The sequence below is a fragment of the Homo sapiens genome, chromosome 4, assembly GCF_000001405.40.
Source record: "Homo sapiens chromosome 4, GRCh38.p14 Primary Assembly".
NCBI classification, from domain to species: Eukaryota; Metazoa; Chordata; class Mammalia; order Primates; family Hominidae; genus Homo; species Homo sapiens.
Genome location: NC_000004.12, coordinates 80,231,963 through 81,385,395, shown reverse-complemented (window position 1 = coordinate 81,385,395; position 1,153,433 = coordinate 80,231,963). Strand labels below are relative to the sequence as shown.

At 36.6% G+C, this 1,153,433-nt stretch overlaps 4 protein-coding genes, 4 long non-coding RNA genes and 3 pseudogenes across 28 annotated transcripts, besides 16 other annotated features; 3 read left to right on the top strand and 8 right to left on the bottom strand.

The window, feature by feature from the left end:
• Positions 9,608-10,107: an enhancer, noted in NCBI's record as "H3K27ac hESC enhancer chr4:82296443-82296942 (GRCh37/hg19 assembly coordinates)". NCBI's record gives its function as "activates a minimal SCP1, AML or CMV promoter by ChIP-STARR-seq in naive H9 embryonic stem cells {active_cell/tissue: H9 hESC(naive)}" and the evidence as "EXISTENCE:reporter gene assay evidence [ECO:0000049][PMID:30033119]".
• On the bottom strand, positions 50,978-51,093 carry RNU5A-2P (RNA, U5A small nuclear 2, pseudogene; annotated as a pseudogene).
• PRKG2 (protein kinase cGMP-dependent 2) lies at positions 167,560-298,026 on the top strand. 11 transcript variants are annotated; one of them, XM_017008415.2, is made up of 19 exons: positions 167,560-167,582; positions 180,336-180,809; positions 210,437-210,603; positions 213,592-213,705; positions 215,628-215,733; positions 218,172-218,235; positions 231,675-231,752; positions 233,342-233,436; positions 236,444-236,512; positions 241,066-241,164; positions 242,449-242,602; positions 244,727-244,863; positions 247,914-248,003; positions 250,100-250,241; positions 274,785-274,948; positions 279,461-279,583; positions 280,964-281,026; positions 292,944-293,010; positions 295,593-298,026. In XM_017008415.2, the coding sequence occupies exons 2-19, from the start codon at positions 180,349-180,351 to the stop codon at positions 295,686-295,688; spliced, it is 2,289 nt and encodes a 762-aa protein (XP_016863904.2). In that variant the 5' UTR covers positions 167,560-167,582; positions 180,336-180,348; the 3' UTR covers positions 295,689-298,026. The 11 variants fall into 11 exon arrangements, with proteins under 11 accessions (XP_016863904.2, XP_016863905.2, NP_001269414.1 ...); XM_017008416.2 differs by lacking the exon at positions 167,560-167,582 and adding an exon at positions 169,745-169,766; NM_001282485.2 differs by lacking the exon at positions 167,560-167,582 and adding an exon at positions 170,174-170,460 and having other exon boundaries at positions 242,449-242,515; positions 295,593-298,021.
• On the bottom strand, positions 169,172-170,510 carry LOC124900726 (uncharacterized). Its single transcript, XR_007058162.1, has 2 exons — positions 170,438-170,510; positions 169,172-169,831 (listed from the first exon to the last, which is right to left on the bottom strand). It is a non-coding gene; the product is annotated as an uncharacterized LOC124900726 (long non-coding RNA).
• Positions 170,141-170,641: an enhancer, noted in NCBI's record as "H3K4me1 hESC enhancer chr4:82135909-82136409 (GRCh37/hg19 assembly coordinates)". NCBI's record gives its function as "activates a minimal SCP1, AML or CMV promoter by ChIP-STARR-seq in naive H9 embryonic stem cells {active_cell/tissue: H9 hESC(naive)}" and the evidence as "EXISTENCE:reporter gene assay evidence [ECO:0000049][PMID:30033119]".
• Positions 170,642-171,142: an enhancer, noted in NCBI's record as "H3K4me1 hESC enhancer chr4:82135408-82135908 (GRCh37/hg19 assembly coordinates)". NCBI's record gives its function as "activates a minimal SCP1, AML or CMV promoter by ChIP-STARR-seq in naive H9 embryonic stem cells {active_cell/tissue: H9 hESC(naive)}" and the evidence as "EXISTENCE:reporter gene assay evidence [ECO:0000049][PMID:30033119]".
• PRKG2-AS1 (PRKG2 antisense RNA 1) lies at positions 192,001-220,456 on the bottom strand. The gene is made up of 5 exons (NR_125908.1): positions 220,398-220,456; positions 211,466-211,637; positions 209,805-209,952; positions 193,150-193,216; positions 192,001-192,336 (listed from the first exon to the last, which is right to left on the bottom strand). It is a non-coding gene; the product is annotated as a PRKG2 antisense RNA 1 (long non-coding RNA).
• Positions 220,086-221,285: an enhancer, noted in NCBI's record as "P300/CBP strongly-dependent group 1 enhancer chr4:82085265-82086464 (GRCh37/hg19 assembly coordinates)". NCBI's record gives its function as "activates an origin of replication core promoter dependent on BRD2, BRD4, P300/CBP, MED14 and CDK7 cofactors, with strong dependence on P300/CBP, by STARR-seq in HCT116 cells {active_cell/tissue: HCT116}" and the evidence as "EXISTENCE:reporter gene assay evidence [ECO:0000049][PMID:35650434]".
• Positions 230,904-231,417: an enhancer, noted in NCBI's record as "H3K27ac-H3K4me1 hESC enhancer chr4:82075133-82075646 (GRCh37/hg19 assembly coordinates)". NCBI's record gives its function as "activates a minimal SCP1, AML or CMV promoter by ChIP-STARR-seq in primed H9 embryonic stem cells {active_cell/tissue: H9 hESC(primed)}" and the evidence as "EXISTENCE:reporter gene assay evidence [ECO:0000049][PMID:30033119]".
• Positions 231,418-231,932: an enhancer, noted in NCBI's record as "H3K27ac-H3K4me1 hESC enhancer chr4:82074618-82075132 (GRCh37/hg19 assembly coordinates)". NCBI's record gives its function as "activates a minimal SCP1, AML or CMV promoter by ChIP-STARR-seq in primed H9 embryonic stem cells {active_cell/tissue: H9 hESC(primed)}" and the evidence as "EXISTENCE:reporter gene assay evidence [ECO:0000049][PMID:30033119]".
• Positions 298,027-327,768: 29,742 nt separating the features above from the next.
• On the bottom strand, positions 327,769-354,688 carry BMP3 (bone morphogenetic protein 3). Of its 2 annotated transcripts, none has more exons than NM_001201.5 (3): positions 353,796-354,688; positions 338,748-339,658; positions 327,769-332,051 (listed from the first exon to the last, which is right to left on the bottom strand). In NM_001201.5, exons 1-3 carry the CDS (start codon positions 354,109-354,111, stop codon positions 331,860-331,862), a joined length of 1,419 nt encoding a protein of 472 aa, NP_001192.4. In that variant the 5' UTR covers positions 354,112-354,688; the 3' UTR covers positions 327,769-331,859. The 2 variants fall into 2 exon arrangements, with proteins under 2 accessions (NP_001192.4, XP_006714354.1); XM_006714291.4 differs by having other exon boundaries at positions 338,847-339,658.
• Positions 333,069-333,118: a silencer, noted in NCBI's record as "silent region_15523". NCBI's record gives its function as "represses an Ori minimal core promoter by ATAC-STARR-seq in GM12878 lymphoblastoid cells {active_cell/tissue: GM12878}" and the evidence as "EXISTENCE:reporter gene assay evidence [ECO:0000049][PMID:35858748]".
• Positions 381,475-381,524: an enhancer, noted in NCBI's record as "active region_21656". NCBI's record gives its function as "activates an Ori minimal core promoter by ATAC-STARR-seq in GM12878 lymphoblastoid cells {active_cell/tissue: GM12878}" and the evidence as "EXISTENCE:reporter gene assay evidence [ECO:0000049][PMID:35858748]".
• Positions 421,646-1,064,131, bottom strand: CFAP299 (cilia and flagella associated protein 299). Of its 8 annotated transcripts, XM_047449975.1 has the most exons (8): positions 1,063,933-1,064,123; positions 1,049,517-1,049,652; positions 1,022,512-1,022,642; positions 802,213-802,303; positions 777,013-777,063; positions 515,261-515,403; positions 440,457-440,586; positions 421,646-421,879 (listed from the first exon to the last, which is right to left on the bottom strand). In XM_047449975.1, the coding sequence occupies exons 1-8, from the start codon at positions 1,063,959-1,063,961 to the stop codon at positions 421,784-421,786; spliced, it is 807 nt and encodes a 268-aa protein (XP_047305931.1). In that variant the 5' UTR covers positions 1,063,962-1,064,123; the 3' UTR covers positions 421,646-421,783. The 8 variants fall into 8 exon arrangements, with proteins under 8 accessions (XP_047305931.1, NP_001193926.1, NP_689983.2 ...); NM_001206997.2 differs by lacking the exon at positions 1,063,933-1,064,123 and having other exon boundaries at positions 1,049,517-1,049,666; NM_152770.3 differs by lacking the exons at positions 777,013-777,063; positions 1,063,933-1,064,123 and having other exon boundaries at positions 1,049,517-1,049,666.
• Positions 487,601-487,740: an enhancer, noted in NCBI's record as "active region_21655". NCBI's record gives its function as "activates an Ori minimal core promoter by ATAC-STARR-seq in GM12878 lymphoblastoid cells {active_cell/tissue: GM12878}" and the evidence as "EXISTENCE:reporter gene assay evidence [ECO:0000049][PMID:35858748]".
• Positions 825,466-825,658: a silencer, noted in NCBI's record as "fragment chr4:81480892-81481084 (GRCh37/hg19 assembly coordinates)". NCBI's record gives its function as "represses an EF-1alpha promoter that drives an FKBP-Casp9 reporter gene in an ReSE screen in phorbol 12-myristate 13-acetate-treated (for megakaryocytic differentiation) K562 erythroleukemia cells {active_cell/tissue: K562(+PMA)}" and the evidence as "EXISTENCE:reporter gene assay evidence [ECO:0000049][PMID:32094911]".
• Positions 888,710-889,615: an enhancer, noted in NCBI's record as "OCT4-NANOG hESC enhancer chr4:81416935-81417840 (GRCh37/hg19 assembly coordinates)". NCBI's record gives its function as "activates a minimal SCP1, AML or CMV promoter by ChIP-STARR-seq in naive and primed H9 embryonic stem cells {active_cell/tissue: H9 hESC(naive and primed)}" and the evidence as "EXISTENCE:reporter gene assay evidence [ECO:0000049][PMID:30033119]".
• Positions 893,846-896,524, top strand: LOC105377305 (uncharacterized). The gene is made up of 3 exons (XR_938931.3): positions 893,846-893,925; positions 894,381-894,438; positions 896,389-896,524. It is a non-coding gene; the product is annotated as an uncharacterized LOC105377305 (long non-coding RNA).
• Positions 944,640-945,422: an enhancer, noted in NCBI's record as "H3K27ac-H3K4me1 hESC enhancer chr4:81361128-81361910 (GRCh37/hg19 assembly coordinates)". NCBI's record gives its function as "activates a minimal SCP1, AML or CMV promoter by ChIP-STARR-seq in primed H9 embryonic stem cells {active_cell/tissue: H9 hESC(primed)}" and the evidence as "EXISTENCE:reporter gene assay evidence [ECO:0000049][PMID:30033119]".
• On the top strand, positions 996,671-999,812 carry LOC100419739 (zinc finger protein 341 pseudogene; annotated as a pseudogene).
• Positions 1,049,525-1,049,674: an enhancer, noted in NCBI's record as "active region_21654". NCBI's record gives its function as "activates an Ori minimal core promoter by ATAC-STARR-seq in GM12878 lymphoblastoid cells {active_cell/tissue: GM12878}" and the evidence as "EXISTENCE:reporter gene assay evidence [ECO:0000049][PMID:35858748]".
• Positions 1,063,337-1,063,856, bottom strand: MRPS25P1 (mitochondrial ribosomal protein S25 pseudogene 1; annotated as a pseudogene).
• On the bottom strand, positions 1,094,379-1,118,808 carry FGF5 (fibroblast growth factor 5). Of its 3 annotated transcripts, none has more exons than NM_004464.4 (3): positions 1,118,217-1,118,732; positions 1,110,384-1,110,487; positions 1,094,379-1,099,071 (listed from the first exon to the last, which is right to left on the bottom strand). In NM_004464.4, the coding sequence occupies exons 1-3, from the start codon at positions 1,118,569-1,118,571 to the stop codon at positions 1,098,724-1,098,726; spliced, it is 807 nt and encodes a 268-aa protein (NP_004455.2). In that variant the 5' UTR covers positions 1,118,572-1,118,732; the 3' UTR covers positions 1,094,379-1,098,723. The 3 variants fall into 3 exon arrangements, with proteins under 3 accessions (NP_004455.2, NP_001278741.1, NP_149134.1); NM_001291812.2 differs by lacking the exon at positions 1,118,217-1,118,732 and adding an exon at positions 1,116,828-1,117,128; NM_033143.2 differs by lacking the exon at positions 1,110,384-1,110,487 and having other exon boundaries at positions 1,118,217-1,118,808.
• Positions 1,116,193-1,116,763: an enhancer, noted in NCBI's record as "H3K4me1 hESC enhancer chr4:81189787-81190357 (GRCh37/hg19 assembly coordinates)". NCBI's record gives its function as "activates a minimal SCP1, AML or CMV promoter by ChIP-STARR-seq in naive H9 embryonic stem cells {active_cell/tissue: H9 hESC(naive)}" and the evidence as "EXISTENCE:reporter gene assay evidence [ECO:0000049][PMID:30033119]".
• Positions 1,118,506-1,119,037: an enhancer, noted in NCBI's record as "H3K4me1 hESC enhancer chr4:81187513-81188044 (GRCh37/hg19 assembly coordinates)". NCBI's record gives its function as "activates a minimal SCP1, AML or CMV promoter by ChIP-STARR-seq in naive H9 embryonic stem cells {active_cell/tissue: H9 hESC(naive)}" and the evidence as "EXISTENCE:reporter gene assay evidence [ECO:0000049][PMID:30033119]".
• Positions 1,121,554-1,122,055: an enhancer, noted in NCBI's record as "H3K4me1 hESC enhancer chr4:81184495-81184996 (GRCh37/hg19 assembly coordinates)". NCBI's record gives its function as "activates a minimal SCP1, AML or CMV promoter by ChIP-STARR-seq in primed H9 embryonic stem cells {active_cell/tissue: H9 hESC(primed)}" and the evidence as "EXISTENCE:reporter gene assay evidence [ECO:0000049][PMID:30033119]".
• On the bottom strand, positions 1,129,875-1,153,189 carry LOC124900725 (uncharacterized). The gene is made up of 2 exons (XR_007058161.1): positions 1,153,110-1,153,189; positions 1,129,875-1,130,031 (listed from the first exon to the last, which is right to left on the bottom strand). It is a non-coding gene; the product is annotated as an uncharacterized LOC124900725 (long non-coding RNA).
• Between the last annotated feature and the right edge of the window lie 244 nt (positions 1,153,190-1,153,433).

Genomic DNA, 1,153,433 nt, shown 5'->3' with positions numbered 1-1,153,433 from the left:
AAAGAACATCTTTATTTCTGCCTTCATTTCGTTATTTACCCAGTAGTCATTCAGGAGCAGGTTGTTCAATTTCCATGTAGTTGTGCAGTTTTGAGTGAGTTTCTAATCCTGAGTTCTAATTTGATTGCACCATGGTCTGAGAGACAGTGTGTTGTGATTTCTGTTGTTTTACATTTGCTGAGGAGTGCTTTGCTTCCAACTATGTGGTCAATTTTGGAATAAGTGTGATGTGGTGCTGAGAAGAATGTATATTCTGTTGATTTGGGGTGGAGAGTTCTGTAGATGTCTATTAGATCCACTTGGTGCAGAGCTGAGTTCAAGTCCTGGATATCCTTGATAACCTTCTGTCTCATTGATCTGTCTAATATTGACAGTGGGGTGTTAAAATCTCCCATTATTATAGTATGGGAGTCTATGTCTCTTTTTAGGTCTCTCAGGACTTGCTTTATGAATCTGGTGCTCCTGTATTGGGTGCATACATATTTAGGATAGTTAGCTCTTCTTGTTGAATTGATCCCTTTCCCATTATGTAATGGTCTTCTTTGTCTCTTTTGATCTTTCTTGGTTTAAAGTCTGTTTTATCAGAGACTAGGATTACAACCCCTGCTTTTTTTTGCTTTCCATTTGCTTGGTAGATCTTCGTCCATCCCTTTATTTTGAGCCTATGTGTGTCTCTGCACTTGAGATGGGTCTCCTGAATACAGCACACTGATGGGTCTTCACTCTTTATCCAATTTGCCAGTCTGTTAGACACCATATTCTTTATGGGGCTAATAAGAATATGTCCCTGCTGGGGAAAAAGAAATTCTGACTAAATCCGCTGTCTCTGATTAACTGTGTCTATTGTTTGTACACTAGGATGAGATTTGGTCTCAGGGTGGAACATTTGTAAAATATTTATATTCCATTAGCTTTTAAATCCAAGGTTATCTTCATAGAAAAATTACAAATTTCCATCAATAGGTAACATTTACATATTTTTCAAATATTTAAAATAAACTTGAAGTGAATAGCGCTTAAATGATAATGACTTATTAATTTGTTTCAGAAACTTGCAGAAGTAGATCTGCAATAATGAAGGAAAAAACAATCAGTAAGAACCAAAACTATATGAACTATAGCATGGGATTTTTAACCTAAGGAAAAAACTGTTAAAAAAGCAACTGTAATTTATTTCTGTGCTAACAAGTTCTTGACAGGTTAACTTTAGATAATTTAGATAACGGCAAGAACATTACCTTTTTTGTACACTGTGTTATAAAGTTTGGAAGGAGAAAATGTAAAGATGGATTTTTGGAAGATGTAGTTCAGTACTTCTAAAATATAACTGTCTATTATAATCACCTGGAAAGTTTTTGTTAAATTCAGAAATTCTATTTTAATTGGGGTGGGGGTGATTTTTAAAAAACTCCCCAAGTGATTCTAGTGTACAGTCAGCTTTAGTTGAATCTAAAGACAGGCCAAAAACCCTACTGAGGGATCATCCACTCTAGGCCTGGACCCCAGTGCTCAAGTCTAAACCAGAGAGACCAATTATGATATTTCATTGATTTTAAGATGTGCGCCATAGCTTCTGCCCACCTCTGCCAAATGCATCTCTGAAACTGGGACATGCTCAGCCGAGGCAGGCACTCAGACAGCCTGAGCAGGTGCAGCATCACCTGCAGCCAGAGTGGCAGCAGGTTGGAGGAAATTGCTTGGGCTAGGGTTTTTCTCCTTTAAGAAATGCAGCATCACTCTCACTTACCATACATAGATATGCACAAGAGTAATATATGAGCAAATCTGTCAAATAAATCTAGAAGGACTTTCAAAAAATGTGAATAATTCTAAGTGAGAAGAAAACTTTGATTGATAGTTTAATTGGTAACAATTTTGTCTCCTTTCTTTGTAGTATACAATGTAATCAGTAGTATCTTAGATTTGATGAAATATGGTAACAATCATCTAGTGTTACAATAAATGTATTTTTGAAAGAAAGAAACCACTATTGATCATAAATAGGCAACAATGACAACAAATCCTTACTTTTTCTCACCTTTCTCCCTGTGATAACTAGATACTTAGTCATTTGAAAATCAGCTTCTTCCTTCTCCCATGACAAAGTTATCTATGCATTCCAATCAACAGTGAGGACTCTAGTCAGCTAGTTGTTTTTTCCAATCCTGCTTTTAATATCCGTTGTGAACATTGATTTTAAGCAGAGTCATTAGCTGCCTTTATGGTATGACATGAAGGGTGCTGAGAAGCTTGTCCTGGAAAAACACACTATTTTTCATCAATGCCCAGACTTTAATTGATAGAAATTTTTTTTACTTTGGGTTATTATCATTAGATACTGTTCAATACATGCCTGATAGAGGTAGTACATTAAACACCTCTTTCCCCACTAATAACTTAGTAAATTAGTTTATCACAACATTTTAAGTGTGTCGTTATGGGAGGACAGTATTTGATACAGAAGGGAAAAGAAGAAAGAGTAGAGAGATATGTCCAAGGCAGTGGTATGTTGGTATGTGATTAACAATGGGCTGGACTCCAGGAAGGAAAAAGCCCTGATGTGTAGCACTTGCCAATTTCCATGGTGTAAATATCTCCACTATTACTGATTTCAAGCTACGAACCTCTGGTTACTGAATGTGAAGTTGAGAAGTTGAGAGCAGAAACAAAGGAAAACCTGGGCAAATTCTTTGAGCAAATAAAGATAGTAGAGGGCAGATGAGAGGAGAAAAGACCCTGTGGCTTCCTCAGGTCTGTGGAGGGTAGCAATGTTAAAAGGATGTGCCTGCTGATTAAGGATGGATCCTTAATCTACTCCTATTTCCCAGTTTTTCAAGTATAATGGAACAGAATTGTAGTCCCACTCTTCTTTATTATTTTTAATTAAAAATTTATTGGGTGATTTTATGACTTTATAGTTCAATCAAGAGTGGTTTATTTCTCCAACAAATATCGGTAGAATCAAGCTGTAAATCTGTGTATCTTGGGTGTTTAGCTACCTCTACACACATGGAAGACATACACGTTTTTGGCTTTTGATTTAATAAATTAGAAGATTCTCATATTTGTGGTCTTCTTGAATATGTGTATAAACACACACATATTATTATTTGTGGAAAAATTATTATTTTCCACATATTATTAGTGGAAAAAAGGAAGATGCCCAATTAAAATTACATGCAAAGAAAACATTTTGTCATTTTAATTTTATTATTGGTTATTTTTTAAAACAGAAAATCTGTCATGATGTGCTCTCTGAAAAAGAATCATTGGGAGCCTTATGTGGTTCTAAACATTTCACACTTTTGAGAAAAATAATGAAATAGTAATTTAAATAGGCATTTTAGACTTTAAAGAAAGAACAAACTTTTCCTAGAAAGAGACACAGGTTAAAGGCTTCCTTTGAGAATTTTTTTCCCTTCTAATTAGTTATGTATTGATGTTATGTGTCTCATGTTAATTACCTAATTTCTCCCCAGAGATCAAGAACTCAGCCATGAAAAATCAGGATGCTTTGCTCAGGAAGAAGCTGAAACAATTTTGTTTATAATGATATGGTGGATATAAAAGATGTAATGAAATGGAAATCTTAAGTAGGAGATGTAGAGAAATATAATATAATCTCTTTATCATTTTTAAGCAAAAAAGGAATTTTTCAATCTATAAATGTATAATTCTACAGGAAACTCACATATGGGCTCAGATTCAGAAAAGTAATTGTCAGGTTTTTCTTACTTAATACTTTTCCCCATCTTACTTACTCTCCTCCTCTTTCCCAGTCCGTAAGGACCTCTGTCTCAGGAGAGGCTCATGGATGGACAGTAAATGAATGCTCTTCTGAACTTTTGCTTTAACTATATGGATGTGTTTATGGAACTCTCATTTGGTGATGGTAGCCTATAAAATGTTTGTTGAACTTGGAACAGTGTCAAGATTTTTCGATGGGTCTCAAAAATAATTGTAATAGTTTCCCCTACCCCCTTGTTTTTTGTTTTTTAAACAAAAATCTCATGCCCCTACAGCTATTTAAAGGAAAAAAACACAGAAGGAAACAAAACCCAGATTTGGTACCTGAAATATAAATTCTGGAAGAATTTCTAATTTGCAGGTTGTATATCTTGGTTGAGCAAATCTTTGCTTAGCTAATCAAGTGCAGAAAATTGGACTAGGAATTTTCTGAAGATAGTTTATAAATAAATAACACTGATAGTATCAGAGACAGATGGCTATCTTTCTCTAAATATATCCTCTAAGGATAAATTTAAATATATATATACACATGTATATTTCCAGTCATATGAGTATTTTTCTATGAAATATTCTCATTGATTAGTTTTTAGCAAGCATTCCATAGCCTCGATTTACAAACAGGATGACTTCCTTGTCCTCCATTTGGTATTTTTTGCCATTTTTTTCTAAATTTAAATAAGTTATTTGTAACTATATGAATATGCATGCTTTATGACAATGAAGCAAAACCTTCCACATGCTGGCTGACTTCTAAATTCCCAAGGTTTCATGGCACTATGGTGGGTGAGAAATACACAAACTTCACAAGAAGGGCAAAGTTGAACATTCCGGTTTACTTTTTTGAGCTGGGGTTGGTGTTTTATATTTTTCTTTCTTCCCAGGCCACCTCTTACTGTTTTGTGTAGTTAATAGCCAGCTCAGCCACAAGGTCCATATGCCTCCAAAGTGTTTATGGGGCACCTGCACCTGAGAATTTGATAAGGAATTCCTGCTGTGATAAAAAGTGCTCTTAGGTCAAATGCGTAGTGGTAAAATTAATTGTTTTGAGACTGTGTGTCTCAAGCCATCTATAAAAGTTGTATTATTTACTGCCTAGGATACCACCTGTGTAATGCAGCTGTCTCAACCATTTTATGCACCCATACACACTCCCCCACATGCATACACAGAAAGAAAGAGAAAGGGAGGAAGAGAGAAATTATATTCAAGGGGTGATTTTATTTGGGTTAAAGCCGTACTCTCTAGAGGTTTTGTTTTTCACCTAATTGAAAACATCTACAATACTCCTGCCAAAGAACCCCGAACACAGGCCAACCTGGAGATGGCGGCCTTCCCGTCTCCAAACTATGAATCATTGATGATCTTGCCTCAAATCTAGGCCCAAGTATAAGGTTCTGCTTATCAAACAAAAATAGTAGCAAACAGCAGAATCATTGAAGTGACAGCTACTTGATTCTCAGCCAAAGAATTGTCATTAGGCTTTTAGTCCTCAAATGTTTCATGGAAATAGCTGAAGTGAGGCTAATTTTAAATATCTCAGGGAGCTCAGTGAAAGGTCTTTCCTACTTGTACTCTCTGGTGCATGCTTTATATGGCCATTTGACATTTTCTTGCCCTCTAGACCCCACCTCCATTTGTTAAAATAGATTCAACAGTGACAAAGCCCTGTTTGGTTAATGTATCACTGTTAATTTATCAGTCTCAGTTAATTTACCTCTGAGGTCAAGTTTCTTTCACAGGACACAAATAAGGAGAGCAAAGATCATTCTGAGGCTAAAAGAAAGGAGACTGAGGGGCCTGGCACGGTGGCTCATGCCTGTAATGCTAGCACTTTGGGAAGCTGAGGTGGGCAGATCACTTGAGGTCAGGAGTTCGAGACCAGCCTGGCCAACATGGTGAAACCCCGTCTCTACTAAAAATACACACATAAAAAAATTAGCTAAGTGTGGCACCTGTAATCCCAACTACTTGGGAGGCTGAGGTAGGAGAATTGCTTGAACCCGGGAGGCCGAGGTTGCAGTGAGGCGAGATCACTGCACTCCAGCCTGGGCAACAGAGTGAGTGACTCAAAAACAAAAAAAGAAAAAAGAAAAAAAGAAAAAAGGGAATAGGCTGCTGATTTTTTAGCTTAGATCAGGGAGGGCTTGGTGAACTACAGCCCACAGGACAAATCCTATTCTTTGCCTATTTTTCTAAATAAAGTTTTATTGGAAGACAGCCATGCTCACTTAGTAAAATAGTGCCTATAGCTGGTTTCACACTATAACACTATAAGAGCAGAGTTGAGAAATCATGGCAGAGCTAATGCAGTTCACAAAACCAAAGATATTTACTTTCTGTGCCACTATACAAAGTGCCAACCCCTGATCACTAGAGGTTAGTGTTTAAGGACTTTCCTGGGTTTTGCTATCAAGCAAGTAAGTGCCCAAGACCCCTGAGCCTGTGGAATGAAGCATGAAACAAAGCTCCTGGAAATGATGGCAACAGGGCAAATTTGGCTTTTGCACACATCAGTGGTGAGCTGTCTGTCAGAACTCACAAACCTGGATGTACAGCTGACCCTTGAACGACACAGGTTTGAACTACACAGGTCCACCTGTATGTGAATTTTTTTCAAGAAATATACTGAGAAAATTTTTGGAGATTTGTGAGAATTTGAAAAAACTTGCAAACCACGTAATGTAGAAATATTGAAAACACTAAGAAAAAGGTATGTTATAAATGCATGAAATATATATATAGATACTAGTCTCTTTATGATTTACTACCATAAAATATACATGAATCTATTATAAAAAGTTAAAATGTATCAAAATGTGTGCACACAAACATGAACCATACATGGCACCATTTTCAGTTGCGAGAAATGCAAACAAAAGTTAAAATGCACTAGGAAATCATAACTGCATAAAAGTTACTGTAGTACACACTGTACCACTGTAATAATTTCCTAGCCACCTCCTGTTGCTATTGCAGTGAGCTCAAGTGTTACAAGTATCTGCTTACAACATCATGTGATTCTAATTATCTCTGAGTGAGCAGTTCATCTCTTCAGTAAATTGCATATCACAGTAAAAAATGATTTTTCAAGGTTCTTGCCTATTTTTCACTGGGTTTAGTGCAATACCATAAACATTGAATAACACTATGAGACCCATATGAAGTGCCTCTAGTGATGCTGGAAGTGCTCCCAGGAAGCAGAGAAAAGTCATAGCATTACAAGAAAAAGTTGAATTGCTTGATATGTACTGTAGATTGAGGACTGCAGCTGCGGTTGCCTGCCATTTCAGACGTGATTAAACTTTCAGACACGACTTAAACTTTCCATAACAATAGACACCATACAGTACTGTAAAGCTATTTTCTCTTCTTTATGACTTTTTAAGTAACACTTTCTTTTCCCTAACCTACTTTAAGAATACAATGCATAGTATGGTGTTATAAAATATAACATGCAAAATATATGTAAATTGGTTGTGTATGTTATGGTAAGGCTTTTTGTCAGCAGTAGGCTATTAGTAGTTAAGTTTTTGGAGAGCCAAAAGGTATACACAGTTTTTTTTTCTTTTAGATGGAGTCTCGGTCTGTCACCCAGGCTGGAGTGCAGTGGTGCGATCTCGGCTCACTGCAGCCTCTGCCTCCCAGGTTCAAGCGATATACACAGATTTTTTTATTGTGCATGTGGTCAGTGTCCCTAATCCCAGAGGTTTTTAAGGTTCAACTGTATCTAAATGTGGAGACGATAATTTTGGTGAAATTTCCTAAACGTCATTGCAAAGAACATTAGTGCCATACAAAAGATTGATAATTTCATGAAAAAGTGACTACCTAGGGGAAATAAATGTATTATATGCTTGGGCTAAGCAAAGTTGGAGAGTTTTCTTCACTCTAAGTCTTATCATTCACTAATGTATAATTATAGTTATTCGCTGATATATAATTATAATTTACTAATGTGGAACATAAGAGGAGTGTAATGTGCATGTTACAGTATTTCTCAATCTTACTTAGCAATAGAAACATATTCTTTTGGATCATCTAGAAATATCTTATGGGCTACATCTTGTCATGGAATACTATCTAGAAATCCTCTCCAGGGTCTCAGCACGCCTGAAATCTGTTTCCATTTTTCAATATTAATTGCTCCAGTTCTCTTTCCAGCTGGCAATGCTGATATTTGCTGGGTACACAACAGTACAGTCTGTCCAGTTGTTAAATGTCTTGAAATACTTCTTTACCAGCTGGCAAACAATAACTTCTCTGAACCATTAAATACACCCTATATCCCTGGCTAGCCTGGTTTCTCTGCTGAGATCTTCCAGACATCTGCACATTCTAATGAATAAAGGTTATCACTTGGCAGGGGTGTGGAGATGGGAGGAGGGGGTTCAGGATTATTCTCCAGCACTATCAGAGCCTGTGTCCTGTCTGGTCACTGCTCATACCCTACAGGTTTTTAACTATTTTGGATAAAACTCTCCAAATTCTAGGATGAGTGCATGTATTTTCTAGCCCACTATAAGTGTCTTGCCTGTAATGATACAGATGCCACAGCATCACTGAAGCCAAACAGATTATGTGGCACAACAAGTTTAGAAACATCAGGACTATTGTGCAAGTGCAAATGGGGAATTACAAGTTTAGAGCAAAGGCCTAAATTCTCACATAAGCACCTTATCTCTCCCAGCTGAGTAAATATAGCTTAATGCAAGTGACTAGTGATGACATCAGATATACCTTGAGTATTCTCTAAAAGGCAATAAAAAAGAGAAAAGATTGGTATTTCAATGACGATTAGCAACAAATTTGCGATGCATTTGAGAAGTGTTTGATCCATATTAATAAGTCAAGAAGTGTTGGTCTAATGGAGGACTCAGATAAATAAATAGTCATGGTAATATGATAGATAAATGCTGTGATGGGGAGAAGCACAGGGCTGAGCACCTCAACTGGACTTGGGCAGGGCAAATTAACCATGAAATATTTTTTGGAGGAGGAGACATGTGAGCCAAGTCGGAAAGTATGAGACGTTAGGATGAGAAGCAGAATGGAAGAGAGCATTTCCAATAGAGGGAACAGGGTATTCTGACTTCAGCTTTGCTTCTCATGTTTTTTCCTCTTCAATTCCTGTCTCAGAACTCAGTTCAAATTATTATATTTGTATATTTGTCTTATCTCTTCTATTACAGACACTATGACTTTTTGAGGGCAGAGTCTTGATCATCTTTTTATACACTCACTTTGTCCATTATATAAGCTTAAAATAAATTTGTAAAATTAAGTTGGGAAAAGTGTACATTTGTATTACTTAGGGTTGTCCCGAGAAACAGAATAGGAAGATGCCTGAATAGAAGCCATCATCGGTAGTCCCTCGCAACATGAACACTAATTGAATAACTACCAGCACAAAAAAACACACCTTCATAAGAACCAAAAAACCAGGTAAGCAATCACAGTACCCAATTTTAACTTCATATCACTGAAAGAGGCAGTGAAGTGGGTGGGAAAAGCAGTCTTTGATCACCAGTGCCATTCCTCTCACATCCCCTGGCAGTGGCTGCATGTCATGGTGAATCTGTGTGCTTGAGGCGGGGAGGGCACAGCGATTGTGGGACCCTGCATTGAATCCAGTGCTGCCCTGTCACAGTGGAAAACAAAACTGCACTAAACTCAACCCACACCCACCCACAGAGGGAGCACTTTGACCAGCCCTAGCCGGAGGGAAGTTGCACATCCTAGTGGTCAGAACTTGAGTTCCAGCAAGCTTTGCCAGGGTGGGCTAACATGCTCTGGGGTCCTAAATAAACTTGAAAGGTGGTATGGCTACAAGCACGGCAATTCCTAGGCAAGTCCTAGTACTGTGCTGGGCTCAAAGACAGTGGATGTGGACAACAACTGGGGTGGCCAAGGAAGTGCTTATGTCACCTTCCCTCAACCTCCTTCTGTTTAAGGAGAGGAGAGGGAAGAGGAAAGAGGATTTTGTCTTGCTTCTTGGATACAAGATCAGCCACAGCAGGATAGGGCACTGGGAAGAGTTTTGAGGACCCCATCCCGGTTCCTAGCTCTGAGGTAACATATCTAGAACACCCTGGGCGAAAACAGAACCTGCTGCCTTGAAAGGAGGGCTCCAGTCCTGGCAGTGTTCATCACCTGCTGACTAAAGAGCCCTTGGGCCCTGAAAAGCCATCACCAATCACAAGGTAATATGCTATGGGCCTTGGTTGGCACTCTGAGATGTGCTGGCTCCAGGTACCAGCTCAGCCACAATGCAGTAGGGCACCAAATGGGCTCTTGGGGTCCCTGATTCCAGGCCTTGGCTATTGGACAGCATTTCTGGACCTTCCCTGGGCCCAGAGAATGCCCACTACGCTGAAGGATGAGTCCCAGGCCTGGCAGCATTCACCATAAGCTGACTAAAGAGCCCTTGGGCATTAAGGGAACATCAGCAGTAGCCTGGCAGTACCCGCTGTGGGTCTGTGGTGGTGGTGATGGCCATGGTGGGGGGCCCCTCTGCCTATGAAAAAGGGAGGGAAGAGTGGGAAGGACCTTGTCTCATGGCTTGAGTGCCAGCTTCACTGCAATAGAATAGAGTACCAGGTAGATTCCTGGGGTTTTTGACTCCAGTCTCTGGCTCCTGGATGGCATCTTTGGACCTGTCCAGGGCTTGGGGAATCTTGACATTCTGAAGGGAAGAACACAGCCTGGCTGGCTCAGCCACCTACCGATTATAGAGCCCAAGGGCTTTAAGCGAACATAGGTGGTAGCCAGGTAGCGGTTACACTGGGCCTTGGGTGAGACCCGGTGCTATGCTGGCTTCAGGTCTGACTCAGTGCATTCCCAGTGCTGGTGGACACAGGAGTGCTTGTGTCCTCCTAGTCCCAGCTCCAGGTGGCTCAGTGCAGAGAGACTCTGCTTGTTTGCAAGAAATTAAGGGAAGAGAACAAGAGTCTCTGCCTGGTAAACCAAAGAATTCTCTTGTATCTTATCCAAGACCACCAAGATGGTACCTATATAAGTCTGCAGAAACCACAGCATTACTAGGCTTGGAGTTCCTCTAATGCAGATACAGGTTAGATCACAACACCTAAGACTCTTTGAATACCTGGAAAGCCTTCCCAAGAAAGATGGGTACAAACAAGCCCAGACTGTGAAGACTGCAATGAATTCCTAACTTTTCAATGTCCAGACACTGAGGAACATCTACAAGCATTAATAACATCCAGGAAAACATGACCTCACCAAATGAACTAAATAAGGCACAAGGGATCAATACTGGAGAAACAGAGATATGTGAGCTTTCAGGCAGAGAATTCGAAACACCTGCTTTGAGGAAACTCAAGGAAATTCAAGATAACAGAGAAGGAATTCAGAATTCTATCAAGTAAATTTAACAAGGAGATTGAAATAATTAAAAAGAATCAAGCAGAAACTCTGGACTTGAAAAATGGAGTGAACATACTGAAGAATGCATCAGAGTCTCCTAATAGTAGAATTAAAAAGCAGAAGAAAGGATTAGTGAGATTGAAGATAAACTATTTGAAAATACACAGTCAGAGGAGACAAAAAAATTAAAAAGAATAGAAAAGAATGAAGCATGCCTACAAGATCTAGAAACAGCCTCAAAAGGGCAAATCTAAGAGTTATTAACCTTAAAGAGGAAGTAGAGAAAGATATAGGGGTAGAAAGTTTATTCAATTGATAATAACAGAGAACTTCCCAAACCTAGAGAAATATATCAATATTGAAGTACAAGAAGGTTATAGAACACCAGGAGATTTAACCCAAAGAAGACTATTTCAAATCATTTAATAATCAAACTCCCAAAGGTCAAAGGTAAAGAAAGGAACCTAAAAGTAGTAAGAGAAAATAAATAAATAACATACAATGGAGCTCCAATACATCAGGCAGGAGACTTTTCACCGGAAACCTTACAGGCCAGAAGAGAGTAGCATGACATATTTAAAGTGCTGAAGAAAAAAAAGCTTACCCTAGAACAGTATACCTAGTGAAAAAGCTAGTGAAAAATATCCTTCAAACCTGAAGGAGAAATACTTTCCAAACAAACAGAAGTTGAGGGATTTCATTAACACCAGGCCTATCTTGCAATAAATTCTAAAGTGAGTACTTCAATCAAAAAGAAAAGGATGTTAATGAACAACAAGAAAGCATCTGAAAGTGCAAAACTCACTGGTAATAGTATGTACCCATAAAAACACAGAATATTATAACATTGTAACTGTGGTGTGTAAACTACCCTTATCTTAAATAGAAAGACTAAACAATGAACCAATCAGAAATATAAGTACAACTGTTCAAGACATAGTATATTAAGAAATAAATAGAAACAACAAAAAGTTCAAAAATGAGGGGATGAGGTTAACATGTACAGTTTTTATTAGTTTTCTCTTTGCTTGTTTATTCGGTGTTTTCTTCAGTTTCAAATAATGAGCTATAAGATAGTATTTGCAAGCCTCATAGTAACTTCACATCAGAAAACATACAACAAATACACAAAAAGTAAAAAGCAAGAAATTAAATTATACCACCAGAGAAAATCACCTTTGCTAAAAGAAAGATAGAAGGGAAGGAAAAGAATACCACAGAATAATCAGAAAACAAATAACAAAATGGCAGGAGTAAGTCCATACTTATCAATAATAACATTGAATGCAAATGGACTAAATTCTCCAATAAAAATACAGTAAAGTGATTGAATGGATAAATAAACAAGACCCAGTGATCTGGGTCTAAGATCACAAGCACAGGTGACCAAAGCAAAAATAGACAAGTGGTATCACATCAAGTTAAAAAGCTTCTGCACAGCAAAGGAGACAATCAACAAAAGGAAGAGATGACCCACTGAATGGGAGAAAATATTTGCAAACTACCCATCTTACAAGGGATTAATAATTAGAATATATAAGGAGCTCAAACAACTATATAGACATGTATCTAATAATCTGATTTTAAAACGGGTGAAAGATATGAATAGATATTTTCCAAAAGAAGACACACCAATGGACAGCGGTTATATGAAAAGGAGCTCAACATTACTGATCATCAGAGAAATGCAAATCTAAAACTACCACAAGATGTCATCTCACTCCAGTTAGAATGGCTTTTATGTAAGAAACACACTTCACCTACAAAGACATGCGTAGAATGAAAGTAAAGGGATGGAAAAAGATACTCCATGTCAATGGAAACCAAAAAAGAATAGGAGTCACTATACTCATACCAAAAGAGATTTCAAGATAACAACTATGAAAAGAGACAAAGAGGTTATTGTATAATGATAAAGGGGTCAATTTGGAAGGAAGATAGAACAATTGTAAATATATATGCACCCAATTCTGGTGCATCAAGATATATAAAGAAAATATTATTAGAGCTAAAGAGAGAGACAAGTCCCAATACAATAATAGCTGAAGACTTCAAGAGCCCACTTTTAGCATTGGAAATATCTTTCAGATAGAAAATCAACAAAAAATCAGACTTAATCTGCACTATAGACCAAATGGACCTAATAAATATGACAGAATATTTCATGCAATGGCTGCAGAAAACACATTCTTTATCTCAGTGCATGAAGCATTCTCAAGGACACACCATATTTTAGGTCACAAAACAAATTTTAAAACATTAAAAAAATTAAAATAATATCAAACATCTTCTCTGACCACAGTGGAACAAAACTAGAAGTCAATAACAGGAGGAATTTTTGAAACTATACAAACACATGGAAATTAAACAATATGCACCTGAATGACCAGTAGGTCAATGAAGAAATTATAAAGGAAATTGAAAAATTTCTTGAAACAAATGATAATGGAAACACAACATACCAAAACCTATGGGATACAATGAAGGCAATACTAAGACAGAAGTTTATAGCTATAAGCACCTACATCAAAAAAGAAGAAAAACTTTGAATAAATAGCTTATCAATATTTCTTAAAGAACTGGAAAAGCAAGAGCAAACCAAACCAAAACTTAGTAGATTTAAATAAGTAATAAAGATCAGAGCAGAAATAAATGAATTTGAAATGAAGAAAACAGTACAAAAATCAACAAAATGAAAAGTTGGTTTCTTAAAAAGGTGAACAAAATTGACAAACCTTTAGCCAGACTAACAAAGAAAAAAAGAGAGAAAACCCAAAACAAAATTAGAGATGAAAAAGGAGACATTACAACTGATACCACAGAAATTCAAAGGATCATTCATTAGTGGCTACTATAAGCAACTGTATGCCAATAAATTGGAAAATCTAGAAGCAATAGATGAATTCCTAGACACATATAACCTACCGATATTGAGCCATGATGAAATCCAAATCCTGAACTGACCAATAACAGGTAATGAAATGGAAGCTGTATTAAAAAGTCTACCAGCTAAGGAAAGCCAAGGATCTGATGGCATCACTGCTGAATTCTGCCACACATTTAAAGAAGAATTAATACCAATTATACTAAAACTATTCAAAAAAATAGAGGAGGGGTAATACTTCAAAACTCATCCTATGAGGGTAGTATTACTCTGATACAAAAAAACAAAGAAACATCAGAAAAAGAAAACTACAGGCCAATACCCCTAAAGAATATTGATGCAAAAATACTCAACAAAGTACTAGCAAACAAATTCAATAACACATTAAAAAGATCATTCATCATGACCAAGTGGGATTCATCCCAGGGATGCAAGGATGGTTCAACATATGCTAATCAATTAATGTGATAAATTTTGTCAACAGAATGAAGGACAAAAACCATATGATCATTTTAGTTGATGCTGAAAAGGCATTTGATAAAATTCAACATTCCTTCATGATAACAATTCTCAAAAAACTGCATATAGAAGGAATATAACTCAACATTATAAAAACCATATATGATAGACCCATAGCTAGTATCATACTGAATGGGGGAAAACTGAAAGCATTTCCTCTAAAATCTGGAACATAACAAAGATACTCACTTTCATCAGTACTGTGTTTTTTAACACAATACTGGAAATCCTAGCTAGAGAAATCAGACAGGAGAAAGAAACAAAGGGCATCCAAACTGGAAGGAAGAAGTCAAATTATCCTTGTTTGCAGATGACATGATTTTATATTTGGAAAAACCCAAAGACTCCACCAATAAAACTATTAGAACTGATAAACAAATTCAGTAAAGTTGTAGGACATTGGACTGGGCAAAGATTTCTTGAATTTACTTCACAAGCACAGGCGACCAAAGCAAAAGTAAACAAGTGGTATCACATCAAGTTAAAAAGCTTCTGCACAGCAAAGGAGACAATCAACAAAAGGAAGAGATGGCCCACTGAATGGGAGAAAATATTTGCAAACTACCCATCTTACAAGGGATTAATAACTAGAATATATAAGGAGCTCAAACAACTGTATAGACATGTATCTAATAATCTGATTTAAAACGGGCGAAAGATATGAATAGATATTTTCCAAAAGAAGACATACAAATGGCCAACGGTTATATGAATAGGAGCTCAACATTACTGATCATCAGAGAAATGCAAATCCAAAACTACCACAAGATGTCATCTCACTCCAGTTAGAATGGCTTTTATCTAAAAGACAGGCAATAAAAAATGCTGGTGAGGATATGGAGAAAAGGGAACCCTTGTACACTGTTGGTGGGAACGTAAATTAGTACAACCACTGTGGAGATCAGTTTGGAGGTTCCTCAAAAAATGAAAAATAGAGCTATCATAATATTCAGCAATCCCACTTCCAGGTAGATACCACAAAGAAAGGAAATCAGCATATCAAAGAGGTATCTGCACTCCCATGTTTATTGCAGCACTATTCACAATATCCAAGATTTGGAACCAACTCAAGTGTTCACCAACAAACATAATATGGTACATACACACAATGGAATATTATTCAGCCATAAAAACAATGAAATCTTGTCATGTGCAACAACATGGATGGAACTGGGGATCACTATGTTCAGTGAAATAAGCCAGGCACGGAAAGACAAACTTAGCATGTTTTCACTTATCTGTGGGTGCTAAAAATTTAAACAATTGAACGCATGGAGATAGAGAGTAGAAGGATGGTTACCAGAGGCGAGGAAGGGTAATTGGGAGGTTGGGAGGAAGTGGGGATGGTTAATGGGTACAAAAAATAATTAGAAAGAATAAGTAAAAACTAATATTTGGTAGTACAACAGGGTGACTATAGTCAATAATAATTTAATTGTAAATTTAAACATTATGGAAAGAGTATAATTGGATTGTTTTTAACACAAAGGATAAGTGCTTGAGGTGATGGATACTCCATTTACCCTCATGTGATTATTGTGTATTGCATGCTTTTATCAAAACATCTCATGTACTCCGTAAATATGTATATCTACTATGTATCCATGAAAATTTTAAAAAGAATAAGATTTATTTATTTATTTAGAGACAGAGTCTTGCTCTGTCATCCAGGCTGGAGTGCAGTGGTGCCATCATGGCTCACTGCAGCCTCAACCTCCAGGCTCATTCAATCCACCCACCTCAGCCTCCTGAGTAGCTGAGACTACAGGCTTGCACCACCATGCCCCATTAATTTTTGTGTGTGCGTGGGATTTTTTTTTTTTCTTTTTTTGTAGAAATGGGATTTCACCATGTTGCTGAGACTGGTCTTGAACTTCTGGGCTCAAGTGATCTGCCTACCTTGGCCTCCCAAAGTTCTGGGATTACATGCATGAGCCACCATGCCTGGCCTGATTTTATTGTATTTATTTATCACTTGAAAAAAATATCTCTATCCATTGCTTTGGGAGACCCACCTTATACCAGTAAAAATGAGGCTTTAAAAATACCCATTTTAAAATCAGATTATTAGATACAGTAAAATGGAGGTTTCAGTTCTTTTTTTAGGGCTTCCTAAGAATCTCCTTAAAGGTGTCCAAAGACTTCATACTTGAAGCATATAAAGTGGCTACCAAAAGAGTATATTACTGTGTTAGTTGCTGGCCTATGGGCATTAAGGTATGATTTTAGTTAAATCTCTTATGATTACCAAGTGAAAAAATCCATTTCCAACCATTTCATGCATCAAAGAAATTCAGTGTAAGTCCACTGAATTAACTCACGGATACACACCCAAGAAGTTAGGTAAATGTCATGAACAGGGCCTAGGTACTGGCCAGCTGTCAGGAACCCTGGTAAGGAGTTATCTCCTTCTTTCTTTGATTTTGTTTGGCTGTGTCTCCACCCAATTCTCATCTTGAATTGTAACGCCCATGTGTCAAGGCGGGGAGGGGGGGACCTGTAGTCCCCACGTGTTGGGGGAGGGAGGCGATTGGATCATGGGGGTAGTATCCCCCATGCTGTTCTCGTGATAGTGAGTTCTCATGAGATCTGATGGTTTTATAAGTGTTTGACAGTTCCTCCTTCACATACTCGCTCTCTCGCTCTCTCACGCTCTCTTCTCTCTCTCGCTCTCTTCTCTCTCTCCCGCTCTTGCTCCCTCTCGCTCCCACCTGCTGCCCTGTGAGATGTGCCTGCTTCCCCTTCCGCCATGATTGTAAACCTCCTCAGCCATGCGGCACTATGAGTCAATTAAACTTCTTTCCTTTGTAAATTATCCAGTCTTGGGCAATTCTTTATAGCAGTGCAAAAATGGACTAATACATTCTTCTTCAGTCTTTCCCTCTTTCTCTTCCTCTTCAGGCAGCATTTCTCGCTTTGGCAATCATATGGCTAAATACTACCACCCACATTTCCAGCTCATCAAGTTGCCCACTTGGATTGCTGGGTGTTTCTTAGTTCTAGGCCAAGATTGTGGAAAGATTTGTTTGGATCGTTTGCTTTCTATTCAGTAATGGATGTGGGAGAATGTCACACAGTATAGACATTGCTACTTTGATTTTCTTTGCTCCTCCGTGTCGATGGAATTGTCAGAGAAGCACAAAACTTAACTATTATGTTTGTGCCATTTGGTGTTAACAGCAATCTTTGCAGGCAGGAATTAGTATTTCCATTTTTTTCACCAGGCAACTGAGGTTCAGAGGGAAATAATTCCTGTAGATCATAAAGTTAAGACCCCAAATTGAGACTGTCTGACTCCAAAGCCTGTGACCTGTTCTTCTTATCTATTTCTTCTCAGTTTCTGGCTAGAAAACGATTTGCTGCAGAGGGGAGGTGACAACATATGTGGACAAAGTAGATCAACTACTTGCCTGAGATTGTAGGAGTTGTGATGGGTTGATTGCCATTCCCTACCTAAAGTGAACCAGAGGAAAACATTTTAGTGGGACTTGTCTTAAAGGGAGGTGGCAGAGCCCTTGGTTCAAAGTGGCATGGACTTGGATAATACTTCTGAGGTATCCACAGCACCTTCTCATTTCAGAATCTGCTTGCACCTCTGAGAGACCGGCTTAATCGTGTGTGTGTGTGTGTGTGTGTGTGTGTGTGTGTGTATGTGTGTGTAAATTTAAAAAGGCATTAGCTAGAAGTCAAGGTTAAGAAATCATCCTGATTTTTTTATTTTCCACTTTTAACAGAAATATCTTCATATATAAAGTAGAACTGCTTTATATTATTGACCAGTGCAAATCAGCTCCTAAGATTGTCTGCGTGGTATATTCACTATTCAGTCCCTGAAAAGCCTGAAAAACAGGGAAGCATATGGTCTTAATTATGGATTTCACTCATTCCAAGGTTTTGCTCTTTTTCACATAAGCAGGATTTTTTAGCAGGTTTATGACACTCAGTTAGACAAAGAACTACACTGCCTTGCCTGACTGCACCTCGCACTCAGTTCTCTCACCTTTCCTGCGTTTCCCCGAGGAACTTCTAATTATTTTTTCTCTCAACAGGCAGTTTTCTCCTCAGTCTGTTTCTCATCTTTTCAATGTTTTGTTCTTCATCCTTTCTTAATTCAAGGGGTACTAATGCATTAGCTTCCCTATAAATGTTACACATATTTATTTACCCTCATTTAATCTGAGTTTGTATGAAACGATTCGGGGATGTGCTTTGGCGGCACTGTTGTCAGGCACGTTTCTGCTGTTCCTCCCACTAAGCTCCTAGCCTTTCTCCTGAGGTATTTTTTTTAGCATATGTCCCGAAGTTGACATTGGTAAATCCTCCAATGAACCCCCACCATTTCTGTGACACTTCCAGACACCTCATCTGTCTTTTGCAAAGCAAGCAGGCAGCAAATAAAAGCTACCCAACTATTGCAAAATGCAAATTTTTTATCTGTGGGATCTGGGAATTATCAGTCAACACTTATCTGGGAATTATTGATTAAGCACTTATCTACACTGTCCTCAGCACTGTGTGGACAGTCCCAAATGTCCCCCGCCCCCATAAAATGAGAAAACACAATTCTTGTTCTGGCAAAAATTATAATCTAATAACGGCACTGTCACGAGAAGACAATGAACACTAAAAGAAGACAGAGCAAGTGCCAAAAGAAAGTATGGGTCATGAGGCACTTTTTGAGCCCAGAGGAGGAGGAGAACGTGTCTGCTCTGGATGGGCTGTGCCAGCCAGCCGGGGAAGGAATCAGTAAGGGTAAAGATAAGAAAATCTTGGGCATTGTTTAATACAACATGCTAAATGCTTTATCTAAGATGGAGGGATTTGGGAGAGGCTAGTGGGAGGTAAGGCTACAACAGGATTCAGGGCAATTTGGAAATAGGACTTAGATTAAAAAGAATAAAATCAAGATTTATCCTAAAGGCAACCCTAAGTTTAAATTCATTCAAATTTATAGTATGACCTCTCATTCTCCCTCTCTCTCCACTTATTTTATATATCTAGAGAATGAGATCTGGAAAATATTAGAAATTTCTTTATAGTATTTACCTTGATATTTAATATTTAAATATTTTTCTAATATATTTCTAATCAAATATTAGATATGTATCTAATCAAATATTAGATATATATAGATATATCAAATATAGACATATCAAAATAGATATATCAAAATAGACATATATCTAATCAAATATATTTAGGTGGTAAGATTTGGGATCATGCGTGGTTTTCTTTTTTGTATTTTTCTTTATTGCTTAACTTTATTTTTTTTTTTGAGATGGAGTTTCATTTTTGTTGCCCAGGCTGGAGTGCAATGGTATGGTCTCGGCTCACTGCAACCTCCACCTCCAGGGTTCAAGTAATTCTCCTGCCTCAGCCTCCCAAGTAGGTGGGATTACAGGCATGTGCCACCATGCCCGGCTAATTTTTTTTTGTGTGTGTGTGTTTTTAGTAGAGACGGGATTTTACCATGTCGGCCAGGCTAGTCTCGAACTCCTGACCTCAGGTGATCCTCCTGCCCTGGCCTCCCAAAATGTTGGGATTACAGATGTGAACCACCACACCCGGCCTATTGCTTAACTTTTTAAAATATTGAATGTGTACCATTTTTATGAAAACAATGAAGTCATCAGTGTAAAAAAATCGTAAATGTGAGGTCACTTGGAAGGAAGTTGCAAAATGATGTTCTAAGTCATATTGCCACATAGAGGGCAGGTCACAGACAGGCGGTACACCCTTTCATTACCCACAGTGACGTGATGAGAGGAGAAAAAAGTCTTCCCATTGAATTCTTTGTAAGGACCAAAATGGCTGAAAAGTTAAAACTGAAGTCTAATTTTTTAACATCATGGAAGTCAAGCAGGTGTCAATTGTTATATGAATTTTCTAACTTTTTAAAAAGAGGTCCTGGGTTTACACACCCAACAACTTTCTACTTAGCTGGCATTTTTCTATCAAAGAAGAAAAATAGGAAATAGCCAAACATAAAACAAGCACATTTAAGACACTTTTTAGCCACATCACTTTATTTGGGATTTCTCCATTTACTCACCCACATTCCAGAGGTCCTGGAAGCCTTGCCAGTGTGGTCCAAGCAGACGTTGAGTGCATGCCTAACTTTAGGGGTAGTGGACAACTGTAATATCATTCATCCCAAAACTAATGGTTACTGAAGTCCTTATACTGTTCACTGACAGTTTCAGGTCAAAGAAAGAGTTAACATAGACTCATATATATTTTAAGTCAGAAGAAGTCTTAGGATTTTGTTGTAATTATAAGGCATTTGATTGATTTTTTAGAAAATATTTGAGAAATTGATTTTTGAGAAAATATTTATTGGTTTATAACAATTCCATTAATTGCAGTTTCAGCTACATTGTCAGTCAAACATTTCACCAAAACATGCCTTCATAGATTACTACATAAATAAAGCCTGATACACATATCACTGTCAGCCTGTAAGGCTAGTGGCTATACCCCACTGCCAGCATTTTGTGGTGAGATAGAAATTTTAACAGTGGAGATTTGTTCTGCTTTTTGACAATATTTAAATTTGTATTAGTAAAACAGCACTTAAATGATTACATGATTGAGAAAGGATAAAAACTGACACACTTCTGGAAAACACACAAGATCGTAAAATTTAAATCCCAAAGGATCAATATATAGAATGTTGAGTGAGTGAAAACAGTATTACATAAGCCTCATAAGGACATTGTTCACTCACTGAAGAATTAATACAAAGAAAAACTCTACTAAATTTTTAAATAATTATCTGGATAGTAGTTTCAATTCTTTGGTTTGCTTTTTTAGTGAAAATTGTCCTATTTATAGAATAATTGCATTCTGGAGCTAGAAAGACCTTAGAAATTATTTCATCCAACTTTGCAAGGACTAGAGCAAATGACAAATCATCTATGAAGGTTTTTCAAATTCTCCAGTTAGAATTAATTTTTTAGAAAACTCATTTATGATGATAAAATTTATTAGATATTCACTAAAAAATTTAATGAATATAGACAAAAATCTCATTTCAATCTGTTCTATTTTTTCCAGAATTTCCCCACATATCTATTACATAAAGTTTTATCACAAAAAAATTTAAAAAATTGTAATGGAAGTATAGCATTTTATCATGTGGATGAACCATAATGAATGTAACAGTTTCACTATATTTTTGGAAATTTAGATTTTTTTTCTTAATTTTTATTATGACAAATGAAGCTATGATGCCCTCTTTGTATGCATTTCTGATTATATTTTAGGATTAATGTTTAAAGGTGAATTATTGTTAAATGGTAGGGATTGTTAATCTGCTTTCCAGAAAATATCCCCCATAGCGGCGTATGAAAATGGCAATTTGTCTTTCTTGACTATAGCACTTTATACTTTCATGAACAAACTAATCATGTTATTTCTGATGCTATAATTAGCTGGGACATGTCTACATCATTAGAGAGATAAGGAAACCAAAATTCAGACCATGTAGTTGAATTGCCTACGTTCACATAATTAGTGGCAGAGTTAAAGTTAGAACCAGGCTATCTTGACTTCCAATCTGGTGCTCTTTTGTTATAATTTCTTATGCACTCCTTAACTATGTGTATTATCATTATGGCTCTAACTATATTTTCAAATCCATTTTCTTTTAAGACATTTCTAGGTGGCTACTTAGATGCCAGAGTGCTTAGGGTTTTATGCAGTACCTTCTCATTGATTTAGGACCTTTCTGTGTTTTTTTTTTCTTCCCAATTCAAGTACCAGGAATTCTAATATCTTGCAACATCAGCATCATCTTTTGTGTTTGTTAGAAATGCAGAATCTCAGCTCTACTCAAGCCTACTGAGTCAGAATCTGCATTTTAATAAGATCCCTAGGTAATTTATAGACACATTAAAATTTGAAAAGTGTAGTTCTAATACATTTTGGTGGGTCATCTTTCCTGCAACATGGTAGCCGATTAAAAAAAAAGTAATGGTAATAGAAAAAATAAAGATATACATTAATACCTTGAATTGATGAATGATAATACCTTTCCCCAAAATATGACTAAATAGTTTCTATATAGTCATTACAAGTTAGGCCATAATAAGTAAGACTCTTATTTCTTATGTCACAATAATAAAAGATTTTATGCCTGGAAACCCATTTTTATCACAAAAGTAGCCAATTTTGATCATAAATTGAAAGATCATGCTATAAAATGGAAATAAAATATAAACTATTAGGAAAAACAATTATTTGGTAAAACCAAGCATTTTTTTTGTCTTTAGAGGATATTTCTGTAGGGACCAAATTGAAGGTTCCTTCATAAAACACACATCCAGTGGAGTCAGGAATAAATACAGATTATTTTCTTCTGGCAAAGCTTTGTGTTGCAAATGAAGGTATTTGTTGTTGCTCCCAACTTCTACATTTTATTCCAAACTCTGATACTCTCTCCTTAAAATGTTGTTACTAATTTGATGCATGTGAATGTTGGGTAAAGTCTTCACAGGGTGCATGCGAAGATTTAGGGAAGCCGTGGTATTCTTGGTTTACTTGTGTAGCCTCCTTCACTCTACTCCTTGGTGATTACAGCTGAGTTTTGCCTTTCCTTTGAAAGGCTTACGTGTGATAGGAAAAGTTGTAAATGGTTCGTAGGGTTTTAACAGATCCAGATCTATATTTTGACCCACCTCTCAGGGAGGTACAATGCCCATTGACTTCAAAGGAAGTTCTCTGAGAAGACTGATCTGGTGTCTGTGATGGAGGGAGTGGGAGCAGCTGTAGAGAGTACACATCCATGGACTGAGGTCTTCTCAGGACTTTCAAGGAATCAGAAAAATATGCCACGTACAAAGCTTTAGTCTTTCAAAGAGTTAGGGTAAAAAGACCCTTGAAATTTCAGGAAGAAAAGAGGAAACACTAGTAATTTAAAAATTATAGCAACTCCTAACATTTTAAAGTTACTTTACAGAATTTTTTTTTTTAAGTTACTTTACGGAATTTAATGAAAACTTGCTGTATGAGACAAAAAATATCTTTAGTTTCCAAAGACAAGATTCGTTAATTTGGACTCTATGAAATCAAATAACTCATTTGACTGTGAGCAGATTCCACACCCCTCAATAAAAATGTACCCCTGGACATTGATTCAACTTTAGTTGCCCTTCTAGAGGAAAGCAAGTTTCACTGCTTACTCACAAAACCTGTATCTTTTACATTGCAGCCCAAACTTCTTTAACTTATGGAATAATATTGCTACTTTTCAAAATGCTCTCAGAAAGGAAAAGAATAATTATAACATAAAAAATTTTAGCCAAAGGGGATTTTCTTCTTCAAACACTCTTTGTAAAAATTGATTTCTTCTTTATAATGTTAATAATCAATAAAAGCCTTTACTCAAACTCCCCAAAGTGCCCGTGGTAACCCAGCCCTTCGATAAATCTAGGGACTCTCCCAGGGGTTTCCAGCCCAAACCACCCCACCACTTTTATGATGATATATGAGGGTCATATACAAGGACTTACCCAACATCCTCTGAATTAAAAGTCATTGGAGCAGGTAGTTTAAGGAACAGATTTATAACAGGTTTCAAATGAAACAAAGGTATTCCTTACAGCTGTGAGCCATCTGCAACCAATTTTCTCATACTCAGGGTATATCGAAGATAAATATTCTCCCCGTACCCACCCACCCGCTCAGTACACTTAGAGACTCGTATAATATGCCACCCAGAGGAACCTTAACATTTCCAAAGCATACAGCTGCTCAACCTTACTTTGGCCTTTCTCTTGTAGTTCATATCGATTTCAAATCATTGCTACACTCACTGCCTAGATCCTTACATTGTTGTTTAATCTGAAAACGCTGGTTAGAAGAGTCAGGATCATTTTAATTGCCATAAGTTTCACAGCTATGACTGATTATTCACTGTGGTTGTGAGTAATATTAGAATCATAGTATGAATAATTTCCCATAAGAGTGCATAGAAAGATATGAATATACAGCGGTATATCCTAGTGGTCCATAGAAGGCTTGGATCTGACAGACATGAGTTTAAGGCTTTCTACTAGCTATGTGATCTTGGCTTCCATTTTTTTCAGCTGTAACCTAGGAATATAAATAGTATCTACCTCATAGGATTCTTGGGAAGATTAAATATGATAATGCATGTAAAATGCTTAGGAAGATATCCAGAAGGAATGTAGTACCAATAAAGATTAGTTATTTTTTAAAATAAGTAATAATACATTCAAAGTTACTTTTATTAACCATGATGATAAATATTAATCATAATAACAAGATACTAAGATTAGAATACAACAGGTAATCTCTTTGATCAATCACCTCATAATATTGCATCCTATACTACACAACACAAACTATTGTTTGTGTTTATCCCTGCATTTATTTACCAAACTGTCCTTCATAGAACATTAGCATTCCAAAAGATACAATAGGACACATATACACACACACACACACCCATACACACACAGTGGATAAAGAAGGTAGAAGAATCCTGGGTTGAATATAGTTAAATAGTCTTTCCTGCAGAACTTCCCAGAGTGCCTAGTATACTGATTGTCATTGCCGTTTTCAATATGATGGTGGTAGTGGTGGCAGGGACTATAGATTACATTGTTTCCTAATCTATTTATTTATTTAGAGATGGCAGAATCTTGCTCTGTCGCCCAGGCTGGAGTGCAGTGGCACTATCTCCACTCACTGCAAGCTCCACCACCTGGGTTCATGCCATTCTCCTGCCTCAGCCTCCCGAGTAGCTGGGACTACAGGTGCCCGCCACCACACCCGGCTAATTTTTTGTATTTTTTAGTAGTAACGGGGTTTCACCATGTTAGCCAGGGTAGTCTCGATCTCCTGACCTCGTGATCCGCCTGCCTTGGCCTCCCAAAGTGCTGGGATTACAGGTGTGAGCCATGGCACCCAGCCTCCTAATCTTGTTTTATGAGAGAAGACCCCACTCCACCACCCAGAATACCTATATATGTGGTTTATTTAATGGTCTGGACTTGGTGTGGTATAAACATGAAATACTTATTTTTTTCCATTATTGCCTTCAACTGCCCACTGGTGTCATAATGATATGACTGGATCTCACAGCTTTCTGGTCATTGTAGTGAAACAGTCCAGTTAACAGCTTCAGTCTCCATTCCTATGTAGTACTGTAGGCCGTTCTCTTCCCCAGCACAGGCATTCACAGTAGGGAGGGAACTTGGCCTGATCCTTTGCCTTTTCTCTCCTCCTTCTTCTGGGTTCTCTTTTATTTGTGTTGGGATAGGAAAGAAGCATTAATGGTTAGAAAGAGTAAATGTCCTTTTTAAAAAATAGATGGGAGTGCATGTTAATATACTATTGTATGTCATGACTATTTCTGGAAAACTAGTTAGCTGTGGAGCCCTATGTGTGATTTGGCATGACCGACATCCAAATGCCAATTCTCTCAGAGGGCCTTTGCTTACATTCTGTGGGAAGTGAATCATCACTACATAATCCCCTGATGATCTCCTGGATTGATCTCTTCCAACATCTCTCAGTTCCCACCTGCATGGTCCTCTTGCTTCTGGGGACCCCTCACTAGCTGGCTGCCCTCTTAGGTGCAGTACTGGTACCATGGCTCAAATCCAGCAGTCTTCCATGGGAGCCTATGTTGTTCACTGTCAAGCCTTGCCACCTTGCCTTATCTTCCTGATTCTCTTCAACTCAACTCAGATAGCCACAGGTGATAGACTAGCAAGTCCACTGCATGAATAAGCATTTAAGTACGGAATTAGATATCCATTGCCCCTTCTTAAAGTCGCTGCCAATTTCTAAGGGAATCTCTACTAGCACTTTCTTTACTTGATATTTGGAGTGAGGAAGCTACTTCTGTCTTCACAGGGAGGAGAAGGTAGAGCCACGGTCCTATCCACTTCAGGCCCCAAACTCTCGAACTTATGTGTTTTTTTTTTCTTCCTCCATCTCCCTCCTTATTCTTTATGCCTAAAAGATGGGGTTAGGCTTGTGTGATGATGGCAGTTATTGGAGGTAGTTTAGCTGCCACTTACTAAGCCTGAGAGATAGTGAGCATCTGGTCTCCAGTTGCAACAATTCTCTTTACTCTTCAGAATGCAGATTGTTCCTGGTTTGGGTCTAGTTAGCAGAAAATTCTGCTCAACATTTTGTAACAACTGTTAAGGTCTTGCAGGGCACTGATTTCAGTGCAAGCCAGTTCAGCAAATGCTGGATTGGAAGTTTCATGAAAACAGGAACTGTAATTGTATTGTTAAATTTTGTTTCCTTCAGTTCTTAACAGGAGCTCAGTGAATATTTGTTGAATGAACAAATAAATGAATGAATGACCTAACCTATTCATTAAACTGTAGCATGGATAAGAATCACTTTGGGAACTTGTTTTTAAATACAGATGCCCAGACTTCAATGGCAGATATTCTCACTTAGTAGATCTGGGGAGGGGTGGAATATGCTCTGAGAAATATTGCCTAGTCCATGGATAGATTAACCTTGTATGATTGAGTAACTGCTGGTTAATGATTGCTTAAATACACATTTCAAATGCATTTTTTCAGCAATTCTCTTTCGCCTGCATATAAATAAATATCAACAGACGTATTCAGGCACAAACACACACATGCCCTTTAGGAAAGAGTGAAGAGGAAATAAGGCATAGGATTGATAGTTGAATCAATGCTTTGGGACTCATGAATATATAGCTTCATGGAAAATGTCTCTGGGAAACCCTATAACCATTTCTGACTTTTACATGTAGGTGAAAGTTCCTTTCTTTATTATGATTAAATCATATGTTTATATGCTACAAATCAAGATTCCTTAGTTCCCTAGGTCCTTGTCTGTGGCAAAATCCAGGAAGGAGCCATGAATGGGAACTGTGGTGCTTCCATTTAGCAGGTGCTACCTGTTATGAGAATAAATTATAGATTTGATTCTCTAGAGTTTTCAGTGCAATGGATTTTACAAGAACAGAATACAAATTGTAACCCCAGTACTTCCCCATAATGGTCATCCTCATTGCAGGTGAAGAAAATACTTTTAAACTATACACCTGGGGTATGTGAACTCATAGAACTTGATTTAATTAGGAAAGATTTGAATAGACAAGGATAATATTTTTAACAGAAATGAACTCAAATAGCCACAGCTTACTCTATTTCATATATTTCTTTAAAATCTTTTTATTGAAATAAACATATACGTAGAAAAATGCATTTCACATCTTTGTGTTTACTCTCAGTTGCACAACTTCAGTTCTTTTAGAAACATAGAATACTTTAAAATATATTTCTTACTTGTAATGAAGTTTCAATGTGACCATGTAATAAACAGTTATAGAGGTCAGGTTGTATTTTGTAGATCATGCCATTTCCTTTTTTCTTTTTTTTAAATTTTAGATTCAGGGGGTACATGTGCAGGTTTGTTACATGGATGTATTGCATGATGCTGGGGTTTGAGCTTCAATTGAACTCATCATCCAAATACTGAACACAGTACCCAATAGGTATTATAGTTTTCCAACCCATGCCTCCCTCCCTGCTTCTCCTGTTGTGGGGTCCACAGTGTCTATTGTTCCCATCTTTATGTCTGCGCGTACCCAGTGTTTAGCTCCCACTTACAATAAAGAACATGTGGTATTTGGTTTTCCGTTTCTGCATTAATTTGCTTAGGATAATGGCCTTCTGCTGCATCCATGTTGCTGCAAAAAACAGGGGACAGGATTTCATTCTATTTTTACAGCTGCGTAGTATTCCGTCGTGCATAGGTACCACATTTTCTTTATCCAATCCACCGTGGATGGGCACCTGGGTTGATTCCACGTCTTTGCTACTGTGATAGTGCTGCAATAAAATGTGAGAGCAGGTATCTTTTTGGTAGAATGATTTATTTTCCTTTGGGCATATATGCAGTAATGGGATTGCTGAGTCAAATAGTAATTCTATTTTTAGTTCTTTGAGAAATATTCAGACTGTTTTTCCCAGAGGCTGATCTGATTTGCAACCCCCCTAGCAGGATATAAGCATTCTCCGCAACCTCACTAACATCTGTTATTTTGGACTTTTTAATAGCCATTATGACTGGTGTGATATGGTATCTCATTGTGGTTTTGATTTGCATTTCTCTGATGATTAGTGATGTTGAGCATTTTTTCATATATTTATTGGCCACCAGTCATGCCATTTACTGGTATTTTCTAGAAAGGTAGAGCACATTATTTGGCATTTTGCTATCTGATAAAGCTCCGAGAACAATCAGGCAAAATGTAAGTGAAGGAGGTCACAATTTTGAGGGTTCGAAGTGATAAACTTCTCAGGGCGAAAGTCAGGAAGAGCCCACAGGTTTCAAATTTATAAGTGATGAATAGGGCTGCAACAGCTCCTTTACCTCAAAGCTAAGCCTTAGAATGAGATCTATGACTATAAGACAGAAATCCAGGGTGATCCATGCCAAAGTGTTCTTAAATAAAAAGTAGAGACTCAAAGACTCATGGCATATGTAAACTGCAGGATTAATAAACATGTCTTCTCAACAAGAAATAAGTCAGCAAAATTGAAACCTTCTATCATGAAATGCAGCAAGTCACTTGGAGTTGAATAGTTGGCTGTGCCCCCCTCCTTTCCTTTCCTCCCATTCCCTTCCTGCCTTTCTTTCCGTCTTTCTTTCCTTCCTTGTTTTTCTCTCCCCTCTTCTCTCCTGTCTCCTCCACCCTTTCCTTCCCTTTTTTTTCAGCTCAGATTATTAATTTCTATGTGAACAACCTTAAACCACTTATATGGGAGAGACTATAGTCTAGATAAGCAAAGTAAGCCACTATTTAATCCTGAAATCCTATTGGAGAGGTCTTTTTAGAGCCTACATTATTTCTGGCCCCTCAGGGATATGTGTGAGAGTGAGAGAGGTTACAGGAGAGAGGTAACTTGGGAAAAGGATGAGGCCAGGCATTTTTAATCATCTTATGATGTCTACTGAGAGCTGGCTTATTTACCTGTCCTAAGGGTTCCCAAAGTTTTTATTCCTTTTGGCACTGAGCTCTACATACATCCAGAGTAATCGTAGAAGACCTGATTTGATCTAGATTCCAAGGATAGCCTTCAGACATCAACAGGAAATCTACACAAACTCTGTAATGCTTCAGAGCTGGTGCTGGGGCAAAAGACAGGTGTAGGAATCTACACAGGGGAGGACATGAATTCTCAGGTCACTTAACTCTGACTATAAACCCCAGTGGCTCACTGGTATTATCCAAAGCATTGCATTGTTTATTGGCTGTAAGGGGGTGGGACTTGGGACACTTATATATGGCATATTTCGATTTAACCACTTCCCAAACATGTTATGATAAAAATTGTTTTTTTTTTTTCAAAAAAAAAAAAGAGAAAAGATATCTAAGTGTTGTTCATCTCAAAACAGCCATCTCTCTGCCTGGACATAATTTCTGACACTGAAGCTAGACCTATTCCCCATTCACCAACCAAGCATTACCTTACACTGTGTTCTAATCCCCACCAGGACTCCAGCTGGTGCAGCAGAAAGGGATTAGCTTACTGACTAAGGGAAAAAAAAATAACCTTCTGTGGGACATAAAGCCATAGGTTTCAAACCTAGAGGATTCTTATATAATGCTGAGTGATTTGTGGATACGAAGGGGAAATTTTAAAATGTATTCCATCTTTAGTGCTCCTCATAACTGTTATGAATGAAAAAAATTCAGGCGCCCAGTGAAATGTTTTAAAATGTTCTCACTGGTTTCTTTGCTTTGATTACTTAATGGAAGTACTCATGCAACAGAATAAAAACACATAATAATGCAAGACATAATTATGACTTATAATTGCAATTATGAATCACTATTATGCATACATTTATGTGTCCCATATGCAGCTAATGGCTCTCTTTCAATGATACCCAGATACTTTTCTGCTGAATTAACACAAAGACATCTTGTATTTTTGTGGCTGAATTTCTTTTTAAAGTGTATTAACCCAATGGATTCTTTTAAAAATGTACATTAATTCACAGTTGTTAGGTGAGTTCCTAAAGGTCAGCTGCAGACTGATGATTTTATGACTATTCACAACCTGTGCTATTCCTCCTCATGATTCCTCAGATGAGTCTATGTCTTTAGGAACAAGTGGAGCTAGAAATAGTCTGGACACTAAAATGAATGTGGTACATTTAAGTGTCTATGTCATGTGTGTCCTTTTAAAACTGATAACATCTCTGAAGTTGCTAAATATATTTTTTGATTATTCACAATCTGAATCCAACAAGTATAAAAAGTTAAATATTATAAATTCAATAATTAAATGAAGCTTTTTATCAAACTGTTTTCTATCTCTTTAAGTGGGCCTAGCCTAGTAAGAGAAATTTTACAAAATTTTCAAATGTGTCAAATGCTAACCTTTGATTCTTGGCCCCAAGAATAGCTTTACCAATGTGTTTGCTCTGCATATTAGGACGGATTAGATAGCTTTGCATATGTTAAGTAAAAACACAGGGAAGTTAGGGGAATATTGGTAAACTCATAAAACTTATATGTTGATTTGTAGATGTATCTGCATCATCGGCTGAAAGTTTGTATTTCCCCAAATCCCTATGTTGTTCCCACTGTGATGTTATTAGGAGATGGTGCTTTTTGGAGGGAATTAGGTTTAGATGAGGTCATTAGGATGGGATCTTCATGATGGGATTAGTGACCTAAGAAGAAGAGGAAAGGGGGAGAGCTCTTTCTCCACAAGCCCACACTGAGGAAAGGCCATATGAGCATACAGTGAGTAAGCAGCTGTCTTCAAGCCAGGAAGAGAGCCCTCACCAGGAACAGAATATGCTGGTACCTTGATCTTGGACTTCTAGACTGCAGAAATGTGAGAAATACGTTTCTGTTGTTTAAGCCACCCAATCTGGTATTTTGTTATAGCAGCCTGAGCTCAAACAATCTGTTAAGAATATATTCAGTTATAAATAACAGAAAACTCTATGACAGTAGATCCAACATTAGGATTTACTTGTATTAGTTCGTTCTCACACTGTTATAAAGAACTGCCTGAGACTGGGTAATTTATGAAGAAAAGAGGTTTAACTGACTGTACAGTTCTGCAAGCTGTACAGGAAGCATGGCTAGGAGGCCTTAGGAAACTTACAATCATGGCGGAAGGCAAAGGGGAAGCAAGTACATCTTGTCATGGCAGAGCAAGGGAGAGCGAGCGAAGGGGGGAGGTACCACACACTTTCAAACAACCAGATCTCATGAGAATTCACTATCACAAGAACATCAAGGGGGAAGTCCGTCCCCATGATTCAATCACCTCCCACCAGGCCCCTCCCATGTCACAGGGGGTTACAAGTCGAGATGAGATTTGGTTGGGGACACAGAACCAAACCATATTGCTTGTCTCACAAAAATATTCAGAGATGAGTAGCCAGTGCAAAACATGTGTGGTCGCTCAGCAATGCCATTGTGACCCACTCCGCCATCTTTAACACTCAGGCCATTATTTCCATGCCTCTTGCTTTATAGTCACAGAATGGTGGCAGCACTTCCACACCTCCCCTCTGTGTTCCAAGTGTGCGCAAGAAAGTTGAAGTCTGTCCAGTTTTACCAATGAGACCTTGTCTTTTTACTTGGGAAATGTTGCTTTCACTAGGGATTTCTGTCTCTCATTGGCTAGAACTATGTCATATGATCACTTTGAGCTGCAAAAAACCAAACAAATAAAAAAGCAAAAACTGCATCCATCTATAGGTTCAGGGATCTTTTAGTTGAGAAAAAATATCAGAAACCTTGTACCTCTTGGACCACCCAGGATCCGTTCACATCTTCCTTTACATAAATATTCTTTATGTGGAATGCATTTATACCCTCTTCAAGAGAAGCAACCCCCAATTCCCAGGTACTGCTTTCTACTTGAATTCCAGGATTTCTGGCTGATATGTAGATCTCCCCATGAGACCTGAGTGTGGCTCCATTCTCCTGGGAGATTCATTACCCACGTGGGCTGATTTGGATGTGACTTGGGGGTGAATATGTGAGGCATCAGCAAACAACATCTAGCGTTTGTATCCTTCATGTCCTCTATAACTTGTGCACTGTTGTTTGCTGCTTTGGTAATAAAACTGAAATGAAAGGAACCTGGAACTGAGTCCAAGTCAGAATTCTTGCAAGCTTAGTTTCTACAAACTTTGTGGTCTGGCCTAATTCATTGGGCTAGTTGTGCCATGTCTACAAATCATCAAAACAACTGGTGGACTCAATGAAGAACAACAGAATCATGGGTTAATCCAGTCAGTATGGTCAATCTTGTAGCTTTATGTAGACACAGCTTCCAAGTTTTTGTTTTCTCATACACAAGCTCTTAAAAACGGTCACAACCAACAAACAAACAAATCTTAGATAGACTTACAACTTTCACCTCTACCTCCTTATAACATTTGGCAATTTAGAGAGTTATTACCAGCTTCTCCAGTCTTCCTGCAAAATCCCTACTTCTTCCTTAAATTTAGAAGAAAATGTCAGAATTCCGAAGGAGACTGCATTCCACATTCCATTTCATTGTAAAAACAGCAGTGCCATCTGATTTATGCTCCCTCTGTGACATGTAAAAGGAAGGCACTGCTCATAGAGCAACACATTAATTACCACCGCTGTCTTCTCTATGCACATTAGAGCTTTCTCTTAGTTTCTGATCAAAGGAAAAAGGAACAATAAGAAATGATTTGGAACCTGAAGCCCAGGAAATGAAGAATGTTTCGTTTGGAAATATCTCGCACAGTCGTTTTGAATCTATATCCCAGTCCTGGATTACTGGGGACTGATAGACCGTGGTTGTTCCTGTGTCATTCAATAAATGCAAGCAAATATTTAAAAGAATCCACTGTGACTGAATGTTGATTTGGCCTTAAATGTGGATATCGGGGAGCCTTTTAAGAACATGTAGCTTCTGGGCTCTTAAGATGTAAACGAGGCTTGAGCTGAAGCCGCATTTACTTTAGCCACTAGAGGGCAGCACGGCCCAGAAAGTGTAAGCAGGTAGATGTCACTTCTCTGCTTTAAAGGGTGTGTGAATGGTTTCTGGGGCTACAGCAGGTGGGAGGGAGCCCTGAAAAAGCAGACAACTAAAAAATAACCCTTACAATGACCCCCATGGAAAAGTTAAACAGATATGCAAAGATCGCTACATTTCTTTAGAAATCATGGTGACTAAGCAGAGAAAATTAGATGAATATACAGTACTTAGATATTTATCCCCCACACCAATAATGGAAGAAAAGGGAATCAGGTACTCGGCTAACCTGAGAGCAAGGTACCAAAGACAAGAAGAAAGGTCAAAGTAGAGTTTTACTCTTTTGAAGGTAATGACGCTTAAAAGCATTTAGAAGCTGACTGGCCTGGGTTTATATGCCAGTTCTAGCATTTACTCGGCTTTGTGATACTGAGCAGGTTATTTAATTCTCTCAGCTTCAGTTTGCTCATCTGAGAAATGTGGATAACCACAGTCGCTACCTCCTGGAGGGGTGGTGAGGCTTAAGTGGAGTAAGGCATATGAAGAACTCAGCTTATTAGCCCTTAGTAAATACAGGCCAGGACTATGGGTAAGGTGACTTCACAGTTCATTGTTGGGAATACATGTTGCCCTTCCATAGCCTTTTAAGCCTGAGTCTCAGGTTCCTGAGTGGGAGACAAAGGCCAGGAATACGTGGCCCTGGCAGAAGGAGGAAGAGGTGCCAGTGCAAACACTGTGGCTAACATGCTGGTCCTCCCAGGGTCTTACACAACCTGACATGTTCCAGGCAGGACACTGTGGCTGGCCAGGTGGCTGCATCCTCCAGCCTTCTCACAGAGAATAAGCAGGCTGGGAACCCAGCATAAAGGTGGGCTGAAGTGAGCAATAATGGCTGATCCCTGTCCCTCATCTTTTTACCTTTAAAATGCTCTGCCGCATTGGCAGGAGAGATAACAGAGTGGGTGGTTGAGCAGGACTGTCTGGCGGAGAAGGACAGCCCCTGGCTCCTGTTTTTGTTCTTTCTACTATTTTGGACTCTTCTTCTTAGCTCCTTCCTTTCTTACTTCTTTTAGTCTTGCTTCTAAAATGATCAAACTCTTCGTTCTTTTCTGCTTACAAGCATTTTTTTCTTTATTCGTCCTTTCCAACAGGTATTTATTGAGAACTTACTTGATGCCACATACTGGGAACACACTGGCAAATTGAGACCAGGGTTCTGCTCTAAGGAAACATTTTCTAGTGCAGAAAACAGACAGTAAACAAGTGAACGAATCTCTTTTGGTGAGATTTCTGTCCAAAAATTAAATTAAATCCAATATTCTTTATTAGTTGAGCAGTACTAATAGCATAAGGGTTGCATGAGAGAGACTGGGGGAGAAATCTGGGCTTCCTGGCATCTGGAGCCATACCAATCACTTGCTCAAATCTCAAGTGGTTGCATTTTTTAAATAAGGTACAGAAGGTCACTTTCCCCTCATTAATAATGTAATATGTGATGTGGAAGGGGGGACAGTTCTGGGAGTCTCAATAAACTCAGCCCGCTGCCACTTTGGTCACTCCGTCCTGTAACCCCTCAGCATGCTGCTGGTAACTTTGGCCCAGAGCCAAGGCAGTGGTTGAAGAGTAAGCAAAATTACTGGCAATTGGGACATAAAATTCTACCATGCTGGAAGAAATATAATTTTTATAACCAAGTATCTTTTCTTGCTAAAGACTCAATTTATCCTTCCTTTCATTCATTTATCTTATTCGTTAAGGACTTACTATATGATTGGTACTGGATGAACAAGGATAGACAAACATATATTCTGTCCTGTAACTTTCATTATATATAGAACCAGAATTTCCAATCATTCAGAGGCTAGGCCACTCATGCAAACACATGAATGTAGTTGAGTACTATTGCAAGCACAGTGGTTACTAACATTAGGACTTAGTGTTGGGTAGACAGCAGAGAGTAATGAGGTCAGCGGCAATCTAGAGCGTACTCTCCCAATCTAAAGGAGCCGATGTTAATAACTCTAGCATATCATTGCTATGTAGGAATGAGGGCCCAGTGTTGCTTAATCTTTAGCTTTTTGAAAGAAGTAGGAAATCTACACTGTTATATAAAATATACTATTTAAAAAATGTACTCATTTAAATTTTTGTGAGGAACAAAGTGCAATTATTTTAATTAAATGCCTATATTAACAATTAATATATTAACTAATACAGATTTCTTATTTATATTTATATAGATAACTCAGATTTTTGTTAGAATCACACCAAACATATCTATATATGTGCACTCTGATTATGGTGTACACATATATGTATAGACAGATATACAGATTTATAAAAATTTTGATTTTATGTATCTTTAAATCTGTCTATATCTAGATATCTATATCTATACAGTAAATTTGGCCAGTAAGAGTCTAGCTAGCATTCTCTATTTAGAGTAATAAAATTTAATATCATTATCTACTTCCATGAAAACATAGTCTATCTTTGACTTATTGACAGCTTGTATGAACTTAAAGGGCTTAAATTCAAAGGGCAAGGCAAATTGTGGCAGAGCAAGGGAAGAACAGATAAACAGACACATTCATAAGAAGGCTGTGTGAAGTGTCTCTAGTGTAAAAATGCCATAAGGAGAAATAAAATTCCACCTCGTTAGGTGTCATTATGTCCGTGGGATCTTCACAAATATGAATCTTAATTCCATGGCTTTACCTTCCTTAAACAGAAGTGGTCTAGAAAGAAAACAGTGTTCTTGTTGGGGAAGAAAATGATACATACTTAGTAAGCTGGATAAATTTATGAACCAAAGAAATGTAACTGAAATCATTGGGACCTCCTCACATGCCACCTCCTGAGTGAATAATGATTAGATAATTGCTTTTCACTCTAGGCAGAAGCCTTGTCATTAAAACTCATTAGCTGTCTTGCAATTTGCTTGCCTTCTGAAGAGAATTACTGTGAATATAGTACCTGAAGGGTCAGCTGGGCAGCACAGGGGCTGGCTTAGATACATGGTGGAACAACGGGAAAGAATATTAGGAAATGCAAAGCCAGCACATGTGTTATCACTGGCAATTTAGAACATAGCCTTCCAAACAATAATCCCAAATACTACCTAAAAGAGCAAAACCAGCTGAGAGAAATAGCCCAGATGTTTTCCTCTGCTTGTAAAAGAAAACACCACACAATAAATTGGGAGAGATGACATCAAAGTAGTCCAGGGTCTTAATGAAGTGAAAGATATCCATACGGCTTTTGTGCATTTTCTGCTGTACCATGGCATGAGCTCCTCTGGATCTGGCCAGCTCATATTGGAAAATACACATCTGGAAACAGTGTCACAAATGCTCCAAAAGCTAATTCTTTCATTGATAAGTAGTTGCTTCTTTAGGAAAAATGAAATAGCACAAGATTCTCAGTTAGGCAGATTATTTACCTCCAAGAAAAGTAAGGAGTTCCATGTATAATCTAAAATAACAGAACAGAGAGTAATCAAAGCAGACCTTTACCCTTTTGAGGGTAATGACACCTAAAAGCATTTAGAAGCAGACTGGCCTAGGTTTATATGCCAGTTCTAGCATTTACTCAGCTTTGTGATGTTGAGCAGGTTAAAGAACCAGTTAGAACATTGGATACGTCAGAGTCCTTGGTCTGACTTGTTTCAGTGAAGCCAGAGCGCTGATGTTGGATCTTCTGACATTTTGTGGATGTGTTCTGCTTAGATCCTCTTAGATCTCTAACCATTTCCATGCACACCAGCCGCGTTTACAATGGCCAATACCTGCTCTTGGGCTGCTGGGATCCACTTTGCCAATTGAAATACCTAGGAATTACCTATCCCCTAGGAGCATCATTACAGATTACTTAAGAGGGTAGGAATATGAATACCCCAGCTCTGCTTCCCCTTAGCAGGATAACTTGGATGTGTGTGTTTTATTCCATTTCCCAGAGCTTCCCAGTTGGATTAAACTCCAGCTGCCCACTGAAGGTAGCTGGCTTAATAATGTGCCTGTATTGACTGCCTTATTTTCTCCATCTCGTCTGTCCCTGGATCTCCCAAATAAACTATGTGTATTCAGTTCTTATTTCGGGGTCTGCTTCTCAAGGGAACCCCACTAACATACACCCCGACTGAAATAATTCCCCCTCTTTAACCTTCATATGGAAAGGAAACACATCTCAAAAGTGAGGGGTACTGCAGATAAACATCAGTGGAAGCTTTTTTGTTTTTTTTTTAAATCAGAATGCAGCTTCTTACTGGATGCATATCGTGATGACTTCAGAATTATTAACCCTTCACTTGCTCAGTGTCTCCCACATTTTCCTGTGCTCTGCTCTGTATGTAGTGTGGGAGGAATTCAAGTTCAGAATAAACTACTTGGCACTATCCCCTCCCCTCAAACAGAACATGGTGATTGTGGGATATCACAAGACACTCTTGGCTAAAGCAATTAAATATAGGGAAGATGAAACTTTTATGTTAAATAGGAGGTTCTAAGATGATATGTAAATCAAATTTTGGTCTAAGAAAAATTTAAGATTATTTATTAAAACTACATTTCCAGCCACAAGCCTCAGAAAAACAGATTAATAGGTCTAAGGTGTAAAACCCAAGTATTTGCATTTTAAATAAGTGTATCAGTTTTAAAACCTGGTCCCCAAATTCGTTGATGCTCCTTGTATGGAGAGCTGGATTCTGTCTCCTCTCCTTGACTCTGGGTAAAGTCACTCTTTAACCAAGAGAATATAGTGGAAGGGATGCTGTGCAGGTTTCTGGGCCTAGAATTTGAACAGTAGGTTCCACCTTTTGTCTCTTGGGATACTTATTGTTGGAACCAAGCCACAGTGCTATAAGGAAGCCAAGCAGCCATATGGTGAGGCCCTATGTAGGTTCCGGCCAACCACCCAGCTAACACCCAGCAACAAGCCCAAGACACATGAGTGAGAGAGTGGGCCTGCTGAGGATTCCAGCCCCTGGATGTTAATCACCTTCAAGCAGCACCTGCTGACTATGTGGAGCAGAGATAAGCCAAGCTTACCAATCCCTGCCCAGATTGATGAATGAATGACTCTTGTTTTAAGCCACTGAGTTTTGGTCTGGTTTGTTAAACAGTAATAATAACCAGAATAACAACTTATTCAGGTAACTCGCAAGTTTATGGCCCATGTACTTTGAAAAATACTCTTTCTGATAATCAAATGTCAGGAGATTATGCAAAAGGTACGGGGTAAAAACTATTAAAGAAACTAATGTGTTTTTTTCAAGATGGCTGACTTAGTGACATCAGGTGCCAGTTCTACTCGGAAAGAAGATCAAAGTTACTGGTGAATGGACAAGTTTCAAATGGAAAACTGAGGGAAGAGAACCAGAACGTGTCAGAGAGCACAAAGGAAGAAGCTGGGCTGCAGAAAAGGAAAGCAGCAAGAATACGGCAGAGATCAGCCCCTGAGGAATGTGGAGCCCTGCAGAAAGAGTAGGTGGGAGTGCTTCTCTGCTTCCCTCACCCCTCTGACAATCTGCTGACCACCAACTGTTGGGGAGCCCCTCTCCCCTGGTGACCCTGAGCAATGCTGTTAGTGGCAATTTGGGAACTTTCCAGGGACAGAGACCTGGGTGGCCAGCTCGTGTAGGTGTGCCCACACTCTCTCATACCTGAACTGAGACAGCAGGTGCCATACTGGTTGTGCACCATAGTGGGCCACCGCCCTGGCCAGGGATTCTCTGCCGTCGAGTCGCCACGCCACCATACCTAACAACCTGCTTGGACTTTGGCAAGCACAGGGGACAGTGGGTCCCCAGGAAACTGCAGAATCCCTGGAAATCTAATGGTCTGCATGGGCCCCCCTAAGGGAGGGGGGAGTACAGCCCACCAGGGCCTCCCTTGGGACAAAGGAAACAGAGGTGTGATGGCAATCAATGAAGGGGACAGCACTGATGCCTGGAAATGGAAGTGGAGAGGGGGACTTGTCCTGCCCACTGCCCCACTCCCGTCCTCTGTTGCAGACACAGCAGTAGCTCTTCTCACTGGGGGTGAGTGTGTGGACATGCGGAGAAAGCATTTTTTGTGCTTTTCATGCCAGCTCCACCCCCCACTGAAATTGACCCTATGCCACTTGGATGCCAAAGGACTGGACCCAGCTACTCCTCCCTTTGCAGAGCGGCAATGTCTTGGCAACAGAGGACAGAAAAATTATGGAGCTGCCTGCACTGGACTGCGGGAAGGGGCAAAGCCTCTTCAACTCATTTTGGCGGTAGCCATCAGAGGGGCATATCCGTGTCCTGCAGTCACACTGTGGTCAGGAATCAAAGGTCACAGTCTTTATGAATTGAAGTTCATAAGTCCTCTGACAGGAGCATGATAGGGAAGTGGGTTGCATTCCTGCCTGCTCTGGATGAGGAGCTGGTGAATCCCTCCTGCTCCTTCCTCCAAGACCTTGGCACACCTCAACACAATCTCTTCCTACCCCACTACCCTGCATCAGAGAAGGTGTATTCTTTTTTATTTAATTATTTTTATTTTTTTATTTTTTATTTTTTTTATTATACTTTAAGTTCTAGGGTACATGTGCACAACATGCAGGTTTGTTACATACGTATACATGTGCCATGTTGGTGTGCTGCACTCATTAACTCGTCATTTACATTAGGTATTTCTCCTAATCGTATCCCTCCCCCCTACCCCCACCCCATGACAGGCCCCACTGTGTGATGTTCCCCACCCTGTGTCCATGTGTTCTTATTGTTCAATTCCCACCTATGAGTGAGAACATGGGGTGTTTGGTTTTCTGTCCTTGTGATAGTTTGCTCAGAATGATGGTTTCGAGCTTCATCCATGTCCCTACAAAGGACATGAACTCATCCTTCTTTATGGCTGCATAGTATTCCATAGTGTATATGTGTCACATTTTCTTAATCCAGTCTATCATTGATGGACATTTGGGTTGGTTCCAAGTCTTTGCTATTGTGAATAGTGCCGCAGTAAACATACATGTGCATGTGTCTTTATAGCAGCATGATTTATAATCCTTTGGGTACATACCCAGTAATGGGATGGCTGGATCAAATGGTATTTCTAGTTCTAGATCCTTGAGGAATTGCCACACTGTCTTCCACAATGGTTGAACTAGTTTATGGTCCCACCAACAGTGTAAAAGTGTTCCTATTTCTCCACATCCTCTCCAGCACCTGTTGTTTCCTGACTTTTTACTGATTGCCATTCTAACTGGTGTGAGATGTTATCTCGTTGTGGTTTTGATTTGCATTTCTCTGATGGCCAGTGATGATGAGCATTTTTTCATATGTCTGTTGGCTGCATAAATGTCTTCTTTTGAGAAGTGTCTGCTCATATCCTTTTCCCACTTTTTGAGGGGGTTGTTTGATTTTTTCTTGTAAGTTTGTTTAAGTTCTTTGTAGATTCTGGATGTTAGCCCTTTGTCAGATGGGTAGATTGTAAAAATTTTCTCCCATTCTGTAGGTTGCCTGTTCACTCTGATGGTAGTTTCTTTTGCTGTGCAGAAGCTCTTTAGTTTAATTAGATCCTATTTGTCAATTTTGGCTTTTGTTGCCATTGCTTTTGGTGTTTTAGACATGAAGTCCTTACTCATGCCTATGTCCTGAATGGTATTGCCTAAGTTTTCTTCTAGGGTTTTTATGGTTTTAGGTCTAACATTTAAGCATCATGCTACCTGACTTCAAACTATACTACAAGGTTACAGTAACCAAAACATCATGGTACTGGTACCAAATCAGAGATATAGACAATGGAACACAATAGAGCCCTCAGATATAATAGCACAGAACTACAACCATCTGATCTTTGACAAACCTGACAAAAACAAGAAATGGGGAAAGGATTCCCTATTTAATGAATGGTGCTGGGAAAACTGGCTAGCCTTATGTAGAAAGCTGAAACTGGATCCCTTCCTTACACCTTATATAAAAATTAATTCAAGATGGATCAGAGCAGGCTGTTTTCAATCTTCATCAGCCCACCTGAGGATGAGCTGGCTTTTACTCTTAAGCACCTCCAATGTGGCTGCGGGCCATGGATATTGCTTCAGTTCAATAAGCCTGAACTGCACTACCAAATAAAAATCCTGCTGTCAGAAGGGCTTAGTGCTAGTCCAGAGATAAGCTTCTTGAATCCTCCACACCCTCAGCCCTGCGGGAGATAGTGTGTAAGCTCATACAATACATAACTACAACAAACAGCATCTGAGAAAGCACACAGAAGCTATCCACAACCGAGGAACCCAAACAGAGCCTTAGGCCTCTGAAAGTACCCACAAACAAAGCCAAATAATCATACACAACATACTCCATGGTCATACCCTCAAGGAAAAAAAGAATAAAAAAATTTAGAAGTCTCATCCAAATGATTGCAAATTCAAAAATAAGAAGGAGCAGCTCCCTCAGATGGAAAGAATCAGTGCAAGAACTCCGACAATACAAAAAGCCAGAGTGTCTTGACACCTAGGATTGCACTATCTCTCTAGCAATGAATCTTAATTAAATTGAAAGTCTAGAATGACAAAGAATTCAAAATATGGATTTCAAAGTAACTGAATGAGATCCAAGAGAAAGTTGAAATTCAACACACACAAAAAAAACAGAAAAATGACTCAGCACATGAAAGATGAGACAGTTATATTAAGAAAAAATGAAATAAACCATCTGGAATTGAAAAATTTACTACAGGAATTTCAAAATACAATTGGAAGCTTTAAACAATAGACTAGATAAAGACTAGAAGGAACAATTTAAGAGCTTGAAGACCAGTCTTTTGCATTAACAAAAACAAAAAGACTGAGAAAATGAACAAAGCCCTCAAGAAATAGGGGATTACGTAAAGTGACCAAACCTACACTTTACTGACATTTTTGAGAGAGAAGATGAAAAAGTAAGAAATGTGGATTATGTAATCAAAGGAATACTTCAGGAAAATGTCCCTAATCTTGCTAGATTGATCAACATTCAGATACGAGAAATTCAGAAAATACCTGCAAGATGCTATAAAAGACAACCATTCCCAAGCATATAGTCATCTGACTGTCCAAGGTCAATGTAAAAGAAAAAATCTTAAAGGCCACTGAAGAAAAGGATCACATTACCTGTAAAGGAAATCCCATCAGACTGACAATAGAATTCTCAGCAGAAACCTTACAAACCAGAAGAGATTGGGGGCCTAATTTTAGCCTTTGTAAAGAAAAAAAAATGCCAGCCAAAAATTTCATATCCTGCTAAACTAAGTTTCATAAATGAAGGAGAAATAAAGTATTTATCAGGCAAACAAATGCTAAGGGAATTAATCATCACCAGACTAGGCCTACAAGAGATGCTCAAAGAAGTTCGAAACATGGAAACAAAAGAACTATACTTGGTATCATAAAAGCACACATAAGTACAAAGCTAACAGATCCTATAAAGCAATTACACAATTCAGACTACAAAGAAACTAGGTAACAAAAATATGACAGGAACAAAACCTCACATATCAATATTAACCTTAAACATAAGTGGCCTAAATGCTTAAAAGTGGCAAGTGGGATAAAACAACAACAGCAACAACAAGGTCCAACCTTCTGCTGCCTTCAAGAGATACATCTCCATGTGTAATAACACCCATGGGCTCAAAGTAAAGGGATGGAGAAATATCTATCACGCAAACAAAAACAAAAAAGAGCAGGAGTTGCTATTCTTGTATCAGATAAAACATACTCCAAAGCAACAACAGTAAAAAGAAGGCCATTATATAATGATAAAGGGTTCAATTCAACAGGATTTTACTATCCTCAACATATATGCACCCAACATTGGAGCATCCAGATTCATAAAACAAATGCTGCTAGACCTCAGAAAAGAGATAGACAGCCATACAATAATAGTGGGAGACATCAACATACCACTGATAGCACTAGATAGATCATCAAGGCAGAAAACTAACAAAGAAACTCTGTACTTAAATTGAACTCTTAACCGAGTAGTCCTAATAGACATATACAGAATACACCACCCAACAACCACAGCATACACATTTTTTTCTCATCTGAGCATGGGACATTCTCCAAAATTAACTACATGCTCAGTCATAAAACAAGTCTCAATAAATTTAAAAAATCAAAATCATGTCAAGCATTTTCTCAGACCACAGTAGAATACAATCAGAAATCAATAGGAAGAGGAACTCTCAAAACCACACAAGTATGTGTAAAATAAGCAAATTGCTCCTGAATGACTTTTGGGTAAATAACAAAATTAAGGCAGAAGTCAACAAAAATGAAACTAATGAAAATAGAGACACAACATACCAAAACCTCTGGGATACAGCAAAAGCCATGCTAAAAAGGAAGTTTATAATGCTAAATGCCTACCTAAAAAAGATAGAAAAATCTCAAATTAACAACCTAATGTCACACCTAAAGGAACTAGAAAAATAAGAACAAACCAAACCCAAAGCTAGCAGAAGAAAAGAAATAAAAAAGGCCAGAGAAGAACCAAATGAAATTGAGATTAAAAAAACCCACACAAAATGAAAAGTTGGTTTTTGAAAGAACAAACAAAATGGGTAGATCACCAGCTAGATTAACAGAAAAAAGAAAGGAGATTCAAATAAGCATAATCAGAAATGACAAAGTATAATGAGGTGACATTAGGACTGATACCACAGAAATACAAAAAAATCCTCAGAGACTGTTATGAACATCTCTATGCATACAAACTAGAAAACCTAGAGGAAATGGATAAGTTCCTGGAAATACACAACCTCCCAAGATTGAAGTAGAAAGAAATTGAAATCTAGAGCAGATCAACAGCAAGTTATGGAATTGAATCAGTAATGAAAAAAATCTTCCCACCAAAAAACTACAAAAAGCCCTGGACCAGATGGATTTGCAGCCACACTCCACCAGATGTACAAAAAAGGGCTGGTACCAATCTTACTGAAACCATTCCAAAAAAATCAAAGAGGAGGGCTTCCTCCCTAACTCATTCTACAAAACCAGTATCATACTGATACCAAAATCTGGCAAGGACACAACAACAAAAGAAAACTACAGGCCAATATTCCTGATGAATATAGATGCAAAAATCCTCAACAAAATACTAGCAAAACAAATTCAGCAGCACATCAAAGGGATAATTCATCATGATCAAGTGGGTTTTATTCCTGAGATGCAAGGATGGTTGAACAAATGCAAATCAATAAATGTGATTCACCATATAAACAGAATTAAAAACAAAAACCGTATGATCATCTCAATAGAGGCAGAAAAAGCACTTGTTAAAATCCAACATCCCTTCATGATAAAAATTTTCAACAAAATGAAATCATATCCTCTGCAGCAACATGAATGCAGCTGGAGGCCATTATCATAAGCAAATTAATGCAGAAACAGAAAACCAAATACCACTTGTTCTCACTTATAAGTAAGACCTAAATATTGGGTACTCATGGAGATAAAGATGGCAACCATAGACACTGGGGACTACTGGAAGGGGGAGAGTGGGGAGGGGGCAAGAGTTGAAAAACTGTTGTGTACCATGCTCAGTACCTGGGTGACAGGATCATTTGTACCCGAAACCTCAGCATCATGCAATACACCCAGGTAACAAACCTGCACATGTACTCCCTGAATTTACAATAAAAGTAGAAAACAAATCTTCAACAAACTAGGCCTTGAAGGAACATACCTCAAAATAGTAAGAGCTATATGTGACAGTCTCAGACAACATCATTCTGAATGAGCAAAAGTTGAAAGCATCCCCCTAAGAACTGGAAAAAGACAGGGATGTCCACTGTTACCACTTCTATTCAACATAGTACTGGAAGTGCTAGCCAGAGCCATCAGGCATGAGAAAGAAATAAAAGGTATCCAAATAGGAAAAGAGGAAATCAAATTATCTGTCTTCACTGAAGACATAATCCTATACCTAGAAAACTGTAAAGATTCCTCCAAAAGACTCCCAGACCTGATAAATGACTTCAGTAAAGTTTCCGGATACAAAGTCAACATACAAAAGTCAGTAACATTTCTATGTACCAATAATGGTCAAGCTGAGAAACAAATCAGGAACTAATCCTATTTACAATAGCCACACACACACAAAAAAACTACCAAGCAATACATTTAACCAAGAAGGTGAAAGATCTCTGCAAGGAGATCTTCAAAACACTGATGAAAGAAATAATAGATGAACAAGCTAATGGAGAAACATTCTGTGGTCATGGATCGAAAGAATCAGTATCATTAAAATGACCATACTCTGCAAAGCCATCTACAGATTCAATGCTAATCCTATCAAATTACCAACATAATGTTTTACAGAATAAGAAAAAAAAATAAAACTCATATGAACCAAAAAAGAGCCCAACTAGTCAAAGTAATCTTAAGCAAAAAGAACAAAGCCAAAGGCATTATGTTATCCAATTCCAAACTATACTACAAGTCTATAGTAACCAAAACAATATGGTGCTGGTATTAAAAACAGACACATAGATCAATGAAGCAGAATGGAGAACTCAGAAATAAAGCCACACATCTACAAACAACTGATCTTTGACAAAGTCAACAAAAATAAACTATGGGTAAAGGACATCCTATTCAGTAAATGGTGCTGGGAATACTGACTAGCCATATGCAGAAGAATGAAACTGGACCCTATCTCTTAGCATGTACAAGAATTAGCTCAAGATAGATTAAGACTTAAATGGAAGACTGAAACTATAAAAGTCCTGGAAAAGGCATAGGAAAAATTCTTCTGGACATTGGCCTCCACAAAGAATTTATGACTTAAGACCTTAAAAGCAAATGCAACAAAAACAAGAACAGACAAATGTGACTTAATTAAATTATAAAGCCTCCACACAGCCAAAGAACTATCAATAAACAACCTATAGAACTGGAGAAAATTTTTGCAATCTACCCATCTGACAAAGGTCTACTATCCAGCATTTATACAGAACTTAAATTTATAAGAAAAACACAACCCAGTTAGAAAGTGGGCAAAGGACATGAACAGATACTTTTCAAAAGAAGACATACAGATGGCCACAAGCATATGAAAAAATGCTCAACATCACTGATCATTAGAGAAATGCAAATCAAAATTACAGTGAGGTACCATCTCACACCAGTCAGAATGGTTACTATGTAAAAGTAAACAGCAACAACAACAACAACAACAACAACAAACACATGCTGGCGAGGTTGCAGAGAAAAAGGAACGCTTGCTAATACATTGTTGTTGGGAGTGTAAATCAGTTCAACCATTGTGGAAGACAGTGGCAATTCCTCAAAGACCTAAAAACAGAACTGCCATTTGACCCAGCATACCATCACTGGGAATATACCCAAGGGAATATAAATTGTTCTGTTATAAAGACGCATGCATGCATATGTTCACCGCAGCACTATTCACAATAGCAAAGACATAGTATCAATCTTAATGCCCATCAATGGTAGACTGGAAAAAGAAAATGTGGTACATATACAAAATGGAATAATATGGTGCCATAAATAATAACAAGATCAAGATCATGTCCTTTGTAGGAACAGGGATGGAACTGTAGGCCATTATCCTTAGCAAACTAATGCAGGAACAGAAAACCAAATATTGCATTGTATTACTCCATTCTCATGCTGCTATAAAGAAATACCCGAGACTGGGTAATTTATAAAGAAAAGAGGTTTAATTGACTCATAGTTCTGCATGGCTTGGGAGGGCTCAGGAAACTTGCAATCATGGCAGAAGGCACCCCTTCAAAAGGGCAGCAGGAGAGAGAATGAGTGCAAGCGGGGGGAATGCCAGATGCTTATAAAACCATCAGATCTCATGAGACTCATTATCATGAGAACAGCCTGAGGGGAGAAACTGCCCCCATGATCCAATTACATGCCCTTGGCATGTGGGGATTATTACAATTCAAGGTGAGATTTGGGTGGGGACACAGAGCCAAACCATATCATGCATGTTCTCACTTATAAGTGGGAGCTAAATGATAAGAACATGTGGACACATAAAGGGGAACAACACACACTGGGGCCTATAGGAGGGTGAAGGGTTGCAGTAGTAAGAGTATCAGAAAAACTAACTAATTGGACTAGGCTTAATACTTGGTGACAAAATAATCTGTACAACAAACCCCCATGACACAAGTTTACCTATACAACAAATCTGCACATGTACCCTGGAACTTAAAGGTTAAGTTAAAAACAAAGAGGACAAACATGCAGCCAACAAACATATGAAAAAATATTCAATGTCACTAATCATCAGAGAAATGCAAATTAAAACCACAATGAGATACTATCTCACACCAATCAGAATGGCTATTATTAAAAAGTAAAAAAAAACAACAGATGATGGCAAGTTTGCAGAGAAAAGGGAATGCTTTACACTGTTGGTAGGAATGCAAATTAGTTCCAACTATGTGGCAAACAGTCTGGAGATTTCTCAAAGAACTAAAAGCAGAACTACCATTCAACCCAGCAATCCCTCTATTGGATATCTACCCGAAGGAAAAGAAACCATTTAATCAAAAAGACAGCTTGCATTTTTATGTTTATTGCAGCTATTCACAATAGCAAAGTCATGGAATCAACCTAAGTGTCAATCAAGAGTAGACTGGATAAAGAAAATGTGGTGTTTAATTTTTTTTAAAATGTGATGTTTAATGTTTAAAAGAAAATGTGGTATTAATATATACCATGGACTACCATACAACCATAAAAAAGAATGAAATCATGTCTTTTGCAGTAACATAGATGTAGGTGGAGGCCATTATCTTAAGTGAAATAACTCAGAAACAGAAAATAAAATATCATGCATTCTGCCTTAGAAGTGGGAGCTGAACAATGGGTACTCTTGGACATTAAGATTGCAACAGTAGACACTGAGGACTCCAAAAGTGGGAGGTTAAGAGGGGGGCGAGGTTAAAAGTCTACCTATTGGGTGCTATGTTCACTACTTGGGTGATAGGTTCACTACAAGTCCAAACCCCATCATTATGCAATATACTCGTGTAACAAACATATGCATGTATCCCCTGAACCTATAATTTAAAAAAATAATAAGAAAAAGAGAAAATAATGTGATCAGTGGTTATATGCAGGGAAAAAAGTATTTTAATATGAGGTCTCAATCAATAATATGGAGAGCATGAATCTCAGTCTACACATTCAGATATATAGAAGAAATAATTTTTTAAATTTTGACAAGGTAACATAATTTTTTTTTTCCTCATTCCATTTTTCTGCAATGCTGAGGCACTGGGAGTTTCTGATCTTGGCTACCGTTTATTCACCCCGTGGCAACTACTGACATTTCCTTGGTCCCATGTCCACTGATGGATCACTGCTTAGGGTTTCTAGTCCCTGACTCCAAGAACAAGGCTCTTTGAAGTCCAGCTTTCTGAGCTGCTTCTGTCCCTGGTCAGCACAACAGGACAACATGCTGGTGCAGGGCAGTCCATGGGCTGCCCAAGGCCCAGTGGTCACACTTTGCAGTTGTTTCTACTCCGCATCATGCTGCCTTCTTGGGGTCTCAAGTGGAAGAGTGAAGTGGGTAAATGAGTGAAGTGTACCAGTTGTAAGATAAAAGGTGCTGTCGCTATTTAGCTCTATCTAATTGTTGCCATAAAGGAATTTGGGTTCAGGGTGCCAGATAGTCTGATATTTCAAGAAAATCCTGAAGTGGTCATTGTTATGTGGTATCTCCTGATATTAACTGCATATAACAAAGACAAAATTTTAAAATATATTAAGGTGAAATGAAACATATCTGTCGGCCAGCTTTACAGCCTGCCAGTTTGTAAGCTCTGACTTAGTTAATTTTATGTGTGTGTGGGTTGAGGGGGAGGGGATATAAAGAGCAAAGCAGAACAAAGAATAAAAAGAAATATTGGAAACAAAGCTCGATCCAGGAGTTTTTCAAAAATATTATCCCAGTGAAAAAGAGGGAATAAAGGATAATGTAAAACTTAAAAAGACATTTTTCAATCTAGCTTCAAATGAGGGCAGTTTCTATGTGTCAAATCATCAGCCAGTTAATAAATAGTGCCTTGCCTAGAATTCAGAGCCCAGAGCCCAGGACGACCTAGGGTATTACAATTGAAAAGGAGATGGGAATGGAAAGAGAGCTCAATAGGAGAGGGCCATGAGGCTCCGAGAAGTCAGTTTACAGAGATGCAAGCAAGCAGGCTTTCTTCTCTGTCTGATGGCAATTTTGAATGTTAGGTTTATCTTCTGACTGCAAAGGAAGAGCAATTGAAATTCACAAGCATTTCTTTACTTATTTTGAATATGATACCATTCAGAGAGTAATCACGAACCCTCCCACTCAGACATAATCACTGCTCTCTGAGTTTAGCTCCTAAAATGTTAATTAAAACAATATGTTAAACTTAGGGTCTAAAAAATGAGCAAGGGACCGAGGAATGCAAAGCTTGCTAAATGAATATAGGTCACTGGGGAGCCAATGAAGAAGGAGATTTCTACACAGCTGTCCCTTGTGCTGTCAGTCAGCCTTCTAGAGCAATGCTAGAAAGGGCCAGATTCAAGATCATATACACTTTAGGAGATAGGCCAGGGAGTTGGTCTGAAGTTCTCCATACTATGAGATCTACATTTCCTTTTGCATGGCATGCAAGAGGGCATTTGGGGAATGCACAAGAGTGAAGAAGTATTTATAGTTAAGGCTCTTGTTGAAGGCGAGAAAAACAAAACAAAGCAAAAAACCACCTCTAACAGATCTAAAGCAAGAGTAGAAATATTTGCTCACATAACTGTCAAGGATAGGATTGTTGTAGCTCTCTCCAGGGTCTCAAATGATCTTATCAGGACTTAGTTACTCTTCTCTCTTGACCCTAACTAGACACCAGCCCAGAAGTTCCAGGTTAACACTGAAGTTTCAGGTTCAAATTCAATGGAAAAGAGAGCATCACATCCCAGTGGTTCAAAACTAAGCTCCAAAATTAGCTCTGATTGCACCAAAACAAATTACATGCCAACTCTTGATTCAATCCTGTGACTAAGGGAATATTGGCACTTTGACTGGCTGGGACTAGGTCAGGCCACACAATTCAACGTTGGAACTTTTCTACATTTTTTTTTAAATCCTACCAGTTCTTTTTCTCTTTATACTTTAATTTGAGTCCTTTGCATTGATCTGTCTTTCAGTTAATGGAAATTGTGTCCCATCTGCTGTTAAACCAATCTGTTACATTCTTACTTTCATATATTACATTGTAAAATTTTAGAATGTCCATTTGATTATTTTGTTACAGATTCACCCCTGACATGTACAAGCATTTTCAAAGAAGCATTATTCAGAATAGATAAAACTGGAACCTAAATACTTTTTAAAAATTATTATGTTAATAATCTTAATTATTCTTTTATATATAAAATAATATATAGAGACCCTTGCCAAAATAAGGCCTCAAAAATTGATTTAAGACTCAGAGTTGTTCCTCTTCATGAAAATCATTAGTAAAAGGAGAAAAATTTATCTGATCTGAAAAGAAACTGGAGAATCAAAATAGTTTCTATAAAAAGTAGAATAGATAAATTATCTGTTATATTCATAGAATGAGATACCATATAGTAATGAAAATGAATGCACTATAACTATATCCAACATCATGGATGAAAGTTAAAAACTTAAGACACAGCAGTCAAGTTATTCACTGTGTGGCAACTACTGACATTTCCTTGGTCCTATGTCCACTAACGGATCACTGCTTAGGGTTTCTAGTCCCTGACTGCAAGAACAAAGCTCTTTGAAGTCCAGCATTCTGAGCTGCTTCTGTCCCTGGTGAGAACAACAGGACAACACGCTGGTGCAGGGCAGTCCATGGACTGCCCAAGGCCCAGTGGTCATACTTTGCAGCTGTTGCTACTCTGCATCATGCTGCCTTCTTGGGGCCCCAAGTAGAAGAGTGAAGTGGAATCATAAAATAATGTGTGATTACATTTATGTGAAGTTCAAAAACAGACTAAAATAGCTAGGGACCAATATTAAGTTAGCAAAAATATAAAAAAAGCAAGGAAACAATTATGAATAAAGCCAGCATATATACTTTTGGATAGCTATAGTATATTTTGCAATAAAGAAAGTATAAAATAAAGGAAAGAGGTAATCATGGGTTTTGGCAAACCCATGAGAACATAAGCAGTTTACTTCTGCCTTTTACCTCTATAGTGTCTTCTGTTGCCTCTTTTCAGCACTATCACAAACTTTCCACAGTGATGTTCTCTCTTTGTGGCCTGAACTCTCCACTTCTGTCCTAGAAAAGTGGTAAGTAATGGTATCTCCTGCAGCCCTCTGTCACTGGACAGAAAAGTCAGTGTGTACTCTAGAAAGAGTTACTCACATGTTTCTATAATCAGTATGATAGATAGGTTCCAGGAGCAAATATGAGATAAACCACAGCTGCAAGGAAGTTGGAAATAAGACAAATGAGATTGTGCCCTGGGAGTCACACTATAAAATCGGATAATGAATTTAAACAGATTTGTAAATTCCCGCTAAATAATAGGTAAGTTTTTTTAGTATTTACAATGGCTAATTTGTGAAAAATATTACATATGTAATCCTTATGACAATTTTGCAAATTAAATGAGGTTATATTCTTAATATTGCAATGGAGGAAACTGATGTTTAGGACATTTTCAATGAAGTCCTCAAGGTCACACGGCCAGAAAGTGGCAGAACTGAGATCGTCTAGCTCTCAAGCCCTTGTCCTGAACTCTCACATTATAATATCCTTATGAAAGAGGTGCAGTGGCTCCCAGGCCTGAGCAAGACTGGAGAATTTCATCATCCATGATATAATTTAGCAACAGAAGTGTGGCACATCAGAGTGACTTGGGAGGGCCAATCTGGGCATACTTCAGGAAGAGAAGGTCCTGCCAATCGACTGTTTCTCATGATCCTTTAGGTTTAAGGATATTTCTACAGTGAGGTCAGATAGATCAGGCTTTCTTAGCCTCATGATACTAGACATTTTAATTAGGCAGATAATCTCTTGTCCTCTGAATTCTTGTTTAGCAAGCAGCTTTCTGATTATAAGCTGACTTTCCAAGAAGAACACATTAGAATTTGGAGTCTGTGTCAATGTGAATATCCTCGTGTGTGAGAGAGCTTTTATTTATCATTGTCTACAAATGTATTGGCATTCTTATTTGCACAAAAGTTTTGTGAGCTATGTAAATGTGAATTTTCTCATTAGAGGTTGGATTCTGAAAGCTGGATCTACAAAAATCTGATTTCTGAGTCTGGAAGACTGAAGACCAATCTCTGAATATTGGCAAATTCATTAAAGTAAAGTTATTATGTAAAACCTTTTGCACAATAAGCCATTGACCCTTTTGTATTCAGACTTTAAACCTGATGTGGGGTTTAACTTTTCTACTTAACTTCCATAAGTGTATCAGTTCACTTTATCTGGTGACTGTCACACTATAAAGCAGAATAAACCATGAAGCCATTAAATTTCAGTAAAGTGATATGGTAGGGAGAGGTTTAGAGGAGTGCTATAGACTGAATTGTTTTCTACCCCAAATTCCCATGGTAAAGCTCTAACCTCCAACTTGATGATATTTAGAGGTGGAACATTTTGGGAGGTAATAGGTTATGAGGAAGTCATGAGTCTTGATGAGATTAGTGACCTTATAAGAAGAGACATCAGAGAGAGCTTGCTTCCGTTCTCTATGTATGCGCAAAGAGGTCACAAGACCACACTGGGAGATGGTGGACATAGAGAAGCAAGGACATCTATAATGCCCTCACTAGAACTTGACCATGCTGACACCCGATCATGGGTTTCTAGCCTCAACAACTGTGAGAAAATAAATTTCTGTGGTTTAAGCCACCCAGGCTATAATATTTTGTTATGGCAGCCCTAGCAGACTAATATAAGGGGTCAATAGAAGAAAAGGAGGCAATATTCCTTTGAGTGACTGAGATGCTATGGCAGGGGTAGGACAGGCTCAAGAAACCTGAAAGGCCAGCCCAGGAACATAAAGAACCCAGAGAACATCATCTTAAAAAGAAGAAATTTGAAAAACTCCCTTTGCTTCATTTAGGACTGTCTTATATTTGGTATTCTGCACCAGGCCTCTCCTCTTAGATTTTTCTGTTTTCTGCATCTGTTTTATTCAGTGGAAGAGTTGCACTAGTGTCATCAACACTCAGAGCACTTTTAGAAAGTAAAAAATTTGACTCACTAAAAATGCTTCATTACATAGTATTCCTTTCACAGATCATTCTTTCCTTTCTGGAAAAGAATCAGGTTATAAAACCCAGGGAATGCAGTTACCAGGACTTTTAAATGGTGTTTGATTTTTTAAAAGCCTAAGCATCCGACCATGGTTTTTCCAAGTCAAACAGCAGTTTTAAAACTAAGAGGCTTTGAAGTCAGAGGTCTGTAATGCTGTGAGCTACTCTCTCTCCTGAAATAGTAGGTGAGATCAGATGAGAAAATTCATACAGATACTGTTTGTGTTTCTCCACATAGAAGGTCATTTCTTAAGCGTCTGCCCTATAAACCTTACTTAGGTTCTATAATGCATTGAGACATTTTTTTGAAATATGTAAGAAAAAATTTCAGTGGGCTGAGAAAAACTTATGTAACCACACTGTTATTACTTTTAAACATGAAAAATGTCATTTTCCCTTTACTTTTCAAATAATGAACAGAAAGACCCAGGTTTTCTGAAGGTTACCTAGCAAGCCAAGACCAATACTGATTTTAAGCTCACAAAGATAGAGGCCTCTTTAAAGAATGCAAAGGCCCCAATAATAATAGCTATCTTTTATGTTGTACCTACAACATACCAATTACTTTGCTTGCTGTCTTGCTTTATTTTTCATGGTTGCAGGACACCCTCAATGAGATATTTATAATGGATAAAGAAAGTGAATTTCAGAGTGGTTAAGTAACTGGACCAAGACACATTACTCATAAGAGGCTGTGTCAGAATATCAAACCAACTCTCTGATTCTGAAATCCACCTTCTCTCCACTATGCCATGTGAGATCAATAATAATATCTTTATTTCTGGACACACTCAGTAAATCTGTTAATAACTACATTTTAATTTTAGAATAGTAGAGAACTTTCAGTGAGAGTAACAATGGTCCAATGACTTGAATGTTTTTTATAACCATAGACATTTTTTTTTTTCCAAGCAAAGCTGATTTTTTAAAACAGTAGTATGTGTTTGCCAGGAAGGCAGAAAAGCTAGAGTCATTGAGGACTGTGTTTTACCAGAAGGTTCTAATCATTCCATGGTAACCAAGCATTAAGGTATTGACCTGCATAACTAACAGTGATCATAATAATTCAAACTTGTAGAGTACTTTTCAAGTTGGAGATAAGTTGTTTGGAAGAAGACAAGACAACTGGATCAGAAAAGAAGCCACACCATATAGTGAGATTAGCTTTCTCTGGGAAATGCTTAGATCAAAGTTTCTATAGAGACCGTAAGGAATTCTATGTCACAAATTGTCACCAGGAAAGCAGTCTACTGAAAAATGCAATAAATACAAAAGGAGTTGGAAATTGGGAATTGGCTTGTTATAACAATGTGTCAAATGAAGAGTGCTGAAGTGGAGGTAGTTATACATAATCAGAGTGGGAGGAATATTACCTGGAAAAATAGAGGTGTAAGGGTGGATTTATGAGCAGTCTACTGCATTAAAGAAAGAAGGATGTTTGGTCTGTTTGACAGATTTATCCCCACAGGGGAGGAAAGTGATCCATTAGTTTGCTTTATCTTCATAATGCTCCCAGGATAATCCAGCTCCTTGGCCCTGATTTTACACTGTCTAAGCAACCTTCTGATGGTAATTGGGTTTCCCAAATAGATTTCTTTCCTTGGAAGGAACTGAGTAGAGAGACTGACATGATTTGATCTGCTTGGCAGTGTGATTTCTCACCGTAGATTAAGATTTTGGCTCGGGTGATGGGTGCACCAAAATCTCACAAATCACCACTGAAGAACTTACTCATGCAAGCAAATATCACCTGTATCCCAATAACTTATGGGAAAAAATATTTTGGCTCCTGAATTTGGTATAATTGAGTGATTCAAGTCAGGTCTCTTTGGGCCTGACTTCTCAAGACCCCGAGTCTATAGAACTGACAATAGCAACCACTTACATTTGTATAGTAATTTACAGTTGATAAGCCTTCTGACCAATGTCGTATCATTTAGTTACAATATGTCTGTGAGTTAGTTATTATGATCTCTGTCTAATAAGACTTGGAAAAGTTAAGTGAGTTTCTCAATGCCATCTAGTAAGAGGAATACAAGACACAAAACCTAGTGCTTCTGAGGCTAAATTCAGAGCTTCTGCACTACCAGGGACAGGTGAGTACACAAATGTGTAAGAACTCATGAGATTGAGTTTGAAACAACTTGCAGGCTTACCAATATCTTGCTACAAGAGATATTGTAGCAATATCATTTATCTGTTTCTAGATAAAGGAGGTATTTTTTTAAAGCTTATTTAGCTGTCACCCCCAATCTCCTCATTCCCCATCCAGCCGTAGGAAACCCACTAACCAGAAACCTACTTTCTGACTCTATAGATTTACCTATTTTTGACATTCCACATAAATGGAATCATACAATGTGTGGTCCTTTGTGTCTGGCTTCTTTCACTTAGTATAATGTTTTCAAGGTTCATCCAAGTTGCAGCATATATCAGTGTTTTAATTCTTTTTTTATTGTCAAATAATATTCCATTGTATGGATCTACCACAGTTGGTTATCCAGTCATCAGTTGGTGGACATTTTTGTTGTTTCCACTTTTTGACTATTGTGAATAGTGCTGCTATAAACATTCATGTACAAGTTGTCTTGTGAACATGTGTTTTCATTTCTTTTGGGTATATAACTAGGAGTGGAATTGCTGGATTGTATAACTGTAAGTTTAACCATTTGAGAACTGCCATATTGTTTTCCAAAGTGGCTATTCATATTATATTCCTACCAACAGTATATGAGAGCTCCAATTTTCCATAGGCTTACCAATACATGTTGTTATCTGACTTTCTGATTATAGCTATCCTAGTGGGTATGAAGTGGTGTCTCATTATGATTTTGATTTATATTTCCCTGATGGCTAATGATGCTGAACATCTTTTTATATGCTTACTGGTCCTTTGTGTATCTTCTTTGGTGAAATATGTATCCAAATCCTTGGTCCATTTTTAAATGGGGTTATTTGTCTTTTTATTATTGAGTTGTACTAGTTATTTGTATATCCTGGATACAAGTCCCTTATCAAATACATAATTTGAAAAAACCTTTGTCTCATTTTATAGGTTGTCTTTCCTCTCTTGACTTTGTCCTTTGTATTACAATAGTTTTTAATTTTGCTGATAACCAATTTATCTATATTTTTCTTTTATTGTGCTTTTGGTGTAAGGAGGGTATTTTTGAATAAAGAAAAAAGTTGATTACATGTCTAAATGGCATTAATTATTACTTCAAGGTAAAGTATAAAAGAAAGCACAGTTTCTGAGGATAAGTGTCTGTTTTTATAGAGTTTGCATTGTGATGAAAGAAAAAGTAAAGAAAGAAAAAAGATAGAACACAATAAGGAAAGGATAGATAAAATGTTAAGAGTAAATATTAAAACAAATTTCAACCATATCTTATTACTAGCAATGTTTATTATTGTCCCACTTCTTTGTAGAGCAAACATCATATCAGCAGAGTAAATCTATCAAATATTGACATTTGGATTTTTTCACATTTTTCTAGACACGGAAACAACCATGACTATATTGTACATTTTTCTTTAGAACTAGTATAGGTCAGATGAGTTGTCCAAATATGTTGGTATATGATTTAATGGTTGATTTTAAATTACTTTATGTATATATCATTACTAAAATAGCACCTTGCTTTACATAGAGGTCTTAAAACTTCTTCTGAACATTATATAGTCTCTTTTTAGAAAACAAGATATATGTACCTTCTACCCTTTACACAATTAGATTTCTTTCCTCATCTGTTGACAGGTATTTTATGAGTCACATCTGCAATATCCAGTAATCTGCTGCAAGAAATAGTGCTGATTTCATTAGAAAATAATTTGTCTTTCAAAACACTTCTTCAATACTCTAAACAATCTCTAATAATATAACTTAATAATATATAATCAAGGAAAATGCTAGGTACAGCAAAGGAAAAATAAGCAAATTCAGCTCAGTGTTAAATGAAGACACTTTTCCTGAGATTCTCCTTAACTCAAGTGAAGGAATGGATAAACAATTTTAATCTTTGAATTTTCACATATAAATACATGTGTGTGTAATTATGATGTTTATGATTGCTCTGTACCTAGGTTTATATCTAGGTTTAGTTTTATTTACTCATCAGAATTCTGAAGTGTTGATGGGGTACATATTCTAGGAGTACTAGGATGGTTACAGAATTCAAACAGTAAGGCTTAAGCTCTTAATCAAAGTTGTAACTAAACTGTTATTTTTTGGGGGAAATATCTATCAAATGATTTAAACCTAAACATGCAAACACTATATTTAAGATGGTAATTTAGACATAAACTCAAGTTATGATTTCTGACCTCCCTGTTTATTTTCTTTTTTGAGAAGGAGTCTCGCTCTGTCACCCAGGCTGGAGCGCAATGGCGCGATCTTGGCTCACTGCAAGCTCAGCCTCCCGGGTTCAAGTGATTCTCCTGCCTCAGCCTCCTGAGTAGCTGGGATTACAGGCACCCACCACCATGTCCAGCCAATTTTTGTATTTTTAGTAGAGATGGGGTTTCACCATGTTGGTCAGGCTGGTCTCGAAATCCTGACCTCAGGTGATCCACCTGCCTCGGCGTCCCAAAGTACTGGGATTACAGACGTGAGCCACCATGCTTGGCCCTCCCTGTTTATTTTCAATTTTTCTATTTCAACTAATTCCAACCTTTTTTTCTATGCACACTTTTTTACTAGAAAGTTCTTCTGTGGCTGATGCTGCTTGTCTAACATGAAGTCCAAATCTTCCTAGGTTTTGGGCTAGTTTCCCAGAATGTGGGATATTTTTGTAACAAAGTGACTAGAAGTTTTTTTCCCTCTTACATCTAATTGATTTGTTTTTCCAAAATTTAACTCTTTCAGTTGCCAGAAACACACACAAACACACACACACACACACACACACAAATGATCTGAGCTCTTATTTCTTCTGTTTAGTTTAGTTTCTTCCATTTCTTGTTTTTCAGCCATTTCATTTTGCTTCCAAAAAGCAAGAGCAAATGCTCATAATGCACAGGTGCTCGTGCTCTCAAAAGAATCCTGTAGGCAAAGCAGGTGACCTGATGCAAGCAAGTCAGAGCTCTTTTAACTGAACTCCGCTTTGCTTACTTGCTCCAGTTTTTCAAAAACAATAACCCACACAAATGTCCCTTGGATGCTGGACCATTACTGCCCTTGTGCCACTTTCTAGTTCACTCCCTCACTTCTGCCACCACTGAGGCATATACTCCCCAATAGTCTGCTGTTTGGAAACTTAGCCTGTTCATGCCAGTTGAACTCGTTATTAGAACTATGTAATTTAATAGAATACTGGGGAAACCAAAGAAGAAATGATTACACAAAGAAAAGGGTATTGTTTTATGAAAATAAAATTAAATGTTTTGGAAAGAGTTTAAATTTTGCTTAAAATTAGTATGGAAAATGAACCGATAAGCTTGGGGAAAAGGCAACAAAAGTAGAGTTATTTAACTAAGTCTGAATTTTAAAATGACCTAGTTGCATTTACTCATAAATGTGTATTATCTTATCCTACAAACATTTACTGAGCATTTACTATGTGTACTAAATAGCTGAGTAGGTAGGAATATAAAAACAAGTAAATCACAGATGTTAAGATAATAAAGTCTAGCGGGGAAAGAAGTTGTGTGAACATGCATATTGCAAGAAAATGTCATGGCTATATTAAAGGAGTGTTTTTTAAAGCCTGGAAATGTTTAAATAAACGTGTTATTGGCTCCCAAGGGACATTTAAAAATAATGATTTGTCTCCTCTGATGATATGCAAAGTTTTATAAATATAAAACATTTGAAAAACAGAAAAATGTAAAGAAGAAAATAAAAACCATCTCCAGTTCGACTACCCAGATAATTACTATAATTTTTTGGTGGATTTTCTCTCAATCTTCTTTTTCTCCTTCTTTAAACATTGTGTGTGTGTGTGTGTGTGTGTGTGTGTGTGCATGTGTGTAACATGCTATATTAATTATATCATTTTATTGTATTATATTATTTAACACTAAAATTATATAATTATTTATAAGTTCTCATACATAAATCATTTTCTTTTTACAATATTGGGATAATTTTGTCTCCCTTTAACAGGTTTTAAAACATATTAATGACAACATAGTATTTAAACACAATTTTTAAAATTATTAAATATCTATATTGAGAACAATTACATAAATAAACAATATTAGACTTAAAGGTGTCAGCCCAGGAGAAATTTCTTTTTAATTTTTATTTTAAGTTCCGGGTACATGTACAGGATGTGCAGCTTTGTTACATATGTAAACATGTGCCATGGTGGTTTGCTGCACCTATCAACCCATTGCCTAAGCCCAGCATGCATTAGTTATCTTTCCTAATGCTCTTCCTCCCCCACCCCACCCCCTGACAGGCCCCAGTGTGTATTGTTCCCCTTCCTGTGTCCATATGTTCTCATTGTTCAGCTTCCACTTGTAAGTGAGAATAATGTGGGGTTTGGTTTCTGTTCCTGCGTTAGTTTGCTGAGCGTAATGGCTTCCAGCACCCATCCATGTCCCTGCAAAAAGCATGATCTTGTTCCTTTTTATGGCTGCGTAGTATTCCATGGTGTATATGTATCACATTTTCTTCATTCAGTCTAACTGATGGGCATTTGGGTCGATTCCATGTCTTTGCTATTGTGGATAGTGCTGCAATGAACACACGTGTGCATGTATCTTTGTAATAGAATGATTTATATTCCTTTGGGTATATACTCAATAATAGAATTGCTGAGTCAGATGGTATTTCTGGTTCTAGATCTTTCAGGAATCACTACACTGTCTTCCACAATGGTTGAACTAGTTTACATTCCCACCAACAGTGTAAAAGCATTCCTATTTCTCCAGAACTTTGCCAGCATCTGTCATTTCTTGACTTTTTAATAAATGCCATTCTGAATGAAGTGAGATGGTATCTCATTGGGGTTTAGGTTTGCATTTATCTAATGATCAGTGATGTTGAGCTTTTGTTTAAATGTTTGTTGGCCACATGAATGTCTTCTTTTGAGAAGTGTCTATTCATGTCCTTTGCCCACTTTTTAATGGGGCCATTTGTTTTTTTCTTGTAAATTTGTTTAAGTTCCTTGTAGATTCTGGATATTAGACCTTTGTCAGATAGATAGATTGCAAAAATTTTCTCCCTCTCTGAAGGTTACCTGTTTGCTCTGATGGTAGTTTCTTTTACTGTGCAGAAGCTCTTTCGTTTAATTAGATCCTAATTGTCAATTTTTGCTTTTGTTGCAATTGCTTTTGGCGATTTTGTCATGAAATCTTTGCCAGTGCCTATGTCCTGAATGGTATTGTCTAGACTTTCTTCTAGGGTTTTTGTTTTTATCATTTTGGGTTTTAAATTTAAGTCTTAATCGATTTTGAGCTAATTTTTGTGTAATGTGTAAGGAAGGGGTCCAGTTTTAATTTTCTGCATGTGGCTAGCCAGTTTTCCCAGCACCATTTATTAAATAGGGAATCCTTTCCCCGTTGCTTGTTTTTGTCAGGTTTGTCGAAGATCAGATGGTTGTAGATGTGTGGTCTTATTTATGAGTTCTCTATTCTGTTCCATTGGTCTATGTGTCTGTATTTGTACCAGCACCATGCTGTTTTGGTTACTGTAGCCTTGTAGCATAGTTTGAAGTCCAGTAGCATGATGCCTCCAGCTTTGTTCTTTATGCTAATGTTCTTTATGCTTAGGATGGTCTTGGCAATACAAGTTCTTTATTGGTTCCATATGAATTTTAAATAGTTTTTTCTAATTCTGTGAAGAATGTCAATGGTAGTTTAATGGGAATATCATTGGATCTATAAATTACTTTGGGCAGTATGACCATTTCCATGATATTAATTCTTCCTATCCATGAGCATGGAATGTATTTCCATTTGTTTGTGTCCTCTCTGATTTATTTGAGCAATGGTTTTTAGTTCTCCTTGAAGAGGTACTTCACTTCCCTTGTTAGCTGTATCCTAGGTATTTTATTCTACTTGTAGCAATTGTGAATGGGAGTTTATTCATGATTTGGCTCTCTGCTTGCCTGTTGTTGGTGTATAGGAATGCTTGTGACTTTTGCACATTGATTTTGTATCCTGAGACTGCTGAAGTTGCTTATCAGCTTAAGAAGCTTTTGGGCTGAGACGATGGGGTTTTCCAGATATAGGATCATGTCATCTGCAAACAAAGATAATTTGACTTCCTCTCTTCCTATTCAAATACGCTTTATTTCTTTCTCTTGCCTGATTGCCCTGGCCAGAACTTCCAAATACCTATGTTGAATAGGAGTGGTGAGAGAGGGCATCCTTGTCATTTACCGGTTTTCAATGGGAATGCTTTCAGCTTTTGCCCATTCAGTATAATATTGGCTGTGGGTTTGTCATAAATGGCTCTTATTATTTTGAGGTATGTTCCTTCAATGCCTAGTTTATTGAGAGTTTTTAACATGAAGGGTTGTTGGCTTTTATTGAAGACCTTTTTTTTTTGCATCTATTGAGATAATCATGTGGTTTTTGTCTTTAGATTTGTTTATGTGATGGATTATGTTTATTGATTTGCATATGTTGAACCAGCCTTGCATCCCAGGGATGAAGCCAACTTGATTGCGGCAGATAAGCTTTTTGATGTGCTGCTGTATTCAGTTTGCCAGTATTTTGTGGAGAATTTTTGCATTGATGTTGATCAGGGATATTGACTTGAAGTTTTCTTTTTTTGTTGTAGCTCTGCAAGCTTTTGGTATCAGGATGATGCTGGCTTCATATAACGAGTTAGGGAAGAGTCTGTTCTTTTCAATTGTTTAGAATAGTTTCAGAAGAAAGGATATCAGCTCCTCTTTGTACTTCTGGTAGAATTCAGCTATAAATTCATCTGGTCCTGGGCTTTTATTGGTTGGTAGGCTATTTATTACTGCCTCAATTTCAGAACTTGCTATTGGTCTCTTCAGGGATTCAACTTCTTCAAGGTTCTGTCTTGGGAGGGTGTATGTGTCCAGGAATTGATCAATTTCTTCTAGACTTTCTACTTTATTTGCATAGAGCTGTTTATAATATTCTCTGCTGGTTGTCTGTATTTCTGTGGGGTCAGTGGTGATATCCTTTTTATCATTTTTATTGTATCTATTTGATTCCTTTTTCTTTTCCTCTTTATTAGTCTAGCTCATAGTCCATTTTAATTTTTTCAAAAACCCTGCTCCTGGATTCATTGATTTTTTTGGAAGGGTTTTTCATGTCTCTGTCTCCTTCAGTTCTGCTCTGAGCTTGGTTATTTCTTGTCTTCTGCTAGGTTTGGGGTTTGTTTGCTCTTGGTTCTCTAGTTCTTTTAGTTGAGATGTTAGGTTGTTAGCTTGAGATTTTTCTAGCTTTTTGATGTTGGCATTTAGTGCTATAAATTTCCCTCTTAACTCTGCTATAGCTGTGTCCCAGAGATGCTGGTACATGGTCTCTTTGTTCTCATTGGTTTCAAAGAACTTGATTTCTGCCAACATTTTTTTATTTACCCATGAGTCATTCAGGAGCAGATTGTTCAATTTTCATGTAGTTGTGTGGTTTAGAGTGAGTTTCTTAACCTTGAGTTCTAATTTGATTGTGCTGTGGTCTGAGAGATTGTTTGTTATGATTTCAGTTCTTTTGCATTTGGTCAGGAGTGATTTACTTCCAATTATGTGATCAATTATAGAGCAAGTACCATGTGGCCTTGAAAATAATGTATATTCTGTTGTTTTGGGGTGGAGAGTTCAGTGATGGTGGCCACCCCTCCCCCCGAACTCGGTCTTCTTAGGCAGTCTCCAGCCTGCTGCGCTGGCCAGAGGGGATTCCAAGCCAGTGGGTTTAGCTTGTGGGGTTCTTTGGGAGTGAGGCCCGCTCAGAGAGGCAACTTGGCTCCCTGGCTTCAGCCTCCTTCCCACCGCAGTGGACGGATCTCCTGCATCACCGGAGTTCCCAGAGCCTGAGTATGCAAAAACTCCTGTCTCAGTGCCTACTGAGCTGCTGCCCACCCGAGCAGCTGCTGTGAGTCTGCATAGCTCTGTGCTTGGGACCCAAGGCCCTGGTGGTGTGGACTCACGAGGGGACATCCTAATCTGTGGGTTGCACGATCCATGGGAAAGCATGGTTTTCAGGGAGGAGTAGCACAATCCCTCACCTCCTCCCTTGGCTTGGGGAGGGAGCTCCGTTTGCCCCATGCAGCTACTGGGTGGGCCCTTGCTCCACCCTGCTTTTCCTTACTCTCTGTGAATCATGCCATCTCCCCAATCAGTCCCAATGAGAGAACCTTGGTACCTCAATTGAAGATGCAGAATTCACTCGCCCTTTTCATCCTTCTTGGTGGGAGCCACAGAGGGGAGCTGTTTCTGTTTGGCCATTTTGGCTGCTCCCTAGGAGAAATTAAAAACAAAAAAAGAAAAAAAGGAGTTACAGGCCAGGTGCAGTGGCTCACATCTGTAATCCCAGCACTTTGGGAGGCTGAGGCGGGTGAATAACTTGAGGTCAGGAGTTCGAGACCAGCCTGGTCAATATGGTGAAACCCTGTCTCTACAAAAAATACAAAAATTAGCCAGGTGTGGTGGTACACACCTGTAATCCCAGCTACTCAGGAGGCTAAGGTGAGAGAATTGCTTGAAAACCCAGAAGGTGGAGGTTGCAGTGAGCTTAGATCGCACCACTGCACTCCAGCCTGGGTGACAGAGTGAGACTCTATCTTAACAAAAAAAAAAAATTGTTATAAGTGACAAGTATTTGGATTACATTGTAGAGAAGCCATTGATTTTTTTTTTTTTCACATCAGTTGACCGTTTTGAAGTAATCTTAGCCACAGTGACATGGCAGGACATTGCAGATCAAAACAACTCACATACAGCATTTTAGTATTTAGGCAGGCATTTTCACTTCTACGAAATAGCTGACATCTACTGTTGAGAGAAGGGTCTCACTAATCTTGCAGATTAATGTCCATCCCCTTCCTTGCACTTTCTCTTCCTGGCTAAGAAATAGTATCAAGGAGAGGGAAACCAAGCTGTGGTGAAGCTGAAGGTCAGTGGTTAGACAACTGCCAGGTGCCCACAGGGCAGAGTGGGGCCCAGAGCTGATTCAAAGCTCAAGGAGGTTGTGGCGGCCAATGGCCAGTCTTCCTACATTTTGTCTCTCAGAAAGAGGGCTCTGATGCGCTCATCTACCAGATGTGTTTTCACTGAAACTCAGCCTTGTGATTCTATGGGCACAGATATTATGTCCATGAAACAATGGATGCAGACTTGCTTTGGAAGTCTGAAGTTCAATGCATTATGATCTGCTGACTATTCTTAAGGAGTTGGTACATCTGGGACCTTTCTTTCTGTACTGCTTCATCAGTCTTTCACCACTGAACATTGTCTTCTCCCACAAGAAAATTTGCTGGGGCTTTGATGAGGGACCCTGATCGGAGACGCTGTGCTCACGGGGAAATAGAGGCAGGGCTCCTGGGCCGGGTCTAGAGGAAAGCTGCCCCTCACTCTGTGCACTGGTAGCTTGCAGAGCTTTGTGCAGGTGTCTCACCCAGGCACTCTGCACACTGGTGTAGATAACATCACAAGTTTGTGGCTTATGAACTAGCCAGCGCCATCAGGTCTCTTTCTGGGAATCCTTCAGCCTCTTCTTGAATCACCTACTTATATTGTTCCAGCTCTGGACTTTGCTCTTAGTCTCCACTCCTGCCTGGAAACAGAACCCTAATTCTTCACTTGATTTCCTGTCACACATTCTCCTGGATTTGTTTAATGATTAGAGATGATTCTCTCTAACTATGGGTACAGTTCAGAGGCATGTGACCTGTCCAGAGCTTGGCTTAATGCTCTCCTGTCACTGCCTTAAAATTCCTAATAATTTTTGAACAAGGATCCTGAATTTTCATTTTGCAAATGACTCCACAAATTATGTAGCCTGTCCTGTCTGTGACACCTAGCCACAACAAGCCACTCAGCCCATTGCCATGGCTACCCCCAAATACCAGCCTGGCTAAGGCCCTGGGCAGAGGGGAGTCAGACTGATGAGGCTGAGGTCCCTACTCTTTCTCTCCTTGCCAAAATGGGTAAAACAGTACCCATAGCTAGAGGGAATCAGTGATGCCCGCTGAGGCTGCCATGGGGAAGTCAGGAGTTGAGAGCTAATTTAATAACATTTGAATTGAGATGTTGGGAGCTAACACTGGCTCAATCTTTCCTTCTTGCTGTCAGGCTTTAATGAAAAACAAAGAAAGGAAATAAAGCAGCAGCCAGCGGCCATTCTCCACCTCCACAGCTTGGAAACCTGAAGGAGACCTGAGCTGGTGTGAGGGAGATTTAAACGGAATAAGTTTAGACTTATGTGATTTTGGGATAACATTAGGTTTTTACTTATTTATTAGTGCCTTATTACTTAATAGTAATCATGTGAACTATGAGTTCTGTCCAATATTCACTCAGAGGTAGAGAAAGAACAAGTTGAGAGTGTAGGTTCGAAGAGACAGTGGCAAGAGGAAAAAAGTTGTATTTTGCTTGCACCCTATTGAATCCAGCTTATTTAATAAACTAGATTCAAGAGCCTTACTTCCTGAAGACCAGTGGGAGGATGAGCAAGCGGATCATGAGGGCGTAACTCAAATTAGACTGCAAAGCCTACTCTTGTTATTCATGAGGCTAGCCCCAAAATAATGCAAGGATTTATCTAGTTCCTACTAAAATAACAACTACCATTTTAAGGTGTTTACTATGTTTTATGAATTACATAATTGCCACCTCACAATGAGATATTTCAATAAATTGTGTGTGAGAAAGACTAAAGTCACTAAGTCATAGAGTGGGTAAGTGTAGAAGCCAGCACTGAAAGCCAGGCTTGTCAAACTCTGGAGCTTATGCTCTCAACCATTACCTTATTCTGTCCTTACAGGAGCTAAAAAACTGAGTTCTTCTGATTTTTCAGCATGCCTTTTTAGGCAGTCTTTTTTGCAATACTCATATATAATAACGAGTAAAATAGCATCATTTCCAACCAAACAAAAGCAATGAAATATCTTTCTCACTTACTTTCCCCTATTCTCTTGCTCTTTCATATTTATACATAAAAACCACAAAACAAATAACAAACAACTCACTCAAACTGATTACAATAAAGTTAAAATTTGAGCATATGTATAGTTTTTGAAAATCCCATTCAGCTGGAAAAACAAAAGAAAGAAAAAATGTTTTAACCTAGTCTGTTGTCTGTATCAAGTTTCAGATGGTGAAGGAAACCATGAAGAGAATTACTGTTCTAGAGAAAATTTGATCAGCAAGGAAGAAGTTCTTGGTAAAGTAGGACAGGACCATATTGTCCCTTGTCAGATGTAACCCCAGAGTTCCAGGAAATAGCATAAAGCTAAGAGAATAGAATTAGGATCTCAGAACTGCAAATGACCATGAGAAAAAGAGGACTGTATCTGAGAAACAGACATAGCTACCCAGAGCTCTCTCCATCAATCTTGGTTTACATAAGAACAGGCACATTACGTGAAAGAATAAATACTTGAACCAGGAATTACATGGACCTGGACGAATGGTATGAAATAGGCTGATATTCAGAATAAACACAGGTTTATACAGTCTCTCCCTAATCCCAGCTCAAGCACCTTACACACTCAACATTTTCAAAAATGAGGACGTTCTTCTCAACCCTGGATGAAGCTTGGAGAAAGGCTATTGATTTTTGAGAATGGAAGAGGCCAGGCTCAATTTCCCAGTCTCATGGATGATAGGGACAGCAGAAAGACCAGCTGATTCAATAACTGTCCCCTACTCAGGGAACCTTGATTTGGTTCTTTGGTGATCCTCCTGCAAATTTCAGGTTGTCTGAACCAGAGAAAGGAAGCACATTCAGAACACAGAATAGGATTTTAATAATAATTTTTAATAGAGAAGCCCATTTCCCTCCACCCCACTCCTATCCTTTATGATATGTGGTGGAAAAGAGTTGTAATGATCAAAATTATTTTCTAGCAGAAGAATGTGATTTTGAGGGGAAATCTTTAGCCCATTTGGAGAAGGTGAGACCCTAAGTAAGGAAGTTGCACAGCGAGAAGCTCAGACATACCTACCTCAGAAGGCCATTGCGGGCGTGAAATGCTAAGATCTGTAAAGCACAGGGAACAATGCCTGGCATGCAGTAGAATATCACAATTTTCTATTGTTGTCTTCTATAGGATCTTGCTCAGAATGAATCTCAAGATAAGAAGTCTTTTGTCTGCTATAACTATATTCTTTACTTTTTAAAAATGAAAACAGCATTTGCCCATCTGTAGACTTTTCATATCTGTCCTCTTTGTCTATCTCTAAAAACCAGAAAACAAAAACCCAGCTCTCCTGTAGGTACTCCATGCTCTTTGCAAGCAGGAGAATATAATTCATGAGGACCAGGAGAGTTGCATAAAATTTACAATTCCCCTCTCTATTTTTGAACTTCAGTTGTTTTCCTCTCAAATTTGGACTTTGCACCATTAATATCACTTTCATTGATAGATAAACTTGAGTGGAATGGACATTTGGTAGTTTATTCTTTATATTATCCATTCCCCAAAACTAAGTATATGCTTTTCTTGCTCTTGTTCCTTCTTCAGAGTTTAAATGACATTTTAATAGCTCTTAACGTCTTATATAAAGGTGTCTAGGGATGCACTGCTCTGCCTGCCATGCCATTCCAACCTCTCACCCCTTGGGCGAGTGAGGACTTCTGAGAGGTGGCGTGGAGGGTGAGTTTGGGCAATAGCCCTTCATACTCATCCTGAAAGGCAGCCCCATTCGCTAAAACAAGGAGGTGGAGAGAGAACACAGGAAGAGTTGAAGGAAGATCTTCCTCAGCTCAGATCCTAATGCCCGCCAGTTCCTTCCTCACACACCCCTCTGCCTCTTTAGAACCTGAGTCTTCTCCTCTAGTAGAAGGTTAGAGACATCACATGATGGCTTAACTCAGTCCAATCATGGATGAAACACTGAAATCCACCAAGGAAAGGAAATTTGTGAAAATCGTATAGAATCTGTAAAAGTAAAAGTTATATGAATATTGAACACATAAAGTCAAAGCTTACTTGAATATATGTGGAGAAAATTCCCTGAGAACATACCCTGTGATAGCACAAATCCAACTAACACAGAGTTGGCAACTGGTACTTGTTCTGGGCTAACATTTCTCACGTGCTGTCACAACTCGTTGCTGGGAGAATTAAGCCCATCCTATGTGGCTCCTCTGGAAGAAGACTCTTGAAAGCCTGCTCCTCGTTTCCTCCGGACTTTGCCGCTTGAATCTTTTTCCCGGGTTGATTAGGCTTAGTGTCTTTTACCTGTAATAAGTCATGACTACGAGGATCACTATAGGTTGAGTCCTGTGAGTCCTCGTAGGGAATCATCAAACCTGAGGGTGGTCTTGGGAACCCCAACTCAGTATCCTTGAAATGTTTTCTATTCCCTGTGTCTTTTCAGGGGCTAGTTCACTACAGAAATATTTCTAGTAGGGACAGAGAACTGTTTCCATACTATGTATCAATTTCTGGCCCTGCATAGACTAAATGAGAGGGGAGGCCATGTTAATTCACCCAAGGTGTAAAATTAATGATTTTTTATCCAAGTCTTCTCCTGAACATACATATTATAGAAGAATGACTTTTGAACTTAATTATTCAGCTATGGGATCCTTTATATGTAGAAAAACCTTATGGAAAGGCCAATACATGAAATATTTCAAAGTAAGGCTGCTCTGGTTGGGGAAGCCCTCAGAACCTTACCTGTTCATGTTCCTTCCCCCTTTCTGACATCAAGCTGGAAAATTCAACTTGGAGCTTACTTTAAAAAAAAACTGTATACCATAAATGAGAGCATTATGCAAGTTTATGTCCTCACAGAGGGAAATAGATGGTAAAGTAATTGCAATATTTACTAGTTAACTTATAAACAGAATACCAAAATTAGGTTATGACAACATCGTGTTCATTTCTTTAATCAGAAAGGAAACTCTGAACAAGAGAAAGTCATAGATGGCATAGCTAAGGGCATAACTGAAGTCCCACTTCTATATCTGACTGTTTTCCCTTAGCACATAAAGAAGAAAGTAGAGAACTAATTGTTTTTAAAGTATCTGTTATGAGCACACTATGTATTATTTCTTATAATGTTTAGATAGCCATGAGAGCTACTTTCTCTCCATTTTAATGACCGGGAGGCAAATCCTCACATTGTTGCAGAGTTGGGATTTGAATCCAGCTCTGACTCATTGCCACAACATACTGAACCTCTCAGTGTCAGTCTGTCAGATCATTCACTGTTTGACCCAACTATCTGGCTTACTAACCTCATGTGCTATGTTTCTTTCTCTTCTAGCTGCTAAAGTCTTTTTATCTGCCTAAAGAATGGCTGGAAGGCCCTACTTCTGTATGCCCTGCAAAACAGATAGATTAGGGGAAAGACATCTGATCATCCCTCTTCAAATAGAAGGCATTGAAATCTGGATGAGCATGTAGCCAAAAATATCCTCAATGGTTCGGCAGTCCTTGCTAAACTGAGCACACAGGAAATGTGCTTTAATTACCACTGGCCACGTCTATCTGAAAGATATTTTGCTGTTTGTGACTGTTTCTTAGCCTGATGCTTTTGTTTAAAAAGTTGGTTCCTGATAGCTGCTTGTCATCCTGAGTTTCCTAATTGGCTCCAGTTTTTCTGTGTTTCTTGAAGTTGTGCTTCAGTGAATCCTGAAAGCATTTCCTCTTTCCTCCCAGCTCATGATTATCTCACTTCAGCTAGTCACACAACAGCTGTCTGGGATCCAGCTGTCACCCTCCAATGCACGTGAGCAGTCCAGCAGAACGACATTACTGTGTACCCTGGCTTCACTCCAAGACTGGGGGGGTGACATTACTCCTCTTGGATGATGGAGGATTGACGAATGAAGGAAGTTAGGACAAAGTTCATAGCTGTAAACACCCTATCCATCAGCAAGGTGTAGTTCCAACAGGTGACAGATATTTGAACAGCAGAGATAACATGTACTTTTATTTTTATTTATTCACTCCCTCAAGGCTTAAAGACAACAGTGAGATAGTATATACTTCTCAACACTGGCTATGAAACATGCTGGGAATAAGGAGATTCAACTCTAGACAGAAAAAAGGCGGGGCACCAGGAAACCAGCCAGCTTGGCATAAAGGTCAGAGTAGTCAACAGAAAGAAGTGCACCACTCATTAGCAAAGACCAAGACCAAGAAGAGAAGCAAAATAGATTCAGTTTGGGTCCACACTGGACTCAAGAGGTTTTTTTTTTTTTTGAGATGGAGTTTCGCTCTCGTTGCCCAGGCTGGAGTGCAATGGCATGATCTCAGCTCACCATAACCTCCACCTCCAGGTTCAAGCAATTCTCCTGCCTCAGCCTCCCGAGTAGCTAGGATTACAGGCATGCACCACCATGCCTGGATAATTTTTGTATTTTTAGTAGAGATGGTGTTTCTCCATGTTGGCCAGGCTGGTCTCGAACTCCCGACCTCAGGTGATCTGCCTGCCTCAGCCTCTGAAAGTGCTGGGATTACAGGCGTGAGCCACTGCACCTGGCCAAGAGGTTATTTTAAAGGATTATTAAAAGGATTATCAATTTAGCTAGTATTGTACATTTTAATCCTTGAAACCTAAGAAGTATGTATCATTAATTCTGTTTTATAGATGAGAAAATCATGGCTCTGAGAATTTAAGAACTTTGCCCATGGTAATGTCATTAGTAAGTGGTAGAGCCAGGATATGAACCTGGTTCAGCTTAACTGAAAGCAGGTGCCAGTCAACTATGCCACACTGTGATCAAAACCAAGGCAGCAGTATCAAGGTACAATTCTAAAACGGAACTCTTTATGGTCTCCCAGAAATGAGTCTTCCTTTGTTCTTTCTTTATCTTAGTTACTGGCACCAGGATTCATGCATGCCAAGTCTGAAAGCTGGGACCCATCTTGATGCCTGCTTCTCTCTCACTCTTCAAGATTCATCTCATACATTGCCTCCTTTACAAGTCTTCTTTTACCTCCAGGTTAAATACTTCCTCCATTATAAGCCCATACAATCTACAGCATCCTGTTAACATATTATGTGCATATTTTCCTCTTCCACTTTAACTGGGCATCTCTAGAGGTTAGAGATGCATTCCACACATCTTTGTATCTCCATCACACAGCAAATGACTGTCACATAGTTCGTAGTTTAAACGAATAATTGAAATAATAGAAAGGACGGATGAATGAATGAGTGCATACCAGAATATAAAGAAAAGTGTGTTTCCTTGCCATTTTTTTTTTCCTTTTAGCATTAACTAGAAGAGAATTTTTCACCCAAGAATGTTGAATATTATAGTGGACCTTGTCTTTGGTGGCAGTTTTACAAGATGTGTGGGAGGGAAATAACAAGTACACAATATGTTTACAGTTTTAATAATCACTAATTAAGCACTTTGGATGGGCATAGGCCACCAGATATTTTTAAGGAAAACAATGGCTTCTCCAGGATACTTAATAAACATTCAGTTACGGAAAGCTACTTTGGGCATTAAGGATGCCAAAATTCATGTTGAAGATTCTTCAAGGGGTGCATTTTTTTTTCCTGGTGTAGACACTGGATACATGTGCTTTCTGGATCCTCTCCCTTCAATTGTACAAAGCTTAGCAGAAGTCACTTGGCAAGTCTAAGACTAACTGTGGCTGATCACCTGCACCTATTTGTCTCAATGTGATGCCTGAGCCCTGTGGAATTGTTTCTACTTGCTTCATAGATCTGGGGAAAAACTATGGTTGCACTTCTTGTATTTTTCCAAATAATTGTTCGAGAGGACCACTTTTCTTATTAACAGAAAGTCCAGAATCACTGTTAATTCCTTTTCCACAACACTAATTTTCCACAACCTTGAGGGTTTGATTAATTTGGGAAGGGGGGCTGGGGTTAGCACTGCTTCCAAATGCCAAGTACAAAGCAAACCAGAATAGTGGTTGAGTCCACCGCTGCCCTTGCTTCTTGCTGCTGCATTCAGTTGTCAGATGGTTGGTGAATGGACCACTGTCTGTCCAGGGCTCACTAGTGCCCTCTTAGAATCCTAGGCTGAAACTCTTCATTTCACACCCATGTGGCCAGAGGCTTTTCTAAAAGGACAACCACTGAGCTAAGATATATGGTGATTCTGGCTTCAGTTACCCTCTGTGCTGGAACCAGCCCTCCCCCTCCCACCAATTCTTAAGACCTTGTATAGAATGAAGATCATCAAAACTGACTCCCCTTGAACAATGTGGAGTTTTTGATGATCTTTCCTGCCAGTGAAGTCTTGTCAAAGCCACTTGGCCCACTGGATTCTCTATCTTACAGTCTCAGAGAAGTAGGGGTTAAGTCTGCCTTCTTGCCTCCAAATCCTCAGGTTCCTATACAAATAAGTCCTCTTTTCCTCAGAAATCACTGCTTTTCAGAATATTTTGAGGAATAACTTGCCTCTCTCCCTTCATCTGGAGCAGGGAGTATTATACAATGAGAAGGTCCGCTCCAGTGCTCTATGTTCCGCTCTGTCTTTGTCTCCATATCGCTATGTTCATCTGTATCTCTATCTCACTCTATCTACCTCTTTCTATAGAGATAACAATTGTTCATTACCCACAGGGAGAATCATCAGATTTTCATTAATACTTATTTTTGTCACAGTATCAGCAGTATCATTGGCCACAAAATGAATGGTTATAGAGCCTAAGGGTAGACTAACCCATGCTATGTAATTACTAGAGAAGCCTATAAACTGATTGAACTTCAGATTGTCTTATGATGAGCTGAACGTCCGTGAGAAGACTATCTCTCAAATATTTATATTTACTAAAAACTGTACTTTTTCTTAACTGGGTATTGTTTATCTTAAAAACACTGTGAATGTAACATTTGATTGATTTCTTCTTGGCTAAAAAATTCAGAATTAAATGAACAGAACCTCACAGTAAGCATGTATTTATTCTAATATTTACCCTGATTTATCAAAAATTGTTTTTTATTTTATTGAGTGGATACATTTTCTTAATATATCTTTAAGATGTTAAATTTTAAATATTTTTGGATAAAAATTATGTCACAAAAACCAGGAGGGGTTTTCTAGTATCTTCTTTGTATAAAAGCAACAATTTTTTTTCTTTCCAACTTTTATTTTAGGTTCAAGGGGTACATGTGCAGCTCTGTTACACGGGTAAATTGCATGTCATGGGGGTTTGCTGTACAAATAATTTTACCACCCCCGTAATCAGCATAATATCCAATATGTAGTTTTTCAATCTTTCCTCCTTCACCCTCAAAAAACTCCATTGTCTATCATTCCCTTCTTTGTGTCCATGTGTACTCAATGCGTAGCTTAAAGGTGAAAACGTGTCGTATTACGTTTTCTGTTCCTGAATTATTTTGCTTAGGCTAATGGTCTCCAGCTCCATCCATGTTTCTGCAAAGGAGATGATTTTATTCTTTTTTTATAGCTGCATAGTATTCCACGGTGTATATGTACCACACATTCTTTATTCAGTCCACCACTGATGAGCATCTAGGTTGATTCCATGTTTTGTTGTTGTTAATAGTGCTGCAGTGAACATATGTGTGCATGTGTCTTTATGACAGAAGGATTTATATCCCTTTGAGTATATACTCAGTAATGGGATTGCTAGGTTGAATGGTAGTTCTATTTTAGGTTTTTTGAGAAATCTCCAGACTGCTTTCTGCAATGGCTGAACTAACATACATTGCCACCAGTAGTGTAAAAGCATTCCCTTTTCTCTGCAATCTAACTAGCATCTGTTATTTTTTGACTTTTTAATAATAGCCATTCTGACTGGTGTGAGATGGTATCTCATTGTAGTTTTCATTTTCATTTTCCTAATAATTAGTCATATTGAACATTTTTTTCATATGCTTATTGGCTGCATGTATGACTTCTTTTGAGAAGCGTCTGTTCATGTCCTTTGCCCATTTTTTAATGGGGTCATTTGTTTTTTGCTTGTTGATTTGTATAAATTCCTTATAGAGTCTGGATTTTAGACCTTTGTCAGATGCATAGTTTGCAAATATTTTCTCTCACTCTGTAGATTGTCTGTTTACTCTGTTGGTAGTTTCTTTTCCTGTACAAGAGCTCTTTAGTTTAGTTAGTTCTCACTTTTAATTTTTATTTTCATTATAATTGCTTTTGGAGTCTTCATCATGAAGTCTTTGCCAGGACTGATATCCAGAATGGTATTTCCTAGGTTTTCTTCCAGACTTTTTATAGTTATGGATTTTATATTAAAGTCTTTAATTCATCTTGAGTTGATTTTTGTATATGGCATAAAGAAGGGGTCCAGTTTCAATCTTCTGCATATGGCTAGCCAGCTATTCCAGCACCATGTATTTAATAGGGAATCCTTTCCCCATTGCTTGTTATTGTCAACTTTGTCAAAGAACAGATGGTTGTAAGTGTGCGGCTTTTTTTCCGAGTTCTCTAACTTATTCTATTGGTCTATGTGTCTGTTTTTGTACTAGTTCAATGCTGTTTTAATTACTGTGGCCTTGTAGTATAGTTTCAAGTCGGGTAGTGTGATGCCTCCAGTTTTGTTCTTTTTGCTTAGGATTGCTTTGACTATTCAGGCTTTTTATTTTTATTTTTTTGTTCCAAATGGAGTTCAGAATAGTTATTTCTAGCAGCATGATTTATAGTCCTTTGGGTATATACCCAGTAATGGGATGGCACATGCTCACGTATGTTTATTGCGGCATTATTCACAATAGCAAAGACTTGGAACCAACCCAAATGTCCAACAATGATAGACTGGATTAAGAAAATGTGGCACATATACACCATGGAATACTATGCAGCCATAAAAAGTGATGAGTTCATGTCCTTTGTAGGGACATGGATGAAATTGGAAAACATCATTCTCAGTAAACTATCGCAAGAACAAAAACACAAACACCGCATATTCTCACTCATAGGTGGGAATTGAACAATGAGATCACATGGACACAGGAAGGGGAATATCACACTCTGGGGACTGTGGTGGGGTGGGGGGAGGGGGGAGGGATAGCATTGGGAGATATACCTAATGCTAGATGACGAGTTAGTGGGTGCAGTGCACCAGCATGGCACATGTATACATATGTAACTAACCTGCACAATGTGCACATGTACCCTAAAACTTGAAGTATAATAATAATTAAAAAAAAAGAATAGTTATTTCTAGTTCTGTGAAAAATGTCGTTGATATTTTGATAGGAATAACATTTAATCTGTAAATTGCTTAGGGCAATATGGAAGGAACAATTGTTAGCATTATCTAGAGTAGGTGCATTTCAGAAAAAAAATCAGTGTGATTTACAGCCTATGCTGCTTTTAATTATATATGGTGTAATAATATACCTTTATGGGAAAAATTTCATTAATAAGACAATAAACTTTATTTACATGTTTTAGGGAAGCAGATAATGTCAATGGATTTTAATATAAAAACTCTTTTGCACTCACTAAATAATGTATTTTTAGGATATTTAAAATGTATTAATGCATTCATCAGAAACGATACCTAGTATATAATGAAGTTATTTGCCAAAGCATTTTCTTGAAGAGGTCATGAAGTCATCTTTATGGACAGTCAAAATTAAGAGTAATTTTTCTTCTAGATGACATCTCTTACATGCCATATTTGGATCCTGTCTTGTACCACTAAAGGAATGTTACCTAACTAGTGAAAGGGATGAAAGGGCCCTTGATATTCTCTCTGCTACTATTAAGTTAAGCAATGTTAAATAAAGAATCAAGAAATTGCCCCAATAATTCAACACAAATTTTCCTCCCAATCCAAATATTAAATTCTGGTTGGCTGATTTGGTTAGAATACATTTCATTTAATATTAAAAATCAGGTTCATTCACAGATGGTCAGATAACCATCTGGAAAGAAATGTTTAGTGCCACAGCCACAGACTACATCCTCAAAGCCAACAAGCAATCTCACAAATAACTTCCCAGGATATGAAACAGATAACATGTGAGAAAGATAGGCTCCAAGCTCTTTGGCACAGGCATGTGTTAACCAGATCATATTTGAAGGACAGAATGTTCGCTGTGTTCATTGCTTAAGTGCACACCCAAGCATCAGAGTCTGCTTATATCATGTCTAAACTTCACCTTGCTTTTGGGAGGAGCTCATCTTATCATCCCAAGTGGTCTTCTGTTCTTCTTTTGGGTGTGTTATTTTTCACTCCCAACTTTGTGCCATCCAAAAATCTGATAAGCAAATGTCTTGCATCTTCTCTTATGTCAGATGGCTAAGCAGCCTAGGGCCAAGTAGAAAGACATATGCCTGGCACTAGAGACCTCCATCTGGATTGACTGAGACCCTTTTTATCACAGATTCCTGGCACCTTTTCCCCTTAGTAATAAATCCTCCTTAATGTACTCTCCTTATGTTCACGTCTCTTCATCTGCTTCACAGACACATCTTGCCTGGAAAGAACGTATGAGGCCTTCTCACATTCCACATTGCCCCTATCCCAGCCTAAACTGCTAACATACATTGCATTTGTGCTTTACTGTAGTATTTGCCACTTTATTTTCATTTCATTTTTATTATATGATTTTGTGGTGTACAACATATTTTGATACATATATTCATAGTAAAATGATTACTGTAATCAAGCAAATAAACATGTTCATCTCCTCACATAGTTGCCTTCATTTCATAGCAAGAACACCTGAAATCCACTCTCTAAGCAAATTTTCAGAATGCAATACAATATTATTAACTGTAGTCATGTTGCACATTAGCTCTGTAGACTCGCTTTTCTTTTTCTTCTTCTTCTTCCTTTTTTTTTTTTTTTTTTTGAGACAGGGTCTCACTCTCGACCAAGCTGCAGTGCAGTGGCACAATCTCATCTCACTGCAGCCTCGAACTCCTGGGCTCAAGAAACCCTCCCACCTCAGCCTCCTGAGTAGCTGGGACTATAAATGCGCACCATCACACCTGGCTAATATTTTTGTATTTTTTGTAGAGACAGAGTTTCACCATGTTATCCAAGCAGGCTGGTCTCAAATTCCTGGGCTCAAGCGATCCTCCTGTCTCGGCCTTCCAAAGTGCTGGAATTACAGGTGTGAGCCTCCACTGTGCCTGGCCAGAACTTTAGGCTTGTTCATGCTACATATCTGCTACTTTATACCCTTTAACCAACATCTCCCCATTTCTCCCTATCTGCACCCTTGTCAACCCTCATTTCACTCTCTGTTTCCATGTATTTGGCTTTTTAAGATTTCACATATTAGGGACATCATGCATTATTTTTATTTCTGTGTCTGGCTCATTTATGTAGCATAATATCCCTGAGGTTCATCCATGTGTTACCAAATGGCTGGATCCCCTTCTTTTTAAAGGATTAATAATATTCCATCATGTGTAGTATACATATACCACATCTTCTTTATCCTTTCAGCTGTCAATGGACACTTAGATTGTTTCCATGTCTTAGCTATTGTGAATAGTGCTACAATAAACATGGGCATGCAGATATCTCTTTGATATAATGATTTCATTTCCATTGTGTGTTTTCCCATCAGTGGGATTGCTGGATTGTATGGTAGTTCTATTTTTAATGTTTTGAGAAACCTACATATTGTTTTCTATAATGGTTTGTACCAATTTATATTTTCTCCAGCATTGTACAAGTGTTCCCTTTCCTCCACATCCTTGCCGACACGTTATCATTCATCTTCTTAATCATGGCTATCCTAACAAGTGTGAGAGCACATGTCATTGTGGCTTTGATTTGCATTTCCCTTATGGTTTGTGATGTTGAGCACTTTTTCATGTACCCGTTGGCCATTTTTATGTCTTCTTTGGAAGAATATCTATTCAAGTCCTTTGCCCATTTAAAAATCAGGTTATCACATGTTCTCACTCATAAGTGGGAACTGAACAATGAGAACACATGGTCACAGGGAGGGGAACATCACACACCAGGGCCTGTCGGGGGTGGGGGGTTAGGGGAGGGAGAACATCAGGACAAATACCTAATGTAGATGATGGGTTGATGGGTGCAGCAAACCACAATAGCATGTGTATATCTATGTAACAAACCTGCACATTCTGCACATGTATCCCAGAACTTAAAGTATAATAAAAAAGACAAAAATAAAAATCAGGTTATTCGTCTTATTGAGATTCAGTTGTATGAGTTCCTTACGTATTTTGACTATTAATCCCTTATCAAATATATAGTTTGCAAATATTTTCTCCCAATTAATAGGCTGACTTTTAAAAAATTATCTTTGCTATGCAGAAGCTTTTTAGTTTGACGTAGTCCCACTTGTTTATTTCTGCCTTGTTGCCTGAGTTTTTGGTGTGATATCCAAAAACATCATTTCCAAGACCAATGTCAAGCAGCTTTTCCCCTGTTTTCTTCTAGGAGTTTTAGTTTCAGGTCTTACTTAGTTTAAGCCTTTAATTCATTCTGAGTTGATTTTTTGGGTATGGTGTAGACTAAGGGTCCAATTTTATTCTTTTGCTTGTGGATATCCAGTTTTCTCAGAACCATTTCGACTTTATTTTCAACTATGTTTCTTGACAAGAAAATTCTGTGGAACAGTGTGTGTGTGTAGGACGGGGCATCTTTATGGGGATCAGAGTCCCAGTGCAAGACCAGGATCCAGTCTAAATATAGTTAGGGACATTAAATAAAAGAGAGCATCAGAAAATCAGGGTATATATTGTTCCACATTAATTGCATCTTCAGGCTTCCTTTTTCTCACAGGGAATCTTCTGGGAGGACAGCTATTCACCTGAGGAAAGAGGGCTGATCAGGAGGACTGTTGTTTTCCAACCTCAGCCCAACAAAGGCCAAGGACCAGGTCCCAAAGATATTTCTGTTTATTAAAACTATAATCATAATGACTATTGAGTATCATCTTATGTGCCAAGCACTATACTAGGAGCTTTAGGTACATTATCTTATTTATTCATGAACTCAGTAGAGAACTAGGAAAGAGACTTGAGGTCAGGTTAGTACAATGTAAACTACAGGAATCTTTGTAACTTCCTCATGTGCTTGTTTAATTCTTTTACCTCTGTAATAGCTTCAATTTCCTTAAAATGATATGATCATCATTTTAAGAGTCACAAGAAAATGTAGGACGCCCTCCTTTTACTCCAAATCCTGCTTTTAGGGAAAACAGAGCCACAGGCTGGAGAAGATTAGTGTCAGCAACAACAAGAGTGAAACACAGGAGAGTCCCTGAGTGGTGTACTGGTAAATGCTTAAAAAATGGTCCTGGGGTGGGGGAAAGCTCTGATTTGTAGTGTTGCTGATTTCCTTAGTGTAAATATTCATACCACTGCCAGTTTCAGTATACCAACATAATGTCACTGAACACGGAATTGGGAAGAGATGACGCAAGTGGCTTTTGTGAGCTGGTTGAAGGCCAGCTCCAGGACACCCCTTCGAAGAAAATTGACAGGATTTCCCTTGGGCCTAGAGACTGAAGCCAGCTGGGGTTTATTTAATGTCCCTGACTCAGCTTTGAGCTGTGTAAAGCTAGAATTGTTACTATCCATCTTGACATCCACAACTTCTAGCACAGGTTGCGATACAGAGCATGCTTATAAATGGTTTGAGAGAAAAGAGCCCAGATTTCAAGTTTGCTCTTTATTACTATGTGACAGTTTCACCTTGAAGATGTCACTTAACTTCTCTGAGCCTCAAGTTTCTCATTAGAATTACTGGAGTTTGAAGTAGTTCTTCTCCTATGTCATTTGTCTCTGAGATGCCATAAAAAGTGTATTATTTGGCCGGGTGCAGTGGCTCACATCTGTAAACCCAGCACTTTGGGAGGCAGAGGCAGGTGGATCACAAGATCAGGAGTTCAAGACCAGCCTGGCCAAGATGGTGAAACCCCGTTTCTACTAAAAATACAAAAATTAGCCAGGTATGGTGGCAGGTGCCTGTAATCCTAGTTACTTGGGAGGCTGAGGCAGCAGAATCGCTTGAACCTGGGAAGTGGACGTTGCAGTGAGCTGAGATTGCGCCACTGCACTCCAGCCTGGGTGATACAGTGAGACTCCATCTCAAAAAAAAAAAAAAAATCAGTATTTTTCTTCAGTCAAGATGCAGGTTTATAGTTTTTCTTTGATTTCTCAAATTAAAAAAAAAACATGTGTGGTTAGTTAATGAGTACAAAATAACATACAGTTGGATAGAATAAGTAAGTTCTAATCTTAGAAGAGTAAGATGGCTGTAGTTAACAATGATTTATACTTTTAAAATAGCTAGAAGAGAGGACTTGAAATGTACCCAACACATAGAAATGATAAATACTCAGATGATACCCTAAATACCCTTACTTGATCATTATTCTATGCACATAAGAAAATTTCACATGTACCCCATAAATATGTACAAATATAAGTACCCGAAAAAGCAGTGGTTAGTTTAGTGAGCCTTATTGTTTGCAAGCCCATGTGGGCCGTTAGTGATAAATGCCTCCTTTACTTAATGCTTAAAAGACAGTGTTATATTGATCAGGTATGAATTTTATAGGCTACAAGCTTAGTTGTGCAAAAATAGGGCTTTTTTAAAAACTAAGCTTGACTTTATTCTTGAACCTTCATTCTGCTCCCTAGTGGACAGTGTAATCTTCCAAAATCAAAGAAAACCATTGCATTCTGCTGTTTCTCAGGCAATTCAGGCCATTTGTACTCATGTTGGAACACCAAAATTTGTGCCTTGTAATTTTAACCTCTGCATATGGCAGATCATTGCAAATTCATAGGAGCAGCATAAATCTGCTGTGACGGCTGTTTATAAACACAAACTGAACTGGAGCAGGTTGTCTTGAAGCAATTGAGTTTGCAACTGATGTGGCCTCTTGGGAAAGAGAGCCTGGACCTTTGGTTTGTATCAGGCTGAAGTTGATTTCCAAGACACCAGTGGCAGCCAACTCACTCCATGTAGACCCATGAGGCTGCTATTGGAGGGGGCTGTGTCCATTGTACCCTAGAGGACCTTCTGTGGATGTGGAGCAGGAGGTTCACACAGGATATAGGCAGAAAGAGCAAACTCAAAATGAAATCAGCTCCCTCTGTACCAGGAGGAGAGACAATGTGGGCATTTCTTATAATATATGCCCCTCTCTGGAGCTTAGAATCAACCTCATGGAGGAAAGGGAGAGGAAAAAACCCTCAGAGAGGGTTTTAACCCCTTTCTGAATTATAAACTTGAATAATTGAGACAATGATGGAGTTTAATAGAATTTAGATTATTTTTTGTCAGATAAAATTGGGGCTGGGAGCCAGAAATCAGATTTGACTATAATGAGTTGTTGATTGTGGAATTCCTAACTGAGAAAATCATAATATATTTTAACATTTTGTTAGAAATTGACTCCAAGATTTTTGGTCTTGTGTTTTTCAAATACATTTCTCTCCTCTTCTTTGGAATGGGCAACTATTCCATTTTGATATTCTCAACATCTCCTCTGTTTTCTGTAATTATGCAAAAGTTATGAAAGTGAGCAATGTTCACATTTGCAGATTCTTTCAGTACTTTGAGAGGGAAATCATCTCTGTCTGGAGATTTTAGTTTATTTAAAGTAACGAAGAGCTTTTTTTCTCCCCAACTGCTTTCCACTTAATCCTGGGTTTCCGTTCCCTTGCCATCATGTTCATTCAAACCTTTCCAGCTTGAAGATTGCTCCTCTTTGTTTATTATGATGTACTTTTTATACTGAATAGAAAGATAAGGCTTATTTACCGGTAACATCAGTGATGGTTGATAAATAAGGGTTTGTGCTATAATTAAATGCAGCGTTTAAATTACATAATCCAAGTGAAGTGGAGAACTAATATAAACATGCAAATGAAGTTAGTCAAGAACATTTTTAATTGATCTAAATGAAGTGGTTTTGCATCTTAAATTATTTGGAAACTCTAGGTGCCTCATTTTGCCCCTTTACAGCCCAGCAGTTTTCTTGGCATTTCTCTGGCAAAGAAAAGACACTGTGGGAAAACCCTTAGACAATTAGCATTTGACTCTCTCTTGGCTAATTAAAGAAAGTCAGAGTCAAAAAAGCAATGGAAGCTTTTGAGCTCCTAATAAATTTTAAATCTTTCTGCAAGACTCTTCTCTATCACTCTTTTTCAGGAAGACAGAGATGGTTCACTGTGACACCAGTGAAGCTTAAACTTCAAGGTCCCTCCCCGGGACAGGCTCCTTCCAGTGCCCTGGAGCATGGTTCAGGCAATGTTTTCCCATGGACATAGGTTTTTGTAAAATTTGCAACACTACAGTATCTAACTGCAACCTCTTTGGGCCCTAGTTTTGTTACTCTTTGATTTCCTCTCAGTCATATTTACTCTCCAGTCAGGTGGCCTTTGAGGGTCTGTGAACATTTTTGGGAATCTTTTTCCCAAATAATGTATGTATTTATGGTTTACAGTCAGTTAAATTGTTGCCAGTATTTTCTTTGTGAGAGTGGTTTTCAGGTGGCAGTGTGCCACAGAAGGTACAGGGCCAGTGGTGGCTGGTGATACACCAGTGCCCAGTACTGGAAGCATGTGGATAGTGGAGGAGAAACAAGGCTTGAAGTGCAGAGATTCAAAAGCCAATTGGTGAAAAACTGTTCCAGTCGTTGGATGCATACAATTGTAAGCACTGTAGAGGACTTGGTTCTTCTTGTTTCCTAGTCAAAATGGACATTCTCTCATGTCGGGAATATAATCAACAATGCAACATATACAATTATCAACCCCCCATACACTGGACAGGAACTGGCAAAATAGAACATATCCGAGTTCCTGTGTTTGTAGGACATAAACTGGTAGCAATTGATGAACAGCGAGGTCTATGTGTGAGGTCATGGGCTTAAGTCTTCTCAATTTCCAATAATAAAAGACAAACTTTAATCATATTAGAAGAAAGAATGAATTAGCTTTTTGATCTCTTTTCATAATATATTAAAAATCATTGTCATAGGAAGAGGTCATATGGGAGTATGCAACCAAAAATGTAGGGAAAAGCTATTGCCAAACCATGTTAGCAGTTATTTCGTAAAACTCCTTTTGCTATTTTCAAGACTTATGCAGTATTAGAGATATTTTCAGCTTTTAAAAATTTGTAATTTATGATGACTCATTTTCTCAATCTGAACACATTTTGTAATTGTAATTTTGTATTCTTTTCCATAAATGGTCCACCAAAAACCAAAATGTGTTTTTTCAAGAGGTACCATATTTTCAAGTGATACATTCTTTGTCTTTCTCACAGATGAACACATTTCAAGTCTTATTTATTGAGAAGCTGTGATATACAAACGTGTTTCATACCTATGGTTTTCCTTGGGGAAATTTGCTCAGCCTCCCAGAGCTGATAAGCCTTTATCTGTAAAATAGAAAGAACAGGCTGGCTCACAGGGATACTTTCGGGATTCAAAGAGGACAAAGGATGCATGTGGAAGTATGTTTTGAATTATTGGGTGCTATTTAGACAGTCACCTTGGCACATAGGCATTGAAAATAGGCTACCTCTGTTTTATTCCTGTTCCACCTTATGAGTAATATATCTCTGGGCCGATTCATTTCCTCACCTTTAAAAAGAGGGGAAAGATAACCAACTCATAAGATTGCTGAAAGCATTAAATGGGTGATGGCTCTTATTATTACTGAATTATGACTGTTAGTCATTACTAAGACCGGTGTCAAATAATACCTTTGAAGAACTACAGGGAGTTACGGGGACTTCTTAAAAATTAACTTATTGGCTGGGCATGGTGGCTCATGACTGTAATCCTAGCACTTTGGGAGGCTGAGGTGGGTGGATCACCTGAGGCCAGGAGTTCAAGAGCAGCCTGGCCAACATGGTGAATCCCTGTCTCTACTAAAATACAAAAATTAGCTGGGCATGATGGCAGGTGCCTGTAATCCCAGCTACTCAGGAGATGGGAGAATCGCTTGAACCTGGAAGACAGTGGTTGCGGTGAGCCGAGATCACGCCACTGCATCCCAGCCTGGGTGGCTGAGTGAGACTCTGTTTCAAAAAAAAAAAAATTATTGCTTTTTATTAAAATGTATTATTATTTTTGTACATTCATTTGTGTGAGATTCACTTATTTCACAGCCATGAAAATTATACTGTCTTTTAGTTTTGTAATTGATGGTATTTTGACATTTTAGCTTGAGGATTATGAAAAAGAAATACCTCATATAGCTAAGTCTTAATGATTTTGTCACATTTATAGTGTGAAGGCACATCAGGTCAAAGAAGCAATAACAGGCACTAATAAATGTCCAGTACCTTGTAGACATCATAAGATTTTGAGCATGATTTGGTAAGATGAATTAATAAAGTATCTTTCTTTTCTACCAGGTTTTTTAAAAAGTCTATGGTATTTCTTATTATTTAATACCTTATTATTTATCCCCAAAGAATAGGGACAGATAATAACCTTTGGAAAAAGTCTTTCCCAAACTCGTGCTCTTTTACTTTCTTACCTCAGCAGGAGACATTTCTCCTTTTCTCGTATTTGAAAAATTTCTTCCCTTGCATAGCTGCATTTCACATAGAGTTAATCAGGGAAATTGCCTTGAAGCCTATATTTTGGTGGTACTTGGCATAGCTTCAGAGATCAGGCAACAGGATAGAGGCTGGGAATTAGTAAGAAAATGACAACATTCACTGGTACTAAAAAAAAAAAAGATAGGAGATGCTATATATATATGTACAGTGAACACTTGAGTCTAGTTTCCTGGCAACAATGTCCTTTCCTGCACATCTCAGTGTTTCCTGTTTTCTGTGAATTTCCATCTCAATGGCTTTCCTTGTGGTTCATGTTAAATGTTCCAATTACCAGTGGTGCATAACAAACTATTTCTAATTTAGTGGTAAAGAACAACCACCATTTTATTATGATCACAGATTCTGGGGGTCAGAAATTTTGACAGAGCACATTAGGGACTCCTTTTCTCTGCTTCATGTGTGGGGACTTAGCCGGCAATAATGGAACAGCTAGTGGATGGTAACTTGAATGGCTGAAGGCTGGAGTCATCTGGAGGTTACTCCACTTGCATATCTGACTTCTGGATTGGAATGACTTAAATTTGTCTTGCCTTGGAACTATAGACCAGACGCTCTACTTGTGGTCATACAGTTTGGGCTTCCTCTTAATATGGCATGCCCATAGCAGTTGAGTACTTCAAGAGCAAGTGCTGTAGTGAACAAGGTGGAAGATGCACAGCCTTTTGTGACACAGCCTCAGAAGTAACAGTGACACTTCTGTCATACTCTACTGATCGAAGCAATTACAAGCTTATATAGATTCCAGAAAGGGAACATAGATCTCACTTCTCAATTTAAGAGATGCCTTTATTAGTTCATTCTCACAATGCTTTGAAGAAATACCTGAGACTGGGTAGTTTATAAAGGAAAGAGGTTTAATTGAGTCACAATACCACATTGCTGGGGAAGCTTCAGGAAACTTACAATCATGGTGGAAGGCAAAGGAGAAGCAAGGCAACTTCTTCACAGGGCAGCAGGCATGGAGTGAGTGAGTGCAAACAGGGGAAATGCCAGATGCCCATAAAACCATTAGATCTGGTGAGAACTCAGTTATTATCACGAGAACAACATGGGGGATACCACCCCTATGATCCAATTACCTCCACCTGGTCCTGCCCTTGACATGTGGGATTATGGGGATTACAATTCGAGGTGAGATTTGGGTGGGGACACAGCCAAACCATATCATTCTGCCCCTGGCTCCTCCCAAATCTCATGTCTTTTCGCATTTCAAAACCAATTATGCCTTCCCAACAGTCCCCCAAAGTCTTAACTCATTTCAGCATTAACTCAAAAGTCCACAGTCCAAAGTCTCATCTGAGATAAGGGAAGTTCCTTCTTCCTAAGAGCCTATAAAATCAAAAGCAAGCTAATTACTTCCTAGTTAAAATAGGGGTACAGGCATTGTATAAATGCTCCCATTTCATATGGGAAAAACTGGCCGGAACAGAGGGGCTACAAGCCCCATGCAAGTCTGAAATTCAACAGGTCAGTCATTAAATCTTAAAGTTCCAAAATAATCTCCTTTGACTCCATGCCCCACATCCACATCATGCTGATGCAAAAGGTAGACTCCCAAGCCCTTGGGCAGCTCTGCTCCTGCAGCTTTGCAGGGTATAGCACGCCCCCTGCTCCCAGCTGTTTTCATGGGCTGGTGTTGAGTGCTTTTGGTTTTTCCAGGTGCATAGTGAAAGCTGTTGGTGGATCTACCATTCTGGAGTCTGGAGGATGGTGGCTCTCTTCTCACAGCTCCACTAGGCAGTGCCCCAGTGGGGACCCTGTGTGGGGGCTCCAACCCCCAATTTCCCTTCCACGTTGCCATAGCAGAGGTTCTCTGTGAGGGCTCCACCCCTGCACCCCTGGACATCCAGGCATTTCCATACATGCTCTGAAATCTAGGCAGAGGCTCTCAAGCCTCAATTCTTGGTATCTGTGCACCCACAGGCCCAACACCATGTATAAACTGCCAATGCTTGGTGCTTGCACCCCCTGAAGCAACAGTTTGAGCTGTATGTTAGACACTTTTAGCCATGGCTGGGTTGCAGGGCACCAAGTCCTGAGACTGCACAAAGCAGCAAGGCCCTGGAGCCAACACAGGAAACCATTTTTTCCTCCTAGACCTCCTGGGCCTGTGATGGGAGGGGCTGCCATGAAGACCTCTGATGTGCCCTGGAGACATTTTCCCCATTGTCTTGGTAATCAACATTTGGCTCCTTGTTACTTATGCAAATTTCTGCAGCTGGCTTGAATTTCTCCTCAGAAAATGGGTTTTTCTTTTCTGTTGCATTGTCAGGCTGCAAATTCTCCAAACTTTATGCTCTGCTTCCCTTTTAAACATAAGTTCCAATTCCAAGTGTATGGAATATATTTGTGAGTGCATCAAATCGTATGCTTTTAAGAGCACCCAAGTCACATCTTTAATGCTTTGCTGCTTAGAAAGTTCTTCTGCCTGATACCCTAAATCTTTTCTCTCAAGTTCAAAGTTCCACAAATCTCTAGAGTAGGGGCAAAATGCTGACAATCTCTTTGCTAAAGCACAGCAAGAGTCACCTTTATTCTGGTTCCTAACAACTTCCTCATCTCCATCTGAGACTGCCTCAGCCTGGACTTCATTGTCTATATCACTAGTAGCATTTTGGTTAAAACCATTCAACAAGCCTCTAGGAAGTTCCAAATTTCCCATGTCTTCCTGTCTTCTTCTGAGCCCTCTAAATGGTTCCAACCTCTACCTGTTACCGAGTTCCAAAGTCACTTCCACATTCTCAGGTATCTTATAGCAAGGCCCCACTACCTCGGTATCAATTTACGTATTAGTCTGTTCTTACATTGCTATAAGGAAATACCTGAGATGGGTAATTTATAAAAGAAAGAGGCTTAATTGATTCACAGTTCAACATGGCTGGGGAGGTCTCAGGAAACTTTCAATTATGGTGGAAGGTGAAGGGGAAGCAAGGCACCTTCTTCCCATGTCAGCAGGACAGAGTGAGTGAGCGCAAGCAGAGGAAATGCCAGATGCTCATAAAAACATCAGATCTGGTGAGAACTCACTCACTATCATGACAACAGCATGGGGGATACCATGCCCATGACCCAATTACCTCCACCTTGTCCAACGCTTGACACGTGGGTTTATGGGAATTAAAATTTGGGGTGAGATTTGGGTGGGGACACAGAGCCAAACCATATCAATGTCAAAGGATTTTCAGCTATGTTTTAAACTTGCCTCAGTACACAACTTTACGTTAACAACTGAGGATCAGGAATGAACACATATAATTGATTTCCCTGGATGGCACATCTCAAGAAAGAAATCTTGGTAAGAAAAGTGAGATGAGATATGCAATCTTTAAGAGTCAGTATTCTGTCTTAGAAAGGACTTTACATAGTGGGAATCGATGGGTCAATATCCTGTATTCTCTGCTTGAGACTTTTGACTTTGAGAATCAGTTTTCCTGTGAGGACTAATAAAAAACCTGTCAACCTTCATGGTTGGCATGAAATCCAATGAGATAACCTGAAGACCAATATACCAGCTTCTATTAACATGCCATATCATCAAGGCAAACCTAAGGCAATAAAAAATCAAAAGTCAATAGTCAACTGATACTCAGTCTTGATTTAGCTCAATGAATCACAGGTTCCCTTTCTAGAAGGGAAACTATGACAATCTGATGGCATTGTGAAGTTCAATTTTGTGAGAAGCCCTGTGATGCGCAATTGCATGTGTGTCACTGTTTTAAAGACCTACGTCACTCTTCAGGCAAATCATATATTATGACTACATTTCAGGTTTATCTATAACATAAAGGATAGCAATATAATAGCAAACATTTATTAAGAGCTTACTGTGTGCCAGGTATTACACTAAGCACTTTATATGGATTTAATCCTTAACAACCATATTATTATCTACTTGTTAGGATGGGGAAACTGAGGTTTACAGAGATTATGTACTTGATGAAGATCTGGAAGCTTATAAGAAATAGAGCTGGAATTTGAATCCACCTTGAATACATTATACTGCCTAATGACACAAAACTTTGATAGCCTTTTTAGGATTATGCTAATATGGCATCAAATTAAATTCTGATCCATTCTAATTAACTTAATTCCATAAATATGTATTGGACAGCTTTTCAATCTAACCGAACTAATATTTAGTGAGCGGTTAATATAAACTAGGCACTGGTATATACATTTAACAAGATGAAAATTTCACCTTCAAAGAAAACACACAGTTAATCAGAAGAGAAAAACACATAAATGACTGTAATATTGGGTGGTAAATTCCAACATAATTTTAAACATTGTATTGGTGCAAGTTAGAAAAACAAACCAGACACAAAATCTGTCTGCAAATACTTGTAATTTACTTGAAGAACTTAATTCTTATACAGTTTCATCAGGTAATTTAGATAAATAGCTACTCTATGCCCAGATTTATGGTGACTGATAATTATTGATAATTTCTTTAGATTTGAAGATGGTACTACTTGATAAAATAGTCAGATTTTCTTTTATGTGAATGTGGCCAAAACTGTCATAAAATAACCAGTGGTGCTTTTTATAAAAGAATTACTAGCAACACTTGACTAAAGCCACTACACAGAGCGACTGTCATTGTGGGTACATGGTTTTTAATTTTGAAGTATTAATCACAGAAGAGGAAATTCATCCCTGAGAATGGTCTGTTGGATAGTTAATCATTTCTGTTAGTTACATTTTGACCCATCATCCATCCATCCATCCATCCACCCATCCATCCACCCATCCATCCACCCACCCATCCATCCTATCCATCTAATATCCATCCCACTCCATAGGTGTATAATGGGCATGTTAAAGTTAGCTGTCAGCTATGTGCTGAAGCTGGCTCATACAGGCTTGTGAGTAATAATTGTTAAATTTCTAAGCATTTTACATACTTTCCATACAACCATTAAAAAATCAACTTTTATAAACTTAAAATTAAATAAATTATATTAAAAATAAAGTTAATAGATACTCAAAACTCATCAGTTCCTAATTATTTTACTACATTTTAGTGTTGTCTGTGCTCTTAAGGTTATTTACATTTACTCTGTCTGTATGATGCAGATACTACGTAATAGTGTGTTACTTTGCATCTCTTCTCAACTCCACATTCAGTGATATTATGTTAACAGCTTGAAATCAACTGCAGTGGGAATATTTACACCGTGGGAATTAGCACTAACACACTTTGGTATATGTCATGGAGTAAAAATGGCTGGAATGAGTGTTTTAAGTAATGGAGATCTTTGAAAGTACCACTTTGTTCTTTATTTTGTAATGCATATCTTTTACTTTACTAAACATTTTAAATAAACCAAGTACATTTGATAATTTTAAAAAGTAAATTATCTCTGGAGGCTTTATAATTTTAAAAAATCTAGTCTGATACACGGTCATACTCTGTGTGGCAACCCCTTTAACTCTTAACTTCTTCCGGTAGTTGTTTTAGCATTTAGAAAGAATATTCCTACATTGCTTTTATCTGAATTACCTGTTATGGACATTATATATTAACTTTCTATTATGATAGATGAAAACATTGCTTTTTCAAATTCCATTATTTTCTCCATACACTCTTCCTAAGTCAGTGACATCAGCATTTTTAGTTAAATCTATCATTGCTTATCTTATTATTACTATATGTATCTGGGTAACTATAGATACAATAGTATGCCGATTTTTTCCCTTTTTATAAAGCATTTTTCCCTAAATTTAATAATTGAGTACTTGTTTAATGTTTTTAGTTGCATAATTCTCTTTATCCCCATAAAATGTAGTTCACTGTATATTAGCCATTATCACTGTTGTTGATTCTCGTATTGTTCTCCATATATACTTAGTTATTTAAAATGTTTTATCACATCATCTATTTTAACAATTCTTGAAGTCCTCTCTCCTGAAGTCTTCCACCCTTCTCCAACTGCTACTGATTTCTCTCTAGGCTTGCTGCATAGGTGTCATCCTAGGACATAGTTAGGCTTTGTGGTTGGAGCTATTGTTGGGAAAACATGTCTTCCTCTTTCTTAGTTTAAGCCATTTTTTATTGTATTACACCTACCAGTAGCTTTCTAAGAAAGGGTATATAGTAGATAGATTTTATGACACATCAAAATACTTCATTCTACCACATTTGATTCTAGAAATTGAAATTGAAATTATTTTCTCTTGGAATTTTGAAGGCATTTCTTTGTATTCTAGTAGCCCATGTTGCTATTGGGATATCTGTGGTCCAGTACGTTTGTATTTGACCTTTTTTTAGTCTCTGGAAACTTTGTGGATTTTCTGCTTTTTCCTGATATTATAACATTTAAAAATAATATTCCTGTGTGTTTGTGTGTGTGTGTATTATAATTCAATGAGCTGGGCATTTATTGAGCATTTTCATTTTCCTCTAGTTTTACCATGGAAGAGTTCCTGGACTTTATCTTCCAACTATGTTATTAATTATTATTATTTTTTTAATTTCACTCACCATATTTTTAAATGGTCTAAAAGGTCTTTACAAATCACTTGGTTGTAAATGTCTCATATGCTACATTTATTTATATTTTACTCTATTTCCATTCTTAGAGTCTTTGTGTTATAATAGGTGATTTCTATACCATTTATTTATTACTATAACATATATGGATAATTAAATTTACTTTTTTAATTTTATATTATACTCTTTACTTTTCATTCATTTTGCTAAGTACTTCATGGGATTCTTCAATCTGCACATGATGCCTCTAAAAATACAGCATGATATTCAAGTTTGTTAATTTCATAATCTAAGGATTCAATCATCTTTTATTTTCCCATACTTCTTCCACCAACCCTACAGTCTTAGAATAATACTAAATTTATATTGTATGTTTAGTAAATATTGTTTATTAGACATTCCACTGTGCACTTGCTATATAGAGACTGTCAGGAACCTAATTTATTTAATTTCCTCCAGTACATGGTGGTGTTAGATATTATAAAAATATTTACTGAATGAATCAATGGCAGGATTAGCTCATCCAGAGAATAGCTTTAAAAAATAACTTATTGCTCCAAATTAATTTTTACTTGTGCAGTAGATGGTGGAAACACATTAGGAAACCCTTCCTCTTAGGCTGTAACATTATGATCTTGGAGAAAGGTAGTTGTAAGCAAGCACTTCTTTAGTTATATTTTTTTGAAAGGAGATGCTATTTTCACTTACCACTGTACTATTATTTTTCTCTGGGAATATTTCTCCAATTTATAATAGATGTCAGTGGGGGAAAATAGTATTTCCTTCATAGAAATTTATTTTATGATCAAAATCGATAGAGCCTATCTGTTCAATAAAAACAAGTTGCCTACAAAAAGACGATAACAAAAATATCTATTACACAATTTTCATTCTTCTTATTACATTTCTTTTAAACAAGAGATGGTTAAATAACACAGCTTAATTTAGTCCTATTTTGCTTTTTTTTTTTTTCAGGCTCCCTTTAATTAGCCTGATGAAGTGAGTTTTAGATCATAAGTCTCATAGGAGTCTGAGCCAAGTTCCCAGCTCATCAATGTCTCAGTCTTTCCAAATTTCTCATAATGTTATTTAAATGTAATACAGGTCTGTATATCAAGCTTTTTAGAAAGAAGAGATCTAAGACAGTTCAGATTTAGAATTTATGGATCCAAAATCATGTGCAGAGTTTATTAAGTCTTTTTATGTGAAAGTGATTAGCACTTGTAACTAGGCAGATACTTGGCAAAGTTCTACACAATTATCTCCAGGATTGATCTAGAGAATTATTTCACTTGTCTATCTCTTATTTTCTTCTTTCACATCTCCTTCCTTCATGTTTAAATGAGAAGTGACAAATTAACCCCTAACTCAGTCGTTGACAAAGTTTCCATCACTTTTCCTGGTTTTCCTGAGACTGGGTGTAGTTTGACTGAGTAATACGGCAAGATAGAGAAGTAGGCAAGGAGGTAAGAATAAGGTGAATGGGTTGCATGTATGCTGGTCCTCAAAAGGATCATCAATAGCCTGTGCCACTCCTGGCCTACTGTTTATTATGGATTTAAATAGACATTATCGTCTTGGGATTGCCATCTGGTTCTAACACTAGACTATAAGGGCTTTGAGAAGATCACATTGCCCATCACCCTGTCTGCTTTCCTTTCTTCCCTGCAAACATCACTGTGTACCAGACACCATTCTCGTGAACAAAACAGATAGGAGGATACTGACAGAGACAACATACACATTAGATAATTTATATGTCTAATATCTTAGAAAGTGACAGGTACTGTGAAGGAAAGTAAAGCTGAGAAGGGCATAGAGAATCCTGGAAACAGGGAGTGAGACCACAGGTTTTATCCAAACCTACTGAATCAGAACATCCAAGGATGTGAGGAGCAGGTATCTAAATTACAAATGAGCTCCCCAAGGGATTATGACACCTTCCAAAGTTTGAGAATCACTGATATAAATAAAATTCCTTGTGCTGCACTGCATCTCAGAAGTAGAGAAAGAGCATTCTTCTCCAAAAGCTTCATATTTTTTTTTGTTCATTGAGGCTGTTTTTTTCTGTTTGAGTTTCCTTTGAGCATATATTGAAGGCTTCTTAGAATCCACATGCTCATTTCCATGGCTCCCGTGCTGATAGCTGAAGGGTGCTTTTCAGAGGAGATGGGGAAGTCAAGAATACCAGAAATCTCAGTCTGTAGGAAAGACACACTGGTTGGTTTCAGTAAAATAAATCAGAGAAGATACTTAAACAATGAGTTATAACAAAATAATTAACTGTCATATTACTTTATTGAATTACACAGGAGTGCTTTCATTTGACATGAGGATGCAATTCAATTTCCTTTTGCTAAAAGACATGCAGAGTTATAAATTTTTATTATCTTTATCTGTGGAAACAGACTACTCTGCATGGCTCTAACATCATACAACCAGTTGACTAAACTTTTGGACATGGCAATAAATCTTGATGAACTTTGTCCAGTGGTCTTACTAGTGAAAGATTAAAAACTAACATATAAAGCAAATGACTTAATAAGTAACCCCTGCTCTTCAGAGGCAGAATGATTGGGGCTTTAGGCAAAAACAATGGAAGCACAAATTTTTCCTTTTAGCTTCTCTTAGCAACCTTGGGTTTCTGTCTTAGTGGATTCTGTAGTCCTCCCGTGAGCTAGATGTGTGTGCAGGGACATAAGAAAATGCTTTTTCTGCTGACCTCTATGTGAGCCATGGGAAACAGGATTGAAATGAAGGCAGGAAATAAATAAGACATTTCCCTTTAGTTTTATATAAGAGTAGTTTATTAATTTACTCTTAAAAAATTACTATAGGCCAACACTGTTTTTATATTTTAAGCATATAAGTTGAACACACTCCAATTTAACTTTGGCTCCAAACAAAAGGGCATCCTGGGTTTTAAACTGATGAAGCAAATACATTCTCATTTTGCTCTAGAGAGCCTGGTCCTTTTTGAACGATCTCTTAACTTTGAAATTGCTGGTATTTTGTTATAGATGTTGAGGAGCTAAATAAATAAGTGAGAAGCATCTTGACATTACGAAAAAAAGTTCTGAAGTTGGGTTCCTGAGTTTGAATTATTAATTACTTGTATAGTCTTTTGGGGTCTCCATTTTTCATTGGCAAAAACTGGAGTAATACATAAGTCCAAGGACTGTTGGAAGAATGAAATAAAACAACATGCAAAATCCTCTGGCACAGTATCTAGCACATATAATGTACTCAAGGGATGCTAGTTCATATAATATGGCATGACATGGTGTTATGCTTCATCCAAGGATCAGTGTACATTATTCCAGTTGGTGAAGAGTTCTACGTCTGTAGCAGGAGTTTCATATGAGAGAATTTATTATCAATGATTTTGGTAGAAATTTTACACTAACTGGGAACTTTGGATACTGTACTTGCTGCATATAATTATACCAACAAAATCCCAAGACCCCTGGAGCAATATACCTCAAGAGAGTATCAACACATTTTAATAATTTTCTTCATAAAGTGAAGATCTGCTTCAAAAGATAACATCAAGACTGTATTTTTCATTCTGTTACTTCCTAAGATAAAAGAAAATACTGATCAGCGTGTATGGGTAGGTAGCAGAAGAGGCTGATGTGTGTGTGTGGGAAGGGACGGAACATTTCTCAGGATTCTAGTTTTAAAGGTTTATCGACGATGTGAAGAACCAAAGTATAACAAATTTATACTTTGTAAGTATAAACTTACAAAGATCACAAGGCTGACTGTGAGAGTAAGTATAAACTTACAAAGATCACAAGGCTGACTGTGAGAATACAATTGTTCTATGTGGACTTACTTTTTTAAGCCTGAGAGGCTGTTAACAACTTGGGGATCTGTCCTGGACAGCAGCAGGTTTACTGTTATGAGATCCTGTTGGTCTCTGGCTGCCAGAGTCTGTGTGATAGCAGACTGAAATTGATCTCCATCCTTGCAGACAAAGAATAGCCTTATTGGCTCGAGCCAGGACCTCTCAAGAACATGGGACGGCCGGGCAAGGTGGCTCATGCCTGTAATCCTAGCACTTTGGGAGGCCAAGGCGGGCAGATTGCCTGAGCTCAGGAGTTCGAGACCAGCCTGGGCAACAACAGTGAAACCCTGTCTCTACTAAAATACAAAAAATTAGCTGGGTATGGTGGCATGAGCCTGTAGTCTCAGCTACTCAGGAGGCTGAGGCAAGAGAATTGCTTGAACCCAGGAGGCAGAGGTTGCAGTGAGCCGAGATTGCGCCACTGCACTCCAGCCTGGACAACAGAGTGAGACTCCGTCTCAAAAAAAAAAAAAAAAAAAAAAAAAGAACATGGGATGGGATGGACATACTCTCTTGCTCCTTCTGATAATTGAGGAAATATACTTGTCCCTGGGGCAGAACATTGGCTTAATTGTGGGACAAGAATATGAAACGTTCGCCTTCCAAACCAGCAGAACCTTCGTGTGATTGTGACTATCCAGCTACAACACTTGCCTTTCCATGCTACAAATCACTAAGCTTGGCACCCACATGTCAGACTAAGAAGACAAAGAGTTATAATGTGAGGGTAATTTACAAATTGTTTCTTTGACAAAAAAGAGTCTCAGAGGGTATCTCATAAAATATTGTATTATTCCCTTTTCTTACATGCTCTTTTTACATAGAATTGAGCCAGCAAAGCTCTTTTAAAATTAATCTTTATTTATTAAACATTTCATTAACCCTTTTTCACACTAAATGATTAGAAGTGGGAAATGAATTAGCACAATTCTAAAACAATACATTATTCCTGAATCTGCTAATTTCACAAGTGTCACTACTGTACTTTCCACAGTCCATTAATAAGACAGTATTGTCCATTCAGATTTGGTTTTTAATCACTCCTTGGGAGAAATGTTTATTACAGTTGGATCTTTTTTTTGAAAAACTTCCCTATGGGGCTAAAATATAAACTTACAAAGAGTCACAGAACCAATTCGTCTTAAGGCATTTTTTTTCCTATAAAGGATGATAGTCCTATTCGGTAAAGCAATTTACTCAAAATGTATACAAGGTAGAGCACTGTGGGAGGGGTGAAGGGAAGGAGAGGGAAGACCAGCAACATAAACTGAGTCTGACTTCACATTTAACAGGCCCCCAGACTCCCTGAGGAGGGTCACGCATGAACAGAACATAATTACATGATAAAGCAAGGCAGCGTTAGAGGATTTCCTTTCAGACAAATCGTGTTGGCAGAAAGAGTTCTAGGAATGGATGCCAGCCAGCTAGATCAGTCTCTTGGTGTAAGTGGAGTTAAAAATACTTTTTCCTGAGGCCTTTGGGCATGGCTGAAAACTAAAGGTGAATGGACTCAAACAGGTGGAAAATGATGTGAGTTTTATGGACTTGAACTTGGCATAGCAACACTTCTAAGGACTTGTAGATCCTAAGTGCCACGGTGGAGGTTTTCCTCAAACTGTGCTTAACGATGTTGTCTCTTAGGAGACTGACACAGTCCCTTCATATACCTAAGTGGGAATCTTTTTCTCTGTAACTAAAGCCAAGTTTGTATCAATGATGAACTGAATAGTACGGTGACTTTGTTTCTCTGCTGTATACTACTAATAGGGAACAGTGAATAACTCTAACTCATGAAAGCAAGCATTCTGGGAGATACCAGAGTGAGATAACAGGACTGATTCTCATTTTCTTTCATCCTATGCCTAACGGCAAATGTGCAAATCCCTACCTGGCAATAAAATATGTGCTCTTTAAAAATAACCTGAATTACTCTGAAAGTCAAATTGAAACCTCACTGACTTCACCTCTTATTAAAAGAAGTTCCTAGACCAAATCTGGAAAAAATGCTTCATTTTCCTTGACTCTGGAGTCAGTAAAAGAAGACCTTTTCAGAGATTGTTAGAAGTTAAAAAAATCTATAGAGCACAATAATATCTCAACAAATTCAAGATTCGGTGGTTCTAACACCTGTGGGTCTTAGAATATTGCTACTGAGCATACACTTTAACAAGGCAAGAGACAAAAACTTATTTTTTAAGTTATGGAAAGTTCATTCCTCTTGGCATGCCTGTCTATATCTCAGAGCTCAGTGATAAAAACCAATGAACCAGAACATATTTTCAGCTGGAGTCATATGTAGGGCTCCCTGACACCATGTGAAGCTCTGTGTCTATTAGCAACTAAAACTATGTGTCCTTGTGTGACTTAGCCATGTCCTATAGAGGTTGATATCATTTCAAGACACTATGGAAGCATGGCACACAGCCCAGCCTGAATGATGTAGAGAGGTACCATCAATGCCTTCTTGGCTCTTCCTTGTCACTAGCTCTCAGGGCAGAGCCTGGTGTTCCATTAGAGAGCTAGGCCACCTTGCCTGATGTTTTTGATTACAGTGTTTATTTATTATTTATATCCCGTCACTTGAAAAAATTTTGAGATGGTTTTGAGACTCTTTAGGTCCTTATAAAGATGGTTTTTGCTTGAAGGAGGAGGCAGTAACACTTTTCCTTTCAAACCTTGACCCTGACTCTGAAAAAAGGCCAGAGATTTTTGTTAATATAAGGGAACATGCGGCAACATCATTCTGAAATAACAAAATAAGGTGATAATGCTCATAGTCATTAACAACTAAAACTAATAGAGAATCCTTTCAATAAGGTACCCCTTACATTAACATAAAACTTTTAACAGAAAATTTATTAATATATGCTTTGTTATTGTTTGGAATTTGGAAGTTTCTTTTAAGCTTTTTTTCTTAGACATGATTTCTACTATTAAGAAAATAGCCCTCTCCAATTTGCATTCATGTAGTACTTTCTACAGCATATAGTAAAAAATGTAGAACTTACCTGTATTTAAATAAAAATTTCTTCATTTCTCTAAATGAAGAAAACTAAAGGGAATTCACTGTTTTCTTATTGAAATGAAAATATATATTGAAGTTTAGGAAAAGTTTATCCTCAAGTAAGTTTCATTGCAAAGTTCTAGACATTTTATTTTGCTCACAAAATTTTGTGTCACCATAAGAGGTTTAAAAGACATAAAAGCAAAGCAAAGAGGAGAGAGAGAAAATATATGTCAGTAAATTACTGAAAGAAAAATCCACATTTCACATCTGGTTATGTGAGGAAACACCTATTCTCCCCTGTGGACCATTGAAACAAATTGTTGAGAACAGAACCTTGTCTTGGTAAGAGGAAAATATATATTCCACACTTTAGGTATAAGTTGAAAATGATAAACAATGTAACTGGGGAAGAAATGGGAGAAATTTTGTTGCTTCCATATGAAAGGACTGCATGTCCATGCCATACAGATTGGGGGCCTTGGGGGAGGCACAGAAGGAAAGAAATTCATCTAGTAACAGAGGCATGACAGCACCCAGGGTCAGAGCCAAGGTCTTCCTCTAAAGACACACATGATGATGAATATGTTGACTTTATCACTCTGCTTTTTGGGAAGCATGACAAATGCAGTATTTCTCTGTGTATTCATCCCTCAGTTTCTGGAAATTTTACTTCCAGAGATTAATGATCCATCACCTAATTTATCAGGCCAATGGATTTATTTTTGAAAGACTTGCTAGATGATCCTGATTTAAGTCATCCACTTAAAAGTCCAATTCACAGCCTCAGTTTCATTATTAAGCTATAACCACTGCATCCCCAAATGGGTTTGCTGGTCATCTCCATAGTGAAGGCCAGTGAGATTCTTTCCCTTTTATTGCTTTCATGTCTAGCAATACCTATGCCTGTCCCAACCACGCCCACGAGAAGCCTACCTCTGGCAATGATGCTCAGTCAACAAACTCAAAGGGATGTATGTCTTCCATGGAACCCTGTGACACTTCAAATGCTTACCTGTCTATATTAGATTAGTACTATTTTAGAAGATTAGACTTAGAAGTAATTTTTAGTATATTAGGATTATTAATAGTATATTATTTTCATAGTATATTAGATTATAAATTCAGCAATATTTGAATACTTACTATTTGCCAGACACTTTTTTAGTCCTATGAACAATACCATTAACAAAACAGACACAAATCTTTGTGATTGTAGAAGGTTATATTCTACTGGGGGAAAACAAAATAAACCATAACCATAATAAATAAGTAAGTTAACTAGGTGCTAAGTGCTATGAGCAGAAAAAGGAGAACAGGACAAGTAAATCAGTAGTGCTGGAGGGGGTGGTTATAGGAGGTAGGTGACAGTTTAAAATAAGGTAATTGACCAGGCATGGTGGCTCACGCCTGTAATCCCAGCACTTTTGGGAGGCTGAGGCGGGTGGATCACGAAGTCAGGAGATCGAGACCATCCTGGCTAACATGGTGAAACCCTGTTTCTACTAAAAATACAAAAAATGAGCCAGGTATGGTGGCACGCAGCTGTAGTCCCAGCTACTCGGGAGGCCTAGGCATGAGAATCACTTGAACCCAGGAGGCTGAGGTTGCAGTTAGCCGAGATCACGCCACTGCACTCCAGCCTGAGTGACACAGTGAGACTCCATCTCAAAATAAATAAATAAAATAAGGTAATCATCATTGAGAAGTTGAGTTTTGAGCAAAACTTGAAGAAGATAAGGGAGTTACCTGGGGGACGAAAGATCCAAGTAGAGGGAACAACCCGTACAAAGATCTTAAGGCAAAGAGCTATTTGGCACGTTCAACAAACAGCCAGGATGCTCTGCGGCTGGAGCAGAGGGAGCTGGGGGAGACTGATGAAAGATAAGGTCAGCAACTAGAAGAGGCGCAAGATGCAGGGAGCTGATCATGAGTGTCTGGTAGGACATAGTAAGGATAGGGGCTCTTACTGTAAGTGAAATTGGAAGCTATGGTCGGGTTTTAATCAGGAGAATGGCATGATTTGTGTTGTCATCTGAATGTGTGCCTCCAAAATTCATGTTGTAATTGAATCCCCATTTTGCTGGTATTAAGATGTGGAGTCTTTTAAGACGGGCTCCAGCCTTATGAGTAGAATTAGTATCCTTATAAAAGAAATTGAAGGGGGCTGCCTTCTCCTTCTGCCGTGTGAGGACACAGAGAAGGTGCCATTGGTGAGGAACAAGCCCTCACCAGACACCCAATCTGTTGGATCCTTAATCTTAGACTTCCCAGCCTTCAAAATTTCTATTGTTTTGATTATTTATAAATGCACCCAGTTTAAGATTTTTTTTTGTAGCAGCCTGAACAGACTAAGGCAATCTCACAGTTTAAAAGAATCACTCTACCTATGTAAGAATAGAGCACAAAGTGGGAAGGGGAGAGGCTGAAAATAGTCAAGAGACGACTTCAGTAACCCAGCTACCAGATGATGTACCCTGGACCTGGCAATAACAGTGGTGGTAGCAAGAGCTATTCTAAAGTTTCTGCCCAAAGGATTTCCTAATGGATTTGATTACATAGACCCTGCAGGGCTCCAAGCCACACCCTTTGGGCAGTAATGCTCTAATACTTTTTGCCTTTGGTTATGTCTGTTTGTAGTTCAGATTAGATAAGCCTACAGTCCCATTCCTTCACTTTTTTTTGTTCATTTATTTCTAATTACGTATTTGTTGTACATTTTATTTCTTGTTAATGATCTTCTTATTCTGACACTTAGAGAAAAAAGAATGAAAAATACTATTTGTTACAATTATACAAACCATTTCCTGTGCTGGGTATTTAAATGCATATAATGGATTAACTAATATTTATTAAATACTTACTACATGTCAGGTTCTGTGTTAAATACTTTTATACAAATCATCTTTTTTAATCTTCTCAACAATCATGTGAAGCTACTATTACCTCTTCTTACAGATGAAGATGCTGAGGCTTAATAAAAGGTAAATCAGCTGCCTAAGATTATCTCATAAGCAGAAAAGCAGGGAATCAAACTCAAGTTTATCTGGAGCCCTTAAGTATTTTGCTTTTCATTTAATCTTCATTCCTGATGACCCAAAATGCTGTGAGGTTAAGAATTATTGTCTTCATGTAAGTTAAACAACTTTCTAGTAAATTATTGTTATTTTCTCTTGCAAATCATCTATTTGTATGTGTGTGCAGACTCTCTCCAATTGGATTATTAGTTCCATGAATCTAGAAAATCTAGAATCTAGAATAGCATATGGTGTATGCTATTGAACATACACCATAGTTAGGGTTGAGTATAGTTAGGGTTGAGTAAATATGAGTTGATTGATTTTGTGCTGCGTTTTTTCATGGGATCACCTTACACCATATGCAGGGGTCAGATTCTACCTCTTTGAGTTCCCCAGAGTACACATTGCATAGTTTGTGTTCCAGAAATGTTATTCACAGCATATGTTTCTTACTTAATCTATCTCTGTTATTCTACAATGACTCTTTCAGCTCTCACCCAGCTATTTTGTCTGCTATGTCTCTTATGAAAAGAAACAAACACTATTTTTTAATAGAACATTTTTATTGTACTCCCACTTGGGAAGATAAAAATGAATCTGACATCAGACCTCAAACAACAGCAGTGTTCACATGGACTTAGTTTTGCTATCTTGGCCAATCTCATGAGATCTGTAAATTTATAGTATTCTTAACCCCTTCAACAGGTTCCTTCAGGGGAGTCAGTGAGAACTAGATAGTAATTCTAGCCGGGTCAAGAAAACATGGACAGGTGTCATGGCTGATAGAAGAGGCATAAGCCTATCTGCTAAATGGGGAGTTGGAGGCTCAGGTTTGGTTCCTGAAGAGCATAGAAAGAGCTTGTAAAGAATTATATGGCATTTACACACTAGCTTCTTGCCCTTTTTTTTGAATATTTTCTTTATTCATGGACCATAGTGGAAATCTCCACTTCTGCAAAACAAAGAAACAAGCAAATAATAACTGCAAGAAGACACTAAAAAGTACACTCCTCTTTTACTTAATGGATTATTCTTCTTCCATTTTCCTATCTTAATATTGATTTCCTTTGTATTGATTTCCATTTGTATTAGCCCACATGGCTGCCAAAACAAAATAGCACAGGCTGTATGCTTTAAAGAACAAAATGTATTTCTTACAGTTCCAGAGGCTGAAGTCTAAGATCAAGGGGCCGGCCAATTCAGTTGCAGGTGAGGGCTCTCTTCCTGGCTTGCAGATAGCTGTCTTCTCACTGTGTTCTCATGTGGTCATTCCTTGTTCTGTTGAAGTGGAAAGAGAAGGAGAAAACTCTGGTCTCGCTTTCTCTTCTTACAAGGACACAAAGCCTGTCTGATTAGGGCTTCACCCTATGACCTCATTTACCTCTAATTACTTCAGTAATTGTCCTCGGTCCAAATGAAGTCACACTGGAAGTCAGGGCTTCAATCTATGAATTTTGTGGTGGTGAGGGGTCAGGGAGAACAGGCAGAATTTAGTCTATGGCAGGGTCTATTTTTGTGGTTTATCTTGAAACTGGGATATGTCTATTTATTGAATTATTGAGTATAAATTTTCTTTATCTGTAATATAATGCTCTGACTAGTAATTATTTAGGAGTGATAGATCTATTTCTGGAATAGCTGAGTGCTGTATTACTCCCATTTTAAGATGAAATAAACAATAACTTTAATGATGAAAGCAGATGTTTAAAATTAGCCTTGGGGGACTGACTGCTTCTGTTCAGGGTGTCATCAGCAAATCTTATTAACAATTTAGGAGGTGCTTAAAATAATAAGTTAAATCTATTCTATTATTAGCTCTAGAATAGAGACAATTGTTTTCAAGTATACTAATTTCCTTTATTGAACACATATTATACAATACTAATATTCCAAACTAGCTTATAATAACAATTTAATCAAATTATCATATTCCTTGCTTTATAATGTAGTCAAAATAAAGTCATGTTACTAAGCCAGCAATGTTAGGAGGAAAAAGAGTATTGTTGATCCCTATTTAGACATTAACTTACTAAAACCATCTTCACCTCATCTAATCTATGTCTATATGACTTTCTAAATAACAGATTGGTTTTAGTCAATTTAAGGAAGTAGCTGGCTAGTACAATAAGCGGGAAAATAAGAGTAAATAGTTTTTTGATTAAATACATGTGGTAATGACTGTACTATTTATTATTCTACTTGAGTCAGACACATAAATTGTAATTTTCAAGGTACATTTGGAATTTGAGCTGCCAAAATCAGAGGCTTTTGATAGAATCCTGGAAAAGGAAGGAACTATAGAATCTTCAGGCTCAACCCTTTCTTGGTGATCATGGCCATTACTCCAGAGGGACAGTAGGAATGTAGGAGCTCATGCCTAGCAGAATCTGGACTAGAATCTGAGTCTAGGTCTTTTCAAGTTATATCAAGCTTCTCACCTATATCACCCCACTGTAGATTTGGATTATATCCAAAATATACTGCAATGTTCTCTACCTAATGAAACATTGCTAAACAAGGGTTACCTGAGATATTTCTTGACTAAAAGGGTCTAAATATGCATGGAAATATTCTTCAAAGAATATGAGAACTAGCCTTTCTTTGTTGTCCTGAGAATTGTGTAGGCGCAATGCCTAAAAATTGCTATATTAATTTTTTTAGAAAATTATAATTACAAAAAGTTATAATTTTTAAGTTTAAAGAATTTTCTGGAAATAGTATCTTATGTTTTATTTACTAGGTCAATTCCTACATCTTAACTATTTTGCTTTACATTTCTTTCTTGAATTTGTGAAATTTCCCTTCCTTCTCTCACTAGTCATAAAGAGTTTACTCTTGCTAACCAGGTACCACGATTAGTGCAGGTAAGAAAGCCACGTGTGCTTTTGCACATGTCTTCAGCAAGGAATTGGTGAATTGTCATCATTTTCTTTTGAAGTCTATGGAAATACTACAAGAATATACCTGCATATTATATTTTTAAAATCATACTGCGACGATTTCCTACTTGTATGTAGCATGTGATGTGAAACAGCTGAAGTGTTTCAAAAATGGGGCAGATATATTAGAAAACACATGTACGTGAAATGCTTAAATTTTGTATTGAGTTTGATAAATAGCATGAGACCTTGGGAAAGTCAGAATGTTTACTAATCTGTGGTATGTCAAGAGTGTTGTCATATTTATGTGGTTGCACTGTCAAATTTGAGCATGAGAAATGGCTTGGTTTTCTCATAGAGAGTGGTAGAGTCAAAACATTGTGTTATTGAAGAATTAGAATTAAGACATGGTATATACTAAATGTATGTATATATACACACATATACATATATACATACACACAACTGTACATATATATATATACACAAATCCACATACATATATAAATATATATAACCTATTATGCATAAACAAGAATACTAAATTCTGTGAGAGCTACAAAAAAGAATAAGGCTGTCCTGGGGAACATGGGATGTAAATATTTAAATAACATTGGTTAGAAAATGTTCAGGCCTTGGTCAGGTTTGTCGAAGATCAGATGGATGTAGATGTGTGGTGTTATTTCTGAGGCCAAAACAAGCAATGGGGAAAGGATTCCCTATTTAATAAATGGTGTTGGGAAAACTGGTTAGGCATATGCAGAAAACTGAAACTGAATCCCTTCCTTACACTTTATACAAAAATTAACTCAAGATGGATTAAAGACTTCAATGTAAAACGTAAAATCATAAAAATCCTAGAAGAAAACCTAGCCAATAACATTCAGGACATAGGCGTGGGCAAAGACTTCATGACTAAAACACCAAAAGCAATTGCAACAAAAGCCAAAATTGACAAGTGGAATCTAATAAACTAAAGAGCTTCTGCACAGCAAAAGAAACTACCATCAGAGTGAACAGGCAACCTACAGAATGGAAGAAAATTTTGCAATCTAGCCATCTGACAAAGATTTAATATCCAGAATCTACAAGGAGCTTAAACGAATTTACAAGAAAAAAAAAACCATCAAAAAGTGGGCAAAGGATATGAATAGATACTTCTCAAAAGAAGACATTTACATGGCCAAACATTTGAAAAAAGCTCATCATCACTGGTCATTGTAGAAATGCAAATCAAAACCACAATGAAATACCATCTCACACCAGTTAGAATGGTGATCATTAAAAAGTCAGGAAACAACAGATGCTGGAAAGGATGCGGAAAAATAGGAATGCTTTTACACTGTTGGTGGGAATGTAAGTTAATTCAACTATTATGGAAGACAGTGTGGTTGGTGGTTCCTCAAGGATTTACAACCAGAAATACCATTTGACCCAGCAATCTCGTTACTGGGTATATACCCAAAGGATTGTAAATCATTCTACTATAAAGACACGTGCACATGTATGTTTATTGCAGCACTATTCACAATAGCAAAGACTTGGAACCAACCCAAATGCCCATCAATGATAGACTGGAAAAAGAAAATGTGGCACATATACACCATGGAATACTATGCAGCCATAAAAAAGAATGAGTTCATATCCTTTGCAGGGACATGGATGAAGGTGGAAACCATCATTCTCGACAAACTAACAAGGGAACAGAAAACCAAACACTGCATGTTCTCACTCATAAGTGGGAGGTGAACAATGAGAACACATGGACACAGGGAGGGGAATATCACACACCAGGGCCTGTCAGGGGGTGGGGGGCAAAGGGAGGGAGAGCATTAGGACAAATATCTAATGCATGTGGGGCTTAAAACCTAGATGTTGAGTGGGTGGGTGCAGCAGACCACCATGACACATGTATACCTGTGTAACAAACCTACATGTTCTGCACATGTATCCCAGAACTTAAAGTAAAATTAAAAAAAAAAAAAGAAAAGAAAATGTTCAGGCCTGTGATAAGAGGCCAGGAGACTTTAGATGATGGTAAGGAAGTTCTGGAAAGGGTAAGGAGACATAAAGATCAATGTTGTCAAACAACAAACAAATCCTTCAAACCAAACAAAGGAAACCCAAATCCACTGCGCCTCCTGGAGACAATTCCTAGGATTCCTGATCACAAACTATAGAACAGGGCTGCCTGAAATCAAATTTCTGCTCTACTCTTACTACCTATGAGACCAGAAAAAAGTCCTTTACTTCACTCTGCTGGTTTCTTTATTTATACAATGAAGTTGATGGCAGCGCATACTTAACAGGATTGTCGCGTGGACTAAGTGGATAAATATACACAAAATACTCCAAAGCACGGAAGTGACACAACTCAGAAGCTCAGCCTAGGCCTTGATACAGGGAAGGGGATAATTTGGTGTAAGCCGAGGGAAAGGAAGTGCTTTCTCTTGCTATCCCTAAGGACAGTATATTTTTCAGCTTTAAAGTCTGTAAAAAATAAAGCGAGAAATACTAAATTGGTTAAACATCAAGCTTGCAACTTCAAAATTTAAAAGTCCTAGGAAATTTGAGCTCAATGAGTCTCGTAATAGTTTTTTCACAGAGGCTCCCTGTGTGCTTTATTGGAGTTAATAATAACAATTTAATCATTTTTCCAAATCAAATTATGGGGAACAGATGAGTTAACATTGTTTTGTAGACTTTTTCACTTCCCGATATTTGGGTCAGAAAAAAGAAAACACCCTGGCTTTATGTTGTGTTACTGTCTCCCCAATTGAACCCAGCCCCTATCTGAGGACAGCAATGTTCCTTCTTAAGTTAGTTGCGATCTCTGAGTGTACAAACTGTTTCCTGGGCTGCTGGGTACTTTCAGAAGCAGCATTTAGGTTATTATAGCAAAACACAGTGAGTTTTTTTTTTTTTAACTGATGTACTTTGTAAGTAACTGTCAGAAAAATTATATAAAAATTCTATTCTTTTAAGTCGTAAATTAGACATCTGAGAGTGCTTTCCTTTCAAGATTTATCTACAGAGTACTTTGAAAAAATATGACAAAAACAACAACAAAATCCTTTCAATGATTTCCAGATAAATACTACCAGTAATGTTTGTGTTTAGGTCTTTGAGGCTGCGTCACTAAACTGGAAATTCTTTTCTCCTTCAAAGATGCTAGAGTTGTTTGTTGTTCATTTGTGTTTTTTGTTTTTAATCCCTCTCTCTCCTCAACTTGTCAGACTGAAACAATAGATAGGTATGCCTTTATGATATTAAAAAAGACATAAATCATTTCTTTCCCTGGTGGACATATCTTGTTTTCATTGATTGATATTTCCCTGGGAAGTCCAATGGGTGTAGGAAAGGACTGTAGAGGGACTGACCAGGCCTAAGGAATAGTGCAGGTAAGTTTACCTGAAAGATCAAGTTGACTAGTGAGCCTCACATAAGAATTAGGAGATGGGCCTTTGCATTTTTGAAAGAGTGAGTCACCTGAAAAGACCGAAATCAACTTTTGTAGTAAAGTTACTCTCTTTCTTTTCTTTTTTCTTTTTTTGAAACGGAGTCTCACTTTGTTGCCCAGGCTGGAATGCAATAGTGTGATCTCGGCTCACTGCAACCTCTGCCTCCCGGGTTCAAGCAATTCTCCTGCCTCAGCCTGCAGAGTAGCTGGGATTACAGGTGCCCAACACCATTCCTGGCTAATTTTTGTATTTTTAGTAGAGACAGGGTTTCACCATGCTGGCCAGGCTGGTCTTGAACTCCTGACCTCAGGTGATCCACACACCTCAGACTCCCAAAGTACTGGGATTATAGGCGTGAGCCACTGAGCCTAGCCAACAAGTTACCGTTTCTATGCACCTAGGTCGACTGCAAACTTTTAGCAACTTTGGTTTTTTTTTTTTTTTTGTCTGAAGTATTTTTGACTGCTAGGGAAGCTGGAAGTAAAGGGAAATTACTACTCTCCAGAAAAGGAAAATTATTTTCCTCAGTCACTGATGTGGGTTGGTGAAAACATGCCCACCTAACTCAACTCTTGAGTAGTAACACTGAGGTGAGTGGTCTACACCAATTCCTGGAGCTCCAATTGCCTATGGTGGAAACTGGCATGATCATGCCCTCTTAATTGGCTTCCTTCTCTTCCTTGCCTCTCTTCTCTACACCCCTACCAGGGTTTTCCTGTATCACCTCCCAAGTAAACTATTTGCACATGAATCTTGTCTCAGGGCTGGTTTCTGGAGGAACCCAGGTGAAGGCAGCTCGATCCACCAACATACTTGGAGAAAAAGAAAGCATTTTATGTCAGAAGATAGAAAATGACAATGTTCCCAGGCTTCCTTCTTTCTCTCCAAAAAGACCACCTATGGGTACGGATGGGAGAAAATTGATAGCATAAAATTCTTCTATTTTTTCCAGTGTTATTGAAGAATAATTGAAAAATTAAAATTGTATACATTTATGGTATACAATGTGATAATTTAATATACATGTGCATTGTGAAATCATCATCACAAGCTAATTCACATATCCATTAACTCATACAGTTGCCCCCCCTTTTCATGTTGATAACACTTAAGATCTACTTTCTTAGCAAATTTCAATTATACATTACTATTAACTATAGTCACCATGCTGTACATTAGATCTCTAGAACTTATTCATCTTATAACTAAAAGTTTGTACCCTTAGACCAACATCTCTCCATTTCCCACACTCCTAGTCTCTGATAACCATCATCCTAACCACATGTAAGTGAGATCATGAAGTATATGTCTTTCTGCATGTGGCTGTTTCACTCAGCATAATGGCCTTCAGATTCATCCATGTTGTCTCAGTTGGCAAGATCTCCTTCTTTTTAAGGTGGAATAATATTCCATTATATATATATATTTATATAAATATATATATAATATATATATTTATATAATATATATATAATATATATATTTATATAATATATATAATATATATTTATTAATATATATTATATAATATATAATATATATATTTATATGTGTATATATGTGTGTGTATATATATGTGTGTGTGTATACATATATATATGTGTGTGTGTATATACACCACCCATTCATCTGTCAACAGACACTTAGGTTGATTCCATATCTTGATTATTGTGTATAATGCTGCAATGAACATGGGAGTACAGACATTTCTTCAACACACTGATTTCACTTCCTTTGGGCATATACCCAATAGTGGAATGGCTGGATCCTATGATATTTCTATTTTTAGTTTTCTGAGAAACCTTTATACTGTTTTCTGCAATGGCTACACCAATTTACATTGCCACCGACAGTGTGGAAGGGCTCCTTTTTCTCCATATCCTTCCCAACACTTGTCTTTTGACTTTTTGATAATAGCCAACTTAAAAGGTGTGAGGTAATATCTTATTGTGGTTTTGACTTGCATTTCTCTGATGATTAGTGATGTTAATCATTGTTTCATACACCTTTTTGCCATTAGTATGTCTTCTTTGGGAATATGTCTATTCAAGTTCTTTGCCCATTTTTGAACTGGGTTGTTTTATTGGTATAGAGTTGCATGAATTCCTAATATATTTTGGATGTTAATTACTTATCAGATATATGATGTGCAAATATTTCTCTCATTCCATATGTCTTTTCATTTTGTTGGTTGTTTTCTTTGCTGTGCAGAAACTTTTTAGTTGGATGCAGTCCCACTTATTTTTGCTTTTGTTGCCTGTGATTTTGGTGTCATATCCAAAAAAGTCATTGCTAAGACAAATGTCAAGAGTTTTTCTCATGTTTTCTTCAAGGAGTTTTATGGTTTCAGGTCTTAAACTTTTCTTTAATCCATTTTGAATTGGTTTTCGTGTATGGTGTAGCATAAAGATCTAATTTCATTTCTTTGCATATGGATATCCAGTTGTCCCACTATTTATTGAAAACACTATCCTTGCCCTATTGGATGTTCTTGGTACCTTTGTCAAAAATTTGCTACTATAGGTGGGATTATTTCTGGGCGCTCTGTTTTGTTGTATTGGTCTATGTTTATGCTATTGCCACACTGTTTTGATCATTATAGCTTTGTAATATAATTTGAAATCAGGAAGTGTGATGCCTCCAGTTTTGTTCTTGATTTTCAATATTGTTTTAGCTATACAGGGTCTTTTGTGGTTTCATATGAATTTTAGAAATTTTTTTTAAATTTCAGTGAAAAATGCAATTAGAACTCTGATAGGGATTACATTGACTCTGTAGATCACTTTGGGTAGTAGGAACATTTTAATAATATTAATTCTTCCAATCCATGAACAGAGTATATCTTTCTTTTTTTTGTATCTCAGAATTTTTTTTTTACTGTTTAAAGTAAACCATTTATTGGTTTTGTTTTTGTTTGCTTGCTTATATTCAGGGAGTACAGGTGCAGGTTTGTTACATAAATATGTTGCATAATGTTGAGGTTTGGGCTTAGTATCCTGTCACACAAATAGTGAATATAGTACCCAATAGGTAGTTTTTCAACCCTTGATCCCCATCCCTTAACCCTTTTGGAGTCCCAATTGTCTATTGTTTTCACGTTTAACTCCCATTTATAAGCGAGAACATGTGGTATTTGGTTTTCTGTTTCTGCATTAATTCACATAGGATAATGCCCTCCAACTTCACCCACATTGCTGTAAAGGTCATGATTTTGTCATGAACACAGTATATCTTTCCTCTTGTCTTCTTCAATTTTTAAAAATTAATATTTTATAGTTTTCAGTTTACAGTCCTTTTAGTTACTTGGTTAAATATATTCACAATTGTAAATGGGATTTATTTTGAGCTGTAACCCTTCTAATTCTCTCCCTTTGGAAGAAAAGGCCTGATAGAGTCATTCAACTTTTTCCTCCTGTGTCTAGTTGGTTGAGGTATGCTTCAGGCTGCCTGCCCTGCCATCATCTAGGGAACTCATTTTGTGGTCTCTGTCCCTGCTACTGTGTCTATTGCCTTGAATGACAGCTCGGCATTAGCAGTACCCTCAAGTGTTTGTGTGGCCAGGAGAACAGGTTGCTGCATACGTCCACTTTAGGCAGATTATTGTGTGCTGTCACACCTGCATGAGGTTATGTGGCTCCCATTCTCTGTAGCCAGGCTCACCACTCCTCAGGAAATTGTTGCTGATGCTGTGGAAACTAGAGATGTCTTCCTCTGCTCCCAAGTCAAGTAGTCAAGGGTCTCACAGTCCTCTCCTTCTCTCACAAATCTGAGAAGACTGGTATATGTCAGGCAGAGTATCACCTGGGTGTTTTTAGTTTGAGGTTGGCTGTAGTATCATCATAGGCCTGTATAAATTTCACTTCTTCTCTCTCTCCCTGAGGTTCCTGCTCTTTGGCCTTAAGCATAGCATAAAAACATTGTTTGAAAAGCACTGATGGCTTCATATGATGGTGGTTGGTCATATGGCTTCGCTAGTTATTGATACTGTTATAGCACAGAGAGAATTGTGACATTTCACTATTATATACTTGATGTCATTTAATCTGACAATTTTGTCTTCTTTCAAGTAGATAGAGAAAAAATATATCTTTCCTTTGGAACTATGGGTGGGTGGGAATCAGGAGGTGTATGCTCTTCTCTCCCCATTATAGTTAAGTTACAGCCACTCCTTGTACTCTTTTACCTCACATCCCCCGGGAAACTTTATAGACTGCTCCACATCCATACAGACTTCCCCTTTTGGAGTTCTAGGCAAGGAATCAATCTCCTAGCCCTGCCTAATACTCAGGATTTTGAGTGTTAGCAGGAGATGAGCAGATAGCCAAGGGCATGACAGAAGCCACAGGGTTGCTTTAGGGACCTATAGGGGAGTGGAGGGTGGAGTAAAGTAGGCAGACTGAAGCCCTGCAGGGGCTGGGGAGATAAGGATATGGGTGCAGTAGGGCACCAAGTAAGGCAGGGCCCCAAGCTGGAAGACTCTTCAGGAATGAAAGGAAAGTTATTTTGAAATGTTGAGACTACAAGTCACCCTAGCCAATAGCAGCTCTATTTCCTGCCCAGGTCCTAAACAATTCAATAAATAAAAGAAATGAGAAAGGCCAACAATATCACTTTTGTTTCTGATAGAATTAGATGCCCACCTTCCCTGCCATATTAGAAGTCTGGCTACCCTGAAGACTCCATGCTGGAAAGCCCATATAGAGAGACCACACACGGATAGAGAGAGAGGCTGCAGGTGCCCCGTTCAGACATGTGAGTGAGTGAGACTGCAGATGATTTCAGTCCTGGACACTATTTGACTGCATCCAGAACCACCTAGCCAAACTCTTTTCATAATTTTAACCTGCAGAGATTATATCATGTTAAATAATTGTTTTAAGCCATTGAATTTTGTTACACAGAAATGGGTAACTGAAATCCTATTTTCTCATTTTGAAAAAAATTGGTTATCATTTATTGGATAAAACCTTATGCAATTACCATTAGGAAGCTCTATTTTTGTGTGTGTGTGCCTGTGTGTAGGTGTGTCTTTAAATATTTTTCAGTTTAATGCATCTTTATGAATTATTATTATTATATGTTTTATAGGCCAGCTAATAAATAACATCTACAAAAGGCTTGAAATCCTGCATTTCTAACATGCTGCCAGGAGATGCTGATGCTACCAGACCAGGGATGACACTTTGAGCAGTAGGACACTAAACTGTATTGTTTTGAATACCAGCTGGTAAGCTGGATGTCTCCTAGTAGATTGCAGGTTGTGGTACTTTTGGGATAATGAACTCTTGCTGCCTCACTATAATGCATCACAAGATTTAAAATTGGATCAGAACTTCCTGTAACAAAATGCCAGCCCAAATGCACTAGTGGGCTTTTCAGGCCTTTCTTCCTCCAGGTCTATCTGTTTTACTGTTGTCAACCCTTGTGCAAGGCCTCATTATAAAGAATGTCTTTCCAATGTAACATGGCTTTGCATTGTGACCAATATGTTCTCCTGTTCTTGTAGGTGGGATAGATTTAAAATAAGTAGAAGGGTTCATGTTTATTGGAGTTTATTTTAAGGCCTTGTAGTAATTAATAGAAATTTCCACAGGATAAATGATTTTAAGAAACTATAATTAAGTTTTCCATAATGCTTATTACTTGGAGAAGCAGTACGTTATCAATATTCAAGTAGTTAATAAGCACAATGTTAGGTTTACGTCCATTTTATTCCTGTTTTGATATTTATTCCTGTTTGGATTTTGATTTTTTCTTTTTTTTGAGATGGAATCTCACTGTATTGCCCTCACTAGAGTGCCGTGGCATGATCTCAGCCCACTGCAGCCTCCACCTACTGAGTTCAAGCAATTCTCATGCCTCAGCCCCTCAACTAGCTGGGATTACAGGTGTGTGCCACCATGCCTGGCTAATTTTTGTATTTTTAGTAGAGATGGGGTTTTATCATGTTGCCTAGGCTGGTCTTGAACTCCTGACCTCAGGTGATCCACCCACCTTGGCCTGTAAAAGTGCTGGGATTACAGGCATGAACTACCTTGCCTGGCCTTTTTGTTTGTTTTCTTAAAGCTAACATCTAAATAGTCATGCATCCTGGATTTAGGTGTCAGCTGGATAGTAGAGAGAAGCTAGGCAAGGGTTAAAAAATATGGTAGCGTGGCAGGCCAGGTCTCACTAATGCAGGCCTCCATAACAACTGTTTCAGTACTGACTGAATTGTTAAGCTAAATATTAAAAGCTGAAAGAGCCAGGGTCCTTATACAAAGGCTAGAATATTAATAAAAGCGCACCAAGAGTTTTGCCCAAGCATGACAAGATAACAAAGGAATTCTTGGCAGGGCCCATTTAGGATTAAACAAGTTTTATTGGGGATCTGAAGAAACTCCCCAGGCCTCCACAAACAAGTTTAGTGGGAGTCTGAAAGAACTCCCTAAACCTCCATGATTTAGCAGCAGACAAAATAAGGGTAATCACCCCAGCACCTGGACCCATTTAGATTAAGTAAATTTACTGAGGCTCCAGAGGAAGCTCTTCAAGACTCAGACCTTAGTTATAGATTAAAATAAGTTAATCACTTATGTCTTTAGATGAATGCACAGTTACATATAGACATATAGTGTAGAAGGTATATGAGCTCTGGAAAACTTTGTAATTTTGAGTTAGTCTGGTGATAATTTCCAGGCCTTCTCCCTGTAACTGGTTATAAAAATAAAAACTCTTTTCCTCACCAGTTCATCTGCATCTCGTTATTGGGCCATGAGAAATAGCAGCCCGACCCTCAGTTTGGTCTGGGAAGAGTAGCAATTTAATGCTTGAAAAATGACTCCCCTATACACCCATGTTTGGAAACGGATTATAATCAGAAAGCAGGCAGGGCAAACTTCTAGGACCCTAGGCTAGGCAGGGCTGTAGCTAATAACTTAAATTTACAAAAGAACCAATACTCCAGTTCATCTCTGTTAGTCCAACATAGATGATGTTTGCAAACCTCACAATTTTAGCAGCTTTATTAATTGACATTCTTGAAGTCTCCCATACTATGAGAATAGTTATTATTCAATAATGAATAAAAATTGAAAAGGAAATAAAAGGTAATTGACTAGGCCACTGAAGCGCACACAGTTATTACTGATGCTGAATGCAGCTAAAGAAGTCTGGAAACAGAGTCACCAATCAGCACACTAAAATGCAAATATAGGTGAAAGTCATTCTCTATGAAAGCCACTTTAGACAGTTTGGAAGAGGTGATTGTCTCACCAGATGCATAGACATCAATGCAGGGATACAAGAAATATGAAAAAGCAAGGGAATATGATGCCACCAAAAGAACATAATAATTCTTTAGTAACAGATCCCAAATGAAAAGAAAATCAATTCATTTCCAGAAAAGAAAAGCAAAATAATGATCTTAAGGAAACTCAATGAAATAGAAGAAAATATTGACAATTCAACAAAATCAGGAAAACAAGTTATGATATGAGCAAGCAATTAACAAAGAGAAATCAAAAGAAAGGAATCAAAAGGAAATCCTGCAGCTGAATAACTCAATGAATGAAATAAAAAATACAATGGAGAGCTTCAGTAGCAGCCTTGATTAAGCAGATGAAATAATCTTTGAACTTGAAGATAGGTCATTTGAAATTACCCAATAAGAGAAAAAAAAAAAGAAATAAGAATGAAAAAGAGTAAAGAAATCTTGTAAAACTTACGGGACACAATTAAGCAAATAAGTATTTGGGTATGGGAATTCCAGAAGAAGAGAAGGGAAAAGCATGGAAAAACCTATTACATGAAATAATAACTGAAAACTTTCCAAGTCTGGAGAGAGATATGGACATCAAGATTCATAGAGCTCAAAGATTTCCAAATAGTTTCACCCAAAATGTCCTTCATAAGGCACATTATAGTCAAATTGTCAAAAATAAAAGACAAAAAGAATTTTTAAAACAGCAGGGGAAAAGTATCAAGTTACATATAAGGGAATTCCCATCAAATTAATAGCAGATTTCTCCACAGAAATCTTACAGTCAAGGAGAGAATGGGATGACATATTCAAAGTGCTGAAAGAAATTAATATGCAGTCAAGAACACAATACCCAGCAAAGCTATCCTTCACAAATGAGGGAGAAATAATTTTTTTTCCAGATAAACAAAAACTGAGGGAATTTATCACCACTTATACTGGCCTTACAAGACATGTTCAAGTAAGTCCTACATCTGGAAGTGAAAAGATAGAAATCACTATTATGGAAACATGCCAAAATATGAAACTCAGTGGTAGAGAAGACACACAAAGGAGAAAGAGAAAATATCAAGCCTTATTACTACAGAAAACCACCAAGTCTCAATGATAAACAGTAATAGAGGAAAAAAAGAACAAAGTATACACAAAAACTTAGAAAACAATTAACAAAATGGTAGAAGTCCTCACCTTTCAATAATAACCTTGAACGTGAACAAATTACTGACTTAAAAGATAAAGACTGACCCAATGGATTAAAAAAATGACATATCCTGCCTACAAAAACTCACTTTATCTGTACAGACACATATAGACTGAAAGTGAAGGTATGGAAAAAGATATTTCATGCAAATGACTACCAGAAGTATGCAGGAGTAGCTAGACTTGTATCAGATAAAATTGACTTTAAAAATTTTAAAAAAAGAAGAAAAAGAAGGTCATTATATAATGAAAAAGGGATCAATTCAGAAAGCAGAAAAATAATTGTAAATATATATCCACTCAATACCAGAACACTCAGATCAACAAAGCAAATATTTTTAGATCTGAAAGGAGAGGTGGATCCAATACAATAATAGTTCAGCACCCCACACTCAACATTGAATAGCTCATCTGGGCAGAAAATCAACAAATAAACACAAGACTTAAACTGTGCTTCAGATAAAATAAACCTAACAAATGTTTAGAGAACATTTTATACAATGCCTTCAGAAAACATTCTTTTCATCAGCTCATTGAAAATTCTCTAAGATAGATCACATATTAGACCACAAAACAAGTCTTAACAAATTTAAAAGAATTGAAATCAAATCAACTATCTTATAGGATTGCAATAAAATAAAACTAGAAGGCAGTAACAAGAAGAATTTTTGAAATTGTGTAAATACATAGAAATTTAAAAACATGCTCCTGAATGACTGCATCAGTGAAGAAATTGAGAAGAAAAAAATATAAAATTTATTAAATTAAAATAGAACCACAACATAACAAAACCTATGAGATACAGCAAGAGCAGTACTAAAATGGACGATTACAGCAATAAACACCTATATCAAAAAAAGTAGAAAGATTTCAGATAAAAAACCTAATGATGCATCTCAAGGAACTATCAATGCAGGAACAAACCAAATGCAAAATTAGTAGAATAAAAGAAATAATAGTTTACCTATGTAACTACCTGCACATCCTGCACATATATCCCAGAACTTAAATTAATTTTAAAAAAAGACCAAAGCAGAAGTAAATGACATTGAGACTAAAAAGAGAGAGAAGATCAACAAACAAGATGGATTTTTAAAAACATAAAAGATTGACAAACTTTTAAGTAGGCTGAGAAAAAAACAGAGAAAACCCAAATAAGTAAAATCAGAAATGAAAAAAGGGTCCTAACAATTGAGGCAACAGAAACAGAATCATTAGAGACTATTATGAAAAGCTATATACCAAGAAATTAGAAAACCTAGAAGAAATGAATAAATTCCTGGACACATAAAACCTACCAAAATGGAACCATGAAGAAACAGAAAATCTCAACAAGCCAATAATGAGAAATGAGATCAACACCACAGTAAAAAGTATCCCATCATAGAAAGGTCCAGGACATGATGGCTTCAATGCTGCATTCTACCAAATATTTAAAGAACTAATACTAATTCTGCTCAAACTCTTACAAAAAATTGAAGAAAAGGAAATTCTTCCAAATAGATTCTATTAGGCCAGCATTACCCTGATGCCAAAACCAGATAAGGACACAACAACAACAATAAAACTATAGACGAGTATCCCTGATGAACATAAAATGCAGAAATCCTCAACAAAATACTAGCCAACTGATTCTAGCAGCATATTAAAAGGTCATTTACCATAAACAAGTTGGGTTTATCCCAGGAATGCAAGGATGTTTCCATATATGAAAACCAATAAACATTACATATCACATCAACAGAATGAAGGATTAAAAACATATTATCACCTTAATATACACATGTAAAAAATTGATATTTTAAACAATTCTTCATGAGAAAAACTCTGAACAAGTTAGGTGTAGAAGGAACGTACCTCAACATGATAAAGACTATATATGACAAACTCAAAGTCCACATCATACTAAACAGGGAAAAGTTGAAAGCTTTTCTTCTAAGATCTTGAACAAGACAAAACGTCTACTTTCACCACTTTTATTTTACATAGTACTGAAAGTCCTAGCTAGAGCAATTGGCAAGAGAAAGAAGTAAAGAGCATCCAATCCAAATTGGAAAGAAGGAAGTCAAATCGGCTCTGCTTGCACACAACATAATCTTATTTATAGAAAACCCTAAAAGCCCTTCCAAAACCTCTTAGAACTGACAAACAAATTCAGTAAAGTTTCATGATACAAAATTAGCATACAAAAAAGTAATCAAGAAAGCTGTTTCATCTACAATATCTATTAAAAAAAACCTAGGAATAAATTTAACAAAGGAGGTGAAAGGTTTTTCAAGGACAACTTTAAAACATTAATAAAAAAAATTGAAGAGGACACACAAAAAATGAAAAGACATCCCATGTCCATGGATTGGAAGAAGTAACATTGTGAAAATAACCACACTATCAGAAGTGATCTACAGATTCAATACAATTCTTATCAAAATACCAATGACATTCTTCATAGAAATAGAAAGAAAATCCTAAAATTTGTGTGGAACCACAAATGACCCGGAATAGTTAAAGAAATTCTCAGCAAAAAGAATAAAGCTGAAGGCATCAAACTACCTTACCTCAAAATATATTACAAAGTGTTATTAACCAAAGCAGCATGGCACTAGGATAAGAAGAGACACATATGACCAATGGAGCAGAATAGAGAATCTATAAATAAATCCATGAATTTACAGTCAACTGATTTTCAGCAAAGATTCCAAGAACACTAATTGGGGAAGGGACAGTCTCTTTAATAAATAGTATTGGGAAAATTGAATATTCATACACAGAAAAATGAAACTACATCTCTCTCACCATACAAAAGCCAACTCAAAGTGGATTAAAGACTTAAGTGTAAGACCTGAAACTATGAAACTACTAGAAGAAAACACATGGGAAACCCTTAAGGACATTGGTCTGGGCAAAAATTTTATGAAGAAAATCTGAAAAGTGTAAGCAAAATATAGAGTGCAATTAACATCTTCACAATGTAAAAATAGACAAGTAGGATTATACCAAACTAAAAAGCTTCTGCACAGCAGGAGAAATAATCAACAGAATAAAGAGACAACCTGAAGAATGGGGGAAAATCTTTGCAAACTGCTCATTTGACAAGGGATTAATGTCCAGAATATACAAAGCACTCAAACAAGTCAACAACAAAGAAACAAGTAATGGGATCAAAAGATGGGCCAATGAGCTAAATAGACATTTTTAAAATAAGACATACAAATGGCCAGCTGGTATAAAAAAAAATTCTCAACATCACTAATTATCAGGGAAAAGCAAATTAAAACTATAATGAGATATAATCTTATGCCATTTAAAATGGCTGTTATCAAGAAGACAAAAAAGAAATGCTGGTGAGGATGTGGAAAAAAAGGAAACTTTACATGCTGTTTGTGGGACTGTAAATTAGTACAACCATTATGGAAAACAATATGAAGTTTCCTCAAAAAACTAAAAAGACAACTACCATATGATCCAGCAATCCCACTACTGGGTATACAATCAAAGGAAAGGAAATCAGTGTATCAAAGAGATACCCGCATTCCCATGTTTATTGCAGCACTATTCATAATGGTCCAGACGTGGTATCAACCTAAGTGTCTATCAGCAGATGAATGGATAAAGAAAATGTGGTATACATACACAATGGAATACTATTTAGCCATAAAAGAACTAAATTCTGTCATTTGCAGCAACATGGATAATCTTGAAGAACATTGTGAAATAAGTCAAGCACGGAAAGATAAACACTGCAAGTTCCTACTCATATGTAGAAGCTAAACAATTTATTCACAGAAGTAGAGAGTAGAATAATGGTTACTAGAGGCAAGAAAAGGTAGGGGGAGGGGGACTAGCCAAAGGCTAGTTAACACCTAGAAAAGTAGAGTTAGATAGGAGAGGGAAGTTCTAGTGTTTTATAGCACTATAGGGTGAATATAATTAACAATAAATTTTCTGTGTATTTTCAAAAGCTAGAAGAGTGAGTTTCGAATGTTCTCAACACAAAGAAATGATACATATTTGAGCTGATTTGATCATTACACATGTATACATTTGTCAGAATTTCACACTGTACCCCATAAATATACATAGTTATTATGTGTCAACTAAAAAATAAAAATAAAGAGTGCAATTAGGCCGGGCGCGGTGGCTGACACCTGTAATCCCAGCACTTTGGCAGGCCGAGGCGGGAGGATCACGAGGTCAGGAGATCAAGACCATCCTCCCTAACACAGTGAAATCCCGTCTCTACTAAAAATACAAAAAAATTAGCCGGGAGTGGTGGCTGGCGCCTCTACTCCCAGCTACTCGGGAGGCTGAGGCAGGAGAATGGCGTGAACCTGGGAGGCGGAGCTTGCAGTGAGCCGAGATCGCGCCACTGCAGTCCAGCCTGGGCGACAGAGCGACACTCCGTCTCAAAAAAAAAAAAAAAAAAAAAAAAAAAAAAAAAAAAAAGAGTGCAATTAAAGATCTTCCAAATGCAATAGTTTTAGACATATTATTTCCTTAACACATGTTTTTAGAGGTAAAATTGCTTTATACTGCCATCATGAATGAAATGCTATCTCCTCTGAGAGGCCTTCCCTAACATGTCCAAAATAGACTCCTCTTCTGTCACTGTTTATCCAATTACCTTATTTTACTTTTTGTAGGATTATCACTGTCTGAACTTAGTTTAATAATTTATTTATAACTATAGAATGTAAGGTCCACGAAGACAAAGATTTTGCTTGATTTGATCTTTACTATATTTCTAGCATCTGGAATAGTGCCTGGCATATGGTATATGCTCAATAAATATTAAATAAATAAATGTATATGAATCTCTGTTTTCCTACCATCTCCCTAGCACTGGCTATTATCATTTAAAAAGGCTTCAAATAGGTAAAAATTGGTATCTTGTTAATGGTGTAATTTTATGTCTGTTCAATATTTAGATTGTACTTCCTTTTCATATATTTACTGACTACTGTAGATTTACTTTAAGAAACCTGTAACAGTTCTTTATATTTTGACTCATTGCCTGCTATGTATATTACTGACAAATTATTCCAAATGAATTTCTCTATCTAGATCACATCACTTGCATGTAGACTTTTCAATCCCAAGAAGACAGTGACAGAGACGGATAGTTTGAATAAGCATGGCAGAAAGACTTCATTCTGTTCTTGGAAGTGTGGTTGCAGCTGCTATTTGCAGCATTGGAGCCTTTTGCTTGCTCTGAGTTTCCTGAGTCAGCCTAAGGTCTTTAAAAGCATAGCCTCATCATGCCAATGTGACAAAGCTGGGCCTCATCATTTGAAGTTGTGCTTCAGGGAATCCTTAAAATAGTCCTTCTGTCCCATTCTGCTTGTGGCTGCCCTACTTAGCTCACAATTTTGAAAGTTCCTTGAGTGTTTGGTGGTCAACTGTTTTCCAAATGGGGCCAGTTCTTTAAAGCCATGCTAAGATGAATGTCACTTTACTGCTGGAGTCTCTGGCTGGCCATTTCCTGTTCAATAGGTTCATTGAGAATGCTGTTGGAAATGCTCAAGCAAGAAGTGACTTCTGAGGTAGGCATCACTCTCACCATGTTCAGACGGGCTTTAACCTCTGAAATCACATTCTGCCTGCTGTCATCTCAAAGACGTTAGCCTTCTTGGTTAGGTGTTCTTCTTTGTCCATCTGTGCAATATTGGTTTGACGATTTTCTGACACATTACAGGGATTGCTTCTCCCTCTGCATGACTGAAGAAACTCTTTACATATGGAAAGATTCCCCTGAAGCAGTATAGCACACTTTCATCTCTTTCTCTCTTTCTCTCTCTCTCTTTCTTTCTTTTTTCTCTCTCTCTTTCTGTCATGACAAAAAAGAGAACGGATTATGACAAGTGAAAAATGTGAGTACATATGGTACTGTAACTTTGGCCTATCCATTTGGTGATGAGGATCTATATTATATTACATATACCTAGAACTGGTTTAAAATAAAACCATTATACCAACCTCCTCCTCTATTTAATATATTAGAGAAAGAGGAAGACCTCTAAATTTCAGCTTTATATTAAGATTTTAGTTATTATAAAATGAGGTGATTGGAGCTGGACAGGAATGGACCTGGGAGTGAAAGGTCTTCCTGCTGCCATTTAATTGGGTTGATTTCATGCTGCTCACTGAGCTTTATAAAGGCATAATTGGAGTGTGTAAATGTAGCACATCAAAATCAAAGTGAGCCTTCTGTAATAGTTCTGTGTGATAATTCAGAAACTCTTTGCTATGCTTTTTTTTTTTTTATGAACCTGGCCTTAGTTCAACATGTAATTGAATTGGGCCAGTGATAGAATCTTCTACTCACAGATGATTGCAAAATTGCTCTTCTTAAATTGTTAACATGGATGTGAAATTGAGGCCATGCTGTTAAGTATTTTTTGTTTTTGTTTGAAAACAGTATAACTTTTTGGTGTTTTCCTCTAAGAAAGGGCAGTGCTAGAAGTCACAGTCTTTTTATTTATTTTCTGAGGGTGCACCTTAATGATCATTTTTATCTCCACTTGGCTACAGCTGAGGATCTGAATGTATGCAGAATAACTTCAGAGGTCCCAGTGGAAACCTTATTTCAGAAACCACCAGCTATAAACAATCTCTGGGCTTCTTTGGCATGCCACTGGTATACCCTTCCATCAGGTTAGGACAACACCTTCTTCTTTAGAAAAAAAACCTCTACCAACTTTTTTACTCTGGTCTTCTGTCCTTTGCAGAGGTGTAAAGAATTGTGCTTCCTTGTGTGGCTGATAAGCTTACTTCCCATACAAAGGAAGAGCAAGTTCCATGAATACCCCATACTCTCTAGGTACTTTATAAGCCACAGTCAGCAAACCCACTCAATAGCCCTATGCTTTAAGATATGCTACAGTAGGGGTCAATATGGCATGAATCTAAAACTGGGGGACTATTGTTTTGTCTTATTAAAAGCATGATTTTTATCTACCACGTTGTGAACAATTAGCTACTTCATGAAGACCTCTCTGAAAAATGACATTTTTCATTTTCTCTATTTTCTTTTCCTTTTTCTTGTTTGTATTTGGTTTCCATATTTGTTCTTTCAGTGCCATTTGGAATTGTTTGAGGAAGGGCATATAGCACAAAATAAAAAGTAATACTTCAACAATGGTTTTAAGTGAAGTGATGGATGCTGAAGATGGAGTGGATCTTACGATCACACTTCAGGTCACTGGTGTGCTAGAGACGGTTTGCCCTGACTCTTGAGAGCAGACTGTGCTCACCTCTTCCTAACTTCACATTTAGTGGGGTTACAGTGGTAGCTTGAAGTTAGCTGTGGTGCGAGTAATTTTACCACAGAAACTGGCAATCTTTACACATCTGGTGTGATTTTTCTCCCAAAAGACCCCGTTATGAAACATTTCTCAACGTGTCACTGCCTGTGGTCAATGAACGGAGAGTAGGAGGGCAAAAGTTAATCAAGAGAATTCACCTTTAGAAGCATTCCTGGTTGGTGAGAATAGCAGAGCTACTTCAGTTATATAACAATACATGTAAATGGAGACTATGAAGTACGGAGAGAAATTATTTTGAACAAATGCAAGAAAATAGGTACATCTAAATGGATTTTCTTTCAAAATTACCACAATGAAAAATGATGCACCCATTCCACTTAGTTGTCTTTACTCAAATCCATTTTGAAGACTCTTCTTGAAAATAGTTTCAGAGAAATATTCATGAAGCACATACATGTTTTACGACTTCAGTCTGATATGTAGTGATACGTAAAAGCTAAAATATCTTCATTCTTACCACATTCTAATATGTAGCTGATGGCATTACCTAGTATTTCTCTAAGAAGTTATCTTTGCCGCCACGTTGCTGTGGTTCCCGGCAAGACTGCTTGCCCTGTGCACCCTCTGCAGCTCCCACCTCTGGGATCTATCCCCTATGATATCTCAGGGGCAAGGCTCTGGTGGATGAGGACAGATACTAGGACTGGCTCCCTCCATTAGGCCTCCCCACCACAGCACCTTCCCCAGTGTCTCATGTCTGGACTGGAGTAGCGTTGGGCAGACAAATTAGCCCAGTTCCTCCGCAGGACTGTAACTAGGGAATGAAACATCAGTCTCCACTTCCTGCCGTCACCCTAAATCCTACCAGAAATCTTGTGGGGCTACCCACAAGATTGAGGGAGGAAAAAATCCCCTTTTTCCAGTAGGGGGAGCTGCAGGGAGGAAATAGTTTCTTTTTATTAAAAAACCCACTGTACTCCCCTAAAAGCGAACTCTATCTGGCTCCTATTTCTCATCTCATAGTGTTGCCGGATGGGAGGAGAGAAGTAGAAATGCCTTGTACTAACACCACAAGCCCTGGAAAGGTGTCTGGACTCCACTTCTCACGGTTCTTTCAGGAACTTAGCACTCTTTTCCCACTTGGCTATCGCCATAGTTGTTTTACAAGACAGAGCCTGATCCGGCACCTAATATCAGAAATTCTATTGCAAAAATAGATTTTTTAAAAAAGCTTTTATGCTTAGGAATTCAGTGTGTGAAAAATGGAGGCAATGCAACACATGAGACTTTTAAATGCTGTGTGAGAAGAGTAAATGGTAAATTTGTGGGTGGGTTTGTGCATGAAGAAGCTTGTACATAGGGAAGTCACGACTCTTCTCTTTTTTCAGCAGCGCACAGAGGTCTCTTCAGCGCTGCTTCATCACTATTCGTTTTTATCTTTACTCCCTAATCTTTTGAGGAATACTCTATCATATTTTGAAACCTTATCTTTTAGTACTCCTCTTGCTACTTGGAAAGAAAATGTAGAAGGTCAAGAAGAGAAGAAAAGCTTTGAAAAATTGTGTGATAGGTAACATCTACTCATTTTTATCCTGTTGGAAGAATCACATTCGCTTAATACATGACACTGATTCAAAACAGGTGGACATAGTTTCAGAAAAGTGGTAGGAATGTTTGAAATTTGATTCCTATCGTAATTTCTTCCTCTCTGTGAGGTCAGTACTGGTATCTGAGGGGATAGGTACATTTTACTTAGAGCTGGCTTAACACTGGGGCTGGGGTTCAAGCTTCACTGTAGAAAGATTGGAAAGAAAAAGACTAGGAAAGCAGGGAGGTAGGACTGAAGTGGTTTCTGAGGATGGCTGTGGTAAAAGGAAGGGCAGAGGAGATGGCATTTGAGAGTCACCTGGATTAAAAGGCAGGTTGAGTGGGAGAGAGGACATTGCTGAAAGGAAGGTAGTTAATTAAGCTGAATTCTGCTGTAGCAAGTCCCTGGGAAGTGCTGACATAGACTGAAGGATGATTGACTCTGGGACACAAACCACTGTATAAATTATATGAAATGAATAACACATGGGAAAGGTCTTAGACACATATGTAACATATAATGGAAATTCAATTAGTGTTGGTTTTCCTTCCCTTCCTGCTCTTGATGGTGCTACCAGGTGACACATAAAAACAGATTGTGTGAGTTTGGGTCAAAGTGTCACTGTGACAATATTGTCTCAATAGCACTTTCAATGCAGGTAAAAGTTCAATTCAATGTGTGAAATGGCTGAGTGAGAAAAATAGCAAAGTCACAGATCAGGATAGAAATAAAGCTATACCCTTACCTGGCATTGAGAATGAAATAATAGGGGTCTAGCTTCTCTTGGGAAAGTAGGAGTAAATGGAAGCCCAAACCTAGCATCTCCAGGAGCTAATCCATGAGCTAGTGACCATGACTATGAGAGGAAAACTAAGCCCAGGGAAGAATGTTGGGAAGTTGTAAAAAAAAGTCATATGATGTGGAAGTCCATGGATAATGAACCTTGACATTTGGAACATGTTCAGGTGTTAAATCCAATTTCTATCTAAGGAGGTCAGAATGCATAGGGCAATTAAAAGGGTAGTGGTAGGCAACTGCCTGCTTCTGTGTGTCCTCTGGGTATGGGCTCTTGGAATCTCTGGCTAGCTAACCTGAATCTACAGTGTCTTGATTGTTTACAATGCCTTTTTATGGTTCCTTCCTACTATGAAATGTACAACTGCTAGTGAGAGAAATGCTCAAAATGAAACTTTCCTCTTTACTAATTAATCCACTCTTCAATCTTTATTTAGATACTCAACACACATGTGCGTGAGCATGTGTGCACACACACATACAGACACAGAGTGCCAATTAAGACATGAATTTTCCACTACCTAGAAAGACCTTCATATTTCTTTGATCCTTCAGACTGAGATCAGATGTCTTTTTCTGAAGCATTCCCTGACTCCTTGCCTTAGGGTAGTTAAGCTTTCATAATGTATTGTAATATTTCAGGACTTCAGAAAACTTTGCTTTGTGTAATGGGCCTACAAGACACCCTGAAAATGATGTTGATTAATTATCTTTGTATTTATTTACAGGATGGTTGGTTGTTATTTTCTGCCACTCACAGTCAATTTTCCCTTTTATTTTGATAAGAGCATCTTATTTTCTTCTGGGAAATTTTCCCTCTTCCGTTGTGTGTACTTGATGGGGTTGCCAATCTTGGTGGGGCTGCCAATCAGCCCCACCAAGGGGTAGGCATATGAGCCATGATGGCCAATTGGACTAAAATGGAACTATTTACCTGTTTAAGCAGAAGGGGATTTATTACAGAGAATGGAGTATCCAGTAATTATTTGCAGAAAAAAATAATTGTTATATAACAAGTAACAGTCTGCAAAGAGAACTGTTAACATCAGGAAGCCACGGAAGTGGGAACCACGATGCCAACTTCTGATTGTCGTTGTAATCATTGGTACCAGAAATATGCATGTTAGCTGTGACTGACAGATAAGAAACCATGGCCACAATTGTTGGCCCCAGAGCCATGACATGCCTGCTGGGACTGCACCAACAAAATGGATGACCCATGCCATCCTCTCAATATCTAACAAGTGGCTAGCTACTGGGATTTCAGCTAAAGCTGTTGCAGAAAAATCAACCACCTTGCCATTTATGTTCTGCACCAGAAATTGCAGAAGCAGCACAAATGTGGCCTCCACCTCACTTCTGCCTTTCTGATCTCACATGAACACATGTGACTAGCTGAATATTATTAAGTACCTTCTGGAACACTGTCTGCAAACTAGACTATGGAATATAATGTTTAGCTTTCTGGCCTTAACGATGACTGAAGGGACTCTAGATGAGGGCAGAATGGATATTGAATATCAATCCACTATATAAACAATGGACTATCCCCCCAGGCTCTTGAGCCCAGTGGTTAAAGAGCAGAAGAAAAATGGTTGGAGCCAGTGGGTCCTCTTGCAATATCCTGAAGACTAGCTACCTAGATCCTCCAAATGCCCTGATTCCTGTCCTTTTAGGTTTCTGCTTTTGTAGATTTCCCTTTGGGTCTGGGAGCCCCCACCAGGACCTTATAATTATTTCCCTTTTACCTGTAGTTAGTCAGATTTGAGTTTTGACATTTGTAATCAAACCACCTCAATGGATACATTTAGGAACTTAATTGTCAGTGTTGGCATCCTCAATTCTTGCAGAATGAATTTGGTTGGCCTTAACTCTGCATCTAGAGAGCTGGCTGCTACCGATGTGAATAGCACCCTTGGAATTCTAGTTTCTAGAATCAAAAGTCAAAGAAGTCCTTGGATGTCATCCAATCCAAACTCTACTTTTTTTTTTTTTTTTTGGTTATCAGACACATTCCTTTATTATTGACATAGAAATTCTTAAGATAGTTCATGTAGACAAAAAGTACAATTATTTTAACAGCATAGAAATACCTTTGAAAGAAGAAAAGGTATATAAACAACTCTTGAAAAAAAATTTTAGATTTTAAATCGTTGCCATTATTAACTAAGAGTTTTATTGTAGAATTCATAGCCAGACTTGTCAAAATCTGTAAATATCTTATAGAAAGTTCTGTGATAAGGAAATTCATACTCAGTGGAAATGCTTTGGGGATTTTTAATGCGGAGATTGATCTTAATTTTTCAAATTACAACAGGCTTATCTATCAAAGCTTAATGAAATACAAACTTTGCGAATGATCCAGCCACAATCTTACATGCTATGCAGATTTCCAAATGCATTCCATGTCCTTCCACAAAAACACTTCCTGATGAATAATGTTTAACTTGGTCTTTTATAGTAGTGGTCCAAAGACTTTGAAAAATATTCTTAAGAAGCTACTACAGGAGCTTCCAATTTAATGAATTTTAACAGCTGTTTCTGCCACTAGGCCTATAAGTGGAACTTGATTTCCCTTGAGTCAATTCCATTAATTTGTTTTTATTATTTTAGGATAGCGAATATGCTTCAGCTGGCTGCGTTCAGAAACTAGAATTGGTGTGGGTGGCACAGCAACTCTGGTTTCAATCAGTCTTCCTCTGAGGGCTTCCCCTGAAGACCACCCAGATGGATGGGTGGTGCAAGAGCAAGCAGGGCCACAGTGTGAGTCGGGGGCACATGGCTCCATTCTGCACTCACGGGTGGGGCATTTCTGCTAAACACTTGGGAGAATTTCTCAGGAGATCAGGGCACTCAACAGTTTTCTGAAGTGGTAGAGCAATATTATTTCCTCTCAGCTTGCAAAGTGCACAGACCATCCCTCGGGTGTTTAAGCCCACACCTGCTGGAATGCACTTGGAATACAAGGTCAAAAGGACAGTGCTCAAAATGCAGCTAGGCTTCAAGGGGACGGAAGGTGACTTCAGATTCTATCTTAGTAAATTAGGGATAATAATATCTGCCCTACCAATTTCTCAGGGCTATTATATGTATAATATACAGATATAAAGACAAATATATTTTAAAAATAAATATTGCTAAGCATTTCAAATAATTTTAGACAGAGGCTAATACTAAGCTTACCTAAAAATGTTGTGCCTTACAGACCATCCCTCTCTCCCTGTGGTGAGGTTGAAGTGAGGTTTATTTTTTCCAATTATTTTATTGCCAAAGGTGAATTTCTAAAGGAGAAAAGTTAGGATATTTCCTTGAGAAATCTGAGCAATTGGGTCAGCACAGATTCTCTGAATTACTTATTTCTGATCATCAGTGCCCTTTGTCATCAGGTCATGGGCTCTATGGGAGTGCTAAGGAAAGAATCAAGTTGTACAATCATCTTGGCTCCACATGGTTTGTATTTGGTTACATCTTTATCATAACAGCTTAGTGCTTGGGTTTGCCTGACTCATAAGCTCAAGCTTTCAGAAGCTGATTACTCTGTAATGGATTGAATTGTAAATGGCATCTCAATGAGTAAAATAACTGTTATTTTCATTTTTATTTCCCCGTATCCAAACCTAATTTTTTTGTTTGATTACTGTTGCTGATTTTTGGTGTAGGCAGAGCTGGAAGATGTGGATGTGGCTAGAGGATTAAAAATATTGTTTTTTCCTGGTTTCAAATATTATATATATTTACTGTAGAAAACATGGAAAAAGCTAACAAATTATGATGAAGTTAATAGAAACATCCAAAAATGTCACCACTCAGAGTCATTCATTTGTAAGATTCTTGTTTAATTTTTTTCTTTTATTTACTATATAACTATATACTTCTTTTTTATTTAAAAAAAGTACTATTCTGTGACCTGTTTTATTGCTTGTGTTAAGCATATTTGTTCATCTGTTAAGTATTTATTGAGTGCTTTCAACTATACATTTCTAAGTCACTACAAGATATTCACCATGGTTCATGTTTTACTAACTTGTGATCAACAAAGGATGGGAGGGATATAGCTTTTTTTTTCTTTTGTATGTGTGTCACTGATTCAGCTCAATCATACATCTGAGTTATCCCTAATTGGGTTTCTAAAGACTCTTAAATTTGAAGAATTCATAAAAATCAGCAGGTATGATCATTGTTTTTGTCAGTGAGTATGTGAGTCACTTTTATATTAATTTTTTTCAACTTAAAGAATGACTAGCCATCACTACTGAGTATGTAAAGAATCTGTAGTACAATAGATAAATACCTCATGGCAACAAACTCTCTTTTCTACAACTTTAATACTTTTAAATCATACAATATTTTTATAAAAAATTATCAGAAAAACCATTATGTCCACTTTTTCCTTTATAGTCAATACATTCAACAAACATTTTAAAGAACCTTTAACATACAAGACACTGAGCAGGAGAATACATGATTCTTAATCATTGAGAGTTTACATTCTAGTTGGGGACTGTATTAGTCTGCCCAGGCTGCCATAACTAACAGAACACCACAGACTGAGTGGCTTAAAGAACAGAAATTCATTTCTCACAATTCTAAAAGCTAGAAGTCCCAGATCAAGGTGTTGGCGGATTCAGTTTCTGGTGAGGCCTCTCTTTCTGGCTTGTAGATGGCCTCCTTCTTGCTGTGTCCTTTTCTCTGGGTACACAGGGACAGGAAGGGAGAGGGAGGCGGGAGAGAGAGAGAGAGAGAGAGACAGAGATCTCTGGTGTCTCTTCTTCTTTTAAGAACACTAGTCATATCAGATTAAGGTCCCATGCTTATGACCTCATTTAATCTTAAGTACTTCCCTAAAAGTCTTATATCCAAATACAATCATTGGGGGTTAGGACAACATATGAATTTTAGGGGGACACAGTTCACAGGGAACCAGTCATGAATATAATTGTCTAACTTTTAAATGGTGCCATATGAAGATATAAATGAAGTGCTATACTTAATTTTGATTGGGGACTGAGGTTCCCAATCAAAGCTTCACAGATGAATTAGCATTTTAGTTTGTCTTAGACACAGACCCTGATATGAAGATTCATGTGCAAGCGAAGAAGTGCTCCCAGAAGAAACTAGTAAGGAAAGGGGTGAAGCAGAACAGGGAACAGAAAGAAGCCAAGCATAAGGGTGAGATTTCAGGCAAAGTCCTGGAGAGGCAGTTTTAGCCTGATATTGCAGGAGGACCCTAGAGTTTTGAGTTTTACCTTAGGGTTGGCCTGAGTCAAAGGAAAGTGAGCTTGATTTTTATGCTCCTGTACCAGTCAGTCAGGGGCTAAGGGCTGCCCTGGGGTGAGGCTGGGGAGAGGGGGCAGGACATAAACTCCCAGGCCCTCTGAGCTCTGCTTCTATGAGCACAATGGCTCCAGCAGTTTCAGGACAGTCCTGTGAAGTGAGTTATAGGTACAAGCTATTAGAAGCACAAGCTGAGAGGCCAGGAGAAACACAAACAGCAGTGGTAAAAGAGATCTGAGAGGCTATGGGTGAAACATTGACTGCGTTCTCTACAGTGATGGGCATTGAAAGGAAAGAGTAGAATTTCAACAGATTTGAAAATAGGAAAGAAGATTCTAGACCTGTGCTGTCCAATATATTAGTCTCCAGTCATATATGACTAGTGGCTTCTGTATTGGACCATGTAGATATAGAACATGTCCCTCAACAGAAAATGTTCTATTAGACAACACTCTATCTAGACTAAGGATAGTATGAATAAAATTACAGAAAGGTGAAGGAGGAAGTAGTTTACTAGGAATATATGACCAAGATAGTTGACCAAAACATAGACTGTGATCAAATTACAAAAAGCTTTAGAAGCATTGATCCATTAATTGTAGCATTTAAAAAATAGACATTGTTCAATGGGAACTTACTATTTTAAGGGCTCACCCTAAAAGTATATGTAAAAGTTGGAGTACCTCGTTTGCAATCCTGTATGGCCTCCATACCTGGCCTTATACTAGGTTTCTTTGTACCTTTAGTTGAAGACATTGTCTCTTATTTGGTCTTCTGACCACTCTTTTCCTTTACCTGGCCTCTTCTTCAGCCATTACTCCATCACTCGTTCCATTGCCTCCTCTCTTAGATCTAGGCTTGAATCTTTAATCCTGATTCTGCAGAGTTTAGATTTCCTACCTAGCGTTTTGAATTTCCTACTCTTTCTTATCAACTTTCTCCCACTTAGTCCCAATTGCATATAAATCCCCACTTGTATGTATAAAAGACTAGAAAATGTTAGGAGGTAGAATGAGGCAAAATCAGGTTAATGGATTCTGGAGTCCTGAGCATGTAGATAGACTATGGGCAAACAGTCAGAGGAGATAGAGAAATGAATGAAACAAAATAGAGGGGAGATAATAAATGGAATAAGAAAACGTTAGAGAGCAAGCTTTTCTGTATTGTTGAAAATAATCTCTGCCTTGATTTCTAGGGGAAAGATTGTATTCCCCATCTACACTGTCTGCATTAAAAGGGAAACCAAGGCTACTGGATTATTACGTCCTTGTTGTTCCCATGCTTCTTGTAGAGTAAAATCTCAATAAACTTCATCCCTTTATCAATCTACATTTTTTTCTGTACGGAAATTTATGAGAAGGAAGTGACAGACTTGCAAGCTTAAATCATGGGCTTTTTAAATTAAAAATTATATTACTTGAACAATCCTAAAATTTATATGGAACCAAGAATGAACCCAAGTAGCCAAAGCAATCCTAAGCAAAAAGAACAAAGCTGGAGGCATCACATTACCTGACTTCAAATTATACCACAATGCTATAGTAACCAAAACAGCATGTTATAAAAATACACACAGTTCAATGGAAGAGAATAGAGAACTGAGAAATAAAGCCACATATCTATAGCCAATTGATCTTTGATAAAGTCGACAAGAGTATACACTGGGGAAAGGACACCCTTTTCAATAAATGGTGCTGGGAAAAGTGGGTTGCTATATGCAGCAGGATGAAACATGACCCCTATCTCTCACTATATATAAAAATCAAGGAGCTCAAACAACTAAATTGGAAAAAAATCTGATATTCCAATTTAAAAATGGGCAAAAGACTTGAATAGATATTTCTCGAAAGAAGATATACAAATGGGAAACAGAGTTATGTGAAAAGGTGTTCAATATCATTGATCACCAAAGACATGCAAATCAAAACTATAATGAGATATCATCTCATCCCAGTTTAAATCACTTTCATTCAAAAGACAGGCAATAATGAATACTGGTGAGGATGTGGAAAAAAGGGAAAGCTTGTACACTGTTTGTGGGAGTGTAAATTAGTACAGTCACTATGGAGAACGTATGGAGGTTCCTCCAAAAACTAAAAATAGAACTACCATATGATCCAGCAATTCCACTGCTAGGTATATATCCAAAAGAAATGAAATCAGTATATCAAAGAGATATCCACACTCCGATATATACGGCAGCACTATTCCCAACAGCCAAGATTTGGAAGCAACTTTAGTGTCCATCGACAGCCAAATGATAAAGAAGATGTGGCACATATATACAATGTAGTACTATTCAGTCTTAAAAAACAATGAGATCCTGTCATTGCAACAATGTGGATGGAACTGAAGGACATTATGTTAAGTGAAATAAGCCAGGCCCAGAAACACAAACTTTGCATGTTCTAACTCATTTGTGGGAGCTAAAAATGAAAAAAAAAAATTGAACTATTGGAGAGAGAGAGTAGAATGGTGGTCACCAGAGGCTGGAAAGGATAGGGGGTTTGGGGGGAGAAGTGGAGGTGGTTAATGGCTATAAAAATATAGTTAGAAATAATAAATAAAATAATAAATAAAATCTAGTATGTGATAACACAAGGTGACTACAGTCAACAATAATTTATTGTACATTTAAAAATAACTGAAAGAATATAATTGGTATGTTTGTAACACAAAGAAATAATAAATGCTTGAGGTGATGGATACCCCATTTATCCTAATGGGATTATTACACATTGTATGCCTATATCAAAATATCTCAGCTATCCCATAAATATATACACCCATGTATCCATAAAAGTAAAAACATCTTTAAAAATCAACTCAAGATGAATTAAAGCCTTAAAATTAAGAGTTGAAACTATAAAAGTACTAGAAGAAAACCTAGAGAAAACTCTTAGACATTGGTGTAGGCAATGAATTCATGACTAAGAACTCAAAAGCACAAGCAATAAAAATGAAAATAGACAAATGGGACTTAATTAAACTAAAAATCTTCAGCACAGTCAAAGAAATAATCAGCAGACTGAACAGACCACCTGCAGAATGGGAGAAACTGTTTACAAACTATGCAAGGACTAATATCCAGAACATACAAGGAACTCAGCCCAACTACAACAACGACAAAAACACAAATAACCCCATTAAAAAGTGGGCAGGGTACATGAATAGATATTTTTGGAAAGAAGACATACAAATGGCCATTTAGTACATGCAAAAATGTTCAACCTCACTAATCATCAGATAAATGCAAATTAAACCACAATGAGATATCATCTTACACCAATCAGAATGGCTATTATAAAAAAGATAAAAAATAACAGATGTTGGCAAGGATGTGGGGAAAAGGGAACTCTTATACACTGTTAGTGGGAATGTAAATTAGTACAGCCTCTATGGAAAACAGTATGGACAGTTCTTGAAGAACTAAAAATAGATCTACCATTTGATCCAGCAATCCTACTACTGTATATCTATGCAAAGGAAAATAAATTATCATATTAAAAAGATTCCTGCACTTGCATGTTTTTCGCAGTGCTGTTCACAATTGCAAAGATATGGAATCAATCTAAGTGTCTATCAACAGATGATTGGATAAAGAAAATGTAGCATATATACATAATGGAATACTACTCAGCCATTAAAAGAAAGAAATCGTCTTTTCCAGCAAGATGGATGGAAATGGAAGCCATCATTGTAAGTGAAACAACTCAGAAAGAGAAAGTCAAATAACGCATGTTCTCCCATAAGTGGGAGCGAAATTTTGTATACACATGGACATAGAGTATGGAATAATAGGCATTGAAGACTTGGGAAAGTGGGGGGGAGTGAAACGGGGGAGTTAAACAGGGGAGATAATGAGAAATTTCTTAATGGGTATAATATAAATTATTCAGCTGATGAATACACTAAAAGCCCAGATTTTGCCACTGCTCAATATATCCATGTAACAAAATTACACTTGTACTCTTTAAATTTATACAAATTAAAAAAATTAATCATAGTAAAATATATATAACATCAAAACATCTTGACCATTTTTAGGTGTACATAAACTTTAGTGTTAAGAATGTTTACACTGTTGCACAACCGATCTCTGGAACCTTTTCATCTTGAAAAACTGAAACTCTATACCCATTAAACAATTTCGTATGCCCCCCAGCCCCTGGCAACCATTGTTCTATTTTCTCTTTCTATGAATTCAATTACTCTAAGTACCTCATATTTAGAATCATACAGTATTTCTTTTTTTGTGACTGGCTTATTTCACTTAACTTAATCTCCTCATGATTCATCCATGTTGTAGTATAGGTCATAATTTCCTTCATTTTAAAGGCTGAATAATATTTCCTCATGTATATATACACATTTTGCTTATCCATTTGTTAATCAATGGACACCTGGGTTGGTTCCACCTTTTAGCTATTGTGAATAATGCTTCTGTGAATACAAATCATGTAATTTTTACGAATAATCATTGAGAATAGATCTTTAGTTGGTAAATCAACATCTTTTTTAACATCACTTAGGTTTAATAATCACAATGGTAACCTGAAAGCACACCAAGATATTTTAAGCCATTGAAAATATTTGTTTGAAGGCAGAATTTCTTGTTAAGATATTTCATTATTTGTGTTCTTTGTCCTGGGCCATAGAGTCATAGTGATCACAGTTCAGAAGACTATTTTTTTTTAATGTCACAAACCTGCACATTGTGCACATGTACCCTAGAACTTAAAGTATAATAATAAAAAAAAACCAGAAGACTATTTTTAAGATATTTATTATCTTTCTCTGCTGTCAGGTTACCATTATTTAAGAAGTATTAAATTACATTCTGTGCACTATACTTTTTAAAGCAGAAAACTAGTCTAACACATAATAGCATGACTTTCAATAAACATTGAAAGAAAAATTGATTATGGATAACATTTAATCTAACCAGAAAATTCTCTTCATCAGAACATAATAAGCCTTCCAATGCTTATTGACCATATTAAAACTATAAAGTATTGTGCTTCAAAGGGTGCAAACCCTTGATTTAATCACATGTTGAAAGGCTAAAAATGGCATTTGCGTGTAGTTAATTTGGGGTAGTTTGTCCTCAACCAGATGCAAGAACAACATGATTTCAAATAGGTCCTTTCAGAGCTGAACTTAACCCCAATACATGAAGCGAATCTTTTTAGAAAGATGATTTTCTCAGCCAGTTCAGCCAACTTTCACCAACCATAATTTTTACTGTCATGAATGCCTTCTCTTAAGATTTTTATTCCTTTTTTTGGAATCTGCTAAATTGCATGGTGAGGTCTTTTTTCACCACATACTCACTTGTGGTCCCAAGCCCACTGAAGGCCTTGCAGCGTGTCTGTGCAGCTGATAAACAAGCTCACAAAACAGTTACAGTGAACAACAAAAATCCCTGATTTTCTAAGTTCAGTGGTCTCTTCAGTGTGGGAGAAGGAATGTGTGATACTGGGCGAAATAGCAAATATTCAGGCTTTTAAATGTATCATTCTGGGAAAAAATGTTTTAAAAAATACAGTCAAACCTGTTCGTTTTATTAACTCAAAGTGGATCTCAGTATAGCTTGATTCACAATTTTATTTCTTCAGTCCTTTTAGCCTTGTCAAGGTATTTATATTTGACCTGTAACTACTCCCCTTCAAGGAGTGACTATTATAATATCCTGACCTTCTGCCTGTTTAAACTTCTCAATGTGAAAATCAGCAGGGCTAGCTTCCTAGATAAAAGTACTTGCTTTTATATTTTCTATATCTCAGCAGCCTTGAAAAGGGACTGTGACAGATACAAGAGACCAAGATGCAAATATCTGAGCCTGCAGGCAGAGCTTGTGTCATGGCCATGGTTTCCTACATTAAATCCCATCCATGAGTGGGTAATATCTGTTCTCTCTCATTCCAGTTCCTTTCAGAGGGATATAATTTTGTCACATGGGCACTGTCCACTAAACCAGCCAGAACAGACAGTGAGTTGTATGATTGTGTATATGGGCAAGGGACTTGGGAGGAATTTGAGGCTGTGGTACATGGTGATCCCCAAATGGGGAGAGATTTCCTGGAAACTGAACTTCAGCCGAAACCCAGAAGTTTAAAAAAGGTAAGAAAGTAAATGTCAGTTTATACCACTGGAATAAGTTATTGACAGTGGATTAGGGCAAAAAAAATTATAGTAATTATCTCCATATCCCTATCAACTATTTTTTTAATAACTTAATAATATCACTATTAGGTTTTAGAATAGTTTATCAATGTTTATATTTGAGAGTGCATGGAAATAGAATATTTTAAAAAGTGAAAACATACAATATAAACCATTTGGTTGTCTGCCTAGTTAGTTTATTTTCCTGCCTACCTTTTTTGGGTTCACTAATCTCAGTGGGAACTCTGTAAACTTGTCACATGATTCTTACTGACTTGAGAACTGCAAATGAAAAATATTTGCAGAAGATGAGGCTTATCATCTTGTCTCTTTTCTCTTTTTATCTACTTTAAAACTGGGTATTTGCTTTTTTTTTTTTTTTGCTTCACTCTGGCTACTGTAACATATGATAGGTGCATGTATGATTCCTTTCCTACATATCCTCAAATATTTCTTTCTCCTGAGAACATTCAGAAGGTAGGAAAACATGAAAAATGATTATAGAAGTCTTAATTCAGAAGATCTGGATTCAAGTTCTAACTCTATTACTTATCAACTTTGCGATTTTTGATAAATTTCTCCACCTTTCTCTGCAACCTAAGAGTAATACCTGTCTCAAAAGTTATTTTATGGATTAAATGATATGATGGATGTCAAACACTGGGGAAGTTGTAACAAACCACACAAGTCCAAGACATTATCAAGGTTGGGCGTGGTGGCTCACATCTACAATCCCAGCACTTTGGGAGGCTGAAGCTAGAAGATGGCTTGAGGTCAGGAGTTCAAAACCAGCCTGGGTGACAAAGTGAGACCCCATGTCAAAAAAATAAATAAATAAAGATGATATTATCAATATAAGATTTAGGGTTGGTAAACTCAAAAGACACTAAACAAATAATTTCCTATTCTGGGATTAAAATAATTAAAATTAAATAATTAATTTCCTATTCTGGGATTAAAATAATATGATAGTATTAAAATAATAATGATATGGTGAATATATTAACAGATAATTGATCATGAGTCTCTAGATACTCTTCAAGGCATGATTTTATTAATCTTAACTATAATTCTGTGAGTTAGTTACTATTCTTCTATTTTACAGATATGGAAAACACGAGGCTGGGCAACCCTGTTTATATTTCTAGTAGGAACAAGTGGCTTGATGGTCTGCAGTTTTAACCACTATTCTATACTGGTTCTCTGCTACTAACAGATTATTATATATATATAATAGAGATTATGCTCCCAAGAACTCTGTGATATATCTTGGGAACTTCAAAGACAATATCATGATACTACCATTGGTTCTGATGGCTAATGTTTGTGACAGAGATTTATAATATTTTTGAGATTTAGCGCATAAGTTAATAAGAGGAAGCATGTTTTAAGTGCTTACTGTAAGCCAGACAGACACTACTCTAAATAACATTTACATATTGCACATTGAATCCTTTTAGGCCAGCAAGGTAAGCTATTCTTTAAAACCACACTCATTTTACAGATGAGGAAACTATTGCACAAAGAGGCTAAGTAACTTGCTCAGAGTTATACAGTCAATAAGAGGAAGAACAGGGACTTGACATGTCCAGCCTGGCTCTAGAGGCCCGTGTTCTTTTTGTTACCTTTTATTTTTACTTGTCACATAATTGTACATATTTATGAGAGACAGAGTAATATTTCAATACATGTATACAACGTGTGATGATCAAATCAGGGTAATCAGTGTACCTTTCATCTCAAACATTAATCCTTCCTTGTGTTGGGAACATTCAAAATCCTCTCTTCTAGCTTTTTGAAAATATACAAGAAATTGTTGTCGTCTGTATTCCCTGAACAGTGGTATAGAACTCTAGAATTTATGGCTGCTCTCTAGCTGTAATTTTGTATCCATTAATCAAGCTGTCCCTATCCTGCCCTCCTCCTCTCCACCTCCAACAGCCCATGTTTTAAACCATTACACTAAGTCCCTGATCATCTGTGAATATGAAGACATATCCATAGAGTACCTGATTCATTTTATTTGATCCTAAATAACAGACTTCAGTGTTGATGTCAGTCTTTTCAGTCATCAGTTACATATGCAGAAAACATACATATTCATTATTTCCACATTCATGAGATGCTGTCTCACACAACATTTACATTATTTCCCTAAGCTTCTTGTATATGGGGAAAATAAATCATTTAGAAAATGCGACTAAGATGAATAAATCCTATCACCTTGCCTTTTCTTTTTAATTCTGCTTCTTAGGAAGCCAGATGATTAGAGGGCAATAAGCTTAGTCTTTATAATCCTGGCTCTAGCCTACTAGCCAGAGAGGAGTGTGACCTCACACAGGATACTTAATGTCTCCAAGTCTTAGTTTTTTTTGTTCATAAAATACAGATTCAGTGCTTAAAGGATTCTTGTGAAGAATAGAGAGACCATTATGTCAAGTGTCTCCTTACAGTATAAACCTAATAAATATTGATTCCTACCTTTTTTTGCTTCTACCGGAATTCACTTGTTGTCTAAGCACTTTAACATTCTGCTTTTAAAACTCCTAAAACCACCAATTCATCTGAATTTCTCAGAATATCTGATATCTAGAAAAGTTTTTAAGGACATTCAAAACATTAGTGATTTTCACATACCTAGCAATACAGACAGTCGCAGGGGGTATCTGATGCCCTAAAGGGTGGCCTCATGATAAAATCTATGTGAAGAATATTCTAGCCATCTCAATGGCTGATTACTTTAGCTCATATGAGTTACATTTATCATGAAAACCATCAAAATAATTTGTTTGGAATAATGTTATATGTCCTGGCCCTTACAGTCATAGTGATCACAAGTTCAGAGGCTATTTTTCAAATAGAGAAGCAGGGAATGTTAAGGAACAATTCTGGCTGCTGTAACTGGCTGTATATTTAATTTGGTTTTGTTTGTTAGGAACTGATATTCCTGAACAGAGAAAGATTATCAAAATTTTGTTGAATAAGGAAGAGTACTTCCCAAACAGGAGAGGCTCCTGGAAACTTTAAGAAAGGGGATTCTAAAGGTTATTTTCTCAAGAATATAGACATCAATGTGTCTTCAATTTTAAAAGGTTTTTGGGGAAAATTTTCTAATATGGTCTGACACACAGACTTGCTGCTCAAGAGAGACTATAACAAAAAGTACTTTCTTGTTGGATCTGGCAAAATCAAAGAAATTAGATTATGGAAGGGACCCCTGAGGGAGCTAGAGCATCTCCAGAGAGAAGAGAAAAACAAAGAAAAATTGGAGAATGCTTTTCAACATTCAAAGATTAAAAAATAATTTGAAAAGAAAGAAAACTACAGTGATCTTATTGCATTACCAGGGAGGAAAGAAAGAAAAAGACCCCCAGCTAAAGAAGTGATGATTATATGCCAAACCAACTTTGTCCAGCTACAGACTACTAAAATAAAAGGTCAAAGCACAAAAGGCTTTCTGGACAACCTCATACGGAGGTTAAGGCTGTTATCTGAAAGGGACAATTTGCAAACATAGAAGAAATTATCTACGAATCAATCTATTTCTATAAACAAGATAAACTTTACATATTAACAAACTGACTTAGAGCCAAGCCAAACCATCAGGCTTCCTGAAAACATAGGAAATGGCAGAAACTCAGTTAAAGCCAATGCACAAAGGAAAGTAGTGTGAAAATCAAGCAGTGGAAAGCCCTGTCCAATCTCCAGACAACCACAACAGAAAAATGTTGACACTTGGAAGCAAGACAGTAATAGGCCCTTAGTACAGTGAGAAACTGTGGTGGTGGTGGTGGTAGTGGATGGTATGGGTACAGTAACATTTTTGAGAGTAGAATTGTCCATGATTTTTGGTCAATTATTCCCAATAAACTAAATTTTTACAAAAATGTCTTTAAAAGAAAAATATAACTACATAAACCATTGACTTACGTCTAAATATTGCTCTAAGGTATGAGTAGTTATCCTTTAAAAGCAGAAAACATCTTAATTCACAGCATTTTAAATAGTTACTAAATTATTCATGAAGTTGGGTAATGCCATAGTTTGAAAATTTGTCCCCTCCAAATTTCATGTTACAATGTGATCCCCAGTGTTGAAGGTGGGCCTAGTGGGAGGCGTTTGGGTCATAGGGGACGGATCCCTCATAAATGAGTTGGTGCTATCCTTGTGGTTATGAGTTCTTGCTCTATTAGTTCACACAATAGCTGGTTGTTTAAAAGAGTGTTACACTTCCTCCCCTCTCTCTTGCTCCCTCTCTTGCCATGTGACATGTCTGCTCCCTCTTTGCCTTCCATCATGATTGAAAGCTTCCTGAGGTCTCACCAGAAGCAAATGCTGGTGCCATGCTTTCTGTATTATCTGAAGAACAATGAGCCAAATACACCTCTTTTCTTTATAAATTACCCAGTCTCAGGTTTTCCTTTAGAGCAATACATAATGGACTAACATAGGTAATAAGATGTGTAATATGCAGGATAGGATTTTGAATGAGACTAATCCATTGTGAATGGATTGGAATTGTGAATTATCAGTTTCCCGATAAGGGAACCATAAGTCCACTTAACCAGGTAGGACTTTGCAATGCATCTGTTGGTCACAAGCCTAACTGTATTTAAGTATACAGGAAAAATTGAAAAGGGAAAATATAGGACTTGAAGTAAAGGTTAATTAACTAGAAAAACTTCCTGCCAGGTGAAGAAATTGCCCATCAAAGCAATGGTTGGCTGGGAGATTCATAAGAGCTTTGAGACTGCCAAAAATATTTGGATACTCTTTGGAATACTAAGTTAAATTTGATGATCAAACACTTGAACACTTTCTGTCAAAAAGTAGAATTGCTCCTCTCAATATTTACTCAGTTGAAATACTTCTGACATGCATGAAATTTAACTTCACAGGACTGTTTATTTTGGTGAAAATATTGGTATTTAGAGATGCAGCATTATACATAAAAATAAATAAACCGTGGTTTCTATCTGAGTGAGGGTGCTGTGAGGTGCACTTGATTTGATTTTTTTTTAGAAAATAGGTCATGTTAAACTTGGACAAGAACACACTTTGATGAACATATTTTTGGCAGAGGTATTGAGTGAAATATATTAACTTTAAGTTTAAGGTGATAGTGTGATCCGTGCTATTGAACTTCCCAAGGGACAACCTGAAAGAAAAAATGAAATATTTATGTGAAATTATAGCTAGCTCATCCTTGGAGTGCTAGAGAGACTATATTGTCAGGGAATGTTGATCTCAGCATTTCCCATGTAACCAGCACAGTTCTGGCAACTCACTTAGTAATATCCAGAAAGTCTTACAGTTTTAAAACCAAATAATAAATATACCAAAATTCAATAAATATGGCTGTAATCAGTTAACTTTTGCTGTGTAACAAACTACCTTAAAACTTAGCAACTTAAAATAACAGTCATTTACCGGGCTTTCTTCATGGGCCGCTATTCTGGGCTAGGCTCAGCTGGGCAGTTCTCATCTTGCTGGTCTTTGCTAGTGTTACGGGCTGAATTACATCTCTTCCTTTTCAAAAATATGTATATGCTGGAGTCTTAATCCCCAGTACCTCAGATTGATACAGTATTTGAGATAGGATCTCTACAGAAGAAATTAAGTGAAAATAAAGTCATTACGGTGAACACTAATCCAATATGACTGATGTTCTTCTAAAAAGAGGAAACTTGAGCACAGACTTGTACAGAGGAAGATAATGTGAACAAATGGGGAAAATGCCATTTGAACCTGAAGACAGGTGTCTACAAGCCCAGGAGAGAGAACTGGAACAGATTCTTCTTTCATAGCCCTCAAAAACAAACAAAAAAACCAAAAAGACACACAAAACACAATACTGCCTAATCTTGATTTCAGACTTCTAACTTCCAGAACCGTGAGAAAGTAAGTTTACGTTGGTTGAGCTCCCCTGTGTGTGGTGTTACAGGCTTTGTTACAGCAGCCCTCTCAAACAAATACAGCAGGGCTCTTTCATGCATCTGCAGGTGCTGGTGGGTTGGCCAGCCTGGCTGGTTGTGATGGCATCAGCTGGGATATCTGAAAGAATTGGGGCCTCTCTCCATGTGGTCTCTCTAATCCTTCAGCAGGCTAGCCAAGCTCATTCATATAGCATTTTCAAATTTCTTTTTTTTTTATTATACTTTTAAGTTCTGGGTTACATGTGGAGAATGTGCAGGTTTGTTACATAGGTATACATGTGCCATGGTGGTTTGCTGCACCCATCAACCCATCACCTACATTAGGTGTTTCTCCTAATGTTATCCCTTCCCTAGCTCCCCATCCTTCATAGGCCCCAGTGTATGATGTTCCCCTCCCTGTGTCCATGTGTTCTCATTGTTCAGCTCCCACTTATGAGTGAGAACATGTGGTGTTTGGTTTTCTATTCTTGTGATAGTTTGCTGAGAATGATGGTTTCCAGCTTCATCCATGTCCCTGCAAAGGACATGAACTCATCCTTTTTTATGTCCGTGGTATATATGTGCCACATTTTCTTAATCCAGTCTATCATTGATGTACATTTGTGTTGGTTCCAAGTTTTTGCTATTGCGAATAGTGCTGCAATAAACATACGTGTGCCTGTGTCTTTATAGTAGAATGATTTATAATCCTTTGGGTATAGGCCCAGGAATGGGATGGCTGGGTCAAATGGTATTTCTGATTCCAGATCCTTGAGGGATTGCCATACTGTCTTCCACAATGGTTGAACCAATTTACACTCCCACCAACAGTGTAAAAGCATTCATATTTTTCCACAACCTCCCCAGCATCTGTTGTTTCCTGACTTTTTAATGATCGCCATTCTAACTGGCATGAGATGGTATCTCATTGTGGTTTTGATTTGCATTTCTGTAATGTCCAGTGATGATGAGCATTTTTTCGTATGTCTGTTGGGTGTATAAATGTCTTCTTTTGAGAAGTGTCTGTTCATCTTCTTTGCCCACTTTTTGATGGGGTTGTTTGCTTTTTTCTTGTAAATTTGTTTAAGTTCTTTGTAGATTCTGGATATTAGCCCTTTGTCTGATGGATGGATTGCAAAAATTTTCTCCCCTTCTGTAGGTTGCCTGTTCACTCTGATGATAGTTTCTTTTGCTGTGCAGAAGCTCTTTAGTTTAATTAGATCCCATTTGTCAATTTTGGCTTTTGTTGCCATTGCTTTTGGTGTTTTAGACATGAAGTCTTTGCCCATGCCTATGTCCTGAATGGTATTGCCTAGGTTTTCTTCTAGGATTTTTATGGTCCTAGGTCTTACATTTAAGTCTTTGATCCATCTTGAGTTGATTTTTGTATAAGGTGTATGGAAGGGGTCCAGTTTCAGTTTTCTGCATATGGCTAGCCAGTTTTCCCAACACCATTTATTAAATAGGGAATCTTTTCCCCATTGTGTGTGTCAAGTTTGTCAAAGATCAGATGGTGGTAGATGTGTGGTGTTGTTTCTGAGGGCTCTGTTCTGTTCCATTGGTCTATATATCTGTTTGGTACCAGTACCATGCTGTTTTGGTTACTGTAGCCTTGTAGTAAAGTTTGAAGTCAGGTAGCGTGATGCCTCCAGCTTTGTTCTTCTTGTCCAGGATTCTGTTGGCTATGCGGGCTCTTTTTTGGTTCCATATGAAGTTTAAAGTACTTTTTTCCAATTCTGTAAAGAAAGTCAATGGTATTTTGATGGGGATAGCATTGAATCTATAAATTACTTTGGGCAGTAAGGCCATTTTCATGATATTGATCCTTCCTATCCATGAGCATGGAATATTTTTCCATTTGTTTGTGTCCTCTCTTATTTCCTTGAACAGTGGTTTGTAGTTCTCATTGAAGAGATCCTTCACATCCCTTGTAAGTTGTATTCCTAGGTATTTTATTCTCTTAGTAGCAATTGTGAATGGGAGTTCACTCATGATTTGGCTCTCTGTTTGTCTGTTATTCGTGTATAGGAATGCTTGTGATTTTTGCACATTGATTTTGTATCCTGAGACTTTGCTGAAGTTGCTTATCAGCTTAAGGAGATTTTGGACTGAGATGACGGGGTTTTCTAAATATACAGTCATGTCATCTGCAGAGAGAATTTGACTTCCTCTCTTCCTATTTGAGTACCCTTTATTGCTTTCTCCTGCCTGATTGCCCTGGCCAGAACTTCCAGTGCTATGTTGAATAGGAGTGGTGAGAGAGGGCATCCTTGTCTTGTGCCTGTTTTCAAAGGGAATGCTTTCAGATTTTGCCCATTCAGTATGATATTCGCTGTGGGTTTGTCATAAATAACTCTTATTTTGAGATACACTCCATGGATACCTAGTTTATTGAGAGTTTTTAGCATGAAATGCTGTTGAATATTGTCGAAGGCGTTTTCTGCATCTATTGAGATAATCATGTGTTTTTTGTCGTTGGTTCTGTTTATGTGATGGATTATCTTTATTGATTTGCATATGTTGAACCAGCCTTGCATCCCAGGGATGAAGCCAACTTGATTGTGGTGGATAAGCTTTTTTATGTGCTGCTGGATTTGGTTTGGCATTTCCAAGTATGTAAGAAAGCAAGAGCAAAAGGTGTAAGGCCTCTTAAGTCTTATAACTGGCACAACATCACTCTTACGGTAATTCATTGATCAAAGCAAGTCCCAGGGTATGTACAGCAATGGCTGGGAAAATAGACTCCACCTCTTGTTGGAAGACACAAGGTGTTGTAGAGATTTTTGCCAGTTACCATAATGCCCATTTAACATTATAGCACTGAACCTTTTCCAGAGATCAGAAATATGGGACTACATTATGCTCCAATATCAATTCTGGAAATCTCTTAAAGGGAACTTTCTGTCAAAATTATCCTGAGGCTAAGCTGGGCATGGGGATGCATTCCTGTAGTTCCAGCTACTCTGGAGGCTGAGGAGGGAGGAGGATCCCTCAAGTCCAAGAGTTCCAGGCCAGCTCAGACCACATAGTGAGACCCCCCTTCTATCAAAAAAAAAATTATACTGAAGCCAATATCTAAGTAACACAGACTAGGTTGTTGAACATCATAGGTGATTTTAAGTGTATTCCATTTCCATAAACAACTAGTATTTCAAGCATATACTAACATAAAAGGACTGAATCACTATATTAAGAAAAGGCAACATCTCTACTTGACAGGCTTATTAGATACAAGTTTTATGGACAGAACTAAGGGCATAGTAAATTATAATAATTGTTTACTTAGTGGTAAGTAATTATTTACTATAATTATTATTATAATTTACTATGCCTTTAATTGTTTAATTCTGTCCATAAATTATTTATATTATTTATTCTGTCCATTAATTTATTTATAAATTAAACAATTAAAGGCATAGTAAATTTATTATTTTAAAAATAGTAAATTATTACTTGTTGAAACTGCCTTTCCCAAGTTCAGATCATTAAAAGTAGAGTTCAGCTACTTTGCTTGAACACAAAAGACTGTCTAGAATCACCAATATTACCTTTTAAAATATCTCCCTTTGATTGATAACTATTTAATTCACTTATTGAATAAATATTATGGTGAGGGACTTATTACTTGCAAGGTCCTAGTAACATAGCAGTGAATAAAATGGACCTGATCCCTACTCTCATAGAACTTTAGCAAAGAAAATATTAAGTCAATAAGAGCACACATAAAAATATAATTAAAATTGTAAAAAGTTCTGACTATTACATAAAGTATGCAATAAAATCTCATTCATTCAATAAGCATATATTGAAGAGCTTATTATGAGGTAATGTGCTAGGCACTGGGAATGCCAAGGTGAATGAGTCAGACCCATCCCTTTATTTTAGAATGAGAGACAGATGAAAAACCAATTAGTTAACTAATTAAAAATAAACAAACACTTATCATTGTTATAACTTGTGGTAAGTGCTATGAGAAAACAAACAAGAAAAGGACAAAGTGGGGCTGTCTTTAGAGGCTGTGATCTGATGAGAACTGGCAGAGAAGGTGATATCTAAGCTGAAATCTACAGATGAAGGGTAGGCAATTCCCAGGCAGAAGAAACAGAAAATGCAAAGGCCAGAGAGGTGAATGATTTTGATATGATGCAGCAGGAATCTTAACTGAAGACCAGTGATCACCACGGTTGGAGGGTAGTGAGGCAGGTGGGGCAGGAGCCAGATCACGTTTGGATTTTATTCAAACGAAGTGAGAAGGAACTGAAAGAATTTTTTTTTTTTTTTCTTTTTGTGACGGAGTCTTTCTCTGTGGCCAGGCTGGAGTACAGTGGCAATCTCGGCTCACTGCAACCTGCGCCTCCCGGGTTCAAGCGATTCTCCTGCCTCAGACTCCCAAGTAGCTGGGACTACAGGCACGTGCCACCACGCCCAGCTAATTTTTGTATTTTTAGTAGAGACGGGCTTTCACCATGTTGGCCCGGATGGTCTCGATCTCCTGACCTCGTGATCTGTCCGCCTCGGCCTCCCAAAGTGCTGAGATTACAGGCGTGAGCCACTGCGCACGGCCAACTGAAGGATTTTAAGCAGAAAGTGACATGACCCATTGTAAGAACAATCTGCTGCTGTGTACTTACTAGACTGAGAAAATTAGGAACAGCAGTAGTGAGACCACTTTTAAAGTTGCTGCAGTAGTTGAAGTGAAGAAGGACGGTAGCCTAGCCTAGGGCCATGGGATGGAGGAATAGACAGACAAGTGCGGGCTTATAATGAGAAGGCATGATGTGGAGTAGAAAGGTAAGGGAAGGCCTCTCTAAATAAATTTTATTTAAGGCGAGAACCGTTAGTGGAGGAATAAGAGAAAAGCCTTCATTCACATTGTAACAGCAGGACTGAATTAAGACGGAAAGAAGCCTTAAGTTCTGAAAAGATACTGCTCTTCCTTTTCCCCAGAAACATACACATCCTTAGGTAATTCAAAATTAAAACTGTGCTAAACCACTAAGTAGGTGTAAGCAGGTTCCACAAGATTCAGATTTTTTCCCATCACAACCATGTTCACGCTTTCACTTTTAAAATGTCACATATCAAATTATCTCAAGACAGTTTTGTTATGAAATCCTCAGCATCTGCTGAGTCTGTTTGTTTAAATCTGGCGTTTCACAAAGTCCCTGAAAAGGGAAAGTGTTTGAAGTGTTTGAAGCTGAAAGCATTATAGGAGTGCTGGGAAGGGAAGAGTGTGGTCCCTTTAAATGATATGGGAGTGTGGACAGGGAAGTGCTGGCTAGAGAAAGGCGCGTGGTCCCAGGCTAGGGCTCTACCCACACCGACCTAGGTGAGGACAGGCACTTCTGCCTTCGCTCGCAAATGTTGCATTTTCCAAGACCACCCTGGCCCGCCAAGCCCCCAATTCTGGGCCTATAAAAACCCGAGACCCTAGCAAGGCAGAGACTGAAGCTGCTGGACAGCGAGAGGAATACATCCGCGGAAGAAGACAAGCGGCTGGACATCTAGCGGGTGTTGAGGGGAGGACGTCGGTGAAACACCAACGTGTTTCACACACAACGTCGCTCAAACACTAGCGGGTGTTGAGGGGAGCACACCAACAGATGCCAGCACGCTGGCAGGCCATTGACCCGCAGAACAAGGCGGACTTTGGCCAGGGCAGTCTGAGAAGAGCCGGGCCATTGAGCCATCTGACTCCAGGGGAAAGCCATCTCCCTTCTGGCTCCCCCATCTGCTGAGAGCTACTTCTACTCAATAAAACCTTGCACACAATCTCCATGCCCATGTGTGATCCAGTTCTTCTGGTACACTAAGGCAAGAAAGCCTGGGATACAGAAAGCCCTCTGTCCTTGTGATAAGAAAGGGGATCTAATTGAGCGAACACAAGCCTTCCACAGACGGCTAAACCAAAAGATTACACTGTAACACATGCCCATGGGTTCTTCAGGAGCTGTAAAGATTCACCCCTAGACACTGCCGTGGGGTCCGAGCCCCACAGCCTGCCTGTCTGTGTGCTCCCCTAGACATTTGAGCAGCGGGGAACTGAAGAAGCAAGACACACACCCCCATCACATGCGCTGTGAGGGGGCAAGGGAACTTTTCCCATTTCAAAAGTAGGCTGCATCCCAGACATAGGCATGGGCAGACTATGCAGGGATCTGCAAATTAAATAGGGGACTGGACCTTAAAAACAAAGAAGGAGATATGATAGGATGTTCAAGAGCAAGAGAGATTAGGGAAGTTCAGGGAGGACATAACTGCAATAACTCAGGCGGGAAAATGGTGTGGTTTCTAACACAGGTGTTGGTGGCCATGGAGGAAAGTTTCCCTCAGAAGCCAGGTCAGATGTTTCTGGAGGTCAGTTCTCAGCAGAAATGAAGAGCTTACCTACTCTGGTTTTTAGAAAATATATTTATTTTTATACCATGTCTACATTTTGAATGGAGAAAAGCAGAGTCGAGAGTTACTTTAATTGGTACAAAGAAAACGTCAAAGACAATGTATTGGTCTACTGATTTCTTCCTTGAAAAAGCTAAAAAATGTCATTTCACATTTGGAAATGAACTCTCACTTTGTTCTGTTTTGATCGTATGGCTTGCTTTAAAGAATATACTGTAGCTACTCTGGTTTGTATGTCTTACAGTGGCTTTTAATATTCTGACCTTACCTATTATTCAGTTTTGACTGTACCAATGTAGTTTTTTCTTTTAATATTTTCATTTTCCTTGACTTTCCTATTAAGCTAAATTTGTTTCTGATATTTGAATTATCTAATTTTTTAGTCAACAGGTTATATAAACTTGAGACAAGTAACACATTCATCTTCATATCTTGAGCAAAAACATAGTGCATGAAACAAAATAGCTGCTCAGTTTGCTGCAGAATGGAATTTAGACAATCCCTGCCCTCAAGGAGCTTGCCGATGACTTAGGGAGTCAGCTGTATTAAAAACGACACACAGTGTTATAAGTGTAACAGGGGAAGTATGTCAATACAGAATTAAAAGAGAAAATTAGAGGGTTAGTTGTGCACAGCAGCATCAGGGAGAGCATTAAAGCAGAGGTCATTCCAGTGGAGCAGGTACGAAAGGACAATTCAGGTGGAGGAAACACCATGCAAAGAAGAAGCAAGGACCACAATCCTTAAATGTACTGGAGTGTACTGGGAAAGTAGCACTATAGAAGCAGACTAAGCTTAGAAACAAGCAGATGCAAAAACATATAGGGTTTGCAGGCCAGGTTATGCAGTTTGAACTTTTTTTGACAGGCAGTCAGGCAGGGGACAGTGAAAGGTTTTGGCGTGGAAGCAATATGATCAGACTTGCCTTCTGCAAAGAGCACTTTGGCTGTAATGTTGAAATGAGGGCAAGTGCAGTGGCAGATTGACTTGTTAAGGTGCTATGGCAATAGAGCAGGGTAGAGAAGGCTATGACCTTAAGTAAAGCAGGGGCAATGGAAATGGAGAGATGGGGTAGATTTAAGAGATTCATAAGATGAAATAGACAAGACTTGATGACTAGATATGAGGGTTCAATAATAGGGAAGCACTGAAGAAGTTTCCAGTTTTATAGCTTTAGAGATAAGTAAATGGTGGTGCTACCCATCAGGGTAGAAAATACAGGACTGGTTGTAGGGGAGTGGAGAAAGTTGACAGCAGAAAGGGAAAATGAGCCCTTTGGAACATTTTGAGTGTGGAGTGACTGCAGGCCTTTTTATTAGAGAACACTGCAGTGCAATGTCCTTGTATGACTTCCCCAGGCAAAGGTAGTTTTTCATAAAACTCATGCCTTTGTGATCCCTGTTTAACATCTTGTATATTATTATTCTCTCTATCCCATAGAAAATCTGCATTTTCTCCTGTGCTTTCTGTCCCAGTTAATGGTGACACGTCCCATCCACTTACCTAAGCCCATCAATTCAGAGTCAATATCAATTCTTCTGACTTTCTTAAAAGTCACATCTGATAGGTCACTCAGAATATTCTCTAACCTTTCCCCTCCCCTTCTCTTTATGGTCACCGTTTCAACCAGCATACCCACCCACTGCTATATACACACATATCTCAGCCCTCCGCCACTAATTTATCTCTCCAAGACCTTGTAGAGATTTCCTAATTGCTATTTCTGCCTCTACTCTTTTCCCTGAACTATGTGTTATTCACACTATTGCTGGAACAATTTTTCTATAACATGCTTGATCACATCGTTTTGGTACTTAGAAACATCAATAGCTCCTCAATGCCTAAATGGTCAGGAACAAAAACCTTGGTTTTTCATCATGTGTACGAAACCTATTTTTTTGACAGAGCAAATTACTCCTCACTTCATTAATGATAACTCAATTGACTTTAAATATTCAAAGGCACTCTGATAGGTTAGTTTTGTGACTCTGTATCATTTCAGGTAGGTTTTGGACAGGTGAAAAGAGCCATCTGTCTCACTCCCACCACCACCACCACCACCACCACACACTGTTAGATTCAGTTCCACAATTAATTAAGGATTGCTAAGGATTGATTTGTTTTCCCCTAAAAGGTGTGTTGGAGTCCTGATTGTCAGTGCTTGTGAATGTGACCTTATTTGGAAATGGATCTTTGCAGATGTAATCAAGTTGAGTCCGTTAGGGTGGGCCCTAATCTAACATGGCTGGTGACCTTATGAAACGTGGAAATTTGAACATTGTCTCATATAGAATGCCATGTAATGACAATGGCAGAGATTGAGGTGCTATAGCTACAAGCAAAGGAATGCCAAGGATTGACAGCCACCACCAGAAGCTAGGAATAGGCAAAAGGATTCTTCCCTACAGGTTTTACACGGAGCAGGGGACTGCTGACATCTTGATTTCAGACTTCTAGCTTCCAGAACTGTGAGACAGTATATTTCTGTCTTTTAAAGCAAAAGTACTTTGTTATAGCAGCCCTAGGAAACTAATACAGATACCATATTCCACGGGATGCAAAATAACCACACAGCCTATCTTCTCTCAGCCTCCAACCTTTCTAGTGGGGGCAGTTGCTTGCAGCACTGTCACTACATGGCAATGATGCTTCAAATTTAGAAAAAGTGCCATCATTGTACTTCCATGTGGAGCTTATATCACCATTCCTGAAGAATGTATAATCTGTGGGATTCTGTTCAACAGAATGTATACAAATGCACTTTTCTGATTCTTGATTCAAATTCAATGTTGGCAAAACCAAGCATGGAGAGAAACTACAGTGAGTGCTCAGGTGTCTCCAAATCATATCTGTGCCTCTAACTCACTGGAAAGCCCATTTCCATGCAGACTCACTTTTGGATAAAAGCAGTACAGTGTTACCTAGAGTAATAGTCCGTATTCACAACGCTATAACGATACTACCTGAGACTGGGTAATTTATAAAGGAAAGAGGTTTAATTGACTCACAGTTCACATGGCTGGGGGTACGGGGCACTCAGGAATTTACAATCATGGAGGAAGATGAAGAAGCCAGCACCTTCTTTACAAGGTGGCAGGAGAGAGAACGAACACAGGGGAAATTGCCACTTTTAAAAACATCAGATCTCATAAGAATTCCCTCACTATCAGGAGAACACCCCCATGATCCAGTCACTTCCCACCAGGTCCCTCCCTCAACACCTGGGGATTACAATTCCAGATGAGATTTGGGTGGGTACACAGAGCCAAACCATATCATTCTGCCCCAGGCCCCTCCTAAATCTCATGTCCTTTATACATATCAAAACCAATCATGCCTTCCCAACCATCCCCCAAAGTCTTAACTCATTTCAGCATTAACCCATGAGTCCAAGTCCAAAGTCTCATCTGAAGAAAGTAAGTCCCTTCCACCTATGAGCCTGTTAAATCAAAAGCAACGTACTTACTTCCAAGATACAATGGGGAACAGGCATTGGGTAAATGTTCCTCTTCCAAATGGGAGAAATTGGCAAAAACAAAGTGGCCCTATCCAAGTCTTAAACCCAACCGGGCAGTCATTAAACCTTAATGCTCCAAAATCTCCTTTGACTCCATATCTCACATCTAGGGTATGCTGATGCAACGGGTGGGCTCCCATGACCTTGGGCAGATCCACCCTTGTGGCTCTGTGGGGTACAGCTCCTGTGACTTCTTTTACAAGCTGGCATTGGGTGCCTGCAGCTTCTACAGGGGCATGGCACAAGCTGTCAGTGGATCTACCTTTCTGAGGCCTGGAGGATGGTGGCCCTCTTCTTACAGCTCCACTAGGCAGTGCCCCCATGGGGACTTCGTGTGGGGTTCCAACCCCACATTTCCCTTCCACAGCACCCTAGCAGAGGTTCTCTATGAGGGCTCTGACCCTGCAGCAGACTTCTGCCTGGACATCCAGGCATTTCCATACATGCTCTGAAATCTAGGCGGAGGTTCCTAAATCTCATATCTTCTCTTCTGTGCACCCTTAGGGCCAACACCATGTGGATGCTGCCAAGGCTTGGGGCTTGCACTCTCTGAAGCAATGGCCCAACCTGTACCTCAGCCCCTTTTAGCCATTGCTGGAGCTGGCGTGGTGGGGACACAAAGCACCAAGTCCTGAAGCTGCACAGAGCAGTGCAGCCCTGGGCCCCGCTCATGAAGTCGTTTTTCTCTCCTAGGCCTCTGGGCCTGTGATGGGAGGGGCTACCGTGAAGGTCTCTGACATGCATGGGAGACATTTTCCCAATTGTCTTGGCTATTAACATTCAGCTCCTCATTACTTATGCAAATTTCTGCAGCCAGCTTGAATTCCTCCTCAGAAAATGGGTTTTTCTTTTCTACCATATGTTCAGGCTGCAAAATTTCCAAACCTTCATGCTCTGCTTCCCTTTTAAACATAGCTTCCAATTTCAAACCATCTCTTTGTGAACGCATATAACTGAACACTTTCAGAATAAGCCACGTCACATCTTGAATGCTTTGCTGCTTAGAAATTTCTTCCACCCAATACCCTAAATCATCTCTCTCAAGTTCAAAGTTCCACAGATCTCTAGGGCAGGGACAAAATGCCACTTTGCTAAAGCATTAGTCTCTTTGCTAAAGCATAGCATGAGTGACTTTTACTCTAGTTCCCAATAAGTTCCTCATCTCCATCTGCGACCACCTCAGCCTGGACTTCATTGTCCATATCACTATCAGAATTTTGGTTACAACGATTCAACAAGTCTCTAGGAGGTTCCAAACTTTCCCACATCTTCCTCTCTTCTTCTAAGCTCTCCAAACTGTTCCAACCTCTGCCAGTTACCCAGTTCTAAAGTCATATCCACATTTTCAGGTTATCATTATAGCAGTGCCCCACCCCCAGTACAAATTCTCTTTATTAGTCCATTTTCACACTGCTATAAAGATACTACCTGAGACTGGGTAATTTATAAAGGAAAGAGGTTTAATTGATTCATAGTCCCTCATGACTGGGTAGGCCCCAGGAGACTTACAATCATGGCCAGAGGTGAAGGAGAAGCCAGCACCTTCTCCACAAGGCAGCGGGAGAGAGAGAGAGTACAGGGGAAACTGCCACTTTTAAAACCATCAGATCTCATGAGAACTCCCTCATTATCAGGAGAACAGCATGGGGGAACGGCCCCCACGATCCAGTCACCTCCTACCAGGTCCCTCCCTCAACTCATGGGGATTACAATTCGAGATGAGATGTGGGTGGGGACACAGAGCCAAACCATATCACCTAGTTTTAAATGCAGAAACTCAGTCCTCTTTGTCTATTCCCCCCAGCATTGTGATATACCCTATTAAAGGCTTTCTATCTTGGTTACTTTTTTCTCTGTAGGTGTTTCAGAGCGTGACATTTAAACAAAAGAAATGAAATTCTGATTTTACCTCAATAAGGATTTTGTGGTATTTTACTATATACACTTTATCAAGTTTACTTTATTTCATTTGTTTCCTGGATATGCTATGCTCTTTCAAGTCTCTACTAGGTTAAGTTACGCATGAAATGTTTCTTTTTTTGCATTTGCTTTAGTAATGGCACATAGTAGGTGCCTAATAAATATGTGTTGAAAGGATTAGTGTATGCTGAATAAATGCATGCATGGATTATAGAATTAAAATAGCATTTTGTATTACATTGTGAAATGCTGGGAGACCTTGCCTTTTTCAATTTCTACTCCACAGTGTTGAATAAAAGTCTGCTGGTTGAATGAATAATTTGGTTAGTGAATGAATACTTAAATGAAGGATTACAGCAGGCTAGAAGCCCTGCATGTGGCAGTTTTCCTTTTGTCTTTTACAAGGGTTGGGAGCAAGAGATAAAAACTCATACAAGGGCCCAAAAGTTTGTCTCATCTCTTTTAACTGAAGACTGAATGGAGCTAATCTAATTATAAGATCAAAGAAATGAAAATATTAAAATCTAGGAAGAATTTCATTGTATCATTTATTTATTCATTCATTCACTTGCTCACTTACACTTACAAATTGACAAAGCATCTGACAGCTGAGTAATGACTCCACTTTTTTTATTTTTTTAATTATTGGAAGTCTGATCTCGGGGAAGCCAATTGGGCCATTGGTTGAATCTCAGAGACAGCCAGCATAGTAATTGCCTTCGGGACCATCCATGACATAGGACGTACTATGTGACTCATAAATTAGAGACGTGGTTCACAAAATGTGGTCCAGGGACACATAGGAGTCCCTAAAACCTTTTCAGAGAGTCTCGCTTCAGAATAATTATTATGACAGTACCAAGACCTCATTCGCCTTTTTGGTTTTCATTAAGTAGAGTTTCCCAGACACTATGGATGTAACAACAGATTGAATGCAGACATCAGTATGCAAATCCAGCTATCATCTATTAACCCAAATATTAAAGAAATTTGGAAAAAATATAAAACAATGTTTCTCTTCACTTTTTTTTTTGGGAAAAAGTTATTTTTATAAAATCATGTCATTTGTGCTAATATGTAATGGTTTTATAATAGTTATTTTAGAATGAATAAATGTTTATAAAAATTTCTCAGTTTCAATTTAGAAAATGATAAATATTGATAGATATAACCCACATAAACAAAAGTATGTTGAGGTCCTCAATAATTTTATGACTATAAAACTCTTCTGAGACCAAAAATGTGAGAACCACTAAATTAGATAAATATGGACTCATGAGAAGTTTCAAAACACACTGTCCTTTCAGAAAGTATCGCCTAGAGAATGTTTCGTTCTTGCTGGTGTGTAGGTTGGGCACAAAGGCAGAAGATGAATCATTTACATAGTTTAGGATGTCCACCTTTTTCTCTGCTTTATTGCTCTTAACCTACTCCCTCTATAAGAGTAACCGTAGTGTTTTCCCAGGAATCTGCAAATAGAATTGAATGTATACTTACTTATTTATTTTCGAGACGGGAGACCTGTCACTCTGTCACCCCGGCTGGAGTGCAGTGGCACAATCACGGCTCACTGCAGTCTCGACCTTCTGGGCTCAAGTGATCCTCCCACCTCAGCCTCCTGAGTAGCCAGGACTACAGCTGCGTGCCACCATGCCTGGCTAATTTTAAATTTTTTTGTAGAGACAGGTTCTCGCTATGTTGCTTAGGCTGGTCTCAAACTCCTGGGCTCAAGCAATCCTCCCATCTAAGCTTCCCGAAGTGCTGGGATTATAGGTGTGAGCCACCACGCCCAGCCTAGAATTGAATATTTAATCTATGGCCTGAGGCCAAACTCTAGGGTCCGTTCTTTCTAATGCAAATCCCTCAAAGTGTTTTTCTCCCAACACCATGAGGCCTCAGCTCCTTCACAAAATCGTTCAAGGGCAAGTGATTATAATCATTATAATCATTATATTGGAAGGTGTGCTAATTATGTAGTTTCTGAAATGTTCTCTCAATAAAGTAGCCATTCAGTAATGGGGAAAAATAAAATAACTCTTAATCACAACAACAGAATTTTTAATAGGAATCCATAATTTAAAAAATTGATCTACAAATATTTTCACTTTTGTTAAATTGCCAAAAAAATTAAGATGTTTACCTCTGGTCTTATAGCTAAGTAGCCTAGCACATGCCTACATCCATTTAAGAAATGTTTATTGACCACCCATGATGTGTTAGGTACACTGAGAATATACGTAAATACCCAGCCTAGGAGCTGGTGTGTAGCCTGTGACTGGCCTCTGATAAATAGTCATTGAACTTTGCCTTTTATAAAATGAAATAATTAAAGACCCGGACAAACTATGCATGATATTTTTATTATACTTCATTAACATGGGAGCCTGTTTTAAATAACCACACTGGACAACTAAATTGGTAGTTTATTCCCAATTAGGGCCTCTTAAAGGAAGTGAGATGTGTAAATTGAGATGTCAGTAACAAATAAAATAGAGGAGAGCCTCATGTAGCTCAGGCTAATCTGTAGTTATTCCCATTGGCAAGATCACAAAATGGAAATAAATAGTGGCATGTGACAATGTGCTAAGATAGAAGATTATGTAGTCGTGTCAGAGGCTTCCTCATGCAGCATGCTGGCTAAATACAGGTCCAGAGATGATTTATTATTCGCTGTCTTTGAGCAGTTGGTTCTGCTTGGTGTTATGGTGTCAAATGAGCTCACTTAGTGGTACACTGTTTACGCAAACCAAACAAAATCCGAAAAACAATTTGACCCAATGAAGAACTGAAACTAAACAGTATTCTCAATTACCTTTATTTCAGGGAAATATTATTGCTAACTGATTAAATGAAACCTTTGGTGTCTGGAGGACTTTCTGTGAGGAAGGATCAGTTATAGACAATCTGGGTTTGGGAAATTCGACTGTATCTCCAGTGAGGTCCTAATAGATTTAGCTCCTCTTGAATGGTTATGTGAAAAGATAAATAAAACATAGTTCAAGCCAGGTTTCTGCTATTTAAATGCCATGATGGGCAGATAATAGCCCATATCTTCATGGTATAATACTTGAATCTAAAAAAAGCCTAGTGAAAAAAGTAACACCTAAGTTATTTTCATTTATCTTCCATTGCTTTGAAGGTAAAGGTGTCACTGTTGCTAATATAAATTGGTATATAACAACAATGTGAACAACAAATAACACAAACCAAGGAGCAAAAATTAGCCACTAGTAAAAAAGCAGCTTATGCTACCCTAGTTGTTGCTAGCTAGGCATGGATTTTTTTAAAAACAATTATAGATAGGGCTGCCATTTATAGACCTCTTGCTATGTGCTATATCCATTTGTTGGGACACACAGCATCTGCATGCCAAAATGGCTAACCCATCTCTGGTTACTTGATGTGAGGTGGTGCTGTCAGATGGAATTATTTCCCAGCATTCCAGAGCTATATTGCATTCTGGCTGGAAGTTATACTTGAGTAGGCTTTTAACATCATTCTTTTATTCATTGATCTTCACTAAGTGATTACCATGAAGAAGACATTGTCTTGGCTGCACTGGAGATTACAGCTTAATTCTAAAATGGCACATGAACATATAATTATAAAACTGCTTGATAAAAGTGGTGATACCACCAAAGTCACCACCAGGTTCTGGCATTGGAGAAATAGTGTGTACACACACACACACACACACACAGAATCACACACACACCGGAATTGCTAGTTGGCATAATACTATTTTGTAGATAATTAAGCATTTTATAATTTCAATTTTGTAATGTTCTTTTTTTGTAGCATGGAAGCCCCATGCAATCCTACAGGTTCTCGATAACCTATCGTCCTAAGCACTGTGGCTATATGTCTGCTAGATTAAGAGACTTGCAGCAGGGGAGTAACAAAGGCAGCTTTGAGTTCTAAAAAGATCACTTTGACAGCAGTGTTGGAGTGGGCATAGGAGTGGCTACAGGAAGATGGTGAAGAGACTTTTTCGGCATCCCAGCAAGAAATGCTGCTGATGTTGATGTTGAAGAGATGCCTAGAAATATTACAGATATATTTGGGGCAGAATTGCCAGGACTTTGTGATGGATTCTTTATGGAGGGTGAGGAAGAGAAGGAGACAAAGATAACTTTTCTAAATTTAAAAATAAAAAATCTAATTGGAGGATGGCTTATTTGTATAAGACACCAGAGGAAGAACTAGTTCTTAGGGAAAAGATGTTCCTTTACTTTTGGACTTGTCGATATGTTGAGGAGGTAAGCATTTTACTTCTAGAGTGGAAATATTGAAAAGGCAGCCAAATAATCTGTTCTTGATCACAGAAGTCAGAAATGGAAATACAGATTTGGGAATCATGAATATATAGATGATAATTAAAACAAGGATGTTTCTAGGCTTCTCTTTCTTTACAGCAACTGAAAAAGGGTACTACTTTGAAAAGGATGGCCAACCACAGAGAGGAAAGACAACCTTGCTCAACACTGCACGGATTTTTAATGTTTATGGCTCGAGGCAAAGTCATTTGCAAGGGAGCCTGAGAAGGAGCAGCCAGTGAAGAAAGAGAAACTGGAGATTATGCAGTCACTGCAACTACTCCTATGAGAAGAAGTGAGGTAACTGCACTCAATGCTGCTGAGTGGCCAAGTAAAACAGATATTTCTCATGAAACTAGAAAGATGGAGGACATTAGTCACCTTAGGAAAAGTGTTTTTGGTAGGATGGTGGGAAGCCAAATCATTGAGTCTAGTAGACAAAATAATAGCTCCCCTAAGATCCCCAGGTCCTAATCCTCAGAACCTATGAAGATATGACCTTACATGGCAGAGAACTCTGCAGATGTGATTAAGGATCTCGAAATGGGGAGATCATACTGGATTATCTGGGTGTGTCAAGTGTAATCACAGCAGTCCTTAGGTGTGAAAGAGGGAGGCAAGAGAGACAGAGTCAAAGAGCTTCGAAGATGCTAAGCTGTTGGCTTTGAAGATGGAGGAAGGGGAGGGGCCACAACCTAAGGAATGTGGATGGCATCTAGAAGTTGGAAAAAGCAAGGCAATGGATTCTTCTCTAGAGTCCCCATAAGGAAAGCAGCCCTGAAACAATTTTTTTTTTTTTTTTGAGACAGTCTCACTCTATCACCCAGGCTGGAGTGTAGTGGTGCAGTTTGGGCTCACTGTAACCTCCGCCTCCTGGGTTCAAGCGATTCTCTCATCTCAGCCTCCGAATAGCTGGGATTACAGGTGCGCACCACCATGCCTGGCTCATTTTTGTATTTTTAATAGAGACGGGGTTTCAACATGTTGACCAGGCTGGTCTCAAACTCCTGACCTCAAGTGATCCACCCACCTCAGCCACCCAAAGTGCTGGGATTACAGGTGTGAGCCACCGTGCCTGGTCTGTAATACCATATTGATTTTAGCTCAGTGAGACCCATTTCAGAGTTCTGACTTTATGAACTGTAAGAAAATAAATTTGTGTTGCTTTAAGACACCAAATTTGTGATAATTTGTTATAGCAGCATTAGGAAACTGATATACCATAGGTCAAAGGAATGACAGAGGAAATGAAGACAGCGAGTGTGGATGTTGGGAAATTTGCGAAGGAGCAGTTATTACAAGATATAATGGAAGAAGCTCCTGCTTAATGTGGGAGAAACTTAAGGAACCAAAGTTCTTTAAGGACAGACAGGTGATCAAGAGCACAGGTAGAAGCACTGAAGTTAGACAGAATAATGGACGCCTCATCCTAAGGGGAAATGAGGGAGAAAAGGGTATATCTTGTGCAGACAGGCTTCTAGATTTTATGTAGGGACACTGAGGAAGTTCTTATTGATGAGTTGTACTTAATCTCTCTGTGCCTCAGTTTCCTTATTTAATAAATGGCTATAATAATAGTATCTCATAGGGTCTTCCTGAGGATTAACTGCATTAATGCATGTCAAGTGCAGTGCTCACATTCATTGTAAGGGCTCAACACAAATTATTGTAATTGTATGAGTTTGCTAGGGCTGCTGTAACAAAGTTTCATAGACCAAGTGTTTTAATGACAAATTTTATTGTCTCACAGTTCTAGAGGCTAGATGTCCACAATCAAAGTGTTGACAGCATTGGTTCCTTCTAAGGACTGTGAGGAAAGAATTTGTTCCAAACCTTTCTCCTCAACTTGTAGGTGGTTGTCTTCACATTATCCTTCCCATATGACTGTCTGTCTCCGTGTCCAAATTTCTCCTTTTTAATAAAGACACCAATCATGTCAGATTAATGTCCTTCCTAATGTCCTCATCTTAATTAATTAAATCTGTAATAATCCTGTATCCAAATAGGTCACATTCTGAGGTTCAGGGAGTTGTGATTTTGACATATGAATTTCAGGAGGGACACAATTCAATCCATAACAATTATTTGCTGTGAAGAGTCAGTGAGACCAATGACCATGAGTAAGAATGGTTAGATGAAGGTTTGAAGAAAGAGGAAAAGGTTTACCACATTCATTGTGGTAGAGAGAAATATAGCTGACCAGGTAAATTCAGCAAGATTACCAGGGAGCATTCAGTGCCCAGAGGAGATTGATATGAAGAATTCAGAGTGGTGTAAAACCCAAACTGCTTACCATTGCCTACAGGGCCTCATGTAATCTGGCCTCACTGTACCCTCTCTGAACTACATGGTATCACACTCCTCCATGTTCTTAGGTTCCAGCCCTGAAACTCACCAAGTTCTTTTGGCCTCGATATAGTTTGGCTGTGTCCCCACCCAAATCTCATCGTGAATTATAATCCTGGTAATCCCCACATGTCTAGGGAGAGACCTGGTTGGAGGTGATTGGATCATGAGGGCGTTTCCTCCATTCTATTCTCATGACAGTGAGTGAGTTCTCATGAGATCCTATGATTTTATAAGGGGCTTTTCCCTCTTTGCTCCTCCCAATCTGTCTCCTGCCACCATGTGAAAAGGTCCAAGTTTGCTTCCCCTTCACCTTCTGAAATGATTATAAGTTTCCTGAGGCCTCCCTAGCCATATGGAACTGCGAGTCAATTAAAACTCTTATTTATAAATTACCCAGTCTCAAGGAAGTTATTTATAGCAGTGTGAGAACCAACTAATATAGGCCTGTTGGCCATTGCACATGCTTTTCCTTCTGTCTGGCATATTCCTTCCTAGATCATCTTGTGGTAGGCTTTGTTTCATCATTTGGTCTTCACTCAAATGCTCCCTCTTAAGAGAGGTCTTCTGAAGACCACTTCTCAGAAGTAGTTTTCCATTCCCTTTTCTAGTTTTTCCTTTTCTCTTCTGTTATTTCTTTTATTAAAATACTCTACTCCCTAACGTTCTAATGTGTTTTTTGTATCTTTTTATTTTATGTGTTTATGCAAAATGAATAATGTATTTTGTGCATATTATCTTTAATTTATGCAAAGAATATTGTGTTTTATATCTATATATATCTCATTGTACTTCTATTTTCTACTAGATACTCTTATTTTTAAGGTATATCACTTTGCTTTGGGAACATCTAACTTGTTTCTAAGTATTGTTTAACATCCTATGGCATATAGCCATAGGAACTTACCTATTTACCCTCCCAGAGATGCATACCCAGGTGCCCTCTAGCCTCTAATCATAACAATAAAAAGGAAGTTGCAATAAACATCCTATGGCATATAGCCATAGGAACTTACCTATTTACCCTCCCAGAGATGCATACCCAGGTGCCCTCTAGCCTCTAATCATAACAATAAAAAGGAAGTTGCAATAAACATCCTAGTACATGCTCCCTTATGGACTCATATGGGAATTCCTCTAGGATATATGGTATACTCAGAAGTGGAATTGCTAATGGGCTGTATGTATTCTTAATTTGAGTAAATCATTCCAGATGGTTCTCTAGAATGGCTTTACCAGTCGAATCTCCTACTATTGACCCAGAATTTAAGTTTATGAGAACAGGACCTATATCTACCTTGTTTCACTAGTTTTTATTGTTTAAGTACAAGAGGAAGAAGTGGAATTCCTTCCTAATGGGGGCTTCTCCTGGCTATTGTAAGACGTAAGGCTGGGGCAAGGTACCAGTAGCATGAGATAATGCATTCCATACCCAACTGTGTAAGGAGCATAGTAAAGACAGTGAGGAAGTAAATAGAGGATCAAGGAACTAGAGGTCACTATAGGGCCAGAAACACATGAAGAGAATGTAATTGAACAATTAAGCTTGAAGGATGGAAAGTTGTTGTCACAGAGTATAATGCCTTATTTTAGTTTGGTTTCTCTAGAAAACAGAACCTAAGGTAAAGCTCACATGTGACACTCTATTTAGAATATTATCCTAGGGAAGCAAGAATGAGCAGAAACACAGAAATAAAAGAGAGAAGGAGAAAAAGCAGATTCAAAGTTGTGCATTACCAATTTGTCTACAGCTTCTCTAGAAAACAAAGCTGGTTGCTGAGTCATGCCAGAGTAGCCAGAAATACAGAACCATTGCATCTTTGAACAGCTCCTGGGTGGGCAGGAAGGGTGAACAATTTATTTGTTGTCTTCATCCTGGCTCCTGTCTCTCAGTGGTCAAAGTCGGCTCCACAGGTCATTAATTCCACTATATTTCTGGGTTGTGTTTTGGGCCCCTCCAGGCAGCAGTGAGGGAAGCCAGAGTTTCTGTGGGTTCAGTCAGGTCAGCCCAGGGGCCTGGAGCTGCTGATGCTCCCTCTACAGTGGGTGTTATGAAGGTCATGCTGGTCTGGCCCTGGATCCAAGGGAGGCCGAGGTCAGTGACAGCATTAAACTGGGCTTTAGGACCATGGGGACAACACCAGCCATTGCTTGGGCCACTCTGGCTGAGAAGCAAGGCAAAGGGCTGAAGCCCTGGAGGCAGGCAGGACTGTGCAGATCTGGGGTGCATATGCACTCACAGAATTGGTGATTTTAGAGGGATTTCCAGGTGTGACTATGGGAGTGATGGCTGAAGCTGAGATGGAGCTATTAGATATGGGAAGACTAACGAGTTGAGACGTTAAGTGTTGGATGGGTAGTCCAGGTTGACTCTGAAATAGCACAGGATGGTGGGATGCTAAATACTGTGAACCTAGTGCATAGTTAGTGTACACTGGCTATATTATTTGATGACTACCTATACCTAGAAAAAAAAATCACTATTTAGGAAAGTCAGTGTACCCTGGGCTGAAACTTATTATGTATAGATAAAACCAGAAGACCAAATTTATTTATATTTTGTACTTTTAAAGTAAATTTTACTATTACTTGATTGTCAATTGGACAGACTATTAATTTCTAATTTATATCATTATTTTAAACAATTGTCTATTCCAGAAGGAAAATCAAGAACATGTTCCAAATTCTTTCTACGGAACTTCAGAAACATAAGCAAAATTCTTCTGGATAACAAATCATGGCTTCCTATCAACTCTAGGATTGGACCTGCTGTGTGTGGTACTGGGAGAGATACAGCAAAGATAATCAAATGTGAACCATGCCCTCCAAGAGTTTACAGCTCTGTAGGAGAGATAAATGTAGTTAGGCACCAATAATACAAAGTAGAAAGTGATAAATACCACAAGAAGGGCTGAGACAAAGTACAGTGCTGGCAAGTTCTGGAAAAGGGGTGGACACCTAGAAATAATCAGTGAAGCTATGAGATGAGAGACAGAGAGAGAGAGAAAGGGAGAGAGAGAGAAAGAGAGAGAGAGAGAAAAAGAGAGAGAGAAAGAGAGAGAGAAGAAAGGGCTAAAGCCAGAATCCTGGGAAAATTTGGACTGGGTGGGAGTGGAAACAGATGATGGGGGACATTCAGAGAAAGCATGGGCAAGAGACTGTTCAATTCTAGATTGGGATCACACGAAGGCTCGGCTGCTGCTTGGAGGAGCTTGGAAATAGCCCAGATGTACCAGGAGTTAATGCCCATAACACTCTCATCCCCAACCGGGATCACTGGGAAGGCATTGGTAAATGACAGGCTACTGTCCCTTTGGAAAGAGGAGTAGAAAGAAGACTGATGCTTCCAATGCTAGGCCTGGAAGATTGTATGACATTATTGATGAGCTTCCACAGAGGAAGTAGAGGCACCACATATGGGGTTCACTTTCAAGTCTCTAGTATCTTAATAGACAGTTTTTTTTTTTTTAAAGAAGATAGTAGATTAAAGAGTGAAAATTTTAAATTATTTTTTAAATAATGAAGAGACTTGAGCTGGGTATGTTCTGGAGATATAAGCATTGATACAACAAAGTCCCTGCTCTGAAGTCTAATAAGGGAGATTGGCAAGTTAACAAGGATTTGTAACTTGGAGCACCATGTTGCTGTGGGGTCATGGGAGAGAAGCACTATCCTTCATGGTCAGCAAGACTTCATGGAAGAGGTATTGAGGTAAATAAAGGGATTGTGGGCTGCACGGAGCTTAGATAACATGAAAATTTGGGTGGATCCAATTGGCCCAGTTTTATAACCATATTGAGTGATGCTGGAACCTGGACAACAAAAGCATCAAAGGCAAATGGGATTTTCTCTTGGCTAGGGTTTGGCAAAACCAATCAGAAAGGAGGGCACTATGACTTGAGGTTCTAGCCTTAGCAACTGAAATGGCTGCTCATGGAGTTAGTGTGGTAGGATAAGGAAGCCTGAAGATAAATGAAAGAATAAAAGAGGGAAGGAAAGAAAACCAAAGACATGGTGAGAAAATGGAGTGTGAATCACCAGCATGGGAGTTTTGTCCCTCTTATGTCCCCAGGAGATTTTCTGCTGATCCATAGAAGGGACCTCAGTTGGGCCTTGGAGGGCTCCAAGCTGGAATTAAAGATTATGAGCACAAGGCTGATCTGATGGGGTGCCCTGACAGGAGTCTGTGTGCAAAGGTAACTATAGAGCCTCCTGTGTGGAAATTTATCCCAAGAAAATAAGATTGGCATGGGATGATCCTGAACTCAAATTGAGTCATCCAGGGGCTTGGGAGTCTGAATTAAGTATGGAAACATTACTGGATCTCTTCCTAGCTCAGCCTCTTGGATGCAGGTCCCTGCAAGAAACAGAAAGTGGGCAAAACCGGGAGGTTTCTGTGAAACACTTGGGCTGCTTGGGGACTTTTCTGTGTATAAAACAAGGGAAGACAGGCCTTTTATCATCCCCATTTCCATAGGCTACCTCTGAACTTTGACAATGTGAGAACTCTGGTGCTCTGGTGACAGTGCTTAGCAGAGACCAGGAGACCTAGTGGAGCAGAGGCTTACCTAGTAGGAGGAGGATTAGTCATGAGTATGTCCCACATCGCCCATGTGCTTAGATTAACATTGCAGACGGGCCTCTGAGGGGCCTGTGTTCTTCAGTCAATGGCAAAGAAAGGCCAGTGGATTTTAATTTCTCGTTGTCTTTGTACAGGTAGAAGAAGTCAAGATTTTAGGGTCTGGAATTATATAGACTGGCTCTGCAACTTATTAGCTCTGTGAATTTGATCAAAGTTACTTAACTCTCTGAGTTTCCTTCCTCAGGTGTGCTTACCTCCTCAGGTCAAAGGAGTAAATGAGAAATTACATGGAAGCCTTTAACTCATGACACAGAGTCCAACATCACAGGCCAGATTCCTTCAGCCTGAAGGTGCTTCCTCCTCACTCCCTGTCTCACTCTTACTCATCTTAAGTTTAAATGCCCTCCACTTTTTTTTTTTCCAGAGAGACATTATTCTTGAGCCCCTGTAGCAGACTCTAGATTGCCTACCCAGCATCCATTGCCACCCTCTCCTTTTTATTCGGGTATGCACTTCTCAAAGAATGCAATCGGGAAGAGTTAGGAACCAGTCCTGCAGAGCCTAAGAGGCTGGGAATGGTGATTCTCCCCTCCACCTCCAGCATTTAGGTGTGAGCACATGCTTAGTTTGGATTAATGACAGGTGAGAAGTCTCCTGGAAGCTTCCAAGAACGATTTCCCGACTCTGGAAAAGAGAATCTCTGTGACCTTTGGGCACTGTTGGGATTGCCCATAATAAATGGAGTTGTTCCAGTCATCCTGGGGCCATGGGTGGAGCAGCCCCAGGGGACAAAGCTGCCATACTGGGAATGGCAGGGGGAATAACGGGAACAGGCCAGGGCCTTCCCAGACACAACTGTGTTCCTGAATTCACCAACTAGAGCCTCCTGACCTTGGAACTTCTTGCCTTGTGAAACAGTAAGTTTCCTTATAATTTAAGCCATTCTAAATTGGGTTAATTATTAATTGCAGCCTCCCACATCTAAATTATAACCCCATATTTTTTTCTCTCATTTTCCTTCACAGTATTTCTCCCACATATGCTTACTTTTGTGTTTACTTATTTAATGTCTGTTTCTCTCACTGGATTGTACACTCTAAGTTGGCAGAGATCACAAGTTAATTTTGTTCACCATTGAATTCTAAGTATTTAGCACTGGGCCTGAGATGCAGGAGCTGCTGAAAGCACATTTGTTGAAAGACTGAATTAAAAGCTCAAAAAGTGGTCACTTTCCTTCTCTTCCTCCGTTTCCTTGTTCAGCATGGTAGAGTTGTAGATTTGACAGAGCATAGGATTGCTGGGAGGGAACTTAGGTTCCCCCTCAAACTCTTCCTAGCTGGGTGACCCTGGGCAACAGCCTGCACTGCATCGACAGCTTTCAAGCTTTTACCTCAATGAACGGTAAGAAAGTACATATGACCCAGTTGACCCAGTGTGCGTGCATACTCTGCTATTTTTTATTCTATTTGGTATCATTTTAAAAATGCTGGCTTTGACCCAGTACATCAATTTTATAATCCATTAATTAGCAACCCATTGTTTAAAAAAGCCCAGGACTCAATGAAATGTAAGGACTTTGCAGCATTATTCACAATAGCAAAATCATGGAGTCAACCTACGTGTCCATTAAGGGGTGATTGGATTTATAAATGTGGTTTTATATTATATATATACACATATATATATATATATATATATACAAAATATATACACACACACTATGGTGGTATACACACACATACACTGTGTACCTATCACCTGAAAAACTGGGAAAATTTTTTTTTGATTCAGGGGTACTACACACACACACACACACACACACACACACACACACACACAATGGAATACTACCCAGCCACAAAAACAATGAAATCATATCTTTTGCAGCAACATGGATGGAACTAGAGGCCATTATCCTAAGTGAAATTACTCAGAAACAAAGTCAAAAACTGCAGAATCTCTTATAAGTGGCAGCTAAACAATGGGCAGGCATGAGTATCCAGAATGGAATAACAGACACTGGGGACTCCAATAGGTGGGAGGGTGGGAGGTGGGTGAGGTAGGAATTACAACTTATTAGGTACAGTGCACATTATTAGGGTAATAGGTGCGCTAAAAGCCCAGACCTCACCACTATGTGTTATGTCCGTGTAATGCGACTGCACTTGTACCCCTGAATCTGAAATTTTTTTTTAAAGTGAAGACTTTGAAAATCTGTTTTTCTCCTTTTTGTCATTAAATCGCTAATAAAAATTCAGCCCATCAACTTAAAAGTCCATTATTACAGTGACATACAATTACTTATTTTCTCTTTTCTTGTGGAATTCTTCCTCACTCCTTTCTCCTCTAATTTTTTTTTTTTTGAGGTCTTTATAAAATGTACAGACTCTGGGATAGCTTCATGAAAAGGTACTTTGTGTACTTTCGCGATTTTCCTCCAGTTAGCACAAAAACAAACAGGACTATATTCCTCCTCCTCTGAAACTTAATGGTCTCATTCAACATATTTTACATGGGCCTCATTTTTAATATAAGTTTATGTATGTAACAGTGTATACAAATGTTACATGAGCCCCACTGCCACCATGTGGTTTAAAAACCCAAGAGAGTTGGTTGTAACATTCTCTAGATGCACAGTGAGGAATAGACCCTCACTATACTTTCCATCTCTCAACACAGAAACTGCCCTTGTCCTCCGTGAATTTGCTGGTGAAATTCCTCTGGGGGCAGAAGGAAAGGGAAAAAGCCACATGGAGATCTCACAACTCCAGAGCACAGCAAATAATGCGGTGGGGTGTACATATATATTTAGGAAACCATATTGCACCCTTCAGGAAAAAAAAATGTACTCAAAAGGTGACGAGAGAGCATTATCTTCTTGGGTGATCAAGAAAGCTCCCTTCCCAAAGACCTGCAGATTCGGAAGGTATAATCTCTGTCCCTCGAAACTCGATTCAACCCCTGCCCCCAGCATCACGTGAACTGGCAAACTAGATGTAAGTTATGGCCCCAGAGTCCGGGAGGGGCGCGTCGACGAGCTGCTTCGGGGTCACATGTCTTCGTAGAAAGGCATTGGTGTGACAGAGGAGGGCATGTCCAGGGTACGTGCGCCTGTTTGAGCTCTGGGAGGGAAGGCGAAGTGGAGAGAGCCTGCAGTGAAAACAGACTGGAAGGATGGAGGAAAGGGAGGGGAAGGAAAAAATGAACACCTCCCTGAACTTTCCTCTCCCCTCGTCCCACACACTTGAAATAGAAATAATAACATGAACAAAAATGCTTACAACCACGATGTTATCGCCCTACTTAAGTTGCCTCACTATGGAGGGTATGGGGTATAAAGTGCAGACTGCGGCTGTGTCGGGAGTAAAGGTTCGGGCTAGTGTGCGTGCGGGCGCGGGTGACCCCACCTTTAGGGAAGCCGGCGCCCAACTATCCAGGCAGTAGCCCCGGCTGACCCCCTCCCTCCTCCTTCCCTCCTCTCTTCCCTCCCTCCCTGCGTGTCTCCTCTGCACCGGCCCCCGCCGCGGAGCCAGGCGGCAGCACCGACGCCGCCGCAGCTCCTGCCCGCATCGCGCTAACCCGCGCCCCCGGCTCACACGTAGCCGGAGCGACTGAGCCGGCAGCCCCGGGCCCACGCTGCGCACCGTGTGCACGGCGGGGCTGGCTGAGCTGACCTGCGCTGGGCTCCGGCGCCGCAGGCGGCTGGGGAGGGCGGCGTGGGAGAGGACGCTGAGACGCAGGGGCGGCCGCGCCGAGGTGACAAGCTGCGCACCTGGAAAGTTACCCGGCTGTCTGGTGAGGTTCGTGGGCCGGGGGTCTTGGGCGCCGGGGTGTGAGGGCGCGCGGGGAGGGACGGGGTCGGGGTGCGCGCGTGTGCATGCTGTGAATGCGTTGCGCGATGTGCGCCTCTATTCCACACCCAGCCGGTCTCTTGCTTGTGCTGTTCGAGTGTGGACGTGTGTACGCGTTGCATTCGCTCGGTGTGGCAGCGTTTCGTGAGCTCCTGGAGGCAGGGAAAGGCTACTTGTGTTTAGAGGTTCTGTTGAGGGCGGGAGGGGCTCAGCCCCAGTGGGGAGTCCTCAGGGTTCTCTAGGTTTAGCGAGGAGAAGCGGTGGAGGCTGTTGCTCCGAGCTAGGGGCTTGGCGGTGCTGTCAGGGCTTGCGCTCCCGGCTTTGCTTCGTCGAGCTCTGGGTAGTTGCTAGGGGACAGTCCTCAGGCAAGGACTTTTAGGAGTCCTGGTAAACTTGTGTGGGTGTCCTTTTGTCACTCTGGGCACCGTGAGGCGCTTTCATATTTCTGTATTTCTCGGTGATGAAGAAACAAGAGCAAACAAAGCCCAGAAACCAGCCACTTTGGGGATGAGAAAAAAAGAAATAGGTTCAGTTCTGAGAAGAACTACGGTGCAACTACGAAGCAGCTGAGGCCAGAGCTGACAATAAAAGCAACGCATGCAGAATTAGTAGGTAGGAAGGGTGACGCTGGGACAAATGCCTTGATTTCCTGATCTTCATCTTGTTCCCCAAGTTCCCAGGGGCTTTTTCCTTCTTCTTCTTCTCCTTCTTTTTTTTTTTTTTTTTAAGGAAGAGAGCAACATACACCTGCCCCCACCCCACCACACCCCCATATTTAGAGTTTCTTAGAAATTGTCTCTTTTCTTTGCAAGTTTCTATTTAACTCATGAAGAAGGCGATCATCCCACATAACATACACTAGCTGTTTTCAGTACTCCTGTTTAGTTTTGCACAGGAGGGTATGAGCTAATATGGTAGAGAATTCTCTATGGAGAATTAGAGTGCATCCTCTCCGTTGGAACGCTGTATGACTAAGAATAAACGACCTGAAAAGATGATGCCCAGGGATCTTTCTCTTTTACGTGAAATCCTTAACTCCAGTTCTATGAAGTCATTACAAGTGAGGCTAATGAGAATTCACCTCACAGTGAAGGCATATGTTGCCTGGCTGTTGCCCAAGTCCTGTGATCCCTTATTGTCTTGCTTCCTCTAGGCTATTTTTCCTATGAATTATCTCTTCTTCTCCCATGTTTTCGTTTTTCATATCTCCTGTGCTTCATTATCCTGGAGCTACAGACATTTTCAAATTTTCATTATTTTAAAAATCCCTCACATGAATCATGATATCGTCTTGCAGGCTCTACTCTTAGTGTCAGCTCTTTCCATGGTCCCTTGTAGTTGAGTGTCTATCCCCACTCTTTGACAAATCAGATTCAGCACTTTTCTCTCTGATCTCATTTGCTGTGACAGGCCTGTGGGATGTGAGGTACAGCCTGCTCACCTCTTAAGGATCTTATCTGCATGGCCTTTCTGATGCTTCTCCTAAATCTCTTATTGGTACACGTGTTCCTTCTCCTTTGTGGTTTGCTTCTCCTCCTCTTCTCCCACAAATAATATCCACAGATATTACCTATATGTTCATAGGTAACAATAGAGACATTCCTTTCTTACCTCCCTTAGTGATCTCATCTACAAATGGTACTTCAAGTCTTCTATGGAGCAATCTCTTCCCTTGAGTTTTCTTTTTTGCTTCTACCTGCTAGACATTTGCATCATGATGACCCACAAGCATCTCAAACTCAATATATGTAAATCCAGACTCATTACTGTCTTTTCAAAGCATGCTCATTCTCCTGACTTCTGTCAGTGCCACAGTGTCTAGCCCATACACGGTGCCCTATGTGTTCTTTTTGAATGACTGAATGAATGAAGAGTAGATAGTAATACTTTCCTTCAAGCCTCCTAAGATCAAAACATTGAAATCATTTTGATTGCCCTCCCATGCACATCCATTTAATTACTACATTAGAGATGCTATCCTGCAGTGTTCCTCCTACTCACCCTCTTCTAATATTAATCTCTTCACATCCTCTCTCACTTTAACCAAAGCAGTACCTTCTTACCATATCTTACAGTTTTCTTTCCAACCTCATATAGACCTAGACACTCTCCTCTCCTCATCGCTAATATCCTGGGCACTTGCCTCCAATTCATCAACTTCAGCCTCTATTTATGTATCAATAACTGCTTAATATTTTCAGCTTTCCTCTTTCTTTAGCTTTTCTTGTCCCTCATTTCTTACTGCTCACTAAACTTCTCTACTTAAAGTTTCCACTGGTGCTTCAAACTGAGTATATCCAAAATTAAACTCACTGTCCTATCCCTCAAATCTGCTCCTCATTTTGGTCAATGACATTACCTTTTACCCAGTTGCCACAGTATAAACTTTCAAATCCTCATCGTCTTTCTTCTTGCCACCACTCAAAAATTCTGTCAGCTATAATCTTCTGACCTAGACTTACAGACCTACATTTCTGTGTGTTTGCTTGTTTATCTGTTAATGTAGCCCCCCAAATAGCTGAATTTGGCAGTCAAATATAGGATAGTGGCATTCATAAAATTCACCGCGAACATTCTGCTGGGGGGGTGGGAGGGAGGCACTTTAAAGAGATAACCAACCTCCAGAGTAGCTGCAACTTTGGTACAACAAGGTCATATGATTTCCTGTCAAGAGAAAGTTTTTCTCCAGCCAGGATGCTGTGGACAGAGAAAACAAGCAGTAGATTCCAAACTGAGCCCCGGGTCAACAGTCACAAGGTTGGATGGACAGATGCTTTTAATTGTGGCATTAATGTGAAAGTGAGCTGTTTCTCACAAGGACAACAACTCTGTGTGGTTTGCTTCAGGGAGAAGAATCAGGGATTTATATATTCAATTATTTTCTAAAGGAACTTTAGAGAGACAAGCTAATGGTAACATCAAATGTATCAGTTTCCTATCCACCTAGAATATTATCTGTAGAAGTCTGTATAATTCACTCCTCTGATTTCCAGCTGAACTGCCCATTATCATTAAAAAATCAATTCTGGTTTCCATGATTTATTGAAGGGAAGGACATTGCAGTGTTACATATAGCTGTAACTTTTATTGAATCTCATATGGCAATGTTTTTCTCTCTGGCTACCACGGAGATGGTCAATTTTTTTCTTGAGTTCAAGAAGTTCAAGTCATTAAATAGTGTTGGGACTCTGAGCTTTAATCCTTAAACTATCACCTCCTATTTGGATTGGTGCAATAGTATCTTCCCTTGTCTTACTTCCTCTAAGCTCTTTTTACTCCATTCCTTATTTATGAGAATATTATTTTCCTAAAGGACAAATCTGACCACATAACTAGAGAACTTAGTGTATCTTAAGATTCAGATACCATAATGTGGCGTAGGAAATTTTTCAGTATCTTACTTTTTCAGTTTCATTATTCATTACTCTCCTTCCATCCATCACACATTTCAGCCTGTCCCTTGACTGTGCTATCAGCTTTCTTGCATTCATTTCTTAATACATAATTCTTTTCTTAAACTAATAGACTTTCTATATTGTAGAAATTTTAGGTTTATAGAAAAATTGAGTAAAAAGCACAGAGTTCCTATATACCCACCTCTTAGCACTTTCCCCTGCTCTTAACATCTTTCATCAGTATGGTACATGTGTTACAAGTGATGGAACAAATATTGATGCATTATTATTAAAGTCCATAGTTTACATTGGGGTTCATTCCTTTTGTATATTCCATGGGTTTTGACAAATATATAATGAAATGTGTATATCATTACAGTATCATATTGAATAGTTTTACTGCCCTATAAATGTTCTTTCCCACCTATTCCTTTCTGTCTTTCCCCAAGCTCCTGGCAACCACTGATCTTTCTATGGTCTCCAAGTTTTGTCTTTTCCAGAATGCTATACAGTTGAAATCATACAATGTATAGGCTTTTCAGATTGGCTTCTTTCACCCAGCAATATGCATTTAAAGTTCCTTCATGTCTTCTTGTTGGCTGATATTGCTTTTATTATTGAATAATATTCTATTATATGGATGTGCCACAGTTTGTTTATCCGTTTACCTACTGAGGGACTTCTTGGTTGCTTTCAGGTTTTGGGAATTATAAACAAAGCTGCCATAAACATTCATGTGCAGATTTTAGTGAAAACATATGTCTCATATCAGTTGGGTAGATACCAAGAAGCATGACTGCTGGCTTGTAGAGTAAGAGTATATTTAGCTTTGTAAGAAGCTGCCAAATTGTCCCCTAATGTAACTATATCATTTTGTATTCCCACTAGCAATGAATGAGCATTCCTGTTGCTCCATATTCACACCAGCATTTGGTGTTGTCAGTGTCTTGGATTGTAGTCATTGTAATAGGTGTGTAGTGGTATCTCATTATTGTTTAAATTTGAGATTCCCTAATGACCTATGATGTTGAGTTTCTTTTTATATGCTTATTTATCAACTGAGTGCCTTGTTTGGTGAGGTGTCTGCTCAGATCTTTTGCCCATTTTTCAGTTGGGTTGTTTGTTTTCCTATTATTGAGTGTTCAGAATTAGACATATGTTTTAGAAGTACGTTCTCTCAGTCTATGGCTTGTTTTTTCATTTTCTTCTTTTTTTTTTCAGAGCAGAAGTTTTAAATTTTAATCAAGTCAAAATTGTCAATTTTTTCTGTCTATGAATCAGGCTTTTTGGTCTTTTATCTAAAAAGTCATCACAAAACCCAAGATCACCTAGAATTTCTCCTATGTTGTCTTTTGGGGGTTTTGTAATTTTGTTTCTTACATCTAGGTCTGTGATCCATTTTAAGCTAATTTTTGTGAAAGTTATAAGATCGGTATCTAGATTCTATTTTTTTAAAAATTAATGCCTAGTTGTTCCGGTACAATTTGTTAAAAAGACTATCCTTTCTCCATTGACTTGTCTTTGCTCTCTTTTGTATTCTTTGATCTTTGGATCAGTTGACTGTACTGTTTAGGTCTACCTCTGGGATCTCTGTTCTGTTCCATTGATCTACTTGTCTATTTTTTCACCAATACAACACTATATTGATTACCGTTACTTTATTAGTAAGCCTTAAAGTTGGACAGTATCAGTTCTCCTTCAATATTGTGTTGGTTTAGTACATGTTTTCAGTTCAATAAGTTTTTCCTCTAAGATAAATTCTCTTGTTGGATAAATAATGTTAAATGTAATAATAATAGTAATATTTAATATTTCTTAAACAAATACTATATGCTAATACCTGTGCTAAATTTTCATCATGATTTATCTCATTTAATCCTCTAAAAACTGTAAATGACAGGCAGCATTGTTTTGTCTATCTCTCTATGTTTCTATCTTTTTCTTCCATTATTGACACTCAAGTATCTTGCCTGAGGGAATATAGACCACTAAATGAAAGTGCTTCCACTGGGACTCTGGATCCATAACCTTAGCCAGCACCATACCATCTCCCATATTGACAGATATACATGTAGCTATACACACACATCTATATATGTGTGTGTGTGTTTGTCTGTGTATATTTATAACAGACTCCAGATGGGTAGAGAGAGAAATAGATATTATCTAGACCAGAGCCAAGATTCTGGTTTCAAACTGCTATAGGGCTGGAGGAAAAACAGAAAACAAAGCTTAATTCCTCCCACATTGACTGCCAGGTGTTAATCCGCCTGCAAGCGCCTTCACAGTCACTTTTGCTTTTCTTATGTCTCTTCTAATTACCCTTGGTGGACAGCAATTTCTAAATGGCGATTACATTAATATAATAATTTGTAGTCTTATGTAGTTTCCTCTCTTCTAGCGAAATGCCACTACTCATTCGATTGCTGTCTCCTATACCTAACTGCAGAAGAGTATTGCCTCCAGAGTGAACTATGGTTTTTGGTTGCCTTCAAAGATAATTAGGTGGGCCTCCATGTTTTAAGCATTTCATTGCAGTGTGTGAAAATAAATAGGGGCTACATGAGGGAATTACAGAGCTTCAATTATTAAGTCCTTGTAGTTATGAACTGGCTCCGTGTCATTCATAATTCTTTTTTTGTCTCCATCTTTTGGTGGGGAACTTGTTTTCCAGGCTGTTTGTTTCCAAATGACTTCTTTTCTCAATGGAAGATAGAATCCAGGCAAAGTAAGAGTCCCTTACTCCCGGCCACCACCTCCCAAAGGAATAATGTGCATCTTTAAAGAGTTTTGTCATTTGAGAGGCTGAGGCAGAAGGGTGGTTTGAGCCCAGGATTTCGAGACCAGTTTGAGCAACATAGTGCAAGACCCCATCTCAACAAGAAAATAAAAAAAATCAGTCAAGCATGGTGGTGTGCCTCTGTAGTCCTAGCTACTCTGAAGGCTGAGGCAAGAGGGTCACTTGAGCCCAGGAGTTTCAGGTTATAGTGATTGCACCACTGGCCACTGCATCTCATGGCTGCAGAATGAGACCCTGTCACAAACAAACAAACAAAAACCCACAAAAGACTCTTGTGGAAGACATCCAGTTTACTAGACTTCTGTCCTACCCAGAAATGATCCTCTCTGGGTTTTCTTCACACCTAGACATTAATTGCCTGTTTCTAGTTACATACTATAATAAGAGCTGCTTACCTACTTCATGTCTGATACCTGCCAGGCATCATATGGGGTACTTTACAAACGTAATAATCATAGTAACCCTACGAGATGGATATAAATATATTCCCTTTTGTAGATGAGAAAGTAAGACTCAAAGATTTTTAGGAATATATAGAAGGTTGAGAAAGAGCAGATTGTTTTATAACCCTAATTGGCCTGACTCTATTGCTCATGTTAAATTCTGATCTTTATCTCCAGACTCATTTCTTATTGCATCATGTGCTGCCCTCTGACTGTAAGAATGATTTTAATAACCTGCAGTTGCCAGACTGATGGAGCAACATCCTATGGTTCATTTCTCCTTGTGGCTAGCAATACATATTTGAGAAATAGCTTATCTTAGTGACTGATACAGGAAACAGAGTGAATCTAATTAGGTTTTATGAAGCCAGAGACTTGAAACCTTGGCTTCAGGGACAGCAATATTTAAATGGATGAACTAAGTAAGAAATCAGACTAGTATTGAGCCATTTAGTAACTTACTTACGTATCTTAAATTAGTGACTTGAAAGATGAGTTAGTTACTCTCATTTTACCCCTCTTTGAAATTCTAAATAGCTTGAAAGATTTACATAGCTTCCAACTAAACCAGAGGATAATTGGTGTTTTGGGAGAATTTAACATCCTCTACCTAACTGTGCTTCAAGTTTGTAAAATTATTGGATTGGTACAGAATTTTTTGAATACCATCCATAGAGCAAAAATGATTCTAAGCCTTTTCATATTTGTAATGCTAAAACTGTTTTCTGTGTCAAATTTGACTGCAAATCCATGATGGGATATGCCTCTGATATGGTATATGATACTTTGGTCTTAGTAAACAATTTTTCCATGAACAAAAATGAGTTAGTTGTTAGTTTAATATTAGATTTGAAAGTTTTTATGCGTGCTTTTTTATTTATAAGGCAAATCCTTTTCCTCCTACCATCACATCTCCCTTCTTTCTCTACTGACCTAAGAATACTTCTCCATGAACCAAGAAGGCTGTCTAGAAAATGGGTCACTGATGCGTGTTAAAAACGTGTGTACACATTAATTTCAGATTTTTTGGAGCACCTTTCTTATGCTTGTAATTCATAATCTCATTCAGGTTTATTCTCAGATTTCAATATAACATATTCTGAATTGCTTATTCAAGGTACAAGTATGTCCAGGGCTACTTCTTTGAATTCTAGTCTCTTCATCCTTCTTATACATTCATAATATATAAGATCAGTAAATGCTGCCAAGTCAACAGAAACTTAAAGGTTAAACCTGCCACATCTCTGCAACATATTAAGGCAATTCTCCAAAGGCTAATGTTTATTAATGACCACTTTGAACCTGAATTCTATGAGAAATAAGTAGGTGTTTCAAGATTGCTTTTATAAATGCATTTGTTTTTTGCACCATCCATTGTAGGCAATCTGCATTGACTATTTGGTCACATCTGTTTGAAATCTAGATGCTGTGTTACATCTTTGCATCTGTGCCTTTGTTGTTGTAGAGGTCACAGTTATTCTGGTAGAACTAGTGAAAAAACTCTAAGTATTTCACTTCTATTTAAGTTTGAAGTTTGGAGGGCGAGAGGGGCAGATGTGTGGGTTATAAAACTGTTTCATTTCTTCTGATTTGAGATAATCAGAACTAATTCAAGCTTAGTTTACAAGTGTTATAATGCTTTTTGGGTTATGGCTGTTGTATTAGTCTGTTCTCATGTTGCTATTATAATAAAGACATACCTGAGACTGGGTAATTTGTAAAGGAAAGGGGTTTAATGGACTCACAGTTCTACATGGCTGGGGAAGCCTCATAATCATGGCGGAAGGCAAAGGAAAAGCAAAGGCAAACTCCCCTTTATAAAACCATCAGATCTCATGAGACCTATTCACTATCACGAGAACAGCATGGGAAAGATCCGCCCCCATGATTCAGTTAGCTCCCATTGGGTCCCTCCCACAACATGGGGATTTATGGGAGCTACAGTTCAAGATGAGATTTGGGTGGGGACACAGCCAAATGATATCAGCTGTCAAAAACTGCATGTGCAAAAATATGAAGTTTAAATAGGTAGTCTAAAAAGCCTTAAAACATTATAATAATTAATTAGAGCAGTATTTCCCAAAGTTCACACATTCAAGTTCTACTTTTGTGAGTCTGCTCGTGTGTGCTTATTATCTGCAGATGATTTATTTTTATTTTCATCGAATTGACTCAGTAAACCTGAATACCTAGTTTAGTCTTCACTGAAGCAATAATAACAATGAGATCACAACTTTGTGGTGATAGTTATTTATATTTCAAATACATGTTAAAATAAATACATAGCTATTAGACTAAAACAAGTTCTGAATAAACTAAATCATCCCTTATAACCCCTGATCTGCATACCACATCCAGAGACTCACTAGATTCATGATTACTTTGGGGCCTGAACTGAAGATATTCATTTTTTTAATTTTTGAAATTTTCATAACTTCCCACACTACACCAATGTTAGGAGGACATTCTTAATAGGAAAAGAATAGAGCCTTGCAGCATGGGTCGTACATTTTGGAGATCCTCCACTTTGGACATAAAGTAGAGGATGCAGAACAATTTTAAAACTCTTCTTGTTGGTGACCACAGTTCAGAAGTGTTTTAGCAGTGAGTGTTATCAGAAATGCAAAACTTAATAGATACATACAGCAGGAGGAAAGTGCTAATCAACCATCACCAACTCTGCTTCCGTCTTCTGAGAAATGCAGATGTGTAATTTTCTAAATCTGGGGAAGGTTTCTTACTGTTGCCGCATGGGGAGCTATGAAAGTTGTGACATTTCCATGCCTCTGTTGTTGTAGCTGCTCATTTGCATTTTATCTTTGCCATGCTGACATCCAAATCACAGTTTTGATGTGATGCTTTTGGCAGCTGTTCAGAGAGACTGTCCAGAGAAAACAGCAGGTAACTCAGACCATTTGTGAAAAATGTTAGGTGTGATACTTATGCTCTCAAAGGGACAGGTAAGAATGAACCCAAATGCCAACTCCTCTTCATGGAGGGAAAAAAGAAATCAATAGATAGCTTTTTTTTTTTTTCTGGAAACTTCGGGAAGTTTATTGCTTTTCAAACAATGAAGATTACTGTGTTCCTATTTATGAAACAAGATAGGAATGAGAGGAATGGTGGGGACTGTTGGGAAGTGAAACTCCACTTGATACTTCCCAATTCTGTGCCTTCTCAGGTCCCTGAGCAAAATGGGAAATGGTTCAGTGAAACCTAAACATTCTAAGCACCCAGATGGACACTCTGGGAACCTCACCACTGATGCTCTGCGGAACAAGGTGACAGAGCTGGAGAGAGAGTTGAGGAGGAAGGATGCTGAGATCCAGGAGCGGGAGTACCATTTGAAGGAGCTGCGGGAGCAGCTGTCGAAGCAGACTGTGGCCATTGCTGAACTCACAGAGGAGCTCCAGAACAAGTGCATCCAGCTGAACAAGCTGCAGGATGTGGTGCATATGCAGGGAGGAAGCCCGCTTCAGGCCTCTCCAGATAAAGTGCCTCTTGAGGTCCACCGGAAGACCTCTGGATTGGTCTCTCTCCATAGCAGGAGGGGAGCAAAGGCTGGCGTGTCTGCTGAGCCAACAACCCGGACCTATGACCTGAACAAACCCCCTGAATTTTCCTTTGAGAAAGCAAGAGTCAGAAAAGACTCCAGGTAAGAAATTTCCGCATCCTTTAAACTCAGATGGGCTTAATATTGTGAAATATGAGAGTGACATTTATTAAGCCTCCTTAATGATAAAGAACATATTGACCCTTTCAGATTTTGGGGTAGAGGGGTTTTTGAAATGATTTTGTTTTGCAAAAAAATCTCCCATTGGGCAGAAGTTTAAAGTAGAAATTGTACTATATATATCTCTCATGAGGAGCTCAGTTTACTGACAATTATTTCTATTACCTTGAAAACCCTAGGGGTGTGAAATAGTATTAGAAAGTGTACACTTCTTTTTCTAGAGGAGTGAACTTAAAAATGTACACACATCACAGTGAATTGTGACTATGTTAGCCAAAAAAAAAAAAAAGAGAGTCACATTTTAGTAGTCTTCAAGTGTCATGGAAAAGGAACATGCTGGAGCCTCAAAGATGAATTCATTCATTCATTCCAGTTTATGGTGGTCTCTACTCTCTGCCAGCCACTGTGTTAGATGCTAAGTATGCCTCAGTGAATAGAAACAGAGCCTTTCTAGCAGGGGCGGTAAACAGTATACACAGAAACAAGTCAGCAATGTGTAATTATTAATTGGAATCAATAATATGATAAAAGCCAATACTATAGCAGGTGGTATCTGGAGTGAAGGGAAAGGAGGTCAGGGAGACAACAGAAGCAGGCTTGTCATGAAGGCCTGGCTGAGGAAGTGACCTTTAACAGACTTCAAGGAGCATGAACCAGGCAGGAAGAGGATTTCAGGCAGAGGGAACAATTAAAAGCTAGAATTACTTTTAAAAATTTGAGTTTTTAAAAGAACATATAAATACTTGCCTCTGCATTCATGTATAGGGGTGTGTGTGTGTGTGCGCACACATGTGTGTGTATGCATTTCTTTATGGGCGAAAGTTTGATTTTCTGGGTCAGGGAAGACTCATTAGAAACATCATTAGTTAGGGTTCCCTTCCCTTACTATTTTTAACTGAGTATTTATTAATTGAAATTAAATCTTTTGCCTCGATAATGCCTTGGTCGAGCCTGAATCTCTATTGCAAAATGCAAGATTTGTGAAATTAAAACAAATTTTAACATTCACAAATGTAAGTATTATAAATTAAGATAAAACATCTGACCCAGACAAACAAATGATCAATTTTAACAACAGAATTATAAAGGGAGGTTTAATTAATCAATTTGTTGACAGTACTGGAAGCATAGTGAATGATCAATAAATATTTGTGAAGGAAGTTAGTGATGCCAGATTATTAATTATAATATCCTGTGACTGAAAGAAATTTGATTAATATTGGATTTCAGCAGTTTTATTAAGTCAAAATTTTTATTAGTCTAAAAATTTCTCATCTATTTCCTTTCAAAAGTAATAATCATTTTTAATGGTATGAATTCTGAAATTATAGATGGCACAAACTTATATTTGTTTTAAAAAACTGAACATCATCCAGTGTTCTCTTCTGTTAGAGATATATGAACTCTACATAGTATATGTATATATATACATATATAATAATATTACAGAATGTGCATTACATTACTATATATGTACACGTAAGTATAATCTATTATTTACTCACAAAAATGTTACAAATAGCAATGTACTTTTTTATGCAGAATGACATGTAAGAGAATTTAGTAGCAATTCATCTCCTTTGACCTTCTCCCTATATATGACACCAGATGTATTCTCTTGAACCAAGATTATGTTCAATTACTTTGTTCAAAGACTTATGCTCATCTTGAGGCAAAACACCATGCTCCTGGTGCTGAAAAATCTGAGATAAGCGTATTTCCTTGCTTTTATTTAAGGATAAATTATTAGCTCTGCTATAATCAGGCAAAAAAAAAATCAGTAGTTATATACACTTTCTGTGCCAAACCAGACTTCTTTCTGTCTGTCTATAGTGAATGGGACACAGGAAGGATATTGTATCTCCTGAATAAGGATTATTGATTATTCTCCTCACCATAAAGGCAAGCCAAGTGGATACAAGTCTGTGTTGTGGTCAGGATAAAGAAATGGGCTAATTGATTTCTTAATGATTAAGTCCTAAAGAGACAAAAACTGTATCATCCATGCCCTAACAATCCTCATCTGCTTTCACAGAGCCTTGTGGTTCTAAATTGAATAATTAAATAAAAAATGGAAACATTCTTTTTTAGTTGACTGGTTTGTACCTCAGTTTCCCTTGCAAAAAGTACAGATACCTCCTTAAGTCTGAAATAACTAGCTAAACACAAATAGTTAACTTTATAAATTCAGAAATTTAAAATTTTTCAATTTTTCAAAAGTGCTCAATATTACAATTCATTTTCCATTTGCAAATCATTTCAGTATTGGATAAAAGCCAAAAGTAAACTTTGGATATTTTTATATCTCTTTTATATTATACAGCCTGTCAAAAATTTGTAAGAAACAATTTTCCAGAAGTTAGAGCATTAAAAGGATAGACATGTCCTTCACTGATGAAAGGATGATGTACAGTATACATTAGTTTGTCTACTTTTCCAAGCAGTTCCTGCTAGATATCAGAGATTTTAAGATCATCAGTCATAATGGCTCTTCTGTTTATTTTTTGGTTCTCCTAATTTATTTGTTGGACTTTTATAAAGTATCCTGGCTGAATTTATGGCTAAATCTGTTTCTATTAATATACACATCAACTACATTTTGGACAATGTTCACCCTTCCATACTGGATCAGAAAGCCACTGAATGTCTCTTCAGTTTTTTTGTCTAAGAGAGTATTTCTGATGAACACTTAACAGTGAGCAAGAAACTGAGGGGAGACTCCTAGCTCTCCTTCAGTCAACAATATTAGGGAGATATGAAGCACCCATAGAAGCCAGAGAATAAAATTTGATGGCATGATAGATTCTGAATTTGAATATTCAGTTCCTATAATTCATGACACAGTATTCTATGATTTTGCTAAGGTACCTGTGCTTAGATATATCATAAGTGGTGAGTGAGCCTCTTCAATTGCTAGGCACCACCAGCTCATGCCAGCTTTATTGTCCTGTACCCATCAAATATACTTTTATGGTCTGAAGGTGTAACTTAATTTGTCTAATTGTACCTCCCTACTTTATATGGAGGAGCTCATAATGAAACTCTACTGGCATTAGGGAATTCTGGAAATTTGTTTCTTTCTAATTTCAAGGATCTGCATTTTAATTTCAGGTTCTAGATTCAGTGCTGTCCAGTAGAACTTTCTTCAGTGATGGAAGTATTCTATAATCCATGCTTTACGATATGGTAGCCAATAGCCAAATATGGCTATTGAGCACTTGAAATGCAGCTAGTGCCACTAAGAAACTGGATTTTTAACTTATTTTCTTACAAAGAAGCTTGAATCTGATGGATTTTTATTTTTAATTAATTTAAACATTGAATAGTCACATGTCTATTGCCTACTCTACTGAATACTGCAGTTCTAATGGTTTTGACTGTAACTGCTATTGCCTAAGATGGGAATTATGACTTAGTTTGGGAACCCTTTGTAGACAAAGTGAGACCTATGTTCAGTTTTAGGACAACGCCACAGAAAATGAGTCTATGCCTGTGAGATTGAGGTGGGCACAATGTGGAGTCACTCGTCAGCTGCACCCAACCTGCAGTATATCATAGCTCTTTGTAGGGACCTGGCTTTGTGCCTACTGACCATTTTAGATCATCAAAACCATGCAGCATGCAGTGGGCATGTAGCCTGTTTCTATAACAGGCACTCAGCTTTATTGAAGTATTATAAATTTCATGATGAATCAGGGTACTACAATGTGTCAAATACTCTGATCTCTGACTTAAATTTAATATGTTGAACATCAGAAGACCTTGGAGCCATAGGAACCTTACAGATTGTTTGATGCTACCCCCCTTACTAGAGAAGTAAGGACACAGGTACTGGGGAGTTATGGAATATACCGTGGTTGGTGGCAGAGCTAAGATTAGAATCCAAGACTCTTGAAATCAGGATCAGTTCTTTTCGTCTTAAGTCCTACTCTAGTGTTGTAAGAACTACCCACAAATGTGAAAGGCCTTGATTAGACCAGCCTGGGCACCAGTCTGCCTTATTACAGTGTGCCCCATTGATTGATAGTAAGAGTGGTGGTGCTTCCTGGAGCTTCCTAGCTTCATCCATGTGGAGTTGAGCAGAGGTGGCCCATTGCATCGATGCCTACTAAGTTCTGGATCCTTAGAGCTGAGGTCTGTGAGAAAAGGACATTGCGAATGGGTTTGATCCACCTGATGGCAGCAACTGTGGCATATATGGAGGGTCACATATGGGTTCCTGAATAATTACAGTGCTTCTCAAGGCTGAGAACTGAATATCACTGGCAGAGAGGGCAGGGAAGAGCTCACATAGCATTTCTGCCCATGTCTGGTCTGCCTTGAGCACCAAGACAACCATGCATTCAGATGTCAGACCTTTTACTGAGATTAAGTTTTTCTTTTCTGTTTATGTAGATATTGTTTAGAAAACTTCATCAGAGCAAAAATAGGAGCTCATGCTGAATGTCTGGTGGAACACAGGCAAATTAATCAGAGACATCTGGCAAGTTGCTGGTATGACTGCATTTTGCTAGGGATGCTTAAACTATCATTTGAAACTATTGTTCTTTCATGAAAAGGAAAGATAAAACAAAGACTTGCCATCTGACTTCAGATTTGACTCCAGTTTTAGGAAGGACAATTCATTTTATCTGTCACTCCCACCACAGGAGCAGAATAGGTAAAAGAAGAAAATGCTAGTGAGTCATACGTTTAAATAAGATGTGGAAAAGGACTGTGGAAGAATATGTTTGTTTTTATTTGCTTCCTTTCCAAAGCAGTACTGAGCATTTGAGGATGTGCACTACAGAACATGTTTTCTTTATTGAAGAGGAATGTTTCCATGGGAAAAAATATTTATATACCACTAATTATGTGCCAGTCACCACTCTGAATGCCTCGCAAATACTGAATCATTTAATCCTCACAATAAACCTATAAGATAGATATTATTAATCACTCCCATTTTATATATGAGAAAACTGAGGCACACAGAATTATATAACCTGCCAAAGGTTATGTAGAGTGTAATATAGGAAACAGAATTCAAAATCAGAAAACCCGCTGTCCAGATTCTGCTCTATTCATTCCTATAGATAATTTTTTCAAGATAACAATCAGAGGTGGACTCTTGACCTTTTTATTGGAAGGCCTTATTTAAAAATTACATATATAATCAGAAATAATTTTTTTTAAATGCAATGATTAGAAAAATCTCCCTGCTATTGTTATTTTTCCCTGAAAATGATTCTTCCAGAAAGTGCTACTCTATTAGCAGTTTGCAGGAGTGGGAACTTTTGCTGGGGAGGAAACATCCCTTTTTTCCCTTCCATGAAATACTGACTTACATGTTGCCATATGAGAGGCTCTATACCTAGATTTTACATAGATAATTAAAGATTTTTAAGAGTGTATATACAGGCTTTTACCAGTTGGACAGTTACAAAATTGGTATATATTCTCATAAATACTATTGTCTTAACCCGGGTCTTTAGAAAAGCAAAAATTGAAGCTGTCTATATAGGATAAGGCATGGAAGAAGAAAAATAATCCAGTTTTGTGGTGATCTGATACCAAGAATCTATGGTGAAGGTAACTGGGTGATATATCTGGTGAAAGTTGTCAGTATGCTTGAAAACAAAAGGTTATATTTCATAGTGATAGACAATGTGCATGTAGACACTCAGATCAAAACTAGCTACTCAGCGATGGGATGAAAAAACTAAGTTATTGGTTGGCTATTACATATCTGTCATTCTCCATAATTAACTCATGAAGGCCTCAGACTTGCCTAATGAGGCATCAGTTTTTTGTTTTACTGAAGGTGAAATTAAAGCTTGGGGTCATTCAACTTGCTCCAGGTTGTAATGTTTATATATTTTTGGAAACAGTTTTCCAGTTTGAGTCTGCTTGATGTCAAATGTGTATTCTCTACCACAATGTGCACAACATTTATAGCCTGTGCAGCCTACAGTGTGAGTGGCTTCCCTTGGGGTTGTATAACCAGGCTGGGGGCTATTTTTGTGGGGGTGAGGTAGGGTGGGTGGTACCGTTAAGCTCCAAAAAAAGGAAGAGGTAAAAAGCATGGAGGAATTTAGGAGCCTGACTGGAATTAAGTGGCAGCTGCCTTGACATCTAGATGAAGTTAAATAAGCTTTGGCAGCCGGTTTGAGTCCTGGCACCCAGCCAGTCTCCCTTTGTGCCTCTGTCTTTTCTTTTCTCTAGGAGCCAATGAGCTCTGGGCTCTGCTCACTCTGCTTCCCCACCTCAGCCCTCTCAGCCTCTCAAATGGTCTTCTTCTTAGTTGATATCTGCCCTTTAGTCCTTCTCACTTTATCCTTAAAACTTCTAGTCTTAGTTGCTAGGCGTTAGGAAAAATATTTAATGAAGCCTTGGAAAACACTGAGGATTTGAAGGCTAATTGTTTTGAGTAGTCAAAGGTCTAAGAGCTCACTGTTAGCACTGTGCTGACTCTGAGGAGCCTACCCTCGCCTTGTGGGCTACATTCCTAAGGGGATGCACAATGCTATTTTTACACTACACAAAAACCATGGCACTTTTGGACCCAGTACCTAGCCTTGGCTGAGCAGCTTTAATGTCCAAGTTTCCCTTTACTCCTTCAGATTAATACATCCAATGCAATAAATATTTATTGAATATTGAATCAATGAATCCAATTCTTTAATATTTTCTTCCACGTTTGCTTCCCTTTTCCTTATTTCATGTTGTCTTCCCTCCTTCATTTTTTTTTCACTAATTCTTTAATTTGGTTTCTTCCTAATCTTCTCTCATTCTCAATATCTGACTAGTCAATGGCCAATACTACCAATTTTGAGTATCTTATTTGGTACACTCTGCTATGACCTATCTATAGTTATCTCACTTATTTTCACAGTTAACCTATCTGGTAAGTATTATTATATGAGGCTTATTAAGAGTAAGTAACTAGCCCATGGTTATCACTAGTAGTGGCTAAGGCTTCTATAAACTCACCTAGATGTTAAAACATCTGCCTCTTAATCACAACAACTCTGAAATCTATTCTCATTTTATTTCGCTTGCTATTGTTTTAATTTATGTAGGATATTTATAGCAGTTTCTGGATCTGCTTGGTTCCAAATTGGTTATTCCAGGTGAGTTTGAGCAGTGCTGGCTTTTAACAAGGGTCCTGGTTGCCTGGGCAGGAGCCTTCACCTCTTCTCCCTTACATTTTCTAAATGTCCTCTGAAATGGGTGGCTCCTTTTGACCCTTTTTTTTTCTTTTCTCAAAAACATTCTGGACACTGCCCATTCCTTGCTAGATACCCAGGAAGGACTGTAGTAGAAATAGCGTCATTGAGAAGACAGTGGACAGTGGTCTTTCTTTTTCTTGCTTGCTGGATAAGAGAGAAACATCACCACTGGCCTTTGCCTCCTAGTGAGCAGCATTCAGTTTCCACAGAACCTCCCTTTTCTTTCCATAAGCCTGAGCAGCTCAGCTCCTGTCGCCTCTTTCTAGAGTTTAAATTGCAATACAATTCTCAAGAAGGGGAACAGATCTGAAGACAAGGATGAAACGTTTCGATTTTCAGACACTTTGGAAGTCCGTTCTTTGTGAAAGGTACATTTCTTGTATCTATCCTTTAACTAAAAGTGTTTCTTTTCATTAAAGTCTCACTTTAAAATGATTTGTCTTCTTTCTGCTGACTCTCCCTAGAGGTATTTGTTAGTTGTAGATTTTAAAGTGCAGTTATGTGTGACAGGTTTCTTTCTTTCTTTCTTTCTTTTTTGAGATCTATAGCCAGGAATGGCCAGAGAATATTTTATATTTTATATATATTTTATAATAAAATGCGAGTCATCAGGGTCCCCCAACATCTGTTTAATCCTTCTTGGGTTATTTGTGATGCCAAATCAATTTTAATTGGTAAATTTCAAGCAGGTGTTTAAATGGTCTTTTTGGGGCTTACAGATTAAGCTCTGGGAAATATGAGAGAAAGAAAGACCTAGAGCTTCCAGTTCCCTCTTTCCAGGTGAGATGAGGAAAGAGGAAGTACAAGTGAGAAGAACAAGATACAACTTGAAATTTCTTGTCAACAGAAACTCAGGAAATGCAAGCATATTGGTTTTCTATTGCTGTGCAATAAATTACCACAAACTTAGTAGCTTAAACAACACATATTTGCTATCTCAGTTTGCAGTGGGCCAAGAGTCCAGGTGTGACTTATTTAAGTCATCTTCTCTGACGTCAGCCACAAGGCTGCAGTCAAAGGGTCAACTGGCCGTGTTCATTTCTAGAGCTTTCTACAGGAAGAGGTCCTCTTCCCAGCTTACGTGATTGTTGGCCAAATTCAATTCCTTGTGGTTGTAGGGCTGAGGTCCCCATTTTCTTGCTAGCTGTCAGCTGGGGCTGCTCTCAGCTCCTAGAGGCTGCCTAGAGTTCCTGCCTTGCGTCCCTCTCACAGGCCCTCTCATAGCATGGCAGCTTACTTCTTCAGACTCAGCTGGATAAGCCCTTTACAGTTAACTAAGATGAAGTCTTATATAACCTACCCAGGAATGGCCTTCCGTCATCATTGCTGTGTTTTGTTGATGAGGAGCAAGTCACAGGTCCTCACTCCTCATTCACCAAGCCTTTTGCTTCTCTGGTGTGAGATTCCTGTTTAGGAATATTGGCTATGCCGGGTAGGTAAAGCCATGCATAAAAAATCTTGTACATCCATGCTTATAGCAGTGTTATTCATAGTAGCCAAAAAGCAGAAACAACCCCGTGTCCGTCAACAGATGAATGGAGAAACAAAATGTAGTATATACATGCAATGGGATATTATTCAGCCTTACAGAGGAACTCTGACACATACTACAGCAGGAATGAAGCTTGCAGACATTAGCCAGACTTAAAAAGACAAATGCAGGATTCCATTTATATGAGGTACCTCGAATCGTCAAATTCATCGAGACAGAAATTAGAATGGAGATTGCCAGGAGCAGGAGGGGTGAGGAGACCCAGGGAATATATAATAGGTACAGAGTTCCAGTTTGGGAAGATTCTGGAGATAGATGGTGGTGATGGTTGTAAAACAATGAGAATATACTTATTGCTACTAAACTGTTCACTTATAAATGGTTAAAATGATACATTTTATGTTATGTATATTTTATTAAAATTAAAAAAAAGTTCACACACTGAGGCTAACTTGACAGCATGTTTCTAGGTGCCAGGCCACGTTTCAGGTTCCAGACAGAATGCTGGGAGGAGGGAGAGGAGAGTAGGGATTTTCTCACTTGTGTATTATATTGCAGAAGAGAACAAGCTATGTCAAATTCTTGTAACAAACATTAATTGATCATTGTTAATCAATACTTGTTAATTACCTAATTGATTGATTAATTGATGAGCCTTCAGTAGAGCATGTTCCTAGTGCTGTGGAAATATAGAGGGAAGGGACAACTTCAACTCTCTTCCATGTTGTTGTTTACAGCTGTAATCCTTAATCTTAAGTTTACATTGTAATCACCTGTAATAAGAAGTACTGATGCCTGGGTCTAACCCCCAGGTATTCTAACTAAATTGATTTGAGGCAAGAGCCCTGGGCATATGGATTATAGGTGCGTATATATATATATGTATATTAAAAGCTCCCCTGCTGATTCTCATATGAAGCCACCATTGAGGAGCATTGTGTTATAGGAGCAGGTTTCCCTGCCGCTGACTCCTCAACTACTTGGTTTGAAGATTTAAGAGCAGTACTAATTAGAGACATTTAAAGGAACTGTTTGCCTTTTATACCTAATTACCATGCAACACAATGATAATTATGCCTGTCATTGAGTGTGTCAGATAAACTTCTTTGTAAGTTTTGATTGTTTTCAACATTTCATTGTTAAACCCTGCTCTTTGATGCTCATGGGAATAAAATCATCTACACAAACTTAAGGAAGAGAGAGAGAGAAATGTTTTGTTGTGAGCATGAAATAACAGCCAACAGAATTAAATTACAACTGTATTTAATTATATGGGCAATAAGTAAAAGAATTGAGAGAAGAAAGTCATGCTTATTTTATGACATCCATGGGATGACCTCATTTTTGTCACGCTAGTTTCTCAAATTATAAACTTGTGCATTTATTAGGTTTTTTTTTTTTTGGTTCATCACTCAAAAACAATTATCTGGGGATGGGGAAGAAAATAGAGATGCGTATCCTGTTTATTAAATGTGCCTTGTTTATTAGGGTGACTGACGTTTTCCAACTCCACTCTTGTCCCTGTACCCATAATTTTTAAATTGGGAGAAAGAATTTGAATGTCCTTTGGGTTTCTTAATTTTGTCAAGTTTCTAATATGTGCAAAATACAGTTCTAGGTATTAAGTAATAAGAAAAACACAGTCATACCCTTGAAGATCAGTGTCTCTTTGGGGAAATTATAATTTATGGGATTAATATTCTAAGAGATAGGCATGCAAAGGAAAGCGGGCACATTCTTTACTTGGTAGGGTAGAAGAGAAAATCTCTAGCTGGGTTTTTAAGGAGGAATAGATTATAGGAGACAAAGAGGCCTGGCACTGTGTGGTTTGGTGGGTCTGGGGTACCCTAAGTATGGGGAACCTAGACAGGAAAGGAGCATTACCATTTTGAAGTGGCCTCCTTCAATAAGTAAAGGTAGGTCTTAAATATACAGTTTTTGTTTGTTTGTTAATTTATTTTTGAGATGGAGTTTTGCTCTGTCTGTTGCCTAGGCTGGAGTGCCGTAGTGTGATCTCAGCTCACTGCAACCTCTGCCTTGTGGGCTCAAGCGATTCTCCTGCCTCTGCCTCCTGAGTAACTGGGATTACGGGCGCCCACCACCACACCCTGCTAATTTTTGTATTTTTAGTAGAGATGGGGTTGCACCATGTTGGCCAGGCTGGTCTAGAACTCCTGACCTCAGGTGATCTGCCCACCTTGGCCTCCCAAAGTGCTGGGATTACAGGTGTGAGCCATCGCGCCTGGCCAGCATAGAGTTTTTAGATTTGTTCTAACTCAGCGTTTAAGGTGTTGGTAACTTGCCTACTTATTGTGGTGATAGCTAACCCTCATGCAGTATATTTTATGTACCAGGCACAGTTCTTAGTGCTTTATTTTGTTAACTAATTTAATTCTCATAGAAATCTGTGACCTGTAGACTCTGTTTATTATTGTTTTACAGCTGAGGAAACTTAGGGGTTCAGTGACTTGCCTAAGGTTCCGCAGTTAGTAAGTGGCAGAAGTTGGAATCAAATCCTGGCATTCCAGCTCTACTAGATTTTGTGACCTTCACAAATATGCCTTACCATATGTTTTCTAATTGCATGTAGATATAATTAAGCTATGAAATGAAATACAAGTAAAGTTGCTGCCTCTTATGCTCACAAAAAATCCTTGATAGATAGGGATGAAGGAAGGTCAAGGTCACTGGCCCCAGCTTTGCACTGAGCCTTATTCAAAGAAGGTTGCAAGATACATGCTTTGACCTGGAAAAAACAAAAAACAAAAAACAAAAAACAACAGTGAGAACACGGACCTCTAATATATGAGCCCAGAGAAGAAAGATTGAGAGCCTAATACAACTGTAGGTGAACTTTGCCAAGTTAAACTTCCTGAAGCAACTTAGAGGATGAAAATTTATTGCTTCAAGAAATGTTGACTGTGTAAGTTGGGGGTATAAAGTGATTACAAAAGGATTACTGCTGCCACCTCAAATGGGCATGAATTCAACATCCAGCCCCATTGGAGGAACTTTGAACTGAGCAGAGGGTCTCGTCAGTGCCTCCTTGTTCTATGGTTTTCATAACTTTTCTCATTCCACTCTTTCCCCCAGAAAGACTTCTACCATTTCCAGCTACTATGACTACCATTTATTAAGTTACTGGCACGTTATTTAAGTTAATGTGCATAATATTCCTATGAAGTAGGCATAATTACTATGCCTATTCATAGATGAGAGATCTGAGATTCAGAAAGCCTAAGTTACTTGTCCAATATAATGAAGCAAGGAAGGTGCTGGCAGCATGTATGCTAAAATTGAAGCTAGGTAGTGCCAGACCTGATATTTCAACCTAAGATTTTCTGATTCCAAAGTCATACATATTTTTTAAAATGAATTTTTAATTGAAGTACACAAAAAGTAAAGTGAACATACCCATGTGACCACCAAAATGATCAGAAAATAAACATTACTAGCACCTTGGAAGCCCCTCATGCCCTCTTTCAATTTCTACCCATTATCTTCCCTTTTAAAGGGAGCTACTATTTGCACTACTTTTATCAGACATAGTACTTTTTACCTGTTGTTGAAATTTATTTAATGGAAGTACGGAGTGTGTACTCTAAAGACTCTGGCTTCTTTTGTTCCTAGAGTGAGATTCATTTATGTTATTGTATGTAACAGAGGTTCACTAATTGTCATTGCTATATAGTATTTCCTGTATGACTATATACAATTTAATCATTCTATGATTTATAGGCATTTGGTTAATTCTGGTATTTAGCATTTATGAATAATGCTGCCATGAACATTTTTGTACATGTCTTGTATATGAATTATGATGGGTATAAACCTAGGAGTGAAGTTACTGGGTAGTACATTATATCCAAGTTTAATATAGATGGCCAAATAACTTTCCAAAATGATTAAACAAATATATACTCCCACCAACACATATGTGTATTAAATGACTTCATGCATTCAACAGCATTCAGTCAGTCTTTTTCATTTTGGCCATTCTGCTGGACATTTTGTGGTGTCTCAGTGTCCTTTTAGTTTTCTTTTCCTTGATAATTAACAATGGTGAGCCCTTTTCGATGTGTATATTTTCTGTTGAGGTCTGTTTATCTCCCATAGCTCTGTAGTACAACTGTTGTCATAAATCAGGAATCTATGAATGTGTAGGTCAATTTTTGAATTTTCTTTTCTGTCCCAGAATTCTTTTTTTATTTTTATTATTAATATTATCCTTTAAGTTCTGGGATACACGTGCAGAAGGTGCAGGTTTGTTACATAGGTATACACGTGCCATGCTGGTTTTGCTGCACCCATCAACCCCTCATCTACATTAGGTATTTCTCCTAATACTATCCCTTCTCCAGCCCCCAACCCCCTGACAGGCCCCAGTGTATGATGTTCCCCTCCCTGAGTCCATGTGCTCTCATTGTTCATCTCCCACTTATGAGTGAGAACATGTGGTGTTTTGTTTTCTGTTCCTGTGTTAGTTTGCTGAGAATGATGGTTTCCAGCTTCATCCATGTCCCTCCAAGGGACATGAACTCATCCTTTTTTATGGCTGCATAGTATTCCGTGGTGTATATGTGCCACATTTTCTTTATCCAGTTTATCACTGATGGGCATTTGGATTGGTTCCAAGTCTTTGCTATTGCTAACAGTGCTGCAATAAACATACGTGTGTGTGTATCTTTATAGTAGAATGATTTATAATCCTGTGGGTATATACCAAGTAATGGGTGTGCTGGGTCAAATGGTATTTCTGGTTCTAGATCCTTGAGGAATCGCCACACTGTCTTCCACAATGGTTGAATTAATTTACACTCCCACCAACAGTGTAGAAGTGTTCCTGTTTCTCCACATCCTCTCCAGCATCTGTTGTTTCCTGACTTTTTAATGATCACCATTCTACCTGGCATGAGATGGCATCTCATTGTGGTTTTGATTTGCATTTTTCTAATGACCAGTGATGTTGAGCTTTTTTTCATGTCTGTTGGCTGCATAAATGTCTTCTTTTCAGAAGTGTCTATTCATATTCTTCACCCACTTTTTGATGGAGTTATTTTTTTTCTCGTAGATTTGTTTCAGTTATTTGGGGATTCTGGATATTAGCCCTTTGTCAAATAGAAAGATTGCAAACTTTTTCTCCCATTCTGTAGGTTGCCTGTTCATTCTGATGACATTTTCTTTTGCTGTGCAGAAGCTCTTTAGTTTAATTAGATCCCATTTGTCAATTTTGGCTTTTGTTACCATTGCTTTTGGTGTTTTAGTCATGAAGTCTTTGCCCATGCCTATGTCCTGAATGGGGTATTGCCTCTTCTAGGGTTTTTATGGTTTTAGGTCTTATATTTAAGTCTTTAATGCATCTTGAGTTACTTTTTGTATAAGTTTTAAGGAAGGGGTCCAGTTTCAGTTTTCTGCATATGGCTAGCCAGTTTTCCCAACACCATTTATTAAGTAGGGAATCCTTTCTTGATTGCTTGTTTGTGTCAAAGATCAGATTGCTTGTTTGTCAAAGATCAGATGGTTGTAGATGTGTGGCACTATTTCTGAGGCCTCTGTTCTGTTCCATTGGTCTACATATCTGTTTTGGTACCAGTACCATGCTGTTTTGGTTACTATAGCCATGTCCAATAGTTTGAAGTCAGGTAGCATGATGCCTCCAGTTTTGTTCTTTTTGCTTAGGATTGTCTTGGCTATCCCGGCTCTTTTTTGGTTTCATATGAAATTTAAAGTAGGTTTTTCTAATTCTGTGATGGAAATCAATGGTAGCTTGATGGGGATAGCATTGAATCTATAAATTACTTTGGGCAGTATGGCCATTTTCACAATACTGATTCTTCCTATCCATAAGCATGGAATGTTTTTCCATTTGTTTGTGTTCTCTCTTATTTCCTTGCAGAGTGGTTTGTAGTTCTCCATGAAGAGGTCCTTCACATCCCTTGTAAGTTGTATTCCTTGGTATTTTATTCTCTTTGTAGCAATTGTGAATGGGAGTTCACTCATGATTTGGCTCTCTGTCTGTTTTTTTTCTTTTTATTATTATTCTTATTATACTTTAAGTTTTAGGGTACATGTGCACAACGTGCAGGTTAGTTACATATGTATACATGTGCCAGGCTGGTGTGCTGCACCCATTAACTCGTCATTTAGCATTAGGTATATCTCCTAAAGCTATCCCTCCCCACTCCCTCTACCCCACAACAGTCCCCAGAGTGTGATGTTCCCCTTCCTGTGTCCATGTGTTCTCATTGTTCAATTCCCACCTATGAGTGAGAATACGCGGTGTTTGGTTTTTTGTTCTTGCGATAGTTTACTGAGAATGATGATTTCCAGTTTCATCCATGTCCCTACAAAGGACATGAACTCATCATTTTTTATGGCTGCATAGTATTCCATGGTGTATATGTGCCACATTTTCTTTTTTTTTGTGTGTGTTGACATTTTTATTATTTCTGAAGATGTAGCAATAATAAAATAAGACAAAAAGATTAAATAAGACAAAATCTTTCTCTTCAGAAAGAACTCATTCTAGGGATGGGGCCAGAACATACAGAAACGACATTTTAAATGCTTTATGCTACAGGATAAAAATTTAGATGGCAAAACAATAAGACAGATATGTAATTAGAAATAGAAGTATTTGAATTGTCACTTTAAGGTAAAAACCTGTATTTTTCCTTGGTGCTCTACTGAAACATTGTGCAATTGCTAGCTTCTTTTTTTTTTTTTTTTTTTTTTTTTTATTATTTTTTTTAATCTTTTTTTTTTCTTTTTTTATTATTATTATTATACTTTAAGTTTTAGGGTACATGTGCACATTGTGCAGGTTAGTTACATATGTATACATGTGCCATGCTGGTGCGCTGCACCCACTAACGTGTCATCTAGCATTAGGTATATCTCCCAATGCTATCCCTCCCCCCTCCCCCGACCCCACCACAGTCCCCAGAGTGTGATATTCCCCTTCCTGTGTCCATGTGATCTCATTGTTCAATTCCCACCTATGAGTGAGAATATGCGGTGTTTCGTTTTTTGTTCTTGCGATAGTTTACTGAGAATGATGGTTTCCAATTTCATCCATGTCCCTACAAAGGACATGAACTCATCATTTTTTATGGCTGCATAGTATTCCATGGTGTATATGTGCCACATTTTCTTAATCCAGTCTATCATTGTTGGACATTTGGGTTGGTTCCACGTCTTTGCTATTGTGAATAGTGCCGCAATAAACATACATGTGCATGTGTCTTTATAGCAGCATGATTTATAGTCCTTTGGGTATATACCCAGTAATGGGATGGCTGGGTCAAATGGTATTTCTAGTTCTAGATCCCTAAGGAATCACCACACTGACTTCCACAGGGGTTGAACTAGTTTACAGTCCCACCAACAGTGTCAAAGTGTTCCTATTTCTCCACATCCTCTCCAGCACCTGTTGTTTCCTGACTTTTTAATGATTGCCATTCTAACTGATGTGAGATGGTATCTCATTGTGGTTTTGATTTGCATTTCTCTGATGGCCAGTGATGGTGAGCATTTTTTCATGTGTTTTTTGGCTGCATAAATGTCTTCTTTTGAGAAGTGTCTGTTCATGTCCTTCACCCACTGTTTGATGGGGTTGTTTGTTTTTTTCTTGTAAATTTGTTTGAGTTCATTGTAGATTCTGGAAATTAGCCCTTTGTCAGATGAGTAGGTTGCAAAAATTTTCTCCCATTTTGTAGGTTGCCTGTTCACTCTGATGGTAGTTTCTTTTGCTATGCAGAAGCTCTTTAGTTTAATGAGATCCCATTTATCAATTTTGGCTTTTGTTGCCATTGCTTTTGGTGTTTTAGACATGAAGTCCTTGCCCATGCCTATGTCCTGAATGGTAATGCCTAGGTTTTCTTCTAGGGTTTTTATGGTTTTAGGTCTAACGTTTAAGTCTTTAATCCATCTTGAATTGATTTTTGTATAAGGTGTAAGGAAGGGATCCAGTTCTGTTTGTCTGTTATTGGTGTATAGGAATGCTTGTGATTTTTGCACATTGATTTAGGATCCTGAGATTTGATGAAGTTGCTTATCAGCTTAAGGTGATTTTGGGCTGAGACGATGGGGTTTGCGAAATATACAATCATGTCATCTGCAAACAGAGACAATTTGACTTCCTCTTTTCCTATTTGAATACCCTTTATTTTTTTTCTCTTGCCTGATTGCCCTGGCCAGAACTTCCAATACTATGTTGAATAGGAGTGGTGAGAGGACAGCCTTGACTTGTACCAGATTTTAAAGGGAATGCTTCCAGATTTTGCCCATTCAGTATGATATTAGCTGTGGGTTTGTCATAAATAGCTCTTATTATTCTGAGATACGCTCGTAGTTCATTGAGAGTTTTTAGCACATAGGGGTGTTGAATTTTGTTGAAGTCCTTTTCTGCATCTATTGAGATAATCATGTGGTTTTTGTCATTGGTTCTGTTTATGTGATGGATTACATTTTTTGATTTGCATATGTTGAACCAGCCTTGCATCCCAAGGATGAAGCCGACTTTATCCTAGTGGATAAGCTTTTTGATGTGCTGCTGGATTCGGTTTCCCAGTATTTTATTGAGGATTTTTGCATCAATGTTCATTGGGGATATTGGCCTGAAATTTTCTTTTTTTGTTGTGTCTCTGCCAGGTTTTGGTATCAGGATGATGCTGGCCTCATAAAATGAGTTAGGGAGGAGTCCCTCTTTTTCTATTGTTTGGAATAGTTTCAGAAGGAATGGTATCAGCTCCTCTTTGTATATCTGGTAGAATTTCGCTGTGAATCTGTCTGGTTTTGGGCTTTTTTTGATTGGTAGGCTATTAATTACTGCCTCAATTTCTGAACTTGTTATTGGTCTGTTGAGGCATTTGACTTGTTCCTGGTCTAATCTTGGGAGGGTTTATGTGTCCAGGTATTTATCCATTTCTTCTAGATTTTCTAGTTTATTTGAGTAGAGGTGTTTATAGTATTCTCTGATGGTAGTTTGTATTTATGTGGGATCAGTGTTGATATCCCCTTTATCGTTTGTTATTGTGTCTGTTGGACTCTTCTCTCTTTTCTTCTTTATTAGTCTGGCTAGGGGTCTATCTATTTTGTTAATCTTTTCCAAAAACCAGCTTCTGGATTCATTGATTTTTTTTGAAGGGTTTTTCATGTCTCTTTCTCCTTCAGTTCTGTTCTGATCTTAGTTATTTCTTGTCTTCTGCTAGCTTTTGAGTTTGTTTGCTCTTGCTTCTCTAGATCTTTTAATTGTGATGTTAGGGTGTCAATTTTAGATCTTTCCCACTTTCTCCTGTGGGCATTGAGTGGTATAAATTTCCCTCTAAACACTGCTTTAGCTGTGTCCCAGAAATTCTGGTACATTGTGTCTTTGTTCTCATTGGTTTCAAAGAACTTATTTATTTCTGCCTTAATTTTGTTATTTACCCAGTAGTCATTCAGGAGCAGGTTGTTCAGTTTCCATATAGTTGTGCAGTTTTGAGTGAGTTTCTTAATCTTGAGTTCTAATTTCATTGCACTGTGGTCTGAGAGTTTGTTTTTTATGATTTCCATTCTTTTGCATTTGCTGAGGAGTGTTTTATTTCCAATTATGTGGTCGATTTTAGAATAAGTGTGGTGTGGCGCTGAGAAGAATGTATATTCTGTTGATTTGGGGTGGAGAGTTCTGTAGGGATCTGTTAGGTCTGCTTGGTCCAGAGCTGAATCAAGTCCTGAATATCCTTGTTATTTTTCTGTCTTGTTGATCTGTCTAATATTGACAGTGGGGCGTTGAAGTCTCCCGCTACTATTGTGTGGGAGGCTAAGTCTCTTTGTAGGTTTCTAATAACTTGCTTTATTGATCTGCGTGCTCCTTTATTGGGTGCATATGTATTTAGGATAATTAGCTCTTCTTGTTGCATTGATTCCTTTACCATTATGTAATGCTCTTCTTTGTCTTTTTTGATCTTTGTAGGTTTAAAGTCTGTTTTATCAGAGACTATGATTGCAACTTTTGCTTTTTGTTGCTTTCCATTTGCTTGGTAAATATTCCACCATCCCTTTTTTTGAGCCTGTGTTTGTGTTTGCATGTGAGATGGATCTCCTGAACACAGCACCCCGAGGGGTCTTGACTCTATCCAGTTTGCCAAGTCTGTGTCTTTTAAGTGGGGCATTTAGCCCATTTACATTTAAGGTTAATATTATTATGTGTAAATTTGATCCAGTCATGATGCTAGCTGGTTATTTTGCCCATTAGTTGATGTGGTTTCTTCATAGTGTTGATGGTCTTTACAATTTGGTATGTTTTTGCAGTGGCTGGTACTGGTTTCTCCTTTCCATATTTAGTGCTTCCTTCAGGAGCTCTTGTAAGGCAGGCCTGGTGGTGACAAAATCTCTCAGCATTTGCTTGTTTGTAAAGGATTTTATTTCTCCTTTGCTTATAAAGCTTAGTTTGGCTGGATATGAAAGTCTGGGTTGAAAATTCTTTTCTTTAAGAATGTTGAATATTGGCCCCCACTCTCTACTGGCTTGTACGGTTTCTACACAGAGATCCACTGTTAGTCTGATGGGCTTCTCTTTGTGAGTAACCCGACCTTTCTCTCTGGCTGCCCTTAACATTTTTTCTCCATTTCAACCTTGGTGAATCTGATGATTATGTTTCTTGGGGTTGCTCTTCTTGAGGACTATCTTTGTGGTGTTCTCTATATTTCCTGAATTTGATTGTTGCCCTGTCTTGCTAGGTTGGGGAAGTTCTCCTGGATAATATCCTGCAGAGTGTTTTCCAACTTGGTTCCATTCTCCCCATCACTTTCAGGTATACCACTCAAATGTAAGTTTGGTCTTTTCACATATTAGGCTTTGTTCATTCCTTTTCATTCTTTTTTCTCTTACTTTGTATTCACTCTTTATTTCATTAAGTTGATCTTCAATCTCTGATATCCTTTCTTTCGCTTGATTGATTCAACTATCAATACTTGTATATGCTTCTCAAAGTTCTCTTGCTGTGTTTTTAAGCTTCATCAGGTCATTTATGTTCTTCTCTAAACTGGTTATTCTAGTTAGCAATTCCTCTAACCCTTTTTCAACATTCTTAGTTTCCTTGCATTGGGTTAGAACATGCTCCCTTATCTCAGAGGATTTTGTTATTACCCTCCTTCTGAAGCCTACTTCTGTCAATTCATCAAACTCATTTTCTGTCCAGGTTTGTCCCCCTGGCTGGTGAGGAGCTGTGGTCCTTTGGAGGGGAGGCATTCTGGTTTTTGGAATTTTCAGCCTTTTTGTACTGGTTTTTCCTCATCTTCATGGATTTATCTACTTTGGTCTTTGATGTTGGTGACCTTCAGATGGGGTTTCTGTGTGGGCATCCATTTTGTTGATGTTGATGCTATTCCTTTCTGTTTGTTAGTTTTCCTTCTAATAGGCCCCTCTGCTGCAGGTCTGCTGGAGTTTGCTGGAAGTCCACTCCAGATCCTGTTTGCATGGGTATCACCAGCAGAGTCTACAGAACAGCAAAGATTGCTGCCTGTTCTTCTTCTGGAAGCTTCATCCCAGAGGGGTACCTGACAGATGCCAGCTGGAGCTCTCCTGTATGAGGTGTCTGTCGACCCCTGCTGGGAGGTGTCTCCCAGTCAGTACGCATGGCAGTTCAGGGACCCACTTGAGGAGGCAGTCTGTCCCTTAGCAGAGCTCGAGCTCTGTGCTGGGAGATACGCTGCTCTCTTCAGAGCCAGCAGGCAGGATCATTTAAGTCTGCTGAAGCTGCACTTACTGCTGCCCTTTCCCCCAGGTGCTCTGTTCCAGGGAGATGGGAGTTTTATCTATTAACCCCTTCCTGGGGCTGCTGCCTTTCTCTCAGAGATGCTCTGCCCAGAGAGGGGGAATCTAGAGAGGCAGTCAGGCCGCAGCATCTTTGCAGAGCTGTGGTGGGCTCCACCTAGTTTGAACTTCCCTGCAGCTTTGTTTTCACTATGAGGGGAAAACCGCCTACTGAAGCCTTAATAATGGCAGACACCCCTTCCCCCACTAAGCTCGAGTGTTCCAGGTTGACTTCAGACTGCTGTACTGGCAGTGAGAATTTCAAGCTAGTGGATCTTAGCTTGCTGGTCTCTGTGGGGGTGGGATCCGCTGAGCTAGACTGCTTGGCTCCCTGGCTTCAGCCCCCTTTTCAGGGGAGTGAACGATTCTGTCTTTCTGGCATTCCAGGCACCACGGGGGTATGAAAAAAAAAAATTCCTGCAGCTAGCTCAGTGTCTGTCCAAATGGCCGCCCAGTTTTGTGCTTGAAACCCAGGGCCCTGGTGTCATAGGCACCCAAGGGAATCTCCTGGTCTGCAGGTTGTGAAGACCATGGGAAAAGCGTACTATCTGGGCCTGAGTACACCATTCCTCATGGTGCAGTCCCTCATGGCTTCCCTTGGCTAGGGGAGGGAGTTCCTCGACCCCTTGTCCTTCTGGGTGAGGCGATGCCTCACCCTGCTCAGCTTGCCCTCCGTGGGCTGCACCCACTCTCTAACCAGTCCCAGTGAGATGAGCTGGGTACCTCAGCTGGAAATGTAGAGATCACTCACCTTCTGCATTGATCTCGCTGGAAGCTGCAGACTGGAGCTGTTCCTATTTGGCCATCTTGCCAGCCACTCCCCAAAAGTCTTTTTATCCATTGTTGTGCCAGTAGTATATATTCTCTTAATTATTTTCATTCATCATAATTTTTGATATCCATTACTTTAAGTGTTGTAATTTTTATTCTTCAATGTTGTGAAGCTAGTCTTGGGCCTTTTTATGACTATAAGAATTTAATATCAGCTTCTCAATTTTCATAAATTTTTAAATTTAGAGCATTGATTGGGATTTCATTGAACCTGATCAACCTGAATATAATTAACATAATTAAAAATATAGTCTTCTAATCTATGACCATGGTATATTCCTCCATTTAGTTAGGTTTTCTCTCATTCTTTTAATAATATTTTGTATTCTTCTGTGTAGACATCTTACTTATCTTTGTTAGATATAATCCTTCATAGTTGATACTGTTTTGAATTATTTAAAATTTTTTAATGTTAATTGTTTAATACTAGAATATAGAAATACAATTAAATTTGTATATTGACTTTATATCAAGTGAGATTGTTGAAATCACCTGTTGATATTGGTGGTTTACCTGTACTTTCTTTTGAATTTTTCACATACATAATCATATCTTTTGGAAAGAATACAGTTTACTTTTTTCTTTTCCTATGTTTACATATTTTATTTTTGTTCTTTTTGTTTCTTTTCTTTCTCCCTTTATTAAATTTGCTCAGACTTCTGATTCAGGATTAAAGTGTCCCATTTCTGATGTCTGTAGGAAAGCTTTCAATGTTTCACGATATAATATGATGTGTTTTTGTTTTTGTTTGTTTTATAGATGTATTTTATCAGATTAAGGAGATTTTCCTCTATACTTAATTTGCCAAAAGTATTTCTTAATTCAAAAATTATTACAGGTGTTTAATTTTACCAAATACTCTTTCTGCATCCCATTATATTTGCTACATTTTTCTCCTTTATTCTTTTCATGTTGATAATTATGTTAATGTTCAATCTAATCTAGAATATTTATTTTTTATACTTTGTTTTGTTTTTTACTTTTGTCCCTCTATTCATTAGGGATATTATATTTTATTTTTCTTTTTTGTAGTATAACTCCTTATCAGGCTATTCTGGCACTATAAAATGAATCGGGAAAAATTCGTCTTTCCTGTTTTCTGGAAAATATTACATAAATTTAATATTAATTTTCCTTTAAATATCTATAAGGCTTAATAATAAGGTCATCTGGGTTTAGACTTTTTTGGGTGGGATAGTTTTTATATTTGATTTAGTTTCTTTATTGCTAATCAGATTTTCTATTTCCTCTTGGCTCAGGTTTGGTAGTTTATTTTTCTAGAAATTTTTTTCATTTCATCACAATTTTCCATACTTGATGTTTTTGAAACTATTTTAAATGATGTCATTTTAAAAATTTTATTTTGAATTTTTTGATGCTGGACTACATAGTATGAACAACTATTTTGGCAAGAATGCAGTTTAATTTTTAACTATAAAGTTGTTCATACTACTCATTTCTTTTTTTATAACTGTAATATCCATAGTGATGTCTTCTTCTTATTTCTAGTAATAGTAATTATACCTCCTCCCTCTCTTACTCAAGTCCTGTCTTGTTGTGAATTATCATTTTATTATTTTTTTCAAAGAAATTATTTTGGGCTGTGTTGATTCTCTTCATTATATTTCTTTTTTCCTGTTTTATTATTTTCTGCTGTCATTGTGTTATTTTCTTCCTTCCTTTTTTGAGTTCAACTTACTTTTTCTAGTCTTTTGAGATGGACGCTTAGGACGCTCATTTATAATATTTATTTTATTATATAATTTGACATCATAAATTTTCTTCTATGCATCATTTTAACTGCATCTTACAAGTTTTATGTCATATTTTATTATTTATTTCAAAATATGATTTGGCTTTTCTTATAACTTAATTTTTGACCAATGGGTTGTTTAGAAATGTATTGTTCAATTCTCAAACATTTGAGGATTTTATGATTTTTCTGTTATTAATTTCTAGCTTTATTCTATTAATACTATATTTAAAGAATATACTCTGTATTACTTCAGTCTTATGAAATGTGTTGAAATGATTTGTGGTTTGCCATGTGGTCAGTTTTTATGATTGTTTAATGTGCACTAGAAATGAATGTGTATCTGCATGTTCTCACTCATAGGTGGGACTTGAACATTGAGAACACATGGACACAGGAAGGGGAACATCACACTCCGGGGACTGCTGTGGGGTGGGGGGAGGGGGGAGGGATAGCTAGGAGATATACCTAATGCTAAATGATGAGTTAATTAGGGTGCAGCACACCAACATGGCACATGTATACATATGTAACAAACCTGCACATTGTGCACATGTACCCTAAAACTTAAAGTACAATAATAATAATAAAAAAAGTAATGAATGTGTATTCTGAATTTATTGAAGAGATATTTAAAATATCAGTGAGTTCAAGAGATTCAATAAAGTTCAATAATCAAATATTCAGATCTATTTACTAATTTTTGTTGGCTTATTCTATTAATTAGAGAGATGTGTTAAAATCTCCCAGAATCAATGTGGGACACTTGTCTATTTTTTCTTTTAATTTTGCCAATTTTGCTCCATATATTTTGATACTGTCATATTAAGTGGATACATATTTGGAATATTTAGATATTCTTGATGATATAAATATGAAATATTCCTCTGTATTTCTAGAAATATGTTTTTTATTAAGGTCTACTTTCCTGTATCAGAGAAAAATTTATTTTTAATTGATGTTTACATAGTATATCTTTTTCCACTTTTTTATTTTCAGCCTTTCCATACATTATCTTTAAGGCATGTATCTTATTAGCAATATACACTTGGTATTTCCTCTTAAATTTTATTTCATTTGTCTGACAAGCTTGTCTTTTAATTGGGGTATTTGGTATATTTACCTCCAATGTAAATAAAAAATATTTGGGCTTAAATCTAATATCTAATATTATTCAATTTCTCTTTTTGTTTGCCATGTTTTGAGGATTAATGAAGTATATATTTTAATTCTATTTTATCCTTGTTAGCTTTCATTCATTCATTTATTTATTTATTTAATTTTATTTTTTTGAGATGGAGTTTCACTCTTGTTGCCCAGGCTGGAGTGCAATGGTGCGATCTCAGCTCACTGCAACCTCCGACTCCCGGGTTCAAGCAATTCTCCTGCCTCAGCCTCCCGAGTAGCTGGGATTACAGGTGGCTGCTACCATGCCTGGCTAATTTTTGTGTTTTTAGTAGAGATGGGGTTGGCCAAGCTGGTCTCAAACTCCTGACCTCAGGTGATCCATTTGCCTTCAGCCTCCTAAAGTGCTGGGATTACAAGCATGAGCTACTGCGCCCGGCCTATCCTTGTTAGCTTTCTAGTTAAACATTCTTTGACTGATCTTGTAGGCCTCACTATAAATTATGGCATGCATCCTTAACTTACTAAACTTTTAACATAGATTAGTACTTTTATCAATTGCTGGACCTTAAATTGTGTTAACTCCATTTATTGTTCCCTCCCCTGCAGTTTTGGCTGTTTTCTACATTTATTTCTTACATATTTTACACCGCACAAGGTATTATTATTGCTTTTTAATAAATACAAGCTTTCTTTAATCACCCATAGATTTATATTTTCCATTGCTCTTTCTTCCTTCTAACATCTGCCAGTTTCCATCTGAGATCATATTTCTTCTGTCTGGAGCTCTTCACGGTTACAAGTCTGTTGCCAATGGAAAAACATTTTGAAAATATCTTCTTTTTGCCTTCATTTTTGAAGGTGATTTTCACTGGGTAAAGATATTGAAATAGGCTCTTTGAAGCGCTTTTAAGATATGCTACTGTGTTCTGGCTTCTGTTATTTCTGTTGAAGAGTAAGTTAGTCATTTGAAAGTAATGCCTTTTTTTTCTAGCTGCTTTTTAGAGTTTTCTCATTGTATTTGGTTTTTCAGCAATTTGACTATGGTAGGCCTAGATATGGTTTTCTTTGTATTTATTTTATGCAGAGTTTATAATGCATCTTGTCTGTGCTTGACATTTTTTAATTGATTTAAGCTAACTCTTTTTTCTTTTCTTTTTTTTTTTGTTTGTTTTTGGGACAGAGTCTCACTCTGCTGCCAGGCTGGAGTGCAAGTGGCACAATCTCGGCTCACTGCAACCTCTGCCTCCCGGGTTCAAGCAATTCTCCTGCCTCAGCCTCCAAAGTAGCTGGGACTACAGGCGCCTGCCACCACGACCAGCTATTTTTTGTATTTTTAGTAGAGATGGAGTTTCACCATATTGGCCAGGATGGTCTCTATCTCTTGACTTTGTAATCTGCCCACCTCAGCCTCCCAGAGTACTGAGATTACAGGCGTGAGGCACTGCACTCTGCCTGATTTAAGCTAACTCTTAAATATGATTCCTTCATATATTGTTTCAGCTCAATTATTTCTCTTTCTTCAGGGTCCCAGATTATACGTATGTTCAACTTCTCTATTATGCCTCATATATCTCTTATGTTTTGATTTTTAGTTTTTTGTTTTGCTTTGTTTTGCATCCTAGATTCTCTCCAATCTTCTATAAATATATTCTAGCTGCCTATAATTAGTTTCTAATTATTATCAGCTGCATTTTATCGGATTGCAAACTGATCTTTTGCGTGTCAAGCTTCAGATATTGTGTTTTTCAGTTTTAGAATTTCCATTTGATTTCTTTAAATATTCACGTTTTCTACTGACATCTCCATTTGTCCTGAAAGCATATTGCTTACAGTTAAAGTTGTACCTGATAGCTGCAATATATTGATCTACTATGGTTCTGTTTCTATTGTCTTTTTTTCTCTCTGTCCTTAGTCATTTGGGCTTTTCTCTTAGTATGCCTGGTAACTTCTGATGTCATGACAAATATTTCCTATTTAAAAAACTGTGGAGAAAATTTGAGTGTCTAGATTTTATGAACTTCCAATGGAGAATGCTTACTTTTACTTCTGGCAGGCAGTTAAGCTAGTGGCTGATAGTTGTAACCAAAATAGGGTTTTGTTGGTTTGGTAGCTGGTTTTCAGTGTTTTTGAGAGCTAGCCTATTTTGCTTTGTTCTTACTCCTAGGCTGCAGCCCTTCAGGTGTCCCATCTGAAATCCTGGGTGGTTACCAGGACCCCAGGTAGACACCCAGGATTTCAGATGGGACACCTGAAGGGCTGCAGCCTAGGAGTAAGAACTAAGCATCCTATCATCCCACTTCATGGTGTGCTTTAAACCTGAACTTTTGTCTTTGAGATAGCCAAGACTGTGTTCAGTAGCTGCCTGAAAAGCAGCAACTGCCTTGTAGGAAATGCTGAGGAGACTGTCAGCCTCATGTTCTCTTGTAGATCATGACTCTAAGTTGTTGCTATGTTGATAGATCTTCAATACTTCCAATAGATTATCTATCTATCTAATCAGCTTTTATAGTTGTTTTGTGGGAGCAGGAAGAGTTATGCTGGTAATAGCTGGTCTGTCATAGTTGTAGAAAGAGTTGCAAAGTTTATATTCTTTTTTTTGAGATGGAGTCTTGCTCTGCCACTCAGGCTGGAGTGCAGTGGCGCGAGCTCGGCTCACTACAACTTCCGCCTTCTGGGTTCACGCCATTCTCCTGCCTCAGCCTCCACAGCTGGGACTACAGGCACCCACCACCATGCCCGGCTAATTTTTTTGTATTAGTAGAGACGGGGTTTCACTGTGTTAGCCAGGATGGTCTCGATCTCCTGACCTCGTGATCTGCCCGCCTCGGCCTCCCAAAGTGCTGGGATTACAGGCGTGAGCCACCGCGCCTGGCCGAAACTTACCAGATTTTTAAAATAAGTTGTTTTAAATTTATAATCTACTTTTGAGAAAAATTCATAGAGATAATTTCACTAATTAGAGACTATTACAATATGTCTATACACCAAGTTATAAAAGTTTGGAAACTTTTTGAGGCCATGGGTCATGTTTAATTAATTTTTATGTCCTAAGTAAGTGCTTAATGACATTTTAAAAGCAGAATAGATATGAATATAAGTACTCTAGGAATTCACAGGAGAAAGAAAGGATGGTGTAAACTGCAGCATCCATTTAAAATCATCCAATTTAAAATCATGAGGGGTTTCTTGGTGAATGTATAAGGTTTGGAAAGGTTGAGGGGTAAAAAGTAAGTTAAGTCACAAAAGAAAACATGTTCCATCTCTTAAGGCAAAGATATAGGGGATGATAAGGATACCAGCTTATCTATAATAAAAAATTTGTTTTAGGGAGTAAGTACTAGATGGATAGATTGGAGCCATGTTGTAGAAAATAGTAAATACTGGGTTGTAGGATATTGATTTTTTTTTTCTATGGACAAAAGAGTCTTTTTGAGTACTTCCATGGAATGTTGGATGTTGAATGAATGAAGTTAAACCAAAAAGAAATGAAGAACCAAAAGAAAGAAGTTAAACCAAAAAAGAAAGAAATAAAGAGGACATTGAAGCTCCAGAAATACTGGTTTAAAGAGATTTGTTTACAGCAAGACTTCTTTGAAGTGTGCATTTTAAATTTCCAAAGTTGCTTAAACTTAGCACACTTTTGCTTATAAAGAAACAGTGTTCTTGGAACATACTTTGGAAAATTAGTATATGTGGGCATTGAGGAAACACTGACTGGAATATTATACTAACATATAAAGTCTGCGAAAGCTGGAGCTTCTTGATATTGTTCACAGTTCTACCAGTTGTACTAAGAGAATTACCTAGCAAAGATATGTTCTCAATATATATTAAGTGAGTTGGCTTTAGTGGATAAAAATGAATTGGATGAACATGAAATCCATTTTTAAATTTTTTTTTAGCAAGAATAATCTGATGATATAATACAGTTGGATTTTAGGGAAAATCGGCTAGAAGCTTAAGTCCAAGAAAATAAAATTTTAAAGTTGTCCAGACCTAAGATTTGTTCTTGGACTGTGGTGCCATCCTTGAAAATGGGAAATAAAATGGATAACAGTGATACTTTTTAAAACAAATTGATACGATTTAGTAATAGATTAGATGGAACTTCTCAAGGCACTCAAATAATTTGAATAGCTTTGAGTCACTGTAGGGAAGAAGAAATTTCTTTGTACAAGACTTCATTCTGTTTTCTTCATGTAGCCTAAAGATATGATGGATAGAGTCATGAAAGAATTATTTAATTTCATGAAGTCTTACCTTTTGTTTGAAAACTTTTTGTGTAGAAAAAGATCACCAGCTTCCAAACAGTAATTGGGAGAGAGTTTGAATGAAAGATACAGAAAAAAGTACTTAAAAAATCATGCTGAGTTTTATGATCGAGAGTAAATATATTGTGCAGATCTGACTTAGCCCATAGAGCATCTTTTCTTGCAGCACAATAATTTTATGATATCTACATATGAATAATTTTCATTAAAACATTTTAAATTTATGTTAATGAAGATTGGGTAGCTATCTTGAGCTACATCTTTTCCAAAATAAAGCAGAGCATTATAGGATTATCAGCAAGTAGAACTTGGATTTGAGGAAAGAATGGACTGTGAGATTGGAAATGTCAGTTCTGTCTAGTCCACCCATATCTAGAGTAAAACCTAGTCAAACCTAGACTATCACTGTCACCATCTATGTCTGATCAAACTTACCAAGCCCCAAAGGCTTTCTCCCTTAGAAGCTTTCTCCCTCAGAAGAGACAATGGGATGGAATGGAAGCAGCGCAGACTTCAGATTCACCTACTTAGTTTCAAATCCCATGAAAAATTAGTTGCTTCTTACCTCTTAGTCTACTTCTTCCTAAAATAGGAATAGTAATTATCTCATAATATGATAATGAGGATTAAATAAAATATAAAATAACTACAACTGTAGGCACTATGCATACATGAATACATCAGTGAGTGAAGACTGTATTGTAGTCCCTTAAATACAACTCCTTTGTATCCATGAGATTTGCTTTCCATCTAAAAAATCATGTGTCCATTAGTAGTGCATCTATGGATCTTGAGAAATGCTACATTTGTGGTGATGGCAATTAGGAATGATAATATTGGTGTCATGATGACTATCAGAATAATATTCAAAAACATTTTCTTAGGTTTTTCATGTAAGCTATGGTAGTTATAAGGGTGAAATGTTTGGTGGGGTTAGAAAAAGGTTGTTCTTGCTAGAAAGTTATAAGTTTGTAGATAATATTATTGAGAATCAGAATAAAGTGAATCTAAATAGTAAAACATGATTTTCATTAATTGTAACTAACATCTCTTTTCCATTATACCAGTGAGAAGAAGCTCATTACAGATGCCCTTAATAAAAATCAGTTTCTGAAAAGACTGGATCCTCAGCAGATCAAAGACATGGTGGAATGCATGTATGGGAGAAACTATCAGCAAGGGAGTTACATTATTAAGCAAGGAGAACCAGGAAACCATATCTTTGTGCTGGCAGGTGGGTTTCACAGATTTTTCCAGATATATAATAAATATTTTGCCTGTTATGATTTTCTGCAAACATTTATAAAAACATAAAACTGGTTGCTCTATTTGTAGAAAACATAACATATTGAATCATGAAATAGCAAAATTGTTGATCTAATCATGATGATGGTAATGTTTAATTGATGGTAATATTTAATATGTGCTGAATAATTTCTATATATCAGGCATCCTATTGAGCAGTTGATAGAGAGATCACATTTTATCTTCTCACCAACCCTGTAAGGCAAGTTCTATTTTCTCCATGTTACTAACATGGACTATGTCTCAGAGAGGGTAACGCCACATAGATCATAAGCAGTGGAGGTAAAATGCACACTTAGGCAATTTGACTTAAGAATCTGCACTTCTAATCACAATACCATGTGCTCAAAAAGTGTTTTTATTCAAATACTGCTGCTGAAGTTAACATTTTAAGAAATGCACCAGGAGAAAAGAAAACAATTATTATTGTGGTTCTGGAAGATGTTTTGGTTTTATACCAATGATTTAAAAAGATAATTTAGGTACTTTTGACCAACACACAAATCAAATGACATATCTTACAATTAAAACCGGTGTTTTTAGAATTATTTAAATGGTTTCCTTCATCTGTGGTAATTTGAACATGCTTACAAGTTGGGAAGATTATAATGGTTAGATAGGCAAATGATTTATTTTTGTAATGTATAGATCTTATAATGACTACTCAATTTTTTTCTCTTTTGTATATAGAAGCAAAAAATTATCTAAACAGGGATTAAAGTTATAGAACGTTTTGTCACATTCTGGCACAACTTTTTGAGTTTTAGGGAAAAAAGTTAAAACTGGCTTACCCAGAAGGAGTGATGAATGGAGGAATGCTTTCTATTTGTTGATGTTGTTGACATGTTGTTGACAACAATGATGGTTGTCATTCCTTCATTGGCATTGTAGTTCCTGATAATCTAAGTATTGCTTTTATTCTTGTTCCTTTGGGGCCTTAAGTGTGAGGCAGAAGTTGTCTATCTAAACAAATTAATAAACATGTATTATTCTATTTATAGTATATAAAAGATTGTTTTATATACGTTGATTATTTGAACATGCCAATTTTATGATTATTATTTGCCGTATATATCTTTGTAGGCACCTTTAAAATTATACAGTCATTCCCAAGGAATCATTCTACTTAATTAATGAGTTATAGTCTTAATTTAGCCAGCCTTCAAGTTTTTAGGGACAACTTTTCCCTCTTGCAACTTTTCTCTTAGCCATTTTAACTTCTGCTTTAGCAACACTAGAGTATTGCAGCAAGAGAAGATAGGTCATTAAGTCAACAAATATTTATGAAACCTCCTAGGAGAGGATGAGAAACTGATGTAAGCCTATCTCGTTCCTTCCCAAGTAGTTCTGATGAAAGGCTCAGGGAGAGAAGAGGTTGAACAGAAGTCAGTATCAAAACAGCTATTGAGATCAGAGTTATGGCACACATGGAAATGAAAATTGGATGGTTTCTTATTTGAATTAATTGTAGTGTCACCCAAGGACTGAATTGCCTGGTTTAATTATCTGGTTGAGCAAATTAATTTGATAATTAAAAATATTCCCTTTATGAAACATAGCATGAATAGCAAATAGTAAAAGCATATTTAGCTTTAACTTTTGATATTCCATATAATTCTTCAGCATTGCTCAGGCACAATGAGCCATAACCAATTTCAAGATAAAAACTTGAAATGCATTAAGATTCATGATATCAACTGGACACTACCACTAAGTGGCTTTGATAGAATAGAATTTAGCTAATGAGAAATTTTAAATTGCATGTCTAACCTCTAGGATTTGGAGCCAGAACTGAGTGTTTTTTTTCCTTGCTAGTATAAATTCTATCAGGCTAAGGATATCTTCTCTTTTGTCCTCTCTATGGCTCTGGCACTTGGAACAGTTCCCAGCACAACATAGGTACTCGGATCAGTTTTGCTGAATGAAGGGATGGACAGAGATGATACAGAGCTACTTAGCAGTGAATTAGGAAAAGGAAAGACTAATTCTTTAAGGAAAGGAGATATTACCCCATCACTTTTTTTTCCTCTAAGAACTTAGATCTTTTTTGCTTATGCTTTTAGTTGGTTAAGGTTTTGTTTGTATTTGTTCAAAGCAAAAGAAGAGTAAAGCTGCCAAGGCAAAAAAAGAAAAATAGTGAAGGGGATGCAAACTTCTGCCTCTCCCTTCCTCCAGTCTTTGCCCAGGTAATAAGTGCCAAACACTCTTCTTAGTGATTTTCATTTGTAACTAATATGTATTACATTTAAATAAATTAGAGGTTAGATAACAATTGAGGCACCATGAAGTAACTTGCCCAAGGTCACATAGGCAAAAATGAGTTGAATCAGGACACAGCCAGGCAGTCTGATTCCAGGGCTGATCTACTTACTGGTTATGACGGGTTGTCATTCCATCATTGTGAACAATTTCTCTGTGTTTTTATGACATACAGTGATTGTTGAGCTCCTCATAAAAGAGAAATAGTTTCATGTATTACATTTCTCATAGGTTATAATGAATTTTAAACAAAACACTTGCCATCCACTGCTTCAGGAAAATAACATTGTAAAAATAATAATATTAATAATAGCTAACACACAGCATTTACTATGCACTAGCCATTGTTCTAAATTCCTTACCTAGATTAACTTATTTCATTCTTGCCACTGTAAAATAATAATAATAATTATTATTATCCTCATCGTTGATGAGGAACTTCAGACAGATAGCGTAAGTTTCTCAAGGCAACCCAGCTAATAGTAAGTGGCAGAGGTGATTTCAGTCTACACTTTTAACTGGTGTATTATAATGAGAATCATAAAATATCTTACCTGTATACTTTGTGTGCTTTATGATTGTTTTATTTTACTAATTTATAGTATCTACACGGATTTCGATTATTTGTGTGTGTGTTTTTTAAAATTCTGCTTGATAGAGGGTCGACTAGAGGTGTTCCAAGGGGAGAAATTGCTGTCCTCCATCCCTATGTGGACCACATTTGGGGAGCTTGCCATTTTATACAATTGTACAAGGACTGCCTCTGTGAAAGGTAATAAAAGAGGAAATGCTCCATCTTTGAATTGTTGTGGCATGTTAAAGATAATCTAGTCCAGTCACATTTGCACCCTGATCCACAGTCTGTTTCCCATTTTACCCTATATGTTCTTATAATAGAAATGCTATGCCTATTAAGGGATTTATACTGAAGCACTTACCTATATAATTTAAGCTAAAAAGAACTTTTCTGGATACCTGTGTATAAAATGTAAAATGGCTTTTAACTATTCACAACGGTAAAGACATGGAATCAATCCAAATGACCATCAGTGATAGACTGGGTAAAGAAAATGTGGTATGTATACATTATGGAATGCTACACAGCCATAAAAAGGAACAAGATTATGTCCTTTGCAGGGACATAGATGGAGCTGGAAGCCATTATCCTCAGCAAACTAACACAGGAACAGAAAAGCAAACACTGCATGTTCTTACTTATAAGTGGGCGTTGGACAATGAGAACACATGGACACAGGGAGGGGAACAACACACACTGGAGCCCAATGGGGAGGGGTGGGGGAGGGAGAGCATCAGGATAAATAGCTGATGTATGCGGGGCTAAATACCTAGGTGTTAAGTTGATAGTTGCAGCAAAGCACCACAGCACACGTTTATCTATGAAACAAACCTGCATGTCTTGCATGTGTATCCTGGAAATTAAAATTAAATTAAATTAAAAATAAAAATAAAAATAAAAAGGTTTGTTCTGCCAAAAACAATGGCTTTAAGCTGACTGATTCCATATTTGCTTTAATTGCCACTTTACTTTTTACTACATAGACACATGCCTTTGGCTCATCTAGAATGTTTGCTTTCTAGCTAGTCTCAACGAGGTTCTGACCATATTATAAGCCAGAGAAATTAATTAAACCAATGAAAATGTATCTATATCAAAAGGAATATGAATTAGAGTAATTAGAGTATTCATGAATGACTTTTGGGATTACTTTACTTGCTTTTCTTTAGATTTGTTTTATTGACTTTATGGCAATCTTGGGTTTCCTTCTGAATTACATAGATATGATGTTTTTCAGTGTTTGGGACTAGTTTATATGTGTTAGCCTTGCTGAGGTATTTGATAAAAATGCAGATTTTGGGTCTCTACTCCCAACCTGAATCAGAGTCTCTGGCAATGGAGCCCAGGGATCTTGTATTTCTAACAAGAATATCAAGATGATTCCAATGTAAAGTTTGGTAATCCAGAGCTTTGGGTTTTGATCAATTTTAGAGGCTTTGTTACTCGTTTTTAAAAAATTGTACAACCACAATTTCATCTAGATTTTTTAGAGCCACCACTTCTGGCCCACTTTCTTTTTAAATTTTATACTTGCCCTTAAGTCTTTACTGTAAAAAAAAATTATCTCAAAAACTTTCTTTCATAGTCTCTTTCAAATAATTTGTAGGCATTTTACACAAAAGTAACTGTAGAGATTCTTAAATAATATGTAGCTTCTTTAGCAACAGTGTCAGAACAACATAAAAAGACACATAAAAACACACACATACACACAGATAGCTTTAACTTTCAATTATCTGTTTGTGACTTCACTCTCCAGATTAGCTACAAATTGACTGCCTTTCTCTTGTATTACAGCAGAAATCTAGAGCACATCCTGATGATCTAGTGCATAATTGGGAATTGCAAACTAATTTGAATATCATCCTAACTGTAACATAATTAGAAAGGAAATTTTTTGCTAGTCATTTCCAAATAATAGTGTATTTCAAAGCCAAAATGATTTATAAAATTGCTCACTATTTATTTTTCTGTCTCCTTCATTTGTATGTTTAAATAATACATTTTCCAAGAAGTACCATTTTATAAGAACATATAACAAATCCATCGATTTATATTTTGGAATGTTTTCACAATGTTGTACTAAGTGTTTTATTGTTTTCTTGAATTTTCTAAAGCTATTACCAATGTTAAAACATGGGCACTAGATCGAGAGGTATTCCAGAATATAATGAGGAGGACAGCCCAAGCTAGAGATGAACAATACAGAAACTTCCTCAGAAGGTAAGAATAATACATTGGGAGACAGTGAAGACAGTGGAGTCGCCATATTGTGAATATATTGGTTTTATCAGAATAATTATTCAACTATAGCTACTTCCATTTAAGCATTTTCCACATGACTAAACCAAAGGAACATTGCTTGCAGTAAATGCCAGTACATACCAAAAACTGTATTTAATTTCTATTATCCTTGTATACTCATTTATTTCTCCTGCTAGTTTTTGCCCTTGTATTGATAGAGTGATAGTGCACAGCATAGAAAAATGTGCAAAAAACCTAAATTATTAATTGGGTTGCTCAGTTGGCTTTGAAAGGCATTTGAAATTTGAAAGTGGTTAGCCAAAAGACAAGCTTTCTAAAAGTACTTTGCTTAGAATGGTATTAAAATTAATTAAATTTACTATGCTTATTTGCTTTACCTGAGACTTTCTTATTTGCATAGTCACGCCATCTTCCAAATTACTATTATTTGTAGCAAATTGACTTGCTAAAAATGTTACTATACTTGTCATGATGACAGGGACTTGGAACACACTCATTTTGTGAACTATTCTGTACCTCAACACCTTGGATGAATCAATTTATAAGGAAATAAATGTCTGTGTAAGTGAAAAAAACTAGTCTCACATTAAAACTTTATTTGGAAGTATAAGTTATTTATTTAAACAATTTCTGTATCTTTAATGGGAGTTTTGCAAGTTTCTGAAGCTGCAATACATTCTATAATGAAATGTTATCTATGATATGTAATAATAATATTAATAATAATATATCACATTATTTCCAAAAATAAATTATAAGTTCTTATGGTAATTTTTTCTAGCATGAGAATCCTTCAAAGCTAATGATTTTAGGGCCATATAGTGCTTAGCTTATAGTGTAGGCTCAATAAACATTGAATGAGATTTCTCATCTAGAATCTTACTGATTTGTCCTCCCAGAGACAATAATGTCTCCTGGCAGAGAGCTGCAATAATGACAAGCAGGTTCTCTATCTATATGCCAGCCAATGCATTAGCTATCATATTGTGGGGCCCACTTGAATCTAGGTGATCTCAAAATCCACCAACTGAGCAACATAGGTTAGCATTTAAAGCTGATAAGCCACACTTACGTAAGGGCCAAAAAGAGGTACCTAAAAAAACCAGTGTGCCTGGGTTGTATTTGAATGTCTGAGATAAAACGTGAACTAGGCATAGCAGTTAATTACCTTGGAGTCTAGTATGTTCTTAGTGGAAAAAGCTCGGATAATCTACTAGTGAATATTCATTCTTTCCTTCCCTCCTTTTGTTGTTTCCTTCATTCAACTAATACTTATTAGCAGGCACTAAATATTGTTGATTTAGTGGTTAACAAGATAAACCTGATTCTTGCCTTCAGAGAGGGGAGACAGAGAAAATATTTTTTCTTATATCTCTTTTGCCACCAACCTCCAAAGGTGCTAGGTTTATAACAGTTAATTTTCACTAATGTTATAGATGCCTGTTTGGACCAGAAGTAAAACTTTCATGATAGCCTGTGTTAATAACAAGTTCTGATGACTCTTTTACCATTTCATCTATAGTGAGATATATTAGGGGAATACATTTCTCTTTGTTTCATAATATACAGTATTTTTTTTATTTACATTTTTTATTATGAAGTATGTGATATTCTATGTGATATATAGTACATATGTAAGTTATAAGACATCATAACAAAATGAACACCCGTGAAGCTACTGCCCAACCTAGGGAAGAGAAAGCAGTTGTTGAAGTTCTTATGTATTTCCCCATGTTCTTTCCAGCCTCTTCCTCCTCTTCTCCTTGAGAGTATCTGCGTTCTGAAGTTTAGTGATCATTCCCTTGGTGTTGTTTATAATTTTGCCTGTAGCTTGATTTAGTTATTTTTGAAGTTCATCCATGCCTCTGGCTATCATTAATTTTAAAAGACAGTACAGTATGACTAATAATCAGAGATCATTTCAATGTCAATTCCCATGTTCCCTCCCAACCCCGGATTCAGTCCTTACTTAATTATAAGGATTTAGACAAAAATCTGATTCTCCACTGGAAGCAGAGCTCCTCGCACAAACTAATAAAACAGATATTGAGAAGTAGAGAGGAACAAACTTCCAAATGCGATTCACTGTGAAAACCAACAACAAATGTAAATTTATTTTTACCAAATAGACAAAATGTGATTTTTTTCCCCCTGTCTGGTATCTTACTATTTTCATTTGTTTGCCTGTGGCACATGTCTGTGATTATATATCTATAATTTCCAGTGTATATGAAATTCAGTTATTGATGTGTTTTCAGTTATTTGGACATTTACTTTGGAAGAATCAAAGTGCATTATATTTTTTAAAATGTATGTAAAGATTTTAGAATCTGCATATGTGTATATTTATAGTTTAATTCAGGAAGGTAATTGAAGGTTTCTTTTTAATTTTGAAGTGTATCCTTGCTGAAGAATTTACCTGAAGATAAATTAACCAAGATCATTGACTGCTTGGAAGTGGTAAGAAATTTTGAAGTAAAAAATAAATTTCATTAGAAGATATTAGAATGTACTTATATTATTAACACCATAAATAAATAAAAAGATGTCAGAGCACCAGTCTACAGAGACCAAGAGCCTTTTTCTATGGTGAAAAATCTTAAGCCAACTCATGCTGTGTTAAGGGGTGGAGAAAGGTTTAAACTCTTCAGATGTATAAAAGGAAATTGGATTTGCATGTGTAAAGTGAAATTTGATTTACATATTTTAATCTTTTTAGTATATCTTATAAAACAAACCTGCCTTACTCAAGAAGCATTTGATTTTCTACAATTAACATCACAATCCCCTACAGAGTTTTCATAGTATAAAGGAGTCACTGATGTATAATTAAGAAATGGAGCAGAGAAAGGGTATGTTGGTCCTTTTGGTGGCAAGCCTCTGAGTCAGGCTGTGAAACACTTTCTACTTGAACACTCTAGGCCACAAAAAACACATTTTAAAAACTGTATTTAAGAAGCACTTTATCTATTTTAACATCTAGGGGGAAACGGCATATTGGAATGTGTTCAAAAACTCATTTTAGGCATCACCCAGATGGTTGGTTCTAGTCCAAGACGAGTCAAGTCTTTTCATGAATAATGCTTTTACGACATGTACCTTGGATTCTAACGATATGCATTTTGTGAAAACGTCTTCAGATTTCAGAGAATTAAAATTCAAAGCAAATACGTTCTTTAACTTTTTGGGGGGTCAATTTCATTGAAACCCAGATGGCTTTATGGAATTTAAAGGAGGTAAGGAATAGTAAAGGAGTCACATATAGAATTTAAGCTTTTATAAAGCTGTTCTCAGTGGGAGGAAAAAAAACCCCCAAAACCCTGCAAGGCTGATTGTTGACAGATTCATGCCTCTGTCAATCACAATATACAATGTAACTAATATCTGTCAAGCAGGGAGTAGGGACCATTTTATCCTTAAGTGTAAGTGACACCAGCAGTGTTTCCATTTACAATTCATGCAACCCATCCAGCAGTTTATCAAGGACAGACCATGATGACACAGTGCCTGGCCGTGTGGCCCCAGGGGGTTCAGATATGAAGTCATTTTCAAGAAGATTGCTTAGCCTGCATCTCTGGAGAGTCTCCCATTGTAACATAACCCAGTCACAGATGTTACAAATTAATAATTCATCCTAATTTCTAAGGGTGTTTTTTTTTTTACTTAAAGCTGGAGAGGCCCTAGTTTTTTTTGTTAACCAAGGAAATCTGTTTTTAATATAATACTAATAGAGTAGATTCACCAGAGGGGATTTCTATGTTGACAGCAAATATGAAAATTTAGTATCATTAAAAATAAATGGTAAATTAGACGTATTTATAGCAGCCACAGGCAATTGCTACAGAATATATAGATGGGGGCTCAAATCCAGTAATAATTAACACACAATTCAAATTTGAAAAACTCATCTTTTCAAACACCCTGGAAAGGATTTGCTGTATCTCAGCATTTGCAGACAGCAGCACAGTTTATAAAGGACTCTTTATTCATACCTGGCAAACAAATGTGTCTCTGTGATGTGTGAAAATTCTCAAATGTGAAAGTGATTAACGAGAGTAATGGGATCTATTTAGCGCTAAGAAATGCATGTGATTTACCAGCATAGCTTGGACTAATGACCCATCAACTTGGTCCTGACAACAGCCAATCACTACTGCATCATTTTTGACAGTGTCCAGAGTTCTAGGACCAGCTGTCCCACAAACTGTCCCCATAATCTTTGAAAAAAACAGGCTAAATCTGTCATGCAGTTTAGGAGTTGATTTGGGAGTTTTGCATGTAGCAGGGGGTAAGGAAGGGAGAATCAGAATTTCCCATCACCAAGTAATTGATCTGATGTATTTGTTGAAACTTAGACGGTTGAACTCCTAGAACAAATGGCCCTGATTGTGCAATGTTCCAATGGCATTTCTTGCTTTAGCTTAAATCACTCAGAACATTTATAGAGGCAGCCATTGCCTTTAAGCCTCTTCTTGTGTTCTGATAAGAAAACGAGGGTGGGAATAACACCAACATACTAGAGTTCATTAAGAGTTAACTAATGAGAACTGTAAAGCATGATATAGATTCAGAACGGAGTGTACAGATTAACGACAATGAAAATAATAATATGACTTACGTACCTGGCAGTTATGCAGTATGGAAGGTAAGAGTGGAAGTAGTTTCTGCCCCCACACATGGTGATGAATCCACTAAGCATGAGATTTGACTGTGACATCCTCCTGAACTACAAACATTGTGATTCATCATAAAGTCACCTGTTAGTCACAGTGCTTTGGTATTTGATCCAGTGGCCTTTTGCACTGTGACTCTAACCTGCCATCTTTCACAAAGCTGAGGTGTTTGAGGCTGGGATGAGGGTGTAGTGTGGAGCACCTTTGCCCTTAGTCAGATTGCCTGTGGTGCCGATGAGAAGGCATATTCCCAGGCACCACCCCACACTTACTGAATCGGAAACTCAAGTTGGGGCCCCCAGATCCACACCTAACACTCTAATGGTGGGATTTTTATGCTTATTAAAGTCTAAGAAGCACTGGTTTAGTTATGAATGTTTAGAGTTTGCAACCGTCTGCCTCTTTCTTTGGGAATTTTCCATTTTAATCACTTTTTTCAAGTCTAGTCTTTCTTGTAGTCCTTACCAACACTCGCATAAACCAGGATTTTTTTTTTTCCTGTCATCCTAACGGTTAAATCCAGAGCCATAAGAAAGTTGAAATAATTGTAGATTTCGCTACAGTTTATGAACCATTGAGCTAAAGGTGGGGCAGCCAGGTGTTGTACAAAGTTCACTAGTCCAAAGTCTGGAGATTAGGGCTTGTGGTTCTGCCTCTGTCACTCTACCAGCTGTCAATGAATTGTGGTAGGCTTTAGCATATCATCTCTTCATCTACAAAATAATGGAGTGGTGGGCCATATCTCTATGAGCTCTTTCAACATTTAAATCATAGAATTCTATATGATTGGCTCACCCAAATAGAAATAACTTCTGTTGTTTTTCATTTTGTAGTATCTGGTTCTTTGAAAATAACCAATCAGGTGCTACATGCCCGAATGGCTGACTGGGCCCACCTGATCCAGGTGTGCTTGCCTTAAAACTTCTGAGGTGTTCTAAACTCTTGTACTTGGAAAACAAAGATTAACTAGTAACAACATAAATAACTAACTGTAAACAATTTTTTAACCGACACACTTGGTACATAGTCACATAATGCACAGAGGTGTGTGTGTGTGTGTGTGTGTGTGTGTGTGTGTGTGTGTACTATACATCTGGTTGTATATCATCAGTACTTCCAATACTTCTTTTTAATGAGGATTTCATTTGCTTTTTGCAAGATACTTATAAAGAAGATTTGTAGCTGCAAATTAAAGGCTCTAAGGAAGTCATTGCCTTCCTTCATTTTCTTTGTCCTCTGTCACTTTGGAATTTCCTTCTGGTTTTATATATTGTATTTACAGGTACTCAGGCTCTAGCATTTTGCTAGATTATCACAGAATGAACATTTTGTTTACAGTAAAAATGGGCTACAACTCATTACCAGGTTATGAAACCAATTTAGAGGAACATTTAAAAAATCAGAATAGTAAGTATAAGTATTATTTTGAAAAATGTTTCAATTTTGTATAAATATGTGTACCTGCTCTTGTGTGTGTATTGGGAGTACATGCAGAATGTATTTCTTACTGTTGGTCAGAATTAAAACATGCTTGAAAACCATTGCTCTGCAGGATAGGGTCTATGGCTTCTTGGTCCTCTAAGGGACACCTTTGCAATGTAACCACAAGGACAATAACCACACTATTTGCATTTCTCTTTTTGGTCTCAGTGACCACCCTGGCTTGACTGGTTGCACTCCCCAGTTGGCAAACACTGGGCAGTCTAGCATCACAGTCAGTACTTACCACTATATATTTTTGGTCTGACCTATTTCCACAGCCTTTTCTGATCTATGAAGTTACTGTCAACACACTGGGAGGTATTATTTATCTTCCTCCCATGGTTTTGGGTGACAAAGAATCATCCGTGGAGAAAAATACCACTAGGAAGGTTGTCCCTTAAAAAATAACAAAGGTCTTCCTCAGTATCCCCTTTCAAGCTTTTCCCCCTTTGAAGTTATTCGGTTGTTAGGAATTAAAGCCACACCTCTGCACACATCAAAGGCTTCATAATAACTGAAGAACAGCCTAACAGCACTTCAGAAATTCTCTGTGTTTCTTCTGCTCCATGTGGGTAATGAGGACTGAAATTGTGATGGGAACAGGAGAGCTTGAAGAGCAGACTGTCTGAAATAGGAACTTCGAACACAATCCCCGCAGCTATAGCAAAGAACATTGAATGTTAGCTATGTGGTGAAGACAGCTGGACTGTGTGGGGGATCAGGATCATCCTATAAGGGTCATAGTCATCTCCACTGCAAAATCACACTGCATATAGTCAAGGTTTGTGATAAAGCTAAAATTGGGAAGGGATGAAGGGTTTGAGTAAGCAAACTATGAGGCAAAGACACGCCAAATATCATTGCTTAAATAAAACAGAAGTTTGTCACTCGTTAACATAACTGTCCAGGAAAGATAGTCCCAATTGGCTCCACACAGTCATTTGGGAATCCAAGCTGATGTCTACTCTGCCATTTTCAACATGTGGTTTTCCAGGTTTGTGTGGGCCATGCCATTATAATTGGGGAAAAAGTATAAAGACACATGCATGAAAGCATGCATGGGCTTGGTGTGGAATTGTCACAGATCACTTCCACTCAGATTATTTTAGATAAAAGTTCATCACATGGCCATAGCTAACAGCAGGAAGGCTGGCAAGTGTAACTTACCTGGACAATCATATATTCCTCTGGAAGACTTTCGTGACCAGCTTACAGCCTCTTTCGTAAGATTAACAGTCACCGGGTACCTGGTGTGCACTAAACATTCCATCAGGTACTTTAGATACACCGTCTTAACTAGTCCTCAAACAACATTAGGTGTAGTAGTAAATATAATCTTAATTTTACAGAAAATGAAACAGAGGTCCAGAAGATGTAGGAAACAGCTGAGCAAATCATTATCATCCTCCTTCTTAGCATGGCAACAATTAATTGTGCATTTACTATATTTTAGATGCTCCTACTATTTCAGGCAACATTGCCTTTCATTGGCTTATTGTGGTAGGCAGAATGGTCCCCTGCCCCACCCCCCCTTCCAGATATCCAGATTCTAATCCCTGGAATGTATGAATATGTTATATTACATGGCAAAAGGGACTTTAATGGTATGCTTAAAGTTTGGGACTTTAAAATAGATTATCATTAATTGGCTAGGTGAATGAACTATTGAATATAGTTGCATGAGCATAGAATTATTTCTGGTTGGGGTCAGAGAGATGCAGCAGAAGTGAAATCCAGAGAGACTCTGAGGGTAAGAAATGAACATGCCATCACTGGTTCTGAGATGGAGGGGGCTCTCTGCAGGGATGGGAGAGACCTCATGAGCAGTTCCCACTGTCAGTCAGTAAGGAAATGGGATCTTATCCTGCAGGTGAATCCTTCCAGCAACCTGAATGACCTTGAAAATGAATTTTCCCCTGAGCTTCCAGAATGACATAAGCCCTATTGATACCTTGAGCTCCATCCTGAGAGACCCTAACTGAGAAACCTAATTGAGCAACACTGTGCCTAGGCTTTCTGACTCACGGAAACTGTAAATAATAAAAGGATGTGGCTCTAAGCCACCAAGTTTTTGGTTGTTACAGCAGCAATAGAGAACTAATGCGCTTTCCTAAATCTTTGAAGATATGGGTTGTTACTTTAATTTTATGGGTTGAGGAAAGTAAATTTCTTGTAAACTGGGATTTGAATATAGACCTGTCTGGCTTCAAAGAACTTTTTAACTCCAAAAATATTATGCTTCCTTCCATGAGATATTGACATATCTTATAAAATGTACATAGTGTTATGAAAATAAAACGCATGTTTGTTAGTATTAGGAGTAACATTTATTCCAGAAAAGTAAATAGGTTTTAAGAATAAATGATCAAGAAAGTATTGAAAAACAACAGATAAAAAAGTAGTTTAGTTTGGAATTTATTTTCAAGTCTAAAAGAAAAACAAGAGAGAGCAATTATGTGGTTAGTTATGCCTTTTTAAAAATTAAAGAAGCCACTTTTGTTTGTATAAATAATTAAGAGATCCATCTTAGTTCTGTGACTTTAAGACAAGATCAAATTAAAGCAAAGTAGAGGTGGACAGTTTAATCTATCCTTTGTTTTCTGAGATATTTAGTCGCTCTTTTGGTCTGACAGGTGGATAGATTACTTTTCCCTCCTCAAGAATTTTCTAATCACATAAATATTTACAAGAGAAACAGATGTTAATAAATAAAAAGAAATATGCAATAATTTAAGATTTCATGAGGATAGATCTAAATTAAATAATAGAATTTACACATAAAAATTTCCAATGTCAATGTTTTATGATGACAAATCTTTGGATATTGCATTATGACAGCACTACCTACTGTGAATGTAGAATCTTCCAAGAGGTTGCTTTTCAAGGAATTAGAAATTAAGGGTAATTTTCCTAATATCCATTGGGGATATTATATAATCACTTGTTCTTTTTCTAGAGCCCAGACTCAATTTTTAGAATGTTGCTGATCACCAAACAGTTTATATTTAGATTATGCAGGTGAAAGCTGGTGATTGTTGCCTGGCTCTCATTTCTCTTTATATCTTTGGACCCCATGCCTGAAATTCAGTATTCCAGGTGAATTTACTCTGTGAAAGAAGAAAACATAAGTGCAGATAATAAAGCAAAAGTCTCCTTACTTTTCTACAGTTTATGACTGCAATGTAAGAAAAGCTTACAGTTTCAATAGGCAAAAACAACAACCAAACAAATGCTAAAACAGGTGTGTAATACTCATTTCAAAGACAAAAGGAGTTCTGCTTTCTTTATGTCTTCAATTATGTGTCTCCACTTGATCTTACATTATCTTTTTATTTATTTATTTATTTTTTATTATTATTATACTTTAAGTTTTAGGGTACATGTGCACAATGTGCAGGTCAGTTACATATGTATACATGTGCCATGCTGGTGCGCTGCACCCACTAATTCGTCATCTAGCATTAGGTATATCTCCCAATGCTCTCCCTCCCCCCTCCCCCCACCCCACAATGGTCCCCAGAGTGTGATGTTCCCCTTCCTGTGTCCATGTGTTCTCATTGTTCAATTCCCATCTATGAGTGAGAATATGCGGTGTTTAGTTTTTTGTTCTTGCAATAGTTTACTGAGAATGATGATTTCCAATTTCATCCATGTCCCTACAAAGGACATGAACTCATCATTTTTTATGGCTGCATAGTATTCCATGGTGTATATGTGCCACATTTTCTTAATCCAGTCTATCATTGTTGGACATTTGGGTTGGTTCTAAGTCTTTGCTATTGTGAATAGTGCCACAATAAACATACGTGTGCATGTGTCTTTATAGCAGCATGATTTATAGTCCTTTGGGTATATACACAGTAATAGGATGGCTGGGTCAAATGGTATTTCTAGTTCTAGATCCCTGAGGAATCGCCACACTGACTTCCACAATGGTTGAACTAGTTTACAGTCCCACCAACAGTGTAAAAGTGTTCCTATTTCTCCACATCCTCTCCAGCACCTGTTGTTTCTTGACTTTTTAATGATTGCCATTCTAACTGGTGTGAAATGGTATCTCATTGTGGTTTTGATTTGCATTTCTCTGATGGCCAGTGATGATGAGCATTTTTTCATGTGTCTTTTGGCTGCATAAATGTCTTCTTTTGAGAAGTGTCTGTTCATATCCGTTGCCCACTTTTTGATGGGGTTGTTTTTTTTTCTTGTAAATTTGTTTGAGTTCATTGTAGATTCTGGAAATTAGCCCTGTGTCAGATGAGTAGGTTGCAAAAATTTTCTCCCATTTTGTAGGTTGCCTGTTCACCCTGATGGTAGTTTCTTTTGCTATGCAGAAGCTCTTTAGTTGAATTAGATCCCATTTGTCAATTTTGGCTTTTGTTGCCATTGCTTTTGGTGTTTTAGACATGAAGTCCTTGCCCATGCCTATGTCCCGAATGGTAATGCCTAGGTTTTCTTCTAGGGTTTTTATGGTTTTAGGTCTAACGTTTAAGTCTTTAATCCATCTTGAATTGATTTTTGTATAAGGTGTAAGGAAGGGATTAAGGAAGGGATCCAGTTTCAGCTTTCTACATATGGCTAGCCAGTTTTCCCAGCACCATTTAGTAAATAGGGAATCCTTTCCCCATTGCTTGTTTTTCTCAGGTTTCTCAAAGATCAGATGGTTGTAGATATGTGACGTTATTTCTGAGGGCTCTATTCTGTTCCATTGATCTATATCTCTGTTTTGGTACCAGCACCATGCTGTTTTGGTTACTATAGCCTTGTAGTATAGTTTGAAGTCAGGTAGTGTGATGCCTCCAGCTTTGTTCTTTTGGCTCAGGATTGACTTGGTGATGCGGGCTCTTTTTTGGTTCCATATGAAGTTTAAAGTAGTTTTTTCCAAATCTGTGAAGAAAGTCATTGGTAGCTTGATGGGGATGGCATTGAATCTGCAAATTACCTTGGGCAGTATGGCCATTTTCACGATATTGATTCTTCCTACCCATGAGCATGGAATGTTCCATTTGTTTGTATCCTCTTTTATTTCCTTGAGCAGTGGTTTGTAGTTCTCCTTGAAGGTTTGTAGTTCTCCTTGAAGAGGTCCTTCACATGCCTTGTAAGTTGGATTCCTAGGTATTTTATTCTCTTTGAAGCAATTGTGAATGGGAGTTCACTCATAATTTGGCTCTCTGTTTGTCTGTTGTTGGTGTATAAGAATGCTTGTGATTTTTGTACATTGATTTTGTATCCTGAGACTTTGCTGAAGTTGCTTATCAGCTTAAGGAGATTTTGGGCTGAGACAATGGGGTTTTCTAGATATACAATCATATCGTCTGCAAACAGGGACAATTTGACTTCCTCTTTTCCTAATTGAATACCCTTTATTTCCTTCTCCTGCCTAATTGCCCTGGCCAGAACTTCCAACACTATGTTGAATAGGAGTGGTGAGAGAGGGCATCCGTGTCTTGTGCCAGTTTTCAAAGGGAATGCTTCCAGTTTTTGCCCATTCAGTATGATATTGGCTGTGGGTTTGTCATAGATAGCTCTTATTATTTTGAGATACGTCCCATCAATACCTAATTTATTGAGAGTTTTTAGCGTGAAGCGTTGTTGAATTTTGTCAAAGGCCTTTTCTGCATCTATTGAGATAATCATGTGGTTTTTGTCTTTGGTTCTGTTTATATGCTGGATTACATCTATTGATTTGTGTATATTGAACCAGCCTTGCATCCCAGGGATGAAGCCCAGTTGATCATGTGGATAAGCTTTTTGATGTGCTGCTGGATTCGGTTTGCCAGTATTTTATTGAGGATTTTTGCATCAATGTTCTTCAAGGATATTGGTCTAAAATTCTCTTTTTTGGTTGTGTCTCTGCCCGGCTTTGGTATCAGGATGATGCTGGCCTCATAAAATGAGTTAGGGAGGATTCCCTCTTTTTCTATGGACTGGAATAGTTTCAGAAGGAATGGTACCAGTTCCTCCTTGTACCTCTGGTAGAATTCGGCTGTGAATCCATCTGGTCCTGGACTCTTTTTTGTTGGTAAGCTGTTGATTATTGCCACAATTTCAGCTCCTGTTATTGGTCTATTCAGAGATTCAACTTCTTCCTGGTTTAGTCTTGGGAGAGTGTATGTATTGAGGAATTTATCCATTTCTTCTAGATTTTCTAGTTTATTTGCGTAGAGGTGTTTGTAGTATTCTCTGATGGTAGTTTGTATTTCTGTGGGATCGGTGGTGATATCCCCTTTATCATTTTTTATTGCATCTATTTGATTCTTCTCTCTTTTTTTCTTTATTAATCTTGCTAGTGGTCTATCAATTTTGTTGATCCTTTCAAAAAACCAGCTCCTGGATTCGTTAATTTTTGGAAGGGTTTTTTGTATCTCTATTTCCTTCAGTTCTGCTCTGATTTTAGTTATTTTTTGCCTTCTGCTAGCCTTTGAATGTGTTTGCTCTTGCTTTTCTAGTTCTTTTAATTGTGATGTTAGGGTGTCAATTTTGGATCTTTCCTGCTTTCTCTTGTGGGCATTTAGTGCTATAAATTTCCCTCTACACACTGCTTTGAATGCATCCCAGAGATTCTGGTATGCTGTGTCTTTGTTCTTGTTGGTTTCAAAGAACATCTTTATTTCTGCCTTCATTTCGTTATGTACCCAGTAGTCATTCAGGAGCAGGTTGTTCAGTTTCCATGTAGTTGGCGGTTTTGAGTGAGATTCTTAATCCTGAGTTCTAGTTTGATTGCACTGTGGTCTGAGAGATAGTTTGTTATAATTTCTGTTCTTTTACATTTGCTGAGGAGAGCTTTACTTCCAAGTATGTGGTCAATTTTGGAGTAGGTGTGGCGTGGTGCTGAAAAAAATGTATATTCTGTTGATTTGGGGTGGAGAGTTCTGTAGATGTCTATTAGGTCAGCTTGGTGCAGAGCTGAGTTCAATTCCTGGGTATTCTTGTTGACTTTCTGTCTCGTTGATCTGTCTAATGTTGACGGTGGGGTGTTAAAGTCTCCCATTATTAATGTGTGGGAGTCTAAGTCTCTTTGCAGGTCATTCAGGACTTGCTTTATGAATCTGGGTGCTCCTGTATTGGGTGCATATATATTTAGGATAGTTAGCTCTTCTTGCTGAATTGATCCCTTTACCATTAAATAATGGCCTTCTTTGTCTCTTTTGATCTTTGTCGGTTTAAAGTCTGTTTTATCAGAGACTAGGATTGCAACCCCTGCCTTTTTTTGTTTTCCATTTGCTTGGTAGATCTTCCTCCATCCTTTTATTTTGAGCCTATGTGTGTCTCTGCCTGTGAGATGGGTTTCCTGAATACAGCACACTAATGGGTCTTGACTCTTTATCCAATTTGCCAGTCTGTGTCTTTTAATTGGAGCATTTAGTCCATTTACGTTTAAAGTTAACATTGTTATGTGTGAATTTGATCCTGTCATTATGATGTTAGCTGGTTATTTTGCTCGTTAGTTGATACAGTTTCTTCCTAGTCTCGATGGTCTTTACATTTTGGCATGATTTTGCAGTGGCTGGTACCGGTTGTTCCTTTCCATGTTTAGTGCTTCCTTCAGGAGCTCTTTTAGGGCAGGCCTGGTGGTGATGAAATCTCTCAGCATTTGCTTGTCTGTAAAGGATTTTATTTCTCCTTCACTTATGAAGCTTAGTTTGGCTGGATATGAAATTCTGGGTTGAAAATTCTTTTCTTTAAGAATGTTGAATATTGGCCCCCACTCTCTTCTGGCTTGTAGAGTTTCTGCCGAGAGATCTGCTGTTAGTCTGATGGGCTTCCCTTTGAGGGTAACCCGACCTTTCTCTCTGGCTGCCCTTAACATTTTTTCCTTCATTTCAACTTTGGTGAATCTGACAATTATGTGTCTTGGTGTTGCTCTTCTCGAGGAGTATCTTTGTGGCGTTCTCTGTATTTCCTGAATCTGAATGTTGGCCTGCCTTGCTAGATTGGGGAAGTTCTCCTGGATAATATCCTGCAGAGTGTTTTCCAACTTGGTTCCGTTCTCCCCATCACTTTCAGGTACACCAATCAGACGTAGATTTGGTCTTTTCACATAGTCCCATATTTCTTGGAGGCTTTGCTCGTTTCTTTTTATCTTTTTTCTCTAAACTTCCCTTCTCGCTTCATTTCATTCATTTCATCTTCCATTGCTGATACCCTTTCTTCCAGCTGATCGCATCGGCTCCTGAGGCTTCTGCATTCTTCACGTAGTTCTCGAGCCTTGGTTTTCAGCTCCATCAGCTCCTTTAAGCACTTTTCTGTATTGGTTATCCTAGTTATACATTCTTCTTTTTTTTTTTTTTGAGACGGAGTCTCGCTCTGTCGCCCAGGCTGGAGTGCAGTGGCGGGATCTCGGCTCACTGCAAGCTCCGCCTCCCGGGTTCACGCCATTCTCCTGCCTCAGCCTCCCAAGTAGCTGGGACTACAGGCGCCCGCCACTACGCCCGGCTAATTTTTTTTTTGTATTTTTAGTAGAGACGGGGTTTCACCGTGTTAGCCGGGATGGTCTCGATCTCCTGACCTCGTGATCTGCCCGCCTCGGCCTCCCAAAGTGCTGGGATTACAGGCGTGAGCCACCGCGCCCGGCCTATACATTCTTCTAAATTTTTTTCAAAGTTTTCAACTTCTTTGCCTTTGGTTTAAATGTCCTCCCGTAGCTCAGAGTAATTTGATCGTCTGAAGCCTTCTTCTCGCAGCTCGTCAAAGTCATTCTCCGTCCAGCTTTGTTCTGTTGCTAGTGAGGAACTGCGTTCCTTTGGAGGAGGAGAGGCGCTCTGCTTTTTAGAGTTTCTAGTTTTTCTGCTCTGTTTTTTCCCCATCTTTGTGGTTTTATGTACTTTTGGTCTTTGATGATGGTGATGTACAGATGGGTTTTTGCTGTGGATGTCCTTTCTGTTTGTTAGTTTTCCTTCTAACAGACAGGACCCTCAGCTGCAGGTCTGTTGGAGTACCCTGCCGTGTGAGGTGTCAGTGTGCCCCTGCTGGGGGGTGCCTCCCAGTTAGGCTGCTCGGGGGTCAGGGTCAGGGACCCACTTGAGGAGGCAGTCTGCCCGTTCTCAGATCTCCAGCTGCGTGCTGGGAGAACCACTGCTCTCTTCAAAGCTGTCAGACAGGGACATTTAAATCTGCAGAGGTTACTGCTGTCTTTTTGTTTGTCTGTGCCCTGCCCCCAGAGGTGGAGCCTACAGAGGCAGGCAGGCCTCCTTGAGCTGTGGCGGGCTCCACCCAGTTTGAGCTTCCTGGCTGCTTTGTTTACCTAAGCAAGCCTGGGCAATGGCGGGCGCCCCTCCCCGAGCCTCGCTGCTGCCTTGCAGTTTGATCTCAGACTGCTGTGCTAGCAATCAGCAAGACTCCGTGGGCGTAGGACCCTCCGAGCCAGGTGCGGGGATATAATCTCGTGGTGCGCCGTTTTTTTAAGGCCGTCCCAAAAGCGCGATATTCGGGTGAGAGTGACCCGATTTTCCAGGTGCTGTCCATCACCCCTTTCTTTGACTAGGAAAGGGAACTCCCTGACCCCTTGTGCTTGCTGAGTGAGGCAATGCCTCGCCCTGCTTCGGCTCGCGCACGGTGCGCGCACCCACTGACCTGTGCCCACTGTCTGGCACTCCCTAGTGAGATGAACCCGGTACCTCAGATGGAAATACAGAAATCACCCGTCTTCTGCGCCGCTCACGCTGGGAGCTGTATACTGGAGCTGTTCCTATTAGGCCATCTTGGCTCCACCCGCTCTTACATTTTCTTTCTCTCTCATCCCAACAGGAATACTATGACAAAGGAGATTACATCATTAGAGAGGGCGAGGAAGGAAGTACCTTTTTCATTTTGGCAAAAGGAAAGGTAACTATTAATTAAAACTTACTAAATAAAAAAGATTATTTTAAATCAGTTTGCCATAAACTCAACTATGCTTTGCATTGCAACATAGGTCCTCCACTTTGGACAGATAAAGGAGCTTCTACCAGTAGAGTCCCATGCAATTCTGTTTGAACACTGGCTTTGGAGTGGAGGCCACAGGACCCCCTAAGAAATAATAACTTCTTAGTGATGTTATGTAGGTCACTTGATTTTTTGGGGAGAGACCTAGCTTAATTGTATATGAGATGGCTGGATTATTTATAAGGTCCCTTCTGGCTATGACTATGTGATTCTCAATCATCCCCAGATTCCAAGATCAGTACTAGAATATTTTCTTATCCAATAGATATGACAAGTAGCAGGTGGAGAATGAATTCAGCAATTGAAGACAGTCATGATTAGGTATCAGGCTTATAGAACCAATATGGCTCAGAATTTCAATTGATACAAAACAGCTCAAGTGAATTTAGATGCTGATGCAAAATTTATACTAACATGTACAATAAGTCTTTTTCTTTACCTAGATATTGAATGGATAACATGTTGCCAGTTGTTCCAATGTTGACTCAACAGTATTACTCAGAGATGAAAAGCATTTGTGAAATATTGAAGGGAAGGGCCAATTCTTGAGCACCTGTGTGTATAAACTGTCAGATTTTTACATATGTTATATGGAAGGGTTTACCATCAGGGAGTCAGGCACTGCCATTTGTAAACTGGATTGTGGTTGAACTTTGAATTTGGCCCCAAGTGAAGGAAAAACATGAACAAAATAGTTTCAAACCTCTGAAACTCTTCAACACTAGGAACTACTTCTTGTCATTTTTTCCCAACCTAGACCCCATACTTTGAAATAATTCTTGGTGATAAAAAATTGCATTTTTTATTTTTAAAATTTTAATTCATTGTGACATACATAAATGCCAAACAGAATTTCTATTCAGCCTGAATCAGCACTTGTTACCATGTTGAATTGGAATAACTCTAGCCACAAACAGGGCTTTTTCTGTTTGGCCCTGCTGGGTGGGGGGTTCTTAAGCCTTTCTGGGCAACAGATTGCTTTGAGATGCCCATGAAAGTTGTAGACCCTTCTTCAATCAACATTTTGCATTCAGTTTTAGGAGGTGCACAGGATTCGGCCAGTCAATCTATTGATACCAGACTCAGAACTACTGATACTCAACCTTATTTTTGATTAATTTGTCAACTATATTAGGCTTTTTAAAATAGAAAAAGTTCCCACAAGACCATTATTATTTGCTTTGTGGATCTCTCAGAAGGAATCACTGGATTCACATTTAAAATTTAACTTTAGGAGGTGGAGTTTAGATGGTGAATTTTCCTCTTACAGTGGGTAGTTATTTGATAATATTAGACCATAGGACTTCCCACATCCATCAAAATGGGCTGAATGTAGGTAATTGTCCTAATTACCATAAAATTAAAACAAAGTATTGTCTTTTTCCTTGTCCAAGTTTATATAGGTCTAGAGGGTTTGGTTGAATGAATGTGTGTTCAGATTCTCCTTTTTCTTCAGTCTCTTTCTGTTTGTATTGCTTAACATTGTTTAGGTAAAAGTAACACAGAGCACAGAAGGCCATGATCAACCACAGCTGATAAAAACACTGCAGAAAGGAGAATACTTTGGAGAAAAAGCTCTTATCAGGTGAATTCATGAATTATATGCCATACTTTGGATAAAATGCTTCGACTATTTTTTATATAAAATCATTTAGAGTTGTTAAATTGAGCTACCAAGTTAATGGCAACAAATATCCTAATATTAAATATTTTGAAGTGATTTCTTAAATTTTTATGCGGGAAATGAGTATGCTAATTTGCAGAGGAAATAATTGGAAAATCTTAAGTTTGCTAGTGAAAATGAAATTGGTGTTCTATTAAACTTTTTAGTTTCAAAAAAGGGTCTGAGAAAAGGTTAAAAATGGAAAAATTACACTTGTATACAGATCTTTATATTCCCAACATTTGAAATATTGCCTACTTTAGAGTTTTCACCTTTTTAAAAATTACGAAATAATTTTATATATTTTGTGTGCTTTTAAATCATCAGGTCAAAAGTATTTTTCTTAAGAATTTTTATCAGCTCGTTTTGCAAGTTTTAAAAACAACTCAAAATAGTATATTTGCAATTTTTACCACAACCTTCAGTCTTGAGGTATGAGTTTATTTACTGTTGATCTAATTTATGGAAGAAATATTTTTAAAAGTTAATTAAATGGCTCGAGGGACACTTTGCATTTCCTGGAACTCATAAAACCTCAAGTCTGATCAAATGCATTTTCCTAAATATAAATAACTTTATAAAATATTAAGTTAAAGTTAGAGCAACACACTTTATTGGAATTATCTATGTTTTCAAGTTAATACTTGGAATTATTTAAGAAATCAGTTAAAATTTACATATGATTAAATGCATTTGTTTCAACTGTATGCTTTTGGAAAAGGAATAGTATTCCTGTTCATTTATCTTCTTAACCTTTGCCTATGAAACCCCAATTCTGCTGATTTGTAGATCAGGTTTACATAAGTACAGAGCAAAGAAAAAGTGTTCAGATATTACCTGAAGACAAATTTGAGTCTTTAAAAATCACAAATCTCTTAGTTTTTAAAGAAAACCAAAAAAATAAAGTTTTAGCTATTATGTAGCAATTTAAAAGTGGGATTTAAAGATAAGCTGAATTCTTCTTTACCACTTTATAGCCGGTAATGAACTTGTTTCAATATTAGGAAAATTAATATTCTTTGTGTTTATTTGTAACAGAATATAAATACATTCATGCAATATAATAATGTAATATCATTATCCAGGGCTTCAGTGTCTTTGTTCTTAACGCTTACAGATTTTCTCATACTTTCAAGCAAAACAACGGAAGCTTGAAAGTGCACAGCACTTTATAAATGCAGTATAGAGTCAAAATAGCTCTTGAAAGAAAATATGTTATTCAGTTTTGCTGGGCCTGAAATAATTTATGCTATATGTTGTGGCTAGCCAATTATAGTGTTTTCCAATAAAAAAAGCATGGGAATTTATGTTTAAGATAGACACTCAACTCCTAAAGGTGTTTGAAAGCATTAAGCTAAAATCAATGAGAAGGAAAGTTGGAGACAAATATTTTTATATTTTTGTGCCTTTTAATGCTATCACATTTTAGGGCCACTGACCGTGATTCAGTAATCCTTATATTCTGTATATTTCCATGACTTGACATTAAATAGTCCCTGGAGTTCTTTCAGAATTTTATGTGCAAAAATAAATCTATGGCACTTACACAGTTACTATGGAAGAAACATAAGTGTATTTGCATACATCTAATACTTGTAAAATGTTTGCAGAGAATATTCTCAGTCAAAATCATGATACTGACATGCAAAAGGAATACCATATGCCTTTCCTTTCTCTAAGCTCACAGATCAAATGGTTGGCCTACAATCAAGATCATGTCTGTGTCTATGTCTATGTCTATGCTTATGTCTATTTCTAGATCTGTCTGGCTCTACATCCACCATCTCTATCTCTATCTCTACCTCTACATATACAAGCACAAATTTTCCTGCTGCTGTCTCAAAGGTCCATGAAACTGAAGTGTTTTCACTGATATCTTCTAACAAGGACCCTGTAAACTTGGGAGGGACAGTGAGTTATGTCAGAAGGTCTCAGAATGTGAGCTAGGTAGATAGGGGTCTTTGAAATAGTAGAGATGGGCTGCCAGTGTTTTTCCTGTCCCATTACTAAGAGAAGGCAAAGGAAATACACTTTGTGCGATAACATTTTTGATGAAGTTGCCTAGAAGAGTCCCAAAGCATACTCCAGGGTATGCTTAGTACTCCCAAGTCATCTTAAATGAATCTCAGAGCACTGGGTGCCTTGTGGATGTACCTTTTGTGTGTGTGTCTTTTAGTTTATAACTAATAGAGGGAGGAAGCTAATATAAGTAAAGGTCTGTAAAGAAGTACTTTACCTGATACCCACTGGCATTCATTAGGTAATTAAATTTGCTACCATTGGATCATATATAATTGCAAGATGTCAATTATAAGATGCACTGCTATATTATATACACCTAAGAAAAAGAAAATGCTGCTAATTACACTACAATTTATCAATTTTAAGACATGCTCTAATTTCAGAGATTTTAATGGAAAAATATACACTTTACACTTTGAAATGAAAGTATTTTAGTATTTAATTAATTGGGTGATATGGCACTGAAACTACTTTTTTATTTTATTAATGATTGGTTGATCTTATGCTAATTACTTGACTGTTTTTCCAATACATTTCTCTGATAAGTTAATTTCAGTTTTGCCTTCTTGTTAGTGAATAGTTCTCCTTTGATCAGAGGAGAGCTATTTTATTTTGACTTTCACAAAGCTCAGAATGAGATTCCATAAACATTTGTAGTCACTTATTCTTCTCTGTTCCCAGTGCAATTATCTTCTTCTCCTCTGAATTCTTTGTGTACATAACCTCTACTGGGGCACATTTCAAATCTTTTTTTGGGGGGATATAAATTATGATGTTTAAAAGCAGCAGTTTTTGGGAGGTGTAAGTGATGGTGGTGTTTTCATACAAAGTTAGTACATTCCCTAATAAAAGTGGATGTTTAATTTCTAATTATAGTGAAAATTGACTTTCCTATTTTTGTTTGCAGTGATGATGTCAGGTCAGCTAACATTATTGCTGAAGAAAATGATGTTGCATGCCTGGTTATAGATCGAGAGTGAGTATACTGATGTTGGAGGAGGCAGGCCACTGCCACCTTTGAAGACTTGGCCTTCTGTTACTTCAAGGCCGATCTGTTTTCTCATTCATCACCACTTGGAAATACTGGCCGATCTCAGCTGCAAGTACATTCTATTAAAATTCATGGGAAGGAACAGGGCCTTCTGATCTGAATCGGTCTGTGGCAGGGGCAGATGCTGGAAGGCTAAATATTTTGTGTACAGAGTTTATACATAAATATCAGCAATAGGCTGATTTAAATTCTGCATCTTCTAGGGAAGTAAGTTGATTCGTTCGCTTATGGATTTCTTCCATACAATATAGTGAACAATTACATAATTTATTTCTAAAATGCCTTTAGTGGTCAATTTTTGAACAAAACCTTCTCTCAAAGCATAAAATATATATTAGCTACATATTTTTCCAGAGTGGCTTTAATTGAACATTTGTTGTAATTTGTAAGTGATGTGTGTCAATATTAATCTCTAAATGTCTTAGGTTATTCTTCAAAATAAGTCTCATTTTATATGCATCACTCATTTGAAATAATGTTTGAATCTGCCCCCCTGGGTTTCTCATTAATCAACTCAATATTTCTGGTTATCTACTTGACAAAATGAAGGAAATTCAGTGATACCAAAGGCAGGCCATTGTCAGAAAAGTCATAGTGTAGTCAAAGAAATAGAGCATACGCATATGAAATATTAACAAAGATTATAAAATGACAACAGATATCACAAGGTAGTATATAGTTGACTGTTAAATACAACATTTATTGAAAATAGAGTCTAGAGATATAGAGCTGGAAAAAACTTTAGAGCATTTAAAAATATATTTTTATTATAGAAAATTTTAAACATATCAAAAAATAGAATGGTATCATGAACCCATAATGCAAGTTAAACAATGATCAATTTATGCCTTATCTATACCCCTTTACCACTTCCTGCTATCTCCACACTATTTTTAAGCAAATTCCCAACATAAAATTATTTTATCTATACATTTTAGTTGCATTTCTAAAAGCTAAGTATTACATGTAATGCATGACCACAATAAGGCTAACATGCCTGAAATGTTAACAATAATTCTTAATATCACTTAGAGTTATTTTAATTCTCTCCTCTACAGATACAAAATGAGTCCCAGGTAGGTTACATAATTTCCCCAGCAGTGCTCCCTGTGTTGGAGCCGTCCCTGTCCAGGCTTTCTAACTCATTTCCCCATGCTTCCCACCATGCCAGTTGGCTCCCAAGCATGTGTTCAAAAAGAGGAGCAATCACTATGCAGTAAAGTGGTCAAGGTTTTATTTTAATTTTTAGGTGTGGAAAAGGGATTTAAAGTATTAACAGGACTTTTCTAGGCAAAGAGGAAATGTCAAAGTCACCCTAGGTGAAATAAAACCCTCAAGCAAAAACATAGGACTAGAAAAGTGTGAAGTGTGTTCAGATAAAGGTAATCTTTGGATGCCAACTCTCAAATGGAAAATATATTGGTACAGTATTGTATCAATAATGCATTGTTTTCTATATATGTTCCTTAAAATATGTGCAAGCACTGAGTGGCATTAGCTGTGTGGTAAAATATTATAAATGGATGCAAAATGCTAGGACTACAAATAGGATAGAAAGGAGGAGCTCATTTCTTTTTTCTTCATTGTAATCACATACACCACATATTTATACAATGTCTCATGTATTCATAATCCATAAAGAGGATGCAATAATTTTATATGGCTTACAAGTTACTTGCCAGTTTATAATTTTAAAATGTTTAGTTCATGTGTGTATAATTTAGAGTCTGCAATATACAAAGTATTGCATTAGGCACAATGAGACATAAAAATTACGTGAATATTTTCTGTGGATAAGACAAACTGATTATCAGATATAACTAGGTTTACTTACATCTTGGATTTACTGAGACAGTTCAGATTACACCAGCATATTTAATATTGACACATCATTTCACTCAGAAATATATTCCAGCTTGGATGATAAATTATATGATCATCCTAGCTATGACTTATAGACTAGAATAAGATCCCACAATAATGCTCTCATAGCAGCCTTTATACCCTTGTCATATCATTATAATACCTTGATTGTTTTATTTAACATCTGTCTCTCCATGCTTCTGTAAGCTTCATAAATACAGAAACATGTAACTTGTTCACTGTGGTTGCAGTGCCAGCCTTTGACATAGTCCTTGGCATATGGGAAGTGCTCACCAGATGGTGGCTGAATACAGGGCACCATCCTTGCAATGAAATATAGTGACTGAAAGCCAATGACTTTTTATTTCTTCTTTCTTAATTCATGATTTTAACAAAGGCTTAGATTGCTTACAGTGCAAGAAGGAGAGTTAAACTTTGAGTTATATTTCCTATTTTTAAATGTGATAAAATATGAAATAACCCTTTTGTATGGCAAGAGCTCTAAACAAATGGGAAATGCTATTTGTCACATCTCTATCACTGACTGTTGGGACAAATTTCAAAAAAAAAGTTCATTAGTTATTGCTCAGGCTATAGCATCTGAATTAATGTAGGCTATTTGAATATCACAGCAACAATTTTGTAGCTGTTTAAACTTGACTTTAGGATTAGTTAGTGGAGAATTTCTAGAGACCTATAGCACCCATCTCACCTCTATTTAGAAAATAAGATTTGTTTACAGTAATACTGCAGTTAGTTTAATAGCCAGCAAAATAATGGTGAAGTATAGAATAAATAAAAGTAAAACAAAGTAAGAGTGTTTCCTTTTTAACAGAAAATTTCAACTATTGGAGATTAGAAAATTCATAGCCATCCTGTTTTATGTCTCACTACTCTTCAGTCGACAAAGGTCAGTCCATAGAACAGGCTAGAAAAGAGTAGAGAATAGATCTGGAGGGGAAAGGAAAAATACCCTGCACAGTAGGTAATATGTGCTTAATAAAGTAAATATAGATTGGTTGTCAAGTAAATGGGTAGAGGCAGTAAGTTGAGACAGCACAATATTGAGGTGGCTCTGGCTTATTAATTTTAGGTATTTTGAGGTAAACTCACTCTTTTCATTCTACTGTGTACTAGGTACTTAAAATGTTACAAAGATGATTAAAGCATGGTCTTTACTTTTAAGAAGGATACTATTTTGTAGTAGGGAAAAGAAGTACCCTAATAATTACCAGTCAAGATGGATTGTTGGAGTTAGAAGCAGGGAAGCATTGGAAGTAATCAAGAAAGTTGACCTTTCACTGGTGAGGAAAAGGATTATTTTTTCTCAAGGGCATAGGACTATGTTAGAATTCCCAGTGATCATGGACAGGAGACAGAGTGATTAGATCAGGCCTATGAGAAACCTGTGATCCAGGAAGGGTGAGAAAGGTAATGAGATGTTGGCTGATCCTCAGAGAACTACTAAAGTAAGGTAAAATGATTTGGATTTAATTATGAAGGAATGTGAAATGGAGAGAGTTATCTTGAGACAAGAGATAAATTTTATTCTTGATTTAAAATATATATAGCTTAACTTTATTAAGCAAAGTTAAAAGAATCTGTAACCCCTGTAACCTGTTGATTCAGTAAACACATCATGTAAGGCTGTTCCCTTCCCACTATCTTCTCTAAAAAATTGTTGTTAAACCTTGTGGAGGAATAGGAACACTTTTACACCGTTGGTGGGACTGTAAACTAGTTCAGCCATTGTGGAAGACAGTGTGGCGATTCCTCAGGGATCTAGAACTAGAAATACCATTTGACCCAGCCATCCCATTACTGGGTATATACCCAAAGGAATATAAATCATACTGCTATAAAGACTCATGCACATGTATGTTTATTGCGGCACTACTCACAATAGCAAAGACTTGGAACCAACCCAAATGTCCAACAATGATAGACTGGATTAAGAAAATGTGGCACATATACACCACGGAATACTGTGCAGCCATAAAAAATGATGAGTTCATGTCCTTTGTAGGGACATGGATGAAGCTGGAAACCATCATTCTCAGCAAACTATCGCAAGGACAAAAAACCAAACGCTGCATGTTCTCACTCATAGGTGGGAACTGAACAATGAGAACACTTGGACACAGGAAGGGGAACATGACACACCGGGGCCTGTCATGGGGTGGGGGGAGGGGGGAGGGATAGCATTAGGAGATATACTTAATGTAAATGACGAGTTAATGGGTGCAGCACACCAGCATGGCACATGTATACATATGTAACTAACCTGCACATTGTGCACATGTACCCTAGAACTTAAAGTATAATAAAAAAAAAATATATATATATATATAACCTTAAATACAAGGCAGAAAACTATAAAAAAGTTTCCTGTTCTCATTAATAGCCCCTTTGCTTTTATAAAATCAAAGGATCAATTATATATAGCTTTTAATAACCCTTGTACATATTACATCAACTTCAATATTTCATAAATTATTTAAAAAATGATTTATAAAGTCAGGAATAACCAGCTTGTGTTTTATGAGCTTAGAAGAATGTCAAGTTGCCTTGGTAACTATCAGCACGGAGCATTTTACTTTATTCTATCTATTTAGAACATTCAACCAAACTGTCGGTACATTTGAAGAGCTGCAAAAATACCTTGAAGGATATGTGGCAAACCTGAACCGTGATGATGAAAAAAGACATGCGAAGTAAGTGGAGGAATGTTTTCCTGAGCCGGAGCTGACTTCTGGCAGCCAATAAATAAAGAAGGGGACAGAGGGTGTGACTTGCTGTGTGGTAACTTTTAATGTGCCTTCACTAGAAAATTCTGGAGAGTTCTTTTGAATTGTTCTTCCACAAAGACAACACCACTTCCACTAGAATGGATATTATCTATTAGAAATAGTCTGCTCCTTTATTTTGGATGATGAGTAGGAATGTTAGGGAGAGGTGTTCTAATCCAGGGCCTTACAAAAGGGATATTTTATGTTGCCTGGTGACTTAGCTCAAAAAGACATTAATATTTGATTAGAGGTAAAGAGCAGGGTTATAGTTAGAATTTTTTCAAAATGTAAGGAATCTATTGCCCAGGGATATGTGGAGGAGGGGGTTGGGTAGGTCTCTAAATGTAGTAATAGTGATTAATTTTTTGTGTGTACTAGAAAACTCTACTTTTGTTAAATGAAAATTATTTGAAAGTTGTTTGCTGAAACATTTTTTTAGAGTGAATGCTTAAGCACATGTTCACTAGATAGTGCTATCAAAGCCATATAGTCAAAATTCTTAGAAAACTTAAATTTGAATTAAATTAGAATATTCAATCAGTACTTCATATGTTTTTGCAATTTTTACGCTGAAGGCCTTTTGTGGTAATAATTTATGAATATGTAACCCAGACCGGTAAACCTTAATTAAAAGAGAAAAAAATGGATATTACTTAGACATAAAGTAAGAAATGTACTTTTCATATTTCACAAAGCAGTTATTTTGGTTCAGCCATGCAAAGCTTCAAGATCTGATAAAACTAGCAAAACGTGGGAAAGATTGTCAATGTGGCATTCTCCTGTACATGCAGCAAAGGAAGTGGCTTCCTTGTTTCATTCCCATTCATTGACTGCTTTTCATGGTTGTTTTTTAACAGCTTTTTTGAGGTATATATATTTTTAGTTAAAAAAAATTTCCACACTGAGAAGAAACCTAAGAGGTACATTTTAAGTACCACAAACTATACCCATTTTACCTCTCATTGATTCAACTTGGCATTCGTCTATTTCCTGGTATATGCATATGTGTGAGTTTTATGTTTGTATATTCTATTGTTTTCTCGCTGCGTGGGACTGAATCTGATCCATAAAAGTTGGGATAGCCTTTGTGGCAACTATAAATCATAGTTACAGCAGAAATTAGACTGTCGTAGGAGTGAAATTTATGTATGGCATGACACCTTCTTAATTATGGGTGTGTGTGTGTAAAGTTTCACTTCTCTTGTACAGGCGGTCCATGTCTAACTGGAAGCTGTCCAAAGCACTCTCTCTGGAAATGATTCAGCTGAAGGAGAAGGTGGCCAGATTTTCCTCATCATCCCCATTCCAGAACCTTGAGATTATTGCAACACTGGGCGTTGGTGGGTTCGGAAGAGTTGAGCTTGTAAGGGGTTTACGTTTCAAGCATCTGAGAGAAGCCTTTTGACTTTTTTTTTGTTTTATATTCCAGCATATCTTGGAGGAATATATGAATTGTTACTGCTATCTTAAATGTTGCTTTGAACTGAAATTGAGAAAGTAAACTTTTCACTCTGTATATTGTATAGTAGCAGGTCTGTGCTAGTAAGTAACTTGTAATAATCAACTGCTAGTTCAAGCTTACATCACGTCTTTTGTGAATTTTCTTCTCGATGATTATCAATATACTAAGTAAGCACGTCCAAAAGGAAACATAAAATAATGTATTTTCTAACAGCAAATGCGTGTCTATATACATTCATGACACATTTAGTCTCTATACACTAAAGAAAAGAAGAATGTGTCAAGTGAAAATGCCATAGAGGTGAAATATTCAATGTTATAGTTGTGTTCTTTAAACAACTCCAGTACCATGTCTGTATTTCACCTTCATTATTTTGTTTTTGGGTTGCTCAAAATTTCGTATTGTGAGAAAAGAAAAGAAGATGAATGAAAGGGAATATTTGAAGAGAAGCCTTCTGTAGTGTTGATCAGGATATCTGGGAACTTACAGCCTGATTTTAGTTGTGCCTTCCACATCACCCTCTTTCTGAGCTATCAGCTTCCAAGGAGTAGCAAAAGTGGTACTGTCAAACAAGTATTCTAAGGAAAATGTGGAATAGAGATCTGTGGCCTTACTGGGTACAGATGGCTCTGAGGCCTTGGCAATTACCGAGTCCTTCTTTGCCCATCAGATTTTTAAGGATTCACCATACCTTATCTTCTGGGAACTCTGCTGACCTGTTGGTCTGCTGGCTGGCTTTGGGCATGAGCAGATTTGAAATGCTGTCAGGGGAGTCTGGACAGTACACTTCAGACCCAGTCCTTGCTTCATCTCTGATGGGGGCAGGGACAGATGTTCCTTAGGATAAATAATGTGTGTAATGTCTCTTATACCTTATGGAGAGATAAAGATAATACCTGTCTGCAGTGGTATTTTTCGTCAAAGTTTGTGGCAAAAGGATTCAATTAACAAAGCTGAGATCTGTTTTCTAATAATAATTGAAGCAGTAAATCCACCATTGATTTAAAAGTCATGGGCAGCACTAATGGCAAACATGAGCAAAATATGGAGTGCAGCCATTTCTGCACAATGTAGTTACTTATCTAGCATAGTCTGCTTATGGAGTTTTAAATCTATCAAAAAATTATTTTAAAATGTTTATTTCCTTTTTAGGAAATACTTGATCGTGCATCTAGAGTAGTACTGTTTAATAGAACTGTGCTGAGGGAAATGTCTTATATCTGTGCTATTTAATAGGGTAGCCACTAACTAGATATGACTGTTGAGCCTTTGAAAAGTGGCTAGTATAACTCAGGAACTGAATTTTTAATTTTATTTAATTTAAATTTACATAACCTCATGTGATTTGCAGTTACCATATTGGATGGTACAGATATAGAGCTTAGGCTGGGTGCGGTGGCTCATGCTTATAATCCCAGCACTTTGGGAAGCCAAGGTGGAAGGATTGCTTGGGCTCAGGAGTTTGAAATTAGCCTGAGCAACATAGTGAGGCCCCACCTTTATAAAAAATACAAAAATTAGCTGGGTGTGGTGGTTTATACCTGTAGTCCCAGCTACTCAGGAAGCTGAGATGGGAGGATAGCTTGAGCCCAGGAGGTCAAGGCTGCAATGAGCCCTGATTGCACCACTGCATTCTGGGCGACAGAGTGAGACCCTGTCTTAAAATAATAATAATAATAATAATAAATCTTGCTTTGAAAGCAAAGTGAATAATAAAAAAAGGCAATTCTAGTCAAAGTTTTTAATGTCACCCAATTAAAAATAGAATAGCTATCTAAATATTAAGTCTAACAGAATTTTATTTTGCTTTAATACAAAAATTTTAGAGCCACATCCCAGATAGATGAACTATTCTAGAAATAGTGATGAAAGGGAAGTGTGTACACTTGAATGAAAGTTCTCAAAGGGATAAGTGGCTAAGGGCTTCCATACTAATTAAACATGAAACAGTTTTAACTCTCATTGATTAGTGTGTTTTATATAGATATAAGTTAATTTTGAGGTATCTTTCCATTTCTTACATAGGTTAAAGTAAAAAATGAGAATGTTGCTTTTGCTATGAAGTGTATAAGGAAGAAGCACATAGTTGACACCAAGCAGCAGGAGCATGTCTACTCAGAGAAGAGGATCCTAGAGGAGCTGTGCTCTCCATTCATTGTGAAGTAAGTGACCACTTGGCTTCCAAGGAGTTAGGATTTTCAGGCTCTTTATTTATGTATTTACTTAAATTATTTTTATTTTTATTTTTAATTTTTGTGGGTACATAGTAGGCATATATATTTATGGGGTACATGAAATGTTTTGATACAGGCATGCAATGCATAATTACAGCATGGAAAATGGGGTATCCATCCCCTTGAGCATTTATCCTTTGTGTTACAAACAATCTACTTATACTATTTTAGTTATTTTACAATGTCCAATTAAATTGTTACTATGATGCCCCTGTTGTGCTATCAATTGCTAGATCTTATTCTTTCTTTCTATTTTATTTTGTACCCATTAACCATCTCCCCTTCCTGCATGTCTCCCCACTACCTTTCCCAGGCTCTGGTAACCACTCCTCTATTCTCTATCTCCATGAATTCAATTGCTTTGATTTCTAGATCCCACAAATAAGTGAGAACGTGTGATGTTTGTCTTTCTCTGTCTGGCTTATTTCACATAACATAACGACCTCCAGTTCCATCCATGTTGTTACAAATGACAGAATCTCATTTTTTTTGTATGGTTGAGTAGTACTCGGCTCTTGTTTTAAACTTTCCATGCAAGATGACAGAAAGAAGAGGTGGAGGAGGCCCCACTCTGGATTCTCCAACCCAGTCACAGCAACAGTACTAAAAATGTTAGAAGTTTGAGATCTGGGGTCAGATGTTTTCCAGTTGTTTTGATTCTTTTTTTTTTTTTTTTTTTGTCTTTTGAGACGGAATCTAGCTGTGTCACCCAGGCTTCAGTGCAGTGGCGTGATCTTTGCTCACTGCAAGCTCCGCCTCTGGGGTTCACGCCATTCTCCTGCCTCAGCCTCCAGAGTAGCTGGAACTACAGGCACCCACCACCATGCCTGGCTAATTTTTTTTTTTTTTCTATTTTTAGTAGAGACGGGGTTTCACCGTGTTAGCCAGGACGGTCTCGATCTCCTGACCTCGTGATCTGCCAACCTCGGCCTCCCAAAGTGCTGGGATTACAGGCGTGAGCCACTGCGCCCAGCCTGTTTTTATTCTTGAGTAAACATCACAAAAATGTGTGTGCGTATATATATATGTGTGTTTGAGTATGTGTGTATATGTATATATGAATATAAAATTATTGAGGAATAGTTTGAACTGGTTATTTTATTCAGACTTAATGCAGAATTGGGGACTAGGGAAGCAAGGATTTGTGTGAAACTCCTCAGAGAGCATCCTGATCTTGAATTTCTGCAGAAGGCAGCATTTGGGCACATGTGGGAAGCCAAGGGGGAATGTACCCTGGTCCTAGTAGTAGCTAGGTACCAAAACATCCATCTTCTAATAGTTATTCTTTCTGTAGCTGTCACAAGAGTTTGCAGAAGAAATATTAATTATTATAGACCACAGCTTTCTATCCTTGTGAATTCATGGGTAGGGGTGTAAGCCATCTTATGCTTTCATATATGTTATAATGCCCCAGAGTGTAGTTTTAGTGATTTCTGGGTAATGTAAAATATCCCTGCAATGACTAGAATTTATGCTTTTTGATCAAATGCTTTAAAAGACTCTTTCTCCCTATCCATCTTTCCAGACCCACTTTTTTCCCCAAGATCAACAAAGAAGTTTGAACCCAGGCAGTGCTGGCAATAGAGAGTCATCCAATTATCTTTATATTACGTTCCCAGAATGGATGCACTTTTAAAATTAATATTTTGTTAACAAGCTATGATGAGCAGCTTCAGGGCATGGATTAGATTGCATTCATTGTCTTATTTTCAACTCTTTCCAAAGTGCCTGGCATGTAGTCAGGCAATAATATGAAGAATAAATATTAATGACAACATTTATTGAGAAATTAACATACACCAGGTGCTGTTCTAAGCTATATCTATATGTATAGATAATCAACACATTTATCTCACTGGTCAATTAGAATAAAATGGATATTTTTTTTTCAATGAATATATATCAATAATATACATAATAATATGTAATCTGTATAGAGTAAAATGAATATATATGTTCATTGAGAAACAATGAGAAGACAGAAGTTGCATAGCTAATAAATGTCTGATCTGGATTCAAGCCTTGGCAGCTTGGTTCAGAGCCCACCCTTTGAACCACTTTACCTGATTGCTTCTTCTATCTGTGTATGATACGGCTGTTCTACTGTCTGCTTTGGTCTGGATGTGGTGCTAGGGAGAAAAGGGGGTCTCTTGATGATTAAGGCCCCAAAACTGCTTTTACACAAGGTTGAAATGTGATGCCCTGCCTACGTCCCGCTTCGGAACTGAGGCCCCCATTCCCCCAGCTTCAAGGAGTGTGGTTGTCAGCTGAGGACTAGCTCAGTCCCTCTCTGGGCATTGGTTTTTGTTTTTATTTGGTGAAGAGAACCACCTTGCTCAAGATCATACTCTCTCTTTGGGGACATGCATCCAACAACTGCAGAGCCTCTTGAAGCTGAGGCTTTTGTCGAAACTAAAACATAGCCCAATTCTACTTCCTCCCTTCCCCACAGGTGTTGTTTCCAATTGCACTCCCCACTAATCTGATTGCTTGCAAATTTCAGTCTCAGAGTCTATTTCCAGGGGAATCCAACATCAATTAACCAACTAGGGGATATAAGACATTGACATGAATAACTACTATGCAAGGCAAATCTTAAAGGTGACATATTCAGAGGTCTCTAAGGTTTTGGAAAAAGGAGAGGACATATTTGGTAGGTGGGATAATGAGATGTTTTGTTAAAAAGATGGCCTTGGAGGTTGGCCCTGAAGAATGGATAACATTTTTACGGTAAAACTGAGATTAAGAAGTTCAGTCTGTGGTTAGAGAAAGGCCAATCTAAGTGAGATCCACAGGAGCAGAAGCAAGGCAGTGGGGAAATCAAAGAGGATTTGGCGAGAAGCCCAGTGTAGTTGTGGGGTATTTATATGGAGATGAGTATCATTGTTCCTAATGTTATGATGATAGTTCTAAGCAACTTTAAAAAGGTTTTTAAACTAGATTTCCAATAATAACCATGTTTTTATCTGTCTTCACAGATTATATCGTACTTTCAAGGACAATAAGTATGTATACATGCTTCTGGAGGCCTGCTTAGGTGGGGAGCTCTGGAGTATATTAAGGGACAGGTAATGAAAAAGTTTGTATACTCACATCTGGCCTAAGGGCTATATTTATAATCATTAAAAAAGGCATAGAGGAAATCATTAGGAAATTATTATAACAAAATATCCCTTGATAAAATAAAGTAGTAATAGTGATATTGTCTTGGCTAATGCTACAATAGTGCCGTAACACCACGTAAGGTAGTTGTTGTCATCTCTGTTTTAGGAAGTAAAGAATCCCAGACTAGAGAGGAGGTGAACTATCCCAGGTTACATGACTAGTATAAAGCAGAGTCAGGGTAAAAACCCAGGTGTTTCTGATTCCAAATCTCCTAGCAGAAGCAGTGTGATAAACAAAGGTGGGGGTGGGGAGTGGGTAAGCCCTCACTGAAAAGCAGAGCAAGATGCCTGCGAAGATTCAGTTTTACACAAGGGGGTGATTTTTGCACAATTAAAATCATAGATATTTACTAAGCACCACCTATGTAAAAGGCTTCATAGTGCACGGTGGGGGTCAGGAGGAGACGCTCTAGACAGTGTGTACTTTTCTAACCAAAAGAGTAAAAAGTAGAAACTTTACCTCTAATGAGTTTAGAGTTTCCTTGGGAGATTAGGTATACAGTTTTAAAACATTTCATTGTTTAGTGAGAAAACTAAGTGATGACAAAGAAGTTGGAAATTTGTAGTTAAATGCCAAATAGTGTCGTAGATGGTGAGCTCCGAGGAGGGGAGAGAGAGAGAATGTGATGATAGAGGAAGGATTCGAATTAAACTCTAAACATGACCCAAATTTGGAAAGGCAGAGAGGCAGGGAAACTGCTTTAAGACAAAGCAGGGAAGTTGGGGTAGTATTATGTCTCTCTGTGGATGGTGAACAGAAGAATTTGGGTAGAAGTTAAGGGCAACAGAAGACATGAGAACGTGGGTTGGCGTTAGATTGTGGGAGTTGATGCAAGGCCACATATTTACAGTCAGACCTGTGCCAGTGTTTTTCAAAGTTGGCCACACATTGCATTCACGTGGAAAGCTTTTACAAAGTAAAAATGCTGGGCCCTAATGCCAGAGGTTATGATTCATTTAATCTGGGATGGGGTCCAGTAAACGATTTTTTAAATGCTTCTCAGGCAATTTTAATGTGCATTTATGGTTCAGAATCACTGACTTAGGCAAGGAAAGAACATTGAGCATCTGAGTAGAAGATGAATGTGTTGTATCATGAACATTTCATTGGACAGATTTGAATGGGGAGAACCTGGAAGGGTGAGGAGACTTTTGTGATACCTGCAAATGCATTAGCGTCTTCTATCTTTGCTTCAATAGGCAAATTTGTTGAGAAAATCTAAATCATTTTAGAAAAGGGAGTTACTGCTACCTGTTAGGCACTGTGCTTAATCCTGAAAATGCTTTTAAGTGAGTATCAAACCTTTTTTACTGATATGGATTCTGAGCCTCAGAACAGTTAAACAACTTTCTCAAGGATATAGTGAGTGAAAGAAACAGGAGTCAAACCCAGTTTCTGTCACTCCAAAGCCATGTTTCTCTGTGAGATCATGTGGCAAATCACCACTGCATTAAAAAAAAAAAATCCAGTCTGTAAAACTACACACAGTGCTGACAGAGGGGACTTTAATAAAAGATCAAGGGGCCCCAAACAGAAAAGACTTATGATTCCATTTTTACGGGGGTTACTCTGACGTGCTATGCAAACAGGAAATGAAAATAATCACTTGAGTCATTTTTAAGTCAAGCAATAAGTTGCAAAAGTCTGGTTCAAGCTCTCCACTATAGTAGCATTTTCTCCAGAGTTTGTGATGGGTGTCTAAAGAAAATCTTTGTTTTTGGATTTTTCTCTTTTACATGTCCATGTGTGATTACCAAAAACAGTTGTTGATATTTTAATTTTAGTGAAGTAGTTCTTGTTTGTATCACATATCTCCCTGAATTGCTTTATGATCTGCAAACAGCTTAATTCATGGGTAGTATAAAATACATTTTATTGTTGATACCCTGCAAAATATTTATATTGCATAAACCTGCCAATCCAATAATTGATTTGACACGTAGAACAGCACCAAAGATGTGTATCCAAAGTATTAAGAGGGAAAATGATTTCGTTGCAGAGGCAGCTTTGATGAACCCACCTCCAAATTCTGCGTTGCTTGTGTGACAGAAGCATTTGATTACCTGCATCGACTAGGTATTATCTACAGAGACTTGAAACCAGAAAACTTAATTCTAGATGCTGAGGGTTACCTTAAATTGGTAAGACAACTTTTCTCACTTACAGTCTCATATGAGATATTTCCCCTGGCAAAAGTTGTGTTCTAGTTGCAATTTTCTTTTTAATTTTAGTGCAGCTGTTATTCTCTCTTTGGCAGTATGGCCTTTGACATTTCCCGACAATACTGGGAGCAATGTTATGAGTACATTATTTTTGACCTAAGGATTTAATGTTTAACCATATTTGTGACTCCTACTGAAGGTTCACATAATAGAATGCCTTTAAAATTGGATTTTATCAGTATTTTTGTTTAATTTTTAATAATTTTAACTATTTTTAAATTGATTCTTGCTATACATAGGGAGTGGCTATAAGGAATAATAAAAGAAGATAATATGATTTCTACCCCAAGATATCCACTGTGTATATATAAAGAGAAGATAAACATAGAGACTTTAGTAGTTTTCTTGAAATATTTTGAGGTGATGATACTGGGGCCCCAGGGTTTAACATCACAATCCTAGAGTACAGGTTTCTTGAGGACACAGACTTTCCTGGCTGTCCATCTTTGTAATCTGCTGGTCCCTAATATGACTCCTTTGCATGCTACACTAAAGAAAAAATTACTATTAGTCACATAAACTGCTTTCAGTGAGAAGCTATAATAGACTGGACAGTCACAACTGAGGAGAAAGCAAGGCGCCTTGGGCCTCGGGAAGGAACCCCATTAGAATGGGGAACCCAAGCTTTTACCTGAGTCCATTTTTACTTCAAGGACGTTAAACCATTTCTGAACTTAACATTTACAAAGATATTAAAAGTTTCTCACTTCAGAATTTTTATAAAAGGAAATAAAAATAGCTCGCATTTAATGGGCAGTTACTATATTTAAAGCTACTATGCTAAACCTTTTACAATTAACCTATTTAACAATCTGTAAGATAGGTTAGATAGGTTTCATCACCCACATGTTATAGTTGTATAATTCAGCCACATGAATTAAATTTATTATGTGTAAATGCTAAGATATTTTTCTCTGTGGTAAAAGAGTAAAATAAAAGCCCTTTCATGTGAAATCTGGCTAACTTCCAAGAAACACTTTTAATCATTCAAGCTTTATTTTATCCATGAAAGATAGCTTTGAGAACTGGTGAGGTACTAACACAGGACCCCAATCACTTCTGTTCTTCACAATTCCTTCATTGGTTATGCCTCCTACATCTCTTTACAGAAACTCTTTGGAATATTGTAAAAGTAGAACCAACATGAGGGATGCAGACAATTCAGTAGCTCCATCTCTTTTTTCTCATAACTGATTTTTCTTAAAAAGCTATTTTTAAAAAAAAATAGCTATATATTTCACATGTATAGGCATAGAGATGCTTTTTTTTAAAAAAAACATATTTCACATGTGTAGGCATAGAGGTCAATAAATAACTGCTGTTATCCATTCTGCTAATTCATTTGCCAATCAGCTAAACAAAGAGTAAGAACTATAGCCTTCAGTGATTAAAAAGTGAATATTAAATATTTCAATTTCTAGCTATGAATTAAACTATGTACCTTGAAATCCTCTTACTACAAAATGTCTACTGGATGAAACATGAGAAGCAGTATTAAATATATGGCTGAGTTTATAAGACAACATGAGAATTCCTCTGGGGTTTGAAATCAAACTTGAGCAGCAGTATCTGGTGGAAATCACACATTGAAGCTGCCATCTTACATGCACCTAGCAATCCTAGGTGGTCTAGAGGTTTGATTTTAGTAGCTGTGCCCTCTGGGAACAGGAGACCAAGCGTTGGACTTATGTAGTGTGGGTAGGTGAATCAGAGAACATTGCATGAAACCAGGAATCACATACATTAAACTGCTGGAGAAATAGGAAACAAGAAAAAAATATCAAATTTGTAATGACAGATTACATGCAAAGAAACATGCTTTTCTCATTATTGGCTCTTGGTAGAGGAATAGAAACCTATCCCTAAGAATTCTTGGCCACAGGTTGGTCTTAGTGGAGGTTGGGTGCCCAGTCTTCAAGGATGGAAAAATCTAAGCAAGAATTTAAATGAAATGAATCTATGTTGGTGGCATGCCCAAGTTCCCAAGAATCAATGTATATTCTTTCTGGAAGAATATACTCTCAACTCAGGACACAAAGAACTACTGGATCTAAAGTTCTAGGGAACATAAGCCAGCATTAAAAAACATGAATGTATGAGGAAAAAAGCTACCATAGGCATTCATTTCCAGAAACAAAAAGAGCAGAAGCAGACACATAAGTGCCTCATTTATTGGAGTAATCAGATACAGACTATAAAATAAATACATCTAATATGTTTTAAAACTAAGAGAGGGTTAAAAAATGAGCAAGGATCAGAAACTCAAAAAAGATCTAACAGATATGGAAGGAAACTAACAAAGCATCTAATAAGAAATTAAGAGTATAATGATTGAAATTATATATGCAATGAAAGCTGTCATTAATGGCGGAGTAGCTTGCATTGGACTACCCTCTTGATAAGATTAATCATAATTGAAGGCATTGAAAAGAAACAAAGAGTAGATATTCAAGCTCTGTAAAAAGAAAACCGTGCTGGGTGAGATCCACATTAAAACAGCTGTAATACAGCTGTTCACTTCAGGACATTCTTCAGTGTATAAGGAATGGGGAATAAACCTCTAGTTAAAATTGTACCTCATGGTAAGGTAGTGAGCATTTTTTATCAGGTTGTGAACAGGACAAAAATATCTCCTCTTATCACTTGTATTTAACATTGTAATAGAGGTCTTAGCAAATTAGACTAAGAAAGATAAATGAAACCCCTAAATATTATAAAGGAAGAAGTTACCTATTTTTATTTGCAATGTGAATTTTTATTTAGAAAAGTCTGAAGACTCTACCAAAGAGGTACTTGAAACAAGAGGTAAGTATGATTATAGGTACAAAGTAATACACAAATATAAATTCTGCATTTATATACTAGCAATAAAAATTTATAAGTGAAACAAAATAATCTTCATAACACTAACAATTATAAAATAATTTTGAGTAAATTTCATATGTAAAAAGTATGAGACCTTTACATTAAAACCCACAAAATATCACTGAAAAAAAACCTAAATGGCAAGATATACTATATTCATGGATTAGATAATTCAATATTTGATAAGCTACTCTCTAAGATTCAATATTACTGCATTAAAAATTTGAGCAGCCATTTTTTTAGAAATGGAGATGTTTATTCTAAAATTTACATAGAAATGCAAAATGATTAGAAGGGTCGATAAACACTTTGAAAAAGAACAAAATTAAAGAATGTGTACTATCAATATCAAGACAATAAAGCTACAGTAATCAAGGCAGTATGATATGGGTATAGGAAAAGACAAATAACTCAGTCTAATAGAATAAAGTCCAGAAATAAACATGTACAGTCAGCAAAAGAATCTTTTCAAAAAACATTGCTGAAACAACTGGATATCCATATGTGGAAAAAAATTAACCTAAATCCCACCACAAACCATATACAAAAATTAATTCTAGATGAATCCTAGACCTGTAAATCACCTAGACGTAAACATAGGGTAATATTTTCACAATTTGAGGTGGGCCAATATTTCTTAGAATACAAATATTTGCAATATATATTTACATTACAAAAGGCTTGTATCTAGAATATGTAAAGAACTCCTACAAATCACTAATAAAAAGACAAATCAATTTTTTAAAATGGTCAGCATCTTAAAAAACCACTTCATGGTGGCTGGCAAGATGGCCAAATAGGAACAGCTCTGGTCTGCAGCTCACAGCGAGATCAATGCAGAAGGCAGGTGATTTCTGCATTTCTAACTGAGATACCCAGCTTATCTCATTAGGACTGGTTAGACAGTGGGTGAGCTGAAGCAGGGTGGAATGTCACCTCACCTGGGAACCACAAGGGGTTGGGGAACTCCCTCCCCTAGCCAAGGGAAGCCATGAGGGACTGTGCTGTGAGGAATGGTGAATTCCGGCCCCAGATACTAAGCTTTTCCCATGGTCCTTGCAACCCACAGACCAGGAGATTCCCTCGGGTGCCTACATCATCAGGGCCCTGGGTTTCAAACACAAAACTGGGTGGCCGTTTGGGCAGACACTGAGCTAGCTGCAGAAGTTTTTTTCTCATACCCCAGTGGCACTTGGAATGCAAGTGAGACAGAACCATTCATTCCCCTGGAAAGGGGGCTGAAGCCAGGGAGCCAAGTGGTCTAGCTCAGTGGATCCCACCCCCATGGGGACAAGCAAGCTAAGATTCACTGGTTTGAAATTCTCCCTGCCAGCACAGCAGTCTGAAGTCGACCTGGGATGCTCGAGCTTGGTGGGGGGAGGGGCATCAACTATTACCGAGGCTTGAGTAGGCAGTTTTACCCTTACAGTGTAAACAAAGCCGCGGGGAAGTTGGTGGAGGCTGCTGCAGCTCAGCAAAACCACCGTAGCCAGACTGCCTCTCTAGATTCCTCCATTTTGGACAGGGCATCTGTGAAAGAAAGGCAGCAGTCCCACTCAGGGGCTCATAGATAAAACTACTCTATCCCTGGGAGAGAGCACCTGGGGGAAGGCGTGGCTGTGGGTGCAGCTTCAGCAGGCTTAAACATTCCTGCCTGCCAGCTCTGAAGAGAGGAGGGGATCTCCCAGAACAGAGCTCGAGCTCTGCTAAGGGACAGACTGCCTCCTCAAGTGGGTCCCTGACCCTTGTTCCTCCTGCCGGGGAGACACCTCCCAGCAGGTATCAACAGATATCTCATACAGGAGAGCTCCAGCTGGCATCTGGCAGGTGCCCCTCTGGGATGAAGCTTCCAGAGGAAGGAAAAGGCAGCAATCTTTGCTGTTCTGCAGCCTCACCTGGTAATACAAAGGCATACGGGGTCTGGAGTGAACCTCCAGCAGACCTGCAACAGAGGGGCCTGACTGTTAGAAGGAAAACTAACAAACAGAAAGGAATAGCATCAACATCAACAAAAAGGACTTCCACCCAAAAACCCCATCTGAAGGTCACCAACATCTAATACCAAAGGTAGATAAATCCATGTAAGTGAGGAAAAAACAGCACAAAAAGGCTGAAAATTCCCAAAACGAGGAAAAATAAAATCCTTTACAGAGAAGCAAATGCCGAAAGATTTTGTCACTACGAGGACTGCCTTACAAGAACTTCTGAAGGAAGCACTAAATATGGGAAGGAAAAACTGGTACCAGCCACTGCAAAAACATTGCAAATTGTAAAGAACATCGACACTATGAAGAAACCGCATCAACTAATGGGCAAAATAAGCAGCTATCATCATAATGACAGGATCAAATTCACACATAATAATATTAACCTTAAGTGTAAACAAGCTAAATGCCCCAATTAAAAGACACAGAGTGGCAAATTGGATAGAGTCAAGATGCATCGGTGTGCTGTTTTCAGGAGAACCGTCTCATGTGCAAAGACACACATAGGCTCAAAATGCAGGGATGGAGGAATATTTACCAAGCAAATGGAAAGCAAAAGAATTCAGGGGTTGCAATCCTAGTCTCTGATAAAACAAACTTTAAACCAACAAAGATAAAAAAAGACAAAGAAGGGCATTACATAGTGGTAAAGGGATCAATGCAACCAGAAGAGCTAACTATCCTGAATATGTATGCACCCAATACAGGAGAACCCAGATTCATAAAGCAAGTTCTTACAGACCTACAAAGAGACTTAGATTCCTACACAATAATAGTGGGAGACATTAACACTCCACTGTCAACATTAGACAGATCAATGGACAGAAAATTAACAGGAATTTTAAATATTCCTGGAATATTTAATATTCAGGAATTGCTGTCAGCTCTGGACCAAGCAGACCTAGTAGCTGTCTACAGAACTCTCCACTGCAAGTCAACAGAATATTTATTCTTCTCAGCACCACATCACACTTATTCTAAAATCGACCACATAATTGGAAATAAAACACTCCTCAGCAAATGCAAAAGAACGGAAATCCTAAGTCTCTCAGACAACAGGGCAATCAAATTAGAACTCAGGATTAAGAAACTCACTCAAAACTGCACAACTACATGGCAACTGAACAACCTGCTCCTGAATGACTACTGGGTAAATAACAAAATTAAGGCAGAAATAAATAAGCTGTTTGAAACCAATGAGAACAAAGACACAACATACCAGAATTTCTGGGACACAGCTAAAGAGGGAAATTTATAGCACTAAATGCCCACAGGAGAAAGTGGGAAAGATCTAAAATCAACACCCTAACATCACAATTAAAAGAACTAGAGAAGCAAGAGCAAACAAATTCAAAAGCTAGTAGAAAACAAGAAATAACTAAGATCAGAACAGAACTGAAGAAGATAGAGACATGAAAAACCCTTCAAAAAATCAATGAATCTAGGAGCTGGTTTCTTGAAAAGATTTACAAAATAGACCACTAGCCAGACTAATAAAGAAGAAAAGAGAGAAGAATCCAATAGACACAGTAAAAAATGATAAAGGGGATATCACCCCTGATCCCACAGAAATACAAACTACCATCAGAGAATGCTATAAACACTTCTACGCAAATAAACTAGAAAATCTAGCAGTGGATAAATTATTGGACACATACACCCTCCCAAGGCTAAACCGGGAAGAAGTCGAATCCCTGAATAGATGAATAACAAGTTCTGAAATTGAGGCAGTAATTAATAGCCTACCAACAAAAAAAAGCCCAAGACCAGATGGATTCACAGCCGAATTCTAACAGAGGTACAAAGAGGAGCTGGTACCACTCCTTCTGAAACTATTCCAAACAATAGAAAAAGAGGAACTCCTCCCTAACTCATTTTATGAGGCCAGCATCATCCTGATACCAAAGTCTAGCAGAGACACAACAAAAACAGAAAATTTCAGGCTAATATCCCTGATGAACATCGATGTGAAAATCTTCAATAAGGTACTGGCAAACCGAATCCAGCAGCACATAAAAAAGTTTATCCACCACGATCAAGTCAGCTTCATCCCTGGGATGCAAGGCTGGCTCAACATATGCAAATAAATAAATGTAATTCATTAGATAAAGAGAATGAATGACAAAAACCACATGATTATCTCAATAGATGCAGAAAAGGCCTTTGATAAAATTCAACACCCCTTTATGCTAAAAACTCTCAATAAACTAGGCATTAATGGAACGTATCTCAAAATAATAACAGCTATTTATGACAAACCCACAGCCTATATCATACTGAATGGACAAAAGCTGGAAGCATTCCCTTTGAAAACCAGCAGAAGACAAGGATGCCTTCTGTCACCACTCCTATTCAACATAGTATTGGAAGTTCTGGCCAGGGCAATCAGCCAAGAGAAAGAAATAAAGCATATTCAAATAGGAAGAAAGGAAGTCAAATTGTCTCTGTTTGCAGATGACATGATTGTATATTTAGAAAACCCCATCATCTCAGCCCAAAATCTCCTAAAGCTGATAAGCAACTTCAGCAAAGTCTCAGGATACAAAATCTATGTGTCAAAATTAGAAGCATTCTTATACACCAGTAATACACAGAGAGCTGAATCATGAGTGAACTCCTTTTCACAATTGCTACAAAGAGAATAAAAAACCTAGGAATACAACTTACAAGGGATGTGAAGGACCTCTTCAAGGAGGACTACAAACCACTGCTCAAGGAAATAAGAGAGGACACAAACGAATAGAAAAACATTCCATGCTCATGGATAGGAAGAATCATTTATAGATTCAATGCTATCCCCATCAAGCTACCACTGACTTTCTTCACAGAATTAGAAAAAATTACTTTAAAGTTCATATGGAACCAAAAAAGAGCCTGTATAGCCAAGACATTTCTAATCAAAAAGAACAAAGCTGGAGGCATCATGCTACCTGACTTCAAACTATTCTGCAAGACTGCAGTAACCAAAACAGCATGGTACTGGTCCCAAAACAGATATATAGACCAATGGAAATGAACAGAGGCCTCAGAAATAATGCCACACGTCTACAACCATCTGATCTTTGACAAACCTGACAAAAACAAGCAATGGGGAAAGGATTCCCTAATCAATAAATGGTGTCGGGAAAAACTGGCTAGTCATATGCAGAAAACTGAAACTGGACCCCTTCCTTACATCTTATACAAAAATTAACTCAAGATAAAGACTTAAATGTAAGGCCTAAAACCATAAAAACCCTAGAAGGAAACCTAGGCGGTACCATTCAGGGCATAGGCATGGGCAAAGACTTTGTGACTAAAACACCAAAAGCAATGGCAACCAAAGCCAAAATTGACAAATGGGATCTAATTTAACTAAGGAGCTTCTGCACAGCAAAACAAACTGTCATCAGAGTGAACAGGCAACCTACAGAATGGGAGAAAATTTTTGCAATCTACCCATCTGACAAAGGGCTAATATCCAGAATCTACAAGAAACTTAAAAAAATTTACAAGAAAAAAAAACCATCAAAAAGTGGGCAAAGGAGAGGAACAGACGCTTCTCAAAAGAAGACATTTATGTGTGCAAAAAACATATGAAAGAAAGCTCATCATCACTGGTCATTAGGGAAATGCAAATCAAAACCACAATGAGATACCAGCTCACGCCAGTTAGAAGGGCAATCATTAAGAAGTCTGGAAATAACAGATGATGGAGAGAATATGGAGAAATAGGGATGCTTTTACACTGTTGATGGGAGTGTAAATTAGTTCAACCATTGTGGAAGACAGTATGGCGATTCCTCAAGGATCTAGAACCAGAAATACTATTTGACCCAGCAATCCCATTACTGGGTATATACCCAAAGTATTATAAATCGTTCTACTATAAAGACACATGCACATGTATGTTTATTGCAGCAGTATTCACAATAGCAAGGGTTGGAACCAATTCAAATGCCCATCAGTGATAGACTAGATAAAGAAAATGTGGCACATATACACCATGGAATACTATGCAGCCATAAAAATGGATGAGTTCATGTCTTTTGCAGGGACATGGATGAAGCTGGAAACCGTCATTCTCAGCAAATTAACACAGGAACAGAAAACCAAACACTGCATGTTCTCCCTCTAAGTGGGAGTAGAACGATGAGAGCACATGGACCCAGGGAGGGGAACATCACACACCGGGGCCTGTTGGCGGCTGGGGGGTCTGGGAGAGGGATAGCATTAGGAGAAATACCTAATGTAGATGACAGGTTGATGGGTGCAGCAAACTACCATGGCACGTGTATACCTATGTAACAAACTTGCACATTCTGCACATGTATCCCAGAACTTAAAGTGTATCTATTAAAAAAAACACTTCACAAAAGAAAATATAGAAATCGTCAGTAAGTCACGTCAGTAGGCATCAAGGAAATGCAGATTAAAACCACAGATTTACCATTTCATACCTACTTAAAAAGATTTATAATACCAAGTTTTAGTGAGGCTGTTCCCCTACATTTCTAGTAGAAAAAGAAATTTGTAAACCATTTCAAAGAATAGCTAGTCAGTTTTTCATTGAGTCAAACGTATACCTATTCCGTGACAAGAAATTCCACTTTTTTGGTATTTACCCAGGTAAACTGAAATCATGTCTTCAAATATCTTGGCCACAAATTTTATAACAACTTTATTCCTAATAGCCCCCAAATTCGAAACAGCCAAAATACCCATCATCAACTGAATGTATAAACATATAGTAGTCTACTCAGCAATGGAATGCTGCTCACCAATAAAAAGGAACAACATGAATGCATTTTTTAAACTGACAATCAAAGGAAGCCACACACAGAAGAGTATCTTCTGCATGATTCCTTGTATCAAAGTTCTGGAACAGGTGGCAGACATAAATACAATGGTCGTCTCTGAGAAAAACATTTGACTGGAAAGGAGCTTGAGGGAATTTTTTGAAATAACGGGAATGCCTCTATCTTGACAGTATAGTGGTTGCAGCTACATCAGTATAATATGCACTAAAATTCAATGAACTGTACACCAAAAATATATGGATTTTATTTCTTATAAATCAATTTAAAAAATTGTAGCATAAAGGTTAAATAGCATATGATTGACCCAACAAAGAAAAAAATCTGTGAACTGAAAGATACATTTAAGTAATTTACATAGAATAGAGACATAAAAACATGGAACATAAGAAAGAGAAATGAAAAGAGTTGGAGAATAGAGTGGAGTCGTAGACAAAAATCATATAGAGAATGTGGGAAAAGCAATATTTAAGAAATAGAAACTAAAAAATTTCCAGAAATTAAAAATGACACCAATCATCAGGTAAAGGGACCCCCACAATTCTAAACTGGGATAAACAAAGTTCCCATTTTACATAACAAACCACTCCAAAATATAATGGCTTAAAACAACAATAATCATTTATGATCTCAGGTTTCTGTGGGTCAGGAATTTGGAAGTGATTTTGCTTGAGGTCTCTCGGGAAGTTACAGTCAGATGGTGTCGGGGGCTGCAGTCACCTGGAGGCTCAGAGACCCATTAGACTAGAGGAACCGAATCCAAGGTGACTCCCTCATGTGCTGCAAGCTGATGCTGGCTGTTAGTTGGGTGCCTTAATTCTTCTCCAGGTGGGCCTCTTCCTGGGACTGATTGAATAACTCATGGCAGCTGGCTTCCCTCTGGGTGGGTCATCCAAAAGACAATGAAAAAGCTACAAAGCTTTTGGAAGACCTGCTCTTGAAAGTCACACACTAGCACTTGCAGTGTATTCTGTTGGCTACACAGGGCCTGCTCTAATTCATTGTGGGATGAGACGCTTCAGAATAGCAAAAGGATATCACAGATGTTTGCTATTGTAGTAGTGAAAGTACAAAACAAAAACAAACATAAAGTCTTAAGAGTTATCCCAAGGAGAAAAGATAGTTTATATATAAAGGAATAAAAATTAAGCTTTCAGCTGACACCTCAACAGCAACAATAGAAGCTAGAATGCAGTAGAATTTAAAGTTCTGAAAAAAAGTAAATGAAAAACTCCATGTCCAGGGAAACTGTCTTTCAGAAAGGGTGAAAGAAAGACATTTTCAGACAAAGATAAAGGGTGTTTACTTCTACATACAAAGGATATGCTTAAGAGAGAAGAAAAATGATCCCTGATGAAGGATCTGATATGCCACAAGGAGTGGTGACCACAAAGAAATGGTAAACATGTTACCATGTTAAAAAATTATGGCATAAAGTAATAATTATTCCAATAGATAATATTAAAATGTAAAAAAGGTGAAATAACTGAACAACAGTAGCATGCAAACTGAGAGTGGGTATAATGGGAATTAAAATAGAAGGATCAAATTCTTTTTTTGAGAAAATGTTATTTTAAAAGAAGGCCGCAAAGGAAACAGAAAATCCAAAAATAATCAAAGAGAAAGCATAAATTAAGGAAACAGAAAAGAGATCCAGTATATGTAAATGGACTTAACTCTTCAGGCAAAAAACTATTGTCAAATACATTTAAAAAATAAAAATTGGCCAGGTGCAATGGCTCAAGCCTGTAATCCCAGCAGTTTGGGAGGCTGAGGCGAGCGGATCATGAGGTCAGGAGATCGAGACCATCCTGTCTAACATGGTGAAACCCCATCTCTACTAAAAATACAAAAAATTAGCCAGGCATGGTGGCAGGCACCTGTAGTCCCAGCTCCTTGGGAGGCTGAGGCAGGAGAATGGCGTGAACCTGGGAGGCAGAGCTTACAGTGAGCCGAGATCGTGCCACTGCACTCCAGCCTGGGCAACAGAGCAAGACTCTGTCTCAAAACAAACAAACAAACAAACAAAAATCACCTATGTGATGTTTACAGGAGATATGCTTAAAATATGAGGATGCACAAAGGTTAGAATTAAAAGGGTGGAATTCCTAGAGATAAATGGGGTTACCACATGATCATGAAAGGCCAATTTCACCAAAGTGATATGAAAATCCTAATATTCTATTTACCTAATAAAATTCTTCAAAAATAAAAATAATAGGAATTTGGCAGATAAGGACATATGAGCAATTGCAGAAATTTTAATATATGTTCCTCAGGAACTGGTAGAACATTTAGATCCAAAATCACTAAAGCTTTAGAAGATGTATAAAACACAAATAATACACTTCATCTAATGGGCTTGTAGAATATTGTTCCCAATAGGTGGAGAATACACATTAACAAAATTTGATCATATACTGGGACATTAAGCAAGTTTCATCAAGTAGCAAAAATGGGAACTGATTGGGCTGGCAGCCCAGCCAGAGCTGTTTTAGCTGAGGCTTCTGAGCGGACTGCAGTGGGATGGAGTCTGGAAAGGGTGGCCTAGGGTGGGGTGCGCCCTGTGGCAGTACAACAGGACTTCCATCTGGGTGATGGACACTGTGGGCAGTCCAGTTTTGGACACAATGTCTTATAAGAATGACTTTGGTCTCATTCTGCAAATTCCTATAAGTGGCATTTTCATCCTCCTTCATCAATTCTTGGCAATATCTATGAGGGGTCAGATACCTAAGGGAGGCAAGTAAGGGAAAGTTTGCTGGTCTGTTTGTTTTTTCAGCAGAGGAAAACCAGGGAAAGCCCAGGAAAAAAAAGGCCTAAATAAGAGGAGAAAAGTCTGGGTTTGGAAGTGTGTCTTTGGAGTCTGTAATGGTGTGTCCTTTCTTAATAATTATAGATGATGAGTTTGTGGTGAGGGATTAAGACCTCATTCTACTCTTATTCCTTAGTCATGATTGAGATTGTCAGCCTGATTTTTTCCAAAATGAATCTCACCTGGGTTCGAGCTGTTTTTATCAGAAATCACACTGAGTGGAGATTAAAGAACTAAAGGATCATGGAAACTCTCACATCATTATATCTTTCCTGCCCATCCCAGAGTTTCCTATATCTTACTGCACTTTTCAGGCCAAGAAGAGCTGATGAAGGTTAAGAACCTTTCTTCTGGTTGTAGTGAATGAATCAATAACAATATTAAGATTATGACAATACTTAAAGAATTTAAAAGAAAGCCCACTTTGTTCTCAACCTATGCAGCATTTATATAATAGCTAGCCTTTTTTGCAATTCTTCAGGAGAAAACTTGGTTTTACTCTAACAAATAATAATCCAATAAATCTCAGCTGCTGCTCATCAATAAATGTCCTATATGAATGTATTAACTCATGTGAGTAATGCACCTCAGCTAAAATTCAGAGCCTGCCCACATGCTTTTGCACAGGATGTGTTAACAGAGCAACTTAATCTTACTTATATTGAGTATAAGAAAATATAATACAAGACATATTAAACGTTGATATTATTGCCTGTCATCTATCTGCCTGTCTATACTGATAGCCCTATAATGGCAAACTATGCTAGGGTGTTTACTGTTGAACTTAGCATGTTGCTTAGCATATAAGAATGAATGAAACCAAAAGTTATTTGAAAAGATCAATAAAATCAATGTCTCTATCCAGATTAACTAAGAAAAAAAAAGAGTGAAAGAGTGAAGATATAAATTACTAATATCAGAAATGAAAGAGGGCACATGAATTCCATATATTTCATGGATATGGATTCTACATATTCCATGGATATTAAGTTAATAATAAAAGAATACTGTGAACTGTGAAGAGCTCTGTGTCTACAAATTTGATAATCTAGATGAAATGGACTAATTCCTTGAAAGACACAATCTGTCAAAAGTCACACAAGAGGAATAGGCAATCTGAATAGGCCTATATCTATTAAAGAAGTTAAATCAATAATTAATAACCTTCTAGAGCACAAAGAACCAGGCTTAGATGGGTTTATTGGTGAATTCCAGTCAACATTTACATAAGAAATTATACTGATTCTCTACCATGTCTTTCAGAAGATAAAGCAGAAGGAATACTCCATAACTGATTTTATGAGGCCATTATTACTCTAATACCAAAAGCAGACATAGACATTCCAGGAAAAAAAATAAAAAACTACAGACCAATATCTCCCATGAATATAGATGCAGAAGCTCCCAGCAAAATATTGGCAAACAGAATCCAACAATGTATACAAAGGATTATATACCACAACCAAGTAAAATTTATTCCAGGTATTCAAGACTGGTTCAATATTTGAAAATCAATGAATATAATCCATTACACCAGCAGGCTGAAAAAAAAGCATTATATTATCATATCAATAAATGCAGAAAAGCCATTTGACAAAGTCAAATACTCATCCATGATAAAAACTCTCAGTAAACTAGGAACAGAGGAGAACTTTCTCGACATGATAAAGAATATCTACAAAAAGCCTACAGCTCACATCATACTTAATGGTGAGAAACCAGAAACTTTTCCACTAAGATCAGGAATAAGGCAAAGATGTCTTCTCTTACCACTCCTTTTCAATATCACACTGGAAGTCCTAGTTAATGCAGCAAGACAAGGAAATACAGGGCATATGGATTTGGAAGAAAGAAATAAAAGTCTTTGCTCACAAATGATATGATTATCTATGTAGAAAATCTTAAAGAATCAACAACAACAACAAATTTCATGGAACTAAAAAGCACTTACAGCAAGGTTGCAGGATACAAGGCTAACATGCAAAAATCAATCACTTTCCTATATACTAGCAATGAACAAGTAGAATTTGAAGTTAAAAACACTATACCATTTGCATTAGTACTCACAAAAATGAAATAGGTTTAAATATAACAAAATATATGTAAGATCTATGAGGAAAACTACAAAATTTTGATGAAAGAAATGAAAAAAAACTAAAATGGAGAGTATTCCATGTTCATCGATTGAAAGACTCAGTATTGTTCAAAGAAAAACTTCAGCTGAATTAAATGTAAAGGAATTTAACTGATCAATGAGTGATTCATGAATTGGGCAGCCCCAGAATCACAGCAGATTCAGGGAGACTCCCGGGGTGCCTCATGGTCAGAACAAATGTACAGACAAAAAAAGGGAAGTGACGTACAGAAATCGGAAGGTGTAGAAACAGCTGGATTGGTTACAGGTCTTCCTTATTTGAACACAGTTTGAACATTCAGCAGCGTATGAGTAGTTGAAGTATGGCTTCTGGGATTGACTAAGACTCAGCTGTTGTTACAAGTGCATACTCCTAAGTTAGGTTTTCAATCTTGTCTACCTACTAGGTTAGGTTGCAGTTCATCCACAAGGACTCAAATATAGAAATATGGAGTCCTTCTCAGGCCATATTTAGTTCTCTTTAACAGTATCCGTAAGATATCAGTTCTTCCCAACTTGATCTATAAATTCAATTCAATTTGTTTGGGAGGCTGAGGTGGGCGGATCACAAGGTCAGGAGATCAAGACCATCCTGGCTAACACAGTGAAACGCCGTCTCTACTAAAAATACAAAAAATTAGCCGGGCATGGTGGCGGGTGCCTGTAGCCCCAGCTACTCGGGAGGCTGAGGCAGGAGAATGGTGTGAACCCGGGAGGTGGAGCTTGCAGTGAGCCGAGATCTCACCACTGCACTCCAGCCTGGGCAACAGAGCAAGACTCCGCCTAAAAAAAAAAAAAAATTCAATTCAGTTTCAATCAAAATCTCAGCAGGTTATTTTGTGTACAGTGAGAAACTCATTCTAAAATTTATATATGGAGGCAAGAGACCCAGAATAGCCAATGTAACATTGAAGGAAAACAAAGTTGGAGGACTGACACTTCCCAATGTCAAGACATACTATAAAGCTACCATACTGAAGACAGTGTGGAATTGACAAAAGGAAAGACAAATAGATCAATGGAACAAAATATAGAGCCCAGAAATAGATCCATGTAAACATAGTCAATTGATGTTTGACAAATAAGCAAAGCAATACATGGAGCAAAGATAGTCTTTTCAGCAAATACTGCTGGAACAATGCGACATCCAGACGCTAAAAAGTAAATCTAGATACAGACCATGTACCCTTCATGAAAATTAACTCAAAATGGATCAAAGACCTAAATGTATAATGCAAAACAATAAAACTCCTAGAAGATAACATAGGAGGAAATCTAGAGGACTATGAATATGGCAATGACTTTTTAGATACAACACCAAAGGCAAGATCCATGAGAGAAATAATTGATAAACTGGACTTCATTAAAATTAAAAGCTTCTTGACTGGGCCCAGTGGCACATATCTGTAATCCTAGCACTTTGAGAAGCCAAGTTAGGTGGATCACTTGAGCTCAGGAGTTTGAGAGCAGCCTGACCAACATGGTGAAACCTCATCTCTACAAAAAACACAAAAAAATTAGCTGGGCGTGGTGGCTCACACCTGCAGTCCCAGCTACTTGGGAGCCTGAGGTGGGAGGATTGCCTGAGACCAGGAGGTTGCGGCTGCATTGAGCAGAGATCATGCCACTGCACTCCAGCCTGGGTGACAGAGTGAGACCCTGTCTCAAAACAAACAAACAAACAAACAAACCAAACGAAAACTTCTGCTCTGTGAAAGACTGTTAAGAGAATTAGAAGACAAGCCACTGACTGGGAGAAAATATTTGTAAAAAACATACTTGATAAAGGATTATTATAAAAATATATAAAATGCTTTAAACCATAAGAAAACAAACAACTTGATTAAATAATGGGCAAAAGACCTGAAGAGACACCTCACCACAGAAGATATACAGATCTCAAATAAGCATATGAAAGATGTTCAAAATCATGAGTCTTTCGGGAATTGCAAATCAAAGCAATGAGATACCACTACACACCTATTAGAGTGGCTAAATTCTAGAACAATGGCAACACCAAACGCTGATAGGAATGCAAATGGTTCAGCCACTTTGACAGGCAGTTTGGAAGTTTCTTGCATAACGACTCATACCTTTACCATATGATCCAACAATCACGTTTCTTGATATTCATGGAAAGCAGTTGAAAACTTCTGTTTACACAAAAAACTATACACAGAAGTTTATAGCAGCTTTAGTCATAACTGCCAAAACTTGGAAGCAGCCACAGTATCCGTCAGTAGGTGAATGGGTAAACAGTGCTAAATCCAGACAATGGAGTATTTTTCAGTGCTAAAAAGAAATGAGTTATCAAGCCGCGAAAAGATGCGAAAAAACAAAATGCATATTATTAAGTGAAAAAAGCCAATCCACAAAGCTTACATACTTCATTATTCCAACTAAATGACATTTTGTAAAAGGCAAAACTATTGGAGACAGCAAAAAGATTAGTGGTTGGTGGGGTTTGGGGCAGGGGAGTAGAAATGAATAGGCAGGACACAGAGGATTTTTAGGGCAGTGAAAATACTCTGTATGATACTGCAGCGGTGGATACCTGTCCATATACATGTGTCCAAATCCATAAAATATGCATCACTAAGAGTGAATCTTTATGTAACAGGTGGACTTTGGGTGTTCATGATGTATCAATATAGGTTCCTTGATTGTAACAAGTGCTTCTCTCTGGCGAGGGATGTTGATAATGGGGAAAGCTATTTATATATGGGAGCAGGAATTATATAGGAAATCTCTGTGTCATTCCTTTCAGTTTCACTGATTGCTCTAAAAAAGTGAAGTCTTAAAAATTTTACTAAATCGCCACTTTACCAGATTAAATGAGAAAAACATTATATAACTACCTTAATAGACGCTGAGAGAATTTTAACGTATTTCTACATTCAGTGCTTAGTTTGCTAAGATATTTTATCTTAGTGTATTAATAAGAAAAAAATTTTATTAACCTAATGAATGATACCTTAGAAAATTTAGGGCAAACACTGTACATAATTATGAGACATTGGAAGTATACCACTAACTCTCAAAAGTCAGTGGTATAAGTACTTCTATTTGGTATTTTACAGGAGGTCCCAATGCAGAAAACTATGAATAAAATTAAAAGATGGATTGAAAAGTGAACAATAAAACCTTCCAGGTGATATGATTAAATCTATGGAAATCCCAAATGTAACAAGAGGCCAGGCACAGTGCCCGTAATCCCAGCGCTTTGGGACACCCGAGGAGGGAGGATTGCTTGAGTTCAGGAGTTCAAGATCAGCCTGGGCAACATGGTGAAACCCCGTCTCTACAAAAAATATAAAAATTAGCTGGGTGTGGTTGTTCACGCTTGTAGTTTTGCCTACTTGGGAGGCTGAGATGGGAGGATTGCTTTAGCCCAGGAGGTTGAGGCTGCAGTGAGCCAAGATCATGCCACTGCACTCCAGCCTGGGTGACTGAGTGAGACCCTGTCTCAAAAAAAAAAAAAAAAAAAAAAAAAGTAACAACAGGGTAAATAGATAACCTACAGATGGGAGAAAATTTTTGCAAACTAGGCATCTGACACAAGTCTAACATCCAGGATCTATAAGAAACTTAAACAAATTGACAAGAAGAAAAGCAATCCCATTTAAAAATTGGCAAGGGACATGAACAGACACGTCTCAAAGAAGACATACATGTGGCCAACAAGCATATGAAAAAAATGCTCAACATCACTAATCATGGGAGAAGTGCAAATAAAAACCACAGTGAGATACTATCTCACACCAGTCATAATGGCTAACATTACAAAATCAAAAAATAACATACTGGCAGGGTTGCAGAGAAAAGAGAACACTTACACTGCTGAGGGGATTGTAAATTAGTTCAGCTATTGTGGAAAGCAGTGTGGCAATTTCTTAAAGAACTTAAAATTACCATGCAACCCAACAGTCTCATTATTGGGTATATACCCAAAGGTATATAAATCATTCTACCATAAAGACACATGCACACATATGTTCATTACAGCACTATTCCCAAGAGCAAAAACATGGAATCAACCTAAATCCCCAACAACAGTAAAGAAAATGTTGTACATATATAACATGGAATACTACACAAACATAAAAAGTAATGAAATCATGTACTTCGCAGCAACATGGTTGGAGCTGGAGGGCATTATTCTAAGAGAACTAACACAGGAACAGAAAACCAAATACTGCATGTTCTCACTTATAAGTGGGAGCTAAATATTGAGTATATATGGACACAAAGAAGGGAATAATAGGCACCAGGACCTACTTGAGGGTGGAGGATAGCAGGAGGGAGAGGATCAAAAAACTACCTATCAGGTACTATGCTTATTACCTGGATGATGAGATAATCTGTACACCAAACCCCTGTGACTCACAATTTACTTATATAACAAACCTGCACATGTATACATGGACCTAAAATAAAAGTTAAAAAAAAGATTCAAATAGAGAGTTTAGTATAGTTGTGGATGTAAGATTAATAATACAATAACTTAGTGTATTTTTAAATACCAGAAACATAGTTGATACATAGGCATAAAAATGCCATTTACAAAAAGCACGGAAATATGTATCTAGAGCTAACTCTAACAAAAGTGTATAAAAGCTTTATTGAGAAACGTAAAAATTTATGGAAAGATGTTTAAAAGACCTAAATTAATAGGTAATATGGCTTTTTATCTCTTCTGGTTACAGAGCTAGACAGTATATCTCAGACTTCTTTCTGGTTAGTTGTGACCTTGTGGCATAGTTCTAGATAGTGAAATGTGAGCAAAAGTGATGTTTACCACTATCAGACCTGAACTGTAAAAATTGTTTGCAGCTGATCTTTATGCACTCTTTCTGGCTTGTTAATGAACATAGCCAATTGGAAGTTGACACAGCCCTAAGATGGAAGAAACCTGCATTTCTGAATCACTCCTCAGCTACAAATTAAATACACTTCCAATGGAAATTCCAGCAGAACTTTTTGTGAAGCTTGGCAAACTGATTCTAAAACTTATGTAGAGTAACCAAGGGCCAAAAATAGACAACACATTTCTGAAGATAAACAAGGAGAACAGTGTGGGAATAAATTGCTCCCTCAGATATGAGAACTAATTATAATGCTATAACTCAAACTATTAGTGGAGGAAAGGCAAGTTAAGACCACAGTGATTTTATACTCACAGGTGGCAAAAAATATAAAGTTTATATTACTAAATGATGGTGAAGATGTAGAGCGGTCAGAACTCTTATACAAAGGGGTGGCAATATCATACAATCCCTTTGGAAAATTTTGGCAATATCTAGTAAAGTTGGAGAAACCGTGTCTTTGACCCAGCATTTTTACTCTTGTATACATTTCTACTGCGTAACCTAGAAAATGATGTTAATAGAAGCATTTTTGCAATAATACACGATTGGAAATAACACACATCTTTCAACAGCAAAATGGACAAAAATTCATGCTATGTTAATCCAATGGTGTTATAATACAGCAGTGAAAATAGTGGACTATATAGAGTATAGATTAAATTGACAAATATAATTTTTCAGTAAAAAAGACATTTGCCCAAGATCAAATATGTTAAGATTTATCTAAAATTTAAAAAAACTATAAAGTATTTAAGGATACTAGATTTGTGGATAAATTAGAAATCAATGCAAGCAAACGGTGAACACAAAAGTCAGGGTAGTGGGACCTCTGGGCAGTGAGCAAGAGGGCACTGTGGGAGGAAGACAGAAGGCTTCTGTGTTGGTTCTGTTTAGTTATTAAACTGTTGGTAGGTGCAGGGGTGTTTTTATTCTCATGCTTTATAACTTGTTTATGTGTCACATTATTTTGTATGTATCAATTATTTTTTAAATTGAAAATTAAAAATAATCACCAACTCAAACCATATTTGTATTGCCAGACCATTATTAGCCAGACCATTATTAGCTGTACTTGACAGTTAAGTTTCTCTCACCAATGTGCTTAACACATGCTGTTGCTTCTCACTTAAACACCTTCTACTTCCTCATCAATTTATATAAGAAGATTCCCTTTGAACCTGGTTCAAATTTTACTATAGACAAGTATCCATGACCTTCCTAAACCTCATTATGTCTTACTAAAACTGACGTTAATGATTATCTCTTCATTCAATTCTTTTTTTTTTTTCACCAAACACAGGTTGAACATCTGTGTTGCAAATGCTATAGGGGTACAAAATGTATAGGATACATTGCCTTTTCGAAGGAGCTAGATTTATTCACAACTAGACACCACTGGCACCAGGGTTGTAATTCTGGAATATAAAAAGTGTTACAGAACCTCACAGGAGAAGGGAATTGGTTCTGTAAATTCAAGTAAGACTTCAAATAAGTGGTGGCATATGAGATGAGCCTCAAAAAATATTTCCTGTTTGTCCTGGGGTATGCAAGTCTTCCCTTCATCTCGCCCACCTTCTACTAAATACTCTTAGGTATTTCAGCTGAATCTGTACACCAAACATAAAGAGTGGGTCATTACTTGGAAAGACTCATTCATCCCATATCTTAGCCTCTTTCACTTTCACTTCCACTCAATCAAAACCATCCATTGTTGCCTCTTTTAGTGGATGGACGTTAGTAGCAGAAAGACATTAAATCAACTTTGGTTGTTGGTGGACAGGTTAAACAGATTCCATTTTACCCTTGTCTAGACTTGGGTAAAGGAAGTACACTAAAAATGCCACATAAATATTTTTTTGGAATGGCATGTCACCGTGAATCATCTGGTTTAATTAGACTGGCCATTTTGTGTCCATTTTTATGTGACCAAGAGAACCAATATCTGACAAATTTACTGACCCAGAGAGAAATTTCTGGGAAAGAGTTCATACTTACTGGATACCAGCTCCAGCAAGCCACAATGCAAATTTTTCTATTTCTGAATGATACAATCATCAGTGCAGATTTAGAATCATTTTAAAACCTTCTAGTTTATTAAAATCTTTGGAGATGATGTTTTCAGCATGATGTACGCCATCGTTAATAATGAGAATTTAATAGAGACAAGGGCAAACCTGTGTACAACTTCCTCAGGTACTCGTCTTGAAACCTCAGTTTTGCTAGTAGAATTTGAAAAAAAAGGGGGGGTGCTCTTCTTGAAACCTCAGTTTTGTTAGTAGAATTTGAAAAAAAAGGGGAGGGTGTCTATTTTCTTGTCTCCTAGATTGATCCCTTTAAAACATGTCAGGCCATGCCATACCCCTTCTGTTAATCTTACTGTGATTTCTTAGAAAAGAAAAAAATCTGAAGTTATTTCTGTGGTTTACAAACCCACAATGCTCTCACTTCTTGCCTCTCTTCCCCTCATCCATTTTTGCCCAGCCACGCTGGCCTTCTTGCCAGTTCTTGATCCTGCCATGCATAATTCCATCTCAGGCCTTTTCACTGGCTCTTCCTTTTGGTGGCACGACTGCCGCTCGGATGCTTACAGAGCTCTCTTACTTACCTCACTGAGATTTCTACTCAAATCTGCTCAAATGCTACCGCCTCAGTGAGTCTTTTTGGTATATAGTGGTACTCAATAAATATTCATTGAGTTATTTATTAACTTTCTGTTGTCTAGAAGAGCTGGGGTGAAAAAAGACTGAGACTTTCTGGTAGTATCCATGGTGGTACAAGACAGACATAGCGTGATTTTTATAGAAAATATACAAAACTTGATGTAGAAGATTTGGGGCCTTCTATATTAGGCACTTGTCTTAAATAGGTCTGAGTGTCCAGTTTCCGCTGACGAAATGGATTAGACCAAAGTTGATATGATCAAAGGAGATAAAGAAAGCGATACATTTACATCAGTCTTGAAATTTTAATATAAGTATTGCCATCTCTTTAGGCCAATATGCAAATATTACAAAAGCTAAACCAGCAATTCAAATGGAAATATACCACTTTCAGAGCTAGAGAAATTCTCCTAAATAGCTGGTAAGCTTCCAGTGATCCTTATGAGGAGAACTTAAATGCAATTAATAAAGAAATGCGTCAAAAGTCTGTTATAAACCAACAAAACAATATTTTCATATTTGTGTGCATACAAATGCAGTTATAAACATTACTTTCTTGCCTTTTAAATTTCAGTCTTTATAAAATTAGCTAGGATTTTCATATTGGTTCTTTCTCTGAGGAATACGTTGATGTGCTAGTCTCAGCTGATTACAAATTTTAATTTTGTAATATTCCCAACCACACAGTAGATATAATCACTGTGAGTCATTCTGTGTGGATGAAAAAATCAGCAAAAGCCCACTTCAAATTAGATTGTTTAAATTCCTTTTTTCCAATAGGAAAATCCTTGCTGTTGTGTGATAAATACTAAAAGCAATCAGTAAAATGGTAAATTTCTAAGGGGTTTATTTAAGGTAAATTAAGATTTTAAATACCAATATTTGAATAAATAAATAGGGGCTGGATTTTATAGTTCAATGACTCATACTTTTTTTAGATGAGGGCTTATTTTGTTATGTGAACCTTGTTTATTTATTTTTTAGCCAAGATTGTTGCTGTATTATTGAGAAAGGCTATGTGAAATGTGAAATGCTGAAGCCCAGAAACAATTTGTGACTGTTTGTTTGAGGAAGGTGGAGGATAGTTTTATTAGAATAATATCTGTATATATTGGAGATGAAAAGTATTTGCTAAATACCCCTGTGAAAGAAAACCAACTGTGTGTTTTGCAGGGAAGGATTTTGATCATATACACTGCTTCGATTCAATGAGGGGCCCTTCTGTAGCTCCAGCTTTTTTTCTGTCTATTCTGTGCACGGAGTTCTTTGAATAGGGCCTCAGAGAAGAGGAAAGGTCTATTTTGCGAAAACGGAGGACGGTAGCACTGATTCATTACCCTGGGAGAGTTCCTAATCCTCAGTCAGGGCCAAGCTCAGATGTCACCTGCTAATAACATCTTCCCCAACCATCATCTCCCTAATGTTCTTGACATATATGATTTTTGCCCTATGAATTTATACTTTCTTCAATTATATCATGTATTACATGATATAATATTAATCATGTATAACATGATATAATATTAATCATGTATAACATGATATAATATTAATCATGTTTGTGTACATTTTGCTAATGCACTGAAGTCTGAGAGTTAACTTTGTATCTATAGGCCTAGCAGAAAGCCTGACCTTGACTGGGTGCTGAATGTATGTTTTCCGAATAAGTAAGTTAACGTAGATACTGCCCACCACTCACCTTCCTGAGAGACAAGAAGTGTATAGAGCCCAGACAAAGTTGGCATGATATTACCCTGACTTTGCTTTCGACTGCCAAAATGTGTAGGGTGCAGACATTGTGTATGATGGTTTTTAAAGACTGTCCAGAGTATTAAGCCCCCCTTCTCAGCATTAGTCCATTTCCCAAACTCTCAATTTTGTTTTTATTTTTACATTCATGACGGAGCTTTACTTGCTCAGGTGTCCATCATTTCTTCCTTGTCTCTTCTTCCCAAATAATACCACTTTTGAATTAAACATCTGTTTAGTCCTGCTTGCCCTGAGCTTCAAAGTTGTTGTTATGGATCCCCTTTGCTAAGCCATTCCTCCATATCCTCTAGGGGTCGTGGGCAGAGAGGTATGTGCATGGAACTTTCCGCAGTGCAACTAGATACACACCTGACCCTGCAAAGGAATACACGAGGTGGTCTCTCTGTCTCTTTGTCTGTCTGTCCGTCTGTCTGTCTCTCTCTCTCTCTCTTTGTGTGTGTGTGTGTGTGTGTGCATGGTATAAAAAGAAGGGTGGGGTGTAGAAAGCAGATTTCAGAGGTAAGAGGGAGGCTTAAAGAGGAGCATGAGTTTTATGGTTTCTGCACAATTTCTTTGCTATTCTTTACCAGGTTGACTTTGGATTTGCGAAGAAAATAGGGTCTGGACAGAAAACATGGACATTCTGTGGGACTCCAGAATATGTAGCTCCTGAAGTCATTCTCAACAAGGGACATGACTTCAGTGTGGATTTCTGGTCACTGGGAATTCTAGTGTATGAGCTCCTAACGGGCAAGTATGTACCTTCAAGTTTTATGCAGCCACCTCTTCAGAGAAATGCAAAAATAACCTAACTAGTGATAAAGTGTATATACTTTAAGAGCGTAACATTTTGAAAATGTTTTCGATTAAGTATGATACCTTTTTCTCATGACATTGTTTCACATACAGTGAACTTGCTGGTTTATAACATAAAGAAAAGATTCAGGAAGGCAAAGGAAAGGAATATAGAATTGCTGTGGTTTACCTAACGTGGCAAGACCTATTACTGTAGATAACAAATTAAGTATGAAGGCTTTAATAATTCAGCATAATAATAAGAGAAGGAATGAAAGTTCTGGGCTGTGTTATTATTTCCTCTTTTTTGTGTAATGGAGAAAACAGCAATCTGAGTTCAGTTAAATCCATTGATCAATTAAACTGAAATTATCCATCTTCCCAACATATCATTAACCAGAAATGCTAGAACAAAGCACCATTTCTGGATTTAAATTTTAATCCTCTTGTCAGCTGCTTTCTAGAGGTGCTAATGAACAGAGACAAGACACTGCAGGGGTTTTAGCAGTGAAAATTGAATTGTCATTCCCAAAGAGATTAAAGGACTGTGTTAGTGAATCCAGGATCTCAAATATTTAAATGCACATACACACATTACACACCTACGCAAACACACATACACAGGCTATATGTGATATTACCTCACATTTGTAAAGTACTTTACATTTTACAAAGCACTTACATGTGTATTATGTAGTTTAGTTCTGACAAGCTTGTGTGGAAGATAAGTTAGGAATTTTTATTATGATTATTTTATGATTTACATTTTTATTATGATTATTTTATGATTTACATTTTATAGATTAGAAAACCAGGTGAGAGAGCTACCTGTCCAAGATCAGTAACATAATACTAGATCTTCTGACTAAATGTGACGCACCTTCCTTCTATATGTGTTTATGATACAATGCATGGGCATACACACACAGAATTCAAATCAATTTTCTTTCTGGTTTTCTAGCTCCATTTCTGGTTAACTGATTTGATCATCCTTATAACCCTTTATAACCAAATATTCTCAGTCTTAATTTCAGAGAGGATTTGCATTTGGAATGGTTTAAGAAATACTAGAACGAGTCTATTGGTGAAGATACAAGTCTTAACACATACTTTATGAAAAGAGTTTCATAGAATCTTCTTGAACTTTCTACGCTACAAATTTCAGTGTTAGACTATCTGTGGCTACATTTTACACCTTGCATTGAGCAAACAAATATGAAAGACCATTTTATATTGTCTGTAATTATTTTCAAATATTCATTGCTTAAGATTCTGAAGGAAGGAAGAGAAAATATTCAGTCATTCAGAGAAAAGTTGTTTAAGGGCTTGGGCACAACGAATTCTATTTCAAAAATTTGTTTCTCTGGGAAATTTGTCAGCTGCATTTGTAAGAGATACATGCTGGCTTCTATAGGTAATCAGATATGTATGTCAGTTTTCACCAGCTGGAATAACATATTAGAAGGAGTAGGTCATAAAGAAGTTGAGAAATTGTTTTGTTTTGTTTGTTGAGACACGGTGTCACTCTGTCACCCAGGCTGCAATGAAGTGGTGTGATCACTGGTCACTGCAGCCTCCACCTTCTGGGCCCAAGCAATCCTCTTGCTTCAGCCTCCAGAGTAGATGGGACTACAGGCACATGCCACCATGCCCAGCTAATTTTTAAAATTTTTTTGCAGAAATGGTATCTTACTGTGTTACCCAGGCTGGGCTCAAGCTCCTGGGCTCAAGCAGTCCACTCATCTCAGCTTCCAAAAGTGCTGAGATTACAAGTGTGAGCCATCACACTAGGCCAAGAAACTGTTTTTGTAACAATTGTTTTGTTTGACCTGTAAATGATTTTCTGGGTAGGGCATGAGAAAGGTTAACTTTAAATGCCCTGAACTCCAGAGCATAGGAGGGAAATGAAAATTAAAAAAAAAAAAAAAACCAATAGTGTTAATATATAAATAAGTTGAATATATCATAACAATGTTTTTGGTTTCCTGCCTCATTTTCTTTACAAGTGAAATATAGTTTAGTAAAAAGTTGGTACACTGACTGTCTCGTTTATTATCTAGAGTGGGAAAGCTCAGTAACACAAGGTCTCCAGTGTGACTAATATATAGCAAAAGTAGTTCATGGAAAGTCATCTTTAATTTTCAAAAATTAAATGGCATAATAGAATAAATATGAAAGTGTTTTTATTATTTATTTATTTTTGAGATGGAGTCTTGCTGTGTTGCCCAGGCTGGAGTGCAGTGAGGCAGTCTCAGCTCACTGCAACCTCTGCCTCCCGAGTTCAAGCGATTCTCCTGCCTCAGCTTCCTGAGTAGCTGGGATTATAGGTGCCCACCACTATGCCCAGCTGATTTTTGTATTTTTAGTAGAGACAGGGTTTTGTCATGTTGGCCAGGCTGGTCTCGAACTTCTAACCTCAGGTAATCTTCCCGCCTCATTCTCTCAAAGTGCTAGGATTACAGGCGTGAGCCACCATGCCCGGCCTCGAAAGTGTTTTTGAAAGCAAAGTATATGAGTTAAAATGTTATCCAAATTCAGTGGCCAATTCTCAGTCTTTGTTTACTGATCTTAGCAGTACTTTTTAAAAAATACTCTCGGGTGGGTGTTGTGACTCGTGCCTGTAATCCCAGCACTTTGGGAGGCTGAGGCGGGCGGATCACGAGGTCAAGAAATTGAGACCATCCTGGCCAACATGGTGAAACTCCGTCTCCACTAAAAATACAAAAATTAGCTGGGCATGGTGGCGTGCACCTGTAGTCCCAGCTACCTGGGAGGCTGAGGCAGGAGAATCACTTGAACCCAGGAGGTGGAGGTTGCAGTGAGCCGAGATTGCACCACTGCACTCCAGCCTGATGACAGAGTGAGACTCCCTCTAAAATAAATAGATAAATAAATAAATAAATACTCTCTTCACTTGGCTTCTAGAATTTTCTTCCCTGTTCTTTTCCCACATTGGTGGCTCCTTCTCAGTCTCCATTGCTAGATTCTTTTCATCTTCCTACCTCTCAACATTGGACCAATTCAGTTCTTGACCTCTATTCTCTCTTTTTACCCACTCACTCTCTTGATGATACCATCAATTCTCATAGCCATAAATACTGTCTGATGACTCCGCAAGTCACACTTTGAGCCTTAACCCCTTTCCTAAATGCCTATGTCATAAATCTACCTTCCTGCTTAGCATTTCCATTTGGATGTTTAAAACATAACTCTTGATTCCCTTCCCCATAACCCGCTCTGCACACCACCCCAACTCCGTCTTTCTCCTCTTAGGAAATAACTGCAACAAGGCCAAAACACTTTAGCATCATTCTTGAATTCTTTGTTTCTCCCACATGCCTTATTCACCCCATTAGCAAACTTTGATGGCTTTACTATGTGTCTTAGTCAGCTTGGGCTGCTATAGCAAAATACTATAAACTGGGTGGCTTAAGCAGCAAACATTTATTTTTCACAGCTGCAGGTTGGAAGTCCCAGATCAGGTTACCAGGGTGGTTGTGTTATGGTGAGCATCCTAATCTGAGTTACTGCTGACTTCTCCTTGTATCCTCACATGGCCAAAAGCCAGGCAACTAGCTCCCTAGCTTTTCCTTAGAATGGCACCAGTCCCATTCATGAGGGCTTCACCCTTCTGATTTAATTACCTCCCACAGGCCTCACCTCCAAATACCATCACACTGGGATTAGGGTTTCAACAAATGAATTTGGTGGAACACAGACATTCAGCCTATTGCACAGTCTAAGTAGATGTAGAATCCAGCCATATCTCACTACTTTCAACATTACTATGCTAGGCAAGGTTACTGGGGCTCCTTGCCCCTGACTTTCTCACTACCATCATCATAGTTTATCCTCTACACATTAGGAAAACCTTACTCTGGCTGCTCTAATTTAGATCATCCTGCTCAGAATGTATCCCCAGGTCCTTCTGATAGCCCACTTCATCTATGCGATATTGTCCTCATCTATGTACTCCCCTCTTGCTTCCTCACTCCACCAGCCACACTGCCCACTTCACTATGCAGGACCTCCCAGGCCCACTCCTGACTCATGGCCTTTGTGCTTCCTGTCTTAGAACTGTCTGCCATAGGTAGTGGTGCGGTGCATTCACTTCCTTCCCTCTCTTTATTCATACGTCTGCACAATTGTCAGCCTATGAGAGGCTTTTCTTATTTACTGTATCTCAAAAAATCACACCTTCTCTGTCCCTTTCTTTATTTTATTATTAGTGATTATCGACACATGACCAATTACCTGTATGTGCATGTGTGTGTGTATTGTGTGCTAAGCGATATTAAATTAGTGAGATGATATTCTAGGATATATCTAAATTTGTTGTAAAACAACTGAGACAGAGAGAGGAAGAAATGAAAGAAGGGAGGGAAGGAAAGAAGGAAGAAAGAAAATTCATTCCAAATGTGATCTCAGACCCTGTTATTAATGTGTCCTGTTCTGGATTTTCTCTATCTAGCCCACCCTTTTCTGGGGTTGACCAAATGATGACCTACAATTTGATTCTCAAAGGAATTGAAAAAATGGATTTTCCCAGGAAGATAACACGACGACCTGAGGATTTGATTCGGAGGCTTTGCAGGTGAGAATGACAGTCAGTAACCCCTTGTCTTGAAGAAAGTCTAAAGGCTTCGGTTTCTGTTTCTACACATTTTAAAATTAGGTGCATATTTACTTTTTGTGCTGTTTTTATATAGGCAAATTATATTTGAAGGAAGTCATTTTCTGTTTTGCAGTGTAGGGGGTTTTAGTTGACCTCACATTACAGAATCACAGTACCTACTTATGAAGTAGTTTAAAAAAAGATCTAAATTTTTCAGACAACCTTTGGGTATCATCTTTATCTGTTAGAGAGCAAAATAAACCATAAACCTTAGGCTAAAAAAGGAGTAATTTACTATTTCAGCAATGAAAAAGAATGAAGTCATATCATTTTCAGCAACATGGAAGGAACTGAAGGTCATTATCTTAAGTGAAATAAGCCAGACACAAAAAGACAAATATTCAATGTTCTTGTTTCTATGTAAGAGCTAAAAAATTTGAACACATGGAGATAGAAAACGGAAATGTAGATATCAGGGACTCGGAAGGGAGAGGGGAGGCTGAAGGGAAGTGGGTTAAATAGGTAATTATACAGTAAGATAAAAGGAATAAATTCAATGTTCAAAGAGGACAATTGAATACTTAACAAAAATGTATTATACTCAGGCAACGGACATCCTTAATACCCTGAGTTGATCACTAGGCATTATATACGCGTAACGAATTTTCTCATGTGCCACATAAATTTTCACAATATAAAATAGGAGTAATTTATTTATAATAATCTTGTTATTTTGAAAGAAAATTAGTCGTGATAATGAAGTGTTATTATATGACCTCTTTCCATCTTCATTTTTTAAAAAGTGCTCCTCTGTTCTTATTTTAAATTACCCCAACTTCTACTTACCATTAAAAATAATTTATCAGAGAATAGGAGACTTCTGGATTTTTTTTGTTTAAAATTCATTTTGCTGTTTTTTTCCTATTTGAACTTTTAAAAAAGCATTACAATTTAGTATAATTTAGAACTAAAAACGTAGCTATGGGTTGCCAGTATGCTTCTAAGATTTCAGCTTAGATGTAAATGATTCTCTAAAGCTTGCCCCGGTTTTCTCAGCACAGTTGGCAAGATAGTGCCTGCTTGTTCTTTAAAGTATTTATTCATACCTTATACACACATATATATATATACACTCCGAAGTCTAATTTAACTGTGGCTCCTCCAGGGAGGAGGTCGTGTCTTTTCACCTCCCTAAACTCAGATGTCTGGTCTACAGTAGCAACTTCATGCATGTTTTTTAATGAATGAATGAATTAATTAATTAACAAATAGATGTTAAGTTTTAATTTAAAATTTTCTGAATTATAATTATTATAAATATAATTATTATAAATTGCCTTTTACAAATTATTGTTTTAGGCAAAATCCAACAGAAAGGCTGGGAAATCTGAAGAATGGAATAAATGACATTAAGAAACACAGGTACATAATTATTTCTTTGCCCAGAAAAATATAGAAATTTAGAGAACAATGTGGTACTTGCAAAAGCTTCTCTCAGGAGGCCACAAAGGTCCCTTTCCAGACTTTCAAATTTTTCTTTATAGTGCTTTGCTTTTTATCTGTGTTTTAGTAGATGTAGTTATAATAATCAATCTCAAAGTGATTTGTCTCATGCTGGAAATTCGTATCAAGAATGACTGAAGTTACAAAAGAAGTTACAAAATCACATCTTCAAGTCATAGCAAATTAACTTTTTATCCACTTCTGTCTTTATTATTCTTTAGGTTTTTTTGTTTGTTTGTTTGTTTGTTTGTTTTTCTTATGACAGAGTCTCACCCTGTTGCCCAGGCTGGAGTGCAATGCCACGATCTTGGCTCATTGCAATCTCCACCTCCTGGGTTCAAATGAGTCTCCTGCCTCAGCCTCCGGAGGAGCTGGGATTACAGGCACCTGCCACCACACCCAGCTGATTTTTGTATTTTTAGTAGAGACAGGGTTTCACCATGTTGGCCAGGCTGGTCTCAAACTCCTGACCTCATGATCCACCTGCCTCAGCCTCCCAAAGTGCTGGGATTATAGGCACAAGCCACCATGCCTGATCCTAGTATGTATTTTTGTTGATCTATACTAGCTGTACATATTTATTATACTTTGAAATATCAACTTGGAATCTGTGAAGGAATTACATTCTAATTTGGGCATTTAACTTGTAAGTAAAAGAAGATAACATTGTTGTTGCCAGTATTCAAGAGGATGGTTCACCTAAATCAACTGTGAAAAAGTATTCTATTTCAGGTTTAATTAATATATATTTATTTTAAATATAATTTTCCTTTGAATATCCTCAAATTCTTAACCCTCATATTATATTTTACTTTTTGGGTAATGGACATTGATTTCACTGGTTTCCACAGAACCTCAAACCATGCTTTATCCTTTTGCAGTAATCTGACATGTACTTTTTCAGTTCTGTGAATTTTTAAAGCTGGCCTTTAGAGCCATTGATAACCTTCATAAGACGGCCTGTTGTGGGGTGGGGGGAGCGGGGAGGGATAGCATTAGGAGATATGCCTAATGTAAATGATGAGTTAATGGGTGCAGCACACCAACATGGCACATGTATAGATACGTAACACACCTGCACGTTGTGCACATGTACCCTAGAACTTAAAGTATAATAATAAAAAAAAGACATCCTCTCTGATGTATTAAATATTCAAATGTGGCGGTTCAAACCTTCAGGTTTTGGCTTGTTAAATCAGTGCTTGGATAACTACTGCCATCTTTAAGATGTTTTCATTTTGCTCATGATTCACAGATAAAAAAATTACTTTTAAGAATATGTAGATAGTGCAAAATACATTTGAGACTTTTATTATTGAAATCCTTTGACTACACAGATATGTTCACTTTTAGAAATGAAAACACCTCATTCCTTTATAGATCTTTTCACTGAAGAAATAGGGGCACATCAACATGGTATGAACATAAAGGGAGAAGGGCTGTTGCTGAATAGAAATGCTATTCATGTTTCTTAACAGTAGCAGTACAGCTTCAAAACAAAAACAAAAAATCAACCTGCCAATTTTACTGTATGTGTTAATGAACTTACTCGACATAAAGCCATGTATTCAATACTGTAAATTCATATTGAGCTCTGCCTTAAGGATGTTTTTAGTAAGAAAGGGAGGGAGGAAACATAGGAAGGAAAGAAAGATAAAGACACATGTAGATTTTATAGAATCAAAATGCTTGTACTATTCTAATGTTCTGTGCTATCCTTTGGATTGCCTTCAGCTGTAAAGCTCATTATTTGTCTTAGATTCTAATTTATTTTCTTCCAGCGCTCCATGCTGTTATCACAATTTCTTTTCTCATCATGAAATGACACAGAAACACACTATTCATATTGAGGAAACAAGTGCTCTGTCAATTAAAGCCATTCTTCCAATATACATTCTTCCTTTCTCTCATTATGGAAGGTTCTTCATGTTATGCTTTGGCATAGCTGGGAAATAGAAGTGATATATCTGTTAACAGGCTCCAGCTTAGCTTTTACTTCTTTACCTGAGGCTCATTTAAATGTAGCTGTCAAATTGTCATTAGATGCACATGCAAATTGCTGCTAAAGGATTTTCTCACCTCAGCATAGCAATAAAGAATTTTGAATTTCCTTCCCTGTAGGGATTAATTTGTCTATTCCTTCTTAATAGGCAACATTGTCTTTGCTATATGTAATATAGACTCTGAGTGCAGAGTATAGAGTTGATTAATAAGATATACCAAATTTACGGTGTCTTCGGTTGTGTAGATGCTCAGAAGCATTTTTTCATTCTATTTTCATAGTGCTTTTTAAGCTATAAAGCTGAAGGTGGGGAACATCAGAAAACTTGATCTTTCTCTCCAAATGGGAGTGTTTAAAAACCTTCCACAAGTCTTTAAGCTGCGTAGCTTCTCTACTCAGTATATTCTTAGAGTTAAAAACAAACAAACAAACAAAAAAGCTTCTTTCTAAAGTTTGGCATCAGATTTTCTCAGTCTCTTCTAAAGTAAAACTTTTTTTTTCTTAGAGAACCAGTCACTTTAATTTTGTTTTTTTTTTCTTTTTTCTATTTGTCTCTCTTTCTTTTTTTTTATTATATTTTAAGTTTTAGGGTACATGTGCACAACGTGCATGTTAGTTACATATGTATACATGTGCCATGTTGGTGTGCTGCACTCAGTAACTCGTCATTTAACATTAGGTATATCACCAAATGCCATACCTCCCCCCTCCCCCCACCCCACAACAGGCCCCGGTGTGTGATGTTCCCATTCCTGGGTCCATGTGTTCTCATTGTTCAATTCCCATCTATGAGTGAGAACATGAAGTATTTGGTTTTTTGTCCTTGCAATAGTTTGCTGAGAATGATGGTTTCCAGCTTCATCCACGTCCCTACAAAGGACATGAACTCATCATTTTTTATGGCTGCATAGTGTTCCATGGTATATATGTGCCACATTTTCTTAATCCAGTCTATCATTGTTGGACATTTGGGTTGGTTCCATGTCTTTGCTATTGTGAATAGTGCCCCAATAAACGTACGTGTGCATGTGTTTTTATAGCAGCATGATTTATAATCCTTTGGGTATATACCCAGTAATGGGATGGCTGGGTCAAATGGTATTTCTAGTTCTAGATCCCTGAGGAATCACCACACTGACTTCCACAATGGTTGAACTAGTTTACAGTCCCACCAACAGTGTAAAAGTGTTCCTATTTCTCCACATCCTCTCCAGCACCTGTTGTTTCCTGACTTTTTAATGATCGCCATTCTAACTGGTGTGAGATGGTATCTCATTGTGGCTTTGATTTGCATTTCTCTGATGGCCAGTGATGATGAGCATTTTTTCATATGTCTTTTGGCTGCATAAATGTCTTCTTTTGAGAAGTGTCTGTTCATATCCTTCGCCCACTTGTTGATGGGCTTGTTTGTTTTTTCTTGTAAATTTGTTTGAGTTCATTGTAGATTCTGGATATTAGCCCTTTGTCAGATGAGTAGATTGCAGAAATGTTCTCCCATTCTGTAGGTTGCCTGTTCACTCTGATGGTAGTTTCTTTTGCTGTGCAGAAGCTCTTTAGTTTAATTAGATCTCATTTGTCAATTTTGGCTTTTGTTGCCATTGCTTTTGGTGTTTTAGACATGAAGTCCTTGCCCACGCCTATGTCCTGAATGGTATTGCCTAGAATTTTTCTTCTAGGGTTTTTATGGTTCTAGGTCTAACGTTTAAGTCTTTAATCCATCTTGAATTAATTTTTGTATAAGGTGTAAGGAAGGGATCCAGTTTCAGCTTTCTACATATGGCTAGCCAGTTTTCCCAGCACCATTTATTAAATAGAGAATCGTTTCCCCATTTCTTGTTTTTGTCAGGTTTGTCAAAGATCAGATGGTTGTAGATGTGCGGCATTATTTCTGAGGGCTCTGTTCTGTTCCATTGGTCTGCATCTCTGTTTTGGTACCAGTAACATGCTGTTTTTGTTACTGTAGCCTTGTAGTATAGTTTGAAGTCAGGTAGCGTGATGCCTCCACCTTTGTTCTTTTGGCTTAGGATTGACTTGGCAATCCGGGCTCTTTTTTGGTTCCATATGAACTTTAAAGTAGTTTTTTCCAATTTTGTGAAGAAAGTCATTGGTAGCTTGATGGAGATGGCATTGAATCTATAAATTACCTTGGGCAGTATGGCCATTTTCACGATATTGATTCTTCCTACCAATGAGCATGGAATGTTCTTCCATTTGTTTGTATCCTCTTTTATTTCATCGAGCAGTGGTTTGTAGTTCTCCTTGAAGAGGTTCTTCACATGCCTTGTAAGTTGGATTCCTGGGTATTTTATTCTCTTTGAAGCAATTGTGAATGGGAGTTCACTCATGATTTGGCTCTCTTTTTGTCTGTTATTGGTGTTTAAGAATGCTTGTGATTTTTGCACATTGATTTTGTATCCTGAGACTTTGCTGAAGTTGCCTATGAGCTTAAGGAGATTTTGGGCTGAGACAGTGGGGTTTCCTAGATACACAATCATGTCATCTGCAAACAGGGACAATTTGACTTCCTCTTTTCCTAATTGAATACCCTTTATTTCCTTCTCCTGCCTGATTGCCCTGGCCAGAACTTCCAACACTATGTTGAATAGGAGTGGTGAGAGAGGGCATCCCTGTCTTGTGCCAGTTTTCAGAGGGAATGCTTCCAGTTTTTGCCCATTCAGTATGATATTGGCTGTGGGTTTGTCATAGATAGCTCTTATTATTTTGAGATACGTCCCATCAATACCTCATTTATTGAGAGTTTTTAGCATGAAGCGTTGTTGAATTTTGTCAAAGGCCTTTTCTGCATCTATTGAGATAATCAAGTGGTTTTTGTCCTTGGTTCTGTTTATATGCTGGATTATGTTTATTGATTTGCGTATATTGAACCAGCCTTGCATCCCAGGGATGAAGCCCACTTGATCATGGTGGATAAGCTTTTTGATGTGCTGCTGGATTCGGTTTGCCAGTATTTTATTGAGGATTTTTGCATCAATGTTCATCAAGGATATTGGTCTAAAATTCTCTTTTTTGTTGTTGTGTCTCTGCCAGGCTTTGGTATTTTAAAACAATACAGTTGTATCTATCTGTCCATTCTATATTAAATAATCTTTCTCAGAAATAGCTACAGAGCTCTGCTATCTTGTGTCTAAGAGCTAATTTAAAACTAGGCACCAGTCATGTCTCCCAACACCTATCTCAAAAGAAGGCTGATATACTTGTAAGGTACAATGACATCTTTCCTGACAGGAAGAGGAAACATTTGTTTCAGGTTCAGGCATACCTTGTTTTATCCCACTTTGCTTTACTTACTGCACCTTGCAGATATTTTATTTTTTACCAATTGAAGGTTTGTGATAACCCTGCATCAAGCAAGTCTATCAGGGCCATTTTTCCAACAACATTTGCTCACTTTGTGTGTCTGTGTTACATTTTGGTAATTCTTACAATATTTTACACTTTTCATTATTTTTATATCTATTATAGTGATCTGTGATCATTGATCTTTGATGTTAGTATTGTAATTTTGATGGCACCACAAACCGCAGCCATATAAGATGCCAAACTTCATCGATATATGTTGTGTGTTCTGATGACTTTATCGATGGCCCATTTTCCCATCTCTCCCTCTACTCAGACCTCCCTATTTCCTGAGACACAACAGTATTGAAATCAGGCCAATTAATAACCCTACAATGGCCTCTAAGTATTGAAGTAAAAGAAACAGTCTCAAGTCTCTCACTTTAAATAAAAAGCTAGAAATTATTAAGCTTAGTGAAGAAGGCATATCAAAAGCTGAGATAGACTGAAAGCTAGGCCTCCTGTGCCAATTAGTCAAGTTTTGAATCCAAAGGAAAGTTTCTTGAAGGAAATTAAAGGTGTTACTCCAGTGAACACACATGTATTATTCAGGGTTCTATAGAGGTATAGAACTAATGGAATAGATATATAAAAGGGAGTTTATTAACTCACACGATCACAAGGTCCCACAATAGGCTGCAGGCTGAGGAGCAAGGAGAGCAGTCTGAGTTCCAAAACTGAAGAACTTCGAGTCCGATGTTCGAGGGCAAGAAGCATCCAGTACAGGAGAAAGATGTAGACTGGGAGGCTAGGCCAGTCTCTCTTTTCACATTTTTCTGCCTGCTTATATTCTAGCCGCACTGGCAGCTAATTAGGTTGTGCCCACTGAGATTACGGGTGGGTCTGCCTTTCCCAGCCCACTAACACAAATGTTAATCTCTTTTGGCAACACCTTCACAAACACACCCAAGATCAGTACTTCAATCCAATCAACTTGCCTCTCATTATTAACCATCACAATGCACATGGTAAGAAAGCAAAACTGGCTTATTGCTGATATGGAACAAATTTTAGTAGTCTTTACAGAGATCAAACCAGACACAACATTTCTTTAACCCAAAGTCTAATCCAGAGCAAAATTCTAACCCTAGTCAACTCTATGAAGGCTGAGAGAGGTGAGGTAGCTGAAGAAGAAAAGTCAGAAGCTGTCAGAAATTGGTTCATGAAGTTTAAGAAAAAAAGCCATCTCCATAACTTAAAAGGGCAAGGTGAAGAAGCAAGTGCTGATATAGAAGCTCCAGCAAGTTATCCAGAAGATTCAGCTAAGATCACTGATGAAAGTGTCTACATAAACAACAGATTTTCAGTGAAGAATAAATTGCCTTACATTGAAAGAAGATACTGTCTAGGATTTTCCTAGCTAGAGAGGAGAAGCTAATATCTAGCTTCAAAGCTCCGAAGAACAGATTAACTCTCTTATTAGGAATACAGCTGGTGACTTGAAGTCAATGCTCATTTGCCATTCTAAAAATCCTAAGGCCCTTAAGAATGATGCTAAATCTACTCTGCCGGTGCTTTATAAATTGAACAAAGCCTGAATGACACCATATCTGTTTACAGAATGGTTTACTGAATATTTTAAGCCTACTCTTGAGACCTCCTGCTCGGAATAAAATATTTCTTTCAAATATTACTGTTCATTGACAATGCACCTAGTCACCAAAGAGCTCTGATGGAAATGTACAAGGAGATTAATATATTTTCATGGCTGTTAACATCCATTCTGCAGCCCAGGAACCAAGGAGTATTTATTTTTAATTTTAATGTTTTTGAGGGTCTCATTCTGTTACCCAGGCTGGAGTGCAGTGGCACAAACATGGCTCACTGCAGCCTAAACCTCAAGGAATAATTTTGATGAATTTAAAGTCTTGTTATTGAGAAATACATTTTGTAAGGCTATAGCTGCCATAGTGATTCCTTTGATGGCTCTGGGCAAAGTGAGTTGAAAACCTTCTGTAAAGAATTCACCATTCTAAATGCCATTATAAACATTTGTGATTTATCAGAGGAGGTTAAAATAGCAACATCAATAGGAGTCTGGAAAAAGTTGATCCTAACGCTCATAAATGGCTTTGGGAAGTTGAAGACTTAATTGGAGAAAGTAAATGCAGATGTGTTAGAAATATCAATAGAACTAGAATTTGAATTGAAGCCTGAACATACAACTGAATGTTGCAATCTAATGATGAAACTTGAACAGATGAGGAGTTGCTTCTTATGGATGAGCAAAGAAAGTGGTTTCTTGAAATCTAATCTACTTCTGGCAAAGATGCTGTGAATATTGTTGAAATGACAACAAAGGATTTAAATATTACATAAACTTACTTAGTTGATAATGTAGTAGCAGGGTTTGAAAGAATTGACCTCAATTTATTTATTTATTTGATTATTTATTTATTTTAGAGTCTCACTGTCACCCAGGCTGGAGTGCAGTGGTGTGATTAGGGCTTACTGCAGCCTTGAATTCCTGGGCTCAAGTGATCTTCCTGCCTTAGCCTCCTGAGTAGCTGGAACTATGGGTGCATGCCACCATGTCTGGATAATTTTTTAACATTTTTTTTGTAGAGATGGGTGTCTTGCCATGTTACCCAAACTCCTGGCCTCAAGAGATCCTCCCACATTAGCCTCCCAAAGTGCTAGGATTGTAGGCATGAGCCACTATGCCCAGCCTAACCTCAGTTTTAAAAGAAGTTCTACTCTGCATAAAATGCTATCAAACAGTATCACATACTATAGAGAACTTTTATGAAATGAAAAGTTAATCAATACAGCAAACTTTATCATTGTCTTATTTTAAGAAATTACCACAGCCTCTCCAACCTTCAGCGACCCCTGCCCTTGTCAGTCAGCAGCCATCAACACCAAGGCATGACCTTCCACCTTTTTGACCATAGCAAAAAGACTATGATTCATTGAAGGCTCAGATGATTGTTAGCATTTTTAGCAATAAAGTATTTTAAAATTATGTACATTTTTAGACATAATGCGGTTGTACACTTAATACACTGCAGTTTAGTTTAAACATAACTTTTATATGCACTGGGAACTCCAAAATTTGTGTGACTTGCCTTATTACAGTGGTTTGGATCTGAACCTTCAATATCTCCAAGGTATGCCTGTATTTTAACATTGTTTTTGATATTTCTAGTCTTTGAAATTACTTTCAAGAATAGACTCTATGAGTCTTCTGAAATGAAGAAGCAGTTTATGTGCTGTTGCTGCTAATATTTCTCTGGTGAATATTTTTTACACACCACTGCATGCTGGCGCTTGCATTACTTAAAATGTGGTTAGTGTCAAAAGGCCATGTGTTAAGTGAATAGCCATGCATGTTAAGTAAGTACTGTGATAAGTCAGATTGTAACAAGTACTCTGTAAGCAACACATGGGCTGTTTGATTCAGTAGAGTGATGGTAATGATTTTTATTAATATTTATGAGGCACCTCGGGGTAGAGAGCATTGTAAAATATGTTAAAAGGAATTGTTGCCATATTTGGTGACAAAAGAAAAGAATCCATAGAACTGTGTACCTAGAAATCCCTAAAAGTGGAGGCTCAGTCTATGCAAAAAAGCAATGGGTAGAACAAAGAGAGGACTTCTGTGGTTTTACAGCAAGGGCAGAGGAGGGATATAAAACAGCTGGGTTGCTGTCTGACTCTCACTTTTTGACTGGAGTTTCAGCAGCTTATGGCAAAATGATATTTTGGTTTAGAATAGCATCTGAAATGGAATGCACTAGTGTCTGCTCTCTGTTTTTCGTTCCTTTTCTATTGCTAAGCTTAGACTTGTAATAGGAAATCCAGTCAAGCACTAAACCAAACCCAAGTCTGGGGATGAGAAGAGAGTGAGAAAGGTGGAAGATCCTAACTTCTGGTATGGCCAACAGACAGAGCAATGTGACAGCCTTCTGAAAGTCTCCCTGCCTTTAATCACAGGGACGCATCACCATCCCATTCTGGCCCCTGTGGTCTTTCTTTATCTCTAAAGCAGCCAGAAGTATCTTTTGAAAAGTAGCTGGTGTCATTTACTTAGAGCTTTCTGATTCTTTCACTACACGTAGAAATCTTGATTCCTTACTGTGCCTGCAAAGCTGTACGTGATCTAGCCTCTGGCTCTTTCTCAGACATCATTTTTTTTTTCTAGTTTCCTCTGCATTCACTACACTTCAGCTCATTCCTTCCATCTGGAAGGGCTTTGCCACAGATCCTCCCATGGTTCCCCCTTCTCTTCATTCTGGCTCTTTCAAATATCACTTTTTCAAATACTTCCCTAGCTATAAGCAGCCCTTCCCAACCTGTTCCTATTCCCGACATCATCTACCACTTTATTCTCTTTTATCTTCCTTGTACTTACTACTGTCTGAAATTAATTTAATAATTTATATTGTTTACTTGACTTTTTTCTGTCACCTCCCAGCAAAACAAAAACATCTTAAAACCTTCCACAAGTCTTTAAGCTGTGTAGCTTCTCTACTCAGTATATTCTTAGAATTAAAAAACAAACAAACAAACAAACAAATTTCTTCTAAAGTTTGGCATCAGATTTTCTTAGTCCCTTCTAAAGTAAAACTTTTTTTTTTCTTAGAGAACTAGTCACTTTAATTTTGTATTTAAAAACAATACAGTTGTATGTATCTGTCCATTCTATATTAAATAATCTTTCCCAAAAATAGCTACAGAGCTCTGGTATCTTGTATGTAAGAGCTAATTTAAAACTAGGCACCAGTCATGTCTCCCAACACCTACCTTAAAAGAAGGCTGATATACTTGTAGGGTACAACTAAATCTTTCCTGACAGGAAGAGGAAACATTTGTTTCAGTTACAGGCATACCTTATTTGATCGCACTTTGCTTTACTTACTGCACCTTGCAGATATTTTATCTTTTACAAATTGAAGGTTTGTGATAACCCTGCATCAAGCAAGTCTATCAGGGCCATTTTTTGATGCCTGAGACCAAGCTGACTTTCCATAAATATCGGTTGGCTGGCTGAGCTGACCTCAGTGTGCCAGTAGAAAAGATCAGTGGCTATAGAACAGCATGATTTCATGTTCTTATTATAAGATCCTGAGAGACAGAGTAGATTGTTTCTATTCAAGAGAAATGAGGCCTCCTGACTCCTGGTGTTATATTTCTAGACCATCAAGCTTGAAATATATACTTGAAATATATGAAGATCAGATCAGCCCTTTTAGATGAGTGATGCATAAGCAATGATGAAAGAACTTCCTCTTAATCCCATATTTTCACAGATTACTGTAAAATACTTTTTCTGCTTAAGTGTGTTTCTTTGCAGAGTCATTCAATCACTCAACAAAAATTTATTGAGCCCCTGTCCCATATCAAGCACTACTCCAAGTGCTGGGGCACAGAGAAAAGGAAATAGATAAAAATCTCTGCCCTCATGGAGCTTGCTTTCTAGTGGGGAGATAGAAAGTAAACATGATAACTAAGTCAAGTAGTATGTTAGATAGCTATAGATGCTAAGGGGGTAAGATAAAGTAGGGAAGGAGGATAAGAAGCTTGTGTGTGTGTGTGTGTGTGTGTGTGTGTGTGTGTGTGTGTGTGTTGGTGGGGGAGAGTTTCAATTTTAGATTGGATGGCCAAGGAAGATCTCACTGAGATGAACTTTGAGAAAAGACATGAAGGTGTTGAGAGAATAAGACATGGAAATCTAGAGAAAGAACAATCCAGCCTTGAGTACAAAGGCCTTAAAGTGGGAACAACCCTAGTTGGTTAGGAGAATAGTGAGAAGATAAATGAGTTAAGGGAGAAAGAAAGAGAAAAGTAATACAGTGGTAAGGTAATGGAAGGATGGTGGTAGAAACAATGATTCTATAAAGCCTTATAGGTTACAGCAAAGACATGGAACAGACTTTGCCTTTTACACTGAGTAAGATGGAAAAGGTGGGGAAGTATTGAACCGAGGCATGTTGTGACCTGACTTATGCTATAAACGACCAGTCTTGCTGCTAAGTTATCTCCAGCACAAAAGTACGGCTGGTTCCTTGCTAGTAGAGTGAAGGTATTGAAGACTGGCCAGATACTGAATATAGATAGAATGTGAAGCTAGCACTGACAGGATTTGATCATGGACTCAGATAGGATATAAGGCAAAGAACAACTACAAGAGCTTTGGTTTGAGCAACTGGAAGAATTGAGATGAGGTTGGTGGAGAACATTTTAAGCTTCTGTTCAGACATGATACATGCCAGATGCCTATTAGACATCTAATAGTGAGAAGATGAATAAGAATTGTAGACCTTAGCCTGTAAGCTGATGGAGGGGTCTTGGTTGGAAATAGAAATTTGGGAATAATTAGCATATAAGTGCTATTTAAAGCCATGACAGATAACTTGACATGCTAATAGTTTATCATCCAAGTAATATTCCTTTTTGTCGTCTCTTTCTTTCTCCCTTCCTTCCTTCCTTCCTTCCTTCCTTCCTTCCTTCCTTCCTTCCTTTCTCATTTCTCAGGTGGTTAAATGGTTTTAATTGGGAGGGACTGAAAGCACGGAGCCTTCCATCACCTTTGCAAAGAGAGGTATTGTATTTATTATATTACTTTTTTATTTTTTTCCCAGGGATTTGTTTTTGTACACAGATTTTAGATGTGTGTATGTATATGCCCATAACAGATTTTGGGTGTTTTTTTTTAAAGCAGTTTTTATTTTAATTTAAGTGAGTTTGTCTTATAATTGTGATTATAGGGACTAAATAGTACTGCCTAGCTGATGGATATTAACTTACCTGTCAAGAACCAAATACATGTCAGTGCCACTTAAGTCCCAAAGTAGTCAGTGTTGTTCAGGCTGACAAATGACTGTATAAATTTGATGTGAACAATGTATGTAACTTAAGATTTTCTAATAGCCATTTTAAAAAGGTGAAAAAAAAGGTGAAAATAATTTTAATTATCATAATACCTCCAAAATATTATTTCAATATGTAATCAATATAAAATATTAGTGAGATAGGTTATGTTTATTTTTCCATAATAAATTTTCTAAATCCCAAGTGAATTTTACTGTTACAGCACATCTCAGTTCAGAAGAGCGACATTTCAAGTGCTCAGTCACTTCGTGTTGCTAATGGTTTTGTTATTGGATAGTGCAGCTCTAGAGGCAGCAGAACTTCAGCTAACATGGGAGGAAGAATGACTCAGGAATGATCTAGGTCAACATACTACTAAGTTTATGTTAGTGTTTTTTCCAAAAGATTGCAAAGATCTATATTTCCTCTTATACATTGGTAGATTGCTATCTGACTTTTTTTCATCAAAGTGTAGTTGTGGAGAATATGATTTCCAGTATGTTGTAAATATTGACATTTTAAAATAAAACACTAGGCCAGGCATGGTGGCTCACGCCTGTAATCCTAGCACTTTAGGAGGCCGAGGCGGGCGGATCACGAGGTCAGGAGATCGAGACCATCCTGGCTAACATGGTGAAACCCTGTCTCTACTAAAAATAAAAAAAAATTAGCCGGGCATGGTGGCGGGCACCTGTCATCCCAGCTACTCAGGAGGCTGAGGCAGGAGAATGGCGTGAACTCAGGAGGTGGAGCTTGCAGTGAGCCGAGATCACGCCACTGCACTCCAGCCTGGATGACAGAGCAAGACTCCGTCTCAAAAAATAATAATAATAATAATAATAAAAACACTACTGTTACTTCATTCCTTTAAACATGTCTACTATAATCTAAATACCATTGAGATTTAATACCTATCTGCCACTTATAAAGTTTGGGCAGAAATATTGTATCACTCCTTTTCATCATATCATCATATTTTCATTCTATGTTCCCTATAAGATTTCATCCTAATGTAAAATGCTTCTATGCTTGACAATCTTTCTTGATCATTCTTTAAATGCCTTCGAATTTTAGATTTAAAATTTGTGATAACACCAGTATTTCTTCTGAATTCTGTTATAATTACATTTTTATGGCATGCAGTGTCAAATGGCATAAATATATTATGAATATCTAATGGTAATTATTAAATAAACATTTTTTGAGAAGAAATTATTTCATGTATCTATGGATAGATATTATTTATTAGAAGAATGGGATCAGATTCAGCATCAATTCTATTCCTTTTTAAAATGATTGTTATGCAGATACAAATTCTAAGAATTGTGTTCTCACATATATAAGTGGGAATGGAAGGTTTTATTACAGCGATGTCACTTTGAGCTCCTTCTGAATGATCTCTAGCTCTGTTCCTCCACCACATTATGATCTATCATAAATAATATTTTTAATGATTTTTCAGCTGATCATTCAGTTAGGCATTACTTACATTTGTTTGAAAGCAGAGTTAGAAATCATTTTATTTGTGAAATAATTTAATACCAGCATAATTTCACTCTCTCAACAGGGTCACTAATATTTTGAATTGTTCCTTTTTTGGCATTCTGAATACTTTATATGGATCAATTAACCATAAAAATTTCAGGATTGGTGAGAAACTTATATAATGGAAGAAGAACGCTAGCAGATTTTGATTTTAAAAGAGTTTTCAATTAAAAAAATAAATAGACATCATTTCTGTCACTTATTTTTTTTTTTTGAGAGAAAGTCTCACTCTGTTACCCAGGCTGGAGTGCAGTGGTGTGATCTCAGCTCACTGCAACCTTCACCTCTCAGGTTCAAGTGATTCTCCTGCCTCAGCCTCCAAAGTAGATGGGATCACAGGTGTGTGCCACCATGCCAAACTAATTTTTGTATTTTTAATAGAGATGGAGTTTCACCACATTGGCCAGGCTGGTCTCGAACTCCTGACTTCAGGTGATCTGCTTGTCTTGGCCTCCCAAAGTGCTGGGATTACAGGCGTGAGCCACAGCGCCTGGCCTATTTCTGAACTTTTTCTTTAGGAAAACTCTTCATGCCAGGTAGTTACTATTGAATGTTATCTGGTGACCAAATCTATTTGGTTGTAAAGAGAAGATCTCATGAGGCTGAGACTAGGACTCAAGAATGATAATTGGTCATTTTTTTCTTGTATGTAACTTCCAAGTGGCTGCAGTATGAAATCAGTGTTCTGAAATAAAAAACATTACCCATATGTGATAGCATGCTTGGTCAACATTATTCTTCCTTTTGTTTTAATTATTTCTATATTAGCTCAAGGGACCCATAGATCACAGCTACTTTGACAAATATCCTCCTGAAAAGGGAATGCCTCCAGATGAGCTATCAGGCTGGGATAAAGACTTCTGACAGAAGAAAAGTTGATTACTGCCTGTACTCTACAGAAGAGGACCTCAAGGATCAATAATCCAACACATTATTTTCTTTTCAGAGTATTATAATATCTTTGGAAGACCATTAGGGAAAAGAAATTCCTGCACAATGGGAAGAGGAGAATGGTGTGGATATGGTTCTGAGTTATAGTGTCTTATTTAGATGCTGTGAATTATTGATGTATTACATTATTTGCTTTTCTCAACTGCTAGAGGCTACCCCATTTTCCTTTCCACAATCAGAGCCATTTTTGTTAAAGTGGCAGTTTTTTCTGCAATCTATTGTTCCATTCCAATCATATCCTTCTCGTTTGAGTACTACTAACGTTTAAAAAGGGTCTTGCCCTTGAATAACTAAGTCATACAAATAGAAGGAAAAACAATGGTGAATTTTGGAGAGCTCCCCAGCTCTCAGCAACTTCATATAAGCATGGTGGTATCTTAAAATGGTGGTTTGCAGAAACCATGGTAGCCAACAGAACCTCCTGACTTTCACCTGCTTTTAACCTGAAAATATATTAATACGCCTCTGACATGAGTCCAGGGAGAGGCAAGATTGAGCAATAGTCAGTGGCACCATTTCCTAAAGTAACTGAATCAATCAATCCAGTCAGGTAATTATTTTCTATTGGGGAACTTAGAAAAAAAAGTAAAGCAAGAAATATTTTCTCTCCTTTATGATCAGTGATACCTTAGAGACTTTTCGAAAGTCCTTGTTAAAGATAGTTACAATGTGTGGTTAAATGATGCTAAAATATTTTCACAACCAGAGTAGAAAACGTGCTGGAACAAAATTGCGAAGGCTTTTGCCTCCCAGTAAATAGAAAGGAAAATATATTCTAGTAGGTAAGACTGCTGACTCTTTGAAAATCTGAGGTATTTTGAAAAATTCTGTGATAGTTGCTATTAATAAACCAAAATTGTATAGAATCATCGTTAATTTTTAATATAAATCCCATTGACAAATGTTGATGCACTGTAGTCACTGCTGAGTTAATAGCGCTTTTTAAAGACATCTGAGTCATGGATGTGTTTATAAATTTAGATTGTTAAGACAGGCAAGCCACCAGAAAAGTGATAGGATTTCAGAAGTAAAAGGGACAACAGCATCCCTCCTATCCCTTCCTTGCACTCTCCCAAATAATAAGTAGGATAGTTTCAATAGCATGGGACCTAGTACCTAAGAACTTCACTGGTGAATGGTTGTATGTATTGACCATGATCATTCCCTTACCCTCCTTCCAAAATGAATGAGAAGCAGAGACTTTTCTGTATTTTTTAAATCTAGCAGAGTAAAAATACTGTATAAGTTCCGGGATTATTCAAGCTTCTGGTTATATTTTCATATGTTAATGTTCTATGTCAAAAGGAACCTCTACCCAGTCCCCACTCATAATTTCATCATCCAGAAAAAAGCCAGCTATATGCTTCCTTAATGAGTTAAGCTAGATAAGTGAAGCCCAATCCAGAAAGGTGCATCCTTAACAAATTAGATTTCCACATTTATAATCCTTTTGCTGAACCAAAGAGTTTTTGTTTCCTGGAGCTGTATTTTTAAAGATTATGTATTGTACATAGAATAATCATTTTTAATAGGATTGACATAACCTGCTTAAAGAATTTCTAAGAGTTTTTAAAGATTTTTATTTGAATTTGGTTGGTTTGTACTGTATGTTTTTCCATGTATATATTTTTAAATTTCCAACCTATAAAGATAGAAAATTTATGTATTGGGTGGATATTAGAACTATACAGTTATAATAGGAATGATATTCTCAAAGCAGATCAATAGTTGTAATTTTTAAAACCCTACATATATAGAAATAACCAAGTTAGAGTACTACAGGTTTATTTTTCCTGTGATTGACCATGTCAATGTGTTATCCTCCCATGTGATTTTTTATTGTTTCCTTAGAGTACTTTAAAAGATGAAGAAATGAGAGACTGAACCATTGAATAATCCCAACTCCACCATTTCCTAACTGAGTGACTCTGGGAAAGTGATTTAGCTTTTTTGAGTACTAGCTTTCTCATTCATAGAAAAAGGCAGAGTAAAGTAATATTTACTTAGAGGTTTGTTTCAGGGATTAAGTTATGTAGAGAGTCTTTTGCCCGGTATCTGTGAAATAACCATTGCTGCATAGACGGGAGCTACTGTTACTGTCTCTATTAAAATTAAAGGGGCCTTAATAACCATTTAGTCCTGAATCTTATGTATCATTGGTATCTGTATGCAGAATTGTACTTATCAAATCCAGTATCTGTCTTTTTTTTCTTTTAAATCATGAAGTAAAAATGATTGACCAAAAACTTCGGTGTATGAGATGAAGGGTTAACCTTCACTAAAGTGAAGTGCTTCGTTAAGTTAACCTAAATTTTAATTTTTATGAATTAAAGATACACACATACAGGGAAATATGGAAAATTACCCTCATATATGCATACCTATCATTTTCCTAATCATTAAATCATTCCCAATCTCTCTAGTTAGGATGTAAACTTAATTTTTCATCCTTGAGCTTCTTCCAAGTGGGACCAACTTTTCATAATTATAGGTTCTTAATGCCTTCTTTAAATATAAACACATCTGAAGAAAAGACAGTGTAGTAGTGAAAAGTAAGAGATTTAGAGAAGAACAAGAAAAAAAAAAAACCTGGGCTTGAATTCCAGCTCTGCCCAGATTTGTGTAACCTTGAACATTAAACCTCAGCTTTACTCTTCTGGAACTTGGAGATATACATTTAAAGCTTTGAAATCTTGCGCCAGAATATTATTACTAGTAGGTCATTCGTAATAAACATTTGAAAATAAGTATATATCTATATTTCTTTGGGCACAATAACAAATCCTTGTTCTTTATTGCTAGGCATTGTACTAGGAGTATTTATATCTATTAAGTCATTCACACAAGATACTAAAATAATTATAAATACACAGATAGTTGACTTTATTCAAAATTTTTTTATTTATTGGCCTTAAATATGCATTTTTTTTACAAAGAGATGCTCATTTTATTTTATTTTTAAATTACCTGAGGGTTCCAATATGATGATGATGATGATGATGATGATTATTATTATTATTATTATTACTATTTTATATCTTTCTCATGTTTAAAAATTCTACATTCAGGGCACACATGCATGTTTGTTACTTGGGTATATTGCATAATGGTGGTGATTTGGTTTTCAGTGTATCCATCACCCAAATTTAAATATACATTTTATTCACAATTTAGCTCTGATGGTTTTGCATGGCTTAGTCCCAGTTGTTATAACTGTTAACAAATTACCCCAAAACTTAGTTGCTTAGAACAACCATTTTGTTACTCTCCTAGATTTCGTGGGTCAGGAATTCAGACAACACATGACAAGGATGTCTTGTCTCTGCACCACAATATCTGGGGAACCAGGTGGAAAGACTCAAAGATTAACGGTGACTCAGTGGCTAGGAGCTAGAATTACCTGAAGCCTTGTTCACTCACATATCTGCTACCTGGCTGGGACTTCTCAAAGACAGGACTTAGGACCAGGTTGCCTACACATACCTTTTCCATAGCTTGGATTCCTCACATAATGGCATCCTTAAACTAGTCAGACTTCTCTTGTGGCAGCACGGGGCTCCTACAGTGATTATTCTAGCTAACAAAGCAGAAGCTATACTATCCTTTATGAATTAGCTTTGGAAGTCAAATAACATCACTTCTCCCACACTCTGCTGGTGGAAACAAAAGCCCACCCAGATTTGAGGGGAGAGAACATAGACTTAACTTCCTAATGAAGAGAATTTTAAAGAATTTGTGGACAAATTTTAAAACTGCCGCAATTCACTTTCTGGCCACACATTACTTATATTACTCCCATATGAAAAACAAATTTATTCCTTCCCAAGAGCCTCCCTAAAAATATTATCAGGCTCTGGCTCATGGTCCTGGGTCATGTCATCTAAATCCAATTTAAGTGTAGAAGACACTCTTCAGGTATAATTCCTTCCATACATTATTTTAAGTCTAAAATCCTGTGAAATAAGTAAATAAGTAATCTGCCTGGACAGTCACACATTGAGAGGTAAAAAGCAAAGGCCGACCACACCAGATACTTGGATTAGGAGGAGAGAATGGAAGGCACAAAGTAATAACTAGTCTATGGTAATCCTGAAATTTGGCCAGACACGTGAGCTTTTCTTGGCTTAGGACTCACTCCTACTCCCTGTGAGTCATTCTTCATAGCTCATGGTGGCACCATTTAGAATCTTGGTTCTGCCTTCTGAGCCATCCTTCCTCTTCCATAAGATATAGCTGATTTTTCAACTGAGTAGGCATCTTAGCCACTTTGATGCCGGTGAAAATTTGATGGTAGAAATGCCTCTTTTCAGCTTGTTTCTGCCTCTTTATTTCAAGCTGATACATTTCTTTTAAAAACTTCATGATTTTTCAAATACGAATTCATAATCCAGTCCACTAGACAATAGCCAGTCACAAATCTTTCCTCTAAAGATGCTCTGAGAAAATGCACTTAAGATTCTTAGAAGTTTTACTTTTTATGAGAGAAGTTCTGTACAACACATGCAAGATGCCTCAGAGGATTGTTTGAAGGGGTGTGGTGGGCACCTTCAAAGATAGCTTCCAGCAATCCCTGCTTGTGGTAGTCATGGCCTTTTATAATCCCCTCCTCTCCAGTACTGGCTGAACCTAGTGACTTCCTTCTAACAAACAGAATATAAACAAAGTGAAGGGATGTCACTTCTGAGATTGGGTTACAAGGGGACTCCGCGTATATTCTCCTGAGCCTCTCTCCCTCTCATTTGCTTGCTCTGATGGAAGCCAGCTGCTGCAATTTGAGTAAACGTGGCAAATAACTGAGGGAGGCTCTGGCTAACAGTCAGTGAGCAAATGAGGCCCTCAGTCCAGCAACCTATGATGAGCCAACTCCAGTCAACAATCACATGCCTGAACTTAGAGCAGATCCTCCACTGAGTTGAGCCTTTAGATGGAACTGCTGCCCCAGCCAATATTTTGCAGCCTAGTGACAGCCCATGCACCAGAGGACTCAGACAAATGATTCTGGAGTTCCTGGTCCACAGAATGTGTGAGATAATAATTGTGCATTGTTTTAAACTACTAATTTGGGAAGGGAAGATTGACATAAAATGGAGGAAGAAGGATAAAATGGACAGAAGAGAAAAAAGTTGAATCCTTGAGGAAAAAACAAATTTGTAGTGACAAACTGGAACACATGAGGACAAACTGGAACTTGCATCTGTCTTTCCTGGTTGCCAGCCTTGGTCATTTAGGTGACCTACAGGATAAGCTGATACCTTTAAAATATTCCTGCTTTAGGATTTGAAGATGCTGAAGGAACAGTCTAGCTGGAACTGGAAAGACCATAGGCCTGGCTGTGCTCTGTACCAACAAGGTGAGTCAACAGATGAGACAATGTGTATGAGCTGCAGCAGTACTTGGACTTATACTGTCCCCTGGAGTGCAAATATAGCTGCTTCTCATGTCTGCCTTTCAGATCTTATGTAAATTTCTCTTGTGAAAAGGCCTAACTCAGAACCATACTGAAAAGGGAATTCTGGGAAACATATTTCTGGCTTAGCTAAATTGACACAGTACAAAGTCACTCAGTTTTAAAACTAGTAAAACATATTATGTATTATTATTATTATGTAATTTATTCAGTTTGATTTAGTAATGAGATTTGCTTTACCTCTTTCTACCCAATAATCTTTGAAATATATTTAGGGCATGGGACACGTGACTCAATCAAAATCAGTGATAACAATTTGTCTCAAGTGATTTACAAGCAAGCTATAAACTGAATTAGAGCTGGAGCATTTTCAATTCTGAAAGACATAAAACCAGGATATTTTTGTTTATTTAATTGTTGGTTGCTAAATTAAAAGTGGTACAATGAAAAGTAACATGAAATTTGTTTTGATAAGTATAAACTTCCTCAGTAAGGGAAACACAAATAGACATGCATTTTGGGGGAAGAAGCAGAAGATGATGTGATAATAGAACAAATGGGGCTTACTCTTCAGGCAGATGAAAGCAAGCTAGGAGTCACACTGGAACACAAGCTGATATGAGCCAACCACCCAATCCTGCTGCTTAAAATTCAGGAGGATCCTCAGATTGCTAAGTGGATCATAACATGCAAAAGCTCTACGCGCTTCTGAATTCTGTTTGTGCAGCCTCTTTTCCTTTGATGCAGGGTCTTGCTCTGTGTTCCAGGCTGGAGTGCGGTGGCACAATCACAGCTCACTGCAGCCTTGACCTCCCCGGCTCAAGCAATCCTCCCACCTCAGCCTCCCTCGTAGCTGGGACTACAAGTGCGCACCACGACCAAAAAAAAAACCAAACCAAAACAACAACAACAAAAACCCAAAACACAATTTTATTTTGTATTTTTTGTAGAGATTGAGTTTCACCATGTTGTTCAGGCTGGTCTTGAACTCCTAGGCTCAAGCAATGCACCCACCTTGGCCTCCCAAAGTGTTGGGACTACAGGCATGAGCCACTGCACCTGGGCTTAGTCAGCCTCTCTTAAGGTCTTGTGCTCGGTTTTGCTTTTGGGAAAGATAGTCAAAATATTAAAGTGTGCCTTTTCTCTTTGAGGGCTCATAAGGATTAATGAGAGTAAGGGAGACCTCTTATTCAAATGGGTGGTGAATGCAAAGAAAATTATTACATACATGTCTTAACTGATTCACTCAACAATTATGAATTTGAGCACTTATGTTCCAGGCATTGTTCTAGGTGTTGAGGACACAGCAGGATAAAATTATAGTTCTAAAAAATGCTTATATTTATTATATAACTGTGTTAACAGTAACGATCTCCAGGTGGTATAATCATGTATACTTTTTCTTTTATCTATATTTTCTTTGTTCTATACATTGAAATTATATTTTATAATAAGAAAAAACTTCATTTAGAAAAAGAAATTTGAATCAAATGTAGGCTAGATATCAGAAAGATTATTTTTAAAAAAGGGGGGACTGTTGAACGTTTATAAATTTTACTACATCACATCAGTTTTATTGGCAGCAGACTGGCATAGCCTTTCTCAGGCCTCAACAGCTTTCAGCACCTTTATTCACTTGAATCTTTGAGTTAAACTTTTACAGACTTCCTGGTGGTGCTCTGTATTAGTCCTTTTTCATGCTGCTGACAAAGACATACCCAAGACTGGGTAATTTAAACAGGAAAAAGCATTTAATGGACCTATAGTTCCACGTGGCTGGGGAGGCCTCACAATCATGGCAGAAGGCAAGGAGGAGTAAGTCATGTCTTACATGGATGGCAGCAGGCAAAGAGAGAGCTTGTGCAGGGAAACTCCACCTTATAAAGCCATCAGATCTCATGAGACTTATTCACTATCATGAGAACATCACGGAAAAGACCTGCCCCCATGATTCAACTGCCTCCCACCAGGACCTTACCACATGTGGGAGTCAAGATGAGATTTGGGTGGGGACAGAGCCAAACCATATGATTCCACCCCTGGCCCCTCCCAAGTCTCATGTCCTCACATTTCAAAACCAATCATGCCTTCCCAACAGTCCCCCAAAATCTTATTTCAGCATTAACTCAATAATCCACACTCCAATGTCTCATCTGAGACAAGGCAAGTCCCTTCTGCCTGTGAGCTTGTAAAATTAAAAGCAAATTAGTTACTTCCCAGATACAATGGGGGTACAAGCATTGGGTAAATATAGCCATTTCAAATGGGAAAATTAACCAAAACAAAGGGGCTATAGGCCCCATGGAAGTCTGAAATCCAGCAGGGCAGTCAAATCTTAAAGCTCCAAAATGATCTCCTTTGATTCTATGTTTCACATCCAAGTCACGCTGATGCAAGAGGTGGGTTCCCATGATCTTCAGTAGCTCTACCCCTGTGGCTTTGCAGGGCACAGCTTCCCTCCCAGCTGTCTTCATGGGCTGGTGTTGAGTGTCTGCAGCTTTTCCAGACACATGGTGCAAGCTGTCAGTGGATCTTGGATCTGCCATTCTGGGGTCTGGAGGATGGTGGCCCTCTTCTCATAGCTCCACTAGGTGGTGCCCCAGTAGGGACTCTGTGTGGAGGCTCTGACCCCACGTTTGCCTTCTGCACTGCCCTAGCAGAGGTTCTCCATGAGAGCCCCGCCCCTGCAGCAAACTTCTGCCTGGACACCCAGGCGTTCCTATATATCCTCAGAAATCTAGGTGGAGGTTCCCGAACCTCAATTCTTGACTTCTGTGCACTTGCAGGCTGAACACCATGTGGAAGCTGCCAAGGCTTGAGCCTTGCACCCTCTTAAGCCATGGCCTGGGCTGTACCTTGGCCCCTATTAGTCACTGCTGGAGTGGCTAGGATGCAAGGCACCAAGTCCCTAGACTGCACACAGCATGGGAACCCTGCACCAAGCCCATGAAACCATCTTTTCTTCCTCGGCCTCCAGGCCTGTGATGGGAGGGCCTGCCGTGAAGACCTCTGACATGCCCTGGAGACATTTTCCCCATTGTCTTGGGGGTTAACATTCAGTTCCTCGTTACTTATGTAAATTTCTACAGCCACTTGAATTTTTTTCTCAGAAAATAGAATTTTCTTTTCTATCACTTTGTCAGGCTGCAAATTTTCCAAACTTTTATGCTCTGTTTCCCTTTTAAAACTGAATGCCTTTAACAGCACCCACATCTCCTCTTGAATGCTTTGCTGCTTTGAAATTTTTTTTCACAAGATACCCTAAATTATCTCTCTCTAGTTCAAAGTTCCACAAATCTCTAGAGCAGGGTCAAAATGCTGCCAGTCTCTGCTAAAACATAACAAGAGTCACCTTTGCTCCAGTTCCCAACAAGTTCCTCATGTCCATCTGAAACCACCTCAGCCAGGACTTTATTGTCCATATTGCTGTTAGCATTTTGGGCAAAGCCATTCAACATGTCTCTAGGAAGTTCCATACTTTCCCACATTTTCCTGTCTTCTTCTGAGCCCTCCAAACTGTTCCAACCTCTGCCTGTTACCCAGTTCCAAAGTCACTTTTGGGTATCTTTTCAGCAGTGCCACACTCTACTGTTACCAATTTAATGTATTTAGTCTGTTTTCATGCTGCTGTTAAAGACATACCCAAGACTGGGTAATGTATACAGGAAAAAAGCATTTAATGTACTTACAGTTCCATGTGGCTGGGGAGGTCTCACAATCGTGGTAGAAAACAAGGAGGAGCAAGTCACATCTTATATGGATGGCAGCAGGAAAAGAGAAAGCTTGTTCAGGGAAACTCCACCTTATAAAGACATCAGATCTGCTGAGCCTTATTCACTATCTTGAAAACAGCATAGGAAAAACCTGCCCCCATGATTCAATTGCCTCCCACCGAGTCCCTCCGACAACATGTGGGAATTCTCCAGTATTTATTTTTCTGTTTCCACCTTAATTTACTCAGGATAATGGCCTTTGTTTCCATCCATGTTACTGCAAACACGAATGGACATGATCCCGCTCTTTCTTATGGCTACATAGCATTCCATTATGTATAGGTACCACATTTCCTTTATCCAGTCCATCATTGCTGGGAATTTAGGGTGATTCCATGTCTTTGCTGTTGTAAACAATGCAGTGATTAACATATGCCTGCATGTGTCTTTATGGTAGAGTGATTTGTATTCCTTTGGGTATATACCGCATAATGAGATTGCTGGATCAAATAGTAACTCTGTTTTAAGTTCTTTGAGAAATCTCTAAACTGCTTTACATAGTGGCTGAACTAATTTATGTTCCCACCAACAGTGTATAAGTGTTCCCTTTTCTCCTCAACTTCACCTGTATGTTATTTTTTGCCTTTTTAATAATAGCTATTCTGGCTGGTGTGAGATGGTATCACACTGTGGTTTTGATTTGTAGTTCTCTAATGATTAGTGATGTTGAGCATTTTTTCATATGCTTTTTGGCTGTTTGTATGTCTTCTTTTGAGAAGTGTGTGTTCATGTTCTTTGCCCATTAAAAAAAAAATCTTTTTTCTTCTGGACATAGGGTCTCACTCTGTCACCCAGGCTGGAGGGCAGTGATGCAATCTCAGCTCACTGCAACTTCGGCCTGCCAGGCTCAAATGATTCTCCTACCTTAGCCTCCTGAACATTTTTTTGAAACAGCCAAAAATTTAACTAGAGAGCTTCTGCACGGCAAAATAAACTATCAAAAAAGTAAACAGCTTACACAGTAGGAGAAGACATCTGGAAACTATGCAACTGACAAAGGTCTATAAATATCCAGAATCTATAAGGAACTTAAACAGGGGACTACAGGCATATGCCACCACGCCTGGCTTATTTTTATATTTTTAGTAGAGATGGGGGTTTCACCATGTTGGCCAGGCTGGTCTCGAACTCCTGACCTCAAGTGTTCCACCCTTCTTGGCCTCCCAAAGTGTAGGGATTACAAGTGTGAACCACCGTGACCAGCCTACCCATTTTTTAATAGGTTTGTTTGTTTTTCACTTCTTAATTTGTTTAAGTTCCTTATAGATTCTGGATATTTATAGACCTTTGTCAGTTGCATAGTTTCCAGATGTCTTCTCCTATTGTGTAGGCTGTTCACTTTTTTGATAGTTTATTTTGCTGTGCAGAAGCTCTTCAGTTAAATTTTTGGCTGTTTCAAAAAAATGTTTAGTTCTACTTCTACCAGACTTCCTGTGCCTTGTTCCCTCACCTTTTCCCTCACCACCAGGCAGAGTATCTCCTGACAATAAATTCTCTGTGCCGAATGGATACATATTAATTAATTAATTACTTGACTGATAGATTCCCTCAACTAACATTTGTGTGACTACTCTGTGCCAGGCACAATTCCAGCACTGGTGTTCAGCAATAAACAATATACACTTTCATCATAAAACACATATTCTAATTGCATGACAATAACAGTAAATAATTAAAAACAGAAGGTATTACAAAATTTAACTCAACATACAGCTTGTGCATAAAAAATTTAAAAGTAGTGTCTGTAGCTTATCTCATCTCTTTGTAACTTTCACCTACTAGTTAGCGGGTAGGGAGGAGAAATGAAAAGTCTCATTCGGTTTAAAGTTGATCTAATCAAATACTTTAAGCAGTCCCTCTAGGGCAGTGGTTCTCAGATTTTGGAGTGGAAGTTGATACATGCATTAAGACTCAGGCCACACCTTTTAAGGAGCCTGGTTCTCTCTGAGCTTTCTTAACAACCCAGGTGGATCTGACAAACAGCAAAGTATGAGAATCTTTGCTTTATGAAAATTTCAGTCTCTCTTAAACAAAAATGCTCAGATTATCATTTAGCATCTCTTCTAAATATGTTCCTTACCAAGATGGGGCCAATGTCAGTGCTCTAAGGCAGGATATCTACTTGGTTGCTGTTTGGCTGATACTCATGGTCAAAGTCTATGGCTAGGGAAGCCCATCATTTGTCTCTCCGGGCTGGGACAGGGCCCAAAGCCTCCTTCATTGACTCAGATTCCGATTGGTTATGCTAGCACTAGAGTCCTTCAGGGTTTGACTACGGTCTCTTGCGATTCTAGGCAAGATTTGCTCTGGAGAATTCACTACAAACCTACCTGCTCACTACTAAGGGAATCCCCTCTGATCAGCTCCGTAGCTGGACATTCAGGGTTATAGATTCTGTTTTCACAATGTAGAAGCCAAAAGGATTCATGATAATTATAGCTCAGGGCCTCTTGCTGCCCAGTTATGCTGCACCCTCAATATTACTATGCTACAGTCCACCCCAGGGAAGACTGTGAGGAGCCACAAACACAGGAAAGGGGGGATTTTTTTCCCTTTCTCTTTCCATAGTTTCCCAAGGGCAGAAAAATGCAGGCTTTCTCCTCTTTCTGTTATGTCTGGACTTCCCTTACATACATAAAACTCTTGTCTCTTCCACAAAGCCTGATCCTATATAAGCTGAAGGAGGAGATACAGGAATTTAGATAATCCTTTCTGAGGGCCAAAGCTTGTCCTTTGAATTTTAAAAGCTAAATATTTCCTAGGACTTTCTCAGCACAATCCTACTGGAAGTAATCCTGTCGGCAGGTGGATGATTCCAGAAAAGAGCCAAGATTTATTTTTGGTAAGCAAAGGCAAGATCACATTCATAATTTAAAAAGAGAATTATTTCCCCTTTGCAAAAATAAATAAAGCAGAAACTTTCATCACTGTGATAAATGCTATTAATACAATTAAACAGGATCATGGGACAGAATGCTGCTGAGAAGAGGTGAGAACGGCTTTGAATAAGTGGTAAGGAAATGCCATCCTGAGTCGGTGACATTTGAGCTGAAACCTGAATGATGAAAAAGAAACAGGCTTGAGACAGTCTAGGATAAAGTGTTCCAGGCAGAGAAATCAAATGCAAAAGGTGTGGGGTATTAACGAATTTGGCATGTTTCAGAAACAGAAAGCAGTCCTGTAAGTTTCCAGAATTGTGAGAGCTCAGAGAGGTAGACAGGCCCAGATTGTGAGTCTCATAGGCCACAGTAAAGTGTTTGGTTTTATCCCAAATGAAATATGAAGACATTTGATCTTTTTTTTTTTCTTTTGGAGCAGAGGAGGGATCTGTTTTACGGTTTTGAATGATCACTCTGGTGGCTATGCTAGGATGAAACATAGATTGAAGAATAAAGGAAGCAGGCAGTTGAATTACTTAATTCAGGGGAAAACTGATGGGGACTGGCTCACACTAGAGTGTCAAGTGGGTCATGGACAAAGAATACTGGGTAGACTGGAACTGTTTGGAGAGAGAGGTGACGAGATTGGATGTGAGAGTGAGGGAGAGAGAGGAAATAAGCAAGGATGATCCTTGGGGTTTTCAAAGTTCTAAGTTGGTAATTGAATGTACACAAGTATGTATGTATGTATATATGTGGGTGGGTGTGTGCCTGTGTATGTGTGTGTAAAATATCCTTTCTTCTAGTAATGTTTGCGGACTGTGGTCTCAGTTATTTTTCAAGTAGAGTTGCAGATATTGGTGATTACAACTGTATGAGGTAAAATAAAAAGAAAGGAGAATCACATTTTAAGTACTTCTGTGACACAGTGTGCTAAGTACTTTATATATGTTATCTCACTTGAAATTTTTGCCTCCATTTTATGTAGTTATTATTATTACCACATATTGGGTTGGTGCAAAACTAATTGCGGTTTTTTGTCATTACTTTCAATGGCAAAAACTGCAATTACTTTTGCAGCAACTTAATAATAGATGTGGAAGTTTGACCCAGGTTGGAAAATAAATTAGCACACTTCAAAGACTTATTCAACTAATATTTTTAAAGGACCTACTGTGTGCATGATATTTATTGTTGTTACTCAGAATGGGTAACATCATTTCCATCACTATGACCATTTATGGGGAATAAAAGAGTTTTAAATTCCCATTTTTGTGTGGTATATTTTCGGAGTCAAAACTGCTTTAAACAAAAGACCTTGCATTTCATGCACTAACTATAATATGTAATAGCTATGGTCAAAAATATTCTCCAGTATGCATCATACTGGGGTATCAGTCAAAATACCTATATTATGTACAAGCAGTGCTGTTAAGATTTTAGGTGATGGAATGTGATCAGAGTGGGAGAGTTTTGAACTTACTTAGCTTTTTATCTCTCTTCATTCAAAGTTCAATTTCTGCTACCTTTCAAGTTTAACAGAATTGGGAATACTAGCTCTTTCTTTTTGTCCTTTAGCCTATTTTTATTTAATTTTTTCTTACATTGAAATTCAACATTCACTCAATAAACATGTTTGAGCACCTATAGTACATACAATAATCCATAGAGCAACTGAAATCAAATACCACAAATAATTTCTTGGTTATGGTTGTGATTTCATATTACATATCAATGACTTGGCCTTGGTTCAGTACACTTTTTATATTACAGGGGAATATTGGATATCATATAAAAAGAATCATTGTTTAATATTAAGGGGAATATAACAAAATTTAAACTTCATGGTTGCTACAAATGTTAAATATATTTGCATACAAAAAGAGAGAAAAGACCAAAAGAAAATAACAAAAAAAAATGTTGACCTCTGAGTTGCGGAATAATAGATTCTTTTCCATGCTTCCTACCTTCTCAATATTTCTCTAAATTTTTGAAAACATATGCAATAAAAATTTTGGTCATGAACAATATTTCTTTTTTTTTTTTTGTGGTAAGAACACTTAACCTGAGATCTACCCTCTCAAGTTGTTAAGTGCATAATACAGCAATGTTAACTATAGGCACCTTGTTGCACAGCAGATCTCTAGAAGGTATTCATCTTGCAAAACTGAGACTTTATATTTGTTGAATAACAACTACTCATTTCCCCCTTGCCCCAGCCCATGTAACCACCATTCTACTGTTTCTTTGAGTTCGACTATTTTAGATACTTCCTATGAGTGGAACCATGCAGTTTTTGTCCATCTGTGACTGTCTTATTTAACTTACCATACTGTCTTCCAGATTCATCAGTGTTGTCACATGTAGCAAACTTTTCTTCTTTTATAAGGCTGAATAATTTTCCATTATATGTACATACCACATTTTCTTCATCCATGCATTCCTCAATAGAAATTTAGGTTGTTTCCCTATCTTGGCTATTGTGAATAATGCTGCAAGGAACATGGAAATGGAGATATCTCTTTCAGATCCTGATTTTAATTCTTTTGGATACATATCTGGAAGGGGGATTGCTGGATCATATAGTAGTTCTATTTTTATTTTTATTTTAGAAAACTCTATACTGTTTTTCATAGCAATGGCACCATTTTACATTCCCAACAACAGTATACAAAGGTTCAAATTTCTCCACATCCTCAGCAACAATGGTTATTATTATTTTTTGATAATAGCCATCCTAACAGGTATGAGGTGATTTCTCATTGTGGTTTTGACTTGCATTTCTCTGATGATTAGTGATGCTGAGCATCTTTTCATATACCTGTTAGCCATTTGTACATCTTCCTTAGAGAAATATCTATTCCAGTCTTGCCCACTTTTCATTGTTTTTTTTTTCCTATTGAGTTGTAGGATTCAAATAAACAAAATCAGAAATAAAAAAAGTGGACATTACAATTCATGACACAGAAATAAAAAGGTCCATAAAAACTACTATAAACAATTATGCACCAACAAACTGGTAATCTAGAAGAAACAGATAAATTCCTAGACTCATACAGCTTACCGGGACTGAACCATGAAGAAACAGAAAATATGAACAGACTAATAAGCAAGGAGATTGAATCAGCAATCAAAACTTCCAAGCAAAGAAAAACACAGAACCACATGTCTTCACTGGTGATTCTACCACACATTTAAAGAAGAGCAAACACCAATCTTTTCCAACTACTCCAAAATGATTGAAGAAAAGTGAACATTTACAAACGTATTTTGAGTCCATCTGATACCAAAGCCACACAAAAATCTCACAAGAAAAGATAATTACAGGCACAAATGTCCTTGATTAACAAAAATCCTCAACAGACTACTAGCACATCAAATTCGACAGTACTTTAAAAGGACCATACAGCATGACTAGGACAATACATCATGTACCACACATCATGGGATTCATCTTTGGGGTGCAAGGATGGCATGACATGTGAATCAATTAATGTGAAACATTACATTAACAGAATGAAGAATAAAAATCACATGATCATTTTAATGATGCAGAAAAAGCGTTTGACAAAACGTAATAGTCTTTCAGTATAAAAACTCAAAAAACTAGAGGTAAAAGGAATTTACCTCTACATAATAAAGGTCACATATGATAAACTCACAGCTCACATTATAGCAGATGATTAAAAAACTGAAAGTTTTCCTCTAAGATTAGGAAAAAGATGAAGAGTCTCACCTTCACCACTTCTATTCAATATAGTATTGGAAGTACTAGCCAGATCATTTAGGCAAGAAAAATAAATGAAAGGCACCTAAATTGAAATGGAATAAGTAAAATTGTCTCTGTACATGACTTGATCTCATATAGAAAAGCTTAAAGACTCTACAAAACAAACAAAACAAAACAAAAAACCAAAAAACCTGTTAGAAGTAATTTAAAAAGTAAGTATAATTGTAATATACAAAATCAAGATATAAAAATCAGTTGTGTGTTTATACACTAATAACAAACTCTCTGAAAAGGCAATTAAGAAAACAATCTTATTTATAAAAGCATTGAAAAGATAAAAATATTTAGGAATACATTTCACCAATGAGATGAAAGATTTGTACACTGAAAAAATATAAAACATTGATGAAAGAAATGGAAGAAGATATAAATGAATAGAAAGGCATTCGACGTAAATGGATTAGAAGATTTAATAGTGTCAAAATGTCCATACTAGCCAAAACAATCTACAGATTCGATGTAGTCCCTATCAAAATCCAATGGCATTATTTGCAGAAATAGAAAAAAAAATTCTAAAATTTATATGTAACTACAAAAGATCTTGAATAGCCAAAGTAATCTTGAGAAAGAAAAGCAAACCTAAAGGCATCACACTTTCTGATTTCAAGATCTATTACAATGCTACAATGATTAAAACAGTACAATATTAACATAAAACAGACATATTGACCAATGGAACAGAACAAAGAGCCCACAAATAAAACCATACGTAAAAGATTAACTGATTTCTGACATGCTTGACAAGGGTACCAAGCATGAACAATGGGGAAGAATAGTCTCCTCAACAAATGATGTTGAGAAAACTGGATATCCACATTGAAAAGAATAAAACCGGATATACGGAAACAAATTAGATATCCATATAAGCCATTCTGAGAAATCAGACTACTAGGAAAATCCTATTAAATGTAAGCCAGACAATCATATCACTTCTCTCTACAAAATCCTGTGATGACTTCCCATCTCACTCAAGAGGAAAAGCCAAAATAATTCATAACCAATAGCCTAACCCATTCCATTTCCATCTCTGTTACCTGTCTGACTTGATGTCCTACTTTTCTCTCTCACTCACTCCATTCCAATCACATTGGCCCCCTTGCTCTTCCTCAAACATGGCAGGTATACTCTCAACCCAGGGTCTTTGCACGCACTTCTTTCTCTTCCAGGAATTTAAGTATTTACCTGCATGTATTTACCTCTCTTTATGTTTTGACTCAAATCTAACCGTCTTAGTGTGTTTTTTCTTGATGACTTATTTAAAATTGCAACCCCTCTAGTACTCTTTATCCTTCTTCTCCTTGTTACTTTTTTGATAGCATGTTTGACTCTCTAATATAATATAATGTACATTTTATATATTTATCTACACATTTTTCTTATTTTCTGTCTCCCTCCAGTAGAGTATTACTTTGATAAGGACAGGGTGCTGTCTCCCTGGTGTGTAGAAAAATGCTTCACATATCTTGGGCAATTAACAAATATTCTTGGATGAATGAATGAATTTTAGGTGAGGTAACTGAACCTAGAAGAGTTAAACAACTTCACCCAGTGTTAGCAAACTTCATCGTAGCCTCCATCTTCTGATTCTATTGCCCAATATATCTTTTCAGCATGCTGCTTTACTCTTATAATATCTACATACTAAATTAAATTTGAAATTTTTTTGGTTGTCTGCTACTTATAAATGCTTATAAATAAATAGATTTGTTTTCTTATACAAAGACCACAGAATTCAGAGTATGGCTTTGACTTGTTGATTTCTCGAATAATCCCTTTGTAGGATTTGACTGTTTTCTTTTTTAAAATAAATCAATGCTAGAACCTAACATAGGCCGTAAAATTTTCAAATTAGCATGTTAAGCAGAAGAGCACATTAGACCAAGTTGTGCACACATATACAAAACTTCACTTTCTGGTTTTTAATGTAAATATTCAATTTACAGCAAATTTAGGGGATGTTTGATAAAATTTTTCAATGAGACCAGTAACATTATCTAACATTCTGACTTTCACTTCAAGCTGCAAGGTCCAACCTGTCCTTATACAATTTTGCCTGAGAATTTTAGTGTTTATCAGGGAATTAGGGAGAGAGAAAGCGTTAGACTATTTTCCTACCTGAACTGTGTATGTCAAGATGAAACCTATAGGGGTAGGCAACATTATATAATTTTACAAGTATCAAAAATATACAAGGTGATTTAACCTGTGAGCTTACTGTTTTGTAGGTCACACTTATGGGACCCTATAAGTTTGGTTGGTTAAATAATTGGTTAAATGATGGGTTATTTCCCCAAACCTGTGTTTTAAATATCTCAATCATTCTCAAGTGAACTGATGAACCAATGTGAATATTGATTCAGGGGAGCCCTGTAACATTTGTTACAAACTTGAGCTGTTTAAAGTAGACAATATTTAGACATATTAGTATATATCTACAAGATATTTTCTCTGTTTCTAAATGAGAATTAGGGTTACTTGACTGACAGTGAGCATCCTGGTGAAGCTTGGCAATTCATTTTTTTGTGCAAGTGATAAGGAATGAATTCAATTTAAAAAAGTGAGTGCTCAGCAATTTTAAAATTATAAAATGCTATTCCCTGTTCTCTCTTACTTTCAGCCACGTCTCACTCACGTTTATACTTGATGAATTTGCATGGGTTTGTCTTTCTCTTTGCTGTGAATGAATTATCTGTTTGTGAAGCTCTTCAGTGGAATTTTGAAGCTGTGCTTAGATATTGATGGAATCTCTCTCTCTCTCTCTGTCTCTTTCTCCTTTATCTGTATTGCTTTTAAGCAGAAAGAGTGTTCTAAACATTCCTGTCCTCAGTCAAATATTTCTAGATTCAAAGGGTTTGATGGGTTTGTTACAAGCTGTGTAAATTCAAGAAGTATTCAAAGCATAGAAAAAGATGACAAATGCTAAATTTCCTATGTCCTCTGTGACTGAACAACAAATAATGTGACAAAAGGTACCTCTGAATCTATTTCCTGAAAAAGTTTTAATCGAACATAAGATCAAAAGGAACTCCATTCTAGAACCATTTGGCATTTAATACTTTATATTAGATTAAAGAGTAAAGCTATTTCTTTTTTTTTTTTTTTTTTTTTTTTTTTGAGACGGAGTCTCGCTCTGTCGCCCAGGCTGGAGTGCAGTGGCGCGATCTCGGCTCACTGCAAGCTCCGCCTCCCGGGTTCACGCCATTCTCCTGCCTCAGCCTCCCGAGTAGCTGGGACTACAGGCGCCCGCTACCACGCCCGGCTAATTTTTTGTATTTTTAGTAGAGACGGGGTTTCACCGTGTTAGCCAGAATGGTCTCGATCTCCTGACCTCGTGATCCGCCCGCCTCGGCCTCCCAAAGTGCTGGGATTACAGGCGTGAGCCACCGCGCCCGGCCGTAAAGCTATTTCTTGATGTTTCCTATTTCAGTGTAGCAACAGCCGTCACCAGACAAATGCAATCGTTCAGAATTCTTTTTGGGCAGGAATAAATGACGCTGAGAACAGGGATGTGCAGATTATTTTCTCTTAGAGAACAATAAAGAGGAGGAGAGAGAAAGAGAGAGAGATTATGTGAACATCTAAATGTAACTTCAAAATTCCACTGAAGAGCCTCACTAATGGATAATTAGTTCACAGTAAAGAGAAAGACAAAACTCTATGGTCTTCAACCTTCTCTGGAATCACTGGAAGAGAGGGCTGCCTAAAAACTATTTCTGCACAGTAGCAAGGTCACATTCTGGTTAACCTGGGAGGGGTCACTGGCTCCACGCAGTAGCTAGGATGCAATAAGCAAGCAGTCTTGTCTCTTCAGGCTAATAGCTGCGCTCCCTCTAGTGGTCACAGTAGTGAACTGAAATCTAGCGGCTTGAAGACTTTAAACCAAAGTAAATAGACTGACACTGTTCTCTACATGTGGCTGCTGCTTCAGGCAAAGCATCTGGGAGTGGCTAAACACAGAGCCTCTGAGCCTCTCTATATCAGATGCTTTGATACACCTCCCGTTTTGCCAAGCAGGAGTCTGTTGTGGCTGAGGCCTTTGTAGGCAAGGAGTGCTTTGGCTCATTTTAAGCCAGCCTCACACTGATGTCTGCTGTATGGTGCATTTTATTATTAATGTTATTTGAAACAAGAGAAGATAGTGGAAAGTGTACTGAGTGGAGTGTCGGGAAAATTGCCTCTGCTCTGTGAGCTCGGGCAGATCCATGAGACTCAACCTCTGTGTGACAGTTTTTTTCACATCTAAGACCCCAGGGTGAAATGCGAAGCTTTTCTCCATTCGTTTATTTAATACTAACCAGGTGCTAGGCTGGGCGCTTTGTGGGGCTCAAAGGGTGTCAAGATCAAAAGAAAAGATAAAATTTTAATGTAAATATCTAAAATACATCATAGGAAGTACTAAATTTCATACCAGAAGGCCACAAGAGAGTTACACATAGAATACTGAGGGTTAGATAAGTACCTGGAGGAGGTAGGCCTGAGGAGGTGTCATGAATATTGGTCTGTATCAATGTGAGTATTGTCTCTCTGTCTGTTCTCTGTCTGTGTATACATGTTTAAACACAATATATAAATATATTAATGTATGCATATATACTATATGCATGTATAGTCAATAAAATGAAACCCATAATCGATAAAAAGATAGATGACCACTTGGGGGAAGAGGTTTGCAACGTGAACAGCAGATAAAGCTTCTATATTGTGGGAGGCAGAGCTTGCAGTGGGCCGAGATTGTGCCACTGCACTCCAGCCTGGGCGACAGAGCCAGACTCTGTCTCAAAAAAAACAAAAAACAAAAAACTTCTATATTGTTAATGTATAAGGAACTCTTACAAATGAATAAAAAAATTCAAACGTTTTAGTGACAAAATGGGAAATGGATATAAACATGCCCTTCTCAAAAAAAGAACATACAGATTTCCAAAAATATGTGACAAATACATCTAAGCATACTAGCAAATAGACAATTTAAATTAAATTTTAATTAGTTAAATTATTTTTAAATATTACTTATTCAATTGAATAAATTTAATTGTAACTAACAATACAATTAAAAATTCTGATTAAAGCAGTCATATTTGAAAAGTTTGAGGATCACTAGTATTGGTGAGGCCATGGAGTAAACAGGGTTTTAGACACTGATGAAGAGAGTATATATTGCTACTCCATCTGGAGAAAAGGCTGGTGATGAGTCAAAATGTAAAAGATTTGATTTTTAGGGGTATATCTTAAAAAAAAAAAAAAAAAAAACCTGAATGAACAACTACACAGAACTGTCTGAGTAATAATCTTCATTTTAGCATTTTGTGTAGTAGCAACAGAAACAAAAACCAACCAACCAACCCTAAATAACTTGCTCTTTGGGCGTGGTTAAATAATTGGGGAAGAGCCACATGATAGAGCATTTCACCATAAAAGGAAACTTCTTAGATCTGCATTTATAACATAAAAATACTTATAATATGTTATGGAGAAAATAGCTTATAAAAGAATATGTATAATATGCCACAGTTTTATTAAAATAGCAAACTACTTGTACATGTGAATTAGCATGGAAAAACATCCAGAAAATATAAATTAAAACATTATTATGGTGATCACTCAGTGCTGAGATTACAGGCAATTTTTATTTTCTTTTTATACCTTTCTCTCTTGTCTGTATTATCTACAATTATGAAAAATTACTTTTATTACTAAGCAAACCAATTAAGCAAGTTTTACTGAGGATGAGAAAGCCTGAGCAACTGGGGCAAATTCCCATGAAAATCCCTAACTACATCTTCCACAGTGTTTCCTAATCTGAAAGTACAATTTCCTGCTTCAGTTTATAGTACTGCAGAGGTAAATAAAGGGACTAACGAAAGAGATGCATCTTTTCACAGACCATAAAAGTTCCATTTCACTGGTGAAAAATTCTCTTTTCATGGCCCTTAGGCACTATATTAAGCCTCCATATGGATGAAGGTAGAAAGGACACTTGCAAAGACGTAAAGACCCTCTCTGAAGGAAGTATAATGACAGAGCGCTTACATGGTCAGGACACATCACCCTCTGCAAGTAGTCAGCCCCCTGTGAGCCTGGTGTGTGTGTTGTCGTCAGCATCAACGTGTGAGAGCTGAAGAAATGGCCAGTGAGAGTTAAGCCTAGGGGAAGTGGGTATGACTGATGACTGTGCAGGCCTTTCAGTGAGCTCAATGATGGTCATGACTGCTTATCTTAGAGCTCACGTCCTGATGTCTCCCCACTGGGCAGGTAGCACATTATCCACGGCCCCTTTAAGGATGCCCTTCTCTACTCTTGAATGTTGTTGTCAAACTTAATCTATATGCTGCCACAGTGGAGGAGCCAGACAGCCTTGTAGCTGAATCCTAGCATTACCATTTAGCGTTTATGTGATCCTTGGGCAAGAAACTGAACTCTCTAAAACCTCAGTTTCCTCATCTACAGAGCAGAGATAATCCCACTGCATTTACTTCTTGTGAAGATGAGGGGACACAAGTATAGTGCCTAGCACACAGTGTTCCAGAAATGAAAATTAAGCCATTTCCTGTATATTAAAACAAAGTGGTTATTAACTTCCATTAGTCAAAAGTTGGGTGAACAAATAATTTATTAAACAAATGAGATCACTTGTGACAGTGAAAAGGCGTGCTTTGGTTATGCCGAGGCAAAGTGTAATCTGAAGCTGGCGTGGGCAACTTGAGATGGATGGTCATCCTAGTTATAAGTTTCTTCATTTGATTTTCTGAAATTGTACAACGTTTACAGCAGTTGGTGCTTTATTATCAGCACTGAGTCTACGTGACTTCTCTAGGGGACATAGGTTGTGAGAATGTGAGAATTCCCTGAGCACGTATCCACAGTGTACTTTGTTGCTTTACTGTTCTTTGCAAGCACAGCAGTGTTTTCTTGGTATGTTATTTGACTTTATGTCTCAGGTGCCTAGCATACTGTACACACTAAATAAATGTTTAGTGAATTCATGACCAGATGCCATGGAAATATTAGGCTCAGATGCCAGGAAATGGCCCCAGCACTTTCCAGGTGGTTCGTAGCAGTGAGCCCAACTTTCTGGCGGCTGGATGATTGTACTCTTATGATCAGCCTAAGGCAGCAACAACCATCGCTGCTGTCTCTTGCGTGAAGAATAGTGGTTGCTGATTGCTGCCCTTCATAAGATGTTCTGGGGATTTCTGAAGGGGCTGGGACACCACCTGGCTTCCTTGACATCCTGTGGTATCACTCTACGTTGCTTGTTGAATCACGTTGTGTGTACTGGGCTGTCAGTTCTTTGAGAGCAAGAACCAAAATTGTTTTGTTTATGCTTGTGTTCACAGCCCAGAGAGCATACCGAACACAGCGCTTAATAAATGTTTGTGGAAAAAAATAAATAAAAATGGTAATAATGAAATAATTATGAAATAAATCAAAAAATAAATGGGAAGAGCGTTATAATTTTTCCTATAAATTCACTTATCTTTAGGCCTCATTTTCTTATCTATAAAATAGGAATAATAAGCTCACAGAATAACATAATGCATGCCCATCATCATGAGTCATTAGCACTATTAATAGTGGCTATGCTATTAGCTTTGGATTCAGAAGATCGGAGTTTGAATATAACTTTAATTAACTGCTAGATCTTGAAAGTTACTTAGCTTTTCTAAGTCTCAGTTTCTGCTACTGTAAAGATTAAACTAGATGTTGTGAAAAAGTTAGTATTATCTATTGCTCAATAAGTGGAAGATATCAATATTGTTATCCATGTCTAAAGTTGTTTTAAGGTCTCATAATTGCATATTTTTGTTTCTATTATTTACATAACATCTATAAAATAAAAGAGTATCATTAACATTCTTATTTACAATTAGAAAGCCAGGAAGATTTATTAAGTTTGGATCATTGGGAATTTAGAGTGAATTGATAGATATGATGTGTAGAAACGAACAGTAACTAAAAGTTGTATAGTATTTTATGGTGCACAAAATATTTTCACAACCACAAGCTTCACAACACAGGAATAAATTATGCGATGTTGGTATGTTTGTATGCATGACTGTGGATTGCATTTGTTCCTCATCACGTTATTAGGGAGCGCCCATGAACACTAAAAGCCATGTGTAACTCATTTACCTGGCTGACGTAAGAGGAATTTGATAGCTTCCAAAAGTTTCCACTCTCTTCCCTAGCCAGGAAATCAGAATGCAGGTGCATCAGAGAGACTGAAGAAAGTTTAATGTAGATTTGTCAGGTGTAGGGGGGAATATTTGAAGAGAAAATTCCTGTAACCATGTGTGTGTGTGCATGCATACACACAGGCATGTCTGTCTACACAACACACATGAGGAAGAGGTAATAGAAAGAGAAATGCTCTTTCTGCATTCAATGGAGAGAGAGAGAGAGTGGAGAAAAAAAATTGTAATGACTCATTCTGAGCCATGGAAGAATTTCAAAGCAAGTGCTAGAACTCTTTACTCTCCCGTCTTTAGAAGTCTCTCATTTACTTATTTACTGGTTTCTCAAATAGAATTTCTGAACACTTGTCAACTCTAACACTTTGTGTATCATCTTCTTGATTACTTATTGCTCACAGTTTCCATTTCAAACATCTTATTTCAGTTATTAAGTTTCTACTTAAAACTAGGTTGGAAGCAAGAATGAATAATTCAGTACTCATTTTCTTTATCCATTTCTTTCTGTACATAAGATATTGAGAAGAAAATTCTAAAGCATCCTACACATTTTGAAAAACATAACTAAGATATATTTCATGCATATGATCTGTGAGTTCCATTGTAAGTGCCAGAGACATTAGCACTTCTGGTCAGTTGGCAGAAACTTCTGTACCTTGAAAGGCTAAAAAAAAATTTTTTTTAACTGTTTTAGAGGAACACAAGTTCTTCAGAATACGGAAAGCAAGTATATTCTGTGAGCAATAGAGACTAAATATTTCCCCTTTAAAACTGAAGCTTTTCCAGTCAAACATTTATCAAACAGAGAAGTAGCTGGAGAGGCTAAAACTGACTGCTTTTGTCCAGTTTATACCCACAACTTCCTACGTTAGCCTTGAAAATGGTGACCTTTCTGACATAATCATCTTTAAATGTTTATTACTTATTTTAATAACAATCTACTTATCTCAAAGAATGTTTACTTTGTGCTATGAACATTTATTATCTCAAAGGAAGGTAGACTGATAAGAAATTTGGGGGAAAATTTTACATTTTAGAATATATAAATATATGATACAATTTAAATCAAACCTCTTTAAAGTAATTGTGATGTTTCTCTATGACATTGTACATGGCTGTAAATGATTTTGATTTGTGAAGTGATTTGCCTGTATAGGAGAATTATTAAACTGAGTTATTGTCAAACAGAAATTGAAATAGTTGATGAAAAGGTTAAAATAGTTTAATACTGTTTGACCTTATCTATCTATCTATCCTTCCATCTATCATCTGTCTATCTGTCTATCTATCTATCCATCTATCTATCTATCTATCATCTACCTACCTGCATATCTACCTAGATTCTAAATGTTCAGAAAGAGCGAAAGATCAGTTTCTTGCAAAAGTGGACCTGAATGACTGAATTAGAAATAACTGTGGGCAGATTTAATGTCATCAAAATACGTTGTTTAGAATGAAAGGAAAGATGTGTTAGGAAAGCTTTCTTCATAGTGTAATGCTGGCATAAGTAGCACAGCTGTGTTTGAATGGTAATTAATATCTGTAATGTAAATCTCAGTTGAGTAAATACTGGACTGAATACCAGAAGAAATGACCTGAGGGAACTTATATGTCAGGGAGTGATTAGTATATACTCTCAAAGAAATATGAGTTATAAATTTGTAATTATTTTTCAATTTTTAGTCAGCCATGAGGACACTGAGTCCTTTAGTGCTTTTCTGACCAAGTATCTCCCTATTTGACAGTGTCTCTTATTCAGTTGAGGGAAACACAACAGGCAACATTTTTTTCTGAAGGGTCAAAATCTATCTGTTTCCTATTTATCCCTTAGTAGATCCACGCCATCCAAGAGAACTGTCTGTGGTAATGGAAATGTTTGACATCTAGCTGATCCAGTAAAGGTAACCATTAGTCACACGTGGCTATTGAGCACTTAAAATGTGATTAGTTGGACTGAGAAACTGAATTTTAAAATTTTATTCAATTTTAATTAATTTAAAGTTAAATAGCCACCTATGGCTAGTGGCTGTGGTTTAGCACAGCCTCAGATTCACACTCTCCCAACTCTTTCGTCTACTAAGGGAATTTTTCTGAGTGGTTTAATTTTTTGCTAGACCTTTAAATCTTAGGCCAAAATGAAATTCCAGTCTGCCTGTCATTCAAACTACTGAACAATTGCTTTTATTCAGAGTCTTTCCACTGTCAGCCACTGCTATTTATGTCAATTAATAGACAAATTACTATTCGGGACCTCTTGTCTCTGATGATGGTCATGGTAACACTCTTCAAATTCCCAGTGGTTCAAAGCAAACATTATTTTTTAAGTAAGAGGTTTTATAGTCCAAATAATTACTTTTCATCAATTATGAAAGTCTAGGATTTGGCTTCGTCATTTTTCCATAAATTCAGTAAACAAAAGAATTCAAAAAATACTTGATCAATAAGTAGCTTTAATCATTCCATTTTTAAAACTTTCTTTAGTTTTACTTTGTATACCAATTCAGATTTGTAGGCCATCATCTATATGTGCCTGACAACCATTCTAGAGGCTACTGAGCCTTCTCTCAAATTCGAATTTTATTCCAGAAAGCTGCAAAAGAAATAATACTAACAAAGTCCAAGATTCTTTAAGATTTTTTATGTAAGTAAAATATGACATTTTAATCTAAATCAATATACTCATGTTTAGACGATTTCTTCCTTATTCTCAAAGCTTGAGGTTATTTTCTCATAGGCAGTTCAAAAAAATGTTGCAGAGGAGTCTGCTTGCTACAAGACAGAAATCTCATTCATCTAATGTTAAATTATAGATCTCAGTTCTGTAACTAGTTCAAGTGGGATAGAATTTAAAGTCTACCCCATTACACTGTGAAAGAAGAAATGGGAACTGCTGATGACATTAGAAGCAAAGGGACTTTGAAATGCTCTCAGCCTATCCTATCACACCTGAAGCCTCTCTTTATAATATGCTGCTATTCCTTGGATGTGTTAGAAGGTGGCTTTCAAATCAAATGAAGCAGAAAGCAGAGCTCCAAGGGGCCGGTTTTGACACACACACTCCCTAGCTAGGCAGGTCATCTACCTCTGCATTACAAAATCATCTGAAGATTACTAACAGTTCCAAGCTTCCATGTATTATCACCAGCCTATGGGCACTGGCTTCCATTCAGTATTTGTCTATGTGACTGTTTCAGCTGCCAAATTTTTGATATTATACCATTAATTTTTTCATTTCTAATAAATGAGATAATTTAGTGAAATCACATATTCTAGGCCCATTTTAAAAAACCCACTTATGTTCATGTGTGTATATGTCAGTGTTTATAGTGATGGAAAATCTCCAGAAAACAGGGCTGAAGTCCTGTAAACACCAAATGTTTTCCTTAAGTGAGTTCGTTTTGGGGAATGCTCTTTCACATGATTCTTGCACATAATTGCCTCACCTCTGGACTGCTGCATTCACATCTGGCCTGAGCCCCCATGAAGTGGGGGTTGGTTTTCATTGCAACTTGGTGGTAGTTTGCCTATGTGCTGAATCTGAAAAGGTTCAGCATAATATTTTGAGCAAAGGGTTGGATCATGACCATATTTCTCTCCCTGCTTCTGTGATGTTCTAGTAGAGCTAGGCATTTCTCTCTCGGTTTCTTTCCCTTTCTTCCTCCCTCCTTCCCCCATCCCCAGTTCCCAGTTGTGAGCAGGTTGGAATGAAGGGAACATGAGGAAGAAACACCTGCTACCCGCTGATTTAACTTTTTCTAGGACATGTGTGTGTATGTGTGTGTGTATGCGGTGTGTGTGTCTGAGTATAGGGCTGGGATCAAGGGAATAAGGGGAAGAAAACACCTGCTACTCTCTGATTTAACATTTTCTGGGATTGGATTTTTTTTATTGCCCTCAAGGCAGTATTTTGATGAAACAAAAAGAAATGAGGAATAAACTCAAATCAAGTTGCCACCAACTAAAATTGAGCAGGCAGGGTAAAAATAATGCTTCTCAGGTATTCTGACCTTGTTAATTATCAACAGAGTAGCCTCCAACTGTCTTGCAAAATAGAGTTCTCTTTCTCTATGGGAGGTATCTCAAATACTCAGACAACTATGGCCTTGGACTTGAAGCAAACCAAAGATGGATTTTCTTTCCACATCCTCTGATGGACCTAGAGAAAATAGGCATGGTACACAAGGCAGGGAAATTCATACCAAAAAATGAAAATAAAACAAATCCCAACTACCTAAAATGATTACTGTATATAGTGTTTGCTTAAGTTTCATAACTTATGTTTATTTTAATTTTAAAAAGATAAGAGACAGTTCATATCACAAGATATGTTAGGCAAGTCACTTTTACCCCATTTCTCATTTTCCTCTAAAGGGCGCTCAACTTCCACCCCACTGGCTAAGAGAAAACAGTGCTGGGAGATACTTCTTGTTTTTTTCTTCCTCCTCTCATGGCTCTTCCCCATGGGAGAAGGAGCAATGATCCTACCGATGACAGGGTAAAAGCTGGTGGTTTGACCATTGGTTCATATTTTTAGTGGGGCCATGTTAAGATTTAAAGTTTAAGTCACCTGTGCTGTTGTTCTTTTGGCGTGTAGGGAAGGCCAGAATTTCCTGTTTAGTGGCATTGTGGAGATGAAGGGGAGGCTCTTATTAGTATACTACCTCTATTCTCCTTAGACAGGAACAGGAATTCCTTTGTACTCTCTGGGTGGAAACGGTGTTGAAGTAATATTTTCTGCTCTTGTCCCTATCCTTTCTCTTTAAGGGGAGAGACATATCTGATTGACGATGAGAAGAAATGGGAACTGAGAGTACACAGTTCAGCCTCACTTTGACTTTCCCTTTTTCAGAATTTATTTACTCAAAATGCACATTTTTCCATTTTCCAAAAATTCAACTCACTGAGACCATCTCTGTACCACCCGGGTTGACCTGAAATTGGGTGGGGAAGTTCAACTCAGGGGAAAGTTCTCAGATCCCAACACTAATCAAACATTACCCCATTATTAAAACTTTTTTTTGCTTTCTTTATGATGCGATAGTCTATTTTCCTCAAATTTCTCAGGACTCCAAGGAAAGATGGGTGAAATTACTCTGGCAGCTTTCTTTAAGTAGAGGCAACTGAGGTGAAGTGCAAAAGAATAGGACAATTGGGGTGAGATTATCGCTGCTGGAATCCCAGCCCTGATGCTACTAGCATGGTTCTGACCTAAGGTGTGTCAGTTATTCTCCTGGGTCAGTAAAGTGAGGATAATACGCACCAATACTTCTCAGGGTCAAATGAGGACTCATTCATGGAAGTGTATAAAATGCATTTAAAAAAATCAAAAAGCAAATTTCGAAGAATATTTACTTTGTGCTATGAACATTTATAAGTGTTTCATGTATAAAGGCTCAAGTAATTTTCACAGCCCTGTAAGGCAGGCTCTGTGTTTTGTTCTCATTTTACACATGAGGACATGGAAACAGAAAGAAGCTTAATAACTTGTCCAAGGTCCTACAGTAAGTGACAGAGTTGAGATTCTAACGTAAATTGTCTGCCTGTAAGCCTGTATCTATGAAATACAATATGCATAAAAATAAACTTTCATATACCAGAAATACACATATATAATATTTTAGTCTATTTTCTACAATTCATTTGGCTTTGTTTTTCGTTAAGGTATTAGATGCCTTAGTTATTTGTTAAAATATAGTAAGACAAATAATATCACCTACTTTTTATTATTAAAGTAAGAGGAAGAATGCTGTAAATAAAATGTAGGTATGAAAAGTAGAAGAGTCTCACAAACCCCATCACATGATAGAAGTGAGATAGAATCAACAATCTCCTAAGTTGAGGGACGGATGATCTATTACCCTGGTCCTTTCTTGTGTTCTCTCTTTCCCTTCCATCGTGACTTTTGTTGTTGCTTTTTTTCCCAAGACATGATCAGGAGAAAAATATTTATAAGTTGTGATTTAATATGGATGTTTGACTCATGGATTCTGGTATACTAGAGCAAAAAGGAATTTTTAACCACCACCTGGAGAAAATTAGGACATGTAAGAGGTGAAGGAACTTAGGAAAGTGCTCAAGCCCAGAGCTTAGCATTGCCATAGATTCTGATGTTGCTTCAAATGCAATTGAAAAAAACAAATATAACCCAAATTAAAATTTAAATATCATATTGTGAGAACATCCACTTTTTGTGAACAAAAGAGTATGAAGGGAAGGCTCACGGGGTTCTCACATTTTGTATGTTGTGGATGTAAATATATATAACTCTGTAACATTGTGCTTTTCCTATGTGAATATATTTTCATTTTACTGGTTGATATTCACTTGTTAATAGTTACATATAGCTAACTTCCAGTTCTGAGACTGCAGACAATGTAGGCATTAATGCTTTATATCATCAAGCACATCTCTACCCACTAAAATAGAGTTTTGTATGATGTGAGCAATCCTTGGTAATACTAAGTGGATGTGTGCTCAACGTTCTTATTCTTAACCTTAATTCCCACCATACCTTCTAATAGCTACAAAGATCAATTCTAAGTGGTATTTCAAGACAATCCTCTGGCATGAGAACTGAGGCAACTCTTTTGAAAGTATTCATTAGTCACAAAACTGGCTACCCTGAAAGTATGATGATTCCATCAATATTCCTCAAAGGCATACATCACTCTGCTACTAACTGAAAGAACCAGAATTCAAACTCAAGGTGGTATTATCTCAAGGAAGATGCTCTCTCCATAATGTTACAAAGAATTCTAATACCAGTTTTTCCAGTTGCTAGTCTTATGCAATTGGGCATACTTACTCCAGTATATCATAGTCAATACTGTTTGGTTGCAAGTTACAGATATTGGCTTAAACCAGCATAAGTACAAGTGAGTAATTGTTGAGTTTTCAGGGATAGCCAGTGCAAACCAAGGACACAAAGTTCGATTTATGAGAAAAAGATACAGGAACTAAAATATCATCAGGAAACAGAGCAGCCACTCTTTTTACTATGCAAGGCCCAATGCTCTATCCCTGGCCAATTTATTCTTCTCTCTTCACAACTAGCTTTTACAACGTTTCCACATGCCTGCTAAAAATCACTGGAAGCCTCCATTGCCAGCCATGCTGCTAAATAACCTCTCAGCTTTACCAGCATTGGTCCAATTTTGTCATGTGTCAAGGAACCATTCCTGTTGGTGGGGGCCAGTTCCAAAGGGAGGCATGATGGGTAGACATCCAAACTTACAGTATAGCATGTCTACATTTCCTCACTGGAAAATGGGAAGACTACATTAGATAATAGTAAAAATAATAACAATTGATATTTACTAAGTCTTTATTCTGTTTTAGACACTTGGCTAAGTCATTCACATGTATTATCTCATTAAACCTTGTAACAACCCTAAGAAGCAGAAAGTTTATTGTCCCATTTTATAAGTAAGATAAATGAGGCACTGAGAAGTTAAGGAACTTGTTCAAGATGATCTTTAAAATTTCCTTGTAGTTCCAAAATGCAAACATACACAGTGTTACAAAGATGGATTAAAATAATAAAAATAATATAAAAGCATATTTTATTTCTTAATTTCAGGTCATTTTTTTTCCTTAAAGAAAAAACTATGGCCTAAACAAAAAATGGCTAGAATATATCTCAATGATAAGATTAATTAAATTTAGATAGTTATCATTCTAAAAGAACAGGACATGGTAAGAATGATAGATGAAATAAAGTTATTGTCAAAATAGTGAGTCAGACATCCAGAAAGAAACAAAAGTCTCCAACTATAAAATGTGGAGTTTTTGGTTAAAAAAGAAAAGAAAATATGAAACAATTTAAGTTGAGTTTCTCAAGCTTGAAAGATATATTTTTCCTGATGGGTATATTTCAATCTTGTTTTACAACGATAATCATGTTATGTTAAGAGTAAGTTACGATGCTCCATTTAGAATACCATTTGAAAATGTTCAACTCTATGCTTAAGCTTTATTACCTCTTTTAAATGCAGCACACTTGAAAATGTCTGGAAATATAGTATTTCCCAATAAGTAAAAATGAATGGTCAATGAAGCAATTTTTATTTCCATACTGTATAATGAATAGCTTTTCATTACTGAAAGAAAATGATACAAATTCAACAAAGCTTATACATTGGTAGTGAAGTATCCTTCACAGTTTCACTGCAATATACCCTCTAAGTGGATTTGACTAAAGAACCAAACTGCATTTTGCATCTAAAAACTGTAGTAAAAAGGAATTTTTCTTGCTAAAAGTATTATCATAATTAAGGATGAAAATTATTATTATAGGAAGGCAATAGTCATTAAATAAATTAAAAGCATCTTTGAACCTTTTCCATATACATATATTATATATATATATATATTTAAAATTGCCATTGACTGTACAAGTATTAAACATTTACAGAAACTGTGGAAAGCTGAAGGGAAGGACTGGCTTTTAGAAAACAAGGATCATTTTATCACTTATAAACTACATTAAAATACAACTCAGAGGAAAAAAGAGCTATACAGAAAAGTCCAACTTACCCAAGATTTCTTATTTAATCTCTTCTTTAATCTTACACATCAGGTGTGCATAGCTATGCCTAACCCAACTTTGATTCAATAAGAAGTCAATGCCCAGACATTAGTTACTTGTTAGCACAGAGAAAAGTGAAAGCAGAAAGACTAAACTGAAAAACTAAACTGAATGAATTATACAAATATTTTTAATAAATCAGACTCTTAGCAGTATTACTCACATTTGATTGCCTATGAAAATATTAAATGGGCAATAAGAGTTTTATTCAGAAATATTAAGGTAAAAAATCTTAACATATAAATGATCATCAGTTAATATACAGCAAAGGGAATGTAAAAATTTATCTGGAATGTTATAGTCCTGAGATCTGAGGAATCCAGTCTTCCAGTTTAAGTTCTACAATCCCAAATCCTGTAAATTGTATATTATTTACACAGGTTACAACAAAGTATTTTTAAAATATTCTAATTGACTTTGGCAGTCCCTTAATTTGAATTCAAGAGAACAGTTATTGAGAAAAAGAATTCTTTTTATCAAATAAAAAAATTAGCCAGGCATGGTGGCGGACACCTGTAATCCCAGCTACTCAGGAGGCTGAGGCAGGAGAACTGCTTGAACCTGGGAGGTGGAGGTTGCAGTGGGCCGAGATCACGCCACTGCACTCCAGCCTGGGCGACAAGAGTGAAACTCCATTTAAAAAAAAAAAGAAAAAGAATTATTTTTTTCAGTAACTGACTGTGTGTGTGTGTGTGTGCACACTGCATGGGGTAGAGAGATTACTTGTGGGGGAAGAGAGAGAGAGAGTATTATGCATGATTTAGCAAATGGAGTTTATAATTGTAGCTTCTCTTTTCATGAATGCCAATTTAATAATTTAATATCAGGAGATTTCTAAAGCTTCTGTGTAGGAATTATACAGAAACTAGTACCTAACAATTTGTAAAACAGGCACTTACTAAATTTTCTAACTACTCTTAGTAAATCTGTATTAATTAAAATATTAATACATTTACTTCAATCTCTACTACTGAAAGATAATCTTGCTTTATTCTTTGGGAATAAAACTCTTCCAATTTAAACCATAATACATCCTCAATTCATTAGTAAAATGATAGTTACAAAGCACCCAGAAAAACTGCTGGTTAAAACCTATTTCCATTGCTAAGAGATTACCCAAGTTCTTTCATTGTGTTGTAATTTTATATCAATTGCTACTTAAAATATAATCTTAACTAGTTAGTACCTGTAAATTTTATTATGTAGTGGGTTTTTGGCCATTGTGGGGTGCAATCTGTAATAACTAGGCATTGATTCAAATTAAGAAAGGTAATAAACAGGCATTTGGATATAAGAAGGCTAAGAAGTGATACTGGGAATTGCCAGAAGTTTTGGTTGATACAGCTCTAGAAAAAAACCTAAATTTAGAATTTCACCAAATCTACCAATGAAAAAGTTTTCTTTATTGAAAAACAGTACGATCAGGATGGTGGCCACACTCTGGCCCCCTTCTATCATATACTTTTATTTTCAAATGTTTGAGAACATGTATTAAAAAGTAATTTTATCCTCCATCTCACTTTGAATCTTTAATTTTATGCTACTGTAAGAACTAGAAGAAAGCATGGTAACTCAGGCACCAGAACTTCACTCATTTTTTTTAGAACTGGTGTGTCTCACTCACAGAATTAACACACACCCACACCAACATTTGTGTACCCCAAGGTGTCAAAGAGCTTCTTTTCATGAGTTATTCTTTTAATGGGTTTGCAATAAAATACCACTTAAACCAAAGCGAATGCCATACTAATTTACAAACAGCGAAGTATAGGATGTTCTTTCATTTAGTTTATTAAAAGAGGGACTTACAGTGTTTTTATATCTATCACTATCATTCCTTCAAGGAAGACGGGTGTGAAATAGCTGGAATTATAAACTTAACCCTTCCAGCTCATGGCCAGCCTCTTCATTTTACCAGTGAGGACACTAAAGACACACAGGTAACACAGTGCCTTTCACAAAATAGATGCTCAAAACATATTTATTAAATGACTGAACCACCATAATTAGCTACAGGCAGAGACAGAACAAACTCCACGTCTTCTGATACTGCACAGCCTCCAAAATGGCTGAGATATTTCTAAGTATCAGATAAGACGGAACTAAAATGAGGATTAACCACAGATTAACACCAACAATGATCTACGGCCTGAAAGCATTTCCATCACACAAATAAATATAGTGAGAAGAAGGATATTGAAATAATTTTGAAGACTAAAGTTATAAGAGGACACATATATGTATGTGACACATAGAAATGGAAAGCAAAGACAAACAAGTGTCTATATTTGATTCCCATACCTGACGAATAATGTTTTGTAAGCTTTGCTAACTTGTAGATTTCGTGACTGAGCCAAAAGCCCTGATCTATGTGAAAAAGTGCCTGACTTAGATGTGACTGAAGAATGATATTCAATATTTGGTTATGGTTAAATTGGTCATTTAAGAAGATCTTCAATATTCTACCAGTTTTTGGGCCTCAACATCTACCAATAACTTCATAGGAAGTAAAGGCATATCAGGAGAATTAAAGAGTTAATGGCTTTAGGAAGGATTTTTAAATTCAATTTAGAATAAATAAAAGCATTTGTGAAAAAGAAGTACAAAAGAGGAATTACACTTGTGTTTTCAAAAACTAGGTTTCTGATTCCTTTTTCTGGTAGGAAATGAAATGAAAACAACTGTATTTGCAATTAAATAGCTGGGTCAAGTGGTAACTCTCTGTATATGCTCTTGAATTATTCTATCATATTTGGCAAAGTTCTTATAACTGAATGGTGTTTGCCAAAATACAAAATTAAAAAAAATAAAGAATCCTGTGTAAACTGAATTATAAAACCATATTAAGCAAACCATCCTACAGAGGGCACAGGCACCTGGCGCATGTACGCACATACATACACACTAACGCTCAGCATAAACTTTCCATTACACTTAGACAATGACTTGTGGAGGAAAAACAAGGATAAACAAGAGTCTCAAGAACTTAAGAAAAACATCAGAGTTGATTATTTAGCACTTTCTCAGGATTCTAAGGCAATAAGCCTAATTCAAAACGCGAAATTGTTCTCTATTTCCCATTAGTCATTAAATGAGATAAATGACAAGCTATTGCTGCTTCTCCATTCTGTTTTCAAAGAACATTACAAAAATAAACCAGTGTGTTCTCTAACAGTTCTAAAAACAGTTTGATAAGTTGTTGTGTTTGATTACAAAAAGAGAAATAGATGTCCATATTTACTAAAAATCTTGCTTTAAGTTACATTCAGAAACAAATACAGTTCTTTTCCTTGGTGGCAATCTTCAGTCTATTTGCTCATTCCCCTCTGACTATAGAAATAATCTTTTGAAACAAAATGCATTGGCAGTGCAAAAAAAAAAAAAAAAAAAACAGGAAGAAGTCCATAAAAATAAACTAATGATTGAATTAAGCATTCAAATGAGTTCTTTGCCAGGTTATCTGCAAGCGCAAGACTCTACTGTCATGTTAGGGTATACTTTAAGCACTACATTCTTATTTTCATCAAAGAATAAAATACTGAGTGAGGACATCTTTTCTGGTACACAGCAAGGCTCAGGAATCCCAGGAACGACCCCCACAGCTCTCACTATACTCTGGATGGTAGCATGATTTGATGGCTTCAAAGACTAGAGAAAGAAATGAAAGAAGAACACATATGTTAGGTGGAACTGCGTTTCCACTCCTCAGTCCTCATTACACAAAATGCTTATCTAATGAATTTGTTTCAACAATTTAATAAAACCTCTGGCATCATTATACATTAAGCCCAATCGCCTATCCCACCACTACCAAAATGGTTATTATTTATTAAGTGCCTGCTGCATTCCAGGCATATTATATGTAGTATCTCTAATTCTCACAACAAAGCTAACATTTCTTACATTTTACAAAGGCTCAAAAAGCTTAAACGACTTATCTAAGTTCAAATAGCTTGTAAATGGTAGAGGATTTAAACCAAGTTATCTCAGCAAGAATCATTTAATTACAAACAACTTAGCCCCCAAACATGGAATTAATACACTCTACGGTGTTTTCAATAACAGGATTGAAACAAAAAATGATTCGTTATTGACCCTACATTAATCAAAATCCTAACAAGCACTCTATTTAACAGAGATACATTATTGCCACTGCTATATTGATATTTAGGCATTGTTGTTAAAATAAAACCAAGCAGGTCAGAGGGGTATTGATTTATTTAATTTAATAGTTGCCAAGATGGATTGGATGGTTACTATTCCACTATGTAATTATTCAACTCTCCTTAGAAGTACAAACTGGGGGGTAAGAAGACCACACCATTGGCCACTGGGGGTCACTGTTGCTCCACTGGTTTAGAATTAGGCATGGAGTTGTGTTCTAAGAGTGGGCCACGTCCTCTGGGAATTCCCTCTGGGAATTATGAGGGCCTAAAGTTATCCTATGGATACCAGAACTTTCACCAAAGAAGCCTGAGTAAGAATCTTTTCCCTGAGAAAATGCCAAATGGGACCACTAACATTCATGTGAAGCATGTGGTTTTATTTAGAGAACCCCATACAGCTCTGCTCTAGCTAAAAGTACTAAAGGAACAGTCATTTTTGCAAGTCCAGAATGTTAGGTATTGCCAGAGTGGTAAGAACTTCCTAAGAGATGCCCCACTGTGCAACACCTGTGTTTCTCGATTCCTCTTTTAGGCAGGTGAAAGTAGTTTTGTTTTAAACACATTGAGAAACAGAAGTTTGGTAACTTGCCAGAGACCAATTCAGGAGTAGGACTTTGACCAAAACTTTCGCTTTTTAATTTCAGAACTTTGAGCCATGTTTCTCATGGCTCAGAGGAACCCCGCCCCAGTGGATTGGTATTTTAATTTCAAACTCCTAAAGCTCCCAGCATGGGAAACTGGAACAAGTTAAAACTTTAAGGGTATATACAAACCAAGGGAGAAGACAATAATATAGAAAGCAGGCATACTCTTAAAAAAAAAAAGAAAAAAAGGATTATTTTTGGCAGAGAAAGGTTAAATCTCATCCCATCTTTTAATATCAATGAAATAAAATCCATACATCAGACTTCAACTTTATTGTGATTAGGCATAAGTAACTAAATAATTAGACTTAATGATGGGCAACTGTTCTTACTTTTTTTTCCTAGAGATTTTCAGTATATGTTAAAAAGACTGGTTAACTTTGAATTAATTAGCTTTAATTCATTACAAAGCAAGTTATTCCTCCCTTGAGGAGAGGAAGTCCATGCTGTTTTATTTTGCACATTGTATGCCCTGCATCACCAATAATATCTGTGTAACTTACACAAACTACAATCAGTATTGTACAACAAATGTCAGTAGCCATTGCTTGTTATTGCTATTGGTAATTTCTAAAGAAAGCTTTTGCAGCCATCCACTTTTCTCTACTGATTTAAAGTTATTTTTATGACTCAATAATCTAAATAGCTTGTCATAAAGCGAAAACTTTTAAACTAGATTTTCCAAAATTATTCTGTTATTTTAATGTTTAATGACTCCTATAATATTTGAATTTTATACAAAGTGGATCAACTTAATTAGATGAGACCTTGGGTGCTAAATTCTCCTGTGCATTGCTGTTCCTGAGCACCTAGTATAATCTAGGCATGGAACAAATGCTTGTTAAATGGATGAAATACTTAAAAGAAACAACATACCCTCCATTTTTATCCATTTCTGTGGAAATAGTTCCTATCAACACAAATACAAGTTTCTGTGCAAATGACCTGGTGTAGATATGGATAATATTCATGGGTGTTTCCTAGGAAAATTCCTGTCCTTTTTTTTACAGCTTCAAGTAACAAATGATAGATTCAGAAACTATGAGTATATGAGTAGTCTCTAGTGGGCTCACTGGAATTTGGACAGAAGCCCCTGATTCTGCATTGGTGTATCTTATCAGGAACCTCTCAGATTACTAGGAAGTTTCCCCTGCTTTTTTTTTTCTCACTATGAAATCCTCTGATCAACCTGCCATTAACAGAAATAATTACATCGTGCACAAAAGATCCATCCGGTAATTTGCTGGTGTAAAGCATATTGCCAGTCCGGAATTTCTGTTTGTTTCTGAGTTCAGGTCATGTTTCTCATGACTCTTTATTAAACAAGTTAAAAAATTAATATATCAATTACTAATGCATATCTGTGGTATTTGCCTTACCAGCTCTTTCTAATGAGGGTGAAGCACGACTTCAATAGCAGTTAGGTAATTTTTTGCTTAAGTAACTTAGCACATCAAGATTTAATGTTTTTGGAGTTCATTTTTATGACCAGAGATTAGAATTGGAAGATTCAGGAAATTAATTGAGGTTGTATCATTTTGAACGCATTAAATGTGAATTTCTTCTTTGTATGGAATACTTGGTTCAAAGTGTTTAGATTCTTTGCTGCCTAATTCTATGTGTTTGCTATTTATAGCTTTTGCAAAATTCCTTGAAAAAAAAAAAGCAAAACTAACTTCTCTTGGATCTTTGTCAGTGACAACAGCTCAATCACTTTCATTTGAAATTTCTGTTTTCCATCTCTTCTAAGGTGATGAGGAGAGGCAAAGGTATAGAACTTGGCATTAACTGTATGGGTATTTTTCATCTCATGGCAGAATTCCAAGAATCTCTCTCTGGGAGAACAGATTGGCTGTAAGGGCTAGAAATCAGAAAAATCCAAACTGCCGTGTCTGTGAATGAAATCTACAATGGTCAGGCCTGCACCTGCCAAGCCGTGTATGATGTCCTCGAGTTGAATTTGATTACAAATGCATTAGCAGGGGAGAGCATGTCATCAGCTAAGAGCCTTCATTCCTGACCTGGGCCATGGAGTTTTACTCCACAATTCTTCCAGTCCAGCCCACATGGGTGTGATAGCCCAGAAACTATCTAATTGGAATCAGTGAAAGGGCAAAGCCTGGAATTTGGGAAAGGCAGAAAGAACACAGCTGTTCTGAATTAGAGAACAGGTTGTCAACTTTTGCAGACAAAAAGCCCTGCCATATAGAACACTCTTTGGCTCAGGAGGCCAAAAGAAAGGAGGGCCAACAAAGCAGTCTAGCCTGGGGGAACTTTCTCTGGGGCAAAAACTATATCTAAAGTCTGAAAGGTCTTTGGCACCTCAGTTATTCCACATGTTTTGTACTGATCTGACCAGTGGCCTTGATTCTCCTCTGTTGCTTAGACTATATTTTTATTTACAAAGTTCACTCTGGTTGCAGTATTGGACACGGTGCAGATAACAGGGATGTTTATTAATTACCCCTAATGTAGCAGCTTCATTTGGCTGCATGTTTCCCATCTTTTTGGTCACCGTACCACTTGAAAGACACAAGGCGTGGAAGGCTTAAAGGGAACCACTAGAAAGCTTTAAAAGTTAAACAGATACACACAAGGTGATGAGAGATTGAGAACTCTATGTAACAGCCAAACTTCCACTCTCAACTTGGCAAAAGGAAATCTGAAGCTCAGAGAGAAAGCTCCACACTTATCCCTGTTATGTCTCCCTGGAGTTCTGATGCCCTTCCAAGTTTTGACAAATATTATGATGAGTTCAGTTGCTGCAACTGATGCTCTCCTGATTCTCTTACTCTCCAAATAAACCTCCCTGGAAGAGCTCACGGGCGGTTGAATGCAAAGGGAGAAACCTATTTTCAGCTTTGTGATGTTTGAAAAGGGACTAGAAACATTTAGAAAACATTTTCCTGCCTTACAACTTTTATTCTCTTGATCTCGTTTCCTATGTAGTCTTTCTTCAGAGTCCTACGTTTGCTTTTCTTTCTCCTCAGTCTCAGAAATGGCCGTGAATAATAATGCCAATAACAGGTATTTATTGATAACCTACTATGTGCAAGGTGCTCTACTGTCTCATTTTTCCACTGTTTTTGTTATATAGAAACTATTATTTTTACTATTTACTATTTGACCCATTTCAGACTGTAAAAATAACTTGTAGAGAGTCTGAATAACTTCTCCAAAGAGTCATAGCAGGTAAGTGGTAGAATCAAGATTCAAGTTAAAAGGATTTGACTTTTATTTTTGCTACTCAAAGTGCAATTTGTGAATCAGCAGCATCTGCATCACCTAGGAACTTGTTAGATATGCAGAATCTTAGGCTCTACTCCTATATCCACTGGATCAGAACCTACATATTAACTAAATCCAGGGCAATTTGCCAGGACATTAAGGTTTAAGATGCCCTGCTATGACCAAGCGTGTACATTTAATTATTCTTCTGCACTAACATACTTCTCTCCTTAAATTTATTTCTGCTATTTTTACCTTATTCCTCATCAATTCTTAAATTATTATTCTTTAGATCACTGAGAAACATGATGGAGCTCTTCTGAAGTAACAGCAGGTTTCGGAACAGTAAAAGCAGGTAGAACCAATAAATGAGAGGGACAAATTGGAAGTAATTGTGGTGGGGTGGATACCAAATCAATTCTCCAGAGCTAGAGGTTCAAAAGCAAACTAACAGAGTATCTCTGCATTATCATGGCTTCCTGAGTCCTGAAGATTGTAGTCAGGAGAAAAGGGAAAAACTACTTCCCCAGGCTACCCAGAATATATTACCCTTTATAAGTGAGAGGGATTATTTGGAAAACTTCGAGACCCAACTAAAGTCAGTCATCCTGGGTTTAAAGACAGATATTGAAACCATTCTTGCCTCTCAATGCCACAAGGCAAGCCACACTGTAAAATAAAGACTCATCACTGCTTGTTACATTTGTCATCTTTGTTGTGTGTGTGTTTTTTCATGTTATCTCATTTGAACAACTTTGTTTGATCAGTAAAATATCCTTTATGAATATTTAGACAAGATAAGGCTCTTTATATAATTGCAAGTGTATAGAATTCGTACTTTGTGTTTGGGTTTATGAAACATAAAATGATCAAAAATCCTTGGGAAAGAAGGGGTCTTAGAGAAGTATTATTACAAGAAAATAAAATTTCAATCAAGTTTGTGGCCCTGAAAAGGCTAACCCAGCCTTGTGCTGTCAGCCCTTTGCTTTTTTTTTTTTTTTTTTTTTCTCTTCAGAGTCAGGGTCTCGCTGTCTCACTCTGTCACCCAGGCTGGAGTGCAGTAGTGCAATCAGAGCTTACTCCAACTCTTGGACTCAAGTGATCCTCCTGCCTCAGCCTCCAGAGTAGCTGGAACTACAGGGGCATGCCACTGTGCCAGACTAAAGCCCTTTGCATTTATGTTTGTTATGCTTGTCATCCCAATGATTATAACCAAGTGCTACACTTGGCTAGAACATGAAAACGCTATTTTAGAGATGCATAAGCAGAAGTTGGTCATTTGTTGAGACAAAGGATTTTTTCTTCATTATCATACAATAGCAAAAATGGACTTGTTTCAAATTTTGAAAGAAAAAACTGTATTCTTCCTCTGAATTCTGTTCCTTCAGCAACTTTTTTTTTTTTTGGTATAACAGAGATATAAACTGCTACAAGCTGAGAATGGAAGTGCACCAATAAGCTTAACTGAAGGCTGAAGAGTGCCACTATATTTTACTATAGAGGGTACTACTTAAACTGTAAATTCAAAGAGAACAGTCACTTGAACTTGCCGTGCAAGTTGGAGGTGGGGGTTGGAGAGACTTCTGCAAATATATTTGTCAGGAGACTGAGAACTGATATGATGAAGTTCAGACCTTATGGATTTTCGAGGAGATACAGGTAAGCTCCGAAAGGTTGAAATTAGTCTTGGCAAAAGTTTACAGAGTCATCATATTCTATGTTGCTTTCCTTTTCTGATGTTTAGCAATGAAGCAAATGAAATAAGCACGTAGTGGATTTCATGAGGCCAGTTTACCTGAGTCAATCCTGATCCTGACCTCTGTGGGGACAACTTAGCTCACAAGAGGGTATTTATTAAAACATGTTCTGCATTAGGGCATCAATCCCATCAGCTCTTCTCTGTGCTCCCATGACATTCACTTATTCCTTGAATACTCTTCCAAGGTCAGCCTTCTACCATTTGGGGCTTGCTTACATGGACAGGTGCAGGTTCACACACAACCATGTGGCTGAATATGCACCATGTTGAGAAGCAACACAACAAGTATGTTTCACACATGTTTTTTTCTCATATCCTTCTTTATACCAATACTGACTTCATATGACTTTAACAACCATTAAAGAGAAACCAAGAATAACCATATTACCTATTATGGTTTAGAATGTAGTAAATAAGGGTCCCAATGGATTTTGCAAATGGAAACACAAACACTTACACAAACCCCCTATATGCACACTAACTTAGTCAATGTGTCTTTCTACTAATGGAAATAGGAAGTAAGTACAGGACAGAGAACAATGGCTACCTTTGGCATGGGGAACTGGCATGCTCCAGAGCAATAATAGGCATCAAAGGACTTGGGGGAGATAATCCATTCACTCCAGCCAATATCTGCAAAGTCTACCTTGAGGTATCTCCTGGCGCAATTCCGAGGTTCAATCCACTGCTTTCTCCTTGCCTTTTTCAGGGTCTGCTCATCAAATTGGAGCGTCTGGCTCTTCCGATGAGGCCCCTTTCTCTGTTTCTTTTTATTCTTACTCTTTTCAGGGGCCTGAGCCTGAAGGGTCTTGTAAGGCTTTCTCTCCTCCCACACCTCATCCTTTTTATACTGGTATTCTGCCCCAGGAAGCTCGTTGTTCTGCAGAGGCAGCAAGACCCCAGTAGAGCGCTTCTTCCTCCGCTCAATGGAAAGGGCAGCTCTGATGTGGCTATCCCATTTGGGAACAGTTCCAGTGGGAAAATTCCGGTGTCCCTGTAAGCTTGATACCACACTTTCTGGCTCAGAAATGGCGGCATCATTGGCATATACCAAGATATAAGGCTCTGGAAAAGGTAACCTCCTCTTTGGCAGCTGGCGTCCCTTGGACGTAATGTTAAATCCTATGAGGAACTCTTCATTTTCTTTGGCCTTCCTCAAGAGTTGAGTGATATCTTTAGACAGCCAGGACATAATATCTCGATGAGATTTGGCCATATCCACTGACAGATGGCCAAGGAGTTGACTTTGGTTTCTGCTGAATTTGAGGGTCCATGCAGAAAGATCAATCTGAATGTGTTTCCTCTGAGCATGATGGGAGCATCCTCCAGACACTGGACAACTCAGGCTGATGTTTCCTAGCTCTCCAATACAGAAATACAGTGTGGCAGACAAAATGTTTTCAGACTTGGTTAGCGATGTCAGATTGAAGATATACAGTCCTTTTCTTTCAAGAGTTTCTAGGAAGGAAAAAGAAAGAGAGTAAACAGGAGAAAACAAGACCATTACTTCACTATATGACAATTAACTCAAAATGAATCAGAAACCTATATATAAGAACTAAATCCATGAAATTTTTGGAAAGAAACCTAGGGGTAAATCTTCATGACTTTGAATTTGGCAATGACTTCTTAGATATGAAGCCATTCTTAGATATGACACCATAAGTGTAAGCAATAAAAGAAAAAGTAGATACATCAATAAAATCGGTAAATTTATAAAATAAACTGGACTTCATTAAAATTAAAAACTTTTGTATATCAAAAGACATTGTCAAGAAAGTGAAAAGACAACTTCCATAATAAGATAAAATAATTGCAAATCATACATTTGATAAATCTAGTATCCAGAACATATAAATAACAGTTACAACTCAGCAATAAACAGACCAAGAAACCAAATAAAAATGGGAAAATGCCTTGAATAGACATTTCTTCAAAGAAGATATATAAATGGCCAAGAAGCACATGACAAGATGCTCAACATCATTAGCCATCAGGGAAACACAATCAAAATCACAGTGAAGTACTACTTGATACACACTAGGATGACTATAACAAATAAACGAAAAAACCCAGAAGGTTACTGAGAAGGTGGAGAAATTGGAACACTCTCAAATTGCTGGTGGGAATGCAAAATGGTTCACCTGCTGTGGAATACTCTTTGGCAGTTCCTCAAAAAGTTAAACATAGAATTATTATGATTCCGCAATTGCTCTCCTATGTATACACGCCAAAGAATTGAAACAGGCACTCAAATAATTACATGGTTATAGCAGCACTAGTCACAATAGCCAAAAGTTAGAACAGCTCAAATGACTACCAATGGATGAATGGATAAAGAAATTGTGGTATACCCATACAATCAAATATTATTCTTCCATGAAAAAGAATGAAGTACTGACACATGCTACAATGTGGATGAACCTTGAAAAAACTATGCTAAATGAAAGCAAGACATGGAAGATCACATATTGTTTGATTCCATTTATATGGAATATCCAGAATAGTAAAATCCATAGAGACAGAATCAGATCGGTGTTTGCCAGAAGCCAAAGGGAGGGGCTAATGAAAAGAAACTCCTTAATGGTTACAGGGTTTTGTTTTAAAATTGTGGAAATATTTTGGAACTATATAGACTTGGTGATAGCACAACATTGTGAGGGTATTAACTGTCATTATATTGTTTACTTAAAATTAGTTAAATTTATACTATGTGAATTTCACCTCAATTAAAACAAAGCAAAACAATTATGCAGTCTCTTGCTTTGGAGGCTTCCTGGAAGTGGAATAAAAAGAGAGTAATAAACAGGAATAATTTTAAAAGACAAAAAAAGGTTAGCAAGGATCAGCCATTTTAATTACTTTGCTCTTTCCTTTACTGAAGCACCATAAATGTGTGAAAATTTTAACGGAGAAATAAACTTAAAGGGGTGAAAGCTCAGAGTTATGGAGGATTGTCAAGACTTATTCCTACAAATTTGGCAATGTATTGTAATAGCTTTTTATCTGAGGCACGTATAGCCTACGGGCTACAAACACAGGGTTTGGAATTACACTCACCTTGATTCGAGTACTCGCTCAGCCACTTACCAACTTCACAACATTATACAAGCTAATATTCTCATTCACAAAATGAGACAATATCTACCTCCCATGTCATCAGAATTAAATGAGACATGTATAAAGCAGTCCATAAAGTGTCTGTGAAGTGTTTCTTAAATATCAATTATTATTGTTATTAGTTCTGGTATTAACAGTCTTACAGGGATTACATCTTCTTCTACCTACTTCAAAAAATGTAGGATGAGGCCAGGTGCAGTGGCTCATGACTGTTATGCCAGCACTTTGGGAGGCCAAGGCAGGTGGATCATTTGAGGTCAGGAGTTCAAGACCAGCCTGGCCACCATAGTGAAACCCTGTCTCTACTAAAAATACAAAAATTAGCAAGGCGGTAGTGGCACACACCTGTAATCCCAGCTACTCGGGAGGCTGAGGCAGGAGAATCGCTTGAGTCTGGGAGGTGGAGGTTGCAGTGAGCCGAGATGACACTACTGCACACCAGCCTGGGCAACAGAGTGAGACGCTGTCTCAAAAAAAAAAAAAAATTGTAGTATGCTTGATAAGCATTGGGTAAGCAGGATCCAACGCATCTCAATATTCAAATAATACATCTGAAAAAATAAGGCATACTGCAAAAATGTCAAAAAAGAAAAAAAAAGAATGCTGTTGTGGAGCTTGTTTGAAGTTTATGACATTCCATAAATTTAAGAGTTAACTTTCTATATAGTGCAACAAAAATGATTAAAATTGTTCACCCATACTTCCAATTCTTCAAATCCAGAAATGAGAGAGAAGAAGAGAATGAGAGATTTATTAATAGGTGCAGAATTTGATTCCTCTCCTTTAGCTCATAAACCGAGATCCACAGGACTGAGGTTAGAACTCTGGAATCTCCCATCCTGGGATCAGTCACCAGAGCCTAAGCCCTTCTCCATGCACTTGTTTCATATACATATTTGTTTCAGAAACACACACGCAATCGTGAAATTATGTTCTTGATCAAAAACATGTTTCAGTAAAAACAAAACATTTTTATAAAGATGTGGAAACTTAAAATGAGTTCATTGAGTCCCCAAGCACAAGGGAAGTGCAATGGGAAACATATTCTATTCATTTTTAACACTGTGTGAAGGAAAAGGAGGAAACTGCCATTGGTGCACATTTGTATAATCCATGACACCAGGATAATATTTTACAGACCTTTATAACAAAGCCATGGCATCAGGACTGTTCAGAGACTTGAGCCTTAATTCATACCAGTCACCGGAGCATATACTTTTACCCAAATTTCGTGTAGTAGCTAGAAGTTTAAAGTGGAAGGAAGAGAAGCCACTCTGTTCTAGGTATGTGGCAATCCAATGGTTGCCAAACAAACATGCTGGCAGGGAATAAATGATCTCCAAGGGATATGAGTGGCAGTAACTTAATGGGTAAACCAATCCTGCCCTTTGCCCCACATTTTGCTTCAAAATATTTTCTTCTTTCAAACATGTTTCCTTCTAGTCACCTTGTGACCTGCTGTTAATTAGCCTCTACCTCTGTGTCTAATCTACAACATCGTTTTGTAAAAGTCTCAGAATCTGTCTTACTGCCTCTTCCAATGGCTCTCATTTTAAACCAGTGCTTTCTTATGAAGTCAAAGCCTGTTGGTCCAGTTGCAATTTCACTACAACCAATAGCAGCCCTCAGACAAATAACCTAAGCTCTTTAAGTTTTGGTGTGCTTATCTATAAAGTGGGTCTAGTAGTAGCAACTATAGAGTTGTTGCGAGGATTAATTGAGAGAAGGCACATAAAGCACACAGAAAGTATTCAATAAATGTTAGCTAACTAGAACTGTGGTTTCCAGTATGATAGTATGTAGCCACTTACATTCAAATTGAGATGTGCTGTAAGTATAAAATACATACTGAATTTTGAAGACTTGGTAAGAAAATGAATATAAGATATCGTAGCAATACATTTTATATTAAGCCAGTGTGTGTTAAAGTGACTTTATTGAACTATATTGCATTAAATATATTATTAAAATTAATCTCACTTGTTGCTTTTCACACTTTGAAATGTGGCTACTAAAATTTTTAAATTACATATGTGACTAACATTTGTGGCTCCCCTTATATCTCTATTGGATGGTTGTGGTCTAGAATAATCACTAGTTTTGTAGTCAAAATGGAAAGGAAAAAAAAAAGACTATGCCATGATGATAATACAAGCTGCCGAAGGTGTTAGCTATGCTTGGAGCAGAATTGGGAGCCATTAACTTTACCCAGGTAGAGGCAAAGAAACACACAGGTAGGAAGTAATCTTTGGACCAGACTTTTAAAGATGAAGGAAGAAAGAAATCTTGGTGAGGGGATGGAAGGAACACATTCTAGCAGTATGCAATGCTGTATGTCTGGAAGCTTTTGCAAAAGAAATGTTGCCAATGTTTTAAATAGAAAATATAAAAATACTTACAATTAACTTAGTTATTGAAGTTCTAGTAGTTCTATAGAATTGAAGTTCTAGTGAATGTCTAAGTCATCCAAGTTGAGCAAGGAATGGCCAATCTGAAGGCTAACCAAAGGCATTATGTTATGCCCAACACTTGATGTGTTTGCTCTTGTTATTTCCACCTAGGCTAGGGATCTCTGCCTGTTCTAGGTCCTCTCCCTCCTGGGTTTAAAAAAAACCAAGAAGCAAAACAATAAGCTAGAATTATCAGCCATTTCACAAAGCATTCATTGACTTTGACTTTTCTAACCCATACTTTATTTTTGCCTTCTCTGATTCTAAAACACTTTATTTTTGTGTAAGTTAATGATCTTCTCTCCAAAGCAACTTAACAAATAGTTGCTGAGCATTTACAATGGATGAAAAAAATTGTAATAAGCGAGCAGCATGGGGTCAAGTGAATGTATATAGAGAAGTAAATAAGAGTGAGGTAAACGGCTTCCTGCAAATAGCAGTGCATGATAATATCTACTCAATTACTTTCATGCTCTTTTACTTTTTAGATTTTATATTAACTTGTAAGGTGAGTAACTTTCCATACTTATGAACAGAAGATTTGCATTGTCTCTCTCTTCCCCATGAGTTGTAGCACAGCTTTATCTATGCACACAAATATCTACGTTTGAATATCAGTAAATAAAAAATACCTTAATATTCACCTTTTCTAGTCTTCTGAAATATTCAGATACTTATCTATTGGGAATGATTGAATCAAAAACCTGAAGTGTACTTCCTGATTAATAAGAGCAAACCGATATAATAATGATAAAAAAAAGGGTGGATTTTTTCAGGTTACAAAAAATACTTATGCGTTTTTAGGCTGTGGATAGTATTCGGTACTAGAAAATATTAATTGTATGCTACACTGATCATCTAAATATATCTGGAATTGCATGCCTCATTTTGGGTGCTCTCATTGTAACCAGTTTATTAATGCAGAAGAGAGCAACTTGGAAAGTAACCCAGATGTTGAGGGGTCTGGAAACTATCTCATAGATTTGAGTTGAATAAATAAGAAAACATTGCCTGGAGGGAGAAAAAAAAGTTTAGCAATGATATGAGAATTATTTTCCAATATTTAAGGGACTGTGGAGAGATCAGGGTTTTTCTTTCCAGTGTCAAAGATGAGAATGCAGTCTAACGGTGATAGTTAAATGGAGGCCAAATCCAAGCCAATATAAGTCATGACTTTCAAACTGTTTTACTTAGTGAGATCCATCTGTGGGACTGGGGCAACTGGAGGTAAGTCAAGACTATTACAGGAGGATGTTTTTATGGTAGAGTAGAGTGTGAAAGTGAACGAGAGAACGTCTCATCCCTTGCAAGTAACTATAACCGGCTTTGTTTTCTAGCTTTCCCCAAAGAAATATTTTGATGCCAAAATGTGACTACCAATAGGTGGTGCTATTTTCTTACTGTTTGCTGGCACTGGCACATGGGAATGTATTTATTGCAGCCTAGTTAGGGTTTACCATTAGCATTATAATCTTATATTTTGAATTTTCTAGAGTTTTAACACCTGAGAATTGAAAAGGAGGTTGGAAGTCAGGTGAGTTTCTGAACAAGCTATACTCTCTTTTACACACTTGTTGGGACTTTGCACCTGTTGCTGCTTCTCTCTGCAATGTCTCTACCCACGATTTTTCTCCTTGATAATCCAGATTTGTTTTTTAAGGCAAGGCAGAGATACCATTCCTGGATGCAAGCTTGTCATGACAACCCATTTCCTTGGCTAGGATCCTGCCTCTATTACCATTTTCATTACACCTTTGCTCCTTCTTAAGGCCATAAGTTCCTTAAAGACAAGGCTCTAAATTATATCAGACTCTTCAGCCTCCAACACAGGGCTTGACCCTAAAGCTTTTTTTATATGCATGAGCAAATTTAGTTCAACCTACTCATTAGAGAAATGCAAACATGAAGGACCCTAGGAGTTAGCAAGCTAGCTAGCAATTGACTTTGGAGAGAAAGTCAGATAGGCGTTTTAAAAGGAGTTTGATTATTATATAAAGGTAGAAGATTTATTTCTGTTTTTATCTAAAAACAAAGCACTTGAACCTGATGAAACCAAGGACTCATTTCAGGAAGTCGGGTTCTGACTTCGGGACTTAAGGCCAGCCATGCTATTGCAACACTTCAGTGCCTCTCCAGGAGTAGCTGAGGCTGTGTCCAGGGAGTGGTAAGGGGAAGTTCACCTTTGTGCTGGCCCACACAGAACGTTTGCAAGGGGAATTAGAACATACAATGGAAAGCTTTCTATGTAAAGTCTGATTTTAAAACAAATAGACTAAATGAAATCTTGATGATTAGCTAAATCCCCAGGAAGCAGGGAAAACATTTTAGTCATACAGAAAATATGTGACAAAGAACAACCACCTCCCGCTGCCCCAACTTCTTTCTTCAAACAAAATACAGCTGCTAGAAATGCCAGGGGTGCCTAGGACAGGGACACATCCACCCTCAGTCACTGGCTGAATATTTGCTGCAGATTACTTAGTCAAGATTGCAGCATCCCTGTGCTGCCTTTAACTTTCAGGCACAGGCAAAAGGAAGAATTCTACAAAGAACACAAAGTCATAGAATTGTGTTTCTCCTTCATAGTCCCAGTCAAATGACTGTGCTTTATGGGACCTCAAAACAACCATTCTCTATGTCCAAAGTAAAAACAGCCAAAGATGATATGATGTATGTTTTTCTAGAATAGTAAAATGTTCATTAATCAGTTTATCTACTCTTAGCCTCTGCCCAAAGGCATTCCTAGACTGTGAGTGCTGAGAGGGCAGACCTATGTTCTATAGATCTTTGAATTCCTAGTACTTCACACAGCCTGGAGCACTTAAGTCCCAAAAGGTATTTGTTAGGTGTGTTGAATGAACAACTCTCTAAACTTAACAGATTTAAAAGTGTTTCCTACTTAACACCAAAGCATAAAAACTTTCAAGTAATTTCAAGTTCCCAAAATCAGCAAGAGCCCTTCTTGGGTATAAATACCATATGATATTTCCTTTCAGTTCATTAGAAAAGAATTATTATAATCATTGTATATGAAGTAGAATAGTATTGCCATTTAATATATAAATGGTAAAATGCCCCATAAGAAATTCCTTCAAGGCAAGTTTATTTTTAAAGGATATTTGCCTGGCTGATAGCTTTTGAACTATCTCATCTTTTCTCCTGAATATGTAACTCAACTCAACTGAAGTATTTAGTGAGTGTCAACTACATGGCAAACTGTGCTAGGTCCTCAGAACACAAAGATGAATTGAGATAGACTCCATGTCCTCCAGGGACTTGCTTTGTAGGCCCCTGCTCATACCATATTTTTCTTCTAGCAAATTTATTATATCATAAACTCTCTGCAGCTATGAGTGAAGGGTAAGCAGTCTTGATTAACTTATTTTGAAGACTTCTTTATGGCAAAACCATCATAAAGGCAGTAATATACCTTCTAAGGTATATATTTTAAAAAGCTTACCATTATATAAGTCAATAAACCATTTGTTTATGGATAGGCCCACTAAAAGGGCCAGATGAGATCAGGAATAACATGATAATCAATTCTAGATTTTAAGAGGCTGGTTTTGATATAAAATACTCAAAACTCTAGGGACAGAAGCTTAGAGCAGTGTTTCTCAAATATGGATCAGAATCTTGTAGATGGCTTTTTAAAACACATATTTCTGAGCTCCGTCACCAGAGTTTGATTCCGCGGGTCTAGTATGGGCTAGAGAATTTCTAACAAGGTTCTAAGTAATACTGATGCAGCTAGTCCACGAACTATACTTTGAGAACAATTAACTTCAAGAAATCTCTCTAAAAAAGCATAACCCTACACCCCTCAGCCACCATGGTCAGGACAGAAAATAGTACATTTGTTGAATATAGGTTTGGGATATCATAGATTGCACAGATGATTACTAACTATTTTTACATCATCATCTGTGCTACAGACAAGTACATATTATCAACATTTGAGATATGTTTAATGCTTTGTGGAAAGCCAGAGGGAAATAATCTCAAAATATTAAGAATGTTAGAATACCTAATTTATATAGGACTTCAAAACTTTTAAAGCATCTTTGCATTCACTTTGTCAATTGAGTTTCACCATCTTTCTGTGAGACAGGCACAGGAGGTATAACTTAACCCATTTGATAGATGAAGAAACTGAGAATAGCAATATTAGATGACTTTACTTCTTAGCGGTTCAGCCAACCATGGAAGTTAGATCACCTAACACTTAGCTTTAGGTAATAGAAAAAACAAAACACTAATAATCTTTTCTCTACTTGAAAACCATTTCACTTAACACCAAGTACAGCAATTACCCTTAATTCATCTTTAAATTAATTTCATGCAACTAAAGAGAAAGGTTTTTGAAGGAAAAGCAAATAATAGTATGTTGGACAGTTGGTTTAACTGTAAAATGAGGGGGCTGAACAAACAACCTTATATTTTTAAATTTATTGAATGTAATTATTTTATAAAAGAGATATTTAACAGTACCTTAGTAAAGTAAAAAGAACTAACTGAAGCTAGTAATAAAGTGAGATCATTTTGCACACACACATATTCATGGTATGCCCAAATACAATCAAGGTACTGCATTTACCATGGTTCTATAGCCATGAAAAGATGGCTTTTAAAGAAATATAGATCATTGAAAGAGTCAATAAAACCACCGTGGTCATTTGATTCTATGATCTACATGCTGATGTTTTAGATAAACAAAGAGGAATTCATGCCTTTAAAGTATCATCCCTTAAAATGTGTGTTATCCAGGAGTACTGCTGTATATGCCATCATGCTAAGACACAACCACTGCTAACATGTAGATAAACTAGTAATTTTATTGGCTGTTACATATATTCCATATATGAAAGCTTTTTGGGTTACATTTCATCTTTCACTACTGTCAAAAGTAGATATGATCCAGGTATACTTGTATTACTTGATTAATATAAAGTCAATATTTCTATTACAAATTCTATTTTCATGGATTCATAACATAATCATAAAAATTTACTCAACTGAAACATGGCATAGAAAAGTCCGACTTAAGGTTATTTGTGATGCCAAATGTCTTTCCACTACTACCCCCAAAATAAAGACATTAAGACACTAACTGATTATTAGTATATACAAATTTAGCATATGGGAGAATCATCAAAATTTGGGGAGAGATGTTCTGTTACTGAAGCACAAAAATCCTGACTAGCCAAAAGAAAATATATAACAAGTTGCTCAAGCATTTTCATAAGGTTTTTTGATAGGTGTGATATTTTTATTATGCCTATTAAATATAACAAACACTGGGGATTTATAATATAAGGAATTTGATTGACATCTTAAGTAAATGTGTCTTTCATCAAGGTAGTAATGGTGATAAAACATTAATAAAGTGATATATATGATCATTAGTGAATTTTTCCACAAATAAACTAGCTTTTCTTTTTAAAGCATAATACCTGTGTGAAACAATGAATATTAATCTTATAGATGAAAATAATGAAGGAGAACTCATAAAGATATAGGAAAAAATAAAATTTAATGACAGAAGATATCTAAAATTACATTCAGAGACGTTTATGACATAAAAGCAGGAAGATGGTACAATGCCAATTGAACCCAAGTCCAAAATGTAATAATATAAGTTAACATACTGAGATAGGTACTGCATGGGAAATGAAAAATGAGACAGTGTTCCGTTGAACCACTGTTTTCCCAACTAGACATCTTAGAAGGACATTTCTGTAAAATGCTTTCTCCAGGAGAAAGTATTCGCCTTTTATGGGGACTCATTAGCATTTAAAGGTCTTGAAAGGTCCCACAGCAAAGAAAATTGATCACGTTTTCCAAGTTTGACCATGAGGCCCAATTTTATATAATACCTGTTAACATCTTGCAAAGACCTGTTTTTGTGACATGTTCTCCTACAAAATTAGATTTGGCTATTAAAAATAATAGGTTTTGAGATGAGCTCAGTATGTTTGAAAAATTATCTGGCAAATACATCATAGTACTTGCTTCTGCTTCCATTAAAGGAAGGACTTGTTTTCTTGAATGCTTCTTCCAAATATAAAATTATATGATGCAAAAATGCTTAAAAGCAGATTTGATATTCATGTCCCTATTTAATTTTTAGAAAAATCTGAACTCATTCAATCAAATGCTTACGAGCTTCCACTACTTAGGTAAAATGTATGTAACCTTCTAATTCATTCTGAATTATTTATCTATTTCTAGTGTACAAATATTCCTTGAGTGAATTATTTGCTTAGGAGATTTTTTTTTCATTGACCCCCATGGTCAATGAAACACTTGGTCTCTTCAAGTGTTTCTAGCTAAACAACAAAGTTAAACTTAAATTTTTTTATATGTAATTCATTCCCTTTCTCCTTTGCATTAGCATGAATAATGAAGAATTCATGACATTATGATGTTTTAAATGTCAGAGATTATGAAGCTGTCTTGCTTGTTACAGTAAAAACTTCATTAAAGGCTATCATGTATTCAGAGTAGTGTGTAATTCAAAGCAGCTGCACACCCATCTCCTCTTCCCCAGATGTACTATTGTCCTTTAAATGAAAACATCAGATTATCCAAGTACTTTTAAATTTCAAGCCTAGTTTCTAGGTGCCAGGCACTTCAAGGTAACTACATTTTAATAGTTTTTCTAGTCCCTTAGCATCAAACCTATCAAAAATGATGTTTTCCCACTGGTTCCATATATTTTGAAGGAATGGCTCCTATTGGGATGATCATTCAACACTTAGTTATATACTATCTTTGCCGAAGCCTTATATTTTAGCCTTATACTTCAGAAACATTTCAATATTATAATTACTTATCTTAAAAGTACTTTGGTCATAGGAGGAAAGAATCTCCTCTTCCTCATTGCAGGAAAATATTCACTTGTGGGGCTGGATTGCCTCAGTTATTTTTTTAAATCTATGAAGTATGTGAGATTTTTTAAAAGGTGATAAGTACTCACTAAAATGTGCTATTTTGGTGGGTGCATGTCATGAATAGTGAAAGTTTCCTAACAACATGTGTGCTTTAATTGTTTTTCCTAAAGAGATTATATTTGTCATTAAGAAAAGGAAGATTAAGTGACTATGGGAGTCATGAGAAAGTGATGATCCTAAAGTATCTTAAAAGATCAAGACAGAAGAAAAATTCATGTAAAATATTCTTCTTTATCATATAGTAGCCAGAGACAACTTAAACCAAAATCAAAATAAATGCTAATTTCATATCCTTCTGTCTTCCTTCACATGGTGTATTTTTATGAAGCTGACCTTCTCTGTCACTAATAGATTTTGTGAATTACCTTTTGCAAAGGGAAAGATAAAACCTATCTTTATGTAAACCCTTCCACATGACAAAAAAACTTACAAGCACTCCAAACTTACGGTTTTGGCACACCAACTACATAGCATTCAGGGAGGAGAAAAGGGTTTAGCAGAAAGTGTATTTAGGATGAATGCCACCCACCATCAAGTAATGGTTTAAGTAGAAAGTAATCAGAGGGAGACCACAGCAGCTAAATTTCAATCGAAGATATTCTAGGTTTAGAACAATAAATAATTTTAATCAGGTATGTACCAAGGCACAAACAGGACTCTAAAGCTATAACTCAGCCTGAATAAGCACTCAGAGGCTGCCGGATCAGCAGCTGCCCCATACACAGCACACCACCTGATCTTCCATTAAAATTTCTAACGTCTTCAGTACAGAGAAACCCATATGTTCTAAAACTTAAAAACTCTGGACTGGAAAACATATCTACTATATTAATTTAGACAGCATCTTTCACCTACAAGGGAACATATGTCACAAGGTGAAAGGGTGTTATGGAAATGCTGATATGGATGACGAGAGAGGGACACACATGAAAACCTTAGCACCTTCCTAGAGTCCTGCCTTATTAGAGCCAGAACTGCCTTATAATAGTCTTTTTAGTGTGTTAGTAACTAAACACTCTTGGAAGGGGCCCAACACGAACCACCTCACCAGGAGCCTCAATGAGGTAACATGACACTTAAGCTTCCACAAAAACCAGTGTCTACATTTGATGAATAAGTCATTAAGACAGTCTCTAGGATGCTAAAGGGATTACTTTTCTTATCAGGGCACACAGCCTTGTATATATGCATCAAGCTGCAACTCATCGTTTCAAGGGAATGTCTGGCCTCCATATCAGAGTTTATTATTTGATGCTATGAGACTACAGTGAGGCTGATAAGGCACACTCTGGAATACTGCAAGGAATGAGTTGAAGCCAAAAAGAATATGGTGCCTGAGTTGTTAAAATCTTTATCCATGGTTAACTTGGCCTAAAACAAATAAAAGCTATACAATACGTGAATGAAACAAATTCAAATTCTACCTCCAAACCATGTGGTTCATTCTATAAATGAAACTTGTTAATCCCAAACATATTGTTTTTTATCTTAGGGGCCTCAGCTACTCCCTAGCAATATAACCAAGAAAACAAATATCAAGATAAGAGTCATTTGAGTACCTTCATTTTTGCCACCTGCCTAGCTCACCCAACTTCCTTTCAATCCTTGCAACTCCCACATGAGTTACTCACTGAGTTATGCCCCTAGAGTTGCACTAAAGTAAACAGAGTATTCACTGGTGTAGTCAGCTGTCAGGACAGCCTCCTCCAATGGCTAGGATACTGTGGATAACACAGAGCAGGTTTCTTTTTCCTTACTGGTGGCGCTCTCCTCACAGATCATGCTCATGGTTTTAAGAAGAAAGTAAAATCTGGTTCAGTTCAGTCTCTAGCTAAAGACTTCTGTATTAGGAAGCATAATTCACATCTATTGTAAATGTCATCATGCCTGTAAGCTCTAGAATATATTTACACAGACAATGCAGGGCTTTCCTTGATGAATGCCTTAGTTTTCCCTTTTTCCAGGAGTCTTGCATATCAAAACTTTGGGAGATTTCTTTCTAGTGATTCTGACAGTATTGACTGAGGCATGGCCTCATTTTCTTGAAGATTCTTGGCTATTGTTCAACTGTTCACTGAAGACAGGCTTTGCAGTTACATTTCCCCTTATCATGAATGTAGTGAACAAAAAAGCCTGGTGAATCCTCAAAGCATAAAAACAGAGTTAGTGTCCAGGAAGCTTTCCCTCAAGCTGTTAACACAAGGGAGGGAGGCTGTTAGCATAAGTTATTCCCTTCACCACAGGGGCTAGGAGAAACCTTGTTAAGCCATGAATTTCAGTCCGAAGTGATCTGTGCTGAAAAATGGGATGAGCAGATTTTCTTGGGCAGATTCCAAGAGGTGTTTACATCCAGGGTTGCTCCCTCCCCTTGTCTCCCAGCTCCTCCCAGGATGGATGGTACAACCCCTGTTTACCCAGATGCGTTTTAATAATCGAAACACCCAAGCACCTGTTTTTTTTTTTTTTTTTTTTTTTTTTGCCACTAAGGAACTATCAAGTAAAGTGTCAAATATAGTACAGTAACACAAAGGGCGCGAATTAGGAGCGGGTGCAATATCTGGAGAAGCGACTGGGGAAGGAGAAAAGGAGAGGGGAAGGCGTCTTATTCAAGTATGATTTCTCTCGGGTCCTGGCATTGGCATAAAATGGCATCTGCCTCTTAGTAAACATGGCTAAAGCCCAGTCCAAAGGAATTTCCGCTGGCCGATTTAGGAATCAACAGAATAAGGTACCCTAGAGGTGCTCCAGTCACTCAGGGCAGGAGGCCTCACAGGCATGGGGTGTCGCCCCTTCCCTTTTTCCACGAAGCTCCTCCAGCCTACCCCTCCACTGCTCCGCGCCTTCATTCTATTTCCCCCTCTCACTTTGGATTTGAAAACTGGGCTTACAGGAGATGCAGCTGGCGACACGCGGGGTGTGACTGGACGGAGGAATCCAGAGGGCAGCTGAGGAGGGCGGAGAAAGGTCCCTAGGCAGCGCCACCAAGCAAGGGGCAGACAAGGAAGCTGTGGGGGGTCCCGGGAGAAAGCTGGGGCGGGACCGCGGGAAGGGAGTCTCACCTCGCGCACTCACCTGCTGCTGCCGCCCGAAAGCTGCGAACCGTGTTGCCTTCGCGCAGGAGCCGAGGGCGCCAGGGCTGCGAGCCTCCCTCCAGGGAGCCCGGTGTCCGGGCCGCCTGGACCGTGCTGTACCTGTCATAGAGCCGCAGCATGTGTTCAGAGACCTTGTCTTGCGGCTGCAGCTCGGAGTCCGGGCCACCACCTGCCGTGCGGTCACCTGGCACAGCTTTGCGGAGCTCCGGGAAAGGTGGCTTCGGTCTCTCTCCCTGCGCCAGGCTCACGCAGAAGCAGCCCAGCCACAGAAAGAGCAGCCTGCTCGCCCCAGCCATGGCTAGGTACCCGCGCGGCGCGTCGGCTCCCGGCGTCGCTGCGGGACACTCCGAAGGCGCAAGGAGCCGGCGGCGGAGCCGAGGGTTGAACTCCAAACCAGCTGGGGCGAGGGCGCACGGAGCCCGGGACGCGGCCGGGTGCAGCGAGATAGCGGCCAGCCCCACTTGCTGCGCTGACCCAGCGCAGCCTGACAGGTGGGCTCTTCCCCAGCAGCTGCGCGGACCTCACCCGCGCAGGGCGCTGCGGGCGCCGTCTCCACTCCAACGCTGAGAAAGAGCTGTAGGTCGCGGCGTGTGTGGCCCGGGTGTTTTCAAGATCTGTCTGTACCTTCCCTCCTCGCTTTATTTTTGGGAACACCCGGCCAAACTGGCCGCGCGAGGGACTAGGACTAGCTCTGTTTTGGGCGCCAGGTCGGAGCCGGGGCTGTGCGCAGCGGTCCGGAGGGCGCTCGATTGCCTTTTCCAGGGATTGGAGCAGCTGCGGCGCGGCTGGTCCGAGTTTTTTAGTGTACGTGTGTGTGTGTGTGCGCGCGCGCGCGCGCGTGTGTGCGTGTGTGTGTGTGTATGAGAGAGAGAGACTTAGTTCTTTCGCTCTCTAGCTGATCTGTAGAGTCCTCAGCCAATCTCTCCCACTCCCTCGTCCTCGCCCTCTTAGCTTGCACCAGGCTGGGATAGAAGCAAGGGAGGGGGGGAGTAACCAGAGAACTGGCAGCGGGAGGGAGAGAAGAGGAAGTAGGGGTGGGGATGGCTGGGGAGAGGAAGGGAAAAGGAGATTCAGGACTAAAGAAATGGTAGGAGGGACGGTTTTTTTGTTTTGTTTTGTTTTGTTTTTGTTTGTTTTTTTTTTTAATTCTCCAAGAACAGTGGCTGTGTGGTGGCTAGCAAGAGGGCAGAGGAAAACAGAACTTCTTCCTGGCTTTTCGGTCTTATGATTCCAAACAAAGTCACAACGTGAACACCATTCTCGCTTACTTTCCCGAGCCTCTTCTGACGGACACTGCGGGCCCCTGCACCTGCAGCCCGTCATCATAGCTTCCTGTCTTTCTGAGAGCATACCCATCATAACGCCCCTCTCTCCCGCATCATCTTCTCTCGAGGTGAGAAATATGTGCGAGTCAATATCATGTTAAAAACAAATAAGAAAACAAGCAAACACACCACAACCCCACCTACAGCTTCCCCCAAAGGTTTCCTTCCTACAGGTCCCCAAAAGGTTTCCCAGCAGGATGGTGCAGTGGTGGCTAAAAACAAGGGTGTGTGGAAGATCCCGGAGTCCGGAACAGAATGTAAGAGTCGCTAGCTTTGTCTTCCTAATTCTCTCTTGTCATGGCTGTACAATGGAGATTAAACTATGAGCAGCCTGGCGCAGTGGCTCAGGCCTGTAATCCCAGCACTTTGGAAGGCCAAAGCGGGTGGATCACGAAGTCAGGAGTTCGAGACCAGCCTTGCCAACATGGTGAAACCTCATCTCTACTAAAAATACAAAAATTAGCTGGGCGTGGTGGTGCGCACATGTAATCCCAGCTACTGGGAAGGCTGCGGCAAGAGAATGGCTTGAATCCAGGAGATGGAGGTTGCAGTGAGCCGAGATTGTGCCACTGCACTCCAGACTGGGTGACAGAGCAAACTTTGTCTCAAAACAAAAAACAAACAAACAAACAAAAAACAACTGTGAGCTAACATTTTTCTCCACACTTATGCTCTAGACATGCCTTGTTATTTATATTTCAAGTATATTACCAAATAATTTTCACAGCAAAACCCATTTTACAGATGAGGAAACTGAGGCAAAAGGATACATAGTAAGTGACAGAACTGAGATCCAAATTCAGGGAGTCTGATTTCTGGCCTCAGGCCAGATAACCACACTATTAATAGTGAAATTAGCATTTAAACTGAAGTTTCAGTGTGCAATCCATGTAAATGTTTAGTGCAGTTCTTGACCATATGCAGTAAAATCTTCAGTCAATGTCTATTGCATTTATCCCTCTTCCCCTCTGTAGGGCAATGGAGTTGATCGAAAAGAAGATAGGCTCCTGGAGTCACACCATGTCTCCAGATCTGAGTTTCTTCTTTGATGGTGAATAACAACACATTCCTTTTAGAGTTTTGTTTGGATGACATTAGAAAGCAGTGCTAAAGTGACTGGCGCACTCACTAGCCTTTAATAGGGGCTCAATCCCTTTCTATCCTAAATTTATCCCAAATCCAGACTACATTCTCCCCACTCAGTCACTTCTTAACCCACTGCGGTTTGGATTTTGCCCTTAGCCACCCCGGGAACTGTTCTGCAGATAATAACACATATTTCAAGAGTAGTTGTGAGGATTAAATGAGATCATGTGTTTGATCTTTGCTTGGCATAAAGAACATAATAGCTTTTGTGATTAATAATGAAGATCTAATTGCAAAATTCAATAGGCCCTGGAAACTCTCTCTTTGATTTTTTCCCTGTGAACTATTGGTTGTTTTTCCATTCCTTTCTGCCCTTTCTCAGTTCTGTCAGCTGCCTCCTCTTTCTAGGCCTGCCTCAAGCGTTCCTGACATCTTTACTCTGCCCTTGGAAAATGCCAAATCCAGAAGAAAATTCTTTTTCAGTTCTTCTGCTTTGGTGGTCACCTCTGGCCTTTAAATATATAGTTCTGGGTCCCCCTCAGCTCCAGTCCTCCTTGCCAAAGAAGTTCATCCTCTTCCCCTTTGAAACCATCTTTGAGACTTCCCTCCCTTTAGCTACAGTGCATATTTCTGTCACAACATTTGCCACTCTGTACTCCACATGATTCTTCATTCATAGATACTGAAGACTGACAGCATGTCTACAATGGCTCCCTTCCCTTTGCTGCACCTCCAATCTGTTATTTAAGCCATAAGCATAAAATAAGAGTGCCATCTCACAGGGTTGTAGTAAAGAATAATTGGATAGTCCATTTCAAGAGATTAGCAGAGTGCCTAGCACATAGCAAATGCTTAAAAAGAGTCGGCTGAGACCTAAGAGAATCGCTTGTCTGTTTTTGTCTAAGGCAGAGATCAAGGCATACCCATCTTTATATTTTAATGACCAGCCATGTCATTCAGAATAATCATAGTAACAGGGGATGATGAGCAAGTAGAATAATCCCTAACAGAGATTCCCAGCTGTAATTCCAGACTAGAACAGAATATGGATATGGGAGCCAGCAAACCAGAGAACACTAGTAGCAACCAAATTTTGGACTTATAATAACTCATTTGCAACTAACATACATCCAGGAAGAGGGAGCAATGGATGAAATGGATGAAGCCAGCAGCAGCATGTCCAGCAATGACAAATAAATGGCACCCCTCCCAGACTCTTGGAATGACTTCTTGGGAAATTGAATTGAAAGCAAATTAAATGGGAAAAAAACAATTCCCTCATCAGCACACCTGGAGATGCCATCTTGTGATATTCAAGACAGTAGCACAGTGTTTCTTTTATCAAAGGCTGCAGAATCCCAGCTCTGGATGGATTAAATTGTTTCAGAATGCTGGCATCTTGAGATGCCTTCACTCAAATGGTTTAAATCATAGGATTCATATTTCTGGCTGAGCATCTGGTTTCCTTGATGTATGGAGGATTTGCAGCTTTTCAGGAGGAACTGAATTGAACATATTGGTAGTATACGTGCCTTGTATTTGATCTCTCTGTTGTGTTGCATTAATTAAGAGTTGTTTTAATTTTTAAATAATAGGTCTTTCCTATTTTATGTTAGAGGTTGTGACTGTTATAGCCAACTACTGAATCAGAGGATACTTATCAATCTTTTTTCCCAAACACAAGGAGAGTTAAAGGAAAGCATTTCTAAAACAGAAAACAACAGCAGATTAGTGGATTAGTGGATTCTGTTGCATTAAACTCTACTTTTGACTATAAAAACCCTATGTGTGTATGTATGAATGTATGTGTATTATGCTTGTCTTTATTGATATTCTTGAGTAATATACATTTATTTTCTAAAAACTTCCCATCAACCATTATTATTGAATACTTATGTAAGACTATATTAGCAGTTGTGAAGTTTTGGTTCCTTCCTCTTTTTTATTACTCCCATCCTTGATTCATTCACTCAATACATATTTAGTATCTATTGTGTTCTTGACAATTTCATGTTGAGAATACAAAGATAAAATGAAATGCTTCCTGTCCCCTGAAAACTTAGTCTACTTGGGAGATAGGAATAACCACTTGAAAAACTTAAAGGTATTTTTTTTTCCCCTGGCTGAGTAAGGCAGAGAGTGCTGCATGGGAGAGATGGTAGTTGAACTGAGATTTAAAAGCAAAGTAGGTGGTTTTCCGGGGGTATTTTAGATAGGCTATTTCAGACAGAGAAAGAATATCATCTACACTTAGGTGGGAGAAGTCTTTCTTCTGGGGTCCTCTTCCAAATTCATACCAATCTTTCTCTCCATTATTTCTTTAGTTAACTCACTTGAGTTATATGCTTGTATTTAGTTACCAATAACTCCACAAGTATTTCTAACCTTAAGTCTCTACAGTATTTCAGCTCCCCCCGCCCCAGTTTTTATAAACTGTGTTTATCCTGTTGATATCATAAATTCAGTGCATCTAAAATGAAACTGGTCATCCATCTTAATTATATTCTTGGTTTCCAAACCTTTATGTTGGCACTCTTATCCTTTTAGCCATCCACGTTCCAAGTCTTAGACTTCTATTCACCTTCTCCTTCTCTCTGAGCAACATAAATTAATTGCTAAATCATATAGAGGCTATCTCTGTTATTTCTTTCATTTATTCTCTTTATTTCTATTGCAACTCCTTTCATTTAGTTATTAATTTATTTTAATCTAGGCTATGTTTTTAGTCTCCTAAATAGCTTCCAGTTTTTCCCCACTCCAGATGAATCTGATTTCTATTGCTGCATAACAAATTACTACAAACTTAGAGGCTTAAAACAACACCCAATTATTATCTCACCATTCTGTAGGTTAGAAGTTCAGTGGGGCTCAGCCACGTTCTCTGCTCAGGATGTCACATTCAATGTGTTGGCCAGGTGGTATTCTTATCGGAAGGCTCTGGGTAGAAATCCTCCACCAAGCTTATTCAGGTTTTTGCAGAATCAAATTCCTTATATGTAATTGTAGGACCGCGGTTCCATATTCTTACTGGCTTTTAGCCAGGGCTTGTTATCAGCTACTAGAAGCCACTTGCCATTTTTTCTGTTTGTTCCCCCTCCATATTAAAAGCAGTAACAAATAATTTTTTGCATGTTGAATACAGTACTTCTAATTTCTTTCTCCAGAAAGAAACCCCATCTTTGTAAAGAGCATGTCTGAAGTGAGGTCTGCCAAGGATAACGTCCCATTCTTAAAGCCAACTTTTCCATTTAACATAAGTGAATCATATAATATGCCATCATATTCATAGTCTCCTCCAACATTCAAAATGGAGGGGATCGTACAAGATCATGGGTCACTGGGAATCACTTTAGAATCTTGCCTACCAAGTAACCATGTAAATACTGCCACTAGATTTATGTTCCTAAAACTTAGCCCACGAATGTTATAAACTTTCTCAAAAAACAATAAGTAACTGCTCATTACCAACTAAATTAAAAAAAAAGAAAAACCACCAAACACCTCAGTTTGGTACTTGTAGCCTTGCCCAATTTGTCCTCAACCTAGTTTTCTGTATCTCTCTCCTTTCTCACGTATCTCCTATGCACCAACCATACTATGTGCTTCTTCTCAACTTTCCTTCACTTGGCATATTCCATTGCCTGGTTTGTCCTCATTAAGATGCATCTGAAAATGCTACCTTTCTCATGATGTGATGCCTAATTAGTCTGATGTGTTGTGAGCTCTTAATCCTTTATTTTTCATAGCATTTAGTACTTATAGCATTAAGAGATTCTGTGATATGCTTCTTTTGTTTACTTTTATAAAGAAATGACTGTTTCTCTAATAAAATAAAACGCAGCTCCTCCAGGCTTGGCAGTACTGGGAGAACATCCACCTGGAGAGGGAGTGGCTGGACCTCTTGTCTGAATCCTTCTCCAGAAATTTTCCATCTACCGATCCTTCTCTGGCTGATTCCTATTTCTACTGTACTGCACTGTGGGATTCTGCTACTCTCTTCTCACTTATTCTGCCCTAAGCTTGAATACACAGATCATCCTTAATTTTTGTCTCAGATTTGAGACAAGCCTAGAACTTGCTGACAATAATTGACTACAGGCTCATGGGAATAAACACACAGAGATCAACGCATACCACCATATTAGGTTGGTGCAAAAGCAATTGCAGTTTTTGCCATTGCTTTTAATGCCAAAAACCGTAATTACTTTTGCACCAAACTAATATATCTGGCAAAAATTTTTGCTCTTGATTTCCTGCTATTTGGGTCTTTTTCTTCCTGGCTCCTGTCCCACTATCATTTTTGCTAACAATTTTTTACTGAATATCCACTATGAACCAGACGTTCTTCTAGGTGCTGGAGATGCAATTGGGAACGAAGTGAAAGTTTGTCTCTTTTTTTAAAGTCTAGAGTCAAGACAGTAAGATCAAGAGAGGCAGGAACAGATGTTCCCTCTCTCATTTGTTCATACCTATTCATCAAATGTACATTATGAACCACACACTGTTCTAGAAGCTGAGGATATAGCCATACAAAAGACTTGTGAAATCCCTACCCTCATGGGGTTTATATTCCAAAAGAAATAGACAATAATCTCAAACCAAAAAAAAAAAAGTATTTTCTAGAATACCATGAAAACAGTAGAACAAAGTAGTAGATCAAGAATGGTGTGTATGTGGGTGTGGTAAGTGGGCTGATTCTCTGGCTGAGAATGGGTGGAGTGGTGGTATTCTAGGGTGGTGAGGTGGTCAGGAAGGGCTTCTCTGAGGACATGGCATTTGAACTGAGACCTATATGATATGAAAAACAACCATAATAAAGTCTGGAGGAAACATGTCACCGACAACAGGAATAGCACTTGGAAAGGAGGGCTGCCTGCTGGGGACTATCCAGTGACTAACGATCTCCCATTTTCTTAGTGATTTACATTGAGAATAATCAGTCATTCAGGGGGCTTTACCCAAAGGTTTGGTCCTGTTCTCTGTCCTAAGTAGGAACATCAGACAAGAATCGAAGGGATACAACTGGGGTTGGGAGGAAGTGGAAGTAGAATTACATTAATTTACTTCTTTTTAGATGCAGGGACCTCAAAGGTAGGAATGTTATTCAACTTTTACTCCTCCTGCTTTCCCCTGATTTCCTTATATACCATTACCTGCTTAGTAGATATTTGCTGAGCTGAATCAGATTGAATAGTGACAAGCGAAAGAGGTGTCATATCAAATATCTCCTGCCAAACACATTTGTTTTCCTATATAATATACAGAATAAAAAATATATAATCATATTCCTAAAGCCCAAAGTAATTTGATTTTAGCCTTTACTTATTTCTTCCTTTTTGAACTTCATTTCAACTGCCCTAAACTAAGACATTCCTTAAAATTTTAGTGATATGAAAAGTAAAGATGACTAAACAAATATAATAAAGAATAAGAATTAGTCAGCTCCTTAAGGGCAGAAACTGTGTTTTATGTATTTTTGCATCACCCATAGTCACAGGACCCAAACAAAGCCAAAATTAGCATTTTGAGATATATCTTCCCAGTGGCCTGTTTTCTATGCCAAGAGCATAGAATATTTCTGTGTGATTATATCTTTATAATCATATAAAGCATTTTGATTTTTTCTATTTAATTAAAAATAAAGAAATTGTATTATGGGAGCAGGAATCCCTTTTTATGCTGCTTTATATCCTCGTTCATATTAATATATCAGAACAACAGGCACACTAAGATTTTTTTATTTTTTTATTTTTTTAGAGATAGAGTTTTCCTCTTGTTGCCCAGGCAGGAGTGCAATGGCATGATCTCAGCTCACTGCAACCTCTGCCTCTTGGGTTCAAGCAATTCTCCTGCCTCAGCCTCCTGAGTAGCTGGAATTAAATGCATGCACCACCACACCCAGCTAATATTTTTGTATTTTTAGTAGAGACAGTGTTTCACTACATTGGTCAGGCTGGTCTCAAACTCCTGACCTCATGTGATCCACCCGTCTCGGCCTCCCAAAGTGCTGGGATTACAGGCATGAGCCACCATGTCTGGCCCACACTACGGTTTTATAAGTAATTAACATAGTCATATTTTCCTTTGTATTCTTCAATTCCACTTTTACTCAAAATTTCTACTGATAATGATGCTATGAGAATTTATCACTATGCCTCCCCACACCAAAAAAAAAAAAAAAGAGGTAGACTATTTTGAGTCACAGCATGACAAATTTTGCAAGCCCACCTTGAAGGTTTTCCTTGCACAGGCTGTTGATTTATTTCTTGTGATTTGATATTTGGAGAGTCTGTTCAGGTGCCCTTTGTACTGTTTCCCACGTGCAGCCTACAGGCTCTGCTCTGTGGAATGCTACCCACTGTCCTAATCTGTTTCTTTCTGCAGGCAGTTCAGCTGGCATCCTTCCTCTGTAATTTGTGTTTAAATTCTTATGGCTTCAGAAAGCCCTTCTTTTTACCAGCAGTTTTCTTTCTCTTGGTCTTATCAGCCATTTCTGTATACAGTGGTTTACCAGTCTGATTTTTGTCTTTTGGGAAAAGTTGTTACTTTAAAAATTGTTTTCTTCTTAAAACTTCTCTCTCTTTTTTTACTTAATTCCTTTGGTGATTGTTTTGTGAATTGAGTTTCTAAGAATGTAACAAATTTATTGCTTGCCCTGGCACTTGTGCCCTTCACAATGCATTGAATATTTCCATTCATTTTTCTATAGTCATTTTCTCCCAGGTGGTCATGTCTCCAAGCCCCCATAGGTAAAGATTAGCTGCCAATGCTGAAATACACGCAGCAACCTCTTTCCTTCTCCCCTGTCTGGCTCTAGGGTTCACTCCTCTCTTTATCATCTTCCACTTTCTTAATTCTTCCTCCTCTCATCCCTCTTCTTTCCCACCAATCCTACCCTTAAACGCAGTCCAGGAGATCTTGGCAATGGGACTGTGGATTGAAGAGGTTACTGACCTTCCAGTATCTGGAGCTGAAAGGCACTTAAAGGAGGTGATCTCATTTGTCACCTCAGCAACTCAGAGATTCATTCATTAGCATGGTTGCTGGCATCTGCCTTTTCACCCTACAAATTTCCAGGTGTAGCTGCTCAGATGACCCATGTAAAACCTTAACAGGATCAATTAAAGTTGCTTAGGTATGGTGATGAATGCTGTAAAAATATGGACAGATGGGGGTGTAGAAATGATAAATATCACCACTGGGGACTAATTTTACTCTTTACATGTGCTTCGGGGTTTCCAGGTGTTTTTCTGGCGTTTCTTCCTTGAAGGAAGTAGTTTAAAACTGCCCCTGGATATCTGCCCACGAAAAAGCAAACAGCTTTCTTTGACCACAAATGATCACCTACCAACAACTCCTCCACCCTGTTTTTCAATTTTTGAACTCTGGAGTAAATTCTTGCCTTATAAAATTAAGATCGAGATGACTCTGGCTATGAGCCAAGCTCTGCAAACCAGTTCTTTTACTGGGCAATGAAAAGTGATTGCATAAATGCTATATAAATATTTCAAGTATCTATGTTGTCAATCCTGGTAACTATTGCTGAGCTGTAAACAGAGCAGGAGTGTCTGGGTAGTGCTGGGCGAACTGAGAAGGATTTGACTGGACAGGAATGAAAATAGAATGGAAGCTGACAGATCCTAAGCAAGACCAAGGGCTGCTGCTTTTCTATTTTTGTAATACCACATCTATACTAAGTATGCAATACATTTTAATGAATTACATGTTTTCAAGGAAATGCAAATAATCAAATAGAGATTTGTGATTATCTTTGTAGCTAGTTCATGATGTATTTTTGGAGTCCTAGGCACTGACAAGGAATACCCCCAAGGAATCTCTTGCTGTCTTGTGACAGTTGTTCTTGCTTTAAAACATTCTAGAGCAAATTTCCTGGTAATATGACACACAACCAAAACCAAAATGTTAATCCTCTCCAGATCAGTGACTTTCAGATTTCATTCCTTATTATGATTTGATATATAAACATATGAGAAGTTAAATAACAATATTAAATGGGCATTTGAGTACGTTTGTATCTCTATTTAGAATGTAGCTTTTTAAAATTTTTAGAGATGGGCTCTCTGTCACCCAGGCTGGAGTGCCGTCGCTCCATCATAGCCTCCTGCAGCCTCTAACTTCTGGGGTTCCTCCCACTTCAGCCTCCCAAGTAGCTGAGACTACCAGTGCTCACCACCATACCCAGCTAGAATGCAGTGTTCTAAGGACAAGATTCATGCATAGCACTTGGAGAGCTTTTTGCCTACACTAGGTATTCAGTAAATACCCTTTAGGAAAGTAGTTGAAAGAAGAATATTGAAGAACAATTAGTGATATCCTAATTCTGTCATCTAAGATGGCAGAAAAATGAAAAGAGGCTTCCTTTTTTTTTTTTAATTTTTAAGCTGGCCATATTCTAGACCTCAATAGCCTCAACAGGAGCTATACAGAGGAACTACATGTTGCTAGCAGAAATTTGCTTTCTTTTTAGAAGAAAGGCAGCACTATTTTTCTTTCAGTGATGATTGGTTAAAAAAGAAAAAAGAACAACATCTACAATTTTTTTCTCTCTACATTCAGCACTTGCTCATAATGTGTGACCACTTTCTCCAGATCATTTAAGTGATGGATGCCATAATAGACATGCAAGTAATCCTACAGCAAACCTCCGTCCCTGAGTTCCTAGTTCCCACTTTTCTCTTGAATCATAAGTAGTAGACTAGCTACTTAAAATTAATTCAGGAAGTCAGATACAAGTCCCAAGAAAGGGCAGTGGGCAACCAGGCCTTTTCCAGGTGGTTTCAGATTGTTCCATTTCCCTCCAGCCCTCAGGTAGGAAGAGATTTCAAATGTTGATCTCCTTGGAAATGCCATGGTAAATGTCTCTCCTGTTAGGTGAAAGAAATCCCACCTGGTGGCAGTGTTTGTAGTCCCAGGAAATGCCAGGAAACAATTCACTTACTAACAACAATATTTAGGCACAAAGAATGGAACTACAAAATGTGTTTAGGGATCCCGCCCCCTCCTAATATAGAGATGGCTCAGACAGAACCAGACCCATCCTGATGTCAGGTAGTTCTGGGCATAAAGGTAATTCCTTTTGTTTCCACTTTAGCCCTTGAAACAAAGCAAAACCTCAGGGTACTGACTGATGTAGTAGGAGAGGAAGTTTCTTTCTGGGGATGGTCTCTATGGTGGCAGGGTACAGGAATTAATGGCCCCCAGGGCAGGACCCTTTGTGAGTTATGAGAAGGGAGCAGTCTTTCCATCAGCAATTCAACAGGTCCTTTCTTTGGTTCTTGACATTCAACCAGAAAATGTGGCACATATACACCATGGAATACTATGCAGCCATAAGAAATGATGAGTTCATGTCCTTTGTAGGGACATGGATGAAATTGGAAACCATCATTCTCAGTAAACTATCGCAAGAACAAAAAACCAAACACCGCATATTCTCACTCATAGGTGGGAATTGAACAATGAGATCACAAGGACACAGGAAGGGGAATATCACACTCTGGGGACTGTGGTGGGGTCGGGGGAGGGGGGAGGGATAGCAGTGGGAGATATACCTAATGATAGATGACACGTTGGTGGGTGCAGCGCACCAGCATGGCACATGTATACATATGTAACTAACCTGCACAATGTGCACATGTACCTTAAAACTTAAAGTATAATAAAAAAAAAAAAAAGAGTCCCCTAATAAAATGTAGATATCCCTGGGAAGGCTAACACCTTGAGCATTATCAAGTGGTATCAGTTAATACCTTAAGAGAAACTTAGGACAATTGCCAAAATTTGGTAGAGAACAAAAAAAAGGGAAGCAGAAACAGCATGCAATATAAAGTACTGCCTTCCTCACCACTTTGCTGAGAAGCAGCCCTGCTAGAGCCTCCAGAACAAGTGGACTCTGTCTTACCTCAGTGGCCTTGGGCAAGTTCTTCCTCTATGCTAGTTTCTAGTTTACCTGTTAAATGGAGAGAGTAATTCTTTTTCTCATGAAGGGTGTTGGGAGAATTTATGGTCTATAAAACATTTGAGATTTTCAGTGTGAGGCAGTTCATAAGTACAAAGTGTTATTATTGGTTTTATTGCAGGATTGTAAATGGAATCTAAGTAGCATCATACTGGCGTTATTTTGTGGAAGTAGTTATCTCCAGTTGTGCAGAGAGGTGGACCTATCTGCATCTACTTACCTGGCCATGATAGAAGTCCTATGAGATATTGAAAAATATAGATTAAGTCTTGATACAAAGGAAATGTTGTTGCCTTTTATTACCTAACACAGGTGTTTTATAGCATGTTTTATCTGAGAGTAATATCTGAATGCATAGCTAAGCCTGGCTCAAAGTCAGTCTGGGTAGGGATTTTTAAAAAATCCTGTGAAAAGGTGGGAAGGCCTTCTTTTCCACTTCCACAGATATCACTGTTATCCTACTCTTCATTGGCAGGACATACTCATATTCATTCTGGTTAAGGGATGGTACTTGTTTGTATCCCTTGTCTCTTTCCACATATAGAGATAGGACTAGAAGAGCCAAGGATGGCCTTTCACTTCATACTTGTTCAGGAATCTATGTTGACACTCCAGGGCCTAATGCATTTAACATTTGAACTTCCCAGTCTAGAATTCAAGGGTTTCTGTGAATCCCCTCCATCAAATTTACTTCCATTTTCATTTTTTTCCCATAAATTCAATACATCTATTTTATTTGCTGCTAGTAACCTACCTACTCTGTAGGGTAAACTCCATGACTCTGAGGACAGTTTCTGCCTCAGTACTATGAGAAGCATCTGGTACATGGTAGCTGTTCAAGAAATAGTTGTTGAATGCATGAATAAATGATTTAAACTCTGAATCCCTTTCCCTCATTCTCTCTCCTAATGTGTTCCTTGATTCTATAAAGTTTTGCCCAAAACTCAATTCCTTCAGGCAAGCTTTTAATTCAATGTGCCACATTACTGGAAATACACTACATGCTTGACATGAAATTATGATCTCCTTGACTGAGCCCACTTGATTGTACTCATCCTTCTATTAGACTTCATACTTAAATTTGAATTTCCCTCCTCTGATTTGCTGCTTAATGAAATGAGTGTTAATGGTTTTGTACATGTCATACACATAACAGAATGGGCTTAGGTATCAGATCAGAGCCCTAGCTTTGCCCGTATCTAAATTATGATTTTGGGTAATTTACCGATTTTCCCTAAGACTTAGTTTCTTTATGTATCTCTCTCTCTCTCTCTTTCTCCTTCTCTGCCACACCCCCGCCCCAGCCCCCAAACACACACCACAAGTGTTGTAGGTGATCAGAGACTATATGGGCCACTGGCATGGGTGGTAATGTCGTTTGGCTGTGTCCCTACTCAAATCTCATCAAGAATTGTAACTCCCACAGTTCCTACGTGTTGTGGGAGGGACCCAGTGAGGGGTATTTTAATCATGGGGGCGGGTTTTTGCGTGCTGTTTTCACAACAGTGAATAAGTCTCATGAGATCTGATGATGTGAAAAAGAAGAGTTCCCCTGCAAAAACTCTCTCTCTTTGCCTGCCGTCATCCATGTAAGACATGACTTTCTCCCCTTTGCCTTCTGCCATGACTATGAGTCCTCCCCAGCCATGTGGAACTGTAAGTCCATTAAACATCTTTTTCTTCCCAGTCTCAGGTGTGTCTTTATTAGCAGCATGAAAACAGACTAATACAGCAAATTGGTACCAGTAGAGTGGGGTGCTGCTGAAAAGATACCCAAAAATGTGGAAGCGACTTTGGAACTGGGTAACAGGAAGAGGTTGAAACAGTTTGGAGGGTTCAGAAGAATACAGGAAAATGTGGGAAAGTTTTGAATTTCCTAGAGACTTGTTGAATGGCTTTGACCAAAATGCTGAAAGTGATATGGACGACAAAGTCCAGGCTGAGGTGGTCTCAGATAGAGATGAAGAACTTGTTGGGAACTGGAGTAGAGGTAACTCTTGTTATGTTTTAGCAAAGAGAGTGGTGGCATTTTGCCCCTGTGCTAGAGATTTGTGAAACTTTGAACTTGAGAGAGATGATTTAGGGTATCTGGTGGAAACATTCTAAGCAGCAAAGCATTCAAGAGGTGACTTGGGGGCTATTAAAGGCATTCAGTTTTATAAGGGAAGCAGAGCATAAAAGTTTGAAAAATTTGCAGCCTGACAATGTGATAGAAAAGAAAATTCCATTTTCTAAGGAGAAATTCAAGCTGGCTGTAGAAATTTGCATAAGTAACAAGGAGCTGAAAGTTAATCCCCAAGACAATGGGGAAAATGTCTCCAGGATATGTCAAAGGTCTTTGTGGCAGCTCCTCCCATTACAGGCTGAGAGGTCAAGAAGAAAAAAGTAGTTTTGTGGGCCGGGCCAAGGGTCCCCGTGCTGAGTGCAGTCTAGGGACTTGGTGGTCTGTGTCTCAGCTGCTCCCTTTGTGACTAAAGTGGGCCAAGGTACAGCTCAGGCTGTGGCTTCAGAGGGTGCAAGCCCCACACCTTGGCAGCTTCCATGTGGTGTTGAGCCTGTGGGGGCACAGAAGTCAAGAATTGAGGTTTGGGACCCTCTGCCTAGATTTCAGAAGATGTATGGAAATGCTTGGATGTCCAGGCAGAAGTTTGCTGCAGGGGCAGGGCTTTCATGGAGAACCTATGCTAGGGCATTGCACAAGAGAAATGTGGGATCAGAGACCCCACACAAAGTTCCTACTGGGCACTGCCTAGTGGAGCTGTGAGAAGAGGGCCACCATCTTCTAGACCCCAGAATGGTAGATCTACAGCTTGCACCATGCACCTGGAACAGCCACAGACACTCAATGCCAGACTGTGAAAGCAGCCAGGAGGGAGGCTGTACCCTGCAAAGCCACAGGGGCAGAGCTGCCCAAGACCATGGGAACCTACCTCTTGCATCAGCATGAACTGGATATGAGACATGGAATAAAAGGAGATCATTTTGGAGCTTTAAGATTTGACTGCTCCACTGGATTTTGAACTAGAGTGGGGCTAGTAGCCCCTTTGTTTTGGCCAATTTCTCCCATTTGGAATGGGTGTATTTACCCAGTGCCTGTACCACTGTTGTATCTAGGAAGTAACTAACTTACTTTTGATTTTACAGGCTCATAGGCAAAAGAGACGCCTTGTCTCAGATGAGACATTGGACTTGGACTTTTGAGTTAATGCTGAAATAAGTTAAGACTTTGGGGGACTGTTAGGAAGGCATGGTTGGGTTTGAAATGTGAGGACATGAGACTTGGGAGGGGCCAGGAGTGGAATCATATGGTTTGGCTCTGTCCCCACCCAAATCTCATCTTGAATTCCCATGTGTTGTGGGATGGACCTGGTGGGAGTTAATTGAATCATGGCGGCAGGTCTTTCCCCTGCTGTTCTCATGATAGTGAATAAGTCTCACAAGATCTGATGGTTTTATATGAGGGAGTTTCCCTGCAGAAGCTCTCTCTTTGCCTGCTTCCATCTGTGTAAGATGTGACTTACTACTCCTTGCCTTCCACCTTAATTGTGAGGCCTCACCAGCCACATGGAACTGTGTCCATTAAACCTCTCTTTCTTTTGCAAATTGCCGAGACTCAGTTGTAGGTAAAGACAGGCAGATTTATTAGAGAAAGTGTGAAAATATGTTGCAAGGGTGCAATGGGCACATCAGCAAGAAAGGAGCTGTCAGGAAACGAAGCCTTTCTGGGGATTTTATAGAATGGTGCTTGTGCTGTGTGCTGAAGAGGGCTTTGTGCAGCACTAATAATGCCAAGGTTGCAGTGAGCTAACTTGCATTTTTCTGTCAGCCTGGGGTCTATTGATATCTGGGTGCAGGAAGATTGTGAATTATTTGCACAGCTGGGCTATGTGTCCTGAACCATACATAAAGGAAGGCAGAATTGTAGCTTATCTGCTTTCTCTTTTGCTTTGCCTTTGTCCCGCCAACCTGACTTCTTTGTCCTAATTAACACTCCACAACAAGTGTGCATACTTGTATATAATATTATTTGGATATTTGGAAGATAAAATTAATAAAGCCATTCTCCTACATTTCTAAGCTTCCTTTGGAAATGAAATAGAGTTCTTAGGTGGTTTCTAAAAAGATCAGTACATGGAGAGTAACGCTAATATAGGGAAACTACATAGTTAGGAAAGAACTTTGGCAAAATTTGCCATGTGGTCCAGAAGGAACATTAAGTTTTTTTAAAAAAATTTTTTCTGTGTACTCCTTTGTAAAATCTTGTACATTTATTATGATGTTTTCAAGGTTCATTCATGTTGTAGCATGTATCAGCACTTATTCCTTTCATTGTCAAATATGATTCCTTGTATGGATATACCAAGTTTTATTTATCTCTTCATCAATACTCAAATGTTGATGGACATTTGGCATGTTTCCATGTTTTGGCTATTACAAATAAAGCTGCTATGAACATTTGTGTTCAGTTTTTCCTTGATCACAAAGGCCACATTTTAAAAATTTAACTTATATCAAATATGCAGAATAGGCAAATCTTGGAGTGGGAGAGAGTAATTGTTTAATAGGGACAGTTTTTCCATTTTGCGGTGTTGTGAAGCTTCTGGAACTACCTTGCTTTCACATCATTGGTACACATACACACGCAAAACCTAGTGTAGTGCTAAGTTAATATCATTTGACTTGTGATTGGTTGGATCACTTGTTCCAGAAATAATTGGAACGATCCTGAAAACCTATGTACATAATGTTCCTTTACACCAGGCAATTTGCTGCAGAAAATAACCACTTAGTGTGAGCAACTTGTCCTGGTTTGATCATGACTATCCTGATCTTATCACTGAAATGTTCCTGTCCCACACAACCCCTCTTTCCTGGGCAAACCAGGATAGTTGGTCACTGTATTTGTCAAGGTTTTCCAGAGAAACAGAACCAATAGGCCACATACACAAACACACAGATAGAGATATCTATTTCTCTTTAGATTGATCTATCTATCTATGTATCTATCTATCTATCTATCTATCTATCTATCTATCTATCTATCATCTATCATCTATCTATCATCTACCAGTCATCTATCTAATCTACCTACCTATCTAAAGAGATTTATTTTAATAACGTGGCTCATGCGGCTATGGGAACTGGCACATCTGAGATCTGTAGGGCAGGTTTGCAGGATGGAAACAGTAAACATTTATATGTTGCTGTCTTCAGACAGAATTTCTTCTTCCTCAGGAAGCCTCAGTCTTTGCTTTTAAGATCTTTAGCTGATTAGACAATGTCTATTCACATTATAGAGGATTCCTGGTGGAGTACAATTTTGTTGTGTATATACACTACATTTTCTTTATCCATTAGTTCATTGATGAACATTTAGGTAGATTCCATATTTTAGCTATTGTGTGTGAACAGTGCTGATATAAATGTGGGAGCATACGTGTCTCTTCAATAAACTGACTTTTTTTCCCTTTGGATAAGCATCCAGGAGTAGGATTGCTGGATTGTATGGTAGTTCTACTTTTTAGATTTTTGAGAAAACTCCATGCTTTTCCATGTCTATACTAATTAATTTAAATTCTCACCAACAATATATAAGAGTTCTCTTTTCTCTGTGTCCTCACCTGAATTTATTTTTTGTCTTTCTGATAGCAGCCTGTATTAGTTAATTTTCATGCTGCTGATAAAGAGATACTCAGGATTGGGCAATTTACAAAAGAAAGAGGTTTAATTGGACTTACAGTTCCACATGGCTGAGGAAGCCACACAATCATGGCAGAAGGCAAGGAGGAGCAAGTCTCATTTTACATGGATGGCAGCAGGCAAAGAGAGAATGAGGAAGATGCAAAGCAGAAACCCCTGATAAAATCATCAGATATCATTAGACTTGTTCACTACCACAAACACAGTTTGGGGGAACCGCCCCCATGATTCAATTATCTCCCACCAGGTCCCTCTCACAAACTTGGTAATTATGAGAGTGTAATTCAAGATAAGATTTGGGTGGGTACACATGGCCAAACCATATGATTCAGCCCTTGGCCCCTGCCAAATCTCATGTCCTCACATTTCAAAACTAACCATGTCTTCCCAACGGTCACCTAAAGTCTTAGCTCATTTCAGCATTAACTCAAAAGTCCACAGTCCAAAGTCTCATCTGAGACAAGGCAAGTCCCTTCTGCCTATGAGCCTGTAAAATCAAAAGCAAGCTATTTATGTCCTAGATACAATGGGGTACAGGCATTGGGTAAATACAACCATTCCAAATGGGAGAAATTGGCCAAAACAAAGGGGTACAGGGGCCATGCAAGTCTGAAATCCAGCTCAGCAGTCAAATCTTAAATCTCCAAAATGATCTCCTTTTATTCCATGTCTCACATCCAGTTCATGCTGATGCAAGAAGTAGGTTCCCATGGTATTGGGCAGCTCTGCACCTGTGGCTTTACAGGGTACAGCCTCCTTCCTGGCTGCTTTCACAGTCTGGCATTGAGTGTCTGTGGCTCTTCCAGGTGCATGGTGCAATCTGTAGGTGGATCTACCATTCTGGGGTCTGGAGGACGGTGGCCCTCTTCTCACAGCTCCACTAGGCAGTGCTCCAGTAGGGACTCTGTGTGGGGCTCCAACCCCACATTTCCCTTTTGCCTTGCCCTAGCAGAGGTTCACCATGAGAGTCCTGCCCTTGCAGCAAACTTCTGCCTGGGCATCCAGGCATTTCCATACATCTTTGGAAATCTAGGCAGAGGGTCCCAAACCTCAATTCTTGACTTCTGTGCCCCCACAGGCTCAACACCACATGGAAACTGCCAAGGCGCGTGGCTTGCGCCCTCTGAAGCCATGGCCTGATGTCTATGTTGGCCCCTTTCAGCCACAGCTGGAGCAGCTAGGATGCAGGGCACCAAGTCCCTAGGTTGCACATAGCTTGGGTCGCTGGGCCCCGTCCACAAAACCACTTTTTCCTCCTTGGTCTCCAGGCCTGTGATGGGAGAGGCTGCCAGGAAGACCTCTGACATCCACTGGAGACACTTTCCCCATTGTCTTAGGGATTAACATTTGGCTCCTGGTTACTTTTGCAAATTTCTACAGCCAGCTTGAATTTCTCCTTAGAAAATTCGATTTTATTTTCTATCACATCATCAGGCTGCACATTTTTCAAGCTTTTATGCTCAGTTTCCCTTATAAAACTGAATGCTTTTAACAGCCTCCAAGTCACCTTTTGAATGCTTTGCTGCTTAGACATTTCTTCCACCAGATACCCTAAATCATCTCTCTCAAGTTCAAAGTTCCACAAATCTCTAGGGTAGGGCAAAATGCTGCCAGTCTCTTTGCTAAAACATAACAAGAGTCATCTTTGTTCCAGGTCCTAACAAGTTCCTCATGTCCATCTGAGAACACCTCAACCTGGGCCTTACTGTTCATATTGCTATCAATACTTTGAACAAAGCCATTCAATAAGTCTCTAGAAAGTTCCAAACTTTCCCACATTTTCCTGTCTTCTACTGAGCCTTCCAAACTGTTTCAACCTCTGCCTGTTACTGAGTTCCAAAGTCGCGTCCACACTTTTGGGTGTCTCTTCAGCAACGCTCCACTCTACTGGTACCAATTTACTCTATTATTCTGTTTTCATGCTGCTGATAAAGACATACCCAAGACTGGGCAATTTATAAAAGAAAGAGGTTTCACTGGACTTACAGTTCCACGTGGCTGGGGAGGCTTCACAATCATGGTGGAAGGCAAGGAGGGACAAGTCATGTCTTACATGGATGGCATCAGGCAAAGAGAGAATGAGGAAGATGCAAAAGCAGAAACCCCTGATAAAACCATCACATCTCGTGAGACTTACTCACTATCATAAGAACAATATGGGGGAAACCACCCCCAGGATTGAATTATCTCCCACCAGGTCCCTCTCACAACCTGTGGGAATTATGGGAGTACAATTCAAGATGAGATTTGAGTGGGGAAACATATCCAAACCATATCACAGTCATTCTAACTGGAATGGGATTATCTCTTGTTGTGGTTTTGATTTATATTACCCTGATGATTAGCGATGTTGGGCTTTTCTTCATATACTTCTTGGCCGTTTATATGTCTTCTTTAGATAAATATCTATTCAGAGTCTTGGCCTACTTTTTAATCTGACTTTTTTTTCTTTTTTTTTGCTGTTAAGTTCCTTGTTTATTTTGGACATAAATCCCTGGTTGGATGAATAGTTTGCAAACATTTCCTCCCATTCTACAGATTGTCTCTTTACTCTGTGGATTGTTACCTTTGCTGTGCAGATGCTTGTAAGTTTAGTATAGTTCAATTTGTCTATTTTTGTTTTGGTTGCCTGCAGTTTTGAAGTCTTAGACATAAAATCTTTGCTTAGACCAATGTCCTAAAGCCTTCTTAACAATATTTAAGTAAACAATACCATATTGTTAATTGTATGCACTGTGCTATACAGTACATTGCTTGGATTTATTCCAATGAATAAATCCAAATTGCTTGGATTTATTCATCTTGCATAAGTGAAACTATGTAATCTTTGATTAACAACTCCCTGATTCCCCTTCTTCTCTATAAAATGTTTTTACCCTTGTCATAGGTTGTTGGGAAAGAGTATGTAAAATATCACTTTCCTGGCTCAGTGTTTGATTCAGTTGGTATTCAACATATAGTGGCTACAGACAGAATAATAGACAGTTTAGGTAGTTAACATCCACTGGGCACTTTTGTATGCTAAGCACTGTGGTAGTCACTTTATAGGCATCATTTATTTAATCCTCATAATCTTCCAATTATGTAGTGATTGTTACTGTCTCCATTTAACCTGTTAACATAAATAGGCTTGGAGGGTATATTAGTTCATTCTCACACTGCTAAAAAGGACTGCCTGAGACTGGGTAATTGATAAAGGAAATAGGTTTAATTGACTCACAGTTCCATAGGGCTGGGGAGGCCTCAGGAAACTTACAATCATGGCAGAAAAGGAAGCAAACATGTTCTTTTTCACACAGCAGCAGAAGAGAGAAATGAGTGCCCAGCGAAGAGGGAAACCCCTTATAAAACCATCAGATCTTGTGAGAACTAACTCACTATCATGAGAACAGGACAAGGGAAATTGCCTCATGGTTGAGTTATCTCCATTTAGTCCCTCCCCTAACACATGGGGATTATGGGAATTACAATTTAAGATGAGATTTTGGTGGGGAAACAGTCAAATCACATCATTCCACCCCTGAACCCTCCCTAAATCTCATGTCCTCAGAATTCAAAACACAATCATGCCCTTCCAACAGTTCCCCAAAGTCTGAACTCATTCCAGCATTAACCCAAAAGTCCAAGTCCAAAGTCTCATGTGAGACAAGGCAAGTTTCTTCTGCCTATTAGCCTGTAAAATCAAAAGCAAGTTAGTTACTTCCTAGATACAATGGAGGTACAGGTATTAGGTAAATACACCCATTCCAAATGGGAGAAATTGGCCAAATCAAAGGGGCTACAGGCCCCATGCAAGGCTGAAATCCAAAAGCACAGTCATTAACCCATAAGGTTCCCAAATTATCTCTTTTGACTCCATGTCTCATATCCAGGTCACACTGATACAAGAGGTGGGATCCCATGACCTTGGGCAGTTCCGCCCTCTAGCTTTGCAGGGTACAGCCCCACTCCTGGCTGCTTTCATGACTGGCATTAAGTGTCTGTGTCTTTTCCAGATGCACAGTGCAAGTTGTAGGTGTATCTACCATTCTGGTGTCTGGAGGATGGTGGTCCTCATCTCACAGCTACACTAGGCAGTGCCCCAGTGGGAACTCTGTGTGGGGGCTCCCTCCCCATATTTCCCTCTGCACTGCCCTAGCAAAGGTTCTCCTTGAGGGCTCTGCCCCTGCAGCAGAATTCTGCCTGGACATGCAGGCATTTCCATACATCCTCTGAAACCTAAGCAGAAATTCCCAAACCTCAGTTCTTGCCTTCTGTACAGCTGCTGATCCAACACCATGTGGAAGCTGCCAAGGCTTGGGGCTTGCACTCTCTGAAACAACAACCTGAGCTGTACCTTGGCCAATTTTAGCCATGGATGGAGCAGCTGGGATGCAGGGTACCAAGTCCCCAAGGTCCACACAGCAGGGGGGGCCCTGGTCCTGCCCCAGAATACCATTTTATCTCTCTTAGGCCTCTGGGCCTGTGATGAGAGGGGCTGCCATCAAGGTCTCTGACATGCCCTGGAGACATTTTCCCATTGTCTTGCCCTTGTTACTTATGCAAATTTCTGCAGGGGGCTTGAATTTCTCCCCAGAAAAATGTTTTTTTTTTCTATCACATCACCAAGCTGCAAATTTTCCAAACATTTTTGCTCTGCTTCCTTTTGAACGCTTTGCTGCTTAGAAATTTCTTCCACCAGATACTCTAAATTATCTCTCTCAAGTTCAAAGTTCCACAGATCTCTAAGGCAGGGGCAAAATGCCACCAGTCTCTTTGCATAGCAAGAATGACCTTCACTCCAGTTCCCAATAAGTTTCTCATCTCCATCTGAGATGACCTCAACCCAGACTTTATTGTTCATATCAGTATCAGCAATTTGGTCAAAGCCTTTCAACAGGTTTCCAGGAAGTTCCAAACTTTCCCATATCTTCCTGTCTTCTGAGCCCTCCAAGTCAAGGAAGTTTCAACTTTCCCACATTTTCCTGCCTTCTTCTGAGCCCTCCAAATGATTCCAATCTCTTACTGTTACCCAGTTCCAAAGTCACGTCCACATTTTTGTGTATCTTTACAGCAGTGCCCCAATACCTGGTACCAATTTACTTTATTAGTCTGGTCTCACTCTACTATAAAGAACTGCCTGAGACTGGATAATTCATAAAGAAAAGAAGTTTAATTGACTCACAGTTCCACATAGCTGGGGAGGCCTCAGGAAACTTACAATCATGGAAGAAAGGGAAGCAAACATGTCCTTCTTCACATGGTAGCAGGAGAGAGAAATGAGTGCCCAGCTATGGGAGAAGTCCTTTATAAAACCATCAGATCTCATGAAAACTAACTCACTATCAGGAGAACAGGATGGGGGAAACCACCCCTATGATTCAATTATCTCCATCTGGTCCTTCCCATGACATGTGGGGATTATGGGAACTACAATTCAAGATGAAATTTGGGTGGGGACACAGCCAAATCATATCAGAGGAGTTAACTTATATTTCAAGGTCAAACAGCTAATAAATGGTACCATTAACACTGGAACTCAGACACTCAGGTTCCAGAACCTGTGTTCCTAATCCTTCTGTCACACTATTTGGAAAAATGAGTTAAGGCTAATGTCCTTACATGAGGCTAGGTTTGAATAATTATTCAACTAGCCATTTCCTAGCTGGATATCTTTGTGTGAATTATGTATGCTTTCTGAGTCTCTGTTTCCTTACTAAATATTAGTAATAATAACTGTAGTCAAAATTTTCATTCTTTGAAGACTCCGTGTTTGCAAATTCAACCTACTAGCTAAAATTTATTGGTATCCTCCAAATCAATACTGGGGCACTTTTGCAGTCATTCTTGAACATGCATGGAGTGAAAAAATGTGAGTCACCTAATCTGCACATTCCCAGCTGAGGATAAACAAGGCAACTCTGGCTTCTTATTTCAGTTCTCATACTAAAAAGAACTGTCCTTTCCACAGTCTACTGAGTGACATGTTTTTCACATTTTGTGTACTTTTGTTGGTAATTTCACTGTTTACGATGGTCCCCAAGCATGGGCTGAAGTACTGTCTAGTGTTCTTAAGCACAAGAAGGCTGTGGTGTGCCATATGGAGAAAGTACATATGTCATATAAGCTTCAATCAGCCATTACAGTAATGTGGGCCATTAGTTCAATGTAAATGAATCAATAATATAGATTATATAAGGTGTCTTTAAACAAAAACACACATAAAGCAAGGTTTTACATTGATTGGTTGATAAAATTATTGTGGCCAGAGGCTCCCAGGAACCTATTCTTATTTTTCCCTCAGGAGCAATGATTTAGTATTTGTTAATTCAGTGTTCATGGTGACTTTATAGATGTAACTATTTTGAATAATAAGAATTGCTTCTATTTCATAAGAGCATTGAATGGATTAATGAAGATCAGAAAATTGCAGTTTGATTGTTTTTTTTCTTTCAAGACTGCTGTATCATTCTAATTTAGAGATCATTTAGTGCAAATCCAACTATGTTGTTTCAATACATCATTTTTAAAAGGTATCCTTAAAAATACATGGTATAACCTACATCTTAAAGAAATTATAGTATTTTAAGAATTTTATAGTTGAAGGACATGTAATAAAAACTATTTCTTAATACATTTACTGTGAATTGTGGTATAGAATCAAGTAATTACCATTTCAAAAGACAAACTCTTACTGCTCCACTTCTAATAATTGATTGAAACAATGATAGATCAGTAAGCTTTTAAATGTCCCTACAATTGAACAGAATTCTTGAATTGTGCACTCAAAAAATTAAGATTATTAAGGGCTTTTCAGTAAAACAAACAAGAATTAACCATTGAAGAAAACTGTAAAAACTCATGTACATTGTAAAAATATTGAATTTATAGGCTGCTATCTAAACACGTCCTTTATTTGTCCACATTACTTAACTATCAATGTGGAAAATGTGATTCTTTCTCAACTCTTTTATGCTTTCATAAAATGTCTTATTAATGTATCCCAAAGACAGTAATTTCTACCATCCTCAACTCTCTTAATCTCTTCTCAAAATGTATATTTTATTCTTTGGAAGGAAATACTTTTGCATTTAAGATTTACAAGATTGGTTTCAAAAGACAACATTTAAATGCCAACCCAGTGGGATTTAGTGAGCTGATGGCGGCTCAGTTCTTTCTACTGGGAAAGTCATCCTTGGTGGATACATATGGCAAACTCCTGCTCAACCCTTGAGAAGGGGTTCAGATTTTACTCCCTTCATGAAATTTCCATAGCCAAAAGTAGCTTTCCTGTGTTCCTCAGTTGCACTCTTAATATACTGTGTTGTCTCATTTTTCACTATTATCACCTGAAGTTATTTTCTCTGTCTTCCCTACAGGGTCATGAATGGTTCCTAGCATGAAGAGGATGTTCAAGGAAGGCTTATTGAATGAATGAATGAATGAATGAATGTTACCTAAGTTCTCAGTTTTAGTGTGTGTTTAACCATAGCGTGTTGCCTTTCTTATCCAAGCCACATAACTAGTGTGTGGCATGTTGGCATTAGAGGAAAAAAAATGAAGATTTTCTCTTCTGTGAAAGGAGGTGAGTTCATGTCCTTATTGATTAAAAAAGAGGTCATTCTCAAATATGTTTTTTTCCTCCAACACTTACTTTTTTTAAGGAGTGATGAAGGGCATCTCCATCAATTGTAAAACAAACTGTTAGCTCTAATGCAGTGTGTGTTAACATTATGGATCTTACTGATGAATTTAAGATAAGTAACATTGAAGTCTAAGCCCCACTCTTGACCCCAGTGCCTGGAGAGCTGTGAGCATTCTGACATGTCTTATCAGTTACCTCAATTTAAGGAAAACTTAATGAACTTACTGATTTCTTGGTGTTATGTGATTCTTAGAATAATTTAGGTCACTTTTATTAGGAAATTGACCTCTATCATGTGGCCTTTCTTAACTAAATTTTTTGTGCTCCCTTCTTCCTCTCTTACTCTCTGCAATTGTCCCCAACTTTTGCCAGTTCTGACAAAGATCTGATCGCTTGTTTTATACTCTCATTGACACCACTCTAATTCATTTTCCTTTGTCCTCATAACTATGTTAATGCAGCAACTTCAAGAAATAGGTTTCCAACCTTCCAAATTCTTGATTCTCCCTCCCATCTATTTTGCACATAGCTAATGTATTCGTCTTTCTGCAGTATAAATTGCTTCTGCCTTTCCTCTGAGAAAAACACGTTTAATGATTCCTCATTGCCCATCTAATTAAGAATAAAAGGCTTGGGCAACTCAGGGAATGATCTTCCAGGGAGACTCCCAAATACTCTTGCATTTCTATGATCTGGCCAAAAAGTTTATGCTCTCTGTCCATTTTTGCTCACTGCTTTATCCTTAGGACACAAAATTGCATGTGGCACATTAGTAAGCACTTATACATAAGTTTTGGTTGAACAAATCAATTAAGAAAACTGATTTTAAATTCCCTTTGACTTGGTTTTATCTCTAAATGAAATACATAGTTCGATGATACTTCATGCAGACATACATGTAGTCACATACAAAGGCACTATGTATCTGTGGGAGACACGAAGCTATTAATTTAGTTCTAGCTCTGCTTTCCATCCAATCTACACATATTTAAGTTTCTTTAGCACTTTGCCTTTATACATTAAGCTTCCCAGAAATAGCAATGGTTTGTTGATGATTGATTTTGTCGTAGTCTATAAGCATATCTAGATGTTGTTTTTATTCATATTTCAGGATGTCTTAAAGTGAGGAAGTGATGAAACAATGGGACATGTGATTATTTGGCTTTTCCTCATTTCCTCCAGGCCCATTGCTAGCAAATCTTCAGTTTTCTTCTCTGCCATTATTCAGTGAGTAGGAAAGGTTAATGGGAAATCTCTTCAGTAAATATTACCTCAATTCAGTGATTTTTCTTTTCTATTGCATTTCCAGTGATACCACTTTTCTGCTCCATACTTGAGTTTTCTAAGCCTGCTTTATTTCTAACCCAACTTTTCACTACAAGGAGAGGGAATATCTGGTTCTTATCTCATCAGGTGCAGTGTTATTTTATATTGCTAAAGCAGCATAAACCAATTTTTACTATTTTTGCTTCTCTTGAGAAAACTTAAGGAAGCATAGATCAATTATTACCGTTTGCTGCCATTTACCATTATGCTGCCAATTGTTAAGGAGGCGTAGATCAATTTTTACCATTTTTACTTCAGTTGAGAAGAGCCTTTCAATTCTCACTAGTTGACCACTCTACCCATTAAATCCTGAGAATTCTTTCTTGGTTTGTGACAAAGGCTTGGCTCAGCTGTGACTTTTTAATCAGCTCTCCCGGGATGTCCATGGTGGCCTTTTCTACTTCTTTCTGGTCCTTTTTTTTTTTTTCTTGTTCCTACTCCCTTCTTCCTGTCCTCCCTGCATGTTTGTGTTCTTACCCAACATCTGCCCTTGGCCCAGGGGGCAATTTCCAGCTCTGGGTATTGTCTATTTTTTTTTTTTTCCTTTTACAACATCTCCCTCATGGCAATAAACACACATTTGCATTTCAATAGCAACGCCTGGGTATGTTTAAAAAAATACCATCCACATATAATTAATATTTAACACAGGAAATTCTGGTTCCCCTTTCTGTTATCTCTCCTCCCTCCCTCCTCCATCACCCATTGCTTTCAGAAGGGGGCTGCATTTCTAACACATTGCCAGCTGTGAGTGCAAGTGAAGCTTAAAATAGCCAGGCTTGACCGCTTGTGCTTTTCACACTTTGAACCTGTGATGACTGTTGTTCAACTTATGATTGTGGCTGCTATCTCTCACCTTTTTCCTCAGAGACTCACCACACCTTGTTTCATATAAACTATCCAGTACTTGACTTACAGAAAGAAATAATGATGACTCCTTTCTCTCACTTCACACCTCCAGGCAATCCCTCTGAACCATCACAGAAAAAGATGAAGACTGTAATTTGTATACTAATGCTCATGTTTCTCTTTTCCACTCTATCTTCAACCTCATCCCTACACCTCTAGGTCTGTACAAGTAGATTGAGAGTAAGAAAATCAGTGAAGACATACCAAAGACTTTTCACTGTTTTTAAGGAAGTAAAATAAAAACAATTTAATTTTGTATATCATTTGTAAATTTCAGAGTATTCCAATTTGCAAGCCACAATAATACTTTGGAAGTAGAAAGGACTATTATATTACAATATTATTAATCCAGTTTTCTAGGGAAGAAATCAAGGTTCAAGGAGGTTAACTGATTGTTTTTCCACCAACAAACTGAAAAATACACACCACACATCATAAATTGTTTTGCATTTTCTATCCTCTTGTAGTCCAGGATTAAGCTCATTCATTTATTCATTCATCCTCTAATATTTCTTGAACTCCTACCATGAGTGAGGCTTAGTGTTAACTGCATGTCTGGGTTGTGCTTATGTTAGAGGTATGGTTTAAAGTCGTTCTACAGATGTCTTAACTAACCTTTCTTTTCCCAGCCCCCTTAATGCATTAACTCTACTTTGATTCTCACATGTGATCTCATCTATCCTTCCTATAGTGGACCCATAAGAACAGATTTTCTGCAAGAATCAGCCAGGGCCTTCATAACTGCTTATAGTGACATTTACTTTTTCAAGAATTAATGGATTCTTATTTATTGGTCTCATATTTTCCTGCTTGTATACTTTTTCATGTTATTTTTTCTATTTAGGTTGTACAATGATGAAAAAATAAGTCATATATAAGTATTTTCCATCTCAAGTTGAGAAAAGCCACATAAACATTCTTCAACCTTTTATCAGACATCAACAATAACATATCTTATTTTTGATATAATGTATCAATGTTTAATAATAGACAAATCAGAAAAGAGCACAGCAACAAATATGTCTTTGATATGATATTTGAAATAATTTGGTCCTGGTGTAATAGGCAGTTCCACTCATTTGAATATGCATGAGACAGATAACAAGGACGATATGATGTTGCCATCCTCAAGGTTTTTCTTGAGTGAATTATTAAGGCAATAAAATATTGGCTAAGACACGGACAAAAATATTTTCTCACATTGTAAAGGTACTTATTATACAAAACAGTAGTTACATCACAAATTAAAAGCAAGGTAAAAAGGAAAACATTTTCCCAGGAATGGGTTAAATTATATCAACAAGTCCATGATTTTGGTAAAAAGTAAATATTCTTTTTACTGTACAGAGCCATTTTTTTTTGTGGTAAAGTGGCAATATCTCTGTATAGGCCTCATCTAGTCATTGATTAAATTGATTAATAGTTTAGATAAAATAATGAGCTAACTTTTATTGAAAACTTAGTATGTGTTAAGGGCTATTCCAAGAACTTTAGATTTATTATCATATTAATTTATCTTTACAACCCAGTGTAGTAGGCACTATTATTATTCATTTTGCAGATGGGGAAACTACGGCTCAGTGGGGTTAAATAATATTTCCTAGATCACACAGCTAATAAAATTGAAACAACCTGGTTTCAGATACATGAACTCTTGAAATTAACTCCTTCAAGCCCATGTTCTATCAGATACATTTTGAAAGGCCATGCTCAGAAAATTCATTGGTGGTGGAAGAATTAAGTCTACTCTGACCATATTTTTTAAAGGAAAACTTAGGACACATAGTTTGACCAACAGCAACGTGCTCTGTATGGCATATAGCAGCCACTCAATAATTTCACTGGGTCATCAGGGAAGGATGTTTGAAATCGGAGTTTTCCTGGAAAATCTTGGAAGGTCTGGTATTGTATACATGCCCTTCAAGGTGATAACCATAGAACTTATGCATAAGATGCATATTTGATAATCCTCCTTGCTATGGCCTGAATATTTGTGGCCCTCCAAAATTCATATGTTGAAACTTAATCCTCAACGTGATAGTATTAAGAGCTGAGGCTTTTTGGGAAGGGACTAAGTCATACGACCTCCACCCTCATAAGTGGGATCAGTATTGTTATGAAAGAGGTTAAAGGGAGCTCCTTGGCCTCTTCTGCCATGTAAGGACATGGCAATAAGGCATCATCTGTGGAGTAGAGAGAGAGTCTTCACCAGATGCAAAATCTACTGGTGCATTGATCTTGGACTTCCCAGCCTCCAGAACCATGAGAGATAAATTTCTGTTATTTATAAATTACCCAGTATAAAATATTTGGCTATAGTGACCTGAACAAACTAAGACATTCCTTTAGAATGAAAGAAGTTTTTATATTCTTTTTCAAAGGGTATTGGCATTTAGCTAGTCATTCATCTACAACTTAATGATTTAATCTTTTTTTGACTTGGTTGTAATATTTGATCTTCTGGTAATTTGTGAACTGCTGGAATGCTTAACTTTGCGGTAGAGGAGGAAGCATAAAATAGTCTTTGTATTATTTATAATTATCCTTAATCTAGGCTTGATGGAACAGTGTGGTATATTTTGACTGTTCCATTGGGATAAGTTGCTGGAGTTTTTCTTTAAGTGAAATACTGTAGACTGGGTTGCTATTTAGCAACCAAACATATAATCAAAGCAATGGGAAGGTTGGGGGTAGAGAAATTCTTGCACTTTTAATTTGTTTATAAAAATAAGGCAAACATTTCAAGAAGAAACATTGTCCAGTTCCAAACTCCAACAGAGGTTACATCTTCCTAAATCACTTCTTTGGAAAATTCATATCGTCCTGCTCTACCCAGCATCAATATTGGTGAGTTTGCAGTGTGGAAATTTTAGGCTTTTGTAGAAATCAGGGCTTCACACAAAAGAGGAGAAAGACAGTAGAAACAAAAGTTGTGTCTGGCCTGTTATTCCTGCAGACCCTCAACTCCTGATGTCATGAATCTTAAGGGAGTATTTTAAAAACAAATTATAAAGTATAAATTAGCTTAGCATCATGTTGTACACCATAAATATATAAAGTTTTTATTTGTCAATTTCAAAATGAATAAAGACAGTGAAACAATACAAAATGTATAACATAGTTTAACTTACTTGGAAGTTATCTTCAGCAACAGCAGGAATACAGTAAGAGTAGTATTGTAAAATAGGAAGTCTCAAATAATTTATGTTGTGGTGAGTCTGAAATAATTTAGGAGTAAAAATATCCTTACAAACATTAGGATGGGTGAGGTAACCCAGAGGTGAGGAGTGATATATGTATATCCCACTGTTTTACCCAGTTGATTCAATATTCCCAGTGACATTTATGTTTAGAATTTGCATTATGTAATTTTATAACAAGTTCTGAATGAAGGTGAGTACTAGGATTATGGAGACATGACAAGCAGGTATTGTAAAGACAATTTACTTTTTTTCAGGTCACTCTCCTATGTGTGTGACGGATGTAATGCTGAGTCAGTTGTATATTTAATTGTTGGATTTACAATCTTTCTTTAAAATGCCACCTGAATGTAGAGGTAAGTTTGTCACCATCAAAGACTAAAACTAGCAAAAATAAGCATATAAGATATTCTTAGAAGCAAAGTAGCCGGGGAGATAAGAGCATGGACTGGGTTTCTGCTGTATGTGTTCGGATTCAGGCTCTGTTGCTTATAGCTGTTTGGACCTCAGAAATTTACTTAACCATTTTGTGCCTCAGTTTCTATTTGTAAAATGAAGACAACGTACAGTATTTTCTTCATAGGTCTGTGGTGAAGATTAATTAAGATAACACAAGTCAAGTTCTTAGAACACTATCTAGAACATGGTATATGTAAGTGCCAGCTATTTATATTTTCTACAAAACTGTTCCCTGTTGAGCAAATAGTTTGCAGGTATGTAATTAATGGAGGCAATCAGGAAAGGGTCCCACTCTAATTGAGGTATCTGAGCTGCTTCTTCAGAAGCTGAAAAAAGAACCATAATCTAATTGATGTTATTGGACCCTGACTGATTAAAAATGTGTCAATGCGAGACTAAGGTAGGCCAGGGGAGACAAAGAGTGAGACTTTATCAGGGCTGACTTAGAGGTGGCCTACATTGAGGGTGCTGGGCAAACTGGTTCCCTTGTCAGATTCAAGCCCATTGTGGAGTGGAGACAAACAGGATGACATGACTCCTGAACTAGTCTAAACCTTTTTGCACCTCCTCCACACTTGTTCTCCAGGCCCTATTCTGAGGGGAGTTTAGTTTCTCATGTGCTAGGGAGAGAACAGACTGGCCATCCAACCTGAGTATTACAATGTTCTTGGTCTCTATATTTCTTGTTGTAATTCTTTCTATCTGCATTTTGGGTTTATATCAGGTTCTTAAAGGTTTTATCTAGAAAGGCAATATAACATATTGTGCAGAAGTTCTCAAATTTGAATTCATAAAACAATCACATGAGAAATTTTTTTTTTTTTGAGTCAGAGTCTTGCTCTGTCACCCAGGCTGGAGTGCAGTGGCATGATCTCAGCTCACTGCAACCTCGGCCTCCCAGGTTCAAGCAATTCTTCTGCCTCAGCCTCCTGAGTAGCTGGGACTACAGGTGTGCATCACCACATCCGGCTAAGTTTTGTATTTTTAGTAGACATGGGGTTTCACCATATTGGCTGGGCTGGTCTCGAACTCCTGACCTTGTGATCCACCTGCCTTGGCCTCCCAAAGTGCTGGGATTACAGGCATGAGCCACTGTGCCTGGCAGAATTTTTTTTTTAAATCTAAATTCCTACTCCCAGTTCTCCCTACCACGCATGCACACACAGGTGCTGATTTAGAAGGTCTGACCTAGGGTCCAGAAGCCAACATTATCCACAGGCACCTTAAGTGAGTCTGATGTAGGTGGTCTTCGGATCACACTTTGCACTGAGATATTGAGGACAATTGGCTTTATAATTAGAGAGAACAGGATTTGAAACAGGTTTGGATCATAATCTCGGTAGACAATCCTGGGCTCCATAACCCCGAATGTTTAAATCCCAAAATATCAAAATTCCTAAAGTCTAAGTCTTTAAAATATAAAATCTCTAACATCTAAAATCCTGAACATCACAATCATAGGATAGGTACATCATGTTAGACAGAACAATTATTTTCTTATTGTCTTCATCTGGAAATTAAGTATGGTTTAAGGAGATACGTATGGGTGCAAACTTAAAAAGGGGTGGAGTGTGAACTTAATTGTAGGTGTCAACTTGACTGGATAAAGGAGTAACTAGAGAGCCAATAAAGCATTATTTTAGATGTGTCTGTGAGGGTGTGTGTATTAGTCTGTTCTCATGCTGCTAATAAAGACATACTCAGGACTGGGTAATTTATTTAAAAAAAGAGGTTTAATTGACTCACAGTTTTGCATGGCTGGGGAGGCCTCAGGAAACTTACAATCATGGCAGAAGGTGAAGGGGAAGCAAACTTGGACCCTTTCACATGGTGGCAGGAGAGAGAGTGTGAGGAGCAAAGGGGGAAGAGCCCCTTATCAAACCATTGGATCTTAGGAGAACTCACTCACTATCATGAGAACAGCATGGGGGAAACTGCCCCCGTGCGTCAATCACCTCCAACCATTTCTCTCCCTAGACATGTGGAGATTATGGGGATTAAAATTCAAGATGAGATTTGGGTAGGGACACAGAGCCAGGTTATATCAATGTGTCCAGAAGAGGTTAGTACAGAAGTCTGAGTGGACTGGGTGGGAAAGATCTGCCCTCAATATTGGCACCATCCAGTCAGTCAGGGGCCCAGAGAGAATGAATACAGAAGGCAAATTTGTCTTTCTCTGAGAGCTGGACCATATTTTCTTCTGCTGTCTTGAACACCAGAACCCCAGGCTCACTGGCCTTTGGACTTCATGACCGCCCCGACCCTGGGGGGGTCTTTGGACTTTCAGCTTTGGACTAAGTTAAACCATCAGCTTCTCTGGTTCTCAGCGTTAAAATGTTGCAACTTTCTTAATAAATGAAGAAATGTCCTTTTTGTACATCTGCATTCATGAAAGATAGAATTTCTTGAGCTCTCAGCTGTTTGGGAAACTGCATATGCAGTGGTGATCCATTGTAGTTTTTGACCAATCTTGTCAAAAGACAAGTTGTCCATGGAGGTATTTCAGGTGACTGCAGTTATGAAGCTGGGGTCACACGATTATCAATCATAGTGGTATGTGTTTATATATTTAGCTTTGTGACTTATTATTTCATTATGAGTATGGCTCATCTGCTCATCATTGTTCTGCCCATGTGAGTGTCATTAGTGTACTTGAGTGTTTATGCTTGCAAAATATGTATTGCATATTTTATTGTGTAAATTGTCCTATGAAATGTCCTGTTGTGTTTTTACATGTTTCTCAAATATATCCTCATTAAAAATGTAAATGAATGTCTTTAAAATAATTTTTAAATTATTTTTTCTAGAATTATATTTTCAGGATTTTAGACTTTAGATCCAAATTTTCATATTTGGGATTTCAGCATTCAGGTTTATAGCATTTGGGATTGTATATTTTGGGATTATAATCAGTTACCTTTGAAACCAAACTCTGCCTCTTTCTAAAGTCTGGATGATTTTGGGTGAATGACTCAACATTTCTGAACTTCACTTTTCTCACCTTTTAAGATGGGAATATGATGCTCTGATGAGTATCAAAAAACATACTGTAGGAAAAGTGCTGAACACAGTTTTTGTGTGGCAGTTACTGTTATTATTTAATCAAAGTGTGGTAGGCTCTCTGAGCCTATTCATTTAAAAGAGAAATGAAACACTTACTAAAATGCTCACAACTATGAATATTCACGACTGGACCATAGAAGATAATGACTCCTCCAGGAGACTGCAGGCTTCAGAAGCTTTTCTGGGAATTTCTTCAAAGCACTTAACCCACAGTGGGTGCTAAATAGACAGCAAGTCCCTTTTCTGCCACATAAACTGGTAGCATTTTTTTTGAGATCTTTTTCATATATTATTTGTTTCAGAAAATTTCTAAGGTGCCCAAGCAAAGTTCCAAAGCACACACTGATACATCACACTTCTTTTCTGGCTGGGACGAATTACCGAAAAGTTAAAATACTTCTCTTTATTGAATCCCTGAATCTTACGCAGCTTTTAAAAATGAAAACCACAGCCTTGTGATGCTTATTTATGTTACAGAGGTTTTGAGCTGAAAATGATCCTCAATATCATCTGAAAACCCCATTGTCTCAGCCCAAAATCTCCTTAAGCTGATAAGCAACTTCAGCAAAGTCTCAGGATACAAAATCAATGTACAAAAATCACAAGCATTCTTATACACCAATAACAGACAAACAGAGAGCCAAATCATGAGTGAACTCCCATTCACAATTGCTTCAAAGAGAATAAAATACTTAGGAATCCAACTTACAAGGGACGTGAAGGACCTCTTCAAGGAGAACTACAAACCACTGCTCAATGAAATAAATGAGGATACAAACAAATGGAAGAACATTCCATGCTCATGGGTAGCAAGAATCAATATCATGAAAATGGCCATAATGCCCAAGGTAATTTATAGATTCAATGCCATCCCCATCAAGCAACCAATGACTTTCTTCACAGAATTGGAAAAAAACTACTTTAAACTTCATATGGAACCAAAAAAGAGCCTGCATCGCCAAGTCAATCCTAAGCCAAAAGAACAAAGCTGGAGGCATCATGCTACCTGACTTCAAACTATACTACAAGGCTACAGTAACCAAAACAGCATGGTACTGGTACCAAAACAGAGATGTAGATCAATGGAACAGAACAGAGACCTCAGAAATAATGCCACATATCTACAACTATCTGATCTTTGAGAAACCTGAGAAAAACAAGCAATAGGGAAAGGATTCCCTATTTAATAAATGGTGCTGGGAAAACTGGCTAGCCATATGTAGAAAGCTGAAACTGGATCCCTTCCTTACACCTTATACAAAAATTAATTCAAGATGGATTAAAGACTTAAACGTTAGACCTAAAACCATAAAAACCCTAGAAGAAAACCTGGGCATTACCATTCAGGACATAGGCATGGGCAAGGACTTCATGTCTAAAACACCAAAAGCAATGGCAACAAAAGACAAAATTGACAAATGGGATCTAATTAAACTAAAGAGCTTCTGCACAGCAAAAGAAACTACCGTCAGAGTGAACAGGCAACCTACAAAATGGAGAGAATTTTCGCAACCTACTCATCTGACAAAGGGCTAATATCCAGAATCTACACTGAACTCAAACAAATTTACAAGAAAAAAACAAACAACCCCATCAAAAAGTGGGCAAAGGATATGAACAGGTGCTTCTCAAAAGAAGACATTTATGCAGCCAAAAGACACATGAAAAAAATGCTCATCATCACTGGCCATCAGAGAAATGCAAATCAAAACCACAATGAGATACCATCTCACACCAGTTAGAATGGCAATCATTAAAAAGTCAGGAAACAACAGGTGCTAGAGAGGATGTGGAGAAATAGGAACACTTTTACACTGTTGGTGGGACTGTAAACTAGTTCAACCATTGTGGAAGTCAGTGTGGCGATTCCTCAGGGATCTAGAACTAGAAATACCATTTGACCCAGCCATCCCATTACTGGGTATATACCCAAAGGACTATAAATCATGCTGCTATAAAGACACATGCACATGTATGTTTATTGCGGCATTATTCACAATAGCCAGGACTTGGAACCAACCAAAATGTCCAATAATGGTAGACTGGATTAAGAAAATGTGGCACATATACACCATGGAATACTATGCAGCCATAAAAAATGATGAGTTCATGTCCTTTGTAGGGACATGGATGAAATTGGAAATCATCATTCTCAGTAAACTATCGCAAGAACAAAAAACCAAACACTGCATATTCTCACTCATAGATGGGAATTGAACAATGAGAACAGATGGACACAGGAAGGGGAATACCACACTCTGGGGACTGTTGTGGGGTGTGGGGAGGGGGGAGGGGGGAGGGATAGCATTGGGAGATATACCTAATGCTAAATGATGAGTTAATGGGTGCAGCACACCAGCATGGCACATATATACATATGTAACTAACCTGCACATTGTGCACATGTACCCTAAAACTTAAAGTATATATAAAAAAAAATCTGAACCAGATCTTGTCTAACGTAATGATAAAGAAACTGAGTCCTGGAGGTGCTCATGAACTGGTCTCCATTTCTGTTTCTTCTCTCTTCTGTTACTCCTTTTATGCATTTTTGACATGGTGCTCTAGATAGAGGGGTCACAGCTGCTCAGAGTGCTCTATTGTAAGCATGGTTCAGGAGTGGCAGGTTTCATGTAAGTTGGATTCTGTTCACTGGTAGGAGATCAATGTGTGAGTGGCTTCAGACGGCTTTGCTTTGCTTTCCAGATGAAAACCTGACAGAGTCCAGGCACCTTGGATACCGCTGTGTGCTGACAAATGACTTGAAAAATGGGGGATGAGAGAGGGTGCTGGTGGGTGGGAGAAGGACCAATCTGCTCCTGGGAATACTTTAGACAAAAAAACTAAGGGCTACAAAGTGACTCTTGAGTATGTGACTTTTTAAAACCCTCATTTATTTTAACTGGAGCAGCTCTTTTCGTCATGAGTTGTTTTATATTTTACTTGATATGCAATGTCAACTACCATAGAATTGGTCTTGATCCTTCTTATTATAAAGGCTAAGTTAGAAATTAATTTCATTTTTAACAATGTATTGGGCAAGCTTATTATGGGAATAAGAGGAAGTGTACTTTGTCCACTCTTTATAGTACTTATTCTTCTTCCTCTGTATGATATTGGAATCTGAGTTATGTGCAGAAACATTTACACTTTAACCTTGGTTTGTACACAGAGAAAACCAAAATTCAGCTTTTTATCCCAGAAGTTAATTTTGCATTCCAAACTTTTAATAGGAGTGTTTTATATTCCTCTGGATAAATCTATTTGACCCTCACAATACATATTTATGTACTTAATTAGTAGACCCTGATTCTGTGATCACTTTTTTTTTCTTTTTGTCAAGACAGTGTCTTTTTACATTGCCCCGGCTGGTCTCAAACTCTCGGCCTCAAGCAATCTTCCTGTGTTGGTGTTGGGCTCCTAAAACACTGGGATTACAGGCATGAGCCACCATGCCTGACCTGTGACCACTTTTTAATATTCTATTGGAGCTAACTACCTTCCTGACAATTCCGGATGAGTTATGTTGGGTGTGTAACATTGGGAAATAGTATATGTATTTCTGACCCTTGATAATTAAAGAACAACAATAAAATGGTATCAGCAGAAAGAAACAAGAAAAAAGGAAAGGGAAGAAGGAAAAAACGAATGTAGAAAAAAGGAAGGAAAGGAAATAGGGAGAGAGGGAGGAAAAATACTGACTATAAGGAGAAATTCATTGTGTGGCTAGGTTAAGAGCCAACAGAAAGTAATGGGTTTCTATAAAAGTAAGAGGCTTAGGTAAATAGAGGAAGCTCATGAGAAAAGGCAAAAGCTCAATTTATGCTCATCTTTTGTTTTATGTTCCTGAGAATCAACACTCTATGCTACTAGAGATTTCTTCCCCATTGAAGTCTTTTATTGAGGCCCTGTCCACTATGTGATTATTCCTTGTTGTTCTGTTTCTCTACTCCTGGTAGAAACAAGAGGGTATTGAGGGATGTCTATGTTCAATTTGCTTAATTCAGTAACTTGCTGATAGAGATCAGGCGTGCGCTCTAGCCAAAAAGAGTGGAATCTGTAATCTTACATAGCAGACTAAAATCACCTCTTTTCTGTATATTGACTGTGTGATCTTGTGCAAGTTATAAAACGTCTCTGATTCTCACTTCCTTAATCTGCTTAATAGGGAAAATAATTAGTTTTTATAGAAGTGTGCTTGAGGGACGTTGTACCAGAGTGTGAGAGGCAGGTGTGAACATCTCTTCTAACTCCATGATCAGAGATGCCACATTCGTAGCTTTAAATAGAAATATTAGTAGTGAAAATATTTACACTACAGAAATTGGCAAAGACTTCAAATCAGGGTTTTTTTTCTTTTCAGAGATTGTTATTAAACATTTATTACCTCTTTGCTTATGTATGAAATGAGATAATAAGTAGGATTTTGCCAATTGTAGGGATGCAGTATATATTTTCCTTACTTCAGCCATCCCTATAGAATATTTGCATCTGAAAACCTTTGATTTTTATGCTTTTAAATAAAATAAAACAAATGACAATAAAATTTTACTTAGAAACTCAATTTCATATTACAATCTCTGTACTTTATGATATTTTATCTGGCTCAGTTCTTTTTTTCTCTCTATCTTTTGACACTACTCTGAAGAATTCAGAAGTTCCGTCACTTTTCTTGAATTTTTCTTACATGATGTCTAGTACAGTGTCCCATGAAGATAATTATTATATTGCATTTTGATGATGATTTTCAGTGTGAGCCTAGATTGTTCAATATTATCTTTAATGAACAGTGTTAAGAGTTAAAAGTTCAATGCAAAAATTATAATAGTTTTCACACATATTAAAGGTGGAAGAAAGTTTTCGTGAGGAAGATGATCTATGTGCTGATCTGCGGAATATGCTAAGATATCCCTGTGAGAAGGGCAAGACTAAAGAGTAAGACAGATGGGTCAGAGAGGACCGAATTGCTAGAGAAAGGGCAGAAACCTGGGATATAGCTGAAAAGCTTTGTGTCAGTGAGAAGTTTGAGGCACAGTTGGAAGAGCAGACAAAGACTACACCTTAAAAGGCCAACAGAGGAGTTTGTACTTCCTTTACCAGACAAGAAAAGGATGCTAGAGTATGAAATAATCAGAGGTACATTTTAGGAAGAATAATTAGGCAGTGTAAACTACGAATTGGGAGAGGAAGGATTGCAGAGTCATATATAAAGAGTATCAGCCTCCCTTAGCCTCAGTTTCCATACCTGGCAACTGTGAATAATAATGTTCTCTTCTAGGTTTATGATGATAATTAGATCAAGCCATGTCTATGGATGGACATGCCTCTGGCATAGAGTAGATATCAAGAGGGCTTTTCTCTCTTTCCAAATTGCTCTTAAATGAAGGGATTTTTAATTGAAGATTGCCTTGCCTAAAGAAAGGGAAATTTTAAATAATTTGACAAAATATAAAGTATACAAGATCCTTTTATAAAATATAAAATATAAAATATGGGAGCTGAGAACATATAACTGGATAGAAAAGATGCCAACAATCTATAGAGAAATTGATGTAAGCTGTTGTATATTTAAAAGATTTAAGAACAAGAGGAGAAAGATGTGTAGGAGGTGGACAAGCTATAGAAATACCATTGTAGGATGCAGGCTCTGATTCTCAGCATTCCAGTAATTAGCACATCTTGACAGGGTGAAAGCGGCCACCCAGTCTCTCTCTTTGAAGGGGCAGAGGTCATTGACAGCTGGTGCTTGGGCCTTTGGGGGAATATTCTGCTTGAGGCCAGCTGGGGGAAATAGATCCCCAGGAAGAGTGGTCACTCAATGATGAGAGCTCTGTTCCTCTTTCTTGTAAACAGTGAACACCCTTGAAGACCCATCTGCACTGTTGCAATACATTCTGCACCTGGGTTTTTGTTTTCTTTGCTGAAGAACAGTCGCCTGGTATGCATCAGGAGTTCCCATCTGTCTCACAGATAGTCATGGAGTTCTTGACTGCATGCATTTTGTCTGAGAATAAGTGGTTCAGTTCATTCCTACTCTAAAACAAAATCTCACCCTGGTCCCAAATCTCAATATTATAAATATTTCAGTGGCAGAATCTGGTTGTAGCAGAAAATGAAAAAATCATATACCTACACAAGACTTAGAAATGGTATCCTTCTTGCTTCGTCATTTAATTAAAGTCTACTACTTCTTCAGACTTCGATTTCAGAATTTTTGGTAAACTGTAGTCTAGGTAAACTGTTTTGGTAAACAGTGTCTAGGAAAACAATATTCCTCTGAAAATTCTAAAACACTTTACATTTGTCACTTGGTGAGAAATGCTGAAATTTGCATTTTAAAATAAAAAAAAATAGAGTGCCAAAAAGTAAAATATTTTCCAATATCCCTTTTAAAAGCCAGAGAAACAAAAGGCAGATAAGTCATGACTCCATAAGCTTTCAAATTCTAATTCTGTCTACTTCTATTTACATTGTCTCTCTGAAGTTTGTACCTGCATGGTTTTGTTGCATACAGAGCATTATACCTTGCCCCAAAGGCATCAACATTTGATTGAGGCATGCACTTTTGCCCTTTCCTCAAGAGAGAGCCAAAGACGTTTCTTGCCATCCCTAGAAACTCTGTCTAGTAACTTATGATGAAAATCTGCCCTGCCCTAATCTTTGGAAGTAGCTAAGCAAAGCTGGGTCCCCTGTTTAGAGCTAAGAAAAATACAATCTAAGGAGAGTTAAGTTGTCTTAACAAACAATAGACTCCAGAAAGTTTTGCTAAACTTGACCACTAGGTGGCAAACTGTCTGGACATAAAAAAGCTGATTCCTGTTCTTTCTTCCTGGTTCTAACAGCATTGGCAGTCGTACAATGTAGAAATCTGATTGAGCATCCTCAGCCATGACACAGTGACTCAAAGTACCTATCCACAGTGAAGGGGGTGTCATTGAAACACTGTTCTAATCAGGTTTGACATATATTGCCCAGTGTGCTTAGATGAACAAAGTAATTACGCGAAGACATAAATGATAGACCTATATATGCTTTACGTAGAATTTTACGTAGTTTGCCTTCTCTCCAAGTATTTTTACTCTAAAAATGGGGAATAATATGCACTTCACAGTATTGCCATGAGGGTAAAATAAAATAACCCTTGAAGGGTTACCTGGTACATACCAGTTCCTCAATAAATATTTGTTAAATATTTGTTCAAAGAATGACTGGATCAGTCAATAAACAAAATAGAAGCAGATATAGGCTTCCCTAAAATGCCTTTACTTGAAGACTACCTTGCCTAAAGAAAGGGAAATTTTAAATGTGCTGTCAAGAAAATAAAGTATACAAGATCCTTTTATAAAATACAAAAATATTTATAGTTTAAAATACACTCTTAAAAAGTTTCTGCTAAAAGGTGACTCACTGTCTGGAAATACTACTAGAAAAGGCTAGGTTATCCCTCCAGGTCTTGGACAAAGGTCTATTGTAAATGTAAGGGGCTGTGGTAATTTGCTCTTACATTTTTTTTTTGTCTTTGAACTATTAGTTTTGTTTGTTTGTTTGTTTGTTCGGTTTTTTTCAGAACACTGGTTGCAGATTGTGAAAAACGAAGTGTAGAATGCTCAGTAGTGTCTAGCTGTTATATAAAAATAAAACTATGGATAATTGGAAGTAGTGTAAATCCATGTCTGAGTATTTTGAACTATTAAATAAGTAGTTTCCATGCTTAAGATAGCTTCCCCAGGCCACATGTGAATGTCAGCCAACCAGCCTCCAGGATTCACATGGTAAGAGGCTTTCATTCTATCATAAGAAAAGCTATATAAATGGAAACAGTAGGACACATACTGAACATGCATTCTTTAGAAACACATTTTCTAAACTCAGTCATGTTCACATACTTACATTTCACTAAGAAAAGTCATTAAAACAAAACAAACTTCTGTACAACATTGTCCCATGTATCTTCACTCTGCAATTTCATTCATTACAGAGAGGGTGCCATTGCAGTATCACTTTTCATGTATTTCAAAGCAATCTCTTAAAATACCTCTCAAGTGAGTCCAAGTAGACATATTTTGGTTTGTTTCTTTGATGACATTTTCCTTTGTTTACCTAACTGCATTTATATACCACCTTATCTATATTTCTCTATGCACCATCCTCGTAAAGTTGGTTCATCATGAAGATGAAGATGCTGAGACTCTGAGGGGTCATTTTGTCTTCAGCCACATAGCTATTATTACTCAGCAATATCAGGATTTTGATCTGAGTCTGCTGATGACAAGTTTAGTACTAACACCACAAGATCTGTGTGGGTCTAGGAAACTGAATAGGGATATGAATTAAATGAGTTTTGGCTATAAAGAGAACTGTTGCTGAAGTCGTATGCTGAATCTAACTACAGATGATAAGAAAAAAAACAAACAAACAAACCAAAAAAATAACAACAGATACTAGGCAGGTTGGGACAAGAAAAAAAAAAGATAGATATTTGGAATAAGATATGAAACAGGAAAAATAGAAGAAAAAATGGAAGGATGTCGGGAGAAGAAAAAGTCACATACGGATTTTCAGATCACTACTCTGGTATCCACCTCGCCCTCTTTCACATCCATAGATCACATAATACATTTATTGTTTCTGCCCTGTGTTTCCAGAGAATATTGTATCTCTCCAATTACTACACTCATCATGTTTTAATTACTATTTAGTCATTTTCCCTGTTATTTAGTAAGCCTCATGGAGGTTGTGTTATCTTTTCATACCTTTGAGCCTGTTACATAATATGTGCTCACTAGATATGTTTTGAACACATTAATTAATAAATAGGGAACAGTATGATATCTCAGACTGCTTGGTTACTACTAAGTTTTGCCCACACCTATTTTATGGGCAAGAAATCTTGAAGCTGGACAATTCACAACTGCAGAGACATGGAATCAATCTAAGTGCCTCTCAATCAATGAGTGGATAAAGAAAATGTGATATAAGTATACCATGGAGTATTACTCGACCATGAACAAGAATGAAATAATGTCTTTTGCAGCAACTTGGATGTAACTGGAAGCCATTATTCCTGAAGTAACTCAGGAATGGAAAACCAAATACTTCATGTTCTCACTTATAAGTGGGAGCTAAGTTATGAGGAAGCAGAGTGGTAAGACATTGGAGACTCAGAGAGGAGAGAGTGGAAGAGGGGTAGGGGATGAAATATAATACTATCTACTGGGTACAATATACACTATTTGGGTGACAGGTACACTAAACCCTTGGACTTCACCACTATGCAATTCATCTGTGTCATCAAAAGCCACTTGTATTGCTAAAGCTAGTGGAATAAAAATAAATAAGTAATAGGACAACACAACAAAAATGAAATCTTGAAGCTGGAAGGATGGCTTGAAAGTGAATTTAAAATGTTTGGATCCTTAAAGAGCTGCTTATTGGGACTGACTAAATATTTGCATCATTAGAATGTGATGTATATTAAACTCCTTTAATGAACAGACAGGATAAATTCCTCATTATTGAATTTTGGAATTTTCTGAATAATCACTGATTGTACTCTGTTTCTTTATGGTAGAGTTTTAATTTTACATAATTGAACATGACTCATGATGTACTCATATTAGAAAGTGAGTCTATTTCATAATACTGAATCTCTTTGGCAGTGGAAAGCTTATTTCTTCTTTATTAATTTGATTAGGAAGCCCCCGACTATTCTTCTATAATAATAATGGCTCTAATGTTTTTGATCTGTGTCTGAGGTCATTTATACTGCAAGAGCTTTTATGCATATTTTCTAATTTTTCACTTCCTGAGTTTTAGGACATCTATTAAAATATTATGTAATTAAATTTAAGAAAAGGGAAGGAAAAACGTGTCTCCCTGGGGAGAAAAATAATTTCCTTAATTGAGTTTTTAAAAATAAATACTTGAATTTTATAGAACCCTAGAACAATTCTTTAAGGGCTTCTTCCTCTTCCTACTAGTTAAATCTTACTTAAGCTGGAAAACAGGTGCGTGTTTTTAGACCAAAGAAAAATCATAAAATGCAAATATTCAACTAATTCTATGTGCTAATATTTTTGACTAAACATGTAATATGGATAATGTTATGAACATCAAACTCAAACATGTAGCTGTTTTGTTTTTCTAAAGCTTAGGCCATCTTTAACATTCCTGAGTTTCTGAGACACTAATCATATTTATCTGCTGAATAGTCCCGAAGTGTTTCTAGCTAATGAATAAGTTTTTAAATTAGAAGAAGTCTGAATTGATAAAAGCTGGATGTATTTGTCCATGTGTGTTTATGTGTCTTACTCTTTGACAATACATTTTGAATGACTAGAATGCTCTTCAATGGTCATTTTGATTGTGTATATTAACATGGCTCTCTCTACGTGGAGGCAGGGTGATTGCTAGGCTAGGATAGAGTCTGGGACTTCTAAAGAGAAAGCAACATTTTATAAATAAGATTATTTGGTTTAGTGTATTTTCTTTTATATGATGTATCAAATTTGGTCTTGTGTTATTTCTTTTTTTTTCTCTTCTCCTTCTCCACTTCCCACCCTTCTTTCTTCTTTTTGCCATCTCCAAGAATTTAGTAAAGTATTTTAATACTGCAATTTTACTGCTGTCTACATGTATTTAGTCAAGTCTGTTTAATGAGTTGGCTTATTCCCAACCAGGCTAAGAGCAACCAAGGGAAGTCATGAATGCACACTGAGTTGACATGGATAAGGAGAGAGCAGTATCCCTTGAGGCTGCTGAACTCAAGCAGCCATAATTGACAACCATTTTCCCATATGAAGGGTTAATCTCAGGAGAATAAAAACCAAGGCTACAATTCCTAGTCACTGCTTTCCCTGGGATGAGTCTTTTTGTATCTTCAGCCTTGAAAAATTTTAGTTTATATTTAGGAAATAGAGACAGTAGTCCCATAGCCAGGTACTGAGCTAACAGTTGGAGCATATATAAAGAAGAACAAAGTATGGTACCCAAATTTAAGGAATTTGAAATAAGAAAAAATATGAATATTTGTATTATGTTATAATTTACAAGGCACTTTACCACATAATTTTGTATGGATTATGTGATTACTATCTGAATTTTACAAATGAAGACATCTTTTGTCCTGGGTGATAAAGGTAGAAGGCAACAGGTAACAGTCTGGGTGATAGAGGTAGAAGAAATTCGTTGTTTTGTTCTAACTTCACAGAAAATGTTCTTTAAACTATTGTATCATGTAGTGTTTTCTTTTTGTCTTTTCCTTAAAATTTCCAATTTATGAAATATTTAAATAGACACAAAGTTCAGGAAACTTTATGTATACATATACATATATATACATGCTACTACAAAGAAAAAGAAAATGTTAATTTTCCCCCTATATTTGTTTCAGGCTTTTTTTTCAAAAACCCTTGTTTTTGAAAAAATACATTTACATTGTTCAAAAACCTAAATAATATAAACAAATATACACTCGAAAGCATTGTTCTAACTTCCCTCTACATCATACTCACATGCTATAGGTAAGCACTTCTATTCGCTCCTGTTTTCTTGGTTTCTTGTTCCAGCAAAGAACATCTACTAACATCTTAATGGCAGGGCTACACTGATTACAAATACAAACAGATCTTGGACATTACACTGTGAGACAGATAATAAAGAGACATACAAATAATGAAATTATTACAAATTGCAATAACTTCCTTGAACAGAATAATGGATTCTGAGAGGTCAGTAGCTCCCAAATCTGAATCAGCACCTGCGCCATCACTTAAAAAATATAATATGATCATACACTCACACTACAATGGTAAACTACATACTATGGAAAATCGTGAAGTAAAAAGAACATATATCCCCCAAATGCTTTTCTCCTGAGGTTGTGTGAATATGTACTGCTCAAGATATTTTATAAATAAATTCAAATATATATATACTAAAATGTTAAATATGACTTTTTCTTGTTTGCTCAGAATTTCTGCCAAGGTGCCAAAAGCCTAGAACAATACAATAGGTGCAAACTATGCCCCACATCATAAAGCATGGTACTCGATTTTCTATTCAGTGTGTACAAAAGCCATAAAGCTTTTTGGCTCCATTGGCCCTTTACCCATCATGGGCTACAAAAAAGAAATTTGGGGAGAATAACATTTTTGGAGGGGTGTTTTTCTGCTTTATGGATTTCTTTCCCCATTGAGAGGAACTTGGGGGATTGTTCTTCTTTGTATTAGCCCAAGTGAGAAAGGATGTTTCAAGAAAATTACTTTTCAAGAGAGTTACAATTATGTTGTCTGGAGTTTGGAAGACACAAGGATCAGTAGCTGACTCCTGTCTGCAAAATCAAGGGCAAGAGAATCTTGAGGGACAGAGCACATAGAGGGCTGCAAGTGCCTATTTTCTGAGAACAAAGACTAGAGGGGAGGGCAAATGCGGGTGAGAGAGGAGGCAGCCTATCAGGGATCATTTTAAAAGGAATCTTACCTAAGAGGCAGTCAGGAGGTGCTTATAACCCCAACTGAAGCTTGGACCCTCTGAGTCCCATGACTGGAGGAATGACCTAAACAGTCAGCCAGAGGAGTATGAGAAAGAGCACAGCAAGGGTGCATCCATCACAGTTGGGGAACCAACGCTAGGTTACAACTTCATCGGCCACCCAAGGCTATGTCCTTTCTCCCTAATCTCCTCTCCTTGCAGCCAAACCCTAGAAAGATAAGAAACAGCAACTATCAAGCAGGAGAGGTGTACTATAACAGCAAGAAAGAGTATACAAGAAACTATATTCTCCCTTATTCTAGGCTTCCAAGTTTGAAGCTAGCCATGGTCTTGGGGCTCGGGGAAGTGGGAGTTATCAAAAGTTTTTCACCAACATCTTATTTATGTTATAGTCATACTTATAGCTTGGTGTACAAATATTAGGGAGGGGTAGTTTTAAATCAATTTTTTTTTTATTATTATCCTTGACTAGTGTTGGTAAACTGAATCTTTCCCTCCAAACTCAGGTTTTTAGTGTTTGCCAATTTTCATGGTGTAAATACCCCCACCACAGTCCATATCAAGCTACCAAAGTTTTAACAACTACCTTGAAGAATCCCTGAATAGTAAACAAGTTTAAAATTTAACTGAGATGGTGTAAGCTAATTGAATTTGTTTTTGACTAAGCAAAGAACAGAAAAGCTATGGGATGATTTTCTCCTCCTGAAGTCTTAGGAAGGAGTTGGTGCTGGGGAGAAAACAGGCCCACTGAATCAGTTTAGCAGTGAGTGGTGAGAAAGGTTTATGTATTCATATTATTGCACTCGTCTCACTGAGTTTGAATATTTATGGAACGTGATGTTAAAAGGGATTTTTTCCTAAATGTTGGTAAAAGCTGAAAGCTAAAAACAGTAAGAGATAAGTATTACTGTATTCTAAAGAGAATTACCCGATTTATCTCCTCATTCTACATGGTGACCAAACTTGGTCAACCATGTGGTAATGGAAATGCGGTAATGAAAATCAGTGATTTCTTCCCACCTGGAGAATTCTGCAAGAGGGAAGTTAGCAGATTTAAGAAAGAAGGTTGCAGTTGGGTAAAATGTCCTTCCCTTCATTGGCAGGAAAATAAAATATGTCATTTCCTGAAGGGTAAATGGTATTTAGAACAGGATGTTGGTCTGAGACATCTTGAAAGGAACCCACCACAGGGGGCTGCCTGCCAGGCCATGACACCTCAAATGAAAAGGGCTATCTCATTATTTCTTTTTTTTCTGGTTTGGTACTGTATTTATTTTATTTCAATAGGTTTTTGGAGAACAGGTGGTGTTTTGTTACATGAACAAGTTCTTTAGTGGTGATTTCTGAGATTTTGGTACATCCATCACTCGAGCAGTGTACACTGTACCCAATGTGTGGTCTTTTATCCCTCACCCCACTCCCACCCTTTCCTGAGCCCCAAAGTGCATTGTATCATTCTTATGCCTTTGCATCCTTATAGCTTAATTCCCACTTATGAGTGAGAACATGCAATGTTCGGTTTTCCATTCCTGAGTTACTTCACTTAGAAGAATGGTCTCCAATTTCATCCAGGTTGCTACGAGTGCCATTATTTCATTCTTTTTTATGGCTGAGTAGTATTCCATGATATATATATATATACCACAATTTCTTTATCCATTCATTAACTGATGGACATTTGGGCTGGTTCCATACTTTGCCATTACAAATTGTGAAATTGTGCCACTATAAACATGGTTGTGCAAATATCTTTTCCATATATTACTTCTTTTCCTCTGGGTAGCTAGTCAGTAGTGGGATTGCTGGATCAAATGATAGTTCTACTTTTAGTTCTTTAAGGAATCTTCACATTGTTTTCCATGGTGGTTGTACTAGTTTACATTCCCATGCAGTGTAGAAGTGTTCCCTTTTCACTGTAACCATGCTAACATGTATTATTTTTTGATTTTTTGATTATGGCCATTCTTGCAGGAGTAAGGTGGTATTGCATTGTGGTTTTTATTTGAATTTCCCTGATATTAGTGATGTTGAGCATTTTTTTCACGTTTGTTGGCCATTTGCATATCTTCTTTTGAGAATTGTGTATTCACGTCCTTAGCCCACTTTTTGATGGGATTGTTTGTTTTTTTCTTGCTGATTTGTTTGAGTTTCTTGTAGACTCTGGATATTAGTCCTTTGTTGGCTATCTCATCATTTCTAACAGACATGTGTGAATGTGCCACCGTCTAGAGATTCGCATTAGAGCTAGGTGAAGTTGAGTATATGTATTTTTAAATGAATTTCCCAATTATGTGTAATATTACACCAAAAGTTTAGGATGCACTTGAATCTTAAATGACAATCTAAACATTTTTCCTTGATCACCTACCTGAGTATTCCTATTGCTGCCTCTCTACAAATATAACAAACAATTTGGAAATAGTAAACTATATAAGCTTTCTGGAAACTGAATATAGAAAATGCAAATAGGAATATACTTGCAATTGTAGAAAAGATTTATTTCTCTTGCTGCTCAAAATGTGTATATTTTATTTCTTCCTTATTTCCACACATCATCTTCCCTTTCCATCTTAATACCAAATTCTAGCCAGCTGACTCTGTTAAGCTCATCTATTTCCTCTCAAATGCTTAACCTGGTGTTCGGTTACCCCAAACAGATCTCTGCAATAAAGATTCCACAAGTTTCCCAATTTGGGGGACGGTAAAACATATTCACACCCAGACCAAATTCAGTTCAGAATATGTTAATCAGATATAGCTCTTGCAGAAGTATTGCTATTCACACTTTCTAATGGAACAGAAATGATTTGAATGTGTTCAGATTTCAATTTCACTATAAGAAAACTTAACCTAGCCCTTGATCTTCTGGAGTTAATTTACTATGTGTATTGTCTCTATCATTAAAGATAATATGATTGACCTGTTGCAAGTGTTTGGCTAGGTTGACTGGCAGGTTCAGCCAAGTTGCCTTTTCTATTTTCTATGGGCACAAACACCAAAAAGGCTTAGAAAGCCAGATACCAAATGGAATTTCAGAGATGAAGCTTTGTTTTGCAAACCCTATGTAAGATTCCCCCGACATAGGGAAGTAGACAATAGCCCATTTAGAATATTGCCATCAAGTGTCCAAATGATATATTTCAGGTCCACCTATCACACACCAAAAGACCACATGGATTACCAGTTTACCAAAGATGTACAAATCTGAGTGCCCTCAAAACACAAAGTATTATTCTGTATATGGTCGACCTTTGTGCTGAAAAACAAAGAACATTTTGCTAGTCTGTGGCCTTGACCACTCAGAAGCAGTAATTTACAAAACTGAGATTTAGGTTATGGATGTAGTCAGAATTGACTCAGCCTCTAAGTTACTTGAACTTTCCCGGGCATCATTTTTTTTTCTAATTTTATGAGTATTAGAGGATGGAATATGCAAACATACTCAAAAGAGTACCTTAATACAGTAGGTATTTAGCAAATATTACTGTCTTTTCCTTTTGTTCACTAAAAATATATAGAAGCTACTCCCAAAGGGGATACAAAAGCTGCTTTCATAAACCTTGTTGTGTATTAATTTCATGTTTGGACAAATGGAGAAAACATTTTTAGTGCAAAATCATACTAAGTTATAAGATTTTAGCTCTTGGATAAATTCAATGGATTCCATGAAGCTGCAAATGCTGGGCTAATAGGTACAAGTCAACAATAAAAACCAAGCTTTCCCCCTACTTCCTCCACAATTAACTGTTGTTCCACTGTTAATAGGTTCAATATTGTTTAATGCCATCATCACTTTCCTAGTTTCCCAGGCTAAAGATCACTAGGTCATTTGCTATTTCTTCTTTCCCCATAACGAATAGGTCTCTAAATCACACTAATTGTACTTCCAAGATATTCCTCACATTTGTTTCCTTCTTTTAGACCTCTCTCACTGCCTTGCAATTTTTTGCATGAATTATTGCATTGCCCCCTAAGTGACCCTCCCAGCCTCTCATCTCTTCAGTCCAATTTATCCGTTACATTGAGCAATCTAATCATATCACTGAGCTGCTCAAAAACTCGCCAAGCCTCTCTTGTTCTCTATTCCCTCATTTAATCTAATCTAAAACTAAAATGCTCTTTCTTTCATTTTGTCTGATCTAAATCCTATTGATACTTCAACAATTTTTGTTTTTCTAGGTTTGTCAAAAAAAAAAATACAAATGCATGGGGAGAGTGCACAAGGCCTTTCATGATCTAGTCATTGTGCACCTCTCCTTCTTGATGTCTCACCATTCACATCTTACCAAAGACATCTTGCTGCAGCAGGTCTAATCTACTTAGAGTTCCTTAGCCATGTCCTGTTCTCTCCATGATTCTTCATTTATTATACCTGTCTCATCTTTACCTAGCTATTTCATTTTCCTTCTTCAGGACCCACCTCAGGGATTACCACATCCAAAAAGTTTTCTGAATGCTTCTTCTTTAGGTTATCAAATAATCTTGTGAAAACTCTGTCTTATTATTTTCCCTACTTAATTAAAATAACGATTATCTATTCCTACCACCATATTCTCACTTCTCAGAAATTAATAGATGTTCTCAGGGACAGTTGAATTTACCAAAAGTTAAATAACTGAAAACAAATAATTGAAATCCAGTTAAACCCTTTGTGAATTAACCAACTATGAATTGTCTTAGTGCTTAAGTTTCTTATTTTATTTTGACATCCCCAATTTTTAGTCTAGTGCCCAAGCGAGTAGACATTCAATAAATGATCTCCTAAATAAAACTTAATTACTGCTCCTTTTATGTCCCCAGATTTTGTTAGTCCTAGAAACAGTGATTTTCTTTTTCAAAAAAGTGCTATTTTTCAACAGTGCCATTTTAGAAGTGGTGTCAGTATTCTGTAGGAATAATGAAGATATTTTGCAAGTCATGAAGGAGATTCTCTTTTCTAAAAATATTGAGCCAGTTTCCTTATCTCTTTTCTTTGTAAATGACTCCCACTTTAGCCCATTTAGTTCACATTTTATTTGGCTAAAATGTTGCCAAACCCAAGAGGACATTCTGAGAACTTTCATGTGGTTATCATTTCTTGAAAAATCATTCTCTTGTCATCCATATGTTTGACACATTTGTTTCACTCTGTCCTCTGCCTAGAGCTCTGAGATGATATTGTTGAGAGAAAACAGAATTGTCATTTTCAAAATATGAAAAATAACCAAATCAGAGAATAAAGAAAGAAACACTGGCATAGCATTAAACCACCGTATCAACATAGGGAAATGTTCAGACTACAAGAATATTCATGGTCTAGTTGACTACCTATAGTGTTTATTGCATTGTATGCTATAGAGTGACCCAGATGATATTGTTTTATCAGATGAGTTTATTATGACTACCTTCTAAGACCATAATATAATATTCAGTACCACTAAGGTAATTCAATAAAACTAATAACTAAAAATCAAAAGTGTTTTATTTAAACCAGATCAGAGATACCAGGTCTTCTTTAAACTGGTCAACAGGAAATATCATAAATAAAATTTAAAAATTTCTTGAGTATTTACTCAGTGCCATGACCTGAAGTCAGTGCTTTAGGAATTCAAAGATGAAAGTCAAGATTCTTGTTCTTGTAAAACTTTTGAATTTAATAAAGATAAAGCAACATTTCTGCAAAGAAGGTAGAAGGACATAAAACCAAATTAAGAGATACATACAATGGCCAAGAAAGCACCTAAGAGAAAAGTGACTGATATCCAACTACAGAAATTAGAGAGGACCACGTGGAGGAGGTGATAATGAATTTTGAACTTGAAGGACAACTAGAATTCCAGCAAATGAAGATGAAGAGAAGCACATTTCAGACAAAAGGCACGAAAAGACACAGTGGTGAAAAAGTTAAGGACCAGTTTGGGGAATGACTTATAGACATTTCTTAGGTGTGTAGTGGTGAAGGAAAATAGTGGAAGATGTCTGCAATAAAATTATAAAATCTTTTGTATGTAAACTTGAGTCATTTGAACTATATTTGGTAGGCAAAATGTTGCTGTGAAGAATTTTGAGTTGGAGTAGGGTTGATCAGATATGTTCTTAAATTGATTAACCTAGCAGCACATGAGTGTTAATTTTCTATTGTTACTGTAACAAATTACCACAAACTTAAAACAACACAAGTTAATCAGCTTATAGTTCTGTAGATCAGAAGTCTGATGCAGGTCTCACTGGACTAAAATCAAGGTGTCAGCAGGGCTATGTTCCTTTCTGCAGGCTGTAGAAGAAAATCTGTTTTTTTGTCTTTTCCTTGCCAGAGTTGAGAGGCTGCCTCTATTCCTAATATTGATCTCTTTTTGGTTGTGAGCCATTTTAAATTAAACAAAATTTTCTTCCTTAAAAATGGACTCTTGTGTTCTTTAAAAACAAACACTATTAAAATAAGAATCAACAGTGATAAAAACTGGGAGAGCCAAAGAAAAATGTAAAAGCTGGTAGTATGCATTGATCTATTTTCCAAAGTGTAAGAATAGAGCAGGCTGGGAGCAGTGGCTCATGCCTGTAATCCCAGCGCTTTGGGAGGCCGAGGTGGATGGATCACGAGGTCAGGAGTTCAAGACCAGCCTGGCCAATATGGTGGAACACTGTCTCTACTAAAAACACAAAAATTAGCTGGGTGTAGTGGTGTGTGCCAGTAGTCCCAGCTACTTGGGAGGCTGAGGCAGAGGAATCGCTTAAACCGGGGAGGCAGAGGTTGCAGGGAGCCAAGATGGTGCCACTGCACTCCAGCCTGGGTGACACTCAAAAAAAAAAAAAAAAAAAAAAAAAAAAGAGAGAGAATAGAGCAAATGAAATGCTAGAGAAATCACCTTCTCAGCTAAATATATTCCTAGGTATTTTTCTCTGGCAGCTATTGCAAATGGGATTGCAATGGCTTTCTTGATTTGCTTCCCCACTTGATCACTATTGGTGTATAGAAATGCTACTGATTTTTGTATGTTGATTTTGTATCCTGAAACTTCACTATCAAATTTAAGAGGTTTTTGGAGGAATCTTGAGAGTTTTGTAAGTAGAAGATCATATTGTCAGTGAACAGAAGTTTGACCATGTAGGAATAAGTGAAAGTAAAGCGAAGGCTAATTCAAGAGTAACATCAGTTACCAGGTGTCTATTTATGCAAGTTTTGATAGGCTGCTGGAGGCTGAAATCCATCAATGAGAAATTGCTCAATAATTTTATGTTCATTTCAATGAGAACACTTGGACACAGGAAGGGGAACATCACACACCTGGGCCTGTTGTGGGGTTGGGGGAGGGGGGAGGGATAGCATTAGGAGATATACCTAATGTAAATGACGACTTAATGGGTGCAGCACACCAACATGGCACATGTATACATATGTAACAAACCTGCACGTTGTGCACATGTACCCTAGAACTTAAAGTATAATAAAAAAAGAGAAAAAATAATTTTATGTTCATTTGCTCGTTATCATTAATTAATAACTAAATCCCTTATTACTATTTATGTAACTTATAACTTAAAATCTTTAAGGAGGCTGTTAATAAATGCTATCACACTAGGGTGCCTTGATGCAGCTTTTCTTAACCCTACAAACACTAAAGAACTAGATCAAACTTGGGAAGAAACTTCTACTAATTAAGGACTAATTAAGTGGATTGAGAATCATAATTTGTTTTGTTATCAAGAGCAAGCTTGCCGAACTGAAGAAAGAAATGAGGTGCTTCATGCATCCACTAAGATACCCTTTTGGCAATGGGTATAATAGTGGATACCCCAAAATAGTTTGCAGACATTTTTGGCTGTCACACTGTCACAGTTGTGATGTCATTGCTACTAGCTAGAGGCCAGGGATGTTGCTGAACATCCTGCAATGTACAAGACATCCTCCCTCCCCCAGCTTACAACAAAGAATTACCAGCCTAAAATGTCAATAGTGCTCATTTGGGAAATGCTGATTTACACTAACAAGAGAGCTGAACAGGAATTTCTCTACTTCCTTGTCCTCTCTTCCCCTCACTTTTATTTTTAGAATAATGTTATCATTTGTCCAAACGAAGCATTTCTTGAAACATAAAGGAGAGCTGTTCCGGCTGAAATTGCTCAGGAGTCTTGAAGCTCATAGCTCTGCATCCCATCACCCTTTGAGAAGGCCCTTAAGGCTCTTAAACATGACCTCAGAGCTCTGAAGAATACAATTTAAAATGTACTGCTCTCTAACATGGGTACCACTATTCTACCATTCCTCTTAAATTAACTGGACAGGAAGAGGAAGGGGTCCTTGAAGTGCTATGCACGTGCTGGGGGGTACTAAACCCTTGGTCAGAGTGATCTTGATAAAGTGCATGGTAGAAATAAAAATTTTCATTATATCCATTGGCATTTGGTATGATGAGCATAGAAGAGAGTTCCTACCTCAGCCCAAGAGAGCTGCACTATATAAATGATTTCTAAGGACAGTTGCATGCATTTTGCTGTAGTTGTGAAATAGATATGAGTAGAGAATTTAAGCAGCATCTGAGAGCAGATGAGTTGGGACAATAGAAATTTCACTATATTCTCTGGTAACAGGTGCAATACATGATATCTAGATACATTTTACTTCATTTGGAAGCTGCTTTATTTCAGAAGCTAAAATTCTTTGAATATTTACTATGTGGAAGGTATTATTCTAAATGCTTACCTTGGTTGTCTATTTTATCCTTATATACTCTTTTGGAATTTAAGAAATAATATTAAAGATAATACAAAAATTATTGTGTGAACTATGAAAAAATTAACGAACATGAACTTGCTCTAAAAGATATTAAAATATATTGAAAGATAAAAGAAATTAAGACATTTGGTGATGACCCAGCAAGACACGATCTAGGGACACTAGAAATAAACTGAAAAAAAGAGGGAGAGGATTTACTAAGACAAATATGGGATTTCAAATAATGGAGTAAAAATGGATTCTTTTGAAAAATGATATTGGAATGAATTAATAGTTATTTGAGAAAAATATTAAATTTCTGCATCTTTCCTTTCATCAAAAATAAATCACAAGTGAACAAAAATGTACATCTAAATATGACAACAAAATTATTAGAAAACAATTTTAAAAGTTATCATTTTTGAGTGGGGAAGTCTTTCTGCCATGAAATACAAAAGCTATAAATAAAACTATAATTGAACTTAACTACTTACAAATAAATTCTTTTGCACAATAGAAGTTACCATAGAACATTAAAAACCAATAAATCAACCAAGAAAAATATTTGGATTTTATGTTTCAGAAAAAAATATTTTCATGTGTCTCAAACTTTTACAAATCAATTAAAAAATGAAGAACACAAAATAAGAAATAGATAAAAATGCAAAAAAGTATAAAGATGTTCAATAAACGTGAAAATATGCGCAAACTCACAATTAAAGAAATACAACCGAAAACTACAATGGAATACAAATGCTTATCTACTAGAGAAGCAAACAATGAAAAGATCACGGGGACCCATTATCAATGAGGGGAAAGGTACACCTAAATGTACTGTCTCTACTAAAATACAAAAATTAGCCAGGCATAGTGGCAGGTGCCTGTAATCCCAGCTACTAGGGAGGCTGAGGAAGAGGAATTACTTGAACCCAGGAGGCGGAGGTTGCAGTGAGCCGAGATCGCACCACTGCACTCCAGCCTGGGTGACAGAGCGAGACTCCCTCGAAAAAAGAAAAGAAAAGAAAAGAAGTATATATACACACACACACACACACATATATATACACACACATATATACATGTACACAGACATATATATATATATGTATATACACTGTAGAATTATGAATTGATGAAACTTTTGGGATGGCAATTTGATATTTGTCAACATTTAAACACACTTGCCTTTTGACCCAGTAGTTTCCTCTTTACTAATTTCTCTCACACATATACTCAGTTCATTGCCGAAAACTACTTGAAAAAAAATGTTAACAAAAATAGCTTGTAACAACAAATGCTTAAACATCATCAATACCCGACTGCTTAAAAACGTTATGATAGTTTCTGGCTGGGCGCGATGGCTCACGCCTGTAATCCCAGAACTTTGGGAGGCTGAGGCGGGCTGATCACGAGGTCAGGAGATCATGACCATTCTGGCTAACACGGTGAAACCCTGTCTCTACTAAAAATACAAAAAAATTAGCCGGGCATGGTGGCGGGCGCCTGTAGTCCCAGCTACTCGGGAGGCTGAGGCAGGAGAATGGCGTGAACCGGGGTGGTGGAGATTGCAGTGAGCCGAGATCATGCCACTGCACTCCAGCCTGGGCGACAGAGCGAGACTCCGTCTCAAAAAAACAAAACAAAACAAAAACGTTATGGTAGTTTCATACATTGAAATGGCATGCAGTTCTTAGGAAGAGTGAAATATGTTCATGTTCACTGAGTCAAGACTCAATAAATATTTGCTAAGGTGAGCGCATCATCCTCATTCTAAGTGTGCAGCAATGAGAAACAGCAGTTAGCAATGATCTCAGGTATTTAAAACAGGAACATAAAATTACTACTCTCACACATACAAGTGCACTCACAGTTTTTTGGAAAGAGAGACAAGAAACTGTTAGGAGTGGTGTCTTACCTGGAGTGGAACGTGCATGAGGAATCAGGGCCACATCTAGGGTGAGGTGAGCAGGGCACCAAGGTACAAATTTGAGGTAGGGCTCTGAGATTGTCTCCTTAAATTTTGTGCCCTAAGCACCTCATGTGCCTCACTCTACTCCTGGACTGTGAGGGAGAAGACTTTACTTTCATTTTTATATTTTGCAATTCTATTTGAATTATTTGCCAAGAAAATGTAAATGTTATTTTGGAATTAAAAAGAGAAGAAATTACTTCATAAAATTAGAATTTAAGAATAGGGAATCAAGCAAAACTACCATAAATATCACTACAAAACTGATTTCAAATTCAATAAGTATTATTGAAAGAAGAAATGTATTAAAAATAAAAACAACCCCTCCAGATTATAAGAATAAGATGGGCCTCATTTATCAGATGAATAAACACAGAAATAAAGCAGTTGTGGTATTTAAAGTTTCAGAAAAAAACAGGATTCAAGTGAAAATGGAAAATTTAAGGTTTTTTTAAAAAAGTAATGGTACAACTCACGCTGACAATGCCCATGAAGAATAGCAAAAGAAAGGGCTTCAAAATCAATTAAGCAAAGATTGTTGGATTTGAAAAGAGTAATAAATACTTTTTTTGATAGAAAACTTGGCCATGTCTCTAGTAAATTTTGATGAGCCAAAATAAATACATACATACATATGTACATATATACACATATATACATAAGAGACATAGTTATTTAGATGATATGTTAATGAAGTTTAGGTACATAATAAACCAGAAAATATGCACATTTTTTCAACCATCTGTGGAAGATTAATTTGAAAACCAAAACTAATCTTAAATTAAGGTACAAAGTAAATATCAATAAAATCTTAAAAAGTGTAAAGGCTAGATTCTTTTACCACAATACAATAAAATAGAAATCATGTTCACAAGCTTAGATAAAAGCAATGGGAATTACTTTGAAATTAAAAGAAATTCAACAAAAATCTTGGATAAAAATCTGCAAGTATGGAGTATTTATAAAATGAGAAAAATGAGAACATTAATTATCAAAATTTGTGGATTTTGGCCAAAGCTGTACTCAGAAAGAAATATTTTGTGTTAAATGGTCTTATTATTTTTCAAAAGAGAGATAAAAATAAATCACTAATAACAACTTAAGAAGTTGGGAAAAACAACAAAAATATATCTAAAAAAAGGCATAAAGGAAGTAATGAAAAGACTAGATAAACAGAATCAGAATCAATTAAAATAAAGTGGTAAGTTCTTTAAAATCAAATCTTATATAAACAAATTATAACAAAGGATACAATACAAATTTTATTTTATTTATTTATTAAGATTTTATTTTAGGTTCAGGGTATATGTGCAGGTTTGTTATATAGGTAAATTGCGTGTCACAGGGGTTTGGCGTACAGATTATTTTGTCACTTAGGTTATAAGCAGAGTACTCAATAAGTAGTTTTTTTATTCCCTCCCTCTTTCTACCTTCTATCCTCAAGTACACATGCGTCCATGTGTACTCAATGTTTAGCTCCTACTTATAAGTGAGAACATAAAGTATTTGGTTTTCTGTTCCTGCATTAATTTGCTCAGAGTAATGGCCTCCAGTTCCATCCATGTTCCTGCAAGGGACATGATCTCATTTTTTTAATGGCTGCATAGTATTCCATGGTGTATATGTACCACATTTTCTTTATCTTATCTATGGTTGAAGGGGAATTAAGGTTGATTCCATGTCTTTGCTATTGTGAATAGTGCTGAAATAAACATACACATGCATGTGTCTTCAAAGTAGAAAGACAGGTATATACCCAAAAATGAGATTCCTTGGTTGAATGGTACTTCTATTTTAAGTTCTTTGAGAAATTACTACACTGATTTTGACAATGGCTGAACTAATTCACATTCCCACCAGCAGTGTGTAAGTGTCCTCTTTTCTCTGCAACCTCACCAGCATCTGTTATTTTTTGACTTTATAGTAATAGCCATTCTCACTGGTGTGAGATGGTATCTCACTATGGTTTTGATTTGCATTTCTCTAATGGTTAGGGATGTTGAGCATTTTTTTTCATATGATTGTTGGCTGCATGTATGTTTTCTTTTGAAAAGTTTCTGTTCATGTTCTTTACCTACTTTTTAATGGGGTTTTTACTTATTAATTTAAATTCATTATAGAGTCTGGATATTAGAACTTTGTTGCATGCACAGGTTGCAAATATTTTCTTCCATTCTGTCGGTTATCTGTTTACTCTGTTGATAATCTTATTTGCAATTTTTGTTTTTATTGCAATGGCTTTTGGCACCTTCATCATGAAATCTTTCCCAAGGCCTATGTCCAGAATGGTATTTCTTAGAGATAAAATACATATTTTTAAAATAGGGATTAGAAATTTGATACCATGAAAAGTACAGGGGGAATATATTATAAAATATATTTTATACAATTCTATAAAAATACATTATAAAATTTCAAATAAGTAGGTTATTTTTGAGAAAAATTAATGTTCAAAATTGGCTTAAGAAATAGAAAATATAAATTTCTATCAAATAAAAATAATTTTTTTCTGAAAAGCTTTGAATCCATATGGCTTTACTTTTGAAGGTTATGTCAAGCTTAAAAAAACAGATAATGCAAATTCTGCATAAATACTTTTCTATAATATGGAAAAAACCAATTTAATATTGATCTTTAAATAAATCCATTAACCATAGCATTAAAAAACTATATATGAAGAGACAAGCTACAGACTGGAAAAAACATTTGTAAAACACATTTGATGAAGGACTCATATCCAAAACATGCAAAGAAACTCTTAAAACTTAACAACAACAAACAATTAAGAAGTGGGCAAAGACATGAAGAGATACCTCACCAAGGAAGACACAGAGATGGCAAATAAGTATATGAAAACATGCTCAACACCATATATCTTCAGGAAATTGCAAATTAAAACAACAATAAGATGCTACTACACAACTATGAGAATGGCTAAAATTCAAAAACACTGACAATACTAAGTGCCGATCAGAATGTGGGGCAACAGGAACTCTCATTCATTAATGGTGGGAGTGCAAAATAGTATAGTTACTTTGTGAGACAATTTGTCAGTTTCTTACAAAGCTAACTCATATGATCCAGCAATCATGCTCCTAGATATTTACCCAAATGAATTGAAAACTTATGTCCATAAAAACTCTGGACAGAAATGTTTATAGCAGTTTTATTGATAATTGTCAAAACCTGGGAACAACCAAGATTTCCTTCCATTAGTGAATGAATAAACAGACTGTCATACATCCATACAAGGGAATATGATTCAGTGATTAAAAAAAGAAATGAGCTATCACGCCATGAAAAGTTACAGAGGAAACTTAAATGCATATTGCTAAGTGAAAGATGCCATATACGATTCCATCTGTATGACATTCTAGAAAAGGCAAAACTAAAAAGGCAGTAAAAACATTAGAGGTTCCTACAGGTTTAAGAGGGTAAGGAGGGAAGAATGAGTAGGTGGAGCAAAAGTGATTTTTAGGGCAGTGAAACTGTTTTGTATGATAGTGTAATGGTGGATACAAAACAGCATGTATTTGTTAAAATCAACAGAAATGGGCCAGGTGTGCTGGCACATGCCTGTAGTCCTAGCTACTTGGGAGAATAAGGCAGAAGGATCGCTTGAGCCCAGGAGTTCAAGGTTACAGTGAGCTATGATTGTGCCACTGCACTCCAGCCTGGGCAACGGAGTAAACCCTGTCTCTGAAAAAAAGATAAAAAAGAAAAAAACAATAAAACCTATAGAACTGAACAACCCAAAGAGTGATCCCTAATGTAGACTATGGACTTTAGTTAACATTTTTCAATACTGGTTCATCAGTTATAACAAATATACCACACTTGTGCAAGTTGCTAACACTGGAGGAATCTGTGTGAATATGTAATGGAGAAAAGGCATATGGAAACTAACTATCTGTACTTTGTGCTCAATTATTTTGTAAACCTAAAACTGATATAAAAAATAAGTCTGTAAATTTTAAAAATTACATGAAATTCAATATTCAGTGTCTATAAATCAAGTGTTACTGGCCAGGAGGGAAAGAAAAATCTATACACATAGAAAGTGTTCCCATAAGAAGAGTTGCAAAACTTCCAAATAATATACAAGCACACCAATTTGAGAGATGTATTGAATAAATCATTCAAGATGCATTTTAACTGAAATACATCTTAAAATTTATATATGAAGCATACCATATAACTTAATTTTATTTATAAAAATAGTTTTCATTGATTAACAAAATTGCATTTGGAATAAAACATTGACACTCCTTCCTGGTGAAATATCTAAAATAACTCAAAATAACTTAGGAAAGAAGTATCCTTCCCAGTAAAAATTTTAACATTAAATTGAGTCAACATTACACTTACTGAATTTTAGCAAAGTTTGTTTCAAAGTACAAGTTTCAAGCGATTTTATAGTAGATATTTCTCGCTACGTCTTTTCAACTCATGAAAATTTCCCTCTCTCTGGAAACTGCCCTTGACACACAGGGATAAACCTCTAGTTATTATGTCTAACCATCAACCCTGACCATTGCTGATTTATCCAAGACGGAAAACTGGATACTAGTGTGACCAATCAGGTTTCCTCTCCTGGAAATTCAAAATGTGGGATTTACATACACAGACTGGGGAGTAGTTGGAGCTGAGCTTTCTAACTGGCAGTGCTTGACAGAGAGGCTTCCTCAATTCCTCTGTATTCTTTCTTTCTCAAGTCTCAGTTTTCAATTCTGGATTCCTGTACCTTATCTCTGTTTCAATGTGTGAGATTTTTGTGTGTGTGTGTGGCTTGCAAGCAAACAAACAAAATCTCAAATAATGCAAAGCTGAGTCGAATGTTCCTTCTATGGGATTCTGGACTTGGGAAAAAGTGGTTGGGGTGGGGGGAAGGAGAGAAGAGGGAGGGATAGGGGCAGGGAGATAGGGAGAGGGAGAGGGAAAGAGTATGAGACTCTAGAATTGTTCAGAACATATTTTCCATGACAACAGAAGGTTGAGAGAAACACGAGGCTGTTTTCCAGAAAGAGTAAATTACGAATAGAGAAGAACTCAGGACTAATGATATAGACAAGGAGTTCTGCGTGTTCAAGTCTTTGATTGTGATTATTCCTGAAATACAAACATATTCTTTTCACACCTAACTTACTAGGCTAGTCTCTTCAGCTGGGGGAGTCTATAGATATATTTTAAAAAAAACAGCAAGGAGGAATCATAGATGTTTTGAATATGAAGTGACCTTTAGGAGCCAAAGTATGGAGAGATAAGGTAATGTGGCCAATTACCAACTCAGTTTAACAAACAGTCTGGTTCTTAATGTGCTTTATTCTTTATTGCATTGTTCCATTCTGTTGGCTAGCTCATTCTTAGGTCCTGTCTCTTTGGCCTACTGTTCTTTTCGCAGATTATCACGTACATTTCACATGTCCCCTTTCCTTGGTTCTGCATTCAACCATTAGCTTCAGGTTAAAATTACTTTCTTAGTGTACCTGAACTCATTCATAACGGTTCCCTAATTGCTCTCTCTTCTTTACTGGGTGGAAATCTCCTCAATAAGTTTCCGCAAAAGGAATTTCCAAGTTCCAATAGTTGCATTAATGTGACGTTAGAACTGTGACAACAGGACAAGGTAAGACTTGAGAGATATGCTCCATACAATCAGATGCCATTGAAATCTTTTATAGGAGTGTTGGCCGGCCAATAGAAAGAATATGAAAACAATTTAGAAATGGAATGACACCATGCATAGACTCACTGACTCTCAGTTAACCTCAGAGGGTGATAAAAACTCAAATCAGACAAGAGTATTAGATAATAAGAAATTTGAATCCAGGGCACTTAGACAACAAGACAACCTTAATTTAAAAGGCATGATATTGGAATCGTCAGAGGTTTAGACTTGGCTTAGCATGGGCCATGAGAGTCTAATCACGGGGAAGTGTCCTGGGTGTTTGTAGTCCACATGCTGTGCTATGGTCTGAATTGTCTGCCCAAAGTTCATATGTTGAAAACTATATGTTCATCTGTTAGAGATACGGCTTCTAAAGAGGTAATTAAGTTAACATGAAGCTATCATGGTAGAACCTAATCCAATCTGGCTGGTGTCCTTATAAGAAGAGCAAATTTGGGTACACAGAAAGATACCGCGGATGTGCTCAGAGAGGAAAGAGCATGTGAGGACATCTGGATGCTACGTTCCCCTGTTGCATCAGCCAGAGAAGGATGCCATCAGTGAGCCAAGAAGACAGGCTTTAGAAGAAACCAGACCTACTGACAATTGATTTGAGACTTCCAAACTCCAGAACTGTGAGAAAAGACATTTCTGTGTTTAAGTCACCCAGTCTGTGGGAGTTTGTTAGAGCAGACCTTGCAAACTAATACATCTTATAACCCAACTTAAATCTCCAGTTAGTATTTACTATCAGTAAATTCAATTCAGAGGCTAATATAAAAATTACTTGTGATAATATAATTGACTTTTTAGTGCTTTAAAACTTAGCATTAAATATAGGAATAAATTGTAAATATGTTTGATATTTGAAAAATTTTAAATATCTATTTAAAAATAAGTAGTTATGTTTTAGAGAAGCTGGCATATTAGAATATAGAATATCTAACAGATAAGCCTTGCTATTCCCATTTAAAGTGTGATAACTGAATAATTGATTAAGATATGATTTTAAGGTTAAATTTTATGCATTTATAAGCCATACTGGAATATTTTAGGCAAACATAAGGGTCATTATATTTATTTTATTAGATTTACAATAGTCATTTAAATGCATGGGAAGGCTTATTTTTAGGTAAAAATTTAAAATTCTTAGAAAATTAAATACAATAAAGTTTATAATTAAAATTTAAAATGTTCAAAGGAATTTAGTTAAACTATACAAGGACTCATAGAAGTGATTGTTAAAATTTGGTCAAATCTATAGATAGAATAATAAAATTTATACATTATAAAGTGTATGAAACTAGGGTTTTTAATTTATAAATTTAATAAGTCAAACATTCATTTGATCACGAAACATCTCAGACTAACAGAAAAGTTGTAAGTATACTACCAAGACCTTTTCCCATGAATTATTTATAAATACTCTACTGACATGATCCCCTTTGGACTCTCAAATGCTTCAGTGTAATTTCCTATATTTAAGAACATTCTACTACATAACCACAATATAATAATCAAAATCAGGAAATAAATCTAACCACAATACAATCATCAAAAAATTAAATTTTCACCAGTTGCCCCCAAATTCCCTTTATAGAATAAGGATCTACTTCAGAATCATGTGTTGTATTTGGTTGTCATGTCTTCCTCTCTATCCTTCTTCAGACTGGGACAGTTCTTCCTTTTTACCTTCACTGTCATGATCTTGACACTTTTAAAGATTACAGGCCAGTTATTTTGAATAACATCCCTGGATTTGGGTTTGCCTGAGTTTTCTTTTGATTAGATTCAGGTTATGCAACTTTGGAAGTACTATTACAAAGGGGATGCTATGTTCCCCTGTTGCATCAGATAAGTCTTGCTCTTCCAATTTAAAATGTCATATTTGACAAATTGATTGAGAGATGAATCTTATTTGCTAGGGCACATATTCATTTTGCTTCGTTACTGATGATATTTTCTTTGATCATTTGCTGAAAGTGGTGTCTGCCAGCTATCTCCATTGTTTTCTCTGTAATTAATAAATATTTTGTGGATACTATGTAAATATCCTCTTTCTTATCTTTCAATTTATTCATGTCTGTAGATCAGTATGGACTCATTGTTTCCTACTTTATCTCTGTAATTATCATCGTTTTGATGCCCTAATGGTCCCATATTTGGCCAGTGGGTACCCTTCACACTGAATTCTGTGATCCTTTTGATAAATCCCATTTGTTTTTTGAGAACTTTTTTACTTTCTGGCACAACAAGGTATTCCAGACTCTTGTATTTTCCCTGCTTCAGCCCCCAAATTAGTTGTTTTCTCAAGGATCCCCATCCCTGCTTTTTTTGGTGGAAAATGGTGTTAGGAATCTGAGATCTGGGCATTAGGTATGCTCACTGATATTGGTGGGTGGCTGCTCCTGGGCTCTTTCAGTGAACAGAGTGAGGGACTATACATGCACATATATATATTCCATATCTGTTCTATATATTGTATGAACTGAAAATTCTGAGATCACCCTGATATACCCAATTCCAATGTAACACCACTCCACTCAACCTGCTTGGAATCTGGCATATCGCGCCAAGCCATCAACTTCCCCGTGAATACACCCTTGCATTTGAACTGCGACTTCCTGCTTTGGGCTCTACCAACCCCACACCTGAGCAGATTTCCACCGGCTTGTCCCCACCTAATTCCCTCAGTACAAGGTTGTTTAAACATATCTCAAAATAATAAGAGCTATTTATGACAAACCCACCGCCAATATCATACTGAATGGGCAAAAACTGGAAGCATTCTCTTTGAAAACTGGCACAAGACAAGGATGCCTTCTCTCACCACTCTTATTCAACATAGTATTGGAAGTTCTGGCCAGGGCAATCAGGCAAGAGAAAGAAATAAAGGGTATTCAAATAGAAAGAGAGGAAGTCAAATTGTTTCTGTTTGCAGATGATATGATTGTATATTTAGAAAATCCCATTGTCTCAGCCCAAAATCTCCTTAAGCTGATAAACAACTTCAGCAAAGTCTCGGGATACAAAATCAATGTGCAAAAATCACAAGCATTGCTATACACCAATAACAGAGAGCCAAATCATGAGTGAACTCCCATTCACAATTGCTATGAAGAGAATAAAATACCTAGGAATACAACTTACAAGAGATGTGAAGGACCTCTTCAAAGACAACTACAAACCACTGCTCAAGGAAATAAGAGAGGACACAAATAAATGGAAAAACATTCCATGTTCATGGATAGGAAGAATCAATATCATGAAAATGGCCATACTGCCTAAAGCAATTTATAGATTCAATGCTATCCCCATCAAGCTCCTATAGACTTTTTTCACAGAATTGGAAAAAACTACTTTAAATTTCATATGGAACCAAAAAAGAGCCCGCATAGCCAAGACAATCCTAAGCAAAAAGAACAAAGCTGGAGGCATCACAATACCTGACTTCAAACTATACCGCATGTTCTCACTCATTAAGTGGGAGCTGAACAATGAGAACACACTGACACAGGGAGGGGAACATCACACATCAGGGTCTGTTGGGAGGTGGGGGGCTAGAGGAGGGATAGCATTAGGAGAAATACCTAATATAGATGATGGGTTGATGGGTGCAGCAAACTACCATGGCCCCTATACCTATGAAACAAAACTGCACGTTTTGCACATGTACCCTAGAACTTAAAGTATAATAATAATTTTTAAAAAATACATCAAAAATAATTAAAATATAAAATAAAAAATATTTTGAAACACTAAAAATAAAGGAATTAAATTGAATGGGAAAAAGAAGAGGAAGAACCAAATATTAATTTTTAATAAAAGTGGCCTTCAAATAATATCTTTTCTGCACAAAAGCCACCTGCAGGGCACATTAGGAAAAAGTGCTTATTTCTATCATCAAGTCTTGATTTTTCTAATATCTTCTAGTTTCCTTTAGATTTCATTTCCTCAGCTTCGCTGTTATAGGATTCATGTTATCCAAGCTTATATGCATATTAAACACGTTCATTCATTTTATACATCATTTCATGGGATATTGCAGATTTTACTTACTTGTTTAGTACTATCGAAAACCTTGTATGCCAATTTGGGACCCCTTAACAGTCAATATTCAATGATTTTAGCAGCCAGCACTGCCATATGGCAAAAGCTTGGTCCATTCGATTTAGCAATAGTGGGATCTGGAACTTTTTTTTTTTTTTTTTTAAATTCTGAGCTACATAATAGTCACCAATTTCTGTATCTTTGAAGTAGCACCAAAATTCTCTCCCATGAAATGTTGCAATCAGCTTAGAGGCTATCTGTATAATAAAAAGACAGTCAATATTACAGTTTTCTTTCTAACTTCTTTATTAACTTTATTGTTCTAATTTGCCTTCCAGCTACAGGGCTCATTTATTATTCTAATTTGCTCTGTCTACGGAATTTATTTAAATTTAGCAAATTATTAGGAAATTAACATGTTGGTACTTAAGTCTTCCTTCTGGAAATGTGGTCAAAAATGACAGCTTGTACGTAGAGTTCTGTCAGGATAGTGATTCTAGTAGAGTTGTCACCTGGCTGCGCCTAAAATACATAAATTACATTGTTAGTCAAGTCTATAAAAATACTTGGCCTTTTTTAAAATTTTTTTTTTATTTTTTTGCTTTATATTGCAGAAAAAAAAACTAGCAAGTTTGTTTCCACGGAGATATATACATGTTTTCCCCCTAGTCTTTTTCTCAGGAGTGAACATAATTCCAATTAGGAGCTTTGGAATTATGATTGGGTTGTGATATTGAAAATGCCCATGATCAAAGCAGTGACACAGGATCATGCTTGTCTAGACTCTGCTGAACCCCATGAGTCACTAACTTCAGAATTCCTAGCGAAAGGCTTTACAAACACATGTGACTTCAGGGTAATAATTCAAAAAGAATCCTATCTTGATTTCAAGTTTGTCAAATAAAATGTCTCAAGTCTGGGATTGATTTAGATCAGTGGAAGTGTCTGTCCATGGTGGGTTTTACATAAAGCATCTTTCTAATCACTTTAAAAACTACTTGATCTGCTTTTTTTTTCTTCCTTCAAATTATAACCTTTTAAAAGGATTTCATCTTTTTTAAAAAAAATTAGCATAGTTTACCATACTGATAGGCTTCTAGAAAGCCTCTATGGAAATAAGTATTTGCTAATGTGGTATTGATAAGGGAGAAGAAAGAAGTTTAGGTAAAGCTGATGCTCAGAGGAGAAAAAAAATGATTCTAAAAGAGTTGCACAGTATGTACAATTAGAAAATTTTAGTTACTAGGCCTTTTGTATATTTGATGTAGAAAAGAATGATATTATTTGCTCTCTCTTCTAAGAAGAGATAATTAGAAATTTAGAATTGAGGATAAAGAGAAGTTTTGGTATTGCCTTTTCCATATGGTACTTAATTTCTTGTGCTAAACAAAAAAGTGGGTGTCCTGACTGTGCCCCCATCTAAGTTAGTTTTGCTTTTTATTGTTTTTGTGTTATTTTACAACTCTTTTTTTAAATTTTATTTTATTATTATTATACTTTAAGTTTTAGGGTACATGTGCCCAATGTGCAGGTTAGTTACATATGTATACATGTGCCATGCTCTTTAAGTTGTATAAAACTGATAGTAATGGAAAATATCTTGCCCACAAAGATGCAAAATAATTGTGCCCAGTGGAATTCAATTAATCATTGCCCTGTATAGAGACCTATTTTGCAGCTATTTTTATTTCAATTTTCCTTATTCCCTATACAGATATGTTCTGCTCTTCGAATTCTCCTTTGAACTGGTTATAACATCTTACTGGTTTCTTCTATAATTAATGAATTAAATGAAATCTTTTGAAAATTTATGTTATAGCTGCATGAGAGTTATTTACACCCCTTTAAAAATTATCTTGTAAATATTTTGGAGGTTCTTCAGCCAATAGTCAGTGGATTCCTCTTATAGATGAATAACCTACATGGTGGAGAAAGTTGTACCCCTGGGGGCTTAAGCCCAGACTCCCAAAGGTAAATCCCCAGTAGCAATAGAAATTTAACTTTGCAGATCTTCCGTTTCTTTCTGTATTTTCCTTTTTGGCTATTTTTGTGTTTTGTTTTTGTCTTTGGAACTCTTACAATTGATATATTATTTCCTACTGGTGACAGCAGTGATTCAGAACATTGTGGGCTAGCCATTGTTATTTCTGTAAATGGATTAATGGATTAGAGAGATTTATTCCCCTTGTGTGACAGACAATAATCTTTTTTAAAGTATTTTATTTTTATTGGTTGTTATTTGTCTATTTTGAGCTCAAATTAAGACTCTTGCGCCCATCAGGAAAAAGTACAATGCTTTGATATATGAACTGGTGATTTTTCTGTGTTTACTTTTGATATGTGGTTAATACTTAGATCTGAAGTTATAAGCAGTCTTGTGTCTGTGTGTCTAGATGCTTATAATTTAGAAAGACCTTTATCTCTTTTTGGATGAGTGCATAATATTTTCCTCTCTCTGGAGGGTAATGAATTAGGTTAAAATGTCTCCTAAATTAAAGAATCTCTGTTCTGATTGGCCTATAGAGTTCTTATATAAATACATTCTTATATAAATCAAATAATCATAAAATTCCAAAAATTAGGAAATTAAAAGCTATAGTATTTTAAATTGTGCTATACTTAATAACTTATTTTTACAGAAACTCAGAAATGTTTTTAAAATTTAAGTTCACATAATCACAGTAAATCTTTGGTAAACAAGACTAATGTAATAATTTTGGTTCAAAATAAGCAGCTATATTCTATGATTTATCAGTGTTAGGTTTAATATAAACAACATTTTATTCTACTTGGGTTTGTTTTTCTTGAACTTACTTAGGTCTACTAACTAACAATATGCCTACACAATATTTTAGATAATGAAAACTATAAATTTATATTCAACTAAATTGAATCATTATTCAGACAACTTTATTTCAACAGTAATTGTGTTTTTTTTTTCTTTTAACAAGTCAGCTTGAATATAGGTCCCAAGATCCTTAGGCAACACATAACCTTAGACTGATATTAAGTTGAATTATACAATGAATACTCGCTTGATATATAGATGATTTCTAACTAAGATAGGAGACCAACAAATTTGATGCCTAATTATTAGGCGTAATTTTCAGTTTATATACTTTTGCTTATATCCTATAGAATGTGTTTGTTTTGAGTCCTGTTAATGAATGTATTAATTTTGTCTCTTTAAAAAGGTATGTGTGTGGCTATTGGAAGTTGCAACATAAACTTTGCTCATCTTTTAAAATGTTTGTGGAAGATTGGCAATTCTTAATTATCAGCCCCTAGTTTTCTTCTTGAAATAGAAGTTGCTTTGGTAAAAGTCCTTTTAATATGAATAGTTAAGACTACACTGTGAGAATAGGGACAGACTGACACCACTGTCTATGTCCTTTTGTGTTTCAAAGAGAAAATAATTTTGTCCTATTGTAGTGGTTTTGTAGTAGTATATAATAGTGGGGATATATAGAGTAGTGGTTTTCAGGCTTCCCTCCCTTGATTCTCCCAGTCTCAGAACCTCTGTACAATCTTGAGACTTACTAAGGACCCTAAAATCTTTCACTTATGTAGTTGATAACTGTTAATATTTTCCATATTGAAAGTTGAAATTGAGAACTTTAAAAATAGTTACTGCTTCATTTGATCATAGCAATGACAAACATATTGACGTTTTAACAGAAATAACATTTGAGGATTAATATAAAAATGGTTTTGTGCTCATGGATCCCCTGAAAATTGCAGTGACATGAAAAAGCAAAATGAAGAGTAAATTTTGGAAATATATTTTACCTGCCTTAATTCATAATACCTGAGTCTGAAAAGAAGCTATGAGATGTGCTACAATTTTAGTAAAATTTGCCCAATCTTGATGGGCTTGTTTTCTTAGCTTACTATTTGCCTACTAAATGAAAGGCTTTTTTTTTTTTAACTTCCTATGTAATCTGCCTAGATAGATAACAAAAATTTTGTCTTATAAAAATAATTTTCTGTGCTTTATATTGAATTTGTTACATCCCTGATTATTTAAGGAAAAGAATTCAAAGAACAGTTTCCTCACATATAAAGAGCTAAGGTTCTTTACAACCATGTTAATGTATATGTTTATTTTTTAATATTTTATTGTTTTAAGTATGTACTTATTGTTAACTCATTATTATTTCTCTGGTACCCTGATCTTATTTTAATCAAATGTCCAAATGTCCTCTATTATTTTTTTCTGATTTTTGCCATTCATAATTGGATCTTAAGTATAGAAAAATTAATAAAACAGTCAGGATATCTTTTACACTTAAAACTATCTCTGAGATTTCCCAGATGGCCCTTCAAAAATATCACAAAGAGTTATTCCTTTACCTTTGCAAAGAGGTGCTAAAAATAATTAGTTTTATTTGTGGAATTCCTTGGGAAGAATTTTCAAATCAGAAGAGATGCTCAGCCTTACTTATTTAAATTGAATAGGCATAATGTTATTAACAAAAATATTTCAGAAATTTTATATGCTTTATGAGAAGTTCCTAAATTTTTTTTTCATTGCCCTTTCTGCTTTACTTGTTTTTAACTTAAAGGAAAATAATGATTGTAATTCTTGGAAATATTTCCATCAGATTTTTCTATATTTATCAGAGTTGTAGCAGTGTTTTGCCTAATGACATTAGACAACAACAGTATGTTATCAGTCATAATTTCAGCTACTGTTTAAAAAATACAAATGTTTAGGCCTTATGTACACTTACTAAATTTCTTTACTTGGTTTCTTGTATTAGCAATTATGTTTTAGTGTTATCTATGTCTTATATCTATCTCAAGGCTTCTTCCTCTGTAAAATTATTTTCATCCATTTTTTGAATCAGATATATCATTCACAAACTTCTTTGAAAATAGATTTAATCACTATCCTTAGAGATGTTTGTCTAATTGTCTTTTGCAGTGGCTTTATTATCATTGTTTTGCATACCACAAAAAGAACTAAATTTCCTTGTCTGTTGCATTATTCTTACTATAAACTCTCACCAGACTGCTCACATTTGAAAATTATTAGTAATAAGTCCACAACAGTGATTTTAGGTCCCTGTAGTTTATTGATAGTACTGTTTTACTCTGCTGCTTCTCTGAAGTCTCTCTTCCAGGTTATAATCCAGAATTTATGTCTTCAACAAAGAACAGTCTTAGAACCTCATGGAAGATAACTACCAGGTACTTTAAGTATTGACACCTCAAAGCTGAGCTGACATTGGTTAGACAGCTTTCAGATTGCACCATGAGTGGACTGAGTCAGGATTTCCAGGACCCACTGTAGGCCAAAGCAGAGGGCTGCATATGATGCACAAGATTCAGCAGAGTAGGAATTAAAATTGTAATAAGACTGAATGCAGTAATGAGATAATTTTCTTATGGTTATTCATTTGGGATATTGTTGATATTGTCTTAACGTTTCATTTTTCAGATAAATAAGAACACCCTTTCTCCTTCTTCTTAAGAAATCTGTAACCCATAGAAATTTAGTAGAATCTACTTTATAAAATGGAAGGAAACATTTGAAAATGACATGTGATCTTATTTATTTCTCTAGGACTCAGAAATTCTTATTGAGTCTTTTTACTTTCCATGGCCATTTAGTGATCTGCATCAGTTCAGTAAGAAGTTGTCATCCTTTTTACCAGGATGTAATTGTACAAATTATAAAACCAAAGCCTTCCCCGTAATGTCATGTTTGAAAACAATGTTCATTGAATCACACAGAAACAGCTACTTTTAAGGAATTAAGTTCGACTTGACTTATGGAGGTAGTATTTACAAAGACCTTCTGTACAATCTGGTCTACTCCTTGGCTTTAATAGTCAAGAATATTGTATACTATGTATAAGTTATCTTAAGGTATTTGGGGACTTTTAGAAGAGAATAATTTACCCAAAGTTACAGGTTTTACAGGTGAAATCTTACGGACAGAGTTTCTTGGATTTAGTTTTCTAGCAGCAGGACGACAAATAATAGAGGGCCTTAAAAGTCCAATTTGAGATTCCTTATGAATACTTCCAGACAGAATTTAATTTAGTATTTGTTCAAAATTGTATAGCCTTAGAATTTACAATGCAAACTTAAGGTGACCTATATGGTAAAATAACACTTTTGAGATACCTATATAAACAGTAAGGCAAACCTAATAAGACTAGCTGCATTTTATGATCAAGAATAACCTTCCCGAAATTATTATGATAAAAAGAGGAAAGGAGACAGACTGCCAGGGAAACTTGTGAAAAACTTTGAAATGGGCAAAAAATCAAACAGTGGGTATCTTGATTACTCACTCATTTAGGTTTTCTCACTTATGATCTATATTACAATTCTGCAACTTTTAGAAATTTGATAATAATTCAAATAATTCTTGTCTGTAGTAATGCAAAATAGTTGTGTTCAGTGGAATACAATGCATTTTTGCATTGATGCTTTTTATTTATTTGCAAATTTATTTTAAAATCTGTTTATTCCTTTTTTATGTCTCTGCTCTTTGAATTCTCTGGAATCAGTTGTAATACCTTACTGGTCCCTCATTAATTAATGAGTTAAAAATCTTTGCCATATATTCACTCTATATCTGTGTGAGAATGATGATTCTATCTTCTTTTAAAAATTGTTTCTTAATAATGTATAAAAAGAGTGCTAAAAACCGTTACACATACACAACAGCAACAGCAAACGATGTAACTGGCTGAGAAAATTCAGCACTTAGAAAGCTCTTCCTTCAAATTCATGGCACTGTAAGGAGCTGTGAAAAGATTACTGCCTGAAACCCATTACTGGGTCCCAGGAGAGATGGGACTCCAAGCCAAGTATAAAATATGGGTAAAACAAGATACTGAAATAAGTCCAACAGTAAAAAGTTACTGAAAAATAATAACTGATGAAACAAAACAAGAAGATTCTAACCTTATTCTACCAAATCCCAGAAGAATTACAGATTTAAATGTATGAAAAGAACGATAAACAAATTTAGAAGAAAATATATGTAACTATTTTCCTGATTCTAGTATAGGAATCTTTTTAAATATAGAAGCAATGAAAGCTATCAGAAAGAGAAATCAGTAGTTAGGATCATAGAAAAATTTAAAAATTTTGCATGACAAAACAACTGTAAACTTTAAAAGAATATAAATTTTGGTATATCACTAAAAATATGATAGCCAAAAGTTTTCTACCCTCTACACATAGAATACTTTAAAAATTTATTTTAAAATTCCCATTAAAAACCTACAGGAAAGTAGGTAGACAGCAATAACAATTGTAGAGAAAAGGAGATTGGGCATGGTGGCTCAAGCCTATAATCCCATTAATTTGGGTGGCCAAGGCAGGAGGATCGCTTGAGGCCAGGAGTTGGAGACCAGCCCAGGCAACATACTGTCACTATAAAAAAAAAAAAAGAAAATCTTAGGCATGGTGATTAGTGCTTGTGGTCCCAGCTACGCCAGAGGCTAGAGAGGGGAAATGTGCCGGGGTGGAAGTGGGATCATATGAGCCCAGGACTTCTAGGCTACAGTGAGTTTATGATTGTGCCACTGGACTCCACACAGAGCAAGACACTGTCTCTAAAATAAATATATAAATAAGAATATTATATAGTAGCATGCATATAAAATAAATTTTCATTTCCAATAGTAATAAAAAATGACTGGAGCAAATAAAATGACTCCAAACAGATCTGGACTGTGAAATTAACAGTTAAAAAAGTATGCAAAATAAATAGGGCATGGGAAATGGGAAATTTTAAACAGCTCAGATATAATTGTAAATTGACATGGTCTAACTGCAAAGCAATTTGACAATATCTATCTAAAGCTTTACAAAATACATATATTTTGACTAAGCAGGTTCCATTTTAGAAATCTGTCCTAAGTGGGGGTAAAATCAGAAGCTTGTTTGTAGAGAGTTGTTAATTAAACCGGAGGGAAAGCAGAAACCAAACTAAATTTCCACAAGTGGGAAATTCTCATATCAATTATGAGTAATTCAAAGGATAGAATATTATGTACATTCTTTTTTTGAGATGAAGTCTCATTCTTTCCCCCAGGCTGGAGTGTAGTGGCACAATCTATCTCAGCTCACTGCAATCTCTGCCTCCCAGGTTCAAGTGATTTTTCTGCCTCAGCCTCCTGAGTATCTGGGATTATAGGTGCATGCCACCATGCCCAGCTAATTTTTGTATTTTTCTTTAGTAGAGATGGGGTTTCATGGCCAGGCTGGTCTCTAACTCTTGACATCAGGTGATCTGCCTGCCTCAGCCTCCCAAAGTGCTGAGATTACAGGCATGAGCCACCGCGCCTGGCCTAGCTACATTATTTTCAATTTGCTTTTTTCACTTAATAGTGTATCTTGAACATCTGCACTAATCCATCAACATCAGTAAATACAGCTTTAACTTTTTAAACTGCCACATACTATTTCTTTGTATGCATGTATCATAATTTATTTAACCATTGCCTGGTCATGAACATGCAGATTGTTTCCAGTTTTTAACTCTCGCAATGCAAAATGATTATTCTTTTAGAGTTTTCATGGTTTCTAAGGTAATACACTACTAGGAAGCAATTTTCATTCATTGAGCACCTACTCTGTGGCAGGCATTTTAAACATATTCTCTCATTTCATCTTCACAACAACTCTTTGTAAATGGCTATACATTTTTAGATTTTTACAGATGAGAAGACAGAGGTGAAGTGCTCAAAAGGGTGAAGTAATTTTCCCTAATCACAAAGCTGAAAAGATCTCTGTACCTTCAACTCATTCTAAGCATTGCTCCTCTTAAGAGCTTTGCCCTGCCTGAGCCCTGATGACCATTTCTCATTCCCTTCCAACTTGTTCTGCAGTTCTAGCTGCTTTCAACTGCTCCAAAGTATTTTAGAGAATCCTCAGGTCTTGGAGAATTCTCAAGTGGGATTTATTAAGGTACTCAAGCAGGTCTTTGAATAACCTAAAATACAATTATACTACTCTGTATATGGCCATGTGTGCGTTTTTTTTTTTTTTTTTTTTTTTTTTTTTTTTTTTTTGATGGAGTCTTGCTCTGTCACCCAGGCTGGAGTGCAGTGGCGCAATCTTGGCTCACTGCAAGCTCCGTCTCCTGGGTTCACGCCATTCTCCTGCCTCAGCCTCCCAAGTAGCTGGGACTGCAGGTGCCTGCCACCATGCCTGGCTAATTTTTTGTATTTTTTAGTAGAGACAGCGTTTCCCCTTGTTAGCCAGGATGGTCTCGATCACCTGACCTCGTGGTCCGCCCACCTCCGCCTCCTAAACTGCTGGGATTACAGGCATGAGCCACCATGCCCAGCCAAAACTTAACAGATTTTAAAAATAAGTTGTCCCCCCCGCATATTAAGAACCTATCCCCTTGGAGCAACCTCATATACTTATGAGGTAGTTTTCTGACCTGCCAAGTTGGGGCTGACATTTTTGTTCATTTAACTGTGTTTTTCTTTTCCACTCTTGCTTCAGCTATTTGAGAAAATGTATATATGTTCAGGGCCACCAATGTACATGCCAAAGATATCTCAGCCAGCAATAGCCACTTATAAGTTATCAACATGAGATTTTTCTTTCTTACTAATGGTCTTGGTCACTATTCATGCTATTGTATTCCATATTCTAATAAAATTCAACTCTCACTCTGCTTTGGGATTTCAATTTTTGAGAAATTATGAGTATTTGCTGGGAGTGGTGAATGGCTGAGAAAGAGTCATGGGAATTAACTACTTGTTCAACTGTTGAGACCCAGGAAAAAAACATGCTCTTTTTTTGAACTAGAAATAATCCCTCAACTGTGGTCTTGCACCTGCAATGACACCATGCCTGACTCATGTGTTTTCTGATGCCTGCTTCTGTGTTATTAGTTATCAGGTTTTTAAGATCATAGAGGAAACAATTATTTTGTTCTTATTCAATCATTCCATCTTGCCAGGAAATTAACTTCTACTCTCTTCCATACTTCTTGATTTGAGGTAATACATTTTGTGAGAAAGTGAGCGTGAACTGTGTCTAAAGCTCTCTTCCTCAAATCTCTCCATCCTTATATCCCTAGGCCATATGGGTCCCTTTTACTTTTGGCATCATGTTTGATTAGGTTGCTCTTGGAAATAAAAGCTTAAAACAATAATTTTTCTTTGTCATGTATGCTTTATTGGGATATGTACCTTTCTTTTCATTGCATATGTTCAGCTCAGATGATGGAGGCTTATCATTTATACTCTCTTATTACTAAACATTGACATATATATTTATGTATATACATAATTCAAAATTCAAAAAATATATATGTATTTTTTTCTTTCGTGTAGCTTACATTTCTTGTGTTACAGTTCATATATGAGTTCATGCACTGGACACTTATGAACAATGTGCTTATCTCTGGGGGTTGTTCCTTAAATACTGCATATAAAATTAAAGTCAGTTTTTCAGGTCAAGTGGAGGACATGACATTTAAGTTTTAGGAGTTTTAATTCATAAAAGCCAAGCTCTGTTATATAATTTTAATGTATTCCTCAAGGCCATTGATTTTAGCAGTAGTTAGTTGAGTAAATACTTAATTTATATGTGGTGGGCTTTCAGTTCAGATATACCAGGTGATTACCCAGAGGAGAAAATGTTTAAAAGCTACTTAGTATGTGGGTGTTTTAGGGCTATAATCAACCAAACATTCAGTAATTTGGGTAGCAAAACGAGAAAGTTGGCAAGGCCTCAGCTTTACTTAATAACTGTGACTGTGCCACAGTTAAAAAGCAACATTTATAAGAGGCCTCCAAGGAAAATACAGGGGCCAAAAAAGTGGTGTTGGTGATTCAGTAGATATCCCCTGCCCCACTGGCCCAATATTAATTTAGTCTTGTAGTGCAGTTTGCAGAAACATTTCTGAGACGTTGCGGAAGCCATAACCTTGTTTAAAACTTATTCTATTCAGCTTTTTGTTTGTTTGTTTTTCAAAAGGGATTATATATAGCTCCTCCTGTTAAAAGGCAGATTTTAAAACTGAGGACCTTCACTGAAGGGCGAGGTTCCAAGAGATTAAATTGGAACCATCTGCATATAGGACGTAGAAATGTTATGGGTCTCCGTTTTGAGAAGATCAATTTCAAGGCTATGACAGGTTAGGATTTTAGGATCTGGGAGGCAAGGGAAATGAAGAGAAGCCAACGACCTCAGAAGCAGAGGTGGCATTAAACAGGTAATGAACACCTTTCCTACTAATAGTAGCAAGTGCTTGCGTGGGGGTTGCCTGAGAGGGCAGAACAGAGGAGAGAGGAGCTCTGAGAAGATGTTGCTGGACTCTTCCTCTAAATTAAAAAAAAAATGCAAAAACAAAAACGGGTGATTTTATTAGTTGAATTTATTTTTAATTTTAAACCTTATGTGTCTAGTCTTTTGCTCAGAGAAAAAGAAAGAATTTGACATATTTGTTTTTAGCACCTGTACAATAATAGACAACAGTGACTACGCATTTATTTTTAAAAATAATAAAGTAATTGCTACTCTCATTTACCCATGCACCTAACACATTGCCGTTACCCTGGAAAAAATCACCATTTACTCTCGAAAGTTCCTCAAAGAACCCTGAGTGATAATTCATTTATCCACCTACCTAGGCAGAAAAGCACTAGAGTCAATTACTCTGGTAGTTTTTAGCTAAAAATAGCTTTAGCTCTACATATGTTTTCAGTGCCTAAGACCCTAAAATATTTTAAGTTAACCTCAATTTTTTTTAAGAATTATTTTTGGCCCTACCATTCATTTCTTTAGCAAATATTTAATATTTCAATTTATTCATCCCGCAGATGTTTACTGAACACCTACCATGTGCAGGCATGGAGCTAGCCCTGGTAATACAACGGCAAAATGTCCAGAAAGGGTTCCTGCCCTACATTTAACAGTTTATGCTTTACAAGTTTCTGTCATGTGTATTGTTTCATTTGAGCCTCTAGGCAAACTCACTTCACAAAATGAAGTTCCATGAGGCAGTAATAGCAAAGAATGCGTAAAACCTCCCAACCCCTCGCCCACTCTCTGGCCCCCATAATGATCCAAATAAGAAGAAAAAATAGCAGTGATGGTGATTTATTAGCAGAAGCATTTAGTGCAGTTGTATCTCATTACACAGCACTCTTTGGTATATGGTCTGTGCTTTCTAGTCTGTGCAGTCCTGGGAACGTGTAATTTCAATGACTTAAAGTTAACACTGTTGCATTACAACATATTTTAAATGAATGAAGTTTGATAGCTTTATGCATATACATTAAGGTGAAACAACAGCTAAGACAATAGTACTGTGTAAAGCAGTGGATATAAAATCCAGCTAATCTTTAGGGTTACCTGAAGAGGCTTTAAAAATAGAATTTGCTGGGACTCACCATAGATGGATTCAGTCTGATATCTAAGGGAAGAGCCTTGAGTTCTCTGATTGGTGAATTTGAGAAAGAGAGAGGAAGAGGAAATGCTTTCCTGAATTAATAGGAATTGCTCCTAATCAAGCCAGGGCAGGCTGGGTACTAATAAAGAGCTCTTGTGATAATAGACTACATGCCAAAGTAGCTCACTGTTATGTTTGAACAATTGTGAACAATTTTCAAATAGAGGAGTCTGGGCTTAATAGTCAGGAGTATTGATACAAAAAGAACAAAGAAATAAATCCTGCTAAGTCCATGCACAGTCTACATTGCACATGCCTTCCAAACCTTGTGACACTCAGCATGGATCCAGAAAGTTTTATTCTATAATACTGTTTTTTGTTTCACTAATGTCCTACATCCAATAGAAACTATGGGTCTCTGAGATCTTTTCACATGTCTTTTAGTTTGCTTGTTATCAGTGACTTACCAAGCAACTATATTCAAGATGTACTCTACTAGACAGTAAATAAGATAACAAAAAGAGATCTTGCCCTATAAATTTTCATATTTTTAATATAATTGATTTTCTTTTGAATTCTAAAATCACACCAATGAAGTTTAGCCAACAGAAGAGTCACATCACCTCCTTTCAAAATGGATTATGTATTTTCATACTTAGAAATTTTGATTCTAAGTCATTGTGACACAAATAGTACTGAATCTCCTTGAGGTCTATAGAATGGCAAACACTAATTAGATTTGGCTTCCACTTGTGGTGTTTAGTTATTCTCTCAAGACTTTTCTGCCATGATTCTCCTTCCTACACCTTTGTCTCAACCCTTGTGAACCACTAGAATCACCCAGGGTATTTTTGAAAAGTACCAATGCCTAAGCCTTCCACTCAGATCAGTTATCCAGCCTTCTTGGGATGAGGTCAGGCATCATATATTCTAAAGCTTCCTGGGTGATTCTGATATCTGATCTGTGCTGACAGCCTCTCTGTAGCCACAAGGAGGTCCTCTGCCTTCCTTCACAGCCTCATGTTTTGTGCTCCCATGCCTTCGTGCTCCCATGCCTTTGTGCATGGTTTTTCTTCCTATCAGAACACCCTTCCTCTCCAGTCCTCATGTCCTCACCATACCCACCCTTCCAGACCCAGTTCAAATGCTATCTCTTTCATTAACTTGTTTTTGAATATCTTTGGTCCAAAGTACATTCTGCCTCCCCTGAATTCTTACAGAACTTTTTCTGTCCTCTCAGGTTACTTTCTAGCTTGCCATTTCTATGTGTATATTTTCCCACCCACTCACCAGTTAACCTGTAAGCTTTTTAGGACAAGAAATCTACCTTCCAGATTCACCTTTAAGCTTCATAGTTCTCAACAGTTGCCAAGGAAACATCAAATGAGAAAGGGGGGGGGTGGAGGGAAGAATAAAGAGTGGCAGACATCCATCCAGCTCACTTGTGTGCCCTGTACTCATCCAGCAATACTGTCTCTCTCCTCTCTCACACACACATGTTCTTTCTCCCTCTCTTTCTTTTCTGAGTACTGGGGGAAAGTGAGCTCTCTCAAAAACTTTTCTAGATAGATATACATAATATAAGTTCTATCTGTACCTGAATGATCTGGTAGTTGCAATATTGAAAGCATCAACTCAAAATTTGCCAACTATAGCAGGACCTCTACTTCCAGTCCTTTTTACTTTTCACCTGGGTTACTGTTATTCTGCTTGTCTTCTCCAGCTTTTCCTCCCTCGTCTGTACTGCTCTACACCTTCTAACATTAAAGCCCAACTTTCATCCTGTTATTTCTCTGCACAAGATGCTTGGCATATTTCCCCATTTCCTATTGAGTCCAGTCCAAGATCTGCCTCAGTCCTGCAGTCAAAGCTTCTGATGACCTCTCCAGGCTTAATTCCCAATTCACCCCTTCAATCCAACGCAGAAGCCAAATTGAACTATTTGGGTTTTCCCTTGTCTGTTTTATACTTGTGAATCTTATCTTGGGTAATAGGTTTAATTCCTGATATTGACTCCCTTTCCCTCCTTATGTGTTCGATTCTCCCCCTCTCTAGTTCAATTTCTGTTTTTTGTTTTTTTTTTATGATCCTGCTTCTTTTTTTTTTTGTTGTTGTTGTTTTTAAATTTTATTATACTTTAAGTTTTAGGGAGCATCTAGTTCAATTTCTAATCATCCTTTAAGTCCCCACTAAAAGTTTACTTCCTCCATTATCACTTAACATTATCTCCAATGCTCTCCCTTCACCATTCCTTTCCACTAGCTCCTGTCCCCAGATCAAAAATCATCTCTTCTTTCACTGAATTCCAAAAGTATTTCTCTCCTGTGCAATGTATCATTTTCTGCATTATACTGCAGTTATGTTTTGACTTATTTCCCTAAAAACACTAAGAGCACTTAAAGGGCAAAGATTGAAGTCTTGCTCATCTTCACCTCCCCATGTGACTCATAATATTTAAGCTTCATTGATGGTTTCTACTAATAATTAACTGTTGACTGTCAGTGAGTCATTTAATCTGTTGAAGTCTGTTCATAAATCAAAATCATGTTCTAATTCAATAATCTTAATTTGAGATAGTTTAAATTATATATTTCTGGGACTGCACAAGAAGGTATGAAAGCATAGACCAAAATAAAGATTTCTGCATAGTTCCTACAAAATCTGATTTCAGCAATAAATTCTTGCATTTTTTGTGACTTATTTGGGTTAATATAGGGAAAATGACTATACCCATTTCTGCTATCACTGCTATATCAAATGACTAACATAATTTACTCATTAACTTTTAATTAGTGTAGCACTATTACTATTATTATTATTGTTATTATTGCTTTTGGAGGGAATGATCCATTCAATCATCAATTCAATGAATATTTATCAAATATTCATTAGCAAGGCATTTTTCCAGGTGATGGCCTCTCAGAAATGGGAAGTGAGAATAGCTGGTGTAACTAAGAAATATATATATATTTTGTTGTAACTATTGTATACAATCTCTCTCTCTCTCTTTCTTGCCTTATTAGTGGTTCATGCCAGTTTTAGACCACTTATGCTATGGTAAGACTCAAAGCAAACTATCCCATGGTTAGTGTTTTTGAAAAGTAAAAAAAAAGTGTATTTAAAAAATTTGTCCAAATAATATATTGGACAGAGTGCAAAGTGCTTCCATTTAATTCTTCTAAAGATAATACACTGGAAACATTTTGGTGGGTGTGAATCACTCAAACAAGCATTCTTCACTCAAAAATAGAAACTTGGCTTATTTGTTCCAGATGTTATACAGCTGCAGGGAAGTTAAAGCCAGTGGTCCTGTTTTCAATGCAACCAAACTCTTATTGCATTTGGAATTTCCTAACCAATGAACTCATATTACTTGTTGTAAGACCTGCACAAGTTTCTGTTTCCACTGTTACCATTCCCAAACAACTGCCTTTCACGGGAAACATACTTCAGAATTAATGAGTCCACATCTGTGTTGGACAAAGTAAACACATCCTGTTTATCACTGTTTCCACCTTTCATTTATCTTGACCTCTTTAATTTTAAGCATAAAGTATTTCAAAGAGGGTACATGAAGGAGAAGAAAAGGAGAGCTGAGTTGCTCTTACAATATTTTACAGCTCTTTAACTACTGGAGTTATGAGATGTTCACCTTAGGAAGGATTTCAATAAAAATTGCTAAGAAAAATATTGACTATAAAAATGTAATTTCTATCAATATGTATTAGTAGTTATTAAAGTAACTGCAGATATTTATTTTGCTTATTTCTTGGTTCTTCCTTAGGTCTATAAGAAATTTTATGTTGGATGCATGAAATAAAAAAGATCTTGGATCTTTGAAGAAAGAATAAGTTAAGAAATTTTGTAGCAATGTACAATACATCTTGTCCACAATAATTAAAATATATAAGTGTCTTTCTACTTATTTTTTGAGAACAGAATGCCTGATGTTTTTAGACTATTGACTTTTTATGGAGATTTTTTCTCAAACTGCAGTTCATGAACAACCTGTAGCAGAATCACACAGGCTTCTTATTAAAATATGTACTTCTGGTCCCAGTCGAGGCAGAATCTCTAAAAACTGGGCCTGGTACTTTAAAGGAACTCTAGAGATCAGAAAGAAACAAAACAAACAACAACACAACAACTACAACAACTCTCTATCTTCTAGTTGTGACCACTAAAACCCAGGGAAGTTGAGTGAATTTATCAAGGTCATGCAGCCAATTAATAGTAAAGCCTAGGACTCTGTTTACTAATGCTGAGACCAACATTTCTTTTCATAAGTCTACTATTAATTTTTACTTTCCACAAGATAAAATTAAAATTTAAAGAAATATACGTATCCAAATGTTGTTGTATGTCTCGCCTAATAATTCTTACTCTTACCACTCATTAACCAAATGCTTGCTCTTTATTCAAGAGTTGGAAAAAAATTTCTTCAAATTTATCATAAAATCTAATCAAAATCTTTCAGAAAAAAGGAGACAAATGTTATATGTCATACTGAAATCTCATGGTTGACTATTTTGGAAGTTTGAGTTTGAGTTAAAATTATTTGAACGATGTTTAAGCAACAGTTCACATTCAATAATGATTCCCCAAAGACTGTAAAAACTACAATTCATGACATGCATTCTTGAAATATGCCATTAGTTAAAATACAGCCCTAAAATAGTTTAAATATGATGTCATTCAAAATTGATTCAAATATTTGTTTCACACATCTTAACAAGAGCATTCATAATTTAAAATCTTTTCTTATTTATATAGTTTAGACTTCTAAGGAAATGACTCTGGAAATGCTATTTATTAAGTTTTCTGTACTTTGCCCCTACTGATCTCATTTTGACACCCATAAGTAAAGAAGAACCACTAGAGAGAAGGTATGTTGATAAAGTACTCTGGTATTCATAGATTCATAATAAATACAGCCCTAAAAACTCTCTGATCCAGTACTTCATTTCACTAATGAGAAACCTGAGACCAAAAAAGAGTATTGTTATTTTGAAGGAGATAGCATTGTGTTAGAACCTGCCAGTTGTCTACTTAAACCTCTCTTCTCCCTGTCTCAGAATACCTGTTTTTAGCTGGGTGCATTGTCATTTGAATAAAGATTATATTTCCCAGCTTTGCATGTAGCTAATCACCTCCATAAGACTAACTTCTTACAATGGAACATAAGTGATGGTTTGTGCAGTAGCTTTTTGGAAACTCCCTTTAAAGGCATCAGGGGAATGTTCTTTGTACCCTCTCAACCCCATCCAGGCATTATGTTTTGAATGTGGTTATTTTGGCTGGAGACCTATTTTGGCCCAAGAAAATGAGGATCACCCTGGCCCAGATGACTGTGGAGCTGTCATTTAAACCTTGGACTGTCACCATCTACACTTACATGTGGAAGAGAAAGCAGCTTCTATCCTGTTTAAATTACTATCTTGGCATTTCTGATATTTGTAGCTGTATCTCATTTCAGGTAATCATCTATTTCTTGTTACAGAATTATGGTCATTAATTCTTTAAAGACATGGTTATTTAGCATTTTTTTTTTTTTTTGAGACGGAGTTCTGCCTCTCAGGTTCAAGCCATTCTCCTGCCTCAGCCTGCTGAATAGCTGGGATTACAGGCATGCGACACCATGCCTGGATAATTTTGTATTTTTAGTACAGATGGGGTTTCTCCATGTTTGCCAGGCTGGTCTCAAACTCCTGACCTCAGGTGATCTGCCCGCCTCTGCCTCCCAAAGTGCTGGGATTACAGGTGTGAGCCACCGCGCCTGGCCTATTTAGCATTTTTTATGTGCAAGGAACTGTACTAAGTGGATATGAAATACAGACTGGATTTTTGACTTTGGTTTTCTAAAAACTTTTGGAAAAGTTTTTATAACCTGACCCCCCTTTCCTTTGGCCCATCCTTGTCCATATTCCATGTGTATCAAACAATTTTTATTTATTTTACTATGAAAGAATCTTTTTCTTGCTTTTGGATTTTAGACTGACACTTTCATGTGAATAATAGTTTTCAAAATTTAAAAACAATAACAAAATGAAACCCACCGATACAAGTCAAACACATAATGACTTCAAGCAAAGTTTTAACTTTCATCCCGAGACATAGGACAAATCATAATAAAAAGTCATGATTCAAATGCAGTCTTTGAAAATATGCAAGATGTAAATATTTTTCTTTGAACAAATTCAAAATATCATGAGACATGTCTTTAAAATATTTAAATAAAAGTGTTTTCCAAATTAACACTTAGAAATACATTAAGAGCCAAACCATTTTTAGTGTTAGTCACATACACAGAGGGGTATTAGAATTCTGGGTACAAATGTAAGTTCAGAATCTCCCTTCTCTGAATGACGCTCCTCCCCACTAACAGCAACAAGTGGCTGGACATCTGCAGGATCGGGGGAAGCACATGCGTGGCCTACTGGCTCCCTGGTGCAATTCTGTGCTAGGCATGGAGAAGTGTTTCCACTTGTGAGTTCTGTTTAAATTCCCCCTAAACTCTTTCTTATTAATTTCTAATAATTTATGAAGCTATGCAGTGTTTTTTAAAAGGTAGTACATGCTCTAAGTTTCAAAATGTTATTTCCTTTCTAAATTTAACAACTTAAGAGTGTCAAATATTTAACAGATTTTTTGAATAGTGGCAGAAATACAATAACATGTGAAGAGGTAACTAACTAAGTGTAAAAGAAGAATTACCTTTGGGTCCACATTAAGAATTTTTCTGTCTCTTTTGTATCTGAAAAGTAAGCCTTCTGGATTATCGGCAATCACTTGATAGTTGGGACTTGAATTACTAACAGCAATATCAGCGTCCCAGTTGTAAAAGCTATAAAAATAAACATTTATTAGGAATTAAGATGTATAATGCATTAAATTGACAAATATAGTTTAAGAACTATTTGGGGAAGTTCAGTCATAAGATAAGTGGATACAAACATGCCATACAACCATGTAGAACACATTTGAGATTAAAATTCTTGCACAAGAGATTAGATTGGGTTATTCCCAAATCATTTAGACACATATTTATGATGCTTTTGCATGATTTTCTGGACACTTCTAAGACCTAGGGCCTATTACAGTACTATTACATTCCCAGGAAGTCAAGATGAAAATTGATGCAATTTAAGGCTATTTGTTCTAGTTCAGGTTCTTCAGGGTATTAAGAGACTGTTTACTGGAAGGGAGGGCTCACTAAATCACCTCTTTTCATTCAAAACAATTCCAAATAAATTCACTTCTTTCAGGCTCCGCTTTTTTTCCTCAATAATATGTTTCTCAGGGAGTGAGGAAACTATTTATGTTTGAGTGGTTACCGTGAGCCAAACGTGATGTGATCTATGCTATCACAACCCCCATATGAAGTTGCTCTCATTTTATGGACAAAGCAAAACGACTCGGGGAGGTCAACTAGCATCATTAAAGTCTTGAAACTAATATGCCACAGGGCTAATATTTCAATCCAAATTTGTATGTTTCAAAGCATACATATGCCACTTTCTATTTTTCAATATTGCCTTCAAGTATTATTTATTTATTTATTTATTTATTTATTTATTTATTTATTTATTGAGATGGAGTCTTGCTCTGTCTCCAGGCTGGAGTGCAGTGGCGTGATCTCAGCTCACTGCAACCTCCGCCTCCTGGGTTCAAGCAATTCTCCTGCCTCAGCCTCCCAAGTAGCTGGGACTACAGGTGTGCGCCACCACGCTCAGCTAATTTTTGTATTTTTAGCAGAGATGGGTTTCACCATGTTGGCCAGGATGGTCTCGATCTTTTGACCTCGTGATCTGCCCACCTTGGCCTCCCAAAGTGTTGGGATTACAGGCGTGAGCCACTATGCCCAGCCCATTTTATTTTTATATTTTGTACAGAAACTTCCTATTTTTTCTACATTCTGTTTTGTACTTACTTGTCAGAAATGAATGCAATACTGTCATATGAATTGAAAGAATCCTCAATATATTTACACTTATTTTTACATATCTTATAAAATATAAAATAAAAATCTACTTATTTTTATGTATCTTATTCCTACTAATGCATTTCTAATACTATATTTGCTTTTAAAATGATGGTCACAGAAATAACACAAACCAGGGTGCCTCTCAAATGTTTGTAATATTTATTTTTAATGATATTCTTCTGATCCTGTTTCTAGGTCGTTTTGCCCTCTATTACTCCCTTTCTTTTTTGAAAATAGAAAGTTTCATTGTTTAAACTTACTGAATTATATTGTTTTCTGAGGCATCATTATTACCACTTTCATATTATTACCTAAAAGTGCAATGTTTACTCTCAAATTTTTCAATATTTAGAAATGATTGATTGTATAGATCATATATTTATGTCACTGGGAGGGGGGCGTATCAGTGAGAACAATTTTCTTTCCCTACTACCTTTTCTATGGCCAGGACATAGAATGTCTGCCCTACTGAGGCACAGAGTAAGAAAAAGGAATTTTCCAAATATCTTTGTCTGTTTAGTCAATTCTCCCTAAGAAAACAGGAATGACTATGTGATTAGTGAATTGAGAATTGTGCATTCATGGCCTTTTAGGCCCTCAACTTAATAAGCCTTCACAAGTGAAGTTTAAGATGACAGGCTCAGCCCCCCAGTGGAGTGATTGCAGCAGATGATTCTGTAGCATTGGCAGTCAATTCAATGGTGAAGGCATTAGAAGCCAATTTGACTATCTACGCAAGCTGGATTTTCTAATTCAGTTTAATTCATAATAAAAAATATACTTTGATATCCATATTACTGACTTTTCAGTTAGGATATTGCCAAATTGGAGTGGGGAATATGGGTGTGATTTTCAACTGTACATATATTCTCCTTCAATAATTATTTATGAGATATATAGATATAGATAATTCTACCAAAATACTTGAGTCAGAGATGTGCTTAGAGTGGCATGGTTTATATTACACATTCCTATCTTGTTGCTCAGACCCCAAATTAAAAGTCTTATTGAAGTCCAGGAAGATTTTTATATAAATGTTTTCTACATAAAAAAAGTATATTTGTATAGAACATGATTCTTTTGATGAAGACATTTTGGTTGTTTCATCAATACTTTTGTTCTCCTAAGCAGAGATGGAAAATAGGCTTTTTATAGTAGCTGATTATTATTAGTATTTAATAAAAATAAATAATAATTATCTAGTAATGGTCATGTGCTAGGTACCGTTATAAGTCTAATGAATCTATTATCTCACTTAATCTTATCACCAAATCCATGGAGTAGGTATAAAATATCCATTGTATTCATGTAGAACTGACAGGAAAATGACCACTTGGATTCCAACGTTAAAGACTGACTCCAGAGCCTGCACTGACTAACGCATGTACTCTTTGTCCCACGTACTACTGGTTGTGACTACACTACCTGAAGCTCTGTAGCATATATGACTGCTGATCAAAATACAAATTTTCAAATTTTTCTTGGTAGACCTCCAGACTACAACCATGGTCTCTCTTGCAGTGTAGCCGCGTAATAGCAATTTAGTCAATGGAACAACTATTTTCCACTACTAGTGTGGGCCCATCAAAAACCATCCATGTTCTTTTTCCCATCCAGCTAGCTGGATGAAGATGATAAATTTGAAAGCCATTGATATGGTTTGGATCTGTGTCCCTTCCCAAATCTCATGTTGAATTGTAATCCCCAATGTTGGAGGTGGGGCCTGGCAGGAGGTGATTAGATCATGGAGGCACATTTCCTTCTTGGTACTGTCCTCACAATAGTGACTGAGCTCTTGTGAGATCTGGTTGTTTAAAAGTGTGTACACCTCCCTTGTCTCTTTCTTCTTCCTGCTCCAACCATGTAAAGTGCCTGTTCTCACTTTGCCTTCCACCATGAGTGAAAGCTCCCTAAGACCTCCCCAAAAGCATGTGCTGCCATGCTTCCTGTACAGTTTGCAGAACCATGAGCCAATTAAACCTGTTTTTGTTTTGTTTTGTTTTGTTTTTTTAAATAAATGACCCAGTCTCAGATGTTTCTTTATAGTAGTGCGAGAACAGACAAATACAGCTGTAGCTGTATGTGAAAGATATTTGGACTTTGGAGAAATGTAAGGACAAATAGTTGAGCTAGTTGAGAAAAATCTCTATTTAGTGGTTTCCTATGACATCTATGTTGCTTTAAATCTATGAAATTTTCAATTAAACAAGCATTTAACTAGTATGCAGTATATTCCAGTTAGGTCCTGTAATTACGGTTTCTACAAAATCAAACATGTTCTTGGGAAACAGTGGTCTGGCACAGTGTTTCTTAAACTGAGATCCATGGCAAATTTCTGGTAGTGTGAATTCTCTCTGAGCAGTTTAATATATGTAAACTATAAATATAGTCAGCCCTTTGTATTCCACAGATATGAAATAAAAACCCGGGATTAAAAATATTTGGGAAAAAATGTGTCTTTATTGAACATGTACAGACTTTTCTTTGTCATTATTTCCTAAACAGTACAGTGTAACAACTATTTATACAACATTTACATTGTATTAGGGTTTAAGTGATCCAGAGATGACTAAAAATATAGAGGAGGATGTTCATAGGTTATATGTAAATATTACACAATTTTATATCAAGGACTTGGGTATTCATGGATTTTGCTACCTATGGGAGGCCCTGGAACGAATCCCCCACAGAAACAAAGGGAAAACTGTATATTCTGAATTATCTAGATGATCATTTTATTACTCATTACAGAACTATATCATCTCAGTACCTATCTGTGTGCTTATATTTACCATTGTCTTCATGTCAAATTAAAATAATTGAATTAGGCCTTCAACTGATTAGGGCACAGTAGTATGTAACTGAGTAATTTGTATATATATTTACAAGGTATAATTTTTTAGGACAGAGAGATATTAGTACTTAAAGGGAATTTGTACAAACGAAAATAAACTGAAAAAACTCACGAAGGTAACTTTTTGTGAAATGAAAATATTTTATTGAAAAGTAAAAAGGCCAGAGGGACATCAGCAAGATAATGGAATAAGAGACTCCAGCCCTCACTCCCCTACAGCAACAGCGATTTTAACAATGATCTAGGAACTGTATGCATCTGTGGGAAACTGGAAGTCCAGTGGAGAGATTCTAGAACCCCGTTCGTGGAAAAAAAGTTTGAGGATAAACACACTGAAGTGGGTAAGAACAGTTACACTTTACCCACATCATCTAAGGCAGCATAGCCTAGGGCCAAGGGAGATCCCGCAGGCCCATGATTTCTCCCATAGGGGAAAATGATAGCTGAGTGAGGGCCTAGCTTCCCCAGTCTTATGGAATGGTACCCAAGAGGCTTACACTGGTCTTCCCACTCCCAGATTACTGAGGTGATTGGCATGACTAAATAGTCTTGGGGGGAACTAGGAGCAGGTAAGAAGGGATGAGGCTTCAAAACAACCACTGTGAAGATCTCAAAATATGGCCATATATCCTACTAAGTGGCTTATGGACTCCACCAAGAGGCCCACCCGTGAGCTCTATGGAAAACCTCATCTGCAGTGTCCCTTACTGGCTAATATGCACCCTCTTCATTCTATGTGCGCTGCTGAGATGGTGCGAGCAAATACTCACAGAGAGTGCATGTAGATCAGCAGCCAGCTCAACTCTGCAGGACTGGGAAAAGGTATACAAGATTAAATACTTCAGGGCATTGCCATGTGAAAAATAAAGAGGAGGCTCTCAACACCTGGCTTGACTTAACAGGATCAAGAGAAGACACACAATCCCAGGACTTCCTCATAGGAGGAAAAAAGAGCAGTGGGGTGGGCAAACCCATAAAAAAGGCCTGAGAGACCCTCAAAATCTCTAGTTAAGCTGACTTGTGAAGGTCTTCTTTGAAGACAGATAGTAAAGACTTGAAAATGTGACTGCTTCTTTCAACACAAAACTTTAAAAATATGAAGAATCAAGGAAACATGAGACTACCAAAGAAACAAAATAAAGTTCATGTGGCTGACCTAAAAGAAATGAAGATTTACAAGTTGTGTGACAAATTATTTAAAATAGTCATATGAGCTCAATGAGCTACAAAAGAACACAGATTTACAATTAAATTAAATCAGAAAAGCAGTACATAAACAAAGTGAGAAATTCAACAAAGAACTAGAAATCATAAAGATGAAGACTACAATGACTGAAAAAAAAATCAACAGAGAGCTGCAACAGCTCACTTGATCAAACAGAAGAAAGAATCAGCAAACTCAAAGACAGATCATTTGAAATTATCCAGTCAGAGGACTAAAAAGACAAAGAATGAAAAAGAGTGAAGAAAGCCTGCATTGCTTATAGGATGCCATCAAATGAGACAGTATATGTAGTATAAGAGTTCCAGAAGGAACAGAGAAAAAGAAAATAAAATAGTTTACTTAAAGAAATAATGAGACAAAACTTTGTAAATCTTGGGAAAAAATGAACATCCAAATCCATGATGCACAAAGATTCCCAAATAGGCTAAACATCAGTTAATCTTCACTGAGACACATTCTAATCAAATTGCCAAAAGTCAAAGACAGAGGGAATTTTGTAAGCAGCAAGAGAAATGGTTAATCATCTACAAAGGGAACATTCCCCTCTCCCCAAATAATAAAACCATTAGCAGAAATCTGAGTAGAATGTTTATGGGCCAGGAGAGAGTAAAACAATATATTTAAAGTGCTGAAAGAAAAAACAACAACAACAAAAACCTGACAACAAAGAATTATTTACTTGGCAAAGCTATCCATAAAAAATGTAGGAGAGATAAAGCCTTTCTCTGGTGAACAAAAATCAAGCAAGTTTATTACCAATATACCTGCCTTACAAGAAATGCTACAGGATGTTCTTCAAGATAAAACAAAAGAACACTCAGTAAAAACATGAAAACATAAAAGTATAAAACTTACTGGTAAAGATAAGTACATACTCTAATTCAGAATTGCCGAGGCCAGCTCAGTCGGGGAGACCCTAACCTAGCAGCGCTAGAGGAATTAAAGACACACACACAGAAATATAAAGGTGTGGAGTGGGAAATCAGGGGTCTCACAGCCTCCAGAGCTGAGAGTCTCTAACAGATATTTACCCACGTATTTACTGACAGCAAGCCAGTGATAAGCATTGTTTCCATAGATTATAGATTAACTAAAAGTATTCCTTATGGGTAACAAAGGGATGGCCAAAATAAAGTGATGCGTTTGGCTAGTTATCTGCAGCAGGATCATGTCTTTAAGGCACAGATGGCTCATGCTATTGTTAGTGGTTTAAGAACACCTTTAAGCAGTTTTCCGCCCTGGGTGGGCCAGGTGTTCCTTGCCCTCATTCTGGTAAACCCACAACCTTCAAGCGTGGGTGTCATGGCCATCACAAACATGTTAACTGTGCTGCCCAGCTTTTGTTTACGGCCCGTTTTGGGGCCAGTATATGGCCAGATTTTGGGGGGCCTGTTCCCAACACAGAATCCTCTAATACTATAATGATTATGTAAGGGTCATTTTTAATGCTAATGTATAATCTAAAGAAAAAAGTATTAAAAATAACTATAGCTAGAATAACTTGTTAATGGATATATATCATAAACAGGTGTAAATAGGGACATGATATCAATTACATAAAATAGAGGGAGAAGTAAAAGTGTAGAATTTGTTTGTGATCAAAGTTAAGTTTTTATAAGTTTAAAATAGCCTGTCATAACTATAAGATGTTTTATGTAAGCCTCATTGTAGTCATACAAAAAACAAAACACCAGTAGCAGATTAAACAAAGATTAAAAATGCACAATCCAAATATAATCCCACAAAAAATTAACAAATCTCAAAGGAAAATAGCAAAAGATAAAAAAGAGAACAAGAACTACAAAACATTTTGAAAACAATGAAATGGCAATAAAAAGTCCTCACCTATCAATAAATACTGCAAATTTAAATGAATTAAAATTTCCAGTCAAAATAGAGAGTGACTAAATCAATTTTGTAATAAAAAAGATCCAACTATATGCTGCCTGCAAGAGATTCACTTTAGGTTTGAGGACACATATAAATAAAATTAAGGAATAGAAAATATTCCTGAGGCCAAGGTGGGCAGATCATTTGAGCCCAGGTATTTGAGAGACCACCCTGGGTAACATGGTGAAACCATGTCTCTACAAAAAATACAAAAACATTAGCCAGGCATGGTGGTGTACAACTGTAGCCCCAGAAACTCAGGAGGTTAAGGTGGGAGGATCGATTGAGCCTGGGATATTGATGCTAGAGTGAGGTGTGATCACACAACTGTACTCCAGCTTGGGAAACAGAGTGAGACCCTGTCTCAAAAAAAAAAAAAAAAAAAAAAGAAAGAAAAAAAAAGAAAAAAGAAAAATGATATTCTATGCAATGATAACCAAAAAAGAAAAAAATAGTTATTCTTAGACAAAATAGACTTTAAAAAACTCTCAAATGAAATAGAAGGTCATTGTATAATGATAACAAGATTAATTCATCAAGATGAATTAACAAAGATGTATCACTCAATGCGGGAGCACCTAAATGTATAAAGCAAATATTAATAGAACTGAAGGAAGAAACAGACGGCAATATAATAACAGTAGAAAACATCTACACCCCACTTATATCATTGGATAGATCACCCAGCCAGAAAATGAATAAAATACAGAGGATTTGAAGAACACTATAGTACAAAGGGACCTAACAGATAAAGGACATTATAGATGTAGAACATTTCATCCAACAGCAGCAGAATATACATTCATCTCAAGGACACATAGAACATTCTCCAGAATAGATCATATCTTAGGTCATATAACAAGTTTTATTTTTTTCATCTTATCATGTTTTATTTTTTATTTTTTTATTTTTATTTTAGGTACAGGAGTACATGTGCAGATTTGTTATATAAGTAAACTCACGTTATGGGTGTTTGTTGTATAAATGATTTAGTCAGGCATGTACTAAGCCCAGCATCCAATAGTTATTTTTTCTGATCCTCTCCCTCTTCCCACCCTCCACCCTCAGGTAGGTCTCAGTGTCCGTTGTTCCCCTCTTTTTGCCATGAGTTCTCATCATTTAGCTCCAAATTATAAGTGAAAACATATGTTACTTGGTTTTCTGTTCCTGCATTAGTGTGCTAGGGTAATGGCCTCCAGCTCTATATGTTCCCATAAAAGACATAATCTTGTTCTCTTTCATGGCTGCATAGTGTTCCATGGTGTGTTGTATATGTACTACGTTTTCTTTATCTTGTTTACTATTGATGGGCGTTTAGGTAATTGCATGTCTTTGCTATTGTGAATAGTGCTGCAATGAACATACACATGCATTTATATCATAAAATGATTTATATTCCTTTAGGTATATACCCAGTCATGTGATTCCTGGGTCAAATGGTATTTCTGTTTTTAGGTCATTGAGGAATCAGCACGCTGTTTTCCACAATGGTTGAACTAATTTACACTCCCACCAACAGTGTATATGCATTCCCATTTCTCCACAAGCTCATCATCATCTTTGATAGGTTGATGCAAAAGTAATTATGTTTTTGCCATTAAAAGTAATGGTAAAAGCTACAATTTTGCACCAACCTAATTTTGTTTTGACTTTTTAATAATAGACATTCTGACTGATTTGAGATGGCATCTCATTGTGGTTTTGATTTGCATTTCTCTAATGATCAGTGATGTTGAGCTTTTCTTCATATGCTTGTTGGCTGCATGTATGTCTACTTTTGTAAAGTGTCTCTGTTCATGTACTTTACCCACTTTTTAAGGGGGTTGTTTGTTTTTTCTTGTAAATTTAAGTTCCTTTTAGATAATGGATAGAACCTTTGTCAGATGCATACTTTGCAAATATTTTCTGTCATTCTGTAGGTTGCCTGTTTACTCTATTGATAATTTATTATGCCATGCAGAAGCTCTTAAGTTTAATTAGATCCCATTTGTCAATTTTTTATTTTGTTACAATTGCTTTTGGCATCTTTGTCATGAAATCTGTGCCTGTTTCTATATCCAGAATGGTATTGCCTAGCTTGTCTTCCAGGATTTTAAAAGTTTTAAGCATTACATTTTAGTTGTTAATCAATTAGAGTCGATTTTAGTATATAAGGAAGGGGTTCAATTTCAACCTTCTGCTTATCGCTAACCAGTTATCCCAGCATCATTTATTGAATAGGGAATACTTTCCCCATTGCTTGCTTTTTTTAAAAAAAATCATATTTGTCAAAGATAAGATAGTCACAGTGTGTGGCCCTTCTTCTGAGCTCTCTATTCTGTTGCATTGGTCTATGTGTCTGTTTTTGTACCAGTAGCATGTAGTTTTGGTTACTGTAGCCTTGTAGAGTAGTTTGAAGTTAGGTAATGTGATGCCTCCAGCTTTGTTCTTTTTGCTTAGGAATTTAAGCAGATGCAATTATACCAAGTACAGTTTCTGACACAATGATATGAGACTAGAAATAAATAATGTGAGGAAAGTTGGAAAATTCAAAACTTTGTGGAAATCAAACACCACGTTCCTAACCAACCAACAGGTCAAGGAAGAAACCAAAAGCTAAATAAAAAAATACATTGAGATACATTAAAATGGAAACATGCTATACCAAAACTTACGAGATTCAGAAAAAGCACTTTTAAGAAGGGACTTCATAGTGATAAGTACCTATATTCAGAAAAAAATCTCAAATAAATAATCTAAATTTATATTCAAGGAGCTATAAAAACAAAAAGCTAAACTCAGAGTTAGCAGAAGGAAGGAAACACTAATGATCAAAGAAGAAATAAATGAAATAGACAAACATTAGAAAAGATAAATGAAACCAAAAGCTGGCTGTTAGAAAAGATAAATAAAGTTGACATACCTTAAGTAGACTAATTTAAAAAAGAGAGAATGCCCAAAGAAAGTTAGAAATGAAAGAGAAGACATTTTGTTTGATACCACAGAAATACAAAGGATCTTAAAACACTATTATGAACACTTACCAACAAATTGGATAAACCAGAAGAAATGGATACATTCCTGGAACCATCCAACCTAACAAGATTGAATCTTGAAAAAAGAGAAAATCTAAACAGACAAATAATGAGTAACAAAGTTGACTCAGCAATGAAAAAAAAAAGCTTAGAAAAAGATATCTTCACTTGTGAATGCTTCCAAACATTTAAAGAAAAATTAATACCAATCCTTTTAAACTCTGAAAAGATTGAATAGGAGGGAATATTTCAAAATTCATCTTATGGGGCCTACTTTATCCTGATACAAAAGCCAAAGAATCCACCTGCAGAGACAATTATAGACCAATAACCCTGATAAACATAGATGAAAATTCTTCAACAAAATAATAGCAAACTAAATTGAATGGTATATCTAAAGATTATACACTATTTGCAAGTAGGATTTATCCCTCGGATACAAGGATGGCTCAACATATGCAAATAAATAAATTTGATATATCACCATATGATGAAAATCACACAATCTCCACAGATGCAAAAAAAAGCATTTGACAAAAGTTGACATCCTTTCATGGTAAAAACTCTCAATAAAGTAATACAGAAGGAATGCACTTCAACACAATAAAGGCCATATATAGCAAATCTACAGCTAGCATCATATTAAACGGTGAAAATCCGAAAGTTTTTTCTCCAAGGTTAGGAACAAGACAAGGATGCCTACTCTCACCATTTATATTCAATGTAGTGCTGTAAGACCTAGCCAGAGCAAATAAGAAACAAAAAGAAATAGAAGACCTTCAAACTTGAAAGAAAAAAGTAAAATTGCCTCTGTTTGCAAATGATATCATCTTATATACAGAAACCCTTACTGACTTGACCAAAATATTGTTATAATTAATAAAGGAATTCAGTAAGTTTACAGGATAAAATCAATAATAAAAGTTCTGTTGCATTTATATACATTAACAATAAACTCTCTAAAAATGAAATTAAGAAAATAGTAACATTTATAGTACCCTCAAAAACAAACTTAAAAATAAAATTAACCAAGGAGGTGAAAGATATATACACTAAAAACTAGAAAACAATGATGAAATGAATTGATGTCATAAAAAAATAGAAATATATCTTATGTTTATGTATTTGAATAATTAATATTTAAAAATGTCTATATTACATCAAGCAATCTACAGATTCAATGCAAATATAATTTTGCCTTAAAAGAGAAGGAAATCCTGCCATTTGTGACACCGTGCACGGACCTGTTGGGCACTATGCTAAGTGAAAAAAGCCCGACAGAAAGGCAAATACTGTTTGATCTCACTTATATGTGGAACCTAAAATAGCCAAACTCATAGATGCAGAGAGTAGATTGATGGTTGCTAGGGGGTGCTGGGAGGATGAAGTGAGGAGATGTTGGTCAAAGGGATGAATACGTGATTGGTGATCTAATGTGTAATATGATGGCTTATGAGTAATAATATAGTACTGTAGGTCCTAAGTTTTCTCAAAAGAAAAGAAAGAAAGAAAGAAAGAAAGGAAAGGAAAGAAAGAAAAGGAAAGAAAGAAAAAGAAAGAAGGAAGGAAAGAAAATGGTAACAGTGTGAGGTGATGGATATGTTAGCTAGCTTGATTGTGGTGATTATTCAAAACGTATACATATATTTCACAGTTGTATACCTTAAATATATGTAATTTTTTAATAAAATGGAATATAGAAGATGTTATATTAATCATCGTGACATTTAAGTATTAAACACTATTGTCTTTTTTTTTAAATCTTTGTGTAGCCAGCCTGTAAAAAAGATGATTCTATAATTTTATTTTCCAAACTAGGATGCTATTGTGAAAGACAGGGCCTGCTACTAATAATTGTGCCAAGACAAGAGTAAGCTTGGACTATCCTGGGCAATCAGATGTGTGGTCTCCACACCTACAAATCATTTAAACACTGCTGAATTAGCGTTGATATATTCAATGTTTCTGTAAAATGCTTCCAAAGTTTTGCCATAGATTTGCCAAAAATATGATAGAGATATTTAAACAATGCTAAAACATGTTTTTTTATGGTTGATCCTTTTTATTTTATTTTCCTGCTGTGGAAAAAATTATATTACGTGGAATTGCATTTATGGTACAGAGACATGAAATTTAATCTAGAATAATAAATATTCATGTTCTTTTTTCTATTTTCAAATAATATCAAGTAATAATACATTCTGTAATAGGCTAATTTTTTGAAATGTTATATTCCATGTAAAAATATATGTTTGATCAGTTATTTGGGTTGATAGGAATATGAAATCTAAAGTTCAGTGTTGTTATAAGTCAGTTAACTTGGCTCCTATTTATGACTATATATTGTATCTCTAATTTCAATCTGAAATTTAATATATGGATATGCCATTTAGGAAAATACAGATAATGGTTGGAAAACCTACTATAATCTTTATAAAAATAATTAAGAAAATTAAGAGTTATGGCACAGTCAGAAGGTTAATTTAGTTCATTAGGTCATTTAGTTATGTATTATTATTACTATTTTACAGGAGAGAAAATTGAAGCTACAGAATGTTCTAGGTATTATATAGCAGAATGGGCATTCAGTCTATATTTTAAGATGATTTTTCTCATGGCTGGACTTTGCTAATTACTACCATATGTCAGACTTCTCAGGCTCCAAAAGTCCTGCTAGCCTATGGAATCAGTAAAGATTCCCTGCTAAGAGCAAACCACAGGGAGAGGGAAGGCAAGGAATAAACTCCCAAGTGGGACTTTTGAAGCCAATTGTCTCCTTACAGTTGAAAAAGCAGCCACAAAGAAACAGTTGTTTCCTCTCAGGGAAGGTACAGGGTGATTCCTGTTGAAAACTTGGCTTACTTCACTATGTGTGTTAGAGTAGGATTGAAAACCTTTGAGCTTGGCTTGGGTTCACACGGCCAGGGGTGTGTGTGTGCGTGTGTGCGTGTGTGTGTGTGTGTGTGCGTGCATGTTAAAATTAGCTAAACCAGCTAGCTAAACCAGGATGGTGATTGAAATAAAGCCTCCCTGTGCAGTCTTTTTGGGTTCCTGAGCCCCCTCTTGCCTTGCACTGATCATTGGCATGCTATGGCTATGGAATGAGTAGATTCTTGTAGGAGTAATTGCTTGTGCAAGTACCAGGGTTAAGACCTGAGTGAGACATGGCCTGCTTCAAGTTTGACAGAACTGGTGATCTGGTCCAGAACATCTCTAAATACTTGACATCGTTCATGTCAATTTTGCCAATTGTCTTGTTTGAATGGGGTGCTCTCCCTCTCAGAAACCATCATCCATCATGCCTCCCACTCAACTGGTCCATCTTAGAAATTCTAAGGGGAACATTTAGGTAAATAAGGATCTTTGGAGGTTTTCTGGCTTCAAAGTAGTTCTGTCCAATTTTTCCTGCAGGCCTACAGGAAAATTGTTGCTTAGAGGTCACACAGCTTAGGGTGAGGCGAGGAGCCAAGCAAAGTGCCCGTGAAGCCATGCTAATTCACTCACTCACTCACTCACTCACTCACTCACTCACTCACTCACTTATTATTATGTCTTTTCTCATTTAAAATCAATGGAGAGGATATTCTTCGGGATGGGAACACTTTTAGGTATTTGGGACAGAATGAGAAAAAAGATACAGTCCCTGCCTTATGATTCCACTGCTTAATAGGGAAAACCCAGATAATTCTAACAATACAAGAATGCCTGGAATGCTATGAAAAGACAGAGGAGAGAAACCTTGTCCAGACTGAGGGAAAAAAAAAGGACAGAATAATAGCTTTCTGGAGGGAGTAATGCTGCAGTTGAACCCTAGATCAGCAACAGGACTTAGTCCAGGAAAAGGGGTGGGATTTGGGATGGAAAAATGGCCTTCCAACTAAGAAAGATGGTATGGGGATTGCCTGCTGTTGAGAAACTGAATGGAGAATGCTGGAAAAGGAGTGGCCAGCAAGTCAATATCAGTGGAACAGAAAGTGTAAGCAGGTGTGTCTGAGTGAGAAAACACAATTTTTTCCCCTCCACTTTCACCCACAACAATCAACATAGAAGATTTCTGTGAACAAATGTGCATGAGGTTTTCCCCAAACACCAGCAAGCAAGCAATTTTGCAGCTGGCTGTCTTATTTCAGTTTAATTCTGACACTATCTACCTGGAGATAGTGTGAGATCCCACAGGTTGAAGTTCAGTCCTCAAGACCGCTCCGCCCACAACATCCACTTCAGATGTCAATCACAAGATTTAAGTTGCTTTATCTGTGCTTCCAACTGATTAGCTATTAATTAGAAATCCCATGACTCCCTCCTTGGCTTCTACTAACTTGCTACGGCAGCTCACAGAACTCAGAGAAACACATTCACTGGTTTATTATAAGGATACTACAAAGGATACAGATGAAGAGATGCATAGGGAGAGGTATGGGAAGGGCTTCCAAGCCCTTACTGGGGACTTCTACATGTTCAGCTATCCAGAAGCCCTTTGAACCCTGTCCCTTTGGGTTTTTATAGAGGCCTAATTAAATTGGCATAATTTATAAAGCCAATGGCCATTGGTGATGAACTTAACCTTCAGCCCCTCTCCCTTTTCTAGAGGTTGTTGTAAGGGGCGGGGATGGGACTGAAAATCCCAACAAATCAAGCTTTGTTCTTTCTGGTGATGCAACCATCCTGCAGTGTCCTAGGGCACCCAAACACCAGTCATCTCATTAGCATACAGAAAGACATCACTTTGAAGAAGAGTCCAAGAATTTTAGGAGTTATATGCCAGGAGATGGGAAAGAAGGCCAAATTTGTATTTCATAATATTACAGTGTATAAGAAATGAGACTGGAGACATACCCACAGAACAGATCTCAGAAGGCCTTGTTTACCACATCAAACAATATGAACTTTATTCTGCAGGTAATAAGGGCATCTGAGGGTGTAAGCAGAAAAGAGATATGCCCAGATATGCAGTTCCTGGTCCATCCTGGCAATGGGTGATGAATTGATTGAAGGGGCAGGAGGCAGAGAGAGTTGGAAGTCAGGGGACCAGTTTAGAATCTGTCTCATTAACCCAGGCTAGAATGGAAAAATGATTGTACATTATGGAGTTGGAGAAAATGAGATAATTTTAGGAAATATATAGAAGATAGCAATTATAGAATTCATTATTGAGCAGTGTTGCAGATGACCCTTAGGTTCCTAGCTTCAGAGACTGGATGGGTACCATAGAGACTGGATAGATAGTGATGCCATAGAGACTGGATGTATAGTGGTGCCATAGAGACTGGATGGATAGTGGTGCCACAGAGACTGGAGGGATAGTGGTGCTACAGAGACTGGAGGGATAGTGGTGTCATAGAGACTGGATGGGTAGTAGAGACCAGAGGGATAATGGTGCCATAGAGACTGGATGGGTAGTGGTGCCAGAGACCGGATGAGTAGTGGTGCCATAGAGATTGGATAGATAGTGGTGCTATAGAGACTGGATGGATAATGGTGCCATAGATACTGGATGGGTAGTGTTGCCATAGAGACTGGATGGGTAGCATTGCCATAGAGACTGGATGGGAACTGATACTACCACTTAGAAATGTTAGAAAGAAACACCTTGTCAGTGTCTGCAGTTTCTATGAACGGAAATTTTTCTCAAGCATGTCTGACCTTTTGTTCTACTGATTTGATGGGAATTAGAAAAATAGTGCACTGTGAAGAGACTTTATGGAACATCATCATTGAAGAAATGTGTAAGGTCCTGAGAAGAAGACAGAGATTTGCACACAAACATACAAGGAGAGTTATGATAGAATAATACTATGAGGACAGAACGGAATATGAGGTATGAAAAAATAATGGGAAGATACCCATTGTCAAATGCAGGAAAGGAATGGTAAAATGAACACCAAAATTTGGTAGCTGTTATTGGTAACTGTCCTTTTAGGGACTAGTGTACATTTATCTTAGACTAAAGAGATTTTATGGATAAGTAATCTTTGCTGTTAGTACTGGAATTATAAGATTAAAATTCTGTTCTTTAAAAAAAACAAACATTATTTGGCTTAATATATTCTCTCCTTCCTGCAAGGTCTTGGCAACTCAAATTTTACGACTATGAAAATATCTTGAGCCATTGCAACCTCATCCCTCACTTTTACATTATGAATATTGAGATGCTCTTTAGCTTTATTGATCTTTCTGTGAGTAGTCAGAAATTCTGCTTTATAATCACCATACTTTTCCTTCATATCTGTGGATAAATTTCTAGACTTTTCTAGAATAGTAATTTTCCAGTCATGACTGGACATGACAAAATAAGAATTTTCATTAAAAGAAATCAGTATAATGGGAGAGAAAACCATAGTTGGGCTTGGGTCCTAGGTATCAGCTAGAAAATTCAGGAGTATAGGTTTGTTGTGAGAGATACTGGCCACTCTTTCAGGCTCAGACACTGTGGCTGTGCCTGTGGTGAAATGGCTCTGAATGTGTGAAAACTAAAAAGAGACGTGCAGCTAAAGAGCACAATATTATAAATGAGTACTGTGAACCTAGGTTTAAGCAGCTTGGAACTATGATGAAGAAACAGAACAGAACGCTGGGGGAGAGACGCTTCCTTCTCTGTTGCTGTATCTGGAGAGAGATCATCAAGTTAGCAGTGGAGCACCAGGTCATTAAAGTAACTTTCTTAAGTGGACAGGAATTTACTTTGGTGGATACGTTATCAAGTTTAAGTGGTAGTGCTGATAGATGTGGTAGGTAGAATTGAAAATATCACCTGTGATCTATCCCTTCTGTCATTGCATTCACAAGTATGTTATGTGCTTTGGTAAAAAGGACTTTGCTGACTTTGTCAGTTTACTAGTGATTTGACCTTAAAATGGGAAGATTATTCTGGATTATTCAGGTAGGCACAATGTAATGACTTGAACTCTTAAAAGCCGCAGAGGAAGGCAGAAGAAGTAGGGGAAATTCAAAGCATGAGAAGGATTTAAGACACTGTTGCTGGCTTTCAGATACAGGGGCCATGGGACTCAGTCCAATAGCCAGAAGGAACTAGATTTTGCCAAGAATCTAAATGAATTTAGGAGCAGATTCCTCCCCAGAGCATCCGGAAAGAAATGCAGCTCTGCCAACACCTTGATTTCAGCCTTGTGAGACCCTGAACTGAGAATCCAGCCACACTGTTCTGGACTTCTGACACACAGAACTGTGACGGGATAAATGAGTGTCATTTTAAGCCACTAAATTTGTAGTAATTTGTGACTTAGCAGTAGGAAACCAATATATTAGACCTTGGAGGGGTCTTGGTGTTACCTTAAGGGAGCATGTTGAAGAGGAAATAAACATTTTAGGATACTTGGGATGTTGGGATGGACCAGAGGCTCAGAATTTATTTTGAATATTGAAAGGAATTTGACCTCATTTTGTACTTAAGGTTGGGGAATCAGGAATATAAGTTATAATTATAATGTAATCAGGGAGAAATAACAAAAATATAACACTGAAACAACACAAACTAAATTAGTGTTGAATCCACATAGAAAAACAGCCTTAGGCAAAAAGAGAAACTAAAAGCTTCATAGCCTTTGACTTTTCACTAAGCAATTTTGTATTTCTGTACATGATATGGAAAATATGTATGTCTATCTGAACTGCAAAGAGCTAAACCAAGGAAATATGTGCTGGTTTATCCTGGGCCAGAACTGAAATGAGAGCAGTTATTTGTTGCAGCCTGTTATGGTGATGGTAGTAAGAATCAAGAAGAGGAAACATTCAGGTGAAATAAGTACAGCTGTTCGACCAGCTAGTCTTTGCCATCTGACATATCTCCTTTTGAAGGTCTTCTTAATTCAAATAATAAAATGTTCAATGTTTTATATTTGCAAGTGAGACCATTGCCTTATAATTGCTCCATAAATTCCTATATCAGAACTCTTTCCATTGTACTCTCAAATTTTCTTTTGCAACTGATTATTTTCCTCCCTCTATTGACATTTTTTATAGTGAAACAGAAAGAAGCAATGTCTTATCATGTTTGTGAGTCATAATTTGATGAATATGAGTCATCAGTAAGTAACACTGCCATCTTCCCCAGGAATCCAAGCTAGAAATGTGGATTATCCTAGGTTGTTCCCTCTCCTTCTCCATGCATCTTGTCTTTCATCACGTCTTACAGATTCCATCTCTTTAATCTCTCTCATGTCTATTTACTTCTCCCCAAATATTTCATTGTACATCAATTCTTGCCTGAATTAATACAATAGCTTCACAATCAGTCTCTCCCACCCCTGTCACCTTTGGTCTGCATCCCTTCTCATCCATCATCCTCTTGCAATCACAATTATCTCAAAACATATCACATAAGATATTATATCCCTGCTTACAGTACTTTCCTAACATCGATGGCTTTCCTGACACACTCTGTAGCTTAGCACACAAACTCCTCCAAACCTGGAAGCCATCTCTCTAGTCACATCATGCACTCCAAACTTCATATTTTTCTTGAGCTTTTTCTACTATGTGCATTTCTCTAAACATGCCATTTCAGGCTCTGCTAGTGCCTCCTACCTGGGAGCATACTGTTTTCTTTGCCTGGACTACTATCTCCACATTGCATTGTTTTTCATCTAGCTAAGTTCTGCACATCCTTCAAATATCATATCATGCAATACTTCCCATGGGAAACTACAACCACAAGACTAATTTATATTCCAAGTTCTGGAACAAATGGATAATCTACTGTAGAAACTAAAGTTCTGTTCTGTAATAACTGATTCACATTCTGTCATTTCAACTAGGCTGTGAGCCCCATAAGGGTAGGAACAACACCTTATTGGACTATTTCTAGAACTTACTGCAGCACCTTGGCACTTGGCCAGTTCCAATAAATGTTCATCACAATTATTCTAATTATAATAAACTATTCCTTCATTACCACGAGACTGGCATGAGTCTTGTGACTTGACATTCATCTTCAGCATCAGCTTCTCTTTTGCTCTTTTGTCTTTTACCTTCTTTCATCTTTAGTCTTTTTTTTCACTAAGAGATTGAGGTCAGGACATTTTTAGACACTTATACACTTGTACCAAATAATCTGCCTCCTCTTTCATTTGTCAGTATCATATATCTCTATAATTGCAGGTGTATGGGTTGTCACTTTTAAGAGGAAATATTAATATTTTGAGTAGGAAGTGAAAAAGTTTCCTGACAGTCTTTCAACCACATCATATACTCAGCAATCTTTTTTTGCTCCTACAAAGCATAACTCTCTTGGTCAGTGTGACAGAAGCATCAGACACCCCACTGGAGACTAAATAGCAGAGATCATTGTAGTAGCGTAAATCATGTTGCATTTAAAAATCCATTGTTTCACTCTTAAGAAGCAGGTAAGATATGGTTTTGACACACATTGGAAATTAATAATGATGATGAACCCTAGGAAGATACAGCAAGAATATTTTGTTCAGGAAAGACAGAAGAAGAAGATTAAGAGTGAAAGCATTATGAAAATTAGAAAGCTTCAACAAGCAATGAAAGGGAGAATAGGTAGGTTACTGGCACATATTGAGGGACATAGTAAGCTTAAGAGCAATGAGAGAAACCCTAAAGGAAACAAGATCAGTTTACCTTCATAACAATTAAAAAATAAAACTTTATGTCAAGAGAAGTCATAAATAAAAATAAAATCAAACAACAAATAGGGAAAATGTGTGCCATAAATGTCCTTGAAATATAAAGCTCTTCTATAAAGTAATTTAAAACATTTCAATGACCCCAACTTGAAACACTGGGGGAAGACAAGATTAGATAGATCACAGAAAATAAAATAATAGCCAAAAAAGATTTGTAATAAGCATAAGCATTGCTAATAATAAAAGAAATGTGAGTAAAATAAAATGATTTTGTCTTTTAAAATTGATAATAATAAGAAAGAGTATAATACTTATAACACTCTAGCTGATAGAGCTAGAGTGCAGTGAGATAAGCATTCTCATCTATAGCTTGTGAAAATACAAGTTATACACCTTGGAAAGCAATTTGGCAATGTGCATAACAAGCTTTATAAGTACTCATAAATATTATAAATTATTATAATTGTAACTTATAAATGATTGAGCAATTCCACTTCTAGAAATTACAGACACAGATATATATATATATATATATATATACACACACACACACACACACACACATAATGAATTGTCACACGATTATGTATTATAGCAATGGTTTGGAATTAGCCTAAAGTGGTCCAAATTCCCATTGTAAATAATCAGGAGGCCAAATTCTGACTTCAACTTGGTCTGCCACAAGTAACAGCAATGAAGGTGAACAAGAGGTAGAACCTGGAGAGAACAGTGATTTTAAAACAGCAGATACTGTGGTCTTTTTTTGAACTGTAAGATCAATTTAGTGGGCCATAGCCAAAAGTAAAATATGAAATAGAAAAGAATAGAAAACAGTAAAGGGGACTTCTCTGGATAAATGTGAACAAAAGTTTCACAAAATATTTGCCTAGTGTATTTATTTAGAGATTCAGGTCACCCACCCCTTTCTTCTCCTTTAAAAAATGTTTCATGGAACATTTCAAACATTCAAAAGTAGAGAGCAAAATGATACCCCATGTCACCATCTTCTAGAATCAACTGTTATTCACAAATGCCCATCAGTTTCATCTCTCCCTTCCTGCAAACTCACTCTCATCAATGAGATCATTTCAAAGCTTACAAATCTCAGATATCAAATCATTTCATCTGAAAAAGACTTCATAATGGATCTCTAAACGATGGCTCTTTAAAAAATATATAACTATAGTTTTAATATAATACCTTAAAATTACAATAATTCCTCAATAGCCTCAAATACCCAGTTAGTGTTCAAATTTCCCCAATTGTCTCATAATTTTTAAAATGGATGGTTTTCACAACTCAGAATTCAAATGAGGTCCATGATTTCTAGGAGTCCTGATACTTCAACCAAGGAAAGACAAAGAGCCCTAGAGGGCAACAAAATGATTTTGAAATGATGTTCAATTAATGAAAATTTGTTAATTAAATACTAGCACCATAGTGGCAGCTATCGTAACTGAAATTCATGAAGACTTTTAAGAGAGAAGATAATGTGCTCATAATATAATAGGATGTAGAGTTATGGATATACAGTAGGACAGCAAATAAACATATTCATGCACACACACATACAGTTGGCTACTAGTCATTTTCATGTTTGAGAATACTTTTCCTTGTAGTAACATCACAGTGAAAATGGACAAATAAGTTCTTCATCTTGGCCTACTGGCATATATGTGCTCAAAATGCCTTTTTATATATACACTAAGAGACGACAATGAAAGGCAAAAGTGAAAGGATGCAGTGGAAGGAAAAATGGAAAGTGTAGTGAGAGGTTCACAGGGTGTGTATGTGAATTGCACAAAATTTTTGGAACTCAGATGGATTCAACTCTAACTCCACAAACTGGGGTGAGGTCTCAGAGTATTAGTAACCTCCTCCTCTTCCTGGCTGTGGGTGAACTATTGTGTTAGCAGAAGCCCTTTGAAGGCAAAGCCCGTAACAACCATGAAGGAATCCCTCCTTGAGCTAGCAAATGTTCCCCCTTGGAGCAGATTATCTAAATGTAAACATTTTACAGTTCTTGCCTTTGTTTAGCAAATAGCCAGCATGTAGAGCTGATTACATAGCACATATTGACCTACAGTGAACACAATTTTGCCCAATAGCTGATCGCTTATCATTCTCTCTTTCAAATATATGTAAAATGTATATATTATAGGTAGAGTATTAGTAGATATTATATATGTATGTATAGATTATATTTATAATATTTTAAAATATTTATACTAATATTTTATATTTATATTTTATAACATTTTAACATTTATAACACTTTAAGATTTTTAGTTGGGAGCATTCAAAGTGATTTCAGTTTTCTTGTTTATACCTTATATTCTTCATAGTCAACATATTTTCCACAATGAGTATGCATTACTTTTAAATCCAAAAAAAGAAAGAGTGCTTCTTTTTAATTAGGGGAAATAGAAAACCCTTTATTGTAACATGTATATCATGTAGATAAAATAAATATCTAGTTTTATTTTGGGTCTAAGTATCTGTCTGAACATGATATGCTTTGTAAGGTTACATGAAAATGTTGGAGTATAAACTAGAAATTATTTTGAAAAACAGACTGTCCTTGAGGTTTTTATCTGGGACAGCAATAATTGACATAGAATGAGTCTGCAAACTGTAAGCTAGTGTTTTACTTTGAAGAACAACATTGAAAATTATCCTTCAAGTTTTTAGTCATAAAACCATGAAAAGATTTTACCTGTTTTCTTACCTTTGTATGTTTTAGTTTGCAAGTAAAAGCTTATCTCCCAACCATATATCTAAACAAGGGTGCAATCCACATACATACAAAATAATAATATTAATAGCAATTTCTCAAAAACAGTGAACAGAGTCACCACTCCTATAAAAAGAACAATATATTAAGGCTAATGGTAGAAAGAACAACCTCCTTGGATAACTTCAACTTCTGTCATTGTTTTAGTTATTATTTATATTCATATAATTTCCATGTTCTTTTTCCCTGTCCAGACATCTCATAGATTCAGACGTATACATCTATCTACTGTAGCCTACATGTTCCACAGGCACTTTAAACTCAACATATACAGAACTGAGTCCTTGATCTTCCCCCTGAACCCTGAATTTTCTATCTTACATTTTTTGGTACCTCTGTTTTTTGAGACATCCATGTTTTAGACTCGGAATTGTGCTTGACTCTTTCCTCTCATCATATCCCATTTTCATTCATTCACCACCAGATTCCCTCCATAAATATTTCTCATATATTGGCCCTTTATCGGCTTGCTTCCACCACTGCTCTAGTTCAGGCCCTCAGCAGCAGCTTGTTTATTTGTCTCCTTGTCTCCCTTCTCATATCTACTCAATCTGACTTCTGCACAGCCTCCAGGGGTGTTTTGCACACACAGATTTAACCAGATTATCTCCCGGGACAAATTTCTTTGAATGAGTCACAATCACCTATAGCATAAATTCTAAACTTCTTGTCCTACTGCTTTTACATGGCCCTTCATGTCTTACTGCTCCTACTCAGATCTATGCTAAAGCAACCCTGAACTACTGATAGTTTCCCTTTCATATACCTGCTGTTTTTCAGTTTTATGCCCTTGTTCATGCTCTCCTCTCTGCCTAAATGCCATTCCCCTGTCTTTCAAGGCTGGAAATGTCTATACATTCTTTAAAAATTAGCTCTCTCAGCACTTCCTCTAGGAACTCTTGCCTCTCTCCCCACACTAATTCCTTCTATGTTCTCCTCTGTACTTGAAAAACACACTGAACATATCTATCTCATTGCATTTCCAAATCATTTTGTAATTGTCTAAGTCTGGCTTTCTCCAAAACAATGAGTTCCTTGAGGGAAGGAATTGTGTCTTATTTATCTTTATCAAATCACTTAATACTATGCCCAAGACACAGGAGGATCATGATATCAATTTTGAAAATAAAGTAATAAATGATGTGTCGAGAGTATACCGAACTGTTCTCCCCAAACCTATTGGGGATTAAGAATATGAGAACTGGGCTTGGTGCTTGGCTTTGGCAATTAATGTGTGGGAAACGCTACAAAAACTTAGACTAGAAGGCAACAAACATGCATTTAGCAAATAAGAAAATGATTCTTCGTTTACAAAGACTAGAATAAAAGGCAGGTTAAAAGAAGGAATGTGTGCTTTTCACAAGTACTGTGTTGAGTAACCCTGAATAAGAGAATAGTATTTTTAGTGGCAAATTTGGCTTAATTTTAGTTGCTTTTAGAAAATAAGACATAGTCCAGAATAAAAATCCTCACCCTTACTTTATCCACATCTGAACTCTCCCTTTCTAAATACTCCACATGCACCCCAGAAGGTAGAAACAGAGACCAGAGCTTACCCCTTCCAGTTGCAGGAAGTGGTCACTGAGATTCAGAGAAATTCTGGACATTACATGTAAGCAACTAAAATAAACTGGAGGTTGAGACATTAATATATTATAGTAAAAGGCAGCATGTCTTAGAATAGGCTGGCTCAGGGATAGCACATGTAAAAGAGCTAAAAGCAATATACATGAAGAGAAGGAAAGTAGGAGAAGGAGCTAGAATTAGAAGACGAAAGAGCACCCATGTGCCTTATCCTCTGAAGACCTAAGGAGAATCAGAGGTGGACATCTTATAAAGACTTCAGTCATGAGCTTCTGCCCCTTGTACAGTGAAGTATAATGAAGCAGGTCAGGTATGCTGACACTACAATCTGGCCCTACCTGACCCCATCCCTACTGCTTTGCTTAACTTTGGTTCAATGTTCCATTTGGTTCAGTGAGGAAATGTTTCCATCTTGAATAGGATATAGCATGTATTCAATGAAGGGGAGATAGGTGAGTCACATTCAAAGTGAGGAGCTGGTGGTCTAGTTCCATATTAGTCTAACGGATATTGACTAATCCTCAGTATGACTGTTTCTCAGGAAAGTGTTCTCATCAGGATTATTTGTCTTTCCCTGTACCTTTGAAAAGGGGCATACAAGAGTAGACAAAACTTCAATGGGAGATCCTTTAGTGGAGGTGGGAAGAATGTACCATACAGGAGTAGTACTTTGCATAGAGGAGGTTGCAGCTCTAGATTTTCACTAAGAATTTTTAAAACAGGTCAGATAGTTCTTAGAGAATTATAAGAACTAATGTTTGTAGCCTACATTATGGAGCTGGGTAGGGTATCCAAGCAAACCCATATATACTGGGGGCAAAGCCTTGCTTGTGCAAATGATGTGAGGTATGTATCTGACTTTTGACACATGAGGGACTTGGATCTATGTAAAAAAAAATTAGTGCTCTCTTTGATTCTATCTGGATGGTGATCTATACACAGTAGTATCAAACATGGCCTGGAATAATTTACACTTAATGTATTTCATTTTAATAAATTTGATGCCCTGAGTCTATGTGTACCAGATAAATCTGAATTAAAATGATAGAAAATAATGTTCACTTCATAATAAAATGATCCAAACATATTGAATTTGTGAGTCATGGACTCAAAAGAAAACCAGTTGCTTATGCAGTTTGGAAAATAAAATAACTGTCTAAGTAATGGATAATTCAACTTTACCTGAGGATCTCATACTAAGAGTTCCAAATGAAAAACATTTCAATAGCCTGAAACTATAATAGAAAATTCTATACACTTGAATTATAATGTGCAGATGACTGCATTTCTGCCTTAGACATGATTATGACCAGAGGCTAAATCCTTGAACTTCTTGTACCACATTTGTTCTATGAGTTGAATTAGAGGGCTGTGTGTTAATTCAACGTGGCTATTAAAGCATATGGAGGCTGAAATACTGACATAATACATTGTATTATAACCTGAATTGTGGGATCTGGAAATCTTTCTAATTAGGAATATTCTGTTTGGTAATTTGCTCAACTTGCAGCATGCTTTAGAACTAATATTTAGAACTAAATGGGTGTTTACTAAAATAGTAAGAAGAAAAGAAATTCAGGTCCATAGGGTTGTGGGTTCAGTGCCAAATTGTGGAAACTACAGACACTTCCTGGATTTTGTCCACATAACTTACAAACCCAGCAAGTTATACTTGCTGTTCTGGGGGGCTTTTCTTTCACCCTTCTCATTGATAAAGGGGCTCTTGCTTCTGCTGGACATCTCAGCCACCATCACAGTCTACAGATCTTTCAATGCCACTTAACATCCTCAGAGATGAACCTTATAAATAGAACCTATGCCCTCAACACCCACTTCCCTGAACCCGGAACTTCTGATGCAGCAGCTGCCATTGAAGCAGCCCAAACACTGCTGTCACATTTCATCAGCCTCTCTTCCCTCCCTCCCATGCCTTCCTCTATTGGAGCCACTACTGTGCAACCTGTGCCTGGACAGGGGCAGCAAAGTCTCCCTCTCACCATTAGAGTTGGGGAAGAGATATGATCGGCAACAAATATTAGAATTTATAAATTTTTTTTACATAAAACCAGTACTATAAATATATTTTAGTTATCAGTTTGCTCTTAAAATTAACACACACATACACAAATACGTGTATGTTCTCTCCTCTCTCCTTTCTCTTTCTCTCTCTCTCTGTAGAAATAATAGTATTATAAAATCTACCTAACTGCCACATGAACATTGTCGGGAAAACACAATAAACGTTTCTGTAGCCAGCTTGCAAAATTTTGGAATAAATGTCATTTGTAGGTTGGGATCAACAAGGATAAGCTAAATATGATTAGTCACAAATCAGATTTTTAACTTTTCCCACCAATTTACAGTGGAGGAAAATTCACTTTGTTATTATTCACAGCCATGTGAACTAGAAGTTTATCTCATAATCAGATTCAAGGCATGTAGTAACAAAAGAGATATAAGCAAAATGCTTATTTCAGATGTGTTGTGAAATCCACTGAATCATTGTAGGCTGGCTGGAGATGAGTGTAACAGGAAACCAGGACAACATAAGATACTGACATTTAAGGTGAATAAATCAAAGAAATCATGCTTGATTGGTATCTTCCTATCTTAAAAGGATTTTAGAAATGTTTTCAAAAGAGCAGAGCTAATGGTACAGCAAGTAGCACTGAGTTGAACAAGAAATTTAATTTTTGTTCTAAATATGCCACTAATCTGGACAGGTAACTATATCATTTCATACAAATGATTTCTATATCTACATATAAACCATTTGGAGTAGGTGATTTCTAACATCCCCTAGAATACAATAATTTATGTCTTCGCTTAATAATTAGAGAAGCAACATTGAATTGTTTGCTACCCTAGGATATTGTTTATAGAGAATAGACAGTTGTGAGATGTATCCTGGTAATTGTCTTTTTCATGAAATGAACAAAAAAATAATTTGTTGTGTTTTTAGAGCCTATTTCTGCTGTATGAAATCTTTCCTCAAAATACAAAAGGCTCATATTCTTTGGGAAATGTGCCATGGAAAGGAAATGAATGCATTAACCTGGCAACTGCTGGTGGTGACTAGTGAAAAATTTGGAGGCTTGTTTATCTAAAGGTTAGCCAAAATTCTGGTAAAGAATATGGACTGGAGTTCCCTCAAACACAACATTTTATGTGAGGCTTCCAATACTTGTGTAAGTAATTATGCAGAAGACCAGCTTCCTGTACCATTGTTACAATATTAGTAATTCCTTTTTCAAATCTAGAAACCAAAAGGCATTCAAAATCTAAAATAAATGTAATTATTAGTTTTCCTTTTAGTAATGTAAGAGTGACATGATAATAGAATTTTGAATAGTAATACATTTGTAAAACAACTGAACTAATCCATATTGACAGTATCTTTTCTTTCAGACTTATGTTCCTTGCCCAGATCGGTTATCTGCGAAATAGTACATTATATCTCAATGGCCTCCAAGATATTGCTGTTTGGATGTGCTGCCTTCATCATAAAAAAAAGTCCCAAACTTACTCATCTCTCCCACTTGAAGCTATTTTTCTTTGCTCCTTGCTTTTAGTACCACCCTGTTAGAAATTTTGGAGCAATCTCTGACTCCTACCTTCCTTTTCCTAACATTATTCTATCCAGTTTGCCGCCACACTTTTTCTTCCAAATAATTTCTTCCTTCCAAATGTTGCTGATATTGACCCTTTTTTTGCTCTTCATACTGCTCTGTGCTTACCTCTATTGAGTAACTCCTAGATTACTTAATCAAATACCTTGTCGGACTCCCTATTTCTAGATTTTCTTTTTTTTTGAAGACATGGAACATATTACTTCACCTCGGAATTTATTCCCTGTATATATCACCATTTCAAAATGAATAATTCTATTTTTACTCTTAAATCAAATTGTAACTGGCAGTTTGGCTTGACTTTCAATGTCTTTTATAATTCATATTCTCTTACTTACATAATCCCTGCAATAATTGTTCTGTTTTCATTTACAATGTTATGGAATCTGCTGTGGCTAAATGGGAGAAATAGGAGATTTATTTGAAGCACCAAAGGAAGAATTACCAGAACTCACACAAGATTGGAAATAGTTCAAGTTTCCTATCAGCCAGAGTACAGAAACCTTATAATATATAGGTTATTGGGCAAAGTTGTAGGGGCAACTTAGACCTATGCTTGAGGCTGCTCTGGACATCACCAAACATAGCTTTAAAACAAGCGTCAGAAATTTATAACTGATTCCCAATAACTTGTCTACATTTCAAGACAAAGGGCATAATTCTTCAAAGGAATACAGAAGTACCTAGCATCAAATAATGTAAAATCCACAATGCCCAGTATGCAATTAATATACTGTACATACAAAGATGGAGGAACAGATGATCTGTACCTGAAATATATATATATATATATATATATATATATATATATATATATATTTCAGTCTAGTTGCCCAGACCAGAGTGCAATGGTACAATCTTGGCTCACTGCAACCTCTGCCTCCTGGGTTTCAGTGATTCTCGTGCCTCAGCCTCTTGAATAGCTAGGATTACAGGCACCCACCAACACGCCCAGCTAATTTTTGTATTTTTATTAGAGATGGGATTTCACCATGTTGTCCAGGCTGGTCTTGAACACCTGACCTCATGTGTTCCACCTACCTCAGCCTCCCAAAGTGCTGGGATTACAGGTGTGAGCCACTGCACCCAGCCCTGAAATAAAATATTAATTAACGGAAATATACTCAGAAATGACAAAGTAGAAATGACTGGTCGCCAAATGTAAAACACCTAATATATATTTGATAAATATGCTAAAAAATTTATATGGTAAGAAGAGAATATGGAAGACGTGAAAATAACCCAAATTAAGTTTTAGAGAGAAAATATATAATACCTGAAATAAATAATACATTTGATGGAATTAACAGCAGATTAGAGACACTGCTCAAGGAAAAAAATCAGTGAACTCTCAAAGCTGTAATGATAGAAACAATAAAAAAACAGTGGCTCAGTAGGATAACATGTGTAATTGGAGTTCTAGAAGGAGAGGAGATGGATAACAGGAGGATCTGGGAGAGTGGTAGAGAGGGAGCTTAGAAAAAAAATGCTTGAAGAAATAAAGTCTTAAAATTTTTCAAATTTAATAAAAACTATAAACTCACAGCTGTTAGAAGCTCAATAAAAACCAAGCAGAACAAACATGTAAAAAATAAAATTACACCAAGGAACCAGTACATCAAAAATTGTGAAAAATACATCAAAGTGTGAAAAATCCAGGACAAAATCTTAAAAAACAAAGAAAAGGACATTCACATGCAGAGAAAAAAGGGTAAGAATTACAAAAGGTATCCATCAGAAACTACGCAAGCTAGAGAAAATTCAGTGACATCTTTAAAATGTTTTAAAAAAAACCCTGTAAAACTGGAGTTCTATACCCACTGAAAGTATCTTTCAAAACCAAACTGAAATAAAAATTTTACAAATAAAAATAATTTGAGAAAAAAATTTAAAAACTTTTATATAATCCATGGGTCAAAGCAAAAATCATGAGCATTTAGAAAATATTTGAAATAAATTGAAATAAATATATAACAAATTTTAGAATGAACCAAAGCAGTGCTTAGGGGAAAACGGTAGCAAAAATATTCTCATATTAGGAAAAATGGCCACAATTCAATAATCTGAGATAAGAAAAAAATAAAATAATAAACATAAAAGAAGAAATAAAATTAAGGACAGAAAAACAATGAACATCTGCGAAACCAAAAGCTTGTTCTTTGAACACACCAATTAAACTGGTAAACCTCCAGCTAGGTTGATCAAGAAAAAGAAATAAATTATTCATATCAGGCATCAAAAGGGGACACATCGCTCCATAACCTACAGATAGTAAAGGCATAATAAGGGAATATTATGAACAACTTTATGTTAATAAATTTGACAGCTCAGATAAAACGGATGATTTTCTTGAAAGATACAAACTATCAAAGCTCCACTGAGGAAATAAATAACCTGCAGGGTCCTATATATAAGCTCATGCAAAGATGTTCACTGTCATTCATCATTAGAGAAATGTAAATTAAAACCACAATGATGTAGCACTACATTAGTGGTTCTCAATATGGGGAGGCGTTTTCCTCCAGGAGCCTTTTTTCAATGTCTGAATACAGTTTGGGTTGTTATAACTGGAGGGATGCTAACTGACATCTAGAGGGTAGAGGATACGGATATTGCTAAATATCCTACAATGCACAGGACAAAAATTATCTGGCCCCAAATGTCTATAGTGCTGAGGTTAAGAAATCTGATACTACACACACACCAGAATAGCTAAAATTAAAGTGACCTATAATACCAAAGATGACTAGGATGTGGAATAAAAGGAACTCATATATTACTAGTAAGAATGAAAAGTGTTAACAAAATCTTTGGCAGTTTCTAATAACATTAAACATGTGCTTATCATATCCAATAATCCTACTAATAGATATTTAACCAAGAAAAATAAAAACCTTTGTCTACACAGACTTGTGTGTTCATACCCACTTTATTAATATTAGACACAGACTATGAGGAATTCAAATGTCCATAGACTGGTGAATGAATGAACAAATCGTGGCATATCTTTATAGTGGAATAGTACTCAGCAAGCAAAAGGAATAAACTACTGATAAATAGAACGCATGGATGACTCTCAAAAGCATTAGTCTATGGGAAAGAAGCCATAGCCAAAAAACAGTACAGACTGTTCAGTTCCAGTTAAGTGAAATTCAAGAAAAAGTCACTCTATAGTACTAAAAAAGTGGATCAATGGGGCCAGTGTGGGAGTTGAGGATCAAATACAAAGGGCCAAAAGGCATACTTTAGGGGGTGATGAGAACATTCTATATCTTAATTGTGGCGGTGTGTAGATTACTGTACACATTAGCCAAAGCTCATGAATTGTACACTTTAAAATATAGAAATTTCATTGTATGTAGATTATACTTCAAAATGTACTGACCAAACTAAAAAGAAACTGCATGCCAAATTAGGGAAATCCCTTCTGTAACTGTTGTTTCAAAACCACTCAGTCTCTGCCAAAATCGCGAAGCCTCTTGCCTAACGAGGAAGTTGCCTCTACAATGCCATAGTTCACACCACCAAACTGGATGCTTAGCACCTGCCTCTCTCTCCTCAAACACTCTTCCAAACTAATGGAGGGAAACCTATGTCTCAGCTGGAATCCTAGCTGCAATGAAGTGTGAGCAATGTGTTCCTTAGCTATTCAGGTTTCATAGTATTGTATGTTAAGATATATTAAACAGAAGTTGGAACCGAAAATGCATAAGCCATTCCAGAATATTCACAATTCCTCAGCCCACCTTCATGTAGTGACTTGAAGTGCTAGTATTTTTCCTACTTCTCCCATATAATATATTTATTTTCTTCTTTGTCAGCTGGGATGGCTCCCTTGCTGCCTCCCAACTTTTCTCTCTCACTCACTGTCAAATACTATTTTCTTTTTATCTGGAACCTTACTATCTTTCAAATTCTTGCTCCAGTTCCTTCTTTCTGACAGTAATGTCCTTAGATGCAGGGAGGAAAAATTTACATTTCAGGGGGCCCCATGTTTTGGAGGTGCCTTTATAAAAAATTTCTCATTATTCTTACAGTGGTATATAATGGTGGAGGGGACTAGGGTAGGCAGTGCTTTTTGGGTGGGGAATCAGAGTGGACCAAGACCTCTGTTATGGCTGGTCCCTCTTTCTTCTCTTTAGAGTGTTGGCTTCCCCTCTATTCCGCACTCCTGTTTTTGAGGTCCACAACAAGACTCTAGGAGCTCCAGACTCAGGCCTCTGGGTTCTTCCTGGTCCTTGGGAGTGTGCCCACATTTCAGGAGGGTAGCCTGGCCAGTGGATCACTCCTATTGACTAGTACAGTATTTCTTTTATGGGATCATGTGAGTTAGTGCTGCCAGAATGGGGCTGAAACTTGATTTGGGGTGATTCTGACATATCAGACACAGAACTCTGGGTTCAGAGCTCTGGGTTAACCACTGACCCTTGGGCTTGAGCCATACGCGTGGGCCAGTGTGTCACCTCTCCCTTGTCTGTGGTCCGACTGCAGCTCTGCTCTGTCTGTTAACACCCTACCCCTTTTGCAGTCCTCACACAATGAGGGAGACAGTAGCCCAGAGGTGGCCAAGCCTATGTCCTCCAAGGGCACTGTTGCCCAGCTGCACCAAGTGGCTCTTTCGACGGATGACTCATTGATATGGTGAGGTGTTCTCCAAGGTCTCTCTTAGGCCATGCAGAATAGGGACGAACCTTTCTCGCTCATTCTACCCCTGGACTCCTTGTCTATTCTCCTGCTGTAATGTGTGGAAGGCAGGGGTATAATAATAAGTTGATGGCTAACTATTCTGTAGCTGCAGCCGAAATGTTAATTTTCCCAGTGGAGGTAATTTAAGATCTTGAAGAGGCACTATATCTTATATTTCTTTTTCATTTTTCATTGCACCTAGCTTTCTATTAGGCACTAGCATGTAATTATTATTTTGTTCATTTTCCTCTGATAGGTTGCTTGAAAGACCCACAAAATAGTCAACTTTCTCAATAAGTAGAACATTTTATTTAGAGGATCAAATGCTTAATATTTTGTCTCTAAAAGAAAGAAGGTATTAAATAATAGTGATTTAGTGCCCAGAGGTCAGCTTTCCTCAAATAAAAGTAGAATACAGTACATATATTTTTTTTTTTATTTTGAGGCAATTTCAGACAAATTTTGCTTTTGAAACTCAGTTCTAAGTGTGTTATAGTGTCAAAAACTAAACCATTTTTTGCATGGTATGAAAAAATATTAAATAAATGAACACAGATTTCTTGAATGTAAAACAAGTGCCTTTTCCTTTTTTTATAAATTATTTTCCCTTCAAGAAGTGCTTCTTATGGCATTGTGCTGATGCTGACAGAAGTGATTCTGATTTCCTTTCTCTGATGTGTGGTATGGCTTTTGAGGTCAATGTGATGTACTTCAGTGTGACATGAAAGTCATAATGAGATTTATGGTATTGACTAGAATCTTATTCCAGCCAGATTTTTTCTTAACACTCTAAGCCTGACATCAATTTGAATGATGAATGCACTCAGTTTGAATTTTCTTTTGGCATACAGACAAATAATGGCATAAAAATATCTCATTTGGAGTGGATACCTGGTTCCAAGTCTATCAAAATTCTATGTTAATACTAAACTTGAGGCAGAAAAGATTTTGATGCTCGTTCTTTTTAAAATAAACACATTTACTTGTATATTTGATGTGAAAATTCTTGTAAGCTGATTTATATTTATGTCAGAATAATATCTTCAAATGTGAGTTTGGTTGAATAGAATGGGAGGAGGGCATGAGTGAAAAAAGGTAAAAATGGGTAGAAAAAATAATGATTACAATATAGAAAAGAAGATAAAATGGTCCAAGAAAAAAAAAAAAAACAACCAAGCAAAAAAATGTAAAACTTTGAAATAAAGGAACAGCCCAGGGACATAGGAACATAGAAAGGAACAAACAACTTATGTTTTATTTTATTTAAATACTTTGAAGTGCACAATTGCAAAGGCTCTGCATACATTAAAATATAAGTACTTATTTTAAGAATAAAATGGTAAGTTTGTGATGAGTTGAGAGACTGAGAGCCAAAGATTAGAAAAAAATTAGTAAGATAACGTTATTGAATGTTTATTAAATTATCCAAGTTGCTTTTTTTATGTGGAAGCATTTCCAATAGTGTATACTGAGAACTGCAGAGGAAAGCAAAAATCTTGTAGAGAACCCAGAGTTCATACTTCCAAGACTATTCTGTTTTTAGAATAGTCAGTGATGACAATAATTTTTTTTTTAACTTTTATTTTAAGTTCAGGGTACATGTGCAGGTTTGGTATATAGGTAAATGTCACGGGAGTTTGTTGTACAGATTGTCATACAGGTACTAAGCTTAGTACTAAATAGTCATTTTTTTCTGCTTCCACCCTCTACCCTCAGGTAGCCCCTAGTGCCTATTGTTGTCCTCTTTGTGTCCATGTGTTCTCATCATTTAGCTCCCATTTATAAGTTAGAACAAACAGTATTTGCTTTTCTGTTCCTGCATTAGTTGGCTAGGAATGACGGTTTCCAGCTCTATCCATGTTCCTGCAAAGGACAAGATCTTTTTCTTTTTTATGGCTACATAGTATTCCATGGTATATATGTACCACAATTTCTTTATTCAGTCTGTGGTTGATAGACATTTAGGTTAATTCCATGTCTTTGCCATTGTGAACAATGAACACATTCATGCACGTGTCTTTATGACAGAACGATTTATATTCCTTTACATATATACCCAGTAATGAGGCTGCTGGGTCAAATGGTAGTTCTGTTTTTAGCATTTTGAGGGATCACCACACTCTTTTCCACAATGGTTGAACTAATTTAAACTCCTGCCAACAGTGTATAAATGTTCCCTTTTCTCTGCAACTTCACCAGCTCTGTTGACAATAACTAGTTTTCATAAAGTTAATCATTTATATCAAATAAACTGTCAATTCTGGGGTAAAGTTTAGATGTGAACTTTGGTGTGCTAACTTGCTAGGCTAACAGGACTTTTTGGAATCAGACATATATTCAGCTGTTCTAAACCTTTTCCTTGCATATTGAATTTAGATATAAATTTCAATGTGCGGATTTTTAAAGCATGAGTTAATTCAAGCAATAGTTATTAAAAACATCATCAGTTAATTATAAGTTATTTGAATTCCATTTGTAGTTTTCAAAAAATTTAGTTATTTGGCTAAATTTAACCATTAAAAATGTTTTTGTTGCAAGCTTGTTTCAGAAAAATACTGAAATTTGATAGTCTAAAGCATGCTGCTTTCTGTATTTTACATTAACTATTTGTTCTTTTTAAAATCATATATTTTATTTATAATTTTGAAATATTGAAATACCTCCATTTGTAAAGGAGAAGAGTTTAAAAATTTCCATAAATTCTTATCCCGTTTAAAGTTTATAAAAGGAAGTCATTATGAAGAAAACTTCCTTGGAATGAAAAAATGTAGAAGAAAACTTTCTTAAAGGAAAGTTTAGAAAATATTAGAAAGATTCACAGTAAAAACAATGTCAGGAAATTTCTTTTGATCACTTAACTATGAGGCATTCATTGCATATCATATTTATAGTTTAAAAATTGGGACTCAAATTATATGTTATTAATATGTATTTTTATAATCATAAGATACTAGATTTATTTCTCATATCTGCTTAGAATAATTATGAGTTTATTATTTACATTGTCATTATAATTAAATTACAATTTTTAATTTAGTGCCAAAGCTAGAAACTTAAGTCTTGTAAAAGATCTCTGAATAAACTCTTCTGGAAAAGACTAAACTCCCTTTTACTACAATAATGCACCACCCCAGACAGTCAATGAAGTTTGGTGACCATTGAACCAAATTTAGTTAATTGTTCGTAGTTAAGTAGTAGAAAAAAAAAAGGCAATTGGTAATACAGATCTGAATTCAAATTCACAACCACAACTATAGATGTTTAAGTAAGTGATTACAGGTTTTGCTTTTGTAAACTTGGGGAGAATTGTGAGAATTTACAAAACTATGTATGTATAGCATGAAGCTTTACCTATGCTAGAGACTTTCCACAGGTTTGGAGGCAAAATCTTAGCATTTAAAGTAAACGTGTCTCTCATTATCTGAGAGTTCAAAACAGGTAGAACTAAGGTAGAATGTGTGTGTATGTGTGTGTGTGTGTGCTTGCGTGTATGTGTGTGTGTTTAACATGTATTTTCAAACATTTGGATTAAATCCAGAGTTGTGTTTTAGGTATACATCAAGCACAACAGTAAGGTGGTGATGAGAGAACTGAGCATTTGCACTCACTTTAACATTAACAATCTTGTAATCTGCTTTAGCAAATATTTATATCTATTAACAATTGAATGAACTTAGCAGTATTACCTGAGGTGTGGTTCACCAATAACAATAAGGCAATTTGGTTTGCACATTTATGTCTAAAGAACATTTTGATCTGAGATATAATGAGAAACAGAGTGAAGGAAATGTTTTCTGGTGACACTAATGTGTACGGGCAGGTACATCACCAAATCAGAGTATGTAAGAGTAAAATTCTGGCATGTGAGCAACTCTATTTCGGAACACCTCTCCACTAATTTTTTCCAAACTTTGTTACTTAAGGAGGTAGGAATGTCATGCTAAATCAATATTCTCAAACTGTTAAAGAATGGGGAAGAACAAAACAAAGTAAGAAGAAAATATGTTTAAAGTTTAAACTCTGTGGGACATCCAATCAGCAAAATAAATTAAGTGTTACAGACTTTGTATTCTGTGGCTATTTTTACAGCTCTGATAAATGTAACCCACAGGATTTATGCACTACCTGAAGTCAAGTTGTTATTGTATACAGATGCAGTGTCAACTCCAACACCACAGTGCATTACACACGCTCTAACTTACTAAATGTTTTGGACCATTGGGATATCAGTAGAAGAATTTATGAGAGTTGAAAAATTCAGACGCCTATGAACAAGACACTTCAGGTTCCCTGAGCAAAGTCTGAAATCACTTTGCACTTGCTTGTTAATCTCAGGTTGAAAAGAATGATGAAAAATGTTATGGACGAGCCCTTCGCCACAGTGAAACTCTGCATGCAAAGCCAGTGTGAAACTAACAGAACTGTTCTTCCATCCAAAGAAGGGAATGTGATGGAGGCCCTTAAGCTTTCTGGCAGGTTGCTCTTGGTGAACTCAATGTTTTTTTCCATACCATTCTGGGTAAGGGAGATTCATAATAAAAACACTGTCAGGAAATTTCTTTCGAGAACTGACAAAGTTTGGCTGTATCCCAATCCAAATCTCACCTTGAATTGTAGTTCCCATAATCCCCACGTGTTGTGAGAGGGACCCGATAGGAGGTAATTGCATCATGGGGCAGTTACCCACATGCTGTTCTTGTGATAGTAAGTGAGTTCTCACAAGACTTAATGGTTTTATAAAGGGCTTTTCCTCCTTCACTCTGCAATTCTCCTTCCTGCTGCCATGTGAAGAAGGATGTGCATGCTTCCCCTTCTGCCATGATTGTAAGTTTCCTGAGGCCTCCTCAGCCCTGCAGGACTGTCAATCAACTAAAACCCTATCCTTTATAAATCACCCAGTCTCAGGAAGTTCTTTATAGCAGTGTGAGAATGGACTAATATAGTAAATTGGTACGGGGAGTGGGGTGCTGCTATAAAGATATCCAAAAATGTGGAAGTGACTTTGGAACTATGTGACATGCAGAGGTTGGAACAGTTTGGAGGGCTCAGAAGATGACAGGAAAATGTGGAAAGTTTGCAACTGCCTGGAGACTTGTTGAATGGTTTTGACCAAAATGCTGATAGTGATATGGACAATGAAGTCTAGGCTGAGTTGGTCTCAGATGCAGATGAAGATGAGAAACTTGTTGGGAACTGAAGCAAAGGTGACTATTATTATGCTTTAGCAATGAGCTAAAGGTAGCATTTTGACCCTGCCCTAGAGGTCTGTGGGACTTTGAACTTGAGGGAAATGATTTAGGGTATCTGGCAGAAGAAATTTCTAAGCAGCAAAGTGTTCAAGAGGAAGCAGAGCATGACAGTTGGAAAAATTTGTAGCCTGACAATGTGGTAGTAAAGAAAAGCCCATTTTTTGGAGAGAAATTCAAGCCAGCTGCAGAAATTTACATAAGTAATGAAGAGCCAAATGTTAATTACCAAGACAATGGGGAAAATGTCTCCAGGGCATGTCAGAGACCTTCACTGCAGCCCCTCCCATCACAGTTCTGGAGGACTAGGAGGGAAAAATGGCCTTGTGGATAAGGCCCAGGGTCCCCTGTTCTATGGAGCCTTGAGACATGGTGCTCTGTGTCCCAGCTGATTCAGTTCCAGCCATGGCTAAAAGGGGTCAAGGTACAGCCTGGGCCATTGCCAAAGAAGGTGCAAGCCCCAACCCTTGGTGGCTTCCACACAGTGATGGTCCTGCAGGTGTGCAGAAGACAAGAATTGAGGTTTGGGAATGTCCACCTAGATTTTAGAGGACATATTGAAATACCTGGATGTCCAGGCAGAAGACTGCTGCAGGGCACAGCCCTCAAGGGGAACAACTGCTAGGACAATGTGGAAGACACATGTGGAGTTGGAATTCCCACACATAAGGGCACTGCCTAGTGGAGCTGTGAGAAGAGGGCCACCATCCTCCAGGCCCCAGAATCGTAGATTCACTGGCAGCTTGCACCATGCACCTGGAAAAACTGCAGACACTCAATGCTAACCCATGAAAGCAGCCAGGAGCGGGGCTGTACCCTGCAAAGCCACAGGGGTGGATCTGCCTAAGGCTGTGGGAGCCTACCTCTTCCATCAGCATGACATGGGTGTGAGACATGGAGTCAAAGGAGATCATTTTGGAACTTTAAATTTTAATGACTGCCCTATTGGATTTTGGGCTGCATGGGGCCTATAGCCCCTTCATTTTGGCTAATTTCTTCCATATGGAATGGGTATATTTAACTAATGCTTGTACCCCCATTGTATCTAGGAAGTAACTAACTTGCTTTTGATTTTACAAGCTCATAGGTGGAAGGGCCTTGCCTTATCTCAGATGAGACTTTGGACTTGGACATTTGGTTTAATGCTAGAATGTGCTAAGACTTTCAGGGACTATTGGAAAGGCATGATTGTGTTTTGAAATGTGAGAACATGAGATTTGGAAGGGGCCAAGGGTGGAATGATGTGATTTGGCTGTACCACCACCCAAATATCATCTTGAATTGTAGTTCCCATAATCCCCACGTCATGGGAGGAGCTCAGTGGGAGGTAATTAAATCATGGGGGCAGTTATCCCCATGCTGTTCTTGTGATAACGAGTTCTCACGAGATCTGATGATTTTATAAGTGGCTTTTTCCCCTTTGCTCTGCACTTCTTCTTACTGCTGCCATGTGAAGAAGGACATGTTTGCTTCCCCTTCCACCAAGTTTGTAAGTTTCCTGAGGCCTCCCCAACCCTGTGGAACTGTGAGTCAATTAAACATCCTTCCTTTATAAATTACCCTGTCTTGGGCAGTTCTTTATATCAGTGTGAAAACTGACTAATACAAGCACTAAGAATATTACTGCTGTGTGTATGCAAGTCTTGAGAATTCTAGTCTTTTTTAAAAAAAATATCAATTTCCTGATTACAATATATTTTAATGATTAGAAGGCACAATGGAAATCAGCCCTGTAGTCTACGTTGAGGAAAAGGAATCAGAAGACAGTCCATGTTTATGGTCAAACTCACTAGTAAGCGTAGTCTAACAGCTGGTTGTGTTTCTGGTCTTCTATCACTAAGTGGACCAGATTCAAACATATTGACCATTAACTTGATGGACTGGAGTGGTCAAATGGTTGAAATGATAATATTTGACTGTAAAGTAAAGCATAGATTTTTAATTGCAGCAGAAGAGTATTCATTTTATTAATTTAACTAAGCTTTTCCAGTTTTTTCCAAATTCAATAAATGAGGCCCTTCAACCTAAAAAGGATAGGTTCTATTTTAACTTATAAGAATTTGAATTATGTTTTTATTACAAAATTTACTCACATAAAATTTCATCCATATTTCACACATACTTTTAAGTATCATAAGGCTGGATATTTGCATGTAAGCTTACCATGGTATAAAACCACTTTTTATTCATATTCTAAATTATAATTTTTTTCTGTCATATTAAGCATGTGCATTTTCTTGCCTGTGACAAAGACTTAGGACACATGTTTGCTGCTTATGACATACATCTCAGAGTTTCCTGGAGAAGAAATACCAGTTTGACCAAACATTGGAAGGTTCCACCCTTCTCACTAATATGTAAATATACATCATTTTGAATTGTTAGGCTTTTGTTCCAAATCCCATTGCATTCCCTTCAAAGCTAGGCTGAACCATGAGAAAACACCAAGGATTGTCTTCCTTGAAGCTGGTTGACCTACAGCCTATAAGAAACATGCTGAACATCTTCCTTGTCTCTTTTTTTAGGGCCTAACTCTAATATCAGTCCCTCCAGATCTTACCATATTAATCAAGAAAAAAGTCAAGTCCCAAGGAAATGTCCTTTGAAAAAAAAATAAAGAGGAAAAGAACATTCCTTTTGCTAGGATATGAAAAAAAGTTGAGATTATCTAATTTAGGCCTTGTTAAAAAGGGTTCCCCATAGAACCCAAGCAAAAGGTTCCCAACTGCCAATCTGACTAGGACCTGGGGTGGAGAGAGAGAGGTAGGTATTTCTACTGCAGGAAGCCTCACGCATTGACTTGCTCATATGCACTCCCAGTTTCTAAGAAGAGTTGAAACTATTCCCAATCTTATTTGACTCTGGAACCATTTTAAGGAAGCACTGCTTTAATCCAGTGTTCTCCAGACCAAAAATGTTAATCCCTCTAATACGGTTAATGTGAGGATTAATCCCATTAACACTGAACATCACACCTGGCAGAGGGCTATGCATGTAACATTTCCAAAAATAATACACTCACAACTGGAAAACCTTCTATTTAAATCCTTAGATAATCAGCTAATTGCACTTCATATTTACTGCTCTATATAGGGTCTAAGACACACAGGAACATTAAAAGAATTATTTCAAAATGACTTTATGTCATTAAAGTGTGTCCTCAAATAAAAAATTATATATTTTCTATTAAGTGCATATGTCTTGAGGAAGTTTAGAAAACCCTTCTCTATGCTCCTGACCAAGTATGACTTTAACTTTATTTTTCTATGAATCCCTATGTAAATGAGGGAAATAATAAAAGTCTCTTGAGAGACTATGTGTTACATTACTGCATATGTTACAGCTAATCAATATTAATTAATGTGTTCCATTGAATAGACTGAGAGCTAGCTACCTCTCAGATATATCTTTGAAGGACTTTCTTATAGCAGTTGAAAGAATAATTCAAGTTTTGAAAAAAATATTATCATCTATGTATTTATCTATATCTGTATTTGTCCTTATATTGATATGAATTTTCATATTGCCAATATATATCTCCCTAAATAAAGGAATACTAGTAGGACAAAAATCCAAATAATAATAGTAATATCTTAGGGTGGTAAAGTTATGGGTGACTTTAATGTTTTTATAGTTTTTTTCCCTTTCTGGATTGTCTTCAATAGAGGTTGTCTTTATAATTAGAACAAAATAATATTATAGCAAAAATAATATTAAAATTTTTTTCAGATTTCAATTTTCTTTTATGTAACTGAGAAAGAACTAGAAATTTGTTTTTCTTGATAATAAATAGATGTAAACCTTTCCCTTTATCCTTCCCCAATTTATCTGGAATTTTAGGCTCTTTTTGAGCCAACAGGAAAAATCTCTCCTGAGACCATCTAATGATATGGGTAAGAACAACAGCTCATTTCCAGGCAGACATGTGATTCAGCTTCTGAGGTCAGAGTGGCCCAGTGCAGCAACAGTCATCAAAATAAAAGATGCTTTGTAACACTCCATAGTCTCCCTATCCAAAAAGGTAGGAAAGTTTTCAATATTATCTCACCAAAGATCTAGGTCTTTGCCAGTAAATCCATTTACAAGGCTTACTTTGATTGAAGATTTCTAAGAATCTAGCAAATTATAATTTCTTGGTTATATAGTAACACTTTATAAGAAATTATACTAAAATATGTCAATAGTCTCAATTTCTTTGCAGCACAACAGTAATGGAAATTTACTTATGATTTGTTTGTATATATATATATGTACAAGACTCAATAAAACACTAACATAATGTCCTATATATTTTATTCTGCAAAGATAATTTATTCTCTGATTGGAACAGTTATAAAACCAATTGGAGGTAAAAAATAGTTTATCAAAGTCTTTAAAAGTTGCCTGAAGAAGTCTGCATTTATAAAAAAATGATGTTATCTTGAAACAATTTCTTATGTGGTTAGCAAACCAACTATCTCTTCTTTACCAAAGGTTGATGATATACTATAGCCCCAACTAGGGAGTCACCAAAGTGTGTGTGTGTGTGTGTGTGTGTGTGTGTGTGTGTGTGTATATATTACATATATATGGATAAAATAATAATCCAGATACATATGGATAAAATATATATTTGTATCCATACATATGGATATATATCCATATATATGTATATATACATATATACATATATACATATATGTATATATGTATATCCATATATACTTACATATATAAACATATTATATATTTATATAAAGTATATTTCATATATTTATAAAATATATAATCTATATTTTATCCATATATATCCATATATATGGATAAAATAATAATCCATATATATATGGATAAAATAATGATATAAAGAAACAGGAGCCATTCTGTGCCACAGATTTGCTGTTAACATATAGATGTTCAGGATAGACTTTATTTTCATCCTGGACCCAGAGAAGGAAAGGGCTCTTAATTATACATTCTACCTATTAATTAATAGGAAAAATGTTCAGATTTTTCTCATAGAAGAAATGTAACTTCAGAACATCCTTCAGTGAGAAAGAGGAAGGCACCTGACCCAGCTGGAAAATATCACAGTTTTGTTATTTGAAAGTGCCACTCTTGAAGGCTGAACTGTTTTTCACAATGCCATATAAATATATACACACAAAAGTATATAATTTTAGAAATGGCAAGATCAGAGGACAGAGAGAGAAACAAACTTTAGCCTAAGTCAAGTGTTAGTTGGCTGAGTTAGGAGGACGGGGAAAAACTCAGCTGGTAATCCTTGAGAAGGAAAAATGAAAACTGTTCTAAAACTTTAAGAGATTTAATTTAGAGTTCTGTTTGGAAATTTTAGGCTTAATAAGTCTCTAGTCATATTCAAAACTAAAGTAGGTAACCATATATGAAAGAAATGAAGTGATTGAACCAATTGCTGGCAGTGATTGGGGCCAAAGGATAAAGCATCAATAATGATTAAATATGTAGTCTTGAAGTCTGTTATTCTAGACAGTGGAATAAGAAGAAACATTGGCATGGAGACCCAATTGTGGCTGGTTTTAAAACTACAAGTAAATAAAACAGGCTCTTATACACCTGTGGCAATTCCTAAGGGTCACGAAGCATCTTAAAAGTGGCAAAGTAACAGCAAATATATTTTTAAAATAATGTTTGCTACTTTGGATGACATGAGAGAAAATAACTTATGCTCAGTTTTACCCACAGAAGGAGCCAGAATGTTTCAAAAAACACCCATTGCATAACTACACTGCTTCTTGGATGATCTGCCCAAAGAAGATGTCTCTAGCAGATCCTGGGAGCTGCTAGAAAAACAATCCTGTTGATACAGTAATGGATTTTGAAAATTAAAATAGCTTAATATGTAATAGGTGTATGTGCACATGCGTGTTCTAGTCATATGCTACAGGAATAGATTCTGTAACTAAAATTACATTTCAGATTGTGATAGGTATATTTTTTTTGCCCTCCATAACGCCTGTGCACCTTGCTTCATGCACTTAGGGAGAGTCCAGCCTCAACAGGCAACATTGCTCTCATTGCTCTCTGTATACCATTGTTTACTATGGTGATGAGTTATGCTGTAAAAATTCCTTTTTTACTCATCTTCCTAGCTTTTTTATTGCAAACCCTTTTTAATTGACTTCATGACTAAATGGTAGTTACTTAGTAAAATGATTAGCAGTGCTTTAAAATACTAAGCATCTACTGTGGGTTGGTTTTTATGCAATACCATATTGATCCTCAGAATAACAAACTAAGGTATATATTATTATTAATTTTTATAAAATGCAGAAACAAAAGGACATAGAGGTCAACAAACTTGTCTAATTAGAAAAAAATTTTGATTGATTTCAAATCCCAGCCCTGTTTATTATTATTATTATTATTTAAAATAACTATTTATTGAATCCTACTAAATTGTATTTTCTTCCAGAGAATACTGCCATATAAATTTGAATTATCAAACTTTGCTTCTTATTACTTTTAGCCTTTTCTTCTAGGGCTTTTCCACTCTTTTATTTGAAAGAAGCAACCCCTTCTTAATTTTCTTATTGAACATATTTTACCTACAACAGATTAAAATACAGTCATCCTAGCAACAGATTTATTTAGATGATACGTATTAATCCAGTTACTGAGAAACTAAACTGATAAATTAGATCTTAGTCTTGACAAATTATTTGCTTTAACACATGCTGGCATGTCTGATATTTTCCCCACGTTCTTTAAACATGAGATATACAATCAGACAAGAATATTGCTATGTTAATATTATTTCTGTTGTATTCTTTGTATAGTTACAAAACATAAAATAATAAGAGAGAAACATAAAAGAGTTGATTTAGAATGCTATTGGATAGAATTATGTAAATGCCTTTCACTTTCCTTGTGCTCCTATGCATCCTATCCTATAAACCTCTTTCTTAGTTCTCATATCACATTTCCGTTATAGACTACTGTTCCCTTCTACTCTCTCAGACACACACACACACACACACACACACACACACACACACTTTCTTCCACTTTTATGTCATTTATTTTCTTGTCAAACTTTTAGTTATCTACTCATGCTATTTTTCCTCCACCTCCAAGTCACCTTTCAACCTACTACAATAGGGTTTTTCTCTGACCCGTTACCACCACCTCTTGACTGAAACTGTTCTTATAAAGTCACCAATGTTTTACCTATTTCCAGACACAATGGGCATTTCTTAATGTTCATCTCTTCTTAAACATTTCCAATGAATTTGCATTTATGAGCTCATTCTGTTCTCACAACAACCCTTTGAGGCAGGTATTATTAACTCCATTTTACTGGTGGGACAAATGAGGCAGAGAGAGTAAGCCAGGTAACTTGCCCAATGTAGCTGAAGCAGAGCCAGGATTTGAACCCAAGCTGACTGATGCCAGAGTTTGCATTTTTTACCACCGTGTATTTCTGTACAATCTGTGGCTGCTCTTGTCAGACTTCTACATTCTCTTTTATTCCCTAGGAGGACTGAAATCTCTGACATGCCTAGTTTAAAAGCACCTCTCTCAAGTTCACTTGGTCTGTCCTTGCCTTTCATGCTCATTTTAGTCAACAGGTGGCCACTTCTTTGTTATTGAAAGACTTTTTTTCTCTTGAGTCCCATGATAAGATTGTGCTCTACGTTTCCTTTTATGCTGCTGTACCTTCCTTCTCAGATTCATTTTCTGGGTTCTTTTCCTCTTCCCAACATATAAAATTGGCTGTTTTCACATTACATCTCATCTCTTCTCTACTCTAGTTGGTTGCATTCTTTCCCAAGGATTTAAGCACTAACTTTATGTTGAATACTTTCAGGCTTGTATCTACAGACCTCTCATATCTAGCTACATCTCATAGATAACTCAAATTTAAGAGTCGGAAATGTTCATGATAATAGAAGAATTTTTACTTGCATATGCTATGTGCCAGTGACTGTTCTAAGTGTTCTACATATATTATCTCATAAAATCTTCACAGTAGCCTTCCATATAGGTGTTATTATAAAGCTCATGTTATACACAAGTGTGAGAGAGTTTGAGTAACTTGCCCAAGATCATCAAGCAAGGGGCAGAGACTGTTAAATCCAGTTTGGCTCCAGACATCTTGCTGTTTAGCTGTATGATAGAGATCTTTACCTAAAATAATCTTTTCCTTATTCTTTGCATTGGAAGTTAGCAAGCCCTTATATTTTGGGAATCAGCCTAAATTTTACCTCTTTAGAGAAGCTGTTCTTGATTATTTTGTCTAAAGTAGCTCCTGCCTGCTTACTCTCAGTATTGGCTTCCTTTTATTTCCTGGAAATTACCTAAAAAATTGTTTAAGTCATTTAATTTACTCATCACTATCATCATAGTCCATGGATTGTTTTGCTCCATACCCACTCAAATTCCTTTATGGTATGCCTTCCTGGATTACAGAGGTAGAAGGATTAAAATCTAATTTTCTCAGATTATCTTACAGCTGGGTTTTCCCATGTAATTTTGATAGCAACAGGAGACAGGAAAATTCTGGGAAGAAGAGGGTGGGTCCCCAGCTAGGGACCCACCCTCAAGCCGAAAAGCCTGATATCATGGCCCAAAATGAGAACTTGCATCCCTGTTTTCCTACTTAAATGTTGCCTTTTCCAAAACCACCCATAGCCCATCCCACCCCCCACATCCAGTGCCCATAAAAACCCCAGGTTCAGCTGGCAGAGGAAGGAGAAGCAGCTGGATATTAGAGACTAAGTTTGGATGTTAGAGAGAAGCAGCTTGAGTTCAGAGAAACAGCTTAAAGGTGTAGCTTTGGAGAGGAGTCTGGCTGGGGATAGCCAGACTTTGGGGGAGGATTGCCATCCTGCCCCATCCCCTTTTCAACTCCCCATCCTGCTGAAACCAACTTTCATTGGTAATAAAATCCCCCACATTTACCACCTCTAATTTGTTCATGTGACCTCATTTTTCTTGGTCACTGGTCAAGAGCTCGAGCAATGAGTGTGGATATAAGAGGGCCCACTGAGCTGTTAACACTTAAACCATCCACAGATGGCAGAGCTAAAAGAGCCCTTACTGTAACACTTCCTCTGGAGCTTCAGGGGTTCTGGGCACCCCACTGGACACTGTCATGAGGCCCCACATGGAGTTTGCTCCTGCCAGTGCCCAAAAGCACTTGCCCTGGCTCCTGCACCGACTCACCTGCATGCTCCCTCCTGCAAGGGGTTGAGTGCCGCAGGCTGAGTAACTGAGGCACCCCTGTTGTGAGGCCCGTGAAGAGGTCAGGGAAATACCCTGTTTCAATTTAGTTTTCTCTAATCAGAAGCTCTCACAGGGGAAATCAATGTGAAACTAAGTTATGTGGGGAAAGACACAGGGCATAAGGAAACAACTGTGCTCAAATAGATTATACAGAAAAGGCATAGCTCTAGAGATGTCAGGTGTGGCAGAAGATTCTTGATATTGTGGTTCCTGACTTGCAGAAACATGTTTCTGGAGCTGTCCACAGTGGTAGGAGCTTCGTGGTTATGCAGTTTTCTGATTGTGGTAGAGGCTGCAGCTTTTTTGCCACCTCAGTTCTTCAGCATGGCTTTAAGAGTTATTATGAAAGCTAAACCTAGAATCTGTTTCTTCAGTCCTCCCAGTGATGTTGTGAACTACTTATATGCTTATTAAATTCCTCCATGCTTAAACCAGCTTCAACAGACTCTGTTGTCTGCAATTAAAGGATCCAGACCAGTACATCTAATAGTTTGTGTGTTTATTTTATCTATCAGAATATAAGCATTCCAAGAGAAGCTAACCATTCCTGTCAATTGCTGAATTCCCAATGCCAGGCACAGCTTAGCTCAGAGTAGATGCCTAATATATAATTACTGAATTTCATAACATAAAGTTTTAGAAATGTTTAATCTCTTGTACAATGATGAAAACTGCTCTGGAATACCCTATAAAGAACTTCCAGTAGTACACCTTGCTGTTTTTCTATGTGTCTTATATTCCATTTCAGCTTGGTTCTAGAATATATCCAGAAGGTTAAGATTACTGAATAGGTAGCAGCTTCTCACTGTTCCTAAAATTTGCCATGCCTTTTTCATTTTTCTGCTGATATTTGTAATGCCGTGCCCTTCACTTTTCTCTTGGGTGAATTCCTATTCATTTTTCAAAGATAAACTGAATTATTTTCTTACAGCAGTCTTTCCCGTACTTCCCTCAAATGATTGATTAATCACACCTTAATCAGATGCATTAATATAGCCCTTATAATAAATTATTATAGCAGCAAGGTATGATTGATTAATCACACCTTAATGCAGATACATTATTATAGCACTTCTAGAATAACAGATAATATTTTGAGCCATTGTGTTATAAGCACTAGGTGAAATAAAATCTGTCAGTGAAGGAATATATTAAATTGACATAATGCTTGGTTGTGTAAATGTGTTATAAACTACAAAATGTAAGTCATTGCCTTTATTATTACATATGGAAGCAGAGAAAAACTATCATTCAATTTCATCTATTTCTCCTTCCAGGTAATTAGACTTCCAATTTACTCCATTTATCTTCTTTTTGTGGATTTACTTGTGTTACATATGATTTGACTTTTTCAAGCCTTGAAAAGAGGGCCAGTAAGCCCACAGAAGCCACATGTTAATTTGTGTGTCTGATCTGAAGAGTAGAAAGCTCTTTCAGAGTAGTTCCTCAGAAAATAGAGGACTAATTCACTTTGAAACTAGTTCATTCCTGCCTATAAAACATTACAATACTGCCCTCAAACAAATATATGTAAACAAATCCGTTTACTCATTTTTTCCTTTTACTTTCCTTTTTAATAAATTGTATCCACTTTGAAAATTATGTGTATTACATGTGTATTACAAAATAACCATTCTGGATATTTTGGTATTTTTAAAATATTATTTCATATATTAGGTGATTCAAATTCAAACAGTATAAATACCTAATATTGCTAATGTTTTCAGTTTTCATTAGAGACTGTGGTAAGCACATGTAAGAGAGCATGTACTATTTTGTATTCTGAATATTTTATTTGAAATATTTAATATTTGTAACATTAAATACAATGTCTCTCCACTGATTTTTATTTTACTTTTGTTCATAAACTAAAATTCACATCAAAAATAAAATTAAAAATGAAAGAAGTTATATTTACAATATTAAACATAAGCCAGATGTGGAAGCATGCTTTTCCAGATTAAACATTTACTGAGTTGGCGGGAAAAAACCTTCTTCCTCATTCATCCGAGTGAGTTTTGTTTGAATGAATTCTAATTTCTTATTCCTTTACCCTTTTCACCATCTTTCTGTTGCTTTGTTTACCTAATAGTAGTTTTTCCTTACCACTGCCTTCCACAGTTCTGCACAGCTGCTTCCCAGATGAGCTAAGTAGCTCATTTTAATCTTTAGATGAATGGGCTGCTCCTATATAGCTTTGACAGAAGGAGGGATTGAAATCTCTTTGGGACAGTTATCATTGGTACACATTTTTATTGAGGGAGTAGTCAGAGGAATTTGAATATAGAAAAACATCAAACATTATCTAGCTCTGCATCCTTCAAATTATATATATATTTTCTGCAAACTAATGAAGACAAAACATATATTTGTGAAAAAATGTAAAGGCATATATTCAGAAAACAAATAACCTGACTTTTCAAGCCTATTGACATTTCTAATCTTGTGCTTATTTACTAAAGGTTGATTAACCAAATTCTACAAAGTATTTCACCCAAATGCCTTTAAAGTGGTTCAAATTAATATGAGTTGAAGAAACAAAGCAATAACTCATTTTAGTTTTTGAGGCATAAATGACAAATAAAAATTGCATATATTTAAGATTTACAGAGTGATGTTTTGATATATGTATACACGTGAAATGATTGCCACAATCAGGCTAATTAACATAGCCATCATTTCACATAGTTACTAGTGTGTGTGTGTGTGTGTGTGTGTGTGTGGTGAGAACATTTAAGAGCTATTATCTGAGCAAATTTCAAGTATATAATAGGGTATTGTTAACTATTCACTTTGCTGTTCATTTAATCTCCAGAATTTATTCATCCTGCATAACTGAAACTTTGTCCAATTTGACCAGTATTTCCCCATTTCCATTGCCCCTGAACTCCCTTAATGTCAACCACTCTTCTACTTCCTGGTTCTGTGAGTGAGATTTTTTTAGATTCCACATATAAAGTGGGACCATACAGTATTTTTCTTCCTGTGTCTAGCTTATTTCACTTAGCATTATGTCCTCCACATCATCCACAAAAATAATAGTGTTTTCTTCTTTTTCAAGGCTGAATAATATTCCATTATATAGCTCTCTCTCTCACACACACACTCACACACATATCTGTACCTTAGAAACTGTGAATAATTCTGCAATGAACATAGGAGTTCAAATATTTGAGATAGTGGTTACATTTTTTTAAATATATATGCAGAAGTCGAATTGTTGGATCACATAGTAGTTAGATTTTTTAAATTTTTTAAGGAATCTCCACAATATTTTTCATAATGGCTGTACCAATTCATATTCCCACCAATATTGCACAAAAGAGTAAAGCTGTTTAAAACTTTATGTTATGATATTCGATAACTATATATTAGCATCTACCTACTCTGGGCTAAGCTGTGCCTCACACTGGGACTTCAGCAATTGGCAGTAATGGTTAACTTCTCTTGGAATGCTTATATTCTGGTACATAAAATAAACACACAAATTATTAGATGTACTGGTTAGGATCCTTAATTGTAGACAACGTGGTCTACTGAAGTTGGTTTAAGCACAGAGGTATTTAATAAGCATATAAATAATTCACAACATCTCTGGGGGGAACAAAGAAACTGACTCTAGGTTTAGCCTTCATAATGTACAAAGATTCTCTTTTTTTTTACATCCCTGTAAAGAAAAATCTTTTGTCTTTTTAATAATGCCCATTCTAACAAGTGTGAGGTGATATTTTATTGTGATTTTGATTTTCATATTTTTCATGATTAGTGAGGTTGGGCACCTTTTCATATATCTGTAGGCCATATGTACGTCTTCTTTTGAGAAACGTTTGGTTAGGTCTTTCAACCATTTTTTTTTAATTGGGTTATTTGTTTTCTTGCTGCTGAGTTGCTTGTGTTTCTTATATATTTTGGATATTAATCCCTTATCAGATGTGTGGTTTGCAAATATTTTCTCCCATTTCATAGATTGTGTCTTTATTCTGCTGATTGTTTCGTTTGCTATGCAGAAGCTTTTGTTAGATGCAATTCCATTTGTCATTTTTGCTTTTGTTGCCTGTGCTTGCTGGTTCATATCTAAAAAATCGTTGCCCAGACCAATGTACAGAAGCTTTTTCCCTATGTCATCTCCTAGCGGTTCTACATTTTCAGGTTTTATGTCTACATCTTTAATCTATTTTGTTTATTTTTATATACATTGCAAGATAAGGGTCCAATTTCTTTTTTTTTTTGCATGTATTCATTTAGTTTTTCTAGTATCATTTATTGAAGAGACCATCCTTTCCACATTGTGTTCTTGATACATTTGTTGAAGATCAATTGATCAAAAATATGTATATATTTCTGTGTTCTCTATTCTGTTCCATTGGTCTATATGTCTGTTTTTATGCTAGCATCATACTGTTCTGATTACTAAGCTTTATATTTTGAAATCACTCAGTGTAATGCCTACAATTTTGCTCCTCTTGCTCAAGGTTGCTTTGGGTATTTGACGTTTTTCATAGTTCTGTATGAATTTTAGGATTTTGTTTACTATCTGTGAAAAATATTATTGGAATGAGGATATTGCAATGATTCTGTAGATTATTTAGGAAGTATAAACATTTTAATAATGTTATTTTTTTCAATCCATAAACATGGGATGCCTTCATCTGCTTGTGCCTTCAATTTCTTTCATCAATGTTTCATAATTTTCAGTGTATAGTTTTTTCACATCTTTGGTTAAATTCATTCCTAAGCATTTTATTTTATTTTTGATGCTACTATAAATTGGGCTTTTTCTTAAATTTCTTCTTTAGATAGTTTGTTGTTAGTGGATATAATGCATCTGTTTTTTATATGTTGATTTTTGATCCTATTTTACTGAATTGATTTCATTTATTTGCTCTAACATTAATTTTCTCGATGGAATCTTTAGAATTTTCTACATATAAGATTATGTCATCTGCAAATAGAGATAGTCATACCTCTTCCTTTCTGATTTGGAAGCCTTTAATTTCTTCATCTTGTCCAAAAGCCCTGGCATGAATTTTCAGTACTATATTGAGTAGAAGCGCTGTGAGTGAGCATTCTTGTCTTAATACTTATCTTGGAGGAAAAGCTTTCGGTTTTTCGCCATCGAATATATTAGCTATGAGCTTGTCATATCATGCCTTTATTATGTTGAGATATATTCCTTCTATACCTAATCTGTTCAGAGTTTTTATATCATTGAAATATATTGATTTTTATTAAATGCCTTTTTTATTTACTGAGATAATCATACAATTTTTATTCTTCATTGTGTGAAAATGGTGCATCACATTTACTAATTTGCATATGTTGACTCATACTTCACTTTGTTGATTGTTTACTTTGCTGTGCAGAAACTTTATAACTTAATGTGATCCCACTTGTCCATTTTTGTTTTGGTTGCCTGTGCTTGTGGGGTATTACTCAAGAAATTTTTGCCCAGACCAATGTCCTGGAGAGATTCCCCAATGTTTTCTCATAGTAGTTTCATAGTTTGAGGTCTTAGATTTAAGTTTTTAATCAATTTTGATTTGGTTTTTGTATACAGTGAGAGATAAGAATCTAGTTTCTTTTTTGGATATGGATATCTACTTTTCCCAGCACCATTTATTCAACAGACTGCCTTTTCCCTGGTGTATGTTTTTGGCACCACGGTGGAAAATGAGTTCCCTGTAGGTGTGGGGATTTGTCTCCGGGTTCTCTATTCTGTCTCACTGGTCTATATGTTTGTTTTTATGCCAGTACCATGTTCTTTCAGTTATTACAGCTCTGTGGCATAATTTGAAGTCAGATAATGTGATTTCTTTAGTTTTGTTCTTTTGACTCAGGATAGCTTTGGCTATTCTGGGTCTTTTGTCATTCCATATAAACTTTAGGATTATTTTTCTATTCCTGTGAAGAATGGCATTGGTATTTTGAAAAGGATTGCATTGATTCTGTAGATTGCTTTGGGTAGTATGGATATTTTAATAATATTTATCTTCCAATCATGAACATAAAATATTTTTCCACTTTTTTGTGATCTCTGCAATTTCTTTTTTTTTTTTTTTTTTTCCTTTAATCTAGGGCTTCTCAAAGCTTTTATTTTTTTTTTTATTTTTTTTTTAATTTTTTTTTTTATTATACTCTAAGTTTTAGGGTACATGTGCACATTGTGCAGGTTAGTTACATATGTATACATGTGCCATGCTGGTGCGCTGCACCCACTAACGTGTCATCTAGCATTAGGTATATCTCCCAATGCTATCCCTCCCCCCTCCCCCGACCCCACCACAGTCCCCAGAGTGTGATATTCCCCTTCCTGTGTCCAAGTGATCTCATTGTTCAATTCCCACCTATGAGTGAGAATATGCGGTGTTTGGTTTTTTGTTCTTGCGATAGTTTACTGAGAATGATGGATTCCAATTTCATCCATGTCCCTACAAAGGACATGAACTCATCATTTTTTATGGCTGCATAGTATTCCATGGTGTATATGTGCCACATTTTCTTAATCCAGTCTATCATTGTTGGACATTTGGGTTGATCTTTGACAAACCTGAGAAAAACAAGCAATGGGGAAAGGATTCCCTATTTAATAAATGGTGCTGGGAAAACTGGCTAGCCATATGTAGAAAGCTGAAACTGGATCCCTTCCTTACACCTTATACAAAAATCAATTCAAGATGGATTAAAGATTTAAACGTTAGACCTAAAACCATAAAAACCCTAGAAGAAAACCTAGGCATTACCATTCAGGACATAGGCGTGGGCAAGGACTTCATGTCCAAAACACCAAAAGCAATGGCAACCAAAGCCAAAATTGACAAATGGGATCTAATTAAACTAAAGAGCTTCTGCACAGCAAAAGAAACTACCGTCAGAGTGAACAGGCAACCTACAAAATGGAGAGAATTTTCGCAACCTACTCATCTGACAAAGGGCTAATATCCAGAATCTACAATGAACTCAAACAAATTTACAAGAAAAAAACAAACAACCCCATCAAAAAGTGGGCGAAGGACATGAACAGACACTTCTCAAAAGAAGACATTTATGCAGCCAAAAAACACATGAAGAAATGCTCATCATCACTGGCCATCAGAGAAATGCAAATCAAAACCACTATGAGATACCATCTCACACCAGTTAGAATGGCAATCATTAAAAAGTCAGGAAACAACAGGTGCTAGAGAGGATGTGGAGAAATAGGAACACTTTTACACTGTTGGTGGGACTGTAAACTAGTTCAACCATTGTGGAAGTCAGTGTGGCGATTCCTCAGGGATCTAGAACTAGAAATACCATTTGACCCAGCCATCCCATTACTGGGTATATACCCAAAGGACTATAAATCATGCTGCTATAAAGACACATGCACACGTATGTTTATTGCGGCACTATTCACAATAGCAAAGACTTGGATCTCTGCAATTTCTTTCATCAGTCTTTTATAGGTTTTCATTGTATAGATGTTTCATTTATTTGGGTAAATTAATTCCTAGGTATTTTCTTTTATTTGTGGCTATTGTAAATGGGATTACTTTTTTATTTCTTTTTTAGATTGTTCACTGTTGGTATATAAAAATGCTCCTGATTTTTATATGTTGATTTTGTATCACGCAACTTTATTGAATTTGTTTATTGGTTCTAACAGCTTTTTGTGGAGTCTTTAGGTTTTTCCAAGTATGAGATCATATCAACTACCAACAAAGATAATTTGACTTCTTCCATTCCAGTTTGGATGCCCTCTATTTCTTCCTCCTGTCTAAGTATTATGGCTAGGACTTCCAGTACTATTTTGAATAGTAGTGGGGAAAATAACATCATTATCATGTTCCTGATATAAGAGGGAAGGGAAGGATTTCAGTTTTACCTCATTCAGTATGATATTAGCTGTGGATCTGACATATATGGGTTTTATTACATTGAGGTATGTTCATTCTATTCCTAGTTCTTTGAGGATTCTTATCATTAAGAGGTGTTGACATTTATCAAATGCTTTCTCAGCATCAATTGAAATGACTATATGTTTTTTGTCCTTCATTCTGTTGATATGAGGTATTACACTGACTGATTTGCATATGTTGAACCATCCTTGCATCCCTGGGATGAGTCCTACTTGGTCATGATGAATGATCTTTTTAATGTATTTTTGAATTTGGTTTGCGAGTATTTTGTTGAGAATTTTTGTATTTATATTCATCAGAGATATTGGCCTGCAGTTTTCCATTTTAGATATGTTTTTGTCTGGTTTTGGTATTAGGGTAATGCTGGCTTTGTAGAATAAGTTTGGAAGTATTCTGTCTTCCTCTATTTTTCACAATAGTTTGAACAGGATTGGTAGTAGTTCTCTATTAAATTTCTGGTAAAATTCATCAGTAAAGCCATTGGGTCCCAGGCGTTTCTTTGGGAAATTTTTATTTCACCTTCAATCTTGTTACTTATTATCGGTCTATTGAGGTTTTGGATTTCTTCCTGATTCAATCTTGGTAGGTCATATATGTCTAGAAATGTATTCATTTCTTGTAGGTTTTTCAATGTATAGGCATATATTTGCTCATAGTAGCCACTAATGTTCCTTTGAATTTCTGCAGTATCAGTTGAAATGTCTTCTTTTTCATCTATGATTTTATTTATTTGAGGCTTCTCTCTCTTTTTCTTAGTCTGGCTAAAGGTTTGTCAATTTTGTTAATCTTTAAAAAAAAACTTTTATTTTGTTGATCTCTTGTATTGTTTTGTTCATTTCAAATTCGTTTATTTTTGCTTTGATCTTTGTTATTTCTTCCCTACTAATTTAGGGTTTTGTTTGCTCTTGTTCTTCTAGTTCTTTAAGATGCATTGTTAGGTAGTTTATTTGAAGTTTTCCCTCTTTTTTTTTTTTTTTTTTTTTTGCTTAGGCACTTATAGGTATAAACTTCCCTCTGAATACTGCTTTTGCTGTATCCCACAGGTTTTGGCATGTCGTGTTTCCATTATTATTTGTTTCAAGAAAATTTTCAACTTCCTTCTTAATTATTTCACTGATTCATTGGTCATTCAGAAACATATTGTTAATGTTCAATGTGTTTGTATAGTTTCCAAAAATTCCTCTTGTTATTGATTTCTAGTTTTATTCCATTGTGGTTTCAGAACATGTTTGATATTGTTTCAATTTTTTTGAAAATTTAAATACTTGTTTTGTGACCTAACATATGGTCTATTCTTGAGAATGATCCATGAGAGGAGGAGAAGAATGTGTATTCTTCAGCCATTGAATGAAATATTTTGTAAATATCTATTAGGCACATTTGTTTTATAGTAGAGGTTAAGTCCGATGTTTCCTTGTTGATTTTCTGCCTGGGAGATCTGTCCAATGCTGAAAGTAGGATGTTGAAGTCTCCAGATATTATTGTATTGGGATCTATCTCATTGCCTCTAATAATATTTGCTTTATATATCTGGTGATGGGTGCACATATATTTCCAATCATTAAATTATCTTGCCAAATTGATCCCTTTATCATTAAATAATGATCTTCTTTGTCTCACACTTTTTTCTTGAAATCTATTTTGTTCAACATAAGTATAACTACTCCTGATCATTTTTTGGTTTCCGTTAGCATGGAATATCTTTTTTCATCCCTTTATTTTCAGTCTATCTGTATCTTTGTATGTGAAGTGTGTTTCTTGTAGGCAGCGGATCGTTGACCCTTGTTTTTTCACCCATGCAGCCACTCTATGTCTTTTGATGGCAGAATTTAGTCCATTTACATTCAATGATATTATTGATAAATAAGGACTTACTCTTGCCATTTTGTTATTTGTTTTCTGGTTGCTTAATGGTCTTCTCTTTCTTCTTTCCTTGCTTCCTTCTTGTCTACATTTTGGTGAAGGTGATTTTTCTCTGGTGATATACTTTACTTTCCTATTTTTTTATTTTTTTATATGCCCATTGTATGATTTTTGGTTGAGGTTACCATGAGGCTAGCATATACTGTCTCATAACCCATTATTTTAAGCTGATGACAACTTAATACGGATTATATACAAACAGGCAAAAAGAAAACTAATGAGAACTCTACACCTTAACTTCATCCTCCCACTTTTTAACTTTTTCTATTTCTCCTTATGTCTTATTGCACTATGTCTTGAAAAGTTGTTGTAGTTTTCATGGTTAATTAGTTCATAATTTAGTCTTTCTACTTAAGAGTAATTTATACCACAATTACAGTGTTACATAATTCTGTATTATTCTATGTGCTCACTATTACCAGTGAGTTATTAACCTTCAGTTGATTTCTTCTTGCTCATTCACATCCTTTTCTTTCAGATTGAAGAACTCTCTTTAGCATTTCTTCTAGGACAGGTCTTGTGTTGATGTAATCCCTCAGCTTTTGTTTTTCTGGGAAGTTATTTATTTCTCCTTCATGCTTGAAGGATATTTTCACCAGCTATACTCTTCAAGGGTATTTTTTTTCTTTCAGCACTTTAAATATGTCATACCACTCTATCCTGGCCCCTAATGTTTCCACTGAGAAGTCTGCTTCCAGAGGTATTACAGATCCATTGTATGTTGTTTGTTTCTTCTCTCTTGCTGCTTTTAGGATTCTTTCTTCATCCTTGACCTTTGGGAGTTTGATTATTAAATGTCTTTAGGTAGTCTTCTTTGGGTTAAATCTGCATAATGTTCCATAACCTTCTTGTACTTGAATGTTGATATTTCTCTAGGTTTGGGACGTTCTCTGATATTATCCATTTGAATAAATTTTCTACTCCTATCTCTTTGTCTACCTCCTCTTTAAGGCCAATAATTCTTAGATTTACCCTTTTGGGGCTATTTTCTAGATTCCATGGGTATGCTTCATTGTTTATTTTTTTTCTTTTGTCTCCTCTGACTGTGTATTTTCGAATAGGCTATTTTCAAGCTTACTAATACTTTCTTCTGCTTGATCAATTCTAGTATTAAGAGACTCTGATACATTCTTCAGTATGTCAGTTGCATTTTTAAACTCTAGAATTTCTGCTTGATTCTTTGCAATTATTTCAATCTCTTTGTTAAATTTATCTGATATATGATTCTAAACTTCTCTGGGTTATCTTGAATTTCTTCGAGTTTTCTCCTAACAGCCATTTTGAACTATCTGTCTGAAAGGTCATATATGTCTATTTCTCCAGGATTGGTCCCTGATGCCTTATTTATACTGGTGAAGTTACGTGTTCCTGGATGGTTTGATGCTTGTAGATGCTCATCAGTGCCTTGGCATTGATGAGTTAATTATTTATTGTTGTCTTCATAGTCTGGGCTTGTTTGTGCTTGTCCTCTTTGGGAAGGCTTTCCAAATATTTAAAGGGACTTGGGCCCCAAGCCCAATCGTGCTGTGATTTTTACAGGCTCAAACAGGTACTGTGTTGGTGGTCTTGGATAAAATCTGGAAACATTCTCTGGATTACCAGGCAGAGACTCTTGTGTTTTTCCCTAACTTTCTTTCAAACAAATGAAGTTTCTCTCTGTGTCGCACTATGTGGAACTGTGGGTGTGGTGATGCAAGCACCTCTGTGGCCACCATCATTGGAACTGTGCTGGGTTAGATCTGAAGCAAGAACAAAACTGGGCTTTGCCCGAAGCCCTTCACTTGAAAGTAAAGAGTTTCCCCAGGCCCTGGGCACATTCAGAAATGCTGTCTGGGAGCCAGGAATTGGAGTAAAAACCTTAGCAATTTACCTGATATTCTATTCTACTGTGGTTAAGCTAGCACTCAAACCACAATAAAAAGTGATTCCTGCTCTTCCTTCCCATTTCCACAGGCAGAGGAGCCACTCCCTGTGCCCATTACCACCACTAGTCCGTGGGGTGTTCTGCCAGGCCACCACTGATGTTCACTTAAAACCCAAGGGCTCTTTTGTCAGCTTGTGGTGAATGTTACCAGGCCTGGGACTCACCCTTCAAGGCAGTGGGCTCCCCTCTGGCCCAGGGCAGGTCCAGAAATGCTGTCCAAGAGGATAGGCCTGGACTCAGGGACACCAAGGTCCTGCTTGTTGCTCTACCTCACTGTGGATGAGCTGGTACCTAAAGTGCATGGCAAAATCCCCTTTAGTTTTCCCTCTGAAGGAGTCTTTCACAGTAGCCACCACAGCTGGGAATGTGTTGGGTCACCCCTGAAGTCAGAACTTCTCAGTGCCCAAGCCCCATAGCATACTCCCTGAGTATCACTTTTGGTTATTCACAGCCCAAGGACTGTTTAGTCAGCAGGTGATGAATCCTTCAAGGACTGGGTCCTTCCCTTCAAGGTACCTAGTTCCCTTTTGGCCCAGGGTGTGTCTTGAAATGTCATCTAGGAGGTAGAACCTGGAATGGAGGCCTCAGGACTCTGCCTGTTTCCCTATCCCACTGTGACTGAGCTGGTACCCAAGTTGCAAAACAAAGTCCTCTTTTCTCTCTCCTGACCTTGGGCAGGAGGAAGGAGTCACTTTTGTTGCTGTGAGCTGCACTGCCCAGGATTAGGATAGGGATGGTGCAGGCATTCCCATAGCTGCAACATCTTGTGTCTCCCTAGGTCACATTCCGCAGTAGTTCACTGGCTCTAAGCCTAATCTAGCACTAGGAATTGCCTAGGAATTGATTGCAGTCCTTGTGTCCTAGACTGCCTTTCAAGTTTATCTAAAATCCCAGAGCACTTCAGCTTGTAGTAGTGGAGCCTGATGAGAAAGTCAGGTTCCAATTGCTGGGATGGGCAATTGCCATCTGGCTAGGGCTGGTCCAAATACTCCCTCCATGTGTGGGCACTGGCTGAGCCCAGCAAGTCCTTATTATCTGCTGCGTGTGATAGGGCAGCACTGAGTTCAATGTAAAGTCACCCAGTCACTAAACTCTCCCTCCCCAAAGCTCACAGATTCTCTGAGTGGTATTACTGTTGCTGGGGTATGGGGGAGGGATGCTGGTGGCAATTAAGACTGTCTCTCTGAGCCTCTTCCATGCTTCTTTTAGCGATAAGAAATTAAAACCACATACTGCGATTGCTTATCGGAGTTTTGGTTCTTGTGACAATTGTTAACAGTTGTGATTGTGCTTTTATGTGTGAAGATACTTGTTAAAATTTGGTGTTCCAGTGAATGGGGGTGATGAATGATGCAGGGTTCTATTCTGCCATCTTGCTCCACCCTCTCTCCTTTATTTCTTGGTCTAGCTAAAGGAATGTCAACTTTGTTTATTTTATTTTTTATAAAAAATTAGCTCTTAGTTTCGTTGCTCTTTTCTATTTTTTTTTTTTTTGGTATTCGCTATATAATTTATTATTTTTATTATTTTATAATTTTCTTTATTATTTTCTTCCTCTGCTATGTGTAAAGTTAGGTTATTTGAAATATTTTGTTTTTTCTGAATGTAGGTGTTTATTGCTACACACTTTTGGAACTGCTTTTGCTGCATCCCATAAATTTGGGTATGGTGTATTACCATTTAAATGTGTCTAAAGACATTTTTAAATTTCCCTTTTGGTTTATTCTTTTACCTGTTGGTTTTCAGGAGTGTGTTGTTAATATTCCACTTATTTGTGGGTTTTTCCAAAGTTATTCCTATTTATATCTAGTTTCATAATATTGTGCTTGAACAAGAAACTTGATCCAATTTTAAAAAATTTATTGAGACACTTCTGTGGCCTGACATGATCTATCCTGAAGAATATTTCTTGTGCACTTGAGAAGAATGTGTATTCTGCTGCTGTTGGAAAGTTGACCTATAGTGTTGTTCAAGTCTGCTGTTTTCTTTCTGAATTTTTGTTTTATCTGTACATTGTTGAAAGTGGAGAATTGCCTCATGTTCTTACTTATATGTGGGAGCTAAATGACGAGACCACATGGACACATAGAAGGGAACACCACACACCAGTGCATACTGGAGGGTGAAGGGTGGGAAAAGGGAGAGGATCAGAAAAAATAACTATTGAGTACCAGGCCTAATACCTGGGTGATGAAATAATTGGTACAACAAACCTCCATGACACATGTAACAACCCTGCACATCCTGCACGTGTACCCCTGAACTTAAAATAAAAGTAAAAACAAACAAACAAACAAACAAACAAAAAAGTGGACTATTGAAGTCCTCTATTATTATTGTATTGCTATCTCTCCCTTCAAATCTGTTGATATTTGGTTCATATATTTAAGAGCTCTGAGTGCATATTTTAAAAAATTATATCCTCTTAATTCGCTTCTGTATCACTCTATTATGAACTTCTTTATCCCTTGTGAAAATTTTCTATATAAAGTCTATTTTGTCTAATATAAGATTAGACACTCCTGCTCTCTTTTAATTATTACTTTATGTAACATTTTTTTCATGAAAATGTATTCATTTTCAGCCTATTTGTGTCCTTAAAGGTAAACTGAGTCGTTTGTAGGCAGCATATGGTTGGATAATGTTTTCTTATCCTTTCATCCACTTTTTTGATTGGGAAATTTAACTATTTACATATATAGTAATTATTGATAGGGAGGACTTTTAATTGTCATTTTGTTGTTTTCTGAACATTTTGTAGTTTCTTTGTTCCTTTCTTCTTCTCTTGCTGTTTTTCTTTATGATTTCATGATTTTTATAGTGGTATGCTTTGATTCCTTCTCTTTATATTTTCTGTATCTTGCACAGGTTTAATTTGTGTTTACCGTGAGGCTAATATATGCCATCTTTAGTTATAACAGTCCATTTTCACATGATAAGAACTTAAGTTCAATCACATACAAAAACTCTCAACTTTTCTTCTTCATTCCTCTCATATGCTTAATGTTATTAGAGTCAAAATGTATAACTTTTAATATTGTATATTTATTAGCAAATTATTGTAGTTATATTGTTATGCATTTGTCTTTTAACTTTTATATGAATTGAACATGATTTATGCATCACCATTATTATATTTTATCTATATCCTTATTTTAAGCAATGAGATTTATAATTTTATGTATTTTCATGCTTCTAATCAGCATCTATTTGTGTCCTCTTCATCTTGAAGAATTCCCTTTAGCATTTCTAATAAGGCAGGTCTTGTAATGAGCTCTCTCAATTTTTGTTTTAGAGTTTTTCTCTCTCCTTCATTTCTGAAGGATAGCTTTGCTCGTATATTATTTTTGGTTGGCAGTTTTTTCTCTTTTAATATTTTGAATATATTATCTCATTTTCTTCTGTGCTACAAAGTTTCTGCTGAGAGGTATACTTATAGTCTTATGGTGATTATCTTGTATGTAATGAGACACTTTTTACTTACCACTTTTTTTTTCAATTTTTTTTTTTTGAGACGGAGTCTCGCTCTTTTGCCCAAGCCTGAGTGCAGCGGCGCTATCTCGGCTTACTGCAAGCTCCGCCTCCCGGGTTCACGCCATTCTCCTGCCTCAGCCTCCGGAGTAGCTGGGACTACAGGCGCCTGCCACCGCGCCCGGCTAATTTTTTGTACTTTTAGTAGAGACGGGGTTTCACCGTGTTAGCCAGGATGGTCTCGATCTCCTGACCTCGTAATCCGCCCGCCTCGGCCTCCCAAAGTGCTGGGATTACAGGAGTGAGCCACTGCGCCCGGCCTTACTTACCACTTTGAACTTTGCTTTTCCTTTGACTTTTATAATTTGATTACAATGTATCTTTATGTAGACTTCTTTAAATTCAACCTATTTGGGTTCCTTTGGCCTTCATGAATCTAGCTTTCCATTTCCTTTTTGAGACTGAGGATGTTTTCCATCATTATTGCTTTAAATCACTTTCTACCAATTTTTATCTCTATTCTCCTTCTATAACTTCCATAACACGTATATTGATTCTCTTGGCAGAGCTGCATAAGTTTCTTAGGCTTTCTTCAGTCTTTTTCATTCTTTTTTTTTGCTCCTCTGATGGAACAATTTAAAATAACCTGTCTTTAAACCTACTGATTTTTTATTCTGCCTGATAAAATCTGCTGTTGAGGCCTCTAGTAAATTTTTCATTTTGGTTATGGTGTTCCTCTGCCTCAAAATTTCTGGTTAATTCTTTTTCATCATTTCTATCTCCTTATTGAATTTCTCATACATTTCATCTATTGTTTTCCAGATTATGTTCAGCTGTCTATCCACGTTCTCTTGTAACTCACTGAGCACCTTTAAGATGATTATTTTGAATTCTTTTGCAATTCACAGATCTCCATTTATCTTGGGTTAGTTACTAAAAAATTGTTTTCTTATTTAAATTTTGTTATGTTTTCTTAATTCTTCATATTCCTTGTAGGTTTACTTTGTTGTCTGTACATTTAAAGAAGCAGATACCTCTTCCAAGCTTTATGTACTAGTCCAGACTCAGAGAGGCATACACACTGGTCAATAGTGCCTAATATGAGGCAAGATAGAGGCCAACTCAACAAGGAGCACACTGTAAGGCTGGAAACTTACTGGAAACTTTCTTCCCCCTGGAGGAAAAGCCTCAGTTCTGTGCTTTTTCCAATTTTATAGAGCAGTGCCAGCTATAAGACGATGTTTGTCTCCTTTCTTTGTTGCATACCTTTCCAGGGATTGAGCTCTGCTGGTTATTCAGTGCTTGTTATGATGCAAGATAGAAACTGGCTCCATGGAGGGCACTCTGAGTTGCAGGAGATAAGGCCCCTTCACTTCTTTCTGTCTTTTCTGGAGGAAGAACCTCTGTTATGCACCTTATTTCCAATCTCACAGAGCTGTTAGGGGCTGCCCTCCCCTTTCCTTGGAACTGGGCTCTGCCAGTCCTTCAGCATTTAGTATGAGATGAGAAAGAACCTCACTCCATAGAGGGTTCTGAAATGCCTGCAATAGAATTCCCTTCACTTTCTTCCTTTCCTCCTAGAGATACAACCTCAGTTCTGTGCCTTTTCCTTATCTTGAATAGCAATGCTGGCTGTGAGGGAATTCTCTTCTCTTTCCTTTATTTCTAGTTGTTTAGAGGACTGGCATCTACAGGTGGTTCAGTGCTCAGTACGAGGCCAAAAAGAATCCAGCTGCAAGAAGGGCACCCTGCAAAGGCAGGAGGCTAGGTGGCCAGGCACACACTGCAATCTCACTTTCCCCACTATAGGAGAAATCATGTACTAAGGCAAGCTTCTCAGTGTTAAACTAAGATTGTTTTGGGGAAGAACCCACATGGATAAAGTAAAATTTCATCTTTTTAAAATTTTAATTTAATTTAATTTTATTTTATTTTATTTTATTTTATTTTTTGAGACGGAGTCTCGCTCTGTCACCTAGCCTGGAGTACGGTGGTGTGATCTTGGCGCACTGCAACCTCCGCCTCCTGGGTTCAAGTGATTCTCCTGCCTCAGCCTCCCAAGTAGCTGAGACTACAGGCACCCACCACCACATCTGGCTAATTTTTTTTTAGTAGAGATGGAATTTCACCATATTGGCCAGGCTGGTCTCAAATTCCTGACCTTGTGATCTGCTCGCCTCGGCCTCCCAAAGTGCTGGGATTACAGGCGTGAGCCACTACACCTGGACGATTATATTTCTTAACCGCATTCTGAATTTCTCCTCAAAATATTTTGGTACTAATACTGTTGTTATATTGACATTTTTTTTTTCTGGAGAAATAAAAGCTATGGCTTTCTACTTTTCTGTCTTGCTGACATTCCCCCACCTTCTCTCAAAGCAATAATTCTTATTTAAATGAACTCATTTCATGTATTTATACAAAAGGCATTCAAGAAGACTTCCTAATTTGGAGGTGTTTTCATGAACTTCAAGCCATTTCCATCCTCTCTTCCCTCCTTCCTTTCTTGTTTGAATAGATTCTCTCCCCCCCTTTCTCCCCGCTTCCCTCCTCCTGTTTCTCCTTTCTTTCCTCATTTCTTTTTCCCATTCTTCATTTTTTATGTTCATTTTCTGAACTTTCTTGACAGTGCATCACAGTCAAAGGACTTTGGTACTCAGTTTATCCTGGAATTTAAACAATAGAATCCCAAAGGTCTGACTTTGTAGACCTCCAAATGCATGAATGATAGTAAAGACAGATTATAGGAAATAATAAGAAGGTATGTAGGCATTCTGACTGACTTGACTTTTCATGCTTAGACTCATTTATCACTTTATTTATTTGAATATAAGAAATGGAGGAAAAGGTTGAATTCTGTGTTATGACTAGAGAAGCCGAACAACTTTAATAAGTGCCATTAACCCATTTCATTAAATTTTGGCACAGTGGTGCATACACATGTTAACAGATTGTAAAGTATGTTCATTAATTAAAATTACACATCTTGAGGGCTTATCTGCTTCACTCACACTCTTTAAAAATAATATGTAAAAAATAAATAAAAATTAAACATAAATTTCGATTGAAAGTAAAAATGCCGAGTGTTAAAAACAAATGAAAATACAGAGATGAGATTTTTAGATCCAAGTAACCAACAAGTTAACATTATACTGTCACTTCTACAGCTAAATTAACATGTAATTCTTCTAATGTGTAATGGTCAGGCAATCAAAGAATAGATAAATATACAGCATGCTGGAATGTTAAAAAAAAATTGGACTAGGGATTAGGAGACCTAAGATCTAGTCCCATTTTTGTTACATCTACCCTGTTGTCCATAAGCAAGCTAATTATTTCTCTCTTCATTTGTGGGGTTTGTACTTAAGCATCTCTAGATTTTAGATTTCCAATTATCACTAGACTTATAGGGCTACTGAAGTTGCTAATGTTGGACCACTGCACAAATTCTTCCTGAAATATACTGAGTTACATGTACTCCAAGAATAGGAACTGATATTTCCTGATGCCCCAGAGGGTGAAATGTGTCCCCTGAAGCATCATTTACCTTAGTGATTTTATTGTGTGGTGCCCATGGAAATGTTATCTAAAGAATAATGATCATGGTGCATCCTTATTTCTTTTATTAACCCAAATGATACAGTCATCATAAGAGATGAGATAGGGAAGCTATAGGACAGTAGAAATATTTATTTAATGTCCTCAAGTTTATTTTTGCCACATAAAATAAAATTAAGTTTTCCATGGAAATAATGGGTTTGAAAATTTGTGACATGACCTGACAAACTATCTCTGATAAGACAATATCTCAAGGAAAATGATTCTGAGTTCTAAACAATAAACAATTTAATTTTGGTGCATAGCTTATTTCTACATTGAAAGTTGTGTACAATTCCTGCAAGCTCCACTTACAGCTTTAACTCTACTTAAATTCTGTTTTCACAAGTACTATCCTTTCTTCTAATTTAGAAAATTAAATGAAAATAACTGTGGAAAGCAAAGTTAATTTGCTACTAATATACTTTCTTGTAAAATGTAAATTTTAAAGAAAAAAACAGAAAAACAAGTAGGCTTACATAAATACACAAAAGTTATTTCATACTAGTTTAGGTATTAAATTTTGTTAAAAAAGGAAAATATATCTTTTTAGAGGAATGATATAGCAAGTCTTCTTTAACCAACAGGTCAAACTGAGCATCACTGATAATGAGACAACTTGACATTAGGTGCTTCCTGATATGATGCAATATGTAATGGAGAAGTTCTTGTCTAAAAGAAATATTTATACTGAACAAAATGAAGCCTTTAGAGTTATCTCCCAGTATAAAGAAAATACACAGATAAGAGAAATGAGTCAGATATTACCACAAGGAAACAATCAGACAAGTTCAGAATGTGGAACAATCTAAAAGACAAGGGTCCTGTGTTTTTAAAACGTCAATGTCATCACAAAGAAAAGAATATTTGGCTGGGAAGTATGGAGAGAGGTGCTCTTTTAAAGAAAAGGACAGTAAAGAGACACAAGCAATGTAATTTTTATACATTGAATGATGATTCACACAAGTAGCTATAATACATTTTGGACATACTTAAGAAAATTTAAATATGAGCTAAACATTAGATGACAGTAGAAAATAATTATGAATTTTTATCTAAAATAATGGTGATGTTATGTAGGAGGATGTCCTTATACTCATGAGACGCAAGATGAAATATTTTAAGGTGAAATCTGTAAGCTACTTTCAAATAGTACAAACATAGACACAAATAAACACACACCAAAATACCAAAAGAGAATTGAAGCAAGTTTGGAAAAATGTTAACAATTGTTTTGTCTAGGTTGTGAGTATATTAGCCTTCATTGTACTATTCTTTGAACTTTTCCAAAACTTAAAAAAAATTAATAATAAAAAGTTGAAAAAGTTGCACAAAAATTTGAATGTATTTAATGTCACTCAACTGTACACTTTAAACGGTTAAACTGAAATTTTATGTTGTGTATTTTTGACCAAAAATTTTAAAAAGTTGGAAAAAATCTTATGTAGAGTAATCCTGTCTTAACCACAGTCAGTGTCAATAAACTAGAGGTTTTGTGAGATCTCTAATTATTCACTTAAGGTTTATCCAGAGACACAATCTTCAAGGAAACACATTCTAGACAACTAAAGAAACTACCAAGTGATTGCTCTGGGATTCTGACTTTTTCTTTTAAAGCAATGGACCAAACTGTGCATGAATAATTTCTGTCATTAGATGACACAGACAGATACTCTAGTAAGGATTCAGTAGGAATTGTTAGTCCTAGTTTATGGGTTATATGCACAGTATATGGCTTTTGGGATCTCTGCTCTATTTCTGAATTTTCCATGAGAGACAGTACTTAATATTTAGCTTGGAATAAAGAGAAGCTAAAATGAGTTAAGTATTGGAAAATTAAATTTATCTGTAAAAGAATTCCAAGTAGATATTACAAAATTTTTTTGAACCACAGTTCAGAGGATATGAGTAGATTCTAAAAGTATCCTGGGACATAACTGAGGTTCAACAAGTCAGGGCCAATGTTTCCCTAAAGACTTTTAGGCTGAAACCACAATTACAGGTCACTTTTAATTCTGTTCAGAGCTCTTCCACACACAAAGCTGTGGGGACACTATAATTCTTACTCACAGTGACTGAAAATGAAAGCCTGGTTAAGTACAAAGGGGTGTTTTCTGCCAAGCTCAATGAAAGAAGGAAGTGGCAAGGGTGGGTACAGGATGGCCAAAATTTCCTAGTCTTAACTGTGGACAGCAGGATTGCTTAAAGTTCTGAAAAATATTCCTAAATTAGGTCTTGTCACAGGAGACACACTTCTGACAAAAAAAAATATGACCTGGGAAGGATTGGGATATGGATTTGAGGTCAAAAGTGACATCTTTACATGTCAAAGTCTTAAATGGAATAATGTACTGAATTAAAAAAAATAATGGCAGTGATCTCTGTTTGGTCCTGGATTTCTGGTTGTACATATGTATGTGTCTGTATATAACTTTGGTTAAGCCAGCTAACACTTTAATGATACAGGTTTTTTAAGTGTTAAAATGTGAAAAAGGTCTTGTATTAGTCCATTATTATATTGCTATAAGGAAACACCCAAGACTGGGAAGTTTATAAAGAAAAGAGGTCTAATTAACTTACAGTTCCACATGGCTGGGGAGGCCTCAGGAAACTTACAATCATGGCAGAAGGCACCTCTTCCCAGGAAAGCAGGAGAGAGAATGAGTGCCAGCAGGGGAAATGCCAGTTGCTTATAAAACCATCAGATCTTGTGAGAACTCACTCACTATCCTGAGAACAGTATGGAGAAAACTGCCCCCATGATTCAATTACCTTCCATCAGGTCCCTCCCGTGACATGTGAGGATTATATGGATTACAATTCAAGATGAGATTTGGGTGGTGACACAGCCAAACCATATCAGGTCCCTAACCTATAAGGTTGTTGTAAAGAGAAAATGAAATATTATATATAATATAATATTTATAAATGTAATATATAATATTTATATATAATATGTAATATATAAATTATTTAGTACAGTGCTTTAGTTATTAATTAGTACTATGCACAGTAAGTGCTCAGTTAACATCATCATTGTTTTTAAATCATCATCATAATCATCTCAGACTGACGCAGTTCAACCTTGTAACCACGGTATGGAACAACCTGAGGGAGACCAAGGGCTGAAATAAACTCACACGTAGTGGGTGAGCAAAGAATATCATGACTAGGCTAACAGAAAATATGACCTCTAGAATCTAAGATAGCAGTTTAAACCAGAAGTCACAAACTCAAATGCCTAAAAGAAGCTAGCAGGTACTATGCATGAGTAACTCAAGGGTGATGGTGGTATCACTATATGTGGTTAGTGAAGTCTGTGTTAATCTAGTAAAAATATGCCCCATCTGAGGAAGCAGCTGCAGTTTAATTCTGGATGACAGTTGAGATGAGAGATCTTTTTTTTTTTTTTTTTTGAGACAGAGTTTCACTCTTTTTGCCCAGGCTGGAGTGCAATGGCGCGATCTTGGCTCACCGCAACCTCCGCCTCCCAGGTTCAAGCGATTCTCCTGCCTCAGCCTCCCAAGTAGCTGGGATTACAGGCACCTGCCACCATGGCCAGCTAATTTTTTTTTGTATTTTTAGTAGAGACGGGGTTTCACCATGTTGGCCAGGGTGGTCTCGAACTCTTGACCTTGTGATCCACCCGCCTCGGCCTCCCAAAGTGCTGGGATTACAGGCGTGAGCCACCGCGCCCGGCAAGATGAGAGATCTTATAAGTTTAAAGAAAATTTCAAGTCCAAGATATTTTGTGGGAAATTTTTTGTTTCTGAAACATTGACACAATTTTACATACAATTGTGCAGGCCAAATAAACAATTCTGCAGGCAGATCTGGTCCAATGACTAATTGCTGATCTCTGGTTTCTGGCTTTTTACATCATACCTATCTAAGATTAGTACTGGTTCTAAAGATTGGGGTGAGATTGAGCCTCTGGGTTGGGGACAAGTAGACCAGAAGAGTGTTGCTTAATGGAGATATAATACGATATGAGCCAGCAATGTGAACCACAGATGTATTTTTGAATTTTCTAGTAGTCGCATTAAAAACAAATAAAAAGAAATAGGTAAAATTATTTTAATAATGTATTTTATAACTCAAAATATCTATCACATTATTATTTTAACATGAAATAATAATTACTAATAAGACATTTTATATTTTTATGAGAAGTCTTCAGAATCAAGTGTGCATTTTACACTCACAGTACATCTTAATTCAAGGTTAACCATACATCAAGTACTCGGTGGCCATATGCGGGTAGTAGCTACCCTACTAGAGAGCACCAGTCTAGGGCATGCTTCTCAAAATTTAATATTGCTATGGTTTGAATGTGTCCCCTCCAAAATTTATGTTAAAACTGGTGTATTAAGTGGTAGGGCTTTTGGAAAGTGATTAAGTCATGATACTTCTGCCTCAGAAATGGATTAGTGCCTTATAAAGAAATTGGAGGGAACTAGTTTAAGCCCTTTTCTGGCACCATCTTGGAAGCAGAAAGGAGGCCTCACCAAATGGCAATTCTGCCAGCACCTTGGTCTTGGATTTTCCAGCCTCCAAAACCATGATAAATAAATTTCTATTGTTTATAAATTACACAGTCTGTGGTATTTTGTTATAGCAGCACAAACTAAGACAAATAAGCATATGGAAATATTGAGGATCATGTTAATATACTAATTCTAACTCAGTGGTTGGAAGAGAACCTGAGATGCTTCACTGTGGGTTCATGGACTATACTTTGCGTATCAAGGAGCTAGGTAGTTGCGGCAAGTCTCCTTTAGTTAGTAGGTTTTCGCTCAAAGTATTTCCCCCTCTTTCAAATTCAGTGAATATCTGCTGAACAGACTAAACTAATATTCTAATGAACAATCACCATATTCGAATTTGGAAAAGCATTAATAACTTTAAAAATAGGCAATATTTTAATACTATTTGTAGAAACCCTGGGTTCATTTACTGCTTTATTTTTTCCTTTTTAAACTTGAGAATCAGCCAATATGTTACCAGAATGCTTTCAGAAGAATGCACTTAAGCACAGGATAAGTGCATATAATTCTAACTTCAGGGGCTTGGAACGTTAAACATTTTAATAAAACAGACAATGGGACTTCAAGGGAAATTTGACAATAATACCTTTCAAAGCTTTAGTATTTAAGGTCATTTTCTGGTCAAGGGTATGAATATTTCATGGAAGCTCTAAAAAGAAACACAAAGAAAAGTTTTTCATTTCCTCTTGATTATCCTATCTGAGGGATGGGTAGAGCTCTATAGGCAAGCCTTAGATCTTTGTTCAACACATGCATAAACATGGAAATGTATGCAAATATATGCGGAGCTTATAAGTGATTCTACATGGTACAGTTGTCCTTGGGATATAAAAGCTTAAACCAGGAATAGTGTTCTAGAGGTGAACAGTGAATTAGAATGCTGAAGAACTTGTCCTGTCTCATCAGTGTTTCACTTATGAACTTTAGTAAGTGGTTTACTCTTTATCTTTTCCTCTCTCTGATGGTAAGAATAATGCTTGTCATGCCCATATCAACAGGGAAGTGTGAAGGAACTTGAAATTGTAACCTGCTATCCACTTATAATTACTCACAAGTGTGTCAAAAAGAAAGTACTGAATCTTAAAGACATAGTTAAGATGGAAGCTGAATTGAAAAGATTGCCAGTTTGGTCAGGGCCCTTTCTACTGCTACATTTCATAATAGTAGCAGCTGTCTATTGACATTTATATTTTCCACAGTAAAAATGCAAGACCAGATTCTAATCATAGCCACAAAATGTTTGTCTCTGCATAGAATAAAAGACCATGCTAAAAGGTAAGGATATAGAGACTTTATGAAATATTTAATTTTAAATTTTGGCTTTAGTTCTGAATCAAACTAAGTATGGAACTTCATACACCTAAGGGACTTTTTCCCCTAATAACAACTGCCTAACTACCATATGCTATATTAATACTGGGCAGTTAAAGATATAAAATCAAAAGCAAAACTATAATATCCTATAAGACAGTATATTTATGACTTCCAAAAAGGATGGGGTTTATTAAACAAAATACAAAAGCACAAACTGCAGAGGTAAAGTTTAAAATGCATTAAGATGACTATCAGAACTTCTGATTTCTGACCATCAAAATCAATGAAAAAAAAAAAAGAAGAAGAACTACACACAGAGAGATGATATTTTGAAATACACATAAGAGGCAAAGGATTAATCAATATCCAAAAATAAATAAAACGAATCTTATAATTTGCAAGAAAAAGAATAGCTCACTTGAAATAACAGGGAAAAATCTTAATAGGTACTTCACAGAAAGAAAATCTGAACAGCCAATAAAAGATACCCAATCTAATAAATAATCAAGTAAATAAAAATGAAAACCACATTGAGAGATCATTTATAACTCACTACAGTGGGAAAGAACAGTTTGTTAATATCTTGTGTTGGTGAGGATGAGGGATAACCAGATCACTTATGCAGTATTTCTCATGGATACAAAATGATACAACTACTCTGAAAAATAATTTGGTATAATCTCTACACTCTTTTGTGTTTCTGGCTTCAAATTTTCTATAAATGAAAAAAATATTTATTTTGTATTTCTGCAGGAATTTATTTCAAGGTAACCAAATAAGTGATAAGGAAAAGTTTTTCTCTATAGAAGAATTCAAGTTAAAAAATTCAGGATAAATAATATAATTATAGATTCACCATTATTCAACCCTTAGTAAAAACATTTAGGTAGCTTTCAATAATAGATGCTAACACCATTGGGTGAAATTTTATGGAAAATCTTGTAATGAAGTAATTAGACTGACACCACTTGAACCTACTGATCGAGCTCAGGAGATCTAAAACTGGGGCGATAGTCAGTACAGAGCATCACATATTAAAATTTCTTACTTAGAAAAAAATTATACTGCATTTAATCAAATCAGTTTATAGGGAATAGAGGAACATAGATAGTAGAATAAACAGCACGATTTTACTGGATCAGTAAAATCCAGAATGTGAGACATTTGAGGACAATGTTTATCAGGACCTGGTTTCTCCAACAAATCAATAGCGTAGAAGATAAAAAGAATGAGGGGGACTGTTGTAAAAAAAAAAAAAAGCATGCAAGAGGTCAAGATATAGTAAGACAAAACACAAAATCACTTGAATTTTGACTGGTCAAACAAACTATAAAAAATAAATTAGACAGTCAATTAAATGTTATTAAGGGTGAAAATGAAATGTGAACTAGGTATTAGATGACATTAAGGAAAGTATTTTGTTAGGTATGATAATGCCAAGATGTTTTCTTTAAAAATGGTATCAGATAAAGATCCATGCTGAAGTGTTTGCAGGTGAAATGAGATATCTTAAATTTGCTTTAACAAAACAAAGCTGCTAAGATAATAGAATTCAGTGTTTTTAATAAATTATTAGTTATAAAGGTGGTGATGAAAAACAAGAGGTCTAGGATAACATCTGGATTTTGCCTTTGGTTTCAAGGGTGATGCCATTTGCCAAGACAGGTGACACAGAAGCAATAGCAGGCTTCAGGAATTAAAATGAATTTAATTTTGAACATAAGTTTTAAGAATCATAAAGGACTCAATTGAGTTTGGAAACCATAAGTTATTAGCACAGCAATCCACAGTTTTGTGAAATTTCCTAAAATTTCCTTCAGCAGTACCCAGTGGGGTAGCTACAAGTGCAGTGAAAAAAATGTGTGGATCGATTGACTTTGGAATGTTAGTAGGTCAGATACAACCAAAAATCAAAAAGACATGGGCAATGGGCATTACTGCAAGAGAGAAGTTAAATGAAATGTTATCCTAGGTAGGACAGGAAAGAGCTAAGTCCATTACAGTGGAGATGGGAGTCAGGCTCGGTGGCTGACGCCTGTAATCCCAGCACTTTGGGAGGCTGAGGCCGGTGGATCACCTGAGGTCAGGAGTTTGAGACCAGCTTGACCAATATGGTGGAACCCTGTCTCTACTAAAAATACAAAAAGTATCCAGACGTGGTGGTATGTGCCTGTAGTCCCAGCTGCATGGGAGGCTGAGACAAGAGAATTGCTTGAACCCGTGAGGTGGAAGTAGCAGTGATCCAAGATTGCACCATTGCACTCCAGCCTGGGCGACAGAGCGAGACTCCATCTCAAAAACAAACAAATCAAAAAAAGGTGATGGATAAGGAAGTCTTCAGATAATATCAGTAAGGGTGGATAGAGGATAACAGGCATCTCAGAGGAGGTAGGTATTGTTATAATCATCAAATAATGATCTGAATACAGCAGTGGAGAGTTAAAGCATAATGCTGCTACTTAATTTTGGGGTTCTATAGTTAAGTAAGAGGGAATAAAAAGTTTTAGCTTGCATGCTATTTAGAAGGGAGTAGAAGAACCCATCTGTGAATAGATTGGCAGTGTAGGGTAGATGCTAGGTGATAGATAAGGGTTCTAGAATAAAAGGCAAGCATTGGTAGTAAAAAGAATGATGGGTGTTAAGGAATGGGTGTCCCAGAATAGGACAGAGATGAGAGAAATGAGGGTGAGCTGATCAGGGGCCAGCACTTTGGCTGGTGACCAAAGAAAAGTGGAGGAAAACATGTTAGATGAGCAGTTCTTGAGGCTTCTGGACAGACCAAGTCCCAAGTGCTGCAAAAGCCTCATGAGGTTAACAAAATTTAGGCACTACTTATCATTAAAAAGGAATGTCACTGGGAATTTACTTATCTTGTCTCTGAAGAATCCTTTTTCTCAGGCTGTTAAAGGAAAAACAATGCATCTATGCTTATTCCTTATTTTAAGATTTAGTTATTTTCATATTAATAACCAGTTATATCACATTCCTGTTATATATACATTAGCATTTTAGGCACAATGTAGACCATAAAATAAAAAGTCTTTGTCCCTGCCTCTAAGGGTGCAAAAATTGTATGTAATTTACCTTATATCTGTAGGCCTTGGAAGAAGTCTTTTTTTTCCAGTAAAGTAGACTTCAAAATCTTCCGTCTTTAGCCTGTGGGCATAGTCGATGTATCCTGATATCTCTTGCCCATGAGAATTTCTGTCACGAATAAAGATCACGGACTGGTAGCACAGAATAGAGAATAAGACAAAAATATAAAAGAGCTGATTTATTATGGAATGCCATAGGATAGAATGATGTAAAACACTAATATGAGTGACCATAGGAAGCAGGGCTTCTGAAAGAGTGGTTATAACATTGAACAGCTTCTTTTTCCCCACTGCACCTAAAAACACATGTTACTCGCCCAGCACGTGGCTCACGCCTGTAATCCCAGCACTTTGGGAGGCCGAAGCGGGCAGATCACGAGGTAAGGAGATCGAGACTATCCTGGCCAACATGGTGAAACCCCATCTCTACTAAAATACAAAAAATTAGCCGGGCGTGGTGGAGGGCGCCTATAATCCCAGCTACTTGGGAGGCTGAGGCAGGGGAATCGCTCGAACCCAGGAAGCAGAGGTTGCAGTGAGCCAAGAACGTGCCACTGCACTCCAGCCTGGGTGACAGACCAAGACTCCGTCTCCAAAGAAAAAAGAAAAGTACTAACAATATTGCAATATTCCAGTTGAAAAACGAAAAGAACAACAGAGATACAATTAACAATTAGTTGTTATTATGCTGATAGCTTTATCTTGATTGCCTTCTCTGATTGTTTAACACTGAATGCTGAGAATACTGTGCTGAAAAGGATTCTCAAGCAAGTTCTTGGTTAAGGGGAGAAAGTGTTGTGATGGATTAGTTATATATCCTACAGATATGGCAGGAGAAACTAGCATTCTTTGTTATTCCTGGGTGCATTCTTATACAGACTTCAATCCTCAGCCCTTTTCATTTTGCCCACATAACTCCATGTAAATTAGTATCAATTTCTCCATGCTTTTAAGCCACTTATTTCTTAATTTATGCAGCACAAATTATAAACAAATGGTAACTCAGAGACTTCTTGCGACTCACACTACAGACCAATGTCTAGCAAGGCTGCGCCTCCTTAAACAAGAACATGAGCTATAATTCTCAATATTTCATAATTTCATATTCATTCCTAAAGGTGCTGGACATCTTTTCACCATCAAGCTTGCTCCCAATGTCAGTTATGTCATATTGGGACACACACACACACACACACACACACACACACACACACACACAGAGAGAGAAGCCCCCACCCATGGAATTATATTACAGAAAAAGAAAAATATCCCAAATATCCTCCCCACTGTCTTTAAATGAGAGATGAACCAAACTTATTTCTCCAGCAGAATGGCAGACTAGATATTGTGACTGACCTTCCTACTAAAAACAAATAAAAATTCTGAATAAAATCTAAAACAATAACTTGTAAAATGCATTGATGCCCTGGCAAGGAAAAGAAATATTCAGAGTCCAAAAACTAAGTGAAAGCAGGAACCCAGAGAGGAGAGCAGGGCCTTAAAATAATCTTTGTTCTGAAAGCATTTGCCCAACCTCAGGGAATTCAAGCAAGGTTTCCATGACCTTGTGGGGTGAGGATGCAGGAAACAAATTCTACCCTTTCAGAGATAGAGGCGCATAGAACTTATTGCCTCAACAGAAAGCTGAGAAATCAAAAATGCATGAAGTACTATCTTCAGTGAATCCAGAAAATAAAAGAATTATCCAGGAACAGTACGCCAGGGAAAATTCTTTCCAGTGAGCAAAATATAAACATCTTCAGACCAAAACAATAATGAGGGATTTGACTAACATCAGATCATTGCTCAAAGAAATTCTGCAGGATATATTTCAGGCAAAAGGAAGTGATTCTAGCTGTCAAGTCAAAGATAAAGAAAAAATAATAATCAAAGAAAGTTGCAAATATAGAGGTACATAGAAACAAATATTGACTGTATAAAACAACAATAATGGCTTCTTAAATAAAAAGAATAATATGTTTAAAATGTTTGAAATAAACTTGTATGTTTGGAGGGAGTGATTAAAGTGTTGTGATGTTCTGGAATTTTCCAGAATGAGGGCAGATGTATTGATCAATTTTAGAATTTGATACATATGTGTGTATAAATCTAGGATGATTATTAATAAATAAGAAATAGTATATATGACCTTTAAATTATAGTGGGATATATAAAGTTAATCAACCAATTAAATAGAAGGCAATAATGAAAAGGAAAATTATAGAAGAGTTAGGAAAAATAAAATACACAAAATGTAAAGATAGTGCCATGGGTTCAATTGTGTCCTCCCCAAATTCATATGTTGACACCTTGAACTCCAGTACCACAGAGGTGACTGTATTTGAAGACAGAGCCTTTTGAAATGTGAATACATTACAATGAGCTTTTTAGGGTGGGCTCTAATCCAAGCTGATTGTGTAAATGTGGACACACAGAGAGATGCCAGGGTGCAGGTGCACAGAGTCAAGACTATGTGAGGACACGGCAAGAAGATGGCCATCTGCAAGGAAAGGGAAAACAGCCCTCCTAAGAAACCAAATCTGCCAACCCCTTCAATTATCTTGGACTTCCAACTTCCAGAACTGTGAGAAAGTAAAATTGTGTTGCTTAAGGCGTTGTCTGGGGTATTTTGTAGTGTCAGCCTTAGCAAACTCACACAGATTATAATAAGTTAAAATAATCAAGTATTTGTAATAAGTATAAATAACTAAATGTTTAAGTTAAAAACAAGCTTATTAGAATATATATATGTATCATATATCATGAAACACAATAACACTTAAAGGTTGAAAGTTAAGTGATCAAAAAACATACATACGGGAGAGTTTTTATCCAAAAAGAGCAGTTATCAGTATACTAATATTAGACAAAATGGATTTTCACATAAAAACCATTACTAGGGATGGAGCTTCACTACATAATGATACAAGGTTAATGTCATAGAAAAACATACAATTCAAAACTTGAGTGAACCTTTAAAAACAAAGTTTCAAGATATTTAAAGCACAAATTGATAGAACTAGAAGAACATATAGACAATTCATGATCACCTTGATGAATTCACTGCCATTATTTCTAGATTAAGCAGAAAATGAATACATAAAAATTATAAAATTGATGTCGATTTAAAGAACTTGAAAACAAACGTGAAGTCTTGGTGTTTATCATAAGCTAATACCAAAATTTCTTTACACTTCATTGTTCTTGTAAGTAAAATGACTGATAATCTAAAATTATATACATTTGGCCATAATTTCACTATTTTATGTTACTATATATAGCCTTCTTGGGTCAGTTAAATCCCCTTTTCCCTGAAACCTGATTAAATTTATTTCAAATATCACTTCTCCAGCTCTGTGAGAGTTAAATGTCTGCTCTGTGATTTTTGTGAATTCTTGGTTTTCTGATGCTGGAGGACTTTAAGTGAGGTCAAGCGGACTATAAGTGCGGGTCCCTCTAGAATCATCGTATACAGCCCTGGGCAAGTCACTCAAACTACTCTCAATGTCTCACTTAGATTCATTAGTTCTGTGCTCTTAAGCACCTTCCTGAAAAATCCAGCAAGTTTCTACCAAAAACAAAGCAAAACAAAAACAAACAAAACAACAGAATCCTGCTTAAACCTGAGCATTTAACTAGTTTGGCCATTGAGCAGCCTCTTTCTTCATGATTCTCCTTTAAGTATGTAGAGCAACAGAGACTCCCTGCCTGCCTGGAACTGCTTAGCTTACATTCATGTGCTGTCAGGGTCATCTGCCCTGAGCACCCAATTTGTAAACATCATGCAAATACTGTTGTTTATTTTCTCAATTAGAATTCTGGTTATTAATCATTGTATCTATGATTTTTTTAAATTTTCAACCAGAAAATGCCCAATTAAATTTTTTAAACCTAAGCTTCTAAATGCAAAAACGATAATCACCTGTGGCTGTTCTCACACAAACCTGCATAGAACAAATGTAAATTCCCTCATTATGTCTTTCCAAGTATGGTTACATATGTGTAAAAGTATAAGAAGATTTGGGAAGATATATATATATATATATATATATATATATATATATAATACTTTAAGTTCTACGGTGCACAAGGTGCAGGTTAGTTACATATGTATACATGTACCATGTTGGTGTGCTGAACCCATTAACTCGTCATTTACCTTAGGTATATCTCCTAATGCTATACCTCCCCCCTCCCCCCACCCCACAACAGACCCTGGTGTGTGATGTTCCCCACCCTGTGTCCAAGTGTTTTCATTGTTCAATTCCCACCTGTGAGTGAGAACATGTGGTGTTTGGTTTTTTGTCCTTGCCATAGTTTGCTGAGAATGATGGTTTCCAACTTCATCCATGGCCCTACAAAGGACACGAACTCATCATTTTTTATGGCTGCATAGTATTCCATGGTGTATATGTGCCACAGAATCTACAAAGACTTGGGAAGATTTTTAAGAAGACTTTTTAGTGAAATTTTTAAAAAGTTTGCTAAAATAAAATATTTTTCTAATGAACACAATGCTTTATTAAATTATTTTTAAAATCCGATTGGAATTATTAGTATGTAGTAATTGCTGACAAATTGTCAGGAAATTACAACTAAACATTTAATTTTAGAAATACATCTTTTAAATGGCACAGTTGAGGGTTATAGAGGCAGAAGAAATGATAACACTGATAATCAGACAGATGTGGTGGCAGATATTAATAGTTGTCAAGAACTTGAGGGTTGGTTGAAATTTCACTGCCTTATTTATATTTTGTGGATTGCCTAAGAATTTGAATGAAGTTAAACTAACAGTCTCAGTTAATTGTGTATTCATTTCAAAATGCATATTTTGCTCCAGAGTTAATAGTAATTATTTCTTCTATGAATACTTGTTATCGTTTATTAAGAAGCCACTATATTCTGAGTGAAGTTTTAAAAGCTTCACATTCATTATCTCATTTAATTGTTTCAAACATTTTATTATGGCTAGATAGCATTATTACCCTCATTTTATAAATGTGGGAGATGAAAGCATTGAGAGTTTTGGTAACTCCCAAGGATATGTAGCTAGAGAGGGGAGCATCCAAACTCACACCCAGCTTGGCTTCCCATGATATTCAGGTTCTTATCTACTGCATGATGGATAGACTTGGATTCAAATGCTGGCTCTGTCACCTACTTACTGTGTGACACTGGTAAGTTAGTAATACATTTTAAAATTTAGTTTCCTCTATAATAAAATGGGCATAATAATACCTAAATTGGTGTGTGAATTAAATAACACTATTTTGCTAAGCCCTTGGTAATGCCTGATACATGGTAAGCACTCAATAAATAATATCTATTGCTTTTGAAAACTTTTGTCATTAATGTTGCTATTGTATTTGTAGCATGTTAAGAGTTTTATAAATTCCTTAGGGGATATGGAAATGGAATAATCATATCAGAATTCCATTGCCTGGTGTATATAGTTATGTTAGGGTTGCCATACATGGTTCAGTTTCTTTCTTAAGTTTAGTTATTCACAGTTAAAACTTTTTATATAATTTGAAGCTAAAATTGAAACAAACGTTTTAGTTATTATATATATATACCTATATATACGTATATGTATATATACGTATATATAGGTATATATGTATATATATGTGTATATATGTATACACATAGGTATATATATACTTATATAGGTATATATATATATATATACCTATATATATACACATACACACACATATATACAAGACACACCCAATTGACAATAAAACCACTATTGTGGCATCCAGAATGGGGCAAATAGGTCAAAAGAGCCCCTTGAAGAATTAGGTTTATTTCAGCCTGAGTGTGATGTATTTCAGTAACTGAAAGCTTTGTTATTCAGAGCCCTATAGACTTAAGAATAATTTTAAAATGTTATAAATAATTGCTTAGGTTTAACTAAAAACATTTTTAAATAAAAGCTTTATTTAAGTATAGTTTACTTAACATAAAAATTCACAATGAAGTTTAAGTGATTTCAATGATTTTTGGTAAATTTATGGAGTTGCACAATACAACTCCAATTTAGAATATTCTCATCACTCCCAAGAGATCCCTTATGACATTTGTAGCCATCCCTATCTCCACCCCCAGCCCCAGGCAATCACTAATCTACTTTCTATCTCTATAGAGTCTCTTTTCTGGATTTTTCATAAAAGTGGAATCATACAATATATGATCTTTTTCATTCTAATAACATTTTTAATCACAGTTAATTTCCCAAAAGACACATGAAAACGATACTTTATATATTAAAAGGCTTTTAAAAATGATGATGCTATGTTTATAAAGGAAAAACTTCCAAAATTCATATTTTCCTTAGATAAAACCCTTTAATCCTATCTAGAACAAGTCAAGGTACAACCAACAAAAGCATTAAAAAAATCACATGCTATTCATTTGAAGCCATGAATACGGATCTATTTATTGGCAACCTAAGCAGAAAATACTAGTTTTTGGTTAACCATGTAAAAAATCCCCACATGAACAAGCAATGAAGAAATATCAAGACACATTGCTTCTGATATTGAAGTGGGGAATAAGACACCAAGGGGCATGTAGAATCTGAGATTTTACTGAGGGAGCCTGTGACCTCAAAAGTGAACCAATGTTAGTTGAAAAGACTTATGCAATACTTAGTTAGGTCCTCATTACCTCTCATATATTGGAAAAAGATGAATTAGAGTAAAATTTAGACCATTAATATATCATTTGGATCTTTGGCTGCTTGTCTTTTCCCAGAAGTGGATTAAAATACAAATTCATGAACTTGTTATAAGCTGACTACATGTGTTGCCTGATTTTTCTTGCCAAATACTAATGAGGGGACATAAAACTGATACATCGAAATGGGACTTTATTGACAGTGAAGCCAAAGTCACTTAAAAAAAAAAAAAAAAGCATGCTAAGCAGTATGTTGCTGTACTGAAACTGAAACATCCTTTTCCAGGGAATGAGAGCTGTCAAACAAAGCTAAGTTCTTGTGTTACCCAGAGAGCAGACTGTCAGTGTGCTCTCTGATAGAGACAAATGAAGGAATCGTTATGTGCTAGAATTTTAAATCTCTTGAATGCGCTAATGAATCATTAATTTTAGGGACCCTTCTTTTTGTTTCAGAACATAAGTGATTTTGCAAATGTAGCCTAAGTTCTCTGCGAATCAACTATTGTTTTCTAACATTTAGAAATGCCCATCATTATAAATCTCTGTGCAACAAGTTATTTTCTGAATGTTTTGTGCTGATAACTGTTTTTAAATTCTATATTATCTCAGTCAATCGCAGTTTTACATATATATATAAAATATATAATTTTCACTATTCATACAATTCACAGGGTTATGTTTAGCACAGTTCTTTGTCTTTCCTGTTGGAGGCTTGGGCTCAGAACAAGCACACTTTTATTTTCCACATCCTGTTGGCCAAAGCAGGTTGCAGGCCAGTCCAGACTCAAGAGGCAGGGCAGAGTGACTTCTTCTCTTGATGGGAGGAACCAAATGTCATTGCAAAAGGTCATGGACAAAGGACAAAGTGGATAATTGCAGCCACTTTGCAATCTGTAGTTATTTACCATAAGAAACTAAGAATTTTGCATATAGCTGGCTTGTTCATTTTGCAATGGTTGGGGATTGATTTCTCAGGGGGAATCATTGTTTTTTTCTCTCCTAGTTTATAAGACGTATCTATATTTTAAATGGCTTTATTTATTTATTTATTTATTTACTATATTTTTCGAGATGGAGTCTGGCTCTGCTGCCCAGACTGGAGTGCAGTGGCACGATTTTGGCTTACTGCAACCTCTGCTTCCCAGTTTCAAGTGATTCTCCTGCCTCAGCCTACCGAGTAGCTGGGACCACAAGCACACGCCACTGCTCCAAGCTAATTTTTGTATTTTTAGTAGAGATGGGGTTTCACCATGTTGACTAGGCTGGTCTCGAACTCCTGACCTCAAATGATCCACCCACCGTGGCCTTCCAAAGTGCTGGGATTACAGGCATGAACCACTGCACCTGACTAAATGGCTTTATTTTGAATTGCCGGTGAAATTAAGAATAATTTAAGAATATCTTGTCTCAATATTAGTATCCAAAATGTTCTAGGATGTCCAGGGATTGAAAATTCTTAAAAATTGAGCTTTAAGTACTTGGAAGAAGAAAATAAAATTATTATATTTATATATGAACTGGTAATTTACTTAGAAAATCCAAAAGAGTGAATTAAAAAACTTCTAAGACAGTTCAATAAGTTGATCCAATACAAAATATTTATACAGAAAAGATGGGTTTTATGCTAGTAATAACCCATTAGCTATTGTGCAGGCAATCTTTACTTGCATTATTTTTTATTAGAATAATAACATTTTGCAAAATATTTTGTGTAAAATAAATTTCTAGAATAACATAAAAACAAAATGAAAAGACTACATCGTTGAACAAAAGTTATGAAATAACTGTGCTGAAATTCTAAGCAAAACACAAGTGGGTATCTTTCATTACTTAAAATTTTAGCTTGAAGAACAAGTGGTTAAGAATAAGATGATTGGAGAGCAGCCAAGATGGCTGAATAGGAACAGCTCCAGTCTACAGCTCCCAGCATGAGTGACGCAGAAGACGGGTGATTTCTGCATTTCCATCTGAGGTACCGGGTTCATCTCACTAGGGAGTGCCAGACAGTGGGCACAGGTCAGTGGGTTCAGTGCACCGTGCACGAGCCAAAGCAGGGTGAGGCATTGCCTCACTTGGGAAGCGCAAGGGGTCAGGGAGTTCCCGTTCCTAGTCAAAGAAAGGGGTGACAGACAGCACCTGGAAAATCGGGTCACTCCCACCCGAATACTGCACTTTTCTGACGGGCTTAAAAAACGGCGCACCAGGAGATTATATCCTGCACCTGGCTCGGAGGGTCCTACACCCACGGAGTCTCGCTGATTGCTAGCATAGCAGTCTGAGATCAAACTGCAAGGTGGCAGCGAGGCTGGGGGAGGGGCGCCCGCCATTGTCCAGGCTTGCTTAGGTAAACAAAGCAGCTGAAAGCTCCAACTGGTTGGAGCCCACCACAGCTCAAGGAGGCCTGCCTGCCTCTGTAGGCTCCACCTCTGGGGGCAGGGCACAGACAAACAAAAAGATAGCAGTAACCTCTGCAGACTTAAATGTCCCTGTCTGACAGATTTGAAGAGAGCAGTGGTTCTCCCAGCACGCAGCTGAAGATCTGAGAATGGGCAGACTGCCTCCTCAAGTGGGTCCCTGACCCCTGACCCCTGAGCAGCCTAACTGGGAGGCACCCCCCAGTAGGGGCAGACTGACACCTCACACGGCCAGGTACTCCTCTGAGACAAAACTTCCAGAGGAACGATCAGAGAGCAACATTCGCGGTTCATGAAAAACCACTGTTCTGCAGACACCGCTGCTGATACCCAGGCAAACAGTGTCTGGAGTGGACCTCTAGCAAACTCCAACAGACCTGCAGCTGAAGGTTCTGTCTGTTAGAAGGAAAACTAACAAACAGAAAGCACATCCACACCAAAAACCCATCTGTACATCACCATCATCAAAGACCAAAAGTAGATAAAACCACAAAGATGGGGAAAAAACAGAGCAGAAAAAATGGCAACTCTACAAAGCAGAGCACTTCTCCTCCTCCAAAGGATCGCAGTTCCTCACCAGCAATGGAACAAAGCTGGACAGAGAATGACTTTGACGAGTTGAGAGAAGAAGGCCTCAGACAATCAAACTACGAGCTACAGGAGGAAATTCAAACCAAAGGCAAAGAAGTTAAAAACTTTGAAAAAAATTTAGACGAATGTATAACTAGAATAACCAATACAGAGAAGTGCTTAAAGGAGCTGGTGGAGCTGAAAGCCAAGGCTCGAGAACTACGGGAAGAATGCAGAAGCCTCAGGAGCCGATGCGATCAACTGGAAGAAAGGGTATCAGCGATGGAAGATGAAATGAATGAAATGAAGCGAGAAGGGAAGTTTAGAGAAAAAAGAATAAAAAGAAACGAACAAAGCCTCCAAGAAATATGGGACAATGTGAAAAGACCAAATCTACGTTTGATTGGTGTACCTGAAAGTGATGGGGAGAATGGAACCAAGTTGGAAAACACTCTGCAGGATATTATCCAGGAGAACTTCCCCAATCTAGCAAGACAGGCCAACATTCAGATTCAGGAAATAAAGAGAATGTCACAAAGATACTCCTCGAGAAGAGCAACTCCAAGACACATAATTGTCAGATTCACCAACGTTGAAATGAAGGAAAAAATGTTAAGGGCAGCCAGAGAGAAAGGTCGGGTTACCCACAAAGGGAAGTGGATCAGACTAACAAGCGGATTTCTCAGCAGAAACTCTACAAGCCAGAAGAGAGTGGGGGCCAATATTCAACATTCTTAAAGAAAAGAATTTTCAACCGAGAATTTCATATCCAGCCAAACTAAGCTTCATAAGTGAAGGAGAAATAAAATATTTTATAGACAAGCAAATGCTGAGAGATTTGTCACCACCAGGCCTGCCCTAAAAGAGTTCCTGAAGGAAGTGCTAAACATGGAAAGGAACAACCAGTACCAGCTGCTGCAAAATCATGCCAAAATGTAAAGACCATCGAGACTAGGAAGAAACTGAATCAACTAACGAGCAAAATAACCAGCTAACATCATAACGACAGGTTCAAATTCACACATAACAATATTAACTTTAAATGTAAATGGACTAAATGCTCCAATTAAAAGACACAGACTGGCAAATTGGATAAAGAGTCAAGACCCATCAGTGTGTTGTTTTCAGGAAACCCATCTCACATGCAGAGACACACATAGGCTCAAAATAAAAGGATGGAGGAAGATCTACCAAGCAAATGGAAAACAAAAAAAGGCAGGGGTTGCAATCCTAGTCTCTGATAAAACAGACTTTAAACCAACAAAGATCAAAAGAGACAAAGAAGACCATTACATAATGGGAAAGGGATCAATTCAACAAGAAGAGCTAACTATCCTAAATATATATGCACCCAATACAGGAGCACCCAGATTCACAAAGCAACTCCTGAGTGACCTACAAAGAGACTTAGACTCCCACACATTAATAATTGAAGACTTTGACACCCCACTGTCAACATTAGACAGATCAACAAGACAGAAAGTCAACAAGGATACCCAGGAATTGAACTCAGCTCTGCACCAAGCGGACCTAATAGACATCTACAGAACTCTCCACCCCAAATCAACAGAATATACATTTTTTTTCAGCACCACACCACACCTATTCCAAAATTGACCACATAGTTGGAAGTAAAGCTCTCCTCAGCAAATGTAAAAGAACAGAAATTATAACAAACTATCTCTCAGACCAGAGTGCAATCAAACTAGAACTCAGGATTAAGAAACTCACTCAAAACCGCTCAACTATATGGAAACTGAACAACCTGCTCCTGAATGACTACTGGGTACATAATGAAATGAAGGCAGAAATAAAGATGTTCTTTGAAACCAACGAGAACAAAGACACAACATACCAGAATCCCTGGGACGCATTCAAAGCAGTGTGTAGAGGGAAATTTATAGCACTACATGCCCACAGGAGAAAGCAGGAAAGATCCAAAATTGACACCCCAACATCACAATTAAAAGAACTAGAAAAGCAAGAGCAAACACATTCAAAAGCTAACAGAAGGCAAGAAATAACTAAAATCAGAGCAGAACTGAAGGAAATAGAGATACAAAAAAACCCTTCAAAAAATTAATGAATCCAGGAGCTGGTTTTTTGAAAGGATCAACAAAATTGATAGACCGCTAGCAAGACTAATAAAGAAAAAAAGAGAGAAGAATCAAATAGACACAATAAAAAATGATAAAGGGGATATCACCACCGATCCCACAGAAATACAAACTACCATCAGAGAATACTACAAACACCTCTATGCAAATGAACTAGACAATCTAGAAGAAATGGATAAATTCCTCGACACATACACTCTCCCAAGACTAAAGTAGGAAGAAGTTGAATCTCTGAATAGACCAATAACAGGAGCTGAAATTGTGGCAATAATCAATAGCTTACCAACCAAAAAGAGTCCAGGACCAGATGGATTCACAGCCGAATTCTACCAGAGGTACAAGGAGGAACAGGTACCATTCCTTCTGAAACTATTCCAATCAATAGAAAAAGAGGGAATCCTCCCTAACTCATTTTATGAGGCCAGCATCATCCTGATACCAAAGCTGGGCAGAGACACAACAAAAAAAAGAGAATTTTAGACCAATATCCTTGATGAACATTGATGCAAAAATCCTCAATAAAATACTGCCAAACCAAATCCAGCAGCACATCAAAAAGCTTATCCACCATGATCAAGTGGGCTTCATCCCTGGGGTGCAAGGCTGGTTCAATATACGCAAATCAATAAATGTAATCCAGCATATAAACAGAACCAAAGACAAAAACCACATAATTATCTCAATAGATGCAGAAAAGGCCTTTGACAAAATTCAACAACGCTTCATGCTAAAAACTCTCAATTAATTAGGTATTGATGGGATGTATCTCAAAATAATAACAGCTATCTATGACAAACCAACAGCCAATATCATACTGAATGGGCAAAAACTGGAAGCATTCCCTTTGAAAACTGGCACAAGACAGGGATGCCCTCTCTCACCACTCCTATTCAACATAGTGTTGGAAGTTCTGGCCAGGGCAATCAGGCAGGAGAAGGAAATAAAGGGTATTCAATTAGGAAAAGAGGAAGTCAAATTGTCCCTGTTTGCAGATGACATGATTGTAAAATCTAGAAAACCCCATTGTCTCAGCCCAAAATCTCCTTAAGCTGATAAGCAACTTCACCAAAGTCTCAGGATACAAAATCAATGTACAAAAATCACAAGCATTCTTATATACCAATAACAGAGAAACAGAGAGCCAAATCATGAGTGAACTCCCATTCACAATTGCTTCAAAGAGAATAAAATACCTAGGAATCCACCTTACAAGGGATGTGAAGGACATCTTCAAGAAGAACTACAAAACACTGTTCAGTGAAATAAAAGAGGATACAAACAAATGGAAGAACATTCCATGCTCATGGGTAGGAAGAATCAATATCGTGAAAATGGCCATACTGCCCAAGGTAATTTACAGATTCAATGCCATCCCCATCAAGCTACCAATGACTTTCTTCACAGAATTGGAAAAAACTACTTTAAACTTCATATGGAACCAAAAAAGAGCCCTCATCACCAAGTCAATCCTAAGCCAAAAGAACAAAGCTGGAGGCATCACGCTACCTGACTTCAAACTATACTACAAGGCTACAGTAACCAAAACAGCATGGTACTGGTACCAAAACAGAGATATAGATCAATGGAACAGAACAGAGCCCTCAGAAATAACACTGCATATCTACAACTATCTGATCTTTGAGAAACCTGAGAAAAACAAGCAATGGGGAAAGGATTCCCTATTTAGTAAATGGTGCTGGGAAAACTGGCTAGCCATATGTAGAAAGCTGAAACTCGATCCCTTCCTTACACCTTATACAAAAATTAATTCAAGATGGATTAAAGACTTAAACGTTAGACCTAAAACCATAAAAACCCTAGAAGAAAACCTAGGCATTACCATTCAGGACATGGGCATGGGCAAGGACTTCATGTCTAAAATACCAAAAGCAATGGCAACAAAAGCCAAAATTGACAAATGGGATCTAATTAAACTAAAGAGCTTCTGCACAGCAAAAGAAACTACCATCAGAGTGAACAGGCAACCCACAAAATGGGAGAAAATTTTCGCAACCTACTCATCTGACAAAGGGCTAATATCCAGAATCTACACTGAACTCAAACAAATTTACAAGAAAAAAACAACCCCATCAAAAAGTGGGCGAAAGACATGAACAGACACTTCTCAAAAGAAGACATTTATGCAGGCAAAAAACACATGAAAAAATGCTCACCATCACTGGCCATCAGAGAAATGCAAATCAAAACCACAATGAGATATCATCTCATACCAGTTAGAATGGCAATCATTAAAAAGTCAGGAAACAACAGGTGCTGGAGAGGATGTGGAAAAATAGGAACACTTTTACACTGTTGGTGGGACTGTAAACTAGTTCAACCACTGTGGAAGTCAGTGTGGCAATTCCTCAGGGATCTAGAACTAGAAATACCATTTGACCCAGCCATCCCATTACTGGGTATATACCCAAAGGACTATAAATCATGCTGCTATAAAGACACATGCACACGTATGTTTATTGCGGCACTATTCACAATAGCAAAGACTTGGAACCAACCCAAATGTCCAACAATGATAGACTGGATTAAGAAAATGTGGCACATATACACCGTGGAATACTATGCAGCCATAAAAAATGATGAGTTCATGTCCTTTGTAGGGACATAGATGAAATTGGAAATCATCATTCTCAGTAAACTATCGCAAGAACAAAAAACTAAACACCGCATATTCTCACTCATAGATGGGAATTGAACAATGAGAACACATGGATACAGGAAGGGGAACATCACACTCTGGGGACTGTTGTGGGTTGGGGGGAGAGGGGAGGGATAGCATTGTGAGATATACCTAATGCTAGATGACGAGTTAGTCGGTGCAGCGCACCAGCATGTCACATGTATACATATGTAACTAACCTGCACATTGTGCACATGTACCATAAAACTTAAAGTATAATAATAAAAATAAATAAATAAATAAAAAGAAAATAAGATAAAAAAGAATAAGATGATTTATAAAGGAGAAATAAACAGTAGAACTTGCACTATTAGACAAAATAGCTACAATAATTACATCATATATCATTGGTACAGTGATGAATATAGATCAATGAAAAATACTAACTTCAGAAACACACCCATGTACACAAATGTGTATGCATATAATATATATGCTTTCCATAAGTTGATTTTGTTTATATTTTCTAAATTTCTAAAACAAATATCTATTCTTTCTTTGACTGCACAATTCCAAAATCTTGTCTTTATCCACTGTTTTCTGACCTCCATCACTTGTCTTTCTAGCTAACATATTCAATCCAATAATCCTTTCGGCTCTTTGGAGTCACTAATCCATTAAACCATCGTATTTTAGTATGCTTGTCTTCTTTATTTGCTCATTTTTTCTCTTTATTAAATTTAGATTCCACAGTGTAGCATCAGAATTGTTCAGTTGTTTAGCACTTCAAATTTCTTGCACACATCCTTCTATCTAGTTTAGAAAATTCTGATACCGTTTCAACCCAATTTTCCTTTTCTGTTTTTTTTTTTTTTTTTTTTTTTTTTTCATAGCAACAGCTGAGTTTGGCTAGAAAAAGAAACTATGATGACTGGTCTCAGTAAAAATTAATGACCATAAACGCCCACGCTCCCAATTTTTTTTACATATCTTCTCTCTCATCAAACTTTCACGAACACCCTTTCTCACATTCAATTATTTTCTCTCTGGAAATACAAACAATCAGAACAGAGCCACTGTGTCTTCCGCCCATCAGATGTGCTGATCCATCTGCACCTAGATCTGTGTTCTTCCTTTCATCCTGTTATAATGGCTGGGATATCCATGCTTCTGTCCGAGGCCAGTCTCTCTTTTTGTGCATTTGACCTCATTTCATCTCATGTTACTTTCAAATAATTGATTTATTTACCTTGTGTAAGTTCATTACTATTAACATTTAAACATTCTGTACTATCTAGTATTTGATAAAGAGACTAATTACAGTCCCGCATGTCTGCTTCTCCTTATAGCAGAATCCTCAATATTTCTTTAGCTATTACAGTCATTTTCCTGCAGCACTCTGCTGAAATAGCTTTGTTTCTCACACCAACTATTTTATCTTTCCAAATCCAAAGGTCAATTTTGATTTTTAAAAAATTTTACTTGAACTCCAAGTGGCATTTGACATAATTGTTCACCACCTCTTTTTGTGAAATGTCTTCTTCATCTGCATCACTGACACTGTGTATTCTCAAGGTTTTATTCTGCTTCTTCAATCTCTTCTTAATTGGCTCCTTCTCTTCTTCCTGACCTCTAAATTTTGGAGTTCTCCCAGGCTTAGTCCTCATCTTTTCTCTGTCTGCATTCACACACCAGTTGATCTTATCCAGTTCCATGAATTTACTTAATTATCACTTTTTACTCTTTCATGAATTTCAGACTAGTGTATATATTCTTTTCTCTCTTCTCTAAGGTCTCATAGACAACTGAAACTGAACATGTCCATCACACAACTTCTTTTAATATCCTGTCTCACCACCTCAACCAAATCTTCTTTCCATGTAATATGCAACATTATTTACCTAATTGCTCAGGCCAAAAACCTCGGGGTTCTTCTTGATGCCTACTTTTCATGACACTTCACATTCATTTCAATCCATTCACAAGTCTTGTTGCCTCTACCTTCAACATATATAGTCTGTTTCTTGCATATTTTTCCAACCTGATTCCCACTATTTTCCCTATAACTTATTCTACTCCAGCCATATGGGTCTTCTGATAAAAATGTTTCTGCCTAGGGCCCTTTTGTATGATATGTTTTCTGCCAAAAATGGCCTTTCCTCAGCTATCTAAAAATCTTGGTCTCTCACTTCATATAGATTTCTGCTAAAATTTCACTCCTCTAGAAATCTTCCTTGGTCTCTCTAACAAAAGTAGCATATACATTCCAGGTGCTATGGCTTTGCCTTGTTTTATTTTTGTTCACAGCAGCTATATCTATCTTGGTACTTATTTCTTTATGCTTTACTTCATTTTAAAATTGCCTTTTGGCTGGGCATGGTGGCTCATGCCTGTAATCCCAGCACTTTGGGAGGTCGAGGCGGGTGAATCACCTGAGGTCAGGAGTTCGAGACCAGCCTGATCAATATGAGAAAACCCCGTCTCTACTAAAAATACAAAAATTAGCTGGATGTGATGGCAGGTACCTGTAATCCCAGTTACTTGGGAGGCTGAGACAGGAGAATTAATTGAATCCTGGAGGCGGAGGTTGCAGTGAGCCAAGATCATGCCACTGCACTCCAGCCTGGGCAATAGAATGAGACTCCGTCTCAAAAATAAATAAATAAATAAATAAATAAAAAGAAAATAAATTGCCTTTCTTTCTCCTTAGTTTGCAGGGGCCATAAAGGTAGAGACTTCATTTTGTTCTACATGCTATCAACAATGTCCTGCACAGTGCCTGGTACATACTGGCCGCTCAACAACTATTTGCTGAGTGAATGCATTGATGATATTCCTAATATGCATCTATCAAAAGGAATAGAATAGAATAACTAGTTGGGTTTCATGTTGCTGAATATTAGAAAGAGAACTTTACACTTGTGATGTCATCAAGAGCATTTTCAATAGATGATGAGGCCAACTATGATGAATTAAAGAGTGAATAGAGAAATAAGAAATAAACATATCTTACTTAGATAACCCTTCAGAAATCTTTTTGCTAAGAGCAACAGAGAAAGGAAGTTGGTTCTTTCTTGAATAGAATGCAGTGTCAAAGGAATCACGTAAATTAATAATGCTTCCTTCTTTGCTTTTATCTGTTTGGAAAACATAGAATCAAACTTTTTGTTTGCCATAAAAACAATTCTATGTTCAAACTTCTCTTTTTGATTTATCTTATTATCTTATTACTTTATTATTCTCTCCCTCTGTCTCTCTCTTTCTGTGGTGTGTGTGTGTCTCCAATTTCTTCATTTTATTGGGTGTTTCTCTAAGTTTATCACACATAAGAATCACCTGAAAGGCTTGCAAAGCACAGATTGCTGAGTCCCATCCCCAGAGTTTCAGATTCAGTAGGTCTGGGATGATGTCCAAGAATTTGCATTTTTAACAAGCTCTCAGATGACGCTGATTCTGCTGATCAAGGGAATTGCACTTTGAGAACCACAGTTTTATTTTAATGTGTTTGTGCTTTAGTGCTGACTTGGAACAGGGCAAGAAAGAATAAAGAGAAGAAACAGAAAAGGGAAGAGAAGGCGGGAAGGAGGTATAAAGGTACAATACAAAAATGTTTAATAATTAAATAGTTATATAGGTAGGTCTGAATATAAAAATATCCAGCTCCCTTCTTATATTCTCCTCTTATATTCCTTTAATTGCCAAAAGAAGCCCAGATCTATCCTTGTAGAAGCTGACACACATTTAGTAGTACAATCGCAGATCAATAATAAACACCAGCTGAATCTTCCTGACAAATCATATCGCCAGGGTTTTAATGATAGAAATTCAACTGTAGTTCCACACTGAGGCTACTGTAACCAACATAACAATGTGCCAGAGAGCCAAGATCCGTGATGTCATTCCAATACCAAATAATAGATCAGCTTAACAGAAGATGAAGGCTGAATTGAATATCCCTGAAAATGGTCCCATCCCACCCCATATTTTCATACTCAAATTACTATTTCTACATGACCCTATAGCTTACTTGATTTTTCCAATTGTTTTGATGCTTTGATTGGGTCTTTCTCAAGTCATTTTTCTTCTACTTTATGGATCAGTTCATGGGTCAGGGTTGCCCAAATACCCTGATGTTCTTCTATACCTTTCAGTTCCTACAAAGGCAATCATTCCTTCTTTTTCTTCTCCTTTCATTCCAACTATGTATTTTCCCTACATTTTTATAAGTGTAAAATGACATAATCGTGAAATAATGAAATGCATAGTGTCTTTCTTATTTTCATCTATTTTCACAAAATGTTAAGAGGTTTAAAAGAAAGAATTTACTTAGAACCACAGGAAAATGTTGATGGAAGTTTTACAAAGAACTGATCAGTGCCTAGCTCATAGTAGATGCTTAAAAATATTTGTTGAAAGAATGATTAAATTAATAAGGAATTAATACATTTCTTAGGCTTCATTACTGGATCCTCTTTATATAGATGCTCCTTAGCTTGGCCAGACATTATTTTCTTGAACAGTGACTTCAACTACCACTTATACACCAGAAGCTTTTAAATCGTTTATCTCCAGTTTTGAGGTTTTTCCTTGATTTTTAAAATTGTCTGTGTTACTGTCTACTACATCAGTCTAACTGGATGTAATCCAGGCATCTAGATTTTTAAAACCATGTCATTCCATAAATTTGCTCTTATGTTTGTTATAAGAACAAATATCTACACTATCAACCAAAAAGTAGAAGCTTCTGTATTAACTTTGATTTCTTTTACTTCCCACATCTAATTAATCATCAAATTCTGCTGATTTTAGCTTCAAGAAATATCTCAAACCATGTCTTTGCTTTGTGTGATGATTGCCAATATCTTATTTCAAACCTCATTGTTTCCCTGTTGAACTATCATAACTACTTTCCTGGATACCGTTCATTCCTCACTCTATCCATTTTCAAAATTAGCTAAGAAATTCTTCTCTAAAATGGAAATCAGCATATGATTCTCCTGTTTTTATTAGCTACTTGGAGTTCTGAAGTGCAACCTTTTTACTATTGCGAATTGCTCATGATGTCCTACCAAACTATTATTCTAGGACCACTCTCACCTCTCCCTTACATATAATTCCTTTTGTGTAAGGTATTTAATTTCATATTTATATTTATTTTATTCAATAATGCATTCATATGCTTTCTAAAACTCAAGTTTTAGAAATGCATTCATATACTTTCTAAAACTAACCTCAAAGTTTTCCAAGAAATAAAGTATTACCATTTTCTCCTCCCTCATCTTGGTATCTGTTCCTCAAATGAACCTTCTTTAACTCTTAGTTGTTTCTGAATAACATATTAATACTGATATTTCTTAATGTTTTTCTTTTTGTTTCTACTTCTAATTATATGGAAGATGATGATTTCTAATATGTATCTTTTCCACTCTCAAACCATTCCTAAACTTTTTCTCCTTTTATCACCCCCCCCACCGCCATAAAGCTATGCCATAATTTTAGGTTAAAAAATTAGTCAGTGTTTTCAATTTTTGTACCTTATAAACATTAGCCACAGCTGAGCTATAGAATCAGAAAGTTGAAGTATCTATTCCCTAGCTATGATTAAATTTTCTTTCTTCAGACTTTTTATTTTCTATTGGGTTGTTTTGACTTTTTTACCTCCTCAGTTTATTTAAGCTTTAAAATGTTTAATTGACACATAATAATTATACATATTTATAGGGTACTGTGTGATATTTCAATATATGTATACATTGTGTAATGATCAAATCTGGGTAATTAGCATATCCATCACCTCAAACATTTCTCATTTCTTTGTGGTGAGATTATTCAGAATCTTCTACCTATTTTAAAATATACAATACATTGTTTTAACAATAGTCCCCCTACTGTGCAATAGAACTTCAGAATTCATTCCACCCATCTAATTGCAACTTTATATCTGCTGACCAACCTCTCACCATTTCTCCCTCCCTCTACCCTCCCTAGCCTCTGGTAACCACAATTCTCCTCTCTACTTTTATGAGATCAACTTTTTTAGATTCCACATATAGGTGAGATCAGGCTTACTCTCTTGATTTTCTATGTACCTATCACTAATCCCCTCAAAATTTCCAGCAAAACTATAACTATCTTCTCAATGTATTCATAGTCGGTCTGTTTTTATTTTCCTGGGAATATGCCCTCAGAAACTCACTGCTTTCTTTTACCTGTACTTGATTTTTTTCTAGGTTTCAAACAGAATTAACCATCATTTCAGGGAATTCTTTTTACCATCGTCTTGGGAATTTCCTCTGCTTCCCATCTGAGCTCTCATAACAGTTTTAAAAATACATCCATGTACCCCATAACAGCATTTTGGTTAACAACGAACCTCATGCACCATGGGGGTCCCATACTACTATAATGGAGCTGAAAATTTCATATCGCCTAGTGACATCTTGATGATCCTGACCCGGTGTAGGCTAGTTTTGTGTTAGTTTTTAACAACAAAGTTTAAAAAGTAAAGAAAAAATAATAAAAAATTTTAAAAAAGAAAAAGTTTGTAGAATGATATAAAGACAAATATTTTATGTAACTGTACAATGTGTTTGTGTTTTATATTGTGTTATTACAAGAGAGTCAAAAAATTTTAAAAATTTGAAATTTCATAAAGTAAAAATGTCATCGTAAGTTAAGGTGAATTTATTATAGAAGAAAGAAAAATGTTGTTCTATAAATTTAGTGTCACTTAAGTGTACAGTGTTTATAAAGTCTACCATAGTGTACAGTAATGTCCTAGGCCTTCACATGCACTCACTACTCACTGACTCACCCAGAACAACTTCCAGTGGTACAAGCTCCATTCATGGTAAGTGCCTTATACAGGTGTACCATTTTTTATCTCTTATACTGTTTTTGTTTTGTTTTGTTTTTGTTTTTTTGAGACAGGGTATTGCTCTGTCACCTAGGCTGGAATGAATTAGTGTGATCATGGCTTACAGCAGCCTTGACCTCCTGGGCTCAACTGATCCTCCGTCTCAGCCTCTCATGTAGCTAGGATTATAGACAAGTGCCACCACACTCAGCTAATTTATTTTTAGTTTTAGTATTTGGAGAGTGAGGATCTCACTATATTACCCAAGCTAGTATCAAACTCCTGGGCTCAAGCAATCCCTCCCACCACAGTTGCCCAATATACTATATTTTTATTGTGCCTTTTCTATGTTTAGATACACAAATACTTACCACTGTGTTACAATTGCCTACAATATTTAGGCAGTAACATTGCACAGGTTGGTAGCCTAGAAGCAATAGGCGTCTAGGTTTGTGCGAGTAAACTCTATGTTTACAAAAAGATGAAATTGCCTAACATCACATTTCTCAGAACATATCCCTGAGGCATAACTATGTTTCTATGTTAGTACTCATCACTTTATATTGTGGTTTTTGAGGTTCTTGTAGTCTGGACAGCATATGTTTATCAAACTTTGTATCCCTTTTTTTTTTGAGACAGGGTCTCACTCTATTGCCCAGACTGGAGTGCAGTGGCATGATCTCAGCTCACTGCAGCCTCGACCTCCCAGGTGCAAGCCATTCTTCTACCTCAGCCTCCCGAGTAGCTGGCACTACGGGAGCACACCACCACACTCAGCTAATTTTTGTATTTTTTTGTAGAGATAGGGTTCTGCCATGTTGCCCAGGCTGTTCTTGAACTCCTGAGTTCAAGCGATCCACTCACCTCAGCCTCCTAAAGTGCTGGTATTGCAGGCATGAGCCACCATGCCCAGTCTTAACTTTGTATCCTTAATATGTTTCCTGTCCTGATTCACAGTAGGTGTATAGCTGACAGGGATTTGGGATTGAGATAATTAAGCAAAGGCCAACAAAATAATCTTCAGGGAACTATTTATCTAATTATGCTTCACAGAAAGTGTCACCATGCAACAAATAGTAGCCCTAAAAGCTATTGTTTATTGAGTGTTTACTATATGCCAGAAATTTTCTCATTTAATTTTAACCCAAGCCCCATAATGTAGGTATCATTGTTAATTCTGTTTCACAGATGAGAAAACTGAAGCATGAGAAGGTTAAGTACCTGGCCTAGGGTCACGTAGTTAGTGCATCAGTCAGATTTCTAACTTGAAACAATGGCAACATTTGTTTGTTTACACAGGAACTAATAGATGGCATGTAGGGTCACCACAAGGGATATTGCATGAACCTGGAGCTATTAGTAATAAAACTGACATCATCTCTGCCACTAGACTTCCCCCAACACTACTCCCAAGAGGGAGAGTTTATCAGAACCCAAAAAGGAGAGGGAGGAAGAGTTGTATGTGGGTATCCGACAGAATTGCAGAGAGATTGTGTCAAGGGGCATAGACAGCTGTATGTCTACGAAGGGCCAAGGGAATAAGTACCTTCTTGCTAGAGTTTTATACTGGCCATATCCCACTGGGGCCAGAGCCTGGTCTCATGCATGTACTTTAATGGAAGCAGCCTTCCTGGGTAGAGCAGGGTGGAGAAGGAAGAAATGAATCTAAAGCAGCAGGAATTGTCAGTCATGATGCTGGGATCTGTACCCAAGCATCTGGACATGAAGCCTATGATCTTACTACTATACTATGCTTGTGGGTGGCAGGCAGGAAACTAGGTTCTGTTTTCAGTTCAGACTCCAAGAACAAAATGATTCTTCTGACCAAAGGGATTTTTGTTACCTTTTCACTATCATCACTAAAGGGCATTGTTCTTGCAGAAGAATGCAATTGCTAAGGAGAACAGGGGACAATCTTGGAAACTTACAGAAAATGACAGCAACATTACAGAGGCATTCTCAGTAGCGGGCAGATAGGCACTCAGCACTTTGCAGTGTGCTGGTTGGTATTAAAGGACTTCAGGAGAAAGCAAAGACTAAAAAATCAGAGATAAAGGAGTAGAAAAGAATGTGGTCATACCAATGGGTTAAGAGCACCCTGAGACAAACAACAGAGGATATGAACAAGCCTGAGCAGAATCTCATCAATTAACAGTACTAATTATGGGTTAAAACCACTTCCTCAGTAAGAAGAAACTATAAATCAATATCTGAAACCACTAGATAGGCTGTATAATTCACTGAATATTAATGCATAGTAAATTATTTATAGTTCTCATTATAATTGTCAACCTCAAAAATCTCATTTTCTCTATCAAATTATGAATTTAAAAACCCATCTGTATCTTGTATAGGCACCAGAGTAAATCATACTATGCCTTAGAGGGACTCATTCAAGGATACCTAATGAGAGACTATGTGTACCAAGTGCTGTCCTAGGTGCTGGAGATACAATATTGAACAAAGTAAGACCCTGACCTCATGGAGTTCACAGTCTAGCAAAAGACACACAGAATTTATCACCTGAAAACATGGAATGAGCTTCCTCTCCTTTACCATCTGACCATCTTCTCTTATCCCTTTGAAACTCATCTCATTGGAGGATTTTGTGGACCAATTCCTCCATCCCTATACAGTGTCCCCACAGAACTCATTTCTTACCTAATTCCTATCACACTGCCTCAGGAGATGAATGAGATGCAGTGTGCCTCTAATAAAGTCTCCCTATTAGAGCTTGAGCTGCTTGTGATTAAGGATGCTATCATTTATCTTGGTATTTCCAGAATCAAGCTTCACACCCAGCATAGACAAAACATGCAATAATGTTTATTGACAAAATACATAAGTGAACTATAGAAAAGAGAAGATAAAAATGTATTTCTTCTACCACTTTTCATATTTAACCTCAAAATAAGCATGAGTCATTTGCATGCTTGATAGAAAGAAAAAATAATTTTTCAATAATAAATAAGTCACAATTTATTAGTAATCCTTTATTTGACAGGAGCTTTATTTGCATTTCTGATATACTAGATATTTCTATTTCTATTTTATAATCACATAAAAATTATTTTGCCCAAAACCAACATTATAGGCAGAGATACTGTGCTGTGAAAACAATAAAGTTGAGATTAATTGGAAGAAATCTAGCAGATACGGTAGTTGAATAGGGTCTTCCTGAGAAGAAATTGTTTTACTTGAAACTTGAATAATAAAAAAATCCAGGGGAAGATGTGCGTGAAGAACATTCCAGGCAAAGGGAATAGCAAGTACTCTGGCCCTAAGGCAGGAAATAGTCTTGCCTGTTCAAGAAATGGAAAGAAAGTCAATGTGGCTGAGCAGTAGTGAGAGCAGAGAAGAGGGTGGAGAAGGCATGATGTGAAATAAAATTTGAGATTAGGTAGGAACCAATTTCTGTAGGCCATGTGGGTTCTAATAATGGCTTTCAATTTAACTTAAATGCAATAAAAGTCATTGAACAGTTTTATGCAACAGAATGTAAATGATCAGATTTTTAAAAACATCACTGAAAAACTTGAACGGTCTTTTAAAAAAAAAAAAAACAGTGTGGGACTTGAGCAGATGGTGGTATGAATGAGGATGCATGATAAAACCAAGTCAATCCTAAGCCAAAAGAACAAAGCTGGAGGCATCACACTACCTGACTTCAAACTATACTACAAGGCTACAGTAACCAAAACAGCATGGTACTGGTACCAAAACAGAGATATAGACCAATGGAATAGAACAGAGCTCTCAGAAATAATGCCACATATCTACAACTATCTGATCTTTGACAAACCTGAGAAAAACAAGCAATGGGGAAAGGATTCCCTATTTAATAAATGGTGCTGGGAAAACTGGCTAGCCATATGTAGAAAGCTGAAACTGGATCCCTTCCTTACACCTTATACAAAAATTAATTCAAGATGGATTAAAGGCTTACATGTTAGACCTAAAACCATAAAAACTCTGGAAGAAAACCTAGGCAAAACCATTCAGGACATAGGCATGGCCAAGGACTTCATGTCTAAAACACCAAAAGCAATGGCAACAAAAGCCAAAATTGACAAATGGGATCTAATTAAACTAAAGAACTTCTGCACAGCAAAAGAAACTACCATCAGAGTGAACAGGCAACATACAGAATGGGAGAAAATTTTTGCAATCTACTCATCTGACAAAGGGCTAATATCCAGAATCTACAATGAACTCAAACAAATTTACAAGAAAAAAACAAACAACCCCATCAAAAAGTGGGCGAAGGATATGAACAGACAATTCTCAAAAGAAGACATTTATGCAGCCAAAAGGCACATGAAAAAATGCTCATCGTCACTGGCCATCAGAGAAATGCAAATCAAAACCACAATGAGATACCATCTCACACCAGTTAGAATGGTGATCATTAAAAAGTCAGGAAACAACAGGTGCTGGAGAGGATGTGGAAAAATAGGAACACTTTTACACTATTGGTGGGACTGTAAACTAGTTCAACCACTGTGGAAGTCAGTGTGATGATTCCTCAGGGATCTAGAACTAGAAATACCATTTGACCCAGCCATCCCATTACTAGGTATATACCCAAAGGACTATAAATCATGCTGCTATAAAGACACATACACACATATGTTTATTGTGGCACTATTCACAATAGCAAAGACTTGGAACCAACCCAAATGTCCAAGAATGATAGACTGGATTAAGAAAATGTGGCACATATACACCATGGAATACTATGCAGCCATAAAAAACGATGACTTCACGTCCTTTGTAGAGACATGGATGAAGCTGGAAACCATCATTCTCAGCAAACTATGGCAAGGACAAAAATCCAAACACCGCATGTTCTCACTCATAGGTGGGAATTGAACAATGAGAACACATGGACACAGGAAGGGGAACATCACACACCGGGGACTATTGTGGAGAGTGGGGAGGGATACATTAGGAGATATACCTAATGCTAAATGACGAGTTAATGGGTGCGGCGCACCAACATGGCACATGTATACATATGTAACAAACCGGCACATTGTGCACATGTACCCTAAAACTTAAAGTATAATAATAATAAAATTAAAAAAAAATCAGGAAACAACAGGTGCTGAAGAGGATGTGGAGAAATAAGGACACTTTTACACTGTTGGTGGAACTGTAAACTAGTTCAGCCATTGTGGAAGACAGTGTGGCGATTCCTCAGGGATCTAGAACTAGAAATAGTATTTGACCCAGCCACCCCGTTACTGGGTATATACCCAAAGGATTATAAATCATGCTGCTATAAAGACACATGCACACGTATGTTTGTTGTGGCACTATTCACAATAGCAAAGACTTGGAACCAACCTAAATGTCCAACAATGATAGACTGGATTATGAAAATGTGGCACATATACACCACGGAATACTATGCAGCCTTAAAAAGGATGAGTTCATGTCCTTTGTAGGGACATGGATGAAGCTGGAAACCATCATTCTCAGCAAACTATGGCAGGGACAAAAATCCAAACACCGCATGTTCTCACTCATAGGTGGGAATTGAACAATGAGAACACTTGGACACAGGAAGAGGAACATCACACACTGGGGCCTGTTGTGGGGTGGCAGGCTGGGGGAGGGATAGCATTAGGAGATATACCTAATGTAAACGACGAGTTAATGGGTGCAGCACAGCAACATGGCACATGTATACATATATAACAAACCTGCACGTTGTGCACATGTACCCTAGAACTTAAAGTATAATAAAAATATATATTTATATATATATAAAAAAAGAAGAGATTGTTGAGACATAGGAAATGACATAGGAAATAGTGAAAAGATGTTGCCCCAACCCTTCATGATTAGAATTGTTGCAACCAAAATGAGCAAGATAAACATAAATTCTATTTGTTCTTGTTTCAGGCAGTACATTGGCATTTAATGTATTTTATGGTTAAAGGATGGTAGTAAGATTGGAGTTAGCAAGAATACCCCTTCAAACTTTATCCACTGTCATCCACTATGCACAGCTGCAAAGAGTCTGAAGGAAATGAACATTTCAGGCTAGTAAATATTCCTTACTCTGATGTTTTGTTGGCAATCTCTGGTGTCATAGCCTAATCACGTGAAGGGGCAGCTGTTACTTAGGTGCCAAAGGTAATCCTGAGTCTTAAGATTTCAGCTGGCTGAAAAGTGTCTTTCCATATCCCACTTAAGCTCACAAGCCTCGGCTATTGTTATTAGAATATAACATTTACTAGTGATCAAACTCGGTCTTGCACTGTGCTAAGCACTTTCTGTGCATTATTACATTTTACATTCACAATAAAACATACTAAGAAAGCACACTTATCCCCATTTTATTGATCACAGAAAACTGTGATTTAAGAGGCGTTAAGTAATTTTCTCAAGTTATATATGACAGAGCTGGAATTAGAAGCCAACTGTGCTGAATTTCTAAGTCTGTTGTCTTCACTATTGTTCTCTAGTGCCATTCTCCTACTCTGATAGTAAGGAAAAGCTGGAGGGATAAGCCAGGGACATGAAAAAAGAAAGAGGTCTCAACCATGACCCAATGTCTGTGCTAAAACTATTAGATGACTTGGCTGAGTTCACCTGTAGAAGATGGTAAAAAGTCAGAGTTAGAACTTGGGAACCCATGAATATTGCTCAACAACATACAGTAGCCTCTTCTCATCTGTGTGTAATTTGCTTTTTATATCCAGGGGAAGACCCAGCCAAAGTCCCCCACCTCTCCCATCCTCACCAGCCACCCCATTCATTCTACACTCAAGGAGGAGAAGCGGTAAGGTTTCACTATAGGTACTGAGCAGACATGCAAGGGATATTCAGTCTCTTTTCCTTGCTCACACACTGAGAAATACTGGGGTGAGTGGATTAGGCTGTTTCCTCTTGGCCTTACAAAGATATCCCGGGTTGTCTTCTTGCCAAGACCTTTTTTTTATACTAGTAAACAAAAATTTAGAAAAGGGCTTGGGTTAAAAAGAGGTAAGAAGGCCTCTCAATCTATTTTGAGTGTTTTTGGTCACATAAGACAATATTTAACACAGGCAAAATCTTTCATGTGGTTTAGCTTAGCTCTGCCATGGGCCTACTTGGGTTTTGGGACAAAAGCTTCATTTGAAAAGAGGATACCCACTTGCCTGGGTTACTGTCTTAGGAACATGTTGGGGAAGGTTATTATCACACAGGTTTTAGTTATCTGGGGATCCTAATTTGGGATCATATATAATCTTAATACCACCTTTGATATAACTCACATTACTATTAGTAATTTTGTAATTTTTAAATTATTTATTTGGTTTCTAAAAATACTATTAAAAGATCCCATTGTGATAGAAATTGCTTAACCTGTGTAGACTTAACTGCTCATCTGGCAGCATAACAATATAGTCAGGGATTATGTTGGAACATGACAGTGAAGATTTATAGAATGGTATTTGTACAGGAACTTTTGTATGGTCATTTTGAAATTAGGATTTTCAAGACTAGTGCTCTACAGGTTGTTATTCTCTCCTAGATAGGTGGAGTTTAGTGGCCTTATTACCAGTGAGACCATAGGGTCTAGGCTAAATGAATAGCTAGGTCTTCAATTAAGATGCTTACCTCAGTGAACGATGATGCCCTGATTCCTTATGCCATGTGATATAGTGAAATGAGTGCTGGTTAACATTTCATTTATTCAACACATATTTATAAAGTGCTTATTGTTACTGTGTGTTGGGCACATGGATGAATAAGATTATTTCTACCTTTAATGTTCTTACATTCTAGTATGTAATTATACATCTTTCTTTATTGGAAATATTTAGTTGTCCTGAGTGGCAGTTTGGTATAGTGGAGGGATTCTCAACTGGATGAGAGTGAAAACATCTACTTCTAGTTTTGTCATGAGCCGGCTCTCTGATTAGAGATAACTAACTTAAGCTCTTTGTGACTAAATTTCCTCATACATAAAAGAAAGGAGGTGGGACTAAAGAGACATTTGAATGGTTCTTCTAAAAATCTAAAAGGCAAACCAATTATTTGGAGGCTATTTTAGTTTGGCATTTTCTAAAAATCCTGGAATAACTTATGTGCTTAATAAATATGAAATAAAAATAAGATCATCTTAATCCTCTCCTTCCTTTGCTCATAAGTCCAGAAGGATCTTTAAACAATTCAAAACTCTTATGTATCATGCTAGGGGAAAAAAATCAAAACAAACCATGAGAATAAGCAGATAAAAAGAACTGCCCTTAATCTTAAAGTCTCTGAAATCCAAAACATGCAGGATGTGGTTTAAGGGCAATGTGCACATAGAAAATTGTGATCTGAAGATAAAAAAATAATAAATGTGTGTTTATCTTTCTTATCTGCCCATGTAAAATAATTTTGTTCTTAACCATGATAACTAAGCCAAAATAACCCGGTAACATTTACCTTTAAGACAAAACTCCAACTTGTCTACTTTCACTGATGTCAGTTTAAATGTCATGTCATCTAAGTTCTTTCTGCTTTTTGTTTACCATTTGAGTCACACCTATCATCATGGTAAACACTTTTGATAGATGTACCCTTAGAAGTAGCTGATGCTGTACTTAATTATTGAAGATTAGAACACAACATATACCATCTAGTTCAAGTTACATATTCTGAATATGGGTAACTTAATTTGAATGTGGATCACTCAAATCTAAAGTGTAAAATTCATATATTTTTCATAAAAAGATTACTTCTTATTAACAACAACAAAGCAAATTTCTGACATGAACTGTTTCAGATTTTTCTAGGTTAAGCTGCTAAACACAATGTCTTTGCATATGGGTTTTCACAAGAATTATCTCATTTGCAACTCACAACAAAATCCCATAAAGCAGTTTCATTATCTGTAGAGTGGAAGACAAAAATAAATTAAGACATATTAGGCTTCAGAGTGGGCCTGTTTTTCCTTGCTAGAACCCTGGTCATTTCTTGGATGTTTCCTAGGGACTTGAAGGTCTCAGACACAAGAAAGGCATATGGGCTATGTAAAGCCAATCAGGGGCTTTTATTACCTTAAAAGACATTTAGGGGGATTTTTAAAATGGGAATTCCACAAAGAGTATCTTTTTTTTTTTTCAAAGAAGTTTGTCCCCTTGCAAATTCTTATCAGTGAATGTGGCTTTGAGATAACCATGAATAATAATTTGATTTTTATGAGGAATTTACCTTTTTAAAGTGAATTATTTTCTATCTGCTTATTCTAGCAATAGGGTTTGCAGGAAAGAAATTGCTGTAGTGGTCATTTTACAGATGAGAAAACACTTATGGCCAGAGATGACATGGCCTGCCTCAAGTTAGGCTGCCAGTAAAGTCTTGAGGGAGAGGGAAGCAAACCTGCCAAACCTTTCGGTCTCTTGAAATTTCCATTTGTTCATACAGCCTTTTTGTACTTCAAATTGGTCTGTGAATTCAACAGAACAAGAGACAGTATTTCCTTCCCCATGTAGGACAGGAGAATAATACATAGTAAGTGTTTTTAAGGACATTCTAGACAATGTTCTAGACAACTTGTCATTTTCTCAGGACATACTTTGCGATGATGCTGAAAATAATGATGAGGATGTGATACTGCTCATCAGTTAACAAATACACCATAAATATCTACAATGGGAAGAACAGTATAATAAGTAAGAAAGGAATATGAAAAAGCATAATGTATATGATTTGCCACCAAGCAGTTCACAATTCTTTTGGAAGGAAACCTTTAATTCACATAAAAGGCAATAAACAATTCAAGGCAGCTGAGGAACAATAGTGCAGCTTGTATGCACTAAAAGAACGATAAACTAAATAAGCAGTGTGTCTTTGGGAGAAGAAATGTATCACTGTTGTCTAGGACGATCAGTCCAGGCTCATTGTAAAAGTATAATGTAAATGGATTTTGATGAATTCAAGGGTTTGAAACAGATAGAAGTATCCACATATCAACAAAATCAGCAGATAAGAGTTCCTGCTTTTTTCTAATGTTTAGGCAACATATCCACTCAATAGGTTAAAAAATACATTGACTTTCTTCATATAATTAGAAAAAACTACTTAAAATTTCATATGGAGCCAAAAAGGGCCCATATAGCCAAAACAATCCTAAGCAAAAAGAATAAGGCTGGAGGCATCACACTACCTGACTTCAAACTACACTATAAGGCTACATTAACCAAAACAGCATGGTACTGGTACCAAAACAGATACATAGACCAAAGGAACAGAACAGAGGCCTCCGAAATAAGACCACACAACTATAACCATCTAATCTTTGACAAACCTGACAAAAAGCAAGCAATGGGGGAAAGGAGTCCCTATTTCATAAATGGTGTTGGAAAATGGGCAAGCCATATGCAGAAAACTTAAAGTGGACCCCTATCTTACACACTATAGAAAAATTAACTCAAGATGGATTAAAGACTTAAACATAAGACCTAAAACCATAAAACCCTAGAAGAAAACCTAGGCAATACCATTAAGGACATAAGCATGGGCAAAGATTACATGACTAAAACACCAAAAGCAATGGCAACAAAAGCCAAAATTGACAAATGGGATCTAATTAAACTAAAGAGCCTCTGCACAGCAAAAGAAACTATCATCAGAGTGAACAGGCAACCTACAGAATGGGAGAAAAATTTTGCAATCTCTCCATCTGACAAAGGGCTAATATCCAGAATCTACAAGGAACTTAAACAAATTTACAAGAAAAAACAAACAACCCCATCAAAAAGTGGTCGAAGGACACTTCTCAAGAGAAGACATTTATGCAGCCAGCAAACATATGGAAAAAAAAGCTAATCATCACTGGTCATTAGATAAATGAAAATTAAAACCACAATGAGATACCATTTTATGCCAGTTAGAATGGCAATCATTAAAAAGTCAGGAAACAACAGGTGCTGGAGAGGATGTGGAGAAATAGGAAAGCTTTTACACTGTTGGTGGGAGTGTAAATTAGTTTAACCATTGTGGAAGACAGGATGGTGATTCCTCAAGGTTTTAGAACCAGAAATACCATTTGACCCAGCAATCCCATTACTGGGTATTTACCCATTCTACTATAAAGATGCATGCACACATATGCTTATTGCAGCACTATTCACAATAGTAAAGACTTGGAACCAACCCAAATGTGCATCAATGATAGACTGGATAAAGAAAATGTGGCACATATACACCATGGAACACTATGCAGCCATAAAAAAGAATGAGTTCATGTCCTTTGCAGGGACATAGATGAAGCTGGAAAACATTATTCTCAGCAAACTAACAAAGGAACAGAAAACCAAACACCACATGTTCTCACTGGTAAGTGGGAGTTGAACAATGGGAACACATGGACACAGGGAGGGGAACATCATACACTAGGGCCTGTCGGGGGTTGGGGGGCTACGGGAAGGATAGCATTAGGAGAAATAACTAATGTAGATGACAGGCTGATGGGTGCAGCAAACCACCATGGCACATGTATACCTATGTAACAAACCTCCATGTTCTGTACATGTATCCCAGAACTTAAAGCATAATTTAACAAGAGAGATATTAAAAACAAATACAATGAATTGATAACTTGGTGACAGTAGAATTTAATGAACTATAAGAAGAATTACAGGTAAAATATCTGTGACCTCTAATTTTAGCTTTTCTTTTCTCTTAATATGCACTGATAAAAACCAATCTTTTCATCTCAGTTTTCTAATTTATAAAAATAAAGGCAATTTTATCATTTGCTTCAAAAGACATCATCTCAGAAGCTACTAAGCAATATATTTGTTAATAATATTATTAAAAATTATTATGTATCCCTAGTTTAAGGAAAACAACAATTTCATTATAAAAACTACTAGTCAAAAGCCTAGAATTATATTTAATAGCATTTCAGAAAAATAAAATGCTTGGAGGAGTAATGCTTTCAGTGAAAACTTTTTTTTAATTGAGTGACTACAAAATAAAGGTAGTCATATAAAAATAATCAAAAAGTCGTTTGTTTTCTAAGAATAATATGAAACCTTAAAATCTCCTAGATCATCAAAATTAGGTTATATAACTAGAAACTATGTAGCAGGCAGAATCATGCCCCCTCAAAGATATATGCATCCTAATCTCCAGAACCTCTAAATATGTCACTTTCCTTGACATAAGGGATTCTGAAAATGTGCTTAAAGTTAAGGATCTTGAGATGGAGAGATTATACTGAATTATCCAGGTCAGCCCAATATAATCACAAGGGTCCTTATAAGAGGAACAACCTTTCCCAGTTGTGATTAGAGAGGGCAATGTGATTACTGAAGAAGGTCAGGTAAAATTCAACATGTTGGCTTTGAATGTAGAGGAAAGGGGCCATGAACCAAAGAATGTGGGCAACCTCTAGAAGCTAGATAAGGCAAAAAAAATGATTCCTTCCAGAAGCCTGTAGAAAGGAATTCAGCTATGCTGAGAGTTTGGTTTTAGCTTGCCAAGACCCATGCCAGATATCTGACCTACAAAACTGTAAGATAATAAAGTGTGTTTTTTTTAAGCTGCTAACTTTGTGGTAATTTTTTATAAGCAGCATAGAAAGCAATACAGTATGAAATTTCAATAACTTACTTTACATGTGTATTAGAAAGTGTTATTCAAATATTAGTTACAGCCAGGAATTATTTAGAAGAATCAAATTCTATAATTAATGATACATAGGCTTAGTGCAAAAGTGCTGAACCAATTTAATAATTGCAATAGTTAATGAATTAAGCAAGTAGGCCTAGTAATTGAGATACAGAAATAGAGAAATTTCTCAATGCTCAATATGTAAGAGTATCTTCAACGGAAAAGTAAGAGGAGAAAATGAGCAAGAAAGATCATGTAGTAATATAAAGGTATCATAGAAAGGACTTTGCACTCATCTCTTTCAGACTTCCTAAAAAGTTTTGTCAGAAAAGAATGTAAGTCTTAATCACATGAAAGGATGAGAGGTAGTTTATTTTGAAAGGAATTAAGGCTAGTGCACTTGCTCCCTAATGCTGTTATAAAAATTTGCCAGACTTGGTGACTTAAAGCAGTCCTTCTCTCACAGTTCTGGAGGATGGAAGTCCCCTATGAAGGTGTTGGCAGGTCCACACATGTGTTTAATTTCCCTCTGCTGCTCTTATAAGGACACTTGTGATGGTATTTGGGGCCCATCTGGATAATCCAGGACAATTTCTTCATTTCCAGATTCTTTGTATAATTATATGTACAAAAACTTTACAACATAAGAGGACACTCATAGGTTTCCAGGGATTAGAACCTGATATCATTGGGAACCAACAGTCAGCCAATTACAGCTGACTTCTGGAGTGCTCATAATAATCTTTTTTTTTTTTTAATGTGGGTGCTATACTCAGTTGTGTTTACTTTACAAAATGTGTCTGACTCCAGATCCACTGAACCAAAATCTGCATTTTAACAAGATCCCCAGGTGATGTACGTGCAGATTAAAATTCAAGAAGCAGGCCGAGGCGGGCGGATCAGGAGGTCAGGAGATCAAGACCACCCTGGCTAACATGGTGAAACCCCGTCTCTACTAAAATACAAAAAATTAGCCAGGCGTGGTGACGGGCGCCTGTAGTCCCAGCTACTCAGGAGGCTGAGGCAGGAGAATGGCGTGAACCTGGGAGCCGAGATCGAGCCACTGCACTGCAGCCTGGGCGACAGAGCGAGACTCCATCTCAAAAAACAAAACAAACAAACAAAAAATTCAAGCACTATTCAAGAGATATTTGAAAGTGACATTCTCAGAACTTGGAGAGTGACTGGATGGGGTGACTGGTAGTGAAGGAAAGTAAAGAGTAAGTGGGAAGGCAGAATATTAGACTTTAATACAACTTTCTACTTTAAGGAATAAAGATTTTAAGTGAAAGGAACAAATATTTTCAGTTCTAATTTAAAAAAACATGCAGAACAAGAGAACAACAGAGATATTTGGAGTTAGTATGCTGTTGAATTTCTGTAGGTGGCTGGCCATTGTCCAGCGGTGCAAGTCTCTCCTTCATCCAAGTACCGATGACAAGCACCCAGCTCAACCAAAGTGTTCCATGAGGTTTGGATCCTGCTATATGTGAAATGTGGTAAGAACTGCCCTGTCCGCCGACTACCAGGATTAGTGATAATTTATTAGTCCAATATAATGGGCATGAAATTACACTTACATTCTAAATCTGTGTACCCCTTTTCCATCATAGCAATTCTAAGTAGAAACTAGTCTAAGGGAGCCACTGAATCGGTTGGTGGGAAAGTGTCAGAAACAGACTGGACATTTTCAGTGAAAACTCCTTTAGTCACAAAATTGAGAGCTTTTAGACCTAAAATTCAGAGCTTTCATAACACTATGACCACACATTAAGTAATAGATGTTGTAACATTGATAGTAGCCTAATTATACCAGGAATTATCAAGAGTTTATTATGTTCCAGCCACTTTCTCAAGAGCTTTATGGATTCAAGCTATCCTCACAAGGACCCAAGAAGTAGGGAGTCACTTAACAGATGAGGAGACTACTGCCTTGGGGACCATGTCACTGCTTCCTAAAGACTCCTCTGTCTCACATGGAATCTTTCAGACAGTCCCTTTAATCACAAGTGAGTCTTAGAAATACTTACCGGTTCATCTACTCAGTACATATTTATTGAGTATTACCCAATGTGAATGAACTGGGAATACACATCCACTTTGAAAAAAAGCAAACACAAAACAAAAACACATCCCCTCCTCCACTGAACACTATGCTTCTTCATATGTGCATACAATTAGCAAACTGCAAGTATTTTCCATCTGAAATGATTTAAGGAACTTCACCTTTTTACTCCTCTCTCCTTGTAAACCTCACCAGTGAACGCTTCCATCTACTGTCATATGCCAGTGATTTGGAATGGTCTCTTTAGCTTCCATTTCTTACTTTACTCTGGGCCAAAAATTCCCTCCTGGATTTAACTGAGAAGGTTGAGATGAAGTTGTCTTGTGTATCACAGTAGGAGTAATGTCAGTGCTAAAGAGATCCACCACCATTTCACATCTACAGAGGAAGCTTTTTCCTTCTATAGAATAGGCATACTTTGGTAGACAGCTTTCTGTGCAGAGGTAGATTCCACTGTTTACTTGCAGTTGAAATTCTGTTTTATTTAAAATACGTCCAATAATCAAGCACACCTATCGTGGGTAGAATCACAATGAATGCAGGAAATGGAGAGAAAATCCCCAGTTATAATTTTAATCAGTAATGTCATGTATTTCCTTATTAAGCTTTTTAGAGCTACTAAGCAGTAGAAAATTTTCTCATTTATGTTTTGCCTCCTCTTCTTCCCTCCTCATTTCCTTTAAAAGTAGTTGTCTCACCTACTGTGTGCACACAGTGGGCCAGTACGTGTTATTTTTCCCCACCCCTCATAGAGTTATTGATAGCTCTATAAAGTATCAATGAGACAGGGAAATGGAAAGGAAAAGATGAATATGAGTGGGCCTCACGAGCTCTCGGTTCCCAAATAAACAACTGTTCATGTGAACTATCAGTATTTAATATATTCCTGGGCTCAGAAACATTAATATAATTGTCTTCATTTTGAAATTAAAATTATAGTATTACATAAAACAAGTTTATGGGTTTGTAAATTGTGTCTTTAAGTATTTGAAATATTTGATCCACTTTTAGTTACTATGTTCAGCACATACTGCAAAATCTGTTTTGTATAATCACATGCTGAGTAATGTAAAATATTGTTAAAATATATATTTAAGAAAATGTAATTACTATAAAATCACAAAACGTAATACTTTCAGTTATTAATATTTCACATTTAGACTCTTTAGACTCTTTTTAAATATGTGGACTTAGAAAAGCAAAACAAGTCAAAAATAAAATAGAAGCAGGTGACTTAAAAAATAACTAGGAATTTTAAAATTTCGATATCTCTGAATGGTAACAATTATTGCAAATTTCTTGAAACATTTTAGAAATACTACCTTCTTGCTTCCAATGTAAACATAAAGTGGCAATTTATATTGAAATTCTATTTGATAAAAACTTGTACTTAACCAATGATTCCATGATCACAACTTATATGTATGTAATAGAAAACCCATTTCCTAAGTGAGACCTCAGCTTTTGTGATAATAAACGCTATACCTCCGAAAATGAAATAAAAATCATCTACTTAACATCCACTTAAACAGTCAAAACTAAAATAACCAACCTTAAATATTTACATTTTAAATTAAAGCCAAATTAAGGAAAAACCAGAACTTTTACGTTTATATGAAAATTTAATATTTAAAAAATTATATAAGCTTTTTTTGAAACCAGCTGCTCCAGTCTTTATCACATTTTTCATGAACTAAATTAATGGTATTGTCTATGGCTAATACATGTCTTGCTTTTCTTTTCTTTACTAATATACTTTTAGGTCATTTTAGTCAAATTTACATGTAGCATTTCAAGTAGTAGACATATTTTCCAATTTGATGAGAAAGAAATAGTTAAAGACAAGCTTAATTTAGAGTTTAAAAACTTCCTTGGGTTATAATACCTCTGATCAATGGCACCGTGATGCACATCACAGACTACCGTATGGATGTTACCCTCTGGAGTTATGTAGTGCGTATCCTGTACTGCTAAAAATGACACACAGACCTAACTAATAGACACTTGAGAGGTTAGCCCCAGGGGAGACAAAGTTCCTGGGCATTACACAAGAAACAGTTTGGAGCATCAAAGGAGTAAAAATCCATTCATATTGTGCTCATTGTTCTGACACAGGAAAACAAATCTGACACATATTTTCTATGGAAGCCTTATTTGGAAAGAACTCCTGTAAACATGCTATGGCCTAGATTTATTATGAATGGCATAGTATAGTTCTGACATGAAAAATTGTTTGGAACATCATTAACAAGCACTAGTTTCTGATGATTCAAGGATTCATGTTCTCTCTGTCTCACAATAGTGACTAACTCAGGAATGATGAGCAATGAAGTACTACATTTTTAAACATTTAACAAGAAGAAACAGGAAATTATTAGATGCTAAAATGGTATGTCCCCAATGGGTAGTATCAGTTGTATACATTTGGAATATGAATGGTATAGATTTCACTAAAATATCCTTTAATATGAATGCAGATAAATACCATATACTAATAGTTGTCAAAATTCATTGTATGTAACTCACTTGAGAGTTAAAATGCAGTTTCTGGGCATCACTCCCAGAGATTCTGATTTAGAAGAATGGGAATAGGTCTGGAAGATGTATTTTAATAAGCCCTCCCACATTCCGCATGCCAGCAGCTAGTTCTACCCTCCTATTGTGAGAAACACTGCCATAAACTGAATATAATGGTTGCTCATAGGATTGGCCTCGTTGGGAAGTTTAAGAAAAATATAGATACTTCTCCACATATCCACTACATGGGGGTGAAGTATGGACATGCACAGGTGATGCTACAGGTGATTCTGATTTGCAGCTAGGCTGAAAAACACTGATAATAGAATTAACTTCCATTTGCTGCATATTATTACATGCTTTAATTCACTGATCTATTTAACTTGAGAGACAGTAAAATTTTTAATATTTAGGTCATAAAACTGATAACTTATATATAATATCCATTTCCAGTAAAATGTTTGAAAACTATTTTAATTACAGTCAGCTTGTTTCCCAACACATCCTCTCCTATTTTCTTCAGTCAGTGGTGTTACCATCTACCCAATTTGAGAAGAGACTGTCTAGGTAGTATAACCACTGAGTATGGGCTTGGGAGTGAACAGTCTTTTATTGCCTTACTTCTGCCATTTTCCGTTTGTGCAACACTGAACATGTTAGCCAACATTTCTAAAATAGTAAATATCTTGTAGAGTATTGGGAAAATTAAATGAGATGATGTATGTAAAGTGCTTAATGAAATCTCTGGACCTTGATCAGCCTTTTTACAAGTCAGCTATTATTATCATTCTTAATTCCTTGCTCTTCTCACAGGTAGTCATCATTTTTTGACCCTGCCACTTGTTAATTATCTTGAGTTTTGTCCATTTGTATCCATTCTTGTTGCCACTGACCTAGCCAATATCAACTCTTGCCTACCTGGATTAACACAATTAGTCAAGTTACTCATTTGCTGGCTCACTTGTTCTGCCTGCTGCCAGAGTGATCTAACATTCCAAGTTGAGTCCTGCTCAACTTCTTTAATGTCCAACTCCTGCCCTTGAGATAGTTTGGCCTTCCTAACATGGCTTACAAGATCATCCTCATTTTGGTCCCTGCCGAAGCCTAGAATCTTGTCTCTTTCTACACTTCTGTTGCATACTTTAAGCTCCAGCCATTCATTCTTAGAATATGCCAGACTCTATCTTGGACCAGGTTTATGTATATGATTTCCTTCTGCCTAAACCTACCTCTCCTCAGAGAGTATAACTAAAATATACTCATTCTGTACTTCCTCTGGAAGATTATTCTTCCCCTTGAATAGCCTTAAATATTTTTCTATGGACTTGTAAAGGGACCTGTTCCCTATCATAATACATATCATATTTTATTGTAATTTAATTATTTATCCATTTTAGTGCATTTCATACTGAGGTATGGGGATCTGGATGATTTTCACATTCGTTATTTGACAACTGGGCATTCTATAACTTTTCTTAGTTTTGTGACAATCTATGAAAAGAAAAACACACTCTGGAATAGCTAGATGACTTTGCATTTTAGTGCCTGCATTTTGTTTTCACTGTAAAATACATGTAACCTAAAATTTACCATTGTAACCATTTTTAAGTGCATGGGTATTGGACACATTCATGTTGTACAATCATTACCACCATCTATCTCTACAGTTATTTTCATCTTACAAAACTGCAATTCTATACCCTTTAAGCAATAAGCTCCCATTCCCTGCCTTCCCCTAGCCTCTGGTAGCCACCACTCTACTTTCTGTCTGAGTTTTACTACTTAAGCTACCTCATATAAGCGGAATCATACAGTATATTTGTCTTTTTGTCACTAGCTTATTTCACTTAGCATAATGTCCGTAAAGATCATCTATGTTGTAGCATTTGTCAGGATTTGCTTGTTAATGCTAAATAATATTCCATTGTATGTATATACCGTATTTTGTTTATCCACTTATTTGCCAATGAATGAACACTTGGATTGTTTTCATGTTGTAGCTATTACGATTAATGCTGCTATGAACATGGGTATATAATATCCCTTCAATATGTTGACTTCAATTATATTACTTACATACTTAGAAATCAAATTGCTGGATCATATGGTAATTCTATTTTCAATATTTTTGAGGAAATGCCATACTGGTTTCTACAACCTCTATACTAGTTAACATTTGCACTAACAATGCACAAGAGTTCCAATTTCTCCACATCCTCACCAATATTTATTTTCTGTTTTGCTTGATAGTATCCATCCTAATGGGTGAAAATTATCATCTCATTGTGGTTTTTATTTGCATTTCTCTAATGATTAGTGATATTGAGAGTCTTTTCATGTGTTCATTATCCATTCCTGTATCTTCTTTGGAGAAATTTCTAATCAAGTCCTTTTATACTTTTGAATTGGGTTATTTGTTTTTTTGTTGTTGAGTTTTAGAAATTCACTATATATTCTGAATATTAATTCCTTATCAGATATATGATTTGCAATTATTTTCTCCTATTCTGTAGGTTGCCTCTTTACTCTTGATAGTGTCCTTTAATGTACAAAAGTTTTTAATGTTCGTGGCCCAATTTGTCCATTTTTTCTTTTTTTACCTGTGCCTTTGGTGTCATATTTTCTCCATTGCAAATATAGTGTTATGAAGATTTGGCCCCATGTTTTCTTCCAGGAATTTTATAATTTTAGCTCTTACATTTAGGTCTTTGATCAATTTTGTTAATTTTTTTATGTGATGTTAGTTAAGAGTCCAACTTCATTTTTTGCATGCAGATACTGAGTTTTCCCAACACCATTCACTAAAAACATTATTTATTCCCCATTGAATGGTTGTGTTAGGCCATTCTTGCAGTGCTATAAAGAAATATCTGAGACTGGGTAATTTATAAAGAAAAGATGTTTAATTGGCTCATGGTTTTTCAGGTTTTGGAGGAACAGGTGCTGCCATCTGCTCAATTTCTAGGGAGGCTTCAGGAAGCTTACAATCATGGTTGAAGGTGAAGGGGGAGCAGGCAGGAGCAAATGAGAGAGAATCAGGGTAGGGGGAGGGGCTACACACTTTTAAATGACCAGATGTCATGAGAACTCACTATCATGAAGACAGCAATAAGCCATGAGGGAACCAGTTTCATGATCCAAACACCTCCTACCAAGCCCTGCCTCCAGCATTGGGGATTACAATTCAATGCAAGATTTAGGTGGGGAGGAATATCCAAACTGTATCTTTGGTTTTGGTACTCTTGTGAAAAATCATTTGACCACATAGGCGAAGGTTTATTTTTCGACTTTTCTATTCCATTGATCTATATGTCTGCTTCTGTGCCAGTATCACACTATTTTGATTTCCATAGCTTTTTAGTAAGTTTTGAAATCACAAAGTCCTCCAAATTTGTTCTTATTTTTTCAAAATTGTTTTGGCTCTTCCAGGTCCCTTGAGATTCCATATGAATTTCAGAAAGGACTTTTCTATTTTTGCAAAAAAAAATGTCATTGCAATTATGATAAGGATTGCATTGAATCTGTACATTGTCTTCCATAATACGAACATTTTATCAATACTGTCTTTCGCTCCATGAACATGGGATGCCTTCTTATTTGTTTATATATTCTTTAATTTCTTTCAGAAATGCTTTGTAGTTTTCACTGTATAGGTTGTTAACCACTGTGGTTAATTCCTAAGTATTTTATTCTATTTCATATTATTATAAACAAAACTATTGTCTTAATTTCCTTTGCAGATTGCTCAGTGTTCATGTACAGAAATGCAACGGATATTTTTCTGTTGACTTTGTATCTTGCTAGTTTGCTGAATTTATTTATTAGTTTTAAGACATATTAGTGGAACCTGTAGGGTTTTCTACATATAACATCATATCACCTATAAGCAGAGATAATTTTATTCCTCCTTTCCAAGTTGGATGCTTTTTATTTATTTGTTTTGTTTAATTGCTTTGACCAGGACTTCTAGTAGTATGTTAAATAGAAGTGGTGAATGTCAGCATCTATAATTTATTCCTGATCTTAGAGAAAAAACTTTCAGTCTTTCATGATATTTGCTGTGGGTTTTTTATATATGGTTTTTAGTTGTTGGTGGTTTACTTTTATTCCTAGTTTGCTGAGTGTTTTTATCATGAAAGAGAGTCAAGTTTTGTTGAATGCTTTTTCTTCATCAATTGAGATGGCCATATGATTTTTTTCTTCATTCTGTTAATGTGATGTACTACATTGATCAATTTTTGTGTTGATCATGCTTAAGCCATCCTTTTATTCAAAGAATAAATCCCACTTGGTCATGATGTATAATCATTGTAATGTGCTGTTAAAATCAGTTTTCTAGCATTTTGTTAAGGATATTTGTATCAATGTTTATAAGGGATAGTGGTCTACAGTTTTCTTGCAGTGTATTTGACTTTGGTATCTGATTAATAATAGACTCCTAAAGTGAGGGCATTTAAAGAAGTTCCTTCCTATTAAATATATATTTTTAAGTTTCAGATAGATTTATATGAACTCTCCTTTGGTTTGTTTTCTTTTTCTAATTCAACAACTTATAATGTTGGGTTGTTAATTTGAGATCTCTGTTTTAATGTAAGCATTTGTCACTGTATCACATAAATTTTGGTATGCTGTTTTCATTTTCATTTGTCTCCAAGTATTTTCTGATTTCCCTTGTTATTTATTTTTTGATCCATTGGTGGTTTAAGAATGTGTTGTTTCATTTCCACAGAGTTGCAGGATATTTTCCAGTCTTCCTTCAATTATTCATGTCTAACTTCATCCAAGGATTGTTAGAGAAAATATTTTGTATGATATCTACCTTTTAAAATCTACTGAGATTTAATTTGTGGACTAATATATAAACTATCATGGACAATGTCCCACATGCACTTAGGAAAATTGTGTATTATGTTGGTAGTGGCTGTAATGTTCTTGCATATGTCTATTAGATTTAGCTATTTTATTGTGTCAAGTGCTCTATTATCTTACTTATCTTCTTTCTGGATGTCCTATTCATTACTGAGTGTGGGGCATTGAACTATTACTGTGGAACTGTCTATATCTGCCTTCAATCCTGTCAATTTTTGCTTCATACATTTTTGATGTTCTATTATTAGGTATGTAAATATTTATAACTATTATATATTCTTGCTATATTAAACCTTTTATTAATAAATAATGTTCTTCCTGTTCCTCATAACCTTTTTTGATTGTTTTATTCTCTTTTTTGATTGTTTTAATCTCTTGATTGGAATGTTTAGTCTATTTACATTTAAAATAATTACTGATAAGAAGAAACTTCTGTCCTTTTGATAATTGTTGTCTATAAGCCTTTTAAGATTTTTTGTCCCTCATTTTGTGCATTACTGTCTTCTGTTTTTTTTCTAGTGAAATATTTTAACTATCATTTCATGTTCTCTTGTGTATATTACATAACTACTTGGTTTGTGCTTATGATGGGGATTGATTACATTTGATATATTAAAGTTATTATGCTCTAATTTGAATTTATATCAGCTGAACTTCAATGATATGCAAAAACTGCTTTTATACAGTTTCATCCTCACTCCTTTCATTATCGTTATCACAACATTACACCTTTATACATGTCTGCTCAAAAATATAAACTAATAATTGTTTGCTTAATGCATTTTTCTCTTATATTAAGTAGAAAACAAAATGTAAAATTACCACCAAAGTTACAATAATACTAGTTTTTGGACTAATAATTATTTTTAAAACAATTTATTGGTGTCTTTAATGTAGACAAAAAGTGGAGTTACAAACCATTTTTATAACAATACTAGCCTTTATAAATGTTCATATGTTTACCTGTCCTGAGATATTTATTTCTTCATATGGCTTCAAGTTACTATCTATTGTCCTTTCATTTTACTCTCCAGGACTCCCTTAATAATTTCTTGCACAACAGGTCTAGTAGTAATAAGCTCCCTCTGCTTTTGCTTATCTGGGAATGTCCTAATTTCTTCTGTACTTTTGAAGACTATTTTGCTGGATATAGGATTCTTGGTTGACTTTTTTTTTATTTGAGCACCTTTAAAATTAGTTCACTGCCTTCTGACCTCAAAAGTTTCTGATGGAAAATATGTTGATACTTTTGCTGAAAATCTCTTGTATGTGAATTGTTGCTTCTCTCTTGTTGTTTTAAGAATTTTATAATTGTCTTTGGCTGGCAACAGTTTGATTACAATGTGTCTCAGGAAGAACCATATTTCTTAAGTTACTCATATGTTTATATGCATGTCTTTCATCAAACTTGAGATGCTTTTGGCTACTGTTTTTTCAAATAATCTGTTTTTCTTTCTAGTGTCCTTCTGATCCTTTCATATTGCATTTGTTGGTTTGCTTGAAGATATCCCACCAGTCTCTTAGGCATTGTTTACCTTTTTTCAATCATTTTTTTTCTTTTCCTCGGACATAATAATTTCCAGTGTCTTATCTTCAAGTTCAGTGATTCACTCTTCTGCTTGTTGAAATTTGCCTTTTAGGCTCTCTAGTAAATGTTTTATTTCAGTTATTGTATTTTTTAGCTGCAGAACATCTTGTTGGTTTCTTTTTAGGTTTATATCTCTTTGTTGATATATACATTTTTATATACATTCTTTTCTTGACATTATCCATGTCTTTATTTAGTTCTCTGAGTATCTTTAAGATAGCAAAGACTTTTAGGAAAGTCTTTGTCTAGTAGGTCTGACATCTGGTCACTCTTTCTGGAGAAATTTTTTGTTCCTTTGAATGGGCTATACTTTGTTTCTTTGTATGCCCTGTGAATCTTTTGTTAAAAACTGGATATTTGAAACTAATGATGTGTTGAAACTAGAGATAAAACTTTCTCTCTTTCCCAGGGGTTTTGTTTTTGTTTGTTTTTTGTCTTCATTATGTTTCATTTTTTATTGGCTTTAACATGTCTTCATCTTCATGTCATGCCTGACATGTAAACTTAAGGTCCTCTCACATCTTTTCTGATTCTACACATTTCCCTGACCATGTGCAGTGACTTTCTAATTTCTCTCATACATATCCTGGTCTTTTAAATATCCTGGTCTCTAATGTCTGGCTCTAAAAAGGGGAAAAATAAAAATGAAGGGAGAGTACGAGGCACTGGCCCTTTAGATCCCTTAGTTATTTTAGTCAGAGGGGGAGGAGCTTACAATCATGCAGAAGGAGGGTGTGTGCAACAATAGCTGCCTACCTATGTGTCTGTACTTCTGTGATCAGAGCACAAATTCCCAATACCTGAAGAACAAGGTTCTTTTTGCCCACTCTAGCTGCTGAAACCGTGTATAAACTGCGCCATAAACATGCACAGCTACCTGCAATTTGGTTGGAGGTAGAGGATGGGTAGCCACTGCTGAGCAAAAAACTAAAATTTACTACAATTAACTACAATTTATTGGCAAGACATCTCCTGAAAGCTTAAAGCCTTCAATAGACTTAAAAGTTCCAAAGTATTCATACAAAACCAATCTGCCAATGTGATTGTTGTCTAGGTGGGAAGACAGATTCCTGGTGCTTCCTACTCCATCAACCTATTAGAATCTTCTTAGTACCTATATTTTGCATTGATGCTTATAATGTCATTCCAAATAAATATCAAATGAGGCACAACACATTGTATCAATAAAAGTTTTATGGGAATGAAAATAAAAGTGGTTTGCCTTCTGACATTTTATTATAAAAATTTATAAATTTGAAACATTAAAAAAATTATAGCAAACCCTTACACAGCAGGTTCATAGAATCTATCATTAACATTTTTACAAAAGGCTCTACTCAAATACTAATTCTATAAATTAGTGCTAGGTAAACTTGTGCTGGTAACTTAACCTCCCTGAACCTTAGTACCCTTATCTAGAAAAGGGGGATAAGGATAGTACTTACTTCATGCATTGCTATAACAGTTACATGATATCTATGCAGAGTACTTAACGTAGTACCAGGCATAAGGTAGATATTCAGTCAGCATAAGCTATTGTAATTAGCATTTGTTGAATTAATGTATGAAAACATAATGAGGTTCCTGAAGATGCTCCTTAAAGAATTTTAATAACTTTAGTATCATTTCAGCTACTGGATGAAAGACAGTAGTGTCTTTATTTAAGGGCAAGTATACAGATGAATATGAAAATGAAAATTTTTCCTTAATTAGCTGAGCCAATGTACCTACATAAGAATTGCAGCCCAGTTATTTACTGTCCTGTTTACATGCAATAAAAGGAGGTCTCTGGGTCTCCTTGGATTTTTTCATAAAAACAATTTTAAAAATGGGGGAAATGCTGTACTTTCTGATTTATCAATATATAATGTAATTACTGGCCCTGAGTTTTAGTTGTCTGTTGGAGCAAAGAGGGAGGCAGGTGAAGGCCTAAACTAGGGTGAGACAGGAAATAGAAAAGCCCTGGAACAATCTTGCCAACACAAACTGAGTCCTAAGCCTCTTTCTCTCCCAGGTTCCATTCCTGTCCCTGAGGAGACCAAGGGCATGTGTTTAGGTTAGGGCAAGATAGGAGGTGCTAAGTAGGTCCAGGTGGAATTCTTTAAGACAAACTGGCTTTTTTCCAGCTTCAGGTCATGCTCACATACTTTATACAGCTGCATTGCTGCTTAAAATGCAGCTGGTGTGTTCTCCCTTGTCCAAGAATGGTTTGGACTATTCCTAAAACTTCACGTAAGTGGTTTTAAAAAACATCAGAAAGATGCACTTTGGTAACAAGAAAAAAAAAGAGACAAAAACAAAATATTTCAATATGCTAGAATCACTCAACCATAATTTTAGAGATAGTGTGCAGTGTGGGCCAATTCCTCATTTTTCTTACAGAAGATTACTGTATCATTGATAAATCAGGCTGCACAATTTCCTAGAATAAGCACATTGTATTAGAATATGGGAATCCAGTTTTTATGGTAACTCTCTTCCTCTTACGGGGTCCTTGGTTACATCATGTTACAACTTTGGGTTCAATAATTTTTCTGTGCTTATGCTCTCATAGATCTTATCCAGTTCAAAAATATTATGATAAGTGAACTGAATCTTAGGTCTTTGAAGCTGCACAGTTATAAAATCAGCTTTTCTTTATTTCTCCTATGATGAATAAACATTAGTGAAAAACATTGAATGTACTGAATATTTTAAATACTGAGCAGGCTCCTTAAAGATGTTAATTATTATATTTAAATAGATTTGAAACAAACTACTCTCATCATATGGTGAATGTTATTGTATATATTACCCTTGATCTATCACTAACTTAAATCATATTTTCTGAATTATTTATAAAAATATTTCAAACGTGAATTCATGGAATTTAAAAAAAGGCTTTTCTTGTCAATTCCAAGAAATCCAGTTCTGAAAAGTTTTCAAATGTTAGTGAAGGCTTTTCAGGCTACTTGAATGCACCTGCTTGATCAGACCTTCAACAAAGTATTTTCATTGGCAAATATGTAATTTATGAATAAATAAGAAGTTGGATCCCGAAAAACTGGAATAATAAGCTCAGTGCATTAAAGTATTTGTGCAAAGGCTTGCATGAAGTTTCTACCAAACTTCTGAAAAATTAATTTCACCAAGTCCAAGTGCTTGGGATACAAGGGGATGACTACCTACAGAGGCCTTTTCACACATTGCTACCATCGTCAGCGGTTCTTTTTTATTAGCTCTCTTGGCAGGTCAGCAGGCCCTCAGGAGAGTCCATGGTAGACTTCTTTCAGGCGTGTCTGTGAGTGTGTGTGTGTGTGTGTGTGTTGTGTACTGAGCCAGGGGATGGCTATGCATCCACCTCCCCATCAAAATGTTTCCCCTTGGATGAACAATCCTGCACTGTGAGTACTCTGCAGGTGTCTCTGGGTGTCAGCTGGCCTCTGTTTATTATTCGTGTGCTGTGTACAGGGAGGCCCAGCCGGCCATCAGTAACAAGTCTCTGCAAATGGGTCAAGGAAATGAAAATAAAGCCTGTACAGCAGGAACTTTTAGGGTCTGGGGTTTTGCTGGCAAATCCTGCCCAAGTTCCTCTTTAGGTGCTACTTTAAAATTGCTACTTGTTTGACTTGGACAAGACTTCACATGGAGAGGCTGTGTGAGATTTGCAAAGGGGGGCCCAGCTGGAAGCAGGTGTGCCGCTTTTCATTTTCTCTTTTACCAGGAGAACACATCTTCTGCTCAGTTCTGAAGCATTTCTTTTCTTTAGAAGCTTGTTTGTATAATTCGTTTTCCAAAAATGAGGGAGGTGGGGGTTACTATTAAAGGAGTTAAAAATCCTTGTTTTTCAAACCTATAGTTGAATAAGAAGAAATAAACACTTTTAAAATTTAAAACCTTTTTCTCTTCAACTTAACGTTTTCAGTGACTCAAGAACAAGAATGAAGCTTTCTTATCAAGATTGTTCTGTGATGAATTTCTAAATTATAATGCACAGGAAGGATGGTGGTTTATTTAGTCGGATTACTCATGGTAAAGTGCGTATGAAGTTTAATATCTTAATTACAGTAGTCAATAACAATTTCTACTGAAGGGATCACTACTTTATTCAAGTCACTTAGTGCAATTGTTTTATGATCAATCAGGTCTGTGATCATCTTTGACACTTTTCCTGATAACTACTCTAATAATATTCTGGACCCAGTTCACTACACTTAAAAGGATCTGGTAAAGTTAACAGTGGTTCAGGATTATTGGTCTGGGAATCCTTTAACTGGTGCTCAGTACTTACACAATTTCTCAGTAATGATCTGTGTTATCCAAAATCACAGCTTATATTATTTAAGAAGTTTCTATGTATTATATTCTTAAAGCCTATCATCAGCCATATAACGCTATTCATTCATTTATTCACTCACTCAATAAGCATTAATTGCAACACTAATGTGTGCTGGGCAATATGGCAGGCGAGGAAATGCGGACGCAAAGAGAATGATTCTGTCCCTTTAGCCCCTGTCTGCCCACCCACCACACTGACCCACAGCAACCATAGGCATCCTTTTAAAACACGAGTCAGACCACATGGCTCTTCTGCTTAAAACTACTACAATCCCCTCTGAGGCCTTAATGACCCATCTGGCTCCTCCGTCCCTCCCCACCCTTGGGTCCTACCCCTCCCCTGCCCCACTACGCTCCAGCAACACTGGCCTTCTTGCTGTTCCTTAAACACACTGAGCATTCTCCCCACTTGCCAGCTCTACAAATTGTAGTTGCATATTTCTCTATTACATCCATCTCTCCTTTACTCCTGATCTGATTCTGTTTTCAGTAATCTCTAGCTTTTGTCTCATCTCTTAAATTTCCTAAGGAAAGAGTTTTTGTTATTTCATTTTCTCTCTTGTATCCTTGTGCCTGGAATAGGCTTCATATAGTAGAAATTCAATAAATATTTATTAAATGAATTAATGAATGCATAAAGACCTGGCCTTTGATCTAATTAGAAGGAGATATGTGACTAATCATAATATCATCATGAAAAATTATAGCACTATAGGATGTTGAAATACTTACATACCTGTCTATATTTCTTAAATGTATATCAATATACAAATCTACATAGTATTAAAAGTGTGTTCAGAAGTGAAGGAAAGCAATATTTGTTTCAAGCTTTCTTACTATTTATTTTGGCTGCTGTTCTCTTATCACTTTTCAGACTCTCTGGAGATTAAAAACAAAAACAACAACAACAACAACATAAGAAGGGGAAAAAGGTCTTAGTTTTCCAAGAATATGTAGCTGGTTCTCAAGAACTTTGGCTGGGCATTTAGAACTAATCTTATGAAAATTGCTCCTGAGGCTTTGACTAGTTGCAAGAATGGAGCCCTTTTTAGAGTCTAAACTTAATATAAGGCTCTAAGCTTAATATAAGACTGTTTTTTCAGTCTTATATTAAGGATCTCATAGTACTTACTGAAGCAAAAAGCTTTTTTGGATTTTATGAATTGGGCTGTTCCCCCATTGATCTTTTCAGTTTAGGAAACTAGAAAAAAATTATTAAAATCAGTTTACATAGAGATCGTTATTTTAGCCTAAGTGAATAAATCTATTGCTTCCCTACTTACTCTTTTCATGAGTTATGCAATTTATTCCTCCACATCAGTTAGCATTTCCCCTCCTTTTACTTGTCTAGAAATCAAGTTAATTTTGACCACTTACCTGGCTTATTTGACTTGAAAACTTACTTATGTCTTGTGGATATGGCTAGCTCATTAGTATCACTTTTATCTGATTCCATTCGCTCAACAGTTTCCAAAACCTACCAGTTGATTTAATTCCTCTTTCAGTCAACATTCTTAAGACTCCTAACCAGAAGCCCTAGGTCATCTGCATTCACCAAACTATGCTTGGCCTTTAGTTGCAAATACTTTTATACAAATATTCTACAACTCTCCTGTCACTCTCTTGAAGCCCCCAGATATCACTCTTTCTACTCTCTAAATTTGTTGTTGCTCTGACAGAGTATATTGTCTCTGCTTGAAGCTGTCATAAATCCTACATAGCTTCTTCTGAGGATTCATCACTTAAATGTTATCACTTCCAGCGTTCTCTTGCTTCACATTAAATCTATTTAATATACAATGACTTCCTAATTTACTTAAATCAAAGAAAATCACATCTCTCCAGTTCTCGTTACATTGCATATGTCCATCAATCCTTTTAAGTGATCATCCATCTCATTCTGAGTTACATGCATACACTATTCAAACCCTGCTTATAACACTGAGAAGTTATTTTCTTTTCCAAGATACTCTCAGCTTATCTCCCTTCAATGTGCTTCAGTAAGTTAGGTGTTTCTGATTCTATTCATGCTTAAGTATTCTGTTTAGTAGACTCTAAAATTATTTTGAGATAAATAGTACATTTGCATGGCCCTAGATGACATTTTCATATGACAACTCACTATTTTTAGTGTTTTATGCAAACTGTTATAAATTCCAAATCTGTTTTGGTAGCTCTCTTTGATCTACTTTTTTTCAATTTCATAAAATTATTATACATTCAAATTTCTTTTGGTTAGAGAGGTGAAGGGGGTTTGATGACTTTTTGTATGTCCTTGAAAGAATGTAATACTATCTAATGATGCATTAACAAGAGTGAATGAGTGGCTAATATAAAGAAGATTGTAAAACTTCAATAACTTCACTATTCAAGTAATAGCAAAGGCATTGTCATATAGAGCAGCAGAGCCAAATACAATATAAGAGACCCAAGTACATATAAAATAATCTATTATACAAAGAGGTAGTATTTCAAAGAAAGGGCGAAAGGACAGTTTATTTAATAAAAGCTCTTGGAAAAAAGATGGCAAACTATTTGGAACCAAACAAAACAAAATTTAAACAAAATAATTACTTTCTAAAATTGAAATAAAGATGGCTAAAATATGAATCAACCTAAACGTCCATCAGCTATAGACTGGATAAAAACCTGTGGAATCTATACACCACGGAATACTATGCAGTCATAAAATGGAATGAGATCATGTCCTTTGCAGGGACATGGATGGAGTTGGAAGCCCTTATCCTCAGCAAACTAAGGCAGGAACAGAAAACCAAATGCCGCATGGTCTCAGGTATAAGTGGGAGCTGAATGATAAGAACACATGGACACATGGGGAGGAATTACCACACTCACACTGGGGCTTATCGGAGGCAGGGGGTTGGGGAAGAGAGAGCAGCAGGAAAAATAGCTAGTGGATACTGGGCTTAATACCTAGGCATTGGGATGATCTGTGCAGCAAACCACCACGGCACAAGTTTACCTATGTAACAAACTTGTACATCCTGCACATGTACCTCTGAACTTAAAATAAAAGTTGAAGAAAAAAAAAAAGAAAACTATAAGAGCATTAGAAGAAAATAATGCCACAAGGAGAAAGTTAAAAAGAAACATAGATACAACTAAAAGGTAAAGAGAAATTTGGAAAAAAAAAAGTTGTTTGTACTTACATACAAAAATGCTTTTGAACAAGAAATAATTATAATTGCATGCTATGTGCTAAATTTGTCCTAAATGTGAATCATTGATGATGGTACCTGCTCTCATGAAGCTTCCAGTCTAATGGAATTAAACAAATTTTTATTTTATTAAATATGTATCCACATAAATGAATATCTAGTTAGCATCTGTGAAGAAAGATTGCATGATGACATAAGGGACCAAGGGAATCTAATGTGTATTTTGGGGCCTAGAAGACCACATTAGGGTACTTACATTTGTAATGTAACTTTAATGTATTCATATTGATCTTGTAAAATCTATTAATTTTAATTTATTCATATGTTAATATTAATACAACATAAAATACAAACTTTTAATAGCAAATATAGTATTTATTTATCGGTTTTCATATTAATAATATACTATGTAATATATTCTTAATATATAGAGGCAGAGGGAGAAGCTGACCTATAATGCAGTTGCAATAAATGGCTCAACTAATCCTCTAGGGGCCTGTGGAGTTGGGATGGCCTTCAGAGATGTCCTAATTGAGGCAAAGGGGATAGGCCTTTTTAATGCTTTCTCCCAACCTCACCGTCACTGCATATAGGTTGCCTCCAGGGACACTGCCTAACCTGGGACAAAGCAGCTTATTTTGGCAGAAAGTAATTCTTGGAAGGTATTCAACTTCTTGTAGCAGAGAGTGGCTCTGACCTGAAGGGAAATCCTGGGAACTACAATAGCATGCACTATACCAAGCTTGTCCAACCTGTGGCCCATGGGCTGCATGTGGCTCCCGACAGCTTTGAATGCAGCCCAACACAAATTCATAAACTTTCTTGAAACCTCATGAGGTTTTCTTGCATTTTTTTTAAAGCTCATCTGCTATCGTTAGTGGCAGCGTATTTTATGTGTGGCCCAAGACAATTCTTCTTCCAGTGTGGCCCAGGGAAGCTAAAACATTGGACACCCCTGCACTATACTGATGGTTTCCAGTTGAGAACTACATGCTTTATGTGAATGGGTCATCAAGGGTCCAGAGTCTGAACCTCTTCTTGAATTTATCAATTTTTCCCTTAATGCTGAGAAAATGGGATACACTCACAATAACACAATTTATAAAATAGTGATATGCGAACCAAACTCCAATACATTTATTTTCACTGAGAAATATAGCTGGCATGAGGACTAAAATGTGTTTTCACTGACCACTACATTCTCTGCTAAATTGGAATCAAAATTGACATCCAGAAGGTTTCTTGGTTTGTTTGACATCAGGAGAAAAGTCATTTTCAAATTGAGGGAGTATCACTATATCATTTTCTATATTAAAGGGATTTATTTTCCTTTACTGCTGAAGAAACACTAATAAATCCTTTTTTCTCAAAGTTTTCCAGACTTAACATAGATTTTACATTTTATTTTATCTTTGCTACAGTTCACATATTGGCTCTAGATTTGGAAGAATCTCATCCATAACCATTTACAAATTATCTGCCAGAGTAAGTTGGTTTTGTGAAATATTTGCACATATTTTATATGAATTTTTATTCCAAAGAGGGTATCTGTTTTTTAAATCTTATTCTCATATTTTGATGTACTTTATGAATTTATTGACTTTTCAATTTCTTTGTAGAAATTGTTTCTCAAATAGTAGTTTTATAGAATACATATGTAATAGTTTTCTTTTTCTAGGTTCAAAATATTTTTATCAATGGAATCATAAATCTTTGGAAAGTAGCAAAGCCTGTCTTGTTTTTAATATTACAAGTATTGTAAAAATATTTTATTTCAAAAAATTATTTATTTTACAGTTTTCTATAACAACCCTAGTTCAATTCCTATCCTAGAGAGAAACATCATTAAAAATGTGGGGTATCTATTTCTAGCCCTTTACTTACGCATTCAATTTTATACATACGTACATATACATATCATTTAAACATAATTGTGATCATAATTTATATATCATTCTGCTGCTTGCCTTAATTCATTTTTATGTTTGATTTGGAGATTATTTCAGGGCTCCACAATATGCTTATAACAAATTGATGAATACAGTATGTATTTTACTGATACATTTAATTAATTCATATTTTTTGTGATTGGTAATATGTTTACTACCTTATATTTCCTGTCATTTTATTAACTTTTAAACTAATACCTCATTATTCTGTGCCGCTTTATTATAAGCACAAGTACTTCCTACTTTCAACACTGTTTACTGTGTTCAATGTCATATTCTGTCTTAAATTTATTTCATATTGATGGTATACAATTTTTTATTACAGTAAATGTAAGTAATTATAATAGAAAGGGACTTAGTAACTTTCTGAGACTTTACTCTGAAAATTGTTTCACACTTCATTGCACATACACACACACACATGCATATATAAGCTGAATATATATATACATATCTCAGCTTTTAATTTGGAAATTTATTTTCTTCTTTTTTTTCTTTATTTCTTTCATTGAATTTTTCTCAGTCCTGTCATCTAGAACTCCTATTGGACAAACAGTAGTACTTGTAAATTCATCTTTTATATTCTGGCTTTTCTTTCATATTTTCCATCTCCATGTCTTTTTTGTGCTACATTTTAGGGATTAGTTTGTTCTTCCAGCTCTGTTTGTTGAGTTTGGGACTTTTCTTTGGGTATCGGTTTTCACCAAATGTTTGACAGGTTTGGTTTATTTGTTCTTATTCATACTTGATAAATGCCTTTGGTGAATATAGGAGCTGACTGCATTGGTCAATTTCTTGTGATGGCTGTGTGTCTATGTGTTTTGGGGTTTATATCCCTTTAGGCACTTCCCTGATATCTGGGTCAGAATTTTCAATGCAGACTTTACCTGGGGACCAAATTTTGTTTCTTAATTCTTTTTTTCCTTTGTTTGTCCTTATGGAGATAAGAGGTTACCTCAGGCTTTACTGTGCTTTTATTTTTCTAGTGCCAATATTCACTCGGGAGTTTTTCTCAGCCAAACTTTTTTTTTTTAAGACATAAAGATTTTTATACCTTTATTTTAAATTAATAGCTGAAAGCAAGTAAAAATAACTAATTTTGCTAAATACTCCAATGAAGTATTTTGAATCACATACTCAGAGTACAAATTAGTCAGAGACATTAAAATTATTCCCAAATTACGGAGTCTTAGAAAAAAAGAATCATACGAACACAAAAACCCACTAGGGAGTTGATTTCTTGCATATTTTTCTATGGAATGTGTGCTCTGGCTCAAGTATCCTCCTTTCACTGAAACTATCTAACGGCCTTCAAAACCCACTATAAACATGGAAAAATGCCTTTAAATGGCTTTACTAATGACATTATGATACTCATGTCCATCTGTGTTTGATACAAATGCCAGCATCAAGTACATTTTCAGAGCATGAAAACAGGCACGTGCTTTTAACAAGTTTGTGGGGTTTCTGAGTAACATGTGTGAACGTCTCAATAAACATTTTGAAGGAAAGAACATAATTAGCTCATTTGTTTTAGGGAAGTGATGAAGTGTAATAGAGTTCAACCTGTTCAAACACACTTGCCAAAATTTTAAGAAGTAGTCTTCTACTTAGAGCTTTGGGAAAGAGTAATGATGGAGGACATAAGAAGAAAAATTATTGCACTAAATAAAACTTTCCAGTACTTTTGAGAATTAGCTAACATATAAGCAATCATAGCAGGTTGGAAGATGTAGAATAATATACGTTAACTCTTTAAAACATAATTTATTAGCTAGAAAAGAAAAAACTCAGACATTCTTTATTTACCAATAATAATAAATACAGAAAATAGATGAAACAAATTTCACGATAATGTAAGGACTTTTCAATTATTCCTTCAAAATACTGTCTTTTGTTTTTTTCCTTTTCTGGATAATAAATTATATCAAAGTTTTTACTGCATCAGGATTTGCCCTTCAATCTGTATTTACACATTTGGCAAGGATTTGATGGTGTTATTTTTGTTTGTTTTATAATTCTTGTTACAGCTTGTCACATATATAATTTCCTCACCCAAAATTTATGTTTAAATGAACTTTGGTTTCTTAAACTTCTGAATTCTGTGTGAATTGAATCAGTCTTCATGTTCTGTCTCATTTGGTACAAATATAGTCAAGGAGCCATTGTTTTTATTCACAAGCCCCGAAGCCTTACTATTTGGACAAGATACCTGCTTTCAATAATTATATTAGGATCAACAGAAAAGGATGTCCTTTCTGTAAATACATATGAAGAATTACTTTGCCCCATAGTTTAATATACAACTCTCCTGATTTTTACAAAAAATGTTTTGAATAATCTAATATAGTTTTAAGAATTCACTTCTAAACTCCAGAAAAAATTCCTTTTTTCTTTGTTTGTGAAAATTTTCCTTTCAAAAATGTAGTTGTTGAGTGCTAGAATATTGCTTCTAAATTTACTGTGCCAAAGGCTCGAGATAATTTTTCTTATACATTTAATGACATTCTAAACTTTGATAATATAAACTATTTTCTCTGTGCAAATATGTGTGTTTTCATTAAGTATATAGATGTTTACGTGCATATCAACATTTGTGCATATAGGCAGAAAAAGCATTTTATATGTCTACTGGACATTATATCCTAATATGTGAAAATAGTTTCAAATTGTTCTATTACAAAGTGTTCAGCTAAAATATTTTCAAGTTTTAAAGCAATGCGCTTTTTCTCTTCTGACTTAACATTTTTTGAAGGTTGATTAACAGAATGCTGTAATGAAAAAATAACACTTCATGTGAAATTTCAATAATCTCTTGCAGAAATGTCCATAGATGTCAATGAATGTGCCTATAAATCCTATTAGTGATGTCATTAGATCCAAATGTAAAATATAACATGCCTTGTAATAAGTAATATAGAAATCTCAACCATATTTTAGCCAAGCTTTGAGATAAAGTAATATGAAAACTATTTACATAAATTGATCAACTAAAGTATTTCCTCTGTAGACTTTCCATTTTTAATATGAATGCTCTGTGTTTCCTAAGTGACAGTTTTTATCAGTTTGAAACCAATGTAACTCTATTGACGCTAATTTGACCACCTTGGTTGTCTGCACTAGACTGCAAGTTCTACATTAGTTCATAAAGCTTAAAAGGTTTTCAAGCCCTATGTAGTATCTTGGAGATGGTAAGTGGTTCAATTATTACTTAGTAAGTAAATAAATGAAATAAATGAAAGCAGCTTTTCATAATACAGTTTAGTGCTTCTAGCACTTTTTAGAGCCTCCTTCTTAATCTTAAGTGTCATCTCATCTGATAAATTTTCTTTATTCAATCCTAGGATAAGGGAGGGGACTCTCTTATGTGTAATGTTAGCCCTTGGCATACAAACCTCTATCAAAACACTTGTCACCCTGTAGTTTCACAGTGTCAGTGTGTGCACCCACACCTGCAGTCTCATGGGAGGCAGGGACTGTGTCTGCCAGAGAAGCTATGGCACATAAGAGTTGATCAAAATTCAAGAAGATTGGGAGGCAGTTAATTCTAGCTGTGATTCATTGGTCAACCTATCCTCCTGAGTATAGATCACAGACACATACTATTCACCATTTTTACAAACTTACTTTTTGGAATTTTAGAATATATGAATACTAATATATGAATACTGTTTGTATTCATATATTCTAAAATGCACTTCATTTCCCACTGTTGAAACTACGTGTCCGCTATTGTAGTCCTGTTTCACGTGACCATTTTGGCTTTTAGCTTCTTTTTCTTTAAAATCCTTCCTCAAGCTTATATCTCTTTATATATTGCATTTTATGTATTTATTACCTCTTCTCATATTCTCGTTTTATTCCAGACTTGTTTAGTTCCTTGTCTCTCCAAATTTTTCCCTCTGTGTGTTTCATTGTGCTTTTCTATCTTTTCTCTTTTTTGTCCAGTTATGTCTCTGGGCCTTCAGTTTTACACCAAGATTAACCTCCCCACGTCTCAAGTGTCAGATGCCTTATCTTCAATCTTTGAAGTCCTTTACAACTGACTCTCCAGCAATGCAGCTTCTCAACTCACTGCCCTTTGAACACAAAGCAGATACAACTGACCAGGTAGTGGTAGGATACTTCCCTGAGTGGCCACAAATTTGTGAATCAGCCAGCTGTGGTAAAAGGGACAGTCTGTAGCTGCAAAACAGAGAGAAACTAACCAGGCCATAAAGGAGATCAAACCCGTGGCCTTGGCCATGGTTGTTAAAGCACTAATTATTAACAGCTCAATGAGACAGTCACCAATACACCCATCATATTAACTAGATGGCAAATTCGGGATACATTTTTTAGTTATATAAACACTTTCATCTAATGAATTAATGTGAGAAGCAAATTATTACCATAGCTAATCACAATTTATAGAACTAAACCATGTTTAAAAGATACCTACACTATGATGACCACAGAGTAAATAGATTAGGTATATTTCTTTTAGAAATAAATTTTTGCAATGAATATTGGGTACATATGCTTCTTGGTATCAATGTTACATATCACTGAAAAGTTGCTATTATTTTAAATATACAAATTGAATATTAGACATATCTTGGTAAAAGGTTGTTGTGATTTAAATTAATTATTCATAATGTTTAAGGTGGTTTGGATAAACCAACTGGCATTTATAATAACCTACACTACTGAAGTTATTGTAAAGGGTATAAACTGTGTAGGGTCAAGTCTTCATTCTCACAAAGTTTATATTCTTGCTGTGGAGACAGACATATGCAGGTACAAAGAAAATAAGACAAGAAGGTAAGAACCACATGAGTGGGGCAGCTGGCATGTTTTGCTGAAGGTTCAGAACAGGGGATGTTGCATCAGGCTGGAGTGATTTAATCAGTGAAGTGTTCACCATATATGTTGGATCTGAACTGAGTTTTATAAGATGCATGGGATGATGCTCACATATTCGTTTCCTGAGCCTGCTATAACAAATTACCACAAACTGTGTGGTTTAGAACAACAGAAATTTATCATCTCACAGTTCCTGAGGCCAGTAGTCTGAAAAAATATGTGGGCATGATTGGTTCCTTCTGGAGGATCTAAGTAAAAAACTGTTCCCTGCTTTTATCCTAGCTTGGTTGCTGGCAATTCTTGGTGTTCCTTGGTTTATAGATGCATCCCTCCAGTCTCTGCCTTCATCTTCACGTTGCATTCTTCTCTGTGTCTCTCTGCATCTTCTCCTCTTCTTAGAAGTGAATTGATGTAGGGCTACTGTAAATCCAGGATAATTTCATCTCAAGATTCTTAACTAATTATATATGCAAAGACCCTATTTTCAAATAAGGTCACATTCTGAGGTTCAGTATAGACATGAGGGGTGTGTATGTGTGTGTGTGTGTGTGTGTGTCAGGGGTTGGGGGGCACATTATTCAACCCATTGCAGATGGGTATGTTAATGCACACCTAAGCAGAGAATCTGATTAAGTTCCTTCAAGGGCTGGGTAGGGAACGTTAACAAATATGAATAGTATGTTGTTAGTAAGATCATTCTAAAAAATACAGAAATTCAAAAAATAATTAAAACATTGCTTGTCAGACAATACACCTTTGTAAGAAAAACTCATCTGGAAGATTCTCAGTGTATTTCTTCCAATAAACAACAAGAACACTAAAAATAGCTATTCAATTTTTAGTGTTTACTTATGTTCCAGGCACTGTTATAAGTGTTTTACATATATTATTAATATGTTAAAATTTCACCGCAACCCAAAAACAAGGACATTATCACATTCACTTTATGGGTAAAGATATTGAACCTCAGAGTTGTGAAACCACTTATTTCCACTGATGTATCTGGTAAGTGATGTGGCTGGACTTCAAACCCCCAAAAAATTGTTTTGAGGAGGTCACAGGCAATTTCAAACTACATTGATGTCACATTTTAGGAAGGGATACAGCTAGAAGAGAAAGTGGGGAAACCCTTGGAGGTTCGGGACAGCCAGGTAAGGAAACCTGGTCTCTGTCCTGTAAGGGATGGGAGTCACTGAAGTTTTTGAGAAGATGTGTAACATCATGAAAACAGAGAATTTGTAAATTTGCACCAATGACTAGTGTTCAGAATATATTGAAGAATGTGGATTTGAGGCTTCTGCAGCAAAAAGCCTTTGCAACAAATAGTCAAGGGGTGATAAGGGCCTGCACTAGGGTGGTGGCAATTATGACTCATTTTCAACATGTGCTAGAGGGATTAATCCTGGCTGTGTAGACACCTTTCTCTCCCTCTCTCTGCCTTTCACAGAATGCAAAGGGTCTCTTTAAGCCATTAAGAAAAAGTATAAAACATCATCACCAAACACTTGCATGGTTTATTCTGTGGAAAATTTACTTACTTAAAAGTTTCACCTTTTGTCCCCTAGATTGAAACAATGCAATTCTCCTGTTCCCACCCGAAGGATTTAGCTATAATACGCTATCAACAAAATCATGAGTGATCCCTTCCCATATAATTATAGGGTGTGCCATAGTGCAGATGTCTCCATGTAAAGTAGGAGTAGCCTGCAATTAGCCAGAAGAATTCTGCAGCAAATGTGGTTAGAGGCAAAAGGTTTACTCTAAATTAGATAGCCCCAGCTATAAATAGTTTGTTGGCTTTTTTATTTTTTGCCTTTATCAAGGACATCTTTGCTTCATCTGAGCACTTTCTGCAAAATAACCTTGCAGCTATGGATGCCATATGCAAAAGCTGTTTTTGCTTTGGATTGGTTTCTCCCTACTTAAGATGGTCTGAATAATCCCTTACGAAAATCTCTCTGCATTTTCTCTGCATCTGGAAGATATGCATATAAATTTATAATGCTTATGTGAGGCATAAGTCAGTGGTTAATCCATCTGATCGTAAATCATGGGACTATGTACCATGACCACATTAAGACTGAACCACAAATAAAAAGGGAGAATGGGCTCTAACCTATAATTGTGGCTCTCAGAATCGAGACCCTCAAAAGAATGCAGTCCTGAATGTGTCACATGTAAGAGATGCTTGAAAAATCACATTAGTTAATGCCTAACATGTGCAGCACATGGAATAGCAGGTTAGTAGTTTTTGAAATGCCTATTTTATGAAAAGATAAAAAGGATCACTATATACTCAATACAAAGGCACTATGACTCACCATGTAACATATACTGAAATCAAAGACCTCCACTTCACAAAATTCAATAAATTCCCCTTAGGTCAGAATTAAGAATGTATTTTAGGGCATTTTGGAAGCTATATTTGAATTAAAATTAAGCTGAACATTTCTTTGTGAAATTATGGTGCTGATTGGTAGAGAAATAATATACAGATCAACATCACAGCGCTATGTTTAGTATTTCAGGCTAAACTAATATTTCTACCATTTTGCATGTAAATCTTCTCAAAAAGTTTGCATAGGGTAGCAGCATGTTATGAAGGCAGATTCTTTCTTCAAATGGAATTCTGATTAGTAACCAAAATAACTGAATAAACATGGTTTTGTCAAAATGGTCAACATATTCATTTTAGAAATTAGCAGTCAAATTAACTGGTTTAACTTGATATTTCACTATTTCGGTATCAAAATGAAAAACTGAAATGTAACTATATGAACTTTTGAATATTTACAAATACAATTTTTAACTATGTTTAACTTTTTAAGGTTCTGTATCATAAAATAAAATGCTTAATTTCCCCTTTGTTTTTTTTTTAACTCTTCACTAATAGTGTTTAAATTGCTCACATGATATGGATAGTTTATTTTCTTGGTTTTCTCTGTTTGTAGCAACTGCATGTAGAGTTACTTTAAGAATTTTAGAAATAAAACAGTGCAAGCAATGATGTCCCCTTACCTCCTCCCTGCCCTTTAATTATGACACACCTTGAAATGGGTTATGATGTTTTTACTTTACATCACACATTATTAATAAACAGAAATACTTTAGCATGTAAATTTTGAAATGTCTGAAAAATGTCATCAGTTGGAGGAATATATAGTAAACCACGATCAGATTTTTTATATAAATGCATTTTATTATATTTATTCAATGTGAAAGCACTTTTTAAACCAGTTAGAGCAAAACAACAGCATCTTTTCAGGATACTGTGCCATGACCTAGGGTTGAAAGGTACCAGAGACCTTTATTAAAGATCAGCTTTTAAGAATATATTTTTCTACCGAGTATATTTATTAAGAGTTGATACATTTTACATATTTGCATTTGAGTCATTGAGTTTTCTAAAGCATTAAATAAATGTCTCTGAATAGTTTCTGACCTTTCTCTGGTACCTTTTTGTGATAATCTAAAACGTGTTTGGTATGGCATAGTGAAATATCTGTTAATTCCTTCACTGCCAGCAGATGAGTAGATTAATTTTTATCACAATGTATTCCGACGTTGTGATTCATGAAATGGTTGTACATTTACAACATATATCATATGTTTCATTTTAAAAATATTTTTGTTTAAAATATTTGGCTTTATCTGTAGGCAAAATTATATGCCAAAGTGTACTGTATTTATCACCCTTATTATACATTTCCTAAATAAGTTTTTATATTTGAACTTCTTTCCTTAATAAGTTTATATATTCAAAGAAAAAAATCATTTCTTTAACCTGCAGATTTCTGTTCATTCAGGTAGATAATTTGATTTCAAGAAAAGCAGTGCTTAGTGCAACTTTATATCTGTAAACCACCATGCTTCAGCTGACATTCTTGACAGTTCATGAATAAGCCCAAAGGTAATTCTTTCTCATTTTCAAAGCATACTTAATATAATCAGGTCTATAATTTTTCAATTATTAACAGAAAAACTAACATCTTTAAATGGTTAAAAATTAACAAGATACATACTAGAGATGTCCTGGGATTTTCTACTGTCTAACAGGATTTAGCTTTTCTTAATTTCTTGCCATCTAAGAAAAAAGGGGTGCTGTGAATAAACAGATACTGTGGCACCTCCATCTACTTCAACGCCTTTAAGAAGGCTGCCACTTTCACCAGCAATGCCTAGCACCTCCTTGCTGACCCAGCAAATTCCAGTTCATTTTTCAAGTCCCACCCTAATTGTTCCACTTTCTGTTGTTTGTGTTGACATTTTGCAATAATAGGAATGAATTGTCTTTTCCTTGAAATTGCAATGACACTGCAAATTGAATTCAATAGGGCAGGGATGTTTGCTGGTTTGTTTGTAATGTACCTCTAGTGATTTATCTCTAGAATAATAACTGGCTCATGGTAGAAGGCCAATAAATATTTGCTGAATGAATCTCTCATTGCAGATTTCTTAATTATAGAGTGTTTCACATTATATTTTGGTTCTGTATTTGACTGTCAAGCTCTCCAAGTACACCTTCACAACTCCAGATCCTAGCTCAGAGCCTGTCAGACAGCAGGTTTTCATTAATTATCTAATGGCTTGATGTTTGGTAACATGAATTTAAAAAGCAAGCAAAGTATCTTTGTCTGAAATTGTAAACAGAGGTAAAATATGGAGAATTATGGATTAATCCCTTTAATAGGACTTCATGTCAAATGATAACATAGTCTGCTCATCCATAAGTAGCACATAATTCTCCATTTTTAATCATGAAATTAATCGGGATGAATATTTATTTACCTTATTTTTAAGAATACATAGAAAAAAGTGAGTTCACAATCTCTCTTAGTTGCTATTGAGTACATTATTGTTCTGTCATTTAAGATATCTTTCTTATAGCTAAGTCATTATTATTTTACATGTTATTAATTCCTATAATCCTGCCATAGTATATTATGAAATCCTTGAGTGCAGAGATATTCTTTCTTCATTGTTTTAAGACAGTGTCTTTTTTATTTTATTTTAATTTTTTAAATACTTTTTTGAGACAAGGTCTCTCGCTCTCTCAGCCAGGCTGGAGTGCAGTGGCACGATGTTGGCTCACCGCAGCCTCAACTTCCCAGGCTCAAGCGAGCCTCCTGCCTCACCCTCCTGAGCTGCTGGAGCTACAGGTATGTACCACCAAGCCCAGTTATTTATTTTTATTTATATTGTTTTTATTTTATTTTTTTACTTTTTGTAGAGATGAGGGTCTCCCTATGTTGCCCACGCTAGTCTTGAACTCCTGGGCTCAAGCAATCCTCCTGCCTTGGCCTCCCAAAGTGCTGGGATTATAAGCATAAGCCACTGCACCCAGCCCAAGATTATTATATTTATTTGTACTCCAAGAGTTTTAGTGTACTACTATGTTCTGAGTAGGTGTTCAAGTTAATTGCTACTTCATTTGTTAAATGTATTTGCTTCAATTTAAAATTATTTATTTTATGAATGAAAGTGATATAGTTCCTGCTTTGATAAAGCATTTAATTCAGTGGAAAAAATACCTATTTATTTCACTTTCCTCTGAAGTTTTGTGGTTCCTTTCTTTTAAATTATGTGTGATGACAAAAATTTTACTCTGATAAGAGAGTTACAAAGAATATAGTGAAAATTTGTAGAAGTGACTTTTATCTCTCTCAATATTATTTATAATAGATTTCATTCTCAAATTTTCTTTTAAATATAAAACCTAAATATTTCTTCCTGATTTATGCTTGTGTTCTCAAAATAAAAATTTCAATAAAGATAATGAACAGTGTAGCTCCTTTTGCATCAATTTTATATTTATAAAATGGAAATTATAATAATGCATTTAATGCCCATGATAACCACAAAGAAAATAGCTATAGAACGTACACAAAAGGAAATCCCAAAGGAAATTAAATGATTCACTCCAAAAAATCAACTACACAAAAAAGACAGTAATGCAAAAAATGAGGAACATAAAAGCTATAAGGCATACAAAACACATAACAAAATGACACCAGTCTCTCCTTATCAGTAATTACTTTAAATGTAAATTGATTAAACTCTCCAGTCAAAAAGACAGAAATTAGCTGAACAGATAAAAACTCATTATGTAATTAATCCTATCTGTAAAACTCATTTTAGATCCGAAGACACAAATAGATTAAAAGTGATAAGATGGAAAGAGACATTTAATTCAAATTATAACCAAAAGAGAGGAGGGTAGCTATACAAATATCACACAAAATAGACTTTAAATAAAAAAGTTTATAAGAGATAAAGTTATTACATATCGAAAACAGGATCTCAAAGAAATATTTGTATACCCATATTTATAGCAGCATTATTCACAATAGATACAATGTAGAAGAAACTCAAGTGTCCATTGAAGGATGGATGGATAAGCAAAATGTGGTATAAACATGCAATGGAATATTATTCAACCTTAAAAAGAAAGGAAATTCTGACACATGTTACAACATTAATGCACCTTGAGGATATCACACTACGTGAAACAAGCCAGTCACAAAATGACAAATATACCAGATGATTCCACTTATATAAGCTACTTGGAATAGTGAAATAATAGAGACAGAAAGTAGAATGGTGGTTTCCAGGGGATAATGGGAATTGGGAAATGTTGTTTAAGGGTATAAAATTTCAATTTTACAAAATTAAATGAGTTACGTAGATGGATGGTGATGGTTGTACATTGTGACTATATTTAATACCACTTGCTGTGTTCTGAATGTGTCCCCCAAAATTCACCTTGAAACAATCTCTAATGCAATAGTATTAAGAGATGGAGCCTTGAGGAGGTGCTTAGGTCATGACAGCGCCTCCACCTCCTTCTTGAATGGGATTACAACTTTTATAAAAGAGGCTTTACACAAAGCCCTTTTGCTCTTCTTTCTTCCACCATGTGAGGACACAAGAAGGTCCTCACCAGACACTGAGTGATCTTGGATGTCCCCCAGAACCTTAAGGTATAAATTTCTGTTCTTTATAAATTACCAGTCTTGGTATTTTGTTGTAACAGCACAAACAGACTAAGACACCACTGAACTATACTCTGAAAAATAATTAAGACGGCAAATTGTATGTTATGTGTACCTTACCACAATAAAAACGTTGCAGAAAATATAATATTTTATAGATATTTAGTTAAATAAAATATATATTATACATTATATTAAAATATAATGTAGTATATTCTGTATATTAAATAATAAAATTAATTTTACTAGCTTTTATTCTTCTTTTTGAATATGGTTACTAGAAAGTTTAACGTTGCATATGTAACTGGTGTCATGTTTCTATTGGAGGAAGCTGGTCTATAAGATAAATGTAAACTTCCCCTTGCTCTAACTTTCACTTTCCTCTTCAACCTCTTAGCTGGGCTTTAGATGTGCCTTTGATCTAGCTTATGATCCAGTTTGGTATACACCCTATGATCCAGGCTGTGAAGCTTTTGTACACAGATTTTGAAATACCTTAATATTTTGATAATAATTCTTTCAATTATTAATTTCCTCAACAAAATCCTAATAATGTTTCAAAATACATTTCAATAGTTTCTTTGTGAGATCTTCTCTGATTTACCCAGGCAGCATCAGCCACTTTGTTGATGATGTTTCTGTATCTGTATGTATGTTAATAATTACCCTTATTGCACTGTATTGTAATTATTGGTACACATCTAATTCCTAAAAGAGGCTTTGAATTCTCCCACAAGCCTAGATTCACTTAAATGTTTGTGGAATAAGAAAAAACATAAATGGAATTTGGAGTCGAACAAATTTGGTTTGAATTATCTTCCCATCACTGATGAGATATGTGAATTGGAAAAATTTATTTAAACTCTAATATACAGTTGATGAAAAAAGTTGAGCTGAATCCCTATTTATTCTATTGCATGATGTTTAACCCTACTTTTGAAAGTACGTCATTTATATGAGCTTCCCTGACTTTTAACTTTTTGTCAATAAAGTACAGCTGTTTCCAGGTTCTAATTTAATGTTAATGAGAGATTTCACTATAAAGGAGTTACTAAAATTTATACAAGTTAGTAATGCAAGTGTCACAATATGGAATGCAATTTCTTACATATTGTATTATTGATGGTGCAATTTTTAAAATGTATGAAATTTACCAAAATTAAATGGGCACTACTTGTTTATACTTCAGAAAAATCGAGAGAAACACAAATACTCTCTTTCAAATTATGCTTAGTGAAGGAGATAGAAAGCAATGAAAAAGAGGCAGGATGAGACCTATTTCAAATATTGATAAGTTTTCCAGAATTTCTTCTATATACTATAGGTTTCAAATATCAAATACTTTTTGATGGCAGAAAGAATGGAGTGTATTTGGGAGCTTCTAAGTTGGTGGAGGGAATGTCTGAAGTGCTCGTAGATGACAACTTATGAACTGACATCATAGCAGCTAATAATGAAAGCATGTTAAAGGCATATACTAGAGAAACCATAATTCTATGGTTCTTTTAACATGAAATGTGTTAGAATGAGAATATGAAGTGAAAAGCAGTAAGATAAATACCACTACTCAAAGCACCCACACACTGCTAAAACAATATATTTTGAGTAAAGCCAGGCCTCAAAATGGGTAAGACTTAAGTATTCTAAAACCTCTGTCCCATTGCATTCAAAATACATTTTAAAATGATTGTTTACTCTCTCTATCCATCCTTGCAATCCCTGCAAATAGTCTTTCTTTTGTAAAATACACCAGGTGTTTGAGATAAGAACGTTTTCAAATATTTTAATTAAAATGATAGGCAAAACAATTATATTTAGACAATTTTAAACTAATTCATTTTGAAGGTTTAAATCACGTTTTGAAAAGTAGAGTGTTTTGTTCTTTATGCCAATTAGTGACTTCCTGCTTCAACAGAAAATGGCTTTTTAGAGACAAAACAACATGTTTCTCTGACATCAGAAAGTGCTTGCAAAACACTGTTGTGCTGAATTAGTTGAAAATAAATAAAAAACTTAAGGATTGCATTTCTACTGAACTTTACAGGAGCTTGAATGTGAGAAAGCAGAGTGCGTTGGGCAAAATGGGTTTTAAATTTTACTTAATCCTTCCTTGTGAAAGCAAAGGTGCCTCGTTTTGCATGGAAATTTGCCTTTTTCAAAGTGATCAACAGCTTATTTTGTTTTTCTTTATCTTTCTTCCCAATTGATGCCCTTAACTGTACAGAATTTGAGGAGGATCTGCAAACACCATAGGTAATAAGTGGAATACGATTGACTCACCTGTCGTGATTTCTTCTAACCAACAGTCAGAAGAAGCAGAATATTCTGATTTAATAATTCATAAAACTGATTTGATCAAATACTTTAAGATACAGCCTTTATTCTCTCTTATATATGTGAATTTAAGAAATAGCTTATCAGCAATCAACAATTTTCCTAGTAATGATTGGCAATGCATTTTTCCCTTTATTTGAAGTTGTTCTTCCTAGGATATTTCACTAAAATTTTTAGAGTAAGATGACAGCAAAAGATACCCATTTTATTGATAAAAATTAATACATCATTATATTTGTGTCAATCATAGATTCCATTCCATAATGCTTTCTTGGGATGTGGATAACCCCTTGCAGGTAGAAAGTTATCAAAACCATGAATATTTGAGAAACTGTGTGTTCTTAAATTGTTAAATATATAAAAATCTATATGTTCAAAAGGTTAAAAAAAAAAAAACCATAGTGTGATGGTCAGTACTGAGTGTCAACTTGATTTGACTGAAAGATGCAAAGTATTGATTCTGGGTGTGTCTGTGAGGGTGTTGCCAAAGGAGATTAACATTTGAGTCAGTGGGCTGGGAAAGGCAGACTCACCCTTAATCTGGGTGGGCACAATCTAATCAGCTGTCAGGGCAGCCAGTATATAAAGCAGGCAGAAAAACATGAAAAGGCTAGACTGATCTACATCTTTCTCCCGTGAACAGATGCTGCCTGCCCTCAAACATCAGACTCCAAGTTCTTCAGTTTTGGGACTCAGACTGGTTCTCCTTGCTCCTCAGCTCTCAGCTTGCAGATGGCCTATTGTGGGACCTTGTGATCATGTGAGTTAATACTTACTAAACTCATATATATATATGTATACATATATATATATACACACACACACACACACACACTGATTATATATATATACACATATGGACTCATACATAAAAACTCATATATAAATATATATAATATATCATATATTTATATTAATATATCATATATATATTAATATATTATATATTTATATTAATATATTATATATTATATATTTATATTAATATATTATATATTATATATTTATATTAATATATTATATAATATATTGATATATTATATATTATATAATATATTATATATTATATATTATATAATATATTATATATTATATATTATATAATATATTATATATTATATATTATATTAATATATCAATATATTATATATTATATATATTATATTAATATATCAATATATATTATATTAATATATTATATATTATATATATTATATTAATATATCATATATATTATATATTATATATATTAATATTAATGTATCATATATCTTATATATTATATATATTAATATATTATATATTATATATATTTTATTTATATAATATATATTATATATTATATTATTTATTATATATTATAATATATATTATATATTATATTATATAGTATTACATATTATTATATATTATATGTATTATATATTATATAAATATATTTATATAATATATTTATATTAATATCTTATATATAATATATTATATATTATATATATTTATATTTTATTTATATAATATATATTATAGCATTTATTATATATTATTATATATTATATATAATATATATTACTTATTATATATCATAATATATATTACATATATTATATTATATAAATATTATATTTATATAATATTTATATAATATAATATATAAATATATATATTATATATTATATTATAATATATAATTTATATATTATATAATATAATATATATAATATATATTTATATATTATATAATATAATATATAAATATATATAATATATATATTTATATATTATATAATATAATATATAATATATATATCATATAATATATTTATATATTATATATTTATAAAAATATATATATTTATAAAATATAATATATAAAATATATATTTTATATATTATATATTTATAAATATATATTTATAAAATATAATATATAAAATATATATTTTATATATTATATATTTATAAATATATAATATATAAAATATATATTTTATATAATATATTTTATAAATATATATATTTATTAAATATATTATATATATGTATTAAATATATTATATATTATATAAATATACATTTATAAAATATATTATATATATTTAATAAATATATATTTATAAAATATATTATATATATTTTATAAATATTATATATATTATAAATATTACTTATATGTATAAATATATATAAATATTATATAAATACATTTATATATATAAATATTATATAAATACATTTATATATATAAATATTATATAAATATATTTATATATATAAATATTATATAAATATATTTATACAATATATATATAAATATTATATAAATATATTTATACAATATATATAAATATTATATAAATATATTTATACAATATATATATAAATATTATATAAATATATTTATACAATATATATAAATATTGTATAAATATATTTATATAATATATATATAAATATTGTATAAATATATTTACATAAATATATATAAACTCACACACACTATTAGTTCTGTTCCTTTACAGAACCCCTGACTAATACAGATTTTGGTACCAGGAGTGGTTCTAGAGAAACAATATTAAGGATGAATTCTTTTATTGTTTTGGGGGTTTCTGGAGTTGGCTACTTAATATGATTAGACCCAAAAATGCTAAGAACTCTACTTCCAATAGTATGGAGAACACTGATAATCCTTGCTGTTAACTGTTTAGAGAGTTATGCAAAATAAATGCATTTGACATTTCTGATTCACTGCTCGTGAGAGGCAGGTAGTTTAGTGACTCTATACATAAAACGTTTGATTATGTGTGAAGAATCAAGGAATATAATAAAGCTGATTGGTTGCTCCTAAGTTCAGTGGACAAAGTGATGAAAGAAAATGATGAACTCAGGGATTCTAACTCCTGGCTTTAGAAGCAGATACTGAGCCTCAAATCTGCTAAGATTGTCCTGAGTTGGAATCTTATCTCCTGTAGAGAAAGAGCTGAAATTGTGGAAAAAAAGACACAAGCTCTAATCATGCAAGTGGCTGACCTGCAATGAAAGGTGCATGCACAGCTTCACCAGGTGTCTGCTGTTAAAGTGAGGGCATTGAATGGAAAAGAATGATCCTCCAACATGGAATGGGGATGTGTGGGAGGACACTGATGAATCTCGGGGCACTGAGTTTGTAAACTCTGGTGAACATTTTTTGCCAGAAGAAACAGCTTCCCTATCCCTAGTAGTGGCAATATCCCCTTCCTGACTCATGCTGCCATCAGCCTTTCCACTTTCATCTGAGGAGATAAACCCTGTACTGCCTGAGGCCAAAACAGTGATGGCCTCCCCTGAGGGAGTTGCCAGGCAAGATAATGTTGATTCTCACCAGGAGCCACCCCCAACACCCCTGTTTGCTTCTAGACCTATAACTAGACTAAAGTCTAGGTGGGCCCCAGAGGCCCCATGAGGAGGTGTGCTACATTTGATAAGAACTGCTTGAGTTTTCTAATTTATATAAGCAAAAATCTGGAGAACAGGCATGGAAATGGATATTAAGGGTTTGGGATAATGGTGGAAGGAATGTAGAGTTGAATCAGGCTGAATTTACTGATTTGGGCCCAGTAAGTAGGGACTCTGCATTTAATGTTGCAGCTCAAGCAGTTAAAAAAGGTTCTAATAGTTTACTTGCTTGGTTAGCTGAAATATGGATTAAAAGATTGCCCCCACTGTGAGCGAGCTAGAAATGCCTGATCTCCTTTGGCTTAATTTAGAGGAAGGGATCCAGAGGCTTGGGGAGATTGGGATGGTGGAGTGGATTAGTCACTTTACACCTGCTCATCCCAGCTGGGAAGGCCCAGAAGATACACCCTTGACCAATGCCTTCTGAAATAGATTTGTGAGGGCAGAACCTGCATCTTTGAAGAGCCCTGTAATTGCTCTTCTCTGTATGTCAGACCTAACAGTGGGAACCACAGTCACTCAACTATAAAATTTAAATACAATGGGAATAATTGGATCTCGAGGTGGCAGGGGCCAAGTGGTGGCACTCAACCATCAAAGGCAAGGGGAGCATAGCTACCGTAATGGACAGTAGAGGTAAAGCAGCAATCAGAATAGTCTGACTTGTGTAGAGCTCTGGCATTGGCTAATTGATCACGGTATTCCTAGAAGTGAAATTGATAGAAGCCTATTCCATTCCTATTTAATTTGTATAGGCAGAAAACTTCTAGGTCAAACGAACAAAAGACTAATTTGAGTTATAAAAATAGAATCATGGCCCCTCAGTCAATTTCCAGACTTAAGCCAGTTTACAGACCCAAAACCCTTTGAATGAAGTGGAAGCTGGGTCCCCTTGAGGAAGGACCAAACTACACTAGCAACAATTTATGCTGTTAATCTTTCTCCCATCCTTCCCCAAGGGGACCTTCAGACTTTTGCCAGAGTAACTGTGCATTGGTGAAAGGGAAATGATCAGACATTTTGAGGACTACTGGACACTGACTCTGAGATGACATTGATCCCAGGGGACCCAAAATGTCATTGTGGTTCTCTAGTTAAAATAGGGGCTTATGGAGGTCAGGTAATTAATGGAGTTTTAGCTCAGGTCCAACTTACAGTAGGTCCAGTGGGTCCCTGGACTCATTCTGTGGTCATTTCCCCAGTGCCAGAATGTCTAATTGGCATAGACATACTTAGCAGATGACAGAATGCCCACATTGGTTCCCTAACTGGTAGGGTGAGAGCTATTGTGGTGGGAAAGGGCAAATGGAAGTGATTAGAGTTAATTTTAGCTAGAAAAATAGTAAATCAAAAACAATATCACATCCCTGGAGGGATTACAGAGATTGGTGCCACCATCAAGGACTTGAAAGATGCAGGAGTGTTGACTCCCACCACATCCCCATTCACTCTCCCATTTGGCCTGTACAGAAGACAGATGGATCTTGGGAATGACAGTGGATTACCATAAGCTTAACCAAGTGGTGACTCCAATTGCAGCTGCTGGGCCAGTTATGGTTTCATTGCCTTTTCTCCATTACTGTCCATAAGGCCCACCAGAAGCAATTCGCCTTCAGTTGGCAAGGCCAGCAATATACATTTACCATCCTACCTCAGTGGTATATCAACGTTCCAGCTTCCTGTCATAATCTTATTCAGAGAGAGCGTGATCACTTTTCACTTCTGCAAGATATCACACTGGTCCATTACATTGATGAAATTGTGCTGATTGGATCCAGTGAGCAAGAAGTAACAAACACATGTGACTTATTGGTGAGACGTTTGCATGCCAGAGGATGGGAAATAAATCCAACTAAACTTCAGAGATCTCTACCTCAGTAAAATTTCTAGAGGTCCAGTGGTGTGGGGCCTGTTGAGATATTCCTTCTAAGGTGAAGAATAAATTGCTGCATTTGGCCCCTCCTACAAGCAAGAAAGAAGCACAATGCCTAGTGGACCTATTTGGATTTTGGAGGCAACACATTCCTCATTTGGGTGTGTTACTCTGGCTCATTTATCAAGTGACCTGAAAGGCTGCCAGTTTTGAGTCCAGAACAGGAGAAGGCACTGCAATAGGTCCAGGCTACTGTGCAAGCTGCTCTGTCACTTGGTCTATATTACCCAGCAAATCCAATGGTGCTTGAGGTGTCAGTGGCAGATAGGAATGCTATTTGGAGCCACTGGCAGGTCCCCATACATGAATCACAGGAGAAGCCTCTAGAATTTTGGAGCAAGTCCCTGCCATCTTCTGCAAATAACTACTCTTATTTGAGAGACAGATCTTGGTCTGTTAGTGGGCTTTGGTGGAAACTGAATGTTTGACTATGGGTCATCAAGTCACCATGCGACCTGAACTGTCTATCATGAACTAGGTGCTTTCTGACTCAACTAGACATAAAGTGGGTCATGCACAGCAGTATTCCATCATCAAATAGAAGTGGTATGTATGTGACTGGGCTCAAGCAGGTCCTAAAGGCACAAGCAACTTACACGAGTAAGTGGCTCAAATGCCCACGGTCTCCACTCCTGCCACTCTGCCTTCTCTCCCCCAGCCTGCACCAGTGGCCTCATGGGGAGTTCCCTATGATCAGTTGACAGAGGAAGAGAATACTAGGGCCTGGTTCACAGATGGTTCTGCACAATATGCAGGCACCACCTGAAAGTGGACAGCTGCAGCACTACAGCCCCTTTCTAGGACATCCCTGAAGGACAGCAGTGAAAGGAAATATTCCCAGTGGGCAGAACTTCAGGCAGTGCACCTGGTTGTGTACTTTGCATGAAAGGAGAAATGGCCAGTTGTGCAATTATATACTGATTCATGGGCTGTGGCCAATGGTTTGGCTGTATGGTCAGGGACTTGGAAGAAGCATGATTGGAAAATTGATGACAAAGAAATTTGGAGAATAGGTATGTGGATGGAGTTCTCTGAGTGGTCAAAAACTGAAGATATTTGTATCCCATGTGAGTGCTCACCAATGGGTGACCTCAGCAGGGGAGGATTTTAATAATCTAGTGAATAGCATGCCCCGTTCTGTGGACACCACTCAGCTTCTTTCCCCAGCCATCCCTGTCATCTCCCAATGGGCCCATGAACAAAGTGGCCATGGTGGCAGGGATGGATGATATGTATGGGCTCAGCAACATGGGCTTCCACTCACCAAGGTTGACCTGGCTATGGCCACTGTTGAGTGCCCCATTTGCCAGCAGCAGATACCAACACTGAGCCCTCAATATGGCACCATTCCTTGGGGTGATCAGCCAACTACCTGGTGGCAGGTTGATTACACTTGACCTCTTCCATTATGGAAAAGGTATTGTCCTCGCTGGAATATACACTTACTTTGGATATAAGTTTGCCTATCTTGCACACAATGCTTCTGCCAAGACTACCATATGTGGACTTATGAAATGCCTTATCCACCATCATGGTATTTCACACAGCATTGCCTCTGACCAACGCACTCACTTTCCAGCTAAAGAAGTGTGGCAGTGGGCTCATGCTCATGGAATTCACTGGTCTTACTATGTTCCCCATCATCCTGAAGCAGCTGGATTGATAGAACAGTGGAATGGTCTTTTGAAGTCACAATTACAATGCCAACTACGTGACAGTGCTTTGCAGGGCTGGGGTAAAGTTCTCCAGAAGACCCGTGAATCAGAGTCCAATACATGATACTGTTCCTCCCATAGCCAGGATTCACAGGTCCAGGAATCAAGGGGTGGAAGTGGAAGTGGCAACACTTGCCATCACCCCTAATGATCCACTAGCAAAATTTTTGCTTCCTTTTCCTACAACATTACATTCTGCTGGCCTAGAGGTCTTAGTTCCAGAAGGAGGAATGCTGCCACCAGGAGACACAACAATGATTCCAGTAAACTGGAACTTAAGATTGCCATCTGGACATTTTGGGTTTCTCCTACCTTTAAGTCAACAGGGTAAGAAGCAAGTTACAGTGTTGGCTGGGGTGATTGACCCAGACTATCAAGATGAAATCAGTTTACTTCTCCAGAATGGAGGTAAGGAAGAGTATGCATGGATCCATTAGGGCATCTCTTAGTATTACTATGCCCTGTGATTAATGTCAATGGGAAACTACAACAGACCAATCCAGACAAGACTACAAATGGCCCAGACTCTTCAGGAATGAAGGTTTGGGTCATTCCACCAGGAAAAATAACACAACTTTCTGAGGTGCTTGCTGAGGGCAAAGGGAATACAGAATGGATAGTAGACGAGGTAGTCATTAATACCAGCTACAACCACATGACCAGTTGCAGAAATGAGTCATGAGGAGTATTTCCTCTATCTTTTGTTAAAAACATGTTTGTGCATGTATACACTTGTACTAAGAAAATATCTTCATTTTATTTCCCTTTTCCCATATCCTGTGACATAAGATTTATTGACTTCATATCAGCATTTAAGTGATGTTAACTTTATGTAATAGCATTTGGGTTGGGATTTGGTGTGTTTCTGGTTGTACGAAGGATAGTTGTACTATGTTAGATGAAATTATGACCTTATTATTGTCTTTATTTGAAGATTATGTATGATCTCAGGCAATGTGTATGGGGCAAATTGACAAGGGGTTGACCTGTGATGGTTAATACTGTCAACTTGATTGGATTGAAGGATACAAATTATTGATCCTGGGTGTGTCTGTGAGAGTGTTGCCAAAGGAGATTAACATTTTAATCAGTGGGCTGGGAAAGGCAGATACACCATTAATCTGGGTGGGCACCATCTAATCAGCTGCCAGCATAGCCAGGATATAAAGCAGGCAGAAAAACGTGAAAAGGCTAGACTGGCCTAGCCTCCCAGCCTACATCTTTCTCTCATCCTGGATGCTTCCTGCCCTTGAACATCAGACTCCAAGGTCTTCAGTTTTGCAACTCAGACTGGCTCTCCTTGCTCCTCAGCTTGCAGACAGCCTATTGTGGGACCTTGTGATAAAGTGAGTTAATACTTAATAAACTACCATACACACACACACACACACACACACACACATAACTAATAGGATATAAATATCCTATTAGTTCTGTCCACTAGAGAACCCTAACACATGTACTTTAAAATTTCATTTATTTAGCATATGAAAATGAATTTTTGAAGCTCAAAATTCATTGTTTCCATTGTTGCACAAGAAATAGATGTCCCTCAATTACATAGTCAGAATATAAACAAACTGGATATTATTAGATTTCTACATTTACATAAACATTATGGAAAGACCAAGCTAAAAGTCTTCCTTTGTCTTACAGCTAAAAATATACACAAAACTTTAGATAACCAAGTTTTTATTTAGATTTAAGAGCTTTATGTGAATATGTGTTGATTCTGCAAAATTTAAATTTGCCTACACAAGCTGGGCTGTGAAAGGGATAAACGCAGAAAACCTATCTGAACAAATATTTCTCAGCACAGACTTTGTTGATGCAAGAATATAAAGAAAATAAATTCCAGGTATGATTTACTTAACAACTTTGACTATTTGCCTTATTAATATGATCTCAAACCCACAACCACTATAAAAAATAACATCTAAATGAAACAAGCTTAAAATATACCATTACTGTAATGACAGCTTCAAATATCAACACTATGATTTCACTCAGTGTTTTGAGTTCTAATGTATTTCTTCCTTCTCCAAAGGTTAATTTAATGTTTTTCACTATCTCTGGGAGGGATGTTTTTGTACTCATGTCTAGTCTATTACTTACAGTTTAGGAGTTTAATCCAAAAGTATAATAAATCCTAACGCAACTCAGAAAGTTCAAAATACTTATGAGACCAAATCAACCCAGACATAATTTACTTCAAAAGTCTGCCTGACCCCTGCAAATACTTCACTAACCAATAATGTGAAGTAGAGATTATTGTCTTTATCAAATATTATTAAAGGCACACCTCAGTGCTACCAAGGAGCTAAATTTTTAATTACATTTTATTTTAACTTTTTATTTTAATATTTACACACAGTGGCTATTATATACAGAAATTTATCTGATAATTTCAAGCTACAGACACAAAGTCATATATAGGGTGTGATAACATTATATAAATGTTCAGATAAATTTTATTATAACATTGAATTATTCATTTCAGTTGTATTTTATTTAGTAGCCATTTGCTGAAGTTGTTTATATTTTTGATAACCCCGCTCCCTGCTCCTCAGTGTCATTCTCCATGCTTCTGAGAACACATGTGAATAGCTAAGATTTCATTCATTTCAAACATACAGATATATATATGTATATATATATATATCTGTCAATATGTCATTCTGTGAGGGAATATGGTCTCAACTTCCCTTTTCAATGAGATTCTACATTTTATGTTGATCATTTCTTCAGGTAAAAATACAGGTTAACTCTCTGAAATCTTCACTCATTGCTCTTTGTTCCTAGACCTGTGTTCTTTTCTAACTCAGCTTGCACATATTTAGGGGTTTGCAAAGGCATGTTAAAGCAGTATGAATTTTACTCCCTCTGCATCAATAAGATGCTCATTCTCAGATTTCAGTGTTAAGTCTTCAATACGCATGGAAAGTTTACTTCTATCTTACTGAAATAATTAATTTCTTAAAATGTGCTGTATCTCAACAATTGCTATAATTGCTAATATACCTTATTAAGGGCCTCCTATGTATAAGAATGGTATTAAATATGTTGTACATATTATCTCATTTAATCTTCACTACAACTCTTCAGAATAGGCACCATTATCTCCAATAATACCTCTTGATTGAGAGTCAAGGAGGTTAAATATTTGCCCAAGTTTACCCAGCTAAGAAATAAAACAGCTAGAATTCGTATCTACTCTATATGACCTTAAAGACCACAGATTTATATATTTTTCCTGAACTTCCTATCCATAATAGGGATTTTTTTTTTATTTTCATGGAACAAAAGGAGACTTGTTAAGTAACATTTTATTTCTCTAGAATAATAATAAAATCTGCGATCAGAGCATTCACCCTAATACTGTGTTCATGTTTCTTTGAAGATGGTTAAGAGCTAGTCATTGAAAACTTATAAGGTTATTTTGCTTTGTTTTGTTTTTGGTGGGGATGTTAGGGGAAGAAAATGTATGATTGGCATTATATAATTGGAAATTTTCAAAGCCTCAGTTATGTAGTCCAGTGTTTAACGTATATTCAAAAATAAATTGATAAATGTCCCCATTAGAATTCTAATATGGTAATCATTTTTGCTATTTAGGATTTGGGGTAAAATATTGTATTCTAATTATTAAATGAATGTTCTTTGTTCACATGTAATAGTCATGGTAAATTTAGCAAACAATTCTCCCCGGTAACTTCTGAATATCCTGCTGATTGTGGTTTGTATTAGTTTGGGCTGCTATAATAGAGCACCATAGATTGGATGGCTTATAAACAACACATTTATTTTTTGTGTTCTAGGGGCTGGAATTCCAAGATCAGGATGCCAGCATAGTAGGAACCCAGTGATGGCCCTTTTCTGGGTTACAAACTGCAGACTTACTGTATCCTTACCTGATGAAAAGAGAGAGAGTTAGCTAGCTCTCTCGGCTCTTCTTATAAAGGCACTAATCTCATTCATGGGGGTTCCACCGTCATGATGTAATTGTCCTTCAAAGGCCCTCACCTCCTAATACTATCACTTAGGGAGTGAAGATTTCAACGTATGAATTTAGGTGGGGAGGTCACAGACTTTCGGTCCATAGCATGATTCAAGATGGGTTCCAGTATCTGTAAAAAAGAAAATTGCTCTGACCACTAAGACAGGGACTTTCAGACCTTTGAGGGTTGTGAAATTTCTATGTGTTATCTTTTGACTATGAAACTTCAAAGTGCTGCTGTGAGCTAGGAAACATGGAGAAACTGCACATAATTTTGCCACAGGTCAATTCATATTTCACAGAAATTATGCATTTAAAGTAGACCTGGTGGTTTTCAAACCCTTAAATAGCAAATTTTGGGGATGCTTCAATAATGATAATAGTGCTAAATCTTAGTTTACACACAAAAGAACTGTAATAGAAATTATCATGGAAAGGCAAAAATTGTTTTGATTTTGGGGGTGAAAATATGGTGATTCTGACTTATTTGTTAGATATTCTTGAGCAAGTCCCCTACTGATTCCTACTAAGGTAAGAAAATACTAGTAGATATATTAACACTTATATTTGTCTGCCTACTAGTGGTCGAATATAAAGACATATTTCATTTGTTTAAGGTGAGTGGTCTATGACAGCAAAATAATTAGATTGCTAACCTAAGGAAAGAGCACAGCTTTAAAATATCTGAGCAGATTAATAAATGTTTATGCTTGATGAGAAGGCATTAAATTTTGTCAATACTGGAATTGCGGTCAAGGGTAGGTCCTCAAAACAGCTTCCTAAGACTTATTTTCTGGGCAAATCTGTTATTCTGTACTTCTGTTTGCTCATCTCTAAAGTAGTAATAAAAATAAGCCATGCGAAGAATAAATACGTGTCAAAATACTTAAACATAGTTCATGCTAATAAAGTTTGCTTATTCACTCATAGATGTGAAAGTAATTGAACACTTATCTATATAAATCTTTAGAACAGAATAATTTATCAACATATTAACAAAATCGTCTAGTAATTTGATATCAGGTAACTTTGTATCAGTATTAACTTTTGCCCAAATTCATGAGGCTATCTAATGTAGGTAGAATGGGTTCTAATTGAAATTAACAGTCCTTTCTAAATTTCATGCTGCTCTCCTCCTAAACCTTGACCCAAATATACTAATAAGTCAGTTTCTTCTTGGTGCTTAAGTCACTACAACATAAGATTAAGTTGTTTACAAAGGCATGCCCAGATTTTAGGACTGCAATGGTTAGGATAGCTTCAATAACATCTTACACACCAGGCAGGCTGAAGAAACACAGGTCAGAACAGAGCTGCTTGGATATTTTTATACAGATAACAGCTATTCACCTCTATTTCCTAGAATTGAAGACTTTTCATAACCAAAATCTCTTAGTATTTTAGTATGCATGTATGTATAATCTGTGTATGGAAAAATAACTTCAGCCTTTTATGTTAACATTATTCAAGAACTGTATTTCAGCAACCCTCAAGTGACTTGGCAATGTGCCAAAGAGAGCAGATATGGGAGATGAAGAAAGTATTAGATGTTTATGTTAAGTCAACCACACTTAATTTAAAGGCTTACTCATTCCAATGACAACCAAAGCTTTGAAAACCCAAAAACATATTGTCTAACCCTAAACCACTTCTAATAAACAAGGACTTTCTAGTTACCACAGAAAATTATGTTTCAGAGGCCGATTATGTGTCTTCTTGCCCTTTATGGATAATGGCTTTTCTCTTCCTCTCACTTCCCTTCCCCTCACCCCCAGAGAAGCTGGCCAGTATAAACTGTGCACCTAGAATGGTCAGCAAACAGAAGAAAAGATCTTTTCAAACAAATTTATTCATAGCTCTAGTAAGATACCATTTACAAAATACTTAGGATGTTCTAGCTAATGAGCTTATCACTATGCACACACACCCCATAGAGAGGATTATCACACACACTATATATACACACACATATATGTCTATACACATATATACATATATATGTCAATATATTTAATTGAATCTCAAAATAACAAGATGTGATGGGTACACTACATTTTAATCCTCAAATGGACATGACAAAACTGAAAGCATGACAGGTAAAATTAGTTACCCAAGTTATCCAACAGTTAGTTCAGTTAGATATCGGTAAAATGAGGCTATAGGTCTACTTCTGCTTAACTCCCAAGCTTATGAACTTTTATTTTTCAGCATTGATGGCTTACGCAGAGTTAGACACTGTGCTCAGGGACTAAAAGTACAAATAAAGACAGGTAAGACCAGATTCTTTGCCTTCAATGAGTTCACATTTGAGTTGGGGAAAGTCTATATAGTCCTATTTTCTACATTTAATTAAAATGTAATAAAAATGATTCTCAAAGTGTAATCCCCAGATTAGCAGCATTGACATCCCCTAGGGACTTGCTAGAAATGCAAAATCTCAAGTCCCATTGCAGACCTACTGAATCAGAAACTCAGAGAGTGAGTCGCAGGAATCTGTATTTTAGTAATTTTGGTGCACACTGAAGTTTGAGAACCGGTAGCTTAGAAAGACATGGATTAGAGGGGAACGCACAACTTATCTCACAGATATGAAAGAGGGATTTCTGGAGAAACTGACACTTCAGCTGTGTCAGGGAGGATTTATAATTTTTTTTCAGGCAGAATGGATAGCATGACCAAAAATAGATAGGGAAAAACTCCATATGTTTGATATCCCTAGAAAGTGAAAGTCAGGGAGTGGCAATAGATAAATTAGAATTAGGTGGGCTGTAGTCTACCCATATGCCTTAAATATTTTAGGCCTTGTTTTATGTAGTGCTGGCATAGGAGCTCTGGTAACTGAAAGGACCTACTATAAAAAGGGCTTGGAATTGATGTTTCTGCAAAATTTGGGTTTCCTGTTGGTCACATAACTGTTACTAACCGTGGTTACCTTGAGCTTCCTCAGGATGCTCTTTGGTGGTGTGAGGAAGATACTTTGCTGTCCAAGAAGGAAGTACTATAAGGAAATCAAGAAGGAATTGACTCAGTTGCTTCTTAGAAACTCTGAAGCTCTCTGGGCTGTGACACATTTAAAGAAAGGTGACTGAATTAGAGTGAAAAGAGGGAAGAAAAGGGGTAGAAGGATAGGAAAAGGTGATTTTTACTAAGATTCAGATTAACTTAATTCTAAGTAAAACACACACAACATTAACAACAACAACAAAAGGGAAATTGAGATTAACCACAGGGATATATGTGGATATTGCATATTTACTATATATATATATTATGTTTTATATATATATAAAATATTATATATATATATTCCATGCCCAGCCCAGGAGATAAGACATTATCGCATTATCTAAGCTACTTTTGAGAGTACCAAGGTCAAGGATCAGCACTGCACACTTTCACTTATTCCCTCCTGTATCTTGAGAGCATTCTGTTGTTAACAAGTTTGTTGAGAGTATTATTTTCTAATCATTCAACCCATTTTATTGGGACAAATCTCTGAATATCATCTTTCTCTATCTTATTGATCAAGTGTATCAGAAGGATATATTTGTTTGCACAAATGGTATATGTATTTTGAACAGGGAATGATTACATTTAAAGTAATTATTTTGCATTAATTACTGGAGAATCTGAGTTACATAAATTGTCATCCAGATTTAAGCATTGGTAGCAATATAGCAACCCTTCAAGCATTGGTAGGTAGCACTGTAACAACCAAGAGACACTTTCCAACTCTGGGGCCTCCAGTGGCTGAAGCAGTTACAAATTTAGCATTCTCTCATTTTAAGAATCCCAAAATATTTAGTGATTGCCTTGATAGGATTCCAGTAAAAAACAGCTGTCAAAATGTATCATATATTTGCAAGCCTGCTACACAGCACAGTTACTATAATTGGTTGAGGTTTGTTTTGTTTTCATTTGACTTTAAAAAGGTTATGGAAAGCATAATTTAGGTTTGGCCAAACTTTTATTAATATTCACAGAAAGACTATAGTCCATAATTAGACTTCAGTTTTTAAAGTAGTTCATATTTGAAAAGTGGAGAAGCACGTACGTAGCAATTTATCTTTACAGCTTCATTAATCTGAATGTCAAACCCTCTTGGACTGTAAAGTGTATAGTGTTGTAAATCTTCACTTTTTAATTTGTTGTATCTGCTACATCAAATAGCCAAAGTAATTTGGTCAGCTGTGTTTTCATTGGTTTTAATGTCTCCCTTCTACCTCCTCTCCACCCCAAACTATGACTTAATTACACTAAGGTTATCTTCTTAAACCAAGGCAAGAAAATATCCTGGAATACTAGTTCTTTCTGCAAAAACTATAGCCCTCAAAACAGAGGGTATACTTCACAAGCCACATGTCTATCACAAGTATCTTAGAATTCAGGGTAACTAGTTTACTGGTTAAATCAGAGCCAAAGATAATAGCAATTTCAAATTGCAAGATTTCTAGAAAATATGTGGAGGTCCTTTTGAACATTAAAAGAAAAATAATCTTGCAAGGATTTTTTAAAATTATTCTGTTCTGCTTTGCCCTGAACATTAAATTTTATTACTAGATTTAAGAAGTGTACCTCAAAAAATATTAATTATTTTACTGCACTGAGTTACATTAACTGTGTTTTAAGCAAGGCACTTTCCTAAATTGATGAAACCACTTATAGACTCTTTCAATTAAAAAAGTCACACTCTGTGGAAAATATTAAGCTCAGTAACCATTGGGAAAAAAATATCCATTCAGATGGCTTCAATAAACAGCTTTATAATTATGTCTCATAGATGAGAACATCTATACTAACCTCTTGCTCTCCATGTAGCCTAATGATTTTTACTAACTAAAACACATTGCAATTTCATTGTTGAACCTGATCTTAGCCAAAAGGCCAATAAGTGATTATTTAATTGTTAACAAAAATCATCTATGCAAGATCCCATAATTCCAAATTTTCACAATTTCTACTAAATAAATGTTTGGGGCATTTAATGCAAGCATCCAGCAGAAAATTGCCAAAGGTTACTAGAGTATCTATTGAAATTCTGGCCATGAAAATAGAAAGGAAATGGTAAACCCTACAGATACTCTGGAAGAAGAATTATAGACTTGATGGTTAAGAGAACATTTTAGCTCAAGGACAGTGGTGAATGAAATACCATTGGTAAGGGCGGGAAAATAGGATACCACATAGAGTTATCCATGAAAGTATAATCATAGTCTCTTCAATATACGATGCTAGGAAAACTGGATTTCCACATGCAAAATAATGAAATTGAACTGTCTCATACCATATACAAAAATAAACTCAGATGGATAAAATGACTAAATGTAAAACCTAAAACCATAAAACTCCTAAAAAAAAAAAAAACATAGAGGAAGAGCTCCTTGACATTGACCTTGGCAATGATTTTTTTGAATATCACACAATAAAAGCTCAGGTTATAAAAGAAAACAAAAATAAATGAGACTACATTCTGCACAGCAAAGAAAACAATCAACAAAATGAAAAGGCAACCTATGGACTGGGAAAAATATTTGCAAATCATATATCTGATAATGGATTAATATCCAAAATTTGTAAAGAAATCATACAACTCATTAGGAAAAAAACAAATAACCTGATTAAGTAATGGGCAAAGGACATGAGTAGATATTTCTCTAAATAAGAAATAAAAATGGCCAACAAGACCAGGAGTGGTGGCTCATGCCTGTAATCCCAGCACTTTGGGAGGCTGAGGCGCACAGATCATCTGAGGTCGGGAGTTGGAGACCAGACTGACCAACATGGAGAAACCCATTTCTAGTCTCCACTAGAAATACAAAATTAGCTGGGCGTGGTGGCACATGCCTGTAATCCCAGCTACTCAGGAGGCTGAGGCAGCAGAATCACTTGATCCTGGGAGGCCAAGGTTGCGGTGAGCCGAGATGACACCATTGCACTCCAGCCTGGGCAACAAGAGCGAAACTCCGTCTCAAAAAAAGAAAGAAAGAAAAGAAAAAAAAGAAAGAAAAGAAAGAAAGAAAGAAAGAGGCCAAGAAGTACGTGAAAAGGCATTCAATATCACTAGTCATCTGGGAAATGCAAATTAAAACCACTATGAGATATCACCTCATGTATGTTAGGATGGGCATCCTCAAAAGACAGATCACAAGTGTTGGCGAGGGTGTGAAGAAAAAGGAACCTTCGTACACTGTTAGTGGGAATGTAGATTGAGTTCTGTGAAAATTAAAAATGGAACTACTGTATGACCCAGCAATCCTTCCTCTGGGTATATACACAAAGGACTATATTTTTACACTAAAGGAGTATATCTACACCACTTTGTAAGAATACTTGCATTTCCATGTTCATTGCAGCAGTATTCACAATAATGAAGATACAGAAACAACTATATATAATACACACAAATGGAATATTATTTAGCCTCTAAAAAAAGAGATCCTGCCATTTGCCCCAACAGGGACGAACCTGAAGGACTTTATGCAAAGTGAAATAAGCCAGACACAGACAAAAATATTGCTTTATCTCATTTATATGTAGAATCATAAAAAAAGTTGAATATACAGAGATAGAGAGTAAAACGGTGTTACCAGGGGTGGGGGTGGAGAGGAGAAGAAAGTTTATGAACTGGGTTGACTTCTAACTACACTGTTTATCAAAATAAATTAATATGAAAGGATTAAAATGGAAACTTAAAGCAAAATGTAAGAAGGAGCAAGGTTGCAATATTACAATTTAGGATATTTTGTTGAACTAAAACAAATTTTGAAAGATTCCTAAAAACAAAAAATGGGTTCTATTTTAGAACCCAGTGATGTTGTTCAAAATGCCATAATATATGTATAAGCACTTTGAAAAAGTCTTTTGCAATGATATATTGCTTTTAGCCTAATTAATATTTGTTATAGTTTTAAAACAAAGACCTATTTCAGAATTCAAGTGATAGAAACATTAAAGAAGTTTTACATTCTATAATTTTACATCCATTTATGAAGGAAAATGAGTTTTTGAATACATTATAATTATGTAATAATGGCACCACTTAATAGCTATGCTACCTTGGACGAATTGCTGAAATATTCTAAGCCTTAATTTTCTCATCTATAAAATGGAGGTGCCTCGTATGGTAGCCAGCCCCCAAAATGGCCCCCAATGGTCCCTGCCTGCTAGTATTCAGGTTGTGATCTAGTTCCCTCCTACACTGAATAGACTGACTTGAGTAACTAACAGAATATTGTGTAAGTGACATAGTGTTTCTGAGCATAAAAGAGATTGAAGCTTCTGTCTTACTTTATTTTTCAACCACTCTTTCATCTTAGAAGTGGATACTAGAGTCTCAGTCAAGCCTTCAGAGATTTGCTGCCTTAAATAACATTTTAGCTGAAATGAAGCATGAGAGATCATGAGCCAGAATTACTCAAATAAGCTGCTTTCCCTAATTTCTCACTTACAGAATTATGAAATAATAAATACAAGTTTTGGTGTAATTTTTTATGCAGCAATAGATAACTAATCTACTCTGCCTGATAAGGTCATAAGAATTACATACTTGTCTGAAGCCATTTGAAAAGTATCTAGAATGTAATGAATACATAAGAAGTGTTCATTAAATTCCTGAGCACCAGTAGATTTTAGGAACTGGGATATGGATACACTGATATATGTAGATATCTACATGGAATATATATGTAATTACACACTCGTGTGCACCCACACATATATGTATATTATATATGAATATATTATATATTCATATATGTATGCCATATGTGAATATATTATATATTCATATATGTATATTATATATGAATATATTATATATTCATATATGTATATTATATATGAATATATTATATATTCATATATGTATATTATATATGAATATATTATATATTAATATATGTATATTATATATGAATATATTATATATTCATATATGTATATTATATATCAATATGTTATATATTCATATATGTATATTATATATTAATATGTTATATATTAATATATATTGTGTATATATACATATAATTTAAAGTCCATATAGTCAGCACTCTATTTCAGGTGTCAGAAGACCCAACTCAAGCTGTCTTAAGCTGAAGAAAAAGAAAAATTTGTTGTTTAAAAATAACTAAAAGTATGATAGGGCTTGTTTCACAAACTGCTAAATTCAGGAGCTAAAACAGTATCCTATCTCTTTCCATCCATGGGCTTTGCTCTCCTCCATTTTTGTTCTCATATTGTTTCCAGCAAGAGGGATGTGGAAGCTTCACTGCTACATCTTTTAGGTTCCAATCTGGTGGAAAAGAAGATGTCTCACTTTTGCTTTGACTGAAGAATGTCAATGTCCCTGAACCAATCACACAGCCAAAAAAAAAGAAATTCCATAATTGTCCAGATAAAATCACATACTTCTTCTGAACACATAGGCTAAAAGGGAAAGCGGGGATGCCTATAATAGGCTGAATGATTCTGGGCAAAAATAGTAGATGTCTCATAACAATTATATGAAGTAGACATATTATTATCACATTTCACAAAGGACAATAAAGCACAAGGCTTGAGTAGTGTGCCTGGAATTGCACAGCTGTAAGTAGAAGAGCCAGTCAGATTCCAGAGCCCATGTGCTGGACCACATTATTATATTTCCTTTCTAAGGGACCTTTTTTTTTTTTATTCTATTGTGGCTTAGCAATTTGAGTTATTCAGATGCTACATTTGTTCCACTTCCTTTATCCTAAATTATACCCCTGTCCTATGTAATCTGGTCATTTTCTCCAATTATCCAATCTACTTAAACTAGGAAACTTACTAAACCTTGAGTCATATCAAATACCTCAAGTAGGCCTGACCATAGAAAATCAGTGCACAACCTTGTTAGTGAAACCTTCCCGTATATTTATTGCATGAACAATGACATTTAATCATTTACCACCCAGCCCTTCCCAATAGTCTTGGTCTAATTCCTAGACTAGAAAAAGGCTGTGACAGGCAAGTTTTGTTGGCTATCCCTTCTGCTTTTTATGAAACCCATTCCTTTAGGATAAAGTCACAAAAATAATTTACTCTTGTAGAATATTATACAAAATATAGGTGTTTACCTATCCTCCTCATCTAATATATCAATATCACATACACCTCTCTTATTTGAAATCCATTCTTACCTCAGGCTTTTTTGAAGTGTCACTTTAAAATTGTGACTGATTATTATAACTACACCTTTAACTATAACTTTAAGGTCTTAAGGATCAACAATATTAATAAAACACTTCTGATGATAAAGACAAAATTTTCCACGAAGTTACTTTTTCTGAAGAAAAATGGTGTGAATTTGTACCTCAAAACAGGATTTTAAAAATTATTCATCAACAATAGAAGATATTTGGATAGAAGGCAACTGAATTTTTCTTTCTTTACCTAATATACTAGGGTCTCTTGACCCTGATTACATATAAAAAATGAGGTGTAATAATGTTATCTAAATATAGGAAGCATATAATTATGTATATAATAATTACATAATACACATTTTTCTATAAATTTCTTATGGAAGAAGGTTGTCACAAAGGATCAGCATAAGCATAAACATTCATGAGTTTTGGGTCTAATTTATAGGCATAAAATACTTAGAAAAAAATCAACTTATCCATCCTTCTATGGATTTTTGTTTACCACCTATTCTAGTTCTACTATAAATATAGACTCTGTCTACCCAGTCAATATATAATGTCTCACAGGATTACATATTTTGTATATATTGTTTCCAAATTTAGTTGTGTATATATATATATAATTTCTATTTGCATGTCATTAGCAATAGTCCTATGTATATAGTCAGACAAAATTTTTTATTAACCAAAGTTCCCATTTAAAGCAGTAGATATAAATAGGTTTATTGATGCTAAAAGAACTAGGAGACTGATAAGAATAATTTGCTTTCTTCTAAGGCAACCCAAAAGTTGTTCTTCTTAAATACTGAGGACATCACGTAATTTCTATACCTTATGCTGTGATGTTGTACACATTTTAGTAATTCATTCAGCAAAACATCTGGGTAGACTTTAATATGCTGTGCTAATTGCTATGGGAATACAAAGAAGTACTTTGTCTAAGATTTCTTAGTGGTGAAGATGGGACTCTGAGAAAGTGGCAATGCCTTTCAAAAGCTTACAATGGCATAGAGAGATCATCAGCAGCAATAAATTCCAATAAAGTAACATACTATTATTAAATCCCAAATGAGTGGTGAGGCAATAGCAGCTAAAGACATGCTGGTGAGGAGAATAAGAGGTGTTGATGGAGTGAAGAATGGAGGCAGTTTCTTAGAAAACCTCGTAGAGTTTGTTTAAAGAAGAAGTAGGATTTGCAGATGTGGAGAGAGGGAAGGAGACCATTCCAGACAAGGAATAAAAGTATGAATCAAAGCATAAAATGAACAATTGTGGCAATAAGAGTAGGAATATGAAAAAAATATGACAGAGTCTAAAGCAGTGTAACAAGCTGTAGAAAATCATGCTGGAAAAGTACAGTAAATACAAGCAGAGGTGTTTCCAAGCTCTGCTCCACAGTATGGAGGCTTTGAGTCAATGAGATTCCGGAGAACATTTATTTTTTCCAGTCTCTCTTACATACTGAATTTTGCCTGTTTTCTTCAAAGAAAGGTCCTATCATTTTATGTACAAATAAGTGAGTAAATAAATAAAAGCAGATAATCTTTGTCTTCTCAAAGATTGAGAAGACACAACAGTGCCAATTAGGGGGGTGGTAAAGTGCAGATTTAGGAAATAGTATGCCAGTGCATGAGGAGAATACCTGCCAATGGGGACTGACAGTGGAGACAGGGTTGGAAGAGGCTGAAGGAAGGTTAAGAAGACCACAGCCTGTTGCAGTATATATATGAACAGTGTCTGATGTCTGAATTTAATATCTAGTAGGAGTTCAGGCATATGGTGACATGGGCAGAACCTAACTGTGGTGAAATGAAGAAAAAATAATAGATGCAAGGGGAAAAGAAGACAAATAACTCATATCTCTAGCACTGTGCTAGACAGGTGACTTGCCTGGTCGCATTTAATTTCCATGCCACAGTAGCAAAGTAGGATACATTGCTAGGTAGGGGCTGGACAGGCTATGACCTGAAGTCAGAGACAGCAAAAAATAGCTTTTCTGTGGTAGAATTAGATAATATACTGAGTAGAGGTGTTGACTCAAAAAATGCTCACTTAGTGCCCATTTTGAAGACATGGAATTGCTGAAAATGAACTTATTTGTCAGAGAGTGCAGCATAGAGATTAAGAGCACAGACGCTGGATCAGACTGCTTAATGCAGGCTTTAGCTTTGCCCATAGTTTGCTACGTGATACAAGGGTGAGCTACTTAACTTTGTACATCAGGTGTTTTTATCTATAAAATGGAGATAATGGTGTCTGCCTTCTAAGCTTGTTCTGAGTGTTGAGTTAGGTAATATATATGAAATGCTTAGAAAACTGTTGGGTATATAATAAATAGTAAATACATGTTAGCTATTATTTTACAATAGTTTAAGACAGTATCTACAAAATCATACAGATGAAAATTTGTGGGTTAATTTACATGGGATAAAATTGCATAGAACTAAAAACACATACACAAATGAGTACAAGTAAAACTGGGGCAATCTCAGTGAGATTGGTGGATTGTGTCAATGACAATATACTGCTTGTAATATTGTGCTATAGTTTTGTAAGATGTTGGCATTGGGAAAAACTGTGTAAGTGAAATTATTTCAAAATAAAAAGTTTAGTTTTTAAAAGATGTAGTTGGTTCCCTATCCCTTTATAAATCTGTGGAAGAAATGGCTATGTTGCAGTGCATTGGTTTACATGAAGAGGAAGACTGCATGCGATATGGATAGAAGAGTCATCTAGTAAGAGCTTAAAAGTAATTTGTACCAGCAGTATCTGTGAAGAAGGAGGGGGTAGTAAACCAGTAATTTTCTACAAAACAAAACAAACTCAGTTTAACTGCCAGTAGAATTTGGAAAATAAAGGAAAGATTCTAAAATTCCAAGGCTATCACAAAAACCTAATTTGTTCACTGCACAATAACATCTAGTTGAGGGATCAACAAAGGGTGCAGCCCAAACAAATTGCCTCCATCAGAGGCAGTACCACTTTTTTCCAATTTGTACAAGGGGGCTCTAAGGGTTGATACAGGTATAAAATAAGAATTGCTCTTCTCCAAGTTGGTATAACAAGCATATTCTGCATAGGCAGTATCTAAATATCTGTTGTACTTCAGCTAGAAAGTCTTGAACCAGTCTATAGCACAAACTGAAAGAAAGAAGATACTTTAAAAAAAATCCTGAGACCCAATAAGGAAATTGAAACTTTAGAAGCTGGAATTGTTTTTCTGACTTTTCATGTCTCTGAGGAAATACCAGGGATTTAGGAATAATAAAGTAATTCTGGTGACTTTTTATTGAAGTGTAAGCTAATTTTGTTCAACTCAAAGAGCTAAAAGTAAATTTTTTTCTCTTTTTAAAAATTGGGCTTTTCTATCATAGAAATGTCTTAAAATACAAATGTGGATAAAATAGTAAATGAATTTCCTGTACCTATTGACCAGCTTCAAAACATATCAACATGGTAAATCTTGTCTCATCTATTCATGTAGCCATAGTTCCACTGAATTATATTAAAGGAAATCATAAATGTTGTATTATCATCTGCATGTAGTTTAGTATACCTCTCTAAGAGTTAAGGGCCCTTTAAAAATATCCAAAATAGGATTGTCACACTAAAATTTCCCAATTGTCTTATAAATGTCTTCTTTGAGTTAGTTTATTGAAATCAGGACACAAGCAAGGTTGCAAAATTGCATTTGATTAATACGCATTTCAAGATAATTCCTCCTCCTCCTTTAAGATCTTGACTAAACGGTCCAAGAGCGTAGAAGTAAGAAGTGATAGAACTAAGATTTGAACATCAGTGTTTTATATCCACATGACTTATATTTCTCTGTATGCCAGGCTGAGAAATTTGGGAGAGTTAGTAGTATCAGCACTGAAGTAATTAAACAGGGAACCTAGCCTAGCCTGAATGAAAAGTCAAAAGCAAGCATAGGACTACTTCAACAGAGGGTGAGTGTCAAACAATCCAATGTCTCAGCCATAGAAATGAGTAGATTCAGGAGGTGTGGGATGCAGGGGTAGGAATGGGGGATGCAAAACTTTAGTATACTTTATGGAATGTAGCAAATATTGTATCTGAACACATGCAAAAATCATTTGACTTTCAAAGAGGATAAACATTTGTTATGGCTCCCTCCAAAACACAAATGCTTCTCTATAAGAGTAATGTGCAGAATAGGGGAAATTTAGTCCTTTTTGGAGTGCATGGTCACCTTTTTGATCACACCTGAAAACTGCAATCTGGGGAGCCATCCTTCAGGAAGCAATAAATAATCAAATTTGAGTGTGTATAAAAAGAGTAGACATGATAGTAGAGCAACCAGTCATCAAAAAAGGAAACAATTAAGAAAATGGGGGTGTTTAGAGTGGAAGAGATTTCAAGAGTATATAACCTATTTTATTTATAGGGTTATAATCAGGTTGAATAAGACTGTGTTGTCCCAGAGGGTTTTTTTTTTTTTTAGGTTAGAGAGGTAGAAATTGTTATTGTAATAACATTTTATCTGATTGTTCAATTATTTGAGCTGTTTGAAAATGTAATTGGCTACCTCTGTAATGATTCTTTTTTGCTTTATTTATTTTTTATTTTACTTTAAGTTCCGGGATACATGTGCAGAACATGCAGGTTTGTTACATAGGTATACATGTGCCATGGTGGTTTGCTGCCCCTATCAACCCATCATCTAGGTTTTAAGCCCTGCATGTATTAGGTATTTGTCCTAATGCTCTTCCTCCCCTTGCCCTCATCCCCCGACAGGCCCGGGTGTGTGATGTTCCCCTCCCTGTGTCCACGTGTTCTCATTGTTCAACTCCCACTTATGAGTGAGAACATCTTAATTCTGTTGAAGTCACAGACACTTCTGAGAATCTGATTAAGACATGGACCGTAATCTTCATATAAATATATTTGCATATAGTTTCACAGTATTAATTCCTGACACGCATTTATGTACTACTATGGAGTTCGTGACCCCAAGTTAAGAAGCACCACGAGTTTGAAAGTTCTCTGGTGCTAGAAACACCCAAGAAGAAGTGGAGCAACCACTATGGCCTGACACTGTAGTGAAATGGGAGTGCAGGTTGATGAGCTTCTGGCAAAGTTCTAAAATAATTGTGAAAATTGCCAAATTAGCATGATATACTTGTATGCTCCTGCTCTTAATCACCTGTACAAGCATTTCCTTGTGTCCTAAACAGTTTTGAAAGCCTCTATTACCTTGCAGCATTTCACTAATTCCACCTTTTAATTATTGCCATGGTGTTAGAGTTGGCAAGAGTGCTTTGAACCTAACAGCAACAGTCTACATCCAGGGGGAGAAAAAGAAGAAAAAGAGATGCAACCTGAGCCAGAACCATCATCTGCTCTACAAGACAATTTCTTTTATAAAATGCCAATATCCTCAAATGGCATCAAATTGTCATATTTATTTTGTTGATTCAGTTGGTTCCCAAATTGCAATTCAAATCACTTACTGGAATATTTCCATGTGTTAAAAATAATATCAAAGAAAACAAAGACTCATGTCTTTCTCACTTCTTACAACCATTTTGTTTATGAATTTGCATCCCAGACAAACATGTTTTATTTGGATGGTCAGTTTTTCGAAAATATTCTCCAAAATTCTCAGAAGTCCAAGATTTTAAGCCTTTTTACAAACATATTTGGGCTGATTTTTTTTTCATACTTTTAGTGTTCTGGTGCTTTTTTTTAGTAAACTTTCAAGTTATTTCTTATTTTGCAGTGTAGTCTAGTGCAAAGACTACTTTGATGAAACCTGAAGAGTGTGTTCTCATTTTACTCCCCAAACTGATTAGCTATATAATTTAAAAATACATCAACCAAACAGCAAGAAAATAAATATGGTGTATTACAGATAGAAGAGACCTAGTCATAAATTAGTAAATGCAATGTATAAATAAATAAATTAAATATACATTATGTGAAAGTAATTCATGCTCATTGAAGATGAGATATATCTCTTAGATATACGAGAAGCATAAGAAAAAATAATCTTTGCCAGTAATTCCACCATGCTGAGATATTGCGATTATGTTACAATACTTTCTTGTTTTCTTTCATACCTTACAAATATATCCCTATGTTAGACATTTAATTAGAAGCATATTTATTTAGGTTTATATATGGGTTACCTATATAGGGATTTATATATAGGTTTATGTCTTAGTTTTGCAATAAGCATATCCCTATGCCATTACTCTTTGAAAATAGTTTTATTTTCTATTTTTTCTTTTTCTTTTTTTTTTATTTTTTTATTTTATTATTATACTTTAAGTTTTAGGGTACATGTGCACATTGTGCAGGTTAGTTACATATGTATACATATGCCATGCTGGTGCGCTGCACCCACTAACTCATTTTTAATAGCAATATTCACCAAATGTAAGCACTATTTTTTAATGAGTACTTTCTTTGACATTGAATTCATCCTAATTTTTTAATTTCATAAGTGTGACTGTGATGAATGTCTGTGCCCATATATATTTAGAAGCAGAATCACTAGATCAAAGATTGTGGATATTATAAGCTATTAAAGACATACTGCCAAACTATCTGCATGAGAGTTTTCTGCAATGGCATCATCCATGTATGTGAATGCTGATTTCACATTACTAATTTTGCCAACAGTGTATATTAAATGGTTGCCAAATCGACATATGAAAATTATGTAGTTATCACAATATATATTTATATTATTTTGTGGTTATCTCAATGTACATATTAATTAAAGGTGAATTTGAGCATTTTTACACATTTATTGACCACTTCTAATTCTTCTGTGAATTGTTTAAGGTCTTTGTCCAAAGAATCGTGGTTTAAAGGAAAAGAGAAAATAAATTTTAACTATATATACATAAATATGCATTTTTTATAGTAGCAGAAAAAATATAAATTGATACATGCCACTGGAAGAGGGAGTTTGAAAGTGCAGATTATTTAGTTTTTATATGTGACTTTGTTTTAAGTTAATATTATTATTATTTTTTAAAATAAAGTATCAGCATGTTTCCCCTAAAAAGGTATTTGTTTATGCAAAGTTTTGGTGACTTCAGGGTAACTTATGTGCCTGGAAAAAATTACTTATAGCTATTTGAAGTCTTCAAATTAATACTGATTTAACAACCTCACAAATTCACAGGCCTATTTTACTTAAGGTTTTAAGTTCAAATTTTAAGTTATCTGACATTTTCTTCATTATTTCTTTTCATACATTGGGAAAATCTTAAAAATCTCTCAGAAGGAAGCTTCTGATTAATATGTGATCAGCCGAACATAAACTAAAATTTTGTAACAAGTTCTACCATTTTAAACTTAATTAAATTATTTCAAACATTTTCAACTACATCTGATGTATAAACCCAGTAACTTTCTTTTGAAGTATTTCAATTACTCCAGTTAGCAACTTGCTAGAGTACTTAAGTAACTTTAGTAACTCTAATATTAAACTCCAAAATATAATGCAACTTAAGACTCTTTAATATTATAAAAAATTTATAACTTTTGACCTAAGAAATTACAATTTCTAAAAGATTACTCAAATGTACACTTAATTGCAATCAAGCACTACCTGGCCAAATATTCTAAAACCAAACATCAAGTGAAATGGATTGACCAAATTATTACAAAAAAATTTTCATTTCTAGATTTAACAAAAACATAACAAGGCTCTGATAATATATGATACTCTATCATTTATATTTAAAATTCTAATACTGCCAGGACTTAAAGGAAAATTACCCACTATGGAAAAAAGAAAAGTGGGGTTATCATCTCTGCAGAATTAATAATTAAAAATGGACTGCAGACATCAGATGGGTTTTTCCCTTGTCACTAAGTAAAAAAAGCTGGTCCACTTGTTTTAGTTACTATGTCAACCATGTATTCAAATCCATACCCTCCAAATAGGATAGGCTAATAGGACTAGTCTGCTCAAGAAACTTTAGTAGAGATCATTTTTTGGCATTTTCAGTCAATAGCCTCACACCCTATATACTTTACCACCTACTAGGACTCAACTAATCTAGTCCCTGTTTTATACTATTCTGAATTGTTTCATATTCTTACAGTGTGGTCAGGCCACTATTCTTATGAATATTTAAATGATATCTGATTACATTCCTTATATCTCCCAGAATTTTACCAATTCTGTGGTTACATCATTAAAGTCATACTAATAACATCAATAGATAAAATAGCTCCTATTTCTGTTCCTGTGTTAGTTTGCTGAGAATGATGGCTTCCAGCTTTATCCATGTCCCTGCAAAGGACGTGATCTCATTCTTTCTTATGGCTGCATAGTATTCCATGGTGTTTATGTACCACATTTTCTTTATCCAGCTTATCTTTGATGGGAACTTGGGTTGGTTCCATGTCTTTGCTATTGTAAATAGTGCTACAATAAACATATGTGTGCATGTGTCTTTATAGCAGAATGATTTATAATCCTTTGGGTATATGCCCAATAATGGGATTGCTTGGTCAAATGGTATTTTTGGTTCCCAAACGCTGCATGTTCTCACTCATAAGTGAGAGTTGCACAATGAGAACACATGGACACAGGGAGGGGAATAACACACTCCGGGGCCTTTTGGGAGGCGGAGGGCAAGAGGAGGGAAAGCATTAAGACAAATACCTAATGCATGTGGGGCTTAAGACCTAGATGACGGGTTGATAGGGGCAGCAAACCACCATGGCACATGTTTACCTATGTAACAAATCTGCACATGATGCACATGTACCCCAGAACTTAAAGTAAAATAAAAAAAAAATAGTGCCTATTGGGAAAGTATGCTTTCTCAAGTTATTATAGATATATAATCTAATTACATATGAGATTCCATTCAACTTAGCAGATTAGAGTGAGTTCCCGGAAATGAAACTCCCACCTGAATCAGACCTAAATGAAATTAATACTACTCAGTACCCATGCAGTTATGTTCCTGTGTCCTCTATGGTCAGTCACATCTCCTTTTCTTCGTAGCCCATAAAGTGATAAGAGACCTGCACCACACTATTGTCTGGCAACTCTTGACATATTTTTGTCAATTTTCTCCAAGCTACATTGAGGTTTATCACGTTTTGTAAAGCAAAGGATATTCACTAATCTCTTATTGACCACTAATCTTTACGATCTGTTTACTTGGCTGATACCTTAAAGGTGTTTTCCTGCCACAAGCCAATAAGAATTTAGATTTTTGAATCCTGTATTATTATTCCCCTGCCTCTACTCAGCCAGGAATAATAGGTCAGAGCTGTTCATAATAACCTGAAGTACTGGCCAACAAAGCTTGGGACTGCAATTAGAAAACACGTGGCAGTCATGGCTAGTGGTCCTTTGATGTCCATTTTTCCTTTTCGCTATAACAATAAAAATTCTAGGCTGGGTCTGTCATCGTTCAGCAAAGAATAACATTCACAGACTGCTTTGCAGCTAGGAATAGACATTTGACCAGGCTCTATCAAAATGGGATGTAAGAGGAAATCAATGCTTGCAACTTCTAGTCATTCATCTTAATTTAAATGACCATGCCTTCTCTGTCCTTCCACTTGTCCATATTACCTGGAATTATGAAGGGGGCTGGAGGGGCCACCTTAAAGCACATGATGGAAGACATGTATTTAAGATGCCTGAGCAATAACATAGAAGGAGCATGGGTCCCCACTACCTAGGGGCCATCACATCAGCCCTAGATGCTTATAGTCACCCTGTTACTTAAAAGGGACAGAAAAGCCTATCTTCTTTAAACCAGTGGAACTTTACCATTTATTATGAGTTGAATAGACCTCCAAATAACAATAAATCTGAGAAGTAATATGCATAACTAGTTTTCATTATTTGAGAACATGTTATGATTTTATTCAACAGAATTATGAGAAAAATTTAGCTACATTAATTTTACCATCGAGCATTGTAATTAATATCTATATATGTAAGTTTGTCTGTACCAAATATCTATATTTCTGAGCAAATATGGATTTATCTCTGCATTGGTGGGAGGTAAATAAATTTGGTCTGTGCCTGACATTTTGAAAAAGCATAAACATCTATGCTGGTTTTAGCATATTAAATTAAGAAAATATGCTTCACAATAACCCTAGGAAGTGGGGGTATAGAGTAGTATTAGTGGAAGAGGCTTTGGAGTAAAGGAGATCTGGATTGGATTGTGGCTGTGCTACTGTGGCAGGCAGAATTCTCAAACGGCCCGCATGACTCCCACTCCCTGTTACGCATGCCTAGGATAACCCTCCCCTTGAGTGTGGACAGATCCTGAGAATACGATGGGATATGATTCCCATAATTGGTTATTGATCAGTTAACTTTGAGTTCAGTAAGAAAAACAAAATATCTAGGTGGGCCTGACCTAACTAGCTGAACCCTTAAGAAATCATGGGAATGCTTGCGGTCAGAAAGATTGAAAATGCTGGAGAATCTATGGAGGGAGCCATCTGGCAAGGACTTGAAAGCAGCCCCCCGAAGCTGAGAGTGGCCTCATCTGACAAATAACAAGACAACAGGGACTTACTCCCAAAACCAAAAGAACTAAGTTTGGCAAACTACCTGAGGGAGGTTGGGAACAAATATTTCCTTAGTTATGATTCCAAATGAGGCAGCTGGCTGACACCTTGATTTCAAAGAAACAGTTTTTTAAAGGAAAGACAAAGTAAAATTGAAATATGTATACACATTTTTTATAAATTTATATTAGCAGATTTTAAAAACTGTGAAAGGACACACGTCTCTTGAGGGGATGTTTGGAAGAGCAGAAATATTAGTTGGTTTTTAATATGTACCTTGTTTGTACTTAAAAATAGGAAGGATGACCTCTGTTATGTAATGGCAGAATGCTTAGCAAAATTTTTTCCTGCAGTTATGTAGAAAACACAGCTTTCAGTCCATAAACTTGTATATATAGTTAAGGAGATTGTCAAGCAAAGTGCTAAAGGTGCCAGGAGCCTATAGTAAACTGCCAGAGTATTTAGGCTATTTCAAGAGATTAGGAGTTGCTCCGTATATCCTCTCATTCAAGCCAGAGGGCCTCTAGGAAGAGGAACAAAAAATGAAGAAGAGGTTATGATAAAAAGATTTATGGATATGACTTTTGTCTAATCGAGCAAAAATCTATAGATGGAAATCTATACGTAAGGCCCACAAAGTCCTCGAGAACATTATATTAGCTGAAATGCTGCACACTTGACTTGAAAGGGACCAAGAAAGTGCAAAGAAAGAAGTTTGTTAGACCCCCAAAATTCTTCTGACAGGAAACAAGCTAATAAACTACTCAGCTCTGAAAGTTTGCTACTTTTCATAAAAAGGAAGGATGACTCAGAGGGTGGAACTAAGAAACTAGAAGGTAGAACAGAGAGCCAGAGAGATTAATTCCCAGGCCTAACAAACTAATCAATATCTGATAATAAGCAAGAAGACAGGGGCCTTAGTGACAGCTACAAGAAAATGAATTATGCCAATAGTAAATAAGCTTGAAAGAGGACCCAATCCTCAGATAAGAATTGCAGTCTTGGTCAACACCTTGATTTTGGCTTGTTGAGGCCCCTGAGGAGGGGACTGAGCTAGTCCATTCATGGACTTCTGACATATAGAACTGTGAGATAATACATGGGAATTGACTGGACATGGTGGCTCATGCCTATAATCCCAGCACTTTGGGAGGCCAAGATAGGAGGATTGCTTGTGTGCAGAGGTTCCATACCAGCCTAGGCAACATAGTGAGACCTCATTTCTAGAACAATTTAAAAATTAGCTGCACATGGTGGCTTATGCCTTGTAGTCCCAGCTACTCAGGAGGCTGAGGTAGGAGGATCACCTGAGCCAGGAGGTGGAGGCTGCAGTGAGTCGAGATCACACCACCACACTCTAGCCTGGGCAATAGAGTGAGACCCTGTTTCAAAAAATAAATAAATAGGAATTATATAAGCCATTAAGTTTATAGTATTTTATTGTATAGTAACATAAAATGAATATACCCAACGAGCCATGTCACCTTTAGTAAAAGTTTTATAATAGACTTGCTAAGCCTCAACTTCTGCATCAGTAAAATAGGGTAATACTCATGTCATACCGTAGTGTATTGAACAAAACAATTCTTACTAAGCTCAAAGCAAAATGTCAGGCACCTACTAAGCACTAAACAAGATGTATTTATCATTATTTCCAAGAAAAGTATAAAGCCCTTATTTTTTTCTTTCAAATGACAGTATTGGCATCTCTCAAAGATTTAACCTAAGTACATTTAACCTAAAGTAATCTAATCTGCTCTGCTCCCCTCCCTTGTCTTCACTTTTGGAAAGCATTGCTGCACCTCACATGGTTTCTTTTTACATAAAGCTTTACTTGAATCATCTCAGACAGCATCAGTCAGTCCATCCTCTGAGCTATCATAGCATATGCTATTAATTATTGTTAAGGTACACTTCATTCTACCTTGTATCTGGTGGCTTGTATGTGTATATTGTCTTGAAATTGAAGACTGTCTTAACTCAGTTGTACTCATTTTTGTATCTATGCCTTGGACCCTTGACACTCAAATTTGCCAATCGCCTATTACAGAGTAGAAACTTAAACAATATATATTGAATTGAAATAGATCATCAAAAGGGAATTCTATATAATGTATTCAGTTCATGCAACACTTTCAATTTTCCATGGCAAAAAAATAATTTTCTGTATTTTTGAGATGGATATATACTAGACCTTCTTTGGCAAATCAATGAGAATAGGCATGGTTAATAACACATTTATTTTCATGTTTTAAATATGAATCTATTTTTAACATTGCTGCCAGTTTGACTCTACTGTGTATAAACTTAACAGTAGGGAGCAACCAGTTAGTTTATAAAGTTTAGTTAAAAATAAAATGTTTTGTAAAGTATCTAAAAATATGTTATGTGTTTGATGGATTAGATTTTTCATATTCCCACTGATTTTTTTTCCTGGTGTTGTGGAACAATCTCTGTCTCTTTGACTTTAGGGTAACCAATTTAAACTCAAATTAACAAACAGATACATTCTACTATTAGTTGTCACCATCCTAATTCTGAGGTGTAACATGCGACTTCTTGAGAACATCTGTGAAATCCTATGTGCTTTGCAAAAGCTGTTTTTAGAATCTTAGGTGTTATTACTGATGTTTGGTTACTGATGATTCATCCTCCCTGAAGGGAAGCAAATGGATGCCAATAATGTTGACGGTACTCTGGACTGCACTTGTTAAAATGTTCTCACTTGCAAAATTGAAGCACAAATATATTTTTATATCCAAGGCAAACAAATTGTGTACAACCAGGCATATTGTGTTTTACTAGGAATTCCAGCTTTGGTTTTTAAAATATCAACACTAATATTAATTTTCTTAAAAAAGAAGTATATTGGGCAATTAAATGGATATAACTAGTGAAACAAAAAATAGAGAGTCTATTTTGATAAAGGAGAGTTGTGTTTGATAAATAAGTGAACAAGTCAACCTAAGTTACTCAAAAGAATGAAAGTCATCCAATAATAAATAAATAAGTAAGGTGATGAAAGTTAGAAGAAAGGTAGAGTTGAATACTGAAAACACTGCTAAATCAGCCACAATAGTCTCCCACTATCTGTGATTTCCTTTCAGCAATTTCTGTTACCCATGGTCAACTGAGGTCTGAAAATCGGTGAGTATAGTACAAGGTTTTATTTTTTTATTTTTTTAATTTTTTTGAGACGGAGTCTCGCTCTGTTGCCGACGCTGGAGTGCAGTGGGGCGATCTCGGCTCACTGCAAGCTCCGCCTCCTGGGTTCACGCCATTCTCCTGCCTCAGCCTCCTCAGTAGCTGGGACTACAGGCGTCCACCACCACGCCTGGCTAATTTTTTGTATTTTTAGTAGAGACAGGGTTTCACCATGTTAGCCAGGATGGTCTTGATCTCCTGACCTCGTGATCCACCCGCCTCGGCCTCCCAAAGTGCTGGGATTACAGGCGTGAGCCACCGTGCCCCACCTAGTACCAGGTATTTTGAGGAGAAAGAGAGATTGTATTCATATAACTTTTATTACAGCATATTGTTATACTTGTTCTATTTATTAATAGTCACCATTATTAACCTCTTTGTCTAATTTATAAATTAAACTTTATTATATATATAGGAATACACATGTGTATATTGTATATTGTACATAGAGGAAAATACATACAATGTATGTATTTTGTATGTATTTGTATATGTACGTATAGGAAAAACATAGTACATATAGGGTTCAGTACTATTCTCTGCTTCAGGCATTCACTGAGGGTCTTGGAATATATCCTTCGGATAAGGGGGGACTGCTGCCTTGACCTTATTATATTACCCTGGGCTTAGAGAAATGAAACATAATTCATATCTCCTTAGAACTGAAATTTACTCTTTCGCTACATACACATACACATAAATACACAACTATTTTAACAAATTGACTCTCTATACTTAAGATTCTTAAATCTAGGAGTTAAATGAGACAATGGCTTCATAGCAATTTGCAAGGCCAAATTTGATGAGATCTGGCAAAATTTTAGTCAAATAGTGTTCTCTGACACTCACAAAATCCTAACATTCATGCTAATTTGTTTTGTTTTGTTTGTTTATTTGTTTTGGTTGGTTGGTTATTTTGAACTAGTATCGTATAGTAAAGGGAACAAAGGAAGTGGAGTCAAAAGGCCTGAAGAAGAGCCATAAAGTTTTTCCAAAACTCAATGTCATTCTCTGTAAAAGAAGAATAATATTCCTCTCCAGTCTGTATGTCTGTATGTGTGTCTGAACGCTATATAAAAATGTTGTTAAAGTGTTGTATTATTCGCAGCTATCTCATAAATGAAACAAAACTAGTCTTTGGCCATCATCAATGATTTCTTGTTGTATCTTTGTAAAGGAGATAAAATTTAATTATCTTAAACACACGATAATTGTTTAAAAACAGCAAATTATTTTCGTCTGTATAAGTACAATCTTAGTCCTGAACAACAGTTTAGCTTACTCCAGTATTCTATTGTAAAATGTATTGTCTCTATGAAATTTAGAGCTATTTTCTCACAGTATTTGATCTCTATTGCTGTTTACATTTTATACTGCTGCAGACATTTTAACTTTATAGGTGATTGGAGTTTTTTCCTCCAGTTGTTTTAAAGATTTTCTTTTTGTCTTTGGTGTTATACATTTTCACTAAGATGTGTCTAGATGACAGCTTATTTTCATTTATCCTGCAGTTAACTTATTGTGCTTCTCAAGTCTTAAGATTCATGAGTTTCATCTATTCAGAAAATGTTTAGCTATCATTTTTTTCAAGTATTGACTCACTGCCATTCTCTATATGCTATTCTTCTGTGAAATTATAGTAGATGTGTGTTGTACATTTTGGTTTTATTGTCTGTATGTCAAAACCTCTTTCCTGATTTACAAGTTTCATCTGTGTATTGCATTCTAGGTAATTTATTGAATTCTATGGTCTCAATTCGTAATTTATCTTTTTAGTTTGTTTAATGTTATTTACCTTGTGCACTGAGATAGGATAAATAACATAAATAATATTAAATCCTCTTTAATTATTACACAATATTTTTATTTCGTTTTAGAAATTCATTTAGTTTTTGTTTACATTTATTTTTATATTGGTGTGCTAACAAACCTGCATGTTGTGCACATGTACCCTGAAACTTAAAGTATAATAAAAAAATAAAAAAATTTATTTTTATAGCATCTTATTATTTCTAAGGGTCCAATTCTTTTTATTTTTATACCTATTCATTTAAAAATACTATTTTTAGATTCTCAATCAAATTTTGTTAAGTTTTTGAAACTATGATACTTTAGTATTTCTTGGTGTGTTTTGTAAATTTTTATTGTGAGCTCATCCTTAGTAGCATTGTTTCTGTTTTTTTCTATGGGAATCACATTCAGCCTGGATGTGGAATTACTTTTTGAAAGAGGCTTAGTATAACTTTTATGCCAGCAAAGTTGGATATCATCTCTGAATAAAGACCAACTTCCTGAGACTGTTTCAGCATGAGGCTTCCTGGAAGACATGAGTACAATACGTTTTAGATCCCAACATGGGCAAGGCCCATGCCCAGAGTTTTGATTTTTCAGATAGTCTTTTTATTTTCCCTCATATGCAGGACCTTGGAAAAGACAGATCAACAGTTTTTCTTAATTTCATCCTGTGCCATGAGGCAGAAGATTTCTTTTCTTTACTATTATTATTATTATTATTATAAGTTCTGGGATACGTGTGCAGAATGTGCACGTTTGTTACCACAGTGGTTTGCTGCACCCATCAACTCATCATCTAGGTTTTAAGCCCCAAATGCATTAGGTATTTGTCCTTATGCTATCCCTCCCTTTGCCCCCCAACCCCTCCACAGGCCCTAGTGTGTGTTGTTCCCCTTCCTTTGTCCATGTGTTCTCGTCGTTCAACTCCCACTTATGAGTGAGAACATGCAGTGTTTGGTTTTCTGTTCCTGTGTTAGTTTGCTGATCGTTTTCAACTTCATCCATGTCCCTGCAAAGGGCATGAACTCATCCTTTTTTATGGCTGCATAGTATTCCATGGTGGATATGTGCCACATTTTCTTTATCCAGTTTATCATTGATGGGCATTTGGGTTGGTTCCAAGTCTTTGCTATTGTGAATAGTGCCGCAATAAACATACATGAGCATGTGTCTTTACAGTAGCATGATTTATAATACTCTGGGTATATACCCAGTAATGAGATCGCTGGGTCAAATAGTATTTCTGGTTCTAGATCCTTGAGGAATCACCATACTGTCTTCCACAATGGTTAAACTAATTTACACTCCCACCAACTATGTAAACGCGTTCCTATTTCTCTCCATCCTCGCCAGCTTCTATTGTTTCCAGACTTTAACGATTGCCATTCTAACTGGCGTGAGATGGTATCTCGTTGTGGTTTTGATTTGCATTTCTCTAATGACCAGTGATGATGAGCTTTTTTTCATGTTTGTTGGCCGCATAAATGTCTTCTTTTGAGAAGTGTCTGTTCATATCCTTTGCCCACTTTTTGATGGAGTTGTTTTTTCTTGTAAATTTGTTTAAGTTCCTTGTAGACTCTGGATATTAGCCCTTTGTCAGATGGATAGATTATAAAATTTTTCTACCATTCTGTAGGTTGCCTGTTCACTCTGATGATAGTTTCTTTTGCTGTGTAGAAGCTCTTTACTTTAATTAGATCCCATTTGTCAATTTTGCTTTGTTGCAACTACTGTTGGTGTTTTAGTCATGAAGTCTTTATCCATGCCTATGTCCTGAATGGCATTCTAGGTTTTCTTCTAGGGTTTTTATGGTTTTAGGTATTACATTTAAGTCTTTAATCCATCTTCACTTAATTTTTGTATAAGGTATAAGGAAGGGGTCCAGTTTCAGTTTTCTGCATATGACTAGCTAGTTTTCCCAGCACCATTTATTAAATAGGGAATCCTTTCCCCACTGCTTGTTTTTGTCAGGTTTGTTGAAGATTCGATGGTTGTAGATGCGTGTTGTTATTTCTGAGGCCTCTGTTCTGTTTCATTGGTCTATGTATCTGTTTTGGTACCAGTACCATGCTGTTTTGGTTACTACAGCCTTATAGTATAGTTTGAAGTCAGTTAGCGTGATGCCTCCAGATTTATTCTTTTTGCTTAGGATTGTCTTGGCTATATGAGCTCTTTTTTGGTTCCATACAAAATTTAAAGTAGTTTTTTCTAGTCCTGTGAAGAAAGTCAATGATATTCTTGATGAGAATAGCATTGAATCTATAAATTACTATGAGTAGTATGCTCATTTTTACCATATTGATTCTTCCTATACATGAGTATGGAATGTTTTTCCATTTGTTTATGTCCTCTCTTATTTCCTTGGGAGGTGGTTTGTAGTTGTCCTTGAAGAGGTCCTTCACGTCCCTTTTAAGTTGTGTTTCTAGGTATTTTATTTTCTTTGTAGCTATTGTGAACGGGAGTTCACTCATGATTTGGCTCTCTGATTGTCTATTATTGGTGTATAGGAATGCTTGTGATTTTTGCATATTAATTTTGTATCCTTAGACTTTGCTGAAGTTGCTTATCAGCTTAAGGAGATTTTGGGCTGAGACAATCGGGTTTTCTAAATATACAATCACGTCATCTGCAAACAGAGACAATGTGACTTTCTCTCTTCCTATTTAAATACACTTTACTTCTTTCTCTTGCCTGGTTGCTCAAGGCAGATTATTTCTAGCTCACTCTTTTACAGAGGGTACATATCATAGACTGAGTTTGCTGGAAAACAGATAGAGAAAAAGCTTAGTGTTCAAGCCATTTGTTAGGGAATGTTCTTGGGATTAACACCTGTGGAAAGAAAAGAAAGAAAATAAGATTTGAAAGAGAAAGAAGTTGAGCTGTGATCCAGTTACATCAGCTGCCTCAGCTGACCCTAAGTAGAGCTTTGGAGTTGGTATGGGATCTATAGCTGTCTCCCATTGCGGAAAAGTCAGGACTTTTTTACCCCTGTGTCCATCATTGGATGCTGGCTGCCCTGGGAAAATAGTGTGGCTTTGGTGACACAACACTCTTTGGCTGAGACAGTTCCCACAGGGAGCTGACAGCAAAAGATTGTTCACCAGTCATATCCCCAATAACTGAAGTGAGTCTTTTATTCCTGGAAGGGGATATAGCAGTATATCAATCCTACAGAAAGGACCCAGTACAAGGATCTCAATTCCTCTGCTTAGATTGGCTCTAGAACTCATCTGTTCCCAGATGAGAATTAAAGTTATGCTCTAACTTACTGAAATTAAAATTACTAACCTTATTTCCATCACACTTCACCCCCTATACCAGGACCAGGTGCATTGATAGTTAATGGGCTTCTAGTTCCACTTTACAATTTTTGGAATCATCCAAACCAAGATGTTTTTGCAAGTATGACACTCAGACAACAGGACTGTCTGAGGCAAAATGTGAAATATACTATTTATTTCTAGTATCTTTCTTTCTTGCAATTTTATCCACAAGGTCAAATTTTTGGTTCTTATATTTCCTCCTGTCAGAATTTCTATGGAAATATGAAAGTTTTTCATGTTATTTTAGTCCATCAACGTTCAGAAAAGGAAAGGTATGTTTTCAGTTTTTGAAACATATCCTGAGGTTATCAGTATTGTATAAAATGTAATATATATATATATTTCTCATTTATTTTATACCAAAATAAAATTTAGCACCATGAGTAAATGCTTCAGCAATAAAAGAATCCATTACCTGTTGATTTAAAGTTATGCTTTTATTATATTTGAATCCCAAACACATATAAACATGTACACAAATACTTAAACACTGAAATCTGTTTTTGTATTTTTTATTCTTCTCCATTAACTGCTTGTCTATTTCTGTACTAAAATTATATTGATTTGGTGTTTGTAGATTCATAATTTATTTTACTATAAAAGGTGCTTCTATGCTCTCCTAATATTTTCTTAGGATAACAAGTTATTACTTAAAACAAATATTAAAATCCCATTTTAATTGTACAAAGCTCCCATGAGAAATCTGATTGGAGTTTATTACATTATTCAAAGCCTGCATATTCTTGTTGACTTTGTCTGGTTATTATTCACTTGTCTAATTATTTATTCTTATTAATGCAATAATAAAAGTTTTTTAATAAAGTTAATTATAATTGTACATGAAAGCTTTTGCTTTTTTCCCATGTATATTTTGCAGCCATATACTTTATTGAATATACATTCTAGTTTTTATAGCTTGTGCATTTTAATCTAAAGTGAAGTATTTCCTCCTTCCATATAAATATATTAATATTTTAGCTTCAAAAATACAGTATATCATTGTAGCTAAAGATCAACCATGCTATTAATAACTATAGGAAGTAATGCATAATTGTGGTTTCTTTGGCATTGTAATTTGAAGCAAAATTCCACTGTCTCTTAGTTTATAAGTAAGTCTTCCTATATTTCTCTTTGTATGAAAACAAATACCACAATAGTGACCACCCAGAAGTAAAGAACTTGTTACTAGGAGGAAAGAAAGTTTTGGTAAACACATGTTCTTGTTTATGTTATACTTCTAGACAAATTTAAATAGAGATTTACAATAAAATGAAGTTTTCATCAGATTTAATTATTTCTAAAACATCTGTTTTGAGGCAATAATACCAATTAAAGCACACTTTAGGGTCAGGGAAATTTTAAAATGGCATGTCTTTTTGAATGACTGAATTGCTATCAAAATGAGTATTGGAGCAGGAAAAATTTAAATACATTTATAGCCCAATTTACAAAATAAAGAGTAATTTGTTCATCAATGATTACCTATTACTCCTGGGACTCGGCATTCCAGGTATACTGAAACTTTTCACTTGTCCCAACACATGCTGTCTCTCACTCTGTGCCATTTCACATGTGACTTTCCTTCCCTGGTTTCCCTCCCCATTCGTCACCTGCACCCATCCATCAGGTGTCAGTTTAAATGTCCCATTGCTCAGGAAGACTTCCCTAGTGACTCTATTGCAAGGGCTTCATCTACTCTCTTAATTTTACCTTTAATTCTCTGTAAATTTTACTTTACATGTTTCTTATATTTGTGTTCTTGAAAAAATTTGAACTTTGAGGAAAAGAGATGGTCTTGTTTAGAATTGTATCTTCAACAACTAGCAAACAGCCTGCAAGTAGTAACTTCTTCTTTAATAATTGCAGGATAAATGAATCAATATACATATGATCTTTAAAAATAGCAGTGTGGTAGTTTTGTACTATGTCATCTTAGCCAAGCTGAAACTATGTTTCTCAGGATCTCATTCCCTGTATAGCTCTTGGTTAAAGTTAGTGTGAGAACAATTTGCACAAGGCCATTACACTTTCAGCGTTATTATGGTTACATATGGTGGGAAAGATGCAGAGGTGGTGGTGGCTCCAGTTTGTCTTTATTCTCTCTTGCTCTGTGCCCAGCTCTTCTTCCTTCCAGGCACCAATACCTCAGCTTCTCCTACAGTTATGTCTAATTCCTATAATGAATCCATTATTCCATTATTTTCACAGTAGTTCTGCTTTTCTGATCAAATCCTGTCTCACACAAATAATCACTAATGTATTTCTTTCTCTTTCATATTATTTCATATATTAATTTTTAAATGATTTAAGTTAAAAATGCAAATATTCAAAATTAAGGTTAGTGATTTCCTATTTGACTTTACTGCAGGAAAAAATTGAATGAATTTAGAAATTTAAAAAGATAGATAAAGAGTTAATGAAAAGCATAAAATTGACTAAATCAAAGTAAGCTAAATAAAATTTTTTCTCTGGCCCTGGATACATTTCCAAGGCCAGAGAAAAAAGACTTGCAAAGAGGCTGCCTGCAGCTGTGGACAAACATCTGTATAACATAATACCAAATACAAAATTGCCATGATGAGATCCACAGGTTTACAAAAAAAAACACGTTTAAGGAGACATAGGTTATTATTAGGTGAATAAAGTTAAGGAAAGTTTGTCTTGGAATTAGTTAGATCACTAAATAAATTCAGTGTAAAAGTTACGTAAAGTCATAATTATTTCTATTTTTATTAAGTCTCTGTAAAACTGGCATCAAGTAATTCCAGTTTGCTATGTTTACTAGAAAGCCTGGCCTATACTCTAACAACAACAAAATAATTTTATAAAGAAATAAAATAATGGTGGTGTCAAACTTGCCATGGATATACAATAGTCAATATTACTAATTTGATCTTTTCCCCATTTCTTAACATAGGTGAGAATGGTAATTAGAAGGAGAAAAATACAACAATAAAACAAAACAGATAAAAACTTGCTCACATTTTTCTTTCATGGTTTTTAAGCACAACCATGATGACAGTTGCCCGCCACTCAAAAGTCTGTAATGAGTAGAGAATAAAGTTCAAACTACAACCAGGGCATTTAAAGCTTTCCCTTTAATCAGACCTTAAACTACCACTTTCAGTCGTGTTTCCTATAACCTTACCTAATATACATTTTGCCATGTAGTTATTGTACACATTCTGTATCCCCTAGTGTACCATGATTGCCTTGAAGACCAGGTCTATATATTGGTCAGCTTTGCATCATCTTCAGAGCCTATACACAGTGTCAGTACATAAGAGATATTTATCATATAAATAAATAAATAATAGATGTGAAATAAGTGATTTGAACCATGCTGGAAAAAAATAAGAAGTTTTAGGCATGAATATTACACAAATCAAGTTTTATGTCTTTTTGTGGCCATCACTTATTTTTTAAATGTATATATTGTAATGTTTTAAATATGTGTATATTTTTTGAAATAATTTGAACTTCACTATTTCTTTTCCAGGATTAATCTTAAGAATAAGCATCTATGATAGTATGAAAACATCAATAATATTTTTGTGCCATTTTAATATTTAGAGGATTTATTTTGACCAATAGAATTTGTCCTGATTTTACCCATATTTAAGAAAGTTTACCTCTGCTTTATGGTCATCTTTGATATATAATATTCTGTTTGGCTAGCCTTAGAAAACATACCTTCACATGACAGATGTGCATTTTTTGCCATCAAATGAACAAACATTTTAGGAAGGGAAATGCTGATATATCTGTATTAGTATCATTTAAGACCAAAATGCTGCCATTTAGACATTCCTTATTATCCTCTATGGTTCTTATTATAAATATGTTATGGAACATAGGTCTATGAGGAAGTGATAGAAACAGGAGACAGAGAAATTCTGGGCAGAAGAGAGTGGGTCTCTGGCGAGAGCCCACTCTCAAGCCTGGAACCATGGCCCAAAGTGACAACGTACATCCCTGTTTTCCAGCTCAAACATTGCCTTTTCCAAAACTACCTATGGCCCTCCCTTCCCCCCATCCTATGCCCATAAAATCCCAGACTCGGCTGGCAGAGAGAGGAGAAGCAGCTGTACATGGGAGCCTATGGCTGGCCATTGGAGAGAAGCAGCTTGACTTCAGAGGGACAGCTTGAAGGCATAGCTTTGGAGAGGCATCTGGCCTGGGACAACCAGACTCCAGGAGAAGATTACCTTCCCTCTCTGTCCCCTTTTCAGCTCCCCTGCCCCCTGAAAGCCACTTTCCTCAGCAATAAAATTCCCCACATTTACCATCTTCGATTCATTTGTGAGACCTCATTCCTCCTGGATGCTGGACAAGAACTCAGGTCCAGGTGCAAAAGGCTGTCACACTGACACTCCACTGAGCTGTTAACACTTAAGCCATCCATAGACGGCAACACTAAAGGGGCACTGAACCTTCTTCTGGGGCTTCAGGGGTCACCGGCATGCCTGCCCCAGTCACTGCCACAGGGCCTGCACGAAGTTATGCTCCTGCCAGGTTCCAAAGGTGCTTGCTCCAGCTCCTTCACCTGCTCACCCATGCTCCCCCTCCCGCAAGGGGTAGAACACAGCAGGTTCCAGTGAGTGGAGTTTTTCCCTACTGGCTCCGAAGCACCCAGCTAGGTCCAGAGTCTATGCATTCCAGTTCCCACCCACAAAGGGGTCAGGGAAATATCCTGCTTCAGAAGTACCCATTTAGTTCAAATGAGACTGCGTAAATGAAAAAAAAACCAAACCAAACAAACAAACAAACAAACAAAAAAAACAAAAAACCTGACTTTGTGAAAAAGAGTAATGTTTCACAACGAAATAATGTCAACATTAACTTGCTAATATCTAATACCACTAGATTAACTGACCAAATAGTGGAATCATAGCTCTGGTAAGAAACTATAGAAGGCTTCAGGATAGAAAGATTGTCTTGACATTAGTAAGACTATAAAAGAATATAAGTTTGGTATAAACATGTTAGCTGTCAGAAAATGTTTTGGATAAATAAATATAAGTAAAAATAATAGAAATTCCCTACTATAACCTCTTTGAAACATTTGTCCTCTAATTTCTTATAAATTTAATTGCTCATAATCATGAGAAAAACAATTTTAAAATTACTTTTTATAGAACTTTGAATATTAAACAATCTTTTGGTTAATAGGACATTTTAAACAATTGAACTTTCAGTAGTTATCAAATATCTTACATTTTATTTCCAATTACAATTTTGTTTTTTTAAAAAAAGAAATCTAATTTCTCTTATGTGAATTAATGAAGAGAGCCTAAAAGCTGACTTACCAGAACAAAAGAAAAATCAAACTTTGATAGGTTGTGATTATATAAAAATAGTACTAACTAATATGAAGCTTGAGTGATCTTATTTATTATTCTAAACTTTTATTTATTTATTTTTCTAAAACTTTTCTTCACATGAAATGGTTAAAATCCAAACCGTGGTGTTCACATTCTTGGGGAAGTATCAATGTTAGCTTAATGTAATCGTGAATGTCAAATACATTATTTTGTAAATATCCAATATATTTTAGGAGGCCATTAATTCTATGACAATGATTACAACATTTACCTCTTTGCATCATGTATTCTTTAGTACAATATTTTATCTTTAAAATATTTCTAATCTTGATCTAGCTAGATACTTTATATATGACAGAGGTCAGCACATTTTTTTCTGTAAATGGATAGATAATAAATATTTCAGGCTTTGTGGGCCATATAGCTCTGTGACAACCAACTACTCAACTCAGTCATTATAGCATGAAAGCATCCATAAATAACTCATAAACAAATGAGTGTGTGGCTTTGTTCTACTTTATGTATGGACATTGAAATTTAAATGTCATTTTGTATGTGTCATAAAATATTGTTATTCTTTTGTTTTTGTTTTTTTTTAACACTAAAAAATGTAAGAAACATTGTTAGCTTGTAGTCTATACAAAAGCCTAATAATGTAAATAACATTCTTAGCTTGCAGACTGCATTTGGCTTGTGGTCCATAGTTTGCCAACCCCTGATATGGGTATTGAAGAGTCTGTCAACTGATTTCATTTGTTGAATGACAGTTTCAAGTTCATTGATGGTGGCTAGTCATAGAAAAATAATTTGCTTAAATATATTTTCATGCTTAGGGAAAGAAAAAACACAGTAAGTTTTTATAAAGATAAATTAATCCAATGACACTGTGCAAAGGTAACCAGTCAAACATCTAAACCATACATCCTTCACAAAAACTAACAATTGAAAAGACTTAGGGTGCAGAAAATTAAAAATAAAATCAGCAAAAAAGAGAGTAAAGTATTATACTAATTAGTTTTTCTGATGGAGAATTGTGTGACTCAAGATGGGCACCACTATTTTCTATATTAAAACTACCTAAAATGTAAAGCAAAGGAATATTGATGGACATTGAAAAGATTATATTTTGATGGAAAATGAGGGGTCCAACAGGGTATATACACTATTCACTTCATGTCCAAAGAACTGGGTAACTGATGTTTTCTTGACTATGGAAAAAGCAAAGTCCACATATTATAGCTCTCAAATATTTCTTATGATCAAAACTCAGGGCAGGATAGTAGGATGGCCCTAACTGAGACCAGCATTTTGTTCCCAAAAGCACCATAGGAAAGGAACAGTGCTGTTTATGCCAGAATCACTTTTATTTATTCATGAGAAGTGTAAAAGTACTTGCTAGTAAAATGAATTAGGTGGATATTTCTGCTGGCCACAGAATCCTAATGAAACTGCACTGCTCCTTGCACAGGAATTACAACTTAGAAAAGGGAACATTTGAGTTTCTTAAGCAGTGACGAAGATTCATCTAGGATTTACCATTAATTGGATTATGTTGAATTTCTACTCCCCCTCAAGTTCAACGGTCACTTTTATTATCCACTTATTACCCTGAAGGGTAAAGGGTGAATTTAATAGTCAAATGGTAGAATCCTCTAAGAAGTCTTCCATGCATTTGTTCTACATGACTAATGGTTCTCTAATTTCATTCCCAAATTACTTGGTCATAATTTATAATTGAAAGCACATTAAGAATAGTTCCCAAGTCAATCAAATAAAATGAGAGGAAGCACTAAATTTTAATGTCTTACAAAGAGCTTAACATTTCTCACTCATAATTTTTATTTGTCTTTTTTTTTGTTGCTGTTGTTAGAACTGACTCTATAGGAGCCAATTTTACATGCAGCCTAATGTGTCTTGGCTCTACTCATGTCTCTCAAGCAGCAGGCCAAATACTGTTCCATTCAGATTATTTCTATTACATAATCAGACAAAAATAATAGGGAAATAACACCACTGCCTTATATCCACCACTTCCCTCTTTGTAGTATTAATAGATTTTATCTCATTTGATTAATATTCACCTAGAAAAACCTCAGACTGAACTTTTATTAAACTCCAGATCTCTGGGAGAAGATCTCTTGTTGTGTCTTGACAATTAATGACTTAAAAATTAATATCTATTCTCACATAGGAAGTAGGAAAGAACATTGTTTCCTCCCTTACAACAACAAAACCTTGAACAATATGCAAACACAACTCTTTTCCTGAACTCACTGGAGAGTTAAAATCACAAACCAAGTAACTAACATGAAATCTAATAGAAGAGAGGCATCTCTAAAGACAGAGTGCAAGTGCATGCATACCTGGAGCAGGTACCAATGAACCCTTGGAAGAAGAGCATTTTTAACAAATTGCTGAAGACCAGGTGTGAGATAGCAAGAGAATGTAGAGCACTTGGAAACCACAGACACAAGAAAAAAATCATAATTTATACTCGTTCTCAAGCTCTTCTTGCAAAAAAGACCAATGAGAGTCATGAGAAAGCCTCCAAAAATGTGCAGATCTATTGGAGTTTAAGAGCAACCACTGTAAAAAAAAAAAGCCAGATCCATCCTCTCACTTTCCCCTTGAAAACCTACTACAATGGGAAGAATGGAAGTACAAAACACTGAGATGGCTCTTCTTCAATACTCATTGACAAAATGCTGCCTAAGACCAAGGCTTAATCAATACAATCAAGAATGCTTCTATCTCCTACCCACAGCAAGATAGCAAGCATTAAGGAACAGTGGTCTTACTCTCGGTAGAGGAACAAGAGCTTGTTGGAAAACACTCTAAGACATAGTACAAAGGAAAGACCTAAATGTGAGGGTGGAGCAGATATTGAAACAAACCCTTTAGGAAATGAGCTCCTACCCTAAATACAAGGTAATACTACAAAAATTTGAAGCCCATGGCGCACTAATAATAACTCTTCACACCAATGGGCTACCAGAAGGAAAGGCATGCCAATTTCTAGGCATAAAATCTATTTACTCTTGTCTCTATCATCCCACACAGTATGTTCAGTCCACAACAACAAAAACCACAAGATTGCGAGGCATACAAAAAACCAAGGAAAAAAACTCATGGACTGGAGACAAAGCAATCAACAGAAGCAGACTCAGATATAACAGTATTGTTTGAACTATCTAACAGTGGATTTAAAATTTCTATGATTAATGTGTTAAAGATTCTAGTGGAAAAGGTAGAGAGCATGAAGATTTAGGGGGGTAATTTTAGCAGGAGGAAGGAAACCATAAGAAATATTCAAATGGAAATGCTAAAACTAAAACGAACAAACAAACATGGAAAAGGAGATGAGAAGTGCCTTCAAATGGTTCCTCGTTAGATTTGACATAGCAGAAAAAAGAATCAGTGAACTTGAAGAAAATTCAATTGAAATGTCCCAAACTGAAGAGCAAAGAGGAGGGAAAAAATAAACAACAAAGCATCCAAAACATGCAGGTCATTATCAAAGAGTCCAACGTATGTGTAACAGGAATTGCAAAAGGAGAAGAGAAAGAAAACAAATCAGTAGAAATATTTGAAGAAATAAATGGCTGAGAATTTTCCAAAATTAATGTCAGACACTAAATCACAAAGAAACTCAGAGCACACCAATCATGACAGATTAAAACAAAACAAACAAAAAACCAATATCATATACAAACTACTAAAGCCAAAGACAGAGACAGTCTTGATGACAACCAGAGAAAAAAGGCACATTACATACAGAGGAACAAAAATAGTAATTACAGAAGAATTATATAAGACAAATTATATAAACCATAAGATGATGAAGTAATATCTCTAAGATGCTCACAGAAAAAAAATTATGTCAATCTAGAATTATAAAATCACCCAAAATATTTATAAAAATTAAGGAGAAATAAATACTTTTGTAGACAAAAATAAATAGAGACATTTCATTGCCAGCAGACTTTCACTAAACAAAATATTTTTAAAAGTTCTTAAAGCATAAGGAATATTTTTCAAGACAAAAACTTAGACCTACACAAATTAACAAAGAAAACAGAAAATGGAATAAGGGAAGGCATTTATAAAATTAATAGTTTTTTTTTAATATTTGCATTTGCTTTACAATACAAACGTGCTAAAGGACAGTATCAGTGTATTATGTGTTATTGCATATGTAAAATCAAAATGTATGACAATAATAGCACAAGGATGAGGATGAATTTGAAATAATCTGTTGTAAGGTTTTACACTATAGACAAAGTGGCATATTATTTAAAAATAGGCATTAACGTAATGACATATATTATATTTTAAAACCTAGTGTAATCAATAGAATAGATTTAAAGGGGCCATATAAATGAAAAGCCAATAGTGGAGATAAAATAAAATTGTAAAAATACTTAATTCATACAAAAGGAGGCAGAGAAGAGGTACAAAGAAACAATAAAAAGCAATTAGTAAGGTCACAGATTTTGCCACATTTAAATGAGTAACAATATTAGTGTAAGTTATATAATCCCACTATAAGACTGAGATTTTCAAACAGATAAAAAAAGCAAAACCCAACTATATGCTGTCTACAAAAAAGCACACCTTAAGTATAAAGACATAAATATATTAAAAGGAAAAGGAAGAAAAATACATATCATGAAAACTTAATGAAATATATATATTGTATTTTATATATATAGTATATATATATTTATTTATATATATGTGTATATATATATATAAATATATATATTTAGAGTACAATGAAACACAATAAAAGAAAACTGGGAGGATGCACCATGGCTGATTAGAAGCAACTGTGGTCCGTGGCACTCAGGAAGAGGAATGAAAAGGGGCAAGTGAATTCAGCACCTTCAACTGAAATACCTAGGTTCTTGCATTGGGACTGATTAGCCAAACAACTCGACTCATGGAGAAGGAAGAAAAGTGAAGGGGGTGGAGGAGATGGCCTACCGGGGAGTGGCACAGAGCCAAAGTAGCCCCACCCCAAAAGCCAAGGGAAGCAGTGAGTGATTGAAACCATGCTTCTCTCAAAGATCTTTGCAACCTGTAGATCAGGAGATCCCCTTGTGAGCCCATGCCACCAGGGCATTGGGTCTGATACACAGAGCTGTGTGGAGTCTCAGCAGAGCAGCAGCTCAGGCACCCACAGAAACTGAGAAGTTTTACATACTCTGGCCCCAGGATCCCTGGCAAGGCAGGAAATACATCCGTCCATATCCCTAGAAAAGGGGTTGAATCCAGAGAGCCAAGCAGGACCATTCTGTGGGCCCCACTTCTAATGCACCTTACAAGTTAAAAACCACTGGCTCAGAATTCCAGCCAGACAATGGCAACAGGCTGGAATCTGCCTGAGGCAGGGTTCAAGTTCCAGGGGCAGTGGGTGGGGGAGGGGGCCACAGTCTCTGCAGTTCAGTAGACTCAATTATTACAGCCTGCTGGCTTTGGCAAATACAAATGGTCCTGATGAGAAAGAGTGCCCCACAACAGCACAGCTGCCTTGCTGGATTTTGGCAAGACTGCTTCTTTGAGTGGGATCTTGATCCATTCCTCCTCACTGAGTGGGACCTTGCTTGATATAGGGGCTTCAGCCACTCCAGCTATGGTTCTATGGCTGGGGCTCTAAGATTAGAGCCCTGGCCTGAGATGGAACTCCCAGGGGGAGGGGCAGCTGCCACCTCTGCAGTTGGGTTGACTCAGCCATTCCAGCCTGCCAGCTTTGGAGAATACAAAAGATCTGCATGAGGAAAGGTCCCTCCCAACATAGCACACCAGCTCTACCAAAATCAGCCATACTGCTTCTTTAAGCAGGTCTCTGATCCCATTCCTCCTGACTGAGACCTCCCAATAGGGGTCCCCAGCCACCTCCTACAGGTGTGTTCAGGCTGGCAACTGGTCAGTAGGCCCTGGGAGAGAGGGTCTCTCCCAGGAAAACCTCATTCAAAGGTCAGCAACCTCAAAGATCAAAGCTAGATAAGCCCACAAAGATAAGAATCAATGCAAAAATGCTGGAAACTCAAAAAGTCAGAGTGTGTTTCTTCCAGATGACCACAACACCTCTCCAGCAAGGGCAAAGAACTTGGGCTGAGGCTGAGATGGCTGATTTGAGAAAAGTAGGTTTCAGAAGGTGGGTAATAACGAAATTCACTGAGCTAAAGGAGCATGTTGTAACCCAATACCAAGAAGCTAAGAATCATGATAAAATGATACAGGAGCTGTATGCCTAGAAATCCTCATGTTCCTTTTCCTCTCTCATTTCTCAGGTCTCTGTTACAAGTTGACAAAAAGTTCACAACTCCTGAAACTCTAAACATGATACTAACTTGCAACATGCTTTATGATTTTGTCTTTCTTGAAGAATAATTTAAGTAGAGTCTCACAAAATCCAAAGCACATTTTTTATCTGATATCTTCACCACATGATCAAACTAGGACATTAACAGGGTAGTTCACACCTGGGCTGCAGCATTCAACATGATTTAAATCAAACCCAAAGCCTGTCCTGTAAATAAAATGATTGGTTTCAAGCCAAGTTGATAATGAAATAAATTCTATAATTAATGACCACTATGTTTTCTTATCTGATAGACAGGTGCACTTTTAATGGTGTTGAAACTTTATGGCTAGATTCCAAGACTGTAAAGCCACAGGTGGATTCCTATTATATAAGATTCTTGTTCATATATTTCAGTGTTGCCATGCATGTCGTGAGCTCAATAATGGCATTATTTCATCTGTAAACCCAGTAATTATATATAATAAGATATATCAGAATGTCACAAGGTCTAACAATGACACAAATATTAAAAGTAGAAGTTTCTTATTTAAGTATAGCAAGCACTTAGCAATTTATATCTAGATATATCAAATTAGTTAAAATTTTTTTAAATGCTATTTTTTATTTTTTCACATTATTTTCAAAGATAATTCTACAGGGGTTGTCTTTTCATTATAATATCATTTTATAAAGTTTGAATGATTTATCATACATTTGCATAAACTATACTACATTAAAAATCATACATTAAGAAAAATAAATTATTGGCCTGTGTCATAGTTTGGAATATATTTAAAGTAGAAGTAATAATTTCAAATGAAAGATTTATTTTCCCAAGCTTTACTTTAATAATTGCTAAGATTTATAATTCACTTACCAAGTATCAGGTACTATGATAAGTACTGTGATGGTTAATATTGTCAACTTAACTGGACTGAAGGATACAAAGTATTGTTCTTGGGTGTGTCTGTGAGGGTGTTGCCAAAGGAGATTAACATTTAAGTCAGTGGACTGGGAGAGGCAGACTCACTCTCAATCTGCGTAGGCACTATCTAATCAGCTGCCAGTGTCGCTAGAATAAAGCAGGCAGAAGAAGATGGAGAGAGTAGACTCACTGAGTCTTCCGGTCTTCATCTTTCTCCCGTGCTGGATGCTTCCTGCCCTCAAACGTCAGACTCTAAGTTCTTCGGCTTTTGGACTCTTGGACTTACATTAGTGGTTTGCCAGTGGCTCTTGGCACTTTGGCCACAGACTGAAGGCTGCACTGTCAGCTTCCTGAGTTTTGAAGTTTTGGGACTTGGATTGATCCACTACTGGCTTCCTTGCTCCTCAACTTGCAGATGGCCTATTGTGGGACTTCACCTTGTGATATGTGAGTCAATTTTCCTAAATAAACTTCCTTTCATATGTACATATATTCTGTGAGTTCTGTCCCTCTAGAGAACCCAGACTAATGTAAGTATTTTCTTTTTTAATCTTCTTAACAGTCCTATAAGATGAATTTTTTTAATTCTTATGTTATACACAGGAAACCAAGACAAAAATAAGTCAAGGAGCTGGAACAGCTATTAGGTGGTATAATGAAGATTCAAATCCAGGCTGTCGATTTCAAAGCTTTACACCTAATACTCAGTACTGCATCCCAGATGTCAAACAACATGCAGCATTACTATTCATGATTCTCAAACTCTTCAATAAAAGTTTAAAAATATACAGGTGAATATTCTCTTTCTCTTTAATGATGCATACAGTAGATCTCAGGATATGCTGATATACTAGAAATGCTGCCTATATAATAGTGAATGTGAAATAGGTAAAGAGAAAAAAACCTATCACACTGTACAGAGAAAAAAATGATGTTCAGAGAGTAAATAGAGAGCATTATGGTATTCATACTGTTGTATTATGTGTGGGCAGACGATTACTTTTAATATTGAACTCCAAACTTTTTGCCAAGAAAATATAAACCCTGTCAATTGTCACAGTGTGGCAAACAATACACAGGCTGAACACGTGGGCAAATGATCAGAACAAATAATCTTTATGTCAGGGCAAAGCCAGTCCCAGACCTATAAGCAAATAGTGGCAGAATTTTAGAGATAATATTGATGAGGAGAAATCTCCTTAGAGAAACAATAAATAAAGACTGGACTTTATGAATGTGAGTGAGTTCCTAAACAATAGAAGAGATATTCATCTAACTAAAAAGGTGATATTCCAGTGTAAATGGAGAAGTGAAAAATAATACCATGATACAATATATCAATTCAATAAAAATGTTTTGAACCAGTATTATGTGTCAAAAACATAAAAATAGCATGTTCTCATGATGTTTGCAATCTATTAGGGAAAATAGATGTTCATCTAGGAAAGTGATAAGAATTAAGCTAGAGAAATCTGCAAGGACTAAGTCATGTTTGATTATTTAAGCCACTTTAGGAGATTATGAATTTTTTTATTACCCTAAAGACATGTTAAATTATTTCAAGGTTTAAGCAAGGGAATGATAAGTTAATATTTCCATTCTCAATAGATAACTCTTAAATGTGAATTAAAGCTGAAGAATAAAAGTAAGAGGACTAATTAGAGGGCTATTTATCAATCTGTCGATAACTTAGAGTCTTGAACAAGACAAATATAGTCATGTGTTACTTAATGACAGGGATACATTCTGAGAAATTTGAAAATAAATAAGGGATACTAAAGAAAAGGTGGGCATAAAGGATGATTACCCTAACTCAAACTAGAGGCTACATGGTGGTGTGATTTACCTGGCTAGACAACATTGGAGAGTTGTTCATGAGTTCATTTTTGGACATGTTTGATTTCAGGTACCTGTAAGACATCTAAATAGAGATATTACTTAGCCAATTGGGTTTGTAAATCAGGAATTCAGAAAGATGTTTGATCGGAAAGTACAAACAGTAAACCAGTAATTCAGAAAGATGTTTGATCTGAAAGTATAAATAGGTAAGTCATCAGCATATAAATGACAGGTAAAGCCATGAATATTGATAAGAGCACCTGAGAGGAAGTAACAGTGAGAAAAGAAAGTCTAGGGGAGACAGCTCTATAAAATTTGCCATTTCAAGTCAGATATCATAACATTTGGCAAAAGAGCCTGAGAAATACCAAGAAAATCAGGTAAATACTAGCTATGTCAGGGAAGACCAGGGCAATAATAATGAACTACTATGTAGTCAAGTGTGTGGAGTACTACCAAGACATTATGGAGAATCACAATGTAAACAATGCAAATAATAATAATAAGGAAACCAGGACCTTTATTCTCATCAATGTCTGTTGCTGACCACAAGGTCTTCAGGGAAGGGAAAGTCAAAATTGTTTTCAGAATCCTACTATATAACTCTCTTATACATTCATGCACCACATAACAATATTTCAATCAATGTTGAACTGCATACACAAAGTTGGTCTTGCAAGATTATAATGAAGCTGAAATACTCCTGTTTAGTGATAGTGTGTCCATAATAGTGCACTGTATTGCTCACATGTTTGTGGCGATGCTGGTGTAAACAAACCTACTGTGCTGCCAGTCACATAAAAGTATATTACATACAATTATATACAGTACATAATACTTCATAATGATAATAAAGTACTATGCCACTGGTTTATGTATTTATTATACAATCATGTGTCACATAATGACATTTTAGTCAACAACAGACCACATACACAATAAATTTAAAAATGTCTCATAAATCAAGACTTCTTACAAAACCAAATTAAATAGAAAGCAGAAGGGAGAACAGAGAACACTGCATTTCCTTTAGGCTCCTTGCCTAATTCTTCTTGGGTTCAGAGCCCAATTTCCATTGAACCTATTCTGGTTACTTTAAGTTATGGATACAAAGGCCAATCCTTAGTATCATGATTTCCCAATCTTATCTAGCTGGTCATATTCTGAAGACCATTTTCTAGTTTCTAGTTAGTTATTCTAATGGACAAGTCTGTGCACACAAGCTTTGAATGAGCTTGATTAGGTTGCTCTTCATAAATTAACTGAAAAACACATTATAAATAAGATTATATAATATCTCTTACTATTTTCACTATCCTTTTAAATAGAAATATATGGAAACAGCTGTCTGCTCCAGTATGAGAGTATTTTCACTATAGAATTAACTATTGCTTGACTGTGAATGCCATTTTTATCGTCAGTTGCTCAAGGGTGCAACTAGAACACTAAGGAGCATACCCATCTCTACTCCTGAAAAAAGTTACGTCAACCTGATTCATACCAACCTTTAAATCTGATGAACAAACTAGGAGAGACTGCTCCAAAACCAGAATAGATTGTTTACTCAGAGAAAGAGCCATAATGTCATTCTAGTGAAACCATATGCAAAATGTTACTTCCCTTAGGATAATACATATTCCAAAATTAAATATTCCACAACCTAAGTAGGCTTACTTCTCAAATCACTGAGTTTTAATAACAGATTTTTATTAAGGTCTACTTTGTGCCCAATTCTTTATATATAGTATGTAATAATAGTTTTAAAAAGCTACTACTTATTAATAGCTTACTATGTCAAGGAAAGGTATCAGGAACATAGCATGCTCCATTTCTTTAAATCCTTTCGACACTCTCTAAAGTAGAAGGTGGCCCTTGGCTTATGAATAAACTGGGTCTAGGTGGTTAATTTATTTGCCCATGTCCAAAAATTTAATAAGTGGTTGAAACAAGACTCAAATATAGGTCTCTTTTGCCTCTCATGATATTCCCAATTCTCTATCTATAGAAAAGCCCTAGGTCCTAAATTCTTTGTACCTTGGAGACTTTACACCTGATCACCTGAACCCAGAAGGGACTGATAGCCAGAAGACCACAGGAAACAAATGAATTAGAAATTGAATTTCTTGGAATTTCTTATCTCAAGAAACACGTCAGACAAATGAAAACATCAAATCCCAACTGGGTGATGTTCTGACCAGCTTTCCTCACTAGTACCCCTTAAAACTGTCAAGGTTTTCAAAAGCAAGGAAAGTCTGAGAAACTATGACAGCCAAGTAGAGTGTCTAAAGCAACATGATGACTAAATTTAATGATGTATCCTGGATGGGATCCGGGAAGAGAAAAACAGCCTTAGGTAAAAATTTCAGAAATCTAAATAAAGTATGTACTTTAGTTAATGAGTCCATATTGGTTCAATTATTCTGACAAATGTATCATATTAAGATATTAATAATAATATAAACTGAATTTGTGGTATATGGAAACTGTGCTATCTTCACACATTTTCTGTAAATCTACACCTTTTCTAAAATAAAAAGTTTATTTAAATATAAAAAAACTACTCTGAAATTTGTTTTTACTAAGACCTTTAAACATAATTATCAAACTAAATACAATATTTTTGGTAAAGACTTAGCTGAAATGCATGCAATTTTATTTGGAGCATCATATCCATGTGCAACATTCCAAGCTGCAACTTCAATTAATTAAGTTTGGTTCATATGCCATTTGGTCTGCTGGTCATTTTAGTAACATTATTTTTATACAATCTAAGGCATTAGTTTCATACTTTCATCAAGACATAGCTTTTCAGAAGTTCCCTAACTAGTTTCAGTTGGTTTCCTCATGTGTAAAGTGGAGACAACAATATGTAATTCACACGACTGAGATTAGGATGAAATGAGATAATGGTATTAAGCCTAGCGAAGAAAGATCTTCACATATGTAAGTTCTCAAAATATGTTGCTTTCTCGTTCAAACATCATCATTTTTTGTGTGTGAAACATCAATTTTCTTTTCTTTATTCTGTGTGTAACAAATCTGAAGACTTTCAGAGGGTGTACAGAGTAGATTAGAAATTTTTTTTTGAGATTTCACTGCAACATGGGCTAAGGCACATAGTATCTGGATGGATCACAGAACATGAGTATGGACCTTGTACAACAAAGTGATGTGCAGCCACCATGTGTGAAGATTTGCTGTCATATATATAAGGTGGCCAAGTCTCCCTCTTCACCCAGTTAAATATCATTTTGCATAACATTTTAAAAATAAAGTGATGTGCATCTAGGTAATTTGGGTTCTTTTAAGTCATAGAACTCTTTTTCTCAAGCTGAGGAAAAATTGAGGCTTGACATTATTATAATAGGTGGTCAAATTCTTAGCAAACCAATGTACTTCCTATCAACTATTTAAATGATTCCTAAATAATAATTTGTACGCTGGGTAGAGCTTGTGTATTAGTAGGGATTAACACGGCGATCAACCTTTAAAAAAAAAAGATGAAAATCAAAAAAGGTAAAGGAGAGGAGGTGTTCACCTGCAGAGAATAAGTCACCCCTTCACATGCAAATTTTGGGGCTGAACCACATTAATAAAAAATGTACATGAATTTTTCAAAAGTGAAGATGAGTGTCTATCCATTTATTTTCCATAATTCCCCTCCCTCCCACCCCCACCTTTTTTTGTGAGTCATAAAAACACTTCTGGGCTGGCTGATCAGGTTTGGAGGAGAGCTGCAAATGAAGGTATAAAGCACAGCAGGTCTCTTGATCAGAATTTGAGATGAAGGCACGCTGTCCTTGGAGTCTTTCTAAGACATCCAGGAAATGGAAAGGCAGTGGCAGCACATCTGTTAAGTTCATTATATTGCTTTCTTGAAAATGAGACAAGTTTCTATTATGAAGAAACTGCCATAGCGTTTTCCTACCCTTTTCTCTTTTATCTTTTTAAAAATAGAAAATCATGAATTTAATCCATTGAACATGAATTACATAAGTAATGTTATATACTTTTAAAAGATAAATGAAATAATCTAATCTATAGTTTACAGCAAAGTACACAGATATTATCTTTGTGGAAAACTCACATCTGTAAAGAGTTGCAAACACATTAAAGTAAATCTCCCAAGGAACAGCCTGGGTCCATATTTATAATCTGGCAACAATCGTATTTACTATAAATGATGAAAAAGATCACTTTATATGTGTAGGCAGAAAAGACCTTTAGATGCATTTTCTTTCTTTTTTTAAATTTTACTTTAAGTATGGGATACATGTGCAGAATGTGCAGGTTTGTTACACAGGTATACATGTGCCATGGTGGTTTACTGCACCTATCAACCCATCATCTAGGTTTTAAGCCCTGCATGCATTAGGTATTTGTCCTAATAAGTGCATTTTCTTTTATGGCTTCTGACATGTGGCAAATGAAGTCATATTTTATAGATTTCAATTCTACTCATTCTCAAATACCACTGAACAGCTGAATGGTAGTCTCTTTTCAAGAGCCTTACTGAGAAAGCAAGAAACTAGTGTGTGAAAACCAAGTCATTCTATATTGTGCATTTAAGATTCAATGTAATATTTTTATATTTATAGTCATTTATCCACATATATTAATCACCACCATCAAATATATTTCCTATTTTATCAGATGTCAAAAGCTAACCACAAATCATATGTGGTTACATCATATTTGATGTATGTATGTATGTATATATATGTATCTACAGAAAATAATATATACAAATGTAAATTTATCTACTATGATGCTTAAAATTTTTCTTCCTCCTACTTTTTTGTTATTGTCTAGCAATAACAAGTACTTTTTTTTTTCTTTTTGTATTTTTAGTAGAGACAGGGTTTCACCATGTTGGCCAGGCTGGTCACAAACTCCTGACCTCAGGTGGTCCACCCACCTTGGCCTCCCAAAGTGCTGAGATTATTACAGGCATGAGCCACGGAGCCCGGTCTACTTGTACAACTTTTGAACAATTAGCTGCACAATCAGGTTAACTACAAAAGCAGTTAGAGCAACCAAGTTAACGGATACAATACTTTCTAGGAGAAATTTTTTTGCATACACAGTCCTGTCCACATATATATCTGAATCACCTTTTCTTAACATGAAGTATCGAGACAAATGGATTGCTGAAGTGAGTTGCATTTACTGTAAGATCTAACATTGTCTCTACTTCTGAGATAAATTTGTGTTTTTTTGAGCTTTCAAAAATAGGACACTGGGGGTGTCTACATGTCAACTGAATTAAGATCAACATTCCACTTTTGAGCTTTTCTGGCTTTCCTGGACATCCAAAGCTGCTCTTCTACATCTCACTCTCATGTAAAGACATATCATCTTAAAAATTATCTCATTTTTATTTTTAAAATGTCAGCTTTTGATTATCATCATTCTCATAAAGAGTTCTCCACTTATAACCTAGCAAAATAGCCCATCCATTATCTGACCCCTCAGCTTTCTTCATAGCACTTATTAAAGGTTAACATTATTCTGTCTCTCTATCTTGCTATAATCAATCTCTCCAACCCTTAAATCAATCTATGATAGATTTTTATGGCTTATTTTCACTACTGGAATATAACCTCTGTGAGGGCAAGGAATTTATTTTATATTCTGCTATAGCTAATACTAGCATGGTACCTGGCACTTATTAGAAACTAAAAAATTATTTGTGCAACAAATAAGCAAATCAATAAATAAATGTAAAGTCTTTTATTAGGTAATAGTATCTTGTTTTTTCTATAAGAATGCTATTTAATAAGGGGTGGGAGACAGGGGCATAAACAAGATGGTAGAATAGAAGGCTATACTGTTTATATTCCCTGCTGGAATATCAAATTTTAACAAGTATCTGCACACAGAAAAGCACCATCACTAGAATACAAAATCACATGAGCAATAACAGTACCTGATTTTAACTGCATATCACTGAAAGAGTCATTGAGGAGGGCAGGAGAGAGAGTCTTGAATCCTTGAAGTGACCCTTCCCCCATCTCTCCCACAGTAGTCATGCAGGGCAGAGAGATAATCAGTGTACTTTTGGGATGGAGAGCACAGCAAATGGGGGTCTTTACATTGAACTCAGTGCTGCCCTATCATACTAGAGAATAAAGCTGTTCTGGGCTCAGGCAGTGCCCTTACAAGGAGGGAGCATTGGGATCAGCCCTAGCCAGACAGGAATCATCCATCCCAGTGGTTGGAACTTGAGTTTCCAGCAAGCCTCACCGCCACAGGCTGAATTGCTCTGGTCTCTTAGGTAAACTGGAAAGGCAGTCTAGGACACAAGGACTACAATTTCTAGGCAATTCCTTGTGCTACACTGGCTTAGAACAAGTGGACTAGGGTAGCACGTGACCCAGGGAGACATTAGCTGGCATGGCTAAGGGAATACTTGCACCATCCCTCCCCCCAACCCAAGGCAGTATATCTCATGCAATTAAAGTGACTCCTTCCTTCTGATTAGAAAGAGGAGAGCAAAGAGTAAAGAGGACTTTGTCTTGCATCTTGGATACCAGCTCAGCCACAGTAGGATACAGCACCAGGCAGAGTCATGAGGCCCCCATTCCAGGCCCTAGCTCCCAGATGGCATTCGAAGACACACTGTGGGCCAAGTGAGAACCCACTACCTTAAAGGGAGGGACTCAGTCCTTGCAGCATTCATCACCCGCTGACTAAAGAACCCTTGTCTGGGAGGCTGAGGCGGTAGAATTGCTTGAACCCAGGAGGTGGAGGTTGCAGTGAGCTGAGATCATGCCACTGCACTCCAGCCTGGGCGACAGAGCAAGACTCCATCTCAAAAACAAAACAAAATGAAACAAAAAACAAAACACTTGTCCCTGAATAACCAACAGTGATTACCCAGGGAATGCTGTGGACCATAGACCCTGAGACATGCTCTGTTCAGGAGTGAAACAGTAAATTCAAAACTGTGGTGGCTGCAGTGAGAGACTCCTTCTGTTTGAAAAAAGCAGAGGGAAAAGTAAAGGGGATTTTGTCTTGCACCTTGGATATCACCCAGGCCATAGTCAGGTAGAGCAACAAGCAAGCTCTTGGGGTCACCAAATCCAGGTCTAGGCTCTTGGAGAGCACTTTTGGACCTCTGCTAGGCCAGAGGGGACCTGACAGCCCTGAAGGGTGGGTCCCACGCCTGGCAGCATTCGCCACAAGCTGATGGAAGAGCTCTTGGCTTTAAGTAAACATCGGTGGTGGCCTGGTGGAACCCTCCATGGACTGGTGGTGGTAATGACCACCAGGAGAGGCTTATACCAGGAAAGGCCACCCTTTGGAAAGGGGAGGGAAGAGCAGGAAAGACTTTGCATTGTCGTTTGTATGCCAGCCTAGCCACAGCAGAATAGAACAACAGGTAAATGACTAAGATTTTTAACTCCAATTCCTGGCTCCTAACGAGCATCTCTGGACATGTCCAGGGCCTGTGGGAACTCACTACCCTGAAGTGCAGGGTCTTGGCAAGGCCCAGTATTCATCTGACTTCATGTCTGACCCAGTGCAGTCCCAGTGGTGATGGCCACAGGGTACTTGCATCATCACATGCCCAGTTCCAGGTGAATCAGCACACACAGAGAGATTATGTTCCTTTGGGAGAAAGTAAGGGAAAAGAACAAGAGTCTCTGCCTGGTAATCCAGAGAATTCTTCCAGATCTTATCCAAGACCACCAAAGCAGTATCTCTGCGAGTCAGCAAAACTCATAGTGTTATTGGGTTTGGAGCCCAAGTAGCTTCAAATACCTGGAAAGCCTTCCTAAGAAGGACAGAAACAAACAAGCTCAGACAGCAAAGACTAAAACAAATACCTAACTTTTCAATTTCCAGACACCAACAAACATTTACAAGTGTCAACACCATACAGAAAAACATGGCCTCACCAAATGAACTAAATAAGCTAACAGGGAACAATCTTGGAGAAATGGAGTTATATGACCTTTCAGACAGAAAATTCAAAATAGCTGTCTTGAGGAAGCTTAAAGAAATTCAAGATAACACAGAGAAGGAATTCAGAATGCTATTAGATAAATGTAACAAAGAAATTAAATAAAGAGAAAAAAGCAGAAATGTTAGAGTTTAAAAATGCAAATGACATGATGAAGAATGCATCAGTATTTTAATAGAATTGAATAAGCAGAAGAGAAAAATAGCTTGAATAAAGGATATTTTAAAATACACAGAGGAGACAAAAGAAAAAAGAATAAAAAACAAAGAAGCACACCTACAAGATCTAAAGGTGCAAATCTAAGAGTTCCTGGCCTTAATGAGGAGAGAAAGAGATAGGGGTAGAAAGTTTTTTTTTAAAGGATAACAGAGAACTTCTCTAACCTAGAGAAAGATATCAACATTTAAGGACAAGAAGCTTATAGAAACACCACACAGATTTAACCCAAAGAAGACTATGTCAGGGGACTTAATCAAACTTTGAAGATCTAGGATGAATAAAGGAACCTAAAATTAGCAAGAGAAAAGAAACAAATAACATATAATGGAACTTTAATATGTCTGGCAGCACACTTTTCAGTGGAAACCTTACAGGCCAAGAGAAAGTGGCATGACATATTTAAAATGATGAACGAAACAAACAAACAAACAAAAACAAAAAATGAAAACCACTTTTACCCTAGAATAGTATATCCAGTGAAAATATCCATCAAACATCAACAAATAATCCAAGATAAACAACAGCTGAGGGATTTCATCAATACCAGACCTGACGTGCAAGAAAGGCTAAAGAGAGTTCATAAATTAGAAAGAAAATAATGCTAAAGAGCAAGAATTAATTATCTGAAGATTCAAAATGCACTGGTAATAGTAAGCACATAGGAAAACACAGAATAGTATAACACTGTAACTGTGGTGTGTAAACTATTCTTGACTTAAGTAAAAAGATTAAAGGATAAACCAATGAAAACCAATAACTAAAACAACTTTTCAAGACATGGACAGTACAATAATACATAAAGAGAAAGAACAAAAAGTTAAAAAGCAGGGGGACGAAACTAAAGTATAGAGTTTTATCAGCTTTCTTTTTGCATGTTTGTTTGTTTGTTTATGCAATTTGTGTTAAGTTGCCATCAGTTCAAAATAATGGGTTATAAGATAGTACCTGCAAGCCTCATGGTAACCTCAAACCAAAAATATACAATGGATACACACACAAAAAAATTAAAAAACTAAGAAATTAAAGTATAACACCTGGGAAAATCACCTTCACTAAAAGGAATACCAGGAAGAAAGGAAAGAAGAAAGAGAAGACTCCAAAACAACCAGAAAACAGATAATAAAATGGCAAGAATAAGTTGCTACTTATTAAAAATAACATTGAATTTACGTAAATGTACTAAACTCTCCCAGCAAAGACATAGAGTGGTTGAAAGGGTTAAAAAAAAAAAAGACCCAATGATTTGCTGCCTACAAGAAACATAATTCACCTATAAAGTTCACAGAATGAAAACAAGGGATCTAAAAAAATATTCCATGTCAGAGGAAACCAGAAAAGAGCAGGAGCAGCTATCCTTATACCAGACAAAACAGATTTCAAGAAAAAAACTATAAGAGGAGACAAAGAAGGTCATTATACAATGTTAAAGGGTTCAGTTCATCCAGAGGATATAGTGATCTTAAATTCATAAACATCCAACACTGGTCCAAGCCGATATATAAAGGAAACATTATTAGAGCTAAAGAGAGACACAGACCCAAATAAATAGTATCTGAAGACTTCAACACCCCACTTTCAGCATTGGACAGATCTCCTAGACAGAAAATCAACAAAGAAACATTGGACATTACTATCTTTACTATAGAACAAATGTACCTATTAGATATTTACAGAATATTTCATCCAATGGCTGCAGAATACACATTCTTCTCCTTAGCACATGGCTTATTCTCAAGGATAGTCCATATGTTAGGTCACAAAATAAGTCTTAAAACATTCAAAAAATTGAAATAATAGCAAGCTTCCTCTCTAACCACAATGGAATAAAACTAGAAATGAATAACAAGTGGAATTTTGAAAACTATACAAACACACTAGAATTAAACAATACGCTCCTGAATGACTAAAGAGTCAATAAAGAAATTAAAATGGACATCAATAAATTTTTGGAAACAAGTGATAATTAAAACTCAACATACCAAAATCTCTGGGATACAGTGAAAGCAGTACTAAGAGGATCGTTTATAGCTATAAGTGTCTACTTTTAAAAAGAAGAAACATTCACCAACCTGAAGTTGTTGACCTCTGAAATAAAAAACTGGGTTTTAAAATTTATTTTTATTTTTTTCTTCTTTTTAATTTTTTTCTTCTTTTTTTGTTTGTTTAAAAAGTGGTTTTCTGAAAGATAAACAAAGTTGATAAACCTTCATCCAGACTAAGAAAAAAAGACAGAGGATACTAAGATTAGAAATGAAAAAGGAGACATTACAACTGATATCACAGAAATTCAAATTATCATTAATGGCTACTATGAGCAACTAAATGCCAATAAATTGGAAAATCTAGAAGAAATGTATTAAGTTCCTAGACACATAAACCTACAAAGAATGAACCATGAAGAAATCTAAAACCTGAACTGACCAACAACAAGTAACGAGATCAAAACATAATAAAATATCTCCCAGAAAAGAAAAGCCTGAGAACTGATGGATTCACTGCTGAATTCTACCATACTTTTAAAGAAGAAATAATACCATTCTTTTTTCTGCTTTTTTATTTTATTTTTTTTTCATTTATTATTATTATACTTTAAGTTTTAGGGTACATGTGCGCAATGTGCAGGTTAGTTACATATGTATACATGTGACATGCTGGTGCGCTGCACCCACTAACTCGTCATCTAGCATTAGGTACATCTCCCAATGCTATCCCTCCCCCCTCCCCCCAACCCACAACAGTCCCCAGAGTGTGATGTTCCCCTTCCTGTGTCCATGTGTTCTCGTTGTTCAGTTCCCACCTATGAGTGAGAATATGCGGTGTTTGGTTTTTTGTTTTTGTGATAGTTTACTGAGAATGACGATTTCCAATTTCATCCATGTCCCTACAAAGGACATGAACTCATCATTTTTTATGGCTGCGTAGTATTCCATGGTGTATATGTGCCACATTTTCTTAATCCAGTCTATCATTGTTGGACATTTGGGTTGGTTCCAAGTCTTTGCTATTGTGAATAATGCAGCAATAAACATACCTGTGCATGTGTCTTTATAGCAGCATGATTTATAATCCTTTGGATATATACCCAGTAATGGGATGGCTGGGTCAAATGGTATTTCTAGTTCTAGATCCCTGAGGAATCACCACACTGACTTCCACAGTGGTTGAACTAGTTTACAGTCCCACCAACAGTGTAAAAGTGTTCCTATTTCTCCACATCCTCTCCAGCACCTGCTGTTTCCTGACTTTTTAATGAATGCCATTCTAACTGGTGTGAGATGGTATCTCATTGTGGTTTTGATTTGCATTTCTCTGATGGCCAGTGATGGTGAGCATTTTTTCATGTGTTTTTTGGCTGCATAAATGTCTTCTTTTGAGAAGTGTCTGTTCATGTCCTTCGCCCACTTTTTGATGGGGTTGTTTTTTTTTTCTTGTAAATTTGTTTGAGTTCATTGTAGAATGTGGATATTAGCCCTTTGTCAGATGAGTAGGTTGCGAAAATATCTACAACTATCTGATCTTTGACAAACCTGAGAAAAACAAGCAATGGGGAAAGGATTCCCTATTTAATAAATGGTGCTGGGAAAACTGGCTAGCCATATGTAGAAAGCTGAAATTGGATCCCTTCCTTACACCTTATACAAAAATCAATTCAAGATGGATTAAAGACTTAAACGTTCGACCTAAAACCATAAAAACCCTAGAGGAAAACCTAGGCATTACCATTCAGGACATAGGCATGGGCAAGGACTTCATGTCTAAAACACCAAAAGCAATGGCAACCAAAGCCAAAATTGACAAATGGGATCTAATTAAACTAAAGAGCTTCTGCTCAGCAAAAGAAACTACCACCAGAGTGAACAGGCAACCTTCAAAATGGGAGGAATAATACCATTCTTACTCAAACTTCTGAAAAATAGAGAAAGGAATACTCCCAAGGTAATTCTGAGAGGCCAGTATTACCCTGATACCAAAAAAAGAAAAAGACACATCAAAAAAAGAAAACCAAAGACCATTATCCCTGATGGACATTTATGTAAAAAACCTCAACAAAATACTATCAAACTGCATTCAATAATACATTAAAAAGATTATTCATGATGACCAAGTGAGATTTATCCCAGGAATGCAACAATACTTCAACATATGCAAATCAATCAATCTGATATATCTTATCAACAGAATGAAGGACAAAAACCATATGATCATTTTGACTGGTGCTGAGAAAGCATTTAATAAAGTTGAACATCCCTTCATGAAAGAAACTCTTAAAAAACTGGATATAGAAGGAACATATTATAACATAATAAAAGCCATATATGATAGACCCACAGCTAGTATCTTATTGAATAGACAAAAATTAAGAGCTTTTACTTTTAAATGGAACACGACAAGGATGCTCACTTTTACCACTGTTATTCAACATAGTACTGGAAGTTCTAGCTAGAGCAATCAGAAGAAAGAAAGGAATAAAGAACATCCAAATTGGAAAAGAAGAAGTCAAATTATCCTTGTTTACTCATGATATGATCTCACATTTTGAAAATCCTAAAGACTCCACCAAAAAAACTATTAGAAGTAATAAACTCAGTAATGTTGCAGTATACAAATTCAACATAAAAATCCGGTAGCATTTCTATATGCTGACAGTGAACAATCTGAAAAAGAAATAAAGTGATCTAATTTACAATAGCCACAAATAAAATTAAATACTTAGGAATTAACCAAATAAGTGAAGCATCTATACAATGAAAATTATAAAACACTGGTGAAAGAAATTGAAGAAGACACACAAAAAAGGAAAGATATTCCAGTTCATGGATAGGAAGGATCAATATTGTTAAAATATTCATACTGCCTAAAGCAATCTACAGATTCAATGCAATTTGTATCAAAATACCAGTGACATTTTTCACAGAAATAGAAAAAGCAATCATAAACTTTCTATGGAATCACAAATAACCCAGAATAGCCAAAGCTATCCTGAGCATAAAGAACAAAGTCACATTATCTGGCTTAAAATTATACTACAGTGCTACAGTAACAAAAGCAGCATGGTACTGGCACACAGACACATAGACCAATGGACAGAATAGAGAACCCAGAAAGGAATCCACACACTACAGTGAACTCCTTTTCACCAATAGTGCCAAAAACGTACAATGGGGGAACGACAGTCTCTTCAATGATCAGTGCTGGGAAAATTGGATATCCATATGCAGAATAATAAATCCTGACCCCTATGTATTGTCATATACAAAAGTCAAATCAAAATTGATTAAAGACTTAAATCTAAGACCTCAAACTATGAAACTACTACATAAAACACTGGGGAAACTCTCCAAGACATTGGTCTGGGCAAAAATTTCTTGAATAATATTCCACAAGCACAGGCAACCAAAGCAAAAATGGGCAAACGGGATCACATCAAGTTGAAAAGCTTCTGCATAGCAAAGGAAATAATCAACAAAGTGAAGAGACAACCCACAGAATGAGAGAACCCATTTGCAAAATACCCATCTGACAAGTGATTAATAACCGAATATAGAAGGAGCTCAAACAACTCTATAGGAAAAAATCTAATAATATAATTAAGAAATGAGCAAAAAATTTGAATAGACATTTCTCAAAAGAAGTCATACAAATGGCAAGCAGGCATATGAAAAGGTGTTCAACATCACTGATCATCAGAGAAATGCAAATCAAAACTACAGTGAGATATTATCTTAGCCCAGTTAAAATGATTTTACCCAAAAGTCAGGCAATAGGAAATGCTGGTGAGGATGTGGAGAAAAGGAAACCCTCATCCACTGTTGGTGGGAATATAAATTAGTACAACCACTCTGGAGAACAGTATGGAGGTTCCTTAAAAAACTAAAAATAGAGCTATTATACAATCTACCAATCCCACTGTTTGGTATATATCCAAAAGAAAGGACATTGGTACATCAAAGAGATATCTGTACTGCCATGTTTGTTACAGCACTATTCACAATAGCTAAGATTTGGAAGCAACCTAAGTGTCCATCAACAGATGAATGGATAAGGAAAATGTAGTACTTATACACAATGGAGTACTATTCAGTCATAAAAAACAATAAGATTCTATCATTTGCAACAACATAAATGGAACTGGAGGTCATTATATTAAGTAAAATAAGCAAGCCATGGAAAGGCAAACATCACTCAGTGTCACATATTTGTGGGATCCAAAAATCAAAAGAATTGAAGTTCTGGAGATTGAGATTAGAGGAATGGTCACAGAGGCTGGGAAGAGTAGTGGGAGGCAGGGAATGGGGTAAATTAGGGAAGCTTAATGGATACAAAAAAAGTTAGAAATAATGAGTAAGACCTAGTATTTGATAGCACAATATGTGACTATAGTCAATAATAATTTAATTGCACATTTTAAAACTAAAAGAGTAGAATTGGATTGTTTGTACGACAAAGGATAAATGCTTGAGGGGATGGATATCCAATTTTCCATGATATGATTATTATGCATTGCATACCTGTACCAAAATATCTCATGTACCCCATAAATATATGCACCAACTATTAATGCACAAAAATAAAAAATTACAAAGAATGCTATTTAGATACCTCTTACTTTATTCCCTGTTTAGTGTCCTACATTAAGCTGAGACAATATTAGGTTTTCATTAAAATTGGCATACATTAAAAGAGTAACTTAGTAGTTCATTAAAAGTTTATTTGCATGATTTACCAGTTTTAAGTCACATCCAATATCCATTCATAGGCTTTCAGTTTTAGTTCAAGCTGGTAGATATATGTAGACCTCAAAATTATTATCAGTAAAATTTATTATATGATTATCTCAAAATTATAGCCACATACAGATGATAAGCAACAGTAGTTACAATATCAGTGTGAGCACAATTTATACTGATTTAGTAATAACACATGTGTATTACTGATAGTTGTGATGATAATCTATGCCAAGCACATTAATAAGGCTTATATCATCAAGAGTTAGAAAACACTGCTAAATTTATTTTCACTACTCTCAGCAGATAATGAAAATTTATATTGAAGTTCTTCCTTTTTGCTTCCTTTCCTAAATATCATCGTTGAAGATCCATTATATAAGAGAATCTTTTCTAGTACGAGGAACATATAGGGGAATGAGCCCAACATCTAGAGAAATACAGAAAAGAATGTAGAAAATAACAATGCCATGTGATAAATACTTAGTGTGGAGGACCCAGGAAAGAGTGTCAAGCAAGACTTTCCTAGAAGAAATAACTGATCTTGAAGAGAGAAGAGTTTGTGATGGAAGGAAGAGAAAGATAAGGACCATTAGAGACAATTGCTTTTCAGCTTCTAAAAGCCAAATTGGGAAAAATTAGAATTAAAGAATAGAATGTACTATTCAAAAGAATTTCTCTCCAGTTGCTGTTTTTTTCTAAGTAGATGGAAACTCAGATACATTTTCTACCTAACCCTTGTATGAGACAGCACTATCTTTTGTGTTTGCAGTCAAAAATTAATTTCTTAATTATTAAAAATGAAAGAAATCAAGGTCAATGTGTAATGGAAGAAGAGTCATGCTATGCATCTGGAAAAAAGTAAGCAGAAACTCGTAGTTTAAGGTGTGTGATTCTTAAAACAAACTTCCAGAGTATCTATGGCTTTTCTCCAAATAAACAGCAAGATTTATGAGGGAAAACCATGAAACTGAATCACTTCCTTCAAATACTCTATGATTTCTGGAACATTTCCAATCAGATTGGTCTTTTTTCCTGCTTAGATTGTCTACACTCAAAACACACAACACTGTGTGTGTGTGTGTGTGTGTGTGTGTGTCTGTGTGTCTGTGTGTCTGTGTATGAATGCAGGGAAATCTTTGCATTGCACTTTTAAGGAGAAATAGTCTACAATAAGGACAAAATTCTATGGATGCTTTTAGTAACAGGCAATTAAGGGTTGTATCTTATAACAAAAACATGACAAACTGATAAATTTAAAATTATGGATTATAAAAACAAATCAGGAAAGGGCCATGTTGAGGGTTGGTGAGATTTTTTTAAATCAGGGATTTTCTAGAATTCTGTACCTAGAAAATGAACAGGTAATAATCATGACATTATGAGAAAAACCATGAATAGCTGATAAACATCAACTCAGCCAAAGACTTCCATAGTTTTAGGCCAATGAACTTAAAAATGTAAGGTCACATACTATTTGATTGTGGTAAAATCAGGGAAATTTTTTTCTTGCCATTGGCAAATTGAGCTTGTCATGGCATGCTGAATGAGAGAGAGAAGAGGGGAAGAGGTGAGCAGATGGAGTTGCACTGGTAACAGCCAGTGATAAGGGGATTAAGTGAAAACAAAAACATGTTAAGAAACAACTGCACCTGCACCCATTAAAGCTTGAAATGGCCAGTGGGCCCGATGGAAACCAGAATGCTTGACTCCTTCTAATTTGAAAGTTATTTTACAAGCCATTATTGGGCATTTCCGCATGCATGCCTCCATTTTTATTATCAGTGGAGGTTTCAAGGAAAAATTGCCAAGGGGCATTTTTTAAATGCAGAAGATTTGGTGATTTTACTGTGCCTGTTTTTGTTTACTCACATATTCTAAGTTAACACGTATTTTAGCAACATGGGACCCCCTCGTACCAGCTTCAGTATGTGAGTTGATATGGCATTTTAAAATTTTCATCAGAAGTTAAAATAAAATAAAATAAATAAAATAGGCACCCACTGCTCTCAAAAGATTATTCTTTATATTTTCCAAAATGGAAAGTAGGTTTCATCTTTAAAAATATACTCAGGTAAAACAGGCACATAGCATTAGATATCATGTTTGTGAGTCAGTGTGTCTATCAAATAATATGTATAATAATAAGATATTGCAAAAATAGTAGATAGTACATTAACACCAAGGAGCTGCTAGTTGCCACCTCAGGAAGTCTTCTCAGAGGATGGACTAAATAGGAAGAATAAAGGCATGTGCAAAGGCAGGATAAAATGAAATAACGGTGTCTGTGGGAATTTCCAAATAGTTCAATATTTTAGCAGTATAATTAAGCTAATGGCAGCCAATGAATGCATTGCAAAGAGGCACAGTGGTTGTAGAGAACAACGTATTAGTTATACATTGCCCCAAATTACCTCAAAATTTAGCAGTTTAAAATAGCAAACATCTATTATCTGACAGTTTCTGTGAGTCAAGACTCTGGACCCTACCTAGGTTACCTTTGTCTCAAGGTCCCTAATGAGATTGTAGTCAAGCCATTGGCCAAGGCAGCAGGCATCTTAAGGCTTGACTGGGAGTGAAGAATCCACTTCACAGCTCACTGAAGTGGGACTTTGTTTTGAATGAAACTTTTTTTTTTTTTATCAGCTTAGCTGGTAGCCACTGTGCCCAGCAGCCACCAGAGGCCCTAACAAAAGAGCTCCAGCAAGGGATTCACCTGCATAGGTCTCTCTGGGGGAGCCTTGCCTTCATGGGTAGGGTTTTAGGCATGGCCTCAGTGACACAACCACAATGTGGAAGTGTAAGAGTGTTCTGTGCTTATAGACCCTGGGGGATACACTGATACACTGCCTGCCCGGAGGTCAGGTCATACACACACACACACACACATACACACACACACACACACACACACACACACAGAGAGAGAGAGAGAGAGAGAAAGAGAGACCTTCAGAGTACACAGGCAGGGAAAAAAGAGAAGGAAGCTGTGGAGCAATGCCTCCATTGGGTCCAGGGCATTATGGGTTTAAAGCAAGCAGGCACTCATTCCAGGAGGTCATGATGTGACTGAGAGTTGGTCCATGTAAGTTTTCAGGCAAATGTCTGAATGGTCTATTTGAAGGAAGCAGCAAAAAAGCAGAGAGCCCAGCCTGCTTAGAGAGACACCTCTAAATTTTTATCTCTGGCCACCAGCTGGAGACATCCAGGTGGGGTATAGTTTTGGAAACTGTGTCAAGGTAAACTTAAATTTAAAAATAGATGCTGGGCCGGGTGCTGTGGCTCATGCCTGTAATCCCAGCACTTTGGGAGGCCGAGGCGGGCAGATCACGAGGTCAGGAGATCGAAACCATCCTGGCTAACATGATGAAATGCCGTCTCTACTGAAAAATACAAAAAAAAATTAGCCAGGTGTGGTGGCAGGCGCCTGTAGTCCCAGCTACTCGGGAGGCTGAGGCAGGAGAATGGCATGAACCCGGAAGGTGGAGCTTGTAGTGAGCCAAGATCTTGCCACTGCACTCCAGCCTGGGAGACAGAGCGAGACTCCGTCTCAAAAAAAAAAAAAAAAAAAAAAAAAGATGCTGAAGCATCATAAAATTATAAGCACTCACCACAACCTGTTCCAAACGCTGCTTATAACACGGCAGCATACTTCCCTCAGGGTGAGTGACCTAAGAGTGCCCAAGAAGGAAGCCACGGTCTTTTTATAATACAATCTCCAGAGTGACATACCATTATTTCTCCCATAATCTATATGTTAGAAGTGAGTCACAAAGTCCAGCCTGCTCAAGGGAACAGGATGACCTAAGTGCATGAATAGTAGGAGGTGTGGATCATTGAGAGCCATCTTAGAGGCTGCCTATCACAAACACCTGTGAATTTATTTTCAGGCATGGGTTAAGGTAGCACTGTTGAGGTTGTGGAATTAGCAACCAAAAGAGTGTGGAGCTGGCAATTGTGTAAGTCAAAGCTTGCACACAGAAACTTAACTACTGCTCTGCCTAAGAGAGCAAACTGGTGGCCTCAATTGCGTGGATGACTAGAGAATCTATGAAGCCTTCTTGAACAGACCCAGAGCGACAGATACATACTTAGGGTAGAAACGCAAGATGCATCTGCATTTTATTTTTTTGTAAACTCAACTTCACAGGGGAAAAGGAGAAAAAGAAAAAAGAAAGAAGTGGATCTCTTTTTGTTGTTTGCAGGTTGTGGGGAGCTTTTAGGTATTGCATCTTTTAAAAACTGATGATATCATTGGTGCAAAGGGCAAAGCAAGATATTAGAAAGGTAGACACACACCAGTGAAGATAGGATTCCTCTCTCACACTAAGAAGTTCTGAGGAAGTCATGACATAGAGACCACATTGACAGCAATGGAGACAGAGACTAGGTTGGGTAGCACGCAGTTAGGATAACTGTCTTATCAAGTCCTCAATTTGGGGACTAATGCAGGAACTAAGATAGAGGCAGGAAAGACAGTGAGAAAATATAACTCAAAGATTTTTTAAAAGCAAAATGCATGGGATATGGTGATTGATTACACATAAAGCGTGTGGAAGGAAAGATGGGTGAGGTTAGTTTCCAGGCTTCTGGATTGGTTAATAAGATTATTTTGGGAATATAGAAGAAAATATAAGCTCCAAATAAAGGATATTAGAAATAAATAAATAGAAATTGTGTTCCTGAATAGTTTCATACAGTCAAAAAAATGGAAAAAGAATTAAAAGTAAATTGTGCTACAGGAAAAAGTATTGTTTTTTAAAAAACGAAAATATAATTCACAATAACATTCTCCAGTCTACTGTTTTTGTTGTTGTTCCACAATACTTTTTAGTGTATTATTTCTTTGTCTTTAGAAAATATGAGAAGTGTTAAACCAAAGTTTTGTGGATATGGAAGTTAAGAAAACAGCTCGAAAATTATTTTTTAAAAAAGAATATTCTATAAGTTTTGAAACATAAGGGAATAGAAAAAGGATATTGTGCAACAAATCATATGAGTTGATAAATAACTTACTGAGCTTTGACAATGGAAATACTGAGGATCATTTCTTTTCCAACCCAGTTGGAAAACATTTTGTTATTAATTTTGAAATTGCAATGTTTCAGAGGAAAAACCCTGACATCTATAGAAATTGTTTTTGTTATTCATTTAATGCATAGTTGAAATGAGATATTCTTTCACTGCAAAACAAATAATTTGAATCTCAATTTTAATTTATATTAATATATTTATAAGCATCCTACTTTAAAATATTGATATTATTATTACTTCATAACAGTATGAAGAATTTCCTAATATATATTACCAAATAGTTCATATTTGTTCTCTAGACTCTTTCCTGGAAAATATTTTGCTTGTCAATGGACAGAAATCTCTGTCCCAAATGTAATGACAGAATATATTTGAGCAACATCCTGAAATGAGCACCTTAATAATAATAACAATAATAATAATTAGCTATGAAAACAAAAGTTAATAGATATCATTTATTTAATTCTTACAAGTAAATGACAGTATTTTATGCTTTAAATGTGCATTACTTTACCTCTTAACATTCCTATGTAGTATAATTATAAGCCCTCTTTTAAAAATAAGGAACCCAAGGGCCATGGCTCCACAAGACAGTGGTGGAATCATGATTTGAATTCAGCTAGTCTGGCTCAAGAGTTAATTTCTCTTGACCACCTTTACATGGCTTTCATACATTTGCTGCCTTAAAACATGATTATAGCATGTAAATCAAAACAATTTATATTCTATAGTCTTCACACTTTTGAAAGAGTAAAGTGAAGTACAGACCAGTTAAATAACTTTATGAAGGTATTCTAGCTTTTTAAAAATATTATAATAGTAATATTGTAATATTACCATTATATAAATAGTAAAGTAAAGTAGTAAGTAAAATATTCCAGAAGGAAAAGAGGAACATATAGATATCTTCACTAAATGACCTGGAATTCTGGGCTATGTCATATTTTACTAGTGAGCTGAAATAAAATATTTTTTCCAGAAAAGATACATAGACGTTCTTTCATATTGAAAGGAAATATTTTTCCTAAAACATTTAAATGTTATCTTGGAACATACATGACATTGCCCTGACTCCCACTGATCTGTTTTCTTTTATTTATTTTTCACTTTATTTTTGCTGGAATGCTGGGGGTGGAGTGGGGTGTGGAAAGAGGAAATCTTAAGAAGATTTTTTTTCTGAACTAAATTAGTGAACTAAAAGAAAAACATTAATCATGGAAAGTATTCCTAGATGAGAAAATACCAATTGATAAACACATACCTGTATCCAACTGATTATATAATATCTCATGGGTGTTGTGGTAATACTGTAAAAACATGATTTGTATCTTTGAAATATCAGATTTAATTTAAATCAACTTCAAGCCAACTACTTTATTCCACCACTGGTGAGTAGAACAGTCAGTCCCCACAATGTTTAAGTTAGTGAAGAAATGGAAAATCAGGGAAAGAACATATGTCAGTGTTGATTTGCTCTGTATGTGAAATGCCAAAAGCATTACAAAGACAGATAGCTCATAACACATTTCAGCACCAGTGAAGTACGGAAAAAAAAGTTCATCTCTTCTTGATACAGTTTCTTTTCCTTTCCATTATTAACCATTATTTGATAGTTATTCATTCAAATTTGAACACAGGTTGTAAAAATATATTTGTTTTAATTTAAGTAAATTTAAGTAAGTATAAAATGAATTTACTTGGAGGCTTTTAAAAAGATATCTTTTTCTTTCTTTTAACAGTTTAAATTTAACAAGTATCAATGACTACTTAATAGGGCAATTTTTTAAAAAAGGCAAAAACCACAAAACTCAAATACTTGAAGATTATAGGCATCTTTAATATATGAATTGTAATGTTATCATTCTAATTGTGTCATAGAGAAAAAGTTTAAGCTACTGGTCAAATATGACAGCATGAACACACTCATTTACCTTTACTCTTTCTGGAAAGTCTAACAAAATACCAGTAAAGGAATAAAGATGGTATAAACTCATAAGGGCAATGAGAACAAGGGAAGAAGTGAGTGAAGGGGAAAGAAATCCACAAAACTGTAGAAGATATAAAATAGATTGTTGACCATGACCACTAATTAATAGAGCAGAAAAACAAATAATTGAAGCCCAAATGTCCTCTACAGAGGTGAAAGAAAATTAGAAGCACCAGGTGCATGTAGCTGCCAGTGAGTTGGGGCTGACATCAGAATTATATGAAAATCTGTATGAGGAACAGTTAGAACTGGCTTTCATTCCCTCCTCAGCTTTGGCACACAGGAAAGTGTCCTCTATCACTACAAAAGTATAATGAAGTTGAAGCACAGTCTCTGGAACTCAGGTATCAGTCAAGCACGAGGATCAGATGCCATATTAAAAACAGGACCACAAAGGGAAAACCTACAATACGGAAGGTCTGAATTAGAAGACCCCAGCACCTTTTTCTACTAGCTACCAGGCTAGCAATGAGATTTGTACCTGCACCCTTTTTATACCTCATATGGATAGATTAGAGTAGTCTTTGTTGGAGAAACTGACCTGTGAAGAGAAAGAATCTGACTTTTCCAGGGGTAGTTGCCTAACTAATTACATGCTTCTCCACACAATACCCCCATGGTGAGATTCACCTTTGGAAAAAGCCACAGGGTTAGAGACTTCCAATTAGCTTTTCAGAACTTTCTCTTAAAAACAATCAAGTATCTCCAGACATTTGAAGGAAGTATTTAACATGAAACAAAGATGATAAAAAAGTCAAGAAGAGAAAGTGATTCACAGGAAACGTAATCAATGAAGAAAAAAATAGAAATTTTACATATCTCTCCATGGATATGTAAAATTAATATCCTCAAAGTATTAAAAGAAAGTCATTCATCTAGAATATAAGAAAGCAGGCCAGGTGTGGTGGCTCTTGTCTGTAATCCCAGCAGTTTGGGAGGCCAAGGTGGGTGGATTACCTGAGGTCAGGAGTTTGAGACCAGCCTGGCCAACGTGGTGAAACCCCATCTCTACAAAAAAAAAAAAAAAAAAAAAAAAATTGGCCAGGCATGGTGGTGCATGCCTGTAGTCCCAGCTACTCAGGAGGCTGAGGCAGGACAATCGCCTGAACCTGGGAGGCAGAGGTTGCAGTGAGCTGAGATCATGCCACTCTCCAGCATGGGCAACACAGCAAGACTCTGTCTCAAAAAAACAGAAAGAAGGAAGGAAGGAAGGAGAAAGAAAGAAGAAAGAAGGAAAGAAAGAAAAAGAAAGAAAGAAAGAAAGAAAAAGAAAGGAAAGAAGGAAGGAAAGGAAGGAAGGAATGAAGGAAATAAAGAAAAAGAAAGAAAAAAAAGGAAGAAAGCAACATCCAGAGAACAAGGAGAAACTTATTAAAAAATAACAGAAGAAATATTCATTAGGAAATATTCAGAAAGTTATTGGAGGTGGTAGAGTATCAAGGGTGGGCAATGGAAGTGACTTTCCGAGGGTGCAGGAAATAAGGGGATATAGTGTGTAGAGAATTAAACAATTATAAAATCAACTAAAAGGCCTGCTTTTTATTGTTATTTTGAGCCATCAATTCCAAAAAAAGTCAGTGACGAAATAGGCTTACCTATAAAAAGCTTTAGTTCATCTAACTCCAAAAAGAGGCTATAGTTGCTTTGAGTTATAATAATGTATACCAGGCTCCAAATTAGTGCATTTAAAAAATTACTCATTTTTTAAATGAGTAATCATTTTTTAAATGAGTAATTAAAAAATTACTCATTTTTTAAATGCACTAATTTGGAGTTTGTGTATACATTATTAACTTTAATAAACACTGAATTTTGTATGGAAGTTAATTGGAAGAAATCCCAATTGCCCAGTTTGCTTCTGACACATGCCGTTCTGCTACATTCATTCATTTTAAGTATAAACTCAAGCTCTACTTTTCTTTTAACATTATTTCCCCCACCCCAAATTTATTATTAAATCCAGAAATATTTTGAAAGTTTTACCAAATACAATACAAATTTATAGTCAAATTTGTAATGAATATATTTTAGTGACATTTCTAACTGTCATATTCAAAATAGAAACATTAGAGAGCTACAGAGTTGGATCCAAGGAAACAAAACAAGGACAGTATAATATTTTCTGGAATTTATTGTGAAGTACAATTTTCATGTTTTAATTGTTATTCCCCTTATTGTTTCTTATCTTGCATAATTTTTCTTCCTGTCTCCATTTTTCTTGGTGAAACTGTTTATTTGATTAAATTTTTCATAACAAAATGATTTTGAATTATTAATTAGGTGGACTATGTTTCTATTGTCTACCTCATTAATCTTTACTTTTACATTTTATACTTCCTCCCTTTTTATCTAGGTTTCTTTGGTATAGATATTTAATTCATTTATTCATTTTATTTTTATAATTTAGCAGGTATAATTGACATACAATAAAATACACACATATTTAAATTGTGTAGCTTAAATTCTACCCATAAAATTGTCACAACAATAAAGATAATAAATATATCAATTACCCTAAGAGTTATCTTGTTCCCATTTCTCTCTATGTAATGTATCTTCTTCTCACCTCTTCACAGCCCCTTATCCTGAGACAACCACAGATGTAGTTTCTTTAACTATAGATTAGTTTGCGTTTTTTTTAGAATTTTATATTATTGAAATAATCTGTGAACTCATTTATCTGATTTACTCAGCATAATCGTTTTGTGATTTCATCCATGTTGTAACATGTATCAGCAGTTCATTTATTATTTACTTCATGGTATTTTACTGCTTTTTTATCCTTTAGCCTATTGATGTATGTTTGTATTGTTTCCAGTTTGGGGCTATTGCAAATAATGCTCCAATAACCATTTATGTACAAATCATTGTATGAGCATATATTTTTATTTCTGTTGGGTAACTAGGGATAGAGTGTCTAGGTAATATGGTAGGTGTATGTTTAACCTTTTTAAAAACTACCAAAAAGTTCACCTAAGCGATGGTACCATTTTCATTCCCATTAGCAGTATATGAGAGTTCCAGGTCTTCCACATCCTTGCCAACAGTTGGTATGGTCAGGTTTGTTTATTTTAGACTTTTTAATAGAAATGTAGTAGTATCGCATTGTGGTTTTAATTTGCACTTCTCTAATGACTAGTCATGTGGAGTATCTTTTCAAGTGTTTATTGCCATCCATCTGTCTTCTTTGGTAAAGTGTCTGTTCAAATCTGTTCTACTTTTATTATTGATTTTTTTTTGTTTTGTTTTTGAGACGGAATCTCGCTGTCACCCAGGCTGGAGTGCAGTGGCATGATCTCGGCTCACTGCAGGCTCTGCCCCCCGGGGTTCACGCCATTCTCCTGCCTCAGCCTCTCAAGTAGCTGGGACTACAGGCGCCCGCTACCTCGCCCGGCTAATTTTTTGTATTTTTAGTAGAGACGGGGTTTCACCGTGTTAGCCAGGATGGTCTCGATCTCCTGACCTCGTGATCCGCCTGCCTCAGCCTCCCAAAGTGCTGGGATTACAGGCGTGAGCCACAGCGCCCGGCCGAATTTTTTGTTTTCTAATCATTAAGTTTTGAGAGTTTTAAAAGTCTTTTAAAAGATATATACTTTGAAAGTATTTTTTTTCCTAGCTTGTGGCTTGCCTTTTCATTCTACTAAGAGTGTCTTTTGAAAAACAGACATCCTTAGTTTTAATAAAGTCCAATTTATCAGGTTTTCTTTTTTTTCATTTTCTTTTTTTTTTTTGAGATGGAGTTTCACTCTTGTTGCCCAGGCTGGAGTGCCATGGCACGATCTCGGCTCACTGCAACCTCCGCCTCCTGGGTTCAAGCGATTCTCCTGCCTCAGCCTTCCGAGTAGCTGGGATTACAGCCATGCGCCACCACGTCTGACTAGTTTTGTATTTTTAGTAGAGACAGGGTTTCACCATGTTGGTCAGGCTGGTCTTGAACTCCTGACCTCAGGTGATCCGCCCACCTCAGCCTCCCAAAGTGCTGAGATTACAGGCATGAGCCACTGAGCCTGGCTCGATTATTTTCTATATATGGTAAAATTATTTTTGCTTTAAACAGGACATTATATGTTGCAGATATTTCAATAATTTTTAAAAGTCTTTCTGTTTACCAATGTAGTTACCATTTCTGATGTTCTTTGTTCCTTTATTTAGATTTGGATTCTATCCGGCATAATTTACTTTTTGCTTGAGTGACATCTTTGACAGGTTTTATAGTGCAGGTATGCTGAAGTATTTTAATTTCGTAGGTTTGACAAAATCTTTATTTTGTCTTTTTTCTTGAAAGACAATTTTATTGGGTAAAGAATTCTAGGTTGACAGTTTTTTTCTTTTTGGTCTTTAAAGATGTTGCTCCACAGTTTTCTAACTTGCATAATTTCCTACCAAAATTTGCCTTAACCTTGTTTCTCTCTATAAAATGTATTTTCCCTTCCCTCTCCTATTTCTCTTAAAATTTTCTATTTATCACTAGTTTTAAGTAATTTGATATTGATGTGAGTTATGGGCTGAATTGAGTTCCCCCCAAAATTCATATGTTGAAGTCCTAATCCTTGGCACCTCAAAAATATGATTGTATTTAGAGATAGAGTACTTAACGAGGTAATTAGATTAAAATGAAGTCATTAGGATGGGCCCTGATCTAACATAACTGGTGCCCTTATAAGATGAGGAAATGAGGACACACAAAGCTACAGAGGGAAGATGATGTTAAGACATGGGATACAAGCCAAAGAGAGAAGCCTCAAAATCAACCAGCTACCAGCTTTATCTCAGACATGTAGCTTTCCAAAATTGTGAGAAAATAAATTTCTTTTGTTTAAGCCATGCAGTCTGTAGTATTTTGTTATGACACCACTAGAAAACAAATACAAATTCCTTGATGTAACTTTCTTTGTGTTTCTAACATTTGGGATTCATTGAGCTTCTTGGATTTCCATCAAATTTGAAAATTTTCAGCCATTATTTCTTCTTTTATTCTGTCTCCTGCCTTTCCTTTCTGGATTCAAATAATATGTATATTAGGTTGCTTCAAGTTATCTCCTAGCTTACTTATACTGTATACATTTTCTTTATTCTCTTCTGTGTTTAATTTTTGAAGATTTGACTGCTAATTCTTGAATAATCATTTTTCTTTAATGTTTACCCTACTGTTAGCTATATCCAGTATATTTTTCACTTCTAACATTGTAGTTTCTATCTCTAGAATTTCAGTTTGGGTCATTTAAAAAATATCTTCCAATTCTTTACTTGCCACATTTAGACTTTCATCTAATTTTTTGAATATGGAATATAGGTATAAAAACTTTTAATATCATGAACCATTAATTCTACCATCTTTACCAATTTTCTGTTGGTTTCACTTGGTTGATTTTTCTCCTTATTCAGAAGAATTTATTATGGGTAGCATTTTCCTGTTTCTCTGTATTCCCAACAATTTCTAAAAGTTGTGAATTTTATATTTTTAGGCACTTAATTTTTTATTCCTTTAAATATCCTTGAGAGCTTTATTCTTGGACATGGTAAGATTAATTATAATTAATCCTACCTTAAAAGGTAGGTTTAAAATTGCTTTTAATAAAGCTTAAAAGAGCTTTATTCTTGGACATGGTAAGATTACTTATAACCAATCCTAACTTAAAAGGACATGGTAAAATTACTTATAATTAATCCTACCTTAAAAGTAAGAGTAGTTAGACCATTCAGGTCTTACTTTTAAGGTTTGTTAGGTGGGGCTAGAGAAACATTTAATCTAGGATTAATTTTCTCCATTGCTGAGGTAAAACCCCTCTGAGTACTGCAATGTTCTGTGAACTATGAGATTTTTCAATCTAGTTGGTGACCCTGTGTTGCCTTTAACAATTATTCTGTCTCATTCTTTCAGATAATTCATTCTCTCTTGCTCCAGGTAAGTTATTCTTACGTATCACTGATACTCAGCTCAGTTCTTGAGGGGGGGTCCTCTTTAGATCTCTGCTGCTTTTTGTCTGTGACGTTCACTCTTTTCAAGCATATTTCTCAGTGACCATAGATGCCTTGACTTTCTGATACTGAAAGTTCCACCTCAACTCAAGGAGACTTCAGTGCTCTCCCTGGTTTCCTCCATCCTCACTGCATCCTGGAGACATAGTCCAGGCAATAATCTGGGACAATCACGGGGCTTATATTATTTGTTTCCCATCTCTCAGAAACCAGTGTCCTTTGTTTTCTGACACTGAATGTCACAACAGTTATTTTATTCAGTTCATTATTTTTTATCAAGACATGGAGTTTTATTAGGGGCTTAAATACAGAGGAGACAGTCCAGTGGCTGTGGGCTGGACAGGAGAAGTGCCTTACATAGAGAAATGGTACAGTGATGGTAGGCTGGACAAGATGGTGAGCTGGACAAGACATCTCACAAACAGTCCAGTGATGGCAAGGTGGACAACATACTGGCCTTACCTACACTGCAGTGGTGGTGTGCTGGACAAAACCACATAGCCGAGTGATGGCAGCCTAGGCAGGAAAACTGCAACTGCTTACAAAGAGCATGCAGTTTATATAGCACTTTCTTTCTTTTTCAAAAATGGAAAATGTTTTTAATTTAATAAAATTAAAACACAACATATCAGAATTTATGAGATGTAGCTAATGTAGAAATGACAAGAATGTGGAACTCACATACGTTGCAAATGGGAATACAAATGGTACAGTCATTTGGGAAACAGTTTGGTAGTTTTCTATAAAGTTAAGCATAGAATTACCCTAAGACCCAAGAGAAACAAAAATGTCAACATAGAATAATGCACTTGAGTTTATCTTGAAAACTGTTGTCACTGAGATTCTTTATTTTATTTTTTTAGGTTTATTTTAAATATTATTTTAGGTTCAGGGATACATTTACAAGTTTGTTATATAGGTTAACTCATGTCATGGGGGTTTTTTGTACAGATTATTTCATCACCCAGGTACTAAACTTAGTATCTGACAGTATTTTTTCTGATCCTTTCCCTTCCACCCTCCACGTTCAAGTGGGTCCCAATGTCTGTTGTTTCCTTCTATTTGTCCACATGTTCTCATCATTTAGCTCCCACTTATAAGTAAGAAAATGTGATATTTGGTTTTCTGTTCCTGCATTAGTTTACTAAGAATAATGGCCCCCAAACTCCATCCATGTTCCTGCAAAGGACAGGATCTTGTTCTTTTTTATGGCTGCATAGTATTCCATGGTGTATATGTACCACATTTTCTTTATCCAATCTGTCATCAATGGACATTCAAAGCACATTAGTGCTTTGAACTTTCCTCTAATTACTGTTTAAATATATGTCATTGGTCCTAAAATGTAGTATTTTTATCATCATTTGTTTTTTAATCCTCTAATTTTAGTTTGTTTTTCCCTTTTCACCTGAGAGTTAACGATTTTTTTAAATTTTTAATTTACAGGTGAAAGGACTTTTTAAAAATTTGATCAGTAATTTCTAATTGTATTGTTTTGTGATTGGAGAGTTGTCGTAATACTTTATGAAACTTACTGATGCTTTATTTGTGACCTAATGTATTATCAACCTTTTAAATAGTAATATATTTTTAGGTTTTATTTTTATATTTGTCTTCACTTACAATGTTTTTCAAATCTTCTCTCTACTTTTATTAAACTCTCTAAACTTCCACTACTATTATCTACTCTTGACAATTGTTCCAAAGTACTACACAGAGGCACAATTCCCATATGTTTGCATTGATGAAAATAATAGTGATAAGGACATTGTTTATCAAAGAGATCCTTTCTCCTACTTCTGTAGTTTCTTCAATTCACCAAAAATATATTGAATATAATTCGATACCAAAGATACCAGGCCAAAGACCTGGTCTTTGACTCAGAAGGAACACGATACTCTCCCATGCTTTTCCTTCCCTGAGTTTTGCTAGAATCTCCTATGATTTTGTATCCATATTTTTAAGTACAGTGTTCTAAAGACTTAACTATTGCCATATTGTATTACTCAAAATTTCTGTACAGCCTACTCAGAAAAACTATACTGATGATTCCTAATAACAAGAATGTGTACCATCTTCATCTTTCCCTGTTCTTTGCTACCTTTCTCTGAGCTATAAATACTCTGGTTTCAAGCAGTTAGTAGGACATTATTATTACTAACTATAAAACCATAGGAGAAGTGAGAGAAAAATAATAGATACCAGAATGTTAATATACATTATAATCGTAAAACTAAAAATGATTGTAAAATTACAGTCACCAATAATGAAAACATCTTTGTGAAATGGGGAAAGTCAAATGTTTCAACTAGCAAACATCTGTACATTTAATATTTTATAAAAGTGTAACTTTACAATTAAGAGGATAAAATGAGAATTAGACTATTTTTCCTGCATTTTTTACTTATACAAAATGGTGATAAAAATGTCAACCTAGTTGGGTTGTTGATAAAATTAGAACTAATGAATGTAAAACATTCTTGACACATAGCAGGTATTGGATATACAGTCATTCTTGTTTTCATAATTATTAATACATTCTCCTATAAAGAGACATTTGTAATTTTTTGAAACAATGATCCTGAGACATAAATAACTTAAAGGCCTGTCTGGAATACATTTTGGGGGAATTCAGGACTTTAGATGTTTTTTCTACCAGTAGTTGGAAAAAGACTAGTAGTCATATGTGATTTCTGCTGACCTGAATTTATTTCCAGTAACAGCGGTCATAACAAAGCATTCAAATATGACTTTGTATATCTCAAATGTCATGGGAGAAGCTGGAACTGTACAAGAGAAAATCATTGCCAGACGTTCTGGTTCTCTTCTCTTATTTAAAAGCAGCCAAACTCAACTCATCCTTCAGTTTTCTGCTTACACATGCTCACTTACAAAGGGAGACCATCCCTTTTAGGGTAGGTCAGATACTCCTCTAAGTGGTCCTATGTCACCACCCCACCTTAGTTTACCCTATCATAGTATTCATCACATTTTTTTCATAGTTATTGTGTGGTTATATTTCTTCCTGACATATTGAAAACTTCATAAAAAAGGAAAAACGTATCTGTCGTATTCATTGGTGTAGCCCCAGCACTGAGCAGATTATTTTACACAACATTGGTTACTCAATAAATATTAAATAAATGAATGGGTAAATGAATACATTTCCCAATAGTTGTGCAGGTTTAAATTTAGGGCCAGAGACATCTCTAGAACTTGTGTCTGAAGTAGACACCAGAAAATCAGAAAACACATTCCTTCAAAGGTTTTCAGTAGGTTGCAATTCCTGGGCAACCTCTCTATCACTGACAATCACCACAGACCATCAGAGATCATCTGAATTGGCACTGCTTTGGAACCAGCTAGGACTCCCTAATCCACAGCTATACATTATGTATATACATATTCAGATTCAACTAAACTGGTTTGTAAAGAAGTACCTATGTACCACGATAAAAGACAGGTGCTTTATCATGTAATTTCACTCAGTGGTACAAACTTTAATGGGGCAGGATGCTCATTTGCATTATAAATAAAGAAGTAAGCTACAAAATATATCACAACTAGAGCCAAATCATCTAGCTTGTTAGTGGAAGAACAACGATGCATACAAATGTAATGTAAGCTTGCACATTGGGAGTGAATATTTTGAAGCAAGGCACAATTTGATTGTGTGTGTTTTTCCATGGGTGTATCATGTGTCATCAGTGAACTCAACTGAAGCCCAAATTGATCTGTCTTATAGAATATATTAGGATATATCTTATAGAATATATTATATATATATAGAATATATCAATACTATCCTTATTGACATTCACTTGCTATCAGGCAATAGATTATGTACATTTTCTACATCTCATTTTTCTCATCTGCAAAGTGAAAATACTACGTGCCTTGTTTCTCTCATGAGGTCATGGGAAGAGCAAGCAAGATATCCACATGGAAGTCATATTGCAATAATATAACACTTCAAAATTTTAAAAAGATTGTTAACACAGTTATCCCTATTTTCTTACCCTGTACTTATTTTACTGAGCAAGCTTTGTTTTCTTCTTTATTTGTATTTGTGGGTTTATAGCTTTTAGGTAACTACTCCCAAATTCTTTCAATTCTATCAACATTATCCTAGTTAGTTTGAAGGATTTTTTTCAGATTTAGACATATTAAAAATCAAATTGGATTCCCAGAAAAATAACAATTGTTTACACTGAAAGTTTGCTTTTCCATGGTTATTCTTAAAATGAAGGCGAATTCAAGAAGGTTTGATGAAAACAATATTGGACTTGACTTTTGAACACTGCTCTACATTTATCAGCATTACAGCCCTTAATTTGAAACTTCCATCAATAAAATGGTGGTGATAATTGCGAGTTGTCTTAAAAATCATCAAATTCCATCAAATGGCCAATAGCACAAAAGACTTTGTGCTTTACTCATATAGTCAATATTTAAGAGAAAATGCATTTAAAAGAAAAACGTACATTTTATATATTTTAAACCAGTTTTTGTTTTTTGAAAATAATTTTTTATTTCTAAAAAGCATATGCCATAATGTTAACTAATTTGATGGTAAATTGAATATATTTCTTTGATAACACAAAGTGTAGACCCATTTTGGTCTTTCAGAAGTGCAATATTTATGACAACCCTCAGGAAATTAAAAGGTTTGCTATTACCACATCAGAAACAAGAAAAAAATGTCTGCCATCACAAAACAAAACAAACCTTTTTGTGGAAAGTATTGCTTGATCTGTTATTATCAGCAGCAAATAGACCTAAGCATTGCCAGAATTTATAGGGAAATCAACATATCTGAGGTAAGCCAACTTGTCCTTTTTCCCCCTCTCTTAAACAAGGTTGGGTTATATGGAGGCAGCAAAATGCTTTGTATTTCTTTACTATGTTCCAACCAAATCACATAGCCAAGTTTCAGAATCATTGTGTTTATATAGTGAACTTCAAACACCTATTTCCTAATTTGGATTGATCAGAACATCTTCAAAACATCTGCCCAACTTGGTACTCTGCCCAGGAAGTCTAATAACTTTTGAGAAGAGAAACTAAGATTTATTGGGTAAGACAGGGAACTACCTGGAAAATTGTGAGGTTTTAGTAAGACTATCGGTACTCCTAAACTTGCCAAGAGTCAGCCCTGTGGAATTCAGTAAGAACTCTAGGTAGCTTGAACATAAACTCTTTGATTAAATGCAATTATAAGAAATTGTCATGTGTCAGAATTGATATTTTTTTCCTGGAATAACATACAAAATAGTCAATGTCGGAAGTATGATTAGTAGATTTCCAAAACGGGCTCAATTTTCCTACATGGTATGGTCTGGAAGTAATGAGAAATTCTGCTTTCTGCTTTCTCAAAACTCCATCTCTTTTCCAAGTTCTGGGATGCTTACAATTTTGCTTTCTGAACAACTTTTGTAGTTTCCAAAGGGAAAGAGCACGTAGCAAGGTATGGGTATGATGAAAAAAACAAAAAACTAAAAAACTAAATTACTGCCAATGTTAAAGGAGAGCGTTTTCTTGATGGACTCAACATGACTCCAGGTCTATTCTCAAAGTTTCAGAGTTAGAAATTTGATTTGTTGGCATTCTGGAAGTGGATTTGTATCTCAAGAACTGACTCACATTAACCAAAGTTCATGGAGCTATAATGGATAAAATCAGATAATATTTTAAGGATTAGCACTGAGAACCGTAACTGTTCATGTATTTGGGTACTTTGTCCTTTACCCAGAGCATTTTCTCCAGGCAATCTAACCACAATGCAAGTCAAAGTATAATCAGAAGTTGAATAGGACTATTTACTGTATGATTTCAATGTTTAAATTCATCATCTCATATGACTGTTTACAAATTAGAGTTAGTCCTTCCACAAAGCAGCCCTTCCCAGGCATTATGGAAGCTTCTCTCTCTTTTCCTCTGTACTCTCTATAGCCCACACTTCATATAAAAATATCCTCTAGGAGGAGGATCTATAAAGTCACTAGCAAACATTGCTTTCCAAATCAGTTTCTCAAATAACTCTTCCCTCAAGGAGCGAGACAGCATTAAATCATAGATAGGCAGAAGGATAAAATTCAACAAGGAATAAAGGTGAAGAAGCAAGAAGTGCTGAAGCTATACATATATATATATATTCCACTATCTCATAAGTTTAATAGAGGCTGCTCTGTGGCCTACTTCTACTTGGGCATCAGCAGTCTTCTTCCTGGAGTTTGAATATTCATTAAAATGATTATAAACTGGAAGTTAAATGTCTTTATGAACCAAATGCAAAAGCAGCCACAAAGTGCATTTACTTCGATTCTTTTAGAAGGGACTTTTTTCAGTTATTATTCTGAAGGCCATTACTTTATTATTTTGTGTAAATGTAAAGTTACAAATTAAATAAGCTTGGTTGCATAGCATAGTGAATAAGGCCATAGCTCTAAAGAAGATCTGGCTTTGAGTCTTACCTCACCCACTGCTTAGTTGTGTGACTATCTCTAAACATGGGGATAATAAAAGCACCTCACTTACAATGTTGTAGTAAGGGTTGCACTCGAGCATGTAAAGTGCTTGGCAGAATGCCTGGCCTGTAATAAGTGCTGCATAAATTCTGATGGCTACTGATGTTGCCACTGATATTACTGTTGTTGCTATTGGTGATGTCTTTGTGGGATTCTTCTAATAGCCTCCCACATTATAGAAAGCAATTTATTTTCTATGGAATATGATGGAATAAGAACAGTTTAGGTCAGACCATTGTTGTCTATTGCCTGGCATCTTACTGTAAAGTTTGATAGTTCTCAAAACTGCACACAACAGCATGTTGCACAGCTGGATGTGCAATTCTCTGGACTGCAGCTCTTCAGTGGCCTCCTACATGGGTTCAATTGGGTTAATAGAGTCCAACTTTGGCCAACTCTACAGCTTCCTCTCTTTTCCCTTCCTCTTTTTACTTTAAGATCCATTAACATTAACCTCCTGAGAGGGTTTCCTGTGCTATCTCTCACCTACATACTTTTGCTTCTGCTTCTCTACTCCATTGGAATGCCCTCTCATCTCCAGTCTATTAGGTTAACTCCTACATACCCTTGAATGGTTAGTTTTTACATCATCTCTTGGCCTCTTAACTCAATGATTGGCTCACCACTGTTCCCAGCACCCAGCACACTGCTTGACATACTAAATGCTCTCAAAAAATGAATGAATGAAAGGATAGCCCTTTAACAGGGTTCTAATAGGGCACTCCACTAAGAGAGATGAGGAAATGGAGACACAAAGAAGTCTCCATTTGCAGGTTTGAAGCAAAATATTGGTCAGATTATGAAAAACAGTCTTCAGATACATAAATATGGGCACTTACAGTACAATTTTTGTAAAATCTAAAAGTCAACAGATCATTTTATGGCACACCATTCACTGATTAGTTGAATTAATCCAGCTATTATCGAAGGGAAAAACATACTAATTCATTTCTGTATGTGATTTTTTTAAAAGTCTTTAGACACATTATAATATATTGAGTTGTTGATTTGAAAGTTAAGAGTTTACTCAGCTTAGTAAAGAAAATAATTAAAAATTCTTAATTTTGGATTATACAGTTAGTCACCATTGTTGACTTACACATTTAATTCACTCAAGTCAAAACAAGATTTTTCATTCAGCCAGCACTACAAGCTCAAGCTAGTAGCTAAGAAATTAAGCCAATTTGCCATTGTTAGTTAGTCTTTGTCATGCTTTATGTTATCACATACAACCTGGATTCTGAAATTAGTACTTATCTGAAGTTTTTGTTGAAACTTGAGGTAAAATGAAGCTAATCTGCTTTATCTCAGCTGTATTGGCTTTCTAATATGAATAGTAACACTTCTTTTTCTCAGTATGCTACAATTGTAATTCAGATGGTATTTAAGGAGCAGATGCTGAGAAGGAATGGTTCTGAGGAGAGTATGGCTGTTGGACAGTAACCAAATGCCTTAAATACATAACATAGCATGTTGTTAGTGACTTGCACCATTAGCCTTCAAGAAGTTTACCTCATAACCATGGCCTCAGCATGTGTAAGCCCACCAGATGCTTAGCTTAATTACACTTTTGAGATACGTGCACTTGGCAGTACATCATGAGCTAGGTAAGTATTGCCTCCTAGCAGCTAACATTAGAAAGTAACCAGGAAGGAGACTCCATTTTAGAAATGCAAGCAAAGGATGCAATTTTAAACACTGAGATAACTCCAGCTGCACATTTTGATCTGTTGTAAAAGAGCAGAATCAATTCATAGAACTTGTATTCCACAATGTTTGGGTGAAATGTCTCTTAAGCATACTTGGAGGGCCTAATCTTGAAGTTGCCTCATTTGATGAATGGTAGCAACTCATTTCTCCAGCATAATTCAAAAATACGGTACTCTGGATCAGAACATCTCCCAGATAGCTAAATACTTTTTTTAAATAGCATAACAAAGTATGGTGTAACAGAAAGAATGTCAGTCTTGGTTCCAGTTAGCTGGGAGTTAGGACCCTGGCCCTGCTACTCACAAGCTATGTACCCTAAGACAAGTCACTCAACATCCCTCAGCCCCAGTTTCCTCATCCGTAAAATAAATATAATGTTATCTACCTGTTGGGTCTATGACTACACCAGTTGTCACGCCTAGGTCCAGGTTCCAGCCCATACTGAGGTCCGAGGGGAGGGGTGGATAAGCAGATAGCTGAATGAACACTCAGTGGGGCTGTAGGCAGGTGAAAGATGAGTTTATTCAGCAGCAGCTCTCATCAGCAGCTTACTTACACTAGCTCTCTCACACTGTCCACCTTGTCTCAGCTGTCTGCTCCAGCTCTGTGGCTCCTCTGAGCAGCTCACCCACACTAGCTCTCTCACACTGTTCACCTTGTCTTGGCTACTTAGTCCAGCAGCTCCCACACACAACTGAACAGCCGGCTCTCCCCTGCTTTCAGGGTCAGCGGCTTAACTCTTTCTCTCTCTGGGCATGAGCTGAGCAGTGCTGTGTCCTGCCTCCCCACTCTCCAGTTTTTCTGACTGTTCTTTCTCTTTCTGGGCACAAGTGTGCCTGTGTAGTGTCAGCAGGGCAATTATACCTTTTACAGACAACAGAGGCTTAGTGCCAAATGATGAGCCTTCCCATGTTATGGCTACATGGGTGTGATAACAAGAGGAGTTATACGCCTGTGCTCTAAACTCGCTGAGTCACTCTGGAGGTTTACCTGGGCCCATCCTTGACCAAAGCACAGTCATGTTCCTTACACTACTCTTTAAGGTTGTTTTAAGGCTTAGAGATTTGTTTGTGAAGTCCCAGGTACAAAAAAGGAGCCCAATAATCAGCCAGTATTAGTGTTCATTGTATCATTATGTGTACGGTCTGATGGAATTTTAGAGTGAGTAAAAAAAAGTAGAATGAGAGGTAGAGAAGTTTCAAGCTCAAATGCTGTCAGGGCTGAAGTAAGTGAGTGGGTAAAGGGGATGAGGGATGATGTAGTTGGAACGCTGGTAGAATCAGGGAATGTACGCTTCCTCTAAAGGATTTTGAATTCAAAATCTTTTAAACACCATGGACAGAAAAAAAAAAAAGTCTTATTTCTCGTATGTGAATTTGTCCCAGGCCATCAATCTGTAATGCTTGATATTCCAACTTACCTTTTTTTTTTTAAAAAAAAAAAAAAAAAGAAAAAGAAAAAGAAAGCCCACGTTATGAGAGACTTGTTACTTGTCCTAATCACCCAAACATTTAGTGGCAGAGTTGAAACCAAATCTCCCTCTTAGTGTGTTTATTTGAGCTTTCTTCTTTCAATCACAAACTTGTCTTTTTCTGGCATCCTTTCTGGAATTCTTAGGGAAGAAATCTAATTTCCTTTTCTGGTTTCTGCATGTTGCTTTCCTTGGACCAAGTTGATCCTATTATCCTCTGCCATCCTGGCCAATGAGAAAACAAATGAGTTCACCTGCTTTCACTCTGGGTCTTTAAATACTAAGGCTCAGAAGAAATCCTCTCCTAGTTCACATTTCTGATTTTTCAAGCCTGGAGACAACTGGTTACAGAACTTCTTCCCCCTTTGAACCTCAATTTCTAATTCTACATATTTTCTTTCAGCTACATTTGCTAGTATTATTCCCACTTTATGGATGAATAAATTGAGGCATACAGATATTAAGCAGCTTGCCCTAGATCACACAGCTTTAAGACTTAGAACTTACTCTAGAGGCAATGCTCTTAGCTATTACATTCTTCTGTCTCTTGAAATTCATATTACTTTTTAAAAAGTATTATGTTAAAATAATTTTAAAGAAAATGAGAGCTCCCATTATTCATTGGCTGAAATGCCCTTACCACCTCACTTCTTTCCTCAGATATGCTTTGTGCTCCCACAATGTTGAAGTAACGTCCCCAGGTTTTTGCACATTGCAGGCAACATCAGCGAAATCAAAATTCCTATGCAAGGTGTTGACTTAACAAAACAAACTTCTGGTTCAACCAGTCTGTTCCACACTGTGCCTAGTGACCTCAAGGACCTGATCGGTGTTCGTGTTACATTTTATCTACTTTATGAATGACAGAACAGTGTGAGCCTTTGCTGAATCAGATTGTCCAGCATCTGAACTCCTAAGGGGGTAGGTGAAGCATTGGCTCCTTCAGGTTGATACAGCAGCTCAAACTTAGGAAGAAACGTGCTCAATAAAGTTCTTAAACGTAGTAGTAATGACTTATATCAAGCAGGGAGCAGCACTTTGTAACTGTGTTTCTGACAACCCTGATATTTAATCCAGATTATTTACATGTATTACAGGCTTATACTTGTTTGCAACCTTGGCAATTTTTTTTGTCTTTATACTTTTCAACAGCATGATTTGCTTTCATTTATTCATACAACAGCAAGGATGTAAGCCAAAATGTCTTTCAAAGAAGCCACATCCTTTACAAAGGTAAAACATGTGGGTGAATAAAAAAGCTAAACTCTGAAAAGAAAAATGAGTTTCTCTAGTTACTGACTAAAACCTTATCATAAAAGGGTTTTCACTATAGAAATATATTTGTCTTAGTTTTAACATTTATTGGGCTCATTTTGATTTAGCATGCTTTTTCCAACTATTGAGAAAAGTTAAAATGTTAACAGCCACAGTATTTGTAATAGTAAAAACTCAGCTGATATTTATTTTGTGTTACTTTTGCTGTTTTTAAGATGATATTCTACAGATTAGATGACAAACTAAACATAATCTGGTTCCCTATATTAATCTTTAAATATGTTCTTCTTTACATTTGTAAACAATGCTTATAGTTATCAATTTTAATATTTCACGTTGTACTTTTGCTTATTGGTAACTAAAAGTTTGCATTTGAGAGCATTTTTTTATAATGCATCAGTTTTAAATTTTATTTGCTCTTAACTACATTATTATTTGCATTGTTTTTGTGTGTGAGTGGTCATAAGCAGAGAGAGCTCATAGTATAACAACTCTGAAAATTGTCCAAGTGACTCTTTCCATTGAAAGCTGTTTGAAGAGATGCATATGTACTCACTTTCAGTATGTTAAAAATATTAACACGAAAGGCACTTTTTCATAAATATTTTAACACTAGCTTAAAATATAATCTTAGCATACCTTCTAAGAAAAATGCCAACCAAGAGCCTTTTCCAATTGAATTTGTATACGAAGAGTATAATTCAACTGGAAATCATACACTGAAGCAAAGAAAGAAAATGCCAGGCATCACATGGAATGTTGGACTCAGTTTTACTTACATTCAGTAAAGCAGAATGAATCTGGAATATATTTACATAAAGAGCAAAAGGACAAAGAATGCCTCTGTTTCTTACTAGGATTAAACTCTTATCTAGGTGGTCTGCAAAGAAACAAAGATGTAAGAATGTAAAGCATAGATTGATCAGTCCTTTACTAGCCATCCCAAAAGGAAGAATTGGTTGAAATCTATCAGGGAAACATTATGTATCCATCTACTGGTCAAACTATGAAAATCAAAACAAATGAAGGAACTTAACTTGAAAACATGCCAAGAGTTGCACTTGCTGTTGAACCGATGCAGCCTGGATATTCTAGTGAAGTTACTAGATTCCTGATTTCTATTGATACTGGCTCCTGATTTTCTGATTTAGAACTATCAAGCTTGCACTAATTGTTCCTCATGGTTGAGAATGGAAAGTTCCTGATTTGTGTTGCTTGCACCTTCAGAAACTCCGTCATCAGATTCCTGAATTTTCCTTCCTCCAAAGAATTACTGATTCATCACAGCTAGAGCTGATTGGACAAATGAGTACATATGCAAGCCTATTTTCTTGAACTACAATGGAATACTCATTTACCCCAATTTTGTGTTTGCTACACAGATAATTATAATGTAGCCATATGTATAAATCACTCATTGAAGTTGAATGAAACATTTGGTACGCTAGAATTGATTTTATATACCTGAGACCAGATGAGAAGTAAGAAGCATTATGAAATAACAAAATACTTGGCAAGGTGAGGTATTGGGCTACAGTAATAAAGAGTTTGTGCATTTCCTAAAGATAAACAATGACTATAATGTCTCTGCATAATAAATATGTTTTGCTTATGGTGTGTTATGACTATGTGTGGCACTTTAAACACTGTGGAATTATAATTGTGTCACTTGATGGATAGTGTACTTAGTAGTATTGAGCAGTAATGAGAGCACCAGATATGGTCTCAGTGGTGGTTTCTTAACATTGTCATTCTAGTGCATAAACAGCCATAGATGATACATAAACAGATGAGCATGGCTGCATTTTAATACAACTTTATTTATGGACACTGAAATTTGAATATAATTTTCATGTGTCATAAAATATTCTTCTTCTTTTGATTATTTCTTAACCATTTCAACACTTAAAAACCAGTCTCATCTCATGGGCCCGACAAAAATAGGTAGCAGAAGAAAGAGATTTGGCCCACAGGCTGTCATAATATTCCAGCCCCTGTTCTAAAATTTAGATGTTTTGCACTTAAAGGCAAAACAGGTCTGGGTTACTGGTCAGGGTCCCCATGTGTTACTATAGAAGATTAAACATAAATCTGGAAAGGTACAAAATCTTATTTTCAGAAAAAGCACTTTGCTTAAGTCTTGACATAAGAGGATACAAGAATCCAACAGTCCTACAAAGCCTTTATTGGCAACTTGAGGCAGTGTTCCCTATTGTGTGATTCATGAATCAACCACTTTGTGGGGAGAGGGGCGGTACTTATAAATGTATATTCACGCCTACTTCCAATTTTATTTCATTAGGAACCTAAACTTTTAATAAATGACCCAGTTAATTCTTATGTATACTAAAGCTCAGGAGCAGCTTTCTTAAGAGCCCATATGTATATCTAATCAGATACAGAAATGTCAAAACTGATGACCATAAGCCCACTCAATAAATATCACTCTAACAAATTGGTGCCAGGACAAAGGGAAACTAGAAAACTCAGTTTTAAATGTATGCTAAAACATGCATCACACATACACAAATATATACATAGATATTCACACACACATATAACTTTTTGTCTCTCAGTAGGAAGCAGTTTAATGTATCTACAAAATTTTAATAATTTTCTCTTTATAATTACTCTGGCTATAATTTCATGTATCAATGACTATGATTATCAGGAGTTTGCATGTGTTTATGTTGGGAAAGTATTAGGAGAAAAGAGGATAATAATTTTAAATCTGATTTAAATTCATATTTTACCCCCCAAAAAACCATTCCTTTGGTTTCTTTGAAACTTTGAAGTTTATTCTAGCTGGATAGGCCAAGATTTAATATAAGTGGGATTTTTTTTTCATTTAATACTTAGACAATACAGGGGGGTTCTGGAACATCCTCATTTGTTTTAATTAAAACTTTCGATGTTTAGGGTATGTTTGCATAAACCCACCTCTCAAATATCAGAAAATATTTAGCAAATATAAGAAAATATAAGCAAGTAGGTATACTTGCTTATAAGAGCCTACATTTGAAGTCAAATTGTCGTTATAAAGGAAGTATAATCTGAATATAGAACATTCCATAGCAGCTAGTTAATGATATATTACCGTACCTTAACATATGCACTTCAACACATCTGAGAAGGTTGTATGCATTTAAAAAGCAAGATTTATTGCATAATCAATATTGCAGCAGTAGAAGAAATTTTTTACAATTCAAAAAAATTGAAGATTTCACTAAATTAAATATTCGTATGCTCCCTAGTTAAAACACACTCATTATTTTTTACTGTTAACAATCATAGTGGAGATAAAACTTTGTGTCTTGTGTTAATCACAACAATGTTCCATGTCACCACTTTATCATCATAAAGGTCATTTACAGTAATACCGTTGAGTAGGTAAATTCTAATTATATTCATCAGTCTCCAATTGTTAGATAATTAGGTTAATTGCTGATTTTTTAATTTAAAAATTGCATTCAGGCAACAACTAAATAGAAGGAAAGCAGTCCAGTGTTCCCAACCATTAGGTGGAGATTGGGGTTAGATAGAAGATGCCTTTCCCTGTTAGATCAATAGACCAGTTCTGTTCCCACACCTCTTACTCAGCAGTTAGTCTGGCACTGATAATGAAACAGAATTGTTCCAAACTCCTTTTCCTCTTTTCTTGGACACACGACAAGATTAAAGTTTCTCTTACAATCAGATTTGGCCACGTGACAGGGTTCTGGATAATGGAATGCTAGTTTAAGCAGGATGCAACATTTTTAGGCTAGCTTATACGTTTATTTAATCATATCCATCCACCAACATCCATGATCTTTCTCATTCTTTCATTGGAAGGAAACAACTGTACCACCTTGGCAGCCATGTGCTAAAGTTGGCAGAGATTCCATTAACCTGGGCCCCTGAATGACTGAGTGAAACAGAGTATCACCTACTTTTCAATAATCTGGAATTGCTCAGGGGCATTTTGTGAGCAATAAGTTTCTAGTTGTTTAAGCAATTAGAAATGTTGGGGGTGAATTTATTTCAGCAGTTACTATTATATTATTTAATGTAATTGGAGATACAGGCAAAGAGAAGGTCGTGTTTTTCTCTCTTCTTTCCAAGACAAAACTGCTAGCACTTTTATCCCTCCAATGCCTGCACTACTCCTGACTTTATTGTTATCAGCAGTTTCTACTTTATCCTATAGTAAAGGCCTAAGGGTAATAGCTCTATGCTATCCTTTCCATAGAAAATGTGGCTGAGCCTTACCCAATTTCTATTATCATATCTGAAATGGTAAAAATTACCATTTAACACTGGAGGCCCAGTTCTAAATTGACAATTTACATAATACAAAAATCATATATATCAACATTTATGAAACAGAAAACATTAGAATTGTCTGAAACCTCCAAAAGTGCTTGCTACATTTGCAGACATAGTTCTATCTAGAACAGTCAGAGCTGGTATTATATTAGATTGTTTTGGTAACCAATATTTATTCATTTTATTATAATTAAATGTCAAGAAAGGAATGTTGCTTCTGCAAATTTCAGGAATGTTTGATCTTTTGCCAATGATAACACTGACATATAATTATGCCCATTATCTGCTATATCTATTATAAACTTAACCATAAAGTAACTGTAAAATGTATCACATAGTATCCATAGGCATGAACAAAATATGAGATTTCTTAAATGCAACTTGCATCATCTCTATATGTATCTAATCTTAAGTAGGTCTTCAATTTAACTCTGCATTCCTTAAATTCAGCTGACAACCTATCTTATTTCCTGTGATAGCTCTTCCAGGCCTTTTCTACTCTTCTTAAGTGACCACCTCCAACCCTGCATTTCTCATTCTCAGTAGTTGATATTATTAAAATGATGCAGGCCATCATACATGAGTTTGCTCAAATTCTTCGACTTTTCCCCATCTTTATCTTCATTTATATATTTATTCCTCATACTTCCAATAGTATATGAATAACTTTCCATCATATCTTTCCAGCCTTGTCATATGCCACCTGGATTCTAAATACACACCCACTCTTACTCTTGATTCCATGTATTGCTGCCTCCTCCAGGTTTTTTCTATCAAAACTCCTCTTTTCCCAGATGATACAATCTTCTCTTCTCTACTATTAATTTCTTTTTCTTAGTCTAAAGCAAAATTCTACGTATCCATAAAGGCAAAAAATAAAACAAAGAAAATCATCCCTAAGGCTTCTCAATGTCATCTCATCTTCCTCCTCCTTTTCACAAACATTTAAAAGGAAAATCTACACTTTCTACTTCCTTCCCTTCCCCAGACGCTGGTTTCTTAATTATTCTTAATCTGAATAAGAAGTAGACTGGAAATTGTCAGCTGAAGATGAGCTAAGACATAGAAATAGAAGAGCAAAGGCAGGATGGTGTAAAAGGATAACATGCTTGGAGGAAAATATTTATGTTGGATGGTAAAATTGTGTACTTTCAGGGGAAGAATGGGAGAAAGGGCTGGAAAAGTAGAATAGTATATTGTATAGAGGGCTCTGAATATCAAGAACTACACAGCATATTCAGTGCTTTCATTGCAGTTATTTTTAAGCAAAAAAAAAATACCTCACAATCTTTAAAACCACCAAAATATAAGCAGAAACAATTTAAATTCAGGAAAATGGGTAAGAAAGAGACCACAGCTACTCTTCTGAGTCCCAACTCCTAGTCTTTGGCTCCATCTTGTCTCTTGTTACTGTACACTTCTGCCTTTAAAGCAGCCCTATTTCTTAATATTTTCAGTCTTGGTCACAAGAAAGATGCTAGTATTCTGCACAAAAGAACTAAAGACATGCTTATTATCAGTGTCATTTCGATAATCTAGGGACCATATTAGCACATCATTGTCTTTAACAAGATAGATAAGGCAAGGTAGATTATTCTTTTCGTCAGTCTTTCAGACACCAACATTTCAGCTGAGATAACAGATTCTTAGTTACAGAGACTAGTTGGGTCAGCAGATCCAGGTTCAAATGAATAGAGATTTCAGTTTAGTGAACAAGAGAACTATAGATGTTACCTGTGGTTAAAATTTAGCAAGCAAGATGTCACTAACTTCTTTATTAAATAGACATATGCTATGTATATGTTAAGGAGCAAGTCAAGATTCCCCTCCAGTCTCACAAAGTCAAGACAGGGTCATGGAAGTTGAAATAGACTCAAGTAAGAAAGAGACAGCTGCATATATGAAGAGCTGGAGGTTGATCTCTATGAAGGATGGCATTAGCACAGTTTATTTCCATGATATCTTTCCAGAAAGTTAAGCATTTTTTCTTTCACTATGTCATCTTTTCCAAGTACTACAGAGATACGCCACAAATCAGAACGCAGATTTGATTGGAATTGTTTTGAGTTTTTCTGACATTTGTTACATAATACAAGGTTTAAACCTTGCTAGCAATTAACTAGAATGAAATGCTTAATATAAGCTAACTTTATTGAGAACCCATATGCTTACTTTTGAAAATACAAAATGTGAAATATTTGCAGAGACACATTCTTTTACTTAGCAGACATTGTGAGGCTAGAAGGCCAGGAAAAAGTATTCAATAAAATTTCGGAATTTACCCAAATAGTAATAATTTTAAAAGGGACAAATATAAATAGTTGTATGGTCTTATCTGAGCCCAGTGTTCTAGAATGATCTAATATTCACCACAGACATGCAGATTAATCTGCACTGATGTCAACATTTCAGACATTTGGTAAGGTATTTATCTCTATTCCACTTAAAAAACAGCTCAGTGTCGTGTGTAAAAGCAGAGAGATAATTTATTTATTTGCATTTCTAAGAGAAATTTTCTGTGCCATAGGTTTCTTTAAAGGATAAATGTCTTTTTAACAGAGGCAAAACAAAATGAATAAACTGTGTATAGATTCATGAAATGCATGTCAAAATTCATAAAAATTAATATTTACAAATATTGAACTATGTCCTCTCTATTGTGTTAAAGTAGGTAATGAGAACTTCTTAACCTTGGTATCTAGTTGAGTAGTTGTTAAAAAGCTGAGATTTTTGAAAGGATATTATAAAAAATAAATATATTTATGCATTTCTTCTGCATCACTGCAGAGTTCTTTCCACCTCACCTCATTTTCCCACCTGTTTGGAAAGATATGTTCTGGCAGAGTGTCTATGACTTAATATCATTCCAACCACATACAAGTTGAATTCCAGCCTCATAGCAACAAATCTCTGGGGAATAAAACCTGGCCACATACAAAGAACATAAACTGTTCCTTCACAAGATGGCAGGTATCTGGCACATGATTTGGGTTTTATTTAAACAAACTGATTAGCAGTATCACATTGGCAAGTTCATTGTTTATAATCATTCTATTTCATTTGCCTGTAAAAAGTAGAAGCACACATTCCGTTTTATAAGCCTGGTATGAATCAATAGGGATTTTTTTCCATCAAGAAAATACTGCAGTGCTAAAAGCAAGAAGGAAAAAAGATAAGTGCAAGAGATTTTAAAGCCCACCAACACTGCTGTAAGAAGAAAGTTTCTGCTAACAATTACACCATTAACCACACTCAAACTTTTGTGGGAAAAATAATAGAGACACCAGTAAATCTCACTGGATTTCATGCCTAAAACCAGTGTAGATAAATGGACTTACATCTGAGTAGGCTCTGAATAAGAAAAAAAGGATTATTACTTTTAAATATCACTTTCAAAGGATTATTACTTTTAAATATCACTCCTTGCCAAAAGAGTCTTAGCACTTTCTCAACAAAACCAACACATTTAGCTATTTTTGAAAAAGTAAGTAATTAAACTTGTTTGATGATTGGTGTTTGATAACTGAATGTTTGAATTCAGATATTTTTAATACCAATAATGTCATTTTTATTTCCACAAGGGAAGAGCTATGAGAAATCTGTTTTCTATATCCTCTTACTCAATATCTTCCTTTCTAACCCAATCCAATGATTCTTAAACCATATCCTCAACTATTTTATGCTCTTGATTTTTCCATTTGTGTTCTCAATTCTAACCCCCACTAATGTTTTTATGATCCTTATCCATTAACCTTTTTATTCAAAGTATGGAAGGCAAAATAGCACAGTGCTTAAAAATATGAACTTGGGTACCAGACAGTACTTGGTTCAAGGCCACCCGCTCCAGCTTAGCCTCTTACACCTCATGCTTTCTCTTCTAGTACCAATCTTGCTTGGTTCTGAGGATCTATAAAGATAATGCATGTAAGTGCTTAGAACAGTGGCTGGCACAAAATAAACATGTTTTTCTATTAGTAAATCATTAGTATTTATTAGTTTTCATTGTGATTTTTGTTTATGCCTCTCCTACCCCTCTTCTGGCTTTGTATAAATTCAGTCTGTAGATATTAAATCTATCCCATTTTATTTAAATTTTTAAAAATTATTTTTAAGTAATCTCCTTTTATCTGGCTATTGTCATACCTATTTGCCATCTCATTCTACAATTTCTTGATAGAATAGGCTAAACATCCTATCCCCATAGTCTCACTTCATGTATTCCTGAATGCACTGGTTTCTACTTAGTACCCCAGCCTTTTAGAAGGCAATCTTGCATTCTCACTTTCTTCTAGCCAGTGTCGCACTAGAGCTCCAGTTATAGCTTGCTGTATACTGCTACTTAGATACACGAGTGGCCCTCAGACTCAGTAAATCTAAAATTGAAGTACTACTACCTTAGCTTTCCAACTTTCTTTTCCTCTTCATTTACCTATTCTAGTTAGCGGTACCACCACCATCCCACTGATAATACTGAAACAATAAGTATTATGATTAATTACAAAGTACAACCAGCAGTAACTAAAACTTACTAAATGTTTATTAAGTGCCATTCATTGTTCTAAGTAGTTATAAATATTAACTCAATGTTCACAAAAGTCCTATGAAGTAATTACTATTAATATTATTTGATAAAGAACAAGGGTAAGTAACTTACCCAAGGTCACACATCTAGTAAGTAGTAAAGGCAAGTATTCTACCTTCGGAAACTACACATTTAACTACCTTACTACACTGACTTCAGCATGGTGATCAGAAAGATGGCAGTCACCTTTAACTTCTCATTTTTCTTCACTTCCTTTATTGGGTTAGTACCAAATTCTGTTCTTTTTAAGTACAATTTACCTACCAAATAGATCTCTTCACATTATAATTTTTCTCACTTATATGATGGTTATACTCTTTGCTTCTAGTTATTTCCAATCTCTTCCATAACCCTTCCAAAAGGAGGTATCTAATATTAAATTCTGATTAGTTACTTCCCTGCTTCAACGATATTCACAATAGAAACTTAAGCTGAATGATACAGCCATTGCCTACTTCTTCAAAGCCAACTCTTGTCACTTTTCTTACCATATATAATGTTGCAGGAAAACAGTGATTCCAAATTAAGTCTAGGTTGTGTCCAGGGCAGAAGTTCAGGCATGTGTGATAACTTAGCAAGGTCTCTTGAGCAGAAGACTTAGAGGGCCAGTGAGCTCACAAATGACTTGATCTAGTAAAAATGCCCTAGTTATAGGAGCTGAGAAGTTATTTCAAATATAACACATTGACCATCTCTTCAACTGTTCTCTTGAACTTGAAGAAACTGTAAAACATTAGCTAACAATATTTCTTGATCAGAGGAGAGAAAATCACCTTTACTGCCCATTTTGCCACAGAATGTGTCCCACCTGGAACACTATGAGGATTCAGGGTGTTTCTGGTACTGCCTGGTGCAGTAGTAATTGTGCTTTCTGCAGCTGGAAGAAATGTGACAGCTGATCGGGAGTTATGGAGTTTGAAGAAGCAGCAATAGATAACATGGTATTTGTTGAAGCAGCAATGGCATAGCATCCAGTGAGATGTTGACAAGCCACCTACAGCCTATCAGAGGAGTCTGCTATGCCCAATAAAGCAAGTGCAGAACCTTTGAAACAGAGTTTCTTATAAGTACATCTGAGACAATACTTGATTAATCTCAGACATACCTAGGTTGCCAAGGGCCATATCAATTAGAGAGTCTAGAAGTCTAAGGTACCATAAGGTAGGAAGAAGCATCAGAATTAGAATATTAATTTTAAGTAACTTCTTCAGTACCAATAAGCTTATAGGGACTACAGAAATTTAAATTATGCCAGAAATATTAAACACTTGGTAATTTTTCAAATTTATGTGACCTTCTTGCTGTTTTTCTAACCCTTGTGATATGGTTTTGCTGTGTCCACACCCAAATCTCATCTTGAATTGTAATCCCCTTAATCCTCATGTGTTGAAGGGGGACCTGGTGGGAGGTGATTAGATCATAGGGGTGGTTTTCCCCATGCTGTTCTCATGATAGTGAGTGAGTTCTCACAAAATCTGATGGTTTTATAAGGGGCTCTTCCTGCCTCACTTCCTTCACATGCTCTCTTGGCCTGCTGCCATGTAAGATGTGCCTGCCTTCCCTTCCACCATGACTGTAAGTTTCCTGAGGCTTCTCCAGCCATGTGGAACTGTGAGTCAATTAAACTTCTTTCCTTTATAAATTACCCAGCTTGGGGTATTTCTTTATTGTGGTACAAGAATAGATTAATATACTTTGCCTGTGTTGGAAATATTTTGCAGGATATATTGTGAAGTCTTTGAAGGCAACAATCATCAACCTAAAACAGTCCTTAGTAAATAGTAGGCACCTAAAATATTTACTACACTAAATTAATAAAAACGCAGAAAAAGTCAAATTAACTTGACGTATTAATAAGTTCAAATAGAGTATTCTCATTCATATATTCATCCAGTCTTTCATTCATTCAAAAACATTCACTGACTGCTAGACACTGGGCTAGATTCTGGGAATGTAGTGGTACAAAACACAATTCTTGGCTGTAAGGAGCCCATTGTGATAGAAAATAGTGATAACAACTACTAATTTTGGGGTACTTACCCATGGGACAGGAACTCTGTTAATGTCTTTAAACGAATGATTTCATTTACATTATTTACCCCATTTTATAAAAAGTGGCCCCTCAGAGATTAAAGTGATTTTCCAGAGTCATACATAACTAGGAAGTTACAAGCCAGAATTTCAATTTGACGTCTGTGTTAGGTCAATGCTATCATTTCTCAATTTTCCATCATTCAGATATAACACTGACAATTTTTTGTCATATTTGATATTACTTCAGTTTAAACATATTGGCTTGGGCTTTTCACAAACATGAATGTCTATCCTTGGTTTGATTGATTAATTCTTGGTTTGATTGATTAATAACTTATTTTGTTCATAATATGCATTAAAATTAATACATGTACCTAAAATTAAAAGGTTTTCCTCATTCCACTCCAAATTATCTTCGGTGTCACTTTGTTTAGACACATCTTAGGATATACTATCCTATGCCATGTTAGCTCACACAAAATTAGAGGACCACATTGAAAGCTGGATGGCAGCAGCCACAAATCTTACCCTTGACTGTTAGATTATGCTAAATCTAATTGTATGATCGCTCTTACATTTCACCACGGTCCAAAGCCACTACTCAAAAGAACTAAGAGATGGCCATGATCCATCCCAGGGAGTAGTCCCCACTACCATCACCTGCTAAGGCTTAGCCTAAAGCTTATAGGTCCAGAACACCAAGTCCAAAAGATTAAGAACAATTGATTCTCACTTAATTCTGTCTTTTGCTATTGTTGCTTTGTTTAGTTTGTTTCTTTGTTTAGGAATCAGGATATTAGTGGCTCCAGTATCTGACTAGAAGAGGTGAGGCAATAGGGTTATAAGAGTAGCAGGGATTTAGAAAACACCCAAAACAATGATTGTACAAACATATTTGCTTCTAAAATTATCTTTAAACCTATAAAATAGGTTTAAACCTATAAAATAAGATAGGTTAAAGATAGGTTTATATCCTATAAAAATATTCAACCCTTTAAGGCCTTATTTAACAGGGATCTCTAATTCTGTTATTTCATACAGATTGTTTTTCTGATAAGTAGAATTTTTTTTTTCAAATTTTTGTAGACACAGTGTCTCACTATGTTTCCCAGGCTGGTCTCGTACTCCTAGGTTCAAGCAATCCTCCTGCCTTGGCCTCCCAAAGTGCTGGGATTACAGGCATGAGCCACTGCTCCCAGCAGAAATAACTCTTAAGAAATGACTATTTTTTTAATGATTTAACTGCTTTGATTAAAATCTTTACAAAAATATTAGACCTTTATATGTCTCAAGTGCACTGAACATCTTTTTCATTGACAAGAGAATATGATCCTAACTGCTTGTCTATGCATAAAGATCACATATGATTTGCTTCTGGCTACTTCCCCAACTTCATTTCATCCTATTCTTCCCAGCATGCATCACTGTCCAAGCACATTGGACTTAGTATTCTTTAGACACCTTAAGTTCATTTATGCCTCCAGGTCTTCGTACTTTCCATTGTTCTTGTAGCCATTCAGACTTCACCTCAATGTCACTGTCTCAGAGGAGCCTTCCATAATCATCCTTTGAATGTTGCCCCTCACTCTTTATTAAACACCCTGTTTTTATTCCCTTTTACATTTATCACATGAAATTATTAAGTTTTTAAAAAACTTATGTGTTTATTGTCTGTCTCCTTGAGTAGAATATACATTAAGTAAAAAGAGTATTTTTACTATTGTGCTACTTTATTTTTGTTTTATTTATTTATTATTTTTATTTGTTTTTCTGTCTCTTATTGTTATTTGATTGCCATCTATCACTTTTAAAAGGATGTTTACCTCTCCCATGCTGCAGAAAGACTATAATTATTCTTCATAAACATAACTTATTTTCCTGTCTATTCTCTGAACAAATGACTCATTTAAAATTAGTACAGTTAAGGCATGGTGGATTAAATTCTACTTCTTCTTTTTTTTTTTTTTTTGAGACGGAGCTCTGTTGTCCAGGCTGGAGTGCAGTGGTGTGACTGGCTCACTGCAACCTCCGCCTCCCAGGTTCAAGCAATTCTCCTGCCTCAGCCTCCCGAGTAGCTGGAATTACACGTGCGTGCCACCATGCCAGGCTAATTTTTTGTATTTTTAGTAGAGATGGGGTTTCACCAAGCTAGCCAGGCTGGTCTCAAATGTCTGACCTCATGATCCACCCACCTCGGCCTCCCAAAGTGCTGGGATTACAGGTGTGAGCCACCACACCCGGCCTCTACTTCTCTTTTAAAAATTCTATATATGACAGGCTTTATCCCCAAGATAGTATAGTATTTAAGAAAACAGCTGGGCGCTGTGGCTCATGCTTGTAATCCTAGCACTTTGGGAAGCCAAGGTAAGCAGATTGATTGAGTTTGAGACAAGCCTGGGCAACACAGTGAAATCTTATCTCTATTAAAAAAATACAAAAGTTATCCTGGTGTCTTGGTGTGTGCCAGTAGGCTGAGGTGGGATGACCACTTGAGCCCAGAAGGTTGAGTGTGCAGTGAGCCATGATTATGCCACTGCACTCCAGCCTGGGCAACAGAGCAAGACCCTGTCTCAAAAAAAAAAAAAAAAGGATGATAAGGATAAGATCATAAGATCCTCAGTATTTTGTACTGTAGTAGAGCATATGTGGTCTACACTGGTTGATTTTTGATACAGTCAATTATAGCTATACAAAAGGAGAGGCTTATTTAACGATGTAATGGTGGGAAACAATACAAACAATGTTTACACAAAAGCCCACATCCATTCGGGTCTTATTCTCCATGTAGATGAGTAGGACACAGCTTTGTCCCATCTGGGTAGTGAAGGTATCTATTGAAAATGGCAATCAGACTTCACACTGAACTATATGTGAGAAAGTTATTTCTGGAATAAGATTAGTAGAAAGAAGCTAGGTGGTCAAAAACAAAATTAAGCAATAAGGCTTTAGCAGTCCATAAATAATCACTAGGCTTTACTTGGAAGATATGATAATGATAATGGAATTGATTTTCTAGTATATCTAGAAGTATCCAAAATAGTCCATGCTAGCTATTATTTAACAAAGTATCAAATCTTTATCCAAATGAAGGATGAGATGTGGACTTAATATAGAAATACTATAAATACTATCCTGTCCCCAAATATGGAAACCATCCATATATTTGTATTATCTTGGCTTTCATACCTACTTCATTTTTTAAAATGATGCTACTATGAGGCATACCAAAATACCAGAGTGTAAAGGGTTTGTTAGAAAACCCTAATGATTTGGTCACTGCTAGCACAACTTTATCCCCAAAAATCTGGCTCCTGCATCTAACAAAAATTCAGGTTATGGAGAATCATCTAAGCCATGTAAATGAGGCTTTTATTTCTGTTTTGAATTCTCAAATTTATAATATATTCATTCTGCACAATTCAATCACAGTAATTTTTTCAAAGTGTAAAATTCAATACACATCAAAAACAAACTAGCAATTTCACCTTAATTCATTCTGTAAATAATTTGAAACATCCTAAGAATTGAAAATATGCTTCTAACCCACAATTGACATTTAAAGATAATTAAATACAATTATTCCTATTGAAAGCTGAAACATTTGAAAGAGAGCTATTACCAAGTTAGAATTCAAGATATCAATTAAATACCATTTTATTCTAGCAAATAACAACTGAATTCATAAACACTACACAGACATTGGCAACTCTTCTGCATACCTGTTACTGCATATTATCATGAAGCTTAAATACTCAGAGTATTTGTTAAGTCATCTTCTTTGAAACTATGTTAGTCATCAAAGTTGAGAGCATAATATAGATATGCATTGTTCTTTCTTACTGAGAAAACATTACCCTATTTAACTAGTGGTGACCAGCATTTGGCCTTGCAGAATAAGAACATAAAACATAGACTCCACTCTCAGTCAGGTGGCATGGGTGTTGAGCTTTTGCTTTTCTTTAGAATTGGCAGGAAAAGAGCTGATGAACGCCTGTCTTGTGAGACGTATGTACTGACCTCAAAGGGTGAAATGCAGGGTACTATTTATTCAGGTGAAAAAATACAAAGCTTCATGTGTTGTTCAACGGTGATCAAACAAAGAAGATTCCAAAGAATGCACTGCACATGTGACTTTCAGAAATCAACTGTTGTATTTCCAATATTAAATTGTAAGCCAGAAACACCAAAGGTTTTAGGGTAGTGGCAATTTTACACATAATAATTTTACAAAGAGAAGATTTTTCACAATCTTTGCATATAAACAATAGGGAAATCATAGGAATGATTTCCTCAGTGACTACATTTGGCTTTTTATGAAAGTCATAAGGGCAATAATCTACTGAGTTTAATGAATAAATTTTACAAATTTTTATTGCAAAATTTCTAATGATGGAAGCTAATGCTCTGTGTTTTTTTTTTTATTAACAGATGACATTGCTTTAATATTCAAATTATATACTGGAGATTCTTCACATTAACTGGGTATTCCCTCTTTCTCTGACCAAGCCACGCTTAGATCACTCAGTACTGCTTTAGAATGCCAGTTCTTTCTTTTTTTTTTTTAAATTATTATTATACTTTAAGTTTTAGGGTACATGTGCACAATGTGCAGGTTAGTTACATATGTATACATGTGCCATGCTGGTGCACCCACTAATTCGTAATCTAGCATTAGGTATATCTCCCAATGCTATCCCTCCCCCCTCCCCCACCCCACCACAGTCCCCAGAGTGTGATGTTCCCCTTCCTGTGTCCATGTGTTCTCATTGTTCAGTTCCCACCTATGAGTGAGAATATGCGGTGTTTGGTTTTTTGTTCTTGCGATAGTTTACTGAGAATGATGATTTCCAATTTCATCCATGTCCCTACAAAGGACATAAACTCATCATTTTTTATGGCTGCATAGTATTCCATGGTGTATATGTGCCACATTTTCTTAATCCAGTCTATCATTGTTGGACATTTGGGTTGGTTCCAAGTCTTTGCTATTGTGAATAATGCCACAATAAACATACGTGTACATGTGTCTTTATAGAAGCATGATTTATAGTCCTTTGGGTATATACCCAGTAATGGGATGGCTGGGTCAAATGGTATTTCTAGTTCTAGATCCCTGAGGAATCGCCCACACTGACTTCCACAGTGGTTGAACTAGTTTACAGTCCCACCAACAGTGTAAAAGTGTTCCTATTTTCCACATCCTGTCCAGCACCTGTTGTTTCCTGACTTTTTAATGATTGCCATTCTAACTCGTGTGAGATGGTATCTCATTGTGGATTTGATTTGCATTTCTCTGATGGCCAGTGATGGTGAGCATTTTTTCATGTGTTTTTTGGCTGCATAAATGTCTTCTTTTGAGAAGCGTCTGTTCATGTCCTTCACCCACTTTTTGATGGGGTTGTTTGTTTTTTTCTTGTAAATTTGTTTGAGTTCATTATAGATTCTGGATATCAGCCCTTTGTCAGATGAGTAGGTTGCGAAAATTTTCTCCCATTTTGTTGGTTGCCTGTTCACTCTGATGGTAGTTTCTTTTGCTGTGCAGAAGCTCTTTAGTTTAATTAGATCCCATTTGTCAATTTTGTCTTTGGTTGCCATTGCTTTTGGTGTTTTAGACATGAAGTCCTTGCCCATGCCTATGTCCTGAATGGTAATGCCTAGGTTTTCTTCTAGGGTTTTTTATGGTTTTAGGTCTAACGTTTAAGTCTTTAATCCATCTTGAATTGATTTTTGTATAAGGTGTAAGGAAGGGATCCAATTTCAGCTTTCTACATATGGCTAGCCAGTTTTCCCAGCACCATTTATTAAATAGGGAATCCTTTCCCCATTGCTTGCTTTTCTCAGGTTTCTCAAAGATCAGATAGTTGTAGATATGTGGCGTTATTTCTGAGGGCTCTGTTCTGTTCCATTGATCTATATCTCTGTTTTGGTACCAGTACCATGCTGTTTTGGTTACTGTAGCCTTGTAGTATAGTTTGAAGTCAGGTAGTGTGATGCCTCCAGCTTTGTTCTTTTGGCTCAGGATTGACTTGGTGATGCGGGCTCTTTTTTGGTGCCATATAAACTTTAAGGTAGTTTTTCCCAATTCTGTGAAGAAAGTCCTTGGTAGCTTGATGGGGATGGCATTGAATCTGTAAATTATCTTGGGCAGTATGGCCATTTTCATGATATTGATTCTTCCTACCTATGAGCATAGAATGCTCTTCCATTTGTTTGTATCCTCTTTTATTTCCTTGAGCAGTGGTTTGTAGTTCTCCTTGAAGAGGTCCTTCACATCCCTTGTAAGTTGGATTCCTAGGTATTTTATTCTCTTTGAAGCAATTGTGAATGGAAGTTCACTCATGATTTGGCTCTCTGTTTGTCTGTTGTTGGTGTATAAGAATGATTGTGATTTTTGTACATTGATTTTGTATCCTGAGACTTTGCTGAATTTGCTTATCAGCTTAAAGAGATTTTGGGCTGAGACAATGGGGTTTTCTAGATATACAATCATGTCAACTGCAAACAGGGACAATTTGACTTCCTCTTTTCCTAATTGAATACCCTTTATTTCCTTCTCCTGCCTGATTGCCCTGGCCAGAACTTCCAACACTATGTTGAATAGGAGTGGTGAGAGAGGGCATCCCTGTCTTGTGCCAGTTTTCAAAGGGAATGCTTCCAGTTTTTGCCCATTCAGTATGATATTGGCTGTGGGTTTGTCATAGATAGCTCCTATTATTTTGAAATACGTCCCATCAATACCTAATTTATTGAGAGTTTTTAGCATGAAGCATTGCTGAATTTTGTCAAAGGCCTTTTCTGCATCTATTGAGATAATCATGTGGTTTTTGTCTTTGGTTCTGTTTATATGCTGGATTACATTTATTGATTTGCATATATTGAACCAGCCTTGCATCCCAGGGATGAAGCCCACTTGATCATGGTGGATAAGCTTTTTGATGTGCTGCTGGATTCGGTTTGCCAGTATTTTATTGAGGATTTTTGCATCAATGTTCATCAAGGATATTGGTCTAAAATTCTCTTTTTTGGTTGTGTCTCTGCCCAGCTTTGGTATCAGGATGATGCTGGCCTCATAAAATGAGTTAGGGAGGATTCCCTCTTTTTCTATTGATTGGAATAGTTTCAGAAGGAATGGTACCTGTTCCTCCTTGTACCTCTGGTAGAATTCGGCTGTGAATCCATCTGGTCCTGGACTCTTTTTGGTTGGTAAGCTATTGATTATTGCCACAATTTCAGAGCCTGTTATTGGTCTATTCAGAGATTCAACTTCTTCCTGGTTTAGTCTTGGGATAGTGTATGTGTCAAGGAATTTATCCATTTCTTCTAGATTTTCTAGTTTATTTGCATAGAGGTGTTTGTAGTATTCTCTGATGGTAGTTTGTATTTCTGTGGGATCAGTGGTGATATCCCCTTTATCATTTTTATTGCGTCTATTTGATTCTTCTCTCTTTTCTTCTTTATTAGTCTTGCTAGCGGTCTATCAATTTTGTTGATCCTTTCAAAAAACCAGCTCCTGGATTCATTAATTTTTTGAAGGGTTTTTTGTGTCTCTATTTCTTTCAGTTCTGCTCTGATTTTAGTTATTTCTTGCCTTCTGTTAGCTTTTGAATGTGTTTGTTCTTGCTTTTCTAGTTCTTTTAATTGTGATGTTAGGGTGTCAATTTTGGATCTTTCCTGCTTTCTCTTGTGGGCATGTAGTGCTATAAATTTCCCTCTACACACTGCTTTGAATGCGTCCCAGAGATTCTGGTATGTTGTGTCTTTGTTCTCGTTGGTTTCAAAGAACATCTTTATTTCTGCCTTCATTTCGTTATGTACCCAGTAGTCACTCAGGAGCAGGTTGTTCAGTTTCCCTATAGTTGAGTGGTTTTGAGTGAGTTTCTTAATCCTGAGTTCTAGTTTGATTTCACTGTGGTCTGAGAGATAGTTTGTTATAATTTCTGTTCTTTTACATTTGCTGAGGAGAGCTTTACTTCCAAGTATGTGGTCAATTTTGGAATAGGTGTGGTGTGGTGCTGAAAAAAATGTATATTCTGTTGATTTGGGGTGGAGAGTTCTGTAGATGTCTATTAGATCTGCTTGGTGCAGAGCTGAGTTCAATACCTGGGTATCCTTGTTGATTTTCTGTCTCGTTGATCTGCCTAATGTTGACAGTGGGGTGTTAAAGTCTCCCATTATTAATGTGTGGGAGTCTAAGTCTCTTTGTAGGTCACTCAGGACTTGCTTTATGAATCTGGGTGCTCCTGTGTTGGGTGCATATATATTTAGGATAGTTAGCTCTTCTTGTTGAATTGATCCCTTTACCATTATGTAATGGCCTTCTTTGTCTCTTTTGATCTTTGTTGGTTTAAAGTCTGTTTTATCAGAGACTAGGATTGCAACCCCTGCCTTTTTTTGTTTTCCATTTGCTTGGTCGACCTTCCTCCATCCTTTTATTTTGAGCCTATGTGTGTCTCTGCATGTGAGATGGGTTTCCTGAATACAGCACACTGATGGGTCTTGACTCCTTATCCAATTTGCCAGTCTATGTCTTTTAATTGGAGCATTTAGTCCATTTACATTTAAAGTTAATATTGTTATGTGTGAATTTGATCCTGTCATTATGATGTTAGCTGGTTATTTTGCTCGTTAGTTGATGCAGTTTCTGCCTAGTCTCAATGATCTTTACAATTTGGCATGATTTTGCATCGGCTGGTACCAGTTGTTCCTTTCCATGTTTAGCACTTCCTTCAGGAGCTCTTGTAGGGCAGGCCTGGTGGTGACAAAATCTCTCAGCATTTGCTTGTCTGTAAAGTATTTTATTTCTCCTTCACTTTTGAAGCTTAGTTTGGCTGGATATGAAATTCTGTGTTGAAAATTCTTTTCTTTGAGAATGTTGAATATTGGCCCCCACTCTGTTCTGGCTTGTAGAGTTTCTGCCGAGAGATCCGCTGTTAGTCTGATGGGCTTCCCTTTGAGGGTAACCCGACCTTTCTCTCTGGCTGCCCTTAACATTTTTTCCTTCATTTCAACGTTGGTGAATCTGACAATTATGTGTCTTGGAGTTGCTCTTCTCGAGGAGTATCTTTGTGGAGTTCTCTGTATTTCCTGAATCTGAATGTTGGCCTGCCTTGCTAGATTGGGGAAGTTCTCCTGGATAATATCCTGCAGAGTGCTTTCCAACTTGGTTCCATTCTCCCCGTCACTTTCAGGTACACCAATCAGACGTATATTTGGTCTTTTCACATAGTCCCATATTTCTTGGAGGCTTTGCTCGTTTCTTTTTATCTTTTTTCTCTAAACTTCCCTTCTCGCTTCATTTCATTCATTTCATCTTCCATCGCTGATACCCTTTCTTCCAGTTGATCGCATCGGCTCCTGAGGCTTCTGCATTCTTCACGTAGTTCTCGAGCCTTGGTTTTCAGCTCCATCAGCTCCTTTAAGCACTTCTCTGTATTGGTTATTCTAGTTATACATTCTTCTAAATTTTTTTCAAAGTTTTCAACTTCTTTGCCTTTGGTTTGAATGTCCTCCCGTAGCTCGGAGTAATTTGATCATCTGAAGCCTTCTTCTCTCAGCTTCTCAAAGTCATTCTCCGTCCAGCTTTGTTCCGTTGCTGGTGAGGAACTGCGTTCCTTTGGAGGAGGATAGGTGCTGTGCTTTTTAGAGTTTCCAGTTTTTCTGCTCTGTTTTTTCCCCATCTTTGTGGTTTTATCTACTTTTGTCTTTGATGATGGTGATGTACAGATGGGTTTTTGCTGTGGATGTCCTTTCTGTTTGTTAGTTTTCCTTCTAACAGACAGGACCCTCAGGTGCAGGTCTGTTGGAGTACCCGGCCGGCTGTGTGAGGTGTCAGTGTGCCCCTGCTGGGGGGTGCCTCCCAGTTAGGCTGCTCATGGGTCAGGGGTCAGGGACCCACTTGAGGAGGCATTCTGCCCGTTCTCAGATCTCCAGCTGCATGCTGGGAGAACCACTGCTCTCTTCAAAGCTGTCAGACAGGGACACTTAAGTCTGCAGAGGTTACTGCTGTCTTTTTGTTTGTCTGTGCCCTGCCCCCAGAGGTGGAGCCTACAGAGGCAGGCAGGCCTCCTTGAGCTGTGGTGGGTTCCACTCTGTTCGAGCTTCCCGGCTGCTTTGTTTACCTAAGCAAGCCTGGGCAATGGCGGGCGCCCCTCCCCCAGCCTCGCTGCCGTCTTGCAGTTTGATCTCAGACTGCTGTGCTACCAATCAGCGAGACTCCGTGGGTGTAGGACCCTCCGAGCCAGGTGCGGGACACAATCTCCTGGTGCGCCGTTTTTTAAGCCCTTCGGAAAAGCGCAGTATTCGGGTGGGAGTGACCCTTTCTTCCAGGTGCCGTCTGTCACCCCTTTCTTTGACTATGAAAGGGAACTCCCTGACCCCCCTGTGCTTCCCCAGTGAGGCAATGCCTCGCCCTGCTTCGGCTTGCGCACGGTGCGCGCACCCACTGACCTGCGCCCACTGTCTGACACTCCCTAGTGAGATGAACCCGGTACCTCAGATGGAAATGCAGAAATCACCTGTCTTCTGCGTCGCTCACGCTGGGAGCTGTAGACCGGAGCTGTTCCTATTCGGCCATCTTGCCTCCTCCCTCCAGAATGCCCTGCTCTGTGTTTTAGACAGCCTTCAGATGAATAAAAATGGTCACTAAATTCTATCATGTCAATCTGATCAGGATGTAATCAACAAATTATTTACAAAGCATGTACATGCTTTTTCAGTGTTGGATACAAGACTCAAACCCTGATCTCAAAGAATTTACAACTGCAATGGCTCACCTCAGTTGAAATTCTCCCTCAGTTTATCCTTAAAATTTTCTACAATTGCAATTTTAGCTAGTAATTTTATCTTCCATAGGTCTCAGTTTTCTTATTTATAAAATGAGGACATTAAGATGGATCATTTACAAAGCTCCTATTAGGTATGAAATTCTGAGATACTATAAAAAAAAACTTCAAGAGTTCTAAGGCTGAGGAGATCACGAGTGGTAGAGCTGGGGTGTGACACGGGAGTGTGAAATATGGGGATTTAATAAACAGAAAGAAGAGAGAAGCACATTCCAGGGAAGTTGAATTGAGAGAGCTCAGGTTAGAGGCAAGAAGTCTTGTGATGGGATGTACTGGCTTGAGTGGAGATTCATATTGGAGATCAGTAGGAGAGAAAGTTGGCTGGTAAGTTGGGCCAGATGTTGGAATGACTTGAATGTCTAGCTGGGGTTCAGGTTTTGTTTAACAGGCAAAAATGTTTTCTAAGGAAGAAGAGTAACATTTGCAAAGTATTTGCCGTTGGAATTTATAAGACTGACATATATGGGTATATTAGAGGGAATACATCTAATTTGAAAGCTATAGGAATGTAGGAACAGGTATATAAGACTCATCAGTCAGGAGGTTTCAGCTGGAAGTGTAAAGGAAGGAACAGAAATGTTATACCACGCACATGCCACCAAATCACTGTGCTGTAGTTTTCATAGGCATCTTTGGCAGGAATTTGTCCATATTTTCATTCTGCAAGACAGCTGCTTCACATCACAAGAGAAATCTACGCTCAAGAAAGGCCATCCTCCTGGTTAAGCACCAAAGAAAGATTAATAATTATCTTCTACCAAAATCTTCTGGCTCCTTGGAATTTGGTGCTGCATTCATTTCCTGCCACTATACTGTGAACCCCACAGTTGATTAACAGCGGTAAAAGCATGAAATTATGAGAACTCGGGCAGCATTTCTATATTCAGTAGGATTTGTATAAATATAATAAATGGAAGATTTGTTTAGTTCTCCTGATGTTTTGAAGAAGTCAGAGAGTAACACTTGCAACACATATGAAAGTATTTTTATAACATAGCCTCAAAAAAGAGGCAAAAGAAAGCACAGAAATCTAGAGAAGCATAATCCACCAAGTGGCCTGACACTCTCTGAGCCAAAGGCTCCTCCCTTCTTCTGCTCTCTAAGCCCTCTTTTCATCATAGACATAAGTCAAGAAATAATAGCATCTCTTTGGTGTGGGAATGGCCAGACAGAATTCATGAGCAATTGCCACTCATGAGTAGAAGGTTATGCAATGTTTATTTCACTATTAGGGTAACAATCTAAGGAGTTCTTTTAGGGTTTGATTCCAATAGCATTAATTTTTTTTTTTCATTAAAGTTCCCATGGATTTATTTAATCTTCAACATGTATGCTATACTTGGTTGGTCAGTGTAAATTTTCAATTAAACTGTGAAAATCGTTCTTAGCATCTTACATCTGGGGTTCTTTTTCTAACTTAGTTCCCACAAGAAGATGAAATATATTAAGAACCTGAATCATTCTGTATTACTTGTGCCAGATACACTATGTAGATCCCATGGCAGGCATATTTAATGAGGGAATCAATTTCTGCCTCAGCCCTAATTTGGCCTTTCCCAGTGTCCAATATGTTTCTCTCAAATGAACTGGTCCATGGGGACCTTCAAAAAGTCAGGGTGTGTGAAGAGAAGGAACAGGAAAAAAAATTCAGCATTATGACAGTTTTCTGCAAGCTTATTTTTTACAAAGTTATGTCAATTGAACTCCCTGGTTTAAACTAACCAGAGCACAGGCACCTTAATTAATCAAAAAATTCCCTTTAATACCAATTTGCTCTCTCTCACCCACCCCCCACCCCACACACAACCATTCCACTGTGGAGTAACATATTTCTGCATTGTCCTGCATATGGTCTAAATTAGCACCTGCATAGTTCAGTTATTAAATGAAAAACAGCTCTTTACTTGACCTATAGAGTTTTTGTATACAAGAACCTATCCAACAGCATTATGTCTTCCCTTATCAGATGTGTGTGGTATGACATAATGAATGTAACACTTCAGTGCAATTGGCAAGGTTTCAGTTCCCAAGCACAGGGTCACATTTCCCTGTGCATTGTTTTGAAACCAGACATTCTGCATTGGGTAGCTAATGTTGAAGCCCTGGATTTTTCCCTCAGAGATCTCAAAGCAAACCTGAGAAACTAGTAACCCAAATTTAATAACAGCCAAAAAATATATTCACTGAACAAGAGCTTCTTAGAATAAGTAATGAAAACTCCAGAGAAATGTTAGGTGCATGTGTGGGGCCAGCCCAAGAGTCTCTTTTGTCTGAAAATTGTTAAAGGATGATAGCATTGCATAGAGTATTTAATTCTGATTTTAAGAATAAGTTTCCTGTTTGTTGTCTTGATAAAGCAGCATCCAGATCCAAATTTTCAATGATTTTCTAATATATTTAAATTATATGTAATTACAGAAAATAATACATACATTATTGTACCGTTTATATGAAGTTTACTATTTTTCCTTTCTAAGTTTTAAAAATTTGTTAGTCTTTAAATTGGGGACAAACATAATATACACATATATCTGAAGCACCTGGGCTTAACAAACAGAGATACATCATTTTGAGACTGTATAAGTAGGCTTGAGAATATACAGAAAGATGTACATTAATTTACTCTGAAAAAAAAAGCATGACAGTGACTGTAATGTGAATTTTTAATGATGTAAATGATTAGTATTTCTGGCAAATAGTGGTTAAACTGTATCCATTCATTAAAGAACAACAACAACAAAAAAAAGATTTTAGAACAGATGAGGTCTAGTTTAGATACTATAATGACTCTTTGATTCTAATGCATTAAACCAGTGTTTAATAGGTAGAAATATTTCTTAAAATAGTCATCTCAGGCCGGGCGCAGTGGCTCACGCCTGTAATCCCAGCAGCACTTTGGGAGGCCGAGGCGGGTGGATCACGAGGTCAGGAGATCGAAACCATCCTGGCTAACGCGGTGAAACCCCGTCTCTACTAAAAAAATACAAAAAATTAGTCGGGCGTGGTAGCAGGCGCCTATAGTCCCGGCTACTCAGGAGGCTGAGGCAGGAGAATGGTGTGAACCTGGGAGGCGGAGCTTGCAGTGAGCCAAGATCGCACCACTGCACTCAGCCTGGGCAACAAAGTGAGGCTCCGTCCCCCCCCCCCAAAAAAAAGAAGTCATCTTAGAGTTAATAACAGAAATAAAAACGAACAGAAAAAGTCTTAAGATGTTCTTAAACAAAGAGCAATGGTCACATACACCTGAAAGCTTACATCCCAATTAATTATTGTATAACAGAAAGAACATAATCGCTTTGGCAAAAATTTAGATATGGACAACTGTAATAGGCAAGAATAGGCTTATCTCTCATGTAAAACTATACTGGAGTCAACAGAACTTCAGTTTAGAAAGTACAATTTTAAATATACAGAATTGAAGTCTATAAGATCCTGAAAGTTTTAGAAATGGAATTATCTGCCAAATAATAAGATATTAGAAGAAATGTACACTCAAACTCAACAAAGGTTCATAATAGAGAAAATGAAATGCACTAGATTGCTTTGATAACACGTAAGCATTTTTAAACAAATATTTTTTAGGCATCTGCTGTGGATAAGGTACTGTGTAAATAGTACATGCTTGATAAATATTTCATAAACGTTGTTATATCTCAAATCCAATTATATCTCCAGAAACACAAAAACCATACACCATTAAAACATGTATAAGTTTACTTATTTCCAAGGTATGTGCTATTCCTATTTTCAAAAACTAGCATTATCAAAGGGTTACAAGAGACTTACTTTGAGCAGTTAAGTAGTAAACATATGGAACACACCAACTTAAAGAGTTAAACTAAAAAATAAATATGTGCAAGAGATATTTTATTAAATTTGTCATCAATGGATCCATAATAGGTTAGTGAAAGAAGATAGATATTTTCCAGGTATACTTGTAAGTTTTATGTTATAAAATAAATATCAGACTCCCCTGTTAAACATCCCTTGGAAATGACAGAATAAGAAAATATTAGATTAAATAACCAAAAGGAACTTATGCAGAACTTTTGACATTATGAAAATTCACATATCTGGCACTAGATTTTGTTAACAAGAAGCATAAGAACCTTTAGAGATTTAAGAACTGAATAAATTAATTAACCCACCTGTACAGAGGAGAACGTATGGGGATGCCTTCTGAGATGTTTTAGAGCTTTGCAAATCAATAATTATTTATAAAGAATTCACATTTACATTGTATTCTGCATAACTTTCCCCTTCCCACCACCATCACCACATCAGTCCATGGAATAGTAAATTCATTCTTATCTTGGAGATAGAGGTGTTATAGAAGAAAAGCAGAAAGAACTTAACAAAATCTGTGGACCAGGTGAAGAAAAATGGGATTAATGAGAGGTAATACATGATCAATTAATCAATGACCCTTACAGAATGTTGAATGATGAATTGATATAGCAAATTGGAAGCTTCATGGAAAAAGACCTCAGGGTTCCGTGCTTGGTACCAATCTGTTCATCATTTTATCTATAATCAGGATGATGTCACTGGAGGTATTATCGAATGGCAGGTCTCAAGAGCTAGGAAGAAGTTTTAATATGTGGGATGACAGAAACAAGACTGGAAGGAGGCCTAATGGGTGAGAATGATAGAATGAAACTTGAAAAGTGAAATCTAAGAGGAATAGGCATTAAATGCAGTCTTTGGTCTTATAATAAAGGGTGTAAGATCTAGCCTACCTAAGCAGTAAAAATGTGACTTTGGGGAAAGAGACTTAACCTTTTAAGTACTTGTTCCCTTATCTATGTGATGGAAGTAAGAGTAAGGTTGTTACAAAAAAAAAAAATGTGGTATGCATGTAAAATGTACACTGCTTAGCATTTAGTAGGGGCTGGAAAAATTTTAGATAGAAAATTTAGCTGCTGTTATTAGACACCATTTATAACCAAAGGGGTTGGTTGAATTGATGGAATACTAGGCATGATTAATCACGTAAGACTGTTGTTTCCTCTTCCTTTAGTATTTTTTCCCTTTCCCCCAAACAAGAAAACAGATAGGGGAGAAGGTAGGTTCAAAAGAGTAAAAAGTAAACAAAACAGATCACAGCTCCCTTCCCCAAAGGTAAAGTGAGGCTTTATCTAATAATAATAGTTGCACATGACACTAAAGATTAGATTTAGAACACACTGGGCTTTTAAGTACTGAGCATGAATTTGAATTACCATAAAACTATTTTTATGGATGATGACATTAGAAAACTATGTCTATGATATTGTCCAGAGAAAAAGCGGGCAGATCCCACAGAATAAATCTGAAAACACTTTTGGTGAAAAATAAAATGAATCTTTGCTGTATATACCACTGAATCCAGCCCATTCATTAAGCCTATTGCTCCTCTTTCTTCTTCACATGTATCCCAATAACACCTTGTATCCTCATTCTCTACCAACTCCTGAGGTGGTAAATTTCCAAGGCTTGCTCCAATGTTCTAGAGATTTCTGGTGGGTTACAGTGCTCTAGATCTTGAATTCTCAAGGGCTGCCTTTGATTTATGCTACATGAATGTAGACATAAAAATAGCCCTTCTCCAGTTTCCACACATCAAAATGTTTCCCCACAAAGTATTCATGGGCTTAGAAGACTTTACAGAATATTTGATAGTCACTGCTCAGGATCACATTATGCATCTTATACATTTTGCCATCTGTTAAATTACTTTTGGCTAAGCCTATGCCACATTACATTCTTTTCAAATTTGATTCTGTTTTTATGCTTCTCCTTTTTTTCTTTTAACACTTTAGAAATATTTCTGTCTTTCTGCTGCTTCATCTCTAGGTTCCTGGGCAACTAAAGAAGTGGGTAGCTAATTCTGGTTCTGATGCCTAAGTAGAAATGTCCTCTCATGCCCAAGTTCCCAGCATTTTAGTCCCAAACTTTGCAGTTCTACAGGCTTTCCAACTTCTTTTCTTCATTGATTTCTCAGTTTTTTTTTTTGCCTCTGGCACTAACTTCTAGTGATTTCTCTTGTGTACCTGACTCATTCCTTTCTGCACACCTGGGTACAGCTTGTCTTTCATCCTTCGTTAAACTTCCACATCATCAATCTCCTAATGGATGGAACATTAACAGACATATGCATATGCAGAATTCACAATGAGATTTCCTCTGTCACAGGAGGGGATACATATAGTACATATTCAATAGAGAGAGGGGCTATTTTTCAAAACAATAACAGTTACAAGGATTAGTGGGGGGATCAGATTAAAACACTATCATGCTGAGTTGACAAATATTACACTTCTTATAAAATTTTAGAGTTGAATTGGTACAGACACAACCTGAGAACAATGTTCTTCAAAAGAAGACTAAAAGCCTTCTTCCCTTGCCTTGCCTCCACTAAGCCCCTAGATACTTCCAAGGCTACCATACAACCTCCTTAGGGTTGGCCCAGGAGAAGAGAGGAGACTTGAAAACATGATCCTTGACACTGAGCTCTCCATTCCTTTCTGCAGTCTGCAACCCATTTCAATAACCTCCTAGATCCAAAAGGGGCAGGCTTCTCTTTTACATCCTTCAATTAATAACCTTGTTCTTGAATTTCACTTCATGGCTGAGAGTGTATAGTAGACTGGTGGACTATGGGAGAGATTTCACAATTAGGTTTTCCTTGCCTGGGCCTTAATAATGCTAAATGAAGGTTAAAGGAATTTAGAAAATTCTTTCTTCTCAAACTTTACGTTTCAAGTTTTTACTGTAAAAATCCCATGTGGAACATCAGAATGTTGCTCTTTTTTTCTTCAGTCTTTCCTCATCCTCTATGAAACCATCTTTGTCCAATAGGCAGATGAGCATCTCTTCTACTTAGAAGGCAGGAAAAAAAGCTTATTGTTATTTCCAAGATATTGCCCTTGTTACAAAATAATTTAATCTGATGTGTCGTTGGGCTATTTTAGAGAAGGTATCGAGATGAAAATATGAAAACAAAGTTCTAAGGAAATATCCAGATAAAAATATATATAAAAAAACCTTGGAGAAGATATCCAAATGAAAATATGAAAATAAAGTTCTGAGATTTACGCTAGAAGTATAAACTGAGAAACTGAGGAATTATTTAAATGGAAATTAAGATTTCGTCCAGAGGTTGACTGTTACTGTCAAGAAACTGTAGACAATGAAAGGGAGGGGGTTAAGAGGCACTAGAATAGGTCTTGGAAAGATGTCTAAATTAAAGATTTGATAGAAAGAGAACAGACAGTGAAGATCGGCAATTTTTTTAAATGAGAGTTGACTTCTGGTTCCAGAGAAGAGGCAGTAGACCTATTCCTCCCTATATCACCACCTGACAATTGAAATACATTGGAAATAGTATAACAAATATAGAAAATCTCTGGAAGTCAAAAAGAAGACAGAACGGATAAGGACTAAAGTCAGGAGTTGAGGAATGACATGTGGGGTGTTCCCATAAACTGGATCTCATCAAAACTGAAAACTTTTCCTCTATGAAACATATGTTAAGAGAATGAAAAAGTAAGTTACAGTCTGGGAGAAAATGTTTGCAAACCACGTATCTGACAATGTATGAAAATGCAATGTATGAAAACTCTCGAAACTCAACAGTGAAGTAGCAAAAATCCAATTCGAAAATAAGCAAACAAAAAACAAAGCAAAAAAAAAAAAAACCCACACACAGATTATTCACTAAAATGGGAGTTCAGATAGCAAACAAGAACTTGAAAATTTTTTTACAAAATTTGCTATTAGGGAAATGAAAATTAAAACCACCTTAAGATATCACTATACACCTATTAGTAGCCATTTTTTTTAAAAAAGTGATAATATTAAATACTAGGAAGAATGTGGACTAACTGTATCTAATACATTGTTGGTAGCAATGTGAAATGGTATAAACACTCTGGAAAATAGTTTGGCCGCTTTTTATAAAATGAAACGTGCACTTGCCATACTACATAGGATTCACACTCCTGGACATTCATGTTAAGAAATTAAATTTATGTTCATGCAAACAAATAAACACATATAATTATAGCATTTTTATTTGTAATAGCAAAAAACAAAACAAAACCTGGTAACAACATAAATGTCCTTCATTGACTGAAGGGCAAACAAAATTTGAAACCACGACACAATGGAATACTACTCATCAATGTAAAGGAATAAAGCGTTCCTACATGAAGCAATCCAGATGAATCTCAAGGTCATTTTGCTTACTGAAAAAAGTCCATTTCAAAATATTATACAGTGTATAATCCTATTTGTATATAATTCTCAAAATGACAAAATTATAGAGATGAAGAGCAGCCTAGAGGTTAACAGAGGACAGGAAGAGAAGTGGGTGAGGGAGTGTCAAATATAAAGCACAAGGAAGTTCTTTTATGGTTACGGATTACAGTGGTGGCTACACAAATCTACATGTGGGAGAAAATTCATACAAACACAGAAAAACAAATGGATGCATGTAGCAACTTGTGAAAACTGAGCAAGGTTTGTAGTCTAGTTACCAGTAGATTACCAATTTCAATATCCCAGTTTTAATATTGGAGTACATTTATACAAGATGTTGTCAATGGAGGAAACTGGGTGAAAGGTACATAGGACTTTACATATTAATACTATTTTTGCAACTTTCTCTAGTCCATACTTATTTCAAATTCAAAAGAAAAAAAATTAAGAATGAAGGATTGCTTAACTGTATAGGAATTAGCAGAGAGATTAAAGAGGATGATACTAATAATTGTATTAGATTGAACACTGCCAGGAAATAGGCATGATGCAGAGTGGTTATGGCAGCAGGATTTTAATTCTGACTCAGCCACTCATTAGGTGTGTGAAAATGGGTGAGTTATTTAACTTCTTTGTGACTCAGTCATTTCAAAGACAAAATAGAGTTAATAATAGCACATAATTATAAGGTTATTGTAAGGATCTAAAGAAGGTAATTTATATAAAACATCATCATTTTGGACACATAATAAGCATTCAATAAATGTAAATTCTTACTTTATTAGGTAACTAGGAAGCTAGTTTGTGATGGAAAAAACATCTACTGCACAATGCTCAGAGTAGAAGCCACATTTTGGCAAGAAGGAAGAGTAAGAAGAAAATGAAAGCAAATTTAAACGGGTATTTCTTTGCCATAAAAGAAAAAGAACAGAGTAGTAGCTTGAAGGTTGAGGGGAGGGTAACATATTTGTTTAGGACAGAGAAGAGCGGACAGGATTTTGAAGAAGAGGAGACAATTAAAACCTAAGTTAAAAGAAGAAAATGATATTTCATAGAAGAGATATCCCAAGGGTTAAATACCCAAAATAGACCATCTACTAATGTATTACAACTAGATTGATGATAAATTTAAAAAAGGAAATATAAGAGAATCCTTAAATAGTAACTATTTACTGAAATGGGGATTTCCCAAGTAGAAAAGACAGAAAGAAAAAGGAGGAATCCCCTGAAGACTGGCTTTCAGCAGCACACTGCAGTCAAATACCCTGAAAACAATTTTGGCTTGAAATGCAGTTTTTATAAATGGAATTTATCTATTTAAATGTAGACTTTGGACTAAACTAATGCCACACATGAAGAATTTCAGACAAAAGTTAACTCTTGTGTCTGCTATAAAATAAACTTTACAACCACTAGCAAGGCATTACATTGTGAGATAACAGTGAAAAAAGTGGGAAAATTAAAGTAAAAAAATAGTGAATATCTTTCCTCATAAGTTTGCACTAGATATTTATGAAAAAATATAGATTTGTTTTATTTTTTCCGTCAATGCCAATTCTTGAAGTTTTTATGATATTATTGTATCATAATGATATGATTTGAGAGGAGGAGAACAAACTGGGGACTGATATATTTTTTTCTTTCATCTTTGAAAAAATAAAATCTCAAGCTTTAGCTATGGAAAGATGACATTATTTTTATGTAAACACACACTCACACCTATTAATTATCCCCACAAAAATACATAGCAATCACAATTAAATGTTGTTGCATACAACTTAGTAAATATGAAAAACTTCCCACATCTGAGTATGAAAGTAGGAGAAACAACAGAAAATAATGCAGTCAAAAGCATAAATCATATCAAGTATGTTTTCAGATCATAATATAATAAAACAAGAAATCAATATCAAGAGGAACTTTGGAAAATACACAAACACATGGAAATCAAACAACATGCTCTTCAATGACCAACGGGTGAATGAAGAAATAAAGAAGAAAATTTTAAAATATTCTTGAAACTAATGAAAAATGGAAATACAACATACCAAATCTATGGGATACAGTAAGAGCAGTGCTAAGAGGGAAGTTTATAGCAATAAACACCTACATCAAAAAAGCAGAAAAACTTCAAATAAACAACCTAATGATGAACCTCAAAGAATTTAGAAAAGCAAGAACAAGCCAAACCCCAAATTAGCAGAAGGAAAAAAGTAATAAACTTCAGAGCAGAAATAAAGAAAATTGACACTAAAAAAATACAGAATATCAACAAAATGAAAAGTTGGTTTTTTGAAAAGATAAATAAAATTAACAAACTAACTATACTAACATAAGAAGAGAGAGGACCCAAATAAATAAAACCAGAAATAAAAAAGGAGACATAACAACTTAGACCACAGAAATACAAATAATCACCATAGACTATTATGAACAACTGTGTGCCAATACATTGGAAAACCTAGCAGAAATGAGTAAATTCCTGGACACATAAAACCTACCGAGATTGAATCATGAAGAAGTAGAAAACATCAACAAACCAATAATGAGTAATCAAATTGAAGCTATAATAAAAAAGTCTTTCCTCAGAGAAAAGCCCAGAATCTGATAGCTTTGTAGTTGAGTTTGCCAAAAATTTAAAGAACTAACACCAATCCTACCAAACTTTTCAAAAAAATTGAAGAGGAGGGAATACCTCTAAACTTATTCTACCAGGCCAGCATTATCCTGATATCAAAACCAGAAAAGGATATAACAAAAATAAAACTACAGGCCATTATCATTGATAAATATAGATACAAAATCCTCAACAAAATAATAGCAGACTGAATTCAAAAATACAACATGTTAAAAAGATCATTCACTATGATTTAGTGCAATTCATCCTAGAAATGCAAGGATGGTTCAAAATATGAAAATTGAGATGTGATACATCACACTAACAGAACCAAGGACAAAAACAATATGATAATTTCATTAGATGCTATAAAAATCCCATAAAAGATTCCATTCCAAGATGGCCGAATAGGAACAGCTTGGGTCTGCAGCTCCCAGTGTGATTGATGCAGAAGACAGTGATTTCTGCATTTCCAACTGAGGTATGGTTCATCTCATTGGGACTGGTCAGACAGTGGGTGCAGCCCATGGAGGGTGAGCTGAAGCAGGGCAGGGCATTGCCTCACCTGAGAAGCACAAGGGGTTGGGGGATTTCCCTTTCCTAGCAAAGGGAAGTCATGACAGACTGTACCTGGAAAATAGGGACACTCCCACCCACATACTGTGCTTTTCCAATGATCATAGCAAACAACACATGAAGAGATTATATCCTGCGCCTGCCTCAGCAGGTCCCACACCCGTGGAGCCTTGCTCACTGCTAGTGCAGGAGTCTGAGATTGACCTGCAAGGCAGCAGCCTGGCAGTGTGAGGGGTGTCTGCCATTGCTGAGACTTGAGTGGGTAAACATAGTGGATAGGGAAGCTCAAACTGGGTGCAGCCCACTACAGCTCTGCAAGACCTGCTGCCTCTGTAGACCCCACCTCTGGGGGCAGGGCATAGCTGAACAAAAGGCAGCAGAAACTTCTGCAGACTTAAATGTCCCTGTCTGACAGCTCTGAAGAGAGCAGTGGTTCTCCCACCACAGCATTTGAGCTCTGAGAACGGACAGACTGCCTCCTCAAGTGGGTCACTGATCCCTGTGTAACCTAACTGGGAGACACCTCCCAGAAGGGGCCAACTCATACAAGTGGGTGCCCCTCTGGGAGGAAGCTTCCAGAGGAAGGATCTGGCAGCAATATTTGCTGCTCTGCAATATTTGCTGTTCTGCAGCCTCCACTGGTGATACCCAGGTAAACAGGGTCTGGAGTAGACCTCCAGCAAACTCCAACAGACCTGCAGCTGAGGGACCTGATACTTAGAAGGAAAACTAACAAACAGAAAGGAATAGCAGCAACATCAACAAAAAGGACATCCACACCAAAACCCCATCTGTAGGCATCAGCATCAAAGACCAAAGATAGATAAAACCACAAAGATGGGGAGAAATCAGAGGAGAAAAGCTGAAAATTCTAAAAACCAAAGCACCTCTTCTGGTCCAAAGGATCACAGCTCCTCACCAGCAATGCAACAAAGCTGGATGGAGAATGACTTTGATGAGCTGATAGAAGTAGGCTTCAGAAGGTCGGTAATAACAAACTTCTCCAAGCTAAAGGAGGATGTTCAAACACATTGCAAGGAAGCTAAAAACCTTGAAAAAAGATTAGATGAATGGCTAACTAGAATAAACAGTGTAGAAAAGACCTTAAATGACATGATGGAGCTGAAAACATGGCAAGAGAACTACGTGATGCATGCATAAGCTTCAATAGCCGATTCGATCAAGTTGAATAATGTGTATCAATGATTGAATATAAAATTAATAAAATAAAGCAAGAGGAGAAGTTTAGAGAAAAAAAGAGTAAAAAGAAATGAAAAAAACTCCAAGAAATATGGGACAATGTGAAAAGACCAAATCTTCGTTTGATCAGTGTACGTGAAAGTGACGGGGAGAATGGAACCAATTTGGAAAACACTCTTCAGGATATTATCCAGGAGAACTTCTGCAACCTAGCAAGGCACGCCAACATTCAAATTCAGGAAATATGGAGAACACCACAAAGATACTCCTCGAGAAGAGCAACCCCAAGACACATAATTGTCAGATTCATCAAGGTTGAAATGAGGGAAAAAATGTTAAGGGCAGCCAGAGAGAAAGGTCAGGTTACCCACAAAGGGAAGACCATCAGACTAATAGCAGATCACTTGGGAGAAACTCTATAAGCCAGAAGAGAGTGGGGGCCAATATTCAACATTATTAAAGAAAAGAATTTTCAACCCAGAATTTCATATCCAGCCAAACCATGCTTCATAAGTGAAGGGGAAATAAAATCCTTTACAGACAAGCAAATGCTGAGAGATTTTGTCACCACCAGGCCTGCCCTAAAAGAGCTCCTGAAAGAAGCACTAAACATGAAAAGTAAACACCAGTACCAGCCACTGCAAAAACATGCCAAATTGTAAAGATCATCGAGGCTAGGAAGAAACTGCATCAACTAACGGGCAAAATAACCAGCTAACATCATAATGACAGGATCAAATTCACACATAACAATATTAACCTTAAATGTAAATGGGCTAAATGCCCCAATTAAAAGACACAGACTGGCAAATTGGATAAAAGTCAAGACACATCAGTGTGCTATATTCAGGAGACCCATCCCATGTGCAAAGACACACATAAGCTAAAAAGAAAGGGATGGAGGAAGATCTACCAAGGAAATGAAAGGCAAAAAAAAAAAAAAAAGGCAGAGTTTGCAATCCTAGTCTCTGATAAAACATACTTTAAACCAACAAAGATCAAAAGAGACAGAAGGCCATTACATGATGGTAAAGGGATCAATTCAACAAGAAGAGCTACCTATCCTAAACATATATGCACCCAATACAGGAGCATCAAGATTCATAAAGCAAGTCCTGAGTGACCTACAAAGAGGCTTAGACTCCCACACAATAATAATGGGAGACTTTAACACCCCACTGTCAATATTAGACAGATCAACAAGACCAAGACAGAAGGTTAATAAGGATATCCAGACTTGAACTCAGCTCCGCACCAAGCAGACCTAATAGACACCTACAGAACTCTCCACCTCAAATCAACAGAATATATATTCTTCTCAGCACCACATCACACTTATTCCCAAACTGACCACATAGTCGGAAGTAAAGCATGCCTCAGCAAATGTAAAAGAACAGAAATTATAACAAACTGTCTCTCAGACCACAGTGCAATCAAAGTAGAACTCAGGATTAAGAAACTCACTCAAAACCGCTCAACTACATGGAAACTGAACAACCTGCTCCTGAGTGACTACTGGGTAAATAACGAAATGAAGGCAGAAATAAAGACGTTATTTGAAACCAATGAGAACAAAGACACACTGTACCAGAATCTCTGGGACACATTTAAAACAGTGTGTAGAGGGAAGTTTATAGCACTAAATGCCCACAAGAGAAAGCAGGAAAGATCTAAAATCGACACCCTAATATCACAATTAAAAGAACTAGAGAAGCAAGAGCAAACACATTCAAAAGCTAGCAGAAGGCAAGAAATAACTAAGATCAGAGCAGAACTGAAGGAGATAGAGACACAAAAAAACCCTTCAAAAAATCAATGAATCCAGGAGCTGTTTTTTTTTTTTGAAAAGATCAACAAAATTGATAGACCACTAACAAGACTAATAAAGAAGAAAAGAGAGAAGAATCAAATACATGCAATAAAAAATGACAAAGGGGATATCACCACTGATCCCACAGAAATACAAACTGCCTTCAGAGAATACTATAAACACCTCTATGCAAATAAACTAGAAAATCTAGAAGAAATGGATAAATTCTTGGACACATACACCCTCCCAAGAGTAAACCAGGAAGAAGTTGAATCTCTGAATAGACCAATAACAGGCTCTGAAATTGAGGCAATAATTAATAGCCAACCAACAAAAAAATTCCAAGACCAGATGGATTCACAGCTGAATTCTACCAGAGGTACAAATAGGAGCTGGTACCATTCCTTCTGAAACTATTCCCACCAATAGAAAAAGAGGGAATCCTCCCTAACTCATTTTATGAGGCCAGTATCATCCTGATATGAAAGCCTGACAGAGACACAACAAAAAAAGAGAATTTTAGACCAATATCCCTGATGAACATCAACGTGAAAATCCTCCATAAAATACTGGCAAACCGAATCCAGCAGCACATCAAAAACCTTATCCACCACGATCAAGTTGGCTTCATCCCTGGGATGCAAGGCTGCTTCAACATATGCAAATCAGTAAACTTAATCCATCACATAAACAGAACCAATGACAAAAACCACATGATTATCTCAATAGATGCAGAAAAGACCTTCGATAAAATTCAACATCCCTTCATGCTAAAAACTCTTAATAAACTAGGTATTGATGGAACATATCTGAGAATCATAAGAGCTATTTATGAGAGACCCACAGCCAATATTATACTGAATGGGCAAAAACTGGAAGCATTCCCTTTGAAAACTGGCACAAGACAGGGATGCCCTCTCTCACCACTCCTATTCAACATAATGTTGGAAGTTCTGGCCAGGGCAATCAGGCAAGAGAAAGAAATAAAGGGTACTCAATTAGGAAAAGAGGAAGTCAAATTGTCCCTGTGTGCAGATGACATGATGACATGATTGTATATTTAGAAAACCCCATCATCTCAGTCCAAAATCTCCTTAAGCTGATAAGCAACTTCAGCAAAGTCTCAGGATACAAAATCAATGTGCAAAAATCACAAGCATTCCTATACACCAAAAACAGACAAACAGAGAGCCAAATCATGAGTGAACTCCCATTCACAGTGGCTTCAAAGAGTATAAAATACCTAGGAATCCAACTTACAAGGGATATGAAGGACTTCTTCAAGGAGAATTACAAACTACTGCTCAACAAAATAAAAGAGGACACAAACAAATGGAAGAACACTCCATACTCATGGATAGGAAGAATCAATATCATGAAAATGGCCATACTGCCCAAGGTAATTTATAGATTCAATGCCATCCCCATCAAGCTACCAATAACTTTCTTCACAGAACTGGAAAAAAACTACTTTAAAGTTCATACGGAACCACAAAAGAGCCCGCATTGCCAAGACGATCCAAAGCAAAAAGAACAAAGCTGGAGGCATCACACTACCTGACTTCAAACTATACTACAAATAGAGTTTTTGTAACCAAAACAGCATGGTACTGGTACCAAAACAGATATGTAGACCAATGGAACACAACAGAGGCCTCAGAAAGAACACCACGAATCTACAACCATTTGATCTTTGACAAACCTGACAAAAACAAAAAATGGGGAAAGGATTCCCTATTTAATAAATGGTGCTGGGAAAACTGGCTAGCCATATGTAGAAAGATGAAACTGGATCCTTTCCTTACACCTTATACAAAAATTAATTCAAGATGGATTAAATACTTAAAGGTGAGACCTAAAGCCATAAAAACCCTAGAAGAAAACCTAGGCAATACCATTCAGGACATAGGCATGGGCAAGGACTTCATGACTAAAACACCAAAAGCAATGGCAACAAAAGCCAAAATAGACAAATGCGATCTAATTAAACTAAAGAGCTTCTGCTCAGCAAAAGAAACTACCATCAGAGTGAACAGGCAACCTATAGAATGGGAGAAAATTTTTGCAATCTACCCATCTGACAAAGGGCTAATATCCAGAATCTACAAAGAACATAAACAAATTTACAAGAAGAAAACAAACAACTGCATCAAAAAGTGGGCAAAGGATAGGAACAGACACTTCTCAAAAGAAGACATTTATGCAGCCAACAGACACATGAAAAAATGCTCATCATCACTGGTCATCAGAGAAATGCAAATCAAAACCACAATGAGATACCATCTCACACCAGTTAGAATGGTGATCATTAAAAATTCAGGAAACAACAGATGCTGGAGAGGATGTGGAGAAATAGGACCGCCTTTACACTATTGGTAGGAGTGTACACTAGTTCAACCATTGTGGAAGACAGCATGGCTATTCCTCAAGGATCTAGATCTAGAAATACCATTTGACCCAACCATCCCATTACGGGGTATATACCCAAAGGATTATAAATCATGCTACTATAAAGACACATGCACACGTATGTTTACTGTGGCACTATTCACAATAGCAGAAAGTTGAAACCAACCCAAATGTCCATCAATGATAGGCTAGCTTAAGAAATTGTGGCACATGTACACCATGGAATACTATGCAGCCATAAAAAAGGATGAGTTCATGTCCTTTGCAGGGACATGGGTGAACCTGGAAATCATCATTCTGAGCATACTACCAGAAGGATAGAAAACCAAACACTGCATGTTTTCATACATAGGTGGGAATTGAACAATGAGAACACTTGGACATAGGGCGGGGAACATCACACATGGGGGTCTGTCATGGGGAGGGGGGCAAGAGGATGGATAGCATTAGGAGAAATACCTAATGTAAATGACGAGTTAATGGGTTCAGCAAACCAACATGGCACATGTATACCTATGTAACAAGCCTGCACGTTGTGCACAAGTACCCTAGAACTTAAAGTATATTTTTAAAAAATGAAAAAAAATTCCATAAAATTCACGACGCACTACGGGTTTTTTTTTTATAACAACAAAATCGACAGACTGCTAGCAAGACTAATAAAAAAGGGTTTTTTTATAATAAAAAACCCTTAATGAGTTGGGAGTGGAGGGAATGAAACTCAAAATAATGAAGGCAATAAACCCACAGCTATCATTGTACTGAAGAGGGGAAAATGGAAAGCCTTTCCTCTAAGATCAGCAACAAGACAAGGTTGCCCACTTTCACCACTTATATTCAGCATAATATTAGAAGTTCTCACCAGAGCAGTGAGGCAAGACAAATAAATGAAGGACATTCTAATTGAAAAGGAAAAAATCAAATTAGCCCTGTTTGCAAATGACATAATCTTATACGTAGAAAAACCTAAAGACTCTACCAAAAAAAAAAAAAAGAAAAACTGTTAGAACTGATAAATGAATTCAGTAAATTTGCAAGACACAAAATCAATATATGAAAATCAGTGGCATTTATATATGCCAATAGCAAACAATCTGAAAAAGAAATCAAGTAACTGGCCAGGCACGGTGGCTCACACTTGTAATCCTAGCACTTTAGGAGGTCTAAGCAGGTGGATCACTTCAGGGCAGGAGTTCGAGACCAGCCTGGCCAACATGGTGAAACCCCATCTCTACTAAAATTACAAAAGATTAGCCAGGCACGGCACATGCCAGCTACTTGGAAGGCTGAGACAGGACGACAATCACTTGAACCTGGGAGGTGGGGGTTGCATTGAATTGAGATCATGCCATTGCACTCCAGCCTGGCCAACAGAGTAAGACTTAGTCTCAAAAAAAAAAAAAAAAAAAAAAAAAAAAAGAAAGAAAGAAAGAAAGACAGAAAAGAAAAGAAAAGAAAAGAAAAAAGAAATTAAGTAATTTTATTTACAAGAGCTACAAAGAATATAAAATACCTAGGAACTGATTTAGTCAAGGAATTGGAAGAGCCATACAAGAAGAACTACAAAACACTGGTGAAAGGAATTGAAGAAGACACAAAAAAATTGGAAAGATATTCCATGTTTGTGGATTTAAGGAATTAATATTGTTAAAATGACAATTCTACCCAAAGCACTTTATAGATTCAGTGCAATCCCTATCAAAAAAACAATGTCATGCTTCACAGAAGTAGAAAAAAATCCTAAAATTTATATGGAACCCCAGAAGACTTCGAGTAGTCAAAGTAAGTAGTCAAAGTCTTTTCCTGAGCAAAAAGAACAAAGCTGGAGGCATCACATCCTTTGAATTCAAAATATTCTACAAAGCTATAATAACCAAATAAGCTTAATACTGGCATTAAAAACAGACATATATACTAAAGGAGTGGAATAGAGAACCCAGAAATAAATCCACATATTTACAGCCAACTCATTTTCAACAAAGTTTCCAATAACAAACAATGGGGAATGAACAGTCTCTTTAATAAATGGAGCTGGAGAAACTGGATAATCAACACAGAAGAATAAAACTAGATCTTCACCTTTCACACAAAAATTAAATCAAAATAGATTACAGACTGAAGTCTTAAGATCTCAAATTGTAAAACTACTAACAAAAAACTTTGGGGAAATGCTCCAGGATATTGGTCTGGGAAATGAATTTTTGTGCAAAACATTAAAAGCACAGGCAAAGTAGGCAACAATAGACAAACAGGATTATATCAAACTAAAAAGCTTCTGCACAGCGGGAAAACATGTACAAAGTGAAGAGACAATCCACAGAATGGGAGAAAATATTTACAACCTATCCATCTGACAAGAAATTAATAACCAGACTATGTAAGGAGCTTGAACAATTAGCAAAAAAAAAAATTTATTTAAAAACAAACAAAAGAACTGAATAGATATTTCCCAAAAGACGAAATACAGAGGGCCAACAGATAAAAAGCTCAACATCACTAATAATCAGAGAAATGAGAATGAAAACCACAATGAGATATCATTTCACCCCAGTTAAAATGGCTTTTATCAAAAAGACAGGAACAACGAATGCTGACAAGAATGTAGAAAAAGAGGAATCCTTATATATTGTTGGTGGGAGTGTAAATTAATGCAGCCAGTATGGAAAACTATATGGAGGTTCCTAAAAAAATTAAAAAAAGAATTTCCATATGATTCAGCAATTACACTACTGAGTATACATCAAAAATAAAGGAAATCAATATATCAAAGAGCTATCTACACTCCTATGTTTATTGCAGCACTATTCACAACAGCCAAAATATAGAATCAACCTAAGTGCCCATCAATGAATGAGTGGATAAAGAAATTGTATATATACAAATAGAATATTATTCAGCCTAAAAAAGAATGAATCCTGTCATTTGTAGCAGCATGGATAGAACTGGAAGTCATGATATAAGCCAAATACAAAAAGACAAATATTGCATGTTCACATATGGGAACAAAAAAAGTGGGTCTCATGAAGGAAGACAGTAGATTGGTGGTGACCAGAGGACAGGAAAGGTTGAGGGGCAAGTGAGGGGAATAAAGAGAGGTTGATTAATGAATACAACACACAGTTTGATAGAAGAAATAAGACCTAGTATTTCATAGATCAGTACTGTGACTATAGTTTATAATAATCTGTTGTATATTTCAAAGTAGCTGGCAGAAAATAATTCAAAAGTTTCTAGCATAAAGAAAAGATAAAGATTTAAGATGATGAATATCACAATTACACTGATTTGATCTTTACAAATTATGTGACTATATTAAATTATCACAAATACCCGAGAATATGTACATCTTTGTAGATCAATAAAAGATAAAATTGAAAAGAGAACATAAAAAAACAAATAATTCAAACACTATGACTTTTCTTATGGGGATAAAGAATGGCTGAACAAAGGTAGTGACTTATGTGATGGGAAAATTAAAATAAATTTGAGACATATTGTATTCTTCAGGATTTTCAGTTAAAAACAGCAAAACCTATTCAAGTGAGTTTAAGCTGAAAGGTATAGAAGATGTTCACAGGATCCTTAGGTGAACAAAAGCATCAAGTTTGGATGCTATGTAGCCTGAAGAAAATCGAGGTAGACAAACCTCAGTCAGGAGAAATGTTTAATCATTCTTTATCCTTATGGACCTATGATACTAGAAACTTTGCATTAGCAGTCCACAAAAAGTCATACAGCTCCACCATTAAGTTTTGGCAGGAGCTATGATATTCAGTGAGTGTGACTACTGCTTTTTTCCCTATTTGGTGGCATGTAGGTCACACGAAGAGACTTAGTTACAAGAAAGTCTGGAAATATATAGTTTTATCATTTTCCAGTTTCTAACATACAAGAAGGCAAGATCAAAGGGGGTTGGAAATGATGTTGAATGAGTCAATCTGCTATAGGTATTGAAAAGCTAAATTTGATGAACTAGATGAGTATTGTGAGATATAGGATGAGAAGGAAGACATAAGATGAGAAGGAAGGTGGCATCCAAATGATGATATCCTTGACTCTTTTCTTTTTCAAATAGTGGTGGGGATACACGGGCTGGGATCAGGTTGGGATGGACAAGCTAATGTTATGGTATTTGAACCCAGTGGCGATCTCCAGTAGAATCTGATTATATGGTTCTGGAGTTGAGGGGAGAGAGCAAAAATGATAGAGATTTGTGAGCCTTCACCATGAGATGAAAACATGGAAAAAAGGAAGAGGTAGAGCAGGCTTAGTGAGAAAGGAATATAGGCAAATCTGAATAAGACTCTGAGACATAGTTAAGGGACTAGCAGAGAAACAGAAAGCTTCTATGGAGAAGTAGTACGCCTAAGGTAGGAGGGAGAGTTTGAAAAAGACAAAAACGTAAATGATGAATACTGTCAAATGCTATAGAAATAATCCTATTAAGGTAAATTTTGGAAAAGAACAATGAATTTACCCACAGCAGACAATTCTAACCTCACATATCTCATATGAGACTGGAGATTTTATAAAGAAAAGAAGTTTAATTGTCTTATAGTTTTGCAGGCTGTACAGAAAGCATAGTGGTTTCTGCTTCTGGGGAGGCTTCAGGAAACTTCCAATCATGTCAGGAAGCAAAGAGGGAGCAGGCATCTCACGTGGCAGGAGCAGGACCAAGGGGGAGAGAGAAGAGGTGCCATATACTTTTAAACCACCAGATCTCACAAGGACTCACTCACTATTCTGAGAACAGTACCAAGGCGATTGTACTGAACCATTCATGAAAAATCTACTCCCACAATCTAATCACTTCACCCTAGGCCCTGCTTCCAACACTGGGGATTACATTTTAACATGTAATTTGGGTGGGTACACAGATCCAAACCATATTACCTTAAATGCAAATGATAACCAATGTTTTTTCCTTTTGTTCAAAAACATTATATGAAAATATCTCAAGTTAGACTAAAAGCAATAAAGTAGAATTTAGGAGGAAATTTAAGACAATAATAAGACACATCTAGAGAATGAATAATTTTGAAAAATTAAAATGTTTTGAAAACATTAAAGGATACAACAAATGTACAGCTGGACACAGAGAAGAACTGAGTAAAAAAAGTGAAAACTAATGAAAAGTTACAAAGTTTTAGTACTGTCCTAACAATAGAGAAGAAAATGTGGAAAGGAATACATTATTTGACAAGAGCAAATGACTATCATCAACAGCCCAAAATAGGATTAATTATTGTGAGGAGTAATCATAAAAGAGACTAAATAAAATGTTTTTGGAACTTTGAAAAGGAAAATTTTCTCTAGCTTTTGCCAAAGGTTGCTAGGAATTTCCAAAATATACAGAAAATAAATTAAAACATATCTCAGTGGCTGGCAAGATGGCCAAATAGAAACAGCTCCGGTCTGCAGTTCCCAGCAAGACAAATGCAGAAGGTAGGTGATTTCTGCATTTCTAACTGAGGTACCCAGCTCATCTCATTGAGACTGATTAGACAGTGTGTGCAGCCCACAGAGGGTGAGCTGAAGCAGGATGAGGCGTTGCCTCACCCGGGAAGTGCAAGGGGTCAGAGAACTCCCTCCCCTAGCCAAAGGAAGCTGCGAGGGACCATGCCATGAGGAATGGTGCATTCTGGCCCAGAAACTACGCTTTTCCCAAGGTCTTCGCAATCCACAGAACAGAGATTCCCTTGGGTGCCTACACCACCAGGGCCCTGGGTTTCAAGCACAAAACCAGGTGGCCATTTGGGCAGACACAGAGCTAGCTGCAGGAGTTTTTTTTCATACCCCAGTGGTGCCTAGAACACCAGCCAGGCAGAACCATTCACTCCCCTGGAAAGGGGGCTGAACCAGGTAACCAAGTGGTCTAGTTCAGCCGATCCCACCCCCAGGGAGCCCAGCAAGCTAAGATCCACTGGCTTGAAACTCTTGCTGCCAGCACAGCAGTCTAAAGTCAACCTGGGATGCTTGAGCTTGGTGGGGAGAGGGGCATCCACCATTACTGAGGCTTGAGTAGGCAGTTTTCCACTCACAGTGTAAACAAAGCTGCCAGGAAGTTCGAACTGGGTGGAACCCACTGCAGCTTGGTAAAGCCACTGCCTCTCTAGATTCCTCCTCTCTGGGCAGGGCATCTCTGAAAGAAAGGCAGCAACCCCAGTCATGGGCTTATAGATAAAGATCCTCTCTCCCTGAGAGAGAGCATCTGGGAGAAGGGGCATCCATGGGTGCAGCTTCAGCAGACTCAAACGTTCCTGCCTGCTGGATCTGAAGAGAGCAATGGATCTCCCAGCATAGTGCTCGAGCTCTGCTAAGACTGCCTCTTCAAGTGGGTATAAAAAAACTCCTCCAGCTAGCTTGGTGTCTGCCCAAACAGCCGCCCAGTTTTGTGCTTGAAACCCAGGGCCCTGCTGGTGGGAATCTAACTAAACTAAAGAGCTTCTGCACAGCAAAAGAAACTGTCATCAGCATGAACAGGCAACCTACAGATGGGAGAAAAATTTTGCAATCTATTCATCTGACAAAGGGCTAATATCCAGAATCTACAAGGAACTTAAACAAATTTATGAGAACAAAACAAACGACTTATCAAAAAGTGGGCAAAGGGTATGAACAGACACTTCTCAAAAGAAGACATTATGCGGCCAACAAACATATGAAAAAAAACTCATAATTACAGGTCATTAGAGAAATGCAAATCAAAACCACAGTGAGATACCATCTCACCACAGATAGAATCGCAATCATTAAAACGTCAGTAAACAACGGATGCTGGAGAGAATGTGGAGAAATAGGAAAGGTTTTACACTGTTGGTGGGAGTGTACCTTAGTTCAACCATTGTGGAAGACAGTGTGGCGATTCCTCAAGGATCTAGAACCAGAACCACTATTTGGCCCAGCAATCCCATTACTGGGTATATGCCCAAAGGATTATAAATAATTCTACTATAAGGACACATGCACACGTATGTCTATTGCAGCACTGTTCACCATAGCAAAGACTTGGAACCAACCCAAATGTCCATCAATGATAGACTGGATAAAGAAAATGTGGCACATATATACCATGGAATACTATGCAGCCATAAAAAAGGATGAGTTCATGTCCTTTGCAGGGACATGGATGAAGCTGGAAACCATCATTCTCTGCAAACTAACACAGGAACAGGAAACCAAACACCACATGTTCTCACTCATAAGTGGGGGTTGAACAATGAGAACACATGGACACAGGGAGGGGAACATCAAACACTGTGCCTGTCAGGGGGTGGGGGACTAGGAAGGAGGGATAGCATTAGGAGAAATACCTAATGTAGATGATGGGTTGATGGGTGCATCAAACAACCATGGCACGTGTATACGTATGTAACAAACCTGCACATTTTGCACATGTATCCCAGAACTTAAATTATAATTAAGAAATAATAATAAAAAAATTTTAAAAATGGCAAAGTATATATAATAGGAATTTGATACAACTGATTATTAATATAAAAATAAATCGTAAAATAAGGAATAAGCATTGATGTGTTGTTTTTTTTTTTCCTTTAACAGCCTGAGAAAAAGGATTCTTCAGAGACAAGATAAGTAAATTCCCAGTGACATTCCTTTTCAATGATAAGTAGCACCTAAAATTTGCTAATCTCATGAGGCTTTTGCAGCACTTGGGACTTGGTCTGCCCATAAGGCTCAAGAGCAGCTCATCTAACATGTTTTCCTCCACTTGTCTTTGGTCATCAGCCAAAGTGCTGGCCCCTGACCAGCTTACTCTCATTTCTCTCATCTCTGTCCTATTCCAGGACACCCATTCTTTCACACTTACATTCTATTTGCTACTGACCATTGCCTTTTATTCTAGAACCCTTATCTATCACCTAGCATCTACTCTACACTGCCAATCTATTCACAGATGGGTTCTTCTACTCCCTTCTAAATAGCATGCAAGCTAAAACTTTTTATTCCCTCTTACTTAACTATAGAACCCCCAAATTAAGTAGCAGCATTTTGCTTTAACCCTCCACTGCTGTATTCAGATCATTATTTGATGATTATAACAATACTTACCTCCCCTGAGATGCCTATTATCCTCTATCCACCCTTACTGATATTATCTGAAGACTTCCTAACCCATCAACACTTTTTTTTTTTTTTCGGGGGAAATTCACACCCAATATTTCACATAGGTTCTTTTCCATTTTCTTTAAGTGTCACCTGGTCTGAGAAATAAAGGGACAGAGTACAAAAGAGAGAAATTTTAAAGCTGGGTGTCCAGGGGAGACATCACACGTCGGCTGGTTCTGTGATGCCCCCTGAGCCGTAAAACCAGCAAATTTTTATTAGTGATTTTCAAAAGGGGAAGGAGTGTACGAATAGGGTGTGGGTCACAGAGATCACATGCTTCACAAGGTAATAAAATATCACAAGGCAAATGGAGGCAGGGCGAGATCACAGGACCACAGGACCAGGGCGAAATTAAAATTGCTAATGAAGTTTCGGGCACGCATTGTCATTGATAACATCTTATCAGGAGACAGGGTTTGAGAGCAGACAACCAGTCTGACCAAAATTTTTTAAGTGGGAATTTCCTCGTCCTAATAAGCCTGAGAGCGCTATGGGAGACTGGGGCTTATTTTATCCCTTATCCACAACTGTAAAAGACGGCTGTCACCAAAGCGGCCATTTCAGAGGCCTCCCCTTAGGGACGCATTCTCTTTCTCAGGGATGTTCCTTGCTGAGAAAAAGAATTCAGCAGTATTTCTCCTATTTGCTTTTGAAAGAAGAGAAATATGGCTCTGTTCTGCCTGGCCCACAGGCAGCCAGAGTTTAAGGTTATCTCCCTTGTTCCCTGAACATTGCTGTTGTCCTGTTCTTTTTTCAAGGTGCCCAGATTTCATATCGTTTAAACAATTTGTGCAGTTAATGCAATTATCACAGGGTCCTGAGGCGACATTCATCCTCAGCTTATGAAGATGATGAGATTAAGAGATTAACGTAAAGATAGGCATAGGAAATCACAAGAGTATTGACTGGGGAAGTGATAATTGTCCATTAAATCTTCACAATTTATGTTCAGAGATTGCAGTAAAGACAGGTGTAAGAAATTATAAAAGTATTAATTTGGGAAACTAATAAATGTCTATGAAATCTTCACAATTTATGTTCTTCTGACATGGCTTCAGCCGGTCCCTCCGTTCAGGGTTCCTGACTTCCCGCAACATTTTTTTTTTTTTTTTTTTTGAGATGGAGTTGTGCTCTGTCACCCAGGCTAGAGTGCAATGGAGCAATCTGGGCTCACTGCAACCTCCGACTCCTGGGTTCAAGCAATTCTCTTGTTGCAGCCTCCTGAGTAGCTGGGACAACAGGAGCACGCAACCACATCCGATTAATTTTTGTATTTTCAGTAGAGACGGGATTTTGCCATATTGGTCAGGCTGGTTTCAAACTCCTGACCTCAGGTGATCCACCTGCCTCAGTCTCTCAAAGTGCTGGGATTACAGGTGTGAGCCACCGTGCCCGGCTCCCATCATCACTTTAACGGAGTTAGCACTTTCCTATCCAACCTAGGATAACATATCATTTAAGTTCTCTCTTGCAACAATCCCCATTTCCCATGTCTTTTTGGTCTTTTGTTGTATCTGACCTACTAACATTCCAAGGTAGATTGATCCAGACATTTTTTTCACTGCACTTGTAGCTACATCCCTGGGTACTGCTGAAGGAACTTTTAGGAAATTTCACAAAACTGTGGATGGCTGCTACAATAATTTATAGTTTCCAAACTCAATCGAGCCCTTTGTGACTCTTAAAACTCATGTTCAAAATTAAAGTCATTTTAATTTCTGAAGCCTCCTGTTGCTTCTGTGTCACCTGTCTTGGCAAATGGCACCACCCTTGAAACCAAAGGCAAAATCCAGATGTTATCCTAGACCTCTTGTTTTCCATCGCCACCCTTATAACTAATAATTTATTAAAACACTTAATTATATTAACAGTTTTGTTTTGTTAAAGCAAATGTAAGATATCTCATTTGATCTGCAAACACTTCAGCATAGATCTTTGTCTTGTAACATTTTTAAAGAAAACATCCTGACATTATTATGCCTAACAAAATACTTTCCTTAATGTCATCTGATACCTACTTCACATTTTATTTTCACCTTTATTAACATTTCATTGACTGTCTATTTCTTATAGTTGGTTTGACCAAATTTCAAGTGACATTATGTTTTCTCACACTGTATCTTGACCTCTTGCATCTTTTTTCCTTTACAACAGTCCCCGCCATTCTTTTTATCTTCTATGCTATTGATTTGTTGGAGAAACCAGGTCCTTAAAAACATTATCCTAAAATGTCTCACATTCTGGATTTTACTGCTCCAGTAAAATCATGCTGTCTGTTCTACTATCCATATTCCTCTATTCCCTGTAAACTGATTTGATTAAATGTAGTATAATTTTTTTCTGAGTAAGAAATTTTAATATGTGATGCTCTATACTGCCTATTGCCCCAATTTTAGATCTCCTGAGCTCAACCAGTAGGTTCAGATAGTGTCAGTCTAATTACTTCATTACAAGATTTCCCATAAAATTTCACCCAATGTTATTAGCATCTATTATTGAAAGTTACCTAAATATTTTTACTAAGGGTTGAATAATAGTGACTCTATAATTCTATCATTTATCCTGAATTTGTTAGCTTGAATTCTTCTATACAGAAAAACTTTTCCTTATCACTTATTTGGTTACCTTGAAATAAATTCATGCAGAAATACAAAGTAAATATTTTTCTTAATTTATAGAAAATAAAAAGAAACACAAAAGAGTGTATAGATTATGCCAATTTATTTTTCAGAGTAGTTATATTATTTTGTATCCATGAGAAGTCTTGTATAAGTGATCTGGTTAACCCTCATCCTCAACAACACAAGATATTAACAAACTGTTTTTTTCCCACTATAGTGAGTTATACATGATCTCTCAATGTGGTTTTCATTTTTATTTACTTGATTATTTATTAGATTGAGCATCTTTTATTGGCTGTTCAGATTTTCTTTCTGTGAAGTACCTATTAAGATTTTTCCCTATTATTTCAAGTGAGTTATTCTTTCTCTTGCAAATTATAAGATTCTTTTTATTTATTTTTGGATATTGATTAATCCTTTGCTGCTTATGTGTATTACAAAATATCATCTCTCAGTGTGTAGTTCTTTTGTTTTTTTTTCATTGATTTTGATGGTTAGAAATCAGAATTTCTGACAGTCATCTTAATGCATTTTAAACTTTACCTCTGCAGTTTGCACTTTTGTATTTTGTTGAATAATTTCATCTTTTCTGGAAGTCATAAGTATACTCTTATAGGATATTATAGTTTTGCTTTCGATTTTATATTTTTAACTGCCCAGTATTAATATAGCATATGGTAGTTAGGCAGTTGTTATTAGGGGAAAAAGTCCCTTTGGTATATGAAGTTCCATACTTAGTTTGATTCAGAACTAAAGCCAAAATTTGAAATTAAATATTTCATAAAGTCTGTATATCTTTAACTTTTGGCATGGTCTTTTATTCTGTGTAGAGAAAAACACTATTTCTATGATTAGAGTCTTGTCTTTCATTTTTACTGTGGAAAATATAAATGTCAATAGACAGCTGCTACTATTATGAAATGCAGCAGTAGAAGGGGCCCTGACCAACTGGCAATCTTTTGAATTCAGCTTCCATCTTGTCTATGTCTTTAAGATTCAGTACTTTCTTTTCAACACACTTGTCACTAATTATAAGTGGATAGTATGCTACAGTTTCAAGGTCTTTCACACTTCCCTATTGATATGGTTATGATAAGCACTATTCTTACTATCTGAGAGAGGATGAAATAGAGAGGAAACCACTTACTAAAGTTCACAAGTGAAACAGTGATGAGAAAGGACAAGTTCTTCAGCATTCTAATTCACTGCTCACCCCCAGAACACTTTTCCTGGTTTAAGCTTTTGTATCAATGATGCAAGGCTGGTAAAACATACACAAATCAATAAATGTAATCCATAACATAAACAAAACCAATGACAAAAACCAGATGATTATCTCAATAGATGCAGAAAAGACCTTCGAAAAAATTCAACACTGCTTCATGCTAAAAACTCTCAATAAACTAGGCATTGATGGAATGTACCTCAAAATAATAAGAGCTATTTATGGCAAACCCACAGCCAATATCACAGTGAATTGGTAAAAGCTGGAAGCATTCCCTTTGAAAAACAGCACAAGACAAGGATGTCCTCTCTCACCACCCCTATTCAACATAGTATTGGGAGTTCTGGCCAGGGCAATCAGGCAAGATAAAGAAATAAAGCGTATTCAAATAGGAAGAGAAGAAGTCAAATTGTCCCTGTTTGAAGATGACATGATTGTATACCTAGAAAACCCCATCGTCTCAGCCCAAAATCTCCTTAAGCTGATAAGCAACTTCAGCAAAGTCTCAGGATACAAAATCAATGTGCAAAAATCACAAGCATTGCTACACACCAATAATAGACAATCAGAGAGCCAAATCATGAGTGAACTCCCATTCACAATTGCTACAAAGAGAATAAAATACCTAGGCATACATCTTACAAAGGATGTGAAGGACCTCTTCAAGGAGAAGTACAAACCAGAGCTCAAGGAAATTATTTGAGAGGACACAAACCAATGGAAAACGTTCTATGCTCATGGATAGGAAGAATCAATATCATGAAAATGGCCATCCTGCCCAATGTAATTTATAGATTCAATGATATCCCCATCAAGCTACCATCGACTTTTTTCACAGAATTAGAAAAAACTACTATAAATTTTATATGGAACCCAAAAAAGAGCCCATCTAGCAAAGACAATCCTAAGCAAAAAGGACAAAGCTGGAGGCATCATGCTACCTGATTTCAAACTATATTACAAGGTTACAGTAACCAAAACAGCATGGTACTGGTACCAAAACAGAGATATAGACCAATAGAACAGAAAAGAGGCCTCAGAAATAATTCCACACATCTACAACCATCTGATCTTTGACAAACCTGACAAAAAAAAGCAATGGGGAAAGGATTCCCTATTTAACAAATGGTGTTGAGAAAACTGGCTAGCGATATGCAGAAAACTGAAACTGGACCCCTTCCTTACACCTTATACAAAAATCAACTTAAGATGGATTGAAGACTTAAACATAAGACCTAAAACCATAAAAACCCTAGAAGAAAACCTAGGCAATACCATTCAGTACATAGGCATGGGCAAAGACTTCATGACTAAAACACCAAAAGCAATTGCAACAAAAGCCAAAACTGACAAATGGGATCTAATTAAACTAAAGAACTTCTGCACAGCAAAAGAAACTATCATCAGCGTGAACAGGCAACCTATAGAATGGGAGTAAATTGTTGCATCTATCCATCTGGCAATGGGCTAATATCCAGAATCTACAAGGAACTTAAACAAATTTACAAGAAAAAAAAAACAAATAACTTATCAAAAAGTATGCAAAGGATATGAACAGACACTTCTCAAAAGAAGACATTTATGTGGCCAACAAACATATGAAAAAAAGCTCATCATCACAGGTCACTAGAGAAATGCAAGTCAAAACCACAATGAGATACCATCTCACACTAGTTAGAATGGTGATCATTAAAAAGTCAGGAAACAACTGATGCTGGAAAGGATGTGGAGTAATAGGAACAGTTTTACACTGTTGGTGGGAGTGTACATTAGTTCAACCATTATGGAAGACAGTGTGGTGATTCCTCAAGGATCTAGAGCCAGAAGTACCATTTGACCCAGCAACTCCATTATTGGGTATACACCCAAAGGATTATAAATCATTCTACTATAAAGACACATGCACATGTATGTTTATTGCAGCACTGTTCACAATAGCAAAGACTTGGAACCATCCCAAATGTCCATCAGTGATAGACCGGATAAAGAAAACGTGGTACATATACACCATGGAATACTATGCAGCCATAAAAAAGGATGAGTTCATGTCCTTTGCAGTGACATGGATCAAGCTGGAAACCATCATTCTTAGCAAACTAACACAGGAACAGAAAACCAAACACTGCATGTTCTCACTCATAAGTGGGAGTTGAACAATGAGAACCCACGGACACAAGGAGGGGAACATCACACACAGGGGTCTGTCGGGGGCTGGGGCACTAGGGGAGGGATAGCATTAGGAGAAATACCTAGTGTAGATGATGGGGTGATGGGTGCATCAAACCACCATGGCACGTGTATACCTATGTAAAAAACCTGCATGTTCTGCACATGTATCCCAGAACTTAAAGTATAATAATAATTTTTTAAAAACATATCTCAATGGTCCTGTAATAATAATAGTCTTTTTTTTAGTATAAAACTGCAACAATAATTTGATTTGTATCAATTTTTAAATGACTTAAAAATGAACAATGCAAACACCGGAATAGCCAAGAATATAAAGTTACATTAAAAAATCTGAGCTGCTCATTGGTTTATGCATATTCAAAATGATGTTGGGCAATTTACTGCAGCTGTTCATTATGGGCAGATGAGAGGAAATCATTTAAGCAACTTCCAGCCACCTGACTTCCACCTTTGACTAGAAGAAGCAAGAGAAGCAAGAACAGCTCTTCAAACAGAGAGCAAGGAGATGGTTTGCATGCCAATAAGCAGAGCAGGGTGAAAAGTGTACGTTTCTTTGTGATATATGTGAATAGTTTCAGAAAATGAAGTTGGCAGCTTCCCAGTTTTCCTCCTGGGGCCCCATGTTTATAATTCCAGTAGCTAACATTCACATAATTACAATTGCAATTTCACTTTGAGAATATTGTTGGGCTTCTTTTGTGCCTAATCGTCTGAACAGCTGTGTCTTCAAGTTGAAGTGTCTACTCACTGTTTCAAATATTTTAAGAAAATAGAATGGGAATCCTATCTGGTACCATTATTAAAATGAAAAAAAGAAACATATTCCCATACCCTTGAAAAATGAGGGGGTTTCTCTTTTATTTGCTCTTCAAGAACAACACATGCAAAGCATTTGTGGAGCCAACACAGCTGCAGGACCCACTTACCATACCAATTCTGTGTACCCATTCTAGCTTTTACAGACTTGAGTTTAAGATATATAAAATACATTTCCTGTCATGATTCCAGAATATTTCTTTTAAAATCAGTATTTCATCATATTGTATCCGGCAGCAATAGACGATAGCTTATTTTTGTATTTTTCAGTGTTACTTTTACTTCATCTTAAATATTTTCTTGTCATAATGTTAGAGAGATTGCTTAGCCAGAAATTAGATTACTGGAAATAGTAAATGCACAACCGATATGTTATGGATAATTAAATGGATAATACCTATTGTAGTCAATCAGTCTCACCGAAAGTTTTGACTGTCTGTCATTTATTCTGTATAGTACACAAACTCCTAGAGAATTATTTTTAAATAAAGGTAAAAGATTAAGTATTATTAATTAACTGGCATCGCCCTAGAATTCACTCTTAATGTCTTTTATTAAAATATTACATTTTGTGGGTCTGACTAAAGAGACTAGGAAATAAAAGTGTGTGGATGTTTGTTACTTCAACAGATGAAAATACATATTTTAATTTTTTAAAAATAGTAAGTTAGAATAGCTAGGTATGATGGTTACTACCTATAATTCCAGCACTTTGGGTGGCCAAGGCAAGAGGATTGCTTGAGGCTATTAGTGCCTGAGCCATAGAAAGAGACCTCGTCTCTACCAAAAAAAAAAAAAAAAAAAAGTTAAAAATTAGCTCGGCATGGTGGCATGCATGCCTATAGTCCCAGCTACTCAGGAGGTTGAAGTGGAAGGATTCTTTAAGCCCAGGAGATTGCAGTAAGCTATGATCTATGATCATTGCCTGTGCATTTCAGCCTAAGCAACTGAGTCAGACCCATTCCCTCATCTCAAAAAGCTTAGAATAATGAATATTGAATTGCACAAATTATTAACTCAGTGCAATATAGAAGGTGGATCTGTGGACATGCTTACAGTTATGTGTTTATTTTAATTTCTGATGGCATTTTGCCTTCAAATAATCATTCATTTAGAACAGAAAATGTTACAATAGATTAATGAAACCTAAAACACAGTTACCCTAAAGGCTGAAGAAAGGAAGAAAGCCCAAGAACTATAAACATACTATCCAGACATTGGAGCAACAGAGTTTACAGAAAATTCCATGAGAAATCTTCCAGACCAATAAATACCACCAAAATATCTGCTCTGAGTAAAACTCCCAGGTGCCTTTATCCTGAGGGCATAAAAAATAACTGAATGCACTTTATCTATTTTGAACACAGGCAATTAAAAAGACACAAAGATTTGTAAAACATGAATTCAATAATGTATTGCTACTATTGATCATATTAATCTTTAAGCTTTAAGAAACTGCCCATCATTCCCCAGTACCGCAATGTCATGGAGCTTTTTAACAGGTTAGCCATAATTTGAGCAAACTGTATAACCCAAATGTCATAACTGCAGAGCAAGCATCTGAAATAAACTCAGCTCAATGCATTAGTTCTTTCCCACCACATTATATTAGCATGATATGCATACCCACATATATATAAACACATATTAAAGATGTATGAACAAATAGGACACAAACTTGATGGCAGTAAATCATTGTATAAAACACTCATATGAAATGTCCAGCAAGAAAAGACTACTACATTATTGTTTAACACGAATAACATCTTAAGACTATGAAAATTTTTTCAATATTAGAATTTAGTATTTCAAGTGATAGACAATGGTTTTGGTGAAAATACTTAAAAATGTATTGTATGCTTCAAACACATTTTAATGTAAAATGAAGTTTTTCTTGATACTATCCTTTTATTATATAAAGCATTGTGTCCTTGTGTTACATTCAAAACGAATATAAATGGAAGTGCTAATATGTTTTTTTCATACACTTTACTTGCTCATCTTTCTGTCCCTCTGAGGTATGTGTTTGGGGACCACTGATAAGGACAATGAGAAGACACTGTAATTTTTGAACAGGAGAATGGCATTGACAGAAGAATATGCTATAGTGTTCACCTTGGGTAGAAAGCATATTTGAGTAGATGACATTATAGATCAGTAGGAGGCCATTTGTAATTTTTTAAATTTTTGTACTGTATACATAATCCAGTTGAGTAAAAATGAAGCCCTAAACTACAACAGAGGGATGGAGAAAAGGAGACAGATGGCAAAGGAAACATCACTAAAAATGGAGAGGTGAGGAGGAAATGGCTTTAGGATATCTCCTGTGTGCCTTACCTGAACCATCAGACAGTAGATCTGCCGTTTGTCAAAATGTGGGACAGAAAGAGGAGGTTTTGGATAAGTATGAAAAACTATGCATTCAGTTTTATGTATATCTGATATACAAGTGTGCATATAGCTGAATACAGAGGTTTGGACCTGAGAAAAGAGATGTAGGATGGAAACCATCACTTCACAGTTTTAAGCAGACAACAAAAGCAGGGTACATTGTCTCTAAATTCACATGAGAAATACAAGAGGAGGGGACTCTACTTCTTTTATTAACAGCTTTCAAAGATGAACTTACTATACTTCCTGATTCCCTATGTGGAAAACATGGAGCATGAGTATGCAATTCCAGGGCAATAAGGCATAGGCACGTCAACTTTGCATTGGAGGCGAGTCGGATTTGAGAACTCAAGTTTATTTGTATGACGCTGGGGAGAACTTCCCTAGGATATTTCTTCAGAGAAAACTCTGGACACCAAAACAAGGAGGGCTAAGCACCAGAGAGGAATGAGGGAGCACTAGAGGCAGCACAGAGACATGAGAAGTGTAGTTGGTCAACACAGTGTGAGAAAATGACCAGGAAGGGAACCAGGACTTGAGGGTTCATATGATGCATTCAATATGTTTTGACCATTCTTGCATTCATTGTAAATATTTTTGTGACTGTTAAAGTTAATTATTAAAATATTTCAATATCCTATTCAAACAAAGCCTATTCACAATGCATATACAAGATATAAGGAATACTGTAAAACAACCCTGTGTAACCAGCACCAACTTTGACATTCCCAGTCCAGTTGTTGCCCCCTATTTACACTCCCTGATTACACCCGCTTCTCTCTTTCCCAGAGGTAACTGAAGTTTATGTTTTACTCTGAAATTTATGTTTTTCATTTCTTACTTTTCTCTATAATTTTGCCAAATATATAAATACATATTTTATAAAATATTGTTCATAAAAATTTTTAACTTGGTGAAATTTTACCTCATGCAGCGACTCCACTTGATGAAATTTTACCACATGCAGAGACTCTACTTGATGAAATATTCTGGCAACATTAAAGTTCTACAACCACTAACAACAGTATTTCATCATCTAAAATGTGCAGTGTCACATCTAATGCAAAACATTTATTGTCACCCCTGTAGTCAGCTTCAAGATTAGATCAAAGTTTTGTTGTGACAATCACAGCCTAACTTTTCATCTTCCTGAGAATTGTTTCTTCTGTATTTTCAAAATCAACCAAATTTGCCATTTTGAGTAGAGTATGTCCAGGTTCCTGATTGTAAAAGTAATATCCTCATTTGGAAAAAAAATAATTAACCGCAAGACATTTTCAACTCACCCTTGCAATTCAAATGATTCCTCTAATTCATAAACACGTGAACTCTTCACATAAGCTCTTTGACTTTGCCCCAGATTATTAGAATGATATATGGTCAACTGACAATTCAAAGTTTACCTGTGTGATTTTGTCTCTTCTGTGCCTATTTATTATAGTCCACCACAGACACACAAACACACACACACACACACACACACACACACACACAAGTGCATACCTAACAGCTTAGAAAAAAGAAAGTGAGATTCGCCCGGGCACGGTGGCTCATTCCTGTAATTCCAGCACTTTGGGAGGCTCAGATAGGAGGATCATTTGTGCTCTGGAATTCAAGACCAGCCTGGGCAACAGAGAGAGACCCTATCTCTACAAAATTCAAAAAATTAGCTAGGTGTGGCGGCGCACAACTCTAGTCTCAGTTACTTGAGGGGCTGAGGTGGGAGGATCACTTAAACCCAGGAGGTCGAGACTTCAGTGAGCTGAGATCGTGCCACTGCAGTCAAGCCTGGGTGACACAGAGAGACTCTGTCTCAACAAAAAAAAAAAAAGAAGAAGAAGAAAGAAAGAAGAAGGAAGGAGAAGAAGAAGAGAGAAAGAAAGAAGAAAGAAAGAAAGAGAGAGAGAGTAAGAGAGAGAAAGAGAGAAAGAGAAAGAAAGGAAGGAAGGAAGGAAGGAAGATTCTTAGATTTGGGTCACTGAAGTATAAATATCTGCATTTCAAAATCCCATAAACAAAATATCAAAGCAAGTAACAAGGAGAAAAATATTTGCAACCTAAATGGCAAAAGGCACCTGTATAAATTAACAGAAAAGTACATTAATATAAAATTTACAAAAATATACAAATCACTAATAATTGTAAACAATGTTAAATCTTAAAAAATATTTTTTTAATTTTTTTTATTTCCATAGGTTATTGGAGAACAGGTGGTATTTGGTTACTTGAGTAAGTTCTTTAGTAGTGATTTGTGAAATTTTGGTGCACTCATCACCCGAGCAGGATACACTGCACCCAGTTTGTAGTCTTATATCCCGCACCCCCTTCCCATCCTTTCCCCTGAGTCCCAAAGTCCATTGTGTCATTCTTATGCATTTGCATCCTCATAGTTTAGGATGCAAATAATAAAAATAACTTAAAATCCAAATAATTTTAAAATAACAAAAAAGAAAACAAAGATACTACTTAGGATAGGGAAGTTAAGAGAAAGCAGCATACAAATTGGAAAGCTAATTCATACTATGAAGCAAAAACTTTAAGATGCATAAGGCTTACTTACCTAACCCTAGCCCTGTACTGTACCTTTTAAGAGATGGGTAGAGACATTTAGGTCTCAGGTAGTTCATCCCCATGGTTACATTAGAGACTCTTTAAAAAGTTTAAGTGCCAGTCATCTATGGTCAAATAAAATCTGACACATCAAATAGGATAACATTTGTGTAAGTCATTAAGATCATGCGCTGGAAAAATAATTTTGAATATTAAAAGATGCTAAAGAGATATGCTAAATAAAGAACTGAAGAAAAATGATGTATCAATATAATTTTATGAGAATATGATTTTTAAAAGGTAGTTTACATAGTTTTTTGTACATATAAATGTTATATCCTACAAAGTACCTTCTGGAGAGTAGGATAAAAATATTTTTAATTGATGTTTTTAAATTTATTAATTTAAAATTATCATTTTAAAAATTGTGTTTCTCAATGCACAAAAAGTATAATTTCCAATATATGGATGTTTGAATTCTGCAAATTCTTACAAATATTAACTTTCCTAACATATTTTAGATAATTCTACATATAAACGGTATTCACATTTTCTTATGCTATATGCATTTTACAAAGCACTTCTGTATGATTATTTTGTCACTATTTTGCATATTTACAAAGTAAGCTAACCTCCCAACTGAAAGCCAGTAGAGCATTGAAAAAAAATAAAATAAAATGGTACTCCTTCCTATTAATCACGTACAAAAATGAATGTCCACTTTAAGAACATTTTCTTTAATGATTTATGAAGAAAACTCCCTAACACCTAAAGAAGACATTTCACTTAAAGGCACATAAAACTGAAACATGACAACAATTTGGAATCCTTCAAAAATATTTAAAGTCCAATTTTAGTGTCTTTTTAATAACAAACAATTTGAGCAAACATTTTCTTTTATACACAAAAAAGTTATATTTTAATTTTGCCTTTCATTTTATTTAGGAATGACACAGTTTTTGATCTAAAAGTTTATTAATTTTTTACTTTAGGCAAGTTCTTTCAAGATACCAATCTAATGATGCAATTTCTAAAAATAACTGCAACTAATGAAAGGAAATAAATATTTCTTAATTTAAATTTTATTTAGAGTTTATTTTTAAAAATCAACAAGAACTGCCAGAAAATGAAATAAAATTGTTTCATTAAGTTCATGAGTTATTTTGCATTGCATCCTTTCAGTATTGCTGTCTCTGCTTCTAGCATCTTCTCACTTCAAACAAAGCCCTCTAAATAGCCCCAAAATGTGTATATTTCAAATGGAAATGAAGTGTCATCTCTTCTATGAAGAAGCTTCTCAATAGGCAGAACCAGTCATTATTTTACAGGGTCTCCCATAACACTTTATACCCATCTTAACAGATGTTCCATAAATTATCATTTCTAAACTCAAGCACCATCAGTACCTAAAATAACCAACTTACTTAAAAGTTCCAACACTTTGGACTTCAGGTAGCTCCCTTCTCCTCCTGACCCATAGTTTCTTCCCTCTGTAATACTTTCTGCTCTCCTCCTATCGCCCTTTGTTAGTCCAGTTTCCTCCCTCTGAAATGACCTTTCCCTCTAGCTGTATACCAGAAAACTGCTTATTTTAAGTTGCAGTTTAAACCGCACTTTCTAGGTGAAGTCTCCCTTATCTTCTTAGTGAGAAGTAAACTCACCATCCATCTATCTCCTTGGTGTCAATTTGATGTTGTCCACTGTTGTTTCTTGAAAGCTTGGACAGAGTTTTAACCATTTTTGTATACCCTAAAATAGAGAATTTGAAACATCTTCTGATAAAGAAACACATTTCAGATGAAAACTTTTATAGATCCCCGATATATTAAAATATGCTTTAGAATTTTTTGGTTGGGCTTGCATTCATAATTTTAACTTAAATTATTGTTAATCAGTAAAACAATGAGGCTGTTGTGAAAGATATTCAAAATGAGAAAATCTGAGTAACTTTTGCTATCCCATCTATCAGCTGTATATTTTTACTTATTTCTCAATTTTCTTTGAGTAGTACAATATTAAGAAAATCATAGTTCATACAATGAAATTGCAAATAGTAATTGATTTTAACACCTTGTCTTTATTTCAAGATTTTTCAATTACATTGTCCCAGAACCACGAAAGAGGAGTGAAATGAACTCTCAAAGTTGAACTACAGTAGAAATCCTCTTAATCTGACACAGCTGGACTGTCATTAGTGAGTTTGTTAAAGAACAGTTAAGGAGAGGATCATACAAAGCACACAAAGCATAATTTTTAATGTAAAACATACAAATGCCCAAGTAGTTACCATTTTAAAACCATAAATAAGGCCTTTTCTAGGCAAGTGACTGCTCTCAGAGTTTCTTATAATCTTTCTTATACAAATTACCTCCAATGTGTCATTTATAAATTCTAGTATCAGTTTCTGGAAAGCATAGCAGGAACCTAAAGGTACTTTTTAAGTGACTTGCTCATGAAAATCATCTAGATGTTTATGATTCTCTCTCCAATAATGTGCAATTATTTTTCCACACCTAATTTAACCATAATTTTAGCCAAAACTTTCCAAAACATTAACTAACTTTTCTTAAAAACATTTTTCCTTTTTTTGGAGACAGAGTCTCTCCCTCTGTCACCCAGGTTGGAGTGCAGTTGCCGGATCTCAGCTTACTGCAACCTCCACCTCCTGGGTTCAAGTGATTCCCTTGCCTCAGCCTCCCAGGTAGCTGAAACTGCAGGTGTGTGCTGCCATGCCCAGCTAATTTTTAGTAGAGATGGGGTTTCACCATGTTGGGGTTTCACTCCTTACCTCAGGTGATCCGCCCACCTTGGGCTCCCAAAGTGCTGGGAGTACAGGCATGAGCCACTGTGCCCAGCCTAGAAACATTTCTTTTTGCTCTCACATTTCATCAGCTTTTATAACATTTGATTCAATTACATGAACAATTAAATATTACATTTAATAAATAAAAAGAACAACTAGCATAAACATGTGTGGAAACAAATGTGAATGGCTCTTGATTAGCATACACCACAACTAAAAAAGGCAGAGTGCATAGACAGCAAGCAGTATCCCACTAAGGGGGAGCATTTATTCAAGTGTGGGCACAGTCGGTGGGTTTCAGAGAAAATGGGTCATTTCATCGTCTAGTGAGTCACTAGGCACAGATTCAGAGACTTTCTATTATACTAATTATTTAGCAATATTTGGACTCCACATCTTAAATAAAAAATGCAGAGAAAACAAATGCCTATGAAATCTATTTAGGATATCACCTTACTACTTGCCATTAAAACATTACTTGATATTTTTCAAATGACTACAATGGCAAGAGCATGCACCAAACAGATGTGTCTGAGACTTGACTGATGTTTGATTCAGCTCCATGAAGTATACTGAAATCTTCCATTAATTAATTTAATAAATATTTCTTGACTCCCAAAACATGTAACCAACAGTGCTAGGTTCTGGGAGTATAATGATAAAAAGATTCATTCCTTTTTAGAACTTATGTTTTGGAGTGGCAGTCTCCAAACTATTTGTTAACATACTGCTACCAGTAAAAATACTTGAGGTTTATCTATATCTAAATCTTATCTGTATCTATCTACATCTATATGTACATCTATATCTATTTACCTATTTAAAATACACACACACACACACACACACACACACACTCTCTCTCTCTCTCTCTCTCAAAGAATTGGAAAACCTAGTCCAAACCTAGTTTCAAACATATTTTTCTAACTTATATATTTTAAAACTATACTGCCAGATCGAAGAATACGTTCTAAAACTGAATTAATTATTAATCCATTTGGCATTTATATCACCTCATTAGCACAACTAAATATGGTTTATCTTTAGGGAGGAGAAGTAAAAAGAGTACAGAGAAAGAGAAGCAACAGGAGAAGGGAGATAAGGGAAGGTAGAAAGAACAAACTATCAAGATTTCTTATGTTTTCTGGCATCTAGGGTTGAGAGAAGACAATGGTTTCTGTCAATAAGAATCATTGTGCACTTTTTAGGAATGAATGTGATACATGACCTTGTTTTCTGATAAAATTTTAAAAATGTTTGGATAGCTTTTATTCTAAACTTTTAAAGAAACTTAAAAATTAAACTGGCTTATACAAGAGAATTAATACAGAATTTATAAACATGAAACAGAATAAAGCTTCTATTAGAATTAATTGTAGTACTCTTATTCTGCACAGTAGATCCATTGTAATTAGCTGATTAGAAATTAGGGTAATATGTCTCTAGCAATCATCAATTTAAATTGGATACAGGAGGCCAGCACTGGTGGATACTGTTCAGTGAGAGTAAAGCCACAGCAAAAGAATTTCCAGGCTGACTAAATATCACATCTGGGTAAAGCATGCCTGCCCCTTTCTTTTTCTTTTATTTAACAAATATTGCATGGGACGAAGGAATGTCAAGGCTAAACTCTCTAATACAGATGTAGAACACACGCATTTGCACCAGCTCAGAGCAAGATGACAGACACTGGAGGCACTGTTGTGGCTTGGTAGTTAAATTGTTCATTTCCATTAACTTGTGGTTCAAAGATACTACCACATTTAGGGAAGGATACTGCCTTTTTGGTGACTGCTGTGTTAAAAGCTAAGTCTTAAGAACTAACAGTGGAAAAAACCACATATTTCAAGATTATGCTAAATGTCAAATTTTTCAAACTGAGAGAAATTCAGTCACAGCAAAGCACAAGTTTTAGAACTTTGTTTAGACAAAAATTATTTGCAGATACTTCTACCAATCACTTTTCCCAATTTTACCTGATATTGTTGTGAGAAGAGGTGCAATAAGCCCTTGACCTTATAAGTCATAAAGACCTTGGAAAATATGCTATGTAAGAGAAAGAACAACACATGATAGGGGCCAAACATCTCTTCCCAACCTCAAAAATATTCCAAGAGACAGGAAGCTATTTAAACTACCTGAAGTTCTATCAGTTCTTCCTTTTTTCCTAGTTATTTTGCATTATAAGTTAGATGGCATGCAACATAAACATCTTAAATTCTAAATACAGCTAACTTTTCTTGAGCACTGAACGTGCTAGTCACTGTCCTAGGGTAAATATGTGTGTGTTTATGTGTATGTGCATGTGTGTGTGTGGATAACTTGACATAGATACAAACAGATACACCTACATATGTGTGTATTTATGTATCAAATCTGTGAATACAGATATTTTATTGTAGAGTATTAACAGATACTTTTTTATCCTCCCAGCATCCTCAAGAGGTAGATTAGGTTAATATTTTCCATTTAAAAAAGAAAAAACTAAGGCTAAAAGAAGGTAGGTAGAGCTTGGTGCTGTATACCTCTAAAATCTATGATTCTCAACTGCAACTCTATACTCCATGCAAGTTTTGACTTAAATACAGATTTTATATTGGGGGATGAGAAAGAGGGAGTTACTAAGAGTAGATTTTGGACGTCCACACCTGGATGAATGATAGTACTATTCATTAAGAGGGTAAACATTGGAAAATACTGGTGGGAAAGACCAGGAGTTTAGCCTGAGAAACTTTGGGTTTGAAATGTTTGATCTAGCAAAGAGGACCTTAAAGTAAGGTACTCTGAAACTCAAGGAGGATGTCTGGACTGAAAAATATGGGTTGGGTAAGATTTCTGAGGGGGGGCTGGTGCATCATAGAAGCTAGGTTAATAAAATCTTACAAGAAGGCGGGTATGATTAATGCTGCTGAAAGATAAGTAAGAGTAGAGGTGAAAAATAACCTGCATCTAATATTCTTTTTTTCTGCTCATATTTTTGCTATGAATTGGGCATTTTAAAAAATTAATTCATTTCACATTGAAGCCTAAGGAATATTGCCTTGTAAGGGCAGGCAGTGGGTTTGGAGTCACACATGGGACAATTCCAGAGGCAGCAGCTTCCCTAGAATAAAATTCTTCTAAAGAGTATGCAAAAATCTACTCAAGGAACAAGAGTTGGAATTCTCTAAACATTCTGCTCATCTGAATTAGACTTCATAGAATATTTAGACAAATACTTACATTGTTTCCACCCGAATTACTAATTGATCTGTAATGCCACAGGGACATAGAAAGAGGCAAATAGGATAGTAGTATAAAAAGTCCACGACGTGCAAAGTGTCAATAAAGATTATTTTAATGGAAAGAACCACTGAATGAAATTGTTAGGTCTAGGTTCTAATATTGGGTGTGTTACCCAAATACATATTGAGTGTTTCAGAGTCTCTAGATGTTTTTGATTTTTAGTCTTGAATTTAAAAAAGTGTACTCATTAACCTGAGTGAAAATGAAACAATAAAACAATGAAAAGATCTATAAAAATAAACCTGCTAATCCCTCCATAACCCACCCCTTCCAATAATCGATGCTAATAGCTTGTATCCTTTTATATTGTTTTTCATAGTAATAACATGACATACAAAAACACACACAAAGCACATGTTTTGTTTGTTTTTAAAAAACCAGGGATCACAATAAGCACATTACTCTGTAAGTGGCTTTTCTGATTTGACAAAAGCATATTGGATATTCCTCAGGTATAACATATATAGATTGAACTTAAATTTATTTTCTAATAACTACACAGTATTCCCCAGGGTGGAAACACTATGATGCATTCAACTACTTTGCTATTGATAGACATTAGAGGTATTGAAACTTGCATCTTAGAATTCACATAATGTAGAAATCAATATCTCATATAAATACTAAAGCATCCTGTACTGCCTCATGTTGTAAATGTCTGTGAAAAGAGCATATTACATTATAACATGGATTTATTCTAAAGATTTTTCTCTTTTAAGCTCATTATAAAATAACATTTCTGATTATTGATAGAAGTTATACAAAAAACTCATTCTCAGCTAATTTCCTTGATTCTTACTTCCCTGGAGTGAAGGGGTACCTAAGCAGTAAAAACAGACTCTATAAGTTCCTATGGTCAAATCTACCAATCCCTGCATCTGGGCCCATAAATACTGCTTCCCCTTATCATATAGGATGAATCACCCGTCTTCATATCCAAGGCCAAGCTCTCCAACTAGTGTGCTAGATACCATTGCCCCTCACCTACTCAAAGATATTACTCTAGAAATTCTCCTGACTACTTCATCATCATTCTTTCTTCTCTAGTTGATTTTCTATCAATATACAACTATCCTGCAATTTAATCCACTTCAAAACAAAATCCCATTTCCTCTTGATCCACTGGCCCATTTATCCACAATCCTTTATAGCAAACTCCTCTAATAAGTAGCACAGTTGTCCATATTCATTCCTTCTTCTCTTTTGGCAGTTCTTCTCTTATTTCTTGATCCCACTCCAATCAGATTTCTGTCATTATCACCACACCTCTCTCAAAAGAGTTCTTTAGAAAGTCACCAAGGACTTCCATCTAGCCAAATGTATGACCCTTTGCTTGTCTTCCTCTTAATCTACCAGCAGGATTTGGCCTAGTCAATCACTCCTTTCTTAACATTTCTTTTACTTCTCTCATGTATTTATTTATTTATTTAGAGACAGGGTCTTGTTATGTTGCCCAAGCTGGTCTCGAACTCCTAGGCTCAAGCGATCCTCCTTTCTCGGCCTCCCAAAGTGCTGGGATTACAGGCGCCAGTCACCACACCCGGCCCTACATCTCTTTTAATTTAACGTCTCTTAGGATTTTCCTCCTATTTCACTGGCTACTTCTCAGTGTCCTTTACTGTCCCCACCCCACTCTCAACTAAAATGTAAACTTTATGAAGAGAAGGTTTCTGTTTGTTTTTGTCTGTTTTGTGAACTGCTGAATACCCCAGCATTTAGAGTAGGGTCTGGCATGTAGGAGACCATAAACAAATCTACAATATGCTGAAAAAAATTTTTTACTTTTTTTATTCTTTTTGAGACGGAATCTGGCTCTGTCACCAGGCTGGAGTGCAGTGGTGTGATCTCGGTTCACTGCAACCTTTGCCTCCCGGGTTCAAGTGATTCTCCTGCCTCAGCCACTTGAGTAGCTGGGACTATAGGCACGTGCCACCACACCCAGCTAATTTTTGTATTTTTAGTAGAGTTGGGGTTTCAACATGTTGGCCAGTATTGTCTCAATCTCTTGACCTCCTGATCCACCTGCCGTGGCCTCCCAAAGTGCTAGGATTATGGGCGTGAGCCACCACGCCTGGCCAACTATTTTTGTTTTAACTAAATTGTCAAGGTAGGTACTAGTAATTCTAGCACTGTGGATCCCAGAAATTCTTATTAATTTGTGAAATGCCTAAATGGAATTAATTATATTCTCTCACAAACCATTTTCCCTGACTTTCCTAGCATAATTAATAAGACACCATTCATTTCCATAACAACCAGGATATTCAGAAGCACACTTAAATCCAAATTTAATCAGTTGCCAATGCTTATGAGGTTTTATGTTCACCATATCCCCTCCAACCAGATGCCTTTGCCTGTATCCTTCCATAGCTTTACACAGTTAACAGATTAATCTCCCTGAACTAGAAGATTGAGTGTGGTATTTTGCAATTGATAAATGTTACTAACTCCCCAAAAGCAACAGATGAAATACAAACTCCTCAGACTGGCCTTTAAGGCCAGACTAAATGCAGAACCTTTCTGCCCCATTACCTTCATACGGTGACTCCTAAATATCTGTGAAACAGAAACATTCCTTTTCCCTGAAGTAGGTACATGCATTCATGCAACAGTGTCACCGATTTTACAGATTTATCTTTACCCAGAATGACCCATTCATTAAGTACTTGTCAAATTGTACTTCATGTGATTTTACCTTAAACAGATTTTCCATATCCCATCTATTTATCTCACATGCCACTTTGTTTTGAAAGCATCCCTGTTTAGCTTGAATGATATCTAAATGACCCCACTTTGTGGCCAAATAATGCTCACTTAGATCACGTCCATGTGATGTCCCGTGTAGTCTTTCTAATTATCATTTGTACTCTTGTATGAAATATAAGCTGTACGTCAATTCCTTATTGATGATTAAATTCTGTACAGCACCTAACATAATATTTTGTGCATAATATATGCTTAACTGTAAAAGTTGTTAACCTAAGTTGATAAATAGGGCAAAATGTAGGGCAATCTTCAGCTAAATACCATTTTGAACTTGGATTTAAAAGAAAAATAAGATTGGGCATGGTGGCTCATGCCTGTAATCCCAGCACTTTGGGAGGCTGAGGCAGGTGGATCACCAAGTCAGGAGTTCAAGACCAGCCTGGCCAACATAGTGAAACCCCGTCTCTACTAAAAATACAAAACTTAGCCTGGCATGGTGGTGTGTGCCTGTAGTCCCAGCTACTTGGGAGGCTGAGTCAGGAGAATCACTTGAACCCGGGAGTCAGAGGTTGTAGTGAGCTGAGATCATGCCACTGTACTCCAGCTTGGGTGACACAGCAAGACTCTGTCTCGAAAAAGAAAAAGAAAAATAGTTTATATAGCTAAATATGTTATGATGAATATATTAATTTTAAATAAGTGACTTTTAAAATATAGATATATAATGTTGTATCTGCATATACATATTCAGTTAAAATATGCTTTGATGATGCAACAAAGTATTGCAATATGCTACCCCATAAGATAAAGTTATTCAAATTCATGTAATTCATCTAATGGCATATTTAACAGATACTAAAACTTTATATCTATAGTGACACAATTACCCAATTTTAATTAATGCATATAGCATATTTGTTTGCATATTACCTTAACACGTACACTGAAATGTAAAATATTTTCATCTGGATTTTTGTAGAGCAAAGTAATTGATAATGTGCTCCAATGATAAACTGCAGAAGTTGTCACTTTCTATACCCAGGGGAACGCTAATTAATCTTGAATAACCCTCTGAGACACAGAACATAAGCAATGTGCACATGGGAGGGAAATAATAATTCACCAGAAAATAAACACAGAGAAAAAACAGACTACATGTAAGCAAATACAATGAATATGATAGGTAATACCTAGTGTCACTTCTGGAGTTCACTTTGGGGGAATTATGAAATTCCCAGGACTAATTCTGAAACAAGATTATATGCATTTCTCAGCATTATATGGAGAAAACCTATGAAGAGGAATTTGGGGCTGGTACTAACTAACCACTGTCAGGGAGAATACTCTGGGCATGGCACTATTTTCATAGGCTAAGCAGCATTAATCTCAGAGCTTGAGATTGGATTACTTTGCCTGAGGGATATATACCTAAACAAAACAGGTGGCTTATTAAGAGGAAAGAGGGGTAAGCCTGGTTGGGCAGGCAAGCAATGCTATCTGCTAAAACAACCTGGTCTCAGTCTACTATTCCAGGTTTCACCTCTTGCCAGCTCTGATACACCCACATACATGCCTCTAGTATTCTAGCCAGGCCTAACGACTTACCATTTCCCCAGCATGTTGTAAATCAGAGCCGGCTTCATAGCCATAACTCCTGGGCAGTCACACCAGCAACATGAACTCAGAAGAGCCCCACACTTAGTTTATTTATTTTTTATTGTGGTAAAATACATATAACATACAGTTTACCATTTGAACCATTTTTAAGAGTAAAATTCAGTGGCATTAAGTGAATTCACATTGCAACTATCAACACCACCCATCTCCAGAACTTTTTCACCATCATAAACTGAAACTCCATGCCCATTAAAACATAATGCCCCGGCTGGGCATGGTGGCTCACACCTGTAATCCCAACCCTTTGGGAGGCTGAGGCGGCTGGATCATCTGAGGTCAAGAGTTTGAAACCAGCCTGGCCAACATGGTTAAACCCCGTCTCTACTAAAAATACAAAATTACCCGGGTGTGGTGGTGCATGCCTGTAATCCCAGCTACTCGGGAGGCTGAAGCAGGAAAATTCCTTGAACCCAGGAGGCAGAGGTTGCAGTGAGCCGAGATGGTGCCATTGCACTCCAGCCTGGGCAACAAGAGCGAAACTCCATCTCAAAAAATAAATAAATAAATAAAAACATAACTCTGCATTCTTCCCTCCCCTAGTCCTCAGTAACCACCTTTCCACTTTCTGTCTCCATGAATTTAACTACTCTAGGTACCTTATATAAGTGGAATCACACAACACTTGTCCTTTTTCTCAAATGTGGTTTAATGATTTTCTGTCACTGTCTTAAAACTGTCAATAATTTTAGAGCAAGGGCCTTTCCATTTTCATTTTGCATGGGATTCCTCACAAATTAAACAGCTAGTCCCGCTGTGAATTTTTATATCCCCTTACCTATATCTTCTCCACACCAAAAAACATCTCCATGTTCTTCTGGCCTCACCTAAATTTCATTTCCTCTGTGAGGTGAAGAGCGGACACTGCAGTCCCCTAAGCTCCTTAGAGTATTTGTATTTTACTCATTAAGGGCCCACTTCTCATTGCATTGTGACTCTTTGTTTTACATACGTCTTTCTTGCTGGGGGAATTATTTGTGTCTTACTTATGCCTAGTGCAGCACCTGGGTTATGGAATAAATTCAAAATCCATGTGTTGCAGCCCTAACTCCTGATGTATGGTATTTGGAGATGAGGCCTTTGGGAGGTAATTAGGTTTAGGTGAGGTCATGAGAGCAGGGCCCTCATAATAGGAGTAGTGGCCTTATAAGAAGAGACACCAAAGAGCTTGATCTTGCTCTCTCTTTCTGCTCCATTAGGGCACAGGAAGAAGGTGGCAGTCTGAAAGCTAGGACGAGAACTCTCAATAGAAATCTACCACACTCGCTCATCTCAAACGTTCAGCCTCTGGAAATGTGAGAAAATAAATTTCTGTTGTTTAAGCTGCCCATCCATGGTATTTTGTTATAGCAGCATGAGCAGACAACCTAATACATATTGAGTGCCCTAAAATATTCGCTGAACCTAAGAGTGACTGCAGGCACCCATGATGGATCACACTTGGCATTGTTGTTGGACTTTGAATTTAACAGGAACTAAAAGAGAATAATAGAACTTACCATCAGAAAATATGATCATTGTGATAATCCAGAAACTCTAGTCAGGGACACAATCCAGGCAGTTAAACTGTGACCTGTAGCTGCATCCTTATATTCTCAGGGAAGCATGACTCAAGTGTTGGACTCCGTGTTTTAAGTCATTGAATAGGCCTGCTCTAGTGTTTCTGATTTCGGAGATCTCTAGTTCCTTTTCTTTGAAATAAGGCTATGTTACTTCTGTGTATTTTTCATGTCAACCTTGCATTCTCATCAAGGGAGACCTATCACTAGACCCAAGAAGCATGGCTAAATAGGCTTCACAGCTTATATGATCACAAATTCATATATCGATAAAGTGCATCATAATCTTCAAATGTTGAAGAAAATGTTCTCAAATTGGAGCCCGTTGGCATAAATTAGCTCCCTTCCACACCCCATTACTAAAACTGAATAAAAGTTCTCCAAGTAGGGGGATCAGGATGGCACTGTGAAAAGGGCCTGCAGCAGGAAGTTGAAGTTACTTGTTTCTGGTCTACCAGCCATGTTCCTACTCTCTGTGTGACTCTGGCAATGAGGCTTTCTGAGTCTCAGTTTCTCATCTGTCAATAAAAAAGGATTTGATGAGCTGGATCTCCTTGAACTCTGAACACTTGAAGATTTCCTGTAGCCACCAAATTTTCTCTCACATAAAATGCTAATTACATGTAGAAAGTTAATAAAAAATATTTTCTTTATTGCTAGAAATCAACCAGGATATTTTAAATTAAATATTTTAGGATAGTCAACTTTGTGTGACAAAAGAAATACAGAGATTGTACTGACTTTAAATGAGGCTTCTCTAGTGAAGAGTTGGAAGCAAGGCAACGTGACCTCAAGTTGAACTACTGTTTGCACATGTTAGTTTTTGAAGGACATGATAGAGGTTATATGCTTTTGTTAATTACTCTTTTTATTATTCTTTTAAGTCATCTAATAGGTTTGTTCTAGTGTTTCTGTTAGGTCCTTTTCTATGGAATGAGACTACCTTACATGTTTGCATCTTTCATGTCAACCTTGTATTCTCATTTGGGTAGCTATGACAAGTAAACGAGTTTGGCTGGTGGAGAGCCTTACATAAAATGAAATGCTATAGTGCTGGGAATTCCTCTTTAATTTTAACTTTAAACTCGATCTTTGGGTTGCATGACTGACCACCTTGTTATTACCTGTACAGAAAAAGGTTCCACCGATAGCAACTGTCTTAGGTCCACAGACCAAAGACAAATGCTGCCATTGTGCAGTCTGGCATAATCTGTCAAGGAAATGCACAGGCATTGACAACCATTTCTTTCCAAAGTCAGGGCATTTCACAGGAAAAAAATTGCATGTCTATCACTTCTCCTTTTACTGTACATTATATTATATCTATTATACCTTGCTGACAATGGCATATTTTTCTCATTTTCCCTCTATTTTGTTGGCATACAATTTAGGGGATATTAACCATACCTCTTTTATAGACCTTCTAAACCAACACTTTATCTTTATTAAACATTATATAGTGGGACTTAGGTTCTTGATCTTTACAAAAAATGAACAAAAGTAATTTATGATAGAACTATTCTTTGTAGCATCCATAGATGAACATAGTCTTTTTTGTTTCATAGTCTTTGTTTTATTTATTGATTCAGAGTGGAGTTTCAAACAATTATTTGATAGGTACATTGAACAAAACTTTTTTCTTTAATTCTGATTATTATTTTTGTGAACAATACTTTTTTAAAAACTTCAATTTTTTATTTTCTAATATATACCTATACCTTAATTTTCTGTACTCGGGGTGGACAAACTTTCTCTACAAGGAACAAGTAAATATTTTAGGTTTTGTTGGCCATACAGTTTCTGTTACAATTAGTCAACTTTGCCATTTGGTGCAAAAGCAGCCATAGAAAATAGGTAAATGAATGAGTACAGCTGAGTACCGATAAAACATTAGGTAGGCTGGGTTTGACCCATGAGCAATTGTTTGCCAGCTCCTGCTCTATCTCAGTCTATAAGAGGTATTATACAAGTCATAAATATAGGATACCAAGATATGTTGATTTAGAACACTTTTCTACCAGCCATGTCACTTTAGGCATGTCTTAACGTATCTGAGCATCGTCATTTATAATTTGAAAGAGTTTAGTCTAGGCAGATGCTATCAATCTCTAATATTTTTATAGTCACTTGAGCAGTCCTTTGACTATTTATGAACAAATGCAAAGAAGCATAATGCTAACACTTGTAAGATTTTTTTAATCTTAAAAATTCTCGTTTGTAAACTTTATTGCTTTTCTTTGAAAAATAAACTTTTATAATTACTCAGTAACACTTCTGAGTGGTTACAAATGAAATGCTCCATTTACTCATAGATGACCTTTTAATATTGAAAAGGAAGGGTCTGAGGATACAATAAAGAGTCACATGAAGTTTAAGGCCACCTGAAAGTTAAGGCTGCTGATCTGGCCAGCTAGGCAGGTGTCACTTTCTTCCTCTCTAATCCCTGTCTGTACTTCTAAAGAAGGAGGAAGGTTTCAGAGAAAGCTTTATTTTTTAATCCTTCTGAGATATATTAGTGACCATGAATATGTGATAATTGTACTAAAAAGATTTGCTATTTTTCTAATTTGAGGCTTCTATTAACTGAGGAGAAATCCTAAAATTTGCTTTTCAATGTACATTTCCTTTTAGTATCAGTGAACTTACATGAAGTCTCTTGCAGAAAATATATATATTTTTACCAGAATGTGAAACTACCCAATTGTCAGTGGGCCATGTTTAACAAAAGACCTGAGATCTCCAAATTCTGTGCAGTCACCTAAGGTAGTAAAGTTTTATATGTGAGGGCCCATGATTTTTAGAATACTAACTGAAAAATAAATGCCAGCTACCACTTTCAGTACTTACATGGGTCATAAAAATCTGCTTTCTACCAAATTCCTGGTGTAACACCTGGGAGGAATCTAAGGACTGCTGTGAAAAGGTAAGTGATCATGTAAAATAATAAAATAAATCCATTCACTTTATCTTTATGTTTCTCTTATTAATTTTAATTCCAAGGATAAAACACAGAGAATAAAGAGAACATAGCAGTCACTAACATATATTAAAACTGTGACCCATTTTGTTTTGGAGAAGTTATCTTAAATTTTAATAAAATGCTATATTTGAACAAAAATTAAAATTTAAGTCTATTCTCTTTATTGTTTATTTTGGTTAGGAGTAAAGGAAGTAATGTGGGAGAGTCTGTTAGTTATAAGACAGCTATAGCAAGAAGGAAGAGAGAAGGCAAAAGTAGATTTTAAATCTAATTTGTGATAGGAAGGTTTTGTTACAGATTCAGTATTCTGTGGGGTATCTCTCTCTCATGAGACACTTTCTATGGGAAAAGTTGCATATGACAATTGCAATTTCTGCTATCTTCTGTTTAGTTGTACCTGTATTAAATTCCAGATAAGCTGGAATTATATCTGAAATGTCATAAATGAAAATTTTCTGTAAACTGCACTAAATTCATTTCTACCTTATAATTTTAAGAATTATATAACTTAATAAAACCATATTACTTATAAAGCTTGATTACTTTACAAAGCTAGAATGAGTGCCTGTTTTAAGAAAACTGCAATTATTTGATAAGTAATCATATTACATTATATTTCTCTGGGAGACAGCATAATAAGAGATGATTTATAATGATCTCAGTGAAATACATAATATTAATTTCATTTTACTATTCATATTTTGTTTATTTCAGGTTAGACAAAGGGTATTCCACATTTTACATGTTAGCAAATTCTAGTTTGGTTGGCATTCACTAAATGGTACTCTGCCAACCAAAAAGTTAATACGACTTCAATTTAATGATACTAGATGTTCATAAAGATGTCTTCAAAGAACTAAAAATTCCTAAATGCTTTTGGAAGCTTATTAAATCCAAATTAGGAGATACAATGTGGTTGTACTTTTGAGTATGTTTTAGTCATCCAATTATAATAGCCCATCAAAAAAATGTGTGTTATGCTACATATCTATTCCCCCATATGCTGTAAGATAATACCACTTTGTAATAATTGCAGCCAAGGTAGAAAGTTTTAAACAGCTAAGCGGAAATTGTTTAAAATAATAGCTAAACATTAGCATAGTATTTATAAAACAGCAGGCACAATTTTAAGTATGCTATTATGTATACAGATATATATATATAATGAAATGACATATGATGAAATGACACTCTGAGGTAAATACTGTCTTCTCCATTTTACACATGAGGGAATCAAGGACCAAAAAGATTAAGTAAATTGCCGAAGAAGTTGGCAACGGAATTGATTTGAATTGAATTTGTTGTGGCTCTGGCACATACATTCTTAGCCACCATGCTGTGCTACCTCAAGAGTTTTCTCGGCCATGTGCGGTGGCTCACAACAGTAATCCCAGCACTTTGGGAGGCCGAGGCGGGCAGATCATGAGGTCAGGAGTTCAAGACCAGCCTGGTCAACATGGTGAAACCCCATCTCTACTAAAAATACAAAAAATTAGCTGGGCGTGGTGGTGCACACTGTAGTCCCTGCTACTCTGGAGGCTGAGGCAGGAGAATCACTTGAACCCGGGAGGTGAAGGATGCAGTGAGCCGAGAGTATGCCACTCACTACAGCCTGGGCGACAGAGCTAGATTTCGTAAAAAAAAAAAAAAAAAAAAAAAGTTTTCTCCTCAGGAAGCGAGAGTTTACTTTCAGTTTTTTATTGCAATAACTCCATGGCTTTTCAGTCTGTTCTCTACATTATTAAAAATGCTTAAAGAGGGAAAATATCAACCATGTAAAGAAAAGGTTCTAATTAAGACTATTTTCAGGAAAAACTGCTACTTAGATAATTAGTATTATACAAATTTGGTTTCTGAGCAAAGCAATAAATTATTTTCCCATGAAATTCAATCAGTCAAACGAGTAAGATTTTATTTTTTAATGGCTTGTTGAGTTGTAGTCTTAATTAGATGCAAATAAAATTTAGGAAGAAAATTTAGTATCAGCATTCCTGGCAGTATTTTGCCATATCTAAACCCCTAAAGCCATGGTATAATTATGCTACATCTTTCCTCTAGAAAATTGTCTCTTAAGATGGCAAATTATAGCAAGACATAAGGTCTAATAAAATTGCCATGGTGATTTTAAGTTGTAATTTAGAAAGTTTAGTAGCCATTTCCACTTTTATTTATTATTTATTTATTTATTGAGACAGAGCCTTACTCTGTCACCCAGGCTGGATTGCAGTGGCGTGACACTCCACTCGTGACACTCGGCTCACTCCAACCTCCTCCTCCCAGCTTCAAGCGATTCTCCTGCCTCAGCCTCCCAAGTACTACAGGAGCATGCCACCATGCCCGGCTAATTTTGTATTTTTAGTAGAGACGGGGTTTCACCATGCTTGCCAGGCTGGTCTCAAACTCCTGACCTCGTGATCCGCCCGCCTCGGCCTCCCAAAGTGTTGGGATTACAGGCGTGAGCCACCACACCCGGCCCACTTTCACATTTTAAGAATAAAAGAGGAGGGTACTAATTTATATGATGTATATGTTTCTCACTTGTAAGAAGAAATTATGGTGATAAGATAGAAATTTAATTTTTAAAAGGCATTTTAAAGAGAAGAAAATAAACATGTTTAATATATGTTCTTTTAGTGAGATTTTGTGTCTTAATTGTGCTATCAAATAAAAATCACATAATATTGCCCATTCATTATATTATGCATTTTCAGGATGATAAGATTGTGCTTTTTAAGAATACATTATTCATATTATAGAAGCTAATTTTCAAGGTCTTTCCTTTACTTCATTCTTTTACAAATCAGATAAATGGGTTAAAAAATTTCATTGATGTTCTCCTGGAAAATATTTAAATTTGTATTTCTTTGACAATACATTTTCTCTTAGTTCTGTGATGTTTAAGTGTTGAATGCATGCAAAAAAAAAAAAGCTTGAAAATAGGCACCTCATCATGCAAAGATTTCCCTTCTCATTATATGTACAAGTAACAAGTGTATGTTTTCTCATATGTATATATATGTAAGTTAATCTGCCTCTGCATGCCATTATTAAATATCTTCATTTCCATCATAGTATTGCAGTCCACTTCTCCCACTCAGTAGTAATTTCCATGATGGCAAGAGACTTGTTAATATTGTCCAGAGTTTTATTACCTGTAGCTAGCACTTGCCTGGCATATAATAGATGCTGAATAAATGTAGATTCATTGAATGAATGATCAAATTAACTAATATGAAGAAAAAAGGAAATTACTATTTTTAATAAATGCTGAATAAATGTATATTTATTGAATGAATGAGCAAATTAAGTGATATGAAGAAGAGGGGAAATTATAATTTTTAATAATAACTTAAAGCATATTTGTTCTTTATTAAAGGAAAACCAAATTGTTTTTAAAATAATTTTGATACAAGAAAATTATTTTTATCAGAAAATGTTAAGTCATGTTGAAAAAAATGTTGCCCTAATCCATTTAGGTTGCTATTAAAAATACCATAAACTAGGTGACTTATAACCAACAGAAATTTCCTTCTCACAATTTTGGAGGTTGAGAAATCTAAGATCAGGGTGCCAGCATTGTCAGGTTCTAGAGAGGCTCTTCTTCTTCAGGGTCGGGAGAGGCAAAGCAGCTCTCTGGGGCCTCTTTTATAAGGGCACAAATTTGTTCATGAGGGATCTGCCTCATGAATGACCCACTTAACTCCCAAAATGCCTCACTGCCTAATACCAGCACATTGGATGTCAGAATGTTAACATATGAATTTGGTTGGGGGGGGGTGGGGCACAAATATTCAGACTGATAGCCTAAACCTATAAAATGAACTACAACATGAAACTATAGAGAAAATAATCAGATTTTCCAAAATTCTTTTATTATTGTTCACGTGGCTAAAGCAATCACAAAACATGATGACATAGATTAAAAAGAAAAAGTATTTGAAAGAAAAATGAAGTAAATTGACTAACTTGAAAGTAATATGTTTATACAAATGGATTTATGACAGTAGTTGAATGTTGTAAGAGACAAAATGAAGTACCTTCTCTTTTTCAAAATGTAAGATACAGCCTTAAATATTGGAGCTGTTAAAATTATAATCTATCATGAAGCATAAAGAAAAAATGCTAGATTAATGCCAAATTATTAAAAAGGAAGAAATGCAAACAACCAGGAATCCCAAAATATATTTTTTCTTTTAATATTTAGTTTGAATATTTACCAATTTCTAGACTTACTCTTTACTTTATAATTTGCACTTGATGTTTATGTAGGTATCTGTTCAAAGTATTTGCACTGACTCTCATACAATTTATACAATTTATCAGCCAAATACATATTTAAATAAACTAATAAGACATGAATTATATAATGCTATACCAACAAATGTTTCTTATAAAAATAAATTATAAAATAATGATAAAGGTTACTTATTTACCACCTTGGCAACTTTTATAAATACTGAATAATGGCAACTTTCATAAATAATAACTGTAAAATCAACTAGTGACTATGACAGCTTAATATACTAAAGGCTGGGCCAATTGATGTGAACATAATGTTATTTTATAATTAATTTAAACAACACTACTCTAATAAAGGAAACAACTATATTTTATGCATAGCCCTGCAATTGATTGTACCTCTTTTATGCTTTCTAATTTTAATATTTTAACAGTCTAAATAGCATCTTCCTGTCATTAGTGGAAATTGGTGAGGGTCTATTTTCATTTAAATCCTAATTAATTTCTAAAACATCTTGTCCTGAAGTAATATGTTAACGTAACTCTTAAGTATGTATGTGTAAGAAAAAAATAATTTACAAGTCTGTCTATTCTTGGCATTTGTTTCATGGAAAATCTGCTATTAATGAAATAATTTCATTTAAGTACTTATATTATGCTTCTATTGTCAATATATTACTCGATAATATGTGGATCATTAATTTCATGAATAAAATACTTTAATCCCTTGTACTGCATAATTAAACATATATACAGCACACTTCATTATATCTTTGTCTTTCCTTGAAATGATTCCCATATTCACAGAAAATTAGCATTAGTTGCCACTACAGTATTTTCTACGATATTATAAAAACATAATGTTTCATAAAATCAACATTTTATAATTTATTAAAAAAACACTATTATTAATGTAGTCATCACTCTAATAACCCAGAACTTTTAAAATATATGCTGTTCACCAAATTGTTTAGTAGAGAACAAATTTAAAGCATGATGTGAATTTTCGTTTTAAGACATCTTTAAAGGTAAGACTTTTCTGATAAGAGAAAAGTTATCAGAATATTCATATGCAACTTTCACAGATATAGAATGATGAGGTTCACTTTTGAATGATTTTACTTTACTGTTAATTTACTGTGTACGGCTTTTCTACTCCCTACCACAAGAAAAGAAAAACGTATACACAAAAATACTGCTTTTGTATCATTACTTCCATTCTCTTCTGGAAGGTCAGTTCAAAGTATGTTGGAGCCTTTCAATCTCATTATCCCGTGGAGGATTCTTTTTTTCTCCAAAATTCCTATCTCTTTGCCTTTCTTTGCTGCATTCTGGGTAAAATTCTCAGTCCTATGATCAGTTCACGAATTTTCTCTTAAACTATTTTCATTCTAGAATTTATTCCACCTAAACATTTTAAAAATTTCAATGAAAATAGCTGTATTCAGAAAAGTTTCAGTTGGTTCTATTCTCTACAATTTTTAAATAAATTTTTCTGGGTTTTTTTTGTTTTTTTTGTTTTTTTTTTTTTCCAGATACAGAGTCTCCAGGCTAAAGCACAATGGCATAATCATGACTCACTGCAACCCCTGTCTCCCTGGCTCCAGCGATTCTCCTGCCTCAGCCTTCCAAGTAGCTGGGACTACAGGTGCACACCATCATACCTGGCTAATTTTTGTATTTTTAGTAGACACCAGGTTTCACTATGTTCGCCAAGCTGGTCTTGAACTCCTGACCTCAAGTGATCCGCCCATCTCGGCCTCCCAAAGTGTTGGGGTTACAGGTGTGAGCCACTGCACTTGGCCAATTTTTTATAAATTGACAGATAAAAGTGCATATATTATTGTGTAGAGAACAGTATTTGAAATATATATACAGACAGACTGACTAGCATATGTATTCCCTCATATAGCTATCATTTTTGATTTTTGTAGTGAGAACAGTTAACATCTACTCTCTCAGCATTTCTCAAGAATACAATATATTATAAACTACAGTCACCAAGTTGTACAATAGAGCTCTTGAACTTATTTCTCTTATCTAACTGAAATTTTATATTCTTTGACCAACATCTCTCCCCCCTGACTCTCAAATACCCCAGCCCCTGGTAACACTATTCTACTTTCTACTTCTGTGAGTTTAACTTTTTAAGATGCCACATATGAGCAAGATCAGGTGGTATTTGTCTTTCTGTGCCCCGCCTATTTCACTCAACATAATGTCCTCCAGGTTAATACATGTTGTTGCAAATGACAGGATTTCCTTCTTTTTTATGGCTTAATAGTATTCCATTGTGTCCACATTTTTTAATCCACTCATTCAGTAATGGAAACTTAGGTTGATTCCATATCTTGGCTTTTGTGAATAATTCTGCAATAAACACAAAAGTAAAGGAATCTTTTCAACATACTGATTTCATTTCTTTAGATACATATTCAGTAGTGGGATTGCTGGATTATATGGCAGTTTTATTTTTAATTTTTTGAGGAACATCCATACTGTTTTCCATAATGGCTGCATCAATTTACATTCTCACCAACAGCGTGCAAGGGTTCCCTTTGCCGCACATTTTGCCAACACTTATCTTTTATCTTGAAGATACGCATTCTAGCTGCTCTAAGGTAATATCTCATTGTGTTTTTAATTTATGTTTCCCTGATTAGTAATATTGAGCTTTTGTTTCACATACTTTTTAACCATTTGTATGCCTTAAGAAATGTCTGTTCAGTTTCATGGCTCCTAATTTTATTGAATAGTTTGCCTTCTTGCTATTGAATTGTTTGAATTTCTTACGTATTTTGGAAATTAACCCCATAACAGATATACAGTTTGCAAACATTTTCTTCCATTCTGCACGTTGTCTCTTTGCTCTGTTGGTTGTTTTCTTTGCTGCACAGAAGCTTTTGAGTTTGATGCAATCTTATTTGTCAATTTTTGCTTTTGTTGCCTGTGCTTTGGGGTCATTTCCAAAAAAGTCATTGCCCAGATAAATGTCATAGTTTTTCTCCTAAGTTTTATTCTAGTAGTTTCATAGTTTTGGGTCTTACATGTAAGTCTTTAATCCATTTTAAGTTGATTTTTATATATGGTGTGAGATAAGATTCTAATTTTATTTTTCTGCCTGTGAATATCCTGTTTTCCCAAAAGCATTTATTGAAAGGGCTGTCCTTTTCCTATTGTGTGCTCTTGACACCGCTGTCAAAAATCAGCCAGCTGTAAATGCATGGATTTATTTCTGTGCTCTCTATTGTTTAATTGCTCTGTGTGTCTATTTTTATGCCAGTACCATGCTGTTTTGGTCACTATAGCTTTGTAACATATTTTGAAGTCAGGTAGTGTAATGTCTTTAGCTTTCTTCTTCTTGTTCAAAATGCTTTGGCTTTTCAGGAATTTTTTGTTATTCCATATGAATTTTAGAATTGTTTTTTCTATTTCTGTGAAAAATGTTATTGGTATTTTGATAGGAATTCTGTTGAATCTGTAGCTTGCTTTGGGTAGTATGGACATGTTAACAATATTAAATCTTCCAATCTATGAACAAAGAATATATTTCCATTTATGTGTGTCTTCTTTAATTTCTTTCATCATTGTTTTATGGCTTTTAGGGTAGAGATCATTCACCTCCTTGGTTAAATTTATTCCTAAATATTTCTTGTAAGTATTGTAAATGGTATGGTTCTCTTGTTCTTTTTCAGATAGCTTGCTATTAGTGAATAGAAACACTACCGAGTGTTGTATGTTGATTTTGTATCCTGCAACTTTACTCAATTTACTAGATAATTCTCACAGGTTTCTTTTTGTAAAGTCTTTAGAATTTTCTGTATATAGGGTCATGCCTTCTGCAATCAGGGACAATTTAATTTCTTCCTTTCCAATTTGTATGTCTTCTATTTCTTTCTTTTGCCTAATTGCTCTGGCTAGCACATCCAATACTATATTGAATGGAAGTGGTTAACATGGACATCCTTATCTTACTCTGTGTCTTAGAGGAAAAGCTGTCAACTTCTCCCCATTGAGTTAGCTATGGGGTTTATCATATATAGCTTCAATTGTGTTGAAGTACATTCCTTCTATACCTAATTTATTTAGAGTTTTTTAATCATGAAAGGATGCCAAATTTTTCCAAATTTTTTTGCACCTACGGAAATGATTATATGCTTATTGTCCTTCATTCTGTTCATGTAATGTATTACATTTACCGATTTGCATATATAGGACCATCCTTGCATCACTGGAATGAATACCACTTGATCATGATGAATAATATTTTCAATGTACCATTGAATTCAGTGTGCTAATATTTTGTTGAGGATTTTTGCATTTATATTAATCAGAGATATTGGTCTGTAGGGTTTTTTGTAGTTTTTTGTTTGTTTGTTTGTTTGTTTGTTGGTATCAAGGTAATGCTGGCCTGATAAAATAAGTTTGAAAGTTTCATCTCCTCAATTTTTTGGAAGAGTTAAGCAAAATTTTTATTAGTTCTTCTTTAAATATTTGATAGAATTCAGCAGTGATGTCACCATGTCCCAGACTCTTCTTTGATAGGAGACTTTATTGCTGATTCAATCTTTTTACTGGTTATTGGTCTGTAAAGATTTTTTATGTCTTCATAATAAAAGCATCAAATAATTTATCTGTTTCTCTAGGTTACTGAAATGGTTGGTATATAAATGTTCATAATAATCTCTTATGGCCCTTTGAATTTCTGTTGTGTCAATTGTAATATCTCCTTTTCCTGTTCTTCATTTTACTTATTTGACTCCTATTTCATTCTCAGTTAGTGAAGCTAAAGTTTTATTTTGTTTATCTTTTCAAAAATATATATTTTTCTATTATTTTTCCAGGCTCTATTATTTTATTTCTGTCCTGATTTTTATTATTTCCTTCCTTTTACTAACTTTGGGCTTAGTTTATTCCTGTTTTTTGCAGTTCCTTGAAGTACAATGTTAGGTTGTTTATTTGAGATCTTTTACCTTTTGTAATGTCACTGTTTACAGCTACATGCTTCCTTCTTAGAACTGCTTTTGCTGTATCTGGTAAGTTTGGGTATGTTGTGATTCAATTTTCATTTGTCTTAAGAAATTTTTAAATTTTCTTTCCAATTTCTTCATTGACCTATTAGTTGTTCAAGAGCATTTCCATTTGCCAAATTTTCCAAAGTGTCTCCTCTAATTAATTTATGTTAATTCTAATTAATTGAGGTCAGAATAGCTACTTGATATGATTTCAACCTTCATAAATTTGTTAAGACTTGCTTTGTGGCCTAACATATAATCTATCCTAGAGAATGTTCCATGTGGAGTTGCAAATAAAATAATATATATTCTGCAGCTTTGGGGTGAAATGTTGGGCATATATTTGTTATGTCCACTTGATCTAGATTATGCTTTTAGTTTACTGTTTCCTTATTGATTTTCTGTGTGAATGATCTGCCCATTTCCAGAAGTGGGGTGTTTAACTCCCCTAAATTTATTATATGGCAATCTATTGCTCCCTTCAAATTTATTTATATTTACTTTATATCTTCATCAGCTTGGATATTGGGTACGTATATATTTGTAATTGTTATATCCTCTTGCTGAATTGACCCATTTATAATGATACAATTATGTTACTTTTTCTTTTTACAGTTTTACTTAAAGTCTATATAATCTGATATAAGAATGGCCACTCCAGTTTGTGTTTGGCTACCATTTACATGCAGTATTTTTCTCCAGCCCTTCACTTTAAGTCTATGTGTGTCCTTACAAGTGAAGTCAGTCTCTTGTAGGTGGCATATATTTGGATCTTGTTTTTTTGTTTTTTAAATTCATTCAGCTATCTTACACCTTTTGATGGGAGAACATAATCCATTTACATTCAAAGTAATTATTGACAGGTAAGGATTTACTACTGCCATCTTGTTAACTGTTTTCTAGTTTTTTCATAGATCTTCTGTCTCTTTCTCTTTTTCTGTCTTCTTTTATAGCTAAGTGATTTTCTTCAGTGTTGTTTTGATTGCTTGCTTTTTATTTTCACATACCTATGATAGGTTTTGCTTTGTGGTTTCCATATGACCTACAAAAAATATAACATGTTTTAAGCTGAAAACAACTTAACTTTGATAACATACACACACATACACACACAGACACACCATCTACTTTTACTCCACTCCCCAAACCACATTTTGAATTTTTTATGCCACAATTTACATCTTTTAATATTGCAAATCCCTCAATAAGTTATTTTGGTTATTTTTAATAGTTTTGTCTTAACCTTTATAATACAGATTTAAGTGATTTACACACCACCATTTCAGTATCAGAGTGTTTTGAATTGAACCATGTATTTACTTTTACCAGTGAGTTTTATACTTTCAGGTGTTTTCACGTGACTTATTAGTGTTTTTTTCTTTCACCTTGAAGAGCTCCCTTTAGCATTTCTTGTAAGACAAGTCTGGTGGTGATGAACTCCCTCAGCTTTTGTTTATTTGGGAAAGTCTTTATTCCTCCTTCATTTCTGAAGAATAGTTTTGCTGAGCACAGTATTCTTGATTGACAGTATTTGTTGTTCTCAGCACTTTAAATTTATCAACCTCTTCTCTCCTGGACTATAGAGTTTCTGCTGAGGAGTCTTCTGTTAGCCATATTAAAACATTTTTATACATAATTTTCTTCTTTTCTCTTGCTGTTTTTTTAAAAATCCTCTCCTCATTGATTTTTGACAGTTTGGTCATAATATTTTTAAAATAGTCTTATTTGCATTGAATCTGATCAGAGATATTTGACCTTGTTGTACCTGGAAATTGATGTCTTTCTCCAGATTTGAAAATTGTTCTGCTAGCATTTCTCTAAAAAGGTTTCTTACCCCTTTATCTTTTTTTAATTGTATTCCCTGACTCAAATGTTTTGCTCTTTTGTTGCTGCCCCATAAATCTCATAAGCTTATTTATTTATTTATATTTCTTTTTTTCTCCTCTGTATATTTTTAAATAATCCCCCTTCAGTTTCACAGATCCTTTCTTCTTGATCATTTCTGCTGTTGATGCCATCTATTGAATTTTTCATTTTATTCCTTGTATTTTTAAGCTCCAGGATTTGTTTGCTTTTTACTTATTTTTTTCAGTCTCTCTATTATTATCATTCTGGTCAAATACTGTTTTCTTCATTTTGTTGATTTGTTTCTTTGTATTTTTGTTGAAGTTTGCTGAGCTTCCTTAAAACAGTTATTTTGTCATATATATCATATATCTCTATTTTTAGGAACAGTCAATGGCACCCTTATTTTGTCCTTTTGATGATGTCATGTTGTCCTGATTGTTCTTGATATTTGTAGTCATGCATCAACATCTGCATATTTGAAGAACTAGGTACTTATTCCAGCCTTAGCAGACTGGCATTTTTCTGAGAAAATATGCAATAGGCACAGCATTGGGTTATGTTCAGTGCAGTTGCTGCTGGCATGGCACTGGGTTGCTGCCTGAAGCCTGGCGTACACTGAGAACTGCCTGCCACAAGGGATGTCTAGAGCTACCAGAAATCAAGTCTTCCACACAAGCCTGAGACGTGGGGCTGTGTGGTCCTGTCTTGCACTAGGATGATTCTAGAGACTCTGTCTGCAGATTCTAATCTAGAGTATGGGGCTGTGGGGGTCTGCCTTATGCTGGGTTACACTGTGTTGGTGTCAGTATTGGGGTCCAAGGCAAATTATATGCTCACTTTCTTCTCTTTTCCCTGAGGAAATGGTGTCTCTAGATGCATTGTGTTGCCCGGGTTTGGTGGAGGAATGACAGGGGTAATGCAAAACTGTCCTTTCCAGCTTATCAATATCTCTTTTCTTAGCATTGTGCTACAGCCAGATACTGTGAAAGCTTTATCTTGTTTCCTTAGCTCTTGCAAGAATATTTTTGTGTATGGATAGTTGTCAAAATCAATATTCCTGTGGGGTGATGACTGCCAAAGAGTTCTACTTTGCCATCGTGTTCCACCCATCTCTTCGTTTGGTTCTATACATGTCTAATTATTTTTGTTTCATTTCTGCCTTTTTGTTTCATAATTTTTGTTTGTTGCCATGAGTATTAATATTAGACTATTCCCTAATATTAATTTTATCTTGGACATATTCTTGTGCATTTTGCCTGGTATAGTTGTCTTTCTTAACATCGATTAGTTTACTTACATACTTTAGAATCTTGATTTGCAAACTCATTTGAGTGAAAGGAATACCCCTTTCCCCTCCTTTCTCTCTCCTGCCAATATTAGCCTTCCTTATTTCTTGTTGAGTTGTTTCTACTTACCCTACTAATAAATTGAGTGTAGAACAGAAGCATAAAATATTCCCTTCCTGATGAGATCGGTCAGTCACTAACCCAGTGGGCAACTTAGAAACTAACTTAATTTCCACTTTTTTAAAAAAAGTGACATGTTGATCCTCTCACTTACTTTGGTCTACAGTGTCCTACAAAGCCATAGCCCCAAGCTCATAGTTACAAATATAATGCTAACCTCCTTTCTTGAGAGAAAATTGATTGAGCGAGAGTCATTCTCATCCCAGACATAAAGCAGTAAGCCCATTATCTCTAGTTTCAAGTATTGCATGGAGTTTTTTTAGATGATGTGAGTCAGCAGTTGCTTCCTAGTGGACTGCAGCTGTAGACCCACTCACAACCTGGCATTTCTGGCCTATAAAATATTGATCTTGCTTTTGAGCCCAGATAAATCTTATAGGTTTTCTTAATTTTTTAATCTTTCACTGATATTATTTGATGTAGACATGGTACTTTAAATATAAACCCATTTTGCTATCTGAGTGAGAAATGCAAAGTTATTATTAGAAACATATTGACAATAAAAAATTATAAAGGCCAGTCAAGTTATTATATTATGAAACAAGATGGTTTTAGAAAAGATGCCTATAGAAATAGGCAAATCAACAAAATGAAGAAAACAATATTTCACCAGAATGTACTGAGTTTTGAAACAGAATGCTAATCAATATTCTGTGGATCTAACTCAGCTGGGGATGACCCAGTCCAGATAGTAGTGTTATAGTGCTGTTAAAATCACTCTGTGTTGATTTAACCAATAAAATAAAATGTCTCTGCATTGGTCAGATCAACTCTAGACTGTTGCATTTATGTTCAGTGCAATCGCCCTTCACTTCATTCATCTCACATCCTCTTACCTGGACTATTGCAAGCTCTCCCAATTAGTCTCCTATTATGTTTTTCCTCTCTCATGATCAGAAAAATTATTATTCAAAAATAAAATAATGGCTTATTTTTGCATTAAAGAGTCCAATATTTCCCTGTGCTTATAGGACAGAGCCTGACTTCCTATGTTTGGGATTGACAGTCTGTATGATCTGACCCCAACTATAATCTCAACTTGTTTAACTGACACTTAAGTGCCTTCTCTGTCAGCCAAAACTTTCCCAACACAATGCATCACTCTATCACTACTGGTTTTTCTTCTAACTGGCTCCTCTACCCACAATAGTTTGTTTTCTCCTCCATATGCTCCCCTTAGCAGTCCTCACCCCACCATCCCACAAATTCTTATTTCTTTTAAGACCTGGAAAATTCTTACTGCTTTTAAGACCCAGGACAAATATCTTTCTTTCTGAATGCCACAGCATTTGACTCACAGCTCATTTGAAGCATTTAATCATGCTGTAATAATTACTTGTTGAAGCATTTACTATATCATATTACTTTTATAATTATTTTTATAAACAAATAATTAATATAACTATAAGACCTTCTAGAGTCTTTGTCTCATTTATCCCAGGATTTTCAATATCTGGAATAGTGCTTGGCATACAGAAATACTCACTCCATATTTGTGATAATCCAGCTTCAAATCCAGTACAATATCCCTCTTCCAAACTAGCTGTAAGAATTCATTTATTAAATCAACAAATGATATTGTGTCAGAAGAGTGTGCAAAGAATGGGATGAGAGATTAGAAACTGTCATATGAAAAAGAGTGAAAAATAACAAAATATTTATTTTAGGTATGAAAATATTTGAGGGAGACAATAACTTTGTCTGTAACTATTGGTAGAGAGTTTTACTTGGTTTATCCAAAAACAATTTCTTTAAATCTGATACTTAATCATTCATAAACTATCCTAATAGAACTACTTGACATGTTCAGCAGTCCAAGCCTACCCATTGGGAAAAGGAAAGAAGTTATCTTCAGGTGCCAACATTCAAATCATCTTAAAGTTGAATGTAGCCCCTTGCCTATAACTGAATCCCCCCAAAATTCTATTTTTTGTTATATACTAAATATTTAAGGCAATAGTTAAAGGAAGGAAGCATTCTACTGAAAATATCCACTGGGAATCTATTAATGATAGGGTGTCAGTGCTTTAATAAAGGTTACTTGGTTAATGATAAAAAAAAAGATAGGCTGTTAGGTAAGTGCGGAACTTGGAAGTAGCAACCACAGAAATAACAGCTTCAATTGTTTTGATAATCACTGTCTGTGAGACACTCTATATACTTATGTTATTTAGTTTTCATCATAAACCAACTTCAAAAGGCACACATTATTTCTCTCATTGTATACAACAGTCTTATAGAGGTTAAATTGCCAAAAATGTCATGGCCAGACAGAGATGCCAGAATTTGAACCCAGATCTGCTTTACTCAAAAGCCAGTGTTCTGTTGACTTTCTGTAGGGAACAAATTTAAGCAGACAAAAGAGGCAGGAGAGATAGTCAGTAATGTAAAGTTGATTGAAGATGGCTTCAAAGAACTAATTAAATCAAGGGATGAGAATGATGAAAAGAATACAGAGACTGATCTGGATTTATCAGTATGGCATCAGGAATCAAGCCATCATCCTAAAGCAACTGAAACATAGTTTAAGTTCACCCAATTGTAAAGCAAACAGAAAATCCAAAATATAAATATAAGATGTGTTAAATTCTTTTCAAAACTGTTATATGAACATGTCTGCTATCCCTAAAAGTAGAGCAACAACTTCTTCATCACTATGCCATGTCTGGCAACTCCATGGTCATTCCCTTGTCAGCAAATTGCTCTTTTCATTCTTCTCTGGAGTGATTCACTCACTGATTTGCTACCCATAAAAAGTTATACATGGTATAATGGTATTACTTCTCTTAATATACCAACAAGCAAGGGTAGTGACATACATGCAACCCTGAAACCCTGAAGATTGTTGTGTCTATAAATCCACTGCACAGACTTGACCACTGTGCTCTGCATGCAGGTATTGAATCAAGTGTGTGCTGATGGATGGATTATTTTCACATCACTTTCCATACATTTAACTCATGAAAATATTTAGCATTCAGTCTAAGAACAAGAACAAAGACAAAATAATGCCTTGTGCTTTATATCATATATTTAAAAATTGTTTCCACAATTCTACATCATTTTAGTCTCTCAATGCTTATGATTATTGATGGTATTTTTCATTAATATAACAATATGTTTCTATAGAAATTGGAAAATGATAATTTTGAAGATTATTTCATCATTTTCACAGGGGAAAATAAACAGTCAAAATCCACTGTGACAAATTCTCTCAATCCCAGTTTATCTCATTATAATTAAGAGATAATACATGATCACTTTATTAGACACAATATATTATATGTCTATTAATAAAATATATGTGTGAAAGCATATTTTAAACAGGTAAATGAAATAAGCTGTCACAGCCAGTATAGGTGCCTGGAAATCACAAGAGAGTTGTAACTGCTTAGTAAATACCTAGTCATTGACTGCACTGTGTTTGGAGATGACAGCAAACACTGTATTCTGTATTCAGCCCTTCAACAGTATTGAATATCTAAAGAATATTTAACTATATTCTAGATATATAATATGTAAGCCATCTAGTTAGGTGGCTGAACACAACATATAATAAATTTATGTTTTCTGCTCTTATTGGTTTCTTCTTTCAGTAGTGAAGAGAATAATAAAGGTTGTGGAAATGGGTCACTAAAGTTCTTCAACACTAAGTATATTCAGAAAATTTCATGTGGCACAATCAGAAAGATTAATTATTTAAAAAAGCATAAGAAGGAAATAGAATGTCAACGCTGAAGAGAAGGTCCTTCAGTGCTCTATGACTGCACCTTGGACAGGCCACTGCCACCTTGTGGCATTTTGGTTCAAATAGTTTTGATACATGACATTCCAAATAAATCAGAATAAAGTTTGAATTTAAAAGTGGTAATCTTTCCTGAATGCTTACTTTGGGAGTAAACTGTTTCTAGCTGTGTTTTAATGCTGTGAGAAGTAATTATTTTTATATTTTGTTTGCATTTTCACATGTTCAGACAGAATAATTACCATCTAACAAAATAAAATATTCAACTGCTTAAAATTGTCTCTAATTTCTGAATGACTTCAAAAAGTAATGGAAAGCCAAAGATCCCTTAAGTAATAAATATTACACATACAGGTGTCATACTCCTCTATTTTTTAATGAATAATTTTAGCACGGTTTTCATATGTACTTTAAACAAAGTTTTTATTTTATTTCTATTATTGGAAAGCATTTCTTTTCAGCTCCCACGATTAGTAGTTTATTTTATTTATGATATTATTATATTATACTTACCCTTATTACACTAAGTAAAAATCCACTTGTTATTAGCCAACTTATCCTCAATTGGACTGGGAAGGAATTAATGTAATGTATCTTTTAGTTTAGTAGCAATAAAAGTCATGGAAATAATTGGAGTTCATGTGGCTAATTAGGCTGCAAGATCCTTCAGAGAGAACTCCCCTCTGCCTCAACTACTTTTACATAACTTTTATATGATTTTTACGTATGTTTCCATGTTGTCTTCTAAGAATCCATTGATGTTTACTTCATATTACTTTACCTCTAAATTATTTCTATATATCCCTTCATTTTTTTCCTAATACAGTAGAGATCACCAAAATTTTGGATCTATGACACACTTTTGATTATAAGAATACCTGATAAACTTGAAAGGAGTATATTGCATTATTATCAAAGTACATACTTGGCTGGTTGTCCTTCAGTAGTATTCATTGTTTGAGAAAAACTGTTTACTCTCCTTACTCACATGCTCATGAGAGAAAATTTTTACACATTGTAGATAACAACTTTTTTTCTATAAAACAGTTTGCCTTTATACTGTATCTCTTACCTCTTAATTCTAAGAAGTATGCTTTGCTCTACCTTTAATTTTTTTCTTTGAACACCTGAAAGAGTAAAGTTTATTCCTTCCAGACTTGACTTTCAACCATGACCATGAGATACTTCATATGCTATCAGGGTTTCATTATTACCCCTTCATCCCGATCTTTCCTCTTTGCAACATGCATAGGACAACCTATGCGGTATGCAAATGACCATACATCACAAATTTTTCTTTTATTCCTCCAATTTTGATGGTTAGTTTCTTTTCCTTCTTAATTTAAGTTAATGACTATATATTCCATTCTGAAAGTAAGAAAACATGACCCTACGTATTTTTAATTCCTTTGGGCAGATCTTTAAATTGTAATTACTCAGGTGGGCCAGGAAATGCAGTGAGACAATTTCAAATGGCTCCTTCCTCTGTTAATGTTTTGACCACACAAGAAAAAACATATCAAAATGCTTACCCTCTAGTTTCAATATGCTTTAAGGCACATTGGTTATCCCTTAGTTCTTTCATCTATGCCCTTCCCTATTAAATGGATTCATTTCCATAGTTTTGGTTATCATTATGATGGGCACTTTTATGTAGGAATGCCTTTTAACATTAAGTGGGAATTTATGTCTGCCACCCTTAATGGAAGTAATTTGAAGTAATTTTTTTTCTATTGTGAAGTGTTAATAATAGGATTTGAGAAGAACATTCCCCTCTAGACTACAGACCTCTTGATCCATCTGAAATGATCCTAGGGAAGTGGACAAGGTTGTACCATGAACCAGACTGATCATTTGGTGAGTTCATAGCAAGTCATTCATTCTCTTGCTCTGCAAAGAACAAAAAGCTAAGTTGATGGCAGGGTATAGGGGCATCTCACAGTCAGGAAGCTGGGGCTGGTGGTCAAGCTCAAGGTAAGCCAGGCTCTTTTTCAATTAATGATAACATCTAACACAATTTTGAGCAACTCCAGGTAAATATGACATGTTTCTTAGCAACAACATGGCCACTAAAATAGAAACACTCCCAAATTTTCCCATTCAGAACTAATCTCCTGTTACATCTCCAAGGGCCTATCTAATATTCACAATTTCATTACTTTTTTAAATTACCATTCCTTTAATGATGAACCACCTGTCTTTTCTTCATTTTCTTTTTCTTTTTTCACACTATAAATAGTGGTCTAGTACTCTCATTCATATATCTTTAAAATCCTATTTCCGTAGATAGTTTTAAGAGTTGGAATTGCTGGATCTATAGTTATATTCATTTTAGTTGTATAGAGATAGATAACTTCTCAAAAATGTTATGTTGAGGTATTCTTCCATTAGCAATTCATCTCAGCATCTTTGCTAACATTGTTAATTTATTAAACATTCAATATTTAGAATTCTTAAAATAAATATATTATGTATAAAATGTACATATGTATGTGTACATATGCATGTCTAATTATACCCCTATATAGATGTTCTATTTTCTGCTCATTTCTCATTAGGATTGTGTATACTTGTTCAAGAAAATATTTGCATCTTTTATCTGGCTAGTATGTTGGGACCATCAGTACATCATACAGCTCCGAGAAGTATAATGAGGGTTAATCTAAATATACATGCTTAGGGCCCCCCAGGAAAGCACGTAATGAAGTGAGACGAGCATTGTCTGAGTGTCAGGAGTCCTGGCTGCCCCAACTTAGCTACTAACTTGCATTGGGAACTTGGGAAAGTCACTTTTCCTCACTCAGTTTGTTTTTTTTCATCTGTAAAATAAAGTTGGGACTAGATGATCTCTACAGCCCTTTCAGTTTGGGGGTATTATTTATGTATATATGCATATTTATAATACATAATATATACTTATATGTATAAAAATTACACATATAAAAGTACACGCGTGTATATAAAAGTTTATATGTATATACAAAACTTTATAGTTCTTTTGAAGTCTTTTATATGAAGTATTAGCATACACAGCCAATAAGTTCAGCTTCAAAAATTATCTATTTTGCATATTTTGGAGCAAACAGAAGGCCTGGGATCACAAGGAAGAGTCACATGGGCCTGCTTCCAGTCCTAGGCACCATAGATACACAGGTGAAACTTTACAGTTGAGTTGGGAAGACAGAAGCAAAAACTTACATGGAAACAGCCTGTGATACAATTAAATGTAATATTTGTTAAATTTTTAGGTGAAGTTAATGCTCAGACATCTGAGGTTATATTGACCAGTTGAGAGGAGAGAGTTCTGTTTTCTTAGAGTGAGTTAGTAACTGAGTATTAATATAGGAAAGTAGGGTCAATTACCTATTCCTAAAAGCTGAAGGAATGAACGGAGGTGAGAGTGACTGCCCCTGCAAGGTATAATACTTTGAAGGAGGTATTGAGGGCCAGAAGCCCATTTCACTCTTGGGCCACAATCAATAATGTGGTTACTTTTAATAGAAGTGCCTCAATTTCTCTGAAAGGGCTTGCAGAGGTTGCTGAATGAAATAGGGAAGGATCCTATTTAGAAGTAATTTATAAATTACTTCTTAACTATCTTGCTAAAAGTATCAAGATGTATGCCTAAGCAGGGCATGGTGGTTCACACCTGGGATCCCAGCTACTTGGAAGGCTGAGTAAAGGAGGATCACTTGAACCCAGGAGGAGTTTGAGGCTGCAGTGAGCTATGATCATGCCACTGAACTCCAGCCTGGGTGACAAAGCAAGACCTTGCTTCTGAAAAAAAAAAAGAAAGAAAGATGCCTGCAAGCCTACCTTAGAGTGAATCGATGATGTAAGCTTTCTAATCCAAAGTAGATACACTACAATAAAGTATTAAAATATTTTTAAAGCTTTACTTTGTAAATAAGTATGACTTCCAACAACCCATTTCTTATACATAGACACAAATATTAGAAAAAGTAAATACATTGTTATTTACTTTGCACTTGTACAAGTTAACTTCCATATCACTGTTTACCTAGCCAATGAACAATATTTGACCAGTAGATAGCCGGCGATTTCTAAATTCTGCACTCTGATTGTTTGCAGTTCCCTAAGCTCAAATCAGAGTTCCTAAAGTCTACTAAACTAATTTGCTCAGACTAGTAAATATTAGCAGCTGTAGTTCTCAATATTAGTCAAAAGTTAGTGGCTGCATAGAGGGCCATAAAGAGTTAATGTAATAAAATATAGAAATTTTCAAATAAAATACATCATTAAAATATGAATGAAGTTTTAAGACATGTTACCACTGAGGAAATCCATAATATCACATGGTATTTAACATATAATTAGCTGATAAACATTTAAGTGTATCTGTGAAAAAATGGGAAACCAGGAGCTATAATTAAATATAATAATTTACAATGTTTTGGTGTAAATGCAACCAAAGGTGTCTCTTGTATGTTGACATTAAAATTGTGTTTTTCTCTGCTGTTCAGATACCATTTCAAAACATTTCAACTTCAAACAACATTTAAACAACATGTGTAAGCATTGTTTTTACAAAATGTTTAATAAATGAGATTAATTCATTGAAATTCAAGACTTGTAACCACATTCAGAAAGAGCCATATTGCAAGCAATTGTTAGTACTTAATCTGTCAACTTAAGAAACAAAAGAGGGAAAGGAATGAAAAAGCATTGTCCCAAGTCTTCTAATTTCTCTGTCAACCAAACTACATTAACTTTGCTCCCAACCTTTTAGGAGGCAGGCAGGCCTCTGACTACACCCGCCGCACATGCTGCCCCCGCAGAGTGCCTGCTCTTGGTGCTTTCCCGCCTTGCAAATCAAATCCGAGCCATCTTCTCTAACGACAGTATTTGTGATGCCTATTAGATCAAGAGCTCCTTTTCAATAGAAGTGCCTTAGTTTAAAGTTAGTGCCTCACCACTAGTATGGACTGTTTGTCATCTCCATTAAATATACAGCTATGGGGATCAAGGTCATTATTAGTCACACAAATTCACCTCTTAGGACACTTTCAGGAACATATTTTCTATTTGTTTTGAATCACTCCTTGAAGACTTAAAATATTCTAAGTAGCCGTTAATTTTAATCAAAACTGTTTCCATTAGGATAGAAAAAAATAGCATTATTTCAGTGCAAACTGACAACATTCTGTTGGAGTAAATATCACTTGAAAATAGGTGACTTGTTATGTATACAGAAATGAAAAGGGGAATACAAAACTGGAAGTGTCCTTAACAGACAAAGCAGGTGCTCACAAACTACAGTTCCAAATAACAAAACCCAACTTTATACTAATTGGAAAACAATAATAATACATTAAATAAACTGGAGAAAATGAATCAAACATGTGCCTGCCTGCCTTTCTGTAGCAAAGGTATAAGGAATAGCGAAGAGTTATCAGAGTTATAAACTGAAGAGAGATGTATGTTTTCTCCATCATTTTTGTCTCAGCTAACAGTGTTTTGGTCAAGCATTAGTCTTTGCAAGTACAAATGAATTGTGAAATACAGTCAGTTGTAGAGCAGGACCATCTTAAAGTGCACAGGGAAATGATGTTAAACTGAAAGGCAGTGGGTTTCAAACTTTAATGAGCCTAAGCCTGAATACCAGATGACCTAATTCACTGGTCAGCTTTCTACAAAATCAACATAGGTGATTCTGATGCAAGTGACAGATGGACTGCATTTTGTAGAACACTGCTATGTGGTATGCATGCATAGCAATAAAACATAAAAGTCAGCTGAAATTTTGGTGAAGGAGATAGGTTCAGGGAGGAAAAAGTGTTTCTATTTGTCTTAATTGACATTATGCATGTAACCTAGATCTGAAGAGATAATGAAAGAAATAAAGTAATTTTTGTTTATAATAAATTGAGTTGAATGATTTAAATCTATTTGAATTAACATACGTACTACATCAGTTTTAGAGTTAAATCATTCAGTAAAATAATGTATTAATTATCCTTAGAAAATGAGAGGTTCCACAAAAGATGTGACACCAAAAACTTCAGGTGTCAAAGCTCTGTATATTTTAGCATTTCTATGGACTCTTTCTAAAATGAATTTTCTACTTCCTGCACAAACCAAATATACTAGAAAATATTTAAACTGGTATAGGTGACTTATGACATTTACCACTGAGTTAAGATAAAATATCTTGAGTTAATATCTCAAATCTGCCACTTACTAGCCTTGGGGAAATTGCATAGCTCCCCATGCCTTGCTTACTTATTTGTGAAATAAGTTGCATATCTCATGTAGGATTATGGGGAATCAAATGTGTAAATGCATATGAAAGAGCCTCATAACATGTCCAGCACTTCATCATTACTTTTCCTTTCTGTCCTAGGCTGTTAGTCTTGCAATTCTCACTGCTATACTTGGTTCTTTCAGCTTAATGTTTTTTATCTTTAGAAGGTGACTAAAACAGACAATCAAACTTGTTAAGAACCACGTGCTAAATGAAAGTGAGTGCCCAAGGCCACAATATTAGGGTTTGAACTACTTAATTAATTTAAAACTATGTACCTAATTCAGAGTTCAAAGGCATTCTGAGCTACTTAATTAATTTCAAACTATGTACTTAATTCAGAGTTGAGGGTGTTAAGTTCAATCTCTATTTAAGGTGTGAGTATTATTGAAATAGTTTAAATTAAACCACAGAAAATTATTTAATAAAAGGATAGTTTGGGTAAACAAATAGGGACAATTCACCTTCTCAAATCATTTTATACAGTTACAGAGATTTCACAAAACATAATGTTAAATAATAGTAATTCATTTTCAGCCCTATATATGGATGGGATGTTTCTGCAAATGATGTTAATAGTTGATTAGGCTTGAAATAGATACTACAGATTTTGTCTCAAACTCTAATAATATGTCAGAACCCATTTGATAGAAAAAAACTCTAATGATAAATGTGTAATCATTTCCAGAGAAATTAAATCAGCATTGTGCTTTGAGATAATTTTTTTTAGTTTAGTGACAAATTGAGGCAATCTATCCCTCTCACTGAGTTTTAGGGTCTGTTTTTCAGTTTACTATTTTATTTTTCTCCTGAAGAGGAAGGAGATAAGAAAAGACAGAATGTAAGAAATGGGGTATAAAAATAGAGAAATTATATACTTCCTTTGTGTTCTGGAAAAAATAAAACACGATGGTTTGCTAATAATTGTGGGAGGTTATGTGTTTGTATGGATTCTTTGCAGTATCACTAATCTACAAAAAAAAAATGGCACATACTGTCCCTATAAGGGATAAAATAAAACAAAACAACAAAGCTTTAGAGCATGACCATCATCGACGATTTGTGAATTTCACACAGCATTTATTCATTAATCTGGTTCAGCATTAGAAAATTTACAAAAATATTTGCCCTCATAATCAGGTATATCAAGCCAAATACACTTGTACTTGAAGAATTCTCTGCTTGGGACAGTGTATGGTGTAGGCTGTAATGACACAATTCAGTTATTCTTGAGTCAAGACCTACAATAGTGAGTGACAGGGTTTTCAGGTAACATATTCAGTCTTCCAGCTCCCATTTCATCCTTCAGTTAACAGGGAGTTAAGAGCCGAATCCTCAAAACGTCCAAGAGAACTCAAAAGAGTTTGCTCAGTGGAGTTCAAATATCAGGCTAAAAGCAAATTGCAATTTTGATTTGAACCCTGCTTCCTACAAGTGTCCCAATGCAGGTGTGGTCTGGATTTGATAAAACATTAACTTTGTTCTCTATGTAAATAAAATGGTGGCTACACAGGTGCACCTGCTGTATGGTATTATGGGCAACCACAAAGTTATCAGAGTGTAACTTAGAAAAAATAAACAGAACAAGTGTGCTAAAGGGCACATTTAGATTGCCGTTGTAGATTGTGTATACAGTTAAATCATTCTGTCAAATAAGTTTAATGTAGTTATTGAATATAATGTATAGTTCACATGGAAGCTAATTTGCCCAGCATTCCCACATGTCCCCTGATTTAGTGAATATTTTAAAACTTTGCTCAACAATTACATAACAGGAAGGTATCTAAAAGTGGAGAAAGAAAAAAACATGGTGTTAAAATGTGGAATAAGCTATGCTTCCTTTTAATATCTTTTGTGAAAAGACAGAATGATGGAGAGCACTGAGAACATTTATTACTGACAGGTGTAATTTCACCCCTACTTGAAAGGCCATGACTTTAAAAGGAGATGAAAGCTTCCAGCTGATGAATGAGGGAAGAAAAGTCTGACAGGAATAACATGACTGTCTCAAGGGAATTGAGTCATGTGGTCCTGCGGTTTACCATTTGGCCATGAAGTTACAAAGATTTACAGTGTGCTCTAAAGGGGTTTGGAACCCGTTTATTTGCACTTACTTTTGGAGGGCTGATAGAACAACTTAAAGAAACTTACAGGGTGACCAGCTCATCACCCAACTAATAATAGCACAATGGTTATCAGCCACCCAGAGCAATATAACCATGACTGATGAAACCCTCCTACAACTAAGTTGGAGGGCTGATAACAAGATTTGAGATAGCCATCTGGGTATAAAAGAGCCTTTATTATTATCATTGAATAGAATCGATGGGTTTGCATCTAGAAAGGAACTTTGTAGATTTTATGGTATCAGAAATAATGTCCCAAAGGACTTTTTAGCTTTAGGTCCATTTTGATGAAAACTTTTTTTAAAAAGTTCTTTAAATGGCACTAACTAAACTAATATACATTCTGTACTATTATTTTTAAGGTGCTGAGCTAAGAAACTGAATTTCAGAAAATTAAGGTTGTAAAATAGAGAAGATAAAGTATGAATTACTATAACCTGAGAAAGAATGTGACAGTGACCTAGGAAAGACAGAAGATAGAATGGGAGACAAAAATGAGAAGTGGCTATTTCTCTGTAGGTACTAAATTTGCATACCGTTTTGTTAGATTTTGCTCTTGCTTTCTTAAATGTGAATATTTTTACCACTTCAGTACTAAGTCCAGGTTAGGGGTTGGGGGACACTGGAAGTGCTGCTGGGTTCAGCAATATTCACTCCAGGGAAATCAGTGTGCTGTCTTCTAAGAACAGAGAGCAGACTCTCATTTCTGTCCACACTTCACTAGTGTCATTTTTTTTAGAGCATTTATCAAATTAAAAGGATTATTAAAGTGATCAGAAAGAAGAGACACAAGGAGGAACCAGAATCTCTTCAATTAATAAATTACTTAGAACTACCTTATAAAGCATAAAAATAAAATAAGTAAGCAAATTCTCTGCAAATCTATAGACACTAATAAGCATTATTCAGCCTTTTTAAAAGTCTTTAAAAACATCCTGTGGGTAAAATTATGCCCAGATATAATCTGGATAAGGATAGGCCTATTAAAGTGCATTTGGTTGGTTCAAACATAGTCTAGAATTTTTAGCTTCTTTTCACTCTATCATTTTGAGGGTCATTTATAGACTATTCAAACACAATTATTATTTTCCTGGACAAAATTCATTAGTAGGCACAGGAATATGAGCACAAAAACTTATAGAATATAGCATATAAACATGCAAATATAGACAAACTATGTATTACTAGAGAACTACCAAAACAGTTACACATAAAATAGCAATTTTAAGAAATTCCACAAATGTTAAATAAACAAAAAATAGGAAAAGTGGTACACATTAATTGTGCCATGAAAAAAATCATATGTTCCATTATTACTTTGGCCTTTTATAAATATAAACAAGAAATAAAAAATAACATTAACGTTGATTACTCTGGACTACTTAAAATTATATGATATTAAATAAATATTCTGTTGATAAAAATCCAACATAAAGAGACATATCTAAATAACCTTTACACTTTAATAAATAAACCCTATAAACCAACCTTGAAACATTTCAAAAAATATATCCTTCTTCTACCAAATAGCTTCCTTCTCTCACTGCATAGTTTCCTACCTTGGAAATATTTGTAGGAACAGCATGACATAGTTATCAAGATTCTTTAGCATAACTAAATAATATCACAGAAAGAAGCTCCTAATAACTGGGAATATTATTTTGACTTAACTGGAAGTTTTGCTAGTGTAATTACACACAAGGCAATATTCCTGTTTACAAAGTCACATTATTTAACCCAACATATACTTATTTTTTTAAAGCATTTTACATTTCTGAACACAGGAAAGTACTCAAGTAGCAAATATATGTATACTAAAGCCCTTGGAAACTTTTCCAAAAAATTCATCCATACATTCCTTTATATTGAGTTATAACCTTGACTTAACAGTCTCAAACACTATGTGAATATAAAATACCCAATAAAATAAAGTTAAATGTAGGCAATCTCAAGTTATTTTTAGAATTGTATTTTATCATGAAATGTTTTCATCTAACATTTTCTTTATTCTTCTCCTTTTAATCATCCCCTCTTTCTCTGTGCACATACACACACACACACACACACACACACACATGCATCGTGTAAGCTTTACCCAGTTTTACACAAGAATTCTAACCCATTTCTGACCCTTAACATGATTATTCTGTTTCTAACTCTATTATTACTCATTAAACCTCCTGGCTTCATCCCATTGGTAACATCTGCTTTCTATCAATGCCAAAGACAACAGGTTCTTTAAACAAACTTTCTTTAAAAAATAAGATTTTAAAATATAAGAGTTGTATGGATTTTTTAAGTGAAAACCTAAGTTCCTTCATTAAATCTACAATGCGCTTTTTTTCAAAATGAGAGCCATTTACCCTAAAAAAATTCTGGAAAATATCAACATCTGTACATTGCAATAAAAGCACTACTTGTGACTGTCATTCATCAAGCTGGTGAGTAATTCGGAAAACAGTAGCAATAGCCCTTGGAGTGGAGTATATATGTAGGATGAAGCCAAAATGTTTTTCTAACTTGTAAAGGAAACTTTTCCATAAGCAGTACTTACTGCCAGTTGCTTCTTCAAGATATGAGCAGCATCAGTCTCCTGTTGATTTAGCTTAAACAAATTAAAAGGGGAAATCCAACTGAGGTGTATTCCACATGTTAACAAATCTCCTATCTAAAGTATAGCTTGAACCCCACCCTCTGGTACTGTTGGAATCAGTTATCTATTTCCTAATTACTTAGTCTCGACAACACTTGTGAATGGTAAAAAAAAATTAGATAGCTCATATCTCTAACATGAATATCCCCATATATTATAACTGTACAGATAAGTATGTGTGTATATATACACACACATATATTTGTATATAAAATTGTAAAGTAGTAAAATTGAAAAAGAAACTTTGGCTACGAAATGCTTTCTAAATGTCTCCACTACACTACATTCTAATCTAAAATAAAATTAGGCAAAACTACTTCATGTAACCTTCACATTGTTACAATACATAGGCTCCCAGTTCAATGTAATTTCCAAGTTGGCCCCACTATGAAAGATTCATGACCATAATTACATTTCTATTCCCACAGCATTAAGAAATGGAAAGCAAGTATTTCACCTTTGCAGTGACACATTTCCCAGTTCTCCTTGCACAACTTAAATTATAATACAAGCCCTCGAAACAATCCTTTTTATTCTGAATCATGCCCTTCCAACACACATAGCTTTCAGTCTGCAGCCAGAAGCTGAGCGATCACTGTCGACTTCTTTGACTTTATGGAAAATAACACAATGTTTCTCTGGTTTCTGAAGTAGGAAAATGTTGAATTCTTATATCTTGGTGTTTTCTCTTTTTTTTCTGTCTTACAATTCATTTTTTCCCTAATTCTCTAATGTTTACAGCTCTAACCCCTGGCGTCATCACCTTCTTGCCTCCCTCATTTCCTCCCTTCTCCATTCCTTGTTCTTTTTCTTACTTTCTCTCTCTCATGGTCTCTCTCTGTCTCACTGATGTCTCTTCCACTTTCTCTGTTTCTCCACCCTCTACTTTTTGCTTTTAAGAAAGGCAGAGCATCTCGATATCCTTATGAAGTAGAGAATACATGAACCAACAAGACTCTATAGTACTTATTGTTTCTTGTCTATCTAAGGAGATAGATACCGAGAAAAATTTCAGGTGCGATGAAGAAGTTTAGGGTATCACAGGACCATACAATAAAAATATTATTTAATATTCTATTTGCTATACTCTTCCTGAGAAAGTAATACTCCAGCTGCCCTCTGAAAGACATAAAATGTTCACAATAGAAAATTGGTAAGAAAATTTGATCATAATCTTGACTAGAAGGTCCCTGTCCTCTTTCACTCATGTAAGGAACCACTGTTCCCTAAAAACTAGCCTACCTGACTTTCTTTTCTTCTTCCTTCCTCTCTCCCTTCCTTCCTTCTGCAAACATTACTGAATGCATCAAAGACAAGAAAAGTCAAATGATGATTATATCAAAGTTATTATCCCAATTTAAATGCAAAAGTAGCCTGCTGGAAATTTATCTTACAGGAAATCACTCACAAAAGAAAAATAAAAATCTTAGTTTTTTTATCCGTGAAATTTTTTTTTAAAAAGCATATAATTTAGAGTGTAGATTTAAAAATTATGGCATACCCATACAATGAAATATTATTCAACCTTTAAAAAGACTGAAGCACATTTGTATGAACTTATATCACAAACTAATTCAGGTATGTTGTTATATGAAAAGAGCAAGCCATGGAAGAGCACGTGTAGAGTCTAATACCATTATTTCTAATATGGAAAAGGAGTTATGTGTTTATATCTTTAAGAAACAAATGTACATCTCTTTGTATCTATATACCTATTACTGTAGCTATGGCTACATATCTTTTTTTTAAAAAAACAGATTCTCGCTCTGTTGCCCAGGCTGGAGTGCAATGGCAGGGTCTTGGCACACTGCAACCTCTGCTTCCCAGGTTCAAGCGATTCTCCTGCCTCAGCCCCCCGAGTAGCTGGGATTACAGGCGCCTGCCACCATCCCAGCTAATTTTTTATATTTTTAGTAGAGACGGGGTTTCACCATGTTGGCTAGGCTGGTTTCGAACTCCTGACCTTGTGATCCACCCGCCTTGGCCTCCCAAAGCACTGGGATTACAAGCGTGAGCCACCACGCCCAGCCTAGCTATGGCTATATACCTTTGTACATACTATACTCAGAGTATTTCTGAAAAGACTTATAAGAGACTCTTGGAGAAAGGGACATATGATTGGAGAATGAGGTTTTCACTTTTACAATACATACCACCACTGACTTGTTTGCCCACACCTTTATTAATTTTAAAAATGTATTCATCAGCTACAATAGTTAAGAGCTTCATTGACTCTTCAGACAGCAAGTGATGTGGCCTCTCATAGGAATGCAAAAGAAAGGCAAGCTGGTCCCTATTGCCCTAAGAGGACTTTCATGGTCAGGCAGAAGCTGTCCTACCCCAAAAGCTGTAGGAGACAGATATGCTGCCTCTAAACCAATAGAAAACAATGCAGAATGACTAACTTTTGTTAAAAAACTCAGACTGTTAAAAAAAAAACTTAAGTGTTAATAAAAATAATAGGCAATACTAGGTAAATCTGACTAAAGCATATACAGGTATTCTTTGTATTATTCTTGTATCTTTCCTATAGTTTGAAATTATTTCCCAATAGGAAAATTTAAAGAAAAATAAAGAACAAAAGCTACCATGACAATGTTATTAAATAGGAGACATACAAATATTTTATTCTTATAAAAACAAGTGCATGCCTTCTTTTCATTTTATTTGCAGGTTATTTAGAGCCAGAATGAAATACCACAAGCAAAATCTCATTCTTGAAAACACATTCCTGACATTTGCTTCTATTTCTTTTATTTAAAAGGTGATGTAGTAAAGTCAGTAAGAGCATTTTGTAATGCCATTTCCTCTTGGCTATATAATCTAGTTTTCAGTTTTCCAGTCTGTATTTAAAGTAAAATGTATTAGTGTCTTTTTATGTTTAAGAAAAAGTGATTATTATGAAAACACTTTAGAAAAATCATTTTGGTATTTTCCTTCCCCTCCCATCAGGCCACTTTTTACCTTTGGAAAATAAAGTCATAGATAAGTTCATTAAGCATTTGGCTGAAAACTAAATGTTGTTCAAAAGAAAATTTATCTGCACCAGAAGTATTTCTTCAATGAAAATCATCTACCTCTCACTCTCTAAAATATGAATAAATTATTTCAGCATGACTGCAAGTAGAATTACAAATAACCATTTCTCTTTTGAGGTATGCATTTTATATGACTCAGGCATGAAAAATGTAGCTTTGAAAATTTTTCTCTGTAACTGAACTTACCTTGTGAGCCCCCATTTTCACTGGTAGCAAAACATATCATCTTGCCAATGTAAAATAAACTGTTACTTTTTTTCCAGCTCAAACTCAAAAACTCTGAGGAAAATATTTGGGCAGTTCAGAATTCTCCTCTCCCTTATCCTTTCCTAGGATTACATGTTTTTTTTTTTTCTGGTATTATATTGTCCTCTGGGGACAAGTGTCTGATACAAAGTCATTAATATCTATCCATCCTGCGTTTCTGATGTGACGTGCAATTCATACTCTTGTAAAATTTATACTTCGTTTTTTGATTGTTGTCCCTGCATTCACCTTGAAATGTAAGCATCTCACTTTGCTTTCCAGTTGCCAGTTCTATCCAGTTCATTGTGTCCTCGAAGTAATAAACTGTAAACCTTTTCATGTTTGCCTAAATGAACTTGACTTTAAGGGTCTGCTGTCAGGCCACCTGCCGAGGCACCTCATGTATTCACTGCCAATATCCAGGCACCATTCTGGACACAAAGCATTTCACTGGGGCTTGCAATCCAGGTAACACTTTGAAAGCTAGGTGAAGATACCTCTTGAGTTTCAATTGTCAGCTTGTGTCAAGACATCAATTCTGTCAAGACATCAAGATGTACCTAGAGAGCGGAGCACTGGACTGATGCCCAGGGACCCACCAGTGCCTAACTTTTAGTCACATACACTTCCAATTATCTTACTGACAGCTAGCCAAACTTTTTTTTTATCATTAGGCAGAAAAAAAAGTGCATCAGCTTGCATTTTCTCTTACTTTATTATTTTCTATATATGCCCTGAGTCCCTTAGGCATTTAGCTTTTGACAATCAAAAGATATTTCCTCTCCCCGAAATCCAGCTTTTGAAATGTGAGTTCTTTTAAGACAGTGTTTCTGTTATAAGGCTTTAAAGTTTTCTTTTGATTTGGGTCCTCCCTTCCCTAGGCCAAGCTCCTGAATGAATGAAGTCTCCTAAAGGTAAGGATAATGGTTTCAACAAGTAAAAATTCTGGGTTTAAAATCTCTTAATTTCAGTCTAATATGTAATTTTATATTCAAGTATTTTTTAAGTGAACACTTTGTCTTTGCTACCACATGAGGTAACATGTTGTATTAATTTATTTTAAAGAGCGAGAATGCAGAAAAACAAATAAGGGCCCATTATTCTACCACTCAGAAATAATTCTAGAGATTGTTTTTCCTGCTTTCCTAAATGGAGATACCAAGAGAGATAGAGTTTTTTATTCTTGAATTACTTGTTGACAATATGTTAAAGCCATTATGTATTTTCAACCTTATTAATATTTGTACAGTATTCTATCATATAGATGAATAATGCATTACTTCAGCAATTGATTGCTGTTGGAATTGAGGTCACTATCAATTTTTTCTAAATTAAAAAACAATGTGCTGAACAAATATTTTCATACATAAGTCCTTAAACACATTCATAAATATTTCCTTTGAAACAACTTTTATAAGTGGCTAAAGGATATACATATTATTCTACCTATTGTCACATATTGCTAAAATGCTCCTGCTAATAGTACAATGTGATCATGGGATCATCTCTGACTCTCAGCACTCAGCGATAGCTATTATAATGTACACATATGTTTGTGCGTGTGTGCATGTATATATGTGTAGGCATATATGTACATATATGTATGTATATGTATTATATTGAGAAGCAAAAATTGTACCTAATTATTGTTTTAATTTAGTTTAGATATTTTGCACCATGTATTTATAAAGTGATTGCTGGACATTTGGGCATTTTCACATCCATTCATCCTTCTGCTTATTTTTCTGTTAAGAAATATGTTATAGTATGTCTTTTTAAAATTAATATGTAAAATATGCTAACATAGTTTTCACATTTGGCCTTTCATATTCTCATTTTGCTTACAGGGACTTTTAACTTGCCAAAGTCTTTTTTAGTCAAATCCATAATTCCTTGCTTTTGACATTTGGGGTTTGGTGTCATGCTTAGAGATCTTCTTTATCCTAAAAGCAGATAAATATTTGCTTATACTTTTGGGAGTATGGGGTCATGGGCACACACCGCCAGCACCTCATAGTGCAAATACAGCATGGGGGGCATCAAGAGAAAACTGAGAAGCAGAGAAACAATAGAGCACACCCTATCCCCATTCTTCACCTCCATCACCCAGTGCCCAGGTCTGTGTGCACATGGCCAGTGTTCCAGCAGAGAAGGGCCTTGAGTCAGTAATGCCTCATGTATTTATAAGGCCAAAGGGCAGGAGAAGCTTTGCGATCTGCAACGGGAGCAGACTTTTTCTCACAGGATGGCCTTGTTTGAAAGTGGAAGCCTCTGGGCCCCAGAGGCTGTCCTTCTGTTAAACTAATAGATTTGTTGAGCCAGCTCTCTACTAAGCAACCAAGGAAGGAAAGAAAGATTAGCCACCAGGACCAACCAGACTTGTTTCTCATCAACCTATATTAATGGTTGGTTAATTTCTATATTTAATTTCTATGCTAGAATTCTTCTCTGGTATAAGGCAGAGATCTATTATTTGGTCTCCTTTCAGAACTTTATTAGTAGTGTTAATGATTGTTCAATTAGTTCTCTTGAACTTTGGAAAAAATTACATCGTTTTCCATTATACATATTTTGGACTCTTCCTTTCCATGTATATACTTTTTTAAATTAATTTTATTATGTTATTTCTTATGTTAGAGCCACGAGGATAAGCCTGTACAACTGAAGTGATTGCAAGCATTCTTGACAAGTAGCCTGGCATTAAAAAGCTCATATCTAGCATTTCTTAACTGCCTTCCTTCATTTACATTTATTTGGAACCTGTTGAATTTTTTTTTTTAACTTTTATTTTAAGTTCAGGGGTGGATGTCCAGGTTTATTACGTAGGTAAATTTGTGTCATGGGCATTTGTTATACAGATTATTTCATCACTCAGGTATTTAGCCTAGTACCCATTAGTTAATTTTTCCTGATCCTCTCACTCTTCTTACCCTCCACTCTGTGATAGACCCCAGTATGTGTTGTTCCCCTCTAAGCATCCATGTGTTCTCATCATTTAGCTCCCGCTTATAAGTGAGAACATGCAGTATTTGGTCTTCTGTTCCTGCATTAGTTTTCTAACAATAATGGTCTTCAACAAAGGACATGATTTCATTCTTTTTGTGGATGCACAGTATTCAATGGTGTATATATACCACATTTTCTTTATCCAGTCTATCATTGACTGACATTTAGGTTGATTACATGTCTTTGCTATTGTGAATAGTGCTGCAATTTTTACTCACATTGTTCTGTCCCTTACTCTTCCCTGAGGAAATGAATGAGAACGTGATCCATGCTTATCTCACCCGGATCAAGCAATAGCCATGAGTGTGAGGTGGCGTGGTGACCCTAGGTATTGTCCACTATACACAACAAACTTTCTTTTAGTCTGACTGTTCCAAAGTCTAGAAAAGGGGAAAAAATACAACAATGGCAAGCCCATTTGCTTTCACACTAAGCCATCATTCCAGTATAGATTTATCTGTTTAAGAGTTAATATTATTTTTTCATTCTATCTGATTTTAGAATTTTCTCTCAACTAATTGCAAAGGTAGGTGGGGCATAATGAAGTCATAGTAAATAATGCCCTCAAACTCTAACAGCATTTATTTATTCATATGACTTACATCTCAAAATGCACAAAATATGGTATGTGTAGTCAAGGAAAATTTATCACATGAAAAATTTTAAGAAGTATCTAAGTCAGATCCACTCAAAATTTAGGCAAAGCTAAGTTATAGGAGCACAAATTTTCTACTTTAAATAATGTCACATGATAAAATAGTGAGATTAAAAACTAAACTTCTCCAATTAATCTTAGATAACAAAGATGTGTATAATAAGTTATCACCTCTTTGAGTCTCAATTTCATTATCTGCTAACTAAAAGCTATAAAACTTTTAAAGTTTTTTCCTATTGATTCTTCTCTCTAACCATCTGGGAAGGTTGCAGCTTTATATAACACTCTCATATATGAGTCTTAATAACAACTAATATTTGTTAAGCATTCAATAAATACAGACACCATATGAAGCACATCACTTACTCCATCTCATTTAAATCATTCTATAATCCATCAGGTGGATACAATAGTTACCCTCTTTCTACAACTGATGAAACTAAGGCATAGAAAGGGCAAAGCCTTTTTCCAAAGTGGTTCAACTAGTAAGTATCAGAATTCAACTATGAATTTAAAATTTAACTTATAGCCTACTATCTTTACCACAGAATAAGTGTAAATCCATGTCCCAGAAACTTGCTTTGTATTTTGGATACACAGAACCATTCCTCAGGAGTTGTTTATTCCCATGAAACAACAACAACAACAACAAAAAACTGACCTTTTCAATAGTGAGAAGAAAGCAAATAACCACAGTATGCAATAATTGTCATGATAGCTACAGTACAAACTGATGAAACATTCTTAATTTTGCCACTTTTTACAATTATTAAAGACTGTAAGACAAAGCTTGTTTTTAATTTAAAAGCTCACAGCAGCACAGGGAGTCCAATCTGTATTATATTTGTATTTGGAAAATAAACGTACACTGTCAAAAGAGAAAACAGACCTAAACAGAAGCTGGTTAAATGTTTGAAAATAATTCAAGGCACTATACCATTGAAGTGATTCCAAAAAGTGACATGGATGTAATATAACATCCTGAACTACATCAGAACTCCAGGATTTAGCAAAAGGGTAAAAGGGGAGTTCATTCACGTAGAGGAAGAGAAAATTTTCTTTGGACTAGTTATATCAGATAATATGTTTGTTTAAGGAAAAGTCAACAGGTGGGAAAAAGTTCTGCATGCCTAACATGGAAAGAAAGCATATTTGCGCCTAATATATTGCAGAAACTGTTTCAGTCTAACTCATTCTTTCAAAAATATCACCCTCATACAGTGGCCAAGGTCAGCTTGAATTTTGGTAATCTGCTATTTATAAGTGTAGAACATATATGTTAAACTGATCTCAGAGGCATTCGGACACCCTGACTTTAAAAAATATTTTCCTTGTTTATTATGCATGAATTACTAATTTTTCCCTTTGAGATCTGATAAATTTCAGCTTTTTGTTTGTTTTTGTATCCCAATTTCAAGTATATAACATCTAAGTTTCCCATTGATAATCAACAACCTTCTTTGCATCATTGCTAAAGGCCCATATTATGATTTGGTCGCATGCTTTACAAAAGCATTACTGTAAATATTTCAAAAATAAATGATCCCTTACAACTTAAGCACAAGTTTCAGACCTTAAAGATTCCCTGTGGGTGTAACAGTAGTATCCTACAAGATCAGGAGAAGCAGGCCCTCATTTTATGTGAAATTTGTAACAATGCAATCATGAGGTAACCTAAGAGAGTTTTGAATTTGTACTCATTGTTAATATGGGTCCTTAAATTCAATACCTCTGCAATTTTGAAGTTACACTGTGTGGACTAGTAAAAAAAAATAATAGGACAGAAGATTTTTAAAAACTATTTTCTAGACCGACTGGGTCACTAACTACATCACTTTACCTCTATAAGACTGAGGATTCTTATCTGTCATTGCCAAACCTATATAAAACAGTAGAGAATTAAGGATAGTTCACAGGATATGAATGTTAGGCACATAACTGTAAAGACCAACTAGCATCACTGCTAATAACGAGTTAGAAAAGCACCTTGCAACAACGTATGGAGATGTCTTAAGAAAGAGTGCTATCACAGGATGTAATTTCATAAACAAATTATGCAGAAAATGAAGACGATTATAGAGCTGTGGATTCAACAGCAGTGTAAAGGACAGACGTAGAGATTAGATATCAGGTGGGAGGACAGAGATCCATAATTCATTGTATGTCTTAATGATATATAGAACAGTGCACTGCATAAAACAGACACTTTGTAAATGCTGCAACTGAAATAAATGCATACTTAAAGACTTTCTCCTTGGATTTGGCCAAATAAAATCTATTTTGCATAAAGCTTTTACTTTCACATAGTTGGAGGTGGCTAGAGGCCAAAGTATGACATTTAGGCATGCCGCATACCATCTTTTGGGTATTCCTTTTCACAGAGGTGAAGTAACTCTATACTGGAAGTGATTTACTCTAAGAATGTGGTCAAGTTTCTAGCATTAGGACCCTACCTCGATATAACAAGAAGTGGGGATTCAGAGAAAGGTGTATTCTCTTACGATTTCTTTGCTTGAAAATCTGAGGAAACAGTATGTTAGGTACAACTAAATAGCTTTGCTTAAACACGATTTGCAGTTAGGAGCAATGTCACCTAGAGGAGGAAGGCCTCTAGCATACCAGTCAGAGATTTTAGGATATAATCCTATAGTATCTGGTATTTGCTATTAGTCACTTTCTTATCATATCTGCCTATGTTGAATGCCTGAATAAAGGAGAAAGAGCTAACATTTTGGATTAATTATTTAGGATTCCAAAATACCCTGATAGGCTTGAACAAATAATCTGAATAACATGAAAACACCATTAAATGCTCAAGAAAACATGTTAATTGCTGTTTTGATATTCAAACTAATCAATTCTAGTAGTAGTTAATGAAGGGCATGGCTTAATAACAATTCATATTTAAATATCTCACATTTTGGTTTGCTATAACATTGAAGTTTATATTGTGACATGACTGGCACAAGCCAATGTAATAAATCAATACAATTGTAGGTACATTTCTAAAAGTAGTATTCAGGTAATAGGAATCTATAGCACACTGTGTTCCATACTAGTACACTGTTTTGTACATTAGCCTGTAGCACAGAACTAAGTCTATTTGGGGATGATACGTTGGAGTGTCCTAGGCTCTGTCCTCAGGCTTCTTGTTTATCTATGCTAAACTCTTTAGCATAACATCTAATCTCATAGTGGCATTTGTATACTGAAAACTTCTAAACTTTTAACTTCAACTCAGACCTGCAATTTGAAATCCAGATTTTTATATTTATGCCTGCTTGACATCTTTGCTAGGATGTGCAATGGGTATCTCAATGTAACTTCACACTATATGCAAAATAGTAATTGCAGAACGGGTACGGCGGCTCATGCCTATAATCCCAGTACTTTGGGAGGCCGAGGCAGGCAGGTCACTTGAGGCCAGGAGTTCAAGATAAGCATGGCCAACATGGCAAAACCCAGTATCCACTAAAAATACAAAAATTAGCCAGGAGTGGTGGCACATGCCTGTAATCTCAGCTACTCAAGAGGCTGAGGCAGGAGAATTGCCTGAACCTGGAAGCAGGAGGTTGTAGTGAGCTGAGATTGCACACTGCACTCCAGCCTGGGTGACAGAGCAATACTCCATCTTTAAAAAAAAAAGTAATTGTAGGTAAAATATACATCTAAGTGTAAACATAAAAACAATAAAACTTCTAGACTATAACATAGGAATATATAATTGTAACTTTGAGATAGCAAAGATATCTTAAACAGCGTAGAAACATCTCTAGCAATAAAGGAAAAGATTAATAAATTGGACCACGTTAAAATTTGGAACTTTCATTAAGAAAGCAAAAAGGTAAGCTACAGAGAGGGAGAATATATTCACAGCACATATGTTTATCCAGAATATGTACAAATTGCCTACATAAGAAAAAGACAAAAGATACAGTAGAAAAATAGATAAGAAATGTGAATAGACGCTTTTCAGAAAAGGATATTAAAATGACCAATAAACACATGGATGACCCTCATTAACAATCATATAAATGCAAATTTAAACTACAATGATATAATGCTATATACTTACTAGAATATTAAAAATCAGAAATTAAAATACTAAATGTTAGCAAGACCATGAAGCAATAGGGACTCTCATACACAGTTGCTCCGAATTTATACCGGCCCAATCACTTTGGAAAATATTTGGCATTATCTAGTAAACAAAACTGAACATACATAGGTCCTATGACCTAGCAATTTTACTTGTAGGTATATAACCAATAGAAACCAATATACATATATGCACACAAAGATATGTATAAGCATAACCCCATTATTTATAGCAGTCAAAAATTGTAGACAATCCATTGTCCATAAAAAGTAAAACAAAAATAATTGTGTATCATAAAATGGAAAACCACAGAAATAAAATAGTATATACCACAACTGCACACGACAACATGGATGGTTCTCATAAACAAAATATTTAGTTTAAAAAGTCAGAAAATATGGTTCTATTTATATAACATTTAAAAATGACAAAATTGTTCTATGGTATTAGAAATCAGAATAAGGATTATCATTGAGAATAGGAGAGTTGTGACTAAATGGACATACGTAAGGCTTATTTGGTATCAGTAATGTTCTTTTTCTTATTCTGGGTAGTGATCAAATGGTTTGTTCATTTTGCAGTAATTTATGGACCTGCACATTTAACAGCTGCATGCTTTTATATGTTTGCTAAGCCTCAATTTTAAAAAGAAGTTTCTAAAGAGACACTGTATAGGGAGTATCCAGAAAAAAAAAATCAGAATGCCAAGAGCTTAAATAAAGAGTGATTAAAGAAATTTTAAATTTTAACCTTAAAAAGCCCTAAATATTTAAAAGAAAATGTGAAAGCTATCTTAAAAAATCACAGTGGGGCAGCAGTATTATTCTATATTGCTCCAAAAGACCAATAACTAAAAGAAGGCAGGTTTTGCCCGTTGCAGTCTAATTATTAGAACTTGCTGAAATGCAAATAACAACCTACAAAGGAATGAGCTGCCTATCAATGAAAATATTTAAACTATTTAAGCAAAGACTGCATAGCCATCTGTCAGAAAAGCTCAAAGGAGGATTCCCGTAATGAGACAGAGGCTGAACAAGATAAACCCTGCTCCTTTCATTTCTAAGATGCTATGGTTCATAATGAAATTGGTGTCAAACATGTATCTGTCCCTCTCTGCTTTCCTCCTTCCCTTCCTTCCTCTCTCCCTCCTTCTCCAATCCCTCTTTCCCTCTTTGGACTCCAAAAAGATAATTATATAAAATAAGATCTTTCATTTGGTCAATTCTGTTTCATTCAAGAGAGTCTCACAAAGACTAATAGGTATGATGGGAACCCTCATCAGGGGTCAGATATAAGAGTGCTATGTATTGCACGCACTGTCAAATCCACTCTCCCCAAAGGAGAAAGTATTTTGGAACTGAACGTTCCTCCTCCTCAAATATTTTTCCAAGTATTTTGGAGAACTTCACCACCTCAGAAAACACACCAGAAAATATGTCCATAATTTCCTTAGCTTGATAACTTAATAAATATTTCATACTGGATTGCAGATGTCAAAGTGGTATGCAGCATTCTTTCAAAGACACTTTCATTTCTTAGGTCCACAGAAAACCTTCAAACAACAGCAACTTGTTAAACTGTACATTCATTCCAGCATATTAATTCTCAACTAAATGAGATGTCATTTTATCTTATTACTCTTTACTCCAATCCAATAAGATGCAGAGCATTTATATCAACAAGTCACTGTAGAACTGGCCTATCAAAGAGCATCTATTGCAAAGCAACAGATACATACAAATTTTGGACAAGCCAGTGTTGAACATCATGAATAAAAGGGAAGCAGGCATAACTGGGCTTACTTTGTGGAAGAACAAAAGGAGGAAGAATGGTAATTGCAGGTGAAACATACATCTAAATGTAAACACTAAAACAATAAAACTTTTAGAAGATAACATCAGAATATGTAATTGTGAATTTGAAATACAAATATATCTGTGCTATCTTTGGGAGGGGGAAATATATCTGTGCTATCTTTGGGAGGGAGGAGGCTGCATACAAGAAGGAAACCAATCTTGGCAGAGCCCTAGAGAAATTCAGGACTCAGGAATTCCAGAGATATGGAAGGTAAGAAGGGTTAAGTGGGGCTAAAACAAGGAGTTCAGTTGATACCCTCTACCCATATGAAAAGAATTATCCATAGCCAGATAGTCATTCCCCTCAAACACCCAGGCAAAGGACTGGCGACTAATAACTAAAGAAATGGAACTAAGTCCCTGGGGAGAATTAGAGCACATAGCTTGGGACTTGGTGCCAAAAAGCAAGGCCTGCCATATTTGAGAGGGCCTCTGACTAATGGAAAGCTCCTCTCCAGTCACAGATTAATGCAAAACCTATCAGTGATTACTAACTAGTTGACCCTAACTAGGTTCACAAGAGGTAACAGTCAGCTTTTGTGTCGTGTTATTCTTAAATGTTAATGAACAACCAAGAATCACTAGATATTTGAGAAAAATCTTGTGATGTGATAGACACAAATACTTACAGAAAGAAAAATTCATCCTGGTAGACATAGAAGTAATTCAGAGAATAGAATAAAATTTTAAAACAAGCAAAGCAAAACAAAACAAAACAACAGTTCTAGTTTTCTCAGGGATCACATAAGAATGCGATACAAAGATTAAAAAAATAAAATGGTATATGATATTTTAAAATGAAAATGACATATAAAGCAAGATTATTCATGCTTTTAACATGAGGTATGTTCTAGAAAGGGCAAGGAGGAAAGAAAAATAAAAAACTAATGATATGCCTATTCAGCCCAATCCTAGTGATATGGTTTGGCTTTGTGTCCCCACCCAAATCTCATCTTGAATTGTAATCCCCAGGTGTTGAGGAAGGACCCTGGCATGAGGTAACTGAATCATGGGGGCAGTTTCCCCCATTCTGTTCTCATAATAGTGAGTGAGTTCTCATGAGATCTGATGGTTTTATAAGTGTTTGAAAAGTTCCACCTTCAATCTCTCTGTCTTTCCTGCCACCTTGTGAAGAAGGTGACTGCTGCCACTTCTGTCATGGTTGTGAGTTTCCTGGGGCCTACCTGAGCCATGTGGAACTGTGAGTCAATTAAGCTTATTTCCTTTATAAATTACCCAGTCTTGGATATTTCTTTATAGCAGTGCGAAAATGGACTAATATACCTAGCATGTGTAAATAGTAAGATCTTTACAGGAAAGGAAGAAAAGGAATGAGCATTTAAAGTTAATAGACTGAACAATCTCAGAAAAGCTAGAAAAATTTAAGAAGCTAGAAAATCCCAAATATTTGGCAACTAAAAAACAACTTTTGGATAACTCATGATTAAAATAAACTAAAAGGGAGATTAGAAAATTTGGACTGCAAGAAAATGAAAACATGACCTATCAAAATATCTGATGGTGCAAAAGTGGTGCTTAGAGGGAAATGTATAGCACTGAAACACCTGTTAGAAGAGAAGAAAAGTCTCAAATTGATGACCTAAACTTTCATCTAAAAAACTAGAAAAAGAAAAGCAAAAACCAAAGTAAGCAGAATAAAAGAAATAACAAACATCAGACATCAACAAAATGAACAACACAAAATCAGTAGACAAAAATCAATGAAGCCAATAGCTGGCTCTTTGAGAAGATGGATAAAATCTCTAGCCAGCCTGCTCAGGAAAAAAAGAGAAGACCAATATCTGGAGAGTGTGGATATCACCATAGATCCCACAGACACTAAAATGATAAGGGGATACTATAAATAACTTTATGCCCATAGATTTGACAAGTTATAAATGCCAACACGAAGCTAGCATTCAATAAAAGACAACGACCTTAATTATCATTGCAACAGTTAACACTGCAAAAGCCGTATACTGGTCAGATATGAAGAGGAGTAGCAATCCCTAGAAAAAGAATGTCAGTTAAATTGATTCTTCTGAGACTTTCCTCCCATATCTCAAAAACTGAAGCAGAGTATATATTTATAAAAGGTCATCCACCATGCCAATTCAAACAGGTATTCTTGCTATCTTAACTGCAATGAAGACAGTTGGTTCAGATTTAGATCTTCCCCTCTGCTAAGAATGAGTAAATGGAGATCAACAACGGAGTCAGACACCTACAGTTGGTCCAAAGAATAGCACCTGCCAATATATACACAGAACAACCCTGTGAAGACCCAGCTGTAAAATATATTCTTCTCCCAGACAAAATAGTGGGAAAAAGGAATGGGAAGGCTCACTTGTGTTCCGTTTTTAGCTATAGCATCTAAATAAACATAATATTGTTTCAAAAGTTAGGTTGTAAAGAGCATTGAATTATTTCACCACATCTTAGAGTTAAGGAGAAAAAGAGAAGTAAACATGATTGCTAAATTTCCGTTTCTGATCCAAACTGTGCTATAGACACCAAACTCTTAAAGTATTAAATTATATTCAACTGGAAAATCAGAAGAAAAAATGTTTCAAATATTATGCAACGTAATTTTCTCCTAATAGCAAAAACACTAAATTACAACTGTTACATATTACTTCAGTGTTTTCTGCCAAATTCACCATCATGCTTTGCAAAATAGATTGAGCCATAATTTTCATAAATTTTAAAGAGTAATCGTGGTTATATCCCTTTTAATCCTCTGAAGATTAGCTCTGTTATTTATTATAGCACACTCAACATCTTTCCTGACAACTGATTTTTATTAAAAACTTTCTTATGAGGCCCTCTTTTAACTTTGAGAAGTAAAACTGTTTGACAGAATAGCCATTTAATTTATCCATTTCTAATGATATGTTTCACATAGCAAATTATTTTTTCCTTTGCTTGTTTTGTATCATTTGTAACATGAAAGCCATGGTACTTGTTAAGGTTAGGCAGCCAGAAGTTTTTTCTTACAATTTATAGATCTGAAGAAAGAAATAGTACTATCATTTTGCATCAAGGGTCAAATAGTCTCATGGATATACTTGTCCTTTATTGCACATATACAAATCCAGAACAATCTGTAAATGCTTCCTCAGTTATGTACAATAGCAGCTTTTATAATTGCAGTAACACAAATGTTTTAAAAGGTAAAAACCCTTATGTACATCACTGCAATCAGTAAACTCACTAATTTTACCTTTTATTGCACCCACCCCATTTTGCATTCTATTTCTCCAAAATTTGTAGCAATTTTAGTAACTCTTAATTAATATTTTAATATGTGAAAAAGGTACATAAAATTGAGTTTAAAAGAAATAATAGCTTTCTTAGTTGCACACAGAGTGTGAATCCATAGACTCCAGTTTACCAATGTTTTTGAAAGTTTCTTCTGGATGGAATTAGTAAAAATCTGTTCCCACAAAAGGATTCTACTAAATGATTATTCTCTCTTTGTTAAAAATAAACCATACTAATTTTAAGGTTGTAGTTAATGTTCTCTTTGCTGTAAACCACAAATTGAACTCTAAGCAAAATGGAGGATTTATTGAAATGGTCCTGCAGTATCTCCCAAATTCAAAGACCCTATTGAAGGCCCTTCCAAACAAAGGGACAGATACATGGGTATATTAGGGACCTCAGTAGCAGGAGATTATGATCACATATTTTAAAAGATTAGCCTCAGTGACTCCTTGGCTCTGTGCCCCTCCATTTCTAAAGTCCCTTTCCAACAGAGTGAAACCTATTGGCTCAATAGTAATTGATCATCTAGGTGGAGAGGGTTAGGGATTAGTGAGGACATCCATGGTCTCTAGGGCACCTGTCCTGGATTTGCATTCCATTTCCAGAGAAGAAATAATCGTGAGGTGCCACGCCAAAGTTCGACCTCTTCGCTGCATGATTTTTGTTTGTTTGTTTCTTTGTAAACAAGTTACTAGATATAATAAATTCACCAATAATTGTTCATTTAAAAAATTTCCTAGGCCGAGGCGGGCGGATCACGAGGTCAGGAGATCGAGACCATCCCGGCTAAAACGGTGAAACCCCGTCTCTACTAAAAATACAAAAAATTAGCCGGGCGTAGTGGCGGGCGCCTGTAGTCCCAGCTACTTGGGAGGCTGAGGCAGGAGAATGGCGTGAACCCGGGAGGCGGAGCTTGCAGTGAGCCTAGATCCCGCCACTGCACTCCAGCCTGGGCGACAGAGCGAGACTCCGTCTCAAAAAAAAATAAAAAAAAAAAAAAAAAAAAAAAAAATTTCCTAAAGTATTATAATCTGTTTCTTGCTTCCATGTATGACTATAAAATATTTCAAACATAAAGTAAATTAAGAAAGATTAATATAACAAATATTTATTAACATAACTATTATACCTAATACTCAGGTAGCCAACATCCTGCTAAGCAACTTGCTCAAATCTTAACATTCTCCCATATTGGAATCATAAATTTTAAAGAAACAAAGCATTATGTAAAAGCCTATTCTTCAATCCTACTCTTCTCCCTCCTTTCTTTTCCAACCTCCTCCTACCTAGCACAATGTAACCATTTTCCTTAAGTTAAGGTATATTATTCCTCAATGTGTACTATACAGTTTTTATATGATTAGAACATGAGTATGATCATAAAAATGTTTAATTATTGTGTCAGTTTTTGAACTTTATATAAACATTTTAAATAATAAGTTATTAAGGATGCCGTGTGCATGGTTTTGTTTTGTTTTCTGAGACAGAGTCTCAACTCTGTCATCCAGGCTGAAGTGCAGTGGCTTGATCTCGGCTCACTGCAACCTCCGCCTCCCGGGTTCAAACAATTCTCCTGCCTCAGCCTCCCAAGTAGCTGAGTTACAGGCACCCGCCACCACACCCGGCTATTTTTTTGTATTTTTAGTAGAGACAGGGTTTCACCATGTTGGTCAGGCTGGTCTCGAACTCCTGACCTCGTGATCTGCCCATCTCGGCCTTCCAAAGTGCTAGTATTACAGGCATGAGCCACTGTGCCCAGCTCATTCTGTGTTCTAAATAGTGTTTTAAATACTTTTACCTGTATAAATTCATTTAATCCTCACACTTTCTATTAAATACAGTTAGTAATCCAATTTACAGATAAGGAAACTGAGACACAAGAAGGAACGAATTCATCAGTGACGGAGTGTCATTTTGTACACATCATTCCGAAACATGCCTTTTTTCCTTTTAACTGAACACGATGTCTTTGAGATGATCCTATGTTGATATAAATAATACCTATATTTTTTGCATTAATTCCTGTATAATATCCCATTGTAAGAATGGACAACAACCTGTTCTTATGTTTATGAACATTCAGGTTATGCTGCTATTATGAGCAATGCTACAATTACAATTACATGATAATTACAGGCTTGTAATTATCTCCTTGCTTATATGATTGAGAGTTTCCCTCAATCATTTATCTACTAGTATAAAGATTATACACATCTTTCTCTTTACTAGATATTGTCAAACTGCTCTCTAAAGTTGCCTAACAATGTACTCTACTGCCATCACCAAACATGGTTTCTTACTTCACATCTCACTTGCATTTGAAGTAACTGGTCTCTTTAAATTTTTGTCGACCTCGTGGGTATGAAATACAGCTCATTTTAATTCTCTTGTCTCTGATTAGCAATCAGATTAGTACAGCTGAGTGTCTTTTCCTATTGATTGAACTATTTGGCTTCCTCATCCCTGAATTGGCTGTTTATAATCTGTTCAGTTGTTGATTGGATTTTTTTTAACTAGTAAAAATTCTTTTTAAGTTATTGATACAAATGCTTTGTCAGCTTTATGTATTACATATATATGTGGCTTGTTTTTAAACATTGCTAATTATCTTTTGTCAATAAAGGATTTTAGTATTAATGAAATCAGATTTACTAAATTTTAATGGTTTGTGATTTTAGCATTTTGTTAAATAAATTCTTCCCAGAAGGTATAAAGATATTTTCCCATATTTTCATATTTAACTAATCACATGGAAGTAATATTCATGTTTTCCATGGATGAGTTTCTTTCTTTGGGGGCTCAATGGTTAATGAGCCCAGAATCTGGACCCAGATTGCTTGAGTTTAAACATGAGTTTTACCATGAACACTGGGCAAAATATTTAACCTCTCTGTGGCTTGTTTTGTCACCCAGAAATAAAGATATAAATCAGGAGTAATTGAGTTAACATATAAAGTGCTTAGAGCAGTGATGGTCATGCAATACAAGCTACTAATGTATCTACTGTTGTTATTAACATCAGTTTTATCTGATACTTCTGAGCTAACACCCCACTGTCATAAGTAATATGCTCTCTGAAGGGCAATTTTGTTCATTTGCATACTGGTTAAGAATCAGACTCTGGAGCCAGACTGCCTAGATTTGAATTTAAGTCACTCACTAACCAGTTATATAAACCTGGATAAGATGTTCAACCTCTTCGTGCCTCAAAATTCTCATCTATAAAGTGGATATAAAAATAATGCCTATTTCATATATGTAGTAAATATTAAGAGTTCAAGGATATAAAGCACTTATGAAAAATGCCCAGTACTTGGTAAGCTTTTAATATATGTTAGCTATTGCTGAAATTATAATCATTATTATTATCATTTTTTAATTGTCTTAATTAAGTATAATTGGCTGTCTTGATTCTGTCAGTTCAAAAAACACAGCATGAATTATATATGGGACATGTACTAGCAGACATAAGATTTAACTGGGAAAGCTTTTTATTACACATGTAAAATTTTTGGACACCAAATCATATTTGGGCTTTTGGTCATTTGTAAATGACCAAATACATTTTATTTTAATTCAAATGGCTATGTTTCATGTCAGGTATGTAACACTAAAGATGTCATTAAATTTTCATATAAAATGATTGATTAAATACCTAAATAAAATTATGTTTTGCTTACATAAGATTACATTATTGAAACAATGACATACTTTTTTTTTCCCTAAAATGGCTAGAACTAAGCTTTAGCATCTGTAGTTCTAGAGCACTGCAGTGGATGTTGGTAGTGTCCCTCTTAGATCTCATTTCCCAGGCAGATGTACCCAGCTCCAGACCTGCAGGTGTTAAAAGCTAATGGTTCCCACCTGTACCCTCCTTGAAAGGACTGTCCTTAGCTGACAGGAGCCACTTCTCCATCTCCCACCTCTGTGACAGCTGATGATTAATTGATGGAGAGAGGAATGGGGAAGGAAATGTATACAAGCAAATTCACCTTGCCGCAGGCAGAACAATCTCTCATATTCCAGAGCTCTCTGTGAGATCAGACTAAGACTAGATTTCAACTGAAACCACATCTCTGCCTAGCTTCTTCCTCTATAGTATCATGCTTCCATCATGCCACAACAGGTTTTAGATGAGAGAACTTTCTCAATAAATCGCTTGCACTAAAATTGGCATCCTATGCTCTGCTTTTAGGGAACCTGACCTAACATAACACATGGTATTTATGCTTTATTGAACATCCATAATGCAGTAGCCTGCACTTTGGGAGGCCCAGGCAAGAGGATAACTTGAGCCCAGGTGTTCAAGACTAGCCTGGGCAAAATAGGGAAACCCTGTCCCTACAAATAATAAAAAAATTAGCTGGGTGTGGTGACACATGCTGGTAGTTTCAGCTTTTCAGGAGGCTGAGGTGGGAGGATACTTGAGCCCAGGAGATCTTGGCTGCAGTGAGCCATGATGGTACCACTGCGCTCCAACCTGGGCAACAGAGCAAGGCACTGTCTCAGAAAAGAAAAGAAAAAAAACCACCTACCAAGTTTTAGGCTTAGATGTGCTTTACACATTATATAATTTTATTCTATAAATATCTCAGCAGTGTGAAAATTATTATCCCCATACTTTGGGTGGGGAAACTCAGGCTGTGTTGAGTTGAGAAATGTGTCTTCAGCTTGTGATAAGTAGAAAATCCAAGATTCAAACTCAGATAAGATGACTCCATAACCTTCGCTCTTTCCTGCACTTCTCACTGCCTCTGTATCAAATTTTTATCCAGGAAATAAGGAAATTAAAGATCTATCCAGCTATAGTTTTTCTGGTGAAATAAATGTTGATATACATTTTCCCCCAAACGTTGATGTAATTTATTTAAAATGAGGGTAAGATTGTGTGAGTCATATAATTTCCATAAGGGTTTATTAGTGGACAAGCATGAATTCTATTAAAAAAGAAATAAACATCTGTATAATACCTTCATTTTCTTTAAAGGGAACATTTTATAAAAGTTGGAAAATAGGAAGGAGGGAAAAGATCATGTCAGCACAATGTTATTGGTCATATACAACGCAATCTTATGTTTCATAGAGATTTCAACACAGGAAATGGGTATATTAGGAACCACCTAATTCATAGGTTTTCCTGACCCAGGTACAGTGGTTTCTTTGAATGACTCTGAAGGAAAAGCTGTAGGCAATGTTTTTTTACTAGCTTCAATAATGCATATTTCAAAGCCAAAACTAGTCATCCATGTGACTGTTTACATAGTCAACATTCAGTGGGAAAATAAGTGTCAATGGGTCTCACTTTTCCCACCCCGAACAGCATGTGACCTCTCATTATAATCTTCATGAGTCTTTGATTAGAAAGGAAATGTTTTATTTTTTTTCACTCAACAAATCAGGGATTCTTAGTTTACTACCATTTGAAAAATAATTATCTCCTCTCCCAGCTGCTTGTTCACTAGAAAGAATTACATAATCCTATTATATTAGAAGCACTATAGGGAGGACCCATGTTCTATACATCTTTGTTTTTGGCAAATAGTAAAGCGGTTTGCACAGACTATAAGTTAAAATGGACAGTCGTTCCTACAACACTAAAAAAATCTATAGTGTTTCTTTAAAAAATATTCTGATAGCTATAATATCTTACATTGATCAACAATCTTTACATCTCTAATAAAATCTATAAGCAACTGTTTGTCTCAAAGAACTGTTTCAACTATCTTTTCTAAAGAGAAATTCAAATCCAATCAATGTTTTCCTTAAAGACTAGCAGCAAAAGTATTGCATATTTTCTATATCTATTTTATTCACAATTATAGCTTTAGCAGTTATAACACTCCTTTATTATAAAATTTATTATATATTAAATAGTTGTCATGTATCATACAGTGTGACAAATATTTAATCTATATTTTCAATAATAAATATTAAGATGAGGTTACTCTTTTAATTCCCACCTTACAAAGAAGGAAATTGTGGCTTAGAAAATACAGTAATGTCCTTTTGAAATCCATAATACTTGGTAGGCAGTGAGTCTGGAACTTCAGTCTAGTTACTGTCTACCTCAAAAATCTGTTTTTTAATCACTGAACTATACTAAATCCTCTAAAGCCAGGATTATATGTCTTTCCATTATTAAAATTATTATCAGCTGCTCACTCTCCACTGAATCCTACAAATCACTATTTCTTACATAAAAACAAGCACATGGTTTCCAGATTTTATCTCCTAAGTAATCACTCAATCTATCTTTATCTTCCCATTCATTCTGTCATTTATTTATCCCAGGCTTCTATTATGCATCTATTATGTATTGCCTGAACTGTTACAATGGCCTCTCAGTTGACCTCCCTGTCTTATATATCATTCCCTATCTCTATGGAGACACACTTATCCCCATATACTGCTGCCAGTGTACTCTTAAGTTGCATGTCTGATCACATTAACCATTTGTATACATTATTTTAAGGACATTCATCACCTTCATCTCAGTAGCTCTGTCCACACTACTGAGCACAGCAACATAGCCCTTAGACCTGGCTGTTGCCCATCTCTTTGGCTTCATTGCCTCCTCTCCCACATTTATTTGAGAATTATTTACCAAGTAAAATTGACCAGGGTTGGTGACCAAATGGATGTGAGATCTGATAAGTGGAAAAGGAAAAAAATAACTTAGTAATAGAGCAAATGTTGAGCATTTGAGGGATAGCAATATGGAGGTAAACTTTGGAGTAGAGTTCAGATCTTTTTCTCCAGCTTCTTAACATCTGAACATATTCTTTTGTCAAAAACAAATCAAATTCAGTATGTTCAAAATCAAACACATGATCTCTGTGCCCTACTTCTGATCTTTTAGTACACTACATTTCAGAGTGGCAGTACCATCTATCTATCTCCAAAGACTACCCTCTTTCTTTCTATCCCTTCCTTAACTATATCCTATCACAGCATCCTGCCAAATTTGCCTTCTAAATAGCTCTCAAATCATTTCTCTTCATCTGATTTTGCAGTGCATCTGCTGGCATCCGCTTTATCCTTTCTATAATTTATTCCCTATACTAAAGGCACACTGATGTTTTCTGTCTGAAAATCTGATTATATCATCCTCTACCCACTTTCACACAATCAGAGATTTTTATGTTTTTCCTCCATAGCACCTGTCACATTGCATTTTGGCTTTATTTCTATACAAATAATGATTATTTGATTATTCATTTTCTGCCCCAAACAACTGTAAGCTCCATAAGCACTTGCCACCCATTGTATCCCAAGCAGTTAGTACGATGCCTCATATAGAGCCACTTATCACTACCTGTTTAACGACTAAGTGAAAAAACATAATTAATAGATGAAAAAAAATCTAGGTTTCTGTTTTTGTAGCAGGAAACAGAATCAGTAGGCTCATGGGTTTTGTTGATTCACTAAGGGAAAATGTGTATAGTAGAAGAGATACAGGTCAACTGGAGGTATAAGATGATCCGCCCAAGAAAGAGATTGAGTTAAAAAGTCAGAAGAAAGTAGAAAAACTATAAGATAACTATATCACAGACACCAAGGAAGGAAATAAAACAGGTTGATCTGCTCTGTAAATACCTCAGAGTAGTCTGGAAAGAAATTGGAAATTATTGTCTCAAAATAATCCATTTTACCTCTCTAATTTTTAACTAGTATTTTCTTCAATTACCACATCTTGACCTCTAACATTTTCCTTAGTCTCTATCACATACATGAAATACTCTTAAGATGTACATCTTCATTAAAGCATCCTCTGCAATTCTACCATTCCTATTGCAACATTTCTGGAGATTAAATTATGTCCTAGTCTTAGCCTCGTTTAAATATTTAATTTCTATAACTTTTCCATTGACATTTCTGAGAAAATGCATTCGTAATAGCTCATATATTCATTCAGACTTTTCTGCTGTGATTACTAAAGCTGTCCAAAGTCTAGTCTCTGCCCATATTTCCATCCTCACCCTTTTAAAACCTCTGTCAGCCTACTTCCTACAAGAAATTTTCCCTTATTTTAAGTCGGGGTTAATTCTATTCTATTAACTAAACATGGTATGATTTTTTTCTCTCTCTGAACTACATTGAGGGTTTTGCCTGCATGTGATATTTTCAGTGGACCTGATAGTGGGAAAAACTCCAAATTTTTTATTGAGAAAATATTGGTAGAATAGATCTCCTTATATACATATTTTTCTGTTGCTCTAAATTTTTTATCACACTATTTCTGATTATTTTTCTGTAAGTCAGTCACTTACTACAGTTTTAGCATGAATATTTGCCTTTTCTATTAAATTTGATTTGGAACATGTTAAGACTTACAAAGACTGTTATCACAAATATCATATTAACAAAGTGTGAAAGTAAATCTTTATTCCAAATAATATTCGCATTCTCTACATATTTGATATAGCACACATTTTAATAAAGTAAAAGTATATTCTCCTTGGATCATTCAAAATAATAATGATAACACAGTTCTTCTACTACGTGATTTGTATCCCATCTTCCAAGGTAGGACTAAAAGGCAGACTATGGTACTATATTCTAGAAGTCACATAAAATCAGGGGACAAAACTTAGGGTCAGTGGGTGATGCAACTTGGGAGAATGTAAGAAGAGGTTAAGTTTAAAAGAAGCAGGAGGGTTTACCCAGGTTAAAGAACCATTCTGCCATGCATAGGCATTTTCTCTGCAATGAATGTTTAGAATCCTTTTTCTTTTTAACTATTTGGCTACTTCTAGAGATGTAAATGATAATTTTTAACTTTCTATGTATATTCCTATAATATATAATTAATAAAGAGGAATCATATTTTATATCTTGTAAATTACTTTAAGAAAGATATTTAATGTTACATTTTTTAATATTAATTGTGCATTTAGTGTATACATTTTAAGCTGTTGGATGAAATGTACTTACACTCAGTTTTCCACTGCGATTGTCTTCTTCTCTCATTGCCAGGGCCGTCAGAAAATTATCTTGTAGGTCTTTACCAGCACTTGTTAGCGTCCTGTAAAAGGCAGATCTTCAGTTATAATATATTAGATAACAAATATGTTTCCAACACTCTGGAGCCAACAACAATGCTTCTTTAAGTGACAATTTCCTTGCAACATGAAAACCATATAAATAAAATCATGATCTACTAGATTCCTCAATTTAATTGTATATAGTAATAGAGTCTTTATTTATAAACACTTGGAATCAAGCCTTTAAATAATATATCCATATCAAGACTCATGGCAGATATAATTTCATTTACATGCCCATTTCGTTCTTTTTTAACATATCATGAAAAGTCAACATGTTCGTATGGCTCACTTCTCACAAAAATTTTAAATTGCCTATAACTTTAGTACAGTTTATTAATTTAAGGAAATTAAAATACTAGACACCTATGCTATGCAGTTACTGGAGTAGAGCATTAATTTTAGCTCTATGAGTAGAGATAATCAAGGCAGGAAACGAAACTAGGTTGACCTATCTTTGTCAGATGAAAGGAAGCATCAAGAATTCAAAAAATATCATTCTCTGGAAATATATTTTAAAAGAAATGTATCACAAAGATCTCAATCAAGCAAAACTGAACCACATAATAGTGAGTTCAAGAGTGATTTGTGAAATAATACTATTTTCTTTATTTAGCAATTTCTTACATATTCCACAAACTTTTTCATTATGTGTCTGCTATGAACCAGTAACTGTATCAGGGCACAATGATGCACAAGACATAGTTCCTGCTCTCAAGTTGACTATGGTCTCATAGAGGTAAACAGATACATAAACCAGATATATAAACATAATGTCATACCATGTGATAACTGGAATAACAGAGATATAGACCGAGTATCAGAGGAGTTCATAAAAGAAGTATCTTATTCAATGAAAAGTCACTTAATCTCAAATTTAAAACCAATTATTCTTGAACTTAATGTTAAAACTTGAGATAGTATTAATCAGTTTGTGGGGTGGAAGGAGAGAGTTATCAGTAAATACAAAGGAATAAAGAAATTCAAATGTAAAATTGCAAGGCAATCGGGTAATGGCAAAACAGAGAGTAAACACAAGAATTGAGAGAGAAACCAGGTAATATTAATAGAAGTTAACATTATAATAAACATATTGTTATAAATATTTAGTAAGTCCAGATAGTAGAGTCTGGTCTTAGAACTCATTCTTACAACCCCTTTCAGGGAAGGTTTGTGTGCTCATGCTACCAGAAAGCGTTGAACCAAAAGGGTCTAATGCAAGGAAGCAAGATAATCAAATCTGTGTTTTAGAAACAGTATTCAGCAACTTTGAAAAAGGTAGCCTGTAGGAGAGCAACACTGCAGGGATTAATTAAGGGACTATCACAAACCTTTAGAAAGAGATGATGAATATCTGATTTAAAGAAGTGATGGTAAGGATAGGAAGGAAATGATAGATTTGGGAAATATTTAAGAGATAAAATACACCTAGTGATTGCTTTTTGCAAAGAGTTAAGGAGCAATTACTACTAGGTTAAATCATTGCAACCTACTGTTTATGTTATTGATCTAGAAATGTAGCTCTTTAAATTGATCATAACTTGTCTGCTTTTGCTTTTCTGGCTTTATCTTCCTCAGCTTGTCATATATATATATATATATATATATATATATATATATCTCACTTAATATCTATATATATATCACTTAATAATAAAAAACCTAAATATACATGGAAAATAACTACTAATTAGTACCAAAGGAGAGAATCAGATATTTGAGAATTTCTTTAATTCACTGTTCTGTCCAAAAGTGAGTGTTCCATGTTACGATATGTACTATGTACTATTTTAATATTAAATGTTTAAAACAGAAAAGTAATTTTGTCAGTTGCTTGTTTAGAAAATCTACATATTTTCTACTGCTCACAGGATAAGCTTCTAATCACTTATCCAGCTTCTACCTAATTTCCTGCTTATGGTCTGTTTTAAAAACCACAGTCTGTTGGAAATTCTCTGTGAAATTTGAACAGAGAATTCATTTTACAAGTACATAAATCAACAGTGGTTAGGTTATACTGTAGTAACCAATGGCCCAAATCTCAGTGGTTTAAAATTGCAAGAGATTACTTCTCAATAATAATATGCATAAATAGCAGGTTTACTGCGGCTCTTCATCTTGGGGGACTGAGACACTGATGAAACATCTTCTATCTGAACCATCTTTTGTTATTGTGCAGAGGAAAAAGAGAACATAGCCACACATTGTCTCTTAGAGCTTCTGCTTAAAAGTAACACATATAACTTCTACTCATATTTTCTCAGCCAAAGCAAGTGCTATGGCCAACCTTGAAATCAATGGGGTGAGAAAATACAATCCTGTCTAGGAATTTTTAGTAAATATTTGTGAACAGTAGCTCAGACACTCATAGCTTCCTATAGCATAACCAACAAAGGTTGAGACTAGATTGCTCAGAAAATAAGAGCAGGAAAGAAAAGAATTTCTGAGCAAATTCTGATAGTACAGAAAATTTGTTAACTTGGTTCACTGTAGTGTAACCAAGTAAAGGCTCTTTTGAGAATTAAAATCACTAATCCTAGCTTCAAAACCAAACCTTCCCCTACATACCCACAGAGCATCCTAAAAATTACAGTTGAAGGAAGGAAGTGTCAATAGATTTAGTCTTCTGTGACAGTTGTAGACATCTATTGCTTTTGCCTCCTAATATTGTTTCTTCCTTTTTATTGGCAACACAACCCTAACTTTCACTTGGGCAACAGTCTTTTCCACGCTCTTTGCCTTAGTAGAATCAAGGTACCCAATTACTTAGAACTCCCACCTCCCAAACCTCAGCTAATGAATACACCTCAAGCTTTGTCAATGTCATTTCACCTCATGAGAATGTAAATCTTTAACAGAGACACAAGAATGAAAGGTAGCTGAGTTATAGTGGCTACCCTTACTTCCTACTACAGTCTTATTCAACTTTGTCTTTGAATCTATGATAATCAGTGCTCTTCCAATTCCCTTTTTGATTTTGTTCATTAGAATTGGTTTCTGTTGCTCACAATAAAAACCTGTAATTGATACAATGACTATACAGTTAGGGTACTACAGAATTCCTAAGAGTTTCCACAAAATATGTCTACTTCCTACTCCCACTACCTTCCCAAGCATAGCTTATTTTGCTGTAAATTTTTAGAGCTTTACAGATAAAGTCCAATTTGATCATCAGCCCTGATCCCACAGCACAAAAGGTAATGATCACATCAGTTTTGCCTGTAGCCTTCAAGGTTTTTTAAATTATATATAGATATATGTCTACAATGTATCTATATATTTGTGTACTGATTAAAATATATATAGTATCATGTGGTCAGTTTTTCATTTTATTATATATTTTGCAACTTACTGTTTTATTGCTGTTGTTATAACTATTCCTGGAAGTGGATCTTTATGAAAGTTCCAAAGAAAATCAAAATTATCCCTGATCTATCAGATACAAAATGCCAGAAAAATAGATTTTTAGGCATCATTCACTAGTAAGGATGGGACTCTTAATATTTTGCTAAGCGTGACTCTCTTGCTAATGGCCGAGGTTTTCAGCAGATATCTGGGCTGGACAAGAAAATAAGGTAATAGGCAATAGAATTCTTACTGTCCCTGGACACTTAACTATGGCAGACACTGTTCCCCCTTCTTCCGTAACAATGAAAGCCCCTGTTTTCACTTGGGCATGTAGCAGCCTGGAATAAAGACCACATTTCTTAGTCTCTTTGCAGCTAGTTATGTTCATGTCACTAACTTTTGCACATTAAGAGCCAAGTGAAAATGATTTGCGCCTTCTAAGGCGTGTATTTAAAGTAGGGAAGGGTACTTTTTTTCTTGTAGCTAGAATGCAATATAATGACTGAAACTCCAACTGCCATCTTGGCCATAAGTTGGAGGCCACTATTATGGAGAAACAAAGAGAGGAGCAGGGTCCCTGATATTTCAGAATACCAACACAGCCTTGAGTGACACCAGCTGAACTTCTTGAATATGAGACTGAAAAGAATTTATATTTGCTTTCAGCCACTGTCATTTTGGGGTTTTCTGTTACTTTTTTACCCACCTAATCCAAAAAGATACTTGACCATTTGAAATTTGTTCACTTTTCTGGAAAAAGATGCTCTTGTGCGATTGGCTTGGTGATCAAATTGGAATTTAACCTTAGGTGAAATATTCTAAGAATTTCCCAGGAGACTGTATTACTTACATAACTAAAATGAATTTTCTAAGACAGTCATAGGTTAAGTCTATTAAATAATAGCACAAGATAATAAAAATTAAACTAAAATATAAGATGGAATATCAATCTTTAATTCCTACTCATTTATCAACTGTTTAGTCCAAACAACCACATTTTTCTGAACCTTGATTTCATGCTGTGCTAAATATATCTAGGCCCAATAGCAGATGTAAAACTTGTGGTCTAAAGCAATCATACTGTATCATTAACCAGCAAACATCATTAATATATAATTAGTCCAAGAAAATGACTATTATCCTGAAATATCCTAAGTTCATACTGTTCTTCTTTTATTATTATGCAAGTCTCGCATACATAGACTTACATCATTTCTTATAAACTCAATGAGGAAGATAAAAGTATTATATAAATTTGGGACAGAGAGGATAAGGATCTTTGGCTCCAAAGCTATCCGAAGCAGAGAAAAAAATGTTACATAATAATCCTTCTTATATTGTGCGACAGCTGAGAACCTGAAACTTCTTAGCAAGAGGAAATATTGGAAAAGAATGAAAGTTAATGCAGAGTGTGAGGTAAGGAATTCTTAAATCTTTAACATGCATTACTCTTATTTAACTAGGTTTATTTAACAGTCAGTGACCTAAGAAACCTTGCTTAAATAAATATTACAAAAGCAGTTACTTCCTCAAGAAGTGAAGTAGGTCTGTTTCAAAATCTTAGTGTTATAAGTTCTACAAAGGCAAATACTCCATCTTTATTGTTCATACTCCACTGCACTTTCAAAATGTGGTAAAAGTTATATGGATGAGTTAAATTTTACCAACCATGATTAATCAATAGCTAAAGCTATTTATATAATCCTACTTGAATGATTATAAACATATTATTAATCTTCAACAATTAGGTTACTGGTTTTATGATTTAAGTATGTTGTCTGTATATCATTATCACATAAACTGACATTATTAGCTTAACACTCAAAACGAATGAATAACAAAAGGAAAATAATTGGAAAACTGTTAAAGTAGAAACTTATTTTCAAGAGTTACTTTTTAAGAGTTTATTTTTTAAATAAATTCTTTCACTACATATTTGTGATATCAATTATTTTTTGGATTTTTAATGTATAACTGGAAGTGTTCTAACAAACAAAGTTTGATTAATCATTAAGATGTTTTCTAGGTCGGGCGTGATGGCTCATGCCTGTAATCCCAGCATTTTGCGAGGCCGAGGTGTGCAGATCACAAGGTCAATAGATGGAGACCATCCTGGCCAACATGCTGAAACCCTGTCTCTACTAAAAATACAAAAATTAGCTGGCGGTGGTGGCATGCACCTATAGTCCCAGGTACTCTGGAGGCTGAGGCAGGAGAATCGCTTGAACCTGGGAGGCAGAGGTTGCAGTGAACCAAGATCATACCACTGCACTCCAGCCTGGCAACAGAGCGAGACTCCGTCTCAAAAAAAAAAAAAAAAAAAAAAAATGTTTTCTAATAAGCAGTTTCTTAATAATCCCTAATTCAAATCTGGGATTAAATGTATTCTAACAGCAATACTTTTTAGCTATCGGGCACTGACTTTGTACTAGTCCCTATGCTAGACATTTTGCAAACAATTTTAATTATTTTCAAATAAACTCTAATAGGAAGTATATTTATAACTTCATTATAATCAGTTGGTATTCAGTTTTATTCTAGATTCACTAATTCTCAGGCTTTATTTCACTATAATGAAGGCTCACAATATATCAAAGCAGCATATCATAAACACTACATCATAATATTTTTACATTGTGAAAACAATGAGAATTCACTGGGGAGAAGGAACATAAATCAGTAGGGGTGTAGGAGAGTAGGAGGAGTGAGGTATGCAGACTTTATCTGGGGGTTCCCCTGGGAGTAATCAGAGTCGGCTGGTCTTGCAGTCTCTAAGGAAAGCTAATCAGCTATTATTGTCATTCCAGTCTAGACTGAAGTTCCATCAACTGTTCTGTTCAAAGGTAGATTTAATTTTTTTAAGCCAAAGAACTCCAATCTAGCCTATATTTCACATTTAGAGAATTTACATTCAACTCTTTCACACTTGTTTGAATATATAATGCAACCTCTCTGTGCCTTAGTTCCTTAAAATGTGTTGTATACTTAGTTTGGAAAAAATTAATGAAGAGCAAAGTGAAAAACAGTAGTTGAGTAAAAGTGTATTATACAAAATCTATAATGTTATCTTCTTAAAAAACAAACAAACACATCTATGAAAACATAGCTTACAGAAACAGTTCTATTTCCCACGGATAAATTTACTGACAGAACCATTTGTATATATTTATATTTGCATGGTCCCAAATAATTTAAATTCTATTTTTTAGAGGCCAAAATGGAAAATTATTTGCAAATTGATGAGAAAATATAATTTTATTTACCATAATATATAAACTCATTTGAGAGTTAAATATGGAAGATATGTTTTTACTGTATTTTGATATGGGGCACCTATTGCTCTATCAGACAGAGATAATATTTTTGTACATTTCCCAGAAAACATGACATTTTTCTGTTTTATCCTTTATATAAATTAGGAGAAAATAATTCTACCTTTCCACAGATAAAATTATTTATAATTCTTGAATGACCAGTGGGTCAATGAAGAAACTAAGAAAGAGATTTTATATATATATATATATATATTTTTTTTTTTATTATTATACTTTAAGTTCTAGGGTACATGTGCACAATGTGCAGGTTTGTTACATATGTATACATGTGTCATGTTGGTGTGCTGCACCCATTAACTCGTCATTTACATTAGGTATATCTCCTAATGCTATCCCTCCCCCATCCCCCTACCCCACAACAGGCCCCGGTTTGTGATGTTCCCCTTCCTGTGTCCAAGTGTTCCATTGTTCAGTTCCCACCTATGAGTGAGAACATGCGGCGTTCAGTTTTTTGTCCTTGCGATAGTTTGCTGAGAATGATGATTTCCAGCTTCATCCGTGTCCCTACAAAGGACATGAACTCATCATTTAAAAATATCTTGAAGCAAATGACAAGGGAAACACAACATACCAAAACCTATGGGATTCAGCGAAAGCAGTACTAAAAAGGTTTATAGCTATAAGCACCTACATCAAAAGAACACAAAAATTTAAAACAAACAACTTAATGATGCATCTTTAAAAACTATAAAAGCAAGAGCAAAACAAACCTAAAATTGGTATAAGAAATTAATAAAGATCAGAAATAAATTAAATTGAAATGAAGAAAACAATATAAATGTTCAACAAAAGGGAAAATTGGTTTTTTTGAAAAGATACAATCAGCAAACCTCTAGCCAGACTGCGAAAAAAAAAAGAGAAGACCCAAATAAATAAAATCAGAGTGAAAAAGAAGACATTAGCTGGTCATGGTGGCTCCTGCCTGTAGTCCCAGCTACCTGGGAGGATGAGGTGGGAAGATCACACGAGCCTGGGAAGTCAAGGCTGCAGTGAGGTGTGATAGTGCCACTGCATCCCAGCCTGGCAGACAGAGTGAGATCTGTTCTCAAAAAAAAAAAAATTTAATGAAAGTGAAAAAGGAGACATTATAACTGATACTGCAGAAATTCAAAGGATTATTAGAGGCTACTATGAGTAACTCTATGCCAATAAATTGGAAAACCCACATGAAATGAATAAATGTATAGATATGTATAACTTACCAAAATTGAACCATGAAGAAAACCAAAACATAAACAGACCAATAAAAAGTAACAAAATTAAAGCTGAAATTAAAAGTCTCCCAACAAATGAAAGTCTGGGACCCAATGACTTTACTGCTAAGTTTTACCACACATTTAAAGAACAACAAATACCAATCCTACTCAAACTATTCTGAAAAATAGAAAAGGATAGAGTAATTCCAAACTCATTCTACAAGGCCAGTATTACTTTGATACCAAAACTACCTACAAAGATACATCAAAAAAAGAAAACTACAGGCCAATATCCCTGATGAACATTGATGCAAAAATCCCCAGCAAAATACTAGCAAACTGAATTCAACAACATATGAAAAAGATTATGTATCATGACCAAGTGGAACTTATCCCAGGGATTCAAGGAGGATTTAGCATATGAAAATCAATTAATGTGACACATCACATCAACATAACAAAGGACCAAAACTATATCATCATTGCAATTGATGCTGAGAAATTATTTAGTAAAATTTAACATCCTTTCATGATAAAAACCCTCAAAAACTGTGGAAAGAAGGAACATACCCCCAAAACAATAAAAGCCAAATATGACAAACCCACAGCTAGTATCATACTTAATGGGGAAAAATTGAAAGTCTTTTCTCTAAGATTTGCAATAAGACAAGGATGCCCACTTTCTCCACTGTACTCCACATAGTACTGGAAGTCCTAGCTAGAGCAATCAGAAAAGAAAAAGAAATAAGGGTCATCCAATTAGAAAGGTGCAAAGGAAGAAGTCAAATTATCCTTGTTTGCAGATGAGATGATCTTACATTTGGAAAGACCTAAAGACTCCACTGAAAAACTATTAGAACTGATAAACAAATTCAGTAATGTTGCAGAATACAAAATTAATATAGATAAATCAGTAGCATTTCCATATATCAAAAGTGAATAATCTGAAAAAGAAATAAAAAATTAATCCCATTTACTATAGCTACAAACAAAATTAAATACTTAGGAATTAACCAAATAAATGAAGGATCTCTACAATAAAAACTATAAAATATTGATAAAAGAAATGGAAGGGGACACCAAAAAATGGGACAATATACCATGTTCATGGATTGGAAGAAACAATATTGTTAAAATGTTCACATTACCCAAAGAAATCTATGGATTCAATGCAATCTATATAAAAATATCAATGACATTCTTCACAGAAATAGAAAAACAATCCTAAAATTTATATGGAACCACAAAAGACCCAGAATAGCCAAAGCTATCCTAAGTAAAAGGAACACAACTAGATGAATCACTTTACCTGACTTCAAATTATACTATGGAGCTGTAGTAACTGAAACAGCATGGTACTGGCATAAAAACAGATACATAAATCAAAGGAACAGAATAGAGAACTGAGAAACAAATTCATACACCACAAGTGCATTCATTTTTTATAAAGGTGCAAAGAATATATATTAGGGAAATGAGTTTTCAATAAATGGTGCCAGAAATACTGAATATCCATATACAGAAGAATGAAACTAGACCCCTATCTCTCACCATATACAAAAATCAAATCAAGATGAATTAAAGACTTAAATCTAAGACCTCAAACTGTGAAACTACTACAAGAAAACACTGGAGAAAATCTCTGGGACATTGATCTGGGCAAAGATTTCTTGAACAATACCCCAAAAGCACAGGCAACCAAAGCAAAAATAGAAAAATGGGATCACATCAAGTCAAAAAGCTTCTGCACAACAAACAAAACAATCAACAAAGTAAAGAGACAACCCACAGAATGGAAGAAAACTACCCTTCTGACAAGGGATTAATAACCAGAATATACAAAGAGTTCAAACAATTGTATAGGCTGAAATCTAATAATCCAATCAAAAAATAGGCCAAAGATTTGAATAGACATGTCTCAAAAGAAGATATACAAATGACAAATAGGCATATAAAAAGGTGTTCAACATCATTAATCACTACAAAAATGCAAATCAAAACTATAATGAGATATCATCTCATTCCAGTTAAAATGGCTTTTATCCAAAATATAGGCAATAACAAATACTGGTGACCATGTGGAGAAAAGAGAACCCTGATACACTGTTGATAGCACTGTAAATTACTATAGCCACTATGGAGAACAGTTTGTACGTTCCTCAGAAAACTAAAAACAGAGGTATCATGTGAACCAGCAATCCCACTGCTAAGCCTATACCCAAAACGAAGTATATCAGTATATCATGTCTGCACGCTCATGTTTGTTGCAGTATTTTTCACAATAGCCAAGATTTGTAAGCAACTTAAGTGTCCTTCAACAGATGAATAGTTAAAGAAAATGTAGTACATATACATATGGAATAAAAAGGCTGAGATCGGGCCAGGCATGATGGCTCACGCCTGTAATTCCAGCACTTTGGGAGGCCCAGGTGGGCGGATAACGACATCAGGAGTTTGAGACCAGCCTGGTCAACATGGTGAAACCCCATCTCTGCTAAAGATAAAAAAAATTAGCCAAGCGTGGTGACGCATGTCTGTAATCCCAGCTACTCGGGAGGCTGAAGCAGGATAATCACTTGAACCTGGGAGGCGGAGGTTGCAGTGAGTCGAGATAGCACCATTACATTCCAGCCTGGGAAACAGGGCAAGACTCCCTCTCAAAAAAAAAAAAAAAAAAAAAAAAAAAACTGGGATCCAGTCATGTGCAACAACATACATGAAACTTGAGGTAATTTTGTTAAGTAAAATAAGCCAGGCACAGAAAGACAAACTTTGCTTGTTCTCACTTATTTGTGGAAGCTAGAAGCTAAAACAATTGAATTCACGATGATAGAGAGTAGAATGATGGTTACCAGAGGATGGGAAGGATAGCTGGGCTGGGGAAATGAGAATGGCTAACAGGTTCAAAAAAAAACAGAATGAATAAGATGTAGTATTTGATAGCACAACAGGGTGACTACAGTCAACAGTACTTTATCGTACATTTAAAAGAGCCAAAATAGTTTAATCGGAATGTTCATTACACAAAGAAAGGATAAATGCTTGAGGTGATGAATAATGTTGATACCCCATTTACTCTGCATGTATCAAAATATCTCATGTACTCCCATAAATATATATACCTACCCTGTGTACCCACAAACATTAAAAAGAAAAAAGAATAAAAGAACATTAAAGATGTTTCATATGTATCTGTAATGCTATTGAATCTTTACATTCCTTCTCTCAATGTATCATTGTGTATTTGCTCTGTATTAGGCAGTTTGGGCTGCCGTGGCAAATGGCATACACTGAGTGGTGTAAACAACAGAAATTTATTTTATCACAGTTTTGTAGGCTGGAAGTGAGGGATCAGGGTGCCAGCATGGTTGTGTTCTGGTACAGGCCCTCTTTCTGGCGTTCAGATTGCTACCCTACTGTATCAACATGGCAGAGAAAGCAGGAACAAACTCTGGTGTTTCTTCTAATAGGAGCACTAATCCCATCATGAGGGCCCAACCCTTATGATGTCATCTAAACCTAGTGACCTCCCAAAGCCTCAGTCTCCAAATACCATGATATTTGGGGTTAGGATTTCAACATATGAATTCTGAGGATGGGTACAGTTTAGTCCATAATATGCTGTTTCTCATTTTGGAACAAGATGTAATAATTTTCTACAATATATTTATTTTTCTACATACACTTTCTTGCTTATTACTTCTTTTGTACAACTTGAAACTACTTCAAGTTTTTTTCATCATGTGAGCTAAATTAGAGCATTTTCACCTCCTGAAATATGCAGAATTTAGTTACCAAAGTCAGTTATTTCTCTCCAGTTCTCTTTAGCAAAGTGGAAATAATTTCAAGCCAGATAACCACAAAAAGGCCCAAATGAAAAGCACCAAGGAAACTTGCCGCAAAGAGCATGGAAAAACTTCCTTATCTTGAATATGAATTTATATTAAAATAATATACTCATAAGATTATTTTGAGATAAAAACAAAAACAATACTTTAGATAGAAGCCGCTGATCACTCCGTCCTGCTCACAACTCCATTTTCCCACCTCCTACAGCATGGCTAACTACCTTCTCACTTTTATGATATTTACTCCAACATTTTCTTTATGTCAGTCTCCAAATTTTAGAATCATCACCTCACCTCTTTACATCACTTAAGTATGTACCCCTAAACGATATGGTGTAATTTTGCTTGTTTTTGAACTTTCTATAAATGAAACCACAAAGTATATATTTGTAATATATTGTTTCTTTAGCATTTCCACATGTATTTCTTTAGTATGTTCCACATATGTTGGTGCATGTAGCTGTACCTCATTTTCATTGTATTCTCGTGTATGAATATACAACCATTTATTTATCCTTTCTCCTTTGGGTCTATTATAAATATGCTGCTAGAATTTCCTGTACATGTGTACATTTCTGAGTATACATTTCTCAAAGATCTATGGCTAGCAATACAAGAGCTATGTAATAGCACATTTGTTAATTTCAGATTTACAAAATAAAGCCACTTGTTTCCAAAATTGTTGATCCAATTTACACTTCACTATGAGAGTGTGAAAGTTCATTTTGCTTCACACCATTCCCAACATGTAGTAATTTAGAACTTTTTAATATAAGCAATCCAGTGTGAGGTTAAGCAACCTCAGAGTGCTTTTAATTTGCATTTTCCTATTTTTATTGATGTTTTGTCATATTAATTTCCTCTCATGCAAAATGCTCATTCCAGTTTTTTGTCCACTTTATTATTGTTATTTATATTGTATTGTTTTGTAGGAGTGTTTCATATATTCTAGATTTTAGATTTTTATTTACTATATGCTCTGCAAATATATTATTTCACACGTAGTTTGTATTTTTGCTCTTATTGGAGTTTCTATAATTAAATCTAATTTGAATATATACCAATATATCAAAATTATTCATTGTTATAGACTTTTTTCCACTTTAAATAAATCTTTCTCCACCCTGAAGTAATCACTATATTGCCTATGCAATGTTTAAAACTTTAATGAAAAGAACCTTCAATGCCTCTTTTGTCATGTATCAAATATTTATATATACATAGATCTGTTTCTGGCTTCTCTATTTTCTTCCAGTTTTTATGTATCTGTCTTCTGCCAATATCACACTGTCAATGACTGAGCATTTATGATAAATGTTGATGTCAAAAAAAGAACTCTTATCCTTTCTTTTTCAAAATGTCTTTGATTTTCTTTGTATCACTACCAAATTTTTAAAATATATTTGTCAACTTCCACTTTTAAAAAGCTCTTGGAATTTTTATTTGAATTTCCAATTTGTAAAGAATAAACATCTTTATGATACTGTAGCTTCCAATCATGAAGCTAAAAATAGTGTCTCACTACTTATTTATGATTTTTAAAGTTTTTTCAATAAAGTTTTATTGCATTTGTTCTTAATAAGTCTTGTACATCTTTTGTTAGATTTATGTCTAACAACAGGATATTACTATTAATGTGGAAAGTTTTTTCTTTCATTTTCTGCTTGTTGATTGTATGTAAAATAAAACGTAATTTGTATATTACCTTGCATCATGCAATTTTGCTAAACTCTCTCATTATTATTCCCTACTAATTTTAATTCCTATCCATTAGTTCTCTTTAATTTGACATGCAGATTTTAATTTCCTCATTAGTCATTTTATCTTTGTTGTGAATTACAAACCAAACCTCACACTAAGTTAAAATTTCTCAAAACTTTTTCTTCTTTTGTCTTATGTTATAACAGTAAAAGAAAAAAAGCTAGTTAAAATTATCTAGAATATTTTTAAACAACTTTACATTATAGCATATTTATAAAGAAATATAGTAATATACTTTTCCAATATAAATGGTCAACTATACACCATTTGCCTGAACACCCAAGCCAAACTATGTGGAATCCTCTGAGATTTTATTCCTCCCTGTTCACATCCAAAATTCACTTTATCAGTCAGAGTCCCAACAGAAAACAAATGAAACACTGAAAGAGCTTAAGGGGAGAGAGTATAATGGAGCTATCAACAGGGTTCAGAATGTTCACAAAGGGTGATGGAAACACACAAGAATTAGCCACAATGACGGAGTAGGAAGCTCTTCTCACCCTCAAGCCTGAGGAGACAAAGAGGGAGTGTTGCTAACAGAGCCTTAGCTGGCTGGCTACCTGATAGGCAGTGTGGTCATGTGTAGAGAACATGGCCACCAATAAAACTGTGGTCCAGTCTCTATCTCCTCCTGCTTTACAATTTACTTACTGAGGCTATAGTACACAGAGATTATCCTCTGGGGCCAGAAACTTATCTTTTGATTTGCCATTAACCTAATTACATGTACACTACAGCCATTGCACAGTTCCCTGTGCCCTTGATAGCCCTCAACCCTCAGTCTAAAAGGTCCTTCTTCCCCCTCTTCTCTAAAAACGTCTATACAAGACTCAAAAATCATGTGCTCCATAAATCATCTCCTTCATGCCATCCTTTCTTCTTTCTCCTCTCCATACAGGAAGCCAGGAAAACTGAGTACCTTATATTTCAACGTAGTCTGCAGTAAAGACTCAATAAATTGTATTTTGTTACTATAATATATAACATAAATTAATGCAATCCACTATATTCACTATCTTAAGAGAAAAATAATGTGATCACCACAACATAGGCTTGGAAAAGGCTTGACTGTCATCTCTCTTTCAACAACTTTTATTTTTGATATTGTTGTCATTTTTCTTTTAGTTTTCTTGAAAGTAAAGAGAAAATTGATTAAATTTACAAAACTTTGGTTGCGATTTTTCTAGGATTAATTTTATACCATTCTAGTATTCACATATTTCAGAGAATAACAAAGGAAACATGATACATAGTTTTGCAATTTTCTAAATAATTAAATTCTAATCACAACTTATTCAATTCTAAGTTTAAATTTTGATGTAGAAGCTTCAATGTAACTGACTGGATTATAAAAAATGTAGACCAATTAGAAGCATACACATATATAAAATAGGTTCAGTATGTTTGTATAATATTAATTGATCAGAATAACACACACTCATTTTTCCCTAAAAGTTTTTCTAACTCATTTTTTCTAACATTTTAGAAACAAACTTTTATTATTGTTTTTTAAAAATTTTACACCAGTCATCTTTTCCTCAAAATTTTTGAAGTTATTTGTTGAATTAGCAGAAAATGAATCTATAATTAAAATGAAAATAATTATTTTTTAAAAGCGAGGCTTTCACTGATTTAATAATGCATATTACATTTTAATTGATTCAAATATACATTGTATTAGGATATAATATAAACTTTTAAAATAATATATTTTGCTTACATTTCACAGTTGCAAAAATAAATGAAAATTTCAAGCATCATTCTAATTATGTATTGGTTTCCTAGACTTTAAACAACTTTTCGTTTGTATTTAAACAACAAAATCTTATGTACTTATATATATATATATATATAAATACATTAGAATAGCATTTTTAAGTGAAAATTGCATAGAAGGAAAATGGCAACCAGTGAACAATTTCAGCTCCTTTCCTTTGAGCATCAATTCAACAGACAATCCGCCTTTAATCTCTGAGAGATTATTATTTAAACACGAAGGGAGAGAACAGTAGAGCTAAATCCGATATGTGCTTTTTTAGTCTCCTCCCCTTTTTTTCGTAAACTATTCTTAATTGCCTTTTCACAATTGAAACAATATTCTTTAGGAGCCAGGTTAGTCAGGGTTACATTTGGAGAGATTTGTGGTTTAAGAATTTTTGAAATACAGTGATCTCCATGGAAATTCCAAGAGGTCATCAATTTATATTTTAATAACTTTCAGAAAAGGAGAACATAACTTGAGAAATGAAATTCATTTATTGGTGAGAAGAAATGAGGGTCAAATTTCCACTGAGCAGGAAAATAACATCACTTTCCCCGTCTTTTTTTATGTGAAAGAGTTTTTAAATTATCAAATGTACAGTAAAGCTATCAGCATCTCTGGGAAAGATTTCAATTGTTAGAGGCACACAGAAGAAAGTCAAGAAATGTTAACATGCACACTAGACAGAGGTTTCTTCTCATTTTCTATCTTGAGGAAGATCCAAGTGGGAGTCTTCAGATCTACAGTGTCTTACATCAGTCAGACTTTACTTTCTTCAATGAAAACTTTTTCTTTTTGTTTTTTTTTTATTTTAAGGAGAAAAAATGGGTTGGCTTCTCCGTAAGAAATTGTCTCTGAACTCCTCATTTTTGTACATCTGGCAAGTTTCTCTAGTTAATACTTAAATATGGTAGGTCAAGATAGTCTCACACTTTCAGGGGATAAAGGTGCTTAGAGAGGAAATAGATGTTCTTTGTGTCTGAATGTGTTCGATTTCATTCTGAAAACACATTAAAACTTTACTTTCATTCTCTCCTCGGAGGCAGCTACATCTTTTATCCTGATTTGGAATGTACTTCCTGACCTGCTGGTTATATTTACACAAGGAAAGCCAATGAAAAAAATGAAAGCAAAGAAAGAAACCTCTTGTTTGGTACACCTGCCTCCAGGTCCCTCTCCATCTGTGGGAAGCAGTTATTACTCTGGAGAACGCTGAAACTGGTCACGAGCAAGTGAGGCTTTAGAAAGCTGAAGGTCCTTATGCTACATATGTCTAGTCTCTGAGTTTTTCTAATTTTTGAAAGATTCTAAATAAATACCTGGAAACTGTGGTAAAATGGGGGCAACGCTTTACCAGAGGAAAACAGTCAGAGCCCATGCTGCATTTCTCAGTAACTGTACACAGTGATAGAGACTGTCATTCTTCAGGAATTGCAGGCTCTTCAATGTTCAGAGCAGAGGAGTGTACAAATAGGGTAGGGACTGTAAGGAAAAAAGAGGGGTTTAGATAGGGGAGTTTGGGAAGAAAGATACTTAAAAAAATACTATTAGAAAGGCTTATTGCATGATACCCTCTGTATATGCCTTTTATTACTCCTTTAATAAAACTTGAAATACTGGGATATAAGTTTGACTCCAAGTGATGGAGAGAAAGACTGAGAAAGTGATAGAGTTGGATGGAAGTATCCTAGACTTCTATGGAAGGTTTAACAAAGCCATACAGGAGTTCTTGGGCCAAAGTCAGCCAATAAAGGGCTATGGCTCCCTGCAATGGGTTCACCTTAATACCCTGGCCACACTTAGTCACTGGGGGAAAGCAGCCCATGGTAGATGTCATGAGGGTGCAAATGCATCACGGATTTCAAAGAGTGATGAGACCCTAAGTCAGTTAACACTCCCTGTATGAGATACACTCACATCTCTATCACAGTCTCCTTTCATCCAAATAAAAAATCCCAAGGTTCAAAAACCCCAACATAACTCATTTGCTTTATCACAAATATAGTTTCAAAACAAAATTGCCAATATTATTATCAATAACGTGTTTATTCAAAACAGTTTAAGGCTTTTGCAGATCTTTTTTTTCCTTAGAGTATATCTCATTATGGATGTATGGCAAAATTACTATGTTTTAAAGTAACTTCAGTTGCAAAAGGTCATTTTTAAATAGGTATGATACCAGCTAGATACACATTTAGGTTCATTTATTTTTCAATGTTTAAGATATTTTAAATTCTTCTTTTTAATTATATAAAATATTCACAGAATTCTACAATGAAATCTACAACTTAAGATTTACAGAAGTTTAGCTTGCATCTCCCCGAGTCCTTTCTACCCTTTTATTCCCTTCCTTCTACATAGATCGTTTTTTAAAAAAAGAATTAGTCATATTGCTTTTCAACTGTTCATATTGTTTTTAATAAAAGCAAACATTCTATACATGTTTGCCTTGACCTTGCTTTTTTACTTAACATTATATTCAGGGGATTATGCCATAGTAGTAACAGACATTTCACTCCTTTTTTAGGTACATAGTACTTGATTGTAGGAATATACAATAGGTTAGTCACTCAGCTGCTGATAGTCATTGGGTTGTTTTCCCTTATTTGCTACGAAAAATACTGCTTGAGCATATTGCTTTGTGTATAGGTCATTTCATGTTTTTGCCAGTATATGCTTGGAATAAATTCTAGAAGGAAGATTTCCGGTCAAAGAGTACATAAACATTTTATTGTGTTCAATATTATAAAGTTCCTCTTTAATGGGATTGTGCCATTTTGTAGTCCCACGTACAGTTTTAAGAGTACAAGTTTTTACATCCTTATCAACAATCAGTGTTTCATAGTTTTCGTTATAGAGATTTTTCACTTCTTTTGTAAAGTAAATTCCTAGGTATTTAATTTTATATGTGGTTATTGTAGATGAGATTACTTTTTAAATATTTTTTCAGATTGTTCATTGTTTGCATATAGGAAGGTTGCTGACTTTTGTATGTTGATTTTGTTTACTGCAACTTCACTGAATTGTTTGCTTTTTTTTTGGTGGAGTCTTGAGTTATTTTCCAATATAAGATTACATCATCTACAAACAAGTATAATTTGACTTCCTTTACAATTGGGATGCCGTTTATTTCTTTTTCTTTTCTGACTGCTCTAGCTAGGACTTCCAGTACTACGTTCAATAACAGTGGTGACAGTGTGCATTCTTGTCACATTCCAGATCTTAGAGTTTCAGTTTCTCTCCATTTAGTATGATCCTAACTGTGAATCTTCATACATGGCTTTTATTATGTTGAGTTATGTTCCTTGTGTCCCCAGATTTTTGAGAGTTTTTATCATAAAGGGATGTTGAATTATATCAAATACTCTTTCAGCATAAATTGAAATGATTATATGGTTTTTATCCTTCATTCTGTTTATAGGCTGAATCACATTGATTGACTTGCATATGTTGAAACATCTTTGCATCCTAGGGATAAATGCCACTTGATCATAATGAATGATCTTTCTAATGTATTGTTAAATTTGGTTTGCTTCTATTTTGTTGAGGATTTTTACATCAATATTCATGAGAGATATTTGTCTATAGTTTCCTTTTTTGATGTGTCTTGTCTCATTTTGGTATCAGGATAATATTAGCCTTGTAGAATGAGTTTGGAAGTATTCCCTCCTCCCCTATTTTTTATAATAGGTTGAGTAGGATTGGTATTAACTCTTCTTAAATGTTTGTGAGAATTTAACAGTGAAGCCATCAGGTCCCAGGCTTTTCTTTACTAGGAGATTTTTTATTACAGCTCTGATCTCATTACTTATTGATCTGTTCAGGTTTTGGACTTCTTCATTATTCAAACTTGGCTGGTTGTATGTATCTAAGAATTTGTCCACTTCTAGATTTTCCAACTCATAGTTGCTCATGGTAGCCACTAATGATCTTTTGAATTTCTGCAGTATCAGTTGTAATGTGATTTTTACATTTCTGATTTTATTTATTTGGATAGTCTTTCTTTTTTTCTTTGTTACCTGGTTAGAGGTTTGTCAATTTTGTTTAACTTTTCAAAAACCAACTCTTTGTTTCATTGATATTTTGTGTTGTTTTATTCATTTCAATTTCCTTTATTTCTGCTCTGATCTTTATTATTCCTTTCCTTCTACTAATTTTGGATTTGGTTTGCTCTTGCTTTTCCAGGTCTTTATGATGCATCACTAGATTGTTCATTTGAAGTTTTCCCTCTTTTGTTATGTAGGCACTTATAGTGATAAACTTACCTCTGAGTACTGCTTTTGCTGTATCCCATAGATTTTGATATGTTGTGTTTCCATAATCATTTCTTTCAAGAAATTTTTCAATTCCCTTCTTAATTTCTTCATTGACCAACTGGTCACTCAGGAGCATATCATTTAATTTGTATGTATTTGTATAGTTTCCAAAATTATTCTTTTTATTAATTTCTAGTTGTATTCCATTGTGGTCAGAGAAGATGCTTGATATTATTTTAATTTTTTGAATGTTTTAAGACTTGTTTTGTGACCTAACATATGGTTTATCCTTGGAAATGATCCATGTGCTGAGGAAAAAAATGTGTATTCCGCAGCTCTTTGATGAAATGTTCTATACATATCCATTAAATTCAGTTGGGCTATCCTGCAGATTAAGTCTGATTTTTTTGTTGTTGATTTTCTATCTGGATGATCTATCCAATGCTGAAAGTGTGGTGTTGAAATCTCCAGCTATTATTGTATTGGGACCTCTCTCTTTAGTCTAATATTATTTCCTTTACATATCTAGGTGCTCCAGTGTTGGGTACATGTATATATATTTAAAATTGTTGAAACCTCTTGCTGAATTGACCTCTTTATCATTATACAGTGACCTTCTTTGTATCTTCTTATAATTTTTGTCTGAAACATTTTTTTGTCTGATATAAGTATAGTGACTCCTGCTCTTTTTTGGTATCCATTGACATAGAATCTTATTTTCCACGCCTTTATTTTCAGTCTGTGGGTTCTTTACAGGTAAAGTACGTTTCTTGTAGGCAACAGATCAATGGGTCTGGATTTTTTAATCCATTCATCCACTCTATGTCTTTTTATTGGAGAGTTTAGTCTTTATACATTCAATGTTGTTGTTGTTATTATTATTATTATTATTATTATTATTATTATTATTGAAATTGAGTCTCGCTGTATTGCCTAGGCTGGAGTGTAGTGGCATGATCTCAGCTCACTGCAATCTCCACCTCCCAGGTTCAAATGATTCTCATGGCTCAGCCTCCCGAGGATAGTCTTTATTTTTAATTTGTTAAGCTGGTTAGAGCCTAACAAAGGCTCTAATCTTTGTAGCTGGGATTACGGGCACCCGCCACTACACCCAGCTAATTTTTGTATTTTTGGTAGAGACAGGGCTTCACCATGTTGGACAGGCTAGTCTCGAACTCTTGACCTCAAGTGATCTGCCCTCCTTGGCCTCCCAAAGTGCTGGGATTACAAGCTTGAGCCATGGTGCCCAGCCTCAATGTTATTATTGATACGTAAGGACTTATTCCTGCCATGTTGTTATTTGTTTTATGGTTATTTTGTGGTATTCTTTTCCTTGTTTCCTTCCTTCCTGCCTTTCTTTTAGTGAAGGTGATTTTTTCTCTGGTGGTATGATTTAATTTCTTGCTTTTTAGTTCTGTGTATCTGTTGTAGGTTTTTTTACTTGAGGTTACTATGAGGCTTGCAAATACTATCTTATAGTCCATTATTTGAAGCTGAAAATAACACTGATTGCATAAACAAGCAAAAAGAAAACAAAAACTCTACACTTTAACCTCATTCCCTCACTTTTTAGTATTTTGTTGTTTTTATTTATATCTTACCACATTGTCCATGTCTTAAAAAGTTGTTGTAGTTATTATTGTTGATTGGCTCATTGTTTAGTCTTTCTATTTAAGATAAGCAGTTTACACAACACAGTTACAGTGTTATAGTCTGTGTTTTTCTGTGATTTGCCCTTTTGAGGCTATTTTCTAGATCTTGTAGGTGTGCTTCATGGTTTTTCATTCTTTTTTCTTTTGTCTCCTCTGACCGTGTATTTTCAAATAGGCTTTCTTCAAAGCTCTCTATTTCTCTTTTCTGCTTGATCTGTTCTGCTATTAAAGGACTCCAATGCATTCTTCAGTATGACAGTCACATTTTTCACCTCCAGAATTTCTGCTTGATTCTTTTTATTTCAATCTCTTTGTTAAATTTATCTGATAGAAGCCTGATTTCCTTCTTTGTGGCATCAAATTCCTTTGAGTTTCCTCAATACAGCTATTTTGAATTCTCTGTCTGAAAGGTCACACATTTTCTCCAGGTTTTGTCCAATACCTTATTTAGTTCATTTGATGAGGTCATGTTTTCCTGGATAGCACTGATGCTAATAAATGTTCTTTGGTGTCTGGGCATTGAAGAGTTAGGTATTTATTGCAGCCTTCACTATCTGGGCTGATTTGTAGCTATCATTCTTGGGAAGTCTTTTCAGATATCTAAAAGGACTTGAGTGTTGTGATCTAAGGTGTATCTGCTTTAGGGGGCACCCCAAGTCCAGTAATGCTGTGGTTCTTTCAGGCTCATAGAGGTACCACCTTGATGGTCTTGAACAAGTTCCAGGAGAATTCACTGGATTACCAGGCAGAGACTGTTGTTCTCTTCTCTTACATTCTCCCAAGCATATAGACTCTCTGTCTCTGTTCTGAGCCACCTAAAGCTGGGGGTGGAGTGACAGAAACACCCCTGTGACCACCACCACTATGACTGCACTGCATCAGACCTGAAGCCAGAAAAGCACTGAGTCTCATCAAGGCGTGATGTAACCACTCTCTGGCTAAGCCTATGTTCACTCAAGACCTCAGAGCTCTACAATCAGCCAGTGGCAAAGCCAGACAGGTCTGTGTCCTTCCCTTTAGGGTGGCGAGGTCCCACAGGACCCACGTGGGTCCAGAAACACCATCCAGGAGTCAAGGGCTAGAGTGAAAAAGCCTAGAATTCTACCTGGTGTTCTATTGTATTGCAGCTGAGCTGGCACTCAGACCACAAAACATAGTCCTTCCCACTCTTCCCTCTCTTTTCCAAAGGCAGAGGAGACTTACCCCAAAGCCACCAACAGGCCAGGCCCTGTGGAGTACTGCCAGACTACCACTGATGTTCTCTTAAGGGTCACGGTCTCTTTAGTCAGCTTGTCATGAATGCTGCTTGGCTTGAGACTCACCTTTCAGGGCAGTGGGTATCCCTCTGGCCTAGGGCAGGTTCAGAAATGCGACCCAAAAGTCAAGTCCTGGAATCGGGGACCCCAAAAGCCCACTTAGTGCTCTACCCACCTGTGGCTATGCTGGTACCTAAAGTGCAAGACAAAGTCCCCTTTACTTTTCCCTCTGCTTTCCCAAGCCAAAGGAGTTTTGCCCTGTAGCCACCATAGCTGGTAATGTGCTGAGTCTCACCTGAAGCCAGCAAGTCTAGAGGCTCACCAAGGCCCTTGACATAGTACCTGGGTATCACTGCTGGTATTCAGAGCCCAGGGGCTCTTCAGTTAGCAGGTGATAAATGCTTCCAGGACTGGGTATTTTCCTTCAAGGCAGAGGTTTCCCTTCTGACCCAGGGTGTGTCTAGAAGTTAGGACCTGAAACAGGGGTCTCACAACTCTGGCCAGTGCTCTGTCCTGTGGCTGAGCTGGTATCATAGATGCAAGACAAAGTCCTCCCCACTCTTACCTCTGCTCTCCTCAAGCAGAAGGAAGGGGTCTTTTTTGGAGTCACGGGCTATGCAGCCTGGGGTTAGGGGAGGGATGTTGCCAGCACTCCCTTGGCTGTCCCAGCTGGTGTCTCAGTATGTTATGTGATCCCTTAGTCCACTGTCTCTAGGCCTAGTTCAACACTAGGATTTGCCTAAGCATTGCAGTCCTTATGGCCTAGACTGTCTTTCAAGTTTACTTGGAGACACAGAGTACAGTAGCCCTCAGTAGTGAGGGGTGTGGGAACTCAAGTTCCAACTACTAGTTTCGTCAATTCTGTTCTGGCTAGGGCTGGTTTAAATGCTCCTTCCATGGGCAGGCATCTGCTGAATTTGGTCTGGTTTCCTTTTTACTCTAGCAGGATAGCAATGAGTTCAATGCCTCACAATTGCAGTGTTCTCTCTCCCCCACTGCCCAGAGATGATCTCCACACAATGCAGCTTCTGCCAGGGGTGAGGGAGGAGACTGGCATCTGCCACTCAGGACTGTGTTTTCTATCTCTTCAATGCCTCTTTTAGTGATATAAAGTTAAAGACAGCTACTGAGGGCTCACATGATTTTTGGTTCTTACACAGGCGCTTTTTTTCTGTGGAGGTAGTTGTTAACTTGGTGTCTTTTGGCGAAGAGACTATGGGTGAAGCCTTATATTCCCCCATCTTGCTCCACCTCTTCCCTTATATTCTCTCATAATGAGCTTTGCACTCCTGCATCAAGAAGTACAATCTACTTCCCCTTTCTTTGATCTATATATTATGGCAGAAGTAATACTAAAAAGTCCTCAAAGCTTCCACTTTTGCAGTTGGGAAAAGCCAGTTACCATGCAAGAAGTCCAACTACCATGAACCTGTCATGTTATATGAAAACCCAAACTAGCTACAAGGAAAGTTCACATGAAAAGAGAAACCAACCCCTAGCTGTTCCAGCCATTCCCAGCTGAGGAGATATATAACTAAAGAAGCCATTTTGAACATTCCAGCCCTAACAGATACCACATGGAGCAGAAACAAGCTACCCCAGCCAAGACCTGCACAATTTGTGGAGTAATGACCAAATAAATAAATATTTTTATCAATCACTGAGTTTTGAGGTGGTTTTATTGCAGCAATAAATAACCAAAATAGAAATGATTATGATTTTTCTCGTTAGTGCTATTTATATGATGTATTATACCGTTTCTTGTCTTCTACTGAATTACTCTTGTACTTTTAGAGTAAACCTCACTTACTCATGAGATATTATTTTTAAATGCAGTGTTCTATTTTACTTATTTCTCTATTATATTCATAAGTGAGGTCAGTCTGCAGATACCTTTTTAGATATAATCTTTATAAGGTTTTTTAATCTATGTTCTACACACTTCAAAAAATGAATTTAGAAGTTTTCCTTTTTTTTTTCCAATGCTCTGAAATAGTCTAAGTCGCATCTGGGATTATAAAATATTTAAAATTTGTTCAATTCCTATGAAATCATCTCTGCCTGACGCTCTTATTTGGTGGAGTTATTTTAACTATTCTGAGTCAAGAGTTAACCTCAAGTTTGTGTTGATCTGTGCCTTCTTAGGAGAATGACCTCTGGAATTCCTAAGCTACCTTTGTCAGGACTGCAGGAATTGATTTGCACACCAGCCATTTAGAATTTGGTTGGTTTTGCTTGCCACTAATAATCTAGAGAGCTATGAGAACTTTAAGGTTCCTGGCCAAAAAAAAAACAAACAAACAAACAAACAAACAAAAAAACCACAAAAGTCTTCAGTAAGTTCTGAACAGAAATTGTACATTATTTATTATTTGAAAAAGTAGGTGAGAATAAAATTGTTTAAATGATGTTTATTTCCAAGGTAATTCAATTTAATTAGTAATTTTAGTAGGTTTTACATCTTCTTTAGGAAACAGAGAGAAACTGTGACATGGGTTCAAAGTTTTAACGTTCAGAAAAGATTGGCCTTGTCATTAAGAAAATTATATTAATTGGGATTTCTCTCATACTAATTCAGTTGTGTTGACCATTATTAAAATTAAGTGACATTCACTTGGAGTAAGTAGTAATAAAAAATGTGAGGCTTTCTAGTGATTTTTGATCCCAAGTTATTTATTACTGATGGGCCTTCAAGTGTGCACTTGAAAACAAAATATGTGCAAGTGTCATTCTGGTTTGAAGATTTTGGTGGCGAAAGTTAGCTAATCACTTGTCAGTACTGTAACTGGAAACCAATCTTGGAAATATGTGATGATGCTCTTTTAAAGTAGCCGAAAAGAAATTATTTTGTGTTTGTTCTTGCTTTGTCCTTTTTTGTTGTTGTATAGTATTTAAGTAAAAGGAGATTATCTTGATACTGAATTTCCAAAACTGGTATTTGCATTAACTATTTTTTAATGATGGAGATTACGTAAAGTTAGTTGTCTTACTTTGATACTTTTGGCATGGGACCTAAGACATTTTTGATGGTTTTGGTCACAGTTCTGTCACTAGAATACTAGCAATCAGATATATGCAATGAGTAACCTAACTACTTTAATACACTGCTTTGAAGTACTGATGGCAGTAACTCCTAAATCACAGCGTTTTAATTTGTACGTGTTAGAGAGAATGATAGGACCTTCTATAGTATAAGTATCTTATTAACTAATGCTTGTACTGTTAAGTTACAGGTCTTTGACTCTTGGATCTGAAAAAGGTACTGACCCCCTGCTAAATTCTGAGCATTGACACCAGTTGAAGCATCAACAACACACTCAGGAGAAGGTGATTATCAAAATGAACTGCTTTTGTGAGACACAAGACCAGAAATTAAACTATCCAATTCTTCTAGGCCCAGGGACTGTCATGGAAGAGGTGGGTACATAAGATTGCAATAGCCAATTTTGAGTTACAAGGTTAGTTCAGATATTTTCTGTAAATTAAACATTAATATAGAAAGGACACTGATGCAAGGCCAGTATCTGGGGCCATGTGTTGGAATAACAGGACTTTCTTGAAGTGTTGATCTGTGGTTTAATAGAAAATTTAAAAAGGTTGTGAAAACCTTACCTTATGGTCAAACTGATTAAAATTAGACAGATTTGTTTATAAGGTTTTATTAAAATTAGCTTTAGTTATATACCATACAAAAGGTGAAATTTTGGTTTTCTCTTTTGAGCAAAATGTTTATGTAATATTAAGAGATAAGAGATTTTGTTTACCTTTTGGGTGAACTGCAGGGAGAAAATGGAGGGGGAAGAGACAGATATACTTGGCCTCATGCTGTCTTAAGTCTTATTGATTGGGAAAATATGTTTCCTCTCTATGAGGAGTAAACATAATTTTGGCTACTTGAATGACAATTTTATAGTAACTTGTGATCCTATTTTGTGATATCTAGTGTCTTAAACCTTTGAAATCTGACAGACTTTCCAACAGCAAAATTTCATGTTAAATTCAATCTTTTGACCTCAAACTAAACTTTTTGGATATTAAGTTCCCTGAAATCCAAGAGAGACATATCGGGCTTATTAGGCTTATTTGTAAAGTTAGAATTATACAGGAAGTACTGTCAAATCTGAGATGGTGTTTAGCTTCCTTTCGGTTATATTTATAGATGTGTTGTTCATATGTGTTCCAGGATTGTATGAGATTCCTAAAGTTCTTACACGTCTTAATATATATTATCAGTAATATATAATTATTGTGTTAAATTGTTGTATGCCACAAAAATAAACAAATTTCCTTGTCAACCATGTCTTCATAGCTGTCTTAAGACTTTTGTCATCGAAAATTTGTTTTTCTTTGATCCTTCTCAAAAAAGAGACTTATAATCAGCTACAGTTCAATCTTGCTTCTTTGGAGGAGTTCACGAAAAGGACTCTTAAATACAAGTTTTCTGATAACTTTGGAGATTGTGCCATTGGATTAGAGACAAAACTTCCAGGGCTCCAATTTAAAGGCTTATGTGTTCATAAAGATTGCTAACCCAATATGAAGTAGAATAGGAGTTGATTGCATACACTGAACTAATGGAAGACAAAAACAATTTGTATGGCTTTTGTTGTTTGAAATGTTGCTGATTGTTTTCATTTTGTTTTTTCAGAGTCTAAAGAATCTTTTTCTTTTGAGCTATTTATAGCCTTGAAATATACTTTAAGTACATTGAGTATACTTTTGTAAAAAGAATTTGAGTCATATTTCTGTCTGCCTAGTTTCTCCACAATTTGTAAAGATAGAAGATCCAAATAAACACAACTAGAAATGATAGGAATGTTACCACTGGCCCCACAGAAATAAAAATAACCATCAGAAACTACAATGAGCACCTCTGAGCCCATAAACTACAAAATCTAGAAGAGATGTATAAATTCCTGGACACATACATCCTCCCAAGACTGAACAAGGAAGAAATGAAATCCCTAAACAGACCAGTAATAAACTCTGACATTGAATCAGTAATAAATAGCCTATCAACCAAAAAAAGCCCAGGAACTGATGGACTTACAGCCAAATTCTACCAGGTGTATAAATAAGTTCTGGTATTATCCCTACTGAAACTATTCCAAAGAATTGAGAAGGAGAAACTCCTCCCAAACTTATTCTATGAGGCCAGCATCATCTTGATACCAAAACCTTGCAGAGACACAACAAAAAGGAAGACTTTATGCCAGTATCTTTTGATGAACATCAATGTAAAACTCCTTAACAAAATATTGGCAAACCAAATCTAGCAGCACATCAAAAAGCTAATCTACCATGATCAAGTAGGCTTCATTCCTGGAATGCAAGTTTGGTTCAACATAAGCAAATCAATAAATGTGACTCATCACATAAATAGAACTAAAGACAAAAACTACATGATTATTTCAATAGACACAGAAAAGGCATTCAATAAAATTCAACACCCCTTCACATTAACTCTCAATCAACTAGGTATTGAAGAAACATACCTCAAAATAACAAGAGCCATCTATGACAAACCCACAGCCAACATCATACGGAATGGGCAAATGCTGGAAGCATTTCTCTTGAGAACTGGAACAAGACAAAGATGCCCTCTCTCACCATTCCCATTCTACATATTATTGGAAATCCCAGCCAGAGCAATCAGGCAAGCGAAAGAAATAAAGGGCATCCAAATAGGAAGAGAGGAAGTCAAACTATCCCTGTTTGCAGATGACATGATTCTATATCTAGAAAACCCCATTGTCTTGGCCCAAAAGTTCCTTCAGCTGATAAACTACTTCAGCAATGTTTTGGGATACAAAATCAATGTACAAAAATCACTAGCATCCCTTTACACCAACAACAGCCAAGCTGAGAGCAAGATCAGGAAGGCAATCCCATTCACAACTGTCACACAAAAAATAAAATATCTAGGAATACAGCTAACCAGGGAGATGAAAGATCTCAATAATGAGAATGGCAAAACACTACTCAAAGAAACCAGAGAAGACACAAACAAATGGAAAAACATCTCATGCTTATGGATAGAAAGAATCAATAACATTAAAATGGCCATACTGCCCAAAGCAATTCATAGATTCAATGCTATTTCTACCAAACTACCAATGACATTCTTCACATGACAAAAAAAAAAAAAAAAAAACTAGTGGAAAACGTATATAGACTCAAAAAGAGCCCAAATAGCCAGGGCAATGCAAAATAAAGAGAACAAAGCTGGAGGCATCAAGATACCCAACTTCAAACTATACTACAGGGCCACAGTAACCAAAACAACATGGCATTGGTAGAAAAAACAGGCACATAAACTAACGGAACACAATAGATAACACAGAAATAAGACCACACACCTATGACAATCTGATCTTTGGAAAACCTGACAAAAATAAGCAATGGGGAAAAGACTTGATATTCAATAAATGATGCTGGGATAACTTAGCCATATGCAGAAGATTGAAGCTGGACCCCTTCCTTACACCATATACAAAAATCAACTCGAGATGGATTGAAGACTTAAATGTAAAACTCAAAATTATAAAAACACTGGAAGACAACCTAGGCAATACCATCCTGGACATACAAATGAGCAAAGATTTCCTGACAAAGATGCCAAAAGCAATTGCAACCCAAGCAAAAATTGACAAATAGGATGAAATTAAACATAAGACCTTCTACACAGCAAAAGAAAGTATCAACAGAGTAAACAGACAAGCTACAGAAAGAGAGAAAATATGTGCAAACTATGCATCTGACAAAGATCTAATATTCAGCATCTATAAGGAACTTAAACAAATTTATAAGAGAAAACCCCATTAAAAAGTGGGCAAATGACATGAAGACACTTTTCAAAAGAAGACATACATGCAGCCAACAAGCATATGAAAAAACCTCAGTATCACTGACCATTTGAGAAATGCAAATCAAAATCAAAAAAAGATACCATCTTACACCAGTCAAAATGACTATGATTAAAAAGTCAAAAAAATAACATATGCTGGCAAGGCAAAAAAGAACAGTTACACACTGTTGGTGGCAGTGCAAATTAGTTCAAACACTGTGGAAAGCAGTATGGTGATTCCTCAAAAAGCTGAAAGCAGAACTACCATTCAACTCAGCAATCCCATTACTGGGTATATACTCAGAGGAATATAAATCATTCTACCATAGAGACACACACACGACAGTGTTTTTACTGCAGCACTATTCACAATAGCAAAGACACAGAATCAACCTAAATGCCTATCAATGACAGATTGGATAGATAAAATTTGGTACATATTTGGTACCTATACACCCAGGAATATTATGCATCCATAAAACAGAATGGGATCCTGTCTTTTGTGGGAACATGGATGGAGCTGGAGGCTATTATCCTTAGCCAACTACTGCAGCAACAGAAAACCAAATACTGCATGTTCTCATTTATTAGTGCGTATGAGAACTCATGAACACAAAGAAAGGAACAATAGACACTGGGGTCTACTTGAGGGTGGAGGGTGGGAGGAAGAAGAGAAGCAGATAACTATTGGGCACTCAGCTTAATACCTGGGTAATAAAATAATCTGTACCACAAACTTCCATGACAGAAGTTTACCTATGTAACAAACCTTCATGTGTATCCCAAATCTAAAATAAAACTTTAAAAAAAAAAAATAAACCTATTGGCTATGTGCAGTGGCCAATGTCTATAATTTCAGCACTTAAGGAGGCCAAGGTAGGAGAACCACTTGGGGCCAGGAGTTCAAGACCAGCCTGGAAAACATAGTGAGCGCCCCCATCTCTAAAAACTTTAAAAATTAGCTGGACATGGTGGCACATGCCTGTTGTCTTAGCTACTTGAGAGGCTGAGGTGGAAGGACTGCTTGAGTGAAGGAGTATGAGGCTGCAGTAAGCTATACTCATGCCATTGCGCTCTAGCCTGAGTGACAGAGCAAGACTCTATCTCTGAAAAGAAACCCCAAACTACTGGTGTAGTAATAACCTCTTATTCAAAATATATTTAAATCTTTGTAAAGTCATCTTTCATGTTAGCAAAACATTTTTCTTTTTCCATAATCATTTTCCTCTCTACAGTTTTCTTTGTAATTTTTTGAACCATGCAAAAACTTATAAGATATATTAGGAGACTTTAAAGTCTAGATAATAAAATAAACCACTCATTTCCAATAAAAGCATGATGGCACATGCAATTCCAGTTGAGAATTTCACCTGGCTGGCTCAGGGTTACTGGCACAGTTACATCTGTTCTATGAAAACATTTAACAGGTCGAGGCCACGGAAAAGACATTTTTCTTTTTCATTTCCACTTGAAGACACTCTAATTTGCAAAAAATATGATCTATTTACAATTTCCCAATCACATAAGAAATCATATATGGTAACTTCAGTTGATTAGTACTATGTTTCCCATTTAAACCAGTGATATATTAATATTCTCTATTAGTAGATGTCACCAGGCAGTACTTATCAGTTATATTGTCCCAATAAAGAAAACAAACTACCTTCTATTCTTTGACCATTTGTATTTAAACACATAATTCAAAGGCATAGAATGCTTTTATCTTAAATAAATTAATAGTTTCAGCTCTTTTAAAAGCTTTCGGGCCGGGCATGGTGGCTCACGCCTGTAATCCCAGCACTTTGGGAGGACAAGGCGGGCAGATACCAGGAAGTCAAGAGATCAAGACCATCCTGGCCAACATGGTGAAACCCTGTCTCTACTGAAAATACAAAAATTAGCTGGGCATGGTGGCACGTGCCTGTAGTCCCAGCTATTCGGGAGGCTGAGGCAGGAAAAATCACTTGAACCTGGGAGGCGGAGGTTGCAGTGAGCCCAGATTGCACCACTGCATTCCAGCCTGGTGATAGACCGAGTCTCCATTAAAAAAAAAAAAAATCATAGATATATCACTTACATGGAAAGCTTTTATACACAAAAATTAAAGTCTTAGTCATATGAAGAAATCTCAGCTCCAATATTAGACAAATTATACAAATATATTTCCATGTATATAACTAAAACTCATTTCAAGGAAAAAAATGTTTTCTAGAACCATGGTACTATTATATATCTTACTATTTACAGTAGACTTAGTTGATATCTGGACTTTGAATATAGTATATGAATTAGAAATAACAATGTACATGTTATCATAATAAATATATTTCATTTACGTCTAAATATCTTTCTCTCATGCATTTTTACCTCTATCTTTCTATAATGTATTTTATTTCCAAAAGAACTTTAAAAATGTCCTATCCTTTACAAGAAACAATTGCATTAGGAAGTTATTTTCTAAAGTGTAGGCTGTTAATCATTTTGACATTGTTGTCAGCTGAAACACTGACTATAAAAATGTGATTGTTACCTACATAATCTAATGTACCACAAATACCGTTGTAAGAACCCTAATATGGCATATTTTATTGTTTAATAAAATTAACAAGTAATTGTCAAAGCTACACTTACTATATGATATTTGAAACTCCACAGACTAAATGATTTTTAAAAATATTATTGTTGCTTATATACTTTAGTTGAACAGTTTTCATGGTTATCAGAGTTTTGGCTTACACTGAAAGTCCACACCTGACCAAATATTGGCATGAATGTTTCAAACAGTTAACTGAGCTACCAGCAGCATGGCCCATGTCAATTATCCATCTTTAACAATATATTTTTTTAAGTTTCTTTATCAGCTTTCTGCTAAGTTTGTAAAACCCATTACTTTCAGGAAAGGAAGACAATGTAACTGAAAGGCTCTCCTTAAGCAGTTATAGCATAGTTTGGTATATATGAAGAGGCAATTTTTGTTTTTCAGATTTCATATTTAGGACTATGCATGTGTATGCGTGTGTGTGTGTGCGTGTGTGTGTGTGTGTGTGTGTGTTTTGAGTTAATACCTTTAAGTACTTAGAAAATATTGTAAGTTATATATATATATAGCTACTCCCTGAATCACATAGAAAGTTAAATTAGAAACATTGTTAACATCAGGATTAAAATGGTGGGGAATGAAGAAGAATCAGTGACAAACTCTAACATCATTTTCAATATAACTAATTCTTAACAGTAAATAAGAAACTAAAACCCACTTATAATCACTTAAACAAGAAGATGATATTACCCAACCAAATATCTAAAGACATTTAAGACTGAAGTTGAGACTTGGCTATAAAATGCATAATTTGTCTATATCAGATCAGTCAAACATATGTAGATAAAGGTGTATTTAAATATAGGGAAGAGAGGTTGAAGAGTTGCATATAGTGACCCAGGACTCAGTTGATGCAATCGCAATAAAACGAGATAACCTGCACTTCATATCAATCAACAAATACTAGTATTAACTAAATGTTTACTAGATGTAACATAATTCACAGGTCTTATTCACGATTTTATATGCCAACATGCCTAGTACATGTTTGAGCTCAATAAATGATTGTGGAATTGATAAATAAAATCTATAGTAATGGACAGATTAGAGGTGTATTGTATGAAAATTTAGGTGGCTGCATTTTTTAATCCCTATAATCATATACAATAATCATAAAATATTTAAATATTAAAAATATTAGAAGTACAAAGATATTTTGGGGATAGTTTAATACTTTAATTTATAACATAACCTAATATAAAAGTCAATATGTTATTTCATAAACTGATAACATTTAAGAAGTTTGAGTGAACAGAGAAAAAATTTGACAAAGTAATTTCTGTAGAAAAATTTTCATATTTTCCTTTTACCTTGTAACAATGAAAGTGAATTTTATAAAATATAAATAAACTGTGTTTAATGTATGTATCAAAAATTATATTTTGCATTGGATTTTTAAAAATATCTTCTTAATTTATAAAATACATGAGTATGCTCAATCGAATAAAAAAAGAATTCATTCAAATACAGTATTTAATATGAACAATTAAATACTTTTCTATTAGAGATCATTTACTCCTTTAAGCAGCAACTCACAAAGTATGTTCAGTAGAAGTCTGGGCCTACAAGAACTTCATCAAAAACGTGTCCACAGTTACCCTGTTGAAAATCCACAATGCACAGCAGCATATTTAAGGCACTGAAATGTTTTATAGTGAAGACGCTCTTTAATTCTCTTAACCCAGTGTTTCTAAAATTTACTTAACCATAGAATCACTCTTGTCTTTTCAGAGAACATCTGTTAACATGTGTAAGAAGTAAACTGCAGAATATATCTTTTTAAAAGTTGTGGTAAACATTCCAATAGTTTGATTGATACTGCCTTCTTTTTCACTCTTCACCAAGTCCTAAGTTTCCATCTATAATATATCTACAATCCATTCGATTTCTTCTATCATTTCTCCCACTGTTCTAAACCCAAACCATCATCATCATTTATGTTTATTATAATAGCATCTTAGCGAGTGTCTCCAAATTTACTCTCCAATCAATTTTCCTTACTGAAGCCAGAATAGTTTAAAAATTGTGTGTGTGTGTGTGTTACTTTCTTGATTAAACCATTTTAATCAATTATTTCTCATAGTGCTTAGAAAAAATACAAAAATCACAAACCTGTCTTAATAGATTTTGCTAGACATTTCTTGCCACTCTCTTCCTCTCACTACTCTCCTCCCACACTGACTATGCATACAGTGCTTGAAACATGTGATGATTTTTCCCACCTTAGGTCTTCCTATAAGTTATTTTCTTTGCTGAAAACGCTACCTGGAATTTTTTTTGTCTCCCTAACTCCTGCTTTTCTGTAATTTCTCTTTTAATGTCATGTCCTCATAAAGCCCTTACTGACCAACATTCTAAATCAGGCTGCACTGTATACAATTATACAATTTCCACGAAAGACAATTATAGAACCTGACAATACAGCATATAAAAACTAAATTTTATTATAGAAGATAGCAAAGTTAGAGGGTACATGAGTTGAGCAAATCATCATACCCTGATCAGAGTCCTAACACATGCAAACACATACAGGGAGATAGGAGGATGGAGGAGCCTCAGTAACCTCACTGGAATAAGACCAAAATATACTGCATTCATAGAACCTGAGCTTCTTATATCTGTTATGTAGGCAGATATTTTAAAAGCCTAGCTCTCATGTTTTATAATGGGTTCTCTTTTATTTTAGGTTCAGTTGGTACATGTGCAATTACCTGGGTAAATTGCATGTCACTAAGGCTTGACATACGAATAATCCCATCGCCAAGGTAGCGAGGATAGTACCTGATATGTGCACTTCCAATTTATGCCCGCCTCATATCCTCCTACCTCAAGCTGTCCCTACCTAGTACCTATTGTTTCCATCTTTGGGTCCATGTCTGTAAAATGTTTAGCTCCCACTTATACTTGAGAACATAAGGTATTTGAATTTCTGTTCCTGCATTAGTTCACTTAGCATAATGGCCTCCAGCTATTAATACATCCATGTTGCTGTAAAGGACATGATCTCATTCTTTTTCACGGCTGCTAAGTATTCCACAGTGTATATTTACCATATTTTCTTTATCTGGTTCACCATTGATAGGCGTCTTGGTTGATTCCATGTCTTTGCTATTGTGAGCAGTGCTGCAATGAACACACAAGGGCGTGTGCCTTTTTGATAGAACAATTTATTTTCCTTTGGGTATATACCCAATACTGGGATTGCTGGGTCAAATGGTAGTTCTGTTTTAAGTTCTTGGTGAAATCACTAAATTGTATTCCACAGTGGCTAAACTAATTTACATTCTTACCAGCAGAGTATAGGTGTTCCCTTTTCTTCACAACCTTGCCAAAATCTTGTTTTTTGACTTTTTAACAATAGGTATTCTGACTGGTGTGAAATGGTATCTCATGTGGTTTTAATTTGCATTTCTCTAATGATTAATGATGACAAACATTTTTTCATGTATTTGTTAGCGGTTTGTATGTCTTTTTCTTTGAGATATGTCTGTTCATGTCCTTAGCCCATTTTTTGATGGGGTTATTGGTTTTTTGCTTGCTGATTTGTTTAAGTTCCTTACAGATTCTGGCTACTAGACCTTTGTTGGATGCTTAGTTTGCCAATACTTTCTCTCATTCCGTAGGCTGTCTTTTTACTCTGTTGATGTTTCTTTTGCTGTGCGGAAGCTCTTTAATTTAATTAGGTCACACTTGTCAATTTTTGTTTTTACTGCAATTGCTTTTGAGGACTTAGTCATAAACTCTTTGCTGATGTCCAGAATGGTATCTGCTAAGTATTCTTCTAGGGATTTTTTAAATTCTTTTAGGTCTTACATTTAAATTTTTAATTCATCTTGAGTTGAATTTTATATATGGTGAAAGGAAGGGGTCCAGTTTCAATCTTCTGCATATGGCTACCATTTATTGAATAACAGCTGAATTGAATTAGAAGTCCTTTCCTCATTGTTTGTTATTGTTGACTCTGTCAAATATCAGCTGGTTGTAGGTGTGTGGCTTTATTCCTTGGCTCCCTATCCTTTTCCATTGGTCTGTGTGTCTGTTTTTATATGAGTACCATGCTATTTTGGTTGTTAGCCTTGTACTATAGTTTGAAGTCAGGTAGTGTTATGCCTCTGGCTTTGTTCTTTTTGCTTAGAATTGCTTTGGTGATTTGAGCTCTTTTTGCTTCCATATGAATTCTGGAATAATTTTTTTTTAATTCTGTGAAAAATGAAGTTTTAAGTTTGACTGGAATAGCATTGAATCTATAAATTGCTCCAGACAATATGGCCATTTTAACAATATTGATTCTTCCTATCTATGTTAGACCATTCTTGCATTGCTATAAAGAAACACATGAGGCCGAGCAATTTACAAAGAAAAGAGGTATAATTGACTCATGTTCTGCAGGCTGTACAAACATGGTGCTGTCATCTGTTCAGCTTCTGAGAGAGTCTCAGGGAACTTTTACTCATGGTGTAAGGCAAAGTGGGAGCAAGCATTTCACGTGGCAAAAGCAGGAGCAAGAGAGAGTAGGAGTGAAGTGCCACACATTACAACAACCAGATCTCACAAGAACTCATTATCATGAGGACAGCACTGAGCCATGATGGATTTGCCCCATGACCCAAATACCTCCCACCAGGTCCTACCTTCAACATTGGGGATTACATTTCAACATGAGATTTGGATGTGGAAAATATTCAAACTATATCACTATCCATGGACATGGAATGCTTTTCTATTCATTTGTGTCATCTCTTCTTTCTTTCAACAGTGTTTTGTAATTCTGCTTGTAGAGAGTTTTCACCTCCTTGGTAAGCAGCATTACTAGGTATCTTATTCTTTTTTGTGGCTATTGTAAATGAGATTGCATTGCTGATGTGGCTCTGAGGTTGAATAGTATTGGTGTATAGCAATGCTACTGATTTTTGTACACTGATTTTGTACCCTGAAACTTCACTGAAGTTGTTTATCAGTCCTAAAAGCCTTCTGGTAGGGTCTATGTGGGGCTGAATGGGAGTGGTGAGAGTAGGCATCCTTGTCATGCTCCAGTTCTCAAGGTTAATGTTTCCAGCTTTTGCCCATTTAGTGTGACACCGGCTGTGGGCTTGTCAGAGATGGTTGTTATTATTTTGAGATATGTTCCTTCAATGACTAATTGTTAAGGGTTTCTCACTGAGGGATGAATTTTACCAAAGGTCTTTTCTGTGTCTATTGATATAATCATGTAGTCTATGTTATTAATTTTGTTTATGTGGTGAATCACATTTATTGATTTGTGTATGCTGAACCGATCTTTCATCCAAGGAGTAAAGCCTGCTCGATTGTGGTAGATTAGCTTTATGATGTGCTGCTGGATTCAGTTTACTATTAATCGTATTTTGTTGAGCATTTTTGCATCTATGTTTATCAGAGATTTTGACCAGAAGTTTTCTCTTTTTCATTGTGTCTCTGTCAGGCTTTGGTATCAGAATGATGCTTGCTTCAGAGGATGAGTTAGAGAGGAGTCCCTCCTCCTTGATTTTTTGCAATGGTTTTAGTAGAAATGGTACTATCTCTTGTTTGTAAATCTGGTAGAATTTGCCTGAATCCATCTGGTCCAGGACTTTTTTTGGTTGATAAGGTTTTCATTACTGATTCAATTTCAGAACAAATTATTGGTCTGTTCAGGATTTTAATTTCATTCTGGTTCAATATTGAGAGGCTTTGTGTTTCCAGGACTTCAATTTCTTCTAGGTTTTCGAATTTGTAAGCACAGAGATGTTTGTAATAGTCTGAGGGTTTTTTTTTCTTCTGTAGGGTGGTTTGTAATAAACCAACTTTTAGTTTCATTGATCTTTTGTATGAATTTTCCCATCTCAATTTCATTCAGATCAGCTCTGATTTTGGTTATTTATTTTCTTCTGTTAGCCTTAGAGTTGTTTTGGTCTTGTTTCTCTAGTTCCTCTCTGTGCAACTTTAGGTTGTTAATTTGAGATCTTTCCAACTTTTTAACATAGGTGTTTAGTGCTGTAAACTTTCCTCTTAACACTGCATTAGCTGTGTCCCAAAGATTCTTTTATGTTGCATCTGTTTTTTCAGTTTCAAAGAATTTCTTGATTTCTGTGTTAATTTTCTTACCCAAAACCCATTTAGAAGCAGATTTTTTAACTTTATTGTACAGTTTTGGTAGATCTTCTTGGTATTGATTTCTACTTTTATTGCATTGTGGTCTAAGAATGTTGTTGATATTAGTTCATTTGTTTTTAATTTGTTGAGACTTGCTTTATGGCCAAGCATATGATTGATCTTAGAGTATGTGCCATGTGCACATAAGAAGAATGCATATTCTGTTGTTATTGGGTGAGTGTTGTATAGATGTTTAGGAGGTCCAGTTGGTCAAATATTGAGTTTAAGTCCAGAATATCTTTGTTACTTTTCTGCCTCAATAATATCTAACACTGTCATTGGGTGTTGAAGTCCTCCAACATTATTGTGTGGTTGCCTACATTTCTTCATAGTCCTCTTAAGAACTTATTTTATGAATCTGGGTGCTCCGATGTTGGGTGCATATATATTTAGGATAGTTACATCTTCCTGTTGGATTGAGCCCCTTATTATTATGTAATGCTCTTTGTCCTTTTTGATCATTGTTGGTTTAAATTCTGTTTTATCTGACATAAGAATAGCAATCTCTGTTCTTTTTTGTTTTCCATTTGCCTGACAGAACTTTCTCCATCTCTTTACTTTCAGCCTAAGGATGTCATATTTGTGAGATGAGTTATCTTGAAGACAGCAGGCAATTGGGTATTGTTTCTCTATCCAACTTGCCACTCTATGACTTTTAAGTGGGGCATTTGGCCTGTTTGTGTTCCAAATGTAAAGAGCTATATGACATTGATATGTGAGGATTTGATTCTGTTATCATGCTGTTAGCCAGTTGTTATGTAGACTTGATTGAACAGTTGCTTTATGGTACCAATGAGGTATTCCCTTAAGTATGTTTTTGTGGTTGCAGGTATTGTTCTTTCATTTTTATGTTTAGTATTCCCTTTATGACTTCTTGTAAAGCAGGTGTAGTGGTAACAAATTCCCTTGGCATTTGCTTGTCTGAAATGGATTTTATTTCTCCTTTGCTTATAAAGTTTGGTTTGGCAGAATATGAAATTCTTGGTCGGAATTTCTTTGCTTTAAGGATGCTGAAAATAGGCCCCCAGTCTTTTCTAGCTGGTAATGTTTCTACTGAAACATCTTCTGTTAGTTAGCCTGATGGGGTTCCCTTTGTATGTGACCTGACCCTTCTCTCTAGCTGTCTTAAGACCTTTAAGATTTTTTTTCTTTTCCACTGACCATGGAAAACTGATGACTGTGTGTCTTGGGGATGGTTGTTTTGCATAGTATCTCACATGGGTTCTCTGAATTTCTTGAATTTGCATGTTAATCTCTCTAGTGAGATTGGGAAAATTTTCATGGACTTTATTCTCAAATATAATTTCCAAGTTACTTGCTCTCTCCTTTTCTCTTGCAGGAATGCAGAACGATAAGATTCTTCTCTTTACATAACTCCAATATTCTTAGAAGTTTTGTTCATTTTAAAAAATTATTGTTGTCTCCCTGTGTTGCTTTGAAGGAGTGATCTTCAGAGTCTGAGATTCTTTCGTCGGTTTGGTCTATTTGGTTGTTGATGCTTCCTATTGTATTTTGAAATTCCTGTGTCAAATTTCTAATTTCCCTAACTTCAGTTTGGTTCTTTCTTAGAATGGTTATGTCATCTTTTGACTTTTAGGTTATTTTACTGCTTTCCCTGGATTGGGTTTCAACCTCCTCTTATATCTTAATGGACTTCCTTGCTGTCCAGATTCTGAATTCTGTGTCTGACGTTTTAGCCATTTCAATCTGGTTAAGAATCATTGCTGGGGAGCTGGTATAATCATTAGGAGGTAAGAAAACATTCTGGCTTTTAGAGTTGCCAGAGTTCTTGCACTAGTTCTTTCTCACCTATGAGGGCTGATGTTCCTTTACACTTTGAAGTTGCTGTCCTTTGGATAGGGCTTTTGTTTTTGTGATCATTATTGCCTTGAGCATTTGACTGTGGTGCCAGTTGCGTGTAGTTGAATGACTGTTTCTAGATACTTTCAGAGATTCCAGGCAAAGCTCTGCACTGGTGAACTGTGTGCTCTAACCCTAGGTGGCTGGGACCAGGTCTGTAACTTTGTCCCCTGGTACCTTGAGGTTGAGCCCTGGCTGGGCTGGAGGGTTTGAGGTGCTCCTAGGCCACTGGCAACAGCACTCTGTAAGGGATGGTGGGGGATGCTTGGTTGTGGGCGTAAGTGCTCCAGCAGGGGCAGCAGGGGCATGCAGGTGAGAAGCACTCTGGTGGGGCATCAGGGGCACCATAGGCAAATATGCTCCAAAGGGGCAGCAGCAGGGTCACACGCAAACATTCTGGCAGGAGGCTATCAGTAAAAGCACTCCAGTGGTATGGTAGTGGCCTCTGGCAAAAAAAAAAAACTATGGCAATGGCCACTGGTAAAAGTGCTCTGGCAGGGTAGGTGAGGCTACACTGTGTGAATGCACAGCCAGGCAGAGACTCTGGAAGGGACTGGCAGAGAGCAGGGAGTGCAGATCAGACTTGCCCTGGTCCCGTGAGAAAGACAGCCCTGCTCTCTCCAGGTCTGGCAGCTAACATAGGTCAGAGCCACCTCTTCCACAGGAGTTGTTCAGGGCTTGGAATGCATTCTGGTACTCCGCAACCCTGTGGAGCATTCTTGGTTTCCTCCTCCTTCAGTACCAACATCTGGATCATTTATCTAACCTCTCTCAGTGGGTTCTCTCAGATGGTCTGTTAAGAGTATGACAGTTTACTCGATATTCTGGTCTGTCTCAGTAGGAGAAATTCTTCCTGGCTGCATTAAATGGCCATATTTTCTCAAGCCTGATGATTACAAGGTGATGTCCCATGATAGGCTGTATGCAAACTAAGTAAAGAAAAAAGCTGGTAGCAGGGTTCAGTCCAAATCCAAAAACCTCAAAACCAGGAAAGCCAACAGTACAGCCCTCAGTCAGAGATTGAAGGCCTGAGAGCCGCTGGGAGGCTGCTGGTGCAAGTCCCAGAGTCCAAAGGCTGAAGAACCTGAAGTCTGATGAACAAGGGCAAAAGAAAAAGCCAAGCATGCGCCAAGGCACTAGAGAGAGTGAGCAGACTCAACAAGCAAACTACTTTGGATTTTCTTATTTTTCTTATGAATATGCCTTCTGTCCTTGATACCTTTTTTTTTTTAATTATTATACTTTAAGTTTTAGCATTGGGAGATATACCTAATGTCCTTGATACCTTTGTTCATGCACGGTAACGGCTCAATAATGGCCTAGTACTATGGTAATAGGTAAACAACTTGAAACTCCTACAACATTATTTTACATTTCCCATAAATTCATTGGATCCTTTTCTTTTTCTTTATAGCACTTATAACATTTATCTTTGTGTTTAATTATTAAATGTCTATTCTCCTCACTAAGCTGAATCTAGTGAGAGCAAGAATATCTTGCTGAACTCTGTATACCCAATAAGTAGCAAAGTGAATGTTTGTGAACAGAATAAATTAATTTATGAAGTACCTACTGCATCAGTTACTCAGATAGGACTAAAGATAGAAATATAAGACTATGTAGGTCTCATCCTTAAAGAGCTACAAATGCAATGGGGGAAGATAAAACATCAAACAGATAATTAAAGGAATTTGGTAAAATCTGTGATATACACTGAGTACCAAATAATCCTATATAAAATGATATATAATACTGCATCAAAAATATCCTAAGGTTCTTGTACATATATGCATATATAGGTCTTTAACACATTTAAAACTTTGATTGAAGTAACCCATCTGTTTCTTTGAAGAAATGCTTAATTCATACAATGATCGGAATTACTAACCACAATGAAGCAACATGGAAACAAAGAGTTCAAATAAACTTAACAATGTTTATATGGAGTTCACATAAACAGAGAAATTATACTTCTGCAATGTCTAAGGAGTCGGAAAAATCTTTACGTATGGTATTTCTCACAGTTATCTTCACTGTCATATGAAACACTTATTTTCTGTTCATATGTCTAAATCACATAAAATAGTATCTCCATTATATTTCTTGTAAAACGAAAAATATATTACTAAATGTCTTAGGGGAAGCAAATTTCTCTTTTTGTAGCAAGGTTTTAATTTGAATAAGACACAGAGATCGGGGTAAGAATTGAGTCATCTGCTTCTCTGATCCTTCTTTGTGGTTAGAGGCTCTGGTAATTATCAAGAATAAAAAATCCCCATCAAAGGAACAGATGAGAGTTTCACAAAAGTTGAAAGGGTTTGTTAGATAGTTCCTGCTAATCACTACAAAGGTTTGTTATAAGATATAAGAAATAAATACTTGGTGGCATTTGTGACATACTAAGAGTTCTTCATTATTTCTACATCTTAAAATATACAATATTTACTTTAGATCATGAAAATAAAACCTACACATGGAAAATATATATACTTCATCCTTCTGGTTGGAATGAGAGGTTTTTTAACTTGCTATCCATGTGTAGAAACACGCTGGATATCCTGACATATGATCACCAACTCTGCCTTTCCTCTTTTTATGTGCAAACAGACTTTGTTTTGGTTTCTAGCTAAAGGGGCTCATTATAAAGAATCATTTTCCTGTAAATCTCTCTGTGTCATCAGAATAGTCATAAAATTCTACATTTATCATTGTAGTTTACAAGCTAATTTGCCTACTGTTGTTTTCTGCCCTTGTTTGGGGTAATGAATTAATGTACTCTTGTAACATTATTTACTGAACCTGCTTACAATTTCTTTACTTCATCAAACAATAGAATAGCTACTGATTTCTCAAACTAGGAACGTTTCATTAATCCTAAAATGGTTAAAGAATATTTTCATCTATTGCCTGTCCTCTGTTTATTAAAATGAAATTCAGGAAAAATTAGACTCCAGAAATTCACTGCATACCTCAATGTTCTTAAACAACAGAATCTACTCTGAATAGGTTAAGCATAAAGGAAACTTATTGAAACACCTTAAGGAGTTCACAAAACTTCCAAGAAGGCCAGAAAGCTAGACTCACAAGCGACAGCATTTAGAAAATGCTCAGCTATACTGAATTAATTCCTTTGGCAAAAACACAATTGCCTGTGCACTTGACTAAGACAGCGCAGCTTTTACAGACTCCACAGTTTTTACACAAAATACTAAAACTAGATTTCAGATTCTCTCCTGCTGGCCCCAGGAGCTAAATGCTCTGCTAACCAAAAGAAGCATTCTCAGTCGGCTTGCTTCCCTCATCTTGGACACCTCTAAATCCAAATCTCCTGCAAATGCATTGATTATTCACACTACAGTCATATCTTTATGTCCTGGCAGCAAGACAGGCTAGGAGAATAACCTTTATTTTCTACTTTGGGGAGGTGTTCAAAATGTGTTTTCTTAGATTCTATATTTTTCTACTTGGCATCCATTAATCACAGGGCCAAGCTAATTGCTAAGGTTGTTTACATCTCTTCTATTATCCAGCTTTAGCAGTAGTATGAAAATCATATTACAAATTCTCCAACAAATTCCAACTCCATACCCACTACCTGCTTCCTGTATTTAACTCTCACACGCTAAGCCAGTATCACCTCTACCCACAATCAGCCTAAATCACCCAGAGCCAAGTACCAGAAAACTAAAGGCCCTACAGCCCAGAGCCCATTGGCATTATTCAAACTAGCCAATCCTAAGCTGTTTCTCCTCCCCTGCCTTGACTTTCCCATGAAAAACACAATAAATGCTCTGGGCCATGCTGTCCCTTCATTCCTGCTCCTGCCTCCTGACGAACCTGGTGCTTCCTCATGTGGTTCTGTGTGGCATGACATGTCCCCTTCTCCTGGGAAATGTAAGCAATTAATTCTTCTTTCAAAAGGCAGTTGTCTCCACGTTTGACACTGTTTTATACTTGATTAAAACAAAATACAGGGTATAAATTTTAGAACAGGAAGGCAAGATGTATAACCTGAGGAACTCTCCAAATATAAGGTGGGTATTCCAAATGTTGTATAGCTACAAACGTGAAAAATGACCAATATATCTACTAGGTAAATGAGATACTTTTACTAGTGGAAATTGTTTCAATTAATTTAATTTAGTGGAACAAATTGCATACTTCCCTGAGGAAATCACTATTAATCTTTAAAATTAACTCCTGAGTGTAAAGATGTCTTTGGAGCTGGAAAGCCAACTAAAAACCTATTAAGGAATTCACAAGAAATGTTAACTTTACTGTTCATAAAACAAGTTTTAAAGTAGCTTAATCTGAGAGTTGGGGAAGATGTAGCATTCTTTTACTAATTTTGGTTAATGAAATACAGTCTTGCATCACTTTACGGGTATATATTCTGAGAAACGCAGAGTTAGGCAAGTTCATCATGCAAACATCATAGAATGCACTTATACAAACCTAGATGGTATAGCCTACTACACACCTAGGCTACAGGGTATAGCCTGTTTCTCCTAGGCGACAAACCTCTACAGCATGTTACTGTACTGAAATACTGGAGGCAATTTTAACACAAAGGTAAGTATCTATGTATTTAAACATATCTAAACTTATAAAAGGTACAGTAAAAACACAGTATAAAAGATAAAAAATGGTACACCTGCATAAGGCACTCACCATTAATGAAGTTTATAGAACTGGAAGTTGCTCTCGGTGAGTCAGTGAGTGAGTAAGTGGTGAGTAAATGTGAAGGCCTAGAAATATTCTTGTATAATACTTAGACTTACATACACTGTACAGTTAAGCTATACTAGATTTATTTTTAAATTTTTATTTCTTCAATAATAAATTAACCTTAGCTTGCTATAACTTTTTAACTTATATTTTTAAAACTTTTTAACTCTTTTTAAATAACACTGAGCTTAAAAGACAAACATTGTACAAAAATACAAAAATATTTTTCTTTCTATAAGACTTTATGTATTTTTTAAGATTTAATTTTTATTTTTACTTTTGAAATAACTAGCAATGCAGGTTTGTTACACCTACAAACTTACTTACAGACACCTGAGTAATGCTGCAATGTTACAATAGCTATGTTACAATAGCTACGATGTCACCAGGAGACAAATTTTTCAGCTCCATTATGATCTTATGGGCCATGGTTTATGCAGTCCATCATTGGCTGAAAGATGATTATGTGGCACATGACTGCAGTCTTCATATGACAGATTTCAGAGTAGTTAAAATATTTTATTTTTGACAAAAATTTTATACATTTTCAGCATAGAACATGATGTTTTGATATATGTACATTTTGGGAAATGGTTAAATCAAGCTAATTAATATATTCATCACATCACCTATTTTTTTTTTGGAGAGAACATTTAAGATCTAATCTCTTAGCAACGTCCATGTCTACAATACATTATTAACTATAGTCACCATGCTATACAATGGATCTCCACAATTTATTCATCCTAACTGAAACTTCATACCTTTTAACTAACATCTCCCTATCCCTCCCACCTCAGTGTCCAGCAACCACCATTCAACTCTCTGTTCTACAAGCTCAACTCTTTTAGATTCCACATATGACTGAGATCACAGAGTATTTGCCTTTCTGTGTCTGGCTTATTTCACTTAACATAATGCCCTTCTGGTTCATCCGTGTTGTTGCAAATGATAGGATTTTCTTTTCTTAAGGCTGAATAGTAATCTGTTGTATGTATACACCACATTTTCTTTATTTATTCATGCACTGGTGGACACTTAGGTTGATTCCACAGCTTGGCTATTATGAATGATGCTACAGTAGACATGGGGATGGAGACATTTCTTTGACATTGATATCATTTCCTTTGGACATATTCCCAGAAGTGAATTGTTGGAACATATGGTAGTTCTATCTTTAATTTTTTTGAGGAACCTCTATAATATTTTTGATAATAATGGCTGTACCCATTTATATTCTCACCAACAGTGAATGAGGGTTCCCTTTTCTCTACATCCTCATCAATACTTATTGTTTTTCAAAAACAGCCATTCTACAGTTGTGAAGCGATACTACATTGACCTTTTAATTTGCATTTCCCTGATGATTAATGATGTTGAGCATTTTTATTCCTGTTGGCTTTTGTATATCTTCCTTTGAAAAATATTTAGTTCCATTGCTCATTTTTTAACCAGGTTATATGTTTCCTTTCCTTGCAACTGAAGTGTTTGAGTTCCTTATATATTAATCCTTTGTCAGATGTATGGTTTGCAACCATTTTCTCCCATTCTCCCATTCTGTAGGTTGTCTCTTTACTATGTTGATTTTCTTTGCTGTGCTGAAGCTGCAATCCCACTTGTTTATTTTGCTGTTGCTGCCTGGGTTTTAGGGGTCATATCCAAAAAATTCATTGCCCAGACCAATGTAAAGAAGCCTGTTATCTATGTTTCCTTTGAACCATTTTATGGTTACAGGTCTCAAATTTAAGTCTTATTTCATTTTGAGTTGATTTTTGTTACATGATGTGAGATGACAGTCCATTTTCATTCTTCTGTGGGTATTCAGTTTTCTTGCCAACATTCTTTGAAGGGACCACCCTTTCCTCCCTGTATGTTCTTGGCACCTTTGTTGAAAATCAATTGACTGTAAATGTGGGGATTTATTTCTGGCCTCTCCATTTTCTTCCATTGATTTTTATATCTGTTTTTATGGTAGCATCATGCCACTTTCATGGCTATTAGTTTTGTAGTAGATTTTGAAGTCAGGTAATGTGACGCCTCCAGCTTTGTTCCTTTTGCTCAAGATTGCTTTCAAACGATACGTATATACTATGATTTAGAGTTACTGATTGAGTAATTACACAGATGTAGAGACAAATCACAGATTTATTAAATCAGAGCATATAAGGGTTCCTATCCACTACTGGAAACCACTTAGTGACTTTCTTGAAAGGCAGTAATTCAGATCCTACTGAAATATTTTCAATGGTAGGGGATTTTTAAAGGCACTTTATCCCATTACTGAGCAGTTCTAATTATTATAAAATGATTCCTTCACTGAGGTGAAATATCCACCATATAACTACCACCCACTGCTTCTCCTATTTTCTTAAGCCTCAAAATTATGTTAACCATCAGACAGATCTTCAACTATTTGTGGATAGCTATTATGTGACCTCCTTAGTCTTCACCTCTTTATGTTAAATATTATCAGTTCTTTAACATCTTCAACACACACAGTGGTTCTAGATCTCTCCCTAGCTTGATGATCCTCCTTTGAATATGCTACAATTAGAGTGTATTTTCTACAAAATATAGTTTTCACATTCTAGCACTATACTCTAGAGGTGGCCAACTGAGGATACAAGGATAATTTGTGCTTTACACTTCTAAATAATTACACCATGCTATTGACACATACTGATCTTAACAAACCCAAAAGCTATTTTTACTTAATTGCCTAAGGCATGAGCAAGGTTCAGTCATACCCAGTTAAAGCACAAAGCAAATGGGTGACTGCCAAGCTAGTAAATTTATCAAAAACAGGAAGAGAGTTTTTTGAGATTTCTGTACCTGAGAATCTAGGTTCTCTTTTAATGTTAATGTCTTCTCTCCACTAAACGTTCACCAATCAGCTGTTTATTTATCCATCCAGAAACATGGCTAGAGAGTGATATGAAGCTCTTCAGTTCTTTTTTTTTTTTTTTTTTTTTTTTTTTTTTGAGACGGAGTCTCGCTCTGTCGCCCAGGCTGGAGTGCAGTGGCGGGATCTCGGCTCACTGCAAGCTCCGCCTCCCGGGTTCACGCCATTCTCCTGCCTCAGCCTCCCAAGTAGCTGGGACTACAGGCGCCCGCCACTACGCCCGGCTAATTGAAGCTCTTCAGTTCTAGTGTGAAATTAAATATTTTTCCCATTGGGAAAATGAGGGAAGGGTCCCCTTTCAGGTATCATGGTATTTTTCCCATTCTAAAGAACTCTGAAAACAAAATGATCATTCTGTGTAACTTCCTATCAGGTAAGTTGCTAGGTCTGAGAAGCGGGAACTAGTTTCCCACTTATTTTATTATATTTTTATGATGGGTGCTTTGTCCTACCCAGATTGAAGATGATTCTTCTTAATGGAATAGGCACACACACACAAATTGCTAAACTCCGAGTCTCTCCTCTCTGTCATACAAGGGTGAAATGACAGTTCTCTTTTAATCTTTATTACTTTTATTATTCAGAAATCAAGTAAACACTCTATAGAATTTAGAAGCTTGAAGATTCTTTCATATTATATAAATTCATCTTCAAGTATTCCTATTGCCCAATCATTTCAATTATTCTTACATTTTACAAAAAGGGAAAAATATATGTACAATTAAAAATGCTGACAAGAAAATTCATTTACACTCTGTAAATTGGCTGATGCCATTATAATATCTCACTGTGACTCATAAGATATCTTTGTCCTATACAAGTGTTAATAAATGAAAATCAATTTTAGTGACATTTCTAGTGTCATATGGGCCTATCATTTACTTTCTGAAACAAGAAGAAAGTATCTTTATACTTTAAACATATGTCTTTATACTTTAAACATATAGTAGAAAATTCAAAATCTTATTTTTATATCCAATTGACTGCTACACTAAGTTTTCTCATTTCTGTACATAAATGAAACAAAAGTAAATTTTTTCAGCTCTAAAAAAGTTATCAAAATGTTAAGAGGGAATTTTGTTTCCAATTATCAAGATTAATTGTGCATTGTATCTAAGTACATATAACTAAGAATAAATTGCCAAAAGCTAGATGAGATGGAATATCTCTGTATAGAACTATGTGGTAAAAGTTATCTAAACTTTACAAACCTTAAAAATATAATAGGAAAATTTTGGTTGTTTTTTTTTTTTTTTTCCACAGAGTGAGTTCTGTTCATTACATTTGTAGATAACTTACGCTTTTAAGGAAAGATTCTTTAAAAATATTTTGTTGCTCTTTTTCAATGTTATAAAAATAAGAAATTGATTTTATCAAAGATAGAAATAAAGATAAGCAAAAAATAAGAAAAATAAAATTCCCTTTAGTTCCACCTCCCAGAAATAATCACTTTTTCAGTTTTTTACAAGAATCTTAAGTATGTAGCATGGTAGATGTTAGTTTACTTTACAGAGGTAGATATCATTAATTAATCATGGTGTTCTATTCTAATAATCAGAGTAGTTCCCTGATAACTCTGAACATGGTACTGGATCCAATTAATGCTTATGTATATTCCCACTATTTGTACATAATATTATGAACCTATCATATTTGTTGTCTTTATTTCTTACATAAGAGATCCAGATCATATACCCATGAAACAGTTTTTTTTACAACACTACTTTAAAGGACAGCTTACTATGTAACTATATGTGGGATTCTATATTTCACTGCAGAAGGTTTCCCAGGTATTTTTTGTTATGAATAATTCTGATGAGCATCCTTGGAGCATGTACACTAAGTGATGTAAAATTGATTTGCATTAAAAGGCTTTTAATATGTATTGCTAAATTATTGTCATAGGGCTTTGCAATTTTTTTTCAAACATTAAATGTCTTTGAGAAATAACTGGATCTTAGATATTTAGTGCATACAATTTTCTGCAATCCTTTTTTAAACTTTCCCTGAGGCAGGAAACCAAATAGCTTTGTTTTGCCAACAGTTAAGGCTCTTCTATAATTAAAATTGCAAAAGGTACCCACCCTGAAAAGAAAAAGGGATTTAGTGGCAAAAAATTTTTTCTAGCTAGAGGAGTCAAAAATAAGAAGAGATTGGAACATTCCAGTAAAAGAACTTATAAAAAGGAATCCTAGAATTCCACACCTGTGTTTACTAGTAAATGTTAACAACATTCATTCAACTTTTTAGAGAAACATGCTTGAATACAGTGTTCTTATCTTTTGTATTTAGCCAGGTAACTACTGACAGCTTCAATTACCCAGCTACTATTATGCAAATGAAATTGAAGCCAGAAGTCCTGCACCTGTGTTTTCCTCTGGATTTAATATTTCTAACGAGTTCTTAAATCCTGCTCTGCAGACATGCATGTGAGATTGCTCAACTCAGATTACAGTAGAGCAGGGGAAAATCTTTTCAAATGTAGACAATACTTAGAAGGAATTCAATAAAGCTTAGTATACATAAGGTTGGGATATTGTTAGATGGGAAATAGACACACAAAAAAACAATAAATTATCAAGATGTTTTTAGTATTGAGATGTGTGGCCTAGTGACATTAAAGTAATGAGAAAAAAAAGGTCAGAAAAAGTTCTTAGCCACTAGCTTTCCCTTTGTGGGAGGTCCTTTGTACCTTCTTGGCAGCCACCCCCAGTGACCTACCGTCACTGCTAGCTTTGCAGAGTTTTCTTCCTGCTTTTATGAACAATGTCTGCAACTGAAATTTAATTTCAAAAACATTTCACTGCTTTAATAACACAGAGATTTATAAATATCAACAGAAATAATAACAACCACAATAACAGTAGTTAACATGTAATTGAATCTTACCATGTGCCAGGCACAGACCCTAGGATTTAATGGGATTTATATAATTTACCTATAGTATGTCATTTACTCCTCACTAATTAATGAGAAAATAACTTAATCTTATTTTGCAAATGAGGAAACTGAAGCTTAGCTTGATTAGTCAACTGGATCAAGGCCACATAATGATTAAAAAATAGCAGAAGGCAATCCTAACTCTACTTCACACTACAGAAAAGTGAACAAGGCAAGATACTTGTGGCTTTCCAGTTATACATGCTAGAATGGTGCAAAGAAATTTTTTTAAAAAGTCAAAAAGATTATAATGGACTACTTCCCACTTTTTAATATCACATTCCCTTCTGACAGTTTTTTTCCCAACATTTAGTAAAGAACCTAGAAAAATGCTGCATCCTTCTACATGCTAATTTGTCTTATTTAAAAAATAGAAAAAATATTAAGCTGTAATAAGCTATTTCCAAAAGAGCCAAAATCTACAATACATAAAATACTTGAGATTTTAAGATGGATTTTGCTTCTCTATGGCTCAAATCTAAGTAGCAAGAAGAGGCAAAGGGAATAGGGAGGAGCATCATGTCATCCGTGACTCTTAAAAAATCTTTCCTAGAGCCCCATTAACAAATTCTGTCTTAGGCCGGGCGGAGTGGCTCACGCCTGTAATCCCAGCACTTTTGGAGGCTGAGGCAGGCGGATCACCTGAGGTCGGGAGTTCGGGACTAGCCTGACCGACAATGGAGAAACCCCGTCTCTACTAAAAAAATACAAAATTAGCTGGGCATGGTGGTGCATGACTGTAATCCCAGCTACTTGGGAGGCTGAGACAGGAGAATTGCTTGAATCCAGGGGACAGAGGTTGCAGTGAGCCGAGATCGTGCCATTGCACTCCAGCCTGGGCAACAAGAGTGAAACTCCATCTCAAAAAAAAAAAAAAAAAAAAAAACTTCTATCTTATCAGTCAGAAATGGGTCACACAGCCACACCTAGATGCAAGGGAGGCTGGGAAAATTAGTATTTTTAGCTAGGAACATTGCCACCTTGAACAAATCAGAAATCTATTTTCAATAAAGGGCATAATGGATATTGAATAGGTGACTATCAGTTGCTGCAGTCTGAAATAATCTTTGAGGTTTTTCTCTGCAGACTTTAAAAGATAATAAAAGATGGAAATTTAGAAGTATAATTGCAAATTGAAAATTATATCAACTGTAGGTGGTGCCTAGTTCCCTGGAGTGAAATTGAAAAACACATTTTTGAACCACAAGCTAAAATATTGAAAATTGGCAAAGTTAACAAGTACTTTGTTTCACACTTTAAGAAACACTTAAAATTATGCACTATACACTAACACAAAATGTATAAAGAAATTTATCTATAAATATATAAATGCCAGAAGTATAAAGGCAAAAATTTTAAAGCATGCCTGATTTATTTCTTTTACTAGCATTTAAAATCCAATACACTAGGAAATTTCATGCTATTTTCAAAATATGCCTGGAATATGGCCATTTCTTGCTATTTCTACCCTCCTGTCACTCATGGTCCAAGCCATCCTCATCTGGACTAGATTATAAAACTAGTCTTTTAATTGATCTTCCTACTTCTTCCTCTGCCTCTCAACACAGTAGCCATAGCCACACTTTTAAAATATAAATTATTATTTTTTCTCTGCTTAAAACCATCTAAAAATTCCAGTCTTATACTAAATAAAACCCAAAGTTTGTATATTGACATACGAGGCCCTACATAGTCTGTACTATCATTGACTTCCACACTCAGGTCTTGGATCTCATTTCCTACCAGCTCTCTTGCTTATCCATGCTAGGACTCCTTGAAGCACATCAACCTCAAGGTCTTTGCACATGTTTTCACTCTGCCTGGAGTGTGTTCTCTGCCAGATCAGCTCTGCTTTCTTCTTCACTTCCCTTTCATCTCTTTCTAACTATCGTCATATCAATTAGCTTTGCCTGATGGCATTATGAAATAATGACAGCATACCCCCTCTTCTCCATTGCATTTACAATTTAGCACAAAATGCATTGACTGATTCCTTCTTGTCTCCTTCCCCTCTACAGAGTAACCTCCACAAAAGCAAAGACTTTATTTTGTTAGTGGGTAAATCTTTCTGCTTGGACCATTGTCTGTTACATAGGAGATACTCAATATTTATTGAATGACTTAATAGACATTACTGTTTAGATGAAAAGATGAAAAGCCTTACAGTTAAGAAAAAGTAAAAAATAAAATGGCTTGTAGCATAACTGCATAACTTTTTTGATACTGTCCAGAAAATATCATTATAGCAGGAGAGTACCTATATTATTTTAAAGTAACTTAAAATTGTTTCACTTGACAATTTCAGGAAGTATCTGTATCTTACATATAAAATGTATAATATTTTTGAAAGAAATATCAAATATCAGCATAACACGATATATCTGCTGCACTTGACATTTCAGATTTTGAAACACTATGATCATAGTTCCAGATATATTGTCAATATTTCTGTGCTGTTAGTGTAATCCCATTCCAAAGCAAACATATGGAAGTACAAATCCCTTGTGGACTTAATAGAAATATTTTCGACGAATGTGTGACCAGCTTTGCTAACTCACATGCATTTTAAAAATTAGTAATTATAGTCTGAAAAAAATAATTCAATGTGTTAATTTATACAATTTCATCTCTCATGTTATTTATTTTTCTCATACTATCTTTAAATACTGTTTTTATAACAAGAGATTAATATTTCAAAATTGTGTACCATATTACAAAATGGAAAATCTTCTCTCTTTTAATTAAGTTTGCTTGTGTGTAATTCAGTTTCCTTCCTTAAGCTTGCAGATTTGATGTGTTACCTACTAGGTATGGAGAGAATATGCTGTATTCCTCTCTCTGACTACCTTTTCCTTGCACCTGACTTGTTTGCCAAGAAAAAAAAAAAGGATTGTATCTAAAAAGTGAGTTAGCAAGTGGAGCTGAGCAAGGAATCTTCAGCTTCTTCCTATGTACATAGAAAATAAAATAGAAATTAAAACATCAGTTTCAAGATAGCTTTTTGAAATAACTCTTGCTAAATTTCAGGATTAAAAATATATATTATGGTAGCCACTCAGAGGACTGTATTTCAGCATTGATTAAACCACAGTACCAGGACCTAAAAAGCCAACTAACTTTACCATAAATGAGCTAAACTATCAGTACAGATTGAGAGAAAATAAACAATCCAATACATACGTACAATAGCATTGAGTACTTTCTTTGGAAATCCATACTATGCTAGTCAATGTTTAAAACATAAGAACATAGTCTGTTGTATATGATGCAGTATATTCTAAAAATAAACCAAGGAAGGCATTTCAAGCTGTTTACATGACTAAACTGACAACAAAAAGATAAGTCATATTTATTGCCAGGAAAGGATTGGAAGAGAGCCTATGAGGCAGAGAAAAAAAAACCATGGAAAGGACTGGATGTAAGAGAACATGATGCTGGCAGAGATACAAGTGATTATCTGGAGCTTGAAGGATCTAGCAAGAGAGAAGACAGGAAAGCTGCTATCATATCACAGAAGGTCTAGTAGTCATTGCACTGCTTCATTGAGTTTTGGGAAGATTGCTTCAGATAATGGACTGACATGGAGAAATTTTGAAGGCAAGTAAAGAAGCTATAGAAATAATCCAGGCAAGATAGTTCAATGGCCTGAAATAAAATAGTGGATGAATAGAACTGAATGCATTTGGGATCATCAAGGTGGCAAAGGTAGCAGGACTTAAGAAGTGTTTAGTTAGTCCCAGAAAGAAAAATAAATTGGTAAGAGATAAAATATGAAGGTAGAAATATTGGCCTCTTTCTTGAGATACTGGGCAGCAGATGGTGATGCCATACACTGAAATTTAAATATTAGAGGGAGAGTGAAATCTGGAGAGAATAACATGATTTTAATTTAGGATATAATGACCTCAAGTTACTGTAGGATATTCAAGACCAAAACCCAGAAATGATCCTTGTCTCTTCTCACCCAATGTTGTATAAGAGATGGTATGAATTCACATACTTGGAATTAGAAATTGGTAGCAATTTGAAGGCATTGAAAGTAATGAGCATTTCAATATAATGTGGGCAGATGTGGCATTTCAGATAAGAGAAGAAAAGCAAGTTCAGGGACAGGGAGTGGGACGATAGCAGCCAATATCATCCTGGCAGCTGGAGAATTACTGCCTCAAACTAAAGGAGAATCTAGCCATCTTTCCCTGATGCCTACCACATTATGAAACACTAAGAAAGTAGACAGAGAATGCTACATGAACCATAAATATGATCAGTAAGAGCTAGAGGAAGACACAGGAAAAAACTTTGCCTTTTTTTTCTTTTCAAACAAAGAGGCATGAGCATGTGTAGGAAATATTCGGTAAATAGAATGAGGTTGAAAATATAGGAAGGAGGGTCTCATGGGCTCAAAAAAGGGTTAGAAGAATTATAAGGATTAGAATTAAATACAAAGATGGAAAAGCCTTCAGTGTTTGTTAGATGAAAATGATCTAACTAGTATCTTCTGATCTACACTGATACAACAAAATGGAAAATTACAACTGTACTAGAAATCAATAATCTTAATCAATGATCTGCCAGATCCCAAGAATTGTTCATCCAAAGTGCATTCATCCCAATTGTGGATGGGACTCTGAGTCAGGAAACAGGACCAAACAGGAAAAAGTTGGGGTGATATCTACCTACTGCCACTTGTAATCCTAATGTGAAGATCATGTCATTTGTCAACCAGGAAAATATCAGTCATTCCCTTCATCAAGGTCGGAGGAGACTAGACCCATTTAACTACCCTTTCCCAATCAATTCTTTTCTTTATATAACAACATCATAGAATATCCCTTGTTTTCAATCATACAATGTTGAAAAAAAGCAATTATAAGAAGCTATAAAGACCTGATAAATTCCAAAACAGAGGGGTCAGGCCAGGCAAAGAGAAAGACATAAATAGAAGTATAAAGGTGAGAAGGGTCATGCAGTTTCGGTGAAATGGAGAACAGACCAGTCCTACTGGGACAGTGTGTGTGAAGGGAATACACATTATTTAGTTGAAAGGAATGGAAGAAGCCTGATTATGGATGGGCTTTTGCTTTCTAATTCTGCCTTTGCTCACTATCCTCTAAACAACAGAAAGTTATTAGGAGCTTTTAGAAAAGGGGAGTTACATGATGAAAGTGATATTCTAGAAAGATTAATAAGGTCCCATCCTCTTCTTTTGCTTCTTCATTGGCAATACCTACATAAACTAACGTTGTGATGAAAAATGCAGTTATGAGAAAGAAGTCACAGATAAATTCTTACAATGTTCTCCTGTGCCTTCATAACCTAATTTATTATTTAAAAAAAAACCTCCAATATGTTTTTTTTCACAAGAACAAATGTTTCTGTTAAGATTTAAAATACTAGCCGGTAAGTCCCCAGCAATTTCAGAACAAGCAAGCATGTTTTGGTACTGAGGAGCACATTTCAGAACAATGATGATGAGTTTCTATAAAGAGTAAAGAGCAATTGTTAACATTTCTTGAATATGCTTAGCACGAAGGAGGCATTCTATTAAGCACTTGTGTGCATGATCTAATTTTATCCTCTCAATAATGGCTTCCCTAGGTATTAGATAAGAAAAATAGCTTGAAAAATTTAAGTAACTGGCCCAAGGTCTCACAGTTGGTGTCTTGCTCTCATTCACTACACCCTAGAAAGAGATTTTTCTTTTTAAGTTCAAAATATATTTGTTGCGTAATTTGTTGTAACACCCTAAAATAAAACCTTACATATGTATTTGTTCAAGAAATAGATATTAGGCTCTTATGATGTGTATAACGTTAGAACAGGATCTAAAAGGTGTGTAAGGTAAAATGTAATATGAGAGATAAAGTGAATCTGTTCTGCTATGCATATAGGTCAATTTATGTTTATTTATTAATTTTAATTAGAATCAAAGTATATGCCTTAGACAGAGTAACCTTACACACTGAAATAACACAGTAACAAAAGTGCCAATTAAATAATGGAGATACCTTATTTGATTTTAATGTTATAAATTTGAAAATGTAGGGTTGTACAGATATAAAAAATCTATACTCATTAAAAATCATTAGTATATTTAAAAGGTTTTACTTCTTAATTGTTAAGAAAAAAACATCGAAGATGACTTATTTAGATATTTTAATTTACTCTTTAACTCTGTCTCTAGTCTCTAGAGGTTTATAATTTTGATTTAGTATGTATTAGTAAAATTTGCATGAAAGATTCTTTTAACTGGGTAGTGGAAAGAGCTGAGGTCCTGAGGAAGAGAATTAATTTTCACTTTGAAGTGTTCCTTCTTACATAATGAATTTTCTGCTTTCCATGCCAAAATGTAGCTTTTCAAGCTACTTTCCAAATGAATATATTTTCTTTACTTCTTAATCAAAATGGAGATCCATCTCACCTCAAGTTTTCTGAGTATTTCATTGCAGCCTTGAGAGACCAGAGCAAGAACCTATCTAAGCTATGACCCGACTTCCGGCCAAAAGGAATTGTGAGGTACATAACTGCTAAATAGTGCATGTATGTACTGTTTTCACTTTAGATCCAGTTTATATTTAAAACCCAACTGAAAGGAGCCATGTCTCTTATATGAGTACAATTTTGTGAATTAACTCTCTGGTAAAACATTCCTTCACTAAGATTTTTAAAAAATTAAAAGCCCTTAATTAATTAAATTGTTTCATGCTAATTCTAAACCAGATCTCCATGTCCCTTTGTTCATACAGGTTATTGTCTAGTGGAGGATAGAGAGATTGGAACTACTGTAAATTCTAAGAGGAAGAATTTGGCATAATAAGAGATTATATTCAGAGATATCAAAAAAGTTATCTGAAGAAGTGAGCTGGAAGAAGTTGAGGGGTAAGAAAGGAAAAGCATTAATAAAGAGACCCTGTGGCAAGAGGAAGCCAAGGATCTGAAAGAAGCTGAGATGGCTGGCGCTGAGATAGTCAAGGGTCGAGACCGGGGAGGAAACGGCCAGATTATGCAAGGCTTTGTAAGCTTTGCTAAAGAGTTTTATCCCACTCCTAAGAGCTCTTGAAAGATTCAGAAAAGTTTAAACAAGAGTGGGAAATGAACATATTTTTCATTTCAAAGAAATAACCCTGGCTGAAGGATGGAGAATGGCCAGAGTAGATACAGACAAACTCATTAAAGAAGATTCTTCTATTGTTGAAGTAAGAAATAATGGTAGGTTGGGATAAGTTCATAATAAAGGTTGAGGAGGTAACAGACAGAAGCTGATGGATATGGATAAATATGATAAGATGAAATTCACAGGCGTTGCATGATGGAATAATTTTCCACTGTGGCCGACACATCCTGAAATGACAACCAGTGATTCATGTCTTTGTATAATCCTCTTCCCTTGAGTGCAGGTAAGGCCTTTGTCTTGCTTCTAACCAACACAATATGGCAAAGGTAATGGGATGTCACGCCCTTCATGACATTATGTGATATGAGATTCTGTCTTAGAAAAACAGAAAAAGAGGTACTTTTGCTGGCCTTAAAGAAGCAAATGTCATGTTGTAAACTGCTTATGGAGAGATCTGTATGGCAGGGAACTGTGGGCAGCCTCTAGGATCTGAGGACAACCTCTATCTAACAGCCAGCAAAAAGCCAGGGCCTTGTCATACAGACACATGGTAACAAACATTACTAACAACCAAAGCTTAAAGTAGATTCTTCCCCACTCAATCCCTTAGATGAGAATACAGCTCTGCCAACACCTGAATGCAGCTTCGTGAGAACCAGCAGGAGAACCAGCTAAGTTGTGCCCAGAATCCTGACAACAGAAACCATGACATAATAGATGAGAGTTATTTTAAGATGCTAAATTTGGTGACTTGTTACATATCAATAGATGATGAATACATCTAGAGTAATGAAGATGATCCCTAAGTTTCTGGTGCATCTCAATGAGGGAACAAGCAATGGTAATGACCCAGATTTGGGGGTAGGAGCTCCATCATGAGTTTTGCTTTGAGTATATCGAATTTGAAATTCCTTAAGACACCCAAGAGGAGATGTCAATTAGGCAGTCATACATATGGGCCTAAAGCTCAACAGAAGCCATAGGCTAGATTAGTGGTGATTTTACCCCTCAAGAATCATTTGAAAACACCTACAGACATTTTTAGTTGTTATAACCAGAAGTTACTACTGGCATCTAGTAGGGAGAAATCAAGGATTCTGCTAAACATCCTGTAATACGCAGCACAGATCCCTATGCTTCCCTCTAGAAACAAACTGTCAATAGTGCTGAGGCTGAGAAACTCTGGGCTAGTTACATAAACCCCTTAATTTGTATGTAGGTGATGTATGAGCCCATGGGCACTGGTTAGACTATCCAGGAAAAAGCATAAAATAAAAACACAAGATGACTTAAAATTGATCCTTCAGGAAGGTCAACATTTTGTGGCTGGATAAAGATTTAACCTGCAAAGAAAACACAGATGAGGCTGAAAGAAAGGTAGAAGAGAAAATTTCTGTATTATATAAAGTTTGAGTACTTCAAGAGTTTGTCCTAAGTATTTCCCCTTCCAGCTATACTCTCCTTTGATGATCTCATTTACTAATTTGTTTCAAGAGAAGTGACTGTTTCAGTATTAACCCAAAGGCCTGGCTATTATAAAACTCACTGTGGCATGATTTGATTCTTGTTAACATGTTCTCTTATTATCTGGATTATTATGAAAAAAAAATCAAGTTGATGTCAATCTGTAACTAGCATGCCTGGTGTTAGAGTCAGGGTTCTCCAGAAACAGGACGCATAGAATATATAGAAAAAATTTTATTATGAGGGAGTGGTTCACACAATCGTGGAGGCTGAAAAGTCCCACAATCTGCCATCTGCAAGCTGTAGGCCCAGGAAAGCCAGTGACGTAGTCATAGTCTAAATGCTAAGTCCTGAGAATACGGATGTTAATATTTGAAGGCAGGATAAGATGGGTGTTCTAGCTTATATACAAAGAGCAAGATCACCCTTCCTTCATATTTTTTTCTATTTGAACTCAACGGATTGAATGATGCTTCACCCACATTGGTGAGGACAATCTTCCTTACTGAGTCTACTGATTTAAATGCTAATATCTTCTGGAAACATCCTCACAGACACACCCAGTTACCTAGGCACCCCTTAGCCCAATCAAGTTGATATATAAAATTAAGCATCACAACTGGGAAATTAAATCATTCATCCAATAAAACATTCTATTATTTTATAATTAGTAAAAAAAGTTTATGATCAATTTACAATACCGTCCATGGTTTTCAGGATACAAAATCAGCATGCAAAAATCAGTTGTGTTTCTATACAGCAGCAACAAACAATCCAAAAGGGAAACCAAGAAAACAGTCCCATTTACAATAGCATCAGAAATAATAAAATACTTGGGAATAAACTTAACCAAGGAGGCAAATGATCTGTATAATGAAAACTACAAATATTGCTGAAAGAAATCAAAGAAGACCTAAAGATACTCTATGCTCATGATTGGAAGACTTAATATTGTTAAAATGTTCATTTTATCCAAAGAGATGTACAAATTAAATGCAATTCCTATCAAAATCCCAAAGACATTTTTGTGGAAATAAAAATACAATCCTAAAATTCATGTGGAACCATAAAGAACCCCAAATAGTTCAAACAACCTTGAGAAAGAAGAACAAATCTAGAGGTATCATACTTCATGGCTTTAAAAATATTACATAGCAATAGTAATCAAAATAGTATGGTACTGGAATAATGACAGACATATAAACCAATGGAAAAAAATAAGAGAGCTGAGAAATAAACCCATACATATATGGCCAAATGATCTTTCACAAGATTGCCAAGGCTACACAACTGGGAAAGAATAGCTTCTTCAACAAATAGTGCTGGGAAAACTGGACATTCACATGCAAAAGAATGAAATTAGACCCTATTTTACATCATACACAAAAAATATATCAAGATAGATTAAAGACAAACATAAGATCTAAAACTATAAATCTCCTAGAAGAAAACATATGGGAAATACTTCAAAATGTTGATCTTGGAAATGATTTCTTGTATGACACCAAAACACAGGCAATGAAATAAAAAATAGACAAGTGAGAATACATCAAATTAAAAAACTTCTGTGCAGCCAAGGGAACCATCAACAGAGTCAAAGGGCAACCTACAGAAATGGAAGAAAATATTTCCAAACCTTTAACTGATAAGGGTTTGTATCCAAAATATATAAGGCACTCCTACAACTCAATAGCATAAAAACAAATAACCTGGTTTAAAAATGCGCAAAGGGGTAAAGAAACATTTCTCTAAAGAAGACATATAAATGATTAACAAGTATATAAAAAGATGTTCAACATCACTAATCATTAGGTAAATGAAAATCAAAACCACAATTAAATAAAATCTCATATCTGTTAGAATGGCCCTTATATTTAAAATAAATAAAGAAAAATAAATAAAATAAAAACCAAAACAGAAAGTAATAAGTGTTAGTGAAGACGTAGAATACTTGGAACCCTTATGCACTTTTGATGGGAATTATATAAAATGGTACAGCCACTATGGAAAACAGTATGGAGGTTTCTCAAAAAATTTAAAAAAGAACTATCATATGATGCAACAATCTCACTTTGTATTTTCAAAAAACAATTGAAAACAGGGTCTGGAAAAGATATTTGCACCCTCATGTTTGTATCAGCATCATCACAACAGCCAAGAGGTGAAAACAATCTAAGTGTCCATTGGATACTTAGATTGAATGGATAAAGAAAAGTGATATATACCTACAATGGAATATTATTTGAACTTACAAAAAAAAAAAGGGAATCCTGTCATGTGCTACAATATGGATGAACCTTGTGGATATTTTGCTAAGTAAAATATGCCAGTCACAGAAGGGCAATATTGTATGATTCCACTCTCTGAAGTCTCTAAAGTAGTCAAACTCATCAAAGCAGAACATAGAATGGTGGTTGTCAGGGGCTAGGGGAAAGGGGAAGTGGTGAGCTGTTGTCAATGGGAATAGTTTCAGTCATACAAGATGATAAAGTTTTAGGATCTGCTGTACAACAACATACATGTAGTTAACAATATTGTGCTGTACACATTAAAATTTGTTAAGCAGATAGATTTCATGTATGTAGTTTTTTCCATGATTAAAACAAAATAATCGTTTACCTATTTTTGTCACAGCCAAAGACTATGTCATAAAATTAAAGTATAAAAACACTAGTTTCATATACCAGAAACAGATACCACTGACATTTAAATCAAATATTTAAGTGAACATCAATATTATGATAGCCATATAAGAATGAGAATAAAATTACCTGTTTATTGTGCCTAGGGAAATACTGTGCCTAATTTGATCTCATTTGGGGAAATGTCTTACTTAGAACAATATATATAAATGATTTTTTTGTGTCGGTTTAATTCCTCAGGAAAAAGACCTATAATCTCCATCATTCCAATTTCGAATACTTACTTTTGTTATGCTAATGGTAGGTTTTCAGGTGATCCCAGAATTTTCTTTTGTCTACATATTTGATGTCATTGTTTTAATCGCAAAAGTTTCCTCTATTTCTTTTCTCTACTTACATAATTTCCTATTTGCATTCACTGCAAAAAGCAAATTTGTGCCCCCACCATGTACTCTGTAAATGTGCATTTCATAGGAGTCATGTTCCTAGCCCCATTTGATCTCTATTTTTTATCCCTTGTATTTCTCACATCGAATTTACATTTGCTTGTCATAAATTGTCTTAAATTATTTGTGGAATAAGATAGAATATAACAACTTATAATTTTAAAAGGCCACCAGAAAGTCTTGTTTAATGTGCATAAATATAGCTATAGTTTCAATTTTTTAAAACTCGTCTTCGATTCTATCTTTTAAGCTACATTTTTAAGTATGTATAATTCTGGGAGTTTATTCTTGCCTCCCCACTATGCGTGAAGAGAGAGAAACAATCAAGGTTTCATCTCACAGGCAAGACTTGCCTCAATACGTTGGGAACTTGCATGCTATTGGGACATGATTTGGTGAAGCTGCATTGCAGCTGAGCTACTGCCTCTGGCAAGTGTTTAATGATGGCACCTTAGAAATGCTTTGACATTTCCATGTTGAAGGTGAGGGGAAGTACTTTAAGGAAAAAAGAATCTTAAACAAGTGGGTTGTTCTGAGAATGAAGATAAAGCATAATTTTCCCTATTGTGTCAGAGAAGGTTATCACAGAAAGCATGCTGATAGAGAACAAGACCCAGTTAACTCTAAGATATTGCTAATGGGTATACCCCACCTAGCTGGTACAGTCAATATTTTGATGCTTAGAGGAGATAAAATGAATCCAGAAATGCCCCTCCCAGAACACTGTTTTAAAACCAGGCTTATTTCCGTTTGGTTGTGCTACATATTATAGTAAAATAAGTTAGCCCATTAGGTATTGAAAACAGAGTTTTTAAAATAAATAAAGAACAAATGGAAAATTAAATAAATAGCTTTAAAAGTCATCACCTGCTTTTTTCACTCTGTCTCCAAGTGAAACTCCAAATTAGTATTAGCCTAGAACGGAGATAGGGGAGGCAAGGAAGATGTAGAAAGCCTCTCTTGTATAGCTCTCTTTGTCCTAGCCCATCCTGACCTTCACTAACTGCAATTCTGATGCCATTTGAATCATAAAATTATGTGTTCAGAGCTCCAAATGAGACTGCAGCTATAGACTGACTATATAGGTTACAGGAATCTTGCTCATTTTGCTTTTGTTATTTGTGGTATGCAACATAAATTTATGTACCCAAGGTTTAAGGGCAGTTACAGGATAGTGTTGACATATTTGGCCATGGTCTACTGAAATTTCTACATTCTTTAGCCTTGAATGCCTCTTAAGCCTGGCTCACCATCAGATTACCACCTCCTTTCTGCACTTAGGTGGCTGACTTATTGAACATGGATCTACGATTTTATAATGATCCCTATATTAAACTGTATCTCATTGTTTAATTTCATCCTAGTCTGTTGTTATATTTTTGAGTTTTAATTCAAACACATTAATTATTCTTCAAAGCTTTAATTCACTGCAATTGTATTTGTTCAACAAATATTAACTGAGGCCAGGCATGGTAGCTCATGCCTCTAATCCCAGCACTTTGGGAGGCTGAGGCAGGTGGATCACTTGAGATCAGGAGTTAGAGAACAACCTGGACAACATGGTGAAACTCCGTCTATACTAATAACATAAAAATTAGCCACCTGTGGTGGCACATGCTTGTAATCCCAGATACATGGGAGGCTGAGGTGGGAGGATCACTTGAACCCAGGAGGCAGAGATCGCAGTGAGCCAAGATCGTGCCACTGCACTCCAGCCTGGGTGACAGAGCGAGACTCCATCTCAAAACACATGCACACACACACACACATACACACACACACACACACATATTAACAGAGTACACACACAAACACATATTAACAGAGTGCTTTCTATGTACTAGTAACTATGCTAGGCAGTAGAGGTAGAATTGCAAAGATGAAGCAGAAAAAATTAATTATTATTTAATCACCAATGTTAATGAAATTTTTGACTCTTCTACAGTCAAGCCTTATGATCTAGTACTCCAGCCCACATATCTTGTTGCTCTATTCACACTTAACTTTCCAGCATTCACTTCACTTGCCAGTACTTTTGTATTTGTATGTCTTCAGTGTTTGTACTTCCTTCTGCCTGTTATACCCACCCATATGTCCTCTCTAAGCAAAGTTCTACTTACTTCTTCAAGTGCTAGCTCAAATGCCAACCCAGGCAAGCCATAATTGCTAATTCTAAGCAACTTGAGGGCCCCATACTCCCATTCGCCAGGCAGGGATACCTGATGGCCAAGCAAAGCCAGCACATGACATGATCCTGTTATCTTTCCCTGCTCACCACCCAACATAGAAGCTTGTTCAGTCATTTTTTCTCCCTTAAATATGTATTTCCATACTCTTCTGTAATTCCTTGCATCTCAAGCATTTTAGAGCTTTCTGCCCTCTTAAAACGATGTGCTAAAAAAAAAATCCATTTTTCATGAAAAGTAATCTGACCTGCATTCTGAGCACCTTTACTGTATATTTTCTTTATGTTCTTGCCCTAATTCAAGCTTGGTTCTCCTGTACGGAACTCGCAAGTGTAATCCACTCACTTTCTCATATTCTGTTTATGTTAGAGTCAGGACAAGTGACTGTTATTGTCCTAAATCCTTAATGATGCCCCCAGATCTTTTTGCCTATAGAATTATTTGGGAACCCTTGATCTTTAATGGCTTATGTAGTGCTCTGGCTATCCACTCTATCCCTCTTTGTTGTTTATCTACGAGTCTCTTGATCATTTCACCACATTAATTGAAGGCTTTTGCTCTCAGCATCATTTCCTGTACACCAATTGCTAATATTATCTTGTATGTCTTCAAAGTCCATATGAATAATCTTAATCTCTCAGATTAATCTCTGCCTTCTCATCCTCAGTGAACCTTACTTCTCTACTCCTCTTTACCAACCAACTCACATGTCCATACCCCCAACCTTGTCATCACCTAAAACTGGTCCACTCTAAAACTCTTAAACTCAAAGAAACACAGCTTCCCATTATTCTGGCTTTATCACTCAGATTTTAGATCTATTCTTAGATCTCAGCAAGGCACCCAGTTTCTTAATGCTTCTACTTTCTTCCTATCAAAGAGCCTACCTGTGTCTCCACTTTATGTCCTTTTGTATTCATAGTGCAGTTCATCAATCACTGTCTCACCATGTCCTCAACTCTCTTGTCTCTCTCCTACACCCTCACTGATTTAAACTGAATGCTTGCCTTCTATACCTTGGCCACTGAACCTTGGTAGAGAAATAAGTAGTGTGTATCAGTGCCTAACTATAGATCTGTGGCTTGCAACATCACCAGCTCACTCATGGCTGTCTAGGAATACTTCTAGGTCCCACTAGTGAAATCTCTTTCCATTCCTCACAGCAGCCACTTCAAAATGTGTATAATTATCTCAAATCTCTGGCTACATCGTTTCTCAAGATAAAACAATAACCTTAACATTACACAACAAAAATTAAGCCAATAGAATTCCCTCAGTTTTCCACAGCTTGATCTACAAACTTAGCTGCATCTACCTGCATGCCTTCAGTCTTCTCTCCAGTTACAACAGGAAAGGGTTTAGTGTCCCAGGTAAGGGTAATTTCTCTTCCCATGGTTTGGAATATACTTATGAACTTCTCATGGACCTACCTCTATTTCTTTCTTTAGGAGGCTTCTGACCAGCATTTCAACATGCTCAGTTCTTTCTGATCTAAAACAACAGAAATTCTTACTCAAACCAGTGTCCATTCATTCTAAACAATTTCCTATTTCTTTCCTTCCTACCCCACAATTTAGAAAGTGCTGCTGAACATTGGCTTATATTTAGACATCTCCTATTTACTCCTCAACAAACTGTGAAACTAGACATTTCACTGAAAAATGAGATCCCACCAAGGTCATTAATGAACTTCTTGCTGCTAAATCCAATGGAAGCTCATCTGTCCTTAGCTTAATCCACTCATTCATTCAATACATATTTACTAAGCGTTTATTATACCAAAGCCCTGAACTAGGCACTGAAGATAGAGCTGTGAATAAAAAATAAAAAGATCGCTGCCCTAGGGGATATGATTTCTAAAGGGTTACAGTGATAATAAGCTGAGTATGCACTGAGAGGTGTGCTTCTTAAATAAGTAGCCTACACTTAAGGAAATAATTATACTTCATTCCCAATTGGCCTTTAAATCTTGCAGCCAGGGCTCCTCACAAGCTTTAAGATGGCAACTACTTTCTTGAGGGTCAGATATAACGAAATTTCCTATCTCCCTATGACATGGTTTGGATGTTTTTCCTCTCCAAATCTCATGTTGAAATGTGATCCCTAATGCTGCAAGTGGGGCCTGGTGGAAGGTGATTGGATCATGGGGTCAGATTCCTCATGAATGGTTTAGCACCATCTTCTTGGTGATAAGTGAGTTCTCATTCAGTTAGTCCACCTGAGATATGTTGTTTGAAAGAGTCTGAAACCTCCCCAATTTCCCTCTTACTCCCTCTCTCATCATGTGACATCACCTGCCATCCCTTCACCTTCCATCATGATTGTAAACTTCCTGAGGCTGTCACCAGAAGCAGATGCTTGAGCCATCCTTGTATAGCCCACAGAACCATAAGCAAATTAAACATATTTTCTTTATAAATTACCTAGCCTAAGGTATTCCTTTATAGAAATGCAAAAACAGGGCCAGGCACAGTGGCTCACACCTGTAATCTCAGCACTTTTGGAGGTTGAGGTGGGAGGATTACCTGAGGTCAGGAGTTCGAGACCAACCTGACCAACACAGTGAAAACCTGTCTCTACTAAAAATACAAACATTAGCCAGGCATGATAGCAGGCACCTGTAATCCCAGCTACTTGGGAGGCTGAGGCAAGAGAATCCCTTGAACCTGGGAGGCAGAGGTTGCAGTGAGCCAAGATCACGCCACTGCACTCCATCCTGGGCGACAAGAGTAAGACTCCGTCTCAAAAAAAAAAAAAAAAAAAAGAAATGCAGAAACAGACTAACACATCCCACTAGATATTGTATTTTGGTCCGCTAAATTAATGCATATGCAATGTACTTTCTATCTTCTTTCTTGTATTATTAACATGTAAATTATTGTTATTTACACAACCATCAGCTCCTTCAGCAAAGGCTTTGTATGAAATTCTCCATTTGTCGTCCAGCTATATCCCAGAGCCTTACATATAAGAGATTTCTAAAATATTGTTAAATGAACAGATAAATAAATGCATGTGAAATAAGTGGTTTACATTAAGTCTATGGCTACCCTCCAAAAAACAAAGGCAGTTTTATTGGGTTCTATAATTCCATGATGCATTGGAATCAACTATTAATTGTTATCACAGCTTGTTATCCTAACTCCCTGGGACATCATATTTTCTTTTAACTCTAGAAGGAAAGTTCACTGGAGATAAATGTAAAATTCTGTGTTTTAATTGTTGGCATGTAAACTAAACATAAATGTTCTGAACAGAAAAAGCAATATAGAAATATGCAAACATTTCAAAGACTTAGGATATTCTGAATGCTGCTAAGTTTTGCCAATTTTTTAAAGAAAGATTGTGCCTACAGAGACAAAATGAAATGGAGAGCATAGCAATTAGCATGAGAACTAGATTAATTAAGACAGCCAGCTTGGATAATAATGTTGATATTTTCTGTAACAACATAGTGGGGTGGAACATTTATTTCAACAACAACCTGAACCATTAGTGTAATTTCATATTTCAATAGCCTCTATGCACAAATATATTTCTAGATGTCTTCCTCAAGCAGTTGCTTGCATAATTCCAGAAATCTTGTTCAATGGAAAATCACTTGGTGGGAACATGGAAATAATTGATGCTTGGTTTAAAAATGTTTCTTTGGATGTTAAAATTAAACAAATGTAGAGAAATTTAAGATGCTAAAATTTCTGCATGCAGTTTTTTTATATTTGTGCATTATATGAAAAGACATTTAAGCAAAGGAGTTTGCATCGCCAGGAATTTGTTTCTTTCTATTAGAATAGACACCGTTCTGGGTGGGTTGAGGTGACTCATTAATATTTTGTACTCTTTGAATTAAGAAAACTGTTTTCTTCAAATTTAGAAATAAGACAGATTAGTCTTTTATAAAATAATTTGAGATTACTAAATTACTATTTTTTTACTTATTCCAGAAATTTCAACACATAATTACTGAACATTGAAGTGGCCATGCTTTTCTCTCCATTAGATATTTATTTTATAAAAAAGACATTAAATTATACTCTTTCTTATCAACTAGAATCTATTCAAAGAGCAGGTAAAACCAGGAGAAAAGAGGGAGAACAGCAGAGAAAGAATCACCAGGTAAACAAAGATGTGTTAGTAATGACAAAGAGGCTATGAAGTTTTGGTCTTTGATGTCATACAAATGCAGCATCAAGGGACCAGTGGGCTTTAAATAATCATTTTTATTTGGTAAGGGCTTGCCAGTCATCTGTTCATAATTAACCTGAATTAACTCATTTTTATGCTCATAATTTTCCAGTTGAATTGGAAGAGTTCAAAAACTTTTAAAACTATTTTAAGATATACGCGTTTTTTGGCCTTCTCTTTTCCCATCATGCTATTATGGACATTTAAAGTTTACTGTAATTATTGGCTACCTCCTAGTTAAATAATAAAATCACCTTAAGTTTTATTAAAATCTGGAAAGATTAATAACATGATCAAAGAGCAATATCGATCCCTTAAGATGCCGTGCTCAAACTTTGGTTTCATATTACCATCTGAAAAGTTCATTACTAATTGTTGTTCCAATCTCTTCTCCTCAATAATATGGTCTATTTTTTGAATTGATGTTAGTCTAAAATTATAAAAAATCTCTTTGACCATGAAAGGAATTTCTAACACGACCTTAAAAACAAACAAACAAACAAACAAAAAAACACACATTTTTGAGGGACTCCAGAATGATCACTGATAGGCTTTCAACTGTAAATTCTATAGTAGAAGTTCATTGGAACATCATTTACCACGACAAAAAGTTCAATTATCTTTTGGTTCTCTTCCCTCCATATTGTCTGTTTTCCTCCTTCATATTTAAACATATGGGTTAAGGTCTCTCACTTAATATTTTAATGGTATGATTTAATTAATTCTTCCATAGTGTATATGCACATTATATTTTACCTAATAAGTATGAACAGTAGTTATCAGAGATTCCTTGAGTGCAAATTTTATTATTCTCAAGGTAGTTGGGATGATTGGAAAAAAATACTATTAAATTACAAAATTTAAATTCATTTTTTTATGTTAAAGCCATTTACCATCATTACACATTCACTCATTTAACACATATCTATTAGATGCCTACTGAATAGCAGACATTGTGCTACATTCAGGGGACCCTTTTGGAAGCCCAGAGTTTACTTGAGGATGAAATTATCTAACAAATGCATAGCTTCCAAACGTTCATTTCTCTACTGAATAGTAACCAAAACTCTGGCATATTGCACAGATTCAAATGTTGACAGGAAGGAAATACATTAGAAAAACTGTGGGCTTGCATTTTAGACTGTCATTTGTATAAAATATGCTAGTATGAAGTAATATTCCTTTTACTTTAAGGAATATGGGCTGCAAAATATTTGAAGGACTGTGTTATACAGCAAACAAGTAAGAATGACCAGCCAGAAGTTTGCTGATGCTTGCTCTGACTGGACACAATTTTTACCACTACTTGTGGCTCACAGCTGCTGCCTAAAATGTTTCAGAATTGTTTAAGTATAACACTTAATATGGAAATTCCCTATATTAAGTAGGATATGCATATGCTTTATCAATCAAAGCACAATATTTCTGAGAGTAAAAGAGTGTTATGAGTTATTATACTGGGATAACTGACAAACTGGGGCTATCTAAGCCACAGGCATATGGTCTTGCTAATATCAGGGGACCTGAGCATATATAATTCTTCCATAAATTTTTCTTTTAATGGAAATTCTGCAAAGTTAAAATGTGAATTCAATTTGGGTTACAGTTAGAAATATTATTGATCTGCATTTTATTCTATGCTTTTAACTAAATTACTTTAAAAACATGTTATTATATAATTTATTTTAATCATTATCATTAATCATTTATGTGAAGAAAAAGAGGGAAAGAGAAATATAGAGAAAGAGAGATACTATAAAAATGCCAAATATGGGACTACATGTAATATATATAATTGAAGTTAATCTTGCAGAGGGAAGTACAAAGCATTGTTTTCCTCAATATTATTATCACTTAATCATCTCTTTTTTGACATCCAAAGATGCTTTTTGCACCACAGCTCTAACATAATTTCTCTGCAGCAAGATAAGTCCCCACAGCTGGTAAATAGAGCTGCGATTTGAACCCAGGCATTGTGAGTTCCTGAGGTTCATATGTAACTCCTTTCCTCATCGCCTCACTATGAAGTGGCTCTAGTTATCCTATTAGGCAGCTCACACCTATTATATAGCTTATTCGCCAAAAGCCCTGATGACCACATCTTCAGTTGAATCCAAAATATAAGTCCTTAGGCTACCATTTAGAGTGGTTTTCCATATGTGCTTCATAAGCATGTTGCGGCATGAGTTATTTTGTAAAAGTTAGGTGCAATTTTTCTTTTACAAGACACTCTTAGCATCGGATGCTTTGTCACCTTCTCCCACTTGCTTCAGCTTAGTGGGAATCTAGGTAATCAATCAAGGAGATGGTTAATGGGAAAAGTTGTGACTGTTTCTTCTACACACACACATGCACACACACACACACACACACACTATGTAATATGTGTGCCTGCCATCACTACCAACCTAAAATAAGTGAAATTGATTTTTTACTATTTCCTCTTCCAAGACTGAACTTAATAGGCATTTTAATCTGATTTCGCACAAATAAAAGTGTTAAAAAGTGCTGAAAGAGTTGAACGACTTAATTTAATTTTTCCTAGTTACTGAAAGCATTTAAGGCGGGGGCCAGGAGACCCTTGTTTAAAAAAACTTATAAAAGTTGATTAATAATTTCCAAAACTCAAGAATTTTTAAAAGTTAATTTTTGGGTCTCTAAGAATCTCTCAGTATTTCATATGAAATCTTACTCCTAGTGTAGTAATTTCTGCAATGATCCTAAGATAATTTACCATTAAGTTAATATAACTTTAAAGAGAAGAGGGCCTGTTATTTTATGCTTGGTTTGGCTATAGTTATTGGCCATATCATTAAAAGATAAAAAGATTCACTCTAGTCAACCTTTAGGTCATATGATGGCCCTGGGGTCAGTAGCTTTATAAAATGCCACTATATGGTTTGTTTGAAGATTCTGGCCTTTAATAACATTCAAGGAAAAGAAGCACATCTTAAGTGTGTGTAATGGTCAACTTCATTATCACATTCATGGCCATTACCTTCATTGTTAGTAACTACTGACTTACAAAAAATATTAAAGTGTCAGTCATATTCATTTAAGTGAAAAAATATGAAAAACTCATTTTGAATACTTCAATATGTCATAGTTATGTTAAACTGTGATTATACTTCCTAATATAAAAGATTAGCCAAATTAAAGTATGTAGTGATTTTCTGCATTTCAGTAAATTTCATTTATAAATCATTAAATATAGCTGGATTGTACTAAAAAATAAATTGTTAGATGCTATGTGCATCTCCTGTATTTAATGTCAATAATAACAGTTACCAACATCTATACAAAGCTGTCTGTGTGTCCCCATTCTCATCTTTTCATATATACTTAGTTCATCTTTGTAATTACTGCATGAACTAGGTAGGTACTTTTAATATAGATAAGGGGAGGCATAAAGAAATTAAACAGATTGTTCAAGATCATATACAGATAGGGAAGCAGCAGGACTTGAACCCAGATAGTACAACTTCAGCATTCATGCTCCTAATCACCGCATTATATTGCTTCTTCAGTAAATAGGAACATTAAAATTAGACCAAAGTATTAATAAAAACTCCTATTGGATCTGAATAAGTTTCTTCTCAGAGAAATACCAAATTCATTCTCACTAGATGGCTAAAAGAAGCCAGAGGTTGGCCAGTCATCAGTTACCCATCAGAATAAAGTACTGAATATCCATTTTTCTAAGTCAATGCCAACTATGTCAGGAGGCTGGGGGCCAATGACAGGTCATTCAGAGTTTTGGATCTAACATTGTACATACTACAAATGATAAATAGTTGGGGTGATGTTCACTTGCAAGTCTTGAATATGGCTTTTGTTTCCACAGGTTTATTATCAAATCATATTTACAGATTCTTGAATAACCTTCTTACTTGGAAAGGGCATATATTGGTGTTATTTTAAGATCCCTGTACTAACTCATGACTGGCTTACACAGGAGTACCTAGAAGCAGAGGCTGGGTCAGGGATTCAGGTACTTGTGTACTGTTGCGGGAATGCTCAGAGGTGGAAAAGCAGTCAGTGTTGGGGACAGGGTAGGTCAGAGGACGACGCAAGAAAGGATGTGAGCTCAGCTATAGTCTATTTCAGTCTGATCTCAAGAGAGACTATGAGGTGTTTTGGAACACATATGGCTCCACAGAGGTGTGCCATCTTGAGGCAAGGAATCCACTTTTTACTTCTGTAACACCACAATTCTCTGGAGAAGAGCACCTGTAGGACAGGAGCAGCCAGCACTCACAGCAGCTAGAAGATGGGTGAACTGACTGGTCAAAGAAATCTGGATGAGTACCAATAGCATCCACTAAATCCTTCTTGTAAAGAAGATAGACAGATGACAATTAACTTGTAGTGCAATTTGGTATCATCATTCAGATAAGCGAAACATATTTTTTAAAAAGCATAATAACAAAGAGGAGGAAAGAACAAATCCTATATGAGGCAACTGGAAAAGGCTTCCCATATCATTTTGAGGATTCAGTGCAAAATGGAAATGTCAGGTGCCATGTTCAAATTATTAAGAATTTCAAGATGGTGACAGAGCATTAAACCAAGTATGGAGCCCTCTTCCAAGGTTAGGACTCTGCAATGACACAGGTTGCTTGTCCATGAAGCTGATACTGATGGTGAAGAATCTGTGAACAGTGAAGAACCCACAGGATCTTGGAGGAGAAAAACTAAAAACTGCAATATGCAACCTGCCAGAAAAAAAAAAAAAATCTGGCAGCAGTGCAGAAGATGGCCAGGCAATCAGTTTTGTGATAAACTCATGGTGTTTTCTAGGCAAGTTAGATGTCTCATCACTCATGTCAATGAAGCAAAATGTTCAATCTTCAAAAAGTATGGCCACTTTCTGTTGTAGATTAGTTAAAATCTGTAATAGTCAATTCTGTGTGAAGAAATAATAATTATATTTCCCTAATGAATAGTTTTCTTCAAATTATTTATGATCTGATAAATCCTGTTTCTAGTTACTATGTTTCAGAAATAAGCAATTTTATAAGAGTACAATATAGAGTTTCAATATTCACACTCAGAGGTCAAGATTCAAGAACTGAGTAAAGAAAACTAAAATGAATGGATATGACAACATATTCTTGACTACATGCCACATTCACATGTGAAGATAACAAAAGATTCTGGTATTTACTTAGCTTTCACTTTGGGCCCACATCATTTAATAGCAAAATATATGTTAAAATTTTGTTTCCTCTGTAAGCAGAGAACAGCTTAATTCCACCTTCTATACTCAAGCTTGCTCTAAAATATTTCCTCATGAATCAAAGATTTAATAATATATTTTAGCATGCTGTAAGCTAATAAAAGACTGCCATGCTATTATTTTTATAAGGTGTTTAAAACTAAAATTAAGTAATTTTGCATATTAACAGTGTATGTTCAAATTCTGTATTTAACTTATAAGAGCTATAGTTAGGCATCTGTGTTCAACCACACTATATCCTGTGGTTTAAACTTCTCTCTGCCCCTTCATTAGTAACCAAGACCAGCATGGAAACATCTGGGGTCAGGAAGTTATCTCTAGGATTTACATTTAGGAAAGGCTAAACTTCTAAAGCTGATCTTCAGCTCTAGAAGTCTATAGTTCTGAGCCAAAAAAGTGTTCTCCATCATATCTCATATTGCTCTGTTGGCAGTCTGTCATTTGGCCCGTTCTGGTGTCTGGAGAGCTGTGTTCCACAATACACCTGAAAACATTGATCAGGCTGGGTGGTGTGGCTCATGCCTGCAATCCCAGCACTTTGAGAAGCCAAGTCAGGAGGATTGCTTGAGCCTAGGATTTCAAGACCAGTCTGGACATTATGGTGGGACCTGGTCTCTGCAAGAAATTTTAAAACAGCCAGGAGTGGTGGTGCACTCCTGGAGTCCCAGCTACTGGGGAGGCCAAGTTGAGAGAATCACTTAAGCCTGGAAGGTCAAGGCCGCAGTGAGCCATGATCACACCACTGCACTCCAGCCTGGGCAACAAATCAAGACTCTGCCTCAGTTTACCTTAGGTGATCAGTTTGGCTGATTACAGCTGAAAAAGTGAGGAGAATCTGAAAATAATAACAATTTAAAAGAGAGATAAGGCCATTAGGAGGATAATACAACTCAATGCTTCTTATAGCAAGTTTCTTTCTTATTTTAATACATTGGAGAGAAAACATACCAAAACACAAAAATTATTTATATGGGAGCAATCCATCCCACAGAGTTGGTTGTAAATTCGGGAAAAAAAGAGAAAACTATCTGTTTCCACCACATTATAGAAAATAATTCTGTATAGCACAATTTTATCATTGAACAGTATCATTTCACAACCCCTCTCCATGAAGCAATTTATTGCAGAGTGGTCAGTTTATTTAGACATTAAAATTTAAAAATCAAAAACATAGCAGATTTCGGAAGATAAGGAAATGAGTGAAAAAGAATTAAGTCCATACTAACTGCTTCTCCCTAGAGAAATAACACCTTTTCAGTAAAATCTAAATATAGGTTTTTCTTTTATTTTGCTTTTCTCCTAGGGTACAGTAGACATGACATACCTTTTAAGGTCTCAATTATGGATTATCCCTGTATAACAGCTAAGACCAATTTTAAAAATATATCAAGCTAGTATAATTAAAGTTATTTTGGGTCTGACTAATTACAGTGTATAGTATGAAGATAAAACTGTTATTGTGTCATCTGTCTTTACATAGGAATCAGTTATAATTTATTATTTTTAAGTGAAAGAAACAACATAAATCCCCAATGAGTGGAGCTTCTAGGACCCAAGCATCTCTCCCCAAGGTTCCTGAGCCTTGCCACTTGGCAGCTGTAGTGTATTCAGGGTGTAAGAGCATCAAACTGGGGGCTTGTGGAAAAGGAAAGCAGAAGTGAGATTGCTCAGATCCACGTGTTCTAGGTAGGAGATGTAATTAGACCACAGCAGTAGCTGTGAAAACAGGGAGCTGTCAATGGAGTTGGCATCTCTTTTTGAGGTGGAAGCAGCATGATTTGATGATAGATTAGATTTCAATTAAAATTGAATCTTCCAAAGACTTATAAAAGATCCAAGAAAGCAATGCTTCTAAACCTAGTCTTATAAAATTAATGTGACACTCCAAATGTATCACTTTGAAAAGTTGCCTCAACTCTTTCATATTATATTCTCTTATATCTTTATAAAGGCACCCAAATACACTAACAATAGTTTAAAATAAGTATTATCAGGACCTACCCTAGGAACAGATGGAGTAGTAAGACCATGTGACGCCCCCATAGAATGTTCTTATCACTACTGTCCAGGGCTTGTCACTCTGAAATGTCACTGTTACCAGTGCCTTCAGGCATCTCTGGCAATATGATGAATTGAGATTATATGGACAGCTCCCTTTCCCAACCACCCACCTGCAATCTCTTACATGCTTACTATAAGAAATAAGCCTCCATGAGAGTATGAGCAGCCATAAGAAACAGGAGAATCAGCATTTCTAGGGCTGTAAATAATAGAACAACTTGAAATTGGGTTTAAAATGATTAAGAAATTGCTTCCTTTAAACTTGAAGTAAATTCACTTCTCTATTAAAATGCAAACAACCCTGGAAAGTATAATACTTTATATCTAAAAATTTAAAATATTGTTAGATAGACTTTAGTTCATAGAACTGAATTAATGACCATGGACCGCATGATCAGCTTTTTTGTTTTCTTTATTCATATTATATTGAATCTCCATAAACTTAACTAACCTTACAACTAGAACACTGACAATAACTCACACCTATCTCTCTGTTATTCTCTTATCCCATTGCCATCAATTTGCTTTTCAGATCATTCAGAGTTGAAGTTTATGAGAGTGGGATAAAGAATTAGCTATCTGAGATTAGGAGCTGAGATGTTTTGAAGGATAATAAAGGAAAAATAGGAGCACAAAGACAAATTTTTTCTACTTCAGAATTCAGTTAAGGGCTTCTTGCATACTTTACATCAACATATCAGTCAACATATGGACAACTAATTAAAATGACAGAAAAATTAAAGTTTATTCCCCAAATTTTCTTTTTCTGAAAAATCATGAGTAGAAATTAAAGCAAGGTTGGTAGCACAAATTTCACTCAAAGCATTTCTTAGAAATAATAAACCACAGACTTTCATGTAGCTAGTCTAACTTCAATTAGATTCCCCCTGACAAATGCACTATCTCAACTAATTATAATCTTTGCATGCACGCAACTCCTACTGCTTCCAGTAATAACAACCATATGAATATAAAATATAAGATTTCCCACATCCAGCCATCTTTTTATATAGATATCTGTTTCAAATAGTCCTGGATTTACTATAACCAAAACTTTTTAAAATGAGAACCAATACTAAGATATACCTAACCAACATAACTCAGTCTGGAGATTTATGAGTGACCATGTTTTACATTTAAAGTTGGAAGTCATTAAAATATCATTTTTATCACTTACATCAAAATGTCATCTCCCACACTAATCCAGAAAAAAAGGGACAAAATAAGCACGTTCAAATTAATCTGGGAACATAAATTGCCAGTTATTATTTTTATATATATATTTATATATATTTACACGCACACACGTGTGTGTGTGTACACATTAGAAACAGAGTCTCTCTGTGTTGCCCAGACTACAGCGTAATTGCTATTTATAGCCATAATCATAGAGCACTGCAGCCTCCAGCTCCTGACCTCAAGAAATCCTCCTGCCTCGGCCACCCAAGTAGGTGGGTCTACAGGTGCACACCACTCCGCTCTGTTTAGCTAAGCATTTTTTATTAAGAACACAAAGGGAGGGCTCATGAGATTTCTTTATGAGGCAATTAAAAAAATTCTTCATTATATACTATATACATCAACCCTTTGCATAAAGTCTCTTCCAACATTTCCTATTAGAGAGGAGCTATTTTAAGTTCACACATACAACTATACAGGCTAGTTCTTTGGTGGGTACCTTTCCAGTATTGCTTAGTATTCAAGTGTCTTGCCTGAAAAAATACAGGGTGGTTGAACCTATTTTGATTGCTATTCATAACAATGTTTACATTTTATAGAAGAGCATCTATAATTTTCTACAATAGTCCTTTTTTCAGTTGTTATGTCAAAACAAATACAACTGGCATGAGAGAAGGGGATAAAATTTTATGCCATTGTCTTGTAATAATAAGACACCATTTCCTATATCAATTAGCACCTACACAAGTAAATTAATGGAAAAAAAGAACAGTACTTTAAAATGTACCAAGTTAGTTCCTTTTTCAGAAAAGAACTGGATTTAATTTTGGTCACTACACAAACAATTTAGTGTACAGTTCAATATTCCTTAAGGAGTATCAAGTAAATCAGTACCTAATCTATTGCTGCCCCAGAAGATTTGTAACACAGGTAAAGTGTATGTTCATCCCCCCTATTTTATATGTATCATTTATATATATATCAATATATAAGATTTCCCACATCCAGCCATCTTTTTATATAGATATCTGTTATATCTGTCATATATAGATATATACCAATATATAAATGATATATAAATGATTTATTGACATATAAATGATATATAAAATGATTTTATATATCAATATATAAATGATATATATAAAATGGGGGATGAACATATACTCTACCTGTTTTACAATTTATATCATTTATCAATTAATATATATATCATATATATGATACATATAAAATAGGGGGATGAATATATACTCTACCTGTTTTTATTAAATATATAAAATATATATAATATATTTTCCTTCCTCATCTTCCACTTCACTCTGGGTCCTCTTAGGCCTTGGTAACCACATGCTACCATCTTCTCAACCCATATACCCTTAACCTCACTACAAATGCCACATAATCGCTCACTTCTACAGTGTTTTTTTTAATCCCCCATTCTTGAAACCTGAGAAAACCCCAAATCCTAGAACCAAGATCTTAATAAACAAACTAAAATAGTATAACGTGTTGCCTCTCCAGTACTGCACACATTTTAAAAGGGAAGCTTCATTTTTTTTCTCCCGAGGAAATTTTTAAAAAGAATTCATTGCATTCTTTCAAAGGAAAATATATATATATATATATATATATATATATATATATATATATATGTGAGATTTTAAGCAAAATTTCAGTAAAAATTAAAAGTAAGTAAAGTACAGAAGTTAAAAAGAAGTAAACAATAAAATTGAAGAAAAATCCCAGGCAAGAAAGCCTCTTCACCACATGGCAGCTCTCTTATTTGTGTACTTTTAAGGCTTTCCATAGGTATGAGCACCAGCAAGCACCTCTCAGCCTTTCCTGGAGCCAGAATATATCCACACTGGCATCTTTCCCTCATGCTTACCAGGCTCTCTCTACCACCAACTTCATATCCACTTAGACATCTCCGCTCAGAACACTGGTCACTCCCTCAGGAAAGCCATTCATAACCTCCCAAACCAAGCCGATCTCCTCCCCATAATAAGCATGAGACATGCCATATACCACCCTTTTAAGCACTAGACACAGTTTGGATTATACATCTATTTGCTTGATTATTTAATTAAAGTACCATCCTATAAAATTCACAAAGGAATGAATCATGTTTCTTTGCTCATAAATTCATCTCTACCTCCTACAATTGTGTCTGGCACAGAATAGATGCTCAATAAATTACATGCTGGATAAATGAATGGTTTTGATGCATAATAGGAAATGCCACCCCATCAACTAACTAAAGACTGAACATTAATGTTTTGGCATCCCTTTTAACTCAATCTTACAAATATAAATTATTTCATTTACTTGGTGGCAAGCACAAAGGTGAGTAAGGTAACCTCTGCTCTCAAGGGGCTGATAGCCTGAAAATGGTGGAAGATATATAATTTAAAATGTGACTGCAACAACTGTTAATACAACTGACTGCTTAATATATATTAGCCACCGTTCTAGGCCTTTTGACCCTTACAACAACCCTATGATGGAGGTACTAGCATTAACTTGTACAGGATCACACAGGTTATATATGGAGGAATCAGGATTCTGATTCCAGTTGATCTGTGCCCGCAGCCATTATTCTTAGCATCAATACAACACTGCCTCTCCTGAGAATAAGAACATTATACAGCCTCATAAAAAGTTCTATGAAAATTCAGTATGTGGGAAACTTGCAAAAGAAAAACAATATTTTATTGGGCTTTGGATATTGGGTAAGAGATGCTCACCAGTAAAAAAATAGAGGAGGAAGACAATCCAGGCAAAGAGAATAGAAGACAACAAATCAGAGTCTTGAATATGCACTTATAATATATGTACCAAAATAGGTGCCAAACACCAGATCAGAGGGAGTGCTAAAAATCAGATAAAAATTAAATTAAGGCCAGGTGAAAGACTTTGAATCCTAGGTGAAAGTGTTTTAAGTTTATTTTTAGATGATGAGATAGCACTGAAAGATTTTAATCAAGTATTGGTTTTATTAGAATGATGTTTGACAAGTTCAGTTTAGGCAGACTGCAGGAACCTTGCTTGCTCTTCTGCCTCTCGATAACATTATTTCCACCACTGCCTTCAATTTCCACCTCAAGTATCAGCTCCTTAGGGAAGTCTTATCTAACCATGTCTCACCAACTTACTCAGACTCATCCTTTTAGTTTCTTATTTTCATAGTTCTCCTGGAGTTTTATTCTAACAGCTATCACAGCTTGCAATTATGTTCATGGGTAAACCAGAGTCCTGAGATAAGAAAGAGTTTGATTTCACATAAAATGGGAAGTTATCAATAGTTGAAGCCATAGTAATAAATGAGATAAACCAAGAATAACTTGTCAAGTGAAAGACAAAGAAGTGGACGAGAAATACCAGTAGAATACCATCACAGTGAGTTTAGGCAGAAGCAGATCCAGGGGAAATAGCCAAAAAAAGAATCCACGGAAGCAGACAGAAAACCAAGAAAGAGGTGTTCACATGGTAGGCAGGAGCTGTGATAATATCAAGGAGATATTGGTCTTAAGTGACAAATGCTATACAGAAATCAGATAAGAGGAAGAAAAAAACAGCAATAGATTTGTTTTTTTCCAGAATAACTCTTACTTACCATTTCTTATTTGCCTGTTTCTATCTAGAAAAGAGAAAAGAACCACCTGAGTAAAGGAAATCTGCAACTTGAACTCACTAAATAAGTTGGTATGTGGTGCAAAACTCAAGTCAATAACTTTAAAATTGACTTGCTCTTCATGGCATTAATGTAAACTGATGGGCAAGGTGGCCCTGCCTACAGCTTTGATTTTCAATACAAGATAAAAATCATTGCCATTGGTGATTTTTATCTCATATCATCAAAGGACAAAGCATAATACTTGATTTTCCCCTTTATTTAAGAAATCATCTGCTAAACTGATACCTGCAAAATCTCAAAACAATTTTTAAATTCTGATAAAATTAGATTCTGATCCACAGTGGTCTTGAATATAATTGTGGTTTGCCAACACTGCACAAATATGACTCATTTATCCAGCACTAAGCATTTCATAATATAAAAATAGTAGGAAGGGAATTACATTACAACATTTTATAAAAGTAATCATCCGTAACTAAGAATAATTAATAATAGACAACCCAAAACAAGAAAGAATTTCAAATTATTTACCATAAGCTAAAATATTGGGCAGTTGGGTAGAATTGAGCAGAAACAAGAAACATAAATAGAGCCTTAGCAAAATGATCAGACTAATTAAAATACATCCTGAAGAATAAAAGAAAAGAGACTTTTCAAAAGTACTATACTTTGTATGCTTTGTTTTCCCTATTATAATGTTTACAAGAAAAAGTAAAGGTGACAAATTTTCTATCAAAAATGGTGACATCTTTGAATACTGTAGAAACTTTTTTCTGTGTTTACAAATGTTGAGACAAATTCAAACTGTTGAGCAAATTCTTAGAAGCTTATCCAAAATTACATGAAAAAATATCTTCTAATTTTTAACTAATTTTAATAAATTCATTGCAATTTATAGATATTTCTATATAAATTATATATTTATACTTAACATATTTACATATGAAAATTTATATATTTATATGTACATATATTTATATAAACATTATAAATAAAAATGTATAATTATAAATCTTTTCATTATAAATATGAATATTTATAATTTATATAATTATATAGTTATATGAAATTACATATTTATATGTTTATATAGAATTACATGTATTTATATAAATTTCAGCTAATAGACAATATACTTTAATTACAGAAGTAAACAACTACTGAAAAAAATTAAGTCTACCATTAAGCATAGTATACCAATTCCATTTTTGATATTTTTGTTTCCAATCATTTAAAATAATTTCAAACTCAGTAAGTAATCTCATATTATAAAGACAAAGGACCAAAAGCAAGGATAAGGTAAGCTAGAGTTATGAGTACTCAAGTTACCTTGTAAACTACTAGAAATGCTGATCATTAATGCCTTGATCTGTATTATCTATGACCACACATTTTAAACTTTAGTAGGCCTTATTAAAACCCCCACTTTCAATTAAACAATCAGAACAATTTTAGACAGACTTAGATAGCTATGATTTTAGCAGTTACTTATCCACGTTTTGTTTAAGTAAATAAGATCACCTTCCAGCAGGTTATTCCAGTAATTTTTAACACTTTCAAGATCCAGGAAATCTAAAGTGCCACACTGAGCACGTAGGCAGCTGATGAAGGGAAAAGGGGTTTTATAAAAAGAAGTAAAATCACTTCCTGTGGTTAACATTTTAGAACCTAGCCCAGAACAGTCTGTACCAATATTGTGGGTTTGTTGGTATCTTATTTATGAGCATCGGAAACAGACTTGCTCTGGTGCCATGCTTTGAGTAGGATGCACGTGTGAGACAGATGGAACTTGTACTTCTATCAGATACAATTAAAGACTTACTGAATATACTGCCAAATACCACAAATATTAAACCATTTTAGAATAAGTTTACTATTGCTTTGACAGCAGTTTCAACAAAATAGTAGGTTATTCCAACAAATGAAAAGATTATTTTGAACCAGTAGAATTATTGCAATTTAAAATTTGATAGTTTGGTATAGCCTAATTTTATTAACAGAGTACAACCTACACAGATTTAAACTTAAGGATTTGACTTTAATAAAATGCATCAAGTTCTTGTATGTGAAAAATTGGGAAACAACTTTTAAATGAGCTATCCCAAGGAGAAATTAGTAAGTCAGAAGAGAACAGAGCCAAAGACTGAACACTGAATGAAGCTGCTTTCCATGGAATGGCAGATGCCACCAAGGAAGAAGGCCCAGGAGAATGCCTTTCTCTGATGGTATTCCACCATCTTCTGAGAATTTCTTCTTACAGTTGCCAAGTGCATCAGAGAGACTAGGTAGAATAGCAGGATAAAATAATCAATGGATTGATTAACTAGAAGTCACTTTTCATGCCAGTCAGGGCAATTTCACTTGAGATGGGAGTTCAATCCAGACTGTGGTGGGTTGTAGACTAAATAGAATTTTAGCTAAGTGTCCCTCCACCAAAAAATAAAATTTGAACTTATTTCAAAACAAAAATGCTAAAGTCCGTCATTCAAACAAACAAACAAAAAAAAAATGAAGTTAATAAAATAAGTAGGTTTCTAAATTCCTTAGAGCTAGACTAGCTATTAACGGCTAATTCATATAAATAAAATATGAGATGTGAATGGCAAGGTTTAGTGAGGACATATAAGATATATTTTGCTACCGTACTTTAGAGTATTTCAATCAAAGAAATGTTGTTTTTAATGCTCAGTGCTTATCCTAGGAAAAAAAATATCAAGAGGAAATTGAACTAAAATGGCAGAAGTAGCTCATGTACCTAAATCTCCATGTGCACGCACCCACCCATCTAAAATTAATAGAAACAAAAAATACTGAAAATGAATTAAATTTTTCCTCTTAACTATCAGAGATTTTCCACTTAGGTGAGTAGGAAAAAATCTAAGTAGATCCTGTTAAAAAGAGACATGCCTAAATCAAAATACAAAAAGGGAAAAAATAAAGGAATGAAAAAGATAAGCAAGGCAAATGTTAGTAATATGTACAGTAATGTTGAAATATTAGAAACATTATATTTAAAGCTAAATCATTACATGGAAAAAATATCTGTCAGTGTTATAAAAAGTAAAGTCATTTTGAAGCATATTATACTGTATTAGAATAAAGTACCCAATAAAAAACTACAACTAAACACGATGCATCCAAATTATTATAGCACCATTAAGAATTATGTTCGAGAAAAAGATTGAATGACATTTTTCCCTCAAACAAATATTTATTTTTTCTTTTTTCCAGCTTTGATTTTGGATTCAGAGGGAAAATGCACAGATGTGTTATATGGGTAAATCTCATGTTGTAGGGGTTTGATATTCAGATTATTTCACCACCCAGGTAATAAGCATGGTACCCAATAGGTAAGTTTTCTGTTCCCACCCTCTTCCCACCCTCAAGTAGGCCCTGGAATCTATTGTTCTGTTCTTTGTGTCCATGTGTACTCAGGGTTTAGTTCCCACTTATAAGTGAGAACATGCAGTGTTTTGTTTTCTGTTCCTGCATTAGTTTGCTTAGGATAATGGCCTCCAGCTCCATACATGTTGCTGCAAAGAACATGATCTCACTCTTGTTTATGGCTGTATAATATTCCATGTTGTATAGGTACCACATTTGCCTTATTCTGTCCACTATTGATGATGATTTAGATTGATTCCATGTATATGTTATTGTAAACAGTGCTGTGATGAACACATATGTGCCTTTGTCTTTAATAGTAGAATTATTTCTATTCCTTTGGGTATATCCCCTGTAATCCGATTGCTGAGTCAAATGGTAGTTCTATTTTAAGTTTTCCAAGGAATCTCCAAACTGCTTTCCACAGTGGCTGAACTAATTCATATTACCACTAGTGGTATGTAAATGTTCCCTGTTCTCCACAACCTCACCATCATCTGATTTTTTTTTTTACTTTTTAATAATAGCCATTCTGACTGGTATGAGATGGTATCTCATTATGATTTTTATTTGTATTTCTGTAATGATTAATGTTGAGCATTTTTTCATATGCTTGTTAGGCCACGTGTATGTCTTGTTTTGAGAGGTGTCTGTTTATGTCCTTTGCCCAATTTTTAATACTATTCTTTTTTGCTTGTTAATTTGTTTAAGTTCCTTATAGATTCTGGATATTAGACCTCTGTTGAATGCTAGTTTACAGATATTTTCTTACCTCCTGCAGGTTGTCTGTTTACTCTGCTGACAGTTTCATTTGCTATGCAGAAGCTCTTTAGTTTAATTAGGTTCCATTTGCCAATTTTCATTTTTGTTACCATTGCTTTTAGGGACTTAGTCATAATTTATTTGCCAAGTCTAATGTCCAGAATGGTAATTCCTCTGTTTCTTTCCAGTGTTTTTTTATAGTTTTAGATTTCACATTTAAGTCATTAATCCATCCTGAGTTGATTTTTGTATATGGTGAAGGGAAGGGGTCCAGTTTTAGTCTTCTGCATATAGCTAGCACCGTTTACTGAATGGGAATCTTTTCCTCACTGCTTGTTTTTGTCAACTTTATCAAAGATCAGATGGTTATAGGTGTATGGCTTTGTATCTGGGATCTCTAACCTGCTCCATTGGTCTATGTGTCTGTTTTCCTACCAGTACCATACTGTTTTGGTTACTGCAGCCTTGTAATATACTTCGAAGTTGGGTAGTATGATGCTTCTGGCTTTCTTCTTTTTGCTTAGGATTGCTTATGCTATTCAGTGTCTTTTTCAGTTCCATGTGACTTTTAGTATAGTTTTTTCTAATATTCAATTACTTTGAATGTTGTTCATAATATGCAGTAAGGCTAAAAAATAAGTTTCAAAGTGGAATGTATGGTATGATCTGAGTTTTAAATAGTATATAAAATATAAATTCATATATAAGGGGCAAAAAATGTAGGGTAAAAAAAGATATGAAAATACCCAAATGGTAACAAAATCACAGGCAATCTTTACTATGCCTGCTCATTTTTCTATAATATGTGTGTGTGTATATATATGCATACATATATCACTTTCATAAAAAGTTTTTTAATAAAAAGTTACCTTTAGAATAGTGAGAACTTACTTTATTTTGTAACCTACTTTAAAATTAGCATATTTTAATTTTATTGGCAGTGTTTCATTTATCAACACCAAGCAAGGAAATCTACATCAAGGAAATAACAAAAGTCATTTGCTAGTTACCAAAAATTACACTATTACTTTGAGAAACTCCTTATTTATTTGTTTGTTTTTAGAGATAATGTCTTAGTCTGTCTCTCAGGCTGCAGTGCAGTGGTGCGATCATAGCTCACTGCAGCCTTGAACTCCTGAGCTAAAGCAATCCTCCAGCCTCTGCCACCCCAGTAGTTAGGATTACAGGTGTGTGCCACCATGCCTGTTTATATAGTTTGCATGTGTGTCCCTACCCAAATCTCATGTTGAAATATAATAGCCAATGTTGAAGGTGGGGCCTGGTGGGAGGTGACTGGATTATGGGAGCAGATACCTCATGTATGGTTTAGCACCATAGCCTTTGGTGCTGTCTTTGTGATAGTAGGTTTTGTGATAGTAAGTTTCATGAGACATGATCATTTAAAACTGTGGCACCTACCTCCATCTCTCTTGCACGTACATTCACCATGTGATATGCCTACTCCCCCTCTGTCTTTTGCCATGATTCTAAGTTTCCTGAGGCCTCCCCAGAAGCCAAGCAGATGCCAGCATTATGCTTCCTGTATAGCCTGTGGAATGGTATGCCAATTAAACCTCTTTTCTTTATGAATTACCCAGTCTCTGGTATTTCTTTATAGGAATGTGAGAATGGCCTAATGCAGAAAATTGGTTCCAAGAAATGGGGCATTACCACGAAGATATTAGAAAATGTGAAAGCAGCTTTGGAACTGTGGAACAGGCAGAGGTTGGAAGAGTGCCAAGAGCTCAGAAGCTAGGAAGATCAGGGAAAGTTTGGAACTTTTTAGAGACTGCTTAAATGGTTATGACCAAAATGCTGATAGTGATATAGATAATGTAGGCCAGGCTGATGAGATCTCACATGGAAATGAGGAACTTATTGGGAACTGGAGCAAAGGTCACATGTGTTATGCCTTAGCAAAGACCCTGGCTGCATCGTGTTCATGCCCCAGGAATCTGTGGAAGTTTGAACCTAAGAACAATGACCTAGGGTATCTGGTAGAAGAAATTTCTAAGCAGCAAAGTGTTTAAGATGTGGTGTGGGTGTTTCTAACACACTCTACTCATCTGCAGGAGTAAAGAAATGAGTTAAAGTTGGAACTTATATTTAAAAGAGAAGCAGAGTGTAGACGTTTAAAAAATTTGCAGCCTGGCCATGTGGTAGAGAAAGAAACAGCTTTCTAGGGAGAGGAATTCAAGCAGGATATGCAGCCACCACTTGCTGGAGAAATTTGCATAACTAAAAAAAGGCAACTGCTAATAGGCAAGACAATGGGAAAAAGGCCTTGAAGTCATTTCAGAGATCTAAGAGGCAGCCCCCTCATCATAGGCCTTGAGGCCTAAGAGGACAGCATGGTTTCCTGGGTCAGGCCCAGGGCCCACTGCTCTGCACATCTTTGGGACACTGTCCCATTCATGCTGCTGTTCCAGCACCAGCCCTGGCTCAAAAGGGCAGAGGTACACCTCTGGTCACTGCTTATTTGGGTTGCCAGAGGGTCATGAGCAATGGTAAGTTGTACGTTTCCTGAGGCCTCCTTAGAAGCTGAGCAGATGCTAGTATCATGCTTCCTGTACAGCCAGCAGAACCATAAGCCAATTAAGCCTCTTCTCTGTATAAATTGCCCGGTCTTGGGTATTTCTTTATAGCAATGTGAGAATAGCGTAATACATCTAGCTAATTTTTTAAAACAAATTTTTTATAGAGATAGGGTTTGTGTTGTCCAGGCTGATCTCAAACGCCTGGCCTCAAGCTGTTTTCCTGCCTCAGTGTCCCAACATGGTGAGATCATAGGTGTGAGCCACTACACCTGCGGATAAACTTATCACAATAAAAATTTGATATGAATTGTAAAATAAATTAAGTAGAAAATTTAAAAAACCTTTTTCTAAATGAAGAGAAAATGGGTACATATAATTCTTTTTTTACCCACATTAATAATTTTACAGTAACCAAGAATTGGCTGCTAAATGTCTGAATGTTTCTTTATATGATTTCCTAAAATGTTGTTTTAAATATATAGGCAAAATTTGTTCTTGCTACACACCTTTTTTGCTATATAAGTATACATTTCAGGAAGGAAATTAGAGTTTCAACCAAATTCAATAGTTTTTCTCCTTCTCTTTCTTCTTGCTAACTTCATTATAAAACCTAAGTTAATACTATATTTTAGCATTGTGGAGAAACACCAAATCCACAAAATTTAGCCTGTCTATATATGCCTTAACAAAATCAAATAAAACTTAACATATGAACTGTGATTTCTTTTAAAACAGATGTAGTGAAATGGTTATATATCTTTCTTAGGCTATGTTGGAAAAAGTGCTGGAATTAAATTCAGATACTGGAATTAAGACTCTTCAAGACCCTTCATTACCATAATCACTTTGACTTCTGAGATTTAAGATGTAATGACTGACCTGCTAGAATTTGAACTTGTGTGGGGCCTGTAGCCCTCTCTTTTGGCTGATTTCTCCCTTTTGAAATGGGAATGTTTATACCCCCATTGTATCTTGGAAATAAGTAACTTGTATCAGAATAAATACTCAATATTTATAAAATAAATGGATAACATATTAATGTACCCAACATAATTGACATTTACTACTCAACATAAAATTATATTTAAGCTGAGATGGGGAGGATGAGGAGCCATACCTATAGAACGTGCCACAGAACAATCTAAGTAGAGGGAAAAGAAATCATAGTTAAAATTGGAACACACTCTGGGTATGAAGAACTGAAAGGAGGCTAGGGTGGCCAGAGGGTTGTGAGCAAGAACCAAATGCTGTGAGACAGAAGGAAAATTAGGCAACTGTCAGATCATCTAGAGTCTAATATAACTGGTGCAAAGACTTTAGATATTTACATATAACAGGAAGCCAAGAAAAGGTTTTAAGCAAGGAAGTTAACTTGTCAGATATATGTTGTTTAAAGAAATGTATACTGCCTATTATGTGAAATAATCTAGGAGAGCTAAAAATGGGAATAGTTAACATACTTTGACAGTGAGTTGGTCTAGGATAGTGCGAAGAGCTGGTGGGAAGATAGTGAGGATAATGGGAAGAGCTTGAGATACATTTTGAAGGTAGAACCAATAGGACTTGCTGATATGTTAAATGTGAGATATGTGACAAAGAAAGGAATCTAGGGTCTCTTTTGGACAGGAACCAGCTGATTCAGAAATGCTGAGATGGGAAGAACAGGAAGAAGAGCATGGAGGTGGGATTCACTCTGCTAACTTCAAGAATATGAGATAGAGGCCAGGCGCGGTGGCTCACGCCTGTAATCCCAGCACTTTGGGAGGCCGAGGCGGGTGGATCATGAGGTCAGGAGATCGAGACCATCCTGGCTAACAAGGTGAAACCCCGTCTCTACTAAAAATACAAAAAATTAGCCGGGCGTGGTGGCGGGCGCCTGTAGTCCCAGCTACTCGGGAGGCTGAGGCAGGAGAATGGCGTGAACCCGGGAAGCGGAGCTTGTAGTGAGCCGAGATTGCGCCACTGCAGTCCGCAGTCTGGCCTGGGCGACAGAGCGAGACTCCGTCTCAAAAAAAAAAAAAAAAAAAAAAAAAAAGAATATGAGATAGAAAAGAGACAGATATCCCAGAAGAGCTAGATATAAATTTAAGTCACTAGCGTTTGAGTAGTCTGTAGCTATGGTATTGAATATGAATTCTAAATGCTCTTCAAAGAATTAATATGTCAGTATGATCAATTCTTTGCCTTCTACTTTTAAACTTAACTTCCTCATAAAGCAACCTTTTTCGATTACCTACTCCACCCTGACTCTTTCCTATCACCTGCTCTACTCTAACTCATTCTGATCACCTGCTCCACCCTAACTCATTCCAATTACCTGCTATCTGCTCTGCCCTGACTCCGCCAAAGCACTCATCCCATCATCTTTAAATTAGCCAATTGGAATTTGTTTAGCCTGTGAGATCTAACCCTAGCCAATAGGGGAATGACACAGTAGCAGGGGCCACGTGCATCAGGGATAAGAATCCCTTCCTCTCCCTTGTCCAAATGTGCACCCACCATCGGTGAGTGTGCACCCTTCTACAGAAGTACCTTGCCTTGCTGATAATTAAAAGAAAGTTTTATATTCAAGTGCTATTTCTTTTGTGGCACTGAAACTTTATTTATAACAATGGGAATGCATAATATGTGCAGTTAAAGAGGATAACTATAACTATTATATACACCTTATACACCTTAATGATTGGCAAAAGACTGTGTCAAGCATGTCTTTTTGTTCTGATGCTTCAGTGTCTGGAGTCTTGTTGACTCTACAGAGGCTGCCCCTCCTAGGGCTAACCACTTCCTGGAGATAGGAGATAACTCACCTGACTGTGTACTTTGTATATGCAAACCAAGCCACTAAAAGGCCACAACCCTCCTAACAGCCTCCTTTATCGGGCTCTCACTGAGCTCTCACACTCCAGGCCACCATCCCACAGTCTCCATCACCCCAGGGCCTGCTGAAATTATTCAAACTAGCCAATCCTAAGCCTGCTTACTCAGTCTTGCTTTGCCTTTCCTGTAGAAACCATGATAAAGGCCTTTGCCCAGGAGAAAACCCTTCCTCCTAGGAACTGTAAGCAACAAGTCATCTTTTCAATGGTGAATGTCTCATGATCTGTTGGCCTCACCATACCTTAATAATAATAAAACCTGTATTTTAAACAGACATTTTAGATGCATGAAAATGTGTCTTGAAAATTCTAGTGTTATTAAATAATTATGTATCATACTATACCAAGTTGCATTTCTCTGACTCCATACACTTCCCAAGTCCCTATATTTTCTCTTACATAAAAACTCTGCTTTTAAACTCCTGTTAGTCCCATCTATTTTACCTGGATCCTCAAAACTGCTAGCTTATCATGATGAGCCATCATATGTTTATTTACTCTCACAAACATTCCTATCATTAATTCTGACAGTGCATTGACAAAGACATTGTTGATGAAAAGAGTCGAAATCTGTAAAATATCTGAAGAGATTTATTCTGAGCCAAATATAAGTGACCATGGCCCATGACATAGCCCTCAGGAAGTCCGTCCTGAGAACACGTGCCCAAGGTGGTCGGGGCACAGCTTGGTTTTATAGACGTTAGAGAGGCATGAGACATCACTCAAATACATTTAAGAAATGCATTGGTTTGGCCCAGAAAGGTGGAACAACTCAAAGTCGGGAGGCTTCCAGGCTATAGGTGAATTTAAATATTTTCTGGTTGACAATTGGTTGAGTTTGTCTAAAGATCTGGATAGACAAAAACGGTTAAGATAAAGATTAAGGTAAAATAAGATACAGATTGTGGAGACCAAAGTTCTTTTGAAGTCTTATAGTGGCTGCCCTTAGAGACAATAGGTGACAAAAGTTTCCTATTCAGATCTTAGTTAATCTCTTTAGGATTGGAAGGGTCTGGAAGAAGAAGATTTAGCTATGTTAATAGAGATTCTTTACAGAAGCAGATTTTCTCTCAGAAAGAACAGCTTTGCAGGGCCATTTCAAAATATGGCAAAGAAACATGTTTTGGGGTAAAATATTTTGATTTTCCTTTTTGTCTCATAATGTTATGGCCAGAGTCAGTCTGGAAAGTAAATCATGATATATATGGTTAAATAAAACCCATCTGATGAGAATTTCTGATTTATAGGGCATGACTCCCCAGACCCCTTAGATAGGAATTTGGGCAAGAAAAAAAAAATCAGAGTTTAGTCCTCAACATTAACCTAAACCATTTGGTGAGAACAGAAAGTGAAAGTTTCCCAAAGTTACCAGAGCTGGGTAATATTGTGTTTATCTGAATACAACAAAAAATTCCTTTAAATAGAGAAAGAAATCGGCTATATTATCTGTAAGTCCTATTTATGAATGTGGACAATTGTATTTGGATATATATGTATATACGTTGCTCTTACATATTTTCCAGAAAATAATTTTTTTAAAAGCCTGAAAAAAACACTATTGCTGAAATGTTTTTATCAACTGGCATTCAGAATTCTAAGTTTAATTTACTACCTTTATTTTATGAACATTTAAAACTTATAGAAAATCTGGTGTTTAATCTATATTAATTCTATTTTTAAACGATAAAACTATCCTTATAATGTTTTAAAAGTCTTGCTTAGTAAAATAATCATTACATAAAATGTGGGTCTTTTCTGAAAAGCATATTACAGTTATTTTTATTACAGTTTAATAATTTTGATTCAAGCTGAATGATATCTATATTTTAAACATATTAAAGCATTTTGTGTTAGAATATTTTTACTTTTGGCAAATGTAAAATGTTCATTTTTTTTCAAGCAGAATGACAAACTACTTGAGCACTGTTGAAACTAATTTTTGTCTTTCCTAAAATGGAGAGGTAAGTAAGATGGATTAATCACACACACACATAATCCTGTTCCAAGAAATACTGTAGAAATCAAAATTTATACAATAAAAAGTAATAGGTGAATTATGTCTTTGAAAAGACAGTAATCCCTTCTGCAGAAAAATTTTACTGAGTTATTGAATTGTTATAATAGCTTAAGTCTCATACTTATTCACTACTTAATGCATTGAATTTCAAACTGTGGGATTTTTAAAAAGCCAAATATATGTGTTTTGTAAAGTGATTTAAACTTTAAGTGAAAAAAATTATATCCATGAAAGCTTGTTAAATGTTAAGAATGTAAGTTATACTATTTCTGTAAGAATATGTAAGTTATACTATTTCTACAAGAATAATAATAGGATGTAAACCCTATTGGTTCAGCATTTATTCACTGACAGATTATAATGTGGGACCTCTTCTGGTATGAGAGATTCACAGTGAACAAGACAGAGGAGCTTTCTGTACTCACAGATCTCATATTCTATGGGATGGATGTTGAAAACATCAAGTCAAAAGTGTGCGGTAATTTGTGGAAGTCAAGAGGATCAATAAGAGAGACAAGTATAGGCAGGTATTATTTAAAGAATAGCTCGAAATTACTAAATTGATTATTTTGCATTTTTTGGTGACATACATTTTTTTCAAAGTATTCCACATAATTGAAAAAGTCACTGCACTAAAGCAGCACCTAGAAATGGAGAAGAGAGGCCAAGCTATGTGAATGTCTAAAAACCACTTGAGAATTGGTATCTAAAAAGAAAGTTTTGCTTACTAGAGTTTTACAGCATATAAGAGGTAACATGGATCATGATAAAGTCAAGTTACAATTAGGAGGACAATTAATATCTGAAGCAGCTGGCTGGTCACTTACGCGGGTTGTCTCAGCCTCCTGTCGCAGGCTCAGGAGATACTAATTTCTGCTAACCAACCCCCAAGAGACTAATGTAAGCCAGATACCTAATTTGACACGGGAGTTATAACTGTCAAGTAAACTAGTAAATTTGCATCAGCTAATAAATCACCTTGTTTCTTCAAAACAGGAAATTCTATGAAGGAAGCAAATTTAAAATCAGGAAGTTACTTCAATGGCCATGGTTCTAACAGAAATAGATGAACAATCTTAATGGTCAACAAAAACAAAATTATAATTAGTAGTCTGAGAGATCATAACGATATGCATGTGTCAAGTAGACTGGTAAGTTTAAGTGCTATGGTACAACAGTCAGAGAAACTGAATTTCAAAATTTATTACACAAAAGCACTAACCTATCACTGTTAGGTAGGTATCAGAGGCAGAGAAATGAACTCTGATTTTTGCAGGAGAGATGAGGAGGTCAGCTGTCTGAATTAAAGTGCTTCATTATACATAAACTTGGCTCATCATACGTCTTTCCCTAGGCACTCTTTGATGTAGCCCAGATAGAGGAAGGGCTATTTTTGTTTTCTAAATTTGCATTTGTTGTTTTCCATATTATCTCGTCTTCTGTGATCCTAACCAAAGTTGAAACTTCATTCAGTAATAGACTCTCTGAATTTCCATGCTGCCGTAAGTGGAATTTCTGATACATTGACCACCACCTCCTTCCCTGGTTGGCAATGAAAGAAAATTGCCAACTTTAGGGCTTACCAAGATCAGGTAATGCGTGAGAAGCTGCAGCCATTTCAATGGCAGCTCCCAATTCAAAACCACAAGATGAAATTGTTTTAAAAATAGTAAAAATACCTTCAGAGACATCTTGTTGGAAAATTAAGGTCCACATTGTCCAACTAGCAAATACCTAGTCATTGCTAGACCCATCTCCAGGAAGAACATAAAAAAGTAGAAAAAAAAATTCAGAGAGGACACAACCACCTTGGTTCCTTTAAGGTTCTATTAAGTCTAAATAAAGCTTATTTCTCTTAAGGACAAGGAATATGAAGTAATTTCTTTTGTTTCAGACAACACTAAAGGTGAATCAGTACAAAGGATCCAGGCAGAAGATCTTGTGTACAGAAGCATCTAGGAAGGCCACCAGAAAGAGCATGTGTTATAGTACCCACTCTGAATACTGCTGGGAGACACAAACGTTTTTTTTGCCATCCAACTCCAGATTCCATGCTGAACCACCATTCTTTGAACAGAGTTCTTCCTTTGCATAAAATATAACATACTCAGTTAGGAGTGGTTACCGGCCGGGTGCGGTGGCTCACGCCTGTAATCCCAGCACTTTGGGAGGCCAAGGTGGGCGGATCACAAGGTCAGGAGATCGAGACCATCCTGGCTAACACGGTGAAACCCCGTCTCTATTAAGAATACAAAAACAAATTAGCCAGGTGTGGTGGCTGGTGCCTTTAGTCCCAGCTACTAGGGAGGCTGGGGCAGCAGGATGGCATGAACCTGGGAGGAGAAACTTGCAGCAAGCCAAGATCATGCCACTGCACTCCAGCCTGGGCAACAGAGTGAGACTCCATCTCAAAAAAAAAAAAAAAAAGGTGTTTACCATGCTATTTTGTTTGTTGTTTTCTTCTTTACCTATCACAGAGGCTGGCACATAGTATGAAATATTGAATAATCACTAATGAATAAATTAAGTTGATGATGCCTAAAATTTCTCAGTTGCAATCACGGTTCAGTCTCATATTTCTGAGACAATATTCCAGTACTCTTAATTGGAATCTTTGTGTATTTCCAAAACCTCTGGGGATTCCTCCACACCCCATTCTCTTGCATTACTTCTGCGGCAGTGGGGGGCTGTAGTGTTTGTGTCCATTTTACTACTTAAAACATATGAAAGCTTAATGTACTTTAACATTCCTAGAGATCTCATCACAGATTAATTTGTATACCAATAGGCAACAGTACTTTGTCCAAATCATTATTTTACATTTTATCTATATTAGTATTTTGTCCAAGATTATTATTAACTTTTGGTATCAAGCCTATTTGTGGTCATGATGTTTTAAAAACTAGCATGCATAAGAATTTGGAGGTGCTATATGCTATACCACCAGTTTCTATTAGAAATACAGAAAACAGACAGGGTACTGAACCATCATTACTTTTCCATCTATCACATATTCCCATCGATGACTAATTAGCAGAACAATGTGAGAGAAGTATTGAATCATGAACCTATGGCTCTTTGCTGGCCATCTCCCTTCTGTTAATGTAAGTTATTTTAGGCCTAAGTATGTAATAACTTAGAGTCTTGATAGTTGCAATGCAGGAAAAACATATGAGTATTGATTATGAACAAAACAGAGAAATTCAGATTCGATGCACTCAGCTTCCATACTTATTCCTCTTTTTTCATCCCTGTGGTGCACACACAGCTTGATCTCCCTAAACCTCTTGAATAATCCTTGCTGATGTTAATAACCAAAATGCTTAGCTAAAAAGGGCTAAATCAGACCCCTCTCTGCCTTCTAGACTCCAAGGAAGTAACTTAAGGAGAATATGGTGAATGGGCAGCCATCCCTTTCCTCTTTCTCCCCAAGTTGCCTTTTGGAGAGTCTAACAAAAACTATGGCACAAGATACTAGAAAGAGATCGATGATCTGCTCCTCAGTCTTGTCTAATAGTCAAAACTGATAGCCTCTGTAAATTAAAATCCCACAGATAACATTATTTTTAAGAATTAAAATACCTGCTGAGAAGTGATACAGTGCTACATACTTGGAGAGTAAGACCATTTTGAATGTTACATTCACCAGTAAATTAAGAAAAGCAATTTCAAAGACTTAAGGGGAGTTCTCATTAGAAATGGTATATATAAAATTCTCCCACAGAAATTCTTGTTAAAGGGAGTTGAGTTATTTTATGCTAGTTTCCGGAAAGGTTAAAGGAGTTGAATCAAATTTACTTCATTGTTAAGGTATTTTAAATATAATATATAGGCCTTGATTCTAACTAAATTCACAGTGGTCTCCAGGAGTTGAAGAGGTTGTGAACTCAAGCACTACTCTCAGAGAAGCTGGCTGGCTTCTAGCACAAAAAGTCTTCTCCCACTTTGAGCCACACTACTGTGCATTACTGACATTTAATCTCTTGGCTACCCTGGGACATTGTGTAGAAACCCAAACACAACTAATGAGGGCCCCAGCCAATGCTGGCCACTAGACTAAATGCAGGTGGGCTTTTTAACGGATCTGTGAATCAAAGCTGCCCCCTACAGAGGCTATAGAAACTGAGACTCAAAAAACTTTTAGAGCTACCCAGGCAGAGGCATTGGTCATATGTATGCCTCGGGGCAGCCAAGATGTAGTCAACCTTCAGGTAGGGTGTACTGACAGAGATACACAGTGCTGAGGCCTGGGATATTTCTCTTTAGAAAGCACAAGAACCCTAACGGGGTGAGAGAAGGCACATTTTGTTTTCTTATTGCATTGCATCCTCACAGATCAATCAAATTAATGTCTTTTTCCCCAAGAGAAGAATGTTTGGGCTATTTTTCTGGCAACCAAAGACAAGTCACCTAGAGATCCTGAAAGTCCTAAAACTCAATATTAGGGCTAGAACTTTTTCCTTTAGCAGCCAAACCTGAACAAGAACTTCTCTGTATCCTGGGTTTGGTGAGCAAGGGCTAAGTAGAACCCCCACATTTTGGAATCTGCATCTCAGAAGCATGTTTCAGAAAACACAGCTACAATTTGACCCCTAGGCAGGCAGCCCTGGGTGTAGAAATTACTGGCATTTGCAGGCTTCCTCTAGAAAACAAGGGTAGTGAGAGGCACTTAGTGCCCTTCCAGAAATGCAGCTTCACACATTGTCTCCATTTCCACTACTAACTTGTGGACACCAAGTAACCAAATATTATTTAAGACCAAGCAAGCAGAACTTAATAGTCATTCATGTGGCTAGGTTAGAATTTCAGCTGGGTGTGGTGGCATGTTCCTGTACACCCAGCTACTTGGGAGGCTAAGGCGGGAGAATCACTTGAGGCCAGGAGTTTGAGTCCAGCCTGAGCAACGCAGCCAAACCACAACTCTAAAAAAATAAATATATAATAAAAAGTAAAACAGAATTTAGCGACTAGGTTTAAATTACATGGACTATAATGCTTCATAATGAAAATTAAATCTAGATTATTAGTGGCTAAGGCATTGTAGCAGAGAGCAAAAAATGCATTATGAAGAATGAAATTAAAAGGGCCTTTACTACGTATGTGAAAATGCATAATTTTGATGCATTAAAATATATTCAGATAAAGACTTAATGTTTTTAGTTAACATTGACATATTTGCTTCATCTATCCTTTTTTCTTTCCTTTTCTCTTTAGCTCTCTATTATCTTAAAGCAAATCCTTCAAATAATGCCATTTTTCCTTTAAACATTTATATAGTATGACAAAAATACATTTTGTTACATAATTACAATTAACACACCTACCAAAATTGGTAAGATCCCATTAGTATTATTTAATATCAAATGTTATTCAAATTTCTCCCAATTATCTTCAGAAATGGCTTTTTATGGTTGATGTATTAAAGTTGTGATCATAACAAAGTCCACACATGTATTTTGGTTTCTGGAATTCTCTTTTAGTCAAGAACAACCCCCTTCCCAACCACCCAATCACTTATGCAAACCATTGACTTAGAGAAATTGGATTGGTTGTCCTGAGAATACCTCACATTCTGAATTTTTCTGATTGCTTCTTCTTTTATAGTTCAATTTGTTTTATATATATATAAAATTTCATATATATTTTATTATATTTATACATATATGTATATATACATGTATAGAATGAAAATTGTAGTTAGAGCTAAGGGCTCTGTTAGGGTCAGATTCAACTTCTTAGTAAAAATACGTCATTGGTGGTGCTGTGAAATACATAAAGCATCATATCAGGAGAAAAAATGCCTAGCTGTCTCCACGTACTGATGTTAAGCCTAGCTGAGGAAAGCCTGGTCCTTCCATTATAAAGTTTCTTTCTCTTAATGGCCTTAACATTCATTGATGCTAGTGACTTATTCAATTGTTCAATAGAATTTCAAAATGCAATTTGCTAATGCTGTCATTCCTTCCATACTTTACAGCTGAGGTTTTTCTATAAGGAATGTTCTCTCATCATCTGGGGCATTTCTACCCTGAAACACATAGTTCACATAGGACACACAGGAAAAATATTTATTTTCCTCTATCACAACTATAAAAAATTAAAAAGTGGCTGTGTTAGTAGATGCCGACATCTGTACTAAGTTCTTATTATTTAAAATTTTCTATAATGAAACAATTTCTGCCATCAATATTCATTTATGCCTAATAAATGTACTAGTCTTAGCTTACATTTATAAAATATATTTTCAATACAACAATACATCTGAACAGTTTACTGAATATGATTTAGATGTTTTTAGTAAAAAGAAATCAATGCTTATATATGATCTATTCAATTATTCATTGTATTATGGCATTACAGTCACAGAGAAACTGAAGTTAACAATATTCAGTAGACAAAGTTTGTTAAGAAGTAAGGAATAATCTCAGCAAAGGATGGATAAGATATAGCAATAGGTCATTAAACATTTCATTTTCTTTGATAGAAGTTAATTAGGGAATGTAAAGTCGGCACTTCTAAATTGCTAACCGCCAGGTTATACAGGTATATGGGGAAAATATTTTATTTTTTTATGTCATCAAGAAAATGTTCTGAACAACTTCCAGAAGTTCTTTATTCATGAAATAAAATAATTTTTAAAAGTTATATGCTAATTCAGAGGCCGGAAAAATAATATTAGAAGTACTCACAATATACTATTGGTTAATCAAGTATCATTCCATACTAACTTCCTATAAATATTTCCAATAGGTATAATTGCCTCACTCGTTATTTCACCAGCTCTTTAGGGGTAAAAACGAAAATAACAAGGTAAATAAACACAAGCTAAAAGCAAATCACCTATCATTTTTAAAATCACTATGCTATATTAATACTTCTTCGGTATTTAAATGAAACTATCTTTTTTGCATTAAGAATTCATTCAAGTATGCCTTGTACCTATAAACTTCTGAGACAGTTAAAAAAGTTAATGCTTTCAACACTACTGCTAAAAAGTCAAATGTTACAATTGGCACTGAACAAAATAGCAATTCGAAAGTTTAAGTGTTCTAAGTATTTAAGTGTAAAAGAAAATGTTTTCACAAGAGATTCAAAGTTTCCTTAAATAATTAACAACAACAAAAATTGAAAGGTCTGAGTCTCTGATTTTCAAGGGTATGCATTTGGAACAAAAAGGAGAAGGCATGGAAAAAGTTGTAAGAACATTACTTTTAAAATATTTTCAACATTTGATGTATACCCTTTAGAACTGGCTGTTACAATCAAGTCCTGAAATTTTCTTAAATATTTTCATTCAGATTAAAAAAAATAGACCTCATACTTCCTCTGGCTATAACCTATATTTTAGTCTTGCTTTAAACCCACATTATACAAGATTATGGATATAATGGTTATAATGAAAACAAAATTGAGAATGATATCAAGATGATTTATATTTTAATCATAATCCAATGATAAGAATGAAAAATAAGAAATCATCAATACAATTCATGTAAAATTTAATTAGAAAGAGAATGATAAAATTACATCTGGTGTTATTAGTTTTCTCCTGCTATTATAATAAATTACCACCAACTTAGTGGTGTAAGGCAACATAAATTTCTTATCTTATAGTTCTACAGGTTAAGATTCTGTGAGAAAATCAATTGCCTTTCCTACCTTCTAGAGGTCACCAGCATTCCGTGGCATGTGGCTCCCTTCAGCCCTCAAAGCCAGCAATGGCAGGTCAAATCCTTCTCACATCAAACAACCCTGGCCTCTTTTTCTGCCCCCCTCCTCCACCTTTAAGAACCTTTGTGATTACATTGAATGCACCTGTATAATCCAAACTACTATCCCTAATTTAAGACCAGCTGCCTAGTAACCTTATTTCCATCTACAACCTTAGTTCCGTTTTGCTATGTAAGGTAACATAATCACAGGTTCCAGGGATTAGGATATGAACATCTTGGGGAAGGGAAGGTATTGTTCTGTCTACCACATCTCAGTTCTGTTTAAAGCACCTGCTTTGGAATTTACATATACACTACTAAATATATTGAAAAGACAAACGTTGAGGTAACATTATAATTCACTGAGACCTAGCGTTCAGCAAGAGACCTGATTCAAATTTTAGCTTCGGTATTTAATGTCTACTGGGTGGAGCATATTTTTGAATTTATCTAAGAAATGGGGACAATAATGCTTTGCAGAATTGTTGTTAGTATAAAGGTAAATTAGGTAAGAGCATGAGCACAGTGCCTGACTTAGTATAGTAAGTCCTCCAATACCAGCTAATATTATTCCATCACTGAAAACAATATAGTAATGCTACCTCTTCTAATTTCTGCCCAGAGAAGACTGTTTTCCTTCATCTATTCTCTACTGCTTTGTTTTTTTATTGCTGTAACTTGAACAATTTCTAAAATGCATAAGTTATTATAGCCTGCATGCCAAGATATTTTATCAAGTTTATGTGCTAAAATATTCTCATTTCTTGGATAACTTAAGAGCTTTCTTAGGAGAATTATAATGTTGAATGGTATTTTAATATTTCCAAAAAGAATACTTTATGGGTGATGTTATTAAATAAATGATAGACAAAAGTGACAATATTTCACTCTGAATTTTTCACATCCTCTAATACCTGTTCATGGTCAGAGAAAAGAGAAAAGGCAGTTATAGCCAGTACTGATTTTAATGCAAAGAGTTTAATGTGCACTTTCTCATTGATCTAGTATACATTTCTGGTAAAAGAATTTCAAGCATAATAAAATCTTTCCTTATATTCTATATTCCCAGATAGAATTGCCACCTGTGCAGTTATAGAGCCACTTTACAAGATTTTCTGACTCTTCCACTTTTTTTATTACTATCCAGTTTTAGATAGTAATCCTTTCTCATATAACCACTGAAATCATGTGCATTTCCATATTTTCTATATATACAAAAATACAAAAATATTCTCTCTTCACTTGATAAAAGCTCTTAATTAAATATTTGATATTGAATATTAGCCATGTACCAGGTCCTAAATTTAAACCAGGCTCACAATGGAAAATTCTTAGATAAAATAAATGGGAAAAAATATATGGTAGCACTACTATCACCATATATTAACTGGTAATAATTAATACATATAATAGCTCCAATATATGTTCTGTTTTCAGGATTAGAAGTAGGGATAGCTGACTTTTAGCCCCAGCTCTGCCTCTAATTAGTATGTAATTTTTAAACTAGTCAATTTTAGCCCTCAGGGTCACGCGGGGTTTCCTCAATCTGTAAAATAAGGAAATAAAGACGAGGTCTGTAAGCTCCCTTCCAGTTTTAAAATTTTATCAGCATTTGGTGGCTACAGTGAGTAATCCAAATTCTCGCAAGAAAAAAATTCCACATTATCAAAATTAGTTCATATGTGATTTAAAAAGCCAGTAAAATAGATGAATTTACTCTTTCAACAGAGTTTAAAAATATGCCTTTGGCTAAGCTGAGTACAACATCTGGCAATGAGTTTCAATTCTGTTCATTTTAAAAATCAATAGCTCACTAATATAAATAGATTTTAAAATATTGTATTATTTGCTATGCATTTAGGGAGATTTTATTGGTAGTGGTTGATAATTTTAGCACATTATTTTGTTTTTGTGGCATATGAAAAATTTCCAGAAACAACCAACTAGGAACTTCACTTCACAATAGCATTCTCATTGTCAATAGAGTACTGGTACCCTTGTCTGAACTATTGGCCTTTACTGCTCAGACCTAAAATCCATAGAAAGTCTGTTGGCTGCCTCTACTAAGTTTTTTTCAACACACTATTGTCTCTTCTTAGAAGTGTCTACGACTATGCTTGCCCAGTTGCCACATGTGATGTGATTTCTGCTTAAATGGCTTACAGCGATAAATGGTATAAAACATTATATGAATATAAAATAATATATAGCTTTGATAGTTTTTCAGGAATAATGAACACCTTTTTGGATATTAGTTACACTTTAAGGGTAGCACTTAATTATTTAGCTAATATATGAGCTAAATTAATACAGAATAATTTTAAAAATATTTTATGGGCAAATAGGTTTTTACATTGCAAACTGTTTGTAGACTGGGTTGAATTGCAAATGATCAGAAAAAATCAAGTACCAGAACTTCAGGAATTTTTCAACACATACTAACATTGAAAATTTATTCTGATAGAAATGTAGTATCCTGGGTATATAATCTTTTGAAACAGTTTATCCAGTTGTTATGAGTAAATTAAAATGGAGACTAGGCCTAAAAAATCTCTGAGCAGACAAAACTAATTAGGCCTTGAAAATAAGCTTAACCGTGCTTAAATTGCAAACCTAAGTGGAACTTAACTTGGACCATTTCTTGTAAATGCTTGAATTAGAGAAAAACAGAATTTAAACTCAACCAATCAGAAGTAGTCAACTAACATAGTTATATAACTAGGGACTTTCCAACAGAATAGACCAAATAAGACAACTGTATAACTGTAATCAAACAAATATTTTATTTGCTTTGCTTCCTTTTTCATCCTATAAAAGCCCCCTCTTTGCGTACCCTCTGCAGAGCTCCTAAACCACTTCTGGTTTGGAGTTACCTGATTCATGAATCACTATTTGCTCAAATAAACTCTTTAAAAAAAATTTTATTATGCCTCAGTTTACCTTTTAACACCATAAACAATAACAAGCAGTATCTTCACATTTTCCACCTAACATTTGTATGTAAAAATCTTTGGAGTACTATGTAACCCATGAGAAAGTATCCATAAGGAGCATTTTTGAAGAAAGGACACAATAAAAGGTTTTAAATCAACTTTTTTAAAAAAAAATGCACTGGTACATAAGGAAAAGAATATATTAAATAGGTATTGCCCAGGCCCACATTAAATTGCTACAGCTGCATATAACTATTTAAAAAAAACTTGAATACAACCATTAGCAGATACTTGGCTTGTGTAAATCAGAACATATGTTTTAGCTTTATGGTAATAGGCTGTGAGCTTTTTGTCACTTGGTCTCTTAAGACTTCCCAAAATGTGTTAATGTTCCAGGTGTCCACTTAATTCAGGACCAATATAAAGATTTTTTCTATCTAAAATTCCAAGATTTAGGCTAACTTTATTGAACGAAACAAGTTTCTTGGACAAAAGTAATGTAGCTCTGCATAATGTTACAATAAGCATTCTACATAATTACTTAAAATTTAACTATCTAGTGTGAATCCAATTAATGGATTTTTCACAATGTTCTTTATTATTTGAATAGATCAGTTTTCATTACAAATAATTCATTATCAGTCTGTTGCAAATGTTTGCACTTTTGACCAGAAATATGTCCTCATTTTACCTAACAATTGAAATTAATGATAGAAACATTTGATGTTTTTCCCCAGTGTATTCACATAATATAAAAAAGTGTTTTACCTGCTTTTTGTATGCATGTTGGCATATTTCAGTTTGATTGTCTTTAACCATCATTTCCCAAAGCTATTTGACTATTGGAATCCTTATATGCCATAAAAGCTATAAACCTCAAGGAGAAAATACTTTAAAAGCCTTGGGATGAAAGAGATACCTCCAAATTTTCTTTGTAAACTTAATTTCTAATTCTTAATTATTTTCAAAATCTTCATATTTTCACATTTTAAGTCCCTATGTCTCATTATTATTGTTTTCTTTTTTAACAGAAGATATGGTAAACTAGCAACCTTAACTTCAACTTTTATATAATCCAACTGCAATGCAGTAAATATTCACTAAGATACTGTGCTTGGCAGTGTAAAATTGTTATATCATTTCTTAGGTTTCACTTTGCTAGAATAAATAGACCAAAGCCCTACTATAATTTTTATATAAATTACAATTTATACCTATTTGATAATTCTTACGGAATTAATCTTTTAAAAAATAACTATAATCATCTTGAATTGTGATACTCAACACTAGCCTTATCAGTCTAATCAATGTAGTATACCCCATGTGTCAGGAGTTCCTTTAAACATTTAGACTTGTCTGAGATTGCTTCACATTCCTTTGTTAAGATAAAATTATTTAAAATGTATGCGAACCCATCATATGAACACCACCTCCCTCCCCACACCAAATACGACTTTAAAAAAAAAAAAACAGAGCACTCCACTATAACAATGTCTTTCACAGCAAAGTATTTTAGATCTTATTTTTTATTAAGACAAAGAGTCAAACTTTCCTGTTAGAAACATGTAAGGAAATAGAATCAACTCATACCCAACTACCATTTATGTGCAGAAGCAAAATGGTTTCACTGGGTATACATATTTATTAGAACTGAAAAATTATGTCAGGCCCTTTTTGATTTTGAATTTTCTGTAATTTTTTCTTTAATTTAGGCTTAATATTGTTTTTCAAAATGTGCATCATTTATTTGAGAAATTGCTAATTAAAAATAATTATAATGATAATTCATTAACTGCTTTAACTGCTAGAGGCCTGTGCTCACAAAACAAAAAAGAATTTTTAAATTTCAATTTATATGCCTTTTGTTATATATAAGTATGATAAAAGGCTATCAAACAAAAAAATTATAAAATAAAAGTCTGTGGGGTAAGTGGAATGGAAATAGAGTCAAGAAGAAACATGCATGATGAACAGCTTCAGCAATTACAGAGGAGCTTTTCTGTGTTTCTAAATGGAAAATAGTGGACATCATCTGTGGTATTTTAGCCTCCACTGGATACGTTTTAAAAGTTGGCATACAATACACCAGGTACGACATCCTTTATCACAATTTAAGTTATGGCAAAAATATTATATGTAAACTTAAATAATATATGAGGAAGGAGATAGTTTTTGAAAATTTTCTGGGGGAGTAAATGAGCAATAATGTTTGAGTTTAGGACAGCGGGAGAGTAAATAACTGCTCCAGGGAAATGAAATAGGATTGCAGAATCACTAAGGTCCATACTGGTTAGTGATCATGAAGTCAAAGTGAGACCAGTTCCATTTGCAGGTTTTTCTCTAGCCATTTGCAGCTCTGTAAGCACAGGTGTGGAGGGAGAAAAGAGCTGGGGTTTTCCAGGCAACAATAATAAAGCAAAATGTAGGAGCAAGTAAGTTGATAATGTCTGCCAGGGAACAATTATAATGATGGACCATAGAATCTAAACTAAGTAGGGGAGACAAATGGGAGAATAGAGACTATGAGAGAGTTTTAAAAGGTGGTAGGAACAGTAGGTGCTAGGTGTCGTGGAGTCAACAAATAAATCTAGAGAACTAAGGGGAGAATTATGGAAAGTTTAGTATTAGTGGTGACAAAGTAGAATGCTTGAAGTTGAGATTGTGGAAGGATTACAGATATTAGTAAATCAAGATCTAAGGTGTGATCGTGGGATAAGATGGATGTGCATGGCGGTGAACAAGCTCAATGAAGGAAAGGAGGGCCAAAGCCTGAGTGGCCAAAATGGAAAGCTTATCTCCATGAATACTGAATGACCAAGAGTTGCGACAGGCATAGGGATAAAGAGAGTGACAGAAAGCAAAGAAGCCTACAGATAACATCAAGAAGCAGAGGTGGGGTTGGATGTGGTGGCTCATGCCTGTAATCCCAACACTAGGGAGGCTGAGGTAGGCAAATTGCTTGAGCTCAGGAGTTCAAGACCAGTGTAGGCAACATACAGAAACCCTGTCTCTACAAAAAATACAAAAATTAGCTGGGCACAGTGGCATGTGCCTGTAGTCCCAACTACTTGGGGACTGAGGTGGGAGAATCGCTTGAGCTTGGGAGGTTGAGGCTGCAAGGCTGCAGTGAGCTATGATTGCACCTCCACACTCTAACTTGCTAGGCAACAGAATGAGACCCTGTCTCAAAAAAAAGAAGCAGAGATGGTAGAAGACATAGAAGATACAGTCTAAAGACATGATTTTCAAAGCTGGGAGGAAAGTTGGGGAAGACACACACACACACACACACACACGCATGCGCACACACACGCACACACACACAAAATGCCTGAGAAAAGCAGGCTCCAGGGATATGAAAGTGTAAAATCCACCATCATACTGGGGAGACAGTATCCTTAAGGAAGAGCCATCTGACAGTGAAGGGGTGACCAGAAAAGAGCTCCAGAGAGCACAGTGGAGGGGATCCAGAAATTGGATTGGAGATCCAGTCAGAAAAGGAGATGCACAAATGGAATGAAATTCCAGGGGATAAAAAACGCTGGAAATGCTGAGTTTCTGTATAACTGACACAAATAATGATGAAGAACACAATGAGATTAATCATGGGGACCCATTTAGACCCCCAGAGTTGGTATAAAAATTATAAAGTGTAAACATCTGAGCCAAAGAAGATGCAGAAAGAAATCTTATCTGAACCTTCCCAAAATAGCCCTCCAGAAAATGCAGTGCCATTAACTCCTCCCAGGAAGCTTCCTGGGAATTCTGCTGCCATGGAGATGGACTGCCTATTTCTATTAGTATCAAAAAGTCCAAATGAACCTTCCATACCTTCCCACTGAAGCCTCTCCCCACTGCAGCCACTACTGAATTTGGCATATAATCTCTAGCCATCCAGTGAGTTACTCATCACTAAGTATTCCCGTGTGTACCCTGTGCACACACAAATTAACCTTGTCTTTTCTCCTATTAATCTGTCTAGAGTCAGTTAATTTGTAGGCCCCAAATACTGGACCCAAGTTAGAAGAGAACAAGTTTCCCTCCCAACACTGTCAAGGCAGGGAGTGATGGTGAAGCTGTGAGTGCTAAGGAGGGTAAAGAGAATAGAGTAAGGGGTGAGGGAGATCTTTCCTTGAGTTTGGAGAATTCAAGAACTCCTTTTTCACTCTTACCAATGATGCTGTAGAGTTGCAGGAGAGACAGCATTATTACAGCACCATGTGAATCGTGTTTTACACAACTTATTAAAAGGATAGACTACTTGGCCTCACTGGAAACTACTAAGAGTTGAGCAACATTGTTGTTTACTGGCGTCTGGGTCGTCACATTCTCCTGGCTTTCACTCAGCCTCATTGAATCTTTTTCTCAGTCCCTTTCCTAGATCATCCTCTTCAACTGATCTCTAAATTTAGGAATATTCTAGGACTCTGTTCTTCACTCTCTAATTCAGCCTCTCTCCTTAGGGGTTCTTAATTAGTTTCATAGTTTTAAACACCAAATATTTGTTTGCGACACTTATCTATTTCTGAACGTACAACTCTAACCCTGACTTTATATTGAGTTTCAAACTCAGATATCAACAGTGGACTACCATCTTCACTTAGATGACATAAGCTACCTTGGTTTTAACATATCGAAAAGATATTCTTATTCCCTTCTTTCCAAGCCCCTAGAAGAGCCCATTCCTCTCTCAGTTGTCCTCATCTTCCAGTGTCAGTTAATGACACTACAATTTACCCAGTTGCTCAGGCCAAAAATAACTTGGATGTCTCAGTTAATCCTTCTCTTTCTTTCACTCTGCATAACTAATCCATCAGTATGTCCTGCCACTCTATTTCCAAAGAAATCATTCCTCATCCTGTCACAAACCACTTCCTCCACCACCTCCCTGGACCAAGCCACTACCATTTCTTGCCTGGGTACTACAGTATCCGGTAACTGGTCTGCCTGCTTCTATTTCTCCCCATAATCTGCACATTGCACTACAACCAGAGGGATCTTTTCAAATGCAAATGTGTTCATATCTACTGCCCTGTTTTAAACATTCTAAGCTAAATCTTTACATGGCCTTCAACTTCCATACCACACTGGCACCTGCCTACTGTTCTGGCCTCCACTCCTCTCTCCCTCTGCCCGAGCCACATGGCCTTCTCACTACCCCCCAACAGGCCACACTTACTCCCCTTCAAAGTCATTATTTCCTCTGTCTGGATACTCCTGAATCTTTGCAAGGCTCACTCTCTCAGCTGACAAACCTCTGCTGGGGCTTTCCCTAAATACACTGTATAAAATAATGTCCTTCACCTCAAGTCACCCAGTCACCTTTTTCGGCATTATTTTCTTCATAGTATCAATTATTACTTGAGATTACATTTTGAATTGATCTCATTACTTGTTTATGATCTCTCTTCCTCACTAGAATATAAGCCCCATGAACACAGGTACCACGTCTTTCTCACCACCGCATTCCTAGAACCTAGAATACTTCCATCAACAAATAATATTGTTGAATAAATTGATAGTCAATTTATAAACATATTCTTTACATTTTCATTATTTGTATTACTATAAAATACTGAATTTCAACTTCAGATTTATAAAACTCAATTTTATTCTTCTTTGCAGAGTGCAAAATATTTCTAACCTTACCCATCTTCCACATTCTATCATATGATATAAAACCATAGTTAAATTGTTTATCAAAGTATCTGAATGGGGAGATGTGGAAAATCATCTTAAAGTCCCAGCTGGGGTGGGATGGGGAATTCATGTTCAAATGAATTTTTGGACATTTTAAAAGTTTCAAATAAAAAATGAATTTATCTCAGATGGTTTGTTTTTGATAGATGAACATGGCAGTCATTTAACACATTACTTACCTTTAAATGTTCAGGAAACTGTCTTTAAATATATTGTCCCACCCAGAAAAATTTCAGGCAGAAAAGCCAGATTCCAATTATAAATTACTTTATTTCCATTTTTAGAAAAGAAATATTATTTGTCATGTTAGTAATCCAACTTCTTAGTCCTTTAAAAAGATTCATAATTAAATAGGTTAAAAGTATATATAAAATCACATTTATTAGATAAAATTTTGTTCAAATATTAGTGTCCAAATAAAAACATTTTTCTTATTCTCATTACTCAACATATTCCTCTGCATAATGAAGATGCTAATTTAATATTGGAGGACCTTGAGACATAAACCTAACATGAAATAATTAAATTGATTTAAACTTCAATTTTAAAATCATAATTTTTAAGTAGTCAAAATATATTTTAAATACCCAAAAGAATTATGTGACTGTAAAAGTTTTTAATAGTACAATTTTTTAGGTAGCCAAAGATATTTGTTTTAATGTAGTTATAATCAATGGTGGCTCATGCCTGTAATCCCAACACTTTGGGAGGCCAAGGTGGGAGGATTGCTTCAGCCCAGGAGTTTGAAACCAGCCTAGAAAACACAGTGAGATCCTGTCTCTACAAAAAATTTAAAAAACAAACAAACAAACAAAACAATTAGCCAGGTGTGGTGGTGCATGCCTGCAGTTGCAGCTAATCAGGAAGCTGAGGCGGGAAGAAGGCTTGAGCTTGGGAGGTTGAGGCTGCAGTGAGCTGTGATCGCACCACTGTACTCCAGCTTGGGCAACAAGGTGAGATCCTGTCTCAAAAAAAAAATCTATTTTTTTTTAATAAGGCTGAGCTCTTCCTATTTTACACAGAAAGAGCACAAAATCTATAAATAAAAGACATACTTCATGAGGGAGAGCTCGTCTCCCTAAAAAATTTACACATTAGATTTTTTTTTTTAAGCAGGAGACCATTTAAACAGATAAAAAGCTATAAAAGTTAAAATTAAACTTCAGGACCACTTGGGAAGGAATAATGATACTGGCCCTTGAACTTATTTTACTTAGTTTGTCTTAAAGAAATAAGTTATTGGCTTTGGGAATTCACACATACTCTTGTGCCTAGGATCTTCTTTTCCCTGATCCTCGCCTGGCTGATCGCTACTCATCTGTAAGGTCTCAGCTTGGCTGTATCCCCCTCTATGCAGGCTTTCCTGGCCCCACAACACCTGAGTTAGGGGTGCCTCCTCTGAGTTCCCAGGGCACTCTGAATTTCCCTTCTTGTATTTATGTAATATTGTATTGTAATGATCTACTTGCTTGCCTATGACCCCTGAGAAATCTTAAGCCCCTTGAGGGAAGGAGCTGATTATCTTCTTCACCAATGGTTCTGTCACAAAGCCCCTACTAACTAGCCTGTAATCATTTTTGTCATGATTCAATGAATTGAGTATCAATTAATCACCTGTATGGCAGATCCACCTGTAGGCTATAACTTAAGAAGAAGAATGTGTGTTCAGAGTTCTGCGCTAAGGAATCCAGGAGTAGCCAACCTGGAGATTCATTATTATCTATGAGGAACATCTGAATTACCCCCGTCCCGTGGAACATGGGCCATACAGGCAATTGAGGCTCTCCTTTGTTTTGGATTAAATGCATGTTGCCAGGTGGAGGTTGCTAGGGGGAGGGTGATAAGTGAAAATGCTACATAAACTGCATGCTTTTAATAAGTGGTTATGGTTCTCCTGTCCAGCCGGCTGCCACTCGACTGTCCTACGTGTAAGTTCCCTCAATAAATCCTATGTCTCATTCACTGGCTCTGGGTCTCTTCTTGGTCCTCACAAACATGGTGTTATCCCTGTTGAAGTCAATAGAGACCCAGCATGGCATCACCTCATTCACACTCACTATACCAGAATATAGAAATCAAAAGGCCAATGCATTCCCCTCTTTCATCCGTTGGGTTCTGACGGCAATAGCATAGTTTTTTTGGGGAAAATGATTAATTATGCGTCAAAGTTTTTATTAAAAAGGTAGCATCCCAAAACATTAACTGCCATTGCAATTGTGTTATAGAGTTCTTTCACTCTAATATATGTACCTGAAACCTAAGAAGCCTCAAAATACCATTACTCTCCTCCCCGCTTACTATCTACTTTACTAAATAACTTACTCATTTTAAGTCTGTAATCCCTACTTTCCAAGAGACACAAATGGGGGGAAATATCTTCAGTCTGTATAAAAGCAAAAGTTACATGAAAACAACTCCCTCTCCTGCCCCCTTTCTAAAAGTTCAACAGTATTTACAAGACATACTCAATTCTAGTTTAGGATTGAAGGAAATATCTGTGTAACTTTCTAAAATGAGTGAGATTCAACAAACCGATTTCTATTAAATTCCAAGCTTACGACTCCTAAGTCAACATTCTAACAGTGCTAGCTAGTGAAAGTGCAGGGGCAGTGTGGCTTGCCATGGCTGAAAGCAAACCGAAAGCTGCGAGTGAAGGATGGCCGCGGGTCAGTGCTGCCAAGGCCTCAATGTAAACACAGGTGTGTGGGAAGGAGTGCAAGCGCTCTCCCATCTCGCAGTTACAGAAACACTGGCAGTCACGCTGTGGAGTCTGAATGCTAAATTTCAAAAATATATCATTTTTGTAAAATTGATACACCTTATTTCACATGTTAATAATCCTCAATTTAAATGGCTCACAAGGCACACCTGAACCTTATATCATTGTTTTCAATTGCAAAATTAACAGATTTGAAAGCAGATCTTCACCCACCCCCCGCCACCCTGCTCCCCCCAACCCCCCTGCTCCCCCCCACCCCCACCCCCGCCCTGCTGAGTCTCTCCCTGCTGAGCAAAGTAGTCTGAAGTTATTACCACCTCATTTGCTGGCATTTAGCAAAGATTCTTTTTATGGTTGCACGAAATTAATGCCGCCAGATCTTTCCTGCCAAAGACTTTTAAATGGTGTAGCAGTACTATTTTAAGGCATAATATATAATGAATATGACAAACATTACCAATAAATATACCAATAACAATAATGTTTCTTAATTGGTTGGGTTTGGAAAACATTTTTCATTTTTAGGATGTTGCTTTTTGGTAGTTGTTATTTGTTTGAGGGGAGTTAATTTCATTTTCTGATACATCTGTTGTTATCAAACTAGTTAAAATAGTATATAATAACCTTGAGGGTAGTCAATGGTTATGAACACAGGTACTGAAGGCAGAGAGTCTGGGTTCATAATTTAGCTGACAATCTACTACTATGAGGCTTGAGCAATTTATGTAACTTCTCAAGTCTCAGATCTTCCTTTGTAAAATAGGGATAACAGTAATAACTCCCTGTACGAGGTTATTCTGTGGATAATTACATGACTCAATACACAAAAGCATTTAGTACAGTTCCTGGTAATAGTGCAAAATAAGTATTACTGTCCTTATCTCTTTATAATTAGGTTCAGTTTATTTCATTTAAACTTTATTTGGTATGGTTTCCAAACTGCTTGATTGTGTAATTGACAATAAAATGCAAAAATAAACATATTTGTAATTAATTTTTCTGCTGATACATATCTCACCCCTACCCTATCCTATTTTCTCAGTTTTGAAGATCTCTCTTGAGGCAATGTTCTGCTGGATGAAAGATGGCATTTGGGTCAAACAAAACAAAACAAAACCCTTCTGAAATGCACCCTTGAATTTCATGAATAGTATGTCATGCTATTAATCCTGATTCAAAAACTAAGTGACAAATTTTAAGTCAACACAGTCTCATAAAATTGACAAAATTGTCACATCCCCAATTGAAGTCGAAGAAAATAAAAACAAGTGTGGACCATTAAGTCACATCTAGTGACTCAGTAATGGATACATAAAATAGTTACATTTGCATAAGGTGTTTAAAAGTAACAAATTTCCAGGTAAGGTAATACATAAAATGATACCATGTTTGTAATGACAACATGAATTTGATTTATTAAAATATTGCCCTAGACTGTATTTTGAAACCCAGTAGAGTCATATACAACATAAGAAAGAAAACGAGAAGGTAGACTGAGAATTCATTCATATATTTTTTTCAACAAATAATATCTAGGCAACCAAAATTTTGTATACATCATCTTAAACTTGCCTAGTGCTTTGTGTTTACCAAGCATTTTTACATACATTTTCACAATCCATTGTGAGGGATCTGAACATAAGACATTTAGTAACATGTCCAAGGTGGCAGAGGCTGATTCTTGGTTTTCCTGAATACTGTCTAGTGCTTTTCTTCACTACTCTGTGGTACTACAGAAGCATTTTTCATTAGGCAAAAGAGAGGTAGAGAATGAGATAGCTGATGACCACAGAGAGGACACAAAGACATTCCTTCAGCGCAAATGGAGACTTTTCTAGTATTCTTAAGCAGAGTTCTTTTACTCAGTCAAATGATACACCTAGATTTTTTCTTGCTCAATTTTATGTTTTTACTAAGACAAAAAAAGTATGAGGAGCTTGTTTTTAAGGACTCATAAGGTAATTTTTTTTAAAGAAAAAGGATGAAAAGAACCAGGGAAAGGAGCAGGTAAATATACAAGAAGACTTACAATATTAATAGGACTGAGTGTCAAATTCAGCCCCGAGAATCTTAGCAGCCAAAGCAAAAATAACAGCATGATAAATTATAATTCTCATTAATAAAAATGAACAAGGATACCTTTTTCTTGAGCTATAAGACATTTATTCTGGCATTACACTCTTAAAGAAATTTCTCACCTGGTCTTTTGAATTGGAGACCCACAGATAATATTAAATGAGGACCTTTGCTAGTATCCCAACCTGGCATCCTTCTATATATTGTTAGTTTTTGTCAATACTATAATAATTAATATTATATTCATACTAATGCATAATTTTATGTTTTCATACAAAATATCATTTGAATTACATACTGTTAATATCCCCACTTAACAGATGAGAAAACTTAAGACAAATATGAAAATTTAGTAGCTTGCCCAGGGTCACATAAATAGTAAATACTAAATAACTATGTATCCTTTGTTACTCCTAAACCCACTTTCACTTTCAGATAAATACATTGCAGCACACTGGCAGTCAACTCCATGGCCAAAGCCCAGAACAATGGTTGTTGAATGTAAGCAGACATCAGAGTCACCTGGAAGACCTCTGAAAACATATCACAGGGATCCTCCATCAGTTTCTGTTTCAGTAAATCTAAGGTGTGGCCCAAGAATTTAAATTTTTAACAAATTCCCAGGTGATGCTGATGCTGCTGATTAAGGACCACATATTAAGAACCACTGGCCTGGAACTGTAAAGCTTCTAAATATATAGCACATTTAGTAGAGTATTTTTGCCGATTGCTTTTTTTTCTCAGATTTATTTGGCAATGTAGGTCTCTGTAGGTCCAGTTACTAAGAAAAAGAATAATGAAAGAGGAGGAGCCAGGAGACCCCTAGAAATATTATCTCTTCTAAAATCACATTTGCCAATGAGTTTTCTAAAACTAATAACTAATTCTCACTTTGGTTCTTACTGCCTTTTTTTTTTTTTTTTTTTTTGAGACAGAGTCTCGCTCTGTCACCCAGGCTGGAGTGCAATGTGTGATCTTGGCTCACTGCAACCTCTGCCTCCTGGGTTCAAGCGATTCTTCTGCCTCAGCCTCTCTAGTAGCTGGGATTACAGGCAGGCGCCAGCATGCCCGGCTAATTTTTGTATTTTTAGTAGAGATGGGGTTTCACCATATTGGCCAGGCTGGTCTTGAACTCCTGACTTCAAGTGATCCACCCACCTCAGCCTCCTAAAATGCTGGGATTACAGGCATGAGTCGCCATGCCCAGCCTCACTGCCTTTTATTAAAACAACATTATAGGCCAGGTGCAGTGGTCCACGCCTATAATCCCAGCACTTCGGGAGAACAAGGCGGGTGGAACACTTTGAGCTCAGGAGTTGAGACCAGCCTGGGCAACATGGGAAAACCCCATCTCTACTAAAAATACAAAAATTAGCCATGTGTGGTGGTGGGCACCTGTAATTCCAGCTACTCGGGAGGCTGAGGCTGGAGAATCACTTGAACCCAGGAGGCAGAGGTTGCAGTGAGCCGAGGTCAGGCCAGCCAGTGCACTCCAGCCTGGACGACAGAGCAAGATTCTGTCTCAAAAAAAAAAAAAAGAAATTATAACTTTGACATATTTTAATATTTTCTTTGCTCAATCTTACTTTATAAGTAAAAAATCCGGATTACATTTAAGGGCTAAAACAAAACAAGCAAGATTATACCTATGTAGGTATCAACACTTACTTTCTATAAATTTACTTTCATCCACTGATAGGGATGGTTTGGCTCTGTGTTCCCACCCAAATCTCATCTTCAGTTGTAATCCCCATAATCCCCACAGGTCAAGAGAAGGACTTGATGAGAGGTGATTAGATTATGGGGATAGTTTTCCCTATGATGTTCTCGTGATGAGTGAGTTCTCATGAGATCTGATGGTTTTATAAGGGCCTCTTCCCTCTTTGCTCTCTCTTCTTTCTCCTGTCACCAAGAATATCCTTGTTTCCCCTTTGCCTTCCACCATAATTGTAAGTTTCCTGAGATCTCCTCAGCCATGTGGAACTGAGTAAATTAAACCTCTTTCCTTTATAAATTACCCAGCCTTAGGTATTTCTTTATAGCAGTGTGAAAATGAACTAACACATCCACACCTGTATCATAGCACTTAGCATGAATATCTACATTATTTAATTTATATTACATATTCCATACTTGAAGAGCACACGAAAATATTCTTCTTCATATTGAACAAGAGGGACCCAGGTGAAGCTGTGACCTTAGAAGCCTGCCAGGTTGGGGCAAGGCAAGGAATTAAGGAACTCTTTCTTTGAAAAGATTGAGGAGGCGGGTGAGTTTACAATAAAGGTAGAGTGGGGAATGTTGGAAAGAGGAAGGGACTATTCATCTGTAGAGGAAATCTAGAGCAAAATGAAGATGAGTGAAAAAGGGAAATAAGGATTGACAAGCTTTGCATTTTAGGAAGTTGTAAGAATGGTACATCAAGGTATAGACTTAGAACAGCTTTGGCTGCTCTGCTTCAATCACCATCAATAGGCCCAAACCTAGAGAGGGTGGGAATGGGAAAGTCACGATTGATAGCATTTGCCAGTATCAGTGGTGTAAATACTTTCACCTTGACCAATTTCAAGCTGCTAGCAGACAACAAATATGAGAAGTGTCGTGCTCAATTGACTTGCAGGCTTGTGAATGCTGGCTCCAACATACTACTGCTCCAAACCCACCTTAAATGAAAACACAACCTAAGACAAAAAACAACAGGCTTTCTATTTAAACACAGGTTCAAGACCATAGCTCCATAGCCTTCAGCTAAACTATTGAATTTTAAATTCTACTATGTAAAATTGAGAGCCATCTCTCCCCTGTAATTGACAGAGAGGCATGAGATTACCTTTCATCAAGTTTCTCAACAAAACTTTGGCACACAGTTTTCTACCTTTTGGTACTGGCATACATCTCTGCTTGCTCTGACACTATCTATGGCAGTGCAAGGGCCTGACATGATGCAAGATTGCAAAAGCATGGGGTGAGAGGGCATCAATATGGTGGAAAAGATTACTTGAAGTCAGGGGCAGTGCCTATGCCCTGTGCAGATTAAGGAAAACAGGATTCAGGGACTGAGGGATGAAGAATACTGCTTTTGCTGACTCTGTGGTTTGGAGTAGGCTAAAGTTGGCTTCGATGAGACTAGAAGCAAAACAATTCGTCCAAGTGTGGAAGGCTTCCATGGCCATTTTTACCATCGTTTTAGTGCTGGTAAACAGTCCAGAAAAGGACTGTACCTCAAAACTAAGCCCTCAGGTTAAATGTTTTGAAATATGGCTCAAGATACTTTGCACTTATTTTAGATAGCCATGGATATTTGTTTTAAAAAAAGTTTTGAGGGAAACCTTCATAACTCTTCCTTTCTTCAAACATTTATAAGCAATTCCAATAGAATTTTTGGAACCTTAAAATAATCAGTTCTTTGGGTTAAAATAAAGTAACAATGAATACTTAGAGTGTTATTTCCATGACTTATATTTCCTTTTTATAAAAAGGTTCTAGAAAGATCTGGACTCAAAAAGGGCATTTAACTTGTACTTTATGCCATTTTTTACATTTAAGTAGATGCCATTCAGGTCGAAGGTGACATTACATCAAAGCTATTTTGTCCTTGATTATTAACTTATATGCAAAATCAGAAAATAATTTTGTTTTCTAAGGTTACCTGAATTGTTTTCAGATTTAAATTTAAAAATGTCAGCCAGGAGCCTGAAAACCTAGAAATTGCTGCACTTCTCTGGACCTCTGTGAAGATCTCTTTCTTCCCAGAAGTTATGGCTACCGAATGAAAGAAGAGTTTACATTTCTCTGAGTGTGAAATACAGCTTGGGGTTGTCCAGCTGCAATCCTCAGGGTTGTGAATGTTAATCACATGTAGTGTTTATTCCTTCAGCATTCCTTTTCTTGTTGTTTTCTTTGGGACCGTCTGCTTTAGAAACCCAGCTCACGTAGGTTCAATGAAAGAACAGCTCAAAGAGTGTTAAAATGTTGAGGACAAGCTCCAAAATGTGTTGGAAGTTTGTGATTCCTTATGTTTGTGTGTTTGGTCTGTTTGGTTTAGTTTTTTATTGTATGTCATTCTATTTCTCTTTTGGTTTTTTTCTCTTTCACTCTTCCAGGGCATGGGGTACATAGGGGTTTGGGAGGCCAAGGACCTATTTTAATTTCTCATAATATAGCAAGAGTTTTTAGAATGTGCACAAGATGGAAGGCTAGTGAAGAATATAGGAAGTTGTAGCACATGCATGGGTCCCTCACCGCTCCCCACAGTACATAACTGCAGGTTGCTCCTGGGATCTGTGGGGCATTGTGGAATCTGCCTCTATAACCCTCTGCAACCTTCTCCCTCTTGTCTGAGGTGACAAACCCTGCCCTTCTTTTCTCTGGCATTCCAGGGCTCTGAGACTCCTGAACAAAAGGAACCTCACTTACATCACCCTCCTCTCCTGCCAGCTTAGTCTGTAGTTCTGTTTAGAAGTTTTTATTTGATTTGTTTACTTATGAGTTTTCTAGCATTTTTAATTGAGTTATCCAAATTACAGTATCATATAAAGTAGAAATGTCAAATTCTATTTTTCTGTTTTCTTGACTTGCATCTGCTGGGAAGCAGGTTGAATACATACAATGAAAAGGGTAGTAATTTAAAAAAAACAACTGGGATTATTTAATAGGTTCCACACAGAAGAATTATATTCTACACATGCCCAAGAATTATAACATTTATCCTTATATAAATTATAACTAAAATTTGATTAATTCCTTAAAACAAGTAAGCCATGGAAAGTTAATTTTAACTGGAATTATAAAATAATTTATAACTTTAATACCATTCGTAAAGCATTATTCTTATAGAAGAGGAGAAAAATCCTGTCAGAGTAGAATATTAAATAACTTAAAAATAAAAGACATAAAAATATTCACTGAAATTCACAGGATCCTTGTTTTTCTATTAATTAATAATATTCCAGATACTTTTTTAATATAAAGCTCACTAGATGTCAAAATATTATGACAAGGTACAAGAAGCTATAAAATTTCTGGAGTTTACAGGTTGTATGTCATTTGGTCCAACTCACAGAAAGCTGAACACATTTAGAATTTATTAAAATGAATTATTTTAATACTACTAACTTTATCTACAAATGGCAAGAGCAAGAAAGAGTGTGTTTAAAAGGAAAGGTTAGAAAAATAACAGAAGTAAAACAAAAATGAGAAGTTTGCTAGTTTGCAGTTTATTTTTTAAGCCTTTGAAGTTTGGAATCCTGGATGAGATACTCCATCTGTAAAGCTCTGAAATGTTAGAAGCAAAGTTTTAAAAACTGGAAAATTAAAAGACACTCATGGCTATACCAGTTAGCATTTCAATGTTTTGAATGGCCAGTGAATGTCATCTTTTCTTACTTCCAGGTAAAAACATCCATTTTCTTAGTAGAAGCACAAAAGAGTAAAATCCATAGAAAATATAGCATCTAGTTTAATGTGCCTTGAATTATGCAACTGAGTTCCATTTCCTTTAGCTTCAGTCCTAGCAATGTAAGTAAATATTGCAGCAAGCAATTGGCGGTACAGTGATGTTAAGGATCTAGCAAACTTCCACATTTTTGGGGAGTTATAATTTGGTCTTAACATTTGTTTCAGGCTTAAACTTGGCATAGAAGTTCTTGATTGGAGAGTGCATTTAAAAAAAAAATTTACAAAATAAAGTCAAAATGAGTTTTCTTGTTATTTAGTCAAAGACAGCCAAAAATAACATGATTTTGGCTGAATATGGATACTTTTATGCATTTCTATTTAAAATCAGTTTTAACTTTAGAAATGAAATGTTGCAGACTTTTGTGGATAATGAAGAGCGGGTCCAGTTGGCAGAGCTTGAACGTTTGTGCATGTGAAGTTATACATGGAGTAATAATATTTCTTACTTATAGGAAAACATGACTTCAGTGAACTTCCCCTCTGTCTAGTATAATGTTATGGACTGAATTGTGGGCCCCAAAATTCATAGGTTGAAGCTCTAACCACCAATGTGACCTTATTTAGAGATAGGGCCTTTAGGGAGGAAATTATGGTTAAATAAGGTCATAAGGTTGGGACCCGAATCTGATAAGACTGGTACCAATTTTAGAAGAGACCATGTGAGGTCACAGCAAGAAGGCAGCCATCTACAAGCCAGGAAGAAGGTGTCACCAAAAACGAACCCTAACTGCACCATGAACTTGGACGTCTATGCACCAGAACTGTATAAAAATAAGTCTGTTATTTAAGTTACCCAGACTGTGTAGTATTTTGTTACGGCAGCCCAAACAGACTAATACATATAATATATGAAGAACTAGAAGGACCTAGGATCATTTCAACTAAATATTTATATGTAATCACATTAATATCATTTTTTGTTCATAAAATTCTTCACAGAGGATCCTTTGATGATATGTTCTTTCTTTGTGTAATTTTGCAGCATTCATTCTTAACTGACTCATTCTCATGTAGTGTTTTTTAAAATAGCCATTTGCTATAGGTGATTTTTAAAGTATTTCTCTTCTTGAGTGTTTAGGCTGATGTTTCCTTTGTTTTATAAAAGTTTTAATAAGTCTTGTGTTAAAAAGACATTAAAATTAAAAAAAAAAATCATTTTATTTGATTGAATGTTGCCCAGAAACAGGTTTTAGAGTTTTCTTCTGCCCCAATCACTGTTTTGGGGAAGCAGGCAATTTCTTTTCAAATATTTGCAACTACAAAACAAGACGATGTTCATAGTTCTCATTCTACTTTCAGTTTCATTTGGGTATTCATCTAGTCCTGATTCTGTTGTCTTGAGGGGTCAACTTCTCCTGTCCTGCCCTTACTATCTCATTCTCCAATATTCTAGACTGAAGTAATATGATTTTTTTTAAAAATCCCCTAAAATTTCCTATATATGCTGTTATTAGGACTTTGTCATTCATTGAGGAAAAAAACTAGAAAGAGGAAGAAGTTTTGCTGAGTAATAGACTAATGAGGGCCCTTTGGGACATGTTGAATTTGAAGCATCTCCAGATCACCCATCTCTGGATCACGTGGTTTGGTAAACAGATCTGAAGCTGGGCAGAGGTTTGAGCTGTTGTAAATTGGAAAAGCAAGGGTGGGATGAGATCACTTAGAATCTATGAAGACATAAGAAAGCAAATGAGTATGACTAGCAATTAATAGGCAAATAGATGGGGGTGGGGAAGGGATAGGGAGATAAAACCCAAACTCTGTGTCAGAGAAACATATTGGGGTGGAGGTGGGGAGTGACAACAAAATTGTATTTGTCAGAGAAAGACCTGAGGAGTGCTGGTTTAGCTTTTTATTAACTACAAAGTCTTTGTTGACGTTAGCAAGAACAGCTTAGTGGGGCAATGGGGACATAAGTCTAGCTGTGGTGGGTAGAGGAGTAGATTACTATAGTCTGCTCCGCCAGAATGGTTGCTCATGAAAGGAAGATAAATACAGCAGGAGCTAGAGGAGTATAAAGGTAGAGGGAGGTTTATTTACTTCATTTATTTTTTAATAAGAAGAGAATTGACTGACTATATACTAAGGGGAAAGTGTCAGTGAAAAGGAAGATGTTGAAAATACAAGAGAGAAAACGCATTTATCTTCTCATTTGAGACTATGGTTTTGAATGCCCATTTGTCTTGTACTGCACTAAGTGTTGGGGATCCAAGGTTGGATTAAATTAGCATGGTTACTGCCCTTTGGGAATCCCAGGATGGCCAAAGGATTTAGATTGGTAAATGAGATTAGAATCCAAGCGGAGTCATAAGCCTCAAGAAGAAGGAGAATGAGTTCCTCCATGGAACTGGGGTAAAGTGGTCATGATGAACACAGACATGTTTATAGATGGAGGGAAGTGGGCAGGAGTTTGAGGAAGTTCATACTTCAAGGTCTTTTCTAATTCTGTGATATAGGATGCAAATCCATATGTCCAAGTGAGGAAGTTCATAGTGAAGTGCAAAATAATAATTGAAGAAAATGAGAAAATGAAGCATTATGAAATACAGGATGATCCCTGAATATAACTGGTAAACCACCTAAAGTTTGTAAACCAAAAATAACATTCTAAGCACCTCAACCAACTGAATGGACCACTCCCTTAGCCAAGGGCATTCTAAAGTAAACCTGAAAAACTAGTTCAGGCCATAATGGGAATGGGTGCTCAGACATGCCTCATTATACATTCCTCCCTTGGGAATTCAGGCGCAGATGACCAGCAATTAACACTAAAACAGAGACCTTAAGGCTGACCAAACACTCCTTAGCAGTAAGATACCAACATGACAGACAGCAGGCCCTGAAAGAAATCTAAGTATTTTACCCCAATATATTTTGCCCAAAATATATTTCTTTGACATATCCAGACAGCAGACCCTGAAAGAAATCTAAGTATTTTATCCCAAAATATATTTCTTTGACATATTTTGAAATGGCCCTGTAAAGCTGTCTCTTGTGGGGAAAATCTACGTTCTGTAGAGAACCTCCTTTCTTTTTCCAGGTCTCTTCTTTGATCCAAGAGAGAATTAACTAAGAGTCTGGTATCTTTTTAGTTCTGCTAAGAGCTCTAACGCCTGCTACCTGGAGGCTTCATCTGCATGAAAAGACCAAAATTTCAGTCTCCACACCCCCTTATATTAACCTAGACATTCCTTTCTGTTGATTCCGGGTCTTTAGATAATAACTCTTTCAACCAATTGCCCATCAGAAAATCTTTGAATCTACCTATGACCTGGTAGCCCTTCCCACCTTTCTGGATCAAACCAATGTACATCTTACATGCATTAATTGATGCCATATGTCTCCCTAAAATGTATAAAATCAAGCTGTAGCCTGACCACCTTGGGCACATATTGTCAGGATTTCCTGGGGCTGTGTTATGAGCCATTGGTCATTCATATTTGGCTCAGAATAAGTCTCTTCAAATATTTTACAGAGTTTGACTTTTTTCTTTGGCAAGTTGAAGGTGGTAGATTTTGGGACAAATCCACATAATCGTGTGAATTTCTCCTTATATTCAATGGCAAACCAAGTATGAAAGAGAAAAGGCAAAGAATTGGATTTATCTTTGGTTACAATAACACTAGCTACACTAACAAACTTAGAAATATCAGTGGTTAAACACAACAGAATATTATTTCTTACGCATAAAAAAATCATCAACTAGTAATCGGATTGATTCCATGAAGGCAGTTAGGAAGCCATTAGTGAAGTTTTGGCCATCTTCAGCATGCAACTTTCATGAACATTTTGGGTGCTGTCATTCAGCAGATGAGGGGAGAAAGTGCAGGGTCTGGCCAGAGGTTGATAGCACATATAACTTTAAAAAAATTTCACCCCAAAATATATAATATTTGTTTGACATATTTCAAGATAGCTATTTAGAGTCTAAAAACACAAGAATAGCTAAAAGGTTGCCTTTTGTGAAGATTTGCATCTGTAGAGAAAAATCTGCATTGGTGAAATAAACAGCCAAGCTTTCCCTGGCACACCGGCTCCCCCTACCCCTCCTACCCCAAACTCCAGTGTCCAGATATAGGAAAGATTGGCTTGTGGAAGAGAGAGAATGAGAGTCTGACACTTTCAGGAGTCTGACAGAAACTTACTTTCTGAGCACTGCTACCTGTGAGGTTTCATCTGCATAACAAAACTGCCTTTGCCAGCTAAGGCCTCTCTTCTTCTCTCTCTCACATCACTTGTCTTGCCATGCTTCAAGCCCCTATTCTTTCTGTAACCTCAAGATGGTATAAAAACATCAACCATCTGGTTCTTTAAATTTTCATATTTTGTATAACTTCCATACACACCCTTGCATATTAATAAATTTTATGGCTTTTTCTATTAACCTGCCTTTTGTCAGCTGATTTTCAGTGAACCTTCAGAGGGCAAAAGGGAAGTTTTTCCTTGGCCTCTACAGTTTTGGTGCTGTGAGCAACACAATCACAACCACCCTGCTCTTTTGGAAGCCACAGTCAAGGGAACTCTGGACCTAACAAGCTGGCAGAAGGGTAAGAATTTCATACCAGTTAGATTTCCAGATGTCTGGTTGTGGAATCTGGTTGAGCTGATGGTAAAAATCAGTTTTTCTGTTTTTTTTCTTCATTAAGTTTAATATTGTTAGTGGCAGTGAATTTGTACAGGTCTACAGCAACCTGAATTCTTGCCTCGTCAGAAGAAAGAATTTGACTGAGGGGCATAAGGCAGAAGGAGAGACCAAGGCAAATTTTAGAGCAGGAGTGAAAGTTTATTAAAAAGCTTTAGAGAAGGAATGAAAGGAAGTAAAGTACACTTGGAAGAGAACAAGTGGGTGACTTGAGACATCAAGTGCACTGTTTGACCTTTGATGTGAGGTTTTACATGTTGGCATACTTCCGGCATCTTGCATCCCTTCTCCCCTGATTCTTCCCTTGGGGTGGGCTGTCTGCATGTGCAGAGGCCTGCTAGCACTTGGGAGAGTTTGTCTTCATAAGAAGCCTGGCTGGATGCAGTGACTCATGCCTGTAATTCTAGCACTTTGGGAGGCCTAAGTGGGAGGACTGCTAGAGGCCAGGAGTTCAAGATCAGCCTGGGCAACATAGGGAGACCCTATCTCTACAAAAAACTAAAATTGTTTTAATTAGCCAGGGCACGGTGATAATGCACCTGTAGTCCTAACTGTTAGGGAGGCTGAGGTGGGAGGATCTATTAAGCCCAAGAGTTTGAGGTTGCAGTGAGCTGTGAGTGCACCACTGCACTCCAGCCGGAATGATAGAGCAAGACCCTTTCTCTAAAAGATATTCATTAAAAAATTAAAAATTAAAAAAAAAGAAGTCCCATCCGCAAAGAGCTTTAATTGTCTCAACCAGGCTTGCTGCCTGGTTTTAGTCCTGGGAAAGTTCAATCCCAGGAGGGCCTACTCAGTGCCATAGATGAACAGATCTGTTATTGGGATACTGAAGACCCTGAACAAACAAACTGCATCCTTAATGGTCTGGGGCATTCGAAACCTTGCTATTTTAGCCTATTTCTGGGATTGAATTTTTGGGGAGATCCTGGAGGGGAAGGCTGCATCTTCTGTGCCCATTTTTAAAATGTCACATCCATAGTATTCTAAACCTGGAAAGTTACTTTTGGGACTTTCCATGCAGAAGTCTTATTTGGCTTGAATCACTAATAAAATAAATAAATTGGCTATATTTAAAAGAAAATGTTTTAGAGAGCTCTTGTCTTAAACAACCATCTTATAAATATAAAAAATACACAAAGAATACAGCCTTAGAAGCTCCCTTGGTGAGATTTTTTTAAAAAGGCAGAAAAAAGATTTTTTCAGAAATAAGATTTTTTTAAAAGTTAAAAACCTTTGTACACTCATATTGCCTGCCTTGGATCCCCTGTGGGATTTGCAAAAAGGCACTCCAGCCTGTAGTCCAGTAGCTGGCATTTGGCATGCGCCGCAGCCTGGGTTCCATTCCCAGACACGGAACTAGATTCTTCAAGATATAACTCCTTTAACTCAGGAAGAAAAAGAAACATTTGTAAAAATTAGTTTGAATTATTTGTTTTAAATGTATATTCATGTGACTCTTGAATTTTGGGGGCGCCCATTTGTTATTGATCCTTTTCCTTTCCATGAAGAGCTATTGTTTTTCCATTTTTCCCTGAGTCTCTCTTTCTTTTTTTTCTGGAGTATAAACGGGCTAAAAACTGAGCATTCAGAGCTGTGAGAATCAAAAAAATGGTGAAGGATGACAGCACTGAGAGTGACAAGTAAAACTAAGATCCAGGTGCCAAAGTTCTTGACAAAAACAAGAGATGGATTAATATGCCACAGGATAGAAATGGACGTCGGGAGTTAAGTCTCAAAGTAGAAGGCAGATTTTTACTGGAAAATGCAGAAGTAACGTTTCAGAAAATCAACAGTGAGCTACAAGCCCGGCAAAACATGGATAAATAAGTAGTCTCTATTGTAGATGGCTCCTAGAAAAATTATATCCTTGGCAGAGGGGGTTGGGGGACAGCTAGTTTCAGTTACAGCAAACGAACTGCATGGAGCATCCCATGAAAAATGAATGCTACAGTAGCATGTGGTTATAGAAGTCCCGAAAAACATCTTAAAATGCTCCAAGGTCAAGAAGAAACAGGCAAAATAGTGTTGGCTCAGGAGAGAAACTCTGACTACCAACCTTGGATTTTATAGCAATAGATTAGGAATCAATGGGAAGAATGAGAGAGATGAAAGTATCAAATAGATCTTTTACACATAAATTTGTTCCGGTGTCTTCTAAAAGTCACAGATGAATGGCATTTCTTGCCTCCATTCACATGGGCCATGGAAGCTGAGGGCTGCTCCTGTGACACATCCAAAGCACAGAATCTGTGGCACATGGCCTCACCCTCCATAACATAACATGATAACCTATTTGACTCTCTTCCCCACTTAAGGAAATTACCAAAAATAACTTTCCAACATGGCTCAATAATAATTTCAAGTTGATGTTATTAGGACGTAGGCTAATAACAAAGATACTTATTCAACTTCCCATATGATTTTTTTGTTGTGGAAAACGCTGCCTGCGGATCATCAATTGTTGTAATTCTTGTCCTTCAATTTAGTGGTTAATGGAATAGTTTATTTATACCCTACTTCAAAGTTGTATTTGAAGTGGCTACATTTTGGCATAATGCAAACTACTTGTGCTGTAAAAGTCTTCCATTTTTACATGTTCTCATGGTCTCTTTAATAATATAAATATTACCACTACCTATTTGCAGACAAAAACATCTGCGTTAAAAAAAAAAAAAAGCATTTGGAATGACTGATCTCCTCTTCCTCAAAATACTTTCCTCTGTTGGTATCCACAACACCGTAGCCTTTGTCTTCCTGGCTAAACCATCTCTAGCTCTGCCAGTTAGCTCTTCCTCATCTGTCAAACTTCTATGCATTGGAGTGTTGCAGGACTCATTCCTTGGAACTCTTTTCTATTTTATTCATTTACATGATTACATGCATGAGTCACAGATTAATGTCTCCAACCCAGACCTCTCCACTGAACTCCAACATGGTTATCCAACTGCCCTCTACATCTTTACTTGGATTTCTTCATGGTATCTCAAACTTGCTACATCTAAAATACAAACTCCAGATTCCAATCCTCCATGTATCCTTCTCTTATGGTCTATTTCATTCTCTATGTACTCAGGTAAAACCAAAGTCATCCTTGAGTCATCTTCTTCCTCATATCTCATATTCAAACCATCAGAAAATTCTTCCTGTTCTATCTTCAAAATATACCCAGAACCCAGACATCCCTCAGCACTTCCACCACTGTTATCATCCTAGTCCAAGCAGAACTTCCCCTTGCTTGGCTTATTACAAAGCCTCTCGCTGCTCTCCCTGCTTGCCTTCTTGTTCTCACTACAAACTATTCTTATTATAGCCAGAGGGAGATCCCTTTATATCAGATATCTGGACACTCCTCTGAGCAAAGCCCTCTAATGTCTTCATATCTCAAAAGTGAAAGGTACATTATGTCTTGCCATGAAGCTGCTCCACTCCCTTTATTTCTCTGGCCTCATTTTCTTTAAATCATCCCACTCCAGCCACACTCACCTCCTTGCTGTGTCCAAGCATGGGGTTTGGCTTTTCCTAACTATCTCATGGCTTGCTACCTTAGTTCATTAAGCTTTTTGCTCAAATGTCATCTTCTAAATAAGGCCTTTCTTGATCATCCTCTTTAAAACTACAACCCCACCCTAGCATCACCTTATCTCCTTTTCCTGCTTTATTTTTCTTCAAAGAATTTATGACCATCTATCATAGCATATCTTTTTTTTTATTTCTTTATTGTCTACCTTCCCCAACTAAAACATAAGCTCTGTGGATACATGGATTTTTTGTATGTTTTGATCACTACTGTATTCCTTGGTGCTTAATGACAGATATACAGTAGGTGCTCAATCAACACTAGATAATGAATGGGAAGAGCATAATTTATTAACATGTGAGTCATTGAATATTATAAACTGGTGACTGCCAAAATTCTTATCTGAAAATATTAACTTGAAAACCTTAAAGGTATTTTAAGAAGATACATGGTCTCTTGAGCTACATGCTACAAAATGAAATAGGTCACTCAATATCTTTTTTTTTTCACTCTCTACAAATTATCTTCAACTTCACTGTTCTTACTTTTGAATCTCTTCATTCCATCTATCTTTTTATAAATCCTTGTGTGCTCATTCTTGCTCTCAAAGTATTGCTTTGGCATAGTATTCTGTCCTAGTTTTTAAGAATATCAAATAAAATGTAAAAGTAAGGAGTGGAGTGGAGGGAGTTTATTAATATGTATGCAAAAATTCCTATATAATTCGAATAAGTATCTGTTTCATTTGTGCCCGTGAAACTGCCTTGACTAAAATTATAACAGTGAGAAAATTATGACAGTGAAAGAGACCTGACCTAACTGAATCCATCTTGGTTTTAACCTTGTTCATTCCTGGGTGTAGGCGAAACTAATTTTGGGAGGAACTTAGTTTATAGTTTAACTTTGAAACAAAAATGATAAGAGCCCTTTCCTGAAACAAACCCCCTTCTTGCCTGGGGACCAGACTGCCTTTGAAAGCCTAAGAAATTAGCCAGAAGATTAGAAATTATGGCTTAGGAGTTGCACAGCTAGAGGCCTCAAGATTTGAAACCTTGCTATCTGCTCCTAGGGGTAATATCATATTGTAAAACCTAAAATTGGTGCTTACGATATTTTTCAGACCCTGCACTCAGATCAGCTAGTGTCACCCAGATCAATAAACTGGCTCATCTGGTCTTGTGGCCCCCACACAGGAACTGACTTAGTGCAAGAGGCTTCAACTCCCTATGATTTCATCTCCAACCGGACCAGTCAACACTCCCCACTTCCCAACCCCCTACCCACCATGTTATCCTTAAAAACCCCAGTCTCTCAGTTTTCAGAAAGACTAATTTGAGTAACAATAAAACTCTGGTCTCCTATACAGCTGGCTCTGTGTGACTTAAACTCTTTCTCTCTTTCAATTCCCCTCTCTTGATAAACTGGCTCTGTCTGGGCAGCAGGCAAGAAAAACCTGCTGAGTGGTTACACCTGTGTGTACATTTATGGGCATTTTTAATGTCTATATTAGGTTTTCTTATGTTTCAATTTCCTCAAATGTCTGCCAAACCTTAGTTATCTTTACATATTTAGGAACAAGGCAATGAGAACCTAATTATATGGGCATGTGTGCCCGAGTGCTGGTGGGATTTTTTGGGGGTGAGCTGGTTCTCATGCCCAAGGACTCCTATATTCCAGAATTTGAGGTATTTGCTCTGGGCACCAACTTCAATACCAGCTGTCCATGTTCAATCCAGGCAGTCACTTTATCTGAAGACATGAACCTTCCAATATTTTGCCTAAATAATGTTCGCTGGTAGATATCTTGTTCACCATGTGAATCATAGGATTGTTGCGACCTCTGTCTATAGATTTCTAATGTCCTTGTTTTTCAACTCATGATTCACTTATGCTTTTCATCATACCTGGCATTCCTAAGTCTTGAGTCTCTCCAGGCAGCAAAGAAGATCACCTCCTCCCAGACTCTGGCCACTCTATCCTGCACCTTCCAATACCTCTCTCAAAACTGCTTTCTGCCTGCCAGAAAATTGCAAAAATTGTCAACCACTAACAGTCACCTCACATTATCTTCATTATGGAGTGTTTATACATTTTTTAAGCCTTGAAACTCAGGGGTCTGAGATGGTAAAGGACATAACAACACGTGATCAGTATGCTATCTTAAACCAATAATTTTCTCAGACCTTTAAAGCAACTATAAAGCTAAAATGCTAATGAATTACTAAATGGAAATGTGAAAATCACGCTTGCAAGATTATTATTATTATTATTATTATTATTATTATTATTATTATTATTATTTGAGACAGGGTCTCATTCTGTCACCCAGGCTGGAGTGTAGTGGTGAGATCTTGGCTCACCACTACCTCCACCTCCCAGACTCAAGCGATTCTCCTGCCTTGGCCTTCCGAGTAGCTGAGATTACAGGCACGCGCCAAGAAGCCTGGCTAATTTTTGTATTTTTAGTAGAGACGGGGTTTCACCATGTTGGCCAGGCTGGTCTCGAACTCCTGACCTCAAATGATCCACCCACCTCAGCCTCCCAAAGTGCTGGGATTACAGGCGTGAGCCACCATACCAGGCCACACGATTATTTTTAAGGGATAATTTGAAGAATGGGTATATGAAAAAAATTAAATTATTTAAAGCATTTCAGAAGCTTGTTAAAATTTACATTACCATGCCACACTACTAATTAAATTAGGGGTTATAAGACAGGATACATACACACTAAAATTTAAGAAGAAATAAAAGAATGATAAATGAGAACTCATGTCTTAGTTTGAATATTCGTAAAGGGATTTTAAATATCTCTACCTGAATACTCAGAGAAAACTCTGTTGCTTATTAAAAACCAAAATGTTTGTGATATGCAAGTCTCGGTAAACAAAAGCATGATCTTTTCCAATATGTTTTATGATTCTAAAAACTTTCCTTAAATATAAAAAAAAGGGATTGAGTTCTCACTGCTTACTTGACAGCCCTGCAGAATAATAGGAGAGTGCACATTATGTCAATCATATGAAACGTGATAATGTTGCAGTTTCTATGAGACTTACTCAAGGTTTTGGTTGACTCTCCAAGTCAGGCACGTTAATAACCTGTGACAATTTTAGTTTCTACTCTGCTCTCAATCCCTGTGCAAACACCAGGGGCTGCTTTAAACATTCAAAGTACAAATGCATCATCATGGCCATCTGTTTTTACTCCCATTTCTCATGATGTCTCTGACTTAACTAATGCAAACATCATTTTAAAAGTAATCATCATCAGAGTAGTGTGAATTGTTTTAAGTTAAATTCACATCTCTGAAGATGACTAATGGAAAACATCAATGCGGACGGATGTTTTCATTTGGGGAAATGTATCATATCCTTCAAACAAATCCCATAATCTACCCCCACAATTTCTACTGCTTAACAAAGTAATCAAGTAAAATATAATAATTTAATTGTATTATTTTTCCAACTTACTGTACCACATTGTTCTCATTCAGCTTGGTTTGACATCCCTTTTAATGTTAACTCTATTAACAATAGTGGCTTTAGCTCCAAAAGGCATTGAATTTCTATCATCTAAAATATACCAACCATCAGACTATTTTGTAAGTCTTTACCCAAATAGCAGTATGTTAACCTAACTTAGCTAGTTCTATACAGGATACCCATGGCCTTTGCAAACCTAAGAGAGCAATAAATTCTCTGAAGAAATTCTAAAAGCAATACTCTTCTCTTGCTCAGAAATGGCAGTAGCCAGAAAAAAACTAATTTGAATTCTCATGTCCTATAATTTATGGGTTGGGTGGATATCAAGATGAACAAATAGGGAATGAAATGAATACCTGAAGGCCTGTTGGTCGTAACAGAATGATGTAATGGATTGAAAGACACCGAGAGAGTCAGGCAAAGCCTACATGTTCCTTTAATGTAAGTAAAGGATTCAGGTTGCAACATTTTACTATATACACCAAATATGACCTGGCAGCACTCTGAGGTAGAGGTCAGGCTTCCCTGCCTCCAGGCCCCATAAAACATTCACTACCAGGATAATGTCTCTTTGGGGTGAAGATCTACTGTAGCCTTCAGGAAATTACCTTTATATTTCTACTAGTGGATTTATACATTCCCATCAACTGTTCCAAACTCAAGTAATGTGCCTACCTGCCAGTAGCTACAAGTTACAAGGTAACAATCTTAGCACATACCCTAGTGTTTACTATAGGACCTAGTGAAAGTCAGCTTCCCAGGAACAATTTTCTACAAACCAGACTCAGGCTTTAGATTTAATGGAATCTAATCTTTCACTGAATAATTATCAGCTCAGTGTTCAATCTTAAATTGAGCTCCATCTTGCCAATAGCATAGTTTGTTTAGAGTAATGTGTGAAGGTAAGGAGAAGACTGAATTAATCTAACCCATCTATCATTGTAACTTCCATTTAATTGTGTAAAACAGCCAAAAGAGGAAAGGAAATGAATCTATTATGTTGTCAAAAGATTCAAAGGAAACTTTAAATCAAGCATTAAGAAACTTAAGTGAATTTAGTTATTTTCAGTAGATAATACCATACTGTGTACTAGACAAAACTGTTTCACTTATCAGTACTGAATAATATAAAAATCTTTACTACATTGAGAAAATAAGCTCAATTAATTTTTAATAAGCTCTTATAGTGTACTCAGTTGCACTGATAGACCCCTATATTTTGAGCTGAATTCTGTCCTCTCAAAATTCATGTGTTTGTTGATGTCCTAACCCCAAAATGTGACTGTACTTGGAGATAGGACATTCAAAGAAGTAATTATTAAATAAAGTTGTAAGGGTGGGCCCTAATCCACTCTGACTGGTATTCTCATAACAAGAGAAAATTTGGACACACAAAGAGATATCAGCTATGTGCTTGCACAGAGGAAACACCACCTGAGGACACAGCAAGGAGGCAGCCATCCATCTGCGAGCCAGTGAGAGAGGCCTCAAAAGGACCAACCCTGCTCATACCTTGATCTTGGACTTCCAGCCTCCAAAACAGTAAGAAAATACATTTCTGTTGCTTAAGCCACCCACTCTGTGAGATTTTGTTGGCAGTCCTAGCAAGCTAATACCACCCTTATTCACTCAACAGATATTACCTGAATGTGATCATAGGCTGGATGGCTGCTACCTACAGGGCTGGGTACAAAATTGTTGAGAGGCCCCTCCTCTCACACACCCAAATGCTCTCTCTCTCTCTCTCACACACACACACACACACACACGGTATTAATCCATTATTTTTTAAATTCTTGCCTAACTCTGCTTGAGCAATGAATGTACTTCAGTATAAAGAAGTGCTCTGATTATATTTATTTCATTAAGTTGAAAATAATATTTTAACAACTAGGATTTTATTATACTCATCAGTTTTTAAAATCTCTTTTAATGTGAAATATAGTTCTATGGACAAACTTTGACATATATGAACATCTCAAATATTCAGAAATACTGTATTTCTGAATTCCAGAGTTTAAAAAGAATTCTTCATGTAAATCTTGTATGCTTTCCTGCAACCTAAACTAACCTAACCATCAGTGCACAAAGATATTTAGTATTTTTAATATTTCCCTAGTATTTCATTTGTTTCAGGTATTCCTTTACCACTTTAAATATTTTATTCCTAGTACTTTGATTTAGAGCTTCTTTGGAACAAATAATATTCTTCCAAGCATTTCTCTTCAGGGATTCTAAGCAATGTGATATTAAGTGAGCATAGTTATTACTTCTGTGGAGTCATCTATCTGCAATGAAAACTTCTTGATGTATTAATCTTCTGAACTCATGGTGCCTCGATTATATTTGGCACATATATCAATGCATTTATTAATAGTACTTTTTGAAAGGGAGAACTTTTCAATTCTCTTTCCTTCTTTGGTATCAAAGACATACATAGGCTGGTAAAATTAACAGTTCGCAGTTATATGAGGTATCTTGTTTTGTTTTGTTTACCCCTGGCTTTAGTCATTAATCCTCCACTGAGTTTTTTCAGTCAATTTAACACTGTTATAAGCAATCTCAAAATAATGCTTGGAAAAACATTGTGCCAATATAGATTACTTTGCTCCACTGCCTTACTGCATAGCTTTTCCAAGAAGATAGGACACTTAGGCAGAGGAAGAGAGAAATTACTGGAGCACAAAATAAGTAATTTGAGCTATTTCCCATTAGGTAGTTCAATTAGTGATGATGAATTTCATCTTGTGAATTAGATAACTTTCTAGCTTTGAGAAAGAAGTTGTACATTTTGGTGAGAAAATAATATTTATAAATATTAAATAAAATTAAACATAAAGTACTTAAGGAGATTATGGACCTTTCTGGCTTCAGAAAATTAATTTCTTAAAGTGTTCTTTCTAGGTTTTGGCATTCTTAGAAATGATACAAAACAGTCATAAAAAATTCAGAAATTAATTATATGGATAGTAAAATGGAAAATATTAATAAATTATTCATTATAATTCTAGAAAACTGAGAAAATATAAATATAACATGATCATAATTTAAAACGTTTTTTAAGAATGAAATTCTTGAATGTATTAAGCATATAATTCCCTTTGACAAAATGGTTAAGTGTTGTCCAGCTATTATGTGTTTTAGAAATAAACCCTCTAAACCTTGAAGTAAAAAAAAATGAAATTCCATCAAGAATCAGACTTGACTAATTGTTAATAACAACAGTTAATAAAGAAATAAGAAAAGATAGAATGAAGGTTGAGATAATAAAGAAAATAGTTCTGTTATTTATAAATAACTAATAAGTGATTAATAATAAAATTTAAAATGAAATAACAATGTGAAAATTCAGAGCAAAATAATTTCTAAGAAAAACTTAAGATTTTTAGTTGTACTTACATATATAATATTTCATCTCTATCCACAAAACATGGTGATTCAAATAATAGTCACACTGAAGCAGAAAAGTGAGCAAAAACTCTCCATGCCATTATTGAAACTTTGCCTAAAAATCAAAACGAAATACAGAAATGCATGTAGTACATGCATTTGGCTTGTTGGGATACAAGACCATCCGCAAAAGTATTTGGTATAATTTGTAAAGTGTGGCAGAAGAAGATGTAGAACTCCTGTCTTGACCTTAATCTCCAAGAAGTACATTAACTACTTTGCCTGATGCTTTTAATTAGGTTCTGCCCATGAGGAGGTAGGAGATTAGATGGCCACTTGGGATATATTTCTGTCCCAAGATCTATAACTACCTCATCATCTGCAGCACCAAGCACTTTCATTTAGAAAAATGTTTGGTAAGTTTCTATATTGCATATGTCATAATTTCATTAGGATATTCTTTTTCTAAAACCCTGCAATTTGAATCCTAAGAATTACTTGAAGCTGAAAATAAAGTATTATACCTGTTGAAATTGAGTTCAGAGATGTGGTTTTTTTTTTATTATGTTCAATGTCACTAACACCTAAACACAGCAGAAAACTCTGTGCTCTCAGCCTTAAGTACTGGTGATTGTACCAATTTTCAGAGAGGATCTAGATCTCTTAGTAAGAGAAGAAAAAAGAACTTTTCTAAGCATTTATGTTAAAAGAAAATTTAAGGTTTAATAGAGTTAGTGGCATAATAGAGCTGGTGGCATTTTCAATATCATATTTATATAATAAGAAAATACAAATGGATATTTACCACTAAATAGTATTATATTAAATAGCATCCCAAAGATAGACTCAAATAACCATATAATTAATTTTAACACCTTCAGAAAACTTCTCAAACTTACTATTGTATAAATAGGATGATGATTATAGTTTGTGATCAGATGAATACTAGCAGGAACTAGGCATTCTTAAATGCTAAGTAATACTGAATCAGCAGTCACCCATATAGCTCCTAAGATTTTCTGACATTTTCAACACCAGACACAACCCAGCTGCTGACATGTACCATGGAGTGCACTAAAGGTGAATAAAGAGGTTGCCCAGAAGAAAACTCACTTTATTTGACTGGGGAGAAATAAAGTCTGCAATATTGCCACGAAGTGGGGTAATCTGAGCAGAGAGAATGCATTGACAGTGTACAACATACAGATCTGTTCTACAGATTGCTGACTGCTGGTGCCTAAAACATGGTGGTGGGAGTGCCAATGAGTGAGGCTGCACAGATCCACAAATGCTAGATCATATAAAGCCTTGTGTGCCATGCTAAGGAGCTTGAATTTATCTCAAAAAGCCAGTGGTATAATTGCATTAGAGAAATGTCTTGGTACAATTTGCACTATTAAAAGATTAAACTGGCCAGAGTATAGAAAACTGACTAGAAAAGCGGGGATGGGGATGGGGTGGGAGGATTATGTCAAAATTTAAAGCAAGAAGACTGTTAGTAAAACTGCAATTGTTGGCCGGGCATGGTGGCTCACACCCGTAATCTTAGCACTTTGGGAGGCCGAGGCAGGCAGATCACCTGAGGTCAGGAGTTTCAGACCAGCCTGGCCAAAATGGTGAAACCCCATCTCTACTAAACATAAAAATTAGCAGGGCATGGTGGCGCATACCTGTAGTCCCAGCTACATGGGACTGAGGCAGGGGAACCGCTACAAGCTGAGGCAGGAGAACCGCTTGAATCCAGGAGGCGGAGGTTGCAGTGAGCTGAGATCACGCCACTGCACTCCATCCTGGGTGACAGAGCAAGACTCTGTCTTAAAAAACAAACAAATAGGCCGGGCGCGGTGGCTCACGCCTGTAATCCCAGCACTTTGGGAGGCCGAGGCGGGCGGATCACGAGGTCAGGAGATCGAGACCATCCCGGCTAAAACGGTGAAACCCCGTCTCTACTAAAAATACAAAAAATTAGCCGGGCGTAGTGGCGGGCGCCTGTAGTCCCAGCTACTTGGGAGGCTGAGGCAGGAGAATGGCGTGAACCCGGGAGGCGGAGCTTGCAGTGAGCCGAGATCCCGCCACTGCACTCCAGCCTGGGTGACAGAGCGAGACTCCGTCTCAAAAAAAAAAAAAAAAAAAAAAACAAAAAAAAAACAAATAAAAAGCAAAAACAAAAACAAAGAAACACTACCATTGTTAATCACATAAGAGAGGGTAAGTGCCTACTTATAAAAGCAGTAGGTAAAAAATATTACAAGTAGAATCAACAGACCTTGGTGAATAGTTTTGTTGATTGAGATTATGTAAAAAAAAATTCCTGAACCATGATGCTTACTTAATCTTTTACTGAATTGCAAAACCCTTTGCAAATCTGAAAAGCCACGATCCATAAAAATGCACACATAAAATCCACATTTTGATGAGTTGACTGATCTCCTGAGAAACTATTATTAAATTTCTGGGTTAAGAGTCATTGATAGAAGTTTTCTTTCAAATTTCTATCTTGAGTGACTAAATAGACTGTAATGCTACCAGGTGAGAAATGTAATAGAGTTGGTGGCAGAAATTTGGGAAGGAGAAAATCAGTTCAGTCTTACAATGTGATGTTTGAGGTCCCTAATGCAGAAAGTAATGGATAGAAGACAGCTGTATTTCTGGATCTAGAACTCAAAAGAAGGATCTAAGCTGGAAAAAAAATGGCTCAAAGGCCCAAATAGTATAATAAATGACAGTGAAAAGGATAAGATTACTTAAGTAGAGGATAGAATTATGGAAGCTGTCAATTAGATGTGGTGGATGCTGTCATGTGCCAAACAGATCTTGCTTACAGAAATGGAAGACTTATTTCAACATTTCTGAGATTGCTGTTGGCAGATAGTCCTCAACTGTCAGCCTCTTGGGAATTTCCTCTGGTTGAAGAGCATTGTCTTGTACAAGTCCTTGCCCCCTTCCTGCATTGAATGGCTATATCCAATGACTGCTTGATGCAGGAATAAAAAGTGCTGCCACTTTCCCCTGACCCTCCCCTATACATCCTCTACACACACAAATATGGACAACTGCAGAGTTCCACAGGTGGTTGGCTGAGGCCTTCACTGATTGACACAACACCTATGCCTTTTCCTCTTCCCAGTCCTGAATCCTTCCTCTCTCTTCTTCCTCATTGCTCTCAAATGAAGCATTCCCTAATACATGTCAAGCATGCTAATCTCCATCTCAAAATCTTCCTCCTGGCCACTCCAGCACGCAGCATAAATATCAAAGGGAGAGACACCATTTCAAACTTTCAGGCGGAGTGAAAGAATAAAAGACCTGAAAGTTTTTAAAGAGGCCAATTCAACACCACATACACACATCTTTAGCATACAATGCCAACTCAGTTATTTATTACTGTAATAAACCATATTAACTATGTCAAAGAAAATCATACGATCTCAATAGATGCCAACAAATTATGTATAACAAAATTCATCTTCTATTCTTGAATTTTTAAACTTTTAGTAGCACAGAAGTACATATTTGCTTAATCTGATAAAAATATATGACTCAAAACAAATAAGCAAACTATGCTTAATGATGATACTTTAAATGTTTTTTTTTTAATATACTTTAAGTTCTGGGATACATGTGCAGAATGTGCAAGTTTCTTACATAGGTATACATGTGCCATGGTGGTTTGCTCCACGCATCAACCCGTCATCTACATTAGGTATTTTTCTTAACACTATCCCTCCCCTTTCCCCCAACCCCTGACAGGCCTCGGTGTATGACATTCCCCTCCCTGTGTCCATGTGTTCTCACTGTTCAACTCCCACTTATAAGTGAGAATATGTGGTGTTCAGTTTTCTGTTACTGTGTTAGTTTGCTGAGAATGATAGTTTCCAGCTTCATCCATGTCCCTGCAAAGGACATGAACTCATTCTTTTTTATGGCTGCATAGTATTCCATTGTGTATATGTGCCACATTTTCTTTATTCACTCTATCATTGTTGGGCATCTGGGTTGGTTCCAAGTCTATGCTATTGTAAACAGCGCTGCAATAAACATATGTGTGCATGTGTCTTTATAATAGAATGATTTATAATCCTTTGGGTATACACCCAGTAATGGGATTGCTGGGTCAAATGGTATTTCTGGTTCTAGACCCTTGAGGAATCGCCACACTGTCTTCAACAATGGTTGAACTAATTTACACTCCCACCAACAATATAAAAGTGTTCCTATTTCTCCACATCCTCTCCAACATCTATTGTTTCCTGACTTTTTAATGGATCGCCATTCTAACTGGCATGAGATGGTATCTCATTGTGGTTTCGATTTGCATGTCTCTAATGACCAATGATGATGAGCTTTTTTTCATGTTTGTTGGCAGCAAAAATGTCTTCTTTTGAGAAGCGTCTGTTTATATCCTTCACCCACTTGTTGATGGGGTTGTTTTTTTCTTGTAAATTTGTTTAAGTTCCTTGTAGATTCTGGATATTAACCCTTTGTCAGATGAGTAGATTGCAAAAATTTTCTCCCATCTGTAGGTTGCCTATTCACTCTGATGATAGTTTCTTTTGCTGTGCAGAAGCTCTTTAGTTTAATTAGATCCCATTTGTCAATTTTGGCTTTTGTTGCAATTACTTTTGGTGTTTTAGTCATGAAGTCTTTGCCCATGCCTAAGTCCTGAATAGTATTGCCTAGGTTTTCTTGTAGGGTTTTTATGGTTTTAGGTGTTATGTTTAAGTCTTTAATCCATCTTATATTAATTTTTGTATAATGTGTAAGATAGGGGTTCAGTTTCAGTTTTCTGCATATGGCTAGCCTGTTTTTCCAACATGATTTATTAAATAGGGAATCCTTTCCCCATTGCTTGTTTTTGTCAGGTTTGTCAAAGATCAGATGGTTGTAGATGTGTGGTGTTATTTCTGAGGCTTCTGTTCTGTTCCATTGGCCTATATATCTGTTTTGGTACCAGTACCATGCTGTCTTAGTTACTGTAGCCTTGTAGTATAGTTTGAAGTCAGGTAGCATGATGCCTCCAGCTTTGTTCTTTTTGCTTAGCATTGTCTTGGCTATACAGGTTCTTTTTTGGTTTCATATCAAATTTAAAGTAGTTTTTCTAATTCTCTAAAGAAACTCAATGGTAGTTTGACAGAAATAGCATTGAATCTATAAACTACTGTGGGCAGTGTGGCCATTTTCACAATATTGATTTTTCCTATCCATGAGCATGGAATGTTTTCCCATTTCTTTGTGTCCTCTCTTGTTTCCTTGAGCAGTGGTTTGTCGTTCTCCTTGAAGAGGTCCTTCACTTCTCTTGTAAGTTGGATTCCTAGGTATTTTATTCTCTTTGTAGCAATTATGAATGGCAGTTCACTCATGATTTGGCTCTGTTTGTCTATTACTGGTGTGTAGTAATGCTTGTGATTTTTGCACATTGACTTTCTATCCTGAGACTTTGCTGCAGTTGTTTATCAGCTTAAAGAAATTTTGGGCTGAGATGATGGGGCTGTCTAAATATACAATCATGTCATCTGCAAACAGAGACAATTTGACTTCCTCTCTTCCTATTTGAATACCCTTTATTTCTTTCTCTTGCCTGACTGCCCTGGCCAGGACTTCCAATACTGTGTTGAATAGGAGTGGTGAGAGAGGGCATCCTTGTCTTGTGCCGGTTTTCAAAGGAAATGTTTCCCGCTTTTGCCCATTCAGTATGATATTGGCTGTGGGTTTGTCATAAATAGCTCTTATTATTTAGAGATATGTTCCATCAACACCTAGCTTATTGAGTGCTTTTAGCATGAAGGGGTTTTGAATTTTATCGAAGGCCTTTTCTGCAACTATTGAGATAATCATGTGGTTTTTGTCATTGGTTCTGTTTATGTGATGGATTACGTTTATTGACTTGTGCATGTTGAACCAGCCTTGCATCCCAGGGATGAAGGTGACTTGATCATGGTGGATAAGCTTTTTGATGTGCTGCTGGATTCGGTTTCCCAGTATTTTGTTGAAGATTTTTGCATTGATGCTCAAGGGACACTGGCCTGAAATTTTTGTTGTTGTTGTCTCTGCCAGGTTTTAGTATCAGGATGACGCTGGCCCATAAAATGAGTTAGGTAGGAGTCCCTCTCTTTCTATTGTTTGGAATAGTTTCAGAAGGAATGGTACCAGCTCCTCTTTGTACCCCTGGGAGAATTCGGCTGTGAATCCGTCTGATCCTGGGCTCTTTTTGTTTGGTAGGCTATTAACTACTGTCTCAATTTCAGAACTTGTTATTAGTCTATTCAGGGATTCGACTTCTCCTGGTTTAGTCTTGGGAGTGTGTATGTGTCCAGGAATTTATCCATTTCTTCTAGATTTTCTAGTTTACTTGTTTAGAGGTGTTTATAGTATTCTCCAATGGTAGTTTGTGTTTCTGTGGATCAGTGGTGATCTCCCCTTTATCTTTTTTATTGTGTCTATTTGATTCTTCTCTCTTTATTTCTTTGTTTGTCCGGCTACTAGTCTATCTATTTTGTTAATCTTTTCAAAAAACCAGCTCCTGGATTCATTGATTTTTTGAAGGGTTTTTCGAGTCTCTATCTCCTTCAGTTCTGCTCTGATCTTAGTTATTTCTTGTCTTCTGCTAGTCTTTGAATTTGCTCTTGTTTCTCTAGTTGACTTTTAATTGTGATGTTACGGTGTCAATTTTCTCATGTGGGCATTTAGTACTATAAATTTCCCTCTAAACACTGCTTTAGCTGTGTCCCAGAGATTCTGGTATGTTGTGTCTTTTTTCTCATTTGTTTCAAAGAACTTATTTATTTCTGCCTTAATTTCGTTATTTACCCAGTAGTCATTCAGGAGTAGGTTGTTCAGTTTCCATGTAGTTCTGCGGTTTTGAGTGAGTTTCTTAATCCTGAGTTCTAATTTAATTGCACTGTGGTCTGAGAGACTGTTTGTCATGATTTCCATTCTTTTGCATTTGCTGAGGAGTGTTTTACTTCTAATTATGTGGTCAATTTTAGAATAAGTGCTATGTGGTGCTAAGAATGTATATTCTGTTGATTTGGGGTGGATAATTTTGTAGACATCTATTAGGTCTGCTTGGTCCAGAGCTCAGTTCAAGTCCTGAATATCCTTGTTAATTTTCTGTCTTGTAAATATCTGTCTAATATTGACAGTGGGGTGGTAAAGTCTCCCACTATTATTGTGTGGGAGTCTAAGTCTCTTTGTTGGTCTCTAAGAACTCACTTTATGAATCTGTGTGCTCCTATATTGGGTGCATATATATTTAGGATAGTTAGCTATTCTTGTTGCATTGATCCCTTTACCATTATGTAATGCCCTTCTTTGTCTCTGATGATCTTTGTTGGTCTAAAGGCTGTTTTATCAGACAGTAGGATTGCAACTCCTGCATTTTTTTGTTTTCCATTTGCTTGGTAAATATTCCTCCATCCCTTTATTTTAAGCCTATGTGTGTTTTTGCACATGAGTAGGTTCTCCTGAATACAAGCACACTGATGGGTCTTGACTCTTTATCCAACTTGCCAGTCTGTGTCTTTTAATTGGGGCATTTAGCCCATTTACATTTAAGGTTAATATTATTATGTGTGAATTTAACCCTGTCATTATGATGCTAGCTGGTGATTTTGCACATTAGTTGATGCAGTTTCTTTATAGTGTTGATGGTCTTTACATTTTGGTATGTTGTTGCAGTGGCTGGTAATGGTTTTTCCTTTCCATATTTAGTGCAGCCTTCAGGAGCTCTTGTAAGGCAGGCCTGGTGATGACAAAATCTCTCAGCATTTGTTTGTCTGTAAAGGATTTTATTTCCCCTTCAATTATGAAGCTTAGTTTGGCTGGATATGCAATTCTGGGTTGAAAACTCTTTTCTTTAAGAATGTTGAATGTTGGCCCCCACTCTCTTCTGGCTTGCAGGGTTTCTGCAGAGAGATCCGCTGTTACTCCAATGGACTTCTTGTTGTGGGTAACCTGACCTTCCTCTCTGGCTGCCCTTAACATTTTTTCCTTCATTTCAACCTTGGAGAATCTAACAATTGTGTGTCTTGGGGTTGGTCTTCTCAAGGAGTATCTTAGTGGTGTTCTCTGTATTTCCTAAATTTGAATGTTGCCCTGTCTTGCTAGGTTGGGGAAGTTATCCTGGATAATATCCTGAAGTGTTTTCCAACTGGGTTCCATTCTCCCTGTCACTTTCAGGTATATCAATCAAACATTGGTTTGGTCTTTTCACACAGTCCCATATTTCATGGAGGCTTTGTTCATCCCTTTTCATTCTTTTTTCTCTCATCTTGTCTTCACACTTTATTTTCATTTGATCTTCCATCTCTGATATCTTTACTTCCACTTGATTGATTCGGCTATTGATACTTGAGGATGCTTCATGAAGTTCTCATGCTGTGTTTTTCAGCTCCATCAGGTTATTTATGTTCTTCTCTAAATTGGTTATTCTAGTTAGCCATTCCTGTAACCCTTTATCAAGGTTCTTAGCTTCCTTGCACTGGGTTAGAATATGCTCCTTTAGCTTGGAGGAGTTTGTTATTACCCACCTTCTGAAGACTACTTCTGTCTATTCATCAAATTCATTCTTTGTCCAGTTTTGTTCCCTTGCTGGCAAGGAGTTGTGATTCTTTAGAGGAGAAGAGGCATTCTGGTTTTTGGAATTTTCAGCATTTTTGCACTGTTTTTTCCTCATCTTTGTTTTTTTTAAATCTTCTGTTGATCTTTGATGCTGATGACCTTCAGATGGGGTTTTTGCGTGGGCATCCTTTTTGTTGATGTTGATGTTATTGATTTCTGTTTGTTAGCTTTCCTTCTATCAGTCAGGCCCCTCTGCTGCAGGTGTGCTGGAGTTTGCTGAAGGTCCACCCCAGACCCTGTTTGCCTGAGTAACACCAGAGGAGGCTACAGAGCAGCAAAGATTGCTGCTTGCTCCTTCCTCTGGAAGCATCGTCCCAGAGGGGCACCCGCCAGATGCCAGCCGGAGCTCTCCTGTATGAGGTGTCTGTCGAGCCCTGCTGGGAGGTGTCTCCCTGTCAGGAGGCATGGGGGTCAGGGACCCACCTGAGGAGGCAGTCTGTCCCTTAGCAGAGCTCAAGCATTGTGCTGAGAGATCCGCTGCTCTTTTCAGAGCTGGCAGGCAGGAACGTTTAAGTCTGCTGAAGCTGTGCCCACAGCCTCCCCTTCTCCCAGGTGCTCTGTCCCAGGGAGATGGGAGTTTTATCTATAAGCCCCTGATGGGGGCTGCTGCCTTTCTTTCAGAGATGCCCTGCCCAGAGAGGAGGAATCTACAGAGACAGCTTAACTACAGCGGCTTTGCAGAGCTGTTGGGGGTTCCGCCCAGTTCGAACTTCCTGGCAGCTTTGTTTACACTGTGAGAAGAAAACCACTTACTCAAGCCTCAGTAATGGTTGATGCCCTTCCCCCCACCAAGCTCGAGTGTCGCAGGTCGACTTCAGACTGCTGTGATGGCAGCAAGAATTTCCCGCCAGTGGATCTTAGCTTGCTGGGCAGCTGGGCTCTGTGGAAGTGGGACCTGCTGAACAAGACCACTTGGCTCCCTGGCTTCAGCCCCCTTTCCAGGGGAATGAATGGTTCTGTCTCACTGGCATTCCAGGCACCACTGGGGTACGAAAAAACTCCTGCAGCTAGCTTGGTGTCTGCCCAAACAGCCACCTAGTTTTGTGCTTGAAACCCAGGGCCCTGGTATTGTAGGCACCCGAGGGAATCTCCTGCTCTGCAGGCTGGGAAAACTGGGGAAAAGCATAGTATCTGGGCCGTATAGCACCATCCCTCATGTCATAGTCCCTCAGCTTCCCTTGACAAGGGGAGGGAGTTCCCCGAGCCCTTGAGCTTCCCGGGTGAGGTGACGCCCTACCCTGCTTCTGCAAGCCCTCTGTGGGCTGCACCCACTGTCTAACCAGTCCCAATGAGATGAGCTTGGTACCTCAGTTGGAAATGCAGAAATCACCTGCCTTCTGCGTTGGTCTCCCTGGGAGCTGCAGACTGGAGCTGTTCCTATTTGGCCATCTTGCCCTGAAACCCTAATTGCTTTTTTAGAGTAAGCAACAAACTAAAGATTCCCTCAATCATGACTATAACTTAATATTGTTCTCAATTTAGTAATCAAAACAAAATTAGATAATAGAAATAAGTGATAAATATAGGAAGGGAGAAGACAAATTTAAAATAATTGCAAACAGTATAGTGTCTTCGCTAGACAACATGAAAAATTGGACTGGAAAACTACACTATATACTAGTAAATCACAAAATTTATATACAAAAATAGATAGCTTTTTAGAACACTGTTGAATTATTTTTAAAAAATGATTCTATTTGAAATAACCATTGCAAAAAAGACCTACATATAAATCCAATAATCAAAAAGACATACTATTGTGCTGTAAATATCGACTGAGGAGCATAAAATATTTAAGGAAATGAGTAGACAAATCACTTTCTTGTATGGAATGACTTAATACATTTACCAATTCTATTTCTCTCTCTTACTAGTACAATACAAGTTAAAATACCTAGAAGAGCTTCAAATTGTACATAAGGATTGTAAATTACAATTGAGAAAAAAGGAGAAAAGCCTGGACATTTCTAAGAATAAAAGTTGTAATAATTAAATCAGCTTGTTAAATGGATTTTAAAAACAGACAGATGAATAGAACAGGAGAGAGTCAAAATGAAACCAAGTTCAGATGAGAATTTATTTTATGGCAAAGGTAACGTTCAAATTAGTGGAGAAAGAAAAAGTTACTCAAATTGTCTCAGAAAAATCAGACAACCTTAATCCTCACAAATAGATGAAATATGTAAGCACATACATGTTGGTAGAAGAAAAATAAATTTATATTGTAAGAGTTGGGATGACATTTGGAAGCTGGACATGAAACAGATAAGCAAGAGTAGCCTCCCTGCCATTCCTCAGACACATTAGGCCCCCTGGAAACTCAAGGCCTTTGCATTTACTGAAGGCTTTTCCTAGACTTCTTTCATCAAACCTGCACCAAACAGCCTCATGACTTACTCACTTCCTTCACGTTTTTATTCAAATGTTATCTTAGTGAGGTCTGTGGTCTCAAATTGCAACCCACACTAATCTCACCCCTCTATTCTGTTTCCTTGCATTAATTTTTCTACTTTAGCACTTGCCACCATCTAACATATTCCATATTATTGTACTTATTTATCTTGTTTATCATCTAACTTCCCCAATGACACAGCAAGCTTCATAAAAGCAAAGATGCTTTTTCTGTTTTGTTCACTTCTCAATGCTTACAAGACTGCCTAAGACATACTAAATGCTCAAAATATATTTTATGAGTAAGAAAAGAATAAAAGGTCAAAGAAATAAGAAAGAAACCTAAAGAAAATGGTGTAAATGAAGCCAAAAAAAGGACAACAACAATAGTGCTATAAGCTGTAGAGAAGCCTAGTTAGACAAGTAGACAAAAGTGCCCATTAAAATAAAAATTACAATATTACTAATCGCTTTGGCAGGACCAGTTTGGGAAGCAATTCTCCATGGGTCTCTTGCATTTCTACACAGGATAGTAGCAGAGATACTGTCTTTTGTTCCAGACTATCTTTTCAAGGATGTCTGTATAGTGACCAGCCTTGGAAGATGTATCTTATAACTCTGGTAGATGGAGATAGTGTCTCCCCTCTGGAGCAAAGGACAGGCATGTTTACTGCCCTTTATTAAAATTTTGGGCTTTCCATCTCTCAGGATCCCTCTTCTGCAACGTGACTCAGTAAGTGTACAGGGTATCAGCTCGCCTCCATCGTGTTCCCTTATGGAAACTGGGGCTCAGAGAATAGGCGCAAAAGCTGTTGAGACTCTGGCTGCTGCTATTTCTGTGAATAATAAATTGACCTTCATCTCTAACTCAGGAGTCTTGGTCTCCTGCCGCATTCATTACACTATTGCAGGCTAGCTTATTAGTAGTGGGCAAGTAGGTAAAATCTCAGACTTTTTCCAGTTCTAGAGAGATAAATGGCAAAAATTAGGACTTTGTATGTATACATCAGCACTAGCAATGATATAGTAATTCAGTTCCACTCAATACAATATCAAATAACACCTTAGAAACATTGCCTCAAATTCCCTTTCACCTAGATGATATTTAGTTGTATAATATTTATGTAGGATAATTCACTGTAGTCATTTATCTGGTTATTATCTAACTCTTAGCCACAAGCAATATCGATACCCTGGCTAGCCCTATGTCCCAGCAGAAAAATGAGGGATACATGCAGCAGAACTTACCAGACTACATGAATACAAAACAGCTGTTAAAGCAATTCCTTCAAATCATGAGTAAAAAATAAATGCTTATTTTTTATGCCACTTTGATTTTAATATTATTGTTATTAAACAGAAGCAATAGCTGACTGTTACGAGACCCAAAATATCAACACCTTCAATGTGATCAAAGTTCATTTCTCCCTTATGTCACATGCTAGAGGGAGGCAATGCAGGGGACAAAAGACAGCTCTGCTGCACAAAATTACCCAAGGACAAAAGGTCGTATTATATTTTTCTCTATTTTCCCCCCAAAATCATCTTTATCTCTTGTTCCAAGATAGCTTAATACCTTACCTATGTTTCAAAAAATTTAGTATGGAGAAAGGGAGGCAGAAAGGCAATACACTTTACTTTTAAATCCCACATTTTGGCCAGGCACGGTGGCTCACACCTGTAATCCCAGCACTTTGGGAGGCCAAGGCGGGTGGATCATGAGGTCAGGAGATTGAGACCATCCTGGCTAACACGGTGAAACCCCGTCTCTACTAAAACATACAAAACAAAATTAGCCGGGCATGGTGATGGGTGCCGGTAGTCCCAGCTACTCGGGATGCTGAGGCAGGAGAATGGCGTGAACCTGTGAGGCGGAGCTTACAGTGAGCTGAGATCGCGCCACTGCACTCCAGCCTGGGCAACAGAGTGAGACTCCGTCTCAAAAAAAAAAAAAAAAAAAGATATCCCACATTTTGTACCCATCAAGTTTCCTCACAGCCCATTTATCAGATATAAGTCACATGGCCACACCTTGCTTTAAGGGAAGTAAGACAACTTACCATATTTTTGGAAATCCTAACTAAAAATCAGGTGCTACATCACTGTGAAAGCAGGAGAGAATGGAAATTTGCATGCAGTTAACATTCTTTGCCACAGTCTGTCCACGTTGCAACCCAAGTATCTATGCAGTCTCTCTTACTTACATGGAGCATATTTGTCACCTCCACAGAGAGGAAACTTCCAAATCTCATCAATTACTGCACCCAGCTGAAAGTCCCTCTCATCTGGTGATGTGTAGCTCTTTACATTAAAGATAGATATGGGGCCTCATGGTTTGACAACCTATAAACTAAAATAAAAGTTTATATTTCCCCAGCACACACAATACTCAAGGCTTGTAAAGAAATTGGATATGGCCATCTAAACTGCCCCTCATGAGCAAAAAGGGGAATTGATAGACACATGGTAGTCCCTGGACTGTGACATTAATCACATCCCACTAGGTAGGAATTACAAATATTCCCTGATCAACCATGGAGTAAGTCCCTTGGTAAGGCCCATCTGGAAGTCTCTAATTCAAAGCCCTTTGCTCAACCCTCTGCAAGGTGCTTTTCTATCTTGTGTCCTCCCTTGCCATGAATCAAGTAGACATTACTGAAATCATTCTTCTTGGGAGATTGCAATGTTTTTGTAGCCTGCTTCTTGCTGGTCCAAGTTTGGCAGCCCAGAGATTTCCTTAGGGGTTGAACAATTACAGGCTTTTTCAGGCCATGTTGTTGTTCTTTATCCATACAATTCCCTCAAAAACTTAGTAAGCTTGTAGGCAATTTGTTTTGGATTAGTTCCATATATTAAGTAACTATAGCCAAAGATCTAATTTGAACGTAGTGTTCAAACCTAAAGATGCTTGCCTTTCCTTATTACCCTGTGTGCTTGCTCACCCCCTCTCTGGATGGAAGATACATTCAGGCTATCTGAGCCATTTTGTTTGGGTGGGAAAGCAATACCCTTAATTTTATTTTGCCTCTGGTCTGGCTCCCAAATCTGGCAGGGCATTGAGCTTATCTCCTACTAAGGCAGTGGCTTTGAAGCCACCAATTATAATTCCTTTGGTTTGAAGTACAGGAAAAGTTGCCTTTTTCAACCCTTAAAGTCCTCAAATTATAGTACTCTCTGTGAAATTATGTTGCTAACCCAGCAAAAAACCTTTCTTAACAGAACTGTATTCCTTTCCACCTCCACTTGCATACTAGCTAACTCTAGACTACCTTCATCTCTTTAAAAAGATTTCACTAAAAGAGCAAAAGCAGTCAACACTTTGAGATTCTGCTGCTTTCCTGTGATTTTCCCTAATGTTTGGTCTCAGCTTGTGGAGTGCCTTCTAAGATATAACAACCGACAATTATACCAGTGCTTTGCCTCAGCATCCTTAAGGATCAATCAGCTTTTCTGACTCCAATATCTGTGTCTCCTCCTCCCGCCTACCAAATGCTAAATATAATACATCACATATCTAGGTTATACCTCTTTATGCACCCAAATTGTGGCATCAAATTCTGTCTTAGGATGTAGGTTTGGCAGAGACTCAATCACAGTTCATAAAGAAAACAGAGGTTTAGTGCTTGTTCATTATATTCTGAAAATGGTAGTCCAGGGCTCTTACAGGCGATGCAGGCTTTTTATATATCACATAACTTTGTCATCTCTAAGGTATTGCTCTTATCTACATGGTGGAATATGACTCATCAGCACTTTTAAACACCACTGTTAAAAGTATTTAAAATACACTTTTTAAAGCAGCAGGATGAGGAAAGGGCAGCAAAGATGTAACATTTCCTCTTTTTGAAGATATGTCTGGAAGCTGCACAAATCACCTCCAAAGGAGCTTGGGAAATGTAGTCCTTACTCCATAGCAACAGGTCCTGCTACAAAACAAGAGTCCTTTCATTAAGGGAGAAGGGAAGAATGGATATCAGACAGCAAAAAGTATTTTTTCTACAATTTTAAGAAAGAGACTTGCTTATTTTAATCTAATATGTTGGGGTATTGTGAACCAATATTTGTAACAACAATAAGAATTAAGTTGACTAGAGCATTATTTTAACAACACCTGCTGCTCTAATGATGTTTATAGAATATTTTTAACATCTAAAATACAAATTTTAATATAAATAAATGTAAATTTACAGCTTATCTTTTGTATTAATGCCTGATACATAACAGGCATTTGGTAAATAGTTGTTGAATGAAATAAAGAATGAACTGACCAATTAAAAAGTTGTATTGAGCACTTGCTATGACACTATAAATGTGTTACACATTGAAGAGACTTTTTAAGTATGACACATGATCTCAAACAGAAGAGGTTGACAGCATTTTTACCTGATGATACTGGTTACAAAATTCCCAGTGAGTGTAGAGAAAATAAACTTTTCCAAATTAAACTGTTGTCTTAATGTAATATTATAACTTCAAATAATTTTTAATTGGGTATCCTCTTTTTAACGTGCTTGAAAGAAAAAGTTACTCTGAGAGCAAATAAATTAATTACTACTTATTTATAAAATGTTACATTGTACAAAGTTGGTAGCCAAATACTCCATACTTAAGATTTTAGCAAAAAAAATTACATGTGACCTATAATTATTTGCTTAAAATTTGATTTTTTAAGTAATTTAAATCAGTGACAACCAAGTGAACTATTTATTTACAATCATTAAAGCCATCTGTGCTTTTATTTGAAGAATAAAATATTCAATTATAGTTTTGAGAAACTGAGAAAAGCAGAACTCGAAGTGTTCGTTTTTTTAAGGTAAAGTATTCTTTCTATTTTCCCACAAATGTTTCTCTTTCTTATTTTTTCATTCTTAGGAGCAGAATTAAGCTATCACCACAGATCATGTTCAGGAATACACAGCTGTACATATTGAGATATTTAGAAGGTGGTTTATGAATTAAGAGAAATGTATCATCTATACACATAAAATGCTTGTTTTAATTACTCAAGTACAGGGTACCTCCATGGTTTCCAGAATATAACACCTTGGGATAAATAATGTAACTTCAGCCTTTTATGAATCTTTTTTTTTCCTCTGTGGTTTTTCATAGGTAGGAACTAACAGATGAACAGGATAAATTAAGGACAATGAGTTCAGAAAAATAACTTTTCAATATCTGCCATGCCACATCAAGAACAGGTATCTTTTAAAGTCTTCTTGATGAGAGTAAATCTTTGTTCTCTGAGAATGAACAAAGTCAATCAGTGCTCTATCAGGAATATAAGATGAGTAAAGAAGGTGAGAGGTATTTTTAATTAAAAATAAACATTGATGAAAATATTCTGGGAAAGATGGGAAGCTAAGAATACTTATTCCCCTCCCTCCAACTCTAGATTTTTATTACCTTGCACAGAAAGTATATAAAAAATAGAGTGTAGGCCGGGCACGGTGGCTCACACCTGTAATCCCAGCACTTTGGGAGGCCGAGGTGGGTGGATTAGAAGATCGAGACCATCCTGGCTAACACAGAAACCCCATCTCTACTAAAAATACAAAAAATTAGCCAGGCGTGGTGGTGGGCGCCTGTAGTCCCAGCTACTCTGGAGGCTGAGGCAGGGGAATGGTGTTAACCTGGGAGGCGGAGCTTGCAGTGAGCTGAGGTTGAGTCACTGCACTCCAGCCTGGGCGACAGAGTGAGACTCCGTCTCAAAAAAAAAAAAAAAAATAGAGTGTAAATTGCATGTGAACTGAAAAACTTGTGCTAAAAAGACTGTCTTTTAGAAATAGCATAAATAAAACAAATGAAAGGGCCGGGCATGGTTGCTCACGCCTGTAATCCTAGCACTTTGGGAGGCCAAGACAGGTGGATCACAAGATCAGGAGTTCGAGACCAGCCTGATCAACATGGTGAAACCCCGTCTCTACTAAAAAATACAAAAATTAGCCAGCCATGGTGGCGCGTGCCTGTAATCCCAGCTACTCAGGAGGCTGAGGCAGGAGAATCACTTGAACCCTGGAGGGGGAGGTTGCAGTGAGCTGAGATGGCACCATTGCACTCCAGCCTGGGCGACACAGCAAGACTCCATTTCAAAAAAAACAAAAAATGAAATAACTAAGTGTTGACTCCTAATATTTTGCAATCATAAAATAGTTTCCATTTTGATTTTCTTTTAGATTTTCCTATCTATAAGTGAGATTATTACATTAACTTATTCAAAAAATACTTACTGTGTTATTTTTGTGAACCAAGTGGGCCTTGTTATTCAGAAAATGTCCCTATCCTTATAGAGCTGACAATGAATTGGCATAGAGAACAACAAACTCTTCTGTGAAAGTAGCACAGTATCACAGGAAGTAGAGGAAAGCCATCCAGGACCATGTTGGCATGCTGCAGCCCCAACACTCACTATTAGAACAAGCCACTCCCAAAACAGAATAATTTTTATAGCCACATATCAATGGCATTCAATGGCTACTGAGCTGCCAGCTGCAGAGTTTGAACAATAGGGTTAATGAGCAGTGACCCCGAAGGTGAAGAGGCTTCTCTGTGATGTCCTAGTTTGACAATGCCTCAGGAAGACTAGACACAGCTTTTCCCTATAACCAAGCGGCTGCCAATCCAAACAGAGGGCTAGATATAGAAAATTGGCCTTAACTCAGTGGCTTCTCCAAGTTTCTTAAGAAAAATAAAAGGAGAAGAAGGAGAAGGGGAAGGGAAAGAAGAGAAGGACGAGGGAGAAGAGAAGAAACAGGAGGAGGAGGAGGAGGAAACGGAAAGAAGGGAAGGAGTGAGGGAGGCAAAAAGGGAGGCAAAGAAAGGAAGGGAGGAAGGGAAAAAAGGAGGGAGGAAGGAAGAAAGGAAGAGAGGGAGGAAGAAGGGAAGGAAGGGGGGAGAGATGGAGGGAAAAAAGGAAGGAAAGAAGGAAGGAAAAGAACAGAGAGAGGGAATGAGGAAGAAAAGCCTTGCAAATATTTGGTTCCTCTTCTACTAGAGGCCCACATTGCATTGAGTCCGGAATGCCAGATACCATTCCAGTTACTGAACAAAACAGATAAAACATCCTGCCCAAGGAGCTCACATTCTAGTAGAGGAAGGAGGTAGCAATAACCACAAAGTAAGTACAATATGTACTATGTTAGACAGGGTAAATGCAACCAAGAAAACCTTAACAGGGAATATAGATAAGGAAGAGACAGCTGCTGTGAAGGAAGAGGGCAGTAATTTTTAAATGGATTGGTCAGAGGAGGTCTCACGAAGGTGAATGTGGGAAACAAACCTGAAGGATGTGAGGGACTAAACCATTTGGGTATCTGGAAGAAAAGGTTCCCACAAAAAAAGGCCCTGGTGTTGGACAACATCTGGAGGACCAAAGGAACAGCAAAGAGGCTAGAATGGCTGAAGCGGAGAAAGCTAGGGCTAATGAGGTAAAAAGATGATAGATTAGATAGAGATGTGCTGAGAGAGAAAGAGAGAAGCAAATAATAATTCCTAGATTTTTGGCTGGGGATGCCATGTACTGAATGGAAACCTGCAGGATGAGCAGGTTTAGAAGGGATGCTCAGGAGTCTCTATGTACTAGATAGTCAAGAGGAGGAGTGGAGTAAACTGATAATGAGAACGGCGTTTAGGGGAGAGATCTGATTGAAGACTAAGAAGTAGGAAGTTGTTAGAGAGTGTATTTGAAGCCCTGCTAATGAACACATAATCAAACATCCTTGTGACCTAAGTCAAATATGCAATGAAGGCAAGCTAGAGAAGTTCAAGGACTGATCCCCAGAGCACCTCAACATTAAGAAATTCAGAGGATAAAGAGGAACCAGCAAAGGAAATTGAGAACGAACAGTCAAAGATGAAAACTTGGGAAAATCCCAAAGCTAAGTGAAGAAAGTATTGCAAGGCAGAGAAATAGATCAGCAGTGTCAAATGCTGCCGACAAGTCAAATAAGATGAGGACTGAGAACTGGCCAATGGATTTGTTTGTTTTGTTTATTGTCCTCAATCTCACTGTGATGAAAACTTCATTATGCCAAGAATTTTTTCTGTGTTTGTCATTAATAAATTCTCAGGGACTAGAACAGTACCTGGTACATAATTCATGTTTAGTAAAAAATATATTAAATAAATGAATCTCATTTATGAATAAAAATATGAAAACCCAAAATAAAATATAATGGAAAATACTGTATAGTCATAAAATGCTTATTAGATTTAAAAATGTAGAAGATTGCTATAAAGCTTCATATTCTAGATAGCACCAATTGGAAATTCAAAATTCAGAGTGAGTGATGGTATACATAAAAAAAAACTTGGAAATAAACATAAAATTGTTTACTCCTAATGCCCTCTTTAGCATCCAGATTATTTATTTTACCTAAGCCTTGTGCCTTTACAAATATGGCCATTTTTTTTTAACAATGACATATTACAAATTAAAATACTTAACCCCAAATCAACTTCTTTCAAGAAGCAACATTTCACTCTATTAAAAGACATTAAAGAACTCCACTAGAATCATATAGAATCATAGTTATGATTACAAATCTGCTGAATAACTATTACATAGTTATTATGATTGACTATGATATAGTTATTCAACATTTCATAGCATGCTCATGTTCTTAATATCAAATTTCAGAGTAATGCTATAATAACCAAGCTCAGTCCACATTACCCAAAGATGTATAAAATTTCCATAAAATTGAGCTCACAGTTAAAAATGACATAAAATTTCAGCACCACAGCCACCAAAATAAATTAACAAGTGTGGAATGTTGATGGCACAGTAAAATGCAACAGAAATGTGTCATTAAATGAAGTTAAAGGAGAAACATTTCTGGAAAGTTCCTAATTAGATTTTATACTAAGATACATAAGATATATCTTACCAATTTTATAATTGTTTAAAATATTTCTGTTCTCAATGATACAAGTAAAATATGTATTTTCTCTCCAATTTATAGGCAAAAGACTACATGATTCTTTCAATTAAATGTGCCCTTATTGTTTCATTATTGTTTCAACAAGGCTAATAAAGAGTTAATATTATTCAGATAAATAACTCCAGAGCAATTAGTCCCAGCTGATGAGTGATTTTATAATATTCGTTGAATACTGGGTGGGATGTATGGAAACCTACCAGAATTTTCACAGGCAATTTGCCAGAGAAAGCTCATCAAGAAAACAGTACTGTAATTTCAACTTTGAACTCTGAACTATACATTGTGTGAACTTGTCAAATGCTCATCCCATAAATAACCTCATGCTCTTTCTAAAAATCTTGCCAAATAGAATGAATCTGATTTACTGGAAAAAAATGTTTAAGGCCAAGAAAAACACACACATTGTGTACAGAGTGTCAATAATTCTGGAAATATTAGTTTACCTCTATTCATGTTTTCATTTTAAAAGAATGCAATGTTGGCCTGGTGTGGTGGCTCACGCCTGTAATCCCAGCACTTTGGGAGGCCAAGGCAGGCAAATCATGAGGTCAGGAGTTTGAGATCAGCCTGACCAACATGGTAAAACCCCCATCTCTACTAAAAATACAAACAAAAAAAAAAAAAATTAGCGAGGCATGGTGGCAGGCACCTGTAATCCCAGCTACTCGTGAGGCTGGGGCAGGAGAATCACTTGAACCCAGGAGGCAGAGGTTGCAGTGAGCCAAGATAGCACCACCGCACTCCAGCCCAGGTGACAGAGTGAGACTGTCTCAAAAAAAAGAAAGAAAAAAAAGCAATGTTATTCCTGCTGAAATACTTTTAACATAGTTAGTTCATTTTTCTCACGAGGAAACATTTTCTTCATATGTTACTATATTTATGCATTATTTTCCCAGAGTAATTCAGCTGGTTAAAACATGCTGCTACTAAGGTGGAGGTGCAGATTACTACAGATAAAGAATACTCCCTGCCTGTTTCCAATTTAGAATAGGCTTTTTCTAAAAAGACATTGAATGAATAGGGATAGTAGCAGAATGAATGTAGGAACTTGGCTCAAATTAAGAATTAAACTAGAAACAAAAGGACAGTCATTTATTAGAGGAGATATAGTATGTAGCCAAGGAATAATAGCATCAGAATAGATACCAAAAGAGGTAACAAAAACAGGGGTAAGGTGTAGAACCACTCTACAAACTCTGCCAAAAACTCACTTCTTTGAGTTCTGTTTTTATTGAGCCACTAGTTTCTGCAGTGGCTTGCTGTCTAGCATATTAACTTTATTGTCTCCTGAGAAATAAAAAGGTTGAAATTAAGAGCTGTTCCTTACAATCGCCCAATGGTTCTTTGTTTTTCACTGTATCTAATATGTGGCAAATGGTAGTTATTTAATGACCATTTGTGAATTAATAGATAAAAATTAATAAATATCAAAAATCTGAAGCAATAAAGAAAAATAAAGTTTAAATCACTATTAATATCTAAAAATAAAGAAATTCTAAGCATTATAGGCAGTTGAAATAAAAATAAAATGTCCTGAATGCCTTCACCAATGTATTCTAATGTATTTTTCTATCTTGTTTCAACACTTAAGTTGCTGTTTAATGCAGCTCCTTGATTTAGAAAGGGAAAAACAACCTAACAGTGGCAATTACCTCCTATGTAGGAGTGAGTATTAATCTTTCACGGGCCACATAACTCTTTGAGGATCCAATTTTAAAACAATGAGCCCTTTCTACAGAAATGTGCATATCACACACAAAATGCCACACACAATTTTGGGACTATTCATGTCATTTATTGAAACCTGAAAAGGTCCGTGAGATTCAGGTTAAGAAGACTTCACATAGGAAAGAACAGCCAAGTTAAAGATTTGTTACTACTTTTAAAAGGTAAGAAAAGATTAGTTATATAATTGCATAGCAATAATAATATTTCACACATATAGGCACTAAATAAATTAAATTTATATTTCCAAACCTAAAATTGATCTTAAAAGATAACAGTAGGCTAAAAATGTTAATCAGTGATATACAAAGTAAAATAAAATAAAATAAAATATGTTGGTGGAAAGGAATTATATGGTTAAATAAGCTGGAGAAATGCTGGATTAAACAAAATTAAGCAGGTGTTCCTTACTATACAACTTTTCAGAGTTGTTGTTATATGAATACAGAAAAATGAGAGATTACTATAGCATTTCCTCAAATTCTTTTGCTTGTGATATCCCGTTTTCCTCAAAGCATCTGTTGTTGGAAATTATTTTACTGATGACAAGTTTGATAAGAACGATTGCTTTAATTAATACTCATTTTGAATGGACATAAGCCTATAGATCTACATTTTATTACTCTTGAAAGAAACCTAGATATCAACATAAAAGACAAATAATACTCAAAAACTATTTAGAAAAAAATCGTTTTATACTCACACACAAAAAGTTTTTTCTTTGAATTAACTACAAGGATTAAGAGTGTCAGGACAGAGTCATAGGTAACAGGAAGAAAACCGAGGCTTAAAGCTGTTGATACTTTCCCCACAGTACCTTGTTAAGAAGTGGTGAAACCAAGAATCTAACTCAGGCATTCTAATCCAAAACACTTGCTCTTAACCACTATCCAATGTTTGTTAAATTTGTTTGAGCATAAGAATCACCAGAAGTGCTTGCTAAACATATAGAGTCCTAGGCCCCTCTCCCTGGAGATTCTGGTTTGGTAGGGCTGGACGACCCAAGAATCAATTTTAGTAAGAAACATGTGCAGAAGATTCTTATGAACAGGCAAGTTTGGAAAACCTCAAACCAGCAATGCTGAATCTCTGAAATTCTAATGTATGTATAACCTAAATTCACTGTATTCTAGCTTGTAGATTTACTTTTTTCTTGAGGATGAAGAACAATAGATAGTTTCATTTCCATTCCTTTTAGAAATTCTTAGAAAACTCCATATTCCAATATAAAAACTATCAAAAACCTTCCAGAAAACATAGCAAAACATAATGTAATGATCATATTAGCATATATAGTAAATATAAATGGCTATTAAATATAACATCTTTTTTCCTTTCATAGTTCCCTTCAAAAAACAACTGAGAATATGTCTATTAAATAAGCATGAATATGTTCAGATAAATATAGAAATAGTTAACATGTTAAATGTCAGACTGTCTTTTAAAGTCAAACTAAAAAAAAAAAACAAGAAAACTAAAAGCTCTGGTAACTCTATTAGGCTGTCTTTGGTGGTCAATTTTATTAAACATACTGATGTGCTCAAAATTTCTATATACATAGCTGTTGACTAAATGATCCCTTTCTTTTGTGTACTTGCACAAAAACCCAACTTCATCCACAAATTCAAACACATACATATGCATATTTGAAGCATTTCTGGTGAGATGGGCTTTCATCAAGCTTGTTTACTAGACATTTTCACTTTAACCAAAGAGTCTGCTATTTTTACACAAGACTATAATCATTCCCCAGTGTAAAATCACTCCCTAAGCTGTTCGGTGGCTTAATTGGCAACACCACCCTTTTACTAACAACTCCACAAAAAGGAAATGTTTTTAAACAGTGAATATGTAACAAGGCAACATGTGATTAAAATTCAGTACATTATCTCTCTCGAATTTTATTACTGCAGGTGCAGAGCACAACTGTTCGGAGGCTTGCTAAAGGCAAGTTTCCCTTTCATGGGAAACAATGCTATTTATACATCTGCAAAAGATTCTAAGTGAAAAGACCTAGGGATGGATAATGGAATGAGAAAATAACACTGAACATTATCCTCACAGAAGCCTGAATTAGTCCTTCCCCAAGGAAAAGGAAGGGGTGAGGATGATCCTTGATCTAACAAAGGTATCCCCAAAGCTACTTGCATTCTCAGAAATTTATGAGTAGTAATAAATGTCTTAGATAAGGGGAAAATAATTTGTATCCTTCCCCAATGGAGAAATCATTACCAGGAGCAAGACCTAAGAATTTGTTCCATGTGGCTTGTTAGGCAGTTACTCATATGTAAGGCATCGGACTGGATATACAGTGCAGAAAAAAATACCATGTGAAAGAGTATGAGGTAGGCCTTGCAAGAGGTTAAAAAATTATTAACAAATAGAAATACTAAGTTAATCTATTTCCTCTGCCTTCATGGCCTAATCACCTCTCATTAGGTCCCACCTTCCAACACTGTTGCATTGGGGATTAAATTTATAACACACGCTTTTTGGGGGACACCTTCAAACCACAGCAACAGACATACCGTATGTCTTAGAGGGCTTGTAAATTCTTGGACCATTAAAAGGGATAATGTCCTCCCACAAGTAGATGGGCACCGAAGAGTCTCCTGGAAGTAATGGACACCATTCCTTCTACACTATCCGTGGACTATGTGCTGGTTCTGGCTGGGCTCCCCAAGAGTATGCAGGGCCCCTTCCATATAAACAATTTGATTAAATCCATTAAGAAATCACAAAACTATGCAATGTTTAGTGATTGACGACAGTTTAATATAATGGGTAGAGAAGAGGTTCTTAAATATATTTTTTTGTATCGTCCAGTCAGTGAATGTGAAGATTCCTCCTAATGTCTAGGTAATGATCATCTCTTCCTCAGTAGGTCCAGAAACTGTGTCTTCATGTTCTTTATTGTTATATGCTGTTCTTGGTTAATTTCCTATCACTCTCAGCAAGAAAAAGGTAGTAACACAATTATCACTCATAATGCCATGCTTCTTTGGAACTTGTGTGTATTGAAACAATATAGATCTTCTTGTCTCCACAGTTTCCTAATTTCAGTTCTTTCATATTGATTACATCATCTTTGAGAAGCTGCCTCATCCTCAGTGCCTCCCATAAATGCTGATCGCCAGTGACCCTCAAGAGATGACACTGTGTTTTACTGATGATGACCACAAAAGCAAGTTTTACCCAGATAGTGCAGAAAAATGTAAACAATAATTCCTTTTCTGGTCATATTATACTTATCCTGCCTCTTCTTGAACTCTTTAGGTCACAATCACTCCATTCCTAGAATGTGATCCCTTTTAATGCTGAAACTGCAACCTTGCCTTCCACATACCACCACGTGGGAAGGTTAAGGGAAGAGCCATAGTCAGAGAAGGAAGAGTGCCACTGAAGCAAAGAATTTCCCTTCCTCTTCCAAAATGGCTTAAGACTGGAAGCAAAGAATTTCCCTTCCTCTTCCAAAATGGCTTAAGACTGATCAGGAGGACACACATCCACATAGAAAAGAAACAAGAGAGGATATCCATCAGGAGGGCCCATTGAGAGTTACAGAGCAATGATCTCTAAAGTTCTTGGACAGTCTGGGGCATGGCCACCCGGAAGGACCACCTGCAGAAAGGTGAGTGACTGCCTTGGGAGCCAGCAGTGAAAGATCCTCTGTCCCTCAGGTGCAGTAGACTGAAGGTGGCCTTCTCCCTTGGAACACAGACAGCTCATAGGCCCCCACATGCAGTTCCAGCTCAAAGCTCAGCCAGTCTCCCAGAGCCTTGCCTTTGTCCATTTTTATACAGTGGGTGAGTCACCCATAATGAACATTTCAGCACCATTCTGGCAGCCCAATCTTGTACACAGTGAGAGAAAGAAACACTGACCAAGTCAGAGGAGAGATCTGCTCGCCAGACTGCCTCCTGGAACTCTGGCCCAGCCGCCAGCTGAGACAACCCCTCCAGTAACTAAGCAAATATCTCTGAGGACATCTGTTTAGCTCCATGCATGGAATAGGGGGTCAGAGAGCTCCCAGAGAGCAGGAGTCACTGGGTCTGGAGCCCACACAGTTGAGACCTTGGCCCAGTGCTGCCCCAGAAAACAATACCAGCCTCAGGAACAAAATGAGGACTTAGAAAATTTGGAGAAAAGGGCTTTTGGCAACAAATTTAGCTGGACATCTTATATTTTTGCTTGCTAAATCTGGCAACCCTAGATATATTATACTTTACTTATTTTGGGGCTCCCCAATAGTCCAAATGGACTATTATTAATTGTTGAATTTTTGTTGTCTAAAATACATCTTAAAATAATACTTTCTAAACTTTGGCATATGTGCATACTTCCATTGTTATTTACATATAGATGGCAGTTTCGATTTGTAGAAATGACTATGAGGCCTAACTTATGCAGTCATACAGACCACATAACAAGGTTCTTGTCAACCACAGACCACATATACAAGGGTAGTCCCATAAGATTATAATGGAGCTGCCTTATGCAAATGTACCTATTTAATCTTTTATACCTATGTTTACTGTGACTTTTATAAGTTTAGATATGTTTAGATATACAAATATCATTGTGTTACATAATTGCCTACAGTATTCAGTACAGTAACATGCTGTGTAGGTTTGTAGGGGCAATAGGCTGTACCATATAGCCTAGGTGTGCCTAGTACTCCATGCCATCTAGGTTTACATAAGTATACTCTGTGATGTTTGCACAAGGACAAAAATTACCCACAATTTTCTCAGAATGTATCCCTATCATTAAGCAAGACATGACTATAGGTTTTAATGTAAAGAAACTTTTTCTGCCTAAATAATCCTTGAGAAGCTGCCTCATCCCCAGTGCCACCCATAAATTCTTGTATTGTACATTCAAGCCAAACAAACATATTGATCATCTACTAATAGTTTATTTAAGTATACTCAATTTAAGCATTTAAGTATACTCACTATGAGTATATACTTACTCACAGTGCTTGGTCCTGGCCCAAGATACTTAATAACAACTGATAGAATGAATAATAAAATTCAGTAATTCCATGTAAAAAAGAAAGAACAGGATGAGAAAAAGCAGAAACTTGAAAAAGTACAAGACCTTGCAAGTAATCTCATCTGTCAGGAACTTAGGGTCGGCCTATGGGCGTAGTAGCAGATGCAGTTAGAAAAGCAACTCACCTGTGGAGGGCTAAACTAAAGAATTTTTTTTTTTTTTAATTTTAGCAGCACTGAAAAACCAATGCTGTGAGATTAGTGAGGGGAAAAGCTACTTATTTTATAAACTACAGAGGTCTGCTTCCCATCTGGTTTGTTATACCAACAACTTTATAGGACACTATGGTGAATAGTTGTTAAGTATTCACACTATGGTGAATAGCTGAACTATGGTGTATAGTTGTAAGTAGAGACTTAGTGGAATGAGAGCATCATGTCTGCAGACATTAAACAAGATAGTATTTTTTTTAAATCTCTTTTAGTACTTAAGGAACAAATCACACTGTCTTTCATAATTATCCATCAGCCCTTAGGTCTGCTGACTTCATATTCACGTATTTTATCCCATGAAGATGGTGGGAAAATAAAAAACAAAACTACCCTTGACATTCATTTGTCTTACTAACTAGTAGTTTCTATGTCATGGAGTTTTGCTGACGACCATATTAACCTCTAAAATTAATTTACTTATAGAACTTAGTTTTTAAAAAGCCTTTCATATATAGTGGCATTCTTTGAAATGCCAGAAGAAAGTAAATGGAAAAAGAAAATGAATTATAACACTGGAGTTTTATTTAGTTTTGGTTTTGTGTAAAAGATCTCTTTGAGAATTAGATGACAACTACTGACTCACCCTGAAGATTTGCATCTAACTTCATGGAGTTCCAAGACCTCCTTAAGTTCATTCATGAAATCCCGCTTCTAAGGAGTCTGAGAAACCCAGCTTCAAAAACTAACTTAGTGTACGTTAAGTTATTTCATCTTGTTGTTTTTGCTCCTCCTCCTTCTTCTTATGTAAACATTTTAACTAAGTAAGAGCCAGAGGGAAATAAAAATTCATTTGACTGTAAGTAATAAGTAAGTGCTAATTATTCTAAATAATTCTAAATAATACTTTTGTACCAAGACCAGATAACATTGTAAAGTAAATCTATTGGCTTTCTAAATTTTCCATGTAGAAATCAGTGTGTATTTAACTGGTTTAAAATCTAGTCTTAGTTCTTTGTTCCACAAATGCTTAAGAGAAGTTGCAAAATCCCATGCTAGAGATGACAGGGGAAGAAGAAGGACTAACTAAAACAAAGTCTGTGTCTTCAAGGAGACTGTAATCTAATAGAGGCACTTACATAAAGTAATGAGAATGCAAAACAGAATGTGACATATTAGAAAAATACAGATCATATAATAAAAGGTCATGAGATCCCAGAATTGGAGAGTAGGACTGTTAGTATATATCAAGGAAGGCCACGTGAAGTGTTTCAGCTGGGCTATGAATAATGGATAGGATTATATATGAGGAGATAAGGAAAGAGGTCATTTCCTTCTTGGTGGAAAGAACAAACCAGACCCTGGCACCAAACAGGCCCCAATATATAGTTATGCCACAAATGAACAAGCAAAGGAGCATGGAAAGGCCAAGAAGAGGGCAGTCCAAGGCCTTTTGTGCAGCACAGTGAGCAATTTTGGTGAAAGTAAATATGAAAGGAGCTGCAGCAAAATTGATGTGTGAAGTGGGCTGAAGCAACAGGTGAGGGAAACCTATTAAAGGGGTTGGAGCTAGAGAGTAGCGAAACCAGAGCTCTGTTTTACTGAGAACAGAACAAGATATAAGAATCAAAGGACACACATCAAAGGAAACAATTAATAAAGTGAACAGACAAACTCCAGACTGGGAGAAAATATTGACAAGCCATACATCTGATAAGGGATAAATATTCAAAACATGTAAGGAACTCAACTCCATAAAAAGAAAACAAATAATCTGATTAAGAAATGAGCAAAGGACCTGAATAGACATTTCTTAAAAAGATATACAAATGGGTAACAGATACATGAAAATAAACTCAACATCACTAATCCGTATGTAGGAAGATGCAAATTAAAACCACAAAGAAATATCACTTCACATTTGTTAGAATGGCTGTTATCAAAAAGACAAAAGTGTTGGTGATGAAAAAAATAAAAATATCTCACCCAAAATATACTTCCTTGACATATTTTGAGATGACTGTTCAGAGGGCCTGCAAACAGAAGCATCCCTGCAAACTTGCCTTTTGTGGGAGAGATTTGCATCTGTAGAGAATCAGCATTGATGGAAACAGGTTTTCTTTGAGGCTTTTCTTTGTCCAGATCTAGGAAAGATTAACTGAGAGTCTGACACCTGTAAAAGTCCGAAAGAAACATTTACCATCTATTCCCTCTGACAGCTGCTACCTGTGAGGTTTCATTTACATCACAAGACCACATTTGCTACACAGGCCTGCTCTTCTCCCCCTCCCATGATCTATTCTGCCACCATAACCTGCTTGGCTATGATCAGGCCCCTACTCTTTCTGCAACCTCAAAATGGTATATAAGCTTCTGAACCCCATGGGGAGGTGATAATCACTTTGTGCTTCTCCCCTATGTGCATGTCAATAAATTTGTATGCCATTTATCCAACTAATCTGCCTGTTGTCAGTTAATTTCCCAGCAAACTTTCAGAGGGCAAAGGTAAAGTTTTCTCTTGCCTCCTAAGAAAAGGTTGTGGAAAAAACGAAACCCTTATACAGTGTTGCTAGGAGTGTAAGTTAGTACATCATATAGAAAACAGTATAGAGGTTACCCAAAAAGCTAAAATAGTACTAACATATGATCCAACAATCCCACTACTAGGTATGTTACAGTAGGTAGGTAGTCAGGCATGAACAGGGCAGGAGAGGCACCCCGCACCGGGAATCTCAGAAGATCATCAGGTGATGATCAGGTGATTGTTAACGGTCTCTGTAAAATAATAATTGGTCACAGCCGGCACTAGGGAAAGGTAGGCTTCCAATAGGTAGAAAAAACCTGATCATAAGCTTCCTGATAAGATCTCAGGAGTTAGGCAAGTGGACTCAAGCATGTGCATTAGGAGGCAAAATGGCAGAGTTTCACTGCTAAATGAACTTCTTCTAGGAATGCTAAACTGGTAAGGAAAGAACACCTCAAGTGAGCATGAGGACGATTCCAGTAAACACAATGCTCATGCATTCCTCCCTTCCCAAGCACTAGCAGGCCACTGCGCATGTGAACAGCCCACCCCAAGGGAAGAATCAGGGGAGAAGGAACGCAAGACCCCAGAAGTATGCCAACATATAAAATCCCAAGTCAAAGTTCAAACAGCACACTTAAACTCTTAAGTTGCCCCCTTGGCCCTCTTCCAAGTGTACTTTATATCTTTTCATTTCTGCTCTAAAGCTTTTTAGCAAACTTTCGCTCTTGCTCTAAAATATGCCTAGGTCTCTCCTTCTGCCTTATGGTCCTCAGTCAAATTCTTTCTTCTGAGGAGGCAAGAACTGAGGTTGCTGCAGACCTGTATGGATATAGATTTGCTGCTGGTAACAGGTATACACCAAAAAGAAGGGAAATCAGTATATCAAAGAGATATCTGCACTCCCATGCTTATCACAGTGCCATTAACAATGGCCAAGTTATAGAATCAACCTAGGTGTCCATGAAGGGATGAATGAATGAAGAAAATGTGGTATACATGCACAATGGAATACTATTCAGCCTTAAAAAGAGAAGGAACTCTGTCATTTCTGACAACACTGATGTAAACGGAGAGCATTATGTTAAATACAATAAGCCCAATACGTACGGACAAATACTGCATGCTTTCTCTTCTGTGGGATATGTAAAACAATTGAACTCTAAGTAGCAGAGAGTAGAATGGTGCTTACAAGACGCTCTTCCACCATGGAATGGGGGGAATGGAAAAATGATAGTCAAAGGATACGAAGCCTCAGATAGGAGGAATAAGTTTGATTGTTTTTAGATCAATTGCACAGTGTGATGAATAGAACTAATAATCGAGTTCTGTACATTTCAATAACACTAAAAGTACATTTCTAACGTTCTCATCACACAAATGTTAAATGTTTGAGGTGATATGTTAATCAGATTAATTTAATCTTTTCACATTGTACTCAAAATTCATAACACTATTTTGTATCCTATAAATATATACAACTGTCATTTGTCAATGTATAACACTTTTTTTTAAAAAAAGAAATTCTTTAGGTGAAATAGCAAACATATATATATATACACATGTACATATGCATATACATGTATATATACACAGAAGAGCAGAGACAGATGTGGAAGCCATAGAATAGTGGGGCTTGTTGTACATCTTCCAGAATCACAAAATTTACAGTGATTCAAGAGTTAGTTATTTCCATGTATATTGTCCCAGACTGTGCAGTGGCCCAGAATCTCTTTCTAATTGGCTTTCTAAATTAGTCCTGGCAAATGTGTATGTACATATCTGGCTTTGTCCACTTATGCTGCTATAACAAAATACCACAGACTGTGTGATTTACAAATAATATAAATTTATTTGCTCAGTTCTAGAGGCTGGGATGTTCAAGATCAAGGTGCCAGCAGATCTAGTGTCTGCTGAAGGCTGTGTCTGCTTCTAGGATGGTACCTTGTCGCTTTTTCCTCTGGAAGGGAGAAATGCTGTGTCTTCACATGGTGGAAGAGACAGAAGGGCAAAAAGGGCCTGGGATGGTGAAATAGCAAACATATATATACACATGTACATATACGTATACATGTATATATATACAGAAGAGCAGAGACAGCTGTGGAAGCCATAGAATAGTGGGGCATTACAATCACTCCTTGTCAAAACCTACCCAAATCACAATGCATCATCCTTCATCTGAAGTGAGATGCAGCATAAAGTGTAATAGAACAGGAAATATGATTGTATTTCAAATTGATACCCAATTGTGAAACAAAGGGCTAATCCATCTGTTATAGGAAAAGTGGCTTATTATCATCAAAATGGAAACCGAAGAGTAACGATTTCAAGGAAAGAGCTACCAATACCACGCTCAGGACTCCTATTTAACCTCACATCCAGGGATATTGTAAGAGGTGTTTGAATCAGGGCAACTCCATCTTGAATAGGGGCTGGGTAAAATAAGGCTGAGACCTCCTGGGCTGCATTCCCAGGAGCTTAGGCATTCTAAGCCACACAATGAGATAGGAGGTTAGCAAAAGATACAGGTCATAAAGGCCTTCTGATAAAACAGGTTGTGGTAAAGAAGTCCGCTAAAACCCACCAAAACCAAGATGGTGATAAGAGTAACCTCTGGTTGTCCTCACTGCTCATTACAATGTATTAGCATGCTAGAAATCACCCCCACCAGCGCCATGACAGTTTACAAATGCCATGGCAACATCAGGAAGTTACCTTACAGTCTAAAAAGGTGAGAAACTCTCAGTTCTGGGAATTGCCCACCCCTTTTCCAGAAACTTCATGAATAATCCACCCCTTGTTTAGCATATAATCAAGAAACAACCATTAACATGGCAAACCAGCAGCTCAGGCTGCTGCTCTGCCTATGGAGTAGCCATTCCTTGTTCCTTTACTTTCTTAATAAACTTGCTTTCACTTTACTCTATGGACTCACCCTGAATTATTTCTTGCATGAGATCCAAGAACCCCTTCTTGGAGTCTGGATAGGAACTCTTTTCCAGTAACAATAAGACCACTTTACTGTTGGTGAGCTGCTGTGGTAGACTCCTGCCCCATACCTCCTTTTTCAGAATGTCAGTGTTACGAACCTTACCAAATCCCCAAGCTGCTACATTTATATGCAGGGAGATTATTATAAATGAGTCTTTAAGTAAATAGTTGTAATACAATGATGCAATGTACAAATTATCTTTTATTTAATTAGCTTATTATAATGGCATCTTTTTGAGAGTTACTCTGATTTTACTCAAATCAATAATTGATAAGATAAATATATGAAAATATCTTGAAATGTCATAGAGAAACTTGCTGTATTTCTTTTATTTCTGATGGGCAGAAATATATAGATTTACAATATCAGACAAGTAGCCCTACTATTTACACTTACGGTAAAATTGTGTATTAGCTATATCTGCTTTTAATGCATTTTCAGCTACATGTTCTAAATTATAAACCTTTGAGGAGAGGACAGTAGGTCTTTTGTGAAAACCTAACAAAATTAAATAATGTAAAAATAAAAATAATATAAAATATGTTTAAGGTAAATTATGATCAGGACATGAATTCGTAACATGTTTGTTACATAACAAAAGCACAATTTTAAATTTCAACGTCAAGTTGGCCATCACAAACACACCCTACAGTCAAGATATTTTCCATATAAGCCTACATTTTAACAACCCCAGTGCCAGATTTCCAACAGGATGGGTGTCACCTGGTCTTCTAGCATGTATACTAATAACAATTTGTGCTTTCAACAGCTTTTCAGGAAAGGATGCTCTTCAAAAAGGCTTTAGAGTAATTTCTCCTATTTGCTTTCTTACTGTTTATTTCAGCAGAAATTATGCCCGCTTTAATCCTGTCCATAGAATACTCAACCTGCTCTAATGCTCAGTTCTGTATAGCTTTGTATAGCTCTGTAGCTTTGTGAAAATCAAACAAAACAAATCAATTTCAGCCTATAGTAATCACCCCATGTATGTATGTATGTCAGACTTTTAAACATAGCTTTTCAATATTTTTCTAAGATTTAAGGAGCAACTTCTACTGCTACAAATCCTTTCAGCAGAGAGATATTCCCTATAATATAACACATCCTCACAAATGTCTAAAATTGGACAGTGGGATTTTAGTTTGTTTTTACTAAAAATTAATTCATAAATATCTATTTCTGAGGTTTGAATTTATATCTATTGATGAAATTATAATAATTGGAACAAATGTCTATAGCATAAATATATACATTAACTTTTTTTACAATGTATATATTTCAAAGTAAACCAGTATTTCCCATGTATATATTAACTATTTTTATATGAAAATTATATAAACTACCAGTTAAACTACTATTTTAGCAACCAGATTAAAAATGTAGATGAAAAACAAAATCAAAAATTTATTTCATTCAGATTCAATATGTTGCCATAGATTGATACACAAATTAGTACTTGACTACACTGTACAAGAAGCAATGAATTTTATGTAAATAGTAAATGTTTACAAGAGTATTTTTTATTAGACCTCCTTTACAATATAGACTTATTTGGGGGAATGCTCAAAAACAGAAAATTAGTAGCAACTTCTAACTCTGTAAGTCATTTCTTAGGCCTGACCACACATTAGCTCACCCAGAAAGACGGCCAAAATTTTGTTAGCTATGTTGTCACTGCCACAGTTGTAACATTACCAAGTTAATATAAATGATAGAGGTTATATTTTCATTTTTTAAGTTGACTTAATTTAGCAAATATTTATTGCAAAACCACTAGACTTCTGTTAGGAGACTCTTTTTAAAAGGATGAGGTTGTCCCCATCTATGTAATTTTATTAATTTATATATATTCACTCAGTACAACTATTGCTTCAGCGCCTCTATGTTTCAAGCAGTGGTTTGGATAGGTAGGGTCACAATGGTGAACCAAAAGGGAATAGTCCCACCCTTAGTGGTATTTAACACAAACGTGTATGAATCTTTTCACATAAAATACATTTGTCAATATGAAGAGTACATGTATGTAAATAAATATGCCAAGAAAGATGAAATTTCCCTAAGGTAACTCAAGAGTACTTCCATGTGGATGTTGTGGGTACAGAGGGGGTTAGTAATAGAAGTATAAAATGGAGTCTGTTAGAATACAATATATGTCCTTCAGGGGATGGGCAGGGAGGATTCCATGACCCTTGACAATACTTTAGCCGTAGCAGCCCCCTTGAATCTCTTTTATCTTGAGGAGGTGCACATGAGATTTCATTTGCAAAAATATTCTGCTGAAGCAACAACAACAAAACGCTTTGAAAATCATTGACCTAATTATTGTGCTTCATTTTATTCCTTAAACTTGATGAAAAACTACTTTAAAACTAGTACAAATCCTTTGATGTTCTAAGTGAACAAAAGTTTTAAACTGGCTTCTATTTAAAAATTGGATTGGGAATGATACTCTTCTCTAGCTGCGTTTTCCAGACACGTCTCACTACATTAGAAATACCCATTTGTCGCGGTGGCTCACGCCTGTAATCCCAGCACTTTGGGAGGCCGAGGCGGGCGGATCACGAGGTCAGGAGATCGAGACCATCCTGGCTAAAACGGTGAAACCCCGTCTCTACTAAAAATACAAAAAATTAGCCGGGCGTAGTGGCGGGCGCCTGTAGTCCCAGCTACTTGGGAGGCTGAGGCAGGAGAATGGCGTGAACCCGGGAGGCGGAGCTTGCAGTGAGCCGAGATCCCGCCACTGCACTCCAGCCTGGGCGACAGAGCGAGACTCCGTCTCAAAAAAAAAAAAAAAAAAAAAAAAGAAATACCCATTTGTTTCTTGCATGCCTTTCAGACCTGGCTCCAAGAAGACAACTGAGTCTTCTTTTCAGAGATGATATTCATGCTTATAAAGATGAACATGGGCCAGATGATTCTGCCCTCTTAACCAGAAGTGACTGAAACTGGGTCAATCACATTTTTTTCTCCTGGAAATTTGCAATTATGACTCACAACTTTTATCAATTTCTAACTGCTTGGACAGAAAGACAAAACACTGCAACAGTCATTTTATGGCATAAACAGAGAGAAATAGAGAAGCAGATTTGCAGTTAAAAGCAAAAAAAAAAAAAAAAAGAATGACACAAACATACAGACAAATGAAGAAATGAGTGGCCATGAGGCTCTGGAGAAGAAGATTCAGCTTTATTTCCCGACTTTGAGGTCTTGGACTCTTGTGCCTCGTGAGACACAGACGAAAAGTGAATTTCTGTTTATTCCATCTGGAATTGCTAATACATCCACTCTCTATAGTTCCTCCAGTTTCTTGTTCCCTTCACTGTCCCAGATTTTCTTTCCTTTTTGTTTTTACTCAAGTAGAGTAAGTCTAAGCTCAAAAGTCTGTAGGTACCAATAGGGCTTCATTAAAGGTAATAAGCTAAATTTGCAGGTGTTAGTTTCTGTCTACCTAGCTATAAACATCTCCAGCTCCTGGGTCCCACCCTGAAAGGTGTCACAGGTGAGCTCACATACAGTCTTGTTATCTTCTCTCACTCTTATCCCTCTCTGGGATGCCTGCTGCTTTCACAATCACCTAAGGGTAAGGCTTCAAAGCCACAGCCAGCACCATAGTCAATGCTCAAGGAATGACAGCAACGTCTGGCTCTACACTTTGATCTGTACTTGCTGTGCAATTTCACTCTTTCCATTCTCTGTTAAACCCACTCCAGTTAAGCTTTCACCCATACTTTTCATGTTATCGCACAGGTGGCTTTGGGATACAAACAAGGTCCACTCTCTTCTCACACAAGTTGAGAACAATTTCTCAATCGTACATTTTAACTTAATGTTATGAGGCTACCATTCAAAAAGACTGAAATCTGTTACTTATTTTATGCATATATAATAAATTCTAAACCTGAGCAGAGTCTTCCATAACACACAAATATCAATGCTAAAATTCTGAGTCTTAAACACTTTTATACTACATTCTAAATCTTCTTGAGGCTGAAGGATGCATACCCATTAAGGAAGATAATTGCCATCCCTATGAACTGAGATTACTTTAACCAGGGATTTGGTGAAAAAATGAATAGACAGATGAATGAATAGGTATGTGTGTGTGTGTCAAGGCATCATTTCTTGATATTAACAATCCAACAATAATTGAGACACATATCTACATGTTGCTGCATTTCTTCAGCATCCTCAGTGAGCAAAGATGCTGGAAAAATGTCCTCATTTTCTATACTACACATTGTCTATGCCCATGTCTCCCAGTTATCTTACTTAATACAAATCCTTCAGCTTTCTCTCTCTGAGGCAAGGTCCACAGCACCATACTCACCAAATAAGAATGAATCACTTGCTCCTCTGTGCTACTGGAATATGTTATGTCTGCACATTCCACTTTGAGCAATATATTTAGTTGAGTTCATGCGTTATTCCTCTCTGAACTATAAGCTTCTTAATTAAAGGGGCTTTTTCTTGCTTATCTTTTTATCCCAGAACGTGTCATGAAAACACATTCATTTAGGAGTAGCTTATAATATGCACATGTATATTTGAATTATAATGCTTTTATGTTTAGTGTTTAATAAGCAAAAAAAAAAAAGGACTATATGTGGATTCAGACTATTGATCAGAAATGAAGTGCAGAAGCTTGGGATAGTTAAAATGATGACCGTGAAAGTTTGGATAGGCAAGTGGTCTCCAACAGAAGGGAAGCACAGTACAGGACTAAAAGCATGGTCACTAGATTGCTTGGTTATGAATCCTAACTCCTCTATTTACTAGCTGAGGGACCTATGTAAGGTACTTAACCTCTCTGTGAGTCACTTTCTTATTCCATAAAAGGGACCTAATGCAAGCCCCTAGTTCATTGGATGACTTGAGGATTTGAAGAAACAACACATGCAAAGCTTTCAGAGTAGTACTTAGAGAAGGCAAGCCACTGCACAGAATACACCGTAGATGATGCTCTCTGTGGGCACTGAGAGTGAATGTTCAATAAATGCTATTTATTATTACTGTTATATTAATACATATCTGTTCTCTCATCCTCTTTATTATGAAGTAAAATAAGTCTAAATTATTGAATGCAAAAGAGAATATGGCAAAGAGAAATCTTATCCTAGAAAATAACATTCAAGGGCTCTTGACACCTATTTGTCTCATAAACTTCCAAGGATCAGAAAATATCATAACAACAAAACAATAACAAAAAAATGGTGAAAGAATTCACATTTTTACTAACAAATCAATAGTGCATAATATATAGCTTCGGGTTGCTATATATTATATTGTAATATATAGCAAAGGTTGTTTATTAAATAAATAAATAAGGTACAATTTTTCTAAAGACAATAAATACTATAGCATGTAAATGTCTAATCTTTTGATAAAAAAATTAGATTGTTTACATTCCTTTCATCCTTCTAGATTTTTCCCAGTACTATATATTTTACTTGAAATACAAAGACTCAGAATAAGTTAACTCTAAGCAAACCTTAGGCAGTGATAAAACTAAATGAAGTAATGATTGAGGATGATTGAGGACAACTAAGAATTAATGAATTAAGTGCCAGTTTATACATATGGATTGCTGTTTCTTCAAATTTCCTCTAAAATTTAAGTTCACTGTGGAAGTTTTCAATATCCTATGTCACTCATGGCTTTTGAAAATCTAGATGCTCAAACTCCATGGCTTATTTGAAATGTAAACCTTTTATTATTCAAGAGGCCAGCATTCAATTATCCCAATAATGGGTCAAATAGCCAAAGGAAATAAATATCTCTGGTTACATACAATGCTGCTTTAGTGGAGAAGAGCAACTTAATTATGACACGTATAATACATTACCGAATTTTACCCAAAACCTAAGTCTTGGTCCTCATTCATTTAACACACATTTCTTTATGTTCTCCTAATGCAGATGATTACTTTTTGGAGCCAACCTAATTCTTATTAACAAAAGCTGCCAGTATTAAGGAAGGATGTTTCTAAATATGTACAACTTCTTCCTAGAATAGAAAAAAAAACAGACAAGCAGGCCAAGGTTTGAATTCTGCACTCACCTGTTGAAAGACCTTAAGCTAATGATTAAATTTCTCTTAGTCTATTTCGTTATCTGTGAAAGGAGAAACACACCACCACCCAGTGATAAGTGAGATAATTAATGCAATGCTTCATCTTCAATATAACATTAGCTGTTATAATTTCTTGAATGATCATTGCTGATTCAGAAAGTTTAGAGAAAAAGGCCACATGCAATACAGTTCTATACATGGACGGGTAAGAAACATTTTCTCTTCCCGGATCTAGTCACCAATACCTGTTTAGTTAGGAGGAGATCAGAGATACCCATGGAAATACCCTTTGATCTCTGCTTCTGCTGAATTCTAGCTTCTATCCTTGGATACATGGTCCCAATTGACTATCTTCTAGGCAACTCCCACCAGGGTGAAAAACACATGCATAGAATCTCAGAGTTGGAAGAGTTTCAGAAGGAGATATAGGGTATTTCCCTGCACTGAGGTGGGAGGACACGCAAATCATCCAAGGCAATGGCTATCTATTCCTACCTTTGAAAATCTCTAAGGATTAAACTTCCCCGTATTCCTTGGTTACCTGTTTCAGTGTTTAATCCCTTCCTTATACTTATGTCCATCTTTATGACCAACTGAACTTTTTCTCTTGCTACAATTTAAAAGTATTTCCTTTTATTTGGTCTCCTGTGGAAGTAAAGAACATCTGTTCTGCATCTTCCCTATAATAACCTTTCAAATACTTGAAGACAGTTAAATCATCCCTTCGTCTTCCCTTCTCCAAGTTAAACACTTCTGATCCCACTGAGCACTCTCTTAGGAGCTAGTCCCCATTCCTTACATCACTTCTGCTGATCTTCGCTGGACCTTCTCCAGAGTCTCCATACCCTTGCCAAACTCAAACACCAAAATTGAACACAGAAACAATGCCAAATAAAGCACAGAGATTACTTTTCACTTCTGTATCCCTCTCTTGATAAAACATTCCAAGTGAAGTGGTGTGCTTGCCCTTTTTTTCCAAAAATATAGTGCTCTTTCTACGTCTTGCTTTGTACTCATGTATGCTATCATCTGTGATACTTTTGTCCAAGGCTCATATCAGATTTCAGGTGCTTCAAATAATTCCTGTCAATAAGGATCAAATTTGGAAGTGCACTGCTTCAGAGCATTTTTCTACCTTCTGTAAAAGTTAAAATAGTAAAGCTGTGAAAACGAAATAAAAATCCATGAAATCCATGAAATAACCATCAATACATCTTGATGACATTTTAAAAACATGTTTTCTTCATGATACCTATGTAGAAATTCATTTTTTTCTAATTTGAGAATGATTAACAAACTTTGTAGGAGTGTTTTATGAGCAAACAATAGCAACAACAAAACAAAAGGCTAAAATGTATGGGAAACTTTATCAATACATTTGTAAAAATGGTGAGTCCCAGTACATTTTAAATCTAATTTGAATTCTATAATTTTAATTTGTACTTTATAATACTACATATTACAAACACATTTTCTGACACCTGCATTAGTTTTAATACTTGAATGTTTTTATTTAGCGATACATTTCTGAGGGTTTTAGGGCTGCCAATAACTCAAATATTTCAATTTGACCTATTATAAATAATAATATTTGGAACCAGCAAAAATTTCTCATTTTTTTCTTTCTCTGTTTACCTTCATGAAAATACCTAACAATGTACAAATTCTCAGTTCACAAACAGGTTAAGTCAGAATTATATAGTTTCCTAACAAATATATTTATCAGTTGTTTATATTTTTCTCTCTTTTTTTTTTTTTTTTGAAAGAGTCTCATTACAACCCTACTGCCTCCCGGGCTTAAGCAATTCTCCCACCCCAGCCTCCCAAGTAGCTAGGAATACAAGCACACACCACCAATGCCTGGCTAATTTTTCAAGATACCACTTAACCATTTTATTCCTTAGGAATGCAGAAACTCAAAGATATAAAAATAAAAACGTTACAATGATTTGGGAAAAAAAACCAGCAAAAGTTATGTTTTTGTTCTAAAAATTCAATTTTTAAAAAAGTAAGTAATTTTCTTGCCCATTTCTCCCATTTACACCAGAGCCCTTCTCGGTGTCCACCATTCTTATCCATTTCCTCAAATGGCAGTACATAACTTAGGGCATGTGTGGAGAAGAGGCCAGTATGCACCTGTCTAACTTACTCTGTGACTCCCAATAATCTCATGCCCAAGTTAATTTCACATTCTGACTGTCAAAGGCACCTTAAATAAAACAAAAAGACAAATTACCAACTGGGAGAAACTACTTGAAATATAGGTAACAAAAAGTATAAATAAAATGTTCCTCCAAATAAAAAGGAAAAGCACAAATAATAGATTTTTAAAAAGGGCAAAAGACATGAAAACAGGCTTTTCACAAAAGAGAAACACAAATGACCAATAATCCAAGAAATGACCAAATGACTGAGAAATCTTCAATTCAACATATTTAGTGATTCGGAACATAAATCAAGAGCACAATGAGAAAGTACTTTTAAAATAGTTGAATGGCAAAAATAAACCAAATTAGGACAAGTACTAGGATGTAGAGTCAAAAGATATTTTATTAATTGATGTTAGGTGGGGAAATTGGTTTAGCTACTTTGGAAGTAAGGTTAAATATTCACATAACACTCTACAGCTGATGTATTCCAGTGTACAGCATGTGCCCAGTAGAAATTATTGCCTATGTGCATTAGGGGACATGTACATGGCAGTACTGTTCACCATGGAAAAACCTATAAGAAATCCAAATATCCATCAACAAGAAAATGTGAGACTCTATGGTAGTATATTCAACAGAATGTTATACAGATAGCCAAACAAATAAACAATAGCAGCACACAATAATATGAATGATTCTTAGTAATTAAATGTTAGGTGAAAAAGTAAGTCCCAAAAGATTATGTCTAGTACTATCATTTCTTTGTAAAGTCAAAACAACTAAAATTTAAAATATACTTTTTAGGAACACTTATAAATACAATAAATTATATAAAAAGGAAAGTAAGAGGATAATGAACACAGAATTCACAATGTTGGTTAATTTGTGGAGGTAAAAATGGCCCCAATTATTTTTAAAATGTGCTCAATTTTTCATACATCTTTCCCTGTATCTACACCTTTTGCAATACAAATTTTCAAGTTCTCTTATAAAGAAGTGGAATCTATTTCTTCACCCTTTGCATCAGGGCTAGCCTTGTGACTTGCTTTGGTGAACAAACTCGTACAGAAAGAACGGGGTTCCAGTTCTAAGCCCAGGCCTTTCTCCATTAGATCCCTGCCTCTGCCAGAAGAACATGTCAGGCTAGCCGGCAAGAAGTTAGGAGGTCATATGGAGCAGATTTGAGTCATCCCAGCCAAAGCTATTCCAGACCAGGCAGCCCCAGCCAACTCACAAATTGACCACAGACTGAGGAATAAGTCCAGCCAAGATCATCTGAGCCAGTTCTACAGCAGCAGGACTGAGCCCAGCCAACCCATACACTTGTGAGCTGAATAAATGGTGGTTGTTTTAAGCCACAGAGTTTTGGGGTAGGTTTAATGCAGCATTTTCATGACCGTAGATAACTGATACACCTTTAGTTGAAGTAGTCAGGGCTATACTCTGTTGGCTTTTATTATTGTGTATTCTACTGTTTTTTTTTTAAACCTATACTTTCATTCATTGACATTGCTTGACAATGTTTATTTATTTTGTTTTATTCCATCTCAGTGATAACACCAGTTAATTTAACCTCATTGACTACTATTAGGCAGCATAGCTAAGTTGCTCATATCTTGAGAATATTAACCTAGAGTAATATAAAATTTTGCTATTTTGGTTTAAAAAAAACCATGTAGAAATGGTATTGCCCAGATTTTGGAAACATACAGCGCCCTACCACTAACTGACTGATTTTAGGTAAGTTGTTGCTTACCTTGTCTGTGCCTCATTACTATCACCTATATAATGGAGATGAGCACACTTACCCTTCAAGGTTGTTGTGGGAGCCAAATGAGATGCCTATCAATAGCTTTAACACAATAGATAATCAACAAGTTGCATATTAATATTGTGAAGGGTTTCACTAGTATTGGACTTTGAAATTTTTTTTTGACCTGATAGATGTAAATGATATATAACATTAAGTTTGTACTAGGGGCTGGGCACAGTGGTTCATACCTGTAATCCCAGTGCTTTGGGAGACTAACTAAGATGGGAGAATCTCTTGAGTCCAGACATTTGAGACCAGCCTGGGAAATATGGTGAGACCTCATCTCTAAAAAAAGTAAACAAAATGAGCTGGGTGTGGTGGCATGAGCCTATGGTCCCAGCTACTTTGGTGGCTGAGGTGGAAGGATTCCTTACAGCTGAAGATTGAGGCTGCAGTGAACCATGATTATATCACTGTGCTCTAGCCTGGGTGACAGAGTGAGCCTTGTCTCAAAAAATAAAAATTACACTTAAAAAAGGTTTGTATTAGGAATGGATAGAGTATGAATCTGACACCCACAAAGAAATGCAGAACTTCAGCCAACACCACATATCTCTTCCTGAGATTTAAGGATCTGTTGAACTAGGCCTTTGACATTTTGAAGCAAATGTATAAAGTCCATCACATACTAGTTTGACACTTTGGAAACAAATGTACAAGGTTTATTAAATAATCTTCCTACTGACCATACCCTAAATCAATATACTAACATATTTATTTCTATCAAAAATCATTCCTCTTTGATCTTGTGTGGGACATTAGGTTTTTTGTTGTTGTTTTGTTTTGGAGTTTTATTCAGTCATGACATGATCTATCCTGAGGAGTAGATACAGTAAAAACATAACCCATAATGCTATCATTTTCTATGAGCTAATAATAAGAACGTGTGAGTTGGTATCATTAATAACTACTGTCATGGCTGTATCTAATAACTATATCAGAAACAGCTAATAATTTTTCAGGAGCTGAAAAGGGACTCTGAAATGAAGAAAAATAATGTTCTCTTCAGAAAATTATACAATCTATTTCATCTAGTGAATTTTAGAATCAGTCCCAGTTTTATATTCATATTCCTTGTATAAATTGTATGCCGGTTGGCATATTTGAAGCACTGCTACTAATTTAGATATTTGCAGAAGGATGTGCTTAAATACTAATATACTAATAATACCAAACAATATATTAGTATATATACTAATATAAAAACCATAAGAAGTACCCCATTCTAAATGTGCAAATATGTACTTAATGTGTTTTTGCTCTTTTCCTTATTTTTTAAAATTGCAAATTGAAAGAACATAAGCATTATACATACAAAATACATTCTGAGATGAAGTCAATTATATATTTGAGTGACCTCAAAAGTTATTAATGAATATTTAAAGATTTAATGGGAAATGTATTATTATTACCATTTCATAAAGAGAAAATCAAAAGCATACAACATTCCTGCAAATTATATTTAAAATGTCAAGAGAAAACAAAGCATTTAGTCTTGATCTAACGCCATACAGTATTAGAGTTTTGTAATCCCCATCAGGAGTCTTCTTAGGCTCATCTAAACACAGATTCTTGAGACTACCACAGGCAAGACACAGCATCAGTCTGCTTAGAAGAACAGAAGCCACACTGCTAACAGGCCAGCGTCTGGTATGTTTTTCCTGCAGAAGTTCTTGCAGCTCAGGTGCAAAGAAATGAGATCCATATTGGGCAGGTATGGAAACTGGCCATGTTCAAAGCTTCACATCCCACAATTGTCCATACCTCCTATAACAACTCTAGTATAATTTCCAGGTTCTACTAAGAGACATTTGTTTGACGATATATGTCAGTATGTAACTGCTACTCCTCACACCCATCAGAATGGTTACTATTAAAATATCAGAAAATAAGAAGCGTTGACTTGGATGCAGAGAAATTGGAACACTTGTGCACTGTTGGTGGAAATGTCAAATGCTTCAGCTACTATGAAAAAAGTATGATGGTTCCTAAAAAAAACTAAAACTAAAAATACTATAATACAGCAATCCCACTAACAGGCATATATCCAAAACACTGAAAGCATGCTCTCAAAGAAATATTTGTACATCTATGTCCACAGTAGCATCATTCACAAAGGCCAAAAGATAGAAGCAACCCAAGTGTCTATTAATAAATGAATGGATAAACAAAATGTAGTATATACAAAGAACGGAATATTATTCAGCCTCACAAATGAAGGAAATTTTGGTAGATGCTACAACATGGACAATCCTTGAGGACATTAAGTAAAATAAGCCAGTCACAAAACAAGGCAATACTGTGTGATTCCACTTAGACGAGGTACCTCGAGTAGTCAGATTCATAGAAACAGAAAGTAGAATAAAGTTGCTAGGAGCTGGAGAATAAGCAAATGAAGACTTGTATGAACAACAACTCCTATGAAGGTAAGAAGTTTTAGCTTTACAAAGTGAAAAGCTCCAGAGATAGGGTGCACAGCGAGGTGAGTATAATTAACACCACTGAACTCTGCACTAAAAATGGTTAAGATGGTAAATTTAATGTTACATGTGTACTTTATCACAAATAAAAAATAGGAATTATATTGTGTGTGTGTGTGTATATATATATATGATAATATTATATATTTAGATTGCTACAATTGCTATATCACCATTGACCCAGCAATTTCACTTAGGAGCAATTTTCCTAAGCACGTAATTATACATTGAAATAAGTTTTTAAAAGATATATGTAGGTGTAGGTTTTTGTAATGTGATTTTTTAAATCATGTATGTTCAAACTGCATAATTTAAATCATTTACTTCTTAGGCTAGGCCACGGGTATCATACGTAGGACCCCATTGTCAATTCTGACTAAACATTAGTGTAGCAAAATGAATGACAAATAATCTTACTGCTACCTTGTTCATAATACATATAAAAACTGGCACTCTCAAGTCTTAAATCAAAAAGTGATTTATCTACTAGTAGTTGACAACCTAATATTTAACAGGTGCTATGACTGATTCTGATAAGACAGAGGTGAGCAAAGAGAAAAGGTATTTGCTCGTATGGAGCTTAAATGCAGTTAAGGAGAAAAACATTGCATATATTAATCAATCAACGCAAACAAAAATATATAAAGTAATGAGACCTCAGAGAAAAATAAAATAGAGCAATGTTGTAGTATGTGACTGGGTGGCTGGTTTAGATGAACAGTTGGGAGAACTGATTGAAAGATGACATATGAACTAAAATCAGAATGACAAGAAGGAGCCAGTCATACACTGATGGATCAGACAGAAGAGCTTTTCAAGCAGAAAGAATAGCAAATGCAAAGGGCCTGTGTTAGGAGCAGTCTTCATGTTCACAAATGAATTAAAATCAGAGCTAACAGTTTGTATTGGAAAAAAAAGGATGAACAAGATTCAAAACAGCAGAATCATTTTAAACTTAGGGATAACAGCCTTAGAATCCACAAATAAGTTATTTCCTATACTGTATCTTCTTTGCTTGAAGATTATTTGCTTATCGCAAAGAGCAACTATTTCTATTAAAAGGAAATTTTTTTCAGCACTTATGTAAACAAATTTATTTATTGTTGTGAGCTTCTCCAAGACTACTTAGAGTTAAAACATTTTGAAATCACAGAGAAAAATTTTAAGTCAGAGTTCCGGTTTTTTCTTAGGCTGAGAAAGTTTGTTATCGCTATCCAAATCCAAGTGCAAAAACATTTTTGCTAATTTTGCAAATTCACTACTTAGAGAGAAAAGCTACCCAAATACACCTGCACCTTTTCAAAACTGATTTAATATTGTTAAATAAACATATTAAGGACATGAATGTTTAGTCACCAAAAGCTCCATTGCCTAATCTCCTATTTAGAGTGAATTAAACAGGCTACTTAGACTCTGATAAAGACAAACCTGCATTTCATGACATCCTTTTCAAACCCAATATTGTCAGGTGGTACTCAGTGCTTATAATTTTACCTTAATATTGTTCAGTCATATGATTTCTATGATTGAGAATACATGGAATAATGTCTAAGCAAGAGGCTACAATCTGAAGATAGATTATATATTGTCTAATTTTGTTATATGAGGCAGGAGAATATTGTTAGAAATCCAGAGCAGTTTGCTCTGATACCAGAAAGCTAGAGTCTTCATCCTACTTCTGCCTTTTATTGGTTGTACAAACTTGGATATAAACTCTGTGTACGCATGTGTTAGTTTGTTTTCATGCTGCTGATAAAGACATACCCAAGACTGGGAAGAAAAGGAGTTTTAATTGGACTTACAGTTCCACATGGCTAGGAAGGCCTCAGAATCATGGTGGGAGACGAAAGGCATGCTTACATGGTGGTGGCAACAGAAAATGAGAGAGGCAAAAGCGGAAATCCCTGATAAACCCATCAGATCTCATGATACTTATTCGCTATCATGAGAATAGCATGGGAAAGACCAGCCCCCATGATTGAATTACCTCCCCTCTGGGTTCTTCCCACAACACGTGGGAATTCTGGGAAATGCAATTCAAGTTGAGATTTGGGTGGGGACACAGCCAAATCATATAATTCCACCCCTGGCCCCTCCAAATCTCGTTTCCTCACATTTCAAAACAAATCATGCCTTCCTAACAGTCCCGCAAAGTCTTAACTCAGTTCAGCATTAATCCAAAAGTCCACAGCCTAAAGTCTCATCTGAGACAAGGCAAGTCCCTTCTGCCTATGAGCCTGTAAAATCAAAAGCAAGCTAGTTACTTCCTGGATGCAATGGGGGTACAGGTATTGGGTAAATATTGCCATTCCAAATGGGATAAATTGGCCAAAACAAAGGGGTTACAGGGCCCGTGCAAATCCAAAATCCAGTGGGGCAGTCAAATTTTAAAGGTCCAAAATGATCTCCTTTGATTCCAACTCTCACATCCAGGTCACAATGATTCAAGACGTGGGTTCCCATGGTCTTGGCAGCTCCATCCCTGTGGCTTTGCAGGGTACAACCTCCTTCCCGACTGCTTTCATGGGCTGGCATTGAGTGTCTATGGCTTTTTCAAGTGCACAATGCAAGCTGTCTGTGGATCTACGATTCTGGGAACTGGAGGATGGTTGCCCTCTTTTCACAGCTCCACTAGGCAGTGACCCAGTAGGGACTCTGCTTGGGGAGGGCTCTGACCCCACATTTCCCTTCCACACTGCCCTAGCAGAGGTTCTCCATGAAGGCCCTGCCCCTGCAGCAAACTTTTGCCTGGGCATTCAGGTGTTTTCATACATCTTCTGAAATCCACGTGGAGGTTCCCAAACCTCAATTCTTGACTTCTGTATACCCACAGGCTCAACACCATGTGGAAGCTGCCAAGACTTGGGGCTTCCCCCCTCTGAAGCCACAGCCCAAGCTGTACATTGGCCCCTTTCAGCCATGGCTGGAGCAGCTGAGACATAGGGCACCAAGTCCCTAGTGTGCACACAGCACGAGAACCCTGGGCCCAGTCCACTAAACCATTTTTACCTCCTGAACCTCTGGGCCTGTGATGGGAGGGGCTGCTGTGAGGGTCTCTGGCATGGCCTGGAGACATCTTCCCCACGGTGTTGGGGATTAACATTAGGCTTCTTGCTACTTATGCAAATTTCTGCAGCCAGCTTGAATTTCTCCCCAGAAAATGGGCTTTTCTTTTCTATTGCATAGTCAGGCTGCAAATGTTCCAAACTTTTATGCTCTGCTTCCTTTATAAAACTGAATGCCTTTAATAGTACCCAAGTAACCTCCTGAATGCTTTGATGTTTAGAAATTTCTTCCACCAGATACCCTAAATCATCTCTCTCAAGTCCAATGTTCCACAAATGTCTAGGGCAGGGGCAAAATGCCACCAGTCTCTTTGATGAAACATAGCAACAGTCATTTTACTCCAGATCCCAACAAGTTGCTCATCTCCATCTAAGACCATCTCAGCCTGGACCTTATTGTCTATATCACTGTCAGCATTTTGGGCAAAGCCATTCAACAAGTGTCCAGGAAGTTCCAAACTTTCTCACATTTTCCTGACTTTTTCTGAGCCCTCCAAACTGTTCCAACCTCTGCCTGTTACCCAGTTCAAAAGTCACTTATATATTTTCAGGTATCTATTCAGCAACGCCCAACTTTACTGGTACAAATTTACTGTATTACTTTATTTCCATGCTGTTAATAGAGACATACCTGAGACTGGGAAGAAAAAAGGGGTTTAATTGGACGGACAATTCCACTGGGGAGGCCTCAGAATCATGATGGGAGGTGAAAGGCACTTCTTACATGGCGGTAGCAAGAGAAAATGAGGAAGAAGCAAAAACAGAAATCCCTGATAAACCCATCAGATCTCGTGAGACTTATTCACTATCACAAGAATAGCAAGGAAAAACAAACCCCCATGATTCAATTAACTCCCCTTGGGTCCCTCCCACAACACGTGGGAATTCTGGGAGATACAATTCAAGCTGAGATTTGGGTGGGGGCACAACCAAGCCATATCAACTCAGTTTCCCCATTTGTGAAATGGAGAAAATTTCATGTCTATCAAGATAGTTGTGAGCGTTAAACAAGTTAAAACATCTAAACTCCTCCCCAGTGCCTGACACACATCAGCAAAGGATAGTTAAAATGCTACTACTATTATATCATATACAAAATACACTCGGATCAGTTGACTGTCAAATTATTCACTTCAATGAAACTTTATATATCTAATTGCATCTATATCAACATACAGACATAAAGAGACAGACAATATATAAAGTAAGTAAAGCACACATTTCAAAACTTATAACATCACAAGTTGGCAAAAATCCAACAAATAGAGGAATTAAATTTTAATTTTAAAAGTCTACTATTTCTATAATGTTAATTACTTTCAAGGATGTAATATATATTCTTTTAACCTCTTAAAGCAAAAAACGCCTCTGGTTTAGAATGTATAAGTCATGCCAAATCAAGAAATAAGTCTACATTTGAAAATGGTCACAACATTTAAATTTTTTTTATTATTATACTTTAAGTTCTAGGGTACACGTGCACAACGTGCAGGTTTGTTACATATGTATACATATGTCATGTTGGTGTGCTGCACCTATTAACTCATCATTTACATTAGGTATATCTCCTAATGCTATCCCTCCCCCCTCCCCCACCTCAAAACAGGCCCTGGTGTGTGATGTTCCCCTTACTGTGTCCGAGTGTTCTCGTTGTTCAATTCCCACCTATGAGTGAGAACATGAGGTGTTTGGTTTTTTGTCCTTGCAATAGTTTGCTGAGAATGATGGTTTCCAGCTTCATCCATGTCCCTACAAAGGACATGAACTCATCATTTTTTATGGCCGTATAGTATTCCATGGTATATATGTGCCACATTTTCTTAATCCAGTCTATCATTGATGGACATTTGGGTTGGTTCCAAGTCTTTGCTATTGTGAATAGTGCTGCAATAAACATATGTGTGCATGTGTCTGTATAGCAGCCTGATTTATAATCCTTTGGGTATATACCCAGTAATGGGATGGCTGGGTCAAATGGTATTTCTAGTTCTAGATCCTTGAGGAATCGCAACACTGTCTTCCGCAATGGTTGAACTAGTTTGCAGTCCCACCAACAGTGCAAAAGTGTTCCTATTTCTCTGCATCCTCTCCAGCATATGTTGTTTCCCGAATTTTTAATGATCGCCATTCTAACTGGTGTAAGATGGTATCTCATTGTGGTTTTGATTTGCATTTCTCTGATGGCCAGTGATGATGAGCATTTTTTCATGTGTCTGCTGGCTACATAAATGTCTTCTTTTGAGAAGTGTCTGTTCATATCTTTCACCCACTTTTTGATGGAGTTGTTTGTTTTTTTCTTGTAAATTTGTTTGAGTTCTTTGTAGATTCTGGATATGAGCCCTTTGTCAGATGAGTAGATTGCAAAACTTTTCTCCCATTCGGTAGGTTGCCTGTTCACTCTGATGGTAGTTTCTTTTGCTGTGCAGAAGCTCTTTCGTTTCATTAGATCCCATTTGTCAATTTTGGCTTTTGTTGTCATTGCTTTCGGTGTTTTAGACATGAAGTCCTTGCCCATGCCTATGTTCTGAATGGTATTGCCTAGGTTTTATTCTAGGGTTTTTATGGTTTTATGTCTAACATTTAAGTCTTCAATCCATCTTGAATTAATTTTAGTATAAGGTGTAAGGAAGGGATCCAGTTTCAGCTTTCTACATGTGGCCAGACAGTTTTCCCAGAACCATTTATTAAATAGGGAATCCTTTCCCCATTGCTTGTTTTTGTCAAGTTTGTCAAAGATCAGATGGTTGTAGATGTGTGGTATTATTTCTGAGGTCTCTGTTCTGTTCCATTGGTCTATATATCTGTTTTGGTACCAGTACCATGCTGTTTTGGTTACTGTATAGCCTTGTAGTATAGTTTGAAGTCAGGTAGCGTAATGCCTCCACCTTTGTTCTTTTGGCTTAGGATTGAATTGGCAATGCGGGCTCTTTTTTGGTTCCATATGAACTTTAAAGTAGTTTTTCCCAATTCTGTGAAGAAAGTCATTGGTAGCTTGATGGGGACAGCATTGAATCTATAAATTACCTTGGGCAGTATGGCCATTTTCACGATATTGATTCTTCCTATCCATGAGCATGGAATGATCTTCCATTTGTTTGTATCCTCTTTTATTTCGTTGAGCAGTGGTTTGTAGTTCTCCTTGAAGAGGTCCTTCACATGCCTTGTAAGTTGGATTCCTAGGTATTTTATTCTCTTTGAAGCAATTGTGAATGGGAGTTCACAAATGATTTGGCTCTCTGTTTGTCTGTTATTGGTGTATAAGAATGCTTGTGATTTTTGCACATTGATTTTGTATCCTGAGACTTTGCTGAAGTTGCTTATGAGCTTAAGGAGATTTTGGGCTGAGATGATGGGGTTTTCTAAATATACAATCATGTCATCTGCAAACAGGGACAATTTGACTTTTTCTTTTCCTTATCGAATACCCTTTATTTCTTTCTCCTGCCTGATTGCCCTGGCCAGAACTTCCAACACTATGTTGAATACGAGTGGTGAGAAAGGGCATCCCTGTCTTGTGCCAGTTTTCAAAGGGAATGCTTCCAGTTTGTGCCCACTCAGTATGATACTGGCTGTGGGTTTGTCATAAATAGCTCTTATTATTTTGAGATATGTCCCATCAATACCTAATTTATTGAGAGTTTCTAGCATGAAGCGTTGTTGAATTTTGTCAAAGGCGTTTTCTGCATCTATTGAGATAATGAGAACAAAGACACAACATACCAGAATCTCTGGGACACATTTAAAGCAGTGTGTAGAGGGAAATTTATAGCTTAGATACCCACAAGAGAAAGCAGGAAAGATCTAAATTTGACACCCTAACATCACAATTAAAAGAACTAGAGAAGCAAGAGCAAACACATTCAAAAGCTAGCACAAGGCAAGAAATAACTAAGATCAGAGCAGAACTGAAGGAGATAGAGACGCAAAAAAACCCTTCAAAAAATCAATGAATCCAGGAGCTGGTTTTCTGAAAAGATCAACAAAATTGATAGACCGCTAGCAAGACCAATAAAGAAGAAAAGAGAGAAGAATCAAATACATGCAATAAAAAATGATAAAGGGGATATTACCACCGATCCCACAGAAATACAAACTACCATCAGATAATACTATAAACACCTCTACGCAAATAAACTAGAAAATCTAGAAGAAATGGATAAATTCCTGGACACATACACCCTCCCAAGACTAAACCAGGAAGAAGTTGAATCCCCGAATAGACCAATAACAGGCTCTGAAATTGAGGCAATAATTAATAGCCTACCAACCAAAAAAAGTCCAGGACCAGATGGATTCACAGCCAAATTCTACCAGAGGTACAAGGAGGAGCTGGTATCATTCCTTCTGAAACTATTCCAATCAATAGAAAAAGGAGGAATCCTCCCCTAACTCATTTTATGAGGCCAGCATCATCCTGACACCAAAGCCTGGCAGAGACACAACAAAAAAAGAGAATTTTAGACCAATATCTCTGATGAACATCGATGCTAAAATCCTCAGTAAAATACTGGCAACCCAAATCCAGCAGCACATCAAAAAGCTTATCCACCATGATCAAGTGGGCTTCATCCCTGGGATGCAAGGCTGGTTCAACATACACAAATCAATAAACGTAATCCAGCATATAAACAGAACCAAAGACAAAAACCACATGATTATCTCAAAATTTAAATTTTAAAAAGAAATCAAACTAGGCAGCTCACTTATAATCACCTTGATTAGAATAAATCTACTAGCAGGTTAATGTACACTAAAAAGAATTCATTGTATATTCCCCATCCTTCATAGTAATACCAATGCTAATAAAATACACTGTACAAATGTTTAGAACTCAGTAACTGAAAATTGTAAATATAAAATGTATTATCTCATTACACATATTATCTCAGTGATTGTTTACAAAAACATGATTGAGGCAAACATGGGTGTTTGCTGTTATGGTATACTGAGCCGGCTCATAAAAAAACTGGAAGAAATTCTGTTTACGCATCTCCTGACACCTCTCCCTATTATTTATTGAGTGCTGGAAATGAACATCTCTAACTCTAAAAGAGGCAAAGGACCATTGTAGTGGGTTTTTATCACCCTTCCCTTAGACCAAATACACGGTTATATTTTAAAGAATTTTCCCATTAAATAGAAATAAAAACAAACACGAAAAATAATTTATCAACTAAGCAAATTGAGAATGCTGACAAACTTGGCAGTGACACATAGTGCAATGGAAGACATCTATTGCTCTATTTACTTATTTTCTGTCAGTAGTGGCTCTAAGCCTATAAAAGGCAGAGAAGAGTAAAAGAAAGGAGAGAAAGACATTGTGTGTGTATTTGTGTGTATGTGCAGAAAATAAACCTTTTTTTAGGTTTTCTAAGCTTAGTCAATTATTTTCTGTTAAATTATAATTAATGCAGTCACCAGTAACTGAAGGAATAATTACATTTTGAAGAATGTTTACTACTATAGTTGTAAATGATTGATTCAATGAATTTATTAAAAATGAGCAGTTTCATGGGCTTGAATTTAATTTTAATACTTCAGTCCAAATTGTTAAAAATGGCAAGAAGCTAACTGCCAGAAGTTTACTTACATCATCCCATTTTTAAATCAGATCTTTTATCTAATAACTTGTAATAATCAAGTTAGGACTCATTAAACATAATCTTTATGCTTCTTCCTTAAACTTTGATCTTTAAACAATGTTTTAAATACTTTTATGATAAAAACTCTCAACAAGTTTGGTATAGAAGAAATGTACCTCAAATACAGCTACATCACATCCATTGGTGAAAAGCTTTCCTCTAATATCAGGAATAAGAAAAGGATGACCACTCTTGCCACTTCTATCCAATATACTTCTGGAAGCTTTAGCCACAGCAATTAGGCAAGAACAAATAATAACAAAAATTTTAAAAGACATTCAATCAGAAAATAAAAAGTAGAGCTGTCTCTCCTTGCAGGTGACATTTGCTTAAAAACTCTACCAAAAATTACTAGAACTAATAAATTTAGTACATTTTCCATATACAAAATCAACATAGAAAAATCAATTATGTTTGTATACACTAACAACAAACTATCCAAAAAATGAAATTAAGGAAAGATCCCAATTACAATAGCATGAAAATAAAATACATAGAAATAACCAATGAGATAAAATATTAGTATCTATATATTAAAAACTATAAAACTGATGAAAACATTTGAGGACACAAATAAAAAGATATCACATGTTCATGAATTAGAATAATTAATATTGTCAAAAATGTGCATATTTTCCAACTTAATCCACAAATTCTATACAAACTTTCTCAAAATTCCAATGGAATTTTCACAGAAATAGAAAAAAAATGTTGTAAAGTTTTGTGGTATCACAAAAGACCCCAAATAGCCAAAGAAATCTTGAGCAAAAAGAGCAAAGCTGGAGGTATCACATCACCTGATTTCAAAATATGCTACAAAACAATGGCTATCAAAACAGCATGGTACCAGCATAAAAACAGACATACAAGCCAATGAACCAGAACAGAAAGCCCAGAAAAAAATGCACATATTTATGGTCAATTGATCCTTGCAGAAAGTGCCAAGAACACACATTGGGGAAAGGACATTCTCTTCAAAAAATGTTGTTTGGAAAACTGATTCTCTGCATGTGGAAGAATGAAATTAGACCTTTATATCACCCTATATATAAAAACCAACTCAAAATGGATTAATGACTTATACGTAAGAAACTGAAACTGCAAAAATACTAGAGAAAAACATAGGTAAAAAGCTTCTTGATATTGGAGGAAGCAATAAATTCTTAGATAAGTCCCCAAAAGCACAGAAAACAAAAACAAAAATAGACAAATGGGACTGCATCTAATTTAAAAAAAAAAAAAACTGTGTACAGCCAAGGAACAACCTACAGAATGAGAGAAAAATTATACAAACCATACATCTGAAAAAGAGTTAATATTCAAAATGTATAAGGAATTCACTCAATCACAAGAGAACAAACAACCCCATTAGAAAATAGTCAAAGGATCTGAATGGATATTTTTCAAAAGAAGACATATGTATTAGTCCCTTCTCACACTGCTATAAAGAAGTACCAGAGACTGGGTAATATATAAAGGGCAGAGGTTTTATTGACTCACAGTTCCACTTGCCTGGAGATGCCTCAGGAAACTTACAATCATGGAGGAAGGTGAATAAGAAGCAAGTACCTTCTTCACAAGGCAACAGGAAAGAGAGCGTGTGGAGGAGGAACTGTCAAACACTTATGAAACCATCAGATCTCATGAGAACTCACTCACTATCTTGAGAACAGAATGGGGGAAGCCGCCCCCATGATCCAATCACCTCCCACCACTCTTGACATGTGGGGATCACGTGTCAAGATCAATCCCACTCTTGACACGTGGGGATTATGGGGATTAAAATTTAGATGAGATTTGAGTGGGGACACAGAGCCAAACCATATCAACATACAAATGGTCAACAGGTACAGTCATGCATTACTTAATAACAGGAATACATTCTGAGAAATGTGTCACTAGGTGATTTTGTAGCTGTTTGAACATCATAGAGTGTACTGACACAAACCTAGATGGTATAGCCTACCACACACCTAAACTATATGGTATAGCCTATTACCCCTAGGCTAAAAACATGTACAGCATGTTACTGTACTGAATACTGCAGGCAATTGGAACACAATAATAAGTATTTGTGTATCTAAACATAGAAAAGGTACTGTAAAAATATAGCATAAAAAATGAAAAATTATATACATGTATAGGGCACTTATGAATGGGGCTTACAGGACTGGAAGTTGCTTTCAGTGAGTCAGTGAGTCAGTGAGTCAGTGGTGAGTGAATGTGAAAGCCTAACACGTTACTGTACTGTAGGCTTTATAAACACTGCACTAGGCTACACTAAATTTACACAAAATTGTTATTCTTTCTTAAATAATAAATTAATCTTAGCTTACTGTAACTTTTTATTTTATAAACTTTTACAATTTTTTACTTTTCTGTCTCTTTTGTAATACATTTAGCTTAAAACAGAGAATCACTGTACAATTGCATAAAATATTTTCTTTTTTTAATATCCTGATTCTATAGGCATTTTTCTATTTTTAAAATTTGTATTTTATTTTTTGCTTTTAAAACTTTTTTGTTAAAAAACTAAGACATAAACATTATGCTCACACATTAGCCTAAGCCTACACAGGGTCAGGATCATCAATATCACTGTCTTCCCTCTCCAAGTCTCATCCCACTGGAAAGTCTTCAGGGGTAATAACAGCCATAGAGCTGTCATCTCCTATGATAACAATACCTTCTTCTGGAATATTTCCTGAAGGACCTGCCTGAGGCTGTTTTACAGTTAACTTTTTTTAATAAGTAGAAGGAGTGCACTTTAAAATAATGATAAATAGTATATTAAATACATAAACCAGTAAAATAATCATTTGTTAATATTATCAAGTAGTATGTACTATACACAATTATATATGCTACACTTTTTTTTTCATTTTTGAGATAGGGTCTGTATTAGTCCATTCTCATGCTGCTAATAAAGACATACCCAAGACTGGGTAATTTATAAAGGGAAGAAGTTTAATTGACTCACAGCTCAGCGTGGCCGGGAAGGCCTTAGGAATCTTACAATCATGGCAGAAGGGGAAGCAAACACATCCATCTTCACATGACGGCAGCAAGGAGAAGTGTCAAGTGAAGGCAGGGAAAAGCCCATTAATAAAGCCATCAAATCTTGTGAGACCTCACTCACTATCATGAGAACAGCATGGAGGAACCACTCCCTTGATGTAATCACCTTGCACAAGATCCCACCTCCAACACATGGGGATTACAATTCAAATTACAATTCAAGATGAGGTTTGGGTGGGGACACAGCCGAACTATACTATTCTGTCCCTGGCACCTCGCAAATCTCATGTCCTCACATTTCAAAACACAATCATGCCCTTCCAACAGTCCCCCAAAGTCTTAACTCATTCTAGTATTAACCCAAAAGTCCAAGCCCAAAGTCTTATCTGAGACAAGGCAAGTCCCTTCCACCTATGAGCCTGTAAAATCAATAGCAAGTTAGTTACTTCTTAGATACAATGGAGGTAAAGGCATCTGGTAAATACACCCATTCCAAATGGAAGAAATCGGCCAAAATGAAAGGGCTACAGGCCAAAGAAAGGCCTGTAAGGCCGAAAAGGTCTAAGTCAGAAATCCAATAGGGAAGTCATATCTTAAATTTCCAAAATGACCTCCTTTGACTCCATGTCTCAAATGCAGGTCACGAGGTCCAAAATGATCTCCTTTGACTCCATGTCACACTGATGCAAGAGATGGGCTCCCATGGACTTGGGCAGCTCCACCGCTGTGGCTTTTTGGGGTACACACCACTTCCTAGCTTTCTTCACTGGCTGACATTGAGTGTCTGTGGCATGTCCCACCATGCCTGGCTAATTTTGTAATTTTTGTAGTGATGGGGGACTCACTATTTGCCCAGGCTGGTCTCAAACTCCTGGGATCAAGCAGTAGTCCCATCTTAGCCTACCAAAGTGCTAGGATTAAAGGCATGAGCCACCACACCCAGAATCTGTGCCATAATTTTATATGACTGGCAGCACAGCAGTTTCTTTACACCAGCATCACCACAAACATATGAATAATGCATTGCACTATGACATCACCAAGAAATAAGAATTTTTCAGGTTCATTATAATCATATGGGACCACCTTGCATACGCAGTCTGTCATTGATCAAAATGTTGTTATACAGTGTGTGACTGTTATGAAAAAGTGCTCAACATCACTAGTCATCAGGGAAAGCAAATCGGAACCACAATGAGATAACACTTCACACCTGTTAGAATGGCGATTATCAAAAAGACAAAAGATAACAAGCTTTGGCAAGTATGTGGAGAAAAGGGAATCCTTGCATACTATTGGTAGGAATACAAATTGGTATAGCCATTATGCAAAATACTATGAAGATTCTCAAAAAATTAAAAATAGAACTACCACATAATCCAGCAATCCAAGTTCTGAGTATACAAGGAAATGAAATTATCATGTTGAAAAGATATCTGCACTCCCATATTCACTGCAGCATTATTCACAAGAACCAAGATATAGAATCAACCTAAGTGTCCATCAATAGATGAATGCATAAAGAAAATGCAGGATATATGTGTGAGTGTATATATGTGTATATGTATATATATGTGTGTATATATGTGTGTGTGTATACATATATACATATATACATGTGTGTACATACATATATACATATATACATGTGTGTACATACATATATACATATATACATGTGTGTACATACATATATACATATATACATATGTGTGTATATACATATATGCATATGTGTGTATATACATATATACATATATGTGCGCATATACATATACATATATGTGTATATACATATATACATATACATATATGTGTGTATACATATATACATATACATATATGTGTATATGTATATATACATATATACATATGTGTGTATATATACATATATACATATATACATGTATGTGTGTATACATATATACATATATACACATATATGTGTGTATACATGTATACATATATACATATGTGTGTACATACATATATGTGTATACATATATACATATATACATATGTGTGTATACATATATACATATATACATATATGTGTGTATACATATATACATATATACATATATGTGTGTATACATATATACATATATACATATATGTGTGTATATATACATATATATAGAGAGAGAGAGAGGAGAGAATTGCTCAGTCTTTAAAATGAAGAAAATCCTATCATCTGCAACATCACTATGAACCTGGAGGACATTATGTCAAGTGAAATAAGCCAGGCACAGAAAGACAAATACTGTTTGATCTCACTTATATGTGGAATATAAAAAGTAAAACTCATAAAAGCAGAGAACAGATGGTTGCCAGGGGGTTGGGGGGTAGGGTAAATCGGGAGATGTCAGTCAAAGGGTATACAGTTTCAGTAATCTAGAATGAGTAAGCTCTGGAGATACAATGTACGGAATAGCAACTATAGTTAATAACACCATATTGTATACTTGAAATGTGCTAAGAAAGTAGACCTTAAATATTCTCACCATAAAATAAAGGTATTGTGATGGAAATGTTAATAAGCTTGATTATAATAATCATTTCATAATGTATATGTATTTCAAAACATCACATTGCATACTATAAATATGTATAATTTTTGTCAGTTATACCTCAATAAATCTATGTTAATAATTCTGGAAAAATCACTCTGGTTGTCAATTATTAAACTGGAAACCACCAGGGACTCTGGAGACACTATGCTTCAATTTCAATTCCAGCTCTACTATGTGCTAATTGAAAGACTTTAGGCACTTTCTTAAAATTCTGTGCCTCAATTTCAACATCCATAAAATGTGTTTAAAGAAGTAAATAGTAAATGCTTATATAAGGATTTTAGTACTGTCTGAATATTTGAATGTGCTCAATAAGGTTAGCTATTTTTATTATCAGTTAAGCAATAAAGGCACAAAGTAATGAACTCGGTTAGCCAATGTGGTATCAGAATATGAATCATTCAGTCTATTTTGTTTTCTCAATGATAGAGTCAAGCCTTTCTCCTCAAATAAACATTTCGGCTAAAGTATCTTGACCTGATGCAACTAAAACAAAATATATTCAATTTTTTAATTTACTCCTCAAATACCATTCAATTTCTGATCTGGTCTTTGGCCACTGTAAGCACAGGTCTCTTGCTTGGACTACAATGTTCCACAGCTGCAAATTGCCTTAATTTTTAATTTCCCAGGTGTGGGATCAGAACTATGATAATGGAGTGTGTTTTAATAAATCCTTAGACTCTTAAAATGGGACTTCGGAAAGACTAACTCAAACCCAGAGATGGAGTAAGTTGGAGTGTAGGGTGATTAGAAAGTGAAGCTCTAAAGAGAAGAATTGTTCATTATTGTAATACTAGGTAGGAATGATTAGCAGATAATACTGGGTAGAAAATCCAAAAGACAATCCAGATAAATTATTATCTAACCCAATCCAGCAGTGAATAATAAAGATAATAAATGACCCAGTTGAGCTTATCCCAGGCATAAAAGGAGGATTTCGTATTAGAAATTCCTTAAATGTCTTTCAACACTTAATAAAGAAGAAAAAATAGTATGATCATCTGACTTATTAAAGAGCATATAAAAGGGAACTTTCCATGTTAAACACACAAAAACACATGTACACACCCACATATTACTGTAAACAGGGAAATAGTAGACATTATCCCTTTAAAATAAAAAACGACACAAGGAAGGTACACTATTAATACTTACATTTATTCATGTACTACAATGCCTTACAAGAATAATTTAAAAAGAAAGAAAAATAAATTAAGGAAATATGATTGGAAGAGAAGAAATAGAAACATCATTGTTTGCAGGTATGACTAACAGCATAGAAACCCTACCTCCCCAAAAAATCTATTGATTAATTATAAGAAATATAGGGGCTCCAAGATGGTGCAGGTGATCTTTAAGGCCCTGGAGGGAATGGACAACCAGACCATTCTAGCTGTCCCATCATTACTGGATGGCCAAGGAGCAGTCCCTGATCCCAGAGGCCAGAGTGTCAATGCGTCCCCTGCTATCCAGCCATTGGATGATGAGGATGTCTTTCTCTGTGGGAAGTGTAAGAAGCAATTCAACTCGCTGCCAGTGTTTATGACCCACAAGCGGGAACAGTGCCAAAGAAATGCCCCCGACCTGGACACAGTCTCGCTGGTCACCAACAGCATCTACACAATCTACACACCTTCGGCAGCACCCACAGCGGTCCAGCAGGCCTCGCCTCCTGCCAATTGCCAGATCTCTACATACATCACAGTGCCCCTGTCCCCACTGATCCAGGGGAACATCTTGGTAAGCAATGACTTGCTCATGTCTGCCATTTCAGGCTTCACATCCCTGGACCAGCCCATGCCCTAGGGCCCGCGACCTGTGCAGAGCAGCCTGAACATGCATTCTGTGCCCAGCCACCTCACCTAGCCTTCACCCCCTCCTCCACCACTGCCCTCACCACCTCCACCCCACAGCCTGGGCCCCCCTGGGCATCCCAATCCTGGTGGGAATGGTGTGGTGAAGGTGTACAGTGCTGCTGCACTCCTGGCTGGGAGTGGAATGGTGGAGATCCAGGCACTGGTGATGCAGCCCTACCCACCCCTGGAGGTGCCAAACCAGTGTGTGGAGGCTCCAGTATACCCCACCCCCACAGTGTACAGCCCTGGCAAACACCCAAAGGACCAAACCCTGCTGCCCCATGACCAGTGCCACCGGGGGCACCGTGGCCATCTTTGACTCTCCACCAATGCTGAAGACCCCACGGGCTAAAGGTACCAGGGGACTCCTGGAAGCTACAGGGAAGCCAAAGGCTCAGAAACTCAAGTGCCCATACTGTGACAAGTCATTCACCAAAAACTTCGACCTGCAGCAGCACATCTGAAGCCACACAGGTGAGAAGCCCTTCCAATGCATTGCATGTGGCCATGCCTTTGCCCAGAAGTCTAATGTTAAGAAACACATGCAGACCCACAAGGTATGGCCTTCAGGACACGGTGGTGGCACTGTGTCTCGAAACTCTGTGACTGTACAGGTCTTGGCCCTGAACCCCAGTAGGCAGGAGGATGAGGAAAACACAGGGTTGGGCCAGCCCCTACCAAGCTCGCCACAGCTCCAGGCCTGGCCCACAGCCAGCGATAGCAAGGGGCAAGCCGGAAACCCAAGCAGGTAGTCCTCATCTACAGCTCCTACTTGTTCCAGTTCTGCCCCAGCAAGTTCAGCACCTATTTCCAGCTCAAGTCTCACATGACCCAGCATAAGAACGAGCAGGTGTACAAATGTGTGGTCAAAAGCTGTGCCCAAACGTTCCCAAAGCTCGACACATTTCTGGAGCACATCAAGAGCCACCAGGAGGAGCTGAGCTACCCCGGCCACTTCTGCAACAAGGACTTACCCCCGATGTACGACCTGAGCGTGCACCAGTACTCCCACAGCCTCCTTCCACAGCACAGCCCCAAGAAGGGCAGTGCCGTCTACAAGTGTGTCAAACGTGTCAACAAATATCCACCCCAGAGGCCCTGGAGCATCACCTGCAGACCGCCACTCACAACTTCCCCTGCCCACACTGCTAGAAGGTGTTTCCTTGTGAACGCTACCTGCAGCGTCATCTGCCAACCCACCGCAGTGGGGGCAGGTTCAAGGGCCAGGTGTGCAAGAAGTCCTCCCGGCGGGTGCATTACCTCAAACTGCGCGCTCACAACCACTCAGGCGAGAAGCCCTACAAATGCTCGGTGTGCGAGTCCGCATTCAACCTCAAGGACAAACTGTAAGAGAGACATGTTGATCCACCAGCCCTTCAAGAAATATAAATGCCCTTTATCGACGCACACAAGCTGCGGTAAGTTGTTCAACCGGCCGGACAAGCTGAAGGCCCATGTCCTCTCCCACTCCGGCATGAAGCTCCACAAATGCGCCCTGTGCAGCAGGTCCTTCAGCCGCCGTGCCCACCTCGCCGAGCACCTGCGCGCCCACACGGGCTACTACAAGTTCCGCTATGCTGGCTGTGCCAAGGGCTTTTTCCGCCACAAATACCTCAAAGATCACCGCTGTCGTCTCGGCCCCCAGAAGGAAAAGGACCTGCAAACCCGGCGGCACCCCCCCCCCCCACCACCGCCCGCGAGAAGAGGGCAGCCCCGCGCCGTGGCGGCAGTGGTGGGCGCAAGGTGGTGACCCCCTTGCCTGACCCGCTGGGGCTGGAGGAGATGAAGGACACAGGGGCTGGTCTGGTGCCCGAGGCCGTCCCGGGCAAGCCGCCCTTCGCAGAGCTGAACGCGGAGCTTTCCATCGTCGTGGGTGGTGCGGTGGGCACAGAATCTGAGCTGGTGGTACCTGGACAGCTGAGGGGCTGGGCTCCAACCTGGCTCTGGCGGGGCTGCAGGCCGGGGCCGAGGGCCCATGTGCCATGCTCGCTGTGCTCATCTACATCGAGGCCTCAGAGTGACGGACCCGGGGTGTTCGTTTCCTGGGAAGGCCTGATGCTCATGTTTGGGTCCAGGCTCCCTGGGGGCAGACTGGAGATCCTTCCCAGTGGAAGCGAGCCATCGAGCCATTGGCAGAAATCCTTCTGAATGTCATTCATAAACCTTGGCTCATGGCCGCCTTCCGGTGTCCCCTCTCCTGCTGGAAAGCCCTGCAACATTCTGGGGACAGGGGCAGGGCCGCCCACGGTTTCCGGGCAGAGCCACGGCAAGAGAGAGATGGCTGGAGCCTGAGCAGCCCAGCGTCCCGCTGGTCTAGGCTGGTAGTTGCGTCCCCTGGGAGAGAAGACAGGGCAGTTCCGCCCACTCTGCCTCCAGGCTGCCTCCAGGTGGGCTCTAGTCCGTTGCTCTTCAGGAAGCCTGCCATAAACTCTTTGGAGTTTATCTGTTGGACCTTTTCACAGACAGTTCCCCACAGCGTCCTCAGACAGCTCTGTGATGTTGGCTTTTAGGAGGCACTCAACTGTCACGGCTGGACTGCAGCTGTGAGACAGATCTGGCTTCAATTCCAAGAGTTGACATGCACTTGCCTTGTGACCTCGGGCAAGTCACTTCACCCCTCTGAGCCCCGTGTTCCTCATCTGTACAATGGGGCTTACAATACAACTACCTCACAGGGTTGTCCTGGGGATCCAGTATGATGAAATATGCCAGGGGCTTGCTCAATAAATGTTGTTGTCATTAAAAAAAAAAGAAAAGAAATATAGTATATGTAGTGTAATTCATATTTCTGTATAAATGTAATCACGATTTTTTTCTAGAAAACCATATGTTTAAATAAATGTATGAAAACAATAAAACAAAAGAAAATAAATATTCTGGAGTAGTTGTATGTGGACGAAGAGAAATTTAATTGGAAATGGAGATGAAAATGGTTGCCAGAGACTGGAGAGGGATGGGAAATGAGACATTGGTGAAGGTGTAAAGTTTCAGTCACACAGGAGGAATAAGCTCTCAAGATGTATGGCACAGCATGGTGGCTTCATTAATAATAAAGTGTAGTATACTCAAAAATTGCTGAAAGAGTGGATATTAATTGTTCTCATCATAAACAATAATAGGGATGTGAGATGATGGATATGTAATAGCTTCATTTAATCATTCCACAATGTATACATATAACAAAACATCACTTTTTATACCCTAAACATATATATTCTTTCAATTAAATGAAGCAAATTAAATACATACAAATATATATAATTTTTAATGTGTTGATTTAAATAAATAAATGGGGTATAAAGAGGGAAAACATTTTAAAATAAAATTTAATTAAAAAAGAACCTAGCAGGGACTCATGGTAATAATGCTATAGAATGAGGAGGACATTGACTTAACTCTATGTCCCTGAGGTGCTTAAATTAGAAAGGTGGTGGGAATGGGGAGCTGATATCAACTTTGTTTCCTGAAACAAACACAATGAATCCTTCAAAATTCTTGGTTCATGTACTAATTTTTCGGAACAATTTCCTTCCTTCCTTCAATTTACCTCTAAGTCATGCATGAAACTCTTTGTCCTACTCGATCATTAAAATAGGTGTTTTTCCTCTTATCTCCTGAAATAGATACTACAGCAAGCCTATGTCTTTCTAGCTTACCCCAGCTCCCAGGAGATCACAAGTAGTTAACAATGTAGACAAAATAAGTTCTTTGTGTCAATGGTATAACTTGACAGTTTCATTTAAAAATTACAAGTGAAACATTACTAACTGAATGCCAGACTCTTCATAAACTCAAGATTGGCTTGCTAATAGCAACATTATTCAAAATATTTATGAATAATATAGAAACTACTAAATAATTTTGTTTTTAATTCTCAGCATAGTCCTCACCAGAAAAAATAAAAATATATGTCCCTATGCCTACCAATCATCCTTTACGTTATATGATTAAAAGTTCTGATCCTCTGGTTAGTAGAAAATATGAGTAATCAGGTAGTAGAACAGATTCACATCTTTGATGTATTTGTGTGCGTTTGTAGGGGCAGGAGGAGATTGTAAGGAATGGATAAAGGAAGATATAAAAAATGAAAACAATGCTGGGAGGAAGAATGAGTCTTATCTAAGTAAAACATTTTGAATGAAAGTAAAAGCCAAGCAGATTCAATGGTGTCTTGAGCCTTGTAACTAACTATATTATAGAAACCTTGCTAAGATCTTCTACCATGTTATATTGAATGTCTCATCAGAGGCCAAGCAAGTGGACATTGAAAACAGCACAAGAACAATATTAATTCTGAAAATCAGATCTTCTTAAATTCTAATGAGGGAAAGATAACAACAACAAAAAAAAACAGATAGATAAAACCATCTGAATGAACAAAAGCACAAACAGCAGTGTCTCTGATGGCTAACATCAATTTAAGACAATTGCTCAATATAGTTGCTTAACAAATAATAATGAAAGATAAACTTTGATAAATTAGAAAATTTGATAGGGTCTTTAAGTGGAAAGTTGCTTTTTTCTTAAACAGCAAGGAGGGCAATCCAAGACTATTGTGATAATGTCAAGACTATCACAATAAAACATTACAAAATTTATTATTGATCCTACAGGTCAAAACAGAGTTGCTCTTTTTCTGTAAAACTTGATATCTTATTATCTATTAAAATGCTGATGGAAATTATGGTTCACTCTGTCATGCTAGGTTCTCACTATATGATTCCTTGAAAGAAAAATTAATCTTAGATGTTACAATCAGAAATATCTATGCTTCACCTGCTCAATGGTTTTGTTGTTCTGGGTGGACACTGAATTATGTGACGTCAATATTTTTCTTTCTTTTTTTATTTTTAAACTTTCATTTTATATTCTGGGGTACATGTGCAGGTTTGTCCCATAAGTAAACTTATGTCACAGGGGTCTGATATACAGATTATTCTGTCACCCAGGTACTAAGCCTAGTACCCAATAGTTATTTTGTTGTTGTTGTTCCTCTTCCCCCTCCCACCCTCCACCCTCAAGTAGGCCCTAGTGTCTGTCATTCCCCTCTTTGTGTCAGTGTGTTCTGATCATTTAGCCCCCACTTATAAGTGAGAACATACAATACTTGGTTTTCTATTGCTGCATTAGCTTGCTAGGGATAATGCCCTCCATATCCATTTATGTCCCTGCAAAGGACATAATCCAATTATTTTTTATGTCTGCATAGTATTCTGTGATGTATATGTACCACATTTTCTTTATCCAGTCTGTCATTGATGGGCATTTAAGTTGATTCTATATTTCTGCAATTGTGAACAGTGCTGCAGTGAACATACATGTGCAAGTGTTTTTATGATAAAATGATTTATATTCCTTTGGGAATATAAATATAAACCCGTAATGGGATTGCTGGGTCAGATGGTAGTTCTGTTTTTAGCTTGTTGAGGAATTGCCACGAGGCTTTCCACAATGGTTGAACTAATTTGCAGTCCCCCCAACGGTGTATAAGTGTTCCCTTTTCTCCACACCCTGTTATTTTTTGACTTTTTAGTAATAGCCATTCTGACTTGTGTGAGATATTCTCATTTGTGGTTTTGATTTGCATTTCTCTAAGGATTAGTGATATGAGCCTTTTTTCATATCCTTGTTGGCCACATGTATGTCTTCTTTTGAAAAGTGTCTGTTCATGTCCTTTGCCTACTTTTTAATGGGCTTGTTTTGTTCTTGTAAATTTGTTTAAGTTCCTTATAGATACTGGGTAGTAGACCTTTGTCAGATGCATAGTTTTCAAAAATTTTCTCCAATTCTGTAGGTTGTCTGCTTACTCTGTTAAGAGTTTCTTTTGTTATGCAGAAACACTGCAGTTAATTAGGTCTCATTTGTCAGTTTTTGCTTTCATTGCAATTGCTGTTGACTGACAAGCAGTTTTGCTTACATTGCAATTGCTTTCTTCATCATGAAATATTTGCCCATTTTATGTCCAGAATGGTATTGCCTAGGTTGTCTTCCAGAGTTTTTATAGTTTTTGGTTTTACATTTAAGCCTTTAATCCATCTTGAGGTGATTTTTGAATATGGTGTGAGGAAGGGGTCCAGTTTCAATCTTTTGCCTATGGCTAGCTTATTTTTCTCTTTTAAATCTGGCATACATTTTGAACACTAACCTCAACCTCAGCTTCACTCCATTTCTTCAACCTTTTCTTTCTCTCCATCTTTTAAAATCTTTTTGTCATAAGATATACACATTTCCCTTGTTAATTGCCTCAAATTCTTTTGTAGGAATGCAGACTATAGATAGCTGATAGATAGAAGGAAGATAGTAGAAGGAAAAAGGAACAGGAGGAAGGAAATGTTTTGAAACTATTTCCCAGAAGCATAATCGGGCAGCAGATCATAATGAACTATGAAGGATGTTGAGACTGAACAACCAGGTAAGGCATTGCAACAAACCAAGTCAACTGGTTTGACTGGATTAGCGATTTACAAGAATTTTAAAAATGTATATGGGCCGGGCGCGGTGGCTCACGCCTGTAATCCCAGCACTTTGGGAGGCCGAGGCGGGTGGATCATGAGGTCAGGAGATCGAGACCATCCTGGCTAACAAGGTGAAACCCCGTCTCTACTAAAAATACAAAAAATTAGCCGGGCGCGGTGGCGGGCGCCTGTAGTCCCAGCTACTCGGGAGGCTGAGGCAGGAGAATGGCGTGAACCCGGGAAGCGGAGCTTGCAGTGAGCCGAGATTGCGCCACTGCAGTCCGCAGTCCGACCTGGGCGACAGAGCGAGACTCCGTCTCAAAAAAAAAAAAAAAAAAAAAAAAAAAAAAAAAAAAAAAAAAATGTATATGTTAAGAGTAATTATAAATAAAAGAATCAGCAAGAGTCCATTTTTCATTACCAATTAGAATTTTCATCAAGGAGATTTTGAAGACACTCTAAAATATAAAATCTATAGGGCCAAAAATATGGTATTATCATAATAAAAATGGCATTTTGGCATGGGAAATAGAATTCAGTGAAAGAAAAATAATGAGCTATTTTTAAAGGCATTTTGTTATTGGTTTGACAAAAAGTAACAATAAGAAGTAGATATGGAGCTAAAAGCCCAGAAGAACAGACATGCTTGAACATCTGACCAAAGTTAATAGAAGACATAAAAGTGTGTGACATATTGAAGTAGTGGAATATAAAAGAGGTGTAAATGAGAGAAATGTCATTTGGGAGAGATCCAAATTAGTGAGAGAAAAGGAAATGGTAAAACAATTATACTAGATATTAGAATATCTAGAAGACAAATAGGCTACAAAGTAATAAAGGCCAAAGAAAGGGAACATTTTAAGAAATGCATAAACTCTCATTAAAAGCAGTAGCAGAGGTCAAGTAAAGTGGAACAAAATCTTAGAAGAGATCTTTTTGCTTACAACAGATTGTAGACGATTACTGAATGAATAAATAAAATTTAGGCAGACAGCTGAAGTAAGAACAAAAATGAGTCAAGGCATGGTGGCTCACACCTGTAATCCCAGTACTTTGGGAGGCCAAGGTGGGTGGTTCACCTGAGGTCAGGAGTTTGAGACCAGCCTGGCCAACATGGCAAAACCTTGTCTCTATTAAAAATACAAAAAATTAGCCAGGTGTGGTGGCATGCACCTGTAACCCCAGCTATTAGGGAGGCTGAGGCAGGAGAATCATTTGAACCCAGGAGGTGGAAGTTGCAGTGAGCCAAGATCATGCCACTGCACTCCAGCCTGTGCAACAGAGTGAGATTCTATCTAAAAAAAAAAAAAAAAAAAAAAAATGTGAGACACAATCTAAATAATATTCTGAAGAAAACTGTCATAATTTTTTAAATGTAATTTTATTTGGTCTTTAATTAATCACTAGCGAGCTGTCACCAATATTGGATTTTGTCTATATAGTTTTCTCTGTAAATTTATTTTAAGCTTTGTAAATGTATTTTAGGCTCAAAGAGGCTAGGACGGAAAAAATATTATGCAAATACTGTTTAAAAGAAAGCTTGAGTGTCTATATAAATATCAGAAAAATCTTGCCAAGAGTGAAGATGATATTGAACAATGATATAGCTCAATTTTATTTCAAGAAGAAATAAAAAATCATGAAGCATATGTATCTAGCATCAGAATATCAAAATACATAAATCAAAAAGATAGTATTTTAAAAGATACAGATAAACCTATAATTATAGTTGGACATAACGACATTCATCTCTAAGTAATAGCTAGAATAAGTAGACAGGAAATCAGTAAGGATACAGTAGGCCTGAACAACACAATCAAGCAACTTGGCTTAATTGCTATTTTTAGAATAGTAATTCTAAAAATACACCTACAAGAGGGAATACACATGCAAGTGAACCTGTAACATCAACTAAGATAGACCATATACTGGGAGATAAAGTAAATGTCAATAAATGTAAACAAATTAAATCATAAAGAATATAAAATACTCTCTTTCCATAATAGAATTTAACTAGAAATTAATATCATAATGACATTTTGAAAAATTTTCTAACATTTAGAGGTTAAACAACATACTTCAAGAGTTATAAAGGAAATTATAAAGCCTTTGAATTGAGTGAAAATTAAAATAAACATAGAAATGAAAAACAAACATCAAACATCAAAATTTGTGAAATCCAACTAAATCAGTGCATAGAGGAAAACATATGGAATTTCAAGTTTATATAGCAGAAGAATAGTTTAAAATCAATAAACTAATATTCTACATTAAAGCACTAGAAAACTAAAACAAATTAATTACAATGCAACTAGGAAGAAATAATAAAAATAAGAGCAGAAATCAATAAAACAGAAAACAACAAAATAGTAGAGAAAACAATTCATGTTAAAAAGCTGGTTCTTCAAAAAGATCATTAAAACTGATAGATTAAAAATGACCTACTAATATCAGAGATAAAAAATGAATATCCCTACACTTTCTACTACATATATTAAAATGATAACATGATATTAAGAATGACTTTATGCCTATAGATTGATTAGGTGAAATGAACAAATACCTTGAATGATACAAACTACAAACATATTTTGAAAGAAAGAACCTGATTTTCCCTATTATCTATTTTAAAAATAGAGTTTGTAGTTATAAGCCTTCTCTCAAAGAAAACTCCAGTGGTAGAAGGCTTCACTGGTGAACTCTACCAATCAATTAAGGAAGAAATAACATCAACTCTACAAATTACCAAAAAGTAGAAGAGCAAGTAAAACATCCTAAATTATTTCTGAAGCCAGAATTACACTGATAGAAAATCAGAAAAGGCCTTACAAAAAGACTAAAGACAAATACATAAAATGAATGAAAAAATAAACACAATATCAAAATTAATTAATTACTTAATTAAGTGGATGTAAAAATTCTCAACAAAATATTAGCATACTTAATCCAACATTATATACACAATGAGCAAACTGGGTTTCTCCCATGAATGCAAGTTGGTTAAACCTGTGAAAAATCAATCAATGTAAATCACTTTATCAACAAACTAAAAGTAAAGAACCTGAAAAACCATAAGATTGTTTCAATCAACAGAAAAATATCATCTGACAGAATTTAATATCCATTCATGTCAAATACTCTTGGTAAACTAGGATTAGTAGGAGACTTCCTCAAACTGATAAACAGTATCTACAAAAAAACCCACTAGAGCTAACATATTTAATAATGAGAGAATGCTTTCTTCTTAAAACTGAAAAAAAAAACAATATCCCCTTCTCTACTTCTATTACACATTATCTTGGAGGTTTCATGCAGTGCATTAAAGAATGAAAAATAAATAATAATAATAAAAGCATACAAATTAGATATAGAGAAATAAAAGGTTTAATTTATGATCTTCTGCATACAAAACCACACAAAAAATAGCCAGTAGAACTGATAAGTTTAAGAAAGTTGCATGATGAAAGGTTAACAGAGAAAAATCAATTTTATTTCTATATACTATCAATAATCAATTAGAAAGTGACTTTTAAAAATTCTAGTTACAAGAGCATTAAAAAATGAAATTTCTAGGGACAGATCTAACAAAATATTTGCAAGATACTGAAAGCTATTGATATGGTTTGGCTGTGCCCCCACCCAAATCTCAACTTTAATTGTATCTCCCAGAATTCCCAGGTGTTGTGGGAGGGACCCCAGGGGACGTAATTGAATCATGGGGACCAATCTTTCCCATGTTATTCTTGTGATAGTGAATAAGTCTCATCAGATCTGTTGGGTTTATCAGGGGTTTCCACCTTTGCTTCTTCCTCATTATTGTCTTGCCACTGCCATGTGAGAAGTGCGTTTCACCTCCCACCATAATTCAGAGGCCTCCCCAGCCATGTGAAACTATAAGTCCAATTAAACCTCTTTTTCTTCCCAGTCTCAAGTATGTCTTTATTAGGATCAATACAGCTATAAAACATTCGTGAGAGAAATAAATAAAACCCAAATAAATGAAGAGATTTACAGCATTCATAGATCAAAAGACTCAATATGTTAAGATGTAATTCTCTCCAAATTGATAACTATTTTAGCAAAATCCCAGCAGGCTTATTTGTAGGAATCAACAAGATGATTTCTACAAATTTAGGTGATTCTAAACTTTATATGGAAAAGCAAGGGAACCAGAATTTTAAGCAATTAAAAAAAAAAAGTTTGAGGACTCATATTACCTGATTTTAAGACTTAAAGGCAATGTGATGTTGGCATAAAGATAGACATATAAATCCGTGGAATAGAATAGAAATCCACAAAAAATAGACAGGTACATATACAGTCAAAGAATTTTCAACAAAAGTACCTACAAAATTCAATAGAAAAAGAATAGTCTTTTCAATAAATAGTGCTGAAACAGTTGGATATTTAAATTAGAAAATAAAAAGCCTCTTACCTAACAAAATTTACAAAATTAGTTTAAAATAAATTATTAATACAAACTTAAATGTGAAACCTAGAACTCTAAAGTTTTAAAAGAAAATATAGAAAAGATACTTGTAACTAGGAATTCAAATAATTCTTACATAGGACACGCAGAAATACACACACACATGAACCTTAAAGAAAAACTGATAAACTGGCGTTTATCAAAATTTAAATCTACTCTTCAAAAGACACTATTAAGGAAATAAAAAGACAAGGTACAGATGTTGAAAAAATATTTGCAAGACTCATATCTGATGAAAAAATTGTAACTGGAATATATAAAGAACACTTAAAATCAATAAAACATTTCACCAAAGAAGAGATATGCATGGAAAATAAGCACATAAAAAGATGCTCACTTTGGGAGGCCGAGGTGGGTGGATCACCTGAGGTCAGGAGTTCAAGACCAGCCTAGCCAATGTGGTTAAACGCTGTCTCTACTAAAAATACAAAAATTAGCCAGGCGTGGTGGCGGGCACCTGTAATTCCAGCTACTCAGGAGGCTGAGGCAGGAGGATCGTTTCAACCTGGGAAGCAGAGGTTGCAGTGAGCCAAAATCATGCCATTGCATTGTCACCTGGGTGACAATAGTGAAACTCCATCTCAATAAAAAAGAAGAAGAAGAAGAAAGATGTTCAGCATCATTAGTCATTAGGGAAATACACCTGCCTTACTGGCTAAATTTTTTTAACTGTCAATACCATGTGTTCTTAAATAAATAGACCACTGGGACTCTAACACCTTGCTAAGGAGAGAGTAAAACGATACAGACACTTTGCAAACAATTTAACAGTATCTTATAAAATTAAATATACAGCTGCCACACGAATCAGTAATCACATTCCTGGATATATACTTAAGATATATGAAAACATATTTCCTTAAAAAGATCTTTTTAAAATATTTACAGGAAGTTTATTTGGAAAAGCCAAAAACTAGAAACAGCCCAATTATCCATCGACTGGAAAACAGATATGTACACAAACTATTATCCACCTAGAAAATGCCATATTACTCAACAATAAAAAAGCAAACTCTCATTCATGCAACCATATAGAAAAGCTTCAAAAGCTTTATGATTAGTGAAAAAAAGACAACATAATTTATGATTCCATTCATATGACATTCTAAAAAAAAGGCAAAACTATAGGGACAGAAATCATATGGCTGGTTTGTCAGGGGCTACAAAGAATACAGTGAGGCATGAGGAAACTTTTTGCGGTAATGAAAATGTTACCCTGATTGTGGTGAGACTGACACTACTGTATACATTTGTCAGAACTCATTGAATTACACACTTTAAAACATCAATACATCTAACTTTCAAAAACGAATTATAAAAAATAATGGATGTGCTACCTAGCTAGGAGTAGTAGAGTCAGCTGACACCTTCTGGTTCTTAACTCTTTCTTTGTCAGCCTCAGCAATTGAGCTCATGACATATTGTTTTCTGGGTGGCCCACACAAAGCACTGAGTAAACTGGTGGTTCAAGAACCTAACCATTTCCACCAAATGTGGCGCCCCTCTAGCAGGCAATCTTTGCTTTGCATTCCCTTCACTAGTTTGGAAGAGACTTTGCCCATGGGCATTAAGGTCTGAAAGCTGCCCTTGTTCAACCTTGCCTCCACACTTTTCCTTTTATGTTTAATACTTCTCAATTAACGTTTTGAATTCTCGACTTTATTTCAGAGAGGCTAGTCTGTGACAGACTGCATGTGGATCAGCCTGAAACAGCAAGATGAGGCTTGAGGATTGGATCACTCACCATGAGTTCTCTGGTAATGAGGTCCACATCCCCAGACACATCCCTGGAATGAAGTCATGTGCAGACAGGCCCAACACAAGGTATGGTCCAGTTGTTAAAAGATTCACATGTGGTAAGCTGGGATGCCATGCCATTCAAGGGGAATGCCCTAGCCAATAGGATGTTTCAGGCATTCAAAATGTATGTGAGAATAATGAATACAAGAACAATGGAATTAGTTGTTAAATTGCATTGATGCCCTATAGGTTAATAATGCAAAAGTTAATGGCCTTAATTACTGGGTATCCTTTGTGCTCTTCTATGGACCACGATCTTCTGGTGAGTCTTCTGGTTTCACACAATATGTCCCTTCCAGCATTGCCATTTTCCTGAGCCTTTTAATCTCTTCCTCAAAAGTCTCTCTCTGCAATTTAGGCCTTTGAACTGCACTTGGTGCGGGCCATTGCTTGTTCCAGGTTTCTTGGAGCCACTCTAGCACTGAATTTGCCAGAGTCTCTTTTCTAGCTTACAAGGAAGCCCTCATTTCATGAAGTGGGCAAGTCGAATAAGATGTAATGAGGTCCACATCCCTGGCCACATCCCCGCAGTTAAGTCATATGCAAACAGGCCAAGGACAAAGTCATATGCAAACATATAAAAGATTCATATGTTTTAAGCTGGGATGCCATGCCACTGAAGGGGAATTCCCTAGCCAATAGGATATTTCAGGTATTCAAAGTCTCAAGAGGCACAGAGTCTATTAGCTAGCTTATAAAGAAGCCCTCATTTCATGCAGTGGACAAGCAGAATAAGATGAAGATCAAGCCAGGATTTGACAGTCACAGTGAATGAGTTCCAAAGGCAGTCAAATGTTCAGCAGGGGCAAGTATGTTACACCAAAATCAGAGCTCTGATTAGGAAAATCGCAGCTCCTGACACATGGGATTGGGACAAATGAGTAGATGTTTTTGAAAATTTTGACCTTTCCAGATCTCTAAATCTTCTGAGCCTGAAGAAGTAGCCCACTGCTCTTCAGTAAGAGCTAGCAAACCCCCACAACTAGCAGCAGCAATGTAAAGAAAATAGAGGCCTTTCTCCCACATAAAAGCAGGTGTGTGCCTCAGGAGATATCCCCAGTTCCCTTATCAGAGTTACACTTCTGGCCACCAGGCTGATAATATGGTCAAGTCACAGATAGGGACATGGTAGGTCTGATAAGAAAAAAAGGAATATTATCCCACATATACTACAAGACCTAGGACTTGTACCAACAAGACTAGAGGGACTCATTGGACTAGATTCTGGGGATTCTAGGTCAGAGAAAGCAGAAATAAGACTAAATAAGTCAGAGTTTATTCACATGACACTTTCTCAGAACACAGGGCATTGCATTCTGGTACGGACCCCAGAAGATGAGGCAAACTCTGCTAGCGTGACTCCAAGAAACCTGGAACAAGCAATGGCCTACACTGAGTGCAGTTCAAAGGCCTAAATTTCAGAGAGAGACTTTTGAAGAAGAGAGGAAAATGCTCAGGAAAATGGCAATCCTAGAAGAAACATATTGTGTGAGACCAGAAAACTCACCGGAAGATCATGGTCTATAGAAGAACCCAGAAGATAGCCAGTCGTTAATAGCATAAAAAATGTGCTAGTTACTGAAGCATCAGAATCATTAAGAAGTTCAGTGATGGCTCTCCAATGCATTCCAGGGCTGAATGCAGAAAAGCCTTGTTGCATACCTAGGCTACCCTAAGCACAATGGGCATAATAGTACCTTGATGCAACAGAAGCTAAGTGATGGAACTTAACCATAAGACACCAGGGACTTGTAATTATCATAAGGACCAATGATGTAATGTGCCCAATGACCACCAAGGGCACTGCAGAAAGTTATGAAGATGGTTTATAGAACATGGTAATCCTTGAACAAAACAGATGGGCAATCAATAAAGGAATAACTCAATTTGTATCATAGTTAGAAATTAAAGATGGTTACTTGAGGTTGAAGGCAGCCATTCCAGTAAAAAAGCACGATGCACTGCCATATATCATTCAGTTTTTAGACCAAGAACTTGTTGACTAAATATGTGACCACATGCAGTATTCACCATAGCAAGTATTCATTGCAGTGATTCTCTTCTCCCCCAAAGAGACCTATGGGCATTTACTCAAATGAGTACACACAAAGGAAAATGTAATACCCACACAGTTAATGGACTACTGAATCTGCATTCAATCTGCATTCAAGCTGAGACTGGTATCTAGAGATCCAAAGAATCACTGTGGCCCCGCTCTTAGAGTGGAAGCTTATGGGGGTCAGATGAGAAATGGAGTCCTGGCCAAGGGTTAGTTTATCCTAACCCTTGGGGTTAGGTCCACTGTGTCTATGCAAGGGTTAGGTCCACTGTGTCTATGCAGCCACTCAGGGATCATTGACTGAAATGTCTAATTCAGATTGTCATACATGGCAGCTGGCACAACCCCCATGTTGAATCCTGGAGAATAAGTGTAGACTACCACAAGCTCCTCCAAGTAGTAGCCCTAATTGCAGTTGCAGTGCTACTTGCTGGAACAGACTAATGTGTCTTCAGATAGATACTATGTAGCTATTGATTTCGTGAATAAGTTCTTTTCTGCCTCAATTAGGAAATAAAGTCAAAATCAGTTTGATTTCTCATTAAACAGACAATAACATGTATTTACAATTTTGTCTCGGGGTTATGTTTATTCTCCTGTCCTCTGTCATAATGGAATCTGGGCTGGTTGGGCATCCCACAGAACTTCACATTGATTGATTCCATCAGTGACATCACGCTGATTGGAAAGGATGAACAAGAAATGAGTAGTACCTGGCTTTCAAAAGGCATGGTCACTCCAGAGGAGGGCAGATAAACCCTACAAAGCTCTGGGGGCCTGCCACTTCATACATTTTCCCTGATATACTACAGCCTTACTCAATGTGTTAGTTCTCTAGGACTGCTATAATAAAGTATCACAGAGAGGATGGCTTAAAACAGAAATATATTTTCTCACAACTCCAGAGTTTGGCTTTTCTCCTCTTCGGCCTTAGCCAGCACTGCTATCTGGGGACTCATTGAACGCCTGCTACACAAGCATCAAATCCAATACAAAGTTGCATCCCGACCAGGGAACCCATTCGTATGGTTTGAATCTGCATTCCCACCAAGTCTCATGCCAAACTGTAATCCCCAGTGTTGGAGGTGAGGCCTGTTGGGAGGTGATTGGATCATGGGGGCAGATTTCCCCATAGTACTGTCCTTGTGACAGTGAGTTCTTGTGAGATCTGGTTGCTTAAAAATGTGTGGCACCTCCTCCATCTCTCTCTTCCTCCTGCTAAGTCTGTGTGAAATGCTGGCTTCCCCTTCACCTTTCAGCAGATTGTAAGTTTCCTGAGGTCTCTCTAGAAACTGAGCAAATGTTGCCCTGTTTCCTATACAGTCTGAAGAATCATGAGCCAATTAAACCTCTTTTCTTTATAAATTACCCAGTCTTAGTTATTTCTTTATAGCAATGCAAGAATGGACTGATACAGAAAATGGGTACTAGGTGTTGGGTATTGCTATAAAGATAATAGAAAATGTGGAAGCAGCTTTGGAACTGGGTAATGGGCAGAGGTTTGAAACTGGATAATGGGAAAAATGTGGAAGACCCAGATGAAGACAGGAAAATGAGGGGAATCTTAAAGCTTCCTAGATACTTGTTGAATGATTGTAACCAAAATGCTGATAGTGATATGAATAGTGAAGGTAGGCTGAAGTGGTCTCAGATTGAAAGAGGCAACTTATTAGAAACTAGAGCAAAGATCACTTTGTTATGTCCTAGCAAAGAACTTGGCTGCATTGTGCCCTGGCTCTAGGGATCTGTGGAACTTTTAATTTGAGAATGATGATGTAGAGTATTTGGCAGAAGAAATTTCTAAGCACAAAGCATTCAGGATATGTCCTGGCTGCTTGTAAAAACCTATGTTCATATGTGTGAGCAAAGACATAATCTAAAACTGGAACTTATATTTAAAAGAGAAACAGAGTATAAAAGTTTGGAAAATTTGCAGCCTAGCCATGTGATAGAAAAGAAAAACTCATTTTGGGGGGAGAAATCCAAGCAGGCTGCAGAAATTTGTATAACAAAAAAGGAGCCAGGTGCTAATAGCCAAGATAATGGGGAAAAGGCCTCAAAAGGCATTCCAGAGACCTTCGTGGCAGCCCCTCCCATCACAGGCCTGGAGGCCTAGGAGGACTGAACAATTTTATGTGTTAAGCCCAGTGCCCCGCTATCCTGTGCAGTTTCAGGACACCAGTCCCTGCATCCCAAACCCCAGCCACCCCAGCTCCAGCTGTGGCTCAAAGGGGCTCAGGTATAACTCAGGCCATTGTTCCAGAGGATGCAAGCCATAGCCTTGATGGCTTCAATGTGGTGTTAGGACTACAAGTGCACAGAATGGAGGAGTTGAGGCTTGGGAACCTCTACTCAGATTTCAGAGGATATATGAAAAAGCCTGGATGTCCAGGCAAAACCCTGCGGCAGGGGCAGAACCCTCATGGAGAACCTCTTCTAGGGCAGTGAGGAAGGGAAATGTGGAGTTAGAGCTCTCACACAGAGGCCCCACTGGGGCGCTGCCTAGTGGAGATGTAAGAAGAGGGCTACCATCCTCCAGACCTCAGAATGGTAGAGCCACCAAAAGTTGCACCCTGTGCCTGGAAAAGCCACAGGCACTCAACGCCAGCACATGAGAGCAGCTGTGGGGGTGAAGCCACAAAGCCACAAGGGTGGAGCTGCTCAAGGCCTTGGGAGCCCCCCTTGCATCAGCATGCCCTGGATGTAAGACATGGAGTCAGGGGAGATTATTTTGGAGCTTTAGGGTTTAATGACTGCCCTGCTGGGTTTCAGACTTGCCTGGGGCCTGTAGCCCCTTTCTTTTGGCCGATTTCTCCCTTTTGGAACAAGGGTACTTACCTAATGCCTATCCCCCATTGTATCCTGGAAGTAACTAACTTGTTTTTGATTTTACAGGCTCATAGGCAAAAGGGACTAGCCTTGTTTCAGATGACTTTGGACTGTGGACTTTTGGGTTAATAGTGGAATGAGTTAAGACTTTGGGGGACTGTTGGGAAGGCATGATTGTGTTTTGCAATGTGAGAGGGACATGAGATTTGGGGAGCCCAGGGACAGAATAATATGGTTTGAATCTGTGTCCTCATCAAATCTCATGTCAAATTGTAATCCCCAGTGAAGAAAGGTGGGGCCTGGTGGGAGGTGATTGGATAATGGGGTCAGATTTCCCCCTGGTACTCTCCTTGCAATAGTGAATTCTCAAGAGATCTGGTTGTTTAAAAGTGTGTGGCACCTCCCCAACTTTCTATTCCTCCTGCTCTGGCCATGTAAAGTGCCAGCTTCCCTTTCACCCTCTGCCATAATTGTAAGTTTCCTGAGGACTCCCCAGAAGCTGAGCAGATGCCACCATGCTTCCTGTATAGCCTGCAGAATCATGAACCAATTAAACCTCTTTTCTTTATAAACTACCCAGTCTCAGATATTTCTTTACAGCAGTGTAAGAATGAACTGATATACCCATTGTATAGAAAATAGATACAGCAGAGTGTTCATGAACATGGGGTCCTCTGGTCATATTATGCATGCACTATCCAGAAGCTGTCAGCTAAAAGTGCTGGAATGTTCACTGAAGGCACCACTGAATCTCCAGCTCGGCAGCAATACTATTAAAAACCGATGTGCATGCACTAGGATACTCACCAAGGAAAACAGCAAGTGTCTCACTGAACTACAAGCTATGGCTGCCACTTAGGCACCTTGGGCATCTTGTGCCCAGGAAGCAGCAGGCAAGAAGAGGAGACATGATCTTGTAGAGTAACTGATGCTGATCAGCAAAAAGAAGGACTGCAGTTATAGAATGGGGATAGGGAAGAATACATGGCTAACTCAGGTGAACCACCTAGGCATCTGTTCATACGCTCTTCCTAAATTTTAAATGTGAATGACAAATGTATCAACATGGGCCTGAGTAGAGTAGGATGATAAGGGCCTCAGGGCATTTGTGAATAAGGATTTTGGGTCACATCACAAAATCCTAGAAAGATGATAGACAAAGGCAGGAGATTTAGAATGGATAGTGGAAGAGGAAGATTATGAAATGATAGGGGCGGTAGCTCACCCCATTGACTTTATTGTGAGTTTCCTCTCATGAAGAGAGGCCTTTATGCTCTGGAGGAGCTGCTCCATGTGCGCATGAAGTAGATCTGTATGTTACAAGATGCATCACTCAGATGTACCTTGTATAAAGGAATTTCTGCCAGCTGTGAGGAGCTTCATGAGCTGACAGCTTCCAGCTTTTAACCCTTTCAAGATTGGCCTCAACTTTTCTTAGTGGTCCCCAGCCAATGAGTACAGTGGAGATACTAAGGCCTGGCTATTTCATCCCATGTGGGATAACTTGTACTGTGGAGCTCTCCACTGTGCTGAGAGATTCTCTCAAAGTTTGAGGTTAGGGCTCTGACCCTGCTCAGTCCTGCTTCCTCACTTTTCCTTTCACAGGTGTTTGCTTTCTCAACAAACCTTGTGCACTCCTAATTCTCACTGTCTGCTTCCTGGAGATGCTAATCTGCAACAAATCACAACTGTATTGCTTTGGTTTGAAAGCAACAAACCATGAGAATAACTATTTAAAAATATGATACTAAGCAAAAAGTTAAAATTATTTCACCAAACACTTAAAATACATAAATTTTCTCATTTAATTCTCAAGTATATGATATTCAGTTTTTATCATAAAATGATATACAAAAATAAAACAAGGTTGACAGGATAAAGCCATTCTTATATAAAATAAACTCTGGAATTTTATCCGACTTCATCACCATAATTTTTTTTTAAGATTTGGGGTCTCACTATGTTGCCCAGGCTGGTCTTGAACTCTTGGGCTCAGGCAGTTCTATCTCAACCTCCCAAAGTGCTCATCTCCATAAAATTAAAAGTATTTTATAAGTTAACAGACATTTCTACCTTCTATAGTTAAAAACAAATTGAAGGAGATAACTATACATTATAGCAGAAAAAAGAATTTAACAGATGCTAAATTAACTAGATTGAATAGCATAAGAAAGGCTGGAGATTTATCCAGTTTTTACATTTTATTCCAGATATACTTGAGAATAAAGGGTACAAGAGCCCTACTCTAAATCACCATAGAAATCCTCTTCATCAAGTACAAAAAGATCATAGGGATCCATGTATATACAGCATCTGAGACTCCTATCAAGTGAATCCTTACAGTAATTCCCAAAGACTTATCTAATAGTCTTCCAAGAAGATGGCAATAGCTAACCAGTACAATGACAGAATCCATCAGGGCTACCACTTATTCCGATCATCTGCATTTCAGATACCATGCTCTAGCAAAATAAGGTCATTATCTCAGAACCAGTTTTAAGAGGGGTGAATTCATTTCCCAATAAGATAAGGTGACCCAAAGTGAAAAACTGATGATCTTACAAGCTCATCCAGGCAAGTATCCAGCCTGAGGGATGACTCAGTTGTAACTACTGACTAGGCTCTAGGAACACAATAGTCAATGTGTGTCACGAATATTGAAGTTCCATCTCTCCACCACATGGCAATCAGCTGAACTTCTCACTATAAATAGAAATTATCTGGCACTTATGCAAGAAAACCATGGCCAGTCCCTGGGGGAGAGAATTCCCTGTCCTGACAAATGGGTATCAGCTAAATTACTCCCATCCCTTCTTCCAACCTCTACAGCTTCTGTCTTATGGCTACTATAACCAGTGGAATGAATCTCAGTGGAGAAGAAATCAGAGATGTTTATATAATAGTGGAGCAGAGATGATTTTGAAGCAAAGGACGAGAAAGCTAGGAGAATGAAGAATCGACTCTATCCCCCCGACCCTGCCCCACATCATCACCTTGGATACCAACCCAGTAAATGTTGAAATGGGTGCCTCTAGTTGGTATAGTTTTTGGAGAAAAAAGGGCCTTAGTGAAGGAACAGGTACAAATTAAGACAAAGAAGTAAAGAAAATAATTTGTGAATAAGGGGAGTTTATCATAAGATTGAGGCAAAATGGATGTGTTCACTCACACCACTCTTTGCCTGATTAACTCTAATTGAGCCTTTAAGAATCAATTTAGTGGTCAAACATTAAGAAGAACTTTTCTTATTCTTCACGTCCCCTCACAAATCTTGACTTTGTATTACTTCAAAATGTTGCCACAGTACTTACGATTGCATTTATCATCTTCCATTGCAATTGTCTTTTTGAACTGAAATTTAAATCACATACTATAAATTCACACTTTTAAGGTGCACAAGTCAATAGATTTTAGTATATTTACAAAGTTATGCAATTATCACCAATGTCTATTTACACATATTATCACACCAAGAAGAAACCTCATATTCATTAGCAGTCATTGTCCAATCTCCCTTCCATCCAGTCCTTGGAAACCATGAATCTACTTGTCTCTATAGATTTACTGATACTGGACATTTTATATAAATGGTATCATGCAGTAAGTAGTCTTTTTTTTCTAGCCTCCTTTGCTTACCCTAATGTGTTAAGGTTTTTCATGTTGTTGCATGTAACACTACTTTATACCTTTTGATGACTGAATAGTATTTTATTACACTTAGGTACCAAATTTTTTATCCATTCATCAGTTGATGGGTTGGACAATTTCTACCTTTTAACTACTATGAATAATACTGCTACTGACATTTGTATATGAGTTTTTAAGTGGACTTAGGTTTTTCAATTCCCTTGAATATGTGTTTGGTAGAATTGCTGGGTCATATAGTAACTCTACGTTGAATTTTTTGAAGACCTGCCAAACTGTTTTCCATTTTCCATTCCCACCAACAATGTAATGCCTTTCATTTCTCTAGTCTTCAAGCTTCTTGAGGGTGAGAACTAAGTCTTGTTTTCTATTGTATTCCCAGAGCCTACAGCACAGAGCCTAATGCACTATGGTTGTCTAATTTGTGAAAGACTGAATAGAAGCCCAAAATATTTTTTTAGCATTTTTGCCTTCTTCTTGAACATCCCTAATCAAAATATACCTTCCTGATATCTTTAACTTTCATCTCTCCAGACTTTTTCCCCTGTGAAGCTATTGTGAGTAATTAACATACTCCTAGATACCAGCACTTCTCGAAATAGGTGCTCTATGATTGCTAGACCAAAGAATTGTGACCTACTTGGAGTTGCTCACCTGCATATTAAAGAAGTTAATGTAAGATGATCTGATAGTGGAACCAAGTGTTTCCAAGTTGCCAGCTGGCTGGCAGTCAGATGTTCATGCATATTTTCAAAGTGATCCTCCAACAAATATAGGCACAGGACATATTTGGCTCTAGGACACCATCTGCTGGCCCTGCTGTCAACAACACTAAATGAACCTGGAAGGGAATGGACTACCACATGGGGCAAAAGGCAACATATGGTACCCATCCCATTACAAAGGCAACCAGAGAAGATCTGCAGATGAAAGGGCCTTCAAATTCTAGCAGCTCTGAATGGGGATTAGTCTCCCAAAACTGGCTCATAAGTAGCCTGATGACTTCCAGCTCTGACCAGTTAAAGAGACTATTGCATAGAGGAAATACCTACTTTGATCCTCAAACACAAAATGGACATGTGATGTCAATAGAACTTAGACTTTAAACATGAATAACTCGTCTTGATATGAAATAGCTTATATCACTCATAAAATTGCATGTGAATTTACAGGAATTCCTTGTAAAATCTCACAAAAATATTTCCACTTCTGCTTCTGACTGATAGACATTGACTGATTCTCACAAAAAGAAAAGACTCTCCCTGATGTTTTACATAAGACACATTTCAAACATTACATTGTACACAGAAAACTAGCCTCATTTCAATTTTCCAAGAATAGAAGTTGATAGTGAATAACTATGTTCGGTAAATTCCTGAGATTTTATATAAATTACCTGTGATAAGCAGAATGCCCCTTTCTCACATTAATGGGATTAAGGATATCCATTCTCTAATCTTAAGAACTGTGAATATGTTGCATTACATACCAAAAGGTCCTTTGCTTCATGAACAGACACTTTTCAAAAGAAGACATACATGCGGCCAACAAACATATAAGAAAAAGCTCAACGTCACTGATCATTAGAGAAAGGCAAATCAAAACCACAATGAGATACCATCTCATGCCAGTCAGAATGGTGATTATTAAAAAGTCAAAAAACAACAGATGTTGGCAAGGTTGTGGAGAAAAAGGAACACTTTTACACTGTTGGTGGGAGTGTAAATTATTCAACCATTGTTTGCCAATTCTTCAAAGACCTAGAGACAGAAATAGCATTTGACCCAGTAATTCCAACACTGAGTATATACCCAAAGGAATATAAATCATTCTATTATAAAGATACATGCATGTACATGTTCATTGCAGCACTGTTCACAATAACAAAGACATGAATCAACCCAAATGCTCATCAATGATAGACTGAAAAAAGAAAATATGGTACATATATACCATGGAATACTATGCAGCCATAAAAAGAATGAGATGATGTCCTTTGCAGGAACATGGATGGAGCTGGAAGCCGTTTTCCTCAGCAAACTTACACAGGAGCAGAAAACCAAACACTGCATGTTCTCACCTCCAAGCGGGAGCTGAATGATGAGAACACATAGACAGGACACATGGAGGGGAATGACACACAGTGAGCCTGTCAAAGTGGGGCTTGGTTGAAGCAAGAGCATCAGGAAGAATAGCTAATAGATGCTGGGCTTAATACCTAGGTGATGGGATGACCTGTGCAACAAACCACCATGGCACATGTTTACCTATAACAAACCTGCACATCCTGCACACATACCCCTGAACTTAAAATAAAAGTTGAAGAAATAACAAACAAAGGGCCTTTGCTGATGATATAATAAATATTATTGACTTTAAAACAGGGAGATTATCCTGGATCATTAGATGGGCACAGTGTAATCACATAAGTCCTTAAAAGGAGAGATATTTCTTGGACCAGAGTCAGGAAAGAACCTTCTGAAGAGGAAGTTGGAGAAATCTGAAGGGTAAAAGGGTCTTGACCCACTGTTGCTGGAGGGAGTGGGAAAGCTTAAAAAGAAACATGAACAGCTTCTAGGAGCAAAGACCAGCCCCCAAATGACAACCAAGGAACTGGAGAACTCAGCCGTATAATCATAAGGAATTGAATTTGGCCAACCAAACTGAACATGGAGGCAGTTGCATCCTCAGAACCTCAAGACAAGAATGCCATCCAGCCTACACCAGGATTTCAACCTTGTGATATACTATACAGAGGGCTTGGCCGAGCCACACTGTATGGACAGAACAATGAACAAAGAAATGTGTGTGTGTGTGTGTGTGTGTGTGTGTTTTGAGACGGAGTCTCGCTCTGTTGCCCAGGCTGGAGTGCAGTGGCGCGATCTTGGCTCACTGCAAGCTCCGCCTCCCGGGTTCACGTCATTCTCCTGCCTCAGCCTCCTGAGTAACTGGGACTACAGGCTCCCACCACCACGCCAGCTAATTTTTTGTATTTTTAGTAGAGACAGGGTTTTGCTGTGTTAGCCAGGATGGTCTTGATCTCCTGACCTCTTGATCTGCCCGCCTCTGCCTCCCAAAGTACTGGGATTACAGGCGTGAGCCACCACGCCTGGCCAGAAATGTGTTATTTTAAGTCATCAAATTTGTAATAACGTGTTATGGCAGCAATAGAAAACTAATATATTCCCAAATATCAGTATGTTAAACTTCAGTATACTATGGTTCTGAAACACAATTACCATTAGAATGGCCACTTCTAATTGCATATTCCCAAGACCAAAGCACATTCCACTACCAAATGTTATTGTTTATAATGTGTACATGGGAAGTTTATGCTCATAATTACTGGGTAATTTTAAAGATGTTATCCAATGATAGTATACTGATTTCTAAGTAATTATCCTCCCCAACATTTATACTTTAATGATCCACTTTTAAAAATGAAATAGGTTATTAATTTGTCAACTAGTTAGGTCTTTATAAAATTGCCTTACAAGTTTGATGCAGTTCACTTTAGGAATATATCTCTTTCATCATATGTTTTAACATATTTCATTACATTTATGTTTAATATAACCACATATTATATACTAACATATATAAATTAGGCATATAAACAAAAGTTAGTGATTAAAAAGTTGAATGAATTAATGCTTAGAAAAATGTGAGAACATAAATGATACTAAAGATTTACAGACCTCAAAGTACAAAGAATTCTAAGGCAAAAGTCATTCATATTTTTAGTATATAAATGTATAAAACCAATAATATCAAGTTACTTTTTAACAAGACTTTATTGGTATGATGACCATATTTTGGTATGTATATTTCAAATTAGTAGCTTGAAGTTGCATGTGGCTTTAGTGCAAGCATATTACAGTTGCTTCAGTTCCTCATCTGCAGAACAAATGCTTAGGATATTCCAAGTTTTACCTGCTCCACCCAGTGCTTCTAAATTAAACAATGCAAACGAAATTGAATTACTCCAGAGGTCTAGAATATAACATAAAATCTGGATTTGGAACATGGACACTTACTTTTGCTGAGCTCTTTCAGCCAGTCTTGCAATCTCTATAGCCGCTTTCCTTGCTTCAAAATCTTCCCTTTTCACTCTCTCTCCAGTCCCTCGGTAGCCTAGCTCCACCAACTGGCGGGCCAGGGTTTCATCCTAGAGAGAAAATCAGTTGTTAGGTGAGTGGGCAAATGAGACATACTATTTTTACTTACTTACTTATATCTTACATCTGCAATGTATACCAAGCAATTGCTTTAAATGAAAAATTAAATGTATTTAAAAACTAGACATGATCTATTAGATATAAAAAAACTAGAATTTTTCTAATAATACATTTATACACATCTGATTTGGTCTTCCCTTTCCCATATATTTAAGATGAAAAAAAAATGTCAATTGCTAATTTTTCTCTAAGGGATTAGAGGACAAAAGTCTGTTGTGTTTTTAATCAATTTATGAGAACAGCTGTAGGTAATTAATAGAGTATCTTTAAAACAATAAAAATAGAGACAATGGTACTCATACACAAAAGACATTTTAAAAACCAATGGCAAAAAAAAAAAAGAACCAAGCTGCTTTGAGAGAGCTCATTGTTTTAGAGCCTTACTTCCTTGAAGTCAATTAACCGATGGCACAGAATATTATAACTTCAAATACAAAATAAAGAGGAGCAGATGAATTTCTTACTTAACTATGAAGATTGTTTCCATATAATGTTGGTACCAATAAAAACAGAAAAGTAGAAACCCAGATCACCACAAAAAAATTTCAAATTGAAAAAAAAAAAAACTTCCCAGTATTTTAGGCCTTACACTTTTCTTACTTTAAGAATTATCGCATACATCTTTGTCAGTTGCATGGTATACTTAAAAAAATTGTTTCCCCATGATTTGACAAGGTACCATTTTTCATAAAGTTATTAGTATAAAGATTAAAGTATTCAACAACAGTATTTATATATTAATAGTGGCCATTATCATTTTAATTAAAAATAAAATATCTAAAACATAGTGAAAACAGAATCTATTTTATTATTATGAAGACTTAATTACTATATCGCTGTTGAATGCAAGAACTGTCTAACAGTTAAAGGAGAAAACTTAAGATGTCTAGTTAACAGTCTATTCAAACCATAGTGGTTAAAGTTGTAAGTATTCAAACAAAATAAAAAATTATATACTGTAAGCCTAGAAACCTGCCACTTTTATAATCATTAAAAACAAATACTAAACTCCACAAAGCAATGTGTATACATTTGCCAAATGATTACAATGCAAAGCAACAGGTCTTGGAAGGCCCAAGGCTATTATTCTTGTTTCTGAGACACTCCCTTGTTTAATAGATTTCTCTATTCCAGTATCCTTTAGTGTGAACCACAAAACTGAGCAAATATCTCCACCTAGTGGAATTAATCTTTAATAGAAATACCAATGCAGATTTGGGGATTAATTTACAAAAGTGAGATCATTTGAGTAAGAATTTTCTTAAATACATTACTGAAAGTGAATTTGTAGAAAGGACTTCAGCTCAGTGAGGTTGTGGGACTCTTCTGTAGGAATATAAATTCCTTGTGGTCAAACATAGAATTTTGCATAATAAAGATTACTTACAATTTGCTATATTTATTTTGAATACTGAGTGAATTTTGTATCCCTGTGTGCTTTACCTGGGTTACACAAAATCATTTGGATAATTCTGGACTCACCAATGCTAAACTATTTTGCAAGAAATGGCATGATCTATTGAGAAAATAAACTGAAAGTCGATATTGATTGCCTCACTTACCATTATCATACCCTAAACTGATGGAATCATGAGTCATCTGTCCATTATGACAACGTATTTCTTGCATGTCTTGAAATATCCTAGTTAAGAGCAAAGCTACTAGCCCAAAGGAAGTACAATGCCCAAGGTTATCTGAGGAATCTGAGCCTTGCTTGGGGGATTTGGCTTAAAATGGAATCTTGACTTGCATATTCGAACACAACTTTTTCCCAACCCCCAAAATAATGTATGTAAGGGCCACAAAGAAAGACAAAGTCTCAGTGACAAACTCTAAGGCTTGGCAGGTCTCAAACAGAATCCAGAAGAATTTTCCACCAAATATAAGGTAGATGGACTTGAATTGGAAAATAAAATCTACAGGTCCACTGGAAAGTTTGTTTTTTAAAAATTCCATATCCTTTTTACATTATCTGCCCTAGGATTCAGAAACTTGAAACCTATAACAATCAGAAGGCTAGTGGCTGGCCACTTACCTATCAACTAAATGAGTGTTACTAAGTTCATTTTATCTATTTCTACTTACAATAGTAATACATTATTGTTGTGGAAAACCTAAAGATATACGACAAACATATCATCCACATCATATATCACTATGATCTTATCACTCAGAGATAATCACTGACATCTTGGGGTATAGGCTGTCAATCCTTGCTCCTGACGTGTGTGGGTGTGTTGGATTTCTTTAAACAAAAGTAGTATCATGACTCCTGCTTGCAGAGCAGAGAGAAGGCACCTAGACGTGTACCCACCAGCATACCTTCCTCAAGCCAATACCGCCTCCAGCACAGTCTTCAGGAGGGGCTCACTCCCCCTCCAGCTGCATTGCCTCTGTCACTGTGGTGAGTGCCTGCAGAGAGGCAGGCACCTCAGCACCTGCTACCACTCTGCTGTGGTTGCCAAACCTCACCCTCCTCCCCCAGTTCAGTGGATTCCAAACCTCAAGGAGCAAGAGAATAAAGTCAGGGGCCAATACAAGTCCCCCAGACTTAGAGCACACAGTCCAGGAGTTGGCAGTTAAGCACTGGCCCCCTAAAATCTCCCAGAAATGAAGCCAGTCAGCTGGATCCACTTTATACCATAGCCAAACCCTCAAAGTCATCAAATAGGATAAAAGAAAAATAAAACCCATTCCAAGGTCAGAAACCTCAAAAATTGAAAGTACATAAGCCCACAAGGGTGTGAAAGAATCAGCACAAGAATGATGAAAACTTAAAAAGCCAGAGTGCCTTCTTTCCTCTTAATGACCACATCACTTCTCCAGCAAGGGTTGTGAACAGGACTGAGATGGCGGAAATGACAGAAATAGAATTCAGAATACGGATAGGAACAAAGATAATTGAAGTTACAGAAGTATATTGAAACCCAATGCACAGAAGCTAAAAATCATGATAAAACAATGCAGGTGCTGACAGACAAAGTAGACAGTAGAGAAAAGAATGTAACTAACCTGATTGAGCTGAAACACACAATATGAGAATTTCATTATGTAATCACAAGTATTAATAGCAGAATAGACCAAGTGCAGGGAAGAATCTCAGAGCTTGAAAACTGGCTTTCTGAAATAAGACAGTCAGACAAGAATAGAGAGAAAAGAATGGAAAGGAATTAACAAAACCTCTGAGAAATCTAGGATTGGGTAAAGAGATGGAATCTATGGACTCATTGGTGTCCCTGAAAGAGATGGGGAGAATGGAAGCAACTTGGAAAATGTATTTCAGGATATCATCAAAGAAATTCTCCAATCTAGATAGAGGGGACAATTTTAAAATTCAGAAAATGCAGAGAACCCCAGTAAGGTACTTCACAAGAAGATCATCTCCAAGATACATAATCATCAGATTCTCCAAGATTAAAATGAAAGAAAAACTGTTAAGGGCAGCTAGAGAGAAGCGTCAGATCACCTATAAAGGTAAATCTATCAGACTAACAGCAGACCTTTCAGCAGAAACTCTACAAGCCAGAAAAGATTGGGGGCCAATATTCAACATTCTTAAAGAAAAGAAAATCCAAACCAGAATTTCATATTTGGCCAAACCAAGCTTCATAAACAAAGGAGAAATAAGATCCTTTTCAGACAAGCAGATGCTGACGGAATTTGTTACAACCAGACCTGATTTATAAAAGCTCCTAAAGGAAGCAATAAATATGGAAAGGAAAGACCATTACCAGCCACTACAAAAACACACTGAAGTACACAGACTAGTGACACTATGAAGCAACAACATAAACAAGTCTGCAAAATAACTAGCTAAAACTGTGGTGACAGGATCAAATCCACACATATCAATACTAACTCTGAATGTAAATGGGCTAAAAGGTCCGATTAGAAGACATAGAGTGGCAAGCCAGATAAAGAACAAAAACTCATTGCTGTCTTCAAGAGATCAATCTCACAAGCAATTACACACATAGGCTCAAAATAAAGGAATGGAGAAAAATCTACCAGCAAATGGAAAATAGAAAAAAGCAGGGGTTGCAATCATAGTTTCTGACAAAACAGACTCTAAACCAACAAAGATTAAAAAAAGACAAAGAAGGGCATTAAGTAATGGGAAAGAGTTCAACAAGATTTAACTATCCGAAATATATGTGCACACAAGACAGGCGCACCCAGATTCACAAAGCAAGTTCTTAGAGACCTTCAAAGAGACTTAGACTCCCACACAATAATAGTGGGAGATTTTAACACCCTATGACAATATTAAACAGATCATCGAGACAGAAAATTATCAAAGATATTCAGGACCCAAACTCAGCATTAAATCAAGTGGAACTGATAAATATCTACTCTCTACCCCAAAATAACAGAACGTATGTTCTTCTCACTGCCACCTGTCACATATTCTGAAATCGACCACATAATGAGAAGTAAAACACTCCTCAGCAAATGCAAAATAACTGAAATTATAACAAACAATATCTTGGACCAAAGCACAATCAAACTAGAAATCAAAACTAAAAAATTCAATCAAAACCATAAATTACAGGAAAACTGAATAATCTGCTCCTGAATGACTTTTCAGTAAATAATGAAATTAAGGCAGACATCAAGAAGCTCTTTAAAACTAAAGAGAACAAAGGTACAATATGCTAGAATCTCTGGGACACAACTAAGACAGTGTCAAGAGGGAAATTTATAGCACTAAATGCCCATATCAAAAAGTTGGAAAAATTTAAAGTTAACAACCTAATATTACAATTAAAAGAACAAGAGGATCAAGAGAAAACAAATCCCAAAGCAAGCTAGCAGAAGACAAGAAATAACCAAAATTAGAACTGAATTGAAGGAGATTGAGACACACAAAAAAAATTCAAAAGATCAACAAATACAGAAGCTGGGTTTCTTGAAAAAATTGATAAAATAGGCCACTAGCTAGACTAATGAAGAAGAAAAGAGAGAAGGTTCAAATAAACACAATCAGAAACAACAGGGGGATAAAACCACCAACCCCAGATAAATATAAACAAACATCAGAGAATATTATGAACACCTCTATGCACATAAACTAGAAAATCTAGATGAAATGGGTAAATTAATGGACAAATAAACACTCCCCAGACTGAACCAGGAAGAACTTGAATCCTTGAACAGACCAATAATGAGTTCTGAAATTGAGTCAGTAATAAATAGCCTACCAACCAAAAAAGCCCAGGATCAGATTAATTCACAGCTGAATTCTACCAGATGTACAAAGAAGAGCTGGTACCATTCATGCTGAAACTATTCCAAAAAATTGAAGAGGGGAGAGTTCTCCCTAACTCATCCCACAAGGCCAGCATCATTCTGATACCAAAACCTGGCAGAGATACCACATTAAAAGAAAACTTCAGGCAAATATCACTGATGAACATTCATGCAAAAATCCTCAATAAAATACTGACAAACCGAATCCAGCAGCACATCAAAAGCTTATCCACCACAATCAAGTTGGCTTCATCCTTGGGACGCAAGGTTGGTTCAACATATGTAAATCAATAAACATAATTCATCACATAAACAGAACTAAAGACAAAAAACCACATGATTATTTCAATAGTATGCAGAAAAGACCTTGGATAAAATTCAACATCCCTTCATGTTAAAAATTCTCAATAAACCAGGTATTGAAGGAACATACCTTGAAACAATAAAATCCATTTATGACAAACCCACAGCCAATATCATACTGAATGGGCAAAAGCTGGAAGCATACCCCTTGAAAACTGGCACAAGACAAGGATGTCCTCTCTCACCACTCCTATTTAACATAGCATTGGAAGTTCTGGCCAGGGCAACCAAGCAAGAGAAAGCAATAAAGCATATCGAAATAGGGAGAGAGGAAGTCAAATTGTCTTTATTTGCAGATTATATGATCTTATATCTAGAAAATCCTATCAACTGAGCCCAAAAGCTTCTTAGGCTGATAAGCAACTCCAGCAAAGTCTCAGGATACAGAATCAATGTACAGAAATCACAAGCATTCCTAAACACCAACAACAGACAAGCAGAGAGACAAATTAGGAATGTACTCCCATGCACTATTGCCACAAAAAGAATAAAACACATAGGAATACAGCTAACAAGGGAGGTGAAGGAACTCTTCAAGGAGAACTACAAACCACTGCTCAAGGAAATTAGACAGGACACAAGCAGACGGAAAAACACTTCATGCTCATGGATAGGAAGAATCAATGTCGTGAAAATGGCCATACTGCCCAAAGCAATTTATAGATTCAATGCTATTCCCATTAAACTATCACTGAAATTTTTCACAGAATTAAAAGAAACTATTTTAAAATACATATGGAACTAAAAGAAGGGCTCATATAGTCAGGATAATCCTAAGCAAAAAGAACAAAGCTGGAGGCATCACGGTACCTGACTTCAAACTATAAGGCTACAGTAACCGAAACAGCATGGTACTGGTACAAAAACAGGCACATAGACCAATGGAACAGAATGGAGAACTCAGAAATAAAGCCACATGTCTACAACCATCTAATCTTTGATAAATCTGACAAAAAAAAAAACAATGGGGAAAGGATTCCCTATTTAACAAATGGTGCTGGAAGAACAGGCTAGCCATAAGCAGAAAATTGAAACTGGACCCATTCCTTACACCATACACAAAAATTAATTCAAGATGGATTAAAGACTTAAATGTAAAACCCAAAACTATAACAACCCTAGAAGAAAATCTAGGCAATACCATTCAGGACATAGGCATAAGCAAAGGTTTTATGATGAAATCACAAAAGCAACTGCAACAAAAGCAAAAATTGACAAATGAGATTTAATTAAACTAAAGGGCTTCTGCATAGCAAAAGAAACTATCATCAGAGCAAACAGACAACCTATAGAATGGGAGAAAAAACTATCATCAGAGTGAACAGACAGCCTAAGCAGAATAGGAGAAAATTTTTGCAAATTATGCATCCAACAGAGGTTTAATAACCAGCATCTATAAGGAACGTAAACTTACAAGAAAAAAACAATCAACCCCATTAAAAAGCAAAGGACATTGGGAGGCCGAGGCAGATGGATCATGAGGTCAGAAGTTCGAGACCAGCCTGTCCAAATGGTGAAACCCAGTCTCTACTAAAAATACAAAACATTAGTCAGGTGTGGTGGCATGCGCCTGTAATCCCAGCTACTCAGGAGGCTGAGGCAGGAGAATTGCTCGAACCCGGGAGGCGGAGGTTGCAGTGAGCCGAGATCGCGCCACTGCATTCCACCCTGGGTGACAGAGCGAGACTCTGTCTCAAAAAAAAAAAAAAAAAAAAAGCAAAGGACATGAACACTTTTCAAAAGAAGACATACATGTGACCAACAATCACATTTTAAAAAGTTCAACATCACTGATTATTAGAGAACGGCAAATCAAATCCAAACCTAAATGAGATACCATCTCATGCCAATCGGAATGGCTACTACTAAAAAGTCAAAAAATAACAGATGCCGGCAAACTTGCGGAGAAAAAAGGAACACTTATACATTGTTGGTGGGAGTGTAAATTAGTTCAATCGTTGTAGAAGATAGTGCAGCAATTCCTCAAAGACCTAAAAATAGAAATACCATTCGTCCCAGAAATATCATCGCTGGACATATGCCCAAAAGAATATAAATCATTCTATTATAAATATACATGCACATGTATATTCATTGCAGCACTATTCACAACAGTGAATCAATCTAGATTCAATCTAAATGCCCATTAATTACCAACTGGATAAAGAAAATGTGGTACATATATACCATAGAACACTATGCAGCTATAAAATGAGTAAGATCATGTCCTTTGCAGGGAAATGGATGGAGCTGGAGACCATTATTCTTAGCAAACTAACACAGGAACAGAAAATCAAATACCACATGTTATTACTTACAAGTAGGAGCTAAACAGTGAGAACACATGGACATATAGAGGGAAAAAACACACACTGGCAGCTATCAGAGGGAGGAGGATGGGAGAAGGAAGAAGATCAGGAAAAACTACTATGGGTACTAGGTTTAATACCTGGGTGAAGAAATAATCTGTACAACAAATCCCCATGACACTTTTAGCTATATAGCAAACCTGTACATGTAACCCTGAACTTGAAATAAAAGTGAAAAAAAAGTCATATATATGCTTTAAAAATCAAAATATGTTGTAATTAATAAAGTTCAAATAAAGGTCATTGAAAAGTTTGCAGATTTAATCATTTAAACATTTTACCAAAAAAAGTGAATCATGCTGTGTAAAATCTCTCATGACCTACTTCTTCAACATTTAACTGTACATCTTGAACACCTTTCCATTAAGTATATATACAATAAAACTTTAGTGATTACATATTCCAGACAATTTGTAAGGACAGATATTGTACATAATTATTGTGCCTTCAGGTCACTGCCTTCCTCTGAAATGAAAATGATATGAAATCCTAATTTGATTTGTATTGCTTTGATTACTAGTGAGATTCACCATCTGTTCACACATTTATCAGTCATGTGCATTTCTTCCTTTTGAATTGTTTTGAATTATTAAATGAACCCTTTGCTCATTTATTACTAACTAGTAACAACTTTGTGTGTGTAATAAATATATTAAATAAGTGTCTGCAAAATATCTGCAAACAGTCTTCTTAGGTCATTGTTTTCCTGAAACTCTTAATAGTTCTTACTCCAAAACGTTCAAAGCATTTAGGATATATTTTGGTGCCTGGTGTTGAAAGAGAAATACTTTTACTTATTCAAAAAGTTTTTTTATTCCAAAAGACACAGCTGAAACATTGTTAAGTATTGCTTCTTTTCTCCACTGATTTGAAATTTTACATTTCTTTATACTCAATTCTTAAGTATATTAGAGGTGATTTCTCTATTTCTATTCTGTACTATTAATTAGTTTCTCTGCCCTTTCAACCGTATCACAGATAGTGTAGATACTGCCCTCTCAACCTGCCCAGGGAGAAAGCCCCACAACAATTTGTTTGACCTCCACAGATTTCAAGCTTCACTTGTATCAAGCTAACTGCTTCCAGGAACAGCTACTTGACTCAAGATAGAAAGGTTAGAGTTGGGAGTGTCAGAAAGCATGGCATACTCAAATGCCATCTTCTACTAATTTTTGGCAATCTGGATAATTTATAATACCACATTTCTTAATGTTAAAACAATATGACATTTTTGGAATAAGCTTATTGCAGGAGGTGTCTCCCCACAACAGACTTTGGGATGTGGATTTGTGTGCAGAAAATTTACTGGAGAGCACTCTCAGAATTTGCACTCCCACAGGGGTGAAGAAAGCAGGATTGGGCAGTGAGATAATTTATAACAGGGCCTCAGCAGCTCTGGAGTTGGATGGTCCTTTCGAGTTGACCCAAATTGATTAAAGTGGCCACATCTTTTTATCCACAATAAGCAGTAATTTAAAGAGAACTGCCCCAAGAAGGGAGTATGACTTTGGAAGAGATGTTTAGGGTGACTACAATCAGCCTAGTAAGGGGTTTGTCAATTTTATTGATATTTTATAAAAGTAACTTTTGATAGCATTGATCTCTATTATTTTTCAATTTTCTACTTCACTGATTTCTGCTCTTTGTTATTCCTTCTGTCTACTTGCTTGGACTCAATTTGTATTGTTTTAAAGCTTCTTAAGGTAGAAGCTACTATCATTAATTTCTAGACCTTTCTCCTTTCCCCATATAAACTTTTAAAACTGTGAAGTTCCCTCTATAGATTCCTTTATGTATATCCAATAAACATTTATATATTTTGTTTTCTTTTTTACTCAAATCAAATTTTTTTCTAATTTTTCTTTTAATTTCTTTTTTGACATTGCGTTATTTAGAACTATGTTGTTTATTATCCAAATATTTTGGAATTTGAGGGGTATATTCCTATAGTTGATTTCTAGTTTTAATTGTTATGATCACAGAATATACTTTTGTATGATTTCAGTATTTTAAATGTATTGAGACTTGTTTTATGACCCTGCATATGGTCCTTCTTCATAAATGTCCCATGTGCATTTGAAAAGAATAGGTATTCTATTATTGTGTGAACTGCTCTTTTATTTATTTATTTTTTTGAGACAGAGTCTCACTCTGTCGCCCAAGCTGGAGTGCACTGGCACAATCTTGGCTCACTGCAACCTCCGCCTCTTGGGTTCAAGGGATTCTCCTGCCTCAGTCTCCCAAGTAGCTGGGATTACAGGTGTGCACCACTGTCCCCGCATAATTTCTGTATTTTAGTAGAGACGGGGTTTCACCATGTGGGCCAGGCTGGTCTCGAACTCCTGATATCAAGTAATTCACCCACATCAGCCTCCCAAAGTGCTGGGATTACAGGTGTGAGTCACTGCACCTGGCCTTTGACTGCTCTTTAAATCTTTTACATACTTACATTTATTCTAACTTCTGGTTCTATCAATTACTGAAAACAGAATGTTTATGTCTCTAGAAACAATTGTGAATTTGTCTACTCTTTCAATTCTTATCAATTTTGCATAACGCATTTTGAGGATCTGGCATGAGGCATGTAAGCTAATGTATTGATTGACTCATTTATCTATATTAAAAAGTCCTTCTTTTTCCCTGAAATACTTCTAGTTCTGAGGTCTACTTTGCCTGATATTAATATAGACATTATAAATCTCCTTTTCTTTATGCTTGTATAATACATATTTCCCATCCTTTTAATCTATTTAAAATTATCTATTAATGTTAATATAAAATTAACATTATATTAACATTATTTATAAATCATAATTATTAATAAATCATTAATTATAAAACAATTTAATGTATTAACATTAATAGATTGTTAATTTAATGTTATTAATATATTACTATAACTATAACATTAATATTAATCTTAATGTTTTATTATTAATCTGTTAATGTTAATACATTTACATTAAATTGTTGTATTTATATTTAAGGTGGGACAGCATATATGGCTCTTGAACTTTTATCTATTCTGACCATCTCTGCTTTTAAATTGAAATGTTTAGATCATTTACATTTAATGTAATTTTCAGTATGGTTGGGTTTTAATATACTACCTTGTTATTTCTTTCTTATTAGTCCCATTTGCTTTGATATTTGATTATTTTTGCTTTCTATTTTTTGTTTCTTATTTCCATTTTATCTCCACTATTACATTTTTAGTTATATGTCTACTTTATTTTTCAGCAGGTACTCTGTGATTTACAAGAATTATTAGCTTATTACATTCTACTTTCAAATAATATTACACCATCTCAAGTATAAGAACCCATTGCAACATTATCCTCTGCTATCTTTTGTGCTATTGTTGTTTCATACTGTATTTCTGTGCATGTTATAAACCACAAAATGCAATGTCATTATTTTTCTTTAAATAATCAATAATCTTTAAATATAAAACTGAGAAAAAATTTGTATTCACATATTTAGCATTTCTGGTGCTTTTCATTCATTTTCATTTTGATCCAAGTTTCCTGCTTATATATAATTTTCCTTCAACCTGAAGAACTTCATTAAACATTTCTAGTAATATATATCTGCTAACAACAAATTATCCTGGCTGGAAAATAAATTATCTCACCTTACTCTTTTCTTCTGATACAGTGTTCTAGGTTGACTTTTTTCAAATCTTTCAGCACTTTAAAGATGCCGTTCATTTTTCTATGGCTTGCATTGTTTCTTTTTTTTTATTTACTTATTTTTTACTTTAAGTTCTGGGATACATGTGCAGAAAGTGCAGCTTTGTTACATAGGTATACATGTGCCATGGTGGTTTGCTGCACCTATCAATCCATCATCTAGGTTTTCAGCCCCGCAAGCATTAGCCATTTGTCCTAATGCTCTCCCTCCCCTTTCCCTCCACCCCCAACAGGCCCGGGTGTGTAATATTCCCCTCTGTGTGTCCGTGCGTTCTCATTGTTCAGCTCCCACTTATTAGTGAGAACATGTGGTGTTTGGTTTTCTGTTCCTGTGTTAGTTTGCCGAGGATGACAGCTTCCAGCTTCATCCATGTCCCTGCAAAGGACATGAACTCATTGTTTTGTATGGCTGCATAGTATTCCATGGTGTATATGTGCTACGTTTTCTTTATCCAGTATATCATTGGTGGCATTTGGGTTTGTTCCAAGTCTTTGCTATTGTAAATAGTACTGCAATAAACATATATGTGCATGTGTCTTTATAGTAGAATGATTTATAATCCTTTGGGTATATACCCAGTAATGGGATTGCTGGGTAATATTCAGTCATTCCTGTTTTTGGTTTACTTTATAATGTGTTCTTTTACTTTTGTTTTTAAGATTTTCTCTTTATCACTAGTTTTCAGTGATTTTATTAAAACATTCCTTCGTGTAGTTTTCTTTGCATTTATTCTGCTTGGAATTCATTGAACTTCTTGGCTCTGTGGGTTTGTACTTTTCATAAAATTTGGAAAATGTTTAGCTATTACCGTTTAAAATATATTTTATTCCTTCCTTCCCTTTGTTCATTTTGGACTCCATTTAAATGTATGTTAGACTGTTTGACATTGCCCCACAGGTTACTGAGGCTGTGTTCATTTTTGTTTATGTCTTTTGTTATTATCTTATTCATTGCTGGTGAACAGAGTTGTTTTCACTCAATTTTCAACTTCCTTTCTAAACTCACTTATTTGTTAAAATAGGATTTCAGCATTTTTTCTTGTATGTTCATTGTAGATAATCATATTGCCTATATGTAATTATATTCTGACTCTTTTCAAATATTTATGACACTTTCCTTAAATTGCAGCACTGCACTGCTAGACTGCCAATAAAACATTACTAGTAGTAGCAACCATTTTTATCATGTTTCTAATTCTAATGCTAACCATTCAAGTGTTTAAACACTGAGTATGACGTTTCCTATAAGTGTTTGAAAATACTCCTTATCAAGTTATAGTAAGAATGGCTTTAGAATTTTATCTATGCTTTTTCTTCATCTATAGAAATAATCTTTTTTTCTTTTTACATTTAATATCATGAGTTCCTCGTTGCAGTCCTATAACAAATCATACTATTTTCACTCTGACATTATTATTTCTTAATATATTCTTGGATTCATTTTAAATTTCTTTCATCCAGTTCATAAGTAAAATTAGTCTTCAGCTTTCTACTTTGTTTTGCTTTTTAAAAATTGATGTCAGGGCTATGCATGTCCTGTAACATTTGAGAAACTCTCATCCTTTATTTGTGCTAATTTTTATTTATACAAGTCAGACATAAATATATTCTCCATGTGAAATATTAAAACATGGCATATGTAGTGAATTTGTATTGCATCAAATTATCTAAGCTGAAACTTCATTTCCCATAATTTTACTTACTTGGATAGTTACATGTCAGGGTGAACCACAAGAGACATTTGTAATACATTTAGAAAGGAGAAGTGAAGGAGCAGCAATATTGTTTTGGCTTTTGGAGGCTCTCTTCCTTAAGCTTCTCCAACATCTGTGTCAAGTGCATGGTTAGCTCTGTGACTAAAGGTGCCAGCTTCTCCTGCAGAATGCCCCTACCATTAAAATTGTATGGCAGGCAGGGTCACGAGCACCTGACAGACGTTTCATTCTGTCCTCATGGATTCTAGGTTATCCTTGCAGGTCTCAGTGTGACTTCAGGCTCCAGGACCAGACACCAATTCATCACTATTTCATCAACCGTGTTAACAGCTCTCATGTTGTGTAAGGTCAAAACTCTATAAAATAAATTATGTGCACTCATGTCTGTCTGTGTGTGTAGTCCATGGAATGTAGAAGCAAAACTTATTTAGTTTATCACCTTTAGACACCTGAAATAAAGATGAGATTTTAGGTAAACATGTGTTTGCTGCTATATTAGTTTGGGATTCCTCGGTATTTCATATATATGGGAGCCAGGGCTCCCATAAGAAAATACCACAAACTGGGTAGCTCAAATCACAGAAATTTATTTTCTCACAGTTCTGAAGGTCGAACAGCAAGGTGTTGGCAGGTTGGGTTTTTTCTGAGAACTTTCTTCTTGAATTGCAGATGGCCAAGTTCTCACTCAAACTCTTACTGGCGTGAGATGGTATCTCATTGTGGTTTGATTTGCATTTCCCTAATGATCAGTGATGTTGAGCTTTTTTTATATGTTTGTTGGCTGCATGAATGTCTACTATTGAGAAGTGTTTGTTCATGTCCTTTGCCCAGTTTTTAATGGGATTGTTTTATTCTTGTAAATTTGTTTAAGTTTCTTGTAGATTCTGGATATTAGACCTTTGTCAGACGGATAGATTGCAAAAATTTTCTACAATTCTGTATGTTGTCTGTTCACTCTAATTTTCATTTGCTATGTAAAAGCTCTTTAATGAGATCCCATTTGTCAATTTTTGCTTTTGCTGCAATTGCTTTTGGTGTTTTCATCATGAAATCTTTGCCCATGCTGACGTCCTGAGTGTTACTGCCTAGATTTTCTTTTAGGGTTGTTATTGTTTTGGGTTTTACATTTAAGTCTTTAATCAATCTTGAGCTAATTTTTGTATATGGTGTACAGAGGGGATCCAGTTTCAATTTTTCTGCATATAACTAACCAGTTCTCCCAACGCCATTTATTAAATAGGGAATCCTTTCTCCATTGCTATTGTCAGGTTTGTCAAAGATGAGATGGTTGTAGGTGGGTGGTCTTATTCTATCTTCTCTATTCTGATCTATTGCTCAGTTCTCTATTCTGTTCTGTTGCTCTGTGTGTCTGGTTTTGTATCATTATCATGCTGTTTTGGTTACTGTAGCCTTATAGTTTGAAGTCAGGTACCATAATGCCTCCAGCTTTTATCTTTATGCTTAGGATTGTCTTGGCTATGTGAGCTCTTTTTGGTTCTATATGTTTTTTAAAATAGTTTCTTTTAATTCTGTGAAGAATGTCAATGGTAGCTTAATGGGAATAGCATTGTATCTATAAATTACTTTGGGCAGCATGGCCATTTTTACAACATTAATTCTTCCTATCCATGAGCATGGAAGGTTTTTCCATTTGTTTGTATCCTCTCTGATTTCCTTGAGCAGAGGTTTGTAGTTCTCCTTGAAGAGGTCCTTCACTTTCCTTGTTAGCTCTATTCTTAGGCACTTCATTCTTTTTATAGCAATTGTAAATGAGAGTTCATACATGATTCGGCTCTTTGCTTGCCTGTTGTTGGTGTATAGGAATGTTAGCAATTTTGCACATTGCTTTTGTATCCTGAGACTTTGCTGAAGTTGCATATCAGCTTAAGAAACTGTGGGCTGTACTGAATGGGAAAATACTGGAAGCATTCCCTTTAAAAATCAGCACAAGACACGGATGCCTTCTCTCACCACTCCTATTCAACATAGTGTTAGAAGTTCTGGCCAGGGCAGTCAAGCAAGAGAAAGAATTAAAGGGTATTCAAATAGGAAAAGAAGAAGTCAAATTGTCCCTGTTTGCAGATGACATGATTGTATATTTAGAAAACCCCATCGTCTCAGTCCAAAATCTCCTTAAGCTGATAAGCAACTTCAGCAAAGTCTCAGGATACAAAATCAATGTGCAAAATTCACAAGCATTCCTAAACACCAATAACAGACAAACAGAGAGCTAAATCATGAGTGAACTCCCATTCACAATGGCTACAAAGAGAATAAAATACCTAGGAATGCAACTTAAAAGGGATGTGAAGGATCTCTTCAAGGAGAACTACAAACCACTGCTCAACAAAATAAAAGAGGACACAAACAAATGGAAGAACATTCCATGATCACGGATAGGAAGAATCAATATTGTGAAAATGGCCATACTGCCCAAGGTAATTTATAGATTCAATGTCATCCCCATCAAGCTACCAATGACTTTCTTCACAGAATTGGAAAAAACTACTTTAAAGTTCATATGGAACCAAAAAAGAGCCCGCATCGCCAAGTCAATCCTAAGCCAAAAGAACAAAGCTGGAGGCATCATGCTACCTGACTTCAAACTACTACAAGGCTACAGTAACCAAAACAGCATGGTACTGGTACCAAAACAGAGATATAGACCAAGGGAACAGAACAGGGGCCTAAGAAATAACACCACACATATGCAACCATCTGATCTTTGACAAACTTGACAAAAACAAGCACTGGGGAAAGGATTCCCTATTTAATAAATGGTGCTGGGAAAACTGTCTGGCCATATGTAGAAAGCTGAAACTGGATCCCTTCCTTACACCTTATACAAAAATTAATTCAAAATGGATTAAAGACTTAAATGTTAGACCTGAAACCAGAAAAACCCTGGAAGAAAACCTAGTCAATACCATTCAAGACATAGGCATGAGCAAGGACTTCATGACAAAAACACCAAAAGCAATGGCAACAAAAGCCAAAATAGACAAATGGGATCTCATTAAACTAAAGAGCTTCTGCACAGCAAAAGAAACTACCATCAGAGTGAAGAGGCAACCTACAGAATGGAAGAAAATTTTTGCAATCTACCCATCTGACAAAAGGCTAATATCCAGAATCTAGAAAGAACTTAAACAAATTTTCAAGAAAAAATCAAACAACCCCATCAAAAAGTGGACAAAGGATATGAGCAGACACTTCTCAAAAGAAGACATTTATGCAGCCAACAGACACATGAAAAATGCTCATCATCAGTGGTCATCAGAGAAATGCAAATCAAAACCATAATGAGATACCATCTCACACCAGTTAGAATGGCAATCATTAAAAAGTCAGGAAAAAACAGATGCTGGAGAGGATGTGGAGAAATAGGAACGCTTTTACACTGTTGGTGGGAGTGTAAATTAGTTCAACCATTGTGGAAGACAGTGTGGTGATTCCTCAAGGATCTAGAACTAGAAATACCATTTGACCCAGTGATCCCATTACTGGGTACATACCCAAAGGATTATAAATCATGCTACTATAAAGACACATGCACACATATGTTTATTGTGGCGCTATTCACAAAAGCAAAGACTTGAAACCAACATAAATGTCCATCAGTGATAGACTGGATTAAGAAAATATGGCACATAGACACCATGGAATACTATGCAGCCATAAAAAAGGATGCATTCATGTCCTTTGTAGGGACATGGATGAAACTGGAAACCATCATTCTCAGCAAACTATCACAAGGACAGAAAACCAATCACTGCATGTTCTCACTCAAAGGAGGGAACTGAACAATGAGAACACTTGGACACAGGGAGGGGAACATCACACACCGGGGTCTGTCATGGGTTGGGGGGAGGGGGGAGGGATAGCATTGGGAGAAATACCCACTGTAAATGACTAGTTAATGGGTGCAGCACACCAACATGGCACATATATACATATGTAACAAACCTGCACGTTATGCACATGTACCCTAGAACTTAAAGTATAATAATAATAATAATAATAACAAAAAGAAACTGTTGGGCTGGGACAATGGGATTTTCTAGATATAGGATCATGTCATCTGCAAACAAACATCACTTGACTTCCTCTCTCACTATTTGAAAACCCTTCATTTCTTTCTCTTGCCTGATTGCCCTGGTCAGAACTTTCAATACTATGTTGAATAGGAGTAATGAGAGAGAGGACATCCTTGTCTTGTGCCAGTTTTCATGGGGAATACTTCCAGCTTTTGCCCATTCAGTATGATATTGTCTGTGGGCTTGACATATATTGCTCTTATTATTTTGATTTATGTTTCTTCAATATCTAGTTTACTGAGAGTAACATAAAGGGATGTTGAATTTTATTGAAGGTCTTTTCTGCATCTATTGAGATAATCATGTGGTTTTTTATTTTAGTTATGTTTATATGATGAATTACATCTATTAATTTGCCTATGTTGAACCAACCTTGCATCCCAAGGATGAAGCCAACTTGACTGTGATGGATAAGGTTTCTTATGTACTGCTGGATTCAGTTTGCCAGTATTTTATTGAGGATTTTGGATTGATATTCATCAGGGATATTGGACTGAAGTTTTCTTTTTTTGTTGTATATCTGCCAAGTTATGGTATCAGGATAATACTGGCTTTATAAACAGGGAGGAGTTCCCCTTTTTCAATTTTTTGAAATAGTTTCATTAGAAATGATATCAGCTCTTCTTTATACCTCTGGTAGAATTCAGGTGTAAATACATCTGGTCTTGGGCTTTTTTTGATTGGTAGGCTGTTTATTGTTGCTTCAATTTCAGAATTTGTTATTGTTCTACTCAGGGATTCAATTTCTTCCTGGTTCAGTCTTGGGAGGGTGTATTTGTCCAGAAATTTATACATTTCTTCTAGATTTTCTATTTTCTGCACGAAGAGGTGTTCATAATATTATCTGATGGTTGTATTTTTGTGGGGTCAGTGGTGATATCTTCCTTATCATTTCTGATTGTGTCCATTTGATTCTCTCTCTCTCTCTTTTTTTTTTACTAGTCTAGGTAGCAGTCTATCTATCTTATTAATTTTTTCAAAAAACTAGTTCCTGGATTTGTTGATTTTTTTGAAGAGTTGTTCATGTTTCTATCTCCTTCAGTTCAGCTCTGATGTTGGTTATTTCCTGTCTTCTGCCAGCTTTGTGGTTTGTTTGCTCTTGGTACTCTGGTTCTTTTAGTTGTGTTGTCAGGTTGTTAACTTGAGATCTTTTTAGTCTTTTGATGCAGGCATTTAGTGCTACAAATTTCTCTCTTCACACTGCTTTGGCAGGATCCCAGAGATTCTGGTACATTGTCTCCTTGTTCTCATTAGTTACAAATAGCTTCTTGATTTCTACCTTAATTTCATTATTCACCCAGGAGTCATTCAAAAGCAGGTTATTCAGTTTCCATTTAGTTGTGTGGTGTTGAGTGAATTTCATAGTCTTGAGTTCTTTTTTTTTTTTTTTTTTTTTTTAGACGGAGTCTCGCTCTGTCGCCCAGGCCGGACCGGACTGCGGACTGCAGTGGCGCAATCTCGGCTCACTGCAAGCTCCACTTCCCGGGTTCACGCCATTCTCCTGCCTCAGCCTCCCGAGTAGCTGGGACTACAGGCGCCCGCCACCGCGCCTGGCTAATTTTTTGTATTTTTAGTAGAGACGGGGTTTCACCTTGTTAGCCAGGATGGTCTCGATCTCCTGACCTCATGATCCACCCGCCTCGGCCTCCCAAAGTGCTGGGATTACAGGCGTGAGCCACCATGCCCAGCCGTCTTGAGTTCTAATTTGATTGCACTGTGGTCTGATAGACTGTTATTATTTCAGTTCTTTTGCATTTGCTGAAGAGTGTTTTACTTCCAAATATGTGATCAATTTTAGGGTAAGTGCCATGTGACAATGAGAAGAATGTATATTCTGTTGTTTGGGTTGAGAGTTCTGTAGGTGTCTATGAGGTCCACTAGTTCCAGAGCTGAGTTCAGGTCCTGAATATCTTTGTTAATTTTCTGTCTCAATGATCTGTCTAATATTGCCAGTAGGGTGTTAATGTCTCTCACCATTATTGTGTGAAATTCTAAGTCTCTTTGTAGGTCTCTAAGAACTTGCTTTATGAATCTGGGTGCTCCTGTATTAGGTGCATATATATTTAAGATAGTTAGCTCTTCTTATTGAGTTGAACCCTTTCTCATTATGTACATCCCTTCTTTGTCTTTTTAAATCTTTGTTGTTTTAAAGTCTGCTTTGTCAGAAACTAGGATTGCAACCCCTGCTTTTTTCTGTTTTCCATTTTCTTGGTAAGTATTTCTCCATCCCTTTATTTTGAGCCTATGTGTGTCACTGCACATGAGATGGGTCTCTTGAATACAGCATAGCAATGGGTCATGACTCTTTATCCAGATTGCCATTCTGTGTCTTTTAATTGGAGCATTTAGCCCACTTACATTAAGTTTAATATTGTTATGTGAGAATTTGATCCTATCATCATGATGCTAGCTGGTTATTTTGCAGACTTGTTTATGTGGTTGCTTCATAGTGTCATTAGTTGGTGTACTGTGTACTTCAGTGTGTTTTTGTAGTGGCTGGTAATGATTTTTCCTTTCCATATTTAGTGCTTTCTTTAGGAACTCTTGCAAAGCAGGCCTGGTGGTGATGAATTTCCTCAGCATTTGCTTGTCTGAAAAGGATCTTATTTCTCCTGTGCTAATGAAGCTTAGCTTGGCTGGAAATGAAATTCTAGATTGGAAATTCTTTTCTTGAAGAATGTTGAACATTGGTCTGCAATCTCTTCTGGCTTGTAGGGTTTCCACTGAGAGGTCCACTGTCAGTCTAATAGGTTTCCCTTTGTAGGTGACCTGGCCTTTCTCTGCGGCTGCCTTTAACATTTTTTCTTTAATTTCAACCTTGGAGAATCTGAGGATTATGTGTCTTGAGGTTGATCTTCTTGTGGAATATCTTACTAGAGTTGTCTGTATTTCCTGAACCTGAATGTTGGCCTATCTTCTTAGGCTCAGGAAGTTCTCCTGGATGATATCCTGAAGTATGTTTTCAAACTTGGTTCGGTTCTTCCAGTTTCTTTCAGGTACCCCAATCAGTCGTAGGTTCAGTCTTTTTACATAGTCTCATATTTCTCACAGGTTTTGTTTGTTCCTTTTCGTTCTTTTTTCTCTGTTCTTGCCTGCCTGTCTTCTTTCAGAAAGATGGTCTTCAATCTCTGAGAGTCTTTCCTCTGGTTGGTCTATTCTGCTATTGATACTTGTGATTACATTGTGAATTTCTTGTGTTTTTCATCTCCATCAGGTCAGTGATGCTCCTCTCTTACCCAGCTATTCTTGCTATCAGCTCCTGTACTGTTTTATCATGATTCTAGCTTCTTTTCATTGGGTTACAACATGCTCCTTTAGCTCAGCAAAGCTCATTATTACCCAACTTGTGAAGCCTACCTCTGCCAATTCAGGCAGCTCAGCCTCAGCCCAATTCTGTGCCCTTGCTGGAGACCTGTTGCAGTTATTTGGAGGAAAAGAAGGCACTCTGGCTTTTCGAGTTTCAGCATTTTTGCAATGACTGTTTCTCACATTTTGTGGCTTATCTAACTTTAATTTTTGAAGATGCTGAACTTTAAATGGGGTTTTTATGGGGTCTTTGTTGTTGTTGTTTCTTTCTATTTTTCTTTTAAATCTCAGGCCATTCTTCCATAGGGCTGCTTGTTGGGGGATCACTGCAGACCCTAGGTGCCTCGGTTTTTCCCTTACCTGAAGGTATCACCAGTGAAGGCTGTGAAACAGCAAAGATGGCAGCCTTCTCCTTCCTCCGGGAGCTCCATCCCAGTGGAGTACTGACCTGTTGCTGGCCCAGACCCTCCTGTAGGAGGTGTCTGGAGACCCCTGTTGAGAGACCTCAGTCAGGAAGGATGGGATCAAGAGCCCACTGAAAGAAGCAGTCTGGTTGCTTTTTGGTAGAGCAGGTGTGCTGCGTTGGGGGATCCTTCCTCATCCACACTGCCTGGACTCTCCAGAGCCAGCAAGCTAGAAAGGCTGAGTCAACTGAACTGCAGAGACATTGGCTGCTTCTCCCCTCAGAGGCTCTTTCCCAGGAAGAGATCAGAGTTCTGTCTGTATAACCCTGGCTGGAGTTGCTGAAATTCCTGCAGGGAGGCCCCTGCCCAGTGGGAAGGAATGGATTGGAATCTAACTCAAAGAAGCAGTCTGGGCCAGGCACGGTGGCTCACACCTGTAATCCTGGCACTTTGGGAGGCCAAGGCGGGTGGATCACCTGAGGTCAGGAGTTCAAGACCAGCCTGACCAACACAGTGAAACCCTGTCTCTACTAAAAATACAAAAATTAGCTGGGTGTGGTGGTGCATACCTGTAATTCCAGCTACTTGGGAGGCTGGGGCAGTAAAATTGCTTGAACCTGAGAGGCGGAGGTTGCTGTGAGCCGAGATCGCACCATTGCACTCCAGCCTGGGCAAAAAGAGTGAAACTCCAAAAAAAAAAATAATAAAATAAAATAAAGGAGTGTTATGGCCACATTCTGGAACAGCAGCTGTGCTGCATTGTGAGGGGTGAGGGACTCCTCCTGTCAGGGCCACCTAGACTCCCCAGAGCCAGAAGGCTAGAACTGAGTTGCCCAATCTGCAAAAATGTCAGCCACCTGTCCCCCTGGGAATTTGTCCATCTTAGGCAGTCTCCAGTCTACTGCACTAGCCAACTGGAATTCTAAGCGAGTGGGTCTTAGCTTGTGAGGTGCAAGGGAAGTGGGGCCTGCAGAATGACACTGCTTGACTCCCTGAATCTCCTAGAGGAATATAAGGATGAAACTCCCACCTTGTCAGGATTCCCAAGGCTGGAGACTGAAAAACTCCTGGGTCTCTGTGTGAGCCTCTGTGTGAGCCTGAGTGACTACTCTGCTGAGACTTTGCACAGTTCTGAGTATTGGATGGAAGGCCCTGGTAAAGTGGCCTCCTGAGGGGATCTCCTGATCTGTGGGTTGCAACGATCTGTGGGAGAAGTGTGGTTTCCAAGGCAGGGTTGCACAATCACTCACAGCTTCCTTTGGCTGGGAATGAGGGATCCTTTGGCTCTGTCTCACCCTGCTTTTCTTCATTATCCATGGGTCGAGTTGATTGCCTAGTGAGTCCCAAAGTGAAAACTTGGATATTTCAGTTGAAGGTGCCAAATTCACTCTCCATTTTCATTCTTCTCCATGACAGCCATGGACTGCAGTTGCTTCTAGTCAGCCATCTTGGCCCCTCCCCATTTCTATTTTATAAATAATGGGAAGACAATGCCCTAAGTGAAACTCCATGTTGTTTATCTCTGTAAATACTTTAGCCATTACTGCTATCCATTAGTCAGAGACATTTTAAATAATTCCAACACTCTTTGATCCTTTACCTGAGAAAAGCAGGTTAATTAGGACTTTTATTTTTCCAGTGGTCATAGGCACCTTTATTAAAATAAAGGGCCTGTGTTTATTTAAATAGAAGAATTACTAAGAAAGAACCTGGAAAATTATATTGTAATAATTTTGCCAAAACTTTTCAACTATTTCTATATTGATTTAGGGAATTAAGTTAATTAGGTTAGATAATACTAACTCCCAGAACAAATATATTTCTTTGGGTTAGCAGAGGAAAATCTAATTGCTGATACAGTGATGCATTTCTTTTGATGCTTTGAAGCTATTCAGTAAAATAAGCAAAGCACAGTGTACATAGCATAAAGTGCTTCTTTTATTCTTCTGAGCCACCTTACTCCTCTCTAGCTTATCAAATAATTAACTGGGGTTAGTTTCCTTTTTTCCACATTTCTCTTTCTTCCTAAGCAAGCATTATGTAAAAAGTTGTGTGGTTATTAGATTCATACACTATTTGTGTACTTACTGTGATCTGAGATGTTAAATAATTATATTGTGGTCAGGGTAATGGCAGCAAATTGTTGGCAAACTCACGACCAAAAAGAATAAAAGCACTATTTACAAAGATACGGGCAAAATTAATGGAAACCAACATGGGATCGTGAAGCATCCTTGGGTTAGCAACAGTGGGAAGCCATTAACACCATTTGGCATAAAAGAAGATAAGGGAGGAAGCAATTCCTAGAGCAGGGAGTGCTGCCAGACCCTGGAGAGAGTGCTATAGCTAATGGAATGAGAAGATGGCCAAACCTAAGGAAGGTAGCTGCTTCTAAACCACAGACAGTAGGAAGATGGCAGGGAATAAATTATCTAACCACTTCCTTCCAGCCCCCTGCACTCCAGTTGGTACCTCCTATTGGCTGAAACCAACCCAAAGCCAAAAGCTCCTGATTAATGACTGTGAAGGTCATTGTCCAGGGGCACAGAATGGATCTGGCACAGATTATATGATTATTTGTATGTCAATCATTGGTACTAACTTTTTATGCAGATTAACTGAAAACTTTTGGGAGCAGAATATACTACACAATACAAGAGTACCTGGAAGATAGTAAATGTTTGTAAAATGCTTGCTGAATAAATAAAACTTAGACCGGACTGTAAGCATTATATACTTAGGTTTCTGAGGTCAAGTCTAGAATAGATTCTTACTTAAACTCTTAGCAGTGTAGGCAATATCCACTACATCAGGCGCTTGGTGAAGGATTATCGACTAAAAAGGTGGCTGGATAAATACATGGGTGTACAGATAATCAGATGAAAGTATAGATAACTCATAACATTTTATATACTTTAGGAAACTTGAATAATCTAGTCCAACTGTTTCATTTTGTAGGTAAAAAATGGAATTTCAAGTTGATTAAAAACACAATATTGCAGAGTTAGAACCAAAAAAAAATCTTGTGACTCTAGCCTCTTCTAACTAAACATGCTACCTCTAATTTACAGTTTACAATTTGTTTCATTCAAATAAATTCAAGAGATCTCTTGTATAACATTGTGACTACAGTTAATAACAATATATTATGTTCTTTTAAAATGTCAAGAAAATAGATTTTTAAGTGTTCTCACCACAAAAAAATGATAATTATGTGAGGTAATACATATGTTAACTTGATTTAGCCATTCCACAATATATATAATTTAAAACATCATGTTGTATATGATAAATATCGACAATTTTGTTAGTTAAAATAAAATGTTTTAAAAGTTGTTCCATTCAAATCAAAGTCAGTTACTGATGATGATGATGTGTGTGAGAGAGAGAGAGAGGAAAAGCACAAGTATCAGCTCACTTAGCATGATCCATGATTTGTGAAACATGCTTGCCATACTACTGAAAGAATGCTGAGGAGTCTACTTGTTTCTGTGTGACCTAAGTGCACAATGAACTTACATCCACAGAAAGTATTTGAGAATGTAGATCTCTAGAAATAATAGCACTTTAAAAGTTGTCACTAATCAATCCAAATATATACATATATATGTAAACATATATATACCTGTCTAATTATCATTATTCAACTAAATCTTCATCTTACTTTTTATGAAAGTACAACAAAAATAAGCTTAATCAATGCCAAATATAAAAGTAAATTTCTTTGTCATTTCCCCAAATATAATTACCACCTTCCATTTTGGAAACCTTTAATGAATTCTGATTGATGGGCTGGGTGTGGTGGCTCACACCTGTAATTCCAGCACTTTGGGAGGCTGAGGCCGGTGGATCACTTGAGGTCAGGAGTTCGAGACCAGCCTGGCCAACATGGTGAAACCCTGTCTCTGCTAAAAATACAAAAATTAGCTGGGTATGGTGGTGCAGACCTGTAATCCCAGAAACTTGGGAGGCTGAGGCAAGAGAATCACTTGAACCTGGGGAGCGGAGGTTGCAGTGAGCCGAGATGGGGCCACTGCACTCTGGCCTGGGCCACAGAGTGAAACTCTATCTCAAAAAAAAAAAAAAAAATTCTGATTGATGAAACACAAATTATTAATTTCACATCTGTAATTAATATTAATGTTTTAGGTCCATACTCACATGAAGAACTGTGCCTTAAAAAATATTAAAACCTTTCTTAATAATACTAGGTTTAAATTTGCCAATCTTCCACATATGCTACAAAGATGATTTTAGTCTATCAAGATGTTTATAGCGTATATTTCATTTTTTGTTTATTTAAACATTCAAAAATTTAGATGTAAACATTGTTTAGCAGCATTACTTTTTCAGTGTCTTGGATGCAAGGCATAAACTGACTTTTATGACTTTAAATATATTATCTGTATAATGTTTTAAAATTTTGCTTTTGAAGCCAGGAGCTATATTGGAAATACCACCTACATTTATTTTTTAAATGTACTGAAGAATAACACTTTTGAAACCTGTAATCCATATTTAAGTGAAATGCCTCTGTAACCAATCTTTGAAGTCCAAAAGTGTCAATCCACTAAAATGCAGTTACCTTGTTGCAGTTCAGAAGTGTGGGGAGCTGGTGGCAGGATGCAAATCCTTCCCAGACTGATGTGGCTTTTCACCACATAGTGGCGCCTGTTCTCTCTGGCCTAAATAGGGATAAGGCATTTCTGGGTCCTGTGGAGAGCACGGCCGACTCTCCAGGTGAGTGTCCATTCAGTGGGCCTATCCGGGAAGTTTGGCTAGGAATATACTGGGACTTTAGGAGCCATCGTCCGCCTCCCAGCTTCCTAGCACTGATGACTTGTTAATTCCTGCGCGTCCGGGTTCTCCCGTGGCACAGGACAAGAACTCCACTCTGTCCCCCACCACCCTGCAGCGGGGGTAGCTGGGGAGGGGATTGGCTGTTGGGCAGAGGAAAGCAACCCATTAGGTCCAGTTTCGCTCCTTTTTTGTGTGTATATTTTTACTATCAAAGTTAGTTGTGATCATCAACTCGATAAACTTGAATCAGGAATATGTCTGCACAACTACCTGTAATGCGTCTCTGTAATTAAAGTACTTTCAGAATCAATTAGTGTGAGGTGGAAGTTCATGAACCCAAACGCCCAATATAACACCAAATACACTAGGTTGGTGTAAAGATGCCATCTTCTGTTCTTTAATATACCAATTGGCAAAGCAGAGAGAAACAGGTGTCTGTCCTAGATCACAGCCGGAGACTTCTCAGCAGACCTCCTTCCTCACAGAGAGCGGCTTTGGAATGGGAGTGGGCTGGGAGGAGGCAGGGGAGGCCAAGAAGCACAAATTCATGGCTCCCCAGTGTGAGTGTGCCCGCGCGTTTCTGCGCTGGGTGACTCTAGGGGCCCAAGTTCTGTCCGGACCGGGGAGCGCGGGGCGGTAAGGACGCGGCAATTCACCTCGCCAGCGGCTTTAGTGTCGCGGTCCCGAAACCGCGGCGCCTGACAGCTGAGCTGTCCAGCGCCAGGGGGCGACCAGCCCACGAAGCGGGAACTCGAGGAGGGACCGAGGGACGCGCGGCGGCGGCTACTCTGCCGCGCTCCGCCCTTACCTCCAGGTAGTACAAGTCCACAGTAGTGATCTGCGAGTCCAGGAAATCTTCATAGGCGTTGAATTGAGTGACAATATTGTCCAAGGCCTTCAGCCCCTCTTCCTGATCCATTGCGGTATCCTCGGCCGAAGCGTCCCTAGCAACGGAAGCAGGAGGGCAGGGTCAGGAGGCTCCACCCACTTCGTTCCTGCCAATCAGTTGAAGCCGGTGTGAGCTTTGGACGTTAATCCCACCCCCCGGCGGTTTGTTGCAGTTTCTGTCTTCTGCCTCACTCCTGTGAAAACTTTCTGGAATTACCCACCCAAGTTCAGGTCGGATACCCATCCACCGACTCAGGCTTCAGTGAACTGTTGAGCAACCAGAGAGGTGCAAACTGCAATCCAAAGTTAAAAAGTATGACACTGCCTACATACTTAGACAAAATATTAGGAATTAGCTCCCAATTGCATTCTAAAACAATGTTATGCAAGACAAAAATACCGAGACATTTTGCAAAAAGACTGTCTCAAAAACAAGTATATCAAATGGTGTTGTGACAACGACAATAATAAAATAATGATTTTGTTAAATTATTTTTAAAGTTATAACAAAGGTAAATTATTGCTAATGTTTGTGTACAAGAAGCAATTTATGAAATTCCCAAAGGAAAGAAACTCAGTCAAAAAAATGTCTTTGCAGACCTTTTTTGGCACCAAGTTCTTGCACTTATTTTACTATTTTAGCACAGTGAAAAATTTTGCTGTGTTGAAGCTGCCCTTTTTAAAGAATAAAATATCTGTGAAATCTTATTAAATAAAGTCTTTCACTAAAGATTTTTTGTTTTCTTCAGAACAGTATTGTGTTTTTAAAATATGAATTTAAAGTAATCCAACACAACAGCTGGCAAAATATGTTCAGAACCAATCTTTGGATTTTAATATTTTACAAACCATCCTTGGGAATTAGCATATAATACAATGCTAAGCCTTTAATTGTTGCTCTGTAAGTACGTTTCTAATTCATCTTGAAGATTTTCACAGATTTGCTAACAAAATTTTAATGAAAACATCTGGTAAGATACTTCATTTCAGTTAGCTTTCCTAATTTAAAAAGTTCATCTTAAAAATTAGGATGTCATGACTTGCAAATTTTAAGTGATATAGACACAATATTTAGGATGCTACTAACTTGTTTTTTTGTTTGTTTAATGAATGTATTCTGACATGTTTTTAAAGATATTTTGGGCCTTATTTTTGAATGCAATTTAATTATTGAATTTGGGAAAACAAAAAGGAGATAAAACCTTGGACACTGGTAACCCATCAAAAGTAATAATAGGCCAGGTACAGTGACTCCCAGCACTTTGGGAGGCCGAGGTGGGTGGATCACGAGGTCAGGAGTTCAAGACCAGACTGGCCAACATGGTGAAATTCCGTCTCTACTAAAATTACAAAAATTAGCTAGGCATGATGGTGGGCGCCTGTAATCCCAGCTACTCAGGAAGCTGAGGCAGAAGAATCCTCCTATATCAAGATTTCATCACTTTTAAGAAACAGTAAAGCATCTAGAGAATGTTTGGGTTTATTAAACTAGAGCACTTTAATGAAAAGGACCTATATGTTAGTAAAATGTGAGGTCATGGTTTGGCTATATATTGTTCTATTATATCAATTGTGATTGTGCATTTTTTAGAGAAACCTCATTAAATTTGCCATTTGGTCAACATCTCTTTGATGAAGTAATCTCTACAGCATCTAAATTTAAACAATCATGAAATTATTTTCAGTCAATGAGTCTAGAAATGTCTTCTAACTCAAAACACTGAGGCTGATTTTCAGCAAATCAGCTTCTCTATTAATATCAAGAAAATTCATAAACTTATCCTTGTTCCTCACAGTAAGGCTAGAATTAATAGTGCGTATAACTCAATTGTCCTTTTCTAAACTTTCAATTTAACTTCAGAACCACTTTCAGACCTGTGCCTGAGAAATGAAAGGGTGGCAACAAAGAAATTAGTAAGTTTCGGCAAGCTTCTCTTTTCATTGCAAGGCTTTTGTTATGATCAAGAAATACTTTATTTTGGATAACATGCATTCCTACTTCAAGTCCAAGATTTTTAAAGACTGAAACCTGGAATTTAGCACCGATCCCAGAAATTCCATTCTTTGCAAAAGGACAAAGAAGGATTAGTATATTCATAATAAAACCCCAAGATGTAGGAAAGAGGAAACATATGTTATGTAAGAATAACAAAATATATGCCAGATTTAAGGTACTTACTTGGTGGAAGTATATTAAAAAGTTTCAAATTAAGCTCTACACTTTTATATTCCAAAATATTTGGCAATATACTATGATAGCTGACACAGTGAAAGGAAAACATACTTTGGTTTGTTGACATGACAGGAAGGGAATGTTTTGCTTATGTTAATAAGAACTTGAGGATCTATTAAGACGTTCTATTAATATGTTATCATATTGTAGGAAAAAAACATATACTTACTCTAATAGGACAAGAGATTTGTGTCTGGTGTTGCCTAGCTGCTTGTTAACTATGACTGCAGATGAGGGCTATTGCTTAATCATCAGCCAAGGAGAGCTTTTTTGCACTTAGAAACAATGGTGATACTAAATTTACTTGAGCTATTTCTCGTGATGAGATCGCTGGACTTCCTCACAGTCTCAGTTATTCTAGGATGCTGGAGTTCTGGTTCCACTGCTTCTCTGTCCTGGAGACACAATGTGTTCATGTGTCATAATCCGGGAGTTTGCTCCTGCCTTGTCATTGACAGTGTGAAAGGAAAATTTCAGAAGAGAGAAATACAAGTATAAGATGGAATTCCTCCCAGGACTGGGGTTGACAGATGTCTGCAGCTAATAAAGATTGAAAACTACTACTGTGCTATGGGATAGATGATGGGTATGATCACCACAACCACCACTTTGGAACAGAGAAAAACTTGGGCTCTCTGTGGCTCTATAAGGCATTACCAAAAACCTCACTGAAAATTCCCTCAAGCTTTTTGGCTACATGGAAATCAGCCTCTACCCTAAAACTCCACTCCCCCTGAGTGGGCAAACAATCAGAACATAGCACCTGTGAATAGACGGCCACCACAATAAATGTGGAGCTGCCAGTTGCAAGCAGGTGCCCAGCATTGCCCTACAATCTATGTTATCTTTTTCTTCAGTTCACTCTTACCTTCTACTATGGCTTTTTCCACTTTCTCCTCTCTCCTTAATCTTATATCATCCTTTCTCAAAGCAGATAAACTTAACTCTTATACCCAAAAGAAGTAAGTTATCACAATAGATTTCCCACAGTCAAATGCTGTATACAAGCTTATTCACATTCATATCAACGTTTTACTTCTTCCATTGTGTAAAGGAAGAGATTTACCTCCTTCCATACCTTCACTACACAGGTTCAATCTCCTTCTGTCTTCCCAGGGTTTCTCATTTTAATTATTCCCTCTCTTCTTTGTTGTTAATTTATCTCTTCTCTCCCTCCCCACCCCAGCTCCTTTCCCATTTTAAAAATAAGCAAATGATCCCAAAAATCACCCTCACCTCCACAGACAATGTTAGCTATAGGCTTTCCTGCCCTTTACAGCAAAACTTTTGGAAAGAGCTGTCTACAATCACTGTCTCCATTTCCTTACCTTCCACTTTCTGCCCAACATATTCCAGTCTGTTTTTACGCACTGCTCCACGATTTTCACCAAAGTCAATTATGACATCTTTGCCATTAGGCCCAATAGACATTTTTTCTGTCCTCAGACTGCTTGACATTTAGCAGCATTTGACCCTGTGACCACTCTCTTCTCTTCGAGATTCTCTTTTAGCTTCTGTCACATTACTTTGCACTGAGGTTGGTTAGTTGGTTGTTTGGTTGGTTCGTTGGTTTTCCATTAGCTGTTTCTTCTCAGTTCTCTTTGCTAGCCCCTTTTCTCCTTACCTAGCTTTTAAAAGATTGGAGAGTCTCAGGGTTCTCTCCTAGACCCTTTGCTGACTCTACACTTTTGTTACTTGGAGCTCTCACCCACACTTATTGCTTTACTTACTGCCTTACATGCATATGGTTCCTCTATCTATATAATTAACTAGGTCACTCTTCCAATCACATATCTAACTGCCTAGCAGATGCCACTGGATGTATAACATGTATAAATGAAAATTTTCCTCTTTTTGTGCCTCCTAATTTGTTCCTCCTCCAGTGTTCCCTCTTTCAACACACAGGTTCCTCTCCTCTCAGTTGTTCATGTGAGAAACATGGAAGACAGTCTTGAACCTTACTTCTCCGTCACCCCTGAAATGTAAGGCCTGTTATTTCCACCTCTCAATTACTTCTCTTGAAGGCTTAAATTTCTCTCCAACCTAATTGACATGGGTTCCTTGCCTAAGCCAAAGTCTGGTACCTAAACTCCAAGAATATAATCTTTTCTGGTTTCCCTATACTCTTCTGGCCTCTTTCCATTCCACTCTTCAAAATGTAGTTAGTGTTTGCTTAAAAACACGGATCTCACCAGGCCTCTTTTAAAAACCTTCTTTGGCTCCCCATTACCCTTAGGATAAAGTACAGTTTTGTTTTGTCTTTTTGACATGGCTTACAAGACATTCCACATCCTGACCTTCATCTGATACCCTCTACTGCACACGTTACATGTTCCAGCCACACCAGACTTTTTTCAGTTTTGAAAGGAGCCTCCACTTCTTTTGCTGCTGGGTCTCAAACATGCTGTTCCCTCTGCCTAGGACATTCTTTCACAGTACACACTTTTTCCATTTACCTATTAGCTCCCTATTATAGATCTCGGTATAGAGATCAAGATATAGTAGTCTCCTGTGTTCCCAGAGCACTTTCTAATGCACTTATCATTTGTTGCAATATCTTGATTATTATAAAGTATTTGACAAATGTCTATACTGCTTATTAGAATCTATGAACATAAAGGCAAAGACTATGTCAACCCTCTTCACCACTATATCCTCAGCATCTAACGTAGTACCTGGAACATAATGATCCCTCAAAAGTATTTGCTGAATAAAATGCTTTTTCTATATATTTCAGTGATTCATTTTGGAAACAAGGTGAAAGGCATTACAATCCGTATGAGGACTATCAAGAAAAACAACCTAAATTTTAGCACCTACATTTTAGAAAGGCACTTAGCAATACCAATGTAATAACAGCACAAGTCAGAATTCTTTTTGATAAAGAGATATTTTGAAGCACTATGCAAATTCAGATGAGTGAAAAATTACTTCCAACTGGAAGTTGTCATGAAAATGTGATGACATGGCCTTTGTGCTGAATATGAAGTACTGAGATGGGGAGCTGGGACTCTGAATAAATGTCCATGTGACTGAGTCTCATGTGCTAAAGTTTCAAGGTGAGAAAACGAGAGGTATGTTCAGGGAAGGGTGATAAGAGAAATTTATTTAAAGTGCAGGACATATGCAAGAGGGCAGAAAAATGGAAGGGCAAGTTAAAAGTAGACCACGCTGTGGTCTGTCTATTTAAGAAGCTTTAATCATACTCTCCAAGCAAAAGAAAGCCAAAAGAAGTGTTTGCAAAGACGTGATCATCAGAACTATAGTTTTAAAGATTATTCTGACAGCAGTAAATGACTGGAGGGGAGGTAGGAAGACATCTTAGGTCAGGAGACAGAAGAAAAGGGGAGGTTGAAATTAGGAGTAGCTGCAGGGGAGATGTACTTAAGAAAGCTTTGGGGAAAGAATTTTATAGCCAGAGACTGATTTCAAGTTTATTGCACACTTTTTACCCTGAAGCAAAAGTCAGAAGATTTTCATTTTAGATCAAACTTTTACCTGCTCAAAATAAGAAATACAATGGCATGGTTGGTTTTTAATGAAACCTTCCTGGTACATAATAAACTCAAATAATGAGGCACTGACTTGAGGGTAAAAAAGAAATTCAGATAAAACCTTAGAAGAAAATAAAAGGAGACATCGTTAAAACCCCAGAGATGAGGTGGAAATAGGCTGCCTCTCTGAGAAATATATTTAGCTCTTCTAAATTACATGATAATCTCTATAGAATTCCTAAGAGCTTGATCTATTTTAAACTAACATCTTCTTTCTAGCTTCTGAGTACAATATCAAAGCTCGTCAGGTACTCAAGATTTCTGCAGCCATGGTAATAATACAACTCCAGTCACAACTAAGCAGATATAGAAAGGGAAAAAAAATCACTAGACTTTCTAAGAGAAGCATTAAAGGAAGTGGTGCCAATTCCATTAAGAGCTAATTCAACTCATGCTCAGCTCTACTTCTCTAGGATATCAAATATTCTTTGGCTACAGATTCATTAATCACAATAAAAATGTTTTGATCCATCTTTCCTACTCAATCTCACTTATTGAAACAAAAGTAAAACTTATTTACCTCAGTAATCAGTAATGTAAATTACCTCAGTAAGGTAAAGTCACCAAAGAGTCAGGAACTGTGCTAGGCTTTGAGAGTGCAACCAAAAAATAACACCTGATTCTTTAAATCTTCAAGGATATTATCATTTAGGGAAGACAGAAGGAGGACCTGAACTGGTAGTTGGCTGAATGAAGGAAAGGAAGAAGATGAACTAAGTAAATTGGAGATATAAATGTGTAAATAAGTGAGAAAAATAAAAATTTACAGGAGCAATGATAACATATATATATATATATATATATGTATACAGTGTACTGCTGGGGTATCCAATCTTTTGGCTTCCCTGGGCCACATTGGAAGAAGAATTATCTTGGGCCACACATAAAATACACTAACACTAACAATGGCTGATGAGCTAAAGAAAAATCGCAAAAAAAGAAATCTTATATTGTTTTAAGAAAGCCTATGAATGTATATTGGACTGCATTTAAAGCCGTCCTGGGCTGCACATGGCACACGGGCTGCGGGTTTGACAAGCTTGGTGTACAGAGTGGAAAATATATGAGAAAAAAGTTGATTCTATACCATAGAATGCAAGAATGATGTGTTTTAAGAAATCAATAGGAAATAATTTTTTATTCTGGAAAACAATGAGTTAGGACTGGATGGGCTCTGAGGGCACATCTAGCTTCAAAATTCTGTGATAATATTCTAACTTAAACTTTCAATAACTGTTCAGATTTAGCCTACAGGAAATCACTCAGAAGAGAGGAAAACAGTGGAATTTTGTCATATCGTGCAGTTTTCTGGAACAAAGCACAGGATTTTACTAAACTAATTCATGACCACGAGTCTCAACATACTTGGCAATACCAACATACTGTCTTAGTGGTTTGTTTTCTTTTTTTTAAGTCTATTTTACACCTTTTTTCCTATTCAAAATTGTCATCTTCCTTCTCTCTTACTCCTCATTCCCTTCAGCATCACTCCACCCCCACCCCTACCTACCCACACAATACAACCCTATCTACACTTGTTCTTAGGTATTAATCTTGTCCTTTGTTATGATGAATATAATATTCCTATCATATGCAACCTATGTCCTCCAATTCTCTGGATATCATCCTCTCTCACCTTCTCAAGGATTTCATCCTGCTGTTAGTCACATTCTCCCTAGCTTTGTCCATTTCTCCCACTCTGGGTCACCCCAACGGCATACAAGCACATTCTAGAATCTCATGTCTTTAAAACAAGTGAGCTCCTTTGACCCCATGTTTTGTTTCAATTATTGTCATTTTTACTTTCACCTTATTAAAAAAACTTATTGAAAGAGTAATCTATATTTATCATCACCCCTTCCTCATTTCCCTGTTCTCTTCTAAGCTTTCTCCAACCAAAATTTTCGGCCACCACTTGACTAAGATTGTTTTTTTTCTAGGTCGCCAATTACTTTCTTGTTTTCAAATCATAGGGATGTGGCTCTACTTGTAATGTACTTGACCTTTCAGTGGCATGAAGCACAGCTTGCTGGTCATTCATAAAATACCTTCTTCTCTTAGCTTCCATAATACCACACTCATACTGCACTCATACTACCTGTTCTTATTAGTGTAACTTTTTAATTCCACCACCTTGGCTAAACTTCTACATGTTTGAATGTTCCAGAGCTTAATCCTGGGCCCACACCTCTTCTAATTTATAACCTCTCCCCCTTTGCCTCACACTGCACATCTAATCCACCAGCTAGTTTAGCTTTCTCAACATATATATATATATATGTATTGAAGTTATATATATATATATATATATATATATATATAACTTCTCTCTATATATATATGTATATATAAAATCCATTCACTGCTTTCCATTTTTACTAATTTCATCTCAATGCACCCAGCCACTATTTTTTTGCCTGGACAACTATAATAGCCTCCTAAATGGCTTCTTTACTTTCCCTTTTGCTGCCTTCCTTAATCCAGACTCCACACAGTAGCCAGAGAATTTCATTTAAAAATGCATATCAGATCGTGTCACTCTCCCGTTTAAATCCTCATTGACTTCCACTGCAGTTAGAATAAAATCCAAAATCATTCCCTTGGCTTATGAAGCCCTACATTTCTTCTCACCCTGGCTATTTTTCTGGTCTTATCTCTTACTTCACGCTACCTCAATCCCACTCTACCTGATGGCCATGCTGTTTTCTTTCTCTTCCCAGAATCTATTATGCTTGGTCATGTTTTCTTGGCCTAGAATGCCATCTCTCCTTCCCTGCCCCAGTGTTTGAATAGCTGGCTCCTTTTTGTCCTTCTGATATCAGGATGTCAAAGATACCTTAGGGCATATACTAAACTCCCAGGCCAAAGTAACCAAGTCAATCCTCATTACATCTTTATATGATCCACTGCGTCATACTAGTCACATACTGGTCAAGTTCATTTGTTGGAATGCAGACTCTATGTAGTAAAGATAACGTCTGCCTAGTGATCACTACTATATGCTAGGAATCAATAACAGCACCTGGAACCTACCAGGTTCCACTTAGTAAAGATTTAATGATGAAAAAAATGCAAGTTTTATAATACAAATATATAAAATTACGAAAACAATTTTATAACAATCATTTGATAGTCTTTAAAAGACTACCCAAAGTTTAAAATATAATTTTGTAATTATAGATACACTTATAAACAACGAAGTTTTATAAAATTAATCATTTGATATTTTTAAAAAGGCTACCCAAAGGAATTTAAAATCAGAGAATGTTGTTGAAACTGAACACCAACTGTATCTACATTTATTTCTAATAGACTTCTCAGAGTCCACTGATACCCATAACAAAGCACTTAGTGCCTCAAGGAAACTATAGAAAGTAGTCAGAAGAAACCACAGGCCAGCTATAGTCTGAGAGTGTTTTCTATTGCGATTGGCCATTCTGGCATAAAAATCTTGATGAGTGGCTCATTATCATCATTTCTGCTCCCAACCACTCTCCCAGCATCACACCACTGTAGCGACTATGCCCCATCTCCTCAGAATGCAACACATTGTCATAAAGAACATAAAGTCTCAAGTAATCTGTGAATTCATAGCTGAAATATACTGAATATGTATATACTTCCCAGCTCTTACCTATTACACTAGCTTTTATTCCCACCTGTCTTCTTCATTTTCTTTTTCCAAACTTTTCAAGGATTTGACATGAACAGACCACAGGTTGCTGTATTATAGGATACAGACATACACACACACACGCAATGCACACACACACCACAATCCCATAGAGATGCAAAAATAAATGCAAGGATACAGTTCAAAGCCACCATTCAGACATGCAAGAACACAACACATACACCTTACAGATGGAAGATATGGACAACTAGATTATGGAATTAATTACCTTCCAGGATCTAATATCGACAGTTGCAGAAAGAACTGCTTTACATGCAGCTAATTGAAATAAACAGGAAATGGAAATACTAGTCATCAAATAGGAAGATAATTTTTGAATAAGACTATCTTATATATCTGGCTTGGATAAATTTCAGCCTGTGGATAGGAGCTTCTGGACAGTTATTACACCAATCTGTATCTGCACTCAGTTCAGCTAGTAGGGCTGCAGCTGACTTTATCTTCCTGTAAAGACTCAATTTCAGGTATAGGGCCCTAGAACACAGTATGAGAAGATACTCTTTCCTTCATCTATAGATACCTAGAAAATAGGACTATTTTCTACATTTTGGCTGTTAAGAATGGCTTTATTTTAAAAGTCTTCCTCCAGAATATATGCCTGGATGGCCAGCCAGTCACATAATAAGTGAAATTAAATTTTCCAAAAACATGTTATGATTTCTAAGAAACAATGTGGCAGTGGAATTAAAATGGCTAATTTGGAACCAAGGATGTTACTTATTGAGATAGAAAAGGTCCTTCATATATTAACTTAGAAGGACATTAACTGTTGTCATTGTAGAAAATAAACTTATGTACCACCAGCAGTTTAATTTTCAAATGCAAAAACGGATAAGATGGGTATTATTTTTAGGAAAGTTCAGACACAACTAAGGGTAATTCTAGCCAAATAATCTGAACAGTAAATATACTGATATCTCAGAATGTATTAATAAAAATGAAAAGTTGTTATAAATAGATACTATTATCACTTGCCAAAATGATGTGTTTGACACACAAATACATTGATTTCAATAACCAAGAGTAGATAATTCCAGCTACCTACTGTGTTTCAACAAAAGGACTTTAAAAGTAAACTTATTTAATAGACACAACACAAATATGTACTGTGTGACCATATTAAAGGGTGCCCAGTTGTTGCCTTTTTTGCCAGGATTTCATTAATGTTTTTATTTTTCTGATTATTTGTTTGTTTTGAGACGGAGTCTCGCTCTGTCACCTAGGCTACAGTGCAGTGCCATGATCTTGGCTCACTGCAACCTCCGCCTCCCAGGTTCAAGTGATTCTCCTGCCTCAGCCTACTGAGTAGCTGAGACTACAGGCACGTGCCACCATGCCCAACTAATTTTTGTATTTTTAGTAGAGACAGGGTTTTGCCATGTTGGCCAGGCTGGTCTCAAACTCCTGACCTCAGGTGTTCCAACCCCCTCGGCCTCCCAAATTGCTGGGATTACAGGCATGAGCCACCACTCCCAGCCTCTGATTCTTTTTTTACCTCGCCCTCCTAAAACCTCCCCTGTTCCACATCCACTCAGAACATCTACTATCATGTAAATATTCCAATATATAACTGCCAGCACTTTTGTTAAAAAAGATTGTTGATTATTCTCAGAATTTCAAATTTCTTTGTAAATGGTTTTCTCTCAGAGTTACTCAGTGTTAGTATCCCTGATTTCCATGACAGAACATCGAGACAGAGGAGACGGTGGCAGCAACACCACTGCCATGGCTGCCAGTGAGTCTGTGACAATATAAGGACCAAAGCTTTAAAATGTGACTCTAGACGCATGCCTATCAATAACTAAATGCATTAATAGTGATAGATTAGGTCTCCACTTTTGATATCATGTGTAATGCACCATGCTTAATTTTCCCCTTTTCTTTTACTATGTAGTTTTACGAGCCAATTAGTGGACTTTGAGGATTTTTGTAAAAGACTGACAATAAAAATTGATTGCAGAGTGCTTTTAGAGGCTTTGATAATAACTGCCCTGAAGAGCAAAACAGTTATACTCCCACGTTCTTTCATAATGTTTCCCAGTGGAATACATAGTCCAGGAAAAGTATACATGTAGCATAAAACCGATTCCTGAGTTTTTAATGTAGTTTAAGAATATCGTTTCTTCACGTGGACACAGGGAGGGGAACATCACATACCGGGGCCTATCGAGGGGTTGGGGGCAAGGGGAGTGAGAGCATTAGGACAAATGCCTAATGCATGTGGGGCTTAAAACCTAGATGACGGGTTGATAGGAGCAGCAAACCACCATGGCACATGTATACCTATGTAACAAACCTGCACGTTCTGCACATGTATCCCAGAACTTAAAGTAAAATTTAAAAAAAGGAGTATAGTTTCTTACACAAGTTAAAGAACCAGTAATCACCTTGAAGCATTATTACAATGGAAGCTATCAAAAACAATGTGACTATTGGCAATCATTCTAATTAACCTAAAACTTGTGTATCTAATTATTGATACACAGATGGAAATCTAACTGTTAATTTAAAACAGACTAAAAATATAAGTAATTAGAAATAAAAGTAAAACTCCCACTGATTTCTGGAAGATTGACCTGCATAATTATTCAAGAGTGAAGAATAATTTTATGTTTATAAAATATTTGCTTACTATATAGGTTTATATAATTTATTAACCATTATAATATACATGATTACATAACTAATTTGTTTCTCCATATGTTAATCAATTCTAATTAGTAGCTTTTTAGGGCTAATGTACTTTTTATGTAGGTCTTTGGATACTAACAGAAATAAAACTTTACTAAATCCTTTGATTTGATGAAGAAAAAAGTAAGACAATCTTTTTGAAAAGCTAATATTCAACAAATACCAGTGTGTGTCTAGTTTTTAGAAAATCAAGGTTCAATTCTAATTCTTCCATTTATTTGTTTGTCTTACTTTCTGTACTGAAGAACAGTGATAATACATTACAGCTTTCTACAAGTCATAGTTAAACAGTAAAGTTAACTGTGAGAAATGAACTGCACAAAACAAAGACCAGGTTTTCTGCTTTTTTTTCTAAGTAATGTTGGTCTCTTCAATCCATGAGGTCTGCACCCAAGACATCAGAGAACTGCCAGCTTCCAATCACTGTTCAGGAGCCTGGTCCAGAACCAATTGACCTGATCTATATGCTTCATCCCAACCAGCTTCTGACATTTGTGTTACTGGTGAAATTTGTCATTCTTCCATTTACAGTCTAACATTGCTATTCTGCCCCATATTCTACCCTACTTTCTTAGCTATGTTGTTGACTGTTGCTTCTGGCTTGAGGATGTATTTTTCTTCTGTTTATATTGCTTTATCTTTCTCTGAGTAATACATTTAGCTCAACTTCCTGTGGGTGGCACTCCTGCCTGAGTCTCCCCAGACAGAGAACAAGATCCAGTCACTGCTTCTCTTCTGTCTGCCAAAGGTGCCCTGCAGGATCAACTTCACCCACAGGTGAAGGCTGTAATGTGGTGTGATTTGAAGGGCATCAGGCCTGCCAGCCAAAACTTCCCTGGCAGTCTACCTGAAATTCCAGCCAAAGATCATTAGTGTTGCTTCTTAAAATAACTTTGTTATTTTGAATCTGAATACTTTCAGCCCCTATTCCTACCTTTTCCTACTGAAATGATTATTTGTACATGATTACTGAAAACTCAAAGTTTCTTAAGATTTCAATAATAGTGATAGCAGAACAGACAGCGCTTGATAAGCAGGATTTTTGTGTTTCTTGTAATCTGTTTATATCCCCTTGACTCTGCTTTAGTATTTAAGAGAAAAAAAAAAGTATTTTAAGAAGTTGGCCTTCTCACTAAGGGCAAGGGATTGTACAAGCACAGGGGGATGGTAATAGAAGTGATGGCAACTGTAACCAAAATGAGAAAAATCCAAGAAGACACATACAGGAAAGTATCAAGACTGAGTCCCACCAGATGATTCTGCTGCCTAAAACCTGGGATGTTGTGAATTGTTGTGGTTGTTGTTGTTGCTGTTGTTGCTGTTTTGTTGCACTGATTGGGAAGCCTTTTATTTACCCAAGGAGCAAGGATATGCATTTAGCAGCTCGGCTGCAGATGTTCCTCTCCCCAAGCCCTTTTACACAGGTGTATAAATGGGAACCTTTTATTGCAAAAGGATTTCCAGAGTTTTCAAGGACAGAACCGAGGGCTTACTGGGGCCAGGGTAACCCCATACCAGTCTCCCTATTGGTCAGTCACAATTGCCCCAGCCCACAATGACCCTGGGTGCTAGTCCTGGGTACTGACTTTCACAGTGGCTCTGCACTTCCCCATCTCCTTGGGTATCAGGCCCAGGCAGGGCACCTGTCCTTCCACTTTGCAGGTACAATCCTTCAGGCAGTACTTTCCACGGCCAAAGGGGGCTGGGTGAGACAGCTGCTTTTTCTCCTTCTCCTCTTTCTTGGGGGTTTCCTCATTCTTCCCCAACATTTTTCGATGGACTCAATGACCTCCTTATTATTCTTGGTCTCCACATCCAACGGGACTTGCTTCCCAGAATCTAAGTATTGGTGGGTGTGGAGACAGGAAGGATGATGGCATCCTGTCCTTAAACATCATGATCTGCACTCATGGGATTTTGTATTGGATCTAAGATATGTTGAAAACGCAAATTTCCTGGTGCCCTCACCCAGCTCCCCATGTGTTTTGTAATTCACTGTCATGACCTTCGCCAAGTCTTTGAACACCACCTCCCCCTGGCTCAGGTACTGCAGGGTGTGGCGATGGGGGAGCGGCCCTTCATGGGCATGGGGGCAGTGGCGGTGGTGGGCGGGGGGACATGTGGCCACAGGCCCAGCAGAGGAGAGAAGCCAAAGAGCACCCACCACGGCCTGGAGCAGACCTCACACCGCATCTCCCCTGAATTTTTGTTTCATTGTGGAGGTTGTTTTCTTTATAAATGCCCTCTGAGCAAGGGTGGGTTTTAACAAAATTCAGTCCTTTGCTGTCTAGAAGAAAAAAAAATGAATTAATAAATGGATCATCAAAGATACATTTGATTAATTAAGCTAATTACAACAGCACAGCACTTCTTAGAACAAATGGAGACCTATCCATGTTGATTTGGGGTAGGGAGAAATGAGAAGAATAGAAGGATGGCCGGGTGTGGTGGCTCACGCTTGTAATGCAGCACTTTGGGAGGCTGAGGTTGGAGGATTGGTTGAGCCCAGGAGTTCAAGACCAGCCTGGGCAACATAGTGAGACCACCTCCACCATCTCCATTCTAAAGTAAATTTTTTAAATTAGCCAGGAGTCACTATTCACAATAGCAAAGACTTGGAACCAACCCAAATGTCCAACAATGGTAGACTGGATTAAGAAAATGAGGCACATATACACCATGGAACACTATGCAGCCATAAAAAGGATGATTTCATGTCCTTTACAGGGACATGGATGAAGCTGGAAACCATCATTCTGAGCAAACTATCGCAAGGACAGAAAACCAAACACCGCATGTTCTCACTCATAGGTGGGAATTGAACAATGAGAACACCTGGACACAGGGTGGGGAACATCACACATCGGGGCCTGAAGTGGGGTGGGGGGAGGGGGGAGGGATAGCATTAGGAGATATACCTAATGTAAATGACAAGTAAATGGGTGCAGCACACCAACATGGCACATGTATACATATGTAACAAACCTGCATGTTGTGCACATGTACCCTAGAACTTAAAGTATAATAAAAAAATAAAAATAGAAAATTAGCCAGTAGTAGTGGCATACGCTGTAGTCTCAGCTACTTGGGAGGCTGAGGTGGGAGGATCACTTGAGCCTGGACAGTTGAGGCTGTAGTGAATGGTGATTATGCCACTGCACTCTAGCCTGAGTGACAGAGTGAGACCTGTCTCAAAAAAAAAAAAAAGTGGTGGGGCAGGGGGGCAGGACTACTTCTCTCCATCTCCCACTGTGAGGAAGCATATTGACCCTGAGCAGGGCTGAAACATCCATAACTAGGGCCAAAGGACAGTTTCTAAAATGGCTTAGTTTTGTCTCCAAAACTAAGAACTTTAGCCAACTACTACTGGGCTACAACCACATTATTTTCTATGTGCATTTGGTCATTTTTTTCTTGAAAGAGAGAAGAAAAATAGAAGAGCTAATGGAATAAAATCTAATAGTCTTTCAAGAATAGGAAAGTATCTTATATTCCTTATAGTCAGATTGTAAAAAATTTCCAGCCATTTTAGAATTGTGACACTCTATCATAAGCTGCTCAGTTTCACAACTCAACTGGTGACCTTGCTATAAGGCTGTATATACAAACACAATTTTCATTTAAAATGACTTTCAATTTAGTTTAGCACATTTACCAGTATTTATTAGTGCCACTTAAGGATACAGGGGACATCTCAGTGAGTAAGGATTGTACTATGGAATTTGCAAATATGAGTAAAAATTCTGATGGTGGGGCGGGGAAGGTACTCTAACAGTCAAATGTGTTAACCTCTGCTCTCTGAATTGTCGCAGAATAATCAATCAGGTTTACAGCTTAAATTTCATGTTTTATTTTACAGATGAGAAAACTGAGATTCAATAAGGCTAGACATATAGACAGTACCCTGCACATGGTATGTGTTTTAAAATATCAGTTGAGTGAAGGGAATTTTATCTAAGGCCAGAGAGTGTGGCAGAGCCAGTGATGGAAGCCAGAAGGAGTCCTGATTTCTGGTAAGTTGTTTTTTCAGTACTCATTCTCACATTTCCTCTAGCCATATTCAGCAACACAGTAAGTAAGACATAATCTGAGTCATGTAGGTCCACAATACAATACATGAAGAGAGGAGGGAAAACAAAAATAAAGGCAATAAAGAACGTACTGTCAATCACAAAAATATGACTCTGTGCACTTCTGGTTAAGGGATCTGTAGTGCCAGTTCTTTTAAGAAGCATAACAGAATGTCCTTGCCTGATGCTCCATGGGCACAAGATCCTTGCAAACAGAAAGTCGTTTTTACCTTCTGCCAAATGGGGTCAGAAGAAGTGTTTTAGCCACTTTAGTCCAAATGCACACACACACACACACACACACACACACACACACACACAAAGATATTCAAGTATATCCAAGTGTACCTAAAACCCCTCTCCTCTAAATAATTATTAAGCAAAAATCTAGTCTACTGTAACTGTCCAGGTATCTCAGCAAATAGCCTGCACTGCTTTTATTTTACAGCATCAAGTATTTTATGTAAATACAGTAGTTAATTGAGACAAATGACTGGATTCAGTGAATCTTTTATTAACAGTCCCTTGTTTTTTTTAAAAAAAAAAAAAATAATGAAACTACAGATCTGCTGAAAGCATGGAGTCATTTCCTACCAAACCTATGTTCCAAACTTAATTTCATCTGCTTGATACTTTGACATTTTAGGTCTGGAAAAGCACAGGGTGAAAGATGGCAAAGAACAGGGAAATTTTAGTTTAGAAGTGCAACAGCTCACTTAGAGCAGAGCTTTAGGAAAGCAGAATCCAAAACCACTGTGACTAATACACTTTTCAAATTTATTAAGTAGAAAGATGCACAGGCAAAAGAGAGACAAGAAGCAAACAGAATCGGCTCTTACAGCAGCAATTCAGGATTCTGGTGCAGTGCCCTAAGATCATTTTCATAGCTGGGTAAGAATGATATGTTGTAAATGTATAACTCATAGGTAAAATAATACTTTCTGAAAATAGTATTTTCTGCTGAGATGTCAACAACAACAAAAATGGATATGGGGTTACACCAACTGTTTCTCAGGATAGGGTGCACCTGTTTTAAAAGGAAAAATGTCTAAAGAATTTGTTCTCCTATTTCATATCTCTTGACCTTTTCAACCATTAACTTCACAATGCTAATAAGTCACAAACCAAGTTTAAATGAATCTATTTTGGAAGTGCACTGGACATTTGCTCATCCATACCAAATAAAGTCCTTTTCAAAAAAAAAAAAAAAAACCAGCCTAAAAATTTAAGGTTATTTTGCACACATAAAACTGAAAAACCCATGTGGAGAGGGCTGAATACTTAATACCAAAATTGTATAACTGTTGCCTCAGAAGTAATACTGTTTTTGGCAAAAGCTTCATTGAAATATAACTCACAATACCACACAATTCGCAAATTTACAGTCTATAATTCAATAGTTTTTAGTACATTCACAGAGTTGTCCACCCAATTAACATAATCAGTTTTAGAACATTTTAGCATCCCCCAAAGAAACCCTGTACTCCAGTTTTCACCTCCCAAAACACCCGAACTCCCACCCCCAGCCCCAGGCAACCACAAATCTACATTCCATCTCTACAGATTTTCCTATCTTGAACATTTTATATAAATAGAATCATGTAACATGTGTTTTTTTGGACTGAATTGTTTCTCTTAATATAATATTTTAACCAACTTGTAGCAAGTATCCGTACTTCATACCTATTACTGGTTGAAAATGTCCCATTATATAGATATACCACATTTTGTTTATCCATTCATCAGCTGATAATCATTTGGGTTGATTCCATCTCTTGGCTATTATGAATAATGCTGCTATAATATCAATGTACACATTTTTGCGTGGACATATGTTTTCATTTTTCTTGGGTATATACCTAGGAGTGTAACTGACGGGTCAAATGATAGCTCCATGTATACATTTTTGAGGAACCACCACACTGCTTTCCAAACTAGTTGCACTATTTTATATTCCTACCAGCAGTTTAGAAGGGTTCCAACATTTTCACATCTTGTTAACACTTGTTATTCTCAGACTTTTGATTATAACCAACCAAGTGAATGTGAAGCGGCATCTCATCGTGGTTTTGATTTGCATTTTCCTGATGACTAAAAATATTAAACATTTCTTCATGTGCCTTTTGGCCATTTGTGTATCTTTGTTGAAAAAATGTCCCTTCATATTCTTTAACCATTTTTCAACTGGGTTGTCTTTTTATTATTGAATTGTACAAGTTATTTCCATATTCTTGATATGATCTCCCTATCAGATATGTTTTGCAAATAATTTCTGTCATTCTGAGGGTTGTCTTTTCACTTTTTTGATAATAACATTTGAAGCACAAAGGGTTTTAATTTTGATAATCCAATTAATGTATCTTTTTTCTTTTGATGTTCATACTTTTGTAATGCATCTAGAAAACCATTGCCAAATCCAAGGTCATGAAAATTTATCCTTATGTTTTCTTCTAAGAGTTTTATAGTTTTAGCATTCATATTTAATTATTTGATGCACTTCAAGTTGATTTTCATATGGGGTATGAGGTAGTAGTCCAACTTTATTCTTTTTCCTGTGACTATCCGGTTGTCTCAGCACAATTTATTGAACAAACTCTTCTTTCCTCATTGAATGGTCTTAGCACCCTCAGTGAAAATCAATTGACCACAAATATATGGGTTTATTTCTGGACTCTCGATGCTATTCTATGGATCTACATGCATATTCTTACGCCAATATTGTCTTGATTACTATTGCTTCATAGTAAATTTTGAAATTGGAAAGTGCAACTCCTCCCACTTTCTTCTTTTTTAAAATTACTTTGGCTATTCTAGGTCCTTTGAGTTTCCGTATGCATTGTAGGATCCACAAAGAAGCCAGCTGGGATTACGATAGGGATTGCGTTGAATCTATAAATCAATTTGGGGAATAGTGCCATCTTAACAATATTAAGTCTTCCAATCCATGAATACAGAATATATTTCTATGTACTTAGATTTTTAATTGCTTTCAATAATGTTCTATAGTTTTCAGAGTATTAGTGTCACACTTCTTTTGTTAAATTTATTCCTCAGAATTTTATTCTTTCTGAGGTTATTGTAAATGAAATTGTTTACTAAGAATTTTATTCCTTTTGAGGTTATTGTAAATGAAATTGTTTACTCTATTTCATTTTTGGACTGTTTATTGCAAATGTGGAAATATTATTGATTTTTACATATTGATTTGTATGTCATGATCTAGCTGAGGTTGTTAGTCACAGATTTTTAGTGGATTATTTAGAATTTTCTATATATATATATATAGAAAACTATGTCATCTCAAATAGAGATAGTTTTATTTCTTAATAATGCTTTTTTAAAATAATTATTTAAAATGTTTTGGCCTTAAGTCAAACAGTTGCAGGTACTATATTCAGATGTAAGAACTTAGTTATCTGGATTTGTCATCTGGTGAAAATCTAGTTTTCACTAATACAGTCATATGTTGCTTAATGACAAGGATACATTTTGAGAAATGCATTGTTAGGTGGTTTTGTCATTGAGCAAACATCATAGAGTGTACTTACACAAACCTAGATAGTATAGCCTCCTACACACCTAGACTCTATGGTATAGCCTATTGCTCCTAGGCTACAAACCTGTACATGTTACTGTACTGAATACTGTAGGCAATTGTAACACAATGGTAAGTATTTTTGTATCTAAACATATCTAAACATTAAAAAAGTTTAGTACAAATATTGTATTATAATCTTATGGGGCCACCATTGTATATGTGATCCATCATTGTCTGAAACGTTGCTATGAAGTGCATGATGTATATGATTATCTCTAATAAAACATTTTTTCTTCTTTTTGTTTTCTGTTCTTTAAAATAAATTGTTTGGACAATTGTTTCCTTTGACTACTATACTTCTACATAGTAAAACTCTTACTTTCCTGCTAAAATAAAGCTGTTGTTACTATTTATTCTGAGAAGATTATATTACCTAACCAATCACAGGACCAGTAGTCTTTGCTTCCATAAAATTAGACAAGTTTCTCTATAACATGATTTTACATAGCAATCAAAAGTATAGAAAACTGTTAGTCTCATCACTGAGAGTAAGTGGCAATAAGTTTGCAGCAATATCAATAACACAACAGAACATCTGTCTGCAAAAGGCAAATTAAATTATTAATGTAGGTATCCCCCACATCATAAAATGTAAATACTTACCATGTATGGCTACTTTCTCCCTTCTACATAGAAATCTGCTTCTGCAATCACTTTGCTACAGATTGGGTTAAAAAATAAAAACTGCCCACATTTGGCACAAAGCTGATACCAAAGTAATAAAAATTAGTCAATAATTATATAACTGGTTCTGGGAACACTACGAAACTTTTAGCAAGTCTGTTTCTGTCCAAAATCCATGTATTATCCACATATGGTTGTATTTGTTAGAATTATGTTTCTGAGGCACCAATTCAATAGTTCAGCTGATAGGTTAGTGTTTTACCACAGAGGGGACTGAGTTTGGCGACAACCTCTTGATCCCAGGCTGTGACCTCCAGAACTCAGGACATGTTACAAGGAGTATGACCTTGAAGTTTTTCCACAAAAGTATTGTCTCTTTTAAGAGGTTTAATACATCAGGAGACAGAAACACTGACAAAGAAAGAGACTGAGAGATTAAAAGAGACAAAGACGCTACACTTACAGTATTGTTAAACTCTTTCACCAGAAGGAGAAGATTAATCTGTAATACAGCGTCAGCTCTGTTCTTAGATATTTTGCATTATGTGCTTCTATAAAGGAAATATATGTACTCACAAGGAAGCTTGAAGCAATTAGTCTCCTAGCCTGGCAGGTTGTATTTCATATTTTTAGCAATTACCTACTCATACATTTTTTTCAAGTCAAGCTTTAACTGTTATAAAAACAGTTATCAAATGTACATTAAAATTTGGCAGAGTTGATAGCCTAAGTTATCATTAATTCATAATAAAGCAAACCACAAGAATGTTTATTTACAAGTGACTTATCTGAACATGCCCCTATAAATGGTATTTAAATCCTGTTGATTTTAATCTCAATGAAGCACTGAAGCAACCATATTAGTAAAGAGGAAGGAAAATCAATCTAGACTTGATCCCAGAGCCTTAGGTATTCACCAGGATGATGTAGATTTAAATCTTGTATCTGCCCTTCTGTGGCTATATCATACTGGGAAAATTACAAAATCTCTCCTAAGCCTGTTCTCTTATTTATAAACTGGGAGTAATAGATGTACCTAGCTTATCAGGTGTTTTAGAGAGTTAAATGAGAAAATGCACATAGAAAAATTTATCACAGTACTTGGAACATAGTAAGTTCTCAAATGGACTTTGAATTTTGCTCCTGTCCTTAGCCTACTTACCTAAAAATATACACTAATAATTTACATGTATTATACACATTAATTTTAATTATAATTGAGACCTAATAGGAATATACTATAAATTCCTCATTTATAACATTCATTTATAATGCTTACTATTGATATTAATGAAATACTTTAGATTTAGTGTATAAAATATACACACATATTTGTGTATATACGATTTTTAAACTTCTCTACCTTAGCATTCAGTTTATTACCTCCTTTACTTCCAAGAAGGCAGTACTCTCTGGATGGAAGATAAAAAGATGACAACCATAGTCCGCACTGAACCATATATCCACATTAATAGCTGCTATTATGTGTAGGCTGCGTCCTTTTCAGAGGTACTAAGCACACAGTAGACGAGATACGACAATTCCTATGACTACGACAATCACCTAGACAGCTTAACACAGTACTTAGAATATAGTAGGATCTCAAAAAGTGTCAGTGAACAAGAATTACATCTCCTGATGAACGATAGAAGATAAAGTAGATTAAAATGTTGACTATTGCAAGAAAAATGCCCCATCAGGTATGCTATAAACCAGTATAAAATATTTTACACTTTTTTTGTATGTATTGCTGATAATTATGTATTGATACAGTGGTACTTATATATAACTTTTAAATGAATATAAAAAACTCAGGTCGTGGGCTCAAACAATTTTTTACTAATAAAGTTGATTTAAAAGGATACAGAGACTTGGGACTAGAGTTGTATGTGCTAAAATAGTCCTCATCCATTCACCTACCCATCTATCTCACTATTAATCCATCCATCTTTTTTTAGCTTGAAACTTCTCTCACCCCAAATTTTTGTTGTTTACATCCAGATATGATAGAATACAGGAGATATGACTAAATATAATAAAATATTTAGTGAACATAAAGGAGATTGTGAGAAGTCTCTTAGGCATCCAATTCCCCAAGCCTCTTAGCTGCCACACAAATTATGTCACCAAAGTAACTCTACTTGACAAACTTTTATGTATTTGAAATACTCCACAACTCATAGTTGGAGAACATGTCTTGATATATAGTTTGTATCTCTCTTGCAGAATTAAAGCAATATCCTTCTTACTAAGCCCTCAACAGGAGTTTTTGTTCCTTAGTTTTTGGTTTGGTTGTTTAGTTTTCATAAAAGGACTGCAGCTGCCTCTGTTTGTGAGTAGTTCCACTACCTTCATTCATCCACTTAGGATATTTCTTCATTACCAATTTTCTGTTATAGATTGTCCTCTAGAAAAGTGGTCCTCCTATATGAATATAAAATGTCAATATATTATATATATAATACATGTTATATATAGCATGTGTGTAATAAATACACATGAGATGGAAACTGAAAAAGATGGGGTAAAATTCAATTTCCATACTTTAAATAATTGCTACTTATCAATAGTTGATATAATTTTGCTCTCTAATGCTATTAATATTTTATTGAGACCAATATGATTGGATGTTTTATTTTTTTAAAAGATTTGGTCTAACAATTTGTAGTATAACTATTGAAAGCTGTTTCTAAATTCAGTATGTTTCAATATATTGTTTTAAATGGCTGTTATAACCAAAAACGATTCCTTACAAACTACATAGATCCAAATAAGAGAGGTATAATGTAGGCTCTACTTACTGAATTAAAATACCATTTTAAGTCCCATTTGCTAATTACATAAAGAATTTTTGTTGAAATTAAATGAAATTAAATAAATGTCCATGTTCCCTGGTAACAATCAGTTGTCATGCTAATTAGAAGGTATTGTGCATCTTTATCTAGCAGAAGTCTTATTTCCTCTGGTCCAATACTTCCTGGTTCATCCTCTAGTACTCGGTCATGTGACTACCTCCAAGGCCATGCTTTGGTTAAAGGGAAGATGGTTTTGCTAAGGAGGAAGCAAATATGTGTGTGTGTGTGTGTGTGTGTGTGTGTGTGTATACACATGTGAATCAAAGTTTGTCAAAATCATGTAAATAAAAATTGGCATTTATTGATTTACCTGTGCCTCAACAAAAATAAGCCTACATGAAACTTTCAAATGAGATCTTCTGGCTTAATAGTTGAAGATACATTAGAGTAGGAGAGACAGAAGAAAGAAACGAAGGAGAGAGAGATATGATAAAAGAAAAATATCTTTTAGGGTACAGCAGAAGGAATATTTACAACATTAAATGTAAGAAGGATAAAGTACAAGGTAATAAAGACAGAGGCCGTATCTATCTCCTGCCTAAGTACTCCATTTAGAATCCGATCCTTGCATGATTTCCAAACCCAGCAGTTGAAACCAACCATGATGGGTGGAGCATAATAATTGTGTGATACGTACGCTTCATATGGTACCTTTCAGAATCACATACTGTCTCAACCATCATTTGTGAGAGGAAAGGAATGTGCTGCATCCAATCCCTTCTCAGTCTTAAGTTTATAAATTGGCTTCATAATAAGAAAGAATCACAAAATCAAATGGAAGCACATCTAGCAGTAGTGTAAAAAAAAAAAAATGCCGCCTGAGACGCTTCTTACTTTCTATGGACAATTCTGTTTCTTTCATGAAAACCTGATTTTACAGGTAACTTAGTGGGTTGCTCCTGGTGGCCTTTGTGACTTTACAGTTGGATGAGATAACATGGAGTCTCTTAGTTCGCAGTATGAACATAATTCTGCCAATTTCTGCATTTCCCTTAGACCATCTGTCTTATTTACCAAAAAGCAAAAGTTTAACTGTAATAAATGAAAAAGCCAAAGGACTAAGACTTGGGGATTGAGAGCTATGATGCAATGGACTATGCGGTCTCTTAATAATACATAAATGTACAAATAGCCACTTTCCATGAACCGAAACTATGAGCAAAGCTGTGATTTCTGAGCTGGGAGGAAACTTATTGAGCAAGACAGATAAGGAAACAGGTGCAGAACATTTATGTTATTTGACTTATTGTGAAGCTGTTTTTTTATTTTGTTTTGTTTTGTTGGTTTCTGGGTTTTTTTTTTTTTTTTTTTGAGACAGGGTCTTGCTCCATCATGTAGGCTGTAGTGCAGTGGCACAAACGTGGCTCACTGTAGCCTCAACCTTCAGGGCTCATGTGATCCTCCCACCTCAGCCTCCTGAGTAGCTGGGACTACAGGTGTGCATCACCATACCTGGCTAATTTTTTTCTTTAATTTTGTAGAGAGATGGGAGTCTTGCCATGTTGCCCAGGCTAGTCTTGAATTCCTAGCTCAAGCAATCCTCCCCCCTCAGCCTCCCAAAGTGCTGAGATTATGGGTGTGAGCCACCATGTCTGGCCATTATGGAGCTTGTTAATGGCAAGGCAGGTGCCACAGTGCAGATTGTCACACTCTGAAACCAAAGTTCTTTCCATAAACTTTTTTATTTTCCCCTCAGAAAATAGTTGCAAAGGGGGTGGTGAGCTTGATTTAAGGGTAGACATTTCTAATGCCCAGGAGCCCTAGAAAGGCTGCATAACAGCCTTTCATATTAGGAACAGCCTGTTCATACTAGGAACAATGACAGTGGTTTGCATTCTGTAGAGTCTCCTCATTGGGACATGAGCTTTAATAACTCAGCTAAATGGTAGGTGTTATTATCTAGTATGTAATTAAATCATGCTTAAAGGAAATATTACTAACTTCCTCTCACAATATTAAGTTTCGCCATGTTCCCATCCTCAATCTCTAGCACAGTAACTCACAACTCAGACCTTCACATTAGAGTCAGCTGAAGAATTCAAAAATACGGAAACAAGGGGCACCACCTTACGACAATGGAATAAGAATTGCTAGGAGGTAGCCTGGAAAAGTATTTTATTGTTATTACTATTATTGTAAAAAACAGAAAAACATTTCCTTTTAGGTGCCCCAATGATTTTAATGTACGATCAGGGCTGAGAATCCCCACACTCCAGAGAAGAGCTATGGGACCTTTCTTCTTGAGCATCTGCTAGTTTTAACTGTCCTTACAAAAGACTCTGCTAGAGATGGTAGACCAGACTCACAGCTCAAATCTTAGGTCAATGCACTTTCTAATCATTTTGTTACTTTATTTAGAAAACTCGCTCTAAGACCATGTTCTCAAACTTTCCTGCTCATCAGAATCAACTGGAGAAATTGCTGAAACAGATTTCTGTGCCGCATGCTCGAAGTTCAGAAGATCTGGGGTGAGACCAGAGAATTTGCATTTCTAAGACCCCAAGTAATGCTGTTGCTGCTGGTCCTGGGATCACACTTTAAGAACCCTTAGCAGTTGATAAAACCCAACTGGATTCCTTCCTCTATAATGATTTTTTTCTGTGGAAGAGAAAATTCTTTGATAATTCACTCTACCAAGTCCCTGACTACTTCCCTTCTCATCAGTGACTCACGGCTAGCAAATGTACTGGTCTCTCAATAGCATGAGTAACCTTCTAGCAGATTTTGCCAGCAAGACTCTGCCATTTGCTTTTAGTTCTTACAGAATAACCCTCTTTTCCTCAGAACATTTCAAATAGTGTTTGAAAGGAATAATCCTCTAAAGATATAAATGTAGCACCACTGTGGTGACATTACAATGTCTCTTGTCCATGCCATGTAGACTTGGGTAGCAAGTATGTTACATTTTGCTTCTTCACACAGTATAAATAAATGGGTAAAATATTCTCCTAATTTTCTTCCTTCTAAATTCATGAATCCAAGGAAACTCCTGCTGATAAATGAGAACTGAAACCTAAAGTCTGGGGAATGTCAGGATAAGCTTAAATCAAGAAAATATGTGAATCAGGCTGGGTGCAGTGGCTCACGCCTGTAATCCCAGCACTTTCGGAGGCTGAGGCAGACGAGTCACTTGAGGCCAGGAGTTCAAGACCAGCCTGGCCAAAATGGTGAAACTCCGTCCCTACTAAAAACACAAAAATTGTCCAGGCATGGTGGCACGTGCCTGTAGTCCCAGCTACTCGGGAGGCTGAGGCAGGAGAAATGACTGAACCCAGGAGGCAGAGGTTGCAATGAGTCAGGATTGTGGCACTGCACTGCAGCCTGGGTGACAGAGTGAGACTTTGTCTCAGAAAAAAAGAAAGAAAGAAAGAGAGAAAGAGAGAGACAGAGAGAGAAAGAAAGAAGGAAAAAGAAAGAGAGAAAGAAAGAAAGGAAGACAGACAGACAATAAATATGTGGATCATTAAAAATTTAGAACTAAAAAATGAACTACCATTTACTGAATGCCTACTATGAACCAAAGCATTACATTGTGAATTTTTAATTCACAAGACAGCAATCTGTGTTTTAACAAGCCTTTCAGGTGGTTCTTATGCAGATGAAAGTTGGAGAACCACTGCTCTAGGGACATACATATGTGAATGTTGGTATTTTGGAAGAAAGAAACAAACACTTTTGGATTTTAACAGACCTGGCAAGGTTTCCCCTGAAAGAGAAGGACATACTAAGGGAAATAAGGTGCCTGGGAACTCGGGAAGAAGAACCCTAGGGGGTAGGAGCAATGTTGAAGAAGAAATGGAGCTGTCACCTATGTCAGACACGCTGCATGTGTGCCTATTGCCCTATCACGAGCGTATTCAGGCAGAATAAACTAGGAGAGCCTTTCTGGAGGGTAAAGAGGGGATGTTTCAGATGTAGCCCAACTAGGTGATTTTATAATCCCTTTTTACCCCAGGGACACCATCATTCTGAATGTTCATAGGACTATCTTAAAAATATGTCACAGATGTAAGTGAATTTATAGATTGAGTTAAGAAAGAAATCGGGTTGGAAGAGAGGGCAAAGCAGGGGATGGAGAGAGAGAGCTGCATGAGTCAGACAGATTCAGACTTAATCCTTACAGTCACTTCCTAGCTGGTGATCTCAGGCAAATTACTTAATCTAGCTCAGGTTTTGTCCTTATCTATAAAAGGGGATAATCATACCTACCTCAGAGAATTGTTGGGAGGATTAAAAGAGATAATGACATGCTTGGCACCCATGGAACGCAACTGTCCGGAGGCAGCTTGCCAGCCCCGGTTCTCCCTCTAGCTAAAGGAAGTCATCCTACCTTTTTTTTGAAAGTAGGAGTTTTTCAATGGATTTTTCATTTTCATTATCTGCCTTGTCTTGTGTGATTAGAAATGACCAGAGAGAAATGAGTGTCGCCTTTCCTAAACTGGTTATATATCGGCCCTGTTCTCTCTTCCTGCTCCCAACCTCTCCAGTCTCTCCCTCAGCTCTTGCGTGGGTGGGGGTGGCGCCTCCGGCATGTTTGTATATTCCTCCAACACTCAGCCAGCTCTGCTCCAGAATCAGCCTTAATTAGTCATTTACCTAGCATAACTCAGCAAATCTGTGTTTGAAGTAGAATTATCCCATGTAGAATTTAATTTCCCTGTTTCCCATTTCACCTCAATAAGGTGAAATGGACTATTCGGCATGGAGAAGGCTTAGATCTCATTTTTCTTCAGTCTGCCTGTTTGGGATTTCTGAATTTAAAAGTAAATACCTCTTAGACACAGATGAATTCTTGCATGCCAGCTACCTGTCAAGTGTAGCAAATACTCAGCCAGCTACTGCATTAGGTTTTGGTTTAAAGCCACTCTAAATGATTTATTGTTTTTAAATTATTTACATGGCATTATTCCTTTCTTGTAAAATGCAAAAGTGCTGTCAGGAACAGCAGGGAAGCAAGGTTATGAATGGTACTACATGTAAATCAAAGTAATTAGAGGCTTCAAGTTGCAAATACTGACAAGTTCTCCACCAGCCACCACTTCACTGATGATAATAAAATTTGCATGATTTCCTGACATTATATTCACCACATATTTTCACTGCATGCTCACTGTAATTACTTAGGGCATGATCTCACACTTCTAGCAAGCAGAACTCTCACTGAACCCAGCCGTGACTATTACAGATGCTTAGAAATGAAGTGGATGGAATTAAGGGGAGAGTTCCCTACATAGCTTTAGGGATCTGTGATGTATCAACTGAATCTTGACAGGTAAGAAAAAGGGAAATATTCTCAACCACTCCTAAACTATTATCAGCTCAAATTATAATGACACTAAGGTATCTCGATGACAGAATTTGGAACCTGGGTTTACTGACAACTGATTTCTGCAATTTGTTTTCTGAATCTCTGATGTCAAGAAAGAAAAAGATCATCAAAGTTGATTTCAATCCCTAATATGGAAGTACATCAGACATAACTCTATGTGTAACTAAGGGAAAAAATTCTGTGTTATTTTTCAAAGATCAGAATGGACAAGTAAGAAGGATTAAAAATGCCAAAGATCAGCGGGCACCTCTAGAAGTATAGAGTGACTAAAGCAGTCAACTCAATGTCTGAATTCCGTAACCAACCTCTCATTTGGTCAAGTAATTCCTCAGTGCTTGGTGCAACATTCATTTATACCAGCACATAAATTCATACACTTTTCTTGTTTTGGCTCAGTGAACCAAACTTACATCTGACCATTTGCTCTTCTTTTCTAAACCTGGAGCACCCTCATATCTGTCTCAATAGAGGAGGAAAAATTTAGGTTTTGAACCATGTAATATACTATGAATGTACATATCAAAGATGAACATACTGTATAAACTAAAACTTAGTGATTAATAACCGTTCTTCTAACACTGAACTAAAAGACAGAAGAGAATAATTGATTCTGAGCTTTGCCTTGTGAACCATGGGAATTTATACAATTATTCAACCTCCGTCTCTTCAACCTAAAAGAGAGGAAATTACTCATACACATGCCATTGTCATGAGAATTGAAGAGAGAAGATGAAAGCACTCAGTACAGTACCTGGCATTGAATATGAATGCAAAGATAGAACAAATTATCCAGAAATGTCTTATCCTTTCATAGGTCTTCTATTTAGTTCACATTGCATGGAAAGTCTTATACAGAAAATTAGTGTCTGAGTTAAGAGCAACTTAGGAGGCAGCAAGAAAAGGAGCCTTATTTTTAAGAATTTAGTAACAGTCTATCAGACCTGAAATGAAAGACAATTTGGGGAATGAATAATCTCTCTTCCCTCACCATGGAGAGCAGCTGGTAACACTGCAATTTTTAAAAACAACCTAGTTGAGGCAATCAGATCTTAAATATTGGAAGTTATTGCTCCAAATCACAGTACTTCTAAACCCACAGGTATCTACTGGTAAACCTTTACAATAATGAAATTCATTAAAGATTCCCAGATCTTAGGCTGGCTCTGGTTAAAGTTTACAACCACAGTTACTAGATCTACCTTACCTAGACCAGTTACAATGCAGATATCTCCTTTCTCTGTATGAATATGTTGGGGAGGTGGTTACTTCTGTGATGGGAAGGTCTATGAACTTGTAGTAACATATAAGCAATCTTTATAAAAGTCTGTTGTAAATAGTTTGTGTTAATTAGCCTAAAGATGACATCAAGCTCTGCGGTAGGTTTACTCATATTTAATTATATCCATTTTAAACCATTTTAAACTACTCTCCAGTAGTAACTTACGAGATTTCTGGAATGTGTTTAGTAATCCACTGAGAAGACTGACTCAGAGTCATAGAAGAAAGATATCCAGTGTGTCCAACTGCCGTGACTGTTGACTTCCATCATCTGTTACCCACACTTTAAGATGAATAGGGAATGCATCAAAAGTACATAGTTCAATTAGCCCAATAGCAAGTATGAAGCTATTATGTAGATGTGACATATTTTCTGTTAAATCATATGAGTGGTCATAACTTCTGCTAAAAATATGCATGTCATTTCTCAAGTGCCCTTTCTTTTGCCCTCAATTGTATTTTGAAGACAAAACAAACCATCTTTCGTGGCATTCAGCAGTCTGCTCATTTTGTTGCTGTTGACAATAGTGTTCTCATTTCTTCTACTCAAGATACGTGGAAAATAGTCTTAACAAACCTGATAGACACAAGATCATATGCTTTTTGAATGAGCGCCTTACTACTGAATGTGTGGCTTATTGTGGAAATATTTAAGCGCACCTTAAGGTCAGTTATTATAAGGGCTATTACCATCGTTTCCCACTTTAGTGGGCTTTTAATCAAATGTCTTAATTTATAATTAATTTAGCAGCTGGTCAGCCAACATGGTTAAAACTAATGAGTAAGTTTATGTATTTTATAAAACCTTATATTTGGATACTGCCTTAGCAGCAATTTATTCCAACTTCTTACGTCTTTGTGTATACATTTCTATCTTTGTCTTGGTTTGTTGTCAAGTTTGTGTTTACAATTGTTTGGTTTTTTTCCTTCTCTCTCTTTTCATTTGAAAAGAATTTATTCTGAGAAAGAATAAAAGTCTTAGGAAAGAAGTGAGCTTCTGTATCAGAGATTGGTGGGAGTATGCTCTATCTTGGGAGAGTCAAGCTGAAGGTAAGATTTAAACCTCATAGGAGAGTTTAATGTTTTTGATTACCTCTAAGGTAAAATAATCTCATTTATTCTTTCTACCCCAGAGTGGAATGATGTTAAAAGACCTTACACCAGCATGTTTGACTGTGTGTTCTAAGAGAAGACTTTCTCTTATTCATATCTATACACCTTTCTTTCTAAAAGGAGTTTACAGAGGCCTGGGGAATTATGGTGAAAGAACAGAGTTCTACATGATAACATTTACAGTCTGAACAGACAGTTCAGTCCTAAACATATCCAATTCGGAAACCGAGTTAGAGGGGAAGCAGCCGAAAACCCAGATCTCATTGCTGAGAAACTTTACAATTTATCAGGTCAAACCCCAATAAGATGTCCAAGCTCTTCCAGTTAATTTGTGGCAGAGCTAAGTTGAAGAATAAATTTCTATTGCCGGTCTCAGTTCCTTCCTTTATAGAGCACTAAACACAAATGGCTCCCAGCTTTAGAGAACTTACACAACCAATAATATAAAACACATGGAACAACCAGAGAAAGAATAAGACTTCTCTAGTCATTTTTATATACCTGCAAATAGTATGGTAAATACTAGCTGTCAACAAAATGCATGGCTTCTTGAAATTATATTTAAAATGGTTATGTTAATATAATTTTTAATTGCTGCTGAGTCTAATTTGAAACTGATATTATTTAATAATGTATATATGACCCACAAGATAAAATGAAGCATGCGTCAAGCAATTGTCAACTCAGTCAATTGAGCATAGTAAGGAGGACATACTGTGTCCGGAATTGGAGGGTTCTTGGTCTCACTGACTTCAAGAATGAAGCCGCGGACCCTCGCAGTGAGTGTTACAGTTCTTAAAAGCGGCGTGTCCAGAGTTTGTTCCTTCTGACGTTGGGATGTGCTCAGAGTTTCTTTCTCCTGGTGGGTTCGTAGTCTCGTTGGATCAGGAGTGAAAAAGCAGACCTTCGTGGTGAGTGTGTCAGCTCATAAATGCAAAGTCGACCCAAAGACTGAGCAGCAGGAGGATTTATTGTAAATACCAAAAGAACAAAGCTCCCACACTGTGGAATGGGACCCAAGTGGGTTGTCACTGCTGGCTCGGGCAACCTGCTTTTATTCCCTTATCTGGCCCCCACCCACATCCTGCTGATTGGTCCATTTTACAGAGAGCCGATTGGTCTGTTTTACAGAGAGCTGATTGGTCCATTTTGACAGGGTGCTGATTGGTGCGTTTACAATCCCTGAGCTAGACACAGAAGTTCTCCACGTCCCCACTACAGTAGCTAGATACAGAGTGTCGATTGGTGCATTCACAAACCCTGAGCTAGACACAGGGTGCTGATTGGTGTGTTTACAAACCTTGAGCTAGATACAGAGTGCTGATTGGTGTACTTACAATCCCTTAGCTAGACATAAAGGTTCTCCAAGTCCCCACCAGAGTAGCTAGATACAGAGTGTCGATTGGTGCATTCACAAACCCTGAGCTAGACACAGGGTGCTGATTGGTGTGTTTACAATCTCTTAGCTAGACATAAAGGTTCTCCAAGTCTCCACCAGACTCAGGAGCCCAGCTGGCTTCACCCAGTGGCTCCCGCACTGGGGCAGCAGGTGGAGCTGCCTGCCAGTCCCGCCCGTGTGCCTATGCTTCTCAGTTGTTTGGTGGTCGATGGGACTGTGCACCGTGGAACAGGGGGCGGCGCTCCTTGGGGAGGCTCAGGCTGCGCAGGAGCCCACGGCATGGGGGAGGCTCACGCATGGCAGGCTGCAGGTCCCAAGCCCTGCCTGGCAGGGCGGCAGCTAAGGCCCAGCGGGAAGTCGAGCACAGAAGCTGCTGGCCCAGGTGCTAAGCCCCTCACTGCCCAGGGCCTGCAGGGTTGGCCTTCCCACTCGGAGTGCGGGGGCCCACCAAGCCCACGCCCACCTGGAACTTGCGCTGGCCCGCAAGCACCGTGGGCAGCCCCAGTTCCCGCCCGCGCCTCTCCCTCCACACCTTGCTGCAAGCTGAGGGAGCCGGCTCCAGCCTTGGCCAGCCCAGAAAGGGGCTCCCACAGTGCAGCTGCAGGCTGAAGGGCTCCTCAAGCACGACCAGTGTGGGCGCCAAGGCTGAAGAGGTGCGGAGAGTGAGCGAGGGCTGTGAGGGCTGCCAGCACACTGTCCCCTCTCAATACTATTTAAAATTTTAATCTAGATTATATGGTTAATGGTTGACTTTGGACCTAAATTATCTAGGCCATGTCCTCATTTCCTTGTGCCAAGATAAATATACTACAAAATACGATTTTTTAGAAGTTGATTAGATTAAAGCTGGTTACCAACATTAAAAAATAAAAGTTAATGTCAGAAGATTCAAGACAAAAGTATATTTGGCACAGTAAAGAACACATTGTGGCTTATACCAAATGCTTCGATCTTCTGCTTCATCTGTAAAATAAGGATACATTTTTCTAACTTGCTAAGTTTTTGTGAGGGTAAAAACCAGTCATTTCTCTTATAGCTCAACAGGTATTTCTAAAAAAATCACTGCAATATGCAAAATTGTGGAATAAAAACCACAGGACTCATAAGAAAACAGGGTTAAGGGATTAATACTCAAAAACTTCATGAGGCAGCACTATTTACAATAGCAAAAACAGAACCAACCCAAATGCCCATCAATACTATACTAGATAAAGAAAATGTGGTATATATACACCGTGGAATACTATGCAGCCATTAAAAGGGATGGGATCATGTCCTTTGCGTGGACATGGATGAAGCTGAAAGTCATAATTCTCAGCAAACTAATGCAGGAGCAGAAAACCAAACACTGCAATTTCTCACTCGTAAGTGGGCATTAAACAATGGGAACACATGGACATACAGAGGGGAAGGACACACACTGGGGCTAGTTGGGCATTAGGGGGCGAGGGGAGGGAGAGCAGTAGGACAAATAGCTAATGCATGCAGAACTTAAAACCCAGATGATGGGTTGACAGGTGCAGTGAACCACCATGGCACACATATACCTATGTAACAAGCCTATGTAAACAAACATGTTCTGCACATGTATCCTGGAACTTAAAGTAAAATAAAAGTAAATAAATAAATAAAATTAAAAACAAACCTGGCCGGGCGCAGTGGCTCACGCCTGTAATCCCAGCACGAGGTCAGGAGATCAAGACCATCCTGGCTAACACGGTGAAACCCCGTCTCTACTAAAAATACAAAAAAATTAGGGGCGTGGTGGCGGGTGCCTGTAGTCTCAGCTACTCGGGAGGCTGAGGCAGGGGAATGGTGTGAACCCGGGAGGCGGAGCTTGCAGTGAGCCAAGATCGTGCCACTGCACTCCAGCCTGGGCGACAGAGCCAGACTACGTTTCAAAAAACAAACAAACAAACCTTCTTCAGAGACATGGAAAAAAGGATAAGGGCCCAATAAAAAGTACACATAGTCTTAAACATGTTAAAAGTTTAAGAAATATACAAATACTATAATAAATAGAGCATCTTACCTTTAAAGGGGTCTGAAGTTTGCTTGTACTTAAGTTTCTAGTGTGTTCTGTGTAAAAGAAGAAGAGAAGAAATAAACTGAGAAAAAAAGCTTCTACCATAAAGGAAAGATAAAGAGAAAAAGAAAAGAGAACAGAGAGGAAAAATTCAAAAAAGCTTAAAAAGAGGGACAAAAATAGGAGGATGCATGCTGCGCTGCATGAGTAGGGTAGCAATAGAAAGGGTTGTGGCTTGTGAGGTATTGTCAAGTGGTTTGTATTAGCCTTCCCAGGCTGCCATAACAAAATACCACAGACTAGGTGGGTTAAACAACAAATTTATTTTTTCAGTTCTGGAAGCTGGAAGTCCCAGATCAAAGTGCCAGCAGATTCAGTTCCTATTGAGGGCTCTTTTGCCGGCTTACAGAGGGTTGCCTTGTTGCTTTCTCCTCACTTACTGTTTTTCTGTGCATGAGGGGAAAGAGAGCTCCAGTGTCTCTTCCTTTGTTTTTAAGGACCAGTCCTAATGGATTAGGGACTCATCCTTCTGACTTCATTTAACCTTAATTATCTCCTTAATGCCCACATCTCCAAATACAGTTATATTAGGGGTGAGGACTTCAACATATGAATTTTAGGGGGAAACAATTTAGTCCACAACATGTTTGAAGGAGGGGTATCTGATGGAAAATTGTAATGCCAGGTATGAATAGGTATGGCTTATTGATCTCATGAGGTATGTGTATGTATATATTGCGTATTCCCACATAGCTCAGTTCAGCTGAAATATCTAGTGTTTCTCACAGATGAAATTGCATATGAGTTAACACAAAATTTACATTATGCTCAAATTGTTTCCTAATCTATCAATGGAGTTGGAACAAATTAGGGTTTTCGAAACAACTGTTGTAGCAAAACTGACCGTACTCATTCAATCAATAAATATTACCTGAAACTATAAAACTACTGGAAGAAATGCTTCACAGCATAATTTTTATAGGAGAAACACTTCACGACATTGGGCTGGGTGAAAATTTTTTAAGTAAGACCTCAAAAGCACAGGCAACAAAAGCAAAAATAGACAAACGGGATTACATCAAATGAAAAAGCTTTCATACAGTGAATGAAACAAGAGTGAAAATAAAACCTACAGGATAGGAGAAAATATATGTAAACTATACATGTGACAAGGGGTTAATATCCGGTATATAAAGGGAACTCAATGCAAAAATAATAATAATAATAATAATAATAATAATAATCCAATTTAAAAGTGGGCAGAAGACCTTAGCAGACTTTGAAGACAAACAAATGGCCAACAGATATATGAAAAAAATGCTTAATGTCATTAATCATTTATGCTAAATACAAGTGAAAACCACAACAAAATACCACCTCACTCTAGTTAGAATGGCTATTATCAAAAAAGACAAAAGAAAACTATTGGCAAGGATGTGGAGAAAAGGGAACGCTTACACATGGTTTTTGGGATTGTAAATTAGTGCAGCAATTATGAAACACAGTAGGAAATTTCCTCAAAATATTAAAAACAAAACTACCCTATTACCCAGCAATCCCCCTACTAGGGATATATCCAACAGAAATATACATGTTGAAAATGTATCTGCACTCCCATGTTTATTGCAGCATTATTTACAATAGCTCATATATGGAATCAAATTAGTGTCCAACAATGGATAAACACATAAAGAAAATGTGGTAAATATACACAATAAAATACTTTTCAGCCATAAAAGAAAATGAAACCCTGTCATTTGGACAACATGGATGAACCTGGAGGATATAATTTTATGTGAAATAAGTCAAACACAGAAAAACAAATACAAAAGTTGATATTGTAGAAGCAGGTAGTGGAACAGTAATTACCAGAGACTAAGTGGGGAGGGGTGGGGGGAAGGAAAGATGGGGAGAGGTAGGTCAACAGGTACAAGTTACAATGAGATAGAAGGAATAAGTTCTAGTGTTCTGTTGCACAATAGGGTGACTATGGTTAACAATAATGTATTGTATAATACAAAATATCTAGAAGAGAGGCTTGTGAATGTTCTCACCACAAAAAAATGATAAATACATGAGATGATGGAAATGCTAGCTGCCCTAATTTGATCACTATATAACATATATGTGTATTGAAACATCAAATTGTATCCCATAAAGATGTACAATTATGTGTCAATTAAAAATGGTTTAATATTGGAAAAAAAGAAAGTATAATATTCACATTACTTTTGATGGATTATCCTAAAATTAATCAAAGAGTAGTTATGTATTTGTATATTTGCTGGTGAATGTCTCAGTTTTACGCCATACAGATATTTATTAATATTAATATGCTATTTAGTGTTGATCATAAGGCAGATCCTTAGAATCTTGACCACATCCAGCAAGGGCATAGATAAATTGTCTAGGGGAGCTTGCAAACATGGTGATACCACATTAGGGTTTAAGGCTTTCCTAATCCTTCTACAAAATTTACCTTACTGAAAAATTGGTAAATCGTTGGGAGGTTTTTCATGTTCGGCCAGAGAATTAATTGCACTTTCAGACAAACTTAGCATTCCAGTTGGAGAGCTTATTAGAATTAAAGCTTGACTAATCATTCTGGCTAATTGTATAGTTCACTTACTTTCAACCCTCTAGCCTTTTCTAGAATAGGGAATATTGTCATTCCAATAAATAAATAAATATCGAGTACCTCCTCTGTGGCAGGTCCACACCAGGAACCAGAAATCCTGCAGTGAAGAAGCCAAGCGAAGGGTCTTTACACAAGGTGTTTACATTCTATTGGGGGGAAACAGACTTACTTATATAACCCTGAGGAAATCAGTCAACACCAAAGTATACAAGATAATTAAGGAGCATGAAAAATGCACTAACAAAAATAAGAAGGGGATGAGATGGAGTAAGTAGGGGAAGACACTTCAAACAGTCATCAGGGAAGGCATCTCTGAGGAGAGAAGGAGTAGAATAGCTGAACAATTGGGGGAAAGGCATTCCAGGCATTGGGTTAAAGCAGAGTTAGTGAGGTGGAAGAGACTAGGGGATGGAACAAGAGAGGGAGGAAAGGACTAGCTCCATCTTAGTGGGCTGGGAAGCCACTGAAGAGTTCTGAGCAGGAAAAAGACGTGATTTCTGTTTTTAAAATTTCACTTTGACTTCTCTGTAAAATCCACTGTAGTGAGAAGAAGAGAGACCAGTTGAGAGGATATAGCAACAGGTCAAGCCAAAGATGAGATATGGAGTAGAGACAGAGAAAGAACTCAGAATTTGTTTAAAGGTTTAGCCAAAAGGAGTTGCTGGCGTACTGGATGAGGGTTATGAGAGAAAGGAAAGACACAAGAATGATTCCAAATTTTTGGCTCGAGTCACTGAATAAATCATCATGCTGTTTATTAAACTGTAGAAGTCTGGAAGCTTAACTGGTTTGGGAACAAGAGTTGAGTTTTGAACATGTCAGCCTTCAGATGCCTGTTAGATATCCTGTAGCAATATAGAATTGCTGCAACAGGCAGTTGGCTACGTGAATGTGAAATTCTGGGAGAGGTTGAGGCTGGAGATTTAAATGTGGAAGTCGTCAGCATACATCTGGTATGTAAGGCGGAGGTGAAATCACGTAGGAAGTGAGTTTACAGAAAGAACACAAAGGAGGCAAAAACTGAGCCCTGGGGTCCCACAAGGTTTACAGGTCAGGTAAAAGAGGAGCTAGCCAAAGAGACAGGAAGAAATAGCTGCTGAGGTAGCAGAAAGGCCAGGTGTATGTGGCACTTTGTAAAACATGTAAAAATGTGTTTTATGAAGAAAGGCTGACCAACTTTTTGAGAGACTTTCAGAAATGTCATTAATAAGTCCCAAATTGATCACATGCCTTGCATAATTTAGGAAAAGACAGTCCATGTGCCTTAGTATTATATGTACAAACACATACAGCTAATGTTTTGGGAGGCTGAGCAAAGAATTAAGGCCTCAAGATCACGCTTTGGATAAAGAATATTTTAGGCTTTGTATAGCCACTGAAACTTTTGAATTTTGTCTTGCTTATGAGTATAAACTTCTTTATGCCCATGAGAATGTTGAAATATGCCTTCATCTCTGATTGTAGAAAGAGGATCCTCTTCTTATTCCCCTCACACTTTTCTCTGGCAGTCCAGGCCCTCCCTTGTGCTTCCTGACCACAATACCTTTTCCCAGAGAATGGATTCCCCAGCAACACTCTGAGGCTGAGAGTAGCACACAGCACGTTCACAGGGAGTGATCTTCAGAGTTACAATTGTACATAGTAGTGCCAGACCTAGCAAATAAAACTACAGGATACCTATGCAATATTTGGAACATACTTATACAAAAAATTATTGTTTATCTAGAATTCAAATGTAGTCGAGAGTATTGTCTTGTATCTGTGTCCCTACCTGTAAGGAAATGAAAAAGGCAGGGTGGAGGGAGAAAATTGTCTTCTCTATGTCGGCAGCTGGGGCCTCAGCTGATCCTAGGGGTGCCTTGAAGCTGCTATGGCCCTTCATATTGATTAAAAATCGTGGCAAGGGGGTCAGGCCATTGTATTTCTGAATCAGCTAGTTATTGGCCTCAGGGTACCCTGGGAATGAATGTAACCTTGGTAGTTGCCTAAGGTAAGAGGCACGGCCTTGAGCAGCTGCATATTCAGCAGCTGAGTTATGAGCACTGAAAAGGGAATTTGGACCAAGCATCAAGGTATCTTAGGTTTAAATGCTAACTTCTTAGAAGCCATTCATTTCCTTTTAGGTGGTTTACTTCTATATCTAATTAGATAAGGCAGCTAAATATATTCTGAATGCTTTAAGTGCTACATTAAAACTAAAAAGCGCTGTTCAAAAGTAAGGTGGCAGTACTTATTACAGTAGTCCAGCTCTGCCCTCGTGGGATATATAGAGCATATTTTTTTAATTTTTCGTCTTCTCATCTAGACTACAAGCTTCTTGAGGGAAGAAACCAGGTCTTATTTATCTCTACACCCATCACTTGTGGCATATTTGGCATATAGTAAGTACTCAAACAATGTCTATGGAAAACAGACAGGGAATAACTAAGCAAACCATCCAAATGATAACTAACAAGAGTTAGACCTACCCTCTGCGAGGGTGGAGGGAAAGTGATATTAGGCCCCAAAAGCAACGTGCGACATCATTTTTATTTTTCCTCTTATTTTCTTAAGCAAAGCAAAACTGGCTCTACTTTCCCTGGCCTTTGAGTCTCTTTTTTAGGCAATTAATAAATCTCGACCAATCTCTGAATCATTCGGTTCACTAGATGTTCACTCAGTCACTGAGTGCATTATTGTTTGGATGCCTGATTCATGACATGTTTTAAAGAGCTAAGGAGACATGGATCCTTTCCCACTTGGGTCTCTTTAGGAAACTTTGGAAACTTCTGGAAACTTTGAGGGTCTTCTTCCTAAAGGGAAGAAGACATTCTACACTCTGGTGAGAAGAACAAGAGGCTCCTATTTCTCTCTTAACCTGAAACCTCACCTCTTATGAATGTTTCTTTCTATTAACCCTTGAGTGAATCACACTGATGCTTAATGATAATCCTCTGATGGACATGCTTTCTCTCTTAGAATGAGTGTTAACATGAAATGGTCTCCAGATTCCCTAAAGCCAGACTAGTGATCCCAAATTTTAACCACATTGGATCTTGCCTGCACATCCTGCCTCTGGCTGCACACCCACCTTTACGCCCACGGCATGAAGCTGTGACCACAGAGGCAGAAACTTGCAGGGTGGTCTTCTGAGCACACCCTAGGGGAAAGAGACATGAAATATTTATTGACTGCAGGCCAATGTTACAGGAACGCTGGCTGAAACCACTGCAAGGGTGCCTCTATAACAACCAAAGTAGACACAGCAACATTTGCCAACCCCCTTAAATGTCCTGGGGGAGGTTTGTTTGCACTAATCCTAGCAGTCCAAAAAGCAGCAGCTGTTCTCAAAGGAAGTCTGATATATATATATAATCCTTTATTTAAGACCAACAGTGGGAGGTGGTGTTTAATGAAAAAGGTGCTAAATTGTTAACAATGTTCTTGCTTCCAGCAAACAGGTAGAAAAAGAACTGAAATGTTAAGCAATACTCAGGACCATATTTAATAATACATCTTGATTTTTTAATTCATGCATTTTTTTCTGTGCTATAGACATCTTTGTCTTGGGAAATAAATTTGGGAAGCACAGGTGAGTTTTTTTCCAATTTCTGAGCAATCCTGGAATCAGATCGTATTGCTTTTCCAATCCCAGCTGTAAGGTAAATGTTTGTTATAGCAGATGGAATTAGAAAAGCCTGCACACAATTTTCTTACGTTCTATTGGATCCCTAATTATCTTAAAATAAGCATAGAAACATCTTGCATCTTTGATAACATCCTGTAGGTTAATATTCAATAAAAAATGCGATAAATTCCCAAAAGGAGCATCAAAGAAACTTGAGAGTTACTTCTAAAATGTGTAATGTAAACTACAGCTTAAGGTTTTGGATCCATCCTGGTAAACAGTGACCCAACATACTAAATTCCTTTGGCAAGAATAAGTGTCATTTTTAACCTACCAAGAACTGGATATCGTATTCTAAAGCTATGGTTCACTTCCCTAATATTATCAGCAAGAATGTAAATTTCCCTCAAACCAATGTGTTTAATTCTATTCCCAGAACCCCAGCATAATGCCAGGTATAAGGGGTTAAATGAACACTGAATGCTTTTATTAGAAACTTACTAGTGGTTTCTGCCATAAATTATTAGCAATCAAGAAATCATTATTCTTTTAGTTTGCTTGGCTCCTTTGGACCTTGGAGTTTTGCTAGACTGAGTTGATTTTGTGTCATTAAACATTAAACTCCCTTGACTAGTGGAGAAATCTTGTGGTTTGTGCTCTGCACCAGCAAGGTGGGATGCGTGTGTATTTTTCTCATTTGTTCGCTTGCTCACCAAATGGTAAAGGCTGAGAATCTTAGGCAACATGATATCTAAAGTGAAAACAAACTCTCTGTCAGAGCTGATCTGTTGTTTTACACAGTGATACAACAAATGTGGCAACATAAATAAATGGGCATGAATTTTCCTTCTAATCATAACTTAAAGGAACTCCAGATCTCAGACAAAATTTATGGTAGTTATTGCCATAACGGTTATTCTTTAATTACTTAAACAGAAAACATATTTTTCTCCCCTTTGAAATTCATCTTTTATGCAAAAAAAAAAAACAAGAATTGACTGAGAACATACGCTTTTATACTACTTTCTGTTTCCAGATTTGAAACTCATTCTCTCACATGCTCCATTAAGATGGTGACTGTTAGAGAAATCTTTGTATATTCTCCTTGTACAATTAATATTTTAGTATACAGGTATGCTTAATCTCAGACATTCTGTGTTAAGGCAAATGTAGGACAACTAGCTAACTTTAAAAAGTGCAAATATATAACCAGTGTCAGAAGTTATAGAATGCACACATCCTACAATGACAACCCTATCATAAAATGGAGTACTATCAGGGAAGCTCAGCCATAATTGCACTCAGGAAGGTAAAAGACATTGGTGTTTCCTCCTCAGCAGAAATTCACCTCCCTGTATGAAAATCTGATAAATTGTCCAGTTTCCCACAGAGGGAACGACAGAGAATTTAATGAGAAACACATTGGAGCTGGACCTGTCACTGTGTGATTATGCATTCACTAATCTCTCTGTAGGATACAGAAAAATGTCAGTCTTCTCTGAAAGAGTTTATCTAGGGAAAGGGACAAGCACATCTAGAAATAAATTACCAAAAAGAAATGTCTTTACTCTCCCACTGATACCTACTGGCATCCTACTAGACTGCTTGTTTGGCCTACAAATAGCAAAAGCACTGGGATTTGCACAGTAACCTATTTTTATGATTGCTAGTGAAATTGAAGTGTCATATGATGACATGTATTGATACTTAAATGCAGCTGCAAGTGCCTGATATTTTTAGTTTGGTCTAAAAATTTATGTTTGAGAACTTCAAGTACAGTAGGAGGGGCAGTGGATGTTCTTACTCTTATTGTAGGAGACATTTCATATTTAACATGAAATTCTCTTACCTGTCATCATCATTTTTGTCCGATAAATCTTATTCAGCACATGTATACATCCTAAAAGCATTTCTGAGCAACTAACATATGCCAGGAACCTATAATTATAATTACACACTAAGTTTTGTGAATAACTAGAATATCCAATAGCCTCTACAAAGTGTTTAAGCCAGAGGAACACATCATTCAAGTTTGCTTTTCGCTAAGAGCATTTATTGAGTTATTTTTATTAGCCTGATTTTAGGGTGGGAAATGTGCAATGAGGGCAGACATATTTTCTCCAGAAGTTCAAAATATGAGAGTACATTGAAGTAAATATACACAAGGAACTACTAAACAAGCACTGAGCAAGTCCAAGAATGTCTTGCTAGCTGAGTGCCTTGTGCAAGGAGGGATCTCAGAAAACATTTCCTGAATTTTTGGGAAAGTAAGGGAATGGTGACAGAAAATTGTGTCCTGAGCTATCTTATTTGGAGGCATGATGTCAAGAAGAAATTACTCATATTTCTTCAAGAATTTCTAGAAGACTTCATGTAGAATGGGGAACTTTAATCACAAAAGAGCTGTTTTTAAAATTGCATGTTTAATTAAGTAGGGCTATTTATTATCAACAATGATACCACTCTGACCATTCTTCCTCCAGGTTAATTCAAATTTTTTACATCCTTCATAAAATGCTAAGCCCAAAATCGATCCTAGCTTTGTAAATGTCTTGATCAAATCTCACACACTTATTCAGTGGATATTTTTTAAACTAAGAAAAGATCTTTTAAAAAGATCTATGTTTATAACTTCATTGACAGCTTTTTTTTTCACGTGGTTGTCCAGTTTCATCTGGACGTAAATTTAGTTTCATTAGAGAAGGAACTATGTCCCTTTTTATGATCTCATAGAACTTTCAACATTGTAAGAATCCTACAATCACTGGTAATAAATCTAGAAATCATGTTAGAGATCAAATGGTGAAGGGTAAAACAGGTGCTAGAGAGTGACTTGTGATATTTATGTCTGAATAAAGACAAAAACAATTTAATAAACTAAAACATAAATGAGAGTTCTTGGTTTATAATCTAATATTATTTTTATTGCATAAAATTGCTGAAATACTGATTGATGATGTGTAGCCCAGCTGACTGATTCAATGTCATAAAAATTCTTAGATGTCTACCAATGACTTTCTTCACAGAATTGGAAAAAACTACTTTAAAGTTCATATGGAACCAAAAAAGAGCCCGCATCACCAAGGCAATGCTAAGCCAAAAGAACAAAGCTGGAGGCATCACACTACCTGACTTCAAACTATACTACAAGGCTACAGTAACCAAAACAGCATGGTACTGGTACCAAAACAGAGATATAGATCAATGGAACAGAACAGAGCCCTCAGAAATAATGCTGCATATCTACAACTATCTGATCTTTGACAAACCTGACAAAAACAAGCAATGGGGAAAGGATTCCCTATTTAATAAATGGTGCTGGGAAAACTGGCTAGCCATATGTAGAAAGCTGAAACTGGATCCCTTCCTTACACTTTATACAAAAATTAATTCAAGATGGATTAAAGATTTAAATGTTAGACCTAAAACCATAAAAACCATAGAAGAAAACCTAGGCAATACCATTCAGGACATAGGCATGGGCAAGGACTTCATGTCTAAAACACCAAAAGCAATGGCAACAAAAGACAAAATTGACAAATGGGATCTAATTAAACTAAAGAGCTTCTGCACAGCAAAAGAAACTACCATCAGAGTGAACAGGCAACCTACAGAATGGGAGAAAATTTTTGCAATCTACTCATCTGACAAAGGGCTAATATCCAGAATCTACAATGAACTCAAACAAATTTACAAGAAAAAAACAAATAACCCCATCAAAAAGTGGGCTAAGGATAGGAACAGACACTTCTCAAAAGAAGACATTTATGCAGCCAAAAAACACATGAAAAAATGCTCATCGTCACTGGCCATCACAGAAATGCAAATCAAAACCACAATGAGATATCATCTCATACCTGTTAGAATGGCAATCATTAAAAAGGAAACAACAGGTGCTGGAGAGGATGTGGAGAAATAGGAACACTTTTACACTGTTGGTGGGACTGTAAACTAGTTCAACCATTGTGGAAGTCAGTGTGGCGATTCCTCAGGGATCTAGAACTAGAAATACCATTTGACCCAGCCATCCCACTACTGTGTATATACCCAAAGGATTATAAATCATGCTGCTATAAAGACACATGCACACATATGTTTATTGCAGCACTATTCACAATAGCAAAGACTTGGAACCAACCCAAATGTCCAACAATGATAGACTGGATTAAGAAAATGTGGCACATATACACCATGGAATACTATGCAGCCATAAAAAATGATGAGTTCATGTTCTTTGTAGGGACATGGATGAAGCTGGAAACCATCATTCTCAGCAAACTATTGCAAGGACCAAAAACCAAACACCACATATTCTCACTCATAGGTGGGAATTGAACAATAAGAACACATGGACACACGAAGGGGAACATCACATACCGGGGCCTGCTGTGGGGTGGGTGGAGAGGGGAGGGATAGCATTAGGAGATATACCTAATGCTGGATGACAGGTTGGTGGGTGCAGCACACCAGCATGGCACATGTGTGCATGTGTGACAGACATGTGCATTGTGGACATGTACCCTAGAACTTGAAGTATAATAATAATAAAATTTAAAAAAAAATTCTTAGATGTAAAGATGCCTCACCTGACTCCACTCAGGTTGGATCAGCATCTTGTTCCCTTTTCTCCCCTGAGACTTTCAAATAGGGCAGAGTAAGATGGAGGAGGTAACTCTTTGTCTCTGCTAATACCTAATCATATAATCTTATTTCAAAAATTGGCCAGTACAGTTGGATTGACTACAAAAAAAAATTAGGCCTTGTCCATTTATCCAGAGGTTTCCTTCAAAACTTTTAAAAAATTTTATCACCTAAAATGGATTTTAAATTATCAGAATTTAGATGTAGCAATTAAGTAAATCTTAAAGGAGGTGTAGAATTCCTTTAAGAAGTTATTGTCTGCTTCCCATTGCAGCAATGTCTGCAATACTACTTTTTTTAATGAGCCCAGAAACAATTCTCTGCAACTGTAAAAATTATGCCAGAATGCAAGTTTTTGGTTAGTGCCATAGTTTCGTTTTGTTATTGAAAATGGGATAAGTCATGATTTATTCCCTCCCTTCTATGGAAGGGTAAAAAATGTTAATGGTAAGAAAGTTATTACATTTTCTATTTCAAGATTGATTTAATAAGAAATTTACCTACCAGATTTATGATGTTTTATTTTTAGCTACAAGAAATAAAAGCTTAAAAATAACAGAAATAAAAGCCTTAGTTTTATATATGTAATTTTTATAATATATACACAAACTTGGAAATAACTTCTGTCAGTATCCCTTATTATTGTCACATGATTTTGAACTTCTGGACCAATATAATTCAGCTGAAAGAACCAAGAAAATTAATATGCACCTGTACTCTCAAATTAGTCTCTTTAGAAGGAAGTGAAGAGAGACTCTTGAAAGATAAATCACAGTGTTACTACATCTTATTGAAAATTTCTATTTATCTCTATAGATGTTCCACATAAAGAAATCTTAAATAATTAAACATAATATAATTGATAAAACTGACATGTTAGTCTGGAGATGTTTGTCACCTATAGACAAAATAGACTCCTAAATATTAATATAAAAGTTATTGTTGTGTTTAGATGAACATAACCATAACCAAATAATTTTATTTGATATTTGGTGGTTCTAGTTACTTAAAATAATAAAAAGCTACATAAGCAAGAACCCTCTTAGAAAGTTGTAAGCATTAGTATAGACTTATATTTATACATGTTTTCTGTACATAAGTTCATTTAATTAATTGATGTAGGTAACTTTATGCTTCACTAAGCATTAATTATACATCATTGTACCTGTAATCCCAGCACTTTGGGGAGGCCGAGGTGGGCAGATCATGAGGTCAGGACTATCAAGAGGCCAGGATTGAGACCATCCTGACCAACATGGTGAAACCCCGTCTCTACTAAAAATACAAAAATTAGCTGGCGTGGTGGCATGAGTCTGTAATCCCAGCTACTTGGGAGGCTGAGGCAGGAGAATCCCTTAAACCAGGGAGTTGGAGGTTGCAGTGAGCCGAGATCATGCCACTGCACTCCAGCCTGGTGACAGAGCAAGACTCTGTCTCAAAAAAAAAAAAAAAATCATTTTGTATGGCCAGTAAAGACAAGTGTAATTGTGTAATTTAATATTTTCTTTTTAATTTTAGCATGGCTTTAAATTTTGAAATTAATGATTCCTGACTTGCATAATATATATTTAGTAGCTATCCTACTTTCACGTTAATATGCTAATCAAATCAAACCAGGAGTATAAGATAAACTATTACATTTGAGTTTAATGTAGCCTACAAGCAACATTTAGCCTATACAACTTATGCATTGACGTGGCTTATTGTTGACCATCATTATTATCTTTCCCTTCACTTATTAGGAACATATGTTTACTAGTTCCTGTTTGGCAGCTAAAATTTTTCATGTGCCCTAAGAACTTGGTATACAGTGCACAATACTTAACAATAGATTAGAATAAACTAGAGTAATATTTTTAGCTTTAGGCTGTGTAAACAGGGTCATATGCCATTTGGATGAGAGTTGAACATACTAAAAAATTTCATTGTTTCATTTAACCCAGAAATACTTTAAAGTATAAATTAGTTCAATTTTTGTAGCATTTCATTTTATGCTATTTAAACATTATGCATTCAGTGGAAAGAATGCTTAATCAGATAATTGGCTTTATAATAAAACACTATACTGATGTATACATATAATGTTTTAGTTGATGGATGGGTTTTTTAATATATTATTTGTTATATATATGTGTGTACTATTTTCCCATCAAATTAAAGCAATCTGCTTATATGGTAGCTAGTTCAATTTTGGTAAGTTTCCACTTTGTATTTGTGCACCAAAATAAATCATAGTTTGCTTTAAGAAAAAAATAGTTTATAAGTACACTTTAAACATGTTTAAATGCAAACCATGAAGTTTCTATGAACCCTTTTGTTACTACTAAAGCCATATGTTTAGCCTTTAGCTATGCCTTTTTTGCCACATTTCTGAATGTAAGATAAACGTGTATTTTGCAGAACTTTATTAAAATGATTACCTGAGAATAAATTTTGTAAATTTTCTTAAGTTAAATTTTCTGTGATTTATGTCCAGCAGTCAGTATTTAGGTTGAAATTAAATGCCATTTCAACACAACAAATTCCCAAATTAAGTTACCTCTATCAAAAGGCCAGTTTTTTTAATAAACATCAGAAGTTTCCTTATAAAAGGGCACATCTATTCACTGGATTGGTTACCTTTAGGAAGGGAAGCTCAAAGAGTGTTTGACTGAGTAATAAGAATATTTCTGACAATGGGACTTGGCATGGATAACTGTTAAACCATTGATCTCCTTCAGTTCTCTATCATTTCTAAGTGTTTGCTCCCTGTGGATCTATACAGTGGGATAGCAGAGAGTCATAGAAGTATTTTTAAGCACTTGAATTTCATAGTGTATGCTTCATGGACAGAATAAAATGTATTCCTCCAGCTGTTCAAGAATGAGGGCAAGGGGGAGATAAAAAGAGAAATGAAGGCAAGACAGACTTAGATCTCAATAAATGTTGCAAACTTAGTGTACTTTTACCTCTAAATCCTTTTCCTTACCTCCCACATTTAATTCCATCAAAAAGTCCTTATATTTTCTCCTTGCTTCTAACCCATCATATCCCAGCCACCAAAGGTTTAGGATTCCACATAATGTCATGAATTGACATACACATACACACAAATCCAAGCTGAGCCTTTGGTGCTGTGAAAGAGAATTTAAACATTTTAAAATGTAAAACTAAACATATTATCTGAGGTATGGCTAGAAATAAAAACAATAAAAAAGTGCAGTGAATAGGAAAAATGTAAAAGATTTCCATATTACAAATGAGCTATAAACACATTTATAATTCATAAACAGCATAAAATGATTGCTTATGTCATATTAATTAAAATAATAAAAGTAAGAAAATATGCTCAATGCAGAGGTACTTTTAAGAAAACAAACAAAAAAAAACAAAAGTTAACAAAATATTTTATCTGCATCAAAATATTCTTTGGAAACCAAAAATAAAAATGTATCATGTATGTTCTTTCAGGTTAATCTGTAAAAGTCAGAAAAATACGTAGTCCCTGTTATTTAACTTTCCGAAAATACAAAGTTCTAAATATCCCTCAAGCATAAAGCAAAAGGCTTTATGTCTTGCTGAACTGAAGGAGTGTGCTCCCTGTATTAGTACAAAGAATTCCAGTTTCCTTCCTATCAAAAAACATTTTGTTTCAGTCACATTGAAACAAATGACGTGACTTCAATACAGTGTAAGTATAGCTGAAGCTGTGTCCAGTAATTTTTCTTCAGAACTCTGAAGACACCTATAGAAACTCCTGAGGGGAAAGAATGGTTTCTCACAAGGCCAAGAGGAATATTATCCAAAGCGAAACTTGAGTCTGTATTTCACTGAGTTGGTATTTTTCCGAGGTGCAGAAAGGGGAATCTTTGGCTTGATAGGGCTAGGTGGCTTTTTCTTTTCAGGAACAGTAACCGTGAAAGAAAGTTCTGGCTGCTCCGACTGCTTGAATCTTGGCAGAAAATGGGTAGAGATATGCTGGGGTTTAACCCGGGGGCTGCACCCTCGTTTGGCTTTTCCTCTTTTATTCAGGGCCACATACCACTCCCGCCCTGTTTTTTCAGTTCTATGTATTGCTGAGGCATAGGTATTATAGCTATTTTCTTGAAAACGCTCCCTGAACTTGCAGTCATCTGTGAACTTGGCCTAAGGAGGAGAAAAAAAGAGGAAATTTAAGTTGTGGCGATCTTTTCAGCATGTAATAAAACATAAGGTATTGTAGAAAAAAAAACAATAATTTTGTTGATCTCTGTTCCTCCTACTCAATTCCTTTTTATAAAGACATGTTTGCTTATTTTAAAGTTGCTTTAAAATTACTATTTTTCTTTCTATATTTCTACTTCATTTATCTTTGTAACACATTTCTGTTCCCTACTTACTTGGTGACATAATATCGATGACTATAAAAGTAACCAGAACTCTTGATACATTTAAACCCTGTTACTATTGTTTAAATACTTTGAAATGTATAGTTACAAATCTTTTTACATACTGTTTTTCCTCCTAACTCACTAAGAAAATAAATGGAACTATATTACTAAGAAATGATTGCCTGGTAAAATATAAATTCCTGTTCACAGAAATGAGGTCAAAATTATTCCTTTGAAACAAGCTTGCATTTTTTCAATGTTATCAGTGTGATTGAGGCTGCTGAGAGAGAAGTAGCATATGGCCCCCATTAATATTGCACGTGTTAGAGTTCTTTAGAAAAAAATAACGTATCTTTACTCAGGCATTACAGGAAAGTATATCTAACTCCAAGAAGAAAAAAGTCACTCGAGTTACTAACTACACTTTGGCCAGATCTTACACACACACAAAATATCTGCCCTTGAAATGCTTACAGAATAGTGGAAAAGCAGACAAGTAGACATCCGTCATGGTGCAGCTTGATAAATGGAATTATGACAGCGGTATGCAGAGGGTACAATGACAGCATAGAGGAAGGGCATCTAAGAGGGTGGAGGTGGCCAAGAAGAGGGCAGAAAAGTCTTCCTATAAAAGGTGACATTTGAGCTGAGTCTTCAAGTACAACTAGGAATGTTCTCTAACTAGCATTAGAGAGGAAGGCAAAATAAGAAAGGATTTTCAGGGAGAAGGAACAGGGTGTTGAAAGGTCAACATGACACTTTCAAATACCTGTAAGTAGTTCAGCGTGACCTCTACCTAGGATGCATGTGGGAAGTAAGGAGATGAGCCAGACAATGTAGGTCAGCACCAGCTCTGAAAGAGCTTAGTTTGCCATGTAGTAAAATTTGAAGGAATATGTGGGAGAATGGGGGAAGAGTGTGAACTTGGAGTCAGACATGCAATCAAAAACCAGTTCTGCCAATTAAGCTCTTAGCCTTAGCCTCCTTATCCATAACACTTACAACAATAGGGCTGTTATGAGAATCCAAAGGAGGATTCTGTAGCTTTCATCAAACTTGAAAGAGCCCATAACCCCCAAAGAATTAAGAATTCCTGTACTAGTTAAGACTACCAGGTTTCATAATTTCAAGGAGTACTATTTACACAGAATTCCCGTGTTTGAGAATACCAAATATTTTGTCCCCTATATATAAAAACACTAAAAGCTACATACTTCTATATCAAACCAAGAAGTTTTATACGGGAATAAAATGGCCTTTTTTTCCTTGTTTTTTCTAATAATGCCAAACTTTTCTTTGAAATACTGATCATAACACAGAAATCTAAAAATCTGAATATTGCAAGGCAATCTACATAGATCCACTGTTGAAGTCCACATGGAGTTTCTGAGCAGTGCAGGTTACTGACAGTAGTAGAAGCCAACCAATATCAGAGCATTTCCAACAGCACATTCACTTTATGTACAATAGTTTACTGGAGTTACTTATATTTAAGTGTAGTTCAATCAACAAAGTTCCATTGGCAGGTTATGAAGCCATATATGTAGATCTTCCACAAGTCTACTGGTGAATCTCTGGATATGATCTCGAGCAGGCTGAAGGCAAGTATTTTTTGTTTGTTTCTTTGTTGTTGTTGTTGTTGTTGTTTTGTTATTGTTGTTGTTTTTGAGACAGGTTCTTGCTCTGTTGGCCAGGCTGGAGTGCAGTGGCATTATCTTGGCTCACTGCAACCTCCATCTCCCAGGCTCAAGCAATTCTCCTGCTTCAGCCTCCTGAGTAGCTGGGATTACAGGTGTGTGCCACCATGCCCAGCTAATTTTTGTATTTTTAGTAGAGACGGGGTTTCACCATATTGGCCAGGCTTGTCTCGAATTCCTGACCTCAGATAATCTGCCTGCCTCGGCCTCCCAAAGTGCTGGGATTCAGGTGTGAGCCACCGCACCCGGCCGAAGGCAGGTATTATAAACAATCACCACCTATGTATGGCATCCCTTTCACCCTGTCTACGATACACCTTGCCAGCCTGCATTTAGGCCCGGACTGCTATGCTGACATCACTTTCGAAGACCACACATTGACTATTCCTATTTTTTATTAGAAAGACTTGCTTACAAATTCATTGTAGATTTGTCTACAGCTGCTTAGCTCTTAAAATGGTTTTCCCATTTAATTAGATAATCCCAACATTTTATTTCAAAATAAAAGCTATAGACATCTAGAATGTTTCTGGCTCTATAAACAGATCACAAGAATTTTACAAAGGTGTGAAACATTTCATTAAAAAGAGTATCAGGTATATTTATCTTGTCTCGGGTTTTTTTTTTCTTAAAATGCAGTTGAATGACATTTTTGAAAATGTGTAATACATTATGCCTTGATCTGACTTCCAGCTCTGTTTCACAAAAACAGCGGTGATTGCTTTACTCAATTTTGACAGAGTTAGGTTTTTACAATGTACTACATTATTTAATATTTTCCCCCAACAGTGCCCAAGAAAATAAAGAAAGAACATGTCATTTTTAACTAATGTAGATGACAGGCACACACACACTCATGCACAGGTGCATGTGCAGACACACACCACAGCATTTCTTTTTTTAAAACAGGAATCTATATCATTTCCATTTTAGGATCTTTCATATGAGTGAAACCCACCTGCCCCACCCCCTACAATTGTTTCATCTAAAATCTTTCTCTTTTCCTCCTCTTTTCCTCGAGATTCATATTCTAAAGTTCTTTCTTAAGAGGAGCCCTTTATGGAGATGGCTATTTGGACTTCAGATTTTTCAAAGGTCACCTAACTGTTACCCAGGGTAGAAGTGTGTAGAGTTCTAAGGATCTACACAGTACACACAGCCCCTCAGCCATCCAAATCCTACATTCTACATTAATACGGGAGTAAACGCAGTTAGACTGTTTTGGCTTTCTTAATTAACTTTTAATTTAATGTTTTGTCTGAAAAATTATTCCAGCTGTGATGGAACACAGAATCATTTGAAACAAACATTTCAGTGAATTTACTCATCTTGAAGGATTGACTATTCCTGTTAGTATTCCCGGTCTGGCTCAGACAAGATGGTGACCCTAAGCAGTATATCTCTATACATAATGTTGTGCATGGACCATCTTTATAGCAAAGAGTCATAGGTCTTAGCTAGAGGTACTAAAATACATACATTTACCATTAGAAAATTTTGGACAATAAATTTTCCAGGCTGATTTTTATTTTTTAAATCTTTTTTTTAAATTATAAGTCTTCTAATAAAATATACACTTTTAAAATGATAGAACTCCATTATTTTTCTAGAAAAAAAACCCCTGAAATTAACAGACTTTTTCTATAGTTAAAGAGTATGAAGTAGAGAGATGAATCAAATTTCAGATAAGTTGCTGAAATCAAGACTCCTTCATCTAATTGCCTTACCACCATCAGCCACTACAATGAAAGCAATTGTTTAAATATTTGTTTAAAAAGTTTCATATTCATTTTTCACTAATTTATTCCACAGATATCACATGCCAGGCACTGTGCTAGGTGCCACTTTTACAGTGGAAAACAGTATTAACATGGTCCTGCCCATGTTTTTGTTGACTTAAATTACATTAAAATCTCTTTAATTTCTCCTTGATCTGGCAAGAATAATAACAGGTTACATTCAACAAACCATAATTGCAAAATTAAAATGAAATGTTTAAAATCAGCGTTTTTTGTACTTTAGTATATACTCCTAATTGACAAAAAAAAAAGAACTTTAAACAAATCGAACTATTTTTTCTTGAATATCCAGATTATTACAAGGAGAGGAAACACACTACTATTAAGAGAAATAAGAACTTTCTGCTGGGTACGGTGGCTCACATCTGTAATCACAGCACTTTGGGAGGCCAAGGCGGGTGGATCTTTTGAGGTCAGGAGTTCGAGACCAGCCTGACCAACATGGTGAAACCCTGTCTGTACTAAAAATACAAAATCAGCCAGGTGTGGTTGTGCGCGCCTGTAATCTCAACTACTCAGGAGACTGAGGCAGGAGAATCGCTTGAACCCAGGGGGCGGAGGTTGCAGTGAGCTGGGATCCTACCATTGCACTCTAGCCTGGGCAACAAGAGCAAAACTCTATCTCAAAAAAAAAAAGAACTTTTTCACTAGAAGTAAACTGTGGCTCTCCTCACCCCTTCTCACAGTGAAGGATCAATTTTAAACAACAGATATTTTTTGAACGGTCAAATTGAATTCAAAGAAAGCACAACTCCGATTAACTACAATATTCCAGAAATGACTAATTCTGCCAAGCCAAAATTAAACAGGTCAATTAAACCAAATAAATTATTTCCAAAATGATATTGTTTAAAAAAATCTCTCTAAAATCCCTTCTTGTGGTTTTGTTCCTTAGTAAATATCACCATCTATGATGATTGAGTACCTTGTATAGTATGAATTAAAGCTGTGCAAATACCGACTCTTGCGTGCAACTACAGAACTAAATATGTAGGATATGAGATATAGAAATAGGAGTGAATTTGAACAGACACCAGTATAAACCTTGGAATTTGTGTGTACTTAATCAATTTTAATGATTTATTTCAGCTTGTTTTCTTTGATTTGCCCCTTTCTCCTGAAAAACCTTATAAAGTTAAGGGAAAAAAAGCCAAATATAAATAATCAAAATGTTGTTATAGACTAATATTATTAAATAACAAAAAGGTTATCATAGACTGTAATAAAAACAACTATAGACCAAATTTTGCTCTAAACTAAGTTTCCTTGTCACATGCATCACTTCTAATTCCCCTCCCTCCTTTTAGACCTGCTTGGTTCCCATCCCTTCCCTCCACCAATGGAGCTGCCTGGGACAGGTACCCTAAACTCAGTTCGTTTTTTATACTTGTGCCCTGGTACAGGATAGCAAGCACCCAGAGGGCTACTTCTTACTCTTTACTATATAAGCTGTGTATGGGTCAGTTGTAGCCTTGCCATGCTATCTCCCAGGCACGGCCATATCTCCTGCTTGGTACTGGACATTCGTTCCTTCTATATCTCAGTTCTTCATACTGAGCAACCAACAAAATACACAAGTTGGCTTTAATATCACCCAACCTGAGATAATGCAGTAAAGAATATCAACTACAGGATCTCTTTTCTTCACTTACATAATTTGCCTTCAAATTACTCAGAGAGCAGGCTCAAATGCAGCTCCTCAAGCCCTATCTCCAGGGACTGTGTTTTTCTAAGTCTGAGGTGAGACCCTGGACTTGATGTATCATTAACCAGCATCCCATGTGGTTTTGATACCCTTGAAGTAAGGACCACACCAGGCAAAACATGGTATAGCATGACTTTCTTTCTGAGGCCCTTAATAACTCCATATAGCTGGACTATTGGAGACTACTCTGTGTCAGGTGGTTTACATATATAATTTAACTCACAGTAATTCCATGGCTGCTATTAGGATAGTATTATCTGATTTTTTTCAGCCAGAGAAGTAAAGAAAATGATCCATCTATCACCCTGCATTTATTAAGTGCCAGAATAGACCTGTGATTTAAATTGCATCTTCTGATTCCTAGACTAAGGGTCTTTCCATAACACTATACAAACCAAAGCTATTGCCTAGTCTTTGCTCATACAATCTTACTTGCTCTGAAGTTGTTTCCTGTTAAAATATTGATGAATGACAAGTGTCACTCTTCAAATCATCAAAGAAATATATTACCATGTCTCACTTTCTGCTAAAATGGATTTCTGAATCTACAAGGCAATCACATCCAGATTTCCTCAATAAAATAGGTCTTTTAACTAGACCTCCACAGTGCAAAACTGAGGGGAAACTGGCATTTACTGCGAAGGCAGAGTTTAAACCCATTTTTGTGCCTGAATAGCTAGACATTCCATTTTACTGTATATTGAAAGCTCTTAGAGGGCAAAAAAATATTCTTTTCAAATGCCTTGATCTAGCTCATGCATGGTCTTGACTGGCAGAGTGGAGTGCTTAGTAAGTTATTTTTTGATGAGGATGATAAGTATTACTCAAGCCTCCATTTCCCCTTTCAGTAAATATGTTCAGCTTTAGGGGCTGCTGACTCCTCTTCACTCTGCCTGCAGCGCAGGAAGTCCATTCTGGAGTCTCATCCCAGGCAAGCCAGCTGGCACCCTCTGAAACCAGGAAAGGAGGATGATCTATTCCTTGCTTAGGACTGATCAAGCACACATTCCATGCCTGTTTCATAAAGTCTGCAATTAGCTTTCCTTTCAAACATGATCCCCTAAAACCCTGAGAAACAAAAATAATTCCACCACATGCTTCTCTCTGGATCTTTAAAATAAGGTAACATGTTTTTCCCTAATTAGCAATGAGCTTTCTGCATACTTTATGAAAAGACTGAAGAATACATGATAACCACCTTTTCCAAGATTTATATATTTAGGGAAAAATCAAGATGGACAACAGAGCTATGAAAAAAGTCACAAGATTATAACCATAGGAAATCCATGCCTCTTTAAGAGGTTGAGCTTGGAAATTTTGCTTTGAAATTAGGTTCCTTGGTGAAAGGAAAACTTAGTAGATAAGGGACACCTATAAGCACACAAAGTTTGGACGTGAGGAAGAAAAGGTCAGTGATAAATAGGAGTTGGGGCTGGCCTGAATAATTTAAGGGTCACAGTTGCCTGACCCCAAAATCAGAAAGAAAAAGATTAAGGATTGTCAAACAGCTGCCTGAGAGCAAATTCAGGAAAATCTGTTTAAACATTAAGTGTGGAACACTTTTCAGGCAGTACTCTAAGTGTTTTATGTGTATTATCTTGTTTAAAACACTTAACTATCCCAATAGATTGTGACTTTAATTTTCCTTCTTTTGTAGTTGATAAAACCAAGGAATAGAAAGATGAAGTAAAATGACACAGTTAGGAAGTGGTAGAGTAGGATTCAGCCTGGGGCAATCTAACTGTGTCTTTACCATCACACTCAAGGCCTTTCACTCCTAGTCTGGACCCACCTCAGATAAATCCAGAAAGGCTCTCTAGGGGACTTTCAGTAAGGATGCCAACCTCAGGAGGGAGCAGGGACAGACAGACAGATAAAGGGAGAAAGAGTGCTCAGTCTCAGAAGGTATCTTAGCATGGGAATGTGTTGAGAAAGAGAGTACAGGCCACAGCTGTGGCTTGGAGTAGCCCTCATGGCTCTTTGGAAAGTAATTATCTCCTCCTGCTCTTGATGATTCTTGATACATTTGGACAAAGAGAAGACCATACATCCTCATCCTTGTAAAGAATGCTGAAAAACCTGCACGACAAGAATTTGGTTGCACTGCATATTTAGAGTATACCAATAAAAGTTTGAAGGAGAGCTGCCTGTAGATCAGGGGCTTGAATGAGTCCAGGGAGCCCACATTTAGATGGCTGAAGCTCAAATAAAACTTATCTGATGGGATTAATAAATTTAGCACAAAAATGGAATCAGCATCAATGCTGCCTGAATCTGCTCTGGCCTACCCTTTCAGTCTGCCATATTTGTGTCTATGGCAGTAAAATATTTACTAAATGAAGTTTTCTGTGAGCAAAACAGATCTCTTTTCTGTTTTGAAAGTTTATCTCGGGAGGCAGGAGTTCCCTATGCAACTCATCATTGACAATGAATAACCAACATTTGTAAAATTCTGTGGCAGACACATCCCCTCTTCTCTAGATTCTAAAGTAAAGTACTGGAGACCCAGGAGTAGATGGGGGAAACACCAGTTCAAAAAAGGTGATATGAATCAAAGAGAAAAAGAGGTACCTAGAATGGGGAAATTTACAATTTTAACTATAAGTCTTAAATTGCCTGTTTATTTGCCTATTAAATAGAGTGCTATAAATATTCTAATGATGTGCCACAGTATTCATTTGTATATGTAATACAAAAATATTTTCACGCACATATTAATTTCTATACACTAAGAGGTGAAAACAATGTAATTGATTCCAAACAAAATTTAATATCTTCTTTGAAGCTAACTTTTATCTACCAAGCACTATAGCATTTAAAAAGAAAGAGAAAATTCTAGGAGGATATAGTTCTGGTTCAATCACTTGTTAACTGTGTAACCTTGGGAAAATAATTTAACATCTATGAGACTCTTTCGTCACCTCATTATCTAATGAGATAATGTGAGCAAAAGGGCTTTTAAAGAACTATGAAAGTACATTATCTCTGCCTAGTAGCTAATTTTTAGTACTCTGATTATTATTACAAAAACTGAGTTGAATATTTACAAGTATCCATGAATATTTCTCAGTACAGTGGGGGATTACTTTTCCCAGAATTCTATTAATATTTTATATTTTTAGTTTACATTTGCTTTGTAGATAGAACCCTAAAAGTACCCTTTAAATGCCTCCGCAAAATTTTTAGTTTAAAGCAACTCACAAATTACAAGTTTAATCCTAAAAGTCTATGAGTTTTTAACCTTTTTTGGGGATGATGTAAAGTCGTAAAAATCAAAACTATTAACTAAATCAAATAGTCATATTTAGAGTTACAAAAACAATTTCCCAGCATGTTTAACTAGAATGTGAAAACAGGAAAGAAACCAACTGGGCATAAAACTGGTAATTGCTAGCATTAATACTATTTCTAAATTCAACATCTTTAAAAAATAAATCACTTTATAATTTAATTAGGTTTACACCTAGAGGAAAAGTGCTAATAAATGCTCAGATAAGAGAAAGTGGGCTTGGATAATTGGTTTAAAAAGAATCCACATAATCATAGGCTTAATATTTTTATCTACAATTTAGCTCAAAGTCATCAGAATGACTTTTATATCAAAGAGCTTCAGTGAGTGACAAGAGCAAGACTTGCTTTGTACTGTTTAAAAGTCATTATTCTATGAAATAACTTTAGCCTGCCAAGATGAGAAAGAATAACAGATGCTGTTTTTGCATTATCTGCATTATTTCAACCAGCCATCCTTAGACATTTGGGTCAAATTTCTAGAAATTTGTTACTTGCCTTTGACAGAGGAATCATGTATCTTAACCTCTCAGTTTGACCTTTCTAATTGGCTTCCATTTGTAATATGTTACTTTCTGTGGCAATTATCCTTAAGCTGTTCCAAGTTTAGTCTATTTTTTTTGCATGTACTATGGCATAAATCAGAATATTTTGAAAGTTAAGATTTTCACTCAAAACAAACCAGTAAGAGAAAGTTTCTTTGTATGCACTGTGTACTATTATGAGGTTAGATTTTAAAGGTGTTTTAATCTTTTATAAACTTAAAGTAGACTGAGGAAAAGTTATTCCGTTTAGATGTGTTTAATCATTGTTTTCAATTCTGTATGTGGATTTTTTTTTTTTTTACTTTTTTTTCCAGCCCTCGTGAGAACTCATCTGTATGTGGATTTTAACTAATATTTTAAAATAAAATTAAATGCCCTGAGAATGATACATTGGACTTTGGGAACTCAGGGGGAAAGGGGAGGGGGCTGGGGGTAAAAGACAACACATTGGGTACGGTGTACACTACTGGGGTGATAGGTGCACCTAAATCTCAGAAATCACCACTAAAGAACTTTTTCATGTAACCAAATACCACCTGCTCCTTAAAAACCTATTGAAATAAAAAATAAATTTAAAAAAGTAATACCCTACTTTTTTCACAGTGATGCAGAATGTTGTCCCTTAAACAAATGAAAAAATTAGAAAAATATATTTCTATGAATATTATACTACATCTTGCTAGAGTATAGTAACCAGCTCAAAAAATGAAATGGTAAATTGTTTAATAGTTCTTGCAATGAGTGATTTAAGTGTTTAACAAAGGATTTCCATTTATGTTAGTAAACTGAAATTTTAGTAATTTATTATATTTAGATTATATTTAGATTGTTAACCCTATAATAATAGGCAATATTTATTGAGCACTTATAACACACCAAATAGTATTCTTAGCACACTGCATGTATTATCTCATCGAATCCTCAAATAACTATAGAAATTGTTCAAATTCTGTCTCTTCCAAAAGATATTAACAAATCACTTTAGATGTTAAGAAAAGTAAAATTATAAAAGTCTTACACATTAAACCAAGTGGCGTTCTCATTGAATTTTTTAAAGATCTATCAAATCAAATTATATATAGTAAGTTTCAATTATTGCTATCAATTGAAACTTTCTATAACTTTGAAAACTGAAAAAGTGATATTCCAATAATTTATTTAATAAAGACTATAAAGAATCAGGATTAAAGGACTAACTTTAAAGAATAATTGCTTTCAAAATGTTTTAATGTGAAGAAAATAAGTATGCCAGAGAAAAAGCATAAAGCACCTTTAAGTGCAGCGTGTATATACTAATGCAAATAAATAGAATCTGTGAGTGGGAAAACTAAGCTGAACATATTTTATTATCTTTAAAATGTTTTAATACTTCCCAGGTAATGGGAACTTTCATAACAAAGCAAATAAATAGTTTGTGAATTGATTACAATATATAAAACTGGTCTGAATAAATTTTTGAGAATGCAAAATTAGTTTTCATAGTATTAAGAAGTCTTTATTTTTGATGTGACAAAAATACAAGATAAAAATTCTTCAAATTAATTAAATAAAATTTGTCTATGAAAGTCAGAGTCTTCTAATTATTGGTTTTTTCCCTCCCTGCTTGTTAATATGAAAATATTTTACATTACTGAGACCCAATTTGGTATTATGAGTAGCCTGTAAACTTAAATAAGAACCTCATCTACTTAGCACAAATACAGTCACTATAAACTTGTAAGTTTAAAATGTGATGAAATATATTATTGCCATATTCCTTCTTACGTGGGCCACTTCTAAGAAATAAGTGGATGGCTGCCCCTTTGAGAATGCTGTTTTCAAATACATTTATGCTTAAACTTTTTGTAGACTCTGTAATATCTTTTAAGTAAATTAAATATTTAAATTATTACTTCTGGAAGCGCACAAAATTATCTTGGTTAAATGTAAAAATACTTTTTAAAAGTTAAGTTCTTTGGGCAAATTTTCTTACCTATGAATTTGGAAAATTATTCTGTTTTACAAATGTAAAATCTTTATAGCACCTTTAACAAATATAAAGTGGTTCTACTTACACTTGCATGGAGTTTTCCTTTTTTTGACATCGCTAAAAATTTGTTGCTGAAAACTCCTCGTATTCCTACAATCCCCTGAGACACAGCAAATATTTCCAAAACACCTAGGATGACAGAAATCCCAAAATAAAACACAGGCTCTTATTTATATCATTGTGAAGAATTAAATTTCTACATAGATTCTTTCCATTCTTTATTATTGTGATTTTAAAAAAGAACTTAGTATTTAACATCCTTATTGTTCATGACATTCACTATGTTAAAAACAAAGAAGGCTAGGATTCAAGTGTTCATTTAAAATAATTTCAAGATTCAAAAATTTGATTCTACTTCATCAGTAATTATTTGGACAAATAAGTTGCTTTTAGTAAACAATGAGCATGAAGTTTTCTCAGGTTTTAAAGAAATTAAAAAGACATTTAAAAAATGTTTTTCAAAATAATTCTCCTCCATTGTTTCTTCATCAAAGATAATACACTACTTTGAACATTAAAGCACAAATCTGTGCTCAAGACTAGTATAACTATTTGAAAGTCTGGAAAATAATACTTATTTACATTAAATAAATTCCTCTACTCTAATTATCAAGGTTATAATGGTAGTTACAAATAAACATATACCATACTCAGTCTTTTAGTGACTGCATTTAAAGACTACATATAAGATACTGAAAGCATTATAAATAACTTGAAATTATTGGTTCAATGAAATGTTTAATGGATTATGCTTTGAGACATCTTGCATTTTGAATCATTTCCTAGAAAAAAATTAATGAAATAATTTATTACATTGTTGTATAAATTTTGTATTTTATAGTTAGCATTATGAAGTCAATGTCCCTCTGTCTCCTACAGTAATTTCAAAATTCACGTCCACTGGATCAAGAGAATTACACACCACTGTTCATAGAGTAGTTTAATAAGATAAAACACATAGTCTGCACTTAATTAGAAAGCCTGCTTATTTAACATAAATTTATGTATTTTATATGAACATGAAAAGAGCATAATGTGTTTTATTAGTTGTCTATTTCAAAATTTTTAAAAAGAGACTTTTAGCTCAATAGAGCTATAATGTGTTTTATTAGTTGTCTATTTCAAAATTTTTAAAAAGAGATTTTTAGCTCAATAGAGCTAAAAAGGGACCTGTCTTAGAAAGGAAAAAGGGAAGCCAGGTGCAGTAGCTCACGCCTGTAATTCCAGCACTTTGGAAGGCTGAGGCTGAAGGATCGCCTGATACCAGGAGTTCAAGACCATCCTGGTCAAAATAGTGACACCGCATCTCTACTTTTAAAAAGGAAAAGAAGGAAGGAAGAAAAGAAGGAAACAAAGAAGGAAAGGGATGGAAAAAAGAACATCTCAATATTTCCATCTATAATATTCTAAGCATATATACTAATTAGGATATCTCAATAGGACTCTGCCAAATAGAGAAATTCATCAGATTTTCTTGAAATAGCAAACTCTCCCTGCAGTATTTGAGGTATATATAAAATTATTCTGTTTACCAAAAACAAGAAATATTTTATAAATATATGTGAGTAACTTTATTGAGCATTTATTTTGTGCAATGTGAGCTAACATCTATAATTCTAGCAAGCACTGCTGTTTATTTATTCAACTTGGTTTCTTAAAAAACTTGATTAGAAAGTTTATGTGAAAAAGGGGATAACTGAACAGCTTATTTAAAAAATAGATGTTTTTAGCCCAAAGTAAATAAAACACACTTTAGGGAAACTGCAGGTACCAGTTCACTAATAGGTGTTTCTTTAAATTGAAAAACAAAAATCAAAAACTATTGGAAACTACTTTTGCTTTTAGAAGGAAACTGAAAAAAAAAACCACCAGTGCTGTATAAATCCTTTCCTTCAAAATGTTTTTAAATGCTATTTATAATAGGATTTATTATGAACATTGTTTGAGTGTGCTTCTAAAGGTTTAGAAGCATTATCATTTTATCAAATATTAACAAAACACACCAAATGCTTTGTAAAGTTACTCTACACAGATGTAATATGTTATAATAATATTATTACTAAAGCATGACTATAACAGTGATACAAAGTTAAATTTCTATTGGAAATACGGAATGATATTGGGAATAGCATTAATGATTTTAGATATTTGGGAGATGGGGGATGTGATTGTGAATATTTATGTAAACATGTGCATTCAAAAATGAGAAAGAAAGAAAGAAGGAAATTGTATATGTGTGGAATGATGGATACAAAAGGGACAACATGGAGTTGATACAGGAGAGATTTGATTGTATATTTCCTCCAATTTACTCATGGTGCTAGATTGTTAGAGGCTTTTAATTCCATTCCCTGGAAAATTATCTGGTTTTGAACATGCAGATATATTGTATATTAATGAAAAAATACATGGCAGAATAAAAGATTAAAGTCTCATAAGTGTATGTGTTTATATGCTAACTTTTAAGATGTTGAGATAAAAAGGCTTTATAAATATTTGTTTTAATAGAAATACTACTGCTTTGCTTAAATAAATAGTTTCTGATAATTAGCTCATTCTCTCTTTAAACAAAGACCCATTTAGATGCATTTAACATGTATTTCAATACAGTGTACACTCTGTGTATATATTATGTACAAGTTGCATGTAATGTATTTTAAATATGGGGAAGATGAAATAATATATGTGAAAGTGTTATTATTGTATTACATATTGCTGGGTTTCTTCTTAAAACTTCCAGGATAAAAATGATATAGTGCCTGAGAATTAAAAGATTTTATAACCTTAAGAAAATTATCTTTAACTGAAAGCTTAAAAATACACTTTACATATGTCATTCTATTTAACATTATAAAGAATGCAGGAGATGTAAGAGATGAGACTAGATGAATGAATTATTTTTCACGTGAGTAACTTTGGTATTGATCTTCTAAATCTTACCGTAATTATGACCTAATATTAAGAACACTGTTATGATCATAATTTCCAAAGTAATGTCAGCAGTGATTTCACAATGCCTTGTTTTCTGGAGCAGATTCAATGAGTCTCACAGTTCAGTTTCCTGCCCTCCTCCCCAAAACATCACAGGCCTATTGATTTTGCTATGACAAATCTCAGTAACTCATTCAGGAATTCTACGTAATTTTTTAAACCCATGTGCCTTAAATCACAAATATATAAATTTCTGAAAACATTTCTCTGACATTGATTTTTTTTAATTTCAGTAATTTTCTGACCTTTATCATCGGGAGTCACGCATATTAAATTTGATGGAAACTTACAATTCTCCTTATGGATGCCAAGGCAGTATTTCTAAGCCAAACTGTGGAAGGCCAAGCTTGTCTTGTAGATGGTATATAGTCAATGACTGTTTGCTAAATTTGACTGCCTTCTTTGATCCTCTCACTACCTCTCTTTTCTCTTGTCAGGACACCCCATGCATACACAAGTATGGACAGGTGTCTTAGTACTCTCCTGCTACTGTGGCCTTCTCCTGCTTGAGAAGGCACGGGGTGGACGGGTGGCTCAGTGTAAATAAATTCACATTAAAGTGCTACAGACAGTGTGTTATTTTTCTTAAGGTGTTCCCATTTAAGAGGGTCAAAAGAAGAGGAGAATGCTTAACAGAAGGAATTATTCTCTTTGTGGAATTTCAGCATTGACACCTAGGCTGAAGAAGGCAAGAATGTCTTGGTGTCTCTCAGCTTATACACACAGTCTATTCCACTTATGCATTATGATGTAAGCTTACTTCCGTAAAAAAAAACATATTTCTAGATTTTTGACTTAGTCCTCTGCAGATTTCTTAATATAATAGGGCTCTACTGATAGTGGTTGATACAACTATACACATTTTTCCTTTTTCTCTCTTTTGTTAATGAATAAAATATAGAAAAGCACAGATATTCCATGTATTCAGAAGCTTTCAACAACGCATCTGAAAATCCCCAGACAAAAATATTTTAAAACTGAAGTTTCTCTACTTGCATCCACAAAGTAACAGATATGCTGTGCCAAGTTATGAAATCTGAATCTTGAAATATTCAGTTTAGCAGTCTTCACTGATTAAATTAGCAACAGAAATTTTCCACTTGATTTTTCTGCATAGTAGATATAGATTCTGATTTATCTAGGCTTGGGGGACTGTCTAATGACTCCACATGACCCCAAAATTGGTAGTGAATTTAGATTTTTTTAAAAAGCAGTAACATCGACGATTCTATTAACCAAAATATGTGCTTGGAATTTTCATATTTTATGTAAACGCTTTGACAAAGCCTTAAACTTTTCTTCCCTAAACTGACAACTACTTGATTGCCTATTCTTCAATGGCCCAAGGTAAGTCAACAGAAGCACTGTATTGACATTAAACTTGAAGGCGTATAAATTAAACCAAACCATTTGTTTCCATGCAATAGTTGGGTCATCTATCTTGCCTTGTTCATATTTCTTCATTTTTCCACAGTATTTCCTCATAATAAGGATTTATATACAATGAGCTTGATTTCATTTTCTGTGTTCAAAACTTGGGATAATTATTGTGTAAGAGAAGCTAAGAGTATATTAATTGGTCCATGTAAACTAAACAAATTATGTTTGAAAGTCCATGGCCATGGTGCACTTCTCATGGTGAAACCAGAAAACATTTGCAATTTGCAAAAAAAAAAAAAAAGTTTACTGTCAAATAATAGTTTGCGAAACACATATGATTATCTGTTCTATCAGACAAATACTACAGAATATTATTAGGTTTAAAATAACTTGTTAGAATGCAGTTTCATGGCAAAGCTTTGACTTTTCTGAAGTATCAGGGTTGTAACAAAAAGAATAGGTTTTCTATCATCACTAACTCACATACAGTAGAAATAGAAGATGAGATCAAACTGAGGTATCCTCTGTGGCCCTTGATCCAGCCCTCTCAGCCTCTCTTAGGAGATTTAAACACATTTCCTCACATACTCTAAGAAAGGCCATGGCCAACACCTTAGTTTACACGAATGTCAGGAAACATCAACTACTGCCTTCAAAGAGGTAAATGACCAATTGTAATTAGCAAGTTTCTGTTTCTCTTTTACAGCTAGGTAATGGCAGAGATCCATGTTAAATTCCCAAATTACATGCAAATTCTGCATTGATCAAAGGTAGTAAAAATTTTATGAAGTAGTATTAGACACTCCAGATATCACAAAGCAGAAAATTACTATGATTTGAATATTTGCTATGCTTTCTTCTGGGGAAAAAAAAAAAAACTCTATGGAAGACAAACAACACAAAAGTAACCAAAATATCATGCTTAGTGAGATAGGTATCTTATATTGGGTACATGATTTATGGCATGAATGAAAGCAAGTCATGTGAAAGACACAGAAACTAAACTCTGAAAGGTTATTGTAAACAAGAATAAATTAGGAAAAAGTTTAAATTAAGCTTTTTGTCGGCACTGTTTTAGGAAACATCCCTGTTCTCTTGTAGATATCTTTCAACATGGATTTTAAAAGAAAATGTACATGTTACATACTGGGTAGTGGTCAATGTCTTGTTTATCTGGGTGCACTCTTTTTGATCTGCTCTTATTTTCCCCCCTTTGCTTTTCTACAACACCCCCTCTAGCAAGGCCTAAGCTGTAAAACTACCTTCGTCTCATATAGTGTCTTCGTAGAGAAGATGGTGAATATCCTGGGAATGAGCCTTGCTTTCTGAGATCTCTAGCACACCTAAACCCTCCCCAGAAGCATTCTCTGAGCTCCCTGGGCTCCAACCTGCTGCTTGCTGCCTGCTAGTTTGGGGTCCGCCCTTGAGCTCACGGAAGTTATCCTCTGTTGGTGCTCTGTCATGTACCCAGGGAGAGTGGAAACATAGCCAGGAGACAGCAGCGCGCACAGTCACCTGTCTTTCAGTGTCAGCCTGGTTGCTCCTAGATGTTCCTAACTTGCTCCATCTCAGACCAATGACTCCACGGGTCGTTACAAGAAGAACAGAAGAAAGAAAGTTTTCTTGTAAGAGAGAAGGAAAGGTTGCCGGAAGTGGGAATAAGCTGTGATGGCTGATGGAGTCAAAAGACCGTTGAGACAAAATGAGAAGGACGAATGGAAATAAATAGATGTTACTGATTATTCCTCAAATCTCAGAAAATTCCATTTCACCCCAACAGATCTTGCCCTTTATCCCCCAAATGAGCAGTTATTCGATGAGTGAAATAAACTCTAAAATATGGAAATAGATTCCTCTCGGGAGTGTGAGGGAGGCCCTGGGACTCGCTGGTGCGTGTGCGGAGGGCCCTCTCTCCAGCTGGGCGCTCCAGGCGCCCTCACCACGTGCGCCGCAGGCTGCTGAATCAGCGCGATCAGATAGACTAGACAGGCGCAGAGGGGCGGGCATAGACCTGCTTTTCTCTCAGCATGAACCATCAGGTCTTCCGCATTAGGCCCCCTTAACCCACCGGAGGAGGCTAGCCAGCCTACCGCCTTACCCACTTGCGCGCCTCCGACCCCCCTCTGGAGACTGCTGGCTGCCAAATCTTCAGACCGCCGGTGGTGTCCACGCTCCTCTGGAGCCTGTGTAAGAAGGAGCCCAATGGCCCGTGGAGTCTTTGGTCTGAGATGGAGCAAGTTAGGAACATCTAGGAGCAACCAGGCTGACACTGAAACCAGGTGACTGTGAGCGCTGCTGTCTCCTGGCTACATTTCCGGTCTCCCTGGGTACCTGACAGGCCCTGGCTGGGGCTCTGCCTGGTGGACCAACCCGCGCTGGAAGAGCGATCTGGCCCTACTGAGCAAAAGCCCCACAGAGATCTCCCCACTCCTACTCACAGCCCCAAACCGTCCCTGCCCCCAGCTGCCTAGAGGCAGTGAAGAGAAACCAGAGGAGTGGCTGCGATGGTCTGGAAACATAGATGGGGTGGAAGGGAAGAGGAGATGAGAAAGGAAAAAAGAGAGCGTGCTGAAAGAAAAAACTCAGAGGGAAAATTTAAAACTTTGTTTATAAAAAGTCCTACAAAATCTGCACCCCTACCAAATTTAACCTCTGCGTTTCTTCTAAAATAAGGAACTTTCCCCTAACTGTTCTTGGGGACCAAAGGCTGGCCACTCTCCTAATACGGTGTAGTCATGGTCTCAAGATACTAAACATTGTTAAATCCAACTCTGGAGTTAGTAATTTCAATGTTTATCATGTCTCCCTCTCTAAACGCGTCCAGTTTTCTAGAGCACAATCTTCTTCCAAGCAGGAATGTCTGTCTGGTGTCCCCTAGTTATCTATCTGTCTGTCTATCTATCTGTGTATCTATCTATCTATCTATCTATCTACCTATGTGTATACATTGTATACATAGACTTATATACATATATACATATACATATACAATATTAATTTGAGGTTTATGGTAGCGGATGGAAGAGGGAAGTATTTGGGATTTGATTCTTCTTTTCAAAAAATAACTTCAGTTATGGATAGGGAGAAGGGCTGCCTTTGATGCCTAATGAAAAATGCCAGGCTAGTTCATAAGCAGAAGGTAAACAAATTGAGTGAGAAGAAATGAGTTTTTTGTTCTCTCCTGTCATGGCTGGGGACTCGTCTTTGAGGCTAGAGCAAACTGAAAACAAGGTACCCGTCTGGGCACCAGCCTCTAGGTAACATACACCTGAGAAATCGCAATTCCTCATGCCCAGGAGAGGGGTGCGTGTGCGCACGCCATATAGATGCATCTCCACCCAACCCGCCCGGCTGTTTCTGAGTATCAGCTTGGTCCCAGTGGCCTGGGCTCAGGAAGGTGAGCCTGTGTCCCGGCGAATACCTGCTGTCCCTCCCGAATCTTCCGCGGCCGCCTAGGACGGGTTTTGTAGGAGAGCGAGTAACTTACTTAACATATTGGCTTCGTGGGATCCATTGACTTTGCCATCCGGGTAGATCTGCAGATGGAAACCGATGCCCACTCTGCAGTAGAGGCTGCCGGTCCGGCGCCCCGAGGGGCTCCACTGGAAACTGCTCTGCTCCAAGCCACTTCCTTGGCTGCCCAGAGAAGCTGCGGGGGAGGAGGAGGCAGAAGAGGAAGACATAGCGCTACTGCTGCTCTGTCTGCTGCTGGAGCCTCTAGGGTTCCTATCAGTGGCAGCGGGTCCGGGTTGCCCTTTGGGGGCGAGACGCTTCTCCCCGTGAGCCCAGGCGCTGAGGATCAGGTGGCTGAAGAAGAGGAGGAGGAGGAAGGACAAGCTCATTCTTCCAGCCGCGGGGGTCCTAAGTGCATCTTGTAGGGCTGATTCTGGGCTCTGTAGCCCCTGTGCGGCTGCGTGCCTCTGGCTCTGCCCGCCTCGCCGCACCGGGTGGACATAGCCTCGGGGAAGAGAAGGGGAGAGGGGAAGAGAGAGGCCACCCGAGCGGATCTCCGCGCTGGCACCGGGATATTTATAACGCCAGTGATCTCACTGCTCCGTGCACGCCTGCGAAGCTTCCCCTCACCCGCGGCTTTGTGTACTCACTGGCCGGTGCGGGGAGGGAGCCTCGCGGTCCCGGGGGCGGGGGATGTGAAGGAGGGAGGAGATCCGAGCGAGTGAGTGGGAGGAGAAGCTGGGCTGAGAGAACCTGCGCCCCGGACGCTGGGTGCGCCCATACCAGGGCCACGCATCCCAGCAGTTCTCTCGCGTCGCGCGGCCACCCGGATTCCCCGACTAGGACCAGAGCCGCGTGGAAACGAGCTCGGCGTTAGCAGCTGAGTCCTCCAGGGGCAGCGATAGAAACGGAGGGTTGAAATGTGGAAATGGGTCCTTGTCCTCTCCCACCTCTACAGCACACTTGTGACTGGGCAACGCACTCTTGCCCCCCAGGACACGATTTCCAGGTTCTCCTCTCTTTGCCCTGTAAACCCTGCTATCTCGTCCTCTCTCTGGGAGCCCTTGGAGAAATGCGTCCCACCAGGAGATCCCACTGCTTCTACGTCTTTCGGCGTTGGAAAACCAAACAGGGATTCGCAGCCCAACTTGGGAAGCCTTTGGTGTGGCGCGGTTCGGGGAGAAGGCTGTTTTTGCTGTTATTAGCGATTTATTAAAGAGCTAAGGAATGGGTTTATTCAGCGTTTAAAACGCCACCCTGAGTCATCATGCCACGACTGGAGCTGCTTTCTTGTTGGAAACTCTCGGCTGCGCTGAACATTATGACGAATTTGTTTTTCCTTCTGGGAAGCTCTCCGTCTGTATTCGTGAGAGTGAGGGCACACGCACCCCCGCGCTCCGACCGGGGAAAGAGAGGCAGCGGCTGGACACCAGCACATGTAACTGACCGCCCAGTTGTCCTCTTTCGCCCCAGGATCCCCGTGGCAGGAAGGGTTAGCTAACTGCTCGCTTTAGCTTACCCAGACCTGCCATTGACTGAGGGACCGACCTCAGTGAATGATTAATGACGTGCGCGCTGGATTTCAACCTCAGGAAACCCGAGAAGGGAAAATTTCCTTGAGAACAGAGAATTTCCCTGTACGGGCAACGTCCCCAGACTGTTATTTATCTGGGAAATACACCTGACTTGCATGCTTGGAATGTTTCTGTCTAAAAACATATTTGAAACTTTAAACTAAGCTATGATACATTATTCATTGGTTATTTTAATGAAACGGCCCGTGCTATTGACTGATAAGGTCAATTCAGATGAACCAAGGTTGAAGCTAAGAAACGGCCTTACCCATTATTGAGTACCTACTTAAGGTTTTCCATCTCAATAATGAAACGCATATAAAACAATGCAGATTTTTCAGGTTTGGAATCTTCCACCGCCAGAGTAACATCAAAGTACTTGTAAAACAGAAGGTTACCTGGAAAGTGTAGTAAAACCACTGTGATAAAGAAAGAGGACATCACACATAGATGTGCATAACATGGGCACACTACATGAGATACTGTCCAGAGCTGAACACACCCCCTGTCCACTGTTCTAGGCTCAAGTTATATACTTCTCCCTTAACTAGGGTGGGTAGGCAGATCCTTACAAGGCAACCCTAAAAGTAGACATTGAGAACAGTCACAGTATCTCTCAGAATGGTCTACTTGACTGAAATCACCTTCTTCTGGGGAGGATGATTGTAGGATGGTTCTGAACCTGGGTGCTGTTCCTTCTTCAGGCAATGCCCTGAGGTCTGTGGCAAAGCTGTCAGGGTTTAAGCCACATTGATGCTGCTGAATGCCATTTGTAAGTTCCCCCATGCCACGCAAATACACAGCCCATTCCTCAAGTGACGAAGATTCTCCAAAGCAAATCCAGCTGCTTGTTTCTCCCTTTCCTTTTCCCAAGGAGTCTGCTGAAAGAGGAGGAGAGTGGTTCCTGCCCCAGCTGCACTATCAGCCCCCTGTCTAAACCCAGGAGGTCAAGAGGACTCTGGAGTCCAGTTTCTGGAGCTGTTATCAGCCTCTTGTCTTTGCTCCCTTCTCTCAGTTTCTGCAGCCCCGCCTGCACTGAAACAACCATCCTTGTTTCCCTCTCAACTCCCGCAAGAGCCAAACTGGGGATCAAATCCTTGCCTAGGGATGACCCAGGAAGGCAAAGACACCTGCTCAGGCTTTAGTCTACCTCAAACTGGAGGATGGCAAGATACACTTTTCTGGATTCCAAGGGCTTAGAAAGAGTCAGGGGCTCACTAAAAGGAGACAAGTGACCAGCTGTTGTGGACAGTGATTGAATTTGGCAAACCAGTCCTCAACGCCCGACTGTCTTCCATACTGGGGTGGGAGGATTGGGGGTTGGGCGGGCAGCCGAATGTGCCCACATACTCGGGGCTTAAAAGGAAATCTCCATTGGTGATCATAAGTGTGTAGGGTGGATGCTATTAAACTTTTTTTTTCACAAGAGAGTTATGTATTGGGGCCATTAAAAAAAGCTACAAAAACTGAACAGTGAAACATGAAAGACAGCACTGCGCTTGTTCCGTGAGCTGAGCTGCCAAGCCCCCTTCCTCCGCAGCTCAGCTGAGAGACGAAAGGGTCGCGCTATGCGCCAGGGCTGCGCCCGCCCTGGTCTACATCCTGCCTACCACTCTGAGCAGCCGATCTTCGAGAGCCTCTGTCCACAGCAATTCTGCAGTGGGGAATGTGGGGCGGGGAGCTATCTCAATTTACTGTTTTGGCTACCTCGAGCCCTACTCCTGTGAACTCCACCCAAAAGAGCGCAAGCCTGCACCACACTTTCTCTGGCGACTTTCCGAAAAGTTAATCGCCCAAAGCCCCCTGCTGGGGACATCTCAGCTTTCCCCATTAAGCCTCGGAGCTTGGTCCAGATCTCCAGGTCATGCGCGGATTCGAGCCCACAGCTCAGTTCTCCAATTCCTGCGTTCTCCCAGCCAGGAAAGCAAGGTTGGGAGAAGGCGCAAGCGCCCTGCTTCCTGCAGAGGTAAAACAAACGGCCCCGAAGATTAGTTTCCACTCATCGCCACCTGACAGACGACGGAAAAACTACCCAACAGATTAGCAGATTCCACCAGTCACCTAGGCGCCAGGCAGTGAGTGCGCGGGCTTCGGCTTAGGTCCCCACCCCCTCTTCTTGAGCTCTCTTTCAGCGGTGTCTCACCCCACTAGGCCTCACATTTCCTAGACCAACCCCCTCAGGGTCACTTTTCCTGGACCCCAGCATCTGAACTTTCTTTCCAGGCCTCCCCTATTTCTGTGTGGAAAACTGGTGGTGAATTTCCCCTATCCCTTTCGTAACTACAAGTGTGATCTGGTTACTAGAGACAGAAATCAATGCAAAAGAAGATAAAGTTACCGGTAACCTCTGGTTGGAACCCAGAAGCCTAAGAAAAGAGAAGTCAGGGTGTATAAGTCAAGTCAGAGCCCAATATTTCCTTCACTCTAGAGACCGTCTCAATATTTACAACATTCCCCTGGGTTTAAACTGAGGCCAGGCCTCACTGAGGCAAGGGTCCTGAAGGCAAGACTGTTCATCCTACAATGTCTCATGCTGGGTTGGAAGGACGGACAAGAGATAGATGATGGAATAGAATGAACAACCCTGGCAATGCAAGCCACTGTCCTGGGAGGCTGTCTGACCCAGGAACCAGGCTGCCACTGTGCCAGGCTGATCTTACACAGACTTCTGTTCCAAGAGCCTCAGTTACCCCAAAATCTCCACTCCTGGAGGTGCAGGTGCCATGAGAAATTTGCCTGTTCTGAGCTTTAAGATGACTGTACAGTTTGAAGGCAAGGCCAAATTTTCTTTGTTTGATCCAAAGAAAACCCAAGGATTTTTAGAATGCTTTCCTGGGATAGCTGTTTCAAACATGGTCCCAAAAGCCTCTGCACCCCACCCCTACCCAACTCTATATTCCTATCACCCTTTCATACTCTCAGGCTATACCCAGATAGTACTATCTTTTGTTAATCAGGTCCTGGGAGCCCCACAGTGGCCTCTAATTGCATACACTTTTTAGTAGAGACTGCTATGGACTGAATGTTTGGGTACCCAAAATTCAAGTTAAAACTCTGTTCTTTTATGTGATAGTATTTGGATATGGGGCTTTGGAAGTTAATCAGGTCATGAGGTGGGATTAGTGCATGCCCCTCTGCCTCCCCCTTATAAAAAGAGGAGAGAGCTTTCTTCCTCTCACAACCCCAATCCCTCAAATGAGGAAACAAGGAAGGAGTCCCTCCATGCTGGCACCCTGATCGCAGACTTCCCAACCTCCAGAACCATGAGAAATATGTTTGTTGTTTAAACCATTCTGTCCATGGTTGTCTTGTTATAGCAGCCCAAGCCAACTAAGACAGAAGCACAGTGCATTGCAGGACTCGGAAGCTAACCTGGTGGGGGCCCTCAGTCCAGGTTCTTGCCAGGACCCTCTATTTCCTCCAGGCCTGGCTTCTCACCAGCCAAGTTGGCAGCAACTACAGCAACAAATAGCCTGTGGCTAAAGGAGCACTGAGCTGGGAAGGGCCGGCTGTGTGAGGAAGAACCAAAGACCAAGAGGGACAGAAGAATGTGTGCAGTGTCTACTTTTAGGGTGATGAAGGTATAGTTACAAATTGTGCAAGTCCTGAGGTTAGACTTCTTTCTCCAGGGTCCAGTCCTTCCCTCTGAGAAGAGGCCTGTTTGCAAAAGGCCATTGGCCACTGGACATTATATCTGTGAAGTCAGAAAGTAAAACAGCATTTGCTACTAAAGAGAGGTACTTTGTGACCTAAGTGAACTCAAGGCAATCAGTTTTTCTCATAAAGCCCAACTCCTGTGCTTTCCAGTTATCCCAGTGACTATTTTTGTTTTAGCTTCTGGTACATCCATGCACTAAGTCCCAAACCACTATAGACCCCCAGTTATCCTAGCCTGCATTACCCAGTTGTAGGGAAATACTTTCTCTTAAGAACTGGAAGCCTTTTATCCTGTCTAAGGCCAGCCGTAGAAGATAAAGGATACAATTCCCTGTACTCCTTACACATGCATATGAAAATCATGATTTAAAAATCATACCACCTTTCCCTGCCTCCCAAATAAAGTCCTCTCTGCTCTTTGTAATGGGTTTTCTTACTGGTACAGTCTATATCTAATAATGTCAAAGGGGACATTCTAAACATATGTGGAGGGGTGCAGTACTTCCAGTCTTTTTTTTTTTTTTTTTTTTTTTTATGAAACAGGGTCTAATTCTGTCTCCCAGGCTAGAGTGCAGTGGCACAATCAGGGTTCACTGCAGCTTCCATCTCCTATGCTCAAGTGATCTTCGCACTTTAGCCTGCTGAGTAGCTGTAACTACAGGCACGCACCACCACACCTGGCTAGTTTTTGCATTTTTCATAGAGATGGGGGTTGAGGGGGGTTGGTCTCGCTATGTTGCCCAGGCTGGTCTCGAACTCCTGGGATCAAATGATTTGCCTGCCTTGGCCTCCCAAAGTGTTGGGATTACTGGCATGAGCCGCCAAGCCCGGCCTATACTTCCAGTCTTAATTCCTCAAAAGGAGTGCATTGGGTGGAAATCAGACTTTTCTTATCTATGAGAAAAGAAAAAAAAAGATAAATTAGCATAGCTGCTATTTGAATAGCTCTAGCATTTGGTTTGTATCCACAAAGACAGGCCATAAGCAAATGGGTACTCATTCAAGAAAAGTGGGAATAGAGGATGGGGGGAAAAACGTATGTCCTCTTCTAGAACATCTTTCCTGTGCCAAATGGGAAGGGCAGGAAGAGAACAGAAGTGAGACCAAGCCTGGTACCAGCAAGAAAACAGTAGGAAGCTGCTGGAACTATGATGCACGTGCTATCCATTCACCAGCCCATTCAAAGGCTGTTTGTTCAGAAAATAATTTGATCAAAGGTGACTTTTCAGACTAAGTCTGAGAGCCAGAACACACAGACAATGTTTTATTTATTTATTTTTCAAAATAAAGTGCTTAGGTTTCTTCAGGGGGACAATAATTGGAGATGCAACTCCAATTATTGGGGTGGGACTGCACCGAATCTGAAAGATGTCCTCAACAATAGCAAGTGGATAATTTGCTTCAGTTTAGTTTTTGGTGTGTTTTGTTGTTTTCTTTCAGGAAAAGTTTAGGCATCACATTCTAGAGAAATATTCTTTGCATACTTTTTCTGAAACCAGACACTTTATGGGAAGTCAAAAAGATGATTTTGACTTAAACAAAAGCTGTTAACAAAAATAAAAAAGAAAGAAAAAGAGAGAAGGGAAAGAAAGAAAAGAATTCCTTTTCCTGTGTCCTCTAAAAAGGGAATTATTTGTAAACTGCACTTTTGTCACCTTTAATCATTTTTTTTCAAATTGCAAATTAGCTAGCCCAACAATCTTGGACCATTTATTCAATAAGCACATTATAGGAGCATTTGATAATCATGGTATATAACAACTAAAATAGAACTTACGACACGTCCCCACTTTACCTCCCATGCAGTCATACACAAAATGAGATTTAAAATGGAGTAGAAAGACATGACACATACAACTTAGTTTTAATGTTGTGATCATTTGCTCGTATTATGACAATCATGCTGATAAATTCTGTTACTTCTCATATCTACTGTGTCCACACCCTTGGTCCATTTGCTTTTCATTTCAGTAGCTGGCCCAGGTCAGAGCAATGAGAAGGTCCTAAATTAGCTCCTAAAAAAAGAAAAAAAAGTGACTAATCTTACATTCACAGATTTTTTTTTAAAAAAAGAATTTACTTCATGCAAATCACCCTGCTGTCTTCCCTATCTTTGAAGCTCCTGTGTAATCCTTAAGGGAGGGTTTTAGGAGCATACAGCATATTACAATACGACTTTTCTTGGTTGTAAATGAGCAAATTTTCTGCTGGGAGCTAGAGGAGCACACAGTGGAACTCTGTGTTGTAACCAGGGTCACCATCAAACATATTGTGATTTGATTATTGCTTAGCTGTTTCAATTTTCTTATGATATATATGGTCTTAAGTAAATCATAAGTTCCTCAAAGGAAATCTGTCAGTATACACTGCCTTGTAATCCCCAGAATGCACAATAACTGAAATCCTAAATGAAGATCCTTAAAAGGAATGGCTTCAAAAGATGGCTTAATAATTATTTAAATTTTCTCCCCCAGAGAAGTGAGACTCTACAGCATTTAAAAGTATATGGTAATGGTGAATGATTTTTTTTTTTCCGCCTGCTCTTTCCTTTTTCTAGGGGAGTGAGGATTTGAAAGAGTGTGAGTGTGAGTGTGTGTGTGGGGGAAGGGTGTACGTACAAGTGTTTTCATCGTTTGCATCACCATGGCTCTTAATTACAGTAATCATTTTTGCAAATAGGCTTTGTTTTCTACTCTGAATCCCTGGCTTTTGGCAGGCTGCATTGGGCAAACACCTGTTGTCTGGTAAAACAGAGAAGCACCTGTCAGTGAAGCCACTAAGTACTAACTTAGGAGCTGTCATGGGGGTCTAGGGAATCTTTGCAATTGTCAGAAGAAAGGAAGGAGCACCTGCTTAGGGCCCAGGAGGGTCAAATGACAGCTTATTGACTTCTGACAGAAGATGTCGATGAATACATTCCCTTTCCTCTGCCTACTTCTGAGAAATGCAGCCTGTGGCCACAACGTCTGTTAATGAATGATTGACTGTGGCCAAATTTGAGGAAAAATCGCTTTTAAAGGAAATAGTTTAAGGAATATGAGGGCTTAGAGGCATCAAAAACTAAATGGCTTTTATAGGAGAATATCCAGCCGATAAGAGTGAAAGAGGGAAGTAATAAGAAACGGGAGAGGAAACAAAGAAATATTGACATGAAAAAAGGGACAAAGATGATTTTTTTCTATGTGATCATTTCCTTCAGAAAGTGACCATTTTGAGTGCATTAGTGGTTCTGGGCTAGTCCTATGTATATATATAGATCCAGTATAATAGACATCCCTGGAAAAGTTCTTATCAATTCCCTTGACAGTTTAGATACTTAAATGTGGCTTATGCCTATACATGGAAATGGAGGAAAACAAAATAAAAAAAAAAAGTAAACCTTTGGGAAGGAAAGAGAAAATAAAAAAGCTCACATTTTTTCAAAGATAAATTTTACTACCAGTATTTATCTTTAGAAATCCTAGTCTTTTGTTGCTCATGCTTAAGATACATAGAAATCCACACTGGCTCAGGAAATTTTCCCTTTTTAAAATTTATTTTTATTTTCAATTTTTGTGGGTGCATAGTAGGTGCATATATTTATGGGGTATGGCTCAGGGAAATTTCTTGAACCTCCCTGATCCTGTGAAAGATTACCCACAAAGCTGGATGTTACAAGGATTGGGCACTTGAGCTTTTCCATCTGTATCTCTTTCCAGTTGGAATTACTCTCCACAATATTCTGTGGGAGGAGCTGCCAGCCTGAATTCTTCCTCCAGATGGAGATTGCTTTTCTCTTCTGCCCCATTGTCTCTCATAAAGCCACTCTCCTTTCCTTATATTATTATTTTCCTAGTCTTGGGGGGGTCTCTTAGCAATAAATACAAAGGGAAATTGGGGGTGGATGAAAAAAACTGTAGGCAGGAAGGAAGAGAGGCAGGAGAAATCATTAAGAGAAATTTTAATCTTGAATTCATCCTTAATTTTTCTTTTTCCTGCACTCTCTGTATGCAACCCATTAGAAACTCCTTTTGGCTTTATCTTCCAAATATATCCAGAATCCAAGTACTTTCCACCATCTCCACTGCAACCCTCATCACCTCTCACATGGATGACTGCAATAATTGGTCTCCTTGCTTTTGGCCTTGGGCCCTTAAAATTTATTCTTAATGCAGCAACCAAAATAATCCTTTAAAAAATAAAAGTCAGTTTATGTCACTCCTCTTTCTTTTTCTTTTCTGTTTTTTTTTTTTTTTTTTTTTTTTTAAGACACGATGTCCCTCCATCACGCAGGCTAGAGTGCAGTGATGGAATCACAGATCAGTACAGCCTCAACCTCCCAAGTTCAAGTGATTCTTGCACCTCAGCCTCCTGTGTAGCTGGGACTATATGCTCCCACCACCATTCCCAGATACATGTTTTTATTTTTTTTGTAGAGATGGGATCTTTCTATGCTGCCCAGGCGTGGTTCCAATGCCTGGCTCAAACAATCCTTCCACCTTGGCCTCCCAAAATGCTGGAGTTACAGGCATGAGCTACTGAACCCAGCCCACTCCTCTTCTTTAAACCAACAATCAATTCTTATTTATTTATTTGTTTATTGAGATGGAGTTTCATTCTTGTTGCCTAGGCTGGAGTGTAGTGGCGTGATCTCAACCCACTGCAACCTCCACCTCCTGGGTTCAAGCGATTCTCCTGCCTCAGCCTCCCGAGTAGCTTGGATTACAGGCATGCACCACCATGCCCAGCCAATTTTTATATTTTTAGTAGAGATGGGGTTTCGTCTTGCTGTTCAGGCTGATCTCAAACTCCGGACCTCAGATGATCCACCCGCCTCAGCCTTCCAAAGTGCAGGGATTACAGGCATGAGCCACCACTCCCAGTCAATCAACTGTTACTTTACTCAAAAGCTAAAGTCTTTGAGCGATTATGAAGCCCCTACCTGCTCCCCTGGCTCACTCCTTTCAAACCATGCTTGCTTCCTTGCATTCTTCCAACTCAGCAGCTAGACTCTCATCTTCCCACATTCACAAGGGCCATGTCCTCTGTTGGGACTGCTCATCCCCAATATATTTGTCTGGCTAACTCCTTCTCCTCCTTAAGTCTTTGCTCACGTATTTTCCCCTCAAATGATACCTACACCCTCTATAGAGTCACTCACATCCATACTGCTTATCTTTTAAATTTTTCCACAGTAATTATTTTTGAATAAGCAGTTACAGAGTTCTTACTATAAGCCAGATATTCCAGCACTATTGCCTTGTCTATTTTATAGGTCATAAGAAAATGAGGCACAGAGAGGGTAAATAACTTACCCAAGTCACACAGTTGGGAAGTGGTGGGGCTAAGGTTTGAATTCGGACAGTCTAGCTCTAGGAGTAATGCTTTTATAACTTTGTTTTGCTGCACTCATCACCTTCTAACCCACAAGGGAACATTCTTCCGTATTACATTTATTGCTTATTGTCTGTTTCTCCCTGCTAGCATGTAAGCTTCAGAGGGTAAAAATCTTTCTTTTGTTCACAAGTATTTACCAAACACCGAGAATGATACTTGATATATTGTTGGTACCCAATAATTATTCTTTGAATAAATAATACATTTGAAGATTGAGGGTCTGCTCTCCAGCTTGAGATACATTATTTCGGCTTCATTGTCAAGAACTTTCACTTCTCAGGAACCTCAGCTTTACTCCATGTGGCTTCAGGCAGAGTAGAATGAGGAGAAACAAAATTCTAATCCAGACATTTTATTCCAGCCTATAATTTTTGAATGCAGGAAATTTCCTCAGAGGTGCTGCTCTTATTTCCCTCTGCTTTTATTATGTTTCTTTTACAACTCCACCCATCCCTCTCTACCCCATAAATGAAGTAGGTAAATGTGAGAGGAATCCAGGAAAAAAAGGAGAAGCAGTAGGGTGTTCACCCTTGTTCTTACACACACCAAAACCACTTAACCTTTTAACGTCTTTTTCTATATGAATTTCGTAGTAGCAACATCAAATAGACAGAGAGATTTTGAATCAGAAAATTGGAACGTGTGCCAGAAATGCTACTGGTTCTTTGCGGTACCCACAATTCAAAGCAAAACAAAGAAAACCTTGTCATCCAGATGTCCTGAAAATGCCAGCAGGGCTGAGTAGAAGCTTGTGGTGCTTCAAAACTTAGTTCATTTTGTAAAGATAGCACGGGGAATATAGAAAGTGCTAGTAGAAACCAATATACATGAAGTCTAATTCTATAGCCCACTCCCACATATAAACATACACACACACTCAGAGTAGCTGCATAGCCATGGTCAAACTCCAAAGCCTTATTTTTGTTCTCTGTAAAAATGGGAGTTATAACTTTTCCTCTGGTATGCTTTGTTGTGAGAAGAAAATAACACACGCATGACTATGAATGTGAAATCATTACACAAATATAATTATGTGGTAAGTATGTCAAAATAATGCACCTTAATATACAAAAAAGCCTAATGAATGAGTACAAAAGTATTTTAATCAGTTCATTGTGTCTTAGGGAAATGCAAACAGTAAAGCAAATAAAATTAATCATCTTCTTTGTTTTTCGTGGCAGAAGAGCTTGGTCCAATAGCTTTTTACAAGGTTGATATGATTCTCTGTTGGTATTTCAGCAGCTGAAAGACAGTTACAGTGAATATTTGTGGATTATAGAATGAATGAAATTTATCTACCTTATTTTGAAGGACAACACTAAAGGAAAGGAAGATAATTAAAGAAGTCCATCTGCATTTTCAACCATCTTCTTCAAATAGTAGTATTTTTGTTGTTGTTGCCAGAACTATATAAAGGTAACAAATGTCACCAACGTGTCATCTCTTTTGGCTCTGATCCATAATGATAACCTGTCCACTCTCTAAAAGAAAGGGAGTTCACTTCAGGTTTCCATATCAGAATACCTTTATAGCAGATACCCTCATTCCATGGTAGTTAAAGCTATGTGTCTTAAAATAACTTCACCCTGATTGAGTTAAACTTTGCAGTGGCTAAGCTGCAACAAACTTCAACCCATTTTCACCTCAGTTTCTCCATTAGTAAAACCAAGATACAACCTTCTCAACTTTGTTTTCCTCATATATGATTACTTTTTAAAGTTTTAAAAAGTACTTTCAGGCCTCTTTACTTACTATGTACTTTGATTTGTTGGAGAAAGATAAGCAACAGTACTGTATGTTTACTATAGCAAGTCATATTAGTAAAAGTTTTGAGCATGGCTAAGATTAAAAATTAAAAAGATTACATGTTTTAAGAAACAGAAGAATCATAAAGAGTCTTTATCAGGCCGGGCACAGTGGCTTATGCCTATAATCACAGCACTTTGGGAGGCCAAGGCAGGTGGATCACCTGAGGTCAGGAGTTCGAGACCAGCCTGGCCAACATGGCAAAACCCTGTCTCTACTAAAAATACAAAAATTAGCCGGGCGTGGTGGCACATACCTGTAATCCCAGCTACTGCAGAGGTTACAGTGAGCCGAGATCACGCCACTGCACTCCAGCCTGGGCAACAGAGTGAGACTCTGTCTCAAAAAAATAAAAAGAGTCTATATCAATGTGAAAGATCACCATGGGTTTGTTATTAACATTTGAAATTGCTATTAAGAATTTGTGGCTGGATGTGGTGTCTCATGCCTGTAATCCTAGCACTTTCAGAGGCAGAGGCAAGAGGGTCATGTGAACCCAGGAGTTAGAGACCAGACTGGGCAACATAGTGAGACCCCCTATCTCTACCAAAGTTTTTTTTTTTTTTTTTTTTTTAATTATCTGGGCCTGGTGGCCTGAGCCTGCAGTCTCAGCTACCCAGGAAGCTGAGGTGGGAGGATCATTTGAGCCCAAGGGTTCAAGGCTGCAGTAAGCTGTGACTGCACCTACTCCAGCCTAGGCAACAAAGCAACACCCTTTCTCAAAAAAAAAAAAAAAAGAAAAGAAAAAAGATTTGTATTACCTTTTTATTTATTAATAAGGCAGAGGGAAACTCTTATACTATTCCTTTGCAATTGTTTCATAGTTAATATACTGCCACTGAAAGCAGGATTGTTAACTAAGCAAAACTCTGGGGGACTCTTCGGTTGGAGGTCCTTAAAGGGAATCACAAGAAGCTTATTACAGGAAATGTTAATGCTGAGAAGCAGGAAATACTAAGGTCCTAATATGAATTGACACAAGATTCAAGCATCTGACAGGAAGAAATCAGCACACATCTAAGCATCAGCACTGGCAGCTGCTTGGGTGAGCTATGCAGCATTATCCCTCTCCAGCAGCACATCTGACCCTAGAAGATAAAGCATGCGAGCCTCCGTGACATGCACAACGCTCAGAACACTTCCTGGCTCTGCCACCTGGAGCAAGTTTCTTGACCTCTCTGGACCTTAATTTCCTCTTTTGCAAAATTGAAACACCAATAACCTCTGCCTCAGAGAGTACGGTTTCAATTATTGCTGTGAAAATTAAGGTGCTAATGCCTATAAACAAAGCAGTATTGTCAGTTTCTGGGAACTTGTAAGCCTCACGACCATTAACTATCAAAACAGAATCCCTCTTTCTCCCCCTTGGAGATTCTGGAGGATATCTTTTTGGAGGAGAGAGGAATTCACATTTCAACGCAAGTCAACGAATGTATCTAAATGGGCTTTCCTTTCCTAAGTCAGATTTCTTCAATCCAGTGAAAGATTAAAAAATGCTATTTAATTTGAGTGGTAAAAGTCACAAGGTGCTTCCTTTGTCATAAATATCAGAGATAATGTCATCAGATGACATACAGTAAAATGACAGGCCTCCATTTTAACAATGGTACACAAGGTTTTCAGGCTAGGAAATAATGATCTCTGGTGTCTTGTCATTACTGGAGTGATGACTTTCTGGTACCTGCATTATGTGTTCTACCAGCAAGTGTAGCCATATTTCTTCTAGATAACAAAGGTGCCTGTCAGGTAGTGCCAGAATGAAGCCTTAGAATGACACTCCATTTGTCAAATCAGTATGTTACAAAACACATTTTTCTTTTGGGGATTTCCTAGCCTGTCTACATATTAAAGCTATATTAAAGAGTCCCTCTTGTGTTTGAAATGGAAAAAATCAGACAAGAGCAAACATTTTAATAGCAAGGGAGAGATTAGAGTTTTGATGAAACACACATAATCCTGTGCACACTCATATTTTACTTGTTGCTTTTTAGTATGAAGGTGAAAGAGCAACTGGACAACAGTAGTCAATGGTGTAAACTTAATTTGTATTTTCTTTTATTTTGGTTTTATTTCTATTTGAAATTTATATATAGTAAAAGTCATTCTTTTTGGCATGTGGATCTGAGTTGGGACAAATGCTTAGTCATGTAGCTGTCACCACAATCAAGATCTTAATTTGGTTTCAATTGGCACTAAGAAATATGTAACATAATTTGAATGATAAAGTGTTCCTGGCCCAGTCCTTCAAATGGAAAACATGAAGAATGGGGAAAAATATCAGAAGTTCTGTCTTCCAAGATGTACTTCTGTCTTCTGCAATGAAGCATTCACTTCTCACAACTTTTTTGATTAATTTCTTCCCTTTTATTTACTTTTCTAATATCTGAGCTTAAAAGCCATTTTCTCACGAGAGCCTTCCCTGACTCATCCCCTACCCCAAATCGAGACGAATCTACACCTAAGTTCTTCCATGATGTGTTTCTAAGTATTCTCTTCTTTTTAAAGTATCCTTGATTATCACAATTTTATCTATATACATTTATATATATATATATATATAATATATATATAAACTTATAGCTTTTATTGGACTATTTGTCTAATGTCTGTCTCCCACACTGACTCAGCTAAAAAAAAGAGTTGAATGTTGATTGGTCCTCTATTCTCTCTAAAGAACATCATTTGTTTTAACAATTCTTTTAAGGTACTAGGTTAAAAGAAGCCTAATTCTTGTCATTAAATTTTAAATTAACCACCCACCCACTTCTCTGGTAATTAGATAAAAGCTGTGAGAAGTAAGAGTCAGAGTGCATAACTGCAAATCAACAGTGTGATTTATAAAGTATGTAAATGAAGTTAAATGTGGAACCTTCTTTGTATGAACTTATTGCCCAACTAACAAATGACACAACATCTGCCTCTAGTCTCACTCCGTCTAGAGTTAGATTCTACAGTCTACTGAACTTTTTAGTAGTTTTTACTGAACAATATGCTCTAAGCTAGGCTGGCCCACAAAATTTGGCCTGGGTTCGAAAACTGGCAAAAGAGGCAACTCAGACAATAGCAAAGGTTTCTTTCATTTTGCTTTACCATAGAACCTGCAAATAAGTAAAGGGCATGCATCACATGAATTTATGAAGGACTGTATGTGACTGCTTATTTCTTCCTAAGTTCTTCATATTGGTTGGTGTGTGCAAAGTATGTTGATTTAGTCAGTCCTTTAAAGTACTAATGGGGTAAGAGGAGCCAAAAAATAAAAATAAAAAACTGAAAAAACAAAAACATAACACTACCACCGTCTATGCTTTTTAGGGGGAAAAGGCCACACCAGCACCGAAGGTTCTATCAGCTAGGAATTCTTGCTACTCCACGATGAAACGCTCTTGAATTCTCTTGTTTCCATCATCATTGATATGTAGCAGCCCAGTCATGGCCTACTATGAACTTTATGCCATTGGAGACTCTATTTTGTTTATTATTTAATTGAATCCCCATTACCTAGCATAATGCCTGCAACAGATAATGCACTCAAAATATTTATTGCATGAATAAGCAAATGCACATATAAGTCAGTGCTAGTTCTGGCTCTGCCATTGATTAACCACATGGTTGGGCAAGTTACCCTCTCCATGTGTCAATCTCATCTATAAAATGCAAAATATGTAAAAGTTATTATTATTATTATTGTTATTGAGACAAAGTTTCCCTCTGTTGCCCAGTCTGGAGTGCAGTGGAGCCATCATGGCGCCCTGCAACCTTCACCTGCTGGGCTCAAGCTATCCTCCCACCTCAGCCTTTAGAGTAGCAGGGACTACCAGCTCCCACCACCATGCCCAGCAAATTTTTGTATTTTTTGTAGAAATGGGTTTTCACCTGTTGTCCAGGCTGGTCTCAAACTCCTGAACTCGAGGGATTCTCCCACCTCAGACTCCCAAAGTGCTGGGATTACAGGCATGAGCTACCACACTCAGTTAAAACCTTTTAAAAACTAGATAGAGGCCAGGCACGGTGATTCACGCCTGTAATCCCTGTGCTTTGGGAGGCCTATGCAGGCAGATCACATGAGGCCAGGAGTTTGAGACCAGCCTGGTCAACGTGGTAAAACCCTGTCTCTACTGAAAATACAAAAATTAGCCGGGTGTGGTGGCACACACCTGTGATCCCAGCTACTCAGGAGGCTGAGGCACAAAAATCACTTGAACCAGGCGGCGGAGGTTGCAGTGAACCAAAATAGCGCCATTGCACTCCAGCCTGGGCAACAGAGTGAGAGTCCATCTTTAAAAAAAGAAAAAAAAAAAGTCATAACATAAACAGGATCAGCAAGAAAATGTCACTTGTGCCTCCTCTTAATCTCAGGGTTTACTGATCATATTAAATTGATTCAATTAAATTAAACAATATTAAATGACAGAAAGAGTGTGTTTTAGTTCTAGTAATGCTGATTATTCATATATGGCTTTGGACATATTATTTAAATTGCATGAACCTTCATTTTCTTATATATAAACTTAGGATAATAATGAAGATATTTCTGATATTTTTCAACCTCAACATCAGATTATTCTAGTTTCTTCTACAGAATTTAATAAAAAATTAAATTCTTTATTTAAAATTATGAAAATTCTTTAATTAGGCAAAGCATGGTGCCTGTAGTCCCAGCACTTTGGGAAGCCAATGCAGATGGATCACTTGAGGTCAGGAGTTTGAGACCAGCCTGGCCAACATGGCAAAACCCTGTCTCTACTAAAAATACAAAAATTAGCCGAGTGCGGTGGTGCAAGCTTGTAATCCCAGCTACTTGGGAGGCTGAGGTGGGAGGATTGCTTGAACCTGAGAGGCAGAGGTTGCAGTGAGCTGAGATCACGCCATTGCACTCCAGCCTGAGCAAGAGTCAGACCCTGTCTAAAAAAAAAAAAAGAAAAAAGAAAATTCTTGAATTAATATCTTTTAACTGTCCAATTTCTAATGATTCTCTTTAAACTTAAGTGAAATTAATAAGTCCTCTAAACTTTATGATGAAGATACAATTCACAGAAAAAAATATTTCTGAAAAATACAATAGAGGTAGGTATAAAACAGGGAGAAACAAAGCATAGGGGGAAAATGATATCCCAGGAGATGGGGATCATTATGCTTGCAGGAGGATTAGTATAAAGAAACATGATCACAGCATCTACTAAATCAAAAAGAATAAGAGTACTCTAACTTACAAGAGTGGATTAGTCATCATTTTATCTTCCAAACTTTTCATTTTTGTTCTCTTTGAAACAACAATTTGGATTTAAGCAGAACAATTTTACTCCTCCCTGGACACAAATGACAGCTTTCAGTTCTGCAAAGATTTCTTTTAGCCTTTGAAAAAGTGCCAAAGATCCAGGATTTTTTCCAGATTTCAACCACATTTCTGACATCGTGCATCAAATAAGATATGACACATGGACAGAATGGGTTCCTAGAGGTATTTAGAAAAAAAAAAAAAGAAAAGAAAACCTACCTCTTTGTTACAAGAGTAAATCTCTCTTAGACTGACAAGACCAGGCTGAGCCAAAATATCTTTAAGTTTTTTCACATTCTATTTAAAGGATACTGTTTTTTTTTATTTGATGAAATAAAGTTGCAGAGAAGGTAGAGAACATACCATTATTCAGAGCAATTATATTGAGAAGCAAATTAGATATGGCCCTCTGGCCAGAAACTCATGAAGGACAGAAGAGTCGCTGAAAAAAAAGCTAGAGCTTTATATAGTCACAAATGATCCATTTGAGGAAGAGAAAGTTTAGGTATTTTAGACAAACTTTCTATTCAGTGAACTTTCTTAAGATCTCTGACTTTTTTAAAAAACTAGTAAAATAGGAGAAAAAGCACAGAAACAATGACAAACGTAAATGAGTGGCAGAAAGCAGTTTCTGGAAGATGAAGAGCAGAATGGATCAAGAAATGGAAAAGACAGCTACTTTTGAGGTGACACTAATTAATTTCTAACTTTCTTTTTTTAATTTATTTTTTTATTTTTTGAGACAGGGTCTTGCTCTGCCACCCAGGCTGGAGTGTAGTAGCTTGTCTGTAGGTCCTGCAGGCCTTGAACTCCTGGGCTCAAGTTATCCTCCTGCCTCAGCCTCTCAAGTAGCTGGAACTATAAATGTGAGACACCACACCAGCTAATTAATTTTTTTAATACGTAGAAACAGGTTCTCATTATGTTGTTGGGGCTGGTCTAGAACTCCTGGGCTCAAGAGATTCTCCTGCCTTGGCCTCCCAAAGTGCTGGGATTTCAGGCATGCGCCACCATGCCCAGCCAATTTCTAACTTTCTAATAAACATCTTCAACTAAATTTCCCAAAGATTCCTAAAACTTTGCATGTCCTAAATATTCCATATATTTTCCTTTTTTTAACTTTTATTTTAAATTCAGGGATATATGTGCAGGTTTGTTACATAGGTTTATGTCACGGGAGTTTGTTGTACAGATTATTTCATCACCCAAGTATTCAGCCTAGTACCCAATAGTTATTTTTCCTAATCCTCTCCTTCCTCCCACCCTCCACTCTCCAATAGGCCCCAGTGTGTGTTGTTTCCCTCTATGCGTCCATGTGTTCTCATCATTTAGCTCCCACTCATAAGTGAGAACATGGGGTATTTAGCTTTCTGTTCCTGCATTAGTTTTCTTAGCATAATGGCCTCCAGCTTCATCCATGTCCCTGCAAAGGTCTTGACCTCATTCTTTTTCATGGCTGCATAGGGTTCTATGGTATATATGTACCACATTTTCTTTGTCCAGTCTATCATTGATGGGCATTTGGGTTGGCAATCCTGTCTTTACTATTGTGTATAGTGCTGCAATGAACAAATAAATATGTGCGTGTGTCTTTATAATATAATTATTTATATCCCTTTGGGTATATATCCAGTAATAGGATTGCTCAACTGAATGGTAGTTCTGTCTTTGGGTTTTTGAGGAATTGCCATACTGTCTTTCACAATAGTTGAACTAATTTACACTCCCACCAACAGTGTATAAGCATTCCTTTTTCTCCACAACTTTGCCAGCATCTGTTATTTTTTGACTTTTTAGTAATAGCCATTCTGACTGCTGTGAGATGGTATCTCATTGTGGTTTTGATTTGCATTCTCTAATGAGAAGTGACATTGAGCTTTTTCTTCATATGATTGTTGGCCGCATGTATGTCTTCTTTTGAAAACTGTCTGTAGTTTTGATGAAAACCTGAGACAAAGATTGGGTATATTAATATATATTTTATTTGGAAGATTACTCTAAGAATCAGGACAAAAAAAAGAGCTTTCAGAGAATGAAAGCAGAAATGGAAAAAAAAAAAGACAAAAGAGGCACGAGTGGGGTACATTATTAAACTGGTTAACAGCAACAGCAACTGGGGCTCAGATCCACTGGGACATATTGGGCTCCCTGTAGAAACTGCCTGAAAACAGTATCTGAGTAGGATGGGGAAGTAGGAGCAATGATCCATTGATTCCTTTTCCTCCCACTTCCAGGCTGCATCTGTGTGTTGGTTTGGAATACGTGTGCCTTAGGAGAAAGCCCTGAAGTAGGAAAGCAACAATGCACATCTTCTCATTAAGATGGGACCCTAGCAATGTGCATGGAACTGCTTACCAGAGCAGTGCTGAAATCACTTGGGCAAAGAAGAGATGGTGCAAAGCACCACAGTGTCTATTATAATCTTTACTTCAGATTGCTCCTCCCCATATATATTCACATTTTGTTTTCTGTGTGTTTGTTGTTGCTGTTATTGAGATGGAGTTTTGTACTCTGTCACTCAGGCTAGAGTGCAGTGGTGCGATCTCAGCTCACTGCAACTTCTGCCTCCTGGGTTTAAGCGATTCTCCCGCCTCAGCCTCCCGAGTAGCTGGGATTACAGGGGCGTGCCACCACACCCGGCTAATTTTTGTATTTTAGACATGGTTTCACCATGTTGGCCAAGCTGGTCTCAAACTCCTGGCCTCAAATGATCTTCTCACCTCAGCCTCCCAAAGTACAGGGATTACAGACGTGAGCCACCATGCCCGGACTCACCTATCTATTAATGCAATCACCATTACCAAGTTGTGCAAGGCAGAATGCTTTGAGTTATTGTGTACATCCACATCCCTCAATCCCTCACATCTATATCAATACGTTTTGCTGTTTCTGCTTTTTAAATAGTAGTAAATAACAGTTAACATAAAATTTCTCATATTACCTACTTTCAAGTGTATAGCTCAGTAGTGTTAAGTACATTCAGAGTGTTGTGAAATGGATATCCAGAGCCTTTTGATCTTGCCAAACTGAAAATTTATACCTAAATTTTATCCCTAAATAGGAGTTTAGCACAACTCCTATTCTCCCCTTTCCTCAGTTTCTGGTAACCACCATGCTACTTTCCGTTTTTTGTGAATTTGACTATTTTAGATCTCGTACACGAGTAGAATCGTATTTGTCTTTTTGTGAGTAGCTTATTGCATTTAGCATAATGTCCTCAAGGTTTATCCATGCTGTGGCATATGACAGATTTCCTTTCTATTTGAAGTCCAGTAATATTCTACTGTATGTTCATTTTGTGTATCTACTCACCCATTGATGGACATTTGTATTGCTTCTACCTCTTTGCTATTATGAATAGCACCACTGTGAGCATGATTTATTTTAACAGGTAGGTATATTTTTCATGTAGTGGTAACCATACTGTATGTACAATATAGTTCCTTTCTCATTTTAACATAGTGTACATCATCAAATTGAAAATGGATAATGGTAAAGTCCTGCATTTAGGCTAAAAAACACAAGTTGCTCAAACACAAAATAGATAATAGAGGACTCAACAAAGCTGTGTTGAAACATTCAAAATTACAATACAACACACATTTGCTATACTATCAGTGTAAATCTCCATTGAGATAAGTCTTCTAAAAATCAGTTGCAATATTGGGATGCTTTAAGAAAGATATAGATAAATGTCTCCAAAGCAGAATAACATATCTTAAACTGGAACCAGAGAATGACAATCAACATGCTGTAAAGGATCTGAGAATGTTTTCTTTGTTTGAAAGATGTTTAGCCTAGAAAATAAAATATTTGGGGGGACCATACCTTTTCCTGTAGATATAACTTTTTGACATTTACTTAGATATATTCTCACTTTCGATCCAAATATAAAAGTGTGTACTTCTAAAATAACAGAGGCCTTATTGCCATAACTTTATTAAAGCTGAATAACTACTAAAGTTGAATAACTATTAACAAGATCCTTAGTGATTAATGTATGAAAACCAAGGGTTTCTTGGGTATAAGTTTGTCTGTGACTAGAAAATGAGCATACAATTTTCAAACCACAAGAAATTTTAGAAGCAAATATATTTTCATGTAGTTATGAAACAGCACAGATTGAGCTTTTTTAAAATGATTTACATTTTTAAGTATTAGATAATTTAATTTTAAAAGAAATGCAAACTTATTCAAACAAAAGAGATGTATATTTTTAAAAACATGAACAGTTAGCAGTGTGTACTATCCTCTTTCATGTCTTTTCTGTGCTATCCCCAAATATATATTTGGATTGTTAGTTTTAAGAAATTGCATTTTGTAATACACATAGTTATGCATTCCTCACATAAAAATATACCAAGGGCAAACTGGATCAATACATATGGATATAGTTCTCTTTCTTAAATACTTGCCTTCTGTTCAATAGAGTTACATAGAATAAATATATATACATTTTATAATTATTCAAGTTGTTTCCAATAACTTTTTACCATTTGTTTACAATGCATTAATATACATTGGTACATTCAATTGTACCAATGATTGTATTTCTGTGGCATAGATTCCTAAAACTGGGATAGATGGGTCAAAGTTTATGTATATTTTATATTACAATATGTATTGCCAGAATCCTCCTCAAAAAGCTCTCCACAAACCCCTTGAGCAATGCATGAAACTCTTGACTCCTCACTTCTAAAGCAACATGGCTCTTCTAGATTTTATAATTTCATAAAAGTGTCTTCAATTATTTAACGAGCTTTGCAAATGAGATTAGACTATTTTGTGTCACTCAGAACGTAGAACTAGTGTAAAGGAAAGTAGCTTTTGGCTTAGTATAATTTTTCTAGCATTAGAGCTACTCATTAATGACATAGACTGCCTTATTAATAAGTTATTTTACTATTTTGGAGGCTGTGCATTGGAAATAACCTTTCTATTAATCATCTTCATACTTACACTATAATTTATTGTTTCTATAGAACATTAATATATTTTGATTTCCATTTATCTATGGATCTCCACTAATCTGTTATTTTATAGATATACATTTTAAAAACAATTTTGTTTTAATTTATATTGATATAAATAGAAAATTTACATTAATCCCAAAATATTCTCCCATTTTCTCTCTCTCTCTTTCACACACACATCTCCATCTTCTCCTTCGCACTTTGGAAAAATAGAATATTATGGGACACATTATTTACCTAGAAGTGTGTAATACAGTTACCAATATCCTAATTAGTTATCTTTTACAGATTATTTACCAACTTAATATTCATGTTAACATGTAAATGCTTAACTCAGGCATACCTGTAAACATAATAGAGAGCTCTTTGTTTTGATATATTTCTATTATCTTAGATAATATCAGTGATGCTGGAACTAAACTTTTAACCACCACATATTCCTCCCTCCCTCCCCCATAACTAAATTTTGGTATGCCAATCAAAGGAGAAGACTTTGAAAACAAGACAATGGAATAGTTTAAACTAAAGGTTAGAATTTATTTTAATAGAGGCTGCAGGTCTTAGCCAGGAAAAGAAGGTATTAGAACAGTAAACACCACAGACCCCAGAATTTGATGGTAAAATATCTTGGCAACAATAAGAGTATACACCATCTCAAGGACAGATGACTTGATATTTCCCAGATGTCACTGTTTAGTGTGTCACTGTCCAGCAGCAGCCACTGATTAGAAAAAGTCCTTTCTCCTCCTGAAGGCGCATGGCCGGCATTGAAGGCAGTAGGGGAGATGTTGGCAAGGTACCGGAGCAGGTGGCAGCAGCAGGTGTGATGGGCTAGAGATGACAAGGGCACAGAGTGTGCTGTTGGCAAGCTGTCAGTAACCAGAGTTCAGGAACTAGTGATAGCAGAGAAATTGCAGAGACGGTGACATGGGGATAAAGAAGCAGGACAGGACAGACTGTCATAGCAGGATGATAGGTACCCCGCAAACAAGCACAAACAGGGAACGTGATGAGAGTGGAAGTGGTGGCCTGCAGCCCCAAATTGGCTTGGGAGGATCATACCATGATGACAGGGAAGCCTGCAGTACTCCAGCAGACATGAGAGTCACCCAGAGCTTATATGCCAGAAGGCAGGTGATACACTGCAGCCACCATGGAGAGTGGAAAACAAAGAGAAATGAACCTTAATGATATTTTATTTTTCATTTATTGTTGATGCTTTGCTCTTTTTCCACTCAGGGGACAATAATCCAAAAGGAGCCCTTGGGCATCCACAAATACTCTAAGAACCCAGAGTTCTTAGCCTAGAAATCAGAGATTGAACATGTTGTTAGAGCTCCAATTCTATAGCCATGTTAAGACCATATATCAAGATGTTTAATTACAAATGATTGTAAAGTAATTCTGTCATATGATTCAACTGAGTAAATATTTACTGATGCCTGATTGCTGCATTAAACTTCTAAAAAATAGCAAGTCACTAAGGACTCCTGCAATGCAGGGTTTGGGTTCTGCCCTGACACTATGTAACAGTACAATGTGCAGACATTTTAATTCAATATGATGGAATTCCATCAATATTTTATTATGTTTGCCATGACAAATTGTCTCACACAAGAAGGTAGTCCTCAAGGAGGATAGTATTCCAAAAGTGTCAGACCTGCTCAGGGGAGGGTTGAGTCACAAAGCAGAGTTTAATTTCGGTACCTTACGATAAGTTTTCTGAGACAATAATAATTTTAAAGGTGACGTTTTTAAAATCATCATGAAAAAAGTTTTCAACTTGTAATGACAAAATTTTTTAAATGTATTAAAAGTGTTTACTAAAATAATAGTACCCAGGTATGATTCTGGGTGCTAGAGATTTGATAATAAATAACAATAACAACAAAACAACCATGACCTTTATGAACTAAATTCCAATAGAGCGAGGCAAATGATAAATGAACCACTTAAAAAAAATTTGGCCTGGCACAGTGGCTCACGTCTGTAATCCCAGCCCTTTGTGAGGCCCAGGCAGGAGGACTGCTTGTATGCAGGAGTTCAAGACCAGCTGGGCAACATAGCATGGCCCCGTCTCTATAAAAAATAAAAAAAAATAGCCAGGCATGGTGGCACATGCCTGTAGTCTCAGCTACTTGAGAGGCTGAAGTGGGAGGGTTGCTTGAACCCAGACGGTTGAGGCTGCAGTGAGCCATGACCGTGTCCCTGAACTCAGCCTGGGTGACATAGCAAGACCCTGTCTTAATAGAATAGAATAGAATAGAATAGAATAGAATAGAATAGAATAGAATAGAATAGAATATTTTTCATAGTAAGCAGGATGGAGATATCAGGTGGGAGGAGGAAGTGTTGTTAAATAACAACTGGTGGTCAAGGGAGGCATTTTTAATAAATTGCCATTCAACAGAAAAATGGAAAGTGAGGAAGCAAGTTGCACAGCTATGGAGAGAAAAAATGTTCTGGGAAAAAAAAAAAAAAAAAAAACATGCTTGATGTAGTCCAGAAAGAACAAGGAAGCCAATGTGATTGGCAAAGAGTGAGAGAGAACAAGACTGGTACAAGAAGAGGTCAAAGGAAACAGTGATCATTATCATGTGTGATCTTATAGATAATGGCAAGGATTGCAAATTTTATTCTGAAAGATAAGGGAAGCCAATGAAGGGTTCTGAGCAAAATTACATGGTCTGAATTAATTTTCAAAATGATCTCTCTGGAGTTGGGTAGAGGATAGACTGTACAGGACACAAGGGTGAAAGCCAGAAGTACTATTAGGAAACTATTGAAATAATCCAGTCCTAAGAGAATGCAGCTTTGACTGACGCATTTGCATTGGAGGGGATTGAAAGGTTGGATATTGGATACATGTTGAAGACAGAGCAGCAGGAGTGGCTGATAGATAGAAAGTGTACAGTACAAAAGAAACAGAGGAAGATAGGAATGACACCAAGTGTTTTGAATTAAGCTACTTTGCAGAATGGGTCCATTAACTTAGAAAGGACAGATTGCTGTAAGAATAGGTCTGGGGGATAAAATTAGGAGTTCTGTTTTGGCTATCTATTAGGTAAACACGTGACAATGTTAAATAGGTGTTGATTATAAAAGTCTGGAGTTAGAGAGAAGTTGATCCTAGAAATATAAATTCAGAAGCCATCAGCATATAGATGAAATTTAAAGCCATGAGACTAGATGAGGTCACCCAGGAAACTAGTATAGTTAGAAAAGAGATCAAAATATTTTAAAGTTAAGCCATGAATAAAATGAAAGCAAGACACTGAAAATCCCCAGCCAGTGAGGTAAGAGACAAACTGAGAGAGGTGGCCAGCAACCAAGAGAAGAAATTATTTCAAGAAGCAGGAAGTGATCAATCATGCTAAATGTTAATACTTGTCAGATGAGAAGAACTGACCATTAAATTTGACAACATGACATACTATTATTGTGAGTGATGAGAAAGTTTGGTTGAACTCTCTGAGCTCAAGAGAGAGCAGGAAGAAAAGATTTGGTGATTTCTAGAGCAGAAAATTCTCTCACTCATTCATGAATTTTGTTGTTTATGGGGATCAGAGAAAGGCAGGAGGTAGCTAGAAGGAAATATGGCAATGAGAAAAATATTTTTAAAATAGGAAATATCAACAGTACAATTGTATGAAGGTAGAAATGATTCGATAAGAAGAAAACTTGGGGATGTAAAGGAGGAAGGGGAGAGGTGCTGGGGAGGGGCAGGTTTCAGTACAGGGTTTCTTTGCCTTGGCACTACTGACTTCCTGGACCCTCGACCAGACAATTCTTTGTTGAGGGGGCTCTTCTGTATATTGTAGGATGTTTAGCAGCATCTCTGCCCTCTACCTACTAAATGCCATAATCACCTGCTCCCTCTCATTGAGTTGTAACAACCAAAAATGTATCTAGACGTTTGCCCTTTGAGGGAAAAAATCACTCCTGGTTGAGAAACACGTGTGTATGACTTGCTCTTAGGTAAAGGTACAGAGAGTCTGTCTATCATATCAGGAGGAAAAGCAGGGAAATGGTCATGGATACTGGTAACCTTGAAGATGGAGTAGTGGGAATATATGAAATTACTTCTGATTGTTTCTGTTTCATTTGAGAATGAGAATGGAAAAAATGCACTGGAGATTGGAGAGGAGAAGAGCAGCATCTAGGAGAGTGGGAGGGTGAATAGTCTAGGGAGATACAGTTGGATTGCCAGAGAGCTAAAGGTAATGGTAATGAATTTAAAGTAAAAACCAGTCAGTATGCTTAAGGCATTGTATCTATGGTTGTGGGTGGAGGACAAGCTCATCAGAGGAAAGCAGATTGAAAAAACTGAGAGGCAATCATACTGAAGGATATACAATATGGATATGGAAATAATTATGAAGAGAAAGAACAGAAATAATGAGGGAGAGAGAGAAACAGGAAATAATAATTGTAAGAAATAAGGAGATCTGAGCATCTGTATTGTCCCCAAGAAGGAAGGTAGCAAGTGGTAAAATCTGATGGCAAGAGGTCTGAAGTTGGGGGTTTTAGGAAGAAGTGAGGGACAGTAGTCTGGAAGAATACTTACCCCACTTCTGGCCTAAATTGCATAAGGAGCATGAGAGAAACAGCTGTGACTTGAGAGGTCTGTAGGGGAAGCATGATCATTGAGGCAGAGCAAGGATTAAGTTAGGACAAGACGATAAAGGGGCATTTTTAAACGCCATTGAAGATATAATGGATTTTTCTCATGAGGAAGTGAGTTCCGGAAGGCACAGTGGAAAATGAGAGGGAAGAAGGGGAAAACAAGGGTTAGATGAGAAAATGCTCAGAATTATGTGGAGATGAGAGACTTCTTATGATGATGTAGTAAATTGGAATGTAGGGCATGATGGGATGAGTCCTAATGGTTTCCTGAAACAGTGTCTTTAAAACAGTTTGCTTTAAGCAGTACATTGTATGTGGCTTCCAGTACACACTTTCACCAAGTAATACTTAAGTTAGGCATGTGTCATACATTTGATATATTCTGTTTTCTTTTTTCATCTGAACTATTCTCTGTAAAATGTTTTAAGTTACTGATTTGATTTCACAAGCCACTAATAGACGATGCTTCGCAGGTTGAAAAATATAATTTTAAACAGATTGTGTGCAGGTGAAATTGTGAATGGTTGGGGAAATATGCTTTTTCCTTAAACGCTTTTCACTAGTGGGAAACTAAGTACAACTCTCTTGTAAGGAATAAGAATTTCCAAATCTACAGGTGTGAGCAATGTAATTTTTAAAATTTTACAATCGAGTAAACCTGGAGGGAGGAATGGAAAACCTAAGAGTGACTCATTAATATAATTTTTGCTAATCCAACATAATGAAGAAGCAGAGATGTAAACTCAATGTTCATTGTTCTCTAATTCTTCATTATGTCAGATTGACCAAATATCAGTCTCTCTTGGTTTTCCATCCCTCCCTCCAGGTTTGGGGCAAGCTTAAGGTAATTTAGGGGACCTCGATTATTAGCCATTTGTTAATATTGATTGCCACTGGAATGATTATTGTTGTCCTAAACTATTCCTTAACAATTGTTAAACCTCTGCTATGTGTGTGCTGTATCTGCAGTAGGAATGTGCCAGACACTGTTCTCTAAGTATTTTTCCTCTCTGACAAACCTACCAGAGTTTTACAGCCCCAAGATATTTCTTTCTTCATATATTTGCCTCCTGACCAAACACTCCTACAATGTCAGAGGTTGTTCTTTTAGTTTGTGGGTGGAAGTTACTTTGTGTGTTGTTTTTTTAGTTTCTGCTGTTGAGTCTTTAAGTACCCTGCTGATATCTGGGAATCCCCTTGTCCCATTGTCTTCATCCACAAACCCTCTAACTTCTTCTAAGTGTTAGGGTTTTAACTACAAATCCCAAAAATATTGTATGCTGCTCTTGTTTCTACACAACCATATAGTTTCTCTAACTCAATAAAGTGAAGAGTCAGCCACTTGCTTGGATGGAGATCATGGAAAGAGGAAATATAGGGCTAAAGGAATCTAAATTAATAGCTCAAGCTCTTATTCAGCCATATTAACAACCTATTTGTCACTATTTCTAATGGTGAGACATTTCTAACAAGGACCAAATTTGGAAAATTGTAAATACACTTTTCTCATTTATTTCTGTGAGCCGTTCCTCAAGCTTGCCCAAAATATCCAACTGCCTGAGTATGGGAAGCAATGGTAAGGATTTATAGAAAAGACGAGAGAAAGAATGAAGTAATACAGCTGTCCCCCCGCCTCGTCCATGGTTTTGCTTTCCCCAGTTTCAGTTACTCATGGTCAGTCCTGGTCCAAAAATAGTAAATGCAAAATTCCAGAATAAGTAATTCATAAGTTTTCAATTGTATGCCATTCCAAGCAGTGTGATGAATCCCATGCCTTCCTGCTCCATCCTGCCCGGAAAGTGAATCATCATTTTGTCCAGCATGCGCTCTGTACATGCTATCTACCCTTAATCACTTGGTGCTTGTGTTTGAATAACTCTTATTTTATTTAATAATGGCGCCAAAGCATGAGAGTAGTGATGTTGGCAATTCAAATATGTCAAAGAGAAGCCAAGTATATGCCAACCAGTGGTTGTTAATCTCTTAATGTGCTTAATTTATAAATTAAACTTTATCATAGGTATATTTGTATAGGAAAAAACAATGTAGCATATACAAGGTTAAGTATTATCTGCAGTGTCAGGCATCCACTGGGGATCTTGGAACATATCGTCCATGGATAAACAGAGATCACTGTATTTGGTTTCTAACATGCAAAATGGGATTAGGCAGCAGGATTAATTAACCAGGACATTGTCTTGATAAACCAGGGTATCTCATCCTCAGCACTGTTGACATTTAGAAATGAAAATTTTTTTGTTGTGGGGTACCATCCTGTGCCTTGCAGGATGTTTAGCAGCATCTCTGGCTTCTGCCTAGTAGCACTGCACCCCAAATTGTGACTACCAAAAATGTTTCCAGAAACTGCCAAATGTCTTCTGTGAACAAAATTACCCCTAGTTAAAAACTACTGTGATAGAAGGTTTAATAAATTTCTTTAAGTTCTATTTAAGCTATCAGGCCAGATCTGAAGGACTTTATGATAGGATCTCCCCTAGAACGGAGAAAAGACTCCTTTCCCCTAGAGTAGCTAAGCCATAGAAAAAAGGATATAACCTAAAGATAGGGAAACATGTACAACTAGGCAAAATTCTCCCCCATTTTCCTTATAGCAGTAAAAATATTCTTTTACTTTTGGTCCTATTACTGTAGTCTGGAAATAAGTCTAATTATTTATTTAATTGCTACTCCATTTAATAACACTTCAGGTACTTGAAGACATGTCCTTCAAGTTCTTCTTTTTGAATTAATCATTTTTAATGACATGCTAGTGAATTTTTCTTGTGAACAATTTTCATGGGAGGCCAGGAGAATAAAGTATAAGATGTCTTTATCTCTGTGTGAATTAAAGCAAGAATATACATCCTCAAGGCATCTTTAGGCTTGCAACAGACATGCTTCTTAAGACATTAACAATTTCCACAAATATTGGATAGAACAGAAGAAGAATTGTTTCTTCCATGAATGCATAGTTTTTTGTTTGTTTGTTTGTTTGTTTTTTGGGACGGAGTCTTGTTCTGTCATCCAGGCTGGAGTTCAGTGGCACCATCTTGGCTCACTGCAACTTTTGCCTCCTGGGTTCAAGTGATTCTGCTGCCTCAGCCTCCCTAGTAGCTGGGATTACAGGTGTGCACCACCACACCCGGCTAACTTTTTAATATTTTTGGTAGAGACAGGCTTTCACTATGTTAGCCAAGCTGGTCTCAAGCTCCTGACCTCATGGTCTGCCCACCTCGGCCTCCCAAAGTGCTGGGATTTCAGGGGTGAGCCACTGCGCCCGGCCAATGCATAGTTATCTTACACATTATTGGCGTCACACCAAAAGCAGAACACTTCCTTCTAGTGTGCATTTTGGCAGTAGAAAGCCAGAATCCACCATCATGACTCTTAATATTCAAGAAGTATAAAAGTTTTGGAACTGCCTGGGGCTGAGGTTGCCAGTCTCCCACCTAAGCCCCAGTATTAATGGTCAGTGTGACCTTTACTCAGTGAGTTTAATATCTGATGTTTCTTCTTTTTAACAATAATTGTATCTTTTAGCCTTTATTCTTAAGCTGTAACATTAAGAGTACCACATGGAAAAATAACTCAATAATGATTTAAAAAATTCCAGTAGCAGTTATGAGAAATTAATAATGGGGGCAATAATAGAGAGAATGTGCTGGAAAAGGAGTTAACAGTCACAGACAGGAAGGTAGGGGGTTTGGAGGTGGAAAAAAGGTGGGGTTGACAGGGTGGAGAGAAGTAGAAAAGGAGCAACAACAGGAAACTAGCCAAAAAGTACAGGGTATGAACGTGCTTTCTCCCTCTTCTTTTTGGGAACTGATGACTCCCAGTCAGCTATACCAACTGGAAGGAAAGAGCAGGGAGGGAGAGGGTATGGAAGGACCTGAGAGTAGAGAAATTGAACACCTGAGAGAGGAAAAGGAAGGAAAATGAAACCACAGAGAGAGGAAGATGGGTTTTAAAAAGTATTCCAGCTATTGGTGTGTCCCAGCTAAAGTTATGGAAAGTTAGCAGAAGGAAAATAAATCTGAATTTAAAATAGAAATTGGTCATCAGAATAAAATTTAAAGAAGGCAGCAAGCAGTGAATCTTTGTTAAAATTTACCTAAGAATAGATAGCTGAGGATCTAACAAATTATTTAAGTATAAGGACATATTTATATATTATGTATCATGTAATTATAGATATGTTATGTTATATGAAAATAATTTCCAAGAAAGGTCAACAGGTGACACAGTCAGAATACAACTATGTTTAGAATTCTGTGAGCTATTCTACTATGTAAACAGGGAATGTTGATTCACTTGACTAGAAGTTAAGTTTGAACTGTTCTCCAAATTCTCCTTGGATTTTGCGGTAGTAAGAAAAAATATTTTACAGTAATTCTGATTTCAAGAATGAGTATATGTAATTTAAATTTTGAAGGAAGGTAGTATATAAAATATTTTCAAGAAAATTGGGGCTGACTGTACATCTGGAATTACAGGTGTAATTCCAGCACTTTGGGATGCTGCGGCAGGATGATTGCTTGAGTCCAGGAGTTTGAGACCAGCCTGGGCAACATAGAGAGACCCTGTTTCTACAAAAAATAAAAAAAAAAAAATAGTTAGTCGGACATGGTGGTATGTGCCTGTGGTCCCAGCTATTTGGAAGGCTGAGGCAGGAGGATTGCTTGAGCCCGGGACGTCAAAGCTGCAGTGAGCCACGATCATGCCACTGCACTCCAGCCTGTCTCAAAAAAAAAAAAAAAAAAAAAAAAAAAAAAGTGGGGCTTGGGTTTGGTTTTGTGATATTTTTGGTTTTGTGTTTTATAACATCAAAATGCTAAGTCTGCTTAGCACCAGAGGCCTCTACAAAAGAACTGGACCTAATTACTCAGCCTCCTTTTTTCCTATGCTCTACATTAACCTAGTATAGAACACAGGGCAAATTAAAAATATATTGTAATAAAGAATCATTTATTTTAAAGTTAGTTGTGATTATAGATTGTGACTAGCTGCAGTCAGCTACCAACTCAACTGGCTGTAATGACTCCAAAATGACTATTTTATTTCTTTACCATGAAGGTTTGATATTCCCCGTTAGAGGCTTTTAGAGGGGAAACTAAGGTATAATTTCCAAAGAAGTTCTAATAAATGTTTAAACCTTAAGATGGAAGAAATGAACATGTTAATATGCTATTTAATGTATTATTTATTAATTTTAAGACTAAAAAATATTTGTAGATCAGTTCCAGGGTTGCCATGAAGATCAAATTTTGAAATATATGTGAAATGTTTTGGTAACTATAAAGCACTAAAGAAATTTAAACGTTATTATTATTCATATTTCTCCTGAAATGAGTCATTGCAGTTGTTCATTACTGATACTTCAACTAAACAAGAATGTTAAATGATAAAATACAGCTGAAGAAAGAAAATTCAGTTCCTGCATATTCAGGGAAAAAACAGGAAGTTTGGTGAGCACTGTGAAAGCGCTATAAAATGGAAAGCAAAGAAATGTTTATCAAAGTTTCAAGAGGCAAAACATTTACTACTGTTACTTTTATAAGGAGACAATCACCCACCCAACATGAAAGTGTATTAGATTTATTCTGGGTTAAAAACTTATGCAGAAATAACTTGTATTTGTAGGACATATTTCAGAAAGAATAATACAAAACAGACAAGCAATAGTTTTGTTGTAATGTACAATGTTAATAAATACTTTTGAAAAGATTGGAAAGTGTGATAGACTGCTTCATACAGTTCATATGACTGGTGAATAATAATGCTAAAGAGAAATTAAGTAAAATTAAAACACGGCAATATAAAATAAAAGGTCAGTAAGCAGTGGAAACTAGCAGTAGAAAGTTAGTGTCAGATGTGAAGGAAGAGTTTCTGGATAAAAGCTTCTTGAAAGAATAAGGGAAGAAGAGAAGAAGTAACACAAAGCAGAACGGGTTTGTCTCACTGCATAGGCAAGCCAAGTATTGGCCTGATTCTTTGATTTCAAGAACCTTTGAAGTAGGGTCAAGTTCATGAGCATGCTGTCTGTGCAGTGTCACGGGTCCTAGGCTCAGAAAGACCTCATGTTAGGTTTAAAGCTCTTCCATTGCCGTCTTGAAATTTTAAATAAATTTATTTATAACTTATGTTTTGGAAATGAAATCTAATGGTACAATGGAGCCGAGGAGTGTGCACAGGAGATATCTCAATATGAGTATCCACCACTATTCCTTGCTGCCACATTTATATATAGCATTTGTGATGCCCCATGAGCACAGAATTCCAGTGGACTCACAATGCGTAGTAAGTAGTTCAGTGAGAAAGGTAGTATGAGGTCAGTTTGTTAAATCTAAGATTGACTAACGGTAGGGTGGGGATGTAGGGGGGACTTGCTGAGGTCCCTGGGATGCCACCCTTTCAGTTTCAACTAGAACTTGTTTGGAATGCAGAAAGAAGGCAATGGTGTTGGGCTGCTTTTTTCGTATTAGCCAACCAGTTATGTTGAAAATAAGATCAGAAGAAAAGGGAAAGATAGGACAGGCCCCAATTCCTTTTGCTTTCCTTCCTTACTTATCAGTAAGCCAAAAGTAGAATGTATTGGTAGAATGTGTATCCTTCAAGAAAGGAAAGAAAAAACATGTTAGCTTTGTGCAGATTTCTACTGTTCTGGTAACAACAGAATACATACAAAATACAAAATAGAATTGTATAATTTTGGTGATTCTGCATACAGGTTAAATGCTCTTATATTTACATCTAAAACTGGCATTGCACAATATGAAGATATGCTGTAAAATTTCTAATGATCTTAAATTTAAAAAATTTTCTACTTAGAACAAAATTAAATGCTAATGAAAAACAGTATAAGTTGAAAGAGAAGCAGAAATAGAAGAAAAACCCTTATATTTGGATATCTTTAATGGTACTTTTTTCCTTTTTTTTTTTTTGAAAAGGAGATCTCACACTTTTATTTTGCACTGGGCCCTGAAAATTACGTAGCCAGAGCAGTCTGAGGAGTCTGCACCATTTCTCAGCTGTAACCCGAAATACCCTTTCACTTACAGGGACCTCAAATTCTGTTAAGAAAACACAAAGCTTATCATTCAACAATTACCAAGAAGCTCAAAATGCTAAAAGAGATGTAATACAAATAGCAGTGGACTTAATATTTAAAAGAGTGATTAAGTTCTAGCACTGTCACCATGTGTATTTGGGAAAGTTATTTACATTTCCTAGCCCTTCACTGCCTCCACTGTAAAATGGGCTAAATTATCTACCTGTAAGTCCCCTGCAAGCTCAATGGAATCTGAAACTAAATCTGTATTAAGCACATAAAAATGGCTAGATTTTAGAACTCTTTACAGATTTTGAGATTATTAGAGAAAAAGACTCTTGATATCTGAAAGGGAAAAGAATTGGGGCTGGAGGAGATGAATTGTTTCACTTTTTCACAGGACCAGTTCTACAATTAAAATCCTCAAGTAAAAGTTTAAGGAAGAAGTAAATGGAGGATAGAAAGCACTACTGTGTATTAAACACCTGCTGAGTACTGGACACTGTTCATGTTATTCTTCTAATTTCTCACAACCAGCTCATAAAGTATACGTAATAATTGTCATTTTGAGAACAAGAAAAATGAAGCTTACGGATTAAATAAATTTCCTGAAGTCACATTGTTAGTAAAGTGGCAGGATTTTGAATCTCAGTTCAGGTTCCAGCAAAGATTATATTCTTTCCACTACAATAGAGAAAAAAATGTTTTTTAGAGAGACTGAATGAAAATATAGAAATAAAAAGTTCAAAAGTTAAGTGCACAAGTAACATGGAGAAGGAAACTCATATGCTCATTCTGTTTTAGCTTTCTTAGGTGATAAATTAGGAGTCACAAAACTACAGGATATTAACCGCATTATTGATGATATAATTATATAATTTTAAATGTTTTGAATAACAATTGAAATGAAAATATA

What these genes read in the sequence shown, in the direction of transcription:
- PRKG2 (XM_017008415.2), top strand. Translation starts at nt 180,349, where the DNA reads ATGGGAAATGGTTCAGTGAAACCTAAACATTCTAAGCACCCAGATGGA. An exon ending in GATGAAAAAAGACATGCGAA is followed by an intron (nt 241,165 to 242,448) that starts GTAAGTGGAGGA and finishes TCTCTTGTACAG; the next exon opens with GCGGTCCATGTCTAACTGGA. An exon ending in TGGAGTATATTAAGGGACAG is followed by an intron (nt 248,004 to 250,099) that starts GTAATGAAAAAG and finishes ATTTCGTTGCAG; the next exon opens with AGGCAGCTTTGATGAACCCA.
- BMP3 (NM_001201.5), bottom strand. Translation starts at nt 354,111, where the DNA reads ATGGCTGGGGCGAGCAGGCTGCTCTTTCTGTGGCTGGGCTGCTTCTGC. An exon ending in CTTTCGGGCGGCAGCAGCAG is followed by an intron (nt 339,659 to 353,795) that starts GTGAGTGCGCGA and finishes TTTCCTTCCTAG; the next exon opens with AAACTCTTGAAAGAAAAGGA. An exon ending in GCCAGTTCCCCATGCCAAAG is followed by an intron (nt 332,052 to 338,747) that starts GTAGCCATTGTT and finishes TTCTTTCTCTAG; the next exon opens with TCTTTGAAGCCATCAAATCA.
- FGF5 (NM_004464.4), bottom strand. Translation starts at nt 1,118,571, where the DNA reads ATGAGCTTGTCCTTCCTCCTCCTCCTCTTCTTCAGCCACCTGATCCTC. An exon ending in CCACGAAGCCAATATGTTAA is followed by an intron (nt 1,110,488 to 1,118,216) that starts GTAAGTTACTCG and finishes CTGTCATCCTAG; the next exon opens with GTGTTTTGGAAATATTTGCT. An exon ending in AAGGAAAACTCCATGCAAGT is followed by an intron (nt 1,099,072 to 1,110,383) that starts GTAAGTAGAACC and finishes TCTCCTCCTTAG; the next exon opens with GCCAAGTTCACAGATGACTG.
- CFAP299 (XM_047449975.1), bottom strand. Translation starts at nt 1,063,961, where the DNA reads ATGCGGTGTGAGGTCTGCTCCAGGCCGTG. An exon ending in ATCGCAGTGGAAAACTGAGT is followed by an intron (nt 777,064 to 802,212) that starts GTAAGTACATTT and finishes AATTTGTTTAAG; the next exon opens with CTAAATCAACAGGAGACTGA. An exon ending in TTCTTAATGTGGACCCAAAG is followed by an intron (nt 421,880 to 440,456) that starts GTAATTCTTCTT and finishes TATGTATTTTAG; the next exon opens with GCGCAGCCAGGTGACAACTC.